The sequence below is a fragment of the Hesperophylax consimilis genome, chromosome 31 (assembly GCF_061612785.1).
Source record: "Hesperophylax consimilis isolate HC1 chromosome 31, BYU_Hcon_1.0, whole genome shotgun sequence".
Taxonomy (NCBI): Eukaryota; Metazoa; Arthropoda; class Insecta; order Trichoptera; family Limnephilidae; genus Hesperophylax; species Hesperophylax consimilis.
In genome coordinates, this window is record NC_142866.1 from 4,486,301 (window position 1) to 5,639,733 (window position 1,153,433).

A 1,153,433-nucleotide genomic window follows, 5' to 3' on the forward strand; every position below is an offset into this window, starting at 1 on the left:
CTATTACTTGGTCAATAAGATACAATGCTATCTAGTAATTAAATCACCTCCAGGGTGCTATACTTAGCCAATAAGATTCTAGGTAAAAATTCCCGAGAGCTGCCCACAAGGTCTAGCAGATAAATGGCAGATGTGGGTTGTTAGTTTGAGGGCCTAAGAGGGTTACCTACAAAAAACATATAAATAATTTGAGGCCTTAAAGTTACATAAAGTTATCTATAAAAAAAACATAGCACTGATTCGAGGGCTTAAAGTCAAACAATGTTATCTACAAAAAAAACAAGCCATTGCCAATTATTAATGGTATGTATGTCTTTTTGTAGATAACATTGCTTTAAGCTCGAATTAATGGTATGTTTTTGCAGATAATGTTATTTGACTTTTGAAGCGTAGAATTATTCTTATGTTTTTTGTAGATAACGTGTTTGACTTTCAGCCCTCGAGTTGTTGGCATATAAACTATAGGCGGCGATACACATGCCTGTAAAATGGAACAGTAGCTTGCATGCATGTTAATGGCATGTACAAGTTACTGGCGCAATGAGAATACACATGCAAGTTAAACTTGCATGCAAGTTGCGTCCTTGCATGCCTGTATTTGCAAGACGTATACACATGCCAGTCACTAGACAGTACGTGTCTCAAATCACTCTGAGACTGAGTAGTCTCAAGCTTTTTGGCAATGGAAAACATTCGAAGTGAATTAAATATCATCGTATTGCAATTGGCAGTACAATGTGTGGCTAATTTAATGAGAGACTGAGCTACTGGCATGCCCGTACCTGTCGCGACGTTCACACATGCCGGTTTCATAGCCCCCCTCGTCCCCTCCCTCAACTTGCATGCCAGTAAATCAAATGTTGTGCAATCTACTTGCAAGGCAGGTACAGGCATGCAAGTTAGCGTATACACATGATAGTAGCTGGCATGTGCAAGGAGCTTGCATGCAAGTGTGCCAGCTACAGGCATGTGTATTCCCGGCTTAATGCAGTGAGTAGTTCAAGCTGGAAACTACAAAATATTACAGCATTTTCAAATACATTACATATTATGCCTATATTTCTGAAGCACGTAAACAATAAATACAATAATGAATTTAATCTATACGCGTAATATAACAACAGAAACAAATGCCATGTGCGTTATTATTAATGCAATTCATTTATTAGCTACCAGAAACTATAAAAGGATTTTTATCAATGACATGTTATTATCTGGATGATGTAACCCCACAAGTTCATTGTACGCTACATTCAATTTGAGCCTATTTTGACACATTTAGGATACAAAAAACAATTTATGGATAGCACAAAAAATGGAGTGTACTACACATATTGCGATATATACAAATATAAACTTTGCACGGCACGAAAATCAAAAAAAATATCATCAGCTGGGATTACGCTGCTACAAGTAGTCGATATTCGAAAACAAGAACTGCAGATCGCTATGCAATCACTATATTTACTGCTTGTAGAAATCTGTGTATTCGCAGCCTAATAGTAATTCAGATATTCAGATTAACGCCTGGTAGCTCCAATAATTTAGAGAAAAAAAACCCAGATATTGGTAGATAATGATTGGCTATTTCAATCGAAATCTAAACACAAATTATGTACAGTATTTTTATAACATTTTAAACTAATATATTATAGGCGGACATCACAGCAATTAGATAACGAGCGGCTGTGCCCCGTACGTGGACATCACAATAGTTTTCTTGGCACTTAGCATCGAAACGTCACACGTTCAGAGTTAATACCTGAAGTACAATTTACATAAAAGTTTTTAATACATGTGTAGCATATATTATGTATATCCCAGAAATTTATTTCGCATGTGAGGCAAAAATTTGTAGAATGTTTATTTTATCTATAGCTAAGCTACAACTTACGCAATGTTTGTTAGTTACAATATTCTCGCACAATTGTTAATAGATTGAGAAATAAAGATTTTCATTGAGCTTTTTTAATGTAAGCTACATTTTGGGCAAGAGTTTTGAATGCATGTAAAGTCACTATGTTTGAAGAAATCTTTCAAAATATCTTCTTTTAAAAAAGGAATAAAAGAAACATTTCCCGGATTACAAATATCCACACAATATATGAAAATCCCCTATTACCATCACAGTAAGCGGAAAATATTGCTTGTGTCGTGATGGAGGAGTCATGACGTCTGGGTGGGAACCAACCAACAAGTCAAATCTGAAGCTACTAATTAATTTATGCTGGAGTTCTTCATGCATATGAAGCAATTAATTGGGCAAGGGTTTTATTTTAATATGAAGCAATTGAGGAGCATTTTCACAAAGAGAAATATTATCCAAAAACTTTTTTTACTTGGGACAGTTGCAAGTGAATGATCACTTGGGGTTATATTTTATGGTTATCTTTAAAAGCACATTCACTTAAATGTTAGATATGATGAAACATAAGAAAAGTCAATACATTTGTAAAATACTTTCTTCATTTAAAAAGAATGAGAAATATGCAAATTTTCACAAAAAACAAATAACATAATGAAAAAAAAATCCCGAAGCAAAATATGTTGCCTTTTGTAAAGAAAAAGTATTGTATTTATTTAAAAAAAAAAAAACCTACCTACATTAAAATATTTATATTTTAAAAATTCGTAATTATAAATTTTATATTGTTTTTTTTTGTAATATACATAATTAATATATTTTTATGATAATACTTCCATAAGTAAGTAATAGGTACCTAGGCAAAAAAATTGATAGGAAATCAGAAATAAAGTTTTTTGGTATATAACTGATAGAACACAAGAATAAAAATAAACCTTTTGGGGAAAAAATAAATTTCTCTTTATGAAAATGCTCGTCAATATGTATTGTATGTGAATCTTAATTTGTGCAAATAGGGGGTTGCTTTTAGAATAAATTTCCAGATAGATAAGTCATTAGTCATTATCTTCGGGGAATAGAAATAAATTTTATTTAGGTTGCTGCAGCTGGGAGATTGTGTAAAATATTTAGAGTTGCAATTAAATTGCGCTAAAGGAAAATCTTAATATTAAAATTTAATCATAAATAGTTATTAAAACCCTGGGATTCCGCCTAAAATAATTCTCATTTAAGATATTCATTATTTTATATTAAGAGTGATAAAGTTTTCTTGATGTCGGGGCTATTTTAAATTTAATGAAATTAGCCTATAGCACAAAAACTTTAATACATAATAAATACACAAATAAATCATTTCCATCCTTTGGATATCTCCAGGTAACATTAGGAATATGTATTAGTGCGGAGCGAAAAAACATTTGTTTCAATAATAGTTTTTCCTGTGTAACCTTGGTAGTACAAAACATCAAATTGTAACTTCATCTTCAGGTGGCGCACTGACTCTAGTCTTATAAAAAGTGTAAGAAAGTGATCTTGCAAGTAGACTAGCACTTCGGTTTGCCGAGTTTAATGTCGCAAATTCATTTTACTTTCACCCAACTCCTTTGACATTATCTTGCATTTACACAGATGCAGTCACAAACAGATATCTGAGCGGAGTGCACTTTTGTTAAAATAACTATGTGAACTCAATTGTGGTCTGTAAAATATCTTTCATGTCCTGTGTTTGCTGACCCAGAAAAAATAAATGACAATATGTTACTGTAATTTATTCAAATCTAATAAAGTATTAATATTATAAATTACTTGCAGTTGCTATCCAATGCAAAAGTCTTATTGTGAAAGACGAAAGTGAAATAATTGCAACTGATTTAATAGAGCTGTAGAATGAAGCCTCTATTCCAGTTACATTTCAACAGCCAAACATTATTGTAAATAAACTAACCCAGTATTATCGCAAGTACAAAAACTTAAAGAAATGTCGAGTAGCTAAATAGAAAATTGGGGTTTATGATGACGCAACAGTAAATTTCTTTCACATTGCTGTTTACAAATGTGTTTAAGCTGATTTCTGTAAAAGTTCAATAAGAGTACCCGAGAAGGAACTGGAATTCTTGCAAGATCTGAAAGGTAGTATCAAAATGTATTTCAGCTCAAAAACTTTAGTAACAACTAACGTTTTGAAGCACAGGAAGACCGATGAAGAAAAATAAATTCCTTTAAAAACAGTATTTTGAGCAATCTTTATGCCTATCAACAGATACTAAATTGACTGCAGAGAATGAAGATTTTCATACTACACTTACATCAGAAGACTCCGCGCCCTCCATGTCAAAATTACAAATAAAGCAGAAAGGGCATCTACAAGAAAATCTTACCACCACCTTTTCATCTTTTCAGCATTAAACTGAGTATGTTACGTCCCAATATGCTTGCAGGAGTCACAGGAAAAATCATAGCACTTTGAAGACTTACCGGGGGTAAAATTAGAAAAAATATCTGTTTTAAATTTGTCTAGCTGTAACACAACAAAGCCTGACAACTGATTTGGCTAATAAGCAACCAGGAAAGCTGGCACAATCTCAGAATATTGGCACCACATAAGTAGCAATAAATTTCCAATCTCAAAGTCTAGTTGAGCTTGCTAAGCACGTGGTAAAAGTGAATGCGCAAACATGGTTCATGCAAACACATTCTGAAATTGTATTATTAGCTATGTCCAAAAAGAATTCTTAAAAGTTGAAAGTAAGAATATTTCTGACCTGAAATAAAACTTCAAAGCTAATGACTATATTTAGTAAGCTAGATAACAGAAAAATTATTCTAGTCCCCATTCACAAAAATATAGCGACAGAGAATTATGGGACAAAATTATGCTTGAAAAAATATCCATATTGAAAAATTTCCCCGTAGCACATGGGCTGTGAAGAGATGTGTGAAACTAGTCACTAAAGCTAGTTTGGGTATTTGCGGAAATAGGTATAGCACGTGATGGATACATTCGAGCAAGAACAAAATTTTCCCGCAACACACGGGCTGTGAAGAGAGGTGTGAAACTGGTCACTTAAGCTAGTTTGGGTATTTGCGGAAATACGTATAGCATGTGATGGAGACATTCTAGCAAGAATAAAAAGAGAGAAAATTTAAACATTCGACACAAAATCACAGTTTTTCTCGGAAATTCGTGACAGAATATGTGACTGAAAGCTAAAATCATAAAAACTTGCTAGATTCTTACGATTCTTTGCATTTTTAATGAACTGGATATTAAATAACATTTGTTTTAATTTTTTTTAAATCTCTGCTCCACCTGAAGATCTTATATAAATATATTTTTATAAATATTTTTCAAAAGCCATTTATCCATTGCAACATACATGGATGACGATTTTAGAAGATATATTTTTTTAAAGCAATTCACTCCGCTCTAATACATATGTAATACTTTAAATCAGTGAGTACATACTAATAATCAGTGAGTAATTTAGCACAGTAAAAACGCATACACACACTAAATCAGTGAATACAACCATTCATAGGAACTAAGAAGTTTAAATTTAACCAATATGTACATAAAATAAAAAAATATTTAATAAAAAATAATGAGGTCTTATTTTTTACTAAAAAGCGAAATCAAACCATTTAACAATAATTAGATTAAAAAAATCTATGAATTCAAAAAATAAACTGAAAAAAAAATTATGATTAAGATTTGAGACTTCTTAACTCAAGAGGGCCTTGAAATTTTTGGTGCCAGTCTAAAAGATATTTGTTGCGAGTTTGTTGAAAAATAATGGAAAGCTGTAGTTTTAAGAAGCACATAATAAAATATTTGTATTTGTAAAGAAATAAAGATCCTTGAGGATTTTGTTGTAGTAAATAAATGGCTAATTTCTGCTGAGCTGTTCTGTATCAATTTAAGCGCATTTAAACCCTTCGATATCGCTTAACCGTATTAAGTAATCAAAAATTCTTATTAGGATTGCTCAGCCCGGATGGTAACTAAATAGTCTGTAGGTAGAAAATATCATTGAAATCAATAAATTTATCAAAAAAATTAATAATTTAATAGTTAATTTTGCCACAATGCCACATAAAATAATAAATAGTAACATTGTCTTGTAAAACTGAAATTAAGCACCTACAAAACAAAATAGAACTATTACGCTTTATTAAAATAGGTTTAAAAAAGCACCCGGGAGTTTTTTTCTAACCAACTGCATCCAATGTTGATATTCTTGGTAGTTGTCAAAGGCTTGAAAAGAAACCGGGAACTTTTCAACTGTTAATCTGGACAGAGCATCACTCAGCCAATAAAATAAACCTTAGAGGAACCATGTCGCAATCAAGCCGCATTTTTTTCCGTGAAATATTTACTTTTAATGGCACTCGGATTTTATGTGCTGGAGAAGTGTGTCTTTTTGGTGGGTTGAGAACCCACAGTCAGCACATGTGAGTTTCGGTCCTACTAAATGAGTATGAACATGGTCTATTAGGTCTTTTTTTTGCCGTGTGAAAAACTTACACTCGTCGCATCCCATCAAACTTTCTTCTGTGTGCATACGATGGTGTCTGTATAGTGATGCTCGTTTTTTTAATCTCAAAGGGCAATAAATACATGCATATGTTGCAGAAACTCTTTCACGCGGATCGACATTCCCTCTCCTCTGGAATACTGGAATAACAAAATACAAAAAGGTTAAATGTCTATGAAGTTTTTTTATGGAAGTGATTCCATGTAAAAAGTAAGAACATGAGACAATAAATAATTTAACAAGAAACGTACCACTTTCATCATCTTCCTGCGGACTCTCCATGTTTATTAGTTTATGATCTGAGAATTAGGTAGGTACATATAATTTTTGAGAAATTATATTATTCGTATTTGCTGCTTACTCCATTTTGTGTATGTCTCCTTTTTATTCGTCATTTTGTCAGGTTTTGTGCAACACTTAGCTGTGTTACATACAAACAAAGAAGTTGTTGGTTCTAGAGTTCGCCTTCCCCTGAAAATGTATTATTACTTTATTTAAACCAACTGAAATTAATTTGGTGCCCTGATGTAGCAAAAATTCAATAACTTTTTTGTTTATGTGTGTAAATTTTTTTTTTTACGTTATCTTTACTTTGAATCACTTACGGTATTTATGTAAAAAATAAATAAATAAAAATGTTATTATTAACACATTATGATCGGGCAGTTTTCGGCCGCGTACTTAGTGCTGGTAACGGGTGATTTTTCGCGTAATTTTGCGCTAACGTAGACCTCTAGAAAAATTGCGATAACTTCAAAAATATTTTTTTGATTTTAATAATTCTTTTTGCAAATTATTTATTTTATTTCATTTTATTTTATTATATTTAGAAATGTATTCTTCATCGTTAAACTAGTGCAGAATTTCACATAAAGTAGAAAAGTTTTGAAAAAAATAATATTTTTTTTACATAACATCTTTTATTTTACAAATTATACACAAAAATTATTTCTAAATGTAAAATAAAAATTAGTATTGTTTTTGGGTGTGATATCTTTCAAAACGGCGTTTCTAAAACAGGATCTGTGGTCCAATATTCATTCCGTCTATCTTTCCGTACTAGCCCCATGCATATTATGAGACCTACAAACTTTTTCATTTCCGGAATGGTGATATCTTTCCATTTGATACCTTTGGTTTGTGATTTTAGTCGGTCGATGTTTTGATAATAATATCTGTTGGATTCGATAACCAAAAACTTCGTTCAAAAAAAAATCGTCGTCTATGAACAATTTCAACACACCCATCTGCGTTTTTGGAGGATTATTCAAGGTAATTCCAGGAATACCCAAGAAATCTTCAAGAACTGGGGGATTATCATTTATAGACCAACCATCAACCTCTTCTTCGTCAGAACTGGACGAAATGGTTCTGCGGGTAAATGTTGTAGGCAGTGGAATAATATCTTCATCATCAACTAGATCGCTATCATCACTATCAAAATCACTTTCACAGGATATGTCGGATAAATTGTCAGCGTATATTTCTTGGTCACTATCTTCATTGTGGTGAGACATTTTTCTTATGGGATAAAACACAATATAATAATATAACTAACTAAAAAAAATAACAAACTTTCAATCATAATCGTGGTAAAAATGTCTGTTTCATCGAAAATTTATCAAAAGTATTTTAACTTTTAAACACTAAAATAAAATGTAAATATGTACGTAATATATATATATATATAATATCTATGTACTCGATATTTAGCTTTTAGCAACGTCGGACCACCAAAGAGTAGTGAAATAAACTAAAAAAAAATATTATTCTTCGCCTTAGTGTTGCATGTAGACCATTATATGTACCGTTATCTTCAACTATTTTTGTGATGAATAACACTACCTCGGTACCCACCGTACACCCCATCTATTGTTCTCAAAGGTTTTTACCTGCATGGCTACAACCCTACAGACGCTATATAGCGAAAACTCAAGTATATTGGAACCCGTATTTTAACGTGACCCGCGCTCCACTAACAATCTATCACAAACGTATAAATACGTGATCCGCTCTCTAGCATTAATTTGCTAAAAACGTATTGATACGTGATCCGATTACAATGTGTTAAGGTTCTATAAAAAAATAGTGGTAATTTTATGTTTGTTTTTTTTTACAATTTTTTTTTTCAACATACAATAACAAAAAAAATACATAACATAAAACCTTAAAGAAAAAATAATTCACTATCTTAGCCTAAATTCTGTTCAGCGTGGTACTCCTTGAAGCACTCTGCGACTTGCAGTGCTACTTGGCACCGTTCGCATTCTTTCTTTGCTCCCAGTATAAATTATGAAGTCTGAACAATACCCCGAGTTACGAAGTTTATAATTCTTGATTCCGAAATACTCCAAAAGCTCTTCGATTGTACAGTCTTGGATATCTGATTCATCAGACTCTGCCAGAACATCCTCGATTTTATTAAGATTCAATCGTCTTCAATACAAAGTAAAATGAATCACAGAACACGGGAATTACCCATAGATTGAAAAATAAGTCTTCTAAATCGATTATTTCAAGAAACATCCTTTGCTGCTGATCTCGAAAGAAAGAAACCTTTATCTTTCTTTATCGTATTAAAAAAACCTTTAAGGTGTCAATGCATAGTACAATCTACATAAAAATAACACCCCCTAAATTATGGCGGTTCGGACAGAATGGGTTAAGTAATCATTGTCAAAACATTAGCAAGCATTGAAGTCTTTAAATTATATTGTTGGGGTTGGACGAATTAGACCCGGTTGTATCAGCCAATACAAGAGACTTTTTATGCACGGCGCAGTAAAAATGGCGCATATACTACGAGAGGCGCGCTGCGCCCCCTCTATCTTATAGTATTGTCGTATATATAGTGGCCGTAGTAGACGAAAACGAAAACAGGGCAAGATCTGAGATTTGGTAAAATTAATATTTAGTCGATTTTCGTAGTTTTAAACTACATTCTATTCTTAGAATAAAGAAGAAACCTAGAAGTAACGATACAAATTTGAATGGAAATAATTTCACTTTTCTAGGATAACTTAATGAGTTAAACTCGATTGTAATATTTAATTATTGAGGACAATATTAGCGATTCTTAAACGAAAATCAGAACGATACGGTCGCATTCAGGACTTGAATCCAGGACCTTCGCCTTACCAGGGTGCTGCTGGGACGAATGAGGCAGTGCTACTACATAAATAGGATCAACTATTGTTTCCACTGTTAAAGTCAAAGAAGTGACTTACTATCATCACAATATTTTTAAACCCAACATAATAGCTAAAAGCAAATGTCGAGCTACTTTGTGAGCGCATAAACCGTTACTGAAATAAATAGAAAAAACCAGTGATCGACAGACGGCGAACTGAGTTTTCTCATTAATGGTCTGAGGAAAAATATTTTCCGCTGACAGCATAAAAAACCAAGCTTATATACTAATAATTGGATAATGAATTCGTAATCCGCAGAGTTCTTAGCAAAAAACTGGAATCATAATTCACATTGATAATCATAGATTTTACCTGGGATCACCCTTTCATTGCGCGGGAGATTAAAGCAGTTCAAGCGGGAACTAATCCACATTCCCGCAGGCTTTTTAATATTTTCCCACCAAAAATCTAATCTGGGGGAATAAACATTCGCTGAAAACACTCCATTCTACCTTATTTCTTTCTACTGAAAAACAAGAATTTTTTGATTTACATATGGGAATTGAATGTTTCCATTTAGTATGCAATCTTTCTCACTTAAATTCGTCTGAGATCGTAGATCTCCATCTATAGGGAAACACAGTTTTGTTTTGGAAATTTAACCAGTGGACTGCCGACCGTCTCCGGAGAACATGCGAGCAATCTAATTCGAATTCCTTGTTAGAATAATTTGCGATGCGATTTTGACCTTAATGCTTTGAAAAATGTATGTAAAACGAAATTAGCATCGTTTGGGATAATAAAACTTTAGGTTACACTTTTGATTTTTATGAATGGTGCTACTCTGAAGGCTGAAAAATATTTTTCTGTTTTAAGTTATGACCTTCAACAGGTTAAGGCTAGATTAGGCAAATATTTGGATCACGAAATACGAACATAAGGCATTTCTGGTGTTCTTCTTTATTCTATGGTACTATATTAACACATTTATTTATTAGGTAGGTACTGTAATGGAATTATTAAATAAATTTAAATGGTGAACACAATTAGTCGTCATTTTGGGTGTATTTGTCAAATCAATTTGTAAGTATGACACATATTTATAGCAGTTCAACAATAGCAAGACAGTGTAATAAAATTTAACAATCACTCTGTCTTAATACTGTTAATGTGTCATTTAGATTTGTTAGTTTTATATTCTTCAATGAAATAATATCAGCAGTTTACTGCAATATTTTTTTGAAAAAGGTGTAACGTTTTGAGATTTCCAAAATTTTCATCCTCCAAAGTGGTGTTGTGTCATCCAAATGCCCAGGTTTAGTCAAATTTATGTTTAAAAAGCACTTTGTATTATTTAGGACTTCATTCCTAGATTTAAAACTTTGTTAACTTTCCAAATAGTTCAAGTACAACCAGTAAATAAACAGTACAGTAGTAAAAATAATAGTTTAGGGGAGAGAACCTCGTACAGTAAAAGTGTTTAATTGTGTAGGTACAGTTTGCATACCAGTGAAAATTCGGTGCCTAAAGACGCACCAGTAGAAAGTGAAATCTGTCAGCGAGAGCAAAGTGGCGACCACGAAACAGGAGTCGGGAGACTTTATCAACCCTCGCTGTAGTAAACATAAACATGTCGTTAACTAAGGAACAGCTTGAACAGATATTGGCGAAATTTTCGACTCCCCAAGCAACAATGAAAATTGTTTTCGATACTGTATGTAGCAGTTTAATGGTTTGCGGAATCCACAGAAAGTGGAGGGGGTCTCCGACAAATCCTAAGGGAAAAGATACCTCGGGATACAATAAAATCGTTCAACAAACTTCTTCAAAAGGTGAGACTAATATAGGAAAGTACTGCAGAAAAGACATGTAAAATCAGCCAAACTTAAAGAAGACTTTGCCAAACCGAGTTTGGGGCCTAGGAGTGACAAATTTTGTGACTATTGTAAAAAGAAGGGTCACACCCAAGACCAATGTTATAGCAAAAGGCGAGAACAATCGACCCGTCAATCTACATGGGATTATGCAAATAAAACAGAGCGCGCTAAGATATCATATTACGGGTGAAATCGCACCAATGTAATAAGGTCGAAATGTTCTACCTGCAATCCCCACAAAGACGAGCATAAAGAAGTAAAATTCTTATCTATTTGTACGGTACCACTAATATTTGGGGTGGTTGACGCCCCAAAGTGCACATAATGATGGAAAATTTATTGAGAACCGTGATTTTGCGCACAGGCGCCCAAGTAAGTGTTGCTAGTGGAAACCTTTATGAAATTTTATTAAAAGGCTACCATATATTTTTGGAATCCAAATGGAAATTTGGAATCTGGTTATCGATCGGGTCAAGAAGACAATTGGAAAAGGTCTGTCATTATTGAATTTAAGATATACGAGAAGATGAAGCACCGCACCTCAAACACTTTGACAGGATGCGTTTTAATAAATTACTCATAGATAATGCAAATTTATTCTTCGAAGCTGGACCACCCTCATCCCTATCCAAACATCACATTGAAACCGGAGATTGACTATACTATATTGACTGGCCCCACTTAAACAGGATATTCTGTATGCTGAGCTACGAGACAAGTCGCCTTCCAGGAACATCGAAAACATTCAATCGTGTTCTTGGTTTGAAGAAAAAATTCTCAGTAATCGCCTGACCCCTCAGCAACCTAGCAACAAAAATGCTAAGGGCGAAACTATTAAGATATTATTTACGACCGTTCCAGCTCTACGACGCGACGAGCAGAAAAGACATTAACAATTCACTAAAACAGGACCACACTATTCTACCACTTGAAGGATAACGGAATGGCAGACGTCAACCTCGCCAACTGAACCACATTGTCTGAAATTGACTGCAATCCCAACTTCAAGTGTCAAAGTGTAAAAACAATAGGATGTTCTGGTAATATGAATGATAAAAGGTCATGTTTTGCTCTGGAAAGTTTAGTTACCTAACTTTAGTTATCTCTGGCAGGACTAACTTCAGTTACGCTTTGTAAATCGTTGGCTCGTAGATTAGCTAACCTAGAGAGAGAAAATACCCTTTTGTAGAACAAAGGGTCAAGGGAACATATTACGTTCTCCTGGGAGGAATGATACAGGTGTAACTTATTTCCTCAGTGAAACCAAAGACAGGGAAAAATAAAAAGATAACAGTCACAACTAGGAATCGAACCCAGGATCTCTTGTCTTACCGACCGGCGTATTAACCAACTTGACCATTGGGAACTATTTATTAAACGTCATATTTGTGGTCTCATATTTCAAATTCAGAATTAACTAAATCATCTTGCAACTAATTTTTCCCATCTTTTTGGCATCTATCTTGTTAAATGGAATATGTCTTTTAGCTGATATTCTTAGCTAATTTTATGTTTTTAAGTAGAGTACTCTCTCAGTAATCCACCGCTCGATTATATGACAAGTACTATAATCTGCCGATATTTTGACTAGTTGAAAGCACAAAATCAAGCTCTACAATTCGTATGTCAAATTCAGTAGTCCGCCGTTTGCCTAGACTCGAGCGCCAAGCTTTGTACACCGAAAGGTTGGGCTGTCTTCCTCTTACACACTCAGTTACTATACCGCCCTCCAGCTTGCTCTTGCTGTTCATTTTTTCATTTATTATTGTTATTTTAGGATATTTCTGTTAGTCCTCTATGTATTCTAGCAACTGTCACATTTCGACCTGCCACATTTTTTGTTTGTATAAGTTTACAAAATGGAGTCTTCTCGCAAGCGAGTAAACGTGACTGCTTAACTATAATTAAATATTTAAATTTTACGAAAGATCGATAGCATTGTTTGTTTTTGCAAAATGCCTGTTTTATTTTTAATATTTTTTTGTATGTATACCTACACTACAATCCGCCCAGCTTACTAATTGTACACTTGTTCCGTTTTTGGGGTGGCGGATTAGAGATTAGGCCTCGATTCTCGACGAAGTCATTCTACTCGAACCACTTGTGATCATCATTGAATGCCCATCGTTCGAGTGGAATGACTTTTGATGTTTGGCATATGTAAGTATGTACCTTCGACGAGCCTCAAGAATAAGAACGTCGACTAATGTATGTACTTTCGATGGCGATTGCGAGCAGCATGAGGTTGGAGAATGGATACCCAGTAGTAACATAACGTTAGCATTTTATATTATTACGAAAATTGTTTCGTAAACTAACTTTGTGATGTCATAGTTTTAAACACCTTTGCCTGAATTTTGTTAATTTCGAAACAGTAGGTACCTACTGTAAAAAACTAGAAAGTCATCAGTAATGTCAACTCAGCCGCGATCAATTATTAGGCAATGCGACCCAATTTAGTAAATTTGCAATTAGGTCACCGATGATCGTGAAACTGTTTGTCAGCAGATGTTATCTCAGATGTTGGTCATAAATCTCTGTTCATTTAGTGTCCAAGTCGCTCAATTTACGAAAGCAATCGATTTTCTTGATAATTTAGGCGGGCCAAAAGGTCGCCATTGTTTTCCGTTGCACAAAGATCATGGTGAAATTGAAAAATTTGGGGTAGTTTGACAACAACGATCGCAATCGGAGGAATCACACTAATGCAGCTAACTGTCAAAGAGCGGTTTCTTTATCACTTCAAAACGACAAGATTCAAGATACCTGGTCAAGGATTAGTTTTCGGGATCCATTCAATGAAAATGGCTGTCAGAGCTGAACAGGGCTGGACTCTGAGCACAAACAAAACGTGAACTCTAGGAGAATTGTTTATTATTTTGACTTTTTAACACACGAACAGTTTGACACCAAGAGAAGCATAAACAAAAATAGAAAAACTTTTCCATAGAACAAAAATAATTCGATTTGCGATTGTTCATGGACCTAAAACGCAGGACAATCACCAGCCAACCACAGCGCCATTACGTTATATAGCTGTGTCATGTCTCCATCGTCCTCATCAGTCTGAGGCGGCGAACCGTTTCCCGCCCAGACCTGTGTATCTGCCTGATGCCAGCCAACTACAGCGCCATTACATTATATAGCTGGGTCATATCTCCATCGTCCCGGCCTGATGCTGACTACTGCCCATGCCGTCTCTGCTCACCAAAGCCTGGTCGCGAAGAACCCCTTGGCAATCCGACCAGTTCATCAGCCTCATCCACGCCGTCTCCGCCCTCGCCGCCAGCCTCTTACCACTGTCTGATGCCGGCTGCCACACTTACCGTCCACGCCAGGCTGAGACAGTGAACTCGTAGACCCCTGCCTCAGTCCTGAGCGTCCGCCCAGCTCAGCCTGATCGTGAGGAGCCCCTTGGCAATCCGACCAGTGCATCAGCCCCATCTCCATCGTCTCTGCCGTTGCCAGCTACCGCCCATGAGGCCCGCCCACGCCGCCACCTACCGCCGCGCGGTGAGCTATAAGCTCCCGCTCATCGCTCTGCCGCCGCCCATCATCACGCCGCCGCCCTTAGGCTCCCCGCCTATGGCATCCGCCACTAATTTACACGTGAGCTTCTAATATACTTAGTGTAATAAGTTAATATACTTCATGTCTATCAGAGCCTAGAATCCGTAGTTTGTCCTAGTAACCTTTAGGCCTTAAACAGCCATGTATCACTGTCTGACCTTCCGTTTTGTATGTAATAATAAACATGCCATATCACAACAATCTGTTTCATTGGAGATTGTCTAGTTTCCACCCCTGTAAAGATAGAGGTTCAAGCCCTACTGGCCGTCTAGTATGGCGGGTGTATTTACCTAGCAACTCACATGTATAACACGAACACTTGATAACATTAACTGTCCTAAGTTAACACATATACTATTTTACTGCCATAACAGTTATAATAGTATAACAGTACATTGGACGATAGATTTCATTCGACCAACCATGGTTTAACCAAAAAGAAGGTTGTATTTAAACTGAGAATTTATTGTAGTCATTTTTTAATAAAGTTTATTTGAACACGCCTATTTAATAGGCGTACTTTTCCTAGAGTTTATGATGGTGGTAAGAAAGCCTTTTCCGTTCTTCTTACGACACACTTTCTAAAATGCTTCAGTAACAACTTTCATTAAATGTTCACCCTATTGCGTGTAATATGAAAACATGTTATATTTGATGAAAATGGAACTGACGGCCGTATGTGGGTGCAATTGGAGCAGTCCGCTCCGAGCGCCGGATTGCCAAAGCGCCAAACTTCTAACGGAGATTATTTTTCATAAAAACGACGCAGCACAAAAATACAAATCATCCGAATATTATTGATTAAAGTGATCACGAAGTGAAGTCGTCAACTGGTTTTGACAAAAACGCCAAAATTTGACTCGCGCCAGACACCGTTTGATTGAGGAATTTATTGTTAGGCATTCCTCCAGTTTTTCTTTCATTACATCTTTCAAAATGCGGGAATAAGTGATTGGCATATTTTGCCAAGATATCATATCAATATAGGTTTGTGCATCATAATTTAAAATTGAAATTTTAAACGTTCTCTGCAGGATAACTAACTCTCTGGTTTCCAATAAACGCCTTATCCTACATTCTTCGGTGGTAAGCGATTCGTCGGTTATTATTGTCAAGAGTATATATTCAGGATGAGCGTAGAAAGCATTTTTTTATCAAAGGATTGATTATTATTTTTAATTTGTCCAGAAGATAGCGATAATAGTTTATCACAGTACATAATTATTATATGTCTAACCACATAGAAACGTATGCCCTCGTGAAAAATGTGGTCATATGACAACATTTTCTGATTCCCAATACATAGTGGTAAGATACGACTCGCTGGAGCGGTATATTTATGCGCTGGAGTAAGCCATCTTGCATTTGACACCACTCCTGAACTCTTGGGTTTCTTGTGGCAAAATCAGGCTAATGTCTGCTGGAAACTGTTTTGAAAATATCAAGCAAGCATTTTTGATCGGTGCTTAAATTAGAATACAGGATGTCGGTCGAGTACTCCACATCTATTTGAAATATATCTACTGGAAAATTATGACAATAATCATAAGGGGATGGAAAAAGCAAGAAGTGCAGTGATTGTACCATCCAACTTAATAGTCAAATGAAATGTTTTGACAAGCAAAATATTTTATATAACGGCAGTGCTTGACTTAGGGGTAGCATTCGTGAAGAAATGAGAGCCTTCCACGATTAACGATAGATACGTGTTCTTCAACCACCGTACTTTAATAATAGTTGTGTCCGTTTTTAATATACAACCAAAATCTTATTCTTGCAACCATCAAAAAAGAATCCCATTACTTTATCCCAAGTCTTTAGTTTTATGAGTTTATATCTAGTACGTAGATGTGCGCCACGCAGTCTATTTTTGTCTATTATTGTCTTATTATTCTTCGTGATTGTGCTGAAATTATAAGACAGCAGAAGCGATTGCTACACCAGCTCGTTTCGATATACTGAACCTGTCAATGATCTTGGAGACGACTGTAAAATACTGAGATTAATTTGCTGTTCGTCGGAGAGGCACAGTCTTAATTTCTTTGGTCGAATAACACAAATACGGGTAAAGACGGGGTTGGGCATTGCGGGTGGACGTGTTGTATTTTTCATTCGACTATAAAAATTATAAATGGTAGTTATATCTACCAAAGCTATAGATTTTACAAAACATGATCTCATAAATAGATAACAGATAACATCTACAATACCAAAAATTATAGCACACTCCACGCCTGAATTTTTCTCTTTTGTTCTCATTCATTTATTTGTATTTGCATTATTTCTTATGTTTTATTCTTAATTTTTTATCTATCTAATCATTTATCTTTTCTATATATCTTTTTTTATTTATCTTTTCTATATATCTTTTTTTATTTATCTTTTCTATATATCTTTTTATTTATATCTGTGATTCTATATAAATTTGCATTATCTAAAATTAGATCAAACTCCCGCCACCTCGGAACAGGCTCAGCCTAGTGAGGTGGATTATACCAAAAAAAAATGTATCTTAATTTATTGGTTAATAAATAATTTTTAAAAAATAAAATAACCATTATTATACTATTCCAGAATATTTTCTAAAGAGACTGAAAACATCGAATATTTTTTTAAACTTCAAAGGAAACCCGGAGCCTTAAGATATTTTTAAAAGTATATTGTTTTAATGTTTTAGATACACACATAACTTTTCTAAAACTAAATGGAATTCCGAAGAACAAAAATCACCCCACACTATTTTTTCACAATTTTCAACAATTTTTTGTATGCAAGCGAATGTTCAAATATTTCCGTTTTTTAAACAAACAATACAAATTAATCATGCATTTTAACAATATTGAAGTTGGTGAATTTCCTCAAGATCTACGAGATTTAAAATTTTGGTACATTTTTGTGAAATATCTGCGGATTTTAACTGAATACGGCCGATTCTCAACAAATAGATTTATTTTCACAAATTTCGAAGATTTTTGAATGGCGTCACTGTATGTGGGTGAGCCTACTATTTCATTCCCGCCATTAGCATGTAAATATCTTTCTGTTGGTGATACTGACTGTCATCTGGTCATCTGTCAGTGTCATTCTTGTCATATTAGTGCATCTTTTAGAATACATTATTTATTATTTGCAGTTATCAGTTCTGTACATCAATAACCTTTTTTCCATTTTCATGCATATACAAGTTGCGATACATTCAACACTGGTGTATGTATAACATTATTAATCTTTTTAATACTTTTACTGTCTTGTCGCAGTATCTTTCCACTGAGTGCTTTATTTATGCTTTCCACCGTGCATTTGAACTTTGGCCACTTTGTTACTGATTTGATAGCAACAGTGAAGTGTTTTGTTCACGATTTGCGATTAGTCTATTATTTCAAATAAATATACACTTTAAATCGATAGTGCAACTTGTGACAACTGTTATCTTTACTTGCCGACAATAATTTGAACACGGATTGTCAATTACATTTGCAGTATCTGTTTAGATTCCACAACTTAATCATATTTCGTTGTTTTTAGGTTCGTGGGAAGTATTTTGTAATAGAAGTCTAGATCTGGGATCCTGACAATGTCTGACCTACCTGCTACCTTTGTAAAGGGTTTCCATGACGAAGAATGTGTGCGAAAAATGAAATATGTCAAACTCGGCAATACTGGGCTGAAAGTTTCACAGCTATCTCTGGGGGGTGGAGTATTCAGTCCACTCTATGAGTAAGTGAATTTGTTTTTCAATTAACTTTCAATTTGGGAGGCCGGTATGGGTACACAAATCACCACAAGTGGCGAGCTATAGCCGATAACTTAACAGAGGTACCCGGGGTTCATGGGGTGAGGTTTGTCCAGGTCTTGGTCCAGGTCTGCTGCATGATAGATTGGGAGAGGCCGTGAAGGGAGACTCTTTGGCCTCTCCAGTCGCTCTCTCTCATCCCAATGTCTTGCACCATAGTTGGAGGGATGGATTCATAAGTCACTCATGGCACACTAACCCAGATTTCTATCCACCCCTCATACCTTTTCCTTTCACAGAACTACATCTCCATCATTTACTTAAAAATACCCTCAACACAGCATCCCCAAAGATGACATACTCATATGTCAAAGTTGAAGAAAACAGGACCTTTCTTTCGATATAAACTTTTGCTTTGTATTTTTGTTTTATTGTTGACGATGCTTTATTATTGTATATTAATCAGTCGTTGAATTCTTTAGAAAATTTAGCGAAGAAGAGGCAATAGACACAATAGTAACCGCTATAAGGCAAGGAATTAACTACATAGATACAGCGCCGTGGTATGGCCAAGGGTCTTCTGAAATCATCCTGGGAAAGGTGACTACTTTGTTTGTTGCAATCACATTAGTTTCCATTTTGCTTTTATTTCTAATTTGCCTTGCCGATGTTGGCGTTATAATATTTTTTAACAAATTATAATGTCATATAAATTTCTATTTTGTGCCAGATTATGTTATATTTTGTGAAGCCCATATGTTGATTTTGCTACCGATCGTCAGGTGTAGAGCTGGTCTTATAGAAAATCAATCCATTATTTAAGAAAGCTTATTTTAATTAAAAGTTTTTTTCCACTAGAATCAACATCATTCATTTGTGTATTCTAATTACTTTTTGATGTGAATTGCAATATTCTGATGATGACTAATGTTTCCCGCCTAGCTCTTATTTTTATTTTTGTATTTTATTGTGTTATAAGATTTAATTAAGAATATTGTTAAATTTCTAGGCTTTGTCCAAAGTACCCCGAGAAGCCTATTATATAGCAACAAAAGTTGGTCGCTACTGCCTTGATTATGCATCAATGTTTAATTTTTCTTCGGAAAAGACTATCTCATCTGTTAATATAAGTCTTGGCTATCTCGGACTGGAGTATGTTGATATCATCCAGGTATGTAAAGTAAACTTATTATGTAAAGACCTAGGGATGTATAAATCACTCAAACGATTTTTGGCAAATATGGCAAGTTTGCAAAAACGTCTTTAGCGATCGCTTAAACAGTGAAATCTAAGTGGATTTATTGGCCTTAAACCGCAATAAGCAGTGTTTGTATATTTCCATATTAATATTTTAAGGAATAACATAATTAAATAATATGGTAAATTTACACACCCATTGCTCAAGTGGATAAGTATAAAAACTTTTATTTATTGATTCAATAATCCTTTAGATCAGTCGCAAAAATTAAGTTTCAATTTCGCCAAAATTGTGATTATACCTAATATAATTAAACTTATATATTCAGAATCGGCATTTGATAATCTATCCGATGAGTTCCTTATTATAAGCCACTAGCTATTAACATAATTTGTAATTTCATAGTACTGTCAGATGTTGACTTAAGCTTATTTATTAAGAAGATAATAAAACTCTTCAATGTCCCGTAATTTAATTTATTGTGTATGGCCAACACTTACATTTTTACTCTTTTATATTTATATTTGTGAATTTTTAATAATAAATACTGTGACACAATTAATAATAAATAAAAACATGAAATCATTTGTATGGAATGACCTCTTTAAAATTTAAACTTACCTAGTGGTTTTCATTTGGAGTTTTTTTAATTTCAGGTGCACGATATAGAGTTTGCACCATCTTTGAAAACAGTTCTCAAAGAAACCTTGCCGGCACTGGCTAAAATCAAAGCTGAAGGAAAAGCGAGGTTTATCGGTGTGACCGGATATCCTTTGTCCATTTTAAAGGAAGCTGTTGAGACCTCCCCTTTTCCTTTGGATACAATTCTGACTTACTGCAGAAACACTCTCATTGACAAGTCCATGGATGAATATCTCGAATACTTTCAGGTCAGTTCGTTAATACTAACATTAAATTTATGTTGTACGTATGTCTGTATATCTTATCTATTATTCTTATGAGTCGAAAAATATATAAGTAATACAAAATATTTTGTGTATAGGTAAGTGAATTCTTGAATCAATGAATAATATTTGAAAGTATTTACCCAAATGGAAAAAATAACTTTTAAATTTTAACCTGGGTCTATTGTTGTAATTTCTGTCTGCCAAAATAGAATAAATTTAATAATATTAGTTTTATCTGTTGCAGAGTAAAAATGTTGGCATTGTTTGTGCCTCTTCTCACTGTATGGGCTTGTTGACTAACAATGGCCCACAGACGTGGCATCCGGCATCAAAACAAGTCATTGAAAAGTGCAAAGAAGCTGCCAATTACTGCAAGGTATCTATAAATTGCTTAACTAATGCAATCAATGTGTGGACTTCTTTACATATTAGTTTATTTTACAATATCTTCAAATGATACCTACATATTGCCACTCCACACGGCACTACTTGAAGCATTTGAATCTCTTCAATGAAGTGTTTTGTTTTCCATTATCTCCAATTATAATTTATTTGTAGCTACATGTATACTATATGCATTCTTTTTAAAATAAAATGTATGTCATCTGGCCTGATGTAACATTGTCCAGAACATTGGTTGAAGGAGGAGGAAGCGCAAAACAGCACGATACCCCAAAATTCAATTACGATAATATATTTGACCATTAAAATCTCAATATATCTAACAAACTGTATGTCACAAGAAGCGTTGAGCTCAACCGTTAACACGCTTAAATTTCTCCTATTTATTATTTCTCATATTTGCTGTCCAAGCATTCAGATTGTTAACTTTCTGCAACTGGGTATCAAATAACAAGGATATAATTTTAGGAGCAGGGAGTTGAACTAGGAAAACTGGCCATGTGCCACGCCATGGAACTGAACGGAGTTTCAACACATCTAGTGGGGATGAGCAACAGAAAAGTGCTGGATTATAATTTGTCTGTGTTTTTCAATGGTCTCACTCCAAGGGAGAAAGAAATACTCAGTGAAATCAAAACCAAGTAAGTTAAACCTTCTAATAATTTCACATTTTCCTTCCACCCGACATACCCTTTTTCTTCCCAGAACTTCATCTTCTTTCTTTCCTAAAAACACCCTTCACCCAGCATCTCCAAATATGACATAGGCCTTGAACCCAATATTTTCCTACTGCGTGGAAACAATGTAAAAAAAATAAAAAATTTCAGCCATATACCATTAGCTTCAACCAGTTGGTTATGATGATTATCAGATAACACATCTGCCCTGATGATGGACACTGCAATGCTGTCCGAAACGTTGGCTAAAGAAGGAGTTAGCGCAACACGGCATAACACCCCAAAAACAAATAGCAAAAATATAAATAAATACATTGTTAAATCATAAATCGAAAATATGCATTATCCTAGGTCAGTGTTTATAGTGAGGATTTTGAAATACCCGCCAAGTCTTTTAACAATAATTTCAAATTATTTACATCATACCTACTTCTTTTATTTTCAGATTCCTGAATTCAGTGGAAAACACTAATTGGGAAGGAGTTGAAGTAGAAAAATACTGGGCTTCTATTAATAGTAAAGACACGAAAGGATGGTAATACAATTTATCAAGATAATGTTCAGATAGATAATAATAATAATATTTAGAAGATTTGTATAGCGCCGTTTTTGGGCCAAATCACCTCAAGGGCATGTACAAATATATAATACATTTCTACAATAATCTATATTATTACTAACTATAGACTAGTCAAACTATTATCAATTTATGACTAACAGATTGCATCCACCGGTTCGTCGATCACTAATACAAAGCTAAATGTACAATACATTTGATTGATGAATGTGATGCTAGAATGTACATATGTTATTATTCTTATTTATTTATATTTTGTACAGGCAGATAATATACAATACCATACTTATCTAGTAGGTCACTTGAGATGTCTCTATTGTATTTTTAATATCGATTTTATTAGAAAAATAAGATTATTAACCAATTTTTTAAAATAAAATTAAAGATGAATTTGATTCTTACTTTAGATCTGCAGATAATAATGACCTTGTAGAAAACAATAAGTTCTTCTTAAAGGTGTAAAACTGCCCTCATAAATCAGCATTAAATTTTATTTATTTTTACTTTCGAAAGGTCCACGTTATTTGCCGATTCTTAGCCCGTCAGCGGTATGTAAAATTTGATGTTTGGTCATTTGATCAGCTATTGATTAAGCTATCAAGCATGACAAACGTCAAAATTTAATCAAAGTTAATGGAATCTCTTGAAATGTCAAAAAATTCTAAATAACGCTAAATGCCAACTTAGAATTTTACATTTGAATAATATACGTAAATAACACACGATAACTGAAAAGATACACTGATAGAAGTGGCATGTCTAGTTTGGCCGAAGAAATATAAATTTCTTGTACTCTGTGTGAAATGTGATTAAACAAAAATATAAATTCTTGAAGAGAAAATCAATTTCTTGCCTAAGAGTTGAAAGGTCTTGTCTCAGTATAGATCTTATGTTTTGGTACTTTCTGTTCAATGGAAATGATACATTGGTGCTATTACTGCATTCTAATTATTCAAAGACTGGCACATTTTAATAAATAAATAGTATAACTAAAAAATTGTTTTATTTTCAACTCCCTTCCTATAAAAATATTGAGATTACGAATATGTATTGGGTGAACAATGATAATGGATTAAGGTGGTGTAGGGCGTGTGGCGAACCCATCGCTCAGGGAGTGGAAACACAACCTGCAATAGTCATCCCAAGCTGAGGGTGTGAGCTACCGTGCTCAGGCTGAATGACATTGAGAACAGTGTCGTAACCGGTTCCTCTGAGAAACAGAGTCGCATCTCAAAGTATTTAGACCTTTCCCCGGCACTCGGCACTCTGCTGGAGTGAACCTATTTCTCTAGATACTCGTGGGACGAATATTGGACCCTTTAAAAACTCCCACTTATGAGTGGACTCCTCTGTCGTGGGGCCTTCAGGGAACCAAGGATAAGTGGAGAGGAGTGCTGAGAAATAAGAAAATTCCTTAGGAACATCTATATGCGGGCGCTTGGAACTTATCCGAGATTTGTGCACCGTATGGGCTTACTTGGGCAACTTGCAAAATTTAGTGCATAACTCTATTGATAGTTAATTCTTCATGGAAAACTATGGCTTATATGTGGCTGAAAATTTCAGCCGTATTCGTCGCCCGACTTTTTCAAGATACGACACGGCAGAACTGATATTCTAGCATAGTATAGCACGACAAGAGGAACGGTGCTACTGAATGAAATTCCTAAAACAGGAGTATGTATGTAATTACTCTTCAACTTGAAACTTATTTTTAGAGTAATTACATATAAAAATTAAACCTATATTCAGAAATGTTTAAATAAGAAATACTGTAAATGGATGGTATCTGTCATAAAATAAATCGATAATAAAGTTTCAGATATCACCACAAGTATGCTTGCTTTTAGTCGGTCAAAAGCCTTCTTATTTACAAATAACTTATAATGACAGATATGGGCAATAAGTACCTTATTATTATGTAAAATATGTTCAATAAATTAATTATCTAGCACCCTTTGCAAAAGTTACCTCCCGGCCAAAGTCACCTACCAGAGATATTTTATTATGATCCAATGAATGAAACACACAGTTAAGTTGAAAATTATTTATTGATTAATTGACCATAAAAATTATTGAAAAATATTAATAAATTGCAGTAAACATGCTGTAAAAGGTAGATATGTAACATTACAATCTTTATTACTAAGAATATTGCAGTATTAAAGAGTACATAATGAAAGGTGTTATTTACTATTGAAAAGTATTATTTACGCTGGTGAAATTTCAGTGATAAGTATTTAATTTATAAAAAAAAAAACTTTTTTACCGTTATTAAGAATCGGTCACATTTATAAAAAGTATTATTTTTTTTCCTAACAGCTAACTAATTTCATTTGTATAATATACAATTACACAATAGTTCTGATATTATAATAAAGTGCAAATTTTATAGGGAGGATTGAAGATTGAACATTCTTAATAAAATTTTATCATTTACAAGGGTTTTTAAATTAGCTTCTAAGCCACCATGCAGGTGGAGTAAAGTTGAAAATATAGCTGATAGAGAACATAGAAATAAAAATAACTCTAAAAGAAAATTACAAGAATAATGCATATATTAGCAATAAAAATTAAAGGGTTTCAAAATGAGTACAAGTGTTTCATAATTTAGCAATCTCAATACCCATACACAAAAGAAACTAATCTCAATGTAAAAATTGAAAGAATTACTTATAATATACATAACGATACAATAAAATAACTGAAGAATATCAAGATGTAATCAATAATACATAATTAAACAATGAAATAACTTAAGAATATCAAGATGGGAAGAAGAAATTTGCGAATGTGTTCAGACTCAAAAATTGTGAATATAATTTAACCCATTAAAAATCTCAAATTAAGTTTAAAAAATCGAAAGAGGTAAATGATTAATTTTTTTTAACACGTTTTATCAAATAGAAGCAGATAGATAAACCAAAAAAAATGTATTAAAATGTGAATTCAAAAATTTTTCATACAACAATTTTCTTGAAGCAACATTAAATGTAATTATCTGAGCTCAAAATTTTAGTGGGTTACGCGCTGAAAACCTATAATAAAATGTAATCAGAGAATTTTGAAAATCTATAGTGAAATATCAGATTAAACTCATAGTGATAACAAAGACTGCAAAAAAAAAATATTCATAAATTCGACCAAGAAATATATATCGTTGACGATGAAACAATACCGCCAAAGAGACTGAAAATCATTTTATTTGTAATTCGATAGAGAAACAAATTTAGCCTATATTTCGTTATAGTACCTCTACATGAGAATTATACTGTAGAAAAATAGATATACGTAAATGTCTTGTAAATACGTTATTTTCAATCTACAAAATAATTAATGGCCATACATCATTTGAATTTTTAAGAAAAATTGAAAACCTGCAGAACAAACACACAGCTGAAACGAGGAAAAGAAATTAAATAAGACCCCCCTTCTGAAAAAAAAAAACCCAGTCAAAACAGAGTCTAAAGACGATGTACAATGAAGATATTGGCGAATTACCAGAAGAAATAACATTAGTAGAAAATGTAAACAAACTTAAATTAAGAAAATATGTGATTGGTGTACAGTAAAATAAAAAATATATAAGGATTGTGTTAGGACATAGATAAATATGTACCTGTAAAATACCACAAATAAATATATCGCATATAGCGGCAAATAAGCAATACCAGACAAACTACATTGGTTTTTTTTTAATGAAATTCTGCCTATCTCCAATACTCCCACTACAACACGGTTTTATGTGCACTAAAGTGTTGTGGCGGGAGTGTGGGGGGTATTATGAACCAACTATACAGACAAAGGCAGAATTTGCTTCTCTATCGAATTTCATAAATAAGTGAATTTTAGACTATGTTGCTTAGTTGATACTCCTCAAATGTTTTTTTGTCTATCGTGCACAATTAGATTTTTGGCATTTGGGTGGAATTGTTTATTCGTTGATGATACGCAAATGAAAATAATATTATCCTCTGCGATTAACAACACAGATTTAGTAACAATAAATAATGCAAAGAAAGTTCTAAATTTTGTAATTAATGACTGGAAGGAAGACATGGATGAACTTGCACCAATAAAATTGATAAAATCAAATATTTGAATAAATAAAAGTAAATTAAGTAATATTTGAATGATTCTTTATGCAATTAAACATGTAAAGAATGATGTTTTATATTTATAATTAAAAAAACTACACAATTACATGGTAATGAGATGAAAACTAAATTGAAATAGGCTGTTGGTTTTGCATTGGAAGAAGGAGCGCATCTATATTCAGTAATTTAAAAAAATTGTCAGATATATTTGTAAGAACTTTTTAAAAAAGATTTACGATAAAACTGTTGTAAAAGCTTTTGTCGAACAAAGTGTTGCTGTCATTTGATACGTTTTTGTTTATGTATTTTGTTACAGATGACACACATACACTTCACTTTGACTTTGGTTCAAGATTTTGCTTATGATAGCCTGCGATAAGCGAGCCCTAAAGGTCTGAGACAGAGGTGTGAAATCGTCGGATCACGACAATAGAAAGAATTGTAATTTTTTTGCTGGATTTTATTTAGGTATTGGAGCCAGGAAAGAGTCTAAAAGGGTCGAGAGGATACACTAAGTGGCATGAATGGCTAGGAAGTGACTAGAGAAACTAAAATAGACTAGGATGAGGTGATTTTGCACAGCGGTGCTGCCAAGGTCTGTTATCTATGTGAGGATATTGTGTCAGCGCTCTTTATTAGCAGCAGACACATGTCAGCGCTATATTAGCAGCAGACACATACCTGAACGGATGACGAACCTCGTGTTGGCACAATTGGTCTAAATAACAAATGTAGATCCTAGGAAACAAATTGTACAGCGCCCTTGAGGTGATTTTTCACAAAAACGGCGCTCTACAAATTATCCAATTATTATTATTATTATTATCGTCCGCAATAGAACTAACATCCGATATGGTAAAAAATTTCGATTCACTTTAGGGTGTATTTATTTTAACAGGATAAACAATAAATAAAGTTATCAAGACACGCACCAACTGCAGTACACAGCACACCCGAGGACCGCAAATTTTGAAGTGCGATGGCGCTGAATAGCCCTCTAACCATTGATGTATTTAGTCTATGCCTCTAACGTTTAATGACTTTATATAAATAACTTTTCAAAGATGTGTGGATTTGTCGTGGAACTGTCCGAGAGCTCAGAGTGCATCCTAATAATATGACATTCAACATTTGACTTTGTTATCTGTTCGGAGTTCTTGTAAGTTATGGTGCATACTTACTTGTTTGTCAGTCATAGATGTCATTTTTCAGTAGTGTGTTATGATGTAAAATTACCATTTTGGATTTAAGAAGTTGACCATTTTCATCTAAACAAATAAGCATTTACTTTCTTGTAAAATGATCTAGTCTTAGGCCGTCTATTTGTCAGACTTATTATTATTAGAATCAGGTCAGTTTCTTTTATCTACAACTTCTATTCCTCCAATCTTAAGAACATGCATAATTCTATTTGCCGTCACTTTTACATTTTTGGAATACATCTGGTTATTTTCGTTGGTGGCTTCTTTGCATTTGTTACCAAAACAGATGTTTCTTTTTTTAAATTAATGTTTCTTTCTAAGACTACATACAAAAAATACAATGAGACAGAATCGAAAGATATGTTAATAAATAATAATTATGAGATACATACATAAATAAATAAACATAAATATTCTGTACAAGGACAACTAGAAAAACCATAAGATTACGTTATGTTAAAATTACTTATTTATCTTGCCAAGCAACTATATAGTGGTTTCTACTTGAAATTAATCAAATAAAGAACAATCATAGATTTATATAAGAAATAAGTTTTTGTTGTTATAAAAATACATGTATTACCAGTGGCGGTTGACTGCCTGCCTCATTATGAGTTTTAAAAAAATCATACATTGATCTTTCCCATAATGTATACATATTTCCCTAGATCTAAAGGAATGCCATCTCATCACTGCACCAGAGATTAGCGACCACAACAAGATTCATTTAAATGTCTGTGGCTAAATAATACAACATCATAGTTAACTAAAAATATTTTTAAACACGAAAATCACAATTTAATGTCATAGGTTACAAAAAATATTATTAAACACGAAATTGACAATTTACACAAGAAACTGTTCACTTTTAAAATAAAAAAAGTAACGCCTTCAGCAATTAACATATTTTAAAACACGATAATCTCAGAAAAAATCTGTTGATTCTTGCAAAATGCTGTTCCGTACAAATTTGGTGTTAACAAATCACATAGCTGCAGCGCACTCAGGCTGCTAGTAGATTTTCAAGGTTTGCAAGTCTACCGCTCTAGCGCAACTAGTATGTTTTCTTTGAACCTAAGAAATATTTATTTATTCTGTAAGAAACAAACAGCTTTTACATAATATAAAATGATAGATATAAATATAAAAGTTAACTGAAGTCAAGCCACAGAAGTTTCTTATGCTAAAGTTCATTGGAAATGAAGTTTTAATATCTTAAAATTAATTTGGTGTTAAAGGAAGGGGAGAGGAAGAGGAAAATAGGAAGAGGATAGGAGATGCTCCTGATACATTCCATGCTCTCATATTAATAATCGATCGTACGCATTACTTCATATCGATATTTCTTTAGGTTATTACCAAAAATGTCAATGCTGTAAATTTTTTTATTATATTGTGCACATATAAGAGGAATTGGGGAATTTTTTCGAATGTTTGTTCTATACGAGGGTAATTAAAATAAATTAGATTGTCGGGTTGATCTAGACGGAATATGAAGATTTATTAAATTGGTAAGTTCTGGTGAGTCCAGACCATTATTTAGGATTTTAAACAATAAGATTTGATCAAAAATTAAACGTCGTGTTTGGAGGGAGTTAAAATTATGAAATTCCAAAAAATATGACGGAAGATTCCAAAGGTGCAGAAATTCATAACATACCTATGGGATTTGGGATTTATTTTGGACTCTTGAGCAATATGAGTATCAGTTGGACGGGTGGATTTTTTTAGCAAGGAATTTAAACGGCGTAGGTACTGTTTAAACTTTGGTAAAATTATAATAAAAGTTTGTCTTATTTCCTTATATTTTTACAGCACAAACGCACTTTACAGAAAACTGCCACCGTGTATTACTAAGCATTGGTGAGACTATGTAACTTATGATTAATAAATAATAAAAAAATAAGATGAATAAAGATTTGGTAGTTAGTGGAAAAAAGCTTTAGTATATAGCACCTAACAATATATAGAAATGATTATTATTGCAGAACATAGTTCAAAAGACAAGATACCTACTTAACAATATTATGTAAAAAAAATTAACTTTAAAATGCAATTAGTTAAGTGTATAGGGTTACCAACTAACAATGTAAACATTATTACTATCATAATGTGATATTGATTAATAATATAATATGTTGTGGAAGTCCTATTATTAAATATTAAACCCTTAGGGTAGGTAACTAGGCATTAACATTATTTATCAGGCGGTTATTTTAAAATTATGAAATCACAGTGATTTGGTTTGACCATCTTTAGTAATATGCGGAGTTGCCCCCTTGGACGATGTCAGGACTCCCATCCCGTGGTGGGTGACCTCCCGAATGAGTAGCGCCAAGTTGGAGTGCAGCAGGTTGCTTTCCATGGACTTGATGTTCATCAGCAGCTTGGCGACATTCTTCCGTCGAGTCTGAGTGTGCCAAACCAGTATTTCAGTACAGTTGTTGGCTTTGGGCTCTATGTCTTCTAGAGTTATGTTGTTGTTCCTTAAGAACCGGTCCTCTTCAAAACCTGCCTTATAGGGCATGGAAGCATTCTGCTTAAGGTATTGCAGGTTTATAGCAAACCCGGCCATGTCCACTGGCCAAATGCGTTTGGCCGGCCAAGAATCGAAGAATCCAATAACCTGGGAATGTAAAAACTCTATTAATTCTAGTGCTCAAATCAACATCTTACAATGTTGGATCATGCTCTCTGTGATCGACAATGAAGGAATGTTAGTGGCTTTTATCTAAAATTATGGTTTACATCACTATACGCACTTTTCCATTGTGAACGACGGGTGAAGAAACGCCGTATTCACCAATAAGTCCTACAGGGAACATTGAAATTTTATTGGTGGTCCTTATTTCACGGAATAACCGTAAATCGAATGTATTGTCATCATCGCCAAAATAGACCACGCCACTCTTTACATTGTCATGGATCCAACTCAGGGCGGCACGCCGGTTGGCGACTCCTCGTGGGGGAGTGGCCAATCTGCGGTAGTGCTCGGGCATTGGACTTGCCATGTGAGTGAATGGAACTCCCGTTCGTCTGAAAAACCATAAAAAAAAATACTTGCAGTCAATGAAGTGAATGAAGTACATCTTTAACTAATTTATTATTATTGTGAAGATAACTTTCAACATAAACAATATAGTGACACATCTGATGTCCATTAGCCAACAACTGGCATTGTATTGCATTGCTTTAGACCAGTGCTCCGCAACCTTTTCTCACCTACGACACACCAAATTTCTTCCTAGAATTACGCGGCACACCAAAAGCTAAAATATATACATATAAAATTGATACATAAATTTTACAATAATTTCTTTTTTTTTATTTGAAAACTATACATACAACTATAACATATTTATTTTTACGCAATCTTAATAATTATTATAAAATAATAATAAATTAATGAGCGATTAATTGTTAAATTAACCTGCGCTTGTTTCAATGAACACAAAAGTTTTATATTCGGCTCGATTTTTGACAGCGCAACCCGAAATTCTTGGTCAAGACCTTTTAAGCATGACCGCTTATCATTTTTAATTAATACAAGCATTGAAAAACTTTGCTCACATAAATATTGTCGTTGAAAATGGAAGTAGTGTTAAGAATGCTTTGATGGAAATGTGAGGATATTCTTTTTTAACGTAAATCCGGAAAACATCTAATTGATCTTAGGAGAAGTGAAGTTTTAATGTCATGTCATTATTTAAATCTGTAAATTCCACTCTAATTTGCAGAAGCATTGCTTCCGTAGAATTTATTGTATTGGTTGCAAAAAGATTTCGAATCCAATCGTATTGTTCCGTATGGAATAAAAATATCGACCAAATTTCTGCTGAAGCATACTTAAATGTTGTTGAGCCAGATCCACAGTTAATTGTTTGTTTTTAATTGTACTATGGTTGATCCTTTGGTACATTTCCAATCATCCTTTTTGCAACACTTTCTGCCAAAGTTCGTTATTAAGTTTATTCAAATGCTCGAATATATCAGCCATATATGCAAGTTTGGCTATCCAGTAATTATCATCGAGGTACTGATATAGTTTGGGCATATTTTGATTTAATCGAAACTCACACACCTCATAACGAAGCTCATCGTGTTCAAAAGTTCCTCAGGTAAATTTTTGACCATCAATACTTCTCGATGTATGCAGCAGTGTGTAAATTGTAACGCTGGATTTTTTTGTTTTACATAAAAGACAAAACCCTTTTTACTACCCGTCATTGCCCCAGCGCCATCCGTGCAAACGGCAATGGAATTGCTCCATTTAATATTATATATTTTGAAGAAATCATCGGTTACTTGAAAAAATTCTTCACCGGTAGTTCGCTCTGGAACCTGGTTACAAAATAAATAATGTTCTTTAATAAAGTCCTCGTCAACGAAAAGTACAATAGCTATCAACTGTGCTTTATTTTTAATATCGGTTGTTTCGTTGATCTGAAGCGCAAATTTTTCAGCCAATAGCAGTTTTCTAACCAGTGTTTCTAATATATTGTGAATACGTCTTTTAACAGTATCTGCAGACAATGAAAAATATTTTGTCATTGTGTATTAAATACATAATGAAATATTGTAAAATGTCAAATACATTGAATTTGACCGCGGCACACCTGTGTCCGGCTCACGGCACACCAGTGTGCCACGGCACACCGGTTGCGGAGCACTGCTTTAGACAGTCATATAATTTCTTATTTGACAGCCAATATAATAGTTTTATTATTTCTGTACACACTCCTTGAACTGACCTCAATATTGCCTCCACTGCATCATTGCATGATTTTCTGTCATCTGCGACTATCCAATGAATTCTTGGAACATTCATCAAAGTCTGACCCAGCCTGATAAGCTCTGGAGACTGTTCGGGTCAGGGGTATGTTGGTGTAATAAATAGGATCAAATTTAGAGAAGGATCTTTATCAATGTTTGGACGCAAATCCTCCATATTTATTGAGCACAGTTGTGTGATCGGCAAGTTGTTGTCTTCATGTTTACTGTAATATCTGTAAAGATTAATAAATTTAATATCTGTAAAGAAAATTTCAAGAAACATTATATGGCAACAGATTTTCGCAATACAATATCAATAGGTATGTGATCACAAAATGGGGTTAAATTCGCAAAACAAAGTCCTAAAGTTTTATAACATTCTTGGATTAAAAACAGCATATTCATAAGTAATAATAGGTGGGTACATCAAACAGCAAAAAAAATATAAATAATTTTATCGCCAACGGATTCGCAATCCTAGTGGTTTGTGTCTAGTGTACTAATTCTAATTATGTAATAAGAAATGGAAATAAATAATTTTACCGCCACCGGATTCGCAATCCTAGAGGTTTGTGTCTAGTGTACTAATTCTAATTATGTAATAAGAAATGGAAATAAATAATTTTACCGCCACCGGATTCGCAATCCTAGAGGTTTGTGTCTAGTGTACTAATTCTAATTATGTAATAAGAAATGGAAATAAATAATTTTACCGCTATCAGATTCGCACTCCTACTAGGTTTGTGTCTAGTGTACTGATTCTAATTATGTAATAATAAATAGAAAACAAACGTAGAGCATAAAGTAAACATTTATAATTTTTTTGAGGTTTCTGTGTCAAAGGTCAAAGAATACAACAGAATGATGCTGATTGTGTTATTCATACACTTTTTGAAGAATTGAGGTCTAAATCGTAAAACAAATTATTTTCACAAGGATAATATTAGAATGCTTGCGTGTTCTCCAGAGACCCATCAGCAGTGCATGGTTAAAGGATCGAAAAAATATTGGTTATTTACATTTTAAAAGCTTCATTCATTGTGTTCAAAAATTCAATTTTAAAAATCTTGTCTCACAAATATAAAGTGCAAATACTTAGCAAAGGTACATGATAAAACATACCCGTTGTACACATGTAATTTCGTTTTATCATAGACCACATATACTTGCAATTGGTTTTTGGTATCAGTTATTAGATGGCTAGATCAAAACTAAATGCAGAAAACCACATAAGAGGATTAACGCTTGCAACACAATATCACTTCTACAAACATAAACACACAATTCACTACAATCACACATATGCCCTGTTTACGGACACTGTAACACTGTCCGAAACGTTGACTAAAGAAAGAGGAAACGCAAAACAGCATAATTATACAAAAATTTACCACGATAATACTTTTGACCGTAAATAATCACAAATCAGATTTATTATTAAAACTTGTTCTGATCATATTTTGAAATACAGTTATTATGTTATAATTTATAACATGACTTGAATGGATATTGTGGCTGTATTTGGATGTTTAGGGAATGACCGTGGGTCAATAATAATACGCATTTCAGTTTAAATAAAAGCTGACTACACATACCTCTGCATGTTATTTAATGACGAATTCCAAACAACAAGTAATATAATAACGCTTATTGCTACAGCCATTGCAAACATCTTCTTCAAGCGAACGTTGGTAGTATTTACCACACCCATCTTGTCCCCGACAAGAACCCGTTCTGAACAGTTGCGTTTAGTTCTTAGGAGATGCAGCGCACCTGATGGTTGAATCACTTATCTACGAAAAAAACTCAGTGTAAGAAAATCATTGAAGTAATATGTCCAACTACCTTCTGGTAATCGCAAGTACTAGATTCACATAAATAGTCATTTTTAACTATAGCGTTTTTTGAATGATCATATGAGTAGATACCAAAAATAGCAAACATGATAAAAGTAAGTTAAATATGGGGATGATCTAAATACCATTATTTTGTAATTTAGAAAAGCAAAAGAAACTTGCTATTTATTATTAAAATTATTACTCCCATAAATTATTCACAAGGTGTAAAATTATTATTTTAAAATAAGATGGAGAAATGGGTTGTTAAAAAAGACATGTGGTAAATCAGTGAAATTGGTAGGTACATACTTTGTGTTTTTGATGACTGCGATCCGTGAATGCCATAGTATTTCTATATTCCAGTCAGATCAACACAGGTAAAAATGGGTAAAAAGTGAAGTGGGCTGTGGGCAACCATAGATGAACCGAACCGAGTGGAACCACCCTCCACCCTCACCCCATAAATAAACCCATAAACAAACCATTCTCTCTCACCCTGTCTCCTCCTATCACGACCCTTTCACTAGAGATGGTCCATAAATATACCACTCTCTAGATCGATATCTTCCGGCTTTTTGTATCCAACAGAATTATACAGTACTTAACCACAGATATACAAGCAGTACCTACCGTGCGGAGCAGAGCAGTAGACAAGGTAGAGGAAACTCAAGGCCATTTAAAAAAAGATGCGACCATAGACAACATAATTGCTCTCAGCCTACTCTATTCATTCACTAGCCCAAAAAAACTATTATAAAAATAAAAATCTCCTTGAAGCAGAAAAATGTCGAAATGTTTTCCAAGGGCAAGGTTCATCTGACTAAGAAAATAAACTTTTACAGTGCATTTCCTTAAGATGAAACTTGTTAATCTGAGAAGAAGTAACCCAAAATGACAAGAAATTTGCAAAAACACTGAAGAAAATTTCCAAAACATGATTGTCCGACAGTACGACGAAAAATTCCGACATTTTTCAGCCTCATGAACTCATGGTTACATATGTTTAAAAATCTTTAATTTCACCAAAACAATAAGATAATACAGGATAACACTAATCAATAACATGAATAAGTTTATCGATATAATAAATAACATTTATACGTTGTGGAGGAAGACATATGTCAAGTATGAAGCATTGTTCAAAAAACCGAACGAATAACCTAAAACTGTTAATTCACTTTAAACTTGAACTTACGTAGGTAGGTTGAATATAATATGTTTGTAACTCGCTAACACTATACTGGCTTATATTGTATTTTTATCACGAACAACTTTAACACGCAATATTTTCGACGGAAATGATAGTATTTCGGCAGAAAATGACAACCCGCGTGTATAAATAAACCACTCTCATTTTGTTTGAATGATTTGAAACTGATAAACGGCAAAATTCCGTCATCTCTTTCTGTTACACGAGTCATTATGGTAGAGAGCGAGAGATCAAACCAATCGTTCTGTTCTCACCAATGAGATCTGAGCTTTTAGCCATATTATTCGTTTTCTATAAGAATTTTGAGGTGGGCGTGGCGGTTTCAAATGAGTTTCAAGGCCAAAGCTTAGTTAAATGCCCCTGAGATGGTCGATATTCTTGTTCCAGTTACATGAAATCGGTTTTTCGCTGTCACTGGAACCGTTCATATTATTTCTCTGAGGAACCGGTTATTTTAGGAATTTCTATATTTATCAAAATTAAAAACTGAATAAAATATTTGAAGTTTTTGAAGAACCGGTTCCTTTTTTGGAATTTCTCTAGCCATCCCTCGCACCGCAATTTATTATTCACCCTTCGGGGATCAGTCAAAGTGGCCACCCAGGCCATGCCCAGGCCTCTAACTACCAACTAGTGCTTCCGACGGGTCAATGTTACCTTCGTATCACCGTTTCCCACGAATATATTGGTCTCCGCCCTTCGGAGATAAGTCAAAGACCAGGATGTACAGTATATCTAATGCAAACACGAGGACTCTGCAGACAAAGCTACTCCGTAGACCTTAGAGTCCCTGGATCGGGAAAGGGAAGTGCCTTGAACTCTTTTTGAAATTCCCCCATTGCTGAGTATAGATCAAAGACTGTTGCGTAACATTAAACTAGAATATTTCGTAGAATATCCAAACAGATTTATGAAACTTTAATTTAAAAATTTAAGAACATTATTATGTTTCTGACTTAAGATTAACTATAATTAACCTTTCAATTGTTTCGCATTTGAAAATACATGTTTGTTGAATCCAATTTATTATAGATAGCTTATTGAGGCTTACAAACCTCATTGTAATTAAACATTGACGAAAATAATATCAACAACTATAATAATAATAATAATAATAAGCCTTTTATTCTGAACTTCTGTTAGGTACATTAATATTAGAAATATTTTGTTTGTTATAATATATCCCGAAGCTCAGTTTGCCTCTTGGCATAGGCCTCCTCTAACAATTTCCATTGGGACCTGTCACGCGCTACTCTTCTCCATTGATGTCCAGCCGTGAGTTTTAGGTCGTCTTCCCATCTCATGTGTTGACGTCCTCTACTTCTCTTGCCATCTCTGGGATACCAGTCAGTGACATTTTTACACCATTTCTCTTGTGGGTCTCGGATCATATGACCTGTCCATCTCCATTTTTGGTGGTCTATTTGGGTAACTATATCGGCAACATTAGTTATCTCCCTTATTTTGCTACATCTCACTCTGTCCTGTTTTCTTATTCCTGTCAAACTTCTCTCCATGGCTCTCTGGCAGCGTTCCAACTTTTCTCTGTGGCGTTTGGTGAGTGCCCAAGTTTCGCATCCATAGGTGATGACTGGAATTATACACGTATAAATGATAATATTAAAATGACAAACACCAACAAAAAGTAACATCGCAACTAGGACTAAAGGGCGTGGGTTCGTGTCCCATTTACCACCGTTTCCATTTTATATTCTATATCTGTCTGTTTTATATTTTTATTGTGAGTACTTGCATTATCTTCGTCAATTATTGATTATTGTATTTTAACTTAATAAGTTTTTGTTCCTACCTTTTGTGTCTTAATAGAACTACAAATGAATATAACGCTCCTTATCAACCGCAGTGACAACCCATCTCTAATTAACTCTATCCCACCTTGTTCTCCCACATCTCTATTCACCCTACGGAAAAAAATACCATTCAGGATCGTTGCGAACCAAAATAATCCATATGAACATCATTTCATAGGATTTTCGGGTCATTTTCAAATATCCGCAGCAAGTTGCGGCGCATGCGCACTCGCTGGTAACTGGTAACCCGTTTCATATGACAGGTATGTCCATCAGTGTTGCCAACTCAGCTGTTTTAGAGCTAGATTTAGCTCTAAATTGAGGCTGTCAGCGCTCCAAAAAACTGGTTTCGCTTCATAATACCTAGATCGTTTTTTTCAAATAATCTAGCTGATTTTTTGTACAAAACTCTTCAACGACAAATGACAATTTAACAGTTATTTCTTTGGGAAACGGTTATTTTTGTGTTGAATTCTTGTTTTCATACCTCAGAATAACACTAGCCGCCACCCTCCTCCCCTCAAGGATGTTCAATTTTCGGTCTCTACTTATGACTGCTTTACACCATACTTTTTTTTCATAACGATCCCCAAATTGGGACCCACACGAACATTTTTCGCTTTACACAATCATTATTTTCATACTTGCGATTTCATACAAACAGTTGCTATTAGATAAGAAATAATATTTTGAGACGGTACTAAATAGTCAAAAAATGGCAGCACCTTGAACATAACCATAGATCACAACCATGAAATCATCTTTCACTGTCATTTGCGAGATGGTCATTACCCAATCGATGTTTTTGTCTACACCATGAGAATGGTTTGTTTATGGTCTACAAGTTCGTCTTCAAACCTTTGTCATAATGATTTTTATAAGTACAAATTGTCTACCTGATCCATCGTATCTTGATCGGTACGATATTCGTATAATAATGATGTGGAACTCACAAACATAGGAATTAATAGACGAGAAGATGATGGCGAGGGGTAAAATCAACTGTTGAAGAACGAAGGGGGTGAAGCTGACTGTGATTCGTCAATAAATCAATCTGACAGTAAATAGGCATCTCGCATTATAATATCACCATTTACTTCTTAAAAGTAAAATCTGCTTTTGAATGAATAGACATTTTTACATGGGAGCGCAAATTACTCGCCACGTTATGAACAAATTTGCGAAGTCCAAATTCGGCAAAAAAATTCGGTTCTATTTTCAGAGTCGAATATTTCGTTTAAGTATTTAGTTAAGACACTTTTATAAATGTTCATAATTTACTTCCCAGCAACCAACCAGCTTTGTGTTTCGCGTCCAGACGTTTCTCGATGTGATAGTAACAACTGATTCATATTATACGATGTGAATATGCTTAAAATAAAGTAAAATAATGCTTATATATGGAATGTAATACGACAATTGGGTTTATTCTCTTTTTCACATCTATTTTTTACAAGTTTTCATTGTACAAGTCAACATTTTGCCGTGTTATTTCGTAAAATGAACCGATGATGCCTCGACCATAGTTCGCACAAGAATGATGACGTCACGTTTTCAAATTTCACTTGAGGCCATACGCGAGCACAGCCGGCTCCAATGGAACCGGTATGGGAGTGGGGATAATACGCTTTTAATCACTTAGGGCAGGTCTACTAATATTCATATGTCTATGGGTGGAACTACTAAAACACAGCAGCGCAGATACCAAAACAACAGCTCTCAACCCTGTTTCCATAAATAAATCAGTCACCCTGTTTCTATTCATTATTTAAAAAGTATGTTACAATATCAAGTTAACTCGTAGATATTCTTTATTCTATCAGTTAACTTATGTAAAGTTCTCGTGTATTATTTCCTCAAAACAAAATATCAAATCATCAAACATACATGCGAAATTTACAAAATCTAATAGGTAATTCACACTAACAAACAGTAATAAATACATATTGTAGTTAATATGTAAACTTTTTATTGATAGTTTAAATATATAATAAATCAAATTCAAAATAAAACTGAGTATTATGTAACATTTTTTCGTAATATAGTTAGGTAAAACAGTTACAGGTGGCAGACGTCAAATAATGTCCAACATCTTAAAATGTAAGAAAATCGGTAATACCAGCTACCAGAATAGAACATGTCCCTTTTTTGAACCCGATTAGACAAATTGGATTGAAAAATGTGTCATGTAAAACAGCCATTGGCTATACCATACTTTCAAGATTAGCTCTTTTTTAGCTCCCTTTCAAGTGGCTTTATTTTTAAAATCATGTTGGCAACACTGATGTCCATATCCCACCCCACCATATCCATAATAGCATGTCATAATTTTCTCGATGTATAGGTTCTGTTTCATTCTTCCTTTGTTGTTTATTGGTATTGCGTAGTTTTGAACAACAATCGATCAGAGAAAACAAGGATATTTCAAACACTTGCGTCTCGGCTTATCCATGAATTATGCACCACTGCTGGTTGCGCAGTAAAAATTAGAATATGGAATTTTGTTGCTGTGGCACTCGAAAAACTGATCTAATTTGTCGACTTTCACTAAATTCAGGTATAATACCTCGAAATAAACATAATTTTACTAAAGTCATATTATGATATTCTGGTCTGTCGTGACTTGGCGTATCAGCCCTCCAAAGGATACCGTTGACTTTTGGAACACCCTGTACAAAATTCAAAATGTAAAATTTTGTACAGGGTGTTCAAAAAGTCAGGTGTCCTGAGGTAAAGTGCGCTAACTTCGGGGGGTGATTCTACACGAAAGTACAAGTAAAAAGATAATTATTTTTTTCTAAATTCCAACGTCTAAAGGTAGTTTAAGGTAAAAAAAAGTTTGTTTGTGAAAATTGTTTGTCTGGTAAAATGAATATTGGAATTTCTAAACAGTTATTCATCTTTGTTACTTCTACCATCATGTAGAATCAACTCCCGAAGTTAGCGCACTTTACCCCCGGACATCCTGTAGAATAATCAAAAAAGTACCTGTGACAAAACGTCAAAATATCCTGTTTTAAAAATATTCATGATAACAGTTGGTCAGACTCAAAAGGCAGTCAGCAAACATGAACAAGGGGTCCTTGAAGGGGGATCTATTTTGAATATTTTTAATGCAAAAAAAAACGGCAGCGGTACATTTTTCACACAAAACTTAAATATAGATTTGAGGCCAAAATACCTATGGGTACACTTTGTTTGGGGGCACATTTTGAAAGCTTTAAATCTATAGGAAAACAGTAAACCTTATCAAAAGTTTCGGGGTTCATGCAAGACCTCGTCATAAATCACGATTAGTGCTATGACACATAATCGTGATTTTGAGATATTCGAGCTTTAAAAGTTTATTTTTTATGTTACCCCTACAAAAGTGCCCCTGTCTGTATAGTGTAAATACAGAGGAGCTACGTTGCCACCCAGTTGGGCAGCGTAAAAAGGGATTTATTAGTGCGGGTCTTGAAGAAGCCCGGATTATAAGAAGCTGGAAAAAATAGATAGAAAGTACAAATAATAATTAAATATGTCTTTTTTTAATGTGTTGCTAATTACCCAAGGATATCAAAAAGGGTATATAAAAATACATAAAATAGCGAATACCGCATATTATCACGAACTAGTTGTATCTTCGCTTTTACATACTTATTTTCTCTCAAATTTTAATTTTTTTACCCAATTATTATTTTTCTTATATTCGCCATTAGTGTATTACCTACTCAATTTACGACATCTATCCGGGGCCTGCCCTACATGGGCCGTTCGATTGACCACTGGAGCAGTCCGCTCCGGGCGCCGAATTGTCAATGCGCTGATAATACCCAGCACCGAACAGTCCTAACACCTCGCCCTTGAGATTATTTTATTACAAAATAATTTAAAAATACAAATAATCCGAATATCGATACAGCAATTACAGGGGCGCCAAAAGCTTACTCGCGCCAGGCGATGTTTGGCTCATATCTAATCGGACAAAAAATGTAGCACCGCTTATGAAAAGGAGAGCCATTCAAAGAAAATGTAAATGTAAGTCCACTGCGACTTCTGCTACCATTCACATTTTTTTTTTTTTTTTAAAGAAAGACAAACATACCCAGGTTACGAATAACCCAACAATGTTTGAAAATCTCCTACTACCACCACAGAAAGCCGAAAATGTTGCTTGTGTTGTGATGGAGGACTTAGCCAGCCGAGGAATCGAACACGCGACGCTCGGGTGAGACCCAAGCGCTATGCCCACTCAACCACTGACCGGTCAAATTTGCATCATATATTCTCCTTACACTCCTTTCTTCGCTCATTCGCTCTACATGCCCAAACCATCTAAGCGTCCCTTTCTTGATCTTACTCATTACGCTTACATCATCCTTGCACTCTTTGCGGATCTCCACATTCCTCACACGATCGTACATGGTTTTACCACACATACACCTCAGGGATCTCATTTCAACAGCATTCAATCTACTTTCATCCTTTCTTTGCCAGTTCCATGCCTCGCTTCCAAACATCAGGGTAGGTACCAGCACTCCATTGCGGACTGCTCACTTCGCTTCTTTGGACAATTTTTTGTCAACGCCAAATGCGTTCAGTCCTCCATTCATGGAGTTACCTGCATTTACTCTTCTTTCAATATCTCTGTCAGGCTTCCCATCTCTCGTAAACATGCTTAACCATATTCAAAAAAATAAAACAAGACTAACTATAGTAAAAAATAAAAACAATAAAAAATCTGGCGAGCGCTGTTCGTTTGTTTATACAAGTCAAAAGACGCGAGCAGTGTTCGGGTATGGTTCGGGTTGTCGCGGTACGATACACGCGCCGTCCGCAAACACCGCTCGTTCAAAAGCATTAAGTTGCTTCCCCCGCAAACAGCAAATGTCGTGTGTGTTTTGTGACTCGAAAAACTGATCTAAGCCACCGATTTTTTCATCAAAATGTGCCAATATCTCATAGTTACTGATGACTTTTTTACAAAAGTGCTAATATTATAATATGAAAAACGTTATAATATTCTTTAATAAAACAATTTTTTGTTTTTAACCACGAATTTGTGTTGCGAATACCACTCATTAGTCCCATTTTCCTAATAATCTCAAAGCCTATGGCATCGCTATGGCATCTCAACCTGGATAAGTGACGAGATCGAAGGGAGTGAAAAATTACTGCAGGTCAAATTTTTCTACGGCATCCTCAATTGGGTGGAAACATGCTTGTAAGAAGCTATGGAATGGCAATCTGAATATTTGAGGCGATTTAGCACAAAAGCGGCGCTACCCAAATCATCCAATTATTATTATTATTATGGAAAGTATGGTAAACAACTTAAATTATTTATTTTTTTATTTACGGGCTTTTACATAAGAAGAGTAAAAATATTATATTAATACTGTAAATATATATAATATCTAACTAAACTGCCTCAGTAACAATCTTTTGTATTTGTTAAGTAATCAGAAAGATGTCCACTGACTCGGTATAATTATTTCCCTCCATAAGTATTCTGGGCAATGAGGAATACGTATAGTAGTTAGTAACAGAATTTCTGCACTGAAATAAATCATGACTTCTAGTATTATTGCGGGCAGAATGTACCACTTCAACAATTACCAGGAACAGGATTACATGGAGATAAATGATGGACTTGCCGAAAGTCACAGCGGTGCTGCCGGGTCTCTTATCTATGTGAGGTGTCAGCGCTTTATTATTAGCAGCAGATACATACCTGGACGCTGTTGTTGGACGCGGTGGACTCTCTTGCTGCAGCAGCTGGTCCAGTTCCTTCACCACCTAGGATTCTTGCTGCAGAGTCTCCATCTTCTATCTTCGTAGAGCGTCACAGCGGTGCTGCCAAGGTCTGGTATCTGTGAGAGGATAGTGTGTCAGTGCTTTATTAGCAGCAGACATATACCTGGACGGATGACGAACCTCGTGCTGGCACTGTTGGTGGACGCGGTGGACTCTTTCGCTGCAGCAGCTGGCCCAGTTTCTTCACCACCTAGGATTCTTGCTGCAGAGTCTCCATCTTCTATCTTCGTAGAACGTCACAGCGGTGCTGCCAAGGTCTGGTATCTGTGAGAGGATAGTGTGTCAGTGCTTTATTAGCAGCAGACATATACCTGGACGGATGACGAACCTCGTGCTGGCACTGTTGGTGGACGCGGTGGACTCTTTCGCTGCAGCAGCTGGTCCAGTTCCTTCACCACCTAGGATTCTTGCTGCAGAGTCTCCATCTTCTATCTTCGTAGAACGTCACAGCGGTGCTGCCAAGGTCTGGTATCTGTGAGAGGATAGTGTGTCAGTGCTTTATTAGCAGCAGACATATACCTGGACGGATGACGAACCTCGTGCTGGCACTGTTGTTGGACGCGGTGGACTCTCTTGCTGAAGCAGCTGGTCCAGTTCCTTCACCACCTAGGATTCTTGCTGCAGAGTCTCCATCTTCTATCTTCGTAGAACGTCACAGCGGTGCTGCCAAGGTCTGGTATCTGTGAGAGGATAGTGTGTCAGTGCTTTATTAGCAGCAGACATATACCTGGACGGATGACGAACCTCGTGCTGGCACTGTTGGTGGACGCGGTGGACTCTTTCGCTGCAGCAGCTGGCCCAGTTTCTTCACCACCTAGGATTCTTGCTGCAGAGTCTCCATCTTCTATCTTCGTGTCACCTGTTACTATACTTCATTTTACATAACTTAACTTCCTCTATTTTTGTAATATTTATATTTTTGTAATACCTGCATCAACTGTAAAGCGCCCCTGAGGTGATATATCACAAAAGCGGCGCTATACAAATTATCCAATAAATAATAATAATAATTACATAGTGGAATCCGAAAGCTTATCAATACAAACAATTCTGGGCCCTCAAATGCATAACTTAGAATTTTATATAGAAACTAGTGTCCTGCCACAGACAGATTTTATACGGACCGCATTTTATTTAGACTTCCTTTTATCTGTTCCCGGATATTTTATACATTTGACATAATAGAATACATGCGCAAGTCACATCCATCGTAGATATTGTTTTGACGTTTCATTTGATATCGATCATTTCAGCAGATTTTTATTATTGTTCAGTACCTACGATAGAAAATAAGTAAAAATGCGACCGGTACCTTTATATAATCTTAAAACTGCCTTGAAGTATGTCAACAGATTGCCGTACGAATACGATCCATAGAAAACACTTTCGGTTTACATATATTTTATTTTAATTTTTTATTCACATGTAATAAATAAAATGAAAATTCTTAATTAATAATAAATAAAAATTAAAGGTCATAAATGAGGCAAATAAAGATTAATTCTCAAGTCTACACAATATTGTTGTTTTAAATTATAGTAATGAATTTTAATTTAATGGAGTGCGATTTGGTGAGCAATATTTTTTGTTAATCCGTCTTTTGCCAATATAAATACTTATGGGTTTCACAACTTAAAAATAAATTACGTCCCTTTAAGAAAAATCCTTAATATCATGTATAAAAAAATATTGAGAGGGGGGGGGAGTTAAAATTTGTGATTGTATGTATTTTTAGATGAAAGAGTAATTATAAATAAACATATTATAATTTAGATCTCGACAACAGCGCCACCTATCGGGCCCAAAACCATTCTTTGTTTCAAGCTGGAACCAACCATATGTGTATGTCACAAAATTTAATTGAAATCGGTTGGGCAGTTTCGTAGATTAGCGTGTACGAACGCAGTGACAAATGTTTTTATGTTTCGGCAACTGCTGTACCTATGGACGGAGGTTATGGACACTATGCATATTTCACAAACTGTACAACCTAAAATTACAAAAAAATATTAACATGTAGTAATTTTGTTATATGGCAACAATGACTAACGGCCATTTCTCTTCTGTCCCAACTTGGTAAGCGCGGCAAACTACAATATTTTTTTAATAAAAAGTTAGTTAATTACCATATTGAAACGGTTTTCCCTAATACCCGAATCACAAATTTCGATATGTATTTAGTTTTACTTGAGAAATAACATATCATATACCCATTGACGATATTTAAACCTTCTTAGTAGATTATCTTAGCCATTATAACAATTTTAGCTTATAATGTCAAAATTGTACCTGTGAACAACACGATAATTGTACCTGTGGACTGTCCACAGGTACAATCAATATATCTTTTTAAGTTTAAGAATTTAGTTTGTTTCTATTTCCAGTGCATATATAGTGCGTATATGTCCATTCCCTAAAGCACCATCCAGGAAGACAGAAAAACGAAGAAGAAAACCTGGTAGGACTAGAATACTGACAGACACCCCCGAAAAAAATGAGATAATGAACGCATCTATAAAAAGAAATCACAACAAAATAAAGGCTGAAAAAATAAAGCTTCAAGGGTTAAAGGGGGTTCAAAAGGTTCCAGCATCAAAGATAAAACATTACTTGATTTAGACAAGCCCAGCACCAGCAAGATTAAAATAATAAGCGATGTTACGCTTTTTATATGCACACTTTGTAGACAATATGAAAACAAAATTAACATCCTGACATGTAACTTATGCCAAGGTTATTATCACTCTAAGTGTGTTTCTAGAGCACACAAAGAGAATTATTATTCAGATGACGAGAATTCTTTCATATGCCAGAGATGCTATATACCTACTATCTAAAGATACTGATGGAGATCAGGATAGTATTGATTCGGAAGAGTTATACAGAGCTGCATGTGATGCTAATAAATAAGACTATTTAACGGACTGCACACCATTAAAATGTTATTATTACTTGATAAGTTAAGACGGTTTCCTTCTTATATTTCTTTATTTTTGTTTGTTTCTATTATTACTGTCCACAAGTACAAACGCGTCCACAGGTACAATGATGTGTGTCCATATGTACATTGGGTAGTTGTACCTATGGACAAATATGCCGTTTTTTATAAATGTTAATAACTCGACACTAAAGTGGTTAAAATAAATTATTAATTGTAATTATTGTGTCTTAACTATTTATTTTCCAAATAAAATAATAATCTAACTAAAATGTTATACCCAAAAAATTAAAAATATTGTTTTATTGAAAAATCGGGATTTTGTCCACAGGTACAGCAGTTGCCCTATGTATATTTTTTCCCCGCTGCTCATCTCACTAAGGAATTCTTGTGTCGAGATGAGCAGCTTTACAATTATATTCCATCAATCACAAAACACAAACACAGATGGATCACATAGGGCTCCTAAGGTTGAATCACCCGACAGAAGCCAGAACATGGGCAATCCAAAATCACCATTCTCAGACAGTATGGAATTTTTTATCATTTTCTTGAATAGGTTCAACGAACCTATAGTTTTTATATTTTCAACGAACATATTATAGAGCAGGGTAGCTTTTTAAGAAAACTCATTTGTCATTAAAGAAGATACATAGGCAAAATATAACAATTTAATACACTTAATATTGTTAAAATTTCTGGTTAGCCCAGTTATAAATCCCAATATTTTTAAGCCCTTATTAGAGATTTCTGTTAGGTATGTGATTAACAAATTAAAGATTTTGTTGAAAAGTGATGCCTAAGTCTTTGATTTGTGTTAATGTCTCAATTGTTATCAATATTGTAATCAAAAATCGCTGGTTTTTTTTTTGGGGAAAATCTAACTATTTGACATTTTCAGATATTTAAGTAAAGTATTTGCACATAAATATTGTAATGTGGGCTACAGAAGGGAGAATTGTAGAACTCGTTGACTTCTAGTAAAGGCGAAATATAACAATTTAATACGAGTAATATTGTCGAAATTTCTCAGCGCTTGTTAAAGATTTCAGATTTCGGATGCTCGAATTCCGACCGTTTGAAGTTTGGGACGGAAAAACTATACGTCATTCGATCACGGTTTGTCTTCACGGGATGTTGCTCGAGTTGTCATCCGTATTTCAATATTTTGGATAAAAAATGGTTGTGTGTTCTGTGATTTCGTGTTCTAGCAATGCAATGAAAAATATAAATCGAATAGTGCTACTACATTTTACTATTGACTAATCGAGTGTTTTCAATACATTATGTTTTCTGCATTATCGTATTGTTTAAATTTAAATATGTTCATACAAAGTTTATAAAACGTTCGTGCAACGTTTTTCTTTTTTAAAGCCTGTTTTTAACCGATAAAACGATTAAAATAAGCATTTAAAGTTTCATCACATGAAGTTTCTAATTATGTGTACATCCAGTAAAAATGTGTAATACATTAATAAATTGTTATTTTGCATTGATCTAATGTCATAATATTGTGACGTGTTTTTTAAAGTTTAATTTCAACTACTATACAAACTAGTCAAATCTACATACATGTTATAGTCTTTTACTTTTGGGATGTTATGCCGTGTTGCGCTACTCCCTTTTTTATCCAACGTTTCGGACAGCATTATAGTGTCCATCATCATGACTAATTACAGAGGCAAATGAAATTCATAAAAATCTCATTAATATTAATAAATACGATAGTATTCGAAACGTTGGCTAAAGAAGGAGGTAGCGCAACATGGCATAGTAACTCAAAAAAAATCACTATAATACTTTTGACCGTGGAAATCTGAAATCATATTTCCATACATGTTCTTTTATGAACGAATTGGTTTAATTCTAAGCTATCAAAGATACCTTATCATTAACCAAAATTAAAAAAAATAACACTTTCATTTGGAGGTTGCCAAAACATAGTAAAAATTATTATATCGAGTACAATTTTAAAATATTTTTCAAACCGTAAAATAACACATGTACGAGCAATTTCTAACAATCATTTAACCCCTAGTGATATTTTACAATGTTTATCTATTTTTGATTCGAAATAAATTCGCTTTTCTTGATAGCAGGTGAAAGATTTTAGTATTACAAATTGACATATGCAATAAAAAATATAACAATTATGAACGATGTTTTTTATCATGTAAACTGTAATTACTTTTGTACACGAAAAATGATATTTAGAATTAGTAAAAATTACACGCGATTTCATAATATAATTTTTAATTAATTGTTGATACATTATTTTACAATATTTCATATTCTAATTCAGTAATGTTGGCCTCACTGGGTTGTTTACCCGTGCTGAGGCCCCCATTTTCCCCCATGAAAAAAAAAAACAAAATTAAAATAAAGATAAATTTAAACTAAAAATAAAGATTAAAAATTAAAATATAATTATCACACTAAAAGAAAAATATTAAAAGAGAATGGAAATAATAAAGACATACTATTATGGTTCATCTCTTGGTAAGCAGCTTTTGAATAGTAAACTTGTTATTTGTTTAAATTCATTTAAAATAAATCCTCAATGCGGCCCTTTACCTACTTACCGCGTTACCATGACAACAGGTAGTAGAGAGCGAAGGAGGTTAAATATGCCTCACCTTCTAGTACGGAATAAGAGTATTGTCGTTCCATAGCTTCTTACTTCCATGGGCGGAACCACGGAGGAAAGAAGGGAAAGGAGATGGCGCTAGGGCAACTGGGCACATCACATAAACAAACTCAACCGGGCACGCGTGGCTTACTTTGGCGTGGCTTACTTTGATAGTATGATTTCGCCGCCCGGCGTGAGCAGATTGTTCCTTCACAAGGTACAAAGTGCTATTATTATCCATACGATGAAAATTAGTATGAACATTATTTGTAAAAACCGTAAGGAAGAAAGGTAACAACTAGGGATGGCATTACTTTTCACGTGAAAGTATTTTTAAGTTGATTTTTGTAATAAATAGCTCGACATACAAAGTTTTTTCTTTTCTTAAAACTTGTTACAATTGTTTTTAAAACCAAACTACAGTTACATGAATTAGACATACTTATAAATAAATACAGCAAATTAGTATCGATGGAGCAGCGCAGGGTACAAGTAAGTTATTACCATAGACATATGAATATTAGTAGACCTGCCCTAAGTGATTAAAAGCGTATTATTCCCCACTCCCCATACCGGTTTCATTGGAGCCGGCTGGGCTCGCGTATGGCTTCCCGTGAATCTTGAGAATGTGACGTCATCATTCTTGTTCGAACTAGCGTCGAGCTATGGTCGAGACATTTTATGAAATAACACGGCAAAATAGTGGCTTGTGATATGAAAACTAAATTTAATGGTGATATTATAATGCGAGATGCCTATCTGTCAGATTGATTTATTGACGAATCACAGTCAGCTTTACCCCCTTCGTTCTTCAACAGTTGATTTTACCCCTCACCTTTAATTTCTAGTCTATATATTCATATGTCTGTGGTTATTACATATAATTTTTGGTATATCTTTCCACGGACTTATGTAGGTTTGTATATTCAATTATTTACCTTGAATACATCACTATTACATACTTTTAACTACTGTTGAATTTGGCAATTTGAACCACTTCTGGTCTGGAGTCCCAAAAAACTTCAAACCTCCCCTGTTATAACAAACGGATGATAATATTTAGAACACAGTCATCAAGTGCCTGATCGGGAAACATGACTAACGGGCGCCCAACATTTATTCGTGTTTGACATTATTTATCCCACAAAACGGGTCTTTTCTACGACTCTTGAATTCAACAGTTCGGCTGTGGAAAGTTTTCGTATTTCCTCCCTCCTACAACATGGGTCTCTTCAAGACCGATTTTCACAACCTCATATTCTCAAAAAGCCTCCGCATAGCATTCCCAAGGATGTCATAGGTCCTGTGAAATTTATTTTCCTCGGAGCCTTCTTTGTGGAGTAGATATTAAAAAAATTCATGTTCAAATTTGGCTTATTTCGAAATACTTATGTTGTGTTATAAATAAATTGTATTATTCCACTAAGCTGTGATGAATAGAGTTTGGGCTATTTTGGTATGAGGAGGGGGAGGAAATGGGAAGAGGAAGGTGGGAAAGTACCTGGGTATCCACGTATGATCACAAAATATGGATAAAGCCATGAGAGTATCTACAACCATGTGCGACTCTTCTGTCATATTATCTTCTAATGATAGTTTGCTAAATGAGACATTCAATTTGATAATTTGAATCAAAGGCAATATGTACAAGACGCTAATAAACCTCTATTTTACATCATCAATATATAAGTAACCCTGCAAATATTCCTGTGGTTTTCCCTTTTATTTAAATTATTGCAACAGCATTCAGAGTCGCTTGAAGCTGGCAAACTGGCTGTTATTACAAAATCTGTAACTTAACACAAACAAAACTGAACTTCTAAAATTTTGTCCAGTACAAGCTACACCTATAAACATAAATGTTAACTTTAATAACAATCATATCGAACCTTTCCAAACTTGTTCACTGCTGGGAATACAACTAGATGCAAATATAAACTGGAAAGAACATGTATCTAAAGTTGTTGCAAAAATCAGAACCTTTTCTTTTGTTCTAGGCACCCTTAAAAATATCTTAAACGTCGAGTGAGTAATCACCGCACACTATGGATACGTATACTCAATGATAAAATACGGAATAATTTTTTGGGGAAACTCAGTAAACGCCAAAGATGTTTTTATCATCCAAAAGAGGTGCCCACGAAAAAGTACAAACTCTGATCACCGGGATTCATGTAGACCAATTTTTAAAAATCTCAAACTTCTGACAGTGACGGACATATTATACATAATGGATTTATGCCTGTTAGTACGATCATCTCCAGAAAAGTTCCCACAAAAAAACTCAACACATAAACACGCTACAAGGTTCACAGAAAACTTATTAATCCCAAAAGCAAACAAAACTATATTTCAAAAAGGACCACACTACATGGCCATTAATGTATATAACAACCTTCCACGTAGCATTAAACAAATAACCGACGTACTTAAATCAGCACTAAAAACCTACACCTTAAATGAATACCTTACATAAATACCTCTGTTTTTATTTTTTATTTACATACATTTGTTAACATGTAATTGTTGGGTTATGTAATATAATGTGTATTTGTTGGGTAAGCTGGAAGAAATAGGATGTAACCTATAAGCTACCCTTTGTACTCTTTTTGTGCAGTAAATATTTTTTAATTTGAATTTGAAGCCAAGTGGCTTCAGTGAAGTGTGTTGCGTTAAATTCAAATCTTCCAGTGGAAAATGGGCTTCCATCAATGTAACGACTTTCTAGCCAGTCACCGCTCTTGCCGCTCTACCTCCATGATGAGCTAACTTTGTTATACACGTTTTATATGAATTTTGGATGCTGTCCTTCTCGATACATGAGGACTCCCACCTTAACGGTTCCATGATAACTCCTCAAAATGACAATACCAATAGTTGCACACTTAATCTAGTTTTTGTTTCATCTCTTTTCATATTTTTATAGCACTTCTTATAGGTGTGTTGAATTGTCATTTTGATGAGTTATCCGTTTACCCACCTTAACGAGCCTTCTGTCCCCCTATTCCGACTAAACCTGCACAATACATCAATGCTGTGCTGTATCCTAGGCCGGAATGAGGGGTGGCGGGGCGACGGCGCACGGAGTCCCAGTTGTGTGGCACGATTTTTGTGTACCCTCCCCTTTACTCCCTGTCCAGCATCCCCATAAAAACTCTGTGAATGCATCATGTGTGCGGCCCATTGTATTACGTAATAAAATCAAATGAAAAGCTCCTCAAATGATAATTCCCTTTTTGCCTTTTTTAAAAGTCCCGCCATTCAGTATCGGGCGAGAGGAGTGATTCCATATGATTAATTTAGGACGATGCGGCCCTCGCTCGCTACGTATATAGAACAATGGAAATAATCCGTAAAATAATTCAATAAATTCCTCTTAAAACTGGAGGGAATATTATTATTCCCTCCAATAAAATTATAGAGGAAACCTAGAGATGGTCGTTACCTGAAGTGGGTTGTTACTGCGGTTCCAGTAACGGAGACCGATGTGAAACCGGTTTGTTATCCAGTTACTGAATATTTTCGTATCGTGGGAAGGGGTGAAGCGTGGCTAGAGAAATTCTGTGAAAAAATAACAATATTTTTTTGACGTTTTTCCAATTTTTCATTTATCAAAAGGAACCGGCTACAAAAATAACTAGTTTTTTAAACAAATAATATCGACAGTCCCAGTGACAGCAAAGGAGTCGGTTCCAAGTAACCGGGACAGGAATTTCGAACATCTCTAGAAAAGCCTCACTGCCTCACTGCTCGAGTCAAGCTAGCTATCATAATGCTTTTTGCGATTGCAGAACGCTCGTGCTTATTTCTTCCGCATCGCTAAAGTTAAATAATAAAACGTGTTTTAAGAAACACCATTATCCCGAACTTGTGCACGTTTCCAATATTCTGTGTTAAAGAATCACTAACTCGTAAACATGGCGTTTATTTTCACGACTCCGCCGCGGTCCGTTGGGCGTATGGATTGATTGCATGGGAATTCAATCTTCTAATATGTTCCGCGAGTGAATTATCGTTTTCCGAAATTGGATTTTGCTCGTCAGTAGGGCAAATCTATTAGTAGGTTATGTTTCCATCCTTTATCGGGATTTTAGGTGGGTTTTCTCCGTTGTCGACTGTTTTGTTTTAGCATCAGTTCACCTCACCTGAGTATTATCTCACAATTTGAATATTTATGGTTTTAGATATACAATCATGGTGGGAAGTGCCCAGTATCGCGCATTTCTGTTCCTTGTTCCGAGCGGCGTTTAATCTGTTGGATTTTGACATCGAGGTAAGTCAGCTTTCATATACATTACGGAATGACCGAAAGACGAATACCTACTCTAATGGCTTGAGCCCATTGAAGAGTGAACCTATTGCTTTCTACGGATGCTCGTGCTGCACCCTGCATCTCATACCCCATGTCCTCACTCCGATCTGGCTCCACAGGATTTTACTGAGCAAACTCGATGCAATTCCGGAACATCTGTTATCTCTAGTTGGATATTGATATTATGCGCATTTCTTTATGAACGTCATTCACTGGTGAACCAGAACTCCTAGGTAGGTACGCATTTGGAGATTTAAACAAACAAACCAACAACATGATCCATTGTTTTCATGTTTTACCTATAATTGATTAAATATAATCTAAAATATGGTTTTTCATATGACATAATAATATTATCATTAAAAAATTAGGAATCTACATAAATACACATATTTTATAATCCCTCGATCTAAAATGTCTGCATCATTACATTTTGGATTACGAATGTTACCTAGATATCTAACAGATGGCTCTGGGTTCTATGTTATAGGAATTCAATGTAGTTCCTAATCTCATTTATTATGTTATTTGTTACTTTGAATGACTGCCACTTTATCCCCAAAATTCCTTCTCAGTAATGGGGGTGCATTCTAATGTCATATCAGCGAACAAGAAAAACCAACACAATAAGAAAAGTTCTACTAAAAATACAGTGTCTTCCTGGAGACTCTCAAGTCTTGTGTTTTATTTACCACAGCATTATTAGTCTGGTTATACTATACATACAATCAGAGATGTGCTTTATTTTCATGCTTCATTGGAGTAGAAATTCAACAACATATGTTTTACACTATTACTTATTATTACCTAATTTTATGTACAATGTAACAATGTTATAAGTTAAACAATAAAAAAAAAAAAAAAAAAAAATTCAAATAAATCCATTTCAAATGGAAATGCAAAATGGGTATTTTCCATTTTGCATTTTAAATGCTTTTCTAAAAACCATTTTGCATTTTAAATGCTTTTCTCAATGCATTTTCCATTTTAAATGCTTTTTCGCAACATTCTTCCTACTATCTCCACTCATCTATTTTTCATAAGCCCCCAATATCAGTCGGTCCTCAACCTCGCTATGAGAGATAATTTACATTTGTCAAGTTGCTCCCTGGTAGGAGCCCTGGCAATTGAGTGATAATACAAAACATACTGATTCAAATACTGAACATGGGGCCATGACGCTGTAATATTAAATGTTAGATAGCAGTTTCTATGTTTTTACGTTGGCAACATTAGTCCTGCGCAAATTTTTTGTGGTTTCATAATCTGTAGTCACATGAAACACCATGTTTTTGGATTTACCTTCATGTAATATGTTTGTTCTACATTGATGTCCATTATTAAATGACAAAATTGTTTAAAAATTCTATAATTATTTTGATTGTTTGACCTGAGAAACCATTTTGCATTTTCAATGCATTTTGAAAATAGGCATTTTGCAATTTGCATTTGAAATGCTTTTCTAAAAACCATTTTGCATTTTGCATTTTCAAATGGAAAAGTTTTGACCATTTCCATTTTGCATTTCAAATGGTTTTGGGTACCCATTTTGCACATCTCTGCATACAATACTTTTAATAATTATTTATATTTTATTTGGTATAATTTATTTAGTGCCTTTTTGCCTACCTTAAAACAAATTGCAGTGTAATTTAATGGTTGAAAGCTGTAAAGCGTATAAAATCGTATAAATAATCACATTATAAAATTAGCTACCCACACTCTTTTATTATCAAGAATTTCCCTTTGAAAGTAAAACGTGCATTAACCAAAACAAAGCATTGTAAAAATAACAATTTAAATCTTAAGCGATTGCGTAACAACCTTCTTTGTGGCCTGGTTTATTATTTGATAAATTTTTTTTGGGTATTTATGTTTCAAACAAATTGTCATTTTATTTTCAGCAAGAAATTTTTTAATACTTAAACCTTTTAATTGAAAAAGTTGTGTTAAAAATGTATTTTGATTTTTTCATTTTCTAAATAGTAATTCCATTGTTATTTTATCAAATTCATATGATTGACTTGTTTTGGTTTTTCAGAGAAAAAACCATTGATATCTAACAAGCAATTGAAAGCAATAACAATCAATCAATTAATTATCTGTTATTGTTAATGTTTTGTCATTTTCACCAAATCACAAAATTGCTTTTGTAATTTTTTATTTATTTTTATTTAAGTACATAAAACAGGCTTGGTGCCCAAAAATTTAAATACATAATAATAACAAAAATGTAACAAAATGAATAAGCTAAATATGCAGAAGTAAATGACAAATAAGAATGGGTAAAAGGTAAATACAAATTTGTTCATAAACGATTTGTTATTGTCACACCTGTACTGGTGAGACACTGATTAGGTAGGTACAATGTTACTTCTCTTTAAATAAAGGGCTTCATCACAATATCAGCTTAATATGATTTAAGGTAATACTTTTTTTTTAACTGTTTAAATTGATCTATCATGTTTCTTTTCTCATCATTATTAGTTTTTATATTATTCCCAACTCGAGATTTAGCTGCAACAGTTGAATACTGACGAATGGTGAATTTAACATGACCAGGATATCGAACATATTCAATCGATAATGTCAATAACTTGTCATTGTTCCTGCACGACTACATATCAAACATACTATCTAACATACAAACAACAGTTCACATCGGATAAATTAAGAACATTTAGTCGTTGTAAACTGTTTTTTTCATTGGCGATCTGCAGTCATGCATGGGATCTATAAAAAGTTAACTTTGAAAGATTTAAAACTTTGATAATTATTTTAGCCATGAAGATATATTTATTTAAAAAAATACTGATATTAAACTAAGAAGTATTCATGAAATAAATAGTCTGAAGATGGCTTTGACGAGCTGAAACCGGTTACGGTCAAAATAAAATTAAGTGGAATAAAGTTTTTTATTTGTTTTATTATAATATATTCATTGACAAATAACAATATCCAAATCTAAACTGTCTAACTTCAAACCTATAAAACTGTGGATTACTCGGAGTTTAATTGTATTTGTAACATAAGCAAGCTCTTTACTCAGAGTTTAATTGTACTTGTAACATAAGCAAGCTCTTTACTCGGAGTTTAATTGTATTTGTAACATAAGCAAGCTCTTTACTCAGAGTTTAATTGTACTTGTAACATAAGCAAGCTCTTTACTCGGAGTTTAATTGTATTTGTAACATAAGCAAGCTCTTTGCAGACCAACTACTCAATCAAATAACAAAAATGTAATCATTTTAAAGCATATAAAAGCAAACTCTCATATATTATAAAACCTATAAAAGAAAGTTATTTTAAACAGAAGTTTGACAGGCTGAAAATGACAGTAAAAGAGTGTGGGCGGCTGTACATGAAATAATCGATGAGAAAAAATACAAGAATAACGAAATCAGTGCTATTATTCATGATAACTCATACATATTGATCCAAGTGTAACAATTCCAGACCGTAATATTAAAATAATGGTAATAAAATGACATCATTTCAAGTCACCTCGGCCGACGAAATAGTATCTGTTATAAATGGTATGAAAGGAGGATAAATATTAAACTGTGGTCTTTTCTGACTATCTTATATTCTGTAGGTAATTGCACAAGAGAATTGTTTCTACAAAATCTGGTGGCACCTTCATTTACTAGGTTCTGTATTGAGTAGCCTTGAAGCCTCACATGAAAGTCATTTGGCAGATCAGCATTTTTTTAAGTCAAACCATGTGGGGATCATTTCCATAGTTCCTAATGGAAATGACGTTGCGAGCTGAAAATGATGTTGTCCTAAAAATTCCAGACAAAAAGATATGTAGTGCAAATTTGTTGTTGCTTCAGATGAACATATTTTCTACTTTTCTCATTAGACTTCTCTCTTCTCCCAGAGATTTTCTCTCTTTTCTCATTAGACTTTTCACTTCTTTCAAAGAGTTTCTATATTAAGTAATGTATATTACTATACTATAAGGGCGGCTTGCACCAACTATCGCAAATTTAATATTAAATTTTATTTAACTAAACGAATTTAAGACGTTAAATACATTTAACTTAAATGCGTTTAGTCGTGTCCTGCACCACGCAGTTGGGTGGCGATTTTAGTTAAACGTAATTAACGCGTCGGTAAAACAGTTACCGCGTGGTTACCGCCATTAACGCGTAAATAAAACAGCTACCATGTTTCATTTTACTTGAAGTGTCAAAATATTTTGTGATTGTTTGTGTGGTTTAATAGTGTGTTCATTTATTTTATGAAGAAAAAGTTAAAACAAATTGACATAACGATGAAATAAGACAAAAAGAGCTTCTGTTGTTGGAATTAAAAATAAAAACAATTATCCGAGTAATTTTGTTTTTTTATTTCTTTTACATATTATATTGTTTTAGAGTATTATGAGAATGCTGTAGGTAGGTATGATTAGAAGTTTACAACCTTGCAAAGTACTCCTCGATAAAGAGTGTTAGCTCCAAGTTACGAGCACCTCGCTGATGTTTTTACTGGTGTTGAATTTTAACTGAGGTTCAATTTCTTGCACTAATAATGATGTCGTTTCTTTACTGAGACGAAATCTTCTTTGAAACTTCTTGGCACTGAGTGTTTCAAATAAATTTGTTCTTGTGTTTACTTCTCTGACTATAAACGGTCTACTTATATATATATATATAAGTATAATTTATTTATAATTTCCATAATTTTATAATTTCTCCATCATCGTGAGAAAACAAATCCCAAATGTTCATTGTGAATACAAATTAAAATGAGATAGATTTTAACGACAATCAGAAATCGAAAGGATAAACTAAAAAAATGACATTACTGCTTTGTGAGTAGAGCTAAACACGTTTAACTCGGTTAAACAGCCCATTTTGGGTATTTAACTTTGACAGTTCTTTAAACGCATTTAACGAATTAAATTTTGTGGTGCAAGACGCCAAGTTGACTTAAATCAAATAATGTGTTTAAAATGATATTTAAACCAAATTTAACTTATGGTGCAAGCCGCCCTAAGTATAGTTCGCCGGTAATATTGTATTACTCAAGAGGAAGAGACTTTAAACAAAGAAAATAGTGTTTTCATCAGTGTCTTCTATAAATACTCTTTATTTTTAATCCACGCAGGTCAGAACTACCAAAAACGAATGTCAAACTACCAAAAAAGTAGGTCAAAACTATTTTTTGCACGACTGCAAAAGTTTTCATGTTTTTTAAAATCTTTTGTGCGCTTCTTGAAAATGTCCATTTCGATAAACCCAAAAATCATTTTTAGTGATCTCTTCATGAAGTGGACAAGGGTAACGATATCGAAAGAGTCCTTCATTGTTTGAGTCAATTCTTGATAAAGATTGATAAATTTATTTAAGAAGAACATTCAGATATAAACAGTAATTAACAACACAATACTTTTAGCAGACTAATACAGTTTCTATATGCCTATATTCTACTTACATGACATTGTATACAACCTAAAGTGATTGTACGGGACCAAGTTAGTGAAGCCCGCACAAATACTGCAAATTCAATAGGGCACCGGCACACATTGACACCTTGATCTGAGAGTTTTTGCAGGGGCAGTAGGAAAACATTAAATTAAACAAGTATTACTTTCCCGAGAACTCTCGGATGAGAAGTGACTGTTTGTACCAGTTACTTCTCTATTTATTGGACAAAATTATACATTAAATTTCACACATGTTCAATGAGAGTAATTAGCGATCACCCTTATCTCTTCACTGTGTTGAACAAAACAAAAACATTAGTTTTTAAATGTATGGTGGCGCCGAAAATCCATTAATATTAACTATAGCAGTCGCACATTAAGGATGTGGAATAATATTATAGTATCATATTTATTTTGACGCAGATATCTAAATGGTTTTATCAAAAATATTAAGGACATCGTAAAAACTTGAGATCTTGTTATCTCATAATGACTTTGGCTCTGCACGTCCGATATACTCCCCACGGTGCAGTCTCTGCTGCGCCCAGCTACTCCGTCGGGCGTGTTCTGTTTCATCCCAGCGTCTCGTGTTTGCAGTTGATGTCATTGCAAGGGGTTTCGGCTAGGCAGGTGTTGTCGTGCTGGTGATTGGATCGGCTGGTGTTGTTGAAGCAGGTAGTATGACGGCGATTTTAATGGCCGGTCTAACATATATTCCGGAACTTGTCTGGATACGGGCTGTCCTGACTTGTCCGTCGGCGGCGGGCACGGCCTCAAGGACGCGGCCACGCGGCCAGCTGTTCCGTGGCAGCGTGGAGTCCATAATGACCACCAGGTCATCCTTCTTAATGGGTGTGACCGGGTTGTGCCATTTTTGCCGAGCTGCCATGGTGGGAAGGTATTCTAGAAGCCACCGCCTCCAGAATATGTCTGCAAGTTGCTGGCCGATACGCCACTGGCGGCGAAGGCATATTTCCTCTTCCTTTTTGCCAAACATGGACAAGAGGAGACGCTTTCCAGCCGACCCTAGAAGAAAGTGGTTGGGGGTCAAAGGCTCTTCGTCGCGTGGGTCAACTGATATGTGAGTGAGTGGTCTGTTGTTCACTGTGAATTCAGCCTCTGCCAGGGCCGTGAGTAAGGTTTCTTCTCTAGGTGCCCGTTCCTTAAGTGTGGTGCTCAGGGCTCTTTTTACTGACCGTACAAGCCTCTCCCAAGCTCCCCCCATGTGGGGCGTCATTGGAGGTATGAAATGCCACTCAATGCCCTGGGTGGCTATGGCATCAAGCATTCTGGCATCGTGGCTTAATGATACCAGAGCGTCTCTCATCTCTGCATCGGCTCCATGAAAATTTGTTCCGTTGTCGGAGTACATGGCTGCGGGTTGTCCCCTTCGCGCAGTCATCCGCTGTATGGCCATGATGGCTGAGTCTGCGGTCAGTGAGGCGGCCAGTTCTAAGTGAATGGCGCGGGTCGAGAGACAAGTGAAGATGGCTCCATATCGTTTTTCCCGATGTCTGCCAACCGTGATCTCCATAGGCCCGAAGTAGTCGAGTCCGCAATGTGTAAATGGGCGGATGTGATGCATCAGTCGAGGTGGTGGTAGCGCCCCCATTAGTGGTGGAGAGGGTTTGCTTCTCCTTATGTGGCAGGTGGGGCAGGCGTGTGCTATCTTCCTGCTTGTAGTGCGCAGACGCAGTACAAAGAAATCGCCCCGCACCTCTGCGACCGTCTTCTCCGTGCTGGGATGGTCCGCCTTCTGGTGGTAGTGGCGAATCAGGAGCTGAGTGTACGGGTGGTCTCCATCCAGGATGACGGGAGTCCGTGCTACACACTTCGTTTTCGCTAGAGCTCGCAGCCGGGTACCCATCCGCAGGGCGCCGTCTTGTCCGAAGAAGGGGTTTAATGGGTTCAGACGACTACCAGTCGGCAGCATTTGGCCTTGCTTGAGGGTGGTCATGTCAGTATTGAAGGCGTCCTCCTGAGACCTTTTTATCCATCTGTCTTCCGCCTCCTTGATCTCCTCCGCTCGCAGTGGGCCCCCTACAGATTTGTTAACTTTCATCCGACATTGTTTCACAAAGCGGAGAACCCATGCTGTTGCACGAATCAGCCGTTGCCATGAGGAGAATCTCTCGATGGATGGTAAGGCTTCCCTTGCAGTTGATAGAAGGCCGACGTAGTGAGGCTTAACCTCTAGTGTCTGGTCGTCGGGCCTTTTGACAGGTGCACGCTCTTTTGGCCACGCACTCTCAGGTAAAATGATAAAGGCCGGCCCGGTAAACCACCTTCCTTTGGGTGATAGGTCGGGCACATCTGAGTCCCTTGTACCGATGTCAGCGGGATTGAGCTTGGTTGGCACCCATCTCCAGTCGAGTATGTTGGTTAACTCATCTATTTCGCCCAGTCTGTTTGCCACGAAGGCAGAGTACGTACGTGGGTCAGTTCGTAACCAGCACAATACGGTTGCAGAGTCTGTCCAGAAGTACGTTTGGGATATACGGGCCTGGCTTTCCTTGTGGATGGTCTGGGCTAGTCTTGCCGCGATGAGTCCGGCTTGTAACTCAAGGCGGGGAATGGAGAGGGGCTTCAGTGGCGCCACTTTGCATTTACTGGCCAGAAATGTCGCCTGTAGGGATCCATTTACTTCTTCGGTGTAATAGGCGACAGCGCAGCAGGCTTGTTCTGACGCATCGCAGAAGAGATGTAGGGTCACGCTGTTCTGCTTGAGATGGAGGCAGCGTCTCGGAACTGAAATGCTGTGTGTATTCAACAGGCTCAGCCATTCGGTCCACCTCTGTGTATGTTCAGGGGTAATGGGGTTGTCCCAGCCTATACTCGAGCGCCACACGGCCTGCAGCAGTATCTTCGACCGGATTGTAAGGCAGGAAATGAAGCCTACTGGGTCGAAGATTTTCATTACTATTGAGAGCAGCTGCCTTTTCGTGGGTCGCGTGGCCACTTCTGGGGTGATCGCCTCTTGGAATGAGTACAGGAAGTTATCAGTGGATGGGTCCCAAACTAGTCCGAGCACTCGTTCCGTCTCCGTACCTCCACCGCTGATCCGCACTGTGGAACTGGCCCGGTCTTCTGTGGGAACACCGGCTATGGCAGCTGGACTGTTAGATGCCCAGCTAGTTAGGTGGAATCCTCCTTTCGCGAGGAGGGTGCTCACACCGTGGACGAGTGAGGCAGCCTCCTGACAACTGTCTACCGCATCTAGGTAGTCATCCATGTAGAATTTAGAACGAATGGCTGCTGCGGCAATCGGGTTTTCATGTTCGTATTCCCCGGCTACCTTGTTCCGGACGAACTGGGCGCTGCTCGGTGAACAAGTGGCTCCGAACATCATAGATGACATCTGGTAAGTATCAGGTTCGTGTTGGTTCGGTAATCTCCAGAGGTAGAGTTGGGACAGCTGATCTTCCCGCCTTATCTTGATCTGCAGAAACATTTCCTTGATATCTGCGGCAATGGCGATGTTTCCCTCTCGAAAGCGCAGAATATTCCCTAAGAGGGAAGACAGCAGGTCAGGGCCGGTAAGTAGCTGATCATTAAGGGAGGTCCCTCGGCATCGACTGGCGGCGTCAAACACTATTCTGATCTTCCCTGGCTTATTGGGGTTTGTCACCGCAAAGTGCGGCAGGTACCATTTTCTGGGTGCGGTTGTTGACGCTTCCAGTTTAGACAGCTTCCTGGCGTATCCTTTGTTGACCAGCTGGCTCATCTTGTCGCTGTAGGCTGCTGCCAGATTCTGATCTGCTGCCAGCTTCTTCTCAAGGGAATGAAGTCGTTTCAGCGCGCACTGCCGGTTGTCAGGCAATGTGGCTTCCGGATTACGCCACAGGAGGCCAGTTTCCCACAGTGCGAAGAGGCCGGGTAGTCGTGTTCATTAGTGCGATGGCCCTTTGTTCGCTTGCCTGGGTTCTCACCGCGGCAGTTACGCCAAGAGAGTCGACGGCAAAGTTGCATTTTACCAATTCTCTTAGGCGGATATCTGCGGCTGATTCAATTTGTAGTGCCAGCGCCGTGGATTTATTGTCACTGCCAGTCCCGACACCCCCATGGGCGATCCACCCCAGTGCGGTTCGTGACACTATTCGCGTAGTGTCATGGTCTTCGCGCACTTCCCGTGAAACGATCAGATGAGCATTGTCTTGCCCTATCAAAAGTTTTGGGGTGACAAGGTTTCCCTGGGCCTGTTATTCTGGCAGGTTGAGGTCGGAGATCGTGTTGGCGATGATGTAGTAGGTGTCACTGCTATCACATCCTCTTATGGTCAGCTTCACTCGGCGGGAGAGTGTGTCAGAGGTGCACATCCCTTTGGCGCCATGGATCCGTATGCCGCGGACTGGGCCGCTCACCCCGATCCGTGTCGCGATGTCAGCGTCGACAAGTGTCACAGTTGAGCCTTCGTCGAGGAGCGCGAACACCAAAACTTTGCTTCCTTGGGGGACGCCCAACATAACCTGCACAATTTTTAACAGCACGCTCCGGTCCGTCGTCTGGCGTCACAAGTTAACCTCACCGACAGCACCTTCCGGTACGAACTGTGGGTCATGAAGCAAACGGTGATGTGGTGATCTGCACCCTCCTATGCCGCACCATGCCTTGGTTTTACAGTCCCGTGAGTGGTGTCGATCCAGACACTTACGACACAGGTTCTTCTGTCGCACCATTGTCCACCGGAGGGCGAGACTTTTCTCCGCGAACTCGGTGCACTCGCGAGTTTTGTGGTTGCCACCGCACTGGCCGCAACTTTCACTAGACAGTTTGCGTTTACGCGTATTGTTCATTTTATTTTCGCGAGGCTCACTCCTCTTACGCGATGTAACAAATTCAGCGGGTCTAGAGTCTGGTTTAACTTCTTCACCGTTTACTACATGCACCTGCTCGGTCCGTCGCGGTCGAGGTCGCACTGGGTCGATCATCCCGCTGTTGGGTATAGCGTTAGCCATACTTTTCAGAAATGCTGCCAGCTGAGTTATTGTAGCTAGACTCGTAAGACCACGTGTCTCATACAGCCAGGTCATCCGTAGCGTAATCGGCATCTTTGTTGTGATGTCATTCAGTAGGGTGGGGTTGGTCAGGTATCCGTCAGTCCTAAGGATCCTAAGTGATGTCACCAAGTTCTGGACGGTTCCGGAGAAGTCTGCCAGGTCCTCAAGGGTTGCGTCTATTGTGAGATACGGCAGCTTTTTCACCTTTTCCAACATCAGCGTGGCTATTGCGCTGGCGCCACCGTATCGCTGCTCGAGGACAGAGAGGATCTCTGGAACTTGAGCGGGATCCATGAGGAGAGGGCCGACTGCATCCCGAGCCTTCCCTTTTAGTGCACGCTGCATCCGGATGAGGTTTTCAGATGAAGTCATTCTGCAAGTGGTTGTGGATTGGGTGTACTGGGCTTTCCATGTGGGCCACTCGAGCGGGTCACCCAGGAAGAGGGGAAGATCCTTGGCCGTGGTCTGCCTTGCGATTAAGGCGGCCATCCGTGTATCGTCCTCTATCGTGCGAGGGCTTTCTTGGGCACGGGACGTGCGAAAACCCTCTGCTATTGCTGAGGTGATCTGGGACAGCTGATCAGCGCCTTTTTGCACCCACTCGTGAGTGTGCTGTGCTGTCTCATCGGCCGTAGGCAGTGGCGGAAACAGTGGTGAAAAATCCTGACTCGTAGGGAATTGCTGCGATCTGTTATGCGTAAATTCCACTTCTCCAGGTACTGCTGCTTGGAGCTGTCGCTCGGGGTACTGTGGTAGAGTATAATCGGCTATGGGAATGCTTGCCACGGGTGCCGTGTGTCTCGTAGTTTCCGACAGTATGTGCACTGAGCGTGCATTCGAGGCGGGTCCGGGTTTTATGATAGCGTGGCCAGCATTTGAGGCGGGCCGTGTTCCCGGCAGTGTACGCACCGGGCATGCATTCAAGGCTTGCCTGGGTGCTGTGATAGTGTAACCGGCTTTCGAGGCGGGCCACACTCCAGGCGCTGTTTGCACCGGGCATGCATTCGAGGCTTGCCCGGGTGCTGTGATAGCGTAGCCGGCATTCGAGGCGGGCCACGCTCCAGGCGCTGTTTGCACCGGGCATGCATTCGAGGCTTGCCCGGGTGCTGTGATAGCGTAGCCGGCATTCGAGGCGGGCCACGCTCCAGGCGCTGTTTGCACCGGGCATGCATTCGAGGCTTGCCCGGGTAGTGTGATAGCGTAGCCGGCATTTGAGGCGGGCCACGCTCCAGGCGCTGTTTGCACCGGGCATGCATTCGAGGCTTGCCCGGGTGCTGTGATAGCGTAGCCGGCATTCGAGGCGGGCCACGCTCCAGGCGCTGTTTGCACCGGGCATGCATTCGAGGCTTGCCCGGGTGCTGTGATAGCGTAGCCGGCATTCGAGGCGGGCCACGCTCCAGGCGCTGTTTGCACCGGGCATGCATTCGAGGCTTGCCCGGGTGCTGTGATAGCGTAGCCGGCATTCAAGGCGGGCCACGCTCCAGGCGCCACGGGGGCTTGGATAGTTGTGAACCTGGAATCGGCAGGTTGGTGGCCTGCTTGCAGTGCGGCGGATGTCTTTGTTGCTGCTGCCAGGGCTGCAAGTAGGTTGGCGGTGTGCTTAACGTGCTGCTTCTCTCGAGTGCGCAACTCACGGCGCAACATTTGTATTGCATCCTCAGTTGACTCTGACCGTTGGTCATCATCCTCTCCGTCGGACTCCTGGGGGGCCGGGGAACTGTGGGTCAGGATGGGACCCCAAGCTGTGGTTGATTGTTCAATGGAGTCCGAGGCAAGCATAGCTTGATCAGCTTGCTAGGGTGCATCTTGGCTAATGGGAACATCAGTCGGAGAGTTGGAAGTAGGGTCCGGGGCTCGGCGAGACATACGTTTGTCTCGGTCTGCGGGAACGCTGGTTGCTGATCGCGACGCCCCGGATGACGTAGAGATTTTATGGCCACTGCGGAGCGAAGGCATCTTTACTGAAGCACGATTAAAGGCGTAATGCGTAGAACCGGCACGAAGGACCAATTTGTACGGGACCAAGTTAGTGAAGCCCGCACAAATACTGCAAATTCAATAGGGCACCGGCACACATTGACACCTTGATCTGAGAGTTTTTGCAGGGGCAGTAGGAAAACATTAAATTAAACAAGTATTACTTTCCCGAGAACTCTCGGATGAGAAGTGACTGTTTGTACCAGTTACTTCTCTATTTATTGGACAAAATTATACATTAAATTTCACACATGTTCAATGAGAGTAATTAGCGATCACCCTTATCTCTTCACTGTGTTGAACAAAACAAAAACATTAGTTTTTAAATGTATGGTGGCGCCGAAAATCCATTAATATTAACTATAGCAGTCGCACATTAAGGATGTGGAATAATATTATAGTATCATATTTATTTTGACGCAGATATCTAAATGGTTTTATCAAAAATATTAAGGACATCGTAAAAACTTGAGATCTTGTTATCTCATAATGACTTTGGCTCTGCACGTCCGATATAGTGATCACATTAATAATTGAAAAAAACGAGACCAGCGATCGACACTTGCGTTCGATTTGGAAATTTCTGACCAACACAAAAAAATCATACCTCTGAATTTTAATATGGGGACGTATAAACTGATTATAGTTCTATATAGCCAATGAATCCATTTACCTTTTACCGTTCATCCTATATTTTTAAGGTTTATAAAAAAAAAAACTTTATAAATGCGCAAAGTCGTTACATATATACAAATATATCGTCGCATTAATTCGTAGACTGCGTAACTCCAAATTTTTCGAAAATACGTTTTTAATGCCATCTGGTGTTAAAATTAGACCTGCATCGACTAGTAAAACTCGAAAATTTAAAAAAAAATTAACCTTTTAGATAAACACAAATTAGAAAACTGCGTAAAATTATGGTGCCATTTTTACTCGCGAATACTTCGTAACTCCTTAATTCAGTATTGGCCGGCGAGCCGTGCACGCTTGTTGTGTTTTTGACTGAGGAAATTTATTTACGGTGTAATAGTTTTTACGTGAAATTAACTGAGATAAGTTGATTAATCAATTTTGAACATTTTAGATGATTTTAATAATAATATAATAGTTTTTACGTGAAATTAACTGAGATAAGTTGATTAATCAATTTTGAACATTTTAGTTGATTAATCAATTTATTCTTTTATAACCTTAATTTTAATTGTGAAGTCACGAATAGTGTTTTGTATCTGTAGTCTAAACTGACGTCTTCTGCACCGTGTGACGCTCTGCCGTAGCTCTCTTGTTTTATGTGCCTCTGCGGTTTCGTAAATACCTAATAGGTCCTTGTTTTGTGATTATCTCTTCTTCAAGGTCACCATCTCTTTGCAAGTGGATCTCCTCCTGATGCATATCCGGATCCGGTTCTTCACTGTCCTCTTCAAACAAACCCAAAATATTTACGGTGGAACGTGCGGCAATTCCATCTCGTCTCTCCTCAGACACAGTCCGTTCTCTGTCAGGCATCTTCCGCGGGTCAAGCACATGTCTTGGTATGCCATCTACTTCGATGTTGTTGACTGAAGTAAGTCCTGTCACCCTTCCATGCACGATGTGCATCTCCCATCTACTGGTTTAACCGCAAGAAGATCGCCCACTTAGAGCTCAGTCAATACTTCCTCTTCTATATTCACTTGCGCAGAAGGGTGTCTCCACGAGTGTGAAGTGTGAACTATACTAGACAGCGCAATACCTCGATCATCCTGACTTTTTGCAGCCAAAGATTGTACCGAAACACTGCCTGCAGGGGATCGCTTCCACTTCTGGCTGCAGTTCTCTTTATTGTTTGATGATGTCGTTCAACTATACCGTTTCCAGCTGGTCGGTATGCCGCGCAAAATCTTTGACGAACATTCCATCTCTTACACTTATCTGTAACACTGTAGGAACAAAATGCAGTACCATTGTCCATGAGAACTACTTTGGGCGGGCCTCTTTCCCGAAACACTTCTTCCAAATGTCTGATAATCGAAGCTGCATTATCTGACTCGATTTCCCGCCACACGGCAAATCTACTTGGACCGCAATCGATAAATGTGAGTAAACATTTCCTACCGAAATGAGTAACATCAACTGCCAAGCGACTCCAGGTTGTCACAACATTAAGATTACCCGCTTCATGGGATGATGGTGGAGGGTCAATTGTCCTGCATTGTACGCAGGAACGCACGCATCTATCGACGTCCTTTCTTCTCGCCTCGGGATCGACCAGCCGGGCAAGATGAAGCGTTCACTTTACTCCAAAGTGATGATGAGCATGAAGAGTTTCTTCGCTTAAAGCACATGTTTGCTCACCAGTTCCACTTTCAAGTATCTCCCGCCTATCTTCACACTCTGAGGAGTCTCTTTCACAACGTTTCCTGTCATGGCTACTCTTTGCCCGGGTCTTGCAAACCCTAGTAAGTACATCAGTTTTATTTCTACAGGACAACAAGGGTGATCGACAATGTCAGATCAAATTCTTCTACAATCTCCTTCATCAACTCCAAGCGTCACTTAACGATCATCTCTGACACGACTACTCCCGGTCAGTGTAGATCTCACCCAGCACAAAACCGTCGCCGAATCTGTAATGATCTCCAGAGTTTGAAGATTTCACTTGAGAGTCAGATTTAATCCCTTAAGGAAGGAAAAGTACCAGCATTTACAAGACTTAAAACAGACATTAGAAAAGGATTACCACTCCTTTAACGATAACCTTCCGCATCATTAAAATCATTAAACTGCATCTAAATAGACTGCCTCGACATACACATACATTGTTGTGTTTTATTTTGTGAATGTAAAATTCCTATCTCCCAAATTTTCCGCTAGGTTGTTCATAAAACTGTTTGCAGAAAAGTATGTATCTTTTGTAAAATACGTATCTCCATTCTCGGTTTTTACGTAAACTTCCTAACTCCGATTTGAAATAGAAAGCCTTAACTTACAAAAGTTTAATGATTGAAAATAAATTTCCAAATATATTATATGTTCGAAACATAAATAAAAAGAATAAGCCGTCTTTCATTTTTTTTCACTACGAGGTTTTTTGTGCCTCCTGTAAAATTTTACATTTGGGAGTTACGCATTCTACGAATTAATGCGACGATATATTAGAAGACTCAATTTTTTTTTAATTTTTGTAATAGTAATTAATTCATTTACCACATTTACCACTGGTATTTCATTAGAAAGAGACATGAGTTGGAAAATTCACACTTTTATTACAAAAATGAAAAGTCACTATTTTTTTATTCATATGAGTTGAAACATGTTAAACAGACAATATAATTCATATTATTAGACAATTCAATTACGAATACACTGGTATATAATATATGTACTAAAAATCAAGTAAAACAAACACTTACGCCATTTTAACAAGCGTGCTTTCGAGAACAAACTTTTGTTAACTTGAAAATAAAGAATAATGTAATTTAGACGCTTACATAATCGGCCATAGGATGTCGATTTGAGAAGTGTTTAGATAAAATGGGAAAGTATTATATCAGCTTTCTACTAACGCAAACTGTTATAATATGCCAAAAACCGCTCAAGTGAAAAGTTAGATGGGATTTCTTATGAAAAAATGGTTGTTTGATGACTTCCATGACCGATCGGTTAAGATGTTTGACTTCAGATCCAATAATTAAGGTTTCGATATCCTGGGTGCGGAATTAAAATTTATTTTATTTTCACAAATTTTTTTGACATGAAATTAAAATAAAATAATATATCGCGTATTTGCCGCACATTACACAGAGTGGTAGATAATCTCAATATCGCCCTAGTGACAGACCGACCTTTAGAATCGAAACATTGCTTGAAATGGTATTTGTCAAGTTTAGTGACCAAATCTAAATAGCCAGGTACATTCCAACCATCCTCTTCACCATCTCCTTCCCCTCCCAATCCCTCCTTAAGCCTCATAACATAACCTAAATGTGGATGCCGAGCAGTTGGGACACTTCTGTGGTATTCACATAAACATACTGACAGAATTTTCTCAGTCGAGAAGATAATATTATGTATCTTGTAGTGAATCACTTGCCGTGATTGAATGTGCTATTATTGGTTGAATGAACCATCTGACCTTTCATCCAATTGAACCATCATGATCATCTCGGTGGTGCATTAGTTTCTTATCTTGTCTTGACTGATTTTTCCTGCATTTTGCAGTGATTGATTCCAATTGCTTTTTAAATTTTTTATTCACGATAACTCAACACACCTTTAAAAAGTGATATAAAGTCATTAAAAGCGATGAAAAAAAACTAGCACATAAACCTAACCTACGTAACCTAATTAATCTAGTTTTTGTTTAATCCCTTTCATGATTTTATACATCTTTTTAAAGGTGTGTTAAATTGTCATTTTGATGTGTTATATCCGGTCACCGTGTCTGGAAATGTACAAGTTTTCCTTTCGTTGTATGTTTTTCTTTTTGTTTACATTATTTAACTTACTTATTTTACTTACTTACTTATTTTACTTACTTACTTATTTTACTTACTTACTTATTTTACTTACTTACTTATTTTACTTACTTACTTATTTTACTTACTTACTTATTTTACTTACTTACTTATTTTACTTACTTACTTATTTTACTTACTTACTTATTTTACTTACTTATTTTATTTACTTGAGTCTTAATCCTTCAGGCTAATTGGTCGCTTTTGGGAACAACTCATATGGTCTCACAGAAATCCTTGTGTCTTCCTTACCGTTGTAGTTAGAAATATGACCTTAACCACTCAGAACATTAGAACGTCAAAAGACGTAAATATGATAATAGCGGTCAAGACATTAGAATGTCTTTTCACGTAACGCGCAAGATTTTACAAAAATCGATTTATTTCCATCACTAGTATACGGATTGCCATGATTTAAAAAACAGAGTATCGATAATGAATAACGCTACGCGTCTGTATTCAAGAATGTAGTATGTAATGATGGAACGTAGAGGTGCATTATCTAAGCCGATTGAATCTGTCATCTTGTTCGTTCATAATTTATTGCGTTTCTAAATAATTTATTAAAAATATTTTAGTTTGGACGGTTAATATTTTGAGGTGACTAATAGTTTTTAATTATATTTCTTCAATAAATAGAGTGTTATTTCTTTATGATACTCAGAAAAAAATACATTTTTCACGGCTTTGAAATAATGGTAAGCGATTTTTACATATTTTTGTCGTTTTCATAAAATGTATATTTAGAAACGCAAATATTTACGTATAACAACACAATGCGATAGTGGATTTCATAATCTTTTTCAAAACATTTTTTAGAATGAGGCTACGTTTCCCGAAACGTGAGTTATGAAGCTTTTAGCAAAACTCGACAGCTCTCAAAGGAACACATAGTAAATAAAAGTCTTTGTCTGAGAGGTTAAAGGTGTTACAAAGAGAAAATACCAAGCTTTGTATTGAAATCTTGATGTTAACACCACAAAACAATGAAAAGGTGCACCGTTATGAAACCAACGCTATCGACCACAATTTGAAAAAAACTTATGAGGCTTTTTAATTAATTATTTTTATACGAAACACCATAAAAGTGAGGTGACAAAAACTTTTGCAATATATTTGTTTAATTAAATAAGTGTGTTTTTGTATATTTTTTCATTATCAGTAATTTTAGTTTGAAAAACGTAAAGACAGCATCTTATTTTTATGTTTGCATTCTTTTTAATATGTCAGAAAACATATTTTTATTTCTAATAATAGAATATGAGAGTGTATTTCACCACGTTTCAAAAACAGTTTTTAGTTTTCGGTTTAAATGCTCCGAACGTCTAACAAAATGTGGCTGAGGCCTAAAGAGTTATGGCCTCTGCCATCTTGACTGTTATATTTCTTAAAAATGCTGTCAGAAAGGCAGATAATTTGTGTGCATTTCCGCTTCTCAATAAAATCCAAATAAATGGAATATTTCTGAAAGTATCCAAAAAATAAATATTGTTTTTGAAAAGTGATGACATACACTTTTATGATTATAACTAACCCATTGAAGGCCGGAGCATAAAACAGGAAAATATTTTTTGAGCCTTGAGCCAGAATAAAAAAATAGTTTTATTAGCCTAAGCGATGCCAATTATGTTTCTCATACATTTTTCATCAAAGACCCATCGGCATTCCACTGATTAAACACATAATTTTTGAAGTGTTAAAATTTTGAATTCTTGCATAAAAATGTTTTAAACATGGCTAATCTTACGATTTTTCGTCGAAACACTAAACTATTTTACTAGACAGATGTATTTTAAACATTATGGCCACCTCATTTTTCTATTATTCTGTTGTTAACTTCTATATTTGAATATAAAGCTTGTTGTTTTTCTTTCTAATACCATTTAGTTCATATTTCTAACTATGTGTACGAACACAAAGAACGCGTGTTTTGGATTTCAGATTACCAGCACTCAGTGCCTGAGTCCGCCGGAGAAGATAGGCGCCGAGTTGTGGACACGTAGAACGCCGGTAAAATCCGTGCCATTTGCGCGGTAGCCTGATAGCAGCTGTCAGTTTTAACAAAATGTCAAGCTCGTCGGAAGAAGATTTTTTACTTTTGTAGAATTCTTTCTTGAAATTAAGAAATAAAACAATTGGTATTCATCCAATTAATAGTAGTAGAAAAAGTCATGATGAATATCATCACTTGTTTAGTGAGCGGCGGATGAGGAAAGATTTTTAAAATTTACCTTATTTCACTCGTGACATTTGAGGTTATTATAAAATTTTCTCAGTTCGTACTTTTGTTCGTACCGTTTTCATTCATATCCTTACTGATTTCTTTCCAGCACTTGTCAACAACATTTCTGTTGCTATGTAAACTGTTTCTTTTATCCCAGATCGGCGATTTGTTAAAAACAGCAGCAATTAGTAAGTCGCTCATTTTGACAGGACTTGTTTATGTTTTGACACTAGCTTCCAAAACAAGCTTCACTAACCGGCCGCACCGGCGAGCCGGAATTAAGAATTCATTCCGGTAAAGCTTCTCGGCGGGCCAGCGCGCGGACACAAATCTGAACCTGCCTTCACTATGTGCGTTCTCACACGTTTAGATACAAACATTCTTGTCAGCGCGCCTGCGCCAGTCGGCCGCTTACTCGCCGGCTTATCTGAAAGCCGAAACACGCGTTCTTTGTGTTCGTACACTATGACGGTAAGGGAGACCGTATGAGCAATTCCTAAAAGTGAAAAAATTGTAATAGCTATTTGTTCCCAAAACCGAACAAATTATCCTGAGGAGTTAATACAATTATTATTGAAAAAAATCTTCAATCATGTCCTATTCTATAAAAAAATCTGTGGCGGTGAAGCACATCTGTCTGATATGTGCTCTCTGGCTGGATCTGGATGAACTCATTAAATTCATTATATTATGTTAAAATTAATAATACATCTCCACTCTGTTCCAGAGTGAAACATATTGATTTTGTCAGAAATCAATCACCATTTCAGAATCAAAGCGGCTTTTTTTTGTTTTTGTTTTTATACATTGTAACTGGTTATAACGAGCATGAGGGGAAGGACTAAATTTGCTCCTTGTAGCCATTATATTAATCGTTATATCTAAACTAGGTTTTTTTAAAGTTGTACATACCTACCTACTTCCTCTACTATCAATATATTCGCAAAAGTACAGTATATTTTCAAAATACAAGTAGGTATCTTATTAAAAAAATAATTAGAAAAATACACTTTTCTTAGTCAAATTTGTTATCAATGCTTGTTTTAAAGATGCTACTCAATTTCCTCTTCAAAATAATCAACCCATTATAACTATCTTCACCTGGTTCAAGGTTTCTAAGTAAAATATCACTAAATTGTCTATCTTATTATCACTAGCTTGTGCATACTGTGCCTACCGCTTGTAAAATCGCACTTGTCATAAATAACTAGCTAGTTTTGGTTTTCAGCTGTAAAATTTTAGTACATTTTATTCATGTTAATTTCATACGGCCTACATGGCTGTAGAGAAAAATCTGAATGTTTGGGGTAATTCTTGAAAACCCTGGCTGAGAACAATTTGGTAATTTTATTTTGGCTATATTATGCTGTATTTCCTAAATGGAAACAAATTGAAGAACCGGTTTGCATAACACGAAATTCAAAAAAATCAACAGAAACCTTAACTCTTGAATATCGCTGTCAACCCCCTCCACTTCAACGAAAACAAAAAAAAATCCACTTGTAGGTCGCGACCTGTTCGAAAAATAGGCAAAGCAGCCCCTCTCAAAAATTTACCGCCTGCAGGTGGTAAATCTAGGAACTCGTAACTAGGTACCTTCATAAACATATTTATTGGTTTTTAAAACAAAATTGACGATGAGTTGTAATACAAAAGAAGACGTAAAAATTGGAACAAAATTTGCAAAGCTCGAACTTCGCATGACTTTCGCAGATTTTATGATAAGTTTACATTGTGCCCGATGGATAGCATTGGTTCACATTAGTCGACAATCTTACACAGACCGCCAACATTTAGAGCAGCCTGCCGCTTTAGCTTGAACACATTTTTATTTATTGTTTTGTGTTTAGTTCATTAAATTTAATTAAATCAACTTTAATAATATAATTATTATATTTGATTTTAATTAAATTTTTATGAACACATTTTCATACAAATTAGATCATGTTGGTTGCATAGTGCGTTCCTAGCCTTACAATGCAATCTACAGGTAAATGGACATCTTTGCCAAAGTTTGAGAGCATATACTCTCACAATATTTGTGGGTTTGGCCTGTTTCACCACATCGTTTGTTATTCATTCCCATTTCTTCATTCTACATTCAATTAAATAGTAAGTAAGTCAGATTTCATAATTAATTGTAGGCGAGTAAGATTAAATTTATATTTAAATATTATATATTTTTGGAAAAAATACAGTTTTTACATAAATTTAGACCAACATTGAAAAAATTTTTACACATTTCACATTTCTGATATAGAATCCGTTACTTTTACTTCCATTCCGTGACTATGTGTATTAAAACCCTTTTTAGGGGCCTTTAAATAAGAATTGTACATAAAATGATATTCAATTTAACACTGTTATACAGTTTTTTTATTTTATTTTCTTCTTCTCCTCTTCTTGCTTCTTCTTGGCTCACTTGCCTATTTTTACTTCCCCTTGCCTCTTCTTGCTTCGTCTTGGATAATCTTGGCATTTCTTGCCTCTTCTTGGTTCGTCTTTGATAATCTTGACATTTCCTGGCTCTTCTTGTTTCTTCTTGCATATTCTTCTTGAATAGACTGTGCAAACTAAGGACACTCCTCTGAAATACAAAGAAGGTCGATTCCAAAACTAGTTAATTGAGCTAAATACAACAGGATGGGATAAAATTCGACTCAAATTATTTAAGATAATGAAGAAAAAAAAGTTATTTTTTTCTTTGGTTATCTTGTGAACGTCAGTGGGGGAAGGAATTTCGAGAAGTTTAAAATGTATTCAAAAGGTAGAGTTCATTGAGTTGTTTTTGTTCTTGAATTAATAACCATTACTACTTCAAAAGTACCCTGTATGCATTTGACAACAAAGCAGGTATATCAACAAAGTAATATTATAGTTTTTTTTAAAGGATTGAGCTGGTGTGAATCTTATAAACAAAATTTCGAAAATGTGAAAGCTATAAATATTAATTTTTTTTGACAAAAACAGTGAAATTAAAAATGAAAACAACTTATCTTTGGCTTTGAGTACTGTCTCAGGATACACTGGTCCATTTTTTGTTTAGTCTATCTCAATAAAACACTTCACACTAGAACTGTTATGGCGTTATTCTCTCAGTTCGTCCCAAACTGGTGACAGATTACACTATAAGTTCAAAGCGTTTTATATAACTCCATATTACAATCCCATACAGACCTGTCACACCTAAAAAGATGATGTGTTATAAGTATGGGCGTGGCGACAATATGCACTGTGTTCTGCTAGCCAGGCTATATTTGAAAATTATGCAACCATAGCATACTCATTCCGCCATAGGCAGGAGAGGGGGTCGGAAAATAATATGGAGTGCTGTAATTATTTGTCATCTTTCAAAGTGACAGATCCCATACAAAGAAATGATATTCCGCTGCAGTTCCCCAATTGATCTGACCCCTTCTCCTGAGATAGCGTCGTGTGTCACCCCAACATATAATACGTATATGCCACGCCCAAATTATATACAGCATACATTTTGCTAACTTTAGTATGTTTGTTGCAGGAATTAGAGGAAGCCCTCCTTACCGATGGAACCGAAGAGTGTGCGAGTTCCCTCCTGACGGAGCTCATTGTGAGGCTCCTATGTGGTTGCCTAGGCAACAATGACATATCTGCCTTCAATTATCAGGTTATTTCTTACTATTTACCAACCACTGTGGTGGATATCAAAATAATGATATTTACAAGAGTTCCCTGACACTTATCTGAACTGCCTAGGTTATTATCTGGAAAGCCTTTTCTATCTTCATAGCCATGCTGACGGCTGTGTCTTACAAATGTCGAAATAGCTAAGGATTATGGGTATGCATAGATCTATTATTATTATCGTAGCAATTTAACGCTTACCAAACCTCATGTCAAAAACCCGTCTGTTGTCTGATTTTGACAAGAAAGAGATCAGTGACTGTCAGTGCAATTTGATGGGAGCACCCTCACCAATAAAGACTCCACTGAAATCAGGGCTGGCAGATTCTTCAACAGTGACCTGCTGCTAATCCTGTACAAACCTCAGGTTATCCAATGATAGACTTTGGGAGCCAGTGGTGGCTGAAGCCCTAAAATACCTATTTGATTATGTGCCTTTTCAGGGCGGTAAATCATAAAAGCAACAATCCATTGTTAACAGACCGATTTCCGTCTCTAATGCGCAGGTGCTTATATATACAAGGTATGCTGAGTCTGTTATTCAAGTTTTTCAATGGAGCCTGCTCAAAGGAGCTAGTGGAGCTGTGCTTCGGTGCACGTACACGAAACTCAACAGACACAAGCGAAACACCTGTTCACAGTTGATGAAAAGTCGGCTTCATAAGAACAGATCTTTTCTCTGCCTCTTGTTGTGTAAGTCAGTTCACATGTGGAACTTGCCACCGGCATCTAATTCTCCTCCTACAATAATCTGGGCCTCTTAACTCTAGGCCTAATTAACCGTTTGGGTGCCAATCGTCGATTTTCGTCGATTCGTGTTTTAGCGAAGATTGCCGATCGTCGATTTCCGTCGATTGCGTCAGTCGTGTTCTGATTCGCGGGTACGTCTGTACGTAAAATTCTCATTTTTTCGAAACGCCTGGACTTCGGGATCCTCCTCCGCGTGATTCTAAACCAATATTCTTTAATAAAACACCAAAAAAATCATCGAAATCCTTGAAAATTCAAAGAATTTATGGGGTTTTAAAAAAATATATAGTTTCATAAAAAATAATGTTTTTTTGGTGGCATTTTACAAGCACCTGTATGAATTTTTTTGGCACTCAAACGGTTAATAAATCCCTACCTTTACCCGCCTCACAACAGTGCCCAAAAGGGTGAGGATATAGTTCCCCTGTCTACACCGTACAGACAGGGGCGCCATTGTGTGGTGTAACATAAAAAAAAAAAAAAAGTTTGTGAAGTCACACAATTTTCCAGTTTTTTAAGAATATAAGTTACTAACTTCTTGACTTGTTAGTTTTTTCAAAACATCTTATATTTATACTTTTTTAAATTAGTCATTTCACTGAAATAGATTTGATCACCATGTTAAAATGTTTCTATATATTTTTGGTTACAGATGTTCTTGAGGCGGCTGTTTCGTCAAAAATGTCAAGAAACAGGTCGTTACAACCCCTTTAACACAGATATCGACTTTCAATTTTTGCCTCTCAGAACAAAAGTTGAAATTCTATATGCCCTGTGTGACTTTCGTCTCGATGCCGACGATGTGTTCGAGTTGTTTAAGAACTTGGAAGCGGAAAGTTTGAGAGTAGAGCCGCTTGGGTTAGTATATATTAAATTTAGTTTCCGCACTACATAAATTTAAACACGGTTTCATGCCAAGAAAATCCACGGTATCAAATTTGTTAACATTTTCGCGATTGGTGGCCGTCGGACTGGACTCGAGACACCAAACCGATGTAGTGTCTACGGATTTTGCCAAGGCTTTTGATCGAGTTGATCATGATATTTTATTACTTAAAATGTTTAAACTTGGCTTCGATCAACTGACACTTATCTTCTTCGCGTCATATCTAAAATCCAGAAGACAATATGTATCTATAAATGAACAGGAATCTAAACAATTCCCCGCCTTGTCAGGTATTCCCCAAGGGTCAAACCTTGGTCCTCTGTTGTTCCTAATACTTATAGACGACATCCAGGTCTGTGTAAAATATAGCAGATGTCTTTTATTTGCGGATGATCTCAAACTTTTGATGGAAATAATATTTTACGAAGACTGCTTAAAAATGCAATCTGACCTTGATGCTATAGCAGATTGGTCAGATAAAAACAAATTAGAATTTAATATAAAAAGATGCGTAACAATGACATATACCCGCTCTCAGAAGCCCGTAGTTTTTGATTACACCATTTAAGAGAAAAAATTATGCCGAGTCAATAGCTATAAAGATCTCGGTATCGTCTTTGATCCCAAACTAACATTCTCGGACCACATATCACGACTTACTACAGCATGCTACAAACTCCTGGGGTTTATCACCAGAACATGTAAACAATTTCACGACCCAGATGCAATGACAGCCATGTTTGATGGCGTCATACGAAGTAAGCTGGAGTATGCTAGTGGTGTGTGGACTCCGCACCAAACTAAGTATATTAATATGCTGGAACAAATCCAGAAAAAATTCCTCAGGTATGTCTATATGCTGATGCGTGGAACTTATCCAAGGTTCATGCACCATGTGGACTTACTTGAGGCAACAAATAGATTTAGCTTGGAAACTAGACGTCATGCAAATCTTGCAATACTTAGTTTTAACATAATCCATAACTATATTGATAGCCCGTTCCTCTTGGAATGCTATGGTTTATACGTGCCCGAAAACTTCAGCCGTAGTCGTCGACACGACTTATTCAAAATACCATACGGCAGAACAGATATTCTAGCACAACATAGCATGACAAGAGGAATGGTGCTATTGAATGAAATCTCAGAAGCACTAGATATATATAATTCTTCTTTAAATAGCCTAAAGTTTTTTTTGTATAATAATTATCTTCATAGGTGTTAAGATTGTCAAATTGAGAATTGTACAGTAATTGGATAATCTATCTGTTGTGCAATAAATTAAAAAAAATTAAAAAAAGATTGTTCTGCTCTTATTATGCCTAATGCGGAATGGCTGTAAAATACCCAACCAAACTGAATAATAATTTTTTTAGATCATAAGACGTAGCAAATATCTAGTACGGGTATGTAATATTTTATTTTTTGTGCTTTAAATTATAAAGTATGGGCCATTAAATATTTCAATTTTTCATGATTTTTTACGTAATTTTGGAAATAAGTGATAAACACAGTGACACGTGATTTTTATATATTAAAATTATTCAGTTTGGTTTGGAATTGTGGCCTGAAATCCAAATTTAAGTTCTGTATGAAAAATGCCATGCAGCTGTTCCTTCTATATTATGTAATTATCCATCACATCATTTCACCACCAGCAAATAGGTGTAGGGGGTTGAATCTCACATATTTGTCATGTGACAACTTCTTGTTACATCCACACTTATGCATCTTCTCGCACAAGCTTATCCTATCTATTATTCTAATCTACTATGTCATACCGGAACATCGCAGACTCCTTTTGTAGTGTTACTGCAGAAGCTCAGTTACATTACATTATATTGAAGCTCTATGAACACTGCATACTTAATTTTGTTTTACACTGTTTTAGATGGGATGACAACTCGTCAGCTTATTGGTATTTTTACGGCACCCGCCTGTATAGGGAGGACTATAAAGTCAAAGGGAAGGGAAGGAAACGAAAAATCAAAGAAGAAGAAAAGAAACGTAAGAAACCCGATGGAACCCCAGAAGAAAATGAAAAGAACGAAAACTCGGAGCGTGTCTGGCAAGTGGTCTGCTTCACAGAATCTGATTGGATCCATCTGACAGAGAAATTTAAAGCAGCTACCACTAAACCTGAGAAAGACTTGTTTGGATCCTTATCGGAAAACTTCCTCCCGGAAATACCGAGGCTCTTCCAGGAAAAAGAAAGGTTGCAAAGAAAAAGGTATTGAATTAATTTCTTTCTTTTCCTTAAAAATAACCAAAAAAATTGCGTATGTTATTTATGTATGTATAAATTATTACATTTTTGGAGAAATTTGAACATATTATTAAAAAAAAAACTCTCTTTGGCTGCTATTATTGACTTTAATTTTGTGATATATTTATCCACCTTTTGCCATCTAAGGTCGTAATTCTTTGAACTTTATGAATTACTTAATTTTGTAAATTTTTTATTCTGTATTTATTCATATTTCTTCAGATATATTGGTTTCTGCGTTGAGCTGATATTGAGCGAACTTTTATTATTGTAATTTGCGATTAAAATAAATTGACAGGTTTATTATTGTGGTGTATGATTATCATAACTGTGTGGTAAAAGCCTTTGCCAAAAAATACTTTATTTTGGCAGAGACCTTTGCTACTGCTTATGTGTTGCGGTGATTTCTGTGTCTTTGTTTTATTTGCATTTGGTCTGTCAGTAAAATGGTTTTCAAGATTCAAAATAGATCATGAAATATTTTAAAGGCAGAATTAGACTGGTAGAAAGTTATTTATGATCTGAATTAAAACTGACAGTGGTAGAACATATTTAATCGATTACAATTGGTAGAGCTATTTGAATTTTTTGGCATGCTTTTTTTTATTTAGTTTTAATAATTTAGAAGTTATAGATACTTTCTTTTGAAATAACATTAGGTCTTAGAGGGCATGTTTCATGCAAAATGACAACTTGTACACTATAAACAAAAACAAAAAACATTTGTTAGTAAATAAAAAAAATAAATGAAAAATCAAGAGAAAAAATTTGTTTGAGATTAAACACAATAATTACTTAATTAATTTACAATAAATATTAAAATGGCTACCGCCGAACGAATAAACTAGTTCTAAAAGCCAGGAATGACAGCAATTGGTAAACAAAAACTACAAATTTTTATTTGCTCTAGATAAGTACAAAAAAATTCAGAAATCTGTGTATTTTAAATATTTAACAAAATTACATTTGAAAAGGTTAAAGCCAACTAGATCATGTATTATTATTATTGCGAGTGGTCTTATATATTTCACAGTTAAGGGGAACGGTTGCCCGACCTTTTTCGTACAAAACTTACATTTGAAGCCAAAATACCCAACCAAACTAAATAATATTTTTTTTATCAAAATAATAATTTGAAACACAAATAAATAAAGCAGCTAAAATAATATATCTGTTATAGATATTTGCTATACCTTTTGATAAAAAAAATATATTTTTCATTTTGGTTAAGTATTTTGTCCTCAAATACAAATTTAAGTTTTGTATGTATCTGTTATAGATATTTGCTATACCTTTTGATAAAAAAAATATATTTTTCATTTTGGTTAAGTATTTTGTCCTCAAATACAAATTTAAGTTTTGTATGTATCTGTTATAGATATTTGCTATACCTTTTGATAAAAAAAATATATTTTTCATTTTGGTTAAGTATTTTGTCCTCAAATACAAATTTAAGTTTTGTATGGAGAAGGCTGCACGGCCGTTCCTTTTAAGGGTATACTTAAAATAATAGAAAATATTATGCTTAAAATGTTAGGATGAATTATTTGTGTGCCCCTGTACACGCAATGTGAATATGAATACTAAATAGTTTTGTCCTTATACAAACTCAATTCTCCCAAGAAAGGCATACTAACACAATATTGTATTTGAATGCATTGAATTGAATCACTCTTAATCTTAATACTTAAAAGTAAAACTTCCAAAAAATGTTTTTTTTTCCTAAAATAATTTAATTAGCGTCATCTATGAAAGAGCAGATTATTCATTCTTTTAAGTATACTCTTAAAGGTAGAGGTATTTCTAAGTAACCAATTTTTATTACATTATTATGTAATAAAATAAAATTAAATGAGTAAATTAAAAAAATTACTCATGCGAAATGTAAAAATTGAGCGATATTTAGCTCTAATGTATAATATTTAGGTTATTTATAATAGTAGAGGTTCATCATGGTTTATAGTTCCACCACACAACATCGACAGCCTCCTTCGTTTGTTTGGCTTTGGGGATTGCCAGTCAGATTGTTGTGAATTTGTTTGCTCATTTTAATTTTGATTGAATCTTACATTAATGGTTTTGCACTTATATTAAGGAACATTGTTTTATTACATGTAATTAATCCAACAAATTAAAGTCCCACGAGGACATTGTTTCACAAATATTCATTTGTGTGGTGCAACTTGCTATGAAATTACTAACAAAATATAGGATTCTACACTTTGAAGACTTTGACTGCCAAGTCTACTTACTGTGTACTTTCCTATAATTGTTTAGGGGCTTTTTGTTAGAAAGATTCTGGTTTTTTAGGCTTTTGGAGTCAGTGCCTCGGCGAACCTCCACTCGCGTTCAGTCCAAAAACAAACAAAAGGAGACTGACGGACAGAAGCAGTTAGAAGAGGTGGTTGAATCTGGGAGGGAAAGGGAAACAGCCAGGCCACAACATAAGGGTAATCTCGATAATACCATGCGGGAGAGCAGGGCCAGGCGTCGTGAGAAAATAAGGTAAACTAAATAAACAGTACGCTTCCCACCAGGTGTTGGATAGTGGAGTCATTTATTACAAATAATATTGCTCAAATATGCTAATCCGAAAACCTTAAAATAATCAAATAAATAATATTGTAAATTTTCCCTAGTCACAATATTCCATACAATCACTTTTTGCGCGCGCATGGCTTCTTAGTGGTCGGATGACAAAGAAATCGTAATTTACTTTTCACCAATGAATATAACGAGCGGCGTTATCCGATCGCTGCGGATACACAACCGATGAACTCGATAACGGTCACTTTTCATTCCCGATCATGTGCGTTTTATCACGTCACAACTGCCGACATATTTAGATTATTTACTCTGAATTGAATAACCACATCTCATATTAGATATATGTGAACTTTAACACCGCGATCTCGCCTGAATTAAGACATTCGTCTAATTAATCCATAATCTAGTTGACTCTGTTATCTCCGATGATTGCCCGTCCATCGCCAATCCCAGAGTGAACGCTCGGAAACGGAAACTCTCCTCACCTCGTTCCTCCAGTGATGCCCTAGTCTTCCCACTGAATAATTAATTTGGAAATAATTATCTAGTACTAAACTGATACTTGGGTGGATTATGTTATAAAGCAGTGTTTATTCTATTGCTGTGAGTAAATAAAGATTTTAACACTGCTTCATAACACCGTCTGCTCCAATTTTGGTTACAATATCGGTCTCGACAAGTTTCACAGTTGATCCTTCATCAAGTAATGTAAATGTTGGCACCTTGTCTTTGTATGGTGCACTAAGCACAACTGGTGCGATTTTCAGGGTGGCGCTCTAATCAGTGCTCTGGTGTCATCAGTTTGCGGTGCTTCTTCGTACAAATTCTGGATCGTGCAGTTGGGTGTGACGCGGGTATCGGCATCCCCCTATTGTTTTACAACCTTGCGAGGGGTGATTCTCAAAGCATTTGCGGCATAAATTTGCTGTACGTACGGTCTCCCATCGAAGATTGAAGCTTTTGGTGGCAAATTCTTTGCATTCTCTAGTTTTGTGGTCGCCGCTGCACTGGGCCCAATTCGCACTGGTTGTTTTTTTGTTTGTTGCTTGGTCCGAGGTAATTGGGTGGTTCGGTTGCCTTGCGCTTGAGTGCGCCGGACTCTTCCTTCGGATCGTCTTGTTATTATATTATTTCCTTCATGAATGCAGTGAACTTGGCAATTTGTCGGTGATATCGCTCAGCAGTGCAGGTTAAGGTAGCCATCAGTTTTCAGAATCTGGAGGGAGGCCACCAGGTTTTGTACTGTCCTGGAGAAGACTGGTAGGTCCTCGAATGATATAGTCGTGAGGTAAGGCAATTTTTAAACCTTGAACATAAATTTGGCTATGGCGCCAGCGTTGCCATATTGCTGTTCGAGGACGCTCTCTGGTAACTGTGCAGGATCAGCAGTGGACCCACGGTATCTCGTGCATTGCCTTTGAGAGGACATTGCAGCTGGATGAGGTTCTCGCTTGGGGTCATTTGGCAGGTGGCAGTGGATTGCGTATGCTGTGCTTTCCAGATGGAAGGTTAGGACTTGCCAGCTGCTTGGAGTGTCGCAGCATTCAGGGCTGAGAGTAATTCCGTGATCTGTTTGGCGTGTTGTTCCTCCTGAATGCACATTTCTCGGCGTTTGAAGTGAGTCCTCAGTCGACTCAGATGGTGTATTGCTGTTTTTTCCGTTGGGTTTATGTGGTTTCAACAGGTCCAAAGGGGCGTTGACCAGTGGTGGCAGAGTTGAAGTGGCGGGTGGGTCTGGAGACAGGCTGGTCTCGGGTCTGGCAAGGTATGTTGGTTGGAGTTTCAGTAGGGGCCAAGGTGAATGTGTCTGGGGCCTTATGAAGTGGCACAGGCATATTGGGGCTGTACTGGCTGGTTCCGGATGATGTTGAGGCCTTGCGGCCGCTGCGAAGTAACCTCATCTCACCTAGGTGAGACTGAAGGCGTGTGTGTGTAGATCCAGCTCGAAGGACCAAATTGTAGGAGACAGTTATAAAGTCTGTACAGATACTGTATACCAGGGGTGCTCAAACCGTCGATCGCGATCGACTGGTCGATCGCGAGTGCTTTTTGAGTCGATTTCGAGAAAAATTTCCCATTTTTCATGTCTTCTTTTTTTATTATTTATTTGTAGTTTGTAGAATTCAAAATATCGCAATCGACTAACTGACGAACATATGTCATCGTGCTTGCGATTAGCACTCGGTAATTACGTACCATCGTATGAAAAGTATGCTGAGGACATGCAGTGCCACGCTTCAACATCCAAAGTCATTATTCAGTTAAGTTTAGAAACTAGAACTCGTTTGTTTTTTGTAAGAACCAATAAACTTGCAATTTTGAATAAATATAAGTTTTTTTATTGACTTTTTAGTGCAGACCTCCACCTACCTTGACTAAAAAAAATGCATATTGCCAACTAATTTCTATCGTTCCTCCAAATTCTATGTGGATTCGTGGCCTATATATACACTTATACCTGCGCCACGATACACCCTACCTACATAGATGACAATCCTGCATCACACATACTTGCAGCCTCTCAGAGTCGATCGATCGGAATCTAATAATATTGAGGTAGATCGCCAGCAGTTAAAGTTTGAGCACCCCTGCTGTATGCAATAGGGGTACTGACACAGCTTGTCACGTAATCTGCCTTGGGGAGCCTGGCAAAAAATGGAGTGAAGCTACTTCAAAGTACAGAGAGAATTGATTTCTAAATCTGTATTGACACATGAATCTACTACTAGGCAAAACTGATTTTAAACTGGGAACGTATTTTTATATAACGTATGTTTCTCATATAATTCCATGAGAGTGAGAAACATTAATGATGTGTTTCAAAAATTTTCAAAGATATTTTTTCTTCCCTTTGGACTTTTTCAGTTACAGAGTTGACTCTTTCGTTTTTACTTATACATTTTTTTTACTCACTGTATTTTTGTTTTTTAAAGAAAGACATTCCTGATTATACTGAAGCACATGTTTTGCCTTTGTGGGATTTTTTTGTTTTCACTTTAATATATATTCTTGTATTTTCAATTTATATTACCCTATATTTTAAAACTGTTCCAACATAATATTTCAATGCCTTCTTTTTTGTGTGCGAAAAAATTAATTTGGTGATTTAATGTGAATGCCGCAAAAGAGTCCTAACTGATCCCAACCGATTGGAGCCAGTGAGACTATGGCATACCTAATTGGGGTATGTTGTGAGGCTGAAGGTAGTGGTGAGATACTGAGAGTATCTTTCACTCTGGAAAGTGGACTTTTGGTCTGCCCAAGGGAGTGATCGGCAGCGATCGAGTTAATGAGATCTTATTTGTAAGGTGGAACTAATTGTCATCTTGGGAAAGGAATCGGTCCAGATGTATAATTTCTTTCTTACGACACTTTTCCTTATTATGTGCCTAATAATCATTTTCAGTTACTAAAGTATGCCTTAGGTCAATGTATGTATATGAATTGGGATCGATATTATTGCAGGACCCAGTCGACGTCGTCGGGTTCGCCCGGATCGCCAAGTGGCTCCTTGGAGAAAGGCATCAAGACGTCCTCCTCGCCGGCTGCTGCGCCGCGCCCCTCGGGCCGCCAGACAAACAACTCACTGGCCTGCGCTACGGGGCAGATCCTCATCCCCGATGCGGAGGAACGGGAGTACGCCTCTAAGAGGAAAAAGATGAAGAAAGAAATGTGAGTGGAAATTTTTTATCGTGCCAATTAAATAAGAAAAACTAAAATTAGATTATATATTATATTCTCCAAAAGTTTCGCTTGGAATTGCTTGATTCTTACAATATTATATCATGTATGTAAATATGCTTGGTGATTTGAAAAATTTTAGCCGTTAAATCTAGAAGTATCCTCGTATTAGGAAGGGCAAAAAGTCATGTAACATTTTTTGGTGAAACTGAGTTTTTGACATCACTTTGATTTCCGTGTCTTTTTGTAACTTAATAAAAATTCTTTAAATCGACTTATGTTGTGGGAATTAATGACTAACAGCACCAAGTCTAAGATTTTTAGTTTTCAAGCGTCTTGGACCACTCACATTTCTATTGCAAGCAAACTAACCACATACAGCCTTACTAATAAAGAGTCTCTTCAAAACCATTGTTTTTGTTGATCATTGTACAAAGACTGTAAAATTTATATTTCGAATTGATAGACATGGCACGATCAAGTGAATCGGATACACGAGTTGGGCCATGTCAAGAGTCAGAATAATAGAAGAGTATGTATGAATGTGAATGAGGCAAAAAGTGTGTGCCAAGACCGAGTTTGGTGGTCCATCCTCTCTGCCTAACCCTGCGCGGAAACATTGTGATGGTTAGTTAGTTAGGTAAGATTTTTTTTTTTTATGTAAGTTATATTTTTGAGTAAATCGAGTCACTAGTTGGAATTCTTGTTTTTTGATTAAATGCAAAATATTCAGTCGTAATTATTACTTTCAGATGTTTATTGTTTTTTAAAATCTTGAGTTGTTAGAACGAGTTGTTTCACAGAATTTGATCAATTCATAAAATTTCAAAGTTGATTTTCAATTCAAGTTCGGTTATTATATGAACTTGAATAGAATCTTCACAGAACTTGATAATGAACTTTTAAATTTGGTGAACTGTTCAAATTCTCTGAAACAACCTGTCCTAAATTATATATAATTTTTAAACTAGGTTCATGTAGTTTGATATGTTAAACTAATTTGGGAATTGGGTATGGGTACCGCGGAACCATTTATTGGATAATTAATACCCTACCATAGGTCACCCCAAGTGGTTAACTAGGTTTGGTGACTTAGGAAGGATTAGATTACATCTGGAAGTAACCTCTAAAACCGGATACCGAAAAGTGTTGAATGTTGGTTTGGTGCAAGTAAATGTTCTTCGAACATGTAATTAGGCGTGTTCAATAAGTTATTGGCTTTTTCCAGTACTTAGGCGCAAATCCAAAGAATTTTCAGTATCTAGGAAATGCTGCACCGTGTTATTAGAGTCTCCTTTGTTTGAGTCTCTTTTGTTTGGGTTGCTTTCTGTTTGAACAAAAATTCATATTGTTGTGCTTTTAGGATTATGGAATGGCCCTAAAAAAAAGTGATTTAAAACTTTTTTCTAATGAGTGACATTATTTCTATGATTTCAGTTTTGAGCTTATGCAAGAAGATGTGCAGACAGACATGTATAAAGTTCTGGAGCAACTGAAGTCGCATGAAGACGCTTGGCCTTTCATGGAACCCGTAGAGGAAGACTATGCCCCCAACTACTACAGCGTCATTAGACGGCCAATGGACCTCCAGCGCATGGAGGAGAGACTGGATCAGGGATATTATCGCAACTTTACCATGTACAAGAATGATTTTAATCTGATAGTCAACAACTGCAGACTGTATAATGGACAGGATAATGGTAAAAAAAATTGAATTTCAAAATACATTTCCAGCTAACTAAAAAAATAATTTACTTTAGTAAAAAAAAAATATTGTAGTTTTTGTGATCTCTGTTGGTTTCACCAATTTCGGAAAACTTTGTTTTATCCGTCTAATTAATTGTTCTTCAGGTACCCTCTTAAAGCATTCAGATTTATAAAACTACTATACAATGTTTCATTGAAGTTGGAACGGTGTCTACATGATTAAAAGCTAATGGTGGGATCCACAGTTGTTAAATTTGTTGGTCGTATTAGCAGTGTTATGAGTACAGGTGAATTTTTTACTTATGCCACATTATCAATGTATTGTGGATTCACGCCATTGTGCCATCTCTAAAAGGAAATACATTCTACCGGTGCATGGCAAGAAGCTAATACAGATGATTTGCGGCATTAACCATATTTTTTAACGCTGGGGATTCAAGAACAATATTATTATGTTTTGTATTTCAGAGTACACAGAGATGGTGGATAAACTTGAAGAAGCATTTAAAAAGTTAACAGAGCGCTTCTTTGATCGCTCTTCTTCAGATGACGAAATCCTTGTTGAATATCCTTTGCCGAACCCAGCTCCCAGAAAACATCATGTCAAACTTGAAAAGCCTTCACTGGAACCTGAGGAATCTAAGAAGCGCAAACGAGTTGAGGTCAAAGGTTAGTTAATCTTATTGTTTCTAAATAATTAACAGTCAATCTAAGAGGAATTTTCTCTTATAAATTTGTGAGAAAATGAGGCATGATTTATTTTAATGTAGGTAATTCCACTGTACATTGTTTGATATTCGTAGGTTTTCATTTAACAACAAAAAATTTGCAGTTACATTCACTTTGTGAATTATGTAATTAAGAACATGTTGGAATTATTGATTTTATACTCTCAACCTTTTCAAAAAAATAATGTTATTCTATATTTTCAGCTGAAGACACTAAGGATTCCGAAGATAATATTTCCAAAAAATCAGAGGATAATAATTCCAAAAAATCTGAGGGTGAAAGAAAACATGAAAGTGGCAAACACAAAGTGGTAGAACACAAGAATAAGAAGATTAAACTCGAATACGACAGTGCGGATACCAACAATCACTTGTCAGATGGCCCTTCGCTTAAGGACATTGAAAAGGCTGAAAAGAAGAGCAAAAAGTCACGATTGCATACAAAGAAAAAGAAAAAGACAAAAGGTTTGAAAACTTCCAAGAGCCGCGATGAAAAGAGGCTGAGCAAAAAAATAAAGCAAAAAAGGAAACATTCCAAACACAATACAGACAGAGTAAAGAAAAAGAAAAGTTCTCGAAGGCTTTCCTTTGATTCTAAAAGATCGAGAAGTAATAGCTTTTGTAGTGAAGAATATACATGTGAGGAGGAACTGGCTCCAAAAAAACGTCACGCTTCTCCCGAAATAGACTTTTACAAAGACAAGTTTGACAAAATTAAAGAAAGACGAAGAGGTTCTTCTAAAAATAATGCAGATTCTGATAGCAAAACCGATAAAGGTAAATCAAATCTACCGCTTCCCGAAAAAGATAAGAATTTGAAATTGAAGGAAACTATAGAAAAGCTCAAAGCGAAAAGTGAGAAATCTGAAAGTCCTCCTGTTTATGAGGATCTGTTTGTGTCCAAAAAGAGTTCTTCCAAGAAAGAAAAAAAGAGATATGATGATTCAGACAGTCATAAAAAAACTGAAAAGCCGAAAAGCAGACAAACAGATGAATATGAGTTTGTTGATGATGCAAATCCGGATGATGCAACAGGCAAAGTAGAATATTCTACTGCTGCACCCAAAAAATCAACAAAAAAACAATCAAATGCTAAGAATGAATCTGCGACAGAAGCTTTAGAACAGGCTGTCAAAGACATTAGCAAATGGCTTGACGATGACCCCAAGGTTCAAGAGTTTAGTTCAGAAAGTACTAATTCTCCTCTGCAGACCGTTGCCACAGAAGAATCTCCATCAACTGTCGCTAGCAGTAAACCCGAAGAAGACATTTTGTCTAGTCAACAGGAAAAAGAGAAAGAAAAGGGAGCGAATGCAAAAAAAGACGGGCTCAAGAAAAGACACCATAAAGATCCAACTAAAAGTTTGGCAAGAAGAAAAGAATTGCAACGGACCATTGAGAGGTTGCAACCAGGGAAGAGTAAGGGAAACCTTTTATCAAATATGCAATCTTGCCCAAAACAAGAAGAAAATTCTACACCAAGTGTAACCAATAAAGTAAAAGAAGTAAAGAGTTCACTAATTATGAAGACTGAAGAGGGCAGTCCTAAGCTTAGTTTGGGCACTGTTTTACCAACAGTTGGATTTGGTTTAGGGAAACAACACAATTTCACCCAAGAACCTCCTACACCACCCAATGTGGCCAAAGTAGAAGTAGTTGACACTGGTACAATGACATGTGAGAATGAAGACAATGTGTCAACAGAAGTGGATATGAAATCAGACACAGTTGTTGAGAATGAAGAAGCTCCTACCACTGAAGTCAAGATTGAGAAACCTTCCACGCTTGCAAAACAGTGCCAAGAAAAGGCAACTCCAAATTTAAGCGCTTGGTTCAAGGCGTTTGGGGCTCCTAAAAGTGGTGGTACAGCTTCTACAAGTACGAGCACAAGCACAACCACAACTATCAAGAAAAAGTTTGATGATATTGACCAAGAAGATTTGATTGATAGAAAAACAACAAGTCCTGATAATATAAGCAGTATTAAAAATGAACAGAGCGTTGATGACTCGCTTATTGTCGAAGGAGGTGATAGTCCACTTCCTAGTTTGACATCTAACAGTAGGCTTCGCCGTACTAGCACAGGTAGTTCAATATCTGAGAGGTCTTCATTCAGTCAGGATCTGGACTCTCCTCGACACCAGCCCTCACATCCTTCTCCACTCATCCAATCTCCTGCTTCTCCGCGCACGGATGAGCATCAGAAACAATATCCCTTGATGAATGTCACAGTGAGGGTAGGTTTTTATCAGGATACAGCTTCAGTAAAGAGCAGCCCAGAGAAGAGTTGCAGTCCCCGTGAAGGCCCGCAGTCTCCTTATCCTGCCTACTCGCAGCATGTATATGCTGCTTCTGCAAATGGCAGTATTCAACAAACTAACCAATCTCAACTCTTGAGTATTGAGGCACCCTGTAAAAGTCCACTTCCCACGTATGGACAGACACAGCCTCCACCATTTTACGATGCATCTAAAGCTGTACAAGCTAATAAATCTGTGCGTCAAGAAGACTACACTGCCTTTGGGCCGGACTCCATGTATCAGAGACCTTCTTCGCCATTTTCGGGGTCGTTCTCTCCAGCCCAGTCCCCTTACTCACAGCACAGCCAGCACTCTCCCTATTCCCACGTCCAACACTCTCCTCAGACGTTTGGCCAACCCACAGCAGTAGCAGTCAGTAATGTTATACAATCTACTGAAAACAAAGTTGTTGAGAAATCAGCCATATTTCCAGTTAAGAAGAGGACCTATAATGAACACTCGGAGCATGTAACAGATGTCAACTCTAGTATTATTCAAAATCAAGGTGCAGCCAAAGTTAGCGAAAATGTTGTTGTATCAGCTGTAGGGGTTCCGCCTGCCATCTATTTTGATGAAGAGAAAGTGGAGACACCTAGTTCCTGTGTTGTACTGAATAATAATCCCAGTGTTATAACATCTGCTAATTCTAAAAATGTAAAGAAAACAATTCAGCTTTCTTATTCACCCAAAATGGAAACAGAAATTGTTCCCACACTGCCTAATTTTACACCTGAAACTGTAGAGAGGGGTACTCTGGAGCTTTGTCCTCAATACACTGACGTCGCATCAGATTATTCAGCACGTAAAATTCAACCTCAGATTAATGATTTCTCATTGGTAGGTTTATCAAAATCTCACATGGAAAAAAATGCTGCTGGCTTGTACCAAGACACAAGCATATCTAAACATATGAGCGGTTCAACTCTATTCAGTGAAGTGAAAAATGCCACTGAAATAGCAAGCAAGGACTTCTCAATGAGGAACAAAACTATTGACATGATAAATATGGGTTACTCCAACAAATTCATGGATACTTCAAAGATTAATGTTGATATGGTAAATATGGGATATTTGGTGCCAGACTCAGGAAATATGGAAAAAAAAATATCAGCACACATGTCAAAGATTGATTCCAATATGGATGAAACCAAAAGTCGAAGTTATGATTTATATAATATGGCTTGTAATATTATGCCATTTGCAGGCAGACCTGATCAAATCAATCCAAGTGTTTTAAAGGTAGCGCCGAGCAGTGAATACTCTGATAAAAACAAAAAGCAACAGGCCTATGATAAAAGCCATTCTGTTCTGCAGTACACTAATCAACCAATGGAACTGATGAATGCTAATCGTTCTGCAAGTGTTCGACCAAGCTATCTTGAAAACATTAATATTGTTAAGGAAAACAGGTCTTCAATTGTACCGACTTATAAGGATTGGAATGTCGAAACTATTAAGAAGAATGATCCCTATAATTTATCTGCTTATAAAGAAATGCAAAATAAATCTGACCCAAATAAAATAAATCCATCGCAAATGATAGTGCCAGCCAATCCAGGCTTGGTGCAGAAGACAAATACTGACAACTTAAACTATGAATCTCCAAATAATGTCAACGATACGGATGAATCCCAGAGGACCAAGTCAGACAATATGAGAGTGCCCATCATTCGTATTGAAATATCTTCTTCCATCAAACCCCAGGCAGACACACAGCAGCTCACTCCATCAGAGTATATTAGGCCTCGCAACGTCAATGTTAACTTACCCATCCATCAAACAAAGACAGTGGACAGTGTGAATTATGACCGCAATATGGCTATGAATGCACCCAATGTGTATAAGGCACAGTCAAGCCATCCAATTGATGCATCACTGAGAAATATTCCAAATATACCACAAATGATGGAGAAATATGTCAAAGATGACCGAATGCTAAGTGCTTTTCCACCTTCTGTATCCTCACCATACCATGACAAGCCTATTGCCTACCACAAGAATATGCATGGGGGTGTACCTTCCAGTCAAATGTTTCAGCCTGTATCGATGCCAATGGCGTACGGCAGAGACACTACGTACTCCCCCAACATTCAAACGAGTGTGCACAATTTATCTGTGGATACAGTACCCATGGAAACGGAGAAGAAAAATAAATCCAGAAAGAAGAAGGCTCTTCCAGAAACTCCTCCTGTAGGCAGCAGTAATCAGAGCTTTCATTCTTACGGTAATCTTAAGTCAGGACTTTCATCTACAGTGGAGCAAGCAGCCATAGCTTTAAAATCGTCGAATATACTCCCTGGTAGCGCTTTCAACTATGGTCCCTCTGCTCTGAGCTCTGGGCTGTACGGAGATAGCACAAGAATCTTAGAAGAGATGAGGACATCTACCTCCAACCAGTACATGGCTGCCAACTACATGGCAGCGGCAGCAGCGGCCCACCAGAGCGACAAGGGGGCCAAGCCCGCCCACCAGGCCAACCCCTTTCAGTTCCTGGGCCACCACCCACAGACGCGGCCCGCCTACCCCCTCATGAGCATGGACCCCTCCTCCGCACTCTACCAAGACTATCTGCACCGTCACCAGGAAGAGTTGTTGCGCCACTCCACCTCGCAGATGATGGGCATCTTCCCACCCGGCTACCCGGGCTCGCTGGGAGTTCGACAGCCTTACGACTCCATCAGCAGGCCTTCTTGGCTTTAGGAATGGCTGAGAGACTATCCACCTCTGTTTAACTATAATCCTGCAGCAGGCTGGCCTTTTGATTTGTAAAAAATGTAAATATATCACGACACTGAAACTAGCGGTTTAAATATATATTGGAACATCTTTGTAGGTCATTAGAAAGTATGACTGAAGGATAACTGATTGGTGCCTTTAACAAACTCTGATGGAAATGATGTAATGCAATGTAAGTATTGTGGAATATGAGGGTGATTGTGAAGGCATTAGTGTGAGGTGCATGACCAAATATATGACATATCAGAAGAGGGTCATGTCAAGAGCCTAGAATTATAGGTAAAATGAGGGCCTAGTTCTCTTTAAAAATACATCACTAACAATGTATTTTGCATTTAACCCCTTTTATTACTATGTCCTAGTTTTCATAAATTTCATAACCTCTATTATTATTATTATTATATATACATACATGTATTATTTAAATATCATTTTGTTTTGCTGTTTCATCACAGTGCTAATCAGCTTACAGATTTTATTTTACTGACTTCAGATAGTTGTTGATGATTTAATGTCATTAGAAGGTGTATCTGACAAACCTTGGAGGAAATATTATTCCTCCAAGTGACAAACACATCCAAAGATTTTAATGAATTATTTTGACCCATTTGAGTATTATTGCTTGTAGATTTTAAGATTTTTTTAGATAAGCGTGTAATCGATGTTTATTAATGATTTTAATGCCTTTTTTTTTATTAGAGCCATATATTTAATTAACACTTGATTTAAATAGTAGGCGCATAGGTATATAATATAATTATATTATAGGTTACGATAAAAAAATATCAATGGTTTTAATTAATTTCTTTGATATTGTTTACAATATACTTATTGCATTATATATTATTTCAGTGACATGTAAATTTTATTTTATAAAACATGGGAATCTCATGTATTGTATGATTTATTAATAATTATCCCTAAAGCATAATTTATTATTAATATATTGCTTCGATTTGCTAAAACTGTTTTGTTTTTACGTAATAGTTAAGTTTGTTATGAAGGTATATTCGTTTTCGAAGCTTCAATACGGTCCAGTCAACTTATTTCTAATCTGCTATAATGCTGCTCTAAAAATTAAATAGAATCATATTTCCATCTGACAGTTCTTTATTTGATCAAAGTTTTATTATGATTTGCATCTTGTTAGTAAATTATTTAGTTTAGTTGTAATAATATTTGAATTTAGGTTTGTAATAACTGCATAATTTCAACAATATTGTTTCACTTATTCTAAATGTTTATAAGTGGTTTAAATTAAATATAGCTTTAAGGTAAAACTTACACTTAATATTTCCCCATCCCAAAAAATATGAAATTAACTCTAATTAAAATTTGGAAGATGATTATTGTATGTTACATATTATATATAATATTATATACAGGTAGTAGATTGTACAGCTGACAAAACTGAGGATTTCTTAAAAGCTGCAGTTGTTTGGAAAATATTCTGAGATATTTTCTAGGCAACAACAACTTTTATATTTTAGTTTGTAAGAATGTAAATCAGACAAAGAGGTGTGGAAGTCCCACATGTTATTTCTGTGGAACTATTACTACGATGGAGATAGTATTTAAAATTATTTCAACAGCTAGAAAATCACATTTATTTATACATTCACTTTAAAAGGACAAATCTTTCTCTTACCTACCAAAGCAGAATTATTTTGACTTATTTCATAAAGTTCATATTCACTGTATAGAACAGTTACTTACGAATAACTGCAAACCTTCTGGTTACCAAGTTCTTGGAATTTCAAAAAGAAATACTTATATAATATATATTTGTTTTTTTCTTTTCTGAATTGAGCAGGACAGAAAAGTCAGATTTGCAAATATTGCTTGATATGCAAACACATTTATTCTCGAATTCTTACTTTAATTTTAAAACCTTCTGATCTAACAAATGAAAATATCTGAATTGAAATTAATTTATCTTTTCCCTGAAACATGGCGGACCAAAGCAACATTTTATTAAACCAATTACACTTGTAGAATATTGTCCAATTCATAATTATATTACTTCCACCAATGTGATTGTAATGTTTAGAATATATGTATAAGTCCATTGATTTTATCATTTTTAAAATGCATAATACCTTATTGTTTGGAATAGCTGAAATTGTTGAAATGAAAATGAATTTTCATGTTTAATGTGCATTACACTTAATGATATAATAATGATTGTTGTAGGTTTAGGTATGTTGAATGGAAAAATGAAATATATGTCTGTAGATATTATGTGTATTTATGAATGTAGTACACTACTCTGTAATGTTATTATTATGTGGGTGATGACAACTTTATTTGTTGGCAATAATTTAGGCAATCATGTACTACATAAAATATTTTGACAATTACATTTATTTTGCTTTAATTGAACATAATGTTCACATCACAGAGGGTGGAATCCTTTAGTTGTAATAATAAAATTTTACATCTCGTATTATTTGGCAATACGTTTTAGAGTATATTGAAAATTGTCAGTTACCCAATAGACTCGGGTAAAGCTACCCAGCAATAATAATTTTGGACTAACGTTATCCATAAAGACCCAATTATGTAATTGGTTGCTTTTTGATAAGTGGCTTTCAATAAATTATATATATTTAATTATATTCTTGCACATCAACATTTTAATCTAATTATTGGCTTGCACAAACTTCTGGAGCTTTGATAGTGCCTGAAAACACTAAATTAGAAACAAAGTTAATCATAATTAGTGACCAGATTTTCTAGCCAAACTGGTATATTTAAGCATTACATATTATTTCTTGTTACCCATTTTTTCTGATTAATACACGTTAAAACTTAGTAAAATAAAAAAACACCCACTAAAAGTTGGATGCATTGCAAATATTTATTTATGTCGCAATTGCCTGTTTGTTTAATTAAATTTTTGTGTCTGCCATTTTTTTTCATCGCTGGTGATTTATTTTGAAATATTTATTATTAAATTAAAAACTGATAAGACATTGATGTTTATATAGATAAGTATTATGATAAAAATATCATTGAAAATAATATGCTTTCATGTTATTCATTAGCTTGACATAATCTGCACCACCACAAATGTGGGTTTATAAAAGTTTTTACGAGTTTATTTTGAACCTGTTTTATAATCTTTTTCAAAAATTGTTTTTTTCTTATTTGGAATATTTTTTAGGTTGAAAATATTCTTGGCTAGTAGATTAGACACTTTAAAGCTTACTTTTTATTATAAATTTTGCAATATCAAAAATTGTCACCAATGGAATTTCTGAAACATACAACAGGCACTTATTTATATATTATCTTATCTAACAGATCATTTTTTCAATATGTTAAAGCTGTTTTATTTTTTATTTTTTTATTTCTTTTTATTTAGGAAGCAAACAGTTGTACAGTAAAAAAATATAACAATAAACATTAATATATTCTAGACCAATTAAGTTCCATTGAGTTAAATGTTGATTTAGTATTTTTTACCTACACAACATATTAAATGGCAAAAAATAAACATAATAAAGAAATACATAAAATTAAAAACAAATAGAAAAAATACAACTTTTATGTATAGATTTTAAAAACACTCAGTTTACAATAAAACTGCCCACCTTTCATTTATTGTTATAATTGTGTCAACGGCTAAAATTATTTGCATCACAAGTAACTCAATAAGAAAACAATAAACTATACAAACAAAACAATAAAATTACAAACGGCCTTACGAAAGATACAAATCAGCCAAAAAGTAATGTTTTAAATAACGTAAATTTTGGGTGTACCCAAAGTACCCAAAATTGTCAACCTTTATGTTAGCTCAGTCACGCTTGATGCAAGTCAGTACCGAGCCACCTCGGTATTCAGAATTACATATTTATTAATTTAAAGTGTATACACATCACATTCCCATTTTTTCACTCTTAGTTTTTTATAAGAACATGAGTCAAAAGTAATGACAAAGATTAAAGTTTGGTATTTCTTTACCCCATTATTTCAGTTAGAGATTAATATTTTATACACCACATTTTTTTCATACCAATGTTTGAAAAGACAATTTTCCAATCAGTCACTTTATTTCTTAAAAATTGAAAAGTACTGGATTTGAAATACCATCTATTTAACACTGCTGTTCCGAAAGGTAGTAATACACTTCCCCAAACAAAACTTTTGTGCAATATGTAAGTTGTTTTCACATCACATACTATGTATAATGTAGGTAAGGTAAGGAAACCTATTAGGGATTTTTGGAGTCCCTAGAAAACCCTTGGGGTTGTATGTTATTTTTATCTTCAGGTGCTTAAATGCTAACCATCATTTAATTTATCTCTTATAATATATGAATTTCATCTCTCTAAATTATGTTCAAACTATCAAGGGGCTACACTGTACTTCATAATTATATTTAAATCGAATCAATTTTTCATTAACAAGTATCGACTTCCATATCTATTTATTATGATAATTTTCATGGTTTGATGTTCATTCTCCATCAAATATCTTTTTGTGAAATCATAAACAAAACATCAACTCCATCAAATATCTTATTGTGAAATCAAATGCAAAACATCAACTCCATCAAATATCTTATTGTGAAATCAAATGCAAAATATCAACTCTGTCAAATATCTTATCACATCAATTTTTGTTTATGCTATGATTAGACATTATGTTGATAACTCACCCATGATAATATTAAAATACATATTCAATTTTAAAACAAAACACATTATTTAATATTGTTATACAATTTGTTGTTGACAATTTACGGATGTCTTTCCCCCTTTGTAAATTTGTAAATGATCCAATATTTTTTTATTCAATTCAATTAATAATTAGTGCAATTTTCTGGTTCTTTTAGCTTTATGTAAAAAAATATGAAATTAATTTAATAGTACTTTTAGATAAGTGTGTTTACGTTTTATGATTAAATAGAATTCTATTGTAGATATATTTTGATTAAAATTTTGCATAACTTTTTCTTTCAAAATTGATTTATTTACAAAAAAATGATAATTAAAACCTTTTTTTATACTTGTTTGATTAGATTAATATTATTTGTATTATGACCCACATATTTTGTATATAATGTGTATTTACATCTTAAAGTGTATAAATGGTAGTATTGTTTTTAGCAAGAATTTATTTAATAGTAACTATTTATGTAATATGTGTTTCATCACACTTAACAATTTATATTGTGATTAATATCTATTTATTAATTATAAATGATTAAATATAAATAAATGAACTTAAAAATATGAATTCTTGTTTTCTTTTTTAAATTTGTTTGTTTTTTTTGTTAACTGGTTCCAGCCCTCGGTTCGCTCATTCAGGTGATAGAGCGTTAGAAAGTTGTGACGTGATGTAGCAACTCTGAATGCATTTGCAATTTATTTATTTAGAATATGTTGGAAAATTATATTAATGATTATTTATTAAAACTATTCTTCGGAGTGAAGGAGAAATCCCTATAATATTTTTACTGTTACTTTTAAAAAAAAAATTCTTTATTTAATATTAAATTTACAATTTCATGTTATTACATTACATTAAGTTTATTTTCTTTTTATTACAGTACATTGTGATACACCTTTTTTTAGAGCAAATGCTCGTGTGAAAAAGGCGGAGAAACGCGTGTTAATAATAATTTAACTAATTTTTTCAGAGAGTGTAAAGATAATGAAAAGAATTTTTATTTTTTAATATAACAAAATAAAAATTTTATATGTAACAAAATTTTATCAAATAGAAAAGAGAAAAGGATGTAAAAGAAGGAAAGAGATAAGAATAAGAAATAAGAGAAAAGGATTTCAATATAATAATAATTGAGAGATTATATTGTATTTTTGTATAAACGATTTTAATATGCTATTGATATAGTGATTTTATTGAGTTTTTGAATTTTTTTATAATTCGTTTCCAATCTTAAGTTAAGAGGTAATTGGTTAAACCATTTGACACCAAAATATTTATAAAATTGTTGGGCTGTGGTGGTGTTGCAGCGTGGGATAGTTATAGAGCCAAGAATACTTTGTCTATTGCTGTTCGAAAAAGTTATTAAGTTGTCATTGATGAAACAATCTTTATGTATTTGAAAAGGAGTTATTTTTTTATAAATAATATGAAGTGAAGGGACTTTAAATTCTTGAAATAATCTTATTGTGGGGTAATCATACGGTTTTTTCAAAATTATTTTTATTAATATTCTTTGGATGATTTCTAAAGGTAAGAGAGAAGTTTTGAATGCTCCACCCCAACCAACAATTCCATATTGTAATACTGATTGAATTAGTGAAAAATAGATGGTTCTTAATAATTTAATATTTAGTATGTTTCGTATTCTAAGAAAAATGTATAATAATTTTCTTAACCTTTCTACTATTGCATTGATTTGTAATTTCCACTTTATGTTACCATCTATAATTACACCTAGATATTTTACATTAGTTTTAACAGTAAGTACAGAGCAGTCAGGTTTACATAAATTTGAAATTCTATTACAATTACATGAGTGTATACTTATCTTTAAATTATCAGGGAATGAATTTTTATTAATGGTGAAAGGTATTATAAAAGTTTTTTCAGTATTAAGTGTTAACAAATTTTTTTAGTATGTTTATATCTAACTCTGCTGTTCTTTGGGTTTGATTCCAAGTTAATCCCTCAGTTAAAATTGCTGTGTCGTCAGCGTGTGAAATAAGTTTAGACATAATTGAGAGTTTAAAAATATCGTTGACATAAATGATGAAAAGAATTGGACCTAGAACAGTTCCCTGCGGGATGCCAAAATTTGTGGTCTGCGAATCACTCAGAGAGCCATTTAATATAATTACTCAGAGGAACAGGTTATTTTTGGTTCCGGAACCGGAAAAATGAAAATATATTGGCGGAAAAAGGAACATTATTTTGAAATTTTTGAGGAACTGGTTCAATTTTTCTCATAAATTCTTTAGTCATAGTTTTTTAAGAACCGGTTTTTTATCCAGTTACTTTTCGAACAAGTGCAAAAAATGCATCAAGCTCGTGACGTAGCTGCTCAGAAAAGCCCTGAAATTAAAGATAGTTCTATACCTGAAATGGGTTGTGACTGGCAGTTCCAGTTTCCAGAGATCGATGCGGAACTGGTTTCAAAAATGTAATAGGATAAAGAACTGGTTCCACATTGAACTCCAGTAACTGGAGCTGCGGTGAAAACATTTCAGGGATTAACCATCTCTAGTTTCGGGGCTTCGAGCTGGGTCATGATGCATTTTTATCCGAAAAGTATCTGTGAGAGTTAACCTGGTGTATATTTAAAAACTTATGTTCCAGCCCCCTTATTGGCCTGTGGATATGATAAACTTGAATTAAATATTTGCCTGAACTTGATAGAACGTAGGATGTAATATTATTTAGTAAAAAATAATATTTATTATATTACAAAGGGCGAAACAGCTGTCTCATGTAACATTTAAAATCTGGAAAACTATCAAAATTAAAAATGTGGTCAAATATTAAAATGAAACCGGTGTTCTAAAATTAAACTAAATCGAAATAGGAATTTTTTAAACCAAATAACATTAATATTATCAGCAAGCACCAGAGAAACGCTCCTTTTATTTGCTACAATGGTTATTATTATTGGCAACACTTTGTAAATCTCTAAATAACTATTAGTTTGATAGTTATTCAAATAACTCAGTTGTGGTACACAGTCCTTGCTTCCTTCACATTCATACATTGTCTAATATCTACATTGTTATCTCTACCGTCTTTTTACTCTGAGGGCGGATAATGCAAATAGAAGCAAGAAAATTTCTTACCACCACTGCAGGTCTTGATTTGAATACAGACAAGCCATGACAGGTGACCATTAATGGTGATCTTTCACCAGACTGATACTGAAAGTGCCTACCACTCTGGAACATTCCACAAAAATACTATGTATATATTATTTTAAATAAATAAATTGTGAAATAACACAAATTAATCAAATAAAATTTACTTACAATGATTACTTACAATGATACTTATAACTACTTAACTCCGGAGGCTGCAATTGCTATTTATCCTCTCTGCCCACCTCTGCGAAGTCTGATTTGTTAAATTTATTTTATTATCATTACACATAGTCCTTATAAATTCCAGTATTTTTTTTATATAACGATTCAAATTACAATAATTTTTTTAATTTTATTCATGTATTTTTGAAAACCTGCCAAAATCGTGCATTTTGAATCGGTGATAGTAGTAAATAGACATAAGAACAATTCTTTATATCTAACATATCTACAGTTGCAACACCCCAAACTGCAAATAAAAGTGTGGTGATCTGTATGTACTGCTGCTTTACTGGACACTAGAGGTGGGTCCTGTGATTACTTTTCGTTACTGGTTACAATGAGTACAGGTACAAAAAAATATCAGTTATAAAATACTCAAAAGTATTTTATACCGACCTGAAGATTGATTAAGAATAAGTAATTTGTAAACTGTACTCACATAATTTCTACCCACAGATTTCCCACAAATATTCGACGAAAAATTGATTCCCCCAATAATTATTCGAAATCCATGGGGGGGGGGTTGTTAGAGAATTTCTAGGAAACATAATTCAACACAAAAATTTCAGATGAATAATTCCCCACAAAAATTTTACTAATTAAATTTAAATTTATGCCGGTTCAAAATACCTATTAAAAGTACCCTTTAAAGAACCTATCAAAAGAACCTATTAAAAATACCTATCACAAATACCTGGTAAAAGTACCTATTTAAAATATTTAGTCCAAGTATAAAATACTTGGGTAATGAGTAATTTGGAACGGTATTTTGGAGATTTTTAATAAGTACAAAGTATCGCATGAAAATACCCGGTACTTTTGCTGGGTATAATGGCGTATTTATGATAAATACGCCTAACCTGTACTGGATACTCTAGGTGTTCAGAGAGTAAAATTGAAATAATTTTACAACATTTTCATTATACATACATTATTCGCTAGAATAAGGGCAAAGGTTCTATAATAAACATGTTTGAATATTGGTGAAGAAAAAGACATTATTTTAAAATTATTGTTTTATTTTGCAATCTAAGGTACACAGACGGTCTCTAATAAGATATCCTACTGATGCAACAGGTCAATTCATAAAGGTAAACCCAACTACAAATTAACACAATAATCTATAGAATATATAATAATTTGCATAAATAAAACAATTATTAAACAAAGATATTTTGAGATATTTCATACGCCCTGCAGACAGTAGGATAAAATTATTTTATTTTACATAAGATATTTACATTAAATTTCAGAGAAATCTGTCATCAACAATAAAAAATAACACAACAGTGGTTCATGGCACTTACTTAAGAGTTATATTCACTATTGCAAGATGTTCTTTTAGCGAACAATCTTAGTTAATTTTATTCATGCTGTATTTATCTGTTTGCTTTAATAGTCAGTGTTCTAGTTACTATTGAGGCAGGGAGGAAGGAAGGATTTGCTTCCCTCATTGTTAGGCTTGTATGTGTGTGTGCAAACAGATGCGCTTTAAATTATAAACACATTTTTTATTTTTAGATTGGCTGTAACAAAGATTTCAATAGTTTTCAAGAATTTAATATGTAATAACCGTGCCCATATATATTGATAATGTGCCTCTCTAGGGACTACACATTCGACATCAATACTCTCTAAAGGGAAGCATTGTTTCTATTTTCACCACATACCACAAAGACTTCTAATTACTGTTTTTAAACTTTATTTTGGTGAATAACACCACTTTTTTTTATTTTATACTTAATACCGACCAGGTTTGGCATTAAGTTGACATTGAGTATAAAAACCCAGTCGGTATTAAGTATAAAAAGTTATAGTGGTGTTTACTATGTTATTGTTTTATTTTAAATTTTATAATGTATTAAAATATTCACAACAAGTCTCTAGGTATATTTGGTTGAAGATTTTACATGTAACATAAGATTCCTAGTTCAAGTGAAACTTTTCACATAGATTTTAAAATACTTTGAAACGGTCTAAAACTGCGGTAGTTTTTGTCTACATACTCTTCGTCAATTTAAAAAAAATATATTTTCTCTGCAAAATAAACATAATTAGCCATACAAAGAAAACAGCATGTACATCTAAATGGAATCACTGATATTGTCAAAAAATTATAAAAGTGTTTCTTATATTCAACAATTTTGTGTGGTTAAATGTTATTTGAATGATTTTCAATTGCAGTAGATTTCTCAGCTCGAGAAGTCAATCTTTCCAAATGGTACCTATCAAATTATATAAAATGATTGAATCTGAACACATTTTTAAAATTGAAAGAAATATTTTCATCCAACTGGTTAATCATTATTTTTCAAGATTATTACAGGTATCCCTCAACTTACGAAATCTTTGTTGGTTTATATTTTTGATAACTCCCAGCCAAAAACCTATGTAATTTCGGAAGGAATAAATAGTATATTAGAAATTTCATTTAACATATTTAAAAAAAGCCCTCATTCAACATTAATTACACAAACAATTTTAACTGCTTATTAGAGCCGAATGCCGTCACACAATTGAACACAAGTGTTGTAAACTTCTGGATGAGAAATTAAGCAAATTATTTGAGAAATATGTACATACTACCATTTGATGTGGGAAATGTATCTGGAGTTATGGTTATTTTTGTAAATAGCTAATTTTACTACGACTGTGATAGAGGTTAGTTACCGAGTAATCGGGGATACCTGAACTTATGTAACTAGCAAAATTGAAAGTAACATCTGAATGGCACTATTCACCACTGCCTACCATGGAGAGGAGGCAGCACGATGGTTAATGGAGGAGGTGTGTTTCTTGTCTAATGTTCAGGTACGTCAATAACCCTGTATTTGACAAATATTCAGAGGGAGAGCTTTCATTGAGTTGAGAAGAAACTTAAAAATTAAAATAGTTTAGCAAATCCAATTAGTACATAAACTTAGTAAAGAAATCAATTACATTTAATTATCACAGTCTAAACTTAAAATATGTATATAGAGGCAATATATAATGGCTGATAATGGAAATCTGAATAGCAAAGGTACCGTTTAGTGAACAAAATATACAATTATAACTGTTATTTTATTGTTTTAATATTACTTTTATTTAAAATATAACTCAATAGATTAACGGTCTAAGAAAAACGGTACCTACTCTGCGGACTCTAAATACAGATTTAGAAATTCTTACAGAACAATATTATACATATTAACAAAAATTGACACTGGCATATACATATAATATATATACAAGGATTAGGACACACAACATAAACAAATAATGTAAAATTATAGTCAAATAAAGATAATAATTTAATAAGTTATGTCTCATTCAACATATTATAGACAATATTTGTACATAATAAACTTTATGGGCAATGTTCGGCAAATACACTAAATAACATTCACATATTACTTCTTGTTAAAATATTAAATTTTTATGTACAAAAGCCATATTTTTAGAATGGCACATTTTTTTATGAATGTCACTCAGAAAATACACCTATAGTTACTTTCCCAATGCACTGCGCTAGCTACACTTAAATAATATTGTATTATTTAAGTAAATCACTTAACACGTTTGTCCTTGCGTGTTGAGACTGACTATATTATATATTGCATATATAGACATTACCACTAGTCATCCCAACACCACAAAATTAAGTCTCAGACCGCTGAATTGCAAGATTTTTTGAGTACATTCATAAAACAGTAAATTAGTAATAACACTAACACTTATGGGGAGAACATTAAACTTTTGTTTCATTACGTCTAAGAGGCTGAAGTTCTCTTTGTAAATCATTGTAGTACTCGTGATCTGATATGGACTCTTCCTCAATAGATCTTTGCGCCACAAAGGTAACTGTAGGATTTTGTAGCGTGGGCGTGCTCGCACATGAGTTGTGATCCACTGCATCTGGGCTCTTTGGTATAATATTGTTCTCAATCATGATGCTTATTGCTTCTTCCGGACAAGTTAACAAGTACTCTGGGTTATCTATCGCCTTCTTGATTACAGGATACTTCTGGAAGCTGCCGTTTGCTTGGGAGGGATCCTGATTGCCCGACTCAATAAGATCCATGTACGCTGAGGGGTTAGCAGTCGAGGGCATCAAATAGTCGTCCTCATCCAAAAGAAGGTCTAACTTTATATTAGCCACTTGAGCTTCTTTTAACTTCGATACAGCATCTTCAGAGCTCATGTCATCTTTTTCAGTAACCTTCGATGGGTCACTGTGGTATCTTGAATCTGAGCTATCAGAGTGAACCATGCCTCCATTGCAATATTGGCGAAAATCATTGATGTCAAATCCTGTCACTTGAGCGTAGCGGAGCAGCTCATTGTCCCAATGGTTTGGATGTCTCCCTGAGATGTTTTCTAGTGGAATGCTTTCTGATATTGATGTTGGGGCATTCTGCCATGATCTCGATGAACTAGGCTTATTTTGTGGATCATTGGACGCAGCTACAGATAACTGTGAGTTGGTTGGCAAATTGTCATCGTGCAATTTAGGTTGTAAATATTCATCGCCTTCCCCCAAGGAATCCATTGGTCCTTCCATAGCCGAGGAGAGATGCCTGATTATTTCCTTGTCATCCTGCAAATAAAAACACACATTTTATGAGCTTTACCAAAAAAAATTTTTTTGATTGGATTTTACTGTTATGCATATCATTTTATCTTTTTTCCATTATCCTGGCTTGCCTCTTGTACTTAGAGAAAGGAAAATGATAATATCCACGGAAGATATAATAATTGAAACTAGTATAATAAAAAAAACATTCAAAAACTATATTGCAAACAGATTTCAAAATGCATAAAAGTGAATTTGAATTGAAATTACCTGTTGAGAATAGGACGGTAGTTTCATATATTTGTCCCCTACGATAACCAGATATCTGCCGGGATCTTTGGCCATTTCAGTGAAGGTCTCTGCTAATTGTATGAAGCTTGGTCTGCTGCCTGCATCCAACATCCAGCAAGACACCATAATACAGTAGATATCCAATGTACAAATATTAGGTTGTGGAAGTTTTAGACCATTTTCAATCAGTTCTGGTACATCTCTTGCTGATATATTCTCATACGGTCTTCCTCCATAAGTCAATAATTCCCAAATTGTAACTCCGAAAGCCCAAACGTCACTTTTATGAGTGAATATTCTATGTTGTATACATTCTAAAGCTAGCCATTTGATTGGCATCTTTCCACCGGCCGCTTTATAAACATCTTCATTTATGTCCAATAGTTTGGCCAAGCCAAAGTCAGTTATTTTCACGCAGTTGGCAGTTTGAACCAAAACATTTCTAGCCGCTAAATCTCGGTGAACCAGTCGCTTCTCTTCTAAGTAAGCCATGCCACGAGCTATCTGTGTGCACCAATTCAGTAGAGCCTTTGAACCAATCTTCTCTTTGTGAATGCGAACATAGTCAAGAAGACAACCTGATGGCATCAGCTGGGTGATGAGCATCATTTGCGAGGTCATGCACACAGCCAGCAGTTGCAATAGATTGGGGTGATCTACACTGGCCATTATGTAAGCTTCATCCAAAAATTCCTTACTTGTATTGGCACCTGTTCCTTCTCTCAATACTTTGATAGCAACGGGAATTTTTCCATTCTCACCTTCTGGTACCCAGACTCCTTTGAAGACTTTACCAAAAGCACCAAACCCAAGAATCCCTCCTTTCCTCAGTTCACCTTCCTTGATTATTCTCAACTTTGCAAGGTTTGGCTTCATACTAGAGGGTTGTAGTGGCTGGTTGTCTTCGCATCCAGTTAGAACCAAGGCCATTTTCATTTTCATTGCTTCTTTTTTAGCTGTAGCTTTTTGGCGACAAATGTACCCAATGACTCCGAGGAACACCAGAATGATAATAATGCAGACTAAAACTCCAGCCAATAAAGCAGAAGTTCCGGCAGTCTCACTGAGGTGAATTGATCCAACTGGTTCAGCGGAACAATACGGTTCAATCGTGATTTCATTTGGAAATATTTTATGTGGCAAGTTAGAAGGACAGTTGGAGGTGCAGTTGAAGGCGGTAGTGTTGTCAGAAGAAGGCTCTCCGTCTACAAATATCTTGAAATTTCTACATTTTAAGCAGTGAGACACATCAGGACCCACACAGCCTCTGCAATCATTGTGACAAGGAACACATATTTGCGTTTGTTCATCTGCATAGTGATCAGCAGGACATTCATCTTCACATTGCTCGCCTCGCTTGAACTTGGTACATTCTTGGCAGACTTGCTCATGGAAACCATATCCTGTGCACTTTTTGCAACGTGGATGGCACTTCCTACAGATGGCTTTTCCAGCCAGGGGTTTGAGGGCGCCCTGTTCCTGCGGACCAACCCACTCGTAGTAGTATCCATCGGGACACGACTCGTTCTTTTGTAAGCACTTTTCCACGGTGACATCACAGTTGATGACGGCTTTTTCACAAGAATTGCATCCATCAGGTCCGATGGTGTTCAATGGGCCCAAGCAGCCATCCACGCAGTTGGTATGACAATGCAAGCATTCTCCGCTCTCAGACAGGTACTTGGTGGTGGGACACATGGGCACGCAGAAGGGGCCATCCCGGGCGTGTTTGCATTTAGTGCAGTGTTCTTGCCCCGGCCCATCACACGTCGAGTCACATTCTGCATGACAAGGTTTGCAGATCTTCGCTCCAGCTTTGTACATCCTGGAATGTAATAGATAACTTATTAGTTGTTGTTGCATGTCAACTCAGGATTAATAAATAGTATGGTCATGAAATTTATATGCATCGCTAAGTCTTAGGCCGCCTTTAGATCCGTGGCGCTATCGCGATTTAATCGTAAAATGTGATAGATCTGCATCTGAGCCAGGCATTATACAATATTGAATAGAACGGAGGAAAAACGGTGTAAAATAAGTAAAAACACTGAAGAACGTGAACATACCCAGTGAAAGTGTCGCAGTTCTCCAAACACTTCTTGCCGAACTGGTAGTTCCTGCAGGACAGGCACTGACCCGCCCCCACTCCCCAGCAGCCGTCATCGGAACATTGCGGGTCACACACCAAACCTTCGGCTTCTGAACAAAATAAGAACAAGGAACATTGTTACGTGCAAATTAACGGTCATAAGTCTTGCAACCCGAAACGCATTTCGGGCAAGCTAAACATCGCAATAAATAAACGCATTTCAGTGTCATAAATAGGCGCCAGGTTTCGCTCAACATAGCAGAGAAAATCAATTTAATATTATTCAACATATAAGTTTGTTGTATTCCGTATTTCTGAACAGTGCAAGCATTGTTTGCATTTCCAGGCATACTTACGTAAATCAGCAAATTCTTCAACGTCTATGAATATTAACTCAACAACAATTAGGTATATGGATTTATTGTCATTTCACCATAAAAACCAGTGGAAAAAAATTGCATTCTTGACTAACGACTGAGTGCGTGTTTTTTTGCTAATAAGTATATTTTCATCCAAAATAAAAATCGCGAGACAGTACTTTTTTATTTATTTCAAAAGTTGGTAATACTTCAAATGATAAGGCGATTTACGCAGCAATTAATATACATAGTAACATCATTAAATAATACCTTTTGGTTATTATTTTATGTTGTTTGTTTAGCAAATAAGAATACAGCAACAAATTTTACACAAAATATTCGCACAAAAAATAACCACAACATAAACAAATAGCAAAAACACATAGACAATGATTATTTTGAAGTTATCACACTCGAATACGTAGGTACCTATACACACATTTCGTAAATGGTTTAAATGCTTCGAAATGGCAAGGGTAGGTGTTACTTAACCACATTCTAGGAAGGTGTTGGTAGGTAGGTACCTACGTACAATTAGTTGTGATATCTTAAAAGGCGACTGAAATCGTGCTTACCGCAATCTTTGTCTCCCTTGTTATTTAGCAGCAGGGATACGTGTTCGGTCGACTTTTTGATCTTCTTCCAGGCGACGTCTTGAGCGAAGCACAGATTTTTATTTTCAAGAATGACCACCGCACCAGAGTTTATTTTCTTGAGAGATTTCAGTTCGAGCGACTTCAAGGCAGTCTTGACAATGTACAAGGACGCGAAGAAGTTCTCCATCAGCTGTCGGCCCCCGATAACTTCGAGGTTTCGGAAGTACGAAAGGTTCGTAAACTTGTCGTGGTAACCTTGAATGTTTATATAGCCGGTCACTTCCTTCAGCGTACTGAACACCTCCAACTTGTCTGGATGCATCTGGGGGTACCTCCTGCCAAATGAGAAGTTAGTGAACACCTGTTGGAAGCCTTTGAACGATTGTTCGAGGATCTCCAGAGATCCGTCGATAATAGTGCAGTCTTTAAATGTATCGATGTTGCCGGAATGCACTGACTTGACCCCGAGGCAAGTCTTGGGACACGGCCCGTCACACGGAACACACTCGCCATTTACGGCAGTCTTTTTGGGTGGGCAGCTTCGGACACAAGCGCCATTGTCCTTGAGCAAATGTTCGGGACAGTTTCTTACACACGTGGCTCCATAGGCGTATTTTCCGTTGGGGTTCACCTCCCACGAGTAAGTGGTGGGGTTGTACCGCTGCATGGGAGGACATTCCTGCGTGCAGAGCCCATCATCGTAGAAGTTGCGGCATGCCAGGCAGTCGCTCTGTTTGGGGCCCTTGCAACCTCCCGCGCAGAATAAGTGACAGCACTCGCGGGGGTTGGGCCCGAAGCAGCGGCCTTGCCAGCACTGCGGGCTGCAGTTGTTCTTGGAGAACTTTTGGCAGTTCTCGGGGCCTTCTCCCCAGCAGCCCGCGCTGCAGCTCTTGTCGCACGCGGGGCATTCCCTCTCGGCGGACGTGAAGTTGTACACATACACGTACTCAGCCTTGGGGCCAGTGATTATCTCATCCCAGCTGATGGTCTTTACGTGGCACAAATTGTAATTGTTGTAGATGCCCACACTGCCGCTGAGGACGTCGCGCAGCGCCGGCAGCTCCAGGGAATGGGTGTTGGACAGAGTCACCATCAGAGCGAACTCCTCGTCTCTAACATTGAGCTTGAAGAGGGTTCTGCCTCTGATGATTTGTAGGCGGGGTAAAACGATGCGCCTGACGTCCACGTGCGAGATGAGCACGTACCCAGTGACCTCCCGAATGAATTGCAGGAAGGAGAGGTCCAGGGTCTCGTTCTGTAGCCACGTCAGCTCGAGGTTGCCATCCACGTAGGTGCAGTTGGTGAAGCGGTCTCGCAGGTTCCGGTAGTGGTGGTCTCGATTGGAGGGGACAGACATCCTCCCATTGGTGCCGATGCATACTGCAAATAATTAAATTATAATATATTATTTTTTATTCGTCATAATTCTTTGTATTTAGGTACCTACATGTGGGTATACATATTTCGGCTTTATATATTAAATAACTAGGTAGAGTAAGTTCACGAAATGTGTCCTGGTAGGCCAATAAGGCCCACCACTCTCTCTCCGAAACGTTGCAACGTAGCGAGTGGATTATCCCCGCTATTTAATAACCACAAACCCCACATATCCTCAGTGTATCGTTACGACTCGGTGACTAGGCATGCGTAGTAACTTAAAAGGTGAAAAATAATAAAACGAAAGGAAAGGGAAAAAGAAGATGACTAAATCCAAGTGAGCACCAAAATGATGAGCAGACCTTCAGCCTCATACCTCGGAAGAAGATAGGTCTGATCCTAGGATCCTAGGACTGCTCAGATGAAAACCCCGACAGAAGTAATGAAAGAGATACCAAATGTTTGTTCTGTGAATGTGAGGATACCAGAGGTGAAACATAGATACAATGTGTCTCTTGACAGCTCTGACGAAGAAAGTACCGGAGCACAGACAGATATATGTTTTTGTGAGTTTAGCAAAGGCAATTAGTTATTTGATTTAATTTCAGTAACGGTAGTGTAATATGGCTCACAAATAGGCCATAATACCCAACCATTTTTTGAAGATTTTTAGGATTTTATATTTTTAATTGCTCTCTAATTATTATAATTTACTTTGGCTGTTACAAAAATTATATCTGATTAGTTTGTTAGTTAGTGATTGTTTACTAAAAAAAATAAAGTTTTTATCATTTCGTATAAACAACGTGTTTTATTACCATGAAGCTTATGGTGTGCCGTATTACCCGAACTTATTTTAATGTTTATCTGCACGTTATTATGCTAAAATAATTGAATAGTAAATGTATGCTGAAACCTTGACTTCAAGAAAAACGATAATTAAAAAAGCAAGTAATCACAAATTATATTTTGGGTTACGAAATAACACATTTTCATTTTATTAACAAATAATACTTATTTACAAAAACTTGAAAGCAGTCTTTGATTGAATCTCTGAAAATAATTTTATATTTTTACTTAGCACTGGCATTTTTTTTTAAATATTTTATTTGGCCATAATTTTGTTACATTTTATATACATTCTAAAACTACTATAATATAATTCGATTACCTATATACTAAAGTTGGGACTTCACAACATAGAGATATAACCCACAAAAACTACTATAATATAATTCGATTACCTATATACTAAAGTTGGGACTTCACAACATAGAGATATAACCCACAAAAACTACTATAATATAATTCGATTACCTATATACTAAAGTTGGGACTTCACAACATAGAGATATAACCCACAAAAACTGCAAGACTTTTAGCTTCCTTAGCATAAGAGAGTTCTTTACACATTTTAAAACGTTTGTAATAAATATGTCTTCCCGATAAATTTGTCTTAGGAAGTCTAAAATCGTTACAGCTTCTCGTAGTATAGCAATAAACTCTACTAAACATTTTTTAACAAATAATCTAGTAACATTTTTTTTAACTTATTAATAAATATTAGAGTTTGAATAAACACTAAAAGTTGCCACACACTTAGCATATTGAGTTGGCGTAGCATTGCTTTATCCTAATATATTATCTTCTATAGAAAAAAATTCACCTCATGCCTCTGTTCTTGTGTTTTGATGCTCAAAAAAATTACACTTGTGCAGTTGGGATGCTAACAGTGGTGTTGTAGACCAATTTCATTGCTTTAAGCTCTAATTTTACTCTTAATCCTACTTAAGAAGTGAACCCTTTTTTAATTTTTTAACATTTATTTTTATTTACTTTGCTTTTAAAAAACACCTCTCCAATAATTTGTACACCGGAAAAAAAGTTTTTACACCATTCCTATATATGTTTGCAAATTGCAATACTCATGTGTTGTATATTAAATTAATTTTCCATGAAACCATAAACCTGACAGTTGATCATTGTCGTATAATTGAAGTGATGACACTCTCACATTAAAAATGAGAAGACATTTCTTTATGTTAAGGGTATAAAATCGGATATTAACCGTTCATTTTTAACGATTTGTTATTAATTTAATAATCATGCAATTAGTTTCCTCTTTCCTACAATCTGGAAACTTAAATAACCCGGTTCGCGTCTCTCTTTTCCCACAAAGACCATCTGCACCGCCCCGAGAGGGTTTATGTACTGAGGGATGATCACCTCAGATTAATATAGAAATCATTGAAGAAGTGTGAAATGCTCTGTGAATGCAAGTAAGTCCGACTCGGGTAAAGTTTAACAGGGAGTCGCTTGCGGGGATTGCATCAGTAGTCCGGGAGGACGCGTCTCAAATAGCCAGAGTAAGATTGAAAGCGTAAGGGCATGAAATGTTGTACCGGACACCACCCAATATAGGCGTGCGATGGTCGGTACTGACAAACTCGTTTCTGCGCGATTGTACTCAATGGTAGGGCTGTCTGCCTCCACGGGATTCGTCACTGATGAAACAAATAATCTGTTTGACATTTCGCGCGCCCGATTGATTTCTGCGGTCATGACTTTGTTCCTTCCCACTTGCAAGCGGGTACTGCTTCTGCACTGTTGAACCATCCCATGCATGCAATTTGAGCAATTTGGCTGGGCCCTTTGGATTGGCGCAGTATGGTTCAAAAACAGCTTTGTGTCGTAGTTTCTCTGTGCGGAGAGTGTGTTGTACGGTGCCGGCGTAATACCATCCTAGGCATAGACACCGCTAGACTATACTGTCATAATACAATCCTATGCATAGATAGTGCAAACTATGCTGTCATACAAATCATACTCATAGAGATAATACAATCCAACGCATATATAGTTCTGGTCTGCGCTGTCATAAAGCCATCGTGTGCTTGGAATGTGCTATCACAATATCTTTCTGTGCATAGAAGGAGGGAATTCGTCTCCAAATGATTTCTGTTGTTATTGGGTCATCATGTTTTCATATAGATATTATCTGTTGGATATACGAAACTTAGGAATAGCAACCATTTCGCAAATGCTGTGCTCTAACATCAGCAGGCACATACGGTGTTTCGCGTTCCTGGGGCAATTATGCTGCGGGAGCAATGATTATTTACATCGAATAAAACAATGTAAGTGGATACTTATTTTCAATTTTTTTGCATTTGTATGTTTTACTACTACTTCAGACTATGTATGTCTAGGTATTCTTCTTTGCCTCATTCTAAGGTACCTAACCATTCCAGGTTAGCGACTTGGTTGAATTTTATTGAATTCATCTCTCCGGAATTCACTAACATACAAATCTAAAAAATAAATGATTGAATATTTTTACAGTACCGTTTTGTGAAGAGCGCTTTACATCGAGTTTCAAACTACAAGTGATCACTGGAATTCATACAGGTATATGCAAAGGGGAAGTAAATTTTTAACGCTTTATTAACTAAAACTATTATTTTGAAGGAATGCTTAAATGAAAAATAAATCTCTGAAGGTGTTAATATTTGATATAGAGCTGTAGTTAATGATTAAAACACACAGTAAGGACATAAAAAAATAAATATTACCACCCCCAAATAATAAAATAATTAATAATGTGTACCTATATTAGACGTTTTAAAAAAACATATATGCAATAGGACAAGAGCAAAATAGTTCATTGTAGAAATATTCATTATGAAAAGCAATTGCAGAATTAAATTACGAGTACAAGAATAATAAGTATCTTGTCTAAATAGTATAAAATAAAATCGGTATCCGCGTCTGTCTGTTTGTGCGCTTTGTTCTTCTAAACAAAGATTTTGAAAGGGTTTTCACCATCATTTAGAAAATTTCTTCCGGAAGGTTTACACATACGATAAATGTATATTATATTTAAAGAAAGCATAGAAAAGTTGATGTTTTATAATCAAGTCGTAAAAATACATTTTCCTATCCTTGCTAACGCTGGCTAAACCTCATGAGATATATCAAAATAATTTACGACGGAATTGTATATCTTAAAAAGGCCTACAGAAAATTCCACGATGATATATGTTTATATCCTAAGGATATCCTAAGGATATCCTAAGGATAAACCCCAGCAACACCGGGTACACGTCAGCTAGTTATTTATAATTAAGGAGAAGCCTTCGAAAAAACCGCTAATACCTATTTTTTTACAACAGGGCCATTAAAAAGCCTTAATCCTTAGAAAACATAGTTTGAATTGAATTGAACAAATTTATTATGCAGGCTATTAATACTTACCTACATGCATTATTATTATTTCATAGGACTGTCGAATCAGGTTATAAAATATAATATTAGCCGTTATGTCGGTTGCCAATGTACATAATACAAATGTTAAATAACAGCAGTGTACGCAGACAGGCCAAGTGACCTTTGAATCGAGATTTCCAAACAACATACATATTTGTATATTGAAGCATAATATACTAAACTTGGTTATTGAATGGAAGTCACAAATATTTTATTAGGTCGAAGTGCTGTTTGCACTTTTGGGGAACAATATCTGGGTTATATTATTATTATTACAGTCGATTTCTCATTAATATGGTTTTCAATACACAGCGAAAAATCTATATTCAGACCAATTTTAATGTCTTATGAACATTTTTATTAAAAAAAAAATAGCGAACGTTTTCAAACTTGACGATTTATTATCAAATTACATTCGGTAGAATTTGGTTGGAAACAAAATACACATAAACGTAATAGAAATTATGCGCAGGCGGTATTTGAACACTGTTATTTCTTCATCACAAAACCTCTTGGCGCGCTTGCTGCCCACATCTTTCCAATCACAGCGACCACAGATGTGCACTCGCGGGGAGATGGGCTCACTCAGAGATGGGCTCTACATCAAATGCACGGGAATTGTTAATACTGCCTGGGCAGTCGTAGTTTTTATCAATTACACGATTAGGATTATATCAACTTATTAAAAAGTTGAATGTTAGTGTCAGGACAGAGAATGTGCAAGTTCATATGACCAAGAGAAAAGACTGAAAGGGGATGCAAGCAAGTAGAGCAGCACGGGCGACTGGCAACACTTGGCGGCACCCCGACCTGCCGCGCGGGGGTTTGGTTTCTGCAACTACCAGGGAATGAAACAAGGTGGAGAATGATGATCACACTTACTTTTGCCTTTGTTGACAAACTCAGACGTCCCGGAGGCTTTGGGGCTGTGGTGGTGGTGGTGAGAGTTGCGCGCCCCCAGGGAGAAAGGGACGAGCGCGAGCAGCAGGAGGCAGCTCAAACACGCTAGGCCCAACATGGTATGTCTAACTCAACATGACAGGGGACTTCTCCCACAACAATACGGTAAACGATCCACGGCACAAAATAATCCTGATCACGATCAACAAGTGTTTACACAGTTCATCACAAATGCACGTTTCACTGGACGAGGGGTCTAACCGAAAACGGGGTTCAGTGGCGCGCGCGTGCAGCGCAGCCTTCGGTCGCGGCGTTCCATCGCTCACTGGCGGAGTACCTGAAACACACGGGCGGTGAGCGGGGAGGGGGGAGGTAGACGCCTACAGCACCAGCGCGGCGCGGCGCAGGTATTGCGACCCTCAACTGTGGCGCCGCTCAGTTTCCCAGGTGTTCCAACAAATCTAATGATTTATTATGGGAATTATCATGCTAATCAGAGTGAAATACAGGTTGTATGCTAATTTCGTAATCATTTCAATCTTTCAATTTCAAAAAAGAAAAGCCACCTTTTAAATTATTAAGTTTATGCATACTTTTAATATTTCAAGTATCGTGAAAAGATATATTTGTAATTTTTAACGAATTCGTACAAAAATTTAATTATAACTTTAAGGCCTGGCATGGCGTAAAAACTCTACTCCGTAAACACAATAATATATTGGCAGTTTTAATATACGTAAAGCATTAATGTGGGAAACGAGAAAGACTGGCTGCGCGGCCCCGCGTTGGGGAAGCGCGAGGCCGCGGCCGCTGCTCGGACAGCCGTGCTGCGGTCTGGATAACATTTCACAACAACTCTGGTAACCGCCTGGCAAAACTAACTCGCGCGCAACAAGGGCGACATCATCCCTCGAACAGAATACTTTCGTGTGTGTATGTACGACGAGGTGCCGAGGAATTTCGAGAGCACTCCACTGTTGGATTGAGGCAGTTTCAATGATCTCTCCGTATTCTCGTAGCTGTTCTTGTCTATTTACTCTCACAATCCAAAGGATATTTGAATAAAGAATTTAAAACATTTCTCAGATAGCAGTTAAATATGTGCAATTCAGCAGCAACTTTCACGCGTTTTCTTTGTTTCTACGACACTAAACTGGATTAGTTGATATCTAGGTATAATATACATATAATCTTAAAATAATACATATTTATCTAATTGTAAAACTGTCTTCAGTATCATGAAAGTAACACCAATTGGGTTTTAATGCTGACGAAGCTAAGTCTCGCCAATGTAACATACAGCTAAATACTTAATTAAATGACTGCCACGGCGAGTACTTGGGACACTATTCTCGTGCACGACCTTTGCTATTTTCAAATGTAGGCGTTTAATATTAGGTAGGCACCGGTAAATCATTTTGAATCGACCCTTTCGTGTGTAGTGGTTTTTTGGATGGTTGAAAAATAAGAATTATTGACCTTTTTAACTCAAACTCAAAATATATTTTTTGTACAAATAAAGTATAAAGCACAAGGATTAGGTTAAGTATAGCTTATACATTTGTAAATACCTCACATTTCTTAAAGTTAACTCAATGAACAATAATTTTAAATTGAATTTATTATATCTTTAATAAATATAGTATGTTAAAATAAACGTCGCTATATAACCGGTAAACTCCGGTCGCATGATCTAAACAAGTTCGATTTTTTTTAACTTTCGATACTATCAGGGGGCACAAATATGTTCAAACGTGTTCTCTTTAAAATGATTTGCCTGTAAATATTATCATTTCGACAAACTGTGTACCTCCGTAATCTCGACATCTAATCTTCCCTTTGCTGTGTGACCAAAATTTTCTCAGAAAACCAATAGAAGAAAAGGATAGAGTGTGTAGTGAAGTAGAAGCACTAAGATATCCCCACTTTACAGGCAGACTGCTTTAAACGGTAAACAAATGGTAGCTCGTATCTTCATTTCGTACATTGATGCTAGAATATCAGTGGGTATACTCGAGTGTTTGAGTGAAGGTTGAACGGCGAGGAGAGGTGGTAAAAGATACTTATTATAGAAGATTCTTGTTTCTAAAGATCTACAGTTGATTCGCAATTGTGCAAAGAGTGTTGTATCGATTCATTACATCTATATTTTAGCATTGCACCTATTAAGCAGGGATCACTCACAGAAAACGAAATCCTTTTATAAAAAATCCATAAAAAAATAATTGTTTTTTTATGTGAGTAATACCATATTTAAAAAAAATACTTTCAGATTTATTGTTATCGAAAAAATCAATCTACACAACCAATTGAAAAAACTTTTGAAAGCATTTCTTATCTTAAATTACTGCAATGTTTTATAGTTGGCCTTTCCCCTTGCCTTTTCAACACTCCAATTCTCATTCTAAAACAATAACATGTTAATAAAACACAAGCGAATGCAATAATTAACGAATTTATTAGCAGGTGCACGAAGCGCCACTAGTTAATCAATTTTAATTTGACAGTAAAAAAGCTACACTATACTAAACTAAGCTCAACTATACTAAACTCAAACTATACGAACACTCATGTCTACTCGTCGATAAGAGTGGCTATATAATATAAATATACGTTGATTTTTATATATATTGGTATGTATACATAGTTCATAACTACGTTTATTATTCTAATGGCTATGTTCGAAACTGGGTTATTACGTCAATAACTGAGTCATTATGCTTGAAAGATTAATTATTTATTTATGAAACACTTATGTTTTAGCTGGCGGTGCATTTTTATTTGCTCTAATTTAGTTGACAACTGCACTTATGCAACGACCGAATAACCAATCCACACTAACATGTAAGAAGCGGTTTGTGTGTTATTCATACTCAAAGATATCAACGAACGAGTAAGCGAAACCCAGCGTTCAGTGCGTTATTTTATTATTAGCAACTCGAGATTGCTTTGTGATTTTATTTGTACTTAATCAGGCGGTTTCTGCGCAAAGCCAGGCAAATAATGTAGAAACTAAAGCTACATAAAGTGTATATTTAATAATTACATTATTCACTCAATTGTGTTTGAAGACATTGTATTATTGCGATAAAATAGTTCTCCGGCAATTCCATAAAACCAAATGGTGTTGATAAATTTACTATAATATACATACTCTTTCATTATCTAACTTCGCAAATATTTTATGTTAACAATTTTACTTTGTCTTATCTTGAATCTTTGTTTCTTTGTGTAAGCCGAGAAACTAATCAAACTTCGATAACTTATAGCAACTGCTCAGTTGTGCTTCAAGATATTGTAAATACTACGATAAAAAATGTTCTGCAGCAGATAACCAAATTGAAAAAAATACAACTAATAGGGATAAAACCAGTTTATATTATCTCAAAAGAGGTAGGATAGGAACGAATATCACGAGTGAATGGAACTGCTCTTTAAATGTTAATTATTCCAACATTATTTTCCCAACTAGCCCGCTACTAATGGATTCTGCACCTTTCAACATACATTAAAAGTATTGACTGTAGGCACAAAATTAGCGATGTCATAACGTCTTATGGACGAGTCAGAGATAAGGAGATGAGAACTACCTTTGTCCCATTAAAAAAGTTGGCACTTCATTGCTGATTGAGATTGAAGGTGGTTGAAATAGCAATAAAGATGGCTTAAGCGAGAAGATTTGCTACAAGGAATCTGAGTGAAGCGAAGGAAAAAAAGAGGCTTAGAAGGTGAGAAAATTAAGACTAATACAAAAAAGAATTCGGCGTAATAAACAGTACAGAAGATTAGGCACCTAATGATTTTCATACAAAAATAACAGCATCACCAATAAAGATTAGTATTCATAATTCATCAATGAAAAAAAAAGTCCTTCTAAATGTAATCTTTATAACTTATCAGGATTGAACTCGGGCACTAGGATACAGCCTCTTCCATCTAGAATTTCTGGGATTAACTTCATTGCAACTAATTTCACTTCGTATCGTCATTTAAATCTTCAGGTTTAGAGCTATGAAATGTCAATTTATCGATAAGAAAATTGTTCATAAGAATTGTTGTAAGTCAAGCGAAATATAGATAGGTACATAAAAATCTTTGAGTGATCGACCTAATGATAATATGATAAGACGATAACCGAATAAATCAGAAGACTTTTGAAAAGTGATGTAAAGTCATGAAAAGTGATTTTAACGCTGGTGTATTGTCAAGTTTTTAAATTTGTCATGGAACCGACGACACGTAGTTTATGTTTAAATCAAAATAATAATGCAAAGTTGTTGAGTGTAGTTAAGCAGTGGGTAAGTTAGATCGTTTGTTAGGTGTAGACGAGAGCAGCTACGGCCGCAGCATCTCGGCGGCATTATTATTTCTTGTCCCGTACAAAGGGACTGTTTGAGAAGGCAGACGGGCTCGGGCACCTTCCCGCGCCGGCGCAGGTAGGATGCTTTGAATAGCTCGCGCAGCGCACGGGGTGTCAAACAAGGCTGTTTCGTTTTATTATTATTTTGACTGGTACATAAAAATTACTAAGATAATTTATGCCTTGTTTAGCGATTGATGAATTTTTTTACTTTTGATTAAAATTTATTTTTGATCTCTTTTTAGGATATTCTACATTTTTTGAGTTTTTATGAAATTTTTGACTCGAAGAAAGATTGTTGATTTTTTGTATGACATGTTTAGATAATAAATTGAGAAATTTAATTCAAATAATTACTGTGAATCTTTAGCCTTTGAGTTAAATTTTGACCGATTTTTAAAAACATTATTTTAATGTAGTACAGAGTGTGTTATAAAATGCTTAATTACTAACAGAAACGAATATTTAACTTATTCTATCTTGCCCCGTCGTCAAATAAATAACCTATTAGTAATATACATTTTCACAAATTGCCTTTTTGCACAAACATCGAGAAAAGAGGTCGGTTGTTTCCGATTCCGGTTGGGTCACTTTTTGAAGGAACATAAGGTGGACATTGGTTACTTTTTGAACGAACATGGTGGACATTGGTTACTTTTTGAACGAACAAGGTGGACATTGGTCACTTTTTGATTGAACATAAAGTGGACATTGGTCACTTTTTGAACGAATATAAGGTGGACATTGGTCACTTTTTAAATCTTTGAAATATGATTTCATGTAAATTGGAACGATATGATCGATGTCGCATATCTCAGTTTGTAGTGAACGGTCATTAGTAATCCATATTTTTCATAAATTCAGTCGTTTATCCGCAAGATTGAGGTTGTGTTGTGTTAAGATAATCGCTGTTAGCGATGATAATCCAAACTGATAATGTCCTACTATAACCGTGAGTTGATAGTTATCTCCTGCTATATGGGGTTATATTTTCTGAATCTGGAACCGAAATTTTAAAACAACGAAATGTTTCCTGGAAACTCATCACATCATTGGCTCGTCTGACGGGCCTACTCCGTGTGAATGACATCCGGCCTCAGACTTTGCTGTCCAGAAACTACGAATCTTTTTGCATAGCTAGCTTAGAACAATATTTTAAAATGGTCCTGTATTATCGTAATTAATAGTGGTGTTTCCTCATCAGGGAGGATTGTTGTGTTTTTTGTCCTACATTATAATAATAATTGGATAACTTGTAAAGCGCCGTTTTTGTGTACTTATTTGTCTTAAATCATCCCTCCTAAGAATATCTTGCAACTGGTGCCCATGCCCTGACGTTGAAACTCTTGTTTTACTATATTACTGAAGGTCCGTTCTCTATCAGGATCGGTGGCGCTATTTTATTTACATTAAATTTTAAGTAATTGAGCCTTTAGCCCAGTTCAGCTGTTTGGAGCCTAGGAGACGTGTTCTACTCATTTCAGGACCAACACACTAACTCTTATACAAATGGCCAAGACCAACACAAGCAGCTTATCATTCTACACCAACTCTTATCCACTTTTACCTAAGAGAAACATATTTTAAAATGTTCAATTTATTTTACAGTGAAAACTATTTCCAGTCTCATAGTAATAATTCTCAGAACAATAATTACAAAAATTAAACTGATGGTGAAAAACGAACCCTCCCACACAATAGGCTCAAATGAAACAGAGCATCGGCTTCGCCCCCAGCGGCGATGGCATTTTGGACCTTAATACCTCCGACGAATAAACTAGACCCATAAATGTTCCGACACGAATATACCCGATTCGGGCATGGTGCCTGTGATCATTATGAGAGGCGAAGATCTTTCATCTTGTTACTCTGTCAGCAAAATCAATTTATTGTTACAAATATTTGCGCAATTACTTAATTCGGAACATAATATTATATTATATATTTACACATGTTGGTAGAATTATTAAACATATTCAAGTCTTGTAAAATGATTTTATTAATTAGATTAAAAGGAACGGCTGCGCGGCCTTTCCACACAAAACATAAATTTTGATTTTTCACCAAAATACCCAAACAAACTTGATAATTAGATTTTTAATCATAAAGTAAGGCAAATATTTTTTAGATTAGCTTCACACAGGAGGTCCTCAGAAAAAATTCACCCAAGGCCAATGTCATATTTAGGGATGCTGTGTGAGGGGTCTTTTTATGAAAAAGAAGGTGAGGAAGTTCTAGGAAGGAAAAAGGTATGAGGGGTGGGTAGGAATCTGGGGGTCAAAGTATCCAGGAGTAATAAGAGAGTTCGATTGGAGAGGTCAAAAGGGCTCCCTCAACCAGTCTCTCTAGGTGGGCAAAGGCATCTTCCGCCAAACCTCACCCCATTAACCCGTTTACCCCTGCTAGTCACCAAACGTAGCGAATCACTTGGGGTAACCGTGGCAGGGGTGTTCGTTATCCAATAATTGGTTTCCGGAGCAGCGGTACCCATATCCGCCTCCAAATTTGTAATTTAAAACACAAATAAATAAAGTAGCACATTCGCACTAGATATTTTTTGTTATTATACCTTTTGATTAAAAAAAGAATTATTCAGTTTGATCAAGTATTTTGAACTAAAATCGAAATTAGTGTTTTATATGAAAAAAGGCCACGCAGCCGTTCCCCTTAATAAAAGGATCCTACGTTAGCTAAGTAGTCCTTTTGTAAATTTCTTTACTTGGTATAAAGTATGTTTCAGGTACCTGGTATGTATTTCCAATCTTGTAACTTACAACCACCAGACAAGGCACTTGTCCTTAGGTGGCGGTCGCACACTTTCCTCATAACGCAAGACAGTGGCAGATACTCTCAGTATCGCAATGGCGAAAAGCCACCAATCACAACCTTGTTGATTGAAATGGTTTTTGTCATGTTTAAGCATCCTTGAGATGATTTAAAGGTGACATATTTGAACTGATCAAAATAGCCAGGTAGTTTCCAACCTTATTCTTCTCCTCTCCACTGCCTCAGAACATATCCCCATTAGGGATGCCATAGTTCCACTTGCTCTGGGTAGTTGGAACTCTTGTGCGATATTCAAACAATGCACAAAAAAGTGGTTGTTTATCACACTGAAGTCAAGGAAGTAGGAATGTTAATAATTTAAACATTGTACTAATATACCAGCATAGTATTGTTTTAACTTACAGGACGATTTAGGTAAACCATTTTTAATTTTTATTATTTTTTATTGACTCGTAAATATAACAAGTGTGTTAAAAAATAAATTTCACAAACTGTATAATACACTTAAAGGTATTCTATTGAGCCTGGAATGAAATAGGCCAGCAAAAAATGGTACATGAGAGACCGCACTAGAGCTTACATTTATGATACACAATGTTTCAGGGAAGGTACCAGTCGTACCTTTGGGAGACAATTGAAAATTATTGACAGTTCGGCCATAAAAGTCGAATGCGACGCCACCTTGTTGGATTCACCGCACAAACTATACAAGGGTGCGAAGGTAATTTTAAGACAACTTCAAGAAAAGCAAGAAACCCATAGATGAATATTCTGAATACAGGCCAGTGGTGGGTATGATTTTTTTTACCTGGTGTTAGTGTTTGCAGCTTTATTGTAGAAGGACACAAGTTATATGGCATTATATGTATTATATGGTAGGAATGTTATTGTAAACCACTTTCAGAAAAGGCAAACTTTAGCCATTGCTTAGAATCGAAGTGCGAGCGATAAGTTTGTCCCTTTTTACCTGGTGTAATTACTTGCAACATTGTTTCATCAGGACACAGGTAAAAGCTCTTGTATTATGGATGTGATTTGGATTGTTTTGAGATAAGTACAGTTGTTACTGCACCATACCAATGTTAGGCATGTGCCGTGTTCATTTCTGAACATTTTTACAACCTTCCGAAATTACTGGCGCCACTCATAATTTTATTAGTCAGCACCAAAAGTTTACCCGATTACTGGAATAACTAAGTGATGCATTGTTTAAACTACTCGTGTCATGCTTTTAAACGAAAACTATACCTCTACCAAAAAAAACGTCGTGGACCTCGGCTAAAATCTCTTAAAATAAATCAAGCGAAAAGTGTTTCCTTAATAAGTTATAACAGTTCAAACTTATATAATTTAAGCTAATCTTCAAAAATATATTATTTACGAAACATAATAATTTTTTTTTCATAATATGTATTTTAAAACGTTAAACTCAATCCAAGCTTACGGCTTAAGTGGTACGGTGAGTGTGGCTAAGAGAAAAAAAAACTGAAGATAAAAAAAGTCAAATACAAAAAAGAAACAAAATTAGACAGTTTAAGAAATGATAGTAATAAATGAGTTAATAAAATAAATAAAACGTAATTTTAATATTTTTTAATTGTTACTGAAACAAATAATCAATAATGTAGTTATTTAGTATTTAACCAAATTTAAATTATTAAAACATTTTTGATTCTCCTCATCTTACTTTTTGTCAGTGAAACATTCAAATCTGATCTTGGAACTATTTGAACAAATTTCATTGGAACTATTTGAACAATTTTTGGATAATTTTTATAAACAATCAAATCTGTTCTTGGAACTATTTGAACAAATTTCATTGGAACTATTTGAACAATTTTTGGATAATTTTTATAAACAATCAAATCTGTTCTTGGAACTATTTTAACAAATTTTATTGGAACTATTTGAACAATTTTTGGATAATTTTTATAAACATTCAAATCTGATCTTGGAACTATTTGAACAAATTTTATTATGAACACCATTCCTGCAGCTATTGTATTAAAATTAAGGTATTACCTGATAATAATAATAATAGGATAATTTGTATAGCGCCGTTTATGTGAAAAATCACCTCTAGGGTGTTGTACAATGTAATACGAATTCCTCGTCTCTGTCTTATTATTTTAAAACAGATTATTTAAAAACAGATACAGGAGAACATACTTATGCTGTGTGGCCTGTGAGTCCGAATGGCTCCGACCGAGAATCATTTATAAATAATAGGTGGATAGTTAAATGTTTCTCGCGCTATTCCTTTTGGCAAGCGAAAGAGATCATTATGGCAAGGGTGCGGAAGGCGCAACTTGGCACACTGTGCGAAGTTAATAATCTCGTGCAGTATTTTTGATTAGGGATTTAGTGTCTTATTGCAAGGGTGCGGAAGGAGCGGATTGGCGCACGGGGCTGCCAGGGTTCTGGGCGGTCCGGGCCACGACTCCGCGTGACCAGTCCATCGCTTCACTCATCACGCTCCGGAGTCACAATATATTTTACCAGCACATAATCGCATTCCAATTACAAAACTGTAGGCAACCTCTTAAAATCTTATTTTACACTTTAATTTGACGAGGTCACACATTTTTTTGTCGTTTTGCCGTTTGGATTGACAGTTTTAATTTAGTTTCAATTTAGTCTAATTCTTTTACATTATTACATTAAGTATTTTTTTTGTAAAGATTTGAATTTCAAATACGTGAGTAGAAAAGTTAATAATACTTTTAATAACAATTAATGGAACATTCTGAAACAACATTATAAAATGATCGCTTGAACGTACCGACGCTGCGCTGTTCGGTTAGAAGAGAGCGCGATGATAGTCAAATTGGATGCATAATCTCGAGATCATAGTCTGTAATTCTGTTTAATACTAAATTGCAAAATGCAGACACGATTCAGAGCGCTGCTGATACCATACACTGCCGCGGAAATTATTGTTCATAAGAAAATACGAAGCAAATAATGATAATAGTACCTACGGTTTTGTGTAGCGAATCGGACAAATTATTTTCTTGCGGGTAGGTCCGAAAGCGTGTGCGGAGAAGTAGAAGAATTATTAGTCTACGTGCAGATTACAGGGCTCACCGGGGTCTCCGCCCAGCGGCATTAAGAGTAAGAACCTTCCCTAGGGGTAGAGACAGAGGTTAGAACGGAACGTATTCTTGTCCCGGGGTCATGAACGTCCCTCACATACCTGTTAGCCTTCGAAGATTAACATTTATTCTGCCCTTCGTCATAGCGATTACATCAATCTATGTAGATTGCCATGGAGTGGCAGCGTTTGTATAAAAAATAACAGGGCTAATAATAACATTAGCGTATAAATATTGTTAATAACATTTGCGTCTTGCATTAGGATTAGACCTTCAAACAGGTACACGAAACAAATTTTAAATACAAGAAGGAAATTGTGGTCCGCACAATTCAATACTTACTTTGATTACAACGAACTGGTTGATTTCGGTAAGTATAACCAAAAGTAGGCACACTTATGAACTAATTAACCCATAAGTACTTGACTAGTTATTCATTTCAGTTATATACGAAAAATTTCAAATACGCGGCCAAAGAAGAAATGGCGGAAACGAACATCGTGACTTAGGAGTATCCAAAAGTTTCTGCAAGAGTGTTAAGGGTAGGTATCATTGATGCAGTCAAACCTCTGATATAGGTAAGTGAAACTCGTATAAGAAGAATAATCAAAGTTGTATAAAATTCAAGCATCGTATTATATCTCTGACCTTATGAAAGATAGGTGCTTGCAATCTAGAATGTTTATTGCAAGTCGTTTGTATCCTCTCACGATTGGTGCTACAAAAGTCTAATTAAATTCTGCTCAGTCAAAGGGTACCTGCACCTATTCAATGTTTTGGAGCTCATATTGAGCCCGTCCGAGTGTAATACATTAAGCTGGCGGGATAAGGCGCGACTGAAACCGGACCCAGTGAGATGTTATTACTTTTTATGAACGCATATAGGAATCAAGAAGCTTTTAAGGTTCAAGTGGACGCGATGATAAGGTTAAAGGGTTCGCGCGGCGAGGAATGCCAAGTGTTTACAAATAATACCCATTGCACATCGACTGCGGAGATCTTGAATATCATTAATTCTTTTACGAATTCCAGTCCTGTCTGCCGATCATTTCCATCAAGTTACAAGAAGGAGTCTATTGATTTAATATAATATTTCTTGCGCAGTTTCACATATAGGTACCTGCTTTCACGGTACAAGGTTTAAAAAGTTAAGTGATTATTTAGTAAATGACAGAAAGTTGGATTTTATATTTATTTTAAAAAAAATTTTGGGAATGAATTAAATTTGTGATGGGAAAAGTTTTGACTACCTACTGATCCATTTGTCTACGTGTAATGTTATTGGCTACACGTAAAAAAGAAATATGCATCCTTGAATATTCACTGGATCATCGCCATTGTCCGGAGTACTCGGAGTAATGGCGGTGGTTGTTTATGCCCGTCGATACAATCTGAAGATTATTTATAGTCCCGATCTCGGCCGAGTCGTGAGCGGCCGGCCAGCGCAGCCATTGCGGCCAGCCCGCCGTGGCCAGCCCAGCGCCCGACAAAGAGGAGGCACGCTCACCTTCGGGGCTGGATTCACGTCGCTCTTATCAATAATCGGATGGAAATCCAAGTTCAAGCGAGGCTGCGCTCAATACCCGGCTTTTCTCCCTCCCAAGCACGCCGAGGTGCCAAACTATACTATACTTTACGCGAAGAATTTAATCTAACAGATTAATCGCACAAACAAATCTCCATCTCACCAACTTATCTTAACTTAGTCAGGCACAACTAATGAAAAATAATACACGAGCCAAAGTTGATACCTCGTGTAATTGTTTGCTTAAAACATGATCTAACGATTTTAATCTTAGATTCATAAGATACAATCCGCATTAGGAACTTAGATATACAGATATTATTGACCGAGCATTATTATTGCAGTGCAATACAAATATTGCTCTGCAAATAGCTAGCACAGTTTACCGACTTTCCCATTGAAAAGACCGATTGCGTTGAACGTAACTATGTGGATATTAGCTATGACGGTATTCACTAACAACCTCGATCAAAAGTAAACCAAAAAGGTTTGTAAATAGTTCTGTGGACTAGATTCCGAGAGATTGAGAGTTGCTATCCACGATTACAGATAGCAGAGCCAGGACTCTAGAAGAATATATTGTAGAATTCTAGGTATTTTCGTGTTCGTGTCCGGAGATTGCGCACCTCCAAAGTCACCATCCCGTCTAAAGGGCCAGGGTAAGCTCATTTGAATAATCGATTTGCCTAGATACCTATCGGACTTTTTTCTAACTAATAACTGTAATCCAAAGAACCCAAACGCCCGAAGCGCTTTCTACTTCGTGCGTTTATCAAACGCTTTGGATCTACGGACAACACCATAGACCTTTTGATGTTTGAACCGGGTTTTGGAATTCGATGAAAGGATTCAAGATTCTACATATTATCATTATACGTATTAGACGCCGAAATTATTTACTGAATTCAATTCCACATACCTACTAACATCAAATCATTATTTCACGATGGTAAGATAATGTAATGCACATAATATGAAACCCAAGTTTGGAATGAGCCTATGGAATTGGAACTAGTTATTGTTCGGACGACTTAAAATACTTATATACGGAGACGCGATTGAATTCAACCGCCTCAAAGGTAGGTGCAGAGAGAAAACTAAATCGGTATGTTATAAGTAGCGAGTGTGTGAAGTTGAAGTTGTTAGTTATTTTTTGGATAATATATGGTTTGAAATTAGTAAACGCGTCCAAGGTGTGCGATGCACAAACTGAAGAAATGATTGTTTGCTGTTAACTATGGAGATCTGGAGTTTAGCTTTCCACGAAGCAGACAGATTTTTTTCTTGTTATTATTTTGAATTTAAGGATAAGCACATACACGTTTGAATGCATTTGTGCACATCAATAGTATCGAAAGTTTCCAAAAAAGTTTTTGAATTAGTTTGGAACACCCGTCCATAGTTCCGCGCAATTGTTCAAAGATTGTGGGGCATAGCGATCAATTCTGTTTAAATATTAGATTCACGGTTCAATTCGACAATATTAAAAAAAAAATCGTTTCATTGTTCAGCGTTCCTAACAAACACAAAATTATTTATTTTCTATCCAGTTCATAAATTACTACACAAGCAAGGGTTTCCTTAACATTATTTACTTATGTGCTTTAAACAAAACATGTGTATTAAATCAAATAAAACACTTTGTTTATTAACCACGACTTTTTTATTATTAGGTACATCTACCGGTTTCGTTACAGTCGAGCTTCAATGTGAAATATAACTTATAAGTTATATTTCACATCCCGTTTAATATATAATGTCTAACCACAAAGTGATTGCTTCCTACGAAAAAACAAAACATGTGTTTTTGTTTTGATATTTATAACCAACGAAAGAATTTTAGTGTTTTATTTATAACTAAGTCAGTTACTTGTAGATAAAAAAGGTAAAAAATATATAAACAGAAAGCACTTAAAATATTCACAATAATATTGAGCTTTTGAATAAACTTTAGCCTGTTGCTAGGGAAGGGTTTCGCGCTTGCTATCACGGCGGCATTCAGACGAGTCATTTTTCGAAAATATTAATTAGGAACGTACCTAACAAAACTTCTAGTAAAGACAAAAAGTGAATCAAGTTGTTTTTTTTGTACAAACCGGTGTCCGTCTGTAGTTCCAAGTGCTGTAGTATTAGCTAAAACATTTTGTAGACACCATTACCGTCGGTATATTAGAAGATAAGGAACGCCCCACGACTTGATCTGATACCGAGCATCACTTCAAAACCGACCGAAAGGGGCATTTCATTTTGAACCAAAGAAAGATCAGAGAGGAGATGATGGGTCACTTTTGCGTGTGGGCGATGTTTAACGGTTCTAAATTCCCGGGTTCGTGTGAGCTAGTAATAAAAAAACAGACGCGAAGGTACAAAACTCAAAGGCCGTATGTAACTACAGGACCTTCCCAAGGAACCTTACCTAATTATTTATTTTTTATAAAACATAACCAGTTTGTAGCAGCGCGAGCTACAATTTTTTGTCAGATTTCCATAATTTTCCCGAACGGAAAGTTTTTCTGAAATATTTTGAAAGAATTTTTTTTTTTTTTGTAACTTTTTTATGAAAAATACTATTTATAATAGTATATTGTAATCTAAAATATAACAAGTAATGATGTGGAATAATTCAATTATGTAGATTAAACCAACTCATTACTGTTTTTATTTAAGAAAATCGACCATCATCCACTTGAAAAATCTTCAATGCAGGCTACGCAAAACTTACCACAAAATGGACATAAAACAAGTGAATAAATAAGCAATAATTTTATAATAATTTCAATACCTCAGATGCCGGTGCCGTCAAGAGAGGCAGAGAGGGAGAATGTAGCAGAGACGTCGTGAACACGGAGTGGTCGGTCCGTCTACCGTATGGCCCCATGGCACGTAATTCTATAGTTTGGGAGATAATGCTATAAATGAAGGTTGAGTTCGATTCTTGAGGCGGTTGAATTCAATATTCAAAGGAATTTGTAATTGGATTTTGATTCGAAACATTGTAGAGACTTATTCTATGAATGTAGATAACTACTTTACCGACAGCGTATACTACCCGATATTTTGTGTAATTACATTCTGTTGTTGTAAAAAGGTATTAAAAATTCAATTTCACAACAACGTCAAACCCTTAAAAAATCTATATGAAACAATACATATTATGTAATTCCCTTTTAAAACATCGAAATAATAATTGCAAGGCTGATTAAATTTTAGCGTAATGGATAAGATTAAGAGAGGGACTTTTTAAGTGGTTTAGGTATCCAAAGCAGATGAACGAAGAACGGAGTGCAAGAGATAAGTATGAAAATACTTGTAATAAAATAGGTTGAATTTATTGTTGAGGAATCATGCTGAAATCTCTTCCTTGTGCGTTGTAAGATCCTTAACAGGCCATTTCCCAGCATCCACTTCCGCCCTCCACCTCCACCGCGATCACCTCTGCTCTCTTAAGTAATACACTTATTTTATTATATGTATATGTTGTTTTTAACAATAATATTATATCTAAATTGCATCTAGTTCACTAAAATTAAAACGTCTACAAATTATTTATAACCCTGAGCTAGAACGGGTACACATCAGTTAATCTCATATATTTTTATTAGATACCATATTAAAGTTTGTCGGCAGGCATAACAACAAAAAAAAGAATAAATTAAATAGCTATTATTTTCACGGCAATATTAAATAAAAGGGAATTGAAATTTTCATTACAATATAATGCACATCACAGGTTTTTTGTTAACATGTTTCATGAGTAATTTGTATCTAGTAATGCTTCTATCTAGAATTCAGAAACTGGCGTTGTGCATAATTTGTGTTACAAAAGGTAGGTTTATTCAAAATATTCACATGATCAATTATATTATGATATACGCATATATGTAGGTGCTCTTGAAAAGATGATTCGCCTTCTGAGTCGGAGCGACAACCCGAGGCTACACGATGCCCCATCTGTGGGGCATTCACAGGCTTCGCTGGATCCATGGAACCTACTTAATCATAGGTAAGAATGTTTTATCCTGTAGGTTTTTCTCGCACAACGAAGTTGAGGGATTCGTTTAACAAACATAATGAAATGCCTTTTTCTATAAGCAGCAACCTCTATACTATACATACCTGTTAATTACTATGTTTTAAGTTATTATTTCTAGATATACAGAACTAAGTTGGGTTGTTTAGAAAAAAAATATAATTTAAAATTGCAATCAAATATACAACCAGTGTCATTATATATTTTTGACATTTGAGGAACTTTAAAACGTCAATAATACAAAATGGCGATGATAGGCCATTGAGCACAACATTATATTCGAATTTCTTTGAAACACTACAAGATTAATGTGATTAATCTATTACTTAACTTAACATCTTACTAAATAACTAACTTACTAACGATCTAGCATTTCCCCGCAGGGGCAGGCAAAGAAGAGGGACCGCCAAACAACTCAGGCTTGGCACACACTCCTCGCCTCATTCACATTCATACATCGTCTCATACATGCTCTTCTATTATTCTGACTTTTGACATGGCCCGACTCGAGTATCTGATTGACTTGATCGTACCATGTCTTCCTCGGCGTCCCCGACTTCTGCTACCTATATTATTTACATTATAAATAAAATATTTTTGTTTGAACTAAAATGTGTTAATTTTTAGGTAACCAAAAGAAGAAATAAGAACAAGCGTTTAACCACAAATTAGGAAAGGAAAAAAAAAACACCAAAAAAGCCTTTCGGTAGAATACAAAAGTTGTTAACACGAAAAATTAAAGCAAAACCTCCCCACTTGAGACTGGTCTATCTAGAACAAAGGCTACCTGCCCGTAACAAAGTGGTCCTAGACGAGCCAGGAACAATACGGTCTCAAGAGCCGGGACGCTTTTTCGCAGCGAAAGGCATTTTTTTCAAGCACGAACAACAGAATTCTTCAGATTTAAGATAGCACAACTTGACGTGATGTATTGTTATTTTTTTCTTCTCGAGTAACCTCTGTCCAAAGGTAGGTAGGTACCTGCAGGGATTTGTCTGCATACAGAGTTGTGAGACTTGCTTTAAAATTTTAATGCTAACTTAAAGAGAATCATCTGGAATAAACAGATATTTCGTTAAATGCTTTCAAATCTTAAATATTCAGATTTTATAAAATATACATAAAAAGTGTTTACTACGGGTTATTTTACATTTTACAAGTTAAAATTCAAGTGCTGTTACTACACGGCCAGTAACAGAACTTGAATGGGACCTTCACAGAACTTGAAATTTGATAAAATGTTTAAATTCTATGAAACAACTCTTCCGAAGAGTATTAATAAAATAGGTTTATAAAATGGTTACAAAATTAGTTAAAGTCCACATTTTATTTCCCTACGAAAGTCGTACAAATGTACTCAAAGATTCAACCATCAAATTGTATCATCTAATAATTTTGACGAGTTTCATGTCACTTGCAGTTAATCTAAAATCTGTAATTAACGAAGGCTACGGCATTCCTTTCAGTGTAAACTACCTCCAACTCCACGTGTGCACACCACGCACAAATCACCGTGTGCCACTTAAATACAATATACCCACACACCGAAACTCAGAGGTAACTCTTATACACGTACGTTTATTGCCTAAACGTGAAATAACATCATCGTCACTTGTAGGAAGGTGGGTAGGTACCTACTATCTGTGAGGAACGTCAACAAACGAAATAAAAATAAACCTTATATTTTAACGAAGGCACGCGCTTCGAACGCGATATTTTTTATTCCAGAGCCACGAGAGGCTCTATCGCAATCGCTAGAAGAGAAAATGAAATAGCTACACGATAATGAAAGCAATAGAATAATAATTAATATCAGATATTTAGATTCATACTTACGAACAGATGGGTTCGTACTTAATACCGTTATTTCATTTTAAACAATGCAATTAATTGTAAATACTTTTTATTTGTTTACTAGTAATCGTATAAAATAAAGACGCTATCCGCGTCTGTCTGTTTGTGAGCTTAGTTTTTCTAACCTACGCATCGGATTTAGATAGGCTTTTCACTAGCATTTTGAGAATTTCTTTAGGGATTATTTACAAAATACATGCATATTATATTTAAAGAAAGCATAGAAAAGTCGATATTTTGTAATTAAGAAGACTTTTTTGGGGAGCTTATATTGATAACGCTGGCTAAACCATATGAGATACATCGAAATAATGCAGTACGGAATTGTATATCTTAAAAAGGCCTACAGAAAAGTAAGCCATGATAAATGTCTACCTCCTAAGGATAAACCCCAGCAACGCCTGATTAATTACAGTGGTCACATCCTCCCCCAATCTATTAAGAAATAACACAAGGAGGAAAACGCTAAATCGATCCACCAACATTAGCCGTCATAGAAAAAAGTTCTAAAAATTTGAAAACTTCAATCATTCTAGAAAAAACTTCATAACTTTACTCAAATTACGTTTTCTTTGTTGTTCATCCTTTTACCTTAGGCGTTAGTTTGTCTCCCGTGTTCTTCCCGAAAGACCTTTGACTATTTGAACAAACACGTGCACGTTTGAAAGTTTAAAGATTGCGTGAGAGGTCTAGAGTGGCTCCACATCTCCACATAACCCGTCACAAAGAGCCGTCAGTAGCTCAGACCTCTTTCTAGTCCTCTAGCCTGTAGTGCACTCTCCACCTACGACATTTTACCAAAGAATATTGTCTGACCGCGTTGGGCGTTTGAATACGGGCTTTGTGATTAAAATGGGCTTGGACCATGATGCGAACGAGGTAAGCATTACCTGAAGCGTGTACTTATATAGCTACCAGCGGTACATCGCGTTATGTTACAACACTATTTTATTGCATACTAGCGCCGACCCGTAAAAATCACGGGACAGTCGTAGAGGCGCTATTGCGCACAATTATTACGCGACTAGCAGTGCGCGGGGACCGGATAGAGCGTTGGATGACAAATTGAACTAATTGCAGTTAAACATTGGAAACTGTATGTCTGGTCATTGGGATTCACCAAACAAATACTTCCAATTTTGAAAATGAAGCCTAAATTTAAAACAAAAAGTTAATTAAACCGGAGTTCCAGCCATTATAATTATTAAATTTGCGAAGCTGAAAGTATTTATGATTTACTTATGATGAGAATCAGAAATTTAACTTTCAAATGAACACCTTAAGTATAAACTTTAAAAATCATTAGTGATTCTGAATTAGAATTGCAAATTTGTGACAAATTTATTTCCGCCAAAAATAAAAATAAAATAACTTCACATTTAAATACAGAATTATAATAATCTTAGTACCTAATTTATTCCTCGGTTCTCGCGTCATCAAATATTACCTACATTAGTATGTATGATGGCCGCTAATTTCGTGCACGAAAATAAATTCCGGAAACCGGACTCACTGATATTAGTAAATAGTCAGTAGTATACAGAACATAAGAGTAAGTCACGGAAAAAAATAAGCCACAGAGAACTTTAACATTGCAAACGTAACTACTGGTTCTTGTTTCCAACGGTTGCGCGGTGCAAGAGGTATATGGTTGTAAAGTTGAGATGGCGCGTGGAAAATCACTGTTCGACGTTTCAAGGATGGTCACTACTGCCAAGTGCTTCAAATTGGCATCCATGCATTCGTTCAACACCGTGAAAGCAATAACCAATATTCATGGGCGATTGTTCAACTCTCCGAGCCAGAGGTAGCAAAACTTGGTAGCCAGTAACCACTGCCATCCATAATTCCATAAGCCAAGGAAAGGAATGTGAAGTACTTTTGCTGCATAAGGCAAGAATTTCTTTATTCCTTGTTGGCCAGCGATGGCAGCTACCCGGGGCGCCGATAAGTAGAAGGCGCCAGTGGTAACGCCCAAACTTAAAACACAAGTTCACTAAAACAGTCCTCGCTCGGGGCCAGGTTCGTTCCCTTTCAGGCGTTAGATATGTGAATTACAAAGTAATGTTATTTATTACAAGAAAGATACCCCCATTTGTATAAAATTACCCGCCTTTATCGTTTTAGTCGTGATAAATCAAAAGAACCTGAGAAATACATTTTCGTTGCTACAGAATCCACAGTTTTTGTTAGCGCCAACCGCGTTCGGTCCTCCATTAATGACACCAGGTCCTGCATTTACCCTAATTTCTATATCTCCACATCATCACATCAGCCATTCCATCTCCATTACATCAGCTTTTCCATCTCTTATAAACATACTTCCCAAATACACACATTTATTCATCAATTACAAATATATTGCACACTGTTTTCATACAATTTCTTTCCAAATCCATGACTTTAGACTTACTTGACAGACTGAATGCTGTGGAAATGAGAACCCAGAGGCAAATGTGTAGTAAAACCATGTACTCGTACAATCGTGTGAGAAATCGCGGAGATTTGCAAATAATTCAAGGCTGATGTAAGAGTAATGGCGAAGATTTAGAAAGGGATGCTTAGATAGTTTTGGCCTCTAGAGCGAATGAACGAAGAAAGTAGAAAAGGAGAATATGTGAATGGTAGAAAAAGTCAGGGACGCCCGAGGAAGACATGAAAGTGAACCAAATACTTGAGTCAGGCCATGTAAAGATTCGGAATAACAGACGAGTCCCGTTTTTAAACGGGTTACCGATAATTTGAAGGGATTCCTAATAAATTAACAATACTCATTTTTCTTCATCTTTTCTTGAAATAAGTTTTCTGCTCTTGTGCGGGTTTCACACTAAATCTGGTGTCACTTTTATGCAGATCATCTTTATGATTGTAATGCGGTTACGCTATATTTAATTTCTCTTTCTTGAACTGCTGTAGCTTGTGTTTAATTCTACCGTGATCGCACACGTAACCCTTTTCAAGCTGCCCTTTTGCTGTATATATTTATTTCCTCGTGTGACAACAGTCGACACGAAGGCCTCCGTGGTAAGGCTCTCGACTAGCAAGCTGAAAATCCCGAAATCCCCAAATCCTCAAATCCCGGCGCGTGCAAGATTTTATTTGAGTAATTTATGTTATTTCACAAATTACCCATTTAAAATAATATATAATATAATTGCGGCACGTTCCAGAGTGGAATATACTCTCAATATCTCCCTGTTTCAAGACCACCATTTAGAGTTGACACTTGAAATGGCTTTAGCCGTGCTTTATGATCAGATCTAAATAGTCAGGTACTTCTTCTTCATACCACCTTCACACAATATACCCTAATTGGGGATGCCATAGTCTCACTGGCTCCAGACGATTGATAGCAGTTGAACTCTTGTGCAGTAATCACATAAAAAAAAGAAAAAGGACAGAGAGCTTAGTTGTCATCGAAAGAAAGAGATAAAGAACAGTGAACTTAGTAGTCTCCAAAAGACAAGATAAAGGACAGAGAACTTAGTTGTCATCAAAAGATAAGATAAAGGATAGATATAGCACACAATATACCCCAATTGGGGATGCCATAGTCTCACTGGCTCCAGACGATTGGGAGCAGTTGAACTCTTGTTCAGTAATCACATAAAAAAAAAGAAAAAGGACAGAGAGCTTAGTTGTCATCGAAAGACAAGATAAAGAACAGAGAACTTAGTAGTCTCCAAAATATAAGATAAAGGACAGAAAACTTAATTGTCATCAAAAGATAAGATAAAGGACAGATATAGCACACAATATACCCCAATTGGGGATGCCATAGTCTCACTGGCTCCAGACGATTGGGAGCAGTTGAACTCTTGTGCGGTAATCACAAAAAAAAGAAAAAGGACAGAGCTTAGTTGTCATCAAAAGACAAGATAAAGAACAAAGAACTTAGTAGTCTCCAAAATACAAGATAAAGGACAGAAAACTTAGTTGTCATCAAAAGATAAGATAAAAGACAGATATAGAACACAATATACCCCAATTGGGGATGCCGAAGTCTCACTGGCTCCAGACGATTGGGAGCAGTTGAACTCTTGTGCGGTAATCACAAAAAAAAGAAAAAGGACAGAGCTTAGTTGTCATCATAAGACAAGATAAAGAACAAAGAACTTAGTAGTCTCCAAAATACAAGATAAAGGACAGAAAACTTAGTTGTCATCAAAAGATAAGATAAAAGACAGATATAGCACACAATATACCCCAATTGGGGATGCCGAAGTCTCACTGGCTCCAGACGATTGGGAGCAGTTGAACTCTTGTGCGGTAATCACAAAAAAAAGAAAAAGGACAGAGCTTAGTTGTCATCATAAGACAAGATAAAGAACAAAGAACTTAGTAGTCTCCAAAATACAAGATAAAGGACAGAAAACTTAATTGTCATCAAAAGATAAGATAAAGGACAGATATAGCACACAATATACCCCAATTGGGGATGCCATAGTCTCACTGGCTCCAGACGATTGGGAGCAGTTGAACTCTTGTGCGGTAATCACAAAAAAAAGAAAAAGGACAGAGCTTAGTTGTCATCAAAAGACAAGATAAAGAACAAAGAACTTAGTAGTCTCCAAAAGACAAGATATAGGACAGAGAACTTAGTTGTCATCAAAAGACAAGATAAAGGACAGATAACTTATTTGTCATCAAAAGTGCACGTATGCACAAAAAAGCGCTCTCCGTCACATTAGGAAAGGTAAACTATGGACATTGGTCGTCACTTGAGCGTGGAATAAACAGCTTTATACTAAATAACGCTTTAATAATGAATGACAATTATGCGTAGGACTCGAATTGCTCTTTATTTCATTTATTTTTGGTGTCAACATTACACAATGATGGCGATGGCGTGTGCGGAGAATAAAGGTCTAAATGCGGCTAAAAGCCGGTTGGATAATTTTATGTATAAAAAGCAGCCGTTCTCGACACTTCCGGCTGGCGGGACCGCTGCTTTCATTTTCACGTGCTCGTTATATTTGTATGTAGCTAAATCTGTTTTTTGTTTCATACGCGTCGCTAACGGTTCTGCTTATCTGGGTTATATTAGCGGATGTGATCCGGAATGCATGCAGTTCTGTCCGGCGGGAGCTAATCCACGCGGCTTTGACTAATCGACAGCCAGAACAAAAATAATAAAGTTAGGCTTCAGTGGATGGGGGCGTGTTATTTTGTTCGTTATTCTTATTTATTTATTTGTCAACAGTCGACAAAATAAAACTTTTCTGTCTTTGTAAAATTTACTGAAATAGATATTAATATTACAAGTCTTAACAGTCAACTATAATATAGTTTTACACTTATAATTTTGATCAACATTTTATCTCTCTTATAACTCGTTTTATATAAATTAACCTAAAAAACTAATACTTTGTGTAGTACTTAATATTCCATGTATAATCTTAAATCATATAAATATGTCAAAAATATTACAACAGGTTTGCTTATGAGGGTTTTTTTTGTTTACACTTATTTTTATACTTCCTTGTATTTTTGTATTTTTTATTTTACCACCCCGTATTTTATAACCTTCCAATGTAACAGAAACGTTCGATTACAAAAAGAAAGAAAATGGCGGCGAATAAAAATATTGTGTAAATTGTTTGGTCGCATGTGGGTGCACCTGTATTCAAAACGATGAGTTTTATTTTTGCTATTGAAAAATCTGTCGACTAGGTCAAATTCAAGTATTCGATGGATTTCTGTATCTAACACTATCATTTCAGATAAACAAAACCCAAAAATACTTTTTGTCCAGCAAAACGAGCAAATATCAGTGGTAAGCAATCACTAACATGGAACGTGTGCACTCTCCTGTTCAACGGTATTAAATAATATTTTTTTAATGATAAATAATGATTATAAGACAAGGTTTTTATGCATAGCACAAAGAATAATAAATTAATATAATTAATAATTAGTCGCCTATAATAAGCGGTAATTGTTGATTGAAGTACTAGTACATATTGAATTATTTGGCGTGTTGGAAATAAGCCGACGTGGCTCAGTGGTCCAGAGTGTCTGACCGGACATCAGAAGGCGCGGGTTCACTTTCCGTCGGCGGCATTTATTTTTACTCGAGAGATATTTTAAATTTGTATTGATATTACAGGCGACTAATTATTGCTTATAATAAGGTATTAAATAAACCCATCAGACGATTTTTATAACCAAAAACCCACACTCAGGCAATAAGTTACACAGATAATTAACACGGTCCACATTATAAGTACCTTAGTATTTAAGGTCTCTTTTGATAAGGTTCGTATTTTAGTTCAATAGAAACTTTTCTGTTTAATTTCGTTATGCGTGAGTGTCAATGCAAAAATGTATGGGCGTTTGCGTGTGTGGTGTGGGAGATAGCGTAGGATAGTGCGTTAGAGTATGTGCGGTTCAGAATTTGGAAATAACCAACCAAATATAAAGATAATTATTAGTGTAGGAGTATCAAAATAGGTTCTTTTTAAATAAAACTTTCGATACTTCCTACACTTCCTGCCTACGTTAAATTCGTTATACACATACAATAGACGATTGGATTGTATCTATTGGTTCCTTGATAACTCGTCAAAATTACTATTCAACACACCTTTAAGGCGAAACTTAATGCCAAATCACTATTTTGATTAATCTTTAAAACGAATTGGTGTACTTTATGAATACCAAAAAATATGCTTTAGATAAATTGAAGGTTTTCCTATCGTTTTGCTTGAGTAGAATACAAATAAAAAAAATAAATTACTCAAGAGAAAAATATAAATGTTGAAAACTAAAAAAAATATTTTTTCAATTGAAATGTATGAACGAATAAAGGAATAAACTTTTGTTAAATAGAGTATTATAGCTAAGATTATCTGTGACAGTTTAACTTGGTTAACTTTTTTGCTTTCTTATAAAATTATTTACAAAATAAATAAAAACCAGTTTTGTGCTTGAAATCGAACGTTTCTAGATTCCATTTGTCAAGCGATTTAATTCCTATTACCTACAATATAAGGTATTCCAAGAATATACATATTTTTGGCTTGTAGCTTCCTCTTAAAAGGTGATATAAAGTCATTAAAAGTGATGAAACAAAAACTAGGTTAAATAGTTTAACCTAGTTTTTGTTTCATCATTTTTCATAACTTTATAACACTTTTCATAGGTGTGTTGAATTGTCTTTTTGATGAGTTATCCGGTCACCGTAAGTGTTGTACAGTGCGAAACATAATTCAGTTGAAGATTAAGATCCAAATCTATTGTTTTTTTTAGTTATCTACGTACCTTTTTATATGAATACCGCACAACCCAATCGTCTAGAGCCAGTGAGTCTATGACATCCCCAATTGAGGTATGTTGTGAGGCTGAAGTTAGTGAGAAGGGGAAGAGGAAGGTAGGGAAGTACCTGGCTATTCAGATCTGGTCACCAAGCACGACTAAAGCCATTTCAAGCAAAGTTTCAATTCTGAATGGTGGTCTAACACCAGTGCGATACTGAGATTCACATCCACTCTAAAGCGTGCGTAAGCATTTATTTTTAAATGAATGCATCGTAAAATAACACAAAAACATAAAATAATATTTAGTTCCGCACGTGGGGATTTGAAACCTTTCCAATGTCTACATTTTACATTATCTAGATTAAAGGTAGGCACCTATTTATCTATATGAAAAAAAACTATTTTATTTTCAATATTCTTTTCAATACGATGCGACTTTCGTGCGATGTTAATATTAATTATTAAGTAAGTAGTACATAAATATAAAAGTTTGTTTACTAACATATGGCATACGGCATTGTAAAATATATTAATATGAAAGCTCGACTCCTCGATCAACGACAGTATTCGTCAGAGGTTCGTCGTCGTATTAGGTAGTTTCTAACAGATGCCGTGATAATGTAACGTTTCATTATTAATGTTTTGCCGAATAATTAAATGTGTATTTTAAACAAGCAGCTGATTTTGGGAAGTTAGATACTTTAGGCCTTTGAATTTTATGTGTATTTGCAAAATGACTGGCTTATTCTACATTTGTACCAAAAGTATAAATTCGAATGATCTATCAGATTAAATTGAAGATATATCTTAAAAGCTGTTTCCATGACGACTAAAATACCAAAGAATTTATGTTCGATGCTAAGCCTTAAAATAAAAAAAAGTTTATTTACATCAGTCGTCAAAAAGATCTGACGTAGCAGAAATTCGTCGATAAACCCACAGCGATAAAAATGATAAATTCCAAGGAATTAAGAGCTAAAAAATAAACGCGGGAAATGACCACAACCTGAGATCCTACTCCTCGTAAAAACTTTTCGTACAGAACAGGGTGTTCCTTCCAACTTACAGCTAACCTTTTCCAAACACGTCTTTCAAACTGTTTTTGTTGTTGTTGTTATACGAGTAACGCGCGTTAATCAGCGTGTTAACTGTCAGCGCTTAGCGCCGAAATGGGAACGACGATACGAATAAAATCGACTTTTATCACTACTGAAAAAGATTTCTAAAAACAATAAAATTACACAAAAGTAACCGCAAAAACTTTAAATGTACCTCATTTATTTACACCTACCGGGTCTTTTATTGTGGCACAATCAATCAAAGTGGTTTGGTACAAAATATAGTACGACGGTTCAATTTATGAATCAAGATCGACCAGTCTAATGGAAGTTATAAAAATATTTAATGTTTTTTTTTAACTCAGTAAAGGATCCCTAAAATACAAATTTTAATAGAAGGACCACCCGAACACAGAATCTGCTTTAAAATATTATTCCGTTTAGAGCTCGTATAAAATGCAAATAGTATGTTACCTACATGCCTGATTAATTCATTCCAAGTATTTGAGGTGTAATAATAATCTAATAACAACCAACATATTATTAGAGTAGAGAACCCATGATTATGAAACGTAGAATGTTATTATTAAACACACACACACTTGTGAATTATACTTACATATACCATATACGAATATAGGTAATATATTTTAAAACATTGAGCTTAATATGTTGGACATCGTAGTAGTATGTAAAACTTAGTAACGATTTGAAGGGCAGAAATTATGATTAAATATCTGTAGCTGATCGATTAGAACAAGAAAATATAATTTGAATTTAATTAAAAGACAATTAATTTAAATTGCAACACTCTATTTTAATACTCAAAAATATGTTTCGTGGATAATGTCCACTCCAATTCAATTTTTCATGATTTTAGAAGCAACTTTGGCATTTTTTTGAGTTAATAGTACTAATAATCTTGCCCATCCGGCTATATTTATTTTGTATTTATATTTAAAAATGCAAAACTATATTTTTATCTAATTATCATTATCTCACAGTAATTTACAAAGCCGTCTCTAAAATCATGAAGATTCAACTTTTTGAATGAAATATACTAAATAATTTATTATTTAGTATTTGCCATTATTAATAATTTGAAATAGGAATAAATAAATTAGCACATATCAGTACTAGATATTTGCTGCAACTTATGAAAAAAAAAATTGTGTAAAAAAAATATTTTGGTCTTAAATGTTTTGTATGGAAAATGCCGATTCTTCGCATCAACATAGTTGACAGAGAGATGTTTAAATATTTTCTCTGTTCGAAGGCATCAAGGGATTCACTTCACATAATAATATCACAAAGTGTTATTTTTCACATACCTATCGTGACATCTCATCATGTATATGTGAATAAAAGTCAACGAGGCCTCCGAAAGAACAGGTAGGTACTAATTTCAAGGAGAAGACATGTTTGAAATGGGATGGAATTCGAGTTTAATGTGCAGATAACAATTTACTTTGCATAATAAAACGATAGAAAATTAAGTATTTAGGGTAATTAATTGAAAGCGTCGCGAACAGAATCTTCCTTCATTAATTCGTTCCATTTGACTAATAAACATTCTAAAACATTTTATGTGATATAATTTCAGAAAGGAATATTATTTATAAAATAGGTAATCTCCAAAGAAATTATGTAAAACTTAACGTGCGGGCCTTCACCAGTTACAGTAAAAAAATATTATAATACATATGTATAATATTTTCTATTGTATAATTTTTGCAATACGAAATATTTTAAATACAGTGCCACGGAAAATTTTTCTCCCTCTCCTTGTGTGGTCAGATTGATTGAATCGTCGATGCAAATGATAAGTTTGTCATTCATATTGAGTTTACTATTGTAGCTGATAAAGGGGTATACTTTTGCCAGTATTTAGATAATGTGTGTGAACCTTTGTTTTTGGTCCAATATCTAGAGGAACATTTTTTTGGCATGATATGTTTTTGTCATGTATATGTTGACAAGTCCCACCGGGGTGCCGCCAGTCCTTCGCCTTGAAAAAAACTGCGGGCTCTTGGTCGAGTTCATGTCAATGCCCCACTTGTCATACAATTTTTGAAGCAGGGCAATGTTTTGTAGATGTTTGAGGGTCACCATTTTCTGTGATCTGTTTTGTAGCAGGACTGCTGTGTCGTCGGCATATAGAGCCTTGTGGAATTAAATGTCGGTTAAAAGTACGTAATGTTTATAGTTGCTAAACAGATTGGTGGATAACAGGGAGCCTTGAGGTACACCCAGTTTCATAAATGAAGCGGAGGAAAGTACGCCATTGATTCAATCTTGGCATGCAGAGGACCTGCGATTCTATTCCATTTTCGTGGTGTTTTAAGGTCACAGGGCCAGACAAAGAATAGTAGATATGCATTTTCGGAGGATAAACAGGGAGACTAAGAAGTAGGTAGAAAGTTGAATGTCTTTGTCTGAAGCCACGTGGTTCATCGGGGATAGTTGAAACTTGTTCAATGTGGGTTGTAAGCTCTGTCAGAAGTATTTTTACGAAGATCTTTCCGACTTTCAAGAAAAGACTTTGAGAGTAAAGATTGGGAATCCGTCTGGACCAGGGCCCCATTTCATAGCAGCTGTCACAGATCTTGTTACCCTGAATGTTTTTTGCGCATTCTCGGAACAAAAATGCTCAGTGGCAATTATTATTATACCTTAGTACCTACTCCAATCTACACAATATCTATACGGAGGTAAAAAATCATAATTAGAGTAATATTTATCATAAATTGTTTTATTATTTATTACTAACATACTATGTTCACAGTGTAATACAAAGTAAATAATCGTAATAGCTGTATCTCAACGTAAAGAAACAAGGTTCTTTTAAATATTTATATGTATTATGATTACTCCTATGACTGACGACAACGTCGCTTTTCATCCGCTCCTTCCATAATACGCAAATAATGAATAGGTAGTAACAGGGTAATCAACCCAAGAACGAGGGCTAGAGGCACGCGGCTAGTTATTACGGCAGTTAGCGGGAACGTGTATGTAGTAACTAAACTATCGAAAGCGATTCATGTGAGAACGGACGCTGGACAAATCTGCTTCCCTTTAAAGTGTCGTAGGAAAAAACTTGCTTTACCGTATTAGGAGTGAATCCATAAGACGCGACTTAAGTTCCCAGAGAGAAAGTATCAAAACGAAAAGTCGGAGAGTGATTCAGGGTTTCGGGAAGGAGGAATTTAGTAGGGGTTCTCACAGAACACAGAACCGACGATAAAATGATCGATGTCACAATTCTGTAAAGAAAAAATATCTTCGATATTTACCGTATTAGGAGTGAATCCATAAGACGAGACTTAAGTTCCCGGAGAGAAAGTATCAAAACGAAACATCAGAGAGAGATTCAGAGTTTCGGGAAGGAGGAATTTAATAGGGATTCTCACAGAACACAGAACCGACGTACGAAGTCACAATTCTGCAATGAAAAGTACTGAAGACTAGTCACACTCAGACCGCCGGACTTCATTACTGACATCTTTGAGGGAAGATTACTAACAGTTCGTTATTAATATTTATTGAAAGTATTTGAAACTTTGGATAAGTTACAAAGTCACAAGTATTAGATAGTGATTTATATCACATGTCTGCGATTTAAGATTTTAAAATAAAAACGTAATTAAGGTATTCGTTTTCAATAGGGTATCTACTGCGTATATTATTAGTTGTTTCAAAGTATATACGTTTTGGCCACAAAAAATCTCCCCGGAAAATAAGTGGCCTTATAGACGCCTGGACTCTTTTATATGTCTTTCTTATTATATTTTGCAAAGAAAAACTCTTACCGATAGTTTCACAAAATGGAAAATGCTGTATTCAAGGATGTTTAATATGTTATACATATGTGGCTGTATTTTCAACTTCAGTAATAGCGGTACGAAAAAAACTAGACGTCGGCCCATGTTCCGCGCAATCGTGAATGTTTTGGTGCTGACCGCAAATGCTTATTTTTTTAGCGAAACTTTTGATCGTTGCGTTCGACGCGGGAACGCCAGACTTTCTTAGAAATATTCTGAGATAATTACAACTTATCTTGCTTTTGGAGGAGAAAAAAAAATATTTATCAGTTTTAGCGTTGGCGAGAAATCGGTTTTCTCTAAATCACGCAAAACGTGTACATAGGTAATATATCTATTATACTTACATACAACCAAAAATAGGAATACAAGCGTCATTAATTATTATGATTTTGGTGGAGTGGCTTGAGGTGGTTTGAACGATGTCAGAATTGGAGATGTTTGAATTAGCGTCGTGAGGCGAGGATGCCGATTTCTGAGTGGCTAGGCACTTACGCAAGGTGTCCATGCGTTCGTCACGCGTAGTACACACGGGGTACAGTGTCCAGTTTCCCCTACTACCATGCGCGCCTACCTAGACGTCTAAAATTGATACTCTTAGGTAAACACGAATCAATTAGCAGTTTAAAAATCCGTGAAAGGCGATCAGTGAACCGCCCGAAAGAATATTCTTCTCGTACTTGTTGGAACCAAAAACTAATTTGCTGCGGAGTTTCATAAGTCTGTGTATACAAGCGGACCGGGCAACACGACACCTTATCACTGTAGAATCACGAACAACACAAGTCCTGGTGTAGAACCGGTCCAACAATTTGGAACATAGTGTGGCACGCGGGTACGGGCCTGGCCTGACTGGAGTGCCTAACCGCGCTAACAACCAACTCGACTAACAACCGACAGACTTACCTCGTCCTTTCCGAATTACATTTTAAATAAACGGACAGATCTCCATCGGGATTTCTCGATCAATCTTCTTGTACGATTGGACGCGTTATCTCTCTAGTAAATATTACCATCACTGCCTCCGGTCGGGAATTTGAATAGATTCCATATAAGCTAACGATTGCGTACATACAATCGATATCACCATATACTTAATGATGATACCCTAATATGTAATTTACATCTCGCGTTGCTTATTTTGCTTGTTTTAAGTACGAGAAGTGAACTCAAGTTCTTGGTATGGCACTACCACAAAAACTATTATATTCGTCAGATGATGCGAGGCTGAACACTCTTTATAAAAACCGCTCAACATTGTGTACAATAAAAAGTTAATTTCATATCTGCAATCAAAACTATTTTTTCCTTGGGCTAAATATAATAATAAAGGCTATGTTACATCATCGAACAACGGTAGTTAGATGTTTTATATAACTTCTAAACAACTGTCGTTAATCGATGCTCGGTGTCGTCACCGTTCCTGTCTAAAGAAATCGCTAACGATGTTTGACTTGGCTGAGAATTATTGACTAAGACGCGCTGGCTTTAATTTAGCAGTCGTCAAAATGGCGTGTAATTATTTAACTAATTATTTTTAATATATTTTATACAAATAGCCTTTTATAATGTACTATTTAACTTTACTTTATTTTTAAGCAAAGTGTATGTAAACAACAATAAAACGTTTGTTAGTGTAAACAACTAGTCGTAGGTACCTAATGATAAGGATTAATAGAAAACCTTCATCAAATAACCTTTTTATATCAGTGCAGCATTCAAGGATATATTATTTAAGATATAACAATCCATTAAAATAATATTTTGAGAAGGGTAAGAATCCTGGAATGCTCCAGGTAAGCAGTCCATCAATCCAGGTAGACGGTCCCGCTGAGACGGAAAATTAAAAGTTCCATCCTACATTCAGAATATGATCCACGGGCGTTATTTCTTCCCGAGACCTCTTTATGACAAGTATCAAAATTCCAGCAGGTGATTTCTCGTATTCTAACCGCTGTGCTGTGCTTTTTCCCAGAAGAGCGTAATAACGTTTAACAACTATTAATTTACCCGTTTTGGAAACAAACCTACGAACTCCGGGGGGCAGGAGGAGATTTCTACACCAAGCTCAATAAATTGTGATGTTTTTTTATTTGCTGATAATATATGGGTTTATAGAAATTAATAACGTCGGTGGCTGGACTGTGAGGACGTCAGACTATTAATTACTCATGGATGTTTGCAAACAGGTCTTGGTATATTCAGGGAAATTAAATAAAAGTGTTTCGAGATATTGGCTTTTAAAAACGAAAAATTCACTCGTACTGGATAAATATATATTAAATGTATCGTATGTCGATATATTTAATATTAACTTTACGAATCTTGTGGATTAAGTAAAAGACTTATTTAAAGACAAGAAAAAACTTAGTAAAAGAAAAGAAAACAATGTAAACAAACATGAAATTAAATAAACGCCCGGGTTGCCGGCACTGAAACGGAAAAAAAAAGACTATTCCTAAATGGAAGTTACATTTTTGGAAGCCATTCAAATCGCTGAATTTTTAAATTTATGTTCTTTTATTTTTAATATTTCTTTCTCATGTTTCAAAACTCTCATTAAAATTGTACCACCTACATGTAAAAGTCCTCAGGGCGTTAAATAAATGAATAAATAAATAAATAACGGTGTCATCGTTCTTCTTTTTACATCAATGTAAAAGTAATACTCAGATTACTACTACCAGAATTTACTACTGTTCGTCTCTTTTGTGAAACAAAGTAATAAGTAAGTAATAATAATAATTAGTGAACATATTAAATGAATGTAAGAAAAAACGGCTTCATTATAATCTACAAGTAACATGGACATGAACAAGAGTTTCCCCTTAAACGGTTCAAAATATGGGTTCTAGACACGGCATACTTCTTTGCCGCTTCAAAATCTAGCGACCAAGATAAAAAGAATGTAAAAATTCCTACATTTAATAGCATCGTAAAGTATTTTAGATCGTCGTTAAATTAATGTCGACGCTTGATTCCCAGAAAACAAATGAGCAGTTTCGACAGTTGGTCAGCTGGGGCTAGCTCTGAGAGAGTTGTTGCCTGTGCTGGAATATTAATTAACCAAAAAACGAATGTTAATATCATCTTTTATTTACAGAAAAAACGACGGGTCAGAGGTAGTTCATCATTAGCGGCGTATAGAGTTGTATCGCCAACCAACAACCAACGCGCGTAGCCTTCTGTAACTTCAGTTAGTGTTTGTTGCCAGCGGAGACTTCCTACACATGAGTATTTTTCTGGTAGTATTACTTAACTACCTACTTTTCCTACACGTTTAACTCGTTATTTTACGTTATTTACTATCGTTTAATTTAAAATAAGCTCATGGTTTTCTAGCTTTTGCGAATTGGTGTGAATCTACACATTGTATGAGAATATGAATTGGTTTTTTGCATCAATTTATCTCAATTTCTGTTAATATAACACAGGTGAATGAATAAATAATATCATAAAATTTACTATTATCCATAGACATAGACAAATATTATTTTTTTACATATTTAAAACAAAGGCACCTATATAAACAACCATTACGGTAAAAGTTATCAGTTTTGCACCAAGTGGCCTTGAAGAGATTTAATTACAAAACGGCGCAATATAAAATGATTGTCGAGTAATGATAATCCACACAGACAGCTCCGTGCTGAAACATGAGAATAATCTGAAGATTTCACGTGCGATTTCACAAGTGTGCTGGTGCTTCATACACTCATTCCAGTATAGGCTCCGATGTTTCGTCTCGCTCCTGGGTCTTTCGGCCAGAAGCGTCAGAGCGAGAGAGGATTGTTAAGCTATGAACTTCAGAGTGACATGCGGAATATTCCCCAGCCTCGAACATGCTTCTCTTTACTTTGATATTTCTTTTCTTCCCGTGAAGCACGAGGGTGAAGATGATGGTGAGGAAATTCGAGGCACGAACCTACAATGCAATGCCCCAAGTCAGCTATGGACTGAGTACTACATCTCGGGATAACTTCAAGAATTCGCGTAGTAAATACCTCCATTTTTTTTCATTTCCTCCACTATTTTCTAAAAAAAAATTATAATTAACGTTTTACACGATACTTTTTCGTACAGGTTCCCGTCTAGTCGTCTCTCAATATGGATTCGGTATGCAATATAAAAGTACTTTCCTATTTTTGGTGCCGATTTTCTTCCAGTTTATGTAATCGTTATGTTATGTTATACGGAATTGTTGCCTGTTTATTTCGGAATATGTGTTGTTAAGGCGATGCACTACGTCGGTCGTGTAATATTTTAAATTGATCCGCTAACAATAACAACCCTTACGTAGATGGCGATAAGGTTTTAATTCCCGTTTAACACCATCCGCCTGTTTTGATTTATGCAAGAAAAAAACATGGCCAAAAAGTGCCTTTTATTTTATTTTGTAAATAACTTAATTTGCCACATTATACAATAAAATCATAACCGAAAATGGGTTTGTAAGTAGGAGATTTTGAACTTTAAAGCAGTTTTCATAGGCCTTATACATTATTTTTTTCTTGGCTTATAAAAAGACTTATCTAAAAAATACTCGATTATTTCAAATGTCAAGATGTATTCTACTCGAAGTATTTAATTAAAGCATCTGACACATTTCTAGGCAACCAAATTTTCAAACCAATAAAGCATGATTTTGCATTACTACGTATGGCATCGTCTTAAAAAGGTTATAGGTAGACTATACTGTATTTGTTTCTGAATGTGAATGCACTTTTCTGTTTGCTATTGTGAATTTGGCGTTTACTGTAAATATATTTTTTTTGTGATAAGATACTTCCGTAATATGAGGTATGATAATACAAAATTATGGTCTACGGTTACGCTAAAGGTGTTGCCGTTTTTGACGATTGAGTAAGACGCCAAAAAATTATTCCTTTTTTTCATATCTGTGAAATTGTATGAAAATAATGATGGTGTACCTCCACAATAATTTTCCATGTGGCCCCGATATAGTTTCTATGTAGGGATCGGTATCTCATATATCACATCTCATAGAATCTCTGAAATATATAATAAATAGTATCGACTATCCGTCTTATATTAAGTACTTATTTATCTCGAAAAATTGATTTATTAAAGCAGATTTAACAAATAAAATTATTACTCTGGTGACACGTTGCGTTTAAAACGTTGGGTGCGAATTCCTTACAGATTAATACGATTTATGATAAGCGATAAGCTATACGCTGGGATGCGAACGCGTTGTTAGGAAAATAATTCATTACCGAAGTCATAAATTTTCACGCATGAAAAGGTTACCTACCTTCAGTTTCAGTTTCGTCACGTCAATTAATACATTATTATTTGAGAAGCGACCGAAGGTTGGCGTAAGGTGTCAGTAAAGTAAGTACTTCAAAACAGAAGTCCCACTCCGCGATTGAAAAAACTGTGTGACTGGTACGAGTACAGTTCCGTTGACCTGCTACGGGCTGGAGGGTTTAGGGTGAAAAACTATCGGGTGATGGCCAAACTCCGATATAAGAAGACACAAAAAGAATAAATTGAAGAAGAATAAACTTATGAATTTTCTTACTTAACCCATAACTAGTAAAGTAGACCGAAGACTGATCAGCGGAAGACAGATCAAAATGTAATGTACATTTAATAATTTTTAACATATTTCATATTTTTTTTAAGATTTTCCGGAATAATTACATCGATACAAAATGACATTTTGTTACAACCATAGACAATTTACCAATCGAACGGCTTTATTCATAATGTCATTCATATTGTTATCACAAAAAAAAAATTACCAATAAAACCGTAGTTGTAAGAACTGTTCATTATAATTTATTAATTATTGAGTATAAAGAAACATGTTGCAGCTAAAATAATTTCAATAAATCAGGATTTTAAATAAGGTTTTGTTAAACCATATTTACAGATATTTGTATTATTATATGGGCAAGGCAGCAAGAACGCAGGATACTGTAACTTAATATTGCGGTAAAGAAGAATATCTGCATCTCTGGAACATCGGGTCTGCTTTTGAAAGCATTCTCGTCAACAGCATTCTTTCTTCCGAGGGGTCTTGTAATTATTCCGTATCTTATTACATCAAGTTTTCTTAGGAAGTTATAAAAGGATGAGAAACATCACACAAATTGGATGGTTTTAAGCTTCACACCGCTATGCTACTATTAGACTTTAAATGTAAGCAATTTAATAAAAATGTTAAAAAAAGGTAATTATTATACTGGGTAATTTAATTAACTTTTTTGAATAAAAATGTTTGTTCTTTTGATGTATCTGTCTTTAAAAAAATGTAAGTAAAAATTACAAAAAAAGAATACTTGGCCAAGATTGCCCGTGAAAGCCAAATTTATTAGTAAGCATAAATAAATAAATGAACCCATAAAAACAAATGTTTTTTTACATAACATTTTTTACATCATTTTCATAGATCTATTTTTATAAATACATCCGTTTAAAAATACACTTTTTTTGGTTTGATTGAAGATTGAACCTTCCTTCCTAGGGGCTGACTAAAATGAGTGAACTGCGCTATCACTTAAGCCAAATCCCAATTGGATATTAACTGCTGTAAATTTTCAGAATTTCATCCAATTTCAGAGAAATGCGTGTGTGTGCTAAAAAGTATTTAAAAGTACCGACTTTACTAGTCGACTTCGTGCGAAGTTTATGTTAAAAAATACTGCGCCTTGTTAATATTTTTTACGGTTTAATATTTCAAATATAGTTCTCATCGGAAATTACATTGCTTGATAAAAAATATTGAGTTGACATGAAAAATCCAGACAGAAACGAATTTTGGCAGAATTTCTTGACGTCTGAGATCACCGTAATACGTTCACGTGAAAACTTTGGTCGTCACCGACGCTTAACTAAAATTAGTTTAAACCGTAACATCAGGCAGGTAGGTAATGGTTTATAACCATTAATAGAAAATGATTCGTAACCTTTTACACGTCTACCCATGTATACTTAATAGTAAAACACGAGCGTTCATGTTAAAAGCTTTTGTCGAGCGATTAGTGACCTGGAAGGTATGGATGGGCCTGCAAGGAGAATATCAATAATATAAAATTTGGGGTTTGCGGTGAGAGGATAAAAAAGCAAATATTAACTTGATTTGAGGACGAAGTCAGGAGGTCTTACGTACCTATGGAATTAAAAAACCACGATAAGACAAAAGCACCCTCTTCAAACTGATTTTGTTTTTTTTTTCTACATAGTGTCACGACAAAAGCACAAACAAAACACTGAGCCTGCCCGCCGAGCCCGCAGGGTCCCACGGGGAAATTTGTTAAGGACATAGCCTTTTTTGGTATTTGTTTTGGTTTATAATGCTTGCGTCCTTTTGTTCGACTTTGAGGGCTTTTTTTTATTTGTATTATTCTTTGTACAATGGGTGCATCTATAAACTTATGAGATATTCATTGATTGGTCGGAAGTTCGCACATTACTTGACGCTATTTAGCGATGAAATTAATGTTATAAAACGAAATTTGTGACCTTAAAAGTATCACAGTATTACAATAAGCAGTTTTGATACTAATCTCGTTTTAATATAGTCACGATTTGTGAATAAGCTTATTTCTAAGACACGATCATCTTAAGTAATTTAGCATTCTTTTAGTTGGTTATATACACGGTGTCCGGAAACTCGTAGTACAAGCGGGAAACTGGAGAATCTACACCACATGGGGAACCCAAAAAAACATAAAGTTTTTTGATTTGAGCATTTTCAAAAAAAAAAAAAAACCAAAAAAAAATATTTTTCGGCTATTTTAGGGTTAAAGTTTTTTCTGGTGTTTAGGGTTGAATAACAGATGTTTTAACCCTGCAGAGCAGAAATATTTTATGATTACACCGGGTTAAATGAAGGGTGATTTCAAAATAATGCTTCAAATCCGAGTTTCTTCATTTGTTTTACTTTCAAATAGTTTTAATTAGTTGGGTACTTTGATCTTCAGTAATAATTTATAAGAATTTGATTAAAAAAAAAAAAAAAAAATCAACTTCAAACTCGATTTACTCGATAACGAAAGCTCAAATAAAAAAAAAATATACTACAAAATCGACTCCAAATGTGATGTAGATTCTCCAGTTTCCCGCTTGTACTACGAGTTTCCGGACACCCTGTATATTTATAAGATCATTATATGAATAGGAAAGCATTATCATAATTAAATTTATAAGTAATATGGTAAGTCATAATAAAAATGGTTTAGCAAACGAAGGGAAAGATATACGGTAAGACGCGTGCTAGTAATAAAAGAAAAGGTATGGGCAAAAAAATGTGTAAATAAAAATTACCTTATCTTTGAAAAAGAATTTGGATTGAATTTTTAATTTATTTTATAAAGATTTGAAACTTTTATTTATTTCAAATATCACTACTACATACTTACATAGACGAAGTCAAAGGACAATCAATTCAAGAGATGTTTACCTCTCAGAATTCAAATAAAAGCGAATATTCATTGTACTTAGGTCTACAGCGTAAAAGAGATTACTACTGCCTTTTGAGATTTGAAGCAGGCAATTTTTTGATTTCTTGTAGAATTTTTTTTTCAAATCAACGCTTACTCAAAATAACATGAGAATTTTTTAAACCAGTGTTGTACAGGCACATGATTATACTGTATACTGACAATCGATTAAAATGATTATATTTAAATAATGATGTTATATTTATTTTGAATTTTTTAACTAAAAAAAAAAAAAAAAAAAATTGTTAATGTACCTATTTTAATAAAAAGCCAAGTAAATGTAGAAATAAATCTTGATTTGTATTGAATCAATTTGTTTAAAATATCGCTGTAAAATTAATTGTAAAACATACTAACGAGCCATTCTAAAAGCCGGTAGAATGAGATGTAAACTTAGATACTAAACCAGTTTACTACAAAGATATCAAACGCGACAAGTTGTTTCTTTCTTTGTTTTCGTGAGGTTGATATATGTTTTTCTTCGTTTTTTGTGCCAAGCCGCGATGTTCATGGTATAGTTATTATAATATTTACCAAAGGCGCTTGAAAAAATAACCGTTTTAATTTTTCAAAGTTAAAATGCTGATCAAAACGGTTGGTAACAAACCGCTAAGCGAAAAAACACGCACTGGACGTAAATAAGTTGTTCTTGTGTACTGCAGAAGAAGGTAAGTATATAGATATTCGAAATTCCTGAAATTTCATTGCTGTTTTTCAAGAATTTTTCTTCTTTTTTATTCTTCAATATAAACAACTTTACAACAGTGATTATAGAATACATTTTATCTTGAACTTTCAACATGATGATGCATGCGTTGAAGGTGAGGCAGGGTCCATAAATGCATCTTTAGATATCGCGCGTCATGTCTTACCAGCCACAAACTAGCATACACCAGCTCGAGGTTATGGCCACATACATAATATTATAAATCCCTAAAAGTGTGTTAAAGAAAACTAATGTCGCCAATTTACATAAGACTTTCAACTCTTAGGCCCAAGATAGGACAATGAAATTGACTGGCCTATTTTCAAATCTAATGTTTATATTTACAAACTAATTTAGATACTTGAAAATGCATGGTCGAACACGAATGCACACGAAAGTAATTTAAGTAGGTCATTAATAAATAAGTGTGGAAAAATTTTGCTGACTTCGTACTTTTTACAGAGACACGCACACAAGACTTTTCTATCAATGTATTTGATGAGTGGCCACACAGCTGTAGTGTGTTGGGTGTGCAGTCGAATTGCATTATAATGCAAATATCGAAAGGAAGAAGTGCATATTATTATATCTTGGTTTCCCAGACGGGCAGTAATATCTCACGGCAAGAATGGTAATTGGCAGACTAACAAACAATAAACTTGTCGCAGATAAAAGTGGTTTGAAGCAACAAAACACCTTAAACAAGCACGTTATTTTGTGCTACTATTCCAGCACCTTGCTCAACGTGTGTAGCGGTTTAGTGCCAGCCCGTCAGTGAAAGATAACATTGAGCAGTTGTGCAAATTTAGGAAATAAGTGGGGTTTCCCAGCGAGTAGAAGGTTATTGGTATTAAAAATAGACACTCCAATCTTTTTTCGTACAAACTAGAAAAATTAACGAAAATCAATCACACTACAGATTTTATGACACTTATTGTCTTCGAATAAATGTTAATTGATGTTTGCTGAAATCCACAACGAGGTTTAATAAACAACAATCGTTGGTTTTTTATGATCTTCCAATTTTGGAGTTTCTAATGTTGTTGTTACGAAAACAATCAAATTTTATACACCTTAATAACATAATAACTCTTAAAAGTGTCAAATCGCATAGTACTTCATGCTATATTTCCTCTCTTTATATATTTTATATCCCCACTCAAGGACACGTAAATTCGTTTTAAAATGCGACCATTAATATTTCATTGATCTACGGTACATTACCTTCAAAGTAGTTACCACTCTTACATACGTACACTTATCGCAAAGTTATAATTACCTGTATTATTTACAATTTCCACTTTCCATGGCGTTAAATTTCTCGCTTTGACCAAGCGGCCGCGCGCACCGCGCCGTGTCAGACATACGTACTAAGAAACAAAACCTTGCTTTGTAGATGCAATCTTAAAAAGGATAAACTGAAAATTTTTTACTGTTTGCATTTGCTTGTACCTGCTTATGACCTTTTAATATGTTTTCTTTGTTTCGTTATGTTCGATGGATATAAAGGAACAATCAGCGTGCAGACAAGAGAGACGAAAAGTGAACTGGCTCAAACCATTATTGTACCATTCGCAGTTACATTTATTCAACTGTCGCCAGATCCCAAGCGTGGCAAATAAAAAAAGAAAAGTGAAAATAAAGTCAGAAGCCAAAGTTTAAAAAAATAACATACCCAGCAAACTTTTGGGCTGTTATTAAAACAAATTAGGCATTTCTTTGAGCGGAGACTCGTTGACCATTTTAAGCCAATGTGAATTTGGTTGGAATTGGCTACTATATGAATTTCACTCTGGAATAATAATTATTTTCAAATGACATGGATGATTTTTATCTATAGCGCCTTTTTCTTTTTCAAGGAAGGTACTCTAAGGTGTATTGAATTTAAAAATATGAAAGCTTAAAGTGACAAGTTTGTAGTTTGGACCGAAATTCTGTTAAGCTTGTTATTATGCAGGTTCCGGAGGGAGTTTATTGCAAACCTGGGCCCTGATATGTACTCCGAAAGTGCGATATCCAAACTTAGTATTTGACTTGCACCAGCCAGGCTGATGATGTTGTTGATTTAAGAGTTGTCTGCCTTAGACCAATGTTTTCCAGAACGCGTAGTTTGGAGGTATAAGGTAGGTCCATTTCATTTATGGATATACACCATCCAGCACAATTTTTATTGGATTATTTTATTGAACTTGAGCTAGGGAAGATTTCGAAAATGTTCGAATATTTAGAGACCTGGTAAAGGTCTTGCTTGAAGTTCTCTGTGAAAATATTCTCGAACGCTGATTTCTGATGTTTTGCAATATGCACTGCATTTTCTGCGGGCAACGTCATTTTCATTATAAACTAAATAGCTTTGAAAAAACCAAGGGTCTAAAAATGTATTTGTATATGTATGGTCAATGCGTGAAAATGTTCAATCACACAACTCGGTAAGTGTAGGATAGAAAAAAATGTTCATATGGCAGAAGGACTAGTTAAAAATCCAAACCCAATGTTTGATGAATTCAATGTTTGGGTTGAAGACATCTACTAGATAACGGCTGGTAACCAACCCAAAGCTTTTACACACGAATATATGAGGGGGAGCACTGTAAAGATCAGCTTAATCATAACACCAATCATTTTGTTTTCGGTTTTCCCAAACGTTAATCACAACAGCATGACTTTATTAAAATAAGATAAAATCGCAAAGCTTTTCTCAGAAGAATGAAACCATTCTTTTAATCAGAAATTGATTAGTAATACCAATAATGACTAGGAAATCAAAACATAAATTGAATATGATTGTGATGTGTTATTTATTATCTGCGCTGTTTTCTGAGAATTTTTTCGTTCGTTTTTGACAGTCCTAGGGAGTGAGTGGTAGGGTAACCGGAAAAACAGAACACGATAAAATAAAAGGTTACATATGTCAGGTTAGGCTAGTTTACATTTACAGGTTGGAGACTCTTTGGGAGGCAGTTTTGGGTAAAGCTGCCCCGGGAAAACCATTTATTGGATACCCCGAGTGGTTAGCTTCATTTGGTGCTTTAGCAGGGGTGCCCGGGTTCATCGGATGAGGTGTGTCCAGATGAGCCTGCCCACCAGGTTTGTAGCGTTCCAGATCTCGAGAGGCTGGTTTGGGGAGACCCTTTGACCTCTCGAACTGGCTTCTCGACCAATCGCCTTGCGCCGCAGTGGGAGGGATATATTCATATAGTCCGTCACTCCTGGACAGATTGACTCCTAGATTCCTACCCAACCCTTCATACCTTTTACCTTCTCAGAACTTTCTTTCTTTAAAAAAGACCTTACACACAGCATCCCAAAAGGGAAGAAAGGCCCTGAGGGAAATTATTTTCCTCACAGCCTCCTGTGGGGGCTAATGTAAAAAGAGTTTTTTAAAAACTTTTCTTCGTTGTTCCGTTTTGTCATGGAACCATTTTTAAGTCTTAATGTAAACGGTAGGTAGGTACCGCCGTAATCTTCAGTACCTATTCAAATTCAAAGTTCTTACCCCCACGCCTTCCTCCAGCGCGGCACGGCCTACTTCCCGCTCGGGCTGCGTGGGTCGAGTGACACTTCAAATCTAACTTTTCTCTACACATCCAAACGGCGGATAAGCTATTTCGAAACGGCCGGCCTCGGCGCCGCAAGGTTGCATGTGCATTTTTTTGCCTTGCATTAAAATAATATATAATAATATATAATTGCCTAACATTAAAATGTAGATTTTAATAAAATGGAACTAATTTTTTTCATAACTATGGTACACCGATTTTAGAACAAATTAAAGTTCATTCCGGTGTGAGGTTATGTTTGAATCCCGAGTTTGTCGCTGATATTCTTAACGTTTTAACAATAATTAGATATTTTGTTGAAATTACAGGTTTCTTCCGCAATAATTTTGGTTAGTAAAAAAAATGACTATTATTATGTAATTTATATTTTAAAACACCGTTTCGTTGTTTCATACATATAATAAAAAAGAAGACTCTTGGACGGTTTCGTGATCCAAATAATTGCCGAATAGGGGCATAAATTTTCAATACAAAACTGTATTTATGTAATTCAAATGGGATGGAGATCTATGATGTCAGACGAGTGTGATTGAGACAGATCAATAGGCTGTCGGGCAAAGTGGAACAATTGTTTCCATTCAAATTAGTGTGGTATAGTATACTCTTTCATATTTTTTTTATTGTCTCACTTCACACAGTGTTAATTTTTTTCTAAAAAAAATATTGAGCATTGAATTACCTCAGGGGAGCAGGGGTTATTCAAAAGCGTGACGGTTATGTCGTTTTTCTTGTCAGCGATCAAAATTTGGCTAAGAACTGAAACGGACCGAGATTTGACGGGACCGTCGTAAAATTACTCCTTTTCCACTGATTTTTAACATCGCGTGTGCCAACACACAGTGTGGAAAACTAGGCAATTGAACTGTAGTGGTTTTTAGAGATACGTTATTTTTCCGTAATTCCTCAATTTTTTTCAATATATTTATTCTCTATTATAAGTTGTATTTTGAATTATACATATATCTACCTAACGGCAAAGTGAAATGGAAATGAGTCCGACGAAAAACAGTTGGTCAGTATTTGGCCGGAATTTTTGAGCGTCAAACATTTACGGTGCATAGACCAATTTTTCCATTTACAAAGGTCACTCTGTTGTGTTGTTGCTGCCCGTTGCATAAAACATTGCTGTCAAGGCTGAAATTTTACTTTTTCAACACAAACGGTTGAATAAAACACATAAAATATAAAAAAAATAATACATACTTAGCCAAGAACCCAATTCATTATTTTTACATTATGGTTTCTTCTGTGATATTATCTATAGAATTACAGATGATTCATAGAAGATCTAAAACGAATATATATATCTAGGTGTTTGAAATGTTATTTTTTAAAGTTTTTAAATAACCACGAAGAGTGTTGTTACATGCTTATTTAAAAAAAATCTGTTATAATATAACGCGATACGGTATATAAAATCGTAAAATATATATATTTTACGAATCGAATCTATTATATAGAATAGATATTTATTTATTTTATATTATAGAAACAAACAGTACATGATTTACAGAGATGAAACTATATACAGGAATAAGATACTTCATATTGGGTACTTATAATATGTTTCCTTGTAATGTCTGCTAAGTGGTATGTATATTCCTTAATTACCAGGTGACGTGTGTAGTTTATAGGTATGTGTGTGACGTGTGTAATGTATGTGTGAGTGTTTGTGTTTGTGTGTGTGTATCTGTATGTATGCGCATTGAATAGTTTAAATTATTGCACGTTTGAATTTGGGCAGTGAATCCAAAAAATGTTAATGTTAGAGTTTAGAGAAATATTATTTAGAGTATGAAGAGCTCGGTTAATTAGCGAATTAGATGCTGCATTTGTTTTACAATATATAAAGATTCGTCGATAGAAAAATTGGCAAAAAATATGTAAAAAAAGAAAGGAAAAGATAATTGATACAGATTTTTTTATGTTAAACATCTTTTGGCGCGCCTTGACGCGTAAAAACGATTCTTGCGTAGCAAGTGTGGCAAGACGAGACAATGCTGTCTGGAACTAGAGAGAATATGCCATGCAGAATTGGGGTATGTTGTAAGGTTCATAATAGTGGAGAGGGGAAGGAAATGGTGAAGAGGAAGGTAGGAAGTACATAACCATTCCAATTTTAAGCAACATTTCAACTCTGAATTACGGTTTTTCACCAGAGCGATACTGCAACATACGATACGATACTCCACCACTCTGGAACGTACCGAAAATGTACAATGTCGGTATATTTGCGGAACTTGTTTTTAATTAATAAATTGTGAAAGAACAAGAAAATTAATACATTCTAATTTACTTGCGCACGCCGGAATTTCTGAAATCGCGACCACCGGATTCGTAGCCAAGGATAACTACTCAACCAGATTTAACAGGTACATATCTTACCACAATTCAGAATAGAAACGCTACTTGAAATGGCATTAGCTGGTTACCATCCCCTCCCACTTCCTCCAGCTTCACAACATTCTTTCATCAAATTGGAGATACCATGATCCCATTGACAGTTGTGTTGTGCCTCTAGCGCGTTAATTACCAAAAAAGTAATTTTACCTAATAATAGGTTTACTAACGTATTATATTCTCGTAATGCGCTTCTTTGACTACACTTTCATAAAACCGGTTGAAAAGTCAACAACCAAAAACCAGTACCTACCTACGTACATACATACTTACCTTCCTACATAGGTACATACACACTCGTACATAAGTACGTTTGTACATGTTAGTTTAGATAATACATTTATACGAGTATGTAATGAGATTGGGAACTTTGGATCGGGGAGCTGTCTTGTCGCTCTAACGGGGGCGTCACTCGAAAAATACAATTATGAACACATTACTACGTAAAGGAGCTGTATGGAGCAAACGTAGATGATAAACAAACTCGGGGGCGTCCACAGAAAATATCGCAATGTGATTTTTTATTAATCCGTGGCTTTTGGTTCTCAAGTTAACAATTTTAACTGTTCGCGCACAGAAGTGGTCATTTGTAATTTATTATTTATAGGCCATCGCCACTAAAGCTTACAAAAAGGCACTAGTGCGTAGTCACACATGTAATAACTAAATTATTTAATACTATACCGAATAAAGTAAAATAATTGTTGTGGGTAGTATCTCCACAATACCGATTGTTTTTGCTTGAAAACGTCTTTTGTTCGTTCTTGTCGAGCACCTAAAGAACTAAATGACTTTAGTATACGATGACTTACTGTGTATTTTTAGAATATACAAGCGAATTGGCGCTACAACCCTTGGGCCATGACATATATTTAAATATTTGGCGTTAGCGAAAGCGTTTCATCGCTAACTCTGGCGGGACCTTAGTATGGGAGCCTTTTTATATTCGTTTTTTTTTCTTTATGTTTGCATGTTTCAAAAGGTGTATTTCAAAATCATTGTGCATTATCGAATAAATATGCAACGTGAATATGCCGTATGCATTCATAGATCACAGAGAGTGTAAAGAGATGCCTGTGCACCACGTATGGCCCATACAAGGAGATATAACCTTCGAGCTGCGGCTGCGATGCCCACGCGAGCGTTAGATCTAATGTTGGAACCAATGAGACTATCGATACAACCGTGTTCGGAATAGGTGTCTCGTGACGCATAATTTAACGATGAACACTGGAATTAATGAATTAATAGCAAAAACACTTATTGCATTACGATATTTTGAATCCAGTGGCACTATGGCATCCCAAAATGGGATGAAACTGAAGGCATTGAGTAGAATAAAAAAATTAATTAAGGGGATGTACTACGTCGTGTAATATTTTAAATTGAGCCGCTATCAATAACAACCCTTACGTAGATTGCGATAAGGTTTAAATTCCCGCTTAACACCATCCGCCTGTTTTGATTTATGCAAGAAATAAACATGGCCAAAAAGTGCCTTTTATGTTATTTTGTGGATGTTCAGGCATAAATATTTAATTATTTTTCGATCATTTTATAAATAACTTAATTTTCCACATTATACAATAAAATCATAATCGAAAATGGGTTCATAAGTAGGAAATTTTGAACTTTAAAGCAGTTTTCATAGGCCTTATACATTATTTTTTTCTGGGCTTATAAAAAGACTTATCTAAAAAATACTCGATTATTTCAAAGGCCAAGATATATTCTACTCGCGGTATTTAAAGTATCTGAAACATTTCTAGGCGACCAAATTTCAAACCAAAAACACATGATTTTGCATTACTACGTATGGCCATCGCCTTAAGCGGTTAGTACGTAAGCACTGTGTTGTAGGCAGTTATTTTATGTACCGTTTTTAAATTATAATTATTTTCTTCTTACTTTACTTTTATTTATTTACTTACTAGCTGACGTGTAAGCTAGTAAGTAAATAATAAGAGCTGACGGTAAGTTTACACGTATTCTTTTTTTATTACTATAATTGTAAAGCTGCATACCTATCTCTTTACAGGAATTACGAGATATTATTGAATTACACTATTTTAATAATTAATATATTATATAGGCACTAAATATAGTTTTCGTAAGCACCGTTTTGTCTGCAAGTGGCCGGTTTGTGGCTAAGTAGACAAATGATTCTCCACCATTGCACAAAACAACATCTTCCGATTATAATGATCTTAGTATGAGTTTTTCCAAACATGACAAATTATGAATATAGTTATTTAGTATTTAAAACGGTGATTCTTTGATTCGGAATGAGGAAGGAATCAAATACTGTTAACCATATGTGATAAACATAATTAAATCGTTGTCGTATTTTCTATTTAATGTGTGTATTCTGTTTTCTTCAGATTTTCCTGAATGCTCAGAGACATCTCCATTGGGAACGATTATACAAATGTAAATAGAACGGCAAAAGTTGGGATTCGACGGTCATACTACGTCACTTTTCTCAATCGCATAAATATTATCGTCCTTATTCGATTGGCGAGAAACGAGTTTTGACGTAGGTAGGTACGTTACACAAATTATATTCCCATTTAAAGGCATGTATACTTTGCAAGATTACCGTTTATGATATACGTTTATAAATAGACGTGCTGAGTAGCTACGTATATATGTAGAAAAGCACACATATTAGCAGGAGTTTGATATAAACATTGAAAAGAAACAATATACGTTTGATCTGGTAAATAACTACTTATTATTTATAGACATAAAAAGAAGAAAACTTCAAACTGTTGGTAATATAATGAGAGGTACTAAATACAGTATTTGAGAATCCCGAGGAAGATTTTCTGGCATGGAAATCAACGTTACTACGTGCAGTTTCGCTGAGTTGTTTCAGAGAGCGGAGATGACTCTGATGATGGACAGCCTCCGATAGGAGAGGGTAACAGAATTGGAATTTTTTTTCTCGTTTTTTCCCTTTAATATACCAGTTCGTTACTCTATTTTCCTTCGGTCTCCCGCCAATTTTTATCATTCTCATTAGCTTTCTATCAGTTCCTTCGGTTCACAATCAGTTTCAATATTTTTTTCTAGTATTTCTGCTATGCAATTGTTACACTTCTGAATAAGGAATAGAACCTTCGAACTACCGCCGAGCCCAATCTCAGAGGACTCTCGGATCGGCTCGCTTATGCCTGTTGTGTTTTTAGTGAAAGTAAACAACAGATGGAGCCTATGTTGTAGGTAGTACTACGTCACTTCTCCCACACATAGCCTCAACTAAGATAATAATAATACGTAGGCAATGATACGGAATACAAAAGATTGGTTTGTGAAGCACTGGAAATGACCAGCTGACTTTAAAGCGTGGTGACATCATTTTATTTCCCAAGTGTGGTGTTAACTTGTAGTTAAGTGTATTTATTAAGAATGTTAACAATAAATACATATTACCATTAATACAGGGTTGAGCTAGTCTCTATAAAAGCCATGCTCTTTCTATTCATCATAATGTAGATAAGTCAATCTATAAAAAAGTGTGTATTCGTTCAGCACTACTATCTATCAAACGGTATCCAATGACAGAAAAGATTTCTTTAATTTAACTAAAACGATATTTATAAAATCGTCACAAGTACACGAACGCTATTATACAAGACAACATAATAATTGTTTGCTGAAAATGTTAAGAAAAGCATCGTAGGCCATGATGGTATCATAATTTACAATCTCCTTCCCGATAGCCTGAAAACGGAGAATCGAAAAAATACATTTTAAAAAAACAACTGTTCAATCAGTCAAAAAAACAAAATTACAGTATCCTCCAAGGTAGGATCCATTATTGGTCTATTATCTACAATTATAATTGTCAATGTATATTATATAACTGTATATACGAGTATGTAATCAGAAAGTGAAATAGTTATGTTTCTTTAACTACGAGTATGTATAAAACAAAATAAAAATATTACACTAAAGTTATATTTTCATTACCTACGTAATGGAAAATATAACATTCTGATTCAATGCGGAAAATTTCTCTCACATAAGATTTTGTTGATACGAACTCAATATTGATTTTTTCAGTGCCGTTTTATTGGGTGGTAATTTTAGTATTTTACTTCTTAAAGACCTTATAAATTCCACATACCATATTCGTGCTTGAGAAAAATAAATTGTATAAGTTATAAGTGTCGGCGGTAGAGTTACATTATTATGCAAAGGCGCGGTCATTTTAATAAGGGAAAAATAGAATTTCTTTGGTGATGTTTATATTAAATTTTAATAAGGGAAAAATAGAATTTCTTTGGTGATGTTTATATTAAATTTTAATAAGGGAAAAATAGAATTTCTTTGGTGATGTTTATATTAAATTTTAATAAGGGAAAAATAGAATTTCTTTGATGATGTTTATATTAAATTTTAATAAGGGAAAAATAGAATTTCTTTGGTGATGTTTATATTAAATTTTAATAAGGGAAAAATAGAATTTCTTTGATGATGTTTATATTAAATTTTAATAAGGGAAAAATAGAATTTCTTTGGTGATGTTTATATTAAATTTTAATAAGGGAAAAATAGAATTTCTTTGATGATGTTTATATTAAATTTTAATAAGGGAAAAATAGAATTTCTTTGGTGATGTTTATATTAAATTTTGCGTATATTAAATGATGTATTGTCATCCAAATTTTAAATAAATGCGTATATGTCCGCTACTGTGTACGTGATTGATAGAATGTATTTTCATCGACAACGAGTTTATCTGCCGAGTTTCAGCTCGATTTGATTTCGGGTAGTTGGTTAATTTTCGCTTCATTACCGTTAACATAAATTAAATTTAAATTGACTGCTTTAAGGCGATGCCATACGTAGTATTGCAAAATCATGTGTTTTTGGTTTGAAATTTGGTCGCCTAGAAATGTTTCAGATGCTTTAATTAAATACTGCGAGTAGAATACATTTTGGCCTTTGAAATAATAGAGTATTTTTTAGATAAGTCTTTTTAGATAAGTCTTTTTTTAACGTTTCGGAAGAAATTCTCTAAATTATACCGAAAACCCTTTCGAAATCAGTTGCGAAGTTTATACAATCTACATTAAGATATTCAAGTGGAACTGATCCTCTCAAAACTCTAAATAATTCTCTTACCCAAACATTAGAAGTACCTGCATAGATTAGCACAAAATTAAACGTGTCATTGACTCATACATAATCCCATACGGTAATTAATTTTAAATCGGACTTTATTAAAAAAAAATTGTTATGAATTTATTTAATGAGTTCAGAAAACAAAGACTTATTTTGTCAAATTTCACTGGGTTCAGAGCCGTTAGCTCGTATTGCAAGGGATTAACTTATTACAATATCATTTTATTAAGGTTGGTAACCTTTAAATATATGTTGAATATGACTTTTATTGTATCTTACCTGCCAAAAAAGGTTCACATTTTATAGCAGATACAAAAATATGACACGATCCCCACCCTTTGTAAAGTATTTAATTTCAATTAAGTATCAAGTATCCGAAATATTAAAAAGATAGTGTGTACCAGTTTGAGATGTTTGCACGCAAATTTTACACTGCTTTGATTGGAAAACCTGTGGTCCTTGCATTTTACATTTCGAAATATGTATGTTACATCAAATTTTATAGTCCGAAAACAAATCCTTCTTTCGTTTTCTTTACGTTTATTTTTGCCGGTATATCTTACAAATCAGCAAATATCTTCACTTTGTTCATATTTATGCACAAAATTTTTGCTACAGCGCTAAGTTATGTTTCTAGTATATATACCAAAAAACACTATCTTACTTATTTTAAAATTATTTAAAAAAAAAAATATATATATATATATATACTTCACGATATATGTTCATAATTAAATTCATATGTAACTTTGTTGTAATATTAATTTTCTTATAATTAAACTATACATAATATGTAAATGAAATCCTCAGCACGGGAGATCCCAGTGAGGATATCATTATATCTATTTGTTAAAAAAAAGATAATAAAACACTTATTATTATTATTATTTTTACTAGTTTTGTAAAACGGCCTAGAGGTGCTAATCCAAAAACATCAATACTGGAATAAACAGAGATTTCTTGTAGTATGTGAAACTTTTTGAACTTGATTCATTATTCAGCAGAGATACTTGCGTGTTTGACCAAAGCAAATCTAACAAAAATAATTTTATTTTTGGTATCTCAGATATTTTTGCTACAGTGCCAAGTTTTCTCTCTGGCTTTGTAAAACGCCATAGAGGTGTAAATCCAAAAAAATCATTATAGTAATTAGCCGAAATTTCTTGTATTTTTTAATCGTTTTTTGAACTAGTTTAATTGTTCAAGCTTTGTGTTTGACTTAAGTAAATCTAACAAAAATAAAATATTCTTAATTTATGCTGTAATTAGATCTGGCGAATCAATTCACACATTTAAGGCGATGCACTACGTCGTGTATATTTTAAATTGAGCCGCTATCAATAACAAGCCTTAGGTAGATGGCGATAAGGTTTAAATTCCCGCTTAACACCATGCCACGCCTGTTTTGATTTATGCATGAAAAAAACATGGCCAAAAAGTGCGTTTTATTTTATTTTGTTGATGTTTAGGCAAAAATATATAATTATTTTTCGATCATTTTATAAATAATTTAATTTGCCACATTATACAATAAAATCATAACCGAAAATGGGTTCATAAGCAGGAAATTTTGAACTTTAAAGCAGTTTTCATAGGCCTTATACATTATTTTTTTCTGGGCTTATAAAAAGATTTATCTAAAAAATACTCGATTATTTCAAAGGCCAAGAGGTATTCTACTCGCAGTATTTAATTAAAGCATCTGAAACATTTCTAGGCTACCAAATTTCAAACCAAAAACACATGATTTTGCATTACTACGTATGGCATCGCCTTAAAGAATATATTTGTTTGACCTGAGTTGTCGTCGTTTAGTCGTAGTAAAAGCCTGAATTAAAATATTTGGTATAGAATGATGTCAAATAATGGATAATATTGCAAATAGGCACATTTGTTTAATACGTGACATCTTTGCAAACACCTTCTGTGTGATACTAAATAATCACATACGTATTCGACAGACATTCAATAAAGTTACATATTTTGACACGGTTATAATAATTGATAAAGCAATTTAATATTTATGTAAATACATGATTTGTAAGAACAACCTCATTGGGTACTTATATTTTTTAAACATGTTGTGTAATGCACACACCACACATGTGTTGCACTCTATTCAACTACATTCAAATTTATCGGAAAAATTTCTCGATGAAGAGAAGTATATCATATTTTTTGCAATTTGTGGATGGTTCAATGTATTGTGCAGGTTTACAGTGATTCTATAACAAACTGTTTCTACGCTTAGAAGCTTATCTTATGCACATAAATATAATGTGTGAATTGTTTGTAATCAAAAAGTAGCTTGTTTGTTTTGTGTTATCGTGTTCAGAAATGTGCTCAGTGCGGTGTTTGGCAAATTTGCGTAGAGAACAAATCGGAATAAGGCAATATTGACGCTGAATATAAATGGTAAGCAAAAATGTGTGGGAATTTGGTACAGGCAATGATTGGTATTATGTATACATTACCACCGTAGCAGAGGCAATAGTCTCAAATGAGAAAATATATGGAAATATTGTTGTTGAAGCAAAAGATGTATGGACATTTGGCCAAGCGATACAATGTGTTATGTATACATGTAACGTATATATCGTACTTCCACAGCTAGACTAAGTAGTAAAAACTAATTATTAAGACCCCGTAGTAAACGTGCAAAGATGATTTGAAAGGTAGGGTTCCATGCTAACTCAACACAGTGACTATTCAACACACCTTTAAAAAGAGATATAAAGTCATTAAAAACAAAAAATTAACCTGACCTAACCTAACATACTTAACCCAGTTAATAAAGTTTATGTTTCATCACTTTCCATTAATTCATATAACTTTTTAAATATGTGATGAATTATCATTTTGATGATTTATCCGGTCACCGAAAGGTAGATATGTAAATACGAATGTTAGAGGTAGCGCTCTGATATTAAAAATGGTAATAATTTAGTGAAAATTATGAGAATATTTAATCAAACATCGTTTGAAATAGAGGGAAAGAATTTCTCGACAAATCCTGTAGTTGCATTTAAAGATACACTGTAAATTTTATCATGCCTATAACATATTAAATATCAGAACAAAACACGTTTTTAATAATTTTCGATGCTTACTTTGCGATTTTTTCGATTTCGATTTGGATTTAAGGGAATTTCATATAATTATACAATTGAGTATATAAGGCACATATTTTTAGATTCTCTTCCAGTGGAAGCGAAATTGATTGTACCTCCCTCATGGGGCGGTAAGACACAATGGACTGCGCTGCAAGCCGTTACCGACTTTAGATTCCTTACAGTCTCATGAGGGAGCCGCCTTGGTTGAGTAAACGTTCGGTACAGGTGTCGAGAGTTTAACAGATACAGACAATGAGTTATTACGACCTCGAGGAATGAATGCAAATTGGGAAGATGTAATAAAGACGTCGTGAAATGGACAGTTCGGACGCACATACAGCAAGCAAGTCGTAAACGAGAGAGAGTGCTAACAGCTAGCACGTCTTTACCGGGAATCTCCGTGTTGATGGATGAACACTTGGCTCCAGAATCCAGACGGTTGATAACGTGAGATTACACGACTTAGTCAAATAGAGCAGTCGAATAACTTTGTATGCCTCTGTAATAATAATATATTATGTTTCTTCTTATTTTACAATGTTCTTCCCGGAATGATTTTCTTCTAACTCATTGGGAAATAGTAAAAACTAGCTTACACCACTGAAAATTCACGGGATATTATAATCCGCTGACCGGTCGGTGGCCGAATTGACATCGCGTTTGGGTCCCACCCAGGCGTAGTGTGTTCAATTCTTCGGCTGGCTAAGTCCTCCATCACAACACAAGCAACATTTTCAGCTTACTGTGGTGGTAGTAGGAGATTTTCAAATATTGTCAGGTTATTCGTAATCCGGAAATGTTTGTCTTTTTAAAAAAAAAAAAATCAATTTCGAAAATGAAAATTCAAATAATGTTCTGTTATTTTAAATGTTGTTACTATATAACTTGCTGAAATTCTCCAAGCAAACGGTTCCTAATGAAGATGACGATGAATTAGAAAATGATGATTATTTGTCATCAAACAATCTAACTTTTTTGTAATACCTATATTATGAATTTAAATTTAAAGACATAATTTTATCTGCATATACATATTCTTATTATTTATACACATTTTAGTGAAATAGAAGAAAAGGTTTTCATTTCGAATGATTCCATAATGTAAAAAAACAAGCATTGGAAAAGCTAACTGCTGCAAGTATGTACGTATAGATAGAAGTGTATTGTAGGCATATTTGTATGTCCGAAGTGAGGTCAATTTAATCTTATATCGGGTGAAAAAGATTATTTGATTCACAGTGGTGGTGTTTGATAACATCAATTTATCTCAAGAGCTTCGTCAGCAGTTTGTGTTAATAAGTAACGTAAGTTCTTCAAATGGAAAGAATTAAAATGTTAAGTTCGTAGGTTCGCATGCCTACATTAAAGAAACCCTATTGATACGCCAACCAAAACCACCTCAAACCAGGCCGGGACACTTAATTAAATCGGCCTCTTAACTTATGTAAGATTGTCAAATATTTTTTATTTAAAAAATTAAAATATTATAATTATAATAAATTATTTCAAAGAGATTTTTTTTACTGTTTTTATAGAGTTTACATTTCAAAGGTTTAGTAAATATCTATACGAATGTGATCTATTTTATTGTGTTTTAAATTGTGAAATTCAGGCCACTAAAAAGTCGATTTTTCGTGATTTTAGAGATTAAATTTGGCAACTATTGTTAAATTATTGATAATTATTTAAAAAAATAGACTTTCCTACTGACTATGTAAATATGAAATATAAAATTTAGAAAAATATACAATATTAAAAAAAGCATTTTGATGTGCTTAAATTTAAAATTACAAACAAATTAAAATTTCAACCCAAAAAACGCATTTTTTTACGATGTTTTAGATTTTTTAAATTTTTTTAGTTACATGTTAGCATAGCAAGTGAGGAAAGATTAATTTTTAATAATAAAAAATAAAAAATGATGAAGTTGCATCATCACAAATATCACAACACAAATAAATAAGGTACCCTATATCCGTACTAGATATTTGTTATAACTGTAGATCATAATTTTTATTTTAGTTTCGTTGGGTAATTTGACCTCAAATCAAACATTATGTTTTGCATGAGAAAGACGCGCAGCCGTTTTTCAAGAGGCCAATTTGATTTAGTGTCTCGGCCTGGCTTAAGATGGTTTTGCTGTAGCCCTTGACACGTGACACGTGCCCGGCCACGATGCGAGTGTTTAACTATTTTAGTGGGTGAGGCTTGTTATTAACTATCTGAAGCCATTTTAATGCAGCATTTATGTCATAGGGGGTATAAGGCTGCGAACACACAATCTAATGGCTGTGGGCAAGTATAATTATGAATTAACATGGGTCCGCAAATGAAACATTCAAAAAATATTTTTAATGCATTTGAATCTTCCATAGAGATATTTTCGATCGACAAATTGGACCAACGTTTTTTTACATTCAAATGATACTTCAAATACCTTTGCCAAAGAATTTAAATGAAATTATATATATTAATCGGTGTTTCGTATAATATGTATTTAATATAGTATATATTATAGGTATATATCTTTCTCAATGTATGTACGTGCCACAATCGTAGTAGAGATATCATCGACGGAAATATGAATATATTTACAAATATGAAAGTTTAATGTCAAATATTTTAAATAATTAATTTGTGGAACAAATGTGACTAAGTTAAATATCACAATATATGAAAGCTACACTCATTATACTTGTTTATGTTGATTCCTTCGTTCAAATTTCTATACAATAGAGAGGAGCGATTAAGCAACCCATCCATAGAAAATTCAAAACATTGTTTTTTAAAATTTATTTTTGACGAGTTATCAAGGTTTGCGTCGCCCTTTGGGGCAAGTCCTTATCCTGTTTGATTACTTCCAAACGTAACCCTTACTTCAAACCAAAAAGGATGTTTACTAAGGACAGTGTAGACATTTCAAAATGTTACGAAACCAGCACAATATATAAAATAATGTAAAGAGAAGTTTTATATGCCAGACCTTAACATGTGCCTATTTGTTATTGAACATATTATTAAATGAAAATGTATGAATAATTTTATCAGCTTGCTTACCTTGAAAACCATACGTTAGTATGCAGTATTAAAATAATGTATAACAAATATACCGATACGATACAAAATGTACAATATAATTTTTACGTAATATCAATACGGGACTTTTTTAGATAACGAATTTCGTGGGATGCATAGATCATTTAATCTCACATGATTTATTTATAGGTATTGTCAATGTCCGCGCAAGTTTTATAACTGTTTAAACACTGTCACAATTTGAAGTCTAAAATTACCAGCGCTTTGTAAATATACAAATTTAGGAAAACATAAGGCCGAGAAGAGATGAAAATAACACTATAAGATGCTGCGGTCCTTGCGCTCACGAGAACAAGATATCCACAGGTAGGTTTTGACTTAGAAGAGCGAGAGGGGAGATTACTGATTACCGGTGGGTGAAGGGGACGGAATACCAGGTGAACGTTAAGGCTTCGCAGCTTTCCCACTTGGCGCGCTGCTTGGTGGAGATGTGGTCGCCATCTTGGATTCTGGAATTCAGTGTCTTCGAGAGCGTGTATACATGTGTACATGTAGACATGTTCCATACAGGTATTTAATCAGCGTCAGCACACTAGCAGTTCGAATAGTTGATTCGAAAACTCGAAAAGACATCAAATTGACATGAGAACAAATTACCTTAGCTAGTTTCACACGATAAATGTCATGTTTATTGTCAAAAGGATTATGTTTTTCTAAATAAATCATAGAGATATATTTATTGTCAGGAGGTAGGTAAAAAAGCCATCTTTAATAGACACATACTCTTATGTATAAGTTGCAATTAATTCCACTTTTTATCTATCCTGCTGCAAAGATGTGAAATAGGGGTATTATTTTGTTTTTAATTAATTGTATCTGATATACGAGAAGTTATAAATGCACAATCCAAAAATAAACGGATATCCAATATAAACTTCTCACATTAATCCCGGATAGAAAAATACGTGTCTGAGAGAAAAGCGCCAGGAATACAACGAAGAATATTTTTTTATTTATTTTTTTATTTAATATTTGAAAAGATATATTTTTACATAGATAAGTAAGTATACAGGATAAAAAAGATATAAAACAATAGAAATTAAAGAAGCCTTTCCTCACCATAAAGAGACAATGCTATATTAATTATATTAATATATTACTATATTAACCTTTAATAAATGACTTACAATAAACCCAACTTGATAATGATATATAATGGAATTTGTTTTTAAATTAAAGAGTTACATTGATATTTTACGTATAGAATCCCGGTCCCTAAGTATTACGCGGATGATTATCATGCATATGTAAATTTTGAAAATTCCTTTGAAAAAATTGAAACTTTATTCAGCCTGGAAAAGCTGACAATATAAGGAAAGCCTAAAAGAGGGTGAATTTAACATGCATTGTAGGGAAGCTTGATAGTAGGAAATGGTCAGGTGGTATAGAAAACATTTAACAATATGTCAGTAGAATGGTTCAAATCCCCGGACTTAACATGTGGTAATCACCCAGAGGCAGAAAAAACAGGTACATACGTGCAATGCCTTTTTCTTTATATGGCGGTGCGTTTAGCCGCGAGATGGCGCCCTCGTGCGGAAAGGGACGGACGTATCGGGCGAGAGCGGGCGGCGATAGACCCGCGTCCGCCTTTGTGTCGACACGAGCCCACATGAGCGCCGCCGAAGCCTTCGCACAGAGCCTCCTTGGGTGTCGTCAGATATGATGGCAACTACCAGCCCTCACGGCATAGAGCCTCAATCGATGTCGCTAGATCTGATGGAAATTTACAGCATTCACGGCGTAGAGCCTCAATCAATATCGCCAGGTCTGTTGGAAGTTACCAGCCTTCATGGTTTAGAGCCTCAATCGATATCGCCAGGTCTGTTAGAAATTACCAGCCTTCACGGTTTAGAGCCTCAATCAATATCGCCAGGTCTGTTAGAAATTACCAGCCTTCACGGTTTAGAGCCTCAATCAATATCGCCAGGTCTGTTAGAAATTACCAGCCTTCACGGTTTAGAGCCTCAATCGATATCGCCAGGTCTCCTGGAAATTACCAACCTTCAAGCCGTAGAACCTTCTTTTCATGTCGCCGAGTTTGATGGAAATTACCAGTTTTCACGGCATAGGGCCTCATTCGGCCTTGCCTGATCTGATGGAAATTCTTACCAAATACCGGGATTCATCTGATTTTGTTGTTTTTTCTGTATTTTATGACATTCAATGAGTGAACAAAAATATCGCAACCTGTCCAACGTCGCATTTTAAATACGGAAGTGAGAGACCAGTGATTTTGTGCTAAATTCAACCTGCTCAATAACCTTTTTTTATTTATTTTATATTGTAATTTTTTCATTATTTACGAACAATATAATGTATGTATATGTATAAGCAGCATATAAACGTGTACAATGTACATACACATAGTTACTATACAGTTTTTTGTATGAACTTAATGAGAAGTGCAGATTGCTATAAATCATCTACTCTACAAGATGAGGCCATCATTCATTGAGCGATTCGCGGAAACGGTTCAAAAGTGTCAATGTTTTCATTCAGCCGAAACATTACGACATACTGTGTACAAGTTGATTTCCCTACAAATCTACGTGTGCAAAATATATCTACATTCATGGTGTTTACTGGAAAGAGGTTATGGCAGTCTGACGGGCCACGTGATCACTTGCATAATATTATGGGTTCGACACAATACAAATACATATATTATGTATGCATATTTATACAGTAATGCTCCTTTATCACAACTAGTCTAATGCAGGTGATTTTTATTTAGGTGTGTAAGATTTATTAAGATGATGTAAGAAAGAGATTAACAAAGAGAGTTATTATATGTATTTTGTGAGTGTTATTTCTTGATTTTAGTTTTAAAAATGTGAGGTGCTGTGGTAAATAAATCAATGTTAAAAATGTATGAAGCGCGGTGAATCGAAGTGTTTTGTTTGGAGTAAAGGTTGCATTGAAGGATAGTGTGTGATTTTGTCTGGTTTGTCCAATGGGAACTCTTAATTGAACTGTAGTGGTACGCAACTACTTCATTCAAACGAAATTCTAGAAGTCTCGATTTTTCCAAACAAGCTTCTTGGATGTTCTTTTATTTATTTGTTTGGAAAATTCTACATAGCAACCAAATTGTTCCAGAAGCTTCTTCACCTTTTAAAATCGACAGAATGGAGAAGTCAGTCAGTCATCAATCTGCCATCAGTTAACAAGGTGCTCAACGAGTGATAATCCGCGCACCTCACTTGCGCGAAGGACATTCTTCCCGGCTCTCATCATGGACTCCATCGGGACATCATCATAGCGCTTTGGCCCAGATCGCCGTTCCTGGCCAACGCTTCATGGATTACAGCGCCCTGGTTCCAGCGTCTCTGACCAGCGCTTCATCCATGCACCATGACCACCACGAGGACACGTAGCATCCTCACTGGTCTACTCAGCTCCCTTTCAACCTCCTACAAGGTCCATCGCACCTTCAGCATTCTCGTCAGCACTGGAGTACTGATTGCCAAGATCGCCAGTGCCTGACAGACAACGAGTCCGGTCACCAGCGCCCGGCGTCGACTCACAGACCCGCGCATGACCTGCCATCACCGCCTGCATCCGGAGAATACTACATCTGTCCTACGTCCACTCTCATCACGGCTACCTGACTCATCAAATAAACACTCTGACCTTCACGACACGTCTTTCATTCCGTGCCTCCTCACCAGTTATCCAAAGTGGTGACCCCGACGTGATTGTGTTACCCCGACTCACCGGTAACCCCGTCTCAAAATGGGTGATCGGTTGAGGCACCATGGAGCTGCGTGCACCAGACCATCTCCGAGACGAAGAAATAAATATTTCAAGTAATTTCAAGTAAAAAAATTCAAAATTTCAAGTAAAAAATGTGTGAAGCGCGGTGAATCGAAGTGTTTTCTTTGGAGTAAGGGTTGCATTGAAGGATAGTGTGTGATTTTGTCTGGTTTGTCCAATGGGCATTCTTAATTAAACTATTTCAAGTAATTTCGGGAAATCCATCGTAGAAGTTGCTATTTTTTGTAAAAATTGGTTAAAGAAATCCTGAAAAATTCAGCTGATTCCTCATGACTCAGATAAGGACGATTGTCCTGAAAATCGTAGAAAACAACTATGCACTTTCTTAATCTTTTCTATGTGTGATACGTTCTTGGGATAAGAGAATTGAGAGGCGTACTCCAAAGAATCACATACATTCGCAAGGTATAGCATTTTTATGAGATTTACATTTTTAAAATCTTAGCAGGTTTTGAGTATAGAGCGAAGTGCCTTGGAAGCTTTTGCAACCATGTTTTTGATATGGCGGTCAAAAAGCAATTTCGGATCGATCGCTATTCCCAATTTATGGCCTCCATCATTTTTTACGAATAGTGTCCCATTAATAAAACAAATAAATTAAAAAAGAAAGGTTACAGCACTGGAGCGATATGAAACAAGGTGTACAATTCCGAAAACATAGGTTCAGGCAAATCATTTTAAAGAGGAAACTTTTGAATGTTTTTCTATACACTGATAGTATCGAAAGCATCAAAAATGTTTTTAGAATTAGTATGAAAAATCCGCCCTCATTCCCTTTTTATCGATCAAATGCTCAGTGAAACTGCGCGTAAAAGATAAACGTCACAATGCTTATCAATTCCGTTTACATTTGACTCGTGGATATATTCCACAATGTTTTTTTCATGTTTTTTTTTGTTTGTTTCATTCTTCAGCTTCCTAACAAAATCTAAATTATTATTAAATAAATTATTTTTTCATCCATCCTCCAAAAAAGCAAAGGTCTCTAATTATATATATACTTGTAGTTTCCTGTCCTCAAGGAAATCTAAAGTAAATCGCAAATTGCCTTATTTACAATGTATTATCGATAAAGTTGGTTGTTTCAGGTGAAAAAATGTAACAAGCAGTAATTGTTGAATGAAACACTAGTGTATGTTGAATTATTTCGCGGATAAGAGATAAGCCGCCATAGCTCAGTGGTCAGAGCTGTCGACCGGAAATCGAAAGGACACGGGCTCAAGTCCCGTTGGCGTCATGTATCTTTTATCAGGAGATTTTTCATTGTGGATGAGTGTTTCAGGCTAATAATTATTGCTTATAAAATAATTGTTACCCTTTGTGCTATGCATAAAAAATCTTGTCTTAAACATTAGTTTACCAAAAAAATTGTAATTATTGTATAATCGAACATGAATGTCTCGTAAAATAATCCCCAACCAATGAAAAGTGTTGAAATAGCCGAAACCATCAAGGAGAGGAAAGTAGAAAATATGCGCGACAGGCAATAATTTTGTATTACGCTCAACCACTGAAAAAAAAAGTCAGTCAGTGAAAAAAAATGCCAATCTTTCCGTACGTTTGCTACGCCACTTATCCTGGCTTTTCCATGGCTGTGCAATGTATAAGTTTATACAGTACTTACCCAATAACAACAAATGTCGACACAAGTCAAGTGCTGTTTGTCTTTTACAAGCAAATACAAAATGACGTCGGTATCTTGTATTTCTAAGTAAGTAAGTAATATAGTAGGTACCTATCTAATTATTTGTGACTGCCATTTACATGTTCTGTTATCACGTGCACTAATAACCCAATAGGCACAAGCCTATCGACATTTAATTACGAACAAATGGCGTAACACTGTCGGAAAATAGATTGTCTATAGATGACTTACATTGGCAAAACAAAGTACAGATCGACATTCTTAACTTTGCAGTCGGTAGTAGTGCTAATGTAGGTACATTTTCAGGATACACATACATCTATGGATTTAAAATAGTTCGTTCGCTAATTCTTCCTAGTAGTTAAGCTGTTGGCGGGAATGTCACCAAGAAGACATGTGATAACTGATGGTATCTCCCTCTGATACCCCCATTCTGAAAAAGAAATCTCTTTATTCACTCATCTCATCTCTAATAGATATGCTCTATCCAATGTTCCTAACGTCGTGTTCAGTTCTTCTTTTATTTTCAAAGATCAAAAAAGGACCATCGTTTTTTTATACAAACTGAAAATTTATTTAAATTTACTTTATTTCAATCCCACACATGAAAATCCTGCATATACCGGGATCAATATTGCTAAAATTACGCTGGATTGTGGGATTGCAAACCGTAGTAGGCACCAACTACCAAATTAAGACAGTCACTGCCATTCTATAGGAAACTTTGTGAAACGATCTTAAATCAGTTTCTCGTTATGGCAAATCAAATGTTTTGAATTTTCAATGAATCTTCGAGGGTTTTCGTACAAATTCGTGCAAGAAAGTGCAGAAAGTAAAGAAAGTAATATTTTTTCAGAAAGTTAAAGTTGATTAAGGAACCATGGAGAAATGCAACATAATGCAGGGATTATAAACATGCGCAAACAAACCAGCAAAGCTAATTTGCAAGAAGCAAATATCTCTGATTTATTTATCCATAGCCGTGCTTCAGTATTGATAAGGTTGGCAACAATAATTTAAAGGCCTGCGACTTGTGGCTGCGGGGAGGAACAATGCATTTCTACAGGTCATCACGTCAAATCTGCGAAGGCTTTGCAAATGTCTCGAACATTACCGCGTGTCATAATCCTCAATTTACCATTGTGTAAGTGTTGAACTTACACCCAGCCATTATGCGTGCTCAATTCAAGCTTTCTTTGTATACAAAACTTACCGGGTTTTATTAGAGTTTTAGTGGTATCTGGAATTCTTGAATATACAACACTCTGCGTATGTGCTGAATGGAAGCTTGCAATTTGAAGTGTGCAACAATGTTAACAATGAGTGAATTTGCATATGCCGCGTCTTTTGGTAAATCCAAACAGTATTCTGGGTGATACACATGACTGACAATGTAAAACATGTTAGATACTTCACGTGAAATTTAGTACGAAAGGTAATTACTGTAATTATACCCCTGAAAATAAGGTTAAGAAAACTACATTTCTTGGAAGCATCCCTAGAAAATAAACATTAATACAATTAATAAATTATGAGATAATTCATGGAAACGGAAGCTGAATAACTTGAAGAATTCTGGAATGGTTGATTCCCTTTATCTCCATCATGCTGAAACTATTTGTGTTATGTGACTCTTTTGGTGGATTTTCTTTATCTCCATAATGCTGAAGCTATTTGTGTTATGTGACTCTTTTGGTGGATTTCCTTTATCTCCATTATGCTGAAGCTATTCGAGTTATGTGACTCTTTTGGTGGATTTTCTTTATTTCCATCATGCTGAAGCTATTCGTGTTATGTGACTCTTTTGGTGGATTCCCTTTATCTCCATTATGCTGAAGCTGTTCGTGTCGTCTGACTCTTTTGAAGTAAACGCTCAGTTCGAATACCTTATTTATTAAACATCATCGATTAGTTATTTGAACCGGATTGTTCGCGATATCGTGTCCACATTTACAGGGTAGCCTTATTCCCTGGGATTTCGGCATATATGGCTCGCTAAAACCACAATACTATTTCTGGGATTACGTCCCGCGCAGCTTGCGACTCGAGAGAGAGATTTTGCAATGACGAGTTAGAGTAATATGTTGTATAAACAAAAGTGGCTTTGATCAATAAATTATAATAACTACATACCGAATCCTCGGTCTACGGAAATGTTTACGAATCGCGTACGCATTTGGTCCGGTGTGTTTTTTGGCACAACCATAAATACCAACGGAAAGATTTGAAACCTGTTTTCGATTTGGAATCGAAGTATGTACCTGTTTGTTATTGGCTTTAATGACGGTATGCCTCGTTCGTGCCGTGAGTTATATTTTTCATAATATTTGGGATAAGCATATCTTATAATTTATCAGCGATCACCGCGAACACTGCATCACCAAAACCGATCAACCTTGGAGTTATTAGCTTGTACTTAAATCTGTAGGATTCATATTTTATAAAATAATGAATTTAAACCTATTGGCAGAAAAAAGGATTTTGTGATAGAGGAATAAATTTTTTTAAGGAAAAAGTAATCTGCACATTACAAATTGTGACCATAAGCCCTCGAATGAAGAAAGGACATCAAATGAGGTTGCGAAAGCTAAACAAATGATACAATGAGATGTTAATACTCCTCTAAATGTCCGTTGCATTATTTAAAGAGTCGTGTTAAGTATTGGGGTAAATATTTAAATACATTTATAAGCAAATAAAAATCACTTGAGGAAACCTCTAAGCATCACTGCCATAAACAGAAACATGCGTGACAGTGATAAAAGGTTTACATATTAATGTTTCTGGGAAACATCTCAGGCAAGATAATATTTTTTATCAGCGATGTGGCAACGTCCCATCTTGAATAAAAAGGAAAAAAGGTTGGAACCATTTGTTCTATAAATTTCTGAGATCCGTGTTAACAAAAACATCCAGTTGCAAGGAATCCAGGCTCAAGAAGAAAAATTGCCACCTCACCAAAAAATAACTGCATTAAAAGGGGTAGCAGATTGGTGGTGATGGAATGATTAAGGATTTTTGAATTTACTACGAATCTTAATGTATTCATAATTGCTGGGTCAGGATTTATTATAATGTTACGCTTTCTGCGGTCAGTCTTATAATATAATATCAAGCGAAGGTACGAAGGCGAAAGATCGCGCCTCAGATGGGGGCTGGTTACAGCCTGGAATGATTGGGAAGGAACAAATCAGTCAAGAAGGGAGATGAAATCTCGGGAAAAGAAAATTATGATTGACAAGAACAGAATTTATATATCAGGCGGCTTGAAAACTTGTCGCGACCAAATTATGTGAAACAAAATCTTTCAATTTTTATTTTACGGAATAATAATATATTGACATTAACCAGATGTAAAATCTGAAATTTTATAGCTAAATAAAATATACTATAGGTCTATTTATTACACATTTATTTAGCGGAGAAATTCGTATGAACTGTTTTTATTAAAGAATTATTTATTTTAGGATCACACCAAGATTATTTTAATGCAATGTTTGGACGTCTAGTATTCCTTTAAAAAAACTCTCTTGGGTTTTAAGTGAAAGCGATGTTATAAAGAAAAGATAAAGAAAGAACCAACGCAGTAAATTTTTTAAACATATGTCTGGCAATGCAACACTTAAGTACCTACTCAAAACTTAAAATATTAGTTTAGTGAAATAATTGTAAATAATTATCAAACGAAGTTTGCCATTTGGTTCTTATTGAAATCCAAAATTCCCTCAATAAAAAGTTAGTTAAATAGTAGGTTTTGCCAAGACAACCAATCTCCTAAAGTAAGTAATAGCAGGTAATCCTACAAAAATCTGCTAATACGAATCGATTTATATTATTTTCCCATAGAGCTTTGAACAAGGAATAGAAATTATTCTTCGATTTGTTGAAATATTTAAAAACTTGAACAGCTTCGTCCAACGTACGTGAGCCGTTTCCAACTAGTAAATAAATAAGTAAGCAGTAAAAAGGGCAAAATAAAGTGCATGGAATCAATTGACAAAAATAATGTATTTTCGGTTTTCCCATCAATGTCCAGGCATTTATTAATTTCCTTGCTAGTTGGGAACGACTCACGTGCGTTGTATCGGGATGAAGCTATCCATGTATAAATAATATGCATAGCAGTCATGTAAGTTTTAATAAATTTACAGCTTTCCATAAACTGATTATTTATTTAAGAGGCATTTGATCCACTGTATGTTATAGGCACCACGAGGCATTTAATTAAGAACAAGAAACCTCCCTCAATAACTGTTTTAAAGATTTGTATTAAGAGGGCTGTTCGGAAAGTAACTGCATCGTACTGGGTAAAGAAAATTTTAAAAACTTACATAGACAAATTATTATTGCGTGCCTGTGGGGCAGAGGATGGATGAAAGCAGACTGGAAATTAGATCACTGTGGCGAATCTTTGGTAAAATCATGTATGACCGTTTGAAAAATGTGGAGATTCTTAAATTTAGGCATGATGAATGAAGAAAGGAGTTTCAGCATAATATATAACGATGTGAAACGTAAAAGAAGTCGGGGACGTCCGAGGAAGATTTAACACGATCGAATGAACCAAATACTTCTAGCCGGATAGAAAGTACGAGGGAATAGATAAAAAAATATTTTAGTACGTGCCCCTTTACAGCTTTCCACTATTTTTCAGCACAGTCGCCATTTAAATTCAAGCAATTATCACAACGTTTCACCAACTTGCAAATTACTTCAGCAAAAAAACTCGGCCGTCTGAGAGAACGTAGCCAACCTGTCAAAGCATTTTGAAAATCTTCATCGTCATCGATGTGTTGGAACCCAAGCAACTTCTTCTTCTCCAAACAAGGAAGCAAGTGAACAGATGTACATTCTACTGAGCTATATAATTGATATTGATACCGGGGTTTATTTTCTTGGCATAAATTTTATATTGCTTGTGGTATAAAAAAATTATAATTATAAAAATTAAACAAAATTTGAGAATTACTGGAATTAACAGTGTTGTTATACGAGCGTTAGAAAGCAGCAAAAGCTCTCGTACAGTAAGTTCTAGTATCTTGAAATGTGCGCAGCTTTGTTTTCGCAAAAGAAAGCAAATAGTAACATCTTTTCAATTGTCCAAAATAAGATAGTAGCTTTGAACTTGGGTGAAGCCTTGTAGTGATACTAGTAACACGTAAAAATAAAGATTTTTAGGGAAGAATTTGGTTTAACGATATACTTATCTACTTCATTTTAACTCATGTGACAAAATTCGGATTTTTACGGCATATCCTTGGCATTCCACTGGCAATTTATTAGTATCAAAAATAAAGGTACCAAATAGGTGTTAAATAGAGTTTCTGTAATTGTGCAATTGAAAAAAATTTAATTCAAGTTATTTTTTGTAACAGCCATTTCCCCTCCGAAGTCATTAAATAAAAAAGTCAAAATTTAAAACAGAACCTACACGTCATTGAGCTTTGGCGGATAAAGGTAGTTTTTTTAAAATAGATAAATTCTGTACTTTCATAATTCGTGGACCCTATTTTTTATTAAATTTCTTCCACCGTATGATTTGATTTTATTTTATTTATTACTCCTAAAATAGATCCACTCCATGTGGTCTAACAAAAACTTAGGTATATTTTTAATTATCTCTAATACTTATTACATGGGTACGTACCTAATTTTAAAACTTTTCTTTGAGTTTTTTAAATTAAGTACATTTTAAATTTCAGTAGGAACTAAGCTATACATTTAGATTCCTTTGTGCAGTAATCAATTCTGTATTTCTGTTTTGTTAATTTTTTTGGTTTTTTGTTTTGTATTGTGTGTTAGTGAAAGACTTTATTATATTGTAGTTTGTCCCTGAAGTAGGTTGGTAGTAAATTGTTAAAAATTTTGAAGATAAAAATTAAAACATTACAGAAAATTAATTAACACTTCATTGAGCATTTTCTGTATTGATTTATTTATTACATTTCTAAATTTGTATCTTTGTACTCCTCTGAATTATTTTGACTTTATTAAGCTACCAAAATTACTGAGATAGATAATACTGGAACAGTAGTCTACACGTGGGGAACCATTTATTTTCTTTTAACCATTTTTAGGCAATAATATCGGTATTTTCTTCAATTGTTTGAGTTTAGAATTACTCCCAATTAGGTACTTTATCTTATTAACCTTGTACAAGTTTTCACCGTTCATTATTAGTACATGCCGTTCGTGGTACTCTCTGTTACCAACGATCTTACAGGGAGTCCAGGGGTAAAGTGCGATAACTTCAGGGGGGTAATTCTATAAGAAAAAAATATTTTTTCAAAATTCCTATACTTATATACTAAGTAAAAAAGTTGACTTGTTTGTATGGGAAAATAAATATTCTTCCATGGACAAATATTTTTGGATGGGAAAAAAAGGTGGAATTTCTAAAAAAGTTTTTTTTTCCTTTTTTACTTATATCATGTAGAATCACCTCCGCACTTTACCCCCAGACACCATGAATCCTTAGCTTTCGAGATGCTTAGGTAGCTTAGATGGGCAGCTTAGATGTTTAGATAGGTTTGTTAATTTTCAGCCATTTAGATTATTATGATTCACCCCCAAGATTAATAGTGAGTATAGTGTGAGAATAGTGTAAAAGTAGTGTTAAACTGTTAAAGAGGTAACAAAAATGGATTGGTTTTTTAGTAATGAAAGTAATACATAATCAAATTTTACTTATGATGATTACGTTGCCTCTGAAAAAAACATTGTTAACAAACTGCAAGTTTCCAAATAATAAAAAAAAATCATTCCTAACAATAAGAAAAGTTACAGCTCAACAAATCTCAGTGTGATGTTTGGAAATTGGGAAGCACAAAGCGCCCTCAACTTGAGGGACGTAGGATAATATGGAGATATCGGCGTGCAGCGCAAAGCACTCGGAGGACTGCGCACGGCGGCCTGCGCACTAGGGGACCGGTTGTTGGCAAAATCGTGAGAAGAGACCGCTACGCCCAGAGGCTTGAAGCTCAACCACGATCGAGAGAAGAACTTCACTAAAATATGTTGCCATTCAAATACTTATTCAATTTTACATAATTTAACAACATTCGTGAATATTTTATTGTTAGATTAGTATCTACTGAAACGAGAACTAATTATTAAATGAAAACATTGTTAAAAATCTTCAAATTCCCTTTATTCAGCGAGATTGATGATAAAACTATGCTACGATTTTGTGTGAAATGTAATTAAATGGAGGGAAGTTAAAGTTTCAGTGGGAACTCCTTTGAAACTTTAATGGAAGACAGAACGGGGTTGGCGCTAACATTTTTTTTCCAAAGCAGGGAAGCTAGCCATTCACAATGGAGTACCAAAGGATGTATGGCAACGAAGCGTAGAACTAACAGAGAACGGACCAAAGTAGACTTAATTATGTAGACACGAGATCCTTACGCGCGGTAAAACCACGATCATCTGAGATACGTGGAGATCAAACAATGTAAAGCTGACGTAAGTATAATGAGTAAGATTAAGAAATGGACTCTTAAAAGGTTTGAGCATGTAAAGCGAATGAACGAAGGGAGGAGTGTAAGGAGAATATATTACTCGAATGTGAATGATAGAAGAAGTCAGGACGCCCTGAACCGATACTTGAGTCAGGCCATATCAAGAGGCAGAATAACAGAAGAGTAACATTAGATTAGAACAAGTAGATTTTGATATCAAAGCTGTAAATGAACCGAAATTTGATATTAATGATGTATGTACAACATAACATGAGGATTCTTCGACTAAAAGCGAGTAATTTTACTTATTATTATGAAGTTTTTTTATGTGATATTTATTGTGAGTTCAGGTAGGATGATCGGCTACAACCTTCATCGCCAATTTGTGAAGGGAACCACAAATATTACAAAGAATATCATGTCAACATAGTTTAGTGTAGGTTATTAGTCTCATTACTCGTATCCACTCCTTGGACTTCATCGAGGATGAAGTCTAAGGAATGGATATACGTCGCAGAAGAGAATGGTAGAACATCTCTAGCACAGATATAAAATGTTATATTTTATAACTAAATGAAATATACTTTTAAAAAATAAAAGGGAAAGGTATGGCGCTGGACATGGCCCGCCTCAAGTATTTGATTCAAGCGTCGGAATAAAATGGTGTGTATGAGACGACGTACGAATGTGAATGAAGCAAAGTGTGTGAACTAAGGAAGAGTTGTGTGGCGTTTATCGTCTGCCCAACACTGATGCGTAACGCTCTGAGAGTTAGTTAAGTAACCTCACTTATTTGAAAAGTATTGGGAAACGTTGGATTTATGAAACCCCATCCAAAAACTTTATTGCTTGCCTGTGTTAACACGTTGACCAAATTGAGCTGTTTATGCTTAAATCAGAGGCAGTACAAGCCATTAATCCTAATTGTGTATTCTGTTAATGTGTGAAGGCCGCTGGGAATGAGGAATCGAGGAATGTTCCCATTATTTAAACGAGCTTATGGGCACCGAGTAAGAAAGTAAAACGAAAGCTCTTATTGCATGAATGATATTTAAATTCATGCTATTTACTTTTTGTTTCAGGGACGCTGTTAAAAATAAAGGATGATGGTTTTCATGGATTAACGGCGCGTATACCTACTTTGTGATGGAAATAAGAACAAAGTGTTGCGTTAGACGTTCAGAAAGGGGCGATTCATTCGCTCGCTGTGTGTATTAGAGATGGGACGGGGTATGGGACGCTTGTTCGGTGTCTCGCAAGGTTACAGGCAGATGCCCTCGAGCGCAGTTCAAGTCGTGCACAGAAAGACATTTAAGAAATCGTGTCCAGAGCAGGGCTGCTGGCAGCCATTTGTCCTGCGTCGTGAGTATGTACCCAAAATGAATGTTAATTTTGACAATATAAACATGTTCTGCTGATGGTTTTCATCGTAATATGAAAACATTCAAAGCTCAACACCCTATTTTAACTTATCTTAATGTTTGTTTCTTATTATAGAGACAATATGAACACTTTTCATATTGAAGGGCGGTATTATATATGCATATTATGACTAATAATTTATCCTATTAAAGAGAGACAATATGATCGCTTGTTCCATTAAAGAGATACACCATTGCCACTTTTTCTGTTAAAGATCGACAATTGACCAATAATTTGACCTATTATTGATCGACAATATGACCAATATTTTTATTTTTTTATATCAAACTGTTTGATAATGCCTTCAGAGGGCGAAACAGCTGTCACGCGTAATAATAATTACACAACAGAACTTGTTTAAAAATAAACTGTTTTTATAAACCCAATAACAATATTATTGAATATATAAAAAATGAAAAATTAAAATGGAGTTCTACAAATTAAACTAAAAATGGCTATTTGTCCTATTAAAGAGAAACTGTATGGTAATCTGTCCTAATAAAAAAACTAAATATTACCACATTTATTGTTATATTAAATAGAGACAATAAGGCCTGTTAATTGATATAAAAAATTACTTATGTTAAATTAAGTTATAAGACCTGTTTTGCTGCTTTAGAAAAAACCTACACAATTACATTAAAAAATATGTACTTACTCACAGCAGACATATGACGTCACGCGTACACGGTCAGAAAATTTAATACTTGAAAAATTATTGTTGTGATAGAAATTTGAAGGAATTTAAAAAAAAAAATTAGTTAGAAGGTATTCATAATAAAAATATAAAAATTGCTGAAACTACTTATTCAAAGAGAAAATGAAATCTGCTTATGTCCATAGTTGTAGGCGCAACCCTAAGCGCCATCTATAATAGGGAACATTTTCCATTCGGTCACTGACACGGCATTAATATCGGCTTATAAGTGTAGATTAACTATAGTAAAAACTAAAGAGCAACACACCGGCCTATTCACACGTAGCACAGTACAAACCAACCAATCTTCCATCTAACTATCCAGCCTACAAGCCATCCAGTCAGTGCCAGCCCGATGCGGCCCGAGCCAATAAGTTACGATCGAAAACTTGATATATGGGAATGTTGGGTCGATGAAAATAATAATATATCGAAAAAACACGGCCTTGGGCTACAGTCAAAGGCAACATCTTAAATGGGTATACACTAGGTAGGTAACATAATAACTTCCCTAAGGATAACTTTTTTTTAATGCTTTTGAAATAGATGTTGAATACAGATATGATTTGAGATTTTCACAGCCATAATAAGTATTATCGTGATTTATTTTTGGGGTATTTTGCTGTGTTTCGCTTCCTCCTTCTTTAACTAACGTTTTGGCATAATATCCGAAAAATACATTATGAAAGATTTTTGATACGTTTTGATATCAAAACAAGTAAATTTTGTGTTAGCATAATGACAATTACAAGGGTAAAAAGATAATTAATATTTTTATATGTTAGCATAATGATAATGATAATGTTGAAAAGGTAATTCATTATGTTTTTCTTCATGTGCTGAGAGGGACAAGGTTTTATTTAAATAGTGTTTGTTCCAGCTCCTTTTCAGTTTTTTCAAAATGTCATATAAAACTCCTATTTAATTTCTTTAACCCTGGTTTTGATTTTTCATCATTTTTATCATATGATATTTGCATTTTCTGTTTTCTTACCTGCAATAAAGGTTAGTGGGAATTTATTTATGGCTCCTTTGTCGAAAAGAAGTTTAAAATTTGGGTATATTCATAATGTCATTCAGGTTAGATCTTGGATGTGTGAAAGAGTGAATAATTTAATTAATAATAAAAAAATAATGTGTACATAACAACACCTTGTAACACAAAATATCACTATCACAACAGACTAGTTAGACAAACGTACAAAGAAAACATAAAAACTCGAATACAATCTCAATACCATACTATAAAAGCATTCAACAGTCTAACACTTGAAAATAAAATTGAGGAAAACAAAATTAATTCAGACACAAAATTACAAAATGGATTAAAGAACAAAAAAGACAATATTACCAAAATTTAATAAGATATAATAATAAAACCTGCACGTAACACACAAAACCAATATAAAACACACATCACTCACAAACACACAATCTTATATTTTAAATGTATTATTTTCTCTTTAAATGTATCGTGTATATTATAAAATGAAGGCCTCAGCATGGGTAAGTCACCCAGTGAGGCCAACATTACTGGAAAACTCTGAAATGTAAAAAAATATTGTACAAAATAAAAATAAAAAATATAAACCTGATAAAAATAAATTAATAAAAAATTATGTATTTTATTTTATATTTTACATCTTTCTGCTAGTTTCAAATCTAGTTATTTTAGTTTTTATTAATGGTGTAATAAATGTTGTAACTTTGTAATAAGATACTAATGCGTTAAATTTAGATTATATCACTTGGTTCATATAACGAATTGCGAAAATATGCAGTGTGTCGTGCTTTCAGCTTTTTGCTCCACCGAACACTGGAAATCACAAAATCACAAACTAAAACCAGCTATAAAACAAGACGATAATCGATGTAAAGATGGGAGGGTTTTTAGTAAAAAGGTCGAAAATTAAATGGTGCGAAAAAAGTTAAACAAAAAAGGCAATCGCGGTCGATAAACTAACGAACTAGGAATAATAAATAGTACCTAATTCCCATTACGGCGCAGCTAAACGCGGGTGTAATGTGTAATTTTGGTGGGAAAACAAAATGGTTTACAGCTAAAACGATCTTTTTGTTGGACCTCTTTCGAAACAGGTATAAAATAACATGCAGGGTAGAATCTTTTCAAGTTTTTTTTTCTTCTCCGAAACACATGCATCATCCAGGTGAGATGACCGCATCTTTTGTTCTGAAGATATCGGCTCTTATTATGTTTTTTTTCCAAAGGACCACATTTGTTTCATAAGAAAGGCCACGTATAAACTTACATCTGCTCTCGTCTCCGTGGAAACAGATTTTAGAAATAAGGATCGGTTCATTTTGTTGGGAGTATAAGTTTACCATGGGTATAATATTATACTTTAATAAAATGACATCTTTAATGTAAGCACGCTGTTTACTGAATTATACGTAGGTATTTAATTAGTATATATGTTCGGTTATATTTCGTTTTCAATTAATCAGGAAGTCATTAATACTAAATTCGTTTTCTTATTAAGGCGATGCCATACGTAGTAATGCAAAATCATGTGTTTTTGGTTTGAAAATTTTGTCTCCTAGAAATGTTTCAGATGCTTTAATTAAATACTGTGAGTAGAATACATCTTGGCCTCTGAAATAATCGAGTGTTCTTTAGATAAATCTTTTTATAAGCCCAGAAAAAAATAATATAAAAGGCCTATGAAAACTGCTTTAAAGTACAAAATCTCCTACTTACGAACCCACTTTCGGTTATTATTTTATTGCATAATGTGGCAAATTAAGTTATTTATAAAATGATCGAAAAAAAATTAAATATTTATGCCTGAACATCCACAAAATAAGATAAAAGGCACTTTTTACAATGTTTTTTTCTTGCATATATCAAAACAGGCGGATGGTGTTAAGCGGGAATTTAAACCTTATCGCCTTATCTACGTAAGGGTTGTTATTGATAGCGGCTTAATTTAAAATACTACACGTTGTAGTGCATCGCCTTAAACAAAAAATCACTTTCATTTGCTTAAAACATATCCAACGATTACAAAATTTTGACAGCACTACAATGGGTAAACCGTAAGTGTAAAATTTCATAAACATGGCGCTTTAAAAATGATTTCGTTTCTGTTCGATCAATTTATAATAATGTCCTAAGAGGTATTAAGCATTACTAAAGCAGAAGAAAAATATTTTTATCGGAAAAAAATATACTATAAAAGTTAATAATTATTACCGACGTCAATAGTATGGCGTTGATGTTAATTTATTTTGGGCAGTAACTGAACAAAAGAAAAATAAAACCAGTTAAGTTTAATGTTATTGTTTTAGTAGTTAGATACTATTTTTCCTATGGATGGCTGTAGTCAAAATAATAACAAAAGTTAATTTTTATTTCTGTGAAATTTCATTGAATGCTAAATGCTTGGAATATTTTAATTTAAAATGTTTAGGAATATAACAGTTATTTATCAGATGACTGCTATCTAAAATCAATATCAATATGTAAAAAAGTCATTATACACAGGTCATTATACTCATCTATATTTGGTTGACAAATACACTACAATGTAAATAGAAACAAAATAAAAGCATTACAAATAAATATAGTTAAAATAGTATTTAAAACTTTTGCATAAATATATAGATTCTGCCAGTATTATTTTATTTTGTACTCAAGGTACAGTTGAAAATATCTACCTAGAGTTTTTTGCAGGTACAACCCATTAATGAATTTTGGTCATACTTATAACTATAATATGGTATAAAATCATTAAAAACGGTATGGCGTTTAGGGTAATAAAATGCAATCCTTTTTTATAGAAATGATCACCCAATAATGCAGTTCACAATTTTACATGCGAATAAAGCATCGTAAATTAAATAATAGGGTCAATTTTTGGGCTGTTCATATTGAATGTGAAAAAGCTTTCTGCGTCTTTTTCCAGTCAAAGCTAACTGGCTTGGTAAACCAATTGGCTACAATGGCTGTTATTGGCCAGAAAAAGGCATCGTGTATTCTTTAATTTCTAATACGAAGAGAACATCTAGAAGATAAACTTTTGAAGACAAGCTTTTGTAATATACATGTATCACTGCGAGATGCATTTTAATAATGTTTTTACTGAAAAATCGCTAAAATGTATAATTATATATCTGTCATTCGAAGTTAGAGTAAAAATAAGAAAACTGATCGGTGGTTACTATAAATTCAAAAAACTTTATTATATTTTCTCTACCGACCAATTTTGAAACATGACTGTGTTTTGTTTTTCATGACCCTTGCTGCTTTATATCTACGAGTAGCATATGGAATATGTGTGTAAACTGGTAAATTCTGGAAAATTCCTTTTTGAATAAAAAATCTTTAAAATTGACAAAACACACAACTGAACATCCCTGGCATATAAATACCAGACCAATGAATCCTCCATCCACTTCTATAAAGATACAAACATATAAATACCAGACCTACGAACTCTCTATCTACTCCTATAAACATACAAACATATAAATACCAGACCTACAAACCCTCTATCTACTCCTATAAACATACAAACATATAAATACCAGACCTACAAACCCTCTATCTACTCCTATAAACATACAAACATATAAATACCAGACCTACGAACCCTCTATCTATTCTTATAAACATACAAACACGGACAGAGAGGCGGAGGTAATATATGTAAATATCAAATAAAGATTATTCTTATGTAAATATACATTTGTCACAAGCACATGTGATTCTAAAAAGAAGAAGGGTAACTTACGTGTCGATTTCAGCAATGACAAGTTTTTTGGAAAATTTAATATTAAACAACCATATAACCTGTGATAAAAATGTAATCACTTGTTACTATGATAGCTGAAATTATATTTCCTACAATTTCACCAACAATCATAAAACTCACAGACAAATATGTGAAGTAAAACATCCTTGAATGTATGTAGCAACAGGATTTGAACACGGATCCTTCCGACTCAAGCACGGATGCGTTGACCAAACCCACACGAATATAAGCTGTTGCTGCGAAGGTTGAGTAAGAAAGGTATAGAAGAAAACTGACAAAATAAAGTGTAAAGTCTTTATTCCTTGCTTATTTATAATCAAAGATTTATTTATATATATGCTTTTATCAAATCTTTGACAAGCTGTGTGTATTTGATTTAATTGAAGAGATAATATCTCAACGGTTGGATGTTATAGATAGAACATGCGTGTCATATCTTTGCGATAAAAAGGTAAATGAAAAACTTTATCTAACTTAAAGAGTACACAAATAATAATATTAATACATACAAAACATTTTTCAAATGTATATTATAATAACAGTAGACTAAATAAAATAGCATTTTCACGTGTATATTTATGATGTTTTTATTTTATATTATCGTTAGGTTACCTACCGATAATTTTTTATCAATTTATAAAAAAAATATTTTTTTACTTTTCGCTTTAAATTTTATGGTGTACATATTGCATAAACAGCAGATAATTGCATCACCTCGCTGTTGCTGGATCAAAATTTTAAATAAAAAATATGGTATCAAAAAAAAAATAAGGTATCATAAATTCTAACCAAAACTAAAGGCAGGCAAAGTTGGTGTCACAATCCTCACTCAAATGGAACTTCAAAGCAAAGAAAATTCATTAGCATTTAAAAATCTTAAGTTGGCGACCTTGACTGGAGAAGTGATATATATATCATCAATGCCAAACTTTAGACTTTTTTCGGGAAGTCTTAATATGAAGTAGCTGATGTAAGCCCGGCGTTGCTCCGGGTTATGAATGGTTTAGAGTATAATTTACAGTTTAGGAATTTAGTGTTCCTGAAAATGTAATAATATTATTGTAAAGAATTGAAAAAAAAACTTTTTCAAAGTATTTTACATTAACTTCCACGTCATAAATTCTCTTTACACCTCTTTATTCGGTCATCACACACGTCACATTTTACACCACACGACAAGTATTCGACTTTAATTCTACTTGTATTCCCATTCCAGTGGAGAGATTATGAGTCAAGTAATTTTAGAGTCTATAGGGCACGCGCATATGGATATTGCCTTTTTTATATATACAAGATGAGAACTAAGACTAATGATTAAGAAAATATAAATCGAGTCACAGACAAAAAATATTAACAGTTTTTGTTATGTTTTAGCTGAATTGGTTATTTTAACAGCTGGGGGGGACAGCCTAGGTCTCAGTCCACAGTTGACAGAGAGACACGTTCTTCGAACCCACAATGATGTCCACACAGCCAGTAAGTTGATAAACGCTTAAAGTCTTGGTAAATATTGACATTTAAAATAAACAATTTCTACGAACAGTTCCCTAGACGGTCTCGGGGAGATACCGACCCTCTTATCGGGCCCAACACTACGTCAATCTGTAGAATCTGAGTAGGAATTCTTCCCTATTCAATTTTATGTTGGTTTTTGTGGAATATGGAGATAAGAACGATTCCCATAACACTCATAATAAAATATTAATATAATCAGTGCTTGGATTCAACTGGCAGTTGTCACGAATTGGAGTTATTCTATCTTCACTATAGTATTATTGAGACATTTATGTATGATCTTTATAGAAAAATCGTTTTCGGGTGGACGGACATACAAACCTTGTTCCTACACCATACAACGAATTAATTATAACCTCAATAATTTCATCGAAATGAGAGATTTTCCTTATAATATAATGATCGAACTTTAGTAATTAATAAAGATATTAAATATTTTATGATGCGTTTGCCAACAAAGTATATATTGCTCTTTTCTTCAAATGACTCTAAGCAGAAGCAGTTGGTTTCTATGAATAATTTCGATCAATGTGTCCCTAATTTCGAAATGATCAGCCGATTAAGAATGTTTGAAGATTGTCGTAATGCACTGCCATCTGTGCACACATATTATGCAAATGGTAATGAAAGCCGGTGGTTAATAATTGTTTAAAGGCTAATTAATAAAGCCGCTTTGATCGAGCCGCGCATATAAACTCAGTATTTTCTGTTTTGAAGAAAAAAGAAACGCGATATGGCTGAAACTGGGACGCCGGGCAACAAGTTAATTTTTCTCACGTCATCACCCTTTCATAGTTTCTTAAAGTACCACAAGCCTGAAAACGAAAATAATTTATTTATTTTAATGAATATACCACCTTCGTGGTATAGTGGTAAGTGCTTCGGTTCTGGGCCGAGAGATTGCTGGTTATAATGCTGGCGGAGTGCAAGTTACTTTTATTGAAGTTATATAAAGATATTCATGGATATTTTAGTTTTAGGGGAACGGTTGCGCGGCCTTTTTCATACAAACCTTAAATTTGTATTTGAGGCCAAAATACCAAATAATTAAACGGAATAAATATTTTTTAATCAAAGGGTGTTTTTATTTTATGTCTGTTTCAAGTTATAAAATATGTGATAAATCAAATTTTCACTATTTTAGGCTGAAGAAGATTCTAGGCTAAAGAAGCTAGAGAAGTTTGGTAATTATTTGTGATTTAATAATAATTACTAATCCTAATAATAATTTTGCCGTTTTTGCAAATATAATGAATAGAAAATAATATAAAAATTATTTTGATGCATCTAAATTTAATTTCAAAACGACCGATTTACGTTGGAACAAAAATTTATCGTATATAAATTTTAAATTCCGACACAAAAAACACCTTTTTAAAATTTAATTTTTTTAAATATTGGGAATGTATCATATTAGGTTTGGAAAGATTATTTTTTATTAATTATAATTTTTTTTTTTTTGAAAATTAAAAAAAAAAAAAAAAAAAACAGCAAATATTCGTAGTAGATATTTGCTATACCTTTTGTTTAAAAAATATTATTCAGTTTGGTTAAGTATTTTGGTCTCAAACTCAAATTAAAGTTTTGTTGAAGAGAATTCTCTTAACAGAATATTTTTTAGAGCTCAGGTGAGAACCATGTTTATTAAACAGGTCAGCGACTATTCTCACGTACTTTATTCTCTCTTCTTGTCAATTAATTTTAAGGTTTTTTTAGTTGTTACTATTATTCCTGACCATTGAGAATGTTAGTATTATTATGAGTTAAAGGGAAGTCCGGAGGTCAGACACGTAAATAATGAACATAAATCTTTCAAATTTGTTCTATTCAAACAACAACTGTTCTTGGCTTGTTTTAACAGCATTGAGTCACAAAAGAGCCAAAAACCAAACAAATAAATATCTTTTAAGGAAATCTAATGGTTGGCTCCTACTTTTGTATGATTTAACTTAAAGTACATTATACAAAGGCGTATATTAATACGTATAGGCTACCTATCTGTATTAGCTGTATATGCATAATCTAATACCTAATAACATTACGGTCCTTGAAAAATATTTCTAATCATTAAGATTTTAATAACGTTGATGAGTTTCGTTTTTAATAAAGGAATGTTTAATAAATAATGCATTGTTCTTTTCTTATTTTTTTATGGTCCAAATGAAATGATTTTTGATACAACTCTGCCGATAAGGCGACCTCTGTGGAAGCGGCGGCTATCTGATGTTTTTCTTACTCTTTAATCTTCCCCACGATATTATATTTATGGAAGCGGTAGCAAACCTTTTTGTGAGAATCACCGTATTACAAAGCTAAACTAACCAACTAAATAGCCATCATTCCGTTTCCCCGCAGGGTTGGCAGAGAGGACGGACCGCCAAACAACTCGGTCTTGGCACACAGTTCTTGCCTCATTCACATTCATACATCGTCTCATTATTATATTATTCTGACTCTTGACATGACCGGGCTCAAGTGTCTGATTCACTTGATCTTGCCATGACTTCCTCGGGCGTACCCGACTTCTGCTACCATTCGGATTCGCGTCATATATTTTCCTTACACTCCTTTCTTCTAAGCAGTTCCAAGTATTAAAAAATACGTCTCTTTTTATTAAAATATGAATTTAAAAATACATCCATTTTTTTTGGTTTGACTTAGGATTGAACCTTTCTCCCCAGAAACTGCTGTGAGTTTTAAATCTTAAAAATTTAGTTTTATTTTATTGGTTTGACTGGGAATTGAAACTTCCTAGAACTGACCGACATTTATTTCGAATATTGACTGCTGTAATGTCATCCAATTTCAGAGATTGCCACCAAACGTGTATGACTTAAAAGAAATGAAAAGAAATTGAAATAGAAGTATTTAAGAACGGACGGAACTGCTGCGGATTTGAGAAAAACACATGGTTTTAAAATAATAATTTACCACAAGTACTTTTAATTCCTTCTAAGTGGTCAATGCCAATAAATATTATCTTCATCGATTTAGTTTTCTTATGCAAACTTAATTGTTATAATAATATCTACCTACTACTTATCCACTGGAGTGATTGGTTTCAAATATATACTTTTACCATTTTATTTAATAAATACTATTTGACAAAATATTATTATAAAACTACTTACTGCAGTTTAAAGCCAATTAATTCAACTAGATTTCACCGTTCATCTCATATTTTTTGGTTTTATAAACGTGGCACAATATTTATATACATGTCGGGAGCTGGGTTTAGATTCGAAAAAAAAAAAATTGCAAAATAAATACCCACAAGTTCCTCATAAACAAACCCTTCCCCAGAAATAATACGACCTTAGCTAGCTATAATTTTTTAGATTTGCAGAAATAAATAGTTTTGAGATTAGATCCGAGCTTTATACGAGTGTTTAATCGCAACTTTATTGCCTCATACTTCGAACACATGATCATCGAACTTAATATCTGATTTGCACTATGGTTTGTACTTTGGTTTATTATCATAATACCAACCAACCCAGTGTTGCCCGTCGCTTCAAAGGTTTATCAAACCACAGCCTGATAGTTGAGTTAATAAAACATTAATTTCAAAAGGTGATTCGTCATATCTGGGAGAATTGAAATGGAATACCCACCGCATACTTCACCAAACCGCTTTTAATAGTAATTGTGGGCTATTAAGCAGGTACACGCACTGTGAAATTTAATGGAAATTGTCGACAGTTTTACGAAAAGTCGTGATATTTATAAAATAATGCTGGTTTACCTTTCGGTTTGGTAAAAGCGTGTAATATAGTCAATCTTACACGCGTTGATGTCTAATTCATAGCAGTTGCCCTCCTAAAGATACTTTCGAGGTGTCTGATGTTTCAAATACAAGAAAGCATTATTAATAAACGTTAAAATATTGGTAAAGGGATAAGGCTGTTACTTTTTAGATTATCGCATGCTGGTTCAACGTCGGTGTGATAAAGCCCCCTTGAGCCTGGTCTAAAACCATTTTAACCAAATAAATGCCATGGTAATACGTCAAGTTTTTTTTTTACTTATAGTGATTTGTTTTTGGGGTATTATCACTAATCACTAATTGATTACACATCTGCCCTGGCAATGGACACTGAAATACTGTCCGAAACGTTGGCTAAATAAGGAGGTAGCGCAACACGGCATAATACCCCAAAAACAAATCACTACAATATTTTTGGGCGTGAAAATCTCAAATCAAGTTTTTTACTGTTCTGAACGTAAACGCCAAGTAATATTTACGCCGTGTTTATAAGGGGTAAGAAAAAATTCATAAAAAAATTGTTAGATATCATATCAATGTTAAAGCTCACAAACACAGAGTCGAAATATCTAAATGTGTTTAAAAAGTTTCGAGATAAAATATAACATCATATATTTCTGATTGTACCATTATCTCCAGCCTTTGAATAGTTTTATCTCAAGATTGTGTTTTGAAGTCAGAAGGGGTGATAATGCTTACATGCATTGGGGTCATTGGGGACAGAGAGTTGTGTTTCTTATTCTAATATATTTCGGGTCACAATTTAAACAGATGTTAAAATGCGTTACTGGATGGAAATAGAAGTTGGAGGTCACCCAGAATACAAGAAAACGGACGGCACAAACTACTTGCCTCATTCACATTCATACTCGTCTCACTGGTAGTCTTCTATTATTCTGACTCAAGTAATTTCACGTTCAACGCAAGTATTTTCGTTGTTCACTTGATCGTGTCATGTCTTCCTCTAACGCCCTCGACTTCTTCTAACATTCACTTCTTCTTCTATATTCGCGTCATATATTCTCCTTTTACTCAGATCGTATATGATTTTATCACGCATCTGCCTCAAGGACCTTATTTCTATGCCATTAAGTGTAATTTCATGTTCTTCTTTGCCGGTTACATGGCTCACTGAGATACATCAGGTTAGGTAGTGATTTTTGTAAATTGGTAAATGATTGTCTGCTAGTTTTAGGTACATACTACGTTTATAGTTTTTGGCACACATTGCACAAACATGAAAATAATGATTCATAGTGGAATTCAGTCTGTTAACATGAATTAAAAAATCCAAATATCAACCCATGTGGTACCTAATTAAATTGTGTGTCTTTTGTGACTACTGTCAATGTGTCAGAATGTGTCAACCCTTGATAACCGATACAAGAAGTATGGTTGAGTATTTACTATTAAAGATAAGCAGTTAAATAAAAATAACGGTTTTAGATAAGAATAATAATAACGACGTTTTGGCGGTAAAGGCAAAGCACGAGAATCTGAAAAAATGTCACAGATCCGTACGAACACAATACTAAACATGTAAATCCATTTGATCTCGTTGTATATTCATATTCAATTCTGTGACATCATTTTTTTTAAATAAATTAAATTTTGTATTATTATACTTATCTGTTCAGTGCTCAAACATTTATTAGGTTCACAAGTAGTGTAATAATATGTTAAAAGACGATGAGAAAAGCCATTCTTAAAAGTAGCATCACGATTTATGCTATTATTAATCTGATTTCGGGTAGGGTCGTTTTTATCATTCATTTTCATATTAAATGTTCTTATTAGGATGTAGTGCGTCTAATCACAAAATTGTTTTAGTTACACTATACAGCACAAAATATACTCAAAAGTGTCATGAATTTACTGTCATAATTATTTTACTTTAAAATTGTATGTGTGTATTCTTGTTTTTTTTTTTCAAATAAATACATGTATATGTATATATACGTTAACATAATAGTAAAATAATCGATAAAACTGTAAACATTGATAAGGAAATGAAAACAAACCGTTTGGTAATCGGCTTATCGACTGTAGCGTAATAACTCATAGTAAACTTGGACGTAAAGAGAGTGAACTATTTCGATTACTTGAAGGTATGAATAGCCGTTTTTACACTTTAAAATTTAACCGCCTAGGAATATTATAGATGATTTAATTAAATGTAGTGAGTAGAACGCATCTTTGCTTTTGCTACAGTAAAGATTTTTTAATTAGTTTTTTATAAACCCAGAAAATAACAAAGTATCATGTCTCAAGGAAGACACTATGTTTTTAGCTATCGTGGCATTATAAATATTGGTAAAGATACGGTTTTAATGCATTTTGCGGCAAATTAAGTTATTTTTTAGATTTTGATCGGAATCATTTTAACAGAACTTCACAAAACAAAATAAGACATGAATTGTGGTGATATATTTTTAACATCAATCATCGCCATCGGCGTAATGAATTTGTGATTTGGCTCTATTCCGAATATTACACTCCGAGGTACATCGACGTAATGAGTGTGTGATTTCGTTTGATTCCGAAAGTTACACTCCGAGGTGCATCGGCGTAATGAGTGTGTGATTTCGTTTGATTCCGAAAGTTACACTCCGAGGTGCATCGGCGAAATGAGTGTGTGATTTCGCTCGATTCTGAATGTTATACTCGGAGGTGCATCGGCACAATGAGTGTGTGATTTTGCTCGATGCCGAATAATACACTCAGAGGTGCATCGGCGAAATGAGCGTGAGAGATCGCTCGATTCTGAATGTTATACTCGGAGGTGCATCGGCACAATGAGTGTGTGATTTTGCTCGATTCCGAATAATACACTCCGAGGTGCATTGGCGTAATGCGTGTGCAATTTTGCTCGATTCCGAATGTTACACTCCGAGGTGCATCGCTCTAATATTACTTCTCTTACAAATATATCTATGAAGAAAGGAGTAGGTAGATACATAGATATATGGCTATAGGTACTATATTTGATATTGCACGGGAGTCGATCATTAGGGTTTCCATAGGACCAACCAAAAATGAAATAACGGCAGCACAATTATTGACTACTAACTTTGTCCATCACCAGATCCATAATTATATCAAATAACCCACTGGTGAAAGTTCGGACAGGGAACTCTTTCGCTGGGACGCATTTCAACTGGCAAGCCTACCCATCATTAATATTGTTACGCATATAATGTAAGCAAAACCCACTCTTGATTAATCTGTAATTTGTAACACCGCAGTATCGAATTACCAGCTTTAAATATTATGTGCGTATAATGCGCATAAGGCACTACCGTCTACCGTGTTTTGTTATTTATATACGCAATTATAAATACGGGGCAATAGTATTATGAACATTCTAATCTAAACAATAAAAAAACAGATTAGAGTATTCGCCATTATAAATGATTTTGAATACTGTTGTTCTTATACCAAACTAGAAGATAAATAATATAAGATATATCTCAACGATCTTAAAGTTCAAAATCAGCTGCGTTTTACCCCAAAAAACTTTTTATGCTAAGTTAAAGATTCTCGGAATTAAAACACCGCGTTTTTCATGGGGCATCACGCACATAGTTCATTAAAATAAATATAGGTTTGCCTAAAAGCCAGATATTTAACACAACAACAGCGCCAGCGGTCTAGTCAGGAAGCTTTAACTTATTTAATTTATTTTGTAAAATTATGTGTACGTTGAAACATTTATTGAGATAATTATATATTTTATTTATTTAAAACTACAGAGATAATGATAATAATGAAAAAATAAGAAAATACACAGATTTAGGAAATGAGATAAAAAGAATTTGGTATTCTCAGACTATAAAAATATTACCATTCGTTATTTCGGCTACTGGCATTATACCTAGGTCTCTCATTAAAAATTTAGGCGTATTAGATCTATCAAAAAATTTATATATAAAAATGCAAAAATCAGTCATTTTAAATACATGTAAGATAACGAAAGATTTTTTAAATATTTATGTTGAGAGATCAGTAGGATTTATAGGCCCTGTTAGGAGTTCTACCGAGCCGAACCCTCTGATATGAAAATATCTGGAGTCGGTGAATTATTTTCCCATTTGATCTCTGGTGAGTTGACGTGTTGGTCTTGTATTGTTTTGTATTTATTTTGCTCATATAATGCACTTGCATAATGTGGATTGACTAGATGATCATTTGTGGAAAAGTGTGTGGAAGGGTTTAGTTTTTCCTATGGGGAAGATTTAACCCGGACATAAAATCGGAAAAGGTAAAATATAATAATATTTGGATGATTTTTATAGCGCCGTTTTTGTGCAAAATCAACTCAAGGGCGCTGTTCAAGTATATAATACATTTCTACTATGTTATTACTAACTATATATGGAGATAATATACAGTACAATACTAACCTGGTAGGTCACTTGAGATTAACACTTAATTAACATTAACTAATTGTTTATTAGCGAAATTTAGATACAGGATTTAGGACATAATTGGATATGACTGGACTTTCTCTCACGAATGATATATTTAATTTAAGGGTATGACAGCTTAAAAAGGTAAGTTTTTAGTTTAGACCTGAATTATATTGGACTTGTTATGGATCTTAGTTCCGGAGGAAGTTTATTCCAAGCCTTCGGCCCAGATACTCCGAAAGCGCGATCACCAAACTTAGTATTTGGCTTGCGTTTAGGTTCCATCAGTCTGAGTTCCATCAGTCTGAGTTCCATCAGGATGAATTGTGTTAGCTATGATAAAAGGAAGGAGGTAACAATAATTAATCTAGATTAATAAAATTTGTAGCACTCACCTTGTGTATTTAGAACATCGAAGAATGGATATTGGAAAATTACCTACTTACCTTTTCAGCGGGATATACAGGGTGTATCGGCACTAACCCGACAAACTTTAACCAGCTATTCCTTAGCACATTTGGAGTAAAAAATGTTATGGGCACTTTGCTGTCCGGTAGCATTTTTTTTTCAATTAAAAACAAAAAAAAATAAAATTTCCACACAACATCACTGTCATTGGTATTGCGTTTCGTGTTCAATAGCTGTTATAAGCAAGTATGTCAAAAAGCGTCTTCGCTCTTTCGCACACACTAAATAATAATAGTTAAAAATGAGACTAATGGTACCGTGCCATTTCGTTGTGATTATAAAAGTGCGCCAATATAGGTACACACGTGCATTATTCAACGGAATTCGAATAAAATATTTGCCAGATGGGTTTTCAAACTTTGACAAAGGATAAAACAGTGGTGACATGTGGTGAAAATATGAATAATAAATTTTTTTATTAAAAAAAAACGTTACCGGACAGCAAAGTGCACGTAAGATTTTTTACTCCAAATGTGCTAAGGAATAGCTGGTTAAAGTTTGTCGGGTACGTGCCGATACACCCTGTATATTTGTTGTGCAATACAATACAGTAGTTCTAGATTGACGTAGATTATAAAATATACAAACCTTTTGGTAACTGGTAATAACTTCAGGTAAAAAAACACAAGCCTTCTGGTAACTTCCAGATTCGATCCTTCGGTTTATCGACCATATCTATGTTAATTCGTATCTTGTCGAGTAATATTGTGAACTTCTTCTTCTTTCGTATGGTGGGGGTGGGGGGGGGTCTAGGTCTGCGAGCCAGTCTAGGGCCTCAGGCGTCGCCATGTGGACCTCATCAATCCCGCCGGGGAATGAATATAGCGGGCATTCGCTGACCACATGTTCGGTGGTCTGCACCGCACCACATTCACACATCGCCGACTCTTTAAGGCCCCATCTGTGCATCATGCATGATTTTTCTGCATTCTTTCTGAGACACGATATATCATCTACTCTCGTCTTACCTGAAACAATAGAAATAAAAAATAGTTAATGGATGTGGTTTTGCTTAATAATATTTTCTTCGGAGAAGTAAAATACTTGTAAAGAGGTACAATAATTTCAATACCACAGGGTGGCTGATTTTGAGAAGTGTGATAACGAAATCAAAATTAAACAATGACAATTACAATCCCTGTTTTTGTAGTAGTGGTTCTCTTCAAATTATTCGTTATCCGGTTAAAAACGGGACAGCAGGCCCTTAACTAAAGAATTGATAGGTTTCCTGATAAACTATTAAATTACCAATTAATTGGCACGATGTCGGAACGCGTGTTCATAAAAAAAAAATCGCATTATTTCATTATATATTATTAAGACAAACGCAGATGCACGATCACGTGTTCCGATGCTATTACGAATTTACTAAAAAATTAAACTGGATTACCAATAATTTGAAGAGATTTTTGAATAAATCATTTTTCACAAAATAATGAACAAGTTAGTTATGTAAGTGATACAGAAGTATTACATTAAGAAGTATAAGTATAAGTTCCCGTATAATTTGTCTGGTATACACTTTTCTAATAAATGATTTTAAGTCTTTGAAAGTAAATACTTGCCGCGCATTACACCAATAGAGTCTGTTTTTATCAATCTGGCAACATGGAGCATTTATACGCCATGCTCCAGTTTTAAATAATATTATCTGGCAATAAGTCAACACCATGAAAGTACCGTGAAAAGTGCTTCCTGCCATTATGGTGGAAAATTAGTAAGTTTTCAGTTTCAGTTTCAGTGCCGGCAACCCGGACGTTTATTTAATTTCATGGTTGTTTACATTGTTTTCTTTTCTTTTACCCGCCTCACTAGACAAAGTCTGTTCCGAGGCGGGTAAATCACATGTTATATTTGTTCCAAAAGAAATATATGTATTTAAAAAATATATATATATGTATGTAAAAAGACAAAAAGATACAATTATGTGGTGGTATATTAAATATTTACATACAATTTTATTTTTATTTTTATTTTTTTTTAATTTTTTTTATTAGTTACATTCCATGAGAAGATTGCCTATGTAAAGATAAAAGTAAATTAAATTTTGTGACAATTGAATATAGATATAGCGGTTACATGATAATTAGTATTGCAAAATTGCAGTTTCTCGCATTTGTTTTATTTGAATATTATATAATTTCGTGAGAAATTTATATAATTTCGTGAGAAATAAAAAAAGTTATTTATTTAGAATATTTGAATATCTGTTCTTTCCTTTTCATTCAGCCATAATACAAATCTTTTGAACAGCCAATTCAAATTATTTGGGGTGACGTAAGTTTTTGTTTGAGTTAGGAAGGTATTGAAAATGTGTGGTGCTAGGTAAGATTCGTGTTTTTTTGAAGGATTTGTAAGGATGGGTTGTTTTACAGAAATAAAAATTTAACATTCATCAATTCCTAAGGACATCAAAATCCAACTAGAACAATTTTACATGTCTAATGGTCCTCGTTAATCGCTGATTCTTTGTACATTTCGGCTTTTGAAAATTTCTAATCAGCAGAAAAGCACAACTGTTATGTGGATGCGGTTAGATACAGAAGTAACGAAATTAGAACATAGACCAATAAGTCTCGATAATGTGTATGTTTTCTTTTTTACGGTAAAAACTAATCGAATGAGCTAAAGGCGATATCTACAAATGAGCAATAACTACTATTGAGTAACCGCAAATATTATTCACGACTCAATTTTATACGCGAATTGTAAATTCATACGGATAACGTATGAATTGATAAGTGGCCAAAAAAGTTAGAAATTTATATTTGTTGTTTATTTAGCTTTCAGACCTTTCCATAAGGGAGAAATATATTTTTTAACAACAAAAAGAACGAAGTGACCGCACGTCACTTAATTTTATATAGCAAGTCGAAATATGTATTGTAAAAGGAGACTTTAGGTACATTTTAATATCTGGGGCTTTTGAAAATCAAACAAAATAATTGAGAGGAATTTTAAAAATTTTAGTTTAAGTAAATTGACAGACAGACCAGTTATTTGTAAGTAAACAAAGTAAAATCTACATATTATTTAATCTCAGAACGTCAAATTGCCTTGGGGAATGTTTATCCAAACATCTCGGTGGACTGTTGGTCGTCCTTCATACAACCATGAATGTTCGAAATTAATTTGTAAATACGAAGAACAAATTAGCAGGTGGTCCAAACAAATGGACGGACCACTCAGTAGCAAGGCTTCGAATATCCACAGGGAGATTTAAGAAAACTTAAAGTTTGACGAAGACTTTTCGATGTTTTGGTTAAATATTTTGTTTTGGACATGGCTTTACGACAGGCACAGATGCGTCCAATTAGTATAGTGACGTTATAAAACAAAAAGTCATTAATAACTTAGAAGGAATGCTTTTCTAACACCAATATAACAGGTTACGTACGACGTACGATATTTAATAACGTCGAAGGAATGCTTTTATAACGCCGTTATAATAGGTTACGCACGACGTACGATATTTAATTCGTCTAATCGCGGACAATTTTTCAACCCGAGGGACCATATTTCAATTACATATAAGGCAACGAATCTTTTAAACTACAAATACGAGGTTTTTATTGCGGAAATATTAATTTGCATAGGTACGTCCAAACAGACCATTAACCAATCAAATATATTGTATCGTGTGCGAAATACTTCTCACGCTGATGTGCTTACACTGTATAAAAACCCCTTATTTAGTGGATTTTTTTCTTTTACGAGATGTTAACAGCACGCATCCATCAATAGTACCAGTTTCGTTGGAAATCGAACACGTAGCCCATACGAATATATGTTTTTTGCATTTTTCCATTAAATCTTATATTATCTCCACTTCTTCACGAAAAAAAGGTACCTCATAAAATTGAAAATAAAAACTAAAAATTGTTTGGTACAAATTCACCATTATCAAACACACTTTTTTGTTGGTGATTTCCAAGGCAAAATTATTTATTCTGTAAAGATTATAGGGAGAAAAGAAGGTTTGGGAAAGAAAATGGTATGAGGGGTGAGCAAGTCCAGTGTATCCAGGGGTGACGGACGTATCAATCCAACCTTGTGGTGCGAGGCGATGGACGGGGAGGAACCGGCTGGGAAGGTTGACCAATGCCGGGTCCTCTTCGGTCACGAACCGGCGGGGTGTTTATGGGAATCCATACCCTTAGTTGTGAACTTAAGGGTCTTGACCCTGCACTATGGAGCGGCTCGGACAGCGGTAACCGGCTGCAAAGGGTCTCCCTGAACCTGCATCTCTCAATCCGACTCGCCACCAAGCCCTGGATAAACCTTACCCCGGGCACTCAGACTAACTCACCAAACGTAATGATTCATTAGTAGTTCATTACTAATGAACTACTTGAAGTGACCTATGGCAGAAATATTGGTCATTCAATAAATAGAACCCACGGCGACGTACCTACTACGAAATACAAAAAATGAAGTGAAAAACAGTTGTTATTTTAGTAGCTACGTCGGCTTACGATTTCTAAAGCGTATTATTTTCACCCATCAAGATTCGACTGCTCCAATAATATTTAAACAAGCGATCGCTTGTGCAGCAAGGCGACAATATGTCGTTACGCCAACGATATTGTTTTCACCGTCAATAATGATTGTTATGGTTAACTCACTGATCTCGGTATGGGTTTATTGATTTCACAAATTTTCGTTGAAACTGCATTAGGCATTGTGTTTTGTAAATTAAAAATCATATATCTAAGTAATAAAGGTTTTGATTGTTTTTCGACTTGTTGGAAAATCAAACTCAAAATACATTTCCATTTGTCAAAACCAAAACCAGATCTCTTTCTAGTTTGGGATTACCTGACTGTACATAATAATTTGATGATTAATACCTGACTGTACATAATAATTTGATGATTTAATAAATTAGCACCGCTAACACTGCAACTCTGGTGAGATACAAAGTTAATGTCTTCTAATAATTTGGATGGGATGAAGACAACTTTATGCATAAAACAAAGATATATATTTGGAAAGATCTCAACATAAAACTTATATTTTTTTGCACGCTGCAGATATCTTCTAAATATTAGAAGATATTTGTTCTAAAAACTATGATAGTTCTTTAGGATTACTTACTTTAAATACACATATAATGTTATATTTATAGCATGCTTTATTGATTTTTGAGGATAAATTATGTTATCTTCGGGTGAATATATATATTCCAGTGATTTTTCCAGCGTACGTGATTCTTGATCAGTTATGCCATTAATTAACAGATATTTTGAAGCTTTTATTAACAGGCGTGTTTTCTATACACCTATAAAGTACATAACATTATGTTGAAATAAGACAAAAAACAACATGGAAACGTTTATATCATTATTTATTATCTCGGCAGTTACCTGTAGAAAATCTCCGTGTGAAGCGGACAGCAACCTTTCGACAACCGCAAAAAGTTTATTCATTCAATAACAACAACAAAAATTCTCATTATAATGCTTTCATCCTTTTGATATTATGGTGTTTTTTAATGCTTTAATGAAGTACGTTTTTCAGTTTAAGGCTTTGTAGAGTGAGATGGAAGATAGCTTGAAAAGAAGGACGGAAAGAGATGAAGAAGTGGTGTTAAAAATATGACCTGTTGTTTCGAAAGAAACGGAACACGTATGTAGGTGTAACATTCCATCGGACATAGATGAACACATGTTCAGGTCCGGTCACTTTATTACGAAATATTTCCGTACAACAACCTAGTGGAAAGGGAACCATGCTGATGCGAAGGTAATGGCGCGCTGGCGACACCTCACGGCGAAACTTCGAATCATACTGGTAAGGAATAAATAAATTTTGTGCAATAAAATCTTGGCATCAATTGCATTCCAAATAAATTTTTGATAATTTTAATAATACATGCTTGACTGGCGACTAAAGCAACGGGAGTATGACCCCCGCTAATTGGGTAATAAAGTGAAAATTGAAAAAAAATTCAAGTACAGGGTTTTCCAATAAGAGGTGTTATTTTGATATTTAATCGTAAAAGATCAATGGTTTCGTTGCTTGTGTGGCACGTAGCGCCGTCTTCTTGAAAGTAAACGTTGTCCAGATCAATACCATCCAATTCCGGTCATAAAAATCATTAATCATCTCTAGATAGCGCAATCCATTAACCGGAACTGTTGCTCCAGCCTCATTTTCAAAAAAGTAAGGTCCAATAACTCCGCCGGACCATAAACCGCACCAAACAGTCACTCGTTGAGGATGAAGAGGCTTTTCAATAATAACTCTTGGGTTTTCCGTGCCCCAGATGCGACAATTTTGCTTGTTGACGAAGCCACCGAGGTGGAAATGGGCTTCATCACTCAAGATGATTTGCATTTGATTCACTTGAAATGATTGAATTGAATTGATTGAATGCTTGATCCAAGTGAATTTTAATAATTTCAATGCGTTGTTGAAGCGTGCATCGTTCCATTTTTATTAATGGCGTAGTTTCTACTTGTCAAATGTCAAAAAGTGACAGCTTCAAAAGTAACATCTACCGAAATAGCGGGCTTTTTAAAATAACGCCTCCTATTGGATAACCCTGTATTTTCATATCTAATATACAATTAGCAAAAACTAGTATTTCTCTCTCTCTCTTGTGCGATACTAAAATATAATTTTAGCTACTCTGAATCAACTTTTATCTATAATGTATTATATTGAACGTGGGAAAAATCTGGTATCATAAAATAAAATGTTTTTTCCATTTCACTGGGTTTTTAATTCGCTACCTTTGTTCCTCTTACCACGTAGCGCAGTCATTTTCTCATTGCTTAGGTCATCAATTATAGGTAAAATGAAGGCACTTATTTATAGAATGATACAAATAACTTAGTTTTGACATCTTCCAAGATCCTGAAACATTTTAGCATCTTTTTCCAGGTTCAAGCAGACGGAACAGGTTGTTTCGAAAAAAAAACTAGTTTTTAGAAACTTTTTAACCTGCTCTTTACCGAGTTCTAAGACTATATAAAGATTCCAAAATGACCCGCCAGCGTTAATAATAATTGAAACAATACTTGGATAATTTGTGTAAAAAATTGAAAAATCACACCATGGGTGCTGATTTTTTAAGTTTTTAAAATAAGTTTACAAACACTTCTCGTAGGATCGTGCTGGATATGTGAACAAATATATTTGAATAATTACCAAGATTAGACTGCGTATTTTTACATTATGTGCTTCATATTACTGTACTGTGAAATGCATTCTTTCCCACAAAGAAATCAATTTTGCGAAAATCTAAATAAAAGTTCAAAAATGATAAAAGAGTAAAAAAAAATGAATGCATTTCTTTTATGTAATAATTTATGTATAAATCTGAATTCAGATTAATAATACGTTTATTCATACTGTAACTGTTGACCTGCTTTGAATTTTATACGACCTTTAACAATTTGCTTAGCTTTTTTATATTTATTTAAAATTGATTTCATGAAATATTTCAGTAAATAAAATTAATTGTAAAAACTTGGTTTAAAAAAAACAGCTCTAATTTAAAACTGACATTGTACAAGTTTACTTGAATATTGATGATTGAATAATAAGCTGGGTAACGTCAATTGCCATCACGGGCACGGGAACGTTAAAACTCCGATAAATACTTTGTATTTTTACTTTCGGGTTTTATTAAAACATCGCGTTTATCATTAAACTACCCATTTGAAGAATTAAAAACAAGTAGAGTGCCCCATAAAGTACGCTTGACCGATCGTTATTTGACACCCGCCAGATAGCCCGGGTCCCGCGAAAGAACTTGACTTATTGGCGGGATAGGGTGCGCCCCGTTTCTACGCCTTCGACTCCTCCCAAACAAAAATAATTATCGGCATCGAAATCACAAAATTATTATGTATTTCAAATGTTTGTTAAAGCCCGTACAATAAAAATAATTTTAAAAAAGATTTTGCTAGTGCAAGATGGAGGAGTTGTCTAGCAGAAGAAGTTAATTCCATAATTAAATGTTGCGAATTTTGATTAAACACACATATCTGAATGTATTAAAATAAATTAAAAATATAAATTGCCCTACTTATTGAGTTAATGCAATGATAAATAAAATAAAACTTTGTAAAAACCGCATTTTTTTGGGTAGAAATATTAATTTTATCAAACAAATTTGTGTTCTAACGTACATCGGTCGTTTAATGATTTAAATTTACGTGAAAACGTTTTTTTAATACATCTTTATTTTTTAATTTTATATGTCACCATATAAGAAGGGTAAACAGAGAGAAAATATTTTTTTAAATGACCATTAACTAAACCAAATAATTGCTTCTAAAATCATATGAAATATAATGCTTTGATAGCCTATATATTATAATTTAAAACATAAATCAATTAAGTATCGGTATATTTATACTAGATATTTGCTTTATCAAATATTTAAAAAAATAATTTTCAATTTTGTTGGTTATTTAGGCCTGAAATCCAAATTTAAGAGGCGTAGTCCCTAGAGGAGGTTTTGTATGAAAATGTTATTTTTTTTTGGTTTGTTAATAATATTATGTAGTTTAGGAAGGGAATTTAATCTTCGTTTCGGTTTTAAAAAACTCAATTTTTTTTGAAGTGAAACTTCTTTACGCGCGTCATGCAATTTCTAGGACCGGAGTAAAACCGACTCATGACCGAAACGAAAATGCGGGTACCCCCACCACCGATTAAAGTTCATTTGATCTAGTCAAAGTTTTGAAGTAACATATAAATGCTTCTTAGCTCATCTCGACAACTGGCGTTGGTGGTGTAATGGTCAGCATAGTTGACTTCCAAGCAGTTGATCCGAGTTCGATTCTCGGCCATCGCACATTATTTTTTTGTTTTTAACGCCTTTTTCATTCAATATCTTATTTTTTAGTAGGTCAGAACATTTTTTAAAAGAAAATAATATTGCAAAATAATAAAAACACTTATCTCACTGTGATAAAACATTACTCCGCTAGAGCGCGCTTTGCGTTATTGTGTTGGATTAAAATTATTATCTAATCCGTATATTATGATAATTGTATTACATTTATTTAATTAATTTATTTATTTTGATAATATGTAATAATTTACAGAAAAAAAAATTAAAACTATCTCCCTCTGATAAAATATCCGTTCGCTAGAGCGCACTACGCGATCTTGTGTGGGATTCTATTTCTGTACATTGTACATTATTTTTAAAAATATATTATATTTTGGGTGTGATGTAGGTAACATTATAAAACATAACAAGCTCTCATATTTTCAGAACCTACATAATATAATCAATTTATGCGGCTTTGCTTACAGTTGGTGCTCAGCGTGGTTGGCTTTCAATCAGTTAAGCGAGGTTCGATTCTCGGCTGTGGCATTTTTGAAGTGAAACCTTGTTGAGGTGGGGGAGCCGCTCACGAACGTTCTCTCTCTTCTCTTCTTTCCTCTCTCTCAGACACCAGCGAACTGCGCCACGCCAAGCATCAGCTGAAACTAGAAGTTTCACTTCTGTCTTGCGTAGGCTTGACACACCCACTTTTTTTTAAATATACCTGTTATACAATTATTATTTTTAAGAAAACTTAATATTAAACATGTTCTTATAGTCAGGTCAAGATTAATTTATTTGTTGCCCAAAGCAATATATGATCACAGACCAGAGAGAATAGATCCCCAGTTCAAAATTCCAAATAATAATATGCATCCCTTTTAGGAACACTTAAAGCCATTATAAAACAAATTTAATATGGCTGTTACATGACAAGGCATTTGTCAGATTTCGACATCGCAGGTTCCAGAAGATAATGTATACCACAAAAGGTTAGCTTTAGAAATACTTCTCTCGTCAGTGGCGTTTCGTCAACCAGACTGAACTAGGCTGTTATTTATTTTAAAAATAGATTTTTTTAAACTTCTGCTTGGTACAACTACAATGGGAAATTGATGAATCTACGTCACATAAAAACTGTTTATGTTTTATATCTGAATTAAACGGTTAAAAAACTTAATAAACCGTGTCTACAACATCACTGATATTTACCCCCAAACAGACTGTTTTTCATAATGACCTAAAAAAATTACAACTTGGGTCTCGATTTACTCGAAAACGAAAGGTAAAATCAAAAGATAATTGTACTACAAAATCGACTCAAATATTGTGATGAAGATTCCCCGGTTTTCTGCTTGTACTGCGAGTAACCAGGCATCGTTTAATGGCATTTTTCTATAACAAAGTAACGGAATAGCGAAAATATTTTTTTCCCGTTTGACAAGTTTTCCGATCTAATAATAATAATCTAATCTGACGTATTGTTTTAATCAAAGCAGATTTATTGCCTTAATTAGAACAATACGTAATAATTTTTTCGAGGGTAAATTTCAATGGTAATTTCACGGATGATGTGCCCCTATACACTCGATTTTATTAAAGTTGAAGGTTTTGATGTTATTTTTTTTAACTTTTTTGCCTCTGGTCAGCGTACTTATTCACGCAGTTGCGCCACTGTATATCTAACATTATGATTAGCTGTCAACGCAACGCACGATACTCTTCCATTTAGATCCCAGAATGTATTATTCATCGACTAAATACTCTAAACACGGTCCTATAACTTACTTCCATAGTCGCATCGATGTTACTTTAAATATACTCCATGAAACCTTCACCCGCTCTTAGATAAGTAAGAAAAATTATTTAATTAGACTCAGTTACCCATACATCATCATTAAAAATATTTTAGTATTAAATTTGTTGACTTTTAGCATGGCATTATTATAATATTGTTTTGACTGTGACGAGAATTTCTTTGTGAATTTTGATGTTTGTACTAATGGGATACTTTTTTCCGAAATGAGTGTGATTTTTTAAATTTTCTATGATATTATAGTGTAAGTAAAAACATACAATTATAGTATACAACATTGATGTATTATACTAGATTAGCCCTGTCTAGTTAAATTCATTTTAAAAATAACGCCACGTAGCGTACGTCACAAATATGGAGATGAACTTAACAACCCAACTCTGTTTAAACTCCTTGTACAAGCGTTCTAACTCGTAAGCGAAACCACGGAGAATTTGTTGTCAGAGGTGTTGTAATATGGACATAATTCAAATTTAAATATTTGGAACTGGGTTATTTTTGTGATTGAAAAAATGAACCTGCCCAGCATAGCTCAGAAGCAAAATAGCTTACTCTAGACCAGGGGTCTCCAAACTACGGCCCGCGGGCCGTATCCGGCCCGCCAGTGTCTTCCATCCGGCCCGCGACATCTTATGACCAGTGTCATCAAGGGACCGCGACAGCTAATGGCTAAGACCTTGCTCAGAAGGGGCGAAAACTCAGCGAAATTCTTTGTGCGAATAAATAAATATGCTCGTTGGCGAGGTACTTGGCACCAATACATTGCGTCCACAAGTATAGCGCGAATATATCGAGAGGATTTTTTTGGAAAATCTTTATTTGATTCGCAATGATATCAAGGTCTGAGAAACGAGTATCAAAAATGATCTTCAAAGCTACGTTATCTAAAGCTATATTTTCATCCCTGAAAATCCTATTGTCTACCCCCCCCCCCCTAGGACAGAAAATATGGGTGTCTAGAAATTAAAACGGTTTTGGCCCTCTGAACTCACTGGAGTAGTCAATGTGGCCCTCCGGCTGAAAAGTTTGGAGACCCCTGCTCTAGACCAACAAAAGGTAAAACGCAATGCACAGTGCCCATTTCGCATTGCGACACAGTGCGTGGGCCTTTTCATAAATGTGCACGTGAACCAAATCAAAATTGTGTTGGGGTTATTTTTAAATGAATATGCCGTGTCTAGTCTAATTTAGTCTATGGTATACAGTCTTAATAAGTTGTACAGCGCTCTTGATGTGTTTTTTCACAATAAATGCGCTATAAAAATTATTCAATTATTATTTATATTGTAGTCAGCCTTAATTTAGTTACTCTAATTACCTTCGATTTACCAACTAGAAATGCGAAATTCTTTTTAATTGCAACAAAAAATACTGTTTTTTTAGGTACTCGCTTATACCTATTTGCAGATAGCAATACTAATAATTAATTTAGTCACAAGAAGGCTGTCATAACATACCTAATAAGTAAATATTAATCTTAGCTTTTAATATGTTCTATTTTAAAATCTTTAGCAAATTTTACTTATTATATTTATCACATATTTGTAAAAGCGAGCGTATAAAATAAATAAATTAATTGATAAATAATTACCATGATTCAAATAAATAATCGCTAGACATGGATTAACATATAACTATTATATATATATACTGATAATTTAGTATTCAGTTGTCATATTCTCAAAATTACCCCAACTCTCTTACTCTTTACATAAGAATGCTCTCTTTTAAATAAGAAAACATAAAAGACATAAAATACATACCAAGCAATAATAAGACAACAAATAAACATCAAAATTAAAGTAATAAATTCATCTGATTATAAATGAATATCATACCTCATTTTCGAGAATATTGAAATTCTAAAGCAATAAATTGGTCTACGCATCCACTTTCATTACTTCAAACATAATATTTTGTTAAGCTCCTTTAATAAACTTTTCGAAATAATAATAAGAATTTATTCCAGAATGTATGCAGGGGTAGTGCAATGCAATACATTCCACATTTAAAAGAATATACATAATTAGACTAAGAAAATTAATAATAATACAGGTGATTCCGACAGGCACAAAAAAGCGGAATATAAGTAAAAAAAAATATATATATAAACACAAAAATGAATGTAAACAGCCTTTTATGGAGGATATTTGCACATCTCCCGTCTCTAGAGGGCCATCAGAGGGGACCCCATCCAGGCAACCATGGCAGTGATGATTTTGTTACTTGATTGGCGTAGTCTGTGCCATAAGCTTCTTGTGATTTATTTATTTATTTATTTACGCCCTAAATATATAAAAATATTAAATATATTTTTCCATGCCCAAAATTAAACACTTCCTTTGCACAAAATTATTACACTTACCGGGCAAGAATTTTTTTCAATCGACTACCTGAAGAAATTAGAAACATTAATGATAACATCAAAATAATAAACACTGTAAAAAATATTTTAAAGACAAACTCACAAAAAATAAAAATGTTTCCAATTGAATTAATCTTAAGAATAACTCACTTCATGAAAAATAACTCACTTCATTTAAATAAGTTTAAAATCATTTTATTTTTAATTACTTACTTATTGCAATAAAACAATGTACACTCCTCTTCCAGCCACAAGCTAATGCTTCTATGGAAGAGGGGTCCTGAAATATTTTATCTTATATTATAACAAACAAACAAAAATGTACTTATATAATAAATGTAATAATAAATAAATAAATTTAAAAAAAAATAAAAAAAAAAATATATACATATAAAAACAAAAGTGTATTCACTACAGAGTTGTGAATTCATACATCTCAGTAAAATGATTAAAAAGATTTCGTTTTATAACTAATACGGAATCTTTAAGCATGTATACAATATTCCCAAATTTATTGCCAAAATGATGTAGTCTATTTATAGGTGTATGAGCTTCATAGTTGGTTTTAAAATTGTCACAGAAAATGTAGCACTTTGCCTCGTATTTCTAGTCCGTACGTAAAATTTTATTTTGGCGAGAATTTCAGGGTTGTCAATGTAATTATTAATAATTTTATTTAAGATGGCGATAATATAATATAATTAATAATATAATATAATATATTAATAATATAATATAATATAATTTTATTTAAGTGATGGCGGAGAAGCGTTCTGAAAGAGTGTACTCGTCCCTCCAGGAACATTTCCGTGGCGCTGCAATATCTCGGTAGGCGGAATAGTTGGAAGAAATTCTCAAAACTAACCACATTTAAATTATTTTAAACAATGACTAAGAAATGTTTTTTTTTTCTTTCAAATCATTATTTGGCACCTTTTCATACCTATGTTACGTTATTTGTTGGCAACATTATATCCCTTCATTTTGTGTTATTAGTTTCACATGTGAAACTAATAACACAGAAAATGGACTTATTATTATTACTGATAAGAATTGGTTGACAATCCAAATGGTTGTCAAAAAAGGAGATATACATTATATCAGGCCTTGAATTCTGGGAGTCTAAAAGTTTATACTGGGTCCTTGAATCTGATTTTGTATACTTAATAAAGAAATAATATTTGCAAGACAAACAAAACTCTTGCGTCTTGGTAAATATTATACAATGCGGTGTAGAAGGTAAGCAAGCATTGCTCGACGAAAAATTTTATAAATATAAATTTGCCGTAATTTTGTTTTGGTACAGTTCTATTTATATTTCTGCTGAAAATAATAATAAAATACCTGTAGTGGTTTTATAACAAAGCTGATATTATAAAAATATAATATCTGTTATTGAGTGGTTTTATAACAAATATTATTACTAACTAACCATCACGACATGGCCCGACTCAAGTATCTGATACACTTGATCGTGCCATGTCTTCCTCGGGCGTCCCTGACTTCTGCTACCATTGACATTTGCGTCATATAGGTATCCTATTTGCATTCCTTTCTTCTCTCATTCGCTCTACATGCCCAAACCATCTAAGCGTCCCTTTCTTAATCTTACTCATTGCGCTTAGATCAGCCTTTTCTTTGTGGATATCCACATTTCTCACACGATCCATACATGGTTTTACCACACATACGCCTCAGTGATCTCATTTCAACAGCATTTAGTCTACTTTCATCCTTTCTCTGCCAGTTCCGTGCCTCAGTTCCATACAACAGGGTAGGTACCAGCACTCCATTGTGGACTGCTAACTTCGCTTCTTTGGACAATTTTTTGTTAGTAAGTTGATATAATAATATCTGTTATTCTATGGTTTTATAACAAAGTTATATTTTAATATCTGTTAATGAGTGGTTTTATAACAAAGTTGATAGACTTTTGTGAAGTGTTAACAGTGGAATAATTGGGGTCAGGTAACACTTCACAAAAGTCTTTAATATCATCTGTTAATGAGTGGTTTTATAACAAAGTTGATATTAAAGACTTTTGTGAAGTGTTACCTAACCCCATTATTCCACTGTTACAATGTCTATCGACATCATTCAGTTCAAAAATACATCCATTCATTATGCTGGGTATAGTACTAACATGTCGCCAAATATGGCGAAGCTGTTATTAATGTTGTCTATATTAAGCGAATTTACTTCTAAACGACTAAAATATGAAGGTACATACCTACTATATAATATATTTTCTATCTGTGTACGCCGAGCCACCTAGTAGGTACGTATGTGTAGGAGTTCACCGAAGTTTTGTATAGTTTATCTTGTTATTGCAGCCAATATTACCAGCCATCGTCTTTCACTAACTTATTTTTGCCTACTAACGCGTCACGTAGTTGCGCCATTCTAAAATCACCAAACATACTAATTAAGTTGTATGTGATTGTGTGCGTTAGTTATCCTGCGTGAACTTTTTCACGTTCAGTAAACATTAATTCCTTTTGATATTAAGTGTCATGTTCAAAATTGTCAGTTGTGTGAATAATTCTTCAGACAAAGCTATAAAGAGTATCAAAATTAATATAATACAGAAATTCTGTGGACATTAAACTTATCGTACTGGTGATTACTTCGATTTGACAGCTCGCAACAGTCTCTCCGGCGGAATAATCAAACACTGATACCATCTTGAAAAGATTGACCGTACACGGAACACAAATAAATTTACGATTGACGACACGTAAGTGGTCGAGTCAAAACACGACTTCGCTACGCTCAGTCTACATGTCTAAATAGGTACCTACCAAAAACTTGTATTTTTTTAATCTCTAAGGTTCTGGCGTATTCTAAAAGAAACGGAATGTCCGCTTTGCAAACAATTAAAAATAAATGGAATAATTCGGAACGTATCCGAAATCATGACACTGTTTTTGAAAATTAATGAAATACGCTTTCAACAGCAGTTTTTAGTTTAAGACTTTTTTATAAAAATAATAATAAAAGTTTTGGGGCATGCCTACAGCGAAACCTTATTTTTTTTGTTTTTAATCATAGCGATTTAAAAAAAATATAAATGTAAAATAAATACACATTATTTATGATGAGAAAAGTATCATAGAAAATCGACAACTACTACTACTACAGGTTTTGTAATCAGAGGTAAGTCTAACAGAGCAGCTGCTTACAGATGCATTGCTTTCATACAGCATGTTTCACACAAACGTTTGAGCCAAAATCAGAGTTAGACCGCTCTGCTTCTCAGTTTGGAAAACATGTATTAAGCCCCCGCATTCCGAATTTCTAGCGATTTATAACATATGTCACCTATGTCACATATGTCAACACTTTCAACGTTGTTTCCAAAAAATATGTTTTTTTTTTAAATATAATATCTGTACATTTGTAATACCGAAACATCTGCTCTGCTTTATTCCAACTGAATAGAATAACTCCACGTACTTACCACATACTTATTCATCGAAATATAATAATATTATTTTTATTTTAACATCCATATTTTTAAATTTATTTACATTTACTGTGTATCTACTTTAGTAACTGCTATATTAGTATATTTTCATCATCTATACTTTAGTTATCATGCTATATAAATTTTGTTTATTTCTTACTTTATAAATATAAACTTTCTTTCTTTTCTTTACCTTATGTATATTGTAATGGCACTACTCCCCAACTCAAAGACGAGAATCGCTTTTCTCTATTGAATTGGGTAGTTAAGTTAAAAATTTATTGTAATTAGTTTTTAGAATCGTGTGTTTTACTTCTGTAAATCTATCATATATAAATAATAATAAAAAAAAAATATATATATATATTTATAAAATTCCCTCTATAGAAAAACAAATCGCAAAATATCCTACGAAAGTTATTATAAACACGTTTAATTCTGTTATTTAATGTGTCGTAGGTATGAAAAATTCACAGTGTAAATTTAAATGCAACTTAAGCATTTGTAGAGGATTCTTGCTTTATTTTTAAATATTAGTGCTTAGAATATTATAGTTTACTACGGGTTCATAACAGGGGTTGGGCACAACTGTTTTGGAAACGTTGATCATAACTATACGTTCATAAATTAACTAGCGAATTAATGACTGTAAAAATGTTCCAGGGGAGTAAAATACTTGAAGTTTATCCATAAACTTTACTGGCCCATTACTTCTAATTGCGGAGTCAACTGATATCAACGCTTCACTACAGAGCAGAAAATCTGTTTGTGTGTACAAGTAAAAACTCTAGTACAGTGAGCACTAGTTTCGTGGAGTTTATAGGCCAAATATTTATTTTGTGGGTATTTGGAAATAACTTACAGATAGATAATCAATCTTATATCTATAACCTCTCAAAAGTAAGGCTAAGATCAATATTGTAAATTTTATTAATAATTCATAATAATATTTGAATTATTCGAATATTCTATTTAAAAGGAGCTTTATTGATCAATAAGAAAAAAAAATTGTAACTTGGTCGAAACCTGTTAGTATAACTAATAAGGACGTAAAAGTAGACATAACTATATTCATATTTCATTCATTAGCCATTGAAATAGTGGATGGATAGAGAAAGGAGTGCCAGAATAATATTTCGTGTATTATAACATGGCGCGAAAGTAACTGGAAGTCAGGGAAAACCGAGGAGGATATGGCTCTATCGAGTGAATCCATACTTATAGTATGTATGTATGAAAGTGATTGGCAGTCCATTATTTATAACCAAACCATCCACCCTACCGTCCAACCTACCTAACCTTATGGAGATATGGCATGATTTTAAGTAAGTTAGTCAAATGTTAAATAAATAGATTTAATGCTCGCTTTTGTCTTTCAAGAGTCTATTGTGATGCAATATCCAAGACTAAACTCGTACATAATATATTATGTCCAAGTTCTTTTACTCTTATGTTCGAATTAACAACTATACTTTCTAAAGAGCAGAGCGCCTTTTCACGGATACGTATGTCGATGAGCTTTGGTCTTGGAATGGAGAGTGGAGATCTCAGGTATGTCGGAGAAGCGAAGAGTTTGATGTGAGAGGCTGCCGTTCGTGGCCAGTGCGCGCCGAGTAGCGACTAAACAAGGAACACTCGTTATGGTAACGGTTATTCGATACCCAGTTGACTTCTGGGACATGGGTTTTATTATAAGTTGCATACTGTACGGTAGTCTAAACAATCTGGAATCAGTGAGACTATGGCGTCCCCAACGTGAATACTCGTATATTATGTTGTGAGGCTGAAGGGACTAGGTAGGGGAAAGAAGAAGACGTAAAAAGAAGATTTTTTCTGGATTCTTATTTTCTTCATCTACATTCATTGGATTTGAAGTTAATGTTCTCTGTATAAAAATAACAATATTTTTTTACTCGTGTGGATGTTTAAAATGTTACTTGGCTATTTTAGAGGTCGTCTGTTATTAATGAAAAACGTGTCAAAAAATGTAAAGGGAAACATGCAACTTTAAAAACCCTTTAAAGTTACATGTTTTCCTTGCTCAGCAATCCGCAAGAAATATGCCCTGGCCATATTTATATAACCTTTGTCTGTTTGCGTTATGTGAGGAGATGGAAGATGTCGGTTATGGTCTATGTATGAGTTCTAGGGAAAACCATTGAAAACATTATTCAGAAGGCTCGTCAACATATAACAGAGCGGTCTTCAGTGACCGCGATATATGAAGTCCTGCGTAGAAGAAAAGGGGAAAGTATCTGGGTGTTCAGAGTTGGTCACCAATCTCAGCCATTTTAAGAACATTTCCATTCTGAATAGCGGTGTTTCACCAGGGGGATACTGAGAGTATCTAACACTCTGGTTATCTGGAAGGAAATTAATTTTATCCCTGTGATCTTAATCCAGTTCCCAGAAATTCCACATTATTAATAATAAGGTATGTTATATAATAATATAATATAAATTTTATTGATATTTTGATACTGAGGTGAAGAAACCACCTAGGCAGCTTTCCGTGATTTAACATAAAAAATTCCATTATTTTAATGTTCTTCAAAAAATATTAACGTATCAAACTACAATTGATCCCTAGCGAGTCAATAAATCCACCGTAGATTAGCTAGTAGCTCACCTCACTTGCCTCGATTTTATCATATTTTCTCCATATTACAATAGATCCCTAGTGGCCAATAAATCCACAGTGGATTCGCTAGTTGCTCACCTCACTTGCCTCGATTTTATCATATTTTCTCCATATTACAATAGATCCCTAGTGGCCAGTAAATCCACAGTGGATTCGCTAGTTGCTCACCTCACTTGCCTCGATTTTATCATATTTTCTCCATATTACAATAGATCCCTAGTGGCCAATAAATCCACAGTGGATTTGCTAGTTGCTCACCTCACTTGCCTCGATTTTATCATATTTTCTCCATATTACAATAGATCCCTGGTGGCCAGTAAATCCACAGTGGATTCGCTAGTTGCTCACCTCACTTGCCTCGATTTTATCATATTTTCTCCATATTACAATAGATCCCTAGTGGCCAATAAATCCACAGTGGATTCGCTAGTTGCTCACCTCACTTGCCTCGATTTTATCATATTTTCTCCATATTACAATAGATCCCTGGTGGCCAGTAAATCCACAGTGGATTCGCTAGTTGCTCACCTCACTTGCCTCGATTTTATCATATTTTCTCCATATTACAATAGATCCCTAGTGGCCAATAAATCCACAGTGGATTCGCTAGTTGCTCACCGCATATATGCATATTATGATACTTACATAAATACCAGAGCATGTAAATAATAAAAACATTATTTTTTTCAATTTCCCTTTATGTTTTGTGGTTTTTCGTAAATTGAGTTTTTTGTTATTGATAAGTCCACTGGGAGCAGCGAGATAGCGTCTGTTCGGGTCATTCACCATACATTGGCATTCCTTGACCACCATCGGGCAATGGAGAGGGGGGAGGATTTAATATCCCCATAGCCACATCCTGATCAATGCGGAACAAAAACAACGACCACTCCACAGAACGGAGTCTCTCATTCAATTGAACAACGTAATAGGGGAAGGGATTGATCTGGTGACTTTTACTTAGGGCCTAATGAAATGTATGGAGGAATCTGAAACTTCGAGGCACTAAACCGAAAGCTCTGAAATAAAAAAATAAAAAAATAATCCGATTCGGAATATGTACACATACTATGTTTGTGTTATAGTAGCCCAGATCCGTGAAAAATTATAGGATATTATTATAAAATTGTAGGATTTGTGAAGCTGAAAGTATTTGCAAAACATTTTGTCACGATATATATATTTATATACCTTTAAAAACAAATAAAGAGACATAAATATATTTTTTTAATTTTAAAATTAAAAAAAAAACACCTTAGAAAGAACACCTAAATTCAAAGCAAATTTGATTTCATTAAACACTAAAAACGCGAATAAAAACAACACTAAATGCCTCTGATGTCGCATTTAACAAAACACGAAAGCGTTTCTTGATACTGTGGAGAGATAATGAGGACTGAGGAGACTCAAAATCAAAGCTGGACCTATTTTACGAGTAAATAAAAAATTGAATAATCATTTTTCAATGAAACGCGATATAAGTGTTAGAATAGTTTATTTTTTTTTAAATTACCCCTCAGTCCTCTGGCATGTTCTGTCGGAAAGGTCCGTATATTTCCGCTTTGCAATAAGATCCAAATATTTAGTAGAATATTTATGAACGTATCCGAATACTTAAAACTGTTGAGGTTCAGAAATACGCATAATTTATGAAATATAAAATTTAATATGCAAACATAAAAATAATTATAAAATAGGTAACCTTACGAATTTACTGAATTATATATAATTAGCAACGGAAAAAATCACATGTTTTATTATACTAATGTATTATAAATATTACGTCACCTCAGTTTTTTATAATTTTTTTAATATATTTTATTTTTTTTATAGTGAATACCTCACAAGAGTCCCAGCTGCTCCCGTCTGGAGCCAGTGAGACTATGGCATCCCCAATTGGGGGATGTTGTGAGGCTGAAGGTAAGTGGGGAAGGGAAAGAAGAAGGTGGGGAAGTACCTGGCTATTCAGATCTAGTCACTAAACACGGCTAAAGCCATTTGGAGCAACGTTTCAATTCTGAATGGTGGTCTTACACCAGGGCGATACTGGTAGTATCTTCCACTCTGGAACGTGCCGCAAATATACTATATATTATTTTAATTAATTAATTGTGAAATAACACAAATTAATCAAATAAAATTTATTTGCGCACGCCGGGTTCGAACCCGCGACCTTCGGAATGGCAGTCCAATGCGTTACCACTGGACTATGCCGGCCGTCAATATACAAGCTAACTGAAGTCAAGCCACAGAATTATAATTCTAATACATTATAATTCTTCTGTGGTTATTTTCTGGATTCATATATATATATGAGCTATTTCGAACAAATTAGCCTGAGGATTTAAGTTGACTGTATTTTATTCCTTTTTGAAGTTTTTATTAGGTGCCTAACAGAGAGGGTAACTTCACTGAAGTATAGCGGAGAAACACGCTGTATCCAAACAACATCTAGGCGAGGTCACGAAGTACCAACCGCCGAGGAAATATATTATTGGATGTATTCAAATCTGATTTGAATTTGTAAAAAAAAAGCTTTATGACAGAGAAGACGGAGGTTCTGCTGATAATGCATACCATCATGCCATGTTATACACGACGTAGAAGAACCCTATACATATTACGTAACATATATTTATGTACATAATATATATTATCGATGGCCTAGCGCACAAATTTGAGTTAAGTGCAGTTTCAAATAATACAATTACGTTTTTTGTAAAGCATTGTTTATTTTGTTAATAGATGTTTCGTTAGAAATTAACATTTTTTATTTCATCTAGAATACACAAAAAGATGACACACATCTTTTATATATAATATATAAATAAAAAATGTAAATGTTCGTTTGTTCAAAATCTTAATCTCCGAAATTTCTTTAACGATTGCTTTGAAATAATGACATAACGTTGCATTCGAATTCGCATGTGTTTTATTTTAATATAAAATATATATTATATCATAACATAATCTATTATATATTACATAGATATCACTTGTGACAGGTAAAAGCAGCGCTATCTGTTGGAAGTAAAAGAAACAATCACTTTATATATGTATACTTAATATACTAAATTTAATCTATACTTTCTAGCATTTATATTTTTTAATCTTTGGCTATTGTTTTAGTGCTAATTTTTCTACAATTGTGTATATTGAATTTAATAAGACTTTGAATATTGTTTACACATCGCCTTTAAAGCATTATTTTCTTTTTGTATATTCTTACTCCTCCCATAAACACGAGCTTCTGGAGTTTACCCTATGGAGTTGTATAATAATTAGAAAAAAATATCTATTTATTTTTTGGAATAACTTTATTGAGTAAAACCTCAAATTGTAATTTTTAAATATTGAAGACAAGGAATAGGGTCCCATTAGCTCAGTTGGTAGAGCACTGTCACGGAAAGACAAGGGTCCTGGGTTCGAGTCCCAGATGTGACCGTTTCCTTTTCTGATTTTTCTGTTTCAGATTTTCGTTTAGAAATCACTAATATTGTCTTCAATATTTAAAAAAATATCTATTTTGCATACTGTTATAATATGAAATCTTGTATTATTTTGTAATAAATAAATAATGTGGTGGTAGAATGTCAATAAAGCTCTTATGAAGGGTAAAAATTATTTCAAATTAAAGTCAGTGGACTTAACCAACACCAACTTTTGCCTGTTTGACTTGACTTTAAGTTTACATAGATATTTCATAAGCTTTATGTAAAAATTACAAATGTTAACCGTTATGATTATAATTATAAATATTTGATAACATGCTATTAAGTGAGATATATCAGGATTTAATGTTAGGGTGATAACAAACCTGTTAATAAATTGGTAGTAGCTATCTTAAAATGACACTCGTATATTATTATACAGAAATAAGATAAGAAAACAACATTTCAGAGGGGTGCTAAAGAAACCCCCCATTCAGATTCTTATCCGAATAATATTACAAAGATAGACATTACAGAATTATTGGTATATATAAATATGTCCTACGTGTTGTTGACTAAGATAAATAAATATATAGGAATACAAATAAAATGGCACGATGAAGATGCTAGGTAACTTCCCTGACATTCAGGAAAATTTGGTTTCAAGGTAAATAACTCCACAAAACGCCGAAATGTAGCAGTCCCACTATTACCTCTAAACAACGAATTAGTCAATTTACCGCCAACGTAGTGGGCGCCATTAAATAACGTTATTTGTAAATAAATTAAAATTCCTCGTGATTTTCTCAACAACCATTTGGGCTTAACCCCGTATTGTATGTACAACTAAAACATAAATGTCGTACATGACTTAAATTACATCGTAATAACAAGAAAAAATAATTATTTTTTGAAAAAAATAAAACATATTTTAAGAAGAAAATACATATAATCCGCAGTGGAAATAAACAAAAAGATTAAACTGAATGATAAATAAATATTTTTAATAAAATAGAAAACAAAATGTAAAAAAGGTACATTAAAATTAATACACTTGAATTATATTCCAATTATTTTATAAAATACAAAAATTTTAACGCAACGTACAAGAGTAGGTACATGTTTATAGTCACATTTGAATTTGGTGATAAGAAAAAAATTATGTAGTTTGTTTTTTTAACTCTTTAAAAAAAAGCTCGCTCCTTTCAAATATTCAATGTTGAACATGTATAGTAAAAAGAGATACTGAATCATTTGGTTTTAGATCGGTGTACAATGTAGTGTAAATTTTAGGAGCGATGAACCAGAATTGTCGTATTTTCAAGCTAATCCGCGTCGCAGATCAAAGTTTCCAGGATTATCTGGTTAAAGTCGGATTATAATCTGAGGGCATAACATTATATGCACAATGAGAGTAGAACTTTGGTATAAAGTTGTGATTGCAATAAGACCACAACTTGACTCCGTAAGATTGGGTATGAGCTAGGGGCAACTAAAATTCCTGAAAGCAGCGCATTAGCGCGTACGAAAACTTCACAACCACCACCAGCACCATACGAGGTGTAATTTTTTCTCTAGTGTTTATCCTTTTTTTAAATGATCGGTTTACTGGCAAACATCTGCCACACCTATTCACAAGATTCAAAGCAAATATTAAACACTCGCCACATTCGGAAGGTCACCGCAATAGATTATTGGAATAGCTATAGTAACCTACGACGCCTTTTGATGAAGATGCTAAACGCCGAAAATAGGGTGAAATATGGCTTATCTGCGGCACCAAATACATCATAATGTATTATTATCAGCCGTTATCTCCTATGCTTTAAGAAAACATGTTCCGATCCCTAGATATATTTTGCCTCAGATTCCCCCAAGTTTCGTTCAACAATAATTGTTGTTTAGTGATAATAGCGATGTTCTGTTTAAACCTGCCCGTTTTGCATTTCGTCTGTCTATAAATTTGTTTTCAAGATGGTAACCGTTTAGTGGTTCAGTAAAGATACTTTTGTAAAATGTGAAATCGACTTGTTTAATTTGACCTTTTTCGCATTTTCTAAATACGTGAAAAAGACAGTACCTACCTGCCTGAATATTTCTTATAAAATGAATTTGTCATTAAGGTAGTGACGTTTCTAGGACAAATTGTATAATTTAGTACGTATGTATTGAACTACCTACTTGCAAATCTAATTTCAGGTATTTATTTAATAAATAAGTGAAAATTTTAAACATGCTTTTTTGACGCGAGGGGAACTAATCTGTTTATAGAACTACTAGTATTTAATAAAAATGCGTGTAAATTAATGAAATACGCCATTTATTACAAAGGTGGGCTTTATTGCTTGATGATTGCTAAGATTTGTATTACGTAATATGAAAGTAAATTTTGACGGCCTCCGTGGTCGAGGGATAAGGCTCTCCACTAGCAAGTTGGAAGTCGCGGGTTCAAATCCCGGCGTGCGAAAGAAAAATTTATTTGATTATTTTGTGTTATTTCACAAATTACGTAGTCAAAATTAATTAAATTAAAAATAAGGTATAGTATATTTGGAAGTGTGGAAGATACACTCAGAGTCGCCCTGGTATAACACAACCATTCAGAATTGAAACGTCGCTTGAAATGGCTTTGGCCGTGTTTGGTGACCAGATCTGCCAGGTAATTTCCCACCCCCTCTTCCACATCTCTCTCTCCTCCATACCGCAATTGGGGATGCGATAGTCTCACTGGATCTAAACGGTTGGGAGCAGTTTGGACACTTGTTTGCACTCCAACAGACATTTATTAAAACTATGTATTTCCCACCATTATGGGATTATTTGAGTTGTGCCAACTCTGTTAAACGACGTTGAATACTATAGTAATGCGTTGTAAACGGGTTTTGGATCAGGCCACTCATAGCAGAGGTTACGTATGCCAATTAAATATTGTAAACGAGACGTTTCTGTCCGGAAAACCGCGGATCAAAACGTCTACTGTAATTTGTAGATTAGCGAATGTGGGAAAAATAAGAAAACAATTAAAATTAATTGCCTCTCTCATTATGCAAATAAATTTTATTTTAAGTATTTCAAAATTACTAGATGTTCAAATTTGTAAAATTATCTTGATTATAGTTGAAAAAAGATATTTTTATGGTAAGTATGTGTAATTATTATCCAACGAATAAAAGTATAGTATAGTGGTGATATTGAAATCGCATTCTATATTTATGGTAAAGTTGTGAGTGTGTGCGTTTTTTTAAAATTAAACAATGTTTAAAAAAAAAATTAAAGAGTAAAACCTAAAATTCTAATATTTAATCCTCCAAACGAATTTGAAACAGAAAAATCAACCCGGAGATGCGACTGTTAATTTTCGTTTGTAACCGCTAATATAGACCTCAATGATTATAAATAAAAAATGCTCTCTTAATGATGTAGTTGTAAAGTTCCACTTTTTTATATTAATTCGCTTGCCAGCTGTTTCGTTATAGTAACAATATGTTTTTTTCAATATGATTCTTTTGTTATTGTATACCTTTAATTGTTATTTTTTATTGTTCTAATATTTAATTCGTTAAAAATAAATTATATACTTTTGTTATTTTATAATACCGCGCTACCGAGAGTTGAATCGCGGGGAGATCTCGATTTGGTTCATAGATCAGGTTGACCCTGAGGTCTTAGGTTTTCTACTTAGGTATATATATATTTATTTATTCATTTTTTTAGTGCTCCAATTAAATTGTGTACAAGGATTTTTTCTTTGGGTGTAATCACATACTAATTTCCTGACTACTTACAAATGTCATCCGTTGCAGAATTAAATAACACCGGGTCATAATATGTACCTCACTTACTAATTTCGAATTCGACAACTATTTTAAAAATATCAATTTATTTGGAAATTTGAAAAACATTATTAATGTGTATTATCGCGACATCTATTTGATAAATATATAATTAAGAGATACAACTTGTGATGGTTTGTAACTTGGATTTACACATATCTAAGACTCAAACCTATACTGCCATCTATCCAGACTATATCGAATCAAAGTAATAGTGTTATACTATATTTTCGCTAGGTGGCACTAGCGGCTGATAGTAGTTTTATTGACAAACAAATTATTACAATACCGGTTAGTAGGTACATCAATAATTATTAATAACGAAGGTAGGAAAGTGATTTTTCTTAGGATTTAAGCGAATTTTAATAATTGAATTAACAATAATGCACTATAAACATGCAGAAGATGTATCATGTTAATAAAAAAGTGAATTCCACCGAGAAATTCTTTCCTGAATTCCTTCACCCATGTAACCTTATATACTTCTACAATAAATTATGGAAATGTTACGGCAAGCTGTACTCTGTACCCATTCCATAAATAATACTTAATTTGCAATGGAAAATAAAATCTCAACCTTTTAACCCTAATTGTTTTTTTGTGAATATTTTGATTTTGCACAATTTAATTTTTATTTTAATACTACACACATTGTGTCAATTATTTTTTTTTGTATGACACTGCCAGTGATTCTGCATAAAAACTCCACCCGGAAAAATAAGGATTATGAAAGTCCGTAATTTTTTCTATATTTAGGAACATTGAAAAATAAATTCGGTACATCAATGACCATTCTCATTAGACCTATTATTATTGTGAATCTAAAAATAAATGACTATTCAGGCGCACTAAGAGTGCGCGCATCGCCTTTACCTTTAGGTTGTTTAATACAAAAATAATAATTTACCTAGCTACCTATTGACGGGACAAAAAAGTTCGGACCCTCATTTAAGTTAACACGGTCCGTTTTTTGCGGCTGCCCCCATTATTATCAGACCGCTCCAGCAAAAAAATAATTGCCTTCGTGATGTAATGCAATAGCACAAATAGATTACATGCTACCGGTTATGATCGGGTGCTACTTTGTGTGTATTCTTGTGTGTAGTGTGTAGGCGTGTTCTGTGTCTATTGGTATTGTATATATATATTATGCGAAGACAACTGGACCTGGCAGAAAACCTATTAGGTGACAGGGGCGTGCCCTGACATTTTAATTTCAAGCAGGACCAATTTAACTTAATTTCCTTTATCAAAGTTCAAACGGGTTTGGGTAGAGCCTTGGAGTAGATAGTACCCATGAAGGCATGGGTGCCCGCAGAAAATATTCTAGGGGGGGGCAAAATATTTTTAGTAAAGTTTTAATGTAGTTTTAATATACTATAGCGTATTTTTATGGTGAACGAACGGACAGGACACTGTAACAACATTTTTTTACTAACACAATATACCTATGTATATAACAAAAATTATTACTACATAAATTTAAAAAAGAAATTATTCTTTAAACAAGAACTGGATAACGTCTGTTATGGCTACCAAACATAATATCTAGTATTTTTTGTTGCAGTTTACTTTGTCTCTGTTTACGCTTAACATGCACAATCCAGACAGACGTTCATTTGACATTGTAGATCTAAGCCATGTTTTTACACGACGATGCTGAACGATCGCTCCACCGTACATGTTGTTGCTGGTAATGTTAGCAAAACTAGTAAGGCATACCTGACACTCGGATAAAACTTTGTAAAAGGTAACAAGTCGATGAAATAATATTTGGCTAATTTATATAGCGCCGTTTTCGTGAGAAATCACCTCAAGGGGGCTTTGGCTACTTTTGTATTCTCGTGTTTTCCAAAAATCAAACCAACTCTAGGCTTCAGTTTCAATATTATCAATGTGGTATACCTGATTAATAGTAGAAATTATATCCTTAAACTGTTGAAGATTCTCTCCACACTTTCTTTATGCTAACACAAAGTGATTAAAAATAAAATTATCATTATTTTACTATTTTCAATCAATCCAGGGGGCAAGTGCCCCCCTGCGGGGGCCCATGCATAAATGGAAAAATGAGAACCATTGTTGCTTTATATTGATGGTTAGTTAGTTGAGTAAATAAAACTTTAAGCGTTGTTTGCAAAAACTCTCTTCATAAATCGCTCCCTACTATATGCAGTGATATTCCAGTACAAAGAGTTTTTAATTTATATTTCTACGAGTGAACAATTTGAATCAAGGTATTTCTATGATATAAATGTACCTACGTAGGGCTAGGAAAAAAAACAATTGAAATATAAAATGCCGAGTTTCTTTATATAGGAGAAATCGTAAAAACTGCACAACTGCACGTCACTGCTTCTCGGGAAGGTAAAATCGTATTTTCCAATTTCACCCTGTAATGCTACAATCACTCATCGATGCTGTATATTGTACAGATTGCAAAGGTGTTTTAAAATGGGCAGGATTTATATACAATCATCGCAAAATGTAATGCGAGTATAAAGTGGACAATGACGTGTGCCGAAGTGCAGTGCACGATGCGCGCGCATCTATGGAACATCTCTCGGGTAGGGTATTCATCTTGATCATACCGTTACATCATTTATCTCCTGAGCCTGCGTGCTGGTATTGAGACGTCAGTGACCGGGCGCGGTCCGAATTGTCGATCTTCCTCCAACCACCCTCCTCAGTCCACACGGTAGCCGTTAATTGGGCTTAAGGTTTTGTATTTTATAACAGATTGTAGTTACCTATTTGCACAGGTAGGTAAGGCCACACATCGTACTGAGCAAGTTGAAGCTATGAAATATATTTTTTTTTTGACACAGTTTTGTGTGTTTTATTGCGGTGTTACTTTTGTTAATAATTTTTTATACAAAAGCGCGAACAAAATTAGCATCTTCTTGAGTTGTCAATTAGATAAGACTAGGAAAATTATGAAAAATTGAAATTTTCAATGTTTTCATCTTTAGACACAGTTTTATTATCAATAGTTTCTTATAAATAACCCAATTATTATTATTTAACCAGAAAATAATTTAAATCTGGATAATTTTATTCTTGTTACACGGAAAAAATGAGTATTGTTGATTTGTTAAGAATTTCTTGAAATTAATGGTAATCCGGCTAGCCGGATTATAGTTTATCTCGGTTTTAAAAACGAGATAAACTTTTTAGTAAATTCCTATTATATCGCAAAACGTGTTCACGCACCTGCATTTGCCTTGATAATATATATAATGAAAAAATGCGAAAATATTAGGAGCTTTATGAACTCGTGTTCCGACATCGTGAGGATACTTTCGTATCTTACTAAATGTTTATCAGTAAACGGCGTGCAATCCTGATTTTAACCGGATAACAATATATGTTTCAAACTGGGTATTATATCAATTTTTTGAACTACAACACTTTTTTAAATGAAATGAATATACTTAAATTGACCGTTTTGACTGTTTGTCTGGATTTTCATCGACTTGTATTTCTATATAAAATTCTAAATGATGCATTTGATAGTTCACAATGTTTGGATTGATAAGTTTTCAGATTGCGCTACGTAAAACTAGATGTCGGGATTTATTTAATTGTAGAAATTCTGGTACAAACTACTTTATGTATTCCTCACTGCCCAGAATACTTATGGAAAGAAATAATTACACTGTGTCAGTGGACATCTTTAATTTTTCACTTAACAAATACAAAAGATTCTTACTGAGGCAGTTTACTGTTACTGAGGCAGTTATGTATAATAATTATGTACTATATATATGTTATATATAATTTTGACTGTGTAAGTGCTCCTAAACAGGGTGTTAATAAAGCAATAAATAAAGAATTACTAATTACAGGTTGTGACATTTGTAAGAATCTGCTATTAGGTATATATATTACGTAGTAACTAGTAGAAAAAGGCGCCGTAAAAATTAGCAAAGCACCAGGTCAGTTAGGTACAGTAACTCAGCGTTCAGTAATCGCTAACTGTTAACTGTTGTTACTGAGAGATATTTTGATTACGTGTTGATTTTTTATCTCCGATGAACTTCCAGGATCCGAAGTCGAACCTGATCTGCGAGCAAATCCTTGTAGGGAAGCTAGCCCTCAATAAAGATGAGGAAGTCGACCGAACCTTACGACGAGTTGTGCAGCGCATTGCGCAGGATTGTTGTCTTTCCCAGAAGTACAAAACAACAAGTACAAAGTACAAGTATCAATAAGAATAATGGTACGAAATACAGACGTATCATGTGCATAAAATAACTTGATACTGATGGTAACTCATGGTTTGCCGCTTGCCGCTCTAAAAATGGTGCCCCAAAAGTTTTTAACACAGACGTAGGTAGGGTTGCTACTTGTTGCATACTGTGAATTGTGTGTACTAATTTACAAACATAAATTTTTCTAACTATAAGTAATTTGTTTTAACTTGTTTTTGTCTAAATTCTATGGAAAGTATCCATATTGGAAGTAGGTATTTTAAAGCACCGAACGAAAAAAACAAGTTGGTAGATTAATTACAAAGTGGACACTTTCTACGTGTTATTTATTTGGTTTATAAAATTTTCATTCTCATAAATAAATTGACAGGAACCGTCCTACTTTCAACATTTTATTTTTCTTAGCGAAAGAAATTTAAGTTTAATTTTTCGTTATTTTAAAATACAAAGAAAACACAAAACAATGAATAACAATGGAAGTAGGCACCAAATCAATAAATTATTCAGTGATTATGATTAAACATTGAACCTTTGTGCTTCGAGTGAATTATACAGGGTTTTCCAAAATAATGTACCACTTTTATTTCAATAACATAATCACACACACTGTAAAAGTCCAGATAATTACTATTATGGTAATTATTCAAATAATATTGCAGTACCATAGTAATGATAATAATAGTAATATAATAATAATTTAGTCATTTTAAATACAAGTAGGATAACGAAAGATTTTTTAAATATTTATGTTGAGGGATCAGTAGGATTTAAAGGCCCTGTTAGCAGTCCTACCGAGCCGAACCCTCTGATATGAAAATATCTGAAGTCGGTGAATTATTTTCCCATTTGATCTCTGGTGAGTTGACTTGTTGTTCTTGTATTGTTTTGTATTTATTTTGCTTATATAATGCACTTGCATAATGCGGATTCACTAGATAATCATTTGTGGAAAAGTGTGTGGAAGGGTTTAGTTTTTCCTACGGGGAAGATTTAACCCGGACATAAAGTCGGAAAAATTTGTACTTTTTTTAAATTATGTAGTAGCATCTTTCTGGTAAAACCTGTAGATATGAAAATCATTCAAAATTATCTATTTTTACCGATAAATAATCATTATAGGTACGCTTAAAGTGTTTAACTTCATAAAACTATGTATGTGACTACACTCAATATACAGTGGGTAAAATTTTAAACTTTGTCACTACTAATGATTAGCACTATCTACGTAAAGCTTTATTGATAATTGAACTGAAAATAACAACTGCAGTGGCATACATTTTAATCAAAATAATCACGTTCATTCTTTATTATTAGCAAGACTGAAAACCATTGTACATATTATTTAATTTACGCAGTTAATAAGAAGCCATTTAATTAATAACACAACTAATCAGTTGCGGCTTGTGACTTTTGAGTGTGGTAGAGTGTTATGTTTGAAGAATTCGACATTATTGATGTTAGTTTGTCCAAAATTTTTTTTTTAATTTTCTCGTAAATTAGATTTTTTGTGTAAAGATTTTAAGGAAATTTCAGGTTGGCCGTGCGCCACACCGATTTATAACAACATTAATAATGCCATTTTTTTATTATTAGCACTCTAGTACACCCAAAAGTCATGTGCTGCCATTGCGACTATTTATGATTACTGTTTAATTTTCATACATTAACGTATCTAATTAATACTGGCGACATTATTTTCCTTTAGTTTGTGCCCTTTTGATAAACTTACAACTTTGTTATTTTGACTACGCAACGGGCAAATATGATATCCTTCATAACATAGCAATGTATTTAATTTAATTTAAGGTTAATAATTAATTAGTGTCACGTGTTAAAAGTTCGCTGGGTTCATTGAAAACATCTCTCTTTTAGAAATCGATTTAAATACCGCAGTAAATTTTCTTAAGGTTCATATAATCTAATTAATATAATCTACGTGTTCGTAGATAGCGTTAGTCAATTAATTTTATTAAAATACGCTTTTTTAAGATATTGCTTTTCAATATCTATTTAATTATATATTAAATCATTTATCATATTAAATTAACAACATAGCTGTAAATAACCCTTTATCTATCCAATTCAAAGTCCCACAAGGTAGTGTCCTAGACCCTATTCTGTTCCTCGTTTATATAAATAAACTGTGTACCCTTCCCATAGCCGGAAAACTAATATCTTTTGTAGATGACACTGTGCTTATATCTCGACACAAAAACTGGAAAGGAGCATTCGACATAGCTCAAAACGACATAGACTTTAAAAAAATGGTTAGATGATAATCTTCTTACCCTTAATGCTGGAAAAACAAAATTCTTAACCTTTAGTCTGTCAGCTGCAACCCAACCTACCAACAACCAGAAGATAATAATTCACTCCTGTCTGAGAACTTGCTCTTCCTGCTTTTGCCCAATTCTGGAACAAGTCACCCACATAAAATACCTGGGGCCATCATTGATCAACATCTTCGCTGGGATCAGCACTTGGCCAGTCTAACCTCACGCATCCGCAGGCTCTCTTATGCTTTTCGAAATCTAAGAAATATCCTTACTACCTCAATTCTTAAAACTGTATTCTACGCTCTCTGCCAATCCCTACTAGCTTACGGCATTATTATCTAGGGTGGCTGTGCACAATCTACCATCGAACCTCTACTAAAAGCCCAACAAATGTTAATACGTGTCATTAAGAAGCGACCGACAAGATACCCTTCTACTCGACTCCTCATAGAGTATAAGGTCTTAAACATTCGACAACTCTACCTAAAAATTTCTTTAATACATTTCCTGTTCAAATATAAAAACAAAACTCTCTTACAACTCAACTACACTACCAGAACAATAACCAACGGTCACTACAAAGTTCCTTCATTACATATCTCGTCAGCTCAAAGACAATTTTTCTTCCTAGCTCCTAAAATCTTTAACCTTATCCCTGAAAACCTAAAAACCGTGAGTCAATCCCATTCCTTTAAAAAACAAATTACGAAATGGATCCTTACACACGGAATATACAATTACAATACTTATTCATTCTACACTCTATCAATTTAATCACCTTTCAGACAAAACATTATTTATCCTCATTCCCTAACTTAGCGGTATAGTACGAGTATGTACGGTGACCGGATAAATCATCAAAATGATAATTCATCACTTCTTTAAAAAGTTATATAAATCATGTCATATTTCAAGTGATGAAACAAAAACATTATTAGCTGGGTTAAGTAGGTTAGGTTAGGTTTAATTTTTTTATCGTTTCTAATGACTTTATATCACTTTTTAAAGGTGTGTTGAATTGTCGATGTGTGTATGCACTTGCGAGCCGAATCGCTAACCGAACCGAGAGCCGTACCGTGAGCCGAACCGCGTGTGGAAAAGGAAAGAACCTTCTTTCATCCTTCGTTCGTTCCTTTTCCATGAGTTTGGCTCGCAAGTGTATATACTCTCCACTATATAATAATAAAACATACAAACCAAGTACTAAAGACTTTAGCACATGGCTGGCCGGCCCGGGTAGGTACTAACTGAAGACCGCTTCGAAAGACTTGAAATTAAACTACCGGGAAAACCAGTCGTCTGTATCGGCCTTAAGCATGGGCGCCGTACGCACTTATCATTTTTAAATAATAAGTTCAGTGTTGCGTGCGTTCAAGAAATAGTATCAAGCCATTCGGTGGGCAGCCAATCGAAGACAATTGATAAGAAATTGGCAATAAAGTCCAAATGACTCAGTCAAATTAGAACATAAATTGATTGAGCCTCAGAACAATAGACCTTATTGTAGATACACTCATTGAATCGGCACAATTTATTTGTCTTCAAATTCTAATGCCTATTTATATTGACAGTTACAATTTGTATTCTATTTATGTAATCGTTCATTTGTTTAAAAGACGAAAAACAAAGTAATGCAACTGTTAACACAAAGTATAAAGTATGTTAGAAGGAAAATGTAATTTTAAGTGTCAGAAGTCGAAGATATGGTCCATTATCTATATTATCTGCCTTTACAGAATGTAAATAAATTGTAAGATATGTCCAATAGCAGCATCACGTTCTTTGATCAAATGGATTATATATATAGTTTTGTAATCGACGAACCGGTGGATGCAATCCATAATTAGATAATAGTTTGTCTAGTTTATGGTTAGTAATAGGATAGACAATTGTACAGATATATTATATATTTTTACAGCGCCCTTAGGGTGATTTTTCACAAAAAGGGCGCTATAAAAATCCTAAATATATTATTATTATTAATTTCTGCTTGACAGGCGAAGAATTTTAAAGAATAATGACTCTAATAGGACTAGGGTTGGGTCGTTTGAACTCCCTTCACAAATAATTGACAACCAATCAACGGTTTACGCCATTTTTAATATTAGAACAGACTTAACTTTTGATCAAATTGTGATACCTAAGTTTTCAAGCATTCGATCACGAATCTTATGCTTGACGACATATCAAAATTTAACCAAACACTGAAATCGGAATAATATTTGCGGGTAACTAAGACCGTCAAGGTCAATAATGTCAAAAAGGGGGGTTGAAATAAACGAACCAAAATTTAAATATAATTTAAGATTTTCACGGCCAAAAGTATTTTTGTTATTTGTTTTTGGGGTGTTATGCCGTGTTGCGCTAACTCCTTAATTTAACCTAAATTTAATCTTATCAGACCTGAATGATAACTCGCAGTGGTAGATCATAATTTAACCTTATCAGACCTGAATGATAACTGGCAGTGGTAGATCATAATTTAACCTTATCAGACCTGAATGATAACTCGCAGTGGTAGATCATAATTTAACCTTATCAGACCTGAATGATAACTGGCAGTGGTAGATCATAATTTAACCTTATCAGACCTGAATGATAACTTGCAGTGGTAGATCATAATTTAACCTTATCAGACCTGAATGATAACTGGCAGTGGTAGATAATAAGTTTTAATGCTCGATACAATTGGTAATTGAATAATTTGAAAACAATAATTATTTCAATAGTTTAGAATTTTTCGCTACTTTTATTTGAATGAACATTAGGTCTCAGAGTGTGTGTTTCGCATAAAATGACAAATCCAACACTGTATAACAAAAAATGATACATATTATAAAATTTTTAAAAATTAAACATTGAAAAAATTTAATTTCGTAATATTGAAATGGCTACCACCGGAACCATCACTCACCGGAATTTAATAGTTAAATCCAATTGGAAAATGAAAACCGACAATTTTTATTCGCTCTAGATAGCGAGGAAAAATATCTGAAATGTATGTATTTTCAAAAAGATAATAATAATAATAACGTGGCATTTATATAGCGCAGTTTAGTGTCATTTCACTTCAAGTGCGCTTAACATGGTACACATGGTCTACACATGGTCTCAAATTGAGAAAACCTTTAAACGTAACTACAGCATACCATTATATTCATCGTCTTTGAATTTGTTTGGATTCGAAATATCTCCAGACTACAAATGATTGCAGAAAAAAAAAACATTTTTATAAGCACCAAGCAGGAGGCCCTGAGGAAAACAATTCCCTGAGGGCCTAATGTCACTTTTAGGAATGCTGTGCGGAGGGTCTTTTTTGGGAAAGGAAGGATGGGAAATTCTGGGAAGGAAAAAGGTGCGAGGTAACCTATAGCAGAGTTGTTGGGTATCCATTAATTGGTTATCCAATATATGGTTTATTTTATCATTCACATTTTAATAACATTTTATGCAGGTATATACATTTTAATGAAATTTAAAATGTAAGTTATATTAAATTTTATCCGTAACTTTCGAAACGAAATTTTTTCCTGAAAAACACGATCTTTATGAAAAAAATAGAAACAAAAGATATTGAGATTTTTTTTAATTAAATTTTGTGTCATCTGAGAACACACGAAGAAAACTTACTGATATAAAATATCGCTAATTTATTAAAAATCTGGCAAAATATTCATTTTACTGTTTAAAAAAGCCGTACTCATTGGTCTCCGCGCACAAAATAATAACTGCTTATTATGTAAAAATCCATGAATTTATTTTCTTGTGTTGAATGGTGGATGATAATAACATTTACCACGGCACTCTGCAAGACTGACCGCACCCTTTAATTCCGTTGATTATATTTATGATAATATCGATTTCTAATGATTGTAGGTACCGTTATAAACACCACATTACAATAATGATCCTTACACGCATCGTTGTGCATTGTCCTATAAAACATAATATTTAAACTCGCCTAAAGCCGACTAACTTGGCCAGTTCACTGAAGTAGTTCAGAAAGTGTAACCTTCGTTGTTATAGGTTATAGATTACATAAAATATGCACGATATATACAACTAGATAATCCCGGCAGAATGTTATGTTTTACCCACTTTTCAATGAACAAAAATTTTGGACGGGTTGTTTTACAGAATTTCAATTATTCGTCAATTTTTTTCTTTCTAGAAGACCTATTCAAGTTCTGTTATTATCCAAGTACTGCGAAACAACCTGCACATGATGAAATAATAACATAACGTGAATAAAACTGTCACAGAACTTTCATTTTAAGTTTTGTGACCAAACCCGTCCTTAAACTAGATGCACAATCACAAAGCAGACGAATACAACGATTTTTTACCTTTGTTTGTTGGGATTAACCTTCAAAATAAAATTAAAATCATATGCCGAAGTTTTTTAAAACTAATCGGAATACCTATGGGAATATAAAATAAAATATTTTAGTGATTTCCTTCATTGTTAGGAAAAAGCATCTTCTAATTATTCTGGTACCCTCTCTGGGCAATAATCCCCCAAATAATAAGCAAATTGTTTTACTTAACATTAAATTTAATTAAGAAAACTACATGATAAAAGATGTACCTACTTATTTTAGTTATGAAGACAAATTATTATTGTATGTTCATATCTCGATCGGAATAAGAATTCACTTCACAGACATGGATTATTTCCAAACGGATAACGAAGACGAGGAGCGATGTGGTCGGGGTGAGGAATTTCATAAGTATTACCTAAGAAGATAGACGTGGGCGGAAGGCCACGCCGCGAGGTCGTTAGAGGAACAAGCCATTGTTAGGTCTATCAGGACGGGTATACAATATTGAGAATGTTGTTTTATAAAACATAATATACTATCGAAAAACACTGCTCAAGTTTCGTATGTCACTGGAACATTACCAGCGACATCGTGTCAAGCAGGCCCCATGTAATTTTTGTTCAGTATTTTAAAATGTGTTTTGTTTTTGTTTTTATGACAAAGCGATTGAAAAACATATTAAAATTGATTCACAAAGCATTTATTCTCAAGATTTTGGAAACCTATAAAACGTCCCGATAATTTCAGTGCAAGGACAAGCTGCGATTTATGTCATAAAACAAGTTTATTTTTTGTTTTGTATTGTATATTTTTTTGTTTATAAGTTTTAGTACTTTCTTTATCAAAACTCTCATTTAAATAACAATGTTTTTTTCACAGTAAAACCAAGGTTCTGGGATTTATTTTGCATTGATATCTACAATATTTACAAAGTTAAACGTGTCAAGCTGAATGCAAGTATGTAGGTGTATATCTTGTTTTGTGTAAGTTTTCTGAGTAAAAATTCAATTTTAATATGATTATAAAACGAGTACTGTATTATAATTAATTATCTACTTAAATGCTAGTTTATGTCTTATAATTTAATATAATGCCGTTTTAATTAGGTTTTAAAGTTATTTTATCTTTTTGTATCTCTTTGAAAGGAAACAGGAAATTTGCAGTTAATGGCAGATACTAATTATATAAAAATGTGAATTTTCCAAAAAAGGAAGCAATGATACAGAAACATATTGCACACTTGTTATATTGATAAGCAGTAGTTCACGCAGTGGGTAATCGCTAATGTACCTACTGTATCTAATGTACCTACTGTACCCGTTTACCTACCTAGGAACTGTCACTACCATTACGAGTTCAGTTATCTACTGAAAACTGTAATACAAAGTAAATTCAAGCGTACCTACCTACTATGATAGTCAGTGGTGACTGTGATGAGTGATGAGTTATGTTCCGTAGGCGGGTAGATATAATGATGGACAAATCTAATTTGCGAATATCATTTGGGCAGCTTCCGAAACTACAATCATATTTATATTGACTTAAAATAAATTCTGGACGAGTAGAGTAGATAAATCGATATGGTTCTGCCTGCATTTTGGTTTTTTTTAAATTTTTTTATTAATAATTTTTCTGGTACATACATTGGTATAATTTTACAATAAAGGAAACCCTTTTTTTTAAACAGTTAAACAGTAAAGAATAATACATTTAGCAGATTAACCAAAAAAATCCCACATAGGCATCGCCAGTTCGTGAGTATACTTGTGTTTATTAACAGTTAAAATTTTACTCACATACATACATTATCTTTGTAGAAGATTAGAAAATAAAATTGAAAAAGTAAAAAATCAGTGTCTACAGAATTACAATTAAAAAGACACGATTGAAAAATATAAAAAAATAAAATTAAAAATGTTAAGTTACATCAGGTCAGATGTTGCAGCAGGTCGGATGTTACGACAAGTAAATGTTTGTATCAATGGTATTTATCCAATATGATTCATCAAACAGTTAAAAAGTAAAGTAAAACTCATTTAACAAAATAACCAAAAAACCAACAAAAAAACCAACCATTTGTTAAAGTTAAAAATTTTACTCATATACATACATTAAGAAGATTAGAAAAATATAAAAAAAGAAAAGAAAATTTTTAAGATACATCAGTTCAGATGTTACAGCAGGTCAGATGTTACAGCAAGTAAATGTTTGTATCAATGGTATTTATCCAAGACTTTATTACATTTTTATATTTTTTGTAGGAGGATTTATTTTTACATTCAATTTAAATACACGTTTAACAAAGTTACTTATGAGAGAAGTAAAGCCATATTTGTGATGTTCAGCCATCTTAGATTTCACTGTTAAATGCAGGCAGACTACTCCACGCAGTACCTAAATCTCGTTAACGTAATTGCTGCATATTAATGTCTTGACATCCTTGAGACTAAATGCTCAGATTCCAAAACTTTTATAAAATCATTAAAGACTTACATCTGTTCGAATTTCACTTTTGATTCTACATCTATTTGAATTTAAAAAGGTTCGAACCTCAGTCAATACAAAAGAAATTGGCTACTAGCCCGCCCAAGAGATGGCGCAACTAGGTCAAAAATTTAAAATGATAGTAAAAAACTTTGTTTTTTATGGGTTGATTTTTTAAATTTATCTGTCTGAGGCCGCCCAGGTGATGGCCATATTAAATTGCGCTTCCTGCGTGTTTGCCCTAATACCAACGTTCGATTCGCTCTATCATTTCGGCATACCATTTGTTGAAAAGATTCTTTGTTGATGAGAGTTTTCTCCGTCTTTCTGAGCGATGATTATTTTCACCTGGCACGTCAGCCGGGTCGCGCATGTTGGTCATTCCTCATCGGTGGCTTTTCATGTATCGGCCGTCGTGGAGTTTCGTGTTTTCTCGCTTGGGTGAGCATTGCATAAAGAGGTCTCGCTTGTCTTCTACGGCGTTGCCTTGCCTCGGAGGGAACAGGTAACAAAATACATCAAAACCAATTACACCTAAAAACCCAACTGTTCCATCGTTCGGATCTTTTTACTTGTTCTCGTCGATAGGTAACTATCGCCTAAGCCTTTGCAATGTTGCCGGTGTCGACAATACCCGAGATAAGACCGCTACGAATGCTAAGTAACGCAAATATGAATTTTCTTAAAGAAACAAGGTAACACTTCTTTGGTGCATGCTTTAATTATTGCGCAAATATCGCAAAAGAGGTACGCTGCAATCTGACTCAAAAAAGGAATTTTTCAATTTACTAATAATTTGAGATAAAAATTATATTAAACTGGGTATGAAAATCATGACCCTGGTGGCATGTAAACATTTATAAATCTCACTAAATAAGCTGTACCTATTATTCTAGTACCGTACTTCAGAGCTATTTGTTTGTTGTGTTTTAAATCAGCATGAGCCATGGTCAGTTTTATTTATTTATTTATTATTCATTAACGCCCTATCGGGCTTTTACAAGGAAAATTGACTAATTATGTATGTAAGTGTAACAGGATATAAAAAATTCCAATGCTAATACTATGATTAACATCAAATCCAAATAATAACACCTGATATTGTCAATAAAGGAATGCTTCAAATATAAACTAAGTATGTACATTGTACATTCGTATATGCATACAATTATTCATTTTTTAATTTAAAACTAGTAAAACTGTTTACAGGAAAATAATTTACTCGTAAGGTATATACTAATATTAGGATTAAAAAAGAAGAAAAATAATTTACTTTTCATGTATATACTAATATTATAAAAGAGAAGAATTAAAAAATAAGAAAAATAATATCAGGTGTATCTATAAAAAAAACTGAGAAGTAATGGCAACCAATGCTTTAATTAATATCGAATTTAAATGATAGGTCCTGAATATGAGGATCTTTCAAAAATAATTTAATATCAGAAAAGGGGATATATCGATCTGACCCAGAACTAGACCAGAGACAGCCCGGCTTAGTTTCATTTGGTCCAGGCATTGACTAAAGTATAATACATCAACGGGTCCAGGTCTAGTATAATACCCTCACCTAGTGGAGACATTAAACATTACTACTTATCGGCGTTCAGTACGGGTGGTCTTACTTAAGTGCCTTCAAGTTAATGTAAAAACATAGGAACAGACATGTATAATTAAATAATTTTGTTAATAACCTATTATGTACCCACATGGTTGGTATTTTAGTGCAATTTTGATGAAATATCACATTTTCAAAGCATAACATAAAACAAATCATTAATAAAGAAACTGTACTTACAAGTACATGAAAAATTTCAACCAAACGAACGGTAATGAATCGGGTGGTATTGGTATTTACACATATATGGCGGACTACACACTGTGAAAAGAATCGAAGTTTTTTTTTAATAAACTGTCAATGTAAACATATTAGAAAGACACATAACGTCAATATTTGAATGATATCAACATTGAATTTCCTTGCCTTCAGAGGGCAAAACAGCTGTCACGCGTAGTAATAATTAAATTACTTGTTAAAAAATAATCAGTTTTAAAAAAATTTAATATTAATGTTATTAAATATATTAAAGAATAACCAAAAATTAAAAAGGAGTTCTATAAATTATAAAACTTGATAACAATAAATAAATGATTTTCAACTATACTGTATATTGGTACGAAATATGATATTCAAGTGTCGCTTTGATTTCTTTGTTCGATTTGCTTCTTTAGTCCACATAATTGTAATACATGAAACAAAATTCATATTTGGATCGTATTTGTAGAGGTTTATTTATTTATTTTTAGAACCAACCAACCAACGGTGGGTTATTATGCAACATTGTCAGAGAAACACGGTTGCTTTGTTGTAGATTTTGGTTATTTTACGAGTGATAAGAAATGTATAATATCATATAAATGTTCATTTATATGATATTATACATCTCTGATATTATAATTCTCTAACCTCTCCATCCTCTTCTTGCAACCCAAACTAGCTATACGTCATTTTTCTTATTTTTAATTTTTACACTATAGTAGTGGATAGATTCTATGTCCGCAAACACAGGGTCATCCCTAGCATGGAGGGTGAAATATCACAAAAAACCACATGTACTCTCTAAATCATAGTATCAATAAAATAATAAATATTTCAGAAAATAAAACACTGAATCAAAAGGCATCCACTGCATAAACAATAACTGTTGAGTTTCGCGGTGCTCAATGAATATAAAGATCTTCAACATAGCATTTTAAATTAATTTTAAACTGTTACACGAGTGAGATAAAATGACGTTACGACAAGCGTGACATACCGAGGCTTGTCGATTTCAAAAGTAATTGATGTATTCAAACAATGCAGCAGAAGCAAAACAATTTACGTCTATCAAATAGGTAGGTACTTGAATAGAGTCTGATTTACAAAAGGAGTAATTTAGCGCCATGTAATTGACGTCATCCTGTGCATTTAGCTGCAGATTTAATATTGTATGTATGCTAATTTACTGTAAATACCGAAATCACAACTTGATAGCGTTTATTCCGTTTCATAACACCCTTCTAAATATTCCATTGATCACAAGCGCCGAGTGCTAATTCTAATGCCACAATATCTACATCGACCAGCGCCGAACATTTTACACTTTTGCGAATAAGTCCTGAAAGTCAGAGAAACATTTCAGAGGGTCCAAACGAATTCGTTTACTCACTAGTGGGATCAATTTTCCATAAGAATAATTTTAATGTACACATTTGCACCCACCGTTGTGACCATAGAATTTGTCTAACAACCCCTACATCAATGAGAATAACAGCAGTAGAACACGTAGTATCTATAGACCATGATAATAGAATAATTGCCTTCTAAGTAGGCTTGGTGGATTCTAAATAATAATATCGATATTTAACTGATGGTAAGTTTAGCCTGATTGGCCAGAAAAACACACATATGTGAGTGTTATACTATTCGCATTACGGCGTATTATTATACGTCTCTGAGTAAATTGATTAATATTATAGCGCACGTGCCTACATCGGAAATCAGGAAAATTCCATTTCATTGATTAAGCATTTCCCACATTCAACGCAAAGTTTAATAAAAAGGGTAAACAGTCAGGAAGGTTAATTACATAACTAACTAACTAACCAACTAACAATCATGCCGTTTCCTCGCAGGGGTAGGCAGAGAGGTTCCATGATAACTCAACACAGTGACAATTCAACACACTTTTAAAAAGTGATATAAAGTCATTAGAATTGCTAATAACCTGTACAGCCCTTTTCAACATTCAAAACCTTTCCATTCTGCAATAAGATTTTACCCTGCTGTTGTACATGTCAACGTGTTTTATTAGGTTTGTAATTTACACCTACTTCTATTTTTACCCTACTATTGTATATGTCAACATGTTTTATTAGGTTTGTAATTTACATCTACTCATATTTTTACCCTGCTATTGTACATGTCAACATGTTTTATTAGGTTTGTAAAATCCCTGTGGGCGTTGAATAAATATAAAATTTTAAAAAAATCTACCGATCCAGAAGCCAAACGTATTTCAAAAAATTACAAAATTGAATTTTCTTGACGGTTACCAGCTGATTATCTGTACAATATCACAGTGTTGTAACCATCGATCAACAACTTTTAAATTTATTCTGTTTTTCCATGAGCCTTCTTGAGTTCATCTTTGGATATTGACCTATCCCAAATGTCTCAAATTCTACCGATTTTATTTTATAACGTAACATTTTTCTTTACATTTATATCATCTTGTATGTATTTTTTTAATCTAAGTACTGTAATTTTATTATTTTTATTTCTTTCCTGTGTTGCAAAATTAACTGTCAAATTAAAGTTGTACTGCATTTCACCCTTAGCGTGATGTTACAGAAAGAAAAAAATGAACTAAAAATTATTTTCATAATATTTTTTCTTCTTCGACTATTCTCTAGTAGAATCGGGTCTTTTAATATTAATTTCCAAAATTTATATTTAGCTTGGTATTTTTATCACAGGTTTTATATATTATGAATTAACTATGTCATGAAGGATATTATGTCAATAAATTTTTTTAAAATAAATCCGTCGCCATGTTATTAATAAAATAAACATTCTTACTAGTGGTTTATGAAGATCGTAGCATATCGCAAATATTCAATGTTGACCTCTTACCTGAAACAAAAATAGTAAACCAATTAGTTTATAAGGTAAATTTTTGTAATATTATTTATAGAAAAAATATTGAATTTTCTTTACGACCTTTGTGTTTATTTTGGTGAGTAAGAGAAGTACAGGGTTTTCCAATAAGAGGTGTTATTTTGAATAGCCCGCTATTTCGGTAGATGTTACTTTTGAAGCTGTCATTTTTTGACATTTGACAAGTAGAAACTAAGCCATTAATAAAAATTCAACGATACACGCTTCAACAAACCATTGGAATTATTAAAATTCACTTGAGTGAATCAAATGCAAATCATCTTGAGTGATGAGGCCCATTTCCACCTCGGTGGCTTCGTCAACAAGCGAAATTGTCGCATCTGGGGCTCGGAAAACCCAAGAGTTATTGTTGAAAATCCTCTCTATCCTCAACGTGTGACTGTTTGGTGCGGTTTATGGTCCGTCGGAGTCATTGGACCTTACTTATTTCGAAAATGAGGCTGGAGCAACAGTTACGGTGAATGGATTGCGCTATCGAGAGATGATTAATTATTTTTTATGACCGGAATTGTATAGTATTGATCTGATAAAGACGGCGCTACGTGCCACACAAGCAACGAAACTATCGATCTTTTACGATTGAATATCAAAATAACACCTCTTATTGGAAAACCCTGTACATGTATTACTTTTTATCATTTAACAACTCTGCAGTCCATTGAGGTGATTTTTCACAAAACGGTGCTATAGAAATTATATCATTGTTTGTTTAGTATTGAAACAGTTTTGGATAATATCTACCATTTTTCCCATCATATACCTACTGTCATACCTACTATCCATTTCCTTACTTAAAAACAGCTTTACCCACACTTGAAGTTTAGAAGACTTTTGTTATATTGTAAATTGTCGCAAGTACAACATTCGAATTCGTGTCGTGTAGCAAGAAGGTGCAATCGTAGTATCCTCGTTGTATTATTTACATGCTTTGTGCTAAATATCAAAAAGATTATATCTTTTCGGAGGAAATTTCACCCCGTGAACAGTGCAAGTTCGTCGACAGCCCTATTGCAGGGATTCTGGAGAATTCAAGGTAGGCTGTTCCTTCATTCCACTTTTTCCCGTGATTTATTCAAAACCAATTGAATGAGCTCTTCATTGTCGTATTTATTGTGGATTTGATTTACGGTTCATTTACGTGTAATAGAACACGTTACAGTTATTATTAATACAAGATACTGTAACTGTCCGGAGCCAGTAAAACTATTGACTCTTCAATTTAGGATACATTGTGAAGTTAAACGATGTTTACGACAAATGTAGTGTAAATAAAGTAACTTTTTTTCCTACATTTGAAGCTTACTTTGCAATTTTTTTCTATCGAGGAAATATCATATAATTTTCGTTTCGGCATTACCAATGTATAGATATTTTCTTCAAAATAACATTTATTTTTTCAGGAATTTTAGAACTTAAAGTTTTAAAGAGAAATATGTTATAAGTCTGTAGAAATTTGGAATGCACTGGACGAAATGTTTCAATAACCACCCCTTCAATCCGCAATACTCGAAACTGGCGAAATGTCTAAACATCACATTAATCACAGAAGTCGAGCGTTACTAAATGGATTTCTGTTTTTTCTGTCGCAGAGCGTGATTTTGAATATGATTTATGACAACAGGTACAATCATAGTCTTTAGCAGTGCATGTAAAGATTTAAACTAATAATTATTACGAATGCCCGTCATATAAAGTGCAAGACACTTTTAGCCTCGCTCTGGTGAACGTTAGGGTGGTGTTTGGCCACCGTTCAGAATTAAAACGTTTATTGATGTTTGATAATATTTCGTGATCAGCTGTGTTCTCCCAACCTTCACGTATCCCCTCAAGGCATAATAATTTATGCAGTGCAATACTGCCATGAACATTTCTTGAATACTTAACTACAAATCAAAAATCTAATACACTTATTAGGTACATTGTTAGAGGCTTCAAATGTCATTTATCTCTGTCACCATCTCTGGTGTTATTTATGAACATTTATGAGTCAATGCAACTATTTTCAGTTTACACCTTTGTCGCTAAGAAAATTGACTAGAATTGTTGAAACACAAGCGGTAGTCAAACATACAAATTTCGGATATATTTCTTTCAGTTAGTCCTGCGTGAAATCTGGTTTAATGAACTCAATATCGTTTTGAATTTAAGTATCATTTTCAAAAATGGAACCAGCTGTATAAAGAATTCAGAAATGCGATAAAGTATTTAAGGCGATGCACTATGTCGTGTAATATTTTAAATTGAGCCGCTATCAATAACAACCCTTACGTAGATGGCGATAGGGTTTAAATTTCCGCTTAACACCATCCGCCTGTTTTGATTTATGCAAGAAAAAAACATGGCCAAAAAGTGCCTTTTATTTTATTTTGTGGATGTTCAAGCATAAATTTTTTTTTTCGATCATTTTATAAATAACTTAATTTGCCACATTATACAATCATAACCGAAAATGGTTTCGTAAGTAGGAGATTTTGAACTTTAAAGCAGTTTTCATAGGCCTTTACATTATTTTTTCTGGGTTTATAAAAAGACTTATCTAAAAAATACTCTATTATTTCAAAGGCCAAGATGTATTCATTTAATTAAAGCATCTGAAACATTTCTAGGCGACCAAATTTTCAAACCTACATATAGCAAAATATTTTAATTGGCGTTTTAAAAATTGGAACTGTTCCCGTAACTTTTCACGGGTATGAGCTAGTTACCTGAATAAGTAAGTTATATCAGGTTCTCAAAATACGCTACCTAGGTCGTGTAGATGTCCAGTCACTAATGTCCTGTTGGCACAATAAAAGATATTGACATTCTCACCTAATGGACACATGCTTGTAATGCATTTACCCAATACCATAAAATTTAAAAAAAGACAAATAAATGAGTGTGACAGAACCCTGACCTCTTGTGAGATATCGCAAAAGTTGAATAAGAAGCTTTTGTTATGTTTACGTCTTTATTTTCTGATTCCACAAATTCCCACAGAACATTTAAATACTATACAAATCTAATATCTGCAATCAGCCTCGGGTCCGTGTGAAAAACTTTCGTTTTATATTTAGATTCACATGAGAAAAATCACAGAGCGTCTATTAAAATTATGGGCATCGTAATAAATAGTATAACGGATGTTGTTTGTGATGAAGTTCACAGTTGCTGGGATATGTTTTTTAAGTACAATTTGACACCGGATACGAATATTTCTAAAAAATGCAACTTCCTACATATTATGAGAATGGAGATTCTCCACAATGAATATGCACACTTTCAAGGATCTCTCAGCAACCCCTAGGACTGAAGAAGGGTTATTAGGGGATATTTTTATGTTGTAAAGAATCTAAAGGATGTGTTCACTTAGACATAACCGGAAGAAAGGATTCTATAAGGAACTTCCTTTGCAAATGTGCGCAGCCCCTTTCTTTAGCCGCTGAGGAAGGGTTGAAGTGGTTCTCAGAGTTTTTCAATCTTCCTCATTCGAGACGCTCTTCTAGTACCTAGTGCCGACAAACTATCATAAGTGATCATTCTTTCCGAAAAATCAATCCTCAGCTTCTATGAAACTTTGTAATATTAAAACGTGTGTTACAAAACCTACAACCCTCATGGCGGAGCTGTAAGCTCAAAGGCTTTGGACCCAGAGGTTACGCAGGCGATACAGAATTTACAATACATATTAATTATATATTTTTGTTTATTTTATTTATTGTTTTAGACTGGAAGTCATCAATATTTTCCTGGTTTAAATGTGTTGCTTGAGGTGGCGTTGGCGCATTCTTTCACCCCGTAGAAATTCCTTTTAAAAAAAGGTTGCCATAGTGTTTCCACTGATTCGAAGCAGTTAAGCCTCTTATTACTTATAGCGGTATGAAATACAACAAACTTAATTTCTAAATTTACTTTTTAAATTAATGATCATGAATGTCTTATTACAAGTCTGCATTTCTTAAATTCTCTAATCGTACTGATAACGTTATTTGTTAATTCCTTATATTGATGGGTTTAAAAACTAACCAATTTATTTTGTGGCAATGTAGAAGCAACGCTGACTTAAATTGAAGTTTTAAAGGACCAATTAAAATCACATAAAACCAATCAAAATATCCACGAAAACCTATTCACAATAAAAATAAACGATATAAATGTTATTTATCATTTCATTTTTCACTCGATTTAAAATATTATTGAAATCTAATAGAGGGTCAGTTTAATTAGTAGTGTCTAATGCTGCGTATATATTTGCGAACCGAAACGCGAGCCGAGCCACAAATTATGGGAAAAGAACGAAGCAACTACAATTAAAAAACTAAATCATAAACTAACGAACGATCATGCCATTTCCCAAACGTGTTGGCAGAGAGTGTGGACCATCAAAGAACTCGGTCTTGGGACACACTTCTTGCTTCATTCACATTCATACATCGTCTCATACGTACCTTTCTGTTATTATGACTCTCGACATGGTCTGACTCAAGAATTTAAGTGACGTTCGCGTAGTATATTCTCCTTAGACACACTTAGATACATTTCTTCAATCATCCTCTTTACAAGCCCAATCCATCAAAGCCTACTTTTTTTAATCTTATTAATTACGCTTACATCAGCCTTGCTTTCTTTTTAACATAATTGAACATGGTTTTATAACTTAAGCCTTTGGGTTCTCACTTTCAAAGCATCGAATTTTTAAGGCGAGTATAGGACCGTCGCCCAGGGAACCATTCATTAGATAAACTTCACTTCTGGCATAGGTCACCCCAAGTGGTTCACTTATTTGGTAATTTGACAGGAGGGCCCGTGTTTATTTGGTGAGGATTACTTAGATCAGGGGTCTCCAAACTACGGCCCGCGGGCCGTATCCGGCCCGCCAGTGTCTTCCATCCGGCCCGCGACATCTTATGACCAGTGTCATCAAGGACCCGCGACAGCTAATGGCTGAGACCTTGCTCAGAAGGGGCGAAAACTCCGCGAATTTTTTCGTGCGAATAAATAAATATGCTCGTTGGCGAGGTACTCGGCATCAATACATTGCGTCCACAAGTATCGCGCGAATATATCAAGAGGATTTTTTTGAAAAATCTTTATTTGATTCGCAATGATATCAAGGTCTGAGAAACGAGTATCAAAAATTATCTTCAAAGCTACGTTATCTAAAGCTATATTTTCATCCCTGAAAATTCTATTGTCTACCCCCCCCCCCCCCCCCCCTCTCTAGGACAGAAAATATGGGTGTCTAGAAATTAAAACGGTTTTGGCCCTCCGAACTCACTGGAGTAGTCAATGTGGCCCTCCGGCTGAAAAGTTTGGAGACCCCTGACTTAGATCATGGAATTTGATTGGAAGAGGTCGATTTAGACCATTTGACATCTCCAACCGAACACTTTCGACCCATCTCCTTGCACCGCAGTGGGAGGGACGGATTCATACGTCCATCACTCCTGGGCACACGACAACATGGCCTCCCGCTATCTTTCACCTATATATTTAAAGTCTTGACACTTCCAATCGCTCTGAATGTCAAAAAATCCTATAAACGTGCCATTCTCATTCATTTTAACGCATCGACCTTGCATTGCATTGTTTTGTCACAGATATACCACAGGGTTCTCATATCCACTGGATCCAGTCACCCTGTCCACTCCTCTCCTGTATAGTATAAACTAAAACAGTGACAATTAAATAATGACTCAAAAAAAAATAAAGTTGCAGTCGTAGACAGCAAAACCATTTTAACTGAAGCCCGGTCACCGAGTCAAATCAGCCTTGTAATAAACATTTTTTAATAATTATTAATCATTATAATAAAGAAAACAAAATAGTGTTTTATATACAGGGTTTGCCAAAAAGAGGTGTTATTTTGAATAGCCCGCTATTTCGGTAGACGTTACTTTTGAAGCTGTCATTTTTTGACATTTGACAAGTAGAAACTACGCCATTAATTAAAATGGAACGATACACGCTTCAACAACGCATTGAAATTATTAAAATTCACTTGAGTGAATCAAATGCAAATCATCTTGTGTGATGAGGCCCATTTCCACCTCGGTGGCTTCGTCAACAAGCAAAATTGTCGCATCTGGGGCTCGGAAAACCCAAGAGTTATTGTTGAAAAGCTTCTCTATTCTCAACGTGGTTTATGGTCCGGCGGAGTCATTGGACCTTACTTTTTCGAAAATGAGGCTGGAGCAACAGTTACGGTGAATGGATTGCGCTATCGAGAGACGATTAATGATTTTTCATGACCGAAATTGGATTTTATTGATCTGGACAACGTTTACTTTCAACAAGACGGCGCTAAGTGCCACACAAGCAACGAAACCATTGATATTTTACGATTGAATATCAAAATAGCACCTCTTATTGGAAAACCCTGTATTTTTATGGTAATGAGAGAATTAGCTTTTGATTTTGGTGTAGGAGATAAGCATTATTATAGAGCGTACCAATAATGTTTTCAGGGCTGCATCAGGGCTGGTTAATACAGTATTATACAGCCCTGACGAAGCTACGGTTGTAGCGAAGCCCGGTCGGCATTAAACTAGTTGACGTATACCGGTAGCTGCTGGGAATTATCCTTAGGAGATAGACGTGTTCCATAATGGATTTTTCTGTAGGCCTTTTTAGATGTACAATTCCGTAACACATTATTTTTATGTCTCGCCTGCCATATATTGCCTGACATATTTTTTTCGACTTGATTACAAAACATCGACTTTTCTCTACTATCTTTAAATATAATATGCATATATTATATAGATAAACCTTTGGGAAGAAGTTATCTAAATGATAGTGAAAACCATTTATAATAAATGAAATATTTAAATATAGATTTTGAAGAAACAAGAAGGCCAATTCGGATCATTGTTTTAGCCTGGGTAGAGGCGGTATTGTATAAAGTCCGTACCCGTACGGTACGAGATACGAGGGATGTGCCCCGCCATTCAGTGGTAAGTTAGCTGGTACTTATATCTGATATGTACAGGGTGTCTGGCAAGTGGCAGATAACCTATCAACTTTTGATGGGAACCCCAAGACTGTTCAGAAAATAGATAAATCATGTGTAGCAGTTTAATAGATACTCTTAAATTGTAGCACATATGCTATAATGTTTTAAAAGAAGCTTTTGTTTTAGAATTATTTTTTTATTCAATGTTGGTTAAAAATAAAGGAACAACGAAGATTGCAACTCTCTAAAAAATATACTCTTCATCTATTACACGTCACACGCGTGCGTTACACAAAACGTTGCTTGAACTGGCTTTAGTTGTGTTTGGTGACCAGATCTGATACGTATTCATTTTCGGAACTGCGCGGCCCGTGATCCCCCATCTACAGTCGAAATGTTATCCACGACTTACCGGACACGCTGTATATAACCATTACTTGAACCGTGACTCCTGGCCGCTTATTAAATTTCACTGAGTTAACAATACACACAGACTTGATGAATATCTTCATACTCATTCTCCCCTGGTCCACCCTACCGTGAAACAAACAAATAATAAGGTCGGTTCGGGAAAAAGTCTACATTCAGTATACTTACCCCTTCATCAATAAAATTTATAAAATGACTAAACAATGAATTTTAGAAGTGCGGAGAGATAGTATTTTTTTACTTTGTGACCAGATAAATAACTTGACGATATTTTTATATTTGAACCGCGCTTTAGTATTATAAAGACTGTATTTAAATGTCCCCACCGCTTGTGTGTTGTTTGCACTTTCGTGACAGTTGGCAGTTCGTGAATATCTGTAATAATGTCGTCTTTTACACACTTGAACATAAACAGTTCAGTATAATGTGTGGTTGTATCGTGTTAATAGTTGTAAAACACAATAGAGCCATGAAAATCACGTGAAAAGTGATAGTTTTATAGATAACGAAATATTGTGAAGGTATTTATGTATAAATACGTAAGTTAGGTGTTGAATAATGTTTAAACGAAATGGTACGATTTTACTACACAAGCCTGGAGTAATCATGTTATGGAGCGACTTGTACGCTGGGCACTGAATTTGAGCAACTACAAAACTGATATATACAGCAACTTAGAATACTCAGTGATCAAAGAGATAGTAATTTGGGATTAAAGTCGTTTACGACCATTTACCACTGCACCCCAATGGCATAAGCTAAAAGTCGCTTACAATAATGCTTATCGCCAACTATTCCGCCTACCGAGATATTGCAGCGCCACGGAAATGTTCCTGGAGGGACGAGTACACTCTTTCTGAGCGCTTCTCCGCCATCACATGGGAAGCTTATGGCGCAGACTACGCCAATCAAGTAACAAAATCATCACTGCCATGGTTGCCTGGATGGAGTCCCCCCTGATGGCTCTCTGGAGACGGGAGATGTGCAAATATCCTCCAAAAACGGCTGTTTACACTCATTTTTGTTTTTATATTTTATCTTTTTTCACTTAAATTCCGCTTTTTTGTGCCTGTCGGAATCACCTATTATTATTTTTATTACTCTAATTATGTATATTATTTCAAATATGGAATGTATTGCATTGCACTACCCCTGCATACATTATGAATAAATTCTTATTATTATAATTAACAATCACAACAACAAATTATTGTGTCAAGGTTGACATTCTCAAATGCTTTTGTAAAAATACCTTAATAAGGAATAATTATATTTTTAAAGGATCTCGAATTCGAATTCCTCACCGTCCTTTTGTACATGAATTGATCGGTTGCGCCTGCATATCTTAGCCCCCATATCAAACGTGAGTGTTGAACAATAATGGACCTTGCGACGAGTATTGGAAGGTGCTAGTTGCTTATATCTCGTGACTACTAATAATTACTGGGTACACAAGTCACTGATGTAAGTGACCAAAGACAATAGGATTATTTAAAAACATGTGATCTGTCATTCGTGTCGGAATCTCAATTTAAATGATACGACGTAACAACTAGAAGCATGCGTCGAAGACTTTCATATAAAACTTTAATTTGGATTTGATACCAAAATATTAAAAAAAAAATTTAAAGTTATTAATGGCCTATATTAAGTTAAGTTAATATAGGCCATTAAAGAATTCAATTTTTAATGCTTTTAGAGGCAACTAACAGGCAAATTTCAAACGACCGATTTACGTTAGAACACAAATTTATCACATTAATGTTTTATTTGATTTTCATTATATTGAAACATTAGGTAGGTCAGAACTTTATTTTTTAACAATTACAACTCACAAAGAAATGTTTATTTTGCCTCTCAAATCATGCAACATTGAATTCGTAAATGGCCTATACATCATAACTTAATTAAAAAATAAATTAAATAGCACATATCTGTACTAGATATTTACTGTAAATTTTGAATAAATAAAATAATAATTCAGTTTGGTTAGGTATTTTAGCATAAAATTCAAATTAAAATGATGTATGAAAAAGGCTTTGTTCCTATTTATTTATAAGTCATATTATACTGTTCATATATTGGGGGGTATGAAAAAAACTTTTTTGAACACTCAAATTTTAAGTTGATAAAAAGTTGTATATATGATACCCACATAAATCACAAACAAAATTGGCCCAATTGAAAAACTTTTGGATTTATACGTTTAATGTTTCAATTACGAAAAGATTTATGAAAAAATAAGAGAGTTCCAGTTAAATTAATGGTTTTAGAGGGAAGGGGTGATCGATAAGAATGATTTATTAACAATAACTGGGGAAGTGACTCTCGTGTTCCTGGAACCAACCCAAACATAATATTGTACACAAATGGAGATGAGAGCCCTTAATGCCACGTGGCACCGCGTTAAATCGAAGGCACGGTTTGAAAACCGATTGACAGACAATTAACAATGACTAAGTACATAATATAAGAAAGCTTTATTGATTATTAGACTTCATCTCTGGTTGCAAACTCAAGTCTAGATAAATGACAGCACAGTAGGCATTGTAAACATGCAGAAGTAAATATTATCTCACGTGGACTATTAGCAAAAATCTTTAAAAAAAAACAAAAAGCCGTATATGCAATTACTGATGGAGAAAACCTCAAAAACATACTTTATTTCGAAACAATAGGATACGATTGTACCACCCCAGCCAGGAGTACTCCTGTCCCGGTGAGATTGTACACCAGAAGGCATTGTTTTGCTAGGACTTGGAAGGTTGGAATTTAATCGACCGGTATACATGTCAAGCGCTGGTTTTTGTTTCTTGCTTTCCGCTTCTTCTTTCTTCCAGATTGTAATTTTCTTGCCATTTTCTTGCCTCTTCTGGTCTCTTCTTGCGAATTCTAGGATATTTCTTGACTATTTTTGTCTCTTCTTGCTCCTTCATACATCTTCTTGGTTCTTCTTAGTAATTATTAGTTCTATTGTGTCTTCTTGCTTCTTTTTGGCTCATGAATCTTGCCTCGTGATTGGTTTACTTGCCTATTCATGATTGTTCAAGTCTCTTATTTTCGTTCTTTATCCTTTTTAATCTTATCAGCTCTTCTTTCTTCTTCTTCTTGCCACTTCTAGTTTCTACTAGCATCTTTCTTACATCTTCTTGGATGATTATAACTGATTTTATCTATTCCTCAAAAACCTCTTATACTACACCAAATCAACACAAACAATATATTTAGGAATACGTTTTTAATGTTAAATGTGAATAAGTGTTTTTCTTCACTAATATTATTATTTATTATTTTTTATGAATAATTGTGGTAGTAATAATTATTATTCTGTACAAAATTCAAAGTAGTTTTTCTCAAAATAATAAATTATAAATAAGGGTTTATTTTTTTCGTAATTAGTAATTATTTCTTTTAATTTTATATTTTTTTCCGTTCCACACATTTTATTTGTATATCGTCGTATAGGAATGGAAGAATATGTATGATACGATGTACGAATGCGAATGAGGCAAGGAGTGAGCCTAAATCGATTTGTGTGGCTGTCCGTTCTCTCTGCCTACCCCTGTGGAGAAACGGCACGATGGTTGGTTAATATCATAGAATTTATATTTATAATTATGTATTGTCGTCTAACTTATTGTTATTAATATTATTGTCGTCTAACTTATTGTTATTAATATTATTGTCGTCTAAGACTAGGGGTGAGAAACGTACCAAGTAAAATGTTACAGAACGCTTCCGACGTGATTTTAATTAACACCGTGTTATTCTATTCCTGTTAATATTATTTATGTAGTACCTACCTGCAACAATAATTATTTTTGTTTTCAGATCAAGGTATGCAGTGTCCCAACCACAGTCCCAACAATATACAGCATGGGAAGATGAAGATTCCATATTTCACTCTATCTTTCTCGTGAGTCTCACATTCCGCGATTGGGTTATTTAATATGTTATAGGCATGAAAAAATTCACAGTGTATCTTTAAATGCAAATAAAGCATTTGTCGAGAGATTTTTGCTCTATTTCAAACGATTCGTGTTTTATTAGATATTTTCTCCAGGTCACTTAATTATTATCGTTTTTTTTATATTAGCGCGCTCCCTCTAACATTCGTATTTACATATCTCCCTTTCAAACCATCTTTGAATGCTTACTACGCGAAAATTGTGAAAATATTTAATAAAACACAACTCTTTTAAAATAGAGCATAAACCTCTTTTCAAATGCCTAAGTTGCATTTAAAGGTATACTGTGATTTTTTTCATTCCTATACCATATTAAATAACAGAATAAAATATGTTTTCAATAATTTTAGATCGTTTTCTATCGATAGAAATCCATATAATTTCCGTTTCGGCTCTATCTATTATATCTCTTATTCTATTATATTATCTTCAAAAACCACATATATTTTTATAGGAACTTAAAAAGTGTATTTTAAATTCGGAATGCGAGAGCTAAGCAATCCTTTATTCAATATATCATTGTTGGTATCGTTGATAAATTATTCTCCAACTATAAAAATTGCGTTAAAAAATTGTATAAAACATTATTATTTCATATTCGGAGAAAGCAACCAATATTGGTGGTATCACAATGTAATAATAATAATATTAATGATTGGATTATTTGCACAGCGCCGTTTAGTAAGAATTACGGATTTGTCCTAAATAGTTAAAATCTTTGTTGTCAGGCAGTAAAACAATGCCTTAAAATTTAAAATAATGTTTTAAGTAGGTACAAAATAAAAGAATACCTGTAACTTTTGGTAGAAGCATTATCGACAAAGTCACAGATTTTCACATGTGTCACAGGCGGACTACCATCGAACTCGGAATTTCACCGGTTAGTTGGGCGGTTGGCTGCAGAACGACTAACCACGAGTTCGCGTACGCACAGTGGCACATACGGCACATACGAGCAAGTCTCCCACGGTATGAGGACATAAAGACATGCTTCTGGTAGACACGTGTTCCTGTAGGTACTTATGCTCTACGCACTCGAGAGTTCGACATTCGACAGTCTGTTAATTTGGTACCAGCTACCACTGCCACCAGCATAATAATATTAGGTTAGGTGAGGACTGAGCTGCTCGCGATTCTGAATTCTTGTTGGGATAAGATAATGCGTTAGAATAACTAAGGTTGGGGTGTTCCATACTAATTCAAATCTAACATTATCTTCAAAAAACTTTTTTGGCGTTTGAAAGTTCCACGCTAAACAGAGTCAAGTTATTCATCTTTTGAACACATTATGAAAAAGCTCAATTGTCGTGTTTGTATGCTTTTCATCGGATCACTATTTGATATAAAGCTAGAACGGCGTTTAATGAGAAATTTACAAATATGAAAAAAAATTACACTGACGTTTTAATGACAACGTTACATTTGAATTTGTGTGAAACAACCCAAAAAGCCAGCGAAGGGTTGGATACGACGAAATCAGATGATAAGACACCAAAAATTACACTGACTGGCGTTTTAATGACAATGTTACATTTAAATTTATGTGAAACAACCCAAAAAGCCAGCGAAGGGTTGGATACGACGAAAGGATATCAGATGATGCCACCAAAAATTACGACCAAGCGGGCAGAACGAGGAAGAGATAATTTACATAAATTCGTCATTTTATCAACATATTGCATTTTTTCCTTTTTGTTATACAGTAATTGTTGATTCACTCACATAAATTCTCTAGCGATTCCGTTCAACTACTTATGATAAAGTCAAAATGCTATTGACTTGCCTACCAATGGACAATGGACATATCAGCGGGAACATAACACGTCAATTGGTTTAATTGTTAGAAGATGAATCATCTAAATGTGTTCAAGATCGACGATTAATTTCATTAATTTATTTAAGGGATCCAGCTAACTCATTGGGCGCATTTTGCACCCGTGTTCTAAAATGAATTATTAAAACACCCTAATATAATATAACTACCTTCTTAAAAAAATAAGATTGTTAACGTTAATGTTAGTTGTGTGTTTCTACATATGTAAATATAGGCCTTTGAGAAAGTAGTTACAGGCCTTTGCCGTAAGTCACTAGATATAAGTCTTAGAGATGTAAGTCACTAGTTTTAAGTGTCAGTAGTTCTAGTATTAACTATTTAAGAAGTATATTTGCTAGCCAAATATTATTATTATTTTTTTACTGTTTGGAGGAAGATTGGAGCAGGACGGAAAGGTCAGAGAACTAGAGGCAAATAATGATGATTGGCCGGTTGAGAACATTTTACGTAGGAGACCAAATCACACCCTGGAATAGTGATTAACGAGGTTAGAATTTATTTCGTGAAAGTCGTAGATTTAGTACATTCTATGATCTGAGGTGAAAGTGCAATAATTGATGAAATTATGCGGGTAAAAGTACCACAACCCGTCGAGTGCTCTTCAACCATTTAATTTAACCCTTACATCAATTGCTGAACTTCTGACAAACAGCAAAATTACCAAGAATAAGGTCGAAAATATTTATTAAAACAATTTCACCATAGACAAAATAAATTATTATCTATACCTATCTTAAAAGTCCGCACTCGAAAACACTCACTTTGTTAGGTACCCTGAGGTGATTTTCTCACGTAAAGATGCCATAGAAATGCTGACACAAGCAAAACTACAAATGATTTATCTAGAAGTTCAATTAATTTAAATAAAATCTATAAGTGCCTAAAATAATAAATGGAAAACTAAACTAAACTGTCAGTAAAGTGGCGTCATTCAGATTGACGACGGTCAGTCTATTAACTAGATAAAATGAATGTATAGATGAATGTATAATACCTAATATTATACCTAATATACCTAATATCTAGTTAATAGACTGACAGATTGACGACGGTCAGTCTATTAACTAGATAAAATGAATGTATAAATGAATGTATAATACCTAATATAAATGTATAATACCTAATATAAATATGTAAAAAGACGTACCGTACCTATAAGATGGACGTCGTTGAAATCAAACCTATTTTTAGTATACTGCAAAAATTTAGCATAATGCATCACGTAAAAAATAAATTATTTATATAATTAAAACCTAAATCCAATTATCAAGATACAATACGTATTAATGAATAACTTAAAGGAAATTGTTAGAAAAAATTATGATAATACCTTTGTACATAAGTAACTTAATACTGCTCAGTTTTGTAAGACAAATACAAATGTAAAAACAACTGTAAAAAATACCGTATAAATAATATAATATATATATACTATTCTGTTTACTTTACAGCTTTCATGGGCGGTAAACAAAATAGCTGCTAAAATTTGAGAGCGGACCGCGAACATAAGAAAAGATTATCATCGTTGGTGCAAAGGATGAACATAATTGACTACATTAACCTTCTCACGTGTTTTTACGTGAGAAGGTAGTGATAAGATCAACAAAAACAAAAATATAATGGTAATATATATAATACGTTCTGGCCAGTTTCTCTACAATGGAAACCGTGATCATACCCAAAACTCAAATTTATTAAAATTATATTGTTTAACAAAAATGGCAATACAAATTGAATTTTATTGAAAAAATAAAAATACCGAAATTATTTTGTAAAATCTAAATTTATCAAATGCTACAACTTTTTAAATAAACATAATAATAATTCATGAAAAATCACCTCAGGGGCGCTTAACAGCTTAGTTTATACATTTAATGTATTCCTATGACTTAAACTTATTACTAGTGGCTTATAACTAAGTTTAATAGCTAGCGACTTATAACTAGTGGCTTATAACTAAGATTAATGTCTAGTAATTTACAACTAAGACTTTTAACTAGTGACTTAAAACTATACATATTGTTATGACCGAGCGGGTATTTACATAATACTTCTATAGTATGACTTACACCTACGGCTTAAACTAGAGATTTACGACTAACATACATATTTACGTTTACAAATACAGATTGATATGATTTCTGCCCGTGGTGTCAGTGGTAAGGTATAAAATATTACAAAAATACTTTACGCATGTTTTATGTTCTAAGAATATTTTTTAATATGATATACTGATATTTTCAATGTTTAAGCTATTATTACCATGTGGATACAATTTGTATTTTAAAGTGTTACTCTGTGTACTCTTAAGTAAACTAGGGCAATTTTAAAAATTCAGTTTGAACTGAATTATGAATTTGCACAACTTGACAAAAAGTATTCAAAACACAATATAATGCTTGGTTTTCTTCTAGAATAATGATGTGATCTGTGGCCCAATAAGCCGATTTATAATTCGGTGTGTTGACCATAAGATTTTTCCATCAATATTTCAGTAATAATGAAATCAATTCGCTTGGTGGTTTATTGATTACTCTTTCAAAGCCGACTCGATTTAGAACACGATGGGGCTGGTTGCCTTGCACGCGACAGCTCAGTTATACATGTGACAGAGAACGAGAATATTTAATATGAAACCGACGGTTGCACCCAAGGAAACAATATTATATAACTTTTATTTATAACGAAGGCCACATCATCTAATGTGTATAGTCGCATCAGCATTATGTTTGAGGCATCTAAGTACGAGTGACGTGATGTGAGTTTATACGATATTAGAGATTTCTCAGAAAAACACGTTTTAGGTCGGTTTCTTTCACATACTATTTGTAAAGGACCAAAGACAGCATTTTTCAGGACAAAATTTTTCGGAAAATCTAACAAGAAAACTATTTTTCAATGTTGTCTAAGGAAGCGATGATAGCAGTCCAAGCTATGGAACTGGTAGAGGAATTACGAAAGTTGGCTAAAGACAAATGAAGGCAAAACTGTTTTAGATTAATCTTAATCGGTACCAAAAAGATGCTTTGGATAAATATAAGCTTTATATCTATCATTTTATCAGCTAGACTTCATAAAAAATATAAGCGTTAACTACAAAAAAAAAAACATTTTGCGAGCGATTATAAACTCCGTTTGCCAAGCGATTTTTGTGCCTATTACCTACACTCGTGGCAAGTGATTTGAGAGAAGGCACATAAGTAGTCAAGCTTGTATCTAGGATATAAAAATGTTGGTGTTCTGGTAAGGATGAAAACTTTGAAATAAGCATAATGAGTGGGATAAAAGAAAGTAACGCTTAGAGGCGACGAGTTTCAGGAGAATAAACATGACGGACAGGCACAGGTGGATGGGAAATGACGACAACATTGCACCATAATAAAGGAAGAGTATGTATGAATGTGAATGAAGCAAAGAATGTGTTTCAAGTCAGTTCTGGCTTTCCATGCATTTAATGAAAAATAATTTTAAAAACTTTTTGTTATGGAAATCGCGATAATTTGTGGAAAAAAAACATTCTGCCACTGTTGGATATTTAATTTCTCCCCGTCTAAAGCAAATACGTGGGTATTTATACCCAAGTATACACATTTAGAAATTTGCCTCAAGATTTACTGAACCATGAAATTGATACCAGTCATGTACATTCAACTTGTACTTGAAATGTTCCAGATCCAGCACGCAATTCAGATTAATTTATTCTCTTGCATTTTAGCCGCGTCAAAATGTTGTCGTTTTTTAAAAGATTACAAAAAAAAACAATCGGTGGGGAACGATTCAAACAAACGTACTTACGACACACAAGAAACCTTGTATCGAGACACCCGATAACGAAAGAAGACATTTTGTTTATGAACGTATTTTAACCCTTTCGGACTGTCGTAGTACCCAAATACATTATGTCGTCATTACTCCTATCTTTATTGAACTGAAATTAAAAGTTTGCTATTTATTATACAAATATATGTTTTTATTTCCATATTATACTGATGTAAATACAATATTTTTCACCACATTTTTTAGCATAAAGATTTATTTTATGGTTACGTACATACATTGTCTGTGCTCACAAAAACATTCATTGGCGTATTTAAACCACACTTTAATGTTTGTATCTTTCGGACGTTGTGCGCAGGAGACGTAATATTTGAACCCAAAAAAATATAGGCTATCTTGAGAACAGTAATTTAGTACATGTGTTGCTGATTTATTAAAATCCGGTTAAAAACGGGATTGCAGGCCGTTTCCTGTTAAACTTTTAGTACATTCGTAATACATTGGAACACGTGTTCATGCATCTTCATTTGTCCTGATAATATATGTTGACAAAATGTGAAAATGTGATGACTTTTATGAACACGTGTTCCGACATTGCGATAACATATTCGTTTTTACTAAAAGTGTAATAGGTAACATATCAATTCATTTTTTAAGGATCTGCAGTCCCGTTTTAACTGAATTACGAATAATTTGAAGAGATTCTAAATAAATGTATTAAGTTCCCTCCGTTTACATTTCAGTACTTATTTTATTTTCGACCAAAATTGGAGATGTAATATTTTTGAACTGAGCCATCAATTTGAAAATACGTCGATTACCAGTTTTTTTTCTCCCCGTCTCTAGCGAATAAAAATTTCCTTAAGTAATATTTATTTAAGTTTTATAGATAGATATGTTTTTATTGTTTAATGGTTATCGCAAACTGTTTAGTATTGATATATTTTGAATTTTATGTAACCAGTATTACGATTTGTCATTATGTAAAACACAACCCGTGAGACTTTTTTTAACACATAAATTTAGCAATAACATCTAAGAGAATTGTAATATTTCTAATGGTGTCGTAAGGAAATAATTTTTTTTTTATCATTTTTACTTCATGTTTGAAAGGGTTTTAAATGTTCATTGACTGCAGTTCGTACAAAAATACGAATAAAAACAGGTCTAACAACATCTTCACTGCATTCATTCATGAACAAAAACCTGATTTGTACGGAGCCTTGCGTGGTGGGTACCCATTTATTAATTCAGGCTTAAATCAACCAACATTATATTATACGTTATATATACTAAAAATGTTACTAGTTTAGAAAGTTTTCACGTAAATGTCAGATAATAGTTTTTTTTATTAATAAATTTTTGGCTACTGACTCTAAATTAATATAATTAAGTACTTGATTTTAATTTGTTTATTTATTTACCTTTTTACCGGCCTTGGATTGTATTCTAAGCATTTTATCTTAAAAATATGTCTAATTCAAAATTTAGGCGTATTAGATCTGTCAATGAATTTATATATAATAATGCAAAAAACAGTCATTTTAAATACATGTAGGATTACGAAAGATATTTTAAATATTTATATTTAGGGATCAGTAGGATTTATAGGTCCAGTTAGGAGTTCTACCGAGCCGAACCCTCTGATATGAAAATATCTGGAGTCGGTGAATTATTTTCCCATTTGATCTCTGGTGAGTTGACGTGTTGTTCTTGTATTGTTTTGTATTTATTATGCTTATATAATGCACTTACATAATGTGGATTGACTAGATGTCATTTGTGGAGAAGTGTGTGGAAGGGTTTATTTTTTCCTGTGGAGAGGAAGATTTAACCCGGACATAAAGTCGGAAAATAAACAAACTTTTTTCGTGAAAAATCGCCTCAAGGGCGCTGTACAAATATATTTCTTAAATAATTTATACCAGAACTACTTAAAACTAGTGACTTATGCCTGTAACTTCTGTCTTACGACTAGGCCTATTACTACACATCGTATTGTAGTTATTAAGATTAACTTTTGTTGTATTTAAATGCAATAGTAACAAATATTAAAAAACATAAATATCATAATATCAAGGGTAGAGACTTAAAACAACCAATCAGCGCCATTTTGTTTTTTGCTTATCTAGGTCTGTCAAATTGTGACCACTTTCCAAGCATGAGAACATGGCAATCGTACTTTTAAGCTGAACGCAAATTGTTCAAGAGCTGAAATGAAAAGTGTAAAAAAAAAAAACAAATGGCGCAAATTTTCCATTGACGACAATGTTACATTTATTTGCTTTTCTGCGAAACACAATAATTGATAAAGTTGATAAAAAGTGTGTGGACAAATTGTTTATTGGCATTTTATTTGCTAAACTCTGCAACCAGACTTCACGGTTTTATTGTATTTTTATTTGACTTCAACGATTTGTTAATCTTAATTTTTATTATGGGCCGACTTTTAAAAGCCCTTTGATCCAAATTGAAACTTAAAATTATTACTTATTGTATCCTGTTTGATACAAATCTCCCCGGCCATATATTCATCCTGGCACTAAAACCACGAAACGATCTTTGGATAACATGCCCCATAGTAAAATCATCTCTTTCACCAAAGTTCCTTATCAGACAGTAAAATTTACAAACTGCAATAAAAGATGAATATTAAAAAGGCGTGGAAATTTTGTGCAGAATATAAATTGAATTGATCAGAAGCTTATATAAATGGTCAACGCAATTTAGTGATAAAATCAACTCAATACAAACCATGTTCTTGGGAATCATTCTCGTTAAAACCTAGGTCTTTTCTAAACCGATTTATGACATGAAGCAAGTATTTGTTTCAGTTGATCGTGTCTTCCTTGCGCATTACCGACTTCATCTTCCATGTCATTGTGCGTCATATGTATTCTTGAGGCTTCCATCTACGTTTTTATGCGCTCTACATGTTGTCTGTTGACTTATTATGTTATTCCGGGTCAACGTATACGACCTGACGATGATGTCATGTTATTATGGGGCATCCCAGACTTTTTATTTTGTCCTCACTATTTTCTATACAGGGCAGGAGCGATTGGAGTAGTACGCTCAGTCTGGAACACCTAAAGCAGCGCCAGTGAGGGTTTAACTGGCCCAGGACTGGCACTGTTTGTATTTCCATTCGATCCACCGATAGAACCATCTGTTAAATCTTTCTTTTACTAACCAAGATTATTCATATTCTATTTTTGTTTCCACTGTTTTCGTAACGGTCAAACATGATTTAAACAGTGGCGGTTTTCTCCAATGTGCATTTGTGTGGTAAACTCACGTATAAAGGTAATACCTTAAGACAAACTAGTATTATAATTTATTTTACCAATTTAAAAAATCCGAGTCTTTTAAAGTGTCCGAAATGGATCCCGTACATGCGTTTCGAATTCAGCGACTACAGGGACTTCAGGGACTTTCTGTTCTAAGAAATAGTTCATACGCAACACCTCGTGTCGTGGCGCTTCAGCGGTAAATCGTGCGGGTATTGCATTGCTTGCAAATCTTAGGAATATTTTAGTAACGACTATGAGATTTGATAACATAAAATTTATACGGAATAGTTTTTTGCAAGAATTGTTATTTTTTCTTCTGTGATTATCGTGTTTCAAGTTTTTTAATGAATTGCGATGTTACTTTTTAAACTCTCATCACTTTTGATGACATACGAATCAAAGTTCAGCGATATTTTGATTTGTTGACATTTTTATATTTGATTGTAAAATGTCTAAAAACATCAAAATGCAAGCTTCTAAAGGCATCACAAACTTGCTATTTCGCAAACATGCGGCATACGATAAAACTCCGTTACAGATCGATCAACATCAGTCCGAAATTCTCGGAAAAGTTTCAATTTGTTGCAATTTATTCAGCGCATGTCCACTGTCCAGCTCGAAACAAACATCGTCTACTTACTACCCAGTGCCACATCTGCGGAGCCGACATTCCCAGGGTTCGGCAGCACCAACGGATCCTTGACACCACATAATACATTACAAGAGAACGACTTCTTCATACGTACCTTCACGTAAAGTTATACATGTACCAATGATGTTATTAGGCTGGGCCGTCATATATGGTGTTTTTTAGATATCGTTCTTACGGTTCCATTCCAAATCAGGAAATCGAAGTAAAGTGAAGAAAAAACATACATAACCTAACCTAACCATAGACTAATACATCAATGAACCTAACCCAACCAAAACTAACATAACCTAACCTAGTATAGTATAGTAAGAATTGTTCAAATTATTTGAAACAACCCGTCCTTAGGACCGGACGGTTTGTTTCGGAGAATTTGAACAATACATCAAATTTCAACGTTCATTTACGGGTTCTGTGAAAGTCCTATTCAAATTCTGTTATTATATCATTATAGGCTAGTTGCTAGACAAAACTAAAATAAAAACAGAACTTAAAAATATCTTTCACAGAACTTGAAAATTGACTTTGAAATTTGAAGAATTGTTCAAGTTCTCCGAAACAACCCGTCCTAACTTTGATCGGCGAATTTTTACTTTTCGGAATTCGAATTCAGATATGGTATTTTAAAATAAAATTAAATGATTACAAATTTTGGCCGGCTGTAAAGCGTAATGTCATGTACGTAAAACGGGAACCATTTTACATATTGTCAAAAATTGGTTGTTCCTGGATGTGCCTAAAAGCATGATTTCAATAATTCTGATCTCTGATACAGGTCCAAAATGAAAATTATATATTTTTTTTTAACTTTTCAGTTACCTTGAAGTATTCAAATTCGACATAAATCTGGCCAGCCATGTACATATGAACGTATTGTACTTTAACATATTATAGTACATCTTTGAATAATAATAATCGAGTTATAAATCTCTTGCCATTGCATACATGACTGTCTGTGGTAATCTGCCATACGCAATGGGTGCCTGGTCGGCGTACCTGCCGCCTTAGCTGTACTGCCCACTCCTACGTGACTACAAGACATACATAATTGTAATTGGTAATATCGGGCTTTTGCGCTTAGGGGGGCTATTCGCTAACTCGTTTGTCTAGTTCTAGATACTCTAGCACTAAGCTTCAGTATTTATGGAAAGAGAAACAAATTTAAAAAAATTGATCATAAGAATGCAGGTAGTTTCTTGGTATTTAACACAAGGTACCCGATTTTGCACAAGATTTTTTTTTGTGCAAGATTTTAACACACGCATCTTACATATTTTATGGTTAAATTAATATTTCAATTTTCTCTTCTAAAATACTAGCTAAAATTAGATGTGTTATGGAAATCAAGATTTTTATAAATTTCTTGACGCCCTTGGGGAGATTGTAGATGTGTTATGGAAATCAAGATTTTTATAAATTTCTTGACGCACTTGGATATATTGATATTTCTTCATGCACTTCTTTTACAGCTCTGCGCGGTTTTCTTGAAAACCGACCCAATTTCAGTTTTTGAAATAATTGATTGAATATAATTTGAAACATGTTTAAGGCAATGCACTACGTCGTGTAATTTTTAAATTGAGCCGCTATCAATAACAACCCTTACGTAGATGGCGATAAGGTTTAAATTCCCGCTTAACACCATCCGCCTGTTTTGATTTATGCAAGAAAAAAACATGGCCAAAAAGTGCCTTTTATTTTATTTTGTGGATGTTCAGGCATAAATATTTAATTTTTTTTCGATCATTTTATAAATAACTTAATTTGTCACATTATACAATAAAATCATAACCGAAAATGGGTTCGCCAGTAGGAGATTTTGAACTTTAAAGTAGTTTTCATAGGCCTATACATTCTTTTTTTCTGGGCTTATAAAAAGTCTTATATAAAAATACTCGATTATTTCAAAGGCCAAGATGTATTCTACTCGCAGTATTTAAGTAAAGCATCTGACACATTTCTAGGCGACCAAATTTTCAAACCAAAAACACATGATTTTGCATTACTACGTATGGCATCGCCTTAATATTGGAACGATTCTATTAAAAACACTAAAAACACATATAAATTACAAAAAAAATAGTTCATTAATAGAATGCTGTCCTTTATTTTAATATATCGTTTGTTACCTAAGTTTAGTGAATCCACATCCAAAGGTGCTAGGTTTTATTTAGATTCTTGCTGTTTTGTATCTTGAATTGAAACATAAGCGAGTTTGAAAACCATATCACGTCTTTAACACACCAAAAAAGGAGTTTAGTAGGAATGCTATATAATGTACGTGCTAAGGCAATAACTTAACACGTCTACATACTTTATTTAGAATTACCTTGTATCCTAAATAAGTTAAAAAAAATTTACTGATTAAATACAAATTACCTTATATGCAAAATAAATAAAAATAATTTTTGGTTTACATAGAAACATGTATACACACCACACACCAAAAAAGGAGTTTAGTAGGAATGCTATATAATGTACGTGCTAAGGCAATAACTTAACACGTCTACATACTTTATTTAGAATTACCTTGTATCCTAAATAAGTTTAAAAAAATTTACTGATTAAATACAAATTACCTTATATGCAAAATAAATAAAAATAATTTTTGGTTTACATAGAAACATGTATACAAATTACGTTGTATGCAAAATAAATACAAAATTATTACTGGTTTATATACAAATATGTTTATGTTAACGTGTTAGATTGCATAAGGAAAATACAAATAATATAAAGCATTTATATATAAGTCTTAGATGTAATTCACTAGATATTATGAATCCTAGTTGTAAGCCATATGTATTTATTATGTAATAAGTATATTTGTATAGTGCCCTTGGGGTGATTTTCTCGGAAACGGCGCTATATAAATTAGCCAAATATTATGATTAATTATAAGACCCATTTTGTAAGTTACACTACATCCTTAATCAATATTTTTAATTTAGATTTAAGTAAACCCTGATGAGTGATCACGAAACATGTCGGTTGTAACTAAAAAATAAATATTATAACTATTGTAATGCATTATAAAAGATTTCTTAAACTAATTTAAGAAAGAAAAAATAACAATATTATAATTATGAAGTTCGCACTTGTCCAACACAATTCGCACTCCTTTTTAAATATGTTATTTTGACATACCACTTCATAACACTTTTCCGTTTTTTATTATGTAGATATTCAATATTATTTTGCTTTGAAAATATTTTTAATTTTTATTAAGTATTTTAAAAGCATTTGGTGAAATGTTATATACACAATGACATCTTTAAAATTGTGTCTTTATTTATTAAATGTCTAGATATATTCATCATTAGTATTTTGACTTTTTATATCATGGTCGTGAGAAATACCAGTGAAAAATATTTCTCGGTTAGATGTTTGACTAGTTGATTATTTATAATACAGTCATCAGTTTTTATAGAGTTTAATGACCACATACCAGCAGATTTCCGTATTGTAGTAAATATTTCGTATTAATATCAAGAGTTCTGTCTGATTTGATCGTTTCATTATTTCACATCAAAAAAAAACTAACCAAATAATAGGAACGCTAGCCTATTTTACAATACGGGTTGTTTGTTATAAAATATTAGATATTAGTTACCTAGACCCCGATGTTCTCAACAAATACGTAGTTGTTGGTCTTGTATGCAAATAATACAACATAACGCACCCTCAGCCGCCATCTCTTGCCCCCATGCAGCGATTACATTTCCCCGCCAATTGTTTTACTTTGGGGTTGAGCGAACGTGAAGTTTTGTGAGTATAATGATATCTTAATGAATATAAGACTATAGCTACCTGCTACAGTACCTACCAGCCTACTGGCAAGCGTTATAAAACAGTAAATACCTCAGCAAACACAATAAATTGCTCCGGCGAAATTGATTAATTTTGTAGTGTCATCACCAACATCTAAATATCTTTCTCCTCGCTTTAGCAATCTAGTATTAAATAATTGGTGTATAAAGTACCGTAAACAATAATATAAATATCATTCAAATCTTTGGTCGTAAGTAACAACTTATAATAGGAATCGACATAAGTACATCAATCCCTAACATACTTCCCTAAAATAACAAGCACAATAATTAGACGTGATCTCTCTTTCACAATTTTGGTGAGTTTTTTCTTATATGGTTAACTTGATCCGGAAACCACGTTATAAAATGTCACAAAATTTGCACCGTAGATATTAGAAACCATGTCAATATGTAGATAACACATGGTTTTATGATTTGAGATGCACCGAAGTTAGGAAACGTTTAATGCAAAACAAATTAACTACCAATTACGCATTATGCCGCAGAGCTTTTGTTCTAGAAAACTAAAATGTCAACTTATTGTAAATAAAAAGATAGAAAAAAAAGTTTCTTTTCATTATTTTTTCCAGCCAGCGAGATGGAAATAGAAAAAAAGATTTCGGCAAAATCATTCTGGCAAATAAAGTTATATTTTTAAATGTGACTGTATACATGTCAATTCAGCATTCTCATTACCTATCATATAATATGAAAAATGCCAGATAAACAAACAATTTATTGTTTTCAGATTATTTTTAAAATATACTCAAGTGAAAAATATTTTGTACGCTGTAAATTACCAAACTTTTTTATTTGTTCTAGTCCTAGATAAACTAAAACTGTCACAGCACGCCATTGCTGGGTACCTCCGCGACATTAGTAGTTCATTAAATAGTTCATACCATGGATATTATGAGGTCGTGAGAACCCAATGCGATCATGGGAAGAGGCGCGTTTTTTCAAATCTCATAAAAAGTCCCATCAGAGACTGAACGGTGTTGGTCCTCCTGCGGCTGTTTAAACACTTTAAACAGCAATAAAATAACGTTATTCGTTTTCAAAATAAATATTTAAATCAGTATAAGGCCACTATGTAAACTAAAAAATAAAGTGGTGCTCTAAAACTGCGTAATATTGACAAAACAAAACCCGTCCGGGTTGTGTGCAAACCATGGAAACCATTAATATGATTTATTTTACAATTTCAGCTAATTCAAAATTTAAAAAAAACATAGGAGTTTGCAAGAAACTTGTCGCTTCACTTTTTATCTCGTGCATAAAATTGAAATTTATAATACTAACTCCCAGAGAACGATAAAAAAATTCTCATATTTTTGATCCATTTTCCAACTACAAAAAATGATTTTTTGGAAATTGTACTATCCTGGACATGCATACGGTAATTATGTTATTTAAAAATATCACTTTGAATGATGATATCAGTGAATTGGTCCTTAGAATATAAATTATGAACAAAAACATGATTTTAATCACTCATATTGCCGGGAAACACACGCGCATGGCGCAATTAGCGCATGCGCCAGTCTGCCAAAATCCAATGTTGCCAGATCTTTCGCAGCGTATTTTTATTAGACATATTTTCGAGACATATTTTTATTAGTAATAATTCGAAATAGAAATTGCACAGTTTTTTTACAAAGAGTAACAAAAACAGCGTTTATCGGTTGTGAAGTGCTTATATTTATTACAGTAAGTCCGTTAGTATACATCAAATGGAAATAATATTTTTGAAGTGAGTTGTACTACAAATCAATAAAGGTATTACATCTCTCATTTAATTTTAATATCCTGCTGTATTCCAAGGTTCGCGTGTGCCGGCCGCTCGATGCATCTTTAAACATAATTCCGTGCAATGTATGTTCAACAGACCATTAAATAATTTCAAAGGCCAAAAGCAATCAATATTTTGAATGAAACAATGGACGGAATATTATTAGTAAGGCGCAGAACCCTTTTGTACAAGCCAAGCTGAACCTTTAAAAATTTTTTTTTTATTTTTATAGTGAATACCTCACAAGAGTCCCAACTGCTCCCGTCTGGAGCCAGTGAGACTATGGCATCCCCAATTGGGGGATGTTGTGAGGCTGAAGGTAAGTGGGGAAGGGAAAGAGGAAGGTGGGGAAGTACCTGGCTATTCAGATCTAGTCACTAAACACGGCTAAAGCCATTTGGAGCAACTCTACTAATGATTCATAGTGATGTTTGGACGGTTTTGTAAGTAATCTAGGATTGGAGACATTTTTGAAAGTAGAAAATACAACGTTCAAGAGGATAAAGAATTCAATATCTGAAAATGATTTTCGCGATTAAACAACAGTCTGATGGGTTTAATTCAAGGCCTACAGAAAGAAACAACTTATTTTCATGTCTATTTTACTGAGTAGGTATGTAGGTACCTTAGGGTTAAAACTTTCATAGTGCATGTATTACGAAAATTTATAATAAATTTTTGCTTTTCGGGTTTCTGATATTGGATGTTAAGCCTAAAATCAGTAGGTAAACAACGTACTTGCTAAAATTTTATTTTAAATTATTTTTAAATATACAATGGTAGGTTACGTTTGTACTCCGACGACTTAAAAACCAAACAAATAATGTGAAGTGTTGTTTTTGTACACCATTCTGACTAAATGCAGAACTAAGTCGAAAACAAACGAAAAAAAACTCCGCATTAATAATTAACGTTCCATTCATAATAAATCTTAATTGCCACAGAGGGATTACTGACCGGCGCCAGCTAAGTATGTTCTTATCTAAAAGGGCAGTGTACGTGGTATTAACTGAGATTGGGAACGGCTAAATTGTAAGGATTTTTTTACTCGTTGCACCAAATGAAGTAGATTTGTTTTGAGAGGTTGCGTCTTAAGGTGACCAACCGATATGAATACTGGAAAGGAACTTTGTTTTATCTTGTGAGATATCAGTAGTGGAAAATATTTATGAAGAAAGCGATCATTAGTAGCCTGTACATCGTAACGACCACTGACCTATGCATAACGAAACTACTTAGTAAACTGACTTTATTTGTTAAATTACAATACAATGCTTATTAGTATGTAATTACTATTATTAGAAATAGAAACAGGTTTTAATAAAATCGTTGATGTTTTCTCTGTCTTGGCTGATGATCCAAGAATCGGGGTCTAATTTACATTTAGAATAATTTATGTTCTTTATAATAGCCAGTGAAAATGAATGGTATAGCTTTGTTGCATGTTTCTTTGTTGAAGTTTTTTTGGCAAAAAGTCGTTTCAGCGAACGGTAAAAAAAGAGATTATGCACTTTGGTTCAAGTAACATGAGCAGTTCACAGTATCAAAAAAAACGTCCTGCGTTTGAAGAGGTTCGCTAGTATGTTTTGACGTAAAGTTACCTGGTATCCAAAACACAAACTCTACTAAAGATTTTGCCCGGACTGCTGGTGATCGGTAGTTTTAGAATAATCTTTATAATTGGTTTCTCAACTTTAAAGATCGGTTCAATGGCGGCAGCGTTGGCTCCTTCTTAAGCTATATTACCGTATTCGATTAAAGATCGACATAATCAACGCCGGAAAGGCAAAAGGGATTGAGCGACAATTTAGTCAAAAAGAGTTGAATAGACAGTTTTGATTAGAATTATTGTCTGATCAAAACAGTATATTCAACTCTTTTTGAGTAAATTGTCGCTTACGCCCTTTTGCCTTTCTGGCGTCGATATAGTAAATAGTATTTTTTTTTTTAGTTTGGTTGAAGTTAGGAAAGTTGCGGGCATGGCTAAATAAGTATAAGGATTTTCGTAGGTAATTCTCTGTAGTGATATTATTTTCAAACATAATAACCAAGTACTTAAATTTAGTCACTCGTTTTAGTGTAACATTGAGTAACTTAAATTATTATTATTAGTTAACTTAAATTATGATTACATAAATAAAGGCAATGTTTGTATTTGTGCTGAATGATACATTCAGTAACGATTTGGTGACTTATAATTACAATCACCAATTAGAGCTTAAAATTGCTTGAAATGGGTTTTGTTATATTTTAAGTGAGCATGACTTAACACATTTCCTCAAGAAATTACTTAATATTAAGGAATACATAGTTTAAATGGCTTGTTGTAGTTGGCTGATTGTTATTATTTTGCAAATAAAAATAATTATTTGCAGAAGAGAGCTTTGTTAGACGAAGGGTCACCCTAATCCACAAGATGCTTTGTAGATGCAACTTGGAACACTTGAGCGTATTGTGGGAAAATAACTGCACTTTGAAGGGTCTGTCCCCAGCGATCAAGTATTAAAACAACATTCAACAACGAAGCACAAAGACGCTCACAATCAGATCAATTTATAAAAACGCAGTGGGAATAATACACCCTTTTTATAAGGTGTATCTAAATACTCTATTTGTGACCCAGTTCAAAATGACTTGATATTATATTATTATTTCACAAAGCTCAAGTTACATGTGGTTATAATTTTTTAAGATAAACATGTGTTTGTTTGTGCTATGATTTGAAAACAGTTTCATTTATTCGACCTTTATGGACAATTTTCATTTCTGAGCACAAACTGCCTCCTGTTTTATATTAAGTTTTAGTTTTAATATTCGTGTTTTGTCCTTTCCTGCTGTTATTGTTATTCTAAGTTTTGTCCTCACTTTGTATTATAATTAGAATTAGCTTTGATCCCAAAACACATAAATATTTAAAAAAGAGTATATCAGATAACGATTATAATTTATTATTATTATTATTACGAACGATTATTGTAAAAAAGTGGTCGGTATCTTAGGCTAGCATTACACTTGTAAGTTTTTTCGTAAATTTACGACTTCTAGCCAATGGGCATCTTGCATTTTGAAAATCCAATGCGCCCATTGGCTAGAAGTCGTAAATTTACGAAAAAACTTACAAGTGTAATGCTAGCCTAAGGACAGCTAAAAATACTTTTTCCAATGTTGGTACTCACCGCAATTTATTTCTTTTGGAAGAAGATGAAACTCAAAAACACTGTTGTTTGTAGGGATAATGTAATGTTGAAGAAAATCATTTTACCTGTAACAAAGAAAAACGTTTTATTAGTAATTAATACAATTACAGATACTAAAAATCTGTGAAGTTTTAGGAGATATGGGAAGCAGAATAATATATTTTTTTGTAAATAAGCAAATACTTTGGGGCTTGACATTACATATTAAGGCGATGCACTACGTCGTGTAATATTTTGAATCGAGCCGCCATCAATAACACTCCTTACGTAAATGGCGATAATGCTTAAATTCCCGCTTAACACCATCCAGCTGTTTTGATTTAAACAACATGGCAAAAAAGTGCCTTTTATTTTATTTTGTGGACGTCCAGGCATAAGTATTTAAATGTTTTCCGATCATTTTCTAAATAACTTAATTTGCCACATTAACAATTAAACCATAACCGAAAATGGGTTCGTAAGTAGGAAATTTTGAACTTTAAAGCAGTTTTCAAAGGCCGTATAAATTTTTTTTTCTGGGCTTATAGGAAGACTTAAGTAAAAAATACTCGATTTTTTCAAAGGCCAAGATGTATTATACTCGCGGTATTTATTTAAAGCATGTGAAACATTTCTAGGCCACCAAATTTTTAAACCAAAAACACATGATTTTTCATTACTACGTACTGCATCGCCTTGACAGCCAACCAGGTTTCTTTTATATATCTCAAGCTTTAGTTTTAGATAAGCGAACAAATAGTATTTTTTTTTTAATTTAACATATACTAATAATAATATTGGACAAGCGCAAGCCAAATACTAAGTTTGGTGATCGCGCTTTCGGTGTATCTGGGCCGAAGGCTTGGAATAAACTTCCTCCGGAACTAAGATCCATAACAAGTCCAACAGAATTCAGGTCTAAACTAAAAACTTACCTATTTAAGCTGTCGTACCCTTAGATTAAATATACCATTCCTAAGAGAAAGTCCAGTTATATTCAATTTTTCAATTAAGTCCTAAATCCTGTATCTAAATTTCGCCAATAAACATTTAGATAATGTTAATTAAGTGTTAAACTCAAGTGACTTACCAGGTAAGTATTGTACTGTATATTTTCTCCATAAATAGTTAAGTAATAACATAGATCACTGTAGAAATGTATTATAAGTTTTTTACAGCGCCCTTGAGGTGATTTTGCACAAAAACGGCGCTATACAAGTCATCCAATTATTATTATTATTATTATTGATTTGTATTGCGCCGCTTTTGTGAGATATCACCTCTTTATAGATATCCTTTATTTTGGTTCTTGTGTTAGGTTAGGTTAGGTGATATTTAGTATTTTCGCTACAGAAATCTTTTATATTAACAAAATAAAAATAAGAAACAGTTTTATTTAGAAAATATTTAAGACTAAGAATAAAAAAGATGCGTTGGGCACAAAAAAACATTTTTTTGAGTTTTAACCCGTTGAAGGCCGGAGCATAACCTAAAGTTTTATCAGCCCAAATGATTCTGATTTTGTTTTATACATTTTTCAAAGCATTAAGGTCAAAATTGCATGGAAAATTATTTTAACAATTTTAATCATATTAGAATGCTCGCATGTTCTCCAGAAACCCATCGGCGTTCAACTGGTTAAATGAAATAAATAATGAGTACCTTTCCATAAATGGCAACACAGCGAACAAATAATTTTATGTATACAGTAAATCATTTTTAAATCTTCTTAGATTTATTTATTTAGCTTAATGGAACACTAACTACTGTTGTCGATTCGTTTAATGTTAGCTATTAAATAAAGTTATTAGTTATAAAACGACTCTGGGAGCATTTTGACTCCCAATATGAAATAGGCCAAGCTACGAGAAAATAGCGTGCTCTGTCACAGGCTTATGGAGGCAAGAGTTAGGTAAATTAAAAATCGATGACCTAACAAAAATGGACATTGGATATGAACAGCAAGAATAATTATTCATTATTTGCTTTGTCCCGTCAACTGAAGATGATAGACAGATGGGTGTAGACTGCATAAGGTACAGAACTGAGAAGGTAGGTTGGTTTCCAATTACAATGATCTCTGGTTCACACGCCCCGCGCGGTGGCGTTAGTCGCTGGTCTCAAACAGATCGCCTCGATCTAGAATAGCCGGTACTCAGGGCTATTCGACTCGCTAGGTAAACTCTAATCTACCAGGCTAAGTGACATTCCACTAATATGTGTAAGTATCATTATCTGAGTGGAGTTTGGTCTTTTTCAAACATATTTCATATCTTCGCCGAACGTCACAGCGGTGCTGCCAAGGTCTGTTATCTATGAGAGAATATTGTGCCAGCGCTCTATTAGCAGCAGACACCTGGACGGATGACGAACCTCGTGCTGGCACTGTTGGTGGACGCGGTGGACTCTTTCGCTGCAGCAGCTAGTCCAGTTTCCTCACCACCTAGGATTCTTGCTGCAGAGTCTCCATCTTATATCTTCGTATCACCTGTTCATGTACTTCATTTTATTTAACTTAATTTCACTCATTTTTGTAATATTTATATTTTGTAATACCTGCATCAACTAAAAAGAGCCCCTGAGGTGATGTCTCACAAAAGCGGCGCTATACAAATTATCCAATAAATAATAAATCACTAAAAGTTGCACTGATAGGGGGTCAGGGGGCCTACAACAACCACATCGATAAAATTTTTACTGATTTTGTCGGTAACTTGTAATCGTTCCAGAATTTCGTCGACTAAATATTCTTGTACGTCGTCTAATATTCGATCTGCAGTCGTGCTCGGGATCGATGACAAGTTGCCGAAAATACCGACGTACCGTGCTAGGAATACTGGTCCTTCAAGCGGTTCAGTTCTGGGAATATTGCGGACACCCTGATAGGGGACTGCTAATGTTCAAAACGTTTACGAGTATTACTTGGCCATGTCTTTATGTGCCATGTCAAAACTTTATTAATGTTAACCATCTGATTTTTTGTGATGTTGCCGATAGTCATTTGAGGATTTTCAAGGTACAATTTTTGTGCAGACCACTTTCCCGCTTGCACTACGTGTTTACGGACACCGTGTATAGAAAAATGTGGTCTTTGCATAAAACGCGAGCAGAACTGCCGAGCAGAAACACGACTTATGGGAGGTGAATCGATGTGCTCCGTTCCTTTCCCGTAATTCGTTCCAAAATTCGCAGCATAATATGATATTGACTCAATTATTTATTAATTTTATATCTGAAAAAGCAGTTATTTATTGATATACCCAGTTATACGCGGTACGAACACCGTATTACGCGGTCTGGTAATCATGTTAACTATTATAATTGCGTGTTTATATTTATATGATAGGAAAGAAGTAGGGATAATACAGATATTATGTGGTCCATTAGTTTATATTCAATCCGGTCTCGTGTTCGCTTGCTAGACTTTAGAAAAAACCTTCAGGTAACGGTTTGAGGATAATAGGCTCATTTCTCACCTATTTCTCTCTATTGTATATTGTTTAAATTAAAAAAAAAACTTCTGGTAGATATCTACCACCGTCTTAACGAACTCAGAAGTACAAAACAACGTTACACTGTTTGTTTTACTGTATTTTAATAAGAGTAACTATGGTGTTGATTCAGTCACAGAAGCAGAACACAATTAGTAATGCTTTAATGTCTGTTTTATTGGTATTTCAATGTGTGTAAGTAGCGTTGTTGATTCAGTCAGAGGATGCATACTGCGATGTGTAGGCAAGATGCAAACGCGTGCTAAGCATACGTACACGAAATAAGTTTGCGACAATTTGATAATTTGTCCTTATGGCATCGAAAGAGACAGACAGCTTTATCATAAGACTGACTTTCACATATTTCTTTTTCCCCAACATAATTTGATCTGCACTGCATTGAGATATAAAACAAACATTTTTTTTACAATATACTTTAATATATGATCGCTTCAAAATGTTTTTTTTGAACTTAAAAAAATGTATTTGACTTTAAACCTTCCTACTTCCTACCCAGGAACTGGAGTCGACAAGTGTACCAACTTGCCGATAAACTAGGACCGACATTTATTTCGTATCTTAACAGCTGTAATGTAATCGGCAATCAGTCGATCTGCCGAGTTTCAGCTCGATCGGATGTCGGGAAGTACGTTGATTTGCGCTTCCAATATTTGCATTCATTCATTAAAAAAACACAATAACGAAATTCTAATAGATGTATTTAAAAATTAGTTAACAGTGTTGTCATATAAGTAATTGTTTATATTTACTTTAGTAAAGCTAATTAAATTGACGTTGCCATATTAATAAAAAAATAATAGGTATGCATAAACAGCAGTTGTAGAGTGGTACAGCAACAAATTGAATGTTTTGTTCAGAAATCTATTAGCGGCCTGACCAGAAAATGGACATTATTGTTATCTTTAGGGACAATGATTGAAGAAAGTAAATAAAAAGAAACAACGAGAATTCCAAGACGCATTGGAAACGAACTCCGGTATCCGGTCACTTGTATTATTAAACCACCGTCAAATTGGCGTTGTAGCCGCGGGTGCTGGCAGCTTCAAGAACCTAAAAGCCGTTTTTGTTTGAAGCATAAAAAGAAACGTACTTTTTAATACTTAGAACTGCTTAGCTTTGTGATGGTTTGGGTATGTAGAGTGAATGAGCGAAGATAGGAGTGTAAGGAGGATATATGATGCAAATGCGAATAGTAGCAGAAGTCGGGGAAGACATGGCACGATCAGATACTCGAGTCGGGCCATGTCAAGAGTCAGAATAATAGAAGAGTATGTATTAGACGATGTATGAATGTGAATGAGGCAAGAAGTGTGTGCCAAGACCGAGTTGTTTGGCGGTCCGTCCTCTCTGTCTACCCCTTCGGGGAAACGGCGTGATGGTTAGTTAGTTAATTAATTAACCTACATTAAGAGTGATTGCTTGATTGACCGATGTCAGCATTGACCAATGACATTTTTAATGTCACCTTATCGACTCTCACCGGTTTGCTAATGATCTTCGTTAATTTCTTATTTTTGAAATTTTTCTTTTAATCGTTTTCAATTGTTCAGATTCATAATACCACAAGTATTTTGTGTTTACTTCTAGTACCAACATTTCTACGACTTGTTAACGGATTACATATTTCTACAATACCTACAATTTAACTGCACGGAGATAAGTGAGTATTGCTGATTTATTAAAAATTTCTTCAAATTATTGTTAACCCTGTTAAAAACGGGATTGCAGGCCGCTTTCTGATAAACTTTTAGTAAATTCGTAATAATATCGAAACACGTGTTTATGCGCCTGCGTTTGTTTTAATAATATATGGAACTCAATGGAACTTATTGGAACAAAATCAATAACATTTATGTCAGAAGTGCTTGATTTTCATCAAGATAGTTAGTTGAAACTCCATTTTCTTACACAAAACATAAGATAATTTTTAAAAACATGAATTCGAAATTCGTTAAAGCATTACTATCTCAAAGGTAAACATTTCGTAGGAACTTACCAATTTTTAAGAATATGTATTACTCGATAATATTACTAACTACGTAAGAACGGCGCGTAAGTCGTTTCGGGTGCAGCAGTCTCCTGCGGCAGTTCAGAGAAGCTTCGCTCAGGCGTGTCCAGTAAAAAGGCCTTTGAGGTTTTTCTAAGCGCTGTAGACTGTAGAACCAAGAGGCTGCATTCAGAAACTGGTACCTTACAGTTAACGAGAAAGAATACAATAAATCTTGATCATTTAAAACTTGATGCTTTTTTACATGTTCAAATAATAACAATAATAAAAATAATAATAATGGATGACTTGTATAGCGCCGTTTTTGTGCAAAAACACCTCAATGTTACTCGAGATTGCAACGAAAAAATCGTACAATTCTTGCTTCATTCAAATTTAGGTTATCGCCAAACACAAACTTTTTCTTTATTATGACTCTTAGGAGTATTTGAATCAGTTGATCGTATCATGTCTTCCTCGGGCCTCCCTGACTTATACTTAAATTATATCAGGAACGATTTCTCAAATTCCTCAATTTTAAATCATTTAACATATACAACTCTTACGACGAAATCGAGAAACATTTTCGAATCACGAAACTACTCAACAGGAGGATTGTCGCTTATCAGATGCTCTTGTATAAAATTATAAACTCTAAAGTTGACTGCCCGGAGTTGCTGAACAAAATAAATTTCCATCCGCCAATTCAATACAGCAGACAAAATACCCCTTTCTACATTGATAGATGCAATACCAATTCCAATCAAAATGAATTTATGCAAAGGACATGTAACTACTATAATAATAAATTTGCAAATATAGACACTCGTGCTGACATATTCACTGCTAGTTACTATCACTACAGAATTTCATTGATCACATTCTAACTCATATTCACGACTGTTAAATTGATTGTACCTAATATTTTAATATTACTTGCGTGGCAACTTTTCCTTATCCCTCTTCTCCCCTTTCCCGTTCCAACCCAAGTCTATTTAAGTATAGTTATAATCACTTTTATTTATTGTTGTTTATGGTAGGCATATTATAGGTATATCGTTTGTTGAATTTACATTCGTATTATTATTTTTCCTGCTTTATTCTGTTTTTTTTTCTTCTATTTTTATTAAATATTCTAGTTTACAGGTTAGTTTTATGCTTCTAAATATATATCTGTGAACATTAATAATTGGTCTGTTTTTTTGTTATCCTCTTATGTATATTGTATTACCAAGACTGTTTATGTTCCTCAAATAAAAAAATAAGTAAATAAATATCCGATGTCAACATTTAATTATGGCGATATCACAAAATACCAAATAAGGAAGAGTCACTGCACCATTTCGCAAGATATTTGTTTAATGGGCTTAAACATTATCAACAGATAAAAAGGCACCAGTTTGATAATACAGTAGAAATGTTGGTACATAGTATCTATATATAACCCGCTTAGATATTTATCTATCTTAGTCAATACCTACTCAAAACACTATCGTGAAATCATAGATGTTCAAGAATATTGATACTACAACAGAACTGGATTAAAATATATAATTAAGAAAGGTCTCTTGAAAAATAAACTGTACCTTTTAAATACACATTTTTGTCACTTCGCCTTACAAAGTAATGCAAAATCTTGTGTTTTTAGTTTTAAAATTTGATCACTTAAAATTATGAAGATGCTTTAATTAAATACTTCTAGAAGAACACATCTCGGCCTTTAATTAAATACCACTAATAGATAACATCTTGGCCTTTAATTAAATACTACTAGTAAAACACATATTGTCCTTAAATTAAATATTGCTAATATAACAAATATTGGCCTTTAATTAAATACTATTAGTAGAACACATCTTGGACTTTTATTAAATATTGCTAGTAGAACACATCTTGGCCTTTAATTAAATACTACTAGTAGAACACAACTTGGCCTTTAATTAAATATTGCTAGTAGAACACATATTTCCCTTTAATTAAATACTGCTAATAGAACTCATATTGGCCTTTAGTCAAATACTACTAGTAGAAAAAATCTTGGCCTTTAACGAAATATTGCTAGTAGAACACACATTGGCCTTTAATTAAATACTGCTAGTATAACACATCAAGGCTTTGAAATAATCGAGTATTTTTTATAAACCCAGAAAAAAATAAAGTATCACGCCTGTAAAACCTGCTTTAAACTTCTAGATCAAATCTCCTTACGAATCCCTTTTTGGTTATTAATTTATTCTATCTATGGTCGGAAAACATATAGATATTTGTGTATGAAAATATATAGCTAAAATAGAAAATAAAATACCCTTTTTGGTGGTATTTTTTCCTAACATAAATCAAAACAGGCGTTAAACGGAAATTTAAACCTTATCGCCATCTACATAAGGAGTGTTATTATTAGCGGCCCGATTCCAAATGTTGGGATTGCAGGCCCTTAACGAATGAATCGATAGTTTTCCCGTTAAACATTTAGTAAAAGAGGATAATATTTAGAATCTTACTTTAACAGAACTTGAAAAATAACATTTTTTTTTTATAGTGAATACCTCACAAGAGTTCCAACTGCTCCCGTCTGGAGCCAGTGAGACTATGGCATCCCCAATTGGGGGATGTTGTGAGGCTGAAGGTAAGTGGGGAAGGGAAAGAGGAAGGTGGGGAAGTACCTGGCTATTCAGATCTAGTCACTAAACACGGCTAAAGCCATTTGGAGCAACGTTTCAATTCTGAATGGTGGTCTTACACCAGGGCGATACTGGTAGTATCTTCCACTCTGGAACGTGCCGCAAATATACTATATATTATTTTAATTAATTAATTGTGAAATAACACAAATTAATCAAATAAAATATATTTGCGCACGCCGGGTTCGAACCCGCGACCTTCGGAATGGCAGTCCAATGCGTTACCACTGGACTATGCCGGCCGTCGAAATTTAATGAATCAAAATTTATCAAAAACATCAAAATTTAATGAATTGTTCCAATTATGTATGAGTGGAAAACCTGCCATAATTCTTTCAGGTAGGTAATAAAATTCACATTTTGATAATGAAAATCATTACGCGTTGTTCTAAAAATATGTTTTAATAAGGTGTAACGCCCTTGCAACTCCGAGAGTACTTATTTATAAACGTTGATTGAATCAATGTTTAGTACTTCAACGAGTTCATGAAAAAAAGACATGTCGACTGTATGAGGTCATACGAGGTGGATTTAAATGGAAACTTGCAGCTCTGAAGTAGGTAGTTATCCTCTTAAGATGGCTTGGCAGGGCTAATACCAGTTGACTTTATTGTATTGTAAAAGCCCAGCTACATTACTCGCGAATTTGATCGAAGTTGACCGAACACGATAGTGTGGGCACGAACTTCACTTCGCTTCGGGCAACTTCGCTTCGCTTCGCCCGACTTCCGATTGTTGTCGGTAAATGCGCCCGAGTCAAAGGACTCGAAGCGTTACTCGCGAAGTTGCACGAGTGTGTGGGCACGCACTTCGAACTTCGGCTAACTTCGTCGAGGACTTCGTCGAAGCGAGTAGTGTAGCTGACACTTTAGTAAAAAGGAACATTTTGTATGCGGTGTGATAATACTAACTAACTAACTAACCATCACGCAGGGGTAGGCAGAAAGAACAACAGCTCGGTCTTGGCACACTCTTCTTGCCTCATTCACATTCATACATCGTCTCATACATACTATTCTATTATTCTGTCTCTTGACATGGCCCGACTTGAGTATCTAATTCAATTGATCGTGCCATGTCTTTTTCGGCCGTTCCAGACTTCTGCTACCATTCGCATCATGTATTCTCCTTACACGCCTTTATTTGCTCATTCTCTCTTCATGCCCAAAACATTTAAGCGTCCCTTTCTTAATCATAGTCATTACGCTTACATCAGCCTTGCACTCTTTACGGATCTGTGTGAAATAAAATTTAAAAAAAATCTGAAATAGGGATTTAATAAAGGTGGTTATCTTGGAAAGGAAGCCAATACCGCAAATTGTGTTTTTTAAATAAATTGTTAAAAACTTCATCGTCAAACGCGACAAGCCCCGAAATGCAAACATACCTAATTTCTTCAAAAGTATTTTTTTTTAGTAACTTTTAGTAGCTTTGTTGTATGCAGTGGATAAGGGGGACAGATAATTAAAAAAAATATAAATTTTTTAAATAAAATAAGAAAAAGAGCGTAATCCTTAAAATAAAGCCCAAAAAGTGTAAACCATTTAACAAAACACACCTTGAAGAAAAAAATAGCAAGCACATAAAGCATTTGAGTTGGTAATATGGCAACCATAAGATCAACATTTAGAAATGGAAAATTTTCACATATCCACTGGATAAATAGTATGCCCAACCCTGTCACGAACCAGGTGCCTGCAGATCTCCTTATGAAGTTAGTGGTTGTGTCATCGAACTGAGACTACCGGTTCTAGTAGGTACTATTGTACCAGTGTTCATGATGTAAAGACACCACACCAACTATACTACCGTTACAACCGTCCCTAACATTGCTACCGTCATTGCCTACACCAACTTTACTGCCTTTAAAACCGTCCCTAACGTTACTAACTTGCTGACACTAAATTATGATATACAAGGGTTCCTAAAGTCACACCAATGTTACTAACGGTACAACTATTCTTGAAGTAACCAATGCAACTATCGTCACCAAAGTTACAATTGTTATAACACAACTATCCAGTGATTATTATTCGTTACTCCTACCGAACCTAACGTTAATATCGCCAATACTGAAATCAATTTCTAGGTACACATTATTAGAGTAACTATCGATAATTAACGCTGCTCCCGTCACTACAGATACCAACTTTTCTACCGTTACCACCATCACAAAAGACTCTTCTGTCACTGTCGACCCTTGCAACCGTATTGCCGTCACTATCGTTCCAACCGCTATATATTATTATCTCCAATCAATTTATTTTAAAATAACTGGGTAGCATAAATAATACAGCAACCCGTAACGACAAACTCCCTGAAATAATAGCCCCGTCATCAGATTGACACATCATGCACGGAGAAGTCAGTAAGGATTTGTTCATCAAGATACTGTCAAAAATGTGATTGCATGTTCATTTCCCAATAAAATATTAGTGATCAGAATATATGCGAGATGCTTGTGCAAATAGATACAATGGACGAGATGCGAAACTATTCTTACTTAAACTATTGACTTCCTCATAACATATTCGTGTTTTACTGGTTTTTTTAATGAAATCTTCAAATCATTCGTTTAAGACCTCTATTCCCATTTTTAACAGGGAAACGAATAATTTGATCAGATTTTTGAAAAGCAGAAAATATTTCAAAATAGGTGAAAACGTAATTAAGATTTATTGCCAGCACGAATTTGAAAACATAGCTAAATATTTGGTGCACGCGGTTATGAAACTTATTTTAATTAATTAACTAATAAGTTTTAAGATTGCTGTCCAGATCCGTATCAACCGACTAAATATGTAAAAAAAAATTAAGTGAAAAGGGCCAGAATATAGGTTATTATATTTTTCAGGGCGATTTTCAGTAGACTTCGAGTAATCGGATTGAATTATTATCTTAATGACTGTACAGTTAAGGATTGTTTTAAACGGTAGTGGCGCTCTCTGTCATTTTAAAAAAGAACCGTTGAATGTTTCAAACCGCGGCAGCAGGTTTTCATTTGCCAGCAAGGCTCATGCGCTCTGTCAGAATAAAAAAGGTAGGTAGTATCAAACACGACAACCGTCTTGACAGGATTGGTCGGTTACGGAGCACACAAACAAATTTACAAACAAACGATGTGCAAAGTGGTCAATCAATGAAATTATATTCAATTAAATAAATTATGTACAGTAAAAGCTGTCATCTTTTTTCCGATTCTTGGTGACTGTCATCCATCCGATGTCGACAGAATTATTTAGATCGTTAGCTCATCTCATCATCTCTAGCCGAACTTCAACACGCATCTGTTAGCCATGGAGTGTTTTATATACCACATTTTTATGACTATTCCTCCCTTCCTACAAGATTGTGTGGTAAAACCATTTAGAGATCCGCAAAAGCAAGGGTGATGTAAGATTAAAAAAGGGACGGTTAGATGGATTGGGCATATAGAGCAGATGAACTAAGAAAGAAGTGTAAGAATAAATGATGCTAATGCAAATAGTATAAAAAGTTGGAGACGCCTGAGGAAGACATGACACGATTAAATAAACAAAATACTTGCGTGTGATCATGCTAAGAGTCAGAATAACGGAAGGATATGTACGAGACGAGTAACTACCAAGTTCGAGTTATTTGACGGTCCGTCCTTTCTGCCTTCTCCTGAGTTAAACGGCATGATGGTAAGCTAGTTAAGTCCTCCTCTCTTGAGTGCTAGATACACACGTTTCAAAAAGGAAACTAGCAAACTATGCAATAAATTGGTCGAAGGAACCTGGACCGATCCGGTAAGGACCATATGGGTCGCTTTATCAATTTGCATGACATAGTCTAATATGTTTTTTCATTCTTATGGTGGGGAGAATTGGTGGAGGTTACAGTGGGGTAAGCCCATGACTGTCCCTGCATAGCACTTGTAGTATCAAAGCCGGATAAAAAAACAAAGTTGCCTGACTAGATGTCAATTGGAACTAATCTAAGTTAAATATGTATTAAGTTGGAAGCGGACTGCTGTCAAAGCACATTTTTTCCCCAATGCTTTACGAGTCGAGGAGAAAATTGGCGGCGTTTGTTTCCGGCGTTTATTAGCGGCCATTATTGCTAACTAAAAGAGTTTTTCACGAAAGAATACTTCCTTCGGTACCAGCTTGCTTGCATACTTCCACTGATGGCAGTGGAATACTGCGGCTTGAAGAGCTGCCCTATAAGCCGGGGACGCGAGAGGGGGCGGATATCACACGTATGTAAGATAACTGCGGGCAAAAACACGTCGCTGGCGAAGGATATTGAACTGAGCCGAACGTGAAAATGCTGTAGGTACTTCCAGTGCGGGAAGAGCACTGCGTGGACCAGAAGTTTCGATGATTTTGATTTAATTTGAGTGATATTGTTAAGTGAAACTGCTTATTTGACTTGCCTATAATTTGCAAAATCACAATTCAATTTTTTTTCTTAGGAGTTATAATAAAGATATAAAAAAATGCCTTTATCGCGCAACATTTTTGTAGGACGTATAGCTTCATTGCTTTCAAATGAAAAGACTCAAGGCAAGATAACATCAGTGGAGTCTTGTAATGAGGGGTGAATTGTCATTCACTGAGCAGTAGAATTGTTCGCGGATGCGGTGGTAACGAGTGGTTCTTACCTAATGACCAATGGAGGACAGAGGCCTAACCAGTCCAAGGAGATTCCGCGTTACAATCGCTTTTGACATTTTCTCTCACAGCATACATAACAAGGCTGGCATTCCTAGTTTCTCAGAGTTATATGTACTGTGTATACAGGTATGCCGCATGCAGCATGCGAATATACCCGTCCCAGAGCAATGGTATCTTACTGGATACATACTATTTTGTACTGGTATAATACTGTTTCCAGAAAAACCGCTTCTGTATACGTTCAACCTAACGGCAATCTGCAGCACCAGATTCTGTAAGATGTGGCGAAGCTGCGAGTAGATGAATACATTGTTTTAACCCTTTTAGACCTGATGATAAATACCAATCAAGCATCAATTGGTAAAGTTTTTTATCGTAACCGGAGAATTATTGCGAGTATAATTTGAAATAATATTAGGTCTCAGAGGTCATGTTTCACATGAAATGAAAAATCGGACAGGGTGTATAAAAATACATAAATTTAAAAAAATAACATAAAAATTTTAAATAAAAAAATATCTTCAAACGTACATCAATAAAATCGGGAAAACAAACTAGGATGAGATTGAACACAAAAATCACACTTAAACATAAAAATGGATGCCGCCCAAACTAAAGAGAGGTGATGCATGGTGGGATGGTGAGATTAAAGCACTGGTCTCAGAGAAGAAGAAAGCATGGTTATGTCAGATTGCGGCTGGCAGTGCTTCCAGCGAAGAGAAGTATCGAGCGAAAGAAGTATATAAGGAATGTAAGAAAAAAGTAAGAGTTGGAGTGAAAGAACGAAAGAAACGCCTGGAAGAGGAAGAAGGAATGAAAATGACAAACCATTTCCAAGAAAACATTAAGTTGTTTTGGAAAGAAGTCAAAAGGTCCCGGAGTGGCCCAGAAAACGGAAGCATGAAAGTGATAAAATCAAAAGATGGAAAAATGTTGACGAATGAGGAAAAAATAAAAGAGAGATGGATGAATTATTTCGAGGAAGTCTTCGAAAGCGAAGTGAGTGACAGTGATTCTAGCGGCGAATCAGATATGAATGACGATGGAGTGAATGTTACCGAAATTAGCATGGATGAGATAGAAAGTTCGATTAAATGTATGAAGAATGGTAAGGCTATCGGGTTTGACAATATTGCTGCTGAATATTTTAAAGGAGGTAGCCGTATAATTCTCACATGGTTGTGCAATCTTTTTAACCAATGTTTAAAGGAAGGTTATACGCCTTTAGATTGGAGAAGGGCTGTGATCATGCCATTATACAAAGGTAAAGGGTCACGTATGGAATGTGGAAATCATAGGGCTATTAGCCTGCTAAGTTCAGTTGGCAAGCTGTATGGTAGAATTTTGATTGAAAGAGTAAGAAAGGAAACAAAAGATAAAATATGGGATATGCAAGGTGCTTTTATGAGTGGAAGGGGGTGCATGGACCAGATCTTCTCATTGCGTATGCTCACTGAAAAGTTTCTGGCAAAAAACCAGAAACTTTTCTGTGCCTTTGTAGATCTACAAAAAGCATACGACCGAGTCGACAGGAAAAAGCTATGGAAGGTGTTGTCCAAGTATGGAGTAAATACAAATCTGACTCAGGCAATTGCGTCTCTATATGAGGGAAGCGTTGCATGTGTTAGGGTAAACGGTGGTTTTACGGGGTGGTTTGATATCACAAAAGGTGTTAAACAAGGCTGCGTAATGTCACCGTGGTTATTCAATCTATACATGGATAATTGTATGCAAGAATTGAAAGAGGTGGGATTGGGCGCGAATTTGAATAATTTGAAAGTATGTTGCCTGTTGTATGCTGATGATGCGGTGCTGATTGCTAATAGTATAGAAGATCTACAGTCTCTCGTGTCTAGGATGAACGAAGTATGCATGAAGAATGAGTTAATGATGAATGTAAGTAAGTCTAAAGTAATGGTGTTTGAAAGAGAGAGTACGAAAACAGTGTGCAATATAGCTGTGAATGAGGAATACTTGGAGCAGGTGGATGAGTTTGTGTATTTAGGAAGTATGTTTACGAGAGATGGGAAGGCTGACAGAGATATTGAAAGAAGGGTAAATGCAGGTAATTCCATTAATGGAGGACTGAACGCCGTTGGCGCTAACAAAAAATTGTCCAAAGAAGCGAAGTTAGCAGTCCACAACGGAGTGCTGGTACCTACCTTGATGTATGGAAGTGAGGCATGGAACTGGCGAAGAAAGGATGAAAGTAGATTGAATGCTGTTGAAATGAGATCCCTGAGGCGTATGTGTGGTAAAACCATGTTTGATCGTGTGAGGAATGTGGAGATCCGCAAAGAGTGCAAGGCTGATGTAAGTGTAATGAGTAAGATTAAGAAAGGGACGCTTAGATGGTTTGGGCATGTAGAGCGAATGAGCGAAGAAAGGAGTGTAAGGAGAATATATGATGCAAATGCGAATGGTAGCAGAAGTCGGGGACGTCCGAGGAAGACATGGCACGATCAAGTGAATCAGATACTCGAGTCGGGTCATGTCAAGAGCCAGAATAATAGAAGAGTATGTATGAGACGATGTATGAATGTGAATGAGGCAAGAAGTGTGTGCCAAGACCGAGTTGTTTGGCGGTCCGTCCTCTCTGCCTACCCCTGCGGGGAAACGGCGTGATGGTTAGTTAGTTAGTTAGCCTAAACTATTAGCTAAACTCCAATTTAAAAAAAAAGATACTTAGATAAATAGATAGTTATGGCAGCAAAAACAAAAAAACGATAATTTTTATTCGTTCTAGATAGGGAGGAAAACATTTTTAAATTTATATTTTCAAATACACGGTCCTAAAGGGTTAAAGAAATTAGCCACGAAAGCAGCATGTATTGAAATATTGTACACAATACGTGGATAATTATTATTCCAAAACAAAAATAAGAAAAACAAGTGAAAATAATAGTGTTATTCAATGAAATAAAAATACGTAAATTGAAATGATCATATAAAAAATATAAACACGTCCCTGATTTATCATCTCTCTCTTTCTCATAAACAAAGCATGTAACAGGAAGAAAGATAACGACGGAGGTCTCAACGGCTGGACCATAAAAGGTGAGAGATATCAACGCATTATCGGGAACGATTGAATCATAAAATAAAATATAAACAAATTATTGATTTGACTTTTAAAAACATAATATTTATTTATAATAAAATGTTATTTTAATTTTTTTATATTTATACTGAATAAAAAAAATGTTAGTAGGTACTGGAAAAAATGTAGAGAAATTAAAAACAAAGCCTACTAATTCAATGAATAACCAATAACTGTTAATCCCTCGGGTCTACAAAATAACAAAAAAAACATGTTATCTTTTGACAATATTTCCGCTTGATAATCAATTTAAAATAGATTCACAAAATAAAAAATAGTTTTTAAAGCAGATGAAAAACTCTTTCAGATTTTAACATTACAAAGGACGAATTCAACCAAAGAAAAAATTGAAAAATAGTTCTTTCGAAAACATTATTTACCGCTTTGTAAAAATTAAAACATTACCACGCGCTTAGCTAGACAAACGCATTATAAAGGTATTGAAAACTAAAGGTGTTCTCTCTTTTTTAATCTGTTTATATATATACATGTATGACCATAATAGAAAAGGAGTTTTATGACGACTAGAGATTTCGTGACAGATAAGGCACTAAGTGATCCGTGCGGTTTTAAGTCGTTAGTTATAAGTTACAAGTTGCCCTTGATATTTCGCCATCTCCTTACATATTTCCAGGAGATTCGTACCCCTGGTGTGGCGATGGTGTCAATATCTTCAAACATTAAATTGCCACTGTAATAGGAAGCTCAATACAAAATAATAATAATAACATGGCATTTATATAGCGCAGTTTACTGTCATGTCACTTCAAGTGCGCTTAACTACTCGAATAACAAACTTAAAAAATGGTAATTCAGTATGAGTGGTTCTTAAAATTATTCCTAAAGTGTGCCTTACCCAATACAGATCTAATATTATAACACTAAATACACTGTTTATACAAAGTGATGACAAAACTTAGAATAACAATAACAGCAGGACAGGACAAAACAAGAATATTAAAACTAAAACATAATATAAAACAGGAGGCAATTTGTGCTCAGAAATGAGAATTTTCTGAGCAGACACTTTAAAAAAATCCTTTTTAAAAAATCACTTCAAAACCCTTAGAAATACATGCTGCTTTTATATCTAATAACATAGACTTATTTGAAAAAAATGTGAATTTCTATACCTAGGTACCTTGAATAAATTGATTGATGGACTAAAAGAGAAATTTAAAGAGAAAATTATCACTACTATTCACCGGAAATTAGCTGCGGAACTAGTTTAAGATTAATTAATGTACATTTACAAACCAAGATTTTTTTATTACGAATGTCAACTGTCATTTCTGCAGAGGATATCCTATCCTAGGAAGGAAGTAATAATTATTAATTTAATTATTTCTACATTTTGCATTATTCCTTTATTGATAGGTAGATATCCGATGATAAACTGACAACTAATTTTCTCATTATTAGATGTAATATAACTTCTTACTTTTTGAATAATCATATTTTTTAATATTCAACTCAATTCATCCAAGCACAAATACCGATATATTTTATGATTCTCTCCCTCTATTTAAGAAAAACTTTTTTAGCACACTGAATTCGCACACATAACACACACATTCACACACACTCACACGTAACACGTACACACACGTAACACGTACACACACAAACACTCACACACACACCTCTCTCCTTCCCTAACATGCTTACTAGCTTAACTTAAGTAATATGTATGGTATACCACATGTCAACTATTGTCTTCTATTTAATTATGTACTGTTTGTTTCTGCAATAACAAAAAAATGTATATTTATATATAAATATTTATTTTTTGTAAATAACGCACAAGAGATCCAGTATCTCGGAACCGGAGGGACTAAACTGTCCTATACATGTTGTAGGTGTTTTTAGGGTCATTTCATAAAAAAATACACTATCCTAAACATTCCTAAATTCTCCAGTCCTGTAAATTAATAATATAAACCCTACTTTTGCCACGAACCTTCGTAAAATAGCAAATTTAAAATCGATGTCCAGTGTCTTTACTATATATTTATCTGAAGTGACCTGCCAGCTAAGAATGTTTTTTTTATCTGTTTGTAAATAATACTATTGGTTAGAGCCTAGAAACTCATTTCAAATTGTAACAGCGCCCTTGAAGTGATTTTGCACAAAAAATGGCGCTAGTAAAAAATGGGTTTTTAGAGCGAATTTCATGATATATATTTCATTGATTGTGTCTCAAACTATATCCAAAACATTGTTTATCTCTCACTCTCAGCCATAACTCTCGAACGATGAGCTCTAGTGCCATGAAATTTTCCCGGCCTTTATTGAATAACATGTCTATTATGAGCCACAAAGTGAATATTAATTTTTCTGTCAAAGTATAACCCCAAATTGTCAGTTTTATACCGATTGATTGCTAAAAAAGACGAAAAGTGTGTCGTATACCTTGAGAAGATTCGGCCAGTAACTGCTACACACATTATGATAACTTACATGACCGACACGGGACGGGCTTCTTACAAATCTCGTTCAAATCAAAACTCAGCCCGGAAGCAATGTTACGTTAATGACTCACCTGCTGTCAAGAGTACGTAATTTACAAACCAATTAAAATGATTACACCGAAAACTAATAAAAAAAAAACAGGCGATCTCAAGGTTTTTCAAATATAATTTTGTAAAATGAATTATCAAGTCAACACAGAAAGGATGCATTACATACAAAGGACAAGCCAAATATTAATTACGAAATCATTGTTGTTTTTTTGATATAAACTTTGTAATAACTACTGTTTTAAATCACCATAAATAAAAGAAAATTTATGCATCAAATTGGAAATAACAACATTCCAAATTTCAACATCGCTTTGTATTTTAAATATGTTTTTCATTGTTTTTAGGAAGTTTAATTTAATATCTTTTTGCATTATTCGAAATAACGTACTTAGTAACCTACATTTACATTTTAAATACGTTAAGTCGATTTATTTCTGTATGAAGGATAAATGCTAGATAAATTGATTAAAATTTTTAATTTGCAGTCACTGAAATTATAAGCTCCTGATAAAATAATTGAATGAAAATTAGGAATAATAATATGCAACTCATTCAAGATTCTTCACTCATTTAAGATACTTCAGAAGTGCACCTTTTTCGAGGTTGGATATAAAGTTTGTGAGGCTAAAAGAGATGTTAGAAGTTTTATTTTTATAAGCCAACTACCTGAAGAAAGGCTATGGCATTCTCAATTTAGGCAACTTGTGAGACTGAAAAGAGTAGGGATGGCAGAGAGATGGGGTGAGGAAGGTTTGAACCTAGTTGTTCAGTCTGGTCGATTCTAAATCTTTTAGGATTAATTGATGGATTCTGCGCAAGTTGCGAAGACTGAGAAGTGCACATCAGGTGCTAAGCTCGATGAGCGTGCTTTCGTAGTATCAGAACCTAAAGCCTGGAGTAAACTCCCATATGCCAGAATTTAGAGTTAAACTGAAAATTCATCTTTTCAGTTATCATATTTATAGAGTCAGAAACCTTTCAGTTATCATATCTATACAGTCAGAAACCTTCCAGTTATCATATCTATAGTCAGAAACCTTTCAGTTATCATATCTATAGAGTCAGAAACTTTTCACCTTCACAGTCCGCGAATTGTAAATAACTAAATGTGTAAAAAAGGTTAATAATTATTGATAATTTAATTTTGAAACCTAAGTGAATGTTCATTTTTTATCGGAGTAACTTTTCTTTTAATAACCTTATTATTTGGTTATTCACATCAATGTAATATATCACTAGAGAAGAAGATAATACTAATAAACTTAAACGAAAAATGAAACAGAATAAAAAATATAAAGGTAACGTTCTCAACTGGGAATCGAACTCAGTATCTCTGTTTTAGCGGGATAACGCCTCTTACCACTCGACCATTGGGACCTAATTATTTTTTGTCATTCTCATATTATACTTAAAATATTTCGGTCCTAATGGCCGAGTGGTTAGAGGCATTGTCCCGGTAAGACAAAGATTCTGGGTTTGATTATGTTTTTCTTTTTAATGTTTCGATTATATCTATTAGTATTGTCTTTGTAAATATATTTTAACTTGTATAATTAGATAGAGCCGAGGAAGTTATATTTGTACGCTTACAAGATCAACCTTAAATTTATTTTTCACAAAAACGGCTCTATAAAAAAATATCCTATTACTTTTATAAATATAATCTCCGCAGCTTCAATAACAACATTGTGACATTATTTGACACAGATGACCATTTAAGTATTAAACCATGTGTTTTTATACTCTGTCCCCGCAATTCGCTAGTAGTTCCTAGCAGTGGCGGCTCGTACCTTTTGGTGTTCTAATATTACAAAAAATTATATTATTGATGTTTTTGTAGCTGAAAAAGAATTTTTTTTCGACAATTCTGTTTTTGTATGAAGATTTGCAGGAAATCCGTGCGGCGCACGGCTAAAGTGATATTGCCTGAAAATCTTCACACAAAAACGAATTAAACAAAAATATTGTTTTGGACTAAACAACATCAATATTGTCGAATTTTTTAAACTTAGCACTCTATCACACTCAAAATCACGAGCCGCCACTGTTTCCTAGGCAGTGTTGTTAGCAAGCGGCTTGCAATAATAAATGCCGGCAAGTTACAAGTAGCCTGGCTATGACATCATTAGTTCAGATGTAAGCTCTCAGTTCCCGGGGGTCGTAACCGCAAACCGGCAAACAGGAATTTATATTGACATTCGAATAAGAATTATTATTAATAATTTTTTACACACAAAACTAGTTTACTTTTCTAGAATTACCTCTGTGTGATTTTAGTCATTGAGTTAGGAATCATAAAGTCTTTTTCATGTGAATATATGTTCAAGAGTCTCAGTGGATCTATGGCATCTCTATTTTGACGCTGAAGAGATTGGGTAGGAGGAAAACATGGTGAAGAGACAAGTTGGGAAGTATCTGGCAAATCAAATCTGACGACCCTTCACACATTTCGAACAAAACGATTCTGCTTGGTGGACTTTGGAAGAGCCGTACTGTAATTATCTAACCGTCACTCAATAAACATCAGAATAATGTATCGGCATTATTAACGCCAAAAATATTCACCATTATTAAAAAATGTAGGCATAACATTATAACTTTAAACCACACATTAACCGCTCCTGATCCATCTACGTATATTTATTTTAAACAATATATTTAAATATTGTGACATTGATTTATTTAGCGCTGTTTGTGTGAAGTATTCAAAACACCTTCTGGAAAACCATTTGCTTTTAGTTCCCAGCAATCAATTTCTCTCAAGCTCATCGGGTCCACTAGAACTTTTTCCATAAAGGGTAGACTTGGCCATGACTCAAGCCCGATCCATGCTAATTGACTGTTATTATGATGGGTTGATGGGTCAAGGAACTTATTTCTTGGTTTCTTATTTGCCACGTTCCTACTTTAGAACCTTGCCGAAGGCATATGAGCATCCTTAGGACTCTATTTAGTCTTATATTATCTTGTATTACTAGGTTCATGAATAGGTACACAACAATCATTCACAGTAACTGGATCTTACACCTGTTCCCTAAGTGTTACATTACTACATGTTCATATTGTGAAATACTGTATTAAGTTCACTAAACGTTACTGCTTTCCAGTGCGATTAGGTTATTTCTTAGTTAGCTTGCCACTGTTCAGATAATAACCCAAGCAGCAGGTAATCTAGTGAAATGATACAGTAATGTTGTGCAACGTTATATAAGAAGTAATAAACTTAATAATAATCTAGATCACATAACACTATCAAATCTATATTATTTGAAGTTAGTCTCGTAAAACACTGTTGCAACAGGTCGAGTCAAGAATCCAAATACAAAAAATCCGATGTTATCGATGTTGTGTGTACATTTTAACATTACTAAAAACGAATTATTATTTTTTTATTTTCTATTGCCGAATGGTTTCGCTTGTTACAAGCATCTTAAAATTAATTGTTGTCGAAAAGTATATATGGAGTAATTTTTTTAATGCTGTTAATTAATTTATTTTACAGCATTAAACAGTTATAGAGAATTAAATAAATTAAAAATCATGGTTATAAAAAAAATTGTTTTAATTTCATCAATACGTCAAACAACAAAGTTACTGCTTTACAAAAATATAATATTATTAAAGTGTTTAGAATAATATTTCTAAATTGGCGGTAAGTTAATGTTTGAGGGTGTAAGACACCACATCTATTGTAGGCAGGTATGTTTGAAAAATATTATTTAAATATGGTGAGGTTTATCTTCCAATAAACAAGATAATTAATTGTGTTTGGCGGGTGAGAACTTCGTCTGTGAAATTAGTTTGCGTGGGAGAAAAACCATACTTCGCAAAGCCCTGTTTAGTTTGCGAGGCAATAAAAATACCTCCTCGGGTGTCATGAAGTTTGCAGCTATTGGCCAATAGCAGAAAAACTATTTAAATAAATCCAATTCCTGAGATGTGAATTCGGCTATTCTCCCTCAATTGCTTTTTCCCGAAGTGACATTCAACTAACTAACTAACTAACCATCACGCCGTTTCCCCGCAGGGGTAGGCAGAGAGGACGGACCGCCAAACAACTCGGTCTTGGCACACACTTCTTGCCTCATTCACATTCATACATCGTCTCATACATACTCTTCTATTATTCTGACTCTTGACATGACCCGACTCGAGTATCTGATTCACTTGATCGTGCCATGTCTTCCTCGGGCGTCCCTGACTTCTGCTACCATTCGCATTTGCGTCATATATCCTCCTTACACTCCTATCTTCGCTCATTCGCTCTACATGCCCAAACCATCTAAGCGTCCCTTTCTTAATCTTACTCATTACACTTACATCAGCCTTGCACTCTTTGCGGATCTCCACATTCCTCACACGATCAAACATGGTTTTACCACACATACGCCTCAGGGATCTCATTTCAACAGCATTCAATCTACTTTCATCCTTTCTTTGCCAGTTCCATGCCTCACTTCCATACATCAAAGTAGGTACCAGCATTCCGTTGTGGACTGCTAACTTCGCTTCTTTGGACAATTTTTTGTTAGCGCCAACGGCGTTCAGTCCTCCATTAACGGAATTACCTGCATTTACCCTTCTTTCATATCTCTGTCAGCCTTCCCATCTCTCGTAAACATACTTCCTAAATACACAAACTCATCCACCTGCTCCAAGTATTCCTCATTCACAGCTATATTGTACACTGTTTTCGTACTCTCTCTTTCAAACACCATTACTTTAGACTTACTTACATTCATCATTAACTCATTCTTCATTCATACTTCGTTCATCCTAGACACGAGAGACTGTAGATCTTCTATATTATTAGCAATCAGCACCGCATCATCAGCATACAACAGGCAACATACTTTCAAATTAATCAAATTCGCGCCCAATCCCACCTCTTTCGATAACCTCTCACCTCTTAATGTCGATAAGGTTCGCTATCCATCACATCGCCAACCCTTCGGTGGCGCAAAGAGGAGGACGGAACGTGATCAATGTGACATTCAAACGTTACAAAAAGTCCTGTGACTTTTTCTATCCAATAACAGCCGTTAAAATGGTTGACATAGTCACAGTGTGACACTATTGGTACTTAGCAAAAACAATTTTATATGTCAAACGCATGTCGTGTGAATGTGGAATTTTGAAGTGAAGATTTTGGCCAGTAATTTGTGTAGCGATGTCTTATTTTTACTCGATCATTTCTGTAGATTAGTTTGTTATCTTTCGGTTCCGGTTCAAGACGGTAGACGTGTTGGATACTAAATTTTAATTCCAGAGTTAGCATGATCGTTATTCCTACCTGTAGGAATAATCTAGGTTATGTTAGCTACCGGTCTGAAGAAAATTTAAAAATAAGTTTTGTTGGTGAGATGGTGACGTTTCTTTTGACAAATTGAATTCAAATCTGGAAGTTAACCACATAATAATTAAAATATACACCTCTGTTAAACCAAAGGGTTCAAACCGCAATTTTAGAAAAAATTATAAAACTTCGTGATTTTTTTACTAAACAAAAAGGTGAGGTGAAAATGTTCATAATACATTGTTCCAATAAAAGAGTGTAGTTTTAATTAAGTAATTAGAGGGAAAAAGTAAGGTGAGCCATTTTTAAACCTTTTTAATGATTGAGTTCAAAATTTTAATATTTCAAAAATCACATGGCACCTACTTAAAAATCTTGATTGATGATATCAGAGGAAAATTTGGTTGTGCTAGAAAATTACAAATATTATACTTTCTTGGACACGAAGTTCATTGTTCAATAAACTAATAAATTATTTATTTTTGAAAAATTAAGTAGGTACATCATTGAATATAATAATATTTTTGCTGGATGTAGGTTGTAAATATTTAATTTTGATGTATTGGCTTTAATAAAATGAAGGCCTCAGCACGGCCAAGCCACCCAGTGAGGCCTACATTACTGGAAAACATAAATTGTAACAAAATAATGTACCAAATAAAATAAAATAAAAATTTCCCGGTAGAGTACGGTGTAGATGGAAACTGTGCTAATGTGTATTTCAAGATCCTTGGCAGCCAAACACACTTGGCTAATGCCAGTGGCAGTGATGTAATAATAATAATAATAATAATGATTGGATATTTTTTGTACCACCCCAAGAGCACTTTACACAGTTTTCTTATAAGTTTCTTTGTATTATTATGCAAACAGATACTGTTTGTACAGAGCTACAGATCGATTCATTTGCTCGCTATTGCTTGAATGGCGAGAGATCAGTGAACCTTTGATATACCCACGCCTTGTATTATAATTTACAATATTAAACTGGGTGTAAATTATTATGCTGTCCTAGGAAAATGCAAAATCCAACGATGCGCAACAAATACTAAGTGGGCACCTATATATAACTAGTGGACCCCGTAACGCTTTGCTGTTGCTAATATCTTTCTCGGGCGTCTCCGACTTCTTCCACCATTCACCACCGTTTACCACAATGTTACAGTTAAAAAACTACATTACGTCGACTTTCATTCGATTCCGTATCTCATTCCTGTTCAGAGATATTGCGTTAAGTATTCCTTCTACCATGCAAGCCTCTCTCTAAACACTCCTGGCACTAATAAGAATAAAATTTTAATTTTCAGTGATATCGGTCGACTACTTTTCGAGTTTTGCGAGCACAAACATACACAGGGTGAATTTGTATATATTTGGATATCGTACATTTTGTAAGACCTTCTAGTACGTACTGCTTATTTTAGGTAACTAACTTACTATCTTTTTTTTATTTACTAAATTTATTCTAGTTATTTATAAATCTTAGTTTATAAATGAATAATTTATTATAACGTACGTACTATTACCTTTTATCTTGTTTATTGTGGCTCCTATAATTCTTCTTAAATATACCAATTGTTGCAGATTATTGCACTATAGCATACATTATTACTTTGATTATGATTTTAACATGTTTGCTACTTCTCTGTTGGGTCGGAGCATTGAGTCTTCTTCTGGTTGGAGGATTTTGATGGTTAACACTTACTTCTGCGCATTGGTAACAAATGGGTACCAGCCACCAATACGAGAGTAATCGCGCTGAAGCATCCAACTAGCTGTTGAGGCTAATTATTTAAGTTTGAAGGAGTGGCTCAGGAGTGCTTTCGTACCGTAAAGGTAGCGATAATAACAGGTCCTCAGTCGTGAAGTCATTCACCAGAACTATGACAATTAAAGACTTGTTCATTCACAACCGGTTGGTTACCATACAGTAATATTATACAACACGCGGCTGCAGCGCGATACATCCTCGCCTCCTTTCACTTATCGCCATCGACACTCGAGATGCAAATCCTCCCACAGCGCCGGTTGCGAACATTGGCGAACGAATTTACGCGATTCTTAAATGAAGCTTTTGAGGCATTATTTAGTTTACTTTTGGCGTCATGCGGTGCTTAAATATTTGGCTAAAGTTCAAGTTCTTACAACAAATTTGTATGAATACAAATGTGTGGAGGTAGACAAGTAATAGAAAAAACTTTAACCCTTGCAATACAATGTACATTCAGTCATTATGCACAATACAGTTCAACATGTATTTTACAAAATACTAGTCATAGGAATAATACGTATCTCCGAACGGTGCTGCCAACGTCTGTTATCTATGTGAGGATATTGTGCCAGCGCCTTATTAGCAGCAGACATATACCTGAACGGATGACAAACCTCGTGATGGTACTGTTGGTGGGCACGGTGGTCTCTCTCGCTGCAGCAGCTGGTCCAGTTTCTTCGCCACCTAGGATTCTTGCTGTAGAGTCTCCATCTTCTATCTTCATGTCACCTGTTCCTGTTCTTCATTTTACTTTACTTAACTTCACTTTATTTTGGTAATATTTGTATTTTTTGTAATACCTGCATCAACTGTAAAGCGCCCCTGAGGTTATAAATCACAAAAGCGGCGCTATAAAAATTGTCCAATATTATTATTATTATTATTAGTCCAAAATTTCCGGACATGGGATCCTGCGAATTACACTAATGAAAGGTCAGTAATCCCTGTCCACGCCAAGATGTAAAATAAAAATAAAGGCATATGCTAACGAGAAACCCAACCCTCAGACTCAATTAGGGCCAGGGCAGGGATGGTACGAAATGCTGGAGGTTTTTGTGTGGCACCCTTTACTAATAGGAAGAGATCAATACTCGATTGAAAGTATGTTAGAACAAACGTTTTCAAAAATAGCTTATTATGTTTATACCCATTGTTAGTCAATAATATTTGTTCTAAGTATTATGTACTAGTCAGGCAAAGAATGTTAATTTGAATGCCAAGGATATTGGTTGATCTCCTCTTACACCAAAATTCATTCATAAAAAGACCGCTCGGTTTAACACTGGTAAATCAGGTTTTTGCGAAGCCTGGCATTGCAAAACATGCCTTCATACACGCTTCATATCTTGCTGTGTCATAAATTATTAAGATAATATATAATTGAAGTCGCTCAGCCGGCTGGCGGAAAATTAACATTAAATTCGTTAGCTAGTACCGACTGTTGACCAAATTTTCAATATGCGTTCTTATGCAAAAATTTTGTTTTTTTAATGACATGGTTCTAAATATCTATTTGAATTGAACAATTTTTATTACAGGTAGGACAGTTCGTTTGAGGGTTTTACGAGACGAATGTTTTGGATTACCATTTCATGGGTACATGGAGAAAAATGATCCTGTTAAAAAACTGATATTAGTCATTCAGAATATATAGAGAATAATAATATATCAGTTTGGCAATATCAATATTTTTATGAACACGTGTTCCCCCGTCCTCATAAACCATTCGCTTTTAACTGAAACTTTTGTCACTTTTTTAACAGGGAAACGATTAATTTGACAAGATTGTTAATAAATTAACAGTATTTTAGCCCAGTAAGTTTTCTTCGTTTAAGCAAAAGCACTGAAAGCAAAAAATGATAATGTATATTTTACCTTTCTTAGTTAAAGATTCCCCCTGCCATCTTGGGAAGTGTCCTTCAGAAACATGGCGTCCTGGAAACATAACGTGATGGTATATATGTGTGCATGCTTGATTCTTGATTTGTCCCGATGACCGTTGGCCAGTAAAAGCAACCTCCATCGCAACAATGAAAATTATGACGGTATGCAAAGACGATTATGTGATACTGCGGGTTTGGTTTCGCACATAAAATTTTTTAGTACCGACACTGAATGATATCTTATCCAGAAAGATTCCGGCTGGATACATTATGTGTGTCGGCAATAATACGTGCTAGTTTTCCAGGTGAATCATTGCAAAAAACAAAGCTAAAAGATGAACCTATTCACATGGCATATAATAACATAGATGTTTAAAATAAATGGCGCTAGGAGCTTGTAGTTTTTTTTGGAACCAAATGGATCATTTAAATACAATTATGTAATATCTTTCGGTCTTACTTATAAAGATTCATATATATAATTCATATATTATACGTAACTGCAGCGCTGGTATAGCTACACGGTAAAGAGGCTGGCACCAGTTTTCACTAATACTGTAATATTACGGCCGGTATACGCAGATTATGAGTAACGTTTTCTAGTAACCTGTTCTTATCCCTCCGTATTATCTATTATGAGTAAGACGAATATAATACATTTAAAATATAATCTTGTGTGTTTGTGAGTGATGTGTGTTTAAATTGGTTTTGTGTGTTACGTGTGGGTTTTATTTTATGTTATAACATATTGGTAATGTTGTCTTTTTTGTTCTTTAATCCATTTTCTAATTTTGTGTGTGAATTTATTTTTATTTTCCTCAATTTTAATTTCAAGTTTTACACTGTTGAATGCTTTTATAGCATGGTATTGGTAGTGTCTTTGTCCAAAGCTTGAAATTACTGTCGGAGTTTTTATGTTTTCTTTTTACGCTTGTCTAACTGGTCTGTGAGTGATATTTTGTGTAGGTTGAAATTTTTTTTTGTCAAAAATGTAGTTTAGTAGTGTTTTAACCTATAAATGGCGTATATCTAGTACGTCACAGCTGTTGAATATTTGGTCTGTATCGGTCAGTCTATGTTTTTTTAGTATTATCTTTAAGATCGTTTTCTTTGCGGTTTCTATGTAATTGATAGCCGAGTTTGTACTCCTCCCCAAGCAATAATTCCATATTCTATAATTGATTGGCAAAGTGCAAAATATATTGTTTTCAACTGTTTTATTTTATATATGTTTCTTATGTTTAGGAAAATGTGTATTGTTTTCTGAAGTTTATTTGTGATTTGTTTGATGTGAGGTATCCATCTAAGGTTATGGTCAATTACAGTTCCTAGATACTTTATTTGTTCTGTTAATACATGTATATTTTTTTTTCAAATCTCAAATCTTATATTTCGGTTGAAGAGATCGTCTGTGATACCAGAACTTCACTCGTACCTTTTTAAGTTAATAATTAATAGTATTTTTCTACGATATTAAAAAGAAGCGCTTGATTGTGAAAAGTGCGTAAAGAACAGCTAAGCTCATTAAAGTACGATCCGCTAAAAAAAATCGCGTTTCAATCAATTCAATGTTTTTCCATTATGAGCTCATGCTAATGTTACATGAATATGGGATATGGGAACCAATTCTTCAAGCTAACGCAATAAATTCAGCAACATGTTTCATCCTATAAGGACAGTTCCCACAGTTTGATGGGACATTCTCAGCGATCGATGGATCAATAAGATTTATATAGAAGGCTGTATTGGCAGAACAGGGTGGCGGAAAATCAGCAGAAATAAATAATATCATTTGGTATACAAATGTATATTATATTTACATATTTTCATAATATAATTTTATAAATTAACAATTCCACAGTTCTCTGTTCAGAACGATTATTTAGTTTAAATATGACAAATAGAAACATATCCAATTATAAAATCGATTATAGCACCCCTTTCAATACTTACTTTAAAATTCCAATTTTAAACGGGCCGATTTTGACCCCATTAACTACCACCTAGTAAATATCGATTGGTATGTTCGTAAGATGGAGTCTCTAGATAAAATGTATTTTAAATTTTCCAACATAATTGAGATGCAAGTGATTTTTAATACGCCACGAAAAAATACCGACCAGTTTGGTTTAAATCTGAATTAAAAAAAAATCACAACAAATTTTATGTCGCCAAACGGCTAAAAATTAAACTCATTTCACTAATGCAAAAAAAAAAGAAAACAATTTTCTGAACATTGCTATAAAATGTACTTAAAATAAATCTCAAACAGCGCTCTAGAGACGAAAAAATCTTTGGAATTTTATTAATAAAATGAACATCAAAACCAACACAGACTATCTCAAACTATGCATCTGGGCATTGGAAAATCTGGTAACACACAGAGACAAAGACAAAGCAAACGTATTTATTTACAACTTTTTCAAAAGATTTTACGACTTCATGACAGGATTCTAATATATGCGGATATTGATAATGCGGACTATTTACAAAGTACACTATATTCACCCCACGAAGGACTTATTTAACGACTTCAAAGTACTCAACATAAAATCCTTATACGTCAAAAACATATCCTCCTACTATAAATTCAAACATACGAAAAAAAATATTTTTGAATCGACCCATAATACAAGATATTCCAATAAATCGAATTATACTATTCCCCCAATAAAAACCTCAATGGCACAAAGACAATTTAACTTTCTTGCTCCAAAAATATTCAATAATTTAACGTTAGAAATAAAATCAATAGCCAAATACGACAGTTTCAGGAAAGCGCTCGGGGATTTTTTGATGTGTGATTGTTATAGTGTTAGTAGCCTATTCCAAGTACTCAGATAGAGGTGTATATATTGTTTATATGCGTGAGGATGCGTCATATGGGTGTATGTATACATGTGCTGTTATATGTATATAGGTATGTCTGCTGCTATATACACATGTGTGCTTGCATGCACACATATTAAAAATTATATATATAATTATGTATATTTTTACAATCTAATGCTAATTTACTTCTTTCTCCTTTCTAATTTCTATCTTCTACTTATTATTACAATTTTTCCAAAATTTTAGCTTCATCTATAGTTACTAATTTCATATGTTTACACTAGATTTCATATTTCATACAAATTAATTACACTCAATTGGTCACCATGAAACAGGCAGCCGCCTAGTATGGTGATTCATTATATCTACTCTATGTAAATTTCATAATAATGTAACATGTATTAAATAAATAAAAAAATAAAATATAAATTTGAAAAAAATAATCAATCTATATATACCAACTTACGGTAAATTTAACGTGTATTTGCAGTATAGTTTCGGGGAGACACCACCATTCAGAATAGAATCCTTGATTGAAATGACTTTAGATAGGTTTAGTAACGAAATCTGAACAAATAATAATATTTCCCGTAACTCCTCTTCGTCTTCCACCCTTCCAACTCTTTCAGCCTTACAGCATTAGATAAAAGTTGGAACTCCTCTGTGATACCTATCGCAAAAATGAAAATAAATTTTGAAAACCATTTTTTTTTTAGAAGAAATATTTTACCGTGGAGGGAACTGAGAGACTTTTTATCCACCCATTAGAGGTGAGTTTACCTGGCTAAACCTGACGTGTAAACAGCAATGTATCGATGTAGTAAGGTACATAGCTGTACCTGTGGGTACGCATCGCGTATCGAAGGATCCCGGCGCGGCTCAGGTCTACCTACGCTCAAACATGTTAATGCTACCCGGACCCAGTACCTCCGCGGACTCGCATACAGCGTGCACTCTCCTAGATCGGCCATGTACAGCTTGACACTGATAACTTTGCAGTCAGAAGATTCGCCACTATAGATTAATAATTACTCACCATCACTGTTAAAAAAATCTTTAAAAACAATAATCTGTTCACATGGTTAGTCATTCTTTCACAATCTTGACAACATAGATTAAACTGGCAGGAGCTCATCCTGATATTGGAATAGCATAGAATTTATAGGTCTAAAGTTTATTAATGAATCAAACCACTGAGATTAATGATTCGTTCATTTCTTTTCATTGCGTTTACACCGTAAAAACATAAACAAAAATAAGGTTAAAATGAAATTCAATAAAATATTTTGATATTCGAATAACACGCAAACATGGAGTCTTCAGTTCCTATTAAGGTCAACTGCACATACATAATTTATCATTGTCAAGCTGCTGAACATGCTCATAGAAAGAATGCTCTAGCTCTAGAATCTTATATATCATACACGCAATCATGCAATCTCTTATACATCGTGCATTCTCCTGTACATCATGCACTCTCCTGTAGGGTGACTTGGTCAACAGTGGATCACTTTTTTTTGGAGGCATATAACTTCAACATCAGATGAGGCATTGTAATGAAAACTTTCACAATGGTTCATTATTTATCATTCTTGTAAATTGTAATAGTTTAAACTCCGCCATTAAATGGGAAGGAAAGTAATATGTACTTATTTGCGATGAGGAAAAATGATCCACTGTGGAACTTGGTGGTACACAGTGGATCAACCTATATTTAACAGTGGATCAAGGATGGGATTTCTTTTAAATAAAAAATTAATACTAGAAATAAATCAGTTGTTATTATTGAAAGAGAAGAACAAACAAAATAGCCCATGGCTAGATAAAAAATAACTGGATTTAAAAAGAAAAAAGAGAACGAAAACAATAATCTAAAGAAGCAAAATAATTTTTTAAAACTCTTGAAATAATTTTTGAGAATTTCTTCTTGTTCCTTAGAGAACACCATATTCACTTCATAGTTAGGAACAAATCGCATATTTACTACATTGGGCGAATTATTTTGTTTTTTTTTTATACCGCTGTAACGTAGTAAAGGCAATTTTTGTATGCTTTGCCGCTCCACGGATGCTTGAGCCTTCTGAAATTAGCTTTAATGCCTCTTCTATTTCCGCCTGTGTATGTTTGCCTATTTTTCTTTCTTTCGTCCCTTTTCGAGGCATCCTATAAAACAAAAAAAAACAAACAATCAAGACAAATCAGGCATCAGTAGTACACAGTGGATCATGATCCACCGTGTAAGGTGATCCACTGATCCACTGTAGAACAAAACTCCATTTTTAACTAAACATATTATTCTGACTTTACCCTTTTTAATAAGACATATTTCTGGATGTTAAAACATGTTGTAATAACTACTGATAACAACTAAAATATGCAAAAATGTATCACGGAAAAAATAATGAAATGGTACGCAAAAATATACTTACGTGATTTTTTTTCTCCTACCACAAAAACACTAAATACAGCACCACACGTCTATTCACCTGCGGAGCCGGACAAGTACCGACTTATTTAGTGGCATGAAGAAACACCTACCTAAGAGCCGAACACACATGCAAACACACTAAGAACTTTCGAGATATTGGAGTGATCCACTGTACCATACCAATCCACTGTAGACCAGGTCACCCTACATCATGCACTCTCGTGTATGCGCTCTCTTGTACACCATACATTCTCCTGTTCCCACGGTGAAAACTTTGAAAATTTTGAAAATCTCTTCAAATTATTCATAATCCTGTTAAAAACGGGACTGCAGGCATTTGACTAATGATTTCTTAATAAACATGCAGTAAAACACAAATAAGTTATAGCGTCGTCGAAACACGTTTTCATAAAAAAATAATATTTTCGCATTTGGTCATTATATAATAGCATAATAAACGCAGCTGAATGAACACGTGTTCCAATAAATCATAAAAGTACTAATAGTTTATTAGGATATGGCCTGCTATCACCTTTTCAACAGGATTTTAATAAATCATCAATACTCATTTTTCTCCGTGCATCATTCACTCTCCTGTACATCGTGCATTCTCCTGTTCATTATGCACATCGCTGTACATCATTCACTATCCTCTACGTCATGCACTCTCCTGTACATCATGAACCTTTCTAAACATCATGCACTCTGCTGTACACCATGAACTCTCCTATACATCATGCACTCTCCTGGTTTCCGATACCTACAGAAAAGGCGCTCTCCCTTACGTTATACACTCTCCTAGTTCGCTATACCCATTCATTACGCATGCTCACATCTGCCATACTAAAATATCTCCTCGCAAAACATGCCCTCTGTATCCCGACGCTTACACTCGTACATGATGCGCTCTCCTATTAGCACGTTACGAGGATTTAAAAAAACTTCAGCCCATAAATAACGAGAAATAAAGACTTTTAATTTAGTACATTCGGTTTGTTGTACATTCGCATGAAGTACATTCGCGTTATTGCATAGGATTCTGTGCGATTTGCGACGCTCTCACGTTTCCCAATCGAAATAAATAACTCTCAGTGGATGGGTGCGAAGATCTTTAAAACCTACTTTGCTGTTTTTTAAAAATATGACTTTGCGGGATGATTTTTAAAGGGTGGGATCGCAGATTCACACATGTTCGTATTTTTACCCTTTTTAAAGTAAAACCCAATATTTTTTCAATTATTAACACAGGATGCGAGGCCATATTTACTCGTTAATTCGGGAGTATAACAATATTTTTCATAGAGCATTAATCTGTGAAACTTCGTTAAAAAATAACTTCTTAGGTACTATTTTAACACCATTTCTATAGGATAATAGTATTTGGTTATTTTTATAAGCAATAATTATTATCCTGAAACACTAATCCACATTGAAAAATCTCCTGATAAAAGATACATGACGCCAACGGGACATGAACCCGTGTCCTTTCGATTTCCGGTCGACAGCTCTGACCACTGAGCTATGGCGGCTTATCTCTTATACGCGAAATAATTCAATATATACTAGTGTTTCATTCAACAATTACTGCTTATTACATTTTTTCACCTGAAAACAACCAACTTTATTTTATATGAGAAAGGCATTGTAAGTGCTAACTCTCTCACTAGATGGCGTCGAGACAAATTGTCTACATTTTTTGGTGAAGATACTTGAACTTGTCAAATATTAATTATTATTTTTTTGGTAAACTAAAGTTTTGAGACAAGATTTTTATGTTATTTTTCCCTTTGTGCTATGCATAAAAATCTTGTCTCAAAACATTAGTTTACCAAAAAAATAATAATTAATAGTATTTGGCACATTTACAGGTATTTTACAGCGATAATCAGGTTTATTGATTTAAATATGTATCGATCATTCATGAATTTATTGACTTGCAATATTTCACACCTTATCTGTTGGCAGTCGTGATAAGAGAGAGATATAAATCAAAAACAGTTGTCGTACATCGACTCCGTGCTGGAGGGGTAAGGCTCTAGACTAGCAAGCTGGAGGTCGCGGGTTCAAATCCCGGCGTTAATTTGTGTTTTACACAATTTAATCATTTAAAAATATTATATAATTCCAGAGTGGAAGACACTTCCATTATCACCCTGGTGTAAGACCACCATTCAGAATTGAAACATTGCTTGGAATGGCTTTAGCCATGTTTGGCCAGGTATTTCCCCACCTTTATTTTCAAAATCTATTTTTCCACTACCTTGAGCCTCACACCTTACCCCGATTGGGGATGCATAGTCTCACTGGCTCCAAACGGTTGGGAGCAGTTGGGATTCTTGTGCGGTTTCACATTAAAAAAAGCATAGACGAAAAACAACCTAATTATATTTATACACAGTGTAATAATATATGTATCGTATAATACTTTAAACAATGGCAGCTGTTAAATATTGGGCGTCAAACTGAACGAAAATTCAAATTGAAAATATAAAACGTTCTATTTTCATTACGATTTTTTTTTTATTGTTTCCATACCCAATCAATAATTTGTAAAGAGGACCTTTATTGAATCTGTATGAAAAAAAGTATCGTGTACAACGACTATACCAGTCTGCGCTTTGATTAGTTTCTATAAATCGTCTTCCGATAACTAATAAAATAACAAGTAGTGTTTCTTGAAAGATATGAAATTTTAATGGTTTACGTGCCGTTCAACTGGAAAAATTTCATAAAATTTTGTTTAAAAATCGTATTATATGGCAAATATGTAATGTCATATAAAGGTCTTTCTCACGATAAGTCACCTATTTATGACGCAAGTTATTATTGACGACACCAAGGCACTTATCACAAATATTCTAGATATTTATTTATGAATACTACTTGTATACAATTGAACTATATGAAAACCCACCATACATATTATATGCATATAGGTGGTTAGTTGCGTATATATCGTCTGACTAATTAGATTCTTACACGTCCGTTCAACGTAGGTATGGTAAAGCCGGCCTCGAGCCTGTCTTAAGACCGTTTTAACCAAACAAACGCATTGGTACTCGTAATAAGTCATGTTAATCATTGTTCTGCGCCGCGTTATAATAACGTTATTAGTAATGCTGATAGAGTGCAAGTGAACTAAATAATTATCTTGTGATGGAACGTAATATTATAAATAATATAAGGTACATATCTGGAATCGAAATATGATCAGTGTATCGTAAATCTACGGATAAGAGCTTAATTTTTTTAATTGTTTTTGTAGAATCGAAAAGTATCGCTTTTAAATTTGTGAATAAAATATCAAATAAGATTTATCATAGAAGTCTCGAAGAACACATGGCACGATCAAGTGAATCAGATACTCAAGTCAGGCCATGTCAAGAGTCAGAATAATAGAAGAGTATGAATGTTAATAAGGCAAGAAGTGTGTGCCAAGACCGAGTTGTTTGGTGGTCCGTCCTCTCTGCCTACGCCTGCGGAGTTAGTTAGTTATTTATCATAGAAGTTACAAAATGAACGAAATTAAATACAAAAAAATAATATAATTGTTACATAGTTATACTTATCAGCACTTATTACGAAATCACCATTTTCAGTAGATTCACACGTAATCGACACGATTCTAGATGATTCTTTTGCGATGTTTCCTGAAACTATTAGAAGTGCGGTAGAGAAAATAGAGCATATTATTCAAGACTCGGGGGTGGATGATTCCAAAATTTCTTAAAAATCGAAAATCCACAATCTACAACATCCGCTCTTTTGACCTGCCAGCGGCTTATTCGGAAATCTGGAGCGGGCAAAAAACGCCTACCATATGTTCCCGAGATTTACCCATGGATTTACGTTGCCCACGCTTGTTTTTGTTGGGATTTTTTTCTCGCCGCTACCTGTCTGCCGAGTCCTTGCGTCAAGCAGGCGGTGGAATTCCATCTCGTTCCATTATGTTCCATTGCGTTCCATTGTGTTCTATTATGTTCAACGCATTGAACTGAAACTTGGGGTGGAAACCTAAGGCACAGTATCTGACGTCCTTGAATTAGAGGGAGGGACGAGGACCATTAAGAAAATATGCAAAAAGTACACAGTCAACTTATCTCTTGTTTACCTTGCACACCTTATTTTATTTGCATCAAGAGATAAGTAACTGCTCAATAATAAGTACTACGACATACTTATCGGTAACTAATAGTTACTTTATTACAAGACTTTTTCAATTTCAACATAATTCTTTTTTCGATGTGGCGATGAAACGGCGATGAAACGCGATGTAAATTCGGAATACGGTGAAATCACGCAGTTCTTATGTAAATGGTGATAAGGTTGAAATTCCCGAAACACCGCCGCCTGTTATGCTTTATTAAAAAAATATCATGTTTTATTTAATTTAGTGAAGTTCAAGTACAGGTATTAAAATGTTTTCCGAGAATTTTCTAAAGAATTTAATTTGAGGCATTTTAAAATATAACCATATATAAGGGGTTGGCAAGTAGGAGATTTTAGACTAACAGTTTTTATAGGCCTGAAACATTTTCTGTGCTTTTAAAAGGAATTAACAAAAAAAATGATTATTCCAAAGGGATGCATTCTACATGGAGAAAATTTATTGATGTGAAATACTGTTAGTTTATTAAAACACTAGTTAATTAATTCGTTTGCCCGTTAAAAATGGTACTGCAGGCCTATAACGCATGAATTGAAAGGGTTTGTAACGAAGTATCAGTGAAAAGCGAATGATTTATAGGACGGCAGAACACGTGTTCATACAAATACTGATATTTATACTGACAACATAATATTGTCACATTCCGTCATGATATGTATTAGAAAAAGAATAAGTGTTTTCGATATATTCTGAATGACTAATCAGGAAGTCGGCAAGCTGTCACTTTTAACCTATTTGATTAAAGCATTTATAATATTATTAAGTGGACACACATGATTTCTCATTACTTCGCAGTCTTCGCCTTAACGAATAGGCGACAATTGATATTGTTATGACATTTTGTACCTTATGGATACCAACTAACTAACTAACCATCATGTCGTTTCACGGCAGGGGCAGGCAGAGAGGACGGACTGCCAAGCAACTCAGTCTTAGCACACACTTCTTGCCTCATTCACAATCATACATCGTATTATATCAAACCTCTAAAACTTATGATGAACTTGCCGTAAGTTGAATTGACATAAAAATACTAGATAAATAACGGTGCTAATTTAATGACATCTGATTCAGACTTCACACAAACACAACTTTTTAAGATTAAGATTATACTAAATACACACTCCTTTTTTCTAAACTTTATCTATTTTACCGTGGCGTAATTTCCCTACACGGGCAGGTTCAAGTATAAATAACAGAGTGATCAATTTTATGCAATGTTAGTAACAAAGAGATATGAATACGCGATGGCTTATTTAATTGTTGAATAAATCGCTTTCTCATCGTTTTTCCAGTTACTATATGAAGCCACCGCGTCGAAAGGCTCATCCGTCCTACCGTTCTTTAATCAAGTCAAGCATATTGTTCGATTCCTTTCCAAGTGTTTTTTTAAACAATAAATACTGTAGGGTACTGTACGGGACGCCCCCGCGGATAGAACCAAACCACCTCAACCTAGGCCCTGATTTAAGTTGGCCTTCTATTTATACAAGATCCCCTAAAACATTTAAATCGTTTTAATTAAGTAGTTGCATAGATTAGTTATACAGGGTGACCAGGGGTAAAGTGCGCAAAACTTCTGGAGGTGATTCTACATGATGGTAGAAGAAAAAAATGAATAATTTTTTTCAAAATTCCAACTCTTTTCCTACACAAAAATATTTTTTCATTGAAGAATATATATTTTTCCATAAAAAAAAATTTACTTTTTAAAATGAAAATTGAATTTCGAAAAATTATTTTTTCTTTTTTACTTGTACTATCATTCAGAATCACCCCCCGAAGTTTGCACACTTTACCAACGGACACCCTGTACTATAAAGAATGATGGATTGTAATTAAATGGGAGAATCTTAGTCTTAGCAAGCCAAAACGATTCAGTATCACGGCCTTGGTTGGGGTGGTTTTGCTAGGACACTGTGCCTGCATGAAATCCCTGGATTATACGTCATTCCTAATTTTAACATCGCTTTATACATAATTTGTATCAATCGTTCACTTAGGATAAATTTCCAATAACTAAATGAATACATAATCAAAACACTCCAGAGGCAATCAAGACATTGAATTAATAATAAATATTGTGGACTCATCTTGATTCCGATGAGGAATAATAAACAATTGCCTAAATAAATATTCAATTGCTTCTCTTTGAACTTTAAGATTTTGGCTAAATGTGATACATGCATAGTCACACCACGGGTAGCCTCTCTTCTAAACCCGAAACAAAAAAGGCTAGTAAAGTTCACAAATTACTTACGTGAAAGATAGATCTTATAGATGAAATATATTTTGAATCGTTATATAGTAAATATTCATACTAAACACCCTAATATCGGCTGTCGGTGCTTGAATTATGTACTGATATTCCTGCTTAATGAGAAAAATTATTCAATTGAGGTAAACTTAAGTAATTTTTTCTTTTGAAATGCAACTGTCCCGAAACAATATATATTTTTAACGAATACTTTCAACGTTACAAATCTACAACGATATTATCCCATGATTTTTCAAGCGTCAAGAACAATAATAATTACCGATGGTCAACTGAAAGCAAGCAAGGGTTTGGTAAAACAATTTAACATACTAAATAGATTATCAGAAAATGTATTCATTATTTAACTAATGTTTCAAAATTAATGATCATTGCACTGTTGTGGCTGAAACTATGCGGCTTTAACTTTGACAGACACAATATTAATGATCATTGCACTGCTGCGGCTGAAACTATGCGACTTTAACTATAACAAACACAAAATTAATGATGATTGCACTGTTGTGGCTGAAACTATGCGGCTTTAACTTTAACAAACATAATATTAATGATCATTGCACTGCTGCGGCTGAAACTATGCGACTTTAACTATAACAAACACAAAATTAATGATGATTGCACTGTTGTGGCTGAAACTATGCGGCTTTAACTTTAACAAACACAATATTAATGAGCATTGCACTGTTGTGGCTGAAACTATGCGACTTTAACTTTAACAAACACAAAATTAATGATAATTGCACTGTTTTGCCTGAAACTATGCGGCTTTAACTTTAACAAACACAAAATTAATGATCATTACACTATATGGCTGAAACTATGCGGCTTTAACTTTAACAAACACAAAATTAATGATATTTGCACTGTTGTGCCTGAAACTATGCGGTTTTTACTTTAACAAACACAAAATTAATGATCATTGCACTGTTGTGGCTGAAAGTATGCGGCTTTAATTGAATTATATAAAAGATTATTCCGTTGTCATTGTTACAATGGCAAATGAAACGCAGATAAACCTACAACATCCCTGTCAATACCGCGTTCTTATTCTGGGAACATTAATCGAAAATCTAGTGTCTCCAACAAATCGTGTATTCAAAGGGGCTGCGATGCTAAGTTGTTCCTGGACCACTCAGACAACGCGTTCATGCATTATTTAAATAACATCGATTACTGCTTATACAATATATTGGCAAGAACTGAAAGCTTCGTCGAATCAACACAATACGCATTATGGACGAGATACTCGTATATATACTGAACAATGTACGCCCGACAAAATCGACAAAGTTTACATTATTAAATGCATCTGTCAATATATCAATACACGTTAAAATCATGCCTGTGATCAAGGTATGTTATATAATATGTTATGGGCATGAAAAAATTCAGTGTATTTTTAAATGCAACTAAATTATTTGTCTAAAGTTTTAGCTTTATTTAAAACGAGTAGTGTTTTATAAAATATTTTCACCATTTTCGCTTAATTATTATCGTTTTTTAAACCTTTGGGCCTTAATGTATTCAACTCATGATAATACTCCCTTCCTAAACACGAGTTATTCTCAATTGGGGAGGTATTAAGTTACAACAAGAAAGATATACTCTTGGTTTTAAAAATACAAATTATATTAAAATATGTTAACAATGTATATATCACTAATAAATAAATAAATAATAAAAAACATTAATTAGATTTCACAAAATTATCTTCAAAAAAAGTATGCGTCTTCGAAAATATCCGTACGCAAATTTGTAGGCATATTTTATTTCCTTTTAATCGATGGCATCTTGTGTGCAGTGTGCAATACCCTCCCGGGACCCGCATCGTGAGAGCTGCATCTGCCCCAAATGCAGCACTGAGCCCGACGCGACGGCAGCAGGAAGGAACTGTTTTTATGCACATCCGATCTGCTTACAGCCGCGAGGTGGAGCACACTGCGCAATGGCTCTCGGGCTCACGGCCCGCTGAGTTTTACTCATAAACGTTAACTTTCTAGTAAGTGGTGAATCTCTTGCCAGTGGCGAGTTTGCGGTAGAGGCACCGGAGCCATCACTCCGCACACTATTAGTCGGAGGAAGCTCAGTTGATCTACATTTGCCAGAAGGTCAATATGGGTTCTGAGGTTTTCACGGGCAATAATAATTACTTACCATCTCCATTTATCCATTTTTCAACTACATTATTGCCATCTACCTTGTTATTAGAAGTGCAGACCCGAGAAGAATAACATCGAATTACGTATTTTAATAATTTTACCTACTTTATCGCTTGGTTCCCACAATCAGTTACAATTATGAAAATTAAAAGTACATCGAGAGTGATTAATTTTATGAATTACACAATGCAGAAATATTTTAGATCATCACACACCGAATTACCGAAATTGTAATTTTTTTTTAAATTTAATTAAAATCAAATTTAATAATATAATTATTAAGTTATACAAGTATTTTTTGGTTTTTGATAGTGTTACAGCTGTTTCGGCTTTCAAGGCCATTTTCAAACTGTTAAAATGTGTGAAAATGGCCTTGAAAGCCGAAACAGCTGTAACAATAACAAAAACCAAAAATACTTGCAGAACTTAATAATTATATTATTAAATTTGATTTTAATTAAATTTAAAAAAAAATTAAATTGAGTTCTACGAATTAAACACAAAAAAAAAATCTTTCTCGCCTGCACTCACCCCCTTTCATGCACACATTACAATTAAAATGGTTCCATGTCTTCCAATGGGTATATCTAGTACCTATATCGACTTTATCATGGGGTTGATATATCGATGGGTAGTATGAATTAAATAACTAGCTGCTAACATAATATTGATGTGTCGGTATGTATTAGTTAGGCATTCATCAAGTAATATGAAATATTGCCATAAGTGATTTACAAATAAGGATTTTATTCTCAGACATTTCAAACTGTTGAATTTATGATAAAATTATCTTGGTAAAGGGCACACTTAGTAACATACCACTACATGGTTTATACTTACCGTCAATATGTCAACTTGACGACGCCTGAGCTAAGCGATACCCGGTCTATATTAAATTTAATACAGTGATACATTACACCCCCAAGCTTTTGCTTCATTCGAAAAAAATATTTAACTAACCCTGAATAAGTAAGGTAAGGTAACGTTCAGTATTTTGTATTTTTACAAACCCTCTTTTATTTCATTCAAAATATATGAATAATTTATAGACTCCAAACTAACTAGGGATCTTCGGCTTAACCTTTCGAACCGAGGGCGGCGCATATCTCAATCGAACAAAAAGTGCAATAATTATTATTTTAATGTGGAGTCAAAGGCATTTGTATTCAAATAAATTATCCGTCGCCAGTAAGCCCTCAGACTTATCAGGGGGCACGATCTGGGGAGACTGCATACGCGTACATCTGGGCCTGCACTGTAATCTGTGCAAGAGGTTACTGATTATTTATATTATGATCCAGGCAAATGAACAAAGGCAAAGTGACGTAAGAATACCAGAGCACAGGGGTCAATGAGGTAGCTGCAAGGCGGCCGGAAAGGGAACCTTAAAACCGGAGGCGGAAGTAAATTGTGTATGCTTTTATTTCAAAAGATACATTCTTTATATTGGAATGATATATTATATCATTGATAGGGTCATAATGTTATTATATTGCTACTCACAACGCAGTGGATGGATCATGTGCCCGTGCCAAATAAAATATTTAATGATGTATTTTGTCAGTACCTACACGTACCATGAAAACATTAATTTATTATATTTAATAAATTCCGCCATGCCCCAGATAAGTCATGAACAAGCTTCGTTGATTATTCACCCCACAAGTAGGTACTTGTATAGGTATATAATTTTAGCAACCTTTTCTTGTGTGGAGTGTAGAGACACAACTCATAAAATATGACAATGTAGTAATATAATAATATATTAACAATTGATGCGTGTTTTACCAAAATCAACTATATATCCCAAACTTTTTTTATATTCGTTTTCTACGTGGTGTCTACGAAATGACAAATTCAGTATAATAAAAACACATAAATTTGTTTTTGACCACGATAGTTTTATTTTCACTCTACCGGTTTCGGAAGAACCCTTCCTTCGTCAGGAGAATATTTAAAACTTTTTCACCCAAATATACCATTTGAACTCATTTGATTTAATAAATTCAGTTAAGGACTTGTTCATTCCCAATAATGCTAAGCTAATTTCGTTTGATGTAATTAACTTATTTCCAAATGTTCCAACTACTGATTGCAAACAAATAATTGTAGATATGTTAAAATCCTCTAATTTAGATAAAGATATGATTGATGACCTGTCTCGTTTATTCAATATGTGCCTTAATCAAAATTATTTCCAGTATAACAACTGCGTCTTCCAACAGAGCCAAGGGCTACCCATGGGAGCTCCTACTAGCCCACTGTTGGCAGATATTTTTATGAATAACTTAGAAAATAAGATTTTTAATTGTAAGTCATCACTCTGAAATAATGTTCTCACTTGGAAACGATATGTAGACGATATTTTTTGTATCTGGACGGGAACAGAGCGGCAACTAACTAAATTCCTTCTTCTTATAAATTCATTTCATAAAAACATTCAATTCACTGTAGAGGTAGGCAGTAATGCATCGATTAATTTTCTGGATTTAACACTAACTTCAATAAATAATACAATTGAATTTAACATCTATCGTAAACCGACATTCACGGATATAACTATAAATAACACGTCAAACCACCCGATATCACACAAACATTCTGCCTGTCATTCAATGGTACACCGCTTAGTAAAAATCCCACTATCAGCTGTTAATTTCGAAATTGAACTGTCAAAAATAAAACAAATTGCTCTAAATAATGGTTACTCGACACACTTAATTGATAAAATCCTGAATAAGAAACTTAAACTCATTTCGACGAAAACATTTTTATATGGTACACCTGAAACTAATAATAAAATCATAAATCCCTTTCAATGGCGTAAAATCTTATACATATCCAATTTTTCTTCACTTAGTACAAAAAATTTGCCTACCCACATTAAACCCGCGTTCTATACTGATAACAACTTGGGAAAATTACTTAAAAATACTAAAGATAAAGATCAGAAATTTAGCCACTCAGGCATTCACCAACTATGTTGCAATGATTGTCCATCGTTCTACATAGGTAAGACAACTAGAAATATAAATATTAGAATCACGGAACATTTAAGATGTTTAAATAACAATAATTTTTCGGAGTTTGCCAATCATCTCATTTCCACCGATCATACTTTTAGTAAAGATACAGGGGTTAAAATTCTTCACCGTAGTAATAAAGGCAAAAAATTAGATAATTTAGAAGCACTTGAAATCAGAAAATCCCTCAATAATAACTCCAGTATAATAAATAACCAAATTAATCTGTCTTATAGTCCTATTCTTGACATATTTCCAGTTAACCGCTCTGTTCTTCCTGGAATTCCCGTAATTACCCCTTCCACTTTGTCCACATCTCCCTCAAACACTTAACATTTTTGTGTCAATATTTTGTGTAGTAGATCAGTTTTAAATATTCTCCTGACGAAGGAAGGGATCTTCCGAAACCGGTAGAGTGAAAATAAAACTATCGTGGTCAAAAACAAATTTATGTGTTTTTATTAGAAATTATGATGAGCCACAAAGTGAATGCTTTTTACAATGACAAATTCAGTTTTTAAAAATCAATATATTTACCTGCTTATTAATAATTATCAGAAAACGATGAATTTACACAAAGTGAAATATCCATGTATATATCCATCATGCGCAACAGCTGTATTTTCACAGATTATCATCCTCTCCTAACAAAACAAAAGGATTAACTCTCCTAACAAAACAAAAGGATTTTGAACATTTGAAAACGCTCTTCAATTGCATTATTTACTAATTTTTACAATTTATAAAGCAATTTAAATGGCAAAAAATATTTTTACCAAAGACAAATAAATGTTTCTCATAAATATATATTATTATAGGAGCATAAAATAAATAATGTTAAATTTTATGACCGACGTGTTGTATATAATTCATATTAACCTAAACAGGCTTTGAGGATGAAAGTGAACGAAAGGATAAATGTATAGAACATTATTGAGTCCAGGCGAGGCCGCTCCATTTGTTCCTACCGAATAGAACCGGTATACATTTATTAAGAAAAGTTTATGAGTGTCTCGGGGAATACAATCATCAGGATGACGTGTGCCGTAGTTAGACACTGCTCAAACAATCAAGCATAGCTCTTGGCATGCGCCTCATTCCAAATTATTAAAAATCATCATTATTATTCTCCCAATGACCTCGTATGTCAATTTCGGGAGGCATGCAAATGTCACACATAAGTATCTTGATGTAAGGCATATTTTTCTTCGCAATCGCATTTCGACATACGAAATCGCCTCTATCGATTTGATCTCTGCTGTCAAAGCGATTATTACTCTAACGTACAAGGAAAATAATTGACGACTTATTACTTTGACAGATTTAACAACTGGACGTGTTGGATCGGCCGCTGTTCCGTCACGCTTTGAACTACGAGGAATGGTGTCTCTGATTATGTTTTCTCTGCGTTTTGTTTCAATAATTCAGTGTGAATTATCTTGAATATTACGTTTTATCTGTTAATTGTTTAAAAAGCAGAGAAAATGCAGACCACTTTCGCAATTCTACGTACTGTGGAGAAGCAGTAAACTAGAACTTAGTTAACTTAAAATTTTAAACTTAAAATTAAAATTAGTGGATAGGATAGACCTCTCTGGGAATTCTCGCATAGATTTTGCTCTGCAGGTAAAGTGATAATGAATTACAGTCATCTATGAATTAATCAGCTGGATTCATCCGAATTATATTATTTGACAAAAGAGGGCACCACTATTCCTGTTTGGTCGATTTAAGACAAAGGGATTAAAATATTTTTGTCACAATAATGTGGCTGTACTTTTGGAATTACAATGTGCTAATTCAATATTATTCTAAATTCTACTCTCTTGAGAGCTGGTCGTGACAGATTATAATTTCATAGTGCAAATGCAAATATTATTGTGCCGATTGCCGTCCGCTGCCGAATTTGGAGATTTAAGGAATCGCTGTAAACTCAATGCGAGTGATATTTTCGGCGAGTCTTCTGTTTTTATGTATTTGGTGGCTGGATTATAATTTGTTACCTTCCCTGCAGATTGAATTTTGTAATCAATCCATTTTTTATAGGGAATTAATTATTCCCTGTTGGTCTGTGTGACCTACAAGCCAGATCATCACCATACTGCAACCTCAATAATTGACTTAAGTGTGATACTTCTTGCCAAGCATGGCCCTCTCCAACGCACACCGTATTAAAAAATTGTTTCTAAATCATCCCTTGTATCATAAAAAAAGGAATAAATCAATAGTCAATATATGTAAGTACGTCTAATTTTAGTCATACATATTTTGTCGCAACCCTTCTCATAGACTAGAGATTGAACCTCGCAACATCCATGAGCTTTAGTTGAACACATGGATTCGAGCACCACCACGCACCCTTCATAAAACTGCTGGACCACGGACGATAAAATGGACATGATAAAATTAAAAATTAATTACGTAACCAGTGCCCGTATCTCGAGCGGTAGCATAAAAAACTAAATTTTGTGGATTTCCACAAGAAATTAGAAACATATTCACTCAATTGAGGATAATTTGGTGTCAACTCTCGGCTGAAAATGGGGGAGCGAACAATCCAATTAAATAATAAATAGCCCCCAGGACACGCCCGGGGCTGTAGGTCATCAAATAAAGTTTATAACACAATAAAGTGTTACTTTTAATGTGGATTGATGTTAACAGGGTCGCGTACGAGAACTATTTGATATTATGTAAAGACTTGAGGAATCAAATACAGGTGTAGTCGAGTACGTACTTAAGAATTCATAAGGAATTCATAAGATTGCAAGTCATACTCATTTTTATAATATCTACTCTTAAGCTGAAAATAGTCTTGACTGTTGCACAGAGTTAATTAATAAAAGTACCAAAGCTATTCTTATTCGTTTTATACCTACTGGTGATCACAGCACGTATTCGTAAATAGCAGTCACATTCAAAAATAAAACTTCTCAAATTGTTTTAATTAACGTTTTTCCTTACAAAAAGTTGAAATGAAAAAACGGTATTTTCCGGTAGATATATTTACGAAGACAATTGCGACATTCGTAAAAGAATCATTGATTGGTATTGCTCCTTGGCACATAGACATGAACTTATTTACGCAATCATTTCAAAGCAAATCAGTTATATTATGAAAATCCATGTTATCCAGTCTATTTTTGACACCCTTCACCGATTGCCTTAATTAAAAATTGATTAGACTTTGACATCCAACCTCATCATACCCGCATATCATGAGGTTGGATGTCTCCTATCTAATACTTTGTAAGTGAATAAACATCATTTGAAACAAATACGTGTTATAAGTATCAGTGACCCTGTAAAATATATTCGACCATGTTTTCCACTACGACAACCAACCATTCATATCACTCACTACTATTGCGATTTCACCGAACTGCCAATACACATGCTGCAATAAAACCTATTTGCCCTGCATTAAAGAAAAAATAATTATATTTAATTATTGAAGACAATATTAGCGATTTCTAAACGAAAATCTGAAACAGAAAAATCAGATAAGGATACGGTCACATCTAGGACTCGAACCCAGGACCCTTGTCTTTCTGGGACACCGCGTAAAAGAGCGGTGTCCTGGAAAGACAAGATTTTCTGATTTTTCTGTTTCAGATTTTCGTTTAGAAATCGCTAATATTGTCTTCAATAATTAAATATTACAATTTGAGGTTTTTCTCAATAAAGTTATTCCGAAAAAAAAAAATAATTAGCTGTGAACAAAACTGATTTATAGTTCTCGAAAGATATTTATATATTAAGAGATCAAATAGCAAAAAAATATACAAAAATTTAGAAAATTTACCTGTAAGGTTATTGGAAAAGAAAGTTATTTGAATAAGTAACAAACTAATGACAAGATAACAATGAATAAAGTGACTAACTTACCACCCATCACACCGTTTTCCCACAGGGGTAGGCAGATAGGACGGACCGCCAAATAACTCGGTCTTGATACACACATGTCTCATACATACTCTTCTATTATTCTGACTCTATTCGAAATAGTTTTATTCTAATTACACATTTTTTCTCCCTCTTCTATCTTACATATAAATGCACTGTAACTATTACAGTTAACTAATCAATTACTAACTAATCAATGACCGGTCGGTGGCCGAGTTGACATCGCGCTTGGGTCCCACCCAGGCGTAGTGTGTTCATTTCCTCGGCTGGCTAAGTCCTCCAACACAACACAAGCAACATTTTCCGCTTTCTGTGGTGGTAGTAGGAGATTTTCAAATATTGTCAGGTTATTCGTAACCCGGGAATGTTTGTCTTTCTTTTTAAAAAATAATAATAAATAAGAAAACAAATAATTTAATATGTTTTTACTAACCCTGATGAAGGTTCAGGGTGAGCCGAAACCTGTTGGTTTTATATATCAAAAACATGTAAAATAAAGTTGTATTAAAAAAAAGTTATTTTATTCTAATTATTATCATTGTGTTTATCCACAAAGTGGTTGCTACATGTAAAAAATAATAATAATATAGGTTTTGAGTAAGCAAGGAGGAGAAAATTAAGTAATAGATAAAACCACTGTAAAGGTGAGAATCGAAACAATTCACGGAGATTCGGAAACATGTCTTCTTTCCATTCTTATTACTTCTTATTGATATTATTTTCGTGAAGATAAGATTATAGTATCACGGTTAATAAATTCTAATTCAAGACCTCCTGAAAATTGCTCTATGGACCAGTTATTCAACTGTCCAAGCAGCAATTAAGTATATGGGCTAGTTTTTTGTCCATACTTCCCAGTCTTAAGTCGTTCTATGTCCATAGAAAACTACTCGAATCGTCGGAAAGATTTCTAAATAATGATTATTAGCCCTCGCAAGCTGCTACTTGTTAGAAGTAGACAAACAACAATTCATCCGATTGGCCGAAGGAAGTACCGAGTTGCAAACGTCCGCCATAACGGCGTTTCGTTAAATAAACTCAGTACAAATAATATATCGTCTTCCATCCATAGAGATATAAGACAGATAAATGTGCCTACTTATAGTATACTATAAAATATATTATTGAATGCAGATAAATGCGAAATACACATTACCAAAGGTTTCAGGACTTCTATAGGAGTAAGTATATTAAAATTCTCTCCCATAATGCGTTATAAATATTTATTGTTTTTATACAAAGATCAGGTTATATATACTCATATATATAATTGTTTCTCCACTGCTCTTCTCACTAGGGAATTCCTGTTTCGAGATGGGCAGCTTTACAATTATATCTAATCATAGAAATAAAATACATAATACATACATATATGGATTATATCGAATATGGTGTTCAGAAAATCTGTGATTTATAACTGAAGCTACGATATGGACAATCCAAAATCACTACTCTCAGCTAGTATGGAATTTTCTACCATTGTTTTAAATAGATTTAACGAACTTTTAGTTTTTACTTTTCACTAAGTATATTATAAAGCAACAGAGCTTTATAAGAAAACCTCTTTGCCCAAAGAATGTTCTGGTATTCACTGGCTGATACATTAAATAAGAACCCAATCTAGTGTTGCGCACTTGTTGTAATCTTTTGGCAGTATCAATGTTGTTGAAAATTTAACAGAGAGCCTGTATTATGCACAAACACCTTATTGACATAATTTTATTTTCACTGAATGATAACTGTAACGAATACAAAAAATATTTTACACATAATTTTTGCACAACATTTAAAGGCTCAAGGGTAGTCTTGTGACAAGAACCCCAACAGACAACATTACATGAAAGCATTGATTGACTATGTCCAGTATATTTCTTGAAGATGTAGGCTAGCTTTTTATTTTGTTTATAATTGTAGGATTTGTAATGCTGAAACTTTATGTAAATAACACCTTAGAATAATTGCTGTAGTATGTTCAAGAAAAAATGTTCACGTAAATGCACTAATTTACAGGAAGGTACATTATGGCTTATTTGAATTCTTGCCACATCAGTTCTATTTTGAAAATGATAAATAAAATAATTTTCTGTTAAAATATTATATCATAGGTAGGTTCTTAATCGCTTTTCTGAATTATTCACACAATCGGTGCCAATTTTGAAAATGACACTTTAACTCATAGTAAATCCGAGTTCATTGAACCGTAATTAGTATTTTTGATTGATGATGATTTATGGTAACATTTTTAATCGAAACAAACCGTTGTGGAGTGTGAGGTTAGCGTGTGGATGAAATTACGTGTAGGTATTTACGTTGTTATATTTATTATATACCTACCACTGCCAGAGATAGTAAATAACATGAATAAATATCCATATGAATTAAATGGAAGTAAATAAAACTTGATTTTTGCTTTCTTTTCAGTCCGTTAACAATGGAGTTTTATATCATATCCAGACACAATCGCCGAACTCATAGTAAAGAAATGAGTGAAAGTGCTTATTAAAAAGAGCAACAAAAAATCCAACAATGAGACATACAATCAACAGTTCTGACTTCACAAAGCGCAAGTCTAATCACTCCGTAGTTATAATTATAAGAATTCTTAAATATTTTTATAGCACTTTTTTTGTGATTCAATAAGGCGTTTTACAAAGATTCAAATAACACAAAGAAACTTTGTAAGAAACATTTGAACAAAGCAGTATCTAATCAAACTACAATTATGGCGACCACCAGACAAATCCGGAAAATGTGTTGGAGAAGCAGTAGACTTAAAATTATTTAACTTAAAATTTGAAAATTAAATAGTGGACAGGATAGACATCTCTGGTCAGTTATTGTATAGATTTTGCTCTGCAGGTAAGTGATAATGAAATATAGTCATCTTTGCATTAAGCAGCTGGATTCATCTGAATTATATTGTTTGACAAAAGAGGGCACCACTATTCCTGTTTGGTCGATTTAAGACTAAAAGATTTAAATATTTTTCTCACAAGAATGTGGCAGTACTTTTAGAATTACAATGTGTTAATTCAATTTCATTATAAATTCTACTCTCTTGAGAGCTGGTTGTCACAGATCACTATTTCATGGTGCGAATGCAAGTGTTATTGTGCTGATTGCCATCCGCTGCCGAATTCGGAAATTAAGGAATCGCTGCCATCTCAATGCAAGTGATATATTCGGTGAGTTCTCTGTTTTTTTTTTGTATTTGGTGGCTGGATGATTTGTTACGTCTCCTGCAGAGTGAATTTTGTAATCAACCCATTTTTTTCATAGGGAATTATTTATTCCCTGATGGTCTGTGTGGCTTACAAGCCAAATCATCAACATGTGTTAAATAAAATAAAGACATTATTTCAAACTCTGCCCCAAGGCACGCTAAAAACTGAGGATTACTGTAACGAGAAACAACGGTTGCTAAATTTGGAATTCATCTTATAACTAGAACTTCATTTGAAAGTAGTGAAAACATATTTATAATACATTGATAAGAGTTGTGGTCCATAAGTGAGTGAAATGAAATGAACGATGTTATCTGAAAATGAAATAAAACTTACCTGTTTGACGGGGATATTGATACACGGAGAAAATGAGTTAAAATTCACAACACTTACCTGAAACAATAAGAAAACATAATGTTACAAGGATAGTATAGAAAGGTGTAGCAAAAATTGCAGAAAAAAGGCAGAAATAGTCCAAATAAGAAGACAAAAAAAATTTTAGACATTAAAAGAAAATCGGGGTTCTAGCCCTTAATCTCCTAAAAGCCTGAATGTTTCTATTTGCGCTCCTTAAAGTAGTTTATTTACGTAGAACGGTACAAACTTTCTATAATAATTTGAAGTTCAAATAGTGAGACCAAGCCAACGGACCAAAAGCCCAAGAAAAACGATTTAATTTTTGTTATTTATTTATACTATGTCATCTTTTGGGATGCTGTGTGGTGGGTATTTTTTAAGTAAATCAAGGAATGGAAGTTTTGGGAGGGTAAAAGGAATGAGGTTTGGTAGGAATCTACGGATCAGTGTGTGCAGGAGTGACGGACGAATGAATATATTCCTCCCGGTGAGCGGATAAATCATCACAATGATAATTCATCACATCTTTAAAAAGTTATATAAAGTCATGGAAACTGATGAAACAAAAACTTTATTAACTGGGTTAAGAAGGTTAGGTTAGGTTAGGTTAGGGTAATTTTTTTTTTCATCGTTTCTAATGACTTTATATCACTTTTTGAAAGTGTGTTGAATTGTCACTGTGTTCAGTTATCATGGAACCGTTTATTAGCGAATTTTAGGTACAAGATTTGGTAGATTTAATAGAAAATTCTGTAAAATTACTAGAAGCACTCAACGAAAGTCTCATGTGCTGAAGTACCTAATGGCAAGTCAACAAATATTTCCTCAACTAAATGCTTGGCGTTTTACGTCAACTTAAACGTTTGGCCTGAAAAAATAGAAACTTGCAAGGGTCAAGTCGCTTTTCAACAATCACTGGTTTCCCAGACAATTAAGATCATGATTGTAATAATTACATTGGGTACCTACTTGCCGTTCTGACTGAAGACGTATAATACTTTAGTATAAGCTGCTACCGCCATATATATTATACTGCAAGACCCTTCTCGCATTATTCTCCTCGTCAAGTTTCACTTCAATAATTCCCACAGACGAGAGAGAATAACATCACGCGTGAGGGTGTATGTGTGTGGTGATATGTGACGTGCATATGACGTGAAACGAGATTGTGTGTGTGTAACATGTGACAGTATGAGTATGGTTAATAATTGCTCTGAATTCCTCAAACGTGTTTGTAATTGAGACGGTTCTAATGCCTCAATAGAGGATAAAATCTATATTTGAACTCTATTCCATGAACTCTATTGGGATCTGGGAGCATAACAGAAATCATCAGTTATTTGGCGCAGGCAACCCACGCACTTTACTTAAACTGGACGGAAGCATTGTACATACAGTTTTGTGTTTTTGAGTTAGTAGTAATTTAGAATCTGTTGAGCCATAAGTAGATAAGAGTCTGTCTAGTCTATAGTTAGTAATGAAGATAGAGCAAAACGGAGCGAAGCAAATAATCCTAATATTATTATTATTACATAAATATTCTCAAATTAGTAAAACTTTTAGATGTAAACAACCTAGGATAATTATAGAAGCAAAAAATTTTTATTCATTTTTCATCACAAAATTTATATAAAAACAATGAAATAAAGAATAAAGGTAATTAAATTAATTAAAATATACGTCGTAAAGTAAGTAATTAATGTAAAAAGAGTAGATTATCTAGTATAATATGGTAAAGTTGGTAATAAGATAAAACATTAAAAATGCGTAAATCGTCACAGCGCCCCCGAGGTAATTTTTTTCACAGAAATTTTTACTCAAAAAAAGTTTATTCTTGTTATTACGAAAGATGCACACAGAGAACACATAAACGGTCACGCAAAATTTTAATAACACACAGTTATTGGAAAAATATTGTTAGTTTTAAATTTTAATCTGTTTGCCAAACAGCGTGTATTTAAAAATATGTTAATTCCTCTTAAAAACGCTTTGAGGCTTTAATAACTTTTGGAATTTAGGCGAAGAGTATTTTTTTGTTTCTTAGAACTGGAATTTTCTTAGGATGGGTTATTTCACAGAACTTGTACAATTCCTGAAATTTCAAAGATGATTTTGACGTTCTGTGAAGGTTCTATCCAAGTTTTGTTATTATTTCTGTGTTGTGAAGCAACTGGCCAAAAATTATATAATAAAAGTTCGTGAATAAAAATAATGAATAGAATGAAGTAGCCAATGTCTTCCTAACTTTTAGTAGCACTACATGTACTTATTATACTCTAATATTTATAAAATCTCATTTGTTATCTGCAAACATATAAGGAGTTCAGTAATTGACTGAATACGATCTGTCAAATTGGAATAATCAATATTACATACTCGTAGAAGAAAATTCAAAAAAAGAATTGTCATTGAGATAGTTAGAATGTTGCATAATTCCTAATTTGAAATTTTAAAAAGTTACATGAAATATGGGGTTTATATTTAAACTAGCTATAAAAATCGTCCATCATTATTAAATATTATTATATTTATCAATAAAATGTTTAATGTAATTTTAAATTTAAAAAAAACTACATCTACATTATGTGACACCATGGTATGGGATTGTTGCAGTTGTACTTAATCGGGTATTTAAATTGCGCGGTCTTTGTTTATCACGAAGTTTGTAGTTTGTACCCACTTACATTATTAATTATAATACAATACTACACTACTCCCTACAATACGATTCCCACGTGAACTTGCGTATCAGTTGGTTCATATCTTAGAAATAGACACCTGTCCTACTAAATAATAGCTATGAGCTCATAATGTAAGAAGGGAAAAATCATTTATACGGATCAACTCTGATGTAATATTATAAATAATCCACCATTTCTACAATAATGCTTGCAATTAACCAAGTATTGCCTATCTACTTCTGTACTAAGTATAATGTATTAGATTAGCCTATACATGATTTAACGATTCAAACCACTACCCAGCGATAAATCAATGTAGATTACAATTAGAATTTCTGGAGGTATTTTTTGGTACCTAAAGTGAGATAAAGTATATGCAAAAGTAAGTATCAATGGTTCAAATTGTACATATGAGTTATTGTTATTATGGAATAATTGCCAGTCCTAAACATGCTGGTCGGTATTATGGACGATTTACACGATGCTTTTTTTGTCTAGTTTCAATTCATTTCAGTTTTAATGGATTAAGGATAAAAATAAAAAGACTTGCTCTATTTTGGTATCAATTTTCATATAGTTTAAGCTGGCGAGTATTGTATGACATAATATAAAGTCGTCTGTCACTGTTTTACATTATCTATTATTTGTTATGAAATGTTGAATGTTTTTCCGATTTATATTTAAAACATTGATAAAACAATTTTTCAATTAAGTCCTAAATCCTGTATCTAAATTTCGCCAACAAACAATTAGATAATGTTAATTAAGTGTTAATCTCAAGTGACCTACCAGGTAAGTATTGTACTGTATATTTTCTCCATAAATAGTTAAGTAATAACATAGATCACTGTAGAAATGTATTATAAGTCTGTACAGTGCCCTTGAGGTGATTTTGCACAAAAACGGCGCTATACAAGTCATCCAATTATTATTAATATTATTATTTAAAAAAATCTCTAATAAGTGTATTACTCTTCAGTATTGTGCAATTCGAGTGCACTTTTGATGATTTATCGAGGGCAACGGCTGAAACAAATGACAGATGATTTCATATTTATCATCCCAACAAATCTATTTATTATTATTTATTCTCTCGTGACAACTGTTTGTATGAAAACAATGAGATTGTAAAGTAAAGATTTTTCATATGGGTTCCAATTTACGGTCCATATAGGGGATCGGTTAGAAAAAGCATCGTGTAAAACTCTCTTAGTATTAAATAATAACAGGTAATATGGTACACAACGCGTAAGTAATAGATTCTCTGTGAATTCGTTTAACATCTTTCAAATAACATTCAAATTAAAGTTTCGATAATGATAATATTTAGTTTTGAGATTCGCCCGAGAAACGAGAAAAATAATTGTACATTTACAAAAAATAATTATTTTAAGCAATAATTATTATCAGGAAACACCCGTCCACCTGGAAAAATATCTCCCCAGATTATAAATGCAGCCGACGGGATTCGAATCCAATTTTTATGAGTGTTTCAGCATAATAATTATTGCTTTTAATAATTTGCTATCCTCTGTGTTATGCACAAAAAAATTGTCTTGTAAACATTAATTTATCTTTAAAAAATAAAATAAAACAATTATTTGGGTAGACCTCTTATTTTCTTACATTTTTGGAGAGCCGCAAAATCATGGCGGTGGACTCAAGATATACAACACACAAAATGCACCAAAAGGGGAAAGGAATTTTTAATATGTTTATGTCTGGAGGTAACTTTGCAGGACGTAAAACCGAAAGCCACAATACTTCTCGTTCCCAGTGTTTCTCCCAGTACCCGCCTATGTAGTTGATTTGTTATTCCTGGTGTAAGGAATTGAATTACCATAACAATAACGTTAGTAGTTGCTACAATTAAATACAAAAAATATATTCCCCGCAGCGGCAGCGGGGTCATATCCCAGGGCCGGACTGACCCGACAGATCATGGGATTCACGTGCAATATGTACATGTTGAATAATGGTACAAGAAACCGGTGAATCTATATCACATTTGGAGTCGATTTTGCAGTATAATTAATTTATTTTGATTTGAGAGTTCGTAGTTTACAAAATATTAAAATTATCGGTCGCTACGGAATTAAAAATCTCAGCGGCGTATATTTTTTTAAATGAGTCAAAGCGTAGACCCGACTCCAAAATCTTGTTTAACACTTTAGTTGCCGAAATTTATTTTTATCGAAATGCTTAGATCGATAAATATTATTTTGATTCTCTATGTGATGTGTATTCTCTATGTGATGTTGGTTTTTTTTTCAAAGTTGTCCTTTTTAGGTTCATGTCCTTCATGAAGGGATTTTTCCATTATTTGGCGTAGATAGAACCAAAGGATCGAGTATAATAACAATCTAATTATATCGAAAATAAAGATGTAAATTAATTTAATTGAAGAGGCAAATCAAGACAAAATTTAAAAACGGAAATAAACAGTACACAATAATACCAGTAATTTCTTAAAAATAACATAATAATAATAATAATTGGATGACTTGTATAGCGCCGTTTTTGTGCAAAATCACCTCAAGGGCGCTGTACAAACTTATAATAATTTCTACAGTGATCTATGTTATTACTTAACTATTTATGGAGAAAATATAAAGTACAATACTTACCTGATAGGTCACTTGAGATTAACACTTAATTAACATTATCTAATCTAAAAATACATCAAAAAACATCTTTTAAAATGACTGCATGACCCTTTTTAGGTGCCTTTTGTCTGTCAGGATGCCCCTGTAGGTTCCACTGCACTGCGTTTGAAACAAAATACCAAGTTACTACAACGAATAGTGGTACGTGGCCGTGTCTTGGTGGTTTTAATCAGCTGTTTAAACAAAACATCAGCGTAAGCAATGCTGCGTTAATAAACGACTATTTCCTTAAGGAATAAAAGTTATTGTTCAGTGATCATGAAATATAATTGTAATTTAAAAAAACCTTATTTCGTAATGTTAAAAAGATATTTTAATATTTTTTGTATTTCAATAAAATAAAGCTAAGCTAATGTTGAAAACAAATTGACAATATTACATTGATACGTAATGATAAATATATTTCTTAAATTTAGTTGTTCGTGGTAATAAACCATCCTAGAGACATGTATGGAACAATATTTTTAAATAAATTGATTTTAAATAAAAGCCTACGAGCCAAAATTTACGCCTTGCCTAAATAACTATAAACCTGTTGGAGGATGCGGAAACCAATTATGTATTGGTATAACCCAACTATTGTTCACAGGTTTTTAACAAATATAAAAATTTACATTAAATGATTTTATCGCAGAATATTTGTAAGAATGTGTTTGGAGGAAGAAGTGAATCAGATATTAAAAGGATGAATTAAAAAAAATATATAGTTGAATAAAGTATTGCGTAAAACCTCAAATTTTAATATGTAATCGCTGAAGACAATGTATTAACTATTCTCAAACAAAATTTGGGAAACAGAAAAGACAGAATCTTGAATCTTTATAAATCTTCTGATTGAATCTTTTTTGTCTTTTCTGTTTCACGTCTGCTTTGGTGTTTAAATCTTTTCTATTTCATTTCTTTCAAGAGTCGTTTTCGTTTTTATTTTCTTCAATGATTAAATAAAATTAATCAGTTATAAAACGCGGTTCTTAACCATAAGCCGAAATCTGTTTTATTGATTTTTCGATAGGCTAGCTCTGGCGCCAAATAACTATTTTCAGCACAAATCATGAGATTTGGAATATTTAAATTTAATATGTATGTACCCTTAGCTAACAAAAAAATAGACAAGATGTAAAAACGATTTTTTTTTCTAAATTTTCAACAAAATTCTATGCGAATACTAACGTATGAGACCAGTATGTACAAGACGAGTATGCACGATACGATCTTTGTATGTATGAATACGAATAAATTAAATAGTGTGTGCCAAGACAGAGTTGTGTGGCGATACATCCGCGCTGCCTGTTTCTACTTAGTTAAACATCGAAAACAAATTTAAATGTATTGTGAGACAAAATAAATTGTTTAACTCTTGTAAATGTCTTAACCCTTCAGACCTCGGAAGGACATTACTGGCCACAAACATCATATTCCATTATAGCCTCTGAAGGACAGATCTGACCGGGGCGTCAATGCATTACAAAAGTATTTTTATCTTTTTTTTCTATGTTATATGTTCGTCGTTGGAAAGATAAATAATTATTCTTCACAGTTTGAATAAAATATATATTTTTTTATTTTTTTAAAATTGTTAAATGCATGATTACGAATTTCGGAATTTTTTCATTGACAGTTGAAAGTTAAAAAATTATTAATATGTTTTATTGTATAGACGGTATAAAAAGTGAAGTAACAGTTTTATTACTTATTATCTACACAAAAGGAATATGTTTTATAAATATCGATTTTATTTCAAAATTATGGACGTTCCAGTCAAAATGTCCTGGTAAGTTTTTTTTTTTACATTTTCATGTTTTATATTAAAAAAATATTTTTTAGAATGATCAATGTTTTTTTAAATGCAAATATTTCAAAGTCAATTTAATCTAGTTTCTAAAATAGTATTTTTTTTAACGACAACTTCAAAAACAAGTAATATGTAGCACATTTTAGATACCTCGGGAGCATTCCGTAATTTCAAGAAAATTCACCTTGTCGTTGGGACTTGTTGGTAAAAATATTTAAAAACCTGAAAGGTTAAAAATAATACAAAATTGATATAATTTGATATATTTAAAACTTAATCGTTAGTAACAAGCTGATATTTATCTATTTGTTGGAGGAAATACCATTCAGATGTTTAATAGGTATCATGGATACACCGTGTCACATGTCATTTGATTGGCTAAATCAGCTGAGTGACTAACAACACGAGATGATTAGTCAAAAAGCAGATTCTAACAAACAATTATTATTGTCTGCAGACTAATAGGTAAGCTAGTATCCATACTCTTCATTGACAAAGACAAAAGGTATTAATCGATATCGATAAAAGCAGGAAATCAGTTTGATTGATATCTGTGTAAAATTTACACAGCATGTCGTATCTAGATTGCTTCATCAATGCATATAGCTCTCAAGGTCTTTACCATTATGAGCTATGCAGAATTTAAAAATCATTTCAACCGCAGAAAAATAAGACGAGGATAACAAACATGGCCAATCTATAAAGATTTTTTATCAATAATGTCGGTAACTTGTCATCGCTCCCGAGCAAGACTGTAGATCGCAAACGAACAAAGAATAGTTCACAACGACTAAGTCTTCTTAATTTATTCGACGTGAACTATCGACATTAGCATTAATACTTAATCGATCGATCATGCTAGATATTGGGTACCCAGACGCCACATTCGTTGAACTCTTTGGCGAAACCGGGTAGCGAACCTATTAATATTTGAACAAAGCATTTACAATGGCAGCAGCTGAAAACATTTTAAAACAACGCCTTTTTGCTTGCAGGCCTTTTAATGTGAAAACATTTAATTTATAACCTAACCAGTCCACAGAGTTATCTACTGCACATTTTCTCGCGGTGGTGAGAAGTTTAGTAAGTTTTATATTGTCGTACAAACCGTCCACATCAATGGCAAAACACATCTTAAGCTTGAAATATTAATTAATTCATTACAGGCGTTTGAATGTTAGGGTCGTTACTTTACATTAAAACCCTAAGTCTTGACTACGGAACGAAGTATCTGTTAGTGAATTGTTATTTAATATCCGTAGCCACATTTGATCTTGTTCAGGTTTTTAGAATATTTCATAGAAGGAGCATTCTTCTACTATTCATATTATGTAGGTGAAGATCCGACAGCGGTTTACGCTGTTTGTAATAATTACTTGAAAGTGACAAAAAATGAGTTATGTTTTACACTAACACAAAGCACCTAAGAATGCGCATTGTAACTTTTATAAAACGTCTATTAATTTCAGTTGGGGATGTATAGATGGTATTCCTTAGCATAATAACACATCCATCTACGTCATAAATCTATTTATACGAAAAAAATGAGGTTACATTATACATCATTTTGATGGTTAATTTATATTGATTATCTCAAGGTTATTTAATTTAATAAGAAACAAACATGAATAAGTTTGGCATGTTTGCACCAAGTAAAAAAAACCTTTTTTGCGAGAAAACTACAATTAAAACGATTTGTAAAAGAAATCATACGGGTTATGGAAGAGTCTGCGTAGAACTTCGAATTGTAAGTAACGCATTTTGTCAAGTTGGTATTTGTGGACATACACTTTTTGAAAATATAAAATTGGAATCTATATATCCAACCACATTCCCCTATCTGACATTTTTCCATCATCAAAGATAGATCCCGCAATGTTTGGTCGGAGTATTGGCACATTGCTAGTCAATCCAAGGGAGCCTGCTGTGCCTCAATACAAAGGACTATTCCATCAAAACCGTGGTTTCAGCAATTCCCTCAATTTTCCAAAAAATAAATTTCTTCACTCATTCGAATGAGGATCGGACATTGTTACGTTCCTTCCCATATTTTTAAAATGCACGTCCTTGACTCCCCAGATTGTACATTCTGTGGTCTAGAAGTGGGAACTTTAGATCACATATTTTTTTGTTGACCCTCTCTAAACAAATATCCTCTCTTCTATCAAGCATTATCTAAAATTGCATCTTGCATTTAAATTCACCTTTCCTTTCTCAATAATTTTAAATGATGGCCAAGAACACCCTTGAAGGGTGAAAGCCAGAAATAATGGAAAAAAATATATCTATATATATGTTTTTTTTTCTTCATTTTAGGTAGGTCTACTGTCTACTCCATCTTTTTTCCCGTGGTAACAGATAATTTTCACTCATGGTTTTATGTTTTGATAGGCACGTGCGATACAAACAACGCAAGACTACAGAATACAGACTTCAACGTACACAGTATTCAGAGTACGGCGCGGCGTGTAGGCCATCTTGGCTTGAGACGGGGGTCAGTCCCAATTGACCCTCGAGATCCCGAGTGCGTCAGCGCATCTGTCCCCAGCAGTGTCTCAGAACATGGAACACGCGATCCTGAATTTCGTGAGAAGTTACTGATTTTTAACTATAAAACGCTTAAATATAAAAATCGCAAAGAGAAAATACCCAAGTATTATTCATAATCATGGAGGAATATGACATATTATTCATAATTAACTTAACTTAATAACGCTATCAGATAGGCGGATCATCTCTGACCTTGTACTTTTAAATAAAATTATTAATAATTCCAATGACAACCCTGAAATTCTCGCCAAAATAAAATTTTACGTACCGACTAGATATACGAGGCAAAGTGCTACATTTTTCTGTGACAATTTTAATACCAACTATGAAGCTCATACACCTATAAATAGACTACATCATTTTGGCAATAAATTTGGGAATATTGTAGACATGCTTAAAGATTCCGTATTAGTTATAAAACGAAATCTTTTTAATCATTTTACTGAGATGTATGAATTCACAACTCTGTAGTGAATACACTTTTGTTTTTATATGTATATGTTCCTTAATACATATTTAGCTTTCCGTAATCCACACTATTAATTTGAATTTACCTTAATTTAATCAAAAATCATAATTTATTGTAAACTATGTAACACAACTGTATTATTTGTTAACTACTTTTGTAAAAGCCCATTAGGGCGTAAATAAATAAATAAAATAAAATAAAATAATACAATGACTAAATACATTAATTTCTTAGTTATACACCTACATTAGTAATAAGTGATAATATAATAATTCTATTAGTCGTAAACTTTAAGACTTATCGGTTTATTTGATTAATTGCAGAGCGTTTATGAATCCGTTCACGAGGTGTATTATCACAATCACTGAAGATATTGTAACGTAGGAAATATTGTGATTAAATGTAAGCATATAGATGATGATAATCTTAAATAAAAAGATTCATACTTAGAGAATATAATTTATTATAAAACAAAACATAGCAAGAGACTCAATGAATAATTTAAATATAAATAATCTCAGGGTGCGACTAACCTCGAAGATGCGTTAGTAGGTCGGTATTATTACGTAAAAATAATTAACATGGTGATTGAAAGTTATGCTACATTGCAGGTAGTAAAATGAATTATAATTTTAAATATCATTACTATAAATATTATGGGCGCCAGTTCCATATAACGATAGAACAAAATTTATAAAATTATAGTAAACCAATATTGCAAACAGTAAGAGAACTAAAGATTGAATATTTGAAATGAATATTGAAATGAATATTGAATATTGAAATGCATAATGATAAACTAAAAACTTCCCGACTTCGTGTTGACCGCCATCCGCGAAGAGTCCTTTCTTCCCCGTACGTGTGATCGCTGGATCCGCCACCCGAATACTCAAGACGAAGCTCCTCTTGTTCCGTCAGCCAACTGCGAACCTTGTCTCATGGTTTCGCCAGTTGTCGGATATCCACACCAAATAATATAAATCAACGGGTACTTAATTTATCCCGTTACATTACCCCTTTCCGTTGAGAAAAAAATTATGTTTATGTTATATTATTTTTTTTTTGTAGTGCCTCCTGGCACTTCCTTAAAGTCCATTTTGGGTACAGTGCAGCACTCCGGTTATAAGAAGTTTGGAGAGAATATCCAACTCCGCATGAAGCCTTTATAGCCAGGTTATTCCATAATTTCTTGTGAGATGAATGCCAAAGGGTCAATAGTTCCTTATGAAGAAGAAGGCTGATTGTCGTTGAATGGGGGGTTGAGAAGAATCCAAGTAGTTTACTTCTTGATGATGAGATTGCCCGTAGGAGATACGAAGTAAGCCATGCGATGTTCATAGCCTCTGTAGTAGAAATGGAAAATAAAAACCGACAGAAGGGTTTTGTGGGCGTCTCCGTATGCCCGAAGTAGATTAAATTTTCCCTGCATTCTGATGTAATTGAAAAAATATAGAATTTTCTAATACGAAAAACGTACCTACATACATAAATTCTCTCTTGAGCATAATAAGACCCGTTTCCGACTTGACTTTTATTTAAAAAAAATATTAATGGAACTGCAGACAGCCATTATTTACAGAGCCTAATCACCGTCAACATACCAGCTAGAACTACTCAATCAAAAATTATTTTTAATTGCAACAACAATATCAGGAATGAGTCATTTGGATACTCGTTTGTACCTAGATGGCGTGAAATTGGCAATACTTTCGCAGAAATTGTAGATGTGTTCAATTGACACGAATATTTTATTTATTTCTTGGATAATTTGTATAGCGCCGCTTTTGTGAGACATCACCTCCGGGGCGTTATAGTAATAGTAACAAGAAGGCTATAATAAAACACTCAAATAATAATAATAATTAATTCGGTTAGCATAATACTACTCTTCTGCGTGGGTTCTATGTATTTTTAAAAGCTAATTTTACTTCGTGATTACTGTTCCATTCAATTATTATATATGTGTTTGTCAAAGCCCGTATGAGCGTATAACAGAAATACATAAATAATGTTATATTTTTATTTGAAAAAGGTACAGATTAAATTTCTGAACCGGCCCATTCGACCAGTAGCTGAGGATTCTACCCACCCGGCTATGGTCCACATAATACACTGTAAAAAAACTACTAACCTATGAAAGGTAATCTTGATGATTATTATAGGAACAACCTAGAAATAATGCAGTTGTTTACTTTGATGGAAAATCTAGGTAATCGCCGAGACTTTTATTGAAGCTATTTTATTATTTCTTATAACCAACTAAAATATATAATATTTAAAAGATTAAGTTTTAATCCCCACGCGTTGTTTCGTTGTTGGCCAATTACGTAATACTCGGAGCATATTGCCTGCACGTGTAGCTGTTGTTTTGCAGATTTCGCCAAACTAATTACACCAGCACAAGGTGCTTAGAAATATTAATATCACATTAAAAAAAGTTACCAAAATTGCGTTAGATTCGTTCGCTTTTAGGATCCCCACAAAGCAAACGAAATATCATCCCAAAGATGCGCGTCTTATACATGAGCCAGAAACTTGTGGATGATTGTTGTACTACTGTTATTGTTTCTTCATCTTTATAAATTCTTGCGTGCAGTGAGTTGCTAAAAATGGCATTAATGGCACTCTCTTCATTCTCATGATAAACCCCAATATCCACAATGTTAAAAAAATTACACTTTTCGTAATTTGCTTTAAAAACTATCTGTATTTTGTAAATTGGTTATTTTTAAGTATATTAAATAATAAAAATATTGATGTGTTTCTATATTTACTTTGTTAAATTCACCACGAGATTATAATTAGTTATGGTAATGTCGGCAACCTTAATATACTAATTCGTCTATGCGTCTATCGTCACCTAGCATCGCCATTTCCAGGATTGTTTGTATGGACCATTACTTTTTGTCACAACATTCTTGATGAGAGTCCATTTCTGCCCTCCAAATGATGTTTTTTTTACATTACACAGGAGGTCCTAAAGAAAATTATCTCTGAGGATGATGTGTGGAGGGTTTTGTTTAAGGAAAGAAGGAGAAGAAGATCTGAGAAGGAAAAAGGTATGAGGAGTGGGTAGTAATCTGGGAGCAAGTGTGTCCATGGTGACAGACATATGAATTCATCTCTCGCATTGCGGTGTAAGGCGATAGGTCGAGAGAGTGCTGTGGGCATCCTAGACAATCAATCCTTACACCATGAACCCGGCACCCTTGCTAAGTCACCAATCGTAGCGAACAACTTGGGGTGACCCATGGCAGAGGAGTCGGTTAACCTATGAATGGTTCCCGGGGCGGCGCACAGTGGGCTGAAAATCGCCTTTCATAGACATAGAGACTTGAATTTTCAAGGGAATTTTTTTGGCTAGAAATGGATTCTGCTGATCATTACTATGCTATAAAATGTCGTACGAAGCAATTGCGTGTACAAATGAAGGAGTTATAATTTTTTTAAGAAAAATTTGTATGGCGCTGACATTAAAAATGAGGCTATCTCTGGAATCATAAGGTTGGCCGTTCTATCTTTACACACAGATAATACTACTATTTGTTTGTATTTTTTTGACATACTTCATATTGTGGCGCAAGGTGCGATTTTTTTTTTTAAAATCCTAAAGTGGAAAAAAAATCTTTTTTTTGTTGATGAATCATTTTAATGCTTAAATGCTTTACATATGAGTATACTTTGTCTAGTTTACAATATTTTATTTACACTGCAAGCCAAAACACTGTGCACAGTGGGCTGAAAATCGCCTTTCATAGACATAGAGACTTGAATTTTCAAGTGTATTTTTTTTGGCTAGAAATGGATTCTGCTGATCATTAATATGCTATAAAATTTTGTATGAAGGAATTGCGTGTACAAATGAAGGAGTCATAATTTTTTTAAGAAAAATTTGTATGGAACTGACCTTAAAAATGAGGCTATCTCTGGAATCATAAGGTTGACCATTATATCCTTGCACACAAATATACTACTATTTATTTGTATTTTTTTGGCATACTTTGTATTGTGGCGAAACTTGTGATTTTTTTTTTTTAAATCCTCAAAGTTGAAAAAAAAACTTTTTTATGTTGAAGATTCATTTTAATGCTTAAATGCTTTACATATGAGTATGCTTTGTCTAGTTTACAATATTTTATTTACACTGCAAGCCTAAAAGCATTTAAGCATTAAAATGAATCATCAACATTAAAAAGGGTTTTTTTCAACTTTGAGGATTTAAAAAAAAAAAATCGCACCTTGCGCCACAATATGAAGTATGTCAAAAAAATACAAATAAATAGTAGTATTATCTGTGTGTAAAGATAGAACGGCCAACCTTATGATTCCAGAGATAGCCTCATTTTTAATGTCAGCGCCATACAAATTTTTCTTAAAAAAATTATAACTCCTTCATTTGAACACGCAATTGCTTCGTACGACATTTTATAGCATAGTAATGATCAGCAGAATCCATTTCTAGCAAAAAAAAATACCCTTGAAAATTCAAGTCTCTATGTCTATGAAAGGCGATTTTCAGCCCACTGTGCGGCGGTACCATACCGTCTCTCAGTTTGATGGTGTAGTTTCTAAGGTATAAAGGTTCTTCTTCTTTCATTTTCCCTCTGGTTTTAGAATTTTACCCCTGGGGTTTAAGTGCGCATCTCGGGAAAACATCATGACCATTGTTGACTATCTGTACCAAATGATCTGTACTACTGGTCCATGTAAGACGAGCTCAATGCTGGTGGTGTTTTTTAGTTTGGTTGAGCGGGTGTCTGCGTCTATTTGTTGTTTTATGAATTGGCCAATCCGGGCCGATGTGTACTCAGCAGTAAGAAACAAAACGATTCGAAGAAAATTCAACGGGCCATGAACGATTTGTTTGTTAGGAAACGATCTGTTTGTACGGACAATATTTTCAAGGAAAAACCTGAGCATTTATTTGTCCAGTGTTTAACTTAGAATTATCTTTCTGTTTGTACTCACCCAAAACCAAAGATCATTCGTATTCATAATTATTTGATTTACAAACTAAAAAAAAATGTATATATACATGTAAATTATATATATATATATTTTTTTTTTACCATCGAAGACAATATTTTAACTGTTAATCAAACGGGGACAGACGATTTAATTTAATATTTTCATAATCAGAAAATCTGGTTTTTTATAACACTAAAAACCCGTTAACGGTGATCTCTTGTCTTCTAAAATTGGCATTTTTTTTCCGGAACATGTTTTCTTATATATTTCTAAATAGTAAAATAAATTTCATACAGAGCTAAGAAGCTTCGAAATATCCATTAAAATGTCAAAAATAGGACAAGACGCAAATTTTATCTGAAAGAACTAGTTACTTTTTTATTATTTATTAAATTAAGTACTAATCAGTAATTTAGTAAGTTTACGAGTATTATGAGTGGAAGAAAAAATGGTAATTGTCGAAATTAATTGTTTACTAAATGGAAAACAATTGAAATAAACAACGTCGGGAATATACGACCCAACTGTTACAGCGCAATCGTTAAATCAAAGGAATGCAATGCCTTCATCACAACTCAAACATACGATATTATTATTTCCATGGCCTGCTCTGCAATAGTTTGTAAAGTGGCCAATTTTAAAAACAGCACAAACACAATATGAAAGTATCTGTCTAAGAATACGTCCATGGCGAACAATACGCGACTTGTAATAAGAACCCCTATTCTTTTCTTTCTTGCTCTGTGATGTGATACTGTGACAAGTGTCAGTTATTTCTAAAATACGTTTGTGCAGTGAACTCTCGTCAGTTTTTCAGCATCGACATTGTTAATTTTGTTACAATAAAGTTTCATATGTCTTATTCGTAGCGCAATTAGCGCTAATTTTGTATACTTCACATGATTGGTCAGATTGTGTTGTAGAAGAACCAACCGAATGATCAGATGAATTACGCATAGGCCTTTTACAGCATAAAAGGGGAAATTTCAAATGAAGTAAACGAAATTATTAAATTCCACACATAAACTAAACGCAATGACATAAATCAAAACAATGTTAAACTGAGATCATAGACATTGGTATTTTAAACGAACTCATTTTGTTGTTGTTTTTTTTAGTGTCATAGTGTACCGTAATTTAGAGCTGATTTAACATTTTCGTTAATATCATTAGATTACCATAATAATGGCTTTTAGCTTCTCGTTGTGTTAAAAGTATGAATATAAAATTAAAGCTGTGATAACGCTTAGGCAGTCACAACAATGCGTAGGTCGATTGATCCATGTAGATTAATTTTATAAACAACGCGTACATTCAACATTTCATTATTAGATACATTCAAATGAACTAAGATTACGCCTACTTCGCACGTGACTGGGGTATTGTACCCATAGAGATATAGTTACACCGTTGATTGTGCCCTTGATGCGATTGTAGTATTCAAGGAACGCGACAGGTACAGTACGCCCAGCCGGATTTTTATATCGATTTTAAGAACAGCATATACGTAGTGAGCTATCGAATATTTTACACAGATGTCTTAAAGCATGAAATAACTTTAAACTGATAAACTGAATATGAAACAATATTAGTAAAACATGTAACAGTAACATAACATAATATAGAACTACTACTATAAGACAAATCACTAAAACTACATTACCAACGCAACTCTAATTCGTAGGATTCAACAAAATGCTGGTATTAATTCCTTTTAATGGAGTCAGTAAATATGTCAATAGAATCCCCAAACATGTTGCCCAGAACATGCATCCTATTGGTTAGAGAGTGTGTCTTATAGTTGGCTGTGTATGTAATGCAATATAATGTTCAATTTTTTCTTGTGTCCCTATTCGGCACATGGAATTTAATATTGGCAACGATGGCAGGACTGTCAATTAAGTTGTTAATGACTCTGTGTAACACCACCAGGTCTGACATAATTTTCCTGCCAAACAGTGTTATTCGATGCAATTGATTCATCAAACTGACATAATTAACGTTTTCAATTGGAACATAAAATTTACGTTCCTAAGAAATTTATGCTGAACTCTTTCTATATTGTTAGAATTCACTTTATACAAAGGGGACCAAATAGGTGAATTATATTCCACTTGACTTTTAACTAATGAAATATAGAGGGTTCTCATACAATCTAAGGACCTAAAATCAGTTAAAGTTTTGCGCAGGAAACCAAGTCTCTTTAAAGCCTTATTGGTTATATCGTTAAAGTTTTTTTTTTAATTCAAAGTAAATTCACATCGGATGATACATTTTGAATGTTATTCAACCGCCATGCTAGGGATTCCTCTGTGTTATGTCGGGTGATTTTACAGATTGAAGATTTTCATAATGTACATAATAGTTAGTAAATTATACAATTTCGATTTCGTTAGTATTTTATGTGACAAAAAATAAATTAATAATTAATTAAACATTGATGAGTATTATTTTTTTATATGAATTAAGTCAGTTGAGGAATGGAAGAGATGTGTGGAGGGATATTAGTGGGTTAAAGTGTAGAATGTGTTGTAATTGAAATGTATTGCAGATGTAAAGATCCATGGATTTATTTGTGTTTTGAAAACGTTGAGTTGAGTTTCGATTTTTAGGATATCAGGGAGAAGGTTGAAGGTTTTGGGAGGTATGAATTGTCTTTGTGATGATGTAGTATGAAGTTTAGGTACATTGCAGTGTCGTTTGTGTGCAATGAATGTCAAATCTTCCTTGAATATTACATATATTTATTAGATATACATAGAGATGTTAAGATGTTATAATACTGACATTAATAATCACATCATGCTCCTCTGAGCTTGCTGGTGTAGTGAGTAACTTAAAAAGTAGTAAGTCAAATATATTGAAGTATCTTTCTGAAACGAGAATGCATAAGGGCTTTTAAATAGGTTTCCTGTAGGCAATAAATCTGTACTGGGTAAAAATTGGTTTAATATAACATTCTACTAAATAAGTTATTCATAATAAATAATAATTATTATTATTTAAATAAGTTGTAGGTATCACAGACTGCGTCCATTAACTATACATATGAACAGTAAAAAAATACAATAATTCTTTCTTTCAACATAAATGTTAACACCTTTTACAGTCAATTACAATTCGTGTGTGTATATTTCTTCTTTACATGATCTCCCCACACAATGTATTCCTTTTTTATTATTACTCATATTCATTAGTTAATATTAAGAAGAATTCTCATCACAGACGAATTTACTTACATATTGTGTTGGAACATACGTATTAGGTATATTAACAAAATAAAACAAAATTTCAATCTAAGTACCGTTACATTTGTAATAAAATGTTCTTTAAGTAAATAGACAAAGAAATGGTAAGTTCTTAAGCTTAAAGCATAAAAGTATGACTTGAATAAATTATTTAGATACATAATTTGCATGCCACTTGAAATATGTTTATGTCTTAGAGACATGTTGTTTAGCAGCACCATACCTCATGCTGTGCTGAGCCAATACGCCTGTTCCGCCATGTGGGATGGCTGACAGATCATGGTGGAGCCCCTGGCAGTAGTTGTTTGGTGCAAACAACTTATAGCATTTCAGGAGGTATGGAATTATATAAGAAGGTAGGTGTTATTTAAGAGTGAACTATCGGAGTCAATGGGACTCTAGGACCCCTTATTAAAATAGTTGTGCGGCAGAATAAAATAAAAGAACACAAGGTTAGTAATAAGAATTTCCCAGCCATTATCACCTAGTAACCAAGCACAGCTAAAGGTGCTTTTTCGTTATCCCTAATCAATGTGATTATGAAAGTACTATTTTCAGTGTTTACACAGGTAATCCAATAAATTAATTTATGTGAATTCTTTATTTTTGTATAACATGCAAGTTCCTATTCAGAAATTGAGTTTTTAATGTGAAACGTGGAGTATGTAATTATGAATATAATAATAATATAATATCTTTATTGTGACTAATTTTCAAGCTATGTCTATAGATATACATGAAAGACTGTTTTGTGTACATTGGTTTATAAATTAGATGAGTATATAATTTTATCAACGGAAAGTAATATATAAACAGTAGGTAAAATAAATGTAAATAATAGAAATGTCAATGTAGTTATGTGTTAAGGTTTATCATAGCCCGCCTCACTAGGCTTAGCCTGTGTTGAGGCAGCTATCTACCAAGTTTATTTATAGTACTATAACGTACCTACAATTATATAAATATACAATAGTTAAGTTAAAATAAGTAAACTAAGTTCGTCCAAAAGCGTTATTATCTGTGGTCATATATATTATATGCAAACTAAGTTCGTCCAAAAGCGTTATTATCTGTGGTCATATATATTATATGCAAACTAAGTTCGTCCAAAAGCGTTATTATCTGTGGTCATATATATTATATGCAATGTCTTTTAAACACTAGCTGACGTGTACCCCGCGTTGCTCGGGATTATTAATGGTTTGGAGCAAATGTTTGATGTCGTGAATTCCAGTATACCTATATATGAATTCCTCTCCACAAAAAGACCCTCCACACAGCATCCCCAAAGATGACATAGGCCCTGAGAGAAATTATTTTCTTCAGGGCCTCCTGTGTGGAGTTAATATAAAAAAAATAAAAATAAAATACCTGAAAACTGGATCAATTTTTAAAGTGGAAATAATATTATTGTAAAGAGTTGAAAAACTTAACTTTTTAAAAGTTTTTGTTTCTCATGACACTAATAAGAAAAAACTTTAAATGTTTATAGCTGAGTCTGTAGGACACAAACAAAGAAACATTTTAGATTATCATTAGACTATAACTTACAGGTATAATTACACGAAGTATACATTGCATTGTCAGTTCATTTAATATTCAGATATTTTTAATGACATATCTTGTTTGGTTATTTTTTTTTTAATGTTTTGCAGCTGTCAAGGTGACATATATTATATTGTTTTCTGCAGCTGTTAGCTGATACTGTCTTTATCCGGAGTATGGAGGAGTTGTTATTTTATATTATTGAATCAAATGAATACATCGGATGGGGCTAATGTTCAAGAATGTTAAATATCTTTGTTCAGGAAAGGTAAACATATTATTCCACTAATAATTGATATTCACCGGCGCGCGTTTCTGAAAAACAACCTGTCGTTTTTTTTCATTTCAATGCATTTGTTCGTACAAACCAAAAACAGCTTTATTGAAACAATTAATTGAAACTACTCTCGGTCCTCTTGAAAACACCAAAAACTCAATGAACTTCTAACGAATTTATTCCTTTAACACAATTAAATATGTTGTAAATTACCGTCGATATATATGTATATATAAATATCATTTATATATCGACGGTAATTTACAACATATTTAATTGAATAAAAGGAATAAACTGTGCGTGTAAAAGGAATCAACCGTGTGTAATTAATTGTGTAAAAGGTCCATAGAGTTTTTGTTGTTTTCCAGTGGACCGGGAATAGTTTCAATTAATTGACGTGCAAATGTGTAATTGAGGGCGGTGACCTCGCCAGAACTACCACGACGAATGGACACCTTTTTAGTGAAACAATTTGTGTGGTTTTAGTTCAAAACATAATAAGTGCAAAAATTACATTTCTCGGGAGACATTGAGTATTTAATAACCCCAAATCAGTTTTTAAATTCACCTGCGTTGTAAACATTCAAGTTTTACACGACTGTTTGATTGAGTTAACTATTATTGTGCCTAAGATATGTATGAATATCATAGTAACAGAAGCTTATTGAAATGACACAATCATCGTAATAATACATTTTCTGAAACTTGTTATAAATATAAACCGCAATTTTCCGAATGCGGTAAACACCAAAACCGCATTGCTTATATAATAATATTAACCTAAGAATGAATTGTTGATGCGGTTGAAGTATTTCTTGGAATCGTGGTGTTTTATTCCTTGGACGATTCCCTGGCCAGAGGATTTCCAGATCGACACTGTATTGATAGAGGGAATGTCATAAAACTCTGTCAAGATCTGCACAGCGCAAGGCAATGACAGTAGGTACTGCATAACAGTTCGGCACCCATCCCAAGAACTGCTCGCGAAGTGCACGTACACAAGTACACACGCAGCGATGTCTTTTAGTATGTAAAGCGAGGCGAGCATGAATTCTTGGTTTTCAAGAAATGGCGTCAACGGACAGCCACACGCGGTCTGTTATTATTATGGATGATTTATTTATTAATGAATTTGGGCATTTGTATTGAGGAATGTTGATCTTTCGAGTGTGGGTTGTTTCTGAAGCGTTTCGGAAAAAACACAATGGATTCAACACTTCGGCTGTCTGATGAATGTTTACGCATCCCGACAATAATCTGAAACAATACATATGCCGGGGAAATATAGAGACTGTAGAAATCGGTAGCACATCTGTTAAGTTATTCAGCAGAGGTCGCTTAGCAAGACGTGCTTTTTACCTTTTTTTTATAGCCATAATGTTTAATTCCTTGTGCGTTGTCTTGTGTCGCTGACGACTTGTTTATATCTTATATCGTTATTGGTCATATAACGCAAGGAAAATAAAAATGCGACAGCAAAAGCGCGGATAGTTTCGTAAGCGTTGAAATAATAATATTGCCTATGTTTAGGCGATAAAGGAATAAATTTAAGGAATGCTGTGACATTGTTTTATATTGTGCCTACTTACACGTTTACATAAATTACATTTATACTTATCGCCTATATAATATGTCATGTAATGTGCATATACGATTAAGTATATGAATACCTCATTTAATCTTGACGACTATAATAAACATAGAGCATTAAAAACGTAAGTGACGACATTGTTATAATAATATTACCAAATAAAATTAATGGCTAACTACCTGTTGGGCCGTGTGTGAAAAGAAAGACCCTAGTATACATTTTGTAGTTGTGCCCATGTATATACGCAATGAATATACGATGCAAATGTGAATGGTAGCATAAGTCGGGGACGCCCGAGGAAGACATGGCAAGACCAAGTGAATCTGATACTTGAGTCGGGCCATGTCAAGAGTCAGAATAATAGAAGAGTATGTATGAATGTGAATGAGGCAAGGAGTGTGTGCCAAGACCGAGTTTTTTGGCGGTCCGTCCTCCCTGCCTACTCCTTCGGGGAAACGGGGTGATGGTTAGTTAGTTAGTTAGTTAAGAGTTTAAATAACTAGTTTTGTCCGTATACAAACTCAAGAAAGGCAAATAAAAAAATTCGATTGAATCACCGATTCTATATTGTATTTGAATGCCCTTCTCGCGAGAATTTAGTTTGTGTAAGAACAAAACTATGTATTCATATTCGTATTGCATATGCATATAAATAATTCATCTTAATATCTAAAAGCATAGCTTGCAAAATTTTTTTTTTTCCTAAATATAATTGAATTAACGCCATCTACGAAAGAGCAGATTAAGAATTCAAAGATGTTTTAAGTCATATTATAGCAGTATTGTGTAAATACCCGATCATAAAGGTATGTAGATATAGTTTTAAGTCACTCGTTAAAAGTATTAGTTGTAAATCACTAGACATTAATCTTAGTTATATGGTATTAAGCAAGTAATAAGTCTAAGTGAAAGGAATAGATTAAATGCATAAATTAAGTTGTTAAGTTCCCTTGAGGTGATTTTCTCACGAAAACGGAGTTATACAAATAATCCAATCATTATTGTAATGTTTTAATGATAATATCTGCACTACACTATCGTACATTAAGTAATAATGTAAAATACATTGAACAAGAGATATATGGCAAGTGCAATAGAATAAGCTAAGTTATCCCGATACCACCATATCCTCCGTAAATAACATCTTGCGAGTGCTGCGGATCTACTTCAACGGTTCCACGCCGAACCAAGCACCTGCTGACCCTGTGAACATCTGCACGAAACGCCCACTAGCTAGAGATAATATTATATATATTTATAAATTTATCAAATATGGATAGTAGATACATTCACGGGAAATATGAACGATAAGAAGATTGAACGATAAGATGATTGATAAAGTAGATTGAACTTTGAACGTTGACGGTACGCCAGGTATTTGTTGATCCGTTAGCATTTGTTGATCCACCCCAGCTTTGTTGATCCATTACCCAAGCTGTATACCTAATTATTATGTATGTCTATGTATACATAATAAGTAGGTACTGTGTACTAGCGAATTCATAAATATTACTTTACATATGTCGTGATACAAAACAGTGAATAAATAAATGCTTACCTAACAAACCTTCCTAAATATATAACTTAACTTACTTTACGTGGGTATCTTTCTTGTTCTGTATTCAACTATAATACTTGGATAATATTTACAGCATCATATTTGAGAAATATCACTTATTAAGGGTGAAAAAGGTTTTTCGGCCATATCTGGTGGGATGGTGTATCCCGGCTTGGAGGTATGTAGTATCCACCTTGCACACATACTGCCATACTCTACAAACGTCTCGTCGGATGAACCACGTGAAAAAACTTTCTCACGACCATTACTCAAAAGACGCGGCCCTAATCATTATTGTTCCGCTGGTTCTTTTAAATCTGTTAGGTTGTAGAAGATTCCCAATTTTTTTTAATAATGCCTAAGCAAAAAAAAAGTTGTAATATTTTGCGATTATTACAACATTTTTGTAATATGAAAAAGCCCGGCTGGGCGTAAAACCAAAAGGAAAAAAAAATTAATACGGTAAATTCATAAATTGATAGAATGCACGTCAATTATTTATTAGGTTTTATAATATTAAACGGATAATATAGTCGTTAAATTTAATAATAGTAATTTAATTTTAATAATCATTTAATAATAGTCATTTTAAATACGTGTAGGATAACGAAAGATTTTTTAAATATTTATGTTGAGGGATCAGTAGGATTTATAGGCCCTGTTAGAAGTTCTACCGAGCCGAACCCTCTGATATGAAAATATCTGAAGTCGGTGAATTATTTTCCCATTTGATCTCTGGTGAGTTGATGTGTTGTTCTTGTATTGTTTTGTATTTATTTTGCTTATATAATGCACTTGCATAGTGTTGATTGACTGGATGATCATTTGTGGAAAAGTGTGTGGAAGGGTTTAGTTTTTCCTATGGGGAAGATTTAACCCGGACATAAAATCGGAAAAGATAAAAATTACTTTATTCCATCAGGATGTGGGGAGATAATTGCAATCCCACACATCCCATAGAGAGTATAAGTACATATAATATTTACATCATAGGCATTTAATAAATAATGGTATATATGAAACTGAAAAAATAAAAAAATAAATTTTGTAGATTTTTTACTATCGACTTGTGTAACAGGTGGGTTGTGGGTAGGTTCCAAATATTTCACTTCAGAGATAAGAAACTAGTATGTATTCATGAATAATAAAATATACAAATTTTAAAATACACATCCCCTTCATAGTTGAAAACAATGATAAGTAGAAAAAATATTTTCTGACTTTTACCCTTCAAGGCTGTTCTAGGCAATATAGGCCATTATTTCAAATTATGGAAAGAGGGGAGGCAAATTTAGATAAATTTCATAATTACGTATTTGGAAGATTGGAATCGAGTTGAGGCTTGGAAGAAATGTTGAACGGAGGGGAGGAAAGGATATTTGTTTTTATAAATCCAAAAAAAATTTTTAGGCTTTCGATTTAGAGAAAAGATTCAAAATGGCTTCAATTAAAATCTGTACCTCAGAAGTCAAAAGTCGTTTGTCCAGTTTTTTTGTGAAAATGAGTTTTTATGAGACCTTTTCAGTTTTTTCAGTAACTACACAGAGGTATAAAGACGGTTATCCTACGACAACGTGAAACTAAGTTAGGTCAACATAAAAGGTCTGGTATCCCCACAATCTTCAAAGGAAAAAAATTACTATTTCCTCCCTCCTGAACAATTTAAAAAATGTGACAGCCGACCTTAGACTTCTGAGGTACAGAAATTAAAACTTGCTAATAAAATTAAAAGACCAAAAAAATCTACACAGGTCTAGTCAAATTTGAAAACTGACATTGACCCTTTTAGAAACAAGCCTAAGCTTAGTTCAAATATATTATTTGTACCTATGTCCGCAAATTGTTCAAATTAAAGAAAGATAAGGTATTCCATCAAAAATATAATTGTATTATACAAAAAGTATGATTGCATTGTTCAAAAAAAAATAATTATATTATATTACAGCAGAGGTACGCTTGAACTTCGTATGTCCATAAAAACTTAAAAGTAGTTTAACAATTTTAACCACTTTATTTATGTAATTGTTGTCCCTATAGAGATATCAAATAATAGCTGTCAATAATATGTGATGACAATATAATTTAGTGTGCATTACATTAACTAAAAATAATCCTCCAACCGCTTTCGGTACACCCAATTTTAAAGTGTACATCTTATAAATTGGTAACAGGATGAAACAGAACAGTAGCAAAGCCGAACGTGATAAAATAATAATGTTAGGTTAGGTTATGTTCTGTTTTTACCGAGGAACCATAAATGTCGATTTCAACGATCCTAAAGAATTACTTTATGTAAAAGGCATATATTATTCATAAATAATGTCTGTGTATTTTTTACTTTGATGGGATTCGAGCCTGAAGACAAAGCATTACACAACGGAAACCTTTGATTTATTATTGAAATTACAATGCAAGCAAGATATATTTTCAAGCAAGGACGTTTTCCGAGCCAAGGTTGTGATTGTTAAAGATATTATCTAAGTAGCAAGGTAATTGAATGGCTTTAATTTACTTTATTAGTAAACAAGCACTGCCCGTTATTGCCATGAAAATAATTATAGCAGGGAAGACGTCAAGCGTTTCCAGCTCAATCACATCATTGCTGCAATCGTAATTAACGAAGAGAGCGAAATGTCAACGACACAAAAAATGATAACATTAGAACCTACCTACATTAAGAGTAATTAAAATTTTGTTTAAGTGTGTGACATCGTTTCAATGTCAACATAAAATTAAAAATGGACATTATTATCTGATATATGTATATTATAAAAAGAAACCCGTGTTTCCCTATCTAACTTTCTTCACAACCAGACACTGCCAACCTCCGGTGGTTATGGTCGTAGATAGCCCATGGTGTCACATCGAAATTAAGAGAGTTTGGTGGGGTCGGCTAAGCGTGGACGGGAGTGGGTGACAAAAATGTCCTTTGTTATGGGAAGGCCGCGAATGAATTCAGATTATTTCAGAATGGGCCCATAAAGTTCATGAGGTTCTCGAATGCTCTAACAGGTTCTGGAAGGAAAATTTCAAGAAGGTTCTATAAGGTTCCAAACTGAGTGGCATAGTGTGTCGGTGAGTCTAGAAGGTTCTGGAAAGTTCATGAAATTTTTTGAATGCTCTAGCAGTTTCTGGAAGGAGAAAGTTCTAAAAGGTTCCAAACTTAATGGCGGAGTGTGTCGGTGAGTCTAGAAGGTTCCAGAAAGTTCGAGAAAGCTCTTGAATGTTATAAAAGAAGCCACAGCAACGCATGGCGGGTTACAGCTAGTAATATGTAAATGTGACTACTCCAACACGGCATCACAATTTTATACTCCCGTTCACCGTACACAGAATGTGGGTAGTGATTATAAGGATGATCTTAACATATTTAACGTATCAATCATAATATAACGTTACACAGGTTTAACTATAACTTATATCAAAACCAGATCAACAAATATAATTTAACAAACTGCCTAAACCTAGCTCTGCTTCGACATATTTAATTTATTTATTGTATATTGTAATATGTATTCCCAATCTACTATTTTTCCATCTTGCATGGTGGAGTATTTTGTTTTTGTTTTTGTGATGATACGCTTATTTAGATGTTTTTTGTGTAAAAACATAAGAACAATTTTAAAGCCCGGCTGGGCGTGAAATTAACAATATAAATAAATAAATAAAATCATTTTTTAAGCCCACTTTCAGCGTTAAAATTATTCGACTAGTTTTGAGGCAGCAAGCCCTCTTAACAGTTAACATCGAACATAAAATCAATATTATAAAATACCTAACTACACCTTACCTACCCTTGTGTCAGTGCAGGTATTCGAGAGAGGATAGAATAACACACACACACACACAAACACACACACACAAACACACACACACACACACACAAATTTGCTTCTTCTGGAAAACACTATTTGCTTCTTCTGCAATTATACAAATTCACGATATTGCTGAAAGCTATTGAATATACCTTTAATATCATAAAAATTTGTTTTTCCAAGAAATAAACATATTAATATTCTTTATTCATTATGCCAGCATTATTTTTAAAGAATGTGGTCAAAATTGAGTGGGTGTTAAAATTGTTATGAATTCACAAGAAAACATGTTTTCTGGACTTAAAACTATTGAAGCTTATTTATTTTATTATATAACGTTTTTTTATCATGAATATCGGTAGTTAGTCGACAATTTTTAACATGACAGCAAATCACCCAAGGTTTTTGCTGTCATGTTAAAATCGAATAAAATGTTATTCGTTTATCGAAACAGTTAACGTTGAATAAAATTGTATTCATATGTTATTAGATGTATGAATGTGAATGAGGCAAGGAATGTGTGTCAAGACCTAGTTATTTGGCGGGGAAACGGCGTGATGGTTACTTAGTTAGAACCTGGTCGTTTTCTAGATAAGCTTGTCCACAGGTCGCTAAACAGTATAGCAAAGAGTGGCGAGACGTATTTTCCAATCAGCCTACCTATCAACATGTAGTAACTCACAGAGTGTTGGTACATGAGCTCATTAGTTTTACTGATTACAATTACAGTATGTTCAATATAATTTGAATTTCTCGTAAAAAAACACTAGAGCAATATCAAGGTAAGTACACATATCCGAAAAAAAATTAATACCATAACATAAGCATAATAAAATTTAAAGATATAAATGAAGAATAAACTTATAACTCAAGTCTGGCTGCGGCAAGTCGGTGCAAGTATTCCACGCTCGTTGGCAAGACATGGTAATATCTTGAAGAAGGAGGGATAATCTCCAAGGAGTTGCCCAGCCAACCATGACTGACCGTGCCCAAACCTCAGATAGCCGAAAACTGATGCAATCAACCAACAAGCAAAACACTACCACCTCGCCAAAAAATAAACAAAATCTAGGCATCACGTGCAAGCAGAGTTGGGACTTTTCTACTCGGGTACAATGGGCTGGGTGCATTTAGAGGTCGTAGTCGAAGTTCCTCTCATGAGGCTATGAAGGGTTTGCAGTGATACGTTTCGTTTAACCGAATTTTAAAATAATGCTATGAGAACTACATGAGCTCGTCTTGAAGCGAAAAGCGGAAATAAAATAACATAATAGGCGTACAGAGCTACTTATTCCACAATATTCGAAGACTTGGCATGAGGAAGTTAGCCAAATAAGTAGGTAGTAGCTTCAGAGAAGATCTTTTCAAGTTAAGGCTGAAGTAGGCTAAGATAAGTGTGTGTGGAGTTTCATACAACTTTTTTATGTCGTAGGCGTACTGCCTGCAGAAGATTGAATTATTTTAAATTTGGGGAACGTTGTGGCAGAAGCTGGTTGGGGAGGGACAGGTACCTAGAAATTGTGTTAATTCTGGATGCTGGTATTTGAACATGACGATGGTAGCGGGGTGCAAAATAAATGTGTCGTGTAAAAGATTCATTGATAGTGGTTTAGAGAGTTGGATTATGAATTTGTATGTTGAAGGACAATTCGGGGGCTTAGGATCACAGGGGCCTTACTACAAAATCTGGTGTTTTGAGTTAAGCTTGGTTTCGGTAATGACATAATCATATTTATTAGTGACACGAAGCTCTATCTCGTCCATACAGCCGTTTAAGAGTTACAGTTGGGCATATCAGTTGGGCATACAGTTAGACATATTTCAATCCTTATTTGCGTTTATCTCAAAAAAATGTTTTTTGCAGATAGGCCTCTGTGATTCTAACCCCCGGATTACAGCTATAGGGGGAGTGAAAACGTTTGACAAGGAAACCCGAGCTTTAGACCACCCGGCGACAGACCGCTCAATAATTACCTAAAATTAGTAACCTCAATAACTTCCTGAAATGTATACAAAAGTTTTTTCCATTTTATAAATAAAGTTACAATTCTGATTATAAGTAGCGTTTGCGTAAGCAATCCCATCACGAACTAGTGCCAGGTGGTCAGAAAAACTATTTAAATCTTTTTTACAGCGCCGTTTTTGTGAAAAATCATCTCGAGGGCGCCATACAAAAATTTTCTCCAAGACTGTCTCATCTTATTACTAACTGTATATATTATTTTGCTGAAGGCAACTAGTTGGAATACCTCAGCGATTACCGACCGGGCAATTGATTTACTACAAAAATAAAATGATTGAAGGTACATACCTATCTAAATAAAATCTGCGCTGGTTAAATAAAATTAGCCATAAAAAACAGTAGAATGATGCGAATTTTTTTACAATCGAAGGCTACTTTTCGAATTTTAAATATTATGTAGTCATCAACAGGATACTGATACTAAATAAAATCCACCATGTGTAACATTTGGAATCGGGCCACTAACAATAACATTCCTTATGTAGATGGCGATAACACCGACAGCCTATTTTGATTTATGCAAAAAGAGAACATAGGTATAGAGTATGTTTTTAATTTATTTTCCAAGTTCAGGAACAAATATTTAAATGTTTTACGACAATTTTCTAAAGAATTTAATTTACCACATTGTGCAATAAAACCAAATAAATGGATCTGTAAGTAGAAGCCTGGTACTTTATTTCATTCTGGGCTTATAAAAAGGCTTATCAAAAAAGTGCTCGACTATTTCAAAGTCCAAGATGTGTTCTACTTAATTAAAACATGTATAATAATTCCTAGCGATCAAATTTGCAAACCAAAAACACATATTTTGCATTGCTTCGGCGTAATAATAAGTTTTCAAAGTAGGTACATTTGACTTTAATGCTGACCTTATCTATTCTATGGTATATTTCGTAGAACGAACGATAAGATCGATTCAACTATGAGTTTCTGCGGCATAGAAAGCGTGTTCTCATTGCTACTTTAAAAGAAATGATAGATGTTCATAATAATTAAAAGAAATGTTAAATAGATATTCATAATTCTTAGATTCTATGAAATAGATAATAGAATAGATTTGGTGATTAGCCCTTGAGGTGATTTTGCACAAAAACGGTGCTATACAAATCATTCAAATATTATTATCATTATAAGGTGGTATCACAGCTTAACATGTTATACTTTATATACTATATCGTCAACTCTGACGTGCACATTAATACAAAAATTTAAAATGGTTCGATGATTTATAATTATTACATAGATTATTTATTTTAGCTTATTTACAAAACATTTTCAGCGATATCAATATCAATCGCACGTATGCAAAGTTATTATTATTATTAAAATATTATCATAACATGTTCATATAATATTCTACTACATTATATTATTAGTTTCATTGTACATAATAATAAAAATAAATACTTCTTATAAACCGTGAGAACGAAAACCAAGGGTAAGTAAGTTGTTGCTTAGTCGTGATAAGAAATTTAATAAAATGCAACAAGTTGGATGATGTATTTATGCGTTAATATTTAATGTTGTGTTATGGTGATAATGAAATCGATTTCAATAAATTTTCCATTAATATTTATCACATTAGAGGAATACAAAGCGTGGGTACGGAGTTAGCCATTTCAAAGTGGTGAGAACGGAATAACTCACTGTGTATTTACACTCTAGGTATGTTTGTACCAACTTGCTTTATTCACTCACGTGCATCGGCTCATATGGAATTTTAACATATTTGTTACTTGATTGTGCCAAGTATTTTTGGGGCTTTCTAAACTTATTTTTCGATTCATCTGCAAGTCACATAAGTAATGCTCGTCGTAAAAAAAAAAAGATTTTAAATTTGTGTCTTTATTTTACAGGACTTGTTTGTGTTTGTATAAAACTTAAGAGAAATCCAAAGATGAGAAGCAAAACTTTATTTATTTTTTTATTTGTTTTTCTCATATCGTTTAGGTCTCTATTTACACATGATCTATTAATTTCAGCCAGATTATGTTACAAAATAAATGTAAGGTGCATCTGTAAGGTGCAGGTAGATGGAGCCCTTAGCCGTGGCAACGTCGCGTCGTGTCGCGGTCGCGGAGGTAGACTATAGAATTCCCCGTTGAAAATGCGGTCCATTCACGAAGAGGAACCATTCATAGCACCGGGAGAAGGGCAGTGTGCATTGTGTCCCGTTTCAACCCGAGAACAATGAAATATATTATTATTGTTGTAAGTTTTCGGAACTAAAAATTGTTCCAAATGCCTAATGTACAGGTTGTACCGCAAAATAACATATAGATAATCTTTATACGTATATCTATTTTTTCGCCACAATAATAGTATTTGTTAACAATTCGGAGATTTTCTCGTAATTACAACCGGTTTGTGACCGAGTGGTCCAAACGTCGGGTCGACGCCCGGGGGTCGAGAGATCTACCAAAACCACCTCGAGCCAGGCCGGAACACCGAAGTAATCCTCTATGAGATCATCCTATTTTATTTTTTTAAATTTTATAAATTTGATTTTGAGTGTCCTGACTTGGCTTGAGGTGGTTTCATTTCGACCCTCTGTAAACTAAGTAAGTCCTCCATATTATAATAAGATTCAAACAGGTACACCGTTTAATATTATTATGGAAGTTGAAGGAAAGCAAATGTTTATAAAAAAATATACGAAACAAGTGTTGGAAATTATTTTATTACGTACGATAGATTAAATAACCTTAATTGATAGGTTGTGGCGTGATGTCAAAGGAGTTTTAAAAAATTGAATGAGAAGAAGAAAAAAGAACACGAAACAAAATAAAACTTATTAAGATTACAGACATACAACAAATCAAACAAACAAACTTACTGAACAAAGTAAGTCGAATAAGAAAATATTGAAAACTTTTTAGAGCTAAGAAAGATGCTATAAAACATAAGATTTATTAAAATGATGTCTCAATAAATTTAATTTAAATTCAATTTGAATACCTAGTAGGTAAGTGCATAAGGTTCAGTACCGAAAAATGACCACATGTAGTATAGCTACCTCAAGCAAAACTACAAATAGTAATGATTTATCTGCACAATTGATACCGGTAGTTAGGAAAATATATATGGTTTCCAGCGACAGAAATCCTCAAATTGCACCTAATCTTAATTTGAAACTATTGAAGATGTAATCTTTTCTTTAAAATATGACTTTAAAAGTTACATTTTGAAAACCAGTGAAAGCATTTTCGAATTAATTAACTAAAATTCAATATTCCAATAATTCCAATAAGTTCCATGTTTAACTAGCACTTAGTTGCTTACATTCTAAGTTCTTTTTAATAGATTTTCTACTCGTATATAATTTAGAGATAGATTATTCATAATATTTCTTACATTAGCAATATGTGAATTTTTGAGTGCTGACCGACATGTAAATAGTAAAATAATTATCAACAACAGAACAGCGGTTTTTCCTGTCCAGTTTAAAAGGTACACACTGTATGTCATGTGGATGTACCTACACACAACAATACAAATAAATAAAAGACGGAGTGAAACCACCTAGAGAAGTTATAGTTACAAGGACATGGTTGAGAATACAATGGATAGGTATACACATACGCGAGCATTGTGTGCTAAGCCCATACGTTTCCAGTCTTTGGAAATTTGTGGATAATTACCTATTCGGGTAAACAATTTTATCAAGATAACGACAGTAATATTAATGCCTTGTCGTTTATCATCGAATTAAATACAAGTAGTTACGTATTATGTACTGTGTATATAATTCTGCATGACTTTGAAGCCTAAATAAGAAAGATTGATTGATGCTTCCTTTTTTAACGCGGTACCTACAGAATAATATATTTTTATTCATAAAGAAAGAAAAATTAAAATATACTTATGTATTCAATTCTGCGTGACTTTGACGCCTAAGTCGGGAAGATTAAGTGGAGTTACATACTCGTATGTATTTTGACGCAGTGACGCAGTACCTAAATGATAATAATAACATATTATGTAATGCACAATCAAAACGTGCAAAAAATAGGTGAAATTAATTTTATGCAAACAGGGATTGTTTATACCATGTATTTCGCAACCCTACATGACATTTTTTTATCGGCGAACAAATTATGTTTTCCTGGAAATTGTACAAATTTTGCTGTTTCTTAAAAATTTTTTTATAGTTTGCGTTAATAGTCGGTAAGAATAGTCTGCGTTTTTCGCAGATTCAGTATTTGTATTTCGATGAGTTTATTGAGTTTAGTGACTTCTAACGCTGTAGCTGCTCGTGGCTGGGTATAACTGGTATTTGTACCTCCCCGGGGCGCGGAAATCGGTGATTAGAACTCGCTCAACTTCCTCTGCTTCTGCGTTCTAATACTCGAAGGCATGCGAGGAAATCGAAGAAAACCGTCAGGCTTAGTTTCATAAAAGTTCAAATAATGCAAACAATGTCGTGTAATAATCATATATCTAAGGGTTCCATGACAAAACGTACCAGTTACAAAACAGAAAATTGAAGACAAGTTAAGATAAGAAAGAAAAACATCTATCGTAACCTAAACTAACCTATAATTTTTTTCGTGTTCTGTTTTATCTGGTTGCCCTAAGTAGGTTCCTAACCAATACGTAATTACTCCGCATGAATAAGAAGTTATAATAATGAATTTCAACACAACTTTATCTAGATTCATCCTTAGCAATCTTGACATCAGACTACTTATTACAATGTATTTTATTATCTTTGATAATATTCTGCCTTGCCTTTCTGGGACGTCACTGACTTATTTTTCCATCCACTTGGGCATTTTGTGAATTCTTCTGTTTATGGTGCCAAAGTTCTGTTTATTTTGCTACCACCAGCTTTGCATTTTTGGATTCAATCGTAATTTGGATCAAATTCGCAAGTCTGTAATACATTTTCAATTTGGTAGGCGGGTATGGGTACCGCCGCCCCGGGAACCATTTATTGGACAATAGGTCACCCCGAGGGGTTCTTAGGTGACTTGCGGATGCGTCTGCCGACCTACTTAAGTTTTCCAACGAATATTAGTCCAATTCTACATATTTGTTTTATTTATATTAAATTCTTAATATTCCCGTTATTCGAGGAGTGTGTATTATTAGTTGCACTTGCTACCTATAATACCTACAGTTAAAAATAGGTTACACTGTTTCGAGCGTTACCGCTAATTAGTCCATTAAATGAATAACTAAAAAAAGTATTATGACAGTTGGTACCTACTTACTTACATCATATTGGCCTTGTTTAATTAATGGTATTATATTTTCACCACATGGAAATATCGTTTTAAATATCAGCTTGTTACAATTGGCAAGAAACATAAGTTTTATCGCATTTTGTTACAAACTTGTTATAGTTGTTAAAAAAAGTTGTATTATTTTTTTTTATATCAAGTAAAAAAAATTGTACAGTTAACACATTTTCCAGTATGATTTCGCCGCCGTGCTCTAGGAATGTATTCATACATTTCATACGACTGTTTATAATAATTTTTAAATTACGCAATTCAGTTTTATTTATTACATAATCGGTGTGAAAATATTTAATGAAATTAAATAAATAATGTAAGACATGTATGAAGGGTGTTAAAGTGTAGAATGTATCGGTACTATGAATGAAATGTATTGCAGATGTAAGAAATATGTTGTGAGTATTTTTTAGTAATGCCGACTCCATGCAGTTAAAATGTATGAACAGCAGAATATTTACTATAATTGTACACAAAACGTAATTTTTCAACATAAAAAATATAGAATAGACTTTTATACTTTTTGTTTTGAAAAATTGAGTAAGGTGACACTAACTGCGAGTAGTACTGGGTATCGAACTTGATCCGTCCGACTGCTATACGAACCCACACATCTACCTATTGTCCACATCTGGTTACAGTTGCTAACGTCAGCTATAAAACAATTAATATAAAGCCCATCAAGCTTAATAATCAAACTATACATTATACACAGACCTGGCTTAAGAGGAAGCTACAAGCCAAAAATGTGTATATTCTTGGTATACCTTATATCGTAGGTAATAGGCATTAAAATCGCTTGACAAACGGAATCTATAAACGTTCGATTTCAAGCACAAAACTGGTTTTTATTTGTTTTGTAAATAATTTTGTAAGAAAGCAAAAAATTTAATTAAGTGAAACTGTCACAGATAATCTTAGCTATAATACTGTATTTTTTAAAAGTTCTTTCCTTTATGCATTCATACATTTCTATTGATAAAATATTTTTTTTAGAAGTTTACATTTATATTTTTTATTTGTATTATACTCAAGCGAAACGATAGGAAAACCTTTAATTTATCTAAAGCATATTTTTTGGTATTCATAATGTACACCAATTCGTTATAAAGATTAATCAAAATAGTGATTTGGCATTAAGCTTCGCTTTAAGTTGAAATATTGTTGCGCTACTCGGAAATCGATCTGGCAACCTATCGACTCACAGTCAAATGAATAAACCACTAAGCTACGGAAGCCGTCAATCGACGTGAAAAATATATTTGTAGGTATATTAAAATAACATAAGAGAGATAAAAAATATATTGGTAGGTATGTTAAAATAACGTAAGAGAGATAAAAAATATATTGGTAGGTATGTTAAAAAAACATAAGAGAGATAAAAAATATATTGGTAGGTATGTTAAAATAACATAAGAGAGATAAAAAATGGTTTTAAAACGACTCACCTCTTTCTTCAATGACGCTGGTCTGGTTACACCCTACCAGGAGCGCATGAACCAGCAGAAGCAACAGGACAGTCAGCTCGGCCATGGTTACTATATCCCAGATGAGTTACTACTGCAGAAATTGTCACTCACACATCATTGTCTCACTTCACTAACTGTCGTACCTACTATATTTTGTCAACACTGATAATAATAAATTTTTAAATGAAAAACCACGACTATTTTCATCAAAAAACATCAACAAAAAACTATTTGGAATAAGAATAACAGAAACTTTTCTTTGAAAACACTGTTTTATAAAGTAAAATAATAACACGCTTCACACTTTGTTCTACTTCTGAGTGTTTTGAGATAAGATAAGATTAAAGCGTGAAATTTAAAATCTGAACGAAATCTTATCTGTATGACAGAGTGCGCGCACGGGAAAATTTGCGAATTTGAACTGCCGCTAGTAACTGTCAAGTCGGTGCAACGGGCAGCACAACCGCACTGCGCGCTGTTTGGGAGAAAGTGCCGTGCTGTGTTAAAGGGACTTAAGGCAGAGGCGAGGCGAGGCAAGGCAGACGCTGAGTGCCACTGGTGGTAAACAATACTTTAGTTTTGTGAGAGTCGTGCTAGGTGCTAGTAGAGTGGAGTCAGCGGAGACGCTCGACTCTGGAACGCCGTAAGCCCGCGATCAGTGATCACTCACTTGTTGATTCTCTGCACTCCACTGCAAACATTCCGGCGGAATCTGCTATACCGGCCGCCCTTCTTTACTTAACATGAGAATATTAAAAGAAAACTGCACATTACATATATCTATTATCATCATGTCATATTTTAAGTAAGAAACGATATTGGCGCCAATGGCGTAGAGACCGCCTGAGCAACATTGATGTATTTTATTTAGATGAGGCATGAAGCGAAAAAATAGGTTCCGTTTTTTTACTCCAACTGACCTCCAACTCTCCCAACGCTCTAACTAAAACCACCGTAGCTCTATACCGGGCAACAAGGTGGTTGTTACTAAGAAAAATTAGTAGATGTTTTTAACATTTTAAAATATTTTTATAAGCAATAATTATAAGCCTGAAACACTCACGTCCCGTTGTCCAATCGGCGGTCCCGTTGGCGTCATGTATCTTTTATCAGGAGATTTTTCAATGTGGATGAGTGTTTCAGGCTTATAATTATTGCTTATAAAAATAATTGTTACCCTTTGTGCTTTGCATAAAAAAATCTTGTTTTAAACATTAGTTTACCAAAACAAAAAAAAAATATATATATATATATTAAAATAGCTGACATTGACGACAGGGATATAGGCCGATTTTTTTTCAAATTTGACCTAAAAACTCTGACTTCGGACAAGATTTACTGGAAAAGAAATATTCAAAAGAGTTTCCGGACACCACCTGTCTGTACTTCTTATTTTACATATTCGTATATTTACATTCACACGATAGTGAATCCCATTTAGGCCCATTTCAAGTATTTTTTTTTAGAATGTCACTTTTTTGTAATTTTATATGGAATAGTTTTCGAAGTACAACAGTGATGTGATATTTAGGGAAATTCTGAAATGTTGAAGAAGAGGAAATTAAATGTGAAATTTTCGAAACATTCAAATTTTCTGATGTAAATTTTGTGGAAATTAATTATTTTAAAATTACCTGGGCCTCTTCCCCAGCCCATAAACTTGAAAATATTGTGGGGTATTGGCACAGACATAGGAATTAATAGACGAGAAGATAATGGCGAGGGGTAAAATCAACTGTTGAAGAACGAAGGGCGTAAGGCTGACTGTGATTCGTCAATAAATCAATCTGACAGTAAATAGGCATCTCGCATTATAATATCACCATTTACTTCTTAAAAGTAAAATCTGCTTTTGAATGAATAGACATTTTTACATGGGAGCGCAAATTACTCGCCACGTTATGAACAAATTTGCGAAGTCCGAATTCGGCAAAAAAATTCGGTTCTATTTTCAGAGTCGAATATTTCGTTTAAGTATTTAGTTAAGACACTTTTATAAATGTTCATAATTTACTTCCCAGCAACCAACCAGCTTTGTGTTTCGCGTCCAGACGTTTCTCGATGTGATAGTATATGTTTCTAAAACTGATCTATATTATACGATGTGAATATGCTTAAAATAAAGTAAAATAATGCTTACTTATGGAATGTAATACGACAATTGGGTTTATTCTCTTTTTCACATCTATTTTTACAAATTTTCATAGTACAAGTCAACATTTTGCCGTGTTATTTCGTAAAATGAACCGATGATGCCTCGACCATAGTTCGCACAAGAATGATGACGTCACGTTTTCAAATTTCACTTGAGGCCATACGCGAGCCCAGCCGGCTCCAATGGAACCGGTATGGGGAGTGGGGATAATACGCTTTTAATCACTTAGGGCAGGTCTACTAATATTCATATGTCTATGGGTATTGGGGAAGAATTCTTAGAAATTCTTTAGTCAACCCCTCCCCCCCCTCATGAATGAATCCAGTACTGAGCAATCGAGCAATCTCATACCCATAATCAATATTAGGAAAGCAGAGGGTGGAGAGATATATTCTGTTAATCTATCACTGCCTGAAAACTACAGCAGTAGTCGTGGACAACACTTGTTTGATACCACACGGCAGAACAGATGTTCTAGACCAGCACAAGAGAAATCGTTTTATTGAATGTAATTTCTAAAATGGTAGACATTAGATATATTTAATTACTATATAAATAACCCTAAAAATTTTTGTATTGAAACCTACCTATCTTATCTGATAAGAGAGCCACGATTCTTTCTTTGGTTGCATATGTATTATAATATGTTTCGAATAAAATATTATTTTTTGGATATAAGTTTCTTTGAAAAATTGTTTCATTTTATTTATTTTTTCTGATTGGTTGATAATACAGCGCATTTCAGAAGGGATATTTGTTGTAATTTTTTATGTCTTTGTAAAAATAATGGCTTTGGATTTGTGTTGTTTAAAATTGAGTAATAAATTGATTTCCATTTCTTGTTCTAAAATTCTTGATATTCTTTAATACTTTTTTCTTTACATATTTTAATAATGGAAGCTTGCTTAAAGATGTAATCGACATTTGGTAATGGAAAAATTAAAAAAAAGTGATTTTCTTGAGATAAATTTTTTTAATCTTGGTATAACTTTTTTTAAGTATGTATTTATTTTCGACTACCATAATACGGGCGTGTGTCTAGTGTGGTAGTCGAAAAGCATTTAAAAACTGTACACATTAATATTTCATGAATAAAGAAAAAATAAAAAATAAAAAATACTTTATAAGAGCGCGCACTTGAAGTGAAATGACACTAAACTGCGCTATATAAATGGTATATTATTATTATTATGATGCTTCTTTGCGAAACATTTACTGAGTTTAGATTGTTTTTGTGAAAGATCTTCCCTAATCAATACAGTAGAATGAGATGACTCCGGATATTTTCTCAAGATTTTAAAAGTTTTTGATAAACTAGCAGATATAAAAATCTTAAAATATTTATTAAATACATTAGAATTTTTTTATTTCATGTGTATTTTTATTACAATAAATATACAATGCTTACATGTCATACGGTATTAAAAAAATAGCATTTTCTCACCATAAAGAGACAAGGCTCTTGTGTTTGGTGAGGGAATTCTTCCTATAAAATTCGTGTAAGTAATTAATAATATATAGTAATAACAAAAAGATAAGTAAGAAAAACGCAAGATTTATCAATAATAGATTTTAAATAATAACAGTTATGTGGACTCTTTATAGTAGTCTATGATAATTTTTAGATTTTAGCTAAAATTCATGAATATTTTCGATAATTTTTAGATTTAAAGGAAGTTTGTAAGATATTTGAATTATATGTATTTATATGCATAACTACAGTACCTTTAAAACAAATTAAGCATACATATTGTCGGAGTCACCAGTCATAATCACATAGCTGTACTAAACTTCAGATTTCGTGACTTCTAAAAACTGGCATTCCATATTCATGTTTTTATAGATTTTTTAAAATAAATATTTAGGGGGTGATAGTTCAAAGCAATCGTTGGAACAAGAAAGTTCCATCCATCATTTTGGCAAAATTAACACCTCTATTTAAAAATCGGTTGTACATTGTGCTTTTAGGTACAGAATATTTTTCACTCACACCTCTAATGGGTAATTTCGTACCTAAGACATGGTCTTTCATTGATAAGGCCTTCCTCCAATCTTCTTTATGCACTTTCGCATTTATGTCCAAAGTCACCCTACACCACATAATGTTTTTAAAATTAGTAGTAAAAAAAATTACGCAAAATCGCAGATATGATAACTTTACCTATAAGTGTTCTAAGATAATCAATTATTCATTTCACATAAAAAATCTTTTTGATTAACAATAATACTGACCTTCACAATACTTTATAGACCACACTTATAGAAATTCATAATTTTGAAACCTTGATAAAAGTGAATTTTTAAGCAAACTTATGAAGATTGGCCATAAAATAACAGCACAAGTACATTAGTCACGGATGCCAGTATCCAACTGATAACTGAAAATGGATAAAATCTGGATTTCAAATTTAATTTACACAATATTACAATTTTTCTATTTTTATGTGATTACTGAACAAGAGTTCCAAAAGCTTGGGGACAGTGGGACCATGACATCCCAAAACAAAGCACAATTATGGTGATAAGCCATCTTTATTTGTGTAATGTTTTTATGTGAATATCGCACAAGAGTCCCCAACGCCTGGCGTGAGCTATATCTGTGTTTAAGTTGAAGTCAAATTAGGAAAATTTTGGAATCCTGTAAATAATATTAATGTGATTGTGCTACGTACGTTATACTGGTCAGAAAATACTAAACTTCTTGACATTCTTCATTATGACATCAACACCTTTTCTGTAACATCCATGAGCATTTTTTTATTGTATATTCTATTTTCGTTTTGTATTATTTATTTTTTATCACTATTAAATTTTATAATTGGATAATTGTATGCAAGAATTGAAAGAGGTCGGATTGGGCGCGAATTTGAGTAATTTGAAAGTATGTTGTCTCTTGTATGGTGATGATGCGGTGCTGGTTGCTTATAGTATGGATGATCTACAGTCTCTCGTGTCTAGGATGAACGAAGTATGGATGAAGAATGAGTTAATGATGAATGTAAGTAAGTCTAAAGTAATGGTGTTTGAAAGAGAGAGTACGAAAACAGTATGCAATATAGCTGTGAATGAGGAATACTTGGAGCAGGTGGATGAGTTTGTGTATTTAGGAAGCATGTTTACGAGAGATGGGAAGGCTGACAGAGATATTGAAAGAAGAGTAAATGCAGGTAACTCCATTAATGGAGGACTGAACGCAGTTGGCGCTAACAAAAAATTGTCCAATGAAGCGAAGTTAGCAGTCCACAAAGGAGTGCTGGTACCTACCCTGATGTATGGAAGTGAGCCATGGAACTGGCAAAGAAAGGATGAAAGTAGATTGAATGCTATAGAAATGAGATCCCTGAGGCGTATGTGTGGTAAAACCATGTATGATCGTGTGAGGAATGTGGAGATCCGCAAAGAATGCAAGGCTGGTAAGCGTAATGAGTAAGATCAAGAAAGGGACGCTTAGATGGTTTGGGCATGTAGAGTGAATGAGCGAAGAAAGGAGTGTAAGGAGAATATACGATGCAAATGTGAATGGTAGCAGAAGTCGGGGACGCCCGAGGAAGACATGGCACAACCAAGTGAATCAGATACTTGAGTCGGGCCATGTCAAGAGTCAGAACATTAGAAGAGTATGTATGAGACGATGTATGAATGTGAATGAGGCAAGGAGTGTGTGCCAAGACCAAGTTGTTTGGCGGTCCATTCTCTCTGCCTACCCCTGCGGGAAAAAGGCGTGATGGTTAGTTAGTTAGTTAGTTTTTTTAAAATTTTATTTCTGAATCTTCCTTTTTGTGGCTACATTATGAGAGACAAGAACATGACTATATAAATATTTTTTTTAAATTAAGAAAATATTTTTCAACAGGATCGGCAGCTGTCTTAAATGTTAGTGTATAGGCATTAATACAGGAAGGTTTTGTTTGATTCAAATACACACTCACAATATGAGGAATTTATTATTAAAATAAAACATTGAAATTTTTTTTGCACATTTATTAAATAAGTCATACAATAATACAAGTAAGTAGTAATAATAATAATGTATAACTAAAATAACATGTAATTTAGTGCTCCATTGTAATAAAGACACATGACATGTAAACACTTATATTATAATCAAGTTTAAACAATTCCTCTACAAAGCACCATGTCATGTTAAAACATTATTAATATTTGCAGATGCTTCTAATAACACTGCATACTTTAAAAAAGAGTGCGAAAATATGGTGTATATATGGGTAAATATATAATGTAATTACATATATATATATATTATGCATATGGCTTTTGTAAGATAGCTCTTTAAATTATCCATAACACTCAATCACTAAAAGGCTTGGCTTATATTAGTAACAACTATTATTATAATGCCCTAGTTACGTTAGCAGGACTTTCCTCAAAGAAACTTCATTTGATAGGTCAACTTCCTTCTATGCAATGCTATTTAGATTTTACTATAAAGAATTGGAAGTGTTACACTACAAAGAGGCTCGAATGTGAAGTTTTTTTTTTAAACCAATGCCGTATTAGAATAGAATGTCAACTAAACCAATCAATGTAATGAGATATTATTATACTATTATTTCCTGACATGTAAAGGAAATACAAATAATTTTAGAAACCAATGCCGTATTAGAATAGAATTTCAATCAATGTAATGAGGTATTATTATACTATTATTCCCTGACATGTAAAGGAAAACAAATAATTTTAGAAACCTATGCCGTATTAGAATAGAATGTCAATCAATGTAATGAGATATTATTATACTTTTATTCAATAACATGTAAAGAAAATACAAATAATTGAGCTGCTCTAGAATTTACAATGTTTGCAATCACTTCATCCATTGATTATGTGACACATAACATGGTATGTGTCGGCCATCTCGCATCACTTACCATTCTTTACTTGAAACAGTATGTAGAATACCATTGATTACATATCTCAAATTGTCGATTAAAACAGTGCTACCACTACTACGAGTGATGTCCACCGAAAGACCAGAAAACACCGTTTACAATAAAAAACCATTTTTGGGAAAATGTTAGTTAACATGGTCTACATCCGAGCAGCTCAATTTTAGAAACTAATGCTGTATTAGAATAGAATGTCAACTAAACCAATCAATATTATTATTCCCTGACATGTAAAGGAAATACAAATAATTTTTTTATCTTTTACAAAATATTATTTATTCAGCATCAACGATGAAAAAAAAAACATTGAGAATAATTTGTAATAAGAATACAATTTTGAAAATAATCAACCAATTATCCATTAATCATATTCAAATGCCTTTTCATAACAGTATCTTTTCTTTACAATGAAGCCATTTAACTAATTTATCAAATTTTACTTATATTGACTAGAAAATATTTATACGGCCTAATATTATATATAATAATTATAACACTCGAATACTGAATAATAAGTTGGTTCTGCAAGCCACTGCTTCTGTTTAGTTTTATATTAGAAAAGGGCAAAATTACTTTATGACCCAACAATGAAAAACACATTAAATAAGTTGAAAATCGATTTTTCGAATATCGGTAAAGGTAGTTTGTGGAAATTTTTGATACTAAAATTGTACAAAAATGATTGCGGAGCCTTATATAAATATTAAAACATTGATCCAATCCCAACAATACCGTTCATTCCGGAGCACCTCTTCTTCGTACATTACACATTCCTTAGACTCTAAATGTTTTCCTTATAAATTGGTAGTAAAAGTTTATACATACAAGTAAATGCATAAATATATAATTATTTCATTGATCCATGTTGATTTATAATATTATGTTCAAGTTAAATTTAAAAAATACACATTTTACGATCAACCCGTTCAACGATCAACGTTCTTGTGTTGATATTTGTTAGAAGAAATAAACATTGGCTGCATTGTTATAATAGATATTATAAGAAAATAATTTGAAAGGAATTTGTATGCGGTCAATTATAGATGGAAGATTTCTACGGCTTGTGAACTTTCCTTTGAGATATGTATTTTAACTCTTCTCTCTTTCTTTGATATGAATTGGCGTAACTTCCCAATTATCAATTTATACATACATATTATACAAACCTTCAAAAATCTTCAATATAATGTATATTATATATATTCATATAGCACCAAAGTTCAAGCAAAACTTAAAATTCTTTGGAAAGAATTTTTATCTTTTTAATAAATAATTAAACCGTATTCATCAGAATTTAAATAATTTTAATGAAGCATTTCTTTCTAATTTCACAGACCAGTAAGCATTAACTCCTGATGTTATTTGCTGCCCACCGATTTTATATTTCTAAACCTTAAGTGAACATAATATTCAACCATGAAAAAGGAAACAACATTGTACATATTATATACAATAATTAAATACCCTATTAGGTCTTGTATCCTTCAATAGGCCGTTGAAAAATCCCAATATTGTAAATCAACATAAACATCTCAAAACCAAATCATGGTGCTCACATTACGCAACTACATATATTATTTATTAAATATCTTCTAAAAATGCAACATGTTCATGTGCAGTAGCATGCTTAACATAATGCATTTCAATCGCAATAGGTTTATCTGAAAACAATCAACAGAATGAGCATGAGTTTAAAAAAACCATAAATGTTGTTAATGAAAAGCTAATGAATAAAAAGTAATTACTTAGATGATGCCAACACATGTTTAACATTATAAATCCTTAAATACAATGAAGAGTAACTACCAATGATAGTCACTATATAAAATGGCCAGCAAAACACAATTTTATATCAAAGATTAGAAATAATGAATTACAATTATTCCTCTGCTTATGATTTTCATTCTGATGTCAGTTGGAGACATTTGGAAAATAATATAAAGTCCATCAAATAGTTCGGGAGAAACTCATTTAGTTAATCTGTCAGGTTGTTTAGTGGCGTTTTCGCAATTAAACGTATATAGTCTTAAGTCATGTGTCATTGCCATAAGTGCCACCAAATGACCGTTAAGATTTTTAACTGGTAGTTCTACGGAACAATAAACTCCGAGTAATGTTGATTATTTTGATTTGACAGCTCGTGGTACTAAAGGTATAATCAAACATGGCTACTATCTTGATAGGATTGACCGGACCCAGAACACACAAAGAAATTTATACACACATGAAATGTAAAGTGGTTGAGTTGAAACAGGTGGCAACGCTCGATTAATAATTGCATACGTTTGTAATATTAAAATCTGAAAAGATTATAAATATCATCTGTTTTAAAAACAGTATTACGAACATAAAAAAGTGAATCTATTAGAAAATTAATGCCGAACGGGAATACATATTTCTAAATAAATCTCTAATCTGATTTTGTAAGTAACATGCTACTATATTGTCTAGCCTCGAGGAGTTAACTTCTAACTCTGGTAATATTATGTGTCTGGAAATATTATGTACCCACAAAACATATGTAGTTGAATTTTAAGTATTTACTATATCACTGAAAGATGAAAATAAAATTATTCACAGAAATTACAACATTTACCAAATTACATACTTCCATATATATGTTCAGTGCCCATGTACATTTAATTTGAGTGAAATATATTGCAAGCAAAATGTTATAGAAAAACAAAATTTTCATTAATACATATGTAATAATACAATATTACAATTATAAATATTATTGAAAAACATTTATCCCCCTTACTATTAAACGTGTTTAAAATTTTTCACAATTAGTAAACCTTTTACAACACGTAAATAAAATCAGTTACGTAAAATTCGGGTGCTTAAGATCACAGGGGTCAAACTACAAAAACTGGTGTTTTGAGTTAAGCATGGTTTCGATAATGCCATAATCATATTTATTAGTGACCCGAAGCTATATCTCATACATACAGCCTTTTAAGAGATACAGTTGGATATATCAGTGGAGCATATAAGCATTTCAATCTTTATTTGCATTTATTTCAAAACTATGTTTTTGTAGATAGGCCCTTGTGATCCTAAAACACCGAATTGAAAACTCGTTTATGTAAGGGGGTTAATTTCTGTTAATTGGTTTAAATTTTCACCAATTACACAATTCTAGTAAGATATCTGTTCAGTGCCTGTGTACCTACATTTCAATTGAGTGTGATAGTTATCAAAAAACAAATATTTATAAAAAGGTGTTATCATTTTTCATTATTATGTAAAAAAATTAATATTATGAAACTATTAATAGTGTGCAATTATTACTGAACACATTAATTATTTAACTATATAGAATACACTAAAGATAATTTACATTACCTTCTCTTTGATTAGTTCTTATCAAACAAAATAAATTACATAGATTTATTTTTTACTTTGAAGATCGCTTTTTGTACTTTCAATGTGATCAGTTCAGATGTTGTAGGTTTTTAAAAACTGACATAAATCAATAATCAATATGTAACTGTTTTTTTTTTAGTAGGCATAATAGTTACTCAAGTTGGGTGTGTTAACACATTCGCTGCCAGGAGCTTTTGTTACCATTAAAATTATGTATGATTGTTACGTCTGCTGAACCGGTAAAACTCCATCTTTTTTATTAATGATCAAATGTGACTTAAGTTGAAATCCTCCAACCTTAAGGCGCCATCTAGAGCTTCACAGGAATATTAACTCCATAATGGCCGATTTACACATTCATTGGAAGAAAGCGATTGTGTGTGATTTAAACAATGTCAGTATTTAGTTGAGTGCTTTAGTGACAACCAAAGTTAATTTGAAAACACTGTCCGCGTGTGGATAGTAAGATTTAGTTGTAAATAGTGTTTAGAAGCAATTTAGTAGAATGGAATAGAATCTTTCCTATTATTTTGCTTTAGTAGCCCCAACGATTAATGCACAAGCGTCATTATAGTAGGTGGGTTCCAAAAAGAATGTGCATTGTCTCGTGGTCAAAAGATCGCCTGGAGCGTTGCTTTTCACCTTTCGTTGGTCTACAGGGGACAATTTGGCAGCAAGCTGGCATAAAGTAAATGGCTAGCCTCATCGAGATCATTTTTCAAATAATTGAAACAGTTAAGAGATATTTCATATAGGGCTAATCACGGACTCTGCTAAATAATTTAATTAGTTTTGTGAATACTTAATTTAATATACATATACGTCAGAGATCAATTAAAACAAGCTTTTAAAAAAAGCGTTTTAAAAAAAATTACAATTGACGAAATATCTACCAAGCTGTTTTTTGGCGTGTGAATGTATATGCGCCCCCCTCGCTGCAGCGTTTACTTCCTTGTAGTAGGTGGCGGTATAAAGTACTTCTAAATTGCAGTCGTAGAATGCACTAGAGGGACAGTGATTTAGTAAGCACTAACTATTAGACTTTGTTTAAACCATGCATTAGTGATTGGTGTCATTTAATGTGATGCTAGACATTAGCATTTTTTTTGCCATTCTTCCATAGTTGGGTGGAGTCTCTGCTGGTTTTACCTTGACATAAATCACTTGCTACGAATCAAAGTATAAATCGACCTTATCAAACAATCTAATTTTGAAATCACTTCAAAAGCATCTGAACAGTCTCGTACTGTAGTTAGTATAAACTGAACAGTTTTAGTAGTAGTTTTGCATTTGGCACTGAACATATACCTGGGAGTAGTGGTTGCTTGCTTGTTTGCTGATGGTGGTAAGTAAGGTTGGTTGGGTGATTAGCATGCGACGGCCTCGGAGATGGGGTTCTCGGTGATATGGATGACGGGCGAGTGTTCAGCGCACGACTGCGAACGCACCACCTTCTGCCGTTCACGCTCCCTCATGATGATCTGGCGCAGTTCTTCAAGGGAGCTGCGGCGGTACGCGTGGATTTTACTCGGGGACAGTGGCGCCACTAAATCCAATAATTAACAGACAACACTATTAGTAACAACAAATAACTACCTACACGTGCATTGGGGAAGTCCAAATAAATTATTTAGCTTTAAAGAGATGGAGGATCCACTCTAACCAATACACAAAACAAACAAGTCATTGCAACGTAGATGGACATCATAAAAGCAACATCCTTAAGTATTTACAGTACAGATTGAAACACAATCAAAATCCTGTAACTTTCTTTATCCATTATTTAAAACTTTCTAGAACAAAATAGCAGAAAACATTAATTTAGTAAAAAAAAAGATTCTGTCTCTTTTAAGCAATTATTTTTTTACAAAAACTAGACAGTAAACAAATAGTTTTAGAATTTAAAAAAGTCTCAGCACTCCCCTGAACCAGATATTATTTTTATTTCTTGCTAGAGCAATCCTAATGACTTATAAAACTTATTTTAGGACGGGAGGTTCAATATTTAAGTTAGAGGTAATAGGTACAATTTGAGATAGGTATTTTGAAATCAAAAATATAATGTTCCGTGAGTATTTGGTTAAGGAAACTTTTTTTAGAAGATATTTAGTTTCACAGGGTTAAAAATATTCTCAATGGTTTACCGATTTTTTAATAGCAGTCAGTGGACTGGTTTTAAATCACCAGGGTGATACAATCGAACTATGTAAATAATATAATATATTATATAATATTAATGTAGATGAAACATACACAATGATGTAAAACAGATAACCTTAATAAAATTTGTTAAGATGCATTTTTGAGTATAATTAATTAGAAAGTATCAATGGGGGTTACTTTGAGATGATTAAATAGTAGTAAATTAGCTAACATTTTCTTTTTTTTTCACACAAACTTTTATTCAACATATATTAAATCAAGTAGTGATGAATCGGTACACAACATATCCACATTGGTGTAAAAGTATATATCACACAAACATAAAACTTTCAAATAACATCGACTTTTATTCTTTCATGTGTATTTATGAAACAAGTTTATAAATGTACCTCAGACATGGTTGTTTATGTCGTTTAATGTATTGTTAGTGAAAGTAATACATATATCCAAAAGGGTAAAGATATAAAAAAAAAATCATAAGCATTCCAAAATATTCTCACTACAAAAAAAAAACCTCAATCGGTAACCTTTTAAATATCGGTAATAATGATTGAGACTTCACTTTACCACAATGCGTATTATGTACATACATCATTCCAAATAAAATTAATAAAACGTGCTCAATCCTTAACAGAGAACAGTTACTTTCAAAACGTTTTGTAGCTCTGAACGTTGCTAACAGCAGGAACAGTAAATAGGGAACAAACAGACAAGCATGCAGACGCTTTAACACACAAACACTAAAGTTGAAGACAAGTTCCATGAAAGTAAGGGCGGTGTCTCGGTGCTAAAAGACACCGAACGACAGAGATAGTGAATATATGTGTTATGTTAGTAAAATAGGTTATTTTATAAATTATTTGCTTTTGTTATTTGAGCAAATGTTTATGGATTAATGAGTAAAGCAAAGCGAGAAATTATAAAAAGGTGCAACGGTGGACACTTACAGTGGATAATAGCCCTAATGTATGTTTCTATGATTATTGATCTCCCTTGGAACTGGACGTCACTTGCGCTTGGCAATTTTTTGGAGGTTGTGAACGGCTACGCAGAAGAAAGAAAAATAAAAATAAATTAGAAGACAATTGAAATGCACTGCGCTTTGCCAATGATTTTTTCACGGTTCAGGCATGTGTGACACTACATGAAATTGCCCATAAAAAATAGCAAATCAAACTGGAATAAAAAAAAAACTTAAGAAATGTGAGGACGCTCATACATACTGCATGTATTTAGTCGTTTCAAAAACTATATTTATATAAATTGACCGAGAATGGCAGCTATCTTTTATGGACAGGAAAGTAAAAACAAAAACTTTTCTAAAAATAAGCAATATAATAAACTATTTTTTATAAATAAAATGAGACAAACACCTAATAATAATAATGATATCTGGATGATTTGCATAGCGTCGTTTTTGTGAAAAATCATCTCAAGGGTGTTACGCTAAAACATGAATGATAGTCTAACAAAGTTATATTATAGTCTACCTATGTACTACATATAATTACATACACATAAGGCTTTTTGTGAGATCTAACTGATTCAACATATATATTGTAAAGGCAATGACACAAATGTTAAAACTCCAGAGAAATCACATTATTTACTCTGAGGCAGGGGTCTGCAACCAAACTAAACAAGTGAGTTACTGTACAAGCTTGCCGATTACTATCCAGATGCATTAAATTGGGATAGGTATTGATGTGTTGCTGATCTCTGCTCTCAGGCTACATTCTTTCAAAATATTGTCGCTGCATTGAAATAACTATGTCAGAAATCTAAATGCCAATCGATACAGATAAAATACATCCGGATTTATCCAAAGTATGGCAAAAGTACAACGCATATTTAATGTAAGTACAGCGAAATGCTTGAAATGGCTGTCTGAATTCCATTAGTTAGATGTGATTTATTTTTAATTTAATTATTTTAGCTCTAAAGTAATCCTCAGTCTCTCTTGTAAAGTGGACATTATCATATGAAGAAGGATTCGGTAAAATTCTGAAAGAGATGAAAAGATCATTTGTGAGATTTTGTTTATTTTGTTACTTGAAAACAAAATGCATTTATTTGTAAATTATTTACAGACTTTCAAAATGAAAATATCACACGTGTGTCTCTTGCCTTGGCAATAAATACCTACGTAGACTATAATTTTAATAATGAACACGGCAAAGATAGACATTTAAAAAAAGCACAAATACACATTCATACATAGTGATTTACTAAAATTATAACATGTAAGTATGTAATACTAACATCAAAATCAATTAATGTGAATACATAAAAAAAATACTAAAAATAATTACATTTATGTAGTTAACATTCAACAAAATATATTTTTTAAATGGGCTTCAATACTAAAATTCCTTGTATCAAGGTGGGAACATTTGGTCATGCAACAAATTTTGTTTTCTTTCAATAAACACTGATATTATTTTAGTGTAAAGTACACAGTTTTCTACTACTGTACTTTTCTATGTTTTCTATGAGAGTGTTAAGTTTCTATAAAAAGTGTTTACTTGTTTTGTTATTTTGTCAATTTATAAACAAAGGTTCAATGAATATATACAGCACGTACATAGTATGACACTAACACCTATCTTGACCTATTGATCAATATCTGTTTTAAAATTAATATAAAAAGATGCTGATTTGGCAGGATTTATAGAGCAATAAATATTTGCTTGCATCCGTCGTAATGTAGTTGTAATTGTAGTGAGCATATTGATGGATATGTGCAATCTTCAGTGTGCTTTTATATTATTTTACAAACAGCCAACATAAAAAATATATTTTGAAAACTTAGTTTCAATCTGACCATTGTTTGGTAAATTTATACAAAAATATTCTAAAGAAATGTGATTAGAAAGAAGATTTTAAAATAACTTCAATACCAGGTGGTCCAAAAATATCATACTTGGAAATGCTGTGAAGAAAAAAAATTGTAAGAAGGGAAGGAAGGGTGGGGTGGTCCCCCAAGAGACCCGTGCCTACAAGAGATCCGGGCCCCAAGAGATCAGTGGCGGCTCGTGACTTTTGGGTGTACTAGAGTGCTAATATTACAAAAAAATTATTGATGTAGCTGTAAACGTCTAATTTTTTTTTGAAAATTCTGTTATTTGTATGAAGATTTTCAGAAAAAACCAAAATGCCAAACTGAATTTCCTGAAAATTTCCTGCAAATCTCCAAAGAAAAAATCGAATTTTCGAAAAAAAAAATATATATTTTGGACTAAACAACATCAATCAATTAGAATATTTTAAAATAAGCACTCTATCATACTCAAAAGTCACGAGCCATCATACTCAAAAAACCAGGACCCCAAAGAGAACCGGCCTCCAAAAGACTTGGGCTCCAAGAGACCTGGCTTCCAAAAGACCCGGGCCCTCAAGAAATCCAGGTCCCTAGAAACCCGGGCCCCCAAGAGACCCGGTGACCCACAGCCAAGAAAGATAGGAAAGTAAGAAAAGTATCAGACACAAGAGTGAGGCAAAAACACTGACCTCGTGCAGCTGCTATAAATAAATAAGTATATTTAGGGACAAAGAAATCATTAGAAATGTAACACTACTAAAACATGCCTGAGTTTAATTGAGTTGTCGTTGACCTCTTTGAACAAAACTGGAAAACAAATAAAAATAAATGAAAATTGTGGTTTTTTTGCATAACTTCCTATGTTAATAGATATACAGTATGTAATACATTATGTTATTATGTAAAATGGTAACTACTTTTGTCTACATTATATGTATGTATATTTTTTATGAAATTGTTAACTTAAATTATCAGTTCAATTTTAAAAGACTAAACTATATTCTTATGGGGTGACTTGTATTGATGTTTACACTGTGAACTATTTTATGTGAAGCGTAAGCATTTAACTATGACGGTAGTGAATAACAGTGGTGGATATTAAAAATATTGTATTATTTATTGGTTTCAGTATAATATTCAGAATGCACTTGCTTCAAATTCTATTTAAACAAATCAATAATAATAGAATTTATTTGTCAATATGGTCGGACATGCCCAGTAAGGAACTAGTGTGAAAAATAATATGGTCTAAAATAATTTATATATTACATATGGATCAATAAACGCTGATTTAAACGCCTTGGAATTCATTCTCTCGCTAAATACTTAAATTGGGATTAGTTGATTCACACCAATTCGAGTGGGATGGAATATTAACCGACAAAACCGAACTGCATATGACGTTATGCGTACCCTGTCAAATTCGATCTTTTGGCAGGCTTTAAAAATGTTAACTTTGGAAATTATTTTAAGTAAGAAATCAAAATTTGTAAAAAAATAAATTAATACTAGTATTTAAGTTAGAAAGTGAACTTTAACCAAAAAAAAATTGACTGGAATTCCTTATTGGTAGATCTTTTGCCTCATTGAAAAAGGTAAATGAAAAATTATAAGTAAGTAGTTAAAAACTTTTGTTTTAATTTATTTAAATGTTTTATCTTAAACAGCTTTATATTTGTAATCCACCACTGCTATAAAGGATAACATGATGCACTAGTTGATTATTATTTTAACACAAATTTAAAGTGCAAGTACGTACCAATAAAGGTTGTAGTGAAAATTGCCATTGCTTACAGTCCAATTTGTTAAATAGTCATTTGAAAATATTCACAAATTCCAAGAATCAATTTACAATGCAGATATAAATATTAATTTTTGTTAGATAAGTATTGTTTTTTTTTGTATACATGGTTCAAGTGTTAAGTTAGAATTTGTGTAAAGCCTGTGACAGACCACGCTATATTCTCATGGCTTGGCCTGTCTCAGCATATCACTCGCCATACATTCCCAATGGTAGTGTTTGACGAGTGATGTGCTGAAATAGGCCAAGCCATGATACGTATAGCGTAATGTGTCTCTTCACCCTTAAGCATCTAAAGTAATCAATTCCAGAACCATTTATTCACACTCAATCACGCAAACTTTGAAAAATTTATTGCAATTTCTTGATATCAGTTTCCCCATCAAACTGTGACACTCCACTTGGATATTCCTCGGCGGAGAATGGTAGATCACACATAATACAATATATCTGTAGGATGTAAGTCGAAAGGTTAAAAAATAAAATTTAAAAAAAATAAAATATTTTTGAAAAGGCAAATTGAAACGTGTAAAATGAGAAAAGGTCACTGGGTTAAGAGGTAAAATCATAATTATTAATTTTCGATTCACACCACCATTTATTTCGAAAAAAATAATTTGAAATATAATAATACAATCATATTAATAGCACACTATTTAGTATAATTATTGTAAATTTAACAATAAATATTTTAATTATTATTTATCTCACAAACTTTGTGACAACATTGAAGAACATTTTATTTAAGTATGAGAAATAGTATATTATATTATATACGTAATAATGATAAAGATAAAAAATTAATTCTCAACACATTAAAAATAGTACATATTCTTATGCATCGGCAGCTTTTGAAAAATAACCACTAACCATTTATAATTTAAGGCTGTTGTTCACAAAAAAAAATTCTGTTTAAAAATTAGGATTCACTTTACATAAACAGATATTCCACAGTGAATGCTCTGTTTTTAAGGCGAGAAAATGTATGCAAAAAACATAAGTTAGTAACTGAGATCTAACTAAAAGACTCTTTCCAATCTATGACTTTGACAGCTAATAATTCTAACATTAATTTTTCTATTCCAAGTTTGCTAATTAAATAATATTATGTTGATCACTGACAGAAGTTGGCGACATCTATGTAAATATTTGGCAAATTATTCATTGGTTGGAACACATTTAGGGTGACTACATTTAGCACTGGGACTTACCGTAACCCTCTCCCTGCAAGAAGAGACGGAAAGCTTCAGACACCTTCCCCGGCTGTTCTTCGAGAACCATTCCGCAGTCGGAAATCTGAAAAGAGATTAATATGTTTATTCACAATGGCCGACTTTTAAAACCAACAAAAGTGAAAGAGACAATACACTGAACCTAAATGGTTGATAATACATTTCCTGTCCAAATTTAAAAATAAAACTCTCTTACAACACAACTAGACCACCAGAACAATAACTAACGGTCACTACAAAGTACCTTCATTACATACCACGTCAGCTCAAAGACAATTTTTCTTCCTAGCTCCTAAAATCTTTAACTTTATCCCTGAAAACCTAAAAACCGTGAGTCAACCCCATTCCTTTAAAAAAACAAATTACGAAATTGATCCTTACACACGGAATACATTACAACTACAATACCCATTCATTCTACACTCTATCAATTTAATCACCTTTCAGACAAAACATAATATATCCTTGTTCCCTAACTTAGCGGTATAGTATGTATATAATTAATTAGTGTGATCTATTTAATAATAATTTCTCAAAATTTTCATCTTCTTATAATTCTCTAACTTCTCCATCCTCTTCTTGTAACCCGAACTAGCTATACATCATTTTTCTTATTTCTCTATTTTATATTTTAGTAATGTATAGATTCTATGTCCGCAAAATGTAAAATTCACCCGCCATAATACAGGGTCATCCCTAGCATGGAGGGTGAAATATCACAAAAAACCACCTCTAAATCATGTATCAATAAAATAAATAAATATGGATAGTGGATCAAAACCCGCTCTCGAATTTTTAAGTCCGGTGATTGTCGCTAAAAACTGTTTGCAACAACTTGAATATAAAAAGAATTTACTTTTTATGCTAAATATCTAAATAATTGTATAGTATTCTTTGACATTTAGTGAAAAATATTAATACTATGTATATCTATTTTCAATTTACTTATTGTACTATTTTGTGAATGTATCAAGGGCAGCAAAAATTTCCAGGGTGGGTTTTGCGACTAGCGATGGGTCACGGTATCAGCTTAATATTTTCATACGGCTTAAAGAGCCGACTCAATTGGACGACAGCTCAATTGAACGGGAGCCGAGAGCTCAGAGCGTATAAGCAATGAGATACGGCTCCCAACTCCCAGCGTAAGCGTATAAATGATCGTATGATTCTTGGTACCGGTGCACTGCCTTGTACCACGAGAAAAATAAGATGCTAGGTAGTTAGTAGGTGTATGTACATATATTCAAGTCCCGATACAGACTGTCAGACACTGTTCACGTCTCTGAGTATGTTATAACACTTGGATAATTTTAATGGCACTGTTTATCTATAATATTTCCTGATAAAAAGAGTTACCGTTTGATTGAGCCGTGGTACAGTTTACCGGGAATTGTACGAAAACGTCTCATCAAAAAGAGCTAGCTGAATTGTGGGGCTCGTTCATGAATGACACGTCGCATAATCGTATCACTGCACGAGTCATATAATAAATAAGGATGATGCCCATTTAGTTTGTTTAGGTACATCTGTGTTCTTTCAAAGTCTTCAAAAAAGTGACTGTTCTTAACAGATATAAATTGTCAATTATTGTCTGCATAAATAGAAAAGTAATAAGTGCAACTTGTTTATTAGGATTGGTGGACATTTGTGAAGAAAAGTGCCTAAGCAGGTTACCCAGTGTGTTCATTATACTTACTCCATCTGTCTGATAGTCTAGTATCCTACCCATCAAGTTATTTTGTATACAGTTGACAGCTACTACATGATAACGGGTCGTTTCTACGACTCGTTCGTCATGTTCAGCAGCTCGGCTATGAATGGGTAAACATCTTCGGTCTCTAATCTCTTCAAAACACAGGTTTACTTCATTCTTTCATTAAAAAGACCCCCAACAAAGCATCTTTGAAGATGATGTAGACACAACGACGAAGGGGACTCACGGTAGGGAAAGGGATATATAATATTATAAAAAAGAAAAAGCAAATGTTTGAACCTTCATCCACGTAGAGTTGGTGGGATCCAGTCTGCCGTTGAGAGTGACGGTGTCATCGACGTGCGGACTCAGTGAGCCGGTGATGTTGATGATGGGCATACGCAGCGTGGTGCTGGTGGCGGCCCTCTTCAGGTTGTCGCCGCCAAGCTCACCGCGCACAATGTTCAGGTCGGAGCGACGCACATACGAGTCGATCAGTAGTGCCAGGTTGGTCGGGTTCACATGGCGTGTGAAGTACGACTTGTACACGTGCACCAGGTCGTGGTTGCGCTCCTCGGTGCCCTGAAATTGTTGCAGTGGATATTTAATTATTGTTAATTGAACCTCTTTTCAAGATGTGTGAGGATAGAGGTGAGGAAAACCTCGCTAGTCTAAATTAAATCAGGTCACTTAATATTTCAATTCTGAAGTTAAATGTTGTCAAAACTACCGTTGGTTTGAAAGCACTACCCATATTTACCATTGTACATTTTATCTTCTAAAATAATACATATTTTCTTCAGAATTTATCATATTATGGCTAACTAACGCAATATATGTAAGGTAAAACACCTTATTTCTGACACTGCACCAATTTCGGTGAGTTTGGTGAGTAACACAACTTTCATTTTTAACTAACATTTTGTGATGATACAGTTCACCAACATTGTATGTATTGTTTTTGTATGTTTTTCATTAGAGTATTGATCATTTTAATGCATTAAAAAAATAGAATTGCCAATTTTAATGGATTTTTGTTAGTTTTCAGCAGTCAAAAAATGGTGCCATTTTTAACAAAGTGACCATGTTTCTGACATGTATGCCAGAAAATCTCTCAATAATCATGATCATATTTCTGACTTAAAAAAAAAAAATCAAAAAATATAAAAGCAGCCTATTATATGCATATATTATGTATCCGAGAAGCAATCGGTAAGCAAACTCCAAAACACGAAATGTTCAGGAGAGTCGAACAACACTGGGGTTTTGACTTTCTCTGACGTGCTGCATACCGAGCTCTATATGCAGATTAAAAATGTTGTATTATGAAATATGTGTGTAATGAAGGTACCCTTCCGAAGTGATGCCACATCAGGTAGTCGAGCACCCCCTGGGTCATTCCCTTGGAGCGGAGGTGGCGAGCATTCAGCTTCTGGTAACCCCACTCAATCCAGCCAGCCTGAGTGGACACACAGTTGATTAGGCAGAGCGCATCCACCTAAGAAACAATCCAATCATTAAAAACAGCCAGCTAAGGGTAGGAAAAGCACAAATATGTCAATAGAGCAGGTGGCAAAAAGTAGCTGGTCATCAATATCAACAGCATGATGATGATGATGCAAGATACATTAAAAACAGATTGATAAGTGTGTATGTGACTCTGGTGCCTTCTCTTATAGGAGATTAATTGTCATCAGGTTTATCAATGTCACCACCCTGTAGATTAGAAACCTGGAATAACTGCAGAACTGAACTCGTACCAGTTGCATAAATTTTGAAGATCTGGGTAGGTAGCTTCTTCTACCGTACCTTTCATCAATCTTCCCCAAAATTATCAGTTGGGAATTCTTGTATTTAACACCCTTTATGATGTGACCAAGATATTGGAGGAATGGAAGTCTTAACCTAAAAAATAAGGAATAAACTGAAATACTCAACAAAGATGAGGGAAACCTGTACAAGTCACTGATATCAAAAGATTGAAACACAAGCAAAAAATAGCTGTGAAAACAGTTGTTATTAGGGATAACAAAAATACATACCTTTTCAGGATGAGCAAGGCCAAAGCGAGCCAAGATGTTGGCACCGGCACCCACTCCAAACCCAATGAAGGACTTGATCCCAAAGTGGCCCAGCACGAAGTTCAGCTGATTGGCCAGCTCGTCCATGGTTGGGTAGATGTAACTACAGAACAAACAAACAAACATACAATGATCAGATTATTTCATTCTTGAGATTGAATTATTGCTTTAGCTGTTGGGACCAAAATTGTTGTGCATGTGATAAACATTTTGGTGAATATTTTTGTGATAATTTGAGATATATTAGTAAATAACAGGAAATCGTAAAATGAATGATGATCACCTTTATCGCAATCAAAAAACACACAAGCCTCTAATAATTTGTTGGCAATAGTGAGCAACCCTTAAGACTTAAAACAAAGGCATGATTGCACTAATCCATGAGCAAGAATTACTTATTTTATTTTACAATATAGTCAATAATAAACCAATAGAAAAATATTAAATGTTTTCCTTCTTTAATGGCGAGTTCATATTAAACTTATTATTACTATTCCATCACCAATCAACCATCAGTAAATACTATTTACAAACAATGTAATGTGGAAAGTGTTATTCTACTAATAATATTTAAAAATCATTTTTTTATGGTGACATTTAAATTCCACCGTTAATTAAATTGCTATCTAACCTGACGCATTATCATTATAAAAAGCAGCTAGAATCACTTTCAAATACATACTTTCTGACCAATGAGCGTGCATTATGAGATTGTGGTATAATGTATAATTTATTATTTTAGCTATGAGCTGACAGCTATGACAGGTGTTTGCTGTCAACTGTCAACAATGCTACAACCATAGATATACCAATCATGCTACTAGATAACGAGAGGCTATAAACACGAGCAAGAGGCTCTAAGTCCACATGCGAAATTATTTTTACGGGATGAAAGAGATATTAACTTTGAAAACTGAAATCTTTCGACTTGCAGAAAAAAAATGATGCAGCCGGAGCTATTTAAATTGATATGAAATTTTACGATATAAAATCGCGGTGGTAGCTTGCTTAACCATTTCGTAGCCTGACGTAACATTATAAAAAGCTATTTTAGTTTTGCTCAAAGCCAACGTTAAAAAGACTGAGGAAAACTAATGACTTCACAAAGTCGCTAATGACCGAGGAAAAATGAAATTCATGTTATATTCGGAGAACGTAGAAAATTTTGCCCTTCCATTATTTATATTTAACCTTTAAAACATGCATACCTAATAAAGGTCTGTTCGTAGACGAAAATGAAAAATTAACAATGTTAAAAAAAAACACAAAATTCTGAACTAAAATTTGACCCACATTTCTGTTCCCGGATTTGTTTTTCTTTATAATCTGTCTATAAAGCAAGAATACTGCATTTAACGTTGATATTATTATCTACATTACATTATTATCAAAATCCAGTTATTTGTCTAATCGATGGATTAAACAAACATGAATGACTGCTAATCCTCTGCGCGCCGGAAAAATCCGGATAATTTCACCTCGACATTGAATTGAATCACCCAGTTCATTAGTGGGGTTATTAAGTATTGCGGCACTTCATTGGGGACCATACAATGAAAAAATGTAAGTACATATTACAAAAAGAGTTCCTACTTACGTTAGTAAGTTACGTTACTTAGTTGGGTATTTGGCTCAAATTTAAGTTTTGTATGAAAAGGGCCGTTCATCTGAAGGCGATGCCATACGTAGTAATGCAAAATCATGTGTTTTTGGTTTGAAAATGTTTCAATGTCGCCTAGAAATGTTTCAGATGCTTTAATTAAATACTGCGAGTAGAATACATCTTGGCCCTTGAAATAATCGAGTATTTTTTACATAAGTCTTTCTATAATACAATTTCTTATTAAATACTCTAAAAATACATACATTAGAAGATAGACGTAAAATAAACGATTTAACGTTCTTATTCAAAATACTTAACTCTAAATTCGACTGTTGTGAACTCCTGCAACTTATAAACATACATACACCCACAGTAACAACACGACAAAATACAATATTCTACAGCAGCACACATAAGCGTAACTACATTAGACACTCTCCGATACAACGACTTCACACCATGGGAAATCATTACTTGGGTGAGGTTGACATATTCAATACCAACTTGGCAAGTTTTGTGGATCATTTAAAACATTTATTTCAACAATACTCCTAAACACATCATGTAAACCAACAAATAGCTGTAATTTTCTGTTTTTGTTTCTTGTGTTTGTATGACTTGTTGCATAGCTTTTATCAAATGTAATTTTATTCTTATTTTTTATGTTTCAAAGTATTTGTCAAATTAAAATTATACTACCAACCATGTAAAAGCCCTCTGGGCGTTAAATAAATAAATATAAGCCCAGAAAAAAAAAATTTATGAGGCCTATGAAAACTGCTTTAAAGTTCAAAATTTCCTACTTACGAACCTATTTTCGGTTATGGTTTAATTGTATATTGTGGCAAATTAAGTTATTTATAAAATGATCGAAAAAAAAATATATTTATGCCGGAACATCCACAAAATAATATAATAATAAAAGGCACTTTTTGGCCATGTTTTTTTCTTGCATAAATCAAAACAGGCGGATGGTGTTAAGCGGGAATTTAAACCTTATCGCCATCTACGTAAGGGTTGTTATTGATAGCGGCTCAATTTAAAATATTACACGACGTAGTGCATCGCCTTAACCATTCTTGGCATTTGCGCGCTAGTCTCCTAAGGCTTATTGACAAAATTACAAACTATTATACGCCAATTTGTCTTTAAAAACGCGTGTGATATGGTAAAAAATACAAATTGTATGATACAAATTAATGTAGATGGCCTTAATAACTTTTATGACTTGTGTTGATATTAGAAATATATATTTTTTAAATAGATTTTTCCTTCCTATCTATATAATTTTTTGCATATTCGACTATGATAGATGCTTTGCTCATTATATTACAAAAGAAAAAACGTGGTTATTTTTTCTACATATGAAACTGTTTCTGAACCACATTTAATTCAATGCACATACTTTGATACTCGTTCAGAAATAAATAATGAAGACATTTTTAAAAATAAAAAGTAGTTGAATTTTAATAATTTCAATGCGTTGTTGAAGCGTGTATCGTTCCATTTTTATTAATGTCGTAGTTTCTACTTGTCAAATATCAAAAAATGACAGCTTCAAAAGTAACATCTACCGAAATAGCGGGATATTCAAAATAACACCTCTTATTGGAAAACCCTATACATTATAATAGAAAGGGATAATAGAATTTCGAATAGGGAATATCACTGTTTTTTTGTTATTTAAGAAAAAAAAATACGATAAGGTATTTTTATGCTGACGAATACATTTTCAATAACGATTTAAAATGTGGGATTTTCAATTTGCCGCCAATTTAATGTATATTTTTGATAAAAAATCGTGAATTCGGCGGCGTTAACGTCGCCGGGCGATGTTGGTGACAGCCGTCATACTAGGTCTAGGCCACAGGCGTTTTCTATGTCATAATGACGTTGTAGCCAGTTGGAACCGTTTCAGAATATGCGGTTTTAAAATCTTTTATGAATAAAAGTATGAATGAAAATTACTTTTTTTTTTGTTATTTGTTTTTGGGGTGTTATGCCGTGTTTCGCTAACTCCTTCTTTAGCCAACGTTTCGGACAGCATTGCAGTGTCCATCATCAGGGCAGATGTGTGATGATGATGGACACTGCAATGCTGTCCGAAACGTTGGCTAAAGAAGGAGTTAGCGAAACACGGCATAACACCCAAAAAAAAATAACAAAAATACTTTTGGCCGTGAAAATCTTAAATCATATTTGAAAATTACTTAGTTTTAGTACAACGATCAGGATCTGAAAAATATACTTTAAATCTATCGCAAATTTTTAACAGTATTCATAATATGAGAAAATACCCCATTTAGAGATTACGAGTAACGATTCAATAAAATGTAGTTAAATAATAATAATAAGTGTTTTATTATCTTCTTTTTGTAACAAATAGATATGATATCATCACTGGGATCTCCCGTGCCGAGGATTTCTTTAAGGTGCAAGTGTACATTTGAGCACTTTCTATGGTTTTTACTAGATAGTTGTGACTCTATCAGAAAAGAGAGGAGTTTCATATTTTCAGATGTCCTATGTGAGTAGGTGTATGGCTCTATGCTTCCAAATTACCGATACATTTGTATGATAACTATTAAATGTGTAGGCATTGTTATTTCTAGAAGAAAAGAAAACTAAAAAAAAACAATTAGTATTATTTTTGCAGTACAAAGATGTCCGTGGATAATCTACTGCGCCATTGAATACGAATCACGCGAGAATATATATATTTAGATATTGGAATAATAATTAAGTTCCTAAGTCAAAGTCATTGGGAACATTAAAATTCTAGTATTAACGACGTCTACGCTTTTACAGGGCAATGATCCTATAGAGCTATAAATACGTAATTGTATTTTAGGTTTGAAAATTTGATTTCCTAAAAATATTATATTGTATGCTTTAATAAAATATTGCGAGTCAAACACATCTTGGCATCTTGAAGATGGAAATTGTGGCAAAGTCTTTTGAAGGCTAAATAAGAGCATCGGCCTATAAAAATGCTTTGAATGGAATACACATAAAACCTTGTACTAACGAATTCTGCTTCGGGTATGGTTTAATTGTATAATGTGGCATATTAAGTTCTTTAGGTTATGATCAGAAAATATTTTGATATTTGAAACGTGCAATTTGGGCGATGTTCTTTTTGGATAAATCAATGCAAGCGGCCGGCCGTCATTTGCGTAAGAAGTGCAGTGCGTGATTTCGTCCGATTCCGAATGTTAACACGTCGCGTTCGATGTACATCGCAAAAAAAACGTCATTTTAGTTACAACAGAAGGACGATATAGACAAAGCATACAAATTACGTTTAACATCAATGTTAAAGGAAATAATTTAGTCACCTTGACCAACCTCGACACACATCTTAACTATAACGCAGAAATCTGTTATTTGTCTGAAGCAGCAAAAAAATCCCGAGACGATGAGTTCTGGCGTTTTAAAAATTCTAGGAAACGTAACGTCACTTTCATCGTATACCATGCAATATCACATCTTAGTTATAAAGCAGAAATCTTACATTACAATCATCTATATATACACATTTATTTATACGTAGTAAAAATTGACAACAATGAGATCTGGCGTTATGAAATTCATCGGGCTTTATCTGACTGTACTTTGAAAATGCTTTTATTTTGTAAAGTAATTTCCATAATGGGCTATCGTTCTTTAATAAAGAATATGTCTGTGTTCCTTTTTTTTAAATTAGAAATTCGGACGGATACGAATGGTTTGTGTTGCATCCCTAGGATTTTCTCGCAGGAATGCTAGGACAGGATCGTGCAGACCTATTTGTAGCACTTAAGAGGAGCAAGCCAAAAGCCAAAAGTGTGTATATTCTTGGTATCGTAATCGCTTGACAAACGCAGTCTAGAAACATTCGATTTCAAGCACAAAACTGGTTTTAATCTATTTTGTAAATAATTTTATAAGAAATCAAAAAATAATATCAAGTGCAACTGTCACAGATAATCTTAGCTATAATACTGTATTTTTTGTTTAAAGTTGTTTCCTTTACGCGTTCATACATTTCTATTGAAAAAAAAATTTTTTAGTAGTTTACATTTATATTTTTTGTTGAGTAATTTATTTTTTTATTTGTATTCTACTCAAGCGAAACAATAGGAAAACCTTCAATTTATCTAAAGCATAGTTTTTAGTATTCATAATGTACACCAATCGTTATAAAGATTAATCAAAATGGTGATTTAGCATTAAGCTTTGCCTTAAGGTATTCACTGGGAACATTTGCAATCCTGATGTTCTGGAACGTATTACGATAATATCCCCGATAACTTCACTAGAGATAGGCTTTTTGTTTTTCCAAGAGGCAGGACCAACCTACCATTTATCATGCCTTTGGGGAAATTGAATACACTCCTAAACAATCTTTAGTCTGAGGTGAACTTCTAACTTATCATTACGGCAGGTGGTTAGTTAGATTTGTTTTTTTTCCTTCACTTTTCATCATTTTCTTCAATGTTCTATTTTGTCATGGAATCATTCGGCATGTACTGTAATCCTTAGTGACAAACTGACAAGGCGACTAGCAGTGAGCAGTCACGACGTGTGCGTAGCCGTGGATTATGGGCACTTAAAAAGTCGTTTGCACTAATTTGATTAGACGCCGAGGCGAGGGAGCAATAGCGAACAGGCGATGCATGCGACCTCACCAGAACGGCAAGGCAAGGAAATGCCTTCCACCTCGCTGTGGCCACTCGCTGTGACTACGTGACCTGACTGCTCGGTAAATCGCCGCGGTACTTCGTGTACAAAAATCTTACTTTTTTCAACTAAACAATGTTCTGTTTTATTCGGTTATACCCTACTAAACACGTTATTTTATTCTATTCAAACAGATGTCTAATGTTCTCCACGCTCGGAGTTCACCAGCACGTCGGAGGATATTGTTCAAGAGGTGAATTTAAAATTGAGTATGTACAGTGGAATCCTACGCCGACATCTTATCTATGAAGTAGAAATTTTGTTTGTTTATGTCTATGCCAATGAAACTTGTTTTACTTATTGTTTCTACCAGAAAATGGTCTTTGTACCAGTATGGATCCTCAAGTCAACGCCACAATTCTCAGCTGACAGTATAATTTCCATTAACAGCTAGCGAGCTTTGAAATATGAATTAAAATAAACTGTTATAATAAGGACTTTTTTGCGACATTACATTGATTAGTTCTTCGATCACGAATACTTTCTCAATCCCGCATCGCTTTGTATCTTATTAATTAGGACGAGGGATGATATTGGTTAGTTTCTTCACCCTGCCTCTCTGTCTTACAGATGTGATCCCTGGAAGGGATGACATCATGTTTCAGTACTGGAGAGGAATTTAGTTTCGTGTATAGTTCCGCGCTATTTCAGTGAATCTCTGGCAGGTCTGACCCAAGAGACGCTTTGTAAAACGTCTACTTCGGAGTGCAGCTAACCCAGATGGAGAATACACTCGTTAAAACCCTTTTGAAAAAATAAAGGGTTAAGGAAAGATATTACGTTCCTTTGGGACGAACGATGCAGGTGTAACCTGTTCCTCAGTGAACCCATAAAGCAGTTGTAAAAGTCTATTACATTATCTTACTTTTGTTGGCATGCTACATGTCATACTTGCGAATTGATTTTACCCAAAATAAAGACTAACTGTGCATTTATTTCATAATTTCGTTACATGACAATATTTCATCTTTAAAGTTATACTTTTTAGGTTGATTTGTTTCACTCTTAACATTTCCCGGCACAACAAATAGTCGATCAGTATGACTTTTTTTATTTTTCTGTCAAGTATTGATAACGGTGGTGTTGCCGTGCCGTTAATGGAGTTTTATTACTAGTAGAGGGTTCGTCTAGTGAATTCTATACCAACGGTTCATTGCTATTCCGTTTGATTGCAGTCTATTTCTCTATTGATATTCTCCGGCGCAATAGGTATATAGTTTTCAATGACATTCAAACATCATAATACGCTGCAATAATTATACACAACAGTAAGGTTGCCAGGAAGGGTATTGCGTTAATGCCATGTTATCAAGATCATCAGTCTGTCTAATGTAGATTGAAGGTCTCATTACATAATTATTATAACATCGGCAAATATTACACTTCTGCTTGTGAAATATTACGTAAATCTGAATAATAGTACGCTTAGAAGATTTAACAAAAACGAGTCGTAGAAGCGACCCGTTCTCATGTGACAAAAATCAACAGTGTATACATACATGTTGGGCGCGCGTTTGGCTTGTTTCCCGACTACACACCGGTGACGAAGGTACCACGTACATTTTATATTGCTAAATATGATTCTCATAATCTATTTTGAATTTATTGACTGGCGTAATTTTTATGTTTTTGGCAGCGCATTATAATATTTCATCCCTTTGTGGAATAAACTGTGTTGCGTATTGGCTTTGTCTGATTTCACTGAACGTCCTTGTTCTAAATCTAGCTTACGCTTTCTACAGGATTTTCCAATTAGAGTTGTTATTTTGATATTCAATCGTAAAAGATCAATGGTTTCGTTGCTTTTGTGGCACGTAGCACCGTCTTGTTGAGTAAACGTTGTCCAGATCAATACCATCCAATTCCGGCCATAAAAAATCATTAATCATCTCTCGATAGCGCAATCCATTCACCGTAACTGTTGCTCCAGCCTCATTTTCGAAAAAGTAAGGTCCAATGACTCCGCCGGACCATAAACCGCACCAAACAATCACACGTTGAGGATAGAGAGGCTTTTCTACAATAATTCTTGGGTTTTCCGAGCCCCAGATGCGACAATTTTGCTTTTTGACGAAGCCACTGAGGTGGAAATGTGCCTCATCACTCAAGATGATTTGCATTTGATTCACTCAAGTGAATTTCAATAATTTCAATGCGTTGTTGAAGCGTGTATCGTTCCATTTTTATTAATGGCGTAGTTTTTACTTGTCAAATGTCAAAAAATGACAGCTTCAAAAGTAACATCTACCAAAATGGCGGGCTATTCAAAATAACACCTCTTATTGGAAAACCCTGTATATGAGCAAATTTGAAAATAGACTGATACATTACGTACCTATGTAGAGTAATACTAAATTTCCTTTGAAATACGAATTACGTAAATTGATTCTGAAAACGTTTTGGGCTAACCCCCAAGATTCAGGTAATGGTAAATAAATTAATATAACATTAAAATAATAAATTAGAAACAAGCTTATATCAGATACACGATGTACGCTTTATTGAGTATCGATATAAAAATCAAATAATAGGAGTTAAGTCCTTTTCAATATCGGTGTACAATATTGGATGAAGGGATGACCTTTTTTTTAAAGGCTACATGACTTCTTCAACACTAGTTTAGATTTCTATACAGGGTGTCCGGAAACTCGTAGTACAAGCGGGAAACTGGTGAATCTACATCACATTTGGAGTCGATTTTGTAGTATTTTTTTTTTTTATTTGAGCTTTCGTTATCGAGTAAATCGAGTTTGAAGTTGATTTTTTTTTTTTTTTAATCAAATTCTTATAAATTATTACTGAAGATCAAAGTACCCAACTAATTAAAACTATTTGAAAGTAAAACAAATGAAGAAACTCGGATTTGAAGCATTATTTTGAAATCACCCTTCATTTAACCCGGTGTAATCATAAAATATTTCTGCTCTGCAGGGTTAAAACATCTGTTATTCAACCCTAAACACCAGAAAAAACTTTAAGCCTAAAATAGCCGAAAAATATATATATTTTTTTTTTTTTGAAAATGCTCAAATCAAAAAACTTTATGTTTTTTTGGGTTCCCCATGTGGTGTAGATTCTCCAGTTTCCCGCTTGTACTACGAGTTTCCGGACACCGTGTATATATTATAATACTTAATATTTTTATTTTTTTTTACATTTTTTATTGTAAAGTATTGATATCGGCTATATATATATAAATATTGATATTTTTCTTAATAAATAATTTGTGAAAATTATTCATTTTTTTGTGTTAATCAGTTTTTTATTACGATTTATATGTTTTTTTAATCTACTTATAAGTATTGCAATGGATAACGTATTTTCGACTACCATTAGCAGTAATATGAACAGTAGGCCTCGCGTCGAAAAAATTGTGTTTCTAATTTTCTCTTATTTAATAAATAAAATAAAAACTTTTAGTACCTTTGTACTTTAACGCCTACTTTTTCACTTATAAATCATAATATTTAAAATTTAAATAAGGAATTATATAATTTATCAAAAGAAATGTCACCATCTCAATGAAAATTCTTTTTTCGAACTTTCTTCAGGAAAGTAGGTACCATATTATTGATTAATCTGATTTGAAAGTTCTTAATAGGAACCACGATCACGCGAACTCTGGAGGGATAAGTGTAGAAAAAACAAGACTTTTCATCTTAAACCGGGACCGTGAGCGTAGTGTAGTGGTTGAGTAAAGTAACTTAAATGTTAAATTACTATTATTTAATTTGGTCTAACTTATATTTATTTACAGTCCCGGAACTAAATTGATTTGCCATTACTGGCGATATGTTATTATACCTTAAAATTTCAAAGTTGAATTAATGTGCTAACATTTCTTAAGTCCTGTAGCTTTTATATTGGGTAAGTTATTATTTTAATTCAGAACCCTTCGTCGTACCTAGTACTACACGCCGAGGACAATGCTCGAATTAGCTTTCTGCTTTGGCCCAACAAAGCCTAGTATGAATGCTAATGGTCGCCATAGAGACGCGATCCAAACACCCGGCAAACCGCAAGTAAGCCACCATTCCCACTTGGCAACAGCATACCTTACTGAACACCGAACAAGGAATATTGAACGTATGTAATATGTATTACCACCCACCCTATTGTACTTTCATATCATGTACAACAGGGTGGGCCGTTAATGAATAGGTGATGTGCCCTCGGAACAAACTGGATCTATCTGACAATTTATATTGAAATAAAAAAATTAAAACGCGAGTTCGACTCCTACAAGGAAGAAATCAAGCACCCAGAAATCCCTGACATACAAGGCCGTCCAACTTTACAAAAAAAATCCCGAATGAAATGACTGAGATTGAAAATATGAATTACATAAATAAAAATAAAATCCAAATAAATATAATATTTCTGAACATATCCGAAAACTAAAAACTGCATTTGAAAAGTAATTTAATACGCTTTCAAATGTATTGTATTGTATACAAACATATACTTTGTGATTACAGTCAAACTTGGTTATAACGTGTTTGAGGGGACCGACTAAGTTTGCTCCTTATTGCCATTAACCGTTATATCAAAATTTTTTTTTTTAAAAGATCGTATATATCTACCTACCTGCTTCTACTATCAATATATTCGCAATGGTAAGGTATATTTTCAAAATACCAGTAGGTATTACTTATTCAAAAAATAAATTAGAAAAAAACATTTTATTTGTCAAATTTGTTATCAATGATTGTTTTAAAGATTTCGCTTTTATGATTCTCAATTTCCTCTTCAAAACAATCAACGCTTTATAACTATCTTCACCTGGTTCAAGGGTTTTAAGTAAAATATCAGTAAATTGTCTATCTTATTATCACTACCTTGTGCGTACTCACAAATAAACCACCCTGCGTACTGTACCTACCGCTTATAAAATCGCACTTGTCATTAATAACTAGCTTGGATTGGATTGTTTTGGTTTTCGGCTATAAAATTTCAATTTCACAAACAAGTGATGCACAACCCGCGGCCCCATTCTTGCGGCCAGTCTGTTAATTTCATACGGCCCACTTGGCTATAGAGAAAAATCTAAATGTTTGGGGTAATTCTTTAAAACCCTGGCTGAGAACTGTTCGAAAGGCAGCTAGGTAATTTTTGCGGTATTTAGTACAAGTACCAGTGTTTCAGTAATACATATAATCGACTCCATAACCAGAACCACAAATCGATAGTTCGTGCTTCATTTGCAGCGTTTGTACGAAATTTACTACTACCTACACGTGTAATATTAAGCGCATGAAAAACTTTCATATTTTAACTTAAAAAAATAAAATGAATTAATATGAATTTAACTTTTTTTCGATAGTTAATTAATTCAAATCTTGGAAGCGGAAATTAACCAATTACCCTTCATCTGATCGAACTGAAACTCGGCAAATAGACTCGTTGTCGATGGGAATCATAGACATATGAATATTAGTAGACCTGCCCTGTAGAAGTGATTAAAAGCGTATTATTCCCCACTCCCCATACCGGTTCCATTGGAGCCGGCTGTGCTCGCGTATGGCCTCAAGTGAATTTATAAAACGTGACGTCATCATTCTTGTGCGAACTATGGTCGAGGCATCATCGGTTCATTTTATGAAATAACACGGCAAAATGGTGACTTGTACTATGAAAACTTGTAAAAATAGATGTGAAAAAGAGAATAAACCCAATTGTCGTATTACATTCCATATATAAGCATTATTTTACTTTATTTTAAGCATATTCACATCGTATAATATGGATCAGTTGTAGAAACATATTATACTATCACATCGAGACACGTCTGGACGTGAAACACAAAGCTGGTTGGTTGCTGGGAAGTAAATTATGAACATTTATAAAAGTGTCTTAACTAAATACATAAACGAAATATTCGACTCTGAAAATAGAAGAAATTTATTTTGCCGAATTTGGACTTCGCAAATTTGTTCATAACGTGGCGAGTAATTTGCGCTCCCATGTAACAATGTCTATTCATTCAAAAGCAGATTTTACTTTTAAGAACTAAATGGTGATATTATAAGGCGAGATGCCTATATACTATCAGATTGATTTATTGACGAATCACAGTCAGCTTTACCCTCTTCGTTCTTCAACAGTTGATTTTACCCCTCATCCTTAATTTCTAGTCTATTAATATTCATATGTCTGTGATGGGAATGCATTCTTTTAAATTTTGGTGTCAATCACGTACACACACGCGGACGCAAATGCATTTCTATGAAATCGGATGACATAACAGTCGTTAATATACTAAATAAATTACGGTCCTACCCTATCGGCATTTGCCAAATGGGTAGAATTGTTGACACCGATTCTTGGGTAGGAACGTTCAATCCTCAGTCAAACCATTTCAAAATCTATGTAGGTATTATAGTTAAAAAATTTGATCCTTTTTACAGCACATCGCAAAGACAATAATTGATTTTGCCAACAGTGATAATAATTTTGTTTTTATCCTACACAATTCTGAATATTTTACTCAAAAAGTTCTCTAACAATGCGTTACAAACGCAGTTATTATATATTTCCCTTGAGTTACACAGCATTTACAAAAATGGATGAAAAATATCAATAAAAGCTTAAGGTATTACACACCAACTTATTTTGTTATGGGTAATGTAAGAGATTTTGATATAAATATAAAAATATGGTACCCTCTACATGTTTACTAGTTTGTAAAGTAACATATTGATTGAATTAATGGAAACCGATAAACCTGTAGTTCAATTCACAAATATTTAAATATTTTGTTTAACTTAATCAAGTAATAACATCAACATCCCACATAGTTCGATGAATATAATAGTCCATACTGATAAATCAAGCAATTTACGTTTATTTCTGTGAGATGGAAGTAAGTAATAAATCACGTAAACGTCATATTTGACATTTGTTACTGTTGGCGCCTCAGCGTCTAAAATAGGAACTACTCTACGCTTATCACGGCTTAAGCTTAAATAAAATATTTTCAAACGACGATATTTTCCACTTGTCCTTGGTTCAGATTACTAAATGCATATTGGAGAAAAATAAATAAAATTGTTAATAACGTATCCTCTCCCCCTGTTTTGTGTAAGATATCTATGTTATTTTCAAAGGTGTTTTTATGTTTTTCTGTATGTAACATGAAAGTTATGTGTAAACTTCACTGGTTAATGCAACATGTAAAATGTAATTATTTATGTAAAATTGTAAAACTGTTTGTTTCCCCAATACAATAGCGGCCGATTTAGCCCGCTTAAATGTGAGTTAGGAATGTTGCACATAGCGAGGATACGGGCCGACTGATATACCGGGCCTTAGATACACGTACTTTACTATGCTACTTACATAATAATATTCGGGCTTTACAATTACCATTAAAAGCATTTGCTTGTGGATGGAAGAGTAGTGTACACTTGTGCTACTAAAAAAAATGGGCACTTGAACGAAATCATTATGTAACATTCTGCTGCTAATTTATAGGTAAACGCAAATATTTTCAAGCCAAATCCATACTGGAAAAATATTATTTGAAGGTTCTATTAAAATATCGACTAGATACGTTAATTTATCTAATAGAAGGCCATAAACCAACACTAACCATCGTACAAAAAATCCTTATCCATGTGATTATTTGCACTACCAGTGATGTTTTTTTTTTAATAGTATCTAAAACTTATACAAATGAGATAAATGCAATGATATATGGGTAATATTTAAAATATGTTAAACGAGAAGCAGATTATTCCTTACACAGATTATAAGGGACCCACATTCAAAAGTTGAAAAGTGCGGAATATTCTGTGCGCAATATTCATGGTCGGGATAGTCGTGATCGGAATAATCCGAGCACCGTTACAAAGTTAAACCCAAGATAATATTTTTTTTAAAAGTATAGGAATTTCGTGTTATAAGGCTCATAAAGTGACTGGTATAATACATCGAGTACAAAAGGCAGCGCACCATAATAATATATAAAATCGCGGTCAGATTTTCGGGGAAACTTTTCAAGCTCTGAAACGATGGCATTCCTGTGGAATGTCGTAATTTCTTCAGCGTAATTTTGGGAGAAGAAAACTGTTTATAAAACGCAACACAAAGGAATCGGTGGAACAGTCAAAGTCGAGTGTTGGTCACTCCTTTGAAGAAAATGCAAGCCATACGGGGTTGGGAGAGAGAATGGAATGCGTAAAGTCTTGCCTTGACACTCTGTCTTGCTTCACTTTATCCATAATCTTATGTTTGACTAACTATTGACATGAATCACGCATTGACTAATGATACCATGCTTTGACTTCTTTCATTCGATTGTCTACGTACAACCATTCTTCTGACACTGCATTCTCCGTCCATCAGCAATACATATTCAAACAAGCTAAAATGTTGTCACGAAGCAGATCTCTCAAACATTCCTATAGGAGAGTTTTATTTGACGAGAGAAGTGAAGTCTAGATTGTTGAAAGTCCCCCGTCTCCTTCTTGGCCCTTTTTTATATTAACTCCACACAGGAGGCCCTGAAGAAAATAATTTCTCTCAGGGCCTATGTCATCTTCGGGGATGCTGTGTGGGGGGTCTTTTTGTGGAGAGGAAGGAGTGAACATGGGTCTTGAAGAGTCCCATGTTGTAGGAGGGAGGAAACACAGAGGCCGGCAGTTCGTTCCACAGCCGAGCTGTTGAACTTAAGAACGAATCGTAGAAGCGACTAAAGAAGGCCCTAACCTGAATGATTTGATTCTCATGATTCTACACTGAGCTCCAAGCTTAACAATGCCGCCCTACATGGTTCATAACGTGGGGCGTCCCTCGCCAATTCCTAACACTGGCGCATAACGTGGGGAGCTCCAAACATAACAAAGTACCTTTCCTAATCCTGTCAATTACTCTTTCGTTCACCTGGCATGTTTTTCGGATACGGTCGTGTATTCGGTTTTACCACGCAGACGCCTCAGTGATATCATTTTCCCATATTCAGTATACTTGTATCCATCCTCTACCAGTCCCGTATCTAAATGACCTCACTGCCTTACTTCATGTTTGGTATCTGGACTACTACCCTGATGACAACTTTTTAAAAAAACTCAACTTTTAACGTACATCTAAAAGATACATTTAACATTCATCAATAATTCGTAACTGACAAACACTTCGTTACAGAAATACTAGGTATATGTTTAGCTTTAAAGCGACAAAGTATTATAAACTGGCAATCATTTCATAAAGCACTATATTTGATGATTCTAATATGTACTGTTAAATGAAAAAAAGAAATAATGTGAGAAAGTGTTATGCAACTAGAAACGTTTGCATAATGAGATATCAGTTACGTTATGTAATACGTCTGTGGGTGTGGGGTGCACGGGAGGGTCGAGCAGCGGGTTTACCCGCTTGAGCATTTCGTATTCAAGTGAATACAAAATAATGATAGACATTACTTTATAAAACAGAAAATATTCAGGTTAATAAAAACCTATTCACCCCAAGCAACCAACCGGTCGCCTAGAGACAAAGTATAAACGTGAAATAAATGAACATGGTTTAAGAAAGGTTCAGACAACTGGGCCGTCAAATAAGCAATAACTAAACGGTCCAACCGGGTCCGATAGAATAACGAACAGGGCCAAGATTTCAGTATCGCTTAGCCGAGGACCACGGTATAGCCGGGCGGGGCTGGGCTCAAACAAAGCCCTTAAGCTCTGTGATTCATTTCGTTCAGTTCGTATCCGTAAGCCATGCTTACACTTAAACATTTTGGGTAAATAATTTGTGAGAAAAAGATATCGAGGTGATTTCTTTGATATTGCTACAGTGAAACGAAAATGATAATGGAGTATATATTTTCAATCAACAATAGTGGAAAGGTTTTACCAGCTTTTGGCAAAGGTCCTACCTGCTTTGGATATGTTTATTCTCATTTTTAAGGTTCATTAAAAAAACTGTATTTTTTTTAAATGTTTTTGGCTTTCGCCCTTCACGGTGTTCTTGGCAATCATTTCAAATTATGAAGAAAGGGAAGGTGAACTAACGAATTAATTTAATCAAAATGGGAAATTTCATAATTATACAGAAGTTTGGAGTCGAGTTCAGATTTAGTATAGTGATGAGATATTAAATGGAGGGGAAGCAAATAAGGCTTTATAGAGAGGATAATTGTTTAGTACAATCAATTGTTGTCTTGGAAAATCTGTTCGTCTGAAGCAGAATAAAATCTCCCTAAAACATCGAATATTACAAGATTTCGCAAAGTCATTTCGTCGTATGAGGTGTCGGAATATTAAGAATTGATATACACTAATATATTGTTTCAAATAAAAGCTAGGTACACGGAGAAAACTTTTAATATTGTTTTATTTTTTTTTTATACTGGGTTTTTACAGACGATCTCACTTACGTGAGAACAATCCAGTTATAAAAACACAGTTAATATACAAATAGGTACAAAAATTACCAAATTCTACTCAGCCATAGGACACATTATTTTTTTTATATACCTAAGTAAAGATTAAAATATACTATATTTTATTAAATTAAAATGAAAATTAAAAATATAAATGAAACACAAATATTAAAGAAAAGTAAGAGTAAGAGACGCCAGTAATACATAATATAATCAGTGCAACATATTTTTTAACAATGGCAGAATTTTTTTTCTGAATCCATACAAATTATCAACAAAAATATCTACTTCAGCACACTCAATCTTATTATATAGTCGACACATTTGGATCAGAGGGCTAAAATAGGCGATATTATTTTTGAAAATATTCAGGTGAAAAAGGCTATGGTGTCTTAAACAATTGGAATTGGGGACATTTATTTCAATATTGCTAAAGCATAATGAGGAATCAAGATGGCCGTGGACAATTTTATGCAACAAATTAGGTCAGTCAATTGCCTAGCATTATAACAATAACATTACATTATTATATTTCTCAGGAAAATAACACCTGCCTGTTCCGACACATTCTGAACGGATACAATTTTTATTATGAAACGGATAATCGTTTTTAACAGGATTTCAATAAATCATTTTTCTCTGTGTAGGGCATAAGAATATTGAGTTTTTATCCAGGATTTATTGTAGTATTGATGGTTGCAAATCCAGACTTTCAATGGGTTATCGGTTAGGTATCATATAATATTAAAATGATATCGCATTTTGCGGTGGGCACTAGGCAACGGCCAATGGGGGGACGGCTCATCATAATATCTGACCACCATCGCCTGCAACTGCGGGTTCGTTATTATAATGAAATCGTACGAATATAGCAGAACATAATATCAGATTATTATTATTATACTGCGACCGGTTGGTGTCCAAAACTGATGATTCCAAAACTACTAATAATTGTTTCAGAACGACAAAATAAAATTATTTACACGCTTGTCGATGGTAAATACGTTATAATTTCGAAAACACAATTGGATTGTTCTACCTACACCACCTACAATGATTATGAGATCATAATTAGGTGTATTACGTATATTTAAGGCCATAACCTAGACCCGGAAAACCCATTTACAAAGGAGAGTTACCTGTATTATCTAAAATATATGTTATTTGTTTATATATAATGTACTATAAGCTAAATTATTACGTTACCTGAAGCGGTAAACTTTTACGAAATGTAAATAAGTACCGCAAACGGTAACCGGATAAATCATCACAGTGATAATTCATCACATCTTTAAAAAGTTATATAAAGTCATGGAAAGTTATGAAACAAAAACTTTATTAACTGGGTTAAGTAGGTTAGGTAAGGTTAAAAAAAAATTTCATCGTTTCTAATGACTTTATATCACTTTTTAAAAGTGTGTTGAATAGTCACTGTGTTGAGTTATCATGGAACCACCGCAAACATGTTCTTCAAATTACGTTCGATTATATTACATTACAAGGCGCAGACCCGTGAAAAATCACGCGATATTATAATTGTAGGATTTATAAAAAAAAATCATTTCCTTTCAAATGAAGAAATTAACCTTTCGAATGTTGGCAAACTTGAAAAATTACGACTTATTCAAAATAAGTTCACATTTCAAATAAAGATTTATTAATTAAATAATAATTTTCGTATATACTTTTTCGCTTGTCTTATACGATTTATGCTTTCAGTCACAATTAAAAAAATCATAGTACTTGAATAATTTTACGCATTACGCAGGAATACAATTTAAAATCACGCACCCATTCACCGACAACCGAAATTAGTATGCTTCTTAATACTATGAAATAGTAGTGTTTAATAAACGCTTAAAACATATTTTTTAAATAAAGTATTGTATGTCTATTTTTAAATGGTTTATCCACGTATTTTTAAAAATTGTGAAAATGGAGCAAGGACAAACAATGGTAGCAGCGAGTCACGCTTAAGGGGGAAAAGAAAAAAGTCGGTACAAAGCAACTAACAATATTAAACCCAATAATGGCCGCGTTGCAAACAACACAAATATTTTTAATATGTCGGAATTGAAACAGTCCTCTTCAGAAATGAGCAAACTATTTATTAAAAACAATGAAAAATTAACCCTTATTACAATGTTTGATAGAAAGAAGTTATATTTTATGTGAATATTTAAACAACAACCAACAAACTATTTCAGAAATACAATAATAATATTCGCACTCCTAGAAGATAATAAACAACTAAAAGTGTGTAGTTTTAAGATAAACGACTGGAATTTGGATGAATTTGAAAACTTCTAACTTGTTTCTGGTGTAATATTAAGTAACATTTCCTTTATTTTTCATTTCCTTTATCAGGTTTGGGTACAGCCGCATGGGAACCATTTATTGGATAACCAACACCTAGTCGTAGGTCACCCCAAGTCGTTCGCTACGTTTGGTGATCAACCATTATACATTTTACCTTCCCAGAATTTCCTCTCCTTCTTTTCCTTAAAAAATACCCTCCACATGGCATCCCAAAAGATAACATAGGCTTTGAGGGAAATTATTTTCCTCGGGGCCTCCTGTGTGCGGTTAATATATAAAAAAAAATCGTAATAAGGCATTTTCAGTGTTTTTTTAAACATAGTACCTACCTACCATAGAAAATTTTCAACATCGTTAGCCTAAAAAACTACTATCCGTTAGCCTACAAAACTACTACTCCTTTTTGACTTTAACCAGAAATAATCACTTGTACGACCATGTTTTATATTAGTGTTCAAATTCAGCTGCAAAGATATATATTGACAAAGTTCCGACACTCGCTGACCGCAAATACAATTTCACGCCGTTTTGCTGTCCGGGTGCAGGGTTTCGAGAAGAAATGCACTCCGCGAATAATGCGAGGAAAATTCAAATGACAGGGTGAAAAATGGTGTTAGGTATTCAATACGACAAAACGAAGGCAATATGGAAAATTTACAAATGGAAAAAGCGAGGATGATAATCCAAATATATATATATATATTTTTAACATGACCAAATTAGTTTGGATAACTTGTGTAACGTAAAAAAATAAATTCTATACACTATGGAGTAGTGAAGTTTGGAGAGCGACATCTGTTTCAACTTTCTAGATCAAAGCAAATTTTAATCACGAAAAGTCATTTTTACAACGAACCATGCAGTTTTGAAATATCCATTTAAAATTAGAGGACATATTATTGTGATTAATTTTTGGGTTATTATTATGTGTTACAGTGTTCATTATTAAGGCAGATGATGGACAGTGTAACGCTGTCCGAAACGTTGGCTAAAGAAAGAGTAAATAAATAAAAATAATAAATCATTATATTAGTTTTAGCCATTGAAATCTTAAATTATAACAAAGAGGCCAGGTCGTAAGCTACATACTTGTACAGTTATTCAATCAGAAACCAAATCGATAATAAATATGAAATCTTTTTGCAGTGATTTGTGATGGTTGCAATCCCAGAACAACGTTCAATGCGATCGGCATTTAGCCCAAACAACCGAGCGGCTTTTTCCCAAGGAATAAGGTCACCCAGAAACATAACCTAGTTAAAAATAAAGTGTTGCATATGACTCATAAACAATCATGAAAGCAGAATATCATAAAAATGCAAGCAAAGACTATTATTTTACACCGTTCTGTAACAATTTGTGACGGTAGCAATCAGAGATCAACGATCAGCGTTCAGTACGATCGGCAACCAGTCCAAACAACCGAGCGGGTAGCTTTTCCACGAGGAATAAGGTCACGGTTAAATGCTGCTCTTTGCCATTTGCGGATCTCCACATTCTTCACACGATCATACATGGTTTTACCACACATACGCCTCAGGGATTTCATTTCAACAGCACTCAATCTACTCTCATCCTTTCTTTGACAGTTCCATGCCTCACTTCCCATACATCAGGGTAGGTACCAGCACTCCATTGTGGACTGCTAACTTCGCTTCTTTGGACCATTTTTTGTTAGCGCCAACTGCGTTCAGTCCTCCATTAATGGAGTTACCTGAATTTACCCTTCTTTCAATATCTCTGTCAGTCTTCCCATCTCTCTAGAACATACTTCCTAAATACACAAACACCTGCTCCTAGTATTCCTCATTCACAGCTATATTGCACACTGTTTTCGTACTCTCTCTTTCAAACACCATTACTTTAGACTTACTTACATTCATCATTAACTCATTTTTCATGCATACTTCGTTCATCCTAGACTGCAGATCATCCATACTATTAGCAATCAGCACCGCATCATCAGCATACAACAGGCAACATACTTTCAGATTACTCAAATTCGCGCCCAATCCCACCTCTTTCAATTCTTGCATACAATTATCCATGTATAGATTGAATAACCACGGTGACATTACGCAGCCTTGTTTATCACCCTTTGTGATATCACATGTGTATGCACATGACTCATAAACATTTAGGAAGACAAGTCGTCATAAAAACGCAAGCAAAGACTATTATTTTACACCGTTCTGTAACAATTTGTAACGGTAGCAATCAGAGATTTACGATCAGCGTTCAGTACGAACTGCAATCGGCCCAAACCATCGTTGGGTGGCTTTTCCCGAGCAGTTACAGCACCCGGCAGCGTAACGGCCAGCGGCACGCCAGCGGCGGTTTTTCCTCAACAATTTAAAGTAAAATCTAACAACGTCTGCATTGCGGACTGTAGGGTTATCGATGTTTCGGCGGAGCGGCGACGGCGGCACTCGGTAGCTACCCACCACTACCACTGCTACCACCACTACCCAGGTAGTAAGTTCCTACCCCGTCACAGGGTGATCACTTTGATATACATGATGTAAGATTACGCCTTTGTTATACAAATATATCAGCAATCTAGTCTGGTTTGTGTTGCACACCACCGACGGTAAGGTTCTCAACGCTCTGACGCCAGGAGATTTTAATAAATGTTTCATTCCAATTTGCGATAGGAAAAAAAACATGACCGACGATATTATGCTTCATTTTAAAATCCCATATACATATTTTTATTTATTTACTAAGTTACTATCTTTGAAGTAAGTATATGTATACGTAATCATCAAACGTACTAATTTCGGTTGTCTGTGATGATGTGAAATATTTCAATAATTATTTTACATTTGAAAATTGTATTTCTTTCGTTTAAATTTTTGAAAGATCGAAATCTATCTAAATCTGAATCACTGATGATTTTTAAAGTTAAATAACGGTGGCTAATAATAGGAGTCAGAAGTAAGTACATGCATCGTGATCACAAATTATTTTACAGATGACAAGTGTGTTGTCGAATAAGCGCAAATATTCTAAAATCAGTGAAAAATGTTTGAGTAGGAAGCTTGATTAATGTAGAGATGAAAATATGACTTTTACAACCACTACGGTATTCACACAGAGTGTAAACAATCTACAAAGGCATATAATATTAAAGATTTTAATGTGGAAGTGAGCTACTTTTCAGGAATATTTTTTTAGATATCCAATTATATTCAACACCAAATATTTAATACGCACTTCGCTGCAGAATACTTGTCACAAGTGTATATCCACTTATATTCAACACCAAATATTTAATACCAACTTTGCTGCAGAATACTTGGTACAAGTGTATATCCACTTATATTCAACACCAAATGTTTAATACCCACTTCGCTGCAGAATACTTGTTACAAGTGTATATCCACTTATATTCAACACCAAATATTTAATACCAACTTTGCTGCAGAATACTTGCACAAGTGTATATCCACTTATATTCAACACCAAATATTTAATACCCACATCGCTGCAGAATATAGGTAAAGGTGTATATCCACTTATATTCAACACCAAATATTTAATACCAACATCGCTGCAGAATACTCGGTAAAGGTGTTTATCCACTTATATTCAACACCAAATATTTAATACCAACATCGCTGCAGAATACTTGGTGAAGGTGTACATATATACAAACAAAGTGAAACATAAGTCGTGTTTCATTTTGTGTGTATGTATTTGTATGAGAACGGCACTAAATGTATCAGGAGGCGATCCTCCTGTAGCTGAGCAGGTTACATAACGCGAGCCAAGGTAAGGTAGGTCGGGCGGAATGTCAGAGGGTGGCGGAACGGGGCTGCTCCGGGGGCAGGGGAAATTATTATCAACAGGAACTTCATAATACGTTTTTTGTTGATTCAAGAATAAACCAAGAAATCTACACATAGACTCCGAAAAAGACAATCAACAACCTTCGTCACTAAAAACTTCATAACTACCTCTGAAAAGGGGACAGAAAATAATACCATAATTCAGTATAATAATATTAAATTAAATGCAAATAATTAATAAAAATAGTACAGTAGCCAATTATAATTTTACCACTGCTGATAGTAAATTAAATAAGTAAAGGGTGACAATACAAGTACATTTTTCAGTTAGTGCAATTAAAAAGAATCACTAACGCGAAAATCGCCATTTTTATCAATGCAGTCACCAACTTTGTCGTGTAAAAAGAGCAATTAATCCGCTAATTATTTATTTTCACCGACAACACTGCAAATGATGGGAGAGGGCACCTGGAATGAGACAATCCAAAGTACTCATAAAAGGACCAGACCCTAGACGAACCAAGAAACTACTCAATACTAATATGAACAGGAACTCGCTGAGTGAACTGGTAGGACTACTAACGGGACACTGTCATCTCAGGAGACACATGCAGATATTGGTAGTGGACAACACCAATAGCAGGAAATGTGAAGAGGATGAAGAGACTACAATTCACCTATGGTGCCAATGTTCTGCCCTGGTGGGAACTAGACTCAGATACAGTAGAACCAGAAGACATAAACCACATAATAACCCTGGTAAACTTTAGTAATGGGAAGTGCTCACGGAAAGATATGTTTCTTCGAAATTATCATGATTTAATATATTTTTTATGTAAATTATTATAAAAACACTCTTTTATAAACTGATTACGAAAAAATGTCTGTATATTGCAGTTGTTTGATTTTTGACAAATATTAGAAAATGAGGCAAATAATCTTCAGTGGATAGGAAGTAACATTGAGTGATGTACATAGTTTGAGTGCGGTCGCACATTTTTTATAAATTCTTGATTTTTAATGTCACGTTAAGCTTCTAGTTCAGTTAATGTCAATGTGGTAATAATTTAAATTAAATCAACTTGTAGATGTGTAGATAAAGGAGTTCTGTTTGTTTGTTGGTCTTGCAAAGAGGGAGATGAAAAGTAAGTGACTATCTGCTATTGCGATTTGTAATAAGAAATTATAGGCGTCGAAGAAGATCAGGACTATTGATTAAGTTGTGTACGATTATCAATAACATTAGCGAATCCGCTATATGTTTATTGAAGAACTTTGCAGTCTGCATTGCTTACATGAAATCAAAGAAAGCGGATGTTTAGGTATATTAGAAATCTATTTTGGACAATGTACTAAATTAAATTGCAATCTTCAAGAAAAAAATGCATTAGAAGTAAGTAAAAAGACAAGCTTAACATAAAATAAACAGTTAAAATCTGTTGAAGATATCAAACAGCTTGCGTACTTATCTACTAGTTAGTAAAAATATTAGAGTTATTGCATCATGAATTTGGTGAAAATACACTTAATTTGAATACGGTGTCTTAGCAACATTAAATTTTACACTAAAACTGAAATGAAAAAAATTTTTTGCTTAAAATAACATCATGAAATATACCAAAAAATACTTAAAACTCATTAATAAAATAACGGGCGAGCCGCGTTCTGAGAAAGCATTAGGAAGGGAAAATGCAAAGAAAATTCTACGTTATAATAATGATTATCATTATTATTATTATCGTCCCGAGTTACAAAAAGGAAGACATTTACCCTTCTCACCTAAATGGAGAGCAGGCTTCCATCTGGCGCGATAATGAGGTAAAAACCATCTTCCAGTGATGTTGCCCAGGGACTCGCAATGACGATTTCTCAACCAAAAAAATTAAACAATGAAACTTTTTAACAAACAACTTTTGTTTTGTAATAATTTTCTAGCACACAATTGAACTGACGGAATTGAATCACTACTTTGATTTTCGTATCATAGGATGAATACAACGCTCATAAATATGATTTAAGATTTTCACGGCCAAAAGTATTTTTGTTATTTGTTTTTGGGGTATTATGCCGTGTTGCGCTAACTCCTTCTTTAGCCAACGTTTCGGACAGCATTGCAGTGTCAGTGTAGTAGTATATATATATGTGTAGCATTGTAGTGATGATGGACACTGCAATGCTGTCCGAAACGTTGGCTAAAGAAGGAGTTAGCGCAACACGGCATAATACCCCAAAAACAAATAACAAAAACGCTCATAAAATATAATTCAGGATTTTCCAATAGGTGTGATTTTGATATTCATTCGTAAAAGATCAATGGTTTTGTTGCTTGTGTGGCACGTAGCGCCGTCTCGTTGAAAGTAAACGTTGTCCAGATCAATAACATCCAATTCCGGCCATAAAAATCATTAATCATCTCTCGATAGCGCAATCCATTCACCGTAACTGTTGCTCCAGCCTCATTTTCGAAAATGTAAGGTCCAATGACTCCGTCGGACCATAAACCGCACCAAACAATCACACGTTGAGGATAGAGAGGCTTTTCAATAATAATTCTTGGGTTTTCCGAGCCCCAGATGCGACAATTTTGCTTGTTGACGAAGCCACCGAGGTGGAAATGTGCCTCATCCATCAAGATGATTTGCATTTGATTCACTCAAGTGAATTTTAATAATTTCAATGCGTTGTTGAAGGGTGTATCGTTCCATTTTTATTAATGGCGACGTTTCTACTTGTCAAATGTCAAAAAATGACAGTTTCGAAAGTAACATCTACCAAAATGGCGGGCTATTCAAAATAACACCTCTTATTGGAAAACCCTGTACATCTACCAGCTCTGCCACGCTATTAGTAATAATTATAATCATTACTAAGAGTTGGCGTAAAACGGAGATCTTTTGACGAAATGTACCTACGGCGTTGGTCCATTATTATTTTATTTAATACAATAATCTTAACGGATATAATTCTGTTCATGACTTTACCGGGACATGTACCTACGGTGTCGGTCCATTATTACTTTATTGAATACAATAATTTTAACAGATATAATTCTGTTCATGTCTTTACTGGGACATGTACCAACAAATTAAATAATACGCCTAGTTTAATTTTTCGCATTTTACCTAACATTATGTAACAAACAGAAAAAAATACAGAACAGAAATTTAAAAAGCTGTGGAAGTAATGGTATTAAGTATTATTTTTTAATTATTTATTTGTTCAGTATTTCTTACATTTTAGATATTGTTATCTACTATTGAAGCAATTGTATTTTACCCTTATTATTTTGTATGTATTAGTAAAGTGATTAGCCCCCCAGTTAGACCAGATAATATTTCTCTACTAACTGGGTAATTAAATTAGTTTATTAAGAATGTTACGTAACATATTATTAATTTGTATATTAGCTTTATAATTTCTGTAAAAAATAAAATGGTACTGCTTCATCTTGAAGAATCATTTTCTGATTTGAAATACAATGTTTTTCTGAAAGGTCATAAAAAAATAAGCTAGGTAACTCGAGTATTAATTTCATTGGAAAAAGGGAAAAGGTAAGTAACCTAATTACATTCCAACAAATGCCTGCTTCCGTAGCGTAGTGGTCTACAAGTATTGGATGGGTAATTGGTTCGATAGGAAAGTAGCACCAAAAGGGTTAACTTTAAATTTATTTTTTTAAATTGTCTTGGTTAAATATAATTGATTTTAATATGTGAAAAAAATTTAGATTTAAGATTTACGCGAAAATGGATAAAATCTTGACTTCAGATATAACCTAGCCAAGAAACAATAAATAGTCAATACCCTTTCACATGTTACAAGAAAGGAATTCAATATAGTGAAAGCGCAGAACTACCCTCTTTTTGTGGGATAAACTACACTAGATAATTTTTTTCCATTATTTCTGGCTTTCACCCTTCAAGGGTGTTCTTGGCCATCATTTAAAATTATTGAGAAATGAACGGTAAATTTAAATATTAATTTTATTTAAATAGGCAAATTTCAAAATTATAATGAAAATTGGAGTCGAGTTCAGACTTAGAAGAGATGAGATGTTGAATGGAGGGGAGGCAATTTTAGATAAGACTTGATAGAAGAGAGGATATTTGTTTAGAGAGGGACAACCAAAAAATATGTGATCTAAAGTTCCCACTTCTAGACCACAGAATGTACAATCTGGGGAGTCAACAACGTGAATTTTAAAAAGATGGGAAGGAACGGAACAATGTCCGATCCTCATTCGAATGAGTGAAGAAATTTCTTTTTTGGAAAAATGAGGGAATTGTTGAACGAGTATTATATTGAGCCATTTTACACCCTCCAAATGTATGCGATGTTAAAAAATAACCATTTACATTAAAACATTTTTATTATTACTAATACTACAGGATACAAACCTCGGGACTAAAATTAGCCCTTAAGCTTTACGAATTGTTCGGTTACTTCGCATGGCACAATTAATGCAAACATCTGTAAAACTGTGAAATTTGTGAAAAATAGGTCACGGTCCCTTCAGATAAACGAAATTAAAACTTAAATAGAAAATTTAAATATAAAAACGTTTAAGATGAAGGCTGGACTCCAATCTAGACATGACTTTAGCTGTTAGATTACTGCCGTGAGGTTCATCTAGTAATCATCCAATAGTTTGTCTCGGAATAACACAAAAATGTACATTCCGAATTAATGTATGAAATGTATACATATTATATTATGTCAATAATGTGGACCGACATGAAAAAGCTGTTTTACTATAGTAATTTGAACGCCTCGTGTGCGGTTTCTCGTAATGCGTTTTGTTATTGTTATGGACGCCTTTGTTTATACTCCATTCAATTGTATGGGTGAATAATTCAAATTAATAATTAGTCCATTTTTCAAGCAACTGGTTTAGTTGAAGTCATGTGATGTGCACAAGTTCATAATTTATGATTACTGTTGCATTATTGGAAATCACTAAATAAATTATTATGTTTAAATGGGAATAACAATAGGTTTTAAAAATGAAATATATGCCTTTACAATCAACATGTAGAAACGTGTCACAACCGTTCGATTTTATTGACAAAAGAACCAAATTGCAACCCCACTGATCTGGAAAATCGTGTTTGGTCAATACTCTACGGGTATTATTTGATACTGTTTCGAATTTATGTAGCAAATAAAACCGTTTTATAGTTGTTTTTACGTAGATCCTTCTGTGGGTAAATATTTCACAATCTTTTTAATGCAATCGATTTAACAGCTCATTCTCCATCCATACAGCATGTTTCGGTCGAACAAACACAATGGTAGAAATAATAAGCTAATTTAGGGAAAACACACGCATCATTAAATTGTTTCGAATAGCCAAAAATGACAAAAAATAATATAATTTTTTACTAGAATCATTGTATCTTCAATTCATATCAACAACAAAGGAAAGGGAATAATGTGAAAGCACTCACTGAAATTACCTAATTTAATTCGATATTCCAGGTACACATTTTTTTCTATTTTCCCCTTATATTCCTAAAATCTTACCCAATGTCTATTGTCGCTTCTATTTATTTTATTGAAATATCTCTATATCTTTTATTTGAAAAAAATCATCGGCGTTTCAAACGATCAGCATCACATTTAAATTTTGCCATTTGAAACGCTGAATTTAAGGTTGTTTTGGCTTAAACTCGAATTACAACCCGTCGTAAAACATAACAGGCATACTGTTATGCTTAACGGCTGATCACAAATTGACCAAAATCCTAAATGGGACGATAATTGGCGTTTAACTTGGATAGTTCAAATGTTAAAAATTAAAAATGAAGATGATCATCGATTTGATCATCGATTTGATCAACGATTTGATCATCGATTTGATCGACTTTTGTCGACATCCTGACCTGATGATAGTTGGATTGTGTCTGAAACTAAGACCATCGCGTTGTCCCATTTTTAAAGAGTGGAATGTAATTTTTTTAATATTTGACCACAACGTTACTATTTTTCAAATTATAAAAACGATATTGTGTTATGAACAATGTACTTTGCATAGGATACGTCAATTTTGTAAAACTTGAGTGTGTATGGAAGCCCGGGTCCGCACAAACAGAGGCGTGACATTATTATCTAGCCAACCCATACTCTGTATAATTATTTGCAGTGCCCGTGTAAACTGTGCGAACTGTAAGCCTATGGCGCAGCGGTGTTGTTAAATAAATACCCCTTTTAAAACTTTCGCGGACATTAAAAAACATACGCCTTGTATCTACCTAACTCGCTACCCGTGAGAGAAAAACACACATATTCCCATATGACTGTTATTGTTGATGGATTGCAACAAAGTCTTGATAGGTACCCAATGTATTTTTTATATGAACTTGTCTTAGACTTCAAAAAATTTTTTTTTTGTTTTTCTTTTATTTTTATTTCTTCTTTATTCTTTTTATTTTTGTCTTCTGCTTTCTACTTTAACATTTTTATATTTTCTATTTCCATTATAATTCATTCTAATATAATCTTTCATACTTTAAACATGTATAAATATTTAATTCATATGTTAACACTAGACCTCACATACTAACTATATACCATTGGTCGCCACGAGACAGGCAGTCTCCTAGTGTGGTGATTTAATGTATCACATGTAAGAAAATGTATTATTGTATTATCATGTATTCTATAAATAAATAAATAAATAAATAAACTCTCAACTTCTTAATGCTTTCGGGCATAAAGATATTACACAATCGATAGATGCATCGAAATCTTTAAAAAATAACAATTCATTTTAATTTAATTATCATGATTTCTATGTAACCATACTATAAACATAAATACTTAATTCGAACAGATGTGTACACTATTTAAAAAAATATGCATGTACCATAATATATTGCTTAAATGTTTTTTTGCCGAAAGGTATCCACACCCACATATAAGAGCAGTGTAAATCATAAGATACAAAATAACCCATCGTAAAACCTGAATTTTAATGTTATTTACTAAAGTTATATTATTACAAAAATAAGAATACTTTACTTAACCTATACAATTTGCATTGTCTATACCAGAGGTTGCCAAACTTTTTTTTCCGTAGAACTAGGTGCCGGTTTCTTCTAATTTGGGTAGAACCCCTGCTTTCCTAATATTGATTTTTACAAATCACATCAACTTGAATGTATTTTTAAAGCTTACGGATATAGGATTTACTTTAGAGTGGAATATTTTTAGTAAAAAAATATATGTTGTTTTGTAGTTAAACATTTATTAATGAAAAATCAGTATACAAATCTAGTGAACATATATAAATACAACAAAAACAAAAAAATATGAATGAGCCTGATTTTTTAACAAAATTGCTATGTTTCAATCAACAAAAATTACTTTACCATGCTGTATTTTGAAAACTGTTCCATAAGAAACCACGGAAAAGCTACATCTCGTATACCCCCAAATGTTTTTTCATTGATATGGACCTTCTACGGGTCGATATAGAGTAAATACTTCTGTTAGCTGTTACATATTGCTTTTCTCTTTCATGCGACCTTATCTCTTTAAGTACCGTAGAGTTGGTGATTGCCAATTAACTAAAGAATTAACCATTACCAATTATTAATTAATATTATCTTCTCTTTCAATGATAATATTACATCGATTTGTATAAGCTTCAAAAGTTATACCAACAATTTATATAGAACTTAACTTTTTTACGTAGATGATACCTATCTAGTTCCTTCCTCGGGAACATAAAGCAAAATCACGCAAAAAATATATTAGTATCGAGAAGCCACTAATTAATCTGGTCTCAGTGGAGCTCCCGGTCGAATTAAGCCTTCGCGTCTTCTTGATTACCAGCAACTTTGCAAGAAGCAGAGGTCTGAACATCGACGAGATATTCTGTAACCTTCATATCCCCGAAATAATAATTAAAAACATTGCCGCGCAACCAGATATTGAATTGGCAAAGTATCTAACTAAGTGCGAAATGCAGACGAACAGACGCATGCCGAAATAATAGACCTAACCTATACAGGGTGTATCGGCACGTACCCGACAAACCTTAACCAGCTATTCCTTAGCTCATTTGGAGTAAAAAATGTTATGGACACTTTGCTGTCCGGTAACATTTTTTTTTTTCAATTAAAAACAAAAAAAAAAATCAAAAATTCACACTCCGTCACTGTCATTGGAATTGTTTCTCGGGTTCAACAGCTGTTATTAGCAAGTGTGTCAAAAAGTGTCCTCGCTCTTTCGTACACACTAAATAATAATAGTTAAAAATGAGACGAATGGTGCCGTACCATTTCGTTGTGATTGTAAAAGCGCGCCAACGTAGGTACGTACGTACATTATTCAACGAAACTCGAACAAAATATTGCCAGATGGCTTTCAAACTTTGACAAAGGATAACACATTGGTGACATGTGGTGAAAATATGAATAATAATTTTTTTATTAAAAAAAATGTTACCGGAGAGCAAAGTGCCCATAACATTTTTACTCCAAATGTGCTAAGGAATAGCTGGTTAAAGGTTGTCGGGTACGTGCCGATACACCCTGTATAGGAAATTGACGAAAATTACTAAATTACATCCAAGACTTATCGTAAATATTTAAATATAAATATGGTGCTAGGTCAAAGAAATTTCTAAATCGTATGATTTCCAAAAGTTAGTAGGGTGTGAAAAGACCTTTTATTTGATGTAAAACATCTTTGGTGCCCCTATGGGGGCAAAAAACAGACGCTGGCAAGACACGACGACACTCTTGCACGGAAACGGGACGACGCTCGTGATTATATTATAGTTATGGTATATTTGCTTCTATTATCTAACTAAAATTGGCAATAGATCTATCTAAAATGTTGGTGAATTTTTAATCTTAATAAATATAAGGTCTTGTTTAATTTCATTTTCATTTCCTTCAATAAAAATCAATTTCGATGTTTCAAATCTGCCAGGCGTCGCGTGACGGTTGTTTATTTAAAACTATTTTCTGGAAAGAACTGCCATAGCTTATGCTGGCTTAAGTATATATATTTCGAGGAGTTTCTACAATCAGCAGCAAGCGGCTAACAATCGAAAACTTTTGAACAAATGAAACGAATAAATGTACATGATTAGTTTTAATATGTTTAAAAAACGATGAACAGAATTGTAATAATAATTACGAATATTATAAAAATATGCGTAGGTATTTTATAATTGTTTCCCTTCCAAAATATATGTCACAGATTTTATATAATTATCACAAAACTGTCAGAATATAACTTAAATATACAAAATAATAATTGCTTTGAAAGCAATAATTAGCAGTTTGCAATTTAGTAACTCACATACAAGTCCTTGCAACATGCTTTCATCAAGCAAAGGACGATCAACGTACTTTAAAGAAACAGCACAGAGCCACGGAAGAATAATGTTGTCTAGCTTGGTAAACCATGAGCTTTATATGATTGCTTGCTAGCATACAGTGATTTATATTAATTTAGCAACCACTAAATTTATCTACGCGTTTCTTTAGAACATCACAATGTTAAATTACCATAATGCGGATCTATTACGATGAGAAAAGGGGAGTAGCAGCTGAAAAGAAGAAATAGTAATAGTAATTTGTTTCAAAACAAAATGTTTCTTTTATTTACAATTTGTAATACCGAGAATAGGAAATCAAATAAGTCAATTTCCCTGTCAGTTGCAGAATGGAAATGCAGGCTTTTCCGACGGATATTGAAGTGTAAATATTTTAAAAGCCTTGATGGAAAACCAAGAATGCTTGACGGGAATGGAAATATGAAGATATTGTATTTTATGTCGAATCAAGCGGAATAATTGCGTTTAGAGTAATGGAGTGGAAGCAGACAATCACTTATAGAATTCAAGGTCTACACTTTGTTTCGCCAAAAGGTAAAAACAAACTAGGTATACAGTGGAAAAAAAAAGTGTATAAAACAGAAAAGCTTGGCATATTATTAAACGTAAAACTACACCCCGTCGAATAATCAGATAATTAGGGAATCATTAATCATCATAGATTGATTCTTCAATGTTTAGTTGCACAGTGGAATATAGACGTACTATAAAATTTGAAATGTGTTAAAAGTATCGAAGAAATGCGGAAGGTATTCTACTAATCATTCGATTTTCACTACAAAAAGATAATTCATATTTTAGTGAAACGGCGCGCATAAAGACTACTATATTTAGCATTTTAATTTTTTTTTAATTTTTTTTTTATTTTTTTTTTTTATTATATTTATTTATTATACAAGTACATTTTTGTTTATTTGTTACAATATATGATCAAATATTTCAATACTCCTCTTCCATAGAAGCATTAGCTTGTGGCTGGAAGAGGAGTGTACATTGTTTTATTACAATAAGTAAGTAATTAAAAATAAAATTATTTTAAACTTATTTGAAGTGAGTTATTCTTAAGATTAATTCAATTGGAAACATTTTTATTTTTTGTAAGTTTGTCTTTAAAATATTTTTTCACAGTGTATGTTATATATTTATACACGGTGTCCGGAAACTCGTAGTACAAGCGGGAAACTGGAGAATCTACACCACATGGGGAACCCAAAAAAACATAAAGTTTTTTGATTTGAGCATTTTCAAAAAAAAAAAAAAAAAACCAAAAAAAAATATTTTTCGGCTATTTTAGGGTTAAAGTTTTTTCTGGTGTTTAGGGTTGAATAACAGATGTTTTAACCCTGCAGAGCAGAAATATTTTATGATTACACCGGGTTAAATGAAGGGTGATATCAAAATAATGCTTCAAATCCGAGTTTCTTCATTTGTTTTACTTTCAAATAGTTTTAATTAGTTGAGTACTTTGATCTTCAGTAATAATTTATAAGAATTTGATTAAAAAAAAAATAAAAAAAAATCAACTTCAAACTCGATTTACTCGATAACGAAAGCTCAAATAAAAAAAAATATACTACAAAATCGACTCCAAATGTGATGTAGATTCACCAGTTTCCCGCTTGTACTACGAGTTTCCGGACACCCTGTATATATATATATATTTTTTTTTTTTTAAACTATATATTTAATAATTTTTTATTTATAAAAAAATTATTAAATATATAGTTAATAATAATAATTTAATTATAATTAATTAAATTATAATTAAATTATTATAATTAATTATAATTTTTTATTTATAAAAAAATTATTAAAATAATATATTTTTATTTATATTATATATTTATATTATATATTTCATTTTTATATTAGTTGGTATCTAATAGTCTTTGAATAAAGTAGAAATTAAATAACAGGCAATTACATCCGGCTAATGGATCATAATATACTTTACTTATTTAATCCCTAAATCGGTATTTTTATTTTCGTCGGTGCGGAAATTACTGTCTCTCCAATTTCGATAACTGTTAACAGAAAAATATAGTTAGAACGCGAATTGGGATGTTTTTTTAAAGTGATTAAACCTAGACAGGTCATAATTAGATCGTACACTTTAAAAATACTACAGTTTGGAAACATTGATTAGATTTTTCTATTTATTTATTTATTCACGGTATAAGTGAGTATAATAATGAGTGTATAATACATTGCATAATAGGCCGACACAGACAATATAAGCTGGTACAATACTAGTTATTGTTGAGAGTTGTTTTACACTCAAGTAATAGTATGTATAAATATAATTCACATTATATTTATATTTTTACTATGTGGAGGTATGGTATGGTTCTGTATTTATTTATTTATAACACACCCTAGTGGGCTTTTCTAAAAAAAAAATACAAGCACTTAAAAATTAATACAATATAGAAGAATGTAATCATAATGGCAGAAATGAACCCTCACGCATATAATTGAATTTAAAAGATTCAACAAAACAAAATAGTAGAAGCGGAGAAGTTATATGGGTACATAGGTCTATTTGTGTCTAGAAGAATAAAAGTGATAGAATATACAACATTTATACTGATTAGTTTTCAAATGAATTATATCACCCAGATCAGAATATTTGTTTTCGAGATTGTGAAGTCTCGGAATCGGAAATATATAATATATCTCTATAAATATATGAAATATCTCCATATATAGTTAGTAATAACAAAGATCATGGTAGAAATGTATTCTATATTTATACAGCGCCCTTGAGGTGATTTTGCACAAAAATGGCGCTATACAAATCATCCAAATAATATTATTATTATTTATAGTAAATTCAACGATGAATTCAATTACTAAATACAATCTAAATAAAAAAATGACTTAATGTAAATTTTCAAAAAAATTAAAATCTGTTGAAGCAGCATATACTCTCGAGAGGTGATTTCTGGCGTCAAAGCAATATTTATGTCTAATTTCTAAGTCACCCCATCTTTTCAATGCAAATGTGTGTTGCTAAAGCCATTTAATTTCGTCGGAAGTTATAGAGCTTTGAAAAAATCATTTAACTATAAACAAAATGATATCTCCTCTTCCAACCACAAGCTAACGCTTCTCTGGAAGAGTAGTATTAAATATTGTCACTGTAATTGTAAACCTTATTATTTGTACTTTTGTGAACCTTTTATGTACTTTTTCCTTTAATAAATTAAAAAATGGAATTCTCAGGCGATGTCTCGTGTAAAACTAGTTATATACTCGTAAATAATATTAAAATGAAAATGACGCTGATAAACTCGAGTGGACCCCTTATCAAACTGTGATAAGCGAAATGTAATTCATTGTAATTATGTTAAATCACATATATTATATCGTCCAATGAATACCCTTCTCACAACCTTACTGTTTCTCTTTCCTGTCCCAGCCTTACCCCTCCTCATTTATCTTGCCTAACAAGATTTACCAATACCTATTGGAGAGGGCATCATCCTACTGAATCCAGGCGAGAAAACATAGATATACCTAACCCATTACTTGTCCAAAATTATTAACCCTAGAAAGATAGTCTGCCTAAAATTGACGCCTGCGCGAGCGAAATGTGTCTCTTTTTCTAAATATTGTGAATCACGCAACGTTCGTTCGTGACATCCCAGTCTTTCAGAAGGTGTACGCGTCATTGAGGTAAGTCTCAACAAATTTTAAATACAACGACCTTTTGAATAAAAATGACGAATGCTTATCTTTAAAGTGTTTTCTAACACTAGAAAGATAGTCTGCCTAAAATTGGCGCCTGCCCGAGCGAAATATGGCTCTTTTTTCTAAATACTGTGAATCACGCACCGTGCGTTTTAAATACAACGAACTTGTGAGTAAAAATGACAAATGCTTATCTTTAAAGTGTCTTCTAACCCTAGAAAGATAGTCTGCCTAAAATTGAAGCCTGCGCGAGCGAAATATGGCTCTTTTTCTAAATATTGTGAATCACGCACCGTTCGTTCGTGACATCCCAGTCTTTCAGTAGGTATATGTGTCATTGAGGTAAGTCTCAATAATTTTTAAACACAACGACCTTGTGAGTAAAAATGACGAATGCTTATCTTTAAAGTGTTTTTGACATTTGAACATCCCCGGTAAACATTTATTTTCGTCCTGTCAGCATTTGATTAAATGTTGATGGCCGTTATGTTTGATGACTTAGTCGACGGACAATCAATCCAAAAAACAAAAATTTCTCATGCGCACAAACGGTTTTTTTATTTTTAAAAGTACTAAATACCTACTATTTAAGGTAAGAAATTTTCGGAATGTTTTAACGAGTAAATCGTTTTATAAAGATCCTTGCATCTGAGGGGCGACCTACTGGATGGATAAAAAATAACTATTATTAAAATTTTTAACGTTTGACGTTTGGATTCAAATCAAATTAAATATAAAATACAAAGCGTATAGCTTATTTATTTATTTATTTTATTTTAATATTACATTTTTAAAGGTTCATGCAACTTCTTACAGTTGACCCAGTAATAAATAAATAGGTAAGTTAAAACGGTGATCGGATTACTCATCAAAATGACAATTCAACACACCTATATCTAATAGTGTTTAAAAGTTATGAAAAGTGATGAATGTTATAAAGTTATGAATAGTTATTTTAATAAATATGTTACCTATTTAAAGGTGTGTTGAATTGTAATTTTGGGGAGTTATCGTAGAACCGTCACCTTTAAAATTAGTTGCCTTAAGGTACATAGCTAGAATGCGTTTTAAATTACTAGATTCGGGTAATTTAACCGATTAGTCCATTTTTGTACAGCAAAGGCCTATTTAGTTTATTCTCAATCATTGCAAGAAGTGTTCCGAAAAGTTAACGTTATTTGCCGGTGACACATCGAGGCAGTAAAGTTGATGGACTGCTTTGAGTTGTATAAGACCCGGAGAAGCTGGGAAGAGAATATATTCTTTATTAGAAATTCCTTAAAAAAGGTGGAAAAATATCGGGATTAGTTGGCAGTTTTTCTCAGTAAAATAATAATTCTCCTTGTAATAAATCTCAGTTATTTAATATGGCCCTAAAAGCATTAAATATTATTTGTACGTACAAAAGGGCGGTTATAGAAAAGGTATCGCCTCGTAAAAACCTATAAAGCGATATCAGTATTCTTTAAAAATGCTTTGATATTTACACTGTGGAAGGCCACACTGACAATGTTACTACACTGTACACTGTACTGTACACTGACGGTGGCCGAGGGGAAAGCAAAACAAGAATGTGTGGCATATTTCCACTTCACTCAGAGTGGAAGAAAATCTCAATTCTTTAGTTGTGTTATGTGACAAGATCTGAATTGCCAGGTACTTTCCTGCATTCCACTACATCGCGTATTCCAACGGTTGAAACTACATAACTAACAAAAGAAATCTTCGTTAGTTTTTCTAAAATTTGAGCTTCATAAAAAAAAAATATTTCACTTGCTTTCAGAGTTATCAATCTTGCAGATAACGCCTTCAGAAGGCGAAACAGCTACGACCCGACAGCTGAATACGAAAACAATGATAAATGATAATAAAATTTCCTTTCCCGTAAGCACTAAAGGAGATACATTAGAGTGGCAACTGACATGTTACGTAAGTAATAGAATATGTAAATATTGCCCAGCGATGCTTGTGGCTCGAATAGCAATCGATCAATTTACGCCAAACAAATAGTACGTGTTTCTGGATTTCTCTCTGAAATAATTAATTTAGGATAATCCGTGATCTGTGTCGTTACTGCAACACGTTCCAGGCGATTGGATAATGGAGAACAGAGTGGATCATAACTATTTATTTTATTTTATTTGTTTTTAACCCTTCTCGGGTCCAATCTCTATAAAACAGTAATCAATAATCAGGTCGGTGCTAATTAGTTTAACATTAGCTAAGAACGTGTTGTTTCGCGGAATTTGAATAATTCATCAAATTTGAAAGTGAATATTCAAGTACTGTAAAAGTCCTATTCAAGTTTTGTGAAACAATCGGCACGTGATGAAATAATAACAAACTAACTGCCTCTAGTGTCTTCCAGGTGAAGTCAGTGGTGAATGCAGAAGAAAACACAGCAATTACATCCACTGAATATCTGAACTCTGAACATATATACCCCACAAAATTATAAACAATAATGTTACATATCAAAACATTAATCGAACATTTAAGGCCAGTTGATTCACAGAATTAGAACAATTCCTCAAACATGAAAGTTAAATTTCAAGTTCTGTTATTGATCATTATTGGACATTTAACATAACTTTCACAGAACTAGAAAACATTAAAATTAGATTAATTATTCAAATTCTGTTAAACAACTGGCCCAAAGTCGAGTTTTTGGATGTCTGAAGGGTAATGCGGACTAAAATAGAGATTCAATTAATTGGCAGCCCCCGAGTTGGAACACCTTCAGTGCTGTAAGGCACTCACTCGGTAGACGAGCAACGAATACTAGATATGTATGTACAAGGTTCCTGTAGTGTACAATGATAAATAACTGTGTTGAATTTCCTTAGTTCCAACACCTCACGGTACTCACATGTGGTAGAGGGTTTGCATACACTGACTTCTCGCAATAATAGTGTCACAGTTCAAACTGTTTCAATTTTGTGTATTTTTTGGAGAAGTCGCCCAAAATTCTTAATTTTTATACTCTTTTTAGACATAGGTATTAAATACGAAAATCAATTTCGCTTTTATCATTGTAAAATATTGAAATTATAAATAATATCCAATACAAAGTAGCTCATAATAATCTACATATTTAAATTGATGTCAAAATAATTCATCGAAAAATTTTTGCCACGTCTGGAAGATTTGTTTCCATTACCAGAACAAAAATTGGTATTAATTTAAATAATCTAAAAATAACACATATATGAGAATCAGCGAAATATAAACATTCCCATAGCGATGTATAATTTTAAGGCAATGCACAATGAACATTGTACCACAATTGTTAAAGAAATGTTAGTAAAATAACAATAGTCACAACACTGCTTTCCAAATATTTTAAATAATTATGCCATTGTTGTTAAAGATAAAAAGGGTATCCTGGAACATTATTAATCCACTGTTATCGTTCAGATGCGATGTGAAGTGAGTATATGCCAGTGGCGTAGCGGGATCAATTTGGGAGGCGGGTTTGCCAACACCTTTGCGATAGGTCCAGAGATGTGCAAAATGGGTACCCAAAACCATTTGAAATGCAAAATGGAAATGGGTCAAAACTTTTCCATTTGAAAATGCAAAATGGTTTTTAGAAAAGCATTTCAAATGTAAAATGCAAAATACCTATTTTCAAAATGCATTAGAAATGCAAAATGGTTTCTCAAGTCAAACAATTAAAATAATTATAGAATTTTTAAACAATTTTGTCATTGAATAATGGACATCAATGTAGAACAAACATATTACATGATGGTAAATCCAAAAACACCACGACTACAGATTATGAAACCACAAAAAATTTGCGCGGGACTAATGTTGCCAACGTAAAAACATAGAAACTGCTATCTAAAATTTAATATTACAGCGTCGGCCATGTTCAGTATTTGAATCAGTATTTTTAGTAATGGTATCACTCAATTGCCAGGGCTCCTACCAGGGGGCAACTTGACAAATGTAAATTATCTCTCATAGCGAGATTGAGGACTGACCGATATTTGGGGCTTATGAAAAAAAGATTAGTGGAGAAAGTAGAAAGAATGTTGCAAAAAAGCTTTTAAAATGGAAATCGGTGAGGTGTGTTCAGGATGCGCCTGTCCACTGGCTGCGCGAGCTGAGAGGCTAGTTTGGAGAGACCCTTTGACCTCTCCAACTCGTCTCTCGACCTATCACCTTGCGCCGCAATGGGAAGGATATATTCATATGTCCGTGACTCCTGGACACACTGACCCTAGATTCCTACCCAACCCTGAGGGAAATTATTTTCCAGGGCCTCCTGTGTGGGGTTAATGTAAAAAAATCCTTACTTCAGTTGAAACATTTTTATAACGATAATGTTTTTTTCGAAATACGTTGTGATTTGTTTGGTTTTAAAGGGTTTGGTCGTGACACGCCCCTGCTATATTACGGGTACTCGTAAGTACCCATTTACGAGATAATCTGAGGTAGAGGTAGCTGCCCATTCCAGCCCATTACGTTATTACGAGCGGAGGCACTTCCTCCCACCGCTGACTGTCCCAGCACTTCTGGACTCGCTACTAATAATTGACTGCGGCCGACCGTCAGATATTATACCCTCACTCACAATGATTACTGCTGGACACTTAGATCCGCGATATACTTAATGTGCCACCAAAACTACGTAGATACAAGGACCATTTTATTGAAGTTATTGTCAAAATGTGCCACAAATACTGCGCAACCAGAAGGACTAACATTATATTGAATTATTAGAAAAGTATCCATAAATTATCATTTTGTAATTTTATTTGTGCAAATACTGAAGATCCTCATAAACACGTGCATTTACGTCATTGAAATAATGTGCCTCCAACATTGCGTTGAAGGACTTATATTACATTTAAGTTATTAAAATTGCTTAGACAGAAGAATAAATTAAAATAAATTTTATAACGGTATTTCAGTATGAAGTCTTAATTTTTTGGGTCCGGTCGCATGCAAACCGAAATGAACCTTACGGTCGGTTAAAATTGAGGGGTAGAGTGGTCGTTTTTTGCCTGCAGACCAGCGATTTAATTATTTTGCGCGAAGGCTATGCGGAATTTACCCGAAACATACGATTTGAATTATAGTTACTAATTTATATTATTGTATCTACGCAGTGTTGGTGGCATATTATTTGTGCAATTCTCGATGATAATTTGAGATTATAATTCTTATTTTTTTATTTCATTTCGGGTTTTTTTATGTGAAACATCTTTTGGCGAGTCCAGGGGGGTAAAATCAACCTTTCCGAACATATCACAATAAAAGAGCATTTTTGCATGGAACGACGCTTCATTCGGCCAATCTCGTGACTCGTCGGCTCTTTCTGCCCGGCCGCCAAAACTCTGTGCGATATATTTGCTTCTATCCTCACCAAAAGTGGCAATTTTTAATTTGTAGTATATTTTAACTTTAACAAAATAATTCTATTTTCAAGAACATAAGGACTTGTTTACATTCATTTTTACTTCCTCCAATAAAATAAATTGCGATGTTTCACATCTGCTAGGTGACCCGTGACGGCTACTTTTTATATTTTACAAACGAAATGTATGATAAATGTCCTCGCGTCCGCGCTAGGAGTTCATCTGTATTGGCGAGGACATTTTACAAAGCTGAGTTACGTTATACGAGTATGATGATAAAATTAGTTTTGTCATTTCCAATCACCAATATTGAAGAGAACGAAATGATAACACATCTGTTTCGTGAAGAGTTTGTTTATTAAATGTTTTTGGGTTTTTACTGGTTAGTGTTATTTTTATTTATTTAGTAAATGTATAAGTGAGGGGAGCGCGATGTCACTTAAGGCGATGCACTACGTCGTGTAATATTTTAAATTGAGCCGCTATCAATAACAACCCTTACGTAGATGGCGATAAGGTTTAAATTCCCGCTTAACACCATCCGCTTGTTTTGATTTATGCAAGAAAAAAAACATGGCCAAAAAGTGCCTTGTATTTTATTTTGTGGATGTTCAGGAATAAATTTTTTTTTTTTCGATAATTTTATAAATAACTTAATTTTCCACATTATACAATAAAACCATAACCGAAAATGGGTTCGTAAGTAGGAGATTTTTAACTTTAAAGCAGTTTTCATAGGCCTTTACATTATTTTTTTCTGGGCTTATAAAAAGACTTGTCTAAAAAAATACTCGATTTTTTCAAAGGCCAAGATGTATTCTACTCGCAGTATTTAATTAAAGCATCTGAAACATTTCTAGGCGATCGAATTTTCAAACCAAAAACACATAATTTTGAATTACTACGTATGGCATCGCCTTAAGACGTAACACTACTTTATAACAAGTCAGCATTTTATTATACCTGTATTAAGGTTTTTTGCGAATATAATAAGATGTTTACGTAAAGCGGAAAGGATACAAAACAGTAAACTAACGACTCTTTTAAAAAGTCGCCAGTGTGATAAAGGGAGCAAGTCATTTCCTAATTCATTGTTATTATGAAGCTTTATTGCAGCTCGGCATAAGAAGAATAGCCGAGATTTCGCTGACGGCCCGTGGCCTGTTATCTTATTATGTTTTATTCCTTATCCCTAACGGAATATACGACCCAGATAAAGCATTGGGATTGTAGAAGGAGAGTGGAAAATATCCGTTACTGCGATAGGATGTTCACGTATTCAAGACATGGTTCGCGCAACTTGTCTTTCATTGAACATATTAAAATATTGAGACTGTGTAACTCTGAACCTTGAAACATCCCTCTTATTGGAAGCTGAATCAATAATAACAAAATAAAATAAAACCATAATTGAAAATATATAATCAGCTTCCGAAAATCGTTAAGACAATTATGAAATACATATCCGCCAAGAATAACCAATATAAATATATTTAACGTTAAATGTGTAATTTAATTAATGAAATTTGACCATAGTGCTTATCAATACTGCTCATGGAAATAATTTTACTAGGTTCTTGGAAAAATTAAAATCCCTCCAATTTAAGATTTCTTAAATTACAAAATACTCCCAATGATAACTTTAAACAATATGTAAGTAAAGAGAAAATGGCTACTCCTGCGTTTAACAGAAGCGTCCTCCGCGGTACCACCCCTCATCGCACTCGCGCTAAAACGCAACTATGCGGAAGGTGATTAAAACGAATTTATTTATGATGAAGGGTGAAAATGCGCAGTTCGTCGGCAGCAGGTCTCGTTAAAACTGCATTAAAGATATTACAGCGCCGCAGGTAAAATAAACGGAATTAGTGCCCTTTGCCTTCCGACCCCACTTTAAGGAATTCTACGTTTGATAAATAAATAAATACACATTTCTAACGAAGAATCTCTGTCTCACGCAACAGTAAAATCTTATCTGATTTACTTTACAGAAATGCTATGTTCATTCAATGTTCACAAGTAGTTATTTATGATTTTAACACGAAACATTATTCTAAATTGGGTCAAATCCTAACACTGCGATTCAATGGGTACATATACGGTCCAAACAGGAAACTATTAATTATGGATAGAAACTCACTGACGGATCTATGGGAACACAAACAGGAGACATAAGAAACGTTAGCAGTGAAAATCACACTAGCTGTAAGCATTATAAAAAGGATCAAGGAAAACCGATTCAACTAGTTTGTTTAAATCAATGTCTCAACTTGATAGAAAGAAGATTCAAATACATCGTTGAACCAGGAGACATTGCCAAATATCCAATGACAACCCTGAGAACTTTATATGGACCATTATTCGGTAAGTTAAACATGGGAGATACACAATGGGCCAATAACCGTCTTCGTATGAATTATATTAATTACTTTCTAGCATGTAAACTCGGCCACCCTGACCAATCGGCAATTGCCGAGCATTTATTTGATACCGGCCATTACTTTGGATTTGTTTCTGAAATCCTGGGACCCAAAACTCGCAGAGCACGCCTCATTACGGAGGCAATTGTAATTCTTAAAAATCCCTTTCATTTTAATAAATACGACGGGCTAAACTCAATAGTTCTTGGCATCCGATAGTTGACGGCTTCACCGTCAGAGGATTACAGTTGGGGACGCGGTAACACAATATATAAGCACACACTTCCCCACAATCTTTACACATCTGTCCTGATGATGGCCACTGTAATGCTGTCCGAAACGTTGGCAAAATAAGGAGGTAGCGTAACACGGTATAATACCCCAAAAATAAATCACTGTTATATTAATATCGGATAAATGCTCCAAGGGGCAACGTTTTGGAAGAATAAGATTAGCTTTGTACATACATTGTAGAGTTTACAAAGGTTAACTGCCCGGAGACGAAGGAAACATGGAAAAGTAAAGTACGGGAAGCATTCGAATATTCAGATCTGGTTAGTTAACATAGTAAAAGCTACCCAGGAAATGCAAGGATTATGAATGATGATCCTTCACCAGAGTGATGGTACATTCAAAGTTGTGAACGAGAAACAAAGTGCAAATACACGCTTGTTTAAAAGACATGCCCCTCAACGAGGCAAATCAGTAACCACTACAAAGTTAGTGAGATACATAGAAACTGCCGTTTAATTCAGTGTGCATTACATCTGTTACGTAACTAAAACATATCTAGACTATCTCCTATGATGGTTCATATCAATTTCATCTTTGATCAACCCCATTCATTCTCTCGTGAGCTTTCTGATCATCCGCCACGTATAATGTTATAGATTTTATTCTCAAGTGGCATTATCAACTAGGTAATAGAAATAAGAAGTATAAAAGCACACACATTCATTTGCTACTAAGCAGGTTTTTGGCATAATTCCCCAGAGTTAGAATGAATCGACATCATGCAATGGCGAGCGTGTACGTGATGGCGTACCTTGGATAATGTTAATAATGAGGTTAATCTAACATGCGACCGTAATAGACGATAAAACAAAGAACATTTAATGTGTTCTACATTTTATTACCAATTGTATGGAGAATGTAGGTACTTTTGGCGTTGTCTCAGGATTCAGGGACGTGTCGCGTGTTTTGTTTTTCCGAAGGGTGCAACCAAGATGTTTTCGGGGGTTTCCCCACGGATGTGGGCATCCAAAACCTATTTGAACTTCTTTCTTTCTTATGTATGAATTTCCCTTAGCCGTTCGAGTACACGGGGAAGAGGGAGAAGGGGGACATTTGGCTGATTTCATTACGTACTTACATTAACTGTAATGAGAAAATATAAAATTAATGAACCAAAAAAATAGAACGAAACTAAAGTGGATGTTAAACATTAAACATTACTACTATTAAAACTAATAGTTAAAGTCGCGGAGCAATTTTTAATTATTGCTTTTTATATTCATTATTTCATATCATAAAAACAAAACAGATATTAAATATTTTATATTGCGTACCTATGATATGTGTATTTGTAATGTCTTATATGAAGGATTTATGTTTAATAATTTCCAGGTAACGTATGTAGTATATAGATGTAAAGGGTTTTCCAATAAGAGGTGTTATTCAGTTCAATGGTTTCGTTACTTGTGTGGCACGTAGCGCCGTCTTGTTGAAAGTAAACGTTGTCCAGATCAATACCATCCAATTCCGGCCATAAAAAATCATTAATCATCGTTCGATAGCGCACCATAACTGTTGCTCCAGCCTCATTTTCGTAAAAGTAAGGTCCAATGACTCCGCCGGACCATAAACTGCACCAAACAGTCACACGTTGAGAATAGAGAGGCTTTTCAACAATAATTCTTTGGTTTACCGAGCCCCAAATGCGACAATTTTGCTTGTTGACGAAGCCATCGAGATGGAAATGGGCCTCATCACTCAAGATGATTTGCATTTGATTCACTCAAGTGAATTTTAATAATTTCAATGCGTTGTTGAAGCGTGTATCGTTACATTTTTATTAATGGCGTAGTTTCTACTTGTCAAATGTCAAAAAATGACAGCTTCAAAAGTAACATCTACCGAATTAGCGGGCTATTCAAAATAACACCTCTTATTGGAAAACCCTGTATGTGTGTGTGCGTTTGTGTATAAGCATGCACATTGAACAATCTATATCATCGACATGATGTTCCTTTTAAATATGGGCTGTGAATTCGAAAAAATATCGATGTTAGAGTTTAGAGAAATATTATTGAAGGTATGAAGAGCACGGGTAGTTAAAATTAATTAGAGACATAAGTTCGCTAATCAATACATAGTATTTTATACACCTATTCAAATTAGTTGGGTACACTAAAAAAATTACATTATGATTTCTGCGGAAGCAAAACATTTATATAAAAAAGTGAGGTTGCTACAAAGAGGAATAAATCTTCGATAACAAAGTAAATATTTTCAAAAACCAAACTGTTTTATTCAAAGTAATTTGTGTTTGAATTTTTTTGAAAGAGACAAATACAATATCAAAACATGAATCGAAACTCCGACCGCCAATTTAAAAAAAAAAATTTTAACTTTAACATTATTAAATTGACAATAAATCCTACATTTTCCGGTTAGAAGAAGTAGTTAAATCCCGAGATAGCGCTTCTCTTTATTTGTCAGTTCACTCCAAGCATTCTCGTTGTTTCTTAACAGCCATCAGTCGTTCGGAACGAACTTAACGACTTGTGATTTCGCCGTTGCCATTTGTTAGACGAGATAATTCTCAGCACTAGTTAAAGCGGAAGCACCGCGAAGTAACATCTTACCTCTTATCTAGGCTGTAGACGAATTAAACTAGGAGGCGAAAAGTTTTATTTGGACAGATAAATATCTGTACATCTGACAATATAATATCTAATGACTCTCTCTATTATTATAGATCAACTGAATCTTTACCGAATACAAGAAGTGTTAACTCTGCTATGATTTAGATTTTGACTTTGTGAATATCAAACAAAAGAAGACAGATTTGCATATACTTTCGATATCCCCCTGGTGATGGACCACCACTTAGAATCGAAACGTTTTTAGCCATGTTTGGTGATTAAATCTGGATATCCAGGTACTTCCCGTTCCCTTCCATTCCGTACTCCCTTCCACCTCAGATCATACCTCAATTGGGAATGATATAGTACCACTGGCTCCGGAGATTTGGGAACAGTAGGGGACTCTTGCGCTGTATAAGTGACTAACTGAGTCGTAACCGATATGATATGCCTTAGGATGGGGTTATTTCACACAAGTTCTGTTTTCAAATCATAACTAAAATAAAAACGGAACTTGAATAGAATTTTCACAGAACTTTAAATTAATTTTGAAATTTGATGTATTGTTCAAATTCAACAAAACAATCAATCCTTGGTTGAAATCTTTGAATAGATCATCCAGCAATATAATACACAACAACGACAAAATTAGTCATTGCTTTAAAATACGCCAAAGAGAGAGAAAAAACTCCTTTCATAAATTAATGCAGATTATAACGAATTCGGCAGCGGCGCTAAAAATTAAATCGTATATTTCTTTGTAATGCCGAACATATTTTTTTGTGAAATGGCTAAGGAAATATTTTCAAACAAAACCCCTTCCTCGTATTAATCAGAGCTATATGGGTCGCGAAAGTTTGCTGTTCTAAAAAGTAGGTCGCGGTGTTACGAAGTTTGAGAGCCGCTGTGCTAGACTACGGACGTTTTCCGACACTGGCACTGTTGCAAAGAACGTTCTCGTATATCAAAATCAATGACTGTAACGAACTGAGCCATTCAATGCCGGCATTAACTCATAGTTAGTATTATTTTATTATTATTCAAGTAGGTACGAAACTAAAGTTAAATATTCCAATTACACAACTACTCGATAAAGAAGATTTTGCTTTTATTGTCAGGTTTTTTCCAACGCTAAGGCACGAATTAAGTGAAGCCCTTAGGACAAGTCGACATTTACGAATCCTAGTAAAATCTACAGTCTGATTTCACGACGTAGGCCCGTTTGATAGGTTCCCTGTCTATCTTAAACGGCGGATTGTAATCTTTATAGCACAGTCGTCATATAGGTATGCTGTCCTTGTTCTACCTGTATTACAATGGAAGAAGCTCCGAGGAGAAGCGTCATTGATCCCTTTGGCACCGGTGCATGATCGGGAAAAACGCCAAACGCACGCCAACATTTGTACATGGTTAACATTTGTCACATGAGAACGGGTCGCTTCTATGACTCGTTCTTGAGTTCAACCGACACCTGTGTTTCCTCCATCCTACTACATTCAAGACTCATGTTTACTCTTTCCTCTCCTCAAAAACACCCATCTACACAGCATCCCCAGAGATGACATGGGCCCTAAGGGAAATCGTTTTTCTCAGGGCCTCCTGTGTGTAAGTTAATGAAAATAAACCGTGATCCATCATGATAATACATTCGTAATTTACAAAAAGTTATCAGGAAACCTCTTAATTTTTTTTTAAGGCCAGCAATCCCGTTTTTACCTGGAATTACATATATATTTATATATATTCGTGTATACGAATGTTTTGTTTGGAAACCAGTTAATTTAGCCTTGGCTAGAAAAACCAATTTAAGAATTGATTTCAAAATGGATTTTAGAAATCGGAAAAATTATTAGTATTAGTACACTGTTTTGTACTTATGTATTTGCACCGTGACAGAGTTGTAAATCCAACGGGCACAAGTCCATATTACTCTACGTTTGATGTTAATGACACAAAATGAACAGTAATTTGCCGTTTTCAATATTTTCAACGTTATAAAGGTCACACGCCATTCGGACATTCAAAGAATTCAAGTTAGATTCTTGGAAGCCTTAAAGTAAAAATTAACCAAATGTACCCACGAGCCAGTAATCAAATATAATACAGAAGAAGGAATTTCTTTTAAATCATCAAACTACAAAATACCATTAAAAATTAACAAAAGTAAATAGGTACCTGTAAAAGCCTGTTTAGAAGGGTTTGAATAAAAATGTGGGCTTCTGTAAGCTAAACAAAGCACTTACACAGAGTTTTAACTTTACTAAATTAAATTAATGAAACCTTAAGGGAACGTCTGCGAGGCCTTTTTCATTCAAAACTTAAATTTGGATTTGAGGTCAAAATACCCAACCAAACTAAATAATATTTTTTTAAATAAAAGTTATAGCAAATATTTAGCAAGGATTTGTGCTATTTTATTTAATTGTATTTTAAATTATGATACACAGGCACAGACATAGGAATTAATAGACGAGAAGATAAAGGCGAGGGGTAAAATCAACTGTTGAAGAACGAAGGGAGTGAAGATGACTGTGATTCGTCAATAAATCAATCTCACAGTAAATAGGCATCTCGCATTATAATATCACCATTTACTTCTTAAAAGGAAAATCTGCTTTGAATGAATATACATTTTTACATGGGAGCGCAAATTACTCGCCACGTTATGAACAAATTTGCGAAGTCCAAATTCGGCAAAGTAAGGCAGCTTCTATATTAAGAGTCGTAGTTAGTTTCAGAGTATTTAGTTAAGACACTTTTATAAATGTTCATAATTTACTTCCCAGCAACCAACCAGCTTTGTGTTTCGCGTCCAGACGTTTCTCGATGTGATAGTAACAACTGATTCATATTATACGATGTGAATATGCTTAAAATAAAATAAAATAATGCTTATATATGGAATGTAATACGACAATTGGGTTTATTCTCTTTTTTCGCATCTATTTTTACCAGTTTTCATAGTACAAATAAACATTTTGCCGTGTTATTTCGTAAAATGAACCGATGATGCCTCGACCATAGTTCGCACAAGAATGATGACGTCACGTTTTCAAATATCACTTGAGGCCGTACGCGAGCCCAGCCGGCTCAATGGAACCGGTATAGGGAGTGGGGATAATACGCTTTTAATCACTTAGGGCAGGTCTACCTAATATTCATATGTCTATGTACACAGGCCTTTAAAGAAATCGAATTTTCCTGATTTTAGAAGCAACTTTGGCATTTTTTAAAAATTTAATCTATTCACCGCATGCCGCTAAAACTCGGAAACAAGTCCCGGTAAGATCAAGAGATTTATAAGGTGTGGAAGCCCTCTATCACTCATCCATTGAGAAGGTTCAAGTTTTTTACCTGAAGGGCGTGCTTTTGAAGATATAAAGGTTAGAAGTTTTGCCCTCCGGAAATTTCTAGAACAGCTTAGAACATTCGAGAGCATTCCACAACATCCCGGAACATTGTTGTGGAATATCGTTTTATGTGGCCTGGATCGTTTGGGAAAATCCCAGATAATAATGAATTAAAAACGGGATTACAGGCCGTTTCCTGATAAACTTTTAGTAAATTCGGAATCGTGACAATACATTGGTAACTTTAAATAGTATATAACAAAGTTAATATCCGAGTCTGTCTGTTTGTGCGCTTGGATCTTCTAAACTACGCAACGGAGTTTGATAGGGTTTCCACTATCATTTAGAGAATATCTTATATTTATTAAAAATAGAGAAAAGTCTAGGAACGTCGGGTACACGCCACCTAGTGAAATATTAAAAAAAATCGTAAAAAAGCGTTTATTGGTCAGAAATAGTTTATTTACGACAAATTTATGTTCTTCCTTAATCGGACGTTTGTAATTTAAATTTACGCCAATCAAATTGCTTTTATAGTGATTGTTATTTTATATTTCATCATATTTTTATGGTAAATAAATCAACGATGTAGCAAGCGTGTAAAGAAAAAAAGAAAACCAATAAATATGAAAGTGAACGTGTCCGATAGCGTACTTCAAATATATTTTTTTTAATAATTATCATAAACTCACAAATAATTACCAAATTTGCCTCTAAAATCATGAAAAACTGAATTCTTTAATGGCCTTCATTTTATAATTTATATCACAAATAAATAAATCACGTATCATTATTAAACAATTACTATATAATATGATACTGTTTGTTTCTTACAAAATAAATAAATAAATGATTTAAGATTTTCACGGCCAAAAGTATTTTTGTTATTTGTTTTTGGGGTGTTATGCCGTGTTGCGCTAACTCCTTCTTTAGCCAACGTTTCGGACAGCATTGCAGTGTCCATCATTAGACATGGTTTTACCACACATACGCCTCAGGGATCTCATTTCAACAGCATTTAATCTACTTTCATCCTTTCTTTGCCAGTTCCATGCCTCACTTCCATACATCAAGGTAGGTACCAGCATTTACACACCACTTTATTTATAAACATCCTACATCCCAAAAGATAAAAAAAAACACCGAAGCTCATGATGGAAATGATGTTAAATGATGTAAATATTTGGGTTGACCCAAACATTTCATTATGTCAGAGACTTTTTTTTGATAAGAATATCATCCCTAACTTAAAAAGGACGCACATCCCATTAAACGCAATTGCTTAAGAGGAGTAATTGATGAATAGATTCAGCAAACAATCATGAGATTGCATGTTTTCCGTTGGAATAGTTATGAATTATGAACTAGGATTGCATACTATATTTGGAAAAATATCGCATAAATATGATTGCATGTTCGCGTGAAATAATATTAAGTATAATTTATACCAATAGTATGCAATGGGTCACCGGGGTAATTATAAAGATTGAATGCCATTTTAATGCACGCTTCAGGACGCTACGCCAACCACAACGATATTTTTTTATTTCTATAATTCGGCCTACTAGCAATGCAATATATTTTTAATGCATTAACATTACGAAAAGTAGAGCATATATTTCTAGCCAACTAACCGTCACGCCATTTCGAAAGCAGGGGTAGGAAAGGATAATGAAATGGAATTGATAATTGTTTAATATTTTTATAATTTACTACAATAAACGTATCGCTTTTTCAATGAATGTAAACGTCGAGAAAAAAAAATAGTTGTAACAAAGTTTATAAAAAATAAACTGGTTCTTCAGAATATTTTCGTATTCTGAGGGGTTAGGGGGGGACAAATAATTTGAATTAATGCCGACCCGTTTCGGAACCCGTTAATAATAATACAAAATAGAGGTTTAAACAAAGTTTCGATTTAAAATTCAATTCAAGATGATGGTAAAAAGTTAGGTAACGTTTAAAATTTAAAAATGTCGATACTAGATAAATTACACTCAAAGATCGGGAAAAACTCCAAGAAAGGTGAGTAATATAGTGAAAGATTTAATTAACATTAAAATAAAAATAAAATAAATTTTGCAAAAACACACTCCACACAAAATGCAAGTCACGGTTCATAGTAGCAGCTATTAAGTTAATTAGAGTTCTTCCTAGAAACTGCTACTTTTCAGCGAGACAATGGCGGAGAAGTCAAACTGAAGACCGTTTCCTCGAAATTGGCGAAATAAATCCCTCCTCCCCTTCGGACCACCGCAGCCCGGGGGAAGCAGCTTTTCTCAGAATATTTTGTATTTTCAAGGCGCACTGGTAAAAGCCATTCGTTACGGGATGAAAAGGATGCGCCCACCGCGCTAAGTTAGAATGTTCACCCGCCCGACGACGGCAGATAGGAGCATTCCCCGCATTCTGATACCGACACCTCAGCGAGCGAGCATTCCCAACATTCTGCCGACACCTCCAAAGCACGAAAGGTAAATTTCTATAGATATTCCTACCATATTTCCCGAGCTCTAGATTGTGTGACAAACATCGTAAAACGGGAGCGCTGTTCGAATTCGAAATTGAATTGCCTATAGGACGGTCGTAGACTAGCCGTAAAGAAACTACGATTTATAGTGTGATTGCAAAATGGAGTGTTAACGGAATAATACGATCATTGTTTCTTGCGTGGTTTATTGTTCGAGAACTAACAAGGAGACTTCGACACTCCATTGGCTACGATAAATCTTCTTGGTCAGAAATTTGACAGCCAATAACGCAATGGGGGTGAGTTGTGGAAGAGGTTTATTGTTGGATTCACAAATGCATTGAAACAAATTATGTTATGGACTGTTCCTATAGTACAATACTTTATTACAAAACGTAAGAAAACCGTCATAGTCTAATTAAAACATACTAATTTTAAAGTTGTTGTGAAAACTCCATGAAAGGTGGGGGATATTGTATTTTAATTCGTTTAAAAGCGAAGTTTAAAAATCTACATAATTGTGCAAAGTGTAAAAGAAAAACGTTTTAGTATAAAGATAGCACAATTAAAAATATAAAAGATTTATGTTTATGCGAAGACGTGAAAATGTTTATTCAAAATAAAATCAAGTTCAAAAAGCATAACGAAAACGCAATTCGCACCAAAGCATTCACTGAGAAGGAACAATTCCGCGAAAGACTACTGCCTGGGGAATTACCGAAAAAATATCTTCAGTTTTTCATAAGAAAAGAATTCCCATTTTCTGCGAAGGTTTTATCACAAAGCTCTGTGATGTTATTACATTATGATACCCTACAGAAATATTTACAGTAGAAAATAAAAGCTGTTCTAAAATAGCAGATTTTTCTTCCGTCTCTAACTCGTAAATACATTGTCGATATATCACGCTATCTCATCAGGCCCTGATTATGTATTTTTATTTTTTTTTTATTTTTTTTTATTTGGATTTTGTAGTGAACAAGAGGTGAAATAAATAATAAAAATAAATCATAAAATATTTTTACAGTATTCTCGAATACCAGGACAAGTTATTTGTTAAAATTGTATAAGCAAAAATTAGACATTAAAAAAAATCTGCCATCATTTAAAAAAAACATAGTTTCATTTTTCATCATTTTTTAGGCGATACATTTTTTTGTCTTTCGCAGTATCAATCAGTGACTTGGCAAAGTAAGTCAACTACTATCGCCTTACGCCACAACTGCAAGGAAATATCATTCGTCTGTCACTCTTGGACACACTGATACCTACATTCCTACCCACCCCTAATACCATTTTCCTTCCAGAACTTCCGCTACTTCCTTTCTTTAAAAAGACCTCCAGACAGCATTCTCAAAGATGAAACAGGCCCTGAGGGAAATTGTTTTCCTTTATATCGGAGAAAATATCTCCAAATCTGTCAAGAAATACAGGAAACAAGATGATGCTTCAGTCGGCGAAGTAACAGATGGTTCGGTCATTCTGCCACCTCAAGAGGGAGAGGTGGAATGAGTGGTCTTGCGGAGGGCTTGCGGCGAGATTTATGAATTCGTCGAAAGAATTGAAAAACTGTAATTACAATAAAAGAGCTTCTAAATGGGGTGCTTTCATTCTCAATGGGTTTAGTTATATTACAATACATGTACTATGATATCATAATCACGGAACATTAATTGTGGTTGTATGCCTTTTGGAGTTCATCTCCATTGTTCTCGACCCTTTAATACTTAATAGACCTAACTATAAAGCTTAGAGTGACTTACAGACATAATTGTCTTTTAAGCACAAATCATTAGATATATCAGAACAAAGATCAATTATGTTTGTAAGTCTAGCGGAACCTATTTTTAACTAACTTAAAATTCTGTAACATTCTTAACAAATATAAAAAATCATCTTCAGTAGCTAGACACGAAGAGGCTTCACGTTTGAGTGGACTTGACCTAAGACCATTTTTTACATGCTTATCACAATAAACCTCTACGTATCTCGCACTGGCCGAAGGGTTTGGTCATTGAATTACCGAGTATGATATCAGAAAACAAACATACGTTTATCGCGTCGGGCTCACTGGTGGAGAGAATTAACCCCAGTGTATTTATCACGCTCGCTATCCTCGAGTTTTCCCGCGGTGGTCGTATTCCTAGTGACAAATTACTAAATTTAAAGTTCCGATTCGTTGGATCCGCGGGCCGCCTGGGTGGAAGGGTCACGGGGTGGGGGGGGGTGACTTAGCGTTTCTGGCTTCACGCCAGCCAGCCCCGAATGTCAGCCGGTTGCCGGGTTGTACGACCGAAGTCTGATTGTACATGATAATTAGGGAAAACGATTAAACGAACTAACGTAATGTACGATATGAAAAGGCAAGGATAATGGGGGAACAAAGTTGTTTAGATATGTACTTATTCTGTGTACATGAGCGGGTATTTGAAGCATATTTAAGGCGACACAAGACTACTAAAGGGGTTTTGTTCGTAACTGTAATATCTATTTTATGTTACTTATATTAAAGATTAATAAAAACACTAACTTACCATTTGAATGTTTTATGTAAAACGGTTTGAAAGTTTCAATAAACATTTTTCAACTATAAAATTAGCGGTAAGCACCATATATTGTTTTTTCAATACGATGAATTCGCTTCCCCAGGTATTCAGTTTGCAACATCTGGGATTTTAGCAATACTAATTTAATTTAAAATAAACCCCACGGAAATAGCGAATTCGACCATAGGTCCATACATTTATACGCGCCTTTTTCACTTACGTCGTTAAGATTCTGACTTTAATTTAAGTTTTTGTGTCGTATTAAGTTCTTACCTATATATATTTTTCCTTCGCCCTGTTATAAATGAGTGCCCATCTCACTGCTGGGTAGGAAAAAGACAGCAGTAGGTACAGTACAGTACAGGTGTCTCTTATATTCTTTTATCAATATCTTTATCATCCTAAATAAAGGACGTCGAGAGATTACTATTATTTATGAACCTTTTTTCCCGCAGTGAAAATACCAGGTTGAAAAATCGGGAAAACCAAAAGTCACGTTCGCCCCTTTAAGAAAAATACCCCATTTGTGAAGCACCTGCGTCTGTTTCTTAGTTGGCTCTTTCTTGATAGCCCAATCCTCGAGTTTGATAACCAAAGTTCAAAAATTGTGAAAACTGTAAGTAAAAAAAAAGCCAACGACTTGAGCGTGTATTGTAGAAGTTGGAAGTATAATTAAACCTAATCCTTTTTGTTTCAAAAATTTGTTGATTGGATGTCGTTTTTTTCGAATGTTAGTAAATTTTTAAACATTCGAAAGGTAAAATTCTTCTTCTGAAAGACAAATATTTTTTTTAAATACTTTCACCGTACAATTTTTTCAAATAAATCCCATGATTTTTGCGCTAATATATTATTATATTATAAAGTTAAGCAGATGGATACCTACATTACATTCGATTACGAATATCTAAATATAGGCTAAACAATTGTCAATTGCACAACACTTCGTTCCAACAGAAAAGATAACGTTTAAAACCAAACTTCTGTGTGGTCAGCCAGAATTCATCAGCAAATGATCACAAATTCAATTTCGATCACTATTCTCGAAGATTACGTATGCATAACGGTGCATCGCCCTGTCAAGGGGTTAATCCACTTACACTAGGTGTGCAATATAATTCATTCCAAATGGCGTAGTTGGGTGCCATCAATTTCGGTTCCGGATTTCATGTGGGGAGTAGTTTTATAATGTCCGAGCGCGATGCACGGACGGAGGAAGGGCGGTGGGGGGGCTAACACAGACAGTACGGCGCCATGCAACATTATGTGCACCGTGAATAAATTGTTATGGGGCCGTCATGCAAAAGTGACAGCCTGCTCGGGTTATTACTATGCTGCTCAAAATGTTATAGACGTCTGTGTTCATGAAACATTACTACAACTTTCAAGATAGCAAGTTCGCTTGCATTGGTAGATAGGAGCACGGTTTTCACTTATAAAATGTATTATTATTCACTATTAACTGAACTAAATATTGGGCAGAGGTGATCGGCGTTTCATTATGAATATTTTCCATAGACATATGAATATTAGTAGACCTGCCCTAAGTGATTAAAAGCGTATTATCCCCACTCCCCATACCGGTTCCATTGGAGCCGGCTGTGCTTGCGTATGGCCTCAAGTGAAATTTGATAACGTGACGTCATCATTCTTGTGCGAACTATGGTCGAGGCATCATCGGTTCATTTTACGAAATAACACGGCAAAATGTTGACTTGTACTATGAAAACTTGTAAAAATAGATGTGAAAAAGAGAATAAACCCAATTGTCGTATTACATTCCATATATAAGCATTATTTTACTTTATTTTAAGCATATTCACATCGTATAATATAGATCAGTTTTAGAAACATATACTATCACATCGAGAAACGTCTGGACGCGAAACACAAAGCTGGTTGGTTGCTGGGAAGAAAATTATGAACATTTATAAAAGTGTCTTAACTAAATACTTAAACGAAATATTCGACTCTGAAAAGGGAACCGAATTTTTTTGCCGAATTTGGACTTCGCAAATTTGTTCATAACGTGGCGAGTAATTTGCGCTCCCATGTAAAAATGTCTATTCATTCAAAAGCAGATTTTACTTTTAAGAAGTAAATGGTGATATTATAATGCGAGATGCCTATTTACTGTCAGATTGATTTATTGACGAATCACAGTCAGCCTTACTCCCTTCGTTCTTCAACAGTTAATTTTACCCCTCGCCATTATCTTCTCGTCTATTAATTCCTATGTCTGTGATATTTTCCTACCATTACCAAGACGGCACATCGGACCAAATCGATAGGAATTCTGGATTTCACCGTATTTGTAGAGCAACCAACGAATAACGATTCTAACAATAAAACACTGACATGACGACTACCCGGAGATACGGATAGCTAAGTAAGAATGTAAGAATTGAAGAAGACACCAAGTGTGATACATTGGAAAGAGTTTCTTTGAGAGTAGTTGTCTGAAGGAGAAAAAACGTTTGCAACACAACTATGTTCCTACTCGTGTACCTAAGCCTGAAAGGGTTTCTCAGATCTGACACATAGAGCTGCGGAACTTGGTTCTTAGAAACTAGAAGAGATAGTTCCTAAGCACATGTAGCCGCTTTAGCCGTACGTGATACGTTATGCTTAGCTCTACGTGATGCCAGCGCTCCCGGATTTGGGAGAATGATGGCTTTGCAGAAATTATGTGGTCATTCATTTAAACTTGCACATAAGTGAGTCCTTAAACTACCCAAAAACATCGTATTTCCAAACTTGAAGTGTGCAAGTGATTTAAAATGTTGATGTTATTAATGAAATTATTTTAAAAAATCGCGTAAAGATATTCTTGAATCCGACTAAAACTAAACGGTCATGCCCGACGGCCGTTAATTGTGCATCAAGCTCTGAACAGGCAGAACTTTGAACAAAACAGGCGTTTAACGGGGCCATTTTTTAAGTAGTAACCGCCATAAAATTAAAAATTGCATTCATTGCCGATTTGTGACACGATATCAAATGTGACAAGGATTCAAACAACTACTAGCTACAGCCTAATCAATCCTGCGAGTACTTTGAGTTATGCTTCAACGTAACAAATGGCACAAATAGATGTTTCAGCTATAGGCATAGTTATTGTTAGAAGTAAACTATTATCATTTTATCTTATCATCATAGAATTTCAAACAAATTAAAGCTATTTAGTTCGCAAAGTTTTCCGCATAGGTTTAATCAAAATCATAGTAATTAGCAAATTTTTAACTGATTTTCTCGACAACAATGCCTGAATTTGAGAAATTTAAGATCTGAGTTTGTGCAAATAATAGTAGGAATATATTCTGGAACAATCTAAGAAACACAGAAATATGAAATAAAATAAACAACCGATTATCATTGCGTGGAACTGTTTTCAGACGCTTGATAATGTGCGTTCTTTTTCCGATTAAATCAATAATTATGTGTACACTAGTCCAGATTACGTGGCTTATCAGTGGTAATCTAGCCACAAGCGAGCTGCCTTACACTTACTTTAACTTACTCTGGTAAGTATTATATTCAGAAACTAGGAGACTAATGTATATTTTTATTTATTTATTTACCTGTGTGTCTACATTTTTTTACTTCCACTTTTATTTGAAGAAAATCTAATAACAATAATTTTATTTTGTTTACATTACAAATTCTTTATTTTCATGCTCTATTTTAAATGCACTCAATAAAAACCTGGCGCTACAACATGGGCGAGTGACCCAGTGGCAGCTCGTGACTTTTAGGTGTACTAGAATGCTAATATTACAAAAAAAACTGCATTATTAATATTGTTGAATCTGATATGTATTTATTTTTCAGAAATTTAGTTTTTCGAATAAAAGTCGAATTATCAAAAAAAAATTAAACATTTTCAGCTGAAACAACATCAATAATGCCATTTTGTAATATTAGCACTCTAGAACACCCAAAAGTCACGAGCCTCCACTGGCAAGTGCCTAGTCTAGTGGTTGATAAATCCCATAACACCTGTAATAAACAATATTTTAATGAAAAAATAAGATAAAAATTTGTCTTCTTAATTGTTTCGAAACATAAATAAAGTTATCAAAAATTATCCTTTTCAAAAATTGAGAAGTCACTAAATATACGTCTTAACCCCCGCCACAATCTGTTTCATTACCATGAATGCAGCTTATCGGCCTAGAACAGTGTGGAGAAACATCGACATAACATTAGTAAAGTCTATTTAGGTCGAAATAGTGATCTAATTTTAAAAATCGAAATAAATTCAAATTACCAAATCACAGATGCGATAACCGTTTGGATCACCAATGTTCCATCGATTTTATATAACAGCACATGATGGGTTGATGGATTGATAAGGCGATGCACTACGTCGTGTAATATTTTAAATGGAGCCGCTATCAATAACAGCCCTTACGTAGATGGTGATAAGGTTTAAATTCCCGCTTAACACCATCCGCATGTTTTGATTTATGCCAGAAAAAAAAATGGTCAAAAAGTGCCTTTTATTTTATTTTGTGGATGTTCAGGCATAAATATTAAAAAAAAAATTTCGATCATTTTATAAATAACTTAATTTTCCACATTATACAATAAAATTATAACCGAAAATGGGTTTAAGTAGGAGATTTTGAACTTTAAAGCAGTTTTCATAGGCCTTATACATTATTTTTCTGGGCTTATACTCGATTGTTTCAAAGGCCAAGATGTATTCTACTCGCAGAATTTAATTAAAGCATCTGAAACATTTCTAGGTGACCAAATTTTCAAACCAAAAACACACGATTTTGCATTACTACGTAGTGCATCGCCTTAAAGACGAAACAGCGATCTAATGTAATATTTAAATGAATACCAAAGCCGAGCACAAATCACAGCATTTCTGTTATTTATACGACTGCAGAATGACTGCTAGTCGACGTGATGAACTATCTACGGATATTCGATTCCGTTGACATAAATAATAATCAGTGAGATGTTTTATCGTACGACAGGTGACTGGCATTCATTACCTCCCGCCGTAAAGCCAGATACCCGGCAGAGTGCAAAATGCCATCAATCAATTGACTGGTCGGTCGCTCTTCACGGGAACGGTTAACATAATGGAGCCACCATACATACACGGTATTATATTATATGCCATTTTCATTTTATTTTATTTATTAATCAATGCCCTTATTAAGGCTTTTGCGAAGAATAGTTAATAAATGGCTTTAGCCCCACCTTACTTTGCCCCATCTCCTTCCCCTCTCCACTACCTTCAGCTTTTTTTTACACTAACCCCCCCTACAGGAGGCCTTGAGGAAAATAATTTCCCTCAGGGCCTTTGTCATATTTGGGACGCTGTGTTGAGGGTCTTTAAAGGAAAGGAAGGAGAAGAAATTATGGGAAGGTAAAAAGGTACGAGGTTGTGTGGGAATGTGGGAATCAAGGTGTGCAGGAGTGACAGAAATATGAATATATCCCTCTCACTGCGCCGCAAGGCGATGGGTCGATAGACAAGTTGGAGAGGTCAAAAGGGTCTCCCAAAAACAACTGGCACGCCACGCAGCTGGTAGGCAGGCACATTCTGAACACACCTTATCCGATGAACCCGACACCCCTGCTAAATCACCAAACGAAACTAACCATTTGCGGTGATTTATCTATGGCAGAGGTCAAACAATTAATGGTCCCGGGGCGGCGGTACCCAAACGCCTCCCAAATTAACTATTTCTTTATTATTATTTGCAATAAATTTACTACTTCAATTCCAATGATACAGATATACTTAATTATATTTGGAGATGTGCATTTTGAAAAACGCTGCTAGTGTTAATTGGTGTCAAAAATAAAAACCAAACCACTTATGCAATGATTTAAAAAATACAATAATTTTGTAGATGATTGATGACATAAACTCCAAAACTATTAATGCCACTTACTTAAGAAATGTTATGCGTTACCACAACCGATTTGCCTTCAATAAACAATGTTTTTTCAATCACGTTCACAACAAATTGGCTAGTGAATATAAAAAGTTTCATAGATAAGTTACGAAAAGTAGTTCCCGTTCCAGTAGCAATCAGTGAATGAGTCAACATTTCACAACATTGCTAAAAGCCTTCACGTGAATTACATTCTTCAGCTAAGCCATTAAGAATTACTTCGGAGAAAAATAACGTTTCACTATTCTAAGAGATATTATGTTGCGCCTAATTTCAGAGAGGAAAACGGTAGACAGTTCAGGAAACAGTTACAAAATTTACGGGAATTTCTCCGATACGAAAACAATAACAAATATTTTCGCATGTCGGGTTCATCTTTAGAAATAATAATGTGTTTTGCTAAAAATATCAATAGTTTCTGAAAGTAATATAAATAATTTCCTTAAGTAAAATAGATTTTTGATTTTATATATATGTAATTACTACAGTCGAATCTGGTTATATTGACAAGCTCATAAAGAAATCACAACAGTAACGAGTGAAATTTCGCAAAGATTTATGTACGTTCATTAAATCTTCCATACAAGTCATATTATGGTACGTATACATTTGCGAACTGAAACGCGCGCCTTATTATGAATTACGGGAATGGAACAAAGCAACTGCAAGCGACGTTTTGCGCCATTTGCGGTTGCTTCTTTCTTTTCCCATAAGTTGAGGGTTAGCTTGGCAGTTCGGCTCGCGTATGTATATGTAGCATTAGCGTTAGCTCGACAAAACTACCGCATGTCCATAGATCAAGAATACGTAAAAATTGATGAACCAAAACTAAATAAGAACCTTCAATCAAAATACGATGGGAGTTGTAATTTGTAATATCGTACCGATCGTTGATTATCGCATAATATACCACTTAGTAGGATAACAGCAAATTGATACCAATATTCAACGGAAGCGAACGAACAAACGGGCGCGCCCGATACTGATCGTTGCGGAATGATATTTGATGGCATCGTGAGAAAAAAAAATGTGAATAATAATAACGTTCTGACATCTGGGTGTATTTTAGAATGTGAATGTGACCTCATGTCAAGTGTTTATTCAATTTACTTGGAGAGACAATAAGGAAACCAGCATCATAACCACTTAGTCCACTCAATTTATCTTCAACGCTCTGCTGGTAGCATAACTGCTCTCTAAATAAGGAATTGAATGGAATACTGTTAAAGTGTGTGGAAAATTGTATGTTTTGTTTTCTTCTAATGTACAAAGTATACGGAAACTACTGGGAAAAGTGGTAAACTAATGAATCCACATTATATTTGAGTCGATTTTGTGGAATTTCTTTTTTCGATTTGAGCTTTCGTTTTGGAGTAGATGGACACAGAAGTTTTTAGTAAAAATTTGAATAAAAAAGCGGTCCCGCGGGGTTACCATGAGTTGTTTATTGTCCTTCAAAACACGTCGAAACGCTCCAAAATTTTTTTTGTTTGCCTTTAACTGCCGAAAAAAAATCGCACAAATCGTTTTTTATGTTCTTCTTGTTTCACCAGTTTCCCGCTTGTAGCATTAGTTTCCAAACATAGTGTACTATTATTAACGATTCGATCTTGGTATTATGATGTAGGTTCCGCTATTGACTGCTAACACACTTATACGATCTGTGCTGTGAACCCAACTACTGTAGTATACAAACGTAACATTGTTCGGCGTGACGTCACGCGCGTCTTCTGCACGAATATAAGATAACATATCGTTTTAGCGGCAATGTAGAATAAGCAGATTTCAATCATTACAAGAAAATTTTCCCTCAACTTATTTTATTTTACAAAAATAATACCCTAATGTGATTGAATTCGTGACGACAAAAGAATTAGGTATGTAGTATACCAGAGAACGCCAAATCATGTTCGATGCTAATTGCCAGGAATACAAGAAGGGAAATGACGCATCAAATAAGAAATTAAATCATCATTTGTGACAGAAATGTTTCATTGCTCAAATGCGTAATTATGAAAACAACCGCAAAGCAAAAAGTGCCCGATTGAAATTGATTTGAAATCAAATTTCCACAAATGCTGAAATCATCAGTTATAACAAATGTGTAAGGTAAATAGCTCTCGGAGAACAGGCACGCAAATAATTTGGTAGAGTGATTACAGGAGGCTAATCGGTTTTTCACTAGGCCATTATATTTTACACACATTTGATGTCTTTTTTTTTTAATTAGAGCATTGTACAGATTTTGTTAAAATAAAAATGAAAATAACATCACGACACGATGTTACATGATACATTATTTGTCAGGGTTGACACATCTACTAATAAATCAAAACCATAATTGATGTTTCTATTTTAAACTATTGAATATTGGCGGTATTCGGTATTTAGTCGTAACGATTTTTTAAAACTATTCAGTGTACCCGTTAAATATCGTTTTTACTTGTTGTCGGATGTCGAGGCTCAAAACATGCAGCACAATTTGGCAAATTAATATAGACACATATATGGATAAATATATTTTTTTTTCAAAATAAGATCGAAACAGGACAACGCATTAGCGCATATTTGCAAACATCACAAAACGAAGTAAATGGAACAGTTAAAATATAGAACAGAGATATCAGGAGCACAAGAAAAGTTAGAGGTTTGGAAAGGAAAGTTGGTTAACAGTGTAAATGCAGAAAGATACTCACTCTTCGGGGAAAGCTGGAGCGCCCTCCTCTTGGCCGGGCGCGTTCACGTGGAACACGCAGAAGTTCTCCAGCAGCGCTCGCATGTCTACGAAATTGAAGAACGCCTGATAGCTAGAGATGTCTGCAGGGAGAGAAAATACAACCAATCAATTACCGCATTAATTAACGTTTTCATTCAATTTTAATTCAATCTGACTTTGATTTGCACAGGCTGTTACGTCGCGTAAGGTAATCCCTTACGAAGCGTAGAGACAAAATATGGGGACTATTCGTGGAGGAATTAAATACGTGATAATTCTATAGTTCCTAAAAATAAAGTTTGCTTGTCAATCTCATCAATCCCCAGCCATTTGATGACGGTTTAATTTTAATTTTCTAAATCCACACCTTGGTATTATTTTCAGTTCTGCTTAAGCGTTCAATAAGTATTAAACATTTAAGCACTGACACACAAGCTTTAGAGTATCACAGAAAATCCTTATTTAATAGGTGATTAAGAATGACGCATTCAGTCATAGGTTTCGTACAGTACTTCAAGATAAAAAAGTGTAAATGTTTCATTCGTGCTGGCTGTGTTTTAAAAAATGTGTAAATGTTACATTTTAACGATTATGTTTCAAAAAATGTGTAAAGTGTTAAATAATTTTAATGAAGACAAAAGAGAAAAAGTCAGCGTGTAAAAAAAGACAAAACAACGTATTTTATTTATAATCAGAGCTAATCTAACATCGGAGTGTACCGGTAAACATGACTCACTCGCGTTAGAGCGAGAAAACATTTCTTTATCTACATTGTAGATTAACGCTGGTTTACCGACCAAAATTTAATCAAAAGATGATCACAAACAGTGGTGACTAGAGGTTGGCAATTTCAATGTAATGTTAATGTTTTGAAGAATTAAGAATAATTTAATATTTAATAATTTAATGCTTATTAATCACTTCTTAACCTATTAATCTACATATCAATTGCAAATGATCTCAATAATGGGAAATGTCTATGACGTAAACTACCTACGCAATCAATCGCGTGATTAAAGGTGTTATATTTATTGATTGAAAGGTTTTATTTATTTACACAGAAGTTGTACTGCGTTATACAAGTAACATGTATTGACAATTATCATTACCGGGCGAGTCGTACCCGTGAACGAAAGACAATTTTATCAGTCACGTAGAAAAGTTACAACGCTGTTTTCTTACTATTATTGATGTAAGTGATTTTCACTATCCACATGATGTATGTCATACAAACGTGTTAATTTGTGTATCAACTCGTGAATACCTCCGCCAATATTGTACTAGGTACACAACATGTACTTAGCGCTAACTTATATTATTAACAACCTATGTTCTTTACATTGACCAATCATTTTATGAATATTTTTTTTAATATACATGCCTATCTAACATTTGTAAATATTTATTTCTTTTGGTTATTATTTAATGAGTTGGAGTCTTTCTGTGCTAGAAGACACTAGAAGTGCTACAAGTTTTACTACTTTTATATCTGCATTTTCCAGGTTTCGTGACTTCCTGAAATCCACTTTAAAATACATGGTTTGAATTAAATAAACAGGATAACACGCTGCTTACCTAACATTAAGATTCAATATATGCCAAACAAGCAACATCTCACATTGAAAATAAAACTTCAATTAAATCCCTCGGCATAAAACTAATAATTAAAATAATCTTTTTCGCATCCTTCAGAACTCATATTTAAAGAATTTAAGGTTAGAAAATGAATAAAGCACTCTGTTCTTTACCATGAAACTTTACAAATGTATTAATAAGATATTTTAAATAAAATACACAAAAAACTCAGGTAAAAATGCATACAGGTTATCGATTCCGATATGTAAAAAAGTTTGGGTCAACCGAACTACAAATATACTAGAATACGAATAAAATTCTGTAATAAATTAACAGAAAATATATGATTTGTTTATAATAACTCTATGGAATTCAAAACACGAAAATGTAACATAAATAAAAATATGTTAAAAAAATACTTCTCAATAACTAAATAAATAACACCCACGTCCCTATACACAGAACCACAGATTTTAATGCGGGTACTGTTTGTTTTTTTTTTAAATAAATATTACTCGGTATCAATTACATATTTTTTTTAATAAAAAAGAAAATCTGAAAATGATGAAGTTGATTCAATTTTTTATTCCATCATATTTCTCGTAAAGCATTATTATATTTGTTTTGCTTAAATTGCTTTGCGAGCTGCTAGAGGGCATCATTAGGGTTAAAAATGAATTTTCACAGAGTCCGCAATTTGAGTTATGCCCATATTAAATTAATGCAAATGTTGTTAAAAATAGATTAATGCTCTAAAACGAACCAGATCTTCGTTTCAAAAAAAAATAAATATTTTCACTGTGTAATGCTGTCTCCAAGATCACAAAACTATTATTAATATAGGAAAAAAGCGAAAGCGGTATTTTATGGAAATAAACATGTCTTTAAAATTTTACAAGTATACAAAAAAATAATAAGTCACTTAAGTTTATAACTACGTTTTGTGACGTTGACAAGTTAACTTGAAAGCCAACGATGCCTCACTTACTCACTAAATATACATTGGGAATACCTAATCGATATAAATTCCTACCTACCTACAGTATTTGTTTCAAAAGACGGACAAGAAAAGCTCGAATTAGCCTTTATGAATTCTCGATCATGTTCCCAAAATATGTGAATATGGCGTCACGACACAAGCAACAAGCTTTACAATACATATTGTACAGAACATTAACAAGTATCTCATAAACGGTGGTACTCGGTACTACCCTGTAAATGTCAGCGCTTGATGGGAAGCCTCGCAGTATCCAGATTTATAAATAAAGACCTTTCAGAGCTTACTTCGCTAAACTAAACTTGTGAAAATCATTAAGATATATTACAGTGTGCCTGGGGAGACATGAATTAATTCCTGTAAAATATACGATCTTCGTAACCAAAACCAATCTCGAAATACGCCATTTCTAATAGGTTAGAATCATGAAATATTCTTATCAATTACAAAATATTTTCGAAGAAAAATCAAACCAAAATAACAACAATAAAAACATGTAACATTATGTATGTGTGGGTGATGCTGCAATTGCAAAAATTTAGAACATGGTAAAATGTAAAACAAATTAATTTTAAATAATCGCACATTTATAGAGCAACGCTTTAACACAAATAATTATCATGTGAATACAAATCCAATACACTAATAATTATGGTGACAAATTCGCTATGCAAAACACACAAATTTTATTTAATGTTACGTCAAATTTAGCAAACTCGGACGATATACGAATATTGTGGCATATCGACATACATTTTAATAGCAAAAACAACAATGGGCAATAACGTCAGCAAATTTATGTTTATTTCGCAGAAAAATAAGTAGGTGTAGCGCCTAGAAAAGAAAAATGACAGTTTCGCGCAGTACCATTAAATGTATGAGTTATATTATCAAATGTTAACCTGTAATTGATAGAAGACCTAAAGCAATAATTATGTAGGTCATATAAATAGAAATGTACTGCAGTGACGTTTAGAATAGTAAATATTGATCATTAAAAGTAATAGACAGCTGTTATTCTGATGAAGGGGTTTGGATCACATAAAGTAAAGGAGCTGACTGAGCCCAGGCAAGGCTCGTTAAAACCCTAATCATGACAGTTTGGATGTCGGTTTATTTTATAGAGATTACATTACAGGTAACTGAAGTAGGCAAATAGAAAGAATAATTGGTATTTGCTGTCCAACTGAAATTGAAGATTTCAATCAATGACGTATTTCTTAGCTAAGCTAAATACAAATTTAATAATTCAAGACAATATAAAAGAAAGACGTGAAACAGAAAAGACAGAAAGAGATTCAGTCGCATCTAAGAATTGAATTGGTCCTGATTGATGCTACTGATTTTTTTTGTCTTTTCTGTTTCTCATCCTTCGTTTGAGAGTCGTTAATATTGTCTTTAATGACTTTTAATATTACAATTTAAGGTTTTACACATTAAGTTATTTGACTAAATAAAAATACTTTGAATGAAAGAGAAAATGCAGAACTTAAAATGAAAATAATTTACGAATAGGAAGAGCAATAAATGGACGTTTTAATACCTAAATCAGGATCGAATGATTAAATTCCCTATACTATGAAAAGATATTAAATTTCGTCCAAAATTATGTTCGTATTGTAAAATATATCATGGCTTCTCAAATGGAGAAAACCAACAAGACAGCTAATTTTAATAACCGCAGGACAAAGACTGGATTAAACGTTCCGAAGAAACAATAGGTAATTGAACCTTAAAAAGGTCGTCACAATCATACCGGAGATGAAAGACGATTGGTTGAGAGCCTTTTATACTTCTGTTTTCAGATGAAAATAATATTATGCTATATGTTAGAGAATTAGTGAATACAATGTCATGAACATAAGGATCTCAATAGGAGATGCACAGGAAGCTAATTTTAAATTCTGTACGAGACAATAAATCATAAGAAGGTGTTTAATTGAGGTGAATGTATAAAACAGAAAATTATGTAATTGTACAAAAATTAAGACAAAATAAAGAATATGTTGCATATACATAGTAGGTATATCAACAAGAAAATAAGCTGGGGGGAGTATTAAACGAGACGAAACTCTCGGGAACACCACTTAAAGTTCAGGCCGTAGAAGCTTGAGTAAGTGGTGCAAATAATGGAAAGGAGAAACTCAGCATAAACCGCTGGAATGCATCGCTCCCTTAGCTCAGGCCGTGGTGGCTTAGGAAAACATACAGCCAACGGATGGTTTAAATTTGAAAAGTGGAGAGGGGATAGACTGAACGAACACTATTGGAATTAAATTTTACTCAGCTAGAAGCTTAGGTAATTAATGGAATTTGCGCGATTACTGCTGGATCGTTCTCAAAAGATATTGACAGATTATCCTGTGATTGGCCTAGGACAAATAAAAGCTTGGATTTTACAACAATTGAGAAAAGAAGACACAAAAGAGATGTATGGAAAAACTCATGACTTTGGAAAATATACCCTATGAAAGGTGTAATTGGTGGAAAGGAGAGTCAGTTAAAATGAAGCACTTCTGAGTATGTTCTGGAAGAGATCTTGGTTAGCTTAGCTAACTGTGGACGTGATGGGTAGTGTCGCTACTCACAGTTTAGACCCAGGTCGTGGTAGGTCAGAATGGCGGGCTTGTTGCGCGAGCCGTGCACGGCCACCAGCAGCTCCCCGCGGTCCGTGTGCACGCGCTCCTCGCAAACGGGGCTGGCGGGGTCGCGACCCAGGCAGCGCGACACGGGGAATTGCAGCTGGATGTTCTTCAGCTCAATGTCGTCCATGCTGTCGGAGGGCATGGTGCTGCAAACACAACAAATACAAAATTATTACTTTTATTTTAAATTTACATATCTTCCTAAATGGTTCGATGATCAATTTTGTAAGGGCAATTTTCGTGTTCAAATCCCGATCGTGACTACCAAAAAATTTTAACAGTATCTATATTCTTTCGGTAGTAATTTTTCACATATTATCAGGAATCGCTAAACGAAAGTCACACCACGTCAAACTTTAAACTGAGACGATTAGGATTAAAAAGATCACCTCCAAAAACATAGTTAGGCTATTAGATCTTATACGGGGAATAAAGGGTTACGATTATTAACGGAATTACCTAGTTTTTAAGACAATTACGTTCCTTGTAGAATTATACCTGCTTAAATTGACTGGAAACTTTCTAAAACGGGTGGATGTTCTTTGTCTCTTTTCTAGGTTGCCCTAAATTATTGTAATTATTTCATTAATCAGTGTGTATTTAAGATATCCCTCATGAAGATTCACGACCAATCAAAAACAGTTGATTATAAAGGGGTACCTACTCATATTTTTTTATAAATGTCTTTTATATAAGTAATTTACTATTATTTCAATCACAATCTTTACTTAACATTTTTTAAATGTAAGTTTACGCATTTTGGCTTTTTTTTGCCCTCCGACATTATTTTCAATGCTTTCACAATTAAAAAATGTATGTATATTAGTAGATTGATATACAGGGTGGTAATTTTATCATTGAGAGTTGAAAGTGAAAAGTGAAGTGACAGTATTCTTACTAATTCCTACACAAAAGGAATGTGTTTTCTATATTTAGAATTCTATCAAAATTATGGAAGTTTCTAATCAAAATTTCCAGGTAAGTTTGCTGTTAACATGTTCATGTTTGATATCAAAAATTTATTTTTTAGAAATATCAATGTTTATTTCAAATACAAAGGTAATTTTATCTAGTTTCTAAATGTTATTTCTTTTTACGACAACTTCAAAAGTACCAAATTTTATATACCACGGGAGTATTCCGAAATTCCATGAAATTTTACCGAATCGTTGAGACTTGGAGGCAATAATATTTTAATTCATTTGTGATCCCTGATATTATTCGAAAAAAACAATTATTTTAAAAACAAACTTTTTCTTTCACTTGTCCACTTGAGTGACGGCCCAATCTCCCACCCCCACCCAAACTGTCCAGTACCTACTGAATGCTTTATGTTTTCAGTTGAAAAGAAAAACATTGAAAAATTTAACAGAAGGCTAAGATTTTAGTGACATTCTTTACTCCAAATATGTGAAGAAACACTGAAGTCATGTATGTTCCTTAACATCCTGTATAGGTAATACGAACAATTAGTGGACATATTATTCGATAGTTGTTCAAGATAGGAGGCTAATTAAAAAAGATTAATTTATGCACCCATTAGAAATAATGAGATTTCATTAAATAACAATTTATGTTTGAACCCAGAAACTACGAGACGTCTGATCGGAACTAGGAGCTAAAAATAGCTCCATAGTTATTGCAATTAAATATGAAGCCTCATTAAAAACGGTAGATTGGATCGTTATTAATATCAATTACGAATAAAGCAAACGCAGAACGCTCAAAAAACGAATTACTCAGAATAACATTATATTGAATAAAAATAATCTCGATCACGATGAATATCTGGATACTGAGATGGTAAAGGTAATCTTGCCTTAGACCCGCCCCTTAGACACAATTTTACCGGATGGAAAAATACATTTAAAAAATATATTTTTGCTACGCATTACCAAAAAGAACCCTATCTTTATATTTTGCATTAATTATTGACGTTTCACGTTTTTTTATAGATAGATATTAAATCATATTTTATCATACAAGGCCTTAAATAATGTTGGTTTGAACTAGGTATTCGCCCAAAGCATACGAGGGTGGTCTGAAAAGTTTCCGACCTCAACGCAAAGATGGCGGTACTCGTCAATAAAAGCTAGTGAAATAGTCGTGCATCTTTCAAATCAAAGATGAGTTGGACTCTGTGTATAGGGACTCTGCACCATCATTTACCTCAGTGAAATTTTGGGCAGCTGAATTTAAACGGAGCCGTAAGAGCCGTCGATAGAGATTTAGTGATTAGAAAAACTTTGATTCAAACAACAATTATTTCACAGTTATGTTTTTTTGGGTATTATGCCGTGTTGCTCTACCGTTTACTTTAACCATAGTTTCGGACCGCAGTACAGTGTTCATCATCAGGGTAAATGTTTAAACGAAAATTGTAATGCTGTGTGTGTTTATGCATGTAAATTCGATACCGCGTTTCCAGCTCCAATCCTCTAAGAGCTGGTAATACCGTATAATTTAAAATGGTTTTCTACGTTTAGTTTTGGTGTAGCCGTCAATTACCGGATATCTAGAACTGTTGAGCGTTTATCCCGTTTATTATAATAACAATTATCATCATAGACATTTCACCAGTGTGAGGATGATGATATACATTTTTCATTATCTGAGTGTCGAGGAAGGAGCTAAAGGTTGCTAATGAATTATGTTTACAAATTATACAGTAAAAAACGAAAAGCAGACACAGCACTTGATGATAGTGTCAAGAGGTGGACACGATAGAATGTTTAGATGCATTGGATACTGTGGACAGACGAGAAAAATGTTATGTACACAAGAAAGCCTGTGATAGACCCGACCCAAACCATCTGCTCTGACCGGTTACGAAAAAGACAAACGGGAGCGGTAGGTAGTCAATGATGGGTAGCTCGCGTCTGCACTCGCGCTAATTGCTCCGGGAAAGACAAATACGCCTCGGCTCCCCGAGGTAACCCCATACGTTTCAGTTAAGGAGTACTCCAGATTCGCTGATATAGCTTATGAAGCCATCTACGTGAACCACCGACAGCATGATTAATTAAAAAATGTGTTAACCAAAAATATATTTTTCTTATTAGAGTTATTTCTAATTACGAGTTCTCTTCGGAAACAGTATTTAAAATTAATTTGTACTGCTCTTAGACAGGGTAAGCTCCAATCGAACTAGGTAACTACTTAAGGCGATGCACTACGTCGTGTAATATTTGAAATTGAGCCGCTATCAATAACAACCCTTACGTAGATGGCGATAAGGTTTAAATTCCCGCTTAACACCATCCGCCTGTTTTGATTTATGCAAGAAGAAAACATGGCCAAAAAGTGCCTTTTATTTTATTTTGTGGATGTTCAGGAATAAATATTAAATTTTTTTTCGATCATTTTATAAATAACTTAATTTTCCACATTATACAATAAAATCATAACCGAAAATGGGTTCGTAAGTAGGAGATTTCGATCTTTAAAGCAGTTTTCATAAGCCTATACATTATTTTTTTCTGGGCTTGTAAAAAGACATATTAAAAATACTCGATTATTACAAAAGTCAAGATGTATTCTACTCGCAGTATTTGATTAAAGCATCTGAAACATTTCTAGGCGACCAAATTTTCAAACTAAAAACACATGATTTTGCATTACTACGTATGGCATCACCTTAATTTGGATATATAGGTACCCACTGTTGGAGCTAGCAGGACTATTAAGAAGACAATGCCATCTCAGAAGTGTAGTTACAAAATAAAATCCCGGCGAACTTTGTTAACAGCAATGTCAAAGGAATAAGGTAAATGACCAATCAACTTATGTATGGCCTGTGGTCTGTGTGTTTTGAGAACCTATCGTTAGAGCAGATCGTCGTTGATGAATCAGATATGTACATCATAACCCCCATACAAATTCCTTAACTGGCTCCGAGCGGTTGGGATATTAATATATATATATATATACAGTGTTGTGATGCTTAGGGCAGTAGAAAGGGGAAGGAGACGGAGAAGACGAAATTGGGGAAGTACCTGGGTATTCAGATCTAGTCACCAATAAAGCCAATTCACGCAACATTACTGATCTTTCGCCATGGCGATACTGACATTAACTTCGACTCTGGAATGTTCCGCAAATATATAACACATTAATACAGGGTGTATCGGCACTAACCCGACAAACTTTAACCAGCTATTCCTTAGCACATTTGGAGTTAAAAATGTTATTGGCACTTTGCTGTCCGGTAGCATTTTTTTCAATTAAAAACAAAAAAAATTAAAATTTCCACACTACATCACTGTCATTGGCATTGCTTTTCGTGTTCAACAGCTGTTATAAGCAAGTATGTTGAAAAGCGTCTTCGCTCTTTCGCACACACTAAATAATAATAGTTAAAAATGAGACGAATGGTGCCGTGCCATTTCGTTGTGATTGTAAAAGTGCGCCAATATAGGTACACACGTGCATTATTCAACGGAATTCGAATAAAATATTGCCAGATGGGTTTTCAAACTTTGACAAAGGATAAAACAGTGGTGACATGTGGTGAAAATATGAATAATAATTTTTTTATTAAAAAAGAACGTTACCGGACAGCAAAGTGCACATAAGATTTTTTACTCCAAATATGCTAAGGAATATCTGGTTAAAGTTTGTCGGGTACGTGCCGATCCACCCTGTATAATTAATTAAGACGAGACAGTACCTTAAAATAAAGCCAGAATCTAGAAGACGTAAGTGAAGCAGCCGTGTACAAAAATAAACGACGCGCGGCCCTGTGTATTGGACAGATCTGCGGTTAAATTTTCCTTATCAAAATAAAGTGAGAATCTTAACGACGTAAGTGATGAAGTCAAGTAAAAACAATATTCGGCGCGCGACCCGGCGTAATGGACGTACGTACGGTCGACTTTGCCCTAGCAGACCTAGAAAAGTGATCTTTCCGTGGGGTTTATTTGAATTATTTCTGATGAGCGTATTTATAAAATTTCAATTTTTTCTAGAGAAATCCCTCGGGAAGTTACTATTTCATCGTATAGAAAAATGAAATCTGGTTATTACCGCTAGTTTCACATAAAATATTTAAATGGTAAGGTCTTGTTTTTACTAATCTTAAATATAAATAACTTACATCTATAGAGTCCTTCTAGAAAATTTTTAGATTTTAGTAATACGTTCATCAGAAATAATTAAAATGTAAGCGTCGAGCAAAACTCCGTTATTATAGTCTTATGTCGCCTTTATTGGCAAACAACACAAATTAATTCAGTAAAATTTACCTTGGCATGTCTGGATTTGAAGCCGCGACCTCCGTTAATAAAAAAATAAATTAAAACATTGTATGAAGATAAGTGAAAAAAATAAATAAAAAAATGCGCTTATATAATGCTTTCTCACCGCTTTCTACAGGTATTTTTATCAGCATGTGCAAAATAACACTAACTTCTATAAAGGTGAATGGGATAATCTACCTTGACATCACTAACTCCCTTCCCGTTGAGATAGATTATCCCATTCATCGTCAAGGGAACTTGTGATGTTGTTACGACGAGAGTATTTTACCTTATTATGTTGGGATTCAAGGTACGTCAGAACGGCTTTTAGTAAAGCCATTTTAAAGTCTCATCCAGTATATTTTGTACCTACTATATTAATTACGACCTGCATTTGACGTCAAAATTAATGGCTGCTGTAGTGTAAGGACGGACTTTTATGCAGACGTAACACTTACAAAAGTACCTATATGCTAATATATTTTATTATTAGTCGTATTACGACCTACATTAATTATTTATTACATCAGTTAAGATTTGGAACTATTCTCATCCTAGACGTAATTACTAAGATATTGTATGGACATTCGCAATACGTACTATGTAAAATGTAATTCAACTGACTTATCACTGGTAAATGTAAGTGTAAATAAATAAATATAAAAAACGCAAGCGGGTTAGTTTTTAAGTAAAGTACTGCAGGGGCCGCACCGATTTTCACAGACAAAATGTGAAAATATTTGAATTTTCATTACGGATATCGTAATTTACCCAAAGTTTATCAAAAAATCTGTTTATTCTTAATAAATTAGCAATACTATTATTATTATCAATTAAAAGTCATGTTGTGTACTAATATTAGTCATAACATGACCTGAATTTATGATGTTCTAATTGACGATTGCCTATTATTATTACCAATTTAAAGTCATATTAAGACCTGTGAGTGTATACTGATATTGCTTAATATTAGTCATGACATGACCTGCATTTATGATGTTCTAATTCTAAACGGTTGCCTATAACTCCCGGTGCACAGATTAAGTACGTACATTATGAAATTCATTATTCATAATTTAAGGTATTTAAGTCGTAAGAGATTGCTAGACACGCAGCACAGGCAAATTTTAAATAGGACACGTTTGAATGTATTTGTAACACCGATTATTTTTATTTAACAAGTATTTTTAACTATTTTAGAAAACCCGCAGTCCCCTCTTATCCAGCAAATGCCCAAAGATACTACGTGCGTATCAACGATTACCGATTCCGTTTGAATGTATAATAGCTATTCAATTCAAATGGTATATTATTTTTTTTAAATCATTCTTTTACTTTCCAAACAAAAACAAAACTATACTAAAATAAAATTAAACTTTGATTCAACCAGTACATTATTACGCGAGGAAGGGCCTTTTTAAATTAATCTACCTGTAGTAGGTGCTAGAACTACCGAGATACGCAGGAATGTAACGCAAATTGAACTCCGAAAAGACAAGCACTCGGTTTGGCGTGGATGTCGAGTTAACGTTAAGTTAAGATGTCCTGTCACTTCAGGAGACGGCTTGACAACCGAGCGGAAGAACATTATAGACTTATTGAAATACAGACAGAGATAAATGAAATATGTTTAAAACAATCACGAAACCATGAAAACGATACAGTACATTTAAAACATTGTGTCAAAAATACACATGAGGAATCAATACACATTTAATTTCGACTACCATAATACGGGCGTGTGTCTAGTGTGGTAGTCGAAAAGCATGTAAAAACTGTACACATTAATATTTCATGAATAAAGAAAAAAAAAAAAAAAAAAAAAAACTTTAAATACAGATATTTGCACCAAAATTTTAGATTCCTGACCTTATCTAGAGTAAAAAAATAAGATATCATCTCCAATTACTTTTTTTCACCACAAAAACATAATAAATCATTAAGAATTTGACACAGTTAGGATATAAGTTAGGGACGCTAATCCGGAATTTTAATGGTTCTTACAAAAAGCCACACTAGACGATTATTAAATATGAGTAATACAGCAAAGAAAAATGCAGTCATATTGGGTTGAGGGATTTCTAAGATCGCCCTGGATGTGAAAACTTCAGATTCCTGCCCAATTAATCCACCATCAATATATTATTAACTCCTGCCATTAACAGGTAAATTTCCAATGTATTAGGTTTTAATTAGTTTCGGTAATGTTTTAGTAAGTTCCGCAGTACAAACTTTCGCTACCGCCGAATATTTAAGCTTATATAGTGATGGCGAATTACTCGGATCAATTTATAAAGTTACGGAATATATTATAAACCACTGCCGAAGAAGTGAGCAATTTGTGATCAAAATTCAGCACTGATTTTACGTTCGACAAGTTCAGAAGATTATTGCATTTATCTCACTTACCGATCTTTCAAAAATTTTATTATTTCTTTATTTTGTTTATACTCGGCTTTTTTCGCCAAGTACGTTCCAATTATGCCAAGAAACATTTTAAAATATTGTTTCTTTTCGGCAAACTTTACTTTCACTGCACCCACCGTGAACAATAGACAGTACAAGACTAATAAGGGATTCTTTTGCAAAATATATTGTGTGTTCATTGTGTGTTTATAGGTCACACTCACATCAGTGCAGAAATAAACATTTCCACTCACACATTCTCGTTGTTGACACATGCAGTATGCACCGGAACGAAAAATGTTCTACTTTATTTATATATTAAAGTAGAACACTTATAAATATTATTATATATAATAGGTTTCAAAATTCTCTTAGTTTTTTCAATACAGTTGTTTTTGTAAACGAACCAAACATTACTAGACTCATTTAGAAGCATTTTTGTTATATCGCCATTACACAATCGTGGCGCAAACAATTCAACCGCTACGTGAAGATTTATTCTTACTTATATTGATTATTGTTTTAAAGGTTGCTGTTGTAATATTTTTAATCAGTTTATTTTATATATTAATATTTGCATTATTGCTTCATACAGCCTGTGACAGACCACGCTATATTTTCGTAACTTGGCCTATTTCAGCATATCGCTTGCCATACATTCCCATTGGTATTGTATGGCGAGCGATATGATGATATGGGCTAAGCCATGATGCATATAGCGTAATTTGTCGCCTACCTACATGTTATTGAAACGTAAATAATGTTTATCAACTTTACTTGAATCATATATGTTTTGATATGTACTGATCATTTTCATGAATTCCCATCTCTGATTTACTAAAACGTGTTTATAGGCTAAGTAAATTTGTAAATTTCTGTATAAAAAATGCAACTTTTTATACAGAATTAATATTGAGTATTTTCACGGCCAAAAGTATTAAAGTGATATTTTTTGGAAAGTTTGCCGTGTTACGCTACCTTATTCTTTAGCCAAATTTTTGGACATCATTACAGTCCAGGTCTGCACGAAGCAATCTATGCGTCTTCCAGCAAGTTCGTCCTAGGAGTATTGTGAAGATAATTTGAAACACTAATCTGAGGCAGGTAGCAATTTTTTCGATAGGGTCCCTCGCAAACTATTTCTTCAAAAATTTAGTCCGTTAATCTAAAAATATATGTATGGCGGAATATAGATAAAGTAACAATTGATAAAACTATTTAATTTCTTTCTAGCAAATTACGACAACACTTTTGCCACAAAATGAACGATCTTCGCTAGTTTCGCGTACGTTTTTAGAAGCAATGTGCGATAACTTTGTCCTCTGTTTTATGTTGTAGCGAGCTTGCATTCATATCTAGGCTTCTGAAGCGAGGCATCGGAATTCGATGTGGAGTTGTAGGTACTATGAAATTACTTTTAGGTGGTATTATTTTTAGATTGGAAGTAGGTGTAAGAGGACTATTATTATTATAATTATATTGATGATTTATGGATATAAAATAGTACTGACAAACTTCGAAAAGCAGAATAAATTCCTAAGGTCTTTAAATAAATGCATCTGCCAATCATCGTTATTGTCAATTTGTATAAATAAAGCAATAATTGGATAGAGCGAACCTTCACTCCATCACTTAGATTGAACAATGCATTATGCAAATACCGTTCGATGCTGTTATTGCATTTTAATTGGAAAACCTTATCAAAAATCGATATTTCAACGGAAAAAAACATAAAATGTCTGTGCGTCAGCAGAAAAAAGTCTATAAATTTTCTTAATTTTTTCTATCTGGAAATTCTCGTTCATCATGAGAAACGAAGCTTTAAAATGTTTATTTAACTGTTAGATATAGTTGATATTTTTAACCGGTAAGTTAGCTGTAATACTATGATTCTGATACCTAAACACAGGCATCGCCTTTTCGGGTTCCCATTGCATTATATTAATACATATGGTGTTTAATGTTGCGGTAAGTATTATGGAAAAAAATGAAATGAGACAATGCTCCTTTTGTTTTATGCAAAAACAGAGTTTTGTAACTCGGTCAAAAATGTCAAAAAATAAAACAAAGCACCCTCGAGAAAACCCGGTTTGCATACTTAGTTACTAATATTTGTGGGGATATTTCTTGAGATATTTTATAGCAGTCCTAAAAAACGATATAAGAAAAGATATTACGTTAGCATATTTTACAAAAATTTTACCATTTTCCCGTAAGCCTCGTGTATTTTGTCGAACAATGGTAAAGGCAGTGTTTTATTCTGAAGGTAGGCTTACCTACCTAACAATCAAACCAAAGCCTTGTTCGGTCTGAAAGCCAGAATAAAAGCTAAGCCACGGAAATAATATAGTAATTATTATTATACAGGATGTGCAAAAAGTCAAAAGTATTGATTTTGCTCTTCGGTGACTTAAAAACAAACAAAATAATATTATTCTATAACATGTCACTAATGGTAACTTTGATTGTGCACAGGGTCCTCTTGTCCAACTGGTACGAAAATTAACGGGTAGTAGAGCTAGTTACACACGATGAATATAATATGAATAAGTAAGTAGGTTCGGCCATACAATTCCTTACAACCCTCACAAATATACAAATATCATATGAAACATAGAATAGCCCGCTCTGGATATTTTGGATATCTGGAGATAGTAGCGAAAAACTGTTTGAAATACCTTAATTAATAATAAGAATTTAAAATTTATGGAAAATATCTAAATGATTAAACATTAATTCTTTTGATAATTAGTGAAAAATGTAATTATTATATTTGTTTTTCAATGTATTTCAAACACTTTTTGGGAATGTATCAAAACAAGCAGATATTTCCAGTGCAGGTTTTGCAACTCCACGACTCGTTTAACTGTCTATGACTGTATGGGATTTTATGGCGAGCGATATCGCTATAGGCCATCGATTAGGTCACGCCCACTTATATAATCATATTATATGCGTCGTGTGTAATTAGCTTAAGGGTCGGGGCAAGGGTGTTAGCGATTAATTGACATTTCTTAGTCTGGATAACCTATGAATCGCTGATTAAAGAATATCGGTACGTCCCGATACACCCTGTATACAGTAAGAACAGGATCGGGTGGAATCACTGTGCCTTGAACTCTGCCTTCGTTACCCGGGTCTAAATAAAAAATTTATGGCAGGGAACATTTTACATTTTACCCGATACCGGAATAAACCAAATCCTTAATTTAGAAAAGTATCAGGGAGCACGTTTCCCAATAATGTTATTAAGTCTATTGGGAAAAATATTTTTGCTCCTATACCTTTATGCCGGGATATTTATTCGCAATAAATAATATCAAAGGAGCCTTGTTAGAAAATGTACGGATTTGAATATATAGAAGACAGTCAACTTATTGGGCTATTTTTATAAGAACCATAAAGCTGATTCAAAATCACCAACACCGAAATCTGTTTTCTGAAGCCGAAAAACACTCGTAAACTCTGATGTGATGAAATGTTGACAGTTTTTTTTCAATATGTGTAGTTTATGTAGGTCTAAATTTGTGGCATAGAATGCATTACATTTTGTACAAAGGGTATAGCTTATGGTTACATCCTATTTCTTCCAGCTAACCCAACAAATACGGTGACCGGATAAATCATCAAAATGATAATTCATCACATCTTTAAAAAGTTATATAAAGTCATGGATAGTGATGAAATAAAAACTTTATCAACTGGGTTAAGTAGGTTAGGTTAGGTTAGGTTTAATTTTTTTTTTCATCGTTTGTAATGACTTTATAGCACTCTATAAAGGTGTGTTGAATTTTCACTGTGTTGAGTTATCATGGAACCGCAAATACACATTATATTACGTAACCCAACAATTACATGTTAACAAATGTATGTAAATAATAAATAAAAAACAGAGGTATTTAATTTATCTAAGGTATTCATTTAAGGTGTAGTGACATTTGTTTAAAAGAAATGTTTTTAGTGATGATTTAAATTTAAGTATGTCGGTTATTTGTTTGATGCTACGTGGATGGTTGTTATATACTTTAATGGCCATGTAGTGTGGTCCTATATGAAATATAGTTTTGCTTGCTTTTGGTATTAATAAGTTTTCAATGATCTAAAAGCTGATTTAAAATCATCAAGACCTACTTTCTGAAGCAGAAATAAAATTACGAATGGTGAGCTCTGGCGTCATGAATTTTGTACAGATTAATGTGAAAGGGATTCAAACAACTCGCAAGACATAGTTGTGGAATGTAGCATACCTAAGCTACAACATCAGAGAATAGTTTAATGACCTGATGATGAATATCATAGTTGGAGGAAGTTCTTGATGTGCCTTATCAAATCGGTAACCGGGTAAAAGAGAAAAGTGACAAAACAGAACACTATAAAATAGTAGATTAGGTTAGGTTAGTTAGCCCTTGTACGACCAACAACAATAGCAGATCAGTGAAATCATGACTATCTTAAGGTGCACTGCAATGTGCAGTGTATGTATAGAGCTAGGTTTTAGAAGTTTTGAACGCATTTCAATATTGTCCATGAAACTTTGTAAATAAAACATTGACGTTGTGGATTCCTGTCAATTATTTCACATATAATTTTCAATATTATATTTGACTTTGAGATATTTACAAAATATTAACTGTCTTCTAAGGGTTAAGGTTAGGCTTTTCTTCAATGTTCTGTTTTCTAAAGGAATTAAAGAATTTGTTTTGACCTATATTATTTATTTAAAATCGTTACCAACCTGTTGAACTCCCCTGAACTTCTTTCGTTAATATGTTTCCATGTACCTGGTCGATCAGTTCGTTTCAAATTACCCTATCATTGCAACAATACAGGATCTAACGCTGAACTCAATTCCATAATGAATCGCCTACATGTACTTGGAAATAAATATGTTTTGGATGAACCTATAAACATAGCTAGTTTAACCTCATACAAACACTACTTAATTAAAACTGTCTGTCAGCGCTTCTCAGATTGACTATAATCAAATACAGTTTTAAAGTATTAATTTCTTAACACTCATTACATAATATCCGGGATTTATAATATGTTGTATTGTATTTATAATACTACTCATTGTACTTTTTTATGTTGATACTACTACTTATATTGTTCTCTTTTATGTATTTTATATTTATATTTTTTTATCTATGTATATTCTGTATTCATATGTAAAACAATTGTTATTCTTTTGTAAAAGCCGCTATAATCGGCGTTAATAAATAAATAAACATTAAAATCAATAATGGGTTCCTGACCCAACTTAAAAACCGGTCGCAAAATGCTGATCAAATCATAATATTTTTACGAAGGTATGAAATAAAAATGCAGACATTTATGCGGATATTGCAGATGGCATGCCGAACTTTCCGAAACGTTGCGATAGTTAGCGAAATTATCTAAAGTTTTATTATTGATAGCGTCGGATCGCCGTACAATCCCGCTGGGAATTTGCGCAGCGATTACAGGGGGACTATTCAATGCAGAGTTGTGAACTCTCATATGAGTCCAATTTTTTAACTGATTCAAGCGATGAGTTCTCGCAATAAAACCGATGTAACCGGTGATCTATCATTGTAAACCGATTTCAACGATGATATCTCAAAAAAATATTAAACGATACAACTCAAATGAATCCAGTGAGGATGATTTATTTCAGTATTGTAGGCAGAAACAAGGTGATGTGTCATAAGAGTCAAATCATAAAGTCAATTCAAACGGTGATACGTCACAGTGAATCCTATTCTACCGGTGAGTTTCCACATCAAGGCGATGCCATACGTAGTAATGCAAAATCGTGTGTTTTTGGTTTGAAAATTTGGTCACCTAGAAATGTTTTAGATGCTTTAATTAAATACTGAGAGTAGAATACATCTTGGCCTTTGAAATAATCGAGGATTTTTTAGGTAAGTCTTTTTATAAGCCGAGAAAAAAATAATGTAAAAGACCTATGAAAACTGCTTTAAAGTTCAAAATCTCCTACTTCCGAACCCATTTTCGGATATGATTTTATTGTATATTGTGACAAATTAAGTTATTTATAAAATGATCGAAAAAAAATTTAATATTTATGCCTGAACATCCACAAAATAAAATAAAAGGCACTTTTTGGCCATGTTTTTTTCTTGCATTAATCAAAACAGGCGGATGGTGTTAAGCGGGAATTTAAACCTTATCGCCATCTACGTAAGGGTTGTTATTGATAGCGGCTCAATTCAAAATATTACACGACGTAGTGCATCGCCATAAAGCCGATGTAGTGAGTTCTCATTATAAAGACGACTACCATGCTGGATTCTTGAAAGGGTACCTACCACGATACCCTTAGTGGTACACGGTGTCTTAGGCAGAAATATGGTACAGTATCGTAAAAGTCTAGTAATAAAACCGATTTCAACGATTACATTTTTAAACCGATTATCTTTACTGAATTCTTGAAGAGATTCGAAGCTTCTTCACCATCTCTCGAGTAACTGTGAAGTAACTACTTGCCTTTTAAATGGAATTATGATATCATATTATATTTAATCATTTTATTATAATTAACGAGCGGAGATACTTACTACAAAATTATCTACAGATTCGTAACTTGGCAACTTGGTTCGGCAATATTACTGTTATTAATTCTTATTCCGCCTTCTTCCATGTCTCTTTTCGTCAATGCACTAGAATCGATACAAGATGTCAACATTTCGTTTATTGTTATCGTGGCACATTTTTTTTTTAATATTAATATTATCGATCCACGTCGCTTTCGATCTTAATAATTAGATTCCTATCCGCCGGCTCAACGTTGTTGAGGTATAGCCGGCCTCAAGCCTAGTTTAAGGCCGTGTTAACCATACAAGCGTCGCGTCGTGATAATAAGTCATGTTTTTCACTGTTCCGATTATTCCTTTGTTGTTTAGTATTTAATACACTGATTGGGTTTAAATAGTAAAACCCAGCTGAACTGGAGAACAGAATAAAAAGCTCAAGAAAAGACTACTCATTGATGAAATCCACCACCTAGAAAGGTGCGAACGACTAAAATGGCAGGCCTTCACTCCAATATATAAAAAATACTGGAAAGACGTACGAGCAAGAAGTGACCAATACCGAGTAATAAGTAGATAAGGGCTGTAGACTGTACAAAAGCAGAAAATATCAAAAAGATACAGTCACGGTAGTTTGATCAGTAATTTCACTAGTCGCAGCAAAATAGTGTCATACGGTAATCGTATAAAGTAGAACAGTGACAAAACAGAACATGATACAATAATAGGTTTGGTTATTTTTTTATTTGATTAAAATCAAATTTAATTAACACGTAATACCCGGAGGTTCAAAATAAAACACATGCGGCGATGGTGGGTCCAGATTGACCCGGCTGAAATGATGAAATTAAAAGGCTTTTTAAACAAAGTCATAAACAAAAATCACAATACTAGAAATGTGCCCGAATGGTTGACAACATCTGCGCGGGGCTGTGAGAGACAAAGACGGAAGGACAGAGCAAGAGATATGCTGTTTCGTCGGCTGCTCAAATTCAACTAAGAAGAAATGGATTTTTTGCGTGTTTTTATACACAATTATTCTAATAACTTTTTTAAAACGTGTCCGATTTTAATCATTTTTGTGTCGAAATGTGGGTAATATTTGATGAAAGAATAGAGAAAAGGAAATTAGCCTAAACGAGATATTTGCGGCAAAATCTTTTATTTAAAAAACACTGGGTCAAATCAGACCCATCACCGGAGTCGAGGTGTTAAAATCAAATATAATTATTAAGTTCTGCAAGTATTTTTGGTTTTTGTTATGATTACAGCTGTTTCGGCTTTCAAGGCCATTTTCAAACTCATTTTCAGACACTTTGAAAATGGCCTTGAAAGCCGAAACAGCTGTAACAATAACAAAAACCAAAAAATACTTGCAGAACTTAATAATTATATTTGATTTAATTAAATTTAAAAAAAAAATAAATGGTATTCTACGAATTAACCACAAAAACAATAAATAATATAGTGGGTTTATTTACATTAGGATAGGTTAAATATGTTTTTTTCACTGTACCGTTTTGTTATATAACCGTGTTTTATTATTTAACGGTACGGGTTGAGCAATAGGTTCGCCATTGTGAATCGGCCTCAAGAGGGGAGCGTATCGGCAGGAAGGCGTCGGATGGGGGCTGGGGGTGGGTGCGACGGCGCCGGTAGGTCTGTGGTGCGACGCCGCGGCGCCGGCCAAATCCGCTGCAACCCGCCCGCCCACCCACAGCTAAGCCGTGCCAAGGGTCACCAACCTCTGCATTTTTGACACCGAATGCACTACACTAGTCAGATATATCAATATCCCATTGGACCCGACCCAAATAAGAAAAGAGTTGAAGGAGAAAAATAAAAATTATACCTCAAACACAAGAATCTTGTTTTTTTAAAAGAAACAAAAAAAGTTAATCAAGTGAAACTGTCACAAATAATCTTAGCTATAATACTATATTTTTTTAAATTGTTTCCTTTGCGCGTTCATACATTTCTAGTGTGAAAATGTTTTTTTTTAGTAGTTTACATTTATATTTTTTATAGAGTAATTTATTTTATTATTTGTATTCTACTAAAGCGAAGCGATAGTATAACCTTTAATTTATATAAAGCATATTTTTTGGTATTCATAATGTACACACATTCGTTATAAAGATTAATCAAAATAGTGATTTAGCATTAAGCTTCGCCTTTAACAATAATGGTCCAAATCAGTTCATTAATTTGAAGATTTATTTTTTTAAAAATGAGGTTAAATTAAGTCACCTTTGCTTTCTTATATCAGTCGTTCACTCGATTACATAGCCGCAATGAAAGAGAGTGTAACTGAAACAAGAAAACCCAGGGACTTTCTTCCTTCTCATAATGGGTTTTCGCTATAATAACATTGTGTTTCTTTCGTGTAGCGTTCTACATTAATTAATCACAAGATCGAAAGTTGAAAAAGACGAACCATGAAAATTTATTTCATTTATTTAGAGCGCCACAAAAGACATGTTTTTTGTCGGCGTAAACCTGGATATTTTCCAAACGTGGATAAACATAATATATTATATAATGCCGTTAAGATCCGAGCGGGTGTGCTTTAACCCCCTTTCATTCCCTCTCCCTCCTCCAAACAGGCATAAATCCCCTAACCCCAAGTAGTTAGTACCTATCTCGCAAATAATCTTTAATCAACTTGTTTTCGCACGTGAGCTACGGTTAATCCAGGAAGGTATCATTTCTAAAAGTTTTATATCGAAATGTCTGAAATAACCACATTTAGGTGTATTTTGTAGAGATCGCAGTTAACAATTACAACTTTAACCAAGTAAGAAACTTAATGACCCAAGGATTAATAAAAAAAATTAAAAACATAATGTTAAATATTTTTATATGTACCAAATGCAAAAATTGAATCCAATCAACAATGGTTGCCATCATTATATTAATGTAGCGATTTACACAAAGTTATGATATTGTTATTAATAATTATTTACAACAGTAATAGAAATGGAACGATAAAGCGGATTGGAGTAACTCTAAGTGACCAGCTCAGATACGGGACTCCATCGAAGCCAGAGTCAAGTTAGCCTGTCAGAAGTTGGGCATACTGTACAGGGCCCGCAGATACTTTAAATAGTACACAACTGCTGACACTATATAAATCTAAAGTGCGCCCAACTGTTGAATTTGGAAGCCACCTCTAGTCTAGAGCTCCATATACCAGTGCAGAAACGGCGGTCCGTTTGATAGAATCCTCTAGTTTAACAATCGGATTGCAATCTTTAGTGCAGGGTCGTTAGGTAGGTATGCTGTCTTTGTTCTACCGCTACTACAACGGAAGATGCTCCGAGAAACTATCATCGTTGACATTTGCCATACGAAAACGGGTCGCTTATACGACTCGTTCTTTAGTTAAACAGTTTCCTCCGTCCTACAACATGGATCTCTTTAAGACTCATGTTCATTCCGTCCTATCTTCAAAAAGACCCTCCACACAGCATCCTTAAAGATGAGGAATTATTTTCCCCAGGGCCTCCTGTATGGAGATAATGTAAAAAAGGAAGACTTTTAGCTCTAGATTTCAGAATGCTGATACTCATTACGTGTATTGGTAAAACAGTAAAAATAACTTATTATAATACATAACTTTTTGTCAAAATAAATAACATTCATCATCACTGCAATAGGACAACCATTCATATTTACCAACGCATTCAAACAACATCGTCAGTAAATCATAAAAACAGATAAAAAAAACATAGTAGTTTAATTCTACTCATCCATACTCATAAAATAACACATCCAGACGAAGTACAATATAAAACAATATATCCACAATGGGTGTATGTAGTGCAAACGTTATTGCGGCACGTTTAACTAGCTGCGAGTTGCCATAGAATAGGTAATGGGGGTATGAGTAACATTTCTCCATCAAACAACATTACGCTTTGTTTATTTCCAACACATATATGTGCACGTCGCCGGTCATCGTAATTGCAAGGTTAACTGTCTGCCTGGCGTGACGGCTCTGATCGAATTACACGGAAGTTGACTCTACACAGGAAGCCATCGAAGGCAATTAAACAACTTTACACAATTTTAAAGAAATGCATGAGGGAATTGTTTCCATGCCAGTAATACATAGTACAGATATGGAAGCGTGAATGAGTTCAGAGAATTTTCCGGTGGCCGGTTGAGCCTAATGACTGCTTTATAACATCATTTTTTCATCAAGTTTGTCTATTCCTAGCCATTCGGGATGTAAAAAAGGACTTGTTCTATTTTGGTAGTTGGTACCATGAGTGGTACATACATGATGACATCTGTCATATCTCATTGTTTTGCGTAACTACGATACGTGAAAATGTTTATTCAGTTTTATATTTTAAATATTAATAAAAAGGCTACAAAATGTATTTATTATTGATTTCGGTTGTGAATTACTCTTAGGTGTTGTGAATTTCTCGTGTATGTTTGATGATTCGACATTTTGTTTTGAGAAAATCATACACGAGAACTTTACATACGTACTGTTAACACATTGAATAAAGTATATCTATTTGTGTTAACTTCACATTGTAACATGTTTGTATTAATAAATAAATGTAGATATCATTGTGACTTTTTTTATATTTTAAATAACAGAGTGCTAACAAATAACACATATTGATGAAGTAAGAACGATCATCAGTAAGTGTACAGCAGACAGAGGGTTAACATTAATAAAATTACAAAATAATAACGAACGTACTATGACTTGTGACAGCTATTGCTTTGGCAACTGCGCTGCCGTGTTTTGGTGACTGTACTTCATATATTATTCGATTATTGTATCGATCATGATACATTTGAACACATAAAAATCATTCTGATAAAAGGGTAAATAAAAACATCGATCGTATAACAACGAAGCAAGTGACACAAGACACAATACTTAAATGATAGTGGCAGATACTTTCATGAGTGTGATCTATGGTTATGTTCAAGTTGTTGCCATTTTTTGACGATTTTATACCGTTCCAATATATTATTTCTTATATAATGGCAACATCTGTGTGAAATCGTAAGCATGAAAATAATATGTAAATGTAAAGCGAAGATTTTTTATATGGTACCGATATGGGGATCGGTATGAAAAACAGTATTGTGTAAATCAGGCACAAGGGCCCTATTTTACCGGGAAAAAGTTTTTACTGGTTGGCAGGCATCGATGCCGGTGACGATCACAAACATGTGGCGACATCAAGTGGACGTCAGATGATGGACCCTCCATAGAAGACAATAATACATTTGGTTCGGTGTCCCAACTGGTTATGCCACCAGGTGTGTCTTGGTGAAATAGGATCATATCTGTTATTTTTTCGGATTATTTACATTTTATTTTATTTGAAAGGTTGACTGAAAATACTGCATTCCGTATAGGTGCCTACTTGCCAAACTTTGCTAAGTAACAACTTTCATGTACGTATATTCATTTTTCGCATTATTTAGAGCTTGAAGGTTTTATATATATCAATTTGGGAGACGGGTGTGGATAATGTCACCTCGGGAACCATCCCCAAAATCAGGTCTTCCTGTAAGGAGTTAAGGCGATGCACTACGTCGTGTAATATTTTAAATTGAGCCGCTATCAATAACAACCCTTACGTTTTTTTTTTTTATAGCAAATACCTCACAAGAGTCCCAACTGCTCCCGTCTGGAGCCAGTGAGACTATGGCATCCCCAATTGGGGGATGTTGTGAGGCTGAAGGTAAGTGGGGAAGGGAAAGAGAAAGGTGGGGAAGTACCTGGCTATTCAGATCTAGTCACTAAACACGGCTAAAGCCATTTGGAGCAACGTTTCAATTCTGAATGGTGGTCTTACACCAGGGCGATACTGGTAGTATCTTCCACTCTGGAACGTGCCGCAAATATACTATATATTATTTTAATTAATTAATTGTGAAATAACACAAATTAATCAATTAAAATTTATTTGCGCACGCCGGGTTCGAACCCGCGACCTTCGGAATGGCAGTCCAATGCGTTACCACTGGACTATGCCGGCCGTCAAAGATGGCGATAAGGTTTAAATTCCCGCTTAACACCATCCGCCTGTTTTGAATTATGCAAGAAAAAACATGGCCAAAAAAGTGCCTTTTATTTTATTTTGTGGATGTTTAGGCATAAATATTTAATTTTTTTTCGATCATTTTATAAATAACTTAATTTGCCACATTATACAATAAAATGATAAACGAAAATGGGTTCGTAAGTAGGAGATTTTGAACTTTAAAGCAGTTTTCATAGGCCTTTACACTATTTTTTTCTGGGCTTATGAAAAGACTTATCTAAAAAATACTCGATTATTTAAAAGGCCAAGATGTATTCTACTCGCAGTATTTAATTAAAGCATCTGAAACATTTCTAGGCGACAAAATTTTCAAACCAAAAACACATGATTTTGCATTACTACGTATGGCATCGCCTTAATGTAAAAAGAATAATATATGATATTGTATATTTATCCCGTAGGAATATCTCACAAACACACAAATGGCGTGTCTAGTTACGTAATAAACGGATTCAAGAAAAAAATATGATTTTTATATTGAATTAAAGTAAAATCTTGTATACCTAGGTAAGTGTTTGTTTAAAAATAGATTAAATAAATCCGTCTAAATACACAAAGAGAGAAACTATAACTATAAACTATAACTGTTACGAGAATTTTTCTTATCTCTATTTGTGGATATGAGAACTATTATTGTGACATGCACCTTGCACGTATAGGATATTTTCACTAGTGTAGTGGCCATGGTGAGTTGAGTCGAGTTGGTGAGTTTGTCGTGGTTAGTTGCTTGTGGTTGAGCTGACACCTAGTATTCCTGGGGATAGGTTCCTCCAAATCGTTAAAGGCCTTGTCGAGAACAAACATGGGCCACAGTTTATCTAAATACTATATACACAATGAAAAACATATCAACTGGAAGAATTAAAAATGATAAAGTTTTATTACAAAATAAAATATTCTCATCTTGTCAGCCAACCATACAATGATTAAATATAGACTATAAAATAAGTTGTCGGACAGAAAATATATATAAGGTTCTTTACAATGTATAGAATGTACCAGTTTGCTTTTCCAAAACAAAACTTTTAAGAATTTTTAAACATTAATATCATAAGTATTGTTTTTGCCTTCCACTCTAAAATTATACAAAGAAGAAAATATCTCATGGAATACTATTTGTTCAGACGCAGGTGTAGGCGGGCAGTAATATTTTACATCATCATTAATAATTTCCAGTAGGTACGACTAACACATCGAAATTTACGAACCGTCAGATTTGATATGTTTTACGACCATCCGTGAAATATGAATCTCCTATGGATCGGAAAATACAATTCATCAAATGCTCACTTTATTAGAATAACCTTGTTACAACGCTTCCTAACTTTCATACAGATGTTGAGAGAGAGAGAGAGAGCTGGAATTATGCCAATGGCGTGTTGATGTTTACCCATGTTTAGGACAAACAGATCAAATCAATATATCCTCTATTGTTTATTTCGAATCAAGAAAAGTACTTAAATTTTTCATATGCGCAACAATATGAACGTCGTAAACTTGTTAAACGTCTGAAATTCGTTATCGTTTCAGCAGAGTTTGCTGGAAAGGAATAAAACTGGGCACAATCAAGAAATGACGTGACAATAATAAATACATAAAATATATTTTTAGCAATTTGTCGTGACAACCTTGAGTGCAAATCAAATCGCAAATGTGATCCTAATACGATGAGACGTAGATTGAAAACACGGAACGGATATATATTGGTGTTCTGCGAGTATCAAGTTTCAACATCTCGGTAAATCTAATTTTCAGAAGCATTTTGCAAAAATAAAATTCGAGTGATATAGCTAGCAATATTTTCAAATGATGTAAATATGTAGGTAAGGTATCCAAACGTTATTACGTTTCGATGCGAAAACACGCAATAAAATCCCAGCTACGTTTAGGAGAAATAAGCAGATACAGTGTTTTATTCCGATAATTCTAAAAATATTATTTTCCAGTTTATCCGCCTCCAGTGTGAATTATCGTAGATAGCAAAACATCTTGAAAGGTTTGACAAGTGAAACCCAGTTTTAAGAGCAGAATACAACAGATAAGAATAATTAGCACAGAGGTGTGCTAAATTCATTACGTTGTCGTCGTAACGTAGATTTCCGTGAAGCATTATGAAATGCCACAGCACTTACTTAGCTACTTAGTGAAACGCAAAACTCAGTTACACTTTTTCGAGGGTTATGTCTGCATGTTCAAATTTTAGAACCTAAGTAGGTAATATTTTGTTATAGTAGGTTTAAAAAAATTTAAATACTGGGTAAAAAATGTAAAATTTAGTAAAAAAAAAAGCATTAATTACTAATGATTACATTATTTTATAATGCCAGATTAAATAAAATGGATTGGACAGAATACAGTTCGGAAAATTAGATCCATAAATAAATAGTTGAAAAACGTCAGAACCAAATTCTAAAGTATAATATATTCCTTTGGTATTCTTAAAATTGGCTTTTCTGCGCCTTTTTATTTTTCACTCTTGACAGCGTATACCGTGAATCTGAACCTTCAGGGCTTATTACTTCTTGCTTATTACAGGGCTTTTACTTCTTGGTAAATATATTATAAATTTCAGTTCACGATTGTTTCCTCTGCGTAAAGCAATATAATTTCTAATTATGTAAAACCTTTAAAACTTTACAAAAAATACGCTATAATATCTTGCTAAGGCAAGACATTAATGTTTATTTTTTATAAAATTCAACCCAAATAAGTAAATCATGCATAAATATTTCAAAATTTTAGATGGCAGTTCTCCGATACACGTAAATTTTAATTATATATACTTATTTTCAAAACTTACACAAAGTAAAACAAGACAAAATCAGTAAGTATATGCAAAGTAAAGGACATTGTAATATTTCAGTGAAAAATAAAATAGTGTTATAATATCTACCGATATACAGCAACCCTTTACTCATGTCACTACATTATTTCGAATCAAAATCGTTTTAATGTTTTTTGTCACCAAATAAATATGCTTTCCACGAAACGAAAGATTTCTCGTAAAACCACGTAATTTATGATAAGCGATAATAAGGCAAAATAAGGTGAAACGGTTAGGAATTAATAAATAAATCGGGAAGATGTTAGTTAAACGGAAAAGCTAACGTTTAGATAAAGGTAGGAAGAAAAAAATATAGCCAGATACATTAAAAGTTCCACTTTCCATCTCATTCCACATTCTACTTCTTTCATCCCCACAACATAACTCTTAATTGGGAATGCCACAGTTCCACCGATTCCGGGCAATTGTAGCGCTTGTGCACATACAGCCTTACTAATAAACGTGGCGTAAATTTTATAAGATTTATAAACATCCGTGTATGTAAAAACCTTACTAATAGAAACTGACATTCAAGAGCCATAAAATAGTTCAAAAGATTAAATATGTACCATGTTTATACAACCAAAAAGAGTTGTAATAACTTGAAATCTCTCATCAAATTACGAAATGTTTACAAGGTTGTTTAAATGTGGTATTTTTTTTTATATTTAAGATATTATAAAAAAAACATTTTAGAAACAAAACAAAATTTCCTTAAAGAATTTTGTATTTGAAATATTCTTTAGTAATTATAAATTGGAATATTTTAATATCATACATGAAAATAAACTCATACTTTTTCGCCAAACGTCGAAAAATTGTAGATAATAAGAAATTTAGAAAACACATTCCCTTTATTTAGGGTACTGCAAGAAAACTGTCTCTACACAATAATAATAATAATATGTTAATGTTCAATAATAATAATAATTCCCAGAGAATAACAAAAAAATATGACATTTTGAATTAATTTTTTTTTTAATTTTTTTTTTATTTATTATAAATTTTTAAAGATACAGGTATATGCAGTCCCACAAAGCTGTCACACATGACGGCTTGTCTGTAGGTTCTACAAATAATATGTATAAACATTTTTAATTTTTAATACATGTATGACACAAAATTATACAATAAACAATATCACAAAATAATATATATCAAAGTACCTACCTATATACAAATTATTTAGGCAGGTACGTTGAGATGTTCAGGAATACATCAATAATAATGTTCAGAGATACATTGATTCGTCGCTTATTAGCCAACGCTTAGTGTTTTTGGGGCAGGGTCTCTCATTATTCTGAGGTTTAAAATAATTATTAAATTTATTGAAAATCTCTGGTATTAAATATTTAAGCGTTCGGCTTCCATACTTATTTGTTACTCTTGGAATAATGAGGCCCTTATTTTCAGTGAATCTTGTTGTGTGATTATGCACCGGTTGCTTTTTATATTTTTAATGGATTGGATTTATATGTACCTACACATGCGTAAGGCATTTGTGTTATTAAAACGGTGACCGGATAAATCATCAAAATGATAATTCATCACATCATTAAAAAGTTATATAAAGTCATGGAAAGTGATGAAAAAAAAACTTTATTAACTGGGTTAAGTAGGTTAGGTTAGGTTAAAAAAAATTCATCGTTTTTAATGACTTTATATCACTTTTTAAAAGTGTTAGCATGGAACCATTAAAACATCACTTTCATTAAATTCTTATAAACTTCACGCGTTAACAGTCAATTTAAAAAATAATATTATATCAGAAATAACCTAATCAATCATCCAGTGAATTATCAGTTTGATGACCTAGTATCCCAACGTCGACAATAATACATACAAGAGCTTATTTCAGAAGTCGTAAAATCTTTAGAAATGTTATACTAATCTGTTTATATGTAAGTACAATCAACATTACAGACCATATTCCTAAAGCGACTATTTTAGTCAGTATTATCAAGATTGCAGATCATATTACTAAACTGACAGTGAATTTTGAAAGTGCCTTTTCAGGAAGACTTTCGAAGAATGGAAACGTCGGATAGCATTTCTCCAAATCTATTAGTCCTCGGTCCCTCATTTATCTGTTGCGAACTTATAGCGCATATTGTTATGCAGATAACGCTACCAGTCGACTGCGCTGCTTATTGAATAACAGTGCAGCGCGTTGCCCGTTCCGTCCCGGCAATGACGCCGGATGGACTTCTTTGACTTAATCCAATTTCAGGCCGGATTCTGATTTACGACTCGGGATGTGGGGCTCGCCTTTATCGAGTTAATCCCCATTTACCACCAGCTACCAGTACCAAGTCATTTCTTAGAATCTCAAAATGTCGCTTCCTTTCTTCGCATCAAATGAAATTAATCAGTTGAAAGACCGGAAAATCTGTTGGGCTGAACTCTGAAGCATTGAAAATTTTAAAATATGTTGATTTGCCCAAAACCAAACAGAAAAGTGAAGGAATTAAAAATTGAAAATTATCCAGTTGTCGCCGATTTATGTATTGCTATTTTATTATTTATTGAAAATAATCTGACAAAAAAAAACAATCTGTTTGATGCCTATAGCGAAAAAATCTGTAGACTGAGAAACAATGAAAGAACGTTATAGTTACTAGTAGAAAACAGATCTTACAAGTTACTACGAGTGTGTTTAAAACATAAAATCTAATGGGCTGAACTCTGAAACAGCCTTTTCTAACATGAAAATTGTTTGTGTTTTTCATCTTGAATTTCTAGGTTCATCATAGAATATTCGGCTTCGTATCAATTCAATCGTAATCAAAGGTGTTTTCATAAAACCGTTTGACTATAAAGATAATACTCTATTCAGATTGTTACATGACGGGCTAAATAGGTTGATGAAATAAATATGGGACCTGGGTAGTAAAAACTGAACATTCTGTGAGATAAGGAATCAAATACAAATTACTCGCAAAATTGTGCAAGATTCTGATGAACATGTGAGAAGGCATTTAAAAATGCTCCGTCACCCTACAAATTACTGTGCAGGCGATTTGTTTACGAAAAATGATAAAAGCTTCGCTAAAGCAGATTACATCACCGAGCGAGATAAAACATAACTGCGAAGTTTGTAAATATGTTTGACCTTTGAAAGCAGGGGCTTGGCAAGGGACGCAGGGGCCGAACCATCACCGCCTCAGGGCAGTAGCGATGGGTCATGACTCATTTTATTAAGAACAGAAACCATGGTACCAGCTCAGTATTTTCATACGACTCAAAGAGTTGACTCAACTGGTCGACGACTCAACTGGTCGACGACTCAACTGAACGACGACTCAATTGAACGGGAGCCGTGAGTTATGTATCATGATCGTATAAACACTGTGCACACACGATACGACTGCCCGATACGGCTCACCTGGTACAGCTCCTTCGTTACGGCTCCCCCGACACGGCTCCCAGCGAATGAATGATAGTAGGAATCTACATATGTCCAAGCCCAGATGCCAGACGCCGTTCACGTCTCGGAGTATGTAATAACAATTACTACTTGGATAACTTTAATGGCGCTATTTTTCTATCTCTATATAAAAAAGAGTAACCGTTCAATTGAGCTGCACTACTTACAGGAAGTCGTACGAATACGGATCACCGAAAAGAGCTAGCTCAATTGTGCGGCTCGTTCATGAACGACTCATCGCTACAAGGCAGGCTCTTGTTTATATAACATTCTATCTTATGTATATAGTAATTTGATGGTAATTATTTACGAGGATAAGAATATAAATAAGATGCCGACTTGACTCAGTCAAGTCATCGTCGCCAGTCAAGTCGACATCCTGGCTTGGATTGAGATGTTTTTACTCGAACATTGCGCGCCCTCATTCTAGAAATAAAAGTGCTTAATAGTAGTAGTAGGAACATGACTGTAGTTACCCATTACTGGTACCGCTAACTTTTTCGACGCAGAACCTTTAACCATAAAAGATATTCGAGGTGAATTCGCCCGCTGAGGATGTATTGACTGAACTTTGGGAAAAGCTGTTACGAGCCAGAACTTGAGATTATTTAGCTAAGTGGCAACTTGAACTGCATACGAATGGGTTTGTAAATTGACTGGAAGTAAAATAAAGAAATACAAGCGGCAAGATCGGACACATTTTAGTTCTTTCAATAATACTAAAAATAAAGGTTTTATGGCGTTTTCTCACAAATATTGTTATGTAAACGCTCGAGCGTTACCACACGAATAAATTGTGAACAAAACAATATACTAAAACCGTATTATTATTTCGCATTTGAAAAATAAGATTTACTCAACTATTAAAACACCCACCATCTTGAAACAGAACTTACAAAACAAAGTTAGAGACAGACGAAGTAAAATAGTTTGATGAAGGCGGGGTATTAATACTAGTCATTAAGTTGTAAGAAAAAGTTTATTACGTAAAAAAGTCACCATATCAAAAAATCTTATCAATGTTTAATCATTGAAGAGAGTATCAGCTACTCAAACGTAAATTTGAAACAGAAAAGTTCTTGAGAACAGAAACAATTTCGAGGTTTTAATCATTAAGTTATTCCAAAAATAAATTTGTTTAAATTTTTATTATGACTGCTGACTTTTCTATGAATCTTAAATTTTCAATCAAGCTGTTTGATTAGTATTAAATATATCGTATATTCAATATTTTATCCAAATAGATACTCGTTAAAAAGAGAGCACAATATGACTAATAATTTCATACAACAAAGAGAGAAAACGTCACAATGATCGTTTATGGTAAAGCTCAACTTCAAGTTATATTAACGTAGTACGGCTTTTTCCTTTACCTTTTCATAATAATTATTGCGTTGCCCAGTTTGTTACAGTTCTCTGGATGTATTCTCAAGCTGGGACTATTACACAATTAGCTTTGCCGCAATACTGTTTAGTCAATCAAACTCCTTTATGGCTCCCTTGTAAGATCGCAGCTAGAATATGCGTCTCCTATTTATACCTGAAGAAAGTACAAAGAGAGAACCCAAAGAATGATACATGTTTTTCTTTAAATTTTTAAATTACTGATTAACTTCACAGACTGCCCTCAAATATTAAGAGCTATAAATATTCGTGTCTATTGGGTTTTTACAGATAGGTCACAAGTGAATGAGAGCAATTCAGTGAGGTCGTCTCTTACAACGAGTCTTTTACAAATGAATCATATTAATTAGAGCAAGCTGAGGACAGAACTGTTTGAATTTTTAGAAAATACTGAATAGTACCGAAGATTTAATCCGTCAAAATGTTGATATTTTTGGCGGTTTTAGAGCACTGCCACTGCATACGTTTTACGTAAGTTCACTTTGAAAGCTTATAACTTTGGAGACATATTTTACCGTCGTTATTAACTCTTTATATAACACATTAACATTTTAATAAGGTGACAACCTAAAATTCAATATAAAAATTCAGTTAAAAGATACATATAATACAAAGGACACAAAATAGAAATTTCCTTAGGACACGGAGGTGCAAGTTTGCAACTTTGTGGAAGTTTGTGCACAATCTAAATACATTTTCTGAATATTGTGCAAGCAGAAAAGCAGAGGACAGTGAGCTCTGACTTCGTGAAATTTACAAAACTTTGTCTATCTAGAATCTCTAAAGTCGGCATTACTATTTTGTGTTCGCAATGCAATATCAGAAAATGTAAAAAAGTTTGTACGCTGTTTTTCCGGACGGTCAACCAGAGAGAATGGACTGCCAAACAACTGTCGTGGTACAAGTTCCTTGTTTCACTAACATTCTTGCATCATTCCAAACATACTGTTTTGTTATTTTGGTCCTTGACATGACCCAACTCAAATGTTTGGTTCACTTTGGTCGTCTATGTCTTCCTCGGGCATCCAGAATTTTCTAACATTCACTTGCACGTCATAGATTCTCCTGATACTTATTACCAGTGGCGGCTCGTGACTTTTGGGTTACTAGAGTGCTAATATTACTAAAAATGGCTTAATTGATGTTGTTGTAGCTGAAAATGATTTTTTTTTTTTTTTAGAAAAATTGATTTTTTGTATGAAGATTTTCAGGAATTCCGTGCGGCGCACGGCGATACTGAAATTTCCTGAAAATCTTCATACAAAAAATCGATTTTCGAAAAAAAAAAAAAAAATCATTTTCAGCTATAACAACATCAGAAATGCCATTTTTTATAATATTAGCACTCTATTACACCCAAAAGTCACGAGCCGCCACTGCTTATTACATTTATTCGCTCTACGTGTTTATTTATAAGTCAACCACATCATATGTTTTTCAAACGACCCACCACTAGTAGTATTCACCCAACTGGCAATACATTCAAAACCTCTCCGTCCTGCATCAAAGCAAAAATAATAGGTTCTGAATGTATCTGATGTGTACCAAATAATTATAAGCAATAATTAGTCGCCTGAAATATCAATACAAATTGAAAATATCTCCCGAGTAAAAATAAATGCCGCCAGCGGGAATTGAACCCGTACCTTCTGATGTCCGGTCAGGTGCTGTGAAACCACTGAGCTATGTCGGCTTATTTCCAACCCGCCAAATAATTCAAAATGAACTATTACCTCAATCAACAATTACTGCTTATTATATGTTTTCAACCTGTAAACAACCAACTTTATATTTGTAGGAAAGGCTTGGTTAGTGCTAAATTTCTCACTAGATGGCGTCGAGACATATTATATCTCCATTTGTAGGTGTTTCAATTTGTATCGATATTTCGGGCTACTAATTATTGCTTATAATGATTTTTTATCCTTTATTTATGCTTTAGCTATGCTAAAACCAATTTAAAGTTTATATTATTATTTTTGTTATGTTTAACTAAGTAATGTACCTACTCCCATTTCTACTCAACAGTGTACGTCCTGTATTATGTTTGTAAAAGCCCTACGGGCATTCAACAAATATATTATTTTCGAATTCTAGAAAGTTTCGTCTCTCCATCTTTCGGAAGCTTGGCTTATATCTGGTTTATTGGTTTGCTCAGGCAAAGTATACAGGGTAATAAGGAAAATGTACACTAGATAAATAAAGCAGCTTTCATAGTTGACAGCCTTGTCAGATTTAAGGGAGGCTCAAATGTAAAGCAAGTTAGAAGATTATAATCTAATTTAGCAATTTGAGAGATGATGGGTTCCGATGTGTTATCCGTGCTATCAAACATCCAAGGTAAAGCCCTTTCAAGTGTTGAGAGCCGGGGAGTACTTAACAACAATATGCAGGGTATTTTGGAGATTATGTTGATATTTACATACATAATCATACACCTTTATTCGTACCCGATATATAACATTAAAGAGACCCAAAAAACGTACCCTTTATAATGTGAAGCTATAATGAATATGCTAAAACAAACTTTACAAGATCATAATAAAAGTAGGCCGCTTGAATACTAAATGTCCATATATTATATTCACGAGACAGCATACTTTTTTATTAGTTCAGTTCTAAAAATCCTTTGTAATCCTGACTCTACGCAGTTTAATTACAAGGTTCGTGACTCGCAACTTTCGCTCAGAGTTCGAAATTTCCGAAACAAAAAAAGTGAAAATATCAAATTCAGTTTGTATTATTTCAAATCCCATATTTTTAATTGAAAAATATTTCTAGAAATTCAGTTCTTATAACATAATATACATTTAATCGATATATTTAATATTAACTTTGCGAATTTTGTGGATTACGTAAAAGACTTATTTCAACACTATTCCTAAATGGAAGTTATATTTTTGTAAACCAGTCAAATCGCTGTATTTTTTAATGTTTGTTCTTGTTATTTTTAATTTTGTTTCTTGCATATATTATTTTTTAATGTAATTTTATTTTTATTATTTCTTTCTCGTGTTTCAAAACAGTCTGTCATTAAAATTTTACCACCTGCATGTAAAAACCCTCTGGGCGTTAAATAAATAAATAAAATAATTTTTGTACAGTTAAATTGTTTAACTAATGTCCACAATCAGGTATCTAAAATTCTAACGAATTATCATTAAAATCTAGGTTGTACAACGCAGAAGTGATTAATAACGTCTTTTACAGCCTAATCTTAAACCGAGTGAGGATTATGTGGTTACGTAATACCCGCAGAAGTTTGTTGTTTGCTGCCAGGGTAGCAGAAGAGATGGAGTGAGGTGAGTTGTAATATTTATTGATCTCGCTTTGGTGCCCACTACACGTATTATTTTAGAACAAAACAACTCAAAGAACAAATATAATCTGGGATAATAGCCGGGAGCATAATCGAGGAACCCGCCCTAAACCAAAACCTCCTAAATTGTACGGGAACCTACAAAAAACATATTTTTATATATTTTTTTCAAATTAACTACAACATTAAAAAATGTTTGATAAATAAGAATAAATGGAATTAAAAATTTTTTGCAGAATCTCATACAAGTTAGGAGGCTGCTTTGAGTGAGTGTCTAGGAGGTTTTGTCAAATTACGATTACGCTGCGCCTGATATCCAAATTAAATAATATGTTAATGATTTATAACATGTATCTTTAGTTTATTAATAATAATAACATGGCATTTATATAACGCAGTTTAGTGTCATTTCACTTCAAGTGCGCTTCTTCAGATTGTGATAGTGAAGCTTTTTTAATGTAGGTTTATACTGATGATATAATCTCTCATTTTTCAAAGCCTATGTTCACTCCTAACTTCCCTCTAAAACAAACCTTCACACAGCATCCCCAAAGACGAAACCTGAATGAAATCATTTCCCTTAGGGCCTCCTGACAGAAGTAAAATATAAACTAAACATTTAAAAAATAAATTTATGGACAACAACTAACAACGTAAAAAACTACGATGAATATTTGATTTTATAATGAAGATATATTCGTTTAAGGGTGTGAATAGTGCGGCGTTCTCACGAATATGAATTTATAATCATTTTAGATTGTACTCCACGTACCGAAAAATCTACTTTTTAAAAGTAAAAAATCTGTAATAAAAGATATTATAATATTTTCTAAGAGTTTCAGTAAAAAGTGATTTTTATGAAGAATAACATATAAAATATAAATGTGAAAGGTGAAAGTAAAAAATAAATAAACTAAGAAAAATATTTTGAAAATAAAACTGACGACGAAAGAAGCACAGCACAAAACAGAGGATTTATTATAATATTCGGGTGATCTGTTTGGTTTATTATAATAATACTTAAATAGTTTCAGGTTTTAACCGCCGCATAATATTATGTAATATCTAATTTATGCAGCTGAAACACTTGCATAACGAGTAACTGGAAACTTCTAACTGGCAAAAGAAAGCATCGATATTTTTATTCGCGTAACTATGAAATCCATAAGTATTAATCCATATTTGTGGCCAATCATAGGAACATTACTGCCCTGTGTTTGCTAACATTTGCAGACCTAACGGCGCCGAAGCGACTTTAACAAAGCGACAGTCATCAGTTAATGTCTGAAGTTGAATTAGGTCAATACGGAATCGTACTGTGAAGTTATAAAACTTGTAGCAAATTAAATAATTCATTACATTTACAATATTAAACATTCTGCTACTTTAAAGTGATGATACTACTATCTTTATAAGAAGACAAAGAGGTCGAATTTACAAACTAATTTTGCAAAGCTCGGTGGTGTTATAGAAAAATATAAAATATTTACGGCATATCGATTCGGTTTGTAGATGGACGGAAACAATATGCAAGGTCAAAATAAACATTTTAAGGCCCCGTAGTAAGCGTTCAAAGATGGTTTGAAAGGGAGACATGAAAATACAAATGTTAGAGGGAGCGCGCTAATATTAAAAAAAAAACGATAATAACAAAGCGAAAATGGTGAAAATATTTAATAAAACATGACTTTAGTTGCATTTAAAGATACATCGTGATTTTTTTTTCATACCTATTACATATTAAATAACAGAACAAAAATGGTTTTGATAATTTTCGGAGCTTACTTTGCGATTTATTTCTATCGAGGGAATTTCATATAATGAACGTTTAGACATAACAAATGTACAGATATTATCTTAAAAAATAACTCTTTTTAACTTAAAAACTTAAAGGGTTAACGAAAAACTAGTTAAAAATCTGTATAAAATCGGTAGGGGGGCTAAATATAAATCAGAGTTTATTTTATTTAAATGGCAAAAGTAATTAAATTAATATTAACGACACTGCAAAAAAGCTGAATAATTATAATTTAAATATATTTATAAAATTAAGAATTAAAAATTTTGATTACAAAATATGTAGACATGTATGAAAAAATCGTCTGTTACCTTTTAACTATAGTTTAAAGTGATTGTAGCTTAACAAAGCGCTCTTGGAGTGATATTTCACAAAAATAGCATTATAAAAAATAGTCAATAATTATATTTATGATTGAAATGTTACGACATCAAAACAAATGATTACATCATCAATGTTCGCAAAATGCTGCCGACATTTATCATCACTTTAAATTAATAACAAATAAACGATAACAACAATATTTATGAGTACATTTAAAAACGCAATAACCTTTTAACCCGACAACAATAAAATAACAGCAAGGAAAAACAAAATTTTAAAACATCGTAAAAAAATACTCAATAATTATTTGTGCAATATTTTTTTTGTATTATTGTAATTTTTTCTTTGGTGTTTTGCTGTATAACCTCATAATATATTTTTTATTATAATTAATGTGTAATAATGAATGTTACCTTAAAGTTCAGTTATTACGGGGGCTGAGTTGGGTTATGAGATGGGTCGCGGTTGCGTAAAGGCGGGTCGGGTATCAGGGCGAACAGAGCAGGTCCGCGACTGCCGTCGGCGGCACGGTGGGTTGCGGGCGGGGGCGGACTTGCAATGACAATGCAGCTCTCGCGCCGGGGTAGATATACCGACGGCGTCCTCTCCTCTACTGCCGCTGCCGACCCGCCGACAACGCAGCAGACGGCCAAATTACACCCGCTAGTAAAAGGGCAAAAGTCCCCGCCAATGGAAAATACCGGAAACTAAGCTTTTTGATTTTTTTACGAAAAGCTCAATCAACTCTTAAATATTTTCATCATTAATTTCACCCAGATTCGAAACTATTGATGCAATAAAAATATTAAGTGTTTATATTATAATACACGTGTAGGTATACTCATAATTATTTAAATTAACTATTAAAATGACTGCCTCCACACAGGCTAGCCTAGTGAGGCAGGTTATGAGAATCCTCAACTTTATCTAATTGTTATGTATTATTTTTATTTGCGTGTTTATAGTTGCAAATTAAATAAAGATATTTTTATTATTGTTGTACGTCATTTAATGAACCAATTTTGAACATTATTGTAAAGGTTGTTTTTTGTTTGTTTACATTTGTGATTAGTGCAGTCTGGCAAATCATCGTGAATTTGAACAACGCGACCAAATCATCAAAAATCTGTCGTAGATTCAGTCAACTATACAGTAGTTTTACAGCTAAATTGTGTTCAGAGACGAGGCTCATTTATGGCTTAGTGAGTTTGCTAAAATTCAGATTATGGCCACAAAACTCAACAGTTTAACAAGCTGTTTATAGTATCATTGGACCTTATTTCTTTAAAGAATAAGGCGGGAATTCGCTATAGTCTAAAAAATCTCTTTGCTATTTCAAAAAACCGTAGTGTTTTCCTACAATAGCTGCACGTATGAATTTTACGACCTTAATTAAGCGCGGTAGAGATAACAAAACCAAAATCCATAATCTGGCGCGAATGTTTTCGGACATTATAAAAAACCTTAAATTAAACACGTTCATTTTCAACGACAATTGGATGTCCATATTAAATATAAACTACATCCGAAACCACACTTTTACGATCCATAACGCACAAATTTCAGCGTAATCTTGAAAGACCATTGAACACCGAACTCAATGAGATGCCATGTACGCAAGTCATAAATTTATCGTATTTTATCAAAATCGCAACAAAATATTGAGCTGTACAAATTTGAATATAAAATCTTGAAGGACATGATTGGCACCTGTTATATTTGCATTGGTATTATAAAAGCCGCATGAATAAAACTGGTCAATTTGTAATTGAAATAATAGACAGAAATGCACAGATAAGCATAAACCTGAAAGATTATAATGGTCTCCCTAATAAAACTTGTAAATTCGTAAACTTTCAGTCGAAAAATCGGGTATGGATTTTTCGGGGTAGTGGCGTACAAGTTTGAACTTTCCCCTTATGCACGGGACGCGAACGGACGCAAGCGGCTCCGGAAGACGGAGAAGCACAAAGTGAAGAGTGCATTCCGCGGCGGGCAAGCTGCCAAGTTGCCCCGAGTCGAGGGCTCGATAACAACACCAATATTTGGAGAAAGTATCGCTCGCCGCGCACCGGGCCTGACGGGCTGTAGACTGTCGAGGGCTGCCAGATACTATCGCCAGGTCGGGGTCATTTACACATTGACATCGGTGCTTAGGACGTGATACTTGCTGAAGTGGCCTCGAATATCTTTCTCGACACACGTTGCAAAGTAAAGCAAATCTTCAGCCAAGTCAAAGAAAGACAGTGGATTATAAATAATACCCTCGTTTCCTATCTAACTGTTGTTTTAATGTTTTTGATGCTCTGTGCATATTTTAATATTTTTTTTAATATCGAACAATTAATATACTACAACGATAATTAATTGAAATAAAACCAACACTGGCTGCTTTACCCCTCTTACACGGGTTATCGACCAGTCACAAATTGCGAGTTATTACCTATATTATATACTGCAATTGGGCAACTTCAAATCAGAAATTCGGGTTACGTACAAAAACTTTATTTCCTCCTCCATGTAATACGTCTAACATATGTCAATTACAGCATATAATGTATGCCACATATGAGTACATGTCATGTACTCGTATTTACGCCTCAAACACAATATTTTATGGCATACATGGTGATATGTGGCATACATTTTGATGCTGATTTCAGTTATCAACCCTAGAAATACTGTTGAAATTTATAATTTTCTTAGTGTGTTTTGACAGATTTAGAATATTATAGAAGCGTGTGTAATAACCTTAATACTTTTAAACTCAATTAATAATATAAAGTTTAAATTAAATAAACTTATTGGGGATTTGTATCATCTCTGGATTCTTATACAGGGTTTTCCAATAAGAGGTGTTATTTTGATATTCAAAGAAAAATGCCATTTTTTAATATAAATGATCGAATGTTTATTTCATTATAAAGAGGAAGTTATGCCGTTAATAGTGATGAATCAAATGACCACCACGACCACGCCTACAGGACAATATCCTTTTCATGAAATTTTCCATAACCAAATCGCAAAGTGGCTGCCTTATGTCCTCGATAGCCTCACGAATTCCATCTTTGAGGTCTTGAATCGACGCCGGGCTGTTGGCGTAGACCTTTCTTTCTTCAATTACTTCTCTTTCACGTGGCTTCAAAGGAAGAAGTCGCAAGGTGTTAAATCACAAGATCTCGGTGGCCAATTGTGATCAACTCTTCGAGAGACAACACGGTCCGGAAACTTTTCCCGTAAAAGATCAATGGTTTCGTTGCTTGTGTGGCACGTAGCGCCGTCTTGTTGAAAGTAAACGTTGTCCAGATCAATACCATCCAATTGCGGCCATAAAAAATCATTAATTCCTTAATTAATATTTAAAATAACACCTCTTATTGGAAAACCCTTTATTATATCAGTGAAAATAAAACGCATCAGCTATTTATGAATATACCAAACTAGCCACGGGAATAAATTGAATATTATATAACCGAATAAAGGTGTTTTGTTTTCGAAAACAGTTTCGTACAGTTTGATTTTTTTAATGTGCTTAGAAATTGTTACACTTATTTGTGAAAGAAATACAAAACACAATAGAAATTTAACTATAAATGAAATTCCAGGGACGAATGTATACAAAGGGTAACTAAATCCACATGGCATTCAAACCAAATCGCTACAGAACACGTCGGGCAGGCTGTGTGCGGCAATATATTGTGTTATTGAGAAAGTTCACATTGAAAACGTAACTGAGAACAATATTATGGAGAAGTCGATAAACAAGCTTGTAGGAAACTAGCTCATTTCGAAGAGAAAATAATATTTCAAAACCTTCGCACATTTTAATAAAATATTTAATTTGCTTTTTCACATAGCCGTTCAAAGGAAATGTTGGTATTTAAAGAAAAAATATGGTGAACACTCCTAAACCCAACCAAAATAACCGCAACTATTTAAGACTTGTTTGTGTAAACTTAATTTAAAACTCATTGAGACGAAGTATTCTCAATTCTGACATTAAAAAATATCCCTTTCGAGAGGAAAGGGCGCTTTTTAACGCTTTAAGTAATGACCGGTATTTTTCTCAGACATTTTGCCTTTTGGCTCTGTCCAAACCTATTGGGATTTTCTGTAATTTTCTCGATATTCTGATATCCGGAATTGTGTATTTTGTCTCTATCGGCAAAGATACAGTGACCCACCTCTTTAAGCGCCTAGTCATACATAAAAATTATTGGAAAAGGGTATACATGCACTGCCTACCTCCTAACTAGTACAATTGGTTTAAAGATCTTTCCAATAGACAATTGTTTTATTCCTCATTACAAGCACCCGCTAAACTGCCAAAGCAGTTTGTCAGCAGGTAAATTTCATAATATTAATTATAACACAGAAGCACACATAAAATGGGAAGCCACAATATAGAAAATAAATAAAGAAGAATGAAATTTTGAGCGACTATAATACATAGGCATAAAATACATGGACGGATAGATATAATACCGTCAACAAATTCATACGTATAATCGAATGTCGTACTTCAAAATAAATTGAGTATAATCGAATTAAGTTTCGAATAATCACTCGGACGCGGACAAAAAGCAATGAAAACGAAATCATTTTATTCAAATACATTAAACCGTCTTTTTTGGTGCATCATAATATCTCCCAACTGCGTTGCATGTCCGTTAATAAAATATTTTTTTCATATAATGAGTATTTGACCCGCTGAGCTACTTGAATTTAGCTTGTCAGACGCAAATAATATATAATCCATTATACTAACTGCTAATAATGAATGTTATTAATCAATCCAATGAATTGTGAACATATATCAATTTTTTTTTAATAATTTTATTTCTTTCAAATGATATGGATAATTCTATTATGTCCATCACTAATAGAGGACTAATCCTGTCAGGCAGGTGGTAACAGACTAATCGATAAGGAGTCATTCTTTAGTTCAACAAATGTATTTTTTCTCCGTAACTACCAACAAAGTTTTTTTTACGATGTCAGTCACTTAGATTAGGTTTTTTTTTTGTCTGGGTATTGTGATTGACGTACATACGAGTCTGGGTGGAGGGATGAATTACGGAACCTATGAGAAATATATAAATAAAAAATCTGAGATATCTTAGAGACTTCGGGTGTTAAAATAAAAACTGCTTTGCTGAGAACAACTCATAACCCTCTGAAGGGACATATCTGTATTCCTGATGTAACACAAAAATATTTTAATATTAATGTTTTATGTTTTAGAAAATTTCACAAGATCGCACAGGTTAAGGACAGGTTGTTTTTAGGAGATGCAGAACTAACTTACCATTGGTAATGCCTATCGGAAATATGATTCTACACTAAACAACTTATCACTTGATGCGGATATTTTGCAATTCAACGTTGAAAAATTCAAAATTAGAATTATTATTTAACAACGTTTAATCTGCGATTATTGTTGTTTATAATTACTGTAAATTTAGAATAAATAAAATAATGTTGTCTGGAGACTGGGAAGGCATACATCTAACCAAAGATATTAGAAGAACGAGATGTGCTATGAGCAGTTCATACTGTGTGGAATTGTTTTGCCCAGTGTCGCCGGTTTTGTTCACCAATACTACTGCACACCTTCGCTTACGCTAAGGTATCCGCACTAATACATAGAACAGATTTCTGTGCGTACACGTCCCGATAGTATTCAAAGTACCCTAATTAGGTAGTACTCCGCCTACGGTCCGGTGGCCAACATAGCATTTATCTCGTTCTTCTAATATCTTTGCATCTAACGCTGGCTCCAGTAAGATAGAGAAATATGGTTCAATCAAATAACCAACTTCGTTGATATACTATGGTAATAAATAACTTAGTTTGTGATGAACTGACTGGTGATGCAACGCCGCGTTAAGGCTCCATAGTAAGTGTTAAAAAATAGAAGACGATGGTTTGAAAAGGAGGTATGTAAATATGAATGTTAGAGGGACGGCGCAAATATATATAAAAAAAATGATTATAATAAATATATGCAAGCGAAAATATTTAATAAAACATGACTTATTAATCTTTCGACAGTTTCATTTAAAGAAACGTTGTGAATTTGTTCATACCTATAACACGTTATAAGAAATAACAAAATGTGTATTTAATAATTTTTTTTATCAAGGGAATTTCATATCATTAACGTTTCGGCTCGGCAAAAGTATCAATATTATTTTCAAAAATAACATAGGAATATAATTTTTATAGGGCTTAAAAATCTATAATTTTCAAAGGAAATATTAATCGGCAGAAATTCTGATTTGGGGTAAACTAACGATTTAAAAAAATATATATAATTTGATTTTGGTTACATTTATCTAACATTTAAAACTAAATATATGTACTTAAGGCGATGCCATACGTAGTAATGCAAAATCATATGAAATGTTTCAGATGCTTTAATTAAATACTGCGAGTAGAATACATCTTGGCCTTTGAAATAATCGAGTATTTTTTAGATAAATCTTTTCATAAGCCCAAAAAAAATAATGTATAAGGCCTATGAAAACTGCTTTAAAGTTTAAAATCTCCTACTTACGAACTCATTTTCGGTTATGAGTTTATTGTATAATGTGGCAAATTAAGTTATTTATAAAATGATCGAAAAAAAAATATTTATGCCTGAACATCCACAAAATAAAATAAAAGGCACTTTTTGGCCATTTTATTTTCTTGCATAAATCAAAACAGGCGGATGGTGTTAAGCGGGAATTTAAACCTTATCGCCATCTACGTAAGGGTTGTTATTGATAGCGGCTCAATTTAAAATATTACACGACGTAGTGCATCGCCTTAAATAATAACGTATTATGTAAACTATGTAAAGACAGATCAATGGAATATGGAATACGACTCTTTGAGGTTTCCGTTTGGGGGGGGGAGGGGCAGCCTAGTTTGGGACTGTGCTTTGGGGAGGGGTGAGGCCGGCTGGTATGGAAGAACTGGCCCAGGTAGGCGCCGCACGCGACCACGTCTCCAGTCACGACTCCACCCACCCCACTTCCCTCCCAACGCGACGCGATCGATTCACAAACCGTTCAAAAGCACAACTTCTCCTAAAAATAACAAAAAAAATGTGTTCGAATCCGCAGGGTAAGATTTGTCAAACTCGATAGTGTGCCTGATGGAGGTAAGTGTGTTGCGCGGTGGGATGAAGGCAGGGTTTACAATACCCCAAAGAAAGGTTTTCACATTTCGATACAAACTACACCCCACATATTTGTATAATGTCTTATATCGAATGTTTTTACGAAAAAGGCAATAAACCTCAAGCACATAATTGATATTTGAACCACTCAACAAACATCCCGGAGAAAGGAATCAGACAACAAAAATCTAAATCTTCATAAAAACTCATTCTGAACTTTTTAAATTCAAGGATCTCCAAAATATACTACGACGAAAAACAACTTAACCCACATTTGTGCCCCAATAATTAATTCGTTTTTCATTTTACGACACTGAAAAATATAGTAAAGCTCCCATTAACTGAAATGTGCTGAGATTACAGCTATTCCAGACCCGTAGTGGAAGAAAATGCAATTACAGTCAGGCATCGTACCGCAATTATGATAGTTACGATAATTATTTTTTAAACTTCAATTAAGTTTTGAAACTTACTAAACGGTAAGCAGATGATTCAAAATAATATTTCAACAATGTGGAATTGAAGGAATTGAAGTCTCTAACCAAAAAAATAAATATTTCGTCGAGTTTAAGGACGGGTTGTTTCGGAAAATCTGAACAATTCATCAAATTTCAACGTTCATTTTCAAGTTCTGTGAAAGATTTTTTCAAGTTCTGTTTTTATTTCAGTTTTGTCAAGCAACTAGCCTACAATGATATAAAAACAGAACTTAAATAAGTCTTTCACAGAACCCGAAAATGAACGTTGAAATTTGATGAATTTTTCAAATTCTCCGAAACAACCCGTCCTAAATGTTTTATAGCGACCACGTGACACCAAATCAAATTGTGTTTTTGTTGATTAAATATGTTTTAAAATCTTTCCTGTTCTTTAAATCATTAATTAGTAGTGTTTATAAAAAATTGTACGTATTTTTTCTAAAAATACGTTGTGTTCAGTTTTAAACTAGTGATTTAATGGTTAGTTGAAATTATCAGTACCGTTCATGGAAACTGTTCTAAAATACTTTAATTATGAAAATTATGGATAATGATGCAACAGGGGATTTTTCTTGTTGGGAGTGGAGAGCGTAAGATTGGGTATACCTCATGTGTGTCATTTTGTGGTATTGCAAAGTTCAAATAATGTTATGTGAATCCCGCACAAGTTTCTTAACTGCTTCCGACCGTCGGGATCCAGTGGAACTATGGCATCCCCAATTGGGGAATACGTTCAGAGTATGAAGACAGTGGGAAGAAGATGGAGATGAAGTCGGGTAACCACAAACTAACTGGAGCGTTCCGCAAATATACCTTAGTTACTCTTATATTCTTATACTGAAGAAGAAAATAATATTTACCACGACAGATGGAGAGAGAGTCTGATTTTTTTGCGATTTCGATCAATGCTCAATCAACTAATGTTGTTTGCAATTTTGCCGGAAACCGCAATATGAATATTCTAAGCGGCGCGGCTTGTTTAGAATTATACGCAGACGGAAGATCCCGGACGGCATTGGTAATAGGCAAGCAGGCAGAGACAGGATGTGAGATTGTGTGAGGGACCTCGACCTCGCAGAGTCTGGCTTCTCTCCTCTCCTTCGGTATTCTGTAGGGTCGGTACAGAGACTGTAGACAGGATGCCAGGGACGCAGCAGAAATAACTTTATCATTTGTGGAAAAAGAAAACACCGCCATCCAGTCAACGTTTACGCTCCAAGGAATCTAGCATGGACGATCGATAGAGTTTATTGAAAATTTCGATTACTTGTCATTGTTCCCGAGCACGAATGCAGATCGCTAATGTCTTTATCGAACGACCGTGAAAGATATCCAAAGAGACGTGGAATAACACGAATACGTCCACGAGACAGACCTGATCCAGATCAGAAAAACGTTTATAAGAATTATGCACGAATGCATGAAATAATAAGAAGTGGTATTTGTAATTTCGCGACGCTTATGATTACAGTCATAGATTTTTGATTCGTTACAAGAGTCATAAAACAAACAAAGAGGACATCAAACTTAACAAATATCAAAACTGATAGCGCTCATAATTATCTGTTCCTGTTACATCACCACTCATAATCTAATGCGAAGACTACCACAAACCACACTAAGGAAAAAATGATAATTAGATAAATAACGTCATGGCTCCGTAACGACACTTGGTAAAATAATTCAATGAATTTATTTTCCAATATTAATTAGGTACCCAATGAATTTATCGGCATTTTCCCGGAACGCATCGATAAAAATTGGCAAAATAATTCGCAACAATTTTCTTTTCATATAATTGTGTTGGATAAAAACTTATCTGGAGGTCGCGGGTTCAAATCCCAAATTGTATTTGAATAATTTGTGTTCTTTCACAATTTACTCATTTACAAATAATATATAGTATATTTGCGGCACGTTCCAAAGTGGAAGATACTCTCAGTATCGCCCTGGTGTAATAAAACCGTTTAGAGTTGAAACGGTGCTAGAAATGGATTTGACATTCCTCTTTACCATCTCCTTTCCCTCTCTACTACCTTCAGCTTAACTACATACACCAATTGGGGATGCCACAGTCTTACTGGTTCCAGACGATTGGGGCTCCTGTGAGGTTTAACATACATAAAAATATTTTTCAAAATTAATATTATCGATCAAAAAGTTTAAAAAAAAGGATTAAAAAACATTAAATAAATATAGACTAATGAACTCTAGAACTAGTTTTTGACTCTAAGAATCATATCACTTTTAACAGAAAATTATTTAAATTGCCATTTTAAAAAATTTGTGCTGATTTTTCGAGACTTCAAACTATCGGTAATTTCCGCGCTAGTATTATATAAACCTCTGGTTTATTCTCTTTATTATTATGTAACTCACCTAAAAGGCTAATAAGCCGATAAAGATAAATTCAACCAAATTCATGATGGAAAAGTAAAAAGAGATTATGTATTATTATAAGAATTTACGTAATTTAGTAATATGTACCTAGATTAGGTAAAATAGAACTATGAATTTCTCTGATCCAAACGAAATATAAATAATATTTAAGTAATGTTCCTACATTCAATTTTTTTTTATGAAAAATTCGATTATTCAAATTAAAAAGAAAGAGATAAATACTCAGTCATAAGTGGAAATGTATTTGCATGTCCTGAAATAAACAGTTTTTTAGCCCAACACCATTATACTGACCAAGAGAAGTGTTTATCAAATAAATTACCAAACGAAATCAGAAGAATTAATTATGAAATGCAAAAATTGAACTCTGTCAACAAATATTTTAGAGATATCACAGACAAAAAATTGCTTTCTATATTTCCACCCTAAAATCATACAAATAATCATTTAGTATTCTATTTGTCCTCCGTAATATTTTTTTCTTGTTTCTAAAGACGTAAATATTTACGTCTTTTAATTTCATAATCATGTTCACGATGTAACCGTAACTGCATATATTTATTTAAATCTATAACTCGAACAGAATTTATAATATTTAACAACTTTTGTACAATATTTCACAAAATATATATAATATTTTACAATATTTATATAATATTTCAAATATTATATAACATTTCACAACATTTATATAATATTTCACAACATTATAATATAATTTTTTTTCTTCAAATGTACGCTCCTCTTCCATCATGCTTCTAATGGAAGAGCAGTATAAATCGAAAGATACAAAATAACCTATTGTAAAACCTGAAATATTATGTACAGAAGTTATGTTAATTTAAAAAAATAATAATAATTTTAAAATATAATTTAAAATACACCCTGACGATGTCCCAAAAAGAGAGAAACCAGTCCGATGGAAGATTCTCTTTTTTCCTTTAGAAGACGGCTAATATTTTGTAAATATATTTTGTGAAAATTATATTTGAAATAATTGACAGGCATCTACAATGTAAACGTTACTTAGGAATTTTCATGGACAATATTGAAATGAGTTCAAAACTTGTAAAACCTAGCTCTATATATACACTGCACATTACAGTGCACCTGAAGGTAGTCATGATTTCACTGAACTGCTATTCTAGTTGGTCGTCTCCTAAGGGTTAACCCCACTTTATGTTAAATGCGCAATTCACGAGGAGAAGATAAGAGTGACAACACAAATGAGCTGTGTTGATATATACATTACGGTCATTACAGCTTCACAATAACTTACTAACATTGTGCCCATATGCGCAGTATATTATAATTAATAATATTTAATTATTTACGTTACAAGTGTTTTTAAATGCAGAATAATTCATAATAAAGCATTACAAAACAATTACACAGTTCAAACATACTAAAATAACAAAAAATTATAATCGTACTATATGAAGAAAAAAAAAAACATTTTTAATATATATTTCATGCAGTTCTTGTTATATTATTATTGCGATTTCAATAGACGTTAATAGAAATATCACATTGAGGTTGTTTTAACACAAGCCATGTATATCATAACATCTCCATCTAAACGACGTCGATTTGGTACACAATGCTTGTCACCAGTCATAGCCGAACGGACACTTCTCCATTTCTGACCGTCACGTGTCCACGTGTGTCAAGCCAAGTAGCACAATGAGCATATCGCTTTATATTAATTGTGTTAATAGTTTCACATGTTGACAGCTCTCATATTAATTTACACAACTAATTGTTCAGCACACGTAGATGATATTTCAAAAATCAGGACGATCAAACAATGAACTTTGTGTATTAGAAAATCAGTGATATGATTCCAATCAGACTATGACAAACAAAATTATTCTTTATTATTTTGTATAAAAAGATAGTTTGACAGTTGCTGTCTTTGTGAAGCGAAATAGCTGCCAAACTAAAGCTAAGAATTGCCATTTAAGTTCACAGAGTGAGGTTCGAATGAATTTCTTTTAAAACCGCCATTTCGAATCTCTTGCGTGAATCGATGGAGATTTCAATTGAGGAATCGGTGAATTGGCGAGATAAACTGCCGGTGAAAACTAAAACTGAACCCCTTGAGATAAACGCAGTAAACCTTACAATTACAACTTAAAGAGGTCGCCATGAGAAAAACGCAGTCAATGTTACGATTACAACGAACTAGAGAGGACCCCATGAGATAAACACAGTAAATCTTACGATTACAACTTAAATAGGACCAGATGAGATAAATGCAGTAAATCTTACGATTGCAATGTAAACCCGTAAATATATCCGTAAATTTTTACTAAAGTACAAAATAATAGGTACGTAATTTCTTATAAATCCATTATTTTACTCTACGTATACACACGCCAGCTGAACTTCCGAACTGAACCTCAACTTATGGGAAAATAACGAAGCAACCGCAAATGGCGCGAAACGCTGCTTGCAGTTTCTTCTTTCTTTTCCCGTAATTCCTGACTCAGTTCGCTTTGTTGTTCGCAAATGTATACGCACAAGAAAGTGTATGTTTTTTTGGGTCACAAAGGAACCTAACAATAAAAAATGGATCACTATCAACTTGTCACTTATAAATTTAGCATATTTGTACGTAAAGTTTCATATGAAATAGAGCACAGCGAATATGTAAATATTATAAATATGATCTTAAAATCTAAGGAATCGCGTCATAAATCATCCAAATAACGGTAAATTTTATTTTTCCGAAAACAGAAAATGTGTTTTAAAATTTCCAATGGTAAATATACAATGATCAACATTACTCGTTGCCTTTGTGTTCGCAGCAAACACTTTTAGTACGAAGATTAAAACGCCAGCTGTATAAATAAAAATGTTATTGAGGTGCACAATTGCAATAAAAAAACATATGGTTAGATGGATATAAACAATAAACGCAGCATTTCTATTAAATTAGTTGTTGAAAAACACCGACCTTACTGTGATATATATTTTTGTATTTATTTTTACAATATTTTGTTTGTATTTATCGGTACGATTTTTTTTTGTATTTATCTATACAATCATATTTTTAGACATGCGATGTAGGTAATATCCTCTACGCTACGAATTCTGGAAAAATCGAGGATAAATGATAGCCGGACAACTCAACACAATGCCAATTCAACACACCTTTAAGAAGTTATACAAAGTCATGAAAAGTGATCAAACAAAAACTAGGTTAAATAGGTTACGTGGGTTCGGTTCATAGGTTAGTTTTTTTTCATCGCTTTTAATGACTTTATATAACTTTTTAAAAGGATGTTGAATTGTTATTGTGTTGGGTTAACATGGAGCCTTCTTCTTCTTTCGTATGGTGGGGGGCATCTAGGTCTGCGAGCCAGTCTAGGGCCTCAGGCGAACCTCATCAATCCCGCCGGGGAATGAATGGAGCGGGCACTCGGAACATGGAACCGATAAAAATATAACTTTAACAGCAAATACTTGCTCAATGAACGGACTTGCATGTTTTAATCATAAATTTATAACGTTAAATGAATCACAGTACTTGAACAGAAATACCTTGTCTGCACTCGACATATAGGCATAACTGGTAATTATTTCAGAATTTCGGAATTGGATTTTTCGAATATCATCATGTAACCGGAAAAACTGAGTCACGGAATAAAACATGATATCTACAATAATTGTTTAGGTTAGGTTTTTTGTTGTTTGTTTCTGGTTTGCTTGATTTTCCTGAGTGTTCTGTTTTGTCATAGACCCGTGCAATATATATGTGCCTGTTCACAACATCTGCACAAGTGTTGCGTCACACTACCGGCGCTGTTCCGCTCGAGTAGGACTACTATAAAAATTCACCTACTGGATGGTGTGTGAGGTTATGGGACGCGCTTCAGTATAAACCTCAATACTAGACCTTCACCAGATGAAGTTTCGATCTCTTGGTCAAGGCAAAAACTTACGTAAAGCGCAACTTCGCATTCAATAATCTCACGATGTTAATGCAATTTCGTTAGCATTTAGACAAAGAAGCACATTGGAATTTTTCGTCCAACCTATCATCATATTTTCTCAACGATCTTCGCCATATGAAAATCCTCAACATTGGCGGCTTAAATAAGTACCTAACGATTAAATATATAATATTTCATTTGATTTATTTGAGCCAACCAGCCATATTTTTTTTGATGGTGACATTTTATTTATTTATTTTATTTTATATATATACCTATATATTACAAACAATATAAATTACAAACAATACAAAACAAAATGAACCTTTGTCATTTTGTGGATTTATTTTATTATTAACGCTCTAGGTAAATATACTTGGACAGTAGGTAATATAAATTGGTGGCCCTCTTGATTCTTAGTACTGGGTTGGACTGGGTTGAGGTGTTTTTACCCTAACTGTTCAATGACTTGGAACGAGACAGCGCACATCAAGTGGTAAAAGCATGCTGGCATTAGGCTCTTGTCAATGGCGACAAATTGAATAAATAAAGATTCTAGTTAGAAATTTCATTAATAATTTCATCGGATACCAAACGCGACTGAGATGTTTCATCGCTGGATAAATTCTCTCGGGTTCGTTCTGATACATCCTGTATTTCTAAAAGGTAGCTACCTACTGCTGTTACAAATTGTCCAGCATTAAAAATAAATCCCAGTGTCTCGAAACCTCGCGGTAGACGCCGTAAAAATATAGTTTATCTTCCAACTATTCGGTTAACATACTTAAAGCATGATGTCTACTTGGTAGCTAATAGCCGATTGTCTGGTAGGAAGATGGCTCAGATTGGTGATAAAGCTTTCACGACACTTAACTCGCTCTGGACCCTAAATCTGACCACAAAACTTAATACGGTATTAAAATACTACTTAATACTTTTATACTTATTAACCCGAAGACATAACCCTTTTAATGACCTGAGCTTACCTAAGGCAAGATAGGTCAGTTCAACGAGAACCAGGAGTTAAAGTTTGTTATACAGTAGGTAGGTGAATGGTTAGATAATCTTGTTAAATGTGAAACACTCCGAGGGTAAGCTTTATAACAACTCACAAAACGATAAAAAAATATTATTCCTCGTCTTAGCCACAATATTTGCTGCTGACAAATTGCTTTGGCAGTTTAGCGGGTTCTTGTGATGAAGAATAAAAAATTTAAAAAAATACCGCACAAGTGTCGCACTGTCCGGAGCCAGAAGGACTGTCTATACGCTGAAAGCAAAAACTCTCAAACGGTGGAACTTGGGTGATAAAAATTGCACAAACTTTGTGCATGGAATGTCTATTTGCACACAGTTATTTTCATTTTGAAAAGCCATTATATCATGTGCTGTAAACATAGACCAAATACGACTACATCAATGGCTGTGAAACTTTCAAATATCGATTAAACTGTAAAAATTTACCTACTTGATTGCCTATCTACATATTTATAAAGAACAACTTCAACACTGTTACAAAATTATTATCGGCGTTTAATGGGGACTTTTGAAATGTTTTCAAAAAGTGCCAATTGGCCATTATTTGATGGCAATGTTGCATTTAATATTTCTGTGACCTGAAAATTTTACCAACGTTGGCTTATGCAAGTACATCTCTTGAAATATGTATGTATTTGAGAAAATTCTTATTCGTGACTTGTAGGAACAATACGATATAATTAAAATATATTATATACTCACGCAACACGAGTGTTGTTCGCCATTACTATACCGAATATACAAATACAAAATAAAGAAAGTAGTTTTTTTCTCTAATGTACCTTCCAGCAAATCATTTGTTTCCTCTTGTAAACGGTTTGACGGCCTCCATGGTCGAAGGGTAAAGCTCCGATTAGCGAGCCGAAGGTCGCGGTTATGTTATTTCACAATTTATTAATTAAAAAATAATATATATTATACTTGCGGCACGTTCCAGATTGGAAGATACTCCCAGTATCGCCCTGGTTTAAGACCACCATTCAGAATTGAAAAGTTGCTTGAAATGGCTTTAGCCGTGTTTGGTGACCATATCTGAATATCCAGGTACTCCCCCACCTTCATCTTCATCAAATACTTCCCCACCTTCAGCCTAACAACATACCCCAATTGGGGATGCCATAGTCTTACTGGCAGAGAGTTGAGAGCTGTTGGGAATCTTGTGCGGTAATTATATTTAAAAAATATATATATATACATATATATACATTTACTGTTAATAATATTTATATCCTTTTCAGATCGTATTTCCCATTATGTAATTATTTAATGATTGCCTATTATCTTCTTAATGTTGAGAGCCATTGGATTCCGTTTATAATTGCATGAAATATAAACTGAAGGAATTTCGTTGAAATACAAATTTGGAGGAATCTGTAGAATCTATCTGTTCTGGTTTCATCATTAAACTACCAGCATAATGTGGAACAATAATTGTACCTATCTCAGGGTAGGAAATCGATACCGTGTAAATAGTTTCAGAAACTAAAATCTGTAGTGTCCATCGTTTCATTCAACATTAAACTATCAGCATAATCTAGAACAATAAATGTATCCATCTCAGGGTAGGAAATTATACAGCCTAAATAATTTCAGAAATTGAAATCTATAAAATGTTTCGTCCTGCAGTATAGGTTATATGTCATCGTTAATTTAATAAAATACAGTATCGAACGTAATTTGAGCGGATAATCACAATATTTACAATAAATATTTTGGAGTCTGGGTACTATCTAGTATCTGAAAATGATAATTAGAAAATTATTAAATTATTGAAGTTTAATGATAAAACAGGATGTTGCGATACCGTAGAACTAATAATTTTATTTATTTTATACTGAATACACTTCACCCGATGAACCCGGGCACCCATTGCTAAATCACCAAACCTACGGTATTAGTTATCCAATAAATGGTACCCGGGGCGGCGGTACCCAAACGTGAGAAAAAATAGTACTTACTTATTATCTAATATTTTTAATAGCCATTTTAAAAATTGCTACTGATGTTTAGGGGTCTATGCTAGTTACATATTTCTATTTAAAGGGGAGTAATCGGTATTACTAATAAACTATTTCTGAGATGATTTTCCCGAGGTATCTCTATGTCTGTTTTCATCGTGAAATTACGAAGAGGCCATTAATAATGACATTTAGTTAATTACTTCTATTCTGGGTGAGTCACTGTAAATTATTAATAATGACCACGGTTCGTCAGCGACGTAATAAATTAGCCGGGATTAGGGCGAATAGGACTGACCGTCAAATTCCCGATCAAATCGGGCCAACGAGTATTATTGAAAGTATTCCGCATTTAAATGGCGACCCCTCGAGGGAAGTGGTCGGCCCAACAAAAGGTCTCCTATAACACAATCGCCGAAAAGTCACGTACGCCATTCGTTTTTCGACTTTTCAAAAACCGATTCCATCAGAAGTTGTAAATGTTGGTGAACAAAAAACACTGTTTAGTTTCGCAGACGGGACGAAAAATAAGTACTTCAAATAAATCTTCGCTCCGTGTTTATCAGGCCTTAATTCTCTGAAATCGGGAAAGCTTAAAGCACTTGAATTTTATTAAAGCCGTCAAGATATAAAATAATAAGGCGAAGTTATTCAGAAGCGATTCAAGTAACTTATTGTAAAGAAGGAGTTTGATAATGAGGCCCGACTGAAACGGAAATCGGGCTTTATTGTTTTTGGTATTTTGCACAAAAGAGAAATTTTCATCATGGATGAATGTAGCAATTCTGTCTAGGTCGTTAGTTCTGTCTACGTTGGGCGCTGGTTTTATAATGTTTTCGAGATTTAGCAATGAATTAAATCGCTATCATTTTTGCACAGGTAGGCGGCTGCCGATTCCATTGCCGCTTGAGTCGAGTTCAATCCCTGCAGAACTGCACTAACACTTGGTACCACAAATTAAGTAAAAAAAAAATTCAATAAACAAAAAACTACATACCTTTTTCATTTTATTTTGATTATATATGCACTACGGTCGATTCGTTTTTTTAAAGTATTATCCAACTATATGTTAATCCTACACATGCAAGGTGAATTGATAAAATTTAGAAGTTTATTAATAAAAAAAAGGCCTCATGGGACGCCTGGCAGATGTGAAACATCGAAATTGATTATTTATTGAAGACAGTGAAAATGAAAGTATGCAAGTCTGTATATTTTTTATAATAAAACAATTATTTTATAATTATTAAAATAAACACAGAAATATATAAAAATTAAAAATTCATCACCATTTAGATCGGATCCATTGCAAATTTTAAGGAATATAAAAGCACATATATCGCACAGAGTTTTGGCGGCCGGCGGAAAGAGCCGACGAGTCACGAGGCCGTCGCTACATTATCGACGTTTCGTGCAAGAGCGTCGATTTAGGCTACCCAAAAGATGTTTCACATCAAAAACTTGTTTTTTCAATTAAGAAAAACAAAATTATTTAAAAAAATCACGGGATTATTCATCGGTATTTGTAATAAATATAAATTACTCGTAAGAATGGAATAAAATATACGAGGTTTTAGTTTGATAACAAGCATTTACACAAACAGATATTCTCGAGTTTCGAGTGAGCTGTGATTCCTATCGGGCGCCTCGGGAGGATTAATTCGCAAAAGGAATGAAGGTATTTAAATTAAGACTGGCAGTATAATCCAACTAGGGGGGAATAGGGTAGGGTAGAGGAAGGTTACAAGTATATATATATATATATATAGGTATATATATAAAAAATACTATATTGACATCAAAATGATCGCTAATTAATAGAAGGTATTTTTATTTTTTTAAAGCAGATACTTAGCACCTTCTGGTTCTAATTTCCTACTAAATTGTAAGATGCTAAACTACGCCAAACGTCCCAACAAGCGCTCCATACGGATGAGTCAATGTTTGTTTACAGAACATATATTTCCCGCAAAGGCGAAGTCAATAATACCACTTTACCGAGCTCTCCCAAGAGAATATGAAACAAAAAAGTCAACAGCAATGGTCCACTGTGTTCAGGTAACAACCGGCGCCGACTAGTCTACAAACCCCGAGTCCCAGTGGACATGCGACACTTGACCTATATTATCATTGATAAATGAAAAACACAAACTGAAAAGGTTTACTTTGCCGGTCCACTAAATATAATATCAAAGCAATAAAAATGAGTTAAAAAGTAAGTGTAATTACACAGCAAACTAAGTGGGTGATATTATTTTTGTTGTTGTTGTTTTCCTTTCAGAATGATTATCTGTGTGAAATTAATAATGATGATTCTAATAGAATTTAAACACGTTGCATGTGATGACATATTGACGAAACGACGGATCTGAATACATTAACAAGACGAAACACTTGCGACCTTGCTGATTTGGCGATCCCATTGTATTTTATTATCCCGTGTTTAATGCCCACTACTTATAGACTAATAATATAAAGGTCACTGGACTGCATCACGTCTGCATTATTCATGAAGTGAGTGTAAATAAATAAATAATATTTTGGAATACGCAACATATGCGTAGTGAGAACTGGGCTTTATATATTAGGTATTGTTATTTTGTTTACTCACATTCAATTTATTTTATTTTTAAATCACAATTAGGTAAATATTATCAGAGAAACAATTCTTGATACAAAAAAAAAGTGGGTGTGTCAAGCCTACGCAAGACAGAAGTGAAACTTCTAGTATTCCTCTCTCTCTATTTTCATTTCATCATCTCTATTTTCTCTCTTAGGTTAGTTTGAAAATTAGAGGTTAAATAATTCAACGACGAAGCATGGATTTGATAGGATATTTCCTCTTGTGCCACTGATGTGTTCATCACCTCTATCTCGTCACTACTCATTTTTAACACTGAAATTCTGTACCAAACCGTATGAACCACAATCAATTACGTATTTCACTCGTATTACACTCACGACGCAGTATACTAACCAAGCAGCTGATGCTTGGCGTGGCGCAGTTCGCTGGTGTCTGAGAGAGAGGAAAGAAGAGAAGAGAGAGAACGTTCGTGAGCGGCTCCCCCACCTCAACAAGCGCATATGGTGAGAGAGGGACAGTGAACGGTGAGCGGTGGTGGGGGTACCCGCATTTTCGTGTCGATCCTGACTCGGTTTTACTCCGTCCCCGAAAATCCATTACGCGCCTAAAGAAGTTTCACTTCAATAATACATAATACTATTAGACCAATGAGTTCAGAAAATATCACGAAAAGAAATTTAAATTCAAAGAGAGACAACTAGGGTTTGCTTTCCCGGAATTACATTGATGTTAAATCCCAATTTTCATGTACAGGATTTGCGGGATTGAAAAAAACAAATTTGCACCAAAAACATGCTGTTTTGATTTGCACATGCTTGCGAATTGCAAATCACGAGATGCGCAAACGCCAGAATTCCCAGAAGTCAGTACGTACCTAAGAAGTTTTTAAGATAAAATAATATTTTTTTAAAAACTATGAAATGTTGGCATTATTTCAATTTCATACCCTTCAATAAAAATCCTGCGGGGATTTTAAAAATAGTTCGGGATTCGCAAACCCTATACCTTAGACGCTTAGACAACACGTATTAAATTTACATGGTGCAGAGATATTATAAGAAAAATACGTTAAAAAACAGCGACAAAAATAGATCAAAGAATAAGAAGAGTTACATTTATTAATATGGCATTCGATTAGGTTTCTTTTAGGCTTTGATATTCTTTCCTTGCGTATGTCATATATTTTTTTAAGTTCGCCGCTGATAATTAAAGATATTTGGTGTTAGTATTATATATGGGGTTTTCCAATAAGAGGTGTTATTTTATTATGTATATAAATTACATTTTTATTTATTTTATATACATAAACACACACTTGCCACAAACTACACATCACTTCTTATCACTTATCACTTCTTTTATTTTATTATGCATATAAATTTAAAATGACAGCTTCCAAAGTAACATCTACCGAAATAGCGGGCTATTCAAAATAACACCTCTTATTGAAAAACCCTATAGATGAGCTAAAATATGATTTTTTTATATTTTGGTACGTGACCGTGTTTGTTTGCGCCTGTGGGTCTAAATTAATTTCGAAATTAAAGTAATGTTCGATATAACATTCGTAATTCGTAACATGGCGTGATGTCGCATTTTGAAATAACCTCATGGAAGGATATGTATGCTATCCTTTTGAAGGTGCAAAGGTCCACTGGCATCAACATTGAGGTGGACAGTGAACAGGTTGGGGCGAGCCGCTTCGAAGTGGTTATAACCAGTGGGTTCCTCGCCAGGTAGCAGAGTTGGGGAGCTGCGTCCGCGCATCGCGTATCTCCGCAGAAACCGCTCGACAAACAGAGCCTTACGCAGGCTTCACGGGCCCACAACTAGATTGATCCAGATATTTTAAATAGATAATTGTTTGCGAACGTTATTTCCCAGCAGAATCACGACGCAACGAAGACTATGTGACATGTGTAAACATAGCTGCCAAAGTCTTAAGTTATTTTAAACGAATCGAAGATGAATAAAGGCACGTCCGCGCCAATATACGTATAAAATGGGTTATAAGGTGATGACTTATAATAGATAAGATGACCTCTTCGGTTGAACTAAGTGTTACTCATATCAATGTTTGTAAATATTCTTTTTTAGTTTGGCAATCATAACTTGCAGACTGCAGCCTGAAACAACCCAACGAAACTGCTTGGTATTAGTCCCGTAGGTTTTGAAGAACATCTTACTTTAATTCGTCGTCAATAAAAATGTCAGTGGTATTTCTAAGGCATTTGAGTTTTGAACTATCTACAGTTGTCTTAAATGGTCATCTTTTAGCTATGGTTCTCTCGCAAATATCATATTACTTTAATACGCCTACAATGAAAATTTCAGTGGTATTTCTAAGGCATTTGAGTTTTGAACTATCCACAGTTGTCTTAAATGGTCATCTTTTAGCTATGGTTCTCTCGCAAATACATACCAATGTGTACCTTTTGTAAGGCAACCTAACGATTCTCGTTTCAGACATTTCAAAATACCCACTTTGCAATGTCATGCATCAGGGCTGATCGAAAGAAACGTGCCACGAAACATTCGCTCCGCCAAGCGGAAAGATAGAGAGATGGCACGAAGCGTAAATGCCTCAGAAAAGGGGAAAGTTTAATATAAATAAATATATAACAGCTGAACGAAACATGATAACGTTTGTGAAGCGGTATCTCAATAGAAAATTGTCTTTAAATTATACAGCTATTCGAATAGTGGTTATTAAACCCTTTGTATCGTATTTCTCTTTGTAGGTATCCATTTTGACATGAATTGTCGGATTTGCAAGCGAAGGCTGAAAGCCGAAAAGTGCTTATGAAAAGTAGGCACCTCATCAATGCCCGGCCCATTCATTCACGCAGTTACACTAGCCTCCCTCTAGACTTATATATACCTCTAGATAAACATCCGCCATGCAAATACGTTCAGCCTTTGTTCCATATTCAGCGTTAAACAGTTCAAATTTAATTTTATTAAATAATTTCACAATACGCAGGACTCAACTATATCCTATTATTTTTGCTCAAGCAATGTACGAAGAAAATGAGAAGAGAAGATCATTTACAAGCTCAAATATAGTAACGAAATTTAAAATGAAAAATAGGGAGATTATCATTCTAAGACCACGGCAACATTAAACAATGATATGTCAGTATCCAAGAATTCGGTTCGGAGGCGAGACAGCTTTACCGACCAGCGACAACAGCGCGGGACCAGGGTATCAATTCTCTTATTGGTCGAAATTCTTATTCTTGAGTCTCGTCGACGGTACATACTTACATACGCCAAACGTCAAAAATCATTCCACTCGAACAAAAAGCGGGTCAAACCACTCGTTATTCGAGCGAAATGACTTCGTCAAGAATCGAGGCCCTGGTCGATTCTGCACTTTGGACGCCTGACTAATTTATAGTGTAGCTGTCTGAGATAATTGTCAGAGACATTCAAACCGCCCTATTTCCTTCAAAACCTAATCTCTGGATTGTATTGAGGACCAACATACAAAAGTGTGGCTTTATAAAAATTATACGTGTACTTTATTTAATACTCGTTTCAATACGATTTTCTCACTAAACAAAGACACACTTAAATGGAAATGAAGGAGCGAGCAAATAATGGTTGTTTTTCCTCAGTAATTTCAGACAGAAAACCCATATAATAAAGAAGAACACATGAAATGCGATATAAGCGTGTTTCACGTCTGACTTTTCTTTCTTAAATTTTATATACAGAAAAGGGTTTCATCATTGTTGTGAACTTTTATTTTCTATTAAATGAAATGGCGATATACCATTCAGGCAGTGTAAGAGAGATAAGCGCATGCTTAACCAACTACAATCAAAATGCACAATCTAAGTTAGTTGCGACATCCATTTAAATCAAATCTACATTGAAGGTATTTCTAGTGCGTATTATCGACTCAATTGTGAATTAGGATTAATTCTACGAAGCTTTAACCTTAGAAATAAAATACAACTAATAAACGGCTCTCTATAGAAAAATAAATGAGGATAATGTCAGTAATTCTTAAATTGAAATATGAGATCGATAAAAGTGATCGAATTTAACTACGTCTCAATAGCTCAATATTTGATCCTGGGAGTCTAGCGCGGACGATCGATAAAGCTCTATTTCAATACAATATTGATGCAATCCGTCATCTATAGTCAGATGGCGATATTTGCGAGCACGGTCAGAAAGTGATTCCGACCGCGACCTCCGTGGTATCGATCAGATAAGCTATCAATATGCCCAACTTTTTGGATGTTGTCGTTCGTTATGCAAAATAACTGGCTTACTAATGGGCTAAACTAACCGAACACAACTACTTTAATTGTAAACTAACTAAGCTCTTAGAACTGAAAGAAATCGTGTACACGATCCAACGACTTGATTAATTTATCTAAGACAATCAATTGAACGAATCAATAATCTAATGAATTAATAAACTACCTTTTTAGTGTCGAAAATTACACGCGGACTGCCAATGCATATAATCAGAAATGTGCTTTATTTCAAATAAATCCATTTAAAATGGAAATGCAAAATTCAAAATGGGTATTTTGCATTTTAAATGCTTTTCTCGATGCATTTTCCATTTTAAATGCTTTTTTGCAACATTCTTCCTACTATCTCCACTCATCTTTTTTTCATAAGCCCCAAATATCAGTCGGTCCTCAACCTCGCTATGAGAGATAATTTACATTTGTCAAGTTGCCCTGGCAATTGAGTGATACCATTACAAAAAAATACTGATTCAAATACTGAACATGGGGCCATGACGCTGTAATATTAAATGTTAGATAGCAGTTTCTATGTTTTTACATTGGCAACATTAGTCCCGCGCAAATTTTTTGTGGTTTCATAATCCGTAGTCGTGGTGTTTTTGGATTTACCATCATGTAATATGTTTGTTCTACATTGATGTCCATTATTAAATGACAAAAATTGTTTAAAAATTCTATGATTATTTTGATTGTTTGACCTGAGAAACCATTTTGCATTTTCAATGCATTTTGAAAGTAGGTATTTTGCATTTGAAATGCTTTTCTAAAAACCATTTTGCATTTTGCATTTTCAAATGGAAAAGTTTTGACCCATTTCCATTTTGCATTTCAAATGGTTTTGGGTACCCATTTTGCACATCTCTGCATATAATATAAGTTATTATTTCAATTTCACATTGTCAATTTATTAGTATATTTAACTTTTGTGTAGATGTCTGACGTTTAAGAATGTCAATTTATAGATAGATGCGCTAGTGTTGCCTTGTATGTCGATTTGATTTATCAATATCGGTCTGGATATCAATAGTGTGACCGTGCTAGGGAAATCGGTAGAAAATCCTAAGATTAGACCTGATATGGGTTTGAGTCCTAGTTGTGACCGTTATCTTTTTATTTTCGGTATATTATTCTATTTTCATTGAGAGATAATCTCAATGATTATATATTATCTATTCAGTGGATAAACCTACACTAATTTTTATGATGTCAGAACTCACCGTTAGAGGATTTTTTAATTAAATATTTCCCTCCATATCACAACATGCTTTTATTTCAAAGAAAAGTTTTTTTTTTTTTTTAAATTTTGTATTGAACACATATTTTTTGCCAACCTGTAAAATAAAAACTGTTGCTGAAAAATAAACGATTAAAAAATTCTTCGATATTTTATAATTAAATTAAAAGTTGCTGCATTGTACGAGAGCTTAATAAATGCTGTAGCACTTCTGAATCCATCGAATAAATATTCAGAATAATCTATGTTGCTGAAGCTAGTCCAAGAAACCATTAACCCAGAAGTGGGATTTATTGGATTCACTTAAATGCAAATCAAAGCCCTACGTGAAGTCTCTTCAATATATATATACAAGGTACGAGTAGAAACATCGCCTGTGCAGTTTTAAGCGAACGGTGGTGGAATGATGGAAATTTATGTTGCCTTTTGTTGGTCGAAACAAAACTATTGGCGGTCTATTTTCCACCAATGCTCGAACATGTATTTTCAAGGGGCAGTTCTTTTATGCAATCCGATTTTCATTGAATACTTATCAGAGTTACTGAAGAGATAAATTGATAGAAGTTGTGGTCGTGTCTGTGTACCGAAGTAAGGTCAATTTTAACATTTTCAAATATCGAAATTCTTTCTTGAACAGATAATCAATTTTATTTGAAATGATTTGTGTAAATTGGCGACAGTTTTAAATATAAAACTGTATTATCACTCGTAAACATTATTAAACAAAAACCAATATAGTTGCTACTTAAGTAACCGTGAACACGTTTCAAAGTGAGGGTAAAAGTAAACAATTTGACATTTAAAATTTTTATTAATTGCCGATTAAAAAAAGTTTTCATTTCGCAACACTAAAATGTAAATAAATTACAGTGAAAACATGCAGAAATTTTCTTAGAACGGAAATACAACTGCAACTATGAATTGTTCAAATTGTGTCAAATAACCGGTCCTTAATTTGATGTTTGAATAATATTATTATTTATAGTCATTATGTCAGTAAAATAAAATAAAAATAATAAAAAAAATAATAAAAATAAAGCAGATTAGTATACGAATGTACGAGATGATCTACATGAATATGAATAAAGCAAGGAGTGTGTGCCGAGACAGATTTGTGTAGCGGTAGATCTTCTCTGTCTACCTCTGCGGGCAAAACTTCAGTCAGTTAGTTTATTCCATTATTTAGTTTGTTCCCAAGACAGGTGTTGATAAATGGTTGCTTATCGATTATAAAAATATTATTGCTTATAAAACAGTGAAAAAATACATAAATTACATTTTTCTTCAGATGAAATTAATTAAAATAATTTAATTAAAATAAAATTTACTTGCGCACCGAGATTTGAACCCGTGACGTCCGGATTGCTGGTGGTGAACCTTACAAGTAGTCAGCTTAAATTACCAAAAAAAATCTAGCAATCAAAAAAATTTAAGAATGTATGGGATATTTCCCATAAATTCGGTGATTATTATTGTATAAGTCCCAGTGTAAAAACATGTTAATAAACCGGGAATGTTTGTTTGGAATTTTTGTTATCATTTGTATTTAATTAGCATTTATTGCTATCAAGTTTAATTAACAGAACTCCATTTTAATTATAAGTCTTTCTTTAATACTTTAAATAATACTATTACTAATTTAGTAAAAAAAACAGTTTAATTTAAGTTTGTTTCATCACTTTTAATGACTTTATTTCACCTTTTTAAAGGTGTGTTGAATTGTCATTTTGAGGAGTTATCACGGAACCATAAATAATATAGAAATTTTCAAATCTCGCATATTATGTACCCCACATGTTCCAAAAAAATAATTTTAAATGATTGTTAATCATTTATCCTTTAAAATAGTATTAGCATTCCTTCTCCTTTCGTAGCGAACATCGCAGTTGTTGATTAATCCCTTCTTGATTACGCCCGAAAACAATACGGGAACACCCCACTATGCACACAGAGGAGTAATCAACAGTATTAATGGATTAAATTCCAAAACGGATTTTATGGATTCGTCAACGTGTTGACGGTCGGAAATGGGTCGTAATTATTGTCACCTGCCGTAATTATACACAAGAATGTTGCCACTGCGAACAGTGCGAACTGCCAACGTTCATTATGCGACAGGTGCGAAAAATTACCCAATTAAGTTGACGTTTGAACAGTTGTATGTTTCTTTTTTAAAATCAGTGGAATGGTGCAACAAACGCGTTAAGGCGATGCACTACGTCGTGTAATATTTTAAATTGAGCCGCTATCAATAACAACCCTTACGTAGATGGCGATAAGGTTTAAATTCCCGCTTAACATCATCCGCATGTTTTGATTTATGCAAGAAAAAAACTTGGCCAAAAAGTGCCTTTTATTTTATTTTGTTGATGTTCAGGCATAAATATTTAAATTTTTTTCTAACATTTTATAAATAACTTAATTTGCCACATTATACAATAAAATCATAACCGAAAATGTGTTCGTAAGTAGGAAATTTTGAACTATAAAGCAGTTCATAGGCCTTTACATTATTTTTTCTAGGCTTTAAAAAGACTTATCTAAAAATAAGTGATTATTACAAAGGTAGAGATGTATTCTACTCGCAGTATTTAACTAAAGCATCTGAAACATTTCTAGGCGACCAAATTTCAAACCAAAAACACATGAAATATGCATTACTACGTATGACATCGCCTTAAGTGCATTTCTACGTAAATGCAAATACAGATTTTTTATGCATATTTCAAGATTATGACAGAGGCAATGTGCCTAGATTGATGAGTAGCAATAAATCAACGTTATTAGCTTTGAACGTTTAATGAGATATTATAATTACTACACTTATTAAAAACATCAACGAGTTCCCGGGCTTTAATTGACATAAAAAGGTTCTTTTAAATTATCATTCATACTTAATATATCACAACATGTTAAACTTCTACAGTAGTTTGTCAATAAACAATAAAGTAAGAATGAAATTATTTTATTTATTGCGACCGACAGGTTTCGCTTAACACAAGCATCATCAGGGTTAAAAAAAATAAACTAACCAAGATAAGCATAGAATGTGCTTGGGTATGATTTGAGATTTTCACGGCCAAAAGTATTATAGTGATTTGTTTTTGGGGTATTATGCCGTGTTGCGCTACCTCCTTCTTGAGCCAACGTTTCGGACGGCATTGCAGTGCATTGCATAATACCCCAAAAACAAATCACTATTATAGTTTGTGCTTATATGTAAACACACAGAGTGAGACAAAATACAATAAAGTAAGTTCTTACGAAGTATTTTAACAAATTTTAAAAATAATCCATACTTACACGTTCCTGTGATCCAACCATTAATTTTTAAAAAAGACGGTTTTATAGAACTGAGTCGCTAATAACTATGGTTATAAAATAGTAAAAAAACTCCAATTTTGAAACAATTATATCGGCCAATAGTTTTAATGAAAATATGTTATTATTTATAATGCAAATGAATGATGTTCACAGGCAAATCATTTTTAAAAGGACACGTTTGAAAATATGTGTGCACGCCGATAGCATCGAAAGTTTCAAAAATGTTTTTTTAACTAATTTGGAACACTCGAACGCAGTCCCCTCTTACCACGCAAATGCCCAAAGTTATTAGGTGCCTAGCGACGTATATGAATTCCGTTTAAATTTATACTAGTAATTTATTTCGACAATGTTCTTTTCATGTTTTTTTTCATTAATTTCATTCTTCAGCTTCGTAAACAAAAACCAAATTATTATTAATTTTAATTATTTTTTTATCAATCCAGTACAGTACATGGGTATCTTTTAAACGATTTAGCCTTTTTACCTGTACCTTCATGTTACCAACAAGTGAACTTGAGTGAATTCTCAATTTCTACGAATTACGTATGAAGTTGACATATTCATAATCTTTTGGTTTTTTCTAAACATTTATTCAATGATTACAGAGAAATTCATTTATACATGTGCTGCCATACGTTTAATTAATTAAAGCCAGTAGTTATTCACTTTTTACAATTGAAAGTATCCATTATTTTTTCCGTTTATTTTAATATATATCATCGCATTACATCCATGCTTATCATAGGGAGTCCTAGTAAAAATGTCTGTACAGATTTAACGTATCTGTTTAATTATTCAGAATTTGGAGGATTGTGATTATCGCCAATTTAAATGGGATGTTGGTTGAATGATTCTGTGGTTCTAAAATCCGCAGAATCCAAGGTGAAGTGATTACTCTCGGTGTGCAATAATGAGAATTCTGATATTTCCAATTTAGTTTTTATTTTAACAAAACTCACGTTAAAATAATTTTATGAACAAAAACAGATCGCGTACGCTAGAGGAGATTTTAGGGCTAAACCGTCGGCTAGACCGCTGGAGACAGAATTAATTATTTGCAGCGCGAGGTATCGCGCGCAGGTTTACAATGATACCAGTACAAGAATGTGGGTAAAAGTAATGTTGTCATTATTTTCGGGAGATGTAAACTCTCCTATAATTTACCCTACAAGAATAATGAAAATTCATCATTCAGTAATTGATTTGAATCTATCCCGACGGATGATTTGAGGATTTTTTTAAAATTTAGTAATAATTAGTAAGAGAAAATGTTGGTTTGGGGAGAGGCTGATTTGGAGAAAAACTGGTTTGGGGAGAAGCTTTGACCTCTCCAACTGGTCTCTTGATCTATTGCCTTCGGTCGCAGTGGGAGGGATATATTCGTATGTCCGTCACTCCTGGACACTCTAATCCCTAGATTCCCACCCTACCCTCATACCCTTAAACTTTCCAGAACTTCCTCTCCTTTCTTTCCTTAATTTCCCTAATTTTCTCCCGTGTAAGGTTTATGTAAAAAACATAGGTACACACTACACATTCAATGTTATATCATGGTAAATTTAATATCTCAAAAACAGACATGTTATCGTCTGAACACTATTAAGCCATTATTCCTCCAAGGTTATGTTGGGGATTTGCCACTTACGACCAAGCTGAGCCACGTCTGTATTGGTTGGATGCAAGACCATTTGGCTCGTTGACTCTACCGTGTGTGTCCAGCTTAAGGATATCCGAGCTTTTAAGAAGACTTAATTAAACATTGTCCCAGAGGATAAAACAAAAAAACTGAAATAAATTGTCTCCATACTCATTTTCTTCAAGCAAAGAATTTATATGGATCCGCTCCAAATTTGCTGTGTTCGGGGACGTTATTACTGAATGTGATAAAAATGGAATCGGTAGAAGTATACCAATGAGAAAATATAATGTAAAAAATACGTAATTTATCTATTGCGTTACGGTGGTATGTCTGCGACTCCTGTAGGTTTTTTTGGTTATTGTTAAATGTCGGATACATTCGGTTTTCCGACTACGCTGTGGCCCCGTGGCAATAAATTGTGAATCCAAATTTAGAAAGTGGACCTTTTGTCTTATCCGTTTAAAAAGCACGACGATATAACATATTGGTAAACTTTATGTTGCGGCTAGGCCGGTTTTTCATTCGCCTGGGACATATTAAGGACCCATGATAAAATGGAAAAGTTATACAGTAGAAAATATTTGCTGGTACCATGGAGCACCATCGCATTGAATTCGAGCAGGATGGGAAGACCTGTGGCCTGGAGATTAACGGCTGGGGAAAAGTAACGTTGGAGAAGATTATTTGTGGAGCACATAAAAGCAATTTTCTTTGCTTATGACTCCCAGCTTAGATGTTTTCGATGCATCGCTCTTGAAATTGCAAGATAAAATTTACCATTAGAGAACCAATTCCTGTCAATTGAGCGACAGTTGTAAATTGTTTGGGAGTGCGAGACGCTTCCTTGGGGAAACCTGACCAACACTACACGAACGCCTTTATATTGCCTGAATTCCGCTGTCTCTCTCCAGTTCCTTTTGTCTAACATAATCTGGCCACCTAGGCCTCAGAACATTTCACCGAATTATATAGAAATTATCGGTAACCTCTCCGACATCAGAAATAGATTCGTTCATAAAGGTACTTAACAACATAGTTGTTATATTTAAATGAATCTTTAAAGGGTCATATACAAGAATAAAAATGATTTTGTGGGTGAAGTTGAAGTTGCACGAAAAAAACATATAAAATATTGCTAATTTATTAAAAATCTCCTCAAATTATTCGTATTCCTGTTAAAAACGAGAAAGCTGGCCTTTAACAAATGATTTGACACGTTGCGTAATAATCCACCGGGAAAACACAAATGTGTTATGGGGATGCCAACAACACGTGTTAATAAAAATTATGATAATTTCGCATTACGGAAATTATCATGATTATTAGGAAAAGAGCAGCTGCGTGAACACGTGTTCAGATATATTCTGAATGTATCATATTGACAGTTTGTTAGGAGATTTTAAAAAACAGCAATACTCATTTTTCTCCGCGTGCGTATTCTGCGTAAGACAACAATAATGTTTCATTAATGAAAACGATATTACGAGATAAAGTTGATCCACATATTTACAGAAGCGTGTTTTGTTCGCGTTTTTTTACAAAAATACTACTGAATCCGTGACAAATTGAATAACGACACCTGACACGGCAACAAAAGGTCGGGATCGCGGGGGGTGCCACCGGTGGCGGCTCGCAGCTGAGTAAGATGTATGGCATGGCCGGCCACGGAACGTTCCTGTTGTCTTGTTGCGGCACCACCTCCCCTGGCGAACCCACGGTGAATAACTAATTCCCGCAGAGCAAGGGCGTGCGACGATTGAAAGGGATTGTGTAATCATTCTTATCAGGGGACTTTTTACTTGTATGTAACACATCGCGTATCAAAGAGCAGTGCATGCCGCTGATGAATAAGTATTGCGTGTGGGGATCATCAGTCCAGCTCGTCAATGCTACGTCGTCGGTCGACCGACGGTATGGGTGGCACTATTACCTGCTGAGGAAAGTAGAAGAGAGGATGAAGGGTGGAAAATGAAGAATGGAGATATATACCTGCCAGTAGTCACTGATTTAAAAAAAATCACTATCATCATTGCATTACATTATAAAAATGTATTCCCTTACAAATTGAATTTTTTATATATATCTTGTCTTCTTACCGTGCACACCGAAAAAAATAAGTTTTTCTGAGTTATTGTTATATTGAATTTTTATTCTTGTTGTTTTAAATAATTCCGCATTGAACTTAATTAATGTTACAGCCTGTAATATATTTATTATTATAATATATGATATCTTCAATTACACCGGAATAAGATCCATAAAATAAATGTTTTTCTTACTTTTCACGATCAATTTTTCGTATTTTTATAATTTTCTTATAAATATAATTTTTTCGTTGTATGTAATTTTTTTAATAAATTTCATATTTATTATGTTTTCTTCTAAGAGGTAAAGGCAGAAGAAGGAAATCCATAATTCGTTTTAATTTTAATTTTAGCTACACTACACATGTACAAACTGATAATATGTAACCTGTCGATTTACCGAAAATAAATGAATATTTCGGAAATACAGAATAATATCAATATATCATTAAATGTGAGATTAGGTTTGTATTTTAAGAGAAGAAAATATTCTTGAGTACGGATACACAAAATATATACACAATTTATATCAACACGAAATCACTTTATTGTACTATATTGCTGCGTAAGCCAATACGTCTGATCTTCTAGTTTGAAGTTGATTTCGTCCAAAAATGCGAACGGTACCTAAGCACAAGATTTTCTTTTGTCCTAACCGTTATCCATTGTCCGTTTTATAAAAGGACTGGCTGCTTATTATTTCTCAAGAGGTAAATAAGTGAATGAAGCTAGCCAACAAAACGAACGAATAAATCGACTTTTCAGAATTTCCTTTCTTCGCGTAAAATTCTTAGAAAAACGAACGTAAATTTAACTGATCGTAGAATGGAGCTTGCCTGCACATGATGTTTTGAGAAATAAATATAGTTTTCAGACTAATAATCATGTTGATGTCAATGTTAATAATAATAATGATAACAGTTATAGTGATTTGTTCTTGGTGTACTATGGATAAATATGTACACGTATATTATTAAAAAGGTAGCTAGCGAAAAACGGCATTATCCCCAAAAAAATAATCACTATAATAATTTTGGCCGTGAAACTCTCAAATCACTTAATAATACACTCAAATCACTTGACTGTCCTAAAACGGGAATCCTTCCTAGTTGGACAGTCAAAAGCATATAATGTAATCATTATTATAAAAATAAAATAAAAAATAGTAATAATATCTTTACACAATTACTGTAGATTGATTATACGTTGAGAAGTTGTTCATAAAGACAATACAAAATATTTACGTAAAGCATTAGTTAGTTTGAACAAGTTCAAACGAGCCATAAAGACGTATAAAAAAATATTTTAATTGGGTTTTTCAAAATTAAACATCATTTATCAAAATTATTTTAATTCTGATTTAAATAATTAAAATAAAGAATCAATCCTGTGATTTTTCCACAATTGACCGAAAACAAAACATTAATTATTTATGTTAATCAGCAAAAAGACATCCGATTCAATGCGTTTGGCCTCAACCAAAAATAATTTGGAAAAAAATATAAAATGCAGTTCCTTAATAAAACAAAGACGTAAATACAACTTTACTAGCAAATAACTAAAATAATCAACACTTAGTTTTAGCCCCTTTAATTTGTAAAAGACAACCAATATGTTAAGTAAACTCTAAAGATGTGAGCATTGCTTATAACACTTCGGTTGTTTTTAAACAATAAAAGTGGTTAAAACTAAGTGTTGATTAATTAAAACGGTGTCACAAAATAAGTTTGCTGTGTTTGAAGAATGTGACTGTTTCCGAGTAAACATAAATACACTCCAAGAATAATTTCTGTATCATTATCGCTTTCACAGCGTCTTGCTGGGACTTTAAATGCTCTTAACTCACAATTTACGATCCAAAGCAAATATGGCCGAATAATTTATGGTTTCAAAAAGTAATTAACATAATTATACAGGCTGCTTAAAACGGCGAAAAATTTATAAGATGGATGGCGCGGGGATTGGAATTCAAGAATGCTGAAATTAAGTGTAGAGCATATATAGATTTTGTGGTTCCATAATTTAAAATAAAACATGGATATTGCTGTTTGTTTTACAGCAATTTCAATGGAGCGTGTACGGAAGATTTAGATGAGAGCAGAACACCCATTCACACTATTCTTGTGTAAAACGGTTCTACCATCACTATTGCACCGGCATGGCATCAGACTTTTCTTCGTCTTTTGATCCGGGCCATTTCACCCCCCGCATTTAAAATCCCTTTCTACAGTACCTTCCTTAACCTGCCTCCCAACGTCGCCCAATTGGGTGTACAAGTTCATGTGGTTATAAACAGTACAGAGAGAGGGCTCGTGTGAGCGTCCCAAGCGTTTTAGAAAAAAAAATCAAGTAGTATACGTAGTACTTTACTGTCTTGCTATAGACTTAATGAGATCCAGGGTCCAACGAGTCGGCTCGATAGTCTGTTATTCAAACGCCGCGCGTTTACTCTCGCTTAAGGTTACGTTATCAAGACTCGCTCAGTAGTTCAAGTCGCGGCACACGAGGTTAATTATCGCTGTCACACATTAATTACCTCACAGGTTAATTACACGCCCCTATATCATAGCGCCCTCGGGCCTGGATCGATCCGAGGGTTGCGCAACGTCCGATTGCCGCCCGCCACGTGACTCCACGAAGAAACCAATGAAATGAAAATTCCTTCCACGAAATGTAGAATAATAACATAGCACAATTTTAAATCCCTCCCACCCACTCCCGTACCAACCCTTCTCGAAGAGTTTTCTACTTTACCCCTGTAGAAATGTAGAATGTAGACTTTCTTGTATCGATCGAAATATTACATAACAGTCTGTGTCTACGAGAACGTCTACGCGGTCCGAAAGAATCTAGTCCTTTTGCTGAACCGGCTAGTAACTGGAAACTCGAATAACTTTACTTCTCAGCACGTGAACAAAATAACTAAAAACTTTGCAATTTAAAAAAATCGACTTTGTTTAGCTAGTTTACTCTGAAGTGTGGAGTCGATTAAAATACAAATATAGGGGCTCCGTTGAACCACATCTTTGTAAATGTGTTACGTTGCTTTACTATTGTGTGTGTCAGAGAAGAAACCAACAACACAGTTGGTTATGTTTTTTGATAGAACAATGAGAACTTGCCAAGTAGATTCTTTATCAAAAAAAAATCCAGGTTGTGTTATATATTTGGATTCGTGGCAGCCGTTTCGTCCTTCAAAGACGTCACCACAGTTTGATAAAAGAGGCGAAACGGTTCAGACGCTTAAATAGTAACAAAAATTCTTACAAAAAGTATCACAATTCACATTTATGTAATTTAATGAACACTTTATCATAATTTTATAAAAATTAGCAGAGCGAGGTATGTACGTATGTTTATAATCGTTTTACGCACTACCACAAGGCTAGGTCATATAACAAATAGGGAATCCATAATATTAATGAATTAATGGATTGGTCTTGCTTTGAGGTGCAGTGCTTCGGGGATAGAACATTGATGTAAAACGCATTATGTTTCGGATGTAGCAGTGGTAAATCTGACGATGATGTCGTACTTATATTATTAGCAAACGTATAAATTTGGGTCAAGTGGAGAATATGTTTCCACTGACAGAATACCATTTTGTTTTTCGACCGACTTTTGGGTCAAGTGAAGAATATGTTCCCACCGACAGAATACCATTTTGTTTTTCGACCGACTTTTGGGTCAAGTGAAGAATATGTTCCCACTGACAGAGTACCATCTTGGTTTTCGACCGACTTTTGATGTAAATGTTGGCAATCTTGAGTTTTCGGCATCAATAATTTTGTGGCATTAATAACAACTGATGATTCTGTGATCTTTCTTTTTTACTCAAAATAATGGGTATAAAGTAAGAACTTACGCAAAAAAAAACTGTATAAAATCTATATATAGATTTTTTTACAATGTAATGTTACTAAAATTACCTCCACAGATGTCCATTAGATTGAATCATCGTTAAAACAGTAAGAGGAGCAATCGTGATATTTTATTGTAAAATAAAATAGGGTATTATACCAAACTTTACAAAATGCGAGTTTTATTTTCAACATTTTAAGGAGAAGCTTAATGCTAAATCACTATTTTGATTAATCTTTATAGCGAATTGGTGTATATTATAAATACCAAAAATATGCTTTAGATAAATTAAAAGTTTTTCTATCGTTTCGCTAGAGTAGAATACAAATAAAAAATATAAATGTAAACTACTAAATTTTTTTTTCAATAGAAATGTATGAACGCATAAAGGAAACAACCTTTAAAAAATACAGTTTTATAGCTAAGATTATCTGTGACAGTTTCACTTGATTAACTTTTTCGCTTTCTCATAAAATTATTTACAAACTAAATAAATACCAGTTTTGTGCTTGAAATAGAACGTTACTAGACTCCGTTTGTCAAGCGATTTTAATGCCTATTACCTACAATATAAGGTATACCAAGAATACACACATTTTTGGCTTGTAGCTTCCTCTTAAGGAATAAATTATTCACGAAAAAGATACTGTTTTTGAAACTGCGCCGGGTCTCAAAAAGGTGAGCTCTAATTTGGAAAATTTTAAGTTTAAGAGACATAATTTTAAAAACTACCCAATTTTAAAAAAATAACAAAATTAAGGTTAGTGTGTTCCAAAATTCGGTCATATTTGATAACCATTATATCGGATCAGCACAATTTTGCCTTTTTGACATTTGAACTGTTCCGGATAACGCCGATTCCTTGTCTGTTTCAGCTATTTTTACAAAATGAACAGCAGACAAGCATAACAATATGACAGATATTATGTTTTTTAACTGATCACAATTAGATCAAAAGCTAAAAAGGACCAAGAATCAAGAGTTTAAAAGGAACCACTTAAATGTAAAAAAATATTCAAAATGGTGCTGATTGTTAATTTAACACTCAATAAATGTGAAGAATGTGAAACAAACCAACTTAAGTATCATATTGCGAGAATAATAATTATTATTATTGGTAAGATTCTGATCAATTGTACGAACACCTAAATAAAACAAAAAATCATTATTTTCATTAAAACAAACATAATTTTTTTTATTCTTTGCGCTACATAACGCCATTATACAATTTTTAAATCTTTTCTGCAATCAGTGCAATGGTTAGGTACTTACCCCAGAAGGGCGGCTTCTTCGGCTACTGTGGTGGGCATCTTGTCGGGTCGGTTTGCGTTGGGAACACCCTGAATGGCAACACCCTGTCTGCAACACACGCAATACTACGAGGTTTAGGGGGCTAGCCATTATTGGGGAGACTCACTACTGTTACTGTACACGACACGCTGTTAGTAAGTCGGGCGAATCAGTCTAGAGGTGGCCGTGAAAGAACAATTAAATGCTTCTTAAAAACTATTACAGGGGTAGCGAACCTAGGACACGCGCTTCAAAGTGAAACGAACACAATTTTTGCTGACACGCAATTAGCCTTGTTCAAACACCGCGCACTTAGCAAGGGGCACACGAAATTAATTGTGACCGTAATAATACTTCGGGTCTTTCCATTAATGTTCAACTATTGCTCGCACTTGTCTAGGTCATGCGTCGCACGCCTTTATAAGTCAGGATGGAGCTATTCGTGTTTTGTAAGCTAATATGATTAATATAATAATTTCATGTTTCTGGCTAGCAATTGATAATAGCCTTGCATAAACTATGAATTATCTTTTAACACGATTACCGCACAACTGCCTGGAGCCAGTGGGACTAGGACATCCTCAATTTGAGTGAGTTGTGAGGCAGATGGGGTATGAGATGTGAAAAGAGGTTTAAAGGACTTAGTTATTCCAATCCGGTCACTTAACACAGCAAAGGGCCATTTCAAGTCATATCTTACACAAGGGTGTTACTGAGAACATATCCCCTCCAGAATGAAGTTCCATATTTGGCATATATATACAGGGTGTATCGACACGTACCCGACAAACTTTAACCAGCTATACCTTAGCATATTTGGAGTAAAAAATCTTATGTGCACTTTGCTGTCCGGTAACGTTTTTATTTATTCATATTTTCACCACATATCACCACTGTTTTATCCTTTGTCAAAGTTTGAAAACCCATCTGGAAATATTTTATTCGAATTCCGTTGAATAATGTACGTGTGTACCTATATTGGCGCGCTTTTACACAACACAACGAAATAGCACGGCACCATTCGTCTCATTTTTAACTATTATTATTTAGTGTGTGCGAAAGAGCGAAGACGCTCTTCGACATACTTGCTTATAACAGCTTTTGAACACGAAAAGCAATGCCAATGACAGTGATGTAGTGTGGAAATTATTATTTTTTTTGTTTTTAATTGAAAAAAAATGCTACCGGACAGCAAAGTGCCCATAACATTTTTTACTCCATATGTGCTAAGGAATAGCTGGTTAAAGTTTGTAGGGTACGTGCCGATACACCCATATAAGACGTAGATGGGATAATTTGCGCACGAGGAAATAGGCTCGCCTTCCCTGTTTACAAAAGTACTATTTGTTATATGGCACTCACTCCAGTGCAGTCAGAGTGAGGAGTCAACGCCACGAGTAGACTGATTCGACTGTTAGTTTATTTACCAGTGTAATGCATGAAAATGTAGGTTATTCCATATAACCAAGGTGCAGTAAGGATACATAAAAAAGGATAAGGTAAAAAAATAATATTAATATATTTAAAGAGATACGTATTTTTTAGACTTTTTTGGCAAAAAAAATTATGATCATCTTTTTTTTTATAAAAATTATATTTTTTTATGTAATTTAAGAATTAATTGGTTTCACCACCAAATAGAATGACATCGCGAGCAGTAAAAAATATAGGTATACGTAGGTACATTTAATTTTATTTATTTTTAAACTTTTTTGGTATTTTGTATGTTAAACTGTAAGTGAAAAGATTTTCTATTAAATAAATGAATGGTTTGCAGAAACATATATTTAAAACCATTGACAAAACAAGTAATGTAATATATTCGAAATTCATCCATCGTAATAAATAAAATATCTGCAAAATGGATCAACAAAAAAATCAAATAATAATTATTATTATTTTTTTGGTAAACTAATGTTTAAGACAAGATTTTTTTTATGCATAGCACAAAGGGTAACAATTATTTTACAAGCAATAATTATTCGCCTGAAACACTCATCCACATTGAAAAATCTCCTGATAAAATATTGATATAATTGATATAATATTGATATAATTGATATATATTGCTTATTGCCTGATATAATATTGCCTGATATAATTATTGCTTGTAAAATAATTGTTACCCTTTGTGCTATGCATAAATAAAAAAAATCTTGTCTTAAACATTAGTTTACCAAAAAAATAATAATTAATATTTGACAAGTTCTCGTATTTCACCTAAAAATGTAGACAATTTTATCTCGACGCCATCTAGTGAGAGAGTTAGCACTTACAATGCCTTTCTCATATAAAATAAAGTTGGTTATTTTCAGGTGAAAAAATGTAACAAGCAGTAATTGTTGAATGAAACACTAGTATATATTGAATTATTTCGCGGATAAGAGATAAGCCGCCATAGCTCAGTGGTCAGAGCTGTCGACCGGAAATCGAAGGGACACGGGTTCGAGTCCCGTTGGCGTCATGTATCTTTTATCAGGATTTTTCAATGTGGATGAGTGTTTCAGGCGAATAATTATTGCTTGTAAAATAATTGTTACATATTATAATATATACATAAGAAATCAAGTAAAAAAATGACAAAAATGAAGGTTAGGACTGTAGTATACAGCTACTAAAAAAACATCAGGTTATTATGACATAATATTATTAGACATTAAAAAATATGTAATAAAATAAGCAACATTACAGTAATTATAATTAGTAACAAGAGATGTATTGGTTAATAATTTAGTTTAATAAGGAAGTAAACAATGATAGCAGGGAGAAGAAATTTTACTATTGCTAAAAATACTTGCATATTGTTTTGTTAACGTTAGTATAATGATAATGACTATTATTTTACCTTGTAGTACCGCGAATCCAAAACTAATGGCTGTTTGTGTGAGGAGAATGATAAACCTGCTTATACCTTCCTGTTAGTCAGTCACAATGGTTTAAACTTCACAACCAAAGGAATCTTTCGTTATATGAATCCACTGTGCGCTAATTTGATAAATATATAAATCTTAGCAAGTTCAAAAATGTCTGCAAAACAAACAGAATATTTTTATCAGTTTTGAAGACATTTAACAAAATACGTATTTGAACTTATTCAATACTTTTTTCATTTGATATCAATTCTATTTGTTATTAAATGTATAGTGTTTTAATGACACGTTATGATACTAAATAAACGTGACTCATAAAAATATTAATAATATTTTTGACAATGTGTGTCAAAAATTGATAATGTGCTTAAATATAATTAGTAAAATCAATTCAATGATAACTCCAAATCTAACACTGACATCGACCAGATAACAAACTGTTTCGTATCGTCTTATCACCGATTTTACCAATTTATATTATATAATATCTACGCATTTTACTTGTGTGATTTAAATTTCGTAAAATAAATTTATAAAAGTGCCCTCTTGTATTTTTAGACTAGTACAGGGTTTTCCAATAAGAGGTGTTATTTTGATATTCAATCGTAAAAGATAAATGGTTTCGTTGCTTGTGTGGCACGTAGCGCCAATTTGTTGAAAGTAAACGTTGTTCACATCAATACCATCCAATTCCGGCTATAAAAAATCATTAATTATCTCTCGATAGCGCAATCCATTCACCGTAACTGTTGCTACAGCCTCATTTTCGAAAAAGTAAGGTCCAATGACTCCGTCGGACCATAAACCGCACAAAACAGTCACACGTTGAGGATATAGAGGCTTTTCAACAATAACTCTTTGGTTTTCCGAGCCCCAGATGCGACAATTTTGCTTGTTGACGAAGCTACCGAGGTAGAAATGGGCCTCATCACTCAAGATGATTTGCATTTGATTCACTCAAGTGAATTTTAATAATTTCAATGCGTTGTTGAAGCGTGTATCGTTCCATTTTTATTAATGGCGTAATTTTTACTTGACAAATGTCAAAAAATGACAGCTCAAAAGTAACATCTACCGAAATAGGGGACTATTCAAAATAACACCTCTTATTGGAAAATCCTGTAGTTCCGTGAACAGTAGATATCACTGTTGATTACTCCGACTTGACAACTGCAACAGTCGCAACGCTCATACGCCTTGGCGGAATACAAATGTATTATCAAACACGGCTACCATCTTGACAGGATTGACCGAACGCAGAACACACAGACCAATTTACAGACAGTCAAAATGCTAAGTGTTCGAGTCAAAACAGGACTTTTTTTCCTGTTTTAACCGACCACTTTGCTTTTCGTCCGTTTGTAAATTTATTTGTGTCCGTTCAATCATGTCAAGATGATAGCTATATTTTATAGTACATTTTTACTTCGGAAAATCGGAATAATCAACATACTACACTATAATAATCAGTCCACTGTTCAGAGAACTACTAGTTATAGAAAGATAATCGAACTGTTTAAAAACACAATTCTGATTTAATTTACAGTCCATTGAGAAGATATCATTTTAAAAAAAAATTATTAAATTAGAATCTTGTGTCTTCACTGAACGTACACGTTATGCATGCTTATAACAAATGTATTTTGTGTATTGCACTAACATCCTACTTGAATCAAATACATGACGTAGTTTCTGCATTGAAAGCGCCAATAAAGTGAGCCGTAATAAATACTAGGCACTTGGAAATAAAAATTAAGATTGCATGAATATTGAGAACAGTATTGAATAATTTCCATTGTTTTTTTATCGGTGAACACAGTTTAGTTTACGTCTATTGTGTATTCATATAGCGAAGATTTCACGTTGATTCGTGGTGGTGGCCGATGAAATGAACCAAATGACATAAAAATAAATATATAGTTAGTTCCGCCAATGTCCCTTCACCAGTAGTAGTAAGTCTGTTGTCTTCCATCAAATTAACATTAATTTGACATAAAACCTGGTCCCCGGGAAGCAGCCACCAAGCGGCAAGCGCGCAGGAAACTATCGCGTGGCCAAATGTTCCACAGAGATATCTATCAAACTTTATCATACCCCGTTCCCAGATGACATCACAATTAAAAATAATTACATTTCTCCTGAAGCGCCTGGCAACAAAGAAATATGAACCCAGACTTCTTTGAAGGGAAAATAAATAATAAAGCGAAGCAATAATTTTGGCATTAAAGTCATTTTAAAGCGGAATCATTAGAAATTAACGCAAATTTGTAAAAACAACACCGTAACCAATTCAATAACAACCTTTTTACAACCGTAGCTTAATGATAATAACTGCAAAGCCATCGTTAGGGAGAATTCATTAGATATTCGCACACAATTACTCAGGGCATACCGCTGATAGCTCCGCTGTAATCTAACCTTTTTAAGAATAATAACAACAACAAAAATACTATCTTTTTTGTAACGATAATGATATCCTCACTGGGATCTCCCGTGCTGAGGATTTAATTTACATAATATAAAGATTTGATTATTTGAACTTCATATTAGCATGAGAGATTGTATTTTTATGCAATATTTTAATGCTTTCTGTTTCAGTCTGTATTTGGTGTTAGTGTGGTTTTTTATTTATTTCAGATCTTTCTCCCCATGCTTTGTATCAAGCTATTTTATTTGAGTTTTAAATGCGTTTATGTTGTTATCTCATGTACACAACAGAGAGAGATAGGGGTTGGTTACAGAAGAGCCCTCAGCGACAGGACCGCACGATTGCGCTGTTAATTAAATTAATAGGCGGTGCTTGGTGGTTGCTGCTTCCCGGTATATCGGTAAGTATGTTGGTTTGACCAGCAGGTGGCCGATGGCTGGTGACTTGTGACTGTCCGGTGGTGAGGCGTACCTTTGCACAATGATTGCGCTGTCGACCAGCGCCGAGTCGGAGGGCTCGATGAGCGGGTCGGATCCACCGCCGTTGGGGTACAGCCCGCTATTGGAGAAGGCGCGCTTTATGGAGTCCAGCACGCCGCCGCCACCCATCTTGGGGTGCGGCAGCGTGGTCCCGCGGTACACATGCTCCAGGGACGTGTAAGACCCTCCCAGCGAGCCGCCAGGCATGCCAACGCAACAGAAATACAAAATAAATAGGCGGTGGAAACAAGCAACGAGCAATATCGACTGCTACCTTCCTGCCTGCCACCTTACTGCCTCCTACTTTAAATTTGCCAATCCTTGGTGGAATCACATCACAATGTTATGATTAAAAAACTCGCAATACGAAAATTGGTATAATTCATCAGGTTATAAGATAGAACTTTCATAAATTCCCAATCCATAGAAAAGCTTTTCCACCAGAACACTTTCCTTAAATCAAACAAACACTTTGTACTAAACCACGAAATCTATTATTATTTAACGTAAATCTGTTTCACTTGGACCCTTTATGAAAACATATTTTAATTACAAAATAATAAGACAAAATTATATCAAGATGAATATTAAGACACACGGAGAAATATAATTAATTATTTAGGAATCTCTTCAAATTACTCGTCATCAGGTTAAAACCGGGATTACAGACCCTTAACGAATGTATTGATAGGTTTCCTGTTAAACTTATAATACATAGTAAAATACCAATGCATTGTCACGATGTCGGAATTATGTGTTCATAAAAATCTTTTCGTCAGTATATAATTATCAAGACAAACGCAGTTGCAATGAACACATTTTCCGATATTATTACGAATTTATTAAAAGTTTATCAGACAACATCCTGCAATCCAGTTTTTAACCGAAATACCAATAATTTGAAGAGATTCTTAATAAATTAGCAATACTTATTTTTTTCAGTGCAGAGTTAGCAAGTTACGCATAGATAAAAATAAAGAGAGAGACTAAATATAATACAAAAGATAACTTTATTCTCTCTCCTCTCTCTTTAACTATCTATATATAACAGATAACTTTGTGTTATTATGTATATATTATAATAAATTTTCATGAAGCTTAGCCAAGCGAAAACGGTTGACGTTAAATATATTATGTTTGTTTGATTTAAAAATATAATGTCTAAGCGCAGATTTATTGCATGAATTCTCACCGAAACCATTTAATCTGTTATATAAATAAATTTAAAGGCAAACTGAACCGAATGGCTTGACATTTCTTTGATTTGTTAAAATAATGATGTATTTACAGCACTGAAATCGAATTATTGGTACAAAAATAAATGTAAATACCAGATCAGAAAGAACTCTCGAAGGAGACTTGGCTTATGAATTGGAAATTATATAAAACGCTACCATCGAACCATGTTTTCTTATCTGACTCGTACCATGTGTATGGTAAATGAAAAACCGTTGAATTCTTCAACACTTTAGCAAGTTATAGGACAAATGATTAGTGATAACATCCAATAATAAGGCGGAACCTAAAGAAAGGAAGACATATTTGTGTATGGCAAGAAGGAACGCAGTGGATAACGCCCTTCGACTAGGTACAAAATAAGCTTAACATAACAAATGAAAAAATTAAAGTATATTATGTAATAATATTGTGCTGAAGAAAACGCGGGGGTGGTTTGGTTAGACCCCGGCCTGAAAATTCAATATTATTCATGCTCATGCAAACTGTCAAATTAGAGCAATTTCTTTTTACAACATTCTTATGTACAAATTTAAAAAAAAACAACAACAATTTCATTTCTCATAACATTACATGGAATAGGGTAATATAAGGAAATACCTGCCTTGTATTATTTATATAATGGTACATATTAAGATTTAAACCAACCAAAATACCAAATAGCAAGTCATGTGTCAACGTTTTTTAATGTGTATCTATAAAATCGGATTGTAAAGCGCCCCGGAGACGATCAATTTAATTTACTGTCAATGACTCTCGATTGACGGAACTTTAATCGACTTGCCAATATGGTTTCTTTTGTGGACGAATACAGTGAAAAATTGTAATTTTACATTCCGTAAGTCTGGACAGTCGCAAATGTAATGCGTAATGCAAAATAGTTCGGCGATGAAACTATATTCCAAGGGGCTCGATAGATAGAGCAATTGAACGAACGATTGTCAATCGCAGAGCGAAGCGATAATTCCGCTGCGTCAATAGGGCTTGAATGTGCTCAATCAAAATACCCATTTTATTCACCGCAAAAGAGAAATTGCAAATTAATGTCGATCGCTTCAATTGACTCTGTAACGATGAATTATCAATAATTATTGTCAATCGCATCAATGATGTAAATTTGCGTAACCATTGACATTTGATATTGATCGTCTCCCGGGCGACTTAGGTACATATTATGCTAATTAAATAAAAGGTCACATTTAGGCATAGGTTTCATATTTCGATGACGCATCTGAAGACTAAGTCGTAGGAAACCTTTAAATTAAACAACGAAAAAACCTTGACTCGGCCGAGATGGATAAATAAACAAATTATCGCTTCCTGGGTACTTAGGAACCTATTTAAATGTTGGCTAAAAGAACCCAAAATCTTAATCTTAAAGTCAAACTTAACTATAAAAAAACGGTTCCATGATAACTCAACACAGTGACAATTCAACACACGTGATACAGGGTGGCGCAGATGGATCGGGTGGTTTTAAAATACTTATCAAACTGTCAATTTTAAAGGTATTGGATTGAAATAAAGTGCAAAACGTGTAGTTACAATGGAAGTTTATTAACAAAAAACAAACGAGGGGGGCAATGGGTGGTTTTGAAGTGGACTGTACGTCCCCTCATTCACCGGACCTCACGGTATGTGACTTCTTCTTATGGGGCTATTTAAAAGCAAGGGTGTACATGAACAAACCCCGGACCATTCAGGAGTTGAAGGCAGCAATTCACAACGAAATCACATTAATTCCTGGTGATGTGCTTGAGCGGGCAATGCGGAACGTTAAGGACCGACTCCAAGAATGCGTCGCTCGAGAAGGAGGGCATTTGATGGATGTAATTTTTAAAAACTAACTTTACTAATTTTTTGTTAATAAATTTTCATTGTAACTACACGTTTTGCACTTTATTTCAATCCAATACCTTTAAAATTGACAGTTTCACAAGTATTTTAAAACCACCCGATCCATCTGCGCCACCCTGTATAAAGTCATTAGAAACGATGAAAAAAAATTTTTTTAACCTAACCTACTTAACCCAGTTAATAAAGTTTTTTTCATGACATCACTTTCCATGACTTTATATAACTTTTTAAATATGTGATGAATTATCATTGTGATGATTTATCCGGTCACCTCTGTAGCTAGCAGAACCATAGAGGTACTTTCTACCTTGCTTATCAAAGAACGAAGCTGTGGTTATCGTATCATGCTGGTTAACCGATTATATTATCAGTATAACGAACGAACAGTCATCGGTTCAATAAACATCATGATTCAAAACTGCATTTAATTTGTGTCTGTTGTGATAACTGGCAACTTTTGTGACATTATTATTTCAGCATTCAATTTCACCATCGAATTAATAAAAGTCACGATTAAAAACTATAAATAGGTACTAACTTAGTGATTTCAAAAATATGAGCTATAACTGAACCTAATGAGATTATTATGACTGAATGAAAACTTGTTTTCAACTTAATAAATAACTTTACAATTGTATCATAATATTGTAAAGTAATTAATTTGATAACCGAATAGTAATAATGGATATTGAATTTAAATTCTAACCAAAAAGGATGTAACAGTTTTTTTTTGCCACCCATTTTTGGAAGTGACCCTTCCAGAATGCCGATAGGCAAACATTCTAGTGCCTTATCGAAGCGATAGGGCTCCAACCATCGATATAAGAGTTGGTAAATGACTCAACTTGAAAAATTATTAAATATGTACACTTTTTTAATTTTTTATTTATAGTATTATCTTTATTCATTTGTACGATAACAAATTACTGTTATTCGACCTTGGGCAATATAAAACATTCAAACAATGTAATTATTGTTTATAATCTGATTGTTCCCAAAAACACACTAAGCACCAATTTTCCGGTAATTTGTTTACGTCTGTAACTAGTGTAGTTATTTTTAATTGTGCAACAAATAATAGACATTCTAGTGTTGATTCGATAATAACAACGAATAATCACCGCTAAATCAATACGATTTATTAAATAAATAACGTAATATTTATTAAACGAATACACAAAATTATTAATTTGTTACCGATCACAGTAAAATAATTTAAAGTAGGTACTAGGTTATCAGGTATCAAATTTAAAAAAAGATAATTTGTTAACCTATAATGTGTAAGTATATTGTGTAATGTTGTACATATTAAAAATATCTATTTTTGGACCTGTATTGTGAGTGACATGTGCGTATTTGGTATTTTTAAATCGGTATCAAAAAATGATGTCGGTATTTAGTAGATACTTACATGAGCAAGAAACAAAAGTGTATAAATAACTAACCTAAAAAAGAGCGATTTTTAAAATAAACTGTCTAAATGCTTACAATAATAATAATAATAATAGTGCGTGTGGACTTACCTTCAGATTGTTATGTTCACTTAAAACTCTGACAACGGTCGGTGACACAAAGCACTTGCTGGTTGGCGCGCGGAACAGGTAATATTGGAGCAAGGTGGGAAACACAACTGAAGACTGAATAACTGAAAACCGACCAACAGTGGTTCGCGCAAGATTTCAACCCGCTACACAATGCGACGGGCGCCGCCGCGATCTATGCATCAAACTTTGGATCTAGATCGGTTGAAATGCGCGGGTCGACGCGCCAATGAAAACCCCACAATCAAAATATCCATAGGTTTTCTCGCATCCTCATTGGCGCGGCAAAACGTTCTTCGCAGTTTATCCGAACGTTACCGATTGCGCTCGATTGTGAAAACGACTTAACATGGCCGTGGCGGAATAACAGTGTGGTATGCTAGTGCGCAACTATTGACGTCACGATGTTTATACATGTTTGACTCTCTTAGATTTATTTATTATTTATTTATTTATTTATTTATTTATCAAAAGATAAATCGAATAATTAAGTGAAAAAAATTAAGAATATAAAGAAATCTTTTATTTTACGAATCATAAAATATTCATTAAAATCTTCACAATATTATAAAGATAAATTTAAAAAAATAACAGTTTTTCAACATTTGAACATCATTTAAAATATAATGTCCTTCGGGAAGTATAATATCATGTTAGTTACAAAATCAGTCAGCTTTAAGAATTACTTAAATTCACAGAGAAAGTATCGCTCTTTATCTCTCTATCTCTCTCTAAAACTGTTTGTATCACAAATATATATGTATATATATAACTTTAATAGAAAATAAGACATAAGGACTTATACAAGCACGAGTCCTTAGGTGACAGATGTAGCACAGCATTATAACGGCTTTTGATTTTCATGACAAGTACACGTAGTCCCGAGCTTTATACCCAAGAATTGTGTTTTTTTGTTTGTTTGTAGTGAACGTTTACCCCAAAAGTGTATTTGTTCATCATATCGCGTTTACATTAGACAGCCTCTAAAGTATAAAGTCATTTCATAATATTAATATATGTACTTAAAATTATTTTTGTTATTGATGATCTATTATTGTAGCTGATAAAGGGCACTTTCTTTTGAACTGAATCATTCTTCGATTTCCTTTTACAATAATTATACAGTAACGCGTAAATGTTCAACGAGCACACCAGGGTTTATTTCTGTATGTCTGAAAGCTGAAAGTGACAGTAGAGTTTATCTGTTGTTCATCTGTGCCTTTGTGAACGAGGAGCTAGAACTAACTAATAGGTGCCAAAAGGATTTTTGCCGCGGAAAAGGGTCGCTGTCTCCAATAATGTAAGTCCATTCGCTCACGGGGCAACTGAAAAAAAAACAGTTGGCAACTCAAGTTGCTATCTCTATTTCTACGGCGGTCCGCACACGGTGAAACTTACCAAAAACCAGTTTTCAACAGCGATTTTAATATAGATTTTTTTTTCATTATTGAACAAATACATTGTATGATTCCAGTACTATGAAAGTGCTGCTTCTAAGAATAAAGAAAAGCTTAATAATTTCTTAGTTAACCACGGGAATGATGGGTGTCATATATATATATTCAATTCATACCATTCCACAAAGTATTAATATGAACACATGAAACTGCTTACTGCGGTTTAAAGCCAGTTAATCAACCTACATATCACAGCTTATTCCATAATTTTAGGTTATATAAATATGGCACATTACGATAAACGATCTCCCAAACCGTTTTTGCCAAATGAAAAAATAGTTTTTTGAAGATATTGTGAAGGTGGTTGTATGTTGTGATCTGGAATATAATTTGTATCGTGTTGAAGTTATTATGGATTGTACTGGATAACCCCAGATCTTAATTTTAGACGATTCCGGCTCCGTTGATAATAATAATAAAGAGCGGAGTCTTCATCATCAATTGATTCTGTAAACAATTTTGCACAGTGCCAGATGAATGAAAGCTGAAGTTTTCTTCTTCATCCTATGGTTAAACAAGCTTAGAAAATTAGTGAAATCTTAAACTTGAGTTGCGCCGTGAGAGAAGCTTGTTTGCCAACCAGTTTGCAACTGGCAGTTGCCAATCAGTTTCAGTTTAGTTTTGCCAACGGAGCGCCAACCCAATTATTATTTCTTTAAACCTTTCACCAATACAGTAAGCATTCATTTTGCAGTAAACAATACTACATCGAAAATTAATAATTTTGTATGCACTCTGCAAACAATAATATTTACTTCTATTCTTAACAGTTTGGATTCACCAATTTCCCATTAATACTACAAGTTTACGGACATCGTGTATTATTTTATGTAACAGTCGAGCATAGATATTTGTTAATTTATTCCAAAAGTAGTGATTATTTTATCTTATGTATTTTTCTTCCAATAAATTTGCCATTTAACATCATTGCTAACCACTTAATCATTTTTAGAATTATTTTATAACAGGCAGTTCAGATATGTATGGTACTGTGTAAATTTTATTACATATCCTATGTAAAAGCCCAAAAAGGGCTTTTATAATTATATATTTATACATAAATATATTTCTTAAGCAAAAAGAAATTGAAAATTCGGGCCTGTTACATACTTTTTTCATAACAGGTGAGTACTTAAAAAAACCCTGCGTTAAGTGGTTAGCAATTCGCATTGCTTAACTGCCATAATATGTCGAGTGCATCCATAGACAAAATATTGTAAGGCTTATAATTTTGACAGCACTGACTGACACTGACGGCATAATAATAACAATAACATTGAACGAACTTCGATATTTTAATTACAATTATTATTATAAGAAAATCTTAGTCTTATTTCAATAATAGTTCATGGGTGTAATATCCAAGTCCATCAAACTTTTCTATATTCTTTTGGTTTCGTCATGCAAATTTTCTAAAATTCTAAAAATTCCATTGGAACACATTTTCATTATTAATCACCATTGTCATTTTATTAATTATTTTTGAGAGATCTGCACTGCTTATAACTGAATTTCGTTATTATTTGATTAGGATAAGTTTGAGCAGGGCCAACTCTGAGCCAAACGTGAGCCTATTGCTAAAAAAATCAAGGGCGCTGTATTAATATTATCATAGGGTCGGCCCTGATTTTGGGCGGAATGATATTCAATATAACCTTTTTCTAGTTCTCAATTCTCTTGCTTTTGTATGCTCAGCAAGTTCCAAAATTTCTGTTATTAAAAGAAGAAACTGAGTTGTCAGGGCTGTCATTTAATGAAAAAGACGGACAAGCTCATAGGCCACAGAAGAGAAATATGTTTTCTGTGAAAGTAAAGAAGTCAGCATGAATTTGCAAGATAATATATTTGTCAACACATTTTAAGTCATATCAGATATAATATAATAATATCACTTAGACATAAAAAATATGATGCTGTTATATGATATTTTTGATCAAAGATTACCGTCTGAAGCAAAAAAGATTGCGATTAAAAAACTGAAGGATATATAAAAATATGAAATTGATATTTCTAAGCCCGTCGTCCCACAGGCAGGTAAGTAATCGACAAAAACGAAGTGCTGTAAGACCTTGCACAGAAAATTAAATTCGTTGTAGTCAGAGATGTGCTTTATTTCAAATAAATCCATTTCAAATGGAAATGCAAAATGGATATTTTCCATTTTGCATTTTAAATGCTTTTCTCAATGCATTTTCCATTTTAAATGCTTTTTTGCAACATTCTTCCTACTATCTCCACTCATCTTTTTTTCATAAGCCCCAAATATCAGTTGGTCCTCAACCTCGCTACGAGAGATAATTTCCATTTGTCAAGTTGCTCCCTGGTAGGAGCCCTGGCAATTGAGTGATACCATTACAAAAAATACTGAACATGGGGCCATGACGCTGTAATATTAAATGTTAGATAGCAGTTTCGATGTTTTTACGTTGGCAACATTAGTCCCGTGAAAATTTTTTGTGGTTTCATAATCTGTAGTCGTGGTTTTTTTGGATTTACCATCATGTAATATGTTTGTTCTACATTGATGTCCATTATTAAATTACAAAATTCTTTAATCATTTTAATTGTTTGACCTGAGAAACCATTTTGCATTTTCAATGCATTTTGAAAATAGGTATTTTGCATTTTGCATTTGAAATGCATTTCTAAAAACCATTTTGCATTTTGCGTTTTCAAATGGAAAAGTTTTGACCCATTTCCATTTTGCATTTCAAATGGTTTTGGGTACCCATTTTGCACATCTCTGGTTGTAGTAAGGTAATTTAACGTTATATCAGCATTTGGATTATATCAATTGCTTACCGACCCATGACACTACGGGTTAATATTGACAATAACTTACAACTATAAAAACACAAAGATACCATCAAAACATAATCAGAAATTTATGGAACTGTAAAAGATGTCTGTCTGACCTTTCCCTAACATTGATCACATTTAACAGTGATTATTTTGAAAAAAAATTTAATAGTACTTATTTCAAATGCATCCAGTATAAGATCTTTTTTAGCTAAACCTGTTAAGAATAACAAATGATTACAATTAAAAACCTATTATTTTAATACTTAAAATGTAAATAACCATTTAAATGTTGGTAAATTTTATTTCCTCCAATATCAAGAATTGAATGATCAAATAAGTTTGCCAAACACATGATTTGATTTGCAATAGCGGGGCTCACTGAACTGAGGACAGTAATACATTTTTGATGCATGGCATTACCAAATTTAAAAAAAATAGATTGGAAAATAGTCCGGGGTGGATTTTGAATAATCCGCTCATTGACACCCGCTTACGAGCCACCAAAGAGCGAGCGGGTTATTTTTTGTCAGGACCCACTCATTGACCTGGGTGCCGGGTGTCGATCTGGCTAAGCGAGTATAAGTGAGCGAGCAGGTTGTCAGCACTCAGGTTTCGCGACCCGCTCTCGCGATCTGGGGTGCCAGTATGGCGGGGCAAGCGACCATAGAAGATATATTTTGTAGACCTTGTTCTCTTCTTGCTTTTATTATCTTCCGCTACTTTCTTTCCTGTGTAACCTTTGAATTATTCATATCTTTTGAATCTTCTTTGCTTTATGTATGTATATTGTATTTAAGTTTTAATTTATTATCATTAAGGTGTTCTCACTCAAATGCAACACTACAATCAAATTATAAATGTAACCTTCATAAAACATCATGTAACCTAATAGTCCAAGCGATGACCGTAAAAATCCCATCCCATAGGCAACATGAACCAAATTAGTACTGGGCTTTAACCCCAAATAAGATTAGTTAAAAAAACGCATTCATCCAGATTTCGACCCGGGAGGAGTCCTGGAAAGCGACGACTTCCGGTGTCATTTTTGGGATGAAAATATCCGACGTGCCACATTACCAAAACTAACGGCAAAAGTTGATTGCAAATTTGTTGTGAAAAAAAAATCGTTCAGCCAACTTTTGTGTGGGGAGAAGTACCTAACAAATGACATTGTAGGTATCCTCCAGATGCGGCAAAATATCTCATCGGCCACACGAATGAAATCGATGTCAGAATTTAGATAAAAATTCCCTGTTTACGAATATGTCGTTCGGCCGAAATTCGGCCGAGGAGAACCTTGTGGTCTACGCGATTATTCGAGCGAAAAATACCTTTCTTCTAGCGACATTTTTAAATTACCCGCAGAATAATAATATGAAATTAGCATCTCATTACTGTAATTATTAAATGTAGATGTATTTATACATCTATACAAGTACTACGGGGATATGAAAAGCAAATAAATCTATTAAAAAATCATTTTCTGCATTCCTATTCCAATATCAAAAATAATCATACTAATCATAATAATCCATGTTCAAGTAACTCCGGTAGTGAAAAACGGAAACCGCAATGACATTTTATTTTTGTATCGGATTAACCATCTTAAGTTGCTAGAATGAGATTTGAGTCACTTGAGATGCCCAGTGCACACATTTTCTCATCTATAGCGTGGTCTAACAGTTACCGGACCTACTACCTACCTACATCAGATGGGTAATTACGTTTCGGGCCGTTTATGACCTGGTTGGTGCAGCCTGTTTTTGCGAGCCAATCACAACGCCAGTGGGTCGTGAGCTACCCGGGCCGTGTAAAACGATCGATTGACCCCGCTCTGGTGGAAAACGAAATCATCTATATAGTATATATTATTATACAGGGTGTCCGGAAACTCGTAGTACAAGCGGGAAACTGGTGAATCTACATCACATTTGGAGTCGATTTTGTAGTATATTTTTTTTTTATTTGAGCTTTCGTTATCGAGTAAATCGAGTTTGAAGTTGATTTTATTTTATATATATATTTTATTTTTAATCAAATTCTTATAAATTATTACTGAAGATCAAAGTACCCAACTAATTAAAACTATTTTAAAGTAAAACAAATGAAGAAACTCGGATTTGAAGCATTATTTTGAAATCACCCTTCATTTAACCCGGTGTAATCATAAAATATTTCTACTCTGCAGGGTTAAAACATCTGTTATTCAACCCTAAACACCAGAAAAAACTTTAACCCTAAAATAGCCGAAAAATATTTTTTTTTGGTTTTTTTTTTTTTTTTGAAAATGCTCAAATCAAAAAACTTTATGTTTTTTTGGGTTCCCCATGTGGTGTAGATTCTCCAGTTTCCCGCTTGTACTACGAGTTTCCGGACACCGTGTATATACCACATATATATTATTATATGTGTACTTCTTTGAAAATTCTTTAAAAATTATATCCTGAATTAAATCACTTTTAATGATAGCCTATAAGTGTAAAAAAATAGATCCCCTTTATGCAAAAATTTTACCACTTGTCATGTGAAATAGCAGGAGAAATTTTACCAGATTCGATGTTAAAAAGTGTTAGTATTAATAGTACGGTCCATGGTTATCCTACGAGAAGCTGCAACGATTTTAGGCTTCCTAAGACAAATTTATCGGCAACACAAAACAATATTAATTATAAAGGTTTCAAAATGTTCAATGAACTCCCGGTAATTGTTAAGGAAGCTAAAAGTCTTGCAGTTTTTGTGGGTTATGTCTCAATGTTGTGAAATCCAAATATTAATACATATATTAAGTAATAAAATATGTATTTTTATAGTAGTTTTAGAACCCATAAAATGTATAACATTTTGTACACTAGATATAAAATGTTAAATTTTATAACTAAATAAAATATACTTAAAAAAAAGAAACACAAAGATTACCGACTTAATAATTTGTAAAGACTCAAAAACATCTGGAAACGGGTTCACATTTATTCCATGGATTCACATTATGATGTCTGGTACAGCCTGGTCGAGTAAATTGAAAGTCCCTAGAAATGACCTTTCAATTTAAGAGAAATAAATTATTTTTACAATTACGATTTTGCTGAATAGGTTAGGACGATGCTTTGAATCTAATCAATCATCTCATTTTACATAACTTTTGTCCATTATGAAATAAATAATATTGGCTATGTCAATAGCATTATAAAACCTTAATGTCATCGGGCTCTATTGTTTTCGACATCATGGTCACCGTCAGTATATCTATAGTCAGTAGACTATCTGTGTGATTTGTATCCAGAGTTCAGCCACAAGAACTTACTGAAAATAAGCATCCTTTTTTTAAGTATAAAATTTTATACTTGAAGGAAATACAAAGATTACTGGTTTACAGATAACCTGACAATATGTGAATTCTCTGTGACAATCTAACCTGAAAACCTGACTATATGTGAAGCTGTCACTCTAGTTTGTGTTGAAGAACTTAGCTTGCAGAGAATTGAACCTGCAAAGCCTTGACTTAAACCGGTAATGCAAGGCACCAGAAAAGTGTGAAAATAAAAAAAAAAGAATAAATTTCGCTCTCACAAAGCAAATTCACCTTACTTATCACAAAAAAATACCTCTTTTCTAAAATCAGGCTTAAATACATTAAAATCGCATTCATAAACATCAATGATATAATTATTATGCACATAAACATCCGTAGCGCTCAAAAAAATTTAGATGAATTAATTCTAAAAATAAATAATTTAATTAAAAAACCGGAATTTATAGTGTTATCCGAAACATTTACAAACGATGAGTCACCGTCTTATCACTTACCTGAGTACAACTATATTTCTACCAAATTAGACATCAATAAAAATTCGGGAATAATAATATTTGCAAGCAATAAATTTAGTATTGTTAACATAATAGAACATCCAATACACTTAGTAAACTGCATCGAAGTACATTTCAAACTCGGCAAATCAATATACCATCTAATAGCTATCTATAGAACGCATGGCTCGAATATTATTACATTTATTAATGACCTCAAATACATATTATTAAAATTAAAAAATAAACTTTGCTTCGTCGTAGGAGATTTTAACGTTAATATTAATGAAAAAATAGAAAATAAAAACAAAAATGAATACATCAATTGTATGACTGAATAAAATTTTATATCTTGCATAAATAAAAATACTAGGGAAATAAAAGAACATACTCCATCTTGTTTAGACCACATTTGGACAAATGTAAACATTAAAGATCTTCACAAAATAAAATCAATTGTTTGGAAAACTAACATAACTGATCATCACTCATGCTTACTTCTGTATAATAATAATATTACACATAAAAAACATAATTTAATAACCAAAAAATCAACAATAGATATGACTATTCTCTCTGAAAAATTAAAAAAGGAGGGTTGGAATAATGTTTTAAACAGTGATGATACTGAAATTTGTTCGACTAACTTCGAAAATATTATGTCACAACACATTAAAAATTCGACAACTGAGATAACAACACACATAAAATCAAAATTAAGATGTTTAAAGCCTTGGATTACCAAAGGGCTTATTATATCTATCAGAAATAAAGAAAAACTTTACAAAATAACTTTAAAAAATCCCCAAGATGAAAAAGCATATATTTTCTATAAAAAATATAAAAATAAATTAACATCTTATATTAAAAAAAGTAAGGAAGAGTATTTTAAAAATAAAATATTATCTTCAGAAAATAACCATAAACAAATGTGGAAAACTGTTAATTTCGCCATAGAAAATACAAAAAAAACACAAAACATTAAGTACATTGAACATGATAAAAAAATTATAGATGCCAATATACAGCCTAAACAATGTGCAAACATACTTAATTCCTTCTTTGCAAATGTTGGGAAAAATCTTGCGAAAAATATCCATAAGCCTTCAAACCAAGAAAACCATAAAAATAAAAATATACAGAAACATAATATACTTTCAATGTTTGAAACAACAACAGAATGTGAAATCTCGAAAATAATAGAAAATATGAAAGGAGGTTCGTCTCCCGGTTTTGATTCTATTACGACACACATGTTAAAAACTATGAAACCTCACATAATAAAACCTATCACTCATTTAATAAACTTAAGTTTAACAAATGGAATTTTTCCAATGAACTACAAAACCACAATAATCTCACCTATTTACAAATCTGGAGATCCACATCAAGCAACGAACTATCGCCCAATATGTCTAATTTCTAATATAGGAAAGATCTTTGAAAAAATAGTAAAAAAACAATTGGTAAATTTTCTAGATAATAATAAAATATTACACAAAAACCAGTTTGGCTTTATAAAATCACTCAGCACACAAGATGCTATTGCTAACGTAACTTCATACATTCACGAATCATTAGATAAAGGTAAAAAATGTGCGGGTATATTTATTGACCTTAGAAAGGCATTCGATAGCATATCCCATGAGATGCTATTAAAAAAATTGAATAATATCGGCATAAAAGGCAACGTGATTAAATGGATCACCGACTACTTAAAAAACCGTCCTCAAGTGGTAAAAATCAATCGTGTTAAAAGTGATCAAGAGATTACAAGCTTTGGAATCCCCCAAGGTACAGTGCTTGGACCAATTCTATTTACTATATATGTAAACGATATTTTTTTTCAACCTTTACATGGTCAAATCACGTCATACGCCGATGATACAGTATTAATAATAAGTGATAAGACTTGGGAAAAAGTAGAATTAAAGGCCACAGAAGACATCAACACGCTCAAGAATTTTTTCGACACCAATTTACTGTCACTTAATAATGAAAAGACATTTGTAATTCCATTTGCAATCCATACAAATGATACTCCTAAAAATTTTAACATTGTCATACATAATAATACTAAAATTCACAGCCAAAACTATTGCAAATCAAACTGTACAGTACTAAAAACAACAAATGAAATTAAATATCTAGGAGTAATTATTGATAAAAATCTGAAATGGAAGGAACAAATATGTCAAGTAGTAAAAAAAATTAGAAAATTAATATATATATTTTTAAGAATTAGAAACTTTCTGTCGATAAAAAATCTATATTTAATTTACTATGCCTTAGTTCAATCCACTTTACAATACGCTATTATTAGTTGGGGATCCGCGTATAAATGTAACCTTCTTCCAATTGAAATTATACAAAGAACAATTATTAAAATTATATTAAAAAAATCCTTTGACTACCCAACAGAACGCCTGTTTGAAGAATTTCAAGTACATACATTTAAAGACCTATATATTAAAAACTCATTAATCCAAATTATAAAAGAAAAAGATAAATATCAATTTTTAAATGAAAACAGAACGCGACTTAGACATGTTTTTCTATGCCCAAAACTAAATACGTCTTTTGCACAACATCATTATACTTACCAGGGAAGAACTTTTTTCAATCGTCTACCAGAAGAAATCAGAAGCATTAATGATAAAACCCAAATACTGCTCTCTGTCAAGAGACACTTTAAAAATATTCTGAAAAAAAAAACTACTGTCACTTAATTAATCTCACAAATATCCTTAGTTTTCCATAACCTTCTTTCTTTATTAAAATTTATTATATTAATATATTATCCTTCACTACTATCAAAAAAAAATACTACAGCAAATATACATTTATGTACAATGAATTATCTAAGTACTAACTAACAACAACATTTATGTACACTCCCCTTCCATACACAAGCAAATGCTTTCAATGGAAGAGTAGTAAAAAACCCAAGATGTAAAATGAATTATGTACCATGTAAACTTATTATTAAAAATAAAAAAATAATTCCAAAAAAAAAAAAAAAAAAAAAAAAAAATAAGAACAACAACAATTTTAGTATAGAAAAATTCACTTTTATTTATTTGCCGTATTTCAGATCAGTACCTAAAGGATTACAAAGTAAGAAGCATTATCTAGAATACTAATTATAAATAACATTCAGGACGTTAAAAACTTCAAAAAATATGGAAATAATGCTTTGGTAATATTATCTTCAAATTAAAAACATTGAACATTGAAAACATCATGCTGGGTAAGAACTATTAGTTCACAGTAAAAAAGTTATATTTATTTAAGAAAATAAGAATTATTTAAAAAAATAAAACATTTATATTACACGCAATCTTGATTATTAGTTGAATACTAATAGTTCAAAATAAAAGATGAACAGTACTCTCTCACTAATTCGCAACCCCAAAAATTGGACAAGAGTCCAATTAGTGAAAGCAGAGGATTATACATGCATATACATATACAAAACATGAACAATTAAAATGGGTATTTTATAAAAACATCTATGGATCTTTTGTAAAAATTCCAATTTGTTGTTAAAACTGATTCAAACAAAAGAAGTGTATGTAAGTGTAAGTGTACACATAAAACAGTTGCTAGAATACACAAGAGGACAAAAGGAAATGTCCTGAAACAACAATAATTAACCTTGGTGACTGTTAAAATGGTCAGCGAGGGCAAGCTAGATGGCGATATTACAGAAAATGAATGTGTGAGAGTAAGATAAACCAACACATACAACAGTTGTTAGAATACACAGGAGGAAAAAGGAAATGTACTGAAACAACAATAATTAACCTTGGTGACTGATAAAATGGTCAGCGAGGGCAAGCTAGATGGCGATATTACAGAAAATGAATGTGTGAGAGTAAGATAAACCAACACATACAACAGTTGCTAGAATACACAGGAGGAAAAAGGAAATGTACTGAAACAACAATAATTAACCTTGGTGACTGATAAAATGGTCAGCGAGGGTAAGCTAGATGGCGATATTACAGAAAATGAATGTGTGAGAGTAAGATAAACCAACCTGTCGTGTCGGTGTACAAAGCTTGTTGAGTCTAGACACGCCGCGCACTACTGAATTTGACATACATATGAATAACGTTAAATTATAGAGCTTGACACAATAAGCAAAAAAAAAAAAGGCTGAATATAGTAGTTTTCGGCAGATTTCTGAGACTACTGTACATTAATTTTGTGGAGTAAATTTATTGAAAAAATAAGACATGCTAAAACTAAAAATACATCGACCATGTCTAAAATATGAAATAAAAACTTAAGGAATGAGTTATGTTCTAAATACAGATAAAATAATATTTTACTAAACTAAATGAGGAACTGCAGACCATTTTTATTAAAATCAAAAATTACCTTCGAATTTAATTACATGTATATATTTTATAGTTAGTTTTAATAGTTAAAATAATTATCAATGTTTTAATTTTTCAATGCTCGCTAAAACACCCGGGACATCAAAAGGAGCTATCTGACATCATAAGGAACTCACTTTTTTTATCAACAGGGTCAACTCAGTACTAAAATGAGATGAACTCATAATATAGTTTTCTTTTGTATTACGGTGAGATATATGATTTAGAGCAGTGTCGGAAAGAAATAACGGTGACCGGATAACTCATCAAAATGATAATTCATCTCATCTTTAAAAAGTTATATAAAGTCATGGAAAGTGATGAAACAAAAACTTTATTAACTGGGTTTAGTAGGTTAGGTTAAGTTAGGTTTAAATTTTTTTTTTTTTCATCGTTTCTAATGATTTTATATCACTTTTTAAAAGTGTGTTGAATTGTCACTGTGTTGAGTTATCATGGAACCAAAATAACATAACGCTTTGTATTTGCATCTTAAAAATTAACATAAACTTTCAAATAATTATAATATTTTCCAAAAGGTCATTAACTGTAAAACTTTACTTGTTTGCGAAAGGTTTGTGAATATTTTATTAATTGTTTTTACATGAAATGAAACAAAGTGAAGTAAAAATACCATTATAATACATCTGCAAAATTAAATACGTTTTTCAGTTTCACACAAAGTGCCATTTCAAAGTGCCGTTAACAAGAAAAAACAAAACGTAAGCGACAAAACAATTGTAAAAAAAATTTCCATACCTTTGAAATCAGAATTTTAATATTTTCAATTGCATTTGTCCGTTTCTGAAAGAGTATTTCATCTGCTTTCAAAACAAGTCATTCCTTTGGAATACTTTAAAAAACTTTCTTTTTCTATTTTTTTTTAATTAATTATTTTAAACGATTTAAGTTCAACACAATACCTCTAATAGAGCGGCCATAATCTCATAGTTAAATTGCTTTGAGGTCCGATAACTGATACTGCGCTGATAAGAAAAACACAAATGCGAGTTATTTACCCAAATAACGTAGTATGTAAGCACAATTTCTCATACATGTAATTTATTATTATAACTTTTGAATTATCAATTTCAGCAAAAGATGGTAGTAACGAAATAATATCATAATACATAAAATACATCCATTTTGGAAATTAAAAAAATAATACATTTAAGTAATCAGGTCAAGTCATTCAGATACTGACCTATCCCCAGAGTGTGCACTCTTTTAGTTCTTTTTCAGGAGTAGGACAGAAATTTAAACTGTTAAAGGTTTTGACAGCTCAGCGGCGAAATGCAGTAATGTGATATTCAGAAAAGGTAACTATATTAAAAAGTATTCCGAACAGTTGAACTGAATCATATCAAATATAAACCAATATCAACACCCCCATACACACAAGCCCTGCTTATTTATGGGGGTACATCAAATACTAATATTATGTAATTAATAACTGTACTATATTGTGTAATTATATTATGTAATTCGTGAATCTTTTTTTTACTAATAAAAAAAAAAAAAAATATATATATATATATATATATAAATTAACTAGATAAATTTTCCAAAAAATATGTTTACAGCCTAGGCTTAAGTTATGCTTTTTACATTAATCCATTGACCTCCATTTTTATGTGACACCTCACAAGAGCACCCCTGCCTGTACAGTGTAAAGATAGGGGAACTATGTTGCCACCAGGTTGGGCAGTGTTGTGAGGCGGGTTAAGGTGGGGGCTGTAGGAAGGGATTTGTTAATGTGGGTCTTGAAGACTCCCGGATATGAAGGAAGAAAAACAGATGCCGGTAGTTCGTTCCACATATGAGCCGTCTTAATAAATACGAGTCGAAGAATCGGCCCGTTCTCATGAAGCCAACATCATCAGTGAACGGGTGTTTCGCTCGTGTACGTTGAGTTTTGAGCATGTGCACCGGTTATCAATACCGTTATCTCCTTAGATCAGGCTTCATTAAAATACCTATAGAACATTGCATGCCCACATTGTATCTGTACATTAGAGATGGCAATCGGTCTGATTGACAATACAATGTATTGTCAATCAGATGGACCACGTTCCTTTGCACAGAATCAAGTAGGTTTATCAAATATTGCCGAGCTATAGCCCAGAGGGGGCTCACTAATGAAGACTAATACTATATTTGGATTTATAGAACTGTATTCATGCTTGGGTTTCAATAGAACTGATGACAGAACTCTTGTGAGGTGTACTTAACAAGGAGCCCGCCATGAAAATCCTACTTTCTTCAATTGGGGCGAATCAATTAATGAAAAAATTCAACCTGGACGATACTTAGTCACCTGGAATTCAAAAAAGAGCAAAAAAAAGAAAGCGCACACTAGTCAAAACAATTGTGTATAATAATTATTATTGAGGAACTTATATATTTTTTAAATGTCAAAATAATAATACAAGAATAAAAACAAATAATTAAAGCAAAGAGTATTCTTCTAAACGTTTTGTAACAGACGGAAACAAGTCACAGATGTATAACATTATAAATAATTTGAAAAAAAAAATTAAGTGTTTTATTAAAAAAATAGTAAATAATTGTATTATGGCAACCTCATATTTTTTTATATACTAATGTATAAGTTTAGCTAGACTACTTTTACTAGTTGTCACTCTTCCATAATTTACACAAGCCTACACTGCTGTGTATATTAACCACCAAATCACCTCAGTCACAGTTGTTACAGTATGAATATCAATCATAGATGTAAAAACATCAGTCCTGATAAAGTATGTCAATTTTTTAGGACTTGACAAAATGGCAAACAAACTACATGGTAATGGTTTTCTTCTAAAAGTCAACAACTATTTAAAATACACATTTTCCGGGAAAATGACACTTTGAAAATCCAACGGATAATAATTTGTTTAAAGTGATTGGTGACTTCTCGCTAGAAAATATTGTTATAAAAAATCAAGTAAAAGCAGGTCAAAAAGAATCGCAGCATTCGCATTTTATTCTAAACAATCGCAAATTTTTAAGAAACTTCTTATATTATTTTTAATGATTGTAATATTGTGGGGTAATTACTACAACTAGATCCAATTACTTCGAAATCCACTTTTTCGTGACACACTACATATATCATGTGTTACATCATGGCATATGTGGGAGTACTCAAGTACATGTAGGCATGCAATAAACAAGTATTTTAAGTTTGTAGCGTACATGCAGGGACAGTCCAATCCGGGCGCAATATGATCAGGGCCTTAACTTAACCCTTGGGACCTTCTAAGACCCAAACAGTCCCAAATGCCGTGCGCGCATTATACTCTCCTAAGACCATATTTGTCCCAGAACGACCGCACATTATTAAAATGCTATCTCTCTTCCTCTCATCTAAAAATTAATTATTTCTTTTATGTCAGAAAGAGAACGAAATAGTGCTTGTTATTGTCTTTGAAAAAATGGAAGCTTGTAGAAGGTTCGATCCGTGCAAATCAACAACGTCTCAAGGGTTAACACATCGCCGATTATTTTTCATAAAAACCGTGCTACACAAAAATTATTTTTTTACAGTGATCACCTACCTAGGCGTCTACTGGTTTTGACAAAGGGCGTCAAAATGTTGCTCGCGTCAGGCATCGTTTGGAGCAGGGCCGGCCCTGCGTACATGGGACCAGGATGGTTACATGTGTAACTCGTAGAAGCTGAGTTCAAAGTTACCTAGTTGTAGTAATTACCCCACGATATCATCCTTTCAAGCGCATCTTTCGCAAAACTTAACAATCAACATCACAACACCCAGACCAACAATGCTCAGAACTCCATGGAATGAAACAGGAAAAACTGAAAAACAAACAAAGAAAAACTCCTGCACTTGAGGAAATAACAGGAATATGAAGTACACAAAGCTCAAATAAAATAATCATTCAATGTTTTGAAGTTAATGGATTTTCAATGAATACCCACAAGTTGAAAAGATCATACAAACCAATATAAAAAAAATTGTGCTAATGTGCGTATATACGTTAATAAAATAAATTTAATATCAGAGCTTAGCCGTTGTTATAGTATGAAGATTGTTGTATAACCATCAGTCGTGATATTGCAAAAGAAAAATTAAGTCTTGCTAAATCAGAAACATTAAGGACGGGTTGTTTCGGAGAATTTGAACAATTCATCAAATTTCAACGTTCATTTTTGGGTTCTGTGAAAGTCCAATTCAAGTTCTGTTATTATATCATTATAGGCTAGTTGCTTGACAAAACTGAAATAAAACCAGAACTTGAAAAAATCTCTCACAGAACTTGAAAATGAACGCTGAAATTTGATGAATTGTTCAAATTCTCCGAAACAACCCGTCCTTAATAACATGAACTCTATCGAATCACAATTCAAATTATACCAATCACCTACATGGATTGACTCTGGACGGGTTGTTTCAGATAATTTGAACGATTCATCAAATTTCACAGTTAATTTTCAAGGACTGTGAAAGTTCTATTATTATTTCAGTTTTGTAAAGCAACGGCCCATGTTGATATAATAACAGAACTTCAATAGGACTTTCACAGAACTTGGAAATTAACTTTGAAATTTGGTGAATTGTTCAAATTCTCTGAAACGACCCATCCTTATTAGTGTTATTGAAAATCTTACCTGAAAAAGCTGTTAGTTTCTTAAAACTTGGTCATTTTATAAATATTAATTCAAAATTAATGTACCTACTTCAAACTGATTTCTTAAAATTGTTAAATTCTTAAATTACTTAAATTTGAGAAGAGTTGCCATTTAACTTTTGAAAAGGGTCCTCGAAGTTGCCCACTACAAGATGTCAAGCATTGTCGTAGCGGCCAGGGCGGTGAAAGAAATGTGTTGGTCGCAAAGCTCGGTATTAGTTGGATGTCAAGGAATCAGGGGACACGAGTTCCACCTCAATGGAAATCATAATTTCATCGAAAGCTTAGGGGTTGAGAATCGGGCCCGTTCATATGTCAAAGATTCAAAATATAAAAATATATGAAAGCACATAATTACATCATTACTATTATTATATGAAACTGAACTAAATCTTGTTGATAAACGCCGGCATACCAGCATTGAAGCTGAACTGAAAAAATGGCGCTGATCATTATCAAATGCTATATAATGAGTAGACAGAGAGTAGCATTAGAGTTAAAATATAGAATAAATAAAATGTTCTGACTTCACAGCTTTTTTCCAAGCAGGCTTTCAATATTCAGGTTTCTTCTCCACTCAATAAAGTACCACCTTATTTCTTATACATTCCTCCTATCATAAAAATTTTAAATATCGATATCCACCCATGACCAAATATCATCCTACATCTAATATATTCATCTTTTACTCTTCATCGTTGTACGGTGGGGGCCTCTCTACACAACCATTCGCATGGCCGCAGTCACACCACGGGGACCCCTGCCATGGAGCCCCAACCCGTTAACCTTGTTACCATTGTCCTCAAACTCACCATCCTCATCCTAGTTATTGATTGCAGCTTGGCTATTTATTTCGGTTATGTTTTCTTTTCTGTTTTCTTTGGTGGATTGTTGTAAGCAATGGCATTTTCGTACTCAGCAGAATCTTCATCACTGCTACTGATACTGTCAGTGTCAGTATGACCATAGCCATTGGTAATAAAGTTGTGGACAATCGGGACTGTAAATAAATTGTTTTTAAATACATTATTATAAAAAATATATTCGAAAAATAAGTCAAGAAAATGTAAGAAGGACATGATATTGAAATCCAATGAATTAAGATCTAAGTTCAGTCTATGAAGAAGAAACAGGGACAGCATTGATGGGTCAGTCAGTATGAAAATTATTGAGAAAGGAGAAATGATACCTATTTGGAATCCATTTTACAACATTCACGAAAAATCTATCAAGCAAATTCAAATTCTGATTTTAAATTTTTTACAGTATGGTTGTGTTGATGTTAGGCAACAAAATGCCAAAGCACCCTACATTTTTTTCCCGGCTTCTTACCAGGAAGTGCTTTAAAAGTTTTAAATTGTTGTTAAAATTTTTCACCATGGCTGCCATTGTCATTGACTGTATTTGAGGTACAAAATTTACCAATCTGAGTCAGAAGAATGCATAAAAATGGACTCGACCAAATACTTTATTTGTATTTATGATACAAAATTAACCAATCTGACTCGGAGTAATTGATAAATATGGACTCGCCTAAGTTTACTTGAATTTGAGATACCTATCTAAAAAATTTACCCAAATGATAATCCAGGGAAGGAATATTGGAAACATGGAAGAAGAAACCAGTGCATTATGGATAGATATGGTCGTGAAATTAAATTTAACTAAATTTACCAACAAAATTATTATATTGTGTTATGTTTATTAAATTAAAGAAAAATGGTAGAACCTGCAGATAACCTTTGGGTGACTACTTTTATTATGTTATTGTTAAAATTCTACTAATATCAATAATACATTAAAAGATAGAGGATCATGACAAATCCTACCTACATTCTAGTCTAGTCTTGACGCATCTCTGTGCCCGCATCAAAATAATCAAAAATAAACAGTATACAAAAAGACAGTGAACTAAATCAAATGTGCCTAACTAGCCTAAACTGGATATTGCGCGACAAACCAGCGTAATTCTTATCTCAAAAAGTGGATTCTTTAGTGCTTAAACCTCATCATAACACCTTTACAACTGTCACTTGATCTAAACGTTTCGGCTGTCACTACAAATCAAAAAGTAAAAATAACTCAGTAGTGCTCCTCATTATTCAGTTAAAAACTTTAGTGGATTCTCTCTTATTCAAAGCCTGAATCAAAAAACATCTACCATGAATACTAAGTGCTCTACCTGCGGAATAAACATCGATAACCCCTCAGACTGCACTTCATGCTCCATCTGCGAAGGCATCTTCCACCTGGCCTGTGCTGATATCTCTGAAACACCTCGCCGCACTGCAAGAATCTCACAGTGGAAATGTAAAACCTGCATAAAAAACACAAAAAACCCAAAATTCTCAAACAAAACAACAAAAAACGAAGACCTGCCATCTATTGCCAAACAACCAAAGCAGATAATCCAACCACAGAAACATGAAACTGCTCTGCCTAATAACACAGAAAGTATCAAACCCACAAACACAGATGGCGCTCACTGCACCATCCTAACTACAGAAATATTCACATTGGAAATTCAAACATTAAAAAATGAATTAATGAATCTTGTAGAGCAAAAATTCGATTTTTTTCTAAATAAATATGAAGCAATCGTCCAACAGAACAACGAAATCATTAAATCCATTCAATTTGTTGCTGACCAACAACAAGAAATGAAGAACCGTCTAGATACTGTCGAAAAAACAAAGGTTAAAATCAACTCTTAAGCAATCGAATTAAAAAAATCAGTATGCTGTCTTACAAAACATAATCTCCAAACAAGATGAAAAAATTGATCGACTGGAGTATCAAAGCCTTCTCTGTAACATCGATATAAGAGGCGTTCCCGAGACAACAGCTGAAAACAACATGGAATTAATGAAGAAAATATCAAAAATTACTAACCACAATAACACCTCTTCTCCTCTGAATACCGAAATCATAAAAATCTGCAGGCTGGGACAAAAAACATCCGAAAAAACCACGAGATCCATTATAGCGACATTCAATAACACCCAAGCACGAGACACCTTTTTAGACGAGATTAAATCATATGTAAAATCGACTAATAGCAATCTTAACAAGCTTAACACAGTAGATCTTGGATTCTCGCAGGAAAGAAATCGAATCTACATCTCGGAACACATAACTCTAAGTCTTGTATTAATAAAATAAATAAATAAATACTGACTTATTTTTTCTTTATAAAATTTTTCACAATATGTTGGACTCCCCTGAACTTCTTTAGTTGGTTGACTTTCATGTACCAAGTAGAATGGTTCATCAGAAGTTACGTTGCCATTGTAACAATATAAATACAATGAAGAATAAAATTTAGTGATGAATCGACTGCATACTTCAGACAGTAAATAATATATTCACACCACGAGTATTTAGGACATGTTGTTTCACAGAATTTGAACAGTCGAATTTTGTTATTTTCAAGTTCTGTTATTATTTCAGTTCTGTAAAGCAAGTGGCATCTATCAACTTATAAAAATTATAATAGTAAAAATGTAAGTCTTTCTTGACAGTTCTTGATATTTGGTTACTGCTCTCTGTATTAGCTTGGTTCTTTATTACTATTATATGAATTCAATATTTTATATTATAATGCTACTTTTTAATTTAATCATATTTTGAGATAGTGAATATTGGTCCCAGTTATTAAGTACATACTTACCAACAATCTCCTGAGCAGGTTCCTCTGTGAATTCATCCTCACTCTCTGTGTCACTCTCCTTAAACTCATTGTGATATATGCCCAGCCTTGTTGGGGCGTTGGGCTTGCTGCAAATTAAAAATATTAATAGACTTGCGTCGTAGCTGTGTGTGATTCATAAACATTAAATTTCACAAACCTGCTGTCATATCTATCGACGTACCCGTATTTGTCTCGAAGGGCTTGGGCCTTCACCGACATGGCGGGGTTGTGAATAGTGTAGAGCATGTAGTTCTAGGCCATGTCAAAGAGTGGTGTTGTCAAGCCTATGGCCGGAACGCAGAACAATCTGTTGCTGAACATGTCCAGATCTAACAGACCCTCCATGGGTAGAGGAGCAATGGAAATACGGTTATAATGGAGATGCAAGATTTTCACCTTTGTCAAATAGTGAAAGTTTGGTGGCAAGATTTTGATCTTGTTGTGATCAAGGTATATCTGTTCAAGATTTAGCAGAGTGGAGAATTCCTGGGGGATTGCCAGAAGAAAGCAATTGGACAATTTTACAGTGTGCAAAGTTTGCGACAAGGGTAGCACCCTCGGAAAAATACCTCCACATCTTCGTCATCGGTACCCACGGATATACGCGGGCGGTATGTCATACTCACGGCTGACGAGGCAGCGAGGAAAAAGATTATTTAGTTACTCGGGACGATCGGTAGTCGGAGTGGCACGGACTTGGACCCTGTTGCAGCTTGCAGGCAGGACGATGGCGGAAATTTTACAATTTTGAAATGTACGGATAATACGGAAGCTGCGTGCACAGTGCTGTTTCCATACCACCGATCATAGAAAGTATACCACTCACCCAGCGAACCTTTTTCTACGTCTCAAAAGCAGATCTGTCAGAGTGACATTTAAGTGTATGTAAACACACAACCATAAACAAACCACCCGCAACTGCCCGCAACCATATAATAGTGATGGGCAGGAACGAAATATTTAAATCGATTGAATCGCTCGGAGTTCAGCGGGAGTAGTAGCTGCGGACAACGTCAGCGTTTTTTATCAGGGGGATTAAAAAGATCGAGTAAATCATCGCTACCATATATACCACTCACCATACAACACATAGGTATGTACTAATCAGCCTACATTTATTTTTGATCAAGGTGTCATACTCGATCATTATGACATTCGAAATATATCGATTTATAAACAAATCGATTTTTTCATAAAATATTCAAAATCACAATCCGAGACAATCGTCGACAAAGTCATCGAACAAGGAATCACATTGGTCAAAATTCATTCGAAAACGAAATCGATTCCCAAATCCGAGATAGTCGAACATATCTCGGATTGAGACAATATATTATTCCCGTAGGTACATTCCTGTATTATTCTCGTCAGGTCGGTCTCGATTAAACGAGATATTTTTTCCGTAGGTACATTGTGTTACGTACTACCTAATATGATTCGATATGCATTTGGATAACGCAATCTTTGCTAATTGGCAAATGTTCATAATGTTAAGTATTAGATATTAGCTGTTAAATTACGACATTGTCCTCCAACCGAAGAAGCTATGTGAACAATTAATTCATATTTTAGGTTAGGATTTAAGACGCCCGTACATTAAGTGTGTGTAAAAAATTGCATTCTATAGAAAATAATTCATAATTTTTATGTTGTGAAATACCCAATCGGCCTGTAAAATAAATATTATTTTAAGGCTTGGTTTAATGTTTAGTTCCGTGTGTTTATGTCGGTGAGGATGAAATATTTTCATTATTTCTTCTATTGAAGAATAACTTCATAAAAGAATCAGCATTGACATTTGTGACAACAAATTGAGCCCCATTGCCACATCATGAAAAGTAAAAAAATAAACATTTCATTGCCAATATTAAAAAGTTGTTGTACTTACTTACCAAAACGTTGCCATACCGATGTACCATATTTAGTCCCAACCAAAAAGCCTCTGTTCGTAGCTATTGCTCCACGTGAACTCCGAGCGATTAATTCAATTCTTCTTCTTCTTATTACTATCTTTTGGATTAAAATATTTCGATCGTGTTCATCACTACTACAAGGACAAGGATTTATTTCTCATCTGTCGATCTGTAATGCGGTGTAAGGTGTAATGTGTAATGCAGAACCAACTCGCCAATGTGTGAGCATGTGTGAGCGTCGTCGCCAACGTTTTCCGGTTATTAATTTTTTTCGAAAAAAGTCAATGCAAACACCCTATTCTGCGTTGGCCTTTTGATCTTACTTTTTAATAGAATACCGCACAAGATTTCCAACTGCTCCCAACCGTCTGGAACCGGTGAAACTACTGCATCCCCAATTGGTGTATGTTGTGGGGATGAAGGTAGTAGAGAGGGAAATGAGATGGGGAGGAGGCAGGTGGGGAATTACTTGGCTATTCAAAATACAAATGGTTAAAACCATTTTAGGGAACTTTTCTGCATAATGGTCCTTCACCTGGGCGATACTGATAGTCTCTTCCACTCTGGAACGTGCCGCAAGTAAATGATATATTATTTTTAAATCAATAAATTGTGAAATGACACAAATTCATTAAAAAAAAATTACTTGCGCACGCCGGGATTTGAACCTGCGACCTTTGGATTGCTAATCGAGAGCCTTACCTATCGACCAAGGAGGCCGACAAATCTAGATTGATGTGGAAATTATTGCAGCCGCGATAATTTATTTCTAAAGCACGTTCAATTATTAATAATTGAAATTCGTAAATAATCACTCACGCAGTAATCAACAAGACTGTCTTCGCTGAACGCGTATTGCGAACTGAAGACTGGGCCAATATGTGAAGGATGTTAGCGAATTGGCGCCAAGATCCTTTGATGTGTACACGAAAACCGACAATAATTGGGTTGACCGTCAATGTTGGCGTACAACGCATGCAAAGGCTAAGTCGTCCTGTACACGTTGGGCAAGCGCATTGGCATTGGGCCAACGCGGACAGGCCGCAAAATACATGGACCAAAAAAAGATTAATATTAGGATGAATATTGGGGTCACGTTAGAACTGGTCAAAGTAAACAAACCATATCTATGATTTTTCTTAGAGAATGGAATTTTTTTAAATAATTAAGTATGGGTTCACAGAATCTGGACAATTTATCAACTTTCAATGATAATTACCAAGTTCTGTATAGGTTCTATTCAAGTTCTTTTATTATTTCAGTTATTTGAAACAACTGACCAGTAATGATATAATAACAGAACTTGAATAGAACCTTTACAAAACTTGAAAATTAACATTGAAATTTGATGATTTGTCAAATTCTGTGTAACAACCCGGCCTAAGTGTACTGCATTTAAACGGATAAAGCTGATATCGTAAAAAATCCTATTTTAATTTTAAATGTAATCAGAGATCAACTTAAAAAAAATCAATACGCACGCGCGTACTATTTTATTAGATTTTACATGAGTACATACTTTTTAGAAATATGTATCAGATATTTAAAATAAATGTTTTAAAAATAGATTATTATATTCCCTTTATTCCTATTATCAATATAATTAAAATATTAATGTAGACACTACGGATAGCAAGTAGCCGGTACCATTAATTTGTTTCACTTATTTTGTTCCGAAATAATGGTTCACTGCTGACATCTCACGGATTATAATAAAATCTTTTCAGTGAACAGTTTATCGAAAAATTCACTGGACACAAAATACCTGAAACGGCCAATAGATGTCGGAATGAGGAATTGGTAATTTTATAAAGATAATTTTTGATAGCGATATGTTTGATTTTCACTGTGTATTATTATATTTTTATTTATTTTAGTATAATATATTTTTGGTTTTATTATAATTTTACGATAAAAATTAAAAGAATAATTGAGGATGTTTCTCGATAAGTCTTCAAAATAACCATCCAATAATAAAAAAAATAAATTATTCGAAATAGGTAGAAAACTCAGCTAACTTATACGACATTAAAAGCGATGTAACAAAAACTACGTTAAATGGAGATAGGTTAGTTTTTTCATTGATTTAGATTTTTTTAAACTTTTTAAACGTTTGTTTAATTGTCATTGTGTTGAGTTATAATGGAACCAAAAAAGATTTATTTTTTAATTTTTCTTTATTCAGTGCATGGCTTATTAGTAGGGGTACGTAAATTTCGCAAATAAAAAATCGTGATTTCGCACTTAAAAAAACTCAAAATAGAAAATTTCGCATTTATTTCGCAAAAAAATATAGTGTTAAAAACTCAATTAAAGGCTAGCATTGTTGTAATTTCTACATTTTCATCTTTCATTGTTTGCCTGCGATCAATGTTGTAGATACTAAAGTACCTCTCGGCATCAACACTATTGACAGGGAAATTGAAACATTGAATAGCTGCTTTTGCAAATGCAGGGAAGCAAGATTTTGATGTAACTAAAACTTGCATTACATCCACAGGAACTTCTTGGCCGACCAATCGAAGTAATTGTCTGTGAAAATGAGAGTACCCGTCAATTAGTTCTTCTTGTGGTACACTTTTGAAAAAACGGAATTTTTGCGAAGCTTTCCACTATGGAATTTGAATTGACAGAAGAAGAGAGCACATTTGCTGCTTCCGATAATAATCTGCCAATGTGCTTGTAGAACTCATTTGTTGGATTCGGCCCCATGTGTACCAACAATTTATCCAAGCTTTTTTGAGCTGCTGTCTTCAAAACATCATGCTGTGATCGATAGAATTTTCTGTTGATAAAATATTCATTGTTTTTTCGCCAAAAGAGCCTTCACATTGAGAGGACTTCAAATCTTCTAATTTACTCCACAAAATGTGTGCAAACGAATAGTTTGAACCTTTTAAATTGTCAATTAGTTTCATAATTTTCGGACAGAATTCTGATACGAATGTAAGTTGAACTTGAATTTTACTGGTTAGAATAACATTTTCAAAACATTCTTTGAGGTAAATAGTGCTAGAATTGTCGTCTTCGTATTCATTAAGAAAATCGATAATTTGCTGCATATACTCATTCAAATAAATCACAGATTTAAACCAAGAATTCTACCTGGTTACAACAGGCGTAGGGTAAAGTTTTGGAGTTAATTGTGGAGCATGCTGTCGTAGAAAGTTTAAATATGAACTTTTCATTTTTCTAGAATGCAAAAAGGCTGACTTGTCTTGGCCACAATAGAGTTCAGTTCCTTAAATTAAAATAATAAGTGGAAGCATTGGCAGTGTCTAAAAAATGTACACTTGCTAAGAAACAAGACTGCTGTGGTTCTGACGAGACAGTTTTAAGTAAAACTGCAAAGACACATCTGCCTTGTTTGTCAGAAGTTTCGTCGGCCACCACAACTACAGGCTGATCCTTTAGTTTATGTTTCACTTCATCTTTCTCCGAAACACCGCACTATGGTACGTACTTACGTCTCAAATTATCTCCAGAAGGCAGGTTACCCGAGCCAGGCACATTTTTTCCATGTAACTGCGAACAGCTGGATGATCTAGTTTATTCAACGGAATGTTTGCTTTCAAACACATTTTTACAGTGCCAAGCACAAATTACTCTTTTTCCGTTTTGGCACGATTTTGCACTTCAAAAGCACCAACTATTTTGGTTTTTTTTGTTTTGTTTTTTTTTTTTGTTTTTTTTTATTTTATTTTTTTTATTCATAAAAATATATTTGGATACAGGTTTTTTACATGCTTTTAGACTACCACACTAGACACATGTCCGTATTATGGTAGTCGAAATTTGTGTATAATTATATAAATGTAATACATGATTCATTCAGTTGTAAAATAGGTATAGGTTAAATAGGTTTAACTGAAAATAAGAAGGCGATGAAAATAAAGATAAATTAAATAATTATTTTAAACAGAATTGAAATGAAAAAATAAGAATAAGAAATTGTGGATTGCCTCTTTATTCCAGACGACCCTGGTTGAAGATCAAGATCAGATTTCTTTCTTAAATTAGTAACAGAAGTCGTATGCTTCTTCAATGTATCTAACTTCTCTCCTTCCAAACGCACGTTGCAGTATTTGCACGTTACTATGTTAGTATCGCTTAAATACAAGCCATCCTCTTTGAACTTTTTTACTCGTTCAGATAATTCTACCTTCGGGCGGCCCATATTGATGTTAGTAACACAACTATACCATACGCGCATGAGCGAGTGACTGATTGAAAGACAAGAGATGGACGGACGCCAACATACACTACTTCTTAGCTAAGCAGCTAACCAGAACTCGAATTTGAAGGCGCAATTGCTCGCGCCTGCCAAAACACGATCCTGCAATCTACACTACTTCTTAGCTAAGCAGCAAACTCGAATTTTAAGGCACAATTGCTCGCGCCTACCAAAACACGATCCTGCAATCTACACTACTTCTTAGCTAAGTAGCAAACCATAAATCGAATTTTAAGGCGCAATTGTTCGCGCCTACCAAAACACGATCCTGCAATCTACACTACTTCTTAGCTAAGCAGCAAACCGGAACCCGAATTTTACGGCGCAATTGCTCGCGCCTGCCAAAACACGATCCTGCAATCTACACTACTTCTTAGCTAAGTAGCAAACCGGAACTCGAATTTTAAGGCGCAATTCATTCTCGCTCCTCATCTACGCAACAACTCGTGCCGTCTCTGTCTGTTTTAAACAGAGTTGTCTTAATTGTTAGCGCGTCTGATCAACATTTGAAAGCACATAACGTAAAAAGGTGCAAAAGTATTTAATTTACAAATTTCGCTTTTATCGCAAATAAAATGCAGATTTCGCTTTTATCGCATCATATACTTATTTGTCATTGAGAATTTTTCGACCACTATGGTGGGTACATGTCCGTATTTTTGTTAACTAACAGTAATTGTTATCTTTACCTATAATCTATTAACGCGAACCAAACAATAATCATAACGTTTAAGAGAGTAATTAGTTGTTTGACAATAAATGAAAAAGATGTTTCCTTCTTCGAAAAAAGCGCGCTATTTGTTTTCTTATGTGGGGGAATTAATTCGAGGTGAAATTTTCTTCGGCTTTATTGTAAGTTTAGGAGATATATTTCAAAGTCATATTAGAAAAAAAATTTCCAATCTAGTGTAAAACTATTAGTACAGTGGAAATTTAAAATGCTTTTATTGAAATAATTCCTGAGAATCAAACTTTATGCAATGTTGTTCGGAACACTATTTGGAGTACGAAACTTTTATAAAAATGTGTCAGATTCAGAAGAAAACCTGATTTGTGGACCAATGGATAACCGATTGTACAGGTACCTACCTAGCTAAAAAGTATGTAGTATGCAATGTCTATGATTCTCTAATTTGTATAGCCTATCTCGGTTCACTACCCGGATTTGCGCGAGTTTAAACACCCTTTTTGCTTATTTTCTTAGTGGAAAATATGGAACGAGAAATAATTGGCGTCAGGATTGGGAAATAATTAGAGACATGTCAACTCAGTCGACAGCACCGGCAAAGTAAGGTTAAGTCAGATTTCTAGGGCTAACACAGCTGTTTGATAAATTTCCGAGTAATAAATGATAATGATATATATTTCCCATGAATTTATAAATAACGCGGATAGTAGATAACGTTATAGTCGGCATTTTGAACCAGCCTTCATTCTTGGAACCCTCGGCAACTGAAGTATTCATCGGATCCTACTGGATCGTCTACTTATTTCCAATCGCAGATAAGTGTTGGCACACCGCGCATACAAATCGCCATTTTCTAGATATCCAATATGAAAACTTCATGTTACTGCCGGACCTGGACTTGAGCATTTAAACCGTCTCAGCCGGATACGTGTCATAAGAATAATATATGTTTACATAAAATAAGACACACTTCAGAGAAACTAAGAAAAAATCGTATGTTTTAAATTAATGTCGCGGGAAAATCCAAATGCTTTATGTGAAACATTTTATTATTAATGTACGTGTCCTGGGTACGATTGAAAATAATTTCCAATGAAAAGAATCCAACATTTTCAACCGCAAACCAATTAAAATAAAAAAAATCTATCTACACGGACCTCCTAGCGCTGGTTTTATAAAATATCACCTTATCACAAATTGATAGAAATAAAAAAAAAAAACAATTAAAACACCAACATTTTAGTAAACAAAGTCACGGAAGTTTAAAATAAACCTCCTTACGTAACTATCGAATTCAAAAACTAGTCTGCATCAGCACGAGAATAGTTGGGATATACCTTATGAAATATCTATTAATTTTATAATTTATTAGAATTAAAAAAAATATATTAAATTGAAACTAAACAAAAGAAATATTTTTAAATGGGGTGAAAACGTCTTTCGTTCTATACTGGGAATAATACATGTTTTCAGTTCAACTTTATATTTAGAACACCTCAAGATCTACACGACGACGCACGAATAACTCATGCAACCCTTTCCTTTGCGGAGTTATGACTGATACTTTGATCGCGCAAGTGAATTTCTTATCTGACCCCCTCCCCGATTGAGACGTAAGCGCACTGACAAGCATCGGTCAATGATCTATTTTGTGAATGCACACCACTTGGCACCACAACCATTGGGCCACGATTAATATTTAAATCTATGGCGACCACAGAAGCGTTTCATTGCTAACTCTATCAGTATCTTTGTATGGGAGCATTCAAAAAAAGTTTTCACATTAGTAAATATTGTGTAGATCGGAAAATAAATCATGTTTTGTGCTTAGCTTTTGCAAACACTTCTCTGCCATACTGTCAAACTAGACAAGAACGTGTGCATCATGTGCATCATGTGCAATGTGCATACTTTATAAAGTGCAGTATCTATTGAAACAATGTCAAATACAAATTTAATAATAAAAATATCATATAAAAGATTACGAAAAATAAGCTACTAATGTACTACTATGTGTTTAATAATATGTAGACATATTTACATTGTAATTGACCACGTACATCCTGTTGACAATCTGCTTAATTGTAGTTTAACGGGAAAAGACTTTAAAGACAATACAACATTCAATATAACTCTATATACATTAAAATACATTGATTTGTTTCAGAAATCCATTGTAATGCACATAACAATCACCTACCTTGGGGAGGTCCGCACAGCATCACCAGTCATCATCCAGTCTTGACATAGTTATATAATGGAAAACACTCTAGTTTACATGATAAATTTTAAGCTGATGTAATAAGTGAAATCACTATTTAGATTAATCTTTACTATGAATCGGTATAGATTATAAATACCAAAAATATGCTACGAATACATTGAAGCTTGTTCTATCGCTTGACTTGATCAGAATTAAAATAAAATTGTTAATTAGGTCATGAAAAATATAAGTTTAAACTACTAAATAGTTTTCTTTTTCAAGAGTTTACTATGAACTCGTATAAGAAACAACTTTTAAAAAATACTGTTTTATGGCTAAGTTTATTTAATACCACTTCACTTGATTAACTTTTGCCAGCACTGGTGCACCTTTCGTGACTTTCAAAAATCAGAAAAGTTTTCATAAAAAAATGCAACTGAAGACCATTGTTGGATAATCACGAAAACTTAACTAGAAACCCTTTAACCTCTCAAATTAGTGGTACCTAAGGGTTGATTCGGATCACAGAGTTTTCTTTATTGATTATAAACCAATGAGTAGGTACTTAAACGATGGTTAAAACTTGTAAATAATAATAAGGTACTCACCCAACAGCTAGCAAATGAGAACCTTGGGCTATTTCTGAAGCAGCACCTCCGTATTGGGCCTTCCCAGGAGCGTGATCTACGGTGACACTTTCCAGTATGGAACTTCCAGTTGAACTAAGGAATCCCGTATCTTCATAAGGCGATACGTAAGTATTTCCTGGGTTGCCATTGATTGAAGACAATATTGGGAGTTGTCGGTCTCGAAAATCGGAAACAGCACCGTTTGGGTTCAAAACAGCTAAATTGGAGTTCAGAACATCTGTGTTTGTGTTCTCTAAAGTTTGACTGGTATTCAATGCAACATTATTGTTTGTCTTCCCTGTACCACCGTTTGCTTTCATTGCGACGTCCATTGGTGCAAGAATTGGAAGTTGATTGTTACTTCCAAGAAGTGATTTTTGGGCAGTGGACATATCTTTCCAGACAGTCTTCTTATACGCTTATATCAACGTATTTTACCGCGATTTTTTGTATTGAAGTAGTAGTCTTGCCAGCCTGTAGGAAAAAGAAACATTAATGTATTTTTGTAAGACAGACATTTTTCCTAAAATTTTAAAAAATCACATTGCTGAATACTAATAATTGTAATTGCCAGCCGGCAATGATTAGGTGAGGATCCTGGTGAAACTGTTTGCGTATAAAATATGTTCTATCGATAAAGTTCGTAGGTAAATAACAAGTACCCACTTTTACAAAACCTTGAGTTTAATTTATTCTTGAATGTCAAATTAGAAATAATGTATTCATTTTAAACTTTTATTAATATATTATTATAATTATCTTCGTTTTATTTTAAAATCTACTTTTTTGACAAATTTGACTACAAAACTGGGCTGTTTAGAGCGTTTGCTAGAAATTGTGTATGCAAATATATGGAATAGAATTTATTTTTTTATCTTATTAAGTTTAATATGCACACAACACACATCAGAACTTAAAGTGATCTATTTTCGGGGTACTATGCCGTGTTGCGCCAACGTTTCGGACAGCAATATAATTTCCATCATCACACATCTTCCCTTATAACACTGCAATGCTTTTAGAAACGTTGGCGCAATATGGCATAGTACCCCAAAAATAAATAACTACAATACTTTTAGTTGTGAAAATCTCAAATCATATCACAGCAGATCTTGTTTATAAATAAACTGTTTTTGTAATATAAATTAAATAAAAAAATATTATATACAGGTTTTCCAATAAGAGGTGTTATTTTGAATAGTCCGCTATTTCGGTAGATGTTACTTTTGAAGCTGTCATTTTTTTGACATTTGACAAATAGAAACTACGTTATTAATAAAAATTGAACAATGCACCCTTCAACAACGTATTGAAATTATTAAATTTCACTTGAGTGAATCAAATGCAAATCATCTTGAGTGATGAGGCCCATTTCCACCTCGGTGGCTTCGTCAACAAGCAAAATTGTCGTATCTGGGGCTCGGAAAACCAAATAATTATTGTTGAAGAGCCTCTCTATTCTCAATGTGTGACTGTTTGGTGCGGTTTATGGTCCAGCGGAGTCATTGGAACTTACTTTTTCGAAAATGAGGCTGGAGCAACAGTTACGGTGAATGGATTGCGCTATCGAGAGATGATTAATGATTTTTTATAGCCGGAATTGGATAGTATTGATTTGGACAACGTTCACTTTCAACAAAACGGCAATACGTGCCACACAAGCAACGAAACAATTGATCTTTTACGATTGAATATCAAAATAACACCTCTTATTGGAAAATCCTGTATATAAAAGAAAAAAAAGTTTCTTGAATATTCAACGCCCTTACTATATTTGTGCACGCATATACTGAAATGACTTTATACTCTCAAAATGGAATACAACTGTGAACACTTTAAGTGATGTGGATTTATTCGGCGAATAAAAGCGCTTTGAAAATAGTGCTATTGACACATCGAACAAATCGTGGCGCTGATATGAAAACGATTTACTGTGTGTTTCAAGGAACGGTTCAAAGGTTTCATGTACCTGGTACATGTTAGAAAAGGTATCCATGTCTGATTTGGAAAAGACAAACTTTTGTAGGAAGTATTGGAAAATATTATATGAAATGAATAGTATAATACTTATGTGTCAGTTTATCAAAAGTAATACTAAAGTTTTTTTTTACTTAAACTGTACAAAGCGTTTGTATTAAAAATGTTTTTCCGTTTACAGGCAGTGACCATGTATTGAACGAAATGAATTGACTTATTGTAAAGGGGTGGCCAACACACCAAATAATCATTCAGTTTGCCATTACCTAAACTTCCCAACCTTTCTCTTTCCCATTTCCTTCCTTTGGCCACTCCATTCGGCATCACAACATACCCTACATTGGTTATACCACGGTCCAACTGATTGGGTAATTTTGACTTTGGTTAAGGGCTGATCATTAAAAAGTTACGTAACTTAAAATGAAAAGGCTTCCCAACCTTTCTCTTCCCAATCCCCTTGCTTTCCCCACTTCCTTCAGCCTTACATTATACCCTAATTCGATATGCCATATTCCCACTAGCTCCGAATAGTCTGGAGGAGTTGGGACTCTTAATTCACACTGAAAAATTAAACTGAATACTTTGGCATTTACGTAAAAAAAATAAGAACAAAATGACACATCCCCATACACCCAAGACTACTTTATTATGGTGGTTCATCTTATGTACAAAAAATTGGTGAAATAATTACTATGGTTTCGGCAATTTTTTTTACAACATTTAAAAATATATATATAAAGAGGTAAACTGAAAACAATGAAACTGAAAACGTTGAAACTGAAAATGATGAAACTGAAAATGACAAAACTGTGATGATGAAACTGAGAATAATGAAACTGAAAATGATGAAACTGTAATGATGAAAATGAAAATGATGAAACTGAAAATGGTGAAATGTAATGATGAAATGTAATGATGAAACTGAATTACTCCAGATAAGACAATGTGACATTTTATTATTATTATTATTATAATTACTCAATAGGAAATCTGAGAGATTAATCGCGCTAGCCCTACAAGTAAAACTAACACAAGATTTCCATGTTACTTACAATTAAAATCGGTATTTTATAATACGAAGTATTGCGAATTGTACAGTATAATTTTTTTTAGACAAGTACAACGAAACTCCCTCGATGAGCTATAAACAAAAGCACTTCGCGAAACTAGTCGTCGTGTTGCATTGGGCCGCGGACAAACAACGGAATTTAAACCTCGTAATGAACTGGGTCTGTTTTTGACTGGAGCTAAATGTTCCGATCCTCTGTACTCATTTTCATTACCTGTGCATCTGACGTCTTCTTGTTGTCAAGTTACGTTCGTGAGTAGATACACTCTACAGCTACCTTCAATGCAATGTTTGTTGTGTGTTTGTCATTTACTACGATTGTTATACCTAATAATATGTATTTCTTCCCATGCATTACATATGAGACGTTATTAGACGAAATTAACTTTTTTCAGTGCATTATACATATTACAATATGTAATGCAGCAATATAAATTTGAATACAAATAAAACATAACAAAGTAAAATAATTTACTGTCACTTTTTGGTTCCCCATGTTTGTCAAAAAAAACTGTCAAAGTCGAGTGTGAAGAAATTTAAACGTGAAAACTAAATTTCAGAGACAAAGTGAGTAGCTATGTGTTGCCACAGTAATGCAAAAATTCAGTAACAAATCAAACGAATTTCTATAATGGTTCATGACATACTCGTAATAATATTATTAATTTAATCACTTATATTACCGTTTAAGGCGATGCAATGCGTAATAATGCAAATTCATGTTTTTTTGGTTTGAAAATTTGATCACTTAGAAATGTTTTAGATGCTTTAATTAAATACTGCGAGTAGAACACATCTTGGCCTACTAGATCATCCAGTATTTTTTAGATAAGTCTTTTAATAAGCCTAGAAAAAATAATGTATCAGGCCTATAAAAACTGCTTTAAAGTTCAAAATCTCCTACTTACGAATGCATTTTCGGTTACGGTTTTATTGTATAATGTGGCAAATTAAGTTCTTTATAAAATTATCGTAAAACAATTAATATTTGTGCCTGAACGTCCGCAAAATAAAATAAAAGCCACTTTTTGGCGATGTTTTTTTATAGTATTTATCAAAAAAGACGGATGGTGTTGAACGGGAATTTAAACCTTATCGCCATCTACGTAAGGGGTGTTATTGTTAGCGGCTTGATTCAATATGTTACACGACGTATGGCATCGCCTTAATACGATGTTAGTGTTATTATCATTATTATCATTGTGTTGAGTTATCACGTCGAGGAGATGATCCTTGGGAAGTATTTATGTGGGTGTGTATTTATGCCCCAAGAAACGTGAATTTTATTCGGGTGAAAGTATTCAAACTTTTTTCTTTCCAATTTCTGTCTGTGTTTTAGAAGTCAAATCGATTTACTCAGATCGGTATTGATCACCCTTCTGCTGACTTTCTGTTCAGTGGAGACAATCAATCCGTATGACAATATTTACATCTTTAATTTGTCGATAGTCAGTTGAATGGGTATTTCAATGATCGATGCAGATCACGATAAAAAATCTGTGCAAAATTCTCACAGTTTTTAAGTAGTAAGTAAGTACATCAGAAATCCTTATTTTTAAAAACATTAATTAATGTATTCGTTAATACTAATTGTATTAACCAATACATTAATGAAGATGACGTAAGAAAATGTACAGTACTAAAGTAAAAGAATTCGCTTAAAATTATTGCATACAAAATAACGTTCTTCAAAAAACAGTTGATCCCCATTCTCAGTCACAGTTGTTTTTGCGGCTCGTAAGAAGAATTTGTCATATTATATTCTTCTTCTCGTGGGTGTTGGTTGGGAGGCGTAGGGGAAGAGGGAGGCGAGAGGAGCGGCAAGTAAAGAAGATTAAGCATGACACAATGCAGGGAGGTCCTATGACACGGCGAGATAAATAAGTAAACGCGGGCACCGGAACCCGTGCCTGTCTTGTAAGTATGGCGCTAGGGTAAAAAAATGGCAACGCTAAGACAATAGGTAGAAAGGATAAGACGACACGTAAACAGGTAACGCGGGGGATTTTCTTCGTTCTTGCGAGTAGAAAGGCTTACCCTATGAACCTAGATAGATAGATACGCTCTGTCAGCCGCTACTTGCATGTATGAATACGACTGTTTTTAGATTTTTCAAAGTGAATGGTGCGGTGAGGATTGTTTTTACTTAGCAGGACTTATTTTTATCGCACATAATAATATTTACAAGTTTGGGGAGGCTTTTACAAGCAGTGTAGAAAATGTTGGACGAACAGTGGGTAAGAGTCCCACCCATTACCCAGAAACGGTAAGAAACGGATTTTTTCAGGAAACGGATTAATTACTGTATTAATTACAGTATTGATTACTGTCAAGTTTACCTGACATCCTGATACACTATCCGCGTTTAACGAATACCATTGTAGTGCTGGAATTTTGTTCACTGGGTAGGTATGTACACAAAAAATGTCCAATTTTGACGGGGATTTAAAAGAGCGAACCCCTACAATTTTTCATTTTTAAAATACCGGACGGTATTGTTCTGAAAAAATAATACACTCCCAGAAGAGTGTCCGTGATACCTATAATATATCTAGGTTCTAAGTGTTGTATGTACCTAACTCTTGGATATTTAGATGTGTCTCCATATAAGGTATGTTAGACCACGAAAAGGGCTATAGTCTAAGAGTTCCCAATCTTTTTGTGATCGGGAGCTAATTTTTACCATGATTTGGATGGGTCTTTTAGTAAGAATATGTTTGATGCTTTTTTGGTTCTATAAAACTTTGACCATTAAACCGGTTCATTAACAGAATAGCACAAATCCAGCAAAACAGATTTGTCTTATGACCAGGGTATAATTTTTAATTTATGATTGAAATAAAAACAAATTATCGTATCACTATCATAATTATTGATGTCAATCCTGGCTATAGTCTAATGTTAGGAACACCAATATCCATAATATAACTTAAGAGGAAGCTACAAGCCAAAATTTATGTATTCTTGGTATACCTTATATCGGAGGTAATAGGCATTAAAATTGCTTGACAAAAAGAGTCTAGTAACGTTCGATTTCAAGCACAAAACTGGTTTTTATTTATTTTGTAAATAATTTTGTAAGAAAGCAAAAAAGTTAATCAAGTGAAACTGTCACAGATAATCTTAGCTATAATATCTATATATTTTTAATAGTTGTTTATTTTATGCGTTCATACATTTCAATTGAAAAAATATTTTTTTTTAGTAGTTTGCATTTATATTTTTTATTGAGTAATTTATTTCTTTATTTGTATTCTACTCAAGCGAAGCGCTTGGAAAACCTTCAATTTATCTAAAGCATGTTTTTGGTATTCATAATGTACACCAATTTTTTTATAAAGATTAATCAAAATAGTGATTTGGCATGAAGCTTCGCCTTAAAACGGATCAACGAAGCAACGCACTTAGTATTAGAGATGTGTATTTATTTTTAATTTTAATATTACATCTAACAAGAACGCCTCTTTCAGCACATTGTAAAGACAGGGGAAGTATCTCGCGACCCGCGAGGCAGAGCTGTAAGGCGGATTAAGGTAGTGGCTGTAGAAAGAGATTTATAAGTGAGGGTCTTGATTATAAGAACTTGGAAAAACATATGCCGGTAGTTCGTTCCAAATTCGAGCCGACTTATAAGGGATCGAATTGAAGAAACGTCCCGTTATCACGAAGCCAACATCAACTGTGAACGTGTGTTCCGATCATGTCTGTCATGTTATACTAATATACCCAACCGTAATTAAAGTAAGTAGACGTTGAGAAATATTTTCCAAATATTAGCTTAAGAGGAAGCTACAAACAAAAATGTGTATAACTTATATTAAAAATTCAATTATATTAAAAGGCATTAAAATAACTTGACAACCGGAGTCTAGAAACGTTCGATTTCAAGCACAAAACTGGTTTTTATTTATTTTGTAAATAATTTTATAAGAAAGCAAAAAAGTTAATCTAGTGAAACTGTCACAGATAATCTTAGCTATAATACCGTATTTATAAAAAGTTGTTTCCTTTATGCGTTCATACATCTCTATTGAAAAAAATATTTTTTAGTAGTTTACATTTATATTTTTAATGAGTAATTTTTTTATTATTTGTATTCTACTCAAGCGAAACGACAGGAAAACCTTCAATTTATAGAAAGAATATTTTTTGGTATTCATAATGTACACCAATTCACTATAAAGATTAATCATTAATAGTGATTTAACAGTGATTAAAGACGGTCGAAAACCCAGATAGTATTCTGTCAGTCGGAACATATTCTTCACTTGACGCGAGGAACAGCTTATTGTCACTAGCGGAAGAGGAATAGCGAGTGTATACGATGCTTGTAAAATAATATCGTTAGGAAGCTTACAGCGTGCATTTGTGTATTATATTTAGATGAGACATGAAGCGAAAAAATATGTTACGCTTTTTGCCCTCCAACTGACCTCCAACACTCCCAGTTTGATCGGGTGCTTGACATTGTGAGTGTTAATCCCAGTTTTCATTATTTTAAGTTTACAACATACTAAATCAATATGTTAGGTTTGTCGTACGTATTACGATAATGAATGGCACTTAGAAAATCAATGTGTTTGGCTTGTCGCATTATCGTCACTGTTCTTTACGATAAAGAATGGCGCTTAGTAAATAAATGTGTTAGGTTTGTCGATAATGAGTGGCGCTTGGTAATTCAATGTGTTTGGTGTGCCATATTATCGCCACTGTTCATTACGATAATGAGTGGTGCTTAGTAAATCAATGTGTTAGGTTTGACGTATTACTGTCACTGTTCGATGGCGCTTAGCGAAGTTTAATTTGGTTTGTCGTATGTTTGACACTGTCGACTATGACTATGGGTGCAGTTTCCTTATCTGTATGAACTTAATGTGTAATATTTAATAAGGTAATTCTAATAATCTTTTGAAAATGAATCGAGGGGTCGAATAGCTGGTTTTGTCGCGCCATTATGACCATGCGTAGAACTCCCCAGGCGTACCAACTAAGACGAGTGCAAATTATTCTAAGAAAATTCGCTATGAAAGCAACCACCGCAGGGAATATTCACCGCACACAATTCACCAATATACAATAGTCAGACTATCTGAAAGAGACTGTTTTATTACAGTACAAGTAAAAAGTAAAGTTAATATTACCTAACCTAACATTACCTAACATAGTCTTACCTAACCCTTATTTCATGTGACATATCACAAGAGCGCCCCTATATGTACAGTGTTAACGCAGGGGAGCTATGTCGCCATTCGGTCGGGCAGCGTTGTGTGACGGATTAAGGTAGGGGCAGTATAGGGGATTTACTAATCCGGGTCTTGAAGAGGCCCAGATTATATGAAGGAGAAGAAACAGACGCCTGTTACTCTTTCCACATAAGAGCCGTCTTAAACACAAGCGAGTCGAAGAAAAAAAAAAAAACTAACCTAGCCTAACATAATACCTATAACCAAAAATAACTGTTATTTCGTTTTAATAATTTTTTTAAATATTTTTTTATTCTAGATAAAAGAAAATTACATTTTTCACTTATTTAACTAGAAATAACATATATATTACACATAAATATATTACACACTGATATTATTCACTTTCATTGTTTTGTTGATTGAGCATAAAACTGAACAATTTTTTTTTAAATGTACCTATAATTTTTTCATTTTTAATTTCGTCTGGGAGGCAATTGTATATGTTGCTTCCCTCGTAACCAATGGATTGCTTGCCATAATGAGTATATATGGTGTTTAAATTTATTTTATCGTGTTGCCGTGTAAAGTGTGTGTGTACTTGGGACGTTTTAATGAGTTCTGTATTTGTATGTATGAGTTTATTATTTATTTTGTAAATAAGAAGACATGAATTATATTCATATAATTTTCTTAATTTTAATAGTTTTGTTTCCATAAATTTTTTTGTTGATGTTCTAGGTTTGAAGTGAAATAGTTTTTTGATTACTTTGTTTTGTGTTACTTGTAGTTCGTTTATATATGTTTCACATGTATTTCCCCAGATTTCAACCAAGTAGTTTAAATATGAGTGTACGAGGCTATAATATAAACCTTTTTTAATTTTATTTGGTAACAGATATGATATCCGGCTGAATACGCTAATTAAGAGGGTGATTTTATCTTTAATATCTTGAATATGCTATTTAAAAGTTAGGTGTTTATCAATGCACAGCCCAAGATATTTCTCGTGTATCAGGATTTGCAGGTTGTTATTTTCAATGTTTAAGGGTACATGAGGAGGAATTTTTTTACGAGTTGAGCTTAAAATCATGTATCCTGTTTTTTTAACATTCATTGTTAATATATTTGATTGGAGCCAACTGTTAATTTTGTCTAAGTCACTCTGTGCATTTTCTAGGAAGATGTTTAAATCTTTACCCCAGTAGAAAATTGCAGTATCATTTGCATATAAATTTTTTTTTTGGCTTTTATTAAAACGAAATTATTTCAGTAAAAACACACTTCCAAATAATAAAGACAAATATTCCTGCGGTGATCGGTACGCGTTGAATTGTGGGCGGTGAATTTTCCGGATCCGGAGGGTGCTTACAGGCACAGGGATCGTTTTCAAACGTAAACTGAATCCACCACATCGAAAAGCTCGGCAAAGCTCCAACAGAACTTTCCAATCCCTTCCGACATTTTCAAAATGTTTTCAAAAAAGGTTGGCAAGTCGTATATTTGTTGAGGTGACTAGGCGGGTTTGGGCATTGTCTGGTTGATGAGTAATTTTATTAGGTCTAGTTTTTTTAATTATCTATTTTGCAATTATCTTCATCCAGACACAATGCACGTGATCTGTTCCCAACTTGCAAGAAAGTTATTAAATACACGGAGAAAACTCACTGATACTGTCGATTTATCAAAAATCTGGTGAATTTATATGTTTTTCTTGATATTTCTTGAAATTTATTGGAAAAAGAACACATGTTTTCCATATGTTCTGAATGACTAATATTTTAACAGGAAATTGGCATGACTTCACTTTTTAACAGGATCATTCTTCTCCCTGTACTTTAACATTGATGGGGAGGTCCGAATACATTATTATAGTCATAATTGATATCGGGGAGGGGAAGAAGTTGGGAAGAGGAAGATTGGCTAGTACCTGGTTAATCATATTTGGTCACTAAAAATGGCTGAAGACATTTCAAAAAACTTATCGATTACTAATCTACCGCTCTGGTGCCAACGTGTTGAAAAATACTTGCCTACTTATTTTTGTTACTAGCCAGTTCTAGGACTTTCGACCTGGATTGTATCTTAACCCGTCACCTAATGGTACGTATAGATTTTCGAACCGAAACGCTAGCCGAATCACGAATTACTGAAGTGCAAGCGGCATTTCGCGCTATTTGTGGTTGCTTCGTTTCTTTCCCATAAATTAAGGTTCATCTCGGCGGCTCGGCTCGCGCCGATGTATACTCAGCATAAGAAGTAGTGATGGATAAAATTAAGATGTCTATTTCGACATGATCGTTATAAATTATTATTTACTGACACCCTGAACTTTGTATTAACCGGTCAATTAAGGGCAGTGACAAATCAACACACTTTTCAAAAGTCACGAAAAAAAACAAAATAGGTTCCGTTAGGTAAAGTATACTGGGTGTCCGGGGATAAATTGCGCTAACTTTGGGGTTGATTGTACATGATAGTACAATTAAAAAAGAAAAATAATTTTTTTGAACTTTTAAGCTAGTTTTCATGTAAAAAAACGTTGATTTGTCTCTATGGGAAATAAAAATCAATATCTAAAAAGAAACAATTTTTTAAATCTTTTTATAAACTTATTTTAGCACACTTTACCCCCATACATCCTGTGTAGAGCAATATGTTTTGTTTTTCATCACCTTTAATGACTTTGTATAACTTTTCAAAAGTGAGTTTAATTGACACTGTTCTGAGTTATCACGGAAACTGACTTTGCAGATGGCCAAAGAAAAACAATTGATGAAGGAAGTATTTTTAAAATTCAAAGATTGCTTTGTTTTCCCAAAATGCGACACCACCGACTGCAAATAAATATACCAAATTGTTTAATTTAAAATCGACGCGGCGTCTCTGCCCGGAGGATTCATTCGAATAATTGATTGTGTTTTGGAATCGAGTGTTTCAATTGTAAGCATCGCTAATTGGAAGGTGAAAATAGAACCCAATGAAATTGGAAAACGAATCAAATGCAGATTCAAGAATGGTTCAGTACCATAGACATATGAATATTAGTAGACCTGCCCTAAGTGATTAAAAGCGTATTATTCCCCACTCCCCATACCGGTTCCATTGGAGCCGGCTGGGCTCGCGTATGGCCTCAAGTGAAATTTGAAAACGTGACGTCATCATTCTTGTGCGAACTATGGTCGAGGCATCATCGGTTCATTTTACGAAATAACACGGCAAAATGTTGACTTATGATATGAAAACTTGTAAAAATAGATGTGAACAAGAGAATAAACCCAATTGTCGTATTACATTCCATAAGTAAGCATTATTTTACTTTATTTTAAGCTTATTCACACCGTATTATATGGATCAGTTTTAGAAACATATACTATCACATCACAATGTAGCGATTCTCAAGTGTGCTCATCGTTGTTTACTGGGGTAAGTAAATTATGAAACATTTGTAAAAGTGTCTTAACTAAATACTCTGAATCTAACTACGACTCTGCAAACAGAAGAAATTTACTTTGCCGAATTTGGACTTCGCAAATTAGTTCATAACGTGGCGAGTAATTTGCGCTCCCATGTAAAAATGTCTATTCATTCAAAAGCAGATTTTACTTTTAAGAACTAAATGGTGATATTATAATGCGAGATGCCTATTTACTGTCAGATTGATTTATTGACGAATCACAGTCAGCTTAACCCCCTTCGTTCTTCAACAGTTGATTTTACCCCTCGCCATTATCTTCTCGTCTATTAATTCCTATGTCTGTGATTAATTCCTATGTCTGTGTTCAGTACCTAATTTGACGATTGCTCACACATGAACTGCTAATGAACCCGGTGATAATTTACATTTATTCATGATTTACAGTGTTTCTTAAAAAAAATAGTAGGTTTAAGCTTACAACATCGAATATAATTTCCTGTCTTCCCGTGCCTGTGTTTTATAAAGTTCCACAGTGAATCTGAAGATTCTTTTGTTGAAAATCAACCCCTTGTTACGAAAATTGAACGACACCTCCGCTTAGTGATGTTAACCACCTGTATTCATTGGAGCGGACGTCGAAAAATGAACAAAACTGGACTGTGAAACAAGCTGGGCCGTCAACACAACAGCGTGTGTAGTGTTATTGATCTCAAGGATCTCAAAAGTTGCGTATGATTATTTAGATTATATCGTTTTTAAACAAATCTATTTGAATTTCACTTTTGTTTTCGATAATTAATGAATGCAAATATTGGAAGCGGAAATTAATCCACTTCCCGACCTACGATCGAGGTAAAACTCGGCAGATAAACTTTTTGTCGATTACAATGCCTTCCATCAACTTTTGGTGTTATTCACGCGAACATACATGCATTTCTCTGAAAGTCTACGACATTACAGCATTTAATATATGAAATTAATGTTGGTCCTACACGATCAGCATCTGTCACGGAATATACGTATTTTCGTAAAAAAAAACTAGTAAAAAAACTATCCCTGAGGAAGGTTCAGGAAAGGGGAGGAAAGTTCAAACAAAGTTCAAACAAAGTCAAATCAAAATATTTTTTTTTAAATACATTATTTTACATTACTAAAATAGATTTTATATGTGTATTTTTTTAATGGTTAATATTATTAATTGTAGGTAACTACATACATAAAAGAGTCCTTTGGCCCAGTACTGAGACTCGAAGGGCAATATTGCGAAAAGCTTATGCAAAGGTACGTGACAAAATTCATGTATTACATTTCAGTAATTGTGTGTCTCAATAATAAGTCATAACTTTTGACAAACAGTAGGTTTCAGGTCTTCTCGCCTCGAAACCACCAAATGGATTCGAATGTAGTGAAAACTTATACAATTTTGGTATGCGCTGAATGTGAAGGATGATGGTTTAATATGTGTGTCTTTCGAATGGTAGGGCTCAGCCAGGGTAATAAAAAAGTTTGATCAATTTCACCCAGATTAAGGAAAAATTGACCAAGGATTTCATGGGCCCACCCATAACACATACGTTATACATGTATTTTCATATAATGCATAATAAATTTATGTTCGCATATATTAAATTTCAGTGATTAATAAATATATGCATTTTTTACGATTTCCGTACCTTTCAAATTAATGTATATTATATTATACAGGGTTTTCCAATAAGAGGTGTTATTTTGAATAGCCCGCTATTTCGGTAGATGTTACTTTTGAAACTGTCATTTTTTGACATTTGACAAGTAAAAACTACGTCATTAATAAAAATGGAACGATAAACGCTTCAACAATGCATTGAAATTATTAAAATTCACTTGAGTGAATCAAATGCGAATTATCTTGAGTGATGAGGCCCATTTTCACCTCAGTAGCTTCGTCAACAAGCAAAATTGTCGCATCTGGGGCTCGGAAAACCCAAGAGTTATTGTTGAAAAGCCTCTCTATCCTCAACGTGTGACTGTTTGGTGCGGTTTGAGAAAAAAATGAGGCTGGAGCAACAGTTACGGTGAATGGATTGCGCTATCGAGAGATGATTAATAATTTTTTATGACCGAAATTGGATGGTATTGATCTGGACAACGTTTTCTTTCAACAAGATGGTACGTACCACACAAACAACGAAACCATTGATGTTTTACGATTGAATATAAAAAAAACAACTCTTATTGGAAAATCCTGAAGAAACAAAACAGTACACCGGTTACAGTTCAGACAGAGTTTTTCAGATACGTATTAAATATTTCTTACTGGATACCTATAATATGATTCCTTGTAGTGTCTTATTAATGATAGGTACGTTGAGTAATTATTACCAGGTGACGCGTGACATTCGTAGTCAGGGCCGGCCCTGATGAAACGACGCCTGGGGCGAGAAAAATTTTGGCGCCCATTGTCAAAACCAGTAGATGCCTAGGTAGGTGATCACTGTAATCAATAATGTTCAAATGATTTGTATTTTTGTGTGGCGCCGTTTTTATGAAAACTAATCTCAAGGGTGAATGTTAGATGGTAATTTGGCGCCGGGAGCGGACTGCTCCAACTGCGCCCGCATAAGGCCGACACTGTGTGTAGGGTATACTTCAGAGTGTTTGTATGTGTGATAGGTGGTGATATACAGAAGTGAAACGATATGCAGGCGCATTGAACAGATTAATAATTTACAAGATGATCCTTTTAAATATGGGCAGTGAATCCGAAAACGTGTCGATGTTAAAGTTTTTTTTGTTAAAATATTTTTGAAGGTATAAAGAGCTCGGTTTTTTGGCGAATTTGCTTATGCATCTATTTTGTAATTCAGGCGATGCACTACGTCGTGTAATCTTTTTAATCAAGCCGCCATCAATAACACCCCTTACGTAGATGGCGATAAGGTTTAAATTCCCGCTTAACACCATCTGCCTGTTTTGATTTATGCAAGAAAAAAACATGGCCAAAAAGTGCCTTTTATTATTATATTATTTTGTGGATGTTCCGGCATAAATATTTTTTTCCGATCATTTTATAAATATTTTAATTTTCCAAATTATACAATAAAATCATAACCGAAAATGGTTTCGTAAGTAGGAGATTTTGAACTTTAAAGCAGTTTTCATAGGTCATATATATTTTTTTTCTGGGCTTATAAAAAGACTTATCGAAAAAATACCCGATTATTTCAAAGGTCAAGATGTATTCTACTCGCAGTATTTAATTAAAGCATCTGAAACATTTCTAGGCGACCAAATTTACAAACCAAAAACACATGATTTTGCATTACTACGTATGGCATCGCTTTAAGTATGTACAATGCACAAATTTGACACCGCAAACGTACAGAGCATCTACAGTGCAAGGTAAGCGGTAAAATGTATGAGGGTTGAGTAGGAATCTAGGGATTAGTGTGTTCAGGAGTGACGGACGTATTAATATATCCCTCCCACTGCGGCGCAAGACGATGGGTCGAGAGACCAGTCGGAGAGGTCAGAGGGTCTCCCCAAACTAGCCTCTCTCGATCTGGCACGCCACGTAGCTGATGGGCAGGCGCATCCTGAGCACACCTCACCCCATGAACCCGGACACCCCTGTTACATCGCCAAACGTAGCGAACTACTTGTAGTGACCTATGGCAGATGTTTTGGTGATCCAATAAATGGTTACCGGGCGGCAAATTTGAATTCTTACGAAGGGTTTTTGCGTCCTTCGTAGAATGACGGACGTATTTGTCTATTTCGTGATTCTGTCAAATGCATCCGATCCCCCCTCTAATACTGATTATATCAGTATTCCGTGTTTGCCACCTAAACCCCCCCCCACCCAATTCATTCTCTCTTGTAGACCCACTTACCCGGCGTAACAATAAGCAACCACTAATCCTTCGCGCGTAGGTGTAGGCAGATAGGATTGAACGCAACACATTTATGTCCTAGGCCACAATTTGCTTCATCCTAGTTCAATTAACTTTTCACGTATACTATACTGTATGCTATTATTCATGGTCAGTATCAAGTATTTTGATTTTTTTTTTATTTATTTTTTTTTATATTTACTCCACACAGGAGGCCCTGAAGAAAATAATTTCCCTCAGGGCCTATGTCATCTTTGGGGATGCTGTGTGGAGGGTCTTTTTGTGGAGAGGAAGGAGTGAACATGGGTCTTGAAGAGTCCCATGTTGTAGGAGGGAGGAAACACAGAGGCCGGCAGTTCGTTCCACAGCCGAGCTGTTGAACTTAAGAACGAATCGTAGAAGCGACCCGTTCTCATGTGACAAGTGTCAACTGTGTACAAATGTTGGGCGCGCGTTTGGCGTGTATCCCGACTACGCACCGGTGCCGAAGGGATCAATGACGCTAGTTCCTCAGAGCATCTTCCATTGTAATACCGATAGAACAAGGACAGCATACCTACCTGACGCCTGTGCTCTAAAGATTGCAGTCCGTTTGTTAAGATTGGGGAATCTATCAAACGGACCGCCCGTTTCTGCACAGAGTCAAGGGTTTTTTTCAGGTATTTAGGGGCTCCAGACCAGAGATGGCTGCCAAATTCGACCGTAGGGCGCACTTGCGATTTGTACAGGGTGAGCAGTTGTGTACTATTAAAGTATCTGCGGGCCCTGTACAGTACGCCCAGCTTCTGAGAGGCCAACTTTACTCTGGCTTCGATGGAGCCCCCGTACCTGAGCTGGTCACTTATAACTTATAACTTATAACTTATAACTTCATCTTGCCATGTCTTTATGAGGCGTTATCTAAATAATTTATTTTATTGAATAAATGAAAAATTATTGAATCAATGAAAAATTATTGAATCAACATATGACTTTTAACGGTCGTGTGATTATTTAAAAGCTCAATGTTTTAAAACGGAAATTACTTTATGTGCTAAAAATACTTTCCATCAAAATTCCAGACACAAAATCTATCTAAAATTTCTTAAATTTTGCGACTTCGGAACATAACAGAAATATACATTTTTACTGTCTATTTGTACGAATAAAATATTATTCTTCTTTCGTATGGTGGGGGGGGGGGGGGGGGTCAGAGGGGGACATCTAGGTCTGCGAGACGTTCTAGGGCCTCAGGCGTCGCCATGTGAACCTCATCAATCCCGCCGGGGAATGAATGGAGCGGGCATTCGTTGATCACATGTTCGGTGGTCTTTACCGCACCAAATTCACAATATATAATAAATATATATAACAAAATATTTATTTGTGCTTTATAAACATTTTGATAATATCTTTGGTTTAAGGGTAGTTAATTTGTAATTTTACAAATTGCATACATACTGTAAAAGTTATACATACCTATATATTACAGTAATATACAAATTAAATGTCAGTACTATCCTATTTGAATTTGGTTTAGATGTTAGCGTTGTTGACTTCAATCCCAGGGAAGGAAGGTTTAATCCTCAGTTAAACCATTTTTTTAAGTTTTAAAATACTAGAAACTAAAATTGAAAATACTGAGTGTCTTAATAATTTCAGCTAGTATGATTTTATTAAGCGCCCTTATGTAAACCGTGAGGTATTAACATTATTTCACTCACGTTCGTTCACCAAGTACGAGGGGGATAAACATATAAAACCGGGACTTGTAATAAACCCCCTCAGTGAAATAAAATCCCTCACAAGTCGGGTAACGGGGTACGTTACCTACCTCATTCCTTCCCTTCCTTTCCTTATTCCCACCTTACCTGCTCCGCTCCACACGCGTGGCGGTTTGGGCCGGAACGGGAGTTGGGAAACTTTAACACTTTTCTTAACCATATTTTTAATCTGTGGAAAATGTTTGTTGGTCTCTTAACCCTGCTGCTCTTCGTTCGAATTACTTCACAAAAGATGCGCGGGTGCTGGGTTAAAGAATGGAGATAAAAGGCGTAACGCACTTAATGAGTCAAAATGTACCGTGTTATCAGTCTTTTAACAATGATTTATTCTTTTCACTGATTACACATTTATACAAAGCACCCACAATTTTGTTAAGTGGTATTTCACAATTCGTTTATATAAAATAACTCGTAGTAAGTATACTTGCGGTATGTTGCAGAGTGATTGACAGCTACTTTCAGTATCACCTTGGTGAAAGATCACCATTCAGCATTGAAACGTTCTTTGCAATTGTTTTTGTGTTTGGTGACCGGGTCTATTTATTTATTTGTTAAGACATACACAGTACAATTAGATACAATTAGATATTTTTAGTTATTACATAGTTGTAGTACCTATTGCGTATGTCTATAAAATATCATTACGTAATTTCGCCTGAGATTGTTATAAAAGGAAGGAAGTGTGTGGATAATAATAAAAATAATAAATAATAATTGAATTGAAAACAAGAATTATAATAAGCTCACGAATTGTGATTGACTGTTAATAAATAGGAGTTTTGAAAAAATGATGTGAAAATATTTTTGAAATATGTCATGCTAAGAAATTTAGTAAGTTAGTTTTGTATGTTAGAAAGGAATCATGAAAGATGTCTAAATGTAGTAATTTTTCGTAATGGGTGTATGTTGTGATTGCGCGAGTAATAACTGAATTGTTTGCTGCATTGGTATTGTTGGCTTCAATATGAAATAGTGTAGTGTGCCTAAATAGCTAAGTCATTTTCCAACATTCATCTTCCCCATTTTCGTTCTTTGCCTACTCCCTTTACCCTCACAACTTATCCCAATTGTGGATGAAAAAATGATTTAAATGAAGTAATACATTTTTCAAGATTTTAGTGAATATTGCAATGCGCACTAATGTATCCATTTTGGAAGCGATGGGCAACTACAACGACAGGCTATCAACTGTATATCTACAGGGTATTTTAAGATACTCGTGGTCACTTGCAGGAGAAGTAGAGAAAGATAAACCAGTGTCACTGGCGTCAGGTACGCTGGTGTATGCTTGTACCTTATCGGTATACGAGTTTTACACTCAGCTCAGGACCGCGAGATGAAGGCGCCTTGTCCACCAAGGAAATTAAAGTGAGGGTGAAAATAATTATTATTGTGACGCAATTTTCTCACAATAGACTCACAAATTGAGACATATAAGATTCTCTGCAGATGAATCTAAGAAGTATGAATATTTTTACTTTTGATAGTGACCATTCGTCGTGGAAATCCAATATAAATTGAAAAAAAATAATATTATTTCAACTTTTATAATTTTTGTCCGTTATCCTACTATCCATAAGATTGTATTACAACCATTTATTACCACCTCTGTTAACCCCATCCCCAAATGTTGTGTACATATCATATTTGAATATTCTTTTAGTCTATTCTCTACGTTTATATTATTTAAAACTAGCAGTTAAAAACCCGCTACGCGAGTTTTTTTTGGCTAGGCCCTGCAGGCGGCTCTTAGTTGGGCTTCGCCCATTTTAAGTGATATTGACAACAGTTACATTTAATAGATAGATATTAGGACATTCTCAGAGAGAGGGTGAGTATATATATGTTGTTAAAACACGGAACAGGAAGGAGTTAATAAATAATAACATGCTAAATTTACGCATAGTAAGAATGACAGTTGTTTGAATAAATGAAATTTTACGTATTTGTGATGGATTATTTCAAATGAAACACTATTATTGACTACATGTCTACAACTGATATTAACTGTTATCGTACCTAATATAATTAGCTCATAGGAGACTTGCAGTGCTTAAATATGTGTTACAACCGTCAATGTCTATAAGTTTAATCAATATCGTTTAGTTTGTCACAATTAAAGATAGTTATAACAATGTAGACTTAAATAATAGATTATTACATATTGATTAATTGTACCCGTGTTTATGAATAAAAGGAGGGTAATTGTGCGATGAGATAAGCAGTCGGTTTAATTAAAAGGTGTTAATTTTACTCCAACTGGTGGTAATTCTTTACCTACAACTGTTACTGTATCTAATAAAGTTTAAAGTTAGATTATATATACACCTTCATCAGGAGAGTAAAAATCTATATATAAAGGTAGATTATTACAATATAGCGCCCCTGAGGTGATATCTCACAAAAGCGGCGCTATGCAAATTGTCCAATAAATAAATAAATATAATGTTTACATTTTATTGTGTTTACACCGAAGTCAAAAATTAAATATAGATTGCAATTGGGAAAGAAGAAGTGGAAAGAGGGGGGAGGGGTAAGAGTAGGCTGGGTTTATAATAATTAGGAATTACAATATCGTTAAACGGGAAAGACCAGTTAAGTGGGAAAATATTTAAAAGAGAGTTTATAAAAAAATTCTTGTTAATTATATCTGCTTTTATATTAACATGTTTCCTAATTTCTAAAATTTAAAAATTATTTATAGTGAAGTATTTTAAGACATTAAAAAAACAAATAGCATATAACCATAAAACAATATATTCATAAGACAAATTTAAGCTTTAAATAACGGTTACTCTAATAAATTGATAGTTGAAATACTAAATAAAAAAATTAAACATATTCTCTTCAAACGGTCTTTCTAAAGATAGAAATAAACAATGGAATAGAATTCTGTTTGTGGATAACGATACTTCTAAAATTATATATAAAAACAATCCTGGTACTATTCAACTGTTAATATTTAATTTAATTTAATTAAAAATGAAAAAAGTTTAGGTACATTTAAAAAAAATTGTTCTGTTTTATGCTCAATCAACAAAACAATGAAAGTGAATAATATCGGTGTGTAATATATTTATGTGTAATATATATGTTATTTCTAGTTAAATAAGTGAAAATGTAATTTTCTTTTATCTAGAATAAAAACAAAAAAACTGACGATTTACACCAATGAAGAAATATATTCTTAATAATAAAGATAGCAAAATTCAAACAAAAAAAATCAGGAGTTTAAAAACTCAATTGGGATGATTGTAATTTCTTTTACAAAGGTAGAACCAATAGAAATTTTGAAGTCAGAACTAAAAAATATCGCAGGGCTCTAAATGGAAATAGTGAATCTGAGTTTGCAAATCATCTTTTGAAAGATGATCACATTTTGGATAAAAATTCAGGTCTTAAAATACTTCACTCAGGATATAAAGCATCGAAAATAAATAATTTTGAAATTTTAGAAATTAGAAAACATGTCAATATAAAATCAAATATAATTAATAAGCAAAAAAATATAAATAATAACGAAAAATGCCATTACAAAGTGATAAGCTTCCAGAAGAAATCTTTTTATTACGCTTGTTAATGGTAAGTAGTCAAGTATTGTGAGCTGCATATTTAAATATTCGCGCCAGTCATTTGGTTCGTTTTTATACCGCCAGAGGTGCGCTCTGTCTGCCATCTATAGCCGTGCGTATCGGCCATATTTAAGGAACGCTTGATTTTTTATAAACGTCAAACATAATCACGTAACTGTGGATAATTTTCATTGTAATGTAATTAATCCAATGGATTATGAACTTTCTAAAACATATTTTCTTCGATATTATCCAAAAATTATATGAGCAGAAACGATGCTTTTGAAGAAATCTCGTATTATTATGAGGCGATCATATTTTATTATGAAATCGTGTCTTAATTTACAAGTTAGCGGAATTTACTCGAAACAGACAATTTTAATTTGACCAATCAGAGGGCCTACATCGTCCAGACGCTAGGACATTAATACTATCAGATACAGGTTAGCAAATTCTTATATCAACCAAGAAAACTTTTCATATTATTTAAAAAGTCAATACACTAGACCAGGTGTGGCGAACCTAGGGCACGCGTGCCCGAGGTGGCACGTTTGATCATTTGGATGGCACACTAACGATTTCCAAGTTCAATTTTTTTTTTTTTTTTTTTAAGTTTAAAATTTTTTTTTTTTGATTTGACTAGTTGTTTCAAAAATATCTGAACAATCGTTCATATTCTTCTTTTCTTTTCAAATGTAACAGTCATTCTGTTGATTTTTTTCAAACCAAAATTGGGTTGTTTCAACTCAAATTTAACTTACGTTCCTTTTGAAAATTTCATTCAATGTTCCCCGCCGAAACTGACAATTTTTCCAGAGAAATCGATAGGAATATTTTTTTTACGCTTGCAACATGATTGGTTTATTTATGCTTGCAACACTCTTGATCGTGACGTTGTATCTAACACCTTCAAATATTTCCCAAATACAAAAAAACTTTTTGCAGAAGAAAAGCCAGATCAAATCAAATTAACACAAGAATTTTCTGTAGTTATTCAATCGATAATCAACGAGTTTTCTTCAAGATTCAAACAATTCAGGAGATTTGAAAAGATATCAAAATTTATTTTATATCCAGGTACACTATCAGCAGATGACCTCAATTTGGAGATTTTCGAGTGGCTAAATCTAGAAGATTTTGAAATGCAATTTATCGAATTCCAATCGAGTTCGCTATGGAAACAAAAATTTGTTGATTTGAGAAATGATTTGGAAATAATTGAAAGCGATCGATTAACGAACATAAATACAAAAAATGCAGAAGAAGAAATAATGAGAACTTGGAAAGCCATTCCAGAAATCTTTAGCGATTTAAAAAAACTAGCGAGAGCAATATTATCAATTTTCTCTTCTACATATGTTTGTGGATCATTATTTTCAGAAATGAATTTCATAAAATATGATTCAAGAACGAGAATGACTGATGTATCCAGTTGGTCGAATGTGTTACTAAAAGTGACGAAATATGATCCAGATGATAAAAAGTAGTCATCGAATGTACAACAGCAAAAATCTCATTTATAAATAACTAATATGTACATTTATTGATTATGACTTTATTTTTATGAAACTCTATTGTAATTTTTAAGCTTATGAATAAAATTAAAAAAAAAAACCTTTTTTATTTTATCTATTTGGTTATTTTTTTTACAGCTTGGGAACGCCACACAATCTAGAAATAATATTTGAGGATTTTTGGCACGCGGGCCCAAAAAGGTTCGCCACACCTGCACTAGACTAAACATGAATCGCTTTTTAATAAATATGCCTATTTCTGACTGTCCTAAAACGGGTAATCTCCTAGTTGGACAGCCAAAGATCACTGTAATATGTAATAATATATCATGTTTAAAAAAAAATAATAATAAATAAACCATAGTTTAAGTAATAATCGCACCAGTCTGAAGATGGCTATAATAAGCTGAAACCGGTAACGGTCCAAAAATAAAGTAAGTGGAAAAAGGTTTAAAATCGTTTCATAGTATCATTAAGAAGTATGAATTTGAAGTTTTATAATAATTTCTTCAACAGCATAGATCCATTCGTTTCATCAATGTGTATGTACGTGATAAAACACCCTCGCCTCGGATTGTAGCTACTAGCTACTGGCGGGCGCATGGCGGTGTGATTCCATACAAAGTTTCTGCTTTTCCAGCTGGTTACTTATTCAGATTGGTACACCTCTTTCTTTATTTGAATATTTGCAGTAAGTGTGCATATTTACTATCGCGGGAGATATACGCCGGTAAACCGCAACACTTATAATATTATTCCGAGTTATTCATAAGTCTAGCGTTATATATTTTAAAGAAACTAATTTATATATTCTTACGAATCAGAAATTTCTTATCAATGAAAAATCTATACTCAATATATTATCCATTAGTATAGTCCGTTCTGCAATATGCCATTATTATTTGGGGAGCAGCTTACAAAACTAGCCTGACCCCCATATAAATTGTTCAAAAAGTCATAATAAAAATAATACTAAAAAAAAACTCCGGACTTCCCCACTAAACGCGTATTCGAAGAATTCAAAGTTCCTACATTTAAACACTTATTTATAAAAAAATCAATTATTCAAATTATAAAAGAAAAAGATAAATACTCATTCATGGCTGAAAATCGAACCAGACTTAAACATATATATGCATGCCCTAAACTATGCACTTCTTTTGCCCAGCACGATTATACCCACCAAGGAAACCATTTCTTTAATAAATTACCAGAAGAAATTAGAAGCATTAATGATGAAAAACAAATATTGAACCATATAAAAAAATATTTTAGGGAAATCGTTAGCAAAAAAACTGATTCCCCTAGTTTCACTTAAAATCTCACAAATTATCCTACTATACTCTATTTATCCTCCATAATATATATTTTTTCTTCCTTCCAAATACAATAATTTGTATGGATTTTAATTTTGTAATTTTTTTTACTTTGTAACCTAGTTATATTATTTTTTTCGCATATGTATACTCCTCTTCCATCCACAAGCAAATGCTTTTAACGGAAGTGTAGCATAAATTAAAAAACAAAAAAATATATAAATAAATATATATTTATATATCTATTTTTTTTAAATCTATATATAGATTTAGTCGAAAGGGCCACAGGAAACTTGATTTCAAAATACAGGTGCCAGTTGCGACTTAAAAGTACGATAAATTATCTGTCTATTAGTATGTATTAACAATTAAGCAAAATATCGGTTTGTTTGTCCTACAAAAATGCTCGAACGGTAAGCTGTGATAAATTGGACTAAAAAAGTACATTGCTTGTTCCTCTTTTATAACTATTCCATAAGAAAAGAAATTTCTGTAACATATAATCGAAAAATTCCATATATTTATATAGATGCCACCAAAATACCTATATGCCATATTGCTTGCTCCTCATTTGTTAATAACTATTCCATAAGAAAAGAAATTTATTTAACATATAATCGAAACATTCCATATATTTATAAGGATTCCACCAAAATACCTATACATCACTAGAATGGGAATCGATCCTAACCGCAGTATTTACTGTATTTACATAATTTACTGCTGGACCACCGAGTCGCACAATAATAACATAAAATTATGAATAAACAGCTCCTACTTGTTGTTCTTACAAAGAGCGCTGCGAGTTTGTGTTTTAGATGACTCAAAGCCATTTCGCTTCTTATGATTTGATCACGTCGAGGTGTAGAAATAGTTTGCAGCCAGCGGCAGACTGTAATGGCATTACAATCTTATTTTCACTCTTAATATTTGTTTTGTGTCTCGCATACTGCATAAAGTACCTCGCCGCAAAGTCCTGGGAAATGATTGCAATGTTAATAATTTAATTAGACCTCACATTGTTTATTATGTGATTTTTAATGCAAATTAATGCACTTTGTAAAATCTGTATTTTGTAAAGAACAAACAAACTGTAATCCAAAAAAATCTGCACGCAACAAACAACTTTCTAACTGTTTTCTATAATTATAAATGGCATTGTAGACAGCCCTGATTTACTTAGTCTAATTACCTTCTATATATACCAACTATAAATACTCGATATAATTATTTTTAATTGACTTACGGAGTCATTTAGATACTCGCTTGTACCTGGATTAATACTAATATAATAATACCATCCATAATTGGTTTTATTTTACTATATAATACTCATGTACAAACTGATTAACTGTCGATTTTCCGAAAATGAATAAATAAATAATAAAAAATAGTAATGTAAAAAAAAAAAAAAAACTTTTTCAGAAATAGTACATATTATATTCAACTGCACGGAATTTAGTTACAAGTAAGGTTTTTTTTTTTTTTTTTTTTTTTTTTTTTTTTTTTTTTTTTTTTTTTTTTATATATACAATAATATTATTATTGGGTTTATAAAAACAGTTTATTTTTAAACAAGTTCTGCTGTGTAATTATTATTACGCGTGACAGCTGTTTCGCCCTCTGAAGGCATTATCAAACTGTGGGTAGCCCACTTACAGACGATAAATTATAGACAGATAAATTATAGATAAATACAGACGATAATATATCGTCTGTAAGTGGGCTACCCACAGTTTGATAATGCCTTCAGAGGGCGAAACAGCTGTCACGCGTAATAATAATTACACAGCAGAACTTGTTTAAAAATAAACTGTTTTTATAAACCCAATAATAATATTATTGTATATATAAAAAATAAAAAAATAAAATGGAGTTCTACAAATTAAACTTAATAACAATAAACAAGTAAGGTTTAATAAAATTTAGCTTTTATAATACTTTTGCATGTGTTTCCAATGAAATAATAATATAATGTATAGTAATAAAACGCAAAAATCATTCATTTTAAATACATGTAGGATTACGAAAGATTTTTTAAATATTTATATTGAGTGATTTATAGGCCCTGTTAGAAGTTCTACCGAGCCGAACCCTCTGATATGAAAATATCTGGAGTCGGTGAATTATTTTCCCATTTGATCTCTGGTGAGTTGACGTGTTGTTCTTGTATTGTTTTATATTTATTATGCTTATGCAAGTGCATTGTATAATGTGGATTGACTAGATGATCATTTGTGGAAAAGTGTGTGGAAGGATTTAGTTTCTCCTGTGGATGAGATTTAACCCGTCCATAAAGCCGGAAAAATTATATTGTAAAATTATACTGTAAAAATTAATATGTATATATCAAATTAAGTCCGAATGGGCGTATAATGTAAATATATACGTAAGTAATTTTATTTCTTAATTAAACCTACGAAGAAATTATGCACCAATAGTTCCATCTGATGTTACTAATTATTGACTATTTTTTTAATGGTAACTACTGTTTATAAGACAAAGTTTTTTTTATGCATGTCGGCGGCATTCATTTTTACCATAAAGATATTTTAAATTTATTTGGATATTTCAGGCGAGTAATAATTATTGCTTATAATAATTTGTTATAATTATTGACATTCTTTTTTTAACAAATATTCCCTGTTTTATAATTTACTGCATTTATAATTTTATTTCACTGTTTCATTGAAAAAAATGGAAAACCACTTTTTTGTCGTGCAGGAAGTTCAAATTTTAATAAACGTCACCTCTAAAAATGTCATTCAAAACCTGGTGTAAATACGAAATGTGTTTTTATTTACATCAGGTTTTGAATGATATTTTTATTCATTTAAAATAAAAATATCATTCAAAATCTGGTGTAAATACGAAATGTGTTTTTTGCCCACATCTGCTATTTATACATGTTCCTTCATATAATATATATTATTATAACTGAGGATTATCTCAATTAGCTTTATCGGCTAAGCTGAATTTAGATGCAATCTTATTTCCCTTCCAACAATACATCCACATATTAAATAATGTAGCTGCATTCTGACTAACTTTCTTTTCTGAGATTTTCTGGTTGTAACGTTGTTTAACCCTATAATAATTGTTTTGCTTACTTTTTTACTAAAGCTAAAAAAATATTATTTTTTTTTAATTTTTTTTTTTCCATAGTGCTTATAAAAATAAATATTTGATAGAATGCTGAAACCATAATTTAACGGGGATCTTTCAAATACAAAAAAATGGCACTAACTAATTTTTTAATGACAATTTTACATTAGAATTTCTGCAAAACACCCAAACCTAAGAGATTGAAATCTTATTTGACCTACATTTTATTAGCAGGAAGCTCAGTGATATTAGTGTATATTCGATATCGTGTCGCATTTACGACTCAAATTTAAAAAAATCTTTTAATTCTTTAATTTTGAAATATTAGGTTATACTTATAATTTTATACTGTTTCCTTACTGCCTGACATTGTTAACTCCAGCAAGAAACAAATAATAAAAATAATATTATAAAACCAAATTTAGCTCTTTTACCGATGTAGTTCCAATGAAAAATATTCACTTTTCACCAAAAGCGATATTTGAATTATTATCCCAGAGCAGATTCTACCCTTTTGCGTGAGATTCTAGCCACGCTTTCAGTATCCGATTTTTACGTCTATTTTTTAAGACGGATGGGAATACTCCTACAAAAAATTATGCCATAAAATAACCCTCTTTTTGTCATTTGGATGCAAGTGATCCATTCATTGATCTCGCAGTGTTTTAAGGGGATGAGTGGTTTGCGGTTTCCTTTTATATTATGGGGACAAGAATATGTTAGCACCTTCATACTATATACCTACATAAAAAGTAGTCACCCTGTGCTGCCGCAAGGCAGCTTGTCTGCAAGTTGTACCATTAAAAAATAATAATAAACATAACACATTTCGCAAAGTTATTGGATTTTCCACATAAATTTGACTCAAATATCTTTATAATATAATGCCGAATATAGTGTTAAGTATTAAAAACTGAAACAATGATTGATTCCATTATTGAGTATCATCTGCTCGGAGCCTGTGGAACTACAATTCTCAATGTTGGGAAATTATACGTTGTGAAGAAAGTAGAAGAAGGGAAGAAGAATAGAGGGTGGGATAGATTAGGATATGTTAGAACACGTTAGGTAAGGTTTGGTCAGTTTATGTTTAGTTAAAATTTCAGATTAGAAAACACCTCTGCCTACTTTCAAATTCGTACTCGCCGTGTTTTTCTTACTTGTATTGTGTTTTTTTATAGGTTAAGAACATTTTTTTAATGATAAACTAATGTTTATAAGACAAGATTTTTATGCATAGCACAAAGCATAACAAATTATTGTAAGCATTAATTACTCGCCTGAAATATCCCTTGGACCACTGAGCTAAGTCGGCTATTCCCAACCAGTCAAATAATTCAAAATGTACTAGTACTTCAATCGACAATTACTGCCTATTATATTTTTTCACCTGTAAACAACCAAATTTATTTTTGTAGGAAAGGCTTTGTTGTCGTCGATTTGTTTATTATCTACATTTGTTTTGTAGAGCACCTGATCGGACGTCAGAAGATGCGGGTTCAATTCCCGTCGGCGGCATTTATTTTTACTCTCGAGATTTTTTCAATTTGTACGGATATTTCAGGCGAGTAATTAAAGTTTATAATAATTTGTAAAACATTTTGTTGGAAAGCCCTTCAAACTGTTGACGAGATACATTTTAAGCTCCTTATTGCCTGGTTTATGTAGTAAAAGAGATTATCAAAAGTAATAATTTTGATATTGTATCTGAGTGTAACTCTGGTGCTATTTACTCGGATTTTGAATATTAGTAACACTTTTAAAAAATTGGAATTGATTGTTCGAAGAATTCGGACAAGCTATAAAGTATCTACCTATAATTTAATATTTATAACGGGAAATTAGAACGATAGATGGGCGATGTAGAATGGATATAATAGACTAAAACTTTTACTGAACTTTCTTCGCATTTGTCTACTGACGAAGAGAACCAAACAAACTTTATCAATAAGGAGATCAATGATGATATGACGAGAGTTATGCGTGAAACATTGTTTTTGTATCAAGTTAGTAATTGGCACTGTTCTATTATCTCATTGTATAATATGCAATGAACACATTACCAGTGAGTGGTTTCTAATTTCTTACAACAGTAACGATAATGAATCCACCCATTGTCAATTGTTTGCATCAATTTTATTTATTTCTCCCGGAAGGTAACCATTGCCATTGTTATGGTGAGATTTCAACGACTGATAAAGATTTTCGAGACGAGCTTAGCGCTTGCATTTGGAAAATGCATGGAATAAAGATAAACTGAAGAAAAGCCTCGTAGACGTGCTTCATGAAACAAATAATTGTCCAATAGGGCCTTCAATTTCCAATACAAAACTGTGTTTACGAAATTCAAACGGGATGGAGATTAACATTTTAGAAGCGAGTGTAAGTGAAACGGAGTGCTTGACTAATGAGCTAAATAGAACATTTGTTGCCATTCAATTTTGTATGAAAGGCACTTCTAGTTTTTTTCTTTATTATATGGGAAAATGGAAAACATAGAGAGTGTATTGTTATTGCAGTGTCAGTAATGCTTACCTTTCATTGGCTTGAAGGACTAGTGACGCATAAGTACCTAAAATTTGGTTTTAACTTTACAGAGGTGAATCTATTTTATTATATAGGCATCGGTGGTATATTCCGTTTAATGTTTAACGCCATAAGTTAGAACATAATTTTATGGATTTCCATAAGAAAAATTATTCGTTGCTGGATTATGTTTATATATTTAATAAGTATGGAAACTTTTATATAGCAATGTATGAAAATGTGATATTCTTCCATAGAAAAAGCTGACCGATCCATCGTGTATATACCGCAATTAAAACAAGGTTTTTAGAATAATTTTTTTTCAAAAAAATTTAATTTTTTTTATGTAAATACGGTTAGCTCTGGCTTTATGAACATTGCATAGATAAATTTTTTAAAACTTCTTCATTCTCGCAACGTCATTTCCATCACAAGAAATGAAATCAGATGATTTCCATTGACTGCCCAGAATAATATTATAGTATGGATATTCTTGGTAGCAACTAGTAGTCAAACAAAACAATTGATTCATTCAACGAATGCAATCTGTTTGAACACCAAGAATTGCTCTAAATCTTTGTGGTATAATTTGACATTTATGGCGCTGCGATCGTTAAAAACGGTTTTAAATGGCAAGACTAAGGTGGCTTGTAAGAAAATGAATGTAAGTTCGAAAAAGCACAAAAGTTGCATGTTTTTTTTTACTTTAACCAAAAAGATGTTTAGAAATTAGAGTTTGTTTTTTTTTTTAAAAGTGTTTTCTGAGAGTAGACTATTTGACGTCATATTATAAGACAATTTTGTGTATAAATCTTTGGAAGACAATTAAATGCTTTTATAAATTTAAGTACGAAAATGGCCATTTATTAGATGATAAATAAAAATTAAACAAAGTCTTATCCGCAAATCATTTACGAATATATATTTATTTTTACATCGGTATAATTACGTTGCTTTCCCTTGTTTTTTTTAACGAACTGTCAAATTAGAATTTTAATTTGAAGAACAAATTTCAAAGACAAAGTGAGTAGTTTGGTGTTGTCATAATAAATTAAATAAAAATTGTAGTAATTGAACAAATTTCTAGTACATATTTGTAATAAGCATTTGCTTTGTGGCTCGTCATAATTTACAATAAAAGCTATAAATTTGTTTTAGACCACTTTAATTTTAATTGTACTCTACCGGTTTCGGAAGCACCCTTCCTTCGCCAGGAGAATATTAAAACTATCCTATGATACAAAATATTGACAGATATAAACACAAGAAATATAATTTAGGTGTTTGAGTGGGAGGTTAACAAAAGGGGACGGGTAATTGGGGGAATTCCAGCAATAACAGAGTGGTTTACTGTAAATATATCTAGAATGGGACTAAATTTTTTTGATTTCAAGAGCTCTTGAACCTAAATAATAACGCTAGTATATTGAATAACCAAATTAATTTATCTTTTAGTCCCATTCTAGATATATTTTCAGTAAACCGCTCTGTTATTGCTGGAATTCCCCCAATTACCCGTCCCCCTTTGTTAACCTCCCGCTCAAACACCTAAATTATATTTTTTGTGTATATATCTGTCAATATTTTGTATCATAGGTTAGTTTTAATATTCTCCTGACGAAGGAAGGGTGCTTCCGAAACCGGTAGAGTACAATTAAAATTAAAGTGGTCTAAAACAAATTTATTGTTAATTTCTAGTATTTAATGCCAAGCAGAACAAATGCACCAAGCGAATGCACCTACCCAAGTTGGAAGGAAGAAAGAACACGGGGGTGTCTGTAGGTACACTCCATTGAGTGATATTCCGCATAGAAGAATAGCTCCCCATGAAGAATTTTATTTATTATGTGCATCGATATTACGTACCTATAGAGTTGGCTGTGTTTGCCACTCGCCGTATTGGCAGCTTATTAAATCCACAATACGCCAACATAATTGTGCATTCCGTTTGCATTTTCTTTTTTATCAATACTGCCCGCATTGGAAATGCAGCGGTAAACAGTAGTTGACGATTATAATAAAGTATTTATCACAAAAGTTTACTGCTAATTGTAGCTTATATGTTTTAACGAAATCGAGAGGTTCATCCAGTTTTCAACATTGTAACTAAGTACCTAAGTGATCAATATAAGTGTGAAAATCAGATTATTAGAATTATTCTGTAGTTCAACAATTAGAATATTTTTTAATTTTCATGTGATATGTTATGATAAATTATATTCCACAGTGGAGGATTCTCTCAGTATCGCACTCGTGAAAGAGCGTTCAGAATCTAATTGTCGATTGAATGACTTTAGCTGTGTTTATGACAGGTACTCCACCTTTATCTTTCTTCTCTTTCTTCAATCCGCTACCATGCACCTCACGAGATACCCCAATTAGTCTCAATGTACCACATACCGTAGTCATTGCCTCCCAACGCGTTGAATTTTGAACAGGAAATTCAACGCGTTGGGAGGCAATGACTACGGTATGTGGTACATTGAGACTAATTGGGGTATGTCATGAGGTGCAAGGTAGCGGAGAGAAGAAAGATAAAGGTGGAGTACCTGTCATAAACACAGCTAAAGTCATTCAATCGACAATTAGATTCTGAACGCTCTTTCACGAGTGCGATACTGAGAGAATCCTCCTCTGTGGAATATAATTTATCATAAATCATAACATATCATATGAAAATTTAAAAATATTCTAATTTTTGAACTACAGAATAATTCTAATAATCTGATTTTCACACTTATATTGTGATCACCCTGTCACTCGGGGTAGATATTGTAGATGCAACTGAAATACACACACATATATATGTGTATAAGCTTGACAGAATACGATTTTTTTTGTTAAATTTTGTTCATTTGCCAGCGTATATTAAGGGTGCATTGGGTGCCCCCTACGGGACATGGTGACTTTAAATTAAACTTGATATGAGCATTCATTTCACATTAAGAATCTATTCAAAATGTGAGAGGAATAAAATATAAATAATAAATATAAATAAAATATCTATTTTCCTCACCCCATACACACGAGCAATTGCTTATTATTGTCTTGTTCGACACTCAGAATTTTCATTATTTTAACGTCGATAGAGGTTGAAAGAAATTAGATTTTCAGTATTATACAAAAACATATTATAAATTTTAAATACACAATTTCTCAGTGGAAACTATTAAATTTTTCAGCAAAAATTGTCAAATTAAAAATTTATGAATTCTTTCATAAAATCTAAATCTAGTTAGTGCATATGGTTTTTTTTTCATTTGAACTCTCAAATGATGATAATATACAATAATATGATTTAACTCTGTATTTGGGGTGTGAACAACGTTGAGAGCTGAAAAATTGGGTTGACCTAGAAACTTGCATCAGAACGTACTAAAAATGTTAAATCGTCAGTGTCCCGTTCGGGAGAATTTAGTGGTCCAGACAAAATACAACTTTGAGTATATTATGTGAACAGATAGCAGTGGCCTAAAGTAGGCACATATGACTTTTTAGTGTTAAGCTGTGTTCTGTAGAATGTTAATTCCTAACGATTTCTTGGGTGTTCTTTTACCTACTATCTGAACATCTGCCCTGACGATGGGCATTTTAAGTTCTACCGAAACGTTCAATAATGAATAAGAAAGAAGCTTAACATTGCTAATTTCTAGAATCTTAATTTTTTTAATTTAAAAAAACTTTAATTACTTATTCATAATTGAATTTTTCGAACAATATTGTCGTGATGAATTTAAAGCTATTTTATATGTTAAATGTTATATGTTTACATGATAATATTGTTAAATTTTAATGCAGTGAAGATTTCGAAGTACGTAATTTTGTTGGTATTCATGAAAATTGATTATTTTCGAAAACAATTATAAGCATTCACAAAAAAATCCCATAAAAACAATCTTCTTTTACTACAATACATGCATTTAAAAATATATAATTATATACAGGGTGCTAAATCAGTAGGAATTGGACTGCTAAGATTGGGATTGGGCGGTTACTTGGTTGAGTGACCAGTGACGACATGTGAAAGATTTGTTTGAAATGATTAACATTTTTTTTTTAAATATTTAAAAAAAAATAACACTTCTAAAAAGTCACCGGAGACCAAAATTTCGTTATATTTATTACTCCAAACAATGTCAAGAATCACTAGTTAAAGTACGTCCCATAACATCCTATATATAAATATAGGATGTTATATATATATGAAGGATGTTGAGGAACGTACTTTAACTAGTGATTCTTGACATTGTTTGGAGTAAAAAATATAACGAAATATATATTTATAAATACTGATGTTACTGGAGTCAACCGCGCTAACAACTGAGCCAAATCCCGATTGAGTGGGACTGACATTTGTTTGATATCTTAACTGTTATAATATCATCCAATTAGAGAAAATGTATGTCCGCATGTGTATGCGTGACTACTACCAATAGTTTATAGAATGCATCGTCATCAACAATGAGTTTATCTACTGAGTTTCGACTCGAACGGATGTCGGGGAGTGGGTTAATTTTCACGAAAACTAAATCGAAATTCCATTAGATGTGTTTAAAAATGATTCGGACGCACTCTTTATAAATAAAAGTGCACGAACATAGGTATTATTATATTATTATTATATTTATTATTTGCCATTAAATTAAGCTGTTCTTCAAAAGGGAAAAAACAATATATTTAAAATCTGTCCATCGCATGAAGTAAGTTTTCTATTTTTAGTTTCGACGCACGAATCGGGCCGCTTCGATGATAACCAGTTTTTCCTGACTGCTTCGTGGCCCGTCTAACCAATCACAGCGCGACTTGTGTCCGCGAAGTCGGCTGCTCATTGGCTGCCCGTTTCCGCGGGAAATACAAATTATGTTTTCGAAGTCGTCAAAGAACACATACGAAAAGAACAACTTTTCTTAGTATAAATATATTAAAATTATGTACGTAGCTTCACTTACATGTATATTGTAATAAATGTATTTTATTTATGGACACATATTGCAGTAAATAAAAAACACTGCTGTACTTATAATATAATCTTTCTTCAGTGGGTCATGCATTTCGTGCATAATAAAGTATAGATAGATACTGTGAATAAATGCTTTGCTCTTACAACAAAATTTTTGCCACTTATATACTACAATACTTGTACTGAATTTTACTTCGATTTTCTTGAAAGGGCATTTTCTTCTTAGTGATCTAGAAGAATTTATTACAGGTTAGTTAGTTAGTTTTGTGGAAAGCTTTTTTAATTTAAACAAAAAAATTGTTTTCATTTTAAATACATAATTTGAAACCTTTTATTTTTGAATGTTCGGTTAGTACCTAATTATTTGAAATTAATGACACCCACGGATTGTACCTAATGTAATAATAAAACAGACAAGTGATGTTTGTTAAACATAATGTTATCGAATCTGCTTATCAAAAACGTGGATAAGAATTGACGTGTTTGCCGTAGTTTCCAGCAGTTCAAATGGACAATGAAATCCGTCTCTTCCCCTCCCGTGCATATCCTATACCGTCTCTATCTTGTTCAACCAACGAAGAGCGTGGCACATTCAACTACGTGAGGCTATTACCGTTACAAAATGAACACATGTTTTATACTGTGGTCTCTTTTCCGCGCGCTTGTGGGTTTGATGGAGGAAGGGTGACGGCATGAATTTGTGTAGTTTGAGTAGAAGGGTATTCTGTACAGATGTTGGACTACATTAATGGAAAACTTGAAGCGGGTTGCAGTCAGTTTTCGGTGTCGCGTTGATGAGTTGGTAGGCAAAGCGGTTGCTCTTCGCTATTCCAATTTATAAACTTTTAAAAAGTCCAGTTACGATGACGGGATTCGCTTCTCACGTGTTCCTGGCCCTCGCGCTGTTCGCTTGCGTCGTGAGCGGAGACAGCGACGCTTCCTCCAAGAAGTCCAGCGATGGGCTGAAGGTGGACGTGGTAAGCGTCCCGGACGGCTGCGTGGTCAAATCCAAGCAGGGCGACATGCTGACGATGCACTACGTAGGGACCCTGGTGGACGGAACCAAATTCGACTCAAGGTAAGACAAACTAACCTTTTACCAACTTCCTAACTAAACTTAATAAAACATGTGTCAAATAAATTTAATGTATTTTTTTTCTTTTTTGCGTTTCGATAACTGAAAGTCACACTGATATCAATATTAAAATAAAATAATAGTGAGTTGAGCGATTAGCCGCTGTCGCATTGTAAACAGCTCACTAGTACCACATGGAGTCGGCGATCTTTCCTGGTCCCGTTTGATTGTGAAACCTTCTCTTGTCTCTCGCCGGCCGCACAATCCGCGCCGGTTACGCGAATGGAAAATAAATCACAATTTCGATAAAAATCATGTCTTTCAGGTTTAAACTCAAGTATTGTTTGTAGATCCATCGAGGAAACTGGTTTCCGCTTAAGTTTTCGAGTAAAGTAGATAAGAGTTTTTTTTAAAGATGACTTTGTAAGGATGTAATAGTTTTTCTTAAAAGTTATGAGTCAATCATTCTGGAAATCGTATTTTATGATTTGTTTATTCCGACACTGTAGGCTCACTTTAATAAATCGTAAAAAAGCAAGTTTTATTACTTCATTTATAGAGAAGTTAACGGCTATTTATTTAGAATGTTTATTTGAATATTCACCTCATTTATTCTTAAATTACAGGTTTGTTCGCCTTTCTTATTCTTTTTTATTTTATTTCACCTCATTCGAGTAGGTATTGGCATCGGTCGCAGCACGATTTATGGTTAGTTCATTTTTTTATCTTATCTTAACAGAAGGTAAATGTAAAAATACGGCATCATCAATGATAACGTAAAAATACGATGAGTTTGTTCAATTTTTAATTGTATCTTTAGGCGTAAATTAATGATACGCCAAATAATTGTTTAACCATTGGTAACAATATATTCAATGTAAGTTACTTACATTGAATACACCGACAAGTTTATTGGTGACCGATATGTTTTGACGATGATAAACTAAAATTATAACCGGTTATTAATATCTAATATATATGACTTACATAGTCACTAAAATATTAATAATTTACATAAAAGAATTAAGTGAAGTTGAAGTATAATAAATATTAATGAGAATTTATTTAGAGAACACTTATGACGTAGGTAAACCAGTGGGCGCAAACTTAAATATTAAAATAGGCAATTTAATGTTTGTCAAGGTTCAAGGTAATAAAGTAATCGGTTTATTTGGAAAAATTATACTACCTGTTAAAAATGGAACACGTTTTTAATGATAATTTTCTACTGATTGAAAATCATAAATTTGTATTTATGTCCGAGATTTTTACTTTTTTAACAAGCTTTTAACTACCCACCTAAAATATTCTAATTCCATTTTTCTTTTCAAAACGACAATTAACTTTAAATGAAGCCATCTAATAAAATATAGTCCATAAGTATTTATCATATTATGGCTAGAAATAATGTCAATGGACTCTGCAGGTGTGGCTAGAAAAGGTGCTAGAAATCAGATGATATGTAACTAACCATTCGATAACTTATTTGCCACGTTCATAACTATTAAATATATTTACTTAAGAAGTTTTGGCAAATATATAGATTGGTTCTTGCATCGATGCATTTTGAATTGTTTTTTTGCAATTGGGAAGCAGAAATGATATGAAATGACAGAAAACACTATAAAGCACTGCTCTCATATTTATTGTGCTATTTGCTTCCCCAACAAAAAACTCTAAATTCCATCATATTCAACTGGTGCTTTCACGCAACGTGCAAGCACTAACATAAGCTCAGTGACTAAATAAAGCATTGAATTAATCTGAAAGCTGCTGATCATTCAATTAGTTCAAATAGCAAAACTATAAAGCTGAATAGCGTTGAATACATTTTGAGTAGAACGTTGTTAATTGAAATCTCAACCTAAATAGGCAAATTCCATATATTATAACTCTCATTAATTATCATCAACATTTAATTTTACAATAATAATGCCAGTAAGCTGTGCCTTCCAAATTATTTTTGTGCACGAAGATGTGTTTATTTTCTAGTGGCGAAGTTGTTTATTCTCATTATTGTCCTGACTCCGGAGACTTGAATAAACATGAGCTATTTCTATAAATAATTCCGACTGTTTTCTAATAAGGCAGCCAATTTTGAGTTGATGTTGTAAATTCATGCAGATATCTGATGAATATTGAAGTTACTAGTGATGACGCGATGACCGCGAAGAATTCATATTGCAATAATGACCCCTGTACAGATTATTTAAATATTTTTAATAAAAGTGTCATAATAAGAAAATTGTATTTGGAATAGTTCAGATCAAAATACATGGGCGCATAGATTATTTGTTTGAGATGAACATAGAGCGATGACGCGAGAATGTTGGTAGATTTGTTGCGGTGGCGAAGGTGGTGGCGGTGGTAGTAACTGGGATGAGTGAAAAAGCCGAACCAGTTGCAAGGAACGGAATGAAAATAGCTTTCTATGGAAAAAAATACCTAACCAAAAAGCACCCAATATAGATTCGTCAAAAAGAAAGCGAGTTTCTCTGATAATAAACACATTTTTCCTCGTTTTCGATTGCGATTTCTCCGCGTGTTTTGTATTTGCCATTTTTTGTTGTTTTGTTTAGCCGAATAACAGTGACCTCTTTTATGCGAGTAGGTAACTGTATTCTAGAGTCAGTAACTGCTTACATAACTGCATATTTGTAAGAGATGAACATATTTTAGTATCTTATTTTATTTTAATGCAAGTAAACTCTTTTCGAAGATCCAGTATTTTTGTAAATAAAAATCAACCCGTAAAAACAATGTTTACTACTCATTATTTCTACATAAATACATCTATTTTTGTAAATATTTTAAATTATATTTTTTTTTGACTGAGGATTGAACCTTCCTCCCTAAAAAATCACGCTTAAAACTGAGACAAATCCCAATTGAATAGGACCAACATTTATTTTGTATGCTAACTTCTGTAATGTCGTTCAATTTCAGAGAAATATGCGCATGTCCGCGTGTATGCGTGATTGACACCAAAAGTTGATAGAATGCTTTGAAGTGTGTTCATTTCCACTTCCAAGAATCCAATTCATTAATATATTAATCCAAGAAAACAAAAGGGAAATTCAAATAGGTGTTTAAAAAAAATCGACAGTTTCCTTAAATTTTGTAATAAAATGGGACATTGTAATTTTTATATTATTCAGTTTCGGTTAGTGCTAATTAATTTTAATAATTTTGGAAAATATTCTTTCTAAAATACCAAGTAAACACATCGAAGACCTTAGTTAAAGATATTGAGTACATAAAATATTGCATGAAGTGGTAATTTGTACAGTCAGCAAAACCTAATGACTGCCAAACATAGAAAACATCTTACCGTTCCTTAAAATGCAAATACCGTAAGTTCGGTACAGTTAAACGAAATATCGATAAAAGTTTTTTTTGGTGAGGTGCCTCACGCCCGAAGAAGTCAAGTAATACGGAATACCTATGGATGCCGTTATCTTCACGTCTTCACCAGCGTGACTCGTGGGTCGTGTTGAATATTTTTGAATATTTCCTCCTTCGTTAGTAAGTAAAATGGCCTTCTTCCTGTTCTCAGGTGCGAATATTATTCTTATCTCTCCGCCAAATATCCAGAAATTAAATTGCTTTTGTTAAAGTTTGTTAAATCGACGAATGTGCATTCTCTCTCATATTAGTCGTTCATAGATTCACAGGCAATAGAGGAAACCTCACGCGTGGTCCGGGGATATTTGTTCTATCCGTTGCTGCATTTATTGAACTGTCTACTAGAATGCTGACTAGATTGTATGTTAAAATTGATTGTGTGTTTGACGTAATTTAGAACTCCCCTGACTGATGCGAATTTTATATTTGTAAAAAACACGTTTTGTTGCTGTTATATTATTTGATTTGCCGTTCGTAATTTTCCTTGCGCGAATATTTTCCGTGGCTTCGTCGGGAATTTTGTAAAATCGATGCCTGAGTGACTCGATGCCTGACATGTTTTTACAAAAGTGCATTATTTAATATTTCGGCCACAAAACCACTCACGTGTGCATGCAGCGATTTTAATTCAGGATTCAGCGAGAACACAATTAAAAAACTGAGAACCTGGACATTTAGGTACTTACTTATTTGCAATAATACTCGTAGAACAGTCTCTAAAAACAAAGTTTCTCATTGAAACGCCTTTCAATTATTGTATGAATTCATCAAGGTTGTTCAGCATTGTTTACTTAGTGGAAAGAAAATTGTAATTTTTGATACCTATAATATATTGGTGCATACTATAATATATAAATTATATTTTTTTAGATTTGGGTATTGTAATAGGTAAGGAATATGGGTTGAGAGAATATACAATATGAACATTCACAACTTTGAATGTAAAACCAAATCTGGGGGAACATTTGTGGTAGAGTGTTCAATTTGCTAACGTCACTGAAAGATATTTTAGTATTATATCATACTTTTATATCAGCACTATCCATTTAAGATTGATTGTGATAGTATATTGTATTCAGTACCCACATACACAGGTACCTACATAAAACTGAAATATGATTGTTGAAATCACTTGTCTAAATAATAACAAAACTTGAGATTATTTATTTATTTATATATACGCCTAAAAAGGAATATAAATATAATTGAACTTATCTCATAGGAATTGACCCGTCGCGCGTCGGCGGCATTTATTTTTACTCGGGAGATGTTTTCAATTTGTATACATATTTCAGGCGAATAATTATAGCTTATAATAATTTGTTATCCTTTGTGAGATGCACACAAAACCTTGTCTTATAAACACTACTTTATCATTAAAAAATAAAATGTATGTTGCTACACCTACATATTACAGAAGTCGATAAAACATATTTGTGTTGGTATTATATACTCGTATTACGTCGACTTAAAATGTAACAATGCGAATAAAACTTAAGTCATAATTCGCATCAATATTTGATTACATTACTTATATAGTCTCAATTTACCATCATTTAGTGATCTACCTTTACGCACTACTGACACGGAGTAATACGGAAAGAAGGTACCAACATTGGTTACTTGTTTACGCATCGACAAATTACATCCAGTTCCAAATTAATAAAAATATTATCAAAAGATTCAACCACGATTAGCCATTAGGTACTATTTTAAAATTTAAAAATATAGTGCTAGTGGCTTCTCATATTATACGATCGAATCATTATAAAATATGTTAATATAATTTCTTAATTTGACTTATTACTATACTACAGATTGCTACTTATATTATATTTATATCTCTTTGTTTTTTCATACTTTTAACCTTACTTACTATTTACTGATTATACCATTATACTTACATTTATTTTGTTGCATTCCTTATGTTGCTGTACTATTCTCTGTAAATTAATATATGAATGGCACATGTTGTGCCGTATATGTGAAATAAATAAATAAAGCTTGTTTCAAGTATGATAACATGTTGTACTGAATTTTAGAAAAAACCTTTATAATCAGTCCATTGATTAAATGTCGCATTCTTTATTCCTGTCTCCAACTACGCGGTTTATGGAATGCACTTGTACAGGGCTTTTAAAACGGTCAGATTGAAAATTAGATTTTCTGCCTTTGAAAATAGAATTTTCAATGAAATAGTATACTTGGTCGTGTTGTTCTATCAAGAGAAAGCAAAAATAACAATTCCAGGTAAGATTTGGCCAGATACGGCAAGACTTTGAGGGCCTTCGTTCGGTTTTCTATACTTAGCACTTCGGCGATACGGTTGTATGTATCTTGGATTGAGCATTAAAACGGAAACTTTTGCGAATGTGAGAGGGAGGAATTTTCCAGAGCTAAAAGGGAAGTGACGTTGAGGCAAGCGAGGTGAAGCCAGAACGATGTGATTTGCAATTCTCTCGTATGCCGTTACTACTGTGACATTTTGAATTTTAAATTACTAACTTTATTTTAGGGCAAAATTGGCTTACTTCCTCACTACCCGCATGCGCAATACCAGAATGACGTTAGCGTGTTGAAACATACGTACCTACATATACATATATTACATACTGCCTGCTCAACAGCTATGTGGAGCATCCGTTTTGCAAAATGTGTACATTTAAATTTAATTATTTCGTTATGAACCGGGTGAACGATATGACATGTCATTATAAATAACGGGCATATTTGGTTAAAAGTATGATAAAATGTGCATGACATCTCGATCCTTGTAACGTATTTCGTTTGACCTCTGTTTTCTAGAAAAAATAATAATCATATCCCAATGAATCAGAAAGTTTAAAACAATCATGTCGGCGATTCTAGATTATCTCCCCATATCAATAATAAGCTTTGAATTCTTCAGTAACAGCCTTGCTTGCATCTTTCCATCCATTGCATTGCTTTAACTTTTTTATAATTGTTTGACCACGTTTCGCATCCACGTTTTAATTTTCATGCATTTCTATGCGCCGCCCCAGTATTCATGTGTTAGCATTGTAAGCATATCAATTAACTTGCCAAATAATACAGGTTTGCTTGCCCCAGGGCGATCTTGAACCGTGGATACTTGTTGCCCTACTTTTTAAAACGATGTCGTGATGTCTGAAACCAACTCAATAACAGCCTCCGGCTTAATCGTGACAAATGTGTGTGTTGCCACGAAATTATCATGCTGTTTTATGTTCGAAGAACTTGCTTTCTTGCTTACACTTCATACGTTTAATTGCTGCGAATAAAAAAGAGATTAAGTTATAAACCATTTATGATTCGTAAATAGAAACGCGTTCATTGGTAATTGCATTATCAATATCTTGAAATTGATATGTTTATATTGTATATATATCATATATGAGTACCGTACAAGAGTCCCAAGTCAGTGAACTTATGGCATCCTCATTTATTGAATATTGTGAGGCTGAATTTAATGGGGGGGAATGGGGAACCATTCAGATATGGTCACCGAATACGGCTAAAGCCATTTCAAGCAACGTTTCGATTCTGAAAAGTGATCTTTAATCAGGGCGATATCAAAAGTATCTGCCACTCTGAACGTGTCGCAAATTTCAATATATAATATTTTTAATGAATAAATTGTGAAATAACGCAATAATCAAATAAAATATACTTAAAACTGTGACCTCCGGATTCGTAGCCAAGGATCGTAACCACTCAACCATGGAGGCCGGCAAATAAATATAATATATTCATTAATTTAGGGGATAATACATTCTGTAGTGTTTGTGTAAACTATATTTAAAAAACATATAAATATGTACTCGAATGTATTTATTTATTATTTATTTCACGCCTATTAAGGCTTTTACATACATGTATTTATAAAAAATATTTACGAAATTATACACGAAAATATTGCAGGAAACGACTTTTTAAAACAATTGCAGAAAAATAAATATAAAGTCCAAATATCAAACTTGATCTACACAGCATGCAGGCACAAAACATAAAAAATCCAAAATATTTTTTTCTGTTTCAGTTGACAAAATTATTATGTGTATTATGTGTATACACCAGATATAAATATTGTAATCTTAAATCATAATCATATTAATTTATTAAACTACCCCCACTTGCCGAATAGACCCTAAACCTTCACTTCGCAACTATGTATGTATAATTGACTTATCCGACGTCAGGGGTCTTCAAAACAGGTTATCCGAGCCAGTCGCCGTCCCGCGCTCATCAACGGGCTTACCTAATTAGCCTCTGGCTTCTAAAAATATTTTTAAACGCGACTTCAGGTCCGCCGAGCCTCTTCATGTGCTCGACCTCGTAATTAACCGATTTTATGTCACTCGGAAATAACGCCAACTTTTAGCCACACTTATCATAAGTGTGTTAGCTATGACTCCTATAAATTTACTTCCCGGTTTCGCTCGATTTTCGACACTCAAAAATCTTTTATCTTATTGAATAATGATAATATGTCAACTTGTCAATTTTATGACAGATATTTCATGACATTTTTGGACACACATTTTCGACCAATAAACCATGATAATAAATAAGACAATAGATATAATCTTTTGATATATATCTGAACTAAATGAAAATATCAAGCGATTAATTTTATATTTATTATAAAATAACAAATTATATATTTGTTTTTAATTAATATATACATGTCTCGATAATGGTGACCGGATAACTCATCAAAATGACAATTCAACACACCTATAGAAAGTGTTATAAAGTTATGAAAAGTGATGAAACAAAAAGTAGGTTAAATAGGTTACATATGTAACTCTTTAACCTAGTTTTTGTTTTATCACTTTTGATGACTTTATATCATTGAAACACGTTGATTATTTTTATTAAATAGTGAACCAAGTTAATTATCATTATTCAATTAAAATAACGATACAAAGAGAATTTGGCAATATTGAAGAAGTGATATCTAAATTGTCTTAAAATTTCAACGTTCATTTTCCAGTTCTGTGAAAGATTTTTTCAAGTTCTGTTTTAATTTCAGTTTTGTCAAGCAACTAGCCTATAATGATATAATAACAGAACTTGAATAGGACTTTCACAGAACCCGGAAATGAACGTTGAAATTTGATGAATTGTTCAAATTCTCCGAAACAACCCGTCCTTAATTTCATCACGCCTGACCTCAACCTTAACGGTAACCGGATAAATTATCACAATGATTATTCATCACATCTTTAAAAAGTTATATACAGTCATGGAAAGTGATGAAACGAAAACCTTATTAACTGGGTTATGTAGGTTAGGTTATAAAAATAATTTTTTTCATCGTTTCTAATCTTTATATCACTTTTTAAAAGTGTGTTGAATTGTCACTGTGTTGAGTTACCATGGAACCAATTTTAACATACCTAACTGAATTGAAAAATACAGAAAAACCCTGATTTTTTTTCCGATGTTTGCTGAATGTCTTACAGTGTACGTGTTACTTACCAATGTAAGTGTTATGTTCAATAATCAACAGAACGTATAGATTTTTTTCTTGTAAACAACCTTATTTAAGTGCACGGAAAAATACCTTCAGAGAAATAATAATCTCGGAATATGTATATAGATATATCTAAATTACTTGGAGGTTGTTATAGAAAATTAAAATTACTGCTAGGCGAGAATGTAAAGTCGATATTATTATTAGAAAATTTAATTCAATCCCAAGGGGCGGAGGATTTGTAAAAATGACAGGTAAAATTTATCAGGGTAAATAGGCAGAGTTTTGTTCTCATGAAATTGCTGTTTCCGCCACTTTTCGATTTTACAAAATTACAGGAAAATTACTCAAAGCCTACTCTGTCGCAAGGTTCAGGCTCTAACATCAATATTATTTTTATATCAAAGTAAAATCAAAACTAAATACAATAGAAGCGTGATTTTTTTCTCCGTTTGATCAAAAATACTATTTTCTAGAAACTAAATTGACTTTTTAAAGTTATCGTTATGGATGTTATTAAAATGAACGAGCGTACGAAGTGAGCTTAGAAAGCACGTTTTGGTTGTAGATTAAATAGACTCTTTCAAATTCCTGCCAAATAAAAGCTTAAAGAGTAGGGGTTATATTTATTGGCGATGTGCTGATCGACATGGCGCAGGATTCGCCCTAACCGGCTCCTGAAACTTTTATGAGGCGAAATATTTCATACTTCTGGTATGTAACTACATCAGTAACATCGGCTTTGGTTTACTGTTATCATACGAAAACCAGTATTATTATAATGCAACTTAATGTTATAACTTATAACAATAATAATTGTAATGCAAAATGTAAACTAAATAATCACATAGATTTTTCTCATGTATACGATTATATACTAGTATACCAATAATTAGTACATACTCGTATACTTATCAATGTTTATGACGTAGGTAACTTAATAATTGGAATGCAAAATGTAGACTAAAGAATCACATTGAAAAGTATACGAATATATACTAGTATACTAATAATTAGTATATACTCGTATACTTATCAATGTTTATAACGTAGGTAACGTAATAATTGTAATGCAAAATGTAAACTAAAGAATCACATTGATAAGTATACGAGTATATACTAGTATACTAATAATTAGTATATACTCGTATACTTATCAATGTTTATAACGTAGGTAGCTTAATAATTGGAATGCAAAATGTAAACTAAAGAATCACATCGATAAGTATACGAGTATATACTAGTATACTAATAATTAGTATATACTCGTATACTTATCAATGTTTATAACGTAGGTAACTTAATAATTGGAATGCAAAATTTAAACTAAAGAATCACATTGATAAGTATACGAGTATATACTAGTATACTAATAATTAGTATATACTCGTATACTTATCAATGTTTATAACGTAGGTAACTTAATAATTGGAATGCAAAATGTAAACTAAAGAATCACATTGATAAGTATACGATTATATACTAATAGGTATGTAGGAAGGTTATTCGTATTCAAAAGGATAATAAATTATTACGGTACATATGTCATAAACAGTATTTTTTATTTATTCATAGATAATGAAGATTAGTTTTTAAAAGAGCATTTTTAAAGAAATTAACTTAATTTAATTTTTTTTTTCTTAATTATATCCTCGTTAATATTTTGTAAACCATACGTAGCAATAAAGATTTCTACTATGTTTTAATATTAGAAAAAAATGTAGTTGGTAGCTGCTTATTTATTAAAAAGTGTATGGTTTTACAAAATTGATCGAAAATCTTACAGACTTTCTAACGGCAGGGTCATATGTGGAATGTGGATAGCGAATTTAATCCAGATTAATATATTTCTACTTCAAGTCCTTTCTATTCTCAATAATGCTCTGATAATACTAAATCCCCTGTACACGGGTTAGGGGAACATGCGTCCATGCAACTGAAGGATAATATGCTAATAATTACTACATTGAGTCTTTGTGATTGCAGAGAATTAATCTATTTAGTTTTTTTCCAAACACATTATAGAACATAGACAGGATTTATTAATGAATGTGGTACACACACGCTTTAAATGCTTCGAATTAGATTCCTGTCGGGAAGTTTTTTTTTTAAATTACCATACTAAATTCCGGTTGTGAGTCGTTGGGACCATGCCATCCCCATTTAGGAAAACTTATGAACTGGAAGGAGGCGGGGTAGAGACAATTGAAAAAAAATAGCGGAATTTTTGGAAGACCCATGTTATGTAACATTTTGAAACTTGAAGGTACTAAGGGTATTTTCAACTTTTGGGTTTTTAAAATTCGATCTCCATTGAGGAAGCTACAACTCAAAAATGTGTATATTCTTGGTATACCTTATATTGTAGGTAATAGGCATTAACATCACTTGACAAACGAAATCTAGAAACGTTCGATTTCAAGCACAAAACTGATTTTTATTTATTTTGTAAATAATGTTACAAGAAAGATAAAAAGTTAATAAAGTAAAACTGTCACAGATAATCTTAGCTATAATACTGTATTTTTTTAAAGTGTATCTTTTATGCGTTCATACATTTCTATTGAAAAAACATATTTTTTAGTAGTTTAAATTTAAATTTTTTTATTGAGTAATTTATTTTTTATTTGTATTCCACTCAAGCGAAACGATAGGAAAACCTTCAATTTATCTAAAACATATTTTTTGGTGTTCACAATGTACAACAATTCGTTATAAAGATTAATCAAAATAGTGATTTAGCTTAAGCTTCGCCTTAAATGCGAAAACTTTTTTAAATTCACCAAAATGAGAGTTTTCAATGTTTTTTACCAGACCATGGTGCATTTTAAGTTGGCAGCATTCCGTTTGGTAATACTTAAGGAGTTCATCGATTTATATTATAATCTATATTTGTCTTCAAAAGCTCTAGCTGAGAGTCATCCACGTAGTGGGGATAGTTTATCCTGATCCTGCCATATTCCCCCCCACCCTTCCTAACACACACCTTGGTTATCAACCCCAGAGCAACAAGTAGGCAGTGAGCTACCTTATGTGCATTGTTATCTTTGTGAAGGGTGACTTACTGTAATTACTATGAAGCAAGTGTACTATTATTTACTAACATAATACTTTTTCTTCAGGATTGTGATAGATTAAACCGCGAAAAGTTAGTGAAACCACGGCATCCAAAGACAGAAATTAGGGGTACGCGTTGGGGAAGATGGTGTGTATTTACTGAGTATGCTTTTCTAGTCACTAAACATAGCTTAATCCATTTACAGGAACGCTTTTTTCCTAGATGGTGTTAAATTCGGGTAGATTCCGAGAGAGTACCTTATGATCATTTATGAAATTAATTAGTCAATGCTTATGATAGATTACTATGTAAATATTTTAATTATTTTTAAAAATGTGAGATTTCAATTGCAACTACAGAAGGTGATGTAGCATTTCCATTGTATCTCCATGACCAAAGGTAGGGTGTGCGCAGTTTTCTTTAAGTTAAGTAATATTTAACAATGGCCAATGTCATATAACCCTGATTTTTTAAACCATTTAAATCAATGAGCATACAAGTTTCATACCTATTTGTATATCATTTAATTTTTTTATCGTTCGGTTTTATTAAGACGCACATAGTTTTTCAGCCTTTATGGATTACATGACACAATGAATTATTTCAATGATTAAAAATTTAATTCATTTCAGCATTTATTGCATAACGCTATATTGCACGGTTAACAACAATGTTGATAACAATGATCAATCAACAGTACAGTGATTTATACAGTATTTGAATTTCCGATAAGAACAATATTGGTGATGTGATTAAAGTAGGTACTTTAAACGAACCTACAGTTTAAAAATTTATCTACCGTATCGATAAATATTTATTAATCTTGTGTGTTTTCTCGTAACACTTCTGGTGATGTATTAGAATTGTGATGGATAATTTAAAAAATATATATTTTCAATCTGAATAAAATAAATTTGACTCTTCTTTTTTCAAAGAACTCGAATTTCGTAACATTTTTTTAAAAAGAAAGACAAAAATTCCCGGGTTACGAATAATCTGATAATAATTTGAAAATATCCTACTATCATTAGAGTAAGAGGAAAATGTTGCTTGTGGCGTTATGGAAAACATATCCAGCCGAAGAATTGAACTCACGACGCCTGGATGGGACTCATATATCGACGATGTTTTATAGCTGTTCATTTGTTAAATCATCAATCATTGTTGAATTTAATTAAACATGTTACAGAAAACTGAAGCATTGGTATCAAATCACGTTAGAATGAAACATTGTTACATTTTAAAATTTATTCTATTCGAATAATCTAATGAGTATAATCTCAAATTGTAATATTTAATTATTGAAGACAATATTAGTGATTCTTAAATGAAAAATTGAAACAGTAAAATGAGATAAAGTTACTGTCACATAATGAGTAATAATCAAAAATTTAATCTTAATGTCTCCAAATGAATTTAACCTGAGTATTGTATAATGTCAATTTAAAATTAGTAATCCATCTCTGAAGTGAACTTGTTGACGTACAAGTTGATACCGTGTTGAGATTGGTTCCATTCGATATGCATAAGTCGATCGGTTAATATTATTATATACGGTCATGCCTGATCAACGGCCGTGCAGCGGGTCTGCTTGCATACCACGTGGAAGATTTACTAAGCAGGCAATCCAACCGGTTGAACTCTCAACGGGAAGTTCAATATCGAAAGACTTTCTAGCCAGTTCGTCGGATCCTCCGGTGGGCACATCATAATAGGGGTGACACCATTTATTCGAAAATTCGATAAAGTTGCATAACGGTTTCTGTCTCTTTTGACCCCGACGTTCTGTATTGCTGGTGAGATGGTGAGCTCACTTGCTATTATTTGCGGTGAGCAACACGGTGTCGTTTAGCACTGCGCGACTTTCCTTTGCTGATGGCGGTCAAATGTTTTCTTCGGGTACTTGGATGTAAATTATGGCCGATTTCAGCACAAGTATACACAACTTATACAGTAGGAACGCAACAAGTAGGTGCTTAACCAAAAATAGAGTATTTATTTTAACTTTGTACCTAGTTCAAGTAGAAGCGAATAAGCTAGCTTCCCTCTCAACGTGTAAATGAAATAGTATTTACGCTTCGTGTCGCGCCTATACCAACGTAAAACCAGGTCAATATAAGTTTCTAGAAATATATTTTATAATATCTCCATAGAGGCTAAAACCAGTGGCGGCCGGTGATCAAAATATGTGGGGGTTCACCGGAGAACAACATTAAGTCTCTCTACTAGACCTATTGTTCTTAATATATTCCACATTCAAAGACATTTTTATTAAAAAAAACATCATAAGTTGGTATAACCTGCAATTGATATACCTAATTAACAATTGATATATTTATATGATCGATAAAACCTGCAATTAAACTTCAAAACTTTCGCAGAGCAAAAAAGGTTTTAAATTCAACAGACAATGCCCGACAACGGCGACAACTGACTAAACTGATAACCGCTAATCTGAACATCACTCATCTCTTAATGACATGTTTTATCTTGAATGCTTGAAAAAGAGCAGATGGTAAATTGAAGACTCGATATCGATAAGAATATCACACAGTTTTAGTTTAACTTTCTACTGAACAAACCGTTCCTTTTGATGTGGTGGTATAGCTCCGGACGCCGTCCTTGATATGGTAATATTTTCAAAGAATATTATGTACCCACGCTTTCGACTGTTCCACAGAATATGCGAACAAAGCAGTCAAATTTTGGATCGCAATCGAAAACGAACTGCTACTAATATAGGCACAAGTCACAGTCGGTCTGCAAGTTAAGCGCGCATAATAAATAGGTACCTTTTGTATTAGATATTATAAACGAACCGAATTTCGTATTGTGATTAGCCATGACTGAAATTTTTTTGGTTGTTCGGCGCTCGGGAGCACATATTAGCTGGCCGCCCCTGGCTAAAACATCATAGAATTTCATATTTAACGTCTTACCAACATTTTATAAATTCATCTTCAATACGACTATCAATAGGTCCTCAAAGATTTCAGTGGATACTTGAGTAATAATTTTTAAAAAAGTTGACTTCAAGCTTGATTGTAATCTTTTCAAGTGTTTATCAATTGATAAATTAAACGAAAGATAGATACGTATTTTTTACAGCTGCTACTTCATATTTTCAGTCACTTTATAAATACCACGTACGGTTTATTAATAGACCCAAACTGTGGCGTTCATGAATGTACCTTTGCCACCGTTAAGTTTTACAAACAATTTATTCGTTGGCATGTAATTTATAAGAATACTTCAGGTTAATTATAAGAACGTAAAACATTGTAAATGAAATGAACAATATGGATTTCCCACGAAAGATCCATTTACAAAGTGAGTAATCTGATAGTATTATTGTCCCAGCGTCTGGACGGTGTAGGCCCTCTGATTGGTCAAATTTAAATTGTCTGTTTCGGGTAATTTGAATATTAAGACACAATTCCATACTAAAATAGGATCGCCTCATAATAATACGAGATTTCTTCATAAGCATCGTTTCTGCTCATATAATTTTTGGATAATATCGAAGAAAATATGTTTTAGAAAGTTCATAATCCATTGGATTAATTACATTACAATGAAAATTCTCCACAGTTACGTGATTATGTTTGACGTTTATAAAAATTCACGCGTTTCTTCAAGATGGCCGACAGAGCGCACCTCTGGCGGTTTAAAAACGAACCAAATGCCTGGCGCGAATATTTAAATATGCAGCTAACAATACTTGACTACTTATCATTAACAAGCGTTTTATAAGAAGATTTCTTCTGGAAGCTTATCACTTTGTAATGGCATTTATCATTATTTTTTATATTTTTTTTCTTATTAATTATATCTGATTTTATATTGGCATGTTTTCTAATTTCTAAAATTGCAAAATTATTTATTTGCGATGCTTTATATCCTGAGTGAAGTATTTTAAGACCTGAATTTTTATCGAAAGTGTGATCATTATTTAAAAGATTATTTGCAAACTCAGATTCACTATTTCCATTTATAGCCCTGCGATATTCTTTAGTTCTGACTTCAAAGTTTCTATTGGTTCTACCTTTGTAAAAGAAATTACAATCATCTCAATTGAGTTTTTAAACTCCTGTTTTTTTTGTTTGAATTTTGCTATCATTATTATTAAGAATATATTTCTTCATTGTTATTAGTGTAAAACGCCAGTTGAATGGTACCAGGATTGTTTGTATATATAATTTTAGAAGTATCGTTATCCACAAACAGAATTCTACGCCATTGTTTATTTCTATCTTTAGAAAGACCGTTTGAAGAGAATGTGTTTAATTTTTTTATTTAGTATTTCAACTATCAATTTATTAGAATAACCGTTATTAAATGCTATTTGTCTTATGAATATATTGTTTTATGGTTATATGCTATTTGTTTTTTTCAGGTCTTAAAATACTTCACTAAAAATAATTTTGAAATTTTAGAAATGAGGAAACATATTAATATAAAAGCAGATATAATTAACAATTTTTTTTTTATAAACTCTCTTTTAAATATTTTCCCACTCAACTGGTCTTTCCCGTCTAACGATATTGTAATTCCTAATTATTATAAACCCAGCCTACTCTTACTCCTCCCCCCTCCTTCCACTTCTTCTTTCCCAATTGCAATCTATATTTAATTTTTGACTTCGGTGTATACACAATAAAATGTAAACATTATATTTATTTATTTATTGGACAATTTGCATAGCGCCGATTTTGTGAGATATCACCTCAGGGGCGCTATATTGTAATAATCTACCTTTATATATAGATTCTTACTCTCCTGATGAAGGTGTATATATAATCTAGCTTTAAACTTTATTAGATACAGTAACAGTTGTAGGTAAAGAATTACCACCAGTTGGAGTAAAATTAACACCTTTTAATTAAAGCGACTGCTAATGTCATCGCACAATTACCCTCCTTTTATTCATAAACACGGGTACAATTAATCAATATGTAATAATCTATTATTTAAGTCAACTTTGTTAAAACTATCTTTAATTGTGACAAACTAAACGATATTGATTCAACTTATAGACATTGACGGTTGTAACACATATTTAAGCACTGCAAGTCTCCTATGAGCTAATTATATTAGGTACGATAACAGTTAATATCAGTTGTAGACATGTAGTCAATAATAGTGTTTCATTTGAAATAATCCATCACAAATACGTAAAATTTCATTTATTCAAACAACTGTCATTCTTATTATGCGTAAATTTAGAATGTTATTATTAATTAACTCCTTCCTGTTCCGTGTTTTAACAATATATATACTTACCCTCTCTCTGTGAATGTTCTATTATCTATCTATTAAATGTAACTGTTGTTAATATCACTTAAAATGGGCGAAGCCCAAGCAAGAGCCGCCCGCAGGGCCTAGCAGAAAAAAACCCGCGGAGCGGGTTTTTAACTGCTATCTTGATTAATGCTTTAACAAACTCTTTTTATTGTTTTACTTAAAACTGCATCTGACGCATGTGTGCGGCTAGGTCATCGTTTATTCCTGAATTTGCATCTTCAAATAAAAAAAAAATTATCAGCGTTGGTGTATTATAATATATTATGTATTTATATTTTTAAATTGATAATGATAATGAGCTTTGTAGAGGAATATTATTACTAATTTATTAAATATATATATTAACTTATTGCCTTGTGTCATTTTCTTTTAACCAATGCAGATTTACAGTGATAACAGTATGTAAAATAAAATAAAATATATACACATAAATAGAGAAGGGACTCTCTTTAAGTTTATTTTGGAGGAGCACGAAGAAAAATGACTATTGCTAATTTATTAAGAACCTCTTCAAATTATTGGTAATAATGAATTAACAGGTTTCCCGATAAATTTTTAGTAAATTACGAATATATTATCATAATGTTGGAACATGTGTTCATAAAAATCCGAATATTTTTACATTTCGTCATGTCGCATTTCGTCATGTCGCATTTCGTCATGATGCTTTTCGTCTTGACGCTTTTCGCCATGACGCTTTTCGTCATGATGCTTTTCGTCATGACGCGAATGTGAATGGTAGCAGAAGTCGGGGACGCCCTAGGAAGACACGATCAAGTGAATCAGATACTTGAGTCGGGATAATAGAATAATATGTACAAGACGATGTATGAATGTGAATCACGCAAGGTGTTTGTGCTAAGACCGAGTTTTGCGGTCTGTCCTTTCAACCTAACCCGGGGTAGCGGCGGAACGGGAAAACGACGTGATGGTTAGTTAGTTTCGTCATGACATATTATCACAGAAAATTGTCTTGCATTTGGGGGACAGGTAATATCGAAACCCTTAAACCAATTGTTAATGGTTTTTTCCTCACTTTAGCGAAGAGTTCATATTGAATCAGCTATTGTTACAAGCTGCAACATATAACTGTTGTGTGTTTAAAATATTAATGACTGCACAAACCTTGAATTGATATTCTCGTTTCTTATTTGTTGTTACACCTATCTTAGTTCTTTCTATCGATATCCCCTAATCATCGCGATAGCTTGGTACTTAATTATTATAAACTGTTTGTAATGTGGGCAATCGGTTTATTGCGGATTGATTATTTTTACCTATGTACAATCGACACGTTGCCTTGAAGATAAAACCTAAATAGATTTCAATCAAAGGAAACTTTCAAGTCAAGGTCATCCCATCTCAAATGATATTATTTATCAATCCGTCCGATAAACCGGCAACCTTTCAACACAAACATTCAGTGTTATCTGTAGTTAGTGTATTACACTAAAACACTGATAAGTAGATACATACCTATAATTCTACATTACGTTGCCATGCCGCATTGAAAATATTTTCCCACTTAGAAACTATGTTACTACTAAAACTGAAAAATTGAAACTACGAGTTTTTTTTACTTTTACGTTAGTTTTGGGCGAACAAGTAGTCTAGTAGTATTTTGTAAATACAAAAAAATAATCTTTCGCTGAGAATTTCACACGTGAAAGATGGTTTGATGAAAGTTCGAAAGTGTAGAAGATTTATTTATTTATTTTGTAAGAAACAAACAGCTTTGATAGATATAAATATACAAGTTAACTGAAGTCAAGCCACAGAAGTTTCTTATGTCAAAGTGTATTAGAAATGAGGTTTTAGTATCTTAAAATTAATTTGGTGTTAAAGGAAGGGGAGAGGAAGAGGAAAATAGGAAGAGGATAGGAGATGCTGCCGATATTCTCATAAGATGTCGGGGACGCTCAAGAAAGACGTAACGCATTATAGCTGCCCTGGAATGAGACATGGAGTCGAATTAAAGTACACATAATGTGGATTTCACGATACTACGTGAAGTGAATGGTAGAAAAGTCGGGGGTGCCCTAGCAAACGTGATTCAAAAAATTATTTGTTGTAAAATGAGGCGTAAGTGGTGATTGAAGAAAGAGGTGTAAGGACAATTTAGGACTCAGAAGTGAATGGTTGAAGAGTTCGAGGACGTCTGAGGAAGTCACAGTACGATTATGTGAAACAAATACTTATAACAATACAATAATATTATTTCTACCTTAAAAATGAACACACTGGTTGAGTACTCTTGAATTCACAACCTCTAAACTTTACCCCAAACCATTAATAAATCCCTGAGCAGCGCCAGGTACACGTCAGTAGTAGTATGTAATATCTATGCTGATAAAAATTAAAAAAATATCATTTATTCACTCGAGTAAATAAGCGATTAATCGAATTATTCGCCGAGACATCAACGTTTTTGCGTTATTCTTTTTTTAGAAATTGTTTTTTTAAGAATTTTCGATTACTTGAAGAAGCGTTTTTTGCATAAGTCAATTGCGATCTCATGTAAAAGTATTTCTGTGGTTAGCTATCAATTTTTTGTTTTTAGAAACTATGATAGTGTTTAAGGTTTCTCTTTAAGTAGGTACTTACCTACTCGCCAATGTGGAACCATCAATTATGAAAACGAAAAAAGATCATTTCTTGCACTAGTTGGAAAGAGTATTTTCGTTTATTCACAGATCGAAATCTAAACGTACCACTTACGAGTTGGAAAAAAATTGTCGTTTAAAGAATTCAATAGAAATAAAACACTATGTGGGCATGGCAGTCACCTGGTGGTTATTTTAATGGGAAATGAATAAACATCTCGATTCGTGGGAGATTCAAGCGTTTTTGCTAAAACTTTCTTAATTTGATGATAATCTGCTAAATCAGGCGAGCGCTTAAAACAGGTACGTAGACAAAGCCAATTATTCGCCGAAGAACATAACTTGAAAAGTGCAACGACATTAAACTTTCACATGAGAATCTTCATCCGTGATAAACAGAATACTGGTTAAAAGCGGGTCGATACACTTTGCACTCCTACGCATCCCAAACTGAGTCAAACGATTCTTTGTATGGAGATAGTTATTAATATTACATTTAAAAAAAAAACTTTTTTTCCATCCCAATAAAATCCACTTTCCAACACAATCAACGATGGATGCTTTACGGGGGAATAACTAGCAAAAACACACGTTCTCTTTGAACGCCAATTCATTTATTCGAACTGGAACTAATAAAATTTTACGAGTCTTACTTTTTTTATATAGCAAAGCATAAACATGATTTACTCCTTTCAAACCGAAGTTCTAACCGCACTTTCGGTTGGGCAATATAACTCACCTCTTGAAAAATTGACAGGATTTTATTCGGGATCAAAGTTTCAGATTCGAAATCCACCCTTCAATTCTGTTCACTCCTGTGAATACCTCATACTCATACTTCGCATAAAATGCTGAGTAATTAAATTAAATGATATCAAGTATTCGTATATCTTATGCACTTATCCGCAGCCATTTACATACTCATTCAACTTTAAAGGTCACCATTTTATTTTAATATCAACCAAAGCGACTTCTTTACATTATATATAATGTATATATTTACATACAACGTAAATATTTTTTTTAACATTAAGGTGAAGCTTAATGCTAAATCACTATTTTGATTAATATTTATTACGAATTGGTGTACATTATGAATACCAAAAAATATGCTTTAGATAAATTGAAGGTTGTACTATCGCTTCGCTTGAGTAGAATACAAATAATAAAATGGTTGTAAAAAAAGGTTGTACTATCGCTTCGCTTGAGTAGAATACAAATAATAAAATAAATTACTCAATAAAAAATATAAATGTAAACTACTAAAAAAAACTTTTTTTCTATAGAAATGTATGAACGCGTAAAGGAAACAATTTAAAAAAAAACATTATTTATAGCTAAGACATTTGTGACAGTTTAAATTGATTAACTTTTTTCTTTCTTATAAAATTATTTGCAAAATAAATAAAAAACAGTTTTTGGCTTGAAATCGAACGTTTTTAGACTCCGTTTGTAAAGCGATTTTTATGCCCATTGCCTACAATATAAGGTATACCAAGAATTTACACATTTTTGGCTTGTAGCTTCCTCTTAAATGCTCTACCATGTCACTATATCAGAATAAATGCGCATACACACACAAGTCCACATACACGCAGGTGTATTAGAATATTCTCGTTTCTTACTTACGCACGGATGATAAAATGATGAACGACAAAAAATACAAAACAGCATATCATCCAAAGTAAGACATTCATAATATTAAGTTCACTTGTGTTTCCTTCAAGATGGCTTACCACATTTTGGCATTTCGTTGGGAGGCACGATTTGTCTCGCAGTATAGAGCAGAGAGTATAAGAGAAATGTAACCCCGACTCCATTAAACATTTAAGTTTGTCAGCAAAATTGTTCCACATTTGTTTTCCTTTTTATATCCAAATGTCATTTGCACTTTCGTCCAGACTGAGTTGATGTGGGGCGTGTTGTGAGGAATATCTAACATAAACATGGCCTGTGGTTTTAGGAAATTAACAATAATAATAACATTATAGAAATAGCTATGTAGTAATTCAACTCAAAATAACTGTATTAAATCCTCATTGAATTTTGATCTATTTATGTATACAATATTTACCATAGTTTACACTGCCATAAATATTATAAGTTTATTAATTTTAACATATTTTTGCGATTTGTAAAGTGTCCATTTATTTATGTATCTGCGATGTATTTATTTCATATTTGTGTAACATTTGCTAGCGAATAAAGCGATTTTCAATAATTCTGTTCATTGTTTGTGTGACCCGTCACTGAAAATACTTGAATAAATGTGAAACATGGTCTTTCAGTTACAAAATAGCATTTACTGATAAATAATGTAAAATAAATATGCAGCGAATGATCTTTAGTTGATGTAATCTGACCTCGGTGGATAATTTTTACAAGATAATTACGTGTACTTTGCAGACACTCGACATAATTATTCGCAATTTGGTTATTGCATAAAAGTTGGTTATTAATGTTCTCCTGAAATACAAATAATGTAACCTACCTATATCTTATAGTTTTCTTAACTGAGTATGGTTTTGTGTAAATAAATAAATGTGTTTTTTTCATCAATTTCAGATCTTAATTATATAAGTGTGATTTTGTAGGTATCTTCGTTCTCAACAAGGACTCGAGATTTCACAAACATGTTGCAACATGAAAAAAAATTATACCTCAGCTAGATGACTCATTACTCTTCTTTTTCCATTTGCACTTTCATAATGTCACTTACGGCTTGATTAATGAGTAGTCACTCGGCTCACTGTTTATGTGAGTGATATATTAATGAAGTATAGAAAACTATGTAGTAAAATATGTTTGCATGAGTCGATTTCTATACAATTCATTTTGTAAAAGAATAGTTTTGTTTTTGTTTTGACGTGCATTGATATTTTTAGCACACAATCGAAAATAACGAACGACTCATCTATAGAAAAATAAAAAATATTATCTTCGTTAAAAACATAAAATTGTTAGTGGCATCGTGGGAATAGATAAATGAACCAATGTGCCTGAAAATATTGGTTAAAAGTTACGCAGAAGTTGGTTGTTGGTTGATTAATAAATTGTTGTTTTGGCCCGCACTTTAAATCTCTGCAATCTGTGCGAAACTGTTACACATAACTTTTATAACTCACATTTAATTTAGTGACGGTAGTACTTTTAGGATTAAAAATATCTAGGTTCCAGTTGTCAAGTTGGTTAAGACGCCTGTCCCTGTAAGACAACCCTGGGTTCGATACCTAGTTGTTACCGTTATCTTTTTTTGTTTCTCTTCGTCTTGTACTGTTTCATGATTCATTTAGATTTATTTTTATTATATTCTTCTTCAATTATATATTTAAAAAATCTCTCAAATAACTTCGTTCATTGCATCGAGTGAAAAGAACACACTCATGTCGAAATTTTTGCTTCAGTATAAGAGAATAATGAAAATATGGAATCAATTTTCAAACAATTATTTTAACTAATCACAGTAGGTACCTACGTACATCCAAATAGAACACCCGAGTAGAACATTGGTATCAGTCAGATAACAAGTTTATTGAAACATTAGAAATTATATTAGTATCACGAAATTATCTTATACCTAAACCTAAATCCGAATGCAAGTTCCTCTAGGGTTAGAATATTCTTTATTTTAAAGTGAAATTTAATAATTTTACGACTCAGGAGTAATTCGCTTTACATGAAATATTATTAAAAAAAACCTTACTTGAACTGCACTTAACTTTAAGATACACCTACGCCATGTCATAAATATGACGACTAACAAAAGAAAGTGAAAGAAATTATTCCACCATTTTCATAAATATCTAATTTTCAGATTGTGTTGTTAATATTTTTTTACTTGCACCATTGTAATTTTCAAGTGCTCATTATTGAACCGTACCTATTCATTATCTCAAACTCGAAAACGCCATCATGATGAACGACTTTCAATAAAATCTACAAAATAAACTGGTTAGGTGGTGTTCGGGGTTCTGATGATGAACTGATTAGGTAGTAAAAAAATTATATAACATTCCCATAGATTGGCACTCGAATCTGGAATTTAACGGAGGTTGCCCTGTAAGCTGTTAGGCGAGAGTAAGATAATATGTCCATAGCTAGCCTTAGCCATGATACTAGCACAACCCATACCTACAGCTTACTTTTCACAAGCATTGAATATTTCAAAGTCTTTGGATTGCTGCGAGCGTGCGACCTTTACTTACAATGTATGCCCATTGTATTTGGAAATGCGAAAAACCACTCGTTCAGAGAAATGCGCCCATCATACTTGCAATGTATTACCCTAAATGCTTTGTACTGATGGTGGTTTCAAATGGTTTTCCATAGATGATGGACGCTCGCAGCAACCACAGACTGCAGCACATGATTAGGAGATGCCAAGTAGAGAAATAGAGTAGGATTAAGATGAAGCCACTGCATAGTGCGGAAACTTTGACAAGATGTCCACAGCAATGCATAACGCAAGGTAAAACAATATCCGATCATCTTTTATGTACATATTATAGATTAAGACTACCTTTGTAATATAGCAATCAACGCCTTTGACTTTAAATGGTGTTGTGTGGGTTTGATTCCCGCCGCTCCCACAACACAATATAATGACAACATCTACGCAAAAATAGATAGTTGTTGTTAAACAGTCTAATTTTTTACAGCTTATCACCAGTGGTTTCTCTTGTTGCGTACTACTGCTATTCTTTTCGGATGTGAATGTTCAGGACAGAAAGTGTGTGTTTTATCCTGACTATTGGGGACGCGTCGTGTCGGAATGCAGGAATATCTAAAGCAAGCAGCGTATGCATGTTACTCTGACCCTGCACTCAGCAGTCGGCAGCGAAACCTCTCTCCGCAGAAAGAGAAAGCAGCCCACTAGGCCAGCCCGTCTGGTACACGGTACCCGTTATTCTGAATCTCTGTAGTTCTCTTTAGGCCAAGTGGATTATTTTCTTTTGAGACACCCAAGCAAAAGATCCTCTCCTTCACAGTTTCCAATACTTTCTTCTTGAAGTGAAACGACACTTAGTGTAACAAGGTATCCTACAGTAATAATTGATTATAAATTGTATTAACAACTTTTAATTATTGAGGCAGATTGCCACTTTTATGGGTCCTTATCACGTGCTGTACTAAGATATTTGTTTCTATTCTATTTTTATCTATATTTATATTAAAAATCCAAATTTGCTTATTAAATCTCATGTCGACAATCTTGCAACAATTTAACCGTAGGACTTCGTTTTCGTTTCCACTTACGGCATTCTTCCATTGCACCTCCCAAGTCTTTCGAAGGAATTCAAAGTGTAGTCGTGTTGCCTACTCGGATGTTACCGTATCTACAGCTGTCTATAAGTCACTCCTATCGATGTGAATAAAATATCTATGGTTTTCTATCAGCCAGCTCGCTGTATTCTCGGCTCGGCAGATTTTATATATGCAAAAAGTAAACAATTTATAAGCGTACCTAAATATAGATATTTTCTTTGACACAGGCCAGTGGTATACTAATCAATCAATATGATTGTTTCGAATATATAATGATTAATTCAAACGCTAGTAAGAGCTTTTTTATTGCAATGGTTAGCAACCTTCATAATAAAGAGTTGTAATAGTTCGACTAATTCGTCCATTATCGGAAAGGTAAATCAAAATTTTAATTTTATTCCAAGTCATGGAATGTAAAGGATTAAGAATAAACATTATTGATGACGATGACTAAGTGGAAAATACGGTATCGCACGTTGGAGAAAGTAGCCGTACTTAAGCGGGGTTCCGAGATTTTTGGTTAGTACAGTCACGGACTGGCCCGTCATATGAGACGCTTTCATTTCTTCGTAACGCGATCCTCGACTTTCCAAATCCCCAACGAAATATCTACGCAATCTTTATTTTAAGCATAACACATAAACATTCTGCAGTTTGATGTAAAAGTACATCTACCACTGAATACGTCTGATATATACATATTGAATAATAAACCCTAGGAGCATAACTAATAGAAATACCTGACTTCACGACCTCATGCATTTTACCTCAATACGGATAAGTGCTTTTTAATGATTCTGTTTTACACTGTCAAAATTTAAATGGGTAAATATAGCAAAGCACGAATCTTAAATTTCTTTACTCACTGATAACTCTGCCAATGAATAATACAATATGGTATCATACATAGAATAGGGTGAAACTTATAATAATAAAAACAATTCATCATCAGAACATCTGTTTGAAGAATTTAAAGTAAGAAAACTAAAAAGATTAAATTATTTATTAATAATTGTAAATTCTCTGTTCTTTATTAACCTTGAGGTAACATTTAAAATTCATTAATGTTAATAATAATTTAAAAATCACCGTAAATAACATCCTGAAAATGTTAAATAAATAACATTTTAATATGAGCAAGTTCAGCTTAATCATGGGGGTACATAATTTCTTATTGGTGTATAATCGTTTTATGGAGAACATAAAAGAATATGTATAATTTTTTTTTTTTTTTATTACTTGTAAATTATTTAACATTATAAATGATAACAATATGCATATATAATTTTTTCGTTTTTTTTTATTCTACTACTCCATAAGTTGAGCTCCAGGAGCTCGTGTTTATGGGAGGAGTATTTACAATTAGTTCTAATGATTTTTTAAACAATAATCATAAACTTTTGATATAAATACAAACATAATATTAACATAGGTACACAAATTAGAAAAGTGTGTTTTTAAAGATAATTAAAATAATATATCTTCTTACAGATTAAGTAAGCGTGAGGAAAGTAAGGGTACAATATATCAGGTAAACAAATTAGAAAAATAGTTTTTTAAAGACAATTAAATTAATATATAAATATTTTTTTACAAATTGAGTAAGTGTAAGAAAATTAGGGGTACAATATATCAGTATCCAATATTAAGGACTTAATTAACTTTTTGAATTGTTCATAATTCACAGTTTCGGTTACACTAATTTTATTTTTGGACAATAATATATTGTATATATAACAATATTTTAAAAATGATTTAAACATTACTTTTTCCAACAAAGTATAGTTATAAAATATCTCCATAACCAGTGGCGGCTCGTGACTTTTGGGCGTACTAGAATGCTAATATTACAAAAAATGGCATTATTGATGTTTTTTTTTTTTTCGAAAATTCTGTTTTTTGCCGTGCAGCGCACGGCAAAACTGAAGTTTCATGAATGACTTCATAAAATAAATAAAAATCGTTTTGAACTAAACAAAATTAATAAGAAATAATTATGAGCAATAATTAGTCGCCTGAAATATCAATACAAATTGAAAATATCTCCCGAGCAAAAATAAATGCCGCCGACGGGAATTGAATCCGTACCTTCTGATGTCCGGTCAGGTGCTCTGACCCACTGAGCTATGACGCCTTATTTCCAACCCGCCAAATAATTCAATATGTACTATAGTACCTCAATCAACAATTACTGCTTATTATATTTTTCCCACCTATAAACAACCAATGTTGCTTATAATTATTTATTATCATTTATGCGGTTCCATGATTCAACACATTTTTAAAAAGTGATATAAAGTCATTAGAAACGATGAAAAAAAAATTAATCCTAACCTAACCTAACCTACTTAACCCAGTTAATAAAGTTTTTGTTTCATCACTTTCCATGACTTTATATAACTTTTTAAAGATGTTATGAATTATCATTTTGATGATTATTTAGTTTGTCATTAAAAAAATAATATCAATAAGGTCGAATTTTTAAACTTAGCACTCCATCACACTCAAAAGTCACGAGCCGCCACTGTTCATAACCCTATACGCAACTAACGCTATTAAAATTTCCGTTGTTCCACATTGTCAAGATAAAAGCCAGCTTTTCCTAGATATTGTCGGAACTTCAACAATTACCTTCTCACGACATTCGCCCACCAGAAGCAGGTAGTGGTGTAGGAATAATGTAGGTTCTACCTACCTACAAACATAACACCCGTAAATAATGTACAGGTACTGTTACACTATAAATATATTATTTGAATACGTTGCGTATGTTGTACCCATATGTAGCCGTAGAAGGCAGCGCACAACAATGTAATCGTATGTGTATTTATGATAGATACACATATATAATATAATATATAAGACAAACGAATGACAAATGATGCAGCTCAGTTTATAAAGCACCGTTGTATATAAAATCGCATTTTTCACGAGATAAGACAAGACAAACATTTCAAATTTTGTCGTACTTAATATGTTTTGTGATTCGTAGGTTAAATAATAATAATTACAACTTTTTTTTATGTACATTTTTTATTGTTCTTTAAAGTATTATCCCGTTAAAAAGAATCTACAGCCCAAAAATGTGTGTATTCTTGGTATACCTTATATTGTAGGTAATAGGCATTAAAATCGCTTGACAAACGGAGTCTAGCAACGTTCGTTTTCATGCACAAAACTGGTTTTTATTTATTTTGTAAATAATTTTATAAGAGAGCAAAAAAGTTAATCAAGTGATACTGTCACAATATAATTGTGTATTTTTTAAAAGTTTTTTCCTTTACGCGTTCATACATTTCTATTGAAAAAATATTTTTTTTAGTAGTTTACATTTATATTTTTTATTGAGTAATTTATTATTTTGTTTGTATTCTACTTAAGCGAAACGATAGGAAAACTTTCAATTTATCTAAAGCATATTTTTTGGTATTCATAATGTACACCAATTCGTTATAAAGATTAATCAGAACAGTGATTTAGCATTAAGCTTCGCCTTAAACTACAATTAAGCAGTTTGTCAACAGGATGTACATGTTCAATAACAAGGTAATATTATTACTAATTATAAATATACTTAATATTGTTAATTCTTATAAGATATTCAGATTATTATTATTGGCACACATAATCTAAAATAACATTAAATCTATACGCTAATCAATAACAAATATTGATTGCTAGTGATGACTAGCATCTATTTGGGACTTTACAATTTTTATGTTACTTGGCAACATGTTGAAACATTTTGGGCACGGTAATATAAACTTTTACAAATTAAACACAAAACCATCAACACGTTTTGAGCAAGTTTTAAGAGAAAATTACTTGTTTTCAAATTGTTGTGTCAGGTCAATTTAATCACAATCGTTTAATAATTGCTTTCATAGCCAGCTTCGCCCGTGTTTTGTTCCTAGTTTTATAATATCCTTCACTCGAAATCGATGAATGTATGGCGAATATAGTTACGACCACGAAAGTTAACAATTTTAAGCGAGGCTTTATGTTCAGCAAATCCGGTTTATATCAAATTTAATGAAAGACTGACGTAAAACTAGTTTATTTAAAAGCGTGGCAGTAAGTATCTGGGTTTTTTCATTAAGGCGATGCCATACGTAGTAATGCAAAATCATGTGTTTTTGGTTTGAAAATTTGGTCGCCTAGAAATTTTTCAGATGCTTTAATTAAATACTGCGAGTAGAATACAACTTGGCCTTTGAAACGATCTAGTATTTTTTAGATAAGTCTTTTTATAAGCCCAGAAAAAAATGATGTATAAGGCCTATGAAAACTGCTTTAAAGTTCAAAATCTCCTACTTACGAACCCATTTTCGGTTATTATTTTATTGCATAATGTGGCAAATTAAGTTATTTATAAAATGATCGAAAAAAATTAAATATTTATGCCTGAACATCCACAAAATAAAATAAAAGGCACTCTTTGGCCATGTTTTTTTCTTGCATAAATCAAAACAGGCGGATGGTGTTAAGCGGGAATTTAAACCTTATCGCCATCTACGTAAGGGTTGTTATTGATAGCGGCTCAATTTAAAATATTACACGACGTGGTGCATCGCCTTAAGTGTACGAGTATAACAAAATCTACATATTATCGACAATTCAGTTTGTTTTCCTGTAAAAATAGGAACTACCAAAGACATATGAATATTAGTAGACCTGCCCTAAGTGATTAAAAGCGTATCATCCCCACTCCCCATACCGGTTCCATTGGAGCCGGCTGTGCTCGCGTATGGCCTCAAGTGAAATTTGAAAACGTGACGTCAACATTCTTGTGCGAACTATGGTCGAGGCATCATCGGTTCATTTTACGAAATAACACGGCAAAATGTTGACTTGTACTATGAAAACTTGTAAAAATAGATGTGAAAAAGAGAATAAACCCAATTGTCGTATTACATTCCATATATAAGCATTATTTTACTTTATTTTAAGCATATTCACATCGTATAATATGAATCAGTTGTTACTATCACATCGAGAAATGTCTGGACGCGAAACACAAAGCTGGTTGGTTGCTGGGAAGTAAATTATGAACATTTATAAAAGTGTCTTAACTAAATACTTAAACGAAATATTCGACTCTGAAAATAGAACCGAATTTTTTTGCCGAATTTGGACTTCGCAAATTAGTTCATAACGTGGCGAGTAATTTGCGCTCCCATGTAAAAATGTCTATTCATTCAAAAGCAGATTTTACTTTTAAGAAGTAAATGGTGATATTATAATGCGAGATGCCTATTTACTGTCAGATTGATTTATTGACGAATCACAGTCAGCTTCACTCCCTTCGTTCTTCAACAGTTGATTTTACCCCTCGCCATTATCTTCTCGCCTATTAATTCCTATGTCTGTGGGAACTACGGTTTACTTGGTTCCTACTTACCAACTTTTCAAAATTCAAAAAAGTGTTTATTGAAATCTGTAGTTCCTGATGTCAGTAAGCTTTTCACTATGGAGTGTATGTAGTTCTATACTGCGCATAAAATCACGTTTAATAAGTTTAATAAGTGCGGCGACCATAAGTCTTGCAGGTACCTATTTAACCCATGTGCGTAGCCTTATATCGTTGGGTACGACATTAGGGTGTAATCTTGCACGTCTGTTCAGCGTTGGTATAGTTAAGCTTGACTTAGCCCGGTTTAATACCGTTGTATCCATACCTCCGCCCATATTTTCACCGACCTCGTGCGCCGCGTAATATTTACACCGCGATTATAAGTAAGGGGGTAGCGAAACATGGGTTACAATGAAGTTCTCAACGGCAGGACCGTGGTACATATTTCGGGCAATGTACGTATACAGTTTCGACTCAGGAATGTATACAGTGTATAGTGGATCTAAGGTCTCAACAGCTTAGCAACAAAACACAGAGGTACGGATAGGTTTTTCCGCTGGAAAGACACGAGCGCCCGAGTGTCCGCTACCGCAAGGAACACACCCCATGAATATCAAAACGCGGCTGAAATGCCCGGAGTGGCTGGGGTGTACTTCACCGTTTCGCCAGGAGGAGCGGCGACGATTTCCCCTCAAAGTTCTTTCCGCATTTGCTTCATAATTTTTTAAGCCGCATACGAGAATGTACGAATGTCGTTGGCTGAATATTAAAATAAACAACACATATTATACATTTGCTAAGCGTAGTAAGTATCACATTTTGCACGTTAGTTTCAACATAATAAATTTAAAAAATACATTTAATTAATACATATTTACACCTTTATTAGCCAACGATTATAAAGGGTAAGTAGTCTTAATCTAACTTTTTCGGAAATCGAGTCATTGATCTCACCTTTACCCAATTGTGTGATATATGAGACAAAATCATCGACCTCATCTCGATGATTACAACTCTTACTGTACTGCCGTCATAAGCAAATACGCAACTAGCAATTTGAAAAATTCACATGATATATGAGACCTTTCACCTATTATGATAAAAATTACCAACGTCAGAATGTGACCTATGCAAATTCGTAGCTGCGTTTTTGCTTATGACGGAAGTATACATAAGCTTTTACTTGCTATTTTAAATCTCATACAACATTTTTCTAAAAACATCAATAACGTAAATAATATGTAATATAAAACAAACCAGGGTGTCATATATAATCAATAAGATTCTAACCTACTATAAAATTATGTTAGCATAGGTGAAAAAAATAAATAAATAAATAACCGTCACGGGACGCCTGGCAGATGCGAAACATCGAAATTGATTTTAATTGAAGGAAGTAAAAATTAATGTAAACAAGTTTTTATGTTTTATGCTGTTGATGATAAAACAATTGTTTTTTTAGTATTAAAATGTACACAAACAAATACATTACAAATCAAAAATTCGTCATCATTTATATTAGACATATTGCCAATTTTAGTAAGAGTATAAACAAATATACCGTATAGAGTTTTGGTGGACGGGCGGAAAGAGCAGACGAGTAACGAGGCTGGCCGAATGAAGCATTAACCCGTGCAAGAGCGTCATTCCGTCTTACCACACTTGCTACGTGAGCCAAAAATAAGTTACATCAAAAAGCAATTTCAACCACATTTATATTAAATTTGGCATTGCACTAGTGGTCTCATATCAAATATAATAGTTGGCCAACTTGTAATGAAATATCTTGGTTTTATTAAAATACATTCACCTTTATTCAGGGAATTTGGAATGCTCTTAATTCCTACTTAGCACGTATCAAGCAAAATAGGATCATAATCAACTTCTATGAGGTATATCGTAAAATTAACAAATATTGGAGCAATAAATAATAAGTCGAATAAAGCAACCTGCGTATACCTTTAGTTGTAAAATCGGGTGAAAAGTCCGAGCTTTAGTCAGCTTTTACAGTCTGAAGTTTAATAATAGGTCATCGCAACTATTTTCATTATTTCAATAAGAAAAAAAAGAATTAGTAACTAACTTCAAGTTTTAGGATTGTAAAACTAAGAAAAGAAACAATATTGATGTTTGAATTAACTACAATAAATAATAATATACCAAGTTACAGAAATTTTTAGGTGTTTATGTTTCTATTTTTAAGAAGATACTCAAGGAAAATAATAAGTCACCGTAACCTTACGACGGGTTGTTTAAACAACTTGTTTCACACAATATGAACAAAATTTCAAAGTCGTTTTTCAAGTTCTGTGAAAGTTCGAATCTAGTTCTGTTATTGTTTCAGTTTTGTGAGGCAACTGGCCAATAATGATGTAATAATAAAACTTGAATAGAACTTCACAGAACTTGAAAACCATCATTGTAATGTGATGAATTGTTAACATTACGAGAAACAACCCGTCCTAAGTGTTTGTTGATCTTAAATTGCTTTTCATTGCGATATTCTATCAATACTAAGAAATAGAAGAAATTTTTTTAGTGGAATATACTTTAGATTAAGATGTAGGTACATTCAATCATCGTTTCAAAGTTAACATTTTCGCAGAAATTCAACTCTAAATTGCTAAATTGTTATCCAGATTACTTCTAAACCTGCTTCCTTAGATATAAAATTAGTTGATAGCCAAAAATCAGGTATTTGAATTATTTATTGCATTCGATATTGGGATGGGTGAACTTCTGCAGGCGACAGCATTTGCTAAAACGTAGATAAATAAATAGCATCCAAGCACAGGCACGTGGCAATCTGTAATCAGGGCTAGACATGTTAGACGACTAATCGGGTTTTCAGCTAATTGGAAAGATGCATTGCAATTCGGAGCAAATGTTGCCAAATCGGTGGGTACTTACGCCAATTATTAGTATCTTACATTATAACCCCGTGCAGACATTTCCTAGTTTAGCAAACATCTAATATATATTTGTATATATATTTGTTTTTTGGGCTAAGTCAGTTTTTTCTCAATTATCAATATTTTTGTTCTTTCTCGCCTTTTGTTATTCAATCTCAATATTTAACTTTAAATAATAAAAATATTTATTTTATTTGACTTTCTAAAAATTTATACCATTCAAAGTTGAATTGAAGCTTTCTAATTTTCTCACTAAAATAGTGATTTAATATTGTACGTGAACTAGAATCACATATTGTTATTTATATATTATTTTTGTGTGGTTTTGGTTTAAAAATTATAGATATTATATATTTAATTAAACATTATAGCTTTAATAAAGTACTTCGAATTTAATAACAACACATTCTTTGCTATAATTGAGAATTTTTATAATATTGTTAAAAAATAAAGTATCATACACAAAAGTACTTTGAAGAGGAAAACTCCTTTACTTTCGAACCCCTTTTCGGATATAGTTTTATTAAATATTGTAGTAAATAAAGTTATTTGGATTATGATTTCTCCTGATTCCAGATGTTACTCGTCGACGTGGATCGCCTTACTTGGTTAGGTACCATACATCGCGCTAACATAGAAATGAAACGAACGACAAATACTCGTAATGTTTAATCATCAGTAGCAATTCATCACGTTGAGTGTCCCTGAAAGGATATTATGGTTATATGCATGGATGTACGAGTATATTTGACGAATACATATCCTCAACCCATAATGTATATGTAAGATAAATAATAATCACTAGTATAATGGCTCAATTAGGGATTTTTTAATTAAATTAACAGCTTAAAACTTAAAAAATTACAAAATAATTATTTTGCATAGTAAAAATTAACTATATAAAGAAACATACATGTGAAAAAATGGTTATACGTAAGTACACACAGTTAAAGATTTAATAATACTTCGTGCTTGAATTCGTTGCAAGACATGTGGAATATATCCACACTTTCTGCGAGGCAGTTAATTAACCTAATGAGTTTTTCCAGGGCATCACCATTGGTTAGTTCTGCACCTGGGACAAATCTAAAGCCTGTGTTGGCGGCCTAGCGTGAAATTATCCGGGACATAGAATCCTATTTTAGGCAGAATGTCTGGTATTTATAATAAACTGTTCAGAAGTTTATAAGCCATCAGCAGTGATGCGATATCCCTCCTAGAACTGCAGAGAACAAACTACAACACTTTATATTTTTATTGTACTTAATACTGTATCTTTTTTACTTTACTATTTATTGCCGTTAAAAAAAAAAAATAAAAAAAGAGGTATTGTAAAAATATATTTTGTATATTGTGGGTAGATAAACGGTATCCTCTGGCCCCATACCTGAGATTCACTCTCGAGAATGCTACGTACTGAGCTAAAATAAAGCAACCTTATGTAGCTGCAAGGTTGGTCAACTCCTTTGAATTGTGTAGGACAATGAAATGTGCCCCAGAAAACTAAGTATCTTTAATTTTAAAAATATAATTTGTACATTATTTGATGAACGATAATAATATATATTTTTCGGAATAACTTTATTGAGTAAAACCTCAAATTGTAATATTTAATTATTGAAGACAATATTAGCGATTTCTAAACGAAAATCTGAAACAGAAAAATCAGAAAAGGATACTGTCACATCTATGATGTCCTAGATGTGACCGTATCCTTTTCTGATTTTTCTGTTTCAGATTTTCGTTTAGAAATCGCTAATATTGTCTTCAATAATTAGATAATAATATACTCGTATACTTTTAAATAAAAAGAGAATGGGTGACCATGGCATAATATAAATCCTCATTGTGCATATAATGTGTTCATTTGATGAATAATGATAAAATACCAATAATGTAATAAAAGTGCATACGTCAGTATCCCGGCGGCGGCATTAGTCTTCTGCATCCCGTATCATATTATGCCCCTCGTTTGCCCCCCCGCCCCCCATTCCCCCACCTATCCATTGTATTTACCCTCCAAACCGGAAAACGAGAAGGACATATGTCCACAGAAGGAAAGCCGTTAACACGAGCGCGGCTCTGTGCAGCTTGAATGTTTTTGTCGAGTTTGTCAAAGGAAACTCAAAACAGAACACAACCAAATTCATATTATCTATTAATTTTCTGTCGATAGATTCCTACTTGATTCGAAATTTGCACGACTTCAGAGTCTGAATGTTTATGTCGAGTTTGCGAACGGAAACTCAAAACTAAACACATAATAAAACATAATATCTGATAAATTTCTGCTCCTAGATTTCTGCGTAATTTGAAATCACGAAGCGCATATCTAGAATCAATTTATCATTTCTCTAGAGATTTTATCTATCTCATAGTGTAAGAATTTTTTTTTTTTTTTTTTATATTTACTCCACACAGGAGGCCCTGAAGAAAATAATTTCCCTCGGGGCCTATGTCATCTTTGGGGATGCTGTGTGGAGGGTCTTTTTTTGGAGAGGAAGGAGTGAACATGGGTCTTGAAGAGTCCCATGTTGTAGGAGGGAGGAAACACAGAGGCCGGCAGTTCGTTCCACAGCCGAGCTGTTGAACTTAGGAACGAATCGTAGAAGCGACCCGTTCTCATGTGACAAGTGTCAACTGTGTACAAATGTTGGGCGCGCGTTTGGCGTGTATCCCGACTACGCACCGGTGCCAAAGGGATCAATGACGCTAGTTCCTCAGAGCATCTTCCATTGTAATACCGATAGAACAAGGACAGCATACCTACCTGACGCCTGTGCTCTAAAGATTGCAGTCCGTTTGTTAAGATTGGGGAATCTATCAAACGGACCGCCCGTTTCTGCACAGAGTCAAGGGTTTTTTTCAGGTATTTTGGGGCTCCAGACCAGAGATGGCTGCCAAATTCGACAGTAGGGCGCACTTGCGATTTGTACAGGGTGAGCAGTTGTGTACTATTAAAGTATCTGCGGGCCCTGTACAGTACGCCCAGCTTCTGAGAGGCCAACTTTACTCTGGCTTCGATGGAGCCCCCGTACCTGAGCTGGTCACTTATAGTTACACCAAGCATATCAATGGAAGGCCTGTTCGGAAGATTGCTTCCGTTGAAGGAGACTAGATTATCATTTGGATCCCTTTTAGACGTAATCAGACAGGATTGGGTCTTTGAAACATTAAATTCGACGAGATTATTTTTACCCCAGGAGGAAATACTCTCGAGATAACCGTCCATTCTCTGCTTCAAAGCCCTCCGAGCCGTTGGAGTTTGTGTGCCCTTTGGGGGCTTGTCAAACAAATTTACTTATCCTGTATCTTTCTAGCTAACTAACATTTCTGAATAATACAAATAAACCATTTTATTGCTGAAAATAACTCTTAAATCATTTATCGAAGTTAGGCGATGGCAAATAATACCCTCGATTAAATATTCAAGCCAATTGGCTGTACGAATACCTACACTTTCTACTAAGTAACTACTATTCTAGTACTTTCCGCTGTATTGCCTTCATCAAAAATGTCTGTACTTAAGGAAAACTATCGAAAAACCACAAATTCATTATTTTTATTAATAATTTACTAGTATTCGGCGTTGCTCAACCTTTCTCTACTTTCAATAAATATAATATAACAGAAATTCTCTAAATGATTCTCTAAATTTTCTAATGAGTGAAACCCCTCTCCCTTTGAGAACCTTTGTTTTATTATATTTAGAGATACCAATGTATTTTCACGATTACGAATTTACTAAAAGTTTATCAGGAAATGGCCTATAATCCCGTTTTTAGTTCATTATGATCTGCGATGTTCCTGGATGTTTCCGAACGTTCCAGACTATTCTCAAACATTCCATAACATTCCAGAATGTTCCGGGATGTTATGAAATGTTGTGAAATGCTTTCGAATACTCTAGAATGTTCTAGATTGTTTTAGAAATTTCTAGAGGACGAAACATCCAGCCTTTATATATTCAAAAGCACTCCCTTGGTAAAAACAAGAACCTTCTTCATGGATGGGGCATAGAGGGCTACCACATCATATAACTCCCTTGATCGTACAGGGACTTTTTAAGTTTTAGCTGCTCGCACATTGTACACTTACTTTTATATATATTGTTTGTATTTCGTGTTAACGTAACTTTAAAAGATGTCGAATATTTATCTAAATAGAAATAAGGTAGTGTATCGACGTCATTTTAAAGTTCTTAAGATCCAGTACGTTTTACTAATCCAGCGATTACTTCAGGTTAAACGTGTGGCGCATTTGAAAAACCGCCCTCGAGAATATTTTATGACATCGCAACGTTTCCTTCAGGACCATTTGAAGAGTAAATACTTGTTTGAAATTTACGGTGTTTGCCGTTTGAAAGTTTTTACGGGAAAGTTTCAGGAAGATTTTAAGGCTCCGCTTCGAGTGCGTGTAAATTCCGTCTCGTAGGAATTAACAGTTGTGTTTGCCAAAGGATTATTCAATTTAAAATTTATCCGTACAAACGAATCACCAGAGAAACTTTAACGAACATTCGGATGGAATATCTCTAACTTTTAGTGTGAACGTCTAAGAGCTCTAGTCTGCCAATGTTAATTATTATTTATATTAATATATACAGATAAATAAACGAAAATTCACTAATATAAATTGAAGGATTTTGAAAATGTAATGTTAGTTTTACGATCCGAATTTTGATTGAAATTCTGGGATTTGAATCATATAAAATATATTTTTCGACTTAAAAATAAAATAAATCGCTTGTCGAAATTAACACGTCTTCATTAGGCAGGATACAAGAAATACTGCATTTAAATCGTATTATTAATGACCTGTACTTTAGGTACGCCTTGTGCACATCACGCATACAATTTTAAAATAATTTTATTTTGTCTTTATTAATTTTCTATATTCTACTTGTCTTTCGAAATATTATTTGTAAAAGTGGAAATTAAAAAAGAAAACGTCTCGCACAAGGGTTGTTGACTTTGGCATGTCAGTGAGTGGAGGGATGCGGATGGCTGCGATCGCCGGCCATGCACACCGGGCTGTGTAGCCGAGCGCTAATTGCGTACTGCCTATGTCGGCGGCACGGCACCGCAGTTTCATTTAACCCCGCAATCCCGCTTCGGTGCTAATTTAATCCATGGAACGCAAAAATATTGGAAGATTTCATACATAATGTTGCTGGAAAATTGACAGCGTTGAATTTAAGAACTTAATATGTTTGGGATATTGAATTTTTGATAAAATTTCGGAAAGATTTGCTGAAACTGGTTGAAAATTATCTCAGACCAAATAACCACATGACCGACATTATGATAAAATATTCGAAATTAAGAAATTTATAATACATGAGCAATACTCATGTTTCTCAGTGTGGTATTTTCAGCGAAGAGATGGATCTGGTAATTTGAATAATTCACTCTTAGCTGAAAATACTTGAGCTCGAAGGTACCACCAGACCCAATAAAACCATTTTTAATTCACTTAAATATAATTTAATTTATAACATTTATGTATGAAATGCACTATTCAAAACGAACCATTCTATTTTCTACGGTACATGCTTGTGGGACCAGATACAGTCAAATAACGACTGCAGATATTGAGAATATGTTAGGTTCTGGAGTTTATGTAAATATAAGGCTAGCAAAAATAAATATTCAATGCCGCAGATTGGTTTTCCTGGTATCCTTGATCGAAACTGTAAAACGTCACGTCTGGGCTCCATTTCGTAGAAATGTTGGACGAATATATAGAAACGCTGAGCCAACAATAGTATCAAGTGAAAATGCGATCAAAGATAATATATATATATATATATGACACCTACATGAATCCATTCAAACTGCCTTTGTGAATATCGATTATTTCAATAATTAAATAAAAATGACCTTTAAATCTCCACAAATTACATTTTATTAAACTTTTATATTTATTAGAAATAACAGCTTTATTCATAAGTTAAATATAATTCAGGAACACAGACCAGAGTTCGTTTGCCGGTGGCATTTTATAACTTTTTTTTCTTTTCTGTGCATTTTTTAGTAAATGTTAATTTGATTAAATAAAATCAAAGTTTTTTTTAAGAACCACAAGTATTCCCGGGTTACTAATAATCTGAAAATATTTGTTATCCGCTTATTATCGATAACTTGATCACTAATGTAAAAACCTTGCTTGTGCAATGACGAAGGACTAATCTGTCAAAAGATTGAACATGTGACCCCTGGGAGGGAACCCTAAGCCTTTGACTACCAACTGGTACTCAAATACTCGACTGGAGCTCGAACTCGAGTGAATATTTCGATATATCAAAGTAGGTAATCGACAATCGACATAAAAAATATTGCAGGTTGTAAAAGCACATTCGGAAAAAGAAATTATTTTTTTATTAACATCCTTCCCCCTGATATAAAGTGAATAGAAAATTTGAATGATTGCAAATCAAGAATAAAAATCTGGCTGAAAGAGATTATTGAAAAAACATAAAAAACTACATAGAAAACTAATAAAACAGAAATTAATAAGTTTAGTTCGCCTCAGCACAGGTCACCCTTGTGAGGAGGACTAAGAAATACAATTTACTATACATGTATTTAATATTTCCACTGTGACAATACTATGACGAACGCAGAACAAAACTCAACCATAAATCGCTTGCATATTTTAGGCAATGAATATGCTAATATTGATCACGCTGCCGGTAATCTGTCTTCATACAAAAGATGCGTTAAACTAAATTTGTTTGCTAGTACCACGTAAATACATCATGTAAACATAATATGCCTACCAGTACTTCTAAAACTATTAATGCACTAGAAATCATAAGTACTTGTAAAATTTATCATATCGGTTAACATAATCCAGGATTTATTACTTTTTATATTTAAATCTTTGTCGGTACCTTGAGATAGGTATCTTATTGGTACATTTTATTGTTTTATTTCAATCTTTAAATTTTTATTTTTACTTTTTCCTAATAATTTATGGTTTGTACTTTAATACTTTATATTTTAAACTATTCACTTTACAATTTACTTTTATACATTATAGTTTTTATACACTACTTATTACCTTACTTTTTACCTATTTTCTTAAATTTTACTAACATTTATACTGTTATTCTTCATGTTGTTGTACTATTATAAGTATGTCAATTATGTTAATGGCACGTGTTGTGCCGTATATGTGTAAATAAATAAATAAATATCATATTTTTTATGTACAATGAATAAATAGTCGCTATAATAAAAAAAGGAATTAGAGTTCATTTATCTAAATTCGGGAGTGTTACATTGAATCTAAAACCCCGTTTTCTATAGCAAGTACGGATACTATTCTAAACACCTTCAGTGTTAATGGTTTCCTCCTAAACCACCCGCTAACCCTGCTTCCAAGGCATAATCCACACGGCGCAAATTAAAAGTGATGCAGCCTTTAACTATAATACTGCCTTTCGAGACAAATAGCGATGATAATACCTCGCTACTCCGCACCAGTCTATTGAATGCATTGTGGGAAACTTGGGAAAAGGGGATAATCTAATGTGTACATATCCACCCTTGAGTTAAAACCACGTGCAGCAAGTAAAACTCCGCCCGGTTATTGTTTCGCCGCTTTAACTGCCGATGTTTGAAAACTTTCGAGAACATTCGTTCCAAGACGCTCCTCAAACCGGTGAAACATTTAATTATTTGAGACTTCTTAAAAATTCTTTTAAGATGAGGATGTGCAACATATTTTAGGATGGATATGCGGTCGAATCATATTGAGGTTAGAATTTTTTGCCGTGGTTCATTACTGGATAAAAAAACTTTTGTATCGTCCTCATAGCACAGTACACTACTTATTTTGCTTCGAATCGGGCGGTTATGATTACGATTCAGAAATTATTATTTTCGATGAAGTAATGTATTTTTAACAATCGCGCAATACGTTTTTGGTCGATGACAGTTTACTAAAATTATTGTAATTATTGTCAAAATCTGACTACCCATGGCCGAATGTTGACATAGTTTATGCCGATACATGGAAAGATCTTGTTGCTGCGAGGTGTGAACTGGTGTGGTATTTTGGGAATGCGGGGAGGGAGAACTCAAGGAGCCCCTTCCCGCCCTCTCACCCCCCCCCCCCCCCGACACTCCAGCATCCCTACCCCATGGAGACCTGAATAACACATGAAGTGCTGCAGTTTGTTTTTGCACCGTGAGATAAAAAGCCTAAACTGCTGGACCTATTGGAGCACAAATAAATAATTAAACGTACATGCGGGGAATCGATCTTTGGGACCACTTCACATTTTTCTTGCAGAGTTCAAACCAGAAAACTAGTAACTAGGGTAGGAATATTATAAGTCACTTACGTAATCATATTGTAGATGTACCTTCAATAGTTCGCAGGAACCAACAACGCACTTGCCAAATATTCTTCGACTTACTTAAGGTTCCGAATTCGTGCGTTCAACTTGCTTCATAAAATAGACATTTTTTGTTGTTTTGTCTGTCACTTTCTTAGTTATTATTTTAAAAATTATTTTATTTCCTATAACGATTTATAGGTATCGTAAAAAAACATTGTTTTAACGGGTTTATTTTTTATTTACAAAAATACTGGATTGTCGAAATTTGTTTACTGGCGTTAAAATAAAATAAAATACTCAAATGTTTTCATCTCTTACAAATAAGCAGGTATGTATGCAGTTACAGACTCCAAAATACAGTTACCTACTCGCATAAAAGAGGTCACTGTTATTCGGCTAAATAAAATAACAAAAAATGGCAAATACATAACACACCGAGAAATCGCAATCAAAAACGAGGAAAAATGTGTTTATTATCAGAGAAACTCGCTTTCTTTTTGACAAATCTACATTGGGTGCTTTTTGGTTATTTATTTTTCCAGAGAAAGCTATTTTCTTTTCATTCCTTGCAACTGGTCCGTATTCTTCAATCAATCAAAATTTTATGCTATATTTTTAATTAAACACATCGGTTTGAATTTCAAATTTGTTCACAGTAATGAATTAATGCAAATCTTGGAAGCGGAGATTAGTTCACTTCCCGAAATTCGATCGATCTGAAACTCAGCAGATCGGTATTTGGTTCAGTTGTTAGCCTGGTTGTCTCTGGAGAGGAAGGTACAATTCTCAGGCAAACAAAAAAAAACTGTTTTCTACGCGTTTTTTTTTATTTATGATTTACAGATAACATGAAGGATTCAAAAAAAGTTATCATCAAAATACGATAGCGTGACAGTGTCCATTTAATTAAAAATACTTCGATAAAATGTAATAACAACCTTCGAAGGACAAATGCGCACATCACTACGCTATGCAGTAAAATAATTTCAACGCCCCTAGTGCAATTCTGTAACTACCCACCGTCTAACAAATATCAAAATAGTTGTTCGTATAACTAGTCTAATCAAATAATCGAGATGGTGATACCCCCTCTCTCTCCCCCCACACAATTATTATCTGCTCTTTCAGGTTCGTAAATGATCGTTCCGTTTTGCAACGCTGAAACACAGATTATGAAAAACTTGTTGCAACTTTGAAACTTTTGCAAAACTTTAAGTTTCACAATTTCCGATTATCCCGACCAAACCCAATGTCTGCTCTTGCAGTTAGTTTCGGCTAAAATCTTCCCCGAGATGACGGTAAAAGAAACTAATGGGTCGAACTATTATTAGATATTTTTCTAGGAAATTAAACCTGTCACAAAGCTTGATTTATTGTACGAGTATATTGTCACATACATATATATATAGGGCTCGGGCCGACATTCTCCTGACATAGGCTGCCTTCTACGCAGACCGCATTTTATGTACCAATGTAACACTTCAGAAAAATGGTAACGTCAGAGAAACGTTTAAATCAGCACGAAAAATTAAACGATGATTGTGATGAATACACATTTTACAAAAATAATAATAAATCACAAAATGGTACCCAGCACAATTAAAATTAAAAAACTACTAACAAATTAGCTAAAATAACACGCTGTTTATGTTCGTATATCCGTGAAGTGTGAGTGTGGTATGTTCTCTATATGCGTAATACAGATGTAAATAGATGTGTGTGTGGGACGGGGGGGGGGGGGGGGGGATGTAGGCAGTGGCGGCTTGAAAATTCGTTTTTTTGTATGATTTTTGATTTTCAGGAAATCCGTGCGGCAAAACTGAAATTACCTGAAAAGCTTCATACGAAAAATAGAATTTGAAAAAAAAATCATTTTTGGATACAATAACGTCAAAAATGCAATGTTTTTGTAATATTAGCATCTCACCCAAAAGTCACGAGCCGCCATTTGCACGTTGTAGAGAAGTTAATGTTTATGGTAGTATGTATTTTTGAAAGAGAAATCTGAAAATAAAAACGTATTTTTTTAGTTCTCGACTACAGCACCACCTATCGGGTCCAAAACTATCATATCTTTAAAGCTGTAACCAACCATACACATTTATGAAATTTAATTGAAATCGTTTGTGCGGTTTGTAGTGAGACTTGATTTTTGTATATTATATATTACCTATGTGTTTTTTTGATGTATAAAAAAAATCCATAGCTTCGACTGAAAACAATTAATTCTGCAGAATTCAGTGCTCAAAAATGGTTGCTTCTTGATCCAATCAAAATTTTGTTTTAAACAAAGTTAATTTTTTGAAAACATGATTTTCAATATGCTTCGGTACGACATGAATAAAGTTTTAAATGTATGTATGTTTTAAGTGTTTAGCTTTGTTGAGCGTTATAAAACCACCATTATGATAACGTCTTACTTTTGTTAATTAAGTTTGTATTATTTTATTGCTTAAAAGTTTGTTTTTTAAATAAATAAAATTTCATTTATTTTATATTGATTTTATTTTTTGTTTCAGGTAAGAACAAAGAACTCTACATATTCTTCCTCGAATCAGAGCTACAAGTGAACAGTGAGTTCTTATAGTTTGAATATTTCTAAGAATGAATACATCGCAACCATTGATCATTCAGTCAATCATCGCAACAGAATTAAGTAAAACTCTATCTGTAGATGAAAATTATGAATAGGCTTCTTAGAGTTGATCGCTTCCGTTTCTTCGTATTAACTTCATTTATTATTGAATCATTAGAAATCACCGACAACGACGTGTAATCTATCCGTTGCTAATATGCTTTACAATTTTTTATTTGTATAGATTAAAAAATTACAAAATTTGTGTGTTCCATATTTTTATCATATATTGGTTTGTATTTTTTTTACCTACATATTCTCCATGAACAACAGATTAAATTAATGCACTTCACATTATTTCCTAATGGAAGCTGGTACTTGTGTTTAGGAAAGGAGTTCTCGTCAGTAAAAAGAACCTTATAATGAAAACGTAATCAAAAATCGAAATATAAATAAAATATAGTTGGTGAATTATTTTCCCATTTAATCTCTGGTGAGTTGACGTGTTGTTCTTGTATTGATTTGTATTTATTTTGCTTATATAATGCACTTGCATAATGTTGATTGACTAGATGACCATTTTTTGAAAAGTGTGTGGAAGGGTTTAGTTTTTCCAATGGGGAAGATTTAATAGAAATTCATAAAATCGGAAAAGATCAATTAAAAGGAAAGTTAAGTGAATAGAAACATGAATAACAATTTCAAACAATAAAAAAAATACAATAAAATTTCTGTAAATACTTAGTGTAAAAACATTAATTGCATGGTTTTACGACGTCGGTTATTTTATAATTTGTAAGGGCCAGAAAAATAGTGTAAATAACTTACATTTCAAAATAGTATATAGTATAAATTTCAACATATTGCATTTAAATGTCTGAATATAAGAATATACAAATTAAAATTTGCCGCTATGTAATGAATAAGGTTTGGTGTAAATATTTTTTTTCTTATTTACCTCTCTTCATATGTCCGTACGAAAATCATCGAATAGTTTAATACCTTTACTAAATACGTGATGATGTTAGGCTGCCCATAATCAATGCGTTCGTTATATAGCGGTGGTAGCGAAAATAGTTTGAATATATGTAGTTCAGGCGGGTGTTATATAAAATTCTCTAACTTTAACCCCAAGATATCCGTATTTTAAGGTTACTGAGAAGGTTGAATGATGAAGGTAGCTGAATTATTTCGGAGCCTTGCGGAGGCTGATCAAATTTTACTGTTTCTTTTGCAAAAAAGTGACAAAGGGAAAGAGTAGATCCTACTTAACCAAAAATGAGAAACAATAATAAAGTAAAATAATTCATATGGCGTAGAGAGGCTGGTTTTATAGTAAGGGCTGACAACGCACTACCGACACACTAACTAAGTAGGTATCCTACATTCATAGAGTTCAATTCTCTTATACTCTAACACACTGAAATAAGTATACTGTATTATATAAACTGTGGCGTTTTGGAATCACCGCTTTTAGTTTGTTCAAAGATAACGAGTTCGATTACTATCAATCTGCCAACAAAATGTGAGGAGTATTTTGAGAATAGTGTTTTCAATTGGGATATAATCTAAGTATATAAGCAGTTATGGATCAACAACATGCACTAAAATTCAATGTTTTGAATATGTGCCAGATTGCGATGTTAACAAAATTTTGGAATGTCGGAAAATGGGGGGAAATTTTCCAAACTGTCAACCGAATTAGCGGAATAACAATCAGTACGACTTGTTACGGCCTTACGAAATGTTATTATTTGTAATTGTATACACAATAGCCTCCTATCTCCTACTTGGCGAATTCTGGGGGGTAGAGGCCACCCTACGCGCCGTTTCTGTGCATTACAAGACAATATGTGCCCCTTCGCAGGCACGTTGTATGGATTTACCGCATGTTTGCGTGTCCCCCCTGTTGACAGAATGTACATTCTTCCTTTGCCCAGGAGATTCGGTGGAAACAAGATTAGGGTAGTCGAGTTTATTTATTTTTAGTGCATTTCATGTAGAAAATAAAAATGAACGCTTAGCCTCCGACTTTGTGAAAACGGTCCCCACCCAGCGACTCAAACTTTCCCATCTCGCTGCAAAGGGCCTAGCCTAACAAAAGCTGCACCTGTCTAAATTTTATCATTTTTATGATTTGAAATCTCCCTTTCTACTCGGTTTTCGGTTATGATTGCACAACGTTAGGATTCGGTAAGAAGGGCTAACTCCACGGGCTACTTTTGAAGTTTTTATTCTTGTTGTAGCTTTGTCTAAGGATCCTCTTTGTCAACCATGACAGAAATTGATTACATGTTCAACAGTGACAACGGTTAACATTATGCCAGGGGGAGTGTTTTTGATGTCTCTGTTACGAGTACTGAAACATTATTATTAAGACTATGTTACGGAGATTTATTATTATTTGTCATGTCCATTTACTTAAACAGAAATAAATATATCTGTGTTCTTCACTAAATACACAAACATTTACCACAGCAAAGTAAAATTTCCAAAACACAATATATTTAGATAGATATATTTTATCGAATGTCTGGAGGACATGATTTAGAAATTATCAAGTAGAGCTACCTATGGATAACGATCCTATTACATAACTAATAATTATGTATTTCACATAAGTGATTTTTCACCAAGAGCTATTTAGAGACCTTCCATAGAATAAAATTTTCACAAATTCTTAACCCCATCAAAACATACGGTAATTACGTTGTAGATAGTATTATTTATAGTATTTATTTATTTATTATTATATATTTAAAACAAATATATTTAACAATATTAATTAGGGATCACTAATTATCGCATCTTCATAACCTAATGAAGTATCTCAAGTTTACTTTATTCGGATTAAAAACTACTACACTAAAGTGTTTGTTGCACATAGCATTTCACTTATATAGTTAAGTAGTTTGTGATGCCGCCCTTATTAGATCTGTAAGAACAGTGAACTCGACTTGGGCAGATGGAATGATTGGCATTTTTCTTGAATTTGTCCAAAATATTTTCTCACCCGTCCACCTTTTATAGAATAACTATCTCAAAAATTATATCATAAAATCCAAGGCACTTTAATGGCTGAAAGCTTCTATAAAAGTTCAAGGTTAAATATTTATGTTATTATGTAAAATTTCAATGTTTTTTTTAATAATTTAAAATAAGCATTTGAAAAAGTATCACAACAAAATTTCTTGATAAAATTCGTAATGTGATCCAAAACTCATACAGTAACGCTGCGTCACAGGACGGCACGTCGAAGGTATTTTTACCGGTTCCATGCTAACTCAATACAGTGACTATTCAACACACTTTTAAAAAGTGATATAAAGTCATTAAAAACGGCTTAAAAAATTTATAGATATTATCTTAAAAAATAATATTTATATTTTTTGGGAACTTAAAAACTTAAAGAGTTAACGAGAAACTTGTTAAAATAAATCGGTAGAAATTGGGTATTCGGGGGCTTAATAAGTAAGCGGAGTACGGAAACTTTATGTTATTTATTTTACTCTCATACCATTATTGTTACATCATTCTACATGTATACTGAAAAAGGCTTGAAATAACTTGTAATGACCTAAAGTTATGTGACCCTATGAAATCAATAATAAATTAATAATATTAACGATTTTAAAAAAAATTCGTTCGGTTCCACTAAAATCTTTCTGTTGTTAAAATAAAGATTTTTTTTTTTTTTTTTTATTCTAGATAAAAGAAAATTACATTTTTCACTTATTTAACTAGAAATAACATATATATTACACATAAATATATTACACACTGATATTATTCACTTTCATTGTTTTGTTGATTGAGCATAAAACTGAGCAATTTTTTTTTAAATGTACCTATACTTTTTTCATTTTTAATTTCGTCTGGGAGGCAATTGTATATGTTGCTTCCCTCGTAACCAATGGATTGCTTGCCATAATGAGTATGTATGGTGTTTAAATGTATTTTATCGTGTTGCCGTGTAAAGTGTGTGTGTACTTGGGACGTTTTAATGAGTTCTGTATTTGTATGTATGAGTTTATTATTTATTTTGTAAATAAGAAGACATATATTATATTCATATAATTTTCTTAATTTATTACAATTATTAATAAAATACAAGATTACAAATCGCTAATAATTATGCAAGTTATATGGTCAATTTTATAATCTCTAATGATACGTATTTATTTGCGAACCGAAAAGCGTTTACGAGCCACGAATTTTGGTAAAGGAACTAAGCAAGCGGCATTTGCGGTTACTTCGTTCCTTTTCCATAAGTTGAGGTTAAGTTCGACAGTTCGGCTCGCGTATGTATACGTAGCATAAGGTGAACATCGACATCATACATATATTACTGATACATATACCGATTAAAGAAATAATAAAATCTATTTTAGATTAGATGTGAATAATGAGCTGCAGAAAAGACAAATGGCATGACACGCCATTGCCATCTAAGTTTCTCGTGAAACGTAATAATAAATGTAATGAAGAAATATCATAAACATTATTTATGAAACAGATGATGGCAATAAAAGAAATAAAGATGAATTAGCGCGGTAATGTAATGCGTAGAGAGGCGGATACCTACGGGTGACACTCGTAGCAGCACTTTGCTTCCGAGTATAGAATTTGAATTGAGCATTTGGCATTCAGAATGTCTTTTGTCGCGAGTCCTGCTCCCGTGAGTCACCCTCTGGTCGCCTCGTAGGAACCATGATATTAAATATTCGTGAGTTTCCTTCTTCTAGATGGGCAAGTCCTGCCGCCGCACACCGAGGCAAAATCCTCTGAATAAAATTAACAAGTACATTGATGTCTACATTTTTAACGTCACTTTGACAAACTTAATTTAAACTTTTTATTTTTGCAGACGTCCTTCTTCCAGCCTCGAACGAAATAGAAGGGTTAAGAGAAGATAAGAGAATTGTTAATTCATATCGTTTTAATTATTATTGTAGTAAGTTGAGAGGCGTGGAAACAACGTGAGAATACAACCCTAAACACTATTATCCTTTGAACACTAGATTCTGCCATTTCTATTCATATTCACTAGGCACTGAGAAGGTTTATCCACTAACTTGTAATGATACCGTTTCTACTCGTTTTATGACCTTCAAAAGCCTTCAACTTAAACTCAACACGAAGGGTTATTATTAAAACTTAAAAATGGTTAAATGTAAAACATTCTCCAACACTTCGATGTAGGTATTCCCTGCAGAAGTAGACAAAAAGCTAAAGTAGGTACATGACATGAATATAATTTTTTTTATATTGTTACTAGGCCGATAAAAATTCTAATTTATAGTACAGATATTTAAAATATAATATTTCATGTTAAGTTGTTATCGACGTCTAGAAAGGCAAGCGTTTCCTGTGCCCGTTACACCTACCTACTTGAATGCACTAAATTATTCAATATCGAATTCACACAAGGCAGCTTATTTTGATAGGAAAAGGTTTTCGTGACAACATTTTGTTTTTCCTGAAAACAGTGACAAAAGGTTGTTATACATAAAAAGTATTACGTCAGTAAGGCTGGAACATTGTAGTGTCGGGGATTAGGCGATGTAGGTAAATAAAAAAATGTAGTTGAATGATAAATATATATAAAAAATCAGTATATAATTGAGCACGTTTTCCTGTTTAGATTAGTGTATATAATTACTACTGTAAGCACAAGTGCCAAATCGTTTTGCATCACGCAAGAGCCTTCCAGTGTTTGCCTTGTAGATGTAGGATTTCTCTCAAGTGATCGATGTATCTATATGTTGTATATATGTATATATATACGGTCAGGCCCCGAAACCTGAGGCTCTCTAAAGAGGTGTTTTTATCTGCCCGAGTATGAGTCGATATGAAATTCTCCAGCTTCCATACGGACGGTAGACTCGACCCATAATTTTCTCAAACCCGAAGTTTTCAGAACATGGATTTTCGCGGTGAAAATAAATAAAATAGCTACTTCCCAATTCCGCGTGCTTTATACGTGTTTCCCCTCTTTCAGTATACTTTATTCGGGTATCTCCCTCCTCGCTATCCCTTTATATTATTTGAATCTCCAACCCGTACGTATAAAGTACTCGAACAAGAAATAAATACACTACCAATAAATATTAAAGCGAGCATTTGCATTCGGGCAGCATCTGGCGGATCGGGAAAGAATCAAAATCAGACTGGAAGTGGCTACAGTGGTACGGCCGCCTACTCGTACAACATATCTGCGACACCGTGCACCGGTACCGTAACTAGAAGTGACTATTTTATAGTTACTTATACCTCTGCACCCACACTAGACTACTCACTAGTATTGGAGGTGGTGTGGCCGAATCGGTAAGGAATATTTTAATGCTCCGTCACGTGAAAAATGCCTCCGAATTCCTTCGCCTGTGTTAGTTTCCAAACAGTTGAACAAAACAACAAGCCGAGTCGTAAAAGAGAACTATAAAATTCGCTGTTGAGGAAAAACGTGTTTGAAAATTTACCCACTAGATGGCACTAGTGAAGTTGATTGTAAATAATATATTATGTGTATCTGTCGACGGGAAAGACGTCTGGTTTTTTGCAGGTGCCCAAATTAAATTTTAAAAAACACAATGATTAAATTCATAACATACTTATAACAGAAAAAAATATTGTAAATTTGGTTATGAATCCATACAATATTTTTGAAGCAAAGGTCTAGGTTAATGTATTAATATTATTTTACCTTTTATTTTAGTGTGTAATAAGAGGCTAGCGATTTAACGATATTAAGCAAAAAGCGGTACCTAACTACAGACATAATAGATAAATGGCTACAAATTACCCGTTTAAAAAGAATGTATTAAATTGTTTTTTTTTCATTGATTATATAATAATAATAGACCAGGTACATCTACTCTCAATCTACTTGTCAGTGGCGTAGCTACAGAATTCAAATTGGGGGGGGGTGATAATTCGACCTTGGTGGCGGGCAAGGGTGCAGGTAGGAGGGGGTGGAGAATTGTGCGCTAGTGCGATCGACTTTTTCGATGTTAGCTAAAAAGCATTCATAAATCTAATTCTTATTTTATGGAAAAATGTGGAGAAAATAAGCGCCGCAGTCGGAAAATTTTCGTGACTCACATGTGCTCATCTAATATTAATATTTTTTGCTTCGCTGGCTGGCCGTACTCAGTCTCGTCGTCTAACCCTAACCGGTCGCTACGCCATTGTGATTCCCGGGCATCAATAGTAGGTATCTATTGTATATATTATCTAAACAAATGACTTAATTTGAACCTACCGGTAGCATGCAGTCCTTAGAGGTTGAAAAACTGTGCCGACCTTAAAAAAATGAAGAAATACGCAAGTTTTAAAAAAAGTAAGACAAATTTAATTAGAACAAATTTTACTTTAGCTATAATTTTTCAACCTGGCTACAAGCATCCGCAGAAGATAACCATATAAATGCGGCCCTTTTCGAGACCACCAAAATTTTCGATGTTACGATATTACATTCGAAAAGAGTAATAATACGTATATACGAGTACAAATTACATTAGGTACTAACGGAATGTGGATGATGTTACTGATGCATTATAGATACTATTGATTTATTGGTCCAACTACCTACGCATATTGTGTTATTACGGCCTACAAGAGAGAAAATCCTGAAAATTGTAAATCACCCCCTAATCGATTGTCCGACATAACACCAGACACCATAATGTACACAGGTTCTGGTCGGTCTGGTACCTACCAGATCATCGCCCGCAATATAATGACACCATGACAGGTAATACTATCCTCACTGAGGAGGGGACACCCATCCATGACCATGGCATATAAAGTTTTACGATCATGGTGTATGAAATTATTTTGTTATGACCATCGTCCATGATCGTCAATGGTCATAAATATAATATGAACCCGGTTATTGAGAATGCTCGGAAGCAGTAGAATATTATTTGAGTGCGGATAAAATAATTTTTTAGGCCCTTCTTCCACAGTGATACGCAAGTATCCGATACTCATGTTTTGTACTCACACCGCAAAAACTTGTCGTGCACAGTCGTACACGTCGCTACCGGAGTCACACTAAATCATTGTTGAATTCCCGAAACCTCAAAACTAGAATAAAAAATATATATATATATTTAATTTCATTATGTTAAAATTACATTTAATTACAGTAATGACGTTTTGCCCATCTCACTAGGTGTAAAATGCCTGTGTTGAGATGGCAATTTACAGAGTGGTTGTTAGCTAAGTTTTTGTTTTCACAATATTATGAAAATGACAGACAACACAAAATCAGTACTTTTTTAACTATACAATTCAAACATGAATGTAGAAGATTAAGACGAAGCGAGAATAATTTTGAAGTAATTAAATTTCTATAAGATTTTAGATAAATGATTAAAAATAAGCAGATGAAACTTTAGTCAAATGTGCACACATGCAGCACGAATGGTAATGTACATATTATAAACACAGTAGGCACAAATATGTATAAATATGTTCCGAAATACTCCTAATGGATATGTTTATTGGAGGTAATCAATGATTTTACTTTAAAAGGAACTTTTGGTTTGCGTGGTTCTAATGTCAGTAGTATTCATTGTATAACTTATTTTCCCATATGAGGTTTGACAAACTGGAATGTTAAAAGATTTAACATGTGACTATCTTCAGGCTCTAGTGCTCGTTCGCTCTTCAAACATATGTGTATTTTTGTATTGATGGAACAGGAAAAGAATTCTGTTCTGTAAAGGTTTAATTATAGTTCTGTTATTATTTCAATCAACTGGCTATTAATGATATAATAACAGAACTGCAATGAAACCTTCGCAGAACTTGAAAATCAGCTTTGAAATTTGAAGAATCGTTCAAATTCTACATACAACCCGTCTTTAGTTTCAAGGGATGATTGAACAAGAGCACAGTAAACTTGTTTTATTTGTTTTCTATTTAAAATATCCCTAAAATTTTTAAAGAAATAGATGAGTTTTCTCAGTTTAGTCGTTAGGTTTGTAACATGTACTTTCCATTTAAGAAGATCGTCTAATTGAATACCAATGTTTCATAACCTCACTCACAACCCAACATTTGCTATAGCCATAAATTAAAACCACTTGAAAGAAATGATTAAATCTCTCAGATTAGTTTTATTTTTAAAAGTTTTATTACATCCTACACTGATTTACATAACCTAATTAGTTTCCGTATACCAACTAGAACTACTCGTTCCAAAAATATTTCAAATCATCATTTGAGAACATCAGGACCGAGGTATTTAGATACTCGCTTGTTCTTATGCCGGTGCCAGACATGTGTTCAAATAAGTGAACACTTATTTGAAGACTTTGCTCACACATTTGGTCACTTATGTGTGTCTCTGCCAGATATGTGTTCAAAGATTTGATCACTTCTTTGAGCTCACAGTTTTCAAATAGACCTCACATAACATGGACGACGATTTGGTCGACACAGTTTGCTTATATTATTTATGTCCTAGTAATTATATATTACACGTGCAAATAAATAAACAAAAACAGCCAAAACGATTAGCGATTCTCATCACGATTCCGAAATTTCAGCCTGTTCGATTCCATAGAGCCAGAAAAAATGGCTTTTAATGTTCGAAACCAAGTCTGTTAAAGTGCCCATAGTAATGATAAATTTTCCAGAAATGCTACCTTATGCAGATATTGAGACTGATTTCGATTTGGACAATGATTCTTATAACGATTCCGAATTTTCAGCCTGTTCGGTACCATATAGAGAGAAAAATTGACTTTTAAAGTTCGAAGTCAAGTCTGATTAGCATAATACTATTCATCTTCATGGGTTACATATTGTATAATAAATTATAATGTATATCACATGTTTATAAATAAATATATTATTTACTAGAATACCTACTGTACTTGGAAGATCATGAAAAATAAAATACTATCATCTGGAATCATTTTTGGTGTCTAAAGTATTAATTATGAGGATTTAATTTATTCACCGAATTCGTCAACTTCGTTTTCGCGAACTTGGCGGAATTGTCCTACTTTGATATGAAAAAGTTTAAGAATTACATCTCCATAGTATATAACAAACATGTATGTATAATAAATCTACATATCTGTAAACATGACATTCACGCCTTTATAAGGAAGCTATACAATAATACACAGTTTTCCTAATCCTCATTTCGTTAAAATCTCACCTTGATTAATAAATAAGCAATATACCTAAATGATAAACTGAAAATATTCTCTTTTTTTTCTTGTGCGTTGATGCGTAGATCGTTTCTTCACTAAGAGATAATGTCTTCATGTATGTACCTTCCGTGCGATTTAGATTAGAACCCCGGATAATCGAAATTCTCACACAACATAGTGTCCACTGTAAATCCATTGAAATACAATTCAATAGTTGGGTGCGGGCCCCACAAGTACAAAGGCCCGTCCATTATGTGAGACTATAGGTAGGTACCGTGGAGCGGCCAGCGAATTAATTACCTTAGGAGGGCCGCAGCCAATGGGCGATGGCCCACGCGATAAGCGCCGCGTCGTGCTCATCGGATCCCTTCGATTTATTGGCCCGGATTCATATCCGGCTTCACAGCGTGATTGCATTACACACTGGGGACACCAACATGAATTACCTACAGAGGATTTGTAACAATACGCATGGAAAAGTACCTGATCTCAACTTCCAGTAAAAAATTACATATCACAATTTCATAACTACCCACTCATCGATAGCTGTTGCGCATGTTTTATTTGAAGCCACGTTTCTATTCTTGGTCTTTCACTATACTTTTTAATATTTTATAAACACACATTTTATTAGAGAACATATAATTCACACCTTTAATAGCATCAGGTGTAAAAAAAACAATGAATGATAACAATCATTTCAAATTTCTTTCTGATCTTTGGCGAGGTTCGTTCATCGTTTATTTGCCAGTTCTACAGATATTTAATCCATTGCGACCAAAAAAGATCACATTATGTCGGCTGTGAAGTTATGTCCCTTTTCGTAAAAACATGCAACCAAGTCTGGCAATTACCGTCTTCCTAGTGATCCACTGCCGTCAAAACGTTAGCTTATTCCTAGTTAGAAAGGTAACTAGTCAACATAGATATTAGATTAAAGAAACAAATGACCACGAGGATAGAAATGTACGAACTGTGTACAGGACCGGCTTTAGGCAGGCGCAATTGGAGCAGTCCGATCCTGGCGCCGACTTGCCAACTTATACAGCGCTCTTGAGGTTTTTGCCAGCGCCAGGCGCCGTTTGGCTTCAGTACCGGCCCTGATTGTGTACTAACTAGAGCTATAAAGAAAACGAAGTTAAGGTTCTAAATAAATTAAATAAATAAATGACCATGAGGATAGACATGTAAGAATAGTGTAACAACGAGTAACAAGAACTTTATGAGAAAACAAAGTTACAACTGAAAAACAGAAGATGGCGGGTTTTATGATTGATGATTCGAAAACCACTACAAATATTGTCTGTAGTCAACAACAGTGGTCATACTTTAAAAGATTTTACAATGTTTACTTCCGGTTTCAAACAGATATACAGGGTTTTCCAATAAGAGGTGTTATTTTAAATAGCCCGTTATTTCGGTAAATGTTACTTTTAAAGCTGTCATTTGACATTTGACAAGTAGAAACTACGTTATTAATAAAAATGGAACGATACATGCTTCAATAACGCATTGAAATGATTAAAATTCACTTAAATGAATCAAATGCAAATCATCTGAGTGATGAGGCCCATTTCCACCTCGGTGGCTTCGTCAACAAGCAAAATTGTCGCATCTGGGGCTCGGAAAACCAAAGAGTTATTGTTGAAAAGCCTCTTTATTCTTTACGTGTGACTATTTGGTGCGGTTTATGGTCCGGCGGAGTCATTGGACCTTACTTTTTCGAAAATGAGGCTGGAGCAACAGTTATGGTGAATGGATTGCGCTATCGAGAGATGATTAATGATTTTTTATGGCCGGAATTAGATGGTATTGATATGGACAATGTTTACTTTCAACAAGACGGCGCTACGTGCCACACAAGCAACCAAACCATTGGTCTTTTACGATCGAATATCAAAATAACACCTCTTATTAAAAACCCTGTATTATTAATTTAGGAGTTGTGCTTTCAATATTGGTCACCAAAATTTCTGCGAAATATACAAATTACGTGTTCAAGGTGAATTGATTAATTTAACTTAAGCTTACTTTAAATTGCATACGATTCACTTGTATTGATAACGAGGTTAACCGCGTGATTCTCCTACTACCTATAACTTAACTTACCATAACATAGACTTATAATAAAATAAAGAAGTGAATCCAGTATTTTTCTATTAAACCTGTTATGTTAATGTCGCCCGCGAATCACGTGACTACTGACTACTGACTAGCCCCGGATCATTTATGATCTATCCAGTTGTGGATAGATCATAAATGAACCAGTATTTCTGTTTTGCATTACGGTGCAAAGATTAGAAAGTTCAAAATTGCGTAACTGATCAGATAGAAATTAGATTCAAATAACACTAAGTGAAGATTGATGGTAAGTTTTACCATACTCAAAGCTCCTGTTATATTGTTTAATGCATAAGTAACGTTTTCAAGTAATTACAAAATACTGTGAACATGATTTGAATCGGAGAGACTCGTTGTTTTTACAAATACTTTACAAAAACTCACATTTTTACAAAAATATATTATTATTATTTTTTTTAATTTTAGTGTTAACAAAAACTTTTGTTTTGGATTACACACAAACATACGAAACACCATAACTTCGTATCTAATTGAAGTCATTGGGCAGGTAGGTTACAGGTGCGTTTTCTACCTAGCAATGGTGAAATTTCGTCACATTGCAATTCCGAAAGTGCAACATGCAATACGTAATACTTTTACTACTTATTTATCGCCGATTATCAAATAAATCATAAAATTTCAATTAGGTATTAACGTTTTTGGCATTCTTCAAGCCAGGGAACGAAAATGAATGGCGGTTCGGTCAGGAATTCCTTTTATATTGGGTAAGAAAAAGGTTTTATAAATAATATTTGGCGTCTTAGAACAAACAGCATTCCGGCTTGCTCCATTTGAACTCAAGAATTGGGTATGGGTATGGGTAGTGGGCACACAAAAATCATAAGTTGGTATGCTATGTATTATGTGACCAAGTATGTATGTACTTCTTGTATTGTAAGCATGTTGTTTGTAAACGAGAAACCAGTTAGTTTTTTTTGCTATTCTAAAGTTGCCTCGTTGTGGGTAGGTACCTCTATAAATATTTGCATCATTTACATAAGAATTAATATTCCGCGCAGACAGTCAGCTAGACAACAGGATTTGAGAAGAAAAATAACCGGTCAACTTATTGTAATATATATACATACCTACCTACATTCCTTATAAAGGTAGTGTCTTATGTGTCTTTACCAGAAAGTTAGAAATATTCTGTATTGGTGGGCAAAACATGTACCTAGTTTCGTGTTGGTACGATTTCTTGAAAAAATATAAATTTGAAAGAAGGAAATAAACAATAATGATTTAGTATTGATATATGGACATCTAAATTATAAAATATAGCACCTGTTATCTTTTTAGCAACATTGAACATTGCTCGTGTTAATTCGTATCCAGCCAACGAATGTTCTGCCCATAGAAAAAATTACAAAGCGGGGCAATATAATCTGTTTGTAAGAAATATTGCGTCAATAATATTATGTATATTCAAGTACAAAATATTTTCAACTGTGACCTCAATTAAAGGGTAAAATAGAAAGATATTAGAAGGAGGAAAAAATTATGGTCAAACAATTAAAATTTGTGAAATACGTTTCCGAGAATCATTACTTAATCAGATACTTTTGTTCTACACCATTTATTTTTTAAAACGTATCCTCATACCTAGACCAAACAAGGATAGGCTGAGGATAATCAAAAATAATCTACCTATATACTAATGATCTCAAGAAGCAAGCAATTATGGTTAGTTAAAATCGTTTTATTCTACATACATTTATTTTTAGTAGCTTACATAGATAGTCCTCGTCATGATAAGTATATCATTAGTTTTATTAAAACATATTATTCAAATTAGATTTTATGAAACCAAGTATCTCGCCTTTAGCCCGGCATAAAAAGCTATGCGTTTTTACAAAATAATATTTTGAAGATTAAAGTTTACAAAAATACATAATATTGGATTTAATTATAGATAAAAAAAAATCATTTGAATCAGCATAATTCAAACTATCTTCCTCTAATATAGATTTTAATTTGACTTTATAAATTTTCAATGAATAATATTGAATCGGAAAACTATAATAATATTAATTAATTAACTAAAGTTTAATTCGGCTTTTTATTGTTCGTGAATATAACATTTAATAGAAAAACCCTTGCAAAATAGATCCCCACTTGCAATGTTCATAATAAGCCAATAATAACTTGGGAGTATTTTATGTTAATTATAAACATATATTCCCTACGTGCTGGATTAAATTTAAATTGAACATATTAAGACAGTTAAATCTGTCAATAAAATATGATATGATTATGAAGTATCTTCACTTTACTCCTGAATGTCATTATTCACTTGCTATCGCTATGCAGTTTTTTACCTATGCAAGTTAAACACTATTCAAGGAACTGTAGCATCAAGGTTTTTGATAAATTCCGCTGCACACTTAAGGCGAAGCTTAATGCCAAATCACTATTTTGATTAATCTTTATAACGATTTAGTATACATTATGAATACCAAAAATATGCTTTACATAAATTGAAGGTTTTCCTATCGCTTCGCTTGAGTAGAATACAAATAAAAAAATAAATTACTCAATAAAAAATATAAATGCAAACTACTAAAAAAAATATTTTTCAATAGAAATGTATGAACGCGTAAAGAAAACAACTTTAAAAAATACAGTTTATAGCTAAGATTGTCTGTGACAGTTTCACTTGAAAAACTTTTTTCCTTTCTTATAAAATTATTTACTAAATAAATAAAAACAAGTTTTGTGTTTGAAATCGAACGTCTGTAGACTCCGTTTGTCAAGCGATTTTAATGCCTATTACCTACGAATCCTACGATATAAGGTATACCAAGAATATACACATTTTAGCTTGTAGCTTCCTCTTAATACGCAAATAATTATAAATAGCACTTTTTTCAACTTAATTACTACAATACATACATTTATGCCATATAAGATGTTAAAAGATACATTGAAGTTAATTTTTTTTCTCAATCAAAGTTATGTTTAAAGGTTAGGAAATACGCATAAATTATTAAAATAACCAAAACCAACACATTAAAACCTTTTTGCGTACGTTTAAAAACCTCCGACTTAAATAGTTGTCTCAATTAGATACTTAAGTTGAAATCAAGAGTACCTTTGCATATAGCGGAATTCGACAAGTTTCCATGTTTTTTTATAAAGGCGAAGCAATACGTAGTAATGCAAAATCATGTGTTTTTGGTTTGAAAATTTGGTCGCCTAGAAATGTTTCAGATGCTTTAATTAAATACTGCGAGTAGAATACATCTTGGTCTTTGAAATAATCGAGTATTTTTTAGATAAGTCTTTTTATAAACCCAGAAAAAAATAATGTATAAGGCCTATAAAAACTGCTTTAAAGTTCAAAATCTCTTCTTACGAACCCATTTTCGGTTATGGTTTTATTGTATAATGTGGCGAATTAAGTTATTTATAAGATGATCAAAAAACATTTTAATATTTGTGCCTGAACATCCACAAAATAACAGATGGATGGTGTTAAGCGGAAATTTAAGCCTTATCGTCATCTACGTAAGGTGTGTTATTGATAGCGGCTCGATTCAAAAATATTACACGACGTAGTGCATCGCCTTAACTTATTGCATCATTTACATCATGTTTTAATTGTTCTTATATATAATGTAATTTCTAACTTGTATTTGTTGTCAAAGTTACGTGAAGTCTTACAACTCTGAGAATTACAATGTATTATAAGAATAACATTATATTATTATGAATTATACTAATGAATACAGGATAAACGTATCCGATTGCGAATCCTTAATTGCATCCTACTCTGTGGTACCTCTGCACATAGGTCAATAAATATAAGCAATATCCTTGTGCCATCTCGTCTTATTATATAATATATTATCGTCTTACTATTAATACGAGCTTGGATGATATCACGAATATACTTACATATTATTATGTTATATACCTATGATATATTATTCTACGCTATTATACAACTTATGTAGATTGGTTTTGTGTGAATAGTTAGCAAAATAAAATAATATTATTAACATATGGCCAGGTAGACAAAAAAACTAGTTAAGCCTGTCATAAATTCAGTTACTACCAACAAAACAAAGAAAAAACTTTTTTATTCAGTTGGCTATTATCCATTATAGTACATGTATAAACAGTAACAACGTATATATATTTTGAACAAACAAATTCCCGTAGGTACTTACTTGTTCAGAACACTAAACTTGTATTTTGGGGATCCCACAAACTCAAATCACTTCACAACGTAACAACTTACAAATAAAGTATTTTGTACCAAATAACAAACTATTTAATTGAGATTTCGAATAACGTAAAACTAGCACTATCACAATAAGAATTTTTTTTTTTTTTTTAATCTCAATAAAAGTTTTTCACAAAACACGAAAAGAAATACCGAAGTAAATATATTTAATTTGTTAAAAATATATTGTTGATCAAATCTTTGTAAAATTGCAACCACCGATCGGAATTAGTGCAACCCGGGTCCTCGATATTAGGTAAATAACAAAAATATTTTAATGTAATCGCTTTTAAGCGTTTTAAATACTGTTTTATATGTCGGTTTATTTTCAAATTAAAATATTTTGGGGGGAAAATTGATTGAATGTGTTGCCCGAACGCAGCAGCGGTACAAACTGGTTGCGATCTAGCTCGAGCCGGTAAAGCCTCTAATCGGAGTGTCACAACGTTACCTGACTTTCCTAATTAATTGGCTGGGCTCATTACTTATTATTTTCTTGGGCATTTACAAGATCGGCTTGGTGGGTATTTTAGTCACCTAACTGACTAATAGGATCTGACTATCACATACTTGATAATGTGAGAATTTAAAAAAAAAATTATAATTCTTTATTTTTGCTTTCACCCATTAAGGGTGATCTTAGCCATACACAATTAACATTTTTCTTATTAACAAATACAACAAATTACAGATTATAATTGATTACACATCATAAACATAACATAACGTAACATAAATAAACCTTACATAACATAACATAACATAACATAACATAACATAACATAACATAACATAACATAACATAACATAACATAACATAACATAACATAACATAACATAACATAACATAACATAACATAACATAACATAACATAACATAACATAACATAACATAACATAACATAACATAACATAACATAACATAACATAACATAACATAACATAACATAACATAACATAACATAACATAACATAACATAACATAACATAACATAACATAACATAACATAACATAACATAACATAACATAACATAACATAACATAACATAACATAACATAACATAACATAACATAACATAACATAACATAACATAACATAACATAACATAACATAACATAACATAACATAACATAACATAACATAACATAACATAACATAACATACTTATCATAAACAGTACAGAGCTGGTAACAGTAGGTTATCATAAAACTATAAAAATAGGAACCTGTGTACAATATAATTGGGTGTTTTTAGTTATTTAACAAAAGATTTTTCTAAAATTAGAAGCGTTTTTTTAAACAGAACTATGAAATTGGCAATCTTATAAACTAACACAGCATATGGGAAATGTGGGAATAATATGATATACACGGTGTCCGGAAACTCGTAGTACAAGCGGGAAACTGGAGAATCTACACCACATTGGGAACCCAAAAAAACATAAAGTTTTTTGATTTGAGCATTTTCAAAAAAAAAAAAAAAAAACCAAAAAAAAATATTTTTCGGCTATTTTAGGGTTAAAGTTTTTTCTGGTGTTTAGAGTTGAATAACAGATGTTTTAACCCTGCAGAGCAGAAATATTTTATGATTACACCGGGTTAAATGAAGGGTGATTTCAAAATAATGCTTCAAATCCGAGTTTCTTCATTTGTTTTACTTTCAAATAGTTTTAATTAGTTGGGTACTTTGATCTTCAGTAATAATTTATAAGAATTTGATTAAAAAAATAAAAAAAAAAAAAAAAAAAATCAACTTCAAACTCGATTTACTCGATAACGAAAGCTCAAATAAAAAAAAAATATACTACAAAATCGACTCCAAATGTGATGTAGATTCACCAGTTTCCCGCTTGTACTACGAGTTTCCGGACACCCTGTATAACACAGGGTAGAAATAATCACCAACTAAAGATTGTTTATAAGATAGAGTTTTCTGTTGTAACAGTCAACCAAGCCGTAAAAACGAATTTATAATGTATTTTATGTGATATTTTGCATGCATTGCATTTTCATTAAATGAAGTAAGGGAGTTTTGAGGAAGGAAAGGGTGAAAAGGATAGTAGGAAATTACCTTACTGAATAATTAAATTAAGAAGGCAACTTAAAAATTCAGAGAGGTAGTCTTTCGTCATGACGATACTGAGAGCAAATTCCACGATATTACATTAATAATAATATTATAATACTTTTTCCCAAATTTGAATTTAGAACCCACGACCTCGGGATTCAGGGCCAAGGAGATTATCACACAGAGAGTTGCCATTTAAACTTATACATATACCATTATAATTGGATTACAAAATAATTTTAAATTTAATGATAATGAGGATTTATGAAGTTGAAAGTATTTTAATAAAATATTTGCATCAGGCTGTCAAAAAGACGATCAGAAATTTATTTACCATTCAGATGAACACCGGTAGAAAACTTTAAAAATCATTATTCATATTTAGATCAGGCAAAAAAGTGAACAAGAGAAATTCACATTTCAAAAATGTAAATAATAGTATTATTATTTATTAAGGCGATGCACTACGTCGTGTAATATTTTAAATTGAGCCGCTACCAATAACAACCCTTACGTAGATGGCGATAAGGTTTAAATTCCCGCTTAACACCATCCGCCTGTTTTGATTTATGCAAGAAAAAAACATGGCCAAAAAGTGCCTTTTATTTTATTTTGTGGATGTTCAGGCATAAATATTAAATTTTTTTGGATCATTTTATAAATAACTTAATTTGCCACATAATACAATAAAATCATAACCGAAAATAGTTTCGTAAGTAGGAGATTTTGAACTTTAAAGCAGTTTTTATAGGCCTTATACATTATTTTTTCTGGGCTTATAAAAAGACTTATCTAAAAAAAAACTCGATTATTTCAAAGGCCAAGATGTATTCTACTCGCAGTATTTAATTAAAGCATCTCTTACATTTGTAGGCGACCAAATTTTCAAACCAAAAACACATGATTTTGCATTACTACGTATGGCACCGCCTTAAATGAAAAAAAATGTGTACGTAGGTACTTATTTACTAGGTACTGATTTAATAATTATTTGTTCCATGTTGAAAAATTAAAAGTTCACTACGCAGGCATATTTCACATCACGCTTGTATACCCCGACAACTGAAATTATCATGTGTAATTAATAATTTTAAACGATGTAAATTTAAGGGTTTTTCTACAAATGGATTAGAAAGTTCTTAATATAACTTTCTAACTTAACACGTGGCTTGCATTCCAATAATAAACATATAAGAGGTATGTGTATAATACGTTTTCAATAGTGGTTATAGCTTGTTCAATCATGTGTTGTGTAATTTCCTATTACACTCTGTGTGTTTGTCAGCGAGAAAGTGAATAATCTATAGGTGAATTACAATACTTGCGCAATAGTTCAATTGATGGGATAACAATAGCGATCATTCGTGTTATTATGCTGAATTGACTTCAGGAATACCCGATGAAAAAGACTACATGGACTCAACAGTGAACAGCGTACCTATTAATTTTTTGTAAATATGCGATTAAATATAAATATACTATGAAATAAAATAAGGTGTTTAACATAGATAGGTTGTCGATATGTAGAAATTGTTGCTCAAGTCTAGGCATACTACTGAATTTGATACATATTTATGGATTATGGAATACTGACGAATCGTAGAGCTCGATTTTGTGCTTTCGACTAGTTAGCGTAAAGGCGGATTATAGTGGTCGGGTAATCGAGCGGCATATTACTGAGAGAGTAGGTACTGCACTTAAAATCAATATTTAACCATAGCAAATATCGTACGCATACCGTAAAATAAACAAACTAACGTTGTTTCCTAAAACTATTGTTTTACGAAAGCACGATTAGGTATATACATAGTATTTTATATTTAATAATATTAATTGTTTTTTAAAATTGTGTAATACCATAGACATATGAATATTAGTAGACCTGCCCTAAGTGATTAAAAGCGTATTATCCCCACTCCCCATACCGGTTCCATTGGAGCCGGCTGTGCTCGCGTATGGCCTCAAGTGAAATTTGAAAACGTGACGTCAACATTCTTGTGCGAACTATGGTCGAGGCATCATCGGTTCATTTTACGAAATAACACGGCAAAATGTTGACTTGTACTATGAAAACTTGTAAAAATAGATGTGAAAAAGAGAATAAACCCAATTGTCGTATTACATTCCATATATAAGCATTATTTTAATTTATTTTAAGCATATTCACATCGTATAATATGAATCAGTTGTAACTATCACATCGAGAAACGTATGGACGCGAAACACAAAGCTGGTTGGTTGCTGGGAAGTAAATTATGAACATTTATAAAAGTGTCTTAACTAAATACTTAAACGAAATATTCGACTCTGAAAATAGAACCGATTTTTTTTGCCGAATTTGGACTTCGCAAATTTGTTCATAACGTGGCGAGTAATTTGCGCTCCCATGTAAAAATGTCTATTCATTCAAAAGCAGATTTCACTTTTAAGAAGAAAATGGTGATATTATAATGCGAGATGCCTATTTACTGTCAGATTGATTTATTGACGAATCACAGTCAGCTTCACTCCCTTCGTTCTTCAACAGTTGATTTTACCCCTCGCCATTATCTTCTCGTCTATTAATTCCTATGTCTGTGTGTAATACAAATAATAATGATAAAAATTTGATAATTGATGTGTCCAGCGATTTATTTTACATTCAATGTAGGTATCATAGAAACACTATTAAGTTTGGGGATCAAAATCCCGAAAAGCTGAAATTTCCGATTTTAAATCTCCGTCTGACCTATAACTTTTTTTCAATTAAGGCGATGTACTACGTAGTGTAATATTTTAAATTGAGCCGCTATCAATGACAACCCTTAAGTAGATGGCGATAAGGTTTAAATTCCCGCTTAACACCATCCGCCTTAACATAATTTTATAAATAACTTAATTTGCCACATTATACAATAAAATCATAACCGACAATGGGTTCGTAAGAAGGAGATTTCGAACTTTAAAGCAATTTTCATAGGCCTTTACATAATTTTTTTCTGGGCTTATAAAAAGACTTATATAAAAAATACTCGATTATTTCAAAGGCCAAGATGTATTTTACTCGCAGTATTTAATTAAAGCATCTGAAACATTTCTAGGCGACAAAATTTTCAAACCAAAAACAAATGATTTACGTATGGCATCCTTACGATTTAACTGAGATTATTTTATACATGCACATTTAGGTATAAATACGTCTTCTTATTTCAATTCTCTCGTGTAATTACAGAGTGATGGTTGACAATTTATTTTTTTATTCCTGAATTTGCTTTGTGGTTACGGCAAATGACTAGCATTCGGAAATTTGGACCGTCCAAATTCGATACTTACAACGGACCGAAAAGGTAGAAGGTAGTATAAAAATGGAGAGTCGATGACTTTCTTTTTTATATATTTTTTTATTTTTTATTTTGGTACAATATTTTTTACATTTTAAAATTGTCCGGTAATGTTAGCCTCACTGGGTGGCTTACCCGTGCCTTCAGGCCTTCATTTTATTATATAAATATATAATCTACATTTAAAGAGAAAATAATACATTTAAGTTTAGTGTTGTGTGTTTTATATTGTTTTTGTGTGTTACTTGCAGGTTTTTTTTTATTTTATGCTATGAAATTTTGGTAATATTGTCTTTTTTGTTCTTTAATCCATTTTGTAATTTTTTGTGTGAATTTATTTTTGTTTTCCTCAATTTTAATTTCAAGTTTTACACTGTTGAATGCTTTTATATATATATATATATATATTTGCTGTCAGACCTGTTACCATTTCTTCTATTTCCTACCTGATAAAGTCTATGATTGACGGATATCGATATAATATAATACTTGCTAGATATTGACGGACAATTCAAACAAGCTTATCGCTAAAATTATAGGCTCGTCATTCAGTAGGGTGACCTTTGTATGTTTCAATGTGGTACAATGAGGGGGTCAATCGTTCTAGCACCATGTAATCGATAAATTACAATATCAGATCGATAAGCGTAACTACCAATGATTTTATGCCGATTTCCTGAGCACGGTCGCACTGTCGATAGCCAGGCCGATGTAGATAACGCAATAAATCATAATTCGATAAGCACTAGCAACACTGGCGAATTAACATTCCTAAACGTGGGACAATTACGTAAAAGTTTCTAAAAATAAAAAAAATACTAACAAATTGACAATGTCGGATTGAAATATTAATTTTTTTGCCAATAAAAAGGGAGTTAGTTAGTTTATGAAGTCATTAATCTCATAACTAACAACTTTTATTTCTCGATGCTGGAATCGAATCAATTGATCGCGTATTAGATGAATTTATTAAGTCCATAGATCGTGTATACGATTTCTTTCAGTCCTAAGAGCTTAGTTTGTTTCACCCCCATTCGTTAAAAAGCCATTTATGTTGCACAACGAACGATATTATATGTTATGCATACTGACAGATTATCTGACACTTTTGTCTACCGACTGTCGGAATCATATTCTGACCGTGCTCGCAGATATCGCTATCTGACCATAGATGACGGATTTTTTCAATATCGTATTCACATAGGGCTTTATCGATCGTGCATGCTAGACCTCCAGCTTGGGAAGTCATGGACCTCCCCGATATTTTTTTAAATTTTTTATTTATTTTTTATTTTTTTTATTTAACAATTTTTTATGTAAGATAATGTGTCCTTACTGGGGTACCCCGTTCTAAGGACACATTGTGAAAAACGTGATAAAACCTTATTGACATGAGAAATATATTGGAAAGAAGAAGGTTGTGAATAATTCTCAAAATAATTACTGTCCTGTGTTGGTTCGACTCCAAATAGTTTTTCTTTCACCAGAAAGATATTGAGAGTATCTTCTACTATAATATTACACGAATTTCTTGTTTCATCTTCTCATTTACGCATTTACACAAGAGGCTCGGGTATTTTCAAGGCCCTTGCTATCTCGTTTATTTCCTCAAAAAGACACTCAACACAGCATCTCCAATACGATATACGCTCTGAATGGAAATATTTCAAAATATATATTTAGAAAACCCACACATTTTAGCTTGTTCATTTAACCCGAATGTTTCCACAAGTCTTTAAAAGTACTTATTGCCAATGAAGGTAAACGTAGAATTAAATTTTAAGTGTTTAGTTCGATTTTTAATTAGGTATAAATTTTGTAGCGACGTCAATTTCCACAAAGCAATTAACTCGCGTAGCAACCAATCTCTTGGTTAATACGCTAGATTACATATCAGACACGTGACTTTTGAAAACCTGCCTGAATGATGCACCGGTATGGTACGGTTTTTTTGAGAAGAATAAAACTTGTTCCCTAAGATTTGCAGTTAGAGGACGGTTCTCATACATAATTTTCGGTAAAGGGAACAATACAAAATATTTAAGTTTTTTAAATTATTAGAACCTTACCGTACTTGAATATCTACCAACACATAATTTGAATGATTTTTTTACTTCTTACTTCAACCAAAGTGATAAATACCCAAAAGTATTTTTGGCTCTTCTTTTTCAGAGAAAAGAGATGAATATGTTGATCTCTGATTATGCTTTGCACCTCTCATCTACATTACGGTAATGCGGATAACAATCTGTTTATTATTTTTTATGGTGAGGTCTGGTAAAGTGTCAAAAACTTGGACAGAATTCTCTCTCTCTCTGAAATTTTAAGATCAGAAATTGAGCTTTGAAATAAAAACAAATAAATTTTTAAAACAATTGGCAATTCGCGAAAATCATTTATCTATCAAAATATTTGACCACTTAAGATAGTCAAAGTTTCAGTGATAACATAATAATTCCAGTCTATTTATATTCACAATATGTACGTAATTTACTCACTTTACTCATAGACATACAATATGTGAGAGTAGGTACTTACCTAGAATAGTTAAGTGTATATTGTGGCCTTGATAAACCTAGTAGATCCACTTATATTGAAATATTCAATAGGATAAGAGGAAAAGGCTATTCTTAAATTGTGTTTATTCTTGCCGTTAGAAAATAATTATTGCTCTCGAGATGTTCTAACTAAACATTGATGAATATTTTATTTTATCGAATATGTCAATCTCCTCAGATTGGGATTGGGGTTAGATAAACAAATCAATCTATCAGACTAAACTTTTTACAATTTTTTTAAAACCGGCTTAATCAGTTTTTCACTGACTTTAACTGGATGACAATAATACTTACATATTCAAAGAATTATTCATACAGGTATACACGTTTAATATAATTGGAAAAATAATTTGTGTTGTTGATAAAGCGTCATTATATAATTTTAATCACTCGATCTTATTTTATTTTATTTCAAAGTTAGTTTATCATTAATCATTTTTATTTTTTTATGCATAAAAAAATAATAAAGTACCATTTATCCAGGAAAGATCTCTTTGAGTTAAATTAAGCTCCAAAGCCTGATTTACAGTAGGTACCTAAAATAGAACCATCGAGAATCCACCTATGTTCTCGTGTATTATTTATCTATTACTCTATGTACCAAATACGCAGGTATATACAGGGTTTTCCAATAAGAGGTGTTATTTTGATATTCGATCGTAAAAGATCAATGGTTTCGTTGCTTGTGTGGCACGTAGCGCCGTCTTGTTGAAAGTAAACGTTGTCCAGATCAATATCATCCAATTCCGGCCACAAAAATCATTAATCATCTCTCGATAGCGCAATCCATTCACCGTAACTGTTGCTCCAGCCTCATTTTCGAAAAAGTTAGGTCCAATGACTCCGCTTAGAGAGGCTTTTCAACAATAACTCTTGGGTTTTTCGAGCCCCAGATGCGACAATTTTGCTTGTTGACGAAGCCACCGACGTGGAAATGGGCCTCATCACTCAAGATGATTTTCATTTGATTCACTCAAGTGAATTTTAATAATTTCAATGCGTTGTTGAAGCGTGTATCGTTCCATTTTTATTAATGGCGTAGTTTCTACTTGTCAAATGTCAAAAAATGACAGCTTTAAAAGTAACATCTACCGAAATAGCGGGCTATTCAAAATAACACCTCTTATTGGAAAACCCTGGTATATATATTCGTTCGATTTCGGTGTATAGTTTAACTCAAAGAGATACTCGAGAAGTTTGTACATGGTACATAGATACATAATACATCGCTGTATTCTGGGTGGTTATATGTATTATTTATATTCCATGGATTCAACTTCAGTGTTTAGATTAACTGAGATTCTTCATAGGTGATATATCAGTATTTTTTAAAGCAATGGTACCACAAGGCTTGTCAGGGCTCCTACAGAGAGCAACTTGACTAACCTATATCTTTCAAGCTGAGCTTGAAAAGCAACTGAAATACTAGCCCACATATATTTTTTTATTATTCATTAACGCCCTATCTAAAATTGACAATTTATGTATGTAAGTCCCTTGAGATGATTTTCTCACGAAAACGGCGCGATACAAATAATCCAATCTTTATTAAGTGTAACAGGATACATGGATAATAGCATAGTTATCTAAAAAAACAAATACACATACTATGATTAACATCGAATCCAAATAATAACACCTGATATTGTAAATAAAGCAAAGCTACATATCCACAAATCTAAAAGTAAGTATGTACATTGTACATTCGTATATGCATACAATTATTCATGTTAGTTGCAAACCAGTCAAACTGAAAACAGGAAAATAATTTACTTTGTGTGTGTTAAAAACAAATAAAACTGAAAAGGAGTATGCGATGTACTCGTAGGAAGGTATAGGAGACAAGATTAAAAAAAGACAAGAAATAATATAAGTTAATAACGAGCAAATAGGTCTGAAATATATCAATAAGTTTACAGCGTTTGTTTGTAAGGTGATTCTTGGAATTGGTAAATACTCAAAAGTTACGATCCGCCAGTGCATAGGTGTATGCGCTTAATGGCTGACTTAAGCCAGCTCGAGTTTTATTTTTATGAACAGACATAATAATATTATGAAGGTACAAACATTAGCCTTTGGTACCTACGGAAGATAGGTTTTTTATATTCGTTCCGAAATCATTTAAAATAAACTCACCCTCTACCTCGTGGGATTTGATTCGCGCTATAAATTGATCACCCCCGTGGTAAAAGTATCGGAAGAACCTCGTAAAATAAACATCCCTATCCGCGAGGCCTCTCTGACGTGGGTCGGGGATATATTTATACTGAGAATCATAAATAATAGCATTTTGCTTAAGAAATAGTTTTAAAGTGTTCCGTATTGCAAGGATTTTGAGTTTACCTACGTACCTATATACATTATTATGTGTGTTATTCCGACTTGCAAAACGATTTAAGATGTACGATGTCGTGAAACAAAAGTCATAAAAATAAAATTGACTCCGCTCACAGTGGAAAACCGCTCTAAAACTAAATCCAAACATTTGTAATGCTTGTTTTACGTCATTTTTAAATCATTATTTTTCTGAAACAAAAACAATTATTTACATTTAAATAGCTATTGATTTTATCAATCTAAAATAAAACTGAATTTTAATATTATCTTATTACGCCGTATTATACCAAAAAAATCACAAATTACTATAAGCTTTAAAAAAATATATTTATTTATAAATATTTTCATTGAATAAATAAGTTAATATAACATAAAACTTTTGGGCAATTTTGGGAGATACATATCCCAGCCTGACACGGTATTATAAAAGTAATGCAATCTCATTTTGTATTACGGTGAGATATATAATTTGAACGGCGTTATAAAGAAAGAATACCACGCTTTCAGTTTACATTAAAAAAATACCGTAAACTCCATCAAAAAATTAAAAATAATTCTGTGAATGACATTTTGCATTTGAAATTATTTGTCAAGGTTAGCAAATGTTTATAAATACTTTTATGTTAAACGAAGTAGAAGACGAAAGGAAAAGTGACAATAATTTCTATAATAACTTAAAGGCGAATCTTAAGGCGATGCAATAAGTAGAAATGCAAAATCACGTGTTTTTGGTTTGAAAATTTGGTCGCCTAGAAATGTTTCAGATGCTTTAATTAAATACTGCGAGTAGAATACATCCTGGCCTTTGAAATAATCGAGTATTTTTTAGATAAGTCTTTTTATAAGCCCAGAAAAAAATAATGTATAAGGCCTATGAAAACTGCTTTAATGTTCAAAATCTCCTACTTACGAACCCATTTTCGGTTATAGTTTTATTTTATAATATGGAAAATTAAGTTATTTATGAAATGATTGAATAACTTTTACATATTTGTGCCTGAACATCCACAAAATAATATAAAAGGCACTTTTTGGCCATGTTTTTTTCTTGCATAAATCTAAAAAGGTGGATTGTGTTAAGCGGGAATTTAAGCATAATCGCCATCTACGTAAGGTGTGTTATTGATAGCGGCTCGATTCAAAATATTACACGACGTAGTGCATCGCCTTAATGCCACATCACTATTTTGATTATTATTTATAACGAATTAGTGTACATTATGAATACCAAAAATATGCTTTATATAAATTGAAGGTTTTCCTATCGTTTCGTTTGAGTAGAATACAAATAAAAAAGTAAATTACTCAATAAAAAATATAAATGCAAACTACTAAAAAAATATTTTTTCCTTAGTATGAACGCATAAAGAAAACAATTTTGAAAAAATACAGTGTTATAGCTAAGATTATCTGTGACAGTTTCACTTGATTAACTTTTTTGCTTTCTTATAAAATTATTTAAAAAATAAATAAAAACCATTTTTTGCTTGAAATCGAACGTTACTAGACTCCGTTTGTCAGGCGATTTTAATTTCTATTACCGACGATATAAGGTATACCAAGAATATACACATTTTTGGCTTGTAGCTTCCTCTTAAAAACTATCGATAAGTGATTAAGCTTCTTTGTTTGCGTTCAAAGTGTTAGTAAATAAATGTTTTACTAACATTTTGAACATCATCGATTTGTAATATTCAAATCTAAAGGAATATTTTATTTTGAAATACGTTCAAATTATCTGAATTCAAATGTAATGTGAAATTTTTTTCCGCGCCATCTGCATTCTGAGAAGGGAAGGCTTTAGGGGTTAATTGGCAAAAAGTTATGGAGTTTTATAGTGCTTCCGCTAGTGCATATTTAATAGCATTAAGCAATTTATTATTTTTTGTATTTTTGACACTATTTTAAAAGAAATTTTCTCTTATTTTTTCAGCTACGATCGCGATCAACCCTTTACCTTCCAGCTCGGAGTAGGACAAGTTATCAAAGGATGGGACCAAGGATTACTCGATATGTGCGTCGGTAAGTAAAAAAATATTGTTTTATTAGGTACTCTAGCTGATATGGTTCTGTAATTAAATACTGCTAAAAGAGGCCTATAAATATCATATAAGCCTGTACAGAAACTTAGGATATTACCTATTTACGCGGTATTGATAAAAAAAACTAACTACTTTATAGGGGTAGCTATAACTTTATGATATTGTATAGTTACTATTTCATAAAGCTTGAAAAGATGTGCCTACTATATACCCTACGAAACAGAACCTTAAAAACGTCAAATTTCTGTTAAAAATATTTTTCGATGAATTTGGTAATAATTTTTTTCGTTCACTTATTCAGTTGGTCACAAAAATGAGCAGAAGATGTTAATAAAATAGAAATTTTCTAGTAATCAATGCCCAAACAAACAAAACAACAGGCAGCGTAACTTTGGTTATTTAGCGATACACGCAACTCTACGTACCTAGTTTACATTATTTAGTATATTAATTATTATCTCCTCGAAATCGAAAATGGTCATGCAAGAGACTAAAAAGCTAGTTGAAAGCGTTGATTGTTCAGTGAATAATTTTCTTGGGGTGATTTTGAATTATTGTGGTAGTTTGTAAAAGTGTTATAAATGCTTAAAATAAACCTATCCAAGACTTTTCAATTTGGTGCAATACACTTCTAGTGCTACTTTGTTAGTGCTAATCACACTAGAAAAGGTTTAAAATTTCGTGAAGATAACGAAATGACTTCTCTTTTTTCCCTGGAATAGTACCTACGCAATAGTTTAATACCTTGACTTGGAAAATTTTAAGTGAATAGCCAAGGCAGAAATATTTTTACAGGCAACATTGAATATGATAGCTCTTCGCGCAGGGTTGCCAATTTGTTGGGAATTCCCCTATTAGCAGGGAATTTAAAAGATTTCCCGATAATTTTGTATTGTACGGGGAGAACATTTTGTGGGGGAATATCCGGGAATTCTGGGCATTTCTTGATATCCAACCATATTAAAAAATAATTGTTAGAATATACTATAATTTCGGACTCTTCGTAACAATTTTTTTATACACCCTGAATGAAAGAAAAAGTATCCAAGATTGGTCAGATAATACAAAATAAATGCTAATTTCAACAGAATTTTGGTAATTTTGAAGGTAAAGGAGCTTGTGGGGAATTTTAACGTCTATTGTGGGATTTTAGAACACATGCAATGGTAACCCTTCTAGCAACAACGCGCAATAATTTTTAAGTTCAACTTTGTTGACATTTGACATTTATTGGATTGTTTTGAGTTTTCTCCATTCTGTGCTTTGAGCGGGCCTCAAAATGTACTCCTTTTATATAAGCAATACGGAAATAAGGATTGAAGTCGTTGACATTTAACGTGAAGTATTTGGTTGGTAAGCTATCACTCCAGTATATGCGTAGTTTGCTGGTGTTGCGCATTTAATTTAAATAATTCTTATGGGTAGATCAGATTCTAGCCATATTTTAGTTAGATTCTTCGGTGAATATTTTGATTAGTCTTGGATAGCTTAATTGCGTAGTTACGTATATTCTCATATTTCTGGCGCAGGTGGTCGATAATATCCAGTGCATTTCCTCGAATACGTCGTACTGAATGGCTGTAACTATATTAATGCAGTCGTCAATTGCGCATGACGAGAAGATTGCATACTTCCAGGTAATAGGGAATTCTCTTCACACCAAAAAATCACTTATTATTAATTATTCACATGTAGAAACACTTCAGACACAAGAATACATAGTTTTTATAATTTTCAAAAATCATTTATTAAAGTTATAATGACTTTAAAAACAGGCGCGAACGAAATATTTCAATGCAGCTAAAAACGCCCGGTGATTGATCAAGCGTTCAAGGGCGAACGATGACGTCACTGTTGACCGGCCTGAGTAGATCCTGCAAACCGATGGCGGCGGCCGCGGCAAAGGTGTGACGTAGCACTTGTGACGTAGCGGTCAAAATGGCGCATGACCGTTTTCAGAGCCGAAATAGCACGCAATTTTTAAAACAACTACAAAAAATTGAAAATGCATTTAAAAAAAAAGAGGCACATAATAAAATAATTATCTTTATTGAAATAAATTATTTACAAACGCACGAGAATTCCCTATTAAAGGAACAGTTGGATAAGCGGAAATGTTCAAGGAAGGGCGACATTTCTTGTAGACAGAAAAAAACGAGTTATTAGTGACATTTTAGTTGTAGAAATTCATTATCTCTAAAAAAAAATTTTTTTTATCCCTTCTACCTTTAAAGTTTTGTTTTATTGAAAATATTGGGTAAAATATCTAATCTCTGATTGCAGGTGAGAAGAGAAAGCTGGTGATCCCCCCCTCCCTGGGCTACGGAGATAGAGGAGCAGGCAACGTGATCCCCGGAGGCGCCACCCTTCACTTCGAAGTCGAGCTGATCAACATCGGAGACTCTCCCCCCACTACCAACGTCTTCAAGGAGATTGATGCCGATAAGGACAACATGCTGTCTCGCGAAGAGGTAAAATATAAATTGATGTAATGTAGCTCTTGTCTCAGAAACCCACCATGGGCCTATTGCTCCATACCTCTTTTACAGGTTTTGTACATACACTCTTGGTGAGAGATCACTATTCAGAGTAGAAACATTTTTAAGATAGCTTTATAGGATTCCCTTCATAAGAAATAATACTTAGTGCATTCACAAATTCCCAACTCATGTGCTAGTATGTATTAATCAATAATTTTTTTTTAATGTTTCTGAACTTGTTTTTAAATCATAGTATATGTACCGGACAGCAGATGGATATACCTAAATAATTATTAAATAATCAAGAAAATTAATATTTGTCTGATGTCACGCATTTTACGATGCCGACTCCTTGTAGGCTTGTCTCATACGATGATAAGATTTTTAATCGAACCACGTGTCATATCGCCAGTTCAAGGATGAATTAGTCGCACGACAAACCGTGGTACCTTAGTATATGTTTAGATTTAAGAATAATTGCTCCACATTAACATGTGTAGAAATTATTGAATTTGAACCCAATAAATACGCCAACAACTGGCTCAACCAGTCAGTTGTCTGACGACTTTCGCAAGTTGTGTTTCTTTTCAAATCCTTACCCAAGGTACCCCCAGAGGAAACCGGCATTTACAGTCAATGTCACTGGCGTAGGTGTCCAGTACAGTATATACTATAAAGATTTAAAAAAATGGTGCATTTTCCAAGCTTCCAATGTTGGCAGTGAACCTATGAACTATGTTAAGTGAGCAAATGCAAATATCCAGATACTTCTAAGACTTTCTCTCCCTACTTCCTTCGCCTCATAACATTCCCCAATTTTGGGATGCCATAGTTCAACTGACTGCCAGCAATTGGGACTCTTATGTGGTAACACTGTTAATAAAATTATTATTATTGTTCACCTATCCCCCAGTTTGTTTTTCTACTATAATATATAAAGACTTGAAAGAGTTTACATTCTTATAGCTACCGCTCTCCCTCCTGATGTAATATGTGTCTGTTTGCAGGTGAGCGAATACCTGAAGAAGCAGATGGTAGCCGCCGACGGAGGCGAGCCCCAGAGCGACGACATCAAGAGCATGCTTGAGGACCACGACAAGCTGGTTGAGGAGATCTTCCAACACGAGGATAAGGACAAGAACGGCTTCATCAGCCATGGAGAGTTCTCCGGCCCCAAACACGATGAACTCTAAGTTATACTAGCCTTTCTCCTGCTATTTGTATGTGAAAGAAATCAACCAGAGCTCCTGATGCAACAAGAAAGAATAAATATTAGGATAGCTAGGCTAACTTATTGTTTTGTTATCAACTTTTGATGGTATTTTAATAAATTTTTGGTTATTACATGCATAACATTTCAAAAATATTTTTATTTATCTTGAAATGTTTAGAATGCGGTAAGATTTTGTCATTGGCAGATAAAGCCTGAACTTCAATCTTTATTAGAATCTGCATTATTAAAATACCATTAAAATTGAATCGTTAATAAAAAATAAACATACATAATAATATGAATAAGTCCACAATATAAAGTTAAAGTTCACATCAAACAGTTCACTAAATTAATTGTTTGTATTCTGTAATCGAGTTTTCAATAACAAAGTTGGTTTCGCACTATCCTTTTTGACTTCCATTTGTAGAATCTTTGGTTGAGTCAAGCAGACTTCCATACAAGTATCTCAAGTTAGTTTCTTAACTTGTCATTAATGTCATCTGTCAATAATTGACACAATATTTACCTTGCCTTTTGTGAAGTCAATTCTTAAGTTAGTACTTACATTGTTTTCTCAAAATCTCTTGGGCGAGTATGATTTATGTATTTTTAGATTACTTTTATCATTTATATTACTTCAGTTTCATATTCAGGTAGAGGTTAAATTCAATAACTACTAATGTTTTTGAAAATAACGCAGGTAAAATAAATTCATCATAACAGTATATTCAACCGAACACTGTTTTTATTTCTAAGTGTAAATTACCCTTAATATCTGAAATCTCTGAAGAGAAATACTGGTAAATATTATTAAATAATCAAATGAATTTTATGATGAAGAATGCTTGTTATTATTATTAAAACTGTTGACTTTGATTCAACTTCCAAAATGTAAAAATTTCAAACCATGAATCTAATTTTAATAATAGTGGGACTTGAAAATACACAATAGGCATTTTATGTTGCATCTTTTGGAAAAATCTATTTTTTTCCATCACTGAGTATGTATGTATAATCTTTGAAAACATTACACATTTGCATTCTTCATTGTTACATGTAGGTATTCTGTAGAGTTCTGTAAATCAACATAGCATTTAAAATAATAGAAGGAAGTAGAATAGTGTTGTAATAATTTATAATTGTTGCATTAAAATGTCCAATTCCCACTTACAATTATTAAATTTTATTTATACATACTTTTAAATGTTTTTGTTTTTTAATTTGTTATATCAGTCAAGAATAATAACTTTAGCTGAAATTACTTTCAAAATAATATATTTAATTGTTAGCTTTTTTATTTATTTATTTAAAAAATCCCTTTCCAACAGAATGTAATTTCAACATCTTACGGTTTACAAAATTTTTCATCTGAGTATTTATTCGTTGTGATTGTTTTGTAATGACTCTTTCTTATAAATAAATATTTTTGATAATTATTTATTTTATTCATTTGACACCTACTCCATATTGTCTAATTTCCATATAGTTAATATGCAAAAATTAGTGCCTATTGCTAATTATTATCCCAACAATTATACAGAAACTTTATGTTGGGTGTAAGCAACACAAAAGACTCGTTCATATTCTGACCTCACCAATTATTGTGGAAGGTTATTCCCAGGAAGGTATAACTCCTATGGAACCGAAATATTGTGACGTCATATATATGATTGTTTAACTATGTATAGTATAATAAATAGGCTCGGAATGAAAAGTTTTCTGTCGTTTTTTAGGACCACTTAGTTTCGTATAAAAAGCCCGAAGGTGTCGATCTAGTGAGTGGTTTATTTATGGGTATTCCACTATTTTATATTGAGTTTCTCACTGATGCACTGGTGTCCAAGGGACCATTGATTCTATTTAAATACATGGCAAATGGTCACAATGGACCTAGCAAGAAATTCTAAAATCGAATAGCAGACAATGTCATCCGTTAAGGCCGAATTACACTTCCAAAGCAAATCATCGGAGAGTAGACGTGATCACATTTAGAAGAGACAGTTCATTGAGTTTAGTTTAAAGTGCTAAAATTAGGAAATTGTTATAGCAACACACGTCAAACACTCCTAAAAAATTCTAAATATTTAAAATTTTATTTCTTTCACTGACTGACTCGGCTGATCGCACTGACTGAGTGGAAGCAAGAAGGGCCGAATTGAGTATGCAGGTGGAGGGGGTACCTACTGACCGAGTGATTGGGCCTTGTTTCTGTCAACTGTCTCGCTCACCTGCTACTAGGCAGAGTACTGACTGTACTGATCACATCAGCCAAGTGCTCGGACGAATGCACTTTATAGGCTGCGCACTCGGCAGGTGTAATTCAGTTTTAAGAGTTGGTATCACAAAATAAAAGAGAGATTCATCGTAATACTTTATTTAAAAAAAAAAAAACAGCCAACATAATAATATCAGAAAAAAATTAGGATGGATTAAATATGGTCTAAACCCACACAATAATAATATGTTCAGATTGAAACCATGATTCATTAATTAGTACAGCGGTAATCACAAAAACAAATATTTTAATAATAACGTCCTTCAGAGAAGAGAGCAGATCAGGGACAAGATCAGAACTCATATCCAAAGGTCACCTAGATGGACCACCAAAAACCAAAATAAAATAAAAGACCTTCAAAAGAATTTCATAAAAATTATGTAGGTTAAAATGGATTGGTCAAGTCACAATATACACCGGCATTTATAAGTATTGTAAATTATGGGAATATTTTATACAAAATTTCCAAAGGTGCTCATAAAAATTTGTCACCCACAATATTGTACTAACGCATTTCAAATAAATAAATAAAAAAATAGGTTCCCAAAATACCTCATTCCGGTCCGGGCTAGGTGAAATTATAACATACAAGTGTTTATATGCATGTAATGAAATTTTAAAATACTATAAAAAAAAATGCAGCATTTTCAGGTCTACATAATAATAGTATTTCTAGCCATGATTTTTTGAGAGGAAAAAACGGATGTTTAAAAATATTGATTGAATAAAATGGGTGAATCATTCCAAATAATATGTACGCATAATACTCAACAAGCCCAAATAATAGTAATAACAATACATATATGTATTTATATTATAAAACAATTTTCTGTATTTTACAAGAATCATTTTGAAGATATCTTAAAAAAATTCCAGGTGTTTCAATTAACATAAAACAAGAAAAATTGTTTTTACATATACTGATGAACATTATTTTTGTTCAATTAGATTACATTCAGACAAAGCACCTGAAGGTTATTTTTAATTTGCAGAACAATTATTCGTGAACCTTAAACACGATAATTATTACTCCACTTTTACTGATGAGACCCATCTTTTAAAACAAGAATAAAAAATAAGCTAATAACTTTTAATTACGTCTTTAAGATAGTACTTTTAATATGTTTTGACTTAGAAAAAGAGCTGCATAGTGTTGCTATTACTGCAACAAGTTGCATACTTTAAATTACTAAATAATATTCCTAATTTACTGAAAAACAGCCAACTTCTTTTGAAAATATTAAATTAAAATCATAAAACCTTAAAGATACTAGATGCCTCCTTGGGTCATAATAAAATTATCCAAAATGTTATTATTCCCAGTTACACAAATCACATTTTATTAAGGCACATACAAGGCAAATTTACATCTAATTCACATAATATTATATTATTATTTGAGAACATTCAAGAACACCTTTTAAAAAGACTTTGGTACGAAAATAAATGAACTCAATCATTGTTATATAATTTTTATTTGACACAGTGACAAAAACTGGTAGTTCACGGGTTGTTCATGTTGCCAGAGTTTTTTTACTTCCTTTGATTTGGCTGTGAAATAGGCCAGCAGATCTTTGATTTGCCAAAACACCTAGAAAAAAAAGGAATGCGTCAAGTTTGAGAATTGTTCAAAATCATAAAATAGAGTAGGTGCGGTGGAAAGTGCCAAAACATTGAAGAGTCAGAAGTATTTAAATGATATTTTTTTATATTGCTCCAGAAACTTGGCAACCAATTACAAATTTAATGGATTGTAATCTTGAACTATGTATTCACGAAGAGATTGTCACCTCAAAAAATATTATTGTGATAATTTTTGGGTAACTGTGCCGTGTTGCGCTTCCTCTTTCTTCAGTCGACATTTCAGACACGCTAACTCTGTCCGAAACGTTGGCTAAAGAATGGGGAAAAGCAAGACGGTATAATAACCCAATCATTAATCACAATAATTATTCATAAATAACAGAACAATCCGTGTCTCCAGCATTTTGGCCCATCTGTTTGTCATTTAGATATGAAAGTTATATCAAATACTGTAGAATAGTTATAATACCTCCAACATCTGACATTTCCAATACATGCTGATGGCAGTATGCTACATTTACACCTCCTAGCGGCACGAGCTGTGAGGCTTGGTTTACTTTTGTACATTTTAATGGATTTCAAGGATGATTATGCCATGCTACACCTGCACCTTTAGCAGCGAGAGTTGCCTGCTAATTCAAGTAATTACTGCCAATATATTACTGGAGTTGGACGTATTATCAATATTTTAGCGTATTTGAGTATACATATTGTCAAGTAAAGAATGACGTACTTCCCATAAACGTACATATAATGTATAGGGAATGCAGTGTATTTTCTCGTGAAGCCCTTTCCAGATGGCAAGATACTATTGACTCTTTGGACTACATGTTATCATTAGCATCTTGAAAGTTAAGGGCACACAGTATCAAATTCCAAAGACTGGAGGCAAATTAAATACTGACACGGTATGGAGAAATGGATTAGTGAAATTTTTAATTATAGATAATAAATTGGGTATCATATATGTTTTATATCATATGCGGCATAGAAGAGCTGAAATTAAAAGTGTGTGATCTGCCGCCAATGAAAGTAATGTTAATTTATTAAATGATTACCGAATATATCATGAAAAATCCGCTTTAAACAAATTAAATTTCATAGCTTTCATCAAATTCGCTGTTCAACCCTTTTATTCTTATACCGCCGATCTATTGGTGCTATACAGAGCCGGCCCCGTGCCATCTCAAAAAGAGCAGTCCGGTCTGGGACCCCACTTTCTTAGGTGCCTGCCTAGGTGCTAATAGTTCCTGACACATTAGATTTTTGGCACCAGGGCCAGCTCTGGTGATTCATCGGCGCTAGCTAAATGATTTATAAAATAATATGAGAAGATTTGTATGGTTAGTAATTACAAACAAGCTGATTTTTCTTAGTAAATTAAATATTTCAAGTAATTTAGCATAATAAACCTTTAAGTGTTAAAGGGTTAAAGAATTCATTTATCGCTTAATATACAATTTTCTATGTAAATCGCAATTAAATTTTAACAATACCATCGCAAACTACCGCTTTAACTTTAAACCAATTGGAAGATTAATAAAAAAATTGCCAAGTCTTTTTAGCTAATTTTCTCTAAACATTTTAACATGTAGCTAAATCATTTAGTGTAAAAGGGTTAAAGAATTTAATTATCGCACAAGTAACAAATATACATTTCTGTACATAAATCGCAATAAGTTTTTAGCAATACCATCGCCTCCCATCATGAAATGAACCAATTTCTCAAATCATTAAATCAAGTCAAAATGGATTAAAGCACACTAGTTTCTTTCAAACACAGTCATGCTAAATTCAAGCCTTCTTTATATATATGTATATGTGTGTGTGTTATTGAATTAGAACTATAAGTTTGTATAATAGTTATAATATAATTATAATATTGTTATAACTAGATACAAGTACTTTATAATTATTATTACAAACACAAAATGTATCAAACTTAGAATATCATAGGCAGCTTGTAAATAAAGACAGTGAACTATAAATTAGTGGAAATATTTACAGATTATCTTATAATTTATCTTTGAACAGTTTTGGTTGATTGAAGCAAAAATAAAAATGTGTTATTTTTCAGTAAATTCAGGAAAAAATTTGAAGAGGTGAACAAGAGGATCAGTCAAATTGTACCACAATAGGTCTTCAAACCTAACTCAAAACACATAAATAATATGAATTAACCCAAAATTGTGAGTTAAAGCTGATACTTTCAACTAGCAAATACTTTCCTAAAACCAATTATATGATAATCCATCTAATAATATAAGCCGCTTTACACCACGGGCAATGTTCTGACATTTTGATGGGTGACAGGATATTCGACAATGTTATGAACAGTGTTATGAAAATACTTGTAGCGAGGTCACAATATTTAAAAATTCATTACCTTTATGTTTAATGTTAATATTATTCATTATAATTCACCTCCATGCTATTACAACACAACAATTGTTAATATTAAAGTCATAAAGAAATATATATGAACCTGAATCCATCAGCAGTTTACAAAGTGGAATCCAAACGAAGATCATTATGGATTCCTTCCCTAGTTCGAGATCGCTTTACTATAAAATGAATAAACCATACATGAAATACTGAAAGATAAATAAAAGTGCAAAATAAAGTGCGCCTACACATCTTATACTAACCAATCATGCACGGAAAAATCTAAACGGTAGAATAAATTATTTGTCAATTTTACAAGATATAAATGGACTGTCCCAACAAAATATGGCGGAAGAGCGAATTGCTTTAGAGTTTAAAGCATTTTATTTACTATATTGTTTTTTAGAGCAGTAAATAAAATGTAAATACTTTGATATTTTGCAAAATACCACAAATATATTTTATTGGAAAAATAAACTATGGCAACTTTAAACAGTTCTATTGCAAAGTTAACAATTCGAGCAGACATTATTCGTTGGTACAATCGAAATACATAATATTAATTATTGTGCTTGAACCTAATGCAACCCACAAATGTAAATAAATAATACAGACTATAATAATACATTCATTGAAATACCTGCATAAAATCAGTATTTTTTATTTTTTTACTGTGTGATTTATGTAAATATTGGTTAATAATACTTACTGGATCCTTTCTGAGACTTGGTGTATCTTTTGTGGTGATGGTCAGATTTTTTATCTGGTGAACACTTGACGGTGAGCATTGAATTGAAAACTTCCTCAATGCCTCCAGAGTGATTATTTTTATTGTTTCTGTAATGGGTGCATAAATCAATTGAAATGACGAGATTGATTTGAGAGTGATATACATGTTTAGAATAACTAGTTGTAGTTCTGAGTATGAACAAGTAGTTATTTGTAGGTTTTGTTCTAAGTTCATTACCATAAACATGCCATTAGATTAGCCATGTCCAGACTCTCCACTCTGCGTGTGAGCCGTTCTCAACTAGCAAGTAAGTTAATAAATTTTGAACATTGATGGGAATGCACGAATACATGATTGTATGTGGTCACTTTATTTTGTTTTTGACTGCGTCATTATTTGTTTGATAATTGGGGACAGCTCGCATGCGTTTTATCTCGCATGAGTGTCTGGACATAGCTATTTGCATTCAAAGGAATGAAGTTAATTATAAAAATTATTTTCATAACAAATTACATATTATCATATTTTCTTACTTATCGATAGGATCAGGATCTTTCCTTTTTCTGTTGAATGCGCTGGTAGTGGTGGAGTCCTGTGAACTGAGAATCGACTTCAGTTGATTGTGTTGATTGTCGGCTGTTTCAGGTCCAAGAAGTATCTGAAATAAGTACATTGAAATCATTATAATGTTAAAAATTGACAAAGAAGTAACACAGATAAAAGATTTTGTAATATGTACATATAAGAACTGAATGCTTTCATTTACACTAGTCCTATCCCATTTTACAAGTCTACCCGACCTTTGATTTGATATTTTTAAATATTTAAAAAATGCAAAAGATAGATCGATGTACCATCGCCGTGTTGACATAGACCATGTTATGTATAATTTGCGTAGAACGGGCATCTCAAGTATCTCGCGGTACAGAAATAGAGACAGTTAATCTAATCAACTGTAGTTCCAGTCTGGAAAGACAGACTATTTCAGATATAAGATAACTACCATCTCTATTTCTCTGTCACAAGAGCGAGATACGAGACGCCCGGCCTAAAAAATTTATACATCTACGGTCACTCGTCACACCCATCATGGGTGCTGACTATACTTACAACTCATTGGTGAAACGATTGAATCTTTTTTGAAAAGTGGCTTGATCGATCGTTGATGATTCGTGATCGAATAAAATTAATCGAGTCAAAATGATCGGGTCAAAATAATCTGGTCGATCACAACCCACCAGGACTAATAAACAGTTAATTAAAAACATAAATTGTGGTGTATTGCCACTGAATTGCAAGTAAATATATAAAAAAATGTACCTTCTAAAATGATTCACAGAAAAAATCAATTATGTACTCTTCCTTCCTGAACATATAATAATATAGTTTTGACCACGTTAGAAGTGTTATGAAAAAATATTATATAATATACCCAATAGATTTGCTTTCTTGGAATGATGAAATATTAAGTATTATTTGGTTTGATGCGTTAAACAGAAAAATGCAGATTTTAACACTTACACCCACATCCATGATCATTTTCCCTCGTGTTTTATTTCGCTCTCTGTGACATGCTTTCCTAGCTCTTTGTTCCAGAACGCGTTCTCGCGTTGTTCTATACTCCAGTGCAAACTCGCTGATCACTTTGAACATATCCGATGGCCGAGTTTCAATCATTCGGTGTACGGGAATGCCGAGCCATGCTAAGAATTCAGTGTATCTAGAAAGAAAAAAAATTACTTATTATTTTTTTTTTTTGGTAAACTAATGTTTAAGACAAGATTTTTTATGCATAGCACAAAGGGTAACAATTATTTTTATAAGCAATAATTATTAGCCTGAAACACTCATCCACTTTGTTTCAGGCTAATAATTATTGCTTATAAAAATTAAAAAAATTACAATTTAATAACATAAAATATATTGTGTATGTTTGTAAGTATGCGTAATCACACTCATAATATACATTTTGACTGAAGTAAAAAATATGTCAATACATATTTCACATCAATATTTATAAATCTGTTAATTATTTATTAAAAAGATCAAATACCTGTGATACAGTCGCTTTTTAATTATACTTAAAATAATGATTCTTTCCGCACAGTCGTGCAAAAAGTCAGCAAGTTTCGCTTTCATCAAATTACCATCGTGCTTTAGAATTTCTTTCAAGTAATTGGTTGATGCCTTGCAATCTATTTCCAACCGTTCAATGTTTCCTGACAATTCCTCAAAATTTACTTTTGAGGCTCGTGTAACCGGACCAATCTTAGGAATATAAAAAACATAATATGGGAGTGAGTTTTTTTACAAAGGGTTGTCAATCTATGGTAAACACTGGACAACAATTATTTTGAAATTTAAATTTCAAAGTTGGTAGTTAGTTTTCCAAAACTTCAAGAAACTTTGAGTAAATGTCCACAGAGGGCAGTACAAGTCATATTTTTTTAAAGAAATTTAACATAATGACATAGGTGCAGACGATTCTTGTCACCAAATTTCTTTGGGACTTTTTTCGTTTGAACAACAACATTCATCAATTCTCGCCAAAAGGCTAATAAATTTTATTTTTAACTTTTGTTTCAACGGCTGTCAAATTTTGGGGAAATTAAAACCCTTATTTTCATATTAGTGAAACTTCGGTATACATATATAAATATACTATACACGAAGCAGGAAAACCATCCCTACGATACACTTATAAATAAATTTTATAATACGTATGTAATTGAATCCATGAGAGGAATTAAGAAATAAAAAGAATCTTATTACCTCACTATATAAATCAGTGGTTTCTGGGAACTGATCCAATATGATATGACACAAGTGGTGTAGCAGGGAATGTTTGTGCACCGTGTCTTTAACTTCATGAATTTTAGATAAGTATTCCAGCTGGAATCCTTTAGCATCGGAACTGTTTAAAAAGTTACCCGTTGACAGAATAGCTGATATAATTTTCTTAAAAGTGCGATTTTTCCTTAAAATTTCCATTGCTACCTTGAAATCCATGTACGGTTCTGCAATTTCATTCTGTAAAAATGCAACAAATACATATTTATAATTTCATGGAAAATACATAGATATACAATTTCAACATCATTTATTTAAAAATGAAAGCATAAGAATTATTTTTGAATGTAAGATATTTTATGAATTCTCAAATTCTAACCTCAATAGATTCGAAATCCAATTTGAACACCCATAGTTTAAGTCGAGCATTCAATTCAGATATTGATGACAATGTTAGCAGAAATTGTTCTGCATTTCCTAGGGGGATAGAAGGATTTGAAACCTGAAAAAACAAATGTATTGTAGTATGAACTGATTAAAAACCGTTTTTGAAGAGCATAAGAAGTATAAAATGAAGTAATGAGAAAAACAACATACGGGGGGGCGTAATTAAGTTCGCAGATTGGGTAGGTAGGTGATTAGTGGGGGTTTAGCTGAATTAGGTACTAATTTAGCAACTCATTATTAGTATAAATACCGGGTTTTATCGTAATTAGATCATTAGTCTTTGAGCTATCGTCGACCAAACAAGTCAATCAAGGGAAGAATTGTGAATATGGAGAAAATAGAGTTCCGCGCTGTTATAAAATTCCTTACCAAGCAAGGAAAAGCAGTTCAGATCATACTGGAAGAGATGTCATCCGTTTATGGGGACTCTTTTCCAAGTAAAACTATGGTTTACAAGTGGCATACCCTCTTTAAACAAGGCAGGGAGTCGCTTGAAGACGACCCACGGCCAAGAAGGCCTATGACCACTCCGGAAATTATTCAAAAAGTCGAAATATTAATAATGGAAGATGCCCGACTAAAGAAGAAACAGTTAATCAATATTATAAACTATTATAGACTGTTTCATTATTAAGATTCAAATCCCATACAGTAACGCTGCGTTACAAGACGGCACGACAAAGGTATATTTGTTACATGGTGTGGGAAAGGTTAATAAGTGATTGTAGCCATGCCGATTCTGTGACAATAAGTAAATATTTACCTGAGCTTCTTGAATTTTCAGAGTTTCTTCTTCGGATGGCAGCATCGCAATCAGTTTGTCTATTCCTTCTCGGGTAAGGACTGTGGCATCCATTTTAAGAATAGCATTTTTAATGGCCTGAGGTGGGGGCAGCTTCTTCAGCAGAATATTAATTGCGTTTGAGCGCTTGTGGTCCAACACTATCACCTCTTTGTTCTTGTTGATTTCCAATTGCTACCAGAAACAGATGAAAATATTCAAACAGAATTATGAAAAATCTAAAATTATTTGCCGCACACCACCCCTAAATGTACTGTACCCCACTGCCAATATATTAGTGTTCTTTTATTCCCTCAACAAAAGTTTTTTTAGAAAAATTGTTTATATATAAACCACAATATCATACTATGGTGTTGATTTTCAAGTAGTTTAAACCTAACCATTATTAGTTTGTGTACATTGTTTAGGAAATCATAATTTAGTTTTGATTTTTAAAGAAGTTTTTGTTCAACATCATTAATCAATAGAATGTTATATTTATGTAAAAGAAAAAAAAAGTTAAACGGAGGATTGTGGGTCACCATCGGATTTTAGAATAAACCATGCACTGGTTAACAATAATGTAGATTATGTATAAGAAACACTCAAACAAATTATTATTTTTAATAATTACTATTGATGCAAATTCTATGGGATGAAAATTATTTACCGTTGTTATGTTACGAAGCATTATTGAAATCAAATTAATGCATTAGGCACAATCAACCAATGAAATAATGAGAAAGAGTTGGATGAGGTGGCAGTGGCCAGCGTTGGTCATTTACCATAGAAAAGCCCTGAGATAATGGAAAACTTCATTGTATACAAATTTTCTTACAAAATCTGTTTTTTTTTTTTATTGATTCTAAAGATTCAAAAATGGACTTATGAAGCTTTTGAAAATCTAAGAGCTTGTCCATGGCCAATTCACATTGCCTGCGACAGTGGGGAGGAGTCAAACCAGTTAAGTGAAGAAACCAGCAGAGGGAGGATTAATGTACGTTACTTATTAATAATTCTAAACATGGAAATCATGGATATACATTCTAGTCGGATTGAGTCCATTTTGCTTACATAAAATACCTCAATAATTAGTGTAACCAAAGGTCGACCGCAGTAATTCACAACCAACTAGCCAATAATAACACCAAGTAGGAAAAGGAGTCAAGGTTTAATAATATTTGAATAAAAGAGAAAAACTTACATCCTGAAAAAATTATGCACCAAACACGCATCCATCAGATATCCCAGATTAAGCACATGGAAATAAAGTGAAACAAAGACATAAATTTTTGAAAAATTAAAAAGACATTCTTACATTTCAACCATGTTCAAATGCAACGCATTAATATTATTGAAAATGTTTAAGAATCTTGCGGCAACAAATATTACGAGGCTTCTACTAGTCCAGTCAGTGGGGGATAAAAAAGGGCTCCACCTTGCAAAAGGTTAGGTAGTAGCGATTTTCACATATGTTGTTAAGATTGGGACTCTAAAGAAAAAAAAAAGTTTTCGACCTTGGGGGGGTCGAGCTCGATCCGCCATCTTGGATTGAAGGTGCCAAAATTTGGTTTTTTCAAAATAATTATGAAGTGGTTGATTTTACAACCAAATTGTTGAGAGCAAACTTAAAGACAACTAAACTACCTACATTTTTTGCAAAAAGTTTTTTTTTGTAAGTCTAATAGGTAACGAGTTACAGCGGTTGAAAGAAGAAAATTTTGACAAAAAATTGTAAAACTCCAGTTTTCTTGATAAATTTTGTACGAACATATTACACAATATCATTTTAACGTATTTCTACGTTACAATATACTTATATAGCATCATCCGTGTACTCGATGACGTTGATTTGTTATAGTGGGATCCTAGTCTACAGCTGACTTGGCAACACTGATTGAGTCCTGGTTACAGGACGTTGCCTAGATGCTCATGTCTGCAGATGTTCTTTTCGATGAAACAATGCCAGTTCAAGTTTCACAAGAACGATTTTTAGCCAATGAAAATAACAAAGTCCGTCTGATTTCGATGCTTACAAAGCAATTTATACAGGATGATTTTACAGTTAAGCAGGCTGAAGAAGATGCTGATGAGTTGATTGTCAATACTGCGATTTCCTTGTGTTCATCATATGACGCTGTTTTCATTATTGGCGAAGACGTTGATCTCCTAGTTCTGCTGACAGCATTAGCACCACCCAAAAGTAGTATATATCTTCGCAAACCCGGGAGAGGCAAAACTTTTGAAAGACTGTATTCCGCGAATAGTGTGAAATACAAAGAGGCGGCTGAGAATATTCTGTTTCTTCATGCCTTTAGCGGCTGCGATACAACATCGTCCTTCTTCAACCAAGGAAAAACAAAATTTTGTTCGCTTGTGCAAAACGACACAAGACTCAATGCCATGATAGGAATCTTCAAACAACATGATGCAACACCAGAAGACATAGCAGTTGCAGGAACACGCTTTCTTGTTGCTTGTACGGGGGTGACATGGATAAGGAAACCTTGGAAGAAGTCCGCTACAAACGTTTCGCAAAGTCGACAGCAAAAAGCAAATTCAATCTTGCCTCTTTGCCACCAACGAACGACGCTGCACGGTACCATGCATTTAGAACGTACCATCAAGTCCAAAAATGGTATGGAATCCAAAAAAATCCAGAAACTGGGGCTGGAAACGTGACACCAACGGGCTTGTTCCAGTACGAATGACAAAGAAACCAGCACCCGAGACTTTATTAAAATTTATTTCATGCAATTATTGTAAAAAAGGATGCGGCGTTGCATGTAGCTACATGAAAGCTGGATTGAAGTGTTCTATTGTATGTGGGTGCTGTAATGGTCAAACATGCCGAAATTCGCCAGAGGTTCACATCGATGTCGAGGACGAAGAAGAAGAGATTTTGTCAATTGAAGCCCAGAATCTCAGTATCACAGGCAATGAGTTAGATGATGACATTGATGACGAAGACTGTTATTAAGTAACATAATTTATAGTAACATAATTCATAGTAATGTAATATAATTTCGAAATCTACCATCGCTGGTATATCTGTGGAGTAGAACTACTGGGGATACCACAATAAAAAAATGCACCATGTTCCCCACCTCATGGTGGTGTGGAAATGAATTAACAAAATTATTATAATTATGTAATGAATAACCCGAAAAAATTACAAAGTTAAAAATTTCATCATTTTTCAGAAAAATATTCACATTTCCGCCACTGTAACTCGTTACCTATTAGACTTACAAAAAAAAACTTTCAACAAAAAATGTAAGTAATTTAGTTGTCTTTAAGTTTGCCTTCGGCAATTTGGTTGTAAAAACGACCACTTCACAATTATTTTGAAATAAAACAAATTTTGGCACCTTCAATCCAAGATGGCGGGTCGAGCTCGACCCTCCCAAGGTCGAAAACTTTTTTTTTTCCTTAGAGTCCCAATCTTAACAACATATATCAAAATCGCTACTACCTAACCTTTTGCAAGGTAAAACTCCCCACTGACTGGACTATACGACCAATGTGCTTATTTCTGTGTGTTCAGTCTGAGTTGTGCCCTGAGAAATTATTGAAGATGTTTGGGAAAGCTTAATTTTCAAGCTTGGTTCTGCAAAAGACTGGTTCGTGTCAGACATTGATATGGTTCATGAATAGGAGTTAGACAATAATATGAAGGAAACTGGTGGTATAGTTGATGAAATCGGTGAAATATGGCTGGAAAAAATGTACTTAATAATGTGTATGATATTATTTATTTTTACAACCTTTCTTGGCGTGAATACTATCATAGTATTAGGCACATGGATTGGTTTAGCGCAGCATTCTAAAAATATTTTTTTCAATCAATCTTTCACTCATTCACTCAATTACAAATAATCTCACCAGATCCAATATTTTGAAAACACTTGTAATTACAGGGTTCTGTCAATCTAACTATTTAAAATAGTTAATTTTTCATTAAAAAAACAACTTAAGTGTTTTTATTATCATCAAGAGAGATGAAAAAAATATAATTCATTCTATTAAACCATGATTAGCTTCTTGCAGCTTGATGAAAACATAATTTCTAAAAATGAAGAGGTTGTGAAGCATAGATTTATTTGTAACAAGATAATTGAAGCGTTTGATTTAGATTTCTCACAGAGAAAAGATTGTTATTTTAACAAAGCCAGGCTTACATTATTCACAACAGTCAAAAGGCAATTATTTTATGTACAATATTCTGTTGCGCGCATCAAATCTTTATAAAACTATTTTACATGTCGAATTTTGGGAATATTACAAATTTTAAGTTCGAAAATCGCATTATCAAGATTCCCACCTTATAAATACCACTTCTGACGCAAACAACATGTTTTGTCTGTAGATTGTGTCAAATTTTATTGGATTATCCCAAAAATGTTTAGGAAATCATTCAGGCATGGGAAAAATTTGTTACCTTAATGACATCCTTGGTGCGGGACTCAAATAGATGTTCTAAAATCTTGGATTCTATTTTCACAGGGATAATCTCGTCCCAGATGGAAGAAGGCTCCAAACTGAATTTCTTGACGTCGTTGATTTCCCGCCAAAAGAGTTTGATTGTCTTCTTAGATTTGTTGTGGTAGTCAGGTGAGACGGAAGAGTTGTTATCTTGGAAGGAGGGGACTGGAGGGGCAGAGAACTGTGGGGGGAGGGGGATACCACCCGGGGGAGGAGGGGGAACCCTATTGTGGTGGGTGTTGACCAGGAGGTGGTTGTTAGCCAGGAAGGGTGGAGGGGGAGGAACCCAACCATCTGATGTGGTGTTGATGGACAAAGTCTCCTCAGGGGGACTGAGGTCAGTAAAGTCCAGGTCCTTCAGACGTAGTGGCCTGTCAAGGGATGCGATGATGCTATCCCAGCTGAAGTCACTCTCAGTCTTTTTCACCTCTCCTTTGTTAGATATCTCAATCGTTGGACTTCGTACAATGCCTTGAATGTATCAAATTATAGTATGAATATTACATATTACCTACTGCAAAATAAAGTTGATAGATTATTTAAACAAATATTATTAGCATGCACAACACATCACACAAGAGACCACTTGGTTGTACTATTGTAGCGTCAGGAAGTTAGTTCATCTCCTGTTGGGTGCAGGCTGAGGAAGGATACTATATCAGATTTTATTCATTTCTTGTTCCCATGTGAACAACTGAGTTTACAGCAAATAAGTTGGTGATAAAATAAAACCTCCACCAAGGGGCCTAGAACTTAGTAATATGTAACTTATGCACAATAAATTGTGCTTGGCTAGATACCTAGTGTCTATTTAAGGGCTTCATTGTTTGACTATCTTTACATTGATAAATAAAAACTTACTTTTTGATTTGGATTTAGCAAGCCCTTTCATAGCTTTGGAAATAACACCGGTCATGTTTTCCACAAGGTTCACCTTGCCCTCTTCAACTTGATTATTCCTAACAGCAGAGGGAGGAGAGCACAGCTTCTCTGTGATGTCCTTCACTGTGCTTTCTTTGTCGATCATAAGCATTGGCTTCTTCAAATTAAGCGGATCATCGTCTGAAATAACATTTTGTAAATAATAATACAACAACAAATTGAACAAGGATTCAGGTTAAGTGAGGTTTGTCAAGGTCTTAGCGGTTGGATGACATCTGCGTGGCGGGCCAGATCGAAAGAGGCCGCTTGAGGGAGACCCTTTGACCTCTCCAGCTGAACTGTCTCGACCCATGCCACCTACTCAGAGAAGGGTGGATTAAAACGTCCGTCACCCCTGGACCCATTGATCCCCAGATTCATAACCACCCCAGACACGATTTTCCTTTCCAGAACTTCCTCCCCTTCTTTTCCTTATGAAGAACCTACATATGGCATCCCCAAAGATGAAACAGGCCCTGACGGAAATTATTTAATTAAATTCCTCAGGGCCTCCTGTGTGCAGCTAATGTAAAATAAAGAACACAACAATAATATTGTTATATATCTATGTGGATGACTGATACTTGATGCAAAATATTGAGAAAATGTAATCTAGCAGACATATTTACTGGAAAAAAAAAATCAGGCGAACATAGTTTTATGTGTAAAAAATAGCGTATTATATTGATTGATTTTATCTTTATCAAGAATACTAATAATTTATATAGCAAATTAATGTAATGAAATTTAATACAGATTAAGATAAAACATAGAATCAGCATCTTCAGATAATCAATCTGAGGGGTTGGAATGGTCCAGGATTCGTCTCTCTGTTTGCTGCTCCAGAAGACTGGAAAGAGTGGAAACAGATAACAAAAATTGTCATGGCTTAACTATCTCGGAAGATATAACAACATGAAGAAGCCGAATTTAATATCATAATCGCTGCTGACTGAAGTGTTTTCTTCTCTGGTTCAATATACTCACTGATGATTTTGGGTTCTTCGTAGCTTGTGTCTCCGTTACCATTGAATCTTCTCATCCATTGACCAAGGTCCGCCTTTCCGTTTGCCTTAGGAGACTCCAGCAGGTCCATCTCATCCATCTGCTTATTGATGCTGTTGACTGCCAGAGTCAAGTCCTTGGAGCCCGAGTGTCCGAGGGTGCCATTCTGAATTCGCTGCTGAAGTCCAGATGTATATATTTGGTGGCCTGGAAATCATTAAATCATTAAGGTTATTAAAGTCAGTAAAATATTGGTTAGGTTAGGTTTCTAGGGAATGATACAGCAATATTTAGTAACAGTGAATATTTCTTAGTCGGGAACCTTGAGGGTTTTACAATATTTTACAAATCAATAATAAAATTGACACATAAAGCTAACTCTGAATTGAAGCCCAAACTCAACAATTTTTATTCAAATCGAACAGAACATTGACTTACTTGGCACAACGGCAGGTGTTTCTATTGTTTCTTCTTTTTTGCTTAGCGATGACAACTTCTGCTGCTCTTTTATAAACTCTCTCTGCCTTTGAACTCTCTCGCGCCGCCTTTGGAGCGACATTGCTACTTCTGTGTTAGATGGATGGATACATTAATGTTAAATTCACAATATCCACAGCGTAAATACATGCTGTTACAAAACAATCAAAATAGGCATGAGGATATCCGCAGTTTATGTTGTAAGGGAATATTAATATTGGTTAACTTATTTCAGGAAAGTCCATGAATGGTGTTGAGATTTACAAGACAGGACTTTTAAATGAAACTGAGAAAAAGACATAAAAACAAATGGTTGAAAAGTTATTTTATTTTTGGGAATTGGTGGCCATTTTATTAAATTTTGATTATAGATGGTGCCGGTTAATGTTCTTAGATACTGGTATAAAATCCACAATTTAGTAAAAAGTAAAATTTTATAAATACTTATGGATATTTAGAATTACAGGTTAATATAATATCTACCCAAAAATGAGGAATTATCTCTATCTTAAAGAAGCATTGAAAGCATTAAACTTTATATTTATGTACATTATTAATAAGTAAACTACAATTATTTGCCCTGGATGAATTTCATTAGATTAAAATTAAATCCATTCAGATCATGATTTGAATTATTACCCGGCAGTAACGTCAACAATCAGAATAAGTTGTGTCTTACTGACAGCATTGATTTTGAAAAGTAGAAAAGGTTAATAAGAAGGTGTTTTGAAACTCTAAGCAATTATTACAACAAGGCTCTATGCATACTTGAGAAATGCTAAGGAAAAAGATATTTTATTTCGGTAGATTTACAACGATTGAGTAATTATTGGGTACCTTTGCTATCACGGAAAGACTCGGATTTGGCTGGCTGCGGACTGAGAGGCTGGTCATCCTCCTCATCAGCCAGGGCCGACTGAAGCAGCGCCTGGTTGTAGCGAGTGGCGCTGTCGCAAGAACTTCCATTGGTGACGCCCGAAGTGAGGCCAGCATAATACCGCCGGGATTTCCTACCCTGCTTTGAGTCCTCTACTAACTTGCGGTGGCGTAGCTTCTGACGTATGGAGTCATCCAGTTGCCTGGAAACCGAGTTGGCAAAAAGGTGAGTCCCCCAAACAAAACACATAATTTCAGTCACCTAGTAAAAGTTGGATCTCTAGTAATCTATGGTAACAAAAAAATGTTTGAGTACATGAACTTTAAGAATTTTTCTCACTGTAAAGTACTTTGTACTTCTTAACATATTTTATGGACGGCCACTAAATCATCATCTGTTTGTCGCTAGTGGTGTTCCTAATGTCTTTTTTTGTTTGTAAAATATTACACTGAGAGAAATAAAAGGACATCTTAGGATTAAAATAAAAGGACACCATTAGCAACCAGATGATGATTTTGGGGCCGTCTATAAAATATGTCAAGAAGTAAGGGGGGAGGGGAAGTAAACATTATCATGACTTTGTAAGATAAATGGGGAAGTAGGTGGTGGGGGCGTAAAATTACAAGAAACTCATATTAATGAACCAAAAAAGTTACGCTTTCCATGAACATATTGGTATATATGTATATCCTGATAAATTTACATACAGTAACAATGTGTCAATTTTCTTGTAAAAGCCCAATATGGCACGAAACAGTATAAATAAATAAATATTTTCTTCAAGATTTTCTTTCTATGGATATCATTTTAAATGTTTGGTTGTAGTTGTAAACAATATATACCTGAGAGGAGTTCCACTATCGTTTCCATCTTCATGACTTAGGACGGCTTCATAGATCTGGAACTGCCTCAGTAGATCGAGATCTGTCCCTTGCTTGGACATGTAGCGCTGGATGATGTTGTAGATCCCCTGATCCTCCAAGCAATCCGTCTGGTTGTAGTACGTGTCTTGATCCGGGATTCCATTCAAACAGTTGTTGATGAGAGTCATTGCATAGATCAACAGCTCGGTGTCAGATGCGTCGTAATCTTTCAGCAGATTCATTATATTGGACCATGGCGGGAGACCCTATAAGATAAAATACGGTCTTAGAAGAAAGAATAGAATAGAATTGAAGTGAGTTTCATTGATAAAGTTACGGTGACGTTTATCTTGTGTGGAAAAAATAAATCATGTACAAATGTTTGGGCATATCTGCTGACAGTGCACCGGTGTCAATGCTTATTGTTGGTTTCTATTTCTTGAGAGCGCCTTCTATTAAAACACCAGTAGCACAAACACAGCACCCGACGCTACGCCTGTGGTTTAAAGACATCCGTTACTCCAGTCCAGAGCTATTTTCAGTTGTTCAGGAGCACCATAGCATATTTTTCTGTATGTTGTTCGGATTTATTAGTATTATTTTTTTTTTTTTTTTTGATTTTACGGATTCTTTCGTAATCCTCTAACTAGCTAGGGCTTATAACAATACCCTTTCATGTTTCTAGCTGACTAGTACTACGGCTCATTTGGCCTTATTACTATCACCATCTGATGGTTGTATTTACTTTACTGATTTTATATTACATTAATGAGTTTTATGAGGAAAAATTCATAACTGGTTAAAAAACCTCATATTATTAGTATTATCTTCTTCTTCAATGATATATTACATTATGGGTATAACCTTCAAAATGAGTTAAAGAAAAAGTTGTTAATTTCCATATAACAATCTAAAAATTCCATTTTGGTTTTGACATTTCATTTTTCAAATTAGAGAATTTATTGTCTGACTCGGTGACGTAATGACATTATTTTTTGATTTGGAACGAGTGTTTTCTAGTAACATTATTTTATGTTCAATAATGCCCCAAACAAAATTTCAAAAAATCGTATTATAAATATTATCGTTTATGGTGTGCATTGCACGCTGTTCAAAACTTTTTTTTACTGTATGATCAATGAGAATGGTTTGCTTATGAATCAATGTAAACTCAGGTTGAGCTATTTATTCTTAATTGATACTACCGAAGTGATTATATTTTTATTATATAATCTATCTTATTGATTTATCTTCTCTTTGTAGACACTTTAAACGTATGGTAAACTTATTTTATATTAAATTTCGAGATTACAAACAAAACTTTTGTTACGAATTATGTATAGTTGGAATGATCGATTTTGTGATAATTATTGATTACCCACAAGCACAAACAGTTAACTCGTCTCGAGACTTAATTCACATGAATACACAAGGAACTGTTAACGTGTATTTTTTGTAAAAACAATACTTTTTAATATTTAAAGCGGGAGCTGTCAAAACAAGTTGTTAGCAACCATAGATGATAGATTAGATTATCGACTTTTAACTCAACTTGGCGAAGCTTAATTCCAAATATTGCCAAATCACTATTTTGATTAATCTTTATAACGAATTGGTGTAAATTATGAATACCAAAATATATGCTTTAGATAAATTGAAGGTTTTGCTATCGTTTCGCTTCAGTAGAATACAAATAAAAAAATAAATTACTCAATAAAAAATATAAATGTAAACTACCAAAAAATATTTTTTTTTCAGTTCAGTTTCACTTGATTAACTTTTTTGCTTTCTTGTAAAATTATTTACAAAATAAATAAAAAACAGTTTTGTGCTTGAAATCGAACGTTTCTAGACTCCGTTTATCAAGCGATTTTAATGCCTATTATCTATAATATAAGGTGTACCAAGAATATACACATTTTTTGCTTGTAGCTTCCTCTTAATTAACTTTACTCCAAGTTATTAAATTTAGTTTTTGGTATATGTCTCCACGCACTTACGTTGGTTTGTACATACCATTACATACTTTGAATACATCACCATTGTATACATATTTACAAACTGAGTTGAATCTGGAGTCCTAAAATTCAAAACCTATTTTCTAAAATAAATATTTTTTAGTAGTTTACATTTATATTTTTTATTGAGTATTTTTTTTATTATTTGTCTTCTACTCTAGCGAAACGAAAGAAAAACCTTCAATTTATCTAAATCATATTTTTTGGTATTCATAATGTACACCGTTATAAAGATTAATCAAAATAGTGATTTAGCATTAAGCTTCGCCATACGTTTTCTATGAACCTTGGGTAAAAGGTAGAATACAAATATGTGCATACACAATTTATTATTATCACCTGTACTGATGAGACACTGATTTGGTAGGTGAATATTGCCCTTTAAACAAAGGGCTTTATCACAATATCAGCTTGATATCATAAATAATGGTAAAACATTTTATTAATGTTTTTTTTTGTTTTACCAGACATTGGCGTTTTCTGTGTAATAATAACATTGTACCTAGTTGTTTTTGAAATGTGCGGCTTCAGATCGTTTTTTAATTCAATAATTATGAATGAAAATATTACAATTACATATTTTCAGTGCGATAATCACTATCAGAAAAATAAAATTTAAATCTATGACACATTTTTAACGGTATTCGTAGTTTGAGAAAATAGAGAGTATTATAGTTGAGAATATTTTTACTGTTTGCATCGTTAGCTGTCCTATGCGTATGCGAATGAAACCAGGTAGACTACACACACACACACACACACACCCTCACCCTCACACACACACACACACCCTCACACACACACACACACACACACACACACATACAAACACACACACATAAGCATGATCCCAACCTTAGAATGTGAAAGAAAATAAAGTTTTATTTTAAGACTTTAAAACAGAGTGACACATTCTCACCTGACTGCAATCCACTGCTTCAATTGCTTTGATCAACAGCAAGCAATTGGTGTCAACATATTCCACAAACACCAGCAGAAGCTTCAGAGTAGTCTTGACTACAAGTCGGAACTTGGATGCGATCAAGGAATATAGCCACTGAAGACTTGCATTGTGTTTCATGACTCCATTCATGCCGTCCACATAGAGCATGACCTGCCCCAGGGCACGGAGTATGTAGTTCTGATAGTACTGATCGGCATCGGAGCCAACTCTTATCAGGCAGTCTAGCCCATCGTTCTGGACAAACTCGTGCACCAGGTCCTTGTCTTCCTGAAAGATTTGCTTCAAGGAGAAAAGGGCACGTCGCAGCTCCCGACCGTCAGAATTGAGTAGTTTTTCTGAAAACAACAAAAAATCATTAGCAATTTATTGCTGTTTTCCACAGAATCACACACTCTGTTGAATGCATCTGTATTGGCGCTGAAAGATTTCTTGTGCTACGTATACATACGCGAGCCGAACTGAACCTCAACTTATTGGAAAGGAACGTAGCAACTGCAAATGGCGCGAAACGCCGCTTGCAGTGGATTCGTTCCTATCCCTAATGTATACGTACCATTATAGCCACTCTTTCTGTTGCGAACGTAGTTTATGAGAAAGATACGTTACAACAGAGCTCTCGGGAGAATGCAAATTAGAAATATAAATATTTTGAAAATAACAATATCATATCAACCCTACGTTCCAGTGGTCATTCTCTTCATATAAATTACAAATTTCAAGTTTTCAAGTTACAAGGTACCTACATTACATTATTTTATGACAATACGCAAACCGTTTTCGATACAACCATGCCTTCATCAGGGAAGATAAATTGAATAGTATATTATTTAATAAACATACGTCATGAGTATGAGTGTTTGAGATACAAATATAAGTAACAAGTTATTGAAGACTTACCTCTAATAGCGTGAACTCGAACTGATAATTGTGTCCTGAGTACAATGTAATTTTTGCGACTGGAAAGAAAATAACACCATTAGTATATATCTATATTACCTGCCTGTACTGAATGTAAATATATGTCCATTAGCAGTATCACGTTCGTTGATCAAATGGATTGTACATATAGCTTTGTATTAGAGATCGACGATACGGTGGATGCAATCTGCTATAAATTGTAATTTATGTATTGTAATAGGATCATTGCAGAAATATATTATATAATTGATTTTTCACAAAAACGGCGCTATACAAATCATCCAAATATTGTTATTATTATATAAATATCGTTGCAACGTTAATGCTTCGTATAATGTCAACGTTATAGCTTGGATGTTTTGGATACAATTCTTGAATTGATTGAATTGAATTCTCAATGATAAGATTTAACTATGTATTTTAAATTAGGTACTTAGTACCCATACCTATCAAATATATATTATACATATAAATATAAAAATATAGACATATCAAATTTCTTTAAAATTTATTATTTCCTACACGATAACACAGAATCAATTTAAGCTGACAAAATTGTGGATTGACTAGCAAAAAAAATTATGTGAATTATGAATATACATGTATTTCATTGTTAAATATTAGTGTGCTTTTAAACCAATTGTTAACGGTAGCTCTGATTCACTTTGGTAAAAACAGTCGTTATTATAGACAATGCAAAATTAAAGACAATTTATTGTTTGATTGGGTTTTTAAATATCGCTTTGTTGAACTAACCAAGGTGTATATAATATATAAATATTTATCTCCAAATACCAAAAACAGTGTAACAAAAATACAAGAATCGTTTGTAAACTTTAACATACACTGAGGAACTGGGGAAAAGTAAAATTAATCTGGTTTATTTTGGTCGAAGCCACATACTTAATGTGTGTTTCTTCAAAGCATCCGTACATTGTGAAGACATTAATTTATTGCATTCCCACATTAAAAAATAAATATGCAGCACGAATTCAAAATAAATATTATTTACATATAATATTTTGATTGATTTCTTTTGTGTATTCAAAGGTACTAAAATTTATTTTGATATTTTATATTTGAGTGCAGTTCGTACAAAAATATCAATTCCTTCAACTGACTTCGCATTAATTGCAATTAAAGCATACAAAACGTTTGGAATCTCACGGACATGGTACCACACGTAAGGAATCTGATTATACCAGAAAAAATTAATAGCGTGTTCAATTTTTTAAATAATTTTTATCATTATTGTGTCATAATATTACACAATATTTTATCCGAAAAGGATAATTTTTCAAGCTGTAGAATAAGATTCTGCAACTCTAAATTTATAAGGGAAAATATTTACTATCTCGCCTAAATGGGTTAAGAGTATAGTTTTCTCTTTTTTTATCTCGGTTAATTGAAAAACATAAAGTAACGTGGTTAGAAGTTTCAAGTGCCTAGAAAAGTTTTACCTTAGACTAGTGCAAAAGGAATCTACATAAGTAGATTTTTTTAAAGAAAATAACGCAAGTACAAGCAAAATAAATATTCTTTATCGGTACGAACCTGCAGAAGCAAATATTTTTGTCTGGAGCACAGGTAAAAAAACCACCACTCTGCGATAGGGCGTCATTTGGTAAGGCACTCACCGCTTCCATGTTACTAGAAAAACCCTGAGTGGCCAGATAACCACTTTTCCCACAGTTCATTTCTTTCTGTCCCAGAATCACTTTATTCTATCGTTTCGGAGTAACTAAGTGACCACTTAGAATATTGAAAGGAGTAAAATATAAACGAAATTAAATGGTTTTATTTAATTAATTACCTACCTACTTCTAACACAAGACAATTTTTAAAAAGTCCTTTGCCATTTTAATAATTTTATTTTAATAGTCTTCCCGGAGAATTAAAAAAATAACAGATTTGATATTATTCAAGAAAAATGTAAAATTATATTTAAAAAACTATACACGAGTAACATCATTAACAAAATGCAATAACTTCATTTGGACAAATATTTATATTTTATAATTTTATCACATTACTGATATTACTTTTTAGTCCTACACCAAACTCAAGATTTGGTTTTCTTCATTGTTGTAGAAATACTAAGATACATATTTTTTCACTATTCTGTTCTTATGCCATTTACTGTGTATTTTTGTAGCAAAATTATTTTTTTTTTATATGTGTTATATATTTTAAAAGAATTGATTGTGATAATACCTTTTCGAAATAAAAAAATAAAAAATGTGTGCTAAATAATTGGTAACCGAACAAATCAGAACACTTTTAAAAAGTGATATTAAGCCACGCAATTGATGAAAAAACTAACCTAGAAACGTCGTGTGTACGAATTTTGTTGATTTGTACCAATAGGAGTTAAGTTGACTTCTAGACTAATAGACTCCCGGTTAAACACTCTTCTCAGCAATTCATTTCGCTTAATATTTTAAAAGATTAGTATAATATTGTGTTGGATTTGTCCTTAAGTGGTTTTTGAACCCGTAACATCTGGGGTCACAGCCAAATATCTTACTCTCGAGAGATTTAGCTCTAAAAATTATAAAGATGGCTATCTTCGCAAACAAAATATGTGGCATATTATTGATACTAATGGTTTTATTTTTATTAGTTGCAATTGCAAAGTTTGTACATGATATAGGTATAAAGTATAATATAAGCATATTCAATTTCCGTAATATTTTGTTCGATTTGGTAGAGCATTGTATAATAATACAATACGATATGATTATAGGTAGATTATGCACAACCGAATTCTTGACTATCGGATCCCAAATCACTTCACATATATAAAACCTAGCCTTCGCGATGGTCAAAGAGTGCAACAATATTTGCGCAGAAGTAGAAAATTATGATACAAGTAAATAATAATTACAAACACAACACTTTCACGCTACATCGAATACAACTCATCCCGCGTTGAGTCTAAAGGCGACTGCCTCACATGCGACATGGGAAAACTATCCAACAGATTTTGATAAAAGTAAATAGTAATTACAAACAGAACACTTTCACGCTACATCGAATACAACTCATCCCGCGGTGAGTCTAAAGGCGACTGCCTCACATGCGACATGGGAAAACTAACCAACAGATTTTCCTCTCCTGTAGTCGGCATATTTAAGACTTTCATTTCTCGAAGAATTCCAGCTTTTTGTCTACCATTCAACTTTCCATATGTTTTTCATCTTCAATTATTATTCTATACTATCACAATCGGAGTTGTTTCGCAGCTCAATTGTGATTCGGTCCGTTATTAATTTTATTCATAATTGTTATTTACGATGCTCTTGAAGTGGAAAGCACTCAAAAAGATTAACAGAACAAATAATGTGGGAATTGGTTTTTTAGTTCAAATGCCTGAATAGTAGTAGGGTTCCCGATTATTCACTCAATTCAGTGTGATACGATTGAATTCGATTATGTTTATTATTCGTTACAGTTATTTTTACATGAACACATAATAGTAAAATATAAATGTACATGTAGGTGAATCTAAAATATGGTAAAATTAATTTGTATTTAATATACAGCACAACGAATTAGGACGCATTTACATTATGTACTCGAGAACAGATTTCACACGGAGAAAAATGGTCCTGTTAAAAAAGTGATACAATTCAAATTTCCTGATAAAATATTAGTCATTCAGAATATAAGTACTCATTTTTGTTTGAGGGTTTTTTTTACATGGACTAATTCCGATATAAATTGAATCACATGGCTAATAAATGTTATGCTTCGGAAAAAAACTACGAAAACACTTGTTATTTTCCGAATAGGAATGCGACACTATCAGTATTTCTATGAACACGTGTGCTTTCAACTGATACTTGGAATTCTGTCAATTCATTCGTCAAAGACCTGCAGTCCCGTTTTTAACAGGAAAACGTACAATTACACCAGATTTTTAATAAATTAACAGTATTTTGTATCAGTAAGTTTTCTCATTGCAGTTGAAATTTCGTTTTACGAAATGCGAAAAATTGTACCAATTTAAGCAAATTGATATTTTTATATTGCTAGGGAATATTTAGGCATTAATAATTGCACAAAATCCCATTTCCATTATTTAGAATGCTCTGTTATTATCTCACCAATCCGCTAATTAAATGAGAAAGCTAAACCGAGTGGCATAGCGACTTCACGAGAATAACGACTGATTAGGTTTGTTTTCTGAAATTTGATAAACTGTTGAGCTAACAGAAATACGACTTCTTAGAGAACATTACCTGTATGCACCTAACTGTGTTTGTACGTTTCAAATCAAGTTAAAATATGCCACATTTCTGAAATGATTGGCTTAAGCTGTACTTATGCATTTCCAGATTCAACCTTGTAGTAAGTACTAAGTAAAAGTCATATTGCAAAGTTGAGACAAATCGTGATATATGAGAAACCTAATATTCTTACGGTACGAAAGCCAAAATCATAACAAAATTGTGGATAAACGTGACCAATGTTTTTTTGTTTTTAAGAGATGGTAATATTAATTATATCGGTACTTGTTATGAACGGGATGAGGTACAAATTCAAAAAAATATTTATTGCACAAAAATATAGAGTACAAAGGGTATGGCTTATAGCTTACATCCTATTTCTTCCAGCTGACCCAACAAATACACATTATATTACATAACCCAACAATTACATGTTAACAAATGTATGTAAATAAAAAATAAATAAAAAAAACAGAGGTATTTAATTTATGTAAGGTATTCATTTAAGATGTAGTGACATTTGTTTAAAAGAAATGTTTTTTCTTTTAAACAAATGTCACTACATCAAAATGTTCTTTACATGTTCTTTCCAGTTTATTTATGAAAATTTATCTGGATTGTTTGCGAGAGTTTATTGCACCGCATTTTAATAGTAGAATCGAGATTAACAAACGAATAATTTTATATAATATACTTAAAATCATTGTATAATCTAAAAGATAACAAGACTATTGGCGCGACTGGGATTAGAACTCGGAGCTACAACGTCAACCATGAGACTTCCCGAATTTTGACACTACTAATGTGATGGTCTATTTTGGTTATTTGTTTTTGGGGTGTTATGCCGTGTTGCGCAGTCAGGGCAGATGTGTGGATGATGGACACTGTAACGTTGCCCGAAACGTTGGCTAAAGAAGGAGTTAGCGCAACACGGCATAACACCCCAAAAACAAATACCTAACAAAAATACTTTTGGCCGTCAAAATCTTAAATCATATGATGGTCTATTTTAATTTCACATAAATTTAATTTTCTTTCTTATGTTAATACAATAACAAATATTAAAAAATGTCATGCCAGAAATTAAAAAAAAAACATAAACACCAAAAAACCTAAATATTCTTCTTTTATTGGAAGCAAAGTCGAATATAAAATGCACTACGATTCCATTGAAAAAAAAAAGCATACATTTCTAAGATATATTAACAATTAACTTTGTCTTCCTATAGAAAACTGTAAATTACAACCTCTTGATTTAAGAATTAAAATTATTAAAACTGTCAGATAGAAGACTTTTTTCCGACTTGACTTTTAAAATAGTTAATGGAATTCTAGATAGCCCTAATTTATTGAGCCTAATCACCTTCAACATGTCGACTAGAACTATTCAAACGAAAATTCTTTTTGATTGCAACAACAATATCAGGTGTGAGTCATTTGGATACTCGCTTGTACCTAGAGAACCTGCCGTTGCCAATACTTTCGCAGAAATAGTAGACGTTTTCAACTGTACAGAATATAGTTAAAAGAAGACTTTAATAACATAATACAATTAATTGTTTTATTCCAGTAAATATATGCCAGTATTTTGATGAAAAAGGTTTTTTTAAATCAATAATACCCGGATGTGTCATCCGTGGTATACCCGAAGCAACAACGACCTGTCATTTAAAAGTTGGGAATTACTTTATAAACCGTTCAATTTTAAATTTTTAAACGCTAGAAACATGAATTTATGGATAAATTTGAATTTGTCAAAACCACTGCTATAGCTATACCACGGATGCATAAATTTCCGCTAGATCATGTCGGGATCACTTTCCCATCACCATCATCAACATCATGTACAAGAGTAGATACTAGATTTTTTTATGTATTAATTTTATTTTAGTAATTTGTACATTTAAGGTTACAAATGACTAATTAATTATTACAATATAAATATACTATATTTTTTCTTGCTTGATGTGGCTCCTACACAACATCTTGAACTTTCCAATTGAGGCAGACGTTAGGTTTTCCGGCAGCGCATTATAGTATTTCATCCCTTTGTATAGTATTATTATTCTGAGTATTCGCCTTGTCCTTTTTTGGTAGCCTGCTTTCATTGCACGTCCTTATTTACTTTATTATTTTTGTATACAATTGTATTTGAAAAATATTTGGTAAGCAGGTTGTTTACTATTTTATGTACAAATATCATTGTGTTCAAGGTCAACATCTGTTTCACCGCTAGCCAATTCAGTTCCTTTAACATTTTATTTACTTTTGAATATCTATTTCGTCTGAGTATGTAAAAAAAAACTTTTATCAACAGATTATTGATATAACATCTCAAAGCATACGATAATATAATTTTATTCATTTACAATATTTCTTAATTTTTTATCTGTGATATGTTCAATGCCATCATTTTGTGTTTTTAAGGCCTCGATTGTTTCTTCTTCTGTTAAGTCTGAGTGAGTTGGTATTATGTCATAAAGAGACGTTGGGATTGAATTAAATCGCTGTCCAGTTCATTAGTCTACGTCTGCAACCTTCAACTTGACCCGCCTCGTTGTTGGTTGTTGGCTATGATGCCTTGGCATGGCAGGGCGCGGTGTAGAGAAAAGCCCGCAAACAAGAAATACCGGGTGTCCGCGAGCTAACTGACGGCCGGCCTCAGAGCCGGAGTGGCCACTCTGTCGGTCCCACATTACACTCGTATGCTATGGACAACAACCGTATCGGTTAACAGCGAATTTGTACCATTTTACTGTAGTGTCAGGGTGGTTGATCTCTTCAGCAAACCCTGCGGAATGTAGACACTCTGACGTTTTCCTGTAATCATTGCCGAACTAGGAAATCAAACCTAACGGAAAATACACATGTATAATTGACTGAGCTTAGCGAAGACCTACATTCATGACCGTTTTGTTTGTACGTTCCGTTTCCGTTGTAAGATGGTGACCGTTTTAATGTTACAGTAAAAATTCCTATTTCAATTATGAAATTGTTGTGTTTTTTTGGACTTTCTTATTTTCATTTCTTCAATATTATGGTACCTACCCGCCTGTAGAAAGTTTGAAAAGAGAATCGTTATCTTACATAAAATACGCGGTTTAAAATTAAATTGATAGGTATTTAAGTACTACTTTTAAGTACATACTTTTAAATCGTGAATACTTCCTCTAATATGAGTAAAAACTGAGGAATTTTTGGTTTTCATATATTAAATGAGATAAAATTAGAAACATGTTTTTTGGACGAGAGGTCTATGGTTCCCAGAAGTTGTTTTATACATTAGCTACACGCATGAGACCCTGAGGAGAATAATTCCCCTCAGGGCACATGTGATCTTTGGATATGCTGTGTGGAGGGTCTTTTTAGGAAAGGAAGGTGAGGAAGTTCTGGGAAAGAAAAAGGTATGAGGGGTGGTTAGAAATCTGGGTATCAGTATTTCTAGGAGTCTGCTGGCGAGGTCAAAGGGTCTCCATCAACCTGATCCGGCCTGCCACACAGTTGGTGCGCAGAAGCACCTGTTGCCGGGTACCCCTGCTAAGACACCAAACGTAGCGAACCACTTGGGGTGATCCATGGCAGAGTAGTTGGTTATCCAAAAAATGGTTCCCGGAGCGGCGGTACCCATACCCGCCTCTCAAATTGAGTACTAGTATAATTATTATGTATTATGTTGTGTGATGTATAACGGAGAGAAATATAAATAGATATTTTGTCGCTTTCAGCCAAAACCTATATTGACTTTACTTTTCTTTTGTGAACATAACATTTAAATAACGTACTATACGTAAATATCGGGAAGGATGGTCACTATCCTGGTCTTTTGCCCATTTCTGTAATACTCAGGTATTAGTTATTACATAGTGTATTAACCCGGCATCGACCAACAGTCAATAAGTAATGCTAAACGGTAAAACAGGTAGTACAAAATCGGAGTTAACACAAATATTATTGTAGACCTTATTTTTTGGCTTATTTGCGGTAAGGAATTTAAAAATGTGTATATGTAGTAAAGCGCCCTTTGTGGCAGCCGGTGAAGTTTCCACATAAAATTCATGTTACATACAGAAAACAACATAAATATACAGAAAAACGTAAAAACACCGTAATGAAAGTAACTGAGATATCTTAGATTTCTTACACACAGCAGGGGGAGAGGGTACGTAATTAAAGAATTGATTTAATTTTCTCCGATATGCATTTAGTAAACTGAACTAAGAAAAATTAAAATATCGTCGTCTGCAAATATATTATTGTATTTTGTGCATGTCCTTCTGAAAAATGAATGTTGTGTGTAGTTAGTTTTTACCTTCCCCAATTCCTGAATCCACTTTCCCTCTACATTCCCTTCACGCTTTCCTTTCTGAACTAAATTTATTTCGCCCATTTTGGAATTGAAAGTAATAATTAATAAGGCACCTAATTAACATTCATAAATAGTTCCATTTAATATTTCTTCGTTGATAATATTATTATTCATTAATATCATCATCTCTACTAAGTATGTATCTAAATTTATTCCCTTAACTGGATTACGAATAATTTAAGAAGATTCTTAATAAATTAGCAATATTTACCATTGGTAATTTTTCTCCGTGTACGTATATTTTTGTATTAAATATAACTTACATGTATTTTAAAAATATTAGGAAGGTGTGATCTTATAAATAAAGGGTTTTCCAATAAGAGGTGTTATTTTGATATTCAATCGTAAAAGATCAATGGTTTTTATTTATTGTTATTAAGTTTAATTTGTAGAACTCCATTTTATTTTTTTATTTTTTTATATATACAATAATATTATTATTGGGTTTATAAAAACAGTTTATTTTTAAACAAGTTCTGCTGTGTAATTATTATTACGCGTGACAGCTGTTTCGCCCTCTAAAGGCATTATCAAACTGTGGGTAGCCCACTTAATGGTTTTGTTGCTTGTGTGACACGTAGCGCCATCTTGTTGAAAGTAAACGTTGTCCAGATAAATACCATCCAATTCCGGCCATAAAAAAATATTAATCATCTCTCGATAGCGCAATCCATTCACCGTAACTGTTGCTCCAGCCTCATTTTCGAAAAAAGTAAGGTCCAATGACTCCGCCGGACCATAAACCACGTTAAGAATAGAGAAGCTTTTCAACAATAACTCTTGGGTTTTCCGAGCCCCAGATGCGACAATTTTGCTTGTTGACGAAGGCACCGAGGTGGAAATGGGCCTCATCACACAAGATGATTTGCATTTGATTCACTCAAGTGAATTTTAATAATTTCAATGCGTTGTTGAAGCGTGTATCGTTCCATTTTAATTAATGGCGTAGTTTCTACTTGTCAAATGTCAAAAAATGACAGATTCAAAAGTAACATCTACCGAAATAGCGGGCTATTCAAAATAACACCTCTTATTGGAAAACCCTGTACTATGATGCCATATCAATTGAATCAAGCAATAGATTTTTAGCATTTCTGGTCTAAGTGTTGTGTGTTTACGTTTGATCGTAAGGAACAATCTCTATTATAAATGCATAAATTATCAAAAAAACTAGCAATTTATGTAAACCTAGAAGTAAAACTGTTAAACCTGCTAAATATGCTTAACACATGGTGTGATAGGTCCACACGAGTAATAAGATATTATTAGATTGTTGGTACGAGTGATGAACAGCAAGCATAATTGAAATACATATACCTATCCAATTCTGATTCCTTGAAATAAACTATGTTTCGCATTACCAATTCCAGAGAAGGAACATTAATTTGAAGAATTTTATCGCTATAAATATTACCAAACATGCTAATTTCGTTTGTCGGTGCAACGGTGCATTCGTGAAGTGTTGTGAAATATTCCTAGGTAATGTGTAAATTATTCAAATTCAATAATCTCATAATTTTTAAAAATCAAACTGATCGTATCGGACAAGCGAGGTACCAACCATTTATTTATTTTACCATTACAAGATATTTATTTTAAATATGATTTAAAATTTTGACGGCCAAAAGTATTTTTGTTATTTGTTTTTGGGGTGTTATGCCGTGTTGCGCTAACTCCTTCTTTAGCCAACGTTTCGGACAGCATTGCAGTGTCCATCACCAGGGCAGATATGTACAAACCCCAAAAACAAAAAACAAAAAAAGATATTTATTTTGTTTATTTTTTTGACAGACGTTATTTTTCAGAAAAAAGTTATTTAAATTAAATTTAAGAAAAAACATTTTATAAATACTAACTTCACAAATTCTGCAATAAAATATCCCTTGATTTTTCAAGGGTTTTCGTTATTAATTTATTAATAACCATATTCGAAAAAGAGCAATTCAAATTAAAGCAATCGATTAATTTCAGAAACTTTCATAAGATTCTAATGTAATATAGATTTTAGAATCCAATTAACGTTTCAAAGGATAAAATAATCGATTATTTCTAAATGCAATTCACGACTCTGACCATCACTATTACCTATGAACCAAAGCTAAGCACAATGCACAAACCATTGGATAAGTAGGTACTCAGGTATGACTAAGCCCCCGTGGTCAGTGGCCGAGTAGCGACTTCGTTATTTTGGATATTTTATTATCTTGGTACGTGATCGAGAAGATTTATTTTCAATTAGACATTTTTATTCTGAATCTGGTCACGCGCCAAGTTACGCATTTGTTAATAGACAGATAATATATTTATAAGAAAGTAAACGTGTAACAATTGAATTAATTTGCAGTTACAAGCTCTTTCCCACAGAATGTACAAACGAGATAGAATTTAACTTCGTTTCACTTCTACTTTTTTATTATAGTAAGCGTACACTTTAAAGCATTTCATTATCGCTATTAATTTCTGATAATCTCTATGCAATTAGTATGCGGATTAATTACGTTTGAGAATAATGGCTATGCAGTTCAACAAATCAATCCTCGGCACCTGGCACAAGCACATCGATAAAGGTTTTACCGAAAATATCGATAATTTGTCAACGTTCCCGAGACAAATTACTGACTATAAAAACCTTAAAATTATTTCAAATATTACCGGCTTGTGATAGGTGAATGGATGCAATCGTATCAAATTTCATCAAACGAGATTCAATCCCCAGACAGAATGATTCCCTCCGTGGAAGAATGGTATGAACTTTAGCATTGACTTTACTTTAGCATTCAGAAGTCCAGGTTCGATACCCGACCAGTTAGAAGATATTCTTATATCGCTTTGGTACCTAAGGGACCATCTTTCAGAATGAGAATTAGGCTTAAGCCGGGTGGTTCAATATTTTAGCCGTGGTTTAGCCTAATTTATACTAACCAAAGTTTATATTTTTAATTCGGTTCTAACATTATTAACATAACGGTGACCGGATAAATCATCAAAATGATAATTCATCAGATCTTTAAAAAGTTATATAAAGTCAGGGAAAGTGATGAAACAAAAATTTTATTAACTGGGTTAAGTGGGTTAGGTTAGGTTAAAAAAGAAAATGTCATCGTTTCGAATGACTTTATATCACTTTTTAAAGGTGTGTTGGATTGTCGATGTGTTGATTTACCATGGAACCTAATATAACTACTTCCTTTCAAACCTTTGGAATTATTATTGGCTATGATAGATTTTAATTATTCCGTTTTGGCTATAGTACTTCAGAGAGAGTTCGTAAGTACGTCATCGAAGAAAATCTTCCTTCTCACAAGTATTGTATGAAAGCGAAAAAGACAGAAGGTCTGGAATGACAATGATTGTCACGCGCGATAGGTCGATTACGTGATGAAATCTCGTCTTCATAATATTTTGGTAATATATTTTATCTGTGGCTTGCCAATGTGAGTTTTTTATAATATCACGATGCTTATGTAGAATTTGCTCTACTCAGCTAGTTTTAATTAAAGAAGCAATTTTCTAGTGTAACATTGGTCGAAGGTTTCTTTTAGAATTCGGAAGGTAACCCAATGTTAATGCGATATCAAAAATAAATAAAAATATGTACTCGTATATAAATATTTTAAGTGGTATTTTAGAAGTAAGCTACGGATAGTATGTTGAAATTGATTGAATAGCCAGGTAGGTACTTCTTATTATAATACATTTAAGTTTCCCATCGTTAACCTCTTCCCCATTCGACAACAACACATTCATTATAATATTACACAAGTACTGCATAGATTCACGGACTCTGAATTTAAAAAAATTATATACCTATGTACATAAAAAACTGCAATATGTGCTTTGATTACACGAGCGAAGTACAGGATAATGCAAAATGGATTATTATTTCGGTATGTCGAATGGAATTTGTACTTTGTTATGTTTTTTTTTTAAATTTATTATGTGGTTAGTTAACATTTTTATGGACACGAACATGATAAATGATTACCTGCGTATTCAACCAACTTGTAAAACTCTTAGGTAAATGTAAGTAAGCTACCGCTTAAAATATCATTACCAGCTTATTGTGAAAATATCACGGGATATTTAAATTTCTTTCTTTAGAGAAAAAATACATTATAATAACACACCATACAAGAAGGAAAGAATAATATGGGTTGGGGACATAGACCAAATGGTTAGGGAGGATCATATTTTGGAAAACATTTTAAACTCAGTAAAAGTTTCGCAAAGAATCATCATGAAAAATTTTTTTAAATCTACCTTCTAAAACAACTTTAACCGGACAAGAGTTTCTGGGCTCCCAACCGTTTGGAGCCCGTGAGACTATAGCATCCTCAATTGGGGTATGATATAAGGCTGATGATAGAGGGTGGGGAAATGAGGTGGGGAAGAGGAAGGTGGGGATGTACCTGGCTACTTAGATGTGATTCAAGCAACGTTTCAATTCTCAATGGTGGTTTTACACCAGGGCGATACTGAGAGTATCTTCAATTAATTTTTGAAATAACACAATTAATCAAATAAAATATACTTGAACCCGCGACCTCCAGCTTGCTAGTCGAGAGCTTTACCCCTTGACCACGGAGGCCGTCAACCGAGATTAGTATGTTTGATGAATACTTTCTAGAAAGTAAAACTATTTCTTTCATAAAATTCACCTTTACTCAAGCACCCATGTTTTGCTATCGGTTCTAAAAACGGTTACACATTTGGAAGACGACACATAACATATTTGACCGTTGGGATTCCTATTTCAGTTGATGATCTAAGTGTGGAGACGGTCATCGATTTATTGTTTGCTGTGTATTATAATACAATCTGCCAATATATTTATAAATAAATATCGTAATATATTCGTTCATTTAAATTATTTCCGTAAAGTAATATTCATAAATGCAAATAACAAATACATTGCTTCCCATTTAGTCACGAAATAAATACATTTTTATATTTATGTAACGGAATAAATCATGTCATTTTGGATCGATTATAAATCATTGTTATATTTAAATCGTAAATCAATTTGTCTTAACCATAAAGTAGAAACTTGTTTGTTTGTCTGAAGCAGTAAAAAACTAGAACGGAGAGCTCTGGCATCATGGAATTTGCAAGGTTTTTGTCTTATTGAAATCTTTAAGCAAACGTTACTTTTTTCAAATGGCAACATCATAAATTGTGGGATTATTAAATATAAAAATAACAATAAACTAAAAAAATGCAGGACCAAAGAATATGATTTCCCATTGAAAACTTCTTAATGAGATAAATTATTATATATCAAATACCTAGATATTGTAGAAAAAAATATATTTAAATTCTTTTCAGAGGGCCGTTGCAAGCGTTTGCCACATAGACAGTGGTTTGCCATTATTACGGTAAGACTTTTTTTTTCCATAATGAAGAGGTCGCATCACAGGACGGTATTATTCGGTGTCTCGAACGGTTCCATGAAAACTCAACACAGTGAGTACTCAACACATCTTTAAAAAGTGATATAAAGTCATTAAATATAATTTAAACCTAACCTAACCTACTTAACCCAGTTAATAAAGTTTTTGTTTCATCACTTTCCATGCCTTTATATAACTTTTTAAAGATGTGATGAATTATCATTTTGATGATTTATCCGGTCACCCTCTTGAACACGTACACCGGGAGATGGAGCTCTCAGGAATATATAAATACCAAAGAACAATACACTAAGGTTAAGGTGTTTCACAAAAATTCAAATATAAAATTGTTATCCAATCAGCGCCTTTTGTTATTTTGACCTTTGATAGGTCCCAGTCAAAGGCCAATACTAGGTCTATTTCAGCTTTTGAACTAATTGTAATAATTTAAAGCTTTTCAGTTGATCATAATTTGATTCAACGTTTAACTTGCCTGGAACGGCATGTAATGGGCATCTTCCAAATGTAAAAAAATACGGTCATTTTATGACAATTTTATATTTATTTGAAATTCTGTGAAACATCCCAACCTTCGAAAGATATTCTAATCATTCTGTGACAAAGTTTAATGTTTTATTTTATGTTTTTTTAACATGACGTGTGCACCTACTCATAATACTAAATTAGAATGCAGGTTCGTGACGTGCATTCTAAGGTTATGACTATGCCTGTTGATTTTTACCTGTCCTTATGGTTTTTTTTCAGCACTTTTTATTGTATTAATCTTTCAATTTTGAATACATCCGAAAGTCTTCTAAAAAATCGGGTACGCCGGGTACAAGTCTGCTAGTGACTTTATAATTAGCTTATTTATAATAATATTCCAAAAAAAAACAAACACTAAGGACGGGTTGTTTCGGAGAATTTGAACAATTCATCAAATTTTAACGTTCATTTTCGGGTTCTGTGAAAGACTTATTCAAGTTCTGTTGTTATATCATTGTAGGCTAGTTGCTTGACTTGAAAGATTTTTCAAGTTCTGTTTTTATTTCAGTTCTGTCAAAGACCAATATCGACAAGTTTCAATCATCACGGTCAATAAACCCGAAGACATAGGCCGTGGGGGAAATTATTTATCTCAGTACCTAATATGTGGAGTTCATGTAAAAAAAAAGCGAAATTATGATTGCTGCATTTTAAAAGATTTTATTTGTGTTTAGTGCAGTCAACTTAAGTAACTACCTATACAAAAAGAAATCAACTTTCTACCAAAACCTATTGTGACCGGAATTTTGAAGTGTTTGAATCTATGTTAACATTATTTCACAATAATGAAAAACAGCCGACATTTTAAGTTGGTCAGAATTGGTAAGAACCATTAATGGTCAGAACACATGAATGTGTTCGGTTCTTTGATATATGCGTTATATTTTTCAAGTAGGACATGTATTTAAATAAAATATTATGTACCTCGTAGAAGGGCTCAGTTAATTAAAAATGTAAGTGTTATTCATACTTATTCCTAAAAAGACTTATGAATAATGTGTGTAGGTAGGTACATACCACACAAGCTGGCGGTAAATTTAGCAAAATTGATACGCCTATTATTTTAAATAATAAAGCTTCGGCAACATCTAAAATAACGGATGTAGGCATTAAACAGTAAATTTTTATTTCCTTGATGGAAATAGAAGAATTATTATTACATTAATGGTATGGGGACAATTATATTGTTGACGGAAATTATTACTACGATTTTGAAAATTAGTATCTTGTGACGTCATACCAGAATTAACAGTTTCACAATACTTTTGCCCTTTTTGATACAATGTTTTCTGTATTCCCTAAAGGCGAGGGGCCACATTCAAAAATCTAAATGTTTTTTGAGTTTTTTTTTTTTGGTTTTTCGCAGAGCGCCAACACTGATGAGTATGATTACCCCGCCCGTGGGTCAATCGACATACCTTCAATTATAACTTTTAACTTGTGAACCGTGTGAGTTTTTTGTATTCACCTTAATAATCAATCATGTTAGTAAATACATCTATTTTATTATAAGTGTATTTTTTTTTGGACTGAGGGTTGAATCTTCCTCTCCAGGGACTGGCTCTTAACTGTTTTGAACTTTTATTTTTTTTTATTTTGGTTTGACTGAGGATTGAACCTCCTTCCCCAGGGATTGACCAAAATAAGTGAATCGCTTATTTTGGTGAAACATAGGCCAAATCCTAATTGGATGAACTGCTGTAAAAAAATTATGATGTCATTCAATTTCAGAGAACTTTTTAATACAAAAAATTATACGGTTACTCCACACGACTCTAAAGGCTTACGTAGAAGGTACTTACAAAGGAAAGAAAACGGATTACCAAGTACCTACGTATGTAGCACTGAAGACTGAAGTACCTTAATGTGGATGTGGATGTAGTAATGTGGAGATAATAGGATAACACAACTTGAACAAGGGCAATAGCGTTTACGATGTTTTTTTATAGAAAATGACGAGAAGAAATTCAAAGCACTCGTTGCAAAAATGCACCACTTTTTCTATTCAATTTGAACTCTCTCCTTTTTAACATGGCATCGATGGTTTGTATTATTAAAGTGAATGTTCTAGTGCGCACGCAGTTCACGATCACACAAGTGGCGGCACTTACCACTTACTGGCAGTCTGCGCAAAGTAATTAATATTCCCAACAAAGATCCAACGTTATGGGAAATATGTCACAAGGGATATATTAAAATTCTATAGACTTTCCACCAGAGTTTATTGAGCTATAGAATAACAAATCAATCGCGCTTGCTGTATATCTCAAATAAAACTAGTTCTATTGTATTTGAATTCAAAACATAATACACTTTCTACAACTAAGAATAAATAATCCTATTTATAAAGTAGTTTTTTATGTTGAATTTTTGAAAAAGCAAAAAAAAGGATTCTTAAAAGTGAACCGAAATTTGATTAGTTGCTTTAATGGTGAAATAATTAACACATATATGTATAGTATCTTAATACAAAATGAAAAGACATTTCATGTTGTTAAGTTTGTAAATTTTATGTTCAGCAAACATTTATTTCAGCTGGGATTTCAAAAGAAATGGAGCAACTTTCCAAAAATAGCCAACATACTAAAATTTAAAAAAAAGATATGAATATAGATTCTAATAATTATCAACAGTGGTTGTCAGTTGTCACTGCGATAATCGTTTGTCACCCCGACCTCTCATAATGAACCTTTCTTAGAAATAGGTAGACGCCATTTAAAAATAGTATTTGTACAGTTCAGTCAAAGCTTTTTTAAATAACTGGGTTAATTACCTACTTCGAAACCATCAAACAGAAACCCGGACTTTCGAAATCAGGTATTATTATTATTATTGCAATGACCGGTGAATATTAAATTTAACAAGCCACGCAAGAGCCCACAGTTCATGTTTTGTTCATGAGTTTTATGACCTGTAGAAACTTTAATTCGTATTCCAATACTTCAATAAGATCGTTATTCTGCTTTAAGTATGTGAACAAAGCTCTTACATATTTAAGCCTTATGTAAGTTAAAGTCTTCAGGGCCGTGCCACTCATTGAGGTATATAGATAGAGTCAACATTGGTGTTATTAAGTATTTGCCACGTACATCGGTTGATTGTCTTCTGTGAGACACCATGAGCTTTAGTCGGTTACAAGCGCTCACAGGTCTCCGGATAACTTCTAAATGCCGACATGCACGTTGAGATATTGTACAGAAAGCCTTACCTTTACCTTTCATCGGTAGGGTTTTAACATGAGCAGTAGTCGTGTAAATTGGATTTTTTATTTAAAAAAAATAAACCAAGGAGCCCTTGAGGTTGACGTGCAGATAACGCAAATGTTCCGGGCGTTTTTCAGTTCGTTCGCGGTCGGAAGACTCTGTCTATATACCTCAATGGCACCACTACTAATGAACTAGCGATGGGTTATGACTCATTTTATTAAGAGCGGGAGCCAAGTTCTATCTCAATAATTTCGTACGGCACAAAGAGTCAACTCAATTGAACAATGGCTCAATTGAACGGGAGCCGCGAGCCAGAGCGTTTGAAAATACTGTGCTCGCCCGAGTATATAGCCTGGTAGCCCGAGTATACTCCTCCGATATGGCTCACAGCTCCCAGATCCCAGCGTACGAATAATCGTAAGACTTTTGGTACCGGTGCGCCGAGAAAAATAAGATGCTAGGTACTTAGTAGGTGTAAGTACATACGTTCAAGTCCAGATGTCTGACTGTCAGACGCCGTTTATGGGTTTATAATAACAATTAATACTTGGATAAAATTAAGTGCGCTATTTTTCTAAAATATCTGAAAAAAGAGTATCCGTTCAATTGGTCTATGGCGCGGCTTACCGGGAGTCGTACGAATATGGCTCATCAAAAAGAGCTAGTTCAACTGAACGGCTCGCTCATGAACCACTCATCGCTATAATGATTACCATCTTGTAAATATATTAGCTTGCGCTCTCAAGATATATTGCGGATACGGGACGCGTATTTACAAAGCACGGTGACAAATGTAATTCAGGTTTCTCTAAAATTGTAATAAGCTGACAAACTTAACAACTTGATAGTGGTTCTCTTCTGCTGGTCACAATTTGTTCAAAAGCTGAAATGGACTTAGATTCGGCATTTAACGGGATCCTTTCAACCGTCAAAAAAGTGTCCAAATGGCCATTGTTACATTTGAATTTCCGTGAAACAAAGCTTATACCAATTCAGTTGGGGTAGACTGTAAAAGATTAGGTATACTTGTGCCAAATCACGTACAAAGCATAGTATATCAACTCACTCACAGTGGTGACTATAATAGAATAGCTTTTTTTTTGTACAAAACAATAACCTAACCTAACATAAAATAACCTAGCATAATCTAACCTAACCTTTATACAGCATTAGACTAGACTTTACGGTCATAATGTATCTTCCAATCTTATACTAAAATTAAGTCTATTGACTAAAATGGTAAAGGGTTTGTAAAAGCTACTCGATCACATCCGAGGTTAAAATGCTTTAGGCTTTGTAAAAACGCGTTAGGGACCTAGTGACTTGCGATATAATTTTATATATACACATATCACCCTTTAATTAAAAGATCCATTTAAACTTCAAAAACAACAAAAATCACATAAATTTGTTTTTGACCACTTTCATTTTATTTAAACTCAACCGGTTTCGGAAAAACCCTTCCTTCATCAGGAGAATATTAAAAACTGTTAACTGGTAAACAAATGTATGTGTTTTGTATTGTAAATTATGACGAGCCACAAAGTTAATGCTTTTTACAAATACGAAATGTGATGACTTGTTGCCATGTTGAAATGCTCAACACCTGGCGAGATGCTTCTTCTCAATGGTATCTTCGTTCCTCGTTTTGCCTAGTCGTCAAAGGACCCGGGTGATTAACGGTGTATAGGGGATATGCAGCCTCCATACAACTCCAAGCAACAACTGCGCAATACGGGAATGGCAAGGTAGCACCAATGTTCAACGAGAGTAGAGCAGATTCAACAGATGGTTGTTCAAACGTTCCATTAGTGTTGAAACCACTAGAATGATGCATGTAACATGTCGGTTTTAGTGTTTATTTAATTTATGTTTTTAAATTTCCGTGCTTTACTAGTTCAATCACTTTGAGATTGCACGTCCCAGGGAATTTACGTAAATTTGTTCAGCGACCATTTTATGAGTGACCCATATTCTAAAATCACCTGGTGACCGCTATTAGCGCGTATTTTCACCAGTGCCTGATGTTTTGAACACAACTATACTGAACTATTCTCGGGCTCCGTGAATCATACAGTTCCACCACCGGCACGAGTGTGATTCAGAAAGCACAACAAAATAGATCTAATATTTCAGTCTGCCATGATGTGTTGAGGTACTTACTACTTGTAAAGTTATTCATGCTCATTGCGCAAACTTTATATAGTATTCATTCACTAAAACAAACAATCGAATGAGATAATTAAATGCTAAGACTGCGTAATTAATAAAATGAACCTTTTATTCGCGAAAGTAACCTAAAAAATATCATTACGACCATTAATAAGTCTTTTGAAAGTAGTAGTAGTTTTAGGTTTCGGGTTTCATCTTATGGGGATAGTCTGAATTCTCGACAGATCAATTCGGCTTTAAAAAATGGCATCATAATTATATTATATGTAAGTATTACCGCTTTTCTGCATTGTCCAAACAAACACTTCAAATTTAGGAAATTAGAGTTATTTTAAAAGCAAGTTCGAGTTCATTGAAACGGAATTACAGATGCACAACCGAATATAATATAAATATAAAAAATTGCAATTTTGAGTACTTTCTTAACTACCAAAGAAAGAGCCAAAATGAGCCGAACATTATCAAACGTTCATTCAAAATAAATAATTTATCTGTGGTAATAGGTAACATCCTGTAATATTTATTTTGTATGTAAAAAAGGTTTAAATTTCCTTAGTTTAGGTTGATATATTTTGGAGAAAAAATAATTTGTGATATATGTGATAAGTGATATAATACTTACTTCTTGTGGAATCCTTCAAGCTCTTCCTGTTGCTCGCTGAGCGAGGACTCGAGGTCAAGGTAGGGGCCGTAGTCTCCATCCTTGTAGACCTGCAGGGCGCTATCATCCAGCTGCAAGGACAAACAGGAAAAACTTTACAATGCTGGAATATACTTTGCATCAGTGTCATCGTCATCACAATCATAAATTTATACACCTTTTATAGTAGGACGAGGTTTAGAAATATCTCAACTTAATGGTCATCCAATGATGAAAGCAAAACTAATGCACAATACTTGTTACGAGACAATACCCTAAATTAAAGTCGGAATCTTAACGACGTAAGTGAAGAAGCCGGGCAAGAAAATATCCGACGCGCGGCCTTGGTGTATTGGACAGACCTGCGTTTGAATTTGCCCTAGCAAATCTATAAAATAAAGTGAGAATTTGCCTGACATCGTATATCGCGGTTAAATTTGATTTTGAATTTGTACTGAGAAACCAAATTTCAAAACGCGAAATGGCGAAGCTGAATGCCAAATTACCATTTTCGATTTGTCTTTATAACGAATTGGTGTACCTACATTATGAATACCAAAAAATATGTTTTAGATAAACTGAAGGTTTTTCTATAGTTTCCCTTGATTAGAATACAATTAAAAAATTTAATTACTCAATAAAAAATATGAATGTAAACTACTAAAAAATATATTTTTCAATAGAAATGTATAAACGCGTAATAGAAACAACTTAAATTTTTTTTATATATAGTTAAGATTATTTGTGACAGTTTCCCTTGATTTACTTTTTAACTTTCTTATAAAATTATTTACAAAATAAATAAAAGCCACTTTTGTGCTTGAAATCGAGCGTTTCTAGACTCCGTTTGTCAGGCGATTTTAATGCCTATTACCTACATTCTTGACGATATAAGGCATACCATGAATTTACAAATTTTTGGCTTGTAGCTTCCACTTAAGGGAGACGTTTGGATCACTAAAAACGCCCACACCGCATTTCTTGCATCAAATTATGCAATTAGAAGATAATTAAATACATAAATATGCATGTATGTAAATTTCGTAATCATGATTACGATGTAACCGTATAAACTATGCAAATATTTTTAAAATCCTTAATTCAAACAGAAATGTATACTATTCACGAAATTATGCATGTAAATTAAAACTCTTGGTCTTATATTTTTTTCCAAATCTACACTCTTCTTCCTTCCACAATCAAATGCTTTTAATTGAAGAGTAGTATAAATCTTAAGATGTAAAGTAACAAATTATTGCAAAACAGAAAACACTTTGATAGATGAAGTAGTTTTGTTAGTATGAAGGTAGTGGAAAGGCGAATGAGATGGGGTAGAGGAAGGTGGGGGAGTACCTGTATATTCAGATGTGATCTTCAAACACGCTAAAGCCATTTCAAGCAACATTTCAATTCTGAATGGTAGTCTTACACCAACGGGAAACTGAGATGGATAGTGCTGCAAATATACTAAGTACATATTATTTTAAAAGAGTAAATTGTGAAATAACACAAATTAATCCAACAAAATTATGTGCGCACGCCGGGTTTTGAACCCGCGACCCCCGGCTTGCTAGACAAGAGCCGTTCCCCTCGACCACGGAAGCCATCAAATTTAATTGGTAATTTATTTAAAACTCATTCTAATTATTGGTAATCGATCACGGAGGCCATCAGAGTGCCTAAATCAAATAACAAAAAAATGATATAGGTAGTTATAGCATTTTCCCCCGGATTTGTATTCTGAAAAAAAAAAACAATTTATCAGTTTTATCTTCCCGATGACCAAACTTTTCGATATTGCCAGCTATTTACCAGAGATGCCAATCTGGCGAACTCTATCGATTCTGAAAGCGAATAAATTAATATCGGTTAAATCGAAAACAACTCAATTGAGCCATGACTATCGGAGTATCGCCATATTGGTTTCAATGTTCCGATCAAATAATGTTCAGAATTATCAGGAAAAAATGTAATGCATGCATGCGGATAGCTTATTACTCCATTAATTAGTAATTAACGCTTTTAGAGAATGTCGATATGGCCAAACACTCGTTGGTTTATATTTATAAGCATTTCGAATTTGTAAGTAACTGGGTTAAAATTCAAATAAGCATGTTCGTGCTAAGTATACAACGGTTTCACTCTTTGAGAAACCATTACTTTTTGTGTATCAAATTAAATAATGTTGTAATCACGGTGTTTTTTTTTGTTTCTAGTATTTTTCCTCTATTGCAATTTTATTTTTATCTATTTCATTTTTCACGTTCAAAATTATTACTTCTCATTTAAGTAATAATTTGAATTATTTATATGTAGTTTATGTAGAAGCCCTGTGGGCGTGGAAAAAATAGATTCTTAAAAGTTACCCCTGCTTACACAGAGAAAACTTAGTTAAATAAAATATTTCTAATTTATTCATAATCTATCAAAATTATTCGTTTTCCTGTTAAAAACTGGACTAAAAGCCTTTCAAGAATGAATTGATAGATTTTCTAACAAACTATCAATGAAACACGAATGTGTTATGAGGATGTCGAAACACGTGTTTCTAACAATTATAATACTGTCGCATTTCATGATTATATTTATCTGTATGAACACGTGTTATATATTCTGAATGGATTAATATTTTGTTATGAAATGGCTTGCCATTAAGTTTTTAACAGGATCTTAATAAACCAGCCTTACTGATTTTTCTCCGTGTAGGTAATTAACACATTTCAATTGCAGAGTCAAGGGCGCCTTTAATTAACAATATTAACTTTTGCTTCATCTTCATTATAATTGTTACAACTTGGCAATCCAACCATTCAAATTTTCACTAAAATCCCATTAATATTAATAAAAACGACGGGCGTAAGCTAATCTATCTAAACTAAGCTATCAGGTAATTGACGGCTACACCAAAACTAAAGGTAGAAAACAATTTAAAATAAACTGTAATACCGGCTCTAAGAGCATTGAAGCTGGCAACAAGTGTTCGCATTTACATACATAAGCACACACTTTAGCACAATCTTTTACACGTCTGCCCTGATGATGGACACTGTAATATCCGAAACGTTGGCTAAAAGGGGATAAAACGCAACACGGCATAATACCCCAAAAATAAATCACTACAACATTTTAATATAGTTATTGTACAACTCCACATTATTATTTTGTTGTAATGCTGGGTATTAAAAAAAAGAATATTACATTTGTGAAAACGTTGATAAAAGTCTATCAATAATGCATAGTGGTCATTGCAAAATTTGATGAACACTTAGAATACATAAGAAAGAAAATTGTTAAAAAAGTTGGATTTAGGGGGATGTCGATGATTTTAAAATGCAACATTTTTACTACATGAGTTAAAATTATGTAACAAAAATTTAAATATGATGACAACCAAACAACATATAATATATAATACGTGAACAGTGATGTATAAGCTCAAAATAATATGCTCCCAAATTATCTGCAAAGAAATATTATGTACCATGAAAATGTTTACAATTATGCTACGAGAAGACGCAGAGATTTTATACTTCCCAAAACTAAACTTTCATGCCACAAAACAGCGCGTTTTATAAAGGGCAACAACTTTATAATAACCTACCAAATGTCGTAAAGGAAGCCCCAAGCCTTAGCACTTTTCGTAGGACATGTGCTTTATACGTAAAAAATAATTTTTGATTGTTGAACATACTCACCAATATTATTTTAGTCACCTAGAAATCATATATAATGTAATTTTGTGTATTTATCTATTTCTCTTAAAATGTAATTGTTATTTTTTGTACATTGTATTTTTTGTATTTTTTATATTTTCCTACTAGATGTATGAAAAAATTTGCGTACATATAAATAAAGATTCAAAAACAAACACGTAACTATTATTTTTTTCTAATAATAATTATTGAAACATCTCTCGTTATTACGAATGAGCTGTTGAGTTTTATAATTGCAAGTAGTTGGTACCTAGTTATAATAATAATATTATTTGCACACCTTGATTCCTTATCAGTAGAATCTTATTCTGGAAGGAATGTTGGACCAACGTGATAAGATAAGCAAAATCTACAAAATATTTACATGGTTACAAAATATTTAAAAATAAATATATTTCTCCGGTACCCGAGTTAACCTACCTACTTAAGAAATCATACATTATTGTGGAAATTACTCGGTTAAATTCGTTCTCACATCAGAAGTCTTATAAATACTTTAAAAGTCATTACCAAATTTTAACTATAATTTAGCGACGCACTCTAGTTCACCGATTCAGAAGTTCATCAATTTAAATATATATATGTATATATATAAAAATAATTATAAGAAGCATAATTTTTTTGGAACATATTAATTATACTACAAAAACATTTTAAACTTTTGAGTGGAATCATAAGTACCTACTTACCTATAGGTAGCCCAAACAGAGTTGATTCCACAGATCAAAACATGATATTTGGTTTATCTATTTATTTTATTTATTAATCTTAAGTTAGCTCACATCTTCGTGGGTGCTAATAGTTTTATAAACATATAAACATGTACATTGTTTGGCAAACATAATCTTTCTTTAAATATTTCAATAAAGTTACAAAAAAGAAACATTAATAATTGAGATAGACATATTTTCTTAATTCATTTTTGAACTTATTAATATTTTCTATCACAGCAATTTCCTATATCATAACAATCTTCTGAGATTGAGTCGAACGCAGATGAATTGCTTGCATTGAATTACAAACTATATTTTCACTTTATAAATATGCAAATTCGATCATCTTGCGTACTATATGTATATGTAGAATACACTCGTCCCTTCTCGCTAAAAATAAGACAAAATACTGTTTCTCAGTGACGTTTAGCATGGACAGCCCTGTCGGAAGAGTCGACATTGTGCACCAATAGTAACTGACGTCCTTTCACAGACCTTGTATGTAATTTATTTGTGTCATTTTTGTTGAATTTATTAGATTACTGTTTCGAAATTGCCTTTGCCAGAAGGTAAATGCGTGTTATTTGGCGCTCGCACTTGGCCTACAATAAGTCGTGGTTTCCTTTACCATATCGGCAATAAGATGACATTTGTACAGAAAAGAGATAAGTGCCATTTTTATGATCAAATTAAGTCATTTGTAAATGTTGCAAATGTCGCATTGACTGTGTATGTATATCATATAAATATACTAGATTGGCACTCCAATAAACAAACGATTTAAAAATATGATATAATGTATCACTTTTTATGCTAACATGCCTACCAATTTTAGCACAACCGTGGCAGTGTAGATAATTTTGAACTATTATACCGACGCGACGTTTTGACTATTAAAATGGCGAAGTTTATACCTGCTGTGGCACGGTAAGGTTTGGTTGTGCCGAAACCGGGTGGTCTATTCCAACACAAATATATCCACCACAAAGATAATGATTTACAAGCTATTTTTGAACTTTTGAAAATATTCATACTTCGGTAGGGTTTTGTCAAGAATGGATACAAAAAAAATGTTGTTAAAAATTAAAAATAAAACAAAGTAATGAAAATCTCATTAAAAAATAAATAAATAACATCTTTGTCACATACACACAAACATTGTTTTTTAAATAAAAATATAGTTACATAATTATGAAAACGAAATGATAATATATGTTATACTTATCAATGTTTATGTTTTGTATAAATAAAAAAAATAATTTAAAAAAAAGAGTAAATATGAAATATTATGAAGCAAGAAGTTAAGAAGAAGATAATAATGAATGTTAAGCGAGTTGTGTGGCAGTCTTTCGTCTCTCCCCGGTGGGAAGTAGCTTAACGTTACATATTTATATTATATTCAATCATGCTTGGCTGTAACCTATACTGTGGGGTTTAGTAATTTTTATGCTAACCACACTATAAATATAGTGTTCTGTTCTGAACCGCAATGGCCCACCTGTTATTTTTTTAGCAATGCCCGCTGCTATATAAAGAACCAGCTGTATTTACAACTTTATGTAAATTTCCTGCAATTATCTGTCACTTGGAAGATATTACATATAATAAATGCAACATATGAGACTGTATGTCTGCTGTGTTGAAAAGTATTGTGAAACGAAAAAAACAATAAAATAAACGCTCTGTAGGTGGTCATTCAAAGATGCGCATTTAAAAAAATATTTTAATATACAAAAAGGGAGGCCATTGAGCGATGAGCACACATCTAAATATCTACGTTTGATGTTAAGTTTGTTATAAACCTACTTTGGTTATAAATGACTCCCAAAGTTATTGAATGTTCAAAAATAATATGTTATGAATCGAATCGAACCTACTGAAACATGGTGAAATGATTTTGGGATTGAATGGGGGTTTTGGCTCTAGAAGCTGAAGTAAAATAGATATTAATTTACACATAATATGTATGTATACAAAATTGCCACTTAGTTGAAATGACGAAGATGTTAACTCTAAAATAAAGTATCAAGATTTTGATTTTGAAATGTAAATTAAATCGATTTCGCGTTTTGGTTCTACAATCGGAAATGAAAGAAGAGTTTTTTTTAAATTCTTAAATAAATACATTCTAAAATTAAGAATGTGAAAGGTGTGGGATTCCGTTTTCTTGTATTAACACATTAAAAAGTGAAAATCGACATTTTGTTTTTCAGAACCTGCCACATCAGACGGTTTCAGATAAACAACTTTGGCAGTTTATTCCGCTATTTTCAGCATTTTTGCAATAATTATTTATAATTTACGCCAATCGACCTTGGAGCGACTGTTACGGTTATCATCGACGTAGAACGTAGGATTTTATATGTTACACCGGATGGCAACGTTTCAGTGTTTCCATTTCGTGTCGAAATATATTTCTACTGGGTGCAAAAAGTTCAGTGTTCGCTAATTATTATCTAACGTTGGTCTGAATGTCAAATCTATAACCATGTTTGCTCGTTTCTCGACTTATTTGTTCATTGTTCAGCCTTGATGGCAATTTGCGGGTAGCTCTCGGTGCGCGTAATACTGTTACTTTGTTACTCCTCAAATAATAATTATATACCTCTATACAATATGTCTATTGAATTTTTTCATTGACGCGCTGGCGCCAATAAAAATCGCACTGCGATGTAATAGCAATGTACAACAACTATTGTAGAGTAAAAAAATCAAAGAATTACCACTATTTTTACCTGTCCTGTCCTGTCTTACTTTTTGCAGTTTGTATAGTTCCATAATTCAAAAAGGGTTATTTCGAACGGAAAATAACAACTATTAGCTAGAAATTTCAGACAAAAAACAATGATAAAATATCATGACGTCAGGTCAGAACCGGGCGGCTTTCATACACCTTGCTTTTTCGCTTTCAAGTTATCTGACAAAAATGCAATCATGTTGTGATGTAATGTTTTTCTTAAATTTTCTAAGATAATAAGGTATGACTTATATTGGGAAAACATTGAGAAGTACAACAAAATTAGACAGAAAAATTAGAACAGCAAAAGAAATATTAGTTTACCTAAAACATTACAAGTTCTAATATCTTTAACAAACTTACATATCGTGTACATTATATTATATCTGTAGAGCGGTATTTATTGGTGGCACGTGTTATGTTTTCCGGCTTTATTTTCAGCAGTTTTCTAGGAGGGTTATTATTACGACTGTGTTTAGCAGCGCGCGCCCTATAAATGCAACTAAATAGCGTGCTGAGGCATAAGGCTCCGGCTGATCAGGGCCATCGGCAATCACGCTGTTGAGAATGAAGCCCATGGCTATACTTAATAACATTTATTATTACCAACATGCACTTAAATTAACAGTCTCTGACACTGAGATCAGGCAAATATTGCTAAATGTTTTATATGGGGCAACAATTATTACATTCATTAAGTCAATATTTATATTTTTACTACGTTGACGATTGTTTAAGCAGATGATTTGACAACGAATATTTTGTAAGCATATTAATTTAATATTTAGCGAGTGAGGGTCTAACGCGATCCGTAAATATTTTGTACACGAACAATAACATTTGTTCATGGATGGCGATTACCTCTTGCTTTGTTGGGTATTCTTCGTTGACCCTCAGTGCCATCTGGTGACCTGGTGTCTTTCAGATGAAAAAGTTGAAATGTTAATGAGAGAATGCATAAATCTTACCATTTGTGAGAGAGACAGTTAAACATGTTGAATTTCATACAGAAAGATGCAAGAAGGAAAGTGTGATCGTTCCGTAAAATGTGATATATTTCGAACGGAATGATCATCCAGCATTTTTGTTTGGTATTGGGCATTAAATGCCAAATTTTGGCTTGGTGAAAGAAAATCACAAAAGGAAAAAGGTTTTACCGAGGGCAAATATATTGTATAAACGTGCAATTTTTCATGAATTTATCTTCCTTTTTCTTTTCTTGGAACATTACCGCCCCTGTAAAACAGGTATCTAGTCATAGCTGTTGCTAAACATATATTCTTATCTAAAGCTATTTATATTCTGGGCAATACTGAAGGCATTTTTGAAAGAAAGACAAATATTACCGGGTTACGAAATAACCTTATACCAAAACGCGATGTCAACTCAGCCACTGACCGGTCGTTAAGTGCAAACACATTAATTTAATTTAAGTATGTGTAAAAGCTAATATCAATTTAATAAATTCGCAACTCGAGACCACTGTGCCTAGTTCATAAAAGAGTTAGTATCGTTTAGGATGGCGTTACCAATTAGCTCACTACAACCCGAGGGTACCTCCGTACTGTCGACGTTAAGTAATACGTAATTCCAAAGGCCGCAGAAAACAGCGTTTTGTATAGATTTACCCGGATCTATTTCGATCTAATTCAGCAGGAATTTGCGATAGCGAACCTTGTAAGGTTTCGTCGCGCACCGACTCACGCTGGCATTAAACGTGTTCCCGATGCACAGTGTCTTCGTGAAAGCAAATCCGTTAATAATGTACCAGGCGAGTCCGCGTGAGAATTCAAAGTCAGCGGACCATCCATCGGCAGGTACGCTCGTGGGTCGTAGCCCGCACTTCCTCCGCTGGTACGACGAAATCTTTATTAAACGAGACCTTTCCTGCATGGCCACACGTTAAAACAGACGCTTTTTTCTTGACAGACTTTGTAGATAAATCATTATTTTGGATTCTACTGTGTCGTGTTATTAAAGGGTGCAGGATGCAGGATTTTGTGTACCTACCTATCTTTCCAGGGTTTAGGGTCGTAGAAGACGTCATTACACCGCACGCCTTCGGGCGTATTACAGCAAAAAATGCTTATTCTGTTAGTAAGTAAATTAGTACCTATTTAAATTTCTGACTATAGATTTTTGAGTATCCAACGGTTTGGATTCCTATAATTAAGCAAAGACCTCTATCTGGCTTCACGCCAGAGATCACAGGCTTAAAATCCGGATAGGTATAACAAAACAAATATAATTTAAAAGGTTTTTAATATCATAAATTCAATCCAGACTTTGCACCTCGTTCTTATTAAAATGCTGTTCATGTTTGAGAGTGACATTCGAAATCAAACGTTCTCGAAAATGACTTTAGCTTTGTTAAATGATCAGATCTGTAAAGTTAGGTAGGTACCTACTTCCCAAAATTTCTTCATCAGCGCACTGGCTCCGGTCGTTTACGAATTTTGTTTGGCATCACATCAAAAATATGTAAAAACTCATGTCACCACACACCTTTACTCCGTAATCCCCGTTGCTAATTATTGAAAGAATAGGTCCAGGGTGTACCACGAGTAGCCGGTGATGTCTACCGGGTTTTGATTTGCCACTGAACAAAAGCTTCCTAGAAGTGTTACATATCCATAATCTATCTATTTTAAATTTGGAAGAAAACTAGTATCGTCAATTTATATACATAAGTAAGAACTTTCCATAAATGATATGGATCATTTGGTCACGAAAGCATTTTGACATTTTAAAAAGGTTTGACCAATTTCAAAGATGGATAAATATAGCATACTTCAGGCAAACGGACACGCTTAAAACACACTTCTATCGGTTTATCTCTGCAGTGCAATGTGCCCAAGTGGCCATCCAATGCAGCTATAATAACGAGCTTGACGTAATAGTTTTTCAAAGGCAGTAGCCGAGCCAACGGAGAGCTGTTACAGCCTGTTTCCATGAGGCCAGTGTTTAGTAGAATGACTTAATGAAATTAAACTGTTTAGTAAAGTTGAAAGCATTTCCCTCACGTGTATACTGCGTTTTAGTGATAAGTTGTAAGTTACTGTTTAGTAAAGTAGAAGCCACTAAATAAATCTATTAAACACAGGCCGCGTGTAAAGAGTTCATTAGTTGGCTGACTCGAACAATAATTTCTCTAGTATTATGCTGATGTCTATGGACGGTGACGGAAGCTAATACCTAGTAGCTGCTCGATACTTGTTTAATCGGTTATAAAAACTCTCAAGCCGGCTAATCATCTTTGTGGGTTTCCTACCTGCTTACAACACTCATTTGATAGATATCCTCAAATAAAATATTATTTTAATTATTGTAAAATATTATTATAAATTTACATCACAATCTCAAACGTCAAGTGGAAATTTGTTGGGTAGGAACGACTTACAAGTGACCGTTAGAATCGCGATATCATTGGACGAGAAATACAAGCAGATGACGATTTGAAGATAACTGCCTGTTTCAATTAGATGAGAGCCGCCGAGAAACAGCAATATCTGAAGAAATTTGAGGGAGGCCCATGTCCAAAGCTGGACGCCTGAAGACTCCTGAAGAAGAAGACTAAGTCAAGTCTTTTCTCTATTTATTTGTACATATATGCACTTTCAAATAAGTGGATCGATCTCATTGCTCTTCTGCTTAGAGTTCCGTTGTAACCACATTATGAGTTACATACGTCGTCTTTCAAAGTGAGACATACGACCATGGAATAAAGAATAACACAAGAATTGCCCTGTGGGCGTGTTTCGTGATTAAATTTCCAATACAAAACTGTTTACGAAATTCAAATGGGATGGATGTATACGATTTCAGGCGAGTGTAAGTGAGACAGAGCGCTGGGCCATCGGGGTAAATGGAACATTTGTTTCCATTCAAATTTGTATTAATTTTACTCATTTATTCATTCATAAAATGGTAGGGAATTCCTGTGTCAAGATTAGCAGAAAGCACTTCCAGTTTTCTTAGTTTATTCTATCGTTACGACCAATCTTCCAACAATACGTCATCATCATACCTATCTTAGTTAGTTATTTCAGTAGACAAACTTTATTTGAAGTAAATTCGATTTGTAAAGTGGTGTTAATGACAGCAAAAACTGAGGAACTCCTTCGAAAGGAACGTCTGAAGGCAGTAAATTGCCGGCCAGGTTCAAATGATCCAAGGTGATGGCAAAGCAACTGCAAAAGACATATTTAGTACTTAGAAGAATAAAACGAATATTTAAGCGTAAAAAGATGACTGCTATTTTGTCAGCAGAAATAACAGTTTTCTCTTGCAATGCATTCACAATTGCTCTCCTACACTTTTGGCAAGTTATTCCTGCAGGTAGACGATTAAGCGTTTTTCCTAATCTGCATATTATCCTTTCCTCCTAGTAAAACACTACCCCAGTGAATAATGAAACTATTACTGCCTCCTGACTTGATAAACAGAGATACATTTTATCCTTTGTCTTAGTACACTAAAATAAAGACGCAGAAGTAATCATATCATTAAACATGACATTAACTCTGATGACGCCTTCTTCTGGACTGTTAGACTATAAGTTTGTTTTTATCGTTCTGCATTGTGGGATATTTCAAAACACGTTGCAGTGTCCGTCGACCTCCGCTGATGAACACTGCAAACTGGTTCCAAGCTCAAAAATATCTATTAACACACGGCTCGACAGCCCAGAGGAGGACCAGATTCCTAAGAACTAAAAACTTGGTCCGGTCGACTGTTGGATTGGCAAATTGTTATAATAGTGTTATGTTAACAATTTGAAGCGCTTCACCAATATCAGGCAAATGTCACCAATCCCAAAACTAAGTTTTGAGATATCGATAATCGAATATAGGAGGTAACTTCTCATATTGTTCTTGCTTTTAAAGTATTAGGTAGTCAAAATTTTAAAAGATATATTTTATAAACTTTTTAACACATGTTTGATTTTACCTTCATATCCTATCTTTCAAATGGCTGTAGATATCTCAAAATTGTGAGACTCTTCTGAACCGTGATGATATTATAGCACCTCCGTCTTGAGGCGATTGTAGAATGAGAGTATAAAAATATTATTATGCTGCTGTCAAAAATGTAGGTCTGCAGTTTGCATCCTGTTTGAAAATAGACCCCTCGTAGCCGTTATCTCTTGCTGCAGAAGTTTATTTGAGGCACAATGCGGCTAAAGCTGACAAGAATCCTGCTCTCTCACAATCTGGGAACTGCTTGTCTTCGCTCCAGTAAGTTGCTCATATTATTGGCACGGCTCCAGCGTATGTCATGAACTAGAGACTAGACGGGACTGACCAACTTTTATACGAGGAAGTGGAACATTTTTACTAGCGATATTTCTACTCTTGCAGGGGGCTCGCTGGCACAGATTAACCAAGATTCTTCGAGCACTATTAGCAAGTGATATGTATATTTTCACTTTGGAATACCCAGACATGCAAGTAACAAGTGCAGTTAATTCTAGGCCGTGTAATTTTAAAAGTTTCACCATGAATCTATTGAAAATATGGGAGGTATCTGTTCGTTGTCAAGTTCGAGCGGGTCTACAAAAAGCTAGACAAACCCGTCGATACCATGACGCGTGGTCCCCCAGCTTTAGCCCATCTAATCAGGTCGAGGAGATTAAAGAAACCAAACAAAAGTCTTATAGAAAATGAAACGAGATCCCGTTCCCGGGTTGCGGCGGAGACTCGCCGTCCTCCGTTTTGCCGAAGTGTCTCGCTGCCATCTCTTCATCTCGGCCTGCACGGACCGGTTTTATCTTTTCTATCAAGCGGCCAAAGAACTCTGGCGATTTTCTTGAACGTTATTCCTAAACCACGAATCTGCCGTGCATTGTGTGTTTCCAAACAGTGGTTGTTGACGTTGAAGATGCTTCGGCTAACCCGTGACGAACGAAGAAATGTCACGACTACGGACAAATAATTTTAAATCAATCATAATAGCTGACATTCCGCTCGCCGGTTCCATCCGTTAATGGTCAACACACAGCCAGGTAAATCATTATGATTTATTGGACAAGAACGAGGCAATCACTTTGAGATTAATTTCTTATTTATGTGTTTGCCGGGGCGCCGAGTCGCCTAGAACCTCGCTAGAGACGCTTAATATTTCGGAAGCTGTTATGGTAAATAAATAACTGCTTTGGGCTGTTTCAACATCACGCTGGAAAACACGAATTCCAAACACATCCGCCATAGTTGATGTTGTTTTACGCTGAAATTGGGGGTTTGCGTGGTCAAAATAAAATCATCACCTTTAGATTTATTATCCAATAAAAAAATCTTTGTACACTAGAAATAAAAACACTATAATATAAAATGAATTGAAGTCATGACAATTACCCTGTGTGGAGCCCGCAGTACCCTGTGCACCGCGGGTAGCTGGTAGGAGAGGGGCAGGGTCATGTTGAAGGTGTGCTGCAGGAACTTCCCCGGGGACGGGGCGTCACTCCAGCAGGAAAAAGGGTCCATGTCATTGAGGAACTGAACCCTGCAAGTCAGTTCCTCAACTTCCAGCTTCGGGATCACCATTTTGTCACTTGGTTTGTCTATCATCTAATCCCGCACAACACTCAATGTTCGTATATGATTTTTTTTATATTGCACTTTTGTGGAAGCTTTTAGGTGGAAATCTGTATAATTAGGATGAACATACAATATTATTACTAGCCCAGCATAAATTTATATATCTACCATCGCATGCTATTCAGCATTAAGAATAATAACAAACTAATTGATATTTATTGTAATACTCAACTACCTAGTTCCCATTTAGAAATTACTAATGGAAGAAATAATGACAGTGAAGCGAAACCCTTTGATAAATCAGACGGTTTGAGCAAAAAAGAAGTTTATGATTATTTGCACACTATTCTGTAGTAAAAAACATCGATAAAGAAATAAAAAAATCTAACTACCAGTTATTTCACAGAACTTGAACAATCCATCAAATTTAAAAATGAACATTCAAGTTCTATTCATTTTTGTGAAACAACTGGCCTGAAGAATTTTAATACGATTAAAGAAAAAACACATTAAGGATGGGTTGTTTCGGAGAACTTGAGCAATTCATCAAATTTCAACATTCATTTTCCAGTTCTGTGAAAGATGTTTTCAAGTTCTGTTTTAATTTCAGTTTTGTCAAGCAACTAGCCTATAATGATATAATAACAGAACTTGAATAGGACTTTCACAGAACCCGGAAATGAACGTTGAAATTTGATGAATTGTTCAAATTCTCCGAAACAACCCATTCCTAAGTAATTTCAGAAATACCTATTTCAGAAGACACGACTCCCGTTTGATTCACTTTTTGTGGCTCTATTTACAGCATCATTTTTGTGAAATATTAAGCATTTTAAAGGTTTTGGTTTGTTGTACGGAATAATATATTAATGTCTCGAAATGTCGGTAGATTTATTCAATTAATAATGACCTTTGAATGTGTGACGTGTGTACGAAACCATTAATACTTTAATTTTGTCTGGCAATTATGTCTACGAGCTGCCAATCAGTACAAATCGCAAATCAATTGCAATTTACTGTACAAAGACACAATGCAAAACATTTTTTTATAAATATTTTCAATTATGTTTCATTTATGCGAGATTCAAATAAAAACATACATTTTGTGGCTATATACAGTATACATACATACTTGCGTTTGTTGTTTGTTTTGGTAAACCGATACAATGTATCATTCTTTTCTACTCTTTGCGAATTTGCATGTAATATAAATATGTATAATCTGAGTCCATTTTACAAAGTAAAAAGAATCGGTCGGTACCTATATCTGTTGCTCTTTATGAAAAGTTTAGCACTTATTCCGTAAATATATAGAATATAAGAATAGATATTACCAATTTTAGGCCTTTTGTCTATGATTTTTGAATATTTCTTTGCAAAACCAAACTGTCATCACAAAATGTCAAAGATCGCTGTTTATTTTTATGCCATTTTAATTCATGAGACGATTTTTGATAAAGTCCGCCACAAACAGCGTGGTGCTGAACTTAATTGTAAAATTGCGTTTGTTTTGCATTATTGATGAAATTATTTGAAAACAAACATCTTCTCAGATTGGAACTTTTGAAATCCCTCTTGTACCAAACTGTTTTAAAATTAATCCTTCATCAATTAATATCATCGACACTCCTCTTCATCCCCATTTACGTAAATGTCAAATTTGATAGATTTTTCATAATGTAACTACTTAAATGCACAAATTTAAGCAAAGATTCTCAAAGAGTAACTTATATACCACCCAATGTTATAGTCCTCTTTTCGGATATTACGATTAAAGTTTACGCGTCATATTGTGCATATTATGTTAGATCGTTTGAGGTGTAAAGCCTTGCAAAACCTCCTCCTATTAAGGCTAACTTTTCGAACGTCTTTAGTATGTCCATCATCAGGGTAGATGATCAGATGGCACTGCAAGGATAGGTACCACAAACACGGCTTGTACAAGTTTCTAAATACGAAAAGTTTTGAGTATACATTATAGTTTATTTTCCATAACTACCAAAGTTCCGAATACCAGTTAAACGTGATGCCGATAATTAATACCTACTGGTTGGCAAATTATTGCGGTTACGAGATCAGAGAGCATTGTCGATAAAGTAAAACATTTTCCTATTTGTCTGTCATTAGTCACTGCATTACCTAATAAAATATAAGTATTTCAGTCGCCCAAGGTTATGCATTAATTATTGTCAAGATATTAAAATTCGTTAAATCAAACATCTTTTTGAAAATATAATTAGCGTGTAACGACTTGTTAGGCTAACGGTCGTGTACAGTTCTGTAGATTTTAATGTGGTCGTTATATAAGTGGTACCAGAATTGCTAGTGGTCAACAGTCGAACTGAAGTGCTTGGAAAGCCACAGTAATAATGATTATTCATTCACGATAATTTAACTTAAATAGCCACTCGTCTTCTAATCATAAACCATAATGGAAAAAGACCTGCATAAATTAGGAGTTATGCTGTGAAATCAATATAATTAAGAGATATTATTGAACAGTTCATATTGTGAACATTTAGATTGTCAATAATTTCTCTCGATTGCCTCAGTATTTAGCAAGAAAGTCGTGAAGCGCTCAAATAGTATATAAAGTTTCAGACGACAACGAATGGAGGAAGCCGAAACGCCAGTAATTGTCAATTTTCAAAATTATTCTACTAATCTGTGCAGTCATATGCAGGTACCTAGATATACTTAATATTATGGATTGTTTCGTGTTCATCTCGGTTATTATTACTTAAGTGCAGTTGGAATGAGAACTCTGAAACAATACTGACAGTTCGATGCGATCGTGTGAATCCGGTTTTTTCACCGCAGGGAAGCAAAACCTGGTGTAAAGTAACACAAAAGTGCAAGGGCACCGTGCGAACAATATTTAACCACTGTACAACAAGTTGCAGATTATACTCCAGTCGCCCGGTGGCCGGGCCTGGGTCCCGCCGGACCGTTTGACAAGTAGTTACAAGGAACCACGTCTCAGTATTTAATTGGAATTACTCAGAATGAGGTGAAATCTGGAATACTTGGCGCAAAAAGGGCGGTTTTGAGAAAAACCGTTGTACCCGAGGGGAATACCATTTAAAACTGTTATGTTTTAACCCTTTAAACTTGATGGCAATAGCGATTTTCTGATCAAAAATGATACAATGGTCTCCATCAACGATGACTTTTCTCTACTGTACTGTACAAAATATTAGAGAGTATTACAACATATTCCGAAAGAAAACAATGACACATTCCGGAACCACCTCATGGTGGTTTGTGAAATACTTCGGCTTGTTTTCTTTGCACGAGCGTTGCAACTCTCTGTCACTGCCGTTTTCATAAACTGCAGTGACAGAGAGGTGCAACACTCGTGGCCTTTGATTAGTTAAATGTGTAACTCTTTGTAGTTAGTAAGTTGACTACCCCTACACAAAGAACCGCCATGGTATTGTGTAATTCGTGCAAGGATGAACTTAGAGCGTGACTCAACGGTGCAAGCAATGACCCTTATCTTGAGGTGCGTAGTCAGTAAATTGATGGTTAACGGGTTATTATCATCTGCCGATTGCCTAATACCTTCGCTGAGGTAAAATTGAGTATCTATCCCAAAGGAAAAGGTATCTACTTTGCACTGGGTACAGAACGTGTCTTCGATGAGGCGACTTTACCAAGGCTAAACTTCGTGCAACCCCCTCGTCCCCCTCGAACCCGAACCCGTCCCGAAGGCTTCCGAAGATTGCCGAAGTTCCACGGGTGCATGTCTGTGTACCACCTGTCCATCTCGATGGCAAAGGTAACTTTAATAAATGAATGCATAAAAAGACGAGGCCCCGATGCATCCTTTTTTGTTATTTTTATAATGTGGGAAGTTAGCTCTGGAAATATAAATATGCCGTAAAATTACAAGCGTTTTTGAGATAATCGGTTTGGGGTTGCTTGTATAACATTAGTTTATTAAATAAGTATGTAAGCGTAACAATCTTTGTGATTTAAAACCCATTTCAATATCTTTAATGTCGCACGGCCATAGGAACGATTAATTAATAAATAAGGATTGAATTAGAATGTTTGCAGTGCTATGTTCAACAGCATTGAAAGAACGAGAAAAACTGTTTGGGCTTATACTTATGTATTAGGGTATCTCAATTTTCCTTTTTTTACTTACTTTAAATTGAAATAATGATTAGTATTTACGCTTTCCGGAGGTAGTGGATAGAACTATTTAAAAAGAAACACACACACACAATAAACCTTAGAAACCTGAGTTATTTTTTAGTAAATAGTGAGACAGAAAAATAAGAAGCCAAAATATTTCAAGATCATTTTTACAATATGTACAACCGGAACGCACGGTTCATTCTGAACTCTGAACCGAATAAGATCGGTGGATATATTCGAATTGATAGTAAAACATGCCCACGACGATTATTTTTACAGTTATATTTTTTAGAACCCGATTCAGTAAAGGTATATTATGTAACATAAATATTTATAAAAACTGGAACGCTACTTCGGTTGATTCCAATACGCTGGGAACAGTTGGAAATTCTACCTCGAAGACAATTACACACGAAAACAATGACTTTTTTTAGATATTTTGAGATGAACATTAAAATAATTGAAAATGAAAACCGTAGCTTGCGCATTATACTCTCTTCAAAATTGCGCGCTTGTCAGTTGAAAAACCCAATTCGCTTTACTGCCATTATTGTAGTGAGGGAACGTCTAAATCAGAGGTTCCCAAAGTGGTCTATATGGACCCCCAGGGGTCGATATCGGCATGCTGGGGGTCTATGTCACCGAGAAAAAAAATTGGGGGTACATACGAGCGGACCCCCATTTACCTCAAGTCGACATTTAGGAGTTCCGTAAATGACACAATAGACCTAACACAAATATAATAAACGGAGAAATTACTTATTTGAGATTTGTATTTTTATATTTCGTAAAGTTGTTAATTGAGGTATTTAAATAAAAATTGAGTCTACAAATATATTCAAGCATAACATTGCACATTGGAAGCCGCGAATTTTTCTAGTTCCCCAACTTGTTTTTGAAAAACGTCCAGGGTAATAATGACGTTCAACATTTAAATGCACTTCACACAGACTTCAAAACTAAGTTTGAGGACATTTTGACTATGGAATTGCAACATTGAAGAATCGGATATCATGTAACAAGAAGAACTGACCGGAATAAGCACTGACAAAGAACTTAACGGCCAGTTCTATAGGGCTAGCTACAGAAAGAAATTCCCGTTGCTTATTCTGCTTTATTTTCATTTGGTGTAATACCTCACATGGGTGGCCCTGTCTGCACAATGTAAAGACAGAGCAACTATACCGCCACCCGGTTGTTGGGCAGACAAGGGAAGGGAATATTTTTACTAAAAAAAATAAATGATTATCACATGCGACGTTAATAGTTTTAGTAAAATTCTATATTCGGCAGGCAGGGGGTGTCTACGGACAAAAACAAATTGGCAAGTGGTCTACGGGGCAAAAAAGTTTGGGAACCTCTGGTCTAAATGAACTATGTTTCTCTGAACATTGTGATGAGCCATTGTTTCCTAAGCATTCCGATTCCCACGGAAGGGTACATGTATTGGGTGGCCTGGCGAAAATTAAATTTAAGCTGTTGAACGTCAAACAAATTTCTATGTAATATTGTGTTAGACCTGAGATATCAATTGAAAATCAAACGACAACGATTCAAAATTCTTAAAAACGGTCACGTTTCGTTAAATAGATTCCTCTATTTTTCATTGTTAATTAAATGCCTCTGCATTATATTAATTGTCCTCGGAGTATAATTTGCCCAAGATTGCCGGGCGTGCACCTGCGGTAAGCTGCGTTGCGTGCCTGCACGTCATTGGCGTTTTAAGAGTTAAATGAGGAACTCAAAAGAATATGCAATTGGAATATTGTATAAAACGTAAAGTAAATTTGCTATTTTATAAGATAGTACTTTATTAAGTATTTTTAGTATTTCGATGATGGGTGCTCCGAGAAACTAGAGTAACCCATACCTTCTTCACCGGTGCGGCCCTTTATAAATTATTTTAAAGCACCTCACCAACTAGAGTAAATAAATACTATTTTTTTATTTCATTTATACGCCCATAGGGCTTAAACATACAATGCAATTGTTATTTTTAAATAATTACAATAAAAAAAATACATAATATATAAGAATATACAGATTACATAAAATATAAGATTTAACAATGCATAGGTTAACAAAATATAGGTAACATGAAACATAAGAGTATACGAAACGTAAATAACATAGAATTTAAGTAAGTGAAATAAAAATAGATGATCTGCTATTATCCTGCAAATCAATTGAATAAAAAAGTATGAAATTGTTGTTCACATTAGTCTATAAACTATGTAACTTTAATTAACACTCTCTATTAATACGCAAGATTAGGATAAGAATCGACAAAAGGTCTAATAGAAAAACATTTATATCTAATGGACTCTTAAACATTCCATAAAACTGAGTTTAAATTTTGACACTGATTGGCAGCGGTAAACATCGATTGAACTATACTTATTACCAAGTATGTGTAGTCTTTGAATAGGCGAGTTTACGAAATAATTGTTAGCAGATTTTGGAACATTATACAGGGCATTCAGTCGAGTGTCCCGTGTAGGTACTCGCATCGAAATAACGCTTGTTAAATCTATGGAGTCCAGTCTACCATTCGATATTCTGAATAGACATACCATATCAGTCACTGTGCGCCTTTATGATAAGTCGGTTAAGTTTAGCAAGTTCATTAAAAAAATATAATTAAAATCTTCGGTTGGAATTCCGATTTTAAAATTAATGAATGCTACACTCTCTCAATTTTTAGTTGGTGAATCTTATAAAATGGAGCCCAGATTGTGTAATTATACTCTAGATTACTTCTCACTAAACAAATGAATAGAAATTTAAAGGAGTTAATTAATTTAAAATCTTTCAACGTCCTCAAAATCAACCCCAAATCTCTCTAAATAATTTTTCAATGGGTAACTTTCGCGACTTAACGCGAGTTCTAAGATGTACAGTTTTTCTGGGCCATTCGATACAAAACATAAAGAAAATTATACTTTTGCATGCAGAATAAAATCTTCAACAACAATACCTAATAATTACATCTTCGCTTGTAAGCGGTGCCGTTTTTCTGCGAACAAACACGTCAAATATTTAAATACCGTCACACCGTATCATGCTCAATATCGGGACAGTCGTCATTATCTCGTTATGTACCCACAAAAAGCTTTTCACGGGTCTACAAAGCAGAGTTGAAGTTGCTCTCAGTATAGTAAGTATGAGAGACACTGTTCGATCATTCCCCCGTAGCGTAGTGGTCTGCGCAAATATCTTCGAGTGGAGAGGTTGAAGGTTCGATGATGCAAAAAACATCAGAATATCGGCAAAGCGAAGTCTAGCCGAACGTTATTTTACTAAAACGTTTTATTTTGTGATAACAAAAGTTTTCTATCGAAGTAACTAGTTCTCAGAAGGCATGGCCACCGAGCACAAGCACAATGAAGGTTTTATCGAAAATTTGCAATCGTTCCCAAGCACAACTGCAGATCGCCAACGAACAAACGACAATTCACGTCAATCACGTGGACTAAATATGCTTAGTTTAATCGACGTGAACTGTAGTTTGTTCGTTGGCGATCTACAGTCGTGCTCGGGAACGAAGACTAGTTTCTGACATAACCAATAAAACCTTTATCTTTACCTTCTTGGTGGTATTATGGTTCTTTTTTTTAGATATGACAACAATTTATACGTCTACGGTTTGGAATTCAATTCATATTATTTATCCGATTCGATGTTACGAACAAATTATCTCCAATGTTGGTATGCAGAATTTTTTTGTCAAATCAATTTTACGCTTTGCTGAAGCGTGGCAAAATAATAAATATGTTTGAATATTAACAAAAATTCAAGCAGGCAGAATTGCAGTTAGCACGGTGAATCTTTGCCTACATTTTCTTTAGATTGATGGCCAAAGATAAATATTGTTTTGTACGCTTGCTCCACAATCTAATAGTGACCAACCAAAGATTCGGACGCGGTTTCGGCCAAAAATTACTTCAAACCTCGGCTGAATTATAATTTTAAGAATAATTAGTTATTGTAATTCGATTGTCTAAAATATTATCTAAGACTAGACTGATTTGTTTACCATTGTTAGAAGTTATAAGATCTTCTGTATTTTGTACTTTAAAGAACTGTTTCGCAATAACGAAACTAAAAACGTTGAAAGTATAGGTATCAATTTACTCATTATTGATATCTAATTTCACTGTACATTTTATTTAACTTAAAAAGCTCCAACTTTTACGGAACCTGTGTTTTTTAAACATATTTAAATAAGGTTCGGTTTCGGTGAAATTAGAACAGAAGCCGAAATTCGATTTCAGTTTCAGCTGTAAATCTATTTTCGCTTTTCTAGAATATACTCTGCTATTGAAGGTTGGCTACCAATAGGGCAATATTCGTTCTGCATACTGCAGCCAGACGATTGGTAGTTTTATAGCCCAATTATTATTTTATTAATATTATTTTGATGCTCGTGCTTAGAAATATACAATAATACAGCTTTATGAATACATAAAGCAAAATACGTAATTAATTTTTCGCTGGGGTTAAACTAGGCTCAACTCGATTTGTTAAAACATTAAAACGCAATAATAATTGATATTTTTCAAGGAGAACTTTACCAGGAGAAAAAATACTAATATTGAATATTGCTAATTTATTAATAATCTCTTCAAATGATGCGAAATCCAGTTAAAAACGGGATTGCAGGCCCTTAACAAATGAACTAATAGGTATCCTAATAAACGTTTTAGTAATGTATTTAACAACCTTAATATTTCCGCATTTGGTTATTGTATATCAATGCAAATGAAGGTGCATGAACACGTGTTCCGTTATAATGGGAATTTACTAAAATTTTATCAGGAAACGGCCTGCAATCACGTTTTTAACCGGATTTCGCATCATTTGAAGAGATGGCGCACAGGCTTGTCCTAGTGAGGTTAAAAATTCTAACGTAAAAAAGATACAGTATAAAGAAACAATAAACTCATTTTTCTCCATGTAAAAAGCTACCAGTTTGTATGACTAATTAGGTACTCTCAAGCGGTAAACTCTGGCGCCATGAAATTTTCATACCTAGTTTTGGTCTATAATTTCCAGTTCAAAGCAAATAATTATTTATTTAGTACCAAAGCGAGTTTTATAGTATTGAAATATCTTTTGGCGTGTTTGTTCTGTATTTAAGTTAAATATATTGTAAAAAAGAGCATCATTAGCAAACACTGTTTTTAAGATTTTATCGGTTGAAGATAAAAAAAAAAAATTTGCATATTTTAATTTGTGATTTTTATTCGAGGACCGAATGGTGATATTACAATGCGAGTTGCCTGTGTACTGTCAGATTCATTTATTGACAAATCATCGAAAGTGGGAAAGTCAAGTAGCTTCCCGCGCTCAGCGTATGTTGGATTGTTCCCCTTTCCCTGATGCTCGTCTATTAATTTGAACGTCTGTAGTCTTACCCAAAGGGATTCCATAAAAAAAGTGACAAAGGCTACATCGTATCCCAGATTAGCAAAGATGGCCTATTATTTAGTAAACGGATGGGTAATTCAGTAGCGGATTTGGCGGGTATATCCAATAAGAGCAGTACAATTTCGCAAGAAAAAAATTACAATAATATTATTCTATTTGTTGGGTGAATATACATTTCTTATTTTAAAATTTACATTAAATTATATGTATAAATATGTAAATAATTTTCAACAAACAAATTGAATGGCTAGAGAATCCATTTGGACCTTCCCTGTATTTAATGATTGAAGGAAGGTGTATATTTTCACTATTTTTCATGTTTTATAAACACGTGAAAAAGGCAAAGTTGGTAAATAATAATTATTATTGCCTATGAGATATTTGCAAGAGCGTACCGCATTATGTGGTGCATCCGTGATATCCAAATTAACATACCCCTGGTCGGAGAGGCACCGGAGGAATGCAGGCCCGGAAATTGCAGGCTGTTATTACCTCCCGTTCTCAAGGCGAAATTACGATTGTTACACGATCGGCTAAACCTAACCCAAAAAACTAAATATTATTACTCGTTGCATTCGTGAAATTCTTCACTGAACATACGAAAAACAAAATCAAATTATTATATTCGTTTTTGTAATAAGACACTCGCAGTGTATGCAACTAAAGTGGTAAATACTGCCAATATGAAGCAGTCCCACTGGCTGCGGATACTTGGGACTCTTCAGCGGGATTCTCATTAAAAATTAGGTTTCGTTTCACTTATTGATTATTTCCCATAAATTATATTTTTCTCCGACCCATCTTTTTACAAAAGATTATTAAAATCTTCCATTTAATTATTTTAAAAATCGAATACATTATTAGTGTATTGCTTCTATTGCATTTAATACCTGCAAAAGGCTTATGTGTACAAAATAACGCTAACTAACCAACCATCACACCATTTATCTGGAGGGGTAGGCAGGGAGGATTGTCTGGCACACAACTGTCTTGCGTCACATATTTTTATGCATAGATAGTTTTAACTTAAAATTAATTTTGTATTTTCTCGGATACAAGTACAAAATTCACTTCATAACCTACTCACAATATTTTGGCATAATTGAGGATTCTTTTCGTGACATAATGAAGAAGAAAAACAAATAAACATGATTGTTCCATTGTAACTTCTCTTTCTGTTAGGTAATTGTATAGTTTATGAGAAAGACAAAAGTGTTATGAGGGATTTTTCAGACGTAAGCTTTATAGAAAACCTGGTTGGTCCGACCAGTTGAAAACAAAGCGAAGCTTTGTGATTACCCATCTTCGTAACCTATGACCCCAAGCGTTTACTATGTTGCAGAAAACTTTGCCGTAGGAATAAAATAGTTTTTAGTTGAGTGGAAAAATTAATTGGGAAGGCGCAAATTATGCCATGGACTCGGTAAATTAAGTTATTTTGTTTCAGTTATATATATTATATAAATCACGATCGCCCGAAATTAAGTAAAAAAAAGTTTTAAAGGGGTGTGTAAACAAATACAATAACAATATTCATTATTTAAAAAATTGAGTGTTAAATAACTGTTGACAAACAATGCAAATTTTTGCGTTACAGGCACAATGAAGGTATCGTTTCTCAAGATATAATAAATAATGTAATAAAAGTCATGAATTTTTCCACTCAATATTAATATAAATCAATATAATGTTGAGCGGAAATAATATGTTATAGTAAAACTGAATAGATCAAGAAAACACTGACACTTCGTTACCTGCCGGAGAGGTAATCAGTTCGAATCGCGGAAAAAAACACTGTTTTTTGTTCTTAATATCGAATGTTTGTAGAAAAATGTAAAAGACACATGTCTAGCGCTCGGCGCGCAGACTGCGACTGAGCGCGACTGAGAAGTACTGAGTTTGTGAGTTTGAGACTGAGCGACTAAGCGACTGAGCTGAGGAGTGAGGTGAGGAGTGAGGTCTAGTTGCGACTGTTGCGAGTAGCGAGTGGCGAAACTGGCGACTGGGGCCGGTAGTCCGTTGTTCGACTGTTGCCGGTGCAAGAGGACACCACGGCCGCGGAATGAAGGGAAGGTGATGGCGGGTGGACGGAGGGACCGCGGTCCGACAATATTGTAGCAGACTTTAAAATAAAATTATTTATTGCAGAGAACGAGTCGGACATCTCATCTGACCGGTGGGTGGTGCAGATGGAAATGAATTAAACAAGATTGGCCCTAGTCAATACCGTTCTCAAACTGGAACACACAAAAAAATGTACTTCACGTAATGACATTACAGACTTATAGTCACGATTGGAAATTCTGCAAAATATGTCAAGTAACAAATGCTTTTATAATTTCAACAAATTCTTCACTCGAAGCTCGGTTTGTGATTCATAGAATATGTGTAAATGTGTTTGAACAGAATATTGTAAAGTCATCGATGTCATGTTGTGATTGGAAAATATAACAAACTGTGAATGCATTTTAATTTTGTGTACATTTTTAATTATCCTACTTTTAAGTCTGAGCCAGGGCGGTATTTAAGAATACGCTATCAAGGCAGTGCCTATGGGCCCACACTCTCGAGCAATGTCTGGTAGTCCAGTCAATAGTAATCGTGTTGGATAGTACATTTTCATTCCGCAAGAGTTCGCAACAGCGTTACGAGCTATCAAATCGGAATAATAACACTACGCATCGCGTTATGTTGATAACAGAACAACTAATTAGTAATTTTATCATCATGGGAAAAACAAATTGTTCCTTCGAAACAGCTAAAATATATATCAGAAAACATACGTAAGTTGCACAGGTACTAATTATTTAGTCTGAAGTTTAAGAGTGTGCAAAAATTAATGCAAGATTCTTCAGCTCACCGCAGGTGATACAATAAATTCTCGATTACAGCATCTTTATTTATAATACATTACTTGATCAATTGGCTCACTACTGTCCGATTTTACACTTAAAACGATATACATATTTTTATAAAATATTCATGCAGGAGGGTTCACCTAGTGCGATTTGTGTCAAAGTAATGAGAACATCGCAATAATGTTTTAATAGTACATTACTCGGAGTAAACTGAATACAAGAAATTACATAAAATTATATTGGGTGCTTTTATGCGCATTTCAATAATAAATTACTTAACATATTTTGCATGTTTTCGCCCACAGTGCGATTGAATTGAAATTTATAGTGTGAAGATGAAATGACTTAATAGTGAACACGTAACTGAGCATCTCACAAAAATTTTATGTTTAGTGTACTTAAGGCTCCCAAGTAAGCGTTCAAAATGAAGACAAAAATGGTTTTAAAGGAAGATAATATGTATATTTGAATGTTAGAGCGAGCGCGCTGATAAAAAAACGACTATAATTAATAGGGGTGAGCGAAAATATTTAATAAAACATTAATTATATGAAATAGAACAAAAATTTCTATCAATACAAGACATTTAATGTAGCATTTAGAAACAAAGTTATTTCAAATATGCCACATGGAATTACAGAAAAATTTGTATATTTTATAATAGTTCACATTTTCATATAATTAGTTTTCAACTGGACAAATGTATCTCGTTATTATTTTAAAATTGTGCTTTTAAAATTTTACTCTACACGTTTTTACTTTTCTTGTATCCATTTAGATCCGCCATTAAGTAACAGATTTTTTTCTTTTAATACACTGTACATTTATTATCTACTAGTTCCTCCCACAGTGTTTCGCTATTGCTAATGTCTTTCTCGGGCGTATGCGACTTCTCTCACCGCTCACTACTGTATATCACAATGTTACTGTTAAAAAACTACATTACATCGACTTTAATTCATCTCCGGTGCATAAATATTGCGTATTCCTCTAAGACTTATTCTACCATTCAAACCACCATCTAAATACTACTGGCACTAATAAGAACCAACTTTAAGGTTTCCAGTCGACTGCTTATCGAGTTTTATGAGCACAAACACAAACCGGATGAATTTATATACAGGGTGTATCGGCACGTACCCGACAAACTTTAACCAGCTTTTCCTTAGCACATTTGGAGTAAAAAATGTTATGGGCACTTTGCTGTCCGGTAACATTTTTTTCAATTAAAAACAAAAAATGATAAAAAAATCCACACTCCGTCACTGTCATTGGCATTGTTTCTCGTGTTCAACAGCTGTTATTTGCAAGTGTGTCAAAAAGCGTGTTCGCTCTTTCATACACACTAAATAATAAAAGCTAAAAATGAGACGAATGTTGCCATGCCATTTCGTTGTGATCGTAAAAGCGCGCTAATGTAGGTACGCACGTATATTATTCAACGAAACTCGAATAAAATATTGCCAGGTGGGTTTTCAAACTTTGACAAAGGATAAAACAGTGGTGGCATGAGGTGAAAATATGAATAGTAAATTTTTTATTAAAAAAAAATGCTACCGGACAGCAAAGTGCCCATAACATTTTTTACTCCAAATGTGCTAAGGAATAGCTGGTTAAAGTTTATTTTATTTTATTTTATTTTATTTTATTTGGGAAACAAACAGTTATACAAATATATTTTAATACAAATCATTTTTACCAAGTTGCATAAACCAGTAAAGTTTCCACAGAAGATTCATTGGTAGAAAAACACATGAATATAAATAATACAATACAATATAAATACTAACTAGTAGAAAAGGAAAATCTCCAAAAAAATAAAAAGACTACAGATTCAACCCATACAAAAACAATACACACACTAACACTACTAAGTTTCCCGCAACGATCGAACGCTACTCTCTTAGGAATGCTATGAATCCTGCGAGGCTCGTGTTAAACACATCGATATTTGTGCATAATCTATTAAAGGTGCTGCTGTTTGTCGGGTTAGTGCCGATACCTGTATTATAAAAAATTGCATTATTGATGTTGTTGTAGCTGAAAACGTATTCTGTTTTTTTTGGAAAATTCTGTTTTTTGTATGAAGATTTTCAAACTGAAATATCCTGAAAATTGTCATACAAAAAATCAAATTTGTTAAAAAAAAATATACCTACTGTTTTAGATTTAACATCATCAATATTGTCGAATTTTTAACTTAACACTTTATCACATTTTATGCGTTATTCACATAAAAATGTGATTTTGGCAAGACCGCGGACCGCCAACTTGAAGTCGGCTGCTTTCGCGTTCACAACGAGTTGCGGTCGCCATGCTGATCAACGCAAAAATACTCTTTCAAAACACAACACCCGATATTCAAAGTGGGATCCTTCAAGGAAAATTTTGGACATAATAAACTTTGATAAAAAATCATTGTTACTAGTAAATTCTTCAAAATTACCTACTTAATATTTATTAATATGTAATATTTATAAATTTATTAATATAAATATCCAGGAAGCCCCGAGGAGAATCATTTCCCTCAGGGCCCATGCCATCTTTTGCGATGCTGTGTGGAGGGTCTTTTTTAAAGAAAGTAAGGAGAGGAAGTTCTGGGCTGGTTTAATTTTTGGGTAGGAATGACGAATAAATGAATTGCACTGCGGCGCAAGGCAATGGTTCCAGAGAACAATTGGAGAGGTCAAATCAGCCTCTCCCGATCTGGCACGCCACGCAGCTGGTGGACTGACGCATTCTAAACACACCTCACCCGATTAAGGCGATGTCATACGTAGTAATGCAAAATCGTGTGTTTTTGGTTTGAAAATTTGGTCGCCTAGAAATGTTTCAGATGCTTTAATTAAATACTGCGAGTAGAATACATCTTGGCCTTTGAAATAATCGAGCATTTTTTAGATAAGTCTTTTGATAAGCTCAGAAAAAAATAATGTATAAGGCCTATGAAAACTTCTTTAAAGTTCAAAATCTCCTACTTACGAACCCATTTTCGGTTATGATTTTATTGAATAATGTGGCAAATTAAGTTATTCATAAAATGATCGAAAACAAATTAAATATTTATGCCTGAACATCCACAAAATAAACTAAAAAGCACTTTTTGGCCATATTTTTTTCTTGCATAAATCAAAACAGGCGGATGGTGTTAAGCGGGAATTTAAACCTTATCGCCATCTACGTAAGGGTTGTTATTGATAGCGGTTCAATTTAAAATATTACCCGACGTAGTGCATCGCCTTAACCCGGGCACCCCTGCTAAATCATAAAACATCGCGAACAACTTGGGGTGACCTGTGACAGAGGTGTTGGTTATCCAATAAATGGTTCCCGGGATGGCGGTACCTACACGCCATACGTTAATAATATTATTTAATACTAATTGAATAACCACTTTGGAACCCTCAAGCGCCACGGATATAGTCAATCCCAATTGTCAACATGACGGAAATTCAATCGTACGTAGTCATATGCACGTACGTCAATATACGGGGTCATCTAAAAAGGCTCCCATGATTTTAAAATGAAATAACTAAGTGGAATACATTACAGTAAAATGAAATACACCAAAACATGTAGAAAATATAAATATTTATGTTTAAATTACTTTCACTATCGATGTGAGTTCGTCTTGTTGCATGGCAAAGGTTAACCTCCCCCCTACGTAATACGCTGAATAATATCAAAAGTCACAGTCGCAATTGCGGCGCAGATTCTCTCTCGTTGCAGATTCCGTGATAACTGCTTAATAAAAAGTCCATAGGAATTTGAACAGTACTGTAAAATATGACCATTCCTACCAAAGTTTCTACATTGCGTTTTTCTCATGTGGTGGTGGGTTCGATCCTGCGGGGTGCGGAGGGGGGTGTAGGGAGAAAGTGGAAAATTTACTATATGTTTTTTTGAGACCCGTACTTAACACAACTTATTATTTAGATCACATTGATAAGAGATGCTGCAAATAATATTTGTAAACTTATTTTAAGATTTTTTATTTAATTAAAATGAAGATATCATCCAACAAAGGCCTTTATGAGATTTCCGGGCAAAGAGGAGTAGACATATATTATATTATAGTAGTTGATCAGGGAATTTATGCACTTTAAGTGTATTGTAATGTAGTAAAATAAAATTATGATTCGTGATGGAACTGAGTTCCGATTCCAAATGGCTGGATTGATCCACGATTCAACAACATAATATAGATATTATTTACTATCAACAAAGTCAGTCTCAATAAACTATAACTAAATGCTAGACGCAGCTGGCAATCACCGCTTAAATTTGTGTTTTCATGACTGCTGGGGCATTCACGTGCATTACCCGTCTATGTTACCTATATAGCAATGTAAAGCATTGGTAGGAATATTTTACAACTTTGTATTATACGAAGGTACCTTCTTGCAGTAGAAATACTGAGTACCAACGATGTTAAATTCTACACCTTTTCTTCTCTGAGTGGCGTGAAAAAGAAATGATTCGTGAGAATCGTGACCTGTGATTTTATCGATAAACGATATTAAGATATTTCATGTTCTTACTCCGCTTCAACGAGACGAACCTGCATTCAAAAGTTAAGACGAAAAGAGTAAATTTTCCCATAATTATGAACGTTTTTGGAATAATCCTGTTACCTAGTGGTATCTCAATCAGACGGACTGCAATCTTTAGAGCACAGGCGTCAGGTAGGTATGCTGTCCTTGTTCTATCGGTATTACAATGGAAGATGCTCTGACGAACTAGCGTCATTGATCCCTTCGGCACCGGTGCGTGGTCGGGATACACGCCAAACGCGCGCCCAACATTTGTACACGGTTGACATTTGTCACATGAGAACGGGTCGCTTCTACGATTCGTTCTTAAGTTCAACAGCTCGGCTGTGGAACGAACTGCCGGCCTCTGCCGGCCTCCCTCCTACAACATGGGACTCTTCAAGACCCATGTTCACTCCTTCCTCTCCACACAGCATCCCCAAAGATGACATAGGCCCTGAGGGAAATTATTTTCTTCAGGGCCTCCTGTGGGGAGTTAATATAAAAAATAAAAAAAAATTAAAAAAATCTACCAGGCGCTCAACAGTTCATAGAGGCTGTAATTGTTTTTCTCCAAAAAGAAAGACTGTACTGGATGCTCCTGGTATGTGCTAATAATTTTTCTAAACTCATGTCAATCACCGCCATGTTGGATTTATAGTCCAGTCATTAGGCAGTTTGTTGGAACAAACTCTAAACATATGTTTTTTGGGGTACTTATTATGAATCCGAGTTTTGCCAATAAAAAATAATGGTTGGAAGATGAGTTATAGCCGAAAAATATATTATAACTCAAAAACTATCAACTTTGGGGAGACATTATTCTTTACTAAAATAATTTGCACAACATTTCCTATAATTTAGGTTCTCTCAAGTTTTTCGTCATGCGTACCTACCGTTTAGGCGCAATTACTACCTACTTGAAGTTTGACGAATGTTTGGCTTACCTGTTAGAGCAGCATGAACAACAAAAGAAACCATCGTGTATATGTGCAATAAAATCATATGCATTATTAATAAATTTCTCTCCAAGTTTTTAAACATTTGGGCAAATTTCGCTTGTGATGTTACGAATGAAATGCCTCGACCAAAAGATTCGATCTTGATGGACATGTCGTATTTTCAATAATGTGGGAGGCGGTAATGGGTATCGCCGCCCCGGCAAAAAGCAAGCAAGAAAAATGTCATGGAATAAAAGATATTATTAATTCACAACTAACAAACATAATTATAATAATACAATTATCAATACGATCATAGTAGGCACCTAGATACACAATGTTCACTCTTGTTAGCATTTTGGTTGATGGTCCAATAACAAATTATATCTTCTATAAGATCATCGGTGTCTTCCCCGAAATCTAAAGATAACGAGGGCGCCTTGACTAAATTGAATCATTTTGGTAGGAAAGTGATACGTTCAAATTTATTTATTTAAAAAAGTTGAATTTTTATATTTAAATTTACCAATGCATTTTAGTGGCAATCACGCATTAACACGCGGACATATACGCATTTCTCTGAAATTGGATGATATTTATACGGAATAAATATCGGTGCTACCCAATTGGAATTTGGCTCAGTTTTTAGCTTGGTTGACTTCAGTCCCTGGGAAGGACGGTTTAAAAGATATTTTAAAAATGTTAACAGTTAAGAGTCAACTGAGGAATGAACCAACAAAAAATAATATTTTTAATTAAACCTATTATTAAAAAATGATGTATTATGGAAAAAAAACTTTGTTTTTAAGGCGTAATTAACAATTTTATATTTAATTCTACCCAAGCGAACTAACTAACTAACTGACTAACACACCATCACGCCGTAGGCAGAGAGGACGGACCGCCAAACAACTCGGTCTTGGCACACACTCCTTGCCTCATGCACATTCATACATCGTCTCATACATACTCTTCTATTATTCTTACTCTAGAGATGGCCCTACTCAAGTATCTGATTCACTTGGTCGTGCCATGTCTTCCTCGGGCGTCCCCGACTTCTGCTACATAAGCGAACTGTAGGAAAAGCTTCAATTTATCCAAAACACGTTTTTTGGAATTGGTAATATAAAGCGATTCATAGTAAAGATTAATCCAAAATAATGATTTCACATTAAACTTTTACAAGTCCTTTGTCCTCTTCATTAATAATCATTATAGTTCTGAAGCATTGAACAAATTCACAATAGTATATATTGACGATCTGACAATTTTCGATTTTCCATTTAAAAATTCATATTTCGTTTTTTCTTTTATTCTGTTTATTATTATGTTTTTTCTGAACTAAACACTTAAATTATAACTATTAATATTCTTTACAACTAAGATTTGTTAGAAAAACCTTCGGCTTAAAAAAAATAATTAATTTGATCTCTCGACGTTGCACAATTTCAATAGGGGAGAAAAAATAAAATTAAATACTGGCCTAAGTAACAAGAACGCATGTGGGCATGTTTTGCCCATGTGACTTGCATTTAACCGGTTTTTTCGGCGCTCCCGACTTTCTGCTCATAGCATAATACCCAAGAATCAGCCCTTTCATAGAAATATCTAATTAGCACTGTTGATTTACAATCTTTATTCAATAAAATATATTATAAGAAGCGGTTATAATTAAAGATAACAGAATTTTATTTCATCGATTTCCCGACATACGAAAACCCCAATCCAGATACCAGTGTTTACATTTTAATTATTAACCTCACTAGGACTAGCCTGTGTCGAGGGTAATAATTTTACAAAATAATAAAAATATCACAAGGTAATATACGAGTATATATTGAAAGAGCAATATTGATGCATGAATAATAAGTACCTACTAAGCTGAAGGAACCTCTTTCAATGAAGTAGTAAACATGTAGGGTGACCATGTGAAATAACATATTTTGCTAATAATTTAAAAGAACAAAGAAAAAACTGCCATATATGATGTGATTAATTTAGGAAAAGGATGAGAAAAAAAAACAGTACAATATAGTTTGACATAACTACTATGAACAACTTTCCATAATCATTGAAAAATAAAACTATATTTTTTGTAGCAAAGCTTAATTAATATTTTGTGATGACTTATTATTATTTACTTCCATGATTCTCCCTTAATAACTTATTCTTTTTTTTAAAGTAGTAATCAAAGAATTATTTAGTTGAAAGATTTTTTTTTTGTAAAAAAATAATTTAAGGCGAAGCACTACGAAGTAATGCAAAATCGTGAGTTTTTGTTTTGTGAATTTGATCGCTTAAACATATTTTAGATGCTATAAAGAACTTTGAAATATTTGACAAGCAGTTTGATAAGCCCAGAAAAGTGTCAGGACTGTGATGTTTAAAATCTTACACTTACGAATACCAATTCTTTTATTGTATAATGTGGCAAATTAAGTTCTTCAGAAAATGATCGTTAAATATTTAAAGATTTATGCGTGAAATTCGCAAAATTAAGTAAAACACACTATTTGGTTATGTTTTTTTTTTGCGGCAAACAGGCGGCTGATGTTAAGCGGGAATTTAAACCGTATCGCTATCTACGGAGGGACTATTATTGTTGGTTCCGTAATAACTCAACACAATGACAATTCAACACATCTTTACATTAAAAGCGATTGAAATAAAGTAACCTACAAACCTAACCTACGTAACCCATTTAACCTAGTTTTTTATGGCTTTTCATGACTTTTTGACAATTTTTAATGGTGTTTTGAATTGGCATTTCGATGAGTTATACGGTCACCGTTATTGTTAGCAGCTCGATACCAAATGTTACTCGACAGGCGATGCAGCCTTAGTAAACATTTCTACTGCAAATTAACAAAAATGGTAAAATAACACTTACATTTAGATTGTCAGCTTCGTCCGTACAGTCAATGATGTCACTCCTGTAAGAAAATAATCAAACTAAATCATACAAGTATCTACATATGCTCCATTGTTATATTATTCCAATTTTAGCAATATTCATTCTGGCCTGAGTTACTGTATTATATTTATGAATTAATAAACCTAGCACGAAAGGAAATTTTATGGATGTACATTTGTAGAATGTGTGGTTTAAGAAGTATTTATTGAGATATATTTTGATTTAAGATTTTTTTTTCCAGTATAAATAATGAAGAACTTCTTTTTTGCCAAGTCGTTAAATAATTTTAATATCTAGTAATGTTATTTCTTACTCCCTTTTCTAAGATAATTTATTGTGAAATAAGATGATTTATTCTCTTCCCGAACTAGATTTTAGTTAGTTAGTTTTTGCTAGTTTGCAGACATCGTATTATAGTCACTGTAGCAGCATCGACCGTAAACCGTTTATAAATTGATTACTAGCAGTCATAAAATATATATTTTTGAGAAAACCTACAAAAACTGTCCATTTGGGTTTAATCTTTAAAAATGGAGTATGAATAAGTTCACGCTTTATGTTTAGATACTATTGGAATCACGGCCATGTAAAAATAGATAAATATAAAGAAACATTTTCTAGTTATTGTGAGACACCCGGAATAAATGATGACGTTGTTCCCAGACCATAGTAAAAGTGAAGACGTAGGAGCACAAATTGAAAAGCTCCCAAGCTATTAATCGTCCATCCAAGTGATCAGTGATAATCAGTCCACCATTATTTCATGTCCGGGGAATTACCCAAAAAATTGGCACAAGCTTCTCTTTTTTTATAGTTCAGTGTGTCTTGGAGACGTGAATTCATGTCACTGGCGTTTTGTTTACATTGAGAAAAATGGCCCCATTCGAAATCATTAGATACAAAATTAAAACTAAATTATATAAAATTTGAAAAGATGTTTGAAAAAAAACTTCCTGTCTAGTGACTGCGTCAACCAAGAGGTTGGCACGTGATATCTTCACATAATGGCGCGTGGACACGTGTGTGTTCGCTGCGCCGAACCTCTGAACCGTTCGATGAAATTATGTTTTCAACAAATTGGCCCCAAATACGATCCAAGGGAAAGAAAGAACCACGTAAAGAATACACGAGTTCGGCTCACAAGTTTATACGCGCCATTGCTCGCGAAATCATATCCAATCTTCGCGATTTCATTTTAATTTGACCCATTAATTCGTCGTCAGACTCGTCTTGACTCCCAGAGGTGTGCGACACATGAGCTACCCGATGATGAACGACCCGAATATATTTAACAGTCAAAATTGATTTAATACATTTGATTTTTCCCTTTTGACGGCATTATATGTATTTGCTAGTTGTGAATGTGCGTTGTACGTTATGTGGAATGTCTGGCCGTAGCTATCCAGCAACGAATTAAATATTGACCGGTCAATAAATTAAAGTTTTTAATGACGTGCAGGAAAGATTGACAATGAAGTTATTCGATGTTTTCAGACAAAATCCATGGATAGCTCTCTAACATAGTTACGCATTATACAAGTCCTCAAAGGTTTTTCGGTTAGATTAGGTAAAATAATAATAATAAAGATTAAAGTTATACCTGTCTCGGAGCTTCTGAATGACTGGTCTCTGTGCTGTGCTGTCGTGTATCCTCACTTCCCTGGGATCTATTTCTCTGCATTCGGAGTTGTCACACTCGATGATTTCCCTACTGGTTTTGCGCGCCAGTATTCTGTCCATCATGGGGGTGAAGAGCTGCCCCGAAGTTCCCAAGATATCATCGATGTCCATGTGTCGAGAAATAAAATTAGGTTCATGTTTTGATGTCGACCTTTGTTTTGCTGTGTTATTATTAGGCAAACGATTGCACTCTACATTGTCGTAGGGTGACGTTCGTCCAGTAAAGTGTTCACATCCGTGAGGAGTCTCCAGGCCTTCCGGGCTTCTTCTGTCTCCTAGTGGTTCCTCATATTCGTTATCTTGCGGTTCCATCGAAAATCCAGGAATTGAATTTGGACCATTGGTGGTGTTTTCTTCTATGAGGTTGATTCTTTCTTCTGCTCTGTCTGAAGAACTTTCCGAGTCAGATTCGCCCACGTCCCGTTTTTCAATTCCTTCTGGAATGTTCTTATTGCTGGCTTGCCACCAGGCTCTTTCACCGGATTCAATGTGTTTTATCTTGACAACATTTAAAGTAAAATTATCGTCATTCTTTGGTATTTCTGCTTCTGCCAATTTTGGAGAGCTATCACTTTTTTTCCACCAATCTATTTCACTTTTAGAAGTTCCTGCACTTTTCGAAGATTGCTCCACCTCTGCGGATCTGGGAGTAGAATCACTTTTTTTCCACCAATCTATTTCGCTTTTAGAAATATCTGCACTTTTCGGAGATTCCTCCACCTCTGCTGATCTGGGAGTAGAATCATTTTTTTTCCACCAGTCTATTTCACTTTTAGAATTTTCAGCGCTTTTTGGTGACTTTTCTGCCTCAGCCGATTTAGGTGTACTGTCGCTTTTATTCCACCAATCAATATCGCTCTTTGAATTTTCAGCACTTTTAGGTGATTGCTCCATCTCAGCTGATTTTTTAATACTGTCACTTTTTTTCCACCAATCTATTTCACTCTTTGAAGTTTCTGTACTCCTAGGCAAGTTTTCCACCTCTGCTGATTTCGGAGAGCTTTCACTTTTTTGCCAAAAATCTTTTTCACCTGAATCGATGTGTCGAATTTTATAAACGTTGTATTTATCAGATTGTTCACTATCACTTGATCCTTTTCTACTAGGTGTTCGAACTTCTACCCCCTCAGGAATGTTTCCATTGCTATCAAGCCACCAAGGTTTATCACCTGACGGTTGTTTAGTAAGATTATACTTGAATCCATTATTTTTAAGTTCTGATAAGTTATTATTTTCTCCTAATTCTGCAGACTTTGAAGCAGATCTGGCGATACTTCTTTTAGAATCACCATTTTTTTCACCTGATGACTCCATCCACCAGGCTCTTTCACCAGATTCGACGTGGCGAATTGGTTTCGGCTTTTCGATACTTCTGCTTTCCACGTCCGTGGCAATGGACGCAATGTTGGAGGTGTTTTGACTATCTGAATCACATGCATTGTCAGGCCATTGGACCTTTTCTTGTTTCTCATTTTCTTGACGCATCTTAAACAGATTAGTAACTGGGGCCAAAGCACGCATTAGGAAAGACTTTGCTTCCTCTGTTCTTGGCTGTGTATCACTTTTGTGAGATTTCGGGCTAGGTGATGGTTTAAATGATTTATCTAATGAAAGAGATACCTCATCGCCAGACGATGCCAGTATCGAAGTTCTCGAAGATCCGTCATATTTATTGTCATTAAATATGGTTTTAGATTCACTCATCTTGGTCTTTTGTCCCTCACAATCTTCATCACTTGAATTACTAGAATGTGTTGAATTTGTTTCAGTGCTAGTGCTATTTGTTCGCGACAAAGAAATTGTATGCGATCGAGATTCACCACTTTGAATGGAATCATCACAATTAATATTATTTTGTGCGTCTATTTTTTCGTTCGATTTTTTAAGTTTTGATAGAGTTGTACGTAACTTTAATTTTGTACTGGTTTTGGGTTTTTTAATCACAGTGTTTTCGTGGTTTTCATTATCACAATCGCCGTTTTGAAGTGATGACTCGGAGTCACCGGAACTTGTAGATACACTTTTGCGTAATTGACGTTTTGGTTTTAGTTCACCGTCTTTCGATTTTACTTTAATTTTTTTAACAATTTTTTTACCCCCCGATTTAGTTGTTTTATTGACAGAATTTGTCGATGACGCTGATTTGTTTAATGTCACTGATTCAGATTTTGGCACCTGCGGAGGTAATTGGTGTAAACAGCGTTCTGGGGAAGAGTGAGCACTTGTCTCATTTGGTAATGATGGACTCTTTGACTTTTCTTTGAAAAATGACGCTTTGGGTGGACTTTCTGGTATATCTTCACTTTTGGTTGTTGATGACGAATCAGACGTCATCAAGGGAATAGCAGTGATAGGTGAAGTTATCGGTAAGAACGAGTTGTGCGTTTTGATTGGCGATTCTCTCGATTTTTCTATTTTTTCACTTTCCAATTGTTTTGCAGGTGGAGTTTCTTCTTTGAAAGCGCTGATTTCCTCCTTTTTTCCGGACTCGGGAGTCTTATCAGCACCCGCCGTGCTAACGTTTGAAGATGTATCCCTCGGAGAAGTGTACGTACTGTACCTGCCGGACGTATACCTACTGCTCGATATGGGTGATGTGTATCTTGTATCCATATACGACGACCAAGGAGAGGCTGATACTCTAGAAGTACTTGCATATCTCGAACTTCTTGTCGAATCATCCAACCTATCAGATTGCATATCTTTGTCAACCATTTCACATCTCTTTTTTGGCCTACTGATAGTTTTTTCGATCGTTTTAGCCATGTCAGCTCTTCGCGTGCGGAGATATATGGATGAACTTGGTGCTGTTGGAGATGTTCCACGGGTTACAACAGTTACAGAAATCATTGACATGGCTTCGCTATCTGACGATTCATCTTCTGAACTTGTTTCTTCTTCTTCTTCTTTTGGGGGAGATTCTATATCTTTATTCAGCGGTTCGACACATTCTGATTTAGGTTGTATATTATATTGGTTTGTGCTTATAGATTCAGATACATGGTTTATTGGTTTTGTTTCGGTGCCATTTGTCACATTTGCATTTGCTAACACGGAAGATGTCTGGGAAACATACGGTGTGATAGGTTTATCAACTAAACTACTCCTTGTGTAAGAACTGCCAAACCTGCTAGGTGTCGAGTACCTAGAAGTATTCGTTGTTTCTATTTTAGGTTCTTCTTTTGCTACGGGGCGACTATACGTTGAAGGTCTTTGGTATAATTTGAATGAAGGGTAAGAGGAGGTACTGTAGGAAGGTGATTTACTGCTCTTATTAGGAATGTCTTTTTCGGTAGCACCTGTGTCGCGCGTTTTGTCTTTAGTTGGGAGGGGTGTTTTAATCTTGCTGGAAATGTCTTCATGGTAGGTTCTTGAAGGCGTGGTGGTACTGTTTCTACTGCTATAGCTATTATATCCTTTATCGACAGGACTGTGGTCTCGGCTGGCAGGTTTCGTGGGAACAGTTAATCTGCTATATGTCGACGAACTATCACTCTTGTCAGCTGATTTAGCATTCATGTATTTATTCAGTACTGATTGCTTCTCTGGTTTGTCTTCGGTATAACTGCTTGGGTACCGACTTGATGAACTAGTAGACGATGGTTCTCTAGTTCCAGATTTATCTCGCGAATATGTACTAGGAGATGGTGAGTATGTACTTCGGAAGCTACTGGAACCCAGGGAACTGTATCGGCTTGGTGAGGGCTTATCCAAGCCAGTCGTAGGCCGAATACTTTCCTTCGTGGTTGTATCCGGCTTGCTGCGTGAATAGCTGCTATCATACTGAAAGACAAAAAGTTATGTTAATAGAAGCTCTTTAATAGAAGATCTCTTTTTATTATACTTTTTTTTGTTTATTTTGTTTTCTCTGTATTCAGAAGGCTTATGCAGAACATATATTTTCAATTTTCTTGAATGGTTATATTTGCAACTTCTTCAATATTAAAATCTTAGGGGCCATTGTGTATCTACCAGCTAGATATATGCAAAAATTATCTGTAAAAATCAAAATTATCTGTACATAACAAAAATAAAATTGATATTAAGTGTTCAACGGTCAGGACTGATAATTGAATAACCTTCCAGGAGTTTTCTTATGATTTTCATTTTACATGACTGGTTAGGTGACATATGACCGGCCAAAAGTACACATCTTGTGTAATTTGGCTACTTTTGTTTTGTTCTTGGTAACAAAATATTAGCACCGGAAAAAAGTCAGTGTTTTGTAAAGTACATTTGCAAAAGCGACCGGTAGAAAAAATAATGTAAATTACATTACTGAAAAATTGAATGATTTTGACTGATTAGTTTTACGTCACCAAGAAAGGTAGCTTTACGGGTGTCGAAAAGAATTTTACAAATTTAATAAATACAGCTTAAATTACAAAATAATTTACACACTAGAATTTTTTTGTAAGAAGATGAGATTTAGTCTAGAATATGGATGATTAATTATTATTGAAGATGTTTTTTCTTCCATCAGTTACAGATCATAGATCAGAAGTCACAGTATCCCCATGTGATCTTGCCGCTGTTATAATCTGTTTTTCCATGGTCGGCGTAACCTATGCCGTTAGAATATCCTGAATATATATTGCACGTTATTATGAACATCCTCATCGTAAATTCTATTTACTACGAAATAATAAATATATTACATCGTTCACGAACAACTTTTTCTTATTAAGTATTTTGAGGGTTATACTCAACAATGAAATATATTATTGAAAAAGAGGATGATGCTATAGTAATACATATAAACGAAACATGAAAAAACAAACACAGAAAAAAGATAACGGTCAGAACTAGGAATCTAGACTTAGAACTGTTCCGGTAAGACAAGAAATCCTGGATTCGATTCCAAGTTGTGACCGTTATCGTTTTTCTGTGTCTGTTTTTTTTTCAAGTTTCGTTTAGATTTATTATTACTATCTTCTTCTTCAATGACATATTACACTGTGTCCATAGTGACAAGTAATTTATTGGTTAAATCAGGCTGCCGTTAGTTAAAGTCAACAATAAAATGGTGTTAGTAAATTTTTTTGCATAGTATTAAATATAGTTATGTTTGCATAGTGTTAAATATAGTTTTTTTTGTTATGTTTCAGTGATATAATTGTTGTAATATTTTATTTGTAACTATTAATTTTATCATATTGTTACAAACGGTGTCCGCAAACTAGTGGTAGGTACAAACCGAACACTGCTATATATATATCGAAATTTTAACAATTCAGGTTCTGTAAAAGTTCTCTTATTATTTCAGTTCTACGAAGCAACTCTCCCATACTGATATAATAACAGAACTTAAATAGAACTTCCACAGAACCTGAAAATTAACTTCGAAAATTGATAGATTGTTCAAATTCTGTGAAATAACCCGTCCTTCGCAAGCATTTCGACTTTTTTTACAAAATACTTTATTTCGAAAAATAAAGGGTAAAAAGATTATGGAGATTTGTCTACGTATCGACGCCTTTCAAAATACATTAAACAGCTGCTGATAGTAACCCCGTAGCGGACGATTTTGTGTATTTAGAGAAAAATTGAATACCAACTTCGGATTCGATTTAATCGAAAACAAAAGCTCAATTCAAAAACAGTAATACCGTAAAAACGTGACGTAGAGTCAACAGAGTCCCGTTTGCACAACTTGTAATTACCAGACACCATTTGTACGTAATATCATTTATTAATTTTAAAAGCAAACTACATATTTAAAAATGGTTTATTGTTTTATCCAAGCCGATTATATTATGTTGGTGTAATGCTAGTATTGTTATTGACAAACCTTTTTAGCAACCGGTACCTCGGATGCGACTTTCGGCTTAGTATTCGTGGTAGTTGTCTTATTTGTGTCATTTTTACTCCAAGGTGCCTAGAATAAACATGTTCACAAGTAAGCGGTGTGAGAGTTATGAAAACATGGTGACTTTTTAGAACAACATATAAGACTACAAAGCTTCGTAATGTTTAAGCCAAGCGTTTTCACATTATTTTAATTATACCCACCATTCAATATCGCGTGTTTTAGTAAAACACTTTAAGCCACATTTTATGGGAATGCTATTTTTCAGTGGTTACATATACTGCCACGATAACTAAAAACACAGTCTTCCTTTAGACTCTCAAAAAGATACTTTAAAATTTTGTTTAATTAGTTTTATGAATTGTGAATATTCGTTTTATCGTCTTCATTTTCATTTTGTGGCTTGAAGGGTTTTACCGAATTACCGTCGATATTTTAAGGCTTATTTAAATGGACCAGAATAAACTCATAGAAAGCTTTAAAGGGTAAGAGACCATAGGTTAGTTTCTTAATTCTATCATGTGCATAGTATGTAATTTATGTAAAAAAACATTTTTATAAAAATGATGAAAAATATAGCATGTTATTTTTCATGCACTAATCGATATTCTTCACTTTCAAAAGTACGTCATCCTATTTCGAAACAAAAAACATGTGCCTAAACACATCATCAAATATTCTAATTTTGGTTGTCTGCGATGTTGTGCGTGATGTGAAAAATTCCTATGTAATGAACGAAATTTTGCTTTGAAATTTTAGAAATCGAAACTAATGAATGTAGCGATTAAGTAGGTACCTATCTATAATCATAAAGTTATTCAATTTTGATTCATTTAATAATTCTGTATTTAAGATATGTATTTCTGACAGATGATTTTTAAAGTTTAGCAATAATCGAAAAGTAGATTTCTGGAATTTTATAATTTGTCAACAAAAAAGAAATTATATTAAAAGAAAATTTGTTTTTGCAAGGCGATATGATAGATAGCCTTTTAGCTTTAAAAATCCCATAATTATAATATCCCGTGATATTTCAAGAGATTGTTTAAGTATTTCAAATAACTGGATTCGTTTATAGAATAATATGTTTATGGTATGTGCTTGTTCCCCGACCCCTGCTTTACAAAAGCGCACTAAATAACAACCAGAAAGCTTTCCAAGACGACAGAGATCTAGTGCTCCTAATAGCACCTGGGCACACGGAACACTGGGACCACTGATAGGTAAATGGCAGCGCTCGGTACACTTAGGCTCTTTATAGACGCACCGGGCAACTTGTTACCCGGAATTCAAAGGTTATCAAACTATTTCTGGCAACTATTATTTAAATGCTAACAGTGGAGAGAGTGTTAATGCCAAGTCTGATCATTGACCAGTGACCAGTGACCACCCAATAATGTGTGACTCACTCGATGACTTGATCGAAGCGCTTGCGATGATCATTGCATGCATCTTTCATTACCAAGTGAAGGTTAACGCAATTTACCTAATATAAATAAACAAATAGTTACCCGTAAAAAACAACGAGATGTAACTTGACTTACCAAGTGCAAACCGATTTTTTCTACATAATCAAAAAAAATATTCCACTTTCCAAATATAGAATAAATAAAACCACTTATCTGGATTTGAAAAGATTAATTTATAAAATTATGATTTTTGATTGAGATTTCTCTAAACGAAATACAATTAAATACACAAGTTCCAATTTTGATAATGTCGCACATATTCGCACAAGGAAATTAAGCACGCAAGAATTACAATCCTTTTGTTTTAGGTTTAAATGTGATAATTGTAAAAATTACATTTCTGCTGAAACACCAGAGACTTTCGGTAAATTGGTAAATTGCTAAAATGGACAATGTGTGAAAAACATTGAGTTATATCAATCGAAAGAGGAAGGCAAGTTATCGTTATCACTGATCAGTCTTACGACAATATACCCGTTTTTTGCACGTAACATAAATTTATAAATATACTTATTATTTACTTATTAGAAAAAATATCACTTTGCATTTTAGGTCTTAGTTTATCTTTTGAATACTTACATTTCAACCTATCGAAGTGGAGGCTAATGACCTGTTTTGCCACACTGCTAAACATTTGTATATAATACTTTATATTGACCCTGGTGAAAATAATTTTCATTTATTTACTTTAAAATCAAAACAAATACTGTTTTTTTCTTGTAATGAATGTATGTTTCAACTCTCCGGTTTTAATCTGTCGGTATCTGTATTTTCTCTTTTATTAATAAAAATACACGTTATCATAGTGTTTTGCGTTCACGGTTCATGTTGACATAATTTTTTTGTTGGATTTTATGTATAATATATGTTTTATTAGTAAAATATTATTAACGTTAATACCTTCTGTTCAAATTACGATTTCATCAAGATACTTGTTTGAAATAACCTTCAAAATGCTCGAAACCCACGTTCAGTTGTAGCCAAGACGAAAAATATCTGATGAAAGGTATATTTTATTTAACATTGAACTGGGAACAATTTCTAGGTAATGTATCAGAGATGAAATCATAATGTAACTTTCTCATGGATATAATATCTATACAAAATGCTCACAAACAAAGGTAGGTAACTGCCACATAAACATATGTGCTCAAGACCAAACAGATTATTTATATCTATGTGCTAGATTATTTTTTCATTTTCTTTCCAACAACACTTCCGGTGAACGCTTGTCGCCCATTCACAATATTTACATACCCCATGGATATGCCGATCCTAGTAGGTAAGTTAAGTAAGCACTGAGACAGTTAGGTATCACAGGGAATGTTTTGTACACCAAACGCATGCCAGATATGAATTTATACTCACGTAGCCGCTGCGGTACGAAGACATCTTGTTGTCAGCAGAATATTCGCGTATCCAAAATAATATCAAACAACCAGCGCAAAATTTGCAGACATGCGTTCCGTCTGTCCCAATATTCGAACATGCACCCTCGCGGCACGAGCTACATTATAATCAACAGGCTATGCGCAGAATACGAAAAGAAAATCCACGTCTTCCTAGTTTTGCAAAGAGGAAATAGTAATAAAATCCGTCTGGTATTAATGGAAAACTTCCCGATTGCTCGACCTACATAGTCGCGGCTAAGTAAGTCGGCTAACTAAGCGGCCGAGTTAAGAGTCGATAGGCAGACTTTTTACTTGATTTTGGGTAATTCGCTTGTTTTCGAGGGTACTTTATTAAATTATTCGTTCGATGGTTTATGATATTTCTTTATCACACGCGGAACGCTGGAGTTGGGTATGGCGTCGATTCGGAGCGTCACTACAGAGGACGCTTTCCGTCGGACTGCTGGGATTATTCCGGAAGCAGCTAGACGTAGGGATGTGATCAGGGTTCATTCTTCCACAATTTTCAATTTATTTATAAATCAACATCATTTTACTTTTAAGCTTACAACACAAATAAACTGCAAAATAACAAAAATACAATTAATCGAAAATTAATTTGAAGGCCATAATTTTCAAGATTAATCAACCAAGATAATAATCAATTTATTACAAGATCCAAGGGATATAGTTGTGGTGGGAATCTATAGCGGAATGATAAATACAACTTCGGCCATTTTTTGACAGAGCGGAGCGTAGCGAAGTCCTGCTGTAACTCGACAATCGTCTGAAAATTTGTTTATTATGTTCCGGTTCAAGATGGTGACTGTTTTAATATTTCAGTGAAAATAGTTTTTTTTATGTGAAATGATCGTATTTATTAATTAAGAATGTAGGTATTTAAGTAGCTGCTTACAAATCTTACGATTTCAGAGGAAATTTTGGTTGTGATTTAAAAAAAGATAAAATTACAAACGTACCTTCTTATATGCGAGGTCTACTGTTGACAGAATTACTAGTTCATTTAAATTGTATGTACGTTGATAAGTACTGTTTTTGCATTGTTCTTAGTGATTTGTAATAATATCTAAATGAAGTGGCAAGTGATGGTTAGGTACGATAAAAAAACAATCAAATCTCATTAGCGTCAGTTTTAAACAATATTTTTTCATTATTAAAATTCGGACTAGTTCTTCTCCCATCCCTATTTTGAACACGTGACACCCCCCGCCCTCCCCTTGCGTTAGATCCATCTCTCGTAAAGTTCGGCCCGAAATAAGTTTTGTAATGTTCCGTCGTTGATGCTCGCACGCACACTTATATTATGTGTTTCCTAAACATACGTTGGGATAATACGACAATGGAACTATCGTTTTCCCGTTTTAATTAATTTGTAGTTTCGAGATAAAGTAAATACTCACCTTTATCTACTATCTACTACCACCGGGTTTTCCATAATTAAATATTATGAGATGTATTTTTATTTATTTTCATTAATAAAGGAGTGGTTGAGACCCTCGACTACATATTCAAATGCATGCGCAAATAAGTTTAATTTGATTAATTTGTCCTATTTTACAAATAGTTTATTTATTGTATAATGAAGGTACCTACTTGCGGCACGTTCCAAATTGGTATTTGCTTTATCTACCTTCGGAGTAGCCGTTGTCATTACAGATTTGGAGCAATTTTGACTGTACATTAAGTACAACTAGGAAGGATATCCATTTTAGTCAGTCCAATAATTGACAATATTATTTCATAAATTACGTAAGCACCAAAATATTTTTAAATATGTTTTTTTTATTATTTTTTATTGTTGGTCGACAAACGATTTTTTTTAACTATGGATACCACAGACATAGGAATTAATAGACGAGAAGATAATGGCGAGGGGTTAAAATCAACTGTTGAAGAACGAAGGGGGTGAAGCTGACTGTGATTCGTCAATAAATCAATCTGACAGTAAATAGGCATCTCGCATTATAATATCACCATTTACTTCTTAAAAGTAAAATCTGCTTTTGAATGAATAGACATTTTTACATGGGAGCGCAAATTACTCGCCACGTTATGAACAAATTCGGCAAAAAAATTCGGTTCTATTTTCAGAGTCGAATATTTCGTTTAAGTATTTAGTTAAGACACTTTTATAAATGTTCATAATTTACTTCCCAGCAACCAACCAGCTTTGTGTTTCGCGTCCAGACGTTTCTCGATGTGATAGTATATTATGTTTCTACAACTGATCCATATTATACGATGTGAATATGCTTAAAATAAAGTAAAATAATGCTTAAATATGGAATGTAATACCACAATTGGGTTTATTCTCTTTTTCACATCTATTTTTACAAGTTTTCATAGCACAAGTCAACATTTTGCCCTGTTATTTCGTAAAATGAACCGATGATGCCTCGACCATAGTTCGCACAAGAATGATGACGTCAAATTTTCAAATTTCACTTGAGGCCATACGCGAGCACAGCCGGCTCCAATGGAACCGGTATGGGGAGTGGGGATAATACGCTTTTAATCACTTAGGGCAGGTCTACTAATATTCATATGTCTATGATGGATACATAAAAACACTAACAATAGAAAAAATGAACACTTTGAAGCAATTAGACTGTCATTATTATTAAGGCTTAGATGGTTTGGGCATGTTGAGTGAATGAAGGAAAAAAGGAGTCTAAGGTAAATATATATGACGCGAATACGAATGGTAGAAGTTGGGGACTCCAGAGGAATACGGAGTACTATCAGGTGAATCAGATACATCAGTAGGGCCATGTCAATAGTGGGAATAACAGAAGAGTAGATATATATGAGACGATGTATGGATGTGAATGAAGCAAGGAGTGTGTTTCAAGACAAAGTTGTTTGGCGGTCTGTTCTCTCTGCCAATTATTTAGTAAGTTAGAAGACTTGTAAAGAAACGATCAAGTTGTATCCACGGTTTTTTACCTCACATTTTTGTGTTTCAGTTTGAATTTAGGAAACCGAAGTAAAAATAAAAGTAGCTACCTATTTGGTTTTATTTTTGGAAACTGTAAAAAAATGTTCAATAGTTAATCCTGCAATTTTTTTTCTTTCATTTCAGATTTATTGCATAGTACCAAAGATATTAGAAGAACGAGATATGCTATGTTGGCCGCCGGACCGTAGCCGGAGTACTACCTAATTAGGGTACTTTGAACGGTATCGGGACGTGTACGCACAGAAATCTGTTCTATGTATTAGTGCGGATACCTTAGCGCAGGGGTCTCCAAACTACGGCCCGCGGGCCGTATCCGGCCCGCCAGTGTCTTCCATCCGGCCCGCGACATCTAATGACCACTGTCATCAAGGACCCGTGACAGCTAATAGCTAAGACCTGGCTCAGAAGGGGCGAAAACTCCGCGAATTTTTTCGTGCAAATAAATAAATATGCTCGTTGGCGAGGTACTTGGCACCAATACATTGCCGCCACAAGTATCGCGCGAATATATCAAGAGGAATTTTTTGAAAAATGTTTATTTGATTCGCAATGATATCAAGGTCTGAGAAACGAGTATCAAAAAATATCTTCAAAGCTACGTTATCTAAAGCTATATTTTCATCCCTGAAAATTCTATTGTCTACTCCCCCCCCTCCCTAGGACAGAAAATATGGGTGTCTAGAAATTAAAACGGTTTTGGCCCTCCGGCTGAAAAGTTTGGAGACCCCTGCCTTAGCGCAAGCGAAGGTGTGCAGTAGTATTGGTGAACAAAACCGGCGACACTCGGCAAAACAATTCCACTCAGTACGAACTGCGCATAGCACATCTCGTTCTTCTAATATCTTTGCATAGTACGCTGCATAAATAATACAAAAAGCTGTACTTTCTTAATGATTTACACTTAAAGAATAAGTACCTACTTATAATAATACCAAATTTTACTTTTCCACTAATTAAACATTTGGATTAATCGATGGATTTATTAACTATGGAATGTTGAAAAAATAGATTATTCCAAAATATTGTTTAAGATATTAATAATGACTACTTATTTCAACGACATATTAGGCTAAAATGGGGTTTCAGGTCGGTCTAGAGAACTTTTGTCTATTTTATCTAGAATGCTGATTGTGCGTAAAAAGGCAAATTAATTTTACTAACAACATAAAAGAAAAGTTTTCTGTATTCGTCACAGTTATAATAGTACAATGAAAGTAAAATTTTGATTGTAAAACAGTTGTACATAAAAAGGCTATCTGTAAATTTTTCACAACGTACCTACGGAAAAAAAAACAAAACAAGTGAATGAAACACTAAAATGGGCTCGTCTATGTATCAGCGGATAAACTAAAACATAATTTGGACAAAAGAGTTTTTCTTACGTACGTTAAATTTATTCAAGAAATTGTCGAAAATTCCATACTAGCTGAGAGTGGTCATTTTTGGATAATCCATGTTGTCGCTTATATCATTAATCAGTGTGGAAACCCTGTATTCGATATTATCCATAATTACCTATTTACTATTATGTACTTTAACTATTTATGATTATTTTACTTATTTTCACTATTCACTTCATTATTATCTACTCATTTTATGCACTTATTATAAAATTTTTGTAGTATCACGTACTTCATTTGCTTATATTTTATTTACTTACTATTATTTACTTATTATTATTTACTTACTCACCTGTTAGTATTTTCATATTTTCGTTTATTTATTTTTATATTTTGTTAATAATAATTCATACCATCCCTTTTTTCGTTATGGTTACCCCATGATTGTGGCTGATTAGCCAAGACAGGTACTTTGTAATACTTATTTAGTCAGTAGAATGTTATTGTTGCCAACTTTATTGTTGGATTGACAGACAGGAGCACACCTGTCCCGGTGCGACCGATACGCCAGGGGGCACTGATTTGTTAGGATTTGGAAAGCGTACTCTGAGGACTGGAAGGAGGTTGGAGTTAAATCGACCGGTATACAGGCAACATTGGAATTTAGGAAGGGCAGGAATAAAGGAATTGACTGAGCGTTATTTTTTTCTTCTTTATTTCTTGCTTCTTCTTTCTCCCTCTTACATTTTCTTAACTATTTCTGGCTCTTCCTGGTTTATCGTGTATATTCTTGGCCTTCTTAGTTTCCCTTGGTTCTTCTTGCCTCTTCCTGTCTCGCCTTGGGTCTTCTAGCATATGTTTGCATCTTCTCACCCCTGCTTGACTCGCCTTATCTTTTTTTGCATATTCTTAAGTCTTACCGCCCCTTCTTGTCTCTTCTAGTATTTTCTTGGCTCTTATTGAATCTTCTCGACACTTCTAGGTTCGTCTTGTCTCTTCTTGGCTTTTCATGCCACTTGTTGCATTTTATCGATCCTTGTAGGCTCGTCTTGTCTATTCTAGTTTCTTATTGGCTCCTGAAGCCTCTTATTGCATTTTCTCGACCCTTCTAGGCTCGTCTTGTCTCTTCTAGTCTCTTCAAGTCTCTTCTTATCTCTTATTACCTCTTCTTACAACTTCTCGCCCCTTCTTGGCTAGTCTTGTCTCTCCTTGCAACTTCTAGTCCATTCTTAGCTAGTCTTGTCTCTTCTTGGACCTTCTAGTCTCTTCGTGGATCTTCTTGCCTCAGCTTGCATCTTCTTGCCTCTTCTTGGCTCATCTCATTTCTTTCTGGCTCTCTCTGTATCTTCTTAATTCTTACCAATCCTTCTGATCCATTCTTCTAGCCGATATCTTCTTGCTTCTTCTTGTCTCTTTCGTGTCTCTTCGAGTATCCCTGAAATACTTAAATAAGATAAAACAAAAGCTAACCAAGAAATACAAATTAATATATTTCGTCTATTCACATATTCCGTGTGCAAGCATATGAAATACCTATGATATGTATGATATACAAAATCGACATGAAAACATAACAAACCAAACAAAGAACAAATGTTCTGTAGAGCGGTCCTATGGTAATGTCCGACTGATAAGTAAACAAATGTAATATAATATTTGGATTATGTAATAAATTAAATTGAAAGTATCTTACCTGAGTCCTTAAGGTGCCAGTAATGAAGTAAACCATAAATCGCAAGCGTTGACGTAGGTGTGATCTGTGCAGCTGTGTTATAAATCCAGTTCTCTTGGTAACACTGTGAACCTTTTCGTTATTTTTCCAATCTCACACCCGAAATGCATTCGATCCTAAACGGCGTTGTAGCGACGCGTCCTTGCTTTCGTCTGTGTGTTATGAATAATTCAAACAAAGATATTTTTTAACGTTTCATTTTATTAAACGATAATAATAACGATACCTACCCACTTTACAGCTTTTTTCATATTTTGCTTTAAAAAAATTACTTAAATACCTACATACTCAAGCGAGGAAGATAAATATCGTAAATCTTTCCTCGAAAGGTGTTGGCCGTCAATATTGCCTTATACCGTAAGCGGGGGTATTTTATTATTATATTAGTATTACCTTACACTGTGCGTGCGCAATTGGAGCAGTCCGCTCCCGGCGCCGAATTGCCAAGGAGCTGATAATATCTAACACCTAACGTCCTTACAAATTACCCTTGAGATGATACTTGATAAAAACGGTGCTATAAAAACATACAAATCATCCGAATATTATTGATTACAGTGATCACCTACTTTGGCGTCGACTGGTTTTTAACAAGGGGCGCCAAAATTTTACTCGTGACAGGCGCCGTTTGATTGAGGGCTGGCGCTGACCGTAAGCGTATAATCCAAATGTTCCTATAAAACAAATTCACAACACAAAAACACGATCTCCTGCAATAACTCCACCAAGCTTGAATAAACATGGAAACACGATCTATCGGCGTTGCCGTAAAAACTCATTTGGCGATTTTTCACACAAACAAGGTATTTACAAAAAAAATTAATTGTTTCGATCGCTCTGGTTGCAAAAAAGGACCTGTACAATATATTCATGCCACACGGTGTCCGTAAATTCGTAGTACCAGCGGTAAACTGGTTAATCTACATCACATAGAGAACAAAAAAAAACTTATTACTTTCTAATATTTTTATTCGGCTAGTAAAGGGTTAAAAAAGGACTATGATATCACCTCCAAGGTTATAGAAAATATATTTAACAAGGTTATCTAATCGAGGGGGTAGAGGGGGTGATTGGCTAGAAAGTCGCGACGTAGCAAGAAGTCCATGTTCCACTAATTATCAAACGGACCGCCCATTTGTGCACTGAGTTTTTTCAAGTATTTTGGGACTCCAGACTATGTTCAGTGTCTGCCAAATTTAACAGTGGTTAAAAGTACGTAATGTTGATCTATTCAAAGTAAGTAGTGGTATGTACAAACCTATATCTCTGATGGAGTGGAAGTGGATTTTGGGTAATCGATGATAACGTTTGGCCACCACCCGTTGTCATCCTTCTAATGGATGTAGATCCTGCATTTGCAGAGGTACTCAGCATTTTTACGACCCTTTTGTCCTTCCACGCAAGTATCATTTTTCTGCGGTTTTTCCCCGCAATAATTTTTCGTGTGTGAATTTTGGTATTTTGATTTCATTTGGTATCCCTTTTCTGTTCGTCATAATTGTTCCTGTTAGATGACATTTTAATTCCAATAGTTCATCTGCGAGCGGAGCGCTAGTGTAGTGTCTATGAGCGAACATGTATTGTGATAGCCTATTGTGTCTGGTAGTCCAATATTCTTGAATATTTGCTAGAGGCATTGTTCCCACATTCATAATGACTCCAATGAATGACCAAAATTCATCAAATTTCAATATCACGCCAATTCTGCCAAATGGAATTTGCAGGTAATTCTTTTGATTGCAATTTTGTTCTGGCGTAAGCGTTGGATTCTTTAACAGTTTTATTAGCAAATTCGAGTGTAAAAAACAATTTTAAAAATTAAATAGTTTCTGAGATTGAAGCAGGAACCTGTGGACCTGTTATTTGTGAGCCAATATCAAAATTTAAAGTGTCCATAAGGTCGTCCTATTCGGTAATATATACCCAACGTTCATGTAAATTATCTACGTCTGAAATACTTGAACTGCTTCTAATGTCCAAAACATGCGATTGTTTTAACTATGTCCTTTGAAATCACTGTAACTGATTGAACTTATAATATCATTATTATTATCTATCGAAATTTCATCGGAAAAGTCAGTTTGCACTTCGAAAACCAACTCGTCTTCACTACCACTGAATTCAAAATTCTCCTCCATATTTATTGCGCAGTACAAATTATTCAAATAAAATTAATGCATAGTTATTGTTTTGAATTAAAAACAGAGCAAAAAGTACAAACTGTCGCCAGTGGGTACTGTATAAAACTGAATAGAACATATGTATATCTGTAAAAGGACCCTTTTATTTTTGAAACAATAAAATGTATACCTATTTTTTATGTCGCCGCTGCGGCGCCATTGGAATTACGAGAATGTATTCTATGTCGCCGTGGCGACGACAGCGGAGTACAAAAAGTTAAGAGTGTCAGAATAAGAAGATTGTACTGTAATTGGATTAACAATCTGTTGTACAATATGAAAATATATAAAAAATAACTGCTTTACCTAAAGAGCAACCCTAGTAGAGCCGATAAGGGCAATGTAGTTCAATTTAGGTAAACCTATTCACAGTGGCAGCTCAAGCACTTTTCGATGGATGGGACCGAAAATTTTACGTGTATTGAACTGAAATCTCACTACCCGGTGTTTATAAAATGTATACACTTAATCAGATGTCTAAACACAAAAAAAAATTCTGAATGTATACTTTTATTTATTTTCTAACATAATTGTATTTTATAATGTTCCCTACTGGGATTTCCCGAGAAGACATTTTGAATTTTCAGTGTTTTTATTTTATTTTATAAAATTTTTATTTAATCTAATCTAACGTAATCTTTTTATCTATCTCACTTCAATCAGTCTGTGTTTGGTTGCAATGCTCTATCAATTTCGTGTCTCCCTGTGTCCCAGATCCATCTTTTTATGAAGGCTTTGAATATATGGTCATTTTTTGGTTTTTGTACGAGAGTGGTAATTTGTTGTAAAGTTTTACGTCGTAGTAAATGAAATTTTTGTCCAAAAGTTGTCTTCGTTTTTTGGATGTATTTTTGATTGAAGGATCTAGTGATTTTGTTAGGTAAGTTCGTTAGTAGATCAAGTGTATTTTTTGTGAGTATAAATAAGTAAGGTTTCAGCAAAGAGTTGTTTAAGTGACATGATGTTTAAGTGACATGTTTAAATTATTAAAAATATGGTAAGATCAAGTTCTAATAGGTATTCTGAGTAGTATTTTCATGATGGCTTTTTGCGTTATAATTAGGTGATCTAAAGCAGCGTTATTTGCACTTCCCTACCCAATTATTCCATATTCTAATAAAGATTGACATATGGCCATGTAGATTCTAATGAGTTGAATTTTGTCAAGAACATTTATGATTGTTTTTAATCTGTTAGTTGTACAGTTTATCTGTTCTATCCATTTAAGATTTTTATCGATTTCTAGGCCTAGATACCCAATGTGGTTGGCCTTTTCTAATGACGGACAGTCGCACAGTCGTTTTATATCTTGAAAATCTTGGATTTAGTTTTCTTCCCATTCAGGGTAAGTGTGTTTAAATTTAGCCATTTATTGATATTGTATAAAGCAGCTTCAGCTTTGTATAACGCCGTTTTTATGCAATATCACCTCAAGGGCGCTGTACAAATTTTGTTAAATGCTTGCTCCCAGTTTTCTCCATTTGTGAGGATAACGGTGTCATCGGCAAAACTTATAATTTCACCATCTGTTTCTATATTGCACAAGTGGTCAATGTAAATTAAAAATTAGATCGGACCCAAAACATTACCCTGGGGCACACCAAATTGTACGTCAAGTGGTTGACTACTTTTATTACTAATTTTTACAATTTGTTTTCTATTTGTCGTGTAGCTTTTGAATAATCGTAATTCTTTATCTGTGATCCCTGTTATCATTTTTTTTTAAAAGGTACTAGTGGTTTATGGTGTCAAAGGCTTTTGAAATATCGAGGATTGATCCATTGAATTTTCTACCTGCATCTAGATTTGTTACAAATATTATTTATAACTAGAGCAATGGCGTCAGATGTACCTAGATTTTTCCTAAAGCCAAATTGATTTTGTGACAATAAGTAATTTTTTTCAAGGTAATTAATTAGTTGGTTTTTAATGGTCGTTTCCATAATTTTTAAAGGGTATTCAGAAGTGTGACTGAGCTGTAGTTACTAATATTCCTTCATGATTTATAGACTGGTATTACTTTGCCTAGTATGTAATGATGGGTATAGGGTTTCATTAATGGTTCTCTTTATTAGAAAGTGAATGGTATCAATGAGTTCATCTTGTAGATATTTTATTGATTTCATTGTGCACTACTGCACCCTTGTAAGATTGCAGCTGCAGTGTGATATGAAATGATTACTCTAGCAAATAGTAATACACAATGCATACTATAGAAAATACAAATAGCAAACAGAATCAAAGGCAGATTCAGAATTGAACAATTTGAAATATTTATGAAAAAGTTTTGTATTTTGGGAGTTATTTAATATTGAGATGTTTTAACATTATTTTTAAATCCTTAATTATGTAGAATGATTGCAATCGTTGCATATAATTAAATATAAATACATTGATCTCATAAAGTTCTCCGTGGCTAGTTGTTGTTCTTGTTGTAACGAGGGTTGTGGTGTTTCTATGCAATGTGTCTGACTTCATTAAAATCATCATTAAACTTACAGCGCCAAAAAAGCTTTAAAACAAAAACTTTCAAAAATATATTTTTATTGAAAAATAAACATTGTGGAAATTAATTAATTTATTCTATAATTTACCTTTTTTTTGATTATAAACATAAAATAATTCCAATACTCTCTACTTCATGTGCGTTTCCTTCAAAGTGTGGTTCACAATCTCTTTTTCCTAAAAAAAGACCCTTAGCATAACATCCACAAATATGAAGACACAGAATAATAAAATATGCAACATAATATTTTCCATAATATATCGTGGAGCACCTTGCATTGAACATACGTGCAGCGTACCCACTTTTTACTCCGATGGATTGAACTGGAAGTGAGTTGTCCTCAAAGCTTGTCTTCCGTTTTCTTTTCTATTCTCCGTAAATCATTCTAGTTCCACTTTGGTACAATTCAATAAAATAGTGGGTAGTTCCGCGAGGCACTAATCAGTGTTCTGCGTGATGAGGGCCGTGCCCCTCAGGATCCAGTAGGCCTGCGGGTGCGAGGCGGCCACCAGGAAAGGAATGACGAAGTTGGTGCTATGCCCCGTGGTGGAGAGCACCCCAGCACGGGCGGCCGTCTTGTACAGGGGGGCCACGTAGCGCAAGTCTGGGAAGGGCATGCTGGTCACGGGCCTCAGCCAGTACACAGGCAGGGGGGAGCTCCTCTCTCCTGGAAACAAACATTTAGTATTTTAACACTTTTAATGTTATGGATTTGGAAGAAATTGTTTGGGTGAATGGAATATGAGAAGAATTACATTTTTATGAATGCCCAGGGCAAAAAAAATAATATTATGTGTGCATCAGATTATTAGGGGGCGATTGTAACAGGGAAACGGTTGTAGCGCCTTTCTTAGCCTTTTCAAACTGGTATACTTAACTTGTAATTATGTCACTTTTAGGATGGGTTGTTTCACAGAATTCGAAAAATTCATCAAATTTCAACATTCATCTTCGGGTTCTGTGAAAGTCCTATTCAAGTTCTGGTATATCTCATTATAAGCCAGTTACTTGACAGAACTCAAGTAATAACAGAACTTTCACAGAACTTGAAAATCAACTTTGAAATTTGAAGAATTATTCAAATTCCCTGAAACAACCTGTCCTAAGACAACACCCCAATACAGCAATCGGATTCACAATTTGGTGTAAACAATCAAGTACACATTTGGTTACAGAAACGGTTGCTCAGATTTAGGTGCAGGATGGGGAACACATTTAGTTAACAGGTTCACTGTCAGATCTGCCAATCGGCGGTGTTGGCATGGCTCGTAGCTCTACACCCGCCAATTGGTGGAGAAAACTAATTCATGAATTCTCAACCCCGTGTGCCGACTCCGTCATATGAAAAAGTTTTTAAATTTCATTACTGTTTTTTCCTAACCAATAATTTGAACCTGTTTTCAAACATCAACAGTTACACAAAATGTTAAAGCCCGCTGTGAACCTGTGAATACCCTCTTCAGAGAGCAGTACTATTAGCTTGTCATAATATTATTTGATTGATATTACTGAATTTACCTGGATTAGAGTCCACCATGTGCATGTTTGGAATGTCCCATCTTCCTGCGTCTATAAATAGACCGTGTATATAAATGCCATTTTCTGGTAAATTCAGACTATTAAAGACTTCCTTTTCGGCAACTTTCTGAAATGTTAAATAATATGTGTCTGAAGTGCTTACATTACATTTGTGTTATGTAAGATTAAAGTTCAGTAAAATACATATTCTACCTTCAGTCCCCTGATAACTCAACACAATGACAATGAAACACACCTTTAAAAAGTGATGAAAATAAACTATCCCATAAGTCTAATCTATTCAACCGAGTTTTGCTTCATCACTTTTCAGGACTTTATATCACTTTTGTCATTGTGATGAGTTGTCCGGTTAACTCTGTCTTCATACATAGTAAGTTTTGTTTTCATACTAACATTTTTATTTGTATATGCAATCTTCACATCATCTTGGGATATGTAGAATGGTAATGGTGTGAAATCGTACATCAACTGGTTGATGGATACTCCGTAGCGACGGGAGAATGCTTGCAGAGTGCCTGTCAGAAGGCCCTGAGGAAAGAAAAGACCAGAAATCCAACTGCTAGGGGGCGCCCCAAACTGCATCCAATGCTGGGGAGAGAAAATAACTTATTTTATCAGTATTGGCTAAAATGATACACCGGATCTCTAATGCTGAAGGCATTACTATTCTCGGTCCAACATTAGAACAACCCGTGGACGCGCATGTCTCCGCCCCTTCTCCCCACATCTACAAGGACGAGCGTTCAGACCCACTATTTTAATGAATTTATTATTTTATTTTATTTGTCTACCGACAAATAAAACAAAAAAATAAAACATTTTATATATTCTAATAATGATGATGATGGTATTACAATATATATTGTACTATATTTGGCATTATATTTATCAAATCGGCTAAGAAATCAATCTAAAGTTGAAAATATCATCATTTCCATTACAAAAAAAAATATTAATTTTCCTCAGATGATTCATTTGATATGTCAAAAGCTAACAAATTATTATTATTGTCCTCGAGTTCATCAACAATGTGATCGATATTCCAAAATAATTTCGATACCAATAATATGTCGAACAAAGTTACTCCAATGCTCTAGCGTAACTTTTTCGAGAACTTCTTGCATGAGTCCTCTTACGTCACTTATTTTGAAGGAGGTATTGTTTACTTTGACATGCTGTTTGACCATTGACCACACCGTAAATAAAACCGATCAACACCAACATTCACAAATTTTATACATACATTACCTATCTATATCCTTGAATTATAAAAATGCATTGTTTCAAATCGAATTAGTCATACAAATAAAACATAAATAATGTGTACCTGTCCTTTTTTGTTTTTCGTAATTGATGATAATGAATTTGGACATATCGGCTGAACATCCATTTTATCGCAGGGTCTGAATGGGTTTAATTAATTTCTCTAAGCACGAGCGAACGAAAGCCAAGGACATACTGAATTGTGAGCGGAGACAGGAATCGCAGCCGAGCGATGGCGAAGGAACGAAGCGGGGGAGGCGTGGTATGCGCAGAACAAACCTAATTTAGTTCGCCAGCAGGACGTTCTTAACTTGGATCGAGAATAGTTTGTAGTAACTTAGTAGCTTACAGTGATATCTAAGAATATTAAGTCCTAATTTCCCTAAAATACCTTCATATTAGCCTATAAGCTACATAGATATGCTTGCAGACTTATATATGTAAGTTGGAATTAGATTAGATAAATATAAACGGTGAAAATTAGACGGATTTGAACATTGGCTTTAACTGCAGTAAGCAGTTCATATGTTTCCATATTAATATTTAGAGGTATGATATTAATTAAATCAAATGGCTGAATGGAAAACTGAACACCTGGAAATCTCCATTGCTCGAGTAGTTATCATAAATCTGACACTGGTTGGGAGCAAGCGCAACCGGTGCTTTAAGATAGTTCACCAAGCAACAAAATCAAAAACTCAATGTATAATTTTTAATAGGTTATGGAAATTAAATTAATAAAATAATTTTAATAACACCTTTAAATTTATACGATGAGAATGCCAACATTTTTATAAATCCCAACCAGGAATTATTAGATTCCTGGTCAAATAAAATTTTACACGCAAAACACTTAAATTATCTCAACCAAACGTATGTTGACAAAATTTCGTCAAACAAATGGTTGAGTATTGGAGAGTTGAGCGCAGAAATAGAAGGATTTATGCTTGCCATTCAGGATAGAGTCATTAATACTAAAAATTATAGAAAGCATATAATCAAAGATACAAATCAAATTGATGATTTGTGTAGAAAATGTTTGGCTTTTCCGGAAACTATAGAACATATTATATCGGGATGTTCTATATTAGCACCGTCCGAGTATACATTTAGGCACAATCAAGTTTTAAAAATAATTCACCAAAATTTGGTAATTAAACATAACTTGATTGACTGCCGTAATGTAGTACCATATTATGAATACGAACCAAATTCATTTTTAGAAAACGAATTTTATAAAATATATTATGATAAAACTATACTAACAGACCGAGCGATTAGTCATAATAGACCCGATATAGTTTTACATGACAAAATTAAAAAAATAACTTATATCATTGATGTCGCTATTCCAAATTTCTGTAATATTCAAAAATCTGTTAGTGAAAAAATAAGAAAATACACAGATTTAGGAAATGAAAAAGAATTTGGCATTCTCAGACTATAAAAATATTACCATTCGTTATTTCGGCTACTGGCATTATACCTAACTCTCTAATTAAAAATTTAGGCGTATTAGATCTATCAAAAAAATTATATATAAAGCTGCAAAAGTCGGTCATTTTGAATACATGTAGGATAACAAAAGATTTTTTAAATATTTATGTTGAGGGATCAGTAGGATTTATAGGCCCTGTTAGAAGTTCTACCGAGCCGAACCCTCTGATATGAAAATATCTGGAGTCGGTGAATTATTTTCCCATTTGATCTCTGGTGAGTTGACGTGTTGTTCTTGTATTTATTTTGCTTATATAATGCACTTACATAATGTTGATTGACTAGATGATCATTTGTGGAAAAGTGAGTGGAAGGGTTAAGTTTTTCCTTTGGGGAAGATTTAACCCGGACAACTAAATCGGAAGTTATAAATAAAAAAAAAACACACAATAAACGTTTCACTTTGAGGCGCGTGTCTGTGAACTTTTATGTGCAGTTTGCAAATTAGTGACAAGAAACGACAATGACGACAATGACGACAATGATGACAATGTCAAATAGGTTTCCTAAATCCCAAGCATAATACTAAACATCACTTCTAGAGATATTAGCGGATTGGAATCTATCTCGGCTCCTTCACCTTCAGCCGGTATAACTAGCATGCAGAAAGTCATATTATTATTTCTTACCAAATCCATATACTGATGGGTCATTCATTTGTATTTATGGGGCTAGCTTTACACTTTTGGGTTCTCTATGTGATGTAGATTGTTTTCGGGGGATAATTTCTACATATCATTATCAGATTTTAGTTCAAATAATAAAAATATAGGTTTTTATAAGAAAAACAAATTACAAATATGTATCTGTCTCTTAAATTTTAGCATCTCGCGTTGGCGCGTTAGTTACTATTTCTTACTGTAAATGTCTCAACTTATCAAACTGATTTCGTAAGCTGTGCACAACAAAGTATTTTTTTGAAGACAAGAAAATGCTTACATCAACAAAATTAATTCTGAGAATTAAATCATGCACCCAACTGCCCAGAGACTTCAGTGAATTATAGGCCTTCGCGGTCCATATTTTGGGAACTTGGTTGTTAAGGAACGATCTGAACACATCCTCCAGATCATCAGACATAACGATAAAACCCTGAAAAATGTACAATGATTATTTTTTTTGTAAAAACGTTGGTATCTTCGTAAATGAGAAAAGGATAAAATTATGCATCCACTGTTTTTAAAATATAATATAAAAATAACTTTAGTCCGTCAAGAAAGTTCAGAAATTGAATAATGTAACTTTTTTTTTCTCACACTAACACCAATTTTAGAACAAGATTACAGTAGATTCAAATATGAGATTGTAATAGACTCTCGAATGTGAAAGTACGATATGTGACAGGAAAATTGGAATAACTCAATTTTTCTTATTTTTTTCATTTTATTTGCAGTTTGAATTTCTGCAGGCGCAGTTTAGATTTTGATTGAACATAGCTAACAAGCTTATTTGATAATATGTATATGTAATCATTTCTTTTTCGGGAAGTTCCATCAAATTTAGTGAAAATGTGTACTTTGATCGTATTGCTTTTATAAAGTTATATTTTTTTTCCTTTGAACCATCTTGGTATTGCCGTTTAAATGATTGTAGCGCACCTCCGTTTTTTTCTATACTTTCTTGAAGGACTATCTATTCTAATTCTCCACTTACCTTGATAGCTTTTTGAAGATCTCCCAGGGAACTATGCATAAATTTCAGCAATTTATTAAACCTATTGATTTCTTGAACAAGGACAGTTGTCAAAGAATAAACTCTGCCCATTGAATCTTTCTGCAATATGAGATTGATAGTAAGGTCAGTTGGGGATATATCATCATTTAAATTGATAAGTGTGACTTTAAATTAATACACCGCAGATATTTATTGAGATTTTGATAACAATGCTCGTTTCAGAAGAATCTCATGTACTTAACTATACTTTTTTGAGAAAAAAAACTATAGTACGATCTTATCCCAACGTCATGGGTTAGTTCTTCGGGAAAGATTATTGGTCTTAGGTCGTTAAAATTGACAAAGAATAGTTTGTTTGTTTAAGAAAAATAAACATTCCTAAGTTAAGAATAACATGACAATTATTTTAAAATCTCCTACCACCACAGTAAGCAGAAAAATTTCTTGTGTCATGATGGAGGAATGATTGAGTCAAGGAATCCAACTCACAACGCCTGGGTGGGACCCAGATACGATGGAAACTCAGCTACTGGCCGTTACTATGTACACCAATAGTTTCAATATGGAATAAATTATCATTTATAATGTTTTATTTTTATTTTGTAGGAGTGCATCAAATAAGCCGAAGTAGAAACAATTGAATTTGTATGGGACATATTAAAAACTATATATTATAAAAATAGTACAGCAGTTGCGAACTAATGAAAGCTATTTATGAAGTTTTAAGAGGCGGTGGCAACGCGGGCCTTACGATTTCAGTAGCGATATGTGAGGACTGGGTGTGAAAAATTGTTTGCGACATGAACACACAATATTAGTATCTGATACTTGCATATTCCTGTGGAAAAAGTGCCACAATCCTGTCAAAATATTAGAAGGTTTAAAATCAACAAAACAGATAAAAATAATATAAGTATTATTATTAGTTACTATCAGAACAAAACAAAATGTACCTGCATATGCGACTTCAACATTTTCTCGACATCAATTTGAATAACAATATCTCTTTTAATTTCTTCTGATAGTTTCCAAACAATTTGATCAGGTGAAATGCCTCCCTTGTCCCCAGACCCAACTGCTTGCCCCTTCATTATATTGTTTATAAACTGGTTTATTTCCTCCGTCTACAAAGGAAACATAAAATATGTTAAACAACTTACCATCACATATACATAATACCAGGTCCCAAGGTTAGACCAATCACAAAATAATTTTCTAGTCACTACCATTGAAAAGCTTTACCTGAAAAGCTATATTAGCATTCTCGTGCATGCCAAATATTTCAGGTTCTTCCATAATTGGCAATTCTTCAATAAATTGCCGATAGTCAGCAATTTTTTCAAAGTCGGGACAGTAATATGTGCCTGACTGGGAGTATACATAATCGGGAGATAATACGTGAGGTGCAAAGAAATAATACAGAATAGTTTTCAAACAACGTTGATCCCATACATCTGTTACTCTTCCTCCGTAAGTAATTTCACCTGTAAGAATTTTTTAAGTCCTGAAATAAATGGGTCATATGAATTTTTCCCGACTGAACAGAAGTTATGTTTACTTTTCTTACCGGTTATATACTGAAGGGCATCCCAAAGAATTACAGAGTTCCTACAGAATATTTCCAGATTTGACAATGCACATTCTCTGTCACTGTCACTAAACTCATATACGATCGTCCAGCCAAGGGGCCCAAACTTTTTTCTTTCCTGAATGACAGCATGGAACATGCACAATCCAAACACCATGTTTCGCCAAAATTGTTGTAGAGCTGAAACAGGTCATATTATTTTCTACTTAATCCAATATGAAAGATAAATAGACGATTTAAGGAGTGCGCTGATAACTCGGTTATAGCTTTTCCTACTTTCTCTAAAAACAAAGAATGTAACAAAAAGGAAATTTATAATGGAGCTCTCAGCTGCAGGTATTCATAGAAAAAGTAATGGTATCTTACGATGTCCCTCAAACCATTCTTCATTCATCTCCCCGAAAGCTCGTTTGATATTGGCTCTCAGACCTTTGGGCGCTTCGTTGGTTACTTTCACTGAGTTTTGCAACACCGAAACAGGAAAATCACTTGTAGGCATTGAGCTTAGAAACAGTCGGAAATCATTGTGGGGTGGCACCAAGTCTGCCGTTAGCCTCTGGACTATCTGTTCCAAGGATAACATCCAAGAGGCAGCCAGGTGGCAATTCTGAAAAAGGTAATGAGAAAAATTGTAATAAATATGTCATTTTTATTTATTTATTTTTCATGTTCTCCGTAAAACGGTTATTCACCAATACATTATGGAGAAGATTACAAATTAGACAAAAAGTATAGCAAAACACATAAAAAGGTCAGTTTCACTACTTTGTGACATACGTCAAAAGATAATTGTTAAACTGCCTGTAGGTTACGTTAAAAATGTCGATGGTCAATGCAGACTCGTTGAGCAGTTCAGTCGCTCTGTTGACTGGGGCGTTCTGATAGGCAGAAGTCCTCGCTTTTGGAGCATAAAAAAGGGTATGGGACCTTCCACGAGTACACTTGTCTGGGACATATAAGTTAATCTCTTTCAAAATAGGTGGATTATGTATAGTTCCAGAGATTATCTTAAAAAAATGTTTTCCTAAAAATATTTTTCAGCGGGCTTCTAATGTATTAAGATCGAGCATTCCTGCTAAGAATAAGGATGGATACAGGAAAGGGTAGTACATATATTCCCTCATATATAGGTAACGCATGAATCTCTTTTGTACTTTTTCTATTTCGAGAATATGGTTTTGCTCAGAAGGGGCCCAAATAATGGAGCTATATTCCAAGATACTGCGAACAAGTGCTTCATACGTTCTTCGGATTGCGATTCCGTTGGTAAATGATCTTGAATTACGAAGAACAAATCCAAGCATTTTGTTGGCACGGGAGACAATATCAGATATATGGGATTTGAAAGAGAGATTTGCTTCAAAAATTACGCCAAGGTCTCGAATCTCATTTTTACGTGTTAATTCATGTTTATTAATGTGGTAGGGGAACAGGAATGTATCTTTGGACCTTGTAAATGTAACGACACTGCATTTCTGAATACTGAAGGGTAAGTTGTTCAGTTCCGACCATTTGACAAGAGAATCAAGATCGTTCTGCAGAAGAATGGAATCGATGTAACTTTTGATTGCTTTGAAAAGTTTTATATCGTCAGCAAAAAGGAGATATTTTGAGTGGTTTATAGTGTTGCCAATGTCATTGATGAATAAGAGAAAGAGAAGGGGTCCTAGATTCGATCCCTGGGGAATCCCGGAGTTAGTTTTGTATTCGTGAGAGATATGGTGTCCGTATATTATATGTAGCATTTTTTCAGTCCTGGCCATATCCTCTGACCTCTTTCTATAATATACTAACATCAGTTTGATATCTTTGATTGAACTATGCAATATTTTTCACTACTGTGTATTTTTACAGCACTGTAATATTTTAGCTTTTTAATATAAATAGTAGAGATGTTCCGACTAGTCGGCGACTAGTCGGTAAAGCCGACTATCCGGCCACTATTGTAGTCGGCGATTAGTCGGCGACTAATCGGCAAAGAGCGCCGACTATCCGGCTTCTTACGTTGTATGTATTTCTCAATAATATGAATGCGGGGGAACTACATGAAATAAAAACCTTGATTATTTATATATTTTTTTTATAATCAGTCTTATACATTAAAAAATGTAAAGCAATCTTTCCTTTGGTAATCAGTTTTTAAAATTACTTGCTTGTAAAGAAAACATAATTATGACATTTATTGAACAAAATTAGTATCTATCCTAATTAACATAAAAAACAACATAATTTCTTCTTATCTTCAATGAACATTTATAAGTATTTCTTATTATTAAAATAAAAAGTAGATTTTTTAAATTAACAAACTCAGTTATATGTATTAAATCAAGATTGTATATACAAGATGCACAGTAATATATGTATATATTATATATATATATCCAAAAATTCTAAACATGAACTGTTTGATAAAAACAAAAAAAAATGAAAAAAAAACATATTTCTTATAACCATACCTACATAATCTAATCAAATCAAAGTCACAATAATTGTGACAACCAAAAATATCATAATCTCCTTATATTTTTTATAACTTACTTATATTTTTTAATTAAGGGTAAATTATGATGTAAGAAGACTAAAGCTTCTGCCCTTTCTGGTAGCAATCGATTTCTTTTTGTTTCATATATGTTTCCGGCCTCTTAGAACAGCTTCTCACTGTAAACAGAACTTGCGGGACAGCAGAGGTACACTTTGGCCATTGGCGCGACATTTCAGGGTACCTAGAACTATCCCCGAAACCGTAATCGGCTTAGCCGACTAGTCGGCCGACTAGTCGGTCTTATTACAACCGACTAATCGGCTAGTCGGCTAGTCGGCTAGTCGGCGAAAGTCATAATCGGCACATCTCTAATAAAATAGTTTTACCTACCAATAAAACTTATATTATGTACCTAACCTCATTTAAAACCTTTATTGAGAGAAGCATTCTCAAATTCCCTTTCGCGTGGCACTTTCCCGCTCTTTTTTCAGCACCTTGTGTTGGACAAGTGGTCACCAGATGCTACACAAAAGTAAAGCGTCCCCTATGCGACTTTTGTTTACGGCATTCTTTCTCATTAGTTCTCACCAGGCAGTGATTGCCTAGGTTTTAAATGAGGTTAGGTACATAATATAAGTTTTATTGGTAGGTAAAACTATTTTATTATGTAGCCTGAACCGTCATTTAAAACCTTTATTGAGATCTGTTTGTTATCGACTGGTGACCACTAACGCTAATGTGATACTATTATAATAAGTCAAAAAACTGGAATACCTACTCACGTGTTACAGTGGGTGGAATAGGGAGGCTACAGACAATGCCCTATTTACCTCTGGGGGAGTGTTAACTTCCCTTCTGTAGAATTTGGCAAAGGTGTCCCGGCTCCTCCAGTTCCCTCGAGCCAGGATGTCATCCAATCTAAAATTATCCAGCCAGTTAAGTGACGCCACTGCTGCCCGTACACTTCCCGGGGCAGCTGTGATCTTAGCTTCTTCTAGAATTGTTTTGACCCAACGGGCGATGACTGTTCTTGAAGCTGCCTTAACTGCTCCCGATGTAGTGATGAAGAGTTCTGTTAAATTCTGCTTTGTTTCCCTCCGTTCTTTGGAGGTTTCAATCAGTTTCTTAATCCAGTATGCTGGGTCTATATTTGGCTGATTTCCGTTTCTCAACCTCCAACCTGACTGTTGGTATGTAGCAGAGTCAGTTTTGGATCCGAAAACTGGCCATAACGAGACCCCTTCCTCATTTATGGATAGTTTGTCTGGCGAACACTGTAACAAGGTCAGGTCATGCACTCTTCGTCCCGAAGCTAACAAAAGTAAAGTCGCTGCCCTTCTCGAGACTTCAAAGAGACTCAACTTTTTGGGTGGGTTAGCTTCTAACCAGGTCAACACCATTCTGGGATCCCAGATAGGAGGCTTAGACAGTTTAGGATGCCTTAATGCTGCGGCTTTGAGAACTTGTCTGACTAGAGGGTGTGAGCTTAGGTTTCCTTCTTCCGGGCTACTGAAAGTTGTTACTACCGATTTATGGAGTCGAATTGTGCTGGGAGAGAAATTGTCTTCTAAACTAAGATCTGTTAAAAATCTTGCCAGGTTACTTCCTGTAGGGACATTCGGGTTTACCCCGTGATTTAATGCCCACTTTTGCCACCTAAGCCATGCCGGTTTATATGTTTTAAGTGTGGATTCTCTCCAACCTGACTTTAAAAATTCTTTCTGTTTGTCCGACCAATCTGTTAATGACTGACTCCACCCCGGCACTTCCACACCTCCAAAATAAAATCCTCTACTTGTGGAGGGGGTTTCAAGGTTCTGGTGTCTATAAGCACTTCTGTCAGGTTCATTATGGTGAAAGGAGGGCTCGTCGCTCGACTTTTCAAGTCTGGTCTCCAGAATACTTTCTTCCATCTCGGGGCTACAATCAGGTATAGGCCCTTGGCCCGGTTGAGGTGTGCGAGAACTCTCGGCATGAGGCATGGAGGGGGGAACACCCAAGCTAGAGGAAAATCCCACTCTCGAGTCCAGGCGTTGACAAAACTTGCCTCTTTGTCGAATACATTTAGGGACACATAATCTTCTACAACGTGAGCTGTCTCCGATGCAAACAGGTCTATAGTTGGTCTCCCCCATTTTGCAAAAATCAATTTTGTTGCTGCTGGTAAAAGATGCCACTCCGGAGGTTCGCGTTTTCTGGAGAGTTGATCTGCCACCTCGTTGAACCTTCCTGGTAGGTAGTGAGCAGACAGTGAAATGCGATACGTGTCTGTCATCTGAAGGACTTGACGAGTCGCTTCGAGCAATGTCTTGGATCGTGTGCCGCCTTCGTTGCGAAGGTACGCAACCACCGATTTGTTGTCTGACTGGATCAGGAGACCCGAGTCTGACAGCTCTGGCCCGTGAGGAGTAAGTGCTGCCAGCACGGCGAGCATTTCCTTGACATTGCTGTGGAGAGGTTGCTGTGTTTGGGACCAAGCTCCACTCAATCTGAGGTCGTCTAGCTGCGCACCCCATCCCCAGTCCGAGGCGTCGGTCGTGAGGGTATGACGAATCACTGCTTGATGCATTGGTGACCACGTCTGCAGGGACCTGCTCCACCATCTCAGCTCCTCTATCGCTGTTCGAGGAATGGGATGGAGTCGTCTCGGTTTGAATGCAGGCAGCTTGCGACTGGCACACTGTAACATGCGAAGGTTAAGCCTGCCTCTATGAATGGCGAAACTAGCAAAATTGAGGGTACCCAAGAGGCTCTGGGCCTGCTCAAGTGACCACCTTCCTAGATTAATGTATTGTTTCAGTAAATTTGTTATTTTCGCTATTTTAGTTTGCGGGAGGCCTTTTAAGCCGTCCCTTGAATTCCATGAAATTCCCAAATATTCAATTTTCTGAACTGGACACAGAGTGGATTTGCTGAATTGTATTATCCACCCAAGAGTTTGTAACATTGAAATAGTTTCGAATGTATGCATTTTCAATATATTTTCATTTTGATGTACTATCAAAAAATCATCTAAGTAAACAATTATTCTGAGACCTTTGTCTCTTAATTTTTGCGCTATCCAATTGGTAAGTGAAGCAAAAACCTTTGGAGCTGAGGCTAGTCCAAAAGGCAAACATGTCATTTGAAGCAGTTCTCCATTAAAAATCAGTCTCAAAAAACGGCGATGATTCTCATGAATTGGAAGATGAAAGTAGGCTTGAGAAAGGTCCACTTTAACCATCCAGTCGCCTGGTTGAATAAATGTTGCAACCTTATTAACATTAATAAGTCTGAATTTGCTAATAGCTAAGAAATTGTTCAAACGACGAAGGTTGAAGACCGGCCTAAATGACCCGTCTTGCTTCGGTATGAGAAACATCCGTGACAGAAAGGAAGGCGATATTGAAGCTGATTCCAATATCTTTTCCTTTTTCATTTTGTCTATTTGTCGTGTCATTTCGTCTGTGATTTGGGTTTTATAAGTTGAGCTTACCGTGTCTGCCACTATACTTAGAGGGGGTTTCTGCCGAAAGGGTAGCTTGTACCCTCGCAACATGGTTAGCAGTGTTGGTGGTGCTTCTAATTCTTCCCATTTGCTTATAAAGTGCTGCAATTGCCCCCCCTGAAACGCCTTCTCCGGATAGTCATAGCCTATCCTTGTTGCCAAAATTCCTTCTTGGTTTGGCTGGTCCCCTCTTGTCCGCACCTCTTGCATCTTGATTAGATCGCCCTCCGCGGGGGGCTTTGTTGTCTCGGAAGGGCTTGTTGTCCCGAAACGTCCTGCTTTCCCGAAAGGGCCTGCTCTCACGAAAAGGCTTCCTCACTGGCACTTTCTTGGGCATCTGCGAGCTGGTTGATGGCTGAGGGTCGAAGCTTGAATGTGGGAAGCATTTATCCAGTCCTCCCATCCGCTGAATCTGGGATTCTAGCTTCATTGGTTCAAAAAGATAACCCGCTGCTGGAGGAATATTTTTGACTGCCTCCCGTACGTAGCGGCTCTTTATCTCGTTAAGGATTGCGTCCCTACGATGCTGGATCGCATTTGCTCTCCTTCCACAGACCATCTGCAGGACATCTTTGGTCACTGTCTGATATTGCGTATCCGGGGCAAATAGCGACTCCACTTTCTTGAAGAGGGAACCTGCTGACAATTCCTTGCCTTCCTCTGCACTCCAGTTTACCAGTTCCTGAAGAGATTTCTTGAGGCACTCATTTTGCTGCAACAGGGCATGGCTTAGTGACCCGCAAAATTTGTCAAGTGACCCCGCGTATTGCTCTGCCTTATTCAAATGCAGAAACTCTCCATTAACTTCCAACTGGTTGAACATGGGGTTGGCCAGGTATTTTCTTACGACCTCCCCATACCTTACTTCGTTCCATTCAGGCGAACCGAAGTGTTGTAAATCTTCGATTTTCTTTACGCAGTTTGCGTCAGCCTTAGGAACTGTAGGTTCCTTACACGTGGTTTCCGCCATCGATAGGTTTAATTCCTTGAATTCATGATTAGGATTTACTAATCCCATCCCTAGCGAAGATCGTGAATTTCTCTCCACGTGTATCTCTTGATCTTCCGATGATGCGTCCTCGTCGGAATCCAAGTTTCTCCTATCTTCGTATGTTTTAGACGCCATAAAATCCTGAATAAACGAGCTAATGTGCTCCACTTGAGCCGTGAGTTTATCAATGCGATGTTTTTTCGTAGATTTGGTCGATTTCGGCAACTTTCGTTTCGGCTCATTTTGTTTTGGCAAAATAATCTTGTTCACTTCTTCTACCGTCATCTCTACCGAATCGGATGATGACATCTCGGAGCCACTCATTGTTAATTGGACAAGAAACCAAAACACAAGGTACACAAAACACAGTAAATAAACAAACAACACAAAATGGCCGACGAACTGACGAACTTTTCCGTCGTGTTCACCACGTGTTTTATCCGTTTTTAAACAGTTAAAAATTATTCTGTTTTAAAAAAATACTTCGAACAGCCTCGCTGTTATAATATAATGTATTATCTTGAAATAATTATACACTTAAAATAATTATATACGGGAAAAATCGTTATAAATTCGGAGCTACTTCGCAACGACAACGCCAGCGACGGAATTTAAAACGCTAATGAGAAAGAATGCCGTAAACAAAAGTCGCATAGGGGACGCTTTACTTTTGTGTAGCATCTGGTGACCACTTGTCCAACACAAGGTGCTGAAAAAAGAGCGGGAAAGTGCCACGCGAAAGGGAATTTGAGAATGCTTCTCTCAATAAAGGTTTTAAATGACGGTTCAGGCTACATAATAAATAGTTATACCTAAATCAGTTGCAAACTATTTACGAATATGTCTAATTATTCACAGTCTGATTAGTGATTTTTGTAGGCTTGTATTTTATTTTGTTTATACAGTCGTCACCTGTAAGAACACCCAGTCTCCCCTGTTGACAGCTTCAGCAATCATCTTCTCAGCGATAGGTCCCTGCCCTTGTCCGAGGGATATAGACTGCACCCTCTCCCGAAATCCCATTTCTGTTGCAAACTTATGGAAAGCCCCAAACGGATCGGAGCCAGAGCTCAAAATGAATACCAGAGGCGTCAGGTTACTCATATCCTTGTAACTAGAAAATTCATAATATTAAATTCATGAACAGTATTTATTAACCTCATGGGCAATTATGGGAGATAATCTTCACAGACAAAAAAAGCCGAAGAACCTTTTTGGTAGATAATATTCCAGGTTGATACGGTATCAAAAAATTATTTAGGTATTACTGTGAGATCAGTGTTAGAAAGAGAAAATACCACACTTTCAGTTTGCATTAAAAATTTTGCCATAAACACTCCTGAAAAATTAAAAGTAGTTGAAATGAAACGACATTTAGCATTTGAAAAATATTTATTAAGATTTGCAAACTTTTTAATAAATATTTTAATATTAAACAAAAAAAGTGAAGTGACAACAATTTTTATTGTCTCATTAAATATGTTTTTTTAGTTTTGTATCAAGTTGTAATTACAGTTTAAATGAAAAAAACCATCAGTATGTGACTTTTAAAATCTTTGTTTGCTTTCAAAATTCAATTCGATTTGTAATACTAATAATAGTTACTACCCAGCATTGTTTCTTCACAAGCATTTTTTCCATGTTTTTTTTTAGCAATGAAAAATATGAAGTCTTGTTTTACTATTTGACAGTTAAATGAACATTTAACAAAGTTTATTTAAGTTCATTTATCAAATTTTCAAAGCTCCGTAGCTCATGATGGAAACCAAATTGCAAGCTGAAAATTTCTTGCATTGAACTAGAAATCTCAGAGATGTGTAAATTTCAATAAGAGAATTACAAGTACTAGTTGATTTTAACATGTTTATGTTTTAAAGTAAATGTCGGGTTTTTGACCATTTTTGAAACTTTGTCATTCTTCTGTGAACCTTCTGGACCTGATATTCAGGTTTGATTGTTAGAAATTATAATTTTTGCGAATACTTACAGATTATTCAGAGATATAGTAGTGCTTTCTATGAAGCCCCTTCCCAAGTTGCAGCTGACATATTCGGTGATGGCGCCCACTAGGGCCTCGCTTTTGAGAGCTTTTAGAAGAACCAATTTTTCAAATTGATCGAGGCGACTATCAAAGTCAACAGTTGATGGAACCTTTGACTCTCTAATAATTTTTATTTCCTGCAAAAATAACCACTATGCTTACGATGGGCAGACATTATTCAATTTTAGATATTTTGAAGCCAAACTATTTAAAAATACGAATAGTTCTGTGAAAATAGACCTTGCGTCCAAAAAAGTATGTTTCTAATGTTCTCAAAAAAAAAAATTTCTCTGAAATTGTAAGATTTGTAAGTAGGTACTTAAATACTTAACTGCATAATTATAAACCATAAATATTTTAAATAACATTTTATTATTTCGAATAAGGAATTATACAATTTGTTCAAAGAAATGTCACTATCTCAATGACAAATTTTTTTAATCTTTCTTCAAGCCGTAAGGTACCATAATATTGATTATGCCGATTTGACAGCTCGTAGTAGGAAAAATATTAATGCCAACTCTGACGGGATAAAAAGGTTGTATCCAAGATGTTCATAATCTTGAACCCAAAGGTAACAAAGAAATTTTAATAGTTGAAATGTGATATGGTCTAGTTAAAACTATGTCTGATTACGAAAAACCCTGTGTAAAGCTTGGGCAACGCCGGGGACTTCAGCTGGTAACAAAATATAATGTAATCTTAAAAAAAAGCAGTTTCAATTCCCACGGATTAACATTTTTCCATACTATCAAGAATTGGGTTCTTAACAGAGTAATATTATAGTAAAATCAGTCACCTGAAAATAAGTACCAATGCTAACTTTAATGACGTTTAGACAATTATCTTTCAACCCCTTGAATTTAGGATACGTTTCATCTAGGTGTTGTGCAGCAAACCACATGGTGTCAGTTAGTCCAGGGACAAGTGGTTTCTTTTCCGGCACCTAAGTAAAAAACAATTACATATTCATTCGGCCGAGAATTCAAATTTCATCAAAAGGCGGTCTCGCGATCGAATGTTTTTTTAGAATGAGATAGAAATACTGCAATCATTCCATTGCGAGCCGTACACCCCGCGCAGCTGTTGAAGCCTACAGCATGGTTCCGATGAAATAACAATTATTGTTGTTGAATTCTCGGTTGTTGCTTTCTTCCTAATAAGTAGTTGCATACATATTTGTAAATTATACGTCGGAGTGACATAGTAGATACAAAATAGGTAGGTATATGAATGTTAATTATTATATAAGTGAGTAAAAATCTCTCGTTTTACATATTTATTCGTTTGTACTATAGGTATTACCAGTAAGTTTTATTTCTAATACCGATCTTTAATGTTTTACTTGATTCGTATGATATTGAAAATAGGGTTTATTCCTTACAACTTAAGTAGTATAAATGGTATTAAAACTAGGTTTTATTTCCAACTATTTTCCACGGTACCTACTTACAGATGTAGTAGGATTACATAATATTGTATCACTTTCATGTATTTGTTTTCATTGTTAACGGAGGTGGAAAGACCTGATTATTGTTTAATTTTCGAAATGTAATTAAATTTCAATTAAATTTCAGTTAAATATCAATTGAAAAATCATAAGTTTGTCTCGTTTTTTTCCTAGAGGCTCAATTCACAATATGACATAAGGAAACTGATAAAAAGTAACATAAAAAATATTAAATATGTTGAATTATACCAATGTAAATAGTGAATTGGACAACAGAATATAAATTATGAACAAAAACATGATTTGAATCGGACATCACGAATCAAAATTTATTTGGTTCGTGGCATTTTTTGACCACCAATCACAAACAGATTCATGTACTTTGGCATAAGTTTTAACATTTATACATGGAACATCGATAACAGACATAAACTCCTGATATGTAGTCCATAGTTGATTCTTATCCCTGGAAATTAAACAACACAAAATTATCGTATATATACCCGGGGCCCGACTTACACTAAGGCTGCAAAAATTTTGGGGGCGCATCTCGGGTGATCGGCTAACATTTTCAAAAATTCTCCTTTCTCGGTGCAGTGATATGCACCCATAACATGCTAACGGGACGATCCCCCCATCCATCGTAACACCATTCACAGTCTAGATCCAGTGTGTCAGCATTAATATCAAACATACAGAATAATGATCACTCACCACTTTACTTCCCACAGGACCTCTCAAGAAGAACATCCAGTAACTTTCAGGTATCAAATTGGCCTGTTGGTACACAGCCATGTTAAGCAGAAAACTGTAGACCAATTTGTGTTTTTCAAACAGGCCACGAGAAATGTTTGTGTACACGGCCAAAGTGATGGCCTTGAGCATATTTATTATTTGCAAATCGAAGTCCTTGAACTTTTCTGACGTTTCAATGACATTGTTGAATACCTACAATATATTAATAAAATTTTACAATTACATACATGCTAAGATCGAAGGATTGGCTAGCAACTTTTGTGTGGCTTGGCATAATCATGAATAAAATTCATTAAAACAAAAAATTATAAGAGAAAGTGGAAAATTACAAACAAAATATATATTATTATCTTTGGTGATTTTAACATTACTTTAGGGAAAAACCAAACTAATATTTTTGTTCTTTCTATAATTTAACACAATTTGTACCGAACGGTGTATAAGGTTCTGTTCCCTCAAGCTCTCATTACCAAACGGTCAGTTAGACGAGCGGGGGGGAGGTTTTAAAATATACATGGGGCTGCAATACCTCGAGTCCCACTCGCCCCTGCCGGAAAAGCAGATTCCTAACCCGGACATAGCAATAGCAGCTACCTACTGACTGACCGGCCGCCTATACTACAGTCTATGTGAGAGACAGGGGGTCTCTTACACAATTTAACACTGTTTATAATATGTATACACGCATATTAGACTTAGTATTAAGTAACATAAAATGTAATAATGCTGTTGTCCCCCGCCACGATGCTCCACTAGTCAGAGCAGACATTAATCGCCCTCTCTCGCTATCTCTTTCATTCAAATTCGATTACATAACAAAATCATATAAAAAACCAGACATATTGCCTCTGGACATAAACGTTGGTTGGATTTTCCACGAAAGCTCAGATGAAACACTTAGAAATGCCTTAGAACAACATGACTGGAATGATTATGACTGCCTCGATGTAAAGCTAGCTGCCAAAATGTTTTATAAACAGCTCACTAGGCAACTTTGGGGACTTCAGCTAAGTATCTACTTATGTATACAAAGAAGATTACCCTGGTGTGGCGGTGTGACTTTGTTTTTTGTTAAATAAATGTACAGTTTTATTCAAGATTTGATGAAATTTTACACTCTTGACCTTCACAAAACAAGAGGAATTTTACTGTATACATAAGATTTCAAAAACCACCCATGTCTCTTTTTCTTACCCCTTGGCAGAATTTTGATACATTGTGATGAAATTTTGCACACTTGAATTTCAATAAAAGAACATTGTTACCCTCTGAATTCGAAAAACTCTGCTAGCCTGGGCAGGGACAGGGACATAGAACTTTCTTCGGCAGGTGCAAAATATGCATCTTCAAAGCTTTACACTAATATAAATTTCATATTTATAAATATAGTATATAATCTAACATTTATTAGTAGTTTCCCCAGAACAGCTAGTTATATCCAGAGAAATGATTTTTTTAATAGTATCCTTCAGCTTACGCTGGCGATAGCGAACGCGAGGTTGATGGAAAACTTACAAGCTGGAAATACTTCAGTGAAAACTGGTACATTGGATCGATGGTGCTCAATGTAGATACAGCAAAGTATAAAATGGCTCCTCTTGTTGCTATTGGACGGTATTTCTCCCTGGCTATAGAAATGCTCTTCTCTGTTGTTTCAGAGTCAATCAGACGGGCCACCACCACAGCTGATGTTTCCTAGAAAATATTATAACATTATTTACAAATTTGAATTAAAAGAAGAAAAAATTGTTAACAGGCAAACATTGAAAGATTGTTGTTTAGAGACAGGAAATCCTGAGATTTTCCTCAGAGTCTGAGTTATCTTGCTGTGTGGAGGGTTTTTTTTTAACCCAATTGCTGCCAAGCCTGTATTAACTTCTTAATCGCTAATGTAATAAAAATAATATATATTCTACCAACACTACCCCAAAGTAGCAGTTGGATATCTTAAAAAGTACTTTTCTTAGACAATATTATCTCAGTGTTTCTATGAGTAACCGGAAACTTCAACAAGATTTTAATTGTAATATAGGCATATTTTTTTTTACCTGATATCCCAGTGATGTAGAGATGGTGATTTTACATCGAACGTAGCATACTCAAAAGCATTTTATTTTAGATATCTCACTATTGTTTTAGTGTAGCGGTAAGTGGTTTTCTCAGAATTTAAATTATATTTTCCCAGTTATATTAAAAAAAACATGACTTTTTTACCGTATCCTTAACGATACGCTGGCAAAAAAGAGATTAAATAATAAGATAAGGTTAGATGCAAATAATATTTGGTTTTATAATTTTAATCAACATAAGCTTGAGCCAGGTGATTGTGTAAAGCTGAAGTATTGCTCCATCTATATGGAGCGAATTGAGATAAGGCGAGACAAATTTGAAAGCGTATTTTATTGTTCGTGACCGCAACAGCATGGAACTCCAAATCGCCTATAGATGCTCGTGGCAGCCTACGAGTTAAGGAGTGAAGTGTTGAAGTAGGAAAGAGGAATACGGAAGTTAGAAAGTCAATCAATATCCTGGCTATTGAGGATAGTAAAAAGTCACGAAAAACACCCACCTCTTGAGGTAAATATAAATTGTTCAGGAACATTTGTTACTTTTTGGTGGGTTTCCGATTGTGTACTGGTGCAAAAGGGATCAATGACTGCAGACCTTCAGACAACTTCCCATTAAAATAACAATACAGTATTTCCACCTGCTGTCTGTCTTCAAAAGAGTCCAATTCTTTCGTTAAGGTAGGAAAATTTATAAATTGCCCATTTTTGCACAGAATAAAAAAAATTCTTAAAAGAATATTCCATCCCTGTAGAAGTTACAAGTTAACATTTCTGCCAGAACAAGAAATTAACTTCTAGAACTATTAATATTACATACACTGAAATATTAATAATTAAAAATAATTTAATCATTTTTTTTAACCTCTTAAGGACCACGCCCAAGTATGTATACTCGGGCGGCTATTATGTGCCAGAATTCGGAATTCATACCAAGGAAAAATTTTAATTATTTTTTCACACTATGCACCACGACATCAATATTCAGTCCTATTTTGGGGCCGAAATGGCTTTTATATGAGGATATATATTTTGAATTCATTGATAAAAAAAGGTGTTTTTTTTCCATTTTTAATTTTTAAATGATTACTGAAGGGGTTAAAGAATGACGAAAATTCTCAGATTCCCAGCTGGCAGAGGATTCAAACACACAACGTCTGGGTGGGTACCAGACGCATGACAACTCAGCCACTTACCAGTCAATTTATTGTTGCGTCCTAAGTCAGATTGGTAATAAGAAATACCTATACCAGAAAAATGTACGTACTTTGCTTTCATTGAGGGTTTCAATTAGTTCTTCGTCATCAAGAATGTTCCCTGAAGAGGCAAACAACATTCGCAGAATTTTATCTTCAATGGCCAAAAGCTGCATCTTATCATTGTTGATGCGCATTATCAATTCTGACCTTTGGGCCTCCAAATCTGGTCTTTCTATACGAACAACTTCACTGCAAATGTGGTTGGTGTGAAATCAACATTAAATCAGAAAATTAATAATTAAATAAGAATCCCAAAATGGATTACAAGGCTTACACTTACGCCAAAAGCTGATCCTCAAGTCCCAGCAGTGTGACCGTGAAGTTGACTATGGTAACTTGGATGCAGATATCTGGCAGGTAATGTGGGTTCGCCAATTTAGTAGTTATGTAGAGCTTGAAGTGCGGGTCGTACTCAATGTCTGTGTCACCCAAGTGAATAAGTAGACGTCCTCCCTGGAATACCATCAAAAGGCTACTTTATAATAAGTTTGCTTGAGACAGACCTAAACTTGGGTTGCCAACAATGCATATTTGAGCATAAAGATCTGGAGAGAACCAACAGGAGACATTTCCTAGAGGCGGAGAGGACATTACAATGGTTTTAACACCATGGCGATTGTATCATACGTATCCAGACCTCCAGAATTTTTCAAGAAAATTCATATTTACGTAAAAATTACAAGAACACTCAAACCCCGAAACCGCTTGATACCGTGTCGCCGACACAATTGGAAATCTTTACATCATAATTACTCAATCAAATGATGTGCTATATGTGATTAATCAAGATAATTACATAGCAATATAATAGCAGAACCTGAAACACATCTGAAAATAACCATCCACCACCTCACTCCGAGCCACCAACCCACGAAATGACCACTGCTAGGGAAGCGACTCAGTATTTACGTAGACCCCCCTCCACTACTCCCCGGATGGAATTCCATGATGGCCGCCATCTTCAGCCAATCACAGCCCAGCATATCCCATTGAATTTCTGATCAAACAATGATTACAAATTCAAATGTGACTAATTGTGATATCATCAGACTCAATTTACGGAAAAATGATGCAAAATATAATCACGGAATAAATATCAACACCAAGAAATGATTATATGCTAACATAATAACATGAAAAATTATACCTAAATATATTTGTTACTCTTTGGGAAATGTTCAAACTAAAGATATTTAACTTCAAACCCAATATGAAAATTTGTATAATTTATTATAAAATAAATAAACGAGACTGGGGGAGATGGTTTTGGTAGATTGAACTGACTTGGTTAAAGGTATCATATTAAAATATAACTTTCCTCTCAACAAGATAATTGCAGAGAGGAAAAATACCTAACCAATTTACTCCTCACTAAAGAGGATAGAACTCCTCCGAGAGGGCTCGATTTGAAAACGTTCTATAAATAGAGAATCGAATTCCATACGAAGTCAGTTCAACAACTACCTCTGAAAGGGAATCCTCTCTCCTGAAAAACCATCTCCAAGTCTCCAAGTATCAAGAAATATTTTCAAGTGTTTTTATTCAGTATGTATTAAATTCAGTTTTTTGCCAGTAATAAATTCTTTTCGTCAGCTCAGATCTGGAAATAAATTCCTCTCTGATCGTGGCTTTAAACCCCACCACAAACCTCTGCAACATCTACCAAGACTGAAAACGCTGACAAGTGTACCCAGCTACCTTCGTATCTACAGTTATTGTACGGACGGTATATTGTCTCGTACAGCGATGATGATGAGGTATTTGGTCACCTGAACAAATGTGGATTTCTGTAGAATAGGAGAGAGTGTGGGGTCGAGTGTCTCAGCTATTTCTTCTATTAGCACAGGTCGCCCAAGTCGGATACTATTCTCCATGACCCGCATGTAGTTGCCGTCCGTCAACTTTACAATCTGCAGCTGATTATCTCTCTCCATATTGCGGATCCATCGGTTTGCCTAGAATACAAAATAATATCAATAAATAAATAATTATTTTCATAATTACAATATTCATTGGATTTTAGGTAGCTGATCTTAAGGCTCTTCAGCCGCCAGCCTTCGAAGAAAACTTAACCTGTTCTTGTGGGTCAATCATGAGGGGCCACCTTCCAGCTTTAGTGACCAGAATTCCATTTTCAACTGATACATTGTCCCGGGGCAATCCATTTGTGTTCCAACATCTGACTGTGTAGGCATCAGACAGAACTGAAGTCATGCTGTAGAAAAAAGGACACATTATTCCAAAAGTTTATTTGAAAATTACAAGGTGAACATTCAATTGACCAGTCATTTATAATAATGCACTTCTAAATTGGAGTATGTAATGTCCAGGAATAATTTAAAGAGGGGAAAGAATCTGCACGATTCGCAAACATTTCAATGGAGACATTCATTCAACAGCACTTGAAGTTCTCAATCAAGGCAATCATACAGAATTTTGTACCTGTTTTATAAAAGAATTACCTGAAACTTTGAGATATAAGAATTCCTAGCTCATTGCACTTGCTTATCCACTTTTCAAGTAGCTCTTGTCGGTAGTTGGTCGGGAAGGCGCCAAAGTATGCCACACACCCGGATCCAACAATTATATTACCCATTGTGCATTCCAACTCAATGGTTAAATTCTAAAATAGAAAAATATCATGAATACTAATAAACTGGGTGTAGTTTTAAAGTGGAAATAATTTTATTGTTAAGAAATGAAAAAGTTTAATTTGATGAAGTTAATTCACGTGACCGTGCCATATTTTCCTCAGGCGTCCCCGATATTTTCTACCATTTGCATCCACATCATATAATCTCATTAACACTCCTTTCTTTGTTCATCTGCTCTTTATGCCCAAATCAACTAAGTGTTCCTTTCTTAAGGCGATGCACTACGTAGCAATGCAAAATCATGTGTTTTTGGTTTGAAAATTTGGTCGCCTAGAAATGTTTCAGATGCTTTAAATAAATACCGCGAGTATAATACATCTTGGCCTTTGAAATAATCGAGAACTTTTTACATAAATCTTTTTATAAGCCCAGAAAAAAATAATTTATATGGCCTATGAAAATTGCTTTAAAGTTCAAAATTTCCTACTTAGGAACCCATTTTCGGTTATGGTTTTATCGTATAATGTGGCAAATTAAGTTATTTATAAAATGATCGGAAAACATTTAAATATTTATGCCTGAACATCCACAAAATAAAATAAAAGGGACTTTTTGCTCATGTTTTTTTATACATGTCGAAAATAAGGAATTTGAGTTAAAAATATTCTTCAAAAGTACTATCCTGTTACTGCAATTAATTAGTTTGTCAACAGGATGTCCAATAATGTTATATTTTTATTATTGAAGACTGAATTTGTAACATATTAAAACTACATACCCCGTTATAAATATTTAGGATAGAGCAAGATCTGACTTTTTTACTAGCGTCTAGTTCTCGAAACAGAGACGCACGGGGAGCATTGCTTTGCTCGAGAGGTCGACAGTATGCTGAGTGACGGCACATAGCGGCGAGGATCTTGACGGGTTTGGTGAACCGCTCGGCTATGTAGATTAATTCATCGTGCACTGATCTACATTTCTTTCTTTGTAAATTGGTTTACTGATTAATATAAATTTCTTTCTTATGATGAGTAAGAAACTGGCGCCCATTATAGATTAATGCTTTACATGATTTAGTAGCTATCATCCTGTTGTATTCTACTTACATTTTACATTAAAATCACTATGACTTAAATATTTACGGTAACTAACTAACTTGTCTTTGAGGTTAGTCACGCCCAGAGACTTCTCATATTAAATTAATTTGATTATGCAGGAGAATTGTAATTTTGAATAATAAAATAGACTTTTAGATTTAATGGAGCTTTTACTTAAAAAAAAAATAACCATTTCACGACACTTTTATCTTTTCCCGCAAATACAATTTGAAATAACGGTGACCGGATAACTCATTAAAATGAAAATTCATCACATCTTTACAAAGTTGTATAAAGTCATGGAAAGTGATGAAACAAAAACTTTATTAACTGGGGTAAGTAGTTTAGGATAGGTTAGGTTTAAATTTTTTTTTTTTCATCATTTCTAATGACTTTATATATCACTTTTTAAAAGTGTGTTGAATTGTCACTGTGTTGAGTTATCATGGAACCGAAATAACCTTATACATTTAACTAAATATATATTAAAATAATAAATATATGCATAAAGCAACATAGTAATGTTACAAATTTTAAAAATGGCCCAACTTATCTCACATATAAGGTTTTCCCACATTTTTTTTTCTAGTCCCTTGGAAAACTTTGCTATATATATTTCAATATTCTTTTTTAAGTCGGTTCTCAGTTTTTTTTAAGTCGGCTCTTATGTGGAATGAGCTACCGTCATCTGTTTTTCCTCCTTCAAGACCCACATGAATAAATCAGTTCCCACAGCCCCTACCTCAACCCGCCTTACAATGCTGCCCAACCGGGTGAGGATATAGTTCCTCTATCTTTACATTGTACAGACAGGAGCGCTCTTGTGAGGTTTCACATAAAACAAAGAATATCATTCTTGAAAAATGATAAAAAGCTACAGAAAATAAACGCTCCACGATTGGTTGAATGAAATCTGACGTCAACAGCACTTTTTGTTTGTAAGATTCAATATTAAGTATTTTAGATTAATTAAAAATTTAACTGGAAGTGCTTATTGTCAAAAAATCAACATGGCAAGGAGTTTCGATTTGATAGTCACCAAATGTGCATTTTAGACACACAAACCTAAGAGTAGTAATAATAGTTTGATTTAGCACCTTGACCGATTCTTCCCAGCGCGCCTGTTCATCTGCCAGCGCCTGTGTCAGCTTGCCGGCCCTGGTCAGGCGTGCCTCCGCCAAGTCGAGGTCGGCCTGCAGTGCGGCGGACTCAGCTAGCATCTTCTGAAGCGATGCCTGCATGGTGGCCAGCATGGCCTCCACAGCGGCCAGCTGCGCCTGCTTGGCTCTCAGAACGGCCATCACGGCAGCCATCTGCTGCTCCGCTTCTTTCTGCCTGGAAACATTAAAACATTAACATTTGATAATGGTATTTTGTGGCACTACCAGTGGCGGCTAGCGCTTAGAAGCATTGGAGCTACGCACTCCCTAAATTTCAGTCAATGTAAAAACAATCAACCAATAATAATACCACCAAAACTCAAAGCAAAAGGAGTAATACTATAAAAAATATAATATTCAATTCAAGCGACTCGAATTTTCCTACATTGTTTTACGTGTCATAAGTTACGTGTTACAATTCCATATCGCTTCCCGAGAAACGTTGCCTGAGAACATAAATTGCGCAGAGCTAGATACACACTACTTCATTGAAATTTCTCTGAAACATGAGCAGCGCTCATCAATGCCACGAAACTCATCTGCAAGGCAGAAATACCCAATATATTTATTCATTGAGCCGAATAGAGATAGCATCACTTTAGTTCACAGTTCACTATAAATAATTCCAGCAGGTCAAGGCGTAGGGATTTTAAATGAATTGAATTTTTTGCTAGTGGTACCTTATTCGTAACCTGGGAATGATTGTCTTTTTTTAAAAATAAAATATGAAGACGAGACTACCCATCTCTAACACAAATCACTTTGGTGGGTCTTCCAAATATTTTTTAAACCACTCTCAACAGTATTGAGGCCATAATACCTACCAACAGTCCTGTCTACTTTGATACAATTATGGTATAAAAAAGTTTTATAAAGTAAGTAAAATTACTTCAGTATTTTAGGCTCCACAATGCGGAAGACTTTCGCATAAGTGTCGACAGCCCTCACCCACAGGCACATGGAGCGGCAAACTTTAGACACTTTCACCACAATGTCCGGCTCAAAGTCCTTGTGATCTATGTACACCTTAATTTTCTTCAGCATGGCGTCTTTGATGTGATCTTTGTCGTAATCTTCTAGATTCTTCAGGAAGTTAGATTCACCAAGCACCTTTTTAGCTGAATCCCAATCAGTCCTGAAATGAAAGAACAATGACAAACAATACAGTACTCTCTCACTAACAATACGTCATATTGGTGAAAGTTTCAGTTTAAAATGCATACATACAAAATATACTCAAAATTAAAACTCTTATTTCACAAAAAGAAACAAACACAGCATATCGATATTTAGTAAAATTTCCAAATTTGGTTTAAACTTAAGGTTTCATGTTTAGGTACTCACAAATCACAATACCTCAGATATCCTGTAATTGGCTACTAATACGCATAAATGACGCAGATATTTGATGTGGCTTAGACAATTCTAACCAACATTGACTAGAGCCAGCGCCTTAACCATTCTTAGAGAAAAATTGCATAAAGGGATTTGTCCTTTTTTTTTAAATCAATTAAGCTGTTTTATAGTGATTTGTTTTTGGGTGCTACCTCCTTCTTTAGCCAACGTTTCGGACAGCTTATGTATGAAGATGCGATACCATGTTGTCAGCTTCAACCCTCCAAGAGCTGACATTAACGTATAATTTTAAAGTGGTTTTCTGCATTTGGTTCTGGTGTAGCAGTCAATTACCGGATACCAAGAACTACTGAGCTTAGCTCCATCGTCTCTATTAATATTTACGGGATTTTCATGAATTTCAATTGCCTCCGTAATCAGCAGTGCTCTATATGTTTTGGGTCTCCCCAGGACCTCAGGAACAAATCCAAAGTAATGCCCGGTTTCAATCAAATGCTCAGCAATTGCCGATTTGTCAGGGTGGCCGAGTTTACAAGCTCTGAAGTGTTCAGATATCCTTTTGGAGATCGTCCGTTCTGTCTGACCTACATAACTGTTGTCACATCCGGAACAGTTTGAAAATCATACCTCAATTAAGCCGTTACTTACTGCCTACCCTTATCAAATACTCTGTTGAAGAAGGGTATTTTCAAACAAAGAACGTGGCAGTATCTTAGAGTAACAATTACTCTGAGGGCAGAACGAATCGAACAGAAACACACGCAACAGTTGCCAGAATATACAGAGGACCACCAAAATGTCCTAAAACATCAATAATAAACTCTGGTGACTGGTAAAATGGTCAGTAAGAGCAAGCTAGACGAACGCTAGTATTTTAACAGAGTGTATAAGATAACCTTACCTGTCGGTGTACAAAACTTGGCACTCGAGTCTAGGCACGCGGTAGACTACTGAATTTGACATATGAATATTAAATTAAAGACCGTGATTTTGTGCTTTCAACTAGTAAAAATTTCAAATAGTTGTTGGATAATCGAGTAACGGATTACTGATACGTAGAATAATATTGTAGAATCTATTTAGCTGAAATCAATAGAGAAAATTTTCCATGTTTCACACTTCAGATTATTGTTCAATCCAGATTCAACGATTCAGCTATTGTAATTGCCCAACTCTACGATACAACATATTGAAGGCATCAGGACATTTATTTTTGCACTGGATGTGAGATTGGAAAAAAAATATACTTGGCGCCAAGAAGTAGGCACACCGGCTCCATGACAAACTTCACCAAGGCCGGTGGCTTTTGGAAGACGCGCAGTTCGTTGATGTCCGCTTTGTTCAGGCTCTTCAAGGCATCTTGTGCCGCTTTCATGGCCGGCATGGCCAACTCCAAGTCTCTGGCTGCATCGTCTGCCAGCTCTTGGGTTGCAGCAGCTTGAACCTGGAATACAAGGCAAACAGTTAACCAGGGCTACTCAATAATATAAAACTATTGAACTGGAGTGATGGTGCACAGTCGTTCATGTGTACATAATGATGTGTTCAGGGGTGTTCAAATTACTGAAGAAAACTCCAGATGTCAAATCGATGGCCCAGTATTAATCTGTTTTGAAATAATTTTTTTTTTTTTTGTACATGTCTAAATATGTATGCAAAAATGTCAAATTTCAAAAGTTTTGACTGAAATTTCTACATTTTAATTAAATGCATGGACACAATTGTCAGTTTTAAATAGAAACAATTCGAAATAGATTTGTATAAAATTGGGTACATCTAAATATTTGGATATTATCGAATAGGATTTTCAACGCTTTATGAGTCAAACATTTTTATTGATTTGTTTTGTTATTGAAGACAATATTAGCAATTTCTAAATGAAAATCTGAAACAGAAAAATCAGAAAAGGATACGGTCACATCTAGGACTCGAACCCAGGACCCTTGTTTTGCCGAGACACCGCTCTACCACTGAGCTAATGGGACCCTATCCCCCTCGGTCACTTTTAACTGTATCATACTTCGAATAAGAACTACCAACATTGTCTTCATTTTTTTTTTCACCGCACATTTTTATTGGCAACTATCTTTATGTATAATCTTTTTGTATATCTTTAGAGCGGTGTCCCGGCAAGACAAGGGTCCTGGGTTCGAGTCCTAGATGTGACCATATCCTTTTCTGATTTTTCGTTTAGAAATCGCTAATATTGTCTTCAATAATTAAATATTACAATTTGAGGTATTACTCAATAAAGTTATTCCGAAAAATAAAGATTTGTTTGGTGTTTGAAACTGAAAAGTACTCCTTTTGATACCCATATTGTAATATATGATTTTTTCCGTTTAATACTGGATCATCAAAGTATTTGGGGATCACTGTAGAAAGTAATGTGAAATTTATAAAACTGATATATAACTGTATTAAAATAATTAAAAAACTCATGTACATAATCCCACGATTAAGAAATAGCATAACACTTTCAAATATTAAAATTGTTTAGTTGTCCTGACACAGTCGATGTTGCAGTTTGTTGTAATTGCACGGGGAAGTATTTATAAGATAAGTAAATTTATATCCGATAGTAATAACACAAAAAAATTATTATTGAAGTTATTCTTAAAAAGGGAAACTTTTTGGTGAATTTAGGGTCCTACTGGTTAGAAATCTTTTTGAAAAAAAATGCTATCTTAAAAGTTTTTAACAAACTGTCCTGAACGCGAAGCGTAACTGGAACACCAGGGAATATGTATAAATGTACCTAGATGCAACACGACAGCTGCACATCACCATTACGAATACCTTGGCCCAAAGCCATTTAACAATTTACCAGATGTAAAAAAAGCTATTCCGAATTTAAAATGAAACATTTTTATCCAAAACCAAAAGACTGATTGTTATTTTACTGATGATTTTCATATACATTCTCTTGCTATTTTCTATGCATTCTCACTCATTCATTAATTATATTATATATTAATAATTTCTCTAATATTTTAGATACTGGAGATTTTTTGTAACTACACCTGCTATTTTTAAGCAATTATTTTATACCTTTATTATTTTTAATTATTAGTAAACAGACCCGAGTTCATTTCTCCACTAAGTAGGTAATTAAATTAGTTATTTATGAATGTTATAGAGCATTTTATTAATTTGAATACTTACTTTATAATTTAAAAACAAACTTTGAGAAGCAACCTCAAAGCATGAAAAATCATGTTCCCTTTATTTTGTACTCAGAAACAAAACTAGAAAAAAAAATGCTTTAAATTTGTATGTCACTAAAACCTGGCAATCTAAGGTATTAAGCCCTGGGGGCATCTATTGGTTGAGTGGGCATTACCACTGCGTAAGGTGAGTATGCCCATTTATTGGGCCCCACCCCTTTGTACGGCTAACACCCTTCAATCCATTGACTTCAAACTCAGTGTAAGTGTGAAATTAATAATAATAATTCATTTTAAACTGAATACTATTCGTAGGTATGTGCATACGACTCATACAGGTTAAAGAGATAATTTTTCTTTGTTTACGCTGATTAAAAGTTTGAAATACAAGTATGCACGCAATGCATTCGGGTGAGTATTGTATTCTGGCTGTGATGCGTATACTAAGCAGTGGCGGCTCCTGACTTTTGAGTGTGATAGATTGTTAAAGTTGGAAAAATTCGACTTTATTGATGTTGTTTACTGTAAATTTTTTTTTTTTTGATTTTTTGTATGAATATTTTAGGAAATTTCAGTTTGGCCGCACGGATTTCCTGAATATATTTATACAAAAAACTAATTTCGAAAAAAAAAGACATTTTCGGCTACAACAACATCAATAAAGCCATTTTTGTAATATTGGCATTCTAGTACATCCAAAAGTCACGAGTCGCCACTGATACTAAACCCTAAATTGCATCACCATCCAATCCAAAAAAGACATTAGATAATCTTTATACAGCAAAATTAATGTACAATTGTTACTCCAAATATGCACAGGAAATGACGCTGGTTTAGTGTTCAAAGATGACAAGGCCTTTGTCATCTTTGGGATGGTGTATATTTTTAAGCACTTACCAAAGCACTGGCTTCATCTTCCAAGACACCCTGCTTCACCTTATCAGCTGCTGCCTCCTCTAATTTCATCTTGCCCATCATCTCCTTGGCCTCCAAAGCTTTCTGCACCAACACAGGTGCCATAGCCTTTACTTGATTTTCCATAACACCGACCACTTCATAAGTTTCGTATAGTTTCTGAAGAAAACAACAGTAGCTCAAATTAGAATAAAAATAAACTTATTTACACTAGCCATTAATAATAATCCTTTACAGTTAGATTAATGTTGCAAATGTAATAAATGCCATGGCTAAATTTGAATATTCAATAGTTGGATTAAATTTGAATGCCCAAACTCACGGTTAATCCATTGGCAATGCGAGCCCTGCTTTTCAAAATCTCTTGACGTTTCTTATCCAGCATGTCGCAATAGAGTTTCAATAGACCCAGATAACTGCTCGGTGTGGTATAAAAATATCGACGAAGCTCCGCATACAGTCGATCTGTCATGACCTCAGTGCTCTGGAATTAATTTTTTAAATTATTTTAGATACAAAAAATACATAGATAAAATGAGTGTCAAACAGTTAAAAATTTTTAGAAATAATTACCAGAACCGGTACCAATGACATCTCTCTATGAAATATCTGATGAGTGATTATATACATTTTACAGGGCGGGTTAGTACTTGCTAGGGAATAATTTGAGGTAGAGGTAAAGATAAACCATATCCAGGGTGTTAAGGGGCGTACAAGACTTACTCTAACCAAAGATTCCTTGATTTTTGAAATTATGGTCTCTGGTGAATTTTTGTTTGTTTGTTTTTTTTTTTCAACTAAAAACTTTAAAAATCAGGTACGTAAATCAAGTATGAATTGGACAATTAGAGTCGGTCAGTCAACAGTTACTGGGTTGACCAGTGGTGAAATGTGAAAGTTTTCTTTTCATTGTTCTTGAAAAAAAAATTGAAAATGTCACCGGAGACCAAAATTTTGTTAACATTTTTACTCCAAATTATATCAGGAATTAGAATTAATTGGTTAAAGTAAGTCAAGTGTGTCCCTTAACACCCCATATAAAAAAATTATATGGTGATTAATATGTTTTAAACATGAATTGCGCAATCAACTCATCATACTTACATTAAGGACGGGTTGTTTCGGAGAATTTGAACAATTCATCAAATTTCAACGTTCATTTTCAAGTTCTGTGAAAGATTTTTTAAAGTTCTGTTTTAATTTCAGTTTTGTCAAGCAACTAGCCTATAATGATATAATAACAGAACTTGAATAGGACTTTCACAGAACCCGGAAATGAATGTTGAAATTTGATGAATTGTTCAAATTCTCCGAAACAACCCGTCCTAACTCTCAGACTGTGTGAAGTGACAAAGTAATTTAAAGGTTTGAGTCTTTGCTGTGGTGTATATGCGGTTCCATGTCAACTCGGGACAGTGGCAATTCAATACAGTTTTGAAAAAGGTCATTAAAAGTGATGAAAAAAGGCCAATAAACCAAACCTTTGTTTTCTAGTGTATGCATACATTATAGGACCAAAAAATTCCTATCAAAATTCTCTAAATTATATTTTTAGCAATGTCGTGACAAACTTTTTCCATATGGCGGTGTTTGTAGAAATTATAATAATTCTTAAATATATTTTTATTATGTATATCTGATTAATTTAATATTATAACTGCACTTTTTCCAAATAAAGTTTGATTTTTTATAATAGATCTATGAAATCTTTTGAACACCTTCTTCTCTCAAAAACTCACTCTCTTATGGTACGTATACATTTGCGAAACTTAACGCGAACTGATCCACGAATCCATAAGTTGAGGTTCATTTTTTCTTGCCAACAATAAATAGCATTTCATAAATAAAGTTTTTTGATAAAAAAAAACTAATCTATTTATTCATAAGAAAAAATATCTATTTATTCATACATAAGTAGTGGTTTTGAAAATTTAAGTTAAAAGTTTGGATAAATTTGGCTCATAACTTGTTGTTTTTAGTTTTAAGGTGGTAGTAGGAGATTTTCAAACATTGTTGGGTTATTCGTAACCTGGGAATGTTTGTCTTTCTTTAAAAAAAAAAAAAAAGAGAACGCTTGCTCGCACGAATATGTCGATCCGAAGATAGTCAGCACTCCAAATGCCAACTTCTTTACCTCACTGTAGCAAATCTGGAAGATTATTCCATGCGTCTAATATAAGTGCCTCAACTCGTGGCATTTCTTTTAAAGCTGTCCACTTTTGTTCTATTACGTACATACATTTCTGGATCTCCAACTCTTCCAACTTGCTTTTCAACTCACTCCACAAAGCTTTACTTTTCAAATCGATCAGTTGCATTTGTAGAGATCCAGTATCAACTCCAAATGGCTCAATGTGCTCAATTTACTATGAATGCTAGAGTGCTTTTGTTGGTTTTGAATTGCTGAAATCTTTCAGCAAATTCATCTTTAATTTTGTTTATAACTGTGCTTAAGTAATTAGTGTCAACAGTTGCACTGGTTTTATCGCGATATTGCTTTAGAAATTGAAAATGAAGTAATTTACCGCTCTGAATATCTTCTGCAAAAATAATTATTTTTTCTCTGAAACAAACCAATTCTTCTACCAAAGCATAGGCTGGTTTTCCCTTTCCTTGCAGTTTTAGATTCAGCTCATTTAATTTCGCTGTGATATCCACCATAAAGAAAAATTTTTGCAACCATTTTTCGTTCTCTAATTTACAGTGATTAATGCCTTTTTCGTTGAGGAATGTATTTATTTCATTCAAGCACTAAGCAAAACGTTTCAACACCTTGCCTTTGGAAAGCCATCGCACTTTATTATGAAGAAGGTACTGAGTCTCCATTTCGTTTAAGAATTCTTTAAACTGACGATGGTAGAGTTTTGATAAGATGCTGTTAACAATCTTGATTACCAAAATCATGACCTCAACTATTTCGGCCGAAAATGTTTGAGCACAAAGCGCTTCTTAGGACAGGTTGTTTCGGAGAATTTGAACAATTCATCAAATTTCAACGTTTATTTACGGGTTCTGTGAAAGTCCTATTCAAATTCTGTTATTATATCATTATAGGCTAGTTACTTGACAGAACTGAAATAAAAACAGAACTTAAAAATATCTTTCACAGAACTTGAAAATTAACTTTGAAATTTGAAGAATTGTTCAAGTTCTCCGAAACAACCCGTCCTTAGTGTATTATGCAGTGAAAGGTAAGAATTTCGTGGTTTATTTTGCTCTGAAGAATCGTTGTTGCCCCTTTATTTTTTCCTGTCATACTTCTGGCTCTGGTGAGGACGCCAAACTGTCTTGCGTTGAAAGCGAATTAAAACTTACATAGAAACATCTGACGACGGCGTTATTCGAGAGCTTCCGACGGACTAACGACAGTGACGACGAGTGTCACGGGGGAGGGGTGCCGTGAAAAGCGAGTACAAGTGGCCGAAAGATAGAAATGACGCCTAATCCTCGTTCATCGATTCAAAACGATTTTTAAATGTTTTTTTTTTATAAAATAAATAATATTTGCGTATGGAACTAAAGAGCCGCAGCTTCACATCCAAAGAGCCGCAGGTTGCCAACCCCTGTTCTAGGAGCTTTTTTTAAGGTTCAAAATAGCATAAAATCGAGGCAATTGCGGTGAGTTCCTAGCAAATCCGCTATGGTTTCGCTAGCATTCTAAGTGGTAATGAGACAAAGAAAGAATTTCCTTATCAGTTAAATCAGTTCTCCCTCATCGGTACAAAAAGCCTTGAATGATATTCAGTACCTATCTATAAATAAACTTTGCCATTGGCAGAACTGCGCCCCAAATCGTAACTTGCCAATTCAGATGAGTAATAGGAACACCACAAAACTCAACCAACATGATTCACAAATATTTATCTCACCTCATGCATGAGCACACAGACTTCAGCCAGTAGGGGCACATTCTCAGCTCCCTCCTCCATAGCTCCCAGGACTTTGGTGGCCACAGTGAGCAGGGCATCCGGGGGCCATTTAACAAACCAGTCAATGGTGCAGCAATTCACAATCGAAGGGAACATGCGGCAACGGCGTCTGAAATATGTCAAGTGGAACATCAATTTATTTATTTATTGAAGGCAATACCAACATAATACACTTCGAAAATTTACCAACATTGCACATAAATACATATCATTACATAAAAAACACATCAGTACAATAAATACTTTTTACAAACATTATAATGTAATATATTATTGAAATGTATCAGTTATATTCACAACTAATTATTTTTGCTTTGATGCAGGAAAGAGAGGTTTTGAATATATCGAAAAGGTCTATGTATGTATTGGCAGTTGTGGTAAAATCGCACTAGTGGTGTGTTAACTATGCCCGTGCAGGAGAACCTCCAAAGTTTTACCAGAATGTTTTTCTGTGAACAGTCGAAACATTCATTACTTTGCAAACCTTTACTGTCGAAATATTCATTACTTTTAAACTTTTTTGTAAACATATTTTACTTTACCGCTGATGATATTTATTATTAATTCACGAATTGATTTACTGTTAACACCTTTATACTTATTTATTTGGCGCCAATATTGCCAAAAACAATAGGTGCATAGCCAGTTGACTCGTCATTGTGTTGGATAGTAATCATATACACGGTGTCCGGAAACTCGTAGTACAAGCAGGAAACTGGAGAATCTACACCACATGGGGAACCTAAATAAATATAAAGTTTTTTGATTTGAGCATTTACACAAATTTTTTCGTTATTCGACGCAACGGATAGGAATTATTATTAGCATAGGTAGGTACTCACAATATATAGCGATGAGCTCCAATTCAAAACACAAACACGTCACAAAAATTATTTAAAATGTTCACCGTTAACTTCATAGCACAGTTGGGTCCGTCTGATGATTAATTTTTGCACCCTTTGAATCATGTCGAATTTTTACCTCGTCGAAGGCATCGATGATAAGTCTCAAAATCAAAACATTAAAAACGTACCACTGTTTTCAAACACGTCGAAGGCATCAATGATAAATCTTAAAGTATCAATATCAAAACAATAATAACGCGTTTTAAAACACACAAATTTCGCCCACAATTCGCTTTTATGTTTTTTTTTTTTTTTTTTTTTTTTTTTTTATATTGCACAACAGATAGATTATACAATTACTGTACAATTCTCAATTTGACAATCTTAACACCTATGAAGATAATTATTATACAAAAAAAACTTTAGGCTATTTAAAGAAGAATTATATACAGGGTGTATCGGCACTAACCCGACAAACTTTAACCAGCTATTCCTTAGCACATTTGGAGTAAAAAATGTTATGTGCACTTTGCTGTCCGGTAACGTTTTTTTTTAATAAAAAATTAATTAAACATATTTTCACCACATGTCACTACTGTTTTATCCTTTGTCAAAATTTGAAAGCAACATCGCAACTTAACTCGCGTGTCGCTGCGAACGAAGCCCGTATTACATAATCCAGTACCAGAAAATAAATATTTTATTTAACAATAATGATTATTCACATTTTTCGTATGCGAATCACTGATTGTCTTCTTGTATTGTACACATCAGTTTTATTTTTGTATCTAAATTGTTTCACCTCTGGAATGCTCTGGTTTCACCTCTTACGCGTTTCACATATTAAATAGTCTAATTTTGAAACTAAGAAACTAATTAGTAGATTTCCTGAATTTATAATCGAAGTCCAATAATTCTGAGAACTTTTAAAAACAATTTTCCTCACTTAGGTACTTATCAATAATAATAATTGGATTATTTGAACAGCGCCGTTGTTTTTTAAATCACCGTAAGTGCTCTGTCAAAATGTTACTTGCTAGGCTATCCTACAACGTATATTTTTTAATAAATTTAGTTATTTACAACTTCGCGGAATGTGATATATGAATATTATTGTTTATGTTAAAAGCCTTCCAGAATTACCGGAATATAACGAGCAGCTTGACACACTTAAGTTTATTTCCACTAATTTGAAGGTGCAAAGAATGTATAGTTTTAAAAACAATCCCGATGAATCAAAAAACGGTTCATATAAAACTGCTGCGCAACACACTCACACAAAGGAAAGCACTCACACAAACGTCATGACTGCATTGGATTGACCACCTGCAAATGAATGCTGCCAGATTGCTAATTTATTTACATAATAATTATTAAATTTTATTTAAAATATCGCAAATTTTTTAAAAAATCGACAATAAATTACAACTATAATTTAAAAAAATATTCTTAACCCCACGCTTTTTCGTAATTGATTAATTAATTCAGAATTTAAACGTTGCTTGAAATAACTAGCCGTATTTGGTGACCAAATCTGAATATCCAGGTTTAGAATTTAAGCAATGCTTGAAATAACTAGCCGTATTTGGTGACCAGATCTGAATATCCAGGTTTAGAATTTAAACAATGATTGAAATAACTAGCCGTATTTGGTGACCAGATCTGAATATCCAGGTTCAGAATTTAAACAATGCTTGAAATAACTAGCCGTATTTGGTGACCAGATCTGAATATCCAGGTTCAGAATTTAAACAATGCTTGAAATAACTAGCCGTATTTGGTGACCAGATCTGAATATCCAGGTTCAGAATTTAAACAATGCTTGAAATGACTAGCCGTATTTGGTGACCAGATCTGAATATCCAGGTTCAGAATTTAAACAATGCTTGAAATAACTAGCCGTATTTGGTGACCAGATCTGAATATCCAGGTTCAGAATTTAAACAATGCTTGAAATGACTAGCCGTATTTGGTGACCAGATCTGAATATCCAGGTACTTCCTCACCTTCCACTCCTTCCCTTAGCCATAAAACTTTCCCCAATTCAACATAAAAATTGTGTAGATATATCGGATGTTATGAAATGCATGATAATTAGACCCCAAAATACTTAATTATTCAGGGAAATAAACCCCTGAGTCATCAGTTGGAAATACCAACGACATTAAGTGAAATTTTAAACAATGCAATAATAGGAATTAACAAATAATAATTTACGACAATTTACTCTGAAATCAATAAAGCCAGGATAATAAAAATAGAAAGTTATCACTTACGTCGTCTGTAAGTGGCTTCACCACAGTTTGATAATGCCGTCAGAAGGTGAAACAGCTGTCACGCGTAATAATAATCACAACTAGCAGAACTTGTTTATAAACACACTGTTTTTATAAATTTAATAATAAGACTGTTAAAAATTTAAAAAAATCTCTAAATTGAAATGGAGTTCTACAAACTAAACTTAAAATCAAATAAATTTATTGCGAAGGTTCAAAGTACTGTACTGTAATATTATATTAAATAATTTTTACGTGTTTAATTATTGTTTGAAGTCAGATTAAAGCGATTAAAAAACCCACCTGGCAATTCTTATTCGAGTTTCGTTGTATACTTACGTATTGGCGCGCTTTTACAATAACAATGGTATGGCATCATTCGTCTCATTTTTAACTATTATTATTTAGTGTGTAGGAAAGAGCGAAGATGGTTTTCGACACACTTGCTTATAAAAGCCCACACGGGACTTGAGACAGAATACGTGTGAAAGAGATGACAGTAGCGCGGCGTTGCCAAGTACTTTATCCCTATACTGGGGCAGTAACGGAGTGTGGAAATTTTATTTATTTTTTGTTTTTAAAAGAAAAAAAATGTTACCGGACAGCAAAGTGCCCATAACATTTTTTACTCCAAATGTGCTAAGGAATAGCTGGTTAAAGTTTGTCGGGTACGTGCCGATACACCCTGTATATCTAGTGCTTCTGAGATTTCATTCAATAGCACCATTCCTCTTGTCATGCTATGTTGTGCTAGAATATCTGTTCTGCCGTATGGTATTTTGAATAAGTCGTGTCGACGACTACGGCTGAAGTTTTCGGGCACGTATAAACCATAGCATTCCAAGAGGAACGGGCTATCAATATAGTTATGGATTATGTTAAAACTAAGTATTGCAAGATTTGCATGACGTCTAGTTTCCAAGCTAAATCTATTTGTTGCCTCAAGTAAGTCCACATGGTGCATGAACCTTGGATAAGTTCCACGCATCCGCATATAGACATACCTGAGGAATTTTTTCTGGATTTGTTACAGCATATTAATATACTTAGTTTGGTGCGGAGTCCACACACCACTAGCATACTCCAGCTTACTTCGTATGACGCCATCAAACATGGCTATCATTGCATCTGGGTCGTGAAATTGTTTACATGTTCTGGTGATAAACCCCAGGAGTTTGTAGCATGCTGTAGTAAGTCGTGATATGTGGTCCGAGAATGTTAGTTTGGGATCAAAGACGATACCGAGATCTTTATAGCTATTGACTCGGCATAATTTTTTCTCTTTAATGGTGTAATCAAAGACTACGGGCTTCTGAGAGCAGGTATATGTCATTGTTACGCATTTTTTTATATTAAATTCTAATTTGTTTTTATCTGACCATTCTGCTATAGCATCAAGGTCAGATTGCATTTTAATTAAATTAACGAGAAAACTTCTTAAAGCAAAATGTAATGTAAACAATGAATAAACAATCCCATAAATACGGCCATCTGCGGCGACCCATAAATCAACACTGACCTACTTACGATTTAACAGAAATGCGACATCTGCTTAGAATACTGTTCACTTTTTAAAAACTATCGTGCATCTCTTTCCTTCATATGTTAGTAGAACCCAACATACTAGAGAAAGCTACATACTAGATGAATCTAATACTATTTTGAGAGAGGTGGGATTACAATATTAGAAGATACTGAAGGGTTTTGAATTAATTTACAAAATTCAGATGAGCAATTTGATAAATTTGCTGTATTCCGCTGCACGCATGATACACATTTTTTATAAATAACAGTACTTGATTTCAACTAAAGTACTACTGGAAACAACAAGATATAAACATGCACAAAATACGTTATTTGTTTGGGTTATTTAATGAATTTAAGCATATTTTCTAACCTTCAAATTTAACTCAGAACGCAATTGAGAAAAAATGGAACTTTAATGAATGTTTTACCTCGTATGGATGAAACTTTAGGTCTTCATGAAAACTTTGTCTCACTATCAATGCTTTATAATAAAAATAATAAATAAAATAAACTGTGCGATCAGAAATTATACAAACAGCTGCATGTTTGCCTGCAGATCGCTTAGGGGGTTTCAAAACCGGCTGTCTTACTCTCTCGACATTTTCTGGTGTCCTGGTGGTTCTTGAAAGCCCTGGTTTCTTTTCCACACACTTCCAGTATCCATAAACGTGTCCACCCACTGAACAATCGATTTTCGATCAGGAACACGACCTGCAGGCCCAATATTAAATTGTTTCCTGAATGCACGCTTGGTTGAAAAGATCGAACGGCCATTGTAAAAGTAAATCGCCATGGTTTAAGCGCACTTCTCTCTCGTCGACTACATTATCGTTACTAAATTAACTGTACAAAAAGGGTACAAGGGTTGTTCCCTTTCGAATGCGACAACACCACTCTGTCACTAATAACCGCTGTGTGGCGCGCGTTTCAAATAAGGAAGTTCCAGCGCCGCACTCAAAAAGATTTTTTTTTTTTTTTTAAATGTACCTTTCTATGGAAAGGAAAAATAATAAAATGATATCTCCAATACTTTTTGTTTTATGATTTTTTTAAACGAGGAAGTTCCTGCGCCATACACTGTATATTCTAACTATTGATGTGAATTTTATTCAATATTGTTGGGCATTGACTGCATCTATCTACTATTTCCAACAGCTAGTTTTGATACATTGCTAATTTTAAGAACTTTATTTTAACTTTACATTTAATGTTTTTCTCAGACAAAAAAACACCATCAGTAGATACCTAAAAACATCTCCAACGGGGCTCATGCAGATACATAGGTGGAGTTTGGCTCTGATCTTGCTGATGAAGAAGTTAAATACAGACTCCCTGTCGTTGGCATTGAAACCCGCCTCGCCTGCCGGGCCCCGGCAAGCCAGGATCACCTTCTCGAGGTCCTCACTCTCAAATAGATTGGGCACCTCACCTATAATTTACATGCATACTACTAAAATATTGTAAAAAATAACCATCAAAAAGCAAACCATGTTAGGTGCCTGCTTGCGAGATAGAAATTGAAAAAGGCTTTAAAAAATACCATGTAAAGAAACAATAAACAATTGAGCCCATATGCGGAAAAACAGCATTATCTCAATACATAACACTGTTTATGTGCAGATTCATTCAGTTTATCCGCCATACATCTATCTATGTTCACAGCAAAAAACATTTTAAATCTCAACCACAGATGGCAGTACAAGGCCTATAGTGACGGCCGGTAGCACAATCATTTTCCATACGACGGTAAAGTCAAATTAAGTCAGCCGTAAATTAAAACTGGCCATTTGTGCAATCGGCATATGGCACATTTGTCATTATTATGGTTGTAAAGTTTTTTTTATCTGATTTGGGTTATTTATTAATATGTTGTAATGTGTCTGGAATTTATAATTTTATGGAATTTTTTTTAAATAAAACGGAGAAATATTGATGATGGAAAAAACACAATTTTTTTTTTCTTTTCCGTTTTTTTACTCAAAACTTATGAATAAATTGATTAAAATACATAAAACTTGTTGTCTATTAGTTGAAACATCTTATTATATATAAATGGCTTTCAATGTGTACATGCTCACTACAGTCAAATGATATATTTATAATCCCGTATCTCAAAACTAACTTTTTCATAAAATGCTGTTTTTCCGCATAAGAGCAGATAAAGATTGTCTATAATTATTCACACTAAAATTGGAATATGCTTGGCACTTAGCACAACTGATAGGTGACAAGGTTGGAAGAAATCCGACCGCTGAAGGGGCTTCTGTTTAATAAACCTGTGAGATGCAGCCAAGGTGGCTAAATGGTGCGAAAGCAAACAGCGCTGAATCAGATACAAGGCTCTTTCGGGAAACAGTATAGGACACTGGCGTGAGAGAGGCATTTCCTGGAGGCGGCTAAGACCTATGTACGCTTACTAAATGTTATCATGAGCCTTAACAAACCTGAATTGAGAATATTATTAATATCCTCCAGAAACTCTTCTTGAAGAATTTGAGCATCTGTGAAGAGAAATACGGTATCTTCATTCTTTACACCAGTATTATTATAGAGATTGCGGAGATCATCGTGGAAAGAAGACATGTCATAATTCTTGGTGAGCTCCATTCCAAAACATCTGAAATTATTTCAATTAAAATAATAATTATGTAATTGTGCTAACTAAATAACTTCTACCTTGAAAATTTGTTGTAATATTTTTACAGAATTCAATCTATTTTCACCCTTCCTCTGCCGGTTCAATGTCTCACTACCTTACATCAAAGGTTGGTATCAGCACTCTGTTGTGGACTGCTAGTCTCGCTCCTTTTGACAACTTTTTATTTGCAACTACTGTTTTCAGTATTCTGTCCCTTGTCAGCCTTTCTGTCTCTCGTGATTACACTTGCTCCAAGTATCGATTGTAAATCGTAACTCACTTGTACTCATTGATAAATGCCGCCAGCGTGGCGAGACTCCTCCTGCCCGAGCCGCCCGGCCCCACCAGCAGTGCATGACCCCTCTCGGCGCGCAGCACTCGCGCTATTCGCACCACGTGCTCTGCCGCATCCGTAAATAGGACCAGCTTCATCTCGGCTCTGGCCGTGGCATTGTATTCCTCCAAGTAGAACTGAAGCCAAAAAAATACAAATTCTCACGGTCAATACATTGTATTGTATCAATTGTTTAGATGTCGAACATGAGGTAAAAGCTTTAGGTTGGGGTGTTCAAACTCTAATACATTTGATGACCAACAAATAAAAGTTGATTCTCAGTCCGTTTTAGCGCTTGATCAAATTGTGATCAGCTGACAGGCATAACAACATGACCATTATGCTTGACAGCTGATTATGGTTCGATGGTCATGTCATTTCAAGGAACAAATCAATTCTGAATTTACCACCCTGGTCACTCTGGAAAGTGGCACAAATATAATATGTACATATGTATTACTTTATTTACATTATATGTAATAATGTAAGTGAAATAACTAAAACAAATTTTATTATTTGGATACACTGGGTTTCAAACCTGCAAACTCTGGGTTCGGAGACGTGGAGCTTGGAGGTTCAAAAAGGTATTTTATCCTCAAGAGTATTCTCTTGGTGAAGTGAACTTTGGCATTCAGAAATATGTATTTTGCAATTTATAAACATTTCCTAAGTTTTAGTGGTAATTCATTATTTGGATTTATGCCAAAAGTATTGGGAATGCCCAAAACTTATCAAGTTTACTTAATTACAGAGGCATATTAACTCCATTATGAAGTAATTATTCTAACTAAAATAATTTGAAGGCTGGTGCACAAAAAATAATGACGAAAAGTATCTCGTCTCTAGTCTCTCGTCAAATGCAGTATATCAAAAAATAAAGAAATAATGTAGTGGAAAAGACCAAAACATGTATTATGTATAAGCAAACTGCCGTTGTAAAGGGTCGGTCGCTAGAAATTAATTAATAAGTCTGCCTAAATATATGTATTATGAAATGTAAATAGAATAAAAATGGGACTAATGTTACATAAAGAATATCTTTGAGTTGATCCAGTTCTTTGATTTCTTCATATATTCGGTTTTCTTTAGCAGCGCCGTAGTTAAGGAAATCTCCGAAGAGTAACAGAGGGGGTTTGATGACAGCGGCTAACTCAAACTCCATAATGGGCTGGCCAAAGTTGCTCATGCACACTTCATGCATCAGATGGTAGAAGAAACTTCTGTCTTCCGTGTTGATAAGGCGGTCGTGAAACACTCGGAGACATTCGTGGTAGAACAATCTGTGAAACAGATTTATAATATTCTTATTTATTTAAAACCAGTTGACAGCCAGAGCAGAAAATTCTTAGGACGGGTTGTGTCGGAGAATTTGAACAATTCATCAAATTTCAATGTTCATTTTCGGGTTCTGTGAAAGACTTATTCAAGTTCTGTTTTTATATCATTGTAGGCTAGTTGCTTGACAAAACTGAAATTAAAACAGAACTTGAAAAAATCTTTCACAGAACTTGAAAATGAACGTAGAAATTTGATGAATTGTTCAGATTCTCCGAAACAACCCGTCCTTAGAATACACTCGAGTGCCGAAATATATAACACATTTAAAATACCTTGGAAATATTCAGAAATTCAATGAGAAATTTTCGTTGCTTAAATGTACCCCCTTCCAGTGTATAAAAAGTGCTTATAAATTTTAAAATATCAGTTTAGTCAATTTTAGTATATTAGTAAGGTTTTTACATTGTTGTTTATCAATTGTGTAAAATTTAAAGCACATTGTAAGGCTAAATTTGTAACTTTTTGTGGCTGTTAAATATCAGTTTTGTCAATTTCAGTTTATTAGTAAGGTTTTTATTGATTGTATAAAATTTACTCTACACTTATTTGTAAAGCTGAAAGGTTTTTTTTTCCTAATTTAAAAAAGGTTTTTAATTGCCATTTTTAAGTTTTTTTGCCATTAAATATTTTATTAGGTGGTTTTTTTTTATAAACTGTTTGTATTAATTTTCATGACGGTACAATTTACGAAAACATAATTTGGCAAAAAAAATTAAGTTATTACGAAAATAGAATCAGCTGGCGAAATTTAGCGTAGGCGATCAAGAAGTTAATATCCTTGAATATCTCATAATTTCTCAAAAATGCACAATTCAATACTTTGTCACAAAGTTTCTTAATTCTCAGGAGCAAGTTTTATATGCTAGTCTTACAGAATTAATAAGCTAGTGACTGCGATAAATAGCATGCAACTTGTTTTCAATATAGGCAGCAACACTAACAATGTGATCATTATTTAGTTTTTAAAAAATATATCTATATTGTATATTTCAAAAGGGAGGAATATACAATCATTACTCACTTCAATATAGTAAGTGCTTCTTTTACTAATCCCCCATCTGCCTGAAGGACTCCTTGCATGCATTTGGACAAATCACGCAGGTTAAAAACGTAGTGAGATTTCATGGGTGTGGGCAGGAGCTTGGTTATGACCTTTCCGTATATATCCACTGCTGCATTCACTATTGCTGTACCCATGCATGAAACCTCGGGGACAAAATCTTCCAAATAAACATTCAAAATTGACTGCAATAAAAAAATCTAATTTCAACCTTTACTTAAATAATGCACACAAGGACTTTTTTTGATGTTATGACTTTTAATCTAGGTTTTATTGATTTAATACAATTTTATTCTATGATCAAGGACTACACTGACAACACAATACAAACTACAGAATATGTATTATGTAACATAATTCAATTCATTGTCAAAAAAGATAGATCCTATTATTTATGTAATGTTTATGAAACTGTGCCTATACAAATATAAATTTGACAAAATAGCAGCCTTGGATACACATCGATGACCGTAGCCAATAAGGGAGCAACTTTCGAAAGTGGCACCGATGTGACTCTCGCTTACGTAATAATTAACTTATAAAATTCTCCACATTTAGTTGAAATTCCGCCAAAAGCAATTTTTTTTCTTTAATTTTATCAAAAATTTTACAAAATATACACTCCCTAATCAGAGTTTTGAGTGCCAATTAGTTTAATAATTTCCTTTTAACTGTATATCATCAATGTAACAAAGACTGTTAACTAGCAATAATTGCTAGTCATGGTTCCATGACTAAACAGAACATAGACAAATCAAAACATTTTTGTTTTGTTTGTTAGTCAGTTATGAAAAAAACTAAACTGAAAAACTAGCCTTAAAACCTATTTTTGTTATCTTACCTTGAATATGACTTTCAAAGTATCATCATTAGGTGTGGTGATGAAGAGCATTGCGAAGTGACGGGTGAAACGCGCTGCGAGAGGGTTCCTGCCCCCCCCTGGAGGGGCGCAGCCCGTGCTCAGTACAACGTCGCGAATGTCCTTCCAGAACATCTTTTCTCTATCATACAGGCCGCCAAAGTCCAGAAATTGCCTGAAACATTGAAATATTAATATTAATTATTGAGAATAATGTCAATAATAATTCTCAACAAATTATTATTAATATGAAACAAAAGGAAATACAGAAAATAAAAGATAAGGTTGTGATTGAGACTCGAACTCAGAACCTCTACTCTACTTATTTAACTTAAAATAGTACATTTGGTACAATCGTTACATATGCTAATTCTAGAACTAGATGGTCTAGATTAGGGGTTCCCAACTCCATGCCCGCCACTATTCGACAGTGAAATAATTTTTTCATAAACATTAATTAAAAATGTGAATTATTTTTATTTATTTGCCTAGGTTTATTAAATACGTTTGTATGTTTGCGATATTGTATGTATGAGTGGTTCCTTTGCTGACAATACTTGACGCAACCTGTCTAGCGGCGAGCCAGACTGCACTCTTCACGCTAGCCTGGAACGGAGAGTTCTATTTGCACATCACTCCTTAAATCCATAAACAAATTAAGGGTCCCGTACCCGTGATATTTACAACTAAAATATTTACAAAAATGAAAAACTGTAAATATTAGATAAATAATTAAATAAGATATAAGAACACAAATAAATGACAATATATTAAAACAAATTATCCTCACAACACTAACAACATCAATAATCACTAATCAACATCAATAAAAATAATGGTATGCAACTGACCAGGATTCATAGCAACAACATGATGACTTGCGATATGTTATTGAAAATTATTCAATGTTAGCTAGGATATATATTTTAAATATTCTTGAATTACAGAAAATATGTCAAATCATTAAAATTCTTTTAAATATAAAGCGTTTTGTCTGTTAATAGTAGAGCATTTAGAAAGATGAAAAATTGATTTATCTCCAATTCTCTTGAGCTTGGTACTCTAAAATTAATCTCTGACAAAAGATTAAGATTACGATAATTTTATGATATATGTATATTATATCTGCGTCTTTTTAATGGCTTCACTCCCTAATAGTCCACCATGACATATACATACGTAAGCCACAAACACTCATTTTGCATACATCTGCAAGGAGATGAAATAGAGATTCTAAAATAAAATTTTGTATGTAAATCGAAAAAGCTGATTCATCGAAACCAAGTTGTAAATGTGTCAATAAGCCCGTTTTATAAAACTTCATTAGCTGCTTTAGAATTACAGGTACATCATAAATAAGATTTATCTTTTAACTAACATCTGGGATCACATGTCTCTGAAAGCTTTCCTTTGGTCATTTCAAAAGAGAAATTAAATTTACACAACACTATTATTTTAATAAATTCTGGGTGAATGCCAAAAAATACTATGTATTTCTATGGTATGGATTCTTTTCTCTAATATACTTGAATGGCGTTACCTCAATAATTCAATAGTTGGTTGGGATCCATACACATCAAGTTTAGGCATGTTTACATCGTCTATAAATATTATTACTTTCTTTCCCCAAGGAGCACCCAGTACAGTTTTTTTCCGCCTTTCCAGGTGAGATTCAAATATTTCCTAAAAGCGTTAACATCTTAAAAACTCCAATCGCGTCGATCAGCTACGAATTAATGGGATTAATTACACATATTGTTAAAGACAGTATTTTTGAAAAATAATTATAAAGTACCTGTGTTCTGATGCTGCTTGTCTGTGCCGAAAAGTTCATTGTAAAAGGCACAAAAGTCCCAGACGATCCCAATTTATTTAAAACTGTTTTGGCAATAACGGATTTTCCAACACCTAAAATTATAGTATGTACACAGGGTGTGGACAGCATGTACACAACAGATTCCTGGGCATATTTAGAAAAATGCAGATGTCATTTGGTTGTCCGATGACATTTGTTTTCAATTAAAAACAAAAGAAAATATATTTTACCATTAAATTATGTAAAAACATAAATACATATATAAAATACAAGATGACATTCTCTTTTTACTCCAAATAGGCTCAGGAATCGCTGGTTAAAGTCTGTCGGATACATGTTGACACACATTAAAACATTTTTATTTTATAGACACTCTTTATCACAAAAACAAAAAGTTATGCTATAGTGTTGGGATTAGACGAAGAGTACTCAAATCTCTTCAATCAATTAGTAACAGTTTTAAGGTTCACTTGCCCATAGGTTCCTAGTTTGCCGTGGCTAACTACCTATTTATACTCTCTTTGTGGGGAACCTAACTACGTACAAATGATAAAAAACTAAAAATTATTTACCCGTATTTCCAGTAAACATAACCGGTCGGTTCTGTTTTATTAGTTTTTCCATTATGTATCCGTATCGCACGGTGTCTCTAGTTGGTACAAGTGTTTCAAAAAACGGTTCAGAAGAATTGTATTTATAACTGGGGACCATCTTATTCCAGTCCTCAAAACCTTTTATTTTGTGATCAATATACACATCCCAAAGATCGACGGGCAAGGGCCTGTAATTGAAAAATTTATTTCTTATTAAATTAAGTTCTAAATGATGCTTTGATAGTCCAGAATTGCTTGCATTGATAAGCTTTCAGATTCCACTAAGTAATACTAGAATTCGGGATTTATTTCAATACAGAAATTGTGGTACTAACTACCATATGTATTCCTCATTGCCCAGAATACTTATGGAGGAAAATAATTATACTGATTCAGTGGACATCTTTAATTTATCACTTGACAAATATAAAAGATTGTTTCTGAGACAGTTTAGTTATCTATAATAAATATATACTGTATTAATATATAATTTTGAATAGTCATATATAAAAGCCTCTAAAAATGGGTAAATAAATAAATAAAGTTTTAGGACTGCAAAAACCATGATTTTGTTTCATTTTTGCAAAATTTAAAACTCCGCCATTTCCACAAGCTATCAAAAAGAGCCATGTGCTATAATATGCAAATATTTAACAATTGTTCATGTGAAGAAAGCGACTAGTCAAGGATAATCAGCCCTTGTATGATATAATTAAAATGGACATACGCATCAATCAAAACTTCCTCAAATTGTGTCTTCACATATCTTTCAAACGCAATCCTCGAATCGTCAAGCAAATTGCCACCTACTGCCCAGATATAGCAAAACAGGAAACATTGAACGATGTAATTGTGCATTTCATCCTTGTCTTCAAAATGTTCAACAGGCTCTAACAGGAGCGACTGGAGGATGCTGCAGAGCATGGCCACTTTACTAATATCCACCTGGAAAACATAAAACAGAATGTAGATATTCATAAGTTCAAGAGGCAGATTAATATTTCAGATGGCTTGAACCGGCCACCGGGGTCTTGGAAAATTTTTGGTTGAGTTTATGATGAGAGAACTGTTAGATTTATTCCTAGAGTAAATACATAATTGGCTTTTTTGTGGTGCTTTTGTGCAATGCCAAATCAGAGGTTATGTACTGTTTTACCAACAATATTTACAGATATAAAAATACCATTCTTGGATTTTCCCTAAACAAACTTGTTCCGAAAACATCCCAAATGAAAAAATATTACTCTGCCACCGCCATGTAAATATTCAGTAATAATATAAAAACAGTAATGAATTACCTGCATTATACCAGAAAAACAGCTCCTCCTAATGAAGTAGAAACCTTTATCGATGTAGTGAAAGAGTTCGTATATCTTGGCCTTATTGTCTGCATTGATGACTTTGTTATCAGGCAAGGCCTCAAGCCAAGTCCGGACATACGGCTGCCATTCCATCTCACTGGGGTCCACATATACCATCCCGCAGCGGGAGACTGTGGCGGGGGACGCCTGGGCCAGATTCTCCACCTGAAATTATCATCACAATGTGAAATTGGCGGATGGTCAAATAATTCAAGTGCAGTATTGCATGGCACATATTGCACTTTAACTCAAAGATGCACTAGATTAATAACAGAGCCAAAGTGAATTTGAAAATGATGAGTTTAATTTGTGTAAGTAAGCTCTATAAATGTATGTGGGAATACTATGTGCATAGAATTAAAGGTACAGTATTTAAAGATTCTGTACCTCAAATACCATGTGCACATAAGGCGTGAGTTTGATACGCTCAGAATTTGCCAAACATAACATCTTGTTGTCGTCCAGTACCGTGTTCATGTTCTCAATCCACACCGCATCCACAGGACCATCACAAATGATCCACTGGTGATCTTCTTCAGTACACTAGAAATAATTCAATTATTTTTTAATTCTACCCTTAAAATGAACATAAAAGAAATCTCAAAGCTCTTGCATTCTTAAATTGATGCCAAAATGAGTTCCCAGTGAGGAAGCGGATGCCTACAGACCAATGTGGAAAAAAAGGGGATATCCGCCAATTGATCATGTATGCAACAGCCGCATAGTTGAGAATAACAACATATACTAGCAAATTATCAAATATTATGAACAGTGTGGATGACACGAAAAAATTCTGTTTTAGTCTCAAAGACTATTGGGACCTTTCTGTTTATAGACAATGTTCTGGGGAAAGGAGTAAAGCAGTAATAAGGATATGGAGATACTGGAAGGTATTAGGTCAATTGGATGTGTAAATAGTCACTGACTTTAAAGAGAATAAAATGAAGGTAGCCGATAATTGTGCAAAGAAAACTGTAATGGGGTAATCACACTCGAACCTCCATTTGTTTCAACTAGAAGGCAAATTACCCAAGGTCACATCCAGAATATTCAATTCACATTGCATATTTCGGTTTGAGTCCGAGTTACCACAATACTGATTTGCACAAACGGGTACCTTGAACACTGCCTAACGACCAGGTAGCAGAAAACAGGTAAAGGACTATAGTCATCCCAATGTTCCCACGTATGTACATAATGTCTAAAACGGATTTTAAAATAACTTCTTACCTGTACGCCAGTCCTGAGAGAAATGGCCAGCAATCCATCCCTCCACTCCAGGGTCAAAGGGTTCACCTCTCCGTACAATTCTCCCATACTCAAAGCTTTTGGATTCATCACGTATTTGCGGACAATTTGGAAATACTGATTTTCAATTCCTAGATTATGCAGTTCAGTAAGGGTTTCACCAAGATTCTGAAAAAAATCGCAGCTTAAATAATTGGTCAATTTGTAGAAAAATCAATTCTAGGGCCCTTTACCTTCTATTTGGTTGAATTTTGTGGGTGTTGTTACAGAAAAATCCAAATTAGCTAGTCTAATTTTTCTAGTATTCTTTTGTATGATGGGGGAGTCAGAGGGAACATCGAGGTCCCCGAACCAGTCTAGGGTTTGAGGCTTTGCTCTGTGGACCTCATCAATACCGCCAAGGAATGAATGGAGTGGGCAATCGTTGACCATAAATTCAATGATCTGCATTGCACCGCATTCATGCATCACAGACTCTCTAAGGCCCCACCTATGCATCATGTGAGCACAACAGCTGTGGGAGCCATATTGATGGAGGACCAGAGTTTACGAGGCAGTGAGAATCTAGGCTACTCTCAGTGGGGTCTTGTATCAGATGGGCATTCTTACTGTAGTTGCCAATCTAGGTGGCAATCTTAGTAAAGACCACAAAGAGTGGCAATCATTGCGGTAATGTGTAGTTGCCATTCTTTGTGGCAATCTTAGTAGTAGTCAATAGACATGAGTACATCATCGTAGAGTACTTTACAGTAGGCTAAATTTATTTTGTATGGAAAAGTTTGGCATACCGTTAGAACAGTAGTTTTGCCACCTCCCGTTGGTCCCACCAACATGACTCCCCACCTCACAATCATAGTCTCGTGTAGCTGAATCACTTTGTCGATCTGGCATTGTTCCACCTGCAGTTTTTTCTGGAGAAGCATTTTCTCTGTAACATAAAAACAAATTAATTTCCCCTAATAATGCAAGAACCAGCTTTCACATCCGCTTCACCCATCTTTTGTTAGGTACTGGTTATATTGTAGTCTGCAAGACTAGACAATGTTAATTATTTTCATCAATCGGCACAATTTATTGTTATGCTCTTGGTATTTAAATTTGAGAATCGAAATTCTGTCTTTGTCCCTTCAAAATATGTATTCTATTGTCATCAGTGATACATATTTTTGGTGTAAGTGCAGTCCTGCAAAGATTGGACTGCAGCTTCAAGGTGAAGATTACTCTAATAATAACAACCTTCCAATAGATGAGGGCATCTGAAAAAGAATTGTTATCAATATATTTTCCTAAATTGAAACACAATTCGCATACATACCTTGAGAATAATAACATTATCATGGAACAGAATGGATTTCAGCAGTACGGCACTATCGTAAAGTTTTTCGTATGCAATGCATATTTGAGGATGGTCACTTTAATATTTTCGTAAGACCCAAACAGTGGAACTCGAATAAAAGGCATTTGATGAGGTACGGCATCGAGCTTTGCACCTTCTAGCTTTCCTTACTTCTTCTTGCTTCCTCTAACTTATTTTTTTTTTTATTATTTGCAATTGCAAAGTTTGTACATGATGTAGTTAAAAAGTATAAATTCAATTATTTTTTATCACAGTCCTCCTCACCAAGGTTTCTTGTTCTGAGGCGGCCCGTAGTTTTTAACTTTTGTATTTAGTTTTGAGTTGTCTTTACATCGTCTTCATAATTCTTGTAAGTTGAATATATTACAACTTATGTTTAATTTCTTCTAAATTATTTTGGTTTCATCTAGCTTCTCCTTGTTCCTACTCGTTTCTTCTTGCTAATTAACTTCTTATTCACAAACACAAAATTTTCGCCACGCGACTGCTGATTCCATTTTCGTAATAACTTACTTGTTTTATAAAAAAAATTATGTTCTTGGAAAATTATGTTTTGATAAATTTAACCTTATAATATGTTTAAATATTTATGAAGACAATATATCTATCAATATAAACTATAATAAGTACATTCGAAATGTTTTTCTACCTAGCCTCTTTGTGCAACTTCATGATTTTTTTTAAATGTAAACTTAGTATACGCTAGCAATGCACAAAAAGACAATGTTAATAGCCTGTAACGGTGTGGGAAACCAATACGATTATATGTATTGCAAAAAGCAAAAATAATCATTTTTCTTACAATATATTTGCCATCTAGCTATATGACAATAGGGGAAGGTAGAAAATACAAGTAAAAGGGTTGTTAAATGGGTTTTAACTCAATAAGTAAAATATATTATTGCCTATAACAGTGTGGGAAATCAATAAGATTATACCACCATGTGACATTGCGTGACACACAACCTACAAGGCAAAAATAAACTTTCTTTTGATACAGAATTCACAAAAAAAAGGGAATTTTACCAATGTTTAAAAGGCAGGCAGTTATGCATATTGATAACAGTGAATAATTTTGAATATAACTTTGCCTTTAACAGAGAGGGAAACCAATAAGATTACACCACCATGTGTCACTGCGTGACCCATTACAGTGAATGACTATTGTAAGAAAAATATATTATTGCCTGTGTGGTAAATCAATAAGATTATACCACCATGTGACACTGCATGACAAACAACCTACAAGGCAAAAATACACTTGCTTATAGTACAGAAAAAATATAAAAGGCGATTTTACCAATGTTTAAAAGGATTGCAGATACGCACATTGAAAAGCAGTGAATATAAAATTTCCTGTAACAGAGAGATAAAACAAAAAGATTCTACCAACATGGGTTACTGCATGACCCACAATCTGTAAGGCAAAAATGATAATTTTTCTTATAATATATAAGCCATCTAGCCATATGACAATAGAGATAGGTAGAAAATACAAGTACGTAAAAGGGGATTTAACTCATGAATACAAGGCCTTCATTAAAACATTGAAAACCAGGGAATAACTATTATATGCAAAATATATTATTGCCTATAACAGTGTGGGAAATCAATAAGATTATACCACTATGTGACACTGCGTGACACACAACCTACAAGGCAAAAATACACTTTCTCATAATACAGAAATTACAAATAAAAGGGGATTACACAAATGTTAAAAAGGCACAATGTTATGCGTATTGAAAATCTGTGAATAATATTATATATAATATTGCTTTTAACAGAGAGGGAAACCAATAAGGTTATACCACCATGTGCCGCTGCGTGACCCACAACAGTGAATAACTATTATAAGTAAAATATAGTATTACCTATAACAGTGTGGGAAATCAATAAGATTATACCACCATGTGACACTGCGTGACACACAACCTACAAGGCAAAAATACAATTTCTTATAATACAGAAATTACAAATAAAAGGGGATTACACGAATGTTTAAAGGCACAATGTTATGTGTATTGAAAAACTGTGAATAATTTTATATATAATATTGCTTTTAACAGAGAGGGAAACCAATAAGATTATACCACCATGTGCCGCTGCGTGACCCACAACAGTGAATAACTATTATAAGTAAAATATATTATTGCCTATAACAGTGTGGGAAATCAATAAGATTATACCACTATGTGACACTGCGTGACACACAACCTACAAGGCAAAAATACACTTTCTCATAATACAGAAATTACAAATAAAAGGGGATTACACAAATGTTTCAAAGGCACAATGTTATGCGTATTGAAAAACTGTGAAAAATTTAATATATAATATTGCTTTTAACAGTGTGGGAAACCAATAAGGTTATACCACCATGTGCCGCTGCGTGACCCACAACAGTGAATAACTATTATAAGTAAAATATATTATTGCCTATAACAGTGTGGGAAATCAATAAAATTATACCACCATGTGACACTGCGTGACACACAACATACAAGGCAAAAATACACTTTCTTATAATACAGAAATTACAAATAAAAGGGGATTACATGAATGTTTAAAGGCACAATGTTATGTGTATTGAAAAACTGTGAATAATTTTATATATAATATTGCTTTTAACAGAGAGGGAAACCAATAAGGTTATACCACCATGTGCCGCTGCGTGACCCACAACAGTGAATAACTATTATAAGTAAAATATATTATTGCCTATAACAGTGTGGGAAATCAATAAGATTATACCACTATGTGACACTGCGTGACACACAACCTACAAGGCAAAAATACTCTTTCTCATAATACAGAAATTACAAATAAAAGGGGATTACACAAATGTTTAAAAGGCACAAAGTTATGCGTATTGAAAACCTGTGAATAATTTTATACATAATATTGCTTTTAACAGAGAGGGAAACCAATAAGGTTATACCACCATGTGCCGCTGCGTGACCCACAACAGTGAATAACTATTATAAGTAAAATATATTATTGCCTATAACAGTGTGGGAAATCAATAAAATTATACCACCATGTGACACTGCGTGACACACAACCTACAAGGCAAAAATACACTTTCTTATAATACAGAAATTACAAAAAAAAAGTGGATTAAACGAATATTTAAAAGGCACAATGTTATGCGTATTGAAAAACTGTAAATAATGTTATATATAATATTGCTTTTAACAGAGAGGGAAACCAATAAGATTATACCACCATGTGCCGCTGCGTGACCCACAACAGTGAATAACTATTATAAGTAAAATATATTATTGCCTATAACAGTGTGGGAAATCAATAAGATTATACCACTATGTGACACTGCGTGACACACAACCTACAAGGCAAAAATACACTTTCTCATAATACAGAAATTACAAATAAAAGGGGATTACACAAATGTTTCAAAGGCACAATGTTATGCGTATTGAAAAACTGTGAATAATTTAATATATAATATTGCTTTTAACAGTGTGGGAAACCAATAAGGTTATACCACCATGTGCCGCTGCGTGACCCACAACAGTGAATAACTATTATAAGTAAAATATATTATTGCCTATAACAGTGTGGGAAATCAATAAAATTATACCACCATGTGACACTGCGTGACACACAACCTACAAGGCAAAAATACACTTTCTCATAATACAGAAATTACAAATAAAAGGGGATTACACAAATGTTTCAAAGGCACAATGCTATGCGTATTGAAAAACTGTGAATAATTTAATATATAATATTGCTTTTAACAGTGTGGGAAACCAATAAGGTTATACCACCATGTGCCGCTGCGTGACCCACAACAGTGAATAACTATTATAAGTAAAATATATTATTGCCTATAACAGTGTGGGAAATCAATAAAATTATACCACCATGTGACACTGCGTGACACACAACCTACAAGGCAAAAATACACTTTCTCATAATACAGAAATTACAAATAAAAGGGGATTACACAAATGTTTCAAAGGCACAATGTTATGCGTATTGAAAAACTTTGAATAATTTAATATATAATATTGCTTTTAACAGTGTGGGAAACCAATAAGGTTATACCACCATGTGCCGCTGCGTGACCCACAACAGTGAATAACTATTATAAGTAAAATATATTATTGCCTATAACAGTGTGGGAAATCAATAAAATTATACCACCATGTGACACTGCGTGACACACAACCTACAAGGCAAAAATACACTTTCTTATAATACAGAAATTACAAATAAAAGGGGATTACATGAATGTTTAAAGGCACAATGTTATGTGTATTGAAAAACTGTGAATAATTTTATATATAATATTGCTTTTAACAGAGAGGGAAACCAATAAGGTTATACCACCATGTGCCGCTGCGTGACCCACAACAGTGAATAACTATTATAAGTAAAATATATTATTGCCTATAACAGTGTGGGAAATCAATAAGATTATACCACTATGTGACACTGCGTGACTCACAACCTACAAGGCGAAAATACACTTTCTCATAATACAGAAATTACAAATAAAAGGGGATTACACAAATGTTTAAAAGGCACAAAGTTATGCGTATTGAAAACCTGTGAATAATTTTATACATAATATTGCTTTTAACAGAGAGGGAAACCAATAAGGTTATACCACCATGTGCCGCTGCGTGACCCACAACAGTGAATAACTATTATAAGTAAAATATATTATTGCCTATAACAGTGTGGGAAATCAATAAAATTATACCACCATGTGACACTGCGTGACACACAACCTACAAGGCAAAAATACACTTTCTTATAATACAGAAATTACAAAAAAAAAGTGGATTAAAAGAATATTTAAAAGGCACAATGTTATGCGTATTGAAAAACTGTAAATAATGTTATATATAATATTGCTTTTAACAGAGAGGGAAACCAATAAGATTATACCACCATGTGCCGCTGCGTGACCCACAACAGTGAATAACTATTATAAGTAAAATATATTATTGCCTATAACAGTGTGGGAAATCAATAAGATTATACCACTATGTGACACTGCGTGACACACAACCTACAAGGCAAAAATACTCTTTCTCATAATACAGAAATTACAAATAAAAGGGGATTACACAAATGTTTAAAAGGCACAAAGTTATGCGTATTGAAAACCTGTGAATAATTTTATACATAATATTGCTTTTAACAGAGAGGGAAACCAATAAGGTTATACCACCATGTGCCGCTGCGTGACCCACAACAGTGAATAACTATTATAAGTAAAATATATTATTGCCTATAACAGTGTGGGAAATCAATAAAATTATACCACCATGTGACACTGCGTGACACACAACCTACAAGGCAAAAATACACTTTCTCATAATACAGAAATTACAAATAAAAGGGGATTACACAAATGTTTCAAAGGCACAATGCTATGCGTATTGAAAAACTGTGAATAATTTAATATATAATATTGCTTTTAACAGTGTGGGAAACCAATAAGGTTATACCACCATGTGCCGCTGCGTGACCCACAACAGTGAATAACTATTATAAGTAAAATATATTATTGCCTATAACAGTGTGGGAAATCAATAAAATTATACCACCATGTGACACTGCGTGACACACAACCTACAAGGCAAAAATACACTTTCTCATAATACAGAAATTACAAATAAAAGGGGATTACACAAATGTTTCAAAGGCACAATGTTATGCGTATTGAAAAACTGTGAATAATTTAATATATAATATTGCTTTTAACAGTGTGGGAAACCAATAAGGTTATACCACCATGTGCCGCTGCGTGACCCACAACAGTGAATAACTATTATAAGTAAAATATATTATTGCCTATAACAGTGTGGGAAATCAATAAAATTATACCACCATGTGACACTGCGTGACACACAACCTACAAGGCAAAAATACACTTTCTTATAATACAGAAATTACAAATAAAAGGGGATTACATGAATGTTTAAAGGCACAATGTTATGTGTATTGAAAAACTGTGAATAATTTTATATATAATATTGCTTTTAACAGAGAGGGAAACCAATAAGGTTATACCACCATGTGCCGCTGCGTGACCCACAACAGTGAATAACTATTATAAGTAAAATATATTATTGCCTATAACAGTGTGGGAAATCAATAAGATTATACCACTATGTGACACTGCGTGACTCACAACCTACAAGGCAAAAATACACTTTCTCATAATACAGAAATTACAAATAAAAGGGGATTACACAAATGTTTAAAAGGCACAAAGTTATGCGTATTGAAAACCTGTGAATAATTTTATACATAATATTGCTTTTAACAGAGAGGGAAACCAATAAGGTTATACCACCATGTGCCGCTGCGTGACCCACAACAGTGAATAACTATTATAAGTAAAATATATTATTGCCTATAACAGTGTGGGAAATCAATAAAATTATACCACCATGTGACACTGCGTGACACACAACCTACAAGGCAAAAATACACTTTCTTATAATACAGAAATTACAAACAAAAGGGGATTACACGAATGTTTAAAGGCACAATGTTATGTGTATTGAAAAACTGTGAATATTTTTATATATAATATTGCTTTTAACAGAGAGGGAAACCAATAAGGTTATACCACCATGTGCCGCTGCGTGACCCACAACAGTGAATAACTATTATAAGTAAAATATATTATTGCCTATAACAGTGTGGGAAATCAAAAAAATGTCGTGGTATAACTGAAAGTATACTAGATTATGAATATACATTTGTATTACTTTACCAACAGAATTTCTTCAATTCAGTTTCATTTTCAAATTCATTTTCTTGTTTTTATCTATTAATATTTCTTTAGTTTATTATGTCAGCTAAACAATAGTAAAATATGTCGTGATATAACTGAAAGTATTATAGAATATGAATATACATATGTATTTTTTTTAACAACAGAATAGTCAACACTATAATTTACTATAATTTTACATATAAAAACATTATCATATTGGAATGTCCTAAAACGGGCAATCGCCTAGTTGGACATTTTAAGTTCATTAATTGTATTATGTAATATTTACAAACAAACAATAAATAAAATAAACAATAAATAAATAAATCAATAAGATTATACCACCATGTGACACTGCGTGACACATACTTATGCGTAATGTTTCCATGTCCAAATTCACTGAGAGCGTTCACTGTTGATGACTGTCAAACAAAAACAAAAACAATGTGGCATCTTCAAACTTCGAACTTAATGTTGGTACTTTCGACCCCATTAACTTTTTTAAACATAGACCACCATAAGTCAGGTCAGGTACTTCTGTGACTACCCTCCTATATTTACGTCATCGGCTAGATGTATGACAATACAGGCAGACATAAAATACAATAAGTAAAATAGAAGGCACTGAGGAAAATTATTTATCTCAGGGCCTATGTCATCTTTGAGGATGCTATGTAGTGTGTTTTTTGACTAAAATAAGGAGTGAACCTGGGTCTTGAATAGACCCATGTTGAAGGAGAGAGGAAACACAGAGGTCGGCAAAACACTCCATAGCCAAGCTGTCGGAACACAGGAACGAGTCACCGAAAAAACCAATTCTCGTGTGACAAAAAATATCAACAGTGTAGTTGTACAAATGTAGGGCTTGTTTTCTGGCTATGCACCTGTGCCAAAAGGATCAGTGACGCAATTTCTTTAGAGCACCTTCTATTAAAATGCTGTGGCATTATGCCCTTACGGCATGACCAGTTTTACTCGTATCACCCTAGCCAGGAGCATTCCTGTACCGTCTTAGAACAGTGCTCTGAGTATAGGAAGGAGGTTGAAATTTAATCACCCGGCATACTTAGCAACTTTGAGCCAAAATAGGATGGGCAAAGATTGGTTAATCTTCTTGCTTCTGGTTTCCTGGTTCTTCTTGCTCTTAGTGCTATTTATGCTCTTAATACTCATACTAAAATTATGGTAATAATTTATGATACAGACAAAATATAAAATTAAATAAACAAAACTGAAGCGAGAGAGATATACTTAGACGAAATGGCGGGAGATCGCCTCCCTTCCACAAAGAATTGTTTTTTTCATGTATCTGGATGAAGTAAAGATATTTCTTCTTGAATATTTCTACAGATCTGATGTCAATTGAATGAAGAATGAGCCACATTTTAAATCTGGGTTGAGTACCATTTAGCCACATTCTGCAAAATTTTGATTTGAATCTTGGGTGCCGCTTGAACACATACGTACACTTGAATTTCCAAATCATATAACCTGTGCTTCAGCCACTAGTTAAGAAGTTAATAAAGGTTTTCTATAATCATGGTACTTGGGTATTTCAATTAAAAAAGTAAACATAAACCAATCTCTATGTTTATCGTCATCTTTTCTGCTAATATACACGGTGTCCGGAAACTCGTAGTACAAGCGGGAAACTGGAGAGTCTACACCACATGGGTAACCCAAAAAAACATAAAGTTTTTTGATTTGAGCATTTTCAAAAAAAAAAAAAAACCAAAAAAAAAATATTTTTCGGCTATTTTAGGGTTAAAGTTTTTTCTGGTGTTTAGGGTTGAATAACAGATGTTTTAACCCTGCAGAGCAGAAATATTTTATGATTACACCGGGTTAAATGAAGGGTGATTTCAAAATAATGCTTCAAATCCGAGTTTCTTCATTTGTTTTACTTTCAAATAGTTTTAATTAGTTGGGTACTTTGATCTTAAGTAATAATTTATAAAAATTTGATTAAAAAAAAAAAAAAAAAAAAAAAAAAAATCACCCCAAACTCGATTTACTCGATAACGAAAGCTCAAATAAAAAAAAAATATACTACAAAATCGACTCCAAATGTGATGTAGATTCACCAGTTTCCCGCTTGTACTACGAGTTTCCGGACACCCTGTATAATAATATGTATCATCAATATTCTGAACATTGTGTCTCCTTGAATGTCTCGCTAAACATAGTCCTCTTCAACGTTTATCTCCTTGTCATACTCCAACTGTTCGAGAGAGGCCTTAAATTTACTGTTCAGCACATTCATACTAAGAAAATGACATAATATAGTCATTTAAGCATTCAATTAAGTCTGTAGCCCACTATGACTATTATGGGAGTAATTATGCAAGACCTTACCTCCAGTTCTCTCGTCTGAAAACGTTGTTATCTATCAACTTAAGAGAATACACTCAATCACAAAGCACTGAAAAAAAGTTTAAAAAAAAAGCCAAGAGGCAAATAACCGAGTGGTTGTGGTGCAAAAATGCCTAAAGAGCCTACAAGGGTTAAATACTTATGACTTCTTCCATTACGGCATAATCCTTTTCGGGCATTTGTATTCCGGGAAAAAGATCTCCCATTATGCCACCAAAAAGGATGGCATCATCGGCCAAGAACTTGGGTAAGTTACTGTCTCTCAGCGCACACATTAGGGTCACCTCTACAGGTAGGTCGGGACTTGCCCTCTTCAATGCTCCAGCCATCACCTGCAATAGAGGTTGTATCAGGTAAATCAATATTTCCAATCATGTTTTAGTAATACCAAAAAAATATTCAAAGTGAATCCAATTAGAATCCAATTTTATTGAATCAAATTGAGGTAGTTTTTGTGGGAATCCCTCAAAAAATATTTATGTTAATATTATTATAATTAATTTTTATTGAATCGAAAAGAGGACAGTATTCAATCTTTTAAGATTGCAAACTTAATTGTTATTGCAAAAAATAGTGTTAGTGAATCAAAAATAAATCTTGTCATATCGAGAGTTTAAATAACTATAAATAAGAATATGATGAGATGATGTAGGTATAAATAGAATTAAGCAAGCAGTGGCCTTCCGTGACTTTTCGGTGAGCTAGAGTGGTAAGATTGAAAAACACAATATTACTGACGTTGTTGTGGGTGAATATTATAATCTTTTAATATAATCTTTTTCAAAAACTTCATACAAAATAATATTAATTTTGAAAAAAATATTTTCAGGGAAAACAACATCAGTGTCATACTTTTAATCTTAGCACTTGAGCTCACTGAAAAGTCACGGACCGACACTGGTGCCAAGTAGTATTACGGTCTATCCCTCCGGAAAACAGCTTTAGATTTAGTGTAAGTAAAAGCTATCCGTCAAATATTTTTTGCAACAGAAAAAAAGTTGAAATAAAAAGTGGAAAATTTATATAATTTTTTACCAAAACACTTTTTACTGCTCTCATTCCGAAATCATAGTGATCTTGTTGAGATAACTGTTCACTGCAGAGTTTGTACATTTGTACCATTTTCTTTGCCAAATTTCTCGAATCTTCGAATCCTTCAGAGTAGAGGATAACCTCCGCAATCAAACCTTGAAATAGAGAATAAATGTTTGCTAACTGGACTAATCATAAATTGTTGAATTAGGACGGGTTGTTTCGGAGAATTTGAACAATTCATCAAATTTCAACGTTCATTTTCAAGTTCTGTGAAAGATGTTTTCAAATTCTGTTTTTATTTCAGTTCTGTCAAGCGACCAGCTTATAATGATATAATAACAGAAATTTAATAAAACTTTCACAGAACCCGAAAACGAACGTTGAAATTTTATGAATTGTTCAAATTCTCCGAAACAACTCGTCCTAAGTGTATATCAAGTAATGGGACATACTTTAAGCATTTATTTATTGAAGCTATCAACAAATAACATGCTAGCAAAAAAGCTTCGTCTTGACAGGGTCATTGACTTACAACTTTTGACTTTGTACATATTTGGAGTAAATATAGCAAAACCTCGGAATATTTTAAATGTGTATATGATCAATTCAAAAACAGCTCATTCAAAATATGCTGTGCAATGGTAAGCAATTTCCACCAAATTAAAGATAATAAACATTTGATATTTGGTATTTCATATTCCACACAGATACTCTTAGAATTGCCGTGGCGAAAGACCACCATTCAGAATCAAAAGGATTTGTGAAATGGCATTAGCGATGTTAAGTGACCAGATGTGAATAGCCAGCTAATTCCCAACCTTCCTCTCCTCCATCTCCTTTCTCTCCCTGCTCTTTTCAGTCTCACAACATATCCTAATTGAAGTTTTCATAGTCTCACTGGCTGCGTACAGTTGGGACTCTTGAGAACAAGAATTGAAGAATTTCAAGCAAAATAATCATAGCATACCATAATCCGGCACCATCATAGATATTGGCCTGAAGAGAGCTTTCAAATTATCAGGTAACTCAGTTCTGCCAGCATATCCAGGGTTCATTGTAATGAATACTGCACAAGTGGCAATCAGCTTTATTTCTCGCCCTTCAAACATAAATCTGCAAAATCAAACATTTTACATCAAAATTCGCAAAACAATTTTAATGGCATTCTCACACCACTATTTTCAATATATTCAAAGTTAAGGGCTAAGTAGTTCGGGTTTGCACCATTTTTTACACTATTTTATGGGATTTCCAAGGAATCATCATGATTGACTAGGAAAGGACAATAAAATAACAGGACAATTTGAAAGACGAATTGAAGGAAAAGTAAGTGTTCCCACGCAATGTAAAAATGCATGAATTGGGTCCTGATTCAATATTTTCCCCAGACTTGATCCTGGGGAACTATTTTCCTGTACCTACTAATTCTTTTTGTACTTTATCTACAATATATACAATATGGATGACTCCACACTGCACCAAAAAGTTTGTATGTACATTTCTACTTACCCAATCATATTTGCTTTATATACGCTACTAATGTCATGAAACCTCCTAGCCCCATAACTTCTAACACAGTCTAATGACATCGCAGTACAAAACACAAACAGTTATAAAAGGAAATTAATTTTTATACCGTTTTTGTCTGGCGACCTTTGCATTTCTGATGGTGATGAGTTGTTGAGCTATTACAGAAAGCACCTCGATGTTAATGCGGTTAAATTCGTCAAAACAACACCAGGCGCCAGACGATACGAGACCGGAGAAGAAACGTCCCATCATCTTGTAATCCAAAGCTTTAAAAATTACAATAAATGCGCTATTAGCATGGCGTCAATCTTTTGGACATTTGATTGATACATTTACCGAAATAAATTAGCAAAACGTTTTCAAGACAACACGTAAACTGAACAAGAAACATTGAAATTTGAAATTGAGGATAAATCCGAAAAGAGTCAAGACAAGAAACAGAAAAACTTACGAAAGTTTTAACACAGTCAAAAAAGACATTTTTTAATTGGATTTTGGTATTGTATACAATAAATTACAAATATATTTTGCAATAATTATTTATGAATCTAGGCACCGCCATGTTTGTTCATCTTGAAAAATGTTAAGTAATGGCAACATGAAAATAATTATTTAGTATTATTGTGTTTTGTATGCATATATTACTCCACATAATTTTAAATCAAATAGTTATTTTTATGTTCTAATAACATTATTAAATTTGTTTTACTGTAGTGAAAAACTAATAATAATTGATTTTTATTAAACCCCATTTTTTGATCGGGTTTACGTATGGTTTTCTTCAAATCTTTGATTTGTTTTAGTGTGCAATTTATCGGTTCAAAATATATTATGTACATATCTAAAAATAAATACGTACCTAATCTTTAACTAGCCCATTTTTAATTTAATTTTAATGATATCTATTGATTTGAATTTGATTTAAATGAGAAAAGATTTTGTTAGTGTGGCTTTTCATTTGCATGAATGTTTAATCATGGTTTATTCGATAACATTTTACATACAGGTTATTTTAAAATTTGGTCGGCAGCAGGAATCTAATTGAAACAATGAATATTCTTTAAAAAAAAAACGTATTCGTGGGTTTCCAGTGAGATTTTTAAAATGTAAGTACCTTGTATCCATTAGCTAAGTCCACATTACGCCGCACAAAGGACCTAGCCGTTCCCAACTAGTCTAATTAAATAAAAATGAAAATGTTCATTTGTTCAAAATATTAAATCTCCGGAAGTCATTCACTGATTACTTTGAAATTTTGACACAACTTTGCATTCGACTACGCGTCTGTTTTTATATACCTATATTATATAAATATAAACTGTGACAGGTCAAAACATGTTTTTTTTTTAAAACAGTGCCATCTGTAGGGCATAAAAGCAAAACCCCTATTGTTTCTCTATGTGCGCTAATATACCGAGCTACAGCAACGCGTGGCGGGGTACAGCCAGTAAATAAATTATTATTTGTTTGTTTTTTGAATCTTTATTTAGATGTACGCAATTTTTTTCATACATCTAGTAGGAAAATATAAAAAATAACAATTACATTTTAAGAGAAAAATATAAATACACAAAATTATATTATATAAGATATCTAGGTGACTAAAATAATATTGGTGAGTATGTTCAACAATCAAAAATTATTTTTTACATATAAAGCACATGTCATACGAAAAGTGCTAAGGCTTGAGGCTTCCATTATGACATTTAAGTAGGTTATTATGGTTAAGTTTTTGCCCTTTATAAAACGCGTTGTTTTGTGTGCATGAAAGTTTAGTTTTGGGAAGCCTAAAATCTCTGCGTCTTCTCGTAGGATAATTGTGAACATTTTCATGGTACATAATATTTCTTTGCAGATAATTTGGGAGCATATTATTTTGAAGCTTATACATCATTTTTTTTAAATATTTTTATTTATTTTATAAAATACAGTATAATTATTTAAATTTACATAGTAAGAACATATTTCAATAAAAATTAACATGTTTACCCTTACAAGAGTCTAAAACTCGTGTGTAAAGGGAAAAAAATAAAAACTGTTAAAAAAAATTGTTAACGCATTATATATTAAATGTTGTTTGGTTGTAATCATATTTAAATTTTGTAACATAATTTTAACTCTAGTAAAAATGTTGCATTTTAAAATCATCCTTATACTTATAAGTCATAAGGTCAAAATGCAGTGTGTGATTTAATAATACATTCGGGCCTTCCCATTCTTTTGACTTCAATCAGTGTCCTTTAATGATTTTATTATTATTTCCCCTAGTGCCTTCATAATTATAATTATTCCATGCGCCAAGCAATTACTTGCACATTTATATAATACTGTCGGTTATAAATAATTTTTCATATAATATTTTGACATTTTGCTGTAAACATATGCATAAACCATAGACATTCAAATTGGTAGACTAGCCTATCAGGGAAAGGGGAACAAACTCGCCAAACCAAGTTACGCAGCGTGACCGTCTCCCTTTTTGTAATTTGTCAGTAAATGAATCTGACAATATGCAGGCAACTCGCATTGTAATATCACTATTCCGTTATTGAGTTACTAGTAGTTTTTACAATTGCGCGCAAATTGCTGGCTGCGTAAAACCCGCAACTTTAACTACAAATCCCAAATCGGGTAAACAAAAGTTTGGGCTTTTTTTCCATTTTTTCTTGTTATTTTGCTACACTATTTAGTTATACACTCTAATAAATGAGTTATAATTTACCTACTTCACTCATTTTTAGCGTCGCCGTAATAGACGCGCTGCAAATCTTTGCCTTACTTTAGTAAATTTTAGTTTCTGAGCAGGGTCTAATTATTTCAATGTGCGCTCTTCGGCGGTCAACGTACAACTGATGTCGTAGTTTATTCAAAGCATTCTTGAACCATCTTTGTGTCCAGAGTATGATCACGTGGTTTGGGCTCAGCCAAAAAACCGCGTGTGAATTATCCTGCCGGTTTGCAGATTTGCTATTTCGGAATGGATCAGTGCGTTGTGCTGCTGTCATGTGGACATAGCTATTGTAGAATTTTTATGCAACGCGCTATGAAATATCGAAATACCAAGCACCGGGGCCGGAATTACTACAAATAAATTTCATCTATGATCTTGTTGATAGTGCTCAAACTTTTTCCCTCTTTCCCTACGGAAAGATCGGAGTTATCAATCTAGTGACTCGTTTATTTATGGCCATTTCGGCCATTGCCATTGAAGTCAGTCGAAGTTCATCGTTGTTTTGGATGTTGTTCAAACTTGTGGCGTGAACGCATGGTATATTTATGCGTGAACGTAAATATTTTGAATTATCTGCTTGTGTGAAAATATCTCTCGATAAAGTTAATAAGCCGTATTGTGTGAAAGGCTGTACTGTAGAAATTCTACTCGATTTAAATATCTGACCTACGGAAACTTTGAGGAGAGTAGCTTCCATAAATGGTCATGGAGAATTGGCAGACGTGAACACAATATTAGCGAGATATGCATCAGCTTTGTGGCTCCCATTTCTCGATTCTAAGCAAAAAGGAGAATAGATTATTGAGAAATTACGCGCTACCAGCGTTAAATCTTCCCGAAATCGGTAAATATCCGGATTTACAACAACATCGGACCCGTACTTCTAACGAAAATACAGGTGCGTATCTCCTTTTGTTTGTCTTCAGTGTTCGGCTCGCATTCTTGGTACATATTTAAAATGTGTTTTGTGCTTATAAATTTATTTGTGTTCCTGTTTCTGTTGCCTTTAATTTTTCCTGTCGATATTGCTTTTATTACGTCATATCCTAAAATCTGTCAATATCTAAAATATTGGCAGATCTATGGTTAAATAGTTAACAAACAATTTTCTTTCCAAACTGGGAGCTGGGATTTATCAATCTAGTGAGTGGGTGATTTATTAATTTATCTATGGTGCTGAGTCAAGTCAAGTTGAGTGAATTTCGCGACTTGGAAAAAAAACCTCTATTCGAAAATTATAATAAAAAATACCGTTAAAAAATATAGAATTTTTGATTGCGATCAAAATATCTATTTCGTAATTATTTCCCTAACCGCCGTACACATTGTCGAAATTTAACTTTTTTTCAACAATTACTACAAAAAAACAATTATTTACAAAAGAGGTTCTTAATTACGATTAATATGTTATTTATTCGTCTTTAGATTGAAACGATACTTTCGCAAGTGTCACTCCAAAGTCCATGGCAACAAAGGGATCGTTTTTAAGGTAAATTTTCAACTTTGAATGAAAATTATTCTTATAGTAACTAAGTTGAAACGAAGTGTAATTTCCATGTGCCTATTAAAAGTGCAGCGGTTACGGAAACATTTACCCTAAGTTACACTAAGGACGGGTTGTTTCGGAGAATTTGAACAATTCATCAAATTTCAACATTCATTTTCAAGTTCTGTGAAAGATTTTTTCAAGTTCTGTTTAATTTCAGTTTTGTCAAGCAACTAGCCTACAACGATATAATAACAGAACTTAAATAGGACTTTCACAGAACCCAAAAATGAACGTTGAAATTTGATGAATTGTTCAAATTCTCCGAAACAACCCGTCCTAAGTATTATTTTCAAATTTATTTAAAAAAAAATATTTTGTTACTAATTGTAATTATTATTATTGTAGTGAAAACCGGAAAAAATGTTGCCGGTATAAGACTTTGTAATAATCTTACTTTAAAAATTTAATTGATTTCATAAAAAATCTTTACTTAAAAAGGTTGATCAATAATATAACAGCGCAAAGAGTTCTTCTTGTCACGGTTGAACATCGCCAAACACTGCTTCAAAATGGTCAGACGATTGCGTTTGTTGTTCCAAAACCAAATCTGGCATCCATCTGGCAGAGAGTTTCCTCATTCTAAAATATTTGTGCAAAATGTTGAGCACCCCTTTGAAATACCCGCAGTCTCATCTATCTCATGCTTAGTCACTCTTTGATTATCTTTCCATGGATTTTGTCGATCATTTCTGGCATGTGTCATCTTTTGGACTGCCTGGACCGCTTATGATCAAAAATGTTTAAAGTAAGTTGTCTAATATTTAATTGTTGATACCGAAGGAGCAGAGTCCCCATAAACATCATTCAATTTTGTATTAATCTCATTGTTCGTTTACTTTTTCAAAAACAAGTATATGATCACTGCGCAATATTCATTTTTGTTAAATTCACTTTCAATGACTGTAAACCATAATCTTAATGAACAGCTGGTTAAAAATTTGTAGTCATTGGAAGGTTAGGTTTTACGAAAACAACATTGATTTGAAACTGGTGGCGCCATCTCTTGCTTAGGCCTATTACTCTTCAACCGCCCAAGGTACAAAAATACAAATCATTCAAATTACAGTGATCTCTCTTTGCGCATCTTTAGTTCACAGTTTGAATACCGATAATTTTAGCAGGTTGGTTTGGTATAAACTTCAAACTTGCTAGTTGCTAGAGTCCTTTACCATGCCAATACCCTTTAGCTGACCTAAAGTAGGGGATAGACTGGCAATATTTTTAGCGCATCACCTATTTTTGTGAGTAAAAGCCGCCACTAAAAATGCCAAAACTGTAGTTTTTATTTTGTGTTAACTGGTTTTGACAAGGAGTGCCAAATTTTACTTTCACTAGGCACCCTTTGGCTCAGGGCCAGCCTTGGCCGCAGTCTTATCACTTTTCTTCATGTTCTATTTTGTCACCGTTCTGTTTTATCCTTTATCTTTTATCTGTTATCCTTTTTACAGTATAAATTGATGTTGTTATGTACGGGGACAGTGGGGGGGATGTTATGAAACATTCAATAGCAACTTTGTATAAAAAAAAGAAACTCTTGAAAGGAGATCCGATATAGATACCTTGAAACGGTTCGGGAATCTGGTATACCACTTAAAATGAATGTACCACAAAATACGAGTTTTAAAAAATATGATTATCTTACTTTCAGAGCAGTTGAAAACAACGCATTGTATAGCCAGCGACTTGGCCAGATCTTTAGTAGTCTCAGTTTTGCCTGTTCCAGCCGGACCAGCAGGCGCACCTCCCAGGTCTAGCTGAAGCGCCCCCATCAGGCAGAGGTAGCAGCGGTCCGTGAGCGGCGTGATCACCAGCACACCCCCAGCCCCGACGTACTCGTGGCCATATATATAAGAGGCACTCGACATCCGAGCCACGCAGTTGTCAATCTCCTCGTCCCAGTAGTAGCGGATCATCTTAAGCCAGTTGAAGGCGTCTCTGTTACACAAATAAGTTACAAAGGTATCTAACACTATATTATTAAATGTTGACGTGGGTTAGTAGGTGCACTCAGAGGTGGCTCTAGGGATCCAGGAGTAATAGGTTATTTGAAAAAATGTTTTACTGTTCTTTATTTGATATTGTGAAAAATGCCCATATATTATATATCTATATCAATTTGTTTGTAGGTATGACGTGACTCAAAACACATTACGTTAATATAATGGAAATAACTACACAATCTGTGTACTTACGGAAAATTATTTTAAAGAGGATACATTTTAATGTAGTTGAGCACACCATAAAATAAATATAACGAAGACCAAGAAGGTTTGGAAGCACTAATAGCTGTTGAAATATAACCAGCAATCCCAGATAGTCACTATAATGTTATATGAGAAGGGGATAACCCAGATTTTAGTTCGTAAGGCAATGCACCGCGGCGTGGAACATTAACGCAGACCTTATGCAGATGGCAATAAGTTTAGAATTCCCGCTTAACACCAGCCGTTTTTGGTTTGTGCAAAAAAACCATCACCAAAATGCGTGTTTTACAGTCAAATCTCCATCGATCATTCCTCACATTTATCGTTTGTTTCTCAAGTACAAGAATTCTCAAAAGTAGATTGCATCGATCGTTCCTCTATGCTTCATTTAACCGCATGCATCATTTAAATCATGCAGGTTTTTGTACATATTTTACTCAATCCGATAATTTTTTAAGTACATATGAACAATCACTTGAAAACCATATTTCGTAGCTAAATGCTTGGTTTCGATTAGCAGCGTAAACAATAAGCAGAACGATAAGGAATTAGTCACTTCTGCCAGCGGCAGCTGCTCCTGGCATTAGTCTAGTTTTCTACAAGCATTCAACCACAGTGGTATTATTATTATTCTCCACGAGCAATCAAAAGTTATTTATTATGCGCCATCTACAAACGAAAAATTACCGATCGTCTCGACAAAATTTGTCGTATTTTTCATTTAAATGTATTTTTTAAATTCTATAGGTTGGAGAAATGATTATATTAGCGACCATGTGAATATTGTCTATGTGTTTGATGTTTGTATGGTTAAATTGGTGATGGTTTGAAAAATCAAAAACAAAACGTCATTTTTGTGCTAACTTTAGTTTCAACATCTAGAGCTGAAAAGCAGGATAGGGGTGTTATGAACGGAAACACAATGACTACCAGCCGATGAACTAAGGCTTTTTTAAGTGTAAAATTCCTGACAAAGTCTTTATCTGTCAAATTAGCGAAAGAATCGAGCCTCTGGCACAACGCTCTTGTTGGTCTCAAAGCAGCTGCCTCAGATTGCTCTACATTATGCATTGCATCCATCATCGACGCTAAATCATCCATTATATGGGATCTTAAACAACTTTGTAAATAAAAATATATAATGTTTGTCCTTCGAAGAGCGCCCGGGAAATGATCTCAGGTTAGGATGCAATAGACTAGATTTTGATAGCCGCCGAAGACAAGTCAGTATCAACTGGTTCGACCCACTCGTTATTCGAGTGGAATGACTTATGGCATCTAAGTATGTATCTTAATATCAAGAATAATAATTTCGAGCAATTTATGTACTTTCGACGGCAATGAATATAGTAGTATTGGTGAATCGAGCATCTGGGTTATTTTATTGATGGTATCAAGTTCTTCAAGAATAGTCCTGCATTCTGTCACCAGTCTGGAATTGCATCGGTTACTTTCCGGTGTCGTTAGGGCTGCTTGGCTATTATTATATATATACTAATATAAACGTATATTCTCCTGTTTGCAGGCTGAGATGGCTTTCATCTCAGCTTGAAACACAGTGCAGTATGTTCCTAGAGTTGTACTGAGTTCTCTCTAGGATACCTTCACATAGACCCCAGCCCCTGTTCCATCCTCCATATTGGTTTCATGTCTGTGAACCAGATTAGTTCCTATTTGCAGGTTGGACATTTAACCATGTCCCATTCCTCCCTTACGAGGTACATCACTCTGAACAGCTGTCTAATAATAAAATAATATGTATTTAGCATATTTGCGGCACATTTCAGAGCAGAAGATACTCTCATTATCATCCTGGTGAAAGACCACCATTTAGAAATGAAACGTTGCTTGAAATGGTATTAGCCATGTTTAGTGATCTGATTTGAATAGCCGGGTACTCCCCCCACCTTCCTCTTCCCATATCCATAGTGGATGCCATAGTCACGCTTGATCCAGACAGTATATATATATAAATACACTTACGGCCTTCGTACTTCCTTTGTTACCATATTGTTGATAGTATCCCTGGCATGTATGTCTATTGTTATGAGTGCACAAAGAATCTTTCTGAATAATTTTGATATATTCTGACTCGTAAGAGCAGCGGAATCGTTTAGATCTGAAATATTCTCCTTTTCAAAATCCTGTAACTTTGCATCAATTTTAGACACGGCCTTAGATTCTAGAATTTGGTGTACTTTCTTCGCCCACATTATCTGGGATACTGTTAAAACCACCTAGAATGTATAAAACAAATACCTAAATAATTTTTTTTGCAAGCATAATTTAAAGTTCTCTTGCCGTAATGTATTGCAAACAAAAAGAAGGTTCATGTTAAACTCAATGTTATAACAATATTTTCACCTGATTTGGATGTCTTCTCATCCAATCAGTCCTAGGTCTGATCATAAAATCACCCAATGATCCTTTCATGCACTTTCTTAGAGAGGCAAACATAGCTTCCTCCACCTTGCTTAGCCAGTCTTCTACATTTCCTCGAGCTTTGAGACCCTAAATATAATAATATAATATTGTAAACATAATAATATAATATTGAAAATATTATATTATATCTATTCATTATCAACCTTACTAAGAAATGTGCTGAAAAATTTATTTTATTGATAAAAATATTGTGTATGTGAAAACCTTAGTAATTGAAATGTAAAATGAGACATAGAACTATTCATGGAAAGCTGGATAAGCAATATAATTATATTGCTTATCCAGCTTTCCATGAACTGTTTTATATCACTTTCATTTTAATGTCATATATATATATATATATATATTTATATTGCTTATCCAGCCAAAAAGGGTTGTTTATCTATTGTATAAACTTAATAATAACTTCTCATCAAATTCCAGAATTTTTTCAAGGTATTTTAAGGAAGGGTTGTTTCATAGAATTTGAACAATTCATCAAATTTCGTAGAAAATGTTTAGAATCTGTGAAAGTCTTATTAAAGTTCTATAATAATATAATTATGGGCAAGTTGCTTCACAAAACTGAAATAGTAACAGAACATGAATAGAACTCGAAAATTAACTTAAAGCCCGTGAAACTACCAGTCCTTAAGATGGGTTGTTTTATAGAATTTGAACAATTCATCAAATTTCAACATCCATTTTTGGGTTATGTGAAAGTCCTATTCAAGTTCTGGTATTATATCATTATAGGCCAGTTACTTGACAGAACTCAAGTAATAACAAAATTTTAAAAGTACTTAGAAATTTGAAGGATTGTTCAAATTCTATGAAACAACCCGTCCTGTTTATTTCTTCATTTTGAAGATGTCCTCAAAACAAATATATTTATAGAAACTAGACAAAATTACCTTTACATTTTTGTAGTTCAAATAAATTTAAAAAAAAAACAAATAAAAAACTGGCAATATGAAGATAGACTCACTGGAATTATGATCACCAACGTTAAAAGAAAGAAGAAAAAGAGGTGACTTGATTGAGATTTTCAAAATTTTATCTGGACATTATAAGTTGCCCTGGCATCCAAGAAATCTTCACACCAACAAAAATATATATCTCCGTGGATACTCAAAACAAATTAATAATCACACCTTTTTCATCCAATCCTAACACTTCCTTGCAAATAGAGTAGTGGAAGCATGGAACACACTTCCATAACATGTCATCGATTCTACTAATATTAACCAATTTAAAGCTCAATTGGATTCTTATTTGGAGAGAAGAAAGGAATAACTAATTATAAATTTTAAAAAAATACTCAATTACTGTTAAACTTATTGTGAAATCAGATATGTCTTAATGATGTAATGTTTCCTGCTCATCAAATAATAATAACGAAATGACATTATTTATCTATTAAACTGACAAAAAATAACACAATAATAGTGATTTGGTCATCGATCGAAAATATGAACAAAAATGTGATTTGAATCACATCTCAAACCATAAATCAAAACTGTCATATTACTCATATTGCCTGGATAATGTGCCTGTCTGCCAAAATGCAATGTTGCAATTAAAATGCATTTTTTATTAGCAATAATTTTAAATAAAAATTGTACAGTGTTAGTATGTACATACCTAAGTATATAATACAAGAGAATATTATAATGTTTAGCACCTTTCCCAAAGTTACTCGTTCATCTTCAGGTGAAATCATGGCAGAAATATCAGTTGTCATTTCTAGTTCTCCCTCGGATTCTCTCTTATCCCCTTCCCCTACTCCCTCTTCAGACTCTCTCCTCTCCTTGGGTTTCATGGCAAACTCTAATCTTGCAATGGCATCAAAACACTTTCGCAAGTGCGGTTGGACGGCGTGAGGGTTTCGTGTCTAAAATTGTGAAGTTCTTGTTATCCATTGAGTTAAGTAAATTGTTTGTATTATTCTGTATTTGTATGCTGTAGCCCTCCTACCTGCGCTAATATCTCTAAAAGCTCATCATTGGACAGAAAGTAGAAGCGTGGAAAAGCAACTCTTTTGGTTTCTAGATAAGCCTCGAGACATTTCATTATTTGATCTAACATGGCATTATTTTTAGTGAATGTCTCCAAGAGAAGTGCATCTGTCGCAGCGGCCAGAGCCAAGGGCACCTTAAGAAATTGAAAAACATTATTAATATAGGAGAAACATATTACATATCAAAAAGTTGGCTATTGACCACAATTAAGCTTTTTAACTTGACAAACACTATTGAACTTGTTTGTTTTCTTCTTCTTGCGAGCACCCGCGGAGAAATAAAGTTTCAATAATCAAACCAATTTGTTATTTTGAGATTTAAATACCTTTGCTGTTCTCCTCATGACATCTTTCCAAGATTTATCAACCATTGTAAACAGTCTGGCCTCGTTAGGTAATTGACGCTGTATGTCTGGGGCAGAAAATAGCACTTCAAGATACATCCAAGTCTGCATACACAGGAACCATTCATTCTGAAAAACAATTACAATGGATGAAATATTATATTTCAAATAAAAGAAAATTGCTTACGCCAATTGCCTCAGGCTCACATACTCAAATTTTATAAACAAATTCTTCTTATGTATCAATAAAAAAAAGAAGACAAATCAAAATATTTAATTTTTTACCAAAGTTTTGGAAAATTGATTCATAAGTCTTTCCCACTCTTCTACCCTGCTTTTGATAGACGTACAATTCCTGGAACTCAAAATTATTCCAATCAACATGGTGCTTTCGTCAATTGCCGCTTGGACATCTTCCAAACTCCCCAGCATAAATATGTCCTTGTAATCCCGGTACTGCAAGACGGGAAGCTCCAATACTTTCCAAATATCTTCAATCTGAAATATTAACTCTCAAATGATGTCTGTTGCAAATCATAGGTAAAATAATTAGTCATATTCTAATACAGGACACTGTACACTTCACAGTGAACACTCTACTAGATACTTAAATTTATTTGATAACCAAATTTCTTTTTCTAATATTTTCACACATTTTGGCAGTTGTTCTGCTACGTAAGACATTAGGTAAGTTAGTAAGAGTTAGGTTCCGGTCTAAACTGACCTTCTTGAGAAGTGCCTCAAGGGATTCCTCCGAGCTTGCAAGACCAGATATTTCTGTTATCTCCTCAACGTGATCAAATACACCAAGGCCCTCCAACAGCTCCAATGTCAGAACAGTATCTATAGTGAACCGAGTATTTAGTATGGATTCTATTTGCATCCAGTGCCTTGGTTTAAGTGCTGGATTCTTCAAGTATGTTATTACTACCAACTGAAACAAAATTTCAACTATAGTATCTAAAGTATACCTACACACAGTCAATATATTGACTTAGGACGGGTTGTTTCAGAAAATTTGAACAATTCATCAAAATTCAAAGGTAATTTTCAAGTTCTTTAAAAATCCTATTGAAGTTCTGTTAATATATCAACATGGGCCAGTTGCTTCACAGAAATGAAATAATAATAGAACTTTCAGTCCTTGAAAATTAACTGTGAAATTTGATGAATTGTTCAAATTCTCTGAAACAGCCCGTCCTTAGTGTTAATTTGTTTAGCGAATTTTCACCTTTGATTTCATATCTTCTACACTTTCCCTGAGGCCTGGTACAATCTTATTTGGCGGTAAACTTTTTTCAATTTTGTTTACAGTTTTTCCATAATTTACAGTTGTTGTTTGAACTTCGTCTAAATTCAGTTCGTTGAAGTCCATTATATACCTAAATTGGTTGCATAATTGCAATTATTTAAATATTGAAATAATGTAATGGATCATAAGGTAGAATACATTATTATTGATATTTACCAGCTTTCTCTCAGCCCACCCCATTCCATATGAGATTTCCACATTAGTTGTCTTAGCTGGAGTTCGGTGCTAACTTCTGCTATAAGATCTATTCGTGTAATATGCATCTAAATTATAAAGAAACCATATTATTTTTGAATTATTATATGACCTATTTAACAATATGATTTACAAAGTTAACTAAGTTTGGAGGTTGTGGGTTCAATTTGTATCTAGGATTTCAGATTAATTTTGTGCAATTTGAGTTTATTGAACAATTTTACAGTACCACAATTAATATGTCAATAATGTAATCAAATAAAAACAAAAATATTTATTTACTTTAAAAACTCTCTGCCATTCCTGTATCTGTTTATATGTTTCTATATGTTTTTGAATATCACTAGCCATTTGGTCAAGTACTTTGACCACTTCATTTGCATCTGAATTTATATCCAAAAGCCAAGGAGCCTAAAAGTATATTAAATTTAATATTATTGATTACATGGATATCCGTCAGGAGTCAGAGCCCTGCAATTGCAGTGTTTAAGAAGTGTGCCCACGCAAGTCATGAAACACTGCAATTGCAGTGTCGACCTTATACAGTCATTTTGCTTTTGCATATTACTTCTGGTTTGTTAAACACAAAAATTAAAATATCACTTAATCAAGTATGATATTGTCTTCATGTCGGCCTTAACCAATATGAATTTTTATTTATTGAATATTTTTGCCGGCTCCTAGGGCTATACAAAAAAATGTCAAATGCTCTCAACTGTTTAAAGCCAGGACTATGGCATCCTCAATTAACGTGTGTTGTGGGGCAGAAGGGAGTTAGGAGGGGAAGGAGATGGGGAAGAGGAAAATGGGGTTGTTTCTATCTGGTAACCAAACACAGCTAAAACCATTACTAGCAATGTTTCGATTCTTAACGGTGGTCTTTCACTTGGGCGACACTTGAGAGTATCTGAACATTTTCACCCAAGTTTGCAATGTTATTCAGCATTCGATTCCGTAATTTTTACATTCCACCAATATAGTTCGGAATTGAAGAAACGGAATCAGAAATGTTAAACTCTCCACACTCTGTAACACTCTAGTACACCCAAAAACCACGAGCCGCTACTGCCTAAAACTAATTATGAAATCATTTAAATTGAATGTAGAGATATATAATATGAAGATTCAATGGGCTACTTAAGTGCCAGGAGAGTAGAACTGACCGAATTTAGCCAAAAATAAAAGAGAGAGAGAAAAAAAGTCATTGTCCCCACAGGCATAGAGCTCAAGGTGATTAGCATAATTAGAGTACATATCTAGTATTTAAAAACAAAAAAAAAATTAAGGTGAATGACTTGCCACAACATCTTGTTTAATAGTGACCAAAGCACTATATAATAAATCAATATCAGTATTAATCTGAGTGTTAAACTTCTTTGAAAGGCGTTCTCTAGATTCCAAAACTCTGTCACAATTTGCTCTCAGAGTACCTAGTACTTGTCCCAAACCTAAGAAAAAACCTCATATTAATACTCCATAAGTTTTGTCAATTTAAAAATATATTTTAAGAACTAATATATAGGGTTTTCCAATAAGAGGTGTTATTTTGATATTCAATTGTAAAAGATCAATGGTTTCATTGCTTGTGTGGCACGTAGCGCCGTCTTGTTGAAAGTAAACGTTGTCCAGATAAATACCATCCAATTCCGGCCATAAAAAATCATTAATCATCTGTCGATAGCGCAATCCATTCACCGTAACTGTTGCTCCAGCCTCATTTTCGAAAAAGTAAGGTCCAATGACTCCGCCGGACCATAAACCGCACCAAACAGTCACACGTTGAGGATAGAGAGGCTTTTCAACAATAACTCTTGGGTTTTCCGAGACCCAGATGCGACAATTTTGCTTGTTGACGAAGCCACCGAGGTGGAAATGGGCCTCATCACTCAAGACGATTTGCATTTGATTCGCTCAAGTGAATTTTAATAATTTAAATGCGTTGTTGAAGCGTGTATCATAAATTTATAATATTGCGTTCGTTTTCGGACTTTAAATTCTTTTACATTAATTTTTGTGCTACATAAATTTAATATATTATGTGTGTTTTACCTAAGTATTCTTGCATGTCTTCGGGAGGAATGATCATACCATACTCTCCCATCATGTCGTACAACTCCCTAATGTACTCCAGTTGCTCTTCTAACTTCACCACCACTTCATCGATGCCATTAAGCATTGCATTATATTCAATAATTTCAAAAGAAGTTTCTGGTTCAGTATTTAAATCATTATTCACTTTATCGCAAGCATCAATTACACCGTGCACCATGTCACGCCCAAAACTAAAATAAGGAATTTAAGTCTATTTAAAAAAAATATATTATCAATGTTCACATTCAAATTTAAATACCAGTATTTTTAAGTTCGTTTTCATAATTAAATTAATTCTCCAAGTTTGAATTTTTATTAGCCCGCCAAAACGACCAATACCCGAGCGGTAAGAGGTAGACGGGTGCGTGACATCATCTATGCTCTGCACGTCTACCGTGGGTAGTACTGGGTAGGCATTTTGTATGGAGTTTCTTTTATTCTTCATTAAGGAATTCCAGTAATTTTTTTTATCAATATTAATCATCTAAATATTTGTATGTGAAAAATATGTTTATTTTTTAATTTCAACTTTTCATACTAAAATTAATTTGTAACATTAGAATTTGTGATTCACGCCAAAAAATCACAGGACATTAGGGCTCACACGGTATTATCCTTATACCTACGTAGCTCACAGGCTAAATCATTGCTGCTGTTTGAGGTGTACTCGCCAGCAGAGTTAAACCATCGCTCTGGTGTAAATTTGAAATGAGTTTCTACTTATTCATTTTTACAAAAACGTTAATTTTGGGAGTAGGTGGTTTTAGTTGCGGTCCCGCTGTCATTTGAGTTGTGTTGTGAGTGAATAGCTTCAATAATAGCGCTTTGATTTTAACAAAAGCTTCTAAAACCTCAGGAGATAATGCTAATTATTATTCGTACTGATGTCTAAAAAATACAAGCATTACGATGCAATTTATCGATGTTCCAGGAAGTTTTTACACAAAAAATGGTAGATGCAATCTTTTCTCTGGCATATATTATATAAAATGACATTATATTGACATTTTTTACAATAATTGTGTGTATCAATGGACACTTATGAAAATCACAGTCATAACCATCGATAAAACTAAAAACGCAATCACAAAAATCATCTCAGAACCTCATATCATACAAATACACAACTCAAAACTGTATGGCAACCTTTCCTGTTTATGCACAAAGTACGCCATGTTACAGAAAGAGATGTTCAGTTATTACATTGTAGGTACAAACTTAACATGGAGTACATTGGACGTCAGATTTCATTCGACCAATCATGTGAGCGTTTGTAAAGTAAGAACGATTTATTAATTCTGAGAGTAAAAATATATTGTGTATTCAGAATGGGTGATTTTTTTAATATAATATGGGAACATATTTTTCACAAGTCAAAATATTTTTTACTCAAGTTTCTTAGTATACAAAAAAATTTAATAATATTTTTTCAGTTAAAGTGATATGTAACACCAGTTCTAAAAGTAAAAATGTGATCCGATAAGTCAACACCCTTGACTTATTTCTACTATGTACCCTGGACAATGATTGAGTTTGCAACTTCTGTAGCTTGCAAGGGATTGTTCTTGTAACAATGTTAACAACAAAGCTATCTGGTGTTTTATTTTATGATACCCGCATAAAAGTACCAACTCCCTGGAGTCGGTGGAACTACATCATCGAGGCCGCGGTGATGTAGTTCCAATAGTGGTCGCGGGGCTCACCGGGGTGATACTAAGAGAATATTCCACTCTGCTTAATCTTCTTTAACGATAAATAATTTAAATAATAATATTACCTGGGGGTCTCCTGCGCCAAAATGTTGAAAAGATGCGATGGCTGCGCAATTAACTTCTCTTTCATGGGTAGCAAGCAGAGGAAAATGACACCCAGTGTTTGGTAGGATGATATCCTCTCGTTCAACTTTATCTCATCACGGTATCGAACACACAGAGTCTTCAAAAAGGAGAGCTCCCTATTCTCCTTAAGAACATTGGTATCTGTTTCGACATCCTCTTTGTACAGTAACCATATTTGTTTAAATCTTTCCAAGTATTTCACAATGCTACCATATCCATCAACAAAAAAGTCCATCAAAAACTTTCTATCTGATAACATGTCTTTGTCTTGATTCAAAATATATCCCTGAAGCTCCAAGACAATTTTAATGTTGACGTCATCCCCCCCAGACTGCTCGTAATAACGGGCAAAACACTCTTCTAATTGAAACCTTTTCATGTGGTAAATGGTGGTATCCCAAAGATTAACAATTTTTTTAAATATTTCTACCGTTATTTCCAATGGGGGAACCAAAACTGGTTTAAATTCATCAGAAATATTTAATTCTACTTGAATAAGAGGCCACTGAAAAAAGATAAATGTGTAACTGATTTCCATTAAAAGTACTTGCCTAGAATGATTAGAAAGAGAGTAATATCAATTCTTCCAGCTGAAAAGTGTATTAATGATAAATTACCCACTGCTATTTTTGTGACTTCTTACCTGGCCCATTGAAGTTTCTCTTGGGACCTTTTCCAATACAGTGTCAGTTTCTAAACTTGAAAGCAATTCGTCAGACGGTGTTGCGTAATAATGATATTTAAACATCTCTGCCATCTGGTTATAAGACCTCTTCATTAGACAATGAAGCATGTGAATGACCATGTAGTCCATCAGTTTTATAAAGCTGTATGACATTCAAAAAATTATGTTTCAATAATGTTAAAATATCATAAATCCGAGGAGTTCTAAAATCTGGTCTGGAAATTTTGGTTCATTTCGCACTCAGAGGAATTCTAAACAAGGAGCGAAAATTGAAGGCATTTTAAAAGTAATAGTTGAGATTGGGCTTGGCTTGTATCATATTTCTTCCAAGCTTGGGTCATTGAAGGAAAATCTTGGTGTCTTTTTGTGGCAGTTCAGGAAATTATATACATACAGGCATGTAAAATAAGTTTATAGGAATTAATAGAACAAAAATGATTTTATTTTGTTACATTAATCCACACAGGAGACCCTGATGAAAATAATTTCTCTAAGGGCCTATGTCATCTTTGGGGATGTTGTGGGCAGGGCCAACGTATGTTCTGCTTCTGTTTACTTCACAAATATCAATGTCATAATGATAAAAGCTGCCATTTGCGAAAATTAGAGCATCTTCCGATGGGGTAATGACTTTTGCACGCCCTTGTAAATTATTCTTATGGTATTTGGCAATATTATGTTCAATGCGTTCCAAACGGTTTTTTTTGCAACTGTCTCAAAACCAGCAGAAACATTTGGGCGAGTTTTGCAACTTCGTGACCAAATGAAGTAATTTGGTCCGCTGTATAGTAAGATTATGCAATTACGTATTGGGTTTTTGTACTTATACATAAATAATACATTGTTTACAGGGGAAGTTTGGTCCTTGCAAGGACGGTTGGACCTGGAACAAAAGTCATAGCATCCATGGGAGAAATATGACCTTCATCCATCTGAATCAGAGATAAAGAGAAGAGGAGAATCGGGTTCACGAAGATTATGTTTTCAAAAGACGATGACATGTAAATGGTGAGAATTAATGAAATATTATTAATTATACATACCATCCTATTCTTTCACAGAAGTCCCTCTTCTTTGCCTTTTCTGTGTAGTTCATTTTGAGGTACTCTAGCTCATCATGAATGTCGAATCCTTCCAGCATCAAGGCCGTGTAACAGGTCTTATGCATATTGGTCAAGATCATTTTATTGAAGTTTTTCAGATGGTCCTGAATATATTCCAATCTCTCCATCTGAGTATTATTGAATATATTATATATTTTTTGGTAGAATCAGTCACTTTGTGGTTTAGCATATTATTAATAATACATTATGATTAAATCAGTTTATTTTGTACACTGATGATGCTTTTGTTAAGCGAAACCGGTCAGTCGTAATAAATTAAATAAATTTTTGGTTATAAAAAAAAAATTCTATTTTTTTTTATTTCATAAATATATTATAATTCATTACATAACCACCCGAGTGATAGCTACCCAAATTTGGTTTTTATTTATAGTATTACCACTCGTAAACTGCCAACTGAAGATATTGTTTAACTGCTATCAAAAGTACTTGGCTATCTAAAAGCTATATTAAAGGCTTCAATCATATATATACAGTTGCATATCACATTTCATTCTACTACCACGTTTTATATATGGAACATCTATCTGTATTACTTGGACCCAATGCCAATATGTATACCTATAAAATATTTAACAATTTATCAATTGAAATAAAGTCAATAACCAAATATCTCACTTTCAAAAAGGCGCTTGATGACTTTTTGATTAATGATTGTGACAGTGTTAATCACTTGTTTCTCATTCTCAGATAGTGAATAAACAACTATGTACAAGTAGGCATGTGTATATGTATGTATGCATACATATATATATGTGTATGTATGTATGTATACATATATATTTGTATATATTTGTATATCTTTGTATGAATATGTATGCATCTATAAATATGAATAAGTGTGTGTGTGGATGTGTGCGTGTACACGCGTATTTACGCGCTCATACATGCATGTACACTTACACAACCAGAAAAGAGAGTTATGTATTTGATCTTTTCCTGCATAATAGCATGTCTTAGACTTCTAAATTTTTTTTTTTTTTTTCTTTTATTTTTATTTCTTCTTTATTCTTTTTATTTTTCTTTTTTTTTGTCTTCTGCTTTCTACTTTAACATTTTTATATTTTCTATTTCCATTATAATTCATTCTAATATAATCTTTCATACTTTAAACATGTATAAATATTTAATTCATATGTTAACACTAGACCCCACATACTAACTATATACCATTGGTCGCCACGAGACAGGCAGTCGCCTAGTGTGGTGATTTAATGTATCACATGTAAGAAAATGTATTATTGTATTATCATGTATTCTATAAATAAATAAATAAATAAACTGTATGTATAAGTGAATAGATAAAAAAATAAAAATTCAGATCTGGTCACCAAATGAGGCTAAAGTCTTTTCAAGCATCGTTTCGATTCTGAATGGTGGTCTTTTACCCGAGAGATACTGAAAGTATCTACCATTCTGGAACGTGCCGCAAATGTGCTATTGGTTATTTTAAATTAATAAATTGTCACTTAACACAATTTAATCAATAACTTTACCGCTAAAATATGAACTCCATTGCTGATATTTAAAGTAATACATAATATATTTTTTAGTAATAATACCCGAGAACCCATGTTGAATAACCGTACCTGGGTTAAAGCATACTTTTTTTATTATTTTCATACATACATGTTTTATTCTGAACAACTTATAATCATATATTATATAATTTAATAAAATGAATGTATTTGTTTCAGAAGGATGATCACAAGGGACTTATCATGCAGCTGCTGGTTCCTCCTCACATAGAATATTTATGCAATTATTGTAGTGTTGGGATGATATAATTTTATCAAGTACCTGATTTTCAATGAGATAGTAAAGTGGCGTATCTTCGTGCAGCGACAGTTCTGCAAAAGTTTGGTGGTATATGATCCAATTCCTTTCCTGCAGTCTTAGCAGACATCGACCAAAGACAAAATTCAGTGCAAAGAGATTCTTTTGTAATCTCCTTCTACTAGATGTATATTTTTTGTACACTATTGTTTTACGCCACATGTAAAACGCCTTCCACATTCTAAATACTCTAAAAAACTTTATCTGAAATAGACAAAACCATAAAGATATTAACCCCTAAAGCCTCTGACATTTTACAATGTACTTCTCTTAAGTGAACCGTGAGAATATAGATTGCGCGGAAAATATATTTCAGATGAATTTGCTGTTTTTTAAAAATAAATTACTGTTTTGAAAGCAGATGAAACACTTTCGTATTTTAGTATTACAAATGGACATACTAAATTACTTGCTGAAAGCGCTGTATTCTCTCTTTCTAACACTGTTTAAATCAAATATCTCACTGTAATAAAAAATGAGATACTGTACGAGACAGTAACAAGTATGTACAGACACTGTATACGATAGGGGACCGGACAACTTGTAACGAAATCAGCCTCGGGGAGCGGGCAAAAAATGTAGTGAAGTAACGTCAAAGTACAGAGAAGAATTGATTTCTAACTCTGCATTGCAACATGAATCTACTATGTATTAGGCAAAACTGATTTCAAACTGGGAAAGGAACTAAATTTACTACAAAATAAAACACTTTATAGAATAGGTTACTTGGAAAATTGCTTTTGGTTTTTCAGATTAGTTGTTTCTTCTTCAGAGGTAGTTGTTGAACTTTTTTGAAATAATGGCATACAGAGCTCCGGGCCAAAAAGGCCCCTTTCTCTTACATCATGAGTTTAGAATTGGTTATATGAAGGTAATTTTTCGAATTTTTTTTTTGTGAAAAAATTTTTGCAATAAAACATGGCTGCAATTAGGGGGGTAATTTACGTAGGATTTATTTTGGTTTTTTAAACTGGGTTTTTGCATTTGCGTCGTACTGGGAAGACAATTAATGGAAGCTTTTGTATGGGTTGGAATGCCCAAATAAAAAGATTCCGCGAGATTATGTGGTCATTAAGGAGGGGGACTTCGGAGTCACGGTGGATTTGGGAGACCCTCATCCACATGGGGGCTCCCAGGGCTGTGCGAATGACTTTATTTTGGAATTATTGTAATCTATTTAATTGTGATTTTGAAGCGTGGGCCCAGATTGGACTTGCGTAGGTTAATGTTGGTTTTATCGTGGATTTGTACATTAAAAGTTTATTTCTTGTAGATTATTTTTAGTTTTTTTTACCTATCATGAGGTAAAGGGATGCAAAGGTTTTGTCGGCTGAGTTTAATGTTTCTGTGATGTGCTTTGCCCAGGTTAATTTACTGTCGAGGGTGATTCCGAGGTATTTAATGTTTTTTTGCCAGTGGACGTTTACTCCGAAAAGGTGGATGTTAGGAGGTCTTGTGGGGCATTTACGGGAGAAAACACAAGCGACACTTTTGGAGGGATTTATACTGATTCGCCATTTTTTTAAAAATGATTCTAGTTCTGAGGCGTGGGCTTGGACGCGTGGTGCTGCGGTTATTTCGCTTACTGAAGTCGAAATGACTTTTGAAATTTGCATATTTTGGTTTTTTTTGTGCGATAGTCGTAGATACTGGGGCTGGGGATATCGCTTAAGTAGATGTTGAAGAGGGCTGGCGAGAGAATAGAGCCTTGAGGGACACCAGCTCTTAGCAATCTCACGGTGGAAAAAATACCATCTAGTTTGATTAGTTGTTGAACTGACTTGATATCGAATTTGGCTCTATATTTATAGGCCAAACTCGAGTTTGATGGTCTTTACTGATTTTGGTTGCGGTATCGGCCTCGACAAGTTTCACGGTTGATCCTTCATCAGGTAGCCCAAATGTTTGCACCTTGTCATAGTTTGGTGCACTAAGCATGACTGGTGCCATTTTCAGGGGGACGCTCTGATCGATGCTCTGGCATCATCAGTTTGCGGTGCTTCTTCGCACAAATTCGGGATTGTGGAGTAGGGTGTGATGCGGGTATTGGCTGGACCACTCTTTTGTTTTACTACCTTGCGAGTGCGATGAGGCATAAATTTGCTGTATCGGAGATTGAAGCTTTTGGCGGCGAATTCTTTTCATTCTCTAGTATTGTGGTCTTCGCCGCACTGGGTGCAATTTCCACTGGTTGTTTTTTGTTTGTTGCTTGGTCCAGGATAACTGGATGGTTCGGTTGCCATGCGTTTGATTGCGCCGGACTCTTCCTTCGTATCATCGTGTTCTTGGTACGCGGCTTGAACTTTTGGTGTCGGGATTGCGTGTTATTTCCTTCATGAATGCAGCGAGCTGGGTTATGGTGGCCGGGGTGCGATGCCCACGCATTTCCATCAGCCAGGCTAGACATAGTGAGCTTGGTAATTTGTCGGTTATGTTGCTCAGCAGTGCAGGGTTGGTGAGGTAACCATCGGTTTTCAGGATCCGTAGGGAAGCCACCAGGTTTTGTACTGTCCCGGAGAAATCCTTGAGTCGTCTTCTAATGTGCGGGGGCTGCCCTGGGCTATGGAGGAGCCGATGGCGTCTGCCATTATTGATGCGATCTGAGTCAGCAGGTTGGCACCTTGTTGTAACCACTCTTGGGTGTGGCGTGTTCTTCATTTGTAGGTGGTGGTGGAAAGCGTGGAGAGCCCAGGGCCGTGGAGGATGGCTTTGGCCGGTACACCACAGAATGATGAAGTGGATGTTCGTGTCCGAGTGGGGTGTGTTCAGTTATGGAGATGTTTCTGCCTCCTATGTTTATGCCTCCTCCAAGGCTTTTTGAGATCCCATCCTTGTATGCCTGCAGGTCCTTGATGAACTGTGGCAACTTCAGGGCGCAGTAGTTGGCCACCTCTGCGCCCCCATGCTCGTCATACACCGCAAAGAGTAATATTTTAAGTGAAAGTCATTTACGTGATTGTAGGTATCCTCTTGATTAATAAGTCATCCATGCATGCAACTGGAGCCACAAAATATGTTGTCTTTTGTTTCATCGCTTGATGTTTTTATTAGTTATTGGTTCGGATAGATATGCACCCATTTGGCACAATAATTATGAAGAACACCAATCAAAAAAAAACACCTTAAGATCAGAATAAATGGTAATCGTACTCGTTGACTGTATCATACATATATATATATTTTTTAACCTTTCCTTGCTAGTTCGTCAGCCCGCTCGTTGCCCTCAATACCTTTATGTCCTGGTACCCAGATTAGGGTTATTTTATTGACGGTAGCGAGTTCTGTCAGAACAGTCCTGCATTCCATCACCAGTCTGGAGTTGCATCTGTTACTTCCCAGTGCCATTAGGGCTGCCTGGCTATCGGAACATATGCTTATGTTTTATTTCCCGTACCCAATATGTATATTCTCCTGTGCTCAGGCCAAGATGGCTTTCATCTCAGCTTGAAACACAGTACAGTGTGTTCCTAGATGTATACGGAGTTCCTTCTTGGATCCCTGCAGACAGACTCCGGCCCCTGTTCCCTCCTCCATCTTGGACCCATCTGTGAACCAGATTAGGACCTGGAACCGTGTCCCAGTATCATATATTACCACTCTATTAATTTAAAAATACAAATTATGCAAGTGTCGAGATCTAGACTATTTCTATTCTATTAAAAGTGTCAAGAGCTATAAACGATACATTTCTCACCTCTTTCAAACTTTTAAAGTCAAATATGTGATTCTTAGCATCCTCTTGACTAATACGCCATCCCTGCATAGAACTGGAGCCACAAAATATGTTGTCTTTTGTTTCATCGCTTGATGTTTTTATTACTTAATGGTTCGGATAGATATGCACCCATTTTGCACAATAATTATGAAGAACACCAAACAAACAAAAAACACCTTAAGATCAGAATAAATGGTAATCGTACTCGTTGACTGTATCATACATATATATTTTTTTTAACCTTTCCTTGCTAGTTCGTCAGCCCGCTCGTTGCCCTCAATACCTTTATGTCCTGGTACCCAGATTAGGGTTATTTTATTGACGGTAGCGAGTTCTGTAAGAACAGTCCTGCATTCCATCACCAGTCTGGAGTTGCATCTGTTACTTCCCAGTGCCATTAGGGCTGCCTGGCTATCGGAACATATGCTTATGTTTTTATTCCTGTACCCAATACGTATAATCTCCAGTGCTCAGGCCAAGATGGCTTTCATCTCAGCTTGAAACACAGTACAGTGTGTTCCTAGATGTATACGGAGTTCCCTCTTGGATCCCTGCAGACAGACTCCGGCCCCTGTTCCCTCCTCCATCTTGGACCCATCTGTGAACCAGATTAGGACCTGGAACCGTGTCCCAGTATCATATATTACCACTCTATTAATTTAAAAATACAAATTATGCAAGTGTCGAGATCTAGACTATTTCTATTCTATTAAAAGTGTCAAGAGCTATAAATGATACATTTCTAACCTCTTTCAAACTTTCAAAGTCAAATATGTGATTTTGAGCATCCTCTTGACTAATACGTCATCCCTGCATAGAACTGGAGCCGCAAAATATGTTGTCTTTTGTTTCATCGCTTGATGTTTTTATTACTAAATGGTTCGGATAGATATGCACCCATTTTGCACAATAATTATGAAGAACACCAAACAAAAAAAAACACCTTAAGATCAGAATAAATGGTAATCGTACTCGTTGACTGTATCATACATATATTTTTTTTTTAACCTTTCCTTGCTAGTTCGTCAGCCTGCTCGTTGCCCTCAATACCTTTATGTCCTGGTACCCTGATTAGGGTTATTTTATTGATGGTAGCGAGTTCTGTAAGAACAGTCCTGCATTCCATCACCAGTCTGGAGTCGCATCGGTTACTTCCCAGTTCCATTAGGGCTGCCTGGCTATCGGAACAATGCTTATGTTCTTATTCCTGTACCCAATACGTATATTCTCCTGTGCGCAGGCCAAGATGGCTTTCATCTCAACTTGAAACACAGTACAGTGTGTTCCTAGAGGTATACGGAGTTCCCTCTTGGATCCCTGCAGACAGACTCCGGCCCTTGTTCCCTCCTCCATCTTGGACCCATCTGTGAACCAGATTAGTTCCTGTTTGGAGGTAGGACCTGGAACCGTGCCCCAGTATCATATATTACTACTCTATTAATTTAAAAATACAAATTATGCATGTGTCGAGATCTAGACTATTTCTATTCTATTAAAAGTGTTCAGAGCTATAAACGATACATTTCTCACCTCTTTCAAACTTTTAAAGTCAAATACATATGTGATTTTGAGCATCCTCTTGACTAATACGCCATCCCTGCATAGAACTGGAGCCGCAAAATATGTTGTCTTTTGTTTCATCGCTTGATGTTTTATTAGTTTTTGGCGATCAGGTGAGAGGCACGAAATAAAAGACGTGTTGTGAAGGTCACAGTGTTCATTGAGTCAGTTTGCCGTGATGAGAGTGGACGTAGGACAGATGTAGTATTCTCCGGATGCTGGCTGTGATGGCAGGTCAAGCGCGGGTCAGTGAGTCGAAGCCGGGCGCTGGTGACCGGGACTCGATGAAGATCAGACACTGGCGAAGAACGTGGGTCTTCAGGAACTCCAGTGCTGACGGGAAGGCCGAATGTGCGGTGGACCTTGTAGGCGGTTGAGCGGGAGCTGCGTAGACCAGTGAGGATGCTGCGTGTCCTCGTGGTGGTTATGGTGGCGTGGATGAAGCGCTGGTCAGAGGCGCTGGAAACAGGGCGCTGTAATCCGTGTAGCGCTGGCCAGGGACGGTGGCCAAGGCGCTAAGATGATGTCCCGATAGAGTCCATGATGTGTACAGGCGAAGCCGGGAGTATTATCCTTCGCGCAAAGGTGCGTGGATAATCACTCGTGAGATTTGTCAACTGACGGCAGATTGATGACTGACTGACTGCTCGCTGCATCGGGCTTATTTATACTGTACGGCCGGCGGCGACAGTAGGTAGGTGAATTGCAACTAAATCGCAGACACTCGCTCAGTCTGGGTCTTTCAGGAACTTTCGGCAGCGAGGGCAATTATGCATAGGCGATAGGCTCGAACCTTCTGGCGAGTTGTCGTAATGTGCCAGACCGACTGCGACGTATTGTCGTAAGTAGGCCGCGTTTGTTATGTTTACGATTTGAGCTGTCATTAGTAACTCGAAAGTAGGTACTCGTAGAAAGGTAGGTTACCTAAGTAGGTCGAGCTGTTTATTATTAACGAGACAACTCTGGATTGTTCTCTCAACGCCACAAGTTAATGGTTCGAATAGATATGCACCCATTTTGCTCAATAATTATGAAGAACACCAAACAAAAAAAAACACCTTAAGATCAGAAAAATGAACTCTTCAAGACCCATGTCCGTCCCAGTATCATATATTACTACTCTATTCATTTAAAGATACAAATTATGCAAGTGTGGAGATCTAGACTATTTCTATTCTATTAAAAGTGTCGAGAGCTATAAACGATACATTTCTCACCTCTTTCAAACTTTTAAAGTCAAATATGTATGTGATTCTTAGCATCCTCTTGACTAATACGCCATCCCTGCATAGAACTGGAGCCACAAAATATGTCGTCTTTTGTTTCATCGCTTGATGTTTTATTAGTTAAAGGTTCGGATAGATATGCACCCATTTTGCACAATAGTTATGAAGAACAACACACAAAAACAAACACCTTAAGTTGATCACTGGTTAATCACTCTTGTCGACCGTACCATATATTAGTCTATTAATTTAAAAATACTTATAATACGAGTGTCGAGAGCTAAATTATTACTATTCTATTAATAGTTTCGAGAGCTATAAATGATACATTTCTTACCTCTTTCAAACTGCAAAAAAAATTGTATTCATGTTCCCAAAGTGGCAATTTGGTAAAGATTTGCTCAGTTGTATAGTGAGTCACACCGTATGGGCTCATTGTCATGTAGTTTCTTAAATTTAGCTGTTGATAAGGAACTACTCTGTAAATGGAAAAAAAGTACAATTCTACAATAGTTATATTTGAAATTATATTACTTCAAGTTAGTAATTATTATGGGTTTAATATTATGGTTCATCTATGTCATGGTTAGATCAACCAATAGCAATAAATATTTCACAAAACAAATTCACTGTCTAGGCAGAATTTCTGTGGAAAACTTACATAAGACAGTAGGGATTGAAATATATGGATTCCTGTGGGACGGCATAACACATGTAGATAAATGTAAACTTTCTTGCTTTCTTCATCTTCTCCAATTCACGGTTAAGGTCCGCGACTACCGGCCTCCGTCTTAGTTCATTTAACATGACTGATTCACTCCTTTCTACTACCGTTTCTCTCCTGTCACTTCCATCTCCATGATCCATTGTTGTTGTAATTGAACGAGAATGAGCTGAACAAAACGGTAGGAATGTTTTTATAATAACTTTCCTAATGTCTCCTCTACACTCTTGGCAAGATATCTTATCTATTACTACTTTCCCTGTTACTTTTCAGTGAGCCCAGGGTGGTAAGATTGAAATATACGAAATTAATGATGTTTGTAACTGAAAATATACTTTTTTTTCAAATACCAATTCAAGATTTTTCAGTTGGATTCTGTGCTCCCCAACCTGAAAGAATGCTGATAAAATTCATAAACTAAAATTATATATTGAGCTAAAACAACATCAATAATATCATATTTTTTATTTAGCTCACTGAAAAGTCATGGACTGCCACTCGGGTAGGCATGTTTTTATGATAACTTTCCCAATGTGTGCTCTAAAGAAGAGATGAGTCTGGGCAAGACTTCTTGCCTAGACTATTATGATTAATTACACTCTCATGCGGGTTCACCTGAGAAGTTTCACCTAAAGTGAAGAGCAGGCATAATTTTTTTTTCCAAAACTCAAATACTCAGAATACAAACGAACAAAAAATGTTATTGAATTAATGGAAACTTTTCTATTTAATGAGACCTAATTTAAATTTTTTAAGTAATCTCAGTAACTTCAAATATATTATTTAGCAAGAAATTAGATGATTACTTGGTTTTTTGTATTTCGAAGCAAATGGCTCAATGCTTGATAATTGTTTATCAAAAATGGAATCTCTTCTGATTCGTTTATTCTGTGAATCATGGAATCCCGTCTAAAAACATAAACAAATTAATTTAATATCTTACATTCTTTGCAATGCAGAAACTGTAAATAATGAGAATATCTGAGAAATAACCCAATGATCAAGTAAACGTTAGGCCATGTTAGGTTGCCATTAATTTTGCTAGACAAGACTATGTAATATTTTTCATTTTATATAGGAAACAAACAGTCATTTATATATTTATTATAAACAGCAATTATTTACAATATTAGACCAATAATGTTCCATTAATTCTAGTCATTGATTCAATATTTGCACCTATACAATAAATTTATAAATGACAAAGAAATATAAAGAATAAAAATGGAATTACAAAATGTTATAAAAACAATTAAAGACAGTTAGTAACAGTTTTCGCATGATTATAATAAAAACAATAAAATAAACAAAGATGATAGGATTATTTCACAAAAAAAAAAATTAAGTTATCAGTTTAGTAAGTTGCATTTTTTATGTTTTCAATTGTAATATATGTACTTCAAATACCTATGCATGGCAATTAGGCATAAATTGGAGAATGACACGCTTCTTGTAATAAAAATTTTAGTATTTTTTTTATTTACCAGGGGTTCCGCAATATCAATCTTCATCTCCATTTTTTCAAGAATTTTTTTATGTGGAATATGAAATGGCATTTTTTGGTAACATCTTGAGCTGTACAAAATAAAATAAAAACAGATTTTCATTGTTATTTTAAAACATTCTTTCTTTTAACCTTTCTGTGTGCCTCCAGACTTAAATTTATAATAACTCACTTGTTTTTTTACAAAATAATGTGTTTGTAGTGTTGGGTATGTTCCGGGGAACGTATTTTTTAAATGGTGAATAACACACGAATAATAAAAAAACATTAATATGGTTTAAATCTAGTAAACAAAATATGAACCCAAATTGATCTTGATGAAAAAATCATCAAAATTACTATTTTATCGGTGTATTATAGTAAATGTCTGGTGATGTATGTGTGGTAAGTAATTACGTGGTGGGAGATGGTAAAAGATGCGTTAAAGTTCCATTTTTTCTAAACCCTAAAAACCTATCTTGTGAATGTTTATTTAAACCCTCGACTTAAATAATGGTCTCCATATGTTTTTATAAAGAGCCTTTGCATGCAGTGAATTCGATTATTTAATCGAAAAATAATTTGGTAAGCTTCTTAAATTCCGCTACATGCAAAGGCTCTTTAAAAAAACAACACCTGATTTCAACTTAAATATCGAATGGAGACTATTATTTAGGTCGGGGGTTCAAGTAAACATGCACTATGTAGGTTCATTTTGGGTTATTTTAATAATTTGTGTGTATTTCCAAACCTTCAAACCTAACTTTGAGAAAAAATTGAACTTTATGTATCTTTTACCATCTCCCACTATATAAATAGTTATTTCTTATAGTAATTAAATTTAGACCATGTGCTGTTTATAATTTTTTTTGCATACTAAACGTGCAGCGGAATTCAACAAGATTAAAAACGATTTATAGGTTGCAAACCTTTCATTCGGGGCTTGATTAACAGAAGGTTTTCTGTCGCTTATTCTGGGCAGTGAAATACTCGGCAATCTACTCATTTTGACAGTTTTTGTCTACCATTTACTATCACAATATTTGAATTACCCTTGTGACATGAGCAGTAAAAATAAACAATTTATTTTGAATGCAATCAAAAATGGAAAAAACATCTGCATCATGATTTAAACTTTAAACCATTATTTAAATAGTACCCACCTACTTATTGTCAGTGCCTCTTCATAACAAATACTTATTTGTGCAAGCAGTCAAAAACTTGCTTTAATTTATATAAAATAATCTGGAACGGACCCAAATATACATAAGCTTGTACATCTGAACCTGTAATTTGACTTTTTTTTAAATATAGCTTAACTAACTAACCATTAAGCCATTTCCTGGAAGGGATTGGCAGAAAAGATAGACCACCACAATACTCTGTCTCGGCACACACTGGTCGATTCATTCACATTCACATAGATACTCTTCTTCATTTTCTAAATGCATATTTTTACTAGCTACTATCTTTATGTATGATTGAAAGATTCTATCCGAACTAAATGCAATCTTGATACTCTTATGTTATTCTCTGACCCGACTCAAATGTTTGATTCACTTTATTGTGTCATTTATTCTTCGAGCAATAATATATTCTCCTTACATTCCTTTCTTCGTTCATCCGCTCTACATGCCCTAACCACCAAAGTATCCCTTTTTTAACTTAACCATTACGCTTACATCTACCTTGCATTCTTTTCACACAGATTTGTAAATAATAACATAACGGAGTTCACAAAAAATAAAAACACATATTGCTAACATAAACTTTATTTCATGTATTTTAAAAAGCTAAATTGGAATACAAATAATTAGAGAACTTAATTAGATCCTTATAAACTTAAATTAAAAATACATAAATTATTAGCTATTTAGGTGGTATGAAATACATAATATTATTTTTCGCATATAACATAATTTGAATGCATTTAGGTTTATATAAATATGTATGAAGATTCTGTCATCCATCTATCTTGGTATGTATTTCAAGAGAAAATAAAGATTAGACAAGGGACAGTGAAAACAAATCATAAATCACATGTTCTCTTCAAAGGCACCACAAATAATATATTTCGAAGCAAGTTAACTCATTCTTAAATACAAGGCACGGTGTACAACGAGCATATCACATTACTTGCATCCTTGCCAACTAATTCATACTGTAGAAATCACAATGTCTTTCTTTGATTTACTCCTACTCTTTTTTTTACTCATTGTGAAGTATAAGGCATTAACAATAATATTTTGTGAGCTCAACTTTATGCACTACCTTTTTATTTTTCAGTTACATTTTTTTTAATGATTTTATATTAAAAAAATTCAAGTCAGGCACTAATAACAACTGTGCATATTAAAATTTATACATGTAAAATTATGTAATAGGCTGGCAGTGAATAATTTATTACTGTACAACTATTGAAAGATTAGGTACTATGTGAGGAAAGGATTATCAAATGTATGTTCCCGAGTTAGGAAACAATTCATTCAGAGCATATCACAGCGGTTTACAATAAAGTGTGTATATTAATAATACAAGCAGTTATTTAATAAACAACCATACTCTATTTCCCCTAAATAATTGTGATTCCGTAAAGGAAACTTTTTCACTACTTAAAAAAATAATAAAATTTAACTGGCTATCAAGAAACCCTTTCCTTAATCAGAATAAAAGAAAACAACACAAATTATTAAAATTGTTTTTCAAATGAATGCGTTAAAAATTACACATTCAATGTCTGGGATAATATGTTGATATAATAAATTGACTTTTTACACATTCTCTAGAATTCTTGAATTTAGAATTCTTTCACATATATATAAGTTTAATATTTAAACTTATGTCCAAATGAGTCTTATGTGTTACAGCAATAATGATTTTAAAGATGAATAATTTTTTTCTTTATATAGTATAAATAGTTAACCGTGTTGCATGCATCTGTGTTCAATGCAATGCATTTTCAAGATTAATCACATTAAGGTGCAAATATGTCTCGAAGCAGGAAAGGATAAATGGCTAAAGCATATAACAGTATGGTGCTTTAGCCATTTACAGTTTCCAGTATTGATATATACGTATTAACACTATATAATTTGTAAAGGGGTGCCATAAAAAAAGATTTTAATAAGTGTTTTACATATTATATCATTACATTTACATTATATAATAGTACATAAAATATTATGTACATTGTAAAATGTATAAACCTACGATGTTTGTGAAAATGCACAAAAGGAAAACAGTAATTATTGTATTATGTTTTGCTCGCTAATGCATTTTATGCAGGTAAAAAATATAGCAGTTTTATCTTGAATGAAGGGCCTTTAAGAGTTTTCAGTTTTCTAATTAGTTGGTTGATATATTTCCAAAATTTGTGAAAATGCATTTTTTGAACCGAAAACCAGAGCAAATAGACCGAATATGCCCACAAGGATATTTTTCCATACAACCCAGTTCCATTTACCAAAACCGACATCCCAGTAGGTAACAATTTCAATGATGGCTGGGATTATAAGCCCTAAGATAGAGAAGCAGAATGCACCGATAAGTCCGATGAAGGGAGAGATCGTAGGAACAGCTATTGCGAGCAGAACTGCGGCTGTTACAAGAACTGTCCTCATGACGTAGTTCACCAAGATAGGGCGAGTGGTGAACTTGTCCTTGACACCGTCCCATCCGATCTCCAGGCAGACAAAGAACTGCAGTCCAAAGGTGCAGAACACCGCAATGGCAATGAAGATCATAACTACTTGTGCTGGGCTGCAAAAGGGAAATAACTATTAGACAGCTTTTAAATTGGTAACATAGTGCATGCAGGCAACTTATGACCTATATTGATTATATTACAATACATAATTACTGAGCTAATTAAACTGTGTATTTATTGTGTAATTAAATATGTAATCAGGTTAGCACTAAATGTGTTAACCTGATTGTAAAATATTATGAAGTGGGTACAATAATATAACTATTGAATTATTTTTCCCGATTGAATGCAAAAGAACACTAGACGAATCTTCCCATATAAAGTTATAGGAGCATAATGAGTAAGTACTACATTTCAGTGGGAATTGACTGCACAAATACCCATTTTCGTTTCAGTCTTCGCGAAAAAGTGTTTATATAAAAGCATAGTTACATTTCACCCTGAGGTAAACTGAGAGTGATGGCGCCTTCCAGAGTATCTGAATATGTGATGTACCCGAGGAATCCAAGCAGAATGTAAACTAGAGTAACGCCACCCATTCCTTTGTTCAAGACACCGCATATTCCAACAAAATGTTGCGGTGTTTCCATACTATTTTCCAGTGGCATAACAACGCCAATGGCTTCCATGGCAAATATGGTTATTGAGAAGAAGTCCGGCCAAGTGGCTACATCGGCAACGTAGGGGAAGGCATCGAGTGAGGACGGCATATCTCTGATAAGGTAGTAGAATGTTATTCCAAGACCGAGACCCATGAACACATTGGCCACCATCGATACTGGAGCCAGGTACTTCAGGTTGGGAATCCATGAGAGCAGAATTAAGGGAATGAGAAGTGCAGCGATCATCAGCCTTTGGTCGATGGTTTGGGTGGTGTAAACCTCGATAACCTACAATAGAAATAAAGATTTCTCAACATGGTTTGCTTGGTATTTCAACCCCACTCTAGAATGATTTCTTAATCATGGTAATTCAAATCATTTTATTGCTGAAATCAAATACTTGTTTGCTTTCAATAAGTATTTTGGAAATATATGAAATAGGTAGTCGGTATTTTCAATACCCAGAGGTACGCTTCGTCCAATATACACACATTATTAAAAAAAAAAAAAACACACTAAAGTAGGTTCTTTGGCTAGTTTATTTTTTAATAAACACAAACTAAGTTTTGAATGAGTTTAAATAAGTGTTTTTTTTTATATTTTAAAAATAGGTTCTCAGTTTAGTTGGAACCCACTAGTCATATATGTCAAATCATAAGAAAATGGCCCCTAGGTGAACATAATAAACATCAATAAAAATGCATTATTTTACTTCTCCGTGGACCGAAAATGCTTGTAAAAGCTGATGTAATGTTGCATTTTAAATAAGTTGTGCGTAGATGAGGCCCGCCTCTGAATATTTACTTTTTAGCTATTGCAGATTTTGAAACATTTGACTAAGTTAGGTTAGAGTAATAATGCAAAATAATATTAAATACCTTTTGAATGTTTTTCGCAATGATGACAGTATATACGCTGCAGGTTCCAAAATATGTGATAAACAGGCATATAAGAATTAAAATCCTGTAATAGATAGAAATTTACAATTAATTAGTAATTTGATTGGCTAATTATAAATAATGACAATTTGGCTAGGAACATCGGTACATGCATTCATTATGCATTGTTTGTATCTTGATGCCCATAAATGAACCACGAATAAATAAATGAACCATGCTGATGCCAAAATCAAAAAAATCGTCATGTTTTACCAACAAAAAATACATTTTTCGTAAGCTTTTTATTGGGCATTTAAATAAGAAAACAATGGTACCTAAGCAAATATTCTGTAATTATGTTTCCTTCGAATAATATGATTTCTTTTAAATAGCCCCATTTAAAATTTAAAAAAAACATAACTTTTCCTGTTACCTGGTTTAATTTGTTGAATTCCATTTTAAATTAAATAATAATATTAACCCCCCATTTAGAGATAAGATTTTAGATAGATACATAGACAACAAACAACTGTAAAAGCTGGGACATGTTTATGATATACCAGTATGTCACAGGCTAGTAAAAAGTATTACTCATTTTGCCTTATGTGGTGAGAAATGTGATTGAAATAGCGTTTGAAAGAAAGGATACCGCGCATTTTGCATCCAAACATTTACCATAAAGGCTCCTGAATTTTTTTAAATAGTTCTATGAAATTTTTAGCTTATGAAAAATGTGTAAAGGTTTGCATTTTTTTATAAAACGAAAAAAAAGTAGTGACAATAACCTTTATCTAATTAAATATGTTTTTTGGATTCGTGTAAAGTAGTAATTACAGTTTATACGATAAAAACCACCGGAAGGCAAATTTTAACACAATCTTTGTTTGCATTAAAATTTTGAATACTAAACTCTAAAAGAGTTTTTCATCTACTTTCAAGAATAATAATATTTTATTTTGAAATACTTATAAAAACAGCGAATTCATCTGGAATCAAATGTAATGAGAACATATGTATTTTGACAGTTCTCCTAGTAAAAATAATTATAACAATGTATTCAAATTGTCTATTGACCCGTACTGAAGTTCAAAAATTACAATCCTGAATTGGGGACTTCCCTTACGCGACCCATGCTAAAAAATCGCATCTAACTACAAAATACGTATTTTTTGTGACCACAGTTTCGTCTTTACCCCAAGTGTTCGCGGGGCACGCGCCCAGCCCCCCCCCGGCCTGAAGGAACCCTGAAACATTTGGTGACCGTAGTTTCATCTTAACCCGCAGTGTTCCTTCAAGGGCCCCTAGTCTGAAGGAACCCCGGAACTTTTGGTGACCACAGTTTCGTGTTTACCCGAAGTGTTCGCGGGACACGGGCCCAATGGCCCCCAAGTCCAGAGGCCCCCTGCCTGAAAGAACCCCGGAACTCATAGTATGGAAACATTCTTTATTTGTTTTTGGTTTTTAAAAAGAGCCCCAAACTTATTGCAGGGCTGATAGAATATAATATTTAAGTTTAAAGCAATATTGTTCCCGAAAATAGTAGCGAATACACATAAGAAAATATTATAAATGATATAGCCCGATTTAGTACCTACTTGCGTATTTTTTTACTACACTTTTTTAGTACTGCAAAAACGAAAAAAATACATTGGACAGGGCAACATTATTTTACAGAAAATTCTGGAATCTGGTTAGAAAAGCACAGGAAAGCGATTTTTATTACTGGAACACGTGTTTGCAAGTGAATTAAATCCATTTTACATTGTGTGGACGATTCTGCTGAATTCTCAAGGTATGATCCTAAAACAAGTTTTGACACACCATCCACTATCTGTCAGAGTCTACATGCCATGAACTTTTGATGCTTACCAAATATCTGATGAAAGACTAGCCTGAAAGACTACCAAGCATATTTGAAAATTGTAATAGTACACACATGTGATTTGTCTGCTCTGTGCTAAATAATCAATTGGAAAGAGATTCAAAGACTGCAAAGGCCGATAATTTGTATATTGCCATCTAAGGCTGTATTGGAAAAAGTTTTCTTTGGAAACAAAGAAGGTCTGGAAACAGCCACGTATCAAACATACAGGTTATGTCTACCGAATGCGTTGCAAATTTTGGCGGTTATAACTAGCAAGTTTTTCATCCAAGAGGACGGTTAACTTTGGTTGGCAAATTGTTGGGCTTAATATTCGTATTTCTCTCAAAATGGATAAAGCCAGTATTTTACCATTCAGTCATATGGAAATATCCTGGAGAACTTGGAGAACACGTTTGGAGGAATTCTTCCTTGTGCAAGATGGTGCATGGCCAGCAATGCAAAAGCTTATATTTCTATCTTTGTTAAAGGATGAAACCGCAATTCTTCTACAAAACATATGCAAACCATATTCCATTAAAGACTATACATTACAAGAGTTGATTAATGTAATGGACCAGCACTTTGAAAAAGAATTGCATAATAGCAATGATCATTCAAATGCTACTTTTAAGAATGAAGACAATAATGATGAGAAGACCTCACAGAAAGAAGAAATGAATCAAATGGCGGATACAAAGGCTTTATCACAGAATGATGACTTTATTCAAATGAATGAATTAATGGACATTTTAAAGAATGATCACAATCTTCAGTTTTTAGATACATCAAATCTTGGAAATGTGTCGGGAAATCTAAATCAAATGTGGGCAGATGTGGTGCCATCAGTAAATGTTTGCCCACAAACCGATACCACGGTTATTGTTAAAGACTATATAGAAATAGACGACCCATCCATGGCTGTGATGTTCTTGCTAAAAATAAATGAACAACATTGGTGCGCAATGGTGGATTCAGGGTCCAACATCTCTATAATGCCAGCTGATATATACCATTCCTTCTTCTGGCAATGTCCTCTTCGCTTGCCTGCCAATTCAGTCTACGTAGCTGCTGTTGATGAGTACATGATCAAGGTGGAAGGGGTCATTGAGGTAACAATTGAATTTAATGACCAAACCGTGCTTTATTTCCCTTTTATGGTCATCAGGAATACAAAACAATTCATCATTGGTCGGGATTTCATGCAAGTGTTTAATATTGGACTTACAATACCGAAGTAAAAGAACATTTAAGATTTTCACGGCCAAAAGTATTTTTGCTATTTGTTTTTGGGGTGTTATGCCGTGTTGCGCTAACTCCTTCTCTAGCCAACGAACAAATAACAAAAATAAAAGAACATTTTTTGAATATGGCGGCTCCTGTATTAACTTTTTAAAAATACTTTTCAAGTTTATTATAATAATTGGTAGTGTTGAAACTCACACTTTAAAATAATAATTTCAGAGTGTGATATTGTTTCAGGGTTGGTTTATAACTTTAAAGTGTTCAAAAATGTAAGGTTGTTGATTCTTTTTATAGAAATATTTGGTTGAAGTTGATTGGAAAATTACATAATTTCAAATAAAATCATTTTTATAGTGATGGCACTGTACATAGAGCAAATAGACTGGAGGAATCTGTTATTGTGTAAAAGTGTTCTCACTTAGATGAGTAGGCATATCTCCTTCCCCACTTCGGGCCATGCGTGAAGGCTGCTTCTGATACTTCAGAAAAACTCATGCTTGTCACTCTGGTCTTCTTGTATAAAACATGAGCGCATTTCACCTGAAAAATTACATTAATTAACATCTAACTGAACAAACTTCATAAAAGTCGCTGTTCTTATGTTTGTACAATATTCAATGGCCAACATCTTAACATATAATATTTGCAAGACGCATTTGATAAATGGTATGATTTTTAAAATACTTCGCAATTAAAACATGTATAAAATTTATGTGTGAGTGTACATTGAAACATAAATGTACACTTTCACATTGATCAAATTACATAGTAAAGCAAAGATTTATTGATGCATAATAATTTTATCTGCAAAAAACATGACATTAATTTTTCTTTTCCATTCTAATTCTCCATTCTGATTTTCCATTTCCATAGTAATTTCACAAGTCGCTATAAAATATAATGGTCCTGTGCTTCTCAGGCGTTTGTAAAATATGCCTACAATAATGAACATTCAGAACTATAAAATATGCTTACAATAATGTATAATGCAGAACTCCTTTGGATCGGTGTTACGACCTGTCAGAGACCATTTAAGACATAATCGCTAACCATATTTTCTAATGTAAATGTGTTATCCAACGTAGAGTTTTATTAGTTTACATTTAAAAACTTAGAGATAAAAATTGACTAATCGCACCTTCAGGGTTATAAGCGTAACATTACAACAAATACAATACACTTTTGGTTAACTTACTAAAACATAAGAGCAGTGCGTGCAGATGAGGGCCACAAGAAGGGTGAAGAATATGCCCATGACAAGACCAGCACTTTTAAACGCAACGGGCATGGCCAGGATACCTGTGCCCAGTGATGCCTTCAGCAAGTGGGTCAGAGTGTCGCAATCCCTGCAACCACAAAATATATCAATCAAGACTTCCATCTTTCTTTACCCACCATGTAAAATAATGATTTTGTAACTACTCATGGTCATGTTTTTGACAACCTAAAAAGCTTTATATAAAACAAAAAGATCGCACTCGCAATTTCTTTACCTGCAATTCATTAAATTATTCAATTAATTCATTTCAGTACATTATTTTAGCAATAACACATCTATACATATATTTTTACAAAGGATATCCATAAATATATTTTAGCAACAGCACATATATAAATATATTTAGAGTCGGTTGTTGAGCCTGGGCATTTTACTTAATTTACATGTAATGCTTTCCAGAAGGTCTAAGCAATAATTGACTTGTGAATGTTCATTATTGCATGCATAAATATTATGCAAAACTGCAAATGCCATATTTTTAAAGTTCTGTTGCAACAAATTTTTTTCAATGTTTTATAGTGCAATAAGGTTTTTAAAGTTTTAATATTTTAAAATGAAAAAAGTTTTAATGTTTTATAATGAAAAAAGTTTTACGATACTACTTATTTTATTGAATAAGTATGAAAATGTATTTATGTGCTTTAAGTATTGTGTAAATAACGTTTAAGGTTGTGAGTCTGACTGATATTGACAAATAATGTGCCTGATGATTTTGAGTGAAGTTGGGGTGCAACAGCAAAAATAATTTTCATTTCAAAATCCATTCCATTGTTATGAGGCATAAAATCATATTTGTCTGACTGATATTGACAAATAATGTGCCTGATGATTTTGAGTGAAGTTGGGGTGCAACAGCAAAAATAATTTTAGTATTTCATTTCAAAATGCATTCCATTGTTACGAGGCATAAAATCATATTTAGACCCGCTCGTACCATTCCATTGTAATGTGAAATATGTAACAACATTCAGACTGATTCAACATTGTGTATGTTTATCCAAAATTGTGATGGCTAGAATTGAATAGGACCTGGCTCCAGTAAAGTGTTAGATATTATCAGCGTATTGGGTCCTTGGCAAGTCGGTGCCTGGAAGGTACTGTTTCAATAAGGAACTCTAGTCCCTTTTTTATTTTTTTTAAATCAATAATGACCTCCTAACTTATACACCAGTATATTTTTTTTATTGTTACAGTTAGTTTTAATAGTTAAAATAATATTCAAAGTTTTAATTTTTCAGATGTCCGATTTATCAGTGTTAATATGTAAATTCTGAACACAAATATTAAATACATATCTCCAGATTTAATTGCCAGCAAAAATGTTTTTTAAAAATGAATATTGCTCTGTAAGCTCTAGTCAGCATTGTGAGCGGTGCGAGAATATTTAGCTGAAAATGAAATAAATAACATTCCCTGCGCTACATACATATTTCATAAGCCATGACTTACCTGATATTATAAGTATAAAATAATTATACAACATGTAAATATATTTCTTGCGCAATATTTCATATTAGGATTTTTACCGCATTTTAATATTAAAATATAAGAAATTATCATGAATACTTACGTTGTTGGATGTGCGACATTCCTTTCAGCAAAGGGGTCAAAGTCATTTCCGGATTCAGCGTCTTGTGCCACTTTGTATCTGAAACAGGTAAAATAAGAAAATTTGTAGTTTAATTATACATTTCTTTCACCAAAGTCATTACCGAATTCAGAGTTTTGCGCCAATTTGTATCTGAAACAGGTGTCTTCTGCTCAGAACTGTTCTATTCATAATTTTACAGGATAATTGTATTAAAGCGAAGAAGAAGCGAATATAAGCGAATATAAATGAAGCCTTATCCTTATTTCACACGTGCCGGACAAAGCCGCCAAAGGTTCTTATGGGGTGTCCAGAGAATTTCCAGAGGCCGGGTGTAAACCGGGTACCGTGTGAAATACTAACACCCCTGCCATGTTGCTGGCCGGGTGCAAACCGGGTAGCGTGTGAAATACCATCACCCCTGCTAGCTTGCTGGTCGGGTGCAAACCGGGAACCATGTGAAAATTTTGTTTTGGTTAACTACCCATTTATACCCATTTTTAGAGCATTTTTGTCCTGTAAGTGTGAAATAAGGTTTTTATTCTATTGTTCTTTATTTTTATAAATACCTTATTGTGAGATAGATATTGTGTATAACGTTTTATGAGTTTTAGGGTGTCTTAAATTAATATCCATAACAAGAAAGAAATTTTTCTCGAAAATTGAAACTTTTAGCTATTGATAAGAAATTTAACACTCGCCATTCAGGTCTATGTCAAGTGCTGTGCAATGTTACAAAAGTGCTGTGCAATGTTAACACAAGTTCCTATAAATTTAGTATTATATGTCATTAGAATGAAATATTTTATTTGTACTTTAGAGTTTTATTTATATGAAGGTTGTAGGTACTTACTTTCCTCCCGAGACTACCTTGTGCTTGGACCCATCTGATGGAAGGAAGGTCTCTAGTTCCTGGGGGGGCTGAAGGGTGCCGTTAGATTCCTGAAAATTACATTTAACCAGTTAAATAATAGCTTTAAATTCAATTCTAGTTATAAATACTTATTATTAACAACGTATTAAGCATTTTAATAATTCATAATATGTAACCGACAAAAAATTAAGAATTCGATGTTATAATATTGCAGTTAAATATTTCAGAAAATTTTAAATAAATATATCTATTTTTCAAATAAACGACGAAATATTTTTGAGATTCAAAAAATAGTGTGTAATTGTTAGAAATAAGTAAAACTTTTTTATTATTTTATTTATATTTATTTGAAAATAATCATGAAAGAGATTTAAGACTTTTGAATAAACATGTCAATGTTAGAAAAAAAGTCTGTAAATTTTTTTTTTGAATTGTACCATAGATAATAGAAACAGGGTGATTAATATGGAAGCGTACCGCCTTTCACTGAGCTGCGGCCCAACTGCACCTTGGAGGAAAGGGGTGAACGATGTTCGCAACAATTCTGTGCGTGCAGTTTCCTAGTATTAATAATGATTCATGGGCAACCTCCCTTGTTTCTATCGTCCATGAGGTAGAAAAAATGTTTTATTTACTATATACTTGTTCAGTACAAAGAATTGTTTACTGCAGTTTACTCTGTAGTATACAGTTCAGATTATTATACAAATTAAAGTTTGTTTGATTATGACTTGAGTTAAATTATTTATTTTTATTTTTACATCGTTTATACAAAATATTGTCTGTTTTACTGTGTTTGTATTTGTAGTCATAATTTAGATTTTTTTTGTTAGACAATAAGTTTGCATTGACCATTAATTATAATTTGATCTCAATTTAATGTTTTTTTTCCCATGTTGATACTTAAAAGAGAAAAAAATCTCAGCTCAGTAGATTTATCTGTTTTTAGTTGTGATTGTGCTATTATATAGAGATTTTATATTTATAAATAAGTTTGACAATCAGTTTTTATTGACCATTAATTATAATTTTCTCTCAATTTAATGTTTTTTTCCTATGTTGATACTTAAAAGAAAAAAATCTTAGCTCAGTTGATTTACCTGTTTTTGGTTGTGATTGTGCTATTTTATGGAGATTTAATACAGGGTTTTCCAATAAGAGGTGTTATTTTGAATAGCCCGCTATTTCGGTAGATGTTACTTTTGAAGCTGTCATTTTTTGAAATTTGACTAGTAGAAACTACGCCATTTATAAAAATGGAACGATACACGCTTCAACCACGCATTGAAATTATTAAAATTCACTTGAGTGAATCAAATGCAAATCGGCTTGAGTGATGAGGCCCATTTCCACCTCGGTGGCTTCGTCAACAAGCAAAATTGTCACATCTGGGTCTCGGAAAACCCAAGAGTTATTGTTGAAAAGCCTCTCTATCCTCAACGTGTGACTGTTTGGTGTGGTTTATGGTCCAGCGGAGTCATTGGACCTTACTCTTTCGAAAATGAGGCTGGGTCAACAGTTACAGTGAATGGATTGCGCTATCGAGAGATGATTAATGATTTTTTATAGCCGGAATTGAATGGTATTGATCTGCACAACGTTTACTTTCAACAAGACGGCGCTACGTGCCACACAAGCAACGAAACCATTGATCTTTTACGATTGAATATCAAAATAACACCTCTTATTGGAAAAACCTGTATTTGTGTTTACTGCTGCCATTTACTTAATTTATTCTTTATTAAGACTAAGGGTGTTCCGAAATCAACTATGCACTTACATAATAAGTATTTTAAGATTATAACCCAGTTAATTTCTTAATAATTTATAATTTTTTTAATTACTTATCTAATTTATTAATTATTTGAAAAGTTGTTTACATTCCACAAAGATAAAAAAGTTGTTAGATACTTACGCTAACCATTTTGGTAGTATTTTATCCCTTTGGTAATCCTGTACTCCTGGTGTGATCCTGTAAAAAAAATAAAAAAGTAATTACAGAAAAGTTTTTTTTATTTACAACAATAATAATATAATATTGAATTGTATATTAGGTAAGTACTTGGATGTTGTTTTTGACATACTGGTATTTTATTCTTATCCTAGTCATATTAATTTTCACCCAAATATAGTTAAAAAAGATCGTTACATACAACTTTCTAACCTCCCTTTTTTCAAATCTGACAATTTTTCACTTCCATATTATTTATACTTTGCGCTGAATTTATAAGTACCACAAATATGGCTCAGTTTTCCTTTAGACGGCCACCGTTACACACTTTTCCAGCCATTCATTTTGTCGGGAGGTTGTGGTATCTGGTATCCAGAGATGTGCAAAATGGGTACCCAAAACCATTTCAAATGCAAAATGGAAATGGGTCAAAATTTTTCCATTTGAAAATGCAAAATGGTTTTTAGAAAAGCATTTCAAATGCAAAATACCTATTTTCAAAATGCATTGAAAATGCAAAATGGTTTCTCAGTTAAAATAATTATAGGATTTTTAAACAATTTTGTCATTTAATTATGGACATCAATGTAGAACAAACATATTACATGATGGTAAATTCAAAAACATCACGACTACAGATTATGAAACCACAAAAAATTTGCGCGGGACTAATGTTGCCAACGTAAAAACATAGAAACTGCTATCTAACATTTAATATTACAGCGTCATGGCCCCATGTTCAGTATTTTTTGTAATGGTATCACTCAATTGCCAGGGCTCCTACCTGGGAGCAACTCGACAAATGTAAATTATCTCTCTTAGCGAGGTTGAGGACCGATTGATATTTGGGGCTTATGAAAAAAAGATGAGTGGAGATAGTAGGAAGAATGTTGCAAAAAAGCATTTAAAATGGAAAATGCATCGAGAAAAGCATTTAAAATGCAAAATGGTTTTTAGAAAAGCATTTAAAATGGAAAATACCCATTTTGCATTTCTATTTGAAATGGATTTATTTGAAATAAAGCACATCTCTGCTGGTATCGATCAACAATAATGTATCTGAGTATGTTTATTATTACCTAAATTTACACAAGCTTCACCGGCCTATCATCCAATATCCAGGTATTTCCAAAATTATTCAGTAAAGCTGATGGAATTTATGTATAAGAAATTTTTGCTTTAAAAAAAGTAAGGAAAGTGTACATAATAATAATTTATAAAACCCAATGTATCAACTGATGATAACAGAAAAGGTCACAGTAATGTAAAATCCATCTGTTTTACAATATAATATTATCCTTTGATTCCTTCAAATTTTTGAAATGGGGGAATTCAAATACTAAATTAAATTAAAATATTGACTTTATTTTGCAACGTTAAGCATCTGCTAATATTATATTCTCTTACTAAAGCCGGGATCACACCGGATCTATTCCATAGAATCTATGAAATAGATCTGTAAGAATAGGATTTTCTATGGAATAGTAACCCAAATTTGATTGACTTCAATTTTCGTTTTATAAATAGACCATAGATTTTCAGAGTAGTAATTCATGCTGTTAAAATTCAGACAAGACGGAAAAGTTCTTAAGTGTGTTTACAGCGCCCTTGAGGTGATATCTCACGAAAACGGCGCTATATAAATTAGCCAAATATTATTATTATTTATCGGTAACTACCATTGGCGTGCATTCCAAAGTCTGAAAAGCTCTGCCTACCATAAGCTAAAGCGAACCATTAAATAAAACGAAACAATCAAAAATATTTTTTGCATAAATTTGTGATATTTTAAGGTAAAATCGTTTTACATTTCAAAATTGTTTCTATATGCTAAATTTACACTTTTTAGTTAGAATAAAATAACTATTTTCATATATTCAGGGTAATTCATAATACATATATATATTAATAATAATTACAATAATTCTATGACGGCCGGCAAAGTCCAGTGGTAACGCATTGGACTGCCATTCCGAAGGTCGCGGGTTCGAACCCGGCGTGCGCAAATAAATTTTATTTGATTAATTTGTGTTATTTCACAATTAATTAATTAAAATAATATATAGTATATTTGCGGCACGTTCCAGAGTGGAAGATACTACCAGTATCGCCCTGGTGTAAGACCACCATTCAGAATTGAAACGTTGCTCCAAATGGCTTTAGCCGTGTTTAGTGACTAGATCTGAATAGCCAGGTACTTCCCCACCTTCCTCTTTCCCTTCCCCACTTACCTTCAGCCTCACAACATCCCCCAATTGGGGATGCCATAGTCTCACTGGCTCCAGACGGGAGCAGTTGGGACTCTTGTGAGGTATTCACTATAAAAAATAAAAATAAAAAAAATTCATACTCGATTTTGAAAACTACCAACAGTCTACATTTTGTAGCAAACAATGCAAGCCCAACATTTGTACACGGTTGACAATTGTCACATGAGAATGGGTCGCTTCGGCTGTGGAAAAATTTACCGGCCTCTGTGTTTCCTCCTTCCTCTCATTGTGAGACCCTCCACACAGCATCTTAAGATATGACATAGGCCCTAAGGGAAATCATTTTCCTCAGGGCCTCCTGTGTGGTATAAATGTAAAAAAAAAGTTACTACCTACTTAACAAGCTATGAAACTATCACACTGAAGAAACACGATGTGCAATTTAAAAAAATAATGTAGGAATATACCCTCACTCCCCCACCACAATAGAATGCATTAAGTGCGCGTTTTCCCGACCCTATTAAGAATTGTATAATAATTCTTGTTAAGAAATACTTAAATTATCATTTTGCATCCGAAAACGGAATACGCTTTCTCATTATTTGGCCCCGGGACTCATTCGGACCACCATAAAAAAGGTCCTAATAAAATCGTAAAATAAAAGAAAACTATTTTTTTTAAATAAATAAGAAAAGCAGAACCAGTTTTCAAAATTCACCCGAGGAAATGGCGTAGCTATAACATTCACATGGGGGTGAGTTTAACCCTGGTGGGGGGTAAGGAAGAGGGGAGGGGGTTGTTTTTGTAAGTTTTTTGTGACCTTTACTTACCCCGACTTATTATTGGGGGGGGGGGGTGGTGTTGGGGGTATTAAGCCCCTACGCTCCCTCGTATATTAGCCCTTGACCTGAGTTATTTATTTAATCCGTGGTGTTTTTTTCTAATTTTTCGATTTCGTTCATTAACCGACTTGCGCAAACTATCGACTAAATAAGTATATTCATATATCGATGGAACAAACTAATCAATGCACGTGAATCCGGTGTGTTAATAATAAGCCGCGATAAATCGATCAAACTTATTAAATCACACAATTTATTCGCGCCGAGTTCTAAGCAAACACATGTCGTGTATGTTATTATTATAGTACATTGGATTCAATCAAGACTACACAACGAGTTTGATGTTTTAACATAATATGGACATAGAGATAATCCGATAATGTTTCGATCAAATATGTTTACAACTGTGAGAAAGAAACCACATTTAAGAACAATCTGTACCATTGAAATTAATAGTATATACATGGCCAATATCGTCCAGCCAAAAAGTAATTAAAAAGGGTAATATTAATTACAAAATCACATTGTAGCGTCATTAATTTAATGATAATAATAAAAGTGTTGGCTTTGAAACAATCGAAACCAAATAGACCAAAGTAGTGTATTATTACATAATTCATAGTGTACATGTTTGTTTCAATTAATTGTGAACATTTCTAAGATTCTATTAGGTAAAATTAATTCCAACTGAAATTACGTCAACTATCAATGGTAGTGATAATGGATACATATAAATTTTTAAAATCTTAAAATAATTGATAAAACCGAAATGGATGTCTCGATCACGCTCATAACTACACCACAGTTCTTAAAACCGGTTTCCATTTGATAATATTGTATATATTATATTTCTTACCTACAATACCTAGAGGTATCTAAAATATTCACAGACACCACGCTATTATAAGTATCACAATTAGGTATTAACAACAAAACACGGGAATTGCAAACAGTTATTAAATTAGCGTTTTACATGCCGACAGCAAATGATAAGTCAAATTACTACACACGTTGTCACGGATAGAAACGCAATACACAACGAAAATCGTAAAAATAGGCACAAAACCAACTTTTTTATTATTTTGTTTTAACCACACAAATAAATATTTTTTTATATTGTGGTAGGGGTAAATCAAATATGTGTTAAAGTAAATAAGTGATGGGAAGGTCACGTAACACAGTATTATAATTTATATATATATATATATATATTTATAATAATATTTAGCTAAATACATTAGTAACTCACAGCGCCACTTAATTAATATTCTTTTTCGCCAACTATACTGCAACTCTACGGTAACGTGCCAATGACCGCAGTTCACAAAATTATGACCGTGACTGACTAGTTCTCTCGAAAATAAGGCATTTTAAATATTAATTTCATACCATATCACGTTAAAAGATGTTATCAATAATTAAAAAAAAAACTGGTAAATCACAATTATCTTTCAGTGCGTGATAATTAATTGTATGTGACATGTCACATAATTATATTTATTTCCTTTAAAACACGTTCAAAGCATAACATGGGAAAGTACGCAATGAATCGTGGAGTATCACATTATTTACCTGTATGCATTTGTTGCATTACTTCCTTGTTGATAATGCACTCCTAAAAATACAAGGTACTTTCGTGTGGGGAATATGTTATATACCTCCAATCGGAAAATGTGGGGCGAGATGAGTTAAAAAAATACTGCTTAAGTACCTACCTATTAAAAAAAAGTGTGTGTTTACTGCAAAAATATAATTTATGAATAACGAAATGTATCCTTGTACATAACTCAATATACAATACAAATTTAAAAAAATAAATGTATACACATGTCTACTCAGATCTGGTTACAACACGCATCGTTGAGGCAATGAGTACTTTTACTCGAAATACTCGATACTCTAAAAAATCACGTATTAATTGCGCTATCTAAATCGTGGCAAGCTTAAAGGTGAAGAAATCTATTTGATTATCATTTTTATCTTTTAAACAGCAAATATATTAATGTTATTATCTAATAATGTATTCATTACTTTATTTGAAGTATCTAAGATGACTTTGCTAGAATTATTTCTGGAAAGGACAAAGAAATATTTGTTGTGGATTCAGGAATATTCTTCCTACACGTTGAAAATGCCAAGTCATTCTGATATGGAAGTTTATTTATTCGATTCTTCAAATGATTGTAGATATTATATTCATAATAATAATAATAATAAAGTGTTTATTCCGGTATGTGGGGAGGTTAGTGCAGTCCCACACATTCCATATAGAGATACAATAAAATATATAGGATCAAAAACAAAAAGATAGAACAGAAAACCAAAGAAAAGAAAACAGAATAAATTGAGAATAAAATAGAATAAAATGATAAAATAATAGAATAATAGAAAGTTGTGAATGTTGTAAAAAATGCACATAGCTGTGCATTTTTTACTCATAATCGCGTAGGCGAAGTAGGATGACTTCGAAAAGATGTTTTTTTGGAAAGGTTTTTATGGCATGACGAGGACTTCATCAAATTTGAAAGTCAATTTTCAAGTTCTATAAAGGTTCTATTCAAGTTCTGTTATACTATAACAGTTATAGTATAGTGATTAATCAGTTGTTACACTTAACTTATAGGCAAGCTAATAGTTAAGAAGTTCGAATGTTATATCAATCGGTTTGATACGGTGGCATTATCTGGCCGCAAAGGAACTGGCCTAATAATTTAATCTAGATCTGATCAAATCTTGACTCCTTATCTACGAGTATACGAAAAACAAATATCTTTATATTTACGATTTTTTTTAAAAAAAAAGGTGTATTTTCATAACGAACATTTAAAAAAAAATTATTTTGTGTTCAAATATTTAAATGTTTTAGAGTGGAAGATACCTACTATCAGTATCGCCCTAGTATAAGAACAAATTCAGAATTGAAACATTGCTTGAAATGGCTTTGGCCATATTTGGTGACCAGATATGAATAACCAGGTATTTCTCCACTTTCCTCTTCCATTTATTTCCCCTCCCTCTGCCTTCAGCCTCCCAATATACCCCAACTGGGGATGCCATAGATTCACCGGCTCCAGATGGTTGGGAGCCAAAAAGTTGACATAGATACTTAATTAGAGGGAAAGTGGATTTAAGGGGGGAAATCAACGAGTTTTGGAATTCGTGGAAAATAAACACAAACTTTATACATATACGTAACACCTACAATTTAAAATCTCCGCCTTATCATCGTAAGATATTATTTTTTTAACTTGAAATTTTAATATAATATATTTTATTTATTTATGTTTACCTATATATAAATCGTTATTACCTAACATTTCATAGTAATATTTTAGGTAACATTTCTTTACACATTAGGTATTACATTATTTTAAGCACGTTTAAATTTACTTTATAGCTAAATCGTGTCTACAATTTAGTGTTTAATTTTAAATACGAACACAATAGAAAAGAATGGCAGGGACTATTTATTTATTATTTGAACAGACGACGTTTGGATAGGTAGCTATTATGTTTATTTAATCTTATTTGTACTTTCATAAAAATATCAGCTATACGTAATGTAACTAATAACATCATGTAAGTATTGTTACTTTTGTGAACTTCAACCTCAATCTATACCCAAACGTGTTACTCAGATATAATATGCACTCATGTTGTTATATCTACTGTCAATATTGTGTACACTGGGACACCATAATACGGGCTGTACCTAGTTTGGTGACCGAGAAAACATCACATTATTGTAAAGGTAAAATTGACAATAAATTAGGAAAAATCAACTAAATGCGACGTCCACAATGATAAAATGTACATTTTTTGGTATCACTGAAATATAAGAAAATCTAAATAAGATTTGCAAAGATTTACGTTGTTATTTGTGTAACTAGAGTGAATTCGTTAAAAGAGAATAAAGCCAAAAGGAATGAAAATACTTTTGAGGAAGAAGAAAGAAAAATAATTTTAGCTAAATGTATTTAGTCAGTCGACATCCACACATCTTCTTTGTGTTCTGTGGAGGTATTTCAGTGGCTAATAGAAAAATCTGTACAGGATGATAACGGACGTACTTGACTTACCTTTGACAAGTGATTCCTGACACTATTTGGAGTAAAAAATGCTAATTTTGTTTTTTTTTCCATTTTTTTTACTGGTCACTTAGCCGAGTAACCGTTCAACCCCTTACCCGATTCTAACTGTCCAAAACCTTTTGATATTTTTTTGTTTTTTGTTTGAAAAAAAATAATCAATGTCATCGGAGACCAAAATTGCATTCATATTTTTTACTCCAAATAATGTCACTGGTATGTCTATTTTTTATGCAAATCTACAGTTTTATTCCGAGAAAAAGAGAGATGTCACTGTTCTTGCTCGGCTTTTTATTAACACCGCCATTTCATAATCTATACTAATATTAGACAGAGTGCGAAAGGAGGCTTATAACAAACTGTTAATACAAACCTAATAGACTCTTCAATATATTAGTTTATATTTGAGTAAAAAGCACTTCATACTTTTTTGTTGGTTTCCTAATATATATATATATATATATATATATATATATATATATATATATATATATAAATCCCGCTACCGATGTGGCGACCTTTCACTTCGCATCCTTTTGACTACCACCGCTTATGGTAGGTTTAGAAACAAAAACGCTGTGAATGTTCACTTATATATAGTTATAGAATAAAGTGATCGTAACAGAATTCGCCATAAATCGTGTTTTAAGGGTATTCATATTTTTGCAAGGTACATACATTTTAGAGTCTTTTGGACACCCTCTCATATTGCTGCCCTTTTGGTAACCGCATATATCTTACGAATATCACAGTACATTACGTTTTTAATAAGGCGTCCGTTCATTACGAACATTTAACGACTTCCGTATATTCCCGTATGCCATACGTTTATATTCCGATGCTTTCAGAATCCTTTTAATTTGGTCTTGATTTGGCACCGGTGTATATCCTATGTATATAACGATACGCTGTCATTGAAAAGACGAGTCCATACAAACAAAGGTTAATTTGACGACATAATACATTAATTTAATTTGCTTGTCTAGAATGATGCAAATTTAATTTTAAAAGAATAGCATTCCGAAAATTCAAAATGGTGGACGATTTTATGATACATTTTATATTAGAAATAACAGAAAATAACGTAATTATCTCCCTTCACGTCTGTCAAAATTGACTATCGATTTTGGCTTGTATTTTAACGAACCGCTTTGGCTCTAGCGTTATGTTTGTCACCAATAAGTATTCTGACTTAGTAGCTGCCTTTCTACGATGGACGACAATTGCGAAAAGGTTTATTTCTTAAAAGAAAAATAATCATTCTCGGATTTCGTAAAACCTATCACTATTTAAAAATCTCCTACTACCGTCATTTTGCGGCAGATGTTGGTTGCTTATTCAGTGATGGAGGACTTAGCCAGCCAATGAAACCAGCCAGGCCTTGACTGGATGGGAACAAATGGTATTAGCCAAATGAATTGAATTCACTGACAGTGAAACCGTAAGGTTGGTAGAAAAGTAATTATTTTTCTATGCTTAGAAACAACAACGAAATTTTGCCAAATTTCATAGTTAGCGGCGGTCATCTCAAGTCAGGTCTCCAGCGACAAAATGTTTTCAAAACATCCGACAAAAACAAAAAGATTGGGACAGGGCCTATATATCCATCTACATGCATAATATATAAAGATGTTTGGTTTGGCTTTTTATACAAATCTACAGTTTTATTCCGATGTTGATGAAATTTTGCATACTTGACGATAAGAATAAAATAAAAATTACTACCTACATCCGAATTCTAAAAATTGTGTGTAAAGCCCGGCTAATCTAATATAAATGTTTCAAAATTTTATTTTAAAATCTGGGAACCCTTTTAAAATTAATCTCGCGATAAAGGCAAGATAATCTCTTTATATATCTAAACAACACAAAATCCGCATTAGTAAACTAATCATTTTCTCAACTTGTTTGGCGAACAATAAACTTATCACCGTAAATAAACAAGTTATTGTTTAGATAGAACTGAGTTGGATAAAATTATCACGTAATGGTCATATTATTATTAATTTGATTGATCCCCCTTATATTTATTGGAATCGGTTTCGTCAAAGCTAACAACATCTGACATTAGCGCCCTACCAAATGTTTGTTGGGCGATTGCAATTTTTTCTGATTTTAGATAAAACGATTTCGTTCATTGATATTAGTAATTATCACGAATATTATGTACCTATTTTATGACTCTATTCTACCATTCTAACAAGAAAAAGAGTTGAGTTAGTAATTTCATAAACAATTGATTAAGTAAAGGGACCATCGTCCATATTACATCTACTGTCAATAATCATTTTTCTTTTCATTTAGGACATAATTTTTGTTTTAATTTCCGGCAAATAATCATATTATGATGGTCCGATGCTCTGAAAGGAACCCGCTTGCACAGCGCGGGTGTAAACTGTGCAACCTAAAGTTTAAGTTTAGACTTACGGATTTCAATACTTTTGTTTCTGTGAAAGCACTATGAAATAATACATGATTTTACTTCAATGACAAGCCATAGATTATTAAGATAAATGTAATGATTACATAATATAAGTACTACAATAATATCCTGTTATTATCATATAACGTCATTCGATGTGAATTATGCTGACAAATAATAATATCTTTTGCATTTATTTTGAAAAAAAGTTATCCATCTGTTATATAGTTGGCCATCTTCCTAATACATTTATATCTGTCGCATGATTATTAGCTTTTCTTTAATTTTTTTGTGGTCTCGTGCTCAACAAATTGTTTTATTTATTTTATGTGTAATAACACTTTTTCATAATAATATATGAAAATCACTGAGGATACGTGTTCAAAGAATAGCTGGAATGCTTATAATAATTTCTCTATCATCATAAATAACATGAATCTTCGTAGACTCTACCGGCTACCCAGATTTCAACTTGCCAATTAAATAATATTGTACTATTATATCTATCTTTTACGTATCATATTTTATTTTTTATGTACTTTTTTTACACAGTTATTATTATATTATGTACTTTAAACTTGTCATACTACTTTGCACAACTTACCTATAAAAACGTACCTAAATTTGTAAAAGACTTTATTGTGTGGCATTTAAAAAAAACAACATAAGATGAAATAAATGATCTGTCTTTGAAAAAATATTAATGTCACGTGATATTTTAAGATATAATAAACGAATAATCCTGCCATAAGCTAGTTGTAATTTCAACAAGTCCTGGGGAAGGTTACTTGCTAATTCATCAGTTATGCTAATCCTGAAAATCCTCGAAGGGTGTCGTTGTAAGGATATGCCATAGTATCACCATACCATAGTTTCAGCGCCCATGAGGTGATTTTTCAAAATACGATGCTCTAAATATTATCCAATTATTATTATGCACTCTTAGGACCGGTTGTTTCGGAGAATTTGAATAATTCATCAAATTTCAACGCTCATTTTCAAGTTCTGTGAAAGATTTTTTCAAGTTCTGTTTTTATTTCAGTTTTGTCAAGCAACTAGCCTACAATCATATAGTAACAGAACTTGAATAGGACTTTCACAGAACCCGAAAATGAACGTTGAAATTTGATGAATTGTTCAAATTCTCCGAAACAACCCGTCCTTAGTGTACACTGTTCAGTTTCACACTTAAGCACGTAGGAACTACCTATCTAGTAAAAAAATATTTTGATTATTTGTAGAGTGTTTGTGAAAAACCACTTCAAGGGCCTAAGATATAACTTATTGCAGGAAAAAAATGTTTACTTTACTTAAACCCATTTTTTACATTGAGGCCCTGAGGAATATAATTTACTTCTGGGCCTGAACATGTCTTTTTGAGGAGAGGAAATACTGTACATGGGTATTAAAGAGACCCATGATGCATGAGGGAGGAAAAACAGAGGCCGGCAAATCATTCCACAATTACTAAAATAATGTATTGATCAATAGATTAATCAGTAGATATATACACAATGCAATTTGCATACGTAAAATATTTCTCATCTAGAACAATAAACACATTAGGGAATACAGGTAGGTATACGAACCAAGTTTTGAGGTTATTTAGAGTAATTAAATATATATACTGTTTTTACAATATTATTCAATAGAAAAATTCATATTGTCATGCTATGCTATGCTTGAAAATCTATTCTGCAGTTTGGTATCTTGAACAATTCGTGTCATGATGACGACTACCTACTGCTCAAGTTTTCAGGCACGTAAATGTCAAATAATTCCAAGAGTAATAGGCTATCAAATAGAGATACGCACTACTTTATTAAAACTAAGTATTGCAAGATATGTATGACGATTTTTTCAATTTTTTTCAATGTACCTACCTGCCCAGCTGCCTACCTACCTAATTAGAGTCAACTCTTTCTTCGGATATTTCCTTAACCTCATCTGTATGATTGGAGGTTGGCTGAGTGTTTTATACCCGCAGAGGGGAGGTTTTCCTTGAGCAGTTAGAGACAAGAGTTTAAGTTCAAAGTGTCGCTTATGGGTGGATTTATTAAGTCTGAACTGTACGCGGCATTGCACAGTGCTGAAATCCCATACATGAATAGGTACAAAATTAAAAATGGAAACACAAATTGTCGCATAAATAAATAACACTCCAGCAGGTTTGGTGACTAGTGCATGGCGCTAATTAGCAAAGAATTATTTCTCAAAAATAATCTTAGGTAACTATGACAAGGTAATTAGACAATAGTAAAAGTTAGGTTGCTTAACCATTTATTTTACAAAATTCAGAGTTCGAGCATCAGTGTACTTATATTAATATTTGTTTTTTGTATTTAATTTTTGAGTATGGAGGCTACTAACAAAGAATACCCATATTATTAACTAAGACTACCAAAACATTAACCAAGATTAACTTAGATAAACCAAGATAAACTAAGATTAATCAAGTTTAACCGATAATAACCATGATTAAAGAAGATTTTTGTAAACCTCTCGGTTACAAATTATTATAAGCAATATTATTGTAAGAGAAAAAACTTACAAATTGAAAAAGCTCCCGGGAAAAAATACATGTCACCAATGGGACTCGAACCCACGGCCTTCTGATTACCGGTCGGCAGCTCTACCACTGAACTATGGCGGCTTATTTAATACCCACCAAATTAGTCAATTAATCAAGACATATATCTCGACGCCCTTAAGTGGGAGAATTAAGCACTTATAATTCCTTTACCTACAAAAATGAAGTTGGTTTTTTCAGGTAAGAAAAAAATTAATAAGCAATAATTTTGCTTGCAGAACACTAAGTACACATTGACTAATTTGGCGGGTATTAAATAAGCCGCCATAGCTCAGAAGTAGAGCTGCTGACCGGTAATCAGAAGGCCGTGGGTTCGAGTCCCATTGGCAGCATGTCACTTTATAGGTGACGTTTCGATAGATAATTTTGCCTTAACTCACTTACGGTAAAAAAAACTTCCAAGTGTAACCGCAGCCTTACAATAATTATTGCTTATAATAATTTGCAATCCTTTGTGCTATGCATAAGCCTTACCTTATAAACATTAAGTTAATTCAAAAGAAAATTAATAACCTCTCTGTTTGCTGTGTTATTTTAATTTTTGTTTGTTGTATTTGTTTATCTAATATAGTTTTATTTTTATTATTACTAACTTTACTTTGTTTTAAAACTTTCTGTGATGTTAATATTGTACTACCTACATGTAAAACCCCTCAGGACGCTTGTACACCCACTTCCAGTTATATTATTTTGTTCTTCTACTTTTTACGTCTATTAGTACATTTTTTAATTGAATACCACACAAGAGTCTCAATCGCTCCCGTCTGGAGTCAGTGAGACTATGGCCTATCCCCAATTGGGGAATGTTGTGAGACTGAAGGTAGGTGAGGGGAATGAGACGAGGAAGAGGAAGGTGGGGAAGTACCAGGATATTCAGTTCTGGTCACCAAACACAGCTAAAGCCATTCCAAGCTAGCTTAACACACTTTAATCGGGAAGGGTAGTTCTTCCCGTTCGCGTTCGGTCGATTGATGCTTAACGTCGGAAGTGTATTTCTACCTTCTGCGCCCGCCTCATTTCAATGGCAGAAAAGAAGAAATTATCCGATGTTTTTATATGAATACATATTATAAACCAATCTCTCTGTAAAGGTTCCAACTATACGTACGTAATTATCAAATTGTAATGCAAGTCTTTTTTTAGTATTTATCTTGGAGTCTTTTGTGTACATCGATATTTCAACTAAAATGACCTATATTATTAACACCTGACACTTGATAGGTATTGCGTTTGAAGTACAATGAAATAAGTAATTTAGATAACATATTCTGTTATTATAATAGTTCAATTCCTGGAACGAGAGTTTTTATGTCCCTGGAACTCGAAACAAATCTCTCTATCTCGGTTCCGCACCCACTCAACTACCGAGTGTCTGGCGCATCTAACAAAAGCAGGTATCGGCGAACACAGTAAGGCGGACCATAATAAATATTTACAAGTGCATGGCAGTTTTTAAAAAGCAAATTGTCCTACGGTTGTGTTCCGAGGAGATTATTTTAAATTTCATTTAAAAAAATAACCAATATTATTAGCATGTTCCGATGGTTTTTTGGGTGGCAATTGCACACGTGGTATTTGAATGGGTAATAATGTGTTACTCTGACGATACTAGTGATGTGGCAATTGTTTTTGTTTTTATAATGATTTGGGCTTGGTGAAAATATAATAATTTGTAATTTTATAAAATTGAAACCTAGTTTATACTTTAAAAATTGAACCCTAATGACCCAACAATGATTTTGTTTTCGATTTATTAAGTTGCATTAGAAATAATAATTGGTTTTCGGCTAGAAATTTTATAGCTTGGGTATGCTGAGTTAGTATGTAGAAAATTTTATTAAAATATTTCTATTATTTTCGAAGATATAGCGATTTAAAACAAATTAAAGAAATTCGCACGGGACCTTTATTTTCGCCCATTTTCAGCGGTCTGCCGGCGAAAAAATAACCCGATCAAAGTGTGTTAATTAAACACCAAAACATCATACAAATAAGAATACTGAAGGGGTAAATAAAATCATATAAATAAGTTGCCTTCGTGTGGCGTAGCTGAAATTTTATAAGTACTTGAACCCCGAAACAGCCGTCACAATAATAAATACAAAAATATTTGCAAAACTCAGTTAGGTATCTGTTTTTTCCGGAATGCGACAATTCCTATTCCAAATAGTTTTTGTCATAAGAATTATATTTATTCGTCATTTCTTTTTTAAAAGTAGCATAAAAACATATATTATTTCCTCACATGTTCACAAATAATGTCATAGCCTTATATTGTAAAGTACAGTAATATTTTTGGCATGGTATATTTATAAACACGGTGTCTTACAACTATATTATGAAATTCTAAAATGTTGCATTGTAAATATCATTTTTAGGATTTATTTTTAAGTGTTAGGTAAACTACTTACTGAAACCCTTATCTATTGTCTATCTCAAGTAGGAAAAGCAATAAATCTCCAACATTATATGGCAGCTTAAAATTAGAAGTGTTGAAGTCCCACCCGCTATATCACCGTCCGAACCATAATAAAATTAAATTTGCATCTTCCGAAAAAAATATTTACATTGCTAACGTCATGTTCAATATCTTTTATATTATTATTTCTGTTTTACTCTGTACCCACTTATATTGTACCTACTTTTTATTTTCAACTTATTTTTTTAAAATTGTTTTTTATTTAAATTTATTTAGGAAACTTATATTCGTACAGTGAAATATAATAATAAACATGAATATGTTATAGATCAATTAAATTCCATGAAATGTTAAAGAAGTACATAATATTATTAAAGATACAGTTTTCGCATGGTTATAGGTACTAATTGAAAATAATAAAACAAACTACGGAAGACAAACGAATCAGTTAATTTATTAATTATTAAATGTGCGAGGAACTTTTGATTTCATCACTGAACACATGATCCTTCCTGAAAGATTCGTAAGTATCTTCGACTCCACACGAAGTAAAGTTCCCTCCACATAATAGTATAATTTTCCCAAAAGTAAAAGTATTTTTAGTTATTAATTATTAATTTAGTGAGTTGCAATTTATTTGATTTCAAGTTGAAAATCTCGTAAGGTATTAGAAGTTTCACACATACGTCCTATTATAGAGTTTTGCGCGTATTTGGATTTACAGTGAGATATTCTAAATAAATCGTTCGATCTGGTGTTTTGTTTGGGGCAACGAAATGCAATCTTTTCTAACAGATATGATGAACGAACAAGACAGTTCACGATTTTGTATAAGAATAAAGCATCATAGATTTTTATGCGTTTATATAAAGCGATAGGGTCAAACCGATGATCACTAAAGCGATACGATAGGTGTTTTATAAATTTGTTTTGGATATTTTCGATACGATCAATATACATTATGTTTGATATTGAGGATTCCAAATGACTGCGGCGAACTTAAGTTGTGACCTTACATATGACATATAACATAATTAGGGTGTGTGCTACGGGAAAGGCTTTGCTATGCTTATAATAAAGACCATTTGTTTATAAGCTTTTTCTAAAATATTTTCAATATGATCCTTAAATAAAATTTTAGAATGTAGTATTAGTCCAAGAGATCTGATTGTTTCTACCCATTGTAATGGTACAAGGTTTAATTTGTAAGTATAATTAATTGGACATTACATTTGCTTAAGTTTTGAAATAGTTGATTGTTTTCGCAATATTGTTCAATTTTGTTAATGTCTTCTTGTAACTGGTTGCAGTCATCTACGGAGTCAATGCATTTATATAATTTCATGTCATCCGCGTAAAATAAGAAACAAGAATGACTAATATTACGTTCCATGTCATTTATATGTAAATTAAACAAGTGTTATGTACTAAATTATATACACTTAATATTGTGATCCTGATAAAGTATCCTTGTAAACGTGTATTCATGTAAAAGCCTTCAAGGCGTCAATTAATAAGTAAATAAATAAAAATAAAACTATTTTGTAAAGGGTGGTTATATAAGTACAGTGGAACCTCTCATAACGAGACTAATTCGTTCCAGAATCTTCCTCGTTATGTGAAACACTCGTTGCGAAATAATTTTTCCCATATAAAACAATGTAAAATACAACAATGCGTTCCATACCGAAAAAATAATCAATTTTTATATTTTTAACATTTATTGAAATAAAATTACATACTAATAAATTGTTAATGAGCCTTACCCTTAGGAGTACAACCTGGAATGCGATTTTGATTTAAAAAAACTATAAAAAGATCGAAAAAACTAGTTTATTACTTGTGAATTTATGACAAATAATTGCAGTACAACCCTAGTATGCTATTTATATTTATGAATTAATAATAAGAATTTTGTTATCCGCCAACTTGTCAATGTAACGGTTTTATTTTTTTTTGTTTGTATGATCATTTTGTATTTTACTTTAAATCTGAGATACTTGCCAGTATTACCAGAAGCATTCAGAAAGGTGATTGTATTGTAAAGACAGTTGTTAGGTACATGCGTACCTATTGTTTAGTATTATTGGAGACGCCATGTGAGACTTTGTAGAGAAATTGAAATTAGTTTTTTTATTTTTTTTTATTTTAATAAATTGAATACAAAGAAGATGATACCACAGAATTAAAATGCTGTAATTTAATAATAAAATATAAAAATAATGGACTGGAGTTCCTTATGGTTGTTTGTTTAATGTTTACCAGTTAATTGTTTTCTTATTTGTACATTTTTCTGCAATGTTATGAAGGGAAAGGAAGGTCTGGGAAGAAAAGGGTATGAGGGGTGTGTAGTAAACTAGGGATTATAGTGGACAGTAGTGATGATTGGTATGAACCCAACCCACTCATTGCGGCGCAAGGCGATGAGCCGAGAGAATCCGGCTGGAGAGGTCACCCCAAATGTCCCCGAACGCTGTTGCTGGGTCCGTTTCGGTCACGAACCGGCACAACAGTTGCCCAACTAGTTGATGAGGCAGCACACCCTCAGTCGTCAGTCTGAGGCTCAGGCCCCGGCATTACCAAGCGTCCCTGACCGCGGTAACCGGTTTTTTGAGGATCCCACCACTTACCCGCCCCGGTATAGGTAACTTATGGTTACCCCTTCAGGGCACTTCAGGGCGGTAACCGGTTGTAAACAGTCATCGCACCCACCACCCAGACCCGGGCAAACATTACCCCATGAAAACAGACACACCTGCTAAATCACGAAATGTAGCCAACCACTTGGTGTGGCCTATGTCAGGGGTGTTGTGTCATTAAATGGTTTCCAGGGAAGTGCTACCCATACCCACCTTCTAAATTTCTATTTGTGCTTTTTAACTTCTATTTAGAACGAGTTGCTTTCATTGTATCGACAGTAATATCTCAATAATCAATACTGTATGTAAACAAGACATTAAAATGGTTGGTCGCCAAATAAACTCTAAAACGTACAGACGTCAATACTCGGTATTAAATTGAAAATAGATACATTTGAAATAGTAAGACATTCGGGACCACTGGCAAAACATGTGCTGCAACGTCGCAAATAACCAGCCACCGCGAGTTGAAACGAACCGGCAACATTGTTTCCTGTCGCCACTAGCTATGAAATGCGAAAAAACGTACCCTTCACGGTCACCACAACAGGCTAGATATGAAATGCAGAATACGTCGTTTCCAGTCGCCACTAACGGCTAGGAATAAAACGCAGAATACGTCGAACACGGTCGCCATTTTAGTCTAGTTATGAAAGGTCGCCACTTTAGGCTAGATATGAAATGCGGAATACGTCGTACCCAGTCGCCACTAAAGGCTTGTTGTGAAATTAAGAATTCGTCATACCCAGTCGCCACTAAAGGCCAGGAATGAAATGCGGAATACGTGGCTGTGTATATCACCTAGCGCCAAGCTGCCTGGCGACAGACTCCGGAACTTAAATATTCGAAAACGTGCACCCCCAGCCCAATTTGGCGACCAGGACTAATTTCGCTCAGATGCTTGTAACGACATCTATTATTGAACTGTGTAAAAATTTTGAGAAAACAAAGTGGCAACCGTATATCGGTCGCCAAATGTCGGTGGTCGCCACTTTAAATGCATATTTTCCCATGCTGGTCGCCAAATAGGCGGTGTGATATATATATATATATATATATATATATATATATATATATATATATATATTTAAATTTAGATTTCTATAATTTACTAACGTAAAATAAAGAATAGGTATATTTCACGAAATAGGAATGAAAGAAAACAAACCCATACAACCTTCGCCGCTAGAGACGCTAGTGAAGCAAGATCCCACCTCAATATATTTATTTATTTACTACCGGACCAAGTCCAATTAACAAATTACATATTACACGAAATTAATACAATATAAATGTTACAATAAAAGATATTATGACAAAAGCTAAAAATATATTGAGATATATCAAATATGTATCCTTATATGGAGAATGTCAGACGATTGGAAAGTTAATTATATTCTACAGTGTTTGTAGGGACTACGCTCACTTTACACTGTTAATTGACAAATAATTTTTGTTTTCGCTTTTGCTTTCTTCATTTTTTTCATATATTGATATGCACCTTTTGACGATTGTTTACAAGTACAAAATATTATTTAGTTCAGTATCACAAGATCAAGGTCAACAGTTGGCGTGATAATTATTCAACATTGATAACTGAATGCGTTCATTTACATAGAATATTTACCCTATAGTCGATTTTTATTGTTTACCGTAGCAAATAAATAGCACTTTTCTCAAATTTCCTTCCGCGTCACGGTGCTACCACCGCGCTCTATTGTTTCTCCAACACTTGGGTCCAAACTTTATCAGAGACAGACCGTTTTCTCATTTCGTAACGTCGTAATAAAACTTAACCTAACCTAAACCAACCGATCCTGTGCGAATATGTCGACTATATTATAACATCCATCACTGTAGTAGCAAGATTCCGAACATATTTTGCATCAGCCACTAGAACTTTATATGTATAGAATCTCTTGTTTAAACTTGGCTTCACTTAACTCAAACTTTATTGTCTTTTAATTTTTTTTTACGTACCTACTTTTATATTTATATATTGTTGTATATATAGTTGGTATTAATTTTATGTATTTTTTAAATGTTAATGTACGTTTACTGTTGTGGTACATTAAAAAACTAAAATAACATAAAACAGTTCATGAAGTGTGAGGCGCACTTTTTGTTCGGAATCTGTATTTGGAAAAAACATTAAACGAGACCTTGGATTGGTGCCAGAGCCAGTCATACTGGCTCTACCAGTCCACAGATCAAAGAATGTCCTTTGTTTTCAAGATCAACTCATCTATTTCATGGAATAATGATACAGACAGAACACAGTTTCAATTAAGAAACCTTGATGATAAATCACAAACTGAAAGTATTTTTGTGACATTTGATGAAAAAACGATGAACCGAGTTTCTAAAATAGCCCAGGTATCAGAGTCGATTGATTCTATTTACAGAGTACACAATTCACATCACTTATTGAACTCCCGGCTTTCTTTACCCGGAGAAAATAATACAAATATTTACTGCGTAACAGAGAAAATACACTCGGTGTTATTATTTTTTTAAGAAATAGGCAACATGGTAAGTATAAATTATGTTTTATTCTATTCCGGCAAATAACGATCAACCTTGCGTAGCTTTGTAATCGACGCCTCATATAAAATGTATATTAAAACGCGACGCGCCGCAACGCCACGTGCCCCGTCAGTCTATGGCAAGTGGAAATCTTCCCTCACGTGGTCTCGCTGAAATAAAGTAGTCGGCTATTTGATGCCGACCGGATGACGATCATCATTTTGGATAATTTATTTTTGGATTTGTGTATAAACACTGTATTCGTTCATTTTACGACGCGACGGTGTGGGCTCGGTTTGCACGGAGAACGAACATTTTGTCGACTCAAATAATGACGCTGTGTCAATTTGTGTTGCCAGTAGGTCGAAATAAAATGGGGGTGGGGCAAGTCAGCAAACGGACAACTTAAAATAGTTTTGGTCTATGCTCGGCGCCACCTGTGGAAACTGCTAACGATTCCTTCAACGTGAAGGGAGTTATGACTTGAACAATAGGAAAATGTGATTTATCACCGTGAAACTTAGATGTCTGCTTATTTAAAAAGTAAATAAAATACCCGAAAAACCTTTTAACGACTACTTAAAGTGACTACGGGCCTGATCGACCTTTGTTGATATTATGGACGAACTTATCTCCGTAATTACAAAGCCCTGAGATATGAATTCTGAAGGCAATAGATAACTATGCATCAACGTAGGATTAAAATCATGTGTTTTTATATTAACTATAAAGGGTTCAATTTTATTACATAATACAGAGTTTTCCAATGAGAGGTGTTATTTTGATATTCAATCGTAAAAGATCAATGGTTTCGTTGCTTGTGTGGCACGTAGCGCCGTCTTGTTGAAAGTAAACGTTGTTCAGATCAATTCCATCCAATTACGGCCATAAAAATCATTAATCATCTCTCGATAGCGCAATCCATTCACCGTAACTGTTGCTCCAGCCTCATTTTCGAAAAAGTAAGGTCCAATGACTCCGCCGGACCATAAACCGCACCAAACAGTCACACGTTGAGGATCGAGATGCTTTTCAACAATAACTATTGGGTTTTCCGAGCCCCAGATGCGACAATTTTGCTTGTTGACGAAGCCACCGAGTTGGAAATGGGCCTCACCACTCAAGATGATTTGCATTTGATTAACTCAAGTGATTTTTAATAATTTCAATGCGTTGCTGAAGCGTGTATCGTTCCATTTTTATTAATGGCGTAGTTTCTACTTGTCAAATGTCAAAAAATGACAGCTTCAATAGTAACATCTACCGAAATAGAGGAATATTCAAAATAACACCTCTTATTGGAAAACCCTCTAGTATAAAATCACGGAATATAAAATTTTTAAACGATTATTTAAAAAAATACAGATTATGAACTATATTTTTTTTAATTCACCACCAATAATCGAACCGCGATGAACAGCTTGGAATGCAATTAAGCTGACTATTACACTACCAACAATTGTAAGCACCCATCATAAATGTATTTTATGTACTGAAAATAAAGGAATTATGTATTTTTGAATAATCGATGTTACGTCTGATCACGTCCGAAATTATAAAGATGCATCTGTGTAGCTGAATGAATCTTGAAATGAATTCATTAATTTAAAAATAATATTTGGATAATTTATACAGCGCAGTTTTCGCGGAAAACCACCTACGTAGAGTGCGCTTTAAGATATTAAATAATAAATACAGTGGGCTTACACTTAGGATTCATAACAACTAGTGACTCACATCTAAGACTTATTTCTAGTGGCTCACGACTAAGGTTCAAAAGTACTGACTTAAAGCTAGTGACTTACATCTAACACTTATATCTAGTTACTTACGACTAAGGCCTATAACTACTGTCTTAATGACATATATTATATTTACATATGTAGAAACTTACAGCTAACGTACTTAAAAATTAACACATTTAAAAACACAACGATAAATACGATCGAAATAGGTAGAAAACTCGAATATCTTATTATTATATGCATAGGTTCGGGTACCGAATAATATATCCCGACTTTATAAATAAACAAATTAATAACCGGAATAATATGTTATCCTACATAGTGATTATGATATATTTGAGATACAAGAGGATGGTAAAATACCACTTAAGGCGAAGCTTAATGCTAAATCACTATTTTGATTAATCTTTATAACGAATTAGTTTTCATTATGAATACCAAAAATATGCAGAAGATAAATTGAAGGTTTTCCTATCGATTCGCTTGAGTAGAATACAAATAAAAAATAAATTACTCAATAAAAAAATATATATTTACGTAAACTACTACAATTTTTTTTTCAATAGAAATGTATGAACGCGTAAAGGAAACAACTTTTAAAAAATGCAGTATTATAGCTAAGATTATCTGTGACAGTTTCACTTGATTAAATTTTTTGCTTTCTTATAAAATTATTTACAAAATAAATAAAAACCAGTTTTGTGCTTGAAATCGAACGTTTCCTGACTCGTTTATCAAGCAATTTTAATGCCTATTACCTACAATATAAGGTATTCCAAAAATATACACATTTTTGGCTTGCAGCTTCCTCTTAATAAGCTTTGAATATAATGTGCAGATGCACTCTATGAGATATTGAATTCACACGTGGCGCCAAGAAATTAAAAATTTTGCAATTGGCAATAGCAAATTTCTTTGTTATAATATTTTGATGATCCTCTCGTAAGGCTCTCTCTCGACTAGCAGCACGCTCGAGATCGCTGACTCCCCACTACCTTCAGTCTCACAACGTACCCCAATTGGAGATACCATAGTCTCACTGCTCCAGACGGTTTGAAGCAGTTGGAACTCTTTTGCGGTTTCACATAAAAAAATAGTAAGATTGTTACCGTGGGATTAAGTGGCAACAAATAAAAGTAAGTATGGGTTTATTATCTAGAAAAAAAAATTAAGAATACTAAAAATGTATTACCACAAAAAAGACATAATAAAAAAGAAATTAATTAGCATCCTACTATATAATCTGTCCGGCAAAGGGCTTGCAATCTTGCATAGGTAAAATGAAGGTGTGATACCAGTTCGTTCTTGATGCAAAGTAGTAGATTTCGGTTCTTCACAACTCCCAGTTTATAATTTATCCAAAAAATAATCTTGTAGTCCAATGCAAAACAGCCTTACGCTGCTGGTCTCCAAAAGGGTCCCTCTTAACCAAAGAGGATCGGCAGATGTCATCCGATTCCATCAATCCAATGGTCAATGCTCCATATGCAAAGCTGATGCTCACAAAAATTGGCGATTGTGTTCGTCGAACCTCAGTCAAGAGGAAATGCCCGTTGCTCTGGGCTGGTGATCAAAGAATGGCCCATGCACGGCCCATGAATGGCCACTGCTTCCAATGGAAATCACAGATCCTTGCTCCCTCAGGTTTGGCAACTCTCCAAAGTCAGATTTCCAGGGCTGTCAATTTGACCAATAGCAAAATGACAATGTGTAGGTATTTAAAGGTCCCACACACCAAGGCCACAGATGCGATGTAAGTAAAGTGATGCACACAGACCTTGTTACAAATCTTATATGTAACAAGATTATTATAATAAAGAAATTTTTGGATAACTGACAGGTTTTGATGGATTTACTAGAGTTATTTATTTATTTATCTAGAGTTATCTTGAAACATACATGAATTATTATTTCAATTTTATGGGTACCGTTGCAACCAGTTAAATTGATTGCATAATATTATGTGACAATAATTCTGAAATGCTATAAACCTTGAGGGAGCTATAAACATTATTGAAATAAATTGTTGGCATGCGCTCAAGCACATTTTGCTTGACTTATTATCACAATTTTTTCCTTATAATTATCTCCAAGATTAACACATTAATTGGATGCAAATATATTGAAAGATATGTATATGCCTTCCACAGAGAAAATTGAGTATTCCTAATTTATGAAAAATTAAATTAGAGAAAATTTTCAATATATAAAATTATTCGTAATCCGGTTAAAAACGGGACTGTAAGCCCTTATTGAATGATTTTATAGGTTTCCTGATAAATTTTTAGTAAAATACGAATGTTTTATAACGATGATAGAACTCTTGTTATTAAAGAAATCGAATATTTTCGCATTTCGTCATTTTACAATATCAAAGCAAATGCAGGTGTATGAACACGTATTCCGATGTATTAGGAATTTACTAAAAGTTTACCAGGAAATGGCCTGCCATCACATTTTTACCGGATAACCAATAATTTGAAGAGATTCTTGATAAATAATCATTACAAATTTTTCTCCGTGATGACAATACTAGCAGTGGACCCTTAACCTAGAATCTTCTAAGAAAAATAAGATACAAAGTCAGAGACATGTAGTAATTTTTTTATTATATTATTTAGTAAGTTTTATGTATTTCCGATGTAAAAACTACCAGTGTGTTAGAAAACACATTTTTAGAAACGTAAAACTGTTGGTGTCATAATAATATAGTCAATTTAAAGGCTAAACTAGCAGGTCCATAGCTTATTATGACTTCTTTTTTTATTTAAAAAATCGAAGATGTAAGTATTTTTACAGCAATATTTTTAATTTAAACGAATAGTGGACTCTTATCTCGTGAGGCCCTCAGGGAACCAAGGGGGAGTGGACTCTTTCGGAGTGCAGAAGAGAGATGAGACCCTCTTTCCTCGGACCATTAGGGAACCAAGGAGGAGTGGAGAGGAGAGATGAGGCCACCTCATTGAAGTCTTCCCTTGTGGGGCCTTCAGGGAACCAAAGGGGAGTGGAGAGGACAGATGAGGCTTTCTTCCCTTGTGAGGCCTTCAGGGAAACCAAGGGGGATTGGAGAGGAGAGATGAGCCACCTCATTGAAGTCTTCCCTTGTGGGGCCTTCAGGGAACCAAAGGGGAGTGGAGAGGACAGATGAGGCTTTCTTTCCTTGTGAGGCCTTCAGGGAAACCAAGGGGGATTGGAGAGGAGAGATCAGACCTGGTAAGATACACTGAACCCTGGTGAATTTTATAAAAGGGACCGGGTGACTGTAGAATTAGATAAAATGGGATATCGCACAATAAGTACTCACAGGAACTATATGTAAACCGTCTCCGCTCAATAAATAAATAAAAAAACATGACGTAATCTTAATTCCTACGTAATCATATGTTATTACCTTGAACGCGTGAAGTGTGAATCCAATAAAGGCGTATCGTGTGGTTACAAAAAGTTGACAACATACTAAAAGAAATTTTTTAAAATTTATGGGGGATCTTGAAAAAGCATAGAACTGTTATTTGTGTACTGATGAATTAGCTATAGCTATAATAATAATATTTGGATGATTTGTATAGCGCCGTTTTTGTGCAAAATCACCTCAAGGGCGCTGTACAAATGTATATCTATATGGGACGTGTGGGATTGCACTAACCTCCCCACATTCTGGAATAAAATTATTATTATTATACATTTCTACAATGATCTATGTTATTACTAACTTTATACGGGGATAATATACCGTTTTTACCTGGTAGGTCACTTGAGATTAACACTTAATTAACATTAACTAATTGTTTATTAGCGAAATTTAGTTACAGGATTTAGGACGTAATTGGAATATTGGATATAACTGGACTTTCTCTCAGGAATGGTATATTTAATTTAAGGGTATGACAGCTTAAAAAGGTAAGTTTTTAGTTTGGACCTGAATTCTGTTTGACTTGTTATGGATCTTAGTTCCGGAGGGAGTTTATTCAAATCCTCCAATACTCCGAAGCTATGTACTTTAGTCAAATTTATAGAACAACATAGAACTGTTAGTTGTGAACTGATGAATCAGATATACCTATGTAGTTTAGTCAAATTTATATAACAGCATTGAACTGTTATTTGTGAACTGATGAATCAATTATACCTATGTAGCTTAGTCAAATATATAGCATAATAAACAGCATAGAAAGTGGACTATAAATACATATCTAATTGGATTTTTGGCTGTCCTTAGAAAGATCCCTTCTAGACTACATATCTTTAAAAACTGAAACGCTGAACACTGATCTTCTTTTTTTAATTGGTGCAAGGGGCATGATTATAAGTCACGTCGCAATATATTTATTTATTGAAAACCCGTAAAGCTTTTACAGACATAATACAAGTCGAATAATTCAGAATTCACACATAATGCAGAAATTATATGTATATAAGTACATATAATTAATATCATTAGGTTCAATGACACGTACATCTATATTTGTTGATTTGAGCAACAGGATTGAGTGAATTTTCAAATTTTAAGTCACTGCTATCTCTCATACTCAACTCAACTCTCGATATGTCATCATGTTGGTGATATACAGGCTCTTCGCCGAATTTAGAAATATCCCGCGTATACATGTATAGGATAAAACAGCACAAATACTATTTGAATGTTAAGCAGTCAATTCAATATTATATGTAAAGGTTTTTATGTATGTTTACCTATCACGCCCACAACAGGTGTGTTAAGTTTGTATCGGATCACCTGGTTTATGAATACGCACTGGTAGAGGTGTGTTATGTCGATATTTATTTGCCGTGCAAATCTATCGTAACCGGCGAAAACCAGATTGCTGTCAATACGTCACGCTTATTTTTCACTCGAACGGTTACGACACTGTAATCTACACCTTTTTTCATGGTCAGAAGTGCATATTAATAATTCTTGGTATTATAATTGTCAGGAAGCTAGGGCCAGTTATTTAGTAAAAATTGGAATATACAATATTTGGGATAATTTTGCAAGTATTTTAATCGTATTTTTCAATATTTAGATTTTTATTTCTATTTTTATTGTAAATATCTTTAGATTTTTATTTCTATTTTTATTGTAAATATCTTTTTATAACTCAGTTTAATTTTTATTTCTAAAAGTTATGTTCAACATCTGTGCCATAATGGCATAACAATCAAACTTGATTATAACTTATATATATGGAATCAATATTATTTATTTATTTTGTAAGAAACAAACAGCTTTTACATAATATACAATGATAGATATAAATATACAAGTTAACTGAAGTCAAGCCACAGAAGTTTCTTATGCTAAAGTTCATTGGAAATGAAGTTTAACTTGGAATGTTGAACTTGCTTTAATAAAACTATATCATGACATTTGCATTGAAAATTGGGAGCAGAAATTACTAGTTGCATTTAAAGCAGTTAAGGTTATATCCAATCACATGTGCGAATGCATAATCTGTTTTATAAGTTGGATACTTTCCACAGAACGCGGTTTAAAACACCTCGTGAAAAAGACAGTAGATGTAGACTATGAAGTTACAATAGGAAAATGGGAAATTGTGTTTGGTATAAAATCACGTTCATCATTTCAAGTTGGATACATTCCACAGAACGCGGTTTAAAACACCGCGTGAAAAAGACAGTAGATGTAAACTATGAAGTTACAATAGGAAAATGGGAAATTGTGTTTGGTATAAAATCACGTTCATCATTTCAAATTTAATCTATCTCGATTCAATTCTAAGACTGGATACAGTTTACCATTACACTCCAATTTGTGGACCGTATTATTTCAAACCGTATAAGAACAGAATTGACTTATTTTTTAACTATTTTGTAAGTGATAACCACAAAAGAGTCCCGACTGTCAGGAGAAAGTGTTATGGTTGCGAGCTTTATTATAGTATTATAAAGAACATAAACATTTTCGGGTTACTAATAATCTGAAAATCCATTTACCTCATTGTTTAGCAATTCGGATTCTGAACATTTTCGTAATGTCTAATGTGTACAATATTATCTACATACATTGGACGGTCATAGTCTAATTTATATGTAACACATAATCAAAATAATTAACTATAATCCTGATAATTCTATTATCAAAATAATAAATCACTGCAAGTGTTTTTTTCCCAATTACTATTGCTCAGTTAATGTTCGTCACAAGTCAAAAGTTATGGTGATTGATGGAGCTTATCACGAGTGACGTTTTAAACCTGTTTTAAGCAGTAATATTAGAAAAGAAAACATTCCAAAACAAAATTAAAAATGATCGAAAAACACTTTTTATTTCAGAAGCTGTCCAGAATTCCATGGATAGCCAGGTACACTAACATATCGCCAAATGCCCGGATTCATGGGAATAGGTTTGTCCGGGACTTGATGACGGCTGCGTCTGCCCACCAACTGCGTGGCAGGCCGATGGGTGATCAGGAGAGTCTGGTTAAGGGAGATCCTTTGACCTCTCCAGCAGAACTCTCTCAGAACATCGCCTTGCACCGCAATGTCACTCCTGGTCATACTGATCCACAGATTCCTACCCACCCCTCATACCTTTTTCCTTCGCAGAACTTCCTCCCCTTATTTTTCTAAAAATACCCCACACACAGCATCAGAAGATGACATAGGCCTCGAGGGGAATTATTTTCCTCAAGGCCTCCTGTGTGGAGCTAATGTAAAAAAGGAAATAATTTCCCTCAACGCATATGGGTTCATTGCAGATGCTGTGAAAATGATATACATTGAGGACTCAGGATTCGAGTAGTAATATTTCAATATTTCCTTTATCCTCATTACGGAGGGGGATAGGTGTCAAAACTGGTACAACGTCAGTTTTTCCTAAGGCCCCAACCTCGGAGGGGGATCTAGCGTCCCTGATCCCCTCGGCATCGACGCGCAGCCGGGAGGCAAGCCAAGCTCGTGCAAGGCATTTACACAAGACAATATTTTTCTTTTTATAAATATTGGTTCTTTTTACTACCAGTTCTTGTGATCTACAGCTCGATTGCGGAGTGGTTTGTCGTATTTCGTATTTTCAGTCTTCTATTTGATTTTAAGTTTCATCAAGACCCATGTTCACCCCCACCTCCCCTTACAAATACTTCATAAAGCATCTCCGAAAACTTGAAAAATATACCTACCTATAAATTAGTGAATCGCTCTTTGGTACCCCTGTATAAGTAAGAGTGTAATGTTTTATGTTAATTTGGGACTTATATTATGAATTATGACATAATATTTTAATGCGTGGTATTATTATATAATCCTGATAAACTAATAAGGTGTGATAAACACTGTACATTACCGAAAAATATAACTAGGTAATAATTCCAAGTATCGATAAGGATGATTTACTATCACATCAAAAACCACAAAATAAATTAAATTGTAAGTAAAGCGAGTAAACGGATGACTTAAACTCGATCCAATTATACAGCTCTACCAGACTTACTATAACCTTACTAATTCCTGACATTATTTTGGAATAAAAAATGCCAATGAAATTTTGATATTCGGTGACATAAAATGCTGTTGTTTTTTTTATTTGTTAAGGTGATGCCATACGTAGTAATGCAAAATTATGTGTTTTTGGTTTGAAAATTTGGTCGCCTAGAAATGTTTCAGATGCTTTAATTAAATACTGCGAGTAGAATACATCTTGGCCTTTGACCTGAGAAACCATTTTGCATTTTCAATGCATTTTGAAAATAGGTATTTTGCATTTGAAATGCTTTTCTAAAAACTATTTTGCATTTTGCATTTTCAAATGGAAAAGTTCTGACCCATTTCCATTTTGCATTTCAAATGGTTTTGGGTACCCATTTTGCACATCTCTGCACGTAACACACAAAACCAATATAAACACACATCACTCACAAACACACAAGATTATATATTAAATGTATTATTTTATCTTATATTGTAGATTGTATTTAGATTATATTTTCATATTATAAAATGAAGGCCTCAGCACGGGCAAGCCACCCAGTGAGGCCAACATTACTGGAAAACTTTGAAATGTAAAAAAATATTGTACCAAAAAAAAAAAAAAAAAAAAATAATCGAGTATTTTTTATAAGCCCAGAAAAAATAATGGTATAGGCCTATGATAACTGCTTTAAAGTTCAAAATCTCCTACTTACAAACCCATTTTCGGTTTAAATTTTATTGTATAATGTGGCAAATTATGTTATTTATAAAATGATCGAAACAAAATAAAAAAGACACTTTTTGGCCATGTTTTTTTCTTGCATAAATCAAAACAGGCGGATGGTGTTAAGCGGGAATTTAGACCTTATCGCCATATACGTAAGGGTTATTATTGATAGCGGCTCAATTTAAAATATTACACGACGTAGTGCATCGCCTTAACCATTTTTTTCTTTCACCTGTCGACACTTGTCACTCTGCCTCATATATATGAAAAAAGGTATATGTAAACATCTCAGCGTGAAGTTTCATTCCGTGGTAAGATTAATTATGCGAAAAGGAAAACTGGTTAATTAGCACAGAGTGGTATTGAAGGTGTTAGGGGATGGCAAAGGCGGACACCTAACACCCTCACCCTCTTGTCAAGGAGAAAAGAGCAAAATTGATGGATTATTTTCGCAATCATTTTGGATAAATAGCAATGAGTAGTCAGTTTCACCGAAGGTGGCAAAATAATAATTATTACTTCAGTAGCAAAAAAAAAAAATATATATATATTTAAGTCCTTTTGTAAATATTGTCATTTGATATTTGTGTGTGTCTGAAACATCAACATCGAGTCCTGGCATCATAAATTTTATCAATTAAATATGTCTTAATTATTAATTTTTTGGTAAACTAATGTTTTAAGACAAGATTATTTATGCATAGCACAAAGGGTAACAATTATTTTTATAAGCAATAATTATTAGCCTGAAACACTCATCCACATTGAAAAATCTCCTGATAAAAGATACATAACGCCAACGGGACCGGTCGACAGCTCTGACCACTGAGCTATGGCGGCTTATCTCTTATCCGCGAAATAATTCAATATACACTAGTGTTTCATTCAACAATTACTGCTTATTACATTTTAATTGTTGCATTTAAATACTAGTATATATTGAATTATTTCGCGGATAAGAGATAAGCCGCCATAGCTCAGTGTTCAGAGCTGTCGACCGGAAATCGAAAGGACACGGGGTTTCAAGTCCCGTTGGCGTCATGTATCTTTTATCAGGAGATTTTCAATGTGGATGAGTGTCTCGGGCTAATAATTATTGCTTAAAAAAATAATTAAATATGTCATATTAAATAATAACACTTGCTGTACACGACTATTTTCAGCTCCTGTTTTTAATCAACAGCCACGAAGCTTTCAAATATTAATGTAACTATTTTTTTGGTCAATATTATTTAAATTTTTAGAAAAAAGATTACAAACCGGTAAGGTAGTAAGATAGTTTATCCGATTCCTTATGAAACAGGAACTATTTCACCAAAATTTTATGTGGCGCCAGAGAATAGTCCTTCCACCAGTATAATTATAATAGTTTTCGTGAAATATCATAATATACATATAATATTGAATATTAAATGTAACTGGTCTACAACTAGGATTCATAATAACTAGTAACTTCCGACTAAGCCTTCTAACTACTGACTTAAAACTAGTAGTGACTTGATGACATATATATTTACACCTGTGGAGTTAAGTTAGTTAGAGACTTACAACTAACATGGTGACCGAGTATCTCATCAAAATGATAGTTCAACACACCTACTAGTGATATAAAGTCATGAAAAGTGATAAAACAAAAACTATTTAACCTAGTTTTTATTTAATCACTTTTTAAAGGTGTGTTTAATTGTCATTTTGGTGAAATATCATGGAACCTCACGTTAACAGCAAGCAATTAAAAGACAACATTTATACTGTCGTTGTTTTAAAAAAATATCTTTATTTTGATTCCCATAAAAGGTTTGTTGCTTTTAGAAATAAGTAAAACAATATCATTTTAAAAGTTAAAAATATCTAACAATATTCATGGTTATAATAAAAGATTGCTTATATTTTTAACACCCTTAAAACCAGAGTTAAGCTTAGCGAACTGTAGTTTACGATAATATTATTATATTTAAAATTGTGAACCGCTTTGGTCATAGCCACTGACCTATAGGAGGCCTACAAGAACGGCGTGATTTTTAAATTTATCTATTTATTTATTTATTTATTTATTGCATCTCACTATCCATAAAACACTTTTTTTTTCGCATAAAAATCAACCTCACTAGGACTGAGCCTGTATCGAGGTTAACAATTTACATTATAGTGAAGCAAACAAAAGAGTAATCACAAACATAAATTAATTCTACATACAAACACAAATATTTCAAAATTAAAGAAAAAAATAAGTATTAGATGTGTTACCAGATGGGTAATTTGACAGTATATTGTAACAATATTTGAACCATCTATGCTTCAAAGTTTCTCCGCTAGATGTCTTCGTCTTATTTATTTCCAGCAAACGAAGGAAATAAAAAGTATAATTTATTGAAGCCTGGTTTTATACCCCAATAGTTATTTCACTGCTCTGTTGGATTGACTATCTGGATTATTAGAATTGATAACAAAGTGAACATTTCTATCAAAACCGGAAGCACTTTTATGCAGTGCTATATTTGTATTAAAATAGTAGATAGGGGAGAAGTGGTACGAAGGAGTTTGAAAGGGCCGGTAGCTGCAAAACACAATTTGTTTAGTAGCAATACTGTTCATAGATCATCTGCTGTCGTGTGAAATTTGGCAGACAAAACGTAAAAAAATAGCGACCGTTCAAAGTAAGTTTTTGATGAAAACTTTGTTGCTTTATCTGTGGTGAGTTGAAAGTATTGCTGGTTTAAGTAATACAATCATAAAACGGTTTTATACATAAATTCAAATAATATAATTCTTATTACCTTTAAGGGTTTTTACATTTTTTTGTGGGAATTGCAACTAGGAAACTTCATCTTTACTTTTGTTATTCGTTTCTTTCGTTCAACATTTTTTAATTATATGTACGCACCATATAAGAAAATTATGACGTTCGAATGTTTATTACGCAAAAATAAAATTTAGGGGGAGGGGTGTATAGACATATTTTACAAAGGGAATATATTTAACAAAGGGTCTTTTAAAAAGATGTTTTTATTGTTAATGATGTTTAAACTCTTCTTTACACTTTTTCTAATTTCTTATATTTCAAGTTTATCCCCTTCCCTACCTCTTTCCCCTCATCCCTTCTCATTCCATTTCGGCCATTTATATTTTTAAGTCTGTTGTTGTAATTTAGTATTAAGTATACCCTGATGAAGCATTGCTTACGAAACATGTTGGTTTCCTGATCCATAAAAAAAGTGATTATAACTAAGCTAAGATTATTCATTTTGAATGCTTACATTTTTATTTATATAGATTTCCCAGCTAGCCGGCTTCTTCAATGCTTCGTGCATGTGGCTTTTTTATGACACACTGGTTATGAAGGAACCAAATTTGGATGTTTTCTAAACACCTAAACGTAAGTTTTAATTCACTGTAAAAAAAGGATTGCCGATAACGAGGAATTAGTATGTGGACATTTAAATAAAGTGAAGTAGACTGAGGACGATTGAAACGCGTCATAATTGAAACATCTCAATTTACTAGAAAAGTACAATACATAAGAGTGTGACGGGACACTCAAAACACTGTTGGTACATGTCCTCAATATGTGCTCTAGCCAGAGAGTGACACTGTAGTGATATAGAAGATATTATTTGATTTCGTGCTCAAAAGTAAGTATTTACGACATTTTAGTTAACGTTATAACTCATGTTACTCTCGTAGCTTGACCAATTTTTCCCCATCCTCTTCTTTATCAATTGCAGAGTCTTTCTGTTGCATTTGCATGGTGTTAATGTCTATTTAAAAGGCTTATTTTTAACCTTGAAGTAGAAAACCAACACATATACTACTCGTCCTCAATATGGGGTTGATTGAACTACACTTCAGCATCTTCTTTAAGTGGTTATTGTAGCTTACCTGTACGAGTTGTCGCCACTCAATAAATTTATTTCGGAACTAGATAGATTATAATTAATCGAGTATTAACTTCTTATCTGTAAATACAACAGACACTCCACTATACACAGTTAAAGTAAAATTATTTCAATCGTCCTCAGTCTACCCTACATTACAATTGATAACAGAATCGTCGTACGCAACACCATAATACAATGTATACCAAATATTTCAAGTTGATATTTTATCGCTGGAAAAATTAACACATTTTGTTTTTTTTTTTATTATCTTATACCTACGTGTAGTTCACTGCGCCACCGCTACTGCTTAAATGCAAACAGACGCCATTTTACAATATTTATTACATCTGATAAGTCCGGGAAAATATCATAAATAAATAGCCATGTGTATGCTCGGTGCCTACAAAGAGCGCAAGAGCTCAAAATGAGATTGTCGAAAAACTTAGGAATCTAATAACGGGGTTTGCTCGACAGCTCATATTTTAATTATTTCTAATGAACAAAATACTAAAATCTAAAATATTTCTAGAGGGATTAATAAAAAACAACCTTACCATAATAATATTTTTTGTCAAACGGTTTAAAAATTATATAATACGATTTTCAACTATAAAATTAGCACTAAGCACAAGATTTTATGTTTCTGGACGGTGTATTAGTAACATCATTTAGAAACATTTGAGATTTTAATTAAACGTTTATTAGAAATAATTAAAAGAAGCCCCACGGAAAGATCGATTTTCTAGGCCTGATAAGGCAAATTCGACCGTAGGTGCGTCCATTACGATGTGCAGTGAATACCGCACATGATTCCTAGCTGCCGCCAACTGCCTGTAGCCAGTGAGATTATGGTATCCCCAATTGGGGTATGTATGGTATCACGTATCACTGTACATAAATATGTACTATTTTAAGTTAAATAAATAAATAATAAAAATAATGTTCCTATTTTACGTAGGTACAGGGTATAGAACTAGTTTTCGGGTTAATACACAAGTCAGTCAACCGGTAGAAAAGCGAACAGTTTTCCCGGGAAATTTTCGCGCCAAATCGTTTGACACAGATAGTAATTTGAGTGTGGCATTATTTGGCGCATTCTTCTGCGGGGAGTACCTAGTACCTAGTACCTACTCTCACCTATGTCCGACCCGTGGATATGTTAGCACGTGAACACGCTAATACAACGAATGAACTAATTATACCCCGGATCGGGTGGCGCAGACGCGGCTATTTTCAGGGGAAACCCAATTTAGGGCTATATACAAACGTCAATTTCTGTCTGAACGTCGATTTGAATTAAGTATTTTCACTGTAACGCAAAGCTTTCAGGTAAGTATTCGATGCAGACAGAGAGTTAGACTATGGGAATTCCTAGAACTGAATATGAGAAAGAAATACGTAGCACGATCGGGAATTGACCAACATAAAATCAACTAATTTTAGAAGTGTGATTCATGCCGTTTAGTTTAGCCCCAGACAGGCCAATAAAATTGGTTACCTGTTCAAGAAAGAATATGGAAGAATCAAGAAAAAAAGACGGCCGAGGTAAGGCTATCGAATGAACAAGAGGTCACAGTTTCAAATTGAGGCGTGCGCAAGTAAATTTAATATAATTATTTTTTTAAGTTTCACAATTGATTCATTAAAAATAATACATCGCGTATTTGCGGTGCGTTCCACAATATCACCATAATGCTTGAAATCCCATTGATTACCAGATCTGAACAGCCAAGCCCAACCGCCAGCCTCAAAATTTAACCCAATTATTTGCTTAGATAGGAGTTATGGTAGTGAACCTGTTTTAATCAATGTCAAACGAAAATAATACGAAAATTGTGTAATGGTAAGTATGAATCTGACCACTTTATTAAGTGCAGCAAATTCAAATAATGTGGCGAATAAAAGTTTAACGTGGTTATTTTTGTACCACGAATGCTCGGAAATGTAATATTATGAATGGAATACTTGAGAATGCCGGGACACTAGCAAACTAGTCCAAGCATACCAAATTTAGGCGGCGGAAAAATATGTTTTACCTACCACCCACCTCAACTTTAACCAAATACACAAAAATGCGCCCAGACCGTGCCAAAAATGAGGTCGTGGTACAAGTAATGTCACAATAGACACAAATTAATATATTTATAGTGGTCCATTCAAAATCAGCCATTAACTTAAAAAAGCTAGATAAAAATATTAACGTATTTAGAGTAATCGGACACATAACCCCACAGTAATCTATCCGATCTACCAATAGATTTTTTCAAGATTACAAAGATTCTAAATTAAATATTGTGCAACGAAGTAATTTTCCCCTGAAAACGGTCGTATCCAGGCGAAGTGCAAAATAATTGTTTACTGTATTTATGGGTTATTGTGGGTTTATTCACATATTATGACGGGTTAGCTATTTGAGACACATAATATAGACGTTAATATAAAAATAAATATAACAGATACTGTTAAACAGCAACTGTGTCTTCCACTCTGGAATATGAAATAATTGTGAAATAACACGAATTAATCAAATAAAATACTAGATACTGTTAAACAACGACTGTGTCTTCCACTCTGGAACGTGCCGCAAATATATTACATATCATTTCACATGAGTAAATTGTGAAATAACAAGAATTAATCAAATAAAATACTAGATACTGTTAAACAACGACTGTGTCTTCCACTCTGGAACGTGGCGCAAATATATTACATATCATTTCACATGAGTAAATTGTGAAATAACATGAATTAATCAAATAAAATACTAGATACTGTTAAACAACGACTGTGTCTTCCACTCTGGAACGTGGCGCAAATATATTACATATCATTTCACATGAGTAAATTGTGAAATAACATGAATTAATCAAATAAAATACTAGATACTGTTAAACAACGACTGTGTCTTCCACTCTGGAACGTGGCGCAAATATATTACATATCATTTCACATGAGTAAATTGTGAAATAACATGAATTAATCAAATAAAATACTAGATACTGTTAAACAACGACTGTGTCTTCCACTATGGAACGTGGCGCAAATATATTACATATCATTTCACATGAGTAAATTGTGAAATAACATGAATTAATCAAATAAAATACTAGATACTGTTAAACAACGACTGTGTCTTCCACTCTGGAACGTGGCGCAAATATATTACATATCCTTTCACATGAGTAAATTGTGAAATAACATGAATTAATCAAATAAAATACTAGATACTGTTAAACAACGACTGTGTCTTCCACTCTGGAACGTGACGCAAATATATTACATATCATTTCACATGAGTAAATTGTGAAATAACATGAATTAATCAAATAAAATACTAGATACTGTTAAACAACGACTGTGTCTTCCACTCTGGAACGTGGCGCAAATATATTACATATCATTTCACATGAGTAAATTGTGAAATAACATGAATTAATCAAATAAAATACTAGATACTGTTAAACAACGACTGTGTCTTCCACTCTGGAACGTGGCGCAAATATATTACATATCATTTCACATGAGTAAATTGTGAAATAACATGAATTAATCAAATAAAATACTAGATACTGTTAAACAACGACTGTGTCTTCCACTCTGGAACGTGGCGCAAATATATTACATATCATTTCACATGAGTAAATTGTGAAATAACATGAATTAATCAAATAAAATACTAGATACTGTTAAACAACGACTGTGTCTTCCACGCTGGAACGTGCCGCAAATATATTACATATGATTTTACATGAGTAAATTGTGAAATAACACGAATTAATCAAATAAAATACTAGATACTGTTAAACAACGACTGTGTCTTCCACTCTGGAACGTGCCGCAAATATATTACATATCATTTTACATGAGTAAATTGTGAAATAACACGAATTAATCCAATAAAATACACGCCGGGATTTGAACCCGCGACCTCCAGCTTGCTAGTCGAGAGCCTCACCCCTTGAACACGAATGCCGTCAATGTGATCTGGCTTTATATTTGTAAGATTTCTCGGTAGATAGTAGTTTACAGCCCCCTTGAGGTGATTTATCACAAAAACGGCACTTTAAAAATTATTATTATAGTTCTACCTGTCACCGAACCTTTCAGCAAATTCTTCACATTGGTCGTGTATCGAAACAACAAACGTTAAAAGTTAAAAGCAGTGACTTTATCATTTGTCCTGAAATATCCGGATAGCTATAATAATACTTCGACTTAGGCAAAACATTAATTTTAGAATCGCGAAGGCCAATCTAGATTTAAAATTGTTTTTTTTTTCAATCGAAAGAATCAGGATATCAAACAAATTTATTTGCAATGTTATTTAAAAATCATTATGCATATTTTTTCGTAACAATTTACCACTAACCATTACCCTACAATAAGGATATACTATTTTTTTTTCATTTCATCGAGATATAAATGTTAGTCACTATGATTAGAAATAATTTTGTAATTTTAAATAATTATTGTGATAGAATTATGTTAAAATTTCACCACTACCATTAAAATAATAAGGGGTCTAATTTTTAATTTTCAGGGCCACTCCAATAGTGCGTACAATATTGTCACATTTTTTACAATTTAAATGGGTCATTATTATTCGTAATGCACGGAAGTAGAAAAGCTTCAAACACAACCGAACGCGAATGTTATGTTATAAGGTTATGTTCCTGTCATGGCAGACATTCGTGGTTTGGCGTATCAGTTTACGAAATATACATCGCACATGTAATAATGATGCGGGTAGGATAATTATTACCTACTAACAGAATTGAGAAGTTTGTAATTATTTGTACAAAACGCATTCAATTTCGAAGAACCAAAACCTTCCACAAAAGTAAAATATTTTTGTTATTTAACCATTCTTATCTTGTCAGTGCCACACTTGCAGTTATATTTCACGTGAAAAATAATAACCACTTATATATACGAGAATGTTGAAGAAAGCATTTTGTGATATTGGTCTGTAAGAAAGTGAACTTGTTTTGAAAGCAAAGAATTGAAAATAAATTTTCTGGTATTAGTCCAACAAGATCTACGACAGTCAGCTTAAGGTCACCGCAACCACTCAACTCTGTGAACACTGTAATATTATTCACAGGTAATTTTACAAACATGTTTATTTCGAGTATTGTTTTCTTAAAATAGTTTGAAATAGTTTGGTAGAGCGTAAATAGGCATTTTTTGTTTGTTTTATCAATGAAAATGAACTGATAGATGTTTTTCAACTGCTTCAAGCGAGAAAACAAGATCTAGCTTAAAGTTTACAACTTATTTCTTATCACGATCTTAGGAATAATTTACTAATGAAATGTTTTTTTGAATGCGGCGCTCTCGGTATAATAGCAAGGAAATAGCGGACCCACGCGATGCAAAAGGCCACATGCCAGGCTATTTTTTAAAGATACATTCGGATATAAGTAGCTTAGCATAAAATATAGAGGAATGCTAGGTACATAATATTCTGAATTTAGTACTTTGTTTAACAAAAAGCGTTTATTTTTTAAAATTTTTGCATAAGCATTATTTTTATTTACGGCAAATTGCCACCGCAGAAATAAAATGTAGCTTCAATTGGGCTAGTTTTAAATGCTTATACATTTATTATAATAAATACAGAGATTACAGAGTCTTAATTCTTTGACAGTTGGTAGGTGAGAGAGGCTGAACTACCTTCGCTACTACATTATACTGTCTTATCAGTATTTCCAGAGTTAACATTATTATTATCTTACACCCATAATTGTATTATGGCTAAACCAACTAATTGCCTTCTGCAAAGACAATTTGACGAAAATATAAACAAAAGTAACATCCAATATAAGTAATGCATTTTGATGTAAATGACGTCATTTATGCGGGTCGACTACGATAAGTTGTTTTCGTGACTTTGTTTCCGCATTTGCCTGAAAATTAACATAAGTTTGTACAAAAAAAACTGCATCTATGTGGTGTTTTGATATTATATGACTTGTCAAAGTCATATTTTTTATAAATTGACAGTGTACGACACCTAACAGAGTTGGATCTAAAAATAAACAAAACGTTTTCCTTCATTTGCTGTTGGAAACACTACATTAAACGTAGTTGTTCAAGTCACGCTACCGCTTTACTCTCAATTGACATGGTTAAACACTTTTATTCACCCACATACTATGTTAAATACAACAGATAATGTATTACTTTACGCCGAGGATAGCAAAATTAGCTACTGTGTAGGGAAACAAATTGGTGAGTAGAAAAGGGTCATGTAAACATTATTCTAAGAATGTATCTTTGATTTTAAAGAAATAATATAAATTTACCCATAATTAAATAATATGAAGAATAGACAAAAGAATACAATTATATGATAGAATTAATTTATACCGCGGTTCTTACAATAATTGTTTGTGTAATAAATAGTCAACATAGTTCGATTCTCGGAGCTAGTTAATAAATTAAATTGTTTAGAATAATTTGTCATTATTTCTAATAGTAGGATCTACGTTCATACAAACTGTGGCAGGATAGAAGGAAATATTCTTGAACTGGAAACGGAACACGCAACTTCGCTACGCTCAGACAATAAGACTAACTTTAAAGAGATTAACTTATCGGCGGGACCTGATTAGGTTAAGTTTAAAAAAAGGTTAGGTTCTTATAGATTAGGTCAGGTCAGTATAGGTTAGGTTAGTGTTAACAGGTAAGGTTAAAAAAAGGTTACGTTCTTACAGATTAGGTTGGGTCAGTATAGGTTAGGTTAGGATAGGTTAGGTTAGGTGAAGGTAAGTTACGTTAGGTGAGGTTAGGTTAGGTTAGGATAGGTTAAGTTAGGATAGGTTATGTTAGGTGAGGATAGGTTAGGTTGGGTTACGGTAGGTCAGTTTAGGATAGGATAGGTTAAATGGGGGCAGTAGGAGAGCGCTCGATAATAATAAATTAAAACGGTAAGATTGAGACAAGTGGTAGGTGGTACGGGAATGAAGTAACGTCGTGTCATTCCGTTGGACCGTAAGTGCGTTCACGCATTTGAGAGAAAGTCCTTGGAATATGCGATGGATGATACATTAAAGTTTCCTGTTGCGCAATTCAGGATAATAATGCCCTTATCAGCGGTAAGATGCAATTAACATTGGCAGACAGACAATTAGGCGGATACGAGACAATGAGGATGCTAATGCTATTGACAGACGATGCATATTTATGACAGAAAAAAGCAAATAACTGTAATATTTAATCATTGAAGACAATAGTAACGACACTCAAACGATAGATGTGAAACGGAAAAGACAAAAAGATTCACTGGTATCTAAGAATTGAACCCAAGACCTCTTTATTTCTGGGGAAGTATTTTAACGTCATTTTTTCATACTTCGACTGAGAGCTACCAACATTATCTCATTGTTATGGCTGCTCTTTAAGGATGATTGCAAGATCTACCCTAACTAAATGCAATCTAGATAGTGCCTTGGATAGATATCAATTTTTATATTTTTTATTTGCGGTCCTGGGTTCAATTCCTAGATGCGACTGAATCTGTTTCAGTTTATTCTTTTTCACAACTTTTGTTTGATGATTCATTGATTAAATATTACATTAATCATTAATGTACCTATTCCACAATAAAAAAATACGATATAAGTACATACAGTAAAGTCTAACATAACCTCATTATACAATATTGTTGGTGTCGTAATGGAAATCCTATAATCCAGTAAACTGTTAATTCGTCTTGAAAAAACATTGAAATATCAAGTGATAAAAATATTACTTTAGATGTCAATAGATTTTTAATTCAAGTCAGGACAAATATAAGCAGCTGTTAAAAGTACAAATCGATGGCCTAGTGTACACATGCATCAAGTGCAGTTTGGAGAGAAAAAACGATTAGCAATTATAAAAATTACTTACGTTGTAAATCGATGTTTCATGGAAAATGTTCATCTCTCATTTCATCTAGAATGGAAACAAAGCGTACATTTACATACGTTTTGTTGTTTTACATCTTATAATTAACCTGCAGTACTCTTATAAATTCAATTTTCAAATTGCAAGCTTTTGCGCTAGGCCACCGAAATAATGTTTTTTTTTATCAATTTATACTTATAAAACATTTTTAAATCACTCTTTCTGTATTTTCAAAAATATTGCAAATTTAATTTGATTGATAAGATTTTAGATTTATTAATTTAATAATTTCCTTAACTTTTTAATACGTAGCAAACGAAGACGTATAAAAATAAAATAAAAATGGGTAAATGGACTTTGAACTTTTTGCATCTTATTAACACACATTAACCAATAAAACATCTCACCCAGCTATCAAATAATAATAATTACATTTAACAGTCATTATCGATAGCTTGGTTGCTTGAATATTCGCCTGCCATCAGCACATCATAGCTCACAGGTTTTCAATTTAATCCTAATTTCACAGCGCAGACCATTTTGGCTTAGACTGGAAATATTATGTAGGTAACGGAAAACTAGTCTGGGACACCAAGCATTTTTTGGAAAGTCTTTATAAATAGAGTGGTTTGTTGGTAGTAACTTTATTTAATAAGTGTTTAATTTTTTGTCGACAAATCATCATTAAATTATTGCTAACAATGATGTCTGTAGAAGTATAGGAAAGTTTCTAGACGGAATCTGTAAAATAAGCATTTTTATTTTCATGACTCACACTCCTTTGATTATTTTTAGAACAATAGCTAGGCTTTAGGTCGTAGTGTGTATAAAATATACTAATTTTTGTAAAAAAAAAAATTCACAAAAGTACGGCTACTCAATCACCGAGTTAACTCATATCACCAGGTTTTTTTTTTTTCACCAGGTATTTTTATCTACAAAAACACAATGTATTGTAACACAATTTTTTATTCACTTAATTTGAGAAAGAAAATTATTTGCCTTTCTATTTTTTTGAATTCATGTATTTTTTTTCAAATAATGTTCGTATCTACTGTAACTTACTAGTTACCTCAGTTTTTCATGTGACAGGCTAACTGAAGTACCCACTGAAGCCTCACACTAGCGATGGGGATCATCGATGAATCGTGAAACTCGATCTTTTTCGATTCATTGTCATAGACAAGTCGATTCTGTAATAAATTCTTTAATCAAATTAATAGAAATCACAGTTCGAGAGGATAGTTTTGAAACGCCATCGAAGAAGAAATCAAATCAATGTCAAAAATCATTTGACACCGAAGTCCAAGACAATCGTTGTAAAAATTCATTCGAAAAGATAAACCGATTTTCTAATCCGAGATTTGTCAAAAATATTTCGGATTGCTTGACAAACTAGATATTATTCCGGTGGTACAATGTGTTACGTACTACCTAATATAATTTGATATCCATTGGGATTACGCAATTATTCTTTGCTAATTGTCAAATGTTGGCAATGGGATATTATGTACCAACCGAAGAAGCTATCATTATGTGAACAATGAATTCATATTTCAGGTTGGGATTTACAACGCCCGTACATCTAGTGTGTGTAAAAAATGGTATTCTGACTTATAAGTTGGAAAGGTTATTAATCATAATAAATTAATAATTTTTATTGCGCCGTTTTTATGAAAAATCACCTCTAGGGTGATCTATGAAACATCTAAGGTGTATTTCAAGGTTATGTATGTATTTTTTGTGAAAGACCCATGCCCATCACTAGTCACTACCCCACACGCATCAGGAGTAATAAGGAAATCGATAGATGCCTCCAGTCGGATGGTGTGCCGTATTCACTACTCACACAATGCTCGCTAATCACATCGCTGGGAATGGGAAGTATAAGTCAATTATGATTTTTTATGTGGACTAATCCAAAAATAAAATGAAAACGATTAAAAAATCTTAACTACTATAGTTCCGTGAACATTCTTACTAGTGTAAACATATTTTGGTAGAATTATAAAAAAGTTTTGAAAATTGGTAAAAAAATGTTTTCAATAACTTACAAAAATTGCGAAAATTTCAATAAAATAAACACAAATATATAAAGTAGTGCACATATGTACATACATACACATGCACACGCAAGTATATATACATACATACACACAACATACATGTATCTTCATCCTCACACATGTAAACAATATATACACCTCTATCTGAGTACGAGAAGCAGGTTACCGACACTACCCCACTCAATTATCAAAAAATCCCCAAGCGCCTTCCTGAAATTGTCGTATTTGGCAATTGACTTTATTTATATTGGTAAATTGTTGAAGATTTTAGGATCAAGAAAATTAAATTGTGACTGAGCCATTGAGGTATATGTTCATTATATATATTTATATATGTTTCTATATTTGTCTTATTTAGTAAATCAAAAACTGAACTCTGTAAATAGGTATATAAAAACTTATCTACTTTATTATAAACCATATTGTTTGGTTTCAAATTAGGAATCATGCAATTTTTCAAAATAGACGTCACTACATCATTGATAATTATCATTTAAAACTTTCTTCAGGCACGTAGTCACCTCAGTATTGCAAAAATTCTAATAAGAACGTTCCTATAAACATGACGATTTCAAACTAAAAAAACATCTTTACCGAACCATCCAAACAGTCACCATCTTGAACCAGAAACGGAAAGTACGCCAAGTTTACAGACAGACGAAATAAAAAAAACGGTCGAATTAAAACACGAAAAGTCGCTACGCTCAGTCAATATAAGGGGGTTTTCCAATAAGAGGTGTTATTTTGAATAGTTCGCTATTTCGGTAGATGTTACTTTTGAAGCTGTCATTTTTTGTCATTTGACAAGTAGAAACTACGCCATTAATAAAAATGAAACGATACACGCTTCAACAACGCATTGAAATTATTAAAATTAACTTGAGTGAATCAAATGCAAATCATCTTGAGTGATGAGGCCAATTTCCACCTCTGTGGCTTCGTCAACAAGCAAAATTGCCGCATCTGGGGCTCGGAAAACCCAAGAGTTATTGTTGAGAAGCCTCTCTATTCTCAACGTGTGACTGTTTGGTGCGGTTTATGGTCCGGCGGAGTCATTGGACCTTACTTTTTTGAAAATGAGACTGGAGCAACAGTTACGGTGAATGGATTGCGCTATCGAGATTTGCGCTATTAATGATTTTTTGTGGCCGGAATTGGATGGTATTGATCTGGACAGCGTTTACTTTCAATAAGACGGCGCTACGTGCCACACAAGCAACGAAACCATTGATCTTTTACGATTGAATATCAAAATAACACCTCTTATTGAAAAACCCTGTAGTATAAATCAGAACATACAATATGTACACATAAATCAGCAAAGAATTTAAACAGCCTTTTCTCTCCGACGTTTCTATGTCAAAGTCAATATTTTTAGATAGCAACCATATTTCTTATTAGTTGAGCTTTTAAACATCCATTTTAATATCAAAATATACGACAATACGCTTTATTATTTGTCACATATTGTTGTATGATAAATAAAAAATAATGCTGAAAGCAAAAACTGCTGGGGTGTTTATCGCAAAAAAATATTTCCGAGAATTAACTTTTTTTGTTTATTTTCTACCAATAAAATAATAAACTTAATCATTGAAGAAGAATATAATATTAATAAATTTAGACGAAACGTTACATCACATAAACAGAACATCACATAAAATACACATATTCGAAGGCCTTTAGCCTCAGTCCAGCTGAATTTGCAGTCTACGGTTTATAAAACAGCAATGCATTATAATTAGCATTGTGCATAAGTGCGTAATTTATTGGAGAATTGCCTGATTTATGATGTTTACTAAATTATAGTTTTAAGGGGTTATATACAGTTAGAATTTCAAAAAAAAACTATTTTTTTATTATTTCATTTTCAATGAACATTTATTTAAGTACACACACAGAAAATTTCAAGTCAACCCGGCTATTATTTTCGAAGTTACACGCATATTTGTAAAGACGTGTCAGAGCGGAGACGGTGACTCCAAAAAGTATTCGGGGGTTTTAAAATGTTCACCTTACGTTGATCATGAACAGAGATGTGCTTTATTTCAAATAAATCCATTTCAAATGGAAATGCAAAATGCAAAATAGGTATTTTCCATTTTGCATTTTAAATGCTTTCCTAAAAACCATTTTGCATTTTGAATTTTAAATGCTTTTCTCAATGCATTTTCCATTTTAAATGCTTTTTTGCAACATTCTTCCTACTATCTCCACTCATCTTTTTTTCATAAGCCCCAAATATCAGTCGGTCCTCAACCACGCTATGAGAGATAATTTACATTTGTCAAGTTGCTCCCTGGTAGGAGCCCTGGCAATTGAGTGAAACCATTACAAAAAATACTGATTCAAATACTGAACATGGGGCCATGACGCTGTAATATTAAATGTTAGATAGCAGTTTCTATGTTTTTACGTTGGCAACATTAGTCCCGCGCAAATTTGTTGTGATTTCATAATCTGTAGTCGTGGTGTTTTTGGATTTACCATCATGTAATTAATATGTTTGTTCTACGTTGATGTCCATTATTAAATGACTAAATTGTTTAAAAATTCTATAATTATTTTAATTGTTTGACCTGAGAAACCATTTTGCATTTTCAATGCATTTTGAAAATAGGTATTTTGCATTTTGCATTTGAAATGCTTTTCTAAAAACCATTTTGCATTTTGCATTTTCAAATGGAAAAGTTTTGACCCATTTCCATTTTGCATTTCAAATGGTTTTGGGTACCCATTTTGCACATCTCTGATCATGAAGTTATCAAGAGAGAATCTGAAACAGAGAAATCAGAAAAAGATACGGTTACATCTAGAACTCGAACCCAGGACCCTTGCCTTGCCGGGGCACATTTCTCTGTTTCAGATTTTCGTTTAAGAATCGCTAATATCAATTCAATGATTGAATATCACAATTTGAGGTTTTTCTTACTAAGTTATTAAAAAAATGTTATAAATTTGTTAGCAGATAAGTGCGTCATCAAAACCTCTTGTGATTTGTAACTATTTGCTAGGCTGTGAATGTGGGAATGCGGATTCAGTGCTAACAATGACTTGACTTGAAGCAGCAGTCTGCGGTAATATATTTACACTCTGATTCGAGCAAATCACCTTGTTTTCCTATTGTAAATTAGTGCCTCCTGCTTTTAATGGAATCCAAAGAGACCAGTGTAGTCTTGGATTATCATTATCTACATATCGAACATTTATAAATACACGTTTAATTAAATCAAGTCATTATTAAAACATGTGGGTAAAACTCATTATCGTTAAGATATTAGCATCAGCCGCCACTTTTTGTCTGAGCTGGATGAAGGCGCATAAGCTTACCTTAAATCGTTTTTGTTTCGGTACCTACCACGCCGTGATACGGTCGAAATCGTTATTTTTCATGTGTTGTACTTTTTTGTGATTATAATAATACTAGAGGACCCCGCTACGCTTCACTGTTACTAATATCTTTCTCGGGAGTTTCCTACTTCTTCCACTATTCATACTGTATACCACAATGTTACTGTTAAAAAAATTACATTACATCGACTCACAGACATAGGAATTAATAGACGAGAAGATAATGGCGAGGGGTAAAATCAACTGTTGAAGAACGAAGGGAGTGAAGCTGAATGTGATTCGTCAATAAATCAATCTGACAGTAAATAGGCATCTCGCATTATAATATCACCATTTACTTCTTAAAAGTAAAATCTGCTTTTGAATGAATAGACATTTTTACATGGGAGCGCAAATTACTCGCCACGTTATGAACAAATTTGCGAAGTCCAAATTCGGTTCTCTTTTCAGAGTCGAATATTTCGTTTAAGTATTTAGTTAAGACACTTTTATAAATGTTCATAATTTACTTCCCAGCAACCAACCAGCTTTGTGTTTCGCGTCCAGACGTTTCTCGATGTGATAGTAACAACTGATTCATATTATACGATGTGAATATGCTTAAAATAAAGTAAAATAATGCTTATAAATGGAATGTAATACGACAATTGGGTTTATTCTCTTTTTCACATCTATTTTTACAAGTTTTCATAGTACAAGTCAACATTTTGCCGTGTTATTTCGTAAAATGAACCGATGATGCCTCGACCATAGTTCGCACAAGAATGATGACGTCACGTTTTCAAATTTCACTTGAGGCCATACGCGAGCCCAGCCGGCTCAATGGAACCGGTATGGGGAGTGGGGATAATACGCTTTTAATCACTTAGGGCAGGTCTACTAATATTCATATGTCTATGCATCGACTTTAATTTGACTACGTATCTCATTCCAGCAGAGATATTGCGTTAAGTATTCCTAGTAAACCCCCAACTACTTCTACTATTCAAACAACTCTCTAAATACTCGTGGCACCGATAAGAACAATTTTGAAATTTTAAGCGATATCGGTCGACTAATTTTCCATTCCGGGCTACGGTCCAGGTCCAGTACTAGCTGTCCAAAATATTGTCAAAATAAATAGTAATACCTCTTGTGCTTTGTATAGATACGCGAGTCGAACTTCCGAATCTGAGGCAGTCAACTCTTAGATCAGCAACATCAGCAGCTGTAGGCAGACTGATGGAACCTAAGCGCAAGCCAAATACTAAGTTTGGTGATCGCGCTATCTGGGCCGAAGGCTTGGAATAAACTTCCTCCGGAACTAAGATCCATAACAAGTCCAACAGAATTCAGGTCTAAACTAAAAACTTACCTCTTTAAGCTGTCATACCCTGAAATTAAACATACCATTCCTGAGAGAAAGTCCAGTTATTTCCAATTTTCCAATTATGCCCTAAATCCTGTATCTACATTTCGCTAATAAACAATTAGTTAATGTTAATTAAGTGTTAATCTCAAGTGACCTACAAGGTAAGTATTGTCATTTTTAAATTTTATTATCCCTATACGTAGTTAGTAATATCTTAGATCATTGTAGAAATGTAATATATTATATTTCTACAGCGCCCTTGAGGTGATTTTGCACAAAAACGGCGCTATGAAAATCATCCTAATATTATTATTTATTATTATTATAATGGGGAAAGAAAGAAGCAACCGCAAATGGCGCGAAACGGTGCTTGCAGTTGCTTCTTTCCTTTCCCGTAATTCCTGGCTCGGTTCGCAAATGAACACAACGAATAAAAAAACGAAACATTTTCTAACAGTGGCCGAGTTTTATGAATCAGACATTCGTAGCAAAGATATTAAAAAATGATAAAATATTTAGTCTATTTTAATTCAAAACCAACAGACTTGCTTGGTATTTTACCAATGTTTTTCTGAAATATCTGTTGCTATTTCTATGAATGTTGACATAGTCATTTATTGTCCAATATTTTAAACACTGGAAATTTTTAACTATACCTAACATTTTTAACCAACACCAATATTATTAATAAGTAATAAGTATAAGTAAATAGACTAGTCCCCCAGTTAGAACCGAAAATATTTCTTTACTAAGAGCGTAATAAAAATAGTTAATGTTATATAATTTTAATTTTTAAATTAATTTTCTTCAAAAATTTTTTTCCAGCTTAACGGAGCCATGAAGATTAGGGGAGAGGACCCAAATCAATGGGGAAATTTAAAAATAATTGTCAAATAAAGTTATTTTTCTATTTTTATTCACTATCTCTTCGTAATCGTTAATTCGGATTTTCATAAATCAATATATTTACCTGCGTTAAGTGTACTAGAACATTACATTTTTTTAACAAAGTAAAACATCTATCTACCTTCATCTATATAACAGTGAAATAACCAATATAAAATAACAAGTAATAAAAAAGAGTCATCATTTTCTTATTTCAATTGCTCTGAGTATGTTCGGGCACTGCCAGCGGAGGAAAACGAACGCATAACCCATCGACTAAGAGCAAAAAAAACATACGTAGGCCGTCTAGTACGAGACTTAACATTTAATATATCCATGTATAATCATATGTGTTATTTTATACTTTAAACGTAAGTATTATAAGCCACGGAAACTGTGTATTTGATTCGAAATTAACTTTTACAGTTATTCACGCCGAACACCTGAAGTTATTCTAATCGAAACAATAAGACGAAGTAATAAAACCAGAGTAATAAATAAACTGTTCTTATTCCATCAGAAATTTAATGTTCTTTATCGGAACAATAACTAAAATAATGTTTTTCTTTTCATAAAATCATGACCTTATGAGTTTTTTGCTAAAAATTACATGTATAAATATTCTTTTAGCTACGTATTTATACACGTAAATAAGTAAGTTATAACCTCGAATACATTTTACGTATTTTTAAATTGATACGTATTAAATATAAGTTGATAGTTAATTACATAACATTTTTTACCCTTATTAGATGTTTACAGTGTACGGATTACCTAGAGTAAAAAAGTAAGTTGAGTTTCATTCATTTGAATTAATTGATGCATTTATTTCCTCTTTATCCGTCGTTACCATAATAGTTCTTGTTTTAGAATGAGCTCCATTAAGTTTTTAAGTTCCAAAAAATTTTATTTTTGAAGATAATATGTGTTACGCCGAAACCTTGGAAAAAATGGCAAAGTAAGATTCGAAAATTATTAAAAACACGTTTTGTACTATTATTTAATATGTCATATGCATGAAAAAAATCACAGTTTATCTTTAAATGCAACTAAAGCATTTGTCCAGAGATTTTTGCTCTATTTCAAACGAGTAGTGTTTTAGTAAATATATATCATTTTCGTTTAAGGCGATGCACCACGTCGTGTAGTATTTTAAATCGAGCCGCTATCAATAACACCCCTTAAGTAGATGGCGATAAGGTTTAAATTCCCGCTTAACACCATCCGCCTGTTATGATTTATGCAAGAAAAAAACATGGCCAAAAAGTGTCTTTTGTTTTATTTTGTGGATGTTCAGGCATAAATATTTATTTTTTTCCGATCATTTTATAAATAACTTAATTTGCCACATTATACAATAAAATCATAACCGGAAATTGGTTCGTAAGTAGGAGATTTTGAACTTTAAAGCAGTTTTCATAGGCCTTATACATTATTTTTTCTGGGCTTATAAAAAGACTTATCTAAAAAATACTCGATTATTTCAAAGGCCAAGATTTTTTCTACTCGCAGTATTTAATTAAAGCATTTGAAGAATTTCTAGGCGACCAAATTTTCAAACCAAAAACACATGATTTTGCATTACTATGTAGTGCATCGCCTTTATTATTATCGTTTTTAGAATATTAGCGCGCTCCCTCTAACATTCGTATTTACATATCTCCCTTCAAAACAATCTTTGAACGCTTACTACGGGGCCTTAACATAGATACATACTCGTATATCGCAACATGTAGCATGGAGATGCGATAATAAAACGAGATGTTGAATTTTAATTATTTGTTGCTATTACCGTTAACCCCAGTCGCAGATTATTTTAACAACGTCAATTCTCTAGTGTATTCGACGATAACTGTTTGACAACTTATCTCCACCAAAAATCAACCACATACATCAATAATAACAACGTTTATTATTATTATTTAAATATTAAATTTCCTCGTTTACCAAGAGATAGAGAGGGCAAAAGTCACCCTTCTGGAGATAACATTTTTCCTATTCATTCTTCACGAGTTTACAAGTCGGCAACAGTATAATATTTGCACTGAATATACACTGAAAACATGAATGATGATTATTTATTTAATCTCTTGTGAATGCGTAATGTCCACTAATGTTTAGTCTGAGAGAATTCATCTTTGGTCTTCAAAGAAAGTGTATAAATAAGTAAACTAAATATTTTTTTAGTCATAGATAAGCCCTTGGATTGCAGCTATTTATTATTAAAACACGACATTCAATTTGATTACCAGCAAACTGGTGGTTAGCTTGCCTGGTACAAATAAACATCGAAACCAATTATTACTAATCATAACTGATAATGCTAACCACTAACATATATTTTTAGCTACTGATAGACAGTACAGAAATGTGGATAAGAGCTGATTTTATAGAAATACTTATTTTAATAACATAAACAGAGATAATTACTTACATTACCACTGAACTACTTTGTAATGTAATTGTAATTATAATTATTATTAATACTAGATACCGATGGTATCAAACGTGTGGCGTAATTCGTATAACCTTTTAATTACTTTAAATGGTCTAAAGTTAAAACAATGACGTGAAAATTATTTGTTAAGTCAAGTTTGAGTCAAGTATTTTATATTTGGACAGCTGAAAAGCCAATAAAAATAACGGACATTATGATTCAAAGAGATATCGGAGAACACAGGCTTATATTGAAAGACCAAATTAATGACATTTTTTTAATGCGGAAATAACCCGCAATTCCGCTTTTCCTAGTTCCACCATTTTTTGTCGTAGATACTGATCTCATTCTAAACAAGCACGTTGATTGTTTGAGTATTACGGAAAAAAGAAGAAATAATTGGTCTCTGTTGAAAATAAACTTAGCATACAATATGTCCCCATCTGTTTTGCATGTTAAATTTCTTTGAATTCGTTTACCCCTTTTTGCTTGTTTGTGGTAGAATTTATAAAAAGCTATGGAGATTTAGAAGCAGCGGCATGTAGTTATTTAATATATATAGATACCTTTCTTTTTAAAATTTGAACTAAACATGTTTTCCAATGCCAATTTAATCTATCTAGCCTACCCATGTGTTGTCCTCATCGCTAGTGCAGCTCTCCAGTGTTGTGGAGAATATTTTTCAATTGTGACAAATATTTATGTAAAAACTCAATTCACCCGAAAGGAGTAATCTCCATTATGCATACAGTTTTTCATTGCAAACTATGTGAATACGTGAATAACGTAAAACTAACAGTGCCGCTGTGTTTCGAGTGGGTCCTTGCATACTAAGTTACTACATGTCTGCAGGGTGAAATGCACACTCAGAAATGCGTAGGTACTGCTTGCAATTCACGCTATTCTGTTTTAGTGGCCTTTGTTTTGAAATGATTTTTCTTTCTACCTAATTTTTTAGAGTTTTTTTGAGAGCGCTTGTTATTAAAATTTACAAAAATACAACGTAGCGCCACTGAAATTTAGAAGTATTAAGATACTGCCAAATATTTTATGTAAATTTTAATCTCCACAAAATTCAACAAATTTTAAGGTTCCCGCAGTCAGCATAAGATTTTATATGAATGGCGTTTGGATAATGTTCCCCTTTATAATACATTCGAAAAAACGTACCTTTATTAGTTGTAAGGAACCACTCGATAATTTTTCCCGTCCCGTTTATGGACTGTCAAAATTCGGGCCCCCGATCGGTACAAAGTTTATGTATTTATGGTGAACCAGCGGAGGGCCAATTTTCCCTTCGGACGTGCACTGCGGGCGTCAGCAGCTAATGTCGTAAGTAGACTGAATACTTAATGGACTCGCGGTACTGAGCCAACCCCCTCGCTCAGAGAGATCGCAATATAAAAATGTAACTACTAACGTTGATCAAATACACGGCGAATGGTTCCTTGATAACTCAACACAGTGACAATTCAATACACCTTTAAAAATTGATATAAAGTCATTAGAAACGATGAAAAAAAAATTAAACCAAACCTAACTTAACCCAGTTAATAAAGTTTTTTTTTCAGCAATTTCCATGACTTTATATAACTTTTTAAAGATTTGATGAATTATCATTTTGATGATTTATCCGGTCACCCGTTATAATATGTTGAACCCAATAAACTATTTTTGTATTTATTAATAATTTAATTAATCAATTTACAGAGTATATTCACTAATGTTATCTAAAAAATTCATGAAATTAGTTTTCACTGCTTTTGATTTTTTAATGTTCCTCTTCTATAGAAGCTTGCGCTCGTGTCTAGAAGAGTGGTGAGTATCAAGATGAAGAATATTTAGTGTTTTTAATTATGATTTAAGGAAATATGATTATTAAAATTTATAATTAATTTTTAATATTCATATTTCCTTAAATCATAAATGATATAATATATTAAAGTTGTATCTTTAGTGCTGCTTTAAGTACATATCACTTAGTGGCTGAGCCCAGTAAAGTGCAAACTGAAATAGGATATAAATCGCTTTAGTGAGATGATCCAACTACTGGTAAAGGCAATATAATAGCCTCATTGACACCTGAAACCCGATACGGAAACTCAACAAGAAGAAAATGGACGTTGCCAGTCTGTCATATCGATCACTTGGATGAACAACTTGTGTGGTTTTCTAAAGTAAACCGTAGTTTTTTAATCGTTCTAAGTTATAATATTGATATCGCCCTGTTGTGATAATACGGTTTTATGATATATGACTTTACGACATGTAGGTGGATGATATAGTGTTTGCTTTAGAAAGCAGGTCAGATGGGGTAGAAGCAACGTGGCTACTAATCTACGTGTATTAACTGATTAAATCTGAGCTGAATATATTATTATAAATGGATTATGGATAAACCTATATTACCTTAACTAAATTAGGCAAAATGATATATTTTTCATTGGATTTTCTTTCTTCCGCTCCCCATTAATTATGTCACCAATATTGGCATCAATAATAATATTATTGACTGGGAAGAGTCTAGTGGAATTGCAGGAGGTTGTTATAATCTGTGTAAGGATGTTGTGCTGCGTAAAAACTTGACAAAATTTCCGCGAGCCGAATTGTACATCGCCCTTGTAGTAATAATAATAATAATAATATTACTTGGATGACTTCTATATCGCCGTTTTTGTGCAAAAACACCTCAAGGGCGCTGTACAAACTTATAATACATTTCTACAGTGATCTATGTTATTACTTAACTATTTTTGGAGAAAATTTACAGTACAATACTTACCTGGTAGGTCACTTGAGATTAACACTTAATTAACATTTTCTAATAGTTTGTTGGCGAAATTTAGATACAGGATTTAGGACTTAATTGAAAATTTGAATATACTGGACTTTCTCTTAGGAATGGTATATTTAATTTAAGGGTACGACAGTTAAAAAGGTAAGTTTTTAGTTTTGTAAATTATCCAAATATTTTGTGTTTCTTCGGCATTACTTAACTATGTAACAATTTCTTGACATTTTTTAAAATTATAGTTTCATTTTATACTGTAAATATTAGTATTATTAATTGGTCATTTTAAAACTAGCTTAAAATTACTATCTGATATGTGAGGATATTGTGTCAGCGCTTTATTAGCAGCAGAAACTTTTGCACTGTTGGTGGACGCGGTGGACTCTCTCGCTCCAGCGGCTGGTCCAGTTTCTTCACCACCTAGGATTCTTGCTGCAATCTTCGTGTCACCTGTTTCTGTTCTTCATTTTACTTAACTTAACTGCAATTTATTTTTGTAATACCTGCATCAACTGTAAAGCGCCCCTGAGGTGATATCTCACAAAAGCGGCACTATACAAATTGTCCAATAAATAAATAAATTAATAATGGTACTGATCATCCAAATATTATTATTATTAATAGTGTCAATGGGGGCGGACAGTAAATACGAGATTATCGTAGGTACATAAAAATTTCACGCGCATCACATTTTGTTAGAATGCTTATATATTTGACATTTTCCGAAAATGTATGTAATACAAATGATTGATAATTACTCGATTATCCGTGAACAGATGCCAACAGATTGGACAAATTCATGGCGCTACATTTTTTTCGATACCTACCTATTGATACATATTTCTAATGCATATTTTTAGTAATAAGATTAGAGTGTCGTCTATCAAATGCAAAGAGCCTAGTGGCGGTTTTTAAAATAAAACAACAGTCTTTTAGTACCGAAAGTCCTATTCATAAATCTATTGTTGCATGAAAGAATTCGACCCTTGCAGTGTCCTTTTGTAGGGTCTGTCTGTTGTTGTAGTCTTGAAACATTATTTATATTCGGGCACTTTTATCACGCAACCTCGTCTACGTCGGAAATTCCACAAATCGCCTGCTAAAAGCATCTGGAGACAGCGGACACATGTGCTAGGATTGGGCCCGATGACGGTAAGGAAGGTTAAACATAACTTAAGTGTGTTACAAAATATTACAAAAATAATAATTTCGGTGGTGTGTCTCTGCGTAACTCGGGTTCAATGATATCTAGTACTGAGATAAGCTTTGATTTTCAAAATTGGAACTGACTGTGGGAACTATTCAGAGCGATAAAGTAGGTACTTACCAAAATCAATTAATTAATTATTATTAAAAATAATAATAATTGGATGATTTGCATAGCGCCGTTTTTGTCTAAAATGACCTCAAGGGCGCTGTACAAATTTATAATACATTTCTACAATGATCTATGTTATCATTATATATTTGAATTGTGTATTTCATTTGTTTAATTTTTTTTTGCATGTCGCAATTTTTTATGATTGAGTAAAATCTTTTTTATTTTTCACGGGTTAGAATTACAATAAGAATGTGAACTATAAAATATATCAGTAATAGGCAACCCACGATCGTCAATGATACTGCAATAGATAAGTGCTATGTTTTGCCTTTTGCTTTATGTATATATTTATATTATACACCCGTATGGGCTTTTACAAATATGTGTTATACTTAATAGTTTGGTGGAACAGTAATCTTCAAGTAAAATTAGCTAATTAAATTTTATATGACCAATGCAGAGGGACAGTATTATGCTAACATTAATAATTATTATGAACATTATTATAGCCTTCTTGTAACTAAATTACGTGCAGTTGAACACATCTACTCCTACGATTGCGAACTGCATGCAATAGAGGTACAAGTGAGTATTTAAAAGACTTACTAGTGATATTGTAGTTGTCATTAAAAATTATTTTCGATTGAGTAGTTCTAGTATTGAAACGTTCCAACAAAACAGGGGGAATTGTTATATATATAGCACCTATTCTATGGGCCGGTATATCGATATACCCATGAGTGTTATTATCCACGATAATATAATTTTTTTTCCTTATTTTTTATTTCTTATTTTACTATTTCGCAAGTCTTGTTAGAAACTTAACCATTGGGTGCTATCTAAAACCACGTGATTTTATTCGTGGAATTATTTCATAGACGTGACATTTGCTAATCTGCCAAATGAACTTTGTTAATTTAATACAAATTATTGCAAAACACGTGTAAAATATACAAACAAAAACATGAGTACTTTTTAAAACAAATAATATGTTTGAAATGCGTTTCGAAAAGTGATTTAAATACATCTATTTGAATTTCACCTTCATTTTCTTGAATGAATGTATGATTGAAGTGGAAATTAAACCACTCCCCAAAATCCAATAGAGCTGAAACTCGACAGATAAACGCACGCGGACTTTCAAGCAATTATCTGAAATTGGATGACATTACATTAGTTAATGTACGAAATAAATGTCGATCCTACCCAATTGGGATTTGGCTCAGTTGTTAGCACAGTTGACTATTGTCCCTGGGGATGAAGGTTCAATCCTCCATCTATTAAAAAATCATTTTTAACGGGTTATATTTTTTCAAATTTTTTATCAGTCTTGGAAATCAGCACAAATAAACAGATTACTCAAATTATTTATTTGTTTTACAATATGTTAAAAAAACAGTCCCCATTAATTATTAATTACTCAAATTATTTATTTATTTTACAGTATGTTAAAAAAACTGTCCCCATTAATTATTACTTACTCAAATTATTTATTTATTTTAAAATGTGTTAAAAAAAGTCCCCATTAATTATTATTTATTATTTTTGCAGTTCTAAAAACAGGTTGCTCATGTCAGATGCAGGTAAGGAGGTACTACGTAACGTTCAGTTGGTATTCTAGAAGCGCGTAAATAAGAAGATGAATGAAAATGGGAGAAGGGATGTCAATACTTACGACATTCTTTCCCCCTGCCAGCTCCTTAATTATAGGGAAAATGTACCAATATGAAATGTGTACATCGATGACTTAGAATTAAAATAATAGTGTTATCTCCAGCTTTCTTATAAAATTAATTACTTACCTCCTGAAATGTACTAACGATGGCCTAATTTTTTCATCAAAAATATAAAATTATAATGTATATCTTCCAGGCATTTTTACACATATATGTTATCTCCGTATATTTCTCATATATGTTATCTCCTTAATACAAAAGTTTATCTATATGCTTAACGAAACTCCATGTCAAAATATTGTATTTACGTTTAATATAGATACTACAACATTGAACTATAATCTTATTTTCATATCAAAAATTTAATTCTTGAATTCAGTTTTCTCAATAATATTATTTATGGAGTAGTACAGTATTTTAACTCTGCCATCGACATATCAATAAAGTACCTACATATTTATTTATTTATTGCATCTCACTATACATAAAACACTTTTTTTTCATATAAAAATCAACCTCACTAGGACTAAGCCTGTATCGAGGTTGATGAATTACATTTGAGTGAAGCAAACATAAGAGTAATCACAAACATAAATTAATTCTATATACAAACCCAAAATATTTCAAAATTAAAGAAAAAATATGTATTAGATGTGTTACCAGATGGGTAATTTGACAGTATATTGTAACAATATTTGAGCAATAACTAATCATTAATCATTATTCAAAAGAAGAAACAAAGTTAGATAATAAAGACAGATAGGGTGACATTCAGTTTTTAGCAAATGGGACTTATATAAAATCTTATTATTTAAGAAAGGACAAGGAACATATTCGTAGAAAATAATTTATCTACGTACCAGTGTAATAAATGTATTTTCAAAATTGTATGTATGCACCAATGAAGACCATAAAAAAATTATTTTATAAAAGTATCGACTGGTAGCAAATATCAAAGATAATTTTGTTGTTTTGGCAGAGTATTGAACCTTCCTCCCCAGTAACTGGAGTCAACCAACTCTAACCCAGTCTAACAACTGAGCCAAATACCAATTGGATAGGACCGACATTTATTTCGTATATTAACTGCAGTAATGTAATTCAATTTCAGAGAAATTAAAAATGTCCGCGTCCGTACGCGTGTTTGTCACCAAAGATCGAGAGAATGTCTCACAAAAGCGGCGCTATATAAATTAGCCAAGTTTCACTTCCAAGATTAGCATTCATTCATTCACGAAAATAAAACTGAAATGCAGATATATGTATTTAAAAAAAAATCAAGCCTACCAAGGCATCAGAATTCTAAGGGACATGCTTGCAATGATTTTGGGTAATATACCTACCTACTGGCCTCCACAATCCACATCTATCTTATGGTTATACGCTATATTATTTCAGAGAGAAATGAGACAAATGTAAATTTGCCAGAGTAGCGGTGAATTCTCGCCAAACTACGGAGAATCGTGAAGAATGGGTTGGGTAGGTATCTAAATGGCAGGTTCCAGGTATGAGGGTGATGGTTCTCAAACTTTGCATCACGGACCGAAAATTATTATTAATTAATTGTGAATTCATATTTTGATGGATTAGAATCTTACCACTGAAAAATTACATAACAGTGATTATTATAACAACTGAACAAGATAACGAATTTGATACGTTTCTATATTATATTTACTGTAAAGCAGAAAATCTCTTTTTTTTTTGCTAGAAATTCGAACGATTCAAACGATTTTAAGCTTGCAACGATAATTATGGCATGATGGTCTGGGGAGTTATGATACGATATTAATTTGTTTAAAATAAGACTGTAAGCTAGATGGTTATTTTTTTAATAAAATCTCGGGTAATAATAATAAAGTATGCTATTAATAACAGAAGCTTTACTTTTACCGCTGCGCAAAACTTACAGATGTTTGATGAATGCAAACATATAAGACGCAAACGAACCGAATTATTTTTAAATTTTAAAGTGTATATATTATTTAAATCTTGTAAAATTTTCATAATAACCGTTTAGTCTAACCGAGTTAGTCGATCTTAAGATTTGTAGAGATCAAAGGGTTGTAGGATTTAAGACACTCAAACAGTTTATTCGCTTTTGGTGTTAATTGTTATTGAAACTTAACTTCAATTTTCCAATAATATCCGTTTCCCAAATTAACTGTCGCTAGCTAATTTTTGACAGCAAAAAAGAACTGCAAAATCCATAATGTCGGAGTTCATCGTAATTTTGTAGAAATAAACAAACTGGTTTTGGTTTTATTATGATCTTCTCTCAACAAAATGGGAATGTTTAAGAGCATCTGGTCTAGACGAACCGTCGCGTCGTCGGATTGAAAAAAACTGTCGGTTCAATATTTCTATACGACTTGTTGTACCTAGCCTTCTAGCCTAGCTTCATTCTCTGTTGATAATTTCGAATAAGCCTCATTTTAGAATAATAGTAGCGCCGCGGGGTTACTATAGTTTCGGTAAAACCGGAATGACGTAACTTACCCCTGCTATTTCTGCTGCCCTGATAACTCACCCCATTATTATTTACCTTGGCTATCGGTCGAGAGCAGTGATTTAAACATTAATAAACAAGTTGCACAAACTAGCTTCAGGTTTGTGAGAAACTTGTAAGGTTTTATTTGAATAAATAAAAAAAATATATTTCAACAATGTACACACCACACAGTTTTTTCGGTTTAATTAAACTTTGCGGGAAAAGACATGATAAAAAAGTTGATTTAGATTGTTTAGAATATATAGCTTGGGAACTTACCCACTGCAAAAAACAGATACTTATAGATAATAAATACATATATTTAGTCACTGGTTCATGCATGGGTACCTACTTGAGTATCCACATGGCAAATATATTTTCCTAAGATAATTTTGTACTTGAACACTTCCAACAGTTTTCGTGATAGAAGATGTAAGTTAGGCATATTGTGAAATATTTTTTAAATAAATAGTATTATTTGCAGAATGCCAATGTTGTGTTATGACGGCATAAGCAGGCGTTGAATGTATTATTTTATGGTATCACTTTTCTTTTGGATCCTTACTTCTTACTACAAATTAACATAAACCTACGTGAGGTGGGAGTGGAGGAACTAAGACTACCGGCAAAACTGTGATTCCACTGAAGACTGTAAGCATCGATATGACACTCGCCACTCGCTCGTCTTGGTATAGATCAACAACTATTAATGGACACGTGGAGCTTCGGATACCTCTGCCCGGCGTAATTGAATTTCCACGATAACACATGCGCAATATAATTATTTTTATAATATACCTAATGTCGATACAATATTATATCATTGCACGAATAACAGTTAAAGGGCGGCAAAATCATTCAAAATTAATTTGTAAAAAAAATTCAAGTCAGAATTCTGAGACCAAAAGTTATTAAAAAGGATTCACGAATTAATTTAAGTTCGTTCTAATATTAAGAAGCTTTTCCAAAATTACATTCTGAAATCCCTTGAAACTCTAATTGGTGTTGCATCACTTCTCCACCAGAAGGTCTATAGCAGAATAAATAATTCGTAAAGGCACTCACCTGCCTTATATTGGATCCCGGTGGTCACCCCTCGAACTGTAAACCACCCGAGCGTAAAGATGCCTGGAACCAGAGAATTGCGGCTCAACCGTAATCGGCTTCGGACAATATGTCAGCAATCACACGTGGTGGCAACGCAAGAATACAGCACCAACACACGCGACGCCTTCGGCTGACTCACTAGAAATGATTCGAGTACTTGAGTCTCACAACGAAAGGCCAAAAATCCATACTCAGAATGGAGAAGGGGGGTGATGCTAAAATGCAGGTACATAATCAACGGGGACGAACTGTATGGTAGCGGTTCCAAAAATACTCATAATTATTTAGAGGTCCAAATTGTGCAGGTTTTCCTTTCGAATGAATTGTCTGGTACCCGGTATTGGACAAGAATTTTCCGAGCTGGCACGGAAAACTCGTTGATGAATTCACTCAACCATTACAACTGTTCCTAATTCCTGCAACCATTCGTATTACTTTTATTCAACTTTCCTATTGGATACAGACACATTAACTAAACTTTTGTGATGGCATAGTTTAGTTATTATAGCGGTATTTACGATGCGGCGGGGGAAACCTCATGTCAATCAACCGACTTGGCCTAAAGGAAGTTTAAATCAATAAACAACTGCATTCCGTTCCTGGTGATCACATTCAGTAAAGGGTGATGATTAAGATGTCACGGAGCAGTTTAAATCGATGTAATGTGGCTTCGCCTATACGCGTGGAAAATGTAACAGCCTTAGAAATCATAACGACAAGGTACTGATTTATTTATAGGGGGATAGCTATACGTACAAACAGTAAGTTTAGTGTATAGCATTTCTAGATGGAATTACATGCCTTCCAATCCATATATTTGTACACAGATTAGGTACCTACGTACGTATATGCATGTCCTTGCAATCACAATATAGCGATGCTTGACAAATCGTAAGATTAAAATGCTATATTAATGTTATATAATAACTTAAAGTAAAGTTATTTACATATGCGGTTTTCAAACTTGATCATATTTATTTTTTTTACTAACATCAGGAACGAAAACACTTTACCGCAAAAACCGGGGACACTGCCAATTTGCAAACTGCAATTTGCCCAATACGAGTAAAACCCCGGGAAAACTACATACGATATCGTAGTAAGATTATGCAGATATGTGGGACATGCTTTCTCCGAACCGCAATAAAAACGCAAGTAATTTGTATGCTTTGAGTAAAAAGGTTCAATCATTTGCAGGTCGCAAATTGTAAATGTTTGCCTGAGTTTTTGAGTGTTCCAACTTTCAACTTACATTATTTCATCACAAGAGGCTCGACACATGGGAGTTAAACATCCCGCTTTTACACCGTATTTGGAAACAGTCAAAACTCTTGCATTTGCTTTTTGGCTAGCGCCTATAAATAGCGACATTGCCGCCTTTTATCACATTATTTTGCAAGTCATAAACTCTGTTATTTTTAATTTGATCTGATAAAGGCAACGGGAAGGCCATGACCGAATGATGAAAATACTGATGTAATATTGCAAATAATATAAATTATTTGGGTTTTATTAAACGACGGATTTTGCGGATTAAAACGGGCGCCGGATAACTTAATAAATATGTTGTTTTCGGGTTTTGTTATTTATGTCGGCCCTATGTCATTCTGTCATATATATATATTGATAATAATAATATTTGGATTATTTGTATAGCGCCGTTTTTGTGCAAAATCGCCTCAAGGAAGCTGTACAAATATATAATACATTTCTACAATGATCTATGTTATTACTAACTATATATGGAGACAATATACAGCACCATACTTACCTGGTAGGTCACTTAAGATTAACAATATTTAACATTAACTAATTGTTTATTAGCAAAATTTAGATACAGAATTTACGATATAATTGGACTTTTCTGTCATTTTACCGCTAGTTTGGTAACACGTATCAAAATTGATAATTAATATTTATGTGAATAAAATATTCTTTGTCACAAAATGCTTTTACAATTTTTGGAAATAATTATCATCCTCATTGTACGTAAATAAAAATCAGGGAATTTTCACCACCACAGATCGTAGAAACTGTAATCACTACTTTCTGTGGATTGCAACGGAGATAATAATAATTATTTCAAAACAATTAGTATTGTAAACTAAAAGGATACCTCCTCTCCATATTCCTAATCGTGGCCCATTACCAACTTTCTCAGTAGTCATTACCTAAGTAGCTGCACCCCGCCACGCTCTGCTATGGCTCAGTCTGTCTGTGCAGAAACAATAGAGCGTGTTGCATTTACAGATGGGGCTGTTTTTCAAAAAAAGCATTTTTACCTGTCTCATGTGACAATATAGGTATGTGAAAACACACGCGTATTTGAATGCAACGCAATTCACAGTAATCGTTGAAGAACTTTCAGATATTTATGATTTTGAACAAACGAACATTTATATGGATAGATTAAATCAATAATACAGGAAGCGATCGCGGAGACGGCCGCCGGGCCGCCTGCCATATCAGGGGTTCCATGATAACTCAACACACCTTTAAAAACTGATAAAAAGTCGAAAGCGATAAAAAAAACTAACCTAAGTAGAAAGTTTTAGTTTCATCGCTTTTAACCGTTCAGGCTAATTTGTTCGCTTTTGGGAAACAATCATATGGTCTCTCATAAATCGTTGTCTTCCTTACTGTTGTAATATGATCTAAACTAGAAGTTCCCAAACTTTTTTGCCGAATACTGAATTTTCCGAAAACTATTAACGTCCCATGTGATAATCATTTCCTTTTTTCTTTTGAAGATTCCCTTCTCTTGCCTGCCAAAAAACCGAGTGGCGGTATAGTTCCTCTTTCTTTACATTGTGCAGACAGGGGCGCCCTTGTGAGGTATTACACTAAATGAAAATGAAGCAGGATAAGCAACGGGAATTTCTTTCTATAGATAGAACTGCCCCTTAAGTTCTTTGATAGTGTTTATTCCGATCGGTTCTTCTTGTCATATGACATCCGATTCTTCAACGTTCCATTTTCATAGTCAAAATGTCCTCAAACTTAGCTTTGAAGTCTGTGTGAAGTACCTTGGGAAACTAGGAATTCGCGGCTTCCAATGTGCAATGTTTTGCTTCAATATATTAATTCTGACAAAAAACACGTCAATAAACAATTTTACCAAATATAAAATTACGAATATCAAATAAGTAATTTGTCAGTCTATTATTAGTATTACACAAAACTGTGTTATTTGTGTTAGGTGTATTGTGTCATTTACGGAACTCCTAAATGTTGATGACTTGATGTAAATGGGGGTCTGCTCGTATGTACCCCCTTTTAAATCTCATGGACCCCAAATTTTGTTTCCCGCTGATCTAAACGGTGTTAAAAAGAGAAAACACCACGCTTTATATACAAATCTAGAAGTTAACCACAGCAGAATTAAGATGTGCACTTTTATGAAACCAAAGGTACCAACCGCAATTTGAAACAAACTTATGAGACTGATTTTTTATTTATTATTTTTATTTGAAATGACAAAAAAGTGAGGTGATGAAAACGTTTGTAGTATATATGTCTAATAAAATAAGAGTGTTTAATATGTTTTTTCTTATTAGTAATTTAATTTACAAAAAACGTAAAGTGAGTTTTTTTCTCTTTATGTTTGCATTAAAAATTTGAATACTTAATTTTTTTTCTTTGTTTCTAATAATAAAATATGAGAGGGTATTTTATCACCTTTCAAAACAGTTTTTAGTTTTCATATAAGTTAAGGAATATTCAATTTATTTGGATTTTATTGCAAAGCGGAAATACTCCAATCGTCTCGTAGAATGTGGCCTGAAGAGTTAATATGACTATAGCACTTGTGTCCACCTATGTGCAATAGGGTGGGCCGTCAATGTAATGGAGAAACTACCGTTTTTTTTTAGATTCTGGTTTGAGTCGTTACCTTTTAATTTTCCGTGTCTTTGTCTCTTTCATAATATTTTGATTGAGAGATGTTGGCATTATCTTTTGCACATTAATATTTTGCAAAATATTAGTAGTAGTTGGCGTTGTTCTACTGATTATAAAAAAAATCTTTATGGGACAAATTTTTTTTTTTTTTACGAAAGACAAATATTTTCAGATTACGAATAACCTGACAATATTTGAAAATTTCCTACTACCTCCACGGTAAGCGGAAAATGTTGCTTGTGTCATGATGAAGGACTTGGCCGGCCGAGGAATTGAACTCACGATGTCTGGGTGGAACCCCAGACGTTATGCCACGAAGCACAGAAAAGGTAAGACAGTGTTTTGTTGGCATTATTTGAAAACCAATAAAGCAAATCTATTTAGGTTTGATACAAAATTTTTCGACGAAATAGGGGAACACAATGAATCGTTGTCGTGCTGTGAAAGTTGGCAACTGCGTAAACTATATTTTTTTGTATTCAGTGATGTTGGCATTAAGACAATGTAGATATTTAACGGTCCAAATGAATGTTGCATAAAGTAATACACATTTGGTGATTCTAACAATACAAAAGTCATTAAAACGGCATGGTCGAGGGATAAGGCTCTCGACTAGCAAGCCGAAGCTCACGGGTTCAAATCCCGGCATGCAAATATATAAATTTTTTAATTAATTATTGTTATTTAATCATTTACATAATGTAAGTGTATATTTGTGGCATGTTCTAGAGTGGAGATACTCTCAGTATCGCTATGATGTAAGACCATTAGTCATAATAGAAACATTGCTTTAAATGGCTCTAGCCGTGGTTGGTGACCAGATCTGAATAGCCAGGTACTTCCCCAACATCCTCTTCCCCTCCCACTACCTTCAGCCTCACAACATACCTCAATTGGGGTTGTTATAGTCTCACTGACTCCAGATGGTTGGGTACAGTTGGGTATCACAATAGAAGAAATTATGAATCAGAGTAAAATAACAGTTTTTGTGAAGAAGATGTATAATATAACAAATATTTATACTTAATAAACATTTCACGGATATAGAATCATTTCACGGATATAGAATCATTTCACGGATATAGAATCATTTCACGGATGTTCCAACTTGGTGTAATAAAATATTTAGAAAATATAAATCAAAATAAATATAGATACATACAAAGATATCCGGAAAAAAAAAGACATATTTTGTCTCGTAAATAATATATCCATACTTAGACCCATATTATAAGGAGAAGATTTTAAAATAATCTAAATAGAAGTTTGGCCATTATTGGAACACCCGTCATTAAATCATTTAAATGAGAAACTCACCAACAAAGTAGTTCAACAAAAAACTGTAAATAATGATATCTAAAAATAATATATGTACCAATAAAATAATCACAATGTTTCACACGTTCGAAGAGAAGACATAGGTTTTGAAGAAATCACAATGATATTGATCGCCGACACTTGATATTGTCCCTGTACTGCAAAAACAGGGTGGAATTATTCATAATAATATTTTGTAACGATAAATATTATGAACGGGCCTATTGATACATAAACAGATGTGACAATTCTTTGCAAATAACAAAGAATGTCATATTTTTTAAATGGGTAGTTTATTCAAATAAATGAGTATGAATTTGGAATGACTGTCTTTTGAGGTATTGAAGATAATATGTATCAATTAATCCCTATAATCATAAGCCGGTTAACGAAACATTTAATTTACAACTAAAAAACCTTGCATCAATTGACATTTACGAATATGAATTGTACAAATTACATATTTAATATTATTGACACGCTTTATATAGCCCAGCAACCTGGCCAAATTAACAGGACCTCTTTCCTTAAGGGAGTTGTGTATGTAGTTGGTTGGTAGGCAACCAAAACTAAAGAAAATTATGTTCTTTGGCTGGGGGGACTTTTATTTGTAGCATGAATTGATATTAATTAGAAAAAATAATTTTTTGTGGCTGAAAATATGTTACTGTTTCTCACTTAAGTAAAGTGCTCATGTATAAACCAACAAAAAATATATACACATAAAGCACATGTATTAAACAGTTGATTCCACTAAAAAAGATTTATATTAATTTCATCACATATGTGGAATCTTTTTAATCTCGATTCGTAACTCAAAAATGCTTTAAAGGCATATTTACATTGAATACTTCTTGACACCTATCAGAAGTTATAAATTAATTTAAATAACATTGTTGAAATTAATTATTTTTTTAAAAATTATAATTCTCAAGTTTGTGTTTGTTTTAGATATAAATAAATATCAAAGTTATCAAGATTGCACTTCAAGTTATGTAGAAAATTATATTTTTTCCGCAATTAATAAATATTTACCATTTTAAGAAGCAATACATAATATTCATATTTTAACCCTGATTTTATAAAATACGTATTATACATATATCATACGAGGTTTTACCACAGAAGAATATTAAGAGTTTCGTTCTCTTATCTATTTACTAATAATATTAATTGTGAACATCACGAAAATTTAAAACTTAATTTTTAGTGAGTTGAAAATATTTTTTACATCATCATGATGTGTGATGCCGCTATAATGAATACATAGTAGCCAAAATAATAAATTATTTTAAGGGTTTGAATTTTAACTGAGCGAATCCCTAAATCCTACCATATGAAATAAATAATAGAATTTTCTGGAATGCTAATAGAAATACAATAAGAACAGAATGTTAAGTTTGGCAGCCGAACCTGTAACCATATTTTTGTAGCCACAATTTATTTAGTGACTTTTGGCTTTTTACATTTTGCTAAGCATATATGAATTTCACTACTTATATCATATTTTAGTCTTTGAATTTGTATTTATGTCTGAACAGTAGCATATCATAATCATTCTCCAATATTTGAGACCAGTTATTTCAGGTTTGTTGACCTTAGCATTATAATTCATTCTAGACTCAGTTTCATACATTACAATCATTGTGAAGAGGTCATTCTAAATATTTCTCTTTATTCTTCAACTATTAACCTTCCACTTCCTTACATCCATGCTCCTTACTGAGATGGTCAGGGTCTACTGTGTCCCTTCGTCAGATCTTTGGATGCGTTTATGGTATTACTGTAATTCTGGAAAACCGCACAGATCGGAGGAAAGCTACAGCAGTCCTCTGGATGGATTGTGTAGAAAATAAGACAATAGTTGATCAAATCTAATATTCTAAACACCATAAAGACACAAAAACAAATGCTACACCTAGTGAGAGGAAAGTGATTTAATAACTAAAAGAAAAATCTTCACTCCTCTATGATTTTACAAAAATATTAGTCTCGATAAATAAACTGACATTATTTTTTGTAAGTGATTATAATATTATTTCATTTGCTTTATATATTAGTAAAGGCATATTAATATCTAATTCCAATATTATTTTATTTTGATTTTCATAAATATAAATTCTAATAATCATAGAGAAATAAACAAAACGTAGGCTAAATATTAATAATCATAGTGAAATAAACAATTATATTTGTTAAATGAATTAAAGACATTGTGTAAATATTTTTCATTCGCATCTTTGCCTAAAAAGAATTTTTATACAGCTACTTTACAAAGAAATTTACCCAAACATAATTTTAAAGATAGTTTAATAGTATGTGCGTGACTAATATTATATTCCTTGATTTGATTAATATAATTAAATTAGCTATGCAAAAAGAAAAACTCTTCTAAGCAAACATTAACATTTTGTTTCGAGGCAAGTTAATCCAGGAAATAATAGACCTATAAATACATATTTACTGAACCCACCCAAGCTCACTTCAATAAATATTTCACAGGTGTAACAGAAATGGATAGCGCTTCACGAAGAAAAGGAGAGAAATTGATTCGCATGCATTTAACAGTGAAGTTTGGTTATAACATTGAAGATACCTGTCAAACAGGTATTTATACAGAGTGTCAAGGGACATACTTGAATTAGTTTAATCACTGATCCTGACTTTATTTGGAGTAAAAAATATAAAATAAATTTTGGTTTCCGATGACATTGATTTTTTTTTAACACTTCTATTTCTGAATAGACGGCCCTTTGGGATTTTAGTTCCCAATCCATTTACAGTCGTCACTTCTTCCCCAATCGGGCCGAGCCTCGATTCGCAATGAAGTCACAACTTTTTTAATAAATAACAGTCCATCCCGTCATTCAAGGAGTTGCACAGTCCACTTCTGTTACAAACTGTGATTAATAAAATAATTAGAATATTGTGATCACACAAACATAAACGATACAACTATTACAACTAATATAGCTGACAAAACACCAATAGCAATCCACTGTCTCCGATCTGAAAAAAAAGAAAAAAATATCATTAATTATATTTATAATAATACGATATTTTCTCGACTTTTTTTATTCTCCAAAATATATTACGATAACAAAGACATTATTATGTTTTTTATATTTAAGATAACAAATAAATTTTCTATGAGAACGACAAGTCCTTTTCTATTTATGAATTCGGCGGCGGTGATATCACGCCGGGCGACGTTGATAACAGTCGACATCGGCGTTTGTACATCATAATAACGTTGTAGCAGGTTGGAACCCTTTGGGGACATGCTGTTTTAGTTAGTTTTCGATATCAATAATAATTAATGAAAATATTAATATTACACATTTTTATCACAGTGATCAGAATCAGAAAAATAAACTTTAAATATAACACATTTTTTTAATAATTTATGAAAAATTGAAAATATATCTGATCAACTGGGGCGCAATTTATGCAGGGTGGAATATGGTATTTGATTTTTTTGGTGGTCGATTTGATTTCGACGGTCCCAGAGAACAATGTCGGATATGCTAATTTGTAGTTTTTTATTTTTTATTTTACAATTTAAACCTGCTAAACTGCTTTTACAGTTTGTCAGTTTGTAAATACAGACAACACTTCATACAATGACACGGTTAAGTTAATATAACCCAATAGAAAAAATAAAAATATAGTTGCAGTATAAGCGTTATATATCAGACAAGTACAATTGAAACAGTCACATCAAAAGAATATCCATATTTAGCATATTTAGGTAGGTACAATTTACTATATATTTAAAAGTTCCATTGTGAAATCCAATTAGCTATACAAGGGCCTCAGTAGGGCATCAGTACATATCATCTGTGTCCAATAGCCATTTTCTTAGATTGTATTTGAGTTTAGTGGTACATAAGGTATTATTTTTGATTGACATTAGTAGATTATTAGATATCTTGGGCACAATGTTGTTTTAGAGTTCGTTCTCCGTACTTATTGGTACATTTCGGAATAACTAATCCATCATTTTGAGTGAATCTTATGTTATGTTTATGAAGACTCTTTCCTTATACAAGGAATCCGACGATATAATTTGTTGACTTATGATTTTTATGTATGTAGTCAAATGTGTGTGTATGTAGCGAATGCATTTCATTATATCTGGCGTGTGAAGATCTTATGTGCATGATTTTAGTTTTTTTTTGCATTTATTATGAGGCCCGCGTTGTGAGACCATTTCAGTAGGGCATTGAAATCAAGCTGTATAAGGTTCATTTCAGTAATCAGGTCTTCGAGTGCCGTATCGTCTGCATACACCAAATGCTTAACGAAGAAAAAAATATACTCATAATTGAAACATATATAATATAAAGGGTTCGCCTTAAAATTTACCCTTGAGATATTTGTTTTTTTGCTAATTTTTTTAAGAATTTTTACTGATATTTGTTAGTAATTTTTTTAATAAAACTTGCAACTTTCCTGATTCACATTGCCTCCAATGGTCCTAGTAGTTTTTTTGTATGGATGGTATCAAATGCCTTAATGCGAGTTATCAATGAACAAAAGATGTTTTTTAAGATTTGAAAATTCCTGAAGAAGCATTTCCGTGCTTTTTTTTTTCTGAAACCCATACTGGTTAGGATCTAATAAGTAGAATGATTCTAAGTATTTATTAAGTTTTATGGATATGTATTTTTCGAGTATCTTTTCTAGAGCTGGTAAAATGCTAATTGGTCAATAATTTTGTATATCTGAATGTTTGCCACCTTTGTAGATTGGTCTAATGATGCTACTTTTAAGTTCATCTGGTATAACTGCTTGTTCTAAAATTAAATTGACCAAGTGGGTTATAACAGGTCCTAAAATATTAATATGTTTTTTTATGTCACACATTCGAATGTTGTCAATCCCTGGTGACTTTGAATTGTTTATTTTGCTAACAATAATAACGATATCTTGGCAGGTAGCTCTAGGTAGGTACATACTATGTTGCACTACTATCGGTTTGACGGTTGATGCTAAATAATCACATTTACGTATCATAGAGTGACACTATTCCTGAAATATTCTACAAAGTTATTTGCTACTGTTTTTTCATTGTTTGTGTTTAATATATATTTAGATATTGTTTTGTCACAACTACTTTTAGATTTGAGTCCTAATATTTTATTAATTTCATCCCAAGTATTTTTTTTATCTCTGAAACAATTTTTGAATTTATTGTTAAAAAAGGTAGACTTACATTGGATAATTTTTTTAGTAACCTGATTTCTAAAAGTTTTATATTCTAATTTAAATGATTGATTGGTAGGATAATTCTTCCACCTTTTGTATAGTGAATCTTTTTTTTAAATGTTTTCTAAGATATCCGGAGTTATCCATGATTTTATAGCGAGAGGTCTTTTTTTAGGTTTAAAATACAAAACTATTTTACTTTGTTCATACAATTCCTTAAAATTCCACTGTTCTGTAGCTTTTTTCCTTGCACTTTATTTAAAACTAACTGCGGTTATAAAATGGTCCGCTATAGTGATATTTTTACACACATGTGAGGAAAAACATTAGTTTGTTGGCAACCGTTGTTAAATCGGATAAATATATGATCTAACCACGTTTGTGTAACTTTTCCCATTACAATTGCCTCCCTTGTTACGTTGCAGATGCATCTACTTAAATAATTATCAGAAATTATATTTTCGTATGTTATAATTAGTGGGTTTTGGCAATTTAACAAGTCTAGGTTAATATCTCCTACAAGCAAAACATTTTTTATTTATTTATGTTAGATAGGATTGAAGATATTTCCTTGAGAAATTGGGGTTTGCTGGAGTTTGGTGGGCGGTATATTGCTATTATGTTTAAGATATTCTTGTTTAGAAGTGTTATAAAACCAAGCACACATTCAAAATTAATTGTTTCTTTGATTTCTGATGAAATGTAAGTTCGTCCTCAACATATAGCAATATACCCCCTCCCGATTTTTTTGTTCGGCAATAATTGTAACTTTTGGGCAGTTTATCCGTGCGTGACCTTCACCTGTACAGTATCCACATCTTTTTTGTTACTTGCAAAACTTGAAGGAATGTCCCATCATTTGGCACTTCGAGCACAGTGTTAGGCCAATAAAGTCACGAACACGGCACACCTTACAGTCCACAAATACGCGTCCTTGCTTTATCAGTGTATGTCTAAGATATGTGGGGACCACGTAGATTCTATGGCATGTAGGTCCAGTTCAAGGGCCGGCTAGATGACTAAGTTTACATTTATGATGGTTTTGTTTGTCTCCTCAATGTTTTGTAGTCCATTTAGTGCACACTCGAGAAAAGTTTCGTCAGACAACTCCCTTGGAACGTTAAAGAAGATAACCCTTGGTAGTCTTTTCGTTGGGATTCGGGCGCTCAGGGTCACAGATCCGGTAACAAGTTCTGACCGTAATATCCTCTCTTGTTCCGCCACACTAGCTGTATGGATGATAACTCCCTTATTTGGAAAGAAACAAACGGATGGCCTCGGTTTACCTACAGGAACGTCCAAACGCGATAATGGTGGAGGTAAGTTCACCTTTTTACTCGCAACCTCAGCAAAAGATAGACTCGCCTCTGTAGTATCTGCCACTCTTTTCATTACTGGTCCAAGGTCTAATTCTAGCTGATTAATTTTGAATTTGAGTTGCTTATTCTCATGTTTTATCACCATCTTTTCTGCTAGTATCACTTTATTTTGGGCTTTTGCTAAAACAAGTTCATTTCAATACGTTTCTCTCTCCAAAATAAGTTGTCCAACAGATCCCAGGACACAGGCTATATTATTGGCAATATTCAGCTGTTGCTCCTTAGAGACTTTTGTGTTTCAAAAGGTATCTTGCAGTGTTTTTAGGGCATTTTGTGTTTCTTTTACTATTCCTGCAGAATTCAAGGAAACAAGTTCACTCTCATCATCCGAGATTTAAGATTGCTCCATGTTTTTAACAGTAGTACACTATGATTGGTTGGTCTTGAAAATTAATTACCAATAGTAGTGAATTAGAGTGAGGTCATAATCAAGCGACCAATGTGCGCGCAGTGAACTCACATCACTAATAAACAATAAATCACTAATATCCGATAGATCTTGACAAATATGAAAATTCCACTATATTCACTAGATAAATAGATTGAAAACACTAGATATCACTCCCTTAGAGTTAATCTCGGTTTATCTTTACTATAAATACTTTCTTTTGAAATTCGGATTGGTAAAAATATAGTTTTACGGAAATAGAAAAGATAAAATGTGACAAGCACGTATTCACATTAGTTCAACTTGAACAATACTCGTAAAGTATAATAAGTAAAGCTGATTTATTTCAGCATTTTTACTGTTTTTGATAATAAATTTTTGTAATTGAATAAATAGGGATTAATGCAAAATATCAAACAACAAAATATTTCTTGATCTCAAAAACAGTAAAAATGCAGAAATCAAACTTTTATCAGCTATGCTGCAAAACTACAAATTCACCGAGATTCACCGAGCAAATAATTTAGTCGACACAATTTCTAAATACTTGAATGGGTCGTTGGGTCTGAAAAAATAGTTGCCAGGGTTTTCAAAAATTAAACCAAACACTTAGATTTTCTTTATAGCCAAGTGGGCCAAAACTGATGTGCGGGCCGCAAGAATGGGGCCGCTTATGCCCCTCGGGATCGTTATAACCAAGTTTGACTGTATATACATATACATATACAGACAAGTAAAAAGTAAAATAACATATTTGTGCCACAACTAATTATCAAATGAGTCATTTAAATCTGCATCTGGAATCACCCGTGGGGAGAGTGACCCGAATATGTAATTATATCGAATATCTAATCTGAATATGTAAATTCTGTGAAAGACAAATTCAACTTTTTCTTTGAAACCTACAGCGAGTTTACATAATTTTTAGTTCTACTAAATGTATCAATGGTACTTTACAACCAATGAGGTATTGTTATATAACCTGTAATGTTGTAATATATGCTGTGTATGAATAAAAAAATTTAAATAAACAAATTAATGTAACCAAAGTGCCATTCAGTACACAGAAGAAATTGTACATAATAGTCATGTATTTAAACGTTATACAGAAACGAGATAAGCTTTTTAATAGCAAACAATGAATAATACTTATTAATACAACTATAATTATCTATAAAAATCACTGGCACAATATACTTTATGAAATGCCAGTTCAATTACGTCCAACAGTCCAAAATCAATATTATTTTCTGCAAAATATAATGACAAAAATGAATTTTATAAAAGTAAAAAAAAATCTTCCAAGATATACATCGACCTAAAAGGTTTTGGACAGAGCATTGGTGTGATTTTGTGTGAATGGCCTTGAAGTCAAATATAGAGTGAAGGGAAATTGCCTGGCAGCCATCTTGTATGACAAACTTTTCAAACGATGAGTTTGCAAAATGGTGCATAATGAACTATTGTAATTTTATTTTTGTGTTGTTAATGCAGTTATAACGGCTTATGGTTTTTTTTGGTATTTGATGAGACAAGGAATGGGATCCATCATAAAAACTTTGAGTAGGTTTTGACATTTTTCATACATCTTCTATCTCACCGAATGGAATAGCTCCGTCCAGGACTTTTTAGGTTCACGAAGATATATTTCCTAATAAGGTTGTACGATTATGTATAGTTTTTAATTTATTGAAGGCAATATACCAGTTCACTAAGCGGGTCATCCCACAGTTAGCAATAGACATAAACCAATTGCTGTAAGGCACTGCACAGAAAAGTTCCACACTGAACTGAGCTTACCTTACTGTAATGTATCTGTAAAGTTAGTATTTACATTTTATGACAGGTAGAGCTAGTGTGCAGCAGAATCCGAATGGTTCTGAGTAGTTCCCGAACCTAGCCAATCGTCGGTAGGCGATTCCATTAAATAATAATTTAGAGCCTTAAAACCCTTGGGACCTTCTAAGACCCAAACAGTCCCAAATGCCGTGCGCGCATTATACTCTTCTAAGACCATATTTGTCCCAGAACGACCGCACATTATTAAAATGCATGTATCTCTCTTACTCTCATATAAAAATTAATTATTTCTTTTATGTCAGAAAGAGAACGAAATAGTGCTTGTTATTGTCTTTGAAAAAATGGAAGCTTGTAGAAGGTTCGATCCGTGCAAATCAACAACGTCTCAAGGGTTAACAGTCAAGGATGTCAGTCCAGCAACAGTACTTTTGTAATTCTTATCGTAAATAAACAACCTTCTAATCTTAACAAACAGTCTATAAAATCATTTAAGTCTCCTACAATTCACATACACAAGTAATCTGAATACTAGTTGTAGTTAAAAAAACATTACACTTACTATAACGAACTTAATTTTCTGCGCAGCACTCGGTTTATGTCAATTTCTTACCTACAAGTGGGACAACGTGCTTAAAATGGGTATACTGCAGTAAGATTTACATTCTTGATAGAATAATAATATTTGGTTGATTTGTAAAGCACCGTTTTCCTAAAAATTATCTCAAGGGCGCTGAAGAATATTTCATAAGATTGGTCAAAATATTTTCCAACACTGATGTATAGAGGGTAGTCATTACCATTAATCCTTTCACCACTTGGTGCATGAAAAATCTTATTCACACGCATTTAATGCAATCCTTTAAGTGTGAAAAGGGAGTTAATGTTATTCTCTTTTGGGAAGTGTTTTTGAGATTTTTTTTCTTAAAAGGTATCAATAAGAGGGAATGCTGGGCTAAAGTATCTTAGAACAGCGACACTTGTTCAAAGTGATTGGTCCACGACATAAATAGATCAAGTGGAAGAATATAATACTCATAATGATTGTTGATTAATGAACCCTGAGTTTTTAGAGTGGATTGCAAAAACCCATTTTTTTACACAACTATGTGAAATACTTTTAAATCGCATAATATTTTCACATTTTTCTCAAAATTTATAGAATAACTGTTGTTTGTGGCACTCTTTTTAACATATGCATATCTTTATCTTATCAAAAGCATAAACACGAATTTCTTACCATTTGACATGTGAAGAACTTTTGCAACTTTCTTCATTGTAGAATCTAATTTTGAATCTGTATTTTCTATCTCACTATTAAAGTCATCCAACATCCTGAAACAAAAAAACAATAATTAAAAAGTAACATAACATACAGAACCATAAATTCATTGGCAGAAATTTCAAAGCATTACTATCCTATGAGAAATTATTAATGAAAGAATTTAATCTTAAAATATAAATTCTATGTGTTTTACATTGATAACAGGGTTATAATTGAGAGATTTTTCTCCTTTAATTTAAAAACAAAGGTTACTTATGTACCTACATAATATTATCTTAAGTGTCAAAATATTTATTGAACAGCTGATTGACAATACTAAGAGGCTTTTGAAATCCTATGTTTCTAATGCAATGTCTAATTTAGCCTGTAATGAATCCTATAAAATGTTATATTAACAAGTGAAGAAATATTATAAATATTTTGACTTCTAGCGAGGTCTCGACTTGACTTGTCACTTCTATTTTCTTATGTTTATCTCAGCCTTTTGTCTTTTCTTCCATATACCATAATTAACATGTTTATTTCATTATGCATTACTGATTTTCTAAATTCGACGTAAATCTGTTAATAAAGAATTAAATAAAAAAGAATTTCTGGGGAAATGCGCACGTGTATATCACAGAATTTATGCTTCGACCAGAAATTTCTCTTGGGTATACAGCTCCCTTTTTTTAAACCCAATTGGCCGATGTCTGGATATTTGAGAAATTGGTAAAAACCACCTGGTGTTTATTAGGAACCGCCACAAGACAATACATGAGTCGCGGAGTTGCAAAACCCACTTATAAAGTTTTGAGATAGTCACTAAAAACAGTTTGTAACACATTCAAATAAAAGAATAATAATTTTAAAATCAATTATTATACATTATTCTTTTGATATTTAGTGAGAAACATTAATTATTATATAATAATAGCATTTCAAATAATTTTCTGACTGTATCCATATTTCAAAAAGATTTCAGGGCAGGTTTTGCACCTTCACAACTCAATAATGAGTTTGCTTATTGGCATGAACAGGAATAAAGGTGACCTTGGGAGATATTCAATTCAATTAATGAGCATTTGCTCTAGATAGATCTTCCTAAATGCGTATTGACATTATGTACAAGTTCTCAGTTAACAGGTTCATTGTGATGAAGATGCTATAGCTGTCTGGACTGTAAAAAAGTAGGAAGCAAAAGGTTATGATATTTTCACCATCAAAAATTTGCATTTCAAATAAAAAATTTCAGGTTGCTGTTTTAAGATAATAATGTACCTACATAATCAAATGATGGTAAAATTTTACATCATGTGAGAACCAGAGGATCCTGTGAGTATTCTGCCGACATAAGCCAAAAGGTAGCTGGAAATTTTCAATGGTCACATTCTGATAAGCGAGACCTTTCATGTTTATCAACAAATTATAATAAAAAGTACATCAGAATGTGACCATTGAAAAATTCCTACTGACTTTTTGCTTATGATGGCACTATTGGAAAAATTGTTATTTGGTGCATGTTCAAATACTAATATGTAATGTTTTTATTACATTGTTAACATTGCCACTTCAAGGCCAAATACATAAATGTACTTTAATTTCTGCATAAAGGGCAGTTTGAAATAAAATTTCACCTGTGTTTTGCAATGCCTGTCAAGTTCATGCATATTTTTTCATACTTGACCTATTATGTCATGCGGTATTGTAAGGATGCAAAGTGTAAATAAAGCTACAAAAGATGCACGTCAGAGGGAAACTAATGACGACAAATACCTAGAAATGGTCTGCACGGGTTTACGGACATTGTTTGAATAACAATAGTTCTTTGACGGCTTCTGTTGGATAATGGAACAAGAAATAAGTGACGTATTTCAACAACAAGAAAGGTTTCTTATTATATTTCCACATCGCCTGTTTTATCAAAGTTTTTTAATAACCATTATAATTTTAACGATACTATATCCACATAACGTTCTTTTCAGACACTTAAAATTTGTATTGAATGCACATTCATTTCGTCAGTAGCTTCTACAAAATATATTTGTATTTAGAAAAAAATATATATTAAGTAATGGTAACTATTTTCTTAATCATAATAATTAAAGATCATAATCATTGTATCTACTGTATGTGAATTTATATGTATTACAATAATATGTATGTAAAGCAAATATTTAAAAAAATTGGACTATTAATATTATACCCTCAGTACAATTCACATAACACTCGTGTATTAAATCTATCTTAATCTGGGCGGAAAGCGGATGGAATGATTTTCTGGTTTCACATAACGCTTGTATCTTAAATATCTCTCTCAATCTGGGCAGATAGAGGATGGAATAATCTTCCAGTTTCACATAACGCTTGTGTATTAAATCTCTCAATCTGGGCGGAAAGAGGATGGAATGATCTTTTGGTATCACGTAATTTTCGTATATTAAATATCTCTCTTAATCTTGGCGGAAAGACGATGGAATGATCTTCTGGTTTCACATAATGCTTAAATTCATTAAAATTTCTTGTAAATTGGAAACGATCTGTGCAATCGACCAACTTAACCTTTAATATGTACACAATTTGAATTTAAATACTAATAAAAACAGCTCCATAATTAGAGTGCAACTTAAATTCAAGCCCTAAAAATTTTCACAGGGATTTCAAAGATTTGTTAAAACTATGTACTGTTCCCTTAGTTATGATTGGTTCAGAGATGTGGCCATTGAAAAGGAGCATCTTTATTGGCTAATTGAAATGAAATTCTGGCCGTTTTAACCAGATAGACGCTATAGTAATAAGTCAAGTTTTTCGATCTACTTATGCATCGAGTAATATTTACACCGCAATTATAAGTATGGGAGAGTATGTATAAAAAACAACTTACACAGCCTGTTCATCTAGCTCAACCCCGATCTGCCTAGATACTGTCTTGAGGGATCCAATGGAGTGGCTGATGACATTCAACTGCTCGTCCTGAGAGTCTAGCATCCTCTGCTGGACCGCCGAATTCTCTGACAGGAAACTGTCGTCATAGCGACTGGGGCTATCTGTCTGGTTCTCCAACTTGGAGTACTTGGTGGTAGAGTGCCTCGGTGGCACGCTGCCTGGCCCGTCCGCCAGCCTCAAGCGTTCCTTGCCTCTATTCACATTCATCTTGTCTTTCATATCCTGCCAATGGAAAATAATTGTTACGCAATGTCAAAACACTCTCAGACATGATTGAGTGTGTTTGAGGTGGCTTTAATCAAACACACTCACACAACTGAGTATAATACAATGCACATTAGTGTTAGTTAATATTTTGTTATTAGGCAATCATTTGTCATACTTTTTGCTAGAATATCTTTAGAACAAAAAATAAACAAAAATAAATAAATGGCACATAGCTGTCGATAATGCAGATTGAGATAGGATGGGTTGTTTCACGGAATTTAAATAATTCTTCTATTTTCAAGTTATGTTAAAATTTCAATTCTGTAAGATTTAATAACAGAACTTAAATAGGACTTTCACAGAATTTGAAAAGTATCATTGTAATTTGATGAATTGTTCAAATTCTGTGAAACTAGTTAAATACAATTGCAAGCACAGAATCATTCCTACCTCCTGATAATAAAGTCATACAAGCTCATTGGAATCTATCACTAAATAAATGTGTTTTGTGAACCTGGATTTTTTATTTAACCGCTTCTGTGCCAAGAGCGAGTTTACTCGCATTCTTGGCCGTGCCCAGCAGGCCAGCCATAGAAAAATAGCGAGTTTACTCGCTCTTGACAACCCTGACATTTTCTGAAAAATTAAAATATGTTTATTTAAGTGAAGGGAAGCAAAAACGACGCACATTGAATAAATTTGGTAAGTCATTTAAATATCCTTTCAAGGTGTTATGTTTTTAATTTATAAAAATAAGATTTAAAAATGATTTATTTTGATTAAAAATTCATGGCCTGCTGTGCACAGCTACACTTCTACCTACTGGCATTTAAAAGGTTAAGGAGTTGTTGTGAGACAAACCCGAAATGACAACACACTTTGTATATATGAACAATCAAACCCTTTTCGCAACAGGTTTAAATCCATTAGGGGCGCACACCAAATTGAAGAACTGGGGCACCTCGGGGCTCGCATTTTGTTAGCAGAGAAGTTCAAACAGTTGGAACACGTCCTTCGCAGGTTTATATTACCACAATAAAAGATTATCCACTCAAGCGATCGGGTTTTTACAAAATAAATACGTTGAACGATGGAGATTTGTGGGCATTCGGCATTGGATTCAGCCACGCTCATTAAAAAATCATACCTCCAAATATTAATGTAGAAACATATAAATTGAAGGCCACAGAATCCACCAATATTTCATCGTTTATCCCGTAACTGTAGGTTTATAATTTAGCTATTTGTGGGATTTTTAATAAATTCGAAAAAATGGTCTACCTAAATTTAAGGCACTACAATAAACACCAGCTGTGAGATGAATCAAACATGAAAACAGTTTGAAAATCGTCTAAATCAGTTAAATAGAAAGGGCTTAGCATTAAAAAAATAATATGTATGAATATAGTATATTCATCCATTTTATAATCAAAGGAAATAGGACCTTCCAGCAAACAGCTATTACATATAGGCCGCCATTGGGTCTTAGTGCTACGATTAGTTAAAAAAAAGAAGAATATATTCTGAAGTTGGCTAGATTTGGCCTCCTAGCACAAACACATTGAAAAACGTTTTATCAAAAATGTTGGTAACTTGTAACCATTCCCCAGCACAACTGCAAATCACCAATAAACCAACAACAATTCACATTGATTAAATTAAGCATATTTAGTCAAAACGGACTGTTGTTTGTTCGTTGGCGATTTGCAGCCATTCTCGGGTATGATGACAAGTTACTGACGTTGTAGGTAAAGTCTTAAGAATATTCATACATTAAACAGTATGATAATGAATGCTTACCATAACAATCTTTTTATCACATAATATTACGCATCGCAATTCACAAAGGTCGCCAAATCGGCATCTTACAGCCAAAAATAAGTGTTTTACTCACAGACATATGAATATACAAGGTGTATCGGCACTAACCCGACAAACTTTAACCAGCTATTCCTTAGCACATTTGGAGTAAAAAATGTTATGGGCACTTTGCTGTCCGGTAGCATTTTTTTTTCAATTAAAAACAAAAAAAAATAAAATTTCCACACCACATCACTGTCATTGGCATTGCGTTTCGTGTTCAACAGCTGTTATAAGCAAGTATGTCAAAAAGCGTCTTCGCTCTTTCGCACACACTAAATAATAATAGTTAAAAATGAGACGAATGGTGCGTGCCATTTCGTTGTGATTGTAAGTGTGCGCCAATATAGGTACACACGTGCATTATTCAACGGAATTCGAATAAAATATTTGCCAGATGGGTTTTCAAACTTTGACAAAGGATAAAACAGTGGTGACATGTGGTGAAAATATGAATAATACATTTTTTATTAAAAAAAACGTTACCGGACAGCAAAGTGCACATAAGATTTTTTACTCCAAATATGCTAAGGAATAGCTGGTCAAAGTTTGTCGGGTACGTGCCGATACACCCTGTATAGACTAGAAATTAAAGGTGAGGGGTAAAATCAACTGTTGAAGAACGAAGGGGGCAAAGCTGACTGTGATTCGTCAATAAATCAATCTGACAGTATATAGGCATCTCGCATTATAATATCACCATTTAGTTCTTAAAAGTAAAATCTGCTTTTGAATGAATAGACATTTTTACATGGGAGCGCAAAATACTCGCCACGTTATGAACAAATTTGCGAAGTCCAAATTCGGCAAAAAAAAATTTCTTCTATTTTCAGAGTCGAATATTTTGTTTACGTATTTAGTTAAGACACTTTTATAAGTGTTCATAATTTACTTCCCAGTAACAACGATGCGCACACTTGAGAATCGCTACATTCGACCAATGTTGGCTCGATGTGATAGTATATGTTTCTACAACTGATTCATATTATACAACGTGAATAAGCTTAAAATGATGCTTACATATGGAATGTAATACGACAATTGGGTTTATTCTCTTTTTTACATCTATTTTTACAAGTTTTCATATCACAAGCCACTATTTTGCTGTGTTATTTCATAAAATGCCTCGACCATAGCTCGACGCTAGTTCGAACAAGAATGATGACGTCACATTCTCAAGATTCACGGGAAGCCATACGCGAGCCCAGCCGGCTCCAATGGAACCGGTATGGGGAGTGAGGAATAATACGCTTTTAATCACTTAGGGCAGGTCTACTAATATTCATATGTCTATGGTTTTACTAATCAGTGTGATTACTAAAAACAGTAAAAAATTTGCAGTAATTTTATTTGAAAACTACTCAAACAAGCCATGTATAGAACTGCATGTGATACACTTGTTGCCCAAACTATGCACCAGTGTCCAATATGCTTTATTGGAATGGCATGTTTCACTTGTTGCTACTCCATATAAGTAATCCTATGTGAATAAAGGGGATGCGAAATGGAAGATTAATAAGTAAAAATGATTTATTTAATTCAATCCATTTGATTGTCTACAAAACCATCGTCACTATTATATGTTAAAAAAGGATATTAAATTGGAGTGTCTATAAATTGAAGGCAAAGAAAGCTATTTGAGATATTACGATTCTCATGGCCATAAGTATTCTAATTGATTTTAGGGTTTTAAGTTGTTTTAAGCATCTTCTCACATAGCCAATGTTTCGAACAGCCGTAAGTATCCATCACCATGGCAAATCTATAGCAGAGTGCAGTAAAAAGTGTGTTCATTTGGGTAGAAGTGATACCATGCTGCTGTCGTTCATAATCTTTAATGAAGTTTCGGTGAGCAGTTCTACACAAATAAAAATACTTTTTAATACACTACACACCCTTCCCTGATGTTGGGCACTGCGAGGCTGTCTGAAACGTTGGCTAAAGGAAGAGGAGGCCAACATGGTTTATTACATTAAAAATCAATCATCATAATTATAATGCTTCACAATATGTATATGTGGGCTTGCCTGTTTCACTATTTCGCGCTCGCCATACATTCCCAATGGGAATAGGCCAAGCCCACATATATTATGAGAGTTTAGTGCTGGTGTAAGACTAGCTTAAGATGTTGTTTATTTGATAACAAAATGGCAATTACATAACATGAATAGTTAAAATATCATAAGATTGTTTGAAGGAAGCATATGGATCAATAATTCCATCCATTCTCTTCTTTTCATATTATTAATAGATATTATAATAACATAAGAATGACAAAAGGAATAATATGCTTGATAGATGAATGTTCATTCGCATTGGAATACAGAAATACAAATATTTTGATAATATTACCTTTACTTCCAGCCTTGTAGTTTCAATGAAGTTTCGCCGACTGGTCAATTCCTTATTGTCAATCTTGAACTTAGATGGGTTCTTCTCAACAATACGTATTAATTAGTTAAGGATAATAATAAATCATTACTGTAAGAAAACAACATAAGTTGAGGGTTAGGTGACCTAATTCAATAAAAAATATATGACCTAATTCAATAACTCAATGAAAAATATAGTAAGATGTGTCAATAAATATAACATGTTGCTGAAACACTTCTGGTGAATTTAAAGATAAATAATTAACGGAAGAAAGATAACAAATGATACATCAAAATAATGAATATTTGATGTGATTGGATTGATGTTAGCTACAACAGGTTGGTGACTGGTAAAAGGACACACTATAAATACAGAACGATAGATAGGAAGTATTTAGTTGAAAAGGATATTGATAGTATCCTCGAGGTCCTCTAGATCCCACTCAATGCTGCGCAGAGCATTGCGCAGCTCGGTTGTGGTCCACTCAGCCTCGGCTCCTGCTGGCCCGCCCGACGCGTCTCCCAGCTCCAGCCAGCGCAGGTACAGCCCTCGAGTCTTGTTCAGCGCCTTGAACACTTCGCTGAAACCAAATACAAGCTCCTCAGGACGCATTTCTCACCAATTTATACAACATACACTTAAAACAATACCTACAACACTGATCGATCGATACATCCCTACACAATACCAAAACGATAAGAACATTATCTAAAACTAGCTACTTGTTATCAGCTATTGGCAGGCGGCAGGTATTCTTTGTTACCTGATAGCGGAATTTAAAGGAAGCCATTTGCAGTAGCGGTCGAGAATAAAATGTCAAACTTACTCTTTAACTACGAAAAATGGATCCTCTAAAGTCATGTCAGTGAAAAAACGGGCGGAGGCCGTAAGCCCGCGATTTCAGATACATTTGACAAGATTTTAGCGAAAACCGTGTTGCTGCGACTCGAATGGAGAATTTATCACATTTCCATGAAACAATGTACGTGCACCCACCCGAACGGAGTTATCGACAGAACGTACCTGCATACGAATCAAGAAGAAAAATACCCCCTATTTTCCATCCCTTACTCGCACAAGGGTTTGTATCTCCGTATTCAGCGCAGACAGTCCAAGAACCAAATCATAACAAGGTGACAGAAAACACACACTGCTGAGGGACTCTGTTGGCCAAATCAGGAAACATAATTCAAAATTGCAGACAAACTGTAGGAAACTTCGTTATCATACGCTTCATTTATTAGCCCAATAACATTATAAAATCTTTCGATGACTGAAGCGCAGATGGCGTCACACTAATTTAGCAAATGGAATATCTATGATAGAGATTTTGTTTTAAAAAAAAAATTTAAAACCCGATCAATCTATTTTTCAAAGCAACAATGAAAAGTATACAGGTGGAAATATTTTTATAAGGTATATATGTAACAGCAGACAGCGTCAAGCTGACGATTTATTTTGTTCTCTTTTTATGTGATTTCACTATAGCGGATCACTTTGCGACAGCACTTATTACGTAAGGTAGTGCAATTACAAAATCCAAACAACTCGGAGAAGGTATTCCGATAAAATCCTAAAACCGTATTGATAAAAACATGCGTAGCTTTAATTGAAACGATCTCCTTGCCGAACAAAATTACATTGACATATATAATAAACTCAAAAACATTTTTAACGACCTGTATGAAACAAGTAAAATCACTTTCTGCTCAAAACCCATAAATACCATCTGCAATGAAATTAGGATAACGGATGATATTTTAGAAAAAATGAACATCAGATACTTCTTGTACAGAAGATGGAAAAATTCACCTACTAATCAAACCTACGAAAAAAAAATACAAATCATTCCGAAATACTAATTCCAAACTAATAAACTAATACTAATTCCTTTAAATTTATACGATGAGAATGCCAACATTTTTATAAATCCCAACCAGGAATTATTAGATTCCTAGTCAAATAAAATTTTACACGCAAAACACTTCAATTATCTCAACCAAACGTATGTTGACAAATTTTCGTCAAACAAATGGTTGAGTATTGGAGAGTTGAGCGCAGAAATAGAAGGATTTATGCTTAGAGCCAGGATCGAGTCATTAACACTAAAAATTATAGAAAGCATATAATCAAAGATACAAATCAAATTGATGATTTGTGTAGAAAATGTTTTCCGGAAACTATAGAACATATTATATCGGGATGTTCTATATTAGCACCGTCCGAGTATACATTTAGGCACAATCAAGTTTTAAAAATAATTCACCAAAATTTGGTAATTAAACATAACTTGATTGACTGCCGTATTATTATTATTATTATTATTATTACCATATTATGAATACGTACCAAATTCATTTTTAGAAAATGAATTTTATAAAATATATTATGATAAAACTATACTAACAGACCGAACGATTAGTCATAATAGACCCGATATAGTTTTACATGACAAAATTAAAAAAAATAACTTATATCATTGATGTCGCTATTCCAAATTCCTGTAATATTCAAAAAATTTTTAGTGAAAAAATAAGAAAATACACAGATTTAGGAAATTAAATAAAAATAATTTGGCATTCTCAGAGTATAAAAATATTATCATTCGTTATTTCGGCTACTGGCATTATACCTAGCTCTCTCATTAAAAATTTAGGCGTATTAGATCTATCAAAAAATTTATATATAAAGATGCAAAAGTCGGTCATTTTGAATACATGTAGGATAACAAAAGATTTTTAAAATATTTATGTTGAGGGATCAGTAGGATTTATAGGCCCTGTTAGAAGTTCTACCGAGCCGAACCCTCTGATATGAAAATATCTGGAGTCGGTGAATTATTTTCCCATTTGATCTCTGGTGAGTTGACGTGTTGTTCTTGTATTAATTTTGCTTATATAATGCACTTACATAATATTGATTGACTAGATAATCATTTGTGGAAAAGTGTGTGGAAGGGTTTAGTTTTTCCTATGGGGAAGATTTAACCCGGACAACAAAATCGGAAGCATAAAAAAAAACTTTAAAAAAACCACGTATTTTAATGAAACTTTTAAAAACTATTTAAGCAATTCTAAAATAACGTTAACAAATTTAAAAAAATATATTTGGACGTAAAACAAAAAGTTACTGCGATGAAATTATTTCAAAGTATATGTTAAATAATGGGCAAACAGAAGAAATCGTTGTAAATAGATTCGCTGATTACATCTCTGACAGCATCAGCTCGATGTTACACAAATGCGACTTCAAAGCGTCGAATGTGGCACCCGTTGAATTGCAGCATAGCATGTCCCAGAGCTACCTGTGAAGATATACGCAGGATGTTAGTCAACTAAACAATTCCAAGTCGCCAGGGATTGACAATACTCGATGTCCGCTAATTAATAGGAAAATAAAAATAAATTCAAACACAAAATAAAAAAATGGATTAAAGAACAAAAAAGACAATATTTCCAAAATTCTATAACATAAGAGAATAAAACATATACACGCAACACAAAAAATGTATAAGGCAAGCGGCACGCACAAGCACATAGATCATTGTAAATGCCGATTTCCATTCTCTTCTAATGTTTTTATTTTGGTGTGAGAATTGGATTTTGATTTCTAATCTTTATTTTTGATGTAAATTTATCTTTATTTTAATGTTGTTTTTTGTTTAAATGTATAAACTCGTATATTTTAAAATGGGGGCCTCAGCACGGGTGAACAACCCAGTGAGGCCAACGTTGCTGAATTGAAATGTAAAGTACTGTAGAGTAATGTATCAATAAATAAATAAATAAAATTAACCCATTTGATAAATAAAATCTTGTCTCAAGCAGTTATACCGAATGAACATTGTTAGGCCAATAAAAAAGGTGGAAAACACAATGAAAAAAAAAAAACTCAGTGGGTTGCCATATTAATAGGGACACCCATGGAAAATGTGTTTTTCAAACTTTGTGTTCATAAAACACAGATGTTTATGATTTTAGGTGCGGTTATTATTATTTATTAACAAGGACATTGAATTTTGAAAAATTAAACACCGTATTTGTTCCTAATCTGCGATTATTTTATTTTTTTAATTATTTTTAAACATTATCGAACAAAAAGTTAATATTTCATAATTTCACCTTTAGCCGTAATAACAGCTTGTACACGCCGTGGTATACTCTCAATGTACAATTTTGCAGTAAACTTTAGGTCAGGAGAATGATGCCACACCCAGCTGAGGGTTTCGATGAGCTGCTGCTTCGTTGTGATCAACTCCTTGGAAATCTCCCTCTTGGTGATCTCCTACAGGTTTTTGATAGGGTTCATGTTAGGGGAAGTCCCCGGCCAAGGTGCAGAGTGGAAGATACTACCAGTATCGCCCTGGTGTAAGACCACCATTCAGAATTGAAACGTTGCTCCAAATGGCTTTAGCCGTGTTTAGTGACTAGATCTGAATAGCCAGGTACTTCCCCACCTTCCTCTTTCCCTTCCCCACTTACCTTCAGCCTCACAACATACCCCAATTGGGGATGCCATAGTCTCACTGGCTCCAGACGGGAGCAGTTGGGACTCTTGTGAGGTATTCACTATAAAAAAAAAAAAAGGGAAAACACATTTTCCTGCCTGTGACAGTCAATCTTGTGTGTTTGTGAGTGATGTGTGTTTATATTGGTTTTGTGTGTTACGTGTAGGTTTTATTTTTATTTTATGCTATGACATTTTGGTAATATTGTCTTTTTTGTTGTTTAATCCATTTTGTAATTTAATTGTTGTTTAATCCATTTTGTGTGTGAATTTATTTTCCTCAATTTTAATTTCAATTTTTAGACTGTTGAAAGCTTTTATACTATGTGGAGGCGCCCCATCCCTTTGGAAGAGATGACTGACCACACCATGATACTGGTAGGGTGTTTGATCGTCTCTACAAGGCAGTCCGGATGAAATTTCTCTCCTGGGCGTCGTCTGATGAACGATGATTAATCCAACAAAATTTGTAATATTGACTCGTTAGAGAAGCACACGTTAAAAAAGGGCCATAATCAAACTAATGGAATTTTTTGAAAGCTTGAAAACCACAAAAATGTTAATTACCATATTCCAGTTCTCTATAGTCATGTTTTGGTGTGCGTTGGCCCATTCCAGTAGTTTTTTCCTCATATCTACAGTGAGGCGAGATTTTTTAGCTGGCCGATGACCAATGAGGTTCTCCTCAGCCAATATCCTCTGGACTTTCCTTTGGGAGACTATTATCTTCTTCGTTGGTCATCAAGGTCAGACGAGCAACATTTTTTTTGCGGTTTTGGAGAAATATACCTGTAATGGCTGCTATTTCCCTTTGGGAATGTTGAGTGTTTAACAATAGTGTCTTCACTTCCGGAAAATTTCTTGGGGACGTGTTTGAAGACCTAACCATACTTTTTTTTTATTTTTTTTTTATAGTGAATACCTCACAAGAGTCCCAACTGCTCCCGTCTGGAGCCAGTGAGACTATGGCATCCCCAATTGGGGGATGTTGTGAGGCTGAAGGTAAGTGGGGAAGAGAAAGAGGAAGGTGGGGAAGTACCTGGCTATTCAGATCTAGTCACTAAACACGGCTAAAGCCATTTGGAGCAACGTTTCAATTCTGAATGGTGGTCTTACACCAGGGCGATACTGGTAGTATCTTCCACTCTGGACTGAAAAAACAGAACATTGGACTCAATATGGAAAAAAACTATTCACTGAAATAAGATATGAAAAAAAAAATTACAGAAATTAATAGATAATTAATAATTACTTACATTTTTGTACAGCTAAACTGTTAAAACTCGTAAATATAATGTATATTTATTTACCAGAACTTCAATCACGAATTTTCACAAAAATGCTGGCCACGTGAAAAAACCTTAAATTTTCGAGGGATGTGGCACTTCGCGAGTGTTGCCACTTCTTAAAAGTGTTAGTGGTGATACCAGCAACAAAACTAACGAAGGAATGGCCATCATATCCAAGTTATTTAGAAGTAGAGACAACGTAAACATAAAAATCAGGAAATATTGGAACTGTCCCTATTAATATGGAAACCCACTGTAGACTAGCTAGACCAATGTATTTCTACCAATATATTGCTAGCTATTAAAAAAATCTAGAAAAATACATATCCGTAAATTTAATAAAATACTCCGAAAGTTTCTCCATTATTGATCTCAACCAATACGAATTTAGAGGCGACAGAAATTAGGAAAAAACTATTTGAAAAATCGACAAATTTAAGTGAAACTCTTCCAAACTTATAGCAAAGCTAATTACATGTCAACGGGAGTCCTACAGGGGTCAATTCTCGGCCCAACATTATACATAATGAATAAAATATTCACCTTTGAACACGATGTATATATATCATATCATATGAAGAATTATCCATTGCAATAAAACTCATGAAGCACGATTTATTTTCTTTACAGAAATGGTCACATGATGCTGACCTTATAATAAATTCCAAAAAAATAAATAAATGCAAATACGATCTCTACATCCCAAATATACCATCACATCTATAATAAAGTCGGATACATTTGAGTGTATACACAATTTTACACAGCCCTGTAAATGTGCAACCATTGAACTGGTACAAACGTATGTATATTAGGGGATAACTGTAGGCACGCACATGAAATGGGATACTCACAAAAGCAATATTTGTAAACGTCTACGAGCTATTGCCGGCAGAATTTACCAAATTAAATATTTAATTATACAAGTACCTTAAAATAATATATTTTTCACTATCGGAATATACTCAGATACGGAATAACGTTTTGGGGAAACTCGTGCAAAACAAATATAGTTTACATTCAAACAATCCAAAACTCTATGACTAAGCTTTTGGTGTTGTATGCCACAATCTATTGTCGGATTCAATATATAAAAGGTAGATCACACCCACAACACAAGATTTAGTCAAAATGAAGGTATGTCCATTCCAAAAAATACGGCCAACGGACATTCACTTATCTTGTGCCTTCTATATTTAATAAGATGCCAATAGATGTAAAAAGCGAATCAACCTGCACAACTGAACTAAAAAGCTAAAACAGTGTTTAATGGATCAAGATTTTCTATATTGATATTGTTTACAAATACACTAGTATCCATTGATTGTAATTGTATAAATATGCCTATGATAGTGTTTTAAGTATGCTGTGTGCCTTTGAGTGTGTGTATGCGTATGAGAAAGTTGATTGTGTTATATCTATCTGTCTGTGGATTGTATGTCTTTGTATTGAAGTCTCTTAGAATGCTATTCTTCTGTATCTATTTTATTGTGGCTTCTCGTTATATGTCTGCTTTTGTTGTATAATTAATATTGTGAACATGACCTGCTGACAACCTTCTTTGGCAGTTTAGCGGGTGTGTACTGCTACATATAAGGTATACCAAGAATATACACATTTTTGGCTTGTAGCTTCCGCTTAAGGCAGTATTGAGAAGAATATGGTAAAAGGGCATGAATTTAAAAAAAAACTTTTTTGGGTGATATCGCGGAAAAAAAGGCTCTGATTAATTATCGATGAATCCCAACCGAAAGCCATTTAGCTATTTTGCATAAAAATATAATTTTCCAAATAATACTCGGTTGATTTTGAAAATTTACTCAAAAGTAACAAACTTGTTGAATTTGCTCACAACGTACAAACACATAAAAAAACTATGTTTGCATTTAGGAAAATTTGTGCGATCGGGAATCGAACGATTTTTATATAAAAACACACATATTTAATCTGATGATCCATGTGGAAAATTTGCATTCTATTTAAAAAATATTCTTTTCAGTGTCGAATCAGTTAACAGTTTTTAATATTAACCGTATAGTACACTAAAAATAAGAGAACCCTTTTATCGTAATACACAAGCCACACTTCAATATCAACTCTTATGCTGCGTATAGGCAGAAAACATACGCGAGCTGAGCCAAAGCAACGGTATGAGGTTGCTTCGTTCGTTTCCCGTAAGTCGTGGGTGCAATAAAACAGGACAAAATTTCCGCGAGCTGAGCCATGAGTTACGGGAAAGGAACAAAGCATGCGGTTGCTATCTAATTTATCTTTTATAAATTTAATGCTTTTATTAAGGATAAGCTATATACCAACGTATTAGGTCATAATCACAGACATAGGAATTAATAGACGAGAAGATAATGGCGAGGGGTAAAATCAACTGTTGAAGAACGAAGGGGGTGAAGCTGACTGTGATTCGTCAATAAATCAATCTGACAGTAAATAGGCATCTCGCATTATAATATCACCATTTACTTCTTAAAAGTAAAATCTGCTTTTAAATGAATAGACATTTTTACATGGGAGCGCAAATTACTCGCCACGTTATGAACAAATTTGCGAAGTCCAAATTCGGCAAAAAAATTCGGTTCTATTTTCAGAGTCGAATATTTCGTTTAAGTATTTAGTTAAGACACTTTTATAAATGTTCATAATTTACTTCCCAGCAACCAACCAGCTTTGTGTTTCGCGTCCAGACGTTTCTCGATGTGATAGTATATTATGTTTCTACAACTGATCCATATTATACGATGTGAATATGCTTAAAATAAAGTAAAATAATGCTTATATATGGAATGTAATACGACAATTGGGTTTATTCTCTTTTTCACATCTATTTTTACAAGTTTTCATAGCACAAGTCAACATTTTGCCGTGTTATTTCGTAAAATGAATCGATGATGCCTCGACCATAGTTCGCACAAGAATGATGACGTCACGTTTTCAAATTTCACTTGAGGCCATACGCGAGCACAGCCGGCTCCAATGGAACCGGTATGGGGAGTGGGGATAATACGCTTTTAATCACTTAGGGCAGGTCTACTAATATTCATATGTCTATGGTCATAATCTAATATGTACGAGTAGATGTATGATCTCGTGTATGAGATATTGATCGAATTTTAAAAAAAGGAAGTGATATTATTACAATATAATGACCTTTTTTAGATTCACTACATTTCCTTTAGGGCCTATGTCATCTTTGGAGATGCTGCGTAGAAGGTATTTATAAGGAAAAAAAGGTGATTCTTGAAAGCAGGGTTTTCCAATAAGAGGTGTTATTTTGATATTCAATCGTAAAAGATCAATGGTTTCGTTGCTTGTGTGGCACGTAGCGCCGTCTTGTTGAAAGAAAACGTTGTCCAAATTAATACCATCTAATTCCGGCCATAAAAATCATTAATCATTTCTCGATAGCGCAATCCATTCACCGTAACTGTTGCTCCAGCCTCATTTTCGAAAAAGTAAGGTCCAATGACTCCGCCGGACCGTAAACCGCACCAAACAGTCATACGTTGAGGATAAAGAGGCTTTTCAACAATAACTCTTGGGTTTTCCGAGCCCCAGATGCGACAATTTTGCTTGTTGACGAAGCCACCGAGGTGGAAATGGGCCTCATTACTCAAGATGATTTGCATTTGATTCACTCAAGTGAATTTTAATAATTTCAATGCGTTGTTAAAGCGTGTGTCGTTCCATTTTTATTAATGGCGTAGTTTCTACTTGTCAAATATCAAAAATGACAGATTTAAAAGTAACATCTACCGAAATAGCGGGCTATACAAAATAACATCTCTTATTGAAAAACCCTGTAAAAGGGTGTGAGAGGTGGGCTGTAATCTGGGAGTTAGTGTGTTCAGGAGTGAAAGATATATGAATCCATCCCTCCCACCTGCGATGCAAGACGAGTCGAGAGAGTCCGGCTGGAGAGGTCAAAGAGTCTCCCTCAATCGGCCTCCCCGATCCGGTCCGCCAAGCAGTTGGTGGGAAGATCGCGCCGCCAAGACCTTGACAAACCTCATCTTATAAACTCGGGCACCCCTGGTAAGTCACCAAATGTAGCGAACCACTTGGGGTGGCCCATGGCAGAGGCGTGGTTAGCCAATGAATGGTTCCCCAGCGACAGTACCCATACCCGCCTCCCAAATTGAAAATTATGTTTAAGTTATTTTTATTTACAGCGCCTTTGAGGTAATGTTGTAAAATCATCCAAATATTAGTATACTCCTGAATGGTAGGCACCCTCAGCATGGCCCTTGGAAATAAACCACCAATCAGAATCGAAACATTGTTTGAAATAACTTCAATCGTGTTTGGTAACCAGATCGGAAAATCCAGATATCTCGCCCTTCCCCTTCGACAGGGCCGGCCCTGAGCAAAAAGACGTCTGGTGCTAGTAACATTTTACCAGGTATCTCGCCCGTCCTCTTTGACAGAGCTGGCCCTGAGCAAAAAGGCGTCTGGCGCTAGTGACATTTTACCAGGTATCTCGCCCGTCCCCTTTGGCAGGACCGGCCCTGAGCAAAAAGGCGTCTGGCGCTAGAAACATTTTACCAGGTATCTCGCCCGTCCCCTTTGACAGAGCCGGCCCTGAGCAAAAAGGCGTCTGGTGCTAATAAAATTTTACCAGGTATCTCGCCCTTCCCCTTTGACAGGGCCGGCCCGGAGCAAAAAGGCGTCTGGCGCTAGTAACATTTTACCGCCCCTTGTTAAAACGATTAGACGCCTATGTAAGTGATCACTGTAATCCATAATATTCGGATGATTTATATTTGTGTGTAGCGCCGTTTTTGTAAAAAATAAACTCAAGGGCGATGTGTTACGACTGTTAGTTGTTAGGTATTATGAGCGCCTTGGCGCCTTGACAATTCGGAGCCCAGAGCGGACTGCTCCAATTGCGTCCCCAAAGGGCCGGCCTTGCCCTTTTACCATATACTTCTCCATACTGCCTTTAGAGGAAGCTACAAGCTAAAAATGTGTATTTTCTTGGTATACCTTATATTGTAGGTAATAGGCATTAAAATCGCTTGACAAACGGAGTCTAGAAACGTTCGATTTCAAGCACAAAACTGGTTTTTATTTATTTTGTAAATAATTTTATAAGACAGCAAAAAAGTTTTTTGTTGTTGTTTGTTTTTGGGGTGTTATGCCGTGTTGCGCTAACTCCTTCTTTAGCCGACGTTTCGGACAGCGTTGCAGTGTCCATCATCAGGGCAGATCCGGTAGATCCGAACACACATCTTCGGATCTACCGGATCTGCCCTGATGATGGACACTGCAACGCTGTCCGAAACGTCGGCTAAAGAAGGAGTTAGCGCAACACGGCATAACACCCCAAAAACAAACAACAAAAATGCTTTTGGCCGTGAGAATCTAAAAAGCAAAAAAGTTAATTAAATGATCATGTCACACATAATCTTAGCTATAATACTGTATTTTTTTAAATTTGTTTCCTTTGGCGTTCATACATTTCTATTGAAAAAATAGTTATTTTAGCAGTTTACATTTATATTTTTTATTGAGTAATATTTTAACAATTTGTTTTTTGCATATTTTTTGGTATTCATAATGTACACCAAATCGTTATAAAGATTAATCAAAATATTTAGTGATTTAGCATTAAGCTTCGCCTTGAGACACTCACCGACTCTCGTGCGGTGTTCACGTTAACAAAAAATAGACACCCACCATGGAGTATTTTTGAGTCAAAGTATGACTGGAATAGTAAATAGACAATGCCTTTGTTTCCACTATAAAACAATAACGAAGAGTAACAAAGTACCACGTAACAACATTTTGTAGTGGATTGACCAAGTAGCTTTATTTGTTATTTGCAAATTAATATAATTACCAATACAATCTAATACAAAACCATACGAAACCGTTTTTATTATTATTATTAATTACACTTTTATTTTCCAGATTTTTGCTATTCTTCCATTTTGCATAAATTGCTTGTGGATGGAAGAGAAGTGTACACAAAAGCAGTAATTTGTTATTAATTAAACTAGTAGTTCTGTGAACAGTAGACATCCCACCTAAAAACGTAGTTTATAGTTTTCTCTTTTAATAAATCAAAACCAAAATCTTCTCTGCAATCGTAAGATTTGTAATTTTATGTACCTAAATACATTATTACTCAATTATAAATTATGTTTTTTTTTTTCTAATGAAAGGTAACTATCTCAATGAAAATTATTTTTTCAATATTTCTTCAGGCGGGTAGGTATCATAATATTGAAAATCTGCGATTGGGATGGTCCAAATAAATATGACTATTTTAATATTTGAAAAAAAAAACTTTTATTTAATCGTTAAACTGGCCACAACACTGTAAAGGAACGTGATAAACAAATTTATAGACAGATGTAATGCCAAACGGTCGAGTTGCAACAGATCTTTTTTACGCCATATACAATCAAACCGAAAAGTAAAAAAAAATAATAATAATATCACAAAGTAAAGCTTTTGGTCCTGCACGCAAAATAATGGAAATCTCCAATCGCATCCTATTATTCTACTCCAAGGCTGCCCAACCTTTTTAACAGTTGGGCCAAATTGACGATTTTGAATCACTGGCGGGCCACTGAATACCTGACGGTTCCTATTTCCATGGGGGGGGAGGGGGGGGGGGGGTTGTTAGAGAATTTCTATAAAACATAATTCCCCACAAAAAAATTCAAAATGAGTGCTCCCCACAAAATATTTGAAATCTATGGGGGGGGGGGTTATTACGGAACTTCGCTGAGAAAAAATTCCGCGCACCCAAAAACATCATATGTGATTCCCCACAACAATTTTTCTAATTCCATGGGGGGGGGGTGGCTACAAGATTCATTTCGGACGCAGAAAATATTATATCAAAAACCGGTCTATTTTTGTTCAAAAAGTACGTTCAAGAGGTTCGATTTTTTCGTCGCTGATTCTTGTTCTGAGTAGCCTAAATAGCGATAAATCGCCTTCGTTGGCAACACTGGTGACCGCGCGCAAGCTGCATTGTTTGTTTTACCGCGGGCCCGCGACACTTTTTCAAATTGGCGGATTGGCGGGTTTTTTGAAAATGGTTCACGCGGGCCACTTATAATTCGTTCGCGGGCCACATTGTGGCCCGCGGGCCTGGGGTTGGGCAGCCTTGTTCTACTCTCTTGCGCACGGACAATGGACTGAGTGTGGACAAAGCGGGACGATTTTTTTTATTCGAAGGTACTTGTTTTTATCGCCTTTTTGTAAAAAAACATTAATTTGGATTTGAGGCCAAAACACAAAAAAAAAAATAATGAAAAGTGAAAAAATATGAAATATCTAGTTTCGATGCATGCTACTTTATTTATTTTGTGTTTTTAATTATAAAATAAAGGCAATTAAATAATTAAATTTTCTTGATTTTTGAGGCAACTTGGCAATCATTTTTGAATTAATGATAATTCTGAAAAACAATATCCTTGCTATTGTTACTTTAAAAATATGATGATGTATAAAAAAAAATAATAATAAAAGCATTTATAAGGCCGGTGACAGCATATCGCCAGATATAAATATCCATAGGTAATGTGTGGTGAGCGATATGCTGACATTGGCCAAGCCATGAGAATATAGCTAGATTCTCCCATAAAAATGCTTTAAAAAATGGATCAAGTTGTTTTATTTATTTTATCGCGAGTTTAAAATTTTAATATCCGTCTCCAAGATAAGATTAAAAAGGAGAGGGTTAGCAATTAGATTTTGGATATTGAATAACTTGTAGGTTAAATTATAGGGAGTTTACATCTCCCGAAAATAATAACAACATTACTTTTACCTACATTCACGTGAGACTGGTCTGTAAGCCTGCGCGCGATACCTCGCGCAGCATTATATTCCATTCTCTCTCCAGCGGTCTAGCCGCGCCGGTTTAGCCCTAAATCTCCTCTAACGCACGCGATCTGTTTTGTTCATAAAATTATTGTAACGTGAGTTTTGTTAAAATAAAAACTAAATTGAAAATTTATTTTATAAACACACCGAGAGTAATCACGCAACCTTGGATTCTGCGGATTGGAGAACCACAGAATCATTCTGAAAACCGCCCATTTAAATTGGCGATAATTATAATCCTCCAAAAACTCTTTCTTAATCAGTTCTCAGAGTTTGATGGCTGACTGGTTATAGACATCCAATTAATAGGTTATTTGCCAGGATATCCATTTAATTCGATGACGGCTTCGTTTTGATTAAAAAAAATTATAAATTGATTAATTCGAGTTTAATTAAAGCCTTAATTTAGTCATTGATTATGAAATTTCGATTTTTTTTAAAGAAAATGATAGTTTCTAAGTGGAGCGTGACTTATGCGATACTGGAATTTGCCATGCATGAAACCATTTTTGACACGAGACGCCCATATTAACCGTCAATAATTTTCGACAAAATTTTAACAATGTTAAATCGTGAGAGGTGGAAAATTTGTTATCGTGGTGTTTTCTATTAATTCATTTGATGGGATTTTTCAAGTGCTTTTCCCATGGGTTATGGTAAATTACGGGTAGCTGTATCCTATAAGTACCATACCAATAAACCACTATCCATAAAAAAACAGTGAAATATGTATCAATATTCGTTAAGCTGTGGTTTACAATATTCCTTTAAGCCTTTAGATATAAATATTACAGTTGATTTTTAAGCTTGGCTTGAGAGATATTTATTAAGCTCTTGGGAAGGTTACCTGACAGGTTAAACCAACTGAACTGAAATACTGGTCCTCTTAGTAAAGGACAATGTTCTCACTTCTTCTCAAATAAATTATCCTCCCGATTAACACGCCTCAACTGCAAGAGGAAGGTAATAGTAGACTTAAAGTAGAAATGAGATCCTTTGGCGTATGTATGCTAATACCATGTACGAGTAGGTATCTATGATCGTAGGTAGGTATTACAAATGTGGAGATCTGTAGTATCTGTACATAATACAAGGCTGATGTAAGTGCAATGAACAAAGACTAAGTAAAGGGTGCTTAGATGGATTCGACACATAAAATTGTGCACGGAGAAAAATTAGTATTGTTAATTTATTAAGAATCTTTTAAAAATTACGTAATCCGGTTAAAAGCATGATTGCAGGCCCTTGACAAACGAATGAATAGGTTTCCTAATAAACTTTTAGTAAAATACGAATATGTTATCACGATGTCGGAACACGTGTTCATAAAAATCCTAATCTTTTCCCATTTCGTCTTTAAATTATTAAGGCAAATGCATTTGCATTTAATACAGTATTAATACAGTATAGATTTATTAGGAATTTACTAAAAGTTTATTAGCAATAATTTGAACACATTCTTTATAAATTAGCAATACTCATTTTTCTCCGTGTGGTTGGAGAAAGGAGTGTCGGGAGAACATATGACGTGAAAGTGAATTAAATACAAGAGTTGGGTCATATCAAGACAAAAAAAATCGATAACTTTAGACCGATAAATTGTGTACCCAATTAAGAGTAAATACACGAATACACTATAAAGGAACAATTAACTGAATACATTGAGGCCAAGCAGATATTAGTTTCACAACAATCTGGTTTTAGAAATAAATTTACTTGTAAAACCGCTATTAACTATTAATACGTGAATGGAAAAAAAATCGAGATAAAAACAGTAAAATTATCTAAGTATTTTTATACTTAAAACGGGAATTTGAAATAATCAATAGAGATAGATTATTAAAACAAATAATAAATATTGAAATTAACAGTAAGAAAATAAGGGCTTTTTTGAATATCTATCAGAAAGAACACAAGTAACAATAACATATATAACATCTAAACCACATCATACTAGTAAAGGCGTTCCACATGGTTCTGTCTTAGGTCCACTGTTGTTCATTTTACATATTTAAATTAAATTATTCGCTGAAGATACACTATTATAAAAATAAAGTAAAAATTTACAGGATTCCATTGAAAAAATGCAAATTGATTTAAATTTTGCAGTGCTTTGGTTAAACCAAAAGAAACTAAAATTGAATGTTGCGAAAACAAAGTTTATGATTGTAGATATCCAAGGTGGAATTGAGCAGGCAATTATACAAATTGATAACGACTGTAGAAAGGGTTAGCAGCATGAAGTATTTGGGTGTAATATTCGATGATAAATTAAAATTTGATAAATAATTTGAATACAATCATAAGAAAATTGCTAAAGAAGTTGGATTCTTAAAAAGGATCAGAAATATCATGGATCTCAAGACAAGGCGCCTTGTATACAATTCTATTGTAACTCCTCATTTAAATTATTGTTCTAGCGTTTTATTTTTATGTAACGTAGCCCAAAATAATAAACTATGTACATGTTATACAAAATACGGGGATGAGGATGATTTTGAAATGCAATATATTTACAAAAGTTAAAATGATGTTACAAAATTTAAATATGATGTCAACTACACAACGTATATTATATAACACGTTCACATTGATGTCCAAGCTTATAAATAACATGCTCCCTAATTATGTGCAAAATAATATTACGTTCAATGAAAATGTTCACAATTACACTACGAGAAGTTGCCAAGATTTCAGTCTTCCTAAAATTAAACTTACTTGCACACAAAACAGCTTATTTTATAAAGGACAAAAACTTTATAATAACCTACCAAAAGTCGTAAAGGGAGCCACTAGTCTTGGTCCTTTTCGTAGGGTGTGTGCTATTATATGTAAGAAAAGGTTTATGATTTTATACAAAGTTTTTTATTTTCTTTTTTAACTTATTTTCTAAACCTATGTACATAACTGTAATTCTTGAACTGTATTTTAATATTTTTTACTTGAATTTTATACATTTTCCTACAAGATCTAAATAAATATTCAAAAAGAAAAACAAGAGTGAGAATACGAGTAACTGATGAGTGATATGATGTATTAAAGTCAATCAAATAATGAGTGTGTGTCAAGGATGACTTGTGTGGCGGTCCATCCTTTTAATCTTACTCCGCGGAGAAACGGCTCGACATTTGTTTAGTTAATAGGTACAATTACTGTATTTAATACGCAGAAAAACACCACGTTGTGTTACCAGTACTCTTCCAACTTAAACGAAGCACTGTGCCAAGTGTATCAGATGGGTTCACAGCCGAGTTCAATGGTACACTTTTTATCAAATCTTCTCTATTCATTTCACACACATTCACCTCGCTATTCAATTATAACTGTTAATTTATACAGTGACCAAGGCGTAACTGTTAGGTGAGCAGGTACAAGGCACATGTGGTGCTATCACCATCGAGGTAGGTCTGGTAGGATGGCTTTGAATAAATTATCATACCATCTTCACGAAAGTGGATGGACAATCGATCTATTCTGATTGTTTAAATGGAAAGCAACCGTCTACAACGGATAGAATAAGCATTACAAGACATTATAGCATTTGAGATGTTGCTGTCTCGTAGTAACCCTGACAAAATAAGCCGACTGGTAAAATTCCTGAGTATACAGAAATAACGGCCCATTGTTTTGGGATCCTAGCTACTGTGGATATTGCAATTGCTTATAGGTACAAGAAAAGTCTGGCGGGTAAACATTTTTTAATAATTTACCTAATGAGAGCTCCCATTTAGAATGACTTTAGCCGTATTTAGTAACCGAATAGTCAGGTATTTTCCCATCTCGTTCCGCTCCCCTTCCCTTCTCTTCATCCTCCAATTGGAGGTTTCGCAGTCACAAAGTCACAAACGTGGACAGTTAGAACTCTTTTGCGGTATAAAATGTTTGAACACTATCACTAATTTAATCATTAAAGACGATATTAGCGATTCTGAAACAAAAATGTGAAACAGAAAAATCAGAAAAGGATTCGGTCGCATCTGGTAATTGAAACCAGAAGATCTTCCCTTGCCGGGGCTTTGCTCTACCACTGAGCTAATTTTTGGCTTGGCTGTTTGGCTGCTATCTTTATGTACGATTTCAAGTTTGTTCCCGAACTAAATGCAATCTAGTTAGTGTCTTGTATAAGGATATCAATTTTAATTTTAATGAGCTAATTCGACCTTCCTCTTCGACGGTTAACCGTATCATACTTCATTATCTGATTTTTGTTTTAAATTTTCCTTTGAGGGAATTCTAGTCTTCAATGATTAAGGATGGGTTGTTTAAAAAATTTAACAATTCATCAAATTTCAAAGTTGATTTTCATGTCCAGTGAAGGTTCTATTGATGTTCTGTTGTAATATTATGATTAGCCAGTTGTTTAAAAAATCTGAAATAATAACAGAACTTGAATAGAAACTTCACAGAATTTGAAGAATTGTTCAAATTATGTGAAACAACCCGTCTGTAATTTCCTATTCTTTCTGAATGCAACCAATATTCGAAAAGAACTAAAAGTTGAATCCATTATTTGCACGCATATTTTCTTCTATGAGTAATATATCTTTCTCATTCATTTTGTTTCATGATTTTTTCGTAGGGTTTTGACACAATTTCTCGGTCACGTCTGGCACAACTTACTCCTATGCTTATTTTCTTCAGTACGGTCTGTTCAACAATTTGGATGTATTCGTACTCGAGCTCGCCTTGAACCAGAATCTAAAGCGCACACATAAAATCTTTATAATCGCTTGCAGTCAGTCACCGAGTGCTAATATGGTCAGGGGTGAATTAAGCGGTTATTATGAGAATTGAGATCTCGCTAAAGTTAACATGCATGTAACAGCAGGCGGATAAAAATAGATCAGAACTTACTGGGGTGGGTGTAATTTGCTTGTCAACAGTGGCGTCTGGTGAATTCTTAGTACTAGTAAATTAGGTGTTTTTTTGTTATATTATAAAATGATTGAATTTGAAAATGTTAAAACAAAAACGACTTTCCATGGTTTTAGTGCAATAAAATACAAATCACGACATGAATCAATATTATAGACATTTTTTCTCACCTTTCGGCAAAAATGAGTTACGAAATAGACTTTGCTAAGGAGAACCCATGACTGCCCGAGAAAACTCCTTTATTTTTGGTAGGATTGGTTACTTTTCACTCTGATAAAGCCTTTTGGGTTGTTTCTGTGAACCACTATTTGAATGTTAAGTTGTTAGAATTAAGAATGTTGTTAATCTTTTATGGGATGTGTGGTATGGCACAAACCTCCCCACATTAGTATTAAATTGGCCTAGCCTTAATTGTATGGTTCACTAAATTAACATAGAGAAAATTACAACATATTATGAAAGCAAAGGTAAACAGAGATTAAGATCAGAATAAGTAGTATTATTTTTGGCGTAAATAGTAATCTTGTATTCGAAAAGCTTATTTAAAATAAAAAAACTGGTTCAAATTATCTAAAAATCATGTCACAAAAATTTTGATGGGTTAGTCAGAAGTGTAATATTTGCATTATATTCCTTCCATACATAATGTATATTACTTCATCATATTCAATACTTTAGAGCTAGGGAAGATTACATTACATTTTTTAAAATATTTGTTTATTTATGTACCTTCTCACGTGTTTCTATCCCATTCAATGAATTTGTAAAATAAGTTCAATTAATAATATTTTATTATAATACCGACACAGAATTTATTATGTATAATTTCAGAATTGGTGTATCTATCTACTTTGACCATTACAACAACTTTGTTTAGTATAAAGCTTGGTAATAAAACGTTGCGACTCCTCCACTACTTAATCGTTTTTTTTCCTTGTAATACTTTTAGCTGTTTATTACTCAACACGCAAATAAAGAAGGAAAATATTAAAGTTTTCAACAACCATTTACGTTTGTCAAAAAAAACCTTGCTAAAACAATTATTTTGAACACAATATTTTTTTGAATTATGTAAATACTACCTACATACCTTCTATGACTTATTTAAAAACTAAGAGCCTTACTAATAAAAAAATCACTTCACAATCGTTAAACGGTGTTTTTGTTACACTTTGTACAAAGACCATACAATGTATATATCAAATTATTACTAGTAAAATGTCTTTAACTGGCTGTGAAAGAGCTGACAACATCGCATTTCGGCAGACTTACGCGCAAGCGCTACTTTTATCGCATTTACCAGATGACAGTTTTGCGTTGTTATTAAATTGATTCAAATTAATTAAATAAATTAGTAAAATTTTTACAAGATGTATGTTTTGGAAGGTTTTTTTATAAACTTTTTTCTTGTTGAAAATTAAAATATCACAATTTTATATTTCAAATACAAAGATCTAAAAGGTAATTTTATCTAGTTTCTAAAATGGAATATCTTCAAAGTGAAGAAAATTTAAAAAGCCTTGGAAAAATTCTGTAATTCGATGAATAATAATTATTCTTTCATGTTTAACCCACGTAGGCTGGATAAGCAATGTATATATCTTTATATGAACAATTTCATGTCATTTTCTGTATTAGGAAGGTTTCACTTACACAGTCGTTTATCAATTGAATAAGATTATTACAACGTTTTTTTGGTCAAAGGTTGTAATTAATTTTCGTTACACAACTCGACAATACTGAATTTTATTGAATTACAATTCATTTTCAAAAATTCAATTTCACAAAAACAATATTTCACGTTGTTGTTATTACATGGGCCCTCCGAAAGGGGCTAAATTTGACGTCAGACGTCATGTTTTGAGTTATGACGTCTGAAATTCCATCCACGCTCGTGAAACTTTATGGGATTAATCGTGTTGTTTATTATTGACATAGTTTTAAAAATGCCGTGGTAATTTTGAACGATTTCGACACGTCCCGTAACGGGTCAACGAACCATTGAATAGAAATTCGTGTTCCGACACAAAACTAACGAAACGGCCCACCATTCCCAAACTTGTTGCCACTAACAAATTAAAATAATGTTACACGCAGTGTGGCAACTTCTTTTATTTACTGTTTGCCGTTAGAGAGTGAAATGGCCAACATGTTTGTAAAGGCTGGAGTAGGTCGTGTACGAAGAATTTCGGCTATGACTTAGGTATGGCAGATTGAGCTAATAATTAGTATGTATATTGCCTCCATGACCTATAACAACGACTAACAATAACAAGAAAGAAATTAAAAGCTTTCAACTGCTAATATTATAATGTATGTATATACTCGTATATACTGAATAGCCAGGTACTCCCCCACCTTTCTCTTCCCCATCTCCTTCCCTTCCCACTACGTCCAGCCACACATTATACACCAATTGGGAATGCCATAGACTCACTGAATCCAGACGGTTGGGAGCATAAACTAAAATTGCAGTGGATTTATATAATCGACACATTTTCACAAGAGGTTGGTAGAAGGTCCAGGAATATGGAAAGTGTCGTGGTTCTTAGTAGACGGTGGTTGATCTTCTTCACTATGTTGATTTTGATGTGGCCAAGAGGGAAGATTCTACTTAGTTATTTATAATTTTAACATAATTTCTGTCACGACGTTCATTAATATTTCAAATTTGAAATATTCTTGGCACTTTTTACATTCGATAAGCAGTGTGGGCAATAATTATACTTGTTATAATAAATAAATAATAAATATTGGATAATTTTTATAGCGCCGCTTTTGTGAGTTATCACCTCAGGGGCGCTTTAAAGTTGATGCAGGTATTAAAAAATATATAAATATTACCAAAATAAAGTGAAGTTAAGTAAAGTAAAATGAAGAACAGGAACAGGTGACACATGAAGATAGAGGATGGAGACTCTGCAGCAAGAATCCTAGGTGGTGAAGAAACTGGACCAGCTGCTGCAGCGAAAGAGTCCACCAACAGTGCCAACACATGTTGCTGTTTTTCATAACATGCCGTTTTATTGCCGTGTCTTTTTTTATTTTTTTTTGAAATAGTTGTTTATTTTCTTCACTGTGCTTATTATATTACGCACCATTAAAGTAATTTCACTCGTACCTTATATCATATTTACAGTCTGTATATCTTACATTATGTCTTTGTGTTTGTCTTACATTTTGTATCATAGAAAAAATATATTTATATAATATGTACATATATATGTTTATACTTACTTAAAGCCTTTAAAAAGAGTTAATTTAAATACATTAACTATTATTAAAGCCTTTAAGTACCTACCTAGTTTCTGGTTACCGAGATTTCTGGATAATATTTCTATGCAAATCAAATATCTCATTTTTTATCTTTTCGGCTCAATCAGAGCGATTGACATACTTAACTTTGCAGTCTCCATAATATTTTTAATAAAAACTAAAATCCATGGATTTGAAAAAGAGTTGGTTCGATCGTAAGTTAGATATTTGGCTGCGCGGATGCACTTTCCTGATAAACTTTTAGTAAATTCGTAATAATATCGGAACACGTGTTCATGAAACTCCGTTTGTCTTGATAATATATAATGACGAAATACGAAAATGCTAGGACTTTTAAGAACACGTGTTCAGACTGCCTTTAGGTATCCTTGAAACATTTTATTAAATTTTACAAGGATACCTACCGACTCATTCGTGAAGGGCCTGAAAACCAGTTTTTAACAGGATAACGAATAATTTTAAGAGGTTCTTAATAAATTAGCCAAATTTTTATTATTTTCTCCGTGTGAAGTTAATGGTTTCAAGCGACAAGCTGTACCCAATTCACAAAACGAAATTGTTTAATTAATAAATGATGACATTAGCGCACTATGATGTAATATGGCCTATAACTCATTTGACTTGTTTCAGTACAATAATGGGTACTTGATTAAAAATGTGGGTCAGGGAGTGATATAGAGTGCACTAGGTCAGCCCTCTGGAAGTAACCAATTGAATCGAGTTTGGATTATTGCGACTACCAATTATTTTGTTAGTGAAACGTACTTTCAGTATCACCCTGGTAAATTTCACCATTCACTTTTGAAACGTGGTTTAAATATATATTTTTTTGTTTGTTTGTATATTTATTTTTTTAATTATTTTTTTTATTCTTCATAACAAGCACACTCTAAACTGTAATTTCAAATTTAATTGTTGATGCTGATACATTATGTAAGTAGGTATAGGTACCTACCTACCTATTTCATTAGAAAACATTCACAATAAATAAATATATATATAAAACGTTTTTAGTGAATCTTTTCATGTTACATTCCTAACACAAGCGGTTCACGACGCGACGGTCCGAATGAAAACTAAAAATTATTAAAAGGCGACTTGTTATATTCTTATATTTTTTTCGTTTCACCTCAACTTTTAATATCGACTAAAGTTCTGCTCATTAGTTAAACTATTAGTTATTTTTCATTTCAGGTAAACTTGTGTTTACAAGACCTTTAATATCGACTAAAGTTCTGCTCATTAGTTAAACTATTAGTTATTTTTCATTTCAGGTAAACTTGTGTTTACAAGACAAGTTTGTTTTCATGTGAAAAAAACTCAAAAAGCAATAATTGTTGAATGAAACACTACTATTAATTGAATTATTAGGCGGTCACAGTGGTTCCGTGCACCTGACGAAGCTTTCACGAAGCCTTCGAAGACGTCGGCGGCATTTATTTTTTCTCGGAAGATTTATTCAATTTAAATTTGTGTTTCAAGGCTAATGATTATTTAATAATTTGTTGGTTAAAATAGTGTTTTTTTAATCTTAAAGTGCAAATGATTCTCCAATGGCACGGGATATACGTTCCAGAGACTGTTATTTGGTTTTACGCCCAGCTGGGCTGAGCTTTTACATGGATAATAAGATCAGAATATACAGAGTGAGCCCACGAAAATTGTACACAATGCTTTTAAAGCATGAAAATACGTTAAAATGATAAATAATATTAGTAAAGTATGTAACAGTAACATAAAATAAAATATAAACTAGAACAATATTACATATAAGACAAATAATTAAAACTAACGCTACTATAATTTGTAGGATTCAACAAAGTGCTGGTACACATTACGCTTAATTCTATAAATGGTGTTAGTAAAAGTATTAATACTACCTACCCCAAAAATTATTGCCTACATCATGCATTCTATTGGTTAGGTTAATGACTGATAAATAATTGGTTGTGTATATATTTCAGAAGATTGTTACATTTTGTCTTGTGTTCCTAGACGGTACACTGAATTTAATAGTGGCTACGATGGCAGGGCTGTCAATTATGTTGTTGATGACTCTGTGTAATACAACCAGGTATGATATAATTCATACGACTTATACATACACTCACTATCGCACTGATAAAATACCACAGGTCAGACAGACAGTCAGCTGTACTGTGTTGGTGTTGCTGTGTTGCCAGATATTAAGGAATAATGTGGCAAAAGTAAAAATGATTTAATATTACTTTACGGTGCTTGGCTACACCAGTAGCCAAGTACCGTAAAGTTGGCTACACTTTTCCACCTTTCTTTCCCCATCTTCTTCCTCTCTCCATACTCTTCAGGTTACAAAATACATTGAAAATGTCATTGTCTCACTGGCTCCAGTTAGCAGGGAGCAATTAGGACTCTTGTGCTATTGTTTTTTTACAAATAATTGCAGATATGTTTTAATATACAGAGGCATTTAAATACAATTCAAACTCGATATTTGCTTCAGATTCGACTATAAGAAGAGGCATTCATTTTGACTTCCGCGAAGGCCAATCTTTGTAGCATTATGTCAATGAGGTCACCATACGATTGTCACGAGGTCTTTGACTTGATAATAAAATATCATGAAAGCTTGGTTAATTAAATTTGATGTTGGAGCGTAACACTTTACAGTGTGATGAAAATTTTAAAATTTATTACGATAAGAACCAGCAATTAAAAAATACGAGCACATTGTATGGAATTGGAATATCTACAGTATGATAGAAATGTTTTGACTTGTAATTGTATTGAAGTACCCGGTTACAAAGTTTAAGGTTAAAACTTTCACCCGAAATAAGACGTAAGGTCAGAATGAAACTCAAACCTATTCATCTCAATAAAAACATTAATTTTTCGGATTCACTGCCCAAATTCAAACGTGGCATCATGTCAATAATTTAAACTATTCAAAGCGCATACATACAGACACAAACACACTCAAACACTCACACATACATTACACACGTCACACACACACATACACACACACACCTATAAACTAAACAAGTCACCTAGTAATTAAAGGAATAAACATACAACTTAGCAGACATTACAAAGAAACATATCATAGGTACACAACATGAAGTATCTTATTCCTGTATATAGTTTCATCACTGTAAATCATGTACTGTTTGTTTCTAAAGTAACAAATAAAATAAAATAAAATAAAAAATAAAAATAAATCTTCAATACATCTATTTGAATTTCACTTTTTTTTCGGGAATGAATTAAAGCAAATCTCGGAAGCGGAAATTAACACACTTTCCGACATCCGATTGAGCTGAAACTATTGAAATCACTATCGATGACAATGCATATTATTAACTTTTGGTGGCAATCACGTATACACACGTGAACATACACATTTCTTTGAAATCGGATAAAATTACAGCAAATGTCGGTCGGTACTCGACCGACATTTGGCGATGTTGGTGGAGTTGTTGACTTCAGTTCGTGAGTAGGAAGGTCCAATACCAAGTCAAACCATATATATAACATGTAATAAAATTTAAAATCGATGTTTCATAGTAAATAGATAAAAAAAATTGGGTTGATTTTTTATCTAATTGGTTTAATTATTTCTTTCTTGACTGTTGATTTTATTAGTTTATTTCATTTCAGTCTGCAACAATTATAACATTATCGTTTGTGTATTCTATAATTATCTTTTGAAATATCCAAAAATTTAGAGCCCGTAAAGTATATATCTATAGATGGCATAAAATAACCTAATTGATTTAATATGCATCTGTAACACAAATTAAATAGCTTCAGTTAGATTCCACCATAAATCACGATTCCAACATAACACATTACACCGTAACACACCCTAGCATAGATGAATTAATAATAATAATTAAAATACAAAAAATAGAAAATAAGCATGTTTTATTCCCCCTCCGAAAATGTTTGTAGAAATAAATACCGATAATGACATTATCTTGAGCCCTGACTAAATCTCATGCGCATGAAACACTAACAATAATTTTCCAATTCAACTCGTCAATGCGTAATTATTGCCAACACTCTTGCAGCGGGAATACGTAAGCGACCCCTGTGTCCCTTGAAAGTAGGCTGTATATTATATTGTTTTATAGGATGGGTCGCAGGTAGCGCCTACTCCTAGGGATGGGGTCAGGGCCTCCATAGCATCGACGTGTCACGTGTCACGAGTCATTTTAGTGTCATATCGACCGGTCCATCGAAACACAATGCTATTGGTTATTAGGGACCAAACAGGTCGATTTGTGTAATTTTTGTAATTGTAATAATTTGACCAGATTTTAAACAAATAAATAGTATTTAAATCGGTAAGTTTTCTTCGTGTAACAATCACTCTGCATTCTGTTCGCCAAATTTACTTTTTAGATTCTCCGTTTTATACCTGTTTACTAATAACCAAATTGATTATCATCTGGGTTTTGTTTTGAGTTTATCGCCAATTTGATTTAAAATTAACTTAATACGTTAGTTCTGCAATGACATTGATCTTAAATAATAACTTACATTCATGACGTGGGCAGTTTCAGAACAGATTTATAATACATGCTTCTTAGGAAGATTGTATTTCGAAAGTAAGTTCTTTAAATGTAGTGAATTGATCATTTAAATTAAATCATTAAGTAATTATTTTGTATACAATGTATTTAATGATGGAAAATTAAAAACAGTTGAAAAATTTCCTTAAAACAATACAAAAAACACGTGCAATAAAATAAATTGATGTCTTGGAATGCAATCATATTTTTTGGTATTTTGCCTTGGAAACACGTTTCTGAATACAATCATATTTTTTGGTATTTTGCCTTGGAAACACGTTTCTGAATACAATCATATCTTTTTGGTATTTTTTTCAACATCGTAATGTTTTTCAATGTTTTCAATTGTGAGCATTAACGAGTATTTTGTTAGACACAATGACACAAAACATCAAAACATCGGTGTTTCTCTTTCATTCCGCCCCTACGGAGTTCCTTTGTTCTCCTGAAAGCTGCCTCGTTTTCCCACCCCAGTTTCAGTAACCGCTGAAATCTTTAACGGGGTGATTCACCCCCTTTCCACTCCAAGTGGTGACCTCGTTTCTCCCTGTATTTATGCGTTCCTTGGAAGTTTTCCGTTAAGCGACGCAATTCGAAGCGAGCTCACTCCATACATTCTTATTCTTCTGGGAATGCAGTGAAAAGGGACGACGCCTCGTTGAGGAATTAAAACTCTGTGCCGCTTCTTGAATAGGTAAAAAAAATATATAATACGTATATTAAAAATACACTTATTATCATTATTGCATTATTATTACACTATTTTTGGCTTAATTTTATATTTCTTAACAGAAGAACCTGAAGTATTACTCAGAACATGTCTACTTTTACTAAGATACTTTTAAGGAAAGGATGAGGTGAAAAAAAAAAAAAAATAATAACTTATGTTACATTTCACATCCGAGTAAATAGAAAAATAAGAAATTCGCGTAAAACTAGAAAGTGTTGTAAAAATAACAACACGTCGTAAAAACGACCCGTTTTCGTGCTGTAAATTTTAATTCATATCCAGCTTTATACTAGTTCCTAAAATAATAATGTTTAATCTTCAAAATGACTTGCATTTAAATATCGTTGAAACAAACCTGCATTCGGGAAGCGTAGTTCAATCTGTCCGTTAACGTACGAAATTTTTTATCGCTATCCTCTGAGATTCGGTCTTTATCCCGGTTCAAATTGGAGGAAAAAAGCGTTTTCAAGCCAATGACAACTGCTAAGGCAACACAACAATGAGGTCATTTTTTTACACGAATTTGCTAATTTCATGAGGTAGATTAGGGTAATAAAAACACAAGATGAGAAATCAGAGGTTGTCATCAAAACAAGAAGCTATAAAATTTTGCATAAGTCTTATTAAATATGCAATCACGCAGAAATGCCATGCGCAGAGAGGCATGTAGTGGGCGAACGCGCAATAAAGTGCATTATCTCTTGATATGATATCATCTGAACCCCGTTAGAGCCTGCTTGTCGATAGTTGAAAGGCATAAAATTTGTCAATTAATTCCTCATGCCAAAAGCATATTACGAATAAATGACTGAAATACCTGCAGTTAAAGTACAAGTTACCCAGGTAAAACAAAAACGCTAAATTTTATATACACTGTAATTACTCACATATATATTATAATATATACACATAATATATATTTTTAGCAATACACTTCACAAATATCGATTAGAAGTAACACGTACGATCGAAAATTAATACAAGAGTATGAATTGTATCCAGAGCATCTCCTATCCTCATCCTAAATTCCTATTCCTCCCCTCCTCACCTATAATATATTTATATATTTTTTTTATGCAATAAAACATCCATCTCCAATCAATTCTAATATAGGAGACTTTTTTGGCTTGACTATAATTAACATATATATATTTATATTTGCTCTGTTAAAGCTGTTGTCTCTCTACAAAAATAAATAAATAATATAATTTTAACTGATCTGGATTTTTATTATTTTTTTATTTGAATAATGCAGAGTCTCAATTATTCCCAACTGTCTGGAGCCAGTGAGACTATGGCAGCCCGACTTGGGATATGTTGTGAGGGGGAGGAGATGAGAGAGAGGAAGGTTTGGAAGTACCTGACTATTAAGATCTGGTCGCCAAACACAACTAAAGCCGATTTAAGATTTTCACGGCCAAAAGTATTTTATTGATTTTTGGGGTGTTATGCCGTGTTGCGCTAACTCCTTCTTTAGCTTACGTTTCGGACAGCATTGCAGTGTCCATCCATCCATGAAACGTTGGCTAAAGAAGGAGTTAGCGCAACACGGCATAACACCCCAAAAACAAATAACAAAAAAACAACTAAAGCCATTTAAAGCAACGTTTCCCCTCTGAATGATGGTCTAACACCATGGCGATACTGAGAGTATCTTCAATTCCGGAACGTGCTACACTATATATTATTTTAAATGAGTACATTTTAAAATGACACAATTTACTCAAATAAAATCTTGCACTCGCCGTGATTTGAACCAGCGACCTTCGACTTTGCTAGTCGAGAGCCTTACCCCTAGATCACGGAAGTCGGGATTACTATTTTAGATTTCAAAAAGTTGACGAAATTCAATTTCAGTGCCAACAAATCTGCATTTATTAAAACATTGTTAACAGTTTCAAGCGATGTAACAAAGTATCTGCGATAATTCGCTACATAATTTAATTTTCCTCACTATGTGCAACCTCTATTATCTTGGTAATGAGTGATCATACATCTGCTCTGATGCTGGGTACTGTAAATAATACCCCAAAAATAAATCACTATATATCTACTTTTGGCCGTGAAAATCTCAAATCATAATTCAGAGGTATTTTTACATTTTTAAATAAAAATTAATCATTTATGCCTGGACATGAACAAAATAAAATAAAAGGCACTTTTTGGCGATGTTTTTTTCTTGCATAAATCGAAACAGGCGGATGGTGTTAAGCGGGAATTTAAACCTTATCGCCATCTACGTAAGGGTTGTTATTGATAGCGGCTCAATTTAAAATATTACACGACGTAGTGCATCGCCTTAAGTTTTTAATAACGTAAAATTAAAATGTTAAATATACTATTATATAATAATTTTAAATCTCGTATTATTTTGTAATAAACAAAAACAAATAAGTTTGAAACATTCTATTCTGGCTAGGTATTTAAATAAATATATTTTTCCCGATTTTGTTACAACGTTAAAATAAGGTTTGATATCATTAAAAATTAATGTGTTTTCCCTTTTCTCATTAGGTAGGAACGTTAAAAGTTGTTTGTGCCATTTTATTACAATTTATTTCCAGACGAATCAGGGGATTACAGAAAAACATTACCAATTAAAAAACGTTTATTGAAATAAAACACACTTTTGCCTTTGAGTAAAATACAAAAAAATACCTTTGTGCCGTTGGCAGGTAGGCTATAATTCACCCCTTGCCACGTGACCAAATCCCGTATCGACTTAACAACGCACTACCGAATAGAGACTGCCCATGTTTACAGAGGACGCGCAATAAAATCATTACTTCAGTATCTAGCTAGAACTACATTTTTTTTATTTTTATTTTTTTTTATTGTGAATACCTCACAAGAGTCCCAACTGCTCCCGTCTGGAGCCAGTGAGACTATGGCATCCCTAATTGGGGGGTGTTGTGAGGCTGAAGGTAAGTGGGGAAGGGAAAGAGGAAGGTGGGGAAGTACCTGGCTATTCAGATCTAGTCACTAAACACGGCTAAAGCCATTTGGAGCAACGTTTCAATTCTGAATGGTGGTCTTACACCAGGGCGATACTGGTAGTATCTTCCACTCTGGAACGTGCCGCAAATATACTATATATTATTTTAATTAATTAATTGTGAAATAACACAAATTAATCAAATAAAATTTATTTGCGCACGCCGGGTTCGAACCCGCGACCTTCGGAATGACAGTTCAATGCGTTACCACTGGACTATGCCGGCCGTCAAACGCGCTAACAACTTGTTTTACGCATTAAGATGATCAGATCATTTCGATAAATGATATTTATTTATTTATGAGGTTCTCTGGTGCTGTTATGACATCAGCGTAGTTAAGTAGTTGCTTACCTATTTATGACTCAATTCCTCGAATTTTCTTAGTGCCTACGTATAATTCCTCCAATCTGTACAATCTACGTACATTACTTAAGCAGGGGTGTAACAACTCTCTTCTCATTGTATTAGTATTCTTATTATGATTACTTATGTCGATGTTTTCTGGCAATCAAAATATTAATTTTTTAAATACATCTTTTGAATTTCAATTTTGTTTTTGTGAATAAATGCAAATCTTGTATGTGGAAATTAACCCACTTTTCGACATTCGTTGGGGCAGTTAGACTCGTTGTCGATGACAATGCATTAATATCATTCTTTTGATGGAAATCACGCACACAAGCAAACGTACACGCATTTCTCTGAAATTACTTATTAATAAATAAATAAATTACTTAATCCTTTAATAATCGTATGCGCTATAAATATTGGTCTTATCAAATCGGGATGTGGCTTGGTTGATAGAGTTGACGACAGTTTCTGGGTAGGAAGGTTCAATCCTAAGTAAAAACATTTTTTTTTGCAAATTTTTAAGTTTTTGTAAACATTGTTAATAGATGTATTATGGCAAAAAAACATTTGAATTTTTTTCTTAGACGTTTCAAATTGTAGGTAGAAAATTTTTTAACAGCAAAGCTTTTTTTGAACTCTCGAAAAAATTAATATTTAATCAAAACCAAAGATTTTTGTTTGCACTTGAGCCTTGTCCGTCCTCCCTTTTAGATAATCTTTTCAATATTATCTTTGCTCGATCAATTTTCTATACATATTCTATCACGACCCAAAATATTAATTAGGCGATTGTAAAACGTTATGAGTTTGACGGGGTAAAAATTATTTACTTATAATTTATTATGCATAAACCTTAAAAAAAAAATTTTTTAATCAGTTTTTGGTAATGTTTTTATTTTTTCAAGTAGCTTCAAGTACACGTTTTTTTTCTAAAACAAGCTTGCTAGTGCTACGCGGAGAGAACTTACTGATAAATTTTTAAAATATTTTTTTAAGAATGTCTAATAGATATTTGCTTTCGAATAAATTGATGGGTTTACGGATATTATTAAAATACCAATGAATTTTCAAAATGCATCGCAGAAGACGTGCTTAAAACCCTAATATTTTCGCATTTCATCATTACGGTGACCGGATAAATCATCAAAATGATATTTCATCACATCTTTAAAAGGTTATAAAGTCATGGAAAGTGATGAAACAATCAAAACAATACAATTCGACTACCATAATACGGACAGGTGTCTAGTGTGGTAGTCGAAAAGCATGTAAAAAACTGTATTCAAATATATTTTATGATAAAGGAAAAAAAAAATTAAAAAAAACTTTATTAACTGGCTTAAGTAGGTTAGGTTAGGTTTGGATTAAAAAAAAATTTTCATCGTTTCTAATGACTTTATATCACTTTTCAGAAGTGTGTTGAATTGTCACTGTGTTGAGTTATCACGGAACCCATCATTACATATTATTAAGAAAAACGCAGATGCATGAACACGTGTCCCGATATTATTACGAATTTATTAAAAGTTTACCGGGAAGCGGCCTGCAGTCCCGTTTTTAACCGGATTACTAATAATTTGAAAAGTTTTTTCTTATTTTTTATTGTGTAAAGACAATATACAATAAAAACTATTATGTGCAATTTGTAAAGCTATGGCTGATAGTGAGGCTGGAGGTAGTAGGAAGGGGAAGAAGAAAGTACCTGGCTATTAAGATCTAGTCGCCAAATACGACCGAAGCTAATGCAAGCAACGTTTCCATTCTAAAAGGTGGTCTCACACCGGAGCGATACTGATAGTATCTTTTACTCTGTAAATATACTAGATATTATTTTTAGTGAGTAATTTGTGAAATAATACAAATTAGTTTAATAAAATTTTCTTGCGCACGCCGGGATTTAAACCCGCAACCAGCTTTCTAGTGGAGAGCCTTTCCCCTCGGCCACGGAGGCCGTGCTCGCTGGGGAAAAACTGTAATGTTCAACCCTGGTGGTAGTAACTAGCTTGGATGCGGTAATTAAAATTTATGTAAGATGGTATTTAAGACGCTTCTGACATCATTGCCTGTAACGCAATTCGAATTCAGATGAAGAATGTGACGTTGTTTCAAGTGACTTTATCTATGGGAATCTGACTGGGTTTTGATTAGGGTTACGCAATCGTTATTCTCTCTGTAGATATTAAATGTGGTAGTTTCCGCTGTAGAAATTATAGAACTATACAAACTAAAAAAAGGTTAAAATAAATAAGAATATTTGAAACAGAAAATTGCATTTCGATTTACAAGGTACCTAGATATGTAGCGGTTGAATTTGCACACATTTTAACCCTACAGGAAAAAAGGTCACACTACTAGTATCTAGTTACACCCAGATATAATTTTCCGAGTTGATATCTGCTTTTTTAATCGATTTTTTTTAAATAATGTAATATATTTTTGGCAAGTACATATAGCTTTATATAATAATAGACCCTAAGGCATTAAGTTAAATAATTTTCCTTAGGGCCTGTGTCATCTTTATAAAAGGTTATGAGGGGTGGGTGGGAATTTGGGAGTCAGTGTGTCTAGAAGTGATGGATGAATGAATCATCCCTCCTACTGCTGTGCAAAGAAGCGATGGGTTGAATGTCTCCGACTGGAGAGGTCAAAAGGTCTTCCTCATTCGGTCTTTCCCGATCTGGCCCGCCACGCAGCATCAGCCGCCAAGACCCGAACAGGCCTCACCCCATTAACCCGGGCACTTTTGCTAATTCTACAAACGTAGCGAACGACTTGAGGTGACATATTGCAGAGGTCTTGGTTGGTACCCGTTAACTCCTCCCAAATTGAATTACCCAAACTTATGTGATCGGTCTCTGACCGTTTTTTCAATTACATTTGTTTTTATTATTAAAACTTAGATATAAAAAATTTAGTATTCGTTTAGACTGTTTTTCATTTACATAATCATACAACAATATGAAATTTATTGATGTTATTTTTTTATAACCTAAAATAAAAATTAAAAACTTGTTTTGACAGGGAATTGGTATAAAGAATTACAACGGTTTTTTTAATGAAAATACTAAGACTACTCCTAATTAAATATTAGTAATTCGGAATATATTTGAACACGTGTTCATGTAGGTGGCCTTGTCCGAATAAATATAATGGACGAGATGTGAAAATATTATCAATTTTTAAGAACTTCCTCATAACATATTCGTCTTAACTGCTGGTTTTTAAAAACTAAAAATGGGACCTCCAGTCCCGTTTTTAATAGGAAAGGAATAATTTTACTATATTTAAAAAAATATCAATATTTCATTTCCGTAAGTTTTCTCCGTGTAAGTTATATAAATTCAAGAGAACTATCTATTCTCAAATTCACAATATTTTTTAAATATTTAATCATTTTATTAAAATAATAAAAGATTTGGCACCAAGACCGTATTTTTCTTTATCTTCAATTCCTTCAAGAAAACAATAATACTTTCTTTAAGGTTCAAAATCATTATATATTAAGTATCAAAGTGTGACAATCGCTCACTGTCCCCTAAAAAGTTTTCGTGGCCAGAAAGCTTTTCTTCGTAACGCATTAGGAGTAAAGGAATGATTATAAATAGAATCAATCCATCGATTTAGGACTTGTATTGAACTGGATAAAATAAGGTTAGGCAGGTATATTCACATAATTTTAAAGCCCGTGACATAAAACTAAGTAAACATAACAATTCGTTTTTTATGATTTCAAGTACCCTTCTTATGTTTTATACCAGTAGAGAAAATGGGTTGATACAGGATTTTTAAATAAGATGTGTTATTTTGAATAGCCCGCTATTTCGGTAGATGTTACTTTTAAATCTGTCATTTTTTGACATTTGACAAGTACAGCCATTAATAAAAATGGAACGATACACGCTTCAACAACGCATTGAAATGATTACAATTCACTTGAGTGAATGAAATGCAAATCATCTTGAGTGATGAGGCCCATTTCCACCTCGGTGGCTTCGTCAACAAGCAAATTTGTCGCATCTGGGGCTCGGAAAACCCAAGAGTTATTATTGAAAAGCCTCTCTATCCTCAACGTGTGACTGTTTGGTGCGGTTTATGGTCCGGCGGAGTCATTGGACCTTACTTTTTCGAAAATAAGGCTGGAGCAACAGTTACGGTGAATGGATTGCGCTATCGAGAGATGATTAACGATTTTTTATAGCCGGAATTGGATGGTATTGCTAATCTACCTTAGCACACAATCTTTGATTCATCCACACGTTTGTCTAATGCACACTCTTCTGTCATTCTGAGACATCGCCATCTAGCTGTGCCATGTATCCTTCGAGCGCCCCGAACTTCATCATAAATTATTTTTAATGATAACTAATGTTTATAAGACAAGGTTTTAAGCATAACATAAAGGATAACAAATAATTATAAACAATAATAATTAGTAACCTGAAATATCAATTGATATTTCAGTGCTATGCTATGCTTAAAACCTTGTCTTATAAACATTACTTTATCTTTAAAAATAATAATATTTGACAAGTCAAAATATATTTCACCAACAAATGTAGATTTTATTTTTTTATTTTTTTTATTTATAGATTATAGATATAATATGTCTCGACGCCATCTAGTGGGAAATTTAGCAATAACAAATCCTTTCCTACAAAAATAATGTCGGTTGTTTACAGGTGAAAAAAATATAATAAGCAGTAATTGTTGATGGAGGTACTAGTTTAGATTGAATTATTTGGAAATAAGCCGACATAGCTCAGTGGTTCAGAGCACCTGACCGGACATCAGAAGGTACGGGTTCAATTCCCGTTGGCGGCATTTATTTTTACTCGGGAGATATTTTCAATTTGTATTGATATTTCAGGCAATTTGTTAATAATTATTTGTTATTCATCATAAATGAATAATAAAGATATAACAATGAAACGAAGGCGACAATCTTTGTTTAACTTGTTTTCGAATAGATCTTCAGACATACCGCTGATAGCTCCGTTGTCATTTTTCTCATAAACTATGCATATAATAGAAAGAGTCGTTACAACGAAGCTCTCAGCGGGAGGATCATCATTCGTTTTATTCTCTGTCTACTAAAACCCATCAAAAACCTGTCGCTAGAAAATACATAATATTAAAATATGTATTAGCAAACAATTCTTATTGATGCTCGAAGCGTATAATGTATGCCATCACGGGAATTCGCCTCATCTGTCTGCGTTATGCGGTCCTATCTGTAGGTATATCTTCCAAATATAAGTTGTAAAATAGCTATGTACTCATATGATACCTATTATTATTTTAAACGACAAGCAATAAACTCGATGGACATTGACATAAATTATTTCTAAAGCCATTATGTTGTGAATATTGATTCGTCTAAAACTCGTGGGCCGTCGTCGGAATGGATTAAATTATTTCAGGGTTGTTAAATATTAAAATTAAAAACAGTTCTCAACTTCTCAGGCGAATCTTCATTAATGAAAACAAAAATGATTGTCCAGAATTAAGTTCTGATACCAACACTGATATATAATACACATAAACTAGCAGAGGAAGGAATAAAAGAAGACTGAGTACATTTGAAATGAGACCCTTGAGGCGTATCTGTTTTAAATTTCCAACACTCAGGAGTCAGTGATTCTATGGCATCCTCAAATGTGGTGTGTTGTGTTACTGAATGGACTACGAGTGGAAGAGAATGGGATGACGAAGGTGGGGAAGTACCTGGCTATACAGATCTGGTCACTAAACACAGTTAAAGTCATTTCAAGCAACGTTTTCGATTCTTAATGGTGGTCCATCGCCAGGGCGACACTGAGGGAATCTGCCTAATTTTATTATTTAAAATAAATTAATCAAATAAAATGAACAAATGTGCCTCAAATATATTTTAATTTCTTTTTAAATGAATTACTTGTGAAATACCATAAATCAAAGAAAATTACGATTCGAACAGGGAACCCCAGATTCACATCGTAGGATTGTCACCTCTCAACCACGTAGGCTGTGAAGTTACGATAGCACGTTCGAATAAGGATTTTTTTTATTTGATCGGATCATACCATGCCACGAGACGGATCAAGATAATAGTATGTGAGAGATGATGCATAAATGTGAATAAAACAACGGAGTTAGTGCCAAGGACGCGATACGTGGCTTTAGATCCTCTCTACCTGCTTCTTCGGGAAAATTACCTGACGGTTACCTACCAACACATTACACACGTGCTAGTTTCAAATATACCGTGTGGGCTTATAAAAACTACCCTTTGATTTATTATCTGATTCAGTGGTTTTTTTACGTTATTGATTCTTTTAAAAAATACAAATATCTATCTATTAAATATTATCTAAAACACGGTAATTTGCGGCCTCCAACACAAAGCGCTTCAATGAATTAGTTAAGCAATACGAAATAAATGGCCGCATTCATAGGAAATAATAAAAACCTTTTTTATATTAAATATTATTTTATTTTCACTTAAGTTAGTGAATGCGCGGCTAACAAAGAAAAACCCGCCGGAGAAGCGCTACACGCCACGGCGTTGTATTGACGTTGGCAGTTCCCAGCACAGCCACAGTTTCACACATACAGTGCCAATAGATAGCGCGTCTGTATTGCCGTGTATGTATAGACTCACGCAAAGTTGCTACGGAAGCCTTCTAGAATGAAGCGGTGAGGTTTAATTTAGAATTTTATTTAAAGGTTTTTTTGCTCGATGAGAGGTAGCATTTTTAACGTTCTAGGAAGATTCTCACCATTCGAACACCATTAAAAATCGAATTATCGCTTTAAATGGCTGAATGAAAGAATAACGAGAAATAATGTCGATCAATTTTAAATACTGGGATTCCCCAGTAAAGTCACACTATTTTCGAATGTTGCAAATTTATTTTTAAAAAATTGAAAAAATATCAAGAGTAATTTGAAGAGACTATAATTATAAACAAAATGTTGAGCAAGTGAAATTGCTCAGATATCTTTATCCGTGTATTTTTCTTGTTCTCATTTTACATTGGAGAATTTATAACGTAACCCAATGTGGGACTACTTTATTCCATCCCACATGTGGCAACACTTTTTAAATTAATCCGCCGCCTGACGCCCCAGAAGAGCTAGGCGGGCGCGAGAAGAGAAGTCTTCGTTCATTCTAGTTTCAACCTTCGATCAGACCACCACTCTCCACTACCTTGTCTACCACCGTCTCCGCGTTTCGTATAAATTGTAAATTCATTCTCACGAATAAATTCAACTAATACCGCAGACCTTTATTTTTCAATCATCCAAACTCCTTGAACACCGATTTACGGTTCAGGCAGCCGCCGTAAATTACACACATACACACATCACCGCCACACTGGTGACCCCACACATTGCTGCCATACCAACTTTAACTTTTCTAGTGTAAGACTATTTCCAAAATGGTGAGAATACTCACTAGCTCAATTTTGATTTAGGGTTCGGTACCATACATTTGAACATTTTGATAAAAAGGATTTTTGGTCCCAATTCATAAATTATTCCAATGTCTCTTTTAAAAACAATGATAGTCATTCAAATGAAAAAAGCACACAAACGAGACGCTTTATCTAAAGTGGAGAGCTACAAAATATTCAAAACACCAGCAAAGAATTAAATAAAACATTGAACCTGTCACGGAATACTTCAATACAGTAGCAGAACCTGAAATGGGATGCTCAATGAAGAGCATATTTCTTACACATTATTGAGTTGAGATCTTCGTGATCACATGATCAAAAGAATATCTTACTTTTTTTCTCCCAAATCGACCGAAGAAAATCAGACCTATCACACATTTGTTGGAAAATACCCGTAGATGGATATAAGATGCGAGTTGAAATTCCTATTATCATAACTAGAACGTAAAAGTCGGAGACGCCGGGAAGGCATGACACTATCAGGAGAATCCAGTAGATTAGGAGTCGGAATAACAGAGTATTTACTAGACTGTGTTTTTTTATTTAATGTGGAAGAAATTTGTACAAAGATAGAATTATGTGGCGGTCCTTCAGGAATAATTATCTGCCTACTTCTCTGGAGAGACTGCATGATGGTTATTTAGTTAGTTAGGTAGTATGATGTCACAAAATTTGTAAATTTAAATAATTTTAATGAGATATAAAACAATGTTTTTTTTTGCATTTAAACTTTCCGGAAGTATCTACTATTATGTACTGGTGAAAAAAATATTAAAAAATAATAGCTAACAATTGAAGTTAAGTGTGGGAAATTCCGATTAACTAAATCAAACAGATCTTCAATTCCAATAAGAATGCAATGACATTCTTGGAGAACTTTTTAATTTCTTGCGGTACCGGTATTTTGCAAAATCTGACACTCTTTCAATATTATCAGTAATGTACCGTGAATTCGCGATTTTCCTTCTAATTTAAAAAAGTTTTCAAAAGTCATATTAATGCTGTACTAATTATTAAGAAACTTTATTTTGTTATTTTATCTGAATGCAATTTTAAAATTTGCAAATAATTGTACCTGCTAAGCTACTTTGTGTAGACAGTCGACACTTGTAGGTAGTTTAAACTAATAATTTAAAGATTATATGATTATTATTATAAATTGTCTATTCAAATTCATTTAATTATAAAAGCGTGTAGTAATATTCTCGAGGCTCTTTTCTTGAAGTATTTAAATTTTCGCCAAATGAATAGTAACATTAAAATTCTGATTAAAACTTTTTTTTTAAATTTGTGTAATGTTACTCTCAACAGTCACTATTCACCATAGGTTACCGTATGTACGTTTTCTTACCGTGTTGCCTTAATTTTTCACTTTTTAACCCTTTATTTTTAGAAAATACTAAATACCGCTGCGTTGAAAATCGGAATATTTCCATTGATAGAATGTGTGTAAGATCGCGTCGGCGCATGCGTCAGAATTTGGCGGTAGGTCGGTGTGATTGTATGCGTTAGAGAGGGAGAGGGAAATAGAGGGCCTCAATCTTGTGTTAACGGAGTGACCTACATTTATCAGGGATCACCAACATCCAAATGTCTGGAAGATTTAATTATTTTTTCCGCGAATAAGGAATCAAATTAAGAAATTGATTTAAGCAATTACCGTTTTTCTTAGCTTCAAAGGATTAATTGTCACTACCACGTTTATATTGCGCGTGTTCACCATTCCTCCTCGCTTTGCGGCACGTAAATAATTAAGTAACGCCTAAATTAACCAACACTTTGTTGTGTAGTATACAGGAGTGTACCAAAAGGCGTTCTCTCATTTCTTCACGTAGTTTATTGAAGCCGTATTTTGTTCAGTGTATTTGACGATGTTGTGAAAGCCATTTGTGCATTGATATACAATGATTTCATTACGTTTAGTTAGTCTAGTACTAATATCGATTACCATCACCATCAAACAGAATGTATACCTACTGGAGTGATTTTTAGCATATTTTGACATTTTGCGAAAAGGTTTTGAGAGATCTAGATTAATTGACTTTAAGCCGCAGTAAGCAGTTTCATATGTTTTCATATTAATATTTTGAGAAATGGTATGAATTAAATAATATGGTAAATGTACATATATATGACACCAATCACTCCACTGGTTATCTTATACCGAGAAGCGTTTAAGATGAGATAGATATGAATTTGGAAGGGCATACCTAGGTAGCTAATTCTTAGATGGTTCGTGAAAGTGTATTTGTGGCGTACAAGGCTTTAGTTGGAAAGGTAACTATGGTCCAACAGCTCTGTTGTTTAAAATAAGGATGGAGATTCCGATGAAACTCTTTGAAGTGAGATGGTTATATTACTCGCAACAATTCAGTCTTCTTTTAAATACATAGAAACAACATACAAATCATATTCTTTTTTAGTGCGAACGTGTGCTTTAAAAGTTCTTAGAATTCGAGCTCAATGTAGTAAGTAAAATTGGAGTTGACTTAGGAGAATCAATTTTAAATTGAGGAGTTTCATAAAGCGACATAATTAACTGTAAGAAAGATGGATAATAAGACAACTAAATTCATTTTTAATTAAAAACAAGTCGGAAATGGTGATTTTCGACAAAGGAGAAATACCTCCACGTTGGAAAAAAGTCATATTAGAAAAGAAATATCCTTTACATTTTAGTTCTAAACCGAAATTATAGTTTACAATAACATTAAAAATAAATGTTTGCTCTATCTTCCTAGTACCTACCTATACCTATAAAAATAATTCGCAAATAAAAATTATACCTATACCGTTGGTACGTCCGTAGAATGCATATGTATGAGAGTCTGTAAGTTTTCTAATTTATTTAACTGGAAGCATCAGATACATTGGAATAAGATAATATGCATCTTTTACATACACTTGTTATGTCACTTTTATATTTATGAAGATATTTCATGCATAATTTTCTATTGCGCGTGGCGCAGTAAAGATGTAGATTTTATAAAATCTGAATTAGCCATTTCTAGGACACCTACAGAGAGAATAAGAATAAAAATAAACCATATGGGGAAGGTATTTCTCTTTGTGTAAACGCTCCTCAATTCCGGTATCGATCTATGTTTATTAAATCGTTGTTGGCCACCCCCGATCATGTCATCCTACCAATACATTCGCGGCATAATGACCTGCCTTTTTAAAAAATTCTATGAAGAGTCGGCTGTTGCTATCGTCCGTTCTCTGCCTGTTAAATATTATGCCAACAATATTCACACACACAGTCAACATAATATATTATAGCTAATACATACATACTCTACATATACAACATGCCAACAAACACATATCTATTTAACATCCTTTACGCTCGGCTCATTATAATACACATACCTACGCAGAATCTAATACTATAATTATTATTACTATAGAACGTAGTGTTATACTACGTACCGACGCAAGCCAACATACATTGTGCCTATACAACATATTATTACACATATCCGGATATTCATAATACTCATGGCATCTATTTGCCAAATTTTCCGTTGGCCCAAGCATGGTCCCGCGCTCTAGGTGTATAGATAGATTTTATATGTTAACATGACCAACTTGGCGGATGCTCCCAGTTCCACGCGGCTTCAGAACTTCAGACTTCAGACACAGGAATGTCTCCAACACATTATGCGCTCCTGGCCTGTAATTCGTTACGTTTCCTAGAAATATGTATGCATGGACAAGAGAGTGTCACGATGATTATGTGTTGGGCTGTTCAATCTCTGCATACACATATTATGTTTTAATGTATATTATTACCTACATCTTATTTCTCACGAAACTGTGATTTTATACAGTAAATTTGAATTTCTTACTATAAATGGTATAAAACCATGTCGCTTTCCGGGTCTGTCTGTTTGTGTATAGTTCTTCTAAACTACACAACGGATTTTGATAGGGTTTTCACTATTATTTAGATAATTTCTTCCTGAAAGTTTATATGTATAATACATGCCTATTATATTTATACAAAGTAGAGTAGCGCCTGGTACACGCTAGCTAGTATACTATAAAAGTTATACTCATAGGTAGAAGTGATAAATTTGTGTTTAAGATTAATCAATGAGTGTAATTAATAATCATAAGAAGCATAACTCTTGTGGATTTGTAATAAATAATTAAGTGCAGTGTGCAAGGACCATAATTTAATTCGTGAGCATGTTTTAGATACCAACTTATAAATAAGTATTTCTTGATGATTATTGGGATGTTAAGGTAGCGTAAGAGAAATATTAGAAAACCTGTAAATCTATATAGTATAAATAAGAATAAATGAATAAATAAAACAAATCTATAATTTTATTCCGAGATTGAAGAAATTTTGTACACTTGGCCTTCAAAACAGGTCACCGTCCACATGAGATTTTACTACCACGGAGAAAACTTAATGATATAAAATATAGCTTATTTATTAAAAATCTGGTCATATAATTTGTATTCCTCTTTAAAACGGGACTGCAGGCCTTTAACGAATGAATTGATAGGTTTTCTAACAAACTATCAGTAAAACACGAATTTTCGCATTTCATCTTTAATCAGGATTAGCGCAGCTAGCTAATATTTCATTGGTAATGGCCTGCCATCACGTTTAAAAGGGATTTTAATAAATCAGCACCCCCACCTCTTAAAGCAGATGAAATTTTGGATTTGTCGTTAAAATAACCGTAAAATTACTGTCTACATCGGATCTCGAAAAACTGTGTAAAGTTGTAAAGCCCGGGCAACGTCAGCAAGTAATGATATAGTTTCTGAAAAATAAACATTATATATTTTTGACTTCGTCAATGTACTTAACGAGCATACAGCGTAAAGTGTCCTTTCTTCGGAGTGGTCGATTATGTTTAAGTGTTATTAGAAATGAACAGAATAAGCTTTAATTGTTAAACAGGAGGATTTTAACTGTCTTGGTATTTCCAAATAAAATTCTAAATGATGCATTTGAAAGTCTAGAATTGCTTGTATTGATCTTTCATAATACTAGATTTTGGGATTTATTTCAGTATAGAAGTTCTGGGACTAACTACCAGAATTAAAATACTAATGGAGGGAAATAATTATGAGTCAGTGTACATCTTCGATTTGTCACTAAATAATGTCAAAATATTATTTTTGGTGCCGTTCAGTTATGTATAAAAAGAAAATCAGCATTAATTAAAGAAAAAAATATGATAAAAGTAAAAGCTCCTGAAGAGCGTTAATAATTCATTACATAAATTAATTAATATACAGCGCATTTTGCTTGGAGAAGGGTGGGGCCAGCGCCAATTAGACTCCATCTCATCCCACACTTACGCAATCATTCTATTAATATGGCAAGTGATTTACTTCACTGTGATTCATCTGAACCAATGTAGAAATAATAATTATTAACATAGTTAACTACCTTTGCATAATTGAATGGTATTTTTTTCTTATAAACTAATTGTTGCCACAGATTCTACTTCTACTACCTTCTTGACGAGACAGTCAGAAATTCAAAGGCCGATATTTTAATGCTGTTAGAAAATATCCAATCGGACCCATTAACACTGGATCCTTGACAAACCTCAGTGGTGAACATTAAAAAACGTATTAAGGCGATGTACTACGTCGTGTAATATTTTAAATTGAGCCGCTGTCAGTAACAATCCTTATGTAGATGGCGATAAGGTTTAAATTCCCGCTTTACACCATCCGCCTGTTTTGATTTATGCAAGAAAAAAACATGGCCAAAAAGTGCCTTTTATTTTATTTTGTGGATGTTCAGGCATATATTGAAAAAATTTTCGATCATTTTATAAATAACTTATTTTGCCACATTTTACAATAAAATCATAACCGAAAATGGGTTCGTAAGTAGGAGATTTTGAACTTTAAAGCAGTTTTCATAGGCCTTTACATAATTTTTTTCTGGGCTTATAAAAAGACTTATCTAAAAAATACTCGATTTTTTCAAAGGCGAAGATGTATTCTACTCGCAGTATTTAATTAAAGCATATGAAACATTTCTAGGCGACCAAATTTTCAAACCAAAAACACATGATTTTGAATTACTACGTATGGCATCGCCTTAAGGCAACATAAGACTGTAATAACGGAGGTTTTCTTGACGCTCATATTTCAAGTATTTCTGATGAACGTTTTACTCAAATCTCAAATGTTTCTAGAGGGATCTCTACAGCTGTAAGTTATTTATATTTAAGATCGATAAAAACAGGACCTTACTATTAAAATATTTTATGTAAAACGTTTTGAAAATTTTAACACCTATAAAATTAGCGGGAAGCACCAGACGATGGTGGACGAATTAGTAAGTTCTCGAGGGATCCCTCTAGAAACATTTGAGATATAAGTAATACGTCAATCAGAAATAATTAAAATAAACCCCACGAAAAGATCGACTTTCTAGGCCTGCCAGGGCAAAGTCGACCGTGGGTCCATCCATTACGTCGGGCCGCGAGTGGATTGTTGTTTTTACGTGACTTCATCTTTTGAGTCGTTAAGATTCCCACTTTATTTTAAAGATTTGCTAGGGCAAATTCAATCGCAGGTCTGTCCAATACACCAGGGCCGCGTGTCGCATATTTTTGTGCACAGGTGCTTCACTTACGTCGTTCATATTCTGGCTTTATTTTAGGGTAGTGTCACGTCTTAATCATCAACTTTGAGAAAGAACATACAATATTTTATTACATATTTCACACTAAAAACATTTTTTTTCTTCTTCTTTCTTAATTCATTACCAGATGAAGTCCCGAGCGTTACCCGGGCTATACTTAGAATTTTTCAAAATCGGATGTTTTTAGTAATTTTCCTCATTTGTGTGCATAATTTCATCAAGAAGTATTAAAATATTCTGTGGGTCGTTTTTAGAAATCTCACCTGACTTTACTTTTTTTAACTTACAGGTTGTTAAGACTGTGTTTGTAAGACTGTTTCTTACAGGTGACTTTTGAAACCACCGGCCTTAACAAATACTTTCCCGAGGTCGCACCGTGAACCCGTGATGTATGAATTAGTTATCAGCAGTGTGGCACCATCCTAATACATATTTTATTATTCATGTCAACCTTTTATTGGCTTCCCCTCCGCTTTTAATGTTCGCAGTTCACTTTTATGCAATTATGCACATATTATTATGACGTGTGTTATTAATGTCTGCTGTTCTTGTCCTGTGAGTCCGTGACTATTATTTCGCCACTCGTTTTAACTCAGCCCTTCTGTATGTTTGAAAACAAATTTGTAATTTCAGTGTGTAATTCAAAAGTGGCCTAACCTTCAATTTTTAAGTCATCGATTTATGTCACCTTTGTGTTACAGTAAATACTTTTAGAAAAACTTTATCCAACCACATGAAAAAAGATTACGATAAACAAGAAATCAAGAAAGAAGATAAATACTGTTGTTGAAATGGTGGTCTAATCACTACACCGTAGTGGCTGAGACTGTTCAGTTAGCTAGAGTGGTAAGATTGAAAAATACTACATTATTGATATTGTTGAAACTGAAATATGGCTGTGCCTCCCCAAACTGGATTATCTTCATGCAAAAACATGAAACATTGGAATAAAAAATATTTTCATTTTTTCAGTCTTACCACTCCATCCCACGATAAGTCTAGAACCTTCCCTGAATTATTACACAAACATTCACATTTGATGCTTTAAAAATATTTCAAAGTGATTTTACAAAAGATCCATTATATAGGCGATTGCATTTAAAAGTCGATTTTTCAATCGCAATATGGAACTTATATATAATAGGAAAAAATAAAGGGTTTTCCAATAAGAGGTGTTATTTTGAATATTAATTAAGGAATTAATGATTTTTTATGGCCGGAATTGGCCACGGAGATCTTGTTATATAACGTGAAAGAGAAGGTCTACGCCAACAGTTCAGCGTCGATTCAAGACCTCAAAGATGGAATTCGTGAGGCTATCGAGGACATAAGGCAGCCACTTTGCGATTTGGTTATGGAAAATTTCATGAAAAGGATATGGTCCTGTAGGCGTGGTCGTGGTGGTCATTTGACTGATGTTATTTTTCACTATTAATGGCATACCTTCTTCATTATAATGAAATAAACATTTGATCATTTATATTAAAAAATGGCATTTTTCTTTGAATATCAAAATGACACCTCTTATTGGAAAACCCTGTATATATAATGATATACTGTGCTGCATTATGTGAGGGAGTCAAGACGTTTTTTTATTCATAATATTTACCGCTTTTAACATTGAAGAACAATAGGAAAAATGTTAGCATCTCATCACTAATATTATTGTATTGAAAATGCAAAAATACATCCATGACCGCAACTGGTACACATATATACAAATAAAAAATACATTGTGGATATATATTACTCACGTAGACTGGTTGTGATATGAGAATGTGCCAGAACCAGCAGATTCAGTCGTACCAACCAAATGGTGTGTTTTAAAATTTTGGACGATGCGTATTGTTGGGAACCATCAAGATTAAACATCAACATCTCTGAACCAGTCGGTAGTCCAAGGACTCATTATTTTCATTTCCGTTCGGAAAGCGTGAAGCAGGCATTCGTCGATTATTTAGTTAGTAGCCTTGCAATCATACATCGCCATCCACCTGTGCGAAACGTCGAGCCACTGAAGAGATAAACCGATAGAAGTGTATTGAGGGCGTCATATGAACGACAGAAGTAAGCTCAATTTTTCATAATTCGAGTAAAATTTAACATACATTTGAACCTGAAGTGGATCGAACTAAAACTCAGCAGATCGACATGTTGCCGATGACAACGCATTCCATCAACTTTTGGTGGCAAAAACGCACACACGCGGACATTTAAAAATTTCTCTAAATTGGATTACATCACATTTGTTAATAAACTAAATTAATGCTGGTCCTACCCGATCGGCGTTTGGCGAGTTTTCAACTCCAGTTCCTGGGTGGAAAGGTTCAATTCTCAGTCAAACCATTTTTTTTAATTATATTTTTTAAAAGAGATTTATTAATAAATGTGGGCTTATTTTTTATATATCGAAATTCTTTCTTGAACGCTCAATCAATTTCCTTGGCCAGTTTAGCAGTAGAAAGATCTTATTTAATAATTGAGCCCTGAAGAAAGTCATATAACACAATATACATGTTTTAAAACGAAACCAGTTATTTAATTATCAATTATAAGTTTCATAACATTATAAAACAAATGACCTGTAGAATTTGAATAAATCAAACGATTTACTTCTGATTGTACATGGAGAAAACTTACTGATTTTGAAATATTGTTAATTTATTAAAAATCTGAATTGATAAATTTCATAACAAACTAATATGTTTTAAGGAAGTCGGAATACGTATTTTTAAAATAATAATATTTTCGCCTCTCGTCTATTATATTTATTCAGAAAAGGCCACCTGCGTGAAACCGTGTTCGGAAGTATTCTGAATGACTAGTATTTTTATTAAGCAATTATCATGCAGTCACATTTTTAACAGTATCTTGATAAAAAAGCAGTACCAACATCAAGCAACCAACAGTACCAACATCAAGCAACCATCAATCAACAGAAAGCTTAATAACATTGATAACGTTGATAACATTGTCACCAAAGCATCAAAAAATCTAGGTTTTGTACTGAGAACATGCAAATTTTTCAAAAATACTAAGACATATCTGACTCTCTACAATTCACATGTTCGTCCTCACCTGGAGTACTGTTCACCGGTTTGGAACCAGCGCTATATTGTTTATGTTAACAGGTTAGAAAGAGTTCAGGAACGATTTCTCAAATTCCTCAATTTTAAATCATTTAACATATACAACTCTTACGACGAAATCGAGAAACATTTTAGAATCACGAAACTACTCGACAGGAGGATTGTCGCTGATCAGATGCTCTTGTATAAAATTATTAACTCAAAAGTTGACTGCCCGGAGTTGCTGAACAAAATAAATTTCCATGTGCCAATTCGATAAAGCAGACAAAATACCCTTTTCTACATTGATAGATGCAATACCAATTCCAACCAAAATTAATTTATGCAAAGGACATGTAACTACTATAATAATAAATTTTCAAATATAGACACTCGTGCTGACATATTCACTGCTAGTTACTATCACTACAGAATTTCATTGTATCACATTCTAACTCATATTAACGACTGTTAAATTGATTGTACCTACCTAATATTTTAATATTACTTGCGTGGCAACTTTTCCTTATCCCTCTCCTTCCCTTTCCCGTTCCAACCCAAGTCTATTTAAGTATAGTTATAATCACTTTTATTTATTGCTGTTTATGGTAGGCATATTATAGGTTTATCGTTTACAGGTTAGTTTTATGTTTCTGAATATATATCTGTGAACATTAATAATTGGTCTGTTTTTTTGTTGTCCTCTTATGTATATTGTATTACTAAGACTGTTAATGTTCCCCAAATAAATAAATAAATATGTTTTCCTGGACAAATACTTCTTTCCTGAATGTTTTATCTTTTTTGCTTTGATGTCTTTCCAGTTCAAAACATAAGACAAACACGGCATAACACCCCAAAAACAAATAACAAAAATACTTTTGGCCGTGAAAATCTTAAATCATATAAGACGTCCGGTTTCTCATTGTATGTTCATGAACTAAGCCACGCTCCGTGGTTTTGACAAATAACATTTATAAATACGACGTTCCATAAACCAATGTCTTTAAAATGCTGCCACAGTAGGCCTAAATATATTGTTAATTACCGTAGTCCTTACTCAAAATATGCATAATAATTTAACCTAACAATATTAAATCAATAATTTTGGATACAACATTATTCTGGACAAGAGATCAATTGCTGACATCAATATTCTTTCAAATTGGTACCTTATTCCAAAGTGGAAGATATTATCGCCCTAGTGTAAAACCTTCTTTCACAATTTTTATTTTTTTTAATTTTTTTATAAAAAGAAAGACAAACATTCCCGGATTACGAATAACCCGACAATATTTGAAAATCTCCTACTACCATCACAGTAAGCTGAAAATGTTGCTTGTGTTGTGCGGAGGACTTAGCCAGCCGAGGAAATGAACACACTCTGAATAGCCAGGTACTTTCCCACCTTCCTCTTTCCCATCTTCTTCCCCTCCCCACTACTTTCAGCCTCACAACTCCAATTGGGGATACCATAATCTCACTGGCTCCAGACGGCTGAGAGCAGTTGGGAATCTTGTGGGTTTCACATTAAAAAAAAAAACTATTGATAACACTTCTTGGGATTGTTCGTTCAGTGTCTTTACACAACTACTCCGGGAATTTCAAATTCTAGCGATAAATGACCAGAATTATTCACGGGGCAGTAGGAACCCAATCTGCCATTCGGTGGAGTATGAAACGAGCCATTTGCATCAATGTTGTCTTTCCATTATCACTACGTTTGCAGTGGCGTACTGCAAATGTACAAAATGGTTATACAAATATGACCTTAAATTGTTGGTATAAGTGCAATAACTCCGTAGTTGGAGCTTTTAGCACGAAAGCGTGTATTTACATGGTGTTATAGTATTTGCACGACTGTTAGGACTACAATAATGGAATATTTATCATATATATTATCATAGCACGGTATTTATTTTAAATTATATATTCGATGGCTCGTTGAGTAATGCACACGACATAACCCTTTCTTTCTTTAAACTACTTACTTAATACTATGAACCACTTACGTATTTTTAATTTCACTACGGTTTAAACATTTAAAAAAAAAATATTTCAATTAATTTGGCTATTTGAAAAAATGTATTTGATTTCGATTCATTTAACCATTTAAATAAAGTTAAAATAATAATGTAAGTAAAGTTAAAAAGAAATCCCACCAAAGCAAAGTCTGTGCGCCACACTTCCCATTTATTGATTTTCCATTCCCCAACTTCAACTAAATTTTGCTAAGTCAAAATTATGTCCACTTTTAATTTTGTTTTTATGGGTTGATTTTTTCTAAAGCAAATATGTTACAAGAAATGAATTTTGATATTTTTATTAAGTGCGAATCTGAGAGTGTTTATTATTTAATTTATTTAATATCAACGGTATAAATATACACTGAAAGAAATGTTTAGGTACGATTTACCAAATTTTCAGTAATTATCTACTAAACAGTTTAGTTGCTGTGGTGACTGCCGAACTTTTAGCTACTGTTTGCTAAACAGCAGTTTATTTATGACAGCTTAACGATTCAGATATTCTAGCTAAACTAATCGGTTGAGACAGCTTTCTGTGTTTAGTTGTGTTACCTAAACTGTATTTATGACAGCTTAACGATTCAGATATTCTAGATAAACTAATCGGTTGAGACAGCTTTGTGTTTAGTTGTGTTACCTAAACTGTATTTATGACAGCTTAACGATTCAGATATTCTAGCTAAACTAATCGGTTGAGACAGCTTTGTGTTTAGTTGTGTTACCTAAACTGTACTTATGACAGCTTAACGATTCAGATATTCTAGCTAAACTAATCGGTTGAGACAGCTTTGTGTTTAGTTGTGTTACCTAAACTGTATTTATGACAGCTTAACGATTCAGGTATTCTAGCTAAACTAATCGGTTGAGACAGCTTTGTGTTTAGTTGTGTTACCTAAACTAAAAATTATATACCTAAACCATTTTGTAGTGTTCGGTTAGAAAAACTTAACTGTTTAGATGTAGTAACCTTATTATTTAGTTAATATTACAAAATGGTTAGGTTGATACTAAACTTCGGTTGGAATAGCCCTACCGATATAGGTGTTTTAGCTCTCTACTGCTAGCTAGCTTTAGGTACTGTAGCTTAGCTTTTTGGTTAGATTATCTAAATTAAATAGGAAGTGCAGCTTTGCAGTTTAGCTGAAAACAATACAGGGTGTAAATTTAACCACCATCAACTCGAAGGATTATACCCATAATTCAGAATCATGGGTTAAATACTTTGAGTTGCAGGTAGTTTATTACAGCCCTTTTGAGAGATGAAACCTAAATAAATAAATATTATGTTTTGTAAGACTAGAAAGTACTTATTAAAAACCTCAATAATATAAAAGTTATTTTGTTAAGAATCGTCTCTCAAAATATTGTTTCCAGCTACCAGCAAAGCCTCAAAAAAGAAAACACGTTTGATCATACACACATTTATATTATCATTTTTATTATATTTTTTTTTTAAATATAGTAAAAGATGTTTGTGTCCTGATTTGGCAAATTATTTTCAGCGCTGCCTGTATGTGTCTAGTAATTTACCTTTAGCAGCAATTTTTTGGGTAGGCCCAAAACACACATATGGGGTGAAATATACAGCTGCGCTTTCTTTATTAAAGACTTTGGTGATTTGAAAAGCAAATTCATAAAATCTCTTGCTTGTAATGGATCTATCTGGATTACCCTGCAATTCCTTACTTATAATAGTACTGCACAGTCTGGCAGAATTGTCCAACAGACCCTTTGACTCAAACTGCATTAAAAGTGCTTGCCCTTCATTGATTGATAGGAGATGATTGCGTAAGTCCTGGAAAACAAAATTAAATTGCATATTGATTACATAACTAATAACCACTTCTATAATCATCATAATATCAGTCACAGGATGGCTATTCTACGCTGCCACTACTAAAATACATATATCGGAATGTATAAAACAATTAACCTAAGTTACTTAGGTATCTGAAACTTACTAAAATTATTTAACTTACATTCGAAATTTGCTCTTCAAAAGCTTCTTGCGTTATTCTTTGTGATTTGTTTTTATTTTCCAACAAGGAAATGTCATTTACAAGGAAGTCATCGTGTTGATAATATATGGGCGTTGTTTGTTTGGAAGTTGAAGGTATATCTTCAATCTGAAACAAAAAGCGGGTATGTACACAAAGGGGAAAGAAAAGGTGAAGGGGTCAAGCTTTGTTTTTATCCCTTTATAATATATCCCTATTGGAATTGCTTGACCCCCCCGGCAGTCGATTTATTCATTAATTACAGGAATTATTATTTTAAATACTATTATTTTTGTATCAAAATCGCGTCCGGTACAACTATTTCCAAATGGTTAGCCAAAAAAGGCCTAGGTGTACAATATGTCATCATTACTGCTTTTAAAAACTTACACTTATGACATGAACATCATACAAGAAATATGTTTTTATTTAATTATTTATTTCCTTACTGAAACACATACAATGGATGGGGACTCGTAATTATTTTTTTTTAATGTACTACTACATACGCTCCTAATGTAATTATTAATTATTTATTTTTATTTTTTAGTACTGCGTTCTCAATGACTGGTCTCCAGATATCTTATAACTAAATAATTATAATTTTAAATGTTACTTTGCAATGATAAAATTGAAATGCTTTCCACTTTAGGAACATTCACTCAGAACTTCGATCACAAAAGCTAGTTAAATACATAAATAATTAAATAAGTAACAAAAAATTATATGAACATAATAGGTCAATACGTAGGTACCAAAATCTCTATCAATTCAAAGGAAAAGTACTTACTCTTGACAGCATGGCAGTAACAATAATTCGAAACCTTATTCACATAGTAGACACGACAAACTGGTTAGTATTATAATCGCCGAGTAGAAAAAAGTAAGTCAAACCACTTTTGTGTGCCAGTTCTAAGTTTTTTTTTGTTTGAGGTTAAAAAACCTGGCATTTCAAATATCAACGCCTCTGCTCTTTAAGGCGATGCACAACGTAGTAATGCAAAATCATGTGTTTTTGGTTTGAAAATTTGTTCACCTAGAAATGTTCCAGATCCTTTAATTAAATACTGCGAGTAGAATACATATTGGCCTTTGAAATGATCAAGTATTTTTTAGATAAGTCTTTTTATAAGCCCAGAAAAAAATTATGTATAGGCCTATGAAAACTGCTTTAGTTGAAAATCTCCTACTTACGAACCCATTTTTGGTTATAATTTTATTGTATAGTGTGGCAAATTAAGTTATTTATAAAATGATCGCAAAAAATTAAATATTTATGCCTGAACATCCACCAAATAAAATAAAAGGCACTTTTTGGCCATGTGTTTTTCTTGCATAAATTAAAACATGCGGATGGTGTTAAGCGGGAATTTAAACCTTATCGCCATCTACTGGTCATCTACACCTACGTCATCTAAGTACATCTACTTTAAACCTTATCGGCTGTTATTGATAGCGGCTCCATTTAAAATATTACACGACGTTGTGCATCGCCTTAATATGAAAGCTGAACAGCTGTAGACGTAATTCACACGAAACGTTTTTGATTTACTGAAAAATATATTTAAATAATAATTATTATTAACTTAAGGATGAACAGTTTAAATCATTAAACAGAAATCTGTTCACAAATTCTTGTAATTTGAAAACTTTTAATTTTTTAATTTTAAGGTCGACAGAACTACTATCACACCACAATGTGATTTGCGTTGTGAACTATGTAACTTTTAGATATACACCTTAAAATAAGGTTATTCCATGTTTTGTTTATCTAAATAGTACTGAAACCCGCCTCGGCAATGCCTGATGGAGTTTATAACTTCAATCCCGTCAAAACGGAATATAGTTACAAGAAGGCTATAATAACATTCTTCCATAATAATAAAAAATTAGGTTGGCATAATACTCTTCTTCTGCAGGGGTTCTACATAATTTTAATAACAAATTTTACTTTACGATTACCGTTCCACTAAATTATTATGTATATCATATGTTTTTAAAAGCCCACGTGGACGTATAAAAAAACCAATAAAATTACATTTTTAGTTAAGTTTTTTTGTATTCGTGAAAGCAGCTGGACAATATTTGATCTGCGGTGCAAATCAGTGACGCAAAATGCATAAGTAGCTGTGGCAGGAAGATAAAGGGAAGGCAAAGCTTAATGCTAAATCACTATTTTATTTTATACATTAATCTTTATAACGAATTAGTTAACATTATAGATACCAAAAAATATGTTTCAGGTAAATTAAAGTTGTTCCTATCGTTTCCCTTGAGTAGAATTCGAATATTTTTTTTATTTACTCAACATAAAATATCAATGTAATGTACTGAAAAATGTATTTATTTAATGTAAATATATGAACGCATAAATGAAAAAACTTAAAAAAAAACAATATTAAGGCTAAGATTATCTGAGACAGTTTCCCGTAAGTTTTTGTTGTGTTGTAAAATTGATTACAAAACAAATAAAAACTTGAAATCGAGCGGTTCTTGACTCCGTTTGCCCAGCGATTTTAATGCATACAAATTTTAGCTTAGTAAATAAATGAAATCGGTTGATTCTAAAAATTTGTTACGGAACAGGTACAGGCTCAGAGTCGGTTATCATACTAAAAAAATGATAGGTTGATAAAATAGTCCTAAATGTAATATGAGGAAAATTTAAAAAAATGTGTTTTGTTTGATTATATATAAAATCATTAGTTTTGACTTAAGCCCCTTTACCTCCCTACCACAGCATTAGGTCAGAACGTATTCTAATTGACTCCACTCTAGGGAACACAAAGCAATTACTTTGAGGAGCGAATTGGTAACGTCCTTGGCGGATCTTTAAATAAAACCGAGCAATTTCAATGGAGACAAGTATGCACGAATTCTCCCCTAAATACATATTTTGATAATATTTATTGTCTCCTTGGCAGAGCCGTGCGTTGCTCGTTGAGATATGGAACTCAAAAAGGTGATATTATATTTATTTCATTGATTTAAGTTAAAAAAAACTTACGTACCTGAGTGAAATTTATTAAAAATATACCTACAGTTTCTCAAAATCTATAAATGGCACGGATAATCTGAATAGGGACTATATCAAGATACTATCGGTGGTAGTAGGAGATTTTCAAATATTGTCAGGTTATTCGTAACCCGGGAATGTTTGTCTTTCTTTTTTTTTAAATTAAAAAAAAAATTATATTTTACGATGCTATATTTGATTGTGCACATTGACTGTAATACATATAATACTTTTTGTTAATATAGCAAATGATGCTAGGCTATTTTACCAACTGAAAACTAAATTAACCGTGTTCAATTATTGTTATTTGTTATTGGGGTGTTATGCAGTGTTGAGCTTACTCCTTCTTTAGCCAACGTTTCGGACGGCATTGCAGTGTCCATCATCAGGGCAGATGTGTTATATGAGGTTGTTTTTTTTTTTTTGATTTTATGGATTCTTTCGTAATCCTCTAACTAGCTAGGGCTTATAGCAATACCCTTTCATGTTTCTAGATGACTACAACTGCGGCTCATTTGGCCTTATTACTATCACCATCTGATGGTTGTATTTACTTGACTGATTTTATGTTACATCAATGGATGAAATGTGAGCTTATGTATGAGGATGTGATACCGTGTTGCCAGCTCCAACCCTCTGAGCTAACATTAACGTATAATTTTTAAAGTTGTTTTCTACGTTTAGCTCTGGTGTAGCCGTCAATTATCGGATACCAAGAACTACTGAGCTTAGCACGATTTTTATGAATTTCAATAGCCTCCGTAATCAACCGTGCTCTATAAGTTTTGGGTCTCCCCAGGACTTCAGGAACAAATCTAAAGTAATGCCCGGTGTCAATCAAATGCTCGGCAATTGCCGATTTGTCAGGGTGGCCGAGTTTACAAGCTCTGAAGTGTTCTGAAATCCTTTTCGAAATAGTCCGCTCTGTCTGGCCTACATAGACGTTGTCACATCCGGAACAGCTGAGTTTATACATCTGATAGTATTAATACTCCAGCGTCTGGACGATGTAGGCCCTCTGATTGGTCAAATTTAAATTTTCTGTTTCGGTTAAATTCCACTAACTTGAAAATTAAGACCCGATTTCATACTAAAATAGGATCACCAGATTTATTCAAAAGCATCTCTTCTGATCATATAATTTTTGGATAATATCGAAGAAAATATGTTTTAGAAAGTTCACAATCCATTGGATTAATTACATTACAGTAAAAATTATCCACAATTACGTATTGAAATTTGACGTTTATCATTATTCACGCGAAAGACACATTGTTCAGTGTTGCCAGCGTATATCGATTTCCAATCAATGTAAAAAGCTTCTATAGCCAGTTAGTGTCAAGCAATGTACAATGTCAGTGTGATTTTTTAAAGTGAGATATATATATACAAATATTTAATTATAAATAATAAATATAATATATAATTATAAATCAACCATTTATAATTATATATTATAAAGCCGGCTGCAAAAATAACCAGTTCCACTCGATACTTAAATACGTAATTAATTATTTTTTGATATTACAACACCGACCCCATTCGCTGTCATCAGCTGTCATGTTTAATATGTGATAATTACAGAATTATTATTGACGTGATAACCGTAGATATTTCTTTTAAAAACTATAGCTGTGAATCGCTAAAAAGAAATATTTTGTTTTCACATTATTATTTCAATTTAATTACTATGGCTAAAAGGTATGTGGACAATATTTTACCAGAATTGGTCAAATTTCGGAATGTTCGAATGAGAGGGAAATTTAGCAAGCGATCGAACTGCCATATACCACAAATTTTAGCTTATCCTCCAGCACTTAACGAATGATTGACAGGAGATTGTAGTCAATCTAAAAACTTTAGGAATTTTGTTTGTCAATACAAATGCTACTAGATGTAAACAGTGCTAATAGATTTGCCTCATTTGGAGCGCAAATAGCTAATATCCCAGGTAATGGTCCATATTGTTTAAAAAAATTTGGTTAGGTTTATCATCTGACTTCCAGAAGTATACAAGTTGCAGGTAAAATACCTTCCTATGCTCAGCTTTATCTATACGATCCTGATGAGGCTGTTAGAGTGCGTATGAGTCATCCCTGTTATGCCGATTGCTATAAAAATATAATGCAAATAATTGATGATTGAACTAAAAGAAGTGTGTGGCTGAGGGTGGGCAGGTGAGAGATATACGTCTATTATTTACACGTTCATCAGAGGTACAGTGCTCCAACCAGTTCTCACGATATCGCCATGGTTTACGTAGCAGACAGACGGGAATTTGTCATCGGATATAGATATCGCTGTTTAACCTAAAAATGTTGAAGGACCTCAAAGGATAGCAACTTTATCAAAGCATTTAGATCATATGGTTTTCCCACTACTATTTCCATCAGGTGAATGTGGTTGGACCCCAGGTTTTCAGCATCATGCTGATTTCTGTACTGCTCAATGTCATACTGTAACTGCTATGTAGTTTTATGCAAGTAAATTAGCAGTGCGAAGAAACATATTTAATCCAATCCATTATGCGGGTAAACTTTTTCAACAGTATTTAATTCATGCTTACATTATTTACCAATCTGGTCGCCTAGATTACATTAGGAAAAACCAACGACACCTCAGAGTGGAATGCTATCAAGGTTTGCAAAACCATGTAAGAAATTTAGCCACTGATAGAGGAGTATGTGCAGGTAATATAGTCATTCTTCCATCTTCATTTACTGGTGGACCACGCCATGTGAATGAACTTTATCAAGTTTCAATGGCAACGGTACGTAAATTTGGTCGTCCTGTCGTCGTCATAACTTTTACATGCAATCCCAAAGGGCCAGAAATACCAACCGAATTGGAACATTATCAATCGGCCGCGGACAAGCCTGATATAGTAGCCAAGGTTTTCCATCTAAAAGTCAAGGAATTTATTCATGATATGACTGAGAAACATGTTTTTGGAAAGGTAATTTGTTGGGTGTATACAATTGAACAGCAAAAAAGAGGACTCCCTCATCTAAATGGTGTGTTTACACTTTGCAGCCAAGATAAGTTGTATACAGCTTCTGATATTGATAATGCCGTATCTGCAGAACTACCCCATCCGAAGAACGGCTTTGTACCGTATTATTTAAAAAAATAACATTCATGGACCATGTGGCGTACTTAATCCAAGGTCAGTCTGCATGGTAGACGGTAAGTGCTCTAAAAAATTCCCCAAATCATTTAAAGATGCTACTGGTAATAATTCCGCAGGCTACCCAGAGTACAGGATACGTGATATTTTTTCTGAAAATCACGTTGTTCGGGATATACGTATCGACAATCGATTTGTTGTTCCATATAATGCATTCCTTAGCAAAAAATATGATGCTCATATTAATGTTGAAATTTGTTCCTCTTTGGATAGTATTTATTTATTTATACTGGGTTTTTAGAGATGTTCTCACTTATCTAATTAGAAAACGTTGACCATATAACGTATCTAGGTCTAAAAATAGATGGAAATTTAAAATGGACCAATCACATTAGCTATTTAGATAATAAAATTAAAAAAACTAAGTTATTTTTTCAAAACTATCTGGAATGTGCTCATTAAAAAAGACTTAATCAAAATCTACATGGCTCTCTGCCAATTACTGTTAGAATACGGTATCATCGGATGGGGCAGTGCAAATAAAAACATAACAAATCCACTTATTAAATCTCAAAAAGCCATAATGAAAATTATACTGAAAGTTCCTGTAAGAACTAGCACTAACGAAATCTTCACCAATCTTAACATCATGTCACTTAAACAACTATATTCTAAAACTATACTCATTTACATTCATAAGCACAAAACACAAGAAATAACAACAAACACGTACAATAGAAACACTAGATCTCATGATCAAAAACTAATTCAACAAATAATTACTAATACAACTTTTGGGCAAAAAGCTTCTTATATCATAGTATTAAACTCTACAACAAAATACCACTCACACTCAAAAACCTCAACACTTTAACATTTAAATCTGAAATAAAAAGCTAGATACTTAACATAGGAAGATCTGAAATAGAAAATTTACTGAAATCAAACACAGACTAAAACAGAATCAACTGAACTATACCAAAAAACATTTCATATATATAACTATACCAAAAAACACTTCATATATTAATATATATATATATATATATATCAAAAAACATCTTACTTATTTTAAAATTATTAAAAAAATATATACATATATATATATTTCATGATATTTGTTCATAATTAAATTTATTTGTAACTTTCTTATAATTAAATTATACATAAGTAAATGAAATCCTCAGCACGGGAGATCCCAGTGAGGATATCATTATATCTATTTGTTACACATAAAAAAGATAATAAAACACTTATTATTATTATTATTATTATTATCTATACATGATCAATCTCACTCAATTTTACTTCTGGCTTTATATTTACCCGACAGCCAATCTGTTTATTTTGTAGAGGGGCGGGAGGAACAGGCTCTTAAGGAAGCATCTACAAGGAACACCTCTTTAACAGCGTGGTTCCAATTAAATCTTAAAGATATTGAGGGACGCTCTATTCTGTATCAAGATGTACCAAATAACTATGTCTTTTCAGCTGGTAAAAAGTGGACGAGGCGACAGCGGGGAGGCGGCAACATCATTGATGACATACGAGAATGGACGCAGTGCATAACAGAGGCTTCATTATATTTGATGCCCAAAATTCTTAGACATCTATTTGTTTTAATTTTAATATAATGTATCCCTTCGATCTTCGGCTGAAGATTTTTTTTATCGTGGTGTTGCTGAAGAAACAGCTATTAATCTTTGTCTTTTAAACATACAGGATATTCTTATGAAGGAGAATTCATCTTGCAGAATGCAGGGCTTACCTGAACCTGATGAAAGTTGCAGTTTTGGACAAGTATCTGATCTTAATGTAATTTCTGAAAACACTTTAGGTGAATTGATGGCTGCCAAACTCAATGACGTACAACTTCAAGCATATAATTCTATTTTGAATAAGTTTTTTCACATGAAAATGATGACAATGAATGTTTCTTCATTGATGGCCCAGGCGAAACAGGGAAAACATACCTTTACTAAACTTTAATTCACACTCTAAGACGAAAAGGTAAAAGAGTTTTATTATACTGCTTTTAATTTACCCCTCAATTTACATGACAATACAACATGTAAGGTCACATCAAAGAATCGGAAAATTATAACGGAAGCAGATATTATAATATGGGTTGAAGCACCGATGGCCCCAGGTGTAGCTTTAGAAGTAATTGAGCGTACTATACGTGATATCATGGGAAGTGATTCTGTCTTTGGTAACAAAGTTATTGTTTTGGGCGGAGACTTTCGTCAGATCCTTCCAGTGTGTCTATGTACTTCACGAGGACAATTAATTGCCGCTTGCATAAAAAGCAGCATACTTTGGTACCATTTGAAAACTTTTCAATTAAAAACAAATGTCAGAGCTTTAGAAAGTGAAAATATATTTTCTAAATGGCTTTTGGACTTGGAAGATGGCAAATTTCCTTCTGTAGAAGGAACATTAGAGTCATCTGTGCTAATTCCCAATGTAAATATTTGTCAAGATATTATTCACTATATATACAGTGAGACACATACAACTCCTGATGCCTTAGTGATGAGTCAACGTACCATATTGTGCCCTAAAAATAGTCATGTTTATGCAATCAATGAGGATGTACTTCAACGGAAAGCGCCCCTGAGGTGATATCTCACAAAAGCGGTGCTATAAAAATTTCAGCTGTAACTTAATTCAAGCCAAAATCATTACGGGGAACAGAAAAGGTACAGTACATTTCATTCCTAGAATTTAAAACACTTTGTCGGATGTTACAATATAATTCAATATGTGCAGAAAACAGTTTCCAGTCAAATTAGCTTATGCAATGACCATCAATAAATCTCAAGGACAAACTTTTGAACGGGTTGGACTGTTACTTCCTGAACCAGTATTTTCTCATGGACAGTTTGAGCGCAGTCATCGTTATTTATACAAATTCTGACTGATTGGTAAACGGATAATATTGTTTATAAAGAGATTTTTTCCTAATGAAAGTGTATAATATTATGTTGTAGATTGTAAAAAATAAAAGCATAATAAATTGTACTTGCTTAAAAAGTTTTGTTTTTTGACTCAATTTATCCCACCTGTAAGGTTTTCCAGCCTAAGAATTAAGAGAGTTTTGGTGTATTTACTTTGACAATCATTAGGTAAGAGCGTAATATTATTTCACCCAAATATGTAGATTTTTAGGACTTATCCCAATAAAATAATTCTTAATATATTTAAAAAAAAAATGTAATTAGTTTGACAGTCTTTTGGTAAGAGTATATTATTTTACCAAAGTTGTATGTAATATTGTAATATGTTGATATTTTTTTTATTTTCGAATTACATATAAATATTTTGCAATTTAATTTCGATTTAAAAATTAAATCATTTCGGTGGTATGGAAGAGGAAATTGACGAGATTTATGTTGGGGTGAGGGGTGTTTAATGGTTCAGAATGTCTTTCTATTATATATCTACCCATTGATCTAATATCTACCTATTAAATGTAACTGTTAGTATCACTCAAACTGGGCGAAGCCCGACGAAGTGCCGCCCGCAGGGCCTAGCAGCAAAAACCCGCGGAGCGGGTTTTTAACTGCTAGTTCTATTTATACTCTGTTTATAAACTTAAAATCTTAAATCATATTCGTGTTCAATTACCTCCTTTTCCTATCCGAAACGTTAGCTAAAGAAGGAGATAGCGCAACACGGCGTAGTAACCCAACAATAAATCACTGTAATGCATTTGGACGTGAAAATCCCAAATCATAACCAATTGAAAACATACTTAAATTTTTGTACATGAATGCGATGCAATATTTGTTGTATAGCTTAATCTTAAAAAAAAATATGCACGTTATATTTTAGAAATGTGTGAAAAAAATGCACAATATCCAAGACCATAAAAAGAAATGCATAAAACTCCAAGGAAACCAAGTAGATGTTTTCAAGTATCTTCGTAGGACAAAACAAGCTTCGTTACAAAATTCACTATTTCAAAGAATAAAATTGAAAGAAAAACTCGTTCCAAACCAAACGCCAATATCCTCAATGGATTATCCGTACATTTTTCCAATCCTAAAGCAAAGGCAACTTAAAGCCCAGCTCACTTAGGGTTGCCAGATGGTATCCAAAAGGAGGACATTTCCTCCTTTTACATGTTTTGTTCTCCCTTACCTACTGTAAGTCCTCCTTTTTGCTAAACATCGGGCGGGGCTGGCGGGAGATTTTTTAAGTGTTTACAAGGCTTGTGAAGATTACTTGACGGAATGGGTAAAACCCTTGGAAGATTTCAATTTTTTTGAGTGGATGACATTGCTGAAAGAGAACGAAAACCTAGAATATGATGATTTAGTTTCATGCATTGAGTTCTTGAACATCAGAGGTGTAGAGATTGACGATGTTAAGCTACACGATCAATTTTGTAACTTGATTTCATTTCTTTTAAATCAAAATCAAATGAAGATGAAGCATATTATGATTTGAAGTTGCACGAGCAGTGGGCAATCTAATTCAAAAGTGTTGAAAAAAGTTATGTTTCTCATAACTGCTCAAAATCTGCGAGTTTTATTTTTGTATAAGCGCACATAACGCATAACTCAGTGGAGTAAAGAAAGGAATAGACTACCTAAGTGTGCAGTCAGTTAAATCTTTAATTCTTACTCAATACAACTTCAAAAACATGACATGTGAAGTTTTTTTATAATTATTTGTTAAAAACCAAGATCTTCTTTCCAAAATTGACAGCTCAGCTAAATATGATTCAAATAAAGTAAAATAATATAAAAAATTCGTTTAATTTCTGAATGTCCTCCCTTTTTACAGAAAATCCTCGTTTTTAGACCCATCTGCACTCTTTTATCAAATTATAATCTGGCAACCCTAACTATTCACTAGACGCCACAGCATTTCAATAGTCAAGAGGTCTTTTATTTTTCTTCTCATTTTATTCCCCAATTTCTATCGTACCTGTCCTTTGCAATTAATGTTACCTACCTAGTTGTCTGTTGTTGTTTCAGTCCTTGTACCGGAATATCAAAGAAGAGATCCAACTGCACATCAAGACAATTGATCTAGGAAGAGTTTGATATTTACAGTTATTAAAGAACGTATTGATAACTGCTTCAAACATTTCAAAGATTGTTTAAAGGTTGCTAAATAAACGTAGATCCAATTTACTTAGATAAAACCAAGATAGCTCATAGCATTCAGATGAAGATATGAAGAACACACGAGGCCAATTTTGTTTCCTTACGAATTCTCAAATAAGAATCCACAAATCATGATCGCATTTGTTTGTAATAAGTTTATGACATTCGAAAATTATCATGATCTGACCTTTTAAAAACCAAATATGTAACATCAACACCGGAGTAAATGGATATATATTATAAGGCTTCAAATAATTACATACCGACCTTCATTAGCTCGTTCTGTCCGGAGCCAGTTAGTCTGTGAAGCAAATTGAAGAATGTCATGAGCTGGAATAAATTGATAGGGAAGTGAGAAATTGGGAGGGAGAGATTGGTTGAGGCAGTGAGTACCTGACTATTCATACATATCTAAATCCATTCAATCAATATTGTGAAGTGAACGGTGAACACCAAAGCTATTATATGTTTTATATAATTTTGGTCTGTTTTGAAAAACCTTTTATTCATTTTCATGTAGATACTTACACTACCCACCTAGATCTTACACAGGAACGATTCGTAATACACAAATACATCATATATATAAAGGGAGTTAAGGGACCTGACTTATTTTAACCAGCGATTCCTGACATTGTTGGATTTACATATGGGTGAAATTTTTGGTTGTATTTTATTCTGATTTTTTTTAAAAAAACAAACTTTTTTTTCACGTGTCGTCATTGGTCACTTAGACGAGTAACCACCGACCTCCCCACTCTGAGCCAAAGTGTCCAATAACTACTGATTTTTTAAACAAAAAATATCACTAAATCCGAAATTTCGTTTAATTTTTTTTTTACATTAACCCCTCACAGTAGGGCCTGAGGAAAATGATTTCCCTCTGGGCCTATTTCATCTTTTAGGATGCTATGTGGATGGTATTTTTTAAGATTAAGTTTTTTGAAGGTAACGGTATGATGGTTGGGTAGGAATCTATGGATCAGTGTGTATAGGTGACGGACATATGAATATATCCCTCTTACTGCGTAAGGCGATGGGTCGAGAGTCCAGTTGGAGAGTTCAAAGGGTCTCCCCAAACCAACCTCTTTGGCACGCCATGCAGCTAGTGGGCAGACGCATCCTGAAAAAAACTCACCTAATGAACCCTGACAGCCCTGCTAAATCACCAAACGTACCGAACTACTTGGGGTGACCTTTTTTTTTTTTTATAGTGAATACTTCACAAGAGTCCCAACTGCTCCCGTCTGGAGCCAGTGAGACTATGGCATCCCCAATTGGGGGATGTTGTGAGGCTGAAGGTAAGTGGGGAAGGGAAAGAGGAAGGTGGGGAAGTACCTGGCTATTCAGATCTAGTCACTAAACACGGCTAAAGCCATTTGGAGCAACGTTTCAATTCTGAATGGTGGTCTTACACCAGGGCGATACTGGTAGTATCTTCCACTCTGGAACGTGCCGCAAATATACTATATATTATTTTAATTAATTAATTGTGAAATAACACAAATTAATCAAATAAAATTTATTTGCGCACGCCGGGTTCGAACCCGCGACCTTCGGAATGGCAGTCCAATGCGTTACCACTGGACTATGCCGACCTGTGGCAGAGGTATCGGTTATCCAATAAATGGTTCTCGGGGCGGCGATACTCAAACTCGCCTTTTTATTAATTATTCATGAATTGTAATTATAATATTTCATTATCTATTCCAAATAATGTCTGGAATCACTGGTTAAAATATGTCGTGTAGGTTCTTTAACTCGCGTGCCGGCACAAAATTATCGCGGTGCGTCAGCGTATTCTATTTTAGTAATAACTTAATTATTTTTTGCTAAGCGATGTTTATGTTAACTGTACCGTCTTACCAGATAATGTATTTACGGTTCCATGATAACTTAACACAGTGACAATTCAACACACTTTTCTGGATTTGGATGACTGAAAACCGAATTTTGGAGAAAAAAAAAATCCTTACAAAAATAAAGTTTATAATAGTTTGTAGTCGTTGGTCACCCTGCCAAAAAAACGGGAAGAGAGCCTCATTTCTCCCCTCCAAGTGTACCGAGTAGATTAAATCGTGTCCACATCGATTAAATCAATATTGAAATTTTTCCATAATCAGCAAGAAATGCGAAGACTTCGTTCATAATTTATTGCGTTTCTAAATAGCATTTTTAAATATAAATTCTTTGAGGTGTCACCTGTGACAGGTAAAAAAAGTTAAAAAAAAAAATCACATCCGTACTAGAAAAAAAAAAAAAAAATTCTATTTTATTTTATTTCATTTGGGAAACACAGTTATTAAAATATGTTTACGTCATGAACCAAAAAAACCTTTTTCTCCTCTCCAGTGTACCGAGTAGATTAAATCGTGTCCACATCGATTAAATCAATATTGAAATTTTTCCATAATCAGCAAGAAATGCGAAGACTTCGTTCATAATTTATTGCGTTTCTAAATAATTTATTAAAACACTTGGTTAAAAATTACCAAAAAAATATATTCATAACGCAGTCATAACCGTCAGATTTTCCAGCTTCCACGTTATTTTTTGAGGAAAATAAGTAAATTTTAACCAAGTGTTATTAAGCATGCAGCGGAATTCGACACCTTTATACTCGTCAAAATTCACATTTTTATTTATTTATTTTTAATTATTATTTTTATTTATTTTATTTTATTTTAAAATTAATTTTAATTTTTTAATGATGATCTAATGTTTATAAGAAAAAGTGAAATGAAGTCAACCTAACCTAACCTAACCTAACCTAACCTAACCAAACCGAACCTAACCTAACCTAACCTAACCTACTTAACTCAGTTAATAAAGTTTTTGTTTCATCACTTTCCATGACTTAATATAAATTTTTAAAGATGTGATGAATTATCATTGTAATGATTTATCCGGTCACCTTATTTATATGAAAATGGTGTAATATCTACCATAATTAGTTTCCCCAGAATATCTAGTTACATTCAGAGAAATATATTTTTTTTAATATATCAGGATACGTTGGCACACAACAAGTTAATACCCCGTAAATGACTTAATGCGCCTTCTTGGGATACGGCTGACAAAGGCTAAAATTTCCGTGCGGAGGAAAAGTAAGTTGGTGACCACTTTAGTTGGCGACCACCGCAGTTTAGCAGTGATTACTCGACGGAAGGTCTCCCCACGGAGTAACGATGTAATTACGTCTCTCGACTGCTCTGTGGGGAAATATGGGGGCTCCCGTTCTCAATGCAGACACAGCCATACTGCAGCAGCGGATGCAGTGACCGTTGTGTATTATTTCTACCCTGCACACTGATGACATGTTTGCTGGCAAAACTTTGTCAAAATGCAATTTGCTCTTACATTCCCTTAAAATTTTAGTTAAAATAGTAATCCAGGCAATGTCTATAGAGCTTCAAAGACAGTCATCCAGAGGTAGACCAAAGAACTCCTGGATGACCCAATGCTCCAAAATCCTACAAAGAAACGGCCTAGATGAAAGCGACACTCAGAACCGAAGAAGCTATAACCTGAGAACGAGAAGAGCCGACCCCAACAGCCTACCTAGGCAATGAGTTGGGATAGTGCTAGGAAGAAGAAGAAGAAAGAAGTAATCCAACATTGTAAAATTCACGTTTGGTTTGATTCGGTAAGTGACATTTGTGAACAGTTTACACACTAAATGACTGAGATTTGATGACATTTTTATAGTTTGGTAACACCCTTTGTCAGACATACTTGTTCACCTGTCAACGGATACTGACCAAACAAAGCAGCTCACGTCAACATTATCTGGGTTATTTATTTATTAATTTGGAATTATTGGCACATTACACACATGATAGTCATTGACAGTCATGAGGAAAGAAGAAAGTAAGAAAAAATAATAAGATTATATTAGTAAACATTTTGTGCATTAGTACAAAGTTGGTGAAAGAAATTAAAAAGAAACAGAAACAAAAGACCAGTTATGCAATGACTCGTTAAAATATGCACCGTAATTTTTTTTATTTATTTAATACATCTTTATATTTCAACAGGGGCAAAATAAAAACATCAGCTAACATAGCACACGAGTTACCAATGGTGTGTAATCTATTTACAACAGAATTGTAGCAATAAAGCGTAGTAATTCATTCTTTGATCTAATGGTAGGAACATAAAAGTGTATCAACATTAATATATCAGGGCTATCCAACTGATCATTATATTATGATCGTTTATCGATTTATTAAACGAAATATTTGATTACTTAAAACTACAATTGTGTACTTCATAACACAACCAAAGAGTAAATATAATTTTTTTGTTTTCAACAATTATACAGAACAAAATTTTTTTTTAATATCATTTTCAAATCCTTCTGTCCTTTCAAAGGACATATTTTAAAAGCCATAACGAATGAACAAAATGGAGCGTTTTCAGACCATATAGTTGTGTGAAAATACGGTACATAGTTAAGGAGTATTGCTAAATTATTATTTTGGTTCCGTGGGTAAATATGGGCACTCTCTCACAGGCATACTGCAGTGGTGGATGAAAGAGCTGGCGTGTCTACTGCCTAAGCTGTGCACTGGTAACGCGTTTGCTGGAAAACTTTGTAACGTTAGATGCCAATCTACCTTACTTTGAAGATTTTGTTAAATAAGCACATAATACAACATTGTAAAACACATTATTTAGTGTGAGTGACTGTTTGTCTTGGTAAATCGACTGTATTTTTTGTTAAACTATGTATTCAAAACATTCATAAAATTTTATAGTTTTCCTAAAGTAGTAATCTAAGATTATTGAGACAAACTTTAATTGTGCCATTTCAAAATCGAAGGAAAAAACAATAATCAACAATAATAGTTAAAACAATAAAAGCTCAATAAGCTGTCGTTTTGAGAAAAACCATGTTGATGTTATAATTTTTCAAAACAATGCAGGCTTAAGCCCCCGCCTACACAATTTATATAGATTTATAACAAGTTTATCGTTAAATCTTCAAGTTTTTAAGATCCAAAACATATAATTTTATTTTTGAAGATAATTACTTTATATTTGTTATGCCGAAACGTTAATTATATGAAATTCACTCGATAAAAAAATCGCAAAGTAAGCTCCGAAAATTATAAAAAACACGTTTTGGTTCTGTTATCAAATATGTTATAGGCATGAAAAAAATTCACAGTTAATCTTTAAATGCAACTAAAGCATTTGTCAAGAGATTTTACTCTGTTTCAAACGAGTCGTGTTTTATTTAATATTTTCACCATCTACGTAAATATTAGCGCGCTCCCTCTAACTTTCGTATTTGCTTATCTCCCTTTCAAACCGTCTATGAACGCTTACTACTGGGTATTTTAACTCCGAAAATAACGATAGGAATACGAATTATAAGTGGTAAAACTACGAAAAATGAGTATTAATTTCTCCACTTTTAGTCTCCAGCAAGTCTGTGTTTGCGGGTAGGTAATTTGATATATTCGTGAAGTTTGTTGAGCAGTTGTTGACGTCATGACACATGACCCATCTGAATCATATTTCAAGCGGACAATCATTATGATTAGGTAAAACATTATATAAAATTGACCCATGATTAAGAAATAAAAAGATCTTGCCATATGTGCTTTGAATGTCCCAACACGAACACCAAACCCGACACCAAACCCGACACCAACACCAACACCAACACCAACACCAACACCAACACCAACACCAACACCAACACCAACACCAACACCAACACCAACACCAACACCAACACCAACACCAACACCAACACCAACACCAACACCAACACCAACACCAACACCAACACCAACACCAACACCAACACCAACACCAACACCAACACCAACACCAACACCAACACCAACACCAACACCAACATCAACACCAACACCAACACCAACACCAACACCAACACCAACATCAACATCAACACCAACACCAACACCAACACCAACAACAACAACACCAACAACAACTAAACACAATTCTATAATTATTATCTTCTTCCACCACTGCGCACGTACGTATCAAAATTATTATGAGGGTCCTTCATAATCGCTACAAAATTACATAATTAACCATCTGTCTTCTTTTGTCTTTTAGATTTAATTATTTTTATTCGCTTATTACTTTTATATCGTTTTCTTTCAATAATATTGACAAGCCTCTTTTCTACCATAGAATATATATTAAGAATAACCACCAAACCGATTTCTGTAATCAAGATTCCCGTTTCTGTCTATCAAGCACATATTACGCACATTCATATGTATTGATAGTAAACGCTTTAAAATCATACGTCATAATACCAATAGAGCTTATAACATAACTTATTTATCGCCACGAAATATTCTACTAATGATTCCCGATTCCGCAGCAGTTTTTTTAAGATCCTAATGACATTAATTTCTGTCTATGCATAAATACCCATTTATTTAAATGTGTATTGATTCGTTTTCCATCAATACCTGCTTTACAATTTATTTATCACCTGAGAATATTCTTCAAAATGCACATTGAGATGACACCACAGTTCTCCAAGATTCTCAGTCATATCGATCTAGTTATTCTAAATCCACATTTTACAAATATCTATAAAAATGGTAAGATACATAAATAAATATTTTATTATTTATCAATTGTAGACATTTCGATAGCAGACTTCATAGCTGATTTATCTCTGGTGAATATTCTAACTCGCTAACCGACCTAACGTCGCGCCGCACAGTGGTGACGAGGCGGAAAAATGCATATTCTCAAAGTACCCTCATTTTCTTGATATTATAGGTACTGAAAATGATTAATTTTCCGCTCACGTAATGCTGTTTTCTTTAGTTAATCATTCATACCAGTAATTAATTATCAATACAGATCGATATTAAAATTACCATTTTTTAAATTTTTATTCTATTTTATTTGACCTAGTACCTAACTCTCTCACAGATTATATAGATATAATTGAATGTTAAATCAAAGGATGTTTACATAAATTTGTTAACATATAATTGTTGGGTTATGTAATATAATGTGTATTTGTTGGGTTGGCTGGAAGAAATAGGATGTAACCTATAAGCTATACCCTTTGTACTCTTTTCGTGCAGTAAATATTTTTTTGAATTTTGATATATTAATTTACATTGTTAAAAACAAAAACAAAATTTGAAGAATTGTGCAAGATTATGTAATTATTTTTGAACTTTAATAGAAAGTTTACGTAATTTATTAAAATGAATTTTTTTAACAATTTTATGATGTGTTAATGTTAATTTGTTAAAAACACTTTTTTACAAAAAACAAATTTATGCTTATTGTATAAGTAATCTACACGTGTTTTTTGATGTTGTTAAAATAAATATTTCCGCCTCTCCATACTAGAGGCACCACTGTGCGCCAACGCTAATTAATGTAGAATTATTCGCAACGTAGTTACGTCGCATCGCCGACTTCGTAGGATGTTCGTTAATAAAATAATGCACCATAATAATCGGCGTAACCTCCGGCCTGCTAGTGCTAGTTCTGCTGCTGACATCTCAGTTGTAACATCTCTTTCTATTACATGGGTCGTCAGTGTGAGAGAGGGAGAAGTTGCAATAGACCTTTCAGCGGTATGATCGCCATGCTAGCTGCATCGCCAGTTAACCAATAAGGTATTAACTAGTAAATAATGGTGTAGCTATTTTATTAAATAAAAAGTAAAATTTGTTCATCCGTCTAAAGAGTTTCGAATGATGAGCTCTGGTAATATGAAATATACACTGCATTTTCTCAAGTCAATATACTCCTATATATATAGTCAATATACTCCAAGCAAATATTTTCGTGCAAGAGCTGTATTACAAAGATTTTAAATAGGTTTTATTTAATATCCTGGATAATGCCTGTTTATCCATACATATGATTTTAAAGCCTTAGAGCCTTACTCTTAAACGTGTTTTAAATTTTACTTAACAGAAAAACAACTGATTGGAACAAATCGGTTGTTCATCTTGGAATTATTCTTGATTCTAAATTCATATTTGATTTATACATTAATGACATTAAGTCCAGATCACTTGAAATAATGGGATTCACAGAAAAAGTAAACCTTTCAAAGATCCTCTATCAATTCGAACCCTTTACTATGTCTTAATTAGAAGTAAACTTGAATATGGAAGCACTATTTGGAATCCACATAATTGTAAGTATGAAAACATTATAGAATCGGTTCAATAGAAATGCTAAGGCTATTATCTTTCAAATGTAGACGACATGATCATCTTAGATCATACGATGCACGTCGTGAGTACGTCAAGATTAATACACTTAAAATAAAGGTAATTGACTGATCTAATATGTTTGCATAAAATTGTGCACAGCCATTTTGATACCTCATTATGTCTTAGCAATATTGAAATAAATGTCACTTATTTTCAGACACCATAGCATTTTTCACATGAATACATTCAAAAATAATATCGCCTATTTTAGCCCTCTGACCCAAATGACTGTATAATAAGATTGAGTGTGCTGAAGTAGATATTTTCGTCGATAATCTATACAGATTCAATGTTTAGATAATTATATTATGTATCACTGTAACTCTCGTGTTTCTTGTCTCTCCTAGTATTGTTTGTCTTTTCAATGAGCTTATGTATAATTTTATATTATTATTTGTTTATTTTTTTAACTGTACGTAACCTGCATTTAATTGCATTTTTACATGTTTGTTACAGTATGTTATTTTTATGCAATTGTTGATTTTTGTCTGTAAATTAACTGAGTTTTTGTAACTGGATAGTTCTCACGTAAGTGAGAAAATCTGTAAAACCCAGTAAAAATAAATAAATAAATCATTTATGTAAAATTTAAAACACGTTTATTAGTAGTGTCCAAGAGATGATCAATATTTAGTCCAGACCATCCAAACTCCAACTTAAAATTATTCATAAGCTGCTCATTGAAAGTTGGCGATCATTTAATTATTAAGGAAAAAAAATTTTCGTTCATGTCATGTTTTAAAATATTAAGACGAATTGTTTCTTTACGCTACTACGTACGAAATATGAATATGAATAAATAGTTTTGTCCGTACAAAAACATAGTTTTTTAAATAAAGGTGATTCAATCCGTTATTGTAATCGTATGACCGAGGGAAAATTGCGTGCATGAATGAAGTCATTTGTGAATAATAATAATATTTTTATTAGTGTGCAACTATTGCTTGACACTTGTTTACATATGTCTAAGACGTTCGTCGCTCCTGGACGAAGATGTCCATAATATTCTCCACTCTTACTAACCGGCGAACTTACCTTGAGCTAATGACCTTGTACAAAATCTGTAACAACTTTATCGACTGTCCTGGCTTACTCAATCTAATAAACTTTAAAATACCACTCAGAACGACGAGGCTTAACGACTTATTCCATATTAGCCGGACGCGCACAAATGCTGGTGTCAGGAATCCAATCAGAAGAATGTGCGAATTGTATAATAAAAACCAAAACCTGAAGGATTCCGACATATTTTTTGATACATATAGTACTTTTCGTAGGAAATTAAAGTCTGCTTTCCTATAAAAAAAAGAAAATGTGTACTTACTTCATTCACTATACTCTTTGTACTTTTTTATAATTTATCTCTAAACTTGTATAAAAAATATTTGTACAATTTTATTTGACACTGCGCATTAACTACTTTCAAAACAATTTTCTTTTATTTACACGTAAAAAAATATTTAAAATTATTATCTACCAGTGTCAATCTGTGAGAAATAGTTAGGATGCAGGCGAATTCTCAAGTTATTGTTTTACAAAAATATCTTTTAATTACTGTCTGTATCTGTGTTTTCTTCTTAAATAAATAAATAAATATTTACAATTGACGTTGATCGTCTCGTAGGTACGTTTGGGGTGATGTTTTATTAGTAATCACTTATGGTACTCACGTAGGTAGCTTCTAAAAGTAACTCAATCATTTTCTGAAATGTTATATTTCTTTGTATTCTTTGTGTTTTCCATTTCTAAGCTAAATGGAATATAATCGCGCGGTAACACGATCGGATCATTAAACTTGATGATCACATGCAATCTCTAGTTTAATTTGATGGAAAATTTAAAAAAATATTAAAAATATGTATTTTAATTGTGATTGCAGCTAGTCGTATGATTGACATGTTCACTTTGTTCTATTGCAGTAATATATGGTTAGTATAGTTTATATTGATATAATGTGGTTTTAAATTAAATAGAAGTCAATAGTAGAACCTAATAAAATGCTTTATGTTTTTACATCTCTTTCGCTATTAACCAATTTCTTGAAAACAGTATTTTCCATTTTTGAAATATGGTTTTATTGCAATGCATGCAGATGATAATAAATTAAAGCTTGTCTATTATTTTTTGTTTAGCAGTAAAATCTTATTTTTGCAACTGATTATACTATTTATACTTAATTTTTCTTTCTTATACTCCGTCGAACTCCTTCATTCGGTACCTCTTGGGAATAGTTATATTGTAGGAAAACTGAGTTAGTAATGAAGTATTTAACGAATTTTCTTTCCTTGAAGAATTTGTAAAAAACAATTAATTTTTGTTTCTTAAAAATATGAAAGAATGCAAAAATACAGGATGTTTTTGCACGTCAAAATTGAAATAACTTGGTTAGCCCGAACTTGGTACATGATTTTTATTTCAGCAAAAAATACAGAAATCAGTAGGTACTTGGATATTATGATCTAAGCATAAGAGCAATTAGTTGTTCAAAAAATAATAACATACGAATAATATATGACGTAAAAGATTACTTAGTAAAATTATATGATAACTTATTTAACATATGAATAATTGAAGGATTAACACCAAATAAATTAGAAATTTTTCTAAGCTTCCACTTAAGTAATTGTTAACATGAATTTTACAATAATTTGTTAATTAAAAACTAAATTCATAGTAATTTTAGCACAAATAAACAAGTATATTTTTAAAGAATTTCCGCCAAGAATAATACGTTTCCTCTTACTGAAAGTATCTGAGAGAAGTTAGCTCTTAATGTCTTGAGAAAGAATTATTGACCCTGAATGTAGGTTATTCAATTGTAGACAATAAAATAAATATCGCTAAGAAACATGCCATAGCCAAGTTATTGTATTTAGGTACCCTTCGCTGTAAATATGTTTTTAAATTTTTTTATTGCTGTCAAGTTTAATTTGCAGAACAAAGTTTTTCTTAAATATTTATATTGAAAATATAGGGTTTTCCAATAAGAGGTGTTATTTTTATATTCAATCGTAAAAGATCAATGGTTTCGTTGCTTGTGTGGCACGTAGCGCTGTTTTGTTGAAAGTAAACGTTGTCCAGATCAATATAATCCAATTCCGGCCATAAAAATCATTAATCATCTCTCGATAGCGCAATCCATTCACCGTAACTGTTGCTCCAGCCTCATTTTCGAAAAAGTAATGTTCAATGACTCCGCTGGACCATAAACCGCACCAAACAGTCACACGTTGAGGATAGAGTGGATTTTTAACAATAACCCTTGGGTTTTCCGAACCCCAGTTGCGCTTGTTGACGAAGCCACCGAGGTGGAAATGGGCCTCATCACTCAAGATGATTTGCATTTGATTCACTCACGTGAATTTTAATGATTTCAATGCGTTGTTGAAGCGTGTATCGTTCCATTTTTATTAATGGCGTAGTTTCTACTTGTCAAATGTCAAAAAATGACAGCTTCAAAAGTAACATCTACCTAAATAGCGGGCTATTCAAAATAACACCTCTTATTGGAAAACCCTGTATTAACAAGTTCGGCAGGGTGACGGCTGTTTCGCCTTCTGAAAGCACAGTTTGAAAATGTCTTCAAAAGGCGAAACAATAATTTCATGTTTAATTATAATTACACAGTAGAACTTGTTTATAATAAACTCCGTTTTTATAAATTGAATAATAATGTTGTCGTTGAATATTTGTAATACCTACTATACATACCTGAGATAGAATCCGTAATCGGTAAAATTGGTGAAACTGTGGGAGATCTATACCAAAAGCTGAAAGTATTGGACATACATTCATAGTCAAAATATAACCTTGTCGCAAACTTAACAGAAATCACACGATATGCTCAAAATCAAATAATTATTCACGTCATTTCTGAAAAGCTTTAAACGTTTTAGGTAGATTGGAACACATCAATAAATTAGCAATTATTCCGGCAAACAAAAATACCTACCTACCTGCATGCAATTAGCAACGATTACATCATTAAGGTTGTTTACATTTTTCTTAGAATTTACCTCATTTGTGATGTAATTTCGGAGAGATAATAATCAAGAATAATATATTATTGAATTACGTATATTAGCTTCAATATAATTTACACATATCTAGTTACGTTCTACGCGCTTCACCCGTCTTCATCAGTGTTTTGACGAAATATTTTTGCTTATTGATCATTTCCAGAAAGCTTTTTGATTATTGATCATCCCATTATCGCTCTTGTGAAAGAGACTCTTGCAACAGTTTAAGCCATATTTGGTTACCAGGTCTGAAAAACCAGGTATTTTATAACCTTCCTCTCTCGTATCCTCTTCCGTTCCCTACTCCCTTCAGCTTCTCAATATAACTACCTCAATTAAGGATGCCATAGTATGGAATTGAAAAAAAATTTTAAATAAAAAACCACTTTGTATTTAAACACGAATATTTATTATTTTACACATCGACCGGTTTCGCTTAGACCAAGCTTCATCAGGATATAATAATAACAAAATACTAAAACAGATTTGTTGGTTGATATATAACCAACAACTTCATGGTTCAATACAAAGTGTATGTTTTATTTAAAAAAAATATAATGTTTAACCACAAAGTAATTGCTTCTTATGAGAAAAAATATATTCTTAAAACAAAAAGAAAATGGCGTCCAATTTAACTTTGTAACATTTTAGTGAACATTTCAAACATAATTATTGAGTTAAACTTTAAGAAAAAATGCCAATAAGAAAAAGTAACCCAAACGTTTCGCAATATTTCTGCTTTATAGTCAAGACATATATTTAAAGAAATAATAATAGTTTTTTAACTTATTTTTATGGATAACAGATACCAATTAATGCTTGCATAATTAGAATAAATGCGTTGATTTTCTTGTTTATTCCAGAATTCATAAATTTATGTCGGCATCCAGAATTCATATACGATTCTGCTCAGTAATAATAAAATATTCCTCATCGACAAGACCATTGGTTCGATGACTCTGCTGTAGCGATGGGTTATGAATCATTTTACTAAGAGCGGGAGCCACGATACTGGCTCAATATGTTCGTACGGCTCAGAGAGTCGACTCAATTGAACGACGGCTCAATTGAACGGGAGCTTATGAGCTGTGAGAATACTATGCTCGCACGATACGACTCGCTGATACGATACGGCTCCCAGTTCCTGATGTATGATCGAATGACTCTTGGTACCGGTACGCCGCCTCTTACCACGTATTTAGTAGGTGAAAGTACATAGTCCACTCCAGATGTCAGACTGTAAGGACCTTTCACGTCCTTGTGTATGAAATAATATTTAATATATGGTCATTTTAATGGCATTATTTTTCTAAAATATCTCCTTATAAAAAAGGAAACCGTTCAATTGAGCCGTGGTACGGTTTACCGGGAGTCGTACAAATACGGCTCATAAAAAGAGCTATCTAAATTGTGCGGCTCGCTCATGAACGACTCATCGCTACTCTGCTGACGCTGATTAGGAAGTAGCTTGTAACATTATGACATGATTTATGCTATCCAGAATGTAACATAGCAGAGTAACAGCCGTCCGAGGAAATGGGTGATCGAGTGCACCTCCCGCTTTCTCTCCTCCCCGTTCACCAAATTGATTCCTAATTGGTTTCTGATATGGATTTAACATAGTTTTTTTACTATAATATCTACATGTTAAAAAAGATAAATTATTTTATAAGTTTTAAAAGATTACAATTTTGGTGATTTTCTCAACTACCATACTAGGCTCGTGCCCGTAGTATGGTAATCGTACATGATTTATGTAAGAATAACAAATTTTTGTTGTTTGTTTTTGGGGTGTTATGCCGTGTTGGGCTAACTCCTTCTTTAGCCGACGTTTCGGACAGCGTTGCAGTGTCCATCATCACATGTGATGTCACACATCTTCGGATCTACCGGATCTGCCCTGATGATGGACACTGCAACGCTGTCCAACGCTGCAACATCTATTATTAAAAATACAATGAAATTGTAGCAAAAATCTTTACTTTTTACGGGGTTGGTTTTTCAGATAAAATAATCATTTATATTTTATTCTGAAAAAATGTTCCATCAGTCACAAGAATTCATCTCTCCCTTCACTTAAATAATATGAAATGTTGTATTCACGCAGGATTAAGCGAAGAGGATGGACAGCCAATCAATTTAATCTAGTCATTCACATTCATAACTAACTCGTCCCATGCATTAATCTCCTGCTAATCTGACTTTTAACATGATCCGATTGAATTATTTCATTCAAGTTTTGTACAATGCTTTCCTTCCCATGTTTTATTTCCTGACGAGTTTTACACTGCCATTTTATAATTAATGGCTCCGAGTGGAGGTAGATAAGTGTTGTTGTAGGGGTGGCGGTAATATATGTTGACATATAATTTTGTAATATTAAGTTAGCACATATTTTGCCCCGACAACTGTCCGAAACCGAAATTAATTAAAAAAGGATTCAAACAAAATAAGATCGTTTCATTTAATTTGAATGTAAAACCTCAAAGTTATGTAGGTACATTCCATGGAAAATTTACTCACAAAGAAACGTACAATGATCGTTTTCTGACAAATTTACTCGATGGAGGGGAAAATCGATTGCGGAAAAGCATTAAATGGAAAACTCTTGAAAATTCGAAACCTTCCATAGAAGTTCAGCTTACTAATAATGATTGATTCGTTTAACTTATTGAAGGTAAAATATATCATTAATTTGTTCTTGTAGCAGGCGCCTGCGATTCAATGGCTAATGGATTCAAACTGATGAATGTTTAAACAGTCTCCTTCGAGTCACTATTGATCGCTGAAATTGGAATATTTTGCAGAGGGATGGCCTTCGCCATTCAGAAGTGTCGCAAACAAAAACTTAGGTCGGAGTGTTTCAACCTCTGTCACATTTTATTAACGATCGAATCGATTGTATGCATAACTGTCGTTGTCGACGATTGTGTGTGTTTTAAAAAAATATTATTCTTTAAATGTGTATGTTGGCCAATTGGAGAGGCAGCAGGTAGTGGGGAGGGGAAGGTGTTTGGAAAGGGAAAGATCAACCGAATGATTCTCGGCCCATTTCAGTACTTGATTAAATTGAAATAAATCCGTGAAGGAAAACGGTTGTGCTCGACTTCTAAAGATAAATTTGATTAAATTTATGAATGATCACGTTTAAAAGGGATGGTTTAAATTCAAATGTACACATTTAAACTTGGTGTTGATCATCGATTTTATGACGAATGTTGAAACATTATAACCTGATTTTACGAAAGCAAGACAAACGCTTTGTCAGTCGTAAGTCCATATTTGCATCGGAACTGCAACCCTCGGAAATTTGCTTGTAAGTAGAGGCCCAAACACCCGCCGATTTTCTACACTCAGGTGTTTGCCACCACTTGCAAATTTCATGTGAGAATGGGTTTTGTGGGTTTATTTAAAACATGTCAACATGCATATTCTATGTAAATCGTTTTCACCATTCAAATTACTATAAATCCAATAATTTCTAGTAGTCCAAGGTATTAACACAGAAGTGTCTAATTTCGATTTAAATATACAGGGTGTAAAGGTCCCTACTTGACTTTATTTAACCAGTGATTTCTGACATTATTTGTAGTAAAAACTTTTGGAATACGGAGTTTTTTTTCTTTTTTCATTTTTTTTTTTTCGAAACCGAGAAATGAAAATTTTTTCCACATGGCATCACTCAGCCCAGTAACCGACCAACCCCTCACCCCGATCCAAAATATCCAATACCTACTGATTTATTGTGATTTCAGTTGGAAAAATACATCAAAAATGTCACCCATTTACTACTACAAAGTATTTTCCTTTACACCCTGTATAAATGTGTCTCTACGCTCAATTTCAACGTCTACTGCCTCCACTGGCTCTGACGTTTTTCCAGGAATTCTCGTCAATGATAAAGCACTAAGGTTTATTGATTACCGTCCCTGTACAACTAGAGACATAGGCTACAAATCTCTAATTTTACTCAGCACTTAGTTAGTTATACCTCTCGTTAGCCGGTATACCTTCATATATTGGCTCCGAATGAAATAGAGAGCAGTGGCGTGCGGTGACTTCAACAACCATTTGACCAATAACAATATTAATTATGATATCCTCACTGGGATCTCCCGTGCTGAGGATTTCATTTACATATTATTCAAATTTTGTAGTTTGGATAAAATATTAAGTAATTATAAATATATTAAATAAAGTTTATTTTCTTTGGCTCAGTTGAATGGTTTGGTTTTCGTTAAGTATTTAGTGTCAGTATATTATCTATTTCTGTTCTCCCTAAGTTTTGAATCCAGCTTTTTATTTGAGATTCAAATGTCAAAATATTGTTGTATTTTCGGTATTTTGCTGGAGAGTTTAGTACTGTTGTATTTGTAGTTGCTTTGATGAAAATGTTTTTGGCGCTGAGATCTAATGTTTCTAATATACATGTTAGTTGTTATATCTTGTGTTTTGTATTTATGAATATAAAGGAATGATCAACAAGTATGGTTAGAAAGATATTAGTGGAAAGGTTAGTTATTTATTTAAGTTAACGGTTATTAGGTTACGGAACGTGTTTATTAAAACAACGTGGATAGGCAGCTGCAAATTTATTTATTCATTTTCGGGAAATCGACAGTTTACATTTAATCAGTTTGTACATAAGTATTACAAGTAAAATAAAACCAATTATGGATTTCCTCCTTGTGACTTTACCTCTACTGAGACAGCATAATATGGAATAAGTAAATTAAATTTGTGAAAAAGGAATATGAATTAAAAAACTTATATAAAACAAAAGATTATAAAAAACGAAATATTTACAAAATAATACATTTATAGCCATGGAGAGACGTTGTAGATATAAATCAAATCATAATAGAGATTTGAACAATAGAGACATAAACATTATTCACAAACCATCAGAGAAATATTATTTTATGGACTTCTTGTATTTGGTAAGTTCGCAACTGAAAATATCAACCTTGGATAATACGCTATTATAAATACAATAGGGTGCGAGTCATCAGCTAAAAACGTGAGTAATCAACAATAATTTGAATGGATTAATAATATAATAGGGGAAGAATTTTTTTTTTTTCGAAGGAATCAAATAATTTGGAGTGTGACTTTATAATTTATATACTGAAAAAACACACTTAGTAATACACCACTTAAAGAAAAAAAAAATAAATAAATATATAAGTGGTGTTAAACACACAAAGTGTGTTTTATCATTTAATAAAATAAATTTTTATCCGATGGTACATGAGTTGGAGGCAACAACCATTTACTAATATAATGAAATTATAGTATTAACTGTACAGACTATAGATTATAATATAATAGGGGAAGAAAATATTTTTTATTCGAAGGAAGCAAATAATTTGGAGTACGATATTATAATTTATATACTGAAAAAACACACTTAGTAATACACCACTTAAAGAAAAAAAAAATATATATAAGTGGTGTTAAACACACAAAGTGTGTTTTATCATTTAATAAAATAAATCTTTATCCGATGGTACTTGAGTTGGAGAGCAACAACCATTTACTAATATAATGAAATTATAGTATAAACTGTACATAATTTAATTTTTTTACGGATTGCTTTATCCATACACGACGGTATACGTACACATTTAAATAAGTATTATTCGATCTACCACGATTTTACAAAAGTTGGTTATCTCATATTATGATAAAGAATAGTGTTGTGGTCAAAAGCCGTGAATTTATAAAATTCATATGGTCGCTCGCTAAAATATAAAATAAAAATTATGAAAAATATTGAATCTACAATTTAACATATTTATGTGTACCTACTTCAAGCGGGTATAATCCAAAATTGTGTACACAAATAAGGGAACATCATTTTCAACACATTTATTAATTATGCTCAGTATTTTTTGTTTGTTTTTGATAATGTTATATATCTTGAATTTAATAATACTAATACTATGCGTACAAAAAAGTACGTTATAATTTCCTCTTATTTAATAAATCAAAACCAAAATGGAACAAAAATCAAAAGATTTGTAAGCAGGTACTTAAATACCTACCTACTTATTTATAAACAACAAATAGGATTTTATTTAAATACCACATAAGAAATTATACAATTTGTCCAAAGAACCGTCACTTTCTCAATGACAGTATTTTTTTCAAACTTTCTTCGTGCAGGTAGGTACCATAAAATTGAAAAATAATGCGAATAAGAAAGTACAAATGAGCACTAAGATTTTACAATTGAAAACATAATTAATTACTGCATAATTAAAAAGGCTACCATCTTTAAAACGAAACGCAACGTACAAACAGACGAAATTCAAAACGGTCGAGTTTTTTATTTATTTATTTTTATTTATTTATAGTATAATATCGATTACATTTTATGATTTTGATCGTCCAACTAGGAAGGATTCCCGTTTCAGGACAGTCAAATTTACAAGTTTCAAGTTATCCTAGACGAATACAGGATTTAAGACTAGCTAAAATAAGTATGTTAAAACGAAGATACATAAAAAGATACATAAAAAGATACATAAAGATACATAGAGGCGTTCGTGATTTCAAATTACATTTTTTAGTATCATTTCGGAATCAGTCTTGCCTAGATCCAACAACCATTTTAAAACAGGACTCCGCTACAATTCACAGCGATGGCAAATACCGCGTAATTAATATTATAGGGTATTTAGCGAAACACTATACCTACATATCTGAAACACTTCAATACTGGTTCTTCTAGTGAGCTGTTCACGAAACAATATAACATCTATTGATTAAATTTGGGCATGGTTTAGATTTATATACTAATCTAAAGTTTTTCTTTGAGGTTGATGATATTTTGTTCAATTGACCGTCAAAATGAGAGGAACGTCACTGTGTACATGATATTTCTTAAAACACCTCATCTCCTTTTCCCATCCTTCAAGTACAATCTTTTTTCCCTCCCAAGTAGCATTATACATTTTAATGGTATTTTAACACCGGTTAACACAGGGGACAAAACACTTTCTTCGGCAGTTGACAAAGACTTCAAAGCTTTATGCCCAAAAAAACGCATAAACTTAAAAGCTCAACGACGATAAGCTAAAAGCTCAAAGCTCAAAAATAAAAGATCAAAGCTCATAACTCAAAGCTCAAAACTAAAAGATCAAAGCTCATAACTCAAAGCTCAAAACTAAAAGATCAAAGCTCATAACTCAAAGCTCAAAACTAAAAGATCAAAGCTCATAACTCAAAGCTCAAAACTAAAAGATCAAAGCTCATAACTCAAAGCTCAAAACTAAAAGATCAAAGCTCATAGCTCAAAGCTCAAAACTAAAAGATCAACGCTCATTGTTCAAAGCTCAAAGCTGAAAGCTCAAATTTTAATAAAATAAATAAATAGTAACAAATAATCATAAGCAATAATTAGTCGCCTGAAATATTAATACAAATTGAAAATATCTCCTGAGTAAAAATAAATGCCCCGCGAATCGAACCCGTGCCTTCTGATGTCCGCTCAGGTGCTCTGTGTTCACTGAGATATGTCGGCTTATTTCCAACCCGCCAAATGATTCAATATGTATTAGTACCTCAATCAACAATTACTGCTTATTTTATTTGTTCCACCTGTAAACAACCAACTTTTTTTTGTAGTCGAGACATATGATATCTTCATTTATTGGTGAAATATTTATAGATACAGAACACCTGACCGAACATCAGAAGGCACGGGTTCAATTAGCGTTGGCGGCATTTATTTTTACTCGGGAGATATTTTCAATTTGTATTAATATTTCGGATGACTAATTATTGCTTAAAATAATTTGTTATCCTTTATGCTATGCATAAAACCTTGTCTTATAAACATTAGTTTATCATTAAAAAATAATAAATAAATAGTACATGATGAACGAAGGAAGGTTTGTAATAAGAATGTATGAATTGGAAGTGAATGGTATAAGAAGTCGAGGATGCCCGAGGAAGACATGAAGTGAATCGAATAACTTAAAAAATAAACTTTTAAATGTTTCTTGTAATATTATTATTGTTTCCACCTTAACCCCAAGCACAGCTAGTTTTGAATGAAAAATAAAAATTATTTACGACTTGAGTTAGGTCGTTTGTACATGAAATAAGCTGACGGATTTTTATTTTTCTGAAATTGGAATACCGACACGTGTTTCTGAATGAATTTAAAAAATACAGCTGGATAATAAACGTCATAGGTACATAGCGAGCGCAACAATAAAAATGTTATTGTTTCACTTCGCACAATGGGGGACCCGAAAGGGAATAATTCAGACTGAAAAACAGGATTAAAGTATATTTAAGACGGTAATATTTTTTATGGAAATATCTTAAAATAGTTAGCATACGTGGGCGGGAGAAGGCGATAAAGTTACATACCCTAAATGACATTTAACCACGTTCGATAATGAAGTGTGCACAATACCGCATTTAGACTTAGGCAAGCTAGGCAGCTGCCTGCATGAAGAAAAATGAGTATTTTTAATTTACTAAGAATTTCTTCAAATTATTGGTACTTCCGGTTAAAAACGGGATTGCAGTACTTGCGAATGAATTAAAGGTTAATTAAACTTTTTGTAAACTACTAATATATTTTCATGATGTCGGAACACGTGTTCAAGATTCATTTTCGATTTTCCGCCAAAATGACATGTTTGCTTTTATTTGTCTATTCGACGGCGTTGACGTCACCCCGGGTGACATTTCAGACTTTGTAGCCAGTTGGAACCGTTTCGAAATGTGCGGCTTTAGATTATTTTTGAAATCAATTTATGCATGAAAATATTAAAAGTTTAATATTTTTAGCATGATAATCAATAAACTTTAAATCTTCCACACATTTTAAAAGGTATATTTTGAGAAAATATTCCATCATCACACTGCTCGATTCACGCAACAAATTTAATTAAATTGTAATACTTCCCATATTAACAAAGTGACACTTTTCTGCAAAATCGGTAATAATTATATAAGAATGGCATAATTTAAATACCATACAATTTCTTCAGACATAAATAGTATCACGGATTAATGGACTAATAATTGAGGGGCCTGCCGCAAAGGGGAAAAAAATTCAACTTGCCTTTTTTTCAAAAAGAGTTTGACATAGTGTTAAAAATTTTAAACGCTCGTAACTTTTTTTGCCATTTTTCGCAAAATTTCCCTCATTGTAGCCTAGTCCATAATTATTCGTAGGTAAATATTTACGTCAAAGGACGCTTTTTAAATATGTCTTGTTTGTTTGAACACCTAAACATCGTCAAAAATAGTCGTCAACTTTGTCAAGTTATTGCTGCAATGGTTATCGTTGTCACAATACAAAATCAACACGCGAAGCAATCTTTATGTTAAATACATAGTTATATTGTAACGACAAACAAAAGTTAAGTAGGAATAGGCCCACTTTGCTTTAGTTGCTTACTCAACTAATGGCTTCAATGGCGCGTTATATATCAATGTACGTCTTGTTCCCATGAAATTGGGCACAGAGTGTTTATATTTTAAGGTCATCAAATCATTTTAAAAAATAACTCGTATTTTTCTACTTTCTAGTACACGTAATGACTCGTAAAGAGTTCACTTCTTGGTTGTGTTTTTTTTTGTCTTCGTAGCGAGATGTTCCATTATTGCATTCTTAATGGGAGTCTTATAAATCAGTGACCCACAAACTTTCCTTACTCGTGACACAAATGTTTTGTTCAGAACACCACAAGTAAGATTTTTATTTTAATTTCTTAGTTTTTCAAATTACATCATCGAAAAATATTTAACTGGTAATTTTGTATGTTCAAAAATTAGCATGGTAAAAAAAATCACCGTTAGAAGTTTTGAAGATTACATTTGACTGCCACAAACGGGGCACGTACGTATTAGTTTGGTAGTCGAAAGATATGTAAAAATAACAATAAATTATACAAAATCTAAAAAATCAAATCTTACTGTTATCAAACTGAATAACACTATTGTGTGAACAATTATACTAAATATTATTTATTAATTATAATAAATCTACTATTGTTTCATTTATTGTGATATGCAAAATCTGAACAAATCGCGATTAAAACTGTTTAAATAAATCGTGTTACCAGTGGAAACGTTAACTGTATAATTTTATTATTATTTGATGTTGCTTAAAGCTAAAGGACTGATGTTGTTGGCGGAATGCCTTTTACGCAGTGATTTTGCTGTCCTTTTTTTTTAGCATTGTTTACATCGTTTTACATTAACTCCACACAGGAGGCCCGAGGAAAATAATTTCCCCCAGGGTTTAAAACATCTTGAAGAGGAAGGAGTGAACATGGTACTTGTACGAAGGAAGAAACAGAGGCCGGAAAATCGTCACATAGCCTCAAGATCTCAAAAATCAATTGCAAAAACGATCCATTTGTAATTTTAAAATTTTCTTCATATATATTTTAATAACCACACTGCAAGTATAGATGATCTTTGAGAAAATTCCATTTAGAAATGGCTTCAACAACGTTTAGCAACGAGATAAAATCTGTTTTTCTCAGAAGTTACTTCCCAAACATCCTCATTTACTTATTTTAGCCTCATCAGGTGCACTATGTTAATATACACAATAATCCGGTGGGTAAAAATTCTATTCTTTCATTATACATTTACTTCCTTAATTAGAAATTGTTTCTAGCGAGTTAAATAAATTATTTATAAATTTGAAGCTCATAGATTTATTAAATACAACGATAACTGTTTAACACAACATAAAGAGATTAAGTAAAAAAAAAATATATTATGCAAGCTGTATTCCGAAATATAAATAATGACCTAACTAACTAACCATCACGACATTTCTAGGCAGAGAGCTCATATAGAATAGCTCGGTCTTGACACACACTTCTTGCCACATTCACATTCATACATCGTCTCATACATACTATTCTATTATTCTGACTCTCGACATGGCCCGACTCAAGTATCTGATTCACTTGATCGTCCCATGTCTTCCTTGGGCGTCCCCAACTTCTACTACCTGCTTAAATAATGACGTGCTTAATTTAAATCAATGAAGGATATGGTTAAAATTGATGTATTTTTTAACTAATAATATTTAAGAGATACATAATTCGAGATTTAAAAAATTCTACTGTTAATTAATCATACACTATTGTATATAAAAGGTACTTTAAGTACACCCATACAAAAAAAAACTACAAAAGTGACAACCAAAATTAATTTGGAGATTGACCACAATTTTTATACAATATATTTAAAACATCAAAATAGATAGAATTTAATAAAAAGTAATTTTAATAAAATTGGGTAATGTAATAAAATTACTTATACCTAGATACTACCCGGCGTCCCCTCATTTAAAATCTTTCTTTCATATTGAATAATTTAAAAAACATAAGACAAACATCATGTCGTCATTCATAATGATTTGTAGTTTATTATTTCAAATCTCAATATCTTATGACGGGAATGACGTTTTAGAGAAAAGTAGTTTTTTAACTTTTACCTGAAATTTTTTTTCATAATTTTCTTCAGTACAAATTGCAATTAATTTTAATCCTTTTCCTGTCACCCTCGAACAAAACGTTTCCATTTCTCTAATTTAATCATTTTGGTAAAGGTATCCTTTGACAAGCTTTCGCTGCATTCAGAATTCTAATATCCACATTGAAATGCCCTTTTGTGGGACACCAAGGACTGCAAAACGCTTTACCAAACTAGTAGACACTCGCTTGTAGGAGAGCAGGTTTTAGATATGACCATAGCAGCAAATCAACAGTAAAGTTAATCCGATTTTAGACATGACGCTGTATTTTTAAGTTGTTTTATTGCTTGTTTTGGTAATTTGCTTATGGATAACATTTAGCCTTCACTGAAAAGCATAAAATCATTACTCAGACTCGTCACTTATGTGAAGGCAATAGGCATAATCATATCAAATGACATTACTTTGTCTAAATACTTGGTGATCGGTCTTTGCAAAGGTGATAGATGAAATAAAGATGCACGATCTAACTGCCTTAGAATATTATAGAATATACTCTTCAATAAGGATAAATACACATATCTTTTGGTAAACTGGTCAGAGACAACCACTCAGATTCAGAACATAAACAAGCGTTACTTTAAACTTTACGAATACATAACGATGTCAAGTGCTCTCCAACCTTCCACTTACTCTTCTCCTTACCTTCCTCAATTCCATCAGTCTCACAACATTCCCCCAAAACTTCGGATGCGGTAGTCACACGGGAACCTGGAATACAAAAATTAAATAAAAAAAATTGATGTCATTGTAATTCTGGCACATCGAAGCAAGTCTTTATATTGTCAAGCGTCAAAAGATGTTTCACAAAAAAAGAAGGTAACATTGGACATACCAAAGAATTATAATAAGTCTCTTTTTCTGTCTTGAATTTGTAAAATAATTCACCGCATAGGTACTCTAACCTACGCTGTGCGAATAACGCATTACAAATCGGATTAACCCAGTTGTATTTGACTTTACGATATTCAGGTATCCGGCACACGACTCCAAACATAGATACTGACTACTGGCTTAGGTAGATACCACGATAATAATTATTTGGCTCGGAGAACTGGCGCGCTTTGCTGCAGCGAGTGTATAAAGGCGTCGCGCGTTTTATATGTCAAGTGGCGAAAAGTAATCAAGTCTACAAGGCAAACAAAGTGTCTTATAAACGAATTATACATCTAATTTTCAAAGAGTGATCATCTTTCGATTTTCAAGACTGCTTAGTAGCTTATTGCGTGATTAATTTAATATCGAGCAAGTTTTGGAAAAAGTATATTTAAGCAAATACCCTATAATATTATCAGTACCTCCAACTTCTGACATTTCACATACATTCTATTGGCAATATTCTACATCAGTTTAACAACATTTAATTTAATTATTGAAGACAATATTACCAATTCTCAAACGAAAATTTTAAACAGAAAAATCAGAAAATGATATGGGAAAATGAAATGCGCTGCTCTATCAACTGAGCTAATCCTATTTTATTTCTCTCTGTCATATTTAATTTCATCATACTTTGAATAAGAACTACCAACATTATCTACATGTTATTAACGCATATTTTTATTGGCTGCTACCTCCAAATATGATGAAAAAATATTAAAATATGATGCAAGATTAATCTCGGACTAACTGCAATTTAGAAAGTGACTTGGATAAAAATATATTATTTTAATTTTAATATGCGACATCTTGACTTTTCTGCAAGTGTGGGTTGAATAGATGTTTTTTTTTTTTTGAATACCTATAAATAACCTATCAACTTTACAATTGTCATATTTAATTGTTGAAGACGTGCAGTTCTATCTTTTATAAGCATAAACTTTTTAATATAAGTGTGTTTGTTGGAAGTGACTTGCCAGGTAAGTATGTTTTGGTATCTTTTCTAAATAACAAATGTAGATCCTAGGAAATAAATTGTACAGCGCCCTTGAGGTGATTTTTCACAAAAACGGCGCTCTACAAATTATCCAATTATTATTATTATTATTATTAATATTAGCGATTCTCAAACGAAAGTTTGAAATAGAAAAATCAGAAAAGGGTACGATCGCATCTTATTTTCCAGGATTTAACGAACTCATATTTTATTTTACTAACTAATTTGTCAATGTTTTTGGGATCTTGGAAAACAGCTTAAAGAGTTTTGTTTCTGAATTTTTACATTTATTTTGTGGGACATTTTTGCACATTTTTTAATCAACATTGATCAAAATTGAAATTAGAAAGCGCAAAACACCACTTTCTATAAATATATTCGATTTGCCATCATTTCAAGGAATGTGAAAGTCAGCATGCTGTATTAGCGCCTCTAGCGGCCAGAGTTATTGATATTGCCAATATTTGACTGGAGCTGGACGTAATAGTAATAATATAGGGTATTTGAATAGAGCAAATACCCTATAATATTAATAATACGTCCAATTCCAGGGAAATAGTGGAAATTTCAACAACTCTAGCCGCTAGAGGGATCTAGTATAGCATGACTTTGACCATCTTTGACATTTTCTTTCAATGGCGGCAAATTGAATTTATTTAGTATTTGGTGGCGATGTTTGGCGATTTCTAATTTGTATTTAAACGTTTAAAAAGTGGGTTCCGTAGTTGTTTACGAACAAACAGCAAGTCCCAAGTCGTGTTTCAAGATGCCAAAAAATGTTTACAGGTTGACAGTTGGTGAAATGATTTTGTTAAATCCTAGTAACCAAAATGTTTTGGATTACGTAAAACGCGGATTAAACCATAAAATTTATAATTATAGTTCCGTAATGCATTCCGTGTTCAAGTTGTTAAATCATCGTCAATGTTGATGTTCAAAACAAATTTTTGTATTTTTTTTATTTGACACTTCACCTGTACAGTGTAAAGGCAGAGGAGCTTTGTTGTCACCCGGTTGGGCAGTATTGTGAGGCGGGTTAAAGTCGGAGCTGTGTGAAAAGATTTATTATTTATCAGTTTTGAAGAAAATATGAAGGAAGAAAAACATAATTTTTAAATGTTATAATTACCGAAAATATTAAATATATTGATATATAATATTAATAAATTACATTCTGTTTTAATATATAATATATTGAAATATTTTTGTAAAGTTTCTCATAATTATATAAGTAATTTATTTCCCTTCCAAACCATCAAATACAGAGTTAATAGCCGCTTCAATATTTTTTAATGCATCGGAAAAAAACACTAAGGTCGTACGTACAATATAATTTAAAAAAAATCGACTTCTACAATTTAACAACGTAATAATTTATAATTTCAAATCAAATCCATTAAAATGTATGAGAGAAAACCAAGGCGCACAACTGATTCCGCTAGGAGGCGCTGTGGGAGACGTCGGAAGTTGGAGGTATTATTGATATTATAGAGTATTCGATTTAACTGATGAATAATGTTTTTAGAAACAGTGTTCTAAGTTTGAAAGAAAAGAATCATGAATTGGTACTAAAATGTCTCGTTTACGACACTTTATCCACTGCATAGTGATTAGCGCATTATTTTTTTTTTTTTTTCATTCTAGATAAAAGAAAATTACATTTTCACTTATTTAACTAGAAATAACACATATATTACACATAAATATATTACACACCGATTTTATTCACTTTCATTGTTTTGTTGATTGAGCATAAAACTGAACAATTTTTTTTTAAATTTTCCTATACTTTTTTCATTTTTAATTTTGTCTGGGAGGCAATTATATATGTTGCTTCCCTCGTAACCAATGGATTGCTTGCCATAAGGAGTATATATGGTGTTTAAATGTATTTTATCGTGTTGCCGTGTAAAGTGTGTGTGTACTTGGGACGTTTTAATGAGTTCTGTATTTGTATGTATGAGTTTATTACTTATTTTGTAAATAAGGAGACATGTATTATATTCATATATATTTTTTAATTTTAATAGTTTTGTTTAAATATATAATTTTTTTGTTGATGTTCTAGGTTTGAAGTGAAATAGCTTTTTGATTACTTTGTTTTGTGTTACCTGTAGTTCGTTTATATATGTTTCTCATTGACTTTAATTTGTTTTATATACGGATATCTGGAAGGTCAAATAAATAAAAAAAATCGAGTATCTAATAAAAAATCTCGAATGGAATAAATAAATACCAACAATGAATTAACACAAGGAATAAATAAATAATTCCTTTTGAATTGTTCATCCCGGAAATCAAATTATCACCGAAGTTGACACACTTTCTCAAAATAACTCTTGACTGTAGAACTAGATAGTATTTCTAGGACATACGCTATTTTTATTCCATCAGCCATCACGGCATTCATCCAATAGCTGATTCACCTGATTATGCCAGGGTTTCCTGGATTGTAACCAGTCGCCTACAGGATACCCGAAACGTGTCAGTGAAAATGTGTACTTAAACTAAATATAAAGTTTATTGAACAACAAGGCAGCTAAGCATATTTGAATATTACAATTAGACCTATGACTAATTATATATATCCACGTATATTATATAATATATATATATCCACGACCCACAAATATAGGTACGGTACGAGAAACAGGAAATACTTTGTTTAATAATATTTTATTGCAATTTGATTGAAAAATGAAACAGTTTTATGAAAGGCAATTCATTTATCAATCATCATTAAACCCAAAGCAATATTGAGTATTCCAATTGTGTAATAACCAAGTGCACTAATTTCAGGGTCTCTCTGAATAGTGGCAGCAACTAACAACAGTTTTCCCAACATCATTCAAAATTCGTTAAATGTTTACATAAGGTGCTACAGCACTATGCAGGGAGATATATTTCATTAAGTTCAGTGTACTTAATGAGTATTCAGCTAGTAAATGCTACGAGGTGGGGGAAGGGGGTGAAATTAAAATAAAAATCATATTTGAAGAGGCTCAAAAAATGACGAAGTTTTGAGCTTTCATAGTGAATTTGTGTAAAACGTTTGCGATGGTATCTCGCGACAATTATACTGTACAGTTCATAATTCGTACAATTTGAATAGCATTGTTACATTAATGTGATGTCTGCCGGCCGCAAATATCAACATGTTGAAGGCTTATATCTTCGGTAGGTAGGTAAAATCATAAAGTTATGTGTTCAGCATGCTCAATTTAATACGATTGATTTGTAAAAAATTATGAAATTTCGTTGTAGGATACGACCTCATAAGTGTGAATGAATAGGCACCAAGTGATCCAGTAAGTATAACTATCTATTTAAAGAGGAAATTCAGCTTAATAGGCAATCGGTTTACCTTGTGCTAGTGACGCTGTGGCAGAAGTTGTTATAAGGCCAACTGAGTCCCTTGGTGGAGGGGCTAGGATGGACAAATGAAAATTATGACGGATTTTTTAAAAACTAATTTTAAACTCATTTATCACTAACTTTGTTTTGTGTCCCTCAACACTATATTTGACAGTTAATGGATATTTACCAGCCCCGTGATCTAAATCAATCGGAAAGTAGTGGTTGACCTTGATTCTCCGGGCATCAACAATAGCTGTACAAATCTCATGATGTCAGAGATCATCATTCGAAAGTGTTCTACTTCTGATTTCTACTTTATTATAAAGATTGACGCGAAGGATAGATACATATCTTATAAAACCTTCAATTTGTTTAATGAATGTGGAAAATGATGAGGATGAGTCACTAAAAATGTTTGTTTTTCATAATAGGTTATAATTTGTTTATTTTAAAATATGTATGTATTCAGGTGGAAATGATTTTTGGATATTCTAAACCAGATTTAAAACAATATTCTTTAAGATTCCACGTCGTTATAACTTCTACGGTGGGAGGACTTATGTGAGTATAAGTCCAATTTTGGTAATTTTGAGAAAAGTATAAAACATGCCGTGTATTATTTATATGTTTTCGTGGCAATAATTACATTTTTAAAAGCAATTATCAGTACTACTAAAAACATCAGCTAAGTCCGCACACCATAGAATTGTTGACCTAAACACACAATGGCCTACACCTAAAAAAGCTAAAATTGCACCGGAAGCAGTGGTTAGTTACCATTCCCCTAAAATAAACGCTGCATCCTGTCGATGAAGATCACTTAATAATATAATTGAACATGGTTCACAATTTGAACAAGGTTGAACCATTAATAACGCGTGCATTAATTACGAAAGTCGATTGTTTCCAGTTACACCTTAAAATAACAAAAATCCCTAACAAGGTATAAAAAGTAACTAACTCAGTAAGGCAAATTTAGAGATTCATAATACCATATTGTAATTAATTCATTTAAATCAGCAGTTTGACATGTGCAATTTACTTAACTGAGAAACAAATTATAGATTTCCTCTTATACATTTTAACTTACTTTAAATATTGATTCCTGAAAATATTTGGAGTAAAAAATGTAAATGAAATTTTAGATTCCGGAGGCATTTTAGTTTTTTTTTTCAACTTAAAACATAAAAAAACAGTAGGTATTGTACACTTAGGATCGAGTGGGGGGTTGGTCGGTTACTAAGCTGAGTGACCAGTGACGACATATGTAAGAATTGGATTTTTGTTAGGTTAAAAAAAAAAATTAAAATTATTTTCACCGGATTCAAAAATTTCATTTACATTTTTCACTCAAATTTCATTTATAATGTCAGGAATCACTTGTTAGATAAGAAGAAGTACGTCCCTTAATACCCTGCATAATTAAATTCTACGTAACTAAATATAAAACTCTTTTTTTTTAAATTTTTTATTTTTATTTTTTATTTCATATACATCCCGTTAAATTACAGTTAAGTAGTTTGTCAAACAGGATTTTTATTACAACTTTTTACAGATTACAACTTAGACCTTAATTTATACAATAACAATAAATTAAATTTGAATACATTTTTAATAGAGATTTTATTTTGTTTTCGTTACAATTGAAAATATCTACAACAGAGAGAATGTTATTATGTGCTGAAAACAGTTTTATAAAAAAAGCATTGATTTTTAACGGTTCTATGATAACTCAACAAAGCGACAATTCAACACACTTTTAAAAAGTGATACAAAGTCATTAGAAACGATATTTTTTTTTAAAACTAACCTAACTTACATAACCCAGTTAATAAAATTTTTGTTTCATCACTTCTCATGACTGTATATAACTTTTTAAAGATGTGATAAATTATCATTGTGATGATTTATCGGGTTGCCGATTTTAACTAGTATTAAATTGTTATTTTTAAATAAAAAAGATTGCACGAATATGTGTGCCGTGTGGGTACTTTAAAGTCAATTTTCTTTATTCATTTAGGACATTCATTATTAATAAGGCAACATCGCATCGGAAAATTGTCTACGTACACTCAATGAATGATTAATGTTAAAATAGCCAACGTTAATCCGAACTAAATCATTTACGAGGAGTTGGTGTCTTTGAATTTCTCACTTTATTCTCTTTCTGTGGTTTTTCTATTTCAATTGTGGACGTATACATTACTTTGATAGATATAAGTAGTTCACACATGAATCCATTAGAGTAAGCACTGCCAACACCTGATTGATTTAATCCATCCTGGGGAAGGAAAGTGCCTAATGAGGTAGGTACTAATGACGTCAAACGTTGTGGCAAAGGCTTGACCGCAGTTGACGTTGTTTGTTTTGCTTACCTACATACTTACTACATAGGTAGGTTGTTTATAACCGTTGTATGTCATTGATTACATACATATTCGAACATCTTGTTAGTTAATTCAGAACTGAAACTTCTCATTCCACTCCCACATCTTTCGCCTTTGTAATGCAGGGGATAAAATAAAACTAAATAACTCGGTTGTAAATCGTAAAAGTTTATTTTTCACAATGTTGCGTACAATCGTCAAATTGTCGAACCATGTAAAGGAGAATATAACAACATTTTCACTAATTTTTAATTGAAACAAATGTTTCATTTAGCATTCCGTCTCACTTACACTCGCCTGAAATCGTAGATCACATTTGAATTTCGAAAACACAGTTTTGTATTGGAATGTAGGCCCAAATTGGGTAAATATTTGGAAAATAACAAATATTCTACGCCTCGAAACAATTCGTTTCTTAAAAAAAACTACAAAAATTTTAATGTTTTTTTTTTAAATTGGAAACCATTAATTTGTGGTAGATTTCCATTTTAATACGACTTTTCGATTAAAATACCTTTTAAATGGATTAAACTTTTTATGGGATAACAGTAAAGCATTGTTTGAACCATAAAAAGTTATTTGTCAAAAAAATATTACAAATTTTAGAAATATTAGTATGGTCTAATAAAAATGTTTAAAAATTTAAGCAACTGACAAACGACCATTAATGTAGTGTAAATGGTTTCTATCAGTTGTGTAAAATTATAAACTCTTTTATTAGTACGGGGGCAAGTGTTTAATATTTATATCAAATAAAAGCATTATATTATCATAACAGCTTCAAAACTCAAAATTCTCAATAAACTGAAAACTCAACGATTGGGAGGTTATTAATATTATCTTAAATAAACATATTTAATTTTTCATTGTTGATAATGCCTTTAGCAGGTGCAACAGCTGTCACGCGTAGTAATAATAACACAGCAGAACTTGTTTATAAATAAACTGTTACTGGTTATTAAAGTATTAGTTGTAAATCACTAGACATTAATTTAAGTTGTAAGTAAATAGCTAAAAAACATATTTGTAAGCCACAAGTAATAAGTCTAAATGTTAAAAATAGATTAAATGCACAAATTAAGTTGTTAAGAGCCCTTGAGGTGATTTAAACTAGGTAACAATAAACAATAAAAAAATTAAATGTATTTATGAATATTAAAAAAAATGTATTGCTTTAATAGGTGAAAGACTTAAATATCTCAAGCTATAATATATAAACCAACATACATACCTTCCTGGCTTAAGTCACTGGTGGTCTGGTTGCCAACACGACCTAAGTTGAAGTTATAATATATCCATTTTGAAAATCCAATAAAAATTAACCATTCCTAACATAAATCAGTGTAACCAAACACATAACTCAACCTATCTTGACCTAACCTAATCTTACCTAGTTCTATATAATCTAACACGACCTAACCTAACCCGAACCTACTTAATCTAGCCTGTTAATATTATTATTGGTACTGTTCTTAAAATATTAATTGATTAAATGACGACATTCCGATTTATAGAAGTATCCGAATAGTTATAGACTAGATAATGCAGGGAAAGAGAGACAGAGAGAAAAAAAGAGAGAGAGAGAGAGAGAGAGAAAGAGAGAGAGAGAGAGAAAGAGAGAGAGAGAGAGAGAGAGAGAGAGAGAGAGAGCAAAATTAATTTATTCAAAAAAAATATTTGCGTTACATTCATTCGGATCGATGATATGTACACTGGTGACCGGATAAATCATCACAATGATAATTCATCACATCTTTATAAAGTTATATTAACAAAAACTTTATTAACTGGGTTAAGTAGGTTAGGTTAGGTTAGGTTAGGTTAAAATATTTTTTTTCATCGTTTCTAATGACTACATCACTTTTTAAAAGTGTGTTGAATAGACACTGTGTTGAGTTATCATGGAACCGGCACGGTGACCGGATATGTCATCAAAATGATAATTCATAACATTAAAAAGTTATATAAAGTCATGGAAAGTGATGAAACAAAAATTTTATTAACTAGGTTAAGTAGGTAAGGTTAGGTTTGATTAATTTTTTTTTCATCGTTTTTAATGACTTTATATCACTTTTTAAAGGTGTGTTGAATAGTCACTGTGTGGAGTTATCATGGAACCGTGTGGAACATACACGCATTAGCGCAACACGGCATAGCACCCCAAAAACTAATAGCAAAAATACTTTTGGCCGTGCAAATCTTAAATCATATTATTTTTATATAGACCGATAAAAATTGAAGTGAGAATAACCTTTGTAATAAGTCTATTTAATTTAACTTGTTTTTTAGTCTCAGGTGCAATTTTTGTGCGGTTATTCGTATAAAGAAATCTATTAGTGAGTCCATATTAAATAGGCATCGGTTTTCCACTGCAGGCAGACATAGTGGGTAGTGAGTTTTACCATTATGTTGACCTTTTGAACGTAGGTAATTGCGCTAAAATCTCGTTTGCTATTTACAGTGATGTCTTTTTTTATATTTTAAAGACATCACATTGCACTACCAGTGGAGCCAGTGTGACTTCTTAAGAATAACTAATTTTTTGGTAGATACTTTCCAAGTCGTCTCAGTGCAGAACCATTTATGATAAAGCCGTTTATAGGATTATTTCTAGAAAAAATAAAATAACTATGCGGTAGTTGCCATAATTAAAAAAAAAATTGTTTCTTTCTATCCTGATAGATACTTTATCAGTACAATTTTTTTAACTTTGACATGCCACCTAAAATACGGTTCTAATTATAGGTACATTGTATTTATTTATTTTTACTGGGTTTTTACAATCTAGTTATAAAAACTCAGTTGATATACAAATAGGTACAACGATTACCAAAATCTACTCTGCCATAGGACACATTAATTTTCATATACCTAAATAAAGATTAAAATATAAAAAATATAAAAATTTAAATTAAAAATTAAAAATATATATGAAACACAAATATTACAGAAAAGTAAGAGTAAGAGACGCAAGTAATACATAATATAATTAGTGAAACATATTTTTTAACAATAGCAGAATTTTTGTAGGTAGAGTAGCTTAATGATTTTCCGCACTTAAAGAATAAAGCGAATAAAATATGAAGGGCTGAAGGAGTTAACTTTTCAGCATCCATCAGCAATCTTCAATTTTCCCCTCTCCTCCATTTTTTAAGGTAACTGTAGGTATTACTATAATAACTCTAAGAACGGGTGGTTGTTTCGCAGAAATTGAACGATTAGTCAAATTTCGAAATTAAAATTCAAGATCTGTTATTATTTCATTACGGGCCAGTTGTTTCTCATGAACACACAGAATTTGAATTGAACTTTCACATAACTTGAAAATTAACTTCGTTGTCTTTAAAATTTGATGAGATGTTCAAATTCTGTGAAACAACATTTCCTTATTAAACATCACAATACAGCATATTATTATCTTGTAGCTAATATTATCTCGAATTAATTATAAAGGTTTCATAAAATAATATATATAGTGATAAAAAAACGAAATAACATTTTACTCCTGAAAATAATGGTGACCGGATAAATCATCACAATGATAATTCATCACATCTGTAAAAAGTTATACCTAAGTTATATTTAAGTTGTGAACCAAAAATAATATATTTTTTTCAAGTTGGAATAAAACAAGGAATGTTACTACTACCTATTTAATTACCTTAAATCAACAAATCATTTTCTATTTGCAAGTTTTAAATGTTATTTTATAAAGATATGAATAATAATATACTAAAGGTACCTATATAACTTTTACGTTCCCAATTAAGCTGACCTAGATGTGTAAATTTTTATTGTGTATTTAAAGTAAATTACAATCTGTAAATAGGTATTCACGTACTACCAAACTGCTTATGGAAATATGTAAGTATAAGATATCATAAACACATATTTGGTACCATAGATACGATAAAATAAATGTTACTATCCCACCAAAAGGCTAATTCACCATCAGAATACGTGAATAAAGCATACAATGTTTACTTAAATGCCAAACTAGTAACATGAATACTGGCCTTAATGTGAATTGATAACTCTTCTCTTGGATACGCGCCGCACGTCAGTAAAGTTATATCTATCGCCATTTTTAAATTATTCCACGCACTCGACAATTCCTTAACCCACGCAATAACATTTATATTTACAAGGAAGCTGATGTTACTAGTAGCCTTTAGGCAAATTGTGATATTTTATCAAATAATATTAACAGTGTATCTCTCGTTGATTTTTACTCCCAAATTCCAAATTTTTTTTTTGAAAAATGAAAAAATGCCAATAAATGAATTGATTGAGAATTTACACCATCTTTTACAAAACAGACGATTCGAAAGGAATCGTGTAGCTATCAAAATTTTTTTTTATCAATATAGTATAATTATTCCAATGAATTTAACTACAAAATGAATTTATCTTTATATGCTTATATGCTACCTATTTAATTAAATGTACATTTTAATAACAAAGAACATATAATTCTGTAAACACTAATAAAAAAGTGCTTTGTTGGAGGCTCGCAGTGAACACTGAACATCAACGCTGAGCGAAGCACGTCGTCAGATGATGAGTTTTCACTAAACTAACCAATATGTGACATAAAACAAGTTTTTATTTCTGATAAATAATTCAAATTTCTGAAAAAATGGCATAGTTACGGTTCACATTCAACGCGGGAGAAACTCCAAGTGACAAGTTAGCTGACGCTGACAAGTGTTGGCAAGTGACAAGTGGAACCGGCTGCCAGCGCTGCCAGCGCTAGAGCAGTGGGATGCGTGTTCCGTGTTGCTCCAGCGGCCGAGTTTCTAGCCGCTCTGATCCCACCGTCCAAATTATTTTCAATCTAGTCGAAGAGAATATGTGGCAACGTGGTTGAATGTAATTTAATTTTGGCCAAGAACTAGTAATTGCGGCAACACCGTAAAATATTTCTCAATTTTGACGGCGATCTTTGGCCCGATCCGTCGAGCCGGGCGAACCTGCACCACGTGCTAAAAGAGACCACGCGATCTGTTTGGTGGGACTTTTAACGTTTGGCGAAAAGACTTCGCCGCGGTTACGTGCCCCGGTGGACGTCGACTGGCGGCCGCGGCCCCGAGTCTATCCGAGTCGAGTAGAAGCCGAGACTAACAGAGCTAGCATCAGATCTAACAACGGAGTCCCCGGTCGGCCGTAGGACCGATGATGCAACCGACCCAGCCGGGCGTTAGAGAATTTATTTTTACTATCCCGCTGAGGCTGGTCTCCGCCGCCGGCGAAAAACGTGTTTTCGTCAAATAGCTATGAATCGTGTATTCCAAATGGTCAAATTCAGAGCTGACATTTACCTTTCTCTCTCGCTCTGTGCACCTTGTATGGAAACCGTCCATTTCCTTTGCTAATCCGGCGGTGTTGTCAGGCGGGCCTAGCTGTGCCCACATTCACCGGATTATTATTTCTATCAGAAGCGTGACTGGAAGTTTTTAATCGCTAGGTGATATCAACACAGGCATTTTATATAGCGGTGTAACTCCGCATGTCTCCACACCTATCATCCGTTGAGTCGGTGCCTTATTAATATGAACGTATATTAATTTGCGCATGTCATAGTTAGAGGATGCTGTCAATTGTGGTATGTAGGTCCATTACTAGTTAGCTTGATTGAGTCAGAGTGCAGAGAGACTAGAGCCGCTAGAGTGACCGCAGACTAGAGTGGCTGCCGCGGCGGGCGGGGGCTCCCACTCCCCAATCCCGGTACACGTTCACCGCTGTTCTGCACTCTGCACTTTGCACTTAGCTTCTCTACCAGAGCCCAGTACTGTCCAGTACTGCCCAGTACCCGGCTCCTGGCTCACTCAGCCACGGGCCACGGGTTACTGCTAATCTAATCGGAGTCCAGCATGCGAAACACGTGATTTGCGGTTATTGAAACAAATGTACAATATATTATTTTAATACACAATAAATCTCCGTACATCGTACGTTAGACGTAAGCGTATATGTATTTTAATGACTGTGGGATTGGTCTACTCATCTCTGAGCTCTGTATAAAATATCGTACGTATTTTAGATATGCGAAAGATAATTTCAATAAACTGTAGATATTTACCTATTTATCCAAATATCCACTCGAACGATTGGTTATATATATCAAGACCACGCCCTGCATAGTTGTCCTCTGCTGTTAATTTATTCTTCTTCATATATTTTGGCATTTTTCACATACTTATTGTATTAAAAATATGTATATCTATATGGGACGTGTGGAATTGCGCTAACCTCCCTAATCCTAATCCTGGAATAAAAAATATTATTATTATAATATATACGTTAACCAAATTATTTCATTAATGAAAATATCAATATGTAAACATTTAAATGGCCACTGCGGTTTAAAGCCAATGAATCTTCCAAAATTTCGCCGTTTTATTTTTATTTTATTTTTTTTAATAATATAATATTGTATTTTTCGGAATAACTTTATTGAGTAAAACCTCAAATTGTAATATTTAAATATTGAAGACAATATTAATGATTTCTAAACGAAAATCTGAAACAGAAAAATCATTAAAGGAAACGGTCACATCTGGGTTCGAGTCCCTTTTTTTCCCTTTCCCTTCCCTTTCCTTTTCTGATTTTTCTGTTTCAGATTTTCGTTTAGAAATCATTAATATTGTCTTCAATATTTAATATAATATTGATTACATTTTATGATTTTGACTGTCCAACTAGGAAGGATTCCCGTTTTAGGACAGTCAAATTTACAAGTTTCGAGTTATCCTAGACCAAGGCTGCCCAACCTTTTTAGCAGTTGGGCGAAATTGATGATTTTGAATCACTGGCGGGCCACTGAATACCTGACGGTTCCTATTTCCATGGGGGGGGGGGGGGGTTAGAGAATTTCTATAAAACATAATTCCCTACAAAAAAAAAAATAAAAAAGTGCTCCGCACAAAATATTTGAAATCCATGGGGGGGGGGGGTTGTTACGGAACATTTCCGCACATCCGAACATCATATGTGATACCCCAGCAATTTTTCGAATTCCATGGGGGGGGGGGGGGGGGGGGGTGGCTACAGGATTCCATTTCGACGCAAAAAATATTATGTCGAAAACCGGTGTATTTTTGTTTCAAAAGTAAGTTCAACAGGTTAGATTTTTTCGTCGCTGATTCTCGTTCTGAGTAGCCTAAATAGCGATAAATCGCCGTCGTTGGCAACACTGGTGACCGCGCGCAAGCTGCATTGTTTGTTTTACCGCGGGCCCGCGACACTTTTTCAAATTGGCGGATTGGCGGGTTTTTTGAAAATGTTTCACGCGGGCCACTTATAATTCGTTCGCGGGCCACATTGTGGCCCGCGGGCCTGGGGTTGGGCAGCCTTGTCCTAGACGAATACAGGAAGACTAGCTAATTTTTTAATTTTAGCTATTTTTTAGTATCATTTCGGAACCAGTCCTGCCTAGATCCACCAATAATAATAATAAATAACAATAATCGTTTATCCCATAAATATTTAACTCTATACATTATGACGAGCGATCGCTCAAAAAAAATTTTGCAAAATGCCATAAGCTGTCGAAAATTGCTCGATTGGATATAGATAAAAAAAGTTAATTTATGTGAGGACCCACCATATTGCATTTTTACAAAATTTTAAATAGTCACCTATATATATATTTTAAAACCTATATAGTTTAAAATCTATATAGTTCAAAACCTATATAGTTTAAGACCTATATAGTTTAAAACCTATATAGTTTAAAACCAATATATTTTAAATTTATGTAGATGTCTAAGAAATTTTTTCGATCTAAACTCTAAAGATAGCCGACAAATATAATATGTTTGATAATATCTTGTTTTTAAGGAACAGCAACGTAGTTACGGTATTGTTTCGATTTCGAAACCAGAACTCGTTAACTCTACTCGTCAATAAAACGTCTATTTTTAAATGTTTTTTGGTTTGACTGAAGATTGAACCTTCCTATACCCGGGAAATGGAGTCGACAATTTTGCCTACCTCACCAGATGTCGATTGGGTAGGACCGATATTTATTTATTATATTAACTCCATGATAACTCGACATAATGACAACTAAACAAACTTTTAAAAAGTGAAATAAAGTCATTACAAGGAATAAAAAAAAGTAACCTATAAACCTAACCTATTTAACTTAATTTTTTGTTTCATCACTTTTCATAACTATGTCACTTTTTAAAGGTGTGTTGAATTATCATTGTGTTGAGTTGGCCGGTTACTGTGTACGTGATTGCTACTAAAAGTTGATATAATGGACTGTCCTATTTAATATACACTTCCAAGATTTGCATTCATTAATTACCAAAAACAAAAGTGGAATTCAGATAGATTTATTTAAAAATCGAAAAGTTTGTAGTAATCCAATTGAAAATATCTTGACATCGGAATTACCAAAAAATTCGTGGCTTTAGTACTTCTTCGATCCACCTGCAAAATTATCAGCGGCAAGCTGTATCCCCACTAACTAGTGTTTAGGTAGGTTAGGTACCTACTAGTAGCCTTATATGTATTTCTTAGAAGAGCCTTCGGATCCCTCCGCCAGGCGGTCAATTTTTCATTTATACAATACTAGCTTTGTATATGTTATTTTTATTCTACTGAGAAGGCTAGTCTACAATCGATTAGCCTCTCCACGAGGAAATCAAGTTAAGGTAAGGATACACTGGTTCCACGTGCGCAACGCTCCAAAGTCAACGTGTACACTTGTCCTATGCACGAGATGTAAATTTAAATATTAATAGTATCGCGATATTCAATGGATGTTACTAATTGTATGTAAATAGTAACAATAGAAGTCCTGTTTTGTCTCGACGACATTTCTTCTGTCTGTAAATTTGTTTGTGAGTTCCCGTAGTCGTATTTTATAGTACTTTTTATTCCGCCAGGGCGTATTAACGTTGCGGCCGTTGCGAGCTCTCAGGTCGGAGTAATCAACATTACGCGAAGTCTACTATTCACAGAACTGCTAGTTATAATTTTTAATATTTAACATTTTTTCGGATTCATTGCCCAAATTCAAACGTGGCATCATGTCAATAATTTAAACTGTTCAATGCGCATACATGTAGATACACACACGCACACAAACACTCAAACATACATTATACACGTCACACACACATCTATATACTACACACGTCATCTGACAATTAAGGAATAAACATACCACTTAGCAGACATTACAAGAAAACATATCATAGGTACATAACATGAAGTATATAATTCCTGTATATTGTTTCATCTCTGTAAATCATGTATTGTTTGTTTCTATAATTTTGTAACTAACTTAAATACGTCGCACGTTGCCCTTTTGTAACTAAAGACATCCATCCTAAAATTCCAACACATTCACTGAGCAAGTCTACATAATATAATATAAATAAAATTACGGAAATCGTCATTTAATAAATGGGGTCCTTGTATTCTTATCTAATAATTATTATTTACGTGCGTGCATAGGTAACTGTCTGACATAATATAGTTATTTTATTTTTAAGTTAAACCCTTCAGGTCTCAAGATGCTGTCATAAAATCGAAGGTTCTGAGGTTTCAATTAGAAAAATATATATTAATAAAAAAATGCACCGTTACACAATTTTTTCTCAAATTGCGGTTGGAACCTTTGGTTTCATAGAGGTGTATGTTCAGATTTTTCTGTGGTTAACTATTATATTTGAATATAGTGTTTGTATTTTGCCTTTCTTACACCGTTTAGTTCAAATTTTTAACTATAATGGTAAAGGATACACAACTATTTCTAGACCATATGAGCTGTTCCGAAAAGCGAACAAAGCGATTCTACGGGTAATAGTTGTTTGTTCCCGAAACCAAACAAATTAGCCTGAGAAGTTGAACTGAATTTGTTCATTTCTTTAATAGTAATCTTTATTGGGTACTGACTATTTATTCCACGATGCGATTTTACCTATAATTACGAAACCTAGATTAAACATAACAGAATATATTTATGGTTCGGTAAAAATGATGTCAAAATTATGAAAGTGTATGTATGGTGGTATGGTATCCGCGTGACTTTGTTTAGCAAATTGCACACTTATGCATACTTACGGCGAAATGGCGGACTTCAAACAACGTCACTTTGACGGACAGCTGTTGAGGGGTTAGTTTATATTGCAATGTTCCATCACGAACCAACTAACCATTTTGCGTTAGATCTTAAAAAATAAATTAAACATTGGCTGGAAAAAAATAGACCCTAAACGAAAAATAATAAAAACATAGAAGTTTTCACAATTAGTGAAATAGCACAAGAAGAATCCAAATAACGTTTTCTCAATTAAGTACCAATATACTATAACATTGGAGCATTCATGGCCATAGCACGTACCTACTTCGGTTGACTTTGCAAAAACTCAAAAGCGAAAGATGTATTTATATTTATTGTTTGTGTACGTAATAGATTAAAAAAAATATATGCATATCTTAATCGTTAATAACCTCCGCTTTTATTTATGCTACTATTTATAACCCCCTCTGGCTGGCTAACTTCTTCTGGCCCATGTGTTGTTTAGTTACTCTGGAATTAAAATTATAGAGCAATTGAAATATTTAGGAATCTCTAAAAAGAGTGATCAAATGGCAGACGTGTTAACTTACTTTTTAAAAGTAAAACCATTTGGTATAAAATTGTATCATCTACTTTAATATTGATTGGAATCGCACCAGAAGATACGGTAGGTTCTATCAAATGTTGATGAATCGATGTGGTTATAATAACACCCAATGTTTCATCACGATCAGTGATCTACTTGAATCCAAAATTATACACTTTTGTAAAATATTATTTTAAATATATGATAATAAATGTACGGCTATATACGGTACAGTGTAAATATTTACTTTATTTGTTGGAGAACGACGATGTCACAAAATTAGGACTAGTTATGTTAATTAACAATTAGTTTATCTGCGTATATCTAACTTTTGGGGGCACAAATTTTATGCGTTTTCCAATATATTATAATCAGAAACTATCTGGAAAAGTGTTATAAGTTCATATAAACTCCCATTTGTATTACCTGTGTTGGCTTGATGAAGAAACCGTTCAAGTGACATTATGAGTCTCTCAGATTTTCTTAAGGATTTTCCGTTTTATTGTTAAGTAGGTACATGTACATATGAGAGAATATTATATGGCTCGTGTATCAGACCTTCTTACGAGTGGAATATTTTATTAAGTGAACAATCCTTCAGAGTGGAAGATACTACCAGTATCGCCCTGGTGTAAGACCACCATTCAGAATTGAAACGTTGCTCCAAATGGCTTTAGCCGTGTTTAGTGACTAGATCTGAATAGCCAGGTACTTCCCCACCTTCCTCTTTCCCTTCCCCACTTACCTTCAGCCTCACAACATCCCCCAATTGGGGATGCCATAGTCTCACTGGCTCCAGACGGGAGCAGTTGGGACTCTTGTGAGGTATTCACTATATAAAAAAAATAATAATCCTCAAAGAGTTATAACATGTAACGGCCTGTCAGAGATGGTATGCCGGAAAAATAAATCTCCCTAACTTTTTCGCCAAGTCTTCCCAGATTTCCTAAAACTCCGCAGATTTGAACAAATCGGTACTTCACCCACGGTAGGGGGGGGATTAAATGTAAAAGGAACAAAGGATGGAACTAACGATAATCAGTAAAGATTCAGTCGGTAAGTCTGTAATTTTAGTAATGTTTTCACTATTATCTTATTCTTATCTATCTTACCATGGCTCCTTTCAGAGTACAACTTGTCAGAGGTAAATAGCTCTGGTATATATATAAAATGCAACTGGTATTCCGCCCATTTTATGTTCGCTATGAGAGAGATTTATAGCCGTTCAGTTGCTATTTGGTAGGGGCCCTAGTAAGACAATCATTGTGACACCATTACCAAAAATTACTGATTTACCGGGCCATAGCCAGATAGCTACATTAGTTTATGGAAACATCGGAAATCCCCTTACCAACACATATAAACACAAACCATTCGTGACAAACTAAGTTTCTTCAGCCTTCAACGCATCGCTCATAGATGGCCACTGAACAAATGTATGATTACACAAAATCCTCATCTTCATCCTTTCATCTTCATCCATCTTGTTCCTCATCAGAACAAACATTAAAAATGCAAATAAAAATGTAAATTTTTCTCATAAAATATGTGGTTATTTAGTAGTTAGCCGTGATCACAATGATCACGACTGGAAAAAAACATATAATATATTGTGACAGTCATTTGTAATTTCAGGTATGTAAGGTTCAAAGCTATTTTCTAACTGTGGGTGGTTAGGACATATGGAAACGATATAATATTTGAGATTAAAAATTAAATTAATATAAATTTTTCGGTATGAACCGAAAACTTAAAGAACTTTATAAATAATAACATATTTTTTTTTACTGAATGGAACTTTACGAAATTAAACAAAATGACAACAAATTATGTAAAATAGTTACCGAATTAAATTCAAGAACTAATTATAACTAGCACCATAATGGATATCGTTTGCGTAGAAAATAAACAAGTATTTTTCAAAAACCTAGAAGATTAGATAGATCGATTATTATAGATTTCAATTTAGAGGTTTTACGGATAAAATAAAATTGATATTTTACTTCCACTACGAATACTAATTTAGAATTTTGTTTAAAAAAGTTTTGAAAATCAATAACATTGTTTTGAGACGCATCGACCATATAAAAATGGCGTAGTTTATTGAATTGCATAATTACAAGAAACCAATTGAATTAAGATTATATTAATTGTATTGTTGAGCCAAAACGTAATGTTTGAATAATGCAATGTGGATATGTAATCTTACAGAGTGTTATTTAGAATCAGCTTACATTACTTCTTACTCTTGCCGAGAGAACGCAAATAAGAGATAACACTAGAGATAAAAAAAGTTCACTAAAAAAGTACCTACACGCCACTGCCATTCGGGTAGACTTATACTTATAACTTATAACTCTTAAACCTCACTTAGGGCCCCCTAACCGCCAAAACCTATCTAGATACATCACATATAAAATTACATGTCGTAATAATATAATTTGGCATGGCTCTGAGCTGAGGTATCCTCTAGTCCAGTCGGTATGGCTGTATTTCACCTGACTTTCTATGCACAACCAAACCAGCGCGGCGCGCCGATTGTAGGGCCAACATAACGACTGCAAATAAGGGGACTAGATGTTGTAAAGATGTTTTTTGTATTTTTTCTTTATTCATACGAGGTTTTTTTGTTCAATACAGGTTTGGCGCAGACTTGGGGAATGAGGTTCGCGGAACCCGAAATAGAAATATCGATAAACTCGTTTTGCATTACTAATAAGACACGAGCTTTATGAAATTATGTACTCAGTTGAGTTGATCCACTGGAAGTCCGGATGATTCCAGACTCTAAATTAATATTTTATCTGAAAATTGAACGGGTTTGTAGGTAGTGGCAAATTACTTGAAATAGAACACCAATATAATCGAAATTAAAAAAGTTTTTCGAACATGTTTTTGAAACATTGCCCGCAGTCCTGTCTTATTTACAATACATTATTAACATTCTATTTAAACCTGCGTTTTGCGTAGGTATAAACTATTTCATTAAAAACATACATTATATGGTAGATATAACAGTGAACGACTATTAGTATTCCACAATTAGTTTATTTGGTAGTTACTAACTTCCTTCCTTAGATTGCTTTTTAGTCGTATAGTTTTATCGATACATTTTACACGATTTATCAGCAATAGTATAATTTATTGCTTGTTCCCAAGTATTTTTATTAAATAAATACACATTTTTTATTTTTCTAATTCTAAAAACAATGTAACTATTTGCATTATACCTGAAACCGTTAAATTAAAAAAAAATTAATACTTTTTAGCTTAGTATGATATTTACATTCTGTACACCATGAGATATAAAGCTATTAAATATATTTAATATTATGTTAAAACAAAAACAAAAATGTACAAGACGTGAAATCGTCTGTTAGAATTATGCATTAATTTTTCCAGAAAAAAACTATGGAATCTGCTGTGAAACAAAAATAAGTCTTCTTTCAGTAAACTTTAAGAAATATGAAATCAATATATCCGAGAATTCGTATGGTGAACGAAGCCAAGTAAAAAAATATAGCTTTATCTATCAGAGGATTTTTTTAAAACATCAAATCTATTGCGAGAGAATATTGATTTTATGTATAAAATTACAAGGGAATAATTCCATTCGTACACGCAGATACTTACCAAGTGACTTTAGTTTTGTGCGCGTGGAATACGCATCGCAATTGGCATTTTATTTCGTTCCAACGCGTCGACAATGGTTTAATGTCAGTTTCACGCTATTGCAGACAGTGCTGGTAGCACGCTACGCTAGTTGCATGCGCATCTACTACTCGTTTGACAAAAGTGGTGTCCGAGCATGATTTGAAAGTAAAAATTTTGTTTGGAGGTGTGAAAATATTTTTGTTTATAATTTACCGGAGTACACAAAAAAGGATTTAGCGGAGAAAGCGTGGATGAGGTTAGAAAATACAGGCAATTTGACATCATTCTCATGTAGTTCTTTGTCGAATGCCATATAATAAATATTTAGTTCGTTGTATGGGTGAACCCAAAAACTTCTTATATTCAATATAAGAAGTTTTTATAATATTAAATATATTTAAGATAGAGATGAACAATAATAATAATGTCTTCATCGCTCAAATGAAAAGACACTATGTTAACTCCATGGGTACACATAAAAAATATCAAGTTCTGTTTAATTCAGGTAGTGTACGTTTATGGAAAACAGCTGTACAGGGTGTCGGGGAAAAGTAAAATACATAAATAACTCCTTTCGATATTCTAGTAGTTTTTAGGTAAAAATGTTGAATTGTTTTCATAGGAAAATAAACATTGGAATTTCGAGATAAATTACTTTTCTTTTTTGTTTCTACCATCATGTAGAGTTACATCCTGAAGTTAGAGCACTTTACCCCCCAGACACCCTGTATAGAGTAGCATATCAATAGGCGACTCGTGGTTGCAACGCAGTCACCTAGCTTGTAGGTATCTGTGTGTACGAAGGGCCTAAGAAATAAAATATAAATATTAATTATTCGAGGAATTATAATTATGACTCTGGAATAATAATCGATTTTTCACAAGTACATTTGTGCCAACAGTGGAAATCAATATACAAAACAATTAATGAGAAGTAATGTCATGGCATATAATACGTAGATAGAAGGTAAATTGCTTAATGCTATATCCCGCTGCGGTCGGTGTGCTACGAGCACTATGGAAAGTCCAATATATCCCCCCCTGCCTGAGGTGGAGGAATGGACAGTATTGGATGGCAGACTTGTAAATAGTGGATAGCATTGATGTTATACCATATACTAGTATATGCATTTGAAAAGAATGTGCGAAATTGGAGTTTCACCGGGAAGAAACATTTAAAATCGGGAAGATTTGATGTAAATACATGAATATAAATACGCAAATATATTTTTTATGATTTTTTTTATTATATATAAATTAAATACTTTGTTTACACCACTTTCAATTAAGGCGATGCCATACGTAGTAATGCAAAATCATGTGTTTTTGGTTTGAAAATTTGGTCGCCTAGAAATGTTTCAGATGCTTTAATTAAATAAAGCGAGTAAAATACATCTTGGCCTTTGAAATAATCGAGTATTTTTTAGATAAGTCTTTTTATAAGTCCAGAAAAAAAATAATATATAAGGCCTATGAAAACTGTTTTAAAGTTCAAAATCTCCTACTTACGAACCCATTTTCGGTTATGATTTCATTCTATAATATGGCAAATTAAGTTATCTATAAAATTTTAGAAAAAAAATTAAATATTTATTCCTGAACATCCACAAAATAAAATAATAGGCACTTTTTGGCCATGTTTTTTCCTGCATAAATCAAAACAGACGGATGGTGTTATGCGGGAATTTAAACCTTATCGCCATCTACGCAAGGGTTGTTATTGATAGCGGCTCAATTAAAAATATTACACGACGTTGTGCATCGCCTCAATAATAATCTACGTGTTTCAAAGCCAATGGCTTCTTCGTCAGGATAATTAATATTAACGAATTTAATATAGATAAGTATAGACAAATAAGTACTTATCGACAAAAATATTTTGAATGTGGTGTAGACAAAGTGTTTCATTTATATATAATCAAAATGACGCCACAAAGTGATTTTACAACTATTGTACAATTTTTATTAATTATTTTATTTTTATGAAAATTTGTTTACTTCTAGGGATTGCTTCGGTGCGACATAGTATAAAAGACGTAGAAAAATAAAATTTTAATTGAGTTAATAATATCATAAAAGGTTTTAAAACTTTTATTTTATTATTATAATGGAATTCCACGACGAATTGTCAGAATCAAAAATAGAAATATTTTATCGTGTTTTCACAGAAAGCAATCAGTTTGCCAAATACAAATTCTAACAATGATGAAATTACAAAACTTTGCGCTGACGCAAGTTACGAATAAGCAAAACTGGAAGGCTAAAAATGTAACAATGAAGATTCAAAGTAATTGTTTAATAATAAACATTGCTCTGCAAGAATTTTTATTCACGAATCTATTTATTGGCTTTCAAATAGCATAATGAATGTGCTGACATCGTATTCATTCGATATGTCCATGTAAAATGCATTGTTTCCTAAATAGTGTAGAGTGAGGGTGAGCAAGGAAGACTGGAAATGGTTTTTAACTTATAATTGGTATCATATTCAGTGGAGTCCTTCGTCCCACTGCTCTGATATAACTGGTATCATATTCAGTGGATTCCTTCAACCCACTGACTGCTCTGATATAACTGGTATCATATTCAGTGGATTCCTTCAACCCACTGACTGCTCTGATATAACTGGTATCATATTCAGTGGATTCCTTCGTCCCACTGCTCTCATATAACTGATATCATATTTAGTGGATTCCTTCAACCCACTGACTGCTCTGATATAACTGGTATCATATTCAGTGGATTCCTTTGTCCCACTGCTCTGATATAACTGGTATCATATTCAGTGGATTCCTTCGTCCCATTGCTCTGATATAATTGGTATTATATTCAGTGGAGTCCTTCGTCCTACTGCTCTGATATAACTGATATCTGATATCGGTTAGAGCAACAAAATTTTGCAAGTGCTGATAGATTTTTTCTCTTTGTCTGTTTCGCCATACGCGATTATTCAACATTCGCCAACTTCCCAGCATCCCAGTCGTCCTGGTCATCACAAATCCATCCTGTGGATCTACAAGAGCGGTCGATTTGCGACAACTCCTTGGTAATTTTTCTGACAAATAACTTTTTTTCCCCATCAACTGTTTCAAACCGATAAATCAATAATTGTTTTACTTGGTACTTAAATTTCTAATTATTTTAGCAGATAAATATTGTTACCCTGAAGTTTGAGGTCATGAAGATTGTGGGTTTGATTGTCTCATTTGATGTTTCACATTTCTCAGGCGTCCCGTGACGGCTATTTTATATTATTATTATTTTTCAGTTTTAATTAATTGCGTAGTTTTATATTTCCAATCAAGATATCTTTGAACATTAATAATCGGTCTGTTTTTCTCACTCTCTTTTGTCTGAAAAATTATTGGAAGGGCGTTATTTAATTTGGTTGACAGGAATTTATGGTTATCTGGCTGAAAGACATATTACTTAAATTGGAATGATAGATGAGAAGGTTAGAGGTTTTTGTCCAAATCACCAAATGAACCGTTATCTCTGTAACCCACTTTTATCAAACCGACAGCAAAGGTTTTTCGAAAGATAGAGCTACTGCGTATACACATAAAAACCTTTATTACAAATCAATGGTAACTGAAGTTGTATCTCATAAAAGTACATAAGATACTTGAATAATACGATCCAAAAAATGAGAAAAAGATTATTGAAAATGTCATAGGTTTTTTAACCCATTCTGTTTATATTTATATTTATTTATTTCTATACATACATTATAGTGTCTACCAAATATTTGCATTTGTATATAATACATAAATTTAGAACTGTTGTTAGTATGGTGTTTGTTTTATGCTGGGTGTGAGGTAGGTTTGAGTATGTGACACTGTGGTGGGTAATGTTATATGTTTCGTGAACACCTCACTGGGAGAACCTGTGCTGAGGTGTTTACGTGGTTATGATTAAATGGTACATGTATTTATGTGTATTGGTTAAATTTTCTTATATAAGTGTAAGTTGTGATTTTAAATTATGTTTTTAAAATAATTATTGTACATTGTTATTTAAAGAAATAGGAAAAAAATATTTATTTATATGCACATATATACATACACCCATGTATACATACATAAATACACATATATGCATGCATACACACATATAAGTAAACACATGCATACATACATACATACATACATACACATTCATCCATGATTATGTTTGGTTTGGTGTTATAATGTTTTGTATAAAATGGATATCTTGTTTTTTGATCCAGGCTGTGATCAGTTTTTTGTGAATGTTTGTGTATGTATTTCCCATTAGTAGTAGTTTCAGAGTGGTGGGCATACAATTAAAAAGTTTTGTAGCGCAATAAACATATACACACGGATAAGAGACATGTTAAAGGAGCTGAATATTTTGACGGTGAAGCAAACTGTGTATTTGAATGTACTTATTTTTATACATAAAATTAACATAGGGATGATGTCTAAGGAACTGAAAAGAAAAATAAATTACAATAACGCGATACACGGACACGGGACGAGAAATTCTAAGCAAATTAGATTGCCAACAAAAAAAAAACAAGCACCCAAAAATCTCTGATGTACCAGGCCGTTCAACTCTATAACAAAATCCCGAAGGAAATTGCTGTGATGGAAAATATTAATAAGTTCAAAAATGAATTAAGAAAATATGTCTATCTCAATTATTAATGTTTCTTTTTTTGTGACTTTATTGAAATATTTAAAGAAAGATTATGTTTGCCAAACAATGCACATGTTTATATGTTTATAAAACTATTAGCACACACGAAGATGTGAGCTAACTTAAGATTAATAAATAAAAATAAATAAATAAAAAGTAATACTGGAAGTGTCTTTGTCCGTGTGTGGTGTATGTTATCGGTATGTTCAGAGTCATTATATCTATGGAATCCCCAATCCGAGGAAAGTGGCTCAGGAAGGAGGGATGGTAAATGAAAAACGCATGGTGAAACGAAACTACTCAGATCTAAGCATCAGAAAACTGTATTTTACTTGTGATAAATAAATAGTGTACAAACAAAAAAAAGAGAGCCCGTAAAAAAAAAGTTTTTTTTTTTACCATGAAACATCTATTTAAAAATGTCTATGAAACGTAAAAGAAATTGGAGTCAGATAGCTCTACTAACTTTGTCAAATACCGATTGGGTAGGACCGACATTCATTTCGTATGTTAACTGCTATTTTTTCATCATATTTTTAGAGAAATGCGTATATGGCCTTGTTTTGCCGCCGGTTGATAAAACGCACTGTCATCGACAACGAGTATATCTGTGGGTTTCAGCTCAATCGGATGTCGGGAAGCGGGTTTTCGCTTCCAAGATTTGCATTCATTCACGAAAACAAAAGTAAAAATTAAATAGAATAACAAAAAGATAAAGTTGTTTTTCGTAAATTCGTATCCCAGCCCATACTCAAGGAGTTTACCTCTCAAAGGTCACCACTATTTAATAGTTATGTCTAGAAATCGATCTAAAATTATTGTTAGTATAAAATGTTTACAAAATAATTATTGTTAGAGTTCGACGTTGACCAGACTTTGGCTTATTAGTGTATATGAGTATGTGTTATCCTCTGTAGAGCAAAAAGTCTAATAATCATCTTCTAGAGATATATTTTTCTGCGGTTCAAAGTTCAATTTCATTATAGTATATTATTACATAAGTGAAACTTTGTGATAAGCTGCTTTAAGAGGAAGCTACAAGCCAAAAATGTGTATATTCTTGGTGGTGACCGGATAAATCATCACAATGACAATTCATCACATCTTTAAAAAGTTATATAAAGTCATGGAAGGTGATGAAACAAAAACTTTAGTAACTGGGTTAAGTAGGTTAGGTTAGGTTAAATTATATTTTATTTCATCGTTTATTTTTTTTTCTTCTTCGTGTGCCGTATCAGGTCCCCCCGACGCGACGTTGGCGATCACTCTAGAAAATGTCTCTTTTTGTCTTGCGCTGCCCGGAATAGCTCCTCCACACTTCTAATGCCGGTCCACTCTCGTATATTTCGCAGCCAAGACATTTGTCTCCTACCAGGCCCTCTGCGACCCTCCATCTTACCTTTCAATATTAACTGGAGCAAGTGATACTTCTCCTCTCGAAGTACATGACCCAGATATGAAATTTTCCTGATTTTTATTAATCTAAGCAGTTCTCTCTCTGCTCTAGCCCGCCTGAGAATTTCTGTGTTGGTGATCATGTCGGTACATGTTTAAATTTTCCATAATCGTTTCTAATGAATTTATATCACTTTTTAAAAGTGTGTTGAATTGTCACTGTGTTGAGATGTCATGGAACCATTCTTGGTATACCTTATATTGTAGGTAATAGGCATTAAAATCGCTTGACAAACGGAGTATAGAAACGTTCGATTTCAAGCACAAAACTGGTTTTTATTTATTTTGTAAACAATTTTATGAGAGAGGAAAAAAAGTTAATCAAGTGAAACTGTCACAGATAATCTTAGCTATAATACTGCAGATTAGAATACTTTCATCAACCAGCATTTTTTAATTTCTTCCTTGTTTTGGCATAAAATGCGGACCTGGTTTGGATGTAATGATGTTGGTTATGATGTTTTGAACTTTGCAATAATAATTTTGCAGCTGTTAAAGATTCACAATCACGCTATTAATAAAAAACTCTGTGTCTTGTAAATATAATCCGATACTAAAGAAACAGAAAACTACTATTAGGATTCTTACGCAATCAGGTTGAAGTCACATACAAGATTCTCAATGATTAGAAGATCATAAAATGTTCGGCCACATCAAATATGTAGATATGTGGGTACAGAGGTACACTATATGTAATCACCTACAATGAAGTATTTTTAAAAACCCACCGAGACTATCTATCTAAAAATATTTTTTTAATGTAACCCTAACATGACAAATAACGCAGAAAATTTGATTTCCCAAAAAGAAATTATGCAATTATGACTTTTCCACCAATTTACCAATTGGTAATTTTAGTCCAACAAATCAATTTTCAGCTCACCATATATATGTGTTAAAAGATAAAAAAAAACCACCCTTTATATTCAAATCTAAAAGTTAACCGCAAAAAAAATTATTTGAAAAAATGATTCCAAAGTTTTCGACGACAGAAAAAAATAAATCATTAAACGTATGAAAATTTGACAGCGTATTTCATCACCAACGGTTTTAAGTCTTCGGATTCTTCGAAAAATATTACGTTTAATTGGATTTTATTTAAAAACGGATATATATAAAATATGCCAGAGGCCTGAGGGGTATGAAATAGAAAATATTCGATGCTTTTTTTCGGTTCCAAATATTTTGTTTTCCCGATGAGAAAAAGATTTCGCGAAAGGGGCCGTTCAAGCATTACGTAAGCAGATTTATTACAATTATTTACCCCCTCTTCCCCCTTGTCACCAAAAGTTAGCAAAGCTCTTATCCCCCCCCCCCACCCCCCTCCCATGCTTACGTAAAAATTGGTACCTATATGCATTTTTCTGTTAATGTATTCTGTTTTTCAATTATTTGTGGGAATCCCCGAATATGTATTCGGTTTTCAAACATAGACAATGTGTGTGTTGCCAATGTGTAAAAAAAAAAAACTACTGCTGAGCAGTGCTGACGTAATCACTATCTCGACCCCCCCAACCCCCCATTTCATCAAAAATAAGCAAAGCAAAGACCCCCCTGCCCCCCTATAGTGCTTACATAATACTTGAACGGCCCCAAAGCAGCCTTGAAATTAAAAGTCGGCTACTAACTACTAACTACCACTAACTGTTAGACACATAAGATGCAGATGGTCTACTTACCACTTATCCTCTACGCAAAAATACTTCTTTCGTTTGTAGAAATCCGCGAGTGGTTCACGGAGTATTTCCTTAAGCATACAAAATCGCGTTTGAGTAAATATTGGTAGAGGTGAGTGACTCCTATTACGGAGGGGCCTTTTCGAACAAACATTATTCTGGTAAATTGTCACACTTGTCCAAACACGTCATATTATAACGCGTTGATAGTGGACTATTTTTGACGTAATTTCGCTATCGGCCCACGAGGGAAGCGCACGAAAATCTCAATATAGTGTAGTAATTTCTAAATCGGCTGGAAATATATTAAAATAGCCGTGAATGAGTTAATCCCATAAGACTGGAAGACAAATAGGTCAGATAAAAATAACAGCTTGATGTGAATATTTCAATATCAACATGAAAAATCAAAAAATTGTGTTTTTAACAAAAGGAAAATACTGTTATATCTGACAATAATAGAACTAAAACGTGGATGCGTAGTGATCTATATTACTTTGAGTCGGAAGACTGCGGGTTCGATTCCAAAGATTTCCCAACTGCTCCCGATTGTAAGTGCATGAGTGTGTTTTGTGTATGTGTGTGTGTGTGTGTGTGTGTAGTTCGAATACTCACTCGTACACAGGTAATTCTTAACTGTACAATTAACCCCTTGATTCCAATTCACGTATTAAAGTATTAAACGCACTAAGCCACTTATCGACCCCTATGAATCATGTTATTGCTCTTCTAGTCTCATTCCATCATTATAAAGGTAGATGAAATTATCGAGTTATTCTCTATTTCGTATCATTTTACCATTTGGCATTGCTTAGGACGGGTTGTTTTACATAATTTGAACAACTCATAAAATTTCAACGTTCGTTTTCAAGTTCTGTTATTATATCATTATTTGCCAGTTGCTTCGCAGAACTGGAAAAATAACAGAACTTGAATAGAAACTAAGATGGTCAGTTTCATAGAATTTGAACAATTCAACAAATTACAATGTTCATTTTCGGGTTCTGCGAAAGTCTTATTCAAGTTTTGTTATTATATAATTATAGGCCGGTCACTTGACTGAACTGAAATAACAACGCAAATTGAAAATAACTTTCACAGAACTTGAAAAATTAGTTTGTTCAAACAAACCGTCCTTAATGACTGACTTCTGCGTTAAGATTGGCGATGGTAATTAACGGTTTGTAGAAACAAAAATCTGAGTGTCACTGTAAAGGGATAAAGGAATGTGAAGAGGACACAAATGACCACACTGCGATAAAGGGAAACCCTATGACCCCCAAGAGGGAGTACATGATTTTTAAAAATTATTTTAGGTACATAAAGGTATTTTTAATAAAATGAGTTTACGAAACTAATCAAAATGGCAATCGCTGGTCATTTTATAAGTAGCGGAATTATGCATTAATAATTTGAACTTTAGTAAGAGGTTTAATTTTAATCGCAGCTGACTCGTAAAACTACATTTATTGTGTCGGTTCAAGTACGTAGTTCCTACAAAAATCACGTTCGACCGGGTCGGTACAGAGTGCGCTTGGCCGTTCACACGAGTAGGTGCTCGGCGCACATTGGACACTTAGTCTGGAGTGGCGGAAATAAATCCATCACTTTTGATATTAAAAAAATATTATTAATTACTCTATAAAAATGGTTATTATCATAAACATGGTTACGATTTAATTTATTATTTTTTTTAAACATAAATAGTCTTAAATTTTTCCGTAATCGTTAACTAAATACATAGAATATAAGTAGTATAGAATGGTAGCAGAAGTCGGGGACGCCCGAGGGAAACATGGCACGACCAAGTGAATCAGATACTTTAGTCGGGCCACGTCAAGAGTGAAAATAATAGAAAAGTATGTATGAGGGGATGTATGAATGTGAATAAGGCAAGGAGTGTGTGCCAAGACTGAGTTGTATGGCGATCCGTCCTCTCTGCCTACCCCTGCGGGGAAACGTCGTGATGGTTAGTTAGTTAGTTAAATAGTAGTTTAAAATTAAGTCGCTGTCCGCATCTGTGTGTTTGTGCGCTTATTTTACGCAACGTATTTTAATAGGGTTTTCATTATCATTTAGAGAATTTATATCGAAAATTTTATACATATACATAATTCATGTATATTATAATTATAGAAAGAAGAGAAAAGTCGATGGTTTGTAATCAAGCCGTAAAATAAATATTTTCGGGCGCTTACATTACTAACGCTAGCTAAACCATATGAGATACATCAAAATAATGATCTACCGAATTGCATATCTTAAGGCGATGCCATACTTAGTAATGCAAAATCATGTGTTTTGGTTTGAAAATTTGGTCGCCTAGAAATGTTTCAGATGCTTTAATTAAATACTGCGAGTAGAATACATCTTGGCTTTTGAAATAATCGAGTATTTTTTACATAAGTCTTTTTATAAGCCCAGAAAAAAATAATGTAAAGGCCTATTACAATATTACCTATTGAAAACTGCTTTAAAGTTCAAAATCTTATACTTACGAACCTATTTTCGCTTATTATTTTATTTTATAATGTGGAAAATTAAGTTATTTATAAAATGATCGAAAAAAAATTAAATATTTATGCCTGAACATCCACAAAATAAAATAAAAGGCACTTTTTGGCCATGTTTTTTTCTCGCATAAATCAAAACAGGCGGATGGTGTTAAGCGGGAATTTAAACCTTATCGCCATCTACGTAAGGGTTTTTATTGATAGCGGCTCAACTAAAAATATTACGCGACGTAGTGCATCGCCTTAAGAAGTTTTACAGAAAGACAGCGAATAAGGGTTTCCCTCTCAGCAACGCCGGGTAAATGTCAGCTAGTTAGGTGTAAATAAATCCATTCGATATTGTTGTTGCTGAAATTCCCTTTACATCAAAAATTTATAGGTTTATTTCTGCTGCTTCATATTATAGGTAACACTGTGCGGCGCGCGGCATTTCACAAATTGAGCGGAAATTGAATGTACAAGCATCCCTTATTTGATGAAACCTACATCCAGTTCGGTGATGACAGATATCTGTAGTTCAATTACGTATCGGATTGCTATCGATGTCCCTGGCTTTCCAATCAAATTACATTCCAGTGTGGATGTGACGTATTCATTAGGTAGGTTCTATAAACACGAAATATGTTTTTGATTGTTGTGTACATATAGAGAACGTCGGTATATAAATATGAAATATTGTATTTGAAAATGTATTTGTACTAATCTATTTGTCACTGAAAGTTAAAAAAAAAATTAAAAAGCTTATATTTATGAATTACGCCCTTTTGCAATGGAAAAGTACATAAATGTGGGAGTATTCAATAAAATTACATTTTTGTAGAAGAATAATAATTATATATTATACAATTATGCGAAGAAACTCTTAGAAACCTAAGCCGGGCAACGTCGATAAATAAAATTGAAATAAATCTCTTTTTTATTTTTATAATCGAATACGAATATTACCGACTAAATATTACATCGACGAATAAATAACATTACATTTTATAGAAACCCTTTTCTCATCCAATGATTCAACGTCAGTGGTTCGTATATTTCTTACAAAAAAATACCGGCTGAAGTCACCGGCGTTACCTGGGCTGTCAGCTGGAAATTTCATGTAGACCCCCCTCATAATGAAGACCAAATGTGCAAAATTTCATCAGTATCGGAATAAAACTGTACATTTGTATAATAATCATATCCACGCCGCCCAGGTGCAACAGATACTCTTAATGTTCTGGAAATTCATCTTTTATCAGTGAAACTTTTAATTTAGTTTAGATAGTCTCAGCTAAAGGTGCAATCACAGTTGATTTTCATTTCCCCTGCCTGGAGCGCAGAGCCCAAATAGATCTAATTATCAATTCCCGGCTGAGTGAATATTGTGATACCCTTTCCATCCCGGCCACCCTGCGCCACCCACCCCCTTCCCCACCCACCCCCCTCTCCACCCACCCCCTCCCCAACCACCGTGCTTTGTCATCTCACTCGCCCGCAGGCTCATCCCGTGTTACCCTTTCCTGCCATCAGGGGCGTGCTGTGCACAATAAGCGATTATTTTTGGAGATTACTAAGCAATATTCAAAATAAATAATGCATGTAATATTAAATTTTTTTTAGGACGACAAACGCAACGACCAGATCTGATAAAAGGAAGATCTTTTGGTCGTATTATTTATTATACTATGTTAATTTTAATGCACTATGTAATGTTATTAAATTATTCTTTTATTAGGTAAAACCTCAAATATATTTGATTGGTCAAAACATTTTCTTCTTCTTGTTTTATTTTATAATTGGCAGTACTGGAAATGAGGTCACAAGTTGAAAATATTTATGTTGACCTAGAAATTGTGGACAGAAAAGTTTTGTAACAATCACATAATAATCTAGAAGTAGTTTCGTAATGTTGAATTAGGAAATTCAACATTACGAAAAAATTGAATAGTTTCGTAATGTTGAATTAGGAAAAGTCGTAGATTTCCGGGAATTTCTTTCAAATGAGGTGCTAAGTAATATTAAATATTCAGATAAATTTCTCTGATACATTTTCCCATTTAAATGCAGAGAAGTTTGTGATTTTTTTTTCTAGGAAACGTTTTATGAATTAATTCTTTTCATGTTTTTATTTATTTTTTAAAATCCATATATTGACGATGGATTTTCTTTCGTTCTATTCACACTTCTTCTTTCGTACGGTGGGGGGGGTAAGGGGACATCTTGGTCTGTGAGCCAGTCTAGGACCTCAGGCGTCGCCATGTGGACCGCATCAATCCCGCCGGGGAATGAATGGAGCGGGCATTCGTTGACCATATGTTCGGTGGTCTGCACCGCACTACATTCACACATCGCCGACTCTTTAAGGCTCATGGGAGCAGCTTAACCTATTGATGGCGGACCAGGTTTTGGAAGTCAATGAGAACCCAGGCTGTCTATCAGTGGGGTCCTGTATGAGATTGGCCGTTTGCCACTCAAGTTTCCACCTATCTTCTCGGGTGAGAGGTAATCGGAGAAGCTTCTCTCTTTCCGCCCAGAAGGGTTTTCGGGACTTCAAGCGGCATGCCGGGTGGGAGACGACAGACATCTTCGTGCAAAGGTATTGCGCTTTTTTGCAGCGCCTTCTTGTATTCCCTCAGTGTTGCAATTTCTCGTCTGATGTTTGGCAGGGTTATGTTTGCAAGTGCGGGGAGCCAAGGGAGAGGAGTAGATTTTAAAGTACCGCTGATGGTTTGCATTGTGGTATTAAGCTGAACGTCTACCATGGAAGTATTCACAGTTATGTGTAGGTAATAATTAATATGGTTATTATGCAGTAATTGACAAGACAATATAAAACTTTAACCAAAGAATTCGTCTGCATCCTATCTATTTCTCACAGATTAAAACCTTAAAACGGTTTGTTATGTAGGTTGTTAAAATAAATAGTTTTTCAGGGCAGTAAATATGGTCACGACACTCCCCTGTCAGCTCTCCCCATCGTCCAAAGTCTCTTTGTGACAATTTTTTAATCATGTTATCCCTATTTACCGTCATGGACCTACGGAGGCATATGCTATAGTAAAAGCACTACTAGACATATGGAAATATGAAAATATATAATCTTAGACTCAACATGACAAAAATAGATCCCACTACGTCATTAATAATTAAATGTTTTAATGTATATTACGATGTTTTTTCTATGCGTGCATTGTTAGGATGATGCAACATAGAATAAATATTCGATAACTTTATATTATCAATAGTTTAACAGAGCGAAGCATTCGTTTATGATTAGTAAAGAGATTCGTTTAAACTGAACCGGATGACACAAAAATCAACCTAAACAGCAAAGCAAACATGGAAAATGCAAAGAATATAATATAATTAGTCAAAAATAATTCAGTTCTAACTAAAAATAACTGCTCATTGTATGCTTAGTATTAGAACGCCGTACGACTAACCTTAACTTTTATTATTATTTTTTTTTATGTTTACAAGACAAGGTTTTTATGCATAGCACAAAGGATAAAAAAATATTGTAAACAATAATTACTAGCCTACGCATTCAATTAAAAAAATCTTCGGAAAAAAATAGATGCCGCCGACGAGAATCGAACCCGCACTCTTCTGATTGCCGGTTAGCTCCTCTAACCACAACGCCACGTCGGCTTATTTTAAGCCCACCAAACCTTTTAATTTTAATAAATTTTTTTTTATTCAACAATTATAGCTTATTAGATTTTTCCACCTGAAAACACCATCTTTATTTTTGTAGGAAAGGCTTTGTTAAATACAAAATCTCCTACTAGCTTCGAGACATATTATGTATTTTCTTTTATTTGTGAAATATTTATTTTGTCAAATAATATTAATTTTTATGATTGGTTTTTATACATAGCACAAATGATAGCAAATTATTACAAGCCTGAAAATTAATTGTTATTAGCCTGAAAAGCCTGAGAAAATAATAGCTTAGCGTAGAGGTTAGCGCAGCTGACCCGCAATTAGAAGGCTATGGGTTCAATTCCCGTAAGCGCCATTTATTTTTACTCGGATTATTTTTTCACAGTGTTTCAGGCTAATAATTATTGCTTATAATAATTTCTTATCTTTTATATTTATGTTTATTAAAGCACAAAAAATTCATGAATAGCAAGACATTGTCACAGATTTTTATCTGTTTGGATGTTGATACGCTGATACATGAGCATCCTAATTTATTATTACTGAAGTAGCCATAAAAATAATATATTTCTTTGTGTGAATTCAGTAAAAGCACCCACAGTTGTGTTATTTCATCCAGGCAATTTCTGTCATGAGAGCATTTGTGCCTTTAGGATTTAGAGGATCGATCAACTACCTTCCTGCATTGCTGCCTACGTGATGTCCTGGCTGCCTGACTCCCATCCCTATTCCAATCCCACTATTTCCACAAACACAAGTGCACAATTCAGTGGAATTATTTACCCTAGAAACAGTGTTTGAAAGAGAATTAACCTATGTTTATTTGTTTACGAAATGACATTAAAAGTTTTGTAAGAAGTTTCAAGTATAATTGATTCCATCGACGTTCTATAATACATTTCTCCAGGTTTGGGTGTTTTCTTTTTCTTTAATTCTAATATTTGATTCCGGCTGTTCTGTGCACACCAAAATGCCTAAAGTCAATCCCATAAATCAGTATATTGATAAAACTGTAAACGAAAGCTTGCAAACCTTAGAAAATTCAACACTGTAAAATAAAAAATAGTTTACCTATATAAATACAGTAGTTTCTGTATACCATAAAATATACAATATGTTGGTATGGGCGTTCGTTTGGCAGAAAATAAGAGAGAATTAGTAATTACACTGCTAAGCAGATTAAACGTATGTTTTCAAAAAACCTTGCCTAGAGGATTTACCATAGGTATATCTTAAGATGTTTGTATCTTTAAGACGGTAGGTTTAGGAGTTTTAATAATTGAACCAAAAAAATACAGGCCATCGTTGGTACATTTCGCTATTTAACTCATTTACGACCAAACATGGAGACACAATATTTTAACTCTTAGTCAGCGATATTTCCATTTAGACTATTTCTGTTTCTGGAGTACACTATTTTAATGCTGTCAGTGAGAATATCACTCCTCCATTAAGAATAGTTATAGTTCAGAAGCAAATAACCACTAAATTTAATTAAATTTAGTGGTTATTTGCTTCTGTATAAACGCAATTGCGTTTATACCGATTTCGCTATTTTGCTTAGATCAGCTGACTCCCAGGCCACATCCCCGTACAGTCAAAATACCAATCACATGTTCAAGAAAGAGTAACGGTGTTTGAAAAAGTTTGATCGATTTTCATTCGAAGTAAGGGAAATTGGCCGTACTTTAGGTTTTCCAGACACGCCTACAACACGCTTCCATTTGTCTATCTCCTCAGTGGTTGCAACCAATACATTTAATAATGTGTGGCATTTCAATTGTCAATAGTAGCAGCGACTGCGGATTACAGTATCAAAGGATTAATGATGGCAACAATGTGGTTATTCAAATGACATTTTTCGTTTAGATGGCTGAAATAGCCGCCAAATAGGATTTTTTCTACCACTGGTAATGTTTTGTTGAAGTGGAAACATCCACTAAATAGAACATTTTGTTCGCGGTTGAGGAGGGCTTTTGGACTTTTTTGGATGAGGGACTTTTTAAAGTAAATACATGTAGGTGGTACAGTTTTGATGACAGACAATTTTGAAACATGAGAAAGAAATAATAAAAATAAAATTAAATTAAAAAATAATATTTGTAGAAACAAAAATAAAAAGAACAAGAACATAAATGAAAAAATACAGCGATTTGAGTGGTTTACAAAAATACAACTTCCATTTAGGAATAGTGTTGAAATAAATCTTTTATGTGATCCACAAAATTCGCAAAGTTAATATTAAATATATCTATATCACCTAAGTATTAGTTTCGTATAGTGTGAAACCGTTGTATTGGGGAGTTAGCAATGTAATTGCGCTTATGTGTGTTGCAGTGGTATAGTGTATTTTGTCGTGTTGTTATTGTAGGTATTCGTTTAAGTTTATGAGTTCCAGAAGTTCGCAACAGTCGAATTTAGAGTTTAGAATTTTTAATAAAAAAGTTAATTCGTTTATTTTACGCCTGTCTTCCAATGTATGTTTTTTTGTTTTATTGTATTCAATAAGAAATGATATTGTAAGTGGGATACTTAAAAATAGTGAAAATAGTGAAATAATGATACCGTTGATCATCTATCAAATAATTCTCATGCTCTCATCAGGTCAATTAATGTAGACATGAAGTTCTATCAACGCGGTGAAAATGTTGCTATCCACTTTTTCAGGTTTTCTTATATTTATACTTTACAATAGTCCAACTGTCAGCCAGAAAGTTTGTATATCTAAAGCACCCTCAACATTAAACTCTGTTACGAGGGAAGCTAATAGGGGAGAAGAATTTGAGATAGTAAAACTAAAGACTTATGCAACTACCAAAGTTCTGCAGTACCTCCACGACATTCACAGAAGGGAGGGTGCACTTATTCCCCGCCTTACTTCGCCACCGAATAGCCGCCTTCTCGGGCAGGACACGAAACTCAACAAACGTAATCGTAATGGCTGTTTCCAAGTGCCTCAGCTCTCCACTTAGTGAGCGACGGATGCAGACGATTCGGCGACCTCCCTGATGGACGATCATTTAAATACATAGTAGCAACGAATCTACTACCTACCTAATTTAACTTACAATCTAATATAGGTACTGTTTCAACAGTGTTATTTTAATTACGATAAAATTACACAATATTTTGAAACCTTTTCATATTAATTGACAGTGTATTTGATATTTTAAAACTCCTTAAATATATCATATAATGACAGAAATGAAGTATCAAACAAAAAGTAAATGAGATGACCCAGAGATTTTTAACAGAAAAATTTTAAACATTCCATACAGCATTCTATCATTTTGGTGGCACTCACGAACGGAGAAAAATAAGAATTGAGAATCTCTTTAAATTATTGAAAAAAATATCTTGATATAATTTGAGTAAATTCGTAATATATCGGAACACGTGTTCATGCACGTGCACCAAGGCAACTTGATAATATATAATGACGACATGCAACAATATTGTGATTTTCATGGACACGTGTTCCAACATCGTGGAAATATTTACTGGTTTTAGAAAACCTGATAGTTAATTTGGTAAGGCCTGCAATCCCATTTTTTAACTGGATTACCATTAATTTCAAGAGATTCTTAATAATTTGGCAATATTACTTTTTCTCCGTATGCCCACAAATGCGCGTACACACACACACACACACACACACCCTCACACACACACACACCCTCACACACACACACACACACATAAAGATAAACACGAATTTCCCTGAAATTTGCTGTCATTATAAAAAAATACAGCTGTCAATATATGAAATAAATCTCGGTACCATCCAATTAGGATTTGGCTTAAGTAATAGCGCGTTTCACTCATTTAAGTAAGTTCCTGGGGAGGAAGGTTAAATCCTCAGTCAAATTATTTTTAAGTTTTTAAAGACATTTTAAAAGTTCACAGGAGTCAATAGCCAGTCCCTGGGTGAGAAGGTTCAATCCTTAGGAAACAATGTTTATATATTATTAAATACATCTATAAATGAAAATAGATGTATTATAGAGAAAAAAACGTAGTTTACATTCATTTTGAATATACTCAATATCCACTGGTCTGTTTTTTCAGGCTTTCCATCGGAGAAGTGTAATTTACGAGTATTATTCATTGGAGTGCCTAAATTCCTCGGCAGGTAGGCTGGCCATTATTATCAGCACGCGCGGGAAAGGCTGGAATCATGAAATCAATACTGAAGGGGGTGCTGACTGCTAATCCTCTGATGCGGAGAGCTTCTGGAAATGATCCACATGATTTAACATCGAGCTGATAATGATTTTGAACCGTATTTAATGCCTCATTATTATCTGTATCAGGATCATTCATTCCGACTCTCGTGAGAATAGATAATATATTCGTTCAGGTCCAATTCTTGAAGTTTCCGAAGTGAAGATTACTGTTTTCTGGAACAAGTTTTCTTGTTTTTTGATATGGTTGTAGTAGAAATGAAATACCTGGTGATTTTTTATGTGAATACCGCATAAGAGTCCCAACAAACCAGTGGGATTATGGAATCCCTTATTGAAATATTTAGTGTGCTGCCTATCCGAAGGGAGTGGAAAAAAAAGTGATGGGGAAAAGGAAGGTTGGGAAGTACCTTACTGATAAATTCTGGTCACCAAACACGGCTAAAGCCATTTCAAGCAATGTTTCTATTGTGTGAGCGGTGGTGATACTATTACCAGGGTGATACAGAGAAAATCAACCAATGACGTTTATGGTAAAACTGTGTGTATTAAGAGTAATGAACAAGATTAAGAAAAGTACGCTACATTTGTTTTGATTTGAATGTAGAGCTCAGAAAGTAACATTTAATTGTTGTATCGAAACAAATATCTTGCCTGTGCAGGCGTTTTACTATGGGAAAAAACATCGATTCAGCATATATCTGTCTCTAAATATAAAAAGAGATAGTAACATGAATACAACAATAGGTTCAAAAAGAATGAAGGCATACTTGTTCCAACATTTAGCAATAAATACGGACTGCAAACCCTAGAATATAACGTCTCCAAAATGTTTAGCACGTTGCCAAGTAATATAAAACATTGTTCCAAAGTAGATTCAGATATATGCAGAAAACATGGTTCTTAACTAGAAATACTTTATAATAATTATCACTATCGATCATTTAGATTATGTGTGCCAATAATAATAATCTGAACATCTTACAAGTAGGAACAATATTATGTAATTTTTTTTTTCTTCCGACTTTATGTCCGGGTCTTCTTCCCCATAGGAAAAACTAAACCCTTCCACACACTTTTCCACAAATGATCATTTAGTCAATCAAAATTATGCAAGTGCATTATATAAGCATGATAAATACAAAACAATACAAGATCAACAACACGTCAACTCATCAGAGATCAAATGGGAAAATAATTCACCGACTCCAGATATTTTGAAATCAGAGAGTTCGGCTCGGTAGAACTCCTAACTGGACCTATAAATCCTACTGATCCCTCAACTTAAATATTCAAAAATCTTTCGTAATCCTACATGTTTTTAATATGAAGGATTTTTGCATTTTTAGTAATATTATTATGTATACATTTTTACATTCCGATTGAACATGTACATCCTTTTGAGAAACTGCTTAATTCATTAAAAAAAACGTCAACAAGAAGAGAATAAAAAAAAACTGTAAAAAATGTAAACAATAAAAACAATGAAGAATATTGTAAAACAATAATATTGTAACACGAAGACCTCGTAACAATGACTTTGAGTAAAACCTCAAAATTATACATTTAATCATTGAGGACAATATTAGATGAATATAATCTTCATTTTAAATGATGTTGAGAGTTCTTATTTTGTATTATTCGCTAATATTGTCTTCAATGATTCAATTGTTTTAGTTAATGTTGGTATCTGACACAACCTTTTTCCATACATAATGTATTATTCATACATAATTGATACCTACATAGACATCTACATTTATCCTCATCAAGGTAGCCAAGGTTGTGAGCGAAACCGGTTGGTTTAAAAAATATCGTTGGTTTAGTGTTCTACCACAAACTTACCAAAAAATCGTTATTAACCCCTCCGACTTTTCGCGAACTTGAAGCTAAGATGTCTTAAACGAAATGTCAATTTCACGAAAACGTTGTGTTATTACCGCCTCACAATCAAAGCTCTATAAATGAAACATTACTGAACGGAGCCGAATAGTAAAAACTGTTTTAGAAAGGTTACAAAATAGGCTTTCAAATTGTTGTATCATAAATAAATATTAACATTTGTAAATATTTAAATTTAGAATGGAAACATGAAAATATTGTAAAAATGACTCACCTGTAATGTTTTATGTAAAAACGATACTAAAATCACGGATAATGTAAAAAAAAAACACTTATTTCATCGTACAAATGTACAATAAACAATTCTGTCACTTCACTTTTTGACCATTTCATACAAAATATATTTTTAAAAAAATAATTAAACTTGCGAGGCGGGTCGGCACGTCAAACGGCTTTCTTGGCGTCGTTTTACGATTTGGCGGGTAAAATTTGCTTCCACTGAGTAGGTCTTTTTACGGGTTTCTATGGATAACTTTGAATAGAGATGTGAAGCTTCATTCAATACGAATATTCTACTTTTTGTTTTAGGGATGTCACTAGAAGAATAACGGAGTTATGACGATTTTTGTGGAAACACACGCGTTGACGTGTAAACACGCTTATTGTACTTGACTGCTATCGTTATTTTATCGTGTATATCTGCTTACGTTGCTGACCGGTTAATACATTTTCATTTTCACTCTGCACATCATCTGAAAATCAACTGATATACGTAGTAATAATTATTATAATTCCATTAAATGATTAAGTGCGAGGGCACACAATATGGCATTAATTCGATGCGCAACCTTTGTATCCCATAAATTATGTGACTTAAATAGAGAATAATAGACCATTACCAAGCATTTACTTGTATGCCTAAACGAAAGAGTTATCCGTAGTTAATGAAATAATTATTTTCTGTCGTTCAATAATATAATAAGTAAATTTTAACGATATTTTCCGAGAGATGCTCATAATTTCGAAGAAATAATGTCAGGCATCAAAGGAGAGATTCAAATAACGAACCAAAACCAAACAAAAAAATCACTAGTTTCTCTAGTTAGTTGCTAGCTATAAAATCTCGGTTAAAATCTTCGTTGTAAGCCATTGTGTATTTATCTGTACAGCGCTATTGAAGCGATTTTTTTACAAACAGACGTCTCTTTAAAATTCATCCAAATACAATAATTATTAACGATATACCTGCCTGTATTGAAGGTATATACTTGTGTAAAAAGAAGTTGAAATAGTTATCTGCTGTCGTTCACCAATAATACAAGAAACTCATCTTTGAAGGAAAAACCCATGAGAAGTTCTCTTCCCGTGTATTATTTACTTTGTTCTTCTTCGAACAAAATCCAAAAAAACGAGATCTCACCGTGCGACTGCTAGAAAATCGATAAATGGTTTCAACCAAAACCGCCATATTTTTTTTATTTTTATGATAAATATATATTCGCTTCCTCAGCAAAACCTTGCATCGGAATATTAGCTTTAGAAAAAACGGAACAAGTTAATTAAAAAAAACATTTATTTACTGCTACTATCGCTAACAGCTTTGAATTGATTTTACTTAATGGTTGGAGTTAAAGAAAAATGAGAACTTGAAATTTAAAGAAAAAAAAATATATATATAATAATAGTTAATTAGGAATATTTTTTTCTATTTAAACGGCTTGCTAGTGACATATAGTAATCGCAAATTAGCTTTCTCCTGATAATCAGATATGGATTTTTTTCTTCCCATTTTCCCACCATCTGTTATTTTGTCAGTCTACATAATACAGTTTCTTGAAACATTAAACAAAAGTTGTTTCTTTACTGCATATATTATTTGGTCAACGAAAAATGCTACCAACAAAACAGAGACGTTGAACAGAAAAAAAACCTATCATTCAGAACGCGCACTGGAAAAGTTTGACCGTGAAGTTGTGTGAAAGAGAGGTCGGATGTTCTATCTCATACGAATTTTCACACAAGCCTTCCAGATTTTGACCACTTGACAATACATTTATTTAAGATTATTTTTTTATAAACTAAGTAAAAAAAGGGTTTTCATTTCATTTTAGTACATACTTATTTAAATTTTAATGATGTGGTGTTAAGTCGGTAATGTTTGAGAATCAGGAACTTTACGATATGTATCACGTGTACATCTTAAAAAATAAATATGCTCGGGCATGAGAATATGATATTACTATTGAGTAGTCAGAGTCTAAGTTGGCAAATGCGTCGAGTTCAATTGCTTGGCTGGATAAGTCCTCCATCACGATACAACCAACAATTCCGTTCAATATGATGGTAGTAGGCTTTTTTGAAATGTTTTCTAGTGTTTCCTATCCAATAAAAATCTTAAATTAAAAATCTTAAAAGTTTAAATTAGATTCGCTTTTCTTCAATAATTTTATTTACACAAAGCGTAGGTAGATACCTACTCACTTTAAAATCAGTTGATTAGCTTTGATTTCGATTGGCAAAGGCATACTTCATCTACACCGAGAAAACTTACTGACATGAAATACTGTTAATTTATTTAAATTAAATCTGGACAAATCATTCATTTTCCTTTTAAAAATTAGACTGCGAGGCAGTAACGAATGAATTGAAAGAGTTCCTAACAAAGTATCAGTATTATTAAATAAATATTTTATGAGGACGACGGAACACGTGTTCATACAAATACTGATATTGATACTGACTTACTAATATTGTAGCATTCCGTCATGATATCTCTATTAAGATAAGAACATGTATTCTCGATATATTCTGAATGACTAATATTATATCAGGAAGTTTGCATGCTGTCCCTTTTTCATAAATATGTGTAGCACAAGAGTCCAAACTGGTATTTCACTTGTAAGATACTGAGAATATTTCCCACCCTGGACCGTGTCGCAAATATAGATACCATACATTATTTTATCTTTTTTAACATAAGTAAAGTAACAGACATTAAATTTTTTTAAATATTTACTTTGAACCCGCGACCTTCGTTAGAGGATATTTACCGCTCGAGGTCGTCATTTACAAAGGTTTGCATTTATTTTCCATTTTCCTGTAATACATTTATATACTATGATGCCCTGTAATTATTATGATAATTTACCTTGATAGTTGACCTTTAGGCGAAGCTTAATGCTAAATCACTATTTTTATTAATCTTTATAACGAATAGGTGTACATTATGAATCCCAAAAATATGCTTTAGATAAATTGAAGGTTTTCATATCGCTTCGCTTGAGTAGAATACGAAAAAAAAATTACTCAATAAAAAATATAAATGCAAACTACTAAAAAAAATATTTTTTCAGTAGAAATGTATGAACGCATAAAGAAAAAACTTTAAAAAAATACAGTGTTATAGCTAAGATTATCTGTGACAGTTTCACTTGATTAACTTTATTGCTTTCTTATAAAACTATTTACAAAATAAATTAAAACCAATTTTTTGAAAACTTGACTTCGTTTGTCAAGCAATTTTAATGCCTATTACCTACGATATAAGGTATACCAAGAATATGCACATTTTTGTCTTGTAGCTTCTTCTTAACGCTCTATATGGGAATGACATCACTGCTATCAATGAAAAACATTAGTAGTAAAACTGGTAGTTTTGTGAACTTGCGTCCAAAAAATAATGTTTCTAATTTTTAAAGTTTCCTCTGAAAACATAAGTTTATAGGAAGGTATTTAAAAACATACCTACTAAATATTAAACATTATATTTTACGATAAAATAATATTTCAAATAATGAATTAAATAATTTGTACAAAGAAACGTCACTCACAATAACAATTATTTTTTAAAACTTTCTTCAGGCCAGTAAGTAACATAGTATTGATTATTCCGATTGGACAGCTCGTAGTGGGAACAACTATCACGCGAACTCTAGCGGGTTAAAATGTTATCGTACAAGGCCATCAGTGAATTAAATTAATATATATCTAAAATAAATGATTTGTTTCGTGACACACAAAGTTCATTTCAATTTCATTTTATAATGTTATGGTAAGTCAGATATTTTGTGACTGGAAAATTTGATTTTAACCGTTTATTTGACGTAGTTGAAATTTGTATTTGTTTTAATTGCAGAATTTCTAGGGTAACATAACGATGTTGATGTTACAAAGGAAATACCTTTCAGGTGACTTAGATAAGGCAATATTTTTTTTCGAGTCTTTAAGAGTTATATAGTGTAATAATTTTTATTGCATCAAACAAGCATTATTACTACTACCTGAATAGAGCACCAACGCATCACGTGTCTGATAGATTGCAAGTACGTATTAATTAACCCCTCAGGATAATTTGTTCGCTTTTGCGAACAGCTCATATAGGTCTCATAGAAATCTGTGTTTCTCCCTTACTGGCATGGTGAAATATGATCTAAACAGCCTTAGAAAGAGAAAAAATGACGCTTTATAGTCAAATCTAAAAATAACTACAGAAGATTTAAAATGTTACACCTCCATGAAACCAAAGTTTCCGACCGCGATTTGAAAGAAAATTTTGGTGTTTTGTTTCATAAAACGACAAAAAAGTTAGTTTGTACTATATACTTATATTTTTATAATAAAATGTGTCTGTCTGTTTTTTTTTCGTTATTAGTGCTTTTAGTTCTAAAGACGTAAGGCGACCCATTTTTAAAACATTTAATGTTTTCACAAAGCATAAATTCAGAAATGTGTGTTTTTTATAATCTAGACATTCTTGTGAAATCGGGAATACGTCAGTTGTATGAACGTAAGTCTTTTCAGTAAAGGCTGTTTTGGGTGTATCGATTTCCTGAAACTTATTCCTTTACGTGACGTAATCGCCCACCCGACCCTCCGAGCTCCGGGCGATCTACGAGTACCCGCGTAACGTGCTGCCTCCACTTACCACACAATGGACCCGATATTAACGACAAACGACTGACGTCAACTCGTTAAACACTTTTTGAACAATTGTTAACGAAAACAATTTGCTTTAAAAAATACTAAGAAAAAAATTATTTGGTTTTTGTGAAAATCTTCATTCGGAGATTGAAATAATGAAGAATGTTTCCATTTTTCCCAGAGAATCGTTCGGAGCAGTGCTAAGATTAAATACATTACTACTAGAAATAATTTTGTATGATTTCATGTTGGTAGTTTTGTGCCAGCCGCAGCCCAGTGAGATTAAGCCTAAAATAGGTATTTAACTATTGATAACAACGGGATATTTTATTCATTATGATTATAGGTATATACAAATCATTTTAAATATGATTGATTTCCTCATTTACTCGCACTACCTTCCTCCCCCCAAATGTTCAGATGCATGAAGAAAACTTACCGATATAAAATTCTGGTTATTTATTAGAAATCTGATCTTATTACTCGTTTTCTGTCAAAAACGGGACTGAAGACCTTCAACGAATCAATTGACAGAGTTCCTAACAAAGTATCAGTTAAAATCAAATGTTTTATAAGGACGGCGGAACACGTGTTCATACAAATACTGACATGCATATATAGAATCCTTCCGGCATGATATCTATATTAGCAAAAGAATCGATATATTCTGAATGACTAATGTTTTATCAGGAAAATGGCATACTTTTTAAATGAAAATCAATTTCAGACTCCCGACTCAGTTCGACAATGTTCTGGTTACATATAATTTTTTTTTATTTTTCAGCTTCCTTTAGTAAACAAAATTATTGTTATTAAATTAAATTATTCTTTGATCCTTTCAGTATACCACTACACAAGCAAAGGTCTCGTTAAACAGATTTGCCTTGATATCTTTAAACCTGAATCGAAACCCAGGTTCCATGATAATTCAACACAACTTTAAAAAGTCATTAGAAACGATGAAAAAAAGTGAAATTTGAACCTAACCTAACCTACTTAACCCAATTAATATTTTTTTTGTTTCATAACTTTCCATGACTTTTTATAACTTTTTAAAGATGTGATGAATTATCATTTTGATGATTTATCCGGTCACCCGAAACATAACATCCGGATGATTTAAAGTGATTTGTTTTTGGGGTACTATGCCATGTTGCGCTACCTCTTTCTTAACCCAACCTAACCTACTTAACCCAATTAATAATTTTTTGTTTCATCACTTTCCATGACTTTATATAACTTTTTAAAGATGTGATGAATTATCATTTTGATGATTTATCCGGTCACCCGAAACATAATTTCTCAATTGAGTTGGGCAGTTTTCGTTAAAAATTTCTAAATTTTTCGCAATCAGCCTCGAAATATCTACATTTGTAAATTATTGTAATATTGTGTTTGTATATTCAATAAAATAAAAAATAAAAATAAATAACATCCGGATGATTTAAAGTGATTTGTTTTTGGGGTACTATGCCATGTTGCGCTACCTCCTTCTTTAGCCAATGTTTTGGACAGCATTACAGTGTCCATCATCAGGGCAGATGTATTACCCCAAAAACAAATCACCATAATACTTTTGGCCGTCAAAATCTCAAATCATACCATCCGGAAGATTGGTCATTTTATAGAATTATAAATTTTTTTTTTTTTTTTAAACAAATTCAATTTATTCAATAAACAAATTTACAATGTGTGATATACATATATATATTTCACTAGTAATAAGATAAGATATTATGATATGATTAAAAAAATTTATTTTTCAATGTTCTCCCATAAAAAGCAATTGCTTGTGTGTATGGGATGAGGTATTATTTATTTAGTTTCTTAGATTTTTATTTAATTTTTTAATTTTTTGTTTTTGTTTTTCTTTTATTTATTATTTTTTTTTAATTTAGTTTAGGTTTTCAGTATATTTTTTTAATTGTGTTTTGAATTCTTTGAAACTATCATTTAGTGATCTTATATTTTCTGGCAATTTATTGAAGAAATTTGTTCCTAAGTATTTGTAGTTTTGCTGACCCAAAGTTTTTTTACAAATCGGAATTGGTAACATGTATTTTTGCCTGAGATTTGCTATGTTTTTGAATGGTACGGTTTTGTTTAGGATATCATCTTTGTAAACTTGTAAGGTTGCGTGATACAGGAAAAGAGTATTTAATTTTCTGACTTTAAATTCTTTGAAAATGAGTTCAGATGAATATAAAAATGATTTCTTTAATATTATTTTAATTATTAGTTTTTGCGCAATGTAAAGAGGTTGTGTGTGAGTTTTATAGGCGCCCCCCCATCCTATTATACCATATTGGATTATGGATTGACAGAATGCGAAGTACGTCATTCTCAGTAGTTCTTTATTTAGAATATGTCTCAAGCAGCTAAAAATTAAGGTTAATTTTCGTACTCTGTTTTTGAGAATGGTTATATGTGGTATCCATTTTAGGCATTGGTCAATAGTGATCCCTAGATATTTGGTTGAAGTTTTAATTTCAATATTAGTACATAGTAAGTTACAGTGGTGTTGTTGAGTGCTTGGTGCAGAGTGAATTCGAATGTTTATTTCATGCGGCGTATTTGGTTTGTTTATGAAAAATGGTATGTAGTGTGTTTTTTTAGAGTTTAACGTTAGTAGGTTATTGTCAAACCATGTTTTCAATTCATTGATGTCTGAATTAGCCTTTTTGTTCAGTTCTAACCATGTGTTTGCTTTTAGAAGAAGCACTGTGTCATCTGCATATGAGACAATTTCCCCGTATTTAGCAACTTCAAATATATCATTTACATATAATATGAACAAAAGTGGTCCTAAAACTGTGCCTTGTGGTATCGAGAAGTTATTACTTTCGGAATCACTTAATTCATTTAATAATTTTACTTGCTGTGGTCTATTTTCCAAAAAGCTTATGATCCAGGATAGTACCGTTCCATTTATTCCAATTAATTTTATTTTTTTTATTAAGTTAGTGTGTGAAATACTATCAAATGCTTTTTTAAGGTCAATAAATATTCCAATGCATTTTTCATTTGAGTCTAGGGCGGTATATATAAAATTTGTTATTTTTGCAATAGCATCGTGGGTGCTGGTATTTTTTTTGAAACCATACTGTTTTGAATTAATAATTTTATGTTGTTCTAGGAAGGACCAGATTTGATTTTTTACAATTTTTTCGAATATTTTTGATATATTTGATAAAAGGGATATAGGGCGGTAATTTTGTGGGTCGTTTGGGCAGTCAGCTTTATAAATCGGTGTTATTATTGTTCTTTTGTAGTTATCAGGAAATACACCTTTTATAAGGCTTGTATTTATTATATGAGTTAGGGGGTAAATTAGATATTGTTTCATTGTTTTTAATACGTTTACATCTATGTTGTCATAACCGGGTGTGGAACCCCCCCTTAAATCATCGATAATTTTTCCGACATCAGTTTCTGTTATTTTGTTGAAATTATTATATTGGTGTTGGGAAGCGTGGGGATTCTTTTTATTACTGTTGGGACATGTTTTGATGGCGTTAGCCAGATTTTTACCGACATTTGCAAAATAGTTGTTTAGAATATTACAGCATTTTTTGGTGTCAAGTTGGACATTATACGTTTTTTTCCCATCTGAAATTTCGGATACACAACTGTTCTTTCTATTCTTATTTATTATTTCGTTTATTGTAGTCAATATTTTTTTATTATTGTTTTTAGCATCTAGAATTAATTGGGAGTAGTAGCTGTTTTTCGTTTTTCGAATTAAAGTTGTTAAGATGTTTTTATATTTTTTATAATAAGAAATAATTGATTTTTTGGCAGTCGGTTGATTAGCTAATTTGTAAAGTTTGTTTTTTTTTCTAACTGCTTTCACTAATCCGATAGTGATCCAGGGTTTTATTTTCTTTGTTTTAGAGTTTTGATGCAGATTTTTAATTTCAGAGGCATTTAAAATGTGTTCTGATAATTTTTTTTCAAATAATGATGCACATTGTTAATGAATAGATAGATACCAAAACTTTTTTTCAATAAATTTTCTGTCATGCGTAGAGTTTATTTAGTATTTCCAAATGGAATGAACTAAAGATGTTTCTATTAGATTAATCTTATCGTTGGAAAAAAATTGTTAAAAAGCATTGAAACTAAAATGTCGAAAACAATCACAACACGCTACACACTACAATTTTTGGGATGGGCTGGGTTTCGTGCTATGTTTGCTCCTTGATCTATACTATAATACTGTCCAAAATATTAGCAAAAGTAGGAGGAAGAACAATAATTCATAATAACCTCAATGAATCACGATAAAGATTAACACTTATTGACCAAAACAGAAATCAAAACTCACATTTTCCCTAAAAACTCTTTCCTAGAAGGAATTCTTGTTCTCAACGTATTTTTAGGGTATTGATGAAATATTCACTCAATATACAATATAGTATTGAACTTGGGATGCTAATCGGTTGTAAAAAGAAATAGTTTATAGTACTTTATAGGTAGAGATGGCAAAATTTCGTTTTAACTAAAAACGCGAAAAAATATTTATGGTTCGAAAATAGGGCATTTATAAGTTTTCTTTGCGTTTCAAGGCATTTGAAAGTGTTTCCAGTGATTTCTATTTCGCGAATTAACGCGAAAAACGTGATTTTGGCCGTATTTCAGCTAAATTATTCTATTTAGCGAAATAGGCGCGAATTTCCCGAAAATACCGGGTATTGACTGACAGGCGTACGAGAATGAAGGAGCCCACTATTGAAACGTGCGCAATGCTATCATTCAATCAGTAAAGTGCCTACTATTATTACTATTATTATTATTGCCTAGTATTATGCCTACTTTATTTAATTTTTGGAAGCCTTTCCTACGATTTTTGATAATTTTGTTACTATTTTATGTGTAAATATTTAATATTTTTGTACTGTAGGCTAAAATAGCTTTTTGACATTACACAATTTGTGCGAAACAAATTACTCCTATTGATGTTAATCGCAATCTGCATTTGTTGTGTTTGTGTTCGACCCGTACTTAGAGTTTCCTTCCTTATTAATTTAATATTAAAAATAATTATTTATAATCTTTCACATGGAAATACTTGCAAATGAAGGTTAAACATATATTTTACCAAAAATACTTAAAATATGCGCTAAAAACATTCACGAAATACATTTTGTTCTATTTTGCTACAAAACGCTAAATTATGCCTCAAAATGCTATAAAACGCTAAATTTCCAATTGTTAATGCTAAAAAATCTGAAAATTAATGCTAAATTTTGCCATCTCTAATTATAGGTAGTGGCAAACGGCCAACGTGGGAAATGCCTATCTTATACAAGACCCCACCGAGAGACAGCCTGGGTTCTCATTGCCTCGTAAAACCTGGTCGCTGTGCCCACATGATGCACAGATGGGGCCTTAAAGAGTCGGCGATGTGTGAATGTGGTGCGGTGCAGACCACCGAACATGTGGTCAACGAAAGCCCGCTCCACTCATTCCCCGGCGGGATTGATGAGGTCCACATGGCGATGCCTGAGGCCCTAGACGGCTCGCAGACCTAGATGTCCTCCTCTGACCCTCCACCAAACGAAAAAAGAAGAATAGGTAGGTGCAGGAGTATGTTTTTTAAAAACACTACGTTGTTAGTAACTACACAACATGTAAATTTGAAGACAAAGAGAGAGAAATGACTTCACCTGTAGGGGAAAAAATGATAAAAAAAAGAGACAGCATGCATGCGAACTTCCTCACAAAATATTAGTCATTCTGAATAAATCGAGGACACTTGTTCTTTTCTTAATAGATATCATGACCCAATGCTACAATATAATTATGTAACTATCAATATCAGCATTTGAATGAACACGTGTTCCTCCGTCCCATAAAAAAAATGATTTTGACTGATAATTTGTCAGAAACTCTTTCATTTCATGTACTATTTTTAACAGGAAAACGAATTATTTGACCAAATATTTAATAAATGAAGAGTATTTCATATCAGGATGTTTTCTTCGTGTGATTGTAATGAATTACCGAATTAAGGTTGAGGATATCCTTGAACGCCGATGTAGGCGTAATATTTTTTAAGGTGAAGAAAGGATGTATAAATGGTGGAAGAAGAAAATGTCAGAAGAATGTCTTGTCTACATGACGCATAAGAGGATGGATTGACGAGTCGGCAAGGACCCAGGAAGGAGTTGGACCATCCATCCTTTATATCTTCCTCTTCTGAGAGTCTGCGTATTTATTGACACACATAACAAGAAATATCCATAAAAAGTGTCACACAAACTACCTATTTTTTGATACCATCTACTAGTATTATATGGTAATTCGTCTCGTCACAAGAATTAGTTTTATAACTCGTCGGGAATACAATGTAGAAATTTGAAAATAATAATAAAAATAATTTAATGAGTAATAAGATATCATCTGACTTTAAATTTAAGTTACATAAATACAAATACAAAAAAAATCTACATCAATAATTGCAAAATCACTTATTGGCAACAGTTTAATTTAAATCAAATATATAACTATTTTTACACCACTATTAAATCAAAAAGAATCTACTACAAAACAAATGATTTCTTCGTCTTGATAAGCGTATAATGAAAATTAACAATTTATGAACAGACAAATAAAATTATAAAAAAATTAAATAATTTCACAATATCAAAATGGCTATTCGTAAATTCGAACTCAACACCTTAACACCCAGACCAGAAAAAATCTTGTTCCGCAAGACATGCGACCTTCATAATAAAGTCATAATTAATCAGTAACAGTAATTAACCAACTGAGCTAGAAGACATAATAAATTGTTATTATTATAAAACGAAGAAGAAAATTTCTCCAAGGTATATATGTATAAAGGTTCTATAGTAAATAGTTCTTCGAGACATTACGGATTGCTTTGTTTCTTACAACTTACTTTATCAGTTTGTGAACATAGTTCATTCGTTCATTGTACATTCTACGATAACCTTTCGCAATCTCTTTTAAATGCATAAAACTTTGACAAAATCCTTTATTAATATATTTTTTATTAAAACACAAATAACTTAGTTTACATCACTTTATTTCGATACAAAATCTCAACATGTTTCGTGAACCAAGTTCACATCATCAGGAGCACAAGTATACTAAAGTAATAATTAAAAATTAGGTCTAGAAAGAAGAGGTAGAAGGAGCAGGGAGGGGTAAGAGTGGGGGAGGGTTATTCAAAGTAGGAATTAAAATGTCATTAGACGGGAAAGACCGGGTAATTGGGAAAATATTTAAAATGGGTTTATAAAAATTTTTTGTTTATTAATAATATCTGCTTTCATATTCACGTGTTTTCTTATTTCTTATTTAATAATTTTGAAATCTTAGATGTTGTAGAAGGGAGGAAACATGGAGGCCTCTTGATAGAAGTCAGTCCATGAAAACTAGGGTCACAAAAATAGCTCCTAAAGAGGTTGGGAACACTGGGAATAGGTATAGGTTTCGAACTAGATCTATCCGACTGCCAAAAAAATCATGTTCGTGACTATTGATAAATGCTAAGGCACTCGTCCTCTCTATGTTTTTCAAGGTAACAACGTAAGCACGTAGGCTGCAGATTTTCCAATTGGAATGCACAATGGTCGGATTATGCACTTTGTCAATAGCAGCACCGTGCACATTAGCCACTTGCTAGGATTACGTTGTTATTCATCTATGTCATAAACAGTACAAACTCTAAGTCAGTTATAACACTGTTTAAATCACAAAACAACACACTGAACAGATCTTATAACTCCTAGAAACGTGATTTACCACAATTTTGAAGAAACAGATAACGACAAATTACATAAAACCCGGTTAACGAAATTATTCATCCGCCAAAAAAAAAATTTTTTTTAATAAAAATCAAGATTTTACACATCTGCCAGGCGTCCAGTGACGGATATTTATACACAATGTACACCTTACACAGAGGTTTAATATTAAGAAAATTTACAAGCAATAAATATGAACCGTTCAACAACGGTGTACAAAAATTTGTAAAAACAAACAAAAAGCAAGTATGCAAAACAACAACAAAAACAAGAGACAAGTTTGGGTCAAGTGAAGACAAGAGATTCGCGAAAATTAGTAGGTAAAGTTCTGGGGGCTTATGTCCGGAATCTTGCAAAAAGTTGTGATATACATTTTATTTTATAGTCTACGCATTCACACTAGAGGTTGGGAAGGTTACGTTGATTCTTTAAAAAGCAATATTCGGGGTTTCTTAGTAGATCAGATTGTTGTTATTATTAACTTTTTGTCTATCATTGAACACATAGGTGTAAATGTGCATGTAATTTGTAAGGTAACAATTTGATGTTTTAATAATGCAAAGATAACACAGCGCCTTAAGGTGAAAAAAAAATTGAGCAGAGATGTGAATTTAACCCTCAATTTCCCGAGTCAAAATAACACCCGTGTACCATACTTTGTTCCAGATGTTCTCTGTTAATCGTAACTTTTCTATCCAGACGACCTTAACTAAGTAATTGAAGGTTGTATTTGTATACTGCGAAACTCTTCGGTGTTGAGAATTTCATATTAATGGGCCATCAGCTGACAGCAGCTGCATTGGAATACAGGGATAGGTCAACATCATGAATTGCATCCAAACATGTAAAACATCATCGTTTCTTGATTTAAAATTACATAATCTAATCGGGTCCTACAAAATAGGCATTTATTCCACCTAATCGGTGTATTTTCAATGTGAATACCGCAGAAGAGTCCCAGCGTCACAGCTGTGATGAATTTCATCGGACAGTAAAAAAAGGTCTACATTTCAGTTAAAATATGCTCAGGAATTGATACAGACTGTACCTATATTAGATAAACTATTGATATCCCATTCATAAATACTAAAAAGCGTATTAACAGATCTTTTTCAGAAAACCTGCTTGTTAAAATGGTCGTACTTCCATACTTCTAGTTTAGTAAATGGAAAGCCTATAAATTAGAGCTGATTTGGTCCGAAAGTTATCAATATGCTTTTGGTATCCATTACTATAACTATTGTATAACTATATAACAATATGTATTTTAAATCTCTTATTATATTATAAAGCAAACTAAAGATTCTATCTAATATTTATTCATTTTACAACATAACTAATAACATGTTAGCGGGAAATGATTAGTAGTATTTAATGTACTTATTTTATGGTGAGGACTATACAGACATGCATTTATTTCAAAATAAACCTATAGGTTATATTCTCAGTGGTTCTAAACCGGTGCTTTGCCGAACACTGATGCTATGCAAGCTTGTTGCAAGTGCTCGGCGAAATGACGAAAGCTTTAATTTAAAGCTAGCTCAAACCATACAGTGTACGAGTTTTGTAATTAAGTTCCATAAATGGCGGCAAGGAGTGACTCATATAATAAGTCGTAATTGGCAATCTCCTCCACCCCAGGATGGAAAATTTACGGTTCCGACGTTGGCTTTACAAGATTTTAGTTCTTTTTATATCTATTTAAAAAAAATCAATCATCCTTTTTTTCAAAAAAGTAATTGGCAATTTGTCGCTCTCAACCGACGAGTCTTGGCGAGCGTTTGCGCATTTCCCAACACAATCAACCCCGAACCCACTCCGCCCACAAGTAGATCGGGCTCGAGGAAAACCACCTTAAGCCAGGCTTTTAAATAGTTTCATAATACAAAAAAAAGGAATTTAAATGTTTTTTTCAAATAAATTCTCTAAAATATTTGAAGATCGCATAAGATAAGAAGCAGATTTTATTTAACGTCTCGGCCTGGGTTGATGCCGTTTTGATTCCAGGCAATTAATCCAAATAAATTCAATAAATCTACAAAACTACAAGCCAAAAATGTGTTTGTTCTTGGTATACATAAATATTGTAGGTAATATGCATTAAAATCGCTTGACAAATGGAGTCTAGAAACGTCTAGAAAAAGTCTAGAAACGATTTCAAGCAAAACACTGGTTATTATTTAGTTTGTAAATAATTTTATAGGAAAACAAAAAAGTTAGTCAAGTGAAACTGTCAGAAACAATCTTAGCAATAATACTGTATTTTTTTAAGTTCTTTTCTTTACACGTTCATACATTTCTATTGAAAAAATATATTTTTTAGTAGTTTACATTTATATTTTTAATTGTGTCATTATTTTTTATATTTGTACTCTACTCAAGCGAAACGTTAGGAAAACCTTCAATTTATCTAAAACATATTTTATGGTTTTCATAATGTACACTAATTCGTTATAACGGTTAATCAAAATAGTGATTAAGCACTAAGCTTTGACCTTAAAAAAAACGTTTCGTAATAGTTTGAAATGGAATATCACACGTGGAAAATTTGATATATAAAATACTGTCAATTAATTAAATATCTGGTCAAATTAAAACCGGGACTGCAGGCCTTTAACGAATGAATTGACAGATTTCCTTACAAAGTATCAGTTAAAAGCGAATGTTTTATGAAGACCGTGGGACAAGTTTTCATGCAAATACTGATATCTACTGATATTGACACACTGATATTATAACATTCCGTCAAGATATTTATTAGGGAAAGAACATGTAATCTCATTTTATTTCTGAATTACTAATATTTTACCAGAAAATTGGCATGTTATCACTTTTTTAAATACCGTGCATAAAATATTTACTAACGTTGTTTATTATATTAAATACAATAGAAAGGTCTGAACCAAATGGAAACCAGACGACACTGCCATTATGTCTAATTATGTATTTAGTCTCTATTTGAGTTTTCAACAAAATGAGGACAGATTATTTGACCGAAAGAATTGAACGTGGCTAATACGGTTTAATTCTACGTTCGTCCTTTTTGTAACCTCTGTAACAAAACGCTGTGATTAGAATTACAGGTAAATGCGCTAACCATAATAGTTGCTCGTAGGTACATTTACATACAAAGGAAAATATCATATTCTACGTGCTATAATCAATGCAGGCAGGTAGGTATAATATATTACGTAATACACCAATATAGAATATTATAATAAATTTCTGTTTATTATGAAACTTGCATGGGATATCAAATGGCTAGGATAAAATCTTCATTAGTGTATTTTTAATTGGGTAAACTTATTCCTATTAAAAATTGGCATTTTATCTCATTCATGAAAATGTAAATTTAAATTCTAGTTGTTAGCAGAATATTGTCAATATTCGATAACAAGAAACATACAAAATTGTGTATTAATTATTGTATTACAAATAAATTGAAAATATTATGTTATTCTAAAAATTAAATCTTTTTTGAAAATGGTGACTAATACGAAGAATCCGGAGAAAGCCAACGTTAATATCACTATACTATGTAATCTTAGACCTAGCTCACACAACAGTGAGACTACTGTTCTTCTGAGAAAATGGCGTTCTAAGATCATGGTAGGTAATAAAGCCAAGCAGGAAAACAGCCACTTAATTTTTTTTCCTCTGGAAAAGGGTCGTCTTATTTTCTCTCCCCTGTAAAAGGGTTTCCTTATTTTCTCTCTCCTTGAAACTATTCATTATAATTTCTCTCTTCTAGAAAATAGCCACTCGTTTTTCTCTCTTCTGACAAATCGCCACCGCAGACCTACCTGTAAGAACAGGGAAAATCAACATTTACATGGTCAACGGAAATAGTGGTTCAATATTTATGAAATTGTAACAGCAGGAAAATATAAAACAAAATATATATTTTCCTTGATATGGCGACCTAAGATCTCTAACGGTATCAAAATGTCCATTCAAACCTCTCCACAGAAAAAGGTGCGACCTTAAAAAATACGCCGTAAATATCTTCACAAAATAAAATGCCTCATTTCCTCCAACATCGAAATGGCAATCTAATAACTCGCAGTCTAACAAATAATTTGTAGTAAAACCTTCTACGACTGAAGGCAAATGCTTTTCTCCTGACTGCAGAGTAAATAAGTTTTAAAGACATTTTAATTTTATTTTTGTAAAAACTTAACCTCTGGAGAAAATCGCTTGCACTTTTGATTTCCCTCAAAAAGCGTCTGGTGTTCCAGTAACATAGCTAAACTATAAATTTGAAGACAATATTAGCGATTTTAATCAAAAATTTGAAACAGAAAAGGAATGAACCCAGGATCATCGTCTTGCCAGAGCGCTCTCTACCAACTGATCTAATGGGACAATATTTCCTTCGGTTATATTTAACTGTATTCTATTCCAAATAAGAACTACTAACATTATATTTATTTTCTCAATTAACATTTTTATAAAAGTCAATAGATGTCGCAAGACACTATCTAGATTGCATTTAATTCGAGATGAATCTTGCAATCATACATAAAGGTTACTGGTTTCAAGTCCGACAAATGCGACATAAGGACTTGAACTTGACATGCGCAAGCTATCCGAAAAAAGGATCCTTATATTACCATCCTTTCTGCAATTTAACAACATACATTGCTATCAGCAGCACCATCTCTCAGGATAAATGAAAAAAAAGTCTGATCAGAATAACACAATATTTCATACATCAACTACAACTACATACTAACAAATCACGGGTTTATCAAGGAAAAATGTTGATTCATACTCATATCGCAGTAAAATTAATCGCTTCAGTGAAACGTTTTACGTAGGTAACTATCGTGATTCCCTTACCCATATATCGAATTAATTCCACGCCATTCGACTGAGAAAATTATACAACTTATAAAATGTTTCAATGGTAAACAATGGTAACTCTAGAATATGATTATTTGTTATGATAAATCTTATTCTCCGAGTGATGTTCACTTGTGTGTTGAATCAAAACCTCCTAGTTCACAAGGCCGGGGCACTGAATCAAATCAGCCTCCTTACTTACATGAGAACCTCCAAAAATGTATTTTTATTATATTTTTTAAATTAACTAAAAACAAATAAAATGTTTTGATAAATAAGAATAAATTGAATAAAAAAATTAAAATTTTTTGCAGAATCTCTTTCAAGTTAGGAGGCTGTTTGAATGAGTGTCCCGGCCTTGTGATCTAGAAGGTTTTGGTTGAATACACATAATGGAGACCATTTCAAGGCAAGCGAGAAACATTAATCAAATCCATAATGGTATTATGTAATTCGTAGGTATTAAATAAGTTACTACAAACCATGTACATACTTACTACTTGTCTGTCATTCATTATATTTAAAAATTTTATACGATTCTTAAAATTAACAGTGGATTTACTTGTCACCGACAAGCTGCTAGTATGAAAGAAGGCCTTTTGTGCATTCTTATCAACGCTTTATATCGAACTTTTGATAAATGCACACGTGCTGGCATTTTATGATATCGAATGCTTGTTTAATGGACATGAATGAACGTTTGTATTCATTTCAAAAAATTAATGTAACATATATGCGTCAGATTCCTGTAACTAGTGACAAGGTATTATAAAAATAATATTTATCTCGTGTTTTATCGACACGACGGCGGCGAAGCGGTTAGCTGTTCGTATATTTATTTTAGGAAAACCATACAATTAAATTAATCCTTCGTTTAGTTTCTGTTCAACTCCGTTTATTTTCTCATCTTTATTATAGAAGGAAAAAGTTGGAGTTACTCTCAGTATTACACTGTACAGTATTTACTCAATAAGGAAGAGATTTGTCAGAAGGATAAATGGGGATAAACTTCAACAATGCTAGAAGATCATGACGTCTGACAATTTTTGAATACTTGACTTTTCCTTAATATGTAATTAAAACCAAATCAGTAATTTCGATCGACCTCATTTAAAAGAACCTTAGCATTTAACATTGTGTTTTACAAAGGACAAATCTTTATCTGATTTAATGTTCCCGGGTCGCGAGAGTGATTCTCTGAGAGAGTGGGTCGCGTGACCAGGGTGCTGAAGAAAAAATAACCCGATCGCTCTATAATTTCAATGAGCGGGTCATTCACGATCGACCCAGAACTAGACCAAAATGTGAAAAAAACGACTTAAGGATTAATAAGGAGGAATAAGAATGAATAAGGAGTTCTTTGCGAATTAAAAGTACTTAGGTACAATTATACGAAGTCCGGCAACAGTCTGCGCTATTCATACCGTGTCACTTGATATCCATAAAATAACATACTTATCATATTATGATATCAATGATCAGATACCGATGTACAAATAGAGTGGAGACATGTCAATGTGTGCTCATCGTTTTTGTGCGGTTGACATTTTCCTCTCAAAATGTGTTGTGCGAGCTTGGCTGTGGAATGTTTTATAGGCGTTTGTATTACCATATCCTTACCAATCTGTATCTCTTCAAGATCTATGTTCACTCCTTTCTTTACATAAGCTCTTCACACAGTACCTTTAAATTTAATGAATTAATTCGCCAGTTTGAATCAATCGGCCCCTTGTTTGCCTTAATGGGATTTATTTACTCAATCATTACAGCATAAAGTATCCACGAATTAGTCACGAGTGAAATAATGTTACAGTAATCTCTTACATCATCTGTGGTCACAATGACAACATAATACACGTGATTGTGATCCAGACGTGAAAATGGAAAATGTCACTATAGTAGTAATTATTTCAATGATATTGACAGATGTATAGAATTATGACTTCCACACGCAATAAATTTTGATATTATGAATTATGGGTAAAGAGCCGTTGATATTTTTTTTTAAAACGGCTCTATTGAAGATATTTTATTTTTAATTTCCCAGTAAGATTTAATGATCATCGAACTTGTCGCCATTATGCAATCCCATTATATGCTATTTGTTAGAAATAGATCATCAGTTATTTGGACATAAACTTTTTCATTAATCCAACACTTATTTCTTCTTACTCTGAAGCTTGGAAAATCTTTCCTTTGAAATATAAGAATAATTCATAAAGTAATTGTTCTCCTTATTTTTCTAATATTTTGGATAATTTCGGATAGGAAATTAAAATAAAAAGAAGAGTTGAATAGTTGTACGACTTGTAAGTGTAAGTATAATTTTTAAAAGTGTGGCCAGCGAAAAGAGTTGAAAAAACAGAAAAGTGTGTAGGCTGCCAGTGTGGTACTTCTATGACAGTTCCGATCAGTGTTGCCAACTTGATTATAAAAATAAAGGAGCTTAAAAAAAGAGCTAATACCTTTTATAGCCTAAGTTGAGACAGAAAGTTCACAATCCTGGGAAAGGGTGTGTCAAGAGAAATTCTGAAGAGAAACAAACCCGAATATTCGTGTGTCATTTTCGTTTTGGGTGTGGCCAGAAAAAAATATTTTCGTTTACTGGGGGGAGGAGGTCACGGGTAGAGAAATTCGGAGGTATAAAAACTAGATTTCAACACAAAAATAACCAATTTTTAAAGAAATAATTCTTAGAAGTTAATTTTTTTGTTGATCTATTTTGTATAAAAAATGAGGTAGATTTTTTAAAAAACGAGCTAAGAAGCTCAATTTTTTGGAGCTGACGGCCTCAATTTATAGCTAAATCTTATTCTAAAGCAGCCGAGTTGGCAACACTGGTTCCGAGCAACGAGTGACCGTGGCGTGAGAGCGAAGAACCGCAGCGCTGGCAAAGCGGCCGCCCACGGTGATTGTCCTCGTCATTCGGCACTTCCTTAATCGCCGGGACTCATCATGCATTTCTTGCTAGGTGAACCACACACCAGCCATGTTAAAATTTCATTATTATTATTATACATGGAGTTCCAAAGTGACTGTTTAATTGTAAAATAAATAAATATTAGTAATATTATTATAAATATGTGTTTTGTTACGCACACGGAATAATGTATTTGTCATGTTCAAGTTTTAAAAGAAGATCATTTTAGTCCGATATCCGTAACCAATTTGCAAGATGCGAAGGAAAACGGAAATCTGAATAATATACTATATTTGATTGATTTGTGATTATTATATTTGATTGTTTGTGAACTTTTTATGTTTTCATATTCTGAAATAATGTGTTGTTATCACACAGGCATCTGTATCGCCTTCTTGAATTTTCAATACATCTTTTTTATACGTATTTTGCAAAAACAAAAACATTGCAAAAGCAAATTACACATAGGTAAGGGGTAAAATTATTAAATTCGTTGTAGGACATATGGAAAATATCCACATTTCAGCAAGTAAGTCTTTATATTGTGGATCTAAACGTGGACCTACCCGTGGAACTTTACAACGTGCCAACATGTCTCTTCAATGCACAGGTTCACTCCTTCCTGCCCTCAAAAAGACTCTCCACATAGCATTATCAATGATCACATGGGCTATGAGGGAAATTATTTACTCCAGGGCCACATGTTTGTAGAGAATAAACATAGAAGAAATCGAGGACACCCTAGGATGAAATTAAACAAATAGGTACTTATCTGCGGTAAAGCGAGGCGTAGGTTTGTATCTATAAAAATAAATCGCAAAGTATGCTTTGAAATTTAAAAGAAAAAAATGCATCTGGTTCTATTACGTAACAATGTAACATGTTACAAGTATGAAAAATTCAGATTTATTCTTTAAATACTAATAAACATCAGTAGCGGCACGTGACTTTTGGGTCACTAATTTAAAAAATAATTGACTTATCGATGTTGTTGTAGCCGCATAGAAGAGAAAAAACATGAAATTCTAAAAGCAGTTCGAAAGAAGATATTTATTAAGGCGATGCACTACGTCGTGTAATATGTTAAATTGAGCCGCTATCAATAACAACCCTTACGTAAATGGCGATAAGGTTTAAATTCCCGCTTAACACCATCCGCCTGTTTTGATTTATGCAAGAAAAAAACATGGCCAAAAAGTGCCTTTTATTTTATTTTGTGGATGTAGGCATAAATATTTAAATTTTTTTCGATCATTTTATAAATAACTTAATTTTCCACATTATACATTAAAATCATAACTAAAAATGGGTTCGTAAGTAGGAGATTTTGAACTTTAAAGCAGTTTTCATAGGCCTTATACATAATTTTTTTCTAGACTTATAAAAAGACTTATCTAAAAAATACTCGATTATTTCAAAGGCCAAGATGTATTCTACTCGCATTATTTAATTAAAGCATCTGAAACATTTCTAGGCGATCAAATTTTCAAACCAAAAACACATGATTTTGCATTACTACGTATGGCATCGCCTTAATAACGATTGTTTTTTTTTCTAATATGGTATATCTCTTAATAGTATAAAACAAAGTTTAAATAGGGTAGGCACTGTCATTTAGAGAATTTCTTCAGGAAGGTTTGTATATGCAATAATAAATCGATGTTTTGTAATCAAGTCGTAAAAAAATATTTTCGGGGGCTTACATTGTTAACGCTGGCTAAACCTTATGAGATACATCAAAATAATGTACTACGGAACTGTATATGTATAAGGCCTACAGAAAAGTCCGCAATGGAATATGTCTATCTCCTTTGGATAACGCCTGGTACACGTCATCTAGTCTTAATATAAACGTAAAATTTATTATATTGATATGATTTTTTTAACACTATTCGTGTCGCATTTACCTGCTGGGGCGTGCACATAATTTGAGCATGCAATGAGTGATATGTAAGTTAAATGACGTAATGCTGAATGTAGATGACATCATTGCGGAGAAACGTAGCGGAAAAATCTATTCGCGAACGGTTTGTTCTGAGAAAACATGAAACATAATAGCGACTGAATTTCTATTTTTCCTGACTTACACGGGGTAGTGAAAGAACATTTAAAAAAAATGGGGTTTATTCTCAAAAAAGGTAAATTTCAAAAATAAACCAAGTATTTAAAAAAAATTTAATTGTTAAATTTACCTGCATAACATTAGTCTTTTTTTTTATTTTTTTTTTTACAGTGAATACCTCACAAGAGTCCCAACTGCTCCCGTCTGGAGCCAGTGAGACTATGGCATCCCCAATTGGGGGATGTTGTGAGGCTGAAGGTAAGTGGGGAAGGGAAAGAGGAAGGTGGGGAAGTACCTGGCTATTCAGATCTAGTCACTAAACACGGCTAAAGCCATTTGGAGCAACGTTTCAATTCTGAATGGTGGTCTTACACCAGGGCGATACTGGTAGTATCTTCCACTCTGGAACGTGCCGCAAATATACTATATATTATTTTGATTAATTAATTGTGAAATAACACAAATTAATCAAATAAAATTTATTTGCGCACGCCGGGTTCGAACCCGCGACCTTCGGAATGGCAGTCCAATGCGTTACCACTGGACTATGCCGGCCGTCAGTCTGTTTTATGTATAGACATTTTATGCCTGTGACAGACCATGCCATATTCTCGTGGCTTTGGCCTTTTTCAGCATATCGCTCAATATATATTCCCATTGGTAGTGCATGGCGAGCGATAAACTGAAATAGGCCAATCCATGATGCGTATAGTAGAGTAGAGTAAATGTACAGAAAAAAAATTATTGGTACATGTGATGTGAGTGTAAGTAGTATACTTTATACAGAAAATAAGTGATATGAGTAATTTATGTGGAAAGAGTAAAAGAACATCATCATTTGGATTCATATGAATGATAATGACATCAATAAGTAAGTACCTATGATATCAGGTACGTAGGATTATTATTTTTTTAATATTTTATATATTGCCGGTAACCCGGTCGTTTATTAACATAAATGGGTTATTTACAAATCATGTGCGCTACCCGACCCACTAGACAATATCTGTTCTGAGCCGGGTAGCAGTATCATTACATATATTTTGTAAACAAATCAGGCCTTAATAAAAAAATATAAAAGAATACATAAAATAATCTAGATATAAAATATTACATACATTTATAAAAATAATTGAACAATCTTTAGTGTGAGAGTTCTTATTGAGAAAAACCTATCATATGTATAAAGTTGTGTTTAAAAACATTAAAACAGTATAATAGTCTGTGAATGTGTAAAAAATTAAATAAAATGAAATATTAACACGCTCAATTGCTTAACATAAATGATGTACCCATGATAAATACATTGCAAGAAGGAAAGAAAAATGCAATAAAGAAAAAAGAAATAAAGAGAGAGAGGGAGAAAAAGAGTATTCAATATATAGGAGACACATTAGCAACCATTTTCGGTATAAAAATTACATTTACTTAACACGGACGGTTTGCAAGTAACTTGTTAATGCAATTTCTATTTTTGTTCATTAACCACATATTAAGGTATATTTTCTGTTGGTTTGAGTTATATGTTGTGTTTCTTTGAAGAAAATGTTGAATATGGCAGTAGCTAGGTAAGATTCATATTTTTTTAGCAAGAGTAGATTTAATTTTTGGCACTTGTAAATGATTGTTAGATTAGCTCTAGTGTTCTGAGAGTGAGATATGTGAGAAAGTGACGATTTTATGCAATTTATATGGATAATTTTTTTAATGAATAGCTTCCTGATATCGATTATTTTATTTTTAATTAATCTCCTTTATGAGAAATTTCATAGTCTTTAAAATGGACTATTCGAATGCAAAAAATAAATAAAATGGTACTGTTGACTTGAGTCAATCAAGAAGATGGATGAAACATACCATTCTTTGAATGACATATCATTATGTATTGTCTCTTAAATAAAACTTGAAAGTATTATTTTTAATAGAATAATTATTTTTTAAGTGCATCCTTCTGAAAAGTGTCAAATGCAATTGTTGATGTAATGATGCTAAACTAATCGCTTGGACTAGTTTATACAAATTATTGTAAAATATACTTTTGATTTGAAAGAGAACTAAACCTGAAATCTAGTTGTTTTGGGGTGATTACGTTTCGTAGGAAAGGTTTTATTAACACTTATATTTGAAAGTTGGTGTCGTGGGTATATCTATGATAGATCGAAGATTTTCTTTGATTCACGACATATCCTCCCAAGGTTGTCTCAATGTCAAGTAGAGTACGGAACGAAATAACCTGCAATTGGAGGGAGAGATAGAAAGAGAGAGAGAGCGAGAGAGAGAGAGAGAGAGAGAGAGAGAGAGAGAGAGAGAGAGAGAGAGAGAGAGAGAGAGAGAGAGAGAGAGAGAGAGAGAGAGAGAGAGAGAGAGAGAGAGAGAGAGAGAGAGAGAGAGAGAGAATAGCAACCCTCGTTTCGAAGAACCAATGATTAGAACGAATACAGTTCGAATCGTGTGATACAGGATGTTCCCGCCTTAGCATTTTATTTTAACAGTTCATTTGCAAGCCGAAACGAGAGCCGAGTCTCGAATTATAGGAAAGGAACAAAGCAACCTCAATAAGTAAAATACAATATTACGAAGAGTTACCACTTATTTCTAGTTTATTGAGGCATATCATTTTATAAGGGAAAAATAAACAGAAAATAATTTAATATATTATTTTATTAATTGTCATCAAATAAACTCTCGTCCTATTTGATGACAGTTATATCGACATTCATACCGACGATAAATTGACAAGCTATGAGAGCAATGTATTTTTATATTCTTTAACTGTGGTCTATACAGATTTCTAAAAACTTTGTAACCGCGCTTTGCTGCAATTATGACGAAACGTTTTCTCAGTAGAATGGATACGACACGCAATCATAGTAAGTACAGAGAAGGCGTCCGGAAACTTTTCTGGAGGTTTACCATAGAACAAATAGAGGGATATCCTAAACCGCGGGTTTAGACCACTGCAAATATTTTACTATTAGCACACAGTTATATAAATTAGTGTTAATTGTCATTAAAATATTTTGCTAAAAAAATACGTTGTAAGTTCTAAAATTAGGGATTTTTTGTTTTTCTGCAGATATAATATAACCTTCAATATTACTATTTACTTATTTTACTTATGCTACTAGCGGAATCGTTATTATTTCAAAGAATTCGAAAAATAATTTTTATATTCACTTTCGTAGATCAAAAATTTATGGAAAGTGCGAAAATGTAAAAAAAATGATTTCACTATTAAAGGTCCTTTTTCGTTGGAGTTCTATATTTACAGTTGCTAGAATAAAAATGGAAATCTTCTGGAAAATGTATCTTCACTAATTGTATCCAAGACCATATATATTTATTTTATTTATTCACTTAACTTAAAATAGTTCTACTTCGTGTTGTCTAGAATAAACATACATTTTTTTTCTTTTTAATTTACAAATTTTTATGTATATTACAAAGGTACATAATTTTTACACCTTTATCCAAACATGCTTAACAAAGGTTCATAATTTTTTACACCTTTCTTCAAACATGCTTAATCTAGATGGGTACATTTTTACACCTTTCCTCAAACAGGCTTAATATAGGTAGGTAAATTTTTACACCTTTCCTCAAACATGCTTAATATAGGTAGGTACATTTTCACACCTTTCTTCAAACACGCTTAATCTATGTAGGAACATTTTTACACCTTTCGTCAAACATGCTTAATCTAGGTAGGTACATTTTTACATCTTTCCTCAAACAGGCTTAATCTAGGTAGGTACATTTTTACATCTTTCTTCAAACATGCTTAACAAAGGTTCATACTTTTTACACATTTCCTCAAACATTCTTAATCTAGGTAGGTACATTTTTACACCTTTCCTCAAACGTGCTTCATCCAGGTAGGTACATTTTTACACCTTTCTTCAAAAATGCTTAATCTAGGTAAGTATTTTTCTTTGAACTAAGTTATATATTTGAATGCCTTTATACAGTAAACAATTTAATGTTTTTGGATTTTTTCATTCTTTTTGATATAATATTACCTTTCTATACATACATTAAAGTATTCGTACCTTATAACTCCCATCATTCTCACCACTCTTGCCAAATTTCGTTATTTGAACGAAAAGAAAACGTCTTCGAAGTCCGCGAACCTCGGTTTGGTACCCATGGTTTAGAATATTATGACAATGTTGTGTACGCAGTGTTTATGTGCTCATGTATTAAAAGATTAATATATTGATGTATTCGTAACGAATAATATATCATATTTATTGGTACGTAACGTTTATTATATCGTTCAATATCACAGTTAAGCAATATATTTTATATACCCGCATATTGTATTGTATTCTGCATATTATGAAACATAGTTGGTGTTAACTTAATTGCATACTCCTATAACTAAGTAGAACATAAATAAAAGCAAGGAAATGCGAGCTTAACTAAAATGTACTCTCATAATTTTTGGAGTAAGAAAATACTGAACGATAATTTTTTTTAAGTTCGTTTAAATTCAAGTTTGTTACTGACGATGAGAGTTAAAATATATTGCTTTTGAAAACAACTGAGGTTGGAAGAAAAATATGATTTATTTTCGCTTTACAAAAACTTGCGATTTTAGTAAACTTAAGTAATATTAATATATTTAATTAATACACAGGATGTCCGGGGTAAAGTGCGCTAACCTCGGGAGGTGATTCTACATGATGGTAGAAGTAAACAAATAAGTATTTTTTTCGAAATTACAACATTTTTCCGATACAAAAATATTTTTCCATGGAAAAATATTTATTTTCCCATGCAAACAATTCAACTATTTTAGAAAAAGTTTATTTTATTTACCTACTTTTTTTTGTTTTTTTATTTACTTAAAACTTTTTAAGTTAGTTTTTAGGTAAAATTAAAAAAAAGTCTTTCGAAAAAAGTCACTTGTCTTTTTGAGGTGTACTTTCATTAAGAATCACCCCACGAAGTTAGCGCACTTTACCCCCAGACTCCATGTATGTATATGTTTTATTATGTTACATTATGTAATTCAATATATACCAACCAACACATGGTAGGTATAAATTAATCATTTGCATAACAAAGTTGCCGATTAAGTATTTCTTCTGGTAACCTTGAAACATGCACGACATTTCTTATTTAAATCACAGATTCAGTCGCATGAATTAATATTAAATTACAAATTATAATATCTAATAATAAGTGCGATAGTTATATTTACATACTACTTGTATGTGTGATGTTTAAGAAAACGTATCCGGTTCATTCATGTAACACGTAATATAAATGTAGTTCACGGTTATCCCCGACGAAAAACCGTTCCAACGCATGTAAAAGATTATGATTATATTTTGGGATAATTTATAATAGATCTGCCAAATAATTATTTGAATTGTGTAAATGCTGTGTTGAGAAATAAGGGGAAATGGGTTGGATCTTCAAACAAAATTATGATCATTTCAAAGAACGTTTCGATTCCCAATAGTGGCATACATATTATGTATACATCACCTTATAGCGAGAGCATGAAGTAAAACAACGTTATCCACAACAACAAAAATTTACAAATAATTCTAGAGCTTAAATTTAAACAATTTTATCTACAACATTTTGATACATGCAGTACATGCAATAGAAAATTGAAAGCTGTTTTCCTATACAAACAACATCTTTAACATACTTCCTTTATAAATTATGTACTTTCTCACTTTTCTGTTTAATAACATTTTCGAATTAATTGACTTTACCCTCTATTCTCTAAAAAATATCTGTTAACATTTGTTAATGGATTTTGTGCACTTTTTCCTTTTTTTAAATAACTTACTTTGTAATATTATATTTGTAAAGGCTTATTATTATTATTTTTAAAGGCTGCCATGTTAATCTGTGAGAAATAGTTAAGATGCAGGCAAATTCAGGAATTATTTTTTTATTGTCACGTTTATTACTGTCTGTATATCTATTTACTCCAATAAAAAAACAACAACAACAACAAAAAAACCTACCAATAATAATAATAAAAATCTACCTGCAAAAATATTGTTGGTATTTTTTTGTAGATAACTTTGTTCGGCTTTAAGAATTATTTGTATGTTAACGTCGTTTAACTTAAAGTTCTCTAGTAAAGTTACTTAAAGCATATTTTTTGATATTCATAATGTTCACCAATTCGTTATAAAGATTAATCAAAATAGTGATTTGGCATTAAGCTTCGCCTTAAAGTCAAATGCACGGACTATTTGGTTTTGGAAGCCACCTTTATGGGTGTTATTAATATTAAGTAAGACGACAAATAAAATTTCGCGTTTTAAGTGTTATTTTCCCAAGAATCGAAAGGATTTAGAGGGAGTATGAAAATGATTTACGATTTTCGGCCTTAATTAGAACTGTACCCATACTGCGTTTGGATTGGCATTATAAGCATTAATATGCAATTTCAACTTTAATGATAGTGTGGTGATGAACACGCAAAATCAATACATACTTAGGTAGTGAGTAGTAAAAAAAGGTAATAGGTAGGAAGTCAACTTTGCCCGTCGTTTATCAGAAACCATCTCGTTGTTCGTGTTGTCATTTTTAAATGTATGTACGTACCGACATTTTACAAATTAATTACACACATACATACATCATAATATTACAATTGTTACGACTGCCGGTGACAAAGGGATCACAGCACCCAAAATGTTTTGAAAATTTATCGAGTATCATTTCATATTTGTATTAAAAGTATAGTATGCTTTATTTTCTTCCTTCAAAACCAATTTAACACGCAAATACACGTGCACAGAATTTGAGTAGTTATTAGATTATAGTTTATTAGAGTCAAGAGCATAATATTTACTTATGTTGCTCATTGCTCACCTTCACCATTCATACCGTGCGCCAGAAAGAGTCACCACTGGGAGTCTCACTAGGGTTCGCCTGTGTCGAGTTTAATAATTTCACTCTTGAATAGAAACCGGGAACGATTCATTGGATAATCAACACCCCCGACATAGATAGGCCACCCCAAGTGGTTCGCAACATTTAATGACTTAGCAGGTGTGCCCGGGATCATGGTGTGAGGTTTGTCTTGGTATTGACCTATCCAGCCGGACACTCTCGACCCATCGCTCTGCATCGAACTTTGAGGGATGGATTTATACCACTCCTGCATACATTGAGTCTAAGATTCCTACATAGCCCTCATAACTTATCCTTACTAGAACTTCCACATCTTTCTTTCGCTAACAAGACCCTCCACACAGAATCCCCAAAGACATTGGCTCTGAGGGATTGTTTTTCCTCAGGACCTCCTGTATGAAGCTAATGTTATAAAAAACATGAAATTAACAATGATCATTATCAAATATAAAATAATATTATGATAAAACTATACTAACAGACCGAACGATTAGTCATAATAGACCCGATATAGTTTTACATGATAAAAATAAAATAATAACTTATATCATTGATGTCGCTATTCCAAATTCCTGTAATATTCAAAAATCTGTTAATGAAAAAATAAGAAAATACACAGATTTAGGAAATGAGATTAAAAGAATTTGGCATTATCAGACTACAAAAATATACATATTCGTTATTTCGGCTACTGGCATTATACCTAGCTCTCTCATTCAAAATTTAGGCGTATTAGATCTATCAAAAAATGTATATATAAAGATGCAAAAGTCGGTCATTTTGAATACATGTAGGATAACGAAAGATTTTTTAAATATTTATATTGAGGGATCAGTAGGATTTATAGGCCCTGTTAGAAGTTCTACCGAGCCGAACCCTCTGATATGAAAATATCTGGAGTCGGTGAATTATTTTCCCATTTGATCTCTGGTGAGTTGACGTGTTGTTCTTGTATTGTTTTGTATTTATTTTGCTTATATAATGCACTTGCATAATGTTGATTGGCTAGATAATCATTTGTGGAAAAGAGTGTGGAAGGGTTTAATTTTTCCTATGGGGAAGATTTAACTTGGACATAAAATCGGAAATGAAAAAAAAAAAGAAAATTTGTAGAAAATATATGAAGCAACAACAAAGTGTCGAGAGATAATATTAATATTGAGGAATTAATTTTTTCATGGTATAAATATGTTTTTGTGTCTAAAAACGGCCAAAGTTGAAGTATTAATTGGCAGCATGGGATTTTGCATAAGGTGACGTCACGCAGTTGTCAATCTCGTCCGTGATGGTGTTCAGGCGGGCTGAGCCAAGGCATTTGTATTTGTTGTATTAGATTTTCCCAATTGACTTAATAATTGAAGAAAAAAATGTTACAAATACACAGTAGACACGTATATAGTTTTTTATATTTCTTTTAAATTGTCGAATTCGAGGTGTTAGTTAAAAACTAACACGTTTCCGGAGATATATATAAGCGTTTTATTTTGAGGTATGGCAGGTGATTAAAAGTAAATGCTACTGCCCGGAACTTAAGGGACTAATGCACCCAGTTTGTTAGGTGGAAGGAAATGGAGCATGGGAGTTAAAAGGGGGAATGGGAATTTTTGCAAAGCGTCTGGAAACAAAACAACAAATTGAATCCAAGATTATATACTAGTATTAGTATTAGGACAAGTATGCTTTACTCACTCCCAACAGGTTTTCAACCCGTTACCTTAGAACGCAACACCAAATTTCTTACTACTCCGAAACATGGTTGTCAATATGTTTAAGCTGGTGTTTTGAGGTATTTCTCGTTTACCACCAAATTTCACACCAAAAATTGATTAATTTTTTTTATACAAATTTTTTGCAATTTTGGGTGTGATAAGTAATTAAAAACTCTTATTGGGTAACCCACTCGCTGTACCTACGGCTGCGTCCCAAAGAATTTTGTTTAGATTATCGGAAGGCATACCGCGGCAGCCCTGTGACTGATTGTGTGTATGTGTGTGTGTGTGTGCGTGTGTGTGTGTATCTGAGAGGGTGTGTGTGTGTGTGTGTGTGTGTGTGTGTGTGTGTGTGTGTGTGGGCGCGTCGTGTTGGTGTATTAGACGACGCAATAAGGAATGCCAGCCAAGGTCAGTCTACGTTGCCGCCGAACAATCCGCGCGGGGCCACTCGAATTAAAAATGTGCCGAAACCGCCGAATTCAACCAAACAAAAAAAATAAAACCGCACCATAGTACAAACGACTCCTTTTTTACGCTAAACCACAAAATTCCCCGCACTATTTGAATGTTGTCTTTAGCGAGGACGCAATTCACTAGCACGTTGCTTTGTTTCTCGTTAGTTTCGGGCATCTGAATAATAATAAAGAATGAGCTTCTTGCATGCATTTTAAATTGGTTTAAAAATAAAGGAAATAATTTTTTTCTGAAAACATGTCAACGCTACTATCATATCTATCTACATGTAATGAACTATTGGAATAAAAATATAAAAGAAACAAACAGTTTATATATTTAAAAAAATAACAATAATAGATACCTCTTACCTGGCACCAAACCCAAAATGAAGAAACCACAGTCTTTGCAGCAAAGTACTTAAAAAAATCTTTGGACCTACGTCAGTAAGATGTCCAAAACTGTAATAGGCTAGACGTGTTAAAATAAGCCAGACGAAAGATCACCAAAAATCAGAGTTCGAAAGATATAATTTATCAGTTTAATAATATATGCCATTTATTTAGAATTAACGGCACAAGTGACCTTGTGCACATTACATGACAACATGAAAGCTATTGACAGTCATAGTACAATATGGAATGAAAGAAGAAAAAAAAGAAAAAGATTATATAAGTTAACAAGAAAAAACTTACTGTAAGAAATAAAGAAGAAACAAAAAGAAAAAAACCAGTTTTGCTTAGTGATCTAGTTAAATTATGCACTGCTAAAATGTTTAATCAGTACGAATTTATATTTCGATTGAGGCCTATTAAAAATATCCGCTAACATAGTATACACATTATCAGTGGTGTGTAATATATTTATAACATAATTGTAGCCTGAAACCGTAGTAAGATTGTTACAATAGTACATGCTTATGAATCAACATTAATATATCAGGGCTATCCAACTAATAATTTACATGATATCTCGATAGGTAATCTTCTTCTTCTTTCGTCTGGAGGAGGGTCAGAGTAGGACATCTTGGTCTGCGAGCCAGTCTAGGTCCTAAGGTCGCCGTGGACCTCACCAGTCTCGCCGAAGAATCAATGAAGTTGGCATTCGTTGACCGTATATATTGTCAACTCGGCTATTCCCATTTTTTGTGCTCAGGTGGTAATATTTTATAGTCTATTCGTCTATTGTGTCGAAAGATTTCTTGATCAGTGGTGACTCGTGATTTTTGGTGTACAAGAGTGCTAATATAAAAAAATGGCATTATTTATGTTGTGGCCGAAAAAGTTCAATATTTAAAAAATCGTTTTTTGTATGAAGATTATCGGGAAATCGGTGCAATTGACTGCCAAACTGAAAATAACTAAAAAAAAATTTTGGCTGCAACAACATACTAACGCCATATTTAAAAAAAATAACACACCCAAAAGCCACGAATCGCTATTGTTCTGGAGATCTATGAATAAAGCCAAACATTTTGTATTGTATATTGTTTATGGCAATGCTAGTTCAATTTTAATGGCATCAGTGGTACATAGATTTTCCCTTAAGCCATATTGGGATGGTGATAATATTTTTATTTGTTCCAGAAATTGCGACAATTTTTTTTCCTGACAGTTTTCAGAATAATTAAAAAAGGAGCTTGAAGACATGTTGGTCGTCAATTATGTATATCCTTTTTATTTCCATTTTTTTAGATTTTTAAAAAATCATTTTTAGATTTAGAAAGAATGACCAAGTATGTCAATGGGAAAGCCAGTTCATTTTGTAATTGTTTTATGTGAGATTATATCATTTCCCGATGATTCATTAGCATCTAGGGTTGCAATTAGGTTTCTGATTTCTGTACTAATTATTTCAGTTTACTTTAGTTTTAGTAATTTTTTCTAGGAAAATGATATTTGTTAATTTTTCTTTGATTTTCTTTACTAATTGTGAACCTGTATTAGTGAAACATTGTTTAATGTATTTTAAAATATTTCTTCCAATTATGACAGCGGCAATGTAATCATAATCTTTACTGAACCGAATCAGCATGCAAGTGGCTCTTTGTACAATGTTTTCGCTGCTCTTGTTGTTTGCTTATTCGAAACGAGAAACAGGAAATGTGTTTTTTTATTAACCCCTATGAGTCTCGATTCATATCAAAGTGTATGAAATAAAGTAATTACGAGCGCGGCGACACATGTGTACTATCACTCGGCCATGGCACAACTCGCACTGATCGTTTTTATTACTTTTCCAAATCTTCTTTGACATAAATAATCATTTTTTAGAGACCTCGCTGCTTCAAGGTGCGTTAAATCTTCACACCACTAATTCGCGGGATTCTTATAAAATCGTATGTTTTTTTGTTGAAATCGTGTTAACCTGATACCGTTTTACAAATAAATGATAATTACATAGTCAAGAACGTGTCAAATGTGTAGTTAAAAAATAATACATATTATTCACGATTGATTAGGCAGATATAAAATTTCATTTCAGCATCACTTTTTACCAAAATACATTTTTTAAAAATTCTCAATAGATGTTAATACTTTTTTGTCACGTTCTGAAATACATACAGCAAATATTGTTATTTTTTATCCCATATTGATTACAAAACAAAACTACATTGTTTCGAATCAAAATACAATACAAGACTACTAAATTCAATTGTTTTCATGTTCTGTTATCATCCAAGAACTGTGAAATAACCGTCCCATGATGAAATAGTAACATAACTCGAATAGAACATTCACGGAACTTGAAATTTATCTTATTTGATGAATTGTTCATATTCTGTGAAATACCCGTCTTAAGTGTAACTGCTGAGCATAACTAAACTCTCACTTTGCTGAAAATGGTGAACTACTATAAGATAGAAATTTTATTAATGTAACTATTTACCATGAGTCAGGCTAAATAAGGAGGTAAATAAATTAGGTAAATGGACAGACTATAACAAATTTAGTTAAGCTGTTAAAAAGATAACTAGGTTAACTTAACATGCCCACCAGGTTGCCTACATATTTGAATAGAGTAGACCCCAATCTGCCATGAACAAAATAATAAAGAAAATCTATCAAAAATAGAACCTTCGCAGCAAGTCCAGAAAAACAACATTGAAGAAAAATTCAGTTTGCAGTGGCGCAGACATGGCGGTCGCTAGGCGCGGTTATTGCTTTGGCTGCCGAGAGCGCGGAATTTGAAGAGTCCTGACTCTTTAGGACTGCGTGAAATTTGACAGAATATTAAAATTTGTTCGCCCTCCGACTGCGTTCTCCGATGAGATGCCTATTATTTGCTTATTCCTATACGCGTCCATGGCAAACTCTCTCAAAAATCTTTGAGCGTGCTCTTAGTCAATAAACAACTCAAGTTCCTCAGAACTTTTAGCAAAATAATAAACATTCTGAAGTAGCCCAAGTCATAATGGCTCGGGTAACCTTTTGATTCCCAAAAACCTATATAAAAGCAACAAAATGACTTATGAAATAAGCGGACTCTAAATGGAGCAATACTCGCGTTTGACTGAAGGGACCCAGACATTTTTATGTTCACATTAGTTTTGTTTATCGACCCAAACTAAGCTGCTCGCCTTGAGATGATACGCGAGGACCTGCCATGCTGCCAGGGTCAAATTCGGATAATTCTTTCCTACTCAGGGCAAGTTGATGTGATGTTCATTCATCTTCATATTAACACGAAAGTTACACACAGATGTATTTTACATTTAACTGGATCAATGGAATTTAGAATTTAACTTAATTTGTATTATGTATTCTACGCAATACATAATTATAGTAGGTATCTGTACATTATATGCTAACGATTTTTTCGTTCGACAGGTGTCCCGAGCAGAAGGCATTTTAGCTGTATTGTATATTGCACAGTCAAACATATGTAATGTTATTTTACTCATGGGTGTGGGTTGGTTTAGTATGCGTGTTGGAGTTGAGGTATTCCAATTCCCAGTTTGGTTTCTACGTACATACATGGGATTTGGTAATAATCATGACATAGTACCTACTATAGAAGCCGTCGACGCAGATCACAGCTGTTACTGTTGTGGCATTCAGCCATGTGACGCATCCGGATGACGTTACGCATGGCGCAAACAAAAAAGGTAGGAAACATTGAGTATTGGTTACTTACCGGTGGATAACCTACGACAAACAGAATAGGTTGGATATCCTGGACCCTCAGACTTCAGACTGTTAAAAATATAGTGAAGATGCTTTCTTGAATTCCTACTAAACACTTGAACTATCCAAGTTACACCCCTCTTACCTGTGAAATAAAGCTTTTAATTATTAAATCTACTTTTTGATGTGAAACATCTTTTGGCACGCCTAGGGAGGTGAAACCGACTTTTGCGTAGCACAAGTGGCAAGACGGGACGACGCTCTTGTACGGAAGCGGGTCTATTAAGGTTTTCTGAGCTCTTTACGAACACTTTTGCTTTGTAAATATGTTTTCATTGTCATCGCTTATAATCTATGTTTATTGTGTTCCTCTAAATAATCATTTTAAAAGATTAGTTGGTTTGTGATGTGAAAACTTGTTTATTGTTTTTGGATACACAATAATAGACCATGATTTTTTAAAGTTTCCAATATTCCGAGCTCTTTTCCATTACTTCAAGTCAAGGGTAGATACGCACTAAACGTAGATATCTAACTTATTTATTTTATATTAAGTCTAAAAAAACCTAGTTTCTAACTCCAATTATAAAACTGGAACCAACACAAAGAAGATACTTAGTTAATACAAGTGAAGCTATCCTGAAAATACAGTAAAGAAAGTCAAATGGTCCCGGAATGAAAATCATTCTTAAATCGGTGTTCAAAACCCGATAGGTATGTATCAAATATTATAAGGTTAACCAAACTTATCGACTAGACAACATCTTATTATACTTGTTCTGTGGGTCATTGATAGATAATCAATTTATAAGTAACTTAAATAATACTCATACGTTTACTAATTCGTCGTGCATTAAAATATTTCATAAAACTGGCACCGTTTTGTGGAAGTTGAAAGAAAACTCGACGAAGTGGCTTTATTTCATTTTAAGTAGTTTATTTATTACCATTTCGAAGATTTCGAAGAAAATAATAGAACTAGTGCGTGTAATCGATTTTCTTTTTTATATCGAAGTTTTAAAATTTCAATAGGCAATCAAATCGAGATATTATTATTAAGGTAGGTGCTTTAGGCAGTTAAATGGTTCCGGCATACTTACTTTCGATATTCTTATACTGCACAGAAGTAAATAGAATAGTTCCTATTAATCTTAGAGTAGGTAAATTTGAGGAAATAATAATACCATTTTCACACTGGAAAACATCAACCCGAGAAAAACAAAGGTTTATTAATAATTTCTTTTTATGAATTTGCTTTATGGACAATCTTATTACAGAGTTAGGAATTGGTTATAACATACATATCATTTTATATTGTACATTTATTTTTATTGATATACGTTTTTTTTTTCATAATACTCTTTTTTTCTGAGGATTAAACCTTCCTCCCCAGAGACTATAGCCAAATTTACCCAAAATTCAGATTGCGTAGGATCGATATTTATTTCGTATATTAACTGCTTTAATGTCAACCAATATTATAGAAATGCGTGGATGTGCGCGTGTGTGTACGTGATTGTCAACAAAATGCTTTGTCATCGACAATTAGTCTAGCCTATCTGCCGAGTTTTAGCTCGGTCGGATGTCGGGAAGTGGGTTAATTTCCACACGGAGTAAAATTAGTATTGCTGATTTATTAAAATCCTTTTTAAAAGGTGACAGCAGGCCGTTACCTAATAAACTATTAGTATTTTCATATTATATCGGAACACGTGTTCATGCAGCTGCGTTTATTGTGTAATTATATAATGACGAAATCATGTGTTCCGAGATCGCCATAACCCTTCGTGTTTTACGGATAGTTTGTTAGGAAATCTCTCAATAGCCCGCTATTTCGGTAGATGTTACTTTTGAAGCTGTCATTTTTTGACATTTGACAAGTAAAAACTACGCCATTAATAAAAATGGAACGATGCAAACTTCAACAACGCATTGAAATTATTAAAATTCACTTGAGTGAATCAAATGCAAATCATCTTGAGTGATGAGACCCATTTCCACCTCGGTGGCTTCGTCAACAAGCAAAATTGTCGCATCTGGGACTCGGAAAACCCAAGAGTTATTGTTGAAAAGCCTTTCTATCCTCAACGTGTGACTGTTTGGTGCGGTTTATGGTCCGGCGGAGTCATTGGACCTTACTTTTACGAAAATGAGGCTGGAGCAACAGTTACGGTGAATGGATTGCGCTATCGAGAGATGATTAATGATTTTTGATGTCCGGAATTGGATGGTATTGATCTGGACAACGTTTACAATCATATCGAATCCTCATTGACGATTTTCTACTACGTAAGTACTTTCTTAAGTTCGAGATTTAATTTACTTACTTGTAGCTAAGAGTATATTATAATACTTAAGTACCTTCCCATCCTTCTAAGTAACAAACGTCTATTTAACTAAATTATTCATCTCTTTGAGTAAAATTCAAATATGGAAGCCTGTAGGTAATACTGAATACAAAAGGAATACAATCTATTTGTTCGTATTCAGACGCAAGAGTTTATTATCAGCGATCTTCAAAGTTGGTGCTTACCTAGCTCTGTAAGCAGATACAAGGTAGCTACATTTGACCCTAGTTTTAGTATTTCCCATCTCTTTGTTCCGCCAAGGTCTGGCAGTCTAACACCCAGCAGCTAGCAGCTAGTAGCTTCAGCTAGTGTTAGTAGCTCCCGCAGCCGCACAGTGTGTCCGCTATCACGGAACGGAGGAAATTTACTTATAACTGTAATTCAGAAACGTTTTTAACAAACGCGCATGGACAAACAAATTATCATAAAAAATATGTAATAATCGTATGTACATATAGTGTTATAAAGAAATCTGTAAGTTAAAAAAATTAACAATAATATAATTCCTTCAACATCAATGCTGCCGGGGTGGCAGGAAAGGCACCTGATATTAATTTGGAATATTATTGGATATCTTAACTAATACTATAAGTTTTGTCGGCAAATGTCGATGGCAACGATATCTCTTGTCGGAGTTAATAATTCCGCTCGTTATAAATTTCAACAACTCAAGTTTTCAAAATAATTTAAAAGTAAAGAAAAAAATTCTATTAGATTGAAAGTTTTAAATAATAGCATTTAAAAAAAATAAATCCACAGAAAACAATGTTTTTTACCATAGTACGTATTTTAAAAAGTCTTTTATGCTTAAAAAAAACAAATACATATATTTATAAAATTTGGATTGACTGAGAATTTTACCTTTCTTCCCAGAGACTGGAGTCAACTGCGATAACTTCCGATCGTATACATTTCGTATATTAACTGCTGTAATGTCATGCAATTTTAGTATGTGTCTGCAAGTGTGTACGTTATTGCCACCAAATTTTGAAAGCGTTATCACCGACAACGAGTCTCTCTGTCGAGTTTCAGCACAATCGGATGTTGGAAAGTGGGTGAGTTACCTATTCTATTCCAAGATTTGTATTCATTCAATCCGGAAAGCAGTGAAATTTAAGATGTATTTAAAAAACAAATGTAAAAAAACAAAAATATCTTTTGATTTGACTGTCAATATTATTGGTAAGGAATGATAAACTTTAAAAAAAATAGAAATATGTGAGTTAATTCATTAAGCGTTTTGGGTACCTACTGAATAAAGAAAATTATGTTACTTTGAGAAAGTGATTTTTTTTCGCCTCGGCCACACTGTGCGCCCTGGTCGCCCGCATCACTTCTACGTAGTTACGTAAACCGTTCCAAGTTCACATGATCCGCAGCTAGAAAACAAAGAAAGCCATGTTTCGGTTATTATAAATCTCTCGGAGAAAACATGCCTTATCACGATCGCTGGCCTTATTCTTTTCACACATTAAACTTACGTTTTTATACCTCAATGGTACAAACCTACTAATGTACTTACAATGAATTGCTTGGAAAATTACTAGTTTCGAACTCTAGTATGAGGTGATTTAATGTTAGGCGATATAAATTAAATTCGATAAATTTAAAAGAATTCTGAAATATATAATGCATTTGAACAATACTTTTAATGTATCATTTGTAAATAACTAAAGAGAAGAAAATCATTACGTTTGTATAAACAAATAATATTTAGATCAGGTAAAGCGGCAGCAGAGATCTACAATAAGGCAAAGTGGGTAGGATAAAGAGAAACACTAGGCATTATCAAAGCGTTCTTAGGGATATAAAAAAGGTTTAATGATTTTTCGATGGCTTTGTGTTAAAATACAATTTTAGTCGAAAATGAGTTAAGAGAAAGCTACAAGCTAAAAATTTGTATATCCTTGATATGCCTTATATCTTCACGAATAGAGGTAGTAGGCATTAAAATCGCTTGGCAAACGGAGTTTAGAAACGCTCGATTTCAAGCGAGAAAAGTTTTATTTATTTTGTAAACAATTTTATAAGGCAAAAAAGTTAATTAAGGGAAACTGTTACAGATACTCTTAGCCATAATACATACATATTTTTTAAGTTGTTTATTTATGCGTTCACACATTTATATTTAAAAATACATGTTTCAGTCAGTGGTTAATATTTATATTTAATATTAAGTAATTAATTTATTTTATTTTCATTCTACTCAAGGTAAACGATAGGAAAAGCTTTAATTTATATACATCATATTTTTTGGTATTTATAATGTAAACCAATATTCAATATTCGTTATAAAGATCGAAAATAGTGTAAACGTACCGTTCCAAAGATATGAACTATTTTTTCAGTTTTTTCATATTGTGATTTATGGAAATACAATATTTTAACTTTAAGCCATCGATTTCCAAGTATTTCTGTTATTGCCAAATAAAATATGAATCTAATTTTAAGGAAATGATTATTTTGTTATTTACGAATGTTCATTTTTTTCTACGACCTTGAACGATGTAAATGTAGGAACCATCACTTACGTGGAAGCTTAAAAGATATATGTTGAAACCTCCGGCGTCATTAAAATTACAAGGCTTATTCACCATGTACAGTCCACATAACGCCGGACTAAAAATAGTTAACGTTTACAATAGGTAGGTACTCGAAACCTTACGGAAGGTACCGTAATAATAATAATTTATCGATGGTGAAACCCAGAAAATACTCACAACAATACTGTTTTTGTTTGAATTCAATAATATTATTTGTCGATCGCGTCGCCTTTCTTGTTTTTTTTCAACACAAACGCGAAAAAGGCAGCCGCTGCAGGAGGTTTGAAACAAGGGCCCCATTGTGGTTCGCAAGTAATCCTGACGTTGAGTTAATTCCTGTACCAAAATAAAAAAAGCAATACAATAAAATAATTTGACAAAAAGATCATTTTTGAAATACAGTTTATAAAATTTACAAAAAAAGGTATTTGTTATTAGATACTTTGAATTTCATGTTAAGAATCTCAATGCTCGTAGCTAGCTTGAATATTGCATCCTTAATATTGCCAGAAGAAAAGCGATTAACGGAAGAATTCATTACGTTTCTATTAACAACTTCCACACTGGGACGAAGTGCTAATTTATTATAAAATATTCGAGTTGAGGTTGCTAAATTTACGATTTCAGATTTTTTATTCGAATTCGAACATTAATGAGAGTGATCGAAATTCTAAATCGTGTTTCCGTTTTTTTTTTCAGAATAAATTTTATCCGTCCGATACGCCCTTTATTTCAATTCTGAACTTATATTGTATAAAATATACTTTAAGGAATCTTTATTTTTAGATTAAGTTAAATGTTAAGGTATCTAAGCAGTTAACTTTGTGATTTAGCAGACAAACTATTTAGCCCATGTTTAAATTTTTTCTTAGCGAGTTATCATTGATTTTGCTTAGCTACAATATAATTACTGATGGGACAATAAGAGTAATTCAACACGAACTGTGTTCAGGCCTTTGAAATAAAATCTATAACCTTGTACATGAAGGTTGGCGAATTCCGGCCGCGGCGCTTCTAAAACATCCGCTGGTCGACACGACTGAATGAATTATTGGAACAATGTCCTAATGAACAATGACTAAGTTAAAAAAAATTATAAAATGGGTTATTTCATTAGTTTAAATGAAAAAAAATGATATTCTTTCAAGGAAAACAATTTATCCCCTCAAGTAGGTGTATTTTCCGACGATTTTAATTTGTATCTAGAAGATTTGCAAAAATTTTCAAAAATGTGGGATGATTGCTAAAAATCTTCTTTAAAAAAATCAATCCTTTTCTAATACCAAATAGGCAATAGTTCACTAGACATTAATCTTAGTTACAAGCCACTATCAACCATATAAGCCATTAGCATAAGTCACTAGCTATCAAACTTATTTATAAGCCACTAGTAATAAGGTTTAATAATAATTCATCAAATTTAAAATTGATTTTCAAGTTCTGTGAAGTTTCTATTCAAGTTCTGTTATTATTTCAGTTTTGTTAAACAATTGGCCAATTACGATATAATAACAGAACATGAATAGAACCTTCACAGAACTTGAAATACAACTTCGAAATTTGACGAAATCTTAATTTTTTTTGAAACCTACCATCCTTAAGGTCGAGTGTAGTTGTTTATTAATTTAAAATAATGATAATATTATTAAGCAAATCGATAATGATAGTGTTTTCAACAAGTAAAAATTTTTTTATACATTTTTTAAATTAACATAGGCTTAGTAATTATCAAAATCAAATCGAAAATATGACCTTTTTCAGACCGTAATACGTGCGTTTTAAAAAATACTATTAAAGGCTGAATATCGTCAAAAAATACCTGAAGGGGTTTTTTTTAAACGTACGAAAAAAAAAACTAAAAAATAAATAAAATAGGTTCGTAGTTTAATTTTTTCATAAACACTAATTGTTCTTGTTTTTAAAATGCAGATTATAAAACTTTGGATACGTTTATTTACCAAAACTAAACGATAAATTATTGGTATTATATTTTTCCATTTTTTAAAATAAATAAATTCATTACATAGTTTCTCGTTAACTGAAGTGTCATAGTGTGGTTTGGTTAGTATTGAGATGTGAGTTGTAGTCACTGAGCGTAGATGAATTATCGGCTGGCCTTCCTCGTTTCAACTATATAAGGAAGTTCTGTGAACAATAGACTTTGCGAAATGTTGATTATTCGGATTTGACATAATATATATTAATATTAACATTAAATATACCTTGACAGAATTGACAAGACCCGGAACAAACAAAGACATTTTCAGATAAACAAAGAGGTCGAGTTGAAAAGGGACTTTGCTAAGCTCAGTCAAAGAGTATCATAGTCTAATAAAATAAACAAAGTTCTTGTTGTGTTAACATGTGTTTTTATTAATCAGAATCATATTTTTTAATAATTACCACGTCAACACTTTACTTACCCTCATTTTGAGCCTAAGTCCAATGGGGACTTCGATATAATTGTCTTTTATTGAAGACTGTATATATATTGTCTTATAATAATGTAACTCATATTGACATGTATTGCACCGTGCATTTTGAGAACTCCTGGCTCGGCATGACGTAACGCGCGAGGCCACTTCAGCGCTAGGCCAATGTAAAAACTAACGCCCATTAAAATAGAATCTATCCTCTGTTTCAAGTTGACAGACCTGCTAGTAAAAAGGATTAGAACCAACAGTATGTAGTCAGTTAAATTTGCGACCTTTTTAGAAAGTGACCCGGATCACCGTGTTAAAATCCCATGCAAAATCGTTATAACTATAACTTTGCCAAATGTTTGAATATAAATGAGATGCAATGTGTACCGTCCAGGGCACGAGGCGGAACGCTGCGCGCTCTTTTGGATAAAACACCATTTAATATTATTAGTAATTGGAATCCATTGTATAATTATTACATAAAAGCTGTTGCTTTTGCGTTGCTGTGGCACACTCTGCCTGTGCAGATAGAGGAACAATATCGCGTATTACGTTTACGTCCAGCAGATGGCGCTAAAAAATAAGCATTTTTACATTCCACAGGTGACATCTATAGATATATAAAAACATACGCGTATTCGAATGCAAATTTGTGCTAAAATTTCAAAGCAATCGTTGTAGAACTTTAGGAGATTTAAGATTTTGAACAAAAGAATATTTACATTTCTATTCTCGTGTGCATCTTGTTTTCCGATCTTCGATTGTTATGAATTATTATTTTCATGATACACCTAGGGCTGCCACCTCTACGGCTACGGGTTTAACATCGATATCTCCGGGTCAGACCGGGCGGTGGCAGCGAAGCGACCGACGACCATCACGGCGCATCTGACTGAGTGAATGCATGATGAATTCTACGGTGCCAAAATAATGAGAAACATAAAATTTTTGAAGCCCTCTGATCAGGATCAATTAAAAAAATAAGCCAATGAGGTTTACAGGAGAACTCTTGAATAAATAAAGAAATATTACAAATTCGATCTTACAAGTGCAGTAAGTTACGAAGATACTGTGGAAGCTGTCGAATCACTTTTTTTGAAAAATGTCGACGAAGAGAAACTTTATGACGAGACCCGAAAATTAAACCAAGTATTTCCTCAGTTCGTACAATCTAGTGATTCCACATTGCCTGTTGATTTACGATAGGTTCAGCTATTCAAAGTCACCTCAACCTTCACCGAACTGCCAAAAATATTTGGATTTTTTTTTTCAATCCTATAAGCAATGCTTTTGTTGAACGCTTCTTTTCTTTAATGGGAAATTTGTGGACAGACGAGCGGAAACAGCTTGTCAGTGGACATGGTGAAGGCAGACTTAATTGTTAAGATTAATTACAATATGAAATGCCAAGTTTTTTGAAGTTTTTGAAGAAACCTGAGCAAGAAAAGATGCTTAAACAATCCCTTCAGAATGAAAAATATAGTTTTAAGTGTCAAGCTAGTCCAAGTCAGTTTAGCACTAGCTAGGTCATTTATATTAAAACAAACATTACCAATAGTAATTTATCACGAAATTTTGCCTTAATTAAATAATTAATACTAAAAAAGTATTATTTTAATAAAAAAAAAATATATTACCAAAATCTCCGGGTCTACTGTTTTTGAAAGGTGGCAGCCCTAGATACACTTATTTTATTCTATTCAAAATACAAATGAAGTTCCCAAAAATAATGTCATATTGCTTACTAAAATTAAATCCACACTTATTCTTCTTCTTTCGTATAGTGGGGGGGTCAGGGGGGACATCTAGGTCTGCGAGCCAGTCTAAGGCCTCAGGCGTCGCCATGTGGACCTCATCAATCCCGCTGGGGAATGAATGGGGCGAGCATTCGTTGACCACGTGTTCGGTGGTCTTTAAGGCCCCATCAGTGCATCATGTGGGCACAGCGGCTATGGGAGCACCTTAACCTATTGATGGCGGACCAGGTTTTGCGAGGCAGTGAGAACCCAGGCTGTCACTCGGTGGGGTCCTGTACGAGATGGGCATTTCCCACGTTGGCCGTTTGCCACTCAAGTTTCCACCTATCTTCTAGGGTAAGAGGTAATCGGAGGAGCCTCTCTCCTTCCTCTCAGAAGGGCTTTCGGGACTTCAAGCGGCATGCCGGGTGGGAGACGATATCTTCGTGCAAAGGTATTGCGCTTTTTTGCAGCGCCTTCTTTTTTTTTTTTTTTTAATAGTGAATACCTCACAAGAGTCCCAACTGCTCCCGTCTGGAGCCAGTGAGACTATGGCATCCCCAATTGGGGGATGTTGTGAGGCTGAAGGTAAGTGGGGAAGGGAAAGATGAAGGTGGGGAAGTACCTGGCTATTCAGATCTAGTCACTAAACACGGCTAAAGCCATTTGGAGCAACGTTTCAATTCTGAATGGTGGTCTTACACCAGGGCGATACTGGTAGTATCTTCCACTCTGGAACGTGCCGCAAATAAACTATATATTATTTTAATTAATTAATTGTGAAATAACACAAATTAATCAAATAAAATTTATTTGCGCACGCCGGGTTCGAACCCGCGACCTTCGGAATGGCAGTCCAATGCGTTACCACTGGACTATGCCGGCCGTCTTCTTGTTTTCCCTCAGTGTTTCAATTTCTCGCCTGATGTTTGGCGGGGTTATGTTTCCAAGTACGGAGAGCCAAGGGAGAGGAGTAGATATTAAATCCAATATTAATGTATGATGTCTATGGTTGAGTGTTATTGTTGTTTGTGTGTTCATGTTCAGTGGACACCTTTCATCGAAACTTGATACTGTTGACAACATGTATTGATAAGTAAACAATCTTATTTATCTAAATAATTTATTTCGCAATCTGTCAACATATAATAACTAAAAAAAATAGAGTGTTTCGGTGTGGGTTTGTTTTTGAAACAAATCAACAGTTTTGTTTCGAGATTGATGATATTTTCCACAATTAACCTTCAAAACAGATGAAAGATCACCGTGTGATATTTACAAAATCCACTCCACCTTTCTTGCCCATTAAAGCAGAATTTTGAAACTTCTTGAAAAAAATGCACACTTGATGTTCATTATAAGAGGAAAATTACCGAATCTGAATTCGGAAAACTTTGTATAAAGGCCGAGCAACGTCGAAGTCTTTATAATATTGTAATTTATATGGGAATTCATGAGGGATGTTAATATTTATTAATGTTCTTAAATAAATCTTTTATATTTTTGTTTATTACAGTTAAAGAAATATAAATATTATACCCAATATAAATAAAAGTATACAGGTAATATTTACACACAAAACCATAGTAATTTTACATAACATAACAATAATACATAATATTTATATGTATACATAATAATGTCAGTTTGATGAATCAATTGCATCAAATAACACTGTGTGACAGGAGAATTATTTCAGACCTGGTTGTGTTACATACTTAATTAGTAGTCCTGCTATCGTTTCCACTATTAAATTCCATGTGCCGACTAGGAATACAAGACAAAATATAACATTCTTCTGCAATACATACCTACAAGACCAACTATCAGACACACTCACTGAACAATAGGATGTATGATCTGGGCAACAAGTATGGGGGTGCTATTGATTTATTTATTGACTCCATTTATAGAATTAAGCATAATCTACACCAACACTTTGTCGAATCCTACAAATTAGAGTAGCGTTGTTAAATTAGTTTTAATGTTTTGTCTTATATGTAGTGTTGTTGTATTTTCTTTTTTACTTTATGTTAGATACTCTTTCGTTTTACTAATAGTGCTTCATGCTTAGTTTTTTAATTATTTCTTAATATTTTCTCAGTATACTTGAAATCACAATTTTTCAATTGTGAATTTTGTACTTACTTTACAATGGATTACATCTATTTACTGTCAGTATCACCTGTATAATACAGATATTCTCCTATGTTTACTGCATCATGTATCACTTTTATGTAAACACATTTTTAGGCGTATATATGAATAAAAAATAATATCTTTTAATAATCAGCATTGTTTTTCATAATTTTGTGGTGTAGGTACCGAAAAAGTCTTTTTAAATGCTGTACCTAATATTTTTCGATTAAAGTAAAAATTGTTTTTGTAAATATGAAAAATCAATACTTACAAATTGGACGATATTGATGTTTTTGTTTCTTTTTCTGTTTAGACCTCCTTTTAAATGCAAGTCTTTTTGCTCCATATTGTAAATTGTTAAACCGTTAATTATTAAATACGGATAAAGCTTGTCTATTTATATTTCGAAAATTTAACATAGTAATAATTGTAATGCATTTCATTAATCTGGTGAGTCGTGTATTACAAAGTAGTAACCCATATGAAAAAATAAAAACTAATTACTAACGTAACCTTTTGGTAAAGTATGCGTGCTTTAAAGTAATCATTATCTAAATCATGAACTTATTCATGGGTGACACAGAACATAAGTTAATGTAGTTAAGAAGTACCTAGTGTAGATAAATCATAGGTTCATATGGATATTTTTCCACATACTTAAGAATAAAAGTACTTTAAGTTTATTTAATTCTTTTAGGAGCCATCGGTTGCAAATAGCCAACAAACGATTTGTCACCAGTACAGAGACCGGCTCAGCGCAATAAATTATTCGATACGTAGTTTCAGCTGCTTGAATTACATTTCCAAATGGTTTATCAGCCATTACAGCATAATCGCAATCGCGTCCCATACTTGCTGCTCGCTAGATAAATCTATAACAACGGAGCCACACACCCGTGGAGAATGCTAGGTGACATCACCTGCTTTAAGAATTTTAAAAATCTACCTAGCGCCAGTGAGATTAATGTATCATCAATATTGGGAAAGCTATGGGCCGAAAAATAGGGAGGGGAAAGACATGGGAAGGGTAAAAATGGACAAAAATCATTATTTAATGAATGTTCCTAAACCTTTTTCCTCCATACAAAGTGTCACTTATATGGTTTGGAGTGGGTTAACCCAGTATTTTTTCCGATATTGCACGATAAAGAGGAAGCTACAAGCCAAAAATGTGAATATTCTTGGTATATATTGAAGGTAATAGGCATTAAAATCGCTTGACAAACGGAGTCTAGAAACGTTCGATTTCAAGCACAAAACTGGTTTTTATTTATTTTGTAAATAATTTTATAAGAAAGCAAAAAAGTTAATAAAATGAAACTGTAACAGATAATCTTAGCTATAATACTGTATTTTTATAAAGTTGTTTCCTTTACGAGTTCATACATTTCTAAAGAAAAAAATATTTTTTAGTGGTTTACATTTATATTTTATATTGAGTAATTTATTTTTTTATTTGTATTCTACTCAAGCGAAACGATAGAAAAACCTTTAATTTATCTGAAGCATATATTTTGGTATTCATAAGGTACGCCAATTCGTTGAAAAGATTATTGTAATTATTAATCAAAATAGTGATTTAGCATTAACCTTCGCCTTAAGTTTAGTTCGGTATTTTCACAACGGAAACGTATTGGAAGGATCAAAAACATATACGTTGCTCATCAAATTGCATGATGTATTACCGGTTTCCACTTTTGTTAACCACGTTCGAGAGTGTTGAGGTTTTAAGGCATAAAATAGTTCACATGTTGAAGAGCTGGTAATGAGTTTTTGAGGGTATTTGAATCTATCTTGTCTATTGAGTTGGGCGCTTTGATTTTTACTGATATTGTCTACAAAAAACACAGTTTTTAGACAGCATATTACTTAATTACAAATTAGTAACTACAAGAAGAAAATTTATCCTGTTAAAAAAGTGATAGCATGCTACTTTCCTGGTAAAATATTCTTAAAGTCATTCAGAAAATATCGAGAACACGTGTTCTTCTCCTACTAAATATCACGACGGGATGCGACAATATCAGTATGTCTATATCAATATCAATATCTGTAGGGACACGTGTTCCTCCGTACTTAAAAACATTCGTTGAATGCCTGCAGGTCTGTTGTTTTTAATAGGAAAACTAATAATTTGACCACATTTTTAATAAATTAACAGTATTTCATATCATTAAGTTTTCTCCGTGTATTTCTTCTGAAAAATCGAAAAGAATCGTATGCAACTGACTGATTCGTTTAAAGGTCGGTCCACTAAGGACCTACATACCAGGGTATATTAGTAGATACCTACCTATTATTCAAATAAAAATCATCAAATGCGTAGGTAAGTTTTAAGTTATAAATGCTCCAACAATACATCCACTATTCGTCCATCATCCGTGTCCATACCAGTATCCGAGCGGTGCGCGGTGTGGTAAACAGTAATTGCTTATATTAGAAGGAAGGCCGAAGCAGGCTTCTAATCAAGCCATGGGCACAAAAATAGAGACAATAATCATTGACCTATTTAGCCTGGCCCTTCTTGCGCAAGAGGGGGCCCTTTGATGGGAGCACAGCCATTCGTGTCGAGTGTTGGCAAAACAGAGGCCTGTAATATCCACTACGTGGCATTGAAATCATTCTAATCTCGAATGATCAAACGATTGAAAACAATCGACATTGTTATTAGCACCAATTTGACTGTTTGAATGTGGTCTACTAAGTCCACAAATTAATGTTTTCTACCTTCTATTTTATTAGAAATACAAACTACAAATAAATTATTAAATACAAATTTGTAACTAAATACACGTTTTATTATTTTATAAAGAAAGACAAACGTTTCCAGGTTATGAATAACCTAATGATATATGAAAATCTCTTCCTACCATCTTGTAAGCGGAGTATGTTGCTTGTTCAATGGTTGATGGAGAGCTTAGCCATCCAAGGAATTGGCGATGCCTTTGCCTCAATTGAATCTTTAAGAAGGTTATATTCAACCATTTTCATACCCAGTTGTTAAAGCCTAAGTCATAATTGACATCATCAAAGTCGGCTTCGATGAAATTTTAGGCAATTAATAGGCTCTGTCATCAGAAAATTTTCGGTCCCCAGCGTTCAGCATTTTGTCAAATGTTAAGTTAGATTGTTTGATCAGCCGTTTAAGGACGCTGACTGGACAAGAGTCTGCGGTTAACGGGAACCTTATAAATCTTAACCTAACCCAACCTAGCTCGTTACTCAAAAACGAGTCTGTAAAACGATAACTTCTGATGAAGTTAACACCAATTTATTGTGAATGGGTTTTTCGCGCTCATGTACCACGATCCTAGGAGTAGTGGTTTATGGAGGTGATCAGTGGGTCGAATTGGCGCTGACTGTCGATTTTTGACGTCCGATATGTGACCAGATTTCCAGCAGTTGGACCTTAAAATACTCTCACACTCGCAATACAATCCCATACAGACATTTCATACCAGACAGATGATGTGTTATAAGTGTGGGCGTGGCGATGCTGATATACCGTGATCTGCTAGCCAGGTGAAATTTGTAATTACGCAGGATAGAGGGTATGATCAATTATGGAGCGGCCGACAAATCCCATACAAAAAAATGATACTCCGCGGCAACTCCCAATTGATCTGACCCTCATTCCTGCCGTAGGGATAGCTTCGTGTGACACTACAACATACAATCTGCATAGGCCACGAGTAAAAAAAGTTTGATTTATTTACTTGTCTATGTGTTTATTTAACGCCCAGCGCGTTTTACGTGTACGAAGTACAACATTAAGATAATTTTGAAACATCAGAAATAGTAAAAATAAAATTACGGTAGGTAAAAAATACATCAAACAAAAATAAAGCTATCATATACCTAAATTTACAAAAAACCACAGAAGGTTTAAGAGTAGTTGATGCGTATAGCGTTGTCTGACCCCGACATTAAACTGGAATATGCTGTAGTTAGTAACGTGAGAATTTTGTTTTGCTTAGTCTTAATGGTAACCTTTTCAATTTATTTAGATAGTCCTCACATCACAATTTTATGTTTTCAGTTTTTGTTTTAGGATACCTATGTTTCGTTGTACAAAAGGTTGTAACACTAGCTTCAGGTGCTTTATCTGATCTTTGGAATACGAGACAAGGTGGATGCCACAAGTTTTCTGAATATTGTATTAATTGTGTTGTCATACTTAACTAATATCGTGATGTAAAAGCAGTTCTATGGTTAAATAGCAACGGTCGGTGCTAATTCATCGGTAAATAATTGTTGCAAAACGGGGCACTTCTATAACTTATATCCAGGGACACACGAAGCAACATTCATGTTTACGATATTAAGCGTTAGTTTTTAAATGTATTTTAAATATGTAGCTATTGTACATAGCAGAAACAATTCACAGCATAACGCACTCCCAACTCACACCGAATGAGTTTAAAAGTTGATTTATATGGTGTATATTGTCATGTATGCCACTGTTTTCAAAACTGTTTATTCATTTATATGACGTGGGTTCTTTTAAGTATTTTTACTAAATCATCGCGATCGTCTGTGCAACAAAAGTCGTAGGGGCCTGCCGCCGTGCCACTAGAAAACGTTTCCACTCCTGTGGGTCGCGTGATGTCACCGTTCACTGCCTTGCTAACCTCCGAGGTAGAGCGTATGCTCCTTTGGCTCCGGACACAAAGATTATGGGTTCGAAATAGTTGGTCCCATTCAAAATGTGAACTTGTTTAATGTATGAATAGCCAGGCTTATCTTCCTATCGCCTTCCCCTCGCCACTTCCTTCAGTCTCAAACTGTATCGTAAAATACTCCAAATTGGGTATTCCATAAATTCATTGGCTGCGGTCATTCGAAACTTTTGTGCGGTAATCACGTAAAAAAGAGTATGTTTTATTGGTCATAAGCAAAAAGGCAGCAAGGAATTTTGAATAGTCACATTCTTATATACGAGACCTTTCACCTAGTATAATAAAAAGTAATCAGAATGTGACTTGCAAATCATAGATGCCTCTTTGCTGACGGCAGTGTATGCCCGACACCATCCAGCCTCATCAATTTAGGTCTCCTACTCCTTCGCTTTGCAGATTCGAGAGTTCGAAACAATCGTTCCCTTTGTTGCTTTATATTTGCTGCAATCTCTGCCTTGTATTAAAATTAATTATTTTTTGTCTCTTTTTCAGAAATTCATAATATTTTTCACTCCAGTACCGTTAAAATTGCACGCATAGGGGACACTTAATTGTTTATCGTTGTCAAAAAGTTGACAGTGTGAAAAAATTCGACCCTTATTATTTAAGTCGTAGGAGCCAAAGCTATTCGAATATTAAAATGAAAAATAATGGTAGATATCACACAATAGAGAGTGGCAACTTTGCCTTTCATTCATTTATTTACATGTCTCTTGAAGGATGAGCTTTGTGTGCTAAATCCTTGTAGCTAAAGAGTTATCGTGGAAAGTATTATTTACAACTTTGGTGAGTTTCCTCATCATGTAACATTTTTAAACACCAAATTTTATGAGCATATAATATTACCATTTTAGATCTAGGCATACCCTATTGAGGTATGTTGTGAGGTTGAAGGTAGTGGGGATGGGAAGGTGATCGGGAAGAGGAGAGTGGGGAAGTACCTGGCTATTCAAATCTAGTAACCAAACACGAACAAAGCCGTTACAAGCAACGTTTTAATTCAGAATGGTGGTCTTACACCAGGACGATCTTCCACTATAAAACGTACCGCAAATATAGTATATGTTATACTAAATGAATAATTCGTGAAATAACATAAATTAATCAAATAAAATTAACTTGCGCACGCCGGGATTCGAACCCGTGACCTCCAGCTTGCTAGTCGTGAGCCTTAACCCTCGACCACGGAAGCCGTTAACTCAGCTCTACATGTAAATACCTAGAATGAATATTTGACCACTGAACAAGAGCAGGAAGTTCCTTACTCCTTTAAGTACTCCACCACCAAGTAGACTATATGAATCCTCCTCTCGGAAAATATTGTGTTAAATTACACTCTTAAACTGATTTTATCGAACCCCACAATCTGTGGTTCAATGTAACGAATATCGGAATGACGAAAGATTTTATCGAACCCCAAAATCTGTGGTTCAATGTAACGAATATCGGAATGACGAAAGATTTTATTGAACCCCAAAATCTGTGGTTCAATGTAACGAATATCGGAATGACGAAAGCGTTGCAGAACAGTTGTCCGCTTGTAGATTTGTTGAACTACCCGCAAAGAGCGTGCCGTGATTTTATTTCAATTTTCCAGAATTTATGGGTGCATTTTAATATTAAAATTGATAGATATCAAGTAATCTGCTTCCTGAAATATGGTTAACTATTCAAATAGTTTTTAGACTGTGAACTGTGGATATCGTGTTTTACAACAAAAATCTTAATTTTGTCATTCTTTCGGCAGTCAATGACAAAAATCAATTCGCTATGCTGTCACAATAAATCCGATTTTCTCGTCTTCCCATTGAAAAAAAACGGAAACAAATGTGACGCGCGAGTCCGGCTTAAACAATTTATAAAAATATATTTAAGTTTTGAATGTGGTGCCTTCTCTATCAGCGATTTGTACTTTTATCACAGCGAGGTTTAGAAGGGCGCTAGCGCAAGATATTATTTGCGTAAGGCCATTATGCCACCGTTATCTCTACCTTTATCAGCTTATCACTTAATAGAAGGCCGGAAAAATGCGTATCCAAGCAATAGGCACTTAATTCGCCTACATAATAATATAACTAATTTATTATCTATCGACATTCCGATATCAAATCGTTATTCGAACATATGGTGGATTTTTAATAGTGAAAATATTACTGTCAAAACACAGAGCCCTTTTTTAAGTAATGTGTATTTATGGTAAAAAGCAAATGAATACAAGGCTCCTGCATAATTATTTATTTATTTTACGCCTATTAAGGCTTTTACATACATATATAACCATATTTAAGAAATTATACTCATAAATAGTGCAGGAAATGACTGTTCAAAACACATGTATATATAAATAAAAATATTGTTGAATTTGATCCACACAGTATGTAGGTACAAAATATAAAAATAAAAAATCTGAAATATTTTTTTTTCTTTCAGCCGACAAAATACTGTATACTGTCAATTTAAATAGCTTTATCAAAATATTCCCCTACTCAATGAAAAAAACTTCAATAAGGTATGCTTATAATATATTGAAATTGATGTACTAAATATATATCAACAACATCGGAGTATTTGTTTCCTAGCTGTTGAATCCGTCGCGTAGGAGTGTGATATTGGGACGTTGATATAGAATTGCTACAATAATATATAAGGTACTGTCTTGTAACTGACCTGGTTGGAGTATGAAAAGAGATTACATATAATAAATCAGGGGTATCAAACATTGAATTAATGATTTTATACAAACAGGTTAAATCTGAAATGATTCTACGATCAGATAATTTACATTATATTATTTTTTTATTATAAGAAATATTGGTCGAGGGTTCACTTTATCAGCAGTCAAATAATATTAGATAATGACGTATGTATGACGAAGGGCGTAATAATCTACTTATCGTTTTCAACATTTTTATTATGTTTCATTTTTTTTACTAGAGATTAAATCCATTTCACAGTCGTGCCGGAATTTTTTTAGGAGTAAAGGCTATACTCACTGTATTCTACGTGTTCGTAGATGGCGTTAAATTGTATATTTTATTAAAAGCAATTTTTGCGCTTTAAAATATTGACGAATTATTTGTATGAATATGAATAAATAGTTATGTCCGGATGAAATCTCAACTCTTCCAAGAAAGGCATACAAACACAATATTCTATTGGTGATTCCATCCAGTATTGTATCCGTATGCCTCTCTTGAAATAATTGAATTTTTATACGGACAAAACTATTTATTTATATGCATATTACGTATGTACGGGCGCAATAAAAAATCGTCTCAATATAGAAAAGCATAATAAAATAATAAACTTAA

General features: G+C 33.6%; 13 protein-coding genes and 1 long non-coding RNA gene across 26 annotated transcripts; 3 read left to right on the forward strand and 11 right to left on the reverse strand.

The window, feature by feature from the left end:
* Positions 1–6,212: 6,212 nt before the first annotated feature.
* Positions 6,213–15,077, reverse strand: LOC149409358 (uncharacterized). Its single transcript, XR_016305187.1, has 3 exons — positions 14,174–15,077; positions 6,651–6,870; positions 6,213–6,539 (listed from the first exon to the last, which is right to left on the reverse strand). It is a non-coding gene; the product is annotated as an uncharacterized LOC149409358 (long non-coding RNA).
* A 2,958-nt stretch (positions 15,078–18,035) lies between these two features.
* On the forward strand, positions 18,036–22,559 carry LOC149409359 (uncharacterized). The gene is made up of 8 exons (XM_089649739.1): positions 18,036–18,184; positions 18,503–18,694; positions 19,193–19,310; positions 19,720–19,881; positions 20,565–20,798; positions 21,061–21,192; positions 21,687–21,859; positions 22,341–22,559. Exons 2-8 carry the CDS (start codon positions 18,552–18,554, stop codon positions 22,432–22,434), a joined length of 1,056 nt encoding a protein of 351 aa, XP_089505865.1. The 5' UTR covers positions 18,036–18,184; positions 18,503–18,551; the 3' UTR covers positions 22,435–22,559.
* A 2,798-nt stretch (positions 22,560–25,357) lies between these two features.
* Positions 25,358–32,733, reverse strand: GlcAT-S (Glucuronyltransferase S). The gene is made up of 3 exons (XM_089649918.1): positions 32,523–32,733; positions 30,534–30,807; positions 25,358–30,397 (listed from the first exon to the last, which is right to left on the reverse strand). The coding sequence occupies exons 1-3, from the start codon at positions 32,597–32,599 to the stop codon at positions 30,002–30,004; spliced, it is 747 nt and encodes a 248-aa protein (XP_089506044.1). The 5' UTR covers positions 32,600–32,733; the 3' UTR covers positions 25,358–30,001.
* A 19,829-nt stretch (positions 32,734–52,562) lies between these two features.
* dikar (CECR2 histone acetyl-lysine reader dikar) lies at positions 52,563–98,294 on the forward strand. The gene is made up of 10 exons (XM_089649916.1): positions 52,563–52,863; positions 52,954–53,042; positions 75,733–75,858; positions 77,278–77,483; positions 79,403–79,741; positions 82,088–82,282; positions 85,790–85,996; positions 87,443–87,705; positions 88,181–88,381; positions 88,645–98,294. The coding sequence occupies exons 1-10, from the start codon at positions 52,836–52,838 to the stop codon at positions 93,438–93,440; spliced, it is 6,450 nt and encodes a 2,149-aa protein (XP_089506042.1). The 5' UTR covers positions 52,563–52,835; the 3' UTR covers positions 93,441–98,294.
* On the reverse strand, positions 56,801–59,515 carry LOC149409362 (uncharacterized). Its single transcript, XM_089649861.1, has 2 exons — positions 58,524–59,515; positions 56,801–56,866 (listed from the first exon to the last, which is right to left on the reverse strand). The coding sequence occupies exon 1, from the start codon at positions 59,510–59,512 to the stop codon at positions 59,138–59,140; it is 375 nt and encodes a 124-aa protein (XP_089505987.1). The 5' UTR covers positions 59,513–59,515; the 3' UTR covers positions 56,801–56,866; positions 58,524–59,137.
* A 4,229-nt stretch (positions 98,295–102,523) lies between the features above and the next one.
* Egfr (epidermal growth factor receptor) lies at positions 102,524–364,318 on the reverse strand. 4 transcript variants are annotated; one of them, XM_089649857.1, is made up of 6 exons: positions 172,169–172,428; positions 115,919–116,397; positions 109,373–110,773; positions 108,416–108,548; positions 106,329–108,174; positions 102,524–106,082 (listed from the first exon to the last, which is right to left on the reverse strand). In XM_089649857.1, exons 2-6 carry the CDS (start codon positions 116,052–116,054, stop codon positions 105,234–105,236), a joined length of 4,365 nt encoding a protein of 1,454 aa, XP_089505983.1. In that variant the 5' UTR covers positions 116,055–116,397; positions 172,169–172,428; the 3' UTR covers positions 102,524–105,233. The 4 variants fall into 4 exon arrangements, with proteins under 4 accessions (XP_089505983.1, XP_089505984.1, XP_089505985.1 ...); XM_089649858.1 differs by having other exon boundaries at positions 115,919–116,273; positions 172,169–172,266; XM_089649859.1 differs by lacking the exons at positions 115,919–116,397; positions 172,169–172,428 and adding an exon at positions 363,806–364,318.
* Positions 364,319–369,961: 5,643 nt separating this feature from the next.
* Positions 369,962–662,847, reverse strand: MESK2 (misexpression suppressor of KSR 2). Of its 4 annotated transcripts, none has more exons than XM_089649911.1 (10): positions 535,816–535,943; positions 531,193–531,408; positions 525,406–525,492; positions 454,735–454,937; positions 449,555–449,675; positions 386,010–386,151; positions 385,319–385,465; positions 384,268–384,549; positions 382,254–382,338; positions 369,962–375,803 (listed from the first exon to the last, which is right to left on the reverse strand). In XM_089649911.1, exons 2-10 carry the CDS (start codon positions 531,405–531,407, stop codon positions 375,625–375,627), a joined length of 1,461 nt encoding a protein of 486 aa, XP_089506037.1. In that variant the 5' UTR covers position 531,408; positions 535,816–535,943; the 3' UTR covers positions 369,962–375,624. The 4 variants fall into 4 exon arrangements, 3 of the variants coding, with proteins under 3 accessions (XP_089506037.1, XP_089506036.1, XP_089506038.1); XR_016305189.1 differs by lacking the exons at positions 525,406–525,492; positions 531,193–531,408; positions 535,816–535,943 and adding exons at positions 377,368–377,464; positions 566,272–566,766; positions 662,412–662,845 and having other exon boundaries at positions 375,653–375,803; XM_089649910.1 differs by lacking the exons at positions 525,406–525,492; positions 531,193–531,408; positions 535,816–535,943 and adding exons at positions 566,272–566,766; positions 662,412–662,847.
* LOC149409365 (uncharacterized) lies at positions 547,131–557,487 on the reverse strand. The gene is made up of 3 exons (XM_089649961.1): positions 556,807–557,487; positions 556,605–556,711; positions 547,131–553,934 (listed from the first exon to the last, which is right to left on the reverse strand). Exons 1-3 carry the CDS (start codon positions 556,869–556,871, stop codon positions 553,792–553,794), a joined length of 315 nt encoding a protein of 104 aa, XP_089506087.1. The 5' UTR covers positions 556,872–557,487; the 3' UTR covers positions 547,131–553,791.
* Positions 601,349–679,873, forward strand: Fkbp14 (peptidyl-prolyl cis-trans isomerase Fkb14). The gene is made up of 4 exons (XM_089649914.1): positions 601,349–601,645; positions 674,685–674,773; positions 677,077–677,264; positions 678,281–679,873. The coding sequence occupies exons 1-4, from the start codon at positions 601,431–601,433 to the stop codon at positions 678,464–678,466; spliced, it is 678 nt and encodes a 225-aa protein (XP_089506040.1). The 5' UTR covers positions 601,349–601,430; the 3' UTR covers positions 678,467–679,873.
* Positions 679,874–680,853: 980 nt separating this feature from the next.
* Fhos (Formin homology 2 domain containing) lies at positions 680,854–767,784 on the reverse strand. 6 transcript variants are annotated; one of them, XM_089649922.1, is made up of 22 exons: positions 767,405–767,783; positions 764,550–764,636; positions 758,679–762,541; positions 757,055–757,097; positions 722,541–722,650; positions 701,986–702,044; positions 701,044–701,423; positions 698,086–698,372; positions 697,204–697,445; positions 696,328–696,456; positions 695,872–696,096; positions 694,825–695,025; positions 693,920–694,434; positions 689,461–689,673; positions 688,630–688,752; positions 688,233–688,490; positions 687,514–687,728; positions 686,982–687,180; positions 685,994–686,118; positions 685,440–685,567; positions 684,831–684,909; positions 680,854–682,352 (listed from the first exon to the last, which is right to left on the reverse strand). In XM_089649922.1, the coding sequence occupies exons 1-21, from the start codon at positions 767,426–767,428 to the stop codon at positions 684,848–684,850; spliced, it is 7,488 nt and encodes a 2,495-aa protein (XP_089506048.1). In that variant the 5' UTR covers positions 767,429–767,783; the 3' UTR covers positions 680,854–682,352; positions 684,831–684,847. The 6 variants fall into 6 exon arrangements, with proteins under 6 accessions (XP_089506048.1, XP_089506047.1, XP_089506049.1 ...); XM_089649921.1 differs by lacking the exon at positions 684,831–684,909 and having other exon boundaries at positions 767,405–767,784; XM_089649923.1 differs by lacking the exons at positions 684,831–684,909; positions 764,550–764,636 and having other exon boundaries at positions 767,405–767,784.
* Positions 767,785–778,297: 10,513 nt separating this feature from the next.
* Dhc16F (Dynein heavy chain at 16F) lies at positions 778,298–872,219 on the reverse strand. Its single transcript, XM_089649785.1, has 62 exons — positions 870,951–872,219; positions 870,627–870,768; positions 863,753–863,992; positions 861,872–862,059; positions 860,787–860,970; positions 860,083–860,474; positions 858,264–858,496; positions 857,514–857,662; positions 856,497–856,625; positions 856,176–856,282; positions 855,939–856,089; positions 855,432–855,641; positions 854,993–855,205; positions 854,690–854,836; positions 854,321–854,497; positions 854,028–854,237; positions 852,284–852,430; positions 851,903–852,156; positions 849,358–849,650; positions 843,542–843,701; positions 842,873–843,018; positions 841,906–842,057; positions 841,010–841,202; positions 831,160–831,299; positions 830,354–830,539; positions 829,511–829,666; positions 829,061–829,288; positions 828,455–828,707; positions 827,742–827,936; positions 827,149–827,261; positions 826,894–827,036; positions 825,336–825,528; positions 824,456–824,679; positions 823,124–823,376; positions 822,043–822,233; positions 821,569–821,741; positions 820,370–820,553; positions 814,417–814,585; positions 810,870–811,031; positions 810,530–810,706; positions 807,713–807,909; positions 805,999–806,244; positions 805,047–805,284; positions 802,721–802,881; positions 802,332–802,473; positions 802,028–802,213; positions 800,539–800,711; positions 800,267–800,447; positions 798,449–798,628; positions 796,892–797,125; positions 795,527–795,673; positions 794,674–794,864; positions 793,599–793,800; positions 786,093–786,333; positions 785,706–785,906; positions 785,381–785,622; positions 785,092–785,262; positions 784,118–784,237; positions 783,404–783,556; positions 780,098–780,292; positions 779,684–779,810; positions 778,298–778,832 (listed from the first exon to the last, which is right to left on the reverse strand). The coding sequence occupies exons 1-62, from the start codon at positions 871,154–871,156 to the stop codon at positions 778,603–778,605; spliced, it is 11,721 nt and encodes a 3,906-aa protein (XP_089505911.1). The 5' UTR covers positions 871,157–872,219; the 3' UTR covers positions 778,298–778,602.
* Positions 788,994–792,501, reverse strand: LOC149409369 (uncharacterized). Its single transcript, XM_089649760.1, has 3 exons — positions 791,684–792,501; positions 789,962–790,888; positions 788,994–789,392 (listed from the first exon to the last, which is right to left on the reverse strand). The coding sequence occupies exons 1-3, from the start codon at positions 791,903–791,905 to the stop codon at positions 788,994–788,996; spliced, it is 1,548 nt and encodes a 515-aa protein (XP_089505886.1). The 5' UTR covers positions 791,906–792,501.
* A 1,520-nt stretch (positions 872,220–873,739) lies between the features above and the next one.
* Positions 873,740–947,502, reverse strand: path (solute carrier family 36 member pathetic). Of its 2 annotated transcripts, none has more exons than XM_089649743.1 (9): positions 890,782–890,866; positions 886,445–886,501; positions 884,509–884,597; positions 883,638–883,715; positions 881,984–882,134; positions 881,207–881,328; positions 877,683–877,767; positions 876,635–877,092; positions 873,740–876,255 (listed from the first exon to the last, which is right to left on the reverse strand). In XM_089649743.1, the coding sequence occupies exons 2-9, from the start codon at positions 886,451–886,453 to the stop codon at positions 875,838–875,840; spliced, it is 1,410 nt and encodes a 469-aa protein (XP_089505869.1). In that variant the 5' UTR covers positions 886,454–886,501; positions 890,782–890,866; the 3' UTR covers positions 873,740–875,837. The 2 variants fall into 2 exon arrangements, with proteins under 2 accessions (XP_089505869.1, XP_089505868.1); XM_089649742.1 differs by lacking the exon at positions 890,782–890,866 and adding an exon at positions 947,322–947,502 and having other exon boundaries at positions 873,741–876,255.
* Positions 947,503–953,495: 5,993 nt separating this feature from the next.
* On the reverse strand, positions 953,496–970,996 carry Syx6 (Syntaxin 6). Its single transcript, XM_089649930.1, has 6 exons — positions 970,832–970,996; positions 970,416–970,585; positions 969,985–970,079; positions 965,504–965,787; positions 962,596–962,690; positions 953,496–955,589 (listed from the first exon to the last, which is right to left on the reverse strand). The coding sequence occupies exons 1-6, from the start codon at positions 970,864–970,866 to the stop codon at positions 955,513–955,515; spliced, it is 756 nt and encodes a 251-aa protein (XP_089506056.1). The 5' UTR covers positions 970,867–970,996; the 3' UTR covers positions 953,496–955,512.
* Positions 970,997–1,153,433: the final 182,437 nt, after the last annotated feature.

Coding starts and splice junctions, on each gene's coding strand:
- LOC149409369 (XM_089649760.1), bottom strand. CDS start 791,905: ATGCAAGAGGTGCGGACAAGAGGGGACCAGCCAAACCAAGAAGGAATT. Junction 790,889..791,683: donor TAAGTATAGTGGCAGACACG/GTAAGCTCAACT, acceptor CGCATGTTACAG/TGTGCCAGTCGCAAGCTGCC. Junction 789,393..789,961: donor TGTGGAAGTGCCGGGGTGGA/GTCAGTCATTAA, acceptor ACATACCAACAG/TCAGGTTGGAGGTTGAGAAA.
- path (XM_089649743.1), bottom strand. Junction 877,768..881,206: donor AGATATGCCTACTCATCTAA/GTGAGAACACTT, acceptor TATCTATTACAG/GATTTTAATTCTTATATGCC. Junction 876,256..876,634: donor AGTTTACCTCAGGGTGAAAT/GTAACTATGCTT, acceptor TCCCTTTTGCAG/CCCAGCACAAGTAGTTATGA.
- LOC149409359 (XM_089649739.1), top strand. CDS start 18,552: ATGTCTGACCTACCTGCTACCTTTGTAAAGGGTTTCCATGACGAAGAA. Junction 18,695..19,192: donor GTATTCAGTCCACTCTATGA/GTAAGTGAATTT, acceptor TGAATTCTTTAG/AAAATTTAGCGAAGAAGAGG. Junction 20,799..21,060: donor AATATCTCGAATACTTTCAG/GTCAGTTCGTTA, acceptor TATCTGTTGCAG/AGTAAAAATGTTGGCATTGT.
- GlcAT-S (XM_089649918.1), bottom strand. CDS start 32,599: ATGAATGTTCCAAGAATTCATTGGATAGTCGCAGATGACAGAAAATCA. Junction 30,808..32,522: donor GCAGTGGAGGCAATATTGAG/GTCAGTTCAAGG, acceptor ATGGTTTTTCAG/ACGAACGGGAGTTCCATTCA. Junction 30,398..30,533: donor CCGTCGTTCACAATGGAAAA/GTGCGTATAGTG, acceptor TTACATTCCCAG/GTTATTGGATTCTTCGATTC.
- dikar (XM_089649916.1), top strand. CDS start 52,836: ATGTTTCCATCCTTTATCGGGATTTTAG. Junction 52,864..52,953: donor ATCCTTTATCGGGATTTTAG/GTGGGTTTTCTC, acceptor TTATGGTTTTAG/ATATACAATCATGGTGGGAA. Junction 82,283..85,789: donor AGGCGTCGTGAGAAAATAAG/GTAAACTAAATA, acceptor ATATTATTGCAG/GACCCAGTCGACGTCGTCGG.
- MESK2 (XM_089649910.1), bottom strand. CDS start 566,684: ATGTCCACTGCCCAAAAATCACTTCTTGGAAGTAACAATCAACTTCCA. Junction 449,676..454,734: donor CCACGACCTGGGTCTAAACT/GTGAGTAGCGAC, acceptor CTCTCCCTGCAG/ACATCTCTAGCTATCAGGCG. Junction 375,804..382,253: donor CTTGCAGGGAGAGGGTTACG/GTAAGTCCCAGT, acceptor TATTGGATTTAG/TGGCGCCACTGTCCCCGAGT.
- Fhos (XM_089649921.1), bottom strand. CDS start 767,428: ATGTCTTCGTACCGCAGCGGCTAC. Junction 697,446..698,085: donor GATAGTGGAACTCCTCTCAG/GTATATATTGTT, acceptor CTCGGTTTCCAG/GCAACTGGATGACTCCATAC. Junction 689,674..693,919: donor GCACCAAGGATGTCATTAAG/GTAACAAATTTT, acceptor TGTTTCTGGTAG/CAATTGGAAATCAACAAGAA.
- Syx6 (XM_089649930.1), bottom strand. CDS start 970,866: ATGACTTTAGAGGATCCATTTTTCGTAGTTAAAGA. Junction 970,586..970,831: donor CCATTTTTCGTAGTTAAAGA/GTAAGTTTGACA, acceptor ATTTGGTTTCAG/CGAAGTGTTCAAGGCGCTGA. Junction 965,788..969,984: donor CTACAAGGCTGGAAGTAAAG/GTAATATTATCA, acceptor TTCCATTGGCAG/GATATGAAAGACAAGATGAA.
- Egfr (XM_089649857.1), bottom strand. CDS start 116,054: ATGTTGGGCCTAGCGTGTTTGAGCTGCCTCCTGCTGCTCGCGCTCGTC. Junction 108,549..109,372: donor CAAGGGAGACAAAGATTGCG/GTAAGCACGATT, acceptor TATTTTGTTCAG/AAGCCGAAGGTTTGGTGTGT. Junction 106,083..106,328: donor TACCGTCCTATTCTCAACAG/GTAATTTCAATT, acceptor TTTTATTTGCAG/GATGACAAGGAAATAATCAG.
- Fkbp14 (XM_089649914.1), top strand. CDS start 601,431: ATGACGGGATTCGCTTCTCACGTGTTCCTGGCCCTCGCGCTGTTCGCT. Junction 674,774..677,076: donor ATTACTCGATATGTGCGTCG/GTAAGTAAAAAA, acceptor CTCTGATTGCAG/GTGAGAAGAGAAAGCTGGTG. Junction 677,265..678,280: donor ACATGCTGTCTCGCGAAGAG/GTAAAATATAAA, acceptor GTCTGTTTGCAG/GTGAGCGAATACCTGAAGAA.
- LOC149409362 (XM_089649861.1), bottom strand. CDS start 59,512: ATGTTTGGCAAAAAGGAAGAGGAAATATGCCTTCGCCGCCAGTGGCGT.
- Dhc16F (XM_089649785.1), bottom strand. CDS start 871,156: ATGGATCATGGAGATGGAAGTGACAGGAGAGAAACGGTAGTAGAAAGG. Junction 856,626..857,513: donor CTATTAAACAAGATGTTGTG/GCAAGTCATTCA, acceptor ATATACTTTTAG/GCTCCTTGGCTTTTGGATAT. Junction 795,674..796,891: donor GTCCTGTGGGAAGTAAAGTG/GTGAGTGATCAT, acceptor TTTTTTACTTAG/GTGCCGGAAAAGAAACCACT.
- LOC149409365 (XM_089649961.1), bottom strand. CDS start 556,871: ATGCTCTACACTATTCACAACCCCGCCATGTCGGTGAAGGCCCAAGCC. Junction 556,712..556,806: donor GCCCTTCGAGACAAATACGG/GTACGTCGATAG, acceptor TTTAATTTGCAG/CAAGCCCAACGCCCCAACAA. Junction 553,935..556,604: donor ACCTGCTCAGGAGATTGTTG/GTAAGTATGTAC, acceptor ATTTATTTACAG/TCCCGATTGTCCACAACTTT.